Source organism: Molossus molossus, unplaced genomic scaffold, assembly GCF_014108415.1.
Source record: "Molossus molossus isolate mMolMol1 unplaced genomic scaffold, mMolMol1.p scaffold_m16_p_7, whole genome shotgun sequence".
Lineage (NCBI taxonomy): Eukaryota > Metazoa > Chordata > Mammalia > Chiroptera > Molossidae > Molossus > Molossus molossus.
In genome coordinates this window covers 83,264,953-84,169,678 of record NW_023425401.1, presented here as the reverse complement: position 1 = coordinate 84,169,678, position 904,726 = coordinate 83,264,953, and the positions used below count along the sequence as shown (strand labels likewise).

General features: G+C 36.0%; 2 protein-coding genes, 4 non-coding genes and 1 pseudogene across 9 annotated transcripts; 2 read left to right on the top strand and 5 right to left on the bottom strand.

Moving 5' to 3' along the window:
- Positions 1-89,800: 89,800 nt before the first annotated feature.
- TSPAN12 (tetraspanin 12) lies at positions 89,801-190,749 on the top strand. Of its 3 annotated transcripts, none has more exons than XM_036246842.1 (8): positions 89,801-90,138; positions 91,042-91,177; positions 104,342-104,424; positions 105,530-105,665; positions 150,978-151,052; positions 154,878-154,985; positions 158,835-158,978; positions 189,180-190,749. In XM_036246842.1, exons 2-8 carry the CDS (start codon positions 91,112-91,114, stop codon positions 189,483-189,485), a joined length of 918 nt encoding a protein of 305 aa, XP_036102735.1. In that variant the 5' UTR covers positions 89,801-90,138; positions 91,042-91,111; the 3' UTR covers positions 189,486-190,749. The 3 variants fall into 3 exon arrangements, with proteins under 3 accessions (XP_036102735.1, XP_036102737.1, XP_036102736.1); XM_036246844.1 differs by lacking the exon at positions 89,801-90,138 and adding an exon at positions 90,791-90,858; XM_036246843.1 differs by lacking the exon at positions 89,801-90,138 and adding an exon at positions 90,791-90,897.
- A 36,414-nt stretch (positions 190,750-227,163) lies between these two features.
- On the bottom strand, positions 227,164-816,748 carry KCND2 (potassium voltage-gated channel subfamily D member 2). 2 transcript variants are annotated; one of them, XM_036246723.1, is made up of 7 exons: positions 814,187-815,301; positions 254,208-254,370; positions 238,362-238,457; positions 237,410-237,412; positions 235,226-235,318; positions 231,464-231,711; positions 229,367-229,806 (listed from the first exon to the last, which is right to left on the bottom strand). In XM_036246723.1, the coding sequence occupies exons 1-7, from the start codon at positions 815,299-815,301 to the stop codon at positions 229,629-229,631; spliced, it is 1,896 nt and encodes a 631-aa protein (XP_036102616.1). In that variant the 3' UTR covers positions 229,367-229,628. The 2 variants fall into 2 exon arrangements, with proteins under 2 accessions (XP_036102615.1, XP_036102616.1); XM_036246722.1 differs by lacking the exon at positions 237,410-237,412 and having other exon boundaries at positions 227,164-229,806; positions 814,187-816,748.
- On the bottom strand, positions 243,570-243,676 carry LOC118620536. The gene has a single exon (XR_004957451.1). It is a non-coding gene; the product is annotated as a U6 spliceosomal RNA (small nuclear RNA).
- Positions 317,013-317,116, bottom strand: LOC118620557. The gene has a single exon (XR_004957470.1). It is a non-coding gene; the product is annotated as a U6 spliceosomal RNA (small nuclear RNA).
- On the bottom strand, positions 587,612-587,716 carry LOC118620550. The gene has a single exon (XR_004957464.1). It is a non-coding gene; the product is annotated as a U6 spliceosomal RNA (small nuclear RNA).
- Positions 633,852-633,976, bottom strand: LOC118620647 (annotated as a pseudogene).
- Positions 816,749-841,918: 25,170 nt separating the features above from the next.
- On the top strand, positions 841,919-842,082 carry LOC118620602. The gene has a single exon (XR_004957501.1).
- The last annotated feature ends 62,644 nt before the right edge of the window (positions 842,083-904,726 follow it).

The following is a 904,726-nucleotide window of genomic DNA, read 5'->3' as shown; positions in this document are numbered from 1 at the left end:
AGTTCTCAGGGAGGACCTTCCCAGCCGAGGTGTCTTCCTGATTTTTATCCGCCACACGTGGGTGTGGGACCAGCCCATCTGCCTCTGCCCCTCCTTTCAGTCTCGATGTGGCTGCTTCTTTAATTTCGTAGTTGTAGGACTTCCATTCAGCTTGATTTCAGGTGGTTTTGAATGATTGTTGTTCTGTAGTTTAGTTGTCATTCTGATGTGGTTGTGGGAGGACGCAATACTGCTTTTTCCTACGCTGCCATCTTGACTAGAAGTCTATTGCTATTTTATTATTCATATTTATGTTTTCTTTTTTCCTTTTCTTCTTAAAAAATATCTTCAACATTTCTTGTAATACTGTCTTGAAGGTGAAAAACTCCTTTACCTTTTTGTTGTCGGAGGATCTTTTTATCTCTTCTTCAGTTTTAAATGGTATCCTTGCTGGGTAGAATAGGGGTTGCAGGTCCTTGCTTTTCATTACTTTAAATATTTTGTGCCAATCTCTTCTGGCCTGCATAGTTCTGTTGAGAAAATTGCTGACACTTTTATGGGAACTCGCTCGTAGATAACCCACTGCCTTTCTCTTGCTTCATTTAAGATTTTTTCTTTATTTTTAACATTTGCCATTTTAATTATAATGTTTCTTGATGTGGGCCTCTTTACATTTATCTTGCTTGGGACTCTGTGTTTCCTGGACTTGTGTGCCTATTTCCTTCACCAGACTATAGAAGTTTTCAGTCATTATTTCTTCAAACACATCCTTAATCCTTTGCTTTCCTTCTTCTCCTTCTGGTACACTTATGATGCAAATTTTATTATGCTTGATGTTGTTTTATAGGTCAATTTAAGTATCCTCATTAAAAACATTTTTTTTTTTTTTTTTTTGCTGTTCCAAGTTTTTTATGGTACTTTTTCTTCCAAAATGCTAATTTGATCCTCTGTTTTTTTCTAATCTGCTATTGATTCTGTCTAGTATATCCTTCATTTCAGTTATTATATTCTTCATTTCTGAGTGGTTATTTTTTATGGTTTCTATGCTCTTTTCTATGCTTACTGTCTCTCTGTTGAAGTTCTCGTTGAGTTCATATATTCTTCCCTTAAGTTCACTGAGCATCATTATAATGTGTTTTGAACTCTTTATATGGTAGATTGCTTGCCTCATTTTTTTTTTTTTTTTTTTTTAGTTTTTTTTTTTCTGGATTTTCTTCCTATTCTGCATTTGGAACATATTTCTTTGTCTCCTCATTTTAACTGTCTCTTTGTGTTTGTTGATCTCCTATGTCTTCCATCTTGGCTGTGTGGCCTTATGTAGTAGGTATCCTGTGGGTCCCAGTGACACATCACTCTGTTCACTGTAGCTGGGTGCTCCATAAGTATCCCATGTGTGGTTGTGTGTGTCCTTCTGTTGTCATTGAGGCTGATTGATTTTGGCATGTTAGTGGATAGATTTAATCCTCAGTCTGACTGGCTATGAAGATTGGCCTTGACCATAACATACAAATTGCTGTGTGGGGCCTGACCTTACAGAGCAGGATTAGCCCCATTGGAGATTGGTGCTTGCTGAGACCACCCTGTAGGTGGGCTGCTTTTGGAATTAATTGGGAGGTACTCTGTTGTGGTCTGAAACCAGACACCAGGTACGTTGGTTCTGGGGTTTCTTAGAAAGGGCTGCAGTGCAACCCACGATCAGTTGCTGCCTGTGAGCAGCCTGGGACTACCTGTTCGAAGTCACAAAGCAATTTGCACTTGGTATCTGCCTGTGCTGGACCAAGATAAGACTGGGCCTGGGGCCACTCAGAAAATGGCACTGGGCATCCCAAGTCCAGCCACTACCTGTGGTTGCCCCTATGGCACAGCCAACTGAAAGTGCCCTGGGTGGTACATATGTTGGGTGACGTTGCATTTCAGGGAGTCACAAAGGTGAGGTGAGTGGTGTTCCCCAGCTTGATGCAACAGGTTTGTTTCCAGTGCCAAACTTGAGACTGTTCAGTATGAGGTACAGGGCACACCCAGGCTAGCCACTGCCTGCCTGGGCCTGCAGGCTTTTGAGAATTTTTTAGAAAGGTTGTAGGCAGGCCCAGGCTGGCTGCTTGCACTGCAAAAGACTCCAGCCATGCTGAGGTCGAGGCTGGCTGTTGGCTGCTGCAAGAGTCTCCAGCAGTTCTGAGGCTAAAATCAGTTACCTGCCACTGAACTAGCCTCTAGGGGTGCATGAGTTGGAGTGGGCGGAGTCTCAGGGAATCATGCAATCTGTGTGGGAGGAAGGCCAAATACAGGAACAATGGTAGCCAACCCTCCAGCCCTTGTCCTGAAGTCATATAATTCAGTCTTTTCCTGTATGTCTCTGGTGCCTTCTGAGCTGCATGCGGCAGTCCCTTCATTGGAACTCAGGGTGGGGTGACTGTGAACAAGTGAGTCTGTGTGCAGACACCTGTGTTTCCAGCAGCCCTTTGTCTCACTGGAACTGATGAAATCCCTGCTGATCTTCACAGCCAGCTATTGTGGGGACTCCTCTTCCTGGCACTGGTTCTGTGGGCTGAGGATCCTGGTATGGGGCTGGGACCCCTCACTCCTCAGGAAGGACCTCTGCAGCTAAGATATTCCTCCTGATTCTCAATCTCCACACGGGTATGGGACCAACCAGTTTTGCCTCTCTGCCCCTCCAAGCAGTTTTGATGTCCCTTCTTTATATCCTTGCTTATAGAACTTCTGCTCAGCTGGACCTCAGATGGTTCTCCAGGTTAATTTTTCTTTCCTTTTTTTTTTTTTTTTTCTTTTAAAGATAATTAAAAAAAAATACATAATATAGTTTTTTATTGATTTTAGAAAGAGAGAGAGAGAGAAACATCGATGAGAGAGAACATCGATTGGCTACCTTCTGCATGCCCCCTCACTACCTTCACAACCTGAGCATGTACCCTAACCAGGAATCAAACTGGTGACCTCTTGGTGCATGCATCAATGCTCTTCACTGAGCCACACTGGCCAGACACCAGGTTGATTTTTCTATAATTTAGTTGTAATTTTGATGTGGTCATGGGAGGAAGCAAGCACAGCATTTACCTACTGAGCCATCTTGACCAAAATATATTATTTGTGTTTTTAATTCTTCTAGTACTGCCTTCAGAACTCAAACTTTTATGTTTACAAATGTCTTAAATTATTAATTTCAAATAAGACATATTGTCTCTTCAATATAAAAGATGAAGATATAGAACACTAACACTACCTCCTTTCTTCCAGGGTTTGATATATAATTGTTTCATTGGTCAAATCTGTAATATTAATTATATACACTTAAAGTGTATAACCCTAACTCTCACACTAACCCTAACTCCATCAACTTGAGACAGCATCTCTTGACTTCTCCCTTGAAAGATGAAGTTACTAAAGTGTCTACCTTGTTTTCCAGCTTACCTCCTCCCCTTCAATTTTTACCTTCTATAGTTATACTTTTACATTGTCTTATTTGCCAATATTATGTTTTGCCTTGTAACTACAGCCTAATTTTTTTTACATTGACTGTAGGATACCTCTAAAGATTAAAAATAAGAAACACGTTATTTTGACTATATACATATTTTTAAATATTTAGGCAAAGAACATTTTCTTTTGGAGTCCAATGTTTCAAGTCAGCCCATACTCTAACATCTGATATACAGCCATTGACCTGTGAAATGCTTTTCTCTGTGTCTTAATAAACAATAATGTCAGAAGAAATTATCTTTTATCTAGAAGAGATAACTGTGCACTTTCACTATCATGCTTCAGCTCTGTGCAACACTATGATCTGTGGGACATTGATCATCTCAACATTTTACTAGACACTGTGCGAGCTCACTATATTGATGAACTAATGCTGTCAAAAGCAGAATATCAAGAAGTTACAGATATTATCAGATACTGTTATGAACTATTTCAGAGGCTCTGGCATTACCTATTTCTTATTTCAAGCTTCCCCAATTCTGACTTACTTCACTAATGCACAACTAGATGGGTGCCTTGCATCATGTCACACAATGTGCTTCTTCACTTCTGCATATTCCATGTAATTCTTACCTCCAGCCCATAATGCATGCCTCTTATATCCTGCCTCTACTCAGTGATCACGCCTATGCATAAATACCCTGGAATTTCAGAGCCTTTGATACACTAGGGGGCAAATCTTTGACCACCGGAGAACCAATACATTTTCCCCCCTCCAACCCATCAAATCATTATCTGGAAATGCAATTTATACACATCTTGAGAAGAAGCAGTAGCAATAAGTAGTGGCCAGGTCAGAACTCCTCCTCCTATTCACTCTCCCTCCTTCCCTTACATTATTTCCCTCCTCACCTCTGCTCCCTTGACTTTTATTACCTGATAGTATAATTCCATTTAAGTCAGTGATTTTCAAACTTTTTCTTCTCATTGTACACATAAACTAATTAAAATCCTGAAGAAAACCAAAAAGTATCTTAGCCCTGGCAGGTTTGGCTCAGCGGTTAGAGTGTTGGCCCGCAGACCAGAGAGTCCTGGGTTCGGTTCCCACTAAGGGCATGTACCTCGGTTGCAGTTTGTCCCCATCCCGGTTGGGGTCATGTGGGTGGCAACCACTCAAAGTGTCTCTCTCACACAGATGTTTCTCTCTCTCTTCCTGCCTGTCTCCCTCTCACTCTATGTGAAGATAAATGCAGAAAAAATGTCCTTGGGTGAGGATAAAAAAAAAGTGTCATATTTTTTGCTGATCTGACAATAAATAGGTATAATATTATTAATAATAATAGTAATTATCTACCCTTTTTGCTCCAAAGTGATTATTTATTTATTTATTTATTAATCCTCACGCAAGGATTTTTTTCCATTGATTTTCTTAGATAGGGTGGAAAGGAAAGAGGGAGAAAGAGAGAGAGAGAAACATTGACATGAGAGACACATCTATTGCTTGCCTCCTACACGACCCCGACTGGGACTGGGGATCGAACCCACAACTGAAGTACATGCCCTTGACCAGTAATCGAACCCAAGACTCTGGTCCACAGACTGACACTCTAACCACTGAGCAAAACCAGCCAGGGCCAAAGTGACTTTAAAAAAAATCAGGTGCCTATACTTAGGTGTAAGGATTTCTGGTACCAAGAATTAACCACTAAGACACAACCTTATTATGTGACGTGACCAATAAAATGAACTCTGTTATATGACCTATATATATTTATGGTTTAAGATAGGACATTCAAAACAGGCAGCTATTGTTGTGTTGATTGTTGTCATTTTTTATTTGACAATGTAAGGGAAAAGAGGTCAGTGTCCCAAAACAGTCAGGTATTGTATGTTTTAAAATTCTTGTGGCACACCAGTTGAAAATCACTGATCTAAGCCATAATTTGCTTCCTGGGAAATGTAGGCTAAGTCAGTTGATACCACAATAACCCTAAATAGCATGTCATTAGTAGACTTTGGAGTTTGTTGTTACCTGGGCAGAAGATGGTACGTGGAATGGTGAAATCACCTGTCATGGAGTAACATCATGCTTACTGAGACTTACTTTTGTGATAAAGTCTAATAGAAGGTACAGCATAAGAATGGGCTGTGGCTATGGAGACTGGACAGAATGGAAGCAATGCCAATTATAAGAATTGTGAAGTGAAATGACTTGAGGTTAGGAACTAGCTATACCAATTTGTGGATATGGTTAATTTAATGGTTTGACCAAATGATCTGGAACTTGGAAAAAGCCACGCTGGAAGACTGGTATTAGGTAGTTGGGGTAAAAAAATCTAATGTGTGAGAATATTTGTGTCTCATATGAATGTTCACAAAAAGACCTCCACAGGAAAACAAAAAGAACAAAACTCTCTATAACTAGGTGAGCAAAATGCCTAATTCTGTGATATCAGTCAATTACTTTTCATATTCAATCCCAAGCTTGCTCAATGGGCATTGTGGCAAGAACAAAGACTCTGCTTGGTTTCATCAATAAGAGCTTTTCCTCATAAAGATTGACTTGGTAGTGCCATTACTATGCTCCAAATTTTAAAGTAGCAGCAACCAGCTCTTATCCTATGAGGCTCAGTTAGCTTTAATAGAGTGTATATGTTGGAAATTTTTCAAGTTTGTAAAAGGGGCAATTATTTTTTTCCTTAGGACATAAAGTCAGTTTTGATTCACTTTCCCTGCCACCCTGATTCTGCCAACACCACCATCTATAGATTGATTAAATATCTAATTATATTCATTGCACCTGCTTCAATAATTCACTTCACAGTGAAGTAAGTGAAGCAATGAGATAATGTCTGTAGGATTCACAAGTCTTACCATATAACAATTAAATTCTAACAGAATATGCTCCTACAGTAGAATGGTCAATTGAAGATTTGAATTTGATATACTGCCTTTTATGCTATAATATATTCTCTAATTCAGGGTCTAATATATAGAGCAGTATGTGAGTCCTGGAGTGTAAGGGTTCAAATTGGAGTGAACCACTTCCCAAACATTTAATTTACAGCCCTCTGACTGCTGGTTTAGATGCAGTAATTTATAAGATTTTGCATCATTTCTATTTAAGTAGAGGATGATCTTGTTTTCATTTATGAGGGATAATACAATTATGTTAATTATGTTAGGTGGTTTTAATTGATGCCATCATATGTTTAGCTTTGGAAAAAAGAGTGTGTGTGATGTTGGGCAGCTAATGCAATGGGCTGTAGTGTTATCTGTCATGTTTTGAGCTATCATTGAATACACGGCCTATATTTGGGGAATTCTCTATTTTATGGGAATAAAAGCCAGGTGGATGATTTCTTTCCCATATTTCCTTACAACATGTGATCTCAGCTCTGCCGATCAGATGGAGCCACAGCAAATACAATCAGAAATCAGAAATTAGTGATAAAATTGACCCCATGAGGAATTCATTCTCAAAAGGGTGGTGATGTCCATATCCTATGCATAAGATGTGCAGTGGTGACTACAGGTTCAATTCAGTGCAATACTATTTTATATGGTTCTTAGTTGTGGTGCTTCAAAGCCTGATATGTTGGTCCTGCAAAAGGGTGAATTGCTTAAAGTCTCCTCTGATAAATTCATTAACTTCCTAAATTTCTCAAACCTAGTGTCAATTGGTTTCAACTAAAAAAGTTTACTGAAGCAATTCCTTGTTTTTTATTTGATTTGATTGTTCCTTTTCAAATTTTTTAGTTTAAAACTTATTTTCACTCATTCTCATATAGTAATATATGTGCAAAAGGCTAACATTTCCTTTAGACTGCATTTTTTTTTCATTGTCACTACTATTCATTGCAAATATTGTTCTGTTGTTATTGGTCTGTTCAAGTTTTCTACCTCTTTCTGGTCCAGTTTTGGGAGACTATGTCTTTCTAGAAATTTGTCCATTTCGCTTAGATTGTCGAATTTATTGCCATATAATCATTCATAGTAGTTGTTAACAATCTTTGGATTTCTGTGGTGTCAGTTGTTACTTCTTCTCTTTCATTTCTTATTTTATGTATTTGGGTCCTCTCTCTTTGCTTCTTGGTGAGTCTAGCTAAGGGTCCATCAATCTTGTTAATCTTTTTGAAAAACCAGCTCTTTGTTTCATTGATTTTTTGAATTGTTTTTTTGGACTCTATGTTGTTTATTTCTGCTCTGATCTTTACTATTTTCTTCCTTCTACTTGCTCTGGGGTTTTCTTTTTGTTTGCTCTCTAGTTCTTTACATTGTGAGGTTAGATAGTTTGTCAGAGATTTTTCTTGTTTTTTGAGGTAGGCCTGTAGTGCTATGAACTTTCCTCTCTGAACTGCTTTCAATGCATCCCATAGAGTTAGTGTTGTTGTGTCTTCATTGTCATTGGTTTCAGGAAGTTTTTAATTTCTTTCTTGATCTCCTCGGTGACCCATTCATTGTTTAATAATTTGCTATTTAGCTTCCATGTGTTGAAATGTCTTTGCATGTTCTTGTTGCAATTGATTTCTAGTTTCATGCCATTGTGATCTGAGAAGATGCTTGATATGATTTCAATCTTCTTGAACTTGTAGAGACTTAGTTTGTGTCCTATCATGTGGTCTATCTTTGAGAATGTCCCATGTGCACTTGAGAAGAATGCATATTCTGTAGTTTTGGGGTGTAATTCTCTGTCGATATCTATTAAATCCATTTGGTCTAGTGCTTCATTTAGAGTCTCTGTTTCCTTGCTAATTTTTTGCCTAGAAGATCTATCCAGTGCTGTCAACGGGGTGTTGAAGTCCCCTGCTATGATTGTATTGTTGTCGATTTCTCCTTTGAAGTCCTCCAGAAGATTTTTAATATATTTTGGTGCTCCTATATTGAATGCTTATATGTTTATCAAGGTTATATCTTCCTGTTGGATAGATCCTTTCAATATTATGTAGTGGCCGTCTTTGTCTCTAATTATGGTCTTCATTTTGAAATCTAGTTTATCAGATATGAGAATTGCTACCCCAGCTTTTTTTGCTTTCCATTTGCTTGGAAAATTTTTTCTATCCCTTCACTTTCAACCTACGTGAGTCTTTTGTTGTGAGGTGGGTCTCTTGTAAACAACATATATGTGAGTCATGCTTTCTTATCCAATCAGCTTACTCTGTGTCTTTTTATGGGAGCATTCAATCCATTTATATTTAAGGTGATTATTGATATGTACTTATTTATTGCCATTTTTGTTTAGTGTGGTTCTATTTTTCTTCCCATTTCTACTGCTAATTACAGCAGTCCTTTTAACATTTCTTGCAGTGCTGGTTTGGTGCTAATGTATTCCCTTACCTTTTTTTTTTGTCTGGGAAGCTTTTTATTTGACCTTCTATTTTGAATGATAGCCTTGCTGGGTAGAGTAGTCTTGGATTCAGATTCTTGTTTTTCATGACTTTGATTACTTCCTGCCATTCCCTTCTGGCCTGTAGTGTTTCTTGTGAGAAGTCAGCTGAGAGCCTTATGGGGTTTCCTTTGTAGGTAACCTATTGCTTATCTCTTGCTGCTTTTAGGATTCTCTCTTTGTCTTTAATTAGTGTCATTTTAATTACTATGTGTCTTGGTGTGTGCCTGTTTGGGTTCTTCTTACTTGGGACTCTCTGTGCTTCTTGAACTTGAATGCCCTCTTCCTTCACCAAATTAGGGAAGTTTTCTGGCACTATTTTTTTTAATATATTCTCTATCCCTTGCTCATTTTCTTCTTCTTCGGGGACTCCTATGATGTGAATATTATTACGTTTCCAGTTGTCCCACAGTTCTCTTAAGCTGTCTTCCTGTTTTTTAATAGTTTTTTCCTTTTGGTTTTCTGATTGGTTGATTTTTTCTACCCTGTCTTCTAATTCACTGATCCAGTCCTCAGCTTCCTCTACTCTGCTTTTTAAACCTTCCAATGTGTTTTTCATTTCCGATATGTCATTTATTATCTCTTCTTGATGGTTTTTAATTTCCAATTGGCTTATTTTCAGTGTCTCTATGTCCTTACTCATGCTGTTCAGCTTCCTCAAGATCATGGCTCTGAATTCTAGCTCTGTTAACATGCCTAATTGCTCCACATTGATCTTATCTTCGGTGGAGGTCTCTTGCTCTTTCATTTGGCTTCTGTTTCTGTGTTTCACCATTTTGGCTATCACAGTGGGCTTTGGAGTCTGTCAAGTTTTCCCTTGGGTGTTGGTGTTCTGCTGTTTGTGGCTCCCTCTCCTGGGTTTAGATTAGTGAGGGAGGACCCACATTAAACACCACTGTCAAGTCTTACTTTCCTGGTTAAAGTTGCTAGCCCAGGAAAGTTTCTGTTATCCTCTAGTTTTTTGCCTGGAGGCTAGCAGTCGAGGTTACTTGATGAGTTTTGGTTTGTCAGTTGATTGAAAAACTCCCTCAGGTGCTCAGCACAAGGGGATTTCACGAGGGTTGGGCAGAATCTGGTTGTTAGTGAGCCTCAATTAGCACTTCAATGGCCCACAGGGTGGGGTTGGATCTCCGAGGGAGGGGCTGCTGCCTCTCTTCAGAGCTCTGGGAAGGAGCAATGTGGCCACCGTCCTGAGTGGCTGCACTCAGCCAAAGCTCTGAGCGCCCTCCAAACCCCGAGTGTCCCGACACAGTTCCAGTCCAGTCTGCCCTCCCTCTGCCGGAACCCAAGGTGTGTGGCTGTGGCTATTTTAGCCTCTGTCCCGGCTCTGCGCTGTGGAGCCGCTTGGCAGTGTAACCCGAGGGTGCTGCTCCCAACTAAGGCCGCTGCCGAGCTGCCGACTGTGGGCTCCCAGCCCCTGTCTCACGCCTTCGCAAGCCTACCAGGATCTAGTCAGTGTCCCTTATTATATGGTCCTCGCAAGCTGCTTTTCTGTTGTTTTTTTCCCGTCAATTTGTCTGTGTTATAGTTGTAATTCCAGTTTGGTTCTGGGAGACGGTCTGTGTCGCCCGTCGCCGATCAGTTTCTAAGTCTCTACCCTAACTTCTAATTCACTGATCTGGTCCTCAGCTTCCTCTACTCTGCTATTTAGACTTTCCAATGTGTTTTTTATTTCTGATATGTCATTCTTCATTTCTTCTTGGTGGTTTTTAATTTCTAACTGGTTGATTTTCCACATTTCTATGTCTTTACTCATGGTGCTCATGTCCTTACACATGCTGTTGAGCCTCCTCAAGATCATGGCTCTGAATTCTAGTTCTGTTAGCTTACTTAACTGCAGCTCATTTATCTCATCTTCGGTAGAGGTCTCTTGTTCTTTCATTTTTCTTTTGTTTCTGTTTTTCACCATTCTGGCTATGACAGTGGGCTTTGGAGCCTGCCAAATTTTCCCTGTGGGTGTTTGTGTTTTGCTGTTTGTGGCTCCCTCTCCTGGGTTTGGATGAGGCAGGGCAGACCCACGTTAAACACCACTGTCAAGTCTTACTTTCCCGGTTAGAGTTGCTACCCCAGGGAATGGTAGTTATCCTCTAGCTTTTTTGCCTGGAGGCTATTAGTAGTGGTCACCTGAAGAACCTTGGTTTCTGAGTTGAATGAAAAGCTCCCTCAGGTGCTCAATGTAAGAGATTTTCCTGAGGGTGGGGCAGAAGCTGGTTGTTAATGGGTCTCAATTAGCATTTCAATGGCCACACGGGGTGGGGTTGAATCTCTGAGGGAGGAGCCACCGCCTCTCCCTAGGGACCTGGGAATGAGTAAGATGACCACAGTTCTGCCTGGCTGCAACTCAGCAAAAGCTCTGAGCATCCTCCAAATCCCAAGTGTCCCCACATAGTTCCAGTTCTGTCTGCCCTCCCTCTGCCAGAGCCCAAGGTGAGTGTCTGCTGCTAATTTAGCCTCTGTCCTGGCTCTGCACTGTGGAGCCACTTGGGACTCTAACCCAAGGGCGCAGCTCCCAGCTAAGGGTGCTTCTCCCAGCTAAGGGCACCGCTCCCAGCTTAGGCCTTAGCTCCTCGCCAAGGGCGTAGCTTCCAGCCGAGGCCATAGCTCCCAGCCAAGGCTGCAGGTCCCAGTGGAGGGTGCAGCTCACAAATGAGGCCGCAGGTCCAGCCGATGCTGTCGCAGCTCTCAGCCCAGGCCGCTGTGGACCGTGGGCTTCCGGGCCCCTCTCGCGTCTTCGCAAGCCTACCAAGATTGAGTCAGTGTCCCTGGTTATGTGGTTTTCCAAGCTGCTTTTTGGTTGCCTTTTCCTGATGATTTGTCTTTATTTTCGTTGTAATTCCTGTTTGGTCCTGGGGAATGGTCTGTATAGCTTCCATTCACTCTGCTGCCATTTTCAGTCTCCTGCTTACTTATTTTTCTATCTACTTTATCTATCATGTGTGAGGTGGGTATTGTTTTTCTGTGTCTACTTGTGTTTTCTGCAGCATTGCTTTCTTGAATTCAGAGCTGTTGTTTGGTGCTTAAACATCTTTGAGAAATATTTATTATGGATTACAGTCTTCATTATTATTTTTATCTATTTATTTATTTTTGTTAATCCTTACCCAAGGATATTTTTTCTATTGATCTTTAGAGAGAGTGGAAGGGAAAGAGGGAGGGAGGAGGAGGAACAGAAAGAAGAGAGAGAGTTTGAAACATTAATGAGAGAGAGACACATCAATTGGTTGCCTCCTGCATGACCCTGACTGAGGCTGGGGCTTGTACCTGTAACACAGGTACCTGTCCTTGACCAGAATTCAAACCCACAAGCCTTTGGTGCACAGACTGATGCTCTAACCACTAATCAACACCATCCAGGGCTACATTCTTTATTATTTTAAAGAATCCATTTTTTAATATGACTTTTGTTTTGAGTTAATAATTGCCTGAGACTGATATTGTAATCCCTACTTTTCCCCATATTATTAGCATTTGTTTACACTTTTAACCCTTTTTTTTAGTCATTTTGTTGTAAATATGTTTCTTGTATCTAGGTTAGCATTATTTTACAGCCAATCTAATAGATTAATGTATTCTATTACACTTATGACAAATATGTTGAGATTTATTTCTGTCACATATTGTTTTCTGTTTTAATGTTTCCATTAAAAAAAATAATAATTTGCCAAGAAAGAGATTTAGAGCTAATTTTTAAAAAGTATAAAATACTGAAAAAATATTTTCTTTCTAATCAGTTGCACTGATTACTACTTAACTCTGGCTTTCTTGTCAACGTTAAGGAAATCACTGACCATGAACCTTTCTTAGTGTCAAATCTCAAGAGTCATATATAATCTCTCTAACTTTCCAGCACCCGCTTTTGATTTAGCATTTTAGACACATTTCTGCTGACATATAAAATATAAGACATTATTTTTCCTTGTGAGTGCTTCCAACTCACTTCTTTGTATGGAAGGCACTGCTTTCTGTTTCTCTCCTTTTCACAGTGCTTTCTCCTTTAAAGCTGCATAGTATAAGCTGGTAGAAAAAGAGTTCACAATGACCTATGTTCACAACTCAGAGCTAATCTTTCCTAGTTTTTTTTTTTTTTAGTTATTTGTTCAGATGTCTACTGCCTCTCATTCCTTTAAAGCTCAGAACTTTAAAGTCAAGGAGTCAAGGCTCATTGAATTATTTAAGAAAATCTCAAATTCTTTCAAAATCTTACAACTGACATAAACTTACTTCTAATAGAAACTGTGTCTCTTTTCTGCTCCTATCTCCCCTTCTCAGTCTACATTATGTACTGTTAGCCATCTTAATTGCAAATGTCGATCAAAGCAATTTGATAATAAATACTGAATAAATGGTGCTTTACCCTGAATATGTCATTGTTATAAAAATACTTAAACTATGCATATATTTTTAACTGAATAAGTGAATTTGCAAAAGAAGCTTATCTATTTCAAGATCAAGATTATTAATTACTTGGTTCATCAACAGGAAAATGGAACTTCCGCATATCTTAAAACTTGACTGTTAGCCCAGATTTGGACACGTACACACCTTCTCTTTCAGTAAGTTCATTTACAGATGAATTAGTCATAATTTCCTTTTTGTTTCCTTATGCTCTACAAAAACATGATCAACTGTTAACTATTTAGTTTCCAATTTCTCAAAAATCTGTTTGAATGATTTACATGCTCTTCTACACCTGTTAGTACAAAAATCTTTAAAGGTGATTAACCCTTAGACAAGTGAAATTTAAAAAGATCAATATTAACTAAACATTTTATTTGTGTGTTCATTAAATACTATAAATTTTAAAAGACCATCTTTGCAATGATTTTAAATAAATTCAAATATCATTTAATTATAAAGGATCATTAAAATATTTTGGATCATTAAAATATTAAAATATCTCCAAAGTTTGGTTCTTATTCAAAGTTGTTGATTAAATATTTATATGTAATTTATAGCTTATACTACTATGACAATATCAAAGATACATTTTGACTTTAATTTTTCTTAAAACATTTTATATTGCTGTATCTTCAAAATATATGTGCTTTAAAAAACTGTTTGTTGGTAGATTAGTAATATGTTCTTGGAAGTTGGACAACAAGAGAATCAAATGCCTTCTTTTAGCTCCTTCTCTAAACCTCTTCTTGCTTCACTTTATTTATCTGTAAAATGGGGATGATAGTAGTTCCTAATTCTTAGGGTTGTTGTGAGGATTAATAAAGTAGATATATGCAAAGTTCTTAGAAGAAGGCCTGATATTTGTTTTTGTCTTTTATTGAATTTATTGGGGTGACATTGGTTCATAAAACCATACAGGTTTCAAGTGTATAACTCAATAAAATATCATCTGCATACTGAATCGTGTGCCCATGGTCCCAAGCAAAATCTCTTTCTGTCTCTGTTTTCCATCACTTTGCCCACCTCCACCCAGCCCCCACCCCCTTTGTCTCTGGCTATCACCACACTGTTGTCTGTGTCTATGTGTTATATATATATGTTTTTGGCTAACCTTTTTTTTATCCAGTCCCCACTTCTCCCTCCTCTCTGACAGCTGTTCCACAGCTGTTCATGCCTCTGGTTCTATTTTGTTCATCAGTTTATTTTGTTCATTAGATTTCACATATAAGTGAGATCATATGGTATTTGTCTTTCTCTGACTGGCTTATTTCACTTAGCATAATAATCTCCAGGTCTATCCATGCAAAAGGTCAGATTTCCTTTATTTTCATGCCATGTAATATTCCATTATGTAAATGTACCACAGCTTTTTTATCCACTCATCTACTGATGGGCACTTGGGTTGTTTCCAGACCTTGGCTATTATAAATAATGCTGCAGTGAACAAACATATGGTTGCATTTTTTTTTTTAATTCAATGTTGTGGGACTCTTAAGATATATTACCAGAAGTGGGATCATTGGGTCAAAAGGCAGTTTCATTTTTAGGTTTTAGAGGAAACTCCATACTATTTTCCACAGTGGCTGTACCAGTCTGCATTCCCACCAATAGTGCACTAGGGTTTCATCTCTCCACATCCTTGTCAGCACTTGTTTGTTGATTTATTGGTGATAGCCATTCTGACAAGTGTGAGGTGATATCTCATTGTCTTTTAAATTTGCATCTCTCTGATGATTAGTGATGTTGAGTATTTTTTCATATGTCTATTGACCATCTGTATGTCCTCTTTGGAGAGGTCCTCTGCTGTTTAATTGGGTTGTTTGTCTTTTTGGTGTTGAGTTGTATAAGTTCTTTATATATTTTGGAAATTAACCCCTTATCAGATGTATCATTGGCCAATATGTTTGCCCATTTAGTGGGTTCCTTTTCATTCTGTTTACAGTTTCTTTTTTAAAAAAATATGTTTTTATTCATTTTTTAGAAACGGAGGAAGGGAGAAGGAGAGAGAACATCGATGTGAGAATTGTCGATTGGCTGTGTCCTGCATGCCCTCAATGGGGATCAAGCCTGCAACACAGGCATGTGCCCTGACTGGGAATCAAACTGTTAACCTCTGGGTACATGAGAAGACGCTCAATTCACTGAGACACTCCAGCTGGGCTGTTGATAGTTTCTTTTGCTGTGCAGAAGCTTTTTAGTTTGATGTACCAATTTGTTTATTTTTTTCTTTGTTTCCCTTGTCCTTGAAGATATTAGCAAAAATATGGCTATAAGAGATGTCTGAGATTTTACTGAGAAGGCCTGACATTCTATAGTGCCTATAAAGGCACTATAATAATGTTAAATGTTAGTTATATTTTCCCCCAATATTCTGTAGTAATTAAAATCATGGGCACTGGAGCTGGACAGACCTGTGGGCCAGTCCCAGTTCCATTTCACACTGTCAGCGTGGCACTGGCAAGCCATTTTTTTTTTTTTCCTCTCTTCTCAAAACTGCTATCTTCCCTGAGGATAATAATTCATACTTGCCTACATGAGATGAAAGGCTTAGCATAATATTTAACATGGGATAAGCACTCAATTAATGGCACCTAGAAACTCCAAATGTATTTCAGAAAGACTTTTAAATATTTTCTGACAGAAATTAAAGAACAAGTTTTCATATTAAGGCAAAAAGAGACAAAAATAATAGGATGATACATGTATACATGGAAGAAAGAAAGGAAAAAGGAAGGAAGGAGGGTTGGAAGGAAGGGAGGGAAGGAGGAAAACAGGGAGTAACTTAGTGTGTAATGCATGGTATTTTTAAAGAATATCCCTGTTTTAAGTGCCAGTTTGTGAAAGTAGACAGAAATGAAAATCCCTTGCTCTTGAATTAACACAATTCTGCGTCACTTTTTCCTTACTCCAAAGTCCAAATAGTCTAAACGTCCTCATTTACCCACACACTAATTCCATGCTGATGTCTGTACTCAGGCCTGAGTTCTTGCATGGTTGGCAAATGTCTATGTGGGAAGACTCTCCTTCCAAAAGGAGTTTCTTCACAAACAAGTCACCACTAAAAGCATTATTCTTTTTAATATGCCTATTCTTTTGGATCCTCAGAAATGAGTTTATTTTTGTGAATGGCTTATTTATTCTCTCTTAACAGCTAAGTGAGGAGTAGGGCACTACAGAGTGAGTTTGAATCCAGAAAAGAATGTGGAGTATTTTAAAAATCTAGTTGATTTCTGAAGGGTACAAACTGTTTAGCGGGTTCTTGGAAGCTCAGAAAGTAATAACCCTTGAAGGATGTTAGATGTAATTTTCTTTAAATTTAAAATACTAAGTGAAATTATTGTTTTCACAAATACTCATATTTTATAAACACAGGAGAAAGAAAAATCATTAAATATGTTTAGAATTACTGTGAATTTTTCAAAATTTATAGATCAAGAAATGGTGACTTTAAAAAGTTTGTTTTCAGTGGCTAAAAATAACCTCTTAGAAAAAAAGCCCAAATTCAGAACTAGAGGTCAGTACAAATAGGAGCATGACTCACATAAATCACATTAAAGTTCCATTTGAAAAGGCAAGAGGAATAATTTGTATTCATATTTGCACTATAAACACATTAGAAAAATTCTTACACTTACAATTCAGAGCCTTAGATTTTTCCTCTCCATCAATTGGACTACTAGTCTTCCCTCTGCATTATCTTTCCTCTTCTAGCACCTTTGTCGAAGCACATCTTATTTACATAAGATGTATTTTAGGCATTTTTTTCCTCAAAGCTCTTGCTGATAATGCAACTCTGACCCTATGCCCCAGATCTGAGTCACTGTTGTGATAATACTTGTGCTTTGAATATTGAATGTCCTTAATTTACTGTTGCTGTTCTGCCTGCCTCTTTACTATCTTAATTATTGCAATATGCATTATTTATCTATTGTTTCAAAATAAATCATCTTAAATATTAAAACACCAATAAATATTTATTATCCCTTATGATTTCTGTGCCAGAGATTTGGGAGCTGCTTGGCTGGGCAGCAGTTTAGGCTCATGAGGTTGAAGTCAAGATATTTGCCAGGGCTGCAGCCATCTGAAGGCTTGACTGGGGTTAGAGGATCTACTTCCAAGAAGGCTCTTTCACCTCGATGGTAAATTGGTGCCAAATTTTGGCTGCAAGCCTCAGTTTTTCTCAACGTGGATATTTCCATACAACTGTTTGAGTGTACCTTCTACATAGTGGCTGGCTTTCTTCAGCACAAGCAATCCAACAGAGGAAAACAGGAGCCACTGGGCCCTTTAGGAACTCACGCCAGAAGAGACACACTCTCATTCTTGCCATTGTCTATTTGTCACACAGAGCAGCCCTGATTCAATGTGGGAGGACAACATACAACGATATGAATACCAGGAGATGAGGATCCTTAGAGCTCTCTTGAAGGCAGCCTACCACACAATATAACATGTTCTATTGTCCAATATTAAACACTGTTTTTGTCTCCCGAACTAGGATTTTCTGTTTTCTAATAACTGTAAATGAGCCTAACTTGTTGACCTTAATGATTAATATTATAAATGCACATTTGGCCACTCTTAGTCTTCACTATCCAGCTAAACTATGACCCAAGAAATGCCAGTTCAACTAGAAATATACTTTTCAATTAAATCATCCAGAAGTTAGTAACCAGTTTTGACAAACAGTGAATCATTAATTTATGAACATAGAGTATCCTTTCCCCTTTTCGAGCTTAATAACATTATATTAGTTAGTGTAAACCTTTACAGAGTTAGTAGGAGTTTTATCCAATTTCCTCCTTTTGGATAAACTATGTAAAGACATTGGAGAAAGACTCTTCATTTAAATGTGCATTATCTGTTTAACCATAATAATGGAACTTTTTATTTTCCAAACTGCACTCCTGTACTCATTTTTCTTATTTATTTGGGCTTATAGATTGTGACTACTTACCCTAGGTTGACACTTGAAGATAAGCCTTACCTGGAGGAGGTTATTGTTTGCTTTTGTTAAAAGCTTTTTTGAATTCTTATTGATTCATGTATGAGTTTTTCTTGATAAGAATTTTTACCTAACAGTGGAATTGTTAATGGCCCATAGCCAAGGTAGTTATAAGCCAAGATAGTCATAGAAGAATGTGGTAAAATTTTAATTCTAGAACTGATTTAACCAGAGTGTCATAATTAATGACAGAATTCTATAAGCAGAGGTATTTATACAAATAATGTCAAAATTCATGCAGTAATTTGGACAACATTGCTTTTTTTAATTCTATGTAAAAAAATTACAACAAAAGGCATGTTATATAAATAAATTATGCTGGATTTAGATTTGTAGACTTATTGAGCAGATATTAAATTCACAATTAATGACCTAAAAGTGTTCAAATTGTATATTTTAGAATAAATGTATTATAATTAGAGTAAATTAATTGATTTTTATAATTAATTTTATTTATTTTAATTCAATTAAAATCTATTAATGCACTTTAAAACAGCAAAATAAATTTCTTTAAGAAGTACATCTCTGCTTTAAAGTTAGGATCCTTAGAAAATATTATTAAACTATATATCGGCGATTCTGTGAAATTCACAGGAGATAGAATTTCTCATTAAAATTTCCTGAAACAGCTTATTGGGCAAGCTATACAACTTTATTTTCAGTAATATCTATAAAGTACTCTTGAAGCTCATAGAATTAAAAATTGAAAATGGAAAGAATGGAAATGCTTTCCCCTTCCCTTCCACTAATCCTAAACTTTCAGTCTGCATCCTGCTGTTTTTCACCCATTAACTCAGTAGAGTTAGGAAGGGATAAACAAAAGACCACATGAAAAGGTAGATGATAAAAAGTCAAGAAAAAGGAGGCAAGAGGCTCACTTGGGGCAATTAGAACATAGGTAGAAGTTTTACTATAGACTGAATGTTTGTGTCCCCTTAAAATTTCCACATTGCAGTCCTAATCCTGAATGTAATGGAATTTGGAGGTAGAATTTTGGAGAAGTAATTATTAGATGAGGTCATGAGGCCTAATATAGATAGAGTAGGTGAGAAAAAGCAGAGCACATCAACCAATAAAATATCCTTAAACTTGATCAACAAAAGTTACATTATTTAATGTTCTGCTAACCTAATAGGCTTATTATAAATCTATAACCAAGCAAGGATGTGGCAAATCACTCTGGGAGAGGGTGGTTTGGGGATTATCAGGGAAACTGTTCACACCATTCCAGGACACTTTTCCTATAGGCCATATGTCTTAACAGCAAGTACAGTAATTTTACCCTTAAATGTAGCTATAACTCTGTTTTGTAACGTCTTGTTCATTCCAAGAAACCTCTAATCTTTGCTGCTGCTGCTGCTGCTGCTGCTGCTTCTTCTTCTTCTTCTTCTTCTTCTTTTTTTGGTACGTGCCCCTAGCGGGAACTGAACCTGGGACTCTCTGGTCCGCAGGCCAATGCTCCAACCTCTGAGCCAAATGGGCCAGCACATCCTCTTTGCTTTAGAAGAAGAAATCTCCATAATAGTCTCAACTACATAGTTATGTATGTACTTATGAACTCAACAAACTGATAAAATTCTTGTGTTTTACTTTCCATGGAAAAACATACTGTGGTCACTTTTAATATGCACTGTCACCACTCTTAAATAACTTCAACTCTGCTAACTTATCATGAATTAGCAAAAATGCCGTGATCAATTTGCTTTACAAATTAATATATCTAAAGAAAATACCTTGAGAGCAGACATCCATCACCAGGCAACAGAAGCACAGACCAGCAGCTGAGACCCATTCCAAAAACAACAGCAAAAGCTGAGCAGGAGTTGAGCCCCAAGGGGCAGCATCACTCCCCAGCCACCAGCAGTGAAACCTCGGGCTCCACAGAGGCCTGTGCAGTCCAGTAGGCCACAAGAGCACTGTGAAGCTAGAGCCCTAGAGAGACTGGTGCAATCCACCTGCCCACCCTCGGGAACTGCAGGGTGCAGGGGCACCAGAGAGGCCTGTGTGACCCAGCAGGGACTGTGTGATCCAGTTACCCACAGAACCTGTGAGGTACTGAAGCACCAGAGAGGTCTGTGCAACCCAGCAGAGACTGCACGATCTAGTTACCCACGGGACCTGCAGGGTGCTGAAGCACCAGAGAGGCATGTAAAACCCAGCAGCCCATAACATAGGCATAGAGCCAGTCCCCCATAGGACCTGCAGGGTGCAGGGGCGCCAGAAAAGCCTGTGTGACCTAGCTGCGCACAAGATAGGCATAGAGGATGTAAAAATGGAGGCAGAGTAAATAGAAGGTACACAGACAATCTCCCAGGACCAAACAGGAATTACAGCTAAAATAAAGACAAATCCTCAGAAAAAAAGTATACAAAAAGCAGCAGGACAGGAACATATAACCAGGGACACTGGTAGGATCTGCAGAGGCGTGAGAGGGTGGTGGGCTGGGAGCCCATGGACAGCAGTAGTCTTAGCTGTGAGCAGCGCCCATGGGGAATAAAAACCACACCCACTCCACAGCACAGAGAGCCAGGACAGAGCACTAAAATAGCCACAGCCACTCACCTGGGGACTACAGCAGAGGGAGGGCAGACTGGGCTGGAACTCTGTGGGGACACCCAGGATTTGGAGGGCACTCAGAGTTTTTGCTGAGTTGCGGCCACAAAGGAATGTGGCCAGTGTGTTCCTTCCCTGAGCTGTGGGGAAAAGCAGCAGCCCTCCCCAGCTTGGAGAGTCAGCCTTTCCCAGGTGAGGCAAAGAAATGCAAATAGAGGCTCATTAACAACCAGCATCTATCCACCCTCTTGAAATCTTCTTATGCAGAACACCAGGGCTACATTCTAAGGCACTGAGTAACTGAGACTACTAGCCACCAGGAAAAAGCTAGAGGATAACCTTTCCTGGGCTTGCAAATCTACCCAGGAAAGTAAGACTTGACAGTGGTGTTTAATGTGGTCCCACCCAGGCTCATCCAAACCCAGTAGAAAGAGCCACAAACAGCAGAACACCAACACCCACAGGGAAAATTTGGCAGGCTCCAAAACCCACTGAGATAGCCAAAATGGTGAAACAAAGAAACAAATCCCAAACGAAAGAACAAGAGAACTCTATCGAACATGACATCAATGAAATGCAGCTAAGCAAATTATCAGAGGTAGAATTCAGAGCCACAATCTTCAGGATGCTCAACAGCATGAGTAAGGATATCAGCACCATGAATAAAGATATAGGAATATTGAAAACCAACCAAGAGGAAATGAAGAATGATATAGCAGAAATTAAGAACACATTGGAAGGACTAACCAGCAGAGTAGAGGAAGCTGAGGACTGGATCAGTGAATTAGAGACAGGGTAGAAAAAAATCAACCAATGAGAAACCCAAAAGGAAAAAACAATTAAAAAACAGGAAGACAGCTTAAGAGAACTGTGGGACAACTGGAAATGGAATAATATTCGCATCATAGGAGTCCCTGAAGAAGAAGAAAATAAGCATCCATTTCTGATAAAAGTGCTCAGCAATCTGGGAATAGAGGGATCATATCTTGACATAATAAAGGCCATATGTGAAAGACCTACAGCCAACATCATACTCAATGAGCAAAAATTAAAAGCATTTTCCTTAAGAACAGGAACAAGACAGGGATGCCCACTTTGGCCACTCTTATTTAACATAGTACTGGAGGTCTTAGCCACAGCAACCAGACAGCAAGAAAATATAAAAGGGATCCAAATGGGAAAGGAGGAAGTGAAACTGTCATTATTCGCAGATGACATGATACTATACATAGAAAAACCCAAAGACTCCATCAAAAATTTACTAGACTTAGTAAATGAATTTGGCAAAGTAACAGGATACAAAATTAACCTCAAGAAATCAATGGTATTCTTATATACCAATGATGAACTCACAGAAGGAGAAACTAAAAAAAAACAATCCCATTTACCCTCACGGCAAAAATTTAAGATACCTAGGAATAAATGTAACCAAAGAAATAAAGGACCTATTTGCAGGAAACTACAGGTCATTGAAAAAAGAAATAGAGGAAGATATAAAAAAGTGGAGCACATACCCTGTTCATGGATTGGAAGAATAACATCATTAAAATGTCCATACTACCCAAAGCATTCTATAGATTCAATGCAATCCCCATCAAAATACCAATGACATACTTCACAGAACTAGAACAAATACTTCAAAAGTTCATATGGAACCAAAAAAGACCTCGAATAGCCACAGCAATCTTGAAAAAGAAGAACAAAGTTGTAGGGATCACATTTTCAGATTGAACTGCCATTTGACTCAGTGATTCCACTTCTAGGAATATACCCTAAGAAGCCTGACACACCAATCAGAAAGAATATATATATACCCCCATGTTCGTAGCAGCACTATTTATAATAGCTAAGATCTAGAAACAGCCCAAATGTCTATCAGTAGATGAATGGATAAAAAGCAGTGGTACATATACAGAGTGGAGTACTATGCAGCTGTAAGAAAGACAGATCTCTTATCTTTGAGACAACATGGAGGGACCTGGAAAGTATAATCCTAAGTGAATCAAGCTAAACAGAGAAAGACAAATATGATATGATCTCACTTATTTGTGGAATATAATGAACATAACAGTCTGAGGAATGGGGTAGTCCCTGAGACGTGGAAGTGGGGTATAGACTGACAATCCCCAGAACAGGCAGTGGTGGGGGGAGAAATTAGCCATGGAACTTATACACATCTATGCATGAACAATGGACATGGACAACAAAGCTGGGGACAGGGCGGGGAAGGCCGGGGAGAGGGGGAATCAGTGGACGAAAAAGGAGAAACATGTGTAACAAAAATAAATAAATTATTTTAAAAAAAGAAAAAAGAAAAAAAAAAACCTTGAATTTTTGGAATATAAATTTGATACCTAAAGAAAATACCTTGATACTTTTAAAAATATATAAATTGTACCTCTAACAAGTCCAGTTTAAGAGATGAGATTTCTTTGGTCAACAGTCATATTGAACTTGTGTGTGCATCTATCATTTTTGCGTCCTTGTAACTGATAATGTTCTGCCATAAAATCTGAATCTGTCATCTAATTTTCCATGACAATTTGGTGAAGACTTGGGAGGATCAGTAGATCCTAAGAACAGTAGAGGGAACAGTAGGTTCAGCATTTGGTGAGAAAAGAAAAACACCTACTGTCTTACTTTTGTTTCCTTATCCTGGCTTCCCCTTTAGTGTTGAGAGTTGTTGATGCTATTTTCATTCTAGATATGTTTTTTTAAAATTTCTTTTTCTTGTTGAGAGTATTACAGATGACCCCAATTGCCCCCCTCTACCTGGCTCTCACCCCACAAACAGGCCTTCACAGCACTATTGTCTGTGTCCGTGGATTATGCATATATGCATATAAATTCATTGGTAAATCTCTTCCCATCCTCCATACTACCCTTCCCTCTGATATCTGTAGCCTGTTCCATGTCACTGTGTCTCTGGATCTATTTTTTTCATCAGTTTATTTTGTTCATTTGATTCCACATGTAAGTGAGATCATGTGATATTTGCCTTTCTCTGACTGTCTTATTTCACTTAGCATAATTATCTCCAGGTCCATCCATGCTATCATAAAGAGTAAGAGCTCCTTCTTTTTTACAGCTGTATAGAATTCTATTGTGTAAACATATCACAGATTTTTAACTCACTCATCTGCTGATGGGTACTTGGGCTGTTTCCAGATCTTAGCTATTGTAAATAATGTTGCCATGAACATAGGAGTGCATGTATTCTTTCTGATTGGTGTTTTGGGAGTCTTATAATCCCAGAAGTTGGGTCACTGGGTCAAATGGCAGTTCAATTTTTAATTTTTGAGGAAACTCCATACTCTTTTCCACAGTGGTTGCATCAGCCTGCATTCCCGCCAGCAGTGTACTAGAGTACACTTTTTCCCACATTCTCATCAAGAATTGTTGCTTTTTGATGTATTTATGGTAGCCATTCTGGCAGATATGAGGTACTTCATTGTAGTTTTAATTTGCATCTCTGATGATTAGTGACATTGAGAATTTTTTCATATGTCTCTTGGCCATTTGAATGGCCTTTTTGGAGAAATGTTTATTGAGGTCATTTGCCCGATTCTTAATTGGATTGTTTGCCTTCCTTTTGTTGAATTGTGTGAATTCTTTATATATTTTAGAAATTAACCCTTTTGAGTTTTATAATTCATTGGCGAATATATTCTCCCATACAGTGGTTTCCTTTTTAATTTTGAGGATAGTTTCTTATGCTGTGCAGATGCTTTGTAATTTATTATTGCTGTTGTTGTTAATCCTTGCCTGAATATATTTTTTCTTTGATTTTTTCAGATACAGTGGAAGGAGGAAGGGAGGGAGAGAGAGAGAGGGAGAGAGAAACATTGATGTGAGAGAGAGAGATATCGATTGGCTGCTTCCTGCATGACCCCACCTGGGGTGGGGATCAAATCTGAAACCCAGGTTTGTGCCCATGACCAGGAATCTACCTCTTGACCTTTAGATCTGGGGTCCACACTGTAACCATTGAGCCAAACCTGTCAGGACAGATGCTTTTCAATTTGATGTAGTCCCATTTTTTTTTTTTTTTTAATGTTTTCCTTTGTTTCTATTGCCCTGGGAGATGTATCTGCAAAAATTCCACTATATGAGATGTTTGAGATTTTACTGTCTATATATTTTTTTAGATTTTTATTGTTTTAGTATTACAATTAAGTCTTTTATCTCCACTGAGTTTATTCTTTTATATGATGCACATTGGTGGTCTAGTTTCAATTGTCTTTGCTTGTACCTATCCAATTATATCAACACAATTTGTTGAAGAGACTATCTTTATTCCATTGTATGTTCTTGCAGCCTTTGTCAAATATTAATTGACCATAAAGGTGTGGGTTGATTTCTGGGTTCTCTGTTCTGTTCTATTTATGTATAGGCCTGTTCTTCTGCCAATATCAGGCTATTTTGATTACAGTAGCTTTGTAGTATTGCTTTATATATGATGTTGTGATTCACTCGGACTTTTTCTTTCTCGAGATTGCTGTGGTTATTCGGGATCTTCTTTGGTTTCATATAAATTTTTGGAATATTTATTCTGGATCTGTGAAATATCCAAATGATATTTTACCAGGGTGTGTGTTGAATTTATAGATTGTTTTGGGTAGTATGAACATTTTACTGATGCTAATTCTTCCAATCCGTGGACACAGTTTATGATTCCACTTGTTTGTATCTTCCTCTATTTCTTTTTTCAATGCCTTATAGTTTTCTGAGTACAGGTCTTTTACCTCCTTGATTATGTTCATTCCAAAGTATCTTATTTTTTGTTGTTGTTGCAATGGTAAATGGGATTGATTTTTAGTTTCTCTTGAGAGTTCATTATTAGTGTACAAAATACCATAGATTTCTGGATGTTGATTTTGTATCCTGCTACTTTGCCGCATTCATTTATTATATCTAGTAGTTTGGTTTTTTTTGGTGAGAGACTTTAGGGTTTTTATGTATGCTATCATGTCATCTGCAAATAATGACAGTTTTACTTCCTCCTTTCCAATTTTGATACCTCTTATTTTTCCTTCTCATCTGATCACCAAGGCTATTACTTTCAATATTATGTGGAATAAGTGGACATCCCTGTCTTGCTTCTGATGTTAAGGGAAACACTTTTTGTTTTTGCCCCATGAGTATGATGTTGGCTTTAAGATTGTCATATATGGCCTTTATTGTGTTGAGGCATGTTCTTTCTTCTTTCACTTTCCTGAGAATTTTTATTAAAAATAGGTGAGGAAGGTACATACAAGTGGAAGAATATACCGTGCTCATAGGTTGGAAAAATTAACATCAGTAAAATGTGCACACTACCCAAAGCTATGTATAGATTAAATTTAATCCCTATTAAAATACCAATGGTGTATGTCACAGATCTAAAACAAAAACTTTATAAATTTATATGGAAACAAAAATGTTCCTGAATAGCTACAGCAATCTTGACAAAGAACAGAGTTGGAGGGATCACAATACTGGATATCAAGGTATATTACAAACATATTGTAGTCAAAACAGCCTGGTACTGGCACAGGAACAGACATATAGATCAGTGCAACAGAGCAGAGAACCTAGAAATCAACTCACACCTTTATGGCCAATTAATATTTGACAAAGGAGACAAAAGCATGCAATGGAATAAAAACAGTCTATTCAATGTTGGGAAAATTGGACAGGTACATGCAAAAAAAATGCAACTAGACAACTAACTTGCACCACATACAAGAATAAACTAAAAATGGATAAAAAACTTAAATGTAAATCATGAAATAAAAAATCCTAGAAGAAAATGTAGGCAGCAAAATCTCAGACATTTCATGTAACAGAATTTTTACTGATACCTTGCATAGCGCAAGTGAAACAAAGGGAAAAAAAATAAGAAATGAAACAACATCAAACAAAAAGTCTCTGCACAGCAAAAGACACCATCCTCAATATGAAAAGGGAACCCACTGTATGGGATCACATATTGACCAATGGTACACCTGATAAGGGATTGATTTGCAAAATATATAAAGTGCTCACACAACTCAACAAAATCAAGACAAACAATCCAATTAAAATTTGGGTAGAAGACCTGAATTGACACTTCTGCAAGGAGGACATACAAATAGCCAAGAGACATATGAAAAAAATTCTCAACATCACTAAACATCAGAGAGATGTACATTAAAGTGACTATGAGGTATCACCTCACACCTGCCAGATGGCTACCATCTACAAATCAAACAATTGCTGGTGAAAATGTGGGGAAAAAAATGTACCCTAGTACACTGCTGGTGGGAATGCAGGCTGGTGCAACCACTGTGGAAAAGTGTATGGAGTTTCCTCAAAAATTAAAAATGGAACTGCCATTTGACCCAGTGATCCCCTTTTAGGAATACATCATAAAATCCCAGAAACACCAGTCAGAAAGAATACATGCACCCCTATGTTCATGGCAGCATTGTTTACAATAGCTAAGATCTGAAAATAGCCCAAGTACCCATCAGCTGATGATTGGATTAAAGAGCTGTACATTTACATAAAGGAATATTGTGCAGCTATAATAAATGAGGATCTCTGATTCTTTGAGACTGCATGGAGGGACTTGGAAAGTTTTATGCTAAGTAAAATAAGCCAGTCAGAAAAAGACAAATATCTCATGATTTCACTTATATGTGGAATCTAATGAACAAAATAAACTCATGAATGAAATAGCACCAGAGGCATGGGACTATGAAACAGACTGAGAAATCTCAGAGGGAAGCTGGGAAGATGGGGCAGGAAGATATTAACCAAAGATCTTATATTCATACATGCATTGCCCATGGCACACACGATAGGGTGGTTGGGGCATGGGGCAGGACAGGAGCTGGGTGTACGAAGGGGATGGGACAGTATTAATAATCTCAATGATAATGATAATAAAAAATTAATTAAAAATTTGTTCTGGATTTTCTTGAATATCTTTTCTGCTTCTACTGATATGATCATGTGATTTTTTTTTTCTTTATTGATTTTAGAGGGAGAAGACGTGAGAGGGAGAGATAGAAACATTGATGAAAGAGAACATCAATTGGCCATCTCCTACATGCCAACCACTGGGGATTGGGCTCACAACCTGGGCATGTGTCCTGACTGGGAATCGAACTGGCAACCTCTTGGTGCATGGGTCGATGCTCAACCACTGAGCCACACCAGCCAGATGATCATGTGATTTTTATACATAATTGTATTATTGTGATGCATCACATTTATTGATTTGCAAGTATTGTAAGAGCCTTGCATTCTCAGAATAAATCCCAATTGGTCATAGATAGTGTATAATTTTTTTTAAATCCTCACTCAAGGATTTTTTAAATTTATCTTCAGATAGAGTGAGAAGGGGAGACTGAGAAACTCATAGATGTGAAAGAAACACATCGACTGGTTGCCTCCTGCACGACCATAACCAGGGCCAGGGACCAAACTGCAACTGAGGTACGTGCCTTTGACCAGCATCAAACCTGCAACTCTTTGATCCACAGGCCAACACTCTAACTACTCAACCACACTGGCCAGGGCTGGTGTATGATCTTTTTTATATTGTTGGATCTAATTTGCTAATATTTTTTTGAGGAATTTAGCATATATGTTCACTGGGGATATTGGCCTGTAATGTTTTTCTTTTCAGTGCCTTTGTCTGGTTTTGAAATTGGGATAATATGGGCATCATATAAAGAGCTTGGAAGTCTTCCCTCCTTTTGAATTGTTTGGAATAGTTTGAGGAAGATAGAGTTAGTTGTTTTTTTTTAATGTTTTTTTAATGTTTACAAAACTGACTTGTAAATCCATCCAGCCCAGGACTTGTATTTGCTTGGAGATTTTTGATTACTGGTTCAATTTCATTGCTTTTATCAGCTTTTTCAGGTTTTCTGATTCCTGACTGAGTTTTGTAAGATTGTATGTTTCCAAAAATTTTTCCATTTTGCCCATCTTGTCCAGTTTGTTGGCATGTAGTGTTCATAGTGTTTTCTTACAATCTGTGGTGTCAGTGGTTACTGTGACTCTTTCATTTCTGGTATTATTTATTTGCGTCCTTTCTCTGTTTCTTAATGAATCTACCTAAAGTTTCATCAATTTTGTTTATCTTTTTGAAGAGCCAGCTCTTGGTTTCATTGATCTTTTGTATTTTTTTTTCTTAGTCTTTGTTAGTTATTTCCTCTCTGATCTTTATTATTTTCTTCCTTTGTTTCCTCTGGACTTTTCTTGTTGTAGTCTTTGTAATACTTTTAGTTGTAGGGTTAGATTGTTTATTTGAGGTTTTTCTCCTTCTCTTCCTCCCTTCCACTCTAAAAAGATCAATAAAAAATATTCTTGATAAATACTTATTTATTGCCATTTTATTCTTTATGCCTATGTTCCTCTTTCTCTATTTCTTATTAGTATAGCCGTTCCTTTGACATTTCTTGCAAAGCTGATTTGGTGGTAATAAACTCCTTTAGCTTTTGTGTGTGTGTGTGTTGGGTGAGGGGGACTCTTCATTTCACCTTTAATTTTGAATGATTGTCTTATGAATAGAGTAGTACTGGCTTTAGATCCTTGCTTTTCATTACTTTAAATGCTTTATGCCATTCCCTTCTGGCCTATGGCATTTGTTGAGAAATCAGCTGATAGCCTTATGGGAGCACCCTTGAAGGTAACTGAGTGTCTCTCTCTCTCTCTTGCTGCCCTTCAGATTCTCTCTTTCTTTGTCTTTAACATTTGCCATTTTACTTATGATGTGTCTTGGTATGGATCTCCTTGTGTTCTTGATTGGGACTCTCTGTGCTTCCTGAACTTGTCTGACTTTTTCCTTCACCACATTAGGAAAGTTTCCTTTTATTATTTTTTTCAAACAGTTTCTCTATTCTTTGAACATTTTCTTCTCCCTCTACCATCTCTGTGATGTAAATGTTTTTCTGTTTCATGTTGTCCTAAAGTTCCCTTAAGCTTTCCTCATGATTTTCAAGTGTTTTCCCTGTTTGCTGCTCTAATTTAGGGTTGTTGTTTTTTCTACCTTGTCTTCCAAATTGATGATTCAATCTTCTGCTTCATCAAGACTGTTTTTAAATCCTTAAATCCTTCCAGTTTATTCTTGAGGTCATATATAGTGTTCTTCATTTCTGACTGGTTCTTATTTATGGTTTCTATGTCATTTTTATGGTCATGTAGTTCCTTCTGGGTCTCATTAAGGTCCTTGTAGTTCTCACTAAGTTCCTTGAACATCCTTATAACCATTATTCTGAACTCTGCATCTGATAAATTACTTATATCCATCTCATTTAGGTCTTTTTGTGGAGATTCCTCTTTTTTCTTTTTCTTTTTTCTTAATTGGGGATTGTTTCTTTGTTTCCAAATTTTAATTGTGTCATTGTGTTTGTTTCTATGTATTAGATATACCTGTTCTGGCTCTCCCTCTTTGTGGGGTGGCCTTTTGTAATTACTGTCTTGTGGGACCCAGTCTTCCCTCCATCAAATCCTAGGGTGAGTGTCTGGGATAAAAAATCTTGTGCTCTAGCCCTTTAAAAGAGGTGGCTTTGTCCCCAGGTGTCTCCTTGAACTCCTGAGCTGGATGCTCTAGGAGTCACCCTTTTGTGGGTTATTTGGGCTCTCCTGTTGTAATAGGGTCTTGATTGTTTTTGTACCATTTGTGGGTATGATCTCTTCTCAGGCTGGCTAACTGTGAGGCTCGACCCTGATCACATTGTGTGAGCTGTTGTACAGGTGCTGACAGGCCCATACAAAACAGAACAGAAAACAAGCAAAAAACATACAAAAGAACCTGACAATAACAGCAAAAACAACCACAAAAGAAAAGAGAATTAGGAAAGTGTAAAGAGAACAAGAATAATAAACAAAAAAGAATGAAAGAAAAAAATAATATAATAAAAACAAAAAGGACACAAGAAGAAAAAAAATGGCAAGATAAAAGATTCTGAAAGGAAAGAAGGAAGAGAAAAAATTAAGAATACAGATTAGGAAAGGAAAAGCAGTGAAAAAGAAAAAAATGTGAAAGGGTAAAAAAAAGAGAAAGATAAAGGAAAAGAAAAGAAAAAATAATTAGGTAAGAAAAGGAAAAAGGCTAATTGGATATAAAAGTAACAAGAGAAATAGAGAAAAATAATGGCAACAACAATAACAAAGCAATTGAAAAATAAATAAAATAATATAAAAACAATAACTACCAAGTAAAGTTCATCTCAGCAGATTTTAGTGCCTGCTAGGATTTCCCTTGAATACTGCTCCTATATTGTCTGAGGCTGTTTTGTATGCTTATTTTGGGCCTCCCAGGACATACTTGTGTGCTACTCAACGTCAAAAGCTGTCCAAGTTTGGCTCTCATTGCCCTGTTCAAAGCTTCAAATGATCCACAGCTCGCGGCTACCTCCACTTGGCTTGCCTGCCGACAGGAGGGGCCAAGCTGAGCTCCTAGAGCAGTTTTCTAGCAGCTTGGGGCTGACGCTCCCTGAGACTGCTGTCTCCTCAACAGTGGTCTGAGATGCAGGATGGGGCATGCTGGATTCCAGAGGGTGGGGTGAGATACTCTGGAGGACAGAGTATTTGCCTTTCCCCAGGCTTCTCCTGATTGGAGGAGCCTGTGCTTCTCAGGAAAAATGGCTGCTCTAATATGGGGATGGTGGCGTGTGACTCTGCACAGATATCCTGGCAGCTGCCCTTCCAGTGACTCTCCCCTACTCCTCCCACCACTGTCTCTCCCCAGGCCACTCCAGTCTATACTACCTTTCCTCCATCAAATCCTAGGGTGAGTGTCTGGGATCAAAAATCTTGTGCTCTTGCCCTTTAAAAGAGGTGGCTTTGTCCCCAGGGGCCTCAGCTCCCTGGCTGATAGAAGCCCCACCACTGGTTGCTGCATTGGTGGTTTTTCCTAGCTCTGACTGTCAGGGCTGGGGAGCCCTGCCTCGGGTCCAGGCCTTTGTCCTCTTTGGGGGGACGCTGCTTACCCTTGGCCCCAACTCTTGAGAGCTGAGCCAGGGCTACTCACATCCCCACCCTTCTTACCAGTCTTAAGGTGGTTTCTGCCCTTCCTCTTCAGCCACTCTTTAGCTGGTATATCAGGATGAATATTCCCCAATTTAGTTTTTTATTTTTTAAATAGTTGTTTTTACTTTATTTTATTATTTTTTGTTAACTCTCACCTAAGGATATTTTTCTATTGATTTTTTAGATAGAGTGTAAGGGAGGGAGGGATAGAGAGAGAAACATTGACTTGAGAGACACACATCGATTGGTTGCCTCCTGCACGATCCTGACCGGGGCTGTGGATCAAACCTGCAACCCAGGTATGTGCCCTTGACTGGGAATCTAACTTGCAACCCTTTGGTCTGTGGGCCAATGCTCTAACCACTAAGCTACCAGCCAGGGCTTCCCAATTGACTTTCAATTTCAGTTACATTCTGGGAGGAGGTGGGAAAAAGATCCACATATTCTGCCACCATCTTTCAATCCTCTAGATTTGTTTTTTTTTTTTTTTTATCAAAGTCTTTCTTTTTTGCAGTTGACATACAATATTTTATTAGTTTCAGGTGTGAAACATAGTGATTAGACATTTATGTAACTTGCAAAGAGATTACCCTGATAAGTATAGTTCCCATCTGGCACCATCACAAAGTTATTACAATATTATTGACTATATTTCCTGCTGTACTTTATATTCCCATGTATCAAAGTCTTTCTTGTTGCAGCAAAAGATTATAAACTGATTCTGTGTGTCCAGCCCCTGGGAGACTTGGTTATCTGAACTCAGGTCTTTCTGATACCAAGCAATTCTGCAATTCTCTGACACCAACTGAATTTCTTACAATTCAATTCTATTCAGACACTAACTAGCCAAATTCTGTCTGACTCCAAAGATTTTCGGGCTCAGTCCCACAAGACTCCCCTGTCTTTAGATGTGGTAACAAGTCCCAAGTCCCCAGAGTTTCTGCACTTCTGTCTGACTTAGTTACAAAATGTGTGATTCCTTCAACTCCCCTCCCCCACTACACAAGGTTCAACAATTTGTTAGAATGACTGACAGAACTCTGGAAACCAGTTTATTTACATTTGCAAGTTTATTATAAGGTTTATTGCAAGAACATTCATATGGAAGAGATCCATGCCTTCTCAGGGCACATTACTTTCCCAGCACCTTAATATGTTAATCAACTTGGAAGCTCTTCAAATCCTGTTTTAAGTTTTTGTTTGTTTGGTTTTTTTTTAATTGGGATTTCATTATATAGACATGACTGATTAAATCATTGGCCATTGGTTAGGTTAATGAACTCAATCTCCAACCCTTCCCTGCTTCCTGGAGTGTGAGTAGTGATGCTGAAAGTCCTAATCCTCTAAGTACCTGGTTGGTTTTTCTGGTGATCAGCCCTATCCTGAAGCCTTCTAGGGGCCTGGTAAGTCATCTCATAAGGAAAAGACAGGTACAATTGAAAGGGGCCTATTATGAAAAACAAAAGATATCACCATCACTTAAGAAATCCAAGAGTTTTAGGACTTCTGTGTCAGGAACTGGGTACAAAGGCAAAATACATATTTTTATTTACCATATCTAACCATCTCATGTCTTTCTTATTAGACACCATAAGAAGTTCAAGGTGTCCTTCAGAATCAGTTTAAAGGAGATCCCACTAGCCAAATCTGGAAAAGATAAATGACAGAGCAGGAAAATGTTGAAAGAACAATGGAGTTTGAAAATAACCACTTGGCAACAATTATTTCAGGCAAGGATCATCAAAGGACACTAGAACAAAGGGTGCAAGTGTGGTGAGAAATAAGATATTTAAGTAGTCTCAAAGTATCTCCCCCCAAATACTATTTGTTTAGAAGAAAAATACAGTAATTTTACAACAAAGAAATTTGGCAGAAACTACCTAAATACAGTGATTAATATCAACAAAAATGGGGCAAAACAATATCATGTGCCTCCTGACATGATGCTTTGGAAGAAACCAACATTACTTTTGTAGTGTTTCTGCCAATGTGTAGAACCTGAATCTGACCATGGAAGAATATCAGACAAGCCCAAATTGAAGATATTTTATTAAATAACTAGCCTGTGGTCTTAAAAAATTGTCAAGCATATGCAGGAAAAAAATGGCAGAGAAACTGTTCCATATTAAAGAAGACTAAGACACGATGACTAATAATATATACATGAACAACATGTGATCTTTGTTTACTTTATGGACGGGTTTCATTATTCTTTAAGGATATTATTGGGGCAGTGGAAAAATAAAAAAAAATTAGATAATGATATTGAATCAATGCTAATTTTTAAATTTATTTCCCCTTAAGAAATAAATACATGCTGAAATATTTGGTGCAGAGTCTGGCTTCATGTCCGTAACTACTCTTAAATTTATATATAAAGTAATTATCTATCTATCTAAAGTAATATATTTAAATAAAATATTAACAACTGGAGAGTCTCACTGAAAGATAAATTTGAAATTATTTCAAAGCATAAAGTTACATACAGAACTCTGGCTGTCCTATTTTTACTCAAGGCAGAGGAAATCTATTATCTTACCTGGACCTCTTGTAAGGCCTTGGAAAGAGCTCTAGTGATGATATGATGTGCCATAACAAAAACTCGTTAATCTAAAATAAGAGAACTTCGTTGTCTCATCGTTTTGGAGACCAGAAGTCTGCCAGGTGTTGGCAGGGTGCACTCCCTCTGGAGCCTCTTGGAGAGAACACTTCCTAGCCTCTTCCAGCTTATGATGACTGTCAGGGCTGTTTGTGGCTGCATCTTTCCAGTCTCTGCCTCTGTCTTCATATGGTCTTCTCTGTGTTTTCTCTTACAAGGATGCTTAAGGCTCCCCTAGGTAATCCAGAATGATCTCATTTCAAAATCCAGAATGACCTTATTTCAAAATCTTTGGGGCAAATACTCTTTTCCCCAAATAAGGTCATATTTGAAGGTTTGGAGATTAAGATATAGATATATTATTTGGAGATGACCATTCAACTTACTGCATATGGTCATATTTTTTAATTTTCATAAAAAGATGTTTTTAAGTGCACTTAGATAAGACATATCTCTTTACACTTCAGTGTTTTTTCTTTGTCACACGTTTCCTTGTGTTAGGGACTTGGGAGTTGTGAGCAATTTGGGGAATCAACAGGAATTTGAGTTGAACATGCATTCAGTATGAATTTAGAGGGATATATTTATGTGTTTGTAGTCACTTATAAGTAGAGTTAACATATTGCTAACACCAGGTGTAGGGATGGCTCCCAGGAATCCTTTTGTGTTCACTGTACTGACTCACACCATCCCACGACACAAAGTTTATACCTACAGCAATCAGCACTGGAAGTACCTGGGTCCAAAAGGTGCTGGGAGGGGGGCTTCAATGTATAAAACAATAAGTTAGTTTGTAAAAATTCTTTTAATCATTTAATGTATAAAATTGTGAGCAAATAATTCAGATCTTATTAATGCCTTGTCAGAAAAAAGGAGTCTCTCTTATCAGAAATTACTTGGTAATACAACATATAGAATTACAGCCCTGGCCAGTTTGGCTCAGCAGTTAGTGTGTTGGGCTGCAGTCTGGGAGACCTGGGTTTGGTTCCTGCTAAGGGCATGTACCTCGGTTGCAGTTTGTCCGTGGCCCTGGTTGGGTCGTGTAGGTGGCAACCACTCGATGTGTCCCTTTCACGTCAATGTCTCTCTCTCTCTCTCCCTCCCTCCCACTCTATCTGAACAAAATATCAAAAAGTGTCCTCAGGTGAGGATAAAAAAAAAAAGAATTACAAATAACGTAGGTTTTTTTCAATATGAACATTGAGCAACATTTTATGTATCGGAATTCTTATGTTCTGAGGGTGTCAAATTTTAGAAATACTATAAGCAATTAGTGCCACACATTTTATGCTTTCCAGCATACTAGATTGTATCTTACTTAACATCTCTGTTGTACCATAAACTGAGGAAGTCTGGCTGTTACAACCTAAAGCAGGATGCAAATACCTACTGACTTAGTGAAATGACCTGAAGTGATAGTAGTTCCAGTGATAAATGTCTGTATCCATCAATAAGTCAATGTGTGTGGTATTAGAATGATTTAATAACACAATTATATAATGTAGTAGCTATATAAAAATAGACATTTTCCTTACTTTCAGATTGTGTGGTTTTTTTTTTTCAGAACTATTGATCCCATCAAAATTCAAACATAATTGTCAGAAAATTTCCTCTTTGAGAAAAATTTGTAACTTGAAACAATGAAGAATAGAAGACATTTTAAAATGCTAAAGACATTATTTTACAGTAAAATATCTGATGGTCTAAATCATGAAGATAAGGAAAAGAATCAGGATATCAAAGAAAATATGGAGAACGAATATACAACAACATTGAAAACGAAAATGATGAGAATCCATAAATTTTTAAATGAGAACTTTAAAATTCATTTGAGGAATAATGAAGAAAAACACAATTTATATGAACACCAGTGACAAACTGGTTAATGAGTGTTGTCAATATAAAGAGCATTTAAGACTAGGCCCTGCACAAAAAGAGTGACCTTTTTTGAAATCATACAGCCCATTTATGGAATTATAAGCTTGATAGAGGTTTTGTAAAACTTTACAAAAAGCCTAAATATTTACATGACATTAACAATAAAGTGTTGTGAAGCTGACATGAAAAACAAATTTTGATCAACCGTTTCAGAAGAGAGAGAATTATATTTCTATCTTTTCTATAGAAACAATATAAAATTAGCATCATATAAAAAGTCAATCAAAAGCATATATGCCCAAAAATATAGTAAAAAAAAAAAAAGAGTAATTTAGAGCTGGGTCAGATTAATCAATAAAAAAATATTAGCCCATCTTTTTGGATTTTAGAATATTTGCAGTTTTTTCATTTTAAAAAATTGAAACTTGTGGTTCTTTTTCATTTAGAATAAATATTGATTTTTGTATTGAATTTTATATTTCTATTATTTTTCTTAAAGGGGGCCTCAAAACTGTATATATGTTGGTGTCACTCCACTAGGGTAAGAGGTATTGGACAGACACTGAAATGTGAATATGTATAAATGTTAGCAATTTTGCTTTGATACATGAAGTTATCTTTAATTTATAGATGCAGGACTTATACTTACAAAAAAGCCTCCTAACACTATGATTCATAAAGACCTAGTTTATAAAATAAAAATAGTGTTCATAAATCTCAAATTCTTGAATTGTGATTGTTTGAAAAGGTGCCCTCCAATCAGATAATTATAAATTACTTTAATAAAATTACACACCTATTGGTTAGAGTAAAAAAATTTTGAGTTTGAAATTTTTTTCTGAATGATTATATGCATTTGCATGTAGCTAAGATATATATATATATATATATATATATATATATACATATATATATATATTAAATAGCTTTGATTTAGAACAATATTTTCCATCACAGTCTTAAGCTTAAAAATAAATTTTTTATTTCATAAAAACAGGCCACACGTAAAAAAATAAATAAGTGGCTTATTTACCACTAATATTATTATTTGAGGTGGCATTTTAAAATTTTGCCTAATAGCAAAAGCCTTGGTTGAAAAACAACAAAAGTGATAGGAAGGAGGTTATTCAAACCAGTTATAATCCCCTGTGCCCGCTCCTCTCTTTAGTTTGCACATGTTATTTTATTTTCTGGATAAAATATACATTCTATTATGTAGCAATTCAATGTGCAAAAACATGAAATTTTTTATATAAAAATCATACAGCACTTGGTTTTTAAAAAAACAATCATTAAATTCCTCAAAAAGAGAACTTGATTAATACTTTTTATTACAGAATTCCCTCCTTTTTCCGACTTTGACACTCTCCTCCCCCTTCCCCCACCCCCACCTTCACCTTACTGTTGTCCATGTCCATTGGTTTTATATAGATATATTTATATACACACAAACACATATACATTCTTTTGCTAATCTCTTCATGCTTCCCCCCTACCCCCACCTTCCTCTGAGGTTTGTCAGTCTGCTCCCTATTTCCATGTCTCTGGATATATTGTGTTCATCAGCTTATTTTCTTCATTATATTTCACAACTAAGTGAAATCATGTGATTTTGTCTTTCTCTAATTGCCTTATTCACTTAGCATAATATTCTCTAGGTCTCTCCATATCATTTCAAAGGGTAAGAAATCTTTCTTTCTTATAGCTGCATAGTACTCTACTGTGTAAATGTACCACAGTTTTTTAATCCACTCATCTACTGATGGGCACTTGGGCTGTTTCCAGATCTTAGCAATTGAAAATAGTGCTTCTGTGAACATAGGGGTACATAAATTCTTTCTGACTGGTGTTTTGGTTTTCTTAGGATGCATTCCTGGAAGAGGAATCACAGGGTCAAATGGCAGTTCCATTTTTAATCTTCTGAGGAAACGCCATATTGTTTTCCACAGTGGTTGCACCAGTCTGCATTCCCACCAGCAGTGTGCTAGAGCACCCTTTTCTCCACATCCTCACCAGCAGTTGTTTGATGATTTGTTGATGGTGGCCATTCTGACAGGTGTGAAGTGATACCTTATAGTCATTTTAATTTGCATTTCTCTGATCTTTAGTGACATTGAGCATTTTTTCATATGCCTCTTGGGCGTTTGTATGTTTTCTTTAGACAAGTATCTATTCAGATACTCTGCCTACTTTTTTTAATAAAATTTTTTTTCATTATTGATTTTTAGAGAGAGAGAAAGGGAGAGGGAGAAAAAGATAGAAATATCAATGAGAGAGAACATGAACTGGCCACTTCCTGCATGCTCCACGTTGGGGATTTGGCCCACAACTGGGGCATGTGCCCTGACTGGGAACCAAACAGGTTACCTCTTGATGCATGGGTCGACACTCAGCCACTGAGCCACACTAGCCAGGCCCTCTGCCCACTTTTTATTTGAATTGTTTGTCTTACTTTTGTTGAGTTGTATGAGTACTTTATATATTTTGAAAGTTAACCCCAATGATATATCATTGGCAAATATGTTCTCCCATACAGTGGGTTCCCTTTTCATTTTGATGAGGGTTTCTTTTGCTGTGCAGACATTTTAGTTTGATGTAGTCCTAGTTATTAATTTTTTCCCTTTGTTTCTCTTATAGTAGATGATGAATCAGTGAAAATTCAACTACGTGTGATCTGAGATTTTTCTGCCTTTATTTTCTTCTAGAATTTTTATGGTTTCATGACTTACATTTAAGTCTTTTATCTATTTTGAATTTATTCTTGTGTATGGTATAAGTTGGTGGTCTAGTTTCATTTTTATTGCACATACCTGTCCAATGTTCCCAGCACCATGTATTTAAGAGACTGTCCTTACTCCATTGTATGCTCGTGCCTCATTTGTCAAATATTAATTGAGCATAATGTCTTGGGTCGATTTCTGAGTTCTCTGTTCTGGTCCATTGATCTATATGTCTGTTTTTTTTGTTTGTTTGTTTTTCTTTTTTTATCCTCACCGGAGGACATTTTTTCATTTTTTGTTCAGATAGAGTGGGAAGGAGAGAGAGGAAGAGAGAGAGACAGAGAGAGGGAGAGAAATGTCAATGAGAAAGGGACACATCGAGTGGCTGCCTCCTGCAAGCACGGCCCAAGCAGGGCCGGGGACAAACTGCAACTGAAGTACATGCCCTTAGCAGGAACCAAATCCAGGTCTCTCTGGGCCACAGGCTGACACTCTAACTGCTGAGCCAAACTAGCCAGGGCTAAATGTCTGTTTTTATGCCAGGACCAGGCTGTTTTGATTAGTGTAACCTGAAATCTGGTATTGTGATCCCTCCAACTTTATTCTCTTTTTTTAAAGATTGCTGTGGTTATTCAGGGTCTTTTTTGGTTCCATATAAACTTCTGTAGTATTTGTTCTAGAACTGTGAATTATGCCTTTGTTTTTTTAAATAGGGATTGCATTGAATCTATAGATTGTTTGGGGAGATATGGACATTTTAATTATGCTGATTCTTCTAGTCAATGAACATGATATTTGCATCCACACTTTTATTTCTATCTCTACTTATTTCATTTTTCAGTGTCCTATAGTTTTTAAGAACAGATCTTTTACCTCCTTGGTTAAGTGTATTCCTAAGTATCTTAATTTTTTTGTTGCAGTGATAAATGAGATGATTTTTTTCGTTTTTCTTTCTGTGTGTTCATTATTGGTGTATAAAAATGACAATGATTTCTGGATGTTGATTTTGTATCCTAGTACTTTGCAAAATTTATTAAACTGGTAGTGTTTTTGGTGGAGTATTTATTTACATTTACAAATTTATTTTTGTTACAAATGTTTCTCCTTTTTCCCCCATTGACACCCTCCTCCTGATCCCCCCAACCCTGTTCCCAGTATTGTTGTCTATGTCCATGTTTACACATATATGCATATAAATTCTGTGGTTTATTTCTTTCCCCACCCCCGACCCTCTTCTGAGGTTTTTCAGCCTATCTCTGTGTCTCTGGGTCTATTTTGTTCCTCAGCTTGTTTTGTTCATTATATTCCACACATAAGTGAGATAATCTGATATTTGTCTTTCTCTGATTGGCTTATTTCTTCTTAGCATAATACATTCCAGGCCCCTCCATGTCTTCTTAAAAGATAAGAGATCTTTCTTTCTTACAACTGCATAGTATTCCATCGTGTATATGTACCACCACTTTTTTATACACTCATCTATTGCTGGGCACTTGGGCTGTTTTTACACCTTAGCAACTGTAAATAGTGCTGCTATGAACACAGGGGTACATATATTCTTTCTGATTGGTGTTTCAGGCTTCTTAGGGTATATTCCTAGAAGTGAGATCACTGGCTCAAATAGCAGTTCAATTTTTAATTTTTTTGAGGAAACACCATATTGTTTTCCATAGTGGCTATACCAGTCTGCATTTCCAACAGAAGTGTACTAGAATCTCCTTTTGTCCACACTCTCACCAGCATTTGTTGTTTGATGATTTGTTGATGACAGCCATTGTGATAGATGTGAAATGGTGTCTCGTTGTTTTAATTTGCATATCTCTGATGATTAGTGACCTTGAACATTTTTTCATATGTCTCTTGGCCATTTTTATGTCCTGTTTGGAGAGGTATCTATTTAGATCCTCTGCTCATTTTTTAATTGGATCCTTTGTCTTCCTTTTGTTAAGTTGTATGAGTACTCTATATATTTTGGAGATTAACTCCTTATCTAATGTATTGTTGGCAATTATGCTCTTCTCTTTCCATTTGGATGCTTGTTTCTTTTGCTGTGTGAAAGTTTTTAGTTTGATGTAGTCCCATTTATTACTTTTTTCCTTTGTTTCTCTTGCCTTAGGCATTGTATCAGAGAAAATTCTGCTGCATGTGATGTCTGAAATTTTGTTGCCTACATTTTCTTCTAGGATTTTTATGGATTTATCAGTCACATTTAAGTCTTTATCCATTTTGAATGTATTCTTGTGTATTGTGTAAGTTTCTTTTTTTTTTTTTTTTTATGTACCTAATTTTTATAACACAATTTATTGAAGAGACTCTCTTTTCTCCATTGTATGCTCCTTTAAATGAAATATTAAATGAGCATATCTTGGGTCAATTTCTGGGTTCTCTGTTCTATTCCATTGTTCTACATGCCTGTTCTTGTGCCAGTACCAGGCTGTTTTGATTACAATGGCTGTGCAGTGTTACCTGATACAAAGTATTGTGATTCCCTCCTACTTTGTTCTTCTTTTTCAATATTGCTGTGGCTATTCGAGGTCTTGTTTGGTTCCATAGAAACCTTTGTAGTATTTGTTCTAGTTCCATGAAATATGTCGTTGATATTTTAATGGGGATTGCATTGAATCTATAGATTGCTTTGGGTAGTGTGGACATTTTAATGATGTTAATTCCTTTAATCCATGAACAAGGTATTTGTTTCCACTTTTTTCTATCATCTTCTATTTCTTTTTTCAATGTTCTATAGTTTTCTGCAAATAGGTCCTTTACTTCTTTGGTTAAATTTATTTCTAAGTATATTAGTTGTTTTGCTGCATTGGTAAACGTGGTTTTTTGTTTTTGTTTTTTTAGTTTCTCTTTCTGTGAGTTCATTATTGGTGTATAAGAATGCCGTTGATTTCTTGATATTAATTTTGTATCCTGCTACTTTGTCAAATTCATTTATTAGCTCTAGTAGATTTTTGATGAAGTCTTTAGAGTTTTCTATGTATCATACCATGTCATCTGCAAATAAATACAATTTCACTTTCTCCTTTCCATTTTGGATCTCTTTTATTTTATTTTTTTTCATGTCTAATTGCTGTGATTAAGCCTTCCAGAATTATGTTAAATAAGAGTGGTAAAAGTGGACATCTCTGTCTTGTTTCTGTTTTTAAGGAAAATGCTTTTCGTTTTTGCCCATTGAGTATGATGTTGGCTATAGGTTTTTCATATATGACCTTTATTATGTTGATATATGATCCCTCTATTCCCATATTGCTGAGCTTTTTTATCAGAATTATGTGCTGGATTTTGTTGAATGATTTTTGAGCACCTATTGATATGATCATATGTTTTTTATCTTTCACTTTGTTTATGTGGTGTATCAGATTTATTGATTTGCAAATATTGTACCAGCTTTGCATCCCTGGGATGAATCCCACTTGGTCATGGTAAATAATTTTTTTAATGTATTGCTGGATCTGATTTCTTAATGTGTTGTTAAAGATTTTAGTGTCTGTGTTCATCAGGGATATTAGCCTGTAGTTTTCTTTCTTTGTAGTATCTTTATCTGGTTTTGGAATTAGAATTATGCTGGCCTCATACAATGAGTTTGGAAGTCTTCCTTCTTGGATTTTTTCAAATGATTTGAGGAGAATGGGTGTTAGATCTTCTTTTTATTTTTTTCTAGAAGTAGGAATATATTTTTAAATTTTTTTTATCCTCACCCGAGGACATTTTTTTTTTATTAATTAATTTTTGTTACAGATGTTTCTCCTTTTTTCCCCATTGATTCCCCCCTCCCCCTCCCTCCCTGCCCTGTCCCCAGTTTGTTGTCCATGTCCACTGTTCATGCATACATGCATGTAAGTTCTGTGGTTTATCTCTCCCCCACTTCCCCCTTCTGGGGATTGTCAGTGTGTACCCCACTTTCACGTCTCTGGGACTACCCCATTCCTCAGACTGTTACGTTCATTATATTCCACAAATAAGTGAGATCGTATGATACTTGTCTTTCTATGTTTGGCTTGTTTCACTTAGGATGATACTTTCCAGGTCCCTCCATGTAGTGTTAGATCTTTTTTGAATGTGCAGCAAAACTCCCCCATGAAGCCATCTCGGCCTGGGCTTTTGTTTACTGAGAGTTTCTTGATTACATTTTCAATTTCCTTAGTCGTTATTGATCTGTTCAAGTTTTCTATCTTTTTCCGGTTTAGTTTTGGGACACTGTGTTTTTAGAAATTTGTCCATTTTGCCTAGATAGCCCAATTTGTTGGAGTATAATTGTTCATAGTATTTTTTTTTTTTTTTTTTATCCTCACCCGAGGACATTTTTCCATTTTTTGTTCAGGTAGAGTGGGAGGGAGAGAGAGGAACAGAGAGAGAGAGAAACATCGATGTGAGAAAGAACACATCGAGTGGCTGCCACCCGCACGACCAACCAGGGCCGGGGACAAACTGCAACCGAGGTACGTGCCGTCAGCGGGAACCGAACCCGGGTCTCTCCAGACCGCAGGCCGACGCTCTAACCACTGAGCCAAACCGGCCAGGGCGTTCATAGTATTTTTTAATGATCCTTTGTATATATCTGTGGTGTCAGTTGTTACTTCTCCTCTTTCATTTCTGATTTTGTTTATTTGGGTCCTCTCTTTGTTTCTTGGTGAGTCTGGCTAAGGGTCCATCAATCTTCTTTATCTTTTCAAAGAATCAGCTCTTTGTTTCATTTATCTTTTGAATTGTTCTTTTTTAGTTTCTATGTTGTTTATTTCTGCTCTGACCTTTAAAATCTCTTTTCTTCTACTTGCTCTGGGGTTTTCTTTTTGTGTATTTTGTAGTTCTGCAAGTTGTAGGGTTAGAAATTAGAAATTTTTCTTGTTTCTTGAAGTAGGCCTTTAGTGCTGTGAACTTACCTCTCAGGACTGCTTTTACTGTATCCCATAGATTTTGTGTTGTTGTATGTTCATTTTCCTTGGTTTCCAGGAAGGTTTTAATTTCTTTCTTGATCTCCTTGGTAACCCATTTATTGCCTAATAATATGCTATTTGACCTTCAGGTGTTTGAATATTTTTGCTGTTACTTGATTTCTATTTTCATGCCATTCTGATCTGAGAAAATTCTTGATGTGATTTCAGTCTTCTTGAACTTGTAGAGACTGTTTGTGTCCTATCATGTGCTACATCTTTGAAAATGTCCCATGTGTACTTGATAAGAATGTATATTCTGCAGCTTTGGGATTAAATGTTTTATAAATACCTATTAAATCCAGCTATCTAGTGCATCTTTTAGAATCTCTGTTTCCATGTTAATTTTTAGTCTAGAAGTTCTATCCAGTGATGTTAGTGGGGTGTTAAAGCCCCTTACTATGATTGTATTGCTGTTGATCTCTCCCTTGAAGTCCTCCAGAATTTTAAAAAATATATTTTGGTGCTCCTGTGTTTGGTGCATATATGTTTCAGGGTTATATTCTCCTGTTGTATCTATCCATTTAATATTATGTAGTATCTTCTTTTTCTCTTATTATGGTCCTCATTTTGAAGTCTATCTTATCAGATGTGAGTATTGTTACACCAGCTTTATTTTTCATTTCCATTTCCCTGGAAATTTTTTTCACCCCTTCACTTTCATCCTGTGTGACTCTTTTGATCTGAAGTAGGTCTCTTGTAGACAGCATATATATGGGCCATGTTTTTAATCCAATCAGCTACCCTATGTCTTATGTTTGAAGCAGGTAAACCATTTGAATTTAAGGTTATTATTGAGAGGTACTTAACTTGTTGCCATTTTTATTCTTTATGCCTGTGTTTCCTCCCCTCCCCCCCCCATTTCTTCTTCTCCTCACAACAGTCTCTATAGCATTTCTTGCAGTGCTGGTTTGATCATAGTAAATTTCTTAAACCTTGTTTGCTCTGTGAGGCTCTTTATTTCACCTTCAATTTTGAATGATAGCTTTGCTGGATAGAGTAGTCTTGGATTCAGACCCTTGCTTTTCATTACTTTGTAAACTTCACGTCACTCCCTTCTGACGTGCATTGTTTCTCTTAGGAAATCAGCTTATAGCCTAATGGGAGCTCCCTTCTAGGTAACTTTCTGTCTCTCTTGTTGCCTTTCAGATTATTATTTTTGTTTGTTTTTAATGTTTGCCATTTTAATTATGATGTGTCTTGGTGTAGGTCTTTTTGGTTTAGTCTTGATTGGGACTCCCTGTGTTTCCTGGACTTGTGTGATTTTTTTCTTCATCAGATTAGAGAAGTTTTCTGTCATTATTTCTTTAAACAGTTTCTCTATTCTTTTCTCTAACTCTGCTCTTTCTAGTACCCTTATGACCAGAATGTTTTCATGTTTCCTGTTGTCCCAAAGCTCCCTTAACATCTATACCTGATTTTTAACTTGTTTTCCATTTGCTGCTCTGAGTAATTTTTCTACATGGTCTTCTAACTTGTTGATTTAGTCTGCAGCTTCTTCAAATCTACTATTGAATACTTCCAAGGTATTTTTTATATCAGCTGTGTCATTCTTCATTTCCACTTGATTTTTATTCATAGCTTCTACCTCTTTTTTTTATGATGGTATAGTTCCTACTGAGCTCTTTATAATTCTCATTAAGTTGCTTGTAATTCTAAGTTGTTTGAGCACCATTAAAACCATTGCTTTGAATTCTTTATCTGAAAAACTGTTTGCCTCTATTTTATGTAGTTTCTTTTCTGGTGCTTACCCCTTTTCTTTCATTTGGGGGTTGTTTCATTTGATCATTCTGGTAGTACCAGGCCTGGTGAGGGATTTTGGGATGTGTAGGCAGGTTGGTGTGTATCATATGAGACTGCTATGCCTCCCAGTGTTCTGGAGCATGGCGCCTCTCATCTACTGCAGGTCTGGAGGACTGATGGCTGGTGGCTCATGTTGGTCTGTCATCATAGGTGCTACTGGGATGTATGGGTCCAGCTCGTGTGCTGCTGGTGTGTGTGGGTCCTGAGGTACTGCTGCTGCCTGGCAATGCTTGGCCCCCATTCCTCGTTTCTGCTAATGCTGCTGTTGTTGGGGAGATGGGTCTTAGCTCTGGAGCCTCTGCTGCTGTTGGAGCAAAGCTCCATTTGCAATGTGCTGCTGCTGCTGCTGTCAGGGGCAGGTCTCAGCTCCCAAAGCCTCATTGCTGCTGGGGCTGGGGCTCCACTCCCCTTAATTTTTGTTTCTTAATCTGCAAAATTCTGAGAAGAATCTCGTGAATGGCAATCCAGAAACAAACCTCTAAAACTCTTCCTGATAACTCCATCAAGGACATTTTCAAAAATTCCTTTGCTGGTCTTGGAGATCTGCCACTATTCAAGGAAAAATGGGCTGCCCCTGCACATTTTAAATGCATTTAATACTACTGAATTGTACACTTAAAAATGGTTAAAATAGTAAATTTTAGGTTATCTATGTTTACCACAAAAATTTACAGATAGAATAAAAATGTTTCATTTTAGAAAGCTTTATTACTTGGAAAAAAAAATGTTTCTTAAGTTAATATCACAATGTGCTTTGTGACATAAAATCCATCATCATTTTGGTGGTTATAAACCATAATCACTAAGTCCAGAAAGGAGCCTCATCCTGTAGCTGCCTTCTTATTCCTTTCTACTTCATGCCTTAGTAAATGATAAAGTCTTTATTTGAACTTTGACTGTGTGGTCCACATTTCCTAATGCTTTTTGTTTGCTTGTTTGCTTTTAAATGTTTTTCTTTATTGATTTTAGAGAGAGAGGAGGGGAGAAAGGTAGAGAGATAAAAACATTGATGAGCGAGAACATTAATTGGCCGCCTCCTGCATGCCCCATACTGGGGATTTGGCCCACAACATGGGCATGTGACCTGACCAGGAATCAAACTGGTAACCTCTTGGTGCGTGGGTCGATGCTCAACCATTGTGCCACACCGGCTGGGCCTAATGCTTTGTTTTCATTACTTCTATTGCACAATGTCTGCTTCTATTGTTGCAGTCTTTTTGTTGCAATCATGTTCTCAAGAAAGGGAGTCATATAAAACCAGCATAGTACTAGAACAAAAACAGACACATAGAATGGAACACATGAAACATAATAGAGAGCCCAGAAATAAATCCTCGTTTATATAGTCAACTAATTTATGACAAAGGAAGCAAGAAGATACAAAGGAAAAACAGCAGTCTCTTCAACAAGAGGTGTTGGGAAAACTGGACAGATACATACAAAAAATTGAAAATGGACTAATACACCAAATACAAAAATAAATTTAAAATGGGGTAAAGACTTAAATATAAGGCCCCAAACCATAAAACACCTAGAAGAAAACATAGGTAATAAACTATTTGCCATTAGTCTGATTAATATGTTTTGAATATGTCCCCTTGAGTATAGGAAACAAAAGCAAAAATAAACAAACAAAAAAAAAAATGGTCCCTGGTCAGTTTGGCTCAGCAGTTAGAGTATTGGCTCTTGGACCAAGGGGTAGATTCTGGTCAAAGGGCATGTACCTGGGCTACAGGTTCTACCCCCAGCCCCCATCGGGGTCATGTGGGAGGCAACCAGTCAATGTTTCTCTCTCTCTTTCTCTCTCTCCCTCCCTCCCTTTCTCCTTCCCACTCTGTCTAAAAAAAAAAAAAAAAAAAGGAAAAATATCCTTGGGTAAGGATTAACAAAAGCAAACAAACAAACAAGACCCCCCCAAGAAACAAATGGGACTTAGTCAAACTAAAAAGCCTTTGCATAGCAAAGGAAGCCATCGACAACACAAAATGAAAACTTGCTGAATGACAGAATATATTCACAAATGATATATGTGATAAGGAGTTGATATGCAAAATATACTAAGAACTCATACAACTTAATAACAAAGAAATAATCTATCTCATCAAAAAAATAGACCAAGTGCATGAAAGACATTTCTCCAAAAAAGACATATAGATTGTCAACCAATATATGTAAAGATGCTCAACATCACCGATCATTAGGGAAATGTAAGTCAAAACTACAGTGAGATACCACCTTGTACCAGTCAGATTGACTACTATCAGAAAGGAAACAAATAGTGTGTTGATGAGGATGTGGAGAAAAGAGACGACTTGTACACTGTTGGTAGGACTCCAAATTGGTACAGCCACTATGGAAAACATGTTGAGTCTTCAAAAAACCAAATAAATCTACCATGTGACCCAGCAATTCCACTCTGGATATTTATCCAAAGAAAATGAAAATACTTCTTCAAAAAGATATATGTACCCCCATGATGATTGCAGCATTATTTACAATAGCCAAAATATGGAAGCAATGTAGGGGTCCATTGATAGATAAATAAATAGATAGTTGCCAGAAGGGAGGGGAATGAAAGAATGGGTAAAAAAGGTGAAGGAAAATATAGTAAAAAATATTGTGATAAGCTTGCATGTTGACAGATTAGTGAGATGATCACACTGTAAAGTATAAAAATGTCAAATAACTATATTGTACACCAGAAACTAATATAATTAATATAATATTGTCTAACAACTACTGTATACTTAAATTTTTTAAAAATGGAAGAAATAAAGCACGACATCAATCATGCAAAAACTGGTTCAGACTATTTAATTAAACATTACACAACAACTTTAAAGGTTAATGTAGCATGCATTGCATACATGGATACATTTCATGCATGGAACATTTGTATCAGCCTAATTGGAATTAAAGCTATTATTACTATATACATGCCTAGGCAGAACACATTGTGAAATTACACACTAACTGAAACAGTTGATCAAAATTCACTGAGCTGGAAGGCAGAGTAGTCTAGGATATTGGCTTCAGATTCATAACTAAACTAAAGGTTTAAAGAACAGTGGCAGATTGTGGTCTATTGCATATTTGTGAGATCTTATCTGTCATAATTACTATATCTTATTCTTAGTATATTTCATCACCATCAACTGAAGCCACACTTTATCTGAAACGACAGCAGATAATATCACCACTACCAAGGTCCTGGACCACAGCCAGTCTTCTGGCATTTCAGTGATCCTTAATGCAACCCAACACCACTGTGAACAGGATGTTGAAGCAGCTGTTGCAGTAAGCTGAAAGTGGGCATTTGTGATCACTGAGGAGAAGAAACACATAGCAAATTGTACCAACCAAGTTCAAGTAATGCAATAATGCCTTGAACAAAATGTGTTCTTGGTGAAGAGTTTATATGTATAAATTAAGATAGACCTAGAAATATGGTAGTCATTTTCCAATAGAAGGTTCTCCTTTGGTAAAATATGAGAATTTGTTAAATTACTTATGTATACATTTGTGTCAGTTACCCAATTTGGAATTCTGTAGCATGTGATTTTTCAAATCACTCTTGTTGATAAGTAAATAGGAAAGAACTAAGTTTAGGAATGAAAAAAGAAAGAAAATCAAGTAGTATAAAAAGAACACTTTCTTTTGCCATCAAGGCTTTGAAAAGATAAAGAATGTTCAAAGGAAGAAAACTTATTCTTTAGAAGAACTGGGTCATGGACAAAAATGAGCTGATGGAGATGAACTAGGGCTGTGGGAACATGGAAGCAGGGAGAAAGAGATTGGTATGTAGATGTCAGCATCTCTAAGCCATCGAATCAGAAAGGCATTAGCATTTGGATAAAGAAACAAAAAGTCTTCTCAATGTAAGATGGCAAATGTATTAAATAATAAATGATACTGACCTTTCTCCTGCCCCTTATCTACTAAAATAAATTTTGGCTTCACCCTTCTGATTTCCAAAAAAGGTCCTGTCTTGTTCCACTTATCTTTGGGGCTTTCATGATGAACTATTAGAAGAAGGAATGTGGGCTAAAAGAGAACAATTTGAGTACTAGACTGGTCTGAGGATTTAAACTTTCATGCAAGTTTTTCAGAGGAATTTTGGAAGGAGTGGTACACAAGCGAGAAGCTGGTGAGTGAGGGAAGGAGAATTTTAAGCATTACAGTAGAAATATTCCTCCTTCATAGACTTTTAAAAAATACATGCGAAGAGCTTAAATTATTTTAAAATTATCTTTTTGGTTGTGTTCTGACTGCACTATTGATCTCACCCTGGACCTCATGGATTATGGCTTTATAAAATTACATTGGTTTGTACATAATCCTCCCAATAATCCAACAGCTGTGCATATATGACATGGAAGCATGGGACAGACTGATGAATCTCAGAGTGAAGGAGGGGGAGTGTGGGTGGGAAGAGATTAACCAAAGAATTTATATGCACATATGCATAACCCATGGACACAAATAATAGTGGGGTATTGGCTGGGGGAGGGGTGGAAGGGACCATTGGGGGGTAGGGGGGAATCTGTAATACTTTCAATAATAAAATTTAAAAAAGAAAAAAATAATTTGTACAGAATAAATTATTACTTGCTTTCATTAATCATCATTGATCTTATCTTAAGTGATAATAGTTTCTTTTCTACTTTATATAGTGAACATTAAAGCTTTAATTGATTACTTTCTGACTTCAGTTTCTATTCTAATTTTATCATTATAACTCCCCTCAGAAATTTTCTGAGACATGACCTCTACAGTTAGGGAGCTGTTATTATAGTTTGGAAATTTTTATGTTTTATAAATGTTATTGTTCACCCCAACCACACAGTTTTACCACACCTTCCATATAGATTTCAAATGTACAGACTCATCAACATACACATAAGCAGACATATATTAGATGTGCCTGCCCCATACTCCTTTTTCTTCCTTTCCCCTCTCTGTCTCTGACTGTTTTCTCTCTCATAGAAGCACATACATACACACACTATTTATATATTGCACACACACTATTTATTGGGACAGCTAAAAAGATGACAATAAAAAAGATTAATAACACATTACTCTTGGCCAAAGCCAAAGGGTTGATGGCAGCGTTTCTTTAAGCCTTATAGTCTTAGCCACTAAGACTATGAATCCAGTGGTTTAAAATATAGTTGAAGACCTAGATGTCCTGTCAAAATAAAAATTGAATATTGCCACAGTCTGAGCTGAGTACTTTATAAGAGACCTAGCTATAGCTGAAGAGCCTAGCTTCTAATGGCTATATTAATGACTACTTAGATCTTAAATATATAATGACTTCATGCCAAAAAATTCTATAGGATAACCACAGCATTGAATTAACACTGATTGAGTTCTGTTGGAGAAGCAACTATTTGGAGTGCTTGGTCAGCTCTAGCCCAGTTATTTGCAAGGTCTGTTCTTCAACAATGACATTTACTGTAGAGCAGCCTTCTCATTAGCTAGGTGGTCTTACCAGAGGTAGTATTATCAAAGAAAAAACAGAGCTGGACAGTAAGCAGTAAAAATGGATTTTATTCAAAAAAATTATTTCAACAAGAAGAAAGGATCTCAGTATAGAACTGGGCTCAATTCCGAATATAACAAGGAAAAGCAAGAATTTTTATCCAAGGAGCAGCCTGGGGGTTGGTGGATAGAAAATTGCTAGAAGAATAATCAGGAGTAATGGGAGATTTTGGCAAAGCTTATGTAATAAGATTTTTGGTGAAGAAAGGCCAAGGGTGATTAAACATCACTTGGAGGATGGTGGAGGATGAAGAACCTGACTAGATATTAAGGATGAAATATTTTTACTAAATCAATTTAGCAGGATTCTTGTTAAAATTGAACAATGCAGATCTGAACATGGAAGCCCAAAATTTGAGGCTTAGTTGAAAAAGAGCTCAGAAGAGCCTGGTTAAAGTTCAGAAATGGAGAGAATCTTTGTTAGTATAAACTGGACAAGTTACCTGTATCTGTACTCATGTTTTGGGACCCAAGTGTGTAGTTCCAAAGGACAAATATCAAGGGCAGCTCCAGAGCTTGCTCTTTCCAATACTCCCAAACATAAAGTCAATTTATGTCAAACTTTCTTTGGGCTTTTGATAATGTATATAAAATTTCCCCAAATTCTGTCTCAAATGTATGTTATAAACACATACTTTGATATTGGAAGTTTCTTCTCTCTTCAATTGAACCTTCCTGAAGATGGTGAGAAGAACTGATTTGCACTATGAGAAATACTGAAGAGACCTATTCTCCCAAGTGTTTGCCTTTCTACGAGAGTAGACTAAGTCAGCCAGGATGAACTCCATATGCTCCCTGACAACAGTCTTTCTTTACACCAAAATTCCTGGAAAGTCCCATACTAGCTTCCATCAGAAAGTTTTCCTGAGGTGTGCTCCACAAATTCAGTTCCATTTTACTCATCATACATATATAAATATACAATCTGTTGCCTCAACCTTAGTTGTAATTAAAAATCACTTTCAGGAAGATGATTTTTTACCTTGACAATTAAAAATTGGTAAAATAGCTTTATATAGCACTCTAGTTCTTTTCTCAGACGTGGGCAGAGGAAGAGAACTGACTCTGTGTATATCATGATTAACATATCACTACAACACCATCACAACTTTTAGAATGTATGGTGAGGGAGATATATAGTGTCACAAATAATCCTCTTCTTCCAATTCAAACTCCAGAGAACCTTTCCACCAGAAGAACCCTTAGTAGGTTGGAAACACCTTTGTCCAGCTGAAGTAGAAGCATAATCTCTCATTCTTTGATCATTTCTCTAATGTGTGTTCGTCTAGCTTTGCTTCCCAAGGCAACTTCACCTTTCCATTGGCCCTCCCATTTCCCCCATTTCCAATGTCCTTGTCTATATGATATGTTTGAGACGAAAAGTAAATTCCACTATGACATTTAATTATGATTTCTATGCCTCTGTCCAATAAAGAGTCATGCCATTCAGATTACACTGGATTTTGCTGACCCACATTAGTATTTTCCACTTCTTGCACTCGTCTAAGACCATGACATTCCATTTAAGTTGAATGGGATTTGAATATGAGAGCTTAGTCAGATGGATGGGCATCTTCTTCTCACCTTCTGTGTTGAGGTAATGGTCTTCAGACTTTTATGGCTGTATTAGGACCTGTAAGTGTTGAGAGACTTTAGACATTCCACTTACACGTGAGCCATGAGTTATCCAGGTCTAAATTATAGTCACCCCTGCAAAAGAGACTAATCCTCTTCTCTGTGATTAAAATGGCATTGGTAAGTCTCTTATATATCCCATTTTCACTATGTTGCTAAACTTAAAACAATTACACAAAACAGAGTATCTATATCAGCACATTTCTCCACTATCTCCTTAAGAATTTTACATATATACTCTCTTTTCTCAATTAAAAGATTGTTGCTTAACAAAAAATCTAAATGTAGGCTTTAAAAAATATTGAAATGAGAATTTACATTCTTTATAATTTATTTTTAGAGAAATTAAATATCTCATGAATTAACTCAATTTCTGTTCATTATATCACATATCCTAGGTTTGGATGCAATTCTCTTAGAATTGGTTTGCTAATGGAAAAACAGATTTATAATCATTTACCTTGATCTATATTCATTTGAAATAGATTGCACAACTTCTTAAAGTCACAGTTGGAAATAAATAATGAATAAATCTACATTCTAGCAATATTTTATTTCATTTATCCAAGTTAATTCATGGGTAGTTTGCTTAACAACATGCTGAAAAAGATTAAAACATGTCTAGATATTATTTTTAATAATATCAATGTGAGAAGTCAAGAAAGTATTTTTAAAGGGTGCTTTGATAGAAAAAAGTACACAGAATAGAATTTGATATTATCTGCTCTACCTTTGTATGGATTGAGGCCCTGGTTGACAATTGATCACTCATCAGTTTAAGGAGAGAAAAATGTAAAAAATTCCAGAAATCTAATAAATGTCTATTCTGAATGGCCTCATTCCACGTTATCACTTCTTTCTAAAGTGTTACTTCTATTTTCTTAACAGATTTATGAAGCAAGTGCTTTTTTTATATATGTCTTTTGTATTTTATAGCTATTGTTTGTATTTTATATTAGGTTCGCCTGAAAGATTAAATTTTTATGTCATTAAAATTGTCATATATGCTAAATTTAAATACAATTTAAAATTAATCCCTTATTTTAAAAACAGTTTTTCCAGTTTGAAAAAATATTACTTAAACTTATTTAATAAAACTGGAACCTTTTCGCTATTTCTTTCAAAAGAATAGATTTAGTTCTTGTGTACATCAAATTATAAAAACTGAACAAATGCTAACAGCTGCTAACCCATCAACTTTCTGCTTATGTCATACAAAACACACATTTTTAAGAAACAGACATATGGACTTATATCATGTTCATGTAGGCATTTGTGAATTAAATGCCAAAAAAATGTTCTGTCCCAAGACATAGTTACATCTTTCATCTTAAGGAAATCTATAAAAGTTGATAGGACAGACTTTGGTAGAGTTAATGTACTCCACTTAATCACAGTATGTTTTGTAGTTTATTAGAAAATATTTTAGCCCTGGCTGGTTTGGCTCAACAGTTAGAGCATCGGCCTGTGGTCCAGAGAGACCTGGGTTTAGTTCCCGCTAAGGGCACGTGCCTCGGTTGCAGTTTGTCCCCGGCCCTGGTTGGGTCATGTGGGTGGCAGCCACTCAATGTGTCCCTTTCTTTTTAATGTTTCTCTCTCTCTCTCCTTCCCACTCTATCTGAACAAAATATTGAAAAATGTCCTTGGGTGAGGATAAAAAAAATAATAAAATTAAAAAAAAAGAAAATATTTTACTTTTGTTGGTGGTGGTGTTTGTGTTTTTATTGAGGTGTAATTTACATAGAATGCAAGCCATTCATTTTGTATTTTGGAAAATGTACCACAATCAGGATATAGTGGGGTTCCATCATTCTCCCAATTTCAGTTATGTCCCTTTTGTCATTATCCTTTCTCCCCATACTCAGTCTCTGGCATACAAAACCCCTGGTTGATTTACTTTTTGTCTCTGTAGTTTTGCCATTTTCAGAATGTTCTATAAATAGAATCAGACACTATGTAACTTTTTGTGTCAGATTTTTTTTTACTTAACATGATGCATTTGAGATTTATCAATGCTTTTATGTGCATCAGAAGTGTATTTTGTTGAATAACTGAGTAGTATTACATTGATGGATGTACCATAGTTTGTTAATCCATTTATCAGTTAAAGGTCATATAGCTTTTTCCCCATTTTTAGCAGTTACATAAAACTGCTATAAGTTTATTTTTTTAAAAAAACTGTAATCTTAAATTTCCATTTGGAGTGAGAATTAATTCATAGAAATGGGAATAGTATAATAATTTGCTCCTAGCAAAGCATTATAATATAATTTTTTGGAGATATTTTCCTGACAAATCAATCTGTTACCCATGATCAAGGTACAGTTACTTTTGTCTTATATTTTTATTATCTAGGAATTCTTTACCACTGTGGCTTAGGCCTAGAGCATGATCCTACATTCATTTGTGATTCAGTTGTTCTCAAATGATGTAAGTGACCAGAGATGCATAAAATAAAAGGATAGTGTATTCCTTTTTCAAGGGCAGCTAACCAAGACTAAAATAAATCAGTGCTATTTGAGACAATGAAAGATACATTTAACTAAAGAGGTGCAACAAAATATGGCTCTAGGTCTATGTCTTCTATACTATGAGACATGCCATATTATCTAGCATAGTGCTTTGTGCATATGGTTTCAATAAATGATTTTCTTTTTTTAAATTCTCATTCAAGGATATTTTCCATTTATCTTCAGATACTGAGAAAGAGAGAGAGAAACATTGATGTAAGAGAGACACATTGATTGCTTACCTCCCACATGATCCTAACCAGGGTCAGGGACTGAACTGCAACCAGGGTACATGCCCTTGACTAGAATCAAACCCACAACTCTTTGGTCCATGGGCTGATGTTCTAACCTCTGAGCCAAACCAGCTGGGGCTCAATAAATGATTTTCTAAAAATTAATGTCAATATGCATATATGAATATGTATACAGCAAAACCCCAAGGAAGAAACAGCAGTGTACCCATTATACTTGACTCTAGTTCATTTCCCACATTATCTTTTGATTTACTGAATATTTTTCTATCTTCTTCATGCTCTAATTCTTCAGATACATAATATATCCAGGAACAAGTGATTTATTTTATTATCTAAGCTTAAAAACCTTGCCCTGGCTGGTTTGGCTCAGCAGTTGGAGCGTTGGCCCATGGGCCAGAGAGAACCGGGTTCGGTTCCTGCTAAGGGCATGTACCTCGGTTGCAGTTTGTCTCCATCCCCGGTTGGGGTTGGCGGCCAGTCAATGTGTCTCTCTCATGGCGATGTTTCTCTTTCTCTCTTCCTTCATCTCTCCCTCCTGCTCTGTCTGAAGATAAATGCAAAAATGTCCTCAGTTGAGGATAAAAAAACAAATAAAATAATAATAAAAAAAACACTTTAAGGGGAAAAAAGAGGCGGCGGAGTGAATGGAAGCTACACAAACCATCTCCCAGGACCAAACTGGAATTACAATGAAAACAAAAAGAGTGGCCGAGAGAGGCTGGGAGAGAGACAGAGAGGCAGAGAGAGAGAACGTGTGTATGCATTGTTTGTATGACCACGTGAACATGCAGGTTATCTCTGTTAGGTGAGAAGAAGGGTGTTCAAAACATGTGGTAATGTATCATCTTTTACCTTTCTATAACTTTTGCATGGTTCATTTACTATAATTAGCATGTCATAATTAGCACTGCTTTAATTTACAGTCATTTAACAAGATTAAAATTTAAATTGCTGTCTGAAGAAACTTCAGCTTACTTACTACTCCATCACTAGTTCCTCTCCCTGCAGCAATTTATAGCTAATCAAGCAAAAGTTTTTAAGAACTATCTACATTTGATCATTTAAGCATGCCCCGCCCCCATCTAGAGGCATGATATGAACTTTTCAAATTTGTTTTGTCTCTATACCTATACTTATAGTCATATGAACATATATTCATCCATATTAAATTACATGAAACTATAGCACATTTTAGTCCCATATATTTTCTTCTATGTAAATCTGTATGTCTTTAGAATTAGAGAATACAGGGTGTGGCAAAAGTAGATTTACAGCTCATACAGAAATTAATACAATAATTAATAAGTAATAAAGAATGAACTGTTTTGTGCACTCACAACTGTAAATCTACTTTTGTCCCACCCTGTGTTTTACAGTGGAGTGAAGTGAATGACAGACTTTCAAGAAATTTTGATCTAGAACATTCCCATGAATACACATATGTACAAACTGAGATATTTTGTTCCTTATACTTATATGTACAAATAAGCAGAAACATATATGCCCAAACTGAGGCAGACATAATGATGATGTAAGAAAATATGAAGCTAGCTAGTTGCATTTTATTTTATTATTTATTTATTTAATCCTCACCCAAGGACATTCCTCCATTTATCTTCAGATAATGTGGGAAGAGGAGAGAGACAGAGAGACAGAGAGGGGGAGGGAGTGAGAGAGAGAGAGAGAGAGAGAGAAAGAGAGAGAGAGAGAGATGGAGAGAAACATTGATGTAAGAGAGACACATGGATTGGTTGTGGCCCCCAGGACCCCAACCAGGACTGGGAATCGAACCACAACCAAGGTATGTGCCCTCAACCGGCATTGGACCTAGGACTCTTTGGCCCACAGGCTGAGCCAAACTGGCTAGGGTGCTAGTTGCATTTTAAAGCAATATATCCACACTTATAACTATTCGATTGCTCCTTGGTCTAAACCTCTGCTTTCTCAGTTCATTATATGTAATATATCTTTTCTGCCTTAGAACATCAGAAGTAGCCTCCTTACACTAAAAATTTAATGTTGGAGTTAGGAAGTAATGAATGTGTTTTCTTTTCTTTCCTCTTCAGAAAGGAATGAAAACAAAAAAACAATAGAGATAATTTTTTATAGCAGTTTTAATTTACTTGAATATGAAATGAAATTAAAATAATCTACAAAGAAAAATAGAAATGTATCACTTCTCTTCTCCATCACACCAGTTGACCACAGCTACACAACAATAACAACAATATAGTATACATTTCAACTGTTTCTCCTTCTGAAAATGAGTTTTGGGAGTTAGGATCAAACCTCTGTGTTTCGTAAATACAGGGTGTTTCCAATAATGTATACAAGGTGTCTATAGCTTGTATTACAATTTGAAAATGAAATGTATTTTAATAAACACTGGCTTTATAATTACACTTTTTGGTTTATACATTTTTAGGGGACACCCTATATTATTGTTGTAGTATCTTCTATGGAACCATATTCAATAATTAAATACTATAAATTAAAAATGTCTTCTTGTAAATGTTTCAGTAAATAACCCAGTAATATAATGATTAAGTAATTGCTTGTTGAGCCCTAGAGGGCAAAAAGAAAATAAAACCCTCTCCCTCTTTTTCCTTCCTCTGATTTCCAGGAAATTAACAAATGTAACTATTCTCAGTATGTGATATTTCCATATGCAGATGTAAGCATTCCATTATTATGAAAAAATGTGGAATATAGTTGAGTTATCCCATGAGGATAAAACTTGGTATACAAGAAACCAATTTAGAATTATCTGCTTATATACCTTTATAACCTTATGACTGGGTCACTTATAGACTGGCTTACTAGGAGACTCTAATCATATTGTAACTGGGAATTGGTGAAGAATATAAACTTTCCAGTCAAAGTACTTGGGCACCTGTTTCTGCTTCACTCATTACCAGCTAAAGATGTTGGTGAGTTAGTTTCTCTAAACCCAGCTTTAACATTCATGACTGCATAACCTAATTCACAGGATTGTGAAGATTATATAAAGGTTGCTACAAGTATTTGCAAAGTGCCTGGCACAAAGTCAGTGGTAAATACAGGGTGTGGCAAAAGCAGTTTTACAGTTAAGAATACAAAACACAGGGTTTATTATTGTATTATTATTGATTAATTATTATATTATTTCACATGGAAAGAACTGTAAACACACTTTTGCCACACCCTGTATATGTTAGCCATTAATGATATTAGGTATGTTCAGGACCATTTCTTTTTTTAAAATATTGTTTCTTTATTGATTTTAGAGAGAGGGGAAGAGAGAGGGAGAGAGAGAGATAGCTACATCAATGAAAAAGAACATCAATTGGCTGCCTCCTGCCTGCCCCGCACTGGGGATTTGGCCCACAACCTGGGCATGTGTCCTGACTGGGAATTGAACTGGTGACCTCTTGGTGCATGGGTCGATGCTCAACCAGTGAGCCACATAGGCTGGGCTGGGGCCATTTTTTGAATCCACTGAATTAGAAAAAATATTTTGCTCTATATCTGTATGATTCCATTTTTTAGGTCTTGAAGTGAATTTAAGAAGATCAATGTATGGCCAAAGTAAGTTAAACAGAAATTTAACTAATTCTCAGACCAATTAGACCAAGGGAAATTGTGACCCTGAAGTAAACATACTGAAAAATACTCTTTGGAACTACCATGGTTCTTGGGAAATAATCAAAGGTGATAGCATCAAAGGACGATAAACCAGAGAAGACTATCCTTGTAGCTTCTGGGGGACAAAAAAAGCAATTTCAGGTGATTTTAACTAATCTTTAAGTTCTCTTTCTTGAGATAGCCACTGTAAGGAGTGAGGAAATGGTTATGAAATGATTTTTTTAATGTCTCCTTATAATAGCTACTTGTCATGAGTCAGGGAAAGAGGCAGGAGAGGTACAAAGGTAATAGGAAAGGAGGGAAAGGGTGTAGGGAAAAGTTTATTAACTTTATATTATTCTACGTTTATAACAGCAGACCCTCCCCCTTTTTTTAATGCACAAGATTAAAGAAAAAAGAGAAGGAAAAGAACCAGTATATATTAATCAACTAATATGTTCTAAGCACTCAGCTAGGGGCTTTATTTTTATTATATCACTTAATACTTTCATTAATTCCACAAGGATGTTCAGTCAGTATAATGTACGTTATACTGTGGTAACAACTCCCAGGGGCTTAAAACAGCAAGATTTTAGATCCAGATCATTCTCAAAGGCAGCTCTCCTCCATGTGGTGGCTCAGCCCTGCAATCAATATATGTTACCAAGACTTTCCCAGAAAAATAAGATACTTTAATAAAGTTTCATAATGCTAATTAATGCTTCTTCCTAGAAATGACATGTTAATTCCACTCATATTTTATTGGCCAAAGTAGGTTATAGCACCATGAGTAACCTTAATGGGCAAGAGAATGCATTTCTTCATGTGCCCCAAAGCACAAAAGCCAGGAATTCTGGTGCATGGCATTGATGTGTATCACAAAAAGGACTTCCTAGTTTTAAGACGGGGAATCTGAGATTCAGAGACATTAACAACATAGACAAAATCACCTCATTTCTCCTATATGATATATTGGAATGCAAGACTCCTAAATCTATATTCTTTCCATTGTATCACCTTGATTTCCATACAACTTTATATTAATGGAACACACAAACATATTTTTCATTAAATCAATGTACAAGTGAGCTTTATAAGCCATTCCACAGCTAGATAAACACAGATAAGTAGGCCAATTATTGTAAAAAAAATACTAATATCATAATCATGTACTTTGGGATGAGTTATTCTTATCTGTTGGCATTGAGATAAAATATTTTAAATTTTGCAGTGTTGGTGTAGTTTTCATTTGTTTTGTTTTTTGTTTTCTAAGGAATTTTAGCACTCATGTGTCCTGAAGAAACCTCTGTTATGCTCTTATAGCATAGTAAAATCCATGGCATGCAGTTCAAAGAAAGTGCACTAATGAGGCTAAGAACATTTTCCAGATTCAAGGAAGCCTTCTTCACATTTGAGCACGGTCTATGGATCAGTGAAGATAGTACTTCAAAGGGACTAGTCAGTTTAGTAAAATAAGTACCTTGGTTGCCCATTAAATTTGCCTTTGTAAATAAAGTACCGCGAGTTTCCCTTTGATCTTGTGAAGATAGTTCTGTATGCTATACACAGCACTGAGATAAAAGTAGACGAGGCTGCTTAAAATATGTCACTGAATGATACAAGGCTTTCAAACTCTTTTGAGCAGAAGCAGAAGTAATATGGTAAGTAATGTTTTTGCTTTGCAATGTTTTCATAGGGCATTTTGGCATTGATTTCGGGTGATTTTTATTAATATGGATAAACAATGGGCACCACAGGGAAAATGTCATAAAATACTAGGCATAAATACGATCAACAATTTATGATAGGCTGCATATATTGGTTTCCATTTCTTGAAAAATCACATCTAGCTTTCATATTATTTCATCAAGAATCCCTTGTCACTCTCCTCTCTGGCCAGGGCATTAACTTTTTAAAATTTATTGAAATGCCTCTATCTACATTTTCCATTTTATCTTCTCCTAGCTGGTTGACATGGCTTGTCTTATTATTGGTAGAGGATGGTGCATTAAAAGAAGAAAATAGAAAAAGTAAGATTGCTGTATTTTCCATTTTAATGACACCCTTTATAGCTTCTGGTAGATTTCTTCTGGTGAACTTCCCTCCTCAAATGTCATTGTATCCTAGTTTTTAAGAAATTTAGGCCACTTTTTTTTGCTACTATTTAACTTATACTCTGAGAGATGAAATTGTAATAAAGGTTTTGAACTCAGAAGAATGAATCCTATTGGAGGAATTTTCTACACAGGTAATAGATGGGGTGTAAAAAGTGGCCTGAATAGTTTGCAGCAATGGGCTTCCCCTGGCATTCTTGTCACCTGTTTGAAAAGCTGACCCTGGTTGAGTGATAGTCATAATATGTACAATAATTCCTACTCTTGCTTTGTGGCAGTTTGATTTTATTTTATTTTCAAAAGTTTGTTGAAGAAACTTAATTTTTTAAAAATCCCTAAATTATCTATAAAGTTTGGGTTTTCAGTATTTGCATGATGGCAATTTTCTTTGACAATTAAAAAAGTACCTATTTTAAACTGGATCATTGTCCTAACCTCTTTCTCCAATTTATTGCTTCCCACAGGCGGTGAAATGTCTTACCTAATAAATGAAATTTGGAAGAGAGATATCACCCTCCTCTCTGTCTCTGTCTCTTTCCCCTCTTTGAGAGCTTGTTTGGAGGTTCTAGCAGGGTAGCGCAGCTACTTCTATACTTTTGACACAGCACGGAAGACCTATCCTCTCCTCTGGGGGGAAGGTCGTCCTCTTTGACCCAGCTCACAGCTTCAGGAGGGACGCACACAGATCCGTGAGGGAGGAGGGGGACACCCGCCTCGCCAACCAGATCTGCCAAATCAACCCTGGCGATTAGTGGGGTGACAGATCCTCTTTCCCCTCTTTGTAAACCAGCCTTCCCACAGGACGCATACATTTTGCTCTCTACTTCCTTGTAGTCAGGAGTGTAGTTGTGAGGGTAACTGGGATGAGCAGCTGTACCAGTGACAATGTCAGATGGTCTAATTCAGTGAAGGAATATTATCAGTGCTTTTAGTTGCAAGCTGTATCTCTAATGTAGCCTTCAGCAGTATCAAAGCTGACATTTTGAGCCCCATCTTTTTGATTCCATATTTGCCTTATAGTTAGTACCAAATTTTTGGGTAGAAGGGATGTTATTTATGAGGCTCCTCTATATAAGATCATCTCATGATGATGTCATTAATTATCCAAATCACACATTTAATTCCTCCTGTTCTGATTCCATACTCACCAAGCAGTCTTCAGATGATAACTCGCATCTTTACACAACTTATTGGTATAAAAATAATGTATGCACCAGAAGATTTTAAGGGCCTGGATATTTTTTGTAAATTAAAATACTGGTATTTTGTCTTGATAATTTACTTAAAAAAATGTTTTTATTGATTTTTTTTTTTTTTTTTTTTTTTAGAGAGAGAGGAAAATATCAATGTGATAGAGATACACAGATTGACTGCCTCCTGCATGCCCCCTACTGGGGATTGAGCCTGTAACCTGGGAATGTGCCCTGACTGGGAATTGAACCAGGACCTTTCAGTCCATGGGAGGACACTCAATACACTGGGCCACATTGAACTGGCTTGATACTTTGCTTTTGTAAGCCTGCTTGTTAATGTTCATTTGCCCTTAGACATGATTCTGTCAATAGAATGACCTTGGAAGTGGTGAGGAAAATAGACAAAGCTCCAAGTCATTTAAGAACTCAATCCAATAGGAAGAGTTAGGTGCTTTTATTAATATAAGAATACAGATAGCCTTACATTCAAATGTCTTTACACCTAGACGTGAATACATTTACTTGTCCTTTTAAAATGTATTTTTTAATTGATTTTCTTTTTTTTTAAGGGAGAGAGAGAGAGAGATAGATATATTGATCAGCTGCCCTCCTGTATAGAATAGAACCGGGACCTCTCAGTACATGCGACAATGCTCAATCCATTGAGCCACAATAGCCAGGCTATATTTACTTGTCTTAAGAAATAAGGAAGCAAAACTAAGGAAAGCAAAAACCCAATTAATAGGTATGGCCACCTGGGTGGGAGTTAGAGATTCTAACTTGACTTGAAAGTTAGATAATGATGTGATTCATTTCTAATGACTATGAGCCAAATGAAGTTTGAAGTCCTTATTATAGTGTGTTATAATCTACAGGGTTAAGTTTCACTCATGTCACAGGGAGGATTCAGTTGTATTCTAGGAGCAGCCTCAGGTCATCGAGAAGCTGAGATGGCAGCTCCAAAAATTATATGGAGATATGACCCTTAATATTTTGTGAAATGGTACATTTTCTCTGTGGAAAAGAATTTTTCTTATCTTGGAAGATTAAGATTAATTGTAGAAACTTTTAAGAGAACCAAAATGTAATAATATTTTTCATTAATTAATGTGTGCATACTTGCTATATTAAGTAACTATAATGTATGAGACATTAACCTGTTAGGTCAGGATAACAGATTCAAATGTCTTTACACCTAGACGTGAATACATTGTAACACCATTTTAAAATGTCTAATTGAGAACTGATTTAGAATTGTTTGTCTAGACTGAACATAATTACATTTATGTATATTGCCTGAATAAAAGAAAACTTGAAACCATTTTTAAATTTTTCTCTAATTTTATAAGTATTGCTTAAGTACTTGAGAAAGTTTGCTAGATAATTTATGTATGCATAAAAAATAATTGAGTATGTTAAATGTGTTAATGCAATTTAAAATGTTAAAAGGAGCTTAATTAACAAGGTTTATAACTGGTTTCAGATAGTAATTAAAGGCCACCTTTAAAGAGTCTGAAAATTTGCTAGCTTTGTAATGGGATAATACGGTTTATAATATGAACTGAAAACTATAAAGAAGAACTAATCTTTTTTTACTTCTAACTGTAATAAATGGATTATTTTAAAACTAACAATCTATTAATAATTTTTTTATATAAAAACCAGTCTGGAGGAACCAAATTTCTCTCTTAATAGGAATTACTTTTAGTATCAGGCACAAATCAAGCTTCTGATATCAGAGTTGAGGCCACTGTCTAGATTAGGCCTTGGTAAATTCACTACGAAATGCCAACCTAGGATGGCCTTTTGAATGATAAGCAACTGACCTTTAACATACTGCATTTTGACCACATTATTGGCAATTCCCTTTTTTTATGGAACTTCTACAATGCTTTAGTGCTTTATTAAAATGTTATTTTCCTAAAGTACTGAATATTTAAAATATAACTGTCATTGAACTTGGAATATTTAAAATATAGCTGTCATTGAGCTTAAATAACACACTTTAAATAATCGTAGTTTTTTTATGGTTCTCAAGTAAGTCAGCTCTGGTAATAATGAAGACAGGCTTGTAACTTTAATAATATAATTTACGTAAATTCTTAATGATTTCATGAGTTTGCTCTTAAAAAAGCTTTGCTCCTTCTTTAGACCCTAGTGTGATGCATAAGTAGATCACTATTTATCAATGGCAAGAGGGTCTGGGATCCAGAAAGATCTTGATTTGAATTACAGTTTTGGCTTGACCTAGTCTGAGTCCTTGAGCAAAATATTCCTCCTCTTAGTTTTCTCATCTGTAAATTGGGGATCATAATACCTACCACATAGAGTTTCTATAAAGCTTAGAGATATTATATAAAGGGAATTGGCACACAACTGGTCCTCAATGAGTCAGATATGATTCTTATGGGTAGTGTGAAAACAAGGCTGTGTATGTGTTGGTAGGTGAGAAAGGGTTAATGTCTGCAGTGGGTTGAGGATGTGTATACATGTATGTGTGGATGAAGGAGCAGCTGCCTTGACAATATGCTGCTCCAGTGAATCATGGCTGGCTGCCAAACGGAGGCTCCAAAGACCCTTGCGCTATGCTAGGCGATGATCTGCATAGCGTAAATGATACCCTGCAAGAACATTTAAGTTCAGACTTGATGGAAATGAAGACCTGGCCTCATACAATCTCCCAGAGATCACAGATCCTATATCCCATTGGAGTGAGAAAAGTCCCTAAGCCCAACAATTGTCCATATAGATTTCCGGCTGCCTACTTAATTCCTTAAGGTTTCCTTCATTCACTAGCCACATACCCATGTGTTAGTTTTGCTCAGATAGCCAGTGAATGCTTGGTTTTCTTTCCTCCCATGATTACTTGAGGCAAAATATCAGATTTTGAAACTTGTGAAAACTGTTAAAAAGGTTGCCTTCTACACACTACTGTGATTGATGAAATTTTGAAAGTGGCTTTTTATATCAGACTCCAATTCTAAGTAATTTTTAAGATATCAAATAGGATGTTCTAGGAGAGAGTGAGAGAGAGTGAGAGAGATCAAAGATGCTGATGATATTTGGAGGCAAAAAGAGTGAGGATTTTTCTAGAACATGATATAAAAGGGAAAAGATCTTACCCATTGACAATCTTGCTGAATTTCACTATTTTTCAATGAAGTCTTTGAACAGAAAGATACCTTTTAAATGGAATAACAGAGATGGACTCTAATGAAAAACAGAAGAAAATTGATGACCAATTCCATAAAGTAAAGAACACTGAAATCATACTATGCTATCATCCCAGGTACTTTGTTAATTTCTTCTGTTTGGTTTGCCAAAAGTCAGAATTGTCCAGTTGACAAGTTGTTCCATTGAACTCTTTCCAATCTAGCCTAGATGAAACTGAGTCTTTTGGGCACTGAAATATATGTTGATTGACTAACTTTAAATTGCCTTCAAGAGTTAGTTACACTTCTTATCATGATTTAGATTTTAAATGGGTAAAATAACAACTCTTTATTGTATTATTTTGGAGGGATTACTTTTTAATTTGAAAAATATATTTACAGAATGCATATAAAACATTCTTAGACACTGAGGTGATGAACAATAAAGACTGCTTTTAGAAAGGTTACAGTCTAGTGGAGAATATAGACCAACAAATAATTATGATGCACAATTTACATGTTATATGAGGTCACACAAGGTGTTATGAGAGCATCAGTGAGGAGTACTTAATTCAGCATGGGGCTGTCAGAGAGTTCAGTTTTAGGCCTATTGTGTTGAAAATGCTAGTGAGTTGGCCATAGAAGCTAAATGTATAGCATTCAACCTTGAAGCTTGTAAAGACTTAGCTAGAGCTCTAGAAACTATTCACAATCATGAAAAAAATCAAATGTCTCTGAGAAACATTTGTCACTCTTGCTTAAGTGCCATGCTATTTCTTATGATTAATTTCAAGTGTACATAAAAATGTAGTTTAAATAAAAATATTATTTAGGGAGGTTTAAAAATTAACAACAAAAAAAGACATGGTAGATTTGGTCAAGAAAATATAAACAGAAAGCAAATTCTTAGAAGAGTATAATTTCTAAGTTGTAAAAAACTTTTTTCCTTTCTTTAAAATATTTTTTTCATTTTTTTACAATGAACTTTTTGATCAATCCCTATAACACGATCTATAAAATTAATAAAAATCAATTAAGTTATAAAAATTATAAAGATAATGATAATTTGGTCATAAAATTAATATTTAATATTAGGGTCAAATTGAGAGACTGCCATTCTCTTGACTAGGAAGGATTTGATGGATATTTTGCTGTAGAATTGTTAGAACTTTCCATTAGAGTGAATATAATGTTGAGGTAAGAGAAAATAACAAACCAAGGGTAAAAATCTAGGTTTTGGGTTTAAAAATGAATGAATAGCGATTCCACATACTAATTGAGAAGTGCGTGGTGCTTCCATTGCTCAGCGATCCACTTGGCAGATATGAAGCTTGAGATATCCTGTAGGTTGATACTAGAATCTGGAGTTCCCAGTAGAGGAAGTCTGGGCTAGAGATAGACTTATAAGCATCAAGATATACATGTAATTTATAAGCCTGAGAACTAGTCGAGATTGTATAAGGAAAGGAAGAGACTGTTGGAGGGGAAAAAAAGGAAGAAAAATAACTAAATGGGACAAAATGGCTCAGAAAATGCAGCTGCTTTCCATTCCATCATTTCTCAGTGCCCTGCAGGGAGAAAGAGCTCTTGAAATTAATCCCTCTGTCTCTTTCCTGGGTTAACTGGTGGAGCAGGGAGGGGTCAGTAGAGACATATATGAAAGCCTTAAATAGAAGCAGCTGCTGACTCTTCTGGGTGGTAATTTGAGGACTATTTATTTAACTTCAGTAGAATAATTTTGTTGAGTAGATGAAATAGTTTAAAGTATTCTTATGCTGACAGAATATGCCTTTATGTCTTCCAATTTCTTAAAAAAATGCAAAGGTAGATTTCCAGAAGGGCATTTACAGGTACAATTGAGATGTTCTTAGGGTATGAAAGACTTGGACATGCCCTATGTTCAGCATGAGTTAGTCCAATGAGCAAATATTAGTGTTAATATTCCAAAGCATTATATGCCTGTTAATGAAAATGGAGTGTTTCTATTTGTACTTTCCAAGTTGTTATTTAATCAGCTAAAATTATATTGACAATTTAAACCAATTGTATATGATAGTAAGTGATTTTTGGTTGGTAGTTAATGGAAAGCAATAGTGTAATAAACCAATAAGAGTTTAATAATTATTATTTTATGAACTAAGAAACTTTTCTTCGTTCTCCTTATTTAGCCTTTCTTTTTTCCCCTAAGGACTGAAAGAGATGAAAATCTAAAGCATCTCTGTTATGGTCTGCACTGAAGTTACTAAGTTAAAAAACAAGTTCAGCAAGTTTTAAAGAATAGACCTGTTAGTTAAGTAGAAGGCAAATATTTTCATTAGTGCCGAGTGGAAAAGGGAAAGTTTCATGTGACACATCAATGTTCTATCACTTCTTGCTCAAAGCCCTTTTAACTCAGAGGAGAGGGAGAAAACAAAATGATGAATTTAAAATGAGAGTTTATATAAGCAAAATATTTTTTTCTCATAACATACAGAAAGAAGAAATAGCGTTATTTTATTCAGCACCTCTGTACCTTTTCTTGTGAAATAGAAACTCATGCAATTATTTTGGATATGTTTTTGACGAGGTTGGAGCATTTAAGGATAATAACTAAAAAGGAAATGCTAAATGTAGTAAAGAAGATTGGAAAAGGAAGTACATTCTTGTAGCCCACCCAATTATGTGTATGTGGTGATCAAACAGATTTCATCTCCTGAATTAATTTCATACCTAGATGGTGCCCCAAAGGCTTTATTTACTTCCTGGAAGAGATGTCATTTCTGAAACAAGGCCTCCAGAGCAGAGAGGAATTTCTGTCAACAGTGGTCTTAGTCTCGGGAATTCAAATTGGAAAGGGGAGAATACAGGCATTCCATTTTAGACCTGTAAATATAACTATTAGCGAAGAGAGTTGATTTCTGTTAGTTGTAGTACCTTCCATCCAGCTCCAAAGGAAGTTTCCCCAGGAAGTTAATCAAGAAATCACGTGAAAAATGCTGGAATGCCAAACTACTCTGATCATGAACCTATGAAAAAATTGTTGTTATGCTTGGCTGGAGGAGCATCACACAATACACATCCTTCCTCTTCAACTGAGGAAGAAGTGGAAAAGACTGTGGAAAGAAAGGAGGCAATGCAGTCATGCCACGATTTGCTTACATCGCCAGGAACAACAGGAGACCTGAAATGGAGGTCAACAGCGACAACAGAAATTGAGTCACTATATTGGCACCTGTGTCTGGAGAACACATTTCTAATGATATCCAGAGACTGGGTATGAACACTGTTGAAGGAAAAAAGAGTCTAAAGGCTTGCAGTTTAAAAACAAACAAAAAATGTGGTTATTTTATCACCCTTTTCCCCTGCATACATTCTCTCATGTTGGTGAAAACAGGCAACAGATGTTTTATTAAGACATTATACTTAAAACATTTGATACCATTATAGTCCAGACACCACAAGAGTACATGCTCCAAAGTCTAGAAACAGATTCTGGAAATCACTGTTTCTATTCAATTGAAAATCTCAAATATACTTGTACTGAGCTGTTATTGATTATTGCTGTACTAATTATTTTGTGAAGATTGTCAAGTCATAAAATCATATGATATTGTCATTTTTATCCTGTAAATGAAAGAATAATAGGATAAGTGAATCATGATTTATGGTCTTGAATCTGAATTAATAGAGGAAATTAGTAGCTACCAATTAGCATAAATATATAAAGTCAATTATGCCTACTACGAATGTCCAATATACAAAAAATTACAGGACTAAGTATGAATGTGGATGCATAATAAAATTCTATGTTTTAATCATGGCCATCTTCAGAATTGAAAAGAAGAATAAGAAAGAAAGAAATTTAATATCTCTAAGTCTTAGCTATACCTAGGATGTGAGTATTTAATGTATATAACATGAGGACCATATCTCAAGATATTTTAGAAACAATTTTTTAAAGCAAAGATAATATGTAAACTAATATTATAAACCTAACATTGTTTTTTTTTTTTTTGGTTACAAATGTTTCTCCTTCCAATCGCCCAACCCCCATACCCCAGCATTGTTGTCTGTGTCCATGGTTACTAATACATGCATATAAATTCTGTAGTTTATCTCTTCCCCATTCCCCTCTCCTGAGGTTTGTCAATCTCTAAACCTAACTGAACCTCAACAACTGAGATGTGATTTGTTATAATAGTATTAAAACATTGAATTGTTTTATAAATAGAATTGAAGCACACTCCCCATATAGGTACTTAGACTTTAGATTTAAGAAAAGGATCTTAGTTCATGACTATTTTGCCTCTTAAAAAATTACTATGGGGAAAAAAAAAATATTGGTGGAGTGAATGGAGCTACACAGACCATCTCCCAAGTCCAAACTGGATTTACAAAGAAAATAAAGACAAATCGTCAGGAAGGAGCAACCGAAAGACACCTTGGAGGACCACATAACCAGGGACACCAACTCAATCCTGGCAGGCTTGTGAGGACGCGAAAGGGGGCCGGGAGCCCACGGTCCACAGCGGCCTGGGCTGGGACCAGCGGGAAGCTGCTGCTGCTGCTGCCTGGCTGCGACCCCGCCTGGGTCCTGCGAACTCTGCTGCGTGCTAAGCCCTCGGCTGGTGCCACAAGGAATCGCTGGTAACAGGGGACTCTGCTGGAAGCTGCTGCCACCTCGGCAGTGTCCCGCTAACGCAGCTTAGTTCTGTGGCTTCTGCTGAGTGCGAGGCCCTCAGCTGGTGCCAGAGCCGCGGCCACCCTTGGCTGGAAGCAGCGCCCTCAGGTTAAAAGTCCCAGGCGGCTCCACGACGCAGAGTCTGGACAGAGGGTAAATTGGCAGCAGCCACTCACCTTGGGCTCTGGAAGAGGGAAGGCACACTGGACTGGAACTGTGTGGGGATACTCGGGTTTTGGAAGGTGCTCAGAGCTTTTGTTGAGGGCAGCCACGAAGGACTGTGGTCATCTTACTCCTTCCCAGGACCCTGGGGAGAGGCAGAGGCCCCTACCTCAGAGATTCAACCCCACCTGGTGGCCATTGACATGCTAATTCAGGCCCATTAACAACCAGCAGCTGCCCCACCCTCAGGAAATCCTCTTACACTGAGCACCTGAGGGAGTTTTTCATGCAACTCAGAAACCAAGGTTCTTCAGGTGACCTCCACTAATAGCCTCCAGGCAAAAAAAGCTAGAGGATAACTAACATTCCCTGGGCTAGCAACACTAACCAGAAAAGCTTAGACTTGACAGTGGTGTTTAAAGTGGGTCCTCGCTGGCTCATCCAAACCCAGGAGAGGGAGCCACAAACAGTAGAACACTAACACCCACAGGGAAAATTTGGCAAACTCCAAAGCCCACTGTGATAGCCAAAATGGTGAAAAACAGAAACAAAAGCCAAATGAAAGAACAAGAGACCTCTACCGAAAATGAGATAAATGAGGTGCAGTTAAGAAACTTAACAGAACTAGAATTTAGAGCCATGATGTTGGGGAAGCTCACCAGAATGTGTAAGGACATGAGCACCATGAGTAAAGACATAGAAATGTTGAAAATCGACCAGTTGGAAATTAAAAGCCACCAAGAAGAAATGAAGAAAGACATATTAGAAATGAAAAACACATTGGAAGGTCTAAAAAGCAGAGTAGGGGAAGCTGAGCACCAGATCAGTGAATTAGAAGACAGGGTAGAAAAAATAAACCAATCAGAAAAACAAAAGGAAAAAACGATTAAAAAACAGGAAGACAGCTTAAGAGAACTGTGGGACAACTGGAAAAGGAATAATATTCGCATCATAGGAGTCCTTGAAGAAGAAGAAAATGAGCAAGGGTTAGAGAATATCTTCAAAGAAATAGTGACAGAAAACTTCCTTAATTTGGGGAAGGAGGAAGGCATTCAAGTTCAAGAAGTACAGAGAGCCCCAAGTAAGAAGAACCCAAACAGGCCCACACCAAGACACATAGTAACCAAACTGCCAAAAATTAAAGACAAAGAGAGAATCCTAAAAGCAGCAAGAGATAAGCAACAGGTTACTTACAAAGGAAACCCCATAAGGCTCTCAGCTGACTTCTCACAAGAAACATTACAGGCCAGAGGGAATGGCATGAAGTAATCAAGGTCCTGAAGAACAAGGATCTGACTCCAAGACTACTCTACCCAGGAAAGCTATAATTCAAATAGAGGGTCAAATGAAGTGCTTCCCAGACAACAAAAGGCTAAGAGAATACATTAGCACCAAACCAGTACTGCAAGAAATGTTAAAAGGACTGCTGTAATTAGCAGGAAAAATGGGAAGAAAAATAGAACCACACTAAACAAAAATGGCAATAAATAAGTACATATCAATAATCACCTTAAATGTAAATGGATTGAATGCTCCCATAAAAAGACACAGAGTAAGCTGATTGGATAAGAAAGCATGACTCATCTATATGTTGTTTACAAGAGACCCACCTCACAATAAAAGACTCACATACGTTGAAAGTGAAGGGATGGAAAAAAATCTTCCAGGAAACGGAAAGGAAAGATAAGCTGGGGTAACAATACTCATATCTGATAAACTAGATTTCAAAATGAAGACCATAATTAGAGACAAAGATAGCCACTACATAAAATTGAAAGGATCTATCCATAGGATGATATAACCTTGATAAACATATATGCACCCAATATAAGAGCACCAAAATATATTAAAAATCTCCTGGAGGACTTCAAAGGAGAAATCGACAACAATACAATCATAGCAGGGGATTTCAACACGCCGTTGACAGCACTGGATAGATCCTCTAGACAAAAAGTTAGCAAGGAAACAGAGACTCTAAATGAAGAACTAGACCAAATGGATTTAATAGATATCTACAGAGAATTACACCCCACAACTACAGAATTCACATTCTTCTCAAGTGCACATGGGACATTATCAAAGATAGACCACATGGTAGGGCACAAACTAAGTCTCTACAAGTTCAAGAAGACTGAAATCACATCAAGCATCTTTTCAGATCACAATCGCATGAAACTAGAAATCAATTGCAAGAAGAACATACAAAGACATTTAAACACATGAGCACAATAGCATGTTATTAAACAATGAATGGGTCATCGAGGAGATCAAGGAAGAAATCAAAAACTTCCTGGAAACTAATGAAAATTAAGACACAACAACACAAAATCTATGGGATGCAGTGAAAGCTGAGAGGGAAGTTCATAGCACTACAGGCCTACCTCAAGAAACAAGAAAAATCTCTAATCGATTATCTGACCTCACAACGTAAAGGACTAGAGAGCAAACAAAAAGAAAACCCCAGAGCAAGTAGAAGGAAAGAAATAGAAAAGATCAGAGCAGAAATAAATGACATAGAGACGAAAAAACAATTCAAAGGATCAATGAAACAAAGAGCTGGTTTTTCGAAAAGATAAACAAGATTGATGGACCCTTAGCTAGATTCTCCAAGAAACAAAGAGAGACAACCCAAATACACCAAATCAGAAATGAAAAAGGAGAGGTAACAACTGACACCACAGAAATACAAAAGATCGTTAACAACTACTATGAACAATTATATGGCAACAAATTCGACAAATCTAAGCAAAATGGAAAAATTTCTAGAAACACATAGTCTCCCAAAACTGGACCAGGAAGAGATAGAAAACTTGAACAGAGCAATAATAACAGAAGAAATTGAGATGTAATCAAGACTCTCCCAGGAAACAAAAGCCCAGGCCTGGATGGCCTCACGGGGGAGTTCTACCGAACATTCAAAGAAGAACTAATACCCATTCTCCTCAAAGTATTTCAAAAAATTTAAGAAGAAGGAAGACTTCCAAACTCATTTTATGAAGCCAGCATAACTCTAATTCCAAAACCAGAAAAAGACACTACAAAGAAAGAAAACTATAGGCCAAAATCCCTGATGAACATAGATGCAAAAATCCTGAACAGAATACTAGCAAATCAGATCCAGCAATACACCAATAAAATTATCCACCATGACCAAGTGGAATTCATCCCAGGGATGCAAGGCTGGTACAATATTCGCAAATCAATAAATGTGATATACCACATAAATAAAATGAAGAATAAAAACCACACAATCATATCAATATATGCCGAAAAAGCCTTTGACACAATCCAGCATCCATTTCTGATAAAAACGTTCAGCAGTGTGGGAATAGTGGGATCATATCTAGACATAATAAAGGACATATATAAAAGACCTACAGCCAACATTATACTCAATGGGTAAAAAATAAAAGCATTTCCTTTAAGAACAGGAACAAGGCAAGGATGCCCACTTTCACCACTCTTATTTAACATAGTACTGGAATTCTTAGCTACAGCAATCAGACAGGAAGAAAAAATAAGAGGGATCCGAATTGGAAAGAAGGAAGTGAAATTGTCATTATTTGCAGATGACATGATACTATACATAGAAAACCCCACAGACTCCATCAAAAGTTTACTAGACTTAATAAATGAATTTGGCAAAGTAGCAGGATACAAAATTAACATCATGAAATTGATGGCATTCTTATACACCAATGATGAACTCACAGAAAGAGAAACTAAGAAAACAATCCCATTTACCATTGCGGCAAAAAAATTAAAATACCTAGGAGTAAACTTAACCAAAGAAATAACCTATTCGCAGCAAACTACAGGTCATTGAAAAAAGAAATAGAGGAAGATACAAAACAGTGGAAACACATACAATGTTCATGGATTGTGAGAATTAACATCATTAAAATGTCCATATTCCCAAAGCAATCTATAGATTCAATGCAATCCCCATCAATATACCAACGGCATACTTCACAGAATTAGAACAATTACTTCAAAAGTTCATATGGAACCAAGAAAGACCTCGAATAGCCACAGCAATCTTGAAAAGGAAGAACAAAGTTGGAGGGATCACAATACCAGATTTCAGGTTATACTACAAAGCCACTGTAATCAAAACAGCCTGGTACTGGCACAAGAACAGGCATATAGACCAGTGGAACAGAACAGAGAACCCAGAAATGGACCCAAGGCAATATACTCAATTAATATTTGACAAATGTGGCAAGAGTATTCCGTGGAGTAAGGACAGCCTCTTTAATAAATGGTGCTGGGAAAACTGGACAGCTACTTACAGAAAAATGAAACTAGACCATCAACTTACACCATACACAAGAATAAACTCAAAATGGATAAAAGACTTAAATGCGACCCATGAATCCATAAAAATTCTAGAAGAAACTGTAGGCAACAAAATTTCAGACATCATACGCAGCAGAATTTTCACGGACACATCACCTAAGGCAATAGAAACAAAGGAGAAAATGAACACATGGGAATACATCAAACTCAAAAGCTTCTGCACAGCGAAAGATATAATCATCAAAACGGAAAGGCTACTTATTGTATGGGAGAGCATAATTGCCAATGATATATCAAATAAGGGGTTAATTTCCAATACATATAGAGTGCTCATACAACTCAACAAAAGGAAGACAAAGGACCCAATTAAAAAATAGGCAGAGGAACTAAATAGACACCTCTCCAAACAGGACATACAAATGGCTTAGAAACATATGAAGAAATTCTCATCATCACTAATCATCAGAGAGATGCAAATTAAAACATCAATGAGGTATCACCTCACACCTGTCAGAATGGTCACCATCAACAAATCATCAAATAACAAGTGTTGGGAGAGTGTGGAGAAAAGGGGACTCTAGTGCACTGCTGGTGGGAATGCAGACTGGTGCAGCCACTATTGTAAACAATATGGTGTTACCTTAAATAATTAAAAATTGAACTTCCATTTCACCCAGTGATCCCACTTCTAGGAATATACCCTGAGAAGCCTGAAACACCAATCAGAAAGAATATATGTACCCCCATGTTTACAGCACCACTATTTACAATAGCTAAGATCTGGAAACAGCCCAAGTGTCCATCAGTAGATGAATGGATAAAAAGCAGTGGTACATATACACAATGGAGTACTATGCAGCTGTAAGAAAGAAAGAGCTCTTATCCTTTGAGACTACATGGAGGGACCTGGAATGTATCATCCTAAGTGAAACAAGCCAAACAGAGAAGGACAAGTATCGTATGATCTCACTTATTTTTGGAATATAATGAGCATAACAGTCTGAGGAATGGCGTAGTCTCAGAGACGTGAAAGTGTGGTACAGACTGACAATCCCCGGAAGAGGAGGTGGTGGGGGAGAGATAAACCACAGAACTTATATGCATGTATGCATGAACAATTGACATGGGGACAGGGCAGGGAGGGAGGGGGAGGGGGGAATCAGTGGGGGAAAAGGAGAAACATCTGTAACAAAAATTAATTAATAATAAATAAATAAATAAATAATAATAAAAAATTACTATGGGTAGTAATTTTGTACTAAGTAAAAATGACAGTATTTTAAATATGTGATCAAATTGCTCAAAGTTAGAATTATAATATTAAAATTTAAAAAGTTATAGAATGTTAGAGAATACAGTCCCTTTCTTATCCCTCCAGATGGGCTCCATTAAGCAACTTAATGTTTCCTGGCCCAGGAAAAACCTAGACCCTCAGTTTTCAGTGCCCTGTTCACTGGCCATTTCACTTACTATCCTGGCTTGAAGTATCTCAAATATAAAATTAAAATTGCGGGGTCTTTTGTTCAGAAATTTAGTTCAGTAATACTTTCATGACCAGAATCCACTGATCTCAGAACCTCAACTACACAGATCCTTATGCACAAAATCTTTACACTGAGGCTCATGGATTTTTCTAGACTCTCATTATCGTATATTTCCTCTGACTTTGAGTTCTGTTCTATCATCTCGGTTCTCCTGATTTCCTGTCCAAAATAGATTAAAAATTTTGTTTCTTTGCTTTCAACAGAAAAGAGAATAGGGAATAGTGACGGGGAAAGCTGTGTAGCTTGATGCAAGCACATGATGACCATCAAAAATAACAGAGACCAGCATAATCCATCAAGGAGACAGAATGTTATGTTATAAACTTACTCAGTAGAGTGAGGGGGTGGGCAGTACCTAGAGTTGCTGCAATACATTATCTGAAATGTCTAGTTTCCAACAAAAATGTTGACACTTGAAAAGAAAAAAGATATCACAGACACCAGAAAAAAAGCCAACAATGCCGACAACTGAAACTGCCAAGTTCCATAAGCTGTGAGATCAACCCTGAAAAGAGATTTTAATTTAATTGCCATTAAAATCCAATCATATTTAGGCAGAACAAAAACAAAGACACAAAAACTACAGAAACAAAGACGGAAAACCTATTCAAATCCCTATGGGTCAATATAGGAAAGGGCTGGGAGAGTGTCCCCTGGGTCAAGGCAGACCCAGGCTTGCTTCTTGTAGGGTTAGTATCCAAGTTGTTCCAATGATATGCATGTGAATGTGTGTGTGTGTGTGTGTGTGTGTGTGTGTTGGAGAGTATTAATGGTGTATGTAGGTGGTGCTGTTAATGGTCCTTATAAGATCATGAAAATTCCAAGTTAAGCTGGTTATACTTTGTGGTGGTTTAAGGGCCAAGTTTTTTTTTTTTTTAAATCCTCACCCAAGAATATTTTTCTGTTTATCTTCAGATAGAGTGTGAGGGAAGGACGGAGGGAGGGAGAAAGGGGGTGAGGGAGAGAGAGAGAGAGAGAGAGAGAGAGAGAAACATCGAGGTGAGAGAGACACATTGATTGGTTGCCTCCCACACAATTCAAACGGGTCTGAACCACAATCAAGGTACAACCAAGGTACATGCTCTTGATAGGAATCAAACCTGCAACTCTTTGGTTCTGGGGCCAGAACTCTGACCGCTGAGTAAAACTGGCCAAGGCTAAGACTTCAGTCTTAACAAGTCCCAAAACACTAAGAAAGCAAATCAAATATAGAGAGCAAGATCTAGCTTCTGGAGAGAGAAATTAAGAACAGTATTAGGGCACAGCCAGAAGATGAGGTTTGGGAAGAATTTCTGATTGTAAATAGGATTTTAAATTTGAATGTCAGGAAAAGCTGAGGAGGATCCAATGATTAGTATTGGATGGACAGTGTGGGGCCAATAGTGACAAGCTGCAGTGGGGGTGGGAGGGGGTGGGTGTTGGTGGGCAAAGGGATCCTCAGAATCCCTGGCAGCCAATAGGCTTGTCTTTCCTGTTATACCTTCTGTTCTTCACAGTTGTTTCAGGGTTGTTTCAGCACCACAGTGGGTCTGAGCATGCAGGAGAGGGGCATCAGGAATTCAGTAACTGCTAAGGAAGACAGGGGCTGGTATCTTTGATGAAGCAGACTGTGGCATCTTCCTCTCCTCCCCTCCTCTCCTATCCCCTACCTTCCCCTCCCTCCCTTTTTTCCTATTTCTTTTATTTCTTTTATACAATTATTACTTTATTACTATAATCATTTCCTTATTCCATTATAGCCTTGCTCCCACCTACCCCTTTGTCCTATTATTGGCAAACTTATTACATTTCTGTATGTTATAGGCCCATAATACTATATATATCTATATAAAATGTATAATAATGTGTATATATATATATATCATTATATATAAATATAAAATCTATTGTTGGGTCGAGAACATACAGAAATATTTGGTTCTTATTTATAACATATCTTTTTATTGATATGATCTATGTGATGTGACATTGCCATCACGCCTTCCTTTATTTCTTTAGTCACAGTGCCCTTTGTGCTGTGAGCTCATTTATAATGGCTACTTTGAAACATCTTCCTGTTAGATCCAACATCAGGTCACTGTCACAGCAGTTTCAGTTGTCGGCTTTTATTCTGATGTCTGTCATATCTTCTTTTTTCTTTTCAAGTGTCAATATTTTTTGTTGGAAGCTAGACTTTTTAGATAATGTATTGCAGCAACTCTAGGTACTGCCCACCCCCTCCTCCTTTGGGACTTGTTTGTGTTATTTGCTTGTTTAGTGATTGGATGGATTATTTTAGTGAAGTCTATTTCCCTATGGTGTTAAGCTTCTGATGTTGCTCCTCAGGGAGACACAGCTTTGAGGATGCCACAGATGCCCTAGGATGACAGTGTATACTCGAAGGGCCCTTTTCTACTCCTTCCCTGACCAAAGCCAGCTAGTAAATTTCACTAATTACCTACTGATTCTTGTATTGTTTTCAATAATGCCCCTGGGCATATCTATTCTTTTCTTTTCTTTTTTTTTTTTTTTTTTTTTACAAACGAATTCAATCAAAACTGGCTTCAAAAGAAAATGAATATTTTTTGAGGTTAGTGTTTGATATTTGTTCAGATCCCAGAATGACTCCTCCCAGCTGTCTTAACCCAGGTTCTCTTCTGACTCACCATCTATAGTCTTAGTTGTATCATTAGAGCCATGAATCTCTTCCCAATTGTATTGCACCAAAATTTCTCTTCAGGAGAAAATTGTGTGTAAGCTGAGACCTCTGGGGCACAGTTTGAGAGAAGACTATAAAAACAAAAAAATGTAGCCATGCTGTCTGCATGAGAAGTTACCACAACCTGGAAGACATAAGTAGTACTAGAGTATTGCTTTTTTGTTTCTGTTATATTCTTCTAGTCATTTAATCTGATTCATCTATTTTTAAATAATTTGATAATGAGTCAGAACACATGAGTATGGAACTCAAAGCATGGACTCTGGCCAGACAGACTTGAGAATGAAACAAGCACATCACTGTAGCCACTGTGTGTTCATGGATGCACATGTATGACTGAGCCTTTATATTTCCACTGGTAAAATAGAGGCAACATTGCTACCTTCTCTCCAGGGTAGGATTATATGAGATAAAGCTTATAAAAGTACCTGCCCCAGTGTCTTGAATTTAGCAAGTGCTCACAAAGTGAAAGCTCTTATTAACTAATAATATGACTTTCCCAGCCATGTATACAGAGACTCAACTAATTATCTATCTATTAGATGGTGAGGGCCTCCATGGGTCATCAGCTGGGTTGAGCTTAAGAAAAAATTTCAACAAGGGTTGAAATGACAGTGACTGAATTCATAATAGCCTGTCATTGAGTACTCCACCAGAAGCTGGCTACAGTAAAGTTTTTCCCTAGCAAGTGAAATTAAAAAAATAAGGTCAGTGCTGTGATCTACAGTTCTCTTTCTCTAGCATGACCTTTACTCAGATTTATTCTGGAGAAAGCAAGTCCTAAGAGAGGCTGTGAAGCAACAGAACTCTGGATAAGTACCTTTAACAAATGGTCCAAAAAATATATTGTGCACTGTACATTCACACTGCATATTAGCATACTAAAGAGTCAGAGAATACTTGCAGGAAATAAATCATTTAAACTTTCTTTCATTTCCCTACAGAATTTTTCCCCCCCTTTTAATCCTACTTTATTTATTTTTATTAATCAATTTATTTTTGTTACAGATGTTACTCTTCCCTCCCTAGACACCCTCCTCCAGATCCACCCCCCGCCCCCAGCATTGTTCTCTGTTCATTGGTTCTTTAGTTTATTTCATCTCCCCCATCTACTTCTCTGAGGTTTGTCAGTCTGAAACGTACTCCTTTTTATGTCTCTGGGTCTATTTTGTTTATCAGCTTATTTTGTTCATTATATTCTACAAATAAATGAGATCATGTGGTATTTGTCTTTCGCTGGTTGACTTATTTCACTTAGCATAATACAGTAGTCTCCAGATCCCTCCATGTCGTCTCAAAGGATAAGAGATATTTCTTTCTTACAGCTGCATAGTATTCCATTGTGTATATATACTACTGCTTTTTTTATCCATTCATCTATTGATGGATATTTAAGCTGTTTCCAGATCTTAGCAATTGTAAATAGTGCTGCTATGAACATAGGGGTACATATATTCTTTCTAATTGTTGTTTCAGGCTTCTTAGGATATATTCCTAGAAGTGGGATCACTGGGTCAAATGGCAATTCAATTTTTAATTTTTTGAGGAAACACCATATTGTTTTCAATAGTGGCTGCACCAGTCTGCATTCCCACTAGCAATGTACTAGAGTCTTCTTTTCTCCACACACTTGCCAGAACTTGTTATTTGATGATTTGTTGATGGCAGCCATTCTGGCAGGTGTGAGGTGATACCTTATAGTTGTTTTAATTTGCATCTCTCTGATGATTAATGACATTGAGCATTTTTTCATATGTCTCCCGGCCATTTGTATGCTCTGTTTGGAGAGGTGTCTATTTAGTTCCTCTGCCCATTTTTTAATTGGGTTCTTTGTTTTCCTATTGTTGAGTTTTATGATCACTCGCCAGAGGATTTCTAATATTGGTTTTTGAATTACATGTCATACTTCTATGGAAATCTCTTAAGCTGCTCTGAGACTTTAGTCAAAGGCAGCTATGATTGTTGGCTTGATACTTTAAGAGGGAAGGATTCTTTTCCTGAAGATGGTCACCCTCTAGAGAAAAGAATAGTGTTCTTGAGATGACAAGATGGTTCATAAATTGATGCAGAACTCTAGAAGAACTGTTTTCCCTCACTCTCCATCCTGAGAATCCCCAGAGTGATTACAAGGGGAAAACAATTTACCAGCTACAGCTTTCAGAAGAGATGCTCAGCCTGTTCTATTAAACTTCAAAGGACAGTGTGACTCTAGCTAAATTTGGGTCATTCACATATTGTATAATATTTATGACCACTTTAGGAGGTAGGTATGCAGGTAAGAAAACTGAAGCTTACAGAGGTGAGGCGGTGAGGTCATTTGCTCATTATCACATTATTAGCAAGTGGCGAAGACAGCATTCAAATCTAGGTCTGACTTGAAATTCTGCTGTTGTTTATGTTATTGTTTTGCTTATGTCAAAATCTGTCAGTGGCTGCCACTGTTCTGAATAAAGTGCAAATTCCTCAACCCAGGATTTAAGATGTTCCTTAATCTGGAAACCACAAACTTTCCCAAATTTAACATTATGACTCTTAAAACTAGGGACTATAGGAATTTCTCTCGGACTGTAGTTCTTGTTCTAGAATCTTGCTTTTCTAGAAACCTGCCTTCATCTTCCTGGACCAGCCTCACCAACTCAGCCTTAGACAGAGTGGTTAAATCACCTTGACATGGAGGAGGTATTTTCTTGCTTTCCATTTATTTATTTATTTATTTATTTATTTATTTATTTATTTATTTTGCTATGTCCTCCTACGTTGAGGTCTGTCTGTCTGCCAAGGCACCTGCCTGTCACCCTTTGCTGGGTCTCTCTGATATTGCCATCTGTCTTCTTGCTGAGATTTCCATCTCATACTTGCCAACACATTCTCCTCATACCTGGTTCCACTCAACTGCTTGAACTTATATAGCCTTTTGATGGGTCTTCACTCAAATTCCAATCACACTCTATTTGATTGGTCTACTTTTTAGCTTTTGGACATCCCTGTCTGCTCCCATAACTGAATGGGGCATGTTTGTGAAACTCTGGACATAGAGTAAAAATGGTGAGTTCATTGGATAGTTGGCAACACTGGCCTGAAGAGAGTGAAGGCTGTGCAGGGGAGGGAAGAGGGAAATGATTTATAATACCCTTAGTACAGTGCAAGTTGGGGGGCAGTAAAAAAAAAAATTCCAGAAAGAGAGTAGACTTCGGTAACATAAGTTCTTGGTTACTGTATTTTCAATTTTTATGTCTGATGCAACAAGTGTTGGGGCCTATTTAATGAACATATGGTCAGCCTTGCAGCCCAAAATGGCAGTTGCCATGTTTTAGCCCATCTTTCCTAAAGTGAGAACCAACTCATCCTCACATTGTCAGACTTGCAAAGCTTCCTCTCTTAGACCCAGGGCTAAGGTGACAGTGATTCATAAAATACCATCAACATAAAACTCCCAATAGAAAACACATAATTTAATTTCTATTAGTCATTTTGGAAAATATGCATACGTTTTTAAACCAAACATATTATATCCCCAGTCTTTTTTTCTAGTCATTTATAGTGTGTAATTTTACTGATAAAGCTAATAAATGTGTTAAAATAACAGAAATGTTTGTAAGTTATTAAAATGAACTCTATGAGTTATATGTGGATGTTTTCTGTCCTGACATGATATCTCTTCCTTTATTTCTGTGAACAGTAGTAATTAATTTTGCTTTCTAAGAAAGAATACTGGCAATACAAAGAAAGTAAAACATAATGGCAACTGTTAATTCTTTGCAATAAATGAAACATCATCACTGAAAGAAAGCAGGAACACTAACTTTATTTTCTTATTCATCAGTCAACCATTAATGCATTCATAGCATGAAATACAAAATGAAAATTCACTATATCTCTAGTTTGCCTTACATGGTTATGGCAAATACACACACACACACACACACACACACACACAATAACATAGAAATATGAAGTTTAAGTTGTAGTGATAAAACTTTTTTAAAGGCTGAATTATAACCACAAAAATCACAACTACTTTTGTATACAAAATGGTTGGTGTAAATGTAGTAGGATGTAGACATTTGTGAACTTGGATTAGCTAATTGAAAATAAAATTGAAATGTAAGTATTTTTCTGATATAAATAAATAAATCTGTTATTAATGTGGTTTTGGAATAACCTGGAAATGTTAAAACACAACAAGTGAATTGAAGGGGCAGCAGATGAAGACAAATGACTAATATTCATGACAACTGTTTATCTTTCTCCTTGCTGTTGTACTATAGGCATGTCAAGAAGGTGATGTAGTAGTATAATGGAATAATTTCTGAGGGATCTTTCTAAGAAAACTAGGTTTTGACAGCTGTTTGTAAATGGAGCCTGTATTCCTCCCTTTGCTTTACAGTTTGTTTCAAAGAACTGTAAATTAAGATTTTCTGCTAGGAGAGTTTTTGCTTTCTGAAGAGTATGTGTGATAATGAAGTTGTAAATTCTTTGAGAGTCAAAATTATTTTAGAAGTTGTGGTATCTCCTAGCACATTTCTGAGTTTGTAGTAACAATTTAATAAATATTTATTGAGTAGGACTGGATTATCTGTACGAATGTAAGCTAGTGAAATGAGTCCAATTCTCTGAATTTTGTACAGAGGCTGGGTTTGGATAAACTTAACCAGAAAGTATTTCAGGGGATTTCTATAAGGGGGCTGCTTTGGGCAATCCTTTAATCAATAGTAAGGTGTACAAATGCAAACATAGTGTTGGATGTAAGCTTATGGCATGAGGTGGAAATAATGTGATCTGAGTTTTCTTAGGGTCCTTTGATGTTGCCAATAGGTTCCTGCTTCACTGATTCTCTGAGTAACTGAATAGTGCCACAGAAGTAGTTGGCTAAGACCTGGGTTGTTTTAGCAGTGAATAGGAGAGAAGATTGTAACAGCTGTTCCTTTCTACACCCCACAACTAAAAAAAAAAACCAACAACAACAACAAACTGTTCAATTATCTACCCTCCTCTATTTGGCCATATGCTTTAGAGAAGAGTTGCTGCAGGCACAGGGAAGGTGTCCTGATTGTTTTCAACCAGTCCTGGCAGACCCATACTCCTTGACAGTAATTGCTGCATACATGAGTAGTGATACCTCGGTTCTCGAACGCCTCGGATTTCGACCAATTCGGTATTCGACCAGGAGATTCGAGAAACTTTTGTCTTGGAATCCGAACAAATATTTGGAACTCGAACTTCCGAGATGAGCCGAGTTGAGCCGAATGGCGTTCATTCGGCCCAGCGCGCCTTGCTTGCGTCATCAGTGTGCGTGCAGAGAGAGAGTCACGCTTTGTGGAGAGAGTCACGCTTTACACTGAATTTAACCCTTAGACATACTGTACACTTTTATTTCTTGTTGAGACTTATGTTTTTCTACATATTATATACAAATTAGGCCAGTAAATAGGCATTTTCTGGGGCTTGGAACGAATTAATCCAGTTTCCATTATTTCTATTGGGGTTTCATTGCTTCGGTTCTCGAACAATTTGGTTCTCGACCGTCCTCCTGGAACAAATTATGTTCGAGAACTGAGGTATCACTGTATGTGATAGGGTTCCAGCTAATGAGTTATAAGGAATAATCTGCTGTAATACCTCTGAGAGAGGTTTTCTTGATCGTAAGAGGGATCCACAGAAAGGATTAATTTCTTCTAGAAGAAGTAGTAATTGGATGCAATGGCTGGATTTGCACAGCCATCTTGTAATCATGAGAAGAGGTAGCCTAACATTAGCTGACACATTATGCATGTCAGAAGAGTAAAGTGGAGAAATACTGATTCCTTGATGTCCTTAATGAATGGATAAATTGTTATTCTGGGACACTGTTATATAAAATAATTTACTTATGTCCTTATTGTTTGGCACTTTGAATTGAACTTTCTAGTTTTAATAGGGTTAGCAAATAAAAATACAAGATGTGCAGTTAAATTTGAATTTCCAATAAACAATTAATAAATTTTTTATACATGTATGTCCAATGTGGTATTTATCCCATGCAATATTTGGCACATCCTTATACTAAAAAATTATTTGTTGTTTGTCTGAAATTTCCAATGTAACTGGTGATTTTGTATTTTATTTGCAAAACGTAAGCCTATAATTGAGAGAAGTCTGCCTAATTCAGTGATGGAATGCTTTTCTCAGGTCTTACTGGGTATACTCTTTCAGAAATAAAAGGTAAAAGTAGATTTACCAGTCATAGCTTGATACATATTTGAAATTCAGCCTCATATTCTCAAGAACTAATAAAAAACAAACAAACAAACAAAAAACCTAGGATATTTTTCTTAAGACTTTTCTTCTTGAGGCTTGTCTTTTTCAGATTTGAAATATTATTTTAATGCAGATTAACATCACAAGGAGCCAGACACATCCTAGAATCTGTTTCTTTACTTACTACCTGTTTGACCCTGGTGAAATCAACTGAATCTCAGTATCTCACTGTGTGGTTATGATGAATTAATAAGATACATTATAAGAAGTATCTGGCATGTCAAACACATATTACTTGTTCAAAACATTCTATATATCTTTTCTGCATTGATTGTGAAGAAGTGACTTAAGTGTACAGTAAGGGTATTATACTAAGAAACAACAAAGAGTCACTCATTCTATGAAATACCTATGCTGCTCCTTGCCTCTGCACAACTTGAGAAGAATGAGTGTATTAACACATGGACAAATGAGTTGCCTGTAGAGTGAGGAACTTATATCACCTTAGTGCATAGCTGAGTTTTATTCTGACTCCAGGACTGACACATTTGAGATTGTTCATAAATAGCAGCTGTTATCATCTAAACTGAAAAGAATAGTTTTGCCTTTTCTTGAAGGACAAGAATCTATCTTATCCTTAGTATCTTCAGCATGTGGCACAGTAGATGCTACACACTCAAAAGGTATTTAATGAAGCATAGAAGATAGCTATAGAATTGGGTTTCCGCCTCATGGGCAATGAATAGACCATCCAATCTTCCTAATGTGTTATTCTATATTCAAATTGCCATACCCATTTTAGGACTTTTCTATCCTCCCCCCCTTTTTTTTGGTGAACAACAACAACAAAAAAAAAACAATGTAATTCTCACAGAGAAAAATATAGAGCCCATAGAATGACAGCTGTAATGTTAAGTCTTACTGGGCTTCCGTAATTCTGGAGAAGGTAAGACGTGGAGAGGGAGGGTATAGTGGCTGCCCTCAAGGAGTTGAAGGTTTGCAGATGGGATAAAGATTGCTCAAGCTGTAGACTCCAAAAGGCAGAACTAGAGTTGAGGGGCAGAAGTTAAAGGCAGGCATGGTCAGGTTGAAACTATCAAGACTGCTCAGTGAGCAATGTCTCAAATGTGGTGAGATCTCTACTGAAATTTTGATGCATATACTCTGATAATGGTTTATCAGGAATATTATAGCAGTAACTAGAGCTTTGTTTTCTTCTTAACTTGTAACATGAGGATATTAATTTTAATTTATCAACTCACAAGTGAGGGATTCCATTCAGCTAAACTTGAAGAGACCCCTTTGCTAGTTTTCTGGCATCTGTGAGGTGTTAGTTGCAGTGATTTTCAACCTTCACTGCAGATTAGAATTAACTTGGGAACTTTGAAAAAATCTGGATGTCTAGACCACATCTGCAGAGACTCTGGTGTAATTGGTGTGGGATATGGCTTAAGCATTAAATTTTTTTTTAACTTCCTAAGTATTTCTAATGTACAATTTTGAGAATCACTGAACTCATGTACTGTTAGAGAGTATGATTCTGAATTTTAGTTTGTAATCTGATTTACTAGAGATATAATGTTGAGCAACTCCCTTAACTTCTATGGTTTCATATTACTTATTTACTAAAGAGTGGGGCATATATACTTCCAAAGCACCTTCCTCTAAAATTGTATTATTCCGGGGCCCTTTAAAGTTTATGAATTATGAAAAGGCATTTAACTGAGTTCCAGAAATAGAAGAGGATCTGTTAAGTGACATGGAAATTATTTGTGCTCTTTTTGTCAGTTTTTACAGTCGTCATAGACTGCCAATGTGGAGATGTTTCTATTCCTCAGAAGAATGTGTAGTGCCAACAGCATTCATATGGTGGGTTGTATCAGCAGTTCTCTAATTTGAGCAGAAGCTGGTAGCGGTTAAAAGTGGGTTTCTCTGCTCTTCTCTATGTTTCTGGAAGACACTTTGCTGCCAGAGTTAGAGTCATCTGGTGGATGACTAGACACTGCCCTTGGTGTTTTGTGTGGATGGCTATCTTTGAGTTCTTTGGGGCTTGCTGCCTTACATGCATCTTAGTAACTTGCTTTCCAATAATTGTACGAACTCTAACCCAGAACACTGGTTCTCTTGTAGTCTTGATTTTACTTCTACCCAAATGAGTGTATGTCTCATTGTCATTTTGGTCATGTAGCAAATGAAAGGCAACGAGAGACATAGGACTCCAATTTTTTCCCCCTTACAACTATGTAAGGAGGACTCCTATTATTAGGTTTTCTCAAAAATGTTGCTTGCAAATGAAAAGACAATCTACTAAATGGGAGACCATATTCACCAATGATACGTCTATATGAGGTTAATTTCCAAAATTTATGAAGAACTCATACAACTCAACACCAAAAAGCAAACAATCCAATTTAAAAATGGTCAGACTTGAATAGACACTTCTCCAAAGAGGACATACTGATGACCAATAGACATAGGAAAAGATGCTCAGTATCATTAATCATCAGAGATATGCAAATACCTCACACCTGTCAGAATAATTGTCATCAATGAATCAACAAACAGTAAGTGTTGGTGAGGATGTGAAGAGAAGGGAATCTTTGTGTACTGTTGGTGGGAGTGCAATTGGTGAAATGCAATTGGAAAACAGAACGGAGTGTCCTCAGGAAATTAAAATGAAACTGCCTTATGACCCAGCAATTCTACTTCTGGGTATATATCGAAAGAAAACCAAAACACTAATTCAAAAGAATATATGTACCACTATGTTCATTACAGTGTTATTTACAATAGCCCAGATATGGAAGCAACACAAGTGCCCATAAATAGACAAGTGGACAAAAAAGTGGTGATACATCTGTACAATGGAATAATACTCAGCCATAAAAAAAGAACAATGTCTTACTATTTGCAACAGCATGGATGGCACTAGAGGCTATTGTGCTAAGTGAAATAAGTCAATCAGAGAAAGACAAATACCATATAATATTGTAATAACTATGTATGGTGCCAGGAGGGTCCTGGAAATACAGGGGGGGGGGCACTTTGTGAAGTGTGATTGACAACTGTGCTGTATATCGAGAAGTAATACAAAATGATATTGCATATAAACTGTAATTAAATAAAATATAAAATAAGCTGTATAACGGCCATTCTCTGGAGCATTTTTCCAGTTCATTGAGATTTTGCTTCCCTGTAATTGTTGTCAGTTTGGCTCAGATAAATTCATAAATTTTTTCTTTCTTTTTTGTTAATCCTCACTCAAGGATATTTTCCACTGATTTTTTTTTTTTTAAAGCTAGAATGGAAGGGAAGGAGGGGGAGAGAGAGAGAAATATAGATGTGAGAGACAAATGAATTGGTTGCCTCACCCACAACCCCCATTGGGCCAGCGATTGAACCTGCAACTCAGGTATGTGACCAGAGTTGAACCCGTGACCCTTCAGTTTACAGGCTGACACTTTAACTGCTGAGCCAAACCAGCCAGGGCATAAAATTCTCTTTTAAAATGTTACTTTTATTTCAGGGAATTAAGATTTGTTAGTGTAGATTTATTTGCCACACAATATGCACAAAAATAATTATAGAATGTGGACTATCATGAGGCATAAAACATCAAAATTTTATATGGAGATATGATGGAATGACTTAAGTATGGAACTTCTTACTTACAAAAGAAACTTTAGGGGGGAGGTAAGAATAGTCTCCTATTAATATTTTAATGCTTCCTGAATTTCTAGTTTAAAAAAAAATTCAGTCTCCCCCTGGCCGGTTTGGCTCAGCGGTTGGAATATCGGTCTGCGTACCAGAAAGTCGTGGGTTCGGTTCCCGCTAGGGGCACGTAGCAAAAATTTAAATAAATAAAAAAAATTCAGTCTCATTACTATGTACACAATTCCACTTAAAACTCAATCTTATTGGGAGAAAATTCTGTAAACTTTGGATTATCCGTGAAAGAGTTAAAAATATTTTCTTCCTATGCTGGATGTCCTACCTGGAGACATTTACTCTGGTATTTACATAAATGCTATTAGTGCATTATGGAAGTAGGAAAGGTGTGTGTGTGTGTGTGTGTGTGTGTGTGTGTGTGTGTGTGTGTGTGTTTAATCAAGGGAGGCAACAAAGCAATGAAAAGGATCACAGGGCACCAAGTTAGTGACAAATCACAGGAGGTGTTCCCGAAAAATTGTGAAAACTGGTTTCTCATTGCAGGAATTGGATTGCTCCACTCCTTCACCTCCCCCCCCACCCCGCCCTTTTCAAACACAAATATTTTCATATAATAAAATAGCCTGTTTCCCTATGGTTATGACCGAGCCCCCACCCCCCGGTCCCCCTCCCCCGCACCACCATTTTAAAGGGGTTTACTGCTTGGACTTCTCCTTCTGGACGGTGTCTTGCAGAGGTGAGGCGTCCCTTAAGGGGCTCACTCCGGGTGACGGGACAAGAAACACCCACTAGAATCCGACCCGGCAGCCAGGGCCCCGAGCATGCGCTGAGAGTTTGTGTGCAGCTAGCCCTGGCTGCTGCCGCTGCCTCGTCCGGACTTGGCGAGGACTTGGGAGGGACAGCGGCGCTGGGAGGTGGCTTAGCAGAGACTTTCCAGCAACTGCTGCCCAGGACTCTCTCTCTCTCTCTTTTTTTTTTCTCCTTTTTCCCAGGAGGCGGCGACGGCGGCGGCGGGGAGAGAGGAAAAGAAGGAAGCGTCTCCAGTTTGAGCCAAAGCAGCTCTTCGGCTCTGCGGGAGGAGCGTCCCAGCCCTGATGAGCCCCCTCCGTGTGTCCCCGACAGTTCTCCGGCGGGAGTGTGCAGCGGGGCCCAACGCGGACGGTGAGTGCCCGCACGTCTCCCGTCTTTCCTGCCCGCTGTCCCGCCAGCCCGCCAGTGGCTGCCCTGGGCTGTGTGTGCTAAACTACTTAGAGGTTGCCTTGCAGCTCCCCGCCGCCAGCGCTTCCCCCTGCGCCCTGCTAGGGGCGTGCGGACCCGGTGGCGGGGCGGGTGACCGTGCTCCGCTTTGTGCTCCTTTGGCGGCTGGGAGCGCGGGGTCGCCGCAGCGGCCGGGCCGGGGGAGGGGATGTGAATGACTAAACCGGTGCCTGCACAGCTGCACCGGCCCTAACTCCCCTGTGCCCCTCCCCTCCCCCGTCCCGCCCCAGGCTAATCCATCATTCCGGGGGCCGAAACATCATTTCTCACGTTCTCCCAAAGAAACTCTAGTCGTCGAGCAGAATCCCAACTCAGCGCTGCGCCCACTTCGGTGCCTCTCTTCACACTCGAACTGCGGGATGGGGTGAGGGGTGCAGGGTTGAGGAGCCCAGGAATTGTCCTAATGAGAGGGACACTCGCACCCTCGGACTCGTCGGCAGCGCCTGTGATGTCTCCGCGAGAAGATTGGTTTAGAGCGGAATTGTCCCCGAGGAGGGGCGTGGATTTAGGGAAGTTTTAAAGAGCGTCTCATCAGAATGCCAAGCACCGCCGCGTGTCCCCTGAGAACGCGTTTACCGTGCGCCTTCATTCATCCAGGGAGTCAACCTTTTCTTTTCTCAACAGGTGTTATCTGAAGGCGGTTTGGAGCTTCGGGGAGTTTAGGTTACTACTATAACTTTAACGAATCATTTTCGATGAAGTGGTGTCTCGAATGAACTCCGGACCCAGCTGAGAGGGGCAGAGAGGGGATGGGCTGGGGGTGCAGAGCGCGGTGTTAAGTCCCCTTTTCTCCCGCTCCTCCTGCAGATCGCCGCTGACTTGCTCTTGGGGGTAGGATGTGGTGAAAGAATGGGGTTTCTCCCTTCCGGGGGTCACAATGGCCAGAGAAGATTCCGTCAAGTGCCTGCGCTGCCTGCTCTACGCCCTCAATCTGCTCTTCTGGGTAAGTCAAGCAGTTCCACCGCACAAACAGGTGGGGACGGCTGGACGGGGTTTCCTTCCTACAGTCACCACATAATGCGCCAAAGGGCTTGGCTAAGTATTAACTAATTACATGGGATCACACCCTCTGTTTTTCAGAGAAGTAAATTTTGACCTTAAAATGTCTTTGATGTAGCTCAAGTTCCATTTGAAAAAAGAAATCTACCCTTGGATACTAAGTGGCTGTAAAATTAGACTTGAAGTTAATCTGGGGATATAAATAAATGCACGTGCTTGTGCTTGTAGATAAGAAAATTATGACATACTACTTAGGGAACTGCTTGTTTTCAGGAATTTCAGATAACTGTGCAAACCATAAATTGTTTCTCTACATCATCCTAGCCTATAAAACCTGGTTGTGGCAAGCAGTCTTAATATGTTCAAAAGATTTGGTGGATTTTTCTAGAAGATTCCAATCAGTCTGAAAAGATGGTTTTCATGTAATTTTTTCTAAATTGGTGAATTTTTAAGGAATTTTGTGTATGCTTTGGAAAATTCCATAACCATTTAAAGAAATAAAATACATTAAATTAACAAGTTTATGGAAATCTTTATACCCTATGAGCTACTGATTTTTATGCTTTGCACCCAAGCATAAATTTTCATTAAGAGTTTTTATGACAGGCGGGAGTGGCTCAGTGTATTGAGGATTATCTCAGTGAATTGAGCATCAGTCCCAGGGAACGAGAGGTCGGAGTTGGATTCCCAGTCAGGGCACAAGCCTGGGCTGCAGGTTCCCGTCCCCAGTAGGGGGCATGCAGGAGGCAGCCCATCCATGTTTCTCTCTCACATTGATGTTTCTCTCTCTCTCTCTCTCCTTTCCTTTCTCTCTAAAATATCAGTAAAAAATATTTTTGAAAAAGAATTATTAATAATCACATTATTATTTATACAACCTTTGAGGAGAATATAAAAATTAAAACTTTGTTGCTTTAGGAAACTCATGCTTATAGGTAATTTTATGACAATTTTGTGTTCTATTAATGACATATTCAAAATTTTTGTTAGAAATTGTAATGTGTAATTTATTTATTTGGCCGACTGGCTGGCATCAACTAGTATTTTTTTGTGGCGCTATTACATGTGATCTCTGGAGAATGACATTTTGGTTGAAATACTCCTTAGGGATGGCTCCATTTTAAGGTGACAAATTAAGCCTTGGTTCAGTGCGTAATCTGAATGATAGCTAAACTGGCAACTTTTTTTCTCTACATAAAAATTAAAGTATTGAGTAGTTAAACTTACCACTTGAAAATGTAAAATTACTACTTGATCTTATTGCAGTTTTAAATTCTAAAAATGTATAGTTTTAAGTGGGTCATTAAATTACTTGCTTAGCTATAAGGTGTTAAGATTTTGAACATTTCTCTTTAAAATGTTAATAATTATCACTCCTATTTGCTAGTTCTTTTTCACTTTTCTACTTTATGCCTTTTAATTATAGAATAATACATTTTTATATCTAGAAAGGTATTTAAGAATGACCAAATTGAACTTCCTTACTTTGTGGATGAGAAAACTTGAGTGCAGGTGATTAACTAGCCAAAGGTTAAAGAGCCAAAAGATGACAGTGCCAGGAGCAGAACTCCGTGTCCCCAAAGAATGTGACATATTATTTCTTTGCTTTTATCCTGTACTTCAGCTTTCTCACTTTGTGTGTGTCCTGATTATTGAGATTGCTTCCTCATTTCTCCAGCCCTTCTCTTCTCCCCAAATCACCTTCCTGCCAACAAAATAATCCATGTGAACTGCCTAGTGTGAGTCTTTTGTTTTTCTTTATTTCATACAAAGATACATTTACTCATACCTGTCCACACATTCTCATTCATAAACATTCACATGTACATTCACAATATTTTTTATTAAATTGTTTTTTTTCATTTTGGTTAGAATCACAAGAGCAGAATTGCTGTCAGAGGATATGTAACGACAGCAAAATAGCTAACATTTTTCTTCTGACGTTTCCTAGGCACATTTTTGCCTCAGTTTCCTAGTCTGTATAATAGGAATGATAGTTTCTGTTTTTTAGAGTTGTTGTGAGGATTAGAGTTACTATCTGTAAAGTGCATGAACAGTGACACTTAAGGACTATCTGTGTAGCAGCAGTAGTAGTACTTGCAGTTGTTACTGGTAGTACTTCTACAGTAATGATCTCCTGTAAGTAGATTACCAGGAGGTGGATTGTTCTGTCAAAGGAATCCCTGCAGTAGTAATTGTGGTAATTGTTATATTTGTGATTAACACTGCTACCAGCGTTACCACTATTACATTTTTTTGACACAGCAATCCTGTCCTCGGACTCTAGCCTCTAGAAATAAGAGCACCACTACATCCCATTATATGTACACAAATACTTGTTGCCGTCTTGTTGGCGTGATGGCACTTTTTAATTTTTGCCAATCTGAAAGGTTTAGAGCAGTGATTTTCAATCTTTTTCATTTCATGACACATATAAACTAATTACTGAAATCCTGTGGCACACCAAAAAAATGTTATATTTTTTGCCAATCTGACAAAAAAAAAAAAAAGAATAATTTTGATTCATCATTCACACCAGACAGCTATTGTTATGTTGGCTATTGTCATTTAAAAAAATTTTTTTTGACTATCTAAGGAAAAAGAGGTCAGTGCTCTTGACTAAATAATTAAGTATTGCATGTTTTGTTAATTATTGTGGTATACCAGTTGAAAGTCACTGGTTTAAAGTGTTATGTCACTGGTCTGGCTGGTGTGGCTCAGTGGTTGAGCGTTGACCCATGCACTAAGAAGTCACCAATTTGATTTCTGGTCAAGACACATGCCCAGGTTGTGCGCCCGATCCCCATTGGGGGGCATGCAGGAGGAGGCCAATCATTGTTCTCTCTCGTTGATGTTTCTCTCTCTCTCTCCCTCTCACTTCCTCTCTCTCTAAAATCAATAAAGGAAATAAATTAAAATAAAGTGTTATGTCAGTTACTTTATTTTTTATTTCCTCCACTGCCAGTGAGCATAGCATCATTTCATATCTACATGACTATTTATATGTATATGTCACTTAATTTCATAATTCATATTCATTAAATATTTTATATTTAAATTTAGTTTTGTGCTATTTATTGATTTTATTTATGTTATCTGTTGCTGCATAAGAAACACATTTTTCTACATTTTTGGTATAATTTTTTTCTAGAGTTTTATGAATTCTCTTTTATTCTTTTAAAAATACCTATCTTTCTTGTCTTGGTTAAAGATTTCTTTTTCCATACTGACTTTAAGATGGTTATACACAATTAAAAATGTCTGTAGGAGTTTTGTTGGAAATTGTATGAAATGTAAATGTTAAAGCAATGCTTGCTGACCCTTGATTTCCTACTGCTACTGAATCAGAACAGTTTTCTGCCTTGTGCTGGGCATGTGCCTGGCCATCTCTCACCTAATTCTCATAATAGCCATGGAAGATAGTTTTTGTTTGTTTTGCAAAGGGAAGTTACTCAGAGAAGTTCAATAACTTGCTAGTCAATAAAAGAACAGGGATGCAAAGTCCAATTTTTTTCTCCGAGTGAGGGTGGAGTTGTACTTCTGGACACAGTGGGGGAATTTATTTGCAGCAAAGAAGTAAACATCATCAGTAGGAAGGGATTAGCTGTCCACTGCTCACTCCAAGTCCTCTAGAGCAGTGCTTCTCAAACCCCTGTGTGCCCGCAAATCACCTGGGCCTCATGTGTGTTAAAATGCAGATTCTGATTCAGTATGTGTGGGGTTGTGCCTGAGAATCTGCATTTCTAAAAAGCTCCTCTGTGATGCTGCTGCTGCTGGTCTGAGTGCCACATCTTGAGGAGCAACTGTTCTCATTGGAATTAGAAGCAGAACAAACCAGCGTGGCATATGAACTCCACTTCTTAAACCAGACTTCATCTCCTGAGTATGGACTGAGTGATTGTTCCTGCCTCTAGGTTTGCGAGATTGAAAACCTGTCTTCATTACCTGTGAGATCAAGAGCTGTAGTCTTTTGTTCTTCATTCAGCATTTTAAATAGACTTTTTTCAACCTATGTTTGCTATACTGGTACCCTCTCCCCTTCTCTACCCCACAAGGATTTTAAAGAAAAGAAAAATAATTTTTTTTCTTTATTGATATTAGAGAGAGAGGAAGGGAGAGAGAGAGACAGAAACATCGATGAGAGAGAACATCGATTGGCCATCTCCTGCGTGACCCCCACAACCTGATGTGCCCTGACTGGGAATTGAACCAGTGACCTCTTGGTGCATGGGTCGACACTCAACCACTGAGCCACACCAGCTGGGCAAAAAATAAACATTAATTGGGAAAACACTGGGGACCTATACAATTTTGTTTTTCTGTTCTGTTAAAAATCACACTGAATAAATTTTTTTTTTCTTTTTAGCAAAAAAGTATATGTTAAGTATTTAATTTTGAAAAGTGTGAGGCATAGACATGTCTAAGAGGAAAAAATCCCAGCCTGTTTTGGACTGCAGATGCACTGCATTCACCTTGTTATGTGTTCAGGCACTTTGATTTGCCGTCTGTTACGAAGAAGCATGATCCCCATACAGCTGTGCTGGGTTTGGCAGACAGATCCTGGACCTTTTAGGTTTGTCATGAGTGTGTGGTGGGCTTGTAATGGTTAAGGGCGCATGGGACATGGTGCATGTGCTTCAATTCCCCTTGGAACTCTTTGGAGACCATGATTCACATTCTGGCCAAGATGGAGCAAGGAACTGGTTATCTTTACTTTAAATTCTTTCACTTTTACTATTCAGATGGCATGTTATTTAAATAAATGAAAGTTTTCCTCCATTTTAAAGACAACTTCTGTGGATTTAAGACATGAGTGACAATGATATTTTCTGCTCTTACAAATATGCATAAATATGCTTCTCTTTGGAAATTCCTGAAATTGGTGAACACCTAACATTCATCAAGTATCTTTATTATTTTATAAAAGTGTACTATTATATTTGTAGTTTTAGGCTTCCATTTCTCATTAGTAGATAAGAGCCATTGTTTTTCATGCACCATTACCAAAGATAATAGCAATAGAGAGGAGCTATCTTGATGAAATATGAAAAGAAACATGTAAAAGAAAGCCTAAAAAGTGGACAGGAAATCTAGTTCACACTTTTGGAATATATGAAAGGTAAAGGAAATAAACAGAAATGTCCTGCCTCCCCCCCCCCCCCCCCCACACACACACCTGTTGGCCACCTGTAGTGAGCCTCAGTTGTTTGACCCATGCAGAGTCTAAAGGAGTTTTTGGCTAGTGGACATTTGCATTCCCACAGCATTTATATATAGTAACATTCCAATACTACTTTCTAAGTTAATGCCCCCTAACTTTACATTATGATAGGCTTCCAGTTTCTATAACTCTTCCTAAGGAATAGTGGAGAGCCCTCCAATGAATGTTAGTGCTTTTTAAGAATAGACTTTAAATAAACTTTAGTCCCAGTGGCAAAGCTGATCCACTTTTTTTTTTTTTTTTTTTTTTTTTGGTATAGTGTGGCTTAGCAGGGCAGTGATGGGCAAACTGCATACTTCTTAAGGAATGTCTTTTGAGGAGAAGAGCAGGGAGGATTCTTTGGAGCAGATCCCTGCTGCAGACTGGGGCAGTAGCCGCTCACTCATTTGACCCCCTGAGAATAATCACAAGCTGGGCTATTGGGGAAGTCAAAGTGGAATTTACTCTCATTGGTCTGCACAGAAATTACAGTGCAGAAAGAGGCATCTTACCCTTTTTTTATCTGCAGCCCCTGTAGGGTGATCAGATAACTTCTCTTGGAAAGCAGGACAATTTTGAGAGTGACGGGAAGGGGATGTCACTACTAATAATTATACCAGGACAACACAGGCTTAAAGCCTGGTCAGATCAGGAAGTGTGGTCTCCCTATGTATAGGACAGCATGATGATCTATAAAAATGATTAGGCAAAGCAGCTTCAGGGTGCTATTAATTTATTCAGCTCCAACTAATAGATGTTGATGCTTAAATGATACCCACACGTAATCTCATTTCAACCATCATTTACAGTGCCTTGTTTCCCACAATATTCTCAAATAGTGTTACATGTTTGCTCTCTTTCTGCTGCTCATCCCCTGGCAGATGGGAAACTTGTTAGGTACCAACTGACCAAAAGGTAGAGGGAGGCAGGCATGAAATAGACACGTTGCTGGGAAGTACAGGTATTGGGCTGCCAGCCTCCAAATAATCAAGAATTGATTTATCTTTACATTTTAATAATAACAATTTATATTATTTTCTTAAGAAAAAGGGGAATTTAAAAAGCATCCAGTCCATTTTCTTCATTTTTAAGATGAGCAAACAGAGGTTCGGAAGGTTTGTATTGCTTCTCCAAGTTCTCTGCAGAGACAGAACTGTAACTAAGTTCCCCATCTCTCTTTTGTATTCTGCTCTTTTCTCATAGTCAGACTTAAAAGGAAAAGTTCAAGCAGGTGGCTTTAGACGTTCATCAGCCTTGAGCAGAAATGATTGGTACCACAGTCACTTCATATAAGACTATATATTATTTTATGGCAGACAGTGGAAGGAATTAAAAATCTACTTTTTGACTGTGACTTTACTACTTGGTAGAAACTATAGATATACATTTCACAATAAATTTAGGAATGTGAGTACACATAAAATTCTGATTTAGAAAACTTGATTCAGTACTTGTTTTTACATAATTAGATTCAAGCAGAGCCAGAATATATATCCTACACAGAAAATTTTATACTTATAACTATTTATTGAGAGCTAGCATTTTTTAAATGTTTTGCAAGAATGTGGCAAACATCCTGCCAAGTAGTATATTAAATATATCTCTCTAAAGTAATATTGTGTTATTTACTAACTGTTTCCTTGAATGCAAATAATATTTTGCGATATGGGAAAAAATGCTAGGAGCTATAAGCCTAGTTACATATGATTACTACAGTGTTCCTAATAATTTAATCATGAAAGAGTTGAAGAATTATTTTATTTTAATTTGGACAACTAGTAGAAAATACTATGATTAGTAAGGAGTCCTGAATTACTGGCATTCTTTGTTTTTCTAGATTTCATACATAGGATTAGTTGTCAAGGTGACCTCATCTCATTTTAGCTTGGTTTGTTGCTATAGCTTGCACTATATTTGTTGTCATTGTTATTATTTTCTCAACCCTAGTGAATAAAATCACTCTTTGAGAATAAAACTGTTCTTAGGCATTTAATGTGGATAGAAATAATGTCATAATAAAAAGCAGTTTATTCTCAGAGTTACTTGTTTATTATAAAATAAGGCTTTGGGTTGATATAATTTATATTGACTAATGTTCTGTACACAGCTATGATGCTTGGGTAACTGCTATGAAAATTACAGTAGGGCCAACTAGGACACAGCTCTGTAGTGTAAAGGCCTTTGAGAACACTTAAGCCTGCTTCTGACCTGATATGTAAATCTTTGATCTTGTTATTCAGCAAGTACCTCTGTACTGGAAAACTTTCAGTGACAGAAAGCTTCATTTTTCTTAAAGCCTCTCCAAATTTTGCTCAAGTTCTCTAATACCTTATTTAGCAAGTTGAAATGATCTCCCTTACTTTTTTCTCATTCATTTATCTAATATGTATTAAGTCTCACTATGGGGCTTGGTTCTCTGCTATTTGATGGGGCTGCAAGCAGTGGTCTGTGTTCTCTAGAGGCGTGAGACAGGCGGGTAAAAATAGGAAACAGTAGATAAGTACTCTGTGAAGCCTGTATAAGAGCCCTGACTGGGCAAGGAGGGTTGTTGGGAGAACATCTTCACACTCTAGCTGATATCTGAGCTGATCTTTCAGGATTTGCTCGGCCCAAGGGGTGGGAAGTCTAGGGCAGGATAGCATTGCAGGTAGAGGGAACTGCATGGGCAAGGCTTGGAGACTTTGGGAGATGTGCACGGTGCATATTGGACATGTGCAAGCAGATTTTTTGTCACTTGAGTGCAGTATGTGTGTGGGAAGGAGCTGGCAGGAAACAGACTGAAGAGGGCCTGTGTGCCCTGTTGAAGAGTTTAAACTTTATTCTCTAGGAGTTGGGGAAAGTGGAAATGAGAGTTGGGAGGAGCCAAAAGGGCAGCTATTAGGGCTTTATAAGCAGAAGAACTTGGTCTTTGTTTTATAAAGCTAATGGAAGGGGAAATTTGAGGTGCATTTTGTGAGCTGGAGAGTTCTATTATAAGGCAATTGTAATTGCCTGGCAAGAGATTAAGGGCATGAACTAGTCAAGAGTGGCAGGCAAAGGGGAGGGATTCACTAGACATGTTGCAGGACACTCTGTAGGACTTGCAAATATTTGAAGGACTGAGGAAGAAGGAGAGGTTCAGGCTGCTTGCCAAGTTGCTAGTTTATGTGATTGAAGCGTTCATTATACATTTACTGAGGTAGGAAAAACAGTGGGCAGAACACATAGGCTTCCAAAGAAATGGAAATTAGTTCAGTTTTAGAGATGTTAAAATTGAGAATGGGCATAGAAGTCCAGTAGGTAGCTATGTCACCATGCTTCTGCCCTCACCCATTTGGTAGATGTTCAACTAGATGAAGATTCCTTTTCTGGATTGACTTTGCAGTTGAATTGTCTCTTAAGCTGACTGAAACGCTTAAGAGAAATTCCTGAGGTCAAAAGTTTCTTGAGATAGTAATAGATTATATATATATATATATATATATATATATATGAATTCTACTCACTTTGTCATTACATAAATCCTCCATGAAGAAGTTGGACTTATTATTATACCATTTCATATGTGAGGAAACCAAGGCTTAGGAAAGATTAAATGACAACCTATAGTTAGTATAGCTGAAAAGGAGCAGACCTGGAATTAAAACCAAGGTTTTTCGATTCAATGGTTTCTTATTGTCCTTATGGTTAAGTTCACGTGCCTTAAAATGACCTCTAAAATTCTGTGATCTGGCCCCTGTCTGGCTTTCTATTTTTACCACTTGCCAATTTCCCTTCCTTGAACATATCATGATGCCTTCCACCCTGGGACCTTTACTATTCATTCTGACTGGAATGTTCTTTTTAACCTTACCCTCCCTAATGAACTTGAAAATTATCCTTCAGATCTCAGCTCTCTTTGAGCCTATGGTATAGGTCAGTCACCCCAAAAGGAGTTCTTATAGCAACTTGTATTATTCCTCCCCAGCACTTATTACAGTTTGCAGTTATGCATTTATATCTCTGATGAGTTGATTAATTTGTGTGTCCTCTTCACCTAGTAAATTTCACCATAGAATAGAGTTGGTGTCAATTATTGCCCATTAGTGTATCTCCACCACATTACACAGTTCCTGGCAAAGAGCAACTGATCAATACGTATTTTTCTGAATGGAAGAATGACTTCAAAACCCATGTCTTAACCATTCTATCCAAATATTTTGGAATATGCCATTTATAACAAGTGAACTTGTCTGTTATAAATAGAATTGTGCATAATGACAACTACTAATAATATATTATACAAAATAATCTAATAACTATTTGATATCTTAGAGCTGTAATATTAAAAATTAGCTTAACAGCCTTGAGATAGTAATAGATTTTATTATTAGCTAAAAATTAGGGAGTGGGGAAACCAAGGCCAGTTATTACTTTGAAGAATGATAAAGAGAGGAGAGAATTATTTATTACTGTAAGAGAATTTGAGGTAATTAAATAAAATAACATATTAATAGACTTCCTTGTTGCCATAAAACTTACAAGGTATTTAAAGGACCACATGTAGCCAAGTAGAGAGAGAACACATAGCCTCAGATTCCATTAGGTAGTCCACGGTCCCCTGCTAGCCCTGTGTGTTTCAATAGGTTCTATTATTATTTAGGCATGGTAAGCCAACACATCGGGAAATGACTGGAATTGAAAAAATAGTTTATTATACTCACAAATCTCAAGAGACTACATGTCTCATCACAGCGGGCCAAGAGGGGAAGCAGTGGGGTCTATCACTGGCAGAGAAGTGGCAAGACCAGGCAAGTATTTTTATTGTGGCTTCTTTGAGAAGGAATAGGCAAGGCAAGGTAAGTAGGTTTTGGATTGGATAGTTTGAATAATTTCAACAGCTTTGGAGTATAGGGACTATCTTTAGTGGTCTGGCACTGGATCTTGGAGTGATTAGGACAGGCGCAGAGTGGCCCAGAGTGAGAAGGTAGTTGGGCATGTGGGCTCTGGATTGGCTGGTTTGTATTTGAAAATGAAAAGCCCATCCCAGGAGGAGGACTCCTCCCAAGGGCTTGTGGAAAGCAGGCGGCCCAGGCAAGGTAATTCAGGCATATTATCAATTTGTCCAGACTAAGGCATGTCCAGCACAAGCATGTATAACAGATGGCAGAGCATCAAATTTACGCAAGAGAAGCATGGTTAGTACACTGTAGCTGATCCACTGTGTAACTTTTATTAGGCTTGCAATCTGTTCTTCATTCCCAGCAGAAATGAGGGCAGTGATAATTGGCCTAATTCTCCTCTGAACTGTGGTCCCAGGGTTCCTAACCTGATTTGGGCCATAGGCTCCTGAACCCCCATTCACCAATGAATATAATTCAGACATTCATACTGAACCTGGCCACTGCAGACTACCTCCCTCTGCTGCCCCTACCCCTTTTCGAAAAGGAAGCCTGCATGCTCTACAGGCCAGTCTCCTGACTTTCCATTGAATTTCTCATGCTTGTCCCTAAACTTGGAAGGCAGTTAATGACTGAGTGTAAAGCTCCTAAGGCCTGGATTTGAATCCCAGCACCACTACTTAGAGCAACAGTTCTCAATCTGTGGGTCGCGACCCCTTTGGGGGTCGAACGACCCTTTCGCAGGGGTCGCCTAAGACCATCGGAAAACACATATTTCCGATGGTGATTCATAACAGTAGCAAAATTAGTTATGAAGTAGCAACAAAAATAATTTTATAGTTGGGGGTCACCACAATATGAGGAACTGTATTAAAGGGTCGTGGTATTAAGAAGGTTGAGAACCACTGACTTAGAGTCTGTAAGACTTTGAACAGGTTACCTCACTTTTCTGTGTTTCATGATATTTTTCAGTTGTAATTGACTGGTTTATATATTTATTCCTTGTGTTCCACAAGAGGTTCCTCAAAGTCTGGGATATTGCTTCTCATATTCATTGTTAGGTCTCAAAATCTACCACACAGAGTAAAAAGCAGATGGTACATGTTAAGTAAATATTTGCAACTGAATGAAGGACAAGTGAAATGATTGATGGATTTTCCAAGCAGGTGTCCTGCCTCACTATACAAGAGGTCACAGAGCTCTACATGTAAAACTTACCTTGGAGCCTTTTTCCAGAGAACATGTTTCATGGCCTTGGCTTGAGTCAATACAAACGTGTTCCTATTGTGTATATTCATTATTTCTTTTAGCATTTAAAGCTAAATCTGTGACACATAATGGTGATTGATATATTTATTAATGTGCCAGAAATTATTAAAAATCAAATTAAGTAGAATTTCACTATATTGTGCTTGAAAAGATTAGTATAAGGCACATTTTAGAAAAATTTACATCAAAATTCCCCTCAGAACTTAGGAGTTGATCTTCAGCTTTTTGGATTATTTATTCAACCATTTAGTGTATATCTCTAAAAGATAAGGATCTTCTTCTTAAAAAACCTTAATATCATTGCTATTTCTAAAATAATAAACAGTAATTTCTTACTATTTTCAAATATCCAGTCATGCTAAAATATCCCCATCTGTCTTATAAATGTCTCTTTGTTGTTGGTTTGTTTGAATAAGGATTCATACCAGGTCAACATGTAGCATTGGGTAACGTCTTAAATCTTTCTTCATTTATAATGGTTTCTACTTTCTATCTCACTTGCCAATTTTTTAAATTGAAGAAATCAGATAATTTGTCTTACAATTTTCTCATATTTTGATTTTGCTGATTGTATCCCCATGGTGGCATTTAAGAAGTTTAAATCTATTCCCTGTATTTCCCATAAACTTATACAGCTGGGGGCTTGATTAGATTCAGGTTTCACTTTTTGGTAAAAATATTTCAAAGGTATCTTCATATACTTCTCATTGCATCACATTGGGAGACACTATATCTGGTTGTCTCTTTTTGTGAGACTAAGATTGATCAATGGGATCTGTTATTTTACATCATCCTGCTCTCTCCATTCTAAACTTTCATGTAATGCAGTGGTTCTCAGCCATGAGTAGGTGTTGGAACATCTGTGGAGGGCTTATATATTTCAGGTGCCCAGGCCTCACTCTCAACAATTGGTCCAGGGGGCATCTGGGCTCAGTAATTTTTTTCAGGGTCCTAGGTGACTTTGATGTATAGAAAGGATTCAGAACCACTAACATGATAATTTTGGCAGCCATTAAGGATCCTTGCCTAGAAATTTATTATTTCAGAAAAGGGGCTGTTAAATAGTGATACTTTATCATGCTTTCTTCACATATTAGCAGAAATTCATCTATAAAAGTTTTCATTAAGTCTTTGGTTCTTTAGTTTTTATAGGAAAATAGGATAAATATTGGATTCTTACCAGTTTTCTGAAAAATGAATTGAGTATCTAACATTCTACAAAGATGAATTTTTTAACTGTAATTATGAATTCATACTTTTCCATCGTATTTAATGTTTCAAACCATTACATTCATTATTATTGCTATTATTTTGATGCTCAAATTATTTGAACTTTAGCCAATGCACACTCTTCCAAGTCAGCTCCTGTGACCTTTTTTGACAATATCAATAGTTTTTGATTGCTACCTTGCTTTTATATAGGACATACTTTAGGCTCATTTTGTACATATGATAATTTAATTGTTCTGTGGCCTCGTCATCTTGTGTAAGTTCTACCCCGGACCTGGTAGCAGTCATTTAATAGTTTAACTATGTGTATCCTATTTGGTAACATTCTATTTAGTGGTTATATAGTGATCCCAAAATGGAATGACAGATATTTAAAGTAAAAGTAAATTCCAACAGGTAATAAATAGTAATTAAGAAAAAGCATAATGATTATGTGATGAAAAATTCTTATTTTTTAACTATTAATCTGACAGAGAATATTGCATAAATCCTCAGTAACCAATTTGTTGCATAAATCCTTGATAACAAATTTGTATTTTTTTCTTTCCAGTTAATGTCCATCAGTGTGTTGGCAGTTTCTGCTTGGATGAGGGACTACCTAAATAATGTTCTGACTTTAACTGCAGAAACAAGGTAGGCTGTAGAAGTAATGATTGATTGCTTTGATCAGGTTTCTTTAGGCACAAGTGTCTAGGTACCTTTGCCCTCAGCTATTTAGAGGGTATTACTCTTCTGTTCAGTGGGAAAGTTTTCCCTGCCCATGGCAATCTTTGTTACAGCTGCTTGCATTTTCCTAGCATTTTCATTCAGGTGTGCCAATGGTCCTAAGAGAATATTCCTGTTCTCCTGACAGTGTGTCAGCTCTGCCATATTTACATATAAAGGACAGCAGAGCTACTTTCCTCTGTGAAAATCACTGCTAAACTTGTTACCTTTATATTCCTGAGCTAATGAAAACCAAACCCAGCAATTCTAATTCTTCTCACATTTCAAAAGATTGGTCACTAACCTCACTAGGAGCAAATTACTCAACTTCTCCTTGCCTCAATTTTTTTCATCTCTGAATGAGGAATGTAATATATTCTACTACTCTGAAATGTCCTAAGGATGAACTGAGATACATTTTTGTGAAATCTTTAACACAGTGGAGTGTTGTAATGGTAATTTTTGTTATTCTCATTACTCTTCCTATTATGGTTATAGTTAATGATTTTTTTCATAGTTTTGGGATTTTTTTGTTATTGTTTTTTGTTTTTAGCAAAAATTATCTCTTTCCCTTCCTCTTTCTTTTACTGTAAACCAACTTCCCTATCACATTCGGGAAAGATCAGTTGTTGGAGAGAAAGTGCTATAAATGGAGCCCAGATCAGAGAAGAGGAGGGAGAAGACTCCCCAGCTGGGAAACGGTGAAGGGCCCATTGTGGTTGGTCAGGCTGAGGCTTCAGAGCTAATAGTAGATCAACTTTTTATTAAGGACCCCTATTTTATCATATATTTCAAAAGAGTTGAGGTTAGAATGTACTGCTTGTATAGAAAACCAAACCAAACAAAACAAAATAAAACAAGCAGGCACATTGGTGATAGCACAGTGATTTTAAAAATAGCAATACAGCTACCAGCTTTGAGGCATGATGAGATAACGGTTATTAAAGGAAATCACAATTGTGTCTTGTACCATGTCTTAGGTGCCTTTTGATTATATTTTCTTTGTAATGTGACATCATTATTCTTTTTTCAGGGTTGAGGAGGCTGTCATCTTGACTTACTTTCCTGTGGTTCATCCGGTCATGATCGCTGTTTGCTGTTTCCTTATCATTGTGGGGATGTTAGGATACTGTGGAACAGTGAAAAGAAATCTGTTGCTTCTTGCATGGGTATGGTTTTTCTATCTTCTCTTTATTATGGTTAAAAAAACCAACCAGTAATGCATTTTTTTTTTTTTTTTTCATCAGTGCCCAAGATTATGTGTTTAGGGAACTGTAAAGCAGTAGTTTAATCTGTGGGTAATTGTTCAACAGCCTGTAAGAGGGAAGCTTTTTTCCGTGAGAAATGATTTTAATATAAGTATTCACTTTACTCAGACGATAAAGTATGAAATATGTGCTCTACTTCATTATTTCACATAGGCTATGTATTGATATTTTCACTCAAAAGTATGAATTTTCTTATTAGACCTTATTACCACTCTAACAGGTATCTTGAAATTAGAACTGAGAAGTCATAATGGAACTGTTTCTTTCTCTCTTCTTTTAAAAAATTCTAAATATATATTTTTTATTGATTTTTATAGAGAGGGGAAGGGAGAGAGAGATTGAAACATCGATGTAAGAGACAAACACCTATCAGCTGCCTCCTGCATGCTCCCTAGTGGTGATCAAGCCTGCAACCTGGGCATGTGCCCTCACCGGGAATCAAACTGGGACCTCTCAGTCCATGGTACGACGCTAAACCCACTAAGCCACACTGGCTGGACTTCTCTTTTTTTAAAAAAACAAATCTGCCATATAAACTCATATGGAAGTTCAGGTGGTCAGATGGCAGACAGACATTACAGTTCTGGCACTGTCTTTGCATTGCTTAGAGATATGAGTGAGTCTCAGTTTCTATGATCTTAGTGGTCTTCTATTTTTTAATTCTGAAAGAATTGGGCTAGATTACTTCTTAAAGTAAGTCCCTTCAGCACTCAAATTCTATGATTACAAAAATATATGCTTAAACTTTTTTTTTTTTTGGTACGTGCCCCCAGCGGGAACTGAACCCGGGACTCTCTGGTCCGCAGGCCGATACTCCAACCGCTGAGCCAAACCGACTAGGGCTATGCTTAAACTTTTAATTAAAAAATTAGCAAACTCTTTTTTAATGTTAAAAATCTGAGTCAATTAAAAATACAGCTTACATAAAGATTTTTTGAAGTGCACTGAGTGTATAAAATATTACATGTTAGTGGCACCAGGTATTGAAGTTAATATAATGGTAGACATATCAGATGATCCCAGAATTAATTCATTTAGTATATTCCTTTCTGTGCAGTAGTTCTCAAGCGTAGTTATACTTTAATTCCTTGTAGAGAACATAACACATTTCTAATTGTCTGCTGATATACTGGATCTCGGGCAGAAAAAAAGCCCTGATTTGTAGCATTTGCAGGTTTCTATGAGGTAAATACTCCTAGCATGGTGGGTTTTAGGCTACAAACGTGGTTTTAGTGAATGTTGAGTTGGGGAGAGATGCGTACAGATTGGCGTCAGGAGCCAGCTTTGGCACACCAGTGCTTGACTGGCGCCCATCCCAAGTCAATTAAAACAGAAACTTAGTGTGAAGCTGCACTAAACCTTTGGTTTTCACAGGGACAGCCTGTGTTAATGTATTCCTTGGCTTCTTGGAGGATAACTCTTCAGGTCCATGCTTAGAAAACATAATATGCTGCAGAAAATGAACCACACTGGGAGAAGGGGGACGTTCCCGTGCCTCACTTCTCTCCACTTTGGTGAGAAAATGGTGGAAGGCTTTGGAACCTTATTTGGCCATTTAAGGTATTTGAACAATAATTTAAACATAAACTAAAGGACTTACTTTATATGAAACTGATAGTTTAAAGGCTGGATAAGGTATTTTCAACTGAAAAACAAACAAACAAACCTTAGATTCTTTTTTTCTTTTGTTAATCCTCACTTGAGGATAATTTTCCATTGATTTTTGGATAGAGCAGAAGGGAAGAAGGGAGAGACAGAGACACATCATTTGGTTGTCTTCTGCATGACTCCATCCAGGGCCAGGGGTCAAACCCGCAACCCAGATACATGTCCTTGACTGGGAATTGAACCCGTGACACTCTAACCCCTGAGCCAGGGTTCAGATGCCTTTTTTAAAATTACAGTCTCACAATGATGGTTTATTTACACAACGAATGTAAGTATGACCTCTATTTTCTCCTTCCCCACCAACTTGTATGACTGGACTGTGGGATGGAGTGGGGTGGGAGAGCATATTTCATGGAATCCATAGGATTTTAGGAACACATTTGAAACCATTTATGCACTACATTAGTCTGATAAAATGCTAGTAAGGCAAATGGACAAAGAACAAGATAATTTGGTCTCTACTTGAGGCAGGATGAGCCATAGAAATTTGTACATGAGAGACCAATGTATGAGGCTGGAAAGAACCTTATGATGCAAAGGTGACATGGCTGACTGAGGTTCTAAGGGCCATTAACTTGTTCATTCATTCATTCTTTAAGTATTTATTGAGAAGATAGGCACTGCCAGTTTCTGCCAAGAGACCAGTGTGTATGATAGACAGACAATTCCACTCCCCTGTGATAAGACCTTGAATAGAGTTTACACCAGGTGCTCTGAGGCAGAGAGGAGGAGCTCCAAGCACATCCCCAAGGGCTCAGTACCTCCCCCAGGAAGATGAGGAGCCTAGATTGATAAGCTTTATCCCATCCCTCTTTACTTGCTGGCTGCACTCCTTTTCACAAAGTAGCTTTTGGTTCATTGCCATTTAGTGTGTGCACCTTGGTTGCTCCTTCCCATTAACTGACTGTGACATTTCATTTCTCGTTCCCATTGGGCTGCTTCTCTTATCATAGCTAGTTTTCAGCCTTACTTTGTCTAGACCCAACACAGCTTTTCCCTTCCTAAAGAATGATCTGTGGTCTCAACTCCCAGTTAACTCTCACTCATAACCCATCTGTCTCTGATCTGCTTCTCAGGTAGTTTCTTCTATGATTTCCTCTCCAGAGCCTCGACCTCTAAACAGTTGCCAAGTCCTATAAATTCTGGATCTACAGCTTAGGAACCTGTCCCCTCTTTTCTACTCTTATTTGGAATGCCCAGATTCAGGCTCCCTAACTATTTACTAACACAGTGCAGAGCCACCTAACAAAACTTCCTGCCTCTTTTTCCTTCTGATTTACCCAAAACCAATGCCACCAGGTTAATATAATGCAACAGTAGTCATATTACTCCTCTGTTCTGAAATCTTGAAAGACTCCTGGTTGGGTAATGAAGTATTTAGTGATGCCTCAGTCTTGCATCAATTTCTTCTGCAATCAAGTGTTTGTCTTCCACCTTTAGTTTTCTTACCTACTTTATTATTCTCTGGTCAAACTGTATCTTCTGAGCCTTGAACAGACTTTTTGCTCCATTCTTCCCTGCTCTTATTCTTGCTGTACCCTTGGCTGGGGATTTCTTCTTAATACTTTTGTTTTAATACTTCCTGCCTATTAAGACTTGTCTGACATCCTATCTCCTGAAACCATAATAATGACAAAGATAATGATAATCAAAGTAGTGAACATGTCTCAGGTGTTTACAGATGTTGCAGAGGTTTACATGAATGTTTTTATATGAAGAGTTTTACATGAAATAATCAAGTTGGTCCTCTTCAGAATTCTAATGAGGTAGATACTTTTATTATTACCATAATATAGATAAGAAAATGAGGCACAGATTTGTTAAGTGATTTGCCTAGGTTTGCATAGCTAGTAAATGGAGAAGCTGGTAAGCAGACCACGGCAATCCTGTTACAACAACATATTTGTGACAACATCGCTCTTACTCTATAATTACTGCCGTTTCCTAGGTGCTTATAAACATATCTCACATTGTATAACATTTTCCCAGTGATGTTTCATTATGAACTTGACAATAGCCCTGGCTAGTTTGGCTCAGCGGTTAGAGCATCGGCCCGCGGACCAGAGAGGCCCGGGTTCAGTTCCTGCTAAGGGCATGTACCTTGGTTACAGTTTGTCCCCAGCCCTGGTGAGGGTCGTGTGAGAGGCAACCAGTCAGTGTGTCTCTCTCACATCGATGTTTCTCTCTCTCTCTTCCTCGCTCTCCTTCCCGCTCTATCTGAAGATAAATGCAAAAATATCCTCTGGTGAGGATAAAAATAATAATAATAACAAATAAACTTGACAATAATAATCTAATAATGATGATTATAAATGAGGTTCAGAGAAGTTCAGTAATATGTCCAAGGTCACTTAGCAATAATGGGTAGAGCTTTGATTCAGGCCTTAATGGTTCTATCAGACCCATTCTCATTGAGCCTTTATTGATGTTTCTAATAGATGCTTCTCAACCTCGGTAGTCAGTGCATTTCCCTTATTACACATTTTGCTTTTTTTATAACCAGATCAAACTACCAGACTACAAACAACTGGATAATATGAACCATTTACCTTACCTATTGCGTTAATAAGTGTTTACTAAATTGAATAATGGACAGGAAATTAGAATAGTGCAAGTAGGACAGCACACCAGATAGAGGATGGCGCAGTGAAGAGAATGAGATTTTAAAGGAGTTTGGCCGTTAGATAGGTTAAACTATAAAAGGAATGACTTTTTAAAGGGAGGGAAACTAAAACATGACATGATGTTATAGGTCTTTGGCAAGGCAACTCTCATGGTTTCTTCCCTTGTACGTTTTAGATTTTTATTCTAAGTTTAAAAAAAATGAGGGAAGTTCCTTACTTACTTACTTTATTTATTCATTCGTTCAAATTAAAGCAAAAGTTTATTTAGAAAGTCACAGAGGTAGAAGAAGTGAGCTGTGGAAGAAGTGAGCCTTCTGAGCTTTGTGGGCTCAGGGAACAAGTTTCAGAGGCAAAAGAAGGGCCCTTGGAGCTTAGCAGAAAGAGAGAGGCAAGGAAAACGGGCCTGCGAGAGAGGGAGAGAGAAAGGAGTGGGCGTGCTCCGTAGAATGAGCCACCTCTTACTTCTATTTGGATGTAAATATTTAAACAAGCAGAATGCATTCACTCCAACTTGTCCATTTCCCTGTATTCGTAGTTTTGTTTCATGTATAAGACATGTAAACCAGATTAGCAGGAGGAAATTTTTAAAAAGACAAATATTATCTCTGAGAACCAACCATATCTCTTGAATGATTACTAATAAAGAGCTGGCAACTGGGCTATGGTGCTGTTTTAGCAGAAACCAGAATGCCATTACTCATCAGACTGATCAAGAAAAAGCGCGAAAGCCTCAAAACAGAGCTTGATAACCAACCAGCCCTCCCATTCCACCCTCACCCCCGAAAAAACAACTCGTCAGGCTAAGAGGACACCCACAGGAAAATACATCTGGTGAAGCTTGGTCATGAATTGATCATCTGTTGAATTATAGATGCAATTTTATTTATTTATTTATTTATTTATTTATTTATTTATTTATTTATTTATTTTTTATCCTCACCCGAGGACATTTTTCCATTTTTTGTTCAGGTAGAGTGGGAGGGAGAGAGAGGAACAGAGAGAGAGAGAGAGAGAGAGAAACATCCATGTGAAAGGGACACATTGAGTGGTTGCCACCCACACAACCGACCAGGGCCGGGGACAAACTGCAACCGAGGTACATGCCCTTAGCGGGAACCGAACCTGGGTCTCTCAGGACCGCAGGCCGACGCTCTGACCGCTGAGCCAAACCGGCCAGGGCTATAGATGCAATTTTAAAACACTCCAATTTAAGTTTTCCAAATAACATTTAGGAGATCCAATTAAATTTGAATTCCAGATAAACAACAAATAATATTTTAGTATAAGTATGTCCCATGTAAAATTAAAGTACAGTGTACTAAAATATTCTTCATTGTTTATCTGAAACTCACATTTAAATAGGCATCCTGTATTTTTATTTGGTGAATCTGGCAACCCTACTCTGACTACATTTTTTCTTAATAAATGTGAAGTTGACATAGGAGAGAAACGTTTATATATTTATACGAGATCAGGAATAATTAAATTCTAATCATATTGGGAAAACAAGCCAAAAAGCGACTAGGAAAATAAACTTGATTATACCATGACTTTCAAAGCAATTTCAGTAGCAGAAATTCCTTCTCTCTTTAAAAGAGAAATTGAAGCTCAATGGAAATTGGCTTTTCGCCTTAGATAGGTATTTCTCAAGGCTTTCGCTGTAGACCAAGTGAAATCCATTTGTTACTGCAGTTCTACCTTGTTGTTAATACAGGCATTAGGAAAGCGGTGCCAGCTCAGGGGGATTGCAAACAGACTGGACAGACGTGGTTCCAGTATTGACAACAGCTGAGTTGCCGTTAGGAGGTCGTACTTTTCAGAGCGGCATGCTAATATAGGCTCAACTGCCAGCAAACCACAACCAGTCAAGCACCGGTCAGAAATTAAGTTGGACACATGTCACAGGTCTAAGAGCAATACCTGTGTTTGAAGGTGAAGGTTTCCTTTCTTTCTTCAATTATATTTTCAGGAGAATTTTCATATGGCTATTGATCGTATGAAAGATTTTCTAAAGCTTTTTAAAAACATACTGTGATTGAACCAGAATTGAAATGATTCTCTTAATGGAAATCAAATACATTTTTAATGGTCATGGAGAAATTAACTATCCTCAGTGTGTTTGTTATTTAAAATCATAATATAAAATCGGAATATCTTTAAATAGTAATTTTCTATTTAAATAGTAATGTTTAAGTCCTCTTAGGTAGTTATAAATTTTATATATATAGTCATTAAGTTAAAATTAAACTATTAAACCTAATCTCATTATTATTTTCTGTTTATAATTTTGGTTGATAGCTTAGCAACTTTTATTTCTAAATCAAAATCCATCGTATCATTAACTGCTTGTTCAGCATGTGCCCAGCGTTTTATCCTTGTTTTCTGAGAAAATACTTATGGGAACTATGTATGGACAGCCTTATTTTACAGATGAGCGGGAAGATGCCCAAAGACATATAGCTGCTAGTTGCTATAGTTGCTATCAGTAGTGTGCAAACACTTTCTTGTGCTCAAAGCCCATGCATGTTCCACCCAGCACACTGCTATTATAACATGGTTAATTAATTACTGGCGTTATTTATGTATGACTTAAATATGCTTCATTTATAATTTCAAGGCACTTCATAGTCACTTGAATTTTAAAATATAATTTTTTTATGTCCTTATCATAAAAGGAACTCTAAAAATTCTACCATTGTTCTCCCTCATCCTGGCAAAGAAGAAAACTGGTTCTCCTTTTCTTTCTACATCTTCCCTCCCATTCCCCTTTCTTCCCTTCCTCCTTTTCTCCCTCCCCACTTAATCACCTGTGGAGTACCCATTCTGTGTTCAGATGCTTGCAGCAAGATGAAAGGGCGGAAAACAAAGAAAATAACAAAGGGAAACACAATATTAACATTATAAATAAATTGCTGTGGCAACACAGAATAAGGAGCAATTGGAGACTTCTGGCAGGTTTTCTAGGAGAATTTATTTGAGCAGGAGACTGAAAATGTGTGAGAGCTTTCTGGTGGAGAAGGGAAAGGAAGGGACTTTAGAGCAACATGAAGATTATGGGCAAAGACATAAAGACATGGAGGAGTAAAGGAATGTGGCAAGGTTAGGCAAAACTTAGAAATTCAGAGTGGCTGTGGTGTTGGTGCACAGTGAGAAACACATGAAGTAGTCCAACCGAGAAGGTTTTTATAGTGTCTGAAGTTATGCTTGGGTTCCAGAGAACCAATGGGTGTTGTCAGCATGGGATGAGATGGTAACACTTAGGGTAGGAGGCACTGGGACGCCTGCTAGTGGTCATGCTATAGTTTTCAGAAGTCGTGGATGGAACTATGACACTGGGGAGTTGAGGAAGGTAGCTGAATTCAGTAGACTTTGCTGGAATATAATTGTAGATAAAGGATTGTACATGATGTTGGTGGTGGTGAAAATAGCACCAGCTGTCAGACTGGACCTTGGTTCAGCAACCTCAGTACTTGAGTTCCGGCCAAGAAAAAATTCAGAGTCAAGACTCAAACTATAAGACAAAGTTTATTTAGAAATTCAATGAAGTAGAAGAAGTGAGCAGTAGAAGAAATGAGCTAAGGAAACAAGTTACAGAGGCAAAAGAAGGACCTTTGGAGTTTAAGAGAAAGAGGGAGGCAAGGAAAATGGTCCTGGGAGAAAGCAAGGGAGAAAGGAGTGGGTGTGCTCCATAGAGAGAGCCACACGGGGTCCTCTGTCTTGAGGATATTTATCTGGAGGTCTCAAGGTGAGGGTATCAGTAGAACATTTGTCAGCTTTCAGATGTGTCCTTTCAGGGTTGTGGTCTCTACTGATTGTCATACCAGGGCAGTGTGTCATCAGTCATGAAGCTGGTCCTGATGTCAACCATGTCTGTTTTTTTTGCTTTTCTGGGCCTGGAGATGAATGAAACACAACTGAGGTGTAGTTATCCCTAGGGGTTAATGCTTAAGGGATTCCCACGAGGCCACTCTTCGGCCCCTTGTTTCTCCTCCAAGAGGATATACCCAATGACTAGTGACATACCAGTGGAGGAAAGGTCAGGAGAGGTTTGAACCACATGAGCAGCAATATGAAAAGTCAGTGGATCTAAACTGTGTGACTGGTAATATGCTAGGGGAGGAAAGGTTACCCTGGGAGTGAGGTCCTTGTTTTTCCAGTTTTACCTGTTGCTAGGCGCCCAGGTGACCTTCTATACCTAGCCCATCATCCTTTCTCTACTCATACCTGTCTAACTGCCTACCACAGTAATATTTATATTACTTGACATCAGGAAATAAAGCATTCAATATTTATGCATTTCTCCTATAACAGAAACATAACCTTTTAATGCATATATTTTATTTTGCATGTTAACTACAATTTTAAAAAAGCATAGTTGTTAAATGTAGTTGTTAAATGCAGAAAAATCTCAAACAGATGAAACTGAAGATGATTTGGACAATTCTGGATTGAGAAGCTTAGTTTGTATATTTTGTTTTTGTGTACACAAGAACCTAAACCGAGCTCCATGACCACTCCTGTTCCTTTTCTTTTCTTTTCTTTCCTTTTTTTTTTTTTTTGTTATTCCTCATCCAAGGGCCCGAGGGTCTATATTTTTCCATTGATGTTTTTTTTTTTTTTTTAGAGAGAGTGGAAGGGAAGGAAGGAGGGAGGGAGGGAGAGAAACAGAGGGAGAGAGGAAGCGAGAAAGAGAAACATCCATGTGAGAGAGCCACATAAATTGGTTGCCTCCCACATGCAACCCAACCAGAGCCCAGAATGAAACCTGCAATTCAGGTATGTGCCCTTGACCAGGAATTGAACCTGTGACCCTTTGGTGTGCAGCAGATGCTCTAACCATTGAGCCCACCGGACAGTGCCCACTCCTGTTTCTTAAGTGATATTTGTATGAATGCTTCTAATTGTATCCTAGAAAACATGTGAGTAGATGTCTTTAACAGTAAATGTGTCAAGGACTGGGACCGAAGACAGTTGTATGACATTTGTGGCCTTAGTGTTGGGTCTGTGTGACAGGATTTGAGTGCTCATTAGACTTTTTACCTACTTCAGAGTTTGAAGTATGAATGGTTCAAGTGTATGTGTTTCTTTCATTTGCATAATTTGATATACTCTGTCATAGTAAGCATTTTAAGCTTTATTATATGCTGTTTGTTAATATTCACATTTGAGATAACTTTGGTTAAAGTAAACCATGTAAATCTATATCCATTGATTTGGTGACTGTCCTTAGTCTGTGCTGAGTTCAAAACTAGGTATTTATGTCTCTGTCAGCACATGCTACTGAAGGCATGTCCAGCTGTGAATGCTGGTCACCAGTGCAAATGCCACCTTAAGCACATTCAGCAGCTGTGCGGGGTTTTCATTCTAACCTGCTTCCACGGTGTCGGTCTGTTGGCTTCCTTTGTTAAACACAGAACAGAGACATTAAGATCTTATAGTGGTCTAGATGACTCAGGACACAGTGTTTCTAAATGTACAGAGTTAAAATAAGAGAGCAGATAACATATGTAAAAGATGAGAGAATTAAGTCATTTAAGCCAATGAGGAAAGTAGCTTTTAGATATTTTAGAAAATGATGTTTAATATTTACTTTATGTTCAGTGTCTAATGAAGTTGATGACTGAACAATAGCTTATGAATTCAAGTTAATCTTTTCGCATGAAATTTTATAAATTTAAAAATCTTACATTTTCAGAATTGTCATCTATACATCTTTCCCCTTTTTCAGTCAAGGGGTAATAACAGGCCCTGGTTATGTGCTCAGATTAAGATGTATTTATTTTTTTTGCCTCAGATGACAGAAATACTAATTTAAATTTTATTTAAAAACTATAAACACTGTTGTTGTATCACTTAGTATTCTTGTTAAGTCATATGTTTGAATTATTCTAAAATTAGTGTTTATCTCTGAATTTTCTTTAGATTATCATTATTTTACTTTTAAAACTTTAAAATTTGAAAACTGCAAATTTTCTCAAAATGATTACAACTAGGAAAACATTTGAGAAACCTTGCTTTTACAAATACAGGAATTTTATTAGGTGATACTTGCCAATGAAAGAATAGTTTTTAATTAAGTAAAACATATGAATTTTTTTGGTGTTTATTCTATGAAAGAAGAAATTGAATGTTTTAAAATTCTGAGTTTTTTTTTAATTAATTAATTTATTTTTGTTACAGATGTTTCTCCTTTTCCCCCCACTGATTTCCTCCTTTCCCTCCCTCCCTTCCCTGTCCCCAGCTTTGTTGTCCATGTCCATTGTTCATGCATACATGCATACATGCATATAAGTTCTGTGGTTTATCTCTCCCCCACCACCCTCTCTTCTGGGGATTGTCAGTCTGTACCCTACTTCCACATCTCTGGGACTACCCCATTCCTCAGACTGTTATGTTCAAGTTTTGTGCAGGGTTTACACAGATAACTGAAGTCATGGATTGGTAACTTCTAAATGAGACAATGAGAAGTTTGCCTTTTTAATTTTAAAAGTTTTCTCTTTGTGTTATTGACTTTAAAATAACTCCGAGTAACAGTAGCCTTGTTAAATGGAGACCATTTAATGAAGGGGCTTGAGAAAGTGTTTGAATTGAGATCTGCTGGGGGGGCAGAGAGCAGACATTGGTGAATTGTGGTCAGGAATAGGGCAGAGGTTTACAGAAAGGCCCTTGCCGGGGGAGCAAGGTACTTTTGAGGAATTGAAAGGCTAGTGGAGCAGAATTAGTGATAAGACTCAGAAGCTCAGCGTGTGTTTGGAGAAGCGCATATGTAGGTATGGGTAGATGTGTGCCAAGTATGCAAGGCTGAGAGTTGGCTGTGTGACCGAGGGCCGAATAATGGAGAGTCTTAATATTGTGCGTATGTACTCTGCAGTTTGAAGTTTTGTGAGCTGGAGCAATGTAAACTGATCTATCTTTTGCTACATAACCCTACAAGCAGTGTCTGTTCTTCCTTGCTTCTGGGCCTTTTGCTTGTTTACCTGGGAGAAAATAGCTACCTGGTTTTGCCACTCTGGGCTAAGGTGGCTTCACATTTAGAGAACCGTTTTTTAATAATAGAAGAGAGAATGGAAGACATACTTTTATTCTAACAGTGTGACTTTTCTAATGAAGGAATAAAGGTACTCAGGTGGGGAAGTCTATCTAATGCTTAGAATTTTTTTCAGATGTACATTATAAACATATTTCTGTTGATCTGAGTGTGCTTAGTTCAGGTTTCATAGCAAAAATTAATCATCAAGCTACAGTAGTCACCAGAAAACTGGGCACTGGGCTAAGGTGCCCTTAGGGAAACAGGCTGGTGTCAGGACTCTTGTGGAAGGGTTAGACAGTTGTTCTTTGGAACGCTATAGCAATTTCCCAAATCGGTAATGGGGAGAGAAGTCTCATGAACAATTCATGTGTACCAGATGATTGTTACAGAATTGCTTAACTTGTTTGAGAACAAAGTTTTCCAGCATGTTAGAAGCATTAGACTACAGATAATGGATAAGCTCCCTTCATGTCACCTTTGACCTGTTTATAAAAGCAGGTCTTCAAAGATATCTACTTTTCAACATCGTTGTAACTTAACTATTTGCTGTAACAAAAGTGCATTTCTTGAAAATCATTCCGTAATTCATTCTATTTAATTCAAACTGTTTCTTCTGTCAATTAGCCAGAATTGCTGATGTTTGGGCAACTTTGGTGAGAATTCAATGCTTTTATCATTATTCACACAAGGTTTTCTTTCTCTGAACATTAAGCATGACTGTGAATTAGGTTGTGTCCTTATACTTCCTTCTTTTAAGGAAGAAAATACATCTTTGGTTCAGGAAGAAGGTGTTTTCACTTGAATCAATTATCAAAAACAAAACAAAAAAGCATAAACCTCTCCACTTGTAATAAATATTTTTATATGTGGATTTTTAAAATTTAAAGAAAACATTTTACTTTTAATACTTTCATCAAATAGGTTTGTTGTTATTCTGGAGCATAAGAAAATATAAGTTCAAGGGTATATTTTGTCTGAAAATAAAAGCAAAATAAAAGAACATGATTTAGAAGAAGATGCTTTCATAGATTTAGAGCTATAAATAGATGCAAAAGTTATTGGCAGATATTAAAGTATGAGTTCCCTTTCTACCTAATAAAACATCATCTTTTAAAATGGCCAATTTCCTAACCTTTTATTTCATAAAAGGTGTTGTCATAAGGGTGCCTGCAATAATAAACTCATGGCCCCTTATGTTTGGGAGGGATCTGGCCACCTTTGGCCAGGTCTGAGTGAGAGACATGATCTGGTTAAGAATTAAGTCTGGTGTTGCTTTGGCTGTGTTTCTTAGGATATTTCTAAGACTTCTTCCTATCGGCACTTTCCTGTCCAGGTTCTGGTGATGAGGATCCCTGTTTTGCATTCTGAGGAATGGCCCCATAATATATAGAGACCACCTCTTCAGAGACTGGTAACACCTTGTAAATCTTTTGAGATGGGGCTGAGCATGCAGATCTAGCTTACAAAGCAAAAATAATAATAATAATAATATGTGATGACCTGTCCAGCTACTTTATTGCCTCAGTCTTAATGCTTTATCTCTCATGATAAACGCCAGTGACCCTGGCCACTTGGAGCCCTTGACCGAGTCCGTTAGAGCCTTTGAACGGCACATGAAGCAATCACATACTATTTGAACTTCACCAACATCTTTGATAAAGAAATTAGCTCAGCAATAACTGGTGTAAATATAATTGAAAAGGGGAGTACATAAAGATACATTATTAGAAATAGTCTTCTATATTTATTTTAATATAAACCAGAACAAAGGACCACAGCACACCAGTACTTTCTTACATTAGCTTGAATTTCTGTGTAGACTTTGTTTTTTCAAAAACTGTTTCATAGTTCTAGATATTCCTCAATTAGACTGAACTCATTCCATTTATGATTCTCAAAAGGAGGGATATTTAATGTTGCCTTTTCTTTGAAAATTTTGTAGAGACACATAATATGGGGAATACTTGGGTTTTGGAAATACCAAGCCTGTGTGTGCTATGACATCATTTTGAGATGAAGCTAAAACAGAGGCTTGAGTGGGTGTGTTTTAAGCAGGGAGGGCTCTTGGACTGTTAGGTTAGTCCCAGTGGATTCTTAACAGAATGTCAGCTGTTCCATTATCTTGTACAAATATTTGGCACTGGAATTTTCTTATTTACTAACTACAAGTAATATAATATTTTTAAACCTCCAATCATCGGGAAAGGCTAAATAAACAACTGACATAGACATACTTAGCACTGAAAGCTTGCAGAGTTTAGTATTTGACAGGGGAGAGACTGGAGTTTATCATTTATCACTTAGTGAATGCAGGCCTTTAATCAAACTTTTTGTTTATTAAAAGTGTTGGTTAAGTAGCACGTAGATAGGAGTCAAAAGGCACCATGTTTTAAAAATATTAAAATATCCAGTAAAGTATGTTATATTTTGAAATAGTTTTTATTTGGGGAAGTTGAATCTCAAGTTTATTAATTATCCAGTATAAGCAAATATGAATGTTGTGGTTATAAAATGTGTTGAATGTTAGTTATAAAAAAAGGATCTAAGTTTTTAGTTATAAATTAAGAGAGTAGCAGGTTAAAGCAACCATTTAGTGTTTACAATTTTTACTTTTCTCTCAGTGAAATATATTCTTAGTGAGGAGGTTCTGTGACACTTTGTTGATTATCTGCTTGCTTCTACCTACAAACTTAAGTAAAAGTTTCAAGAAAAACATTATAACTTTAATTTAATATAAAAATTATTTTCTACTTGTCATTTGTATAGAAAAAACAGTTTGAAAAGTAACTATTTTATCTATTTGTTGTAGGTTGGACACAGGATTTTTTGTTTCCTTTAGAAAGTGTGTATCTCAGTCTTCTCTCTATGAAACTGGATAGAATGAGACTAAGTTTTATATTAATAGAATATATTTGTTAATTGAAATGCTGTTACTAATAAAAAATATTTTTTCCTATATTTCTCCACTGCTATTACAGATGTCCCTCCCCCCTCATTTTACTCCCATTGACCCACCCACACCGATCCAGCCCCCTACAGGCCTTCACCGCATTGTAGTGTGTCCATGGGCTATGCATATACACATATAAATTATTTGGTTAATCTCTTCCCGCCCACCCTTCCTTCTGAGATTTATCAGTCTGTTCCAGGCTTCAGAGCCTTCAGAGCTATTTTGTTTGTCAGTTTATTTTGTTCATTAAATTCCATATGTAAGTGAAATCATGCGATGCTTGTCCGTCTCTGGCTGGCTTATTTTGCTTAGCATAATACTCTCTAGGTAGCTCCATGCTGTATCAAAGGGTAAGAGATCCGTACAGCTGCATAGTGTTTCATTGTGTAAATGTACCACAATTTTTTTATCCACTCATCTACTGATAGGCACTTGGGCTGTTTCCAGAGCTTAGCTATTGTAAATAGCATTGCTATGAACATAGTGGGGTATATATTCCTTCTGATTGGTGTTTCAGGCTTCATCAGATATATTCCAAGAAGTGGATCCCTGGGTCAAATGACAATTCTATTTTAATTTTTTTGATGAAACTTCCACACTGTTTTCCATAGTGAATGTACCAATCTGCATTCCCAACAGCAGTGTACTAGGGTTCCCTTTTTTCCACATACTCACCAGCACTTGTCATTTGTTTTTATTCATGGTAGCAATTCTGGCAGGTGTGAGGTGATACTTCATTGTTGTTTTAAATTGCATCTCTCTGATGATTAGTGACTTTAAACATTTTATTATGTATCTAATGGCCATCTGTATATGCTTTCTGGAGAAGTGTCTATTTAGGTCCCTTGCACTTTTTTAAATTAGATTGTCTTCATTTTGTTAAATTGAATTAGTTCTTTGTATATTTTAGAAATTAACCCTTATCCAATGTATTATTTGCAAATATTTTCTTTTTTTTATTAATTAATTTCTGTTACAGATGTTTCTCCTTTTCCCCCCTCTGATACCTCCATTCACCACCCTCACTGCCCTGTGCCCAGCTTTGTTGTCCATGTCCATTGTTCATGCATACATGCATATAAGTTCTGTGGTTTATCTCTCTCCGACCACCCTCTCTTCTGGGGACTGTCAGTCTGTACCCCACTTCCATGTCTCTGGGACTACCCCATTCCTCAGACTGTTGTGTTCATTATATTCCTCAAATAAGTGAGATCATATTATACTTGTCTTTCTCTGTTTGGCTTGTTTCCCTTAGGATGACACTTTCCAGGTCCCTCCATGTAGTCTCAAAGGATAAGAGATCTTTCTTTCTTACAGCTGCATTGTACTCCATTGTGTATATGTACCACTGCTTTCTTATCCATTTGTCTACTGATGGACACTTGGGCTGTTTCCAGATCTTAGCTATTATAAATAGTGCTGCTACAAACATGGGGGTACATATATTCTTTCTGATTGGTGTGTCAGGCTTCTTAGGGTATATTTCTAAAAGTGGGATCACTGGATCAAATGGAAGTTCAATTTTTAAGTTTTTGAGGTAACATCATATTGTTTTCCATAGTGGCTACATCAGTCTGCATTCCCACCAGCAGTGTACTAGAGTCCCCTTTTCTCCACACCCTCGCCAACACTTGTTTGATGATTTGTTGATGGCGGCCATTCTGACAGGTGTGAGGTGATACCTCATTGTTGTTTTAATTTGCATCTCTCTGCTGATTAGTGATGTTGAGCATTTCTTCATATGTCTCTTGGCCATTTGTATGTCCTGTTTGGAGGGGTGTCTATTTAGTTCCTCTGCCTATTTTTTAATTGTCTTTCTTTTGTTGAGTTGTATGAGCACTCTATATGTATTGGAAATTAACCCCTTATCTAATATATCATTGGCAATTATGCTCTCCCATATAGTGGGTAGCCTTTTTGATTTGATGATTGAATCTTTTGCTGTGCAGAAGTTTTTGAGTGTGATGTATTCCCATGTGTTCATTTTCTCCTTTGTTTCTATTGCCTTAGTTGATATATCAGTAAAAATTCTGCTGTGTATGATGTCTGAAATTTTGTTGCCTACAGTTTCTTTTAGGATTTTTATGGATTCATGAGTCACATTTAAGTCTTTTATCCATTTTGAGTTTATTCTTGTGTATGGTATAAGTTGATGGTCTAGTTTCATTTTTCTGCATGTACCTGTCCAATTTCCCCAGCACCATTTATTAAAGAGGCTGTCCTTACTCCACTGTATGTTCTTGCCACCTTTGTCAAATATTAATTGAGCATATTGCCTTGGGTCCATTTCTGGGATCTCTGTTCTGTTCCACTGGTCTATATGCCTGTTCTTGTGCCAGTACCAGGCTGTTTTGATTACAGTGGCTTGTAGTATAACCTGAAATCTGGTAATGTGATCCCTCCCACTTTGTTCTTCTTTTTTAAGATTGCTGTGGCTATTTGAGGACTTTCTTGATTCCATATGAACTTTTAAAGTACTTGTTCTAATTCTGTGAAGTATGCCATTGGTATTTTGATAGGGATTGCATTGAATCTATAGTTTGCTTTGGATAGTATGGACATTTTACTGTAGTTAATTCTTCCAATCCATGAACAGGGTATATGCTTCTATTTTTTATATCTTCCTCTATGTCTTTATTCAATGAACTGTAGTTTTCTGCGAATAGGTCCTTTATTTCTTTGGTTAAGTTTATTCCTAGGTATCCTATTTTTTTTTTTTTTTTTTTGCCCCAATGGTAAATGGGATTGTTTTCTTAGTTTCTCTTTCTGTGAGTTAATCATTGGCGTATAAGATTACCATCGAATTCTTGACATTAATTTTGTATCCTGCTACTTTTCCAAATTCATTTATTAAGTCTAGTAAATTTTTGACGGAGTCTTTGGGGTATTCTACGTATAGTATCATGTCACCTACAAATAATGACAGTTTCACTTCTTCCTTTCCAATTTGGATCCCTTTTATTTATTTTTCCTGTCTGATTGCTGTGGCTAAGATTTCCAGTACTATGTTAAATAAGAGTGGTGAAAGTGGGCATCCTTTACTTGTTCCAGTTCTTAAGGAAAATGCTTTTAGTTTTTGCCCATTGAGTATGATGTTGGCTGTAGGTCTTTCATGTATGGCCTTTATCATGTCGAGATATGATCTCTCTATTTTTACATTGCTGAGCGTTTTTATCAGAAATGATGCTAAATTTTGTTGAATGCTTTTTCAGTATCTATTGATATGGTCATGTGGTTTTTATTTTTCATTTTATGTAGGTGGTGTATCACGTTTATTGATTTGCGAATATTGTACCAGCCTTGCATTCCTGGGATGAATTCCACTTGGTCATGGTGGGTAATTTTATTGGTGTATTGCTGGATCCGATTTGCTAGTATTCTCTTCAGGATTTTTGCATCTATGTTCATCAGGGATATTGGCCTGTAGTTTTCTTTCTTTGTAGTGTCTTTTTCTGGTTTTGGAATTAAAATTATGCTGGCTTCATAAAACGATTTTGGAAGTCCTCCTTCTTCTTGAATTTTTTGAAATATTTTGAGGAGAATATGTGATAGTTCTTCTTTGAGTGTTTGGTAAAACTCCCCCGTGAAGCCATCCGGGCCTGGGCTTTTGTTTGCTGGGAGAGTCTTGATTACATCTCAATTTCTTCTGTTATTATTGGTCTGTTCAAGTTTTCTATCTCTTCCTGATCCAGATTTGGGAGACTATGTGTTTCTAGAAATTTGTCCATTTTGCTTAGATTGTTGAATTTGTTGCCATATTATTGTTCATAGTAGCTGTTAACGATCTTTTGTATTTCTGTGGTGTCAGTTGTTACTTCTCCTCTTTTATTTCTGATTTTGTGTATTTGGGTTCTCGCTCTTTGTTTCTTGGTGAGTCTAGCTAAGTGTCCATCAATCTTGTTTATCTTTTCAAAAAACCAGGTATTTGTTTCATTGATCCTTTGAATTGTTTGTTTTTTTTTTTTTTTGGTCTCTATGTCATTTATTTCTGCTCTGATCTTTACTATTTCCTTCTTTCTACTTGCTCTGGGGTTTTCTTTTTGTTTGTTCTCTAGTTCTTTAAGTTGTGAGGTTAGATAGTCTATTAGAGATTTTTCTTGTTTTTTGATGTGAGCCTGTAGTGCTATGAACTTCCCTCTCAGTACTGCTTTTGCCACATTCCATAGATTTTGTGTTGTTGTGTATTCATTTTTATTGGTTTTCAGGAAGTTTTTACTTTCTTCCTTGATCTCCTCGGTAACCCATTCATTGTTTAATAAAATTTTATTTAGCTTCCATGTGTTCAAATGTCTTCATATGTTCTTCTTGCAATTGATTTCTAGTTTTATGCCATTGTAATTTGAGAAGATGCTTGATATGATTTCAGTCTTCTTGAACTTGTAGAAACTTAGTGTGTGCCCTAACATGTGGTCTATCTTTGAGAACATCCCGTGTGCACTTGAGAAGAACATGAATTCTTTGGTTTTGGGTTGTAATTCTCTGTAGATATCGATTAAATTCATTTGGTCTAGTGCTTCATTTAGAGTCTGTGTTTCCTTGCTAATTTTTTGTATAGAGGATCTATCCAATGATGTCAGTGGGGTGTTGAAGTCCCCTGCTATGACTGTATTGCTATTGATTTCTCCTTAGAAGTCCTCCAGAAGATTTTTAATATATTTTGGAGCTCCTATATTGGGTGCATATATGTTTATCAAGGTTATATCTTCCTGTTTGATAGATCCTTTCAATATTATGTAGTGGCCTTCTTTGTCTCTAGTTATGGCTTTCATTTTGAAATCTATTTGATCAGATATGAGTATTGCAACCCCAGCTTTTTTTCCCTTTCCGTTTGCTTGGAAGATTTTTTTTTCCATCCCTTCACTTTCAACGTATGTTAGTCTTTTGTTGTGAGGTGGGTCTCTTGTAAACAACACATAGATGAGTCATGCTTTCTTTTCCAATCAGCTACTCTGTTTCTTTTTATGGGAGCATTCAATCCATTTACATTTAAGGTGATTATTGATATGTACTTATTTATTGCCGTTTTTGTTTAGTGTGGTTCTCTTTTCCTTCCCGTTTCTTCTGCTAATTACAGCAGTTTTTTTGTTTTGTTTTGTTTTGTTTTGTTTTTAGCATTTCTTGCAGTGCTGGTTTGGTGCTAATGTATTCTCTTAGCCTATTTTTGTGTGGGAAGCTCTTTATTTGACCTTCTATTTTGAATGATAGTCTTGCTGGGTAGAGTAGTCGTGGATTCAGATCCTTGTTTTTTAAGACCTTGATTACCTCATGCCATTACCTTCTGGCCTGTAGTGTTTCTTATGAGAAGTCAGCTGAGAGCCTTATGGGGTTTCCTTTGTATGTAACCTGTTTCTTATCTGTTGCTTCTTTAGGACTCTCTCTTTGTCTTTAATTTTTGGCAGTCTGATTACTATGTGTTTTGGTGTGGGCCTGTTTGGGTTCTTCTTACTTGGGGCTCTCTGTGCTTCTTGAACTTGAATGCCTTCTTCCTTTACCAAATTAGGGAAGTTTTCTGTCAGTATGTCTTCAAATATATTCTCTAACCCTTGCTCATTTTCTTCTTCTTTGGGGACTCCTATGATGCATATGTTATTATGTTTCCAGTTGTCCTACAGTTCTCTTAAGCTGTCTTCCAGTTTTTTAATTGTTTTTTCCTTTTGGTTTTTTGATTGGCTGATTTTTTTCACCCTGTCTTCTAATTCACTGATCTGGTCCTCAGCCTATTCTACTCTGCTTTTTAGACTTTCCAATGTGTTCTTAATTTCTGATATGTCTTTCTTCATTTCTTCTTGGTGGTTTTTAATTTCCAACTGGTTGATTTTTCACATTTCTATGTCTTTACTCATGGTGCTCATGTCCTTACACATTCTGTTGAGCTTCCTCAAGATCATGGCTCTGAATTCTAGTTCTGTTAACTTGCTTAACTGCCCCTCATTTATCTCCTCTTTGGTAGAGGTCTCTTGTTCTTTCATTTGGCTTTTATTTCTGTGTTTCTCCATTTTGGCTATCACAGTGGGCTTTGGAGCCTGCTAAATTTTCCCTATGGGTGTTGGTGTTCTGCTGTTTGTGGCTCCCTCTCCTGGGTTTGGATGAGCCAGAGAGGACCCACTTTAAGCACCACTGTCAAGTCTTAACTTTCCTGGTTAGAGTTGCTAGCCCAGGGAATGGTAGTTATCCTCTAGCTTTTTGCCTGGGGGCTATTAGTAGAGGTTACCTGAAGAACCTTGGTTTCTGAGTTGACTGAAATATTCCCTCAGGTGCTCAGTGTAAGAGGATTTCCTGAGGGTGGGGCAGATGTTGGTTGTTAATGGGCCTCAATTAGCATTTCAATGGCCACCAGGTGTGGTTGAATCTCTGAGGATGGGGCTGCCGCCTCTCTCCATGGCCCTAGGAAGGAGTAAGATGATCACAGTCCTGCGTGGCTGCACTCAGCAAAAGCTCTGAGCACCCTCCAAAACCCGAGTGTCCCCACACAATTCCAGTCCAGTCTTCCTTCCCTCTGCTGGAGTCCAAGGTGAGTGGCTGCTGCCAATTTAGCCTCTGTCATGGAGCCAACTGGGACTTTAACCCGAGGGCTCTGCTCCCAGCTAATGGCGGGTGAGGCTGTGGCACCAGCCAAGGGCATAGCACCCAGCCGAAGCGGCTGCAGAATCCTGCCGAGGCAGCTGCTGGTCCCAGCCAAGGCCATAGGATCCAGCCATAGGCCCAGCTTCCAGCCAAGGCTGCTAGTCCCAACCAAGGTCGCAGAACCCAGCCGAGGTGCTGGACCCAGCCGAGACAGCAGCAGCTTTCAGCCAAGGCCACTGGACCCAGCTGAGGGTGTAGCACCCAGTTGAGGTTGCAGGACCCAGCCGAGGGCGCAGCTTCCAGCTGAGTCCCCTGGTCCCAGCCGAGTCCGCTATTCGAAGCCCAGGCCACTGCGGACCATGGGCTCCAGGCCCCCTCTCACATCCTTGCAAGCCTACCAGGATTGAGTCAGTGTCCCTGGTTATGTGGTCCTCCAAGCTGCCTTTCGTTTGCCCCTTCCTGATGATTTGTCTTTATTTTCATTGTGATTCCAGTTTGGTCCTGGGAGATGGTCTGTGTAGCTTCCATTCACTCTGCTACTATTTTTTCCCCTTAGCAAATATTTTCTTTCATGCAGTGGAATCCCTTTTCATTTTGTTGGTGCTTTCCTTTGTTGTACAGAAGCTTTTTATTTTGATGTAGTCCTGTTTGTTTGTTTTTTTCCCTATGTTTCTCTTGCCCTAGATGTATCATAGAAAATTCTCCTACATGATATGTCTGAGATTTTGCTATCTATGGTTCCTTCCATGATTTTTATGGTTTCATGACTTCCATTTAAGTCTTTTATCCATTTTGAATTTATTCTTGTGTAGGGTGTAAGTTGATGGTCTATCTTCATTTTTTTTGCATGTACCTGTTCAATTTTCCTAGCACCATTTATTGAGGAGTCTATCTTTACTCCATTGTATGCTTTTGCCTCCTTTGTCAAATATTAATTGAGCATAATGGCTTGGATAAATTTCTGGTTTATCTATTTAATTTCATTTATCTATATGCCTGTTCTTGTGCCAGTACCAGGCTATTTTCATTATAATGGCTTGCTAGTACAATTTGATATCTGGTATTGTGATTCTTCCTACTTTGTTCTCCTTTCTGAAGATTGCTGTGCCCACTGGGGGTTTTTTTGGGTTTCATGTAAATTTTTACAGTATTTATTCTAGATCTGTGAAATATGCCATTGGTATTTTCATAGGGATTATGTTGAATCTATACATTGCTTTGGGTAGTATAAACATTTTAATGATGCTAATTCTTCCAATCCATGAATACAATTAAGTATTTACACTTATTTGTATCTTCCCCAATTTTTTTATTCAGTGTTCTATAGTTCTCTGAGTACAGGTTTTCTGCCTTCTTGTTTAAGTTTATTCCTAGTTAACTTAATTTTTTTGTTCCAATGGTAAATGGGATTGTGTTTTTAATTTTTCTTTCTGAATGTTCATTATTGGTGTATGAAAACACCATTGATTTCTGGATGTTAATTTTGTATCCTGCTACTTTACCAGATTCATTTATTAGATATAGTAGATTTTTGGTGGAATCTTTAGGGTTTTCTATGTGCAATATTATGTCATCTGTGAATAATGACAGTTTCACTTCCTCCTTTTTAATTTGGATGTCTTTTTTTTCACTTATTTGATTGCTGTGGCTGACCTCCACTACTTTGTTGAATAAAAACAGTGAAAGTAGACATTCCTGTCTTGTTCCTGTTCTTAAGGAAAATGCTTTTAGTTTTTGCCCATTGAATATGTTGTTCACTATTGGTTTGTCATATATGGCCTTTATTATGTTGAGATATGATTCCTCTTTTTCTACTTTGCTGAAAGCTTTTATCAAAAGTCGGTGCTGAATTTTGTCAAATGCTTTTTCTGTATCTATCAATATGATTATATGATTTATATCTTTTATCTTGTTTATGTGATGCATCACATTTATTGATTTGTGAATATCTTATCAGACTTGCATCCCTGGGATAAATCCTACTTGATCATGATGTATGATCTTTTAAATGTATTGCTGTATCTGATTTGCTAATATTGTTTTGAGGATTTTGGCATCTACGTTCATTTGGAATATTGGCCTTTAATTTTCTTTCTTTGTAGTGTTTTTTTCTGATTTTGGAATTAGGATAATTTTGGTCTCACTAAAAGAGCTTGGAAGTCTTTCTTCCTTCTGAATTTTTTGGAATAATTTGAGGATAGGTGTTAGTTCTTCTTTGACTGTTTGGTAAAAGTCCCCTAGAAAAGCCATTTGGTCCAGGACTTTGTTTGCTGGGAGTTGTTTTTTTGTCTGTATGTTGCTGCTTCAATTTCATTAGTTGTTATGGATCTATTCAGTTTTTCTGATTCTTCCTGATTCAGTTTTTTTTTTTTTTTATCCCCAACCAAGGACAGTTTTTCCATTTTTTGTTCAGATAGAGTGAGAGGAAGAGAGAGAGGGAGAGAGAGAGAGAAACGTCGATGTGAAAGGGACACATCAAGTGGCCACCACCCGCACGACCCAACCATGGCCGGGGACAAACTGCAACTGAGGTACGTGCCCTTAGCAGGAACTGAACGTAGGTCTTTCTGGACCACAGGCTTACGCTCTAACCACTGAGCCAAACAGGCCAGGGCCTGATTGAGTTTTGAAAGACTGTATGTTTCAAGGAATTTGTCCATTTCATCCAGGTTGTCCAATTTATTGACATATAGTTTTTAATATTTTCTTGCAATTCTTTGTATTTCTGGGTGTCAGTTTTTACTTAATCTCCTTTGTTTCTGATTTTATTTATTTGGGCCCTCTCTCTCTGTTTCTTGATGAGTCTGGCTAGAAGTTCATCAGTGTTCATCTTTTGAAAGAACAAAGTCTTGATTTTATTGAACTTTTTAAAAATAATTTTTTTCTTCATTGATTTTAGATAGAGAGGAAGGGAGAGAGAGATAGAAACATTGATGAGAGAGAACATGGATTGACCACCTCCTGCATGCCCCCACTGGAGATTGGGCCCAGAACCTGGGCATGTGCCTGACCAGGAATCAAACTGGCAACCTCTTAGTGCATGGGTCAACGCTCAACCATTGAGCCACACTGGCTTGTTTGGTTTTATTGATCTTTATATTGCTTTTTAGTCTCTATGTCATTTCTTCTCTGATCTTTATTATTTTCTTCATTCTACTTACTCTGGACTGTTTTTTTGTTCTCTTTCTAATTCTTTTAGTTGTAGGATTAGATAGTTTATTATATATTTTTCTTGTTTATTGACATAGACCTGTAGTGCTATGAATTTCCTTCTCAGGACTGCCTTTGCTGTGTCCCATAGATTTGTGGGTTCTTATAGGTTCATTTTCATGTATCCAGAAAGTTTTTAATTTCTTCCTTGAGCTCACGGGTAACCCATTCATTGTTTAATAACACACTATTTAGCCTCCATGTGTTTTAAGGTTTTTGAGTGTTTTTATTGTAGTTAATTTCTAGTTTCATGGCTTTCTGAATCAGGAAGGTGCTTGATATCAGGAAGGTTTAAATCTTCTTGAACTTTTATAGCTTTAGTTTGTCTCCTAAAATGTGGCCTACCTTTGAGAATGTGTCATGTGCACTTTCGAATCATGTGTATTCTGTAGCTTTGGGGTGAAATGTCAATTAAATCCACCTAATCTAGTGTGTTATTTAGGGTCACTTTTTCCTTGTTGATTTTTTATCAAGAAGTTCTGTCTTCTGAAGTTAGTGTGGTATTAAACTACTCTATTATGACTGTATTGCTGTTGATCTCTCCCTTAAAGTCCTCCAAGGGTTATGTCCTCTTGTTGGACTGATCCTTTTAGTATTATGTAGTGACCTTCTTTGTCTCTTGTTATGGCGTTTGCTTTGAAGCTTATTTCGTCGATTGTAAGTATTGCTACTCTTGCTTTGTTCTATTTCCATTTTCATGGGAATTTTTTTTCCATCCCTTCCCTTTCATCCTGTGTGTGTCTTTTGTACTGAGGTGGGTGTCTTGTAGACAGCATTTATATGGGTCATGTTTTCTTATTCATTCAGCTACCCTATGTCTTTTGATTGGAGCATTTACTCCATTTACATTTAAGGTTATTATTGATAGGTACTTATTTATTGCCATTTTAATTCTTTATGTCTATGTTTCTGTCTCTGTTTCTTCTTATTACTATAGTAGTTCCTTTAACATTTCTTGCAAAGCTGGCTTGGTCATAATAAACTCCTTTAGCCTTTCGCTGTCAGGGAAACTGTTTATTTCACCTTCTATTTTGAATAATAACCTTGTTGGATAGAGTAGTTTTGGTTTTAGATCCTTGCTTTTCATTACCTTGAATACTTCATGCCATTCTTTTCTGACCTGTAGTATTTCTGTTGAGAAATCACCTCACAGCCTTATGAGGCCTCCTTTGTAGGTACCAAATTGCTTTTCTCTTGCTGCTTTTAAGATATTCTCTCTTTATCTTCAATTGAGAGCCTTTTTGGGTTCTTCTTGCTTAGAATTCTCAGTGCTTCCTGGACTTGTGTGATTTTTTTCTTCATCAAGTAGGGAAATTTTTGCCATTATTTTTCCCAACAAGGTCTCTATCCCTTGCTCACTTTCTTCTCCAGCTATTCCTTTGATATGGATATTGTTACATTTCATTTTGTCTCAGAGCTCCCTTAAACAGTCCTCCTGTTTTTATTTTCATTTTTTAAAATATGTTTTTATTGATTCTTTTAGAGAGAAAAGAAAGGAGAGAGAGAAAGAAACATCAATGTGAGAGAGAAACATCAATTGGCTGCCTCCTGCATGTCCCCTACCATGGATCAAGCGTGTAACCCAGGCATGTGCCCTGATTGAGAGTTGAACTGGGACCTCTCAGTCCATAAGGTGACACTCAATCCACTGAGCCACCCCAGCTTGTCTATCCTGTGTTTTAATTGTTTTTTTCTTTTTGGTTCTCTGAGTGATTTTTTTTTTTCTACCCTGTCTTCTAATTCTCTTATGCTATCCTCGGTTCCTCTAACCTACTGTTTATCCCTTCAAGTGTATTCATTGTTTCTATTATGTCATTCTTCATTTCTAACTGGTTGTTTTTCATACTTACTATACTTTTTTTATGCTGTTGAACATCCTTTTAAATATTACTCTGAACTTTATATCTGATATATTGCTCCTCTCCATTTCATTTAGCTCTTCTTCTGGAGAATTCTCTTCTTTCATTTGGGGCTTGTTTCTTTGTCTTTCCACGTTTTCTGCCTTGTTTGAGTTTGTTTCTATGTATTAGGTAGATCTTCTATGACTCCCAGTCTTGGTAGGGTAGACTTATGTAGTAGGCTACCTGTGGGATGTAGCATCCCTAATCACCAGACTTGGGTGCTCTAATAATGTCCTTTGTGTACATTTTGTGGGCCCTCCTGTTGTAATGGGTTCTTGATTTCTATTGGCTCATTTGTGTGAGGCCTTGATCCTCAGGCTGGCTGACAGTGAGGCTCAGCCCCCAACACAGCATGCAGGCTACTGTGCAGGTGCTTATCACACAAAGCAAAATTTGCCTGAGCAGGGTTTGGAGACTGTCACTATCTCTCTGTGGATATGCTGTTTGTAAAGCTTATTGAATCTTGCCCTGTTGTTGTCTGAAGCTGGCTACTGGGATTTTTGATTTTGGGACTCTTTGGAGGGTCTCTGGTGCACACCAATTTCAGATGCTGTTTGTGACTGGCCCTGAGTACCCTATTTGGAGCTGTCAGTGATTCACAGCTTGTGGCTTCTTTAGCTGAGGCTGGTGGAAATGTTCAAGCTGCTCACCAAGGTTTGCTTTTACTGGCCCTGGGCCCAGGACCAGGTCAGGCAAACACCCAAAGCCAGCCTCTGCCCACAGACTAACTGTTGTCTCAGCCACTTAATCAGCCTTAGGCTGTAGTCCTTAGCATAGCCTAAGCTCTAAAGGGTGGGGCAAGAGGGTTTCCAATTGGTGGGGCAATTGCTTTCTCCAAGTTTTAAAGCTGCATTGATGGGGAAGCTCTTCCTGAGAAGATTGCTTCTTCAGCACAGGGATCCTGGCAACTGTTTTCTCAGCTCTCTCCCCAGAGCCACCAACCCTAGACTCTCCTCATGCATCTCTAGTCTACTCTGCCCTATTTTTGCCAAAATGCAAAGTGAGTGGCTGCACACAAAACTAGTGTATTGTCCCTTTTAGAGGGTGCCTGTGTTTCTAGCCATCTTTCCCTTTTGGACAGAACCAATGCTTTTCACAGTCAGATATTATGTAGGCACCTTTCCTGTTTCTATTACTCTGGGCTGGGGAGTCCAGCTTGGAGTTTAGATCTCAGACTTCACAAGGGGAGCCCCCTACAGCTGAGATATTTCTCCAGAACTTCAACTGCTGCCTATGAGAGCCCAGCCAGCCCTCTCGTGCCTCTGAACTTCCTTCCTGTCTTGATGTGGCCTCCTCTTTACAACCTTGGTTTTAAGGGTCTTGCCAGCTAGTCTTTAGTTGGTTATTCAGGATGCTTTTCCTGTATTTTAGTTATAATTCTAGTTTAGTCCTAGAAGATGGTCAGTGTAGCTTCCACTTAATCTGCTGCAATCTCTCCACAGCTTATGAAGTTTAATATTCTCAATATATATAAGCCCTCAATAAATTCAATGGCTTTGTAAGGGCAGATTGCTGTTTTGTTCTAACTAGATTGATAAATTATAAATGAAAATTTAAAAATAATCTGTGATCCCAAAAGTGAAAACTATTTGAAATATTTTATGGAAAATCAAATATTATTACTTTCTTAGAACTGTTATTATTATCATTATTAATAGTAAAGAATTGAAGAGGTGAAAAGAAAATAAATCATTTTAACTTATTAATGCTTTTTTCAAAGTTCACTTTAATGAATTGTTAAAAACTCATTGGCTGCATAGCACTATACTTCATTATAAAAATTGTAAAATGTGAAGAACAAAAGTTAATTTTATAATTAATTATAAAAGAAGCTGATCTGACTGACTTACTATAAGTTCAAAACCTAAGAACAGAAGATGGAATTTTTTATATGATTTGTCAAAGATTTTGACATAGCAATCAAAGCAGCATTTTTGCCTTTTACTAGCCATATTTGTAGGAAAGAAAAAGAAAATAATATTTTGGGTCATCCTTAAATTTTTTATATTATTGATAGTCTTTTTTTTTTTTTTTTTCTTTTCTACTGGAAAAGATAAAAGATGGGAACATAGAGGTTTTAGGTTATACCTTCTTAGTCCAAAGAAAGAAAGGTTTTGCATTCAAACACATGGAGGCTCAATAGCATGTTACTAAACAACCAATGGGTTACCAAGGAGATCAAGGAAGACATTTAAAAATTCCAGGAAACCAATGAAAATCAACACACAAAAAGACAAAATCAGAGGCAGTGAAAGCAGTCCTGAGAGGGAAGTTTATAGCACTGCAAGCCTACCTCAGGAAACAAGAAACATTTCTAATTTACTTTATAACCCTACAACTTAAAGAACTAGAAAGTAAACAAAAAGAAAAACCCAGAGCAAGTAGAAGGAAAGAAATAGTAAAGGTCAGAGCAGAAATAAATGACACAGAAACTAAAAAAGCAATTCAAAAGATCAATGAAACAAAGAGCTGGTTCTTTGAGAAGATAAACAAGATTGATGGACCCTTAGCCAGACTCACCAAGAAACAAAAAAAAAGAGAAGTCAAATAAACAAAATCAGAAACAAAAGAAGAGAAGTAACAACTGAACATCAAACAAAGGATCATCAAAAAATACTATGAACAATTATATGTGAACAAATTGGACAATCTAGGCAAAATGGACAAATTTCTAGAAATACACAGTCTCCCAAAACTGAATCGGGAAGAGATAGAAAACTTGAACAGACCAATAACAACTAAGGAAATGGACGAAGTAATCAAGAAACTCCCAGCGAACAAAACCACAAGCCTGGACGGCTTCACAGGAGAGTTTTACCGAACATTCAAAAAAGATCTAATACCCATTCTCCTCAAACTATTCCAAAAAAATCTAAGAAGGAAGCCTTCCAAGCTGATTTTATGAGGCCATCATCATTTTAATTCCAAAACCAGATAAAGACACTTTAAAGAAAAAAACTACAGGTCAAGATCCCTGATGAACCCTGATGCCAAAATCCTTAACAAACCATTAGCAAATCAAATCCAGAAATACATTAAAAAATTATTCACTGTTACCAAGTGGAATTCATCCCAGGGATAAGGCTGGTACAATATTTGCAAATCAATAAATGTGATATACCACAAAAACAAAATAAAAGATAAAAACCATATGATCATATCAATAGATGCTGAAAGCATTTGACAAAATCCAGCACCCATTGCTGATAAAAACACTCAGCAATCTGGGAATAGAGGGGTCATATCTCAACATAATAAAGGCCATATATGAAAAACCTACAGCCAACATCATACTCAGTGGGCAAAAAATAAAATAATTTCCCTTAAGAAGAGGAACAAGACCGGGATGCCCACTTTCTCCACTCTTATTTAAAATAGTACTGGAAGTTAGCCACAGCAATTAGACATGAAGAAAAATAAAGGATCCAAGTTGGTAAGGAAGAAGTGAAACTGTCATTATTTGAAGATGACATGATATTGCACATCAAAAACACTAAAGACTCCATAAAAAATATACTAGATTTGATAATATATTTAGCAAAGTAGCAGAATACAAAATTAACATCAAGAAATTGACAGCATTCTTATACACCAATGATGAACTCACAGAAAGAGAAACTAAAAAAAAAAAATCCCACTTACCATTGCAGCAAAAATAAAACTAAGATACCTAGGAATAAACTTAACAAAAGAAATAAATGACCTATTCACATAAAACAACAGGACATTGAAAAAAGAAATAGAGGAAGATATAAAAAAGTGGAAGCACATATCTTGTTCATGAATTGGAAGAATTAACGTAATTAAAATGTGCATATTACCCAAAGCAATCTATAGATTCAATGCAATCCCCATCAAAATACCAACGGCATACTTCACAGAACTAGAACAAATACTCCAAAAGTTTATATGGAACCAAAAAAGACCCTGAATAGCCAAAGCAATCTCGAAAAAGAAGAACAAAGTGGGAGGAATCACAATACCAGATATCAGGTTATATTACAAGCCATTGTAATCAAAACAGCCTGGTACTGGCACAAGAACAGGCATATAGATCAATAGAACAGAACAGAGAACCAAGAAATTGACCAAGACATTATGCTCAATTAATATTTGACAAAGGTGGCAAGAGCATACAATGGAGTAAAGACAGCCTCTTTAATAAATGGTGTTGGGAAAATTGGACAGCAACATGCAAAAAAATGAAGCTAAACCACCAACTTACACTGCACACAAGAATAAACTCAAAGTGGATAAAAGACTTAAATGGGACTCCTGAATTCATAAAAATCCTAGAAATAAATGTAGTCAGCCAAATTTCAGACATCACACGCAGAATTTTCACTAATACAACGCCTAAGTCAAGAGAAACAAAGGAAAAAAAAAATAAATGGGATTACATCAAACTATAAAGCTTCTGCACACAAAAGAAACAAGCATCAAAATGGAAAGGGGACCCACTATATGGGAAAGAATAATCGTCAAGGATACATCAGGTAAGGGGTTAATTTCCAAAATATATAGAGTACTTGTACAACTTAAAAAAATAAAGACAAAGAATCCAATTAAACAATGGACAGAGGACCTAAATAGACATCTCTCTAAATAGGGTATACAAATGCCCAAGAGATATATGAAAATATGCTCATTGTCACTAATCATCAGAGCGATGCAAATTTAAACAACTATGAGGTTCACCTCACACCTGCCAGAATGGCTGTCATCAACAAATCATCAAACAAGTGCTGGCGAGAGTGTAGAGAAAAGGGGACTCTAGTACACTGCTAGTGGGAATGCAGACTGGTGCAGCCACTATGGAAAACAATATGGTGTTTCCTCAAAAAATTAAAAATTGAATTGCCATTTGACCCAGTGATCCCACTTCTAGAAAGGAGTATGATTCAGACTGACAAACCTCAGAGGATGTGGGTGGGGAGTGGGATGAGATGAACCAAAGAACTTTTATGCATGTATGCATAACCAATGGACATGGACAACAATTCAGGGGTTCAGGGGGGAGGCAAGATCAGGTGGAGGGTGTCAATGGGGGAAAAAGGGGAAACATCTGTAAGAAAAATAAATTTTAAAAAATATATAAAAATAAATATATTTGTCAACCTCTCCCCAAGAAAGAATGGTTTTGTATAGAAATGTGTGAACATGTACTTGCATGGGGGTATACACGATGAATTGTGAGGTATTGCTAACACCACTACCACTGTCCCTAATATAATATGTACTATTTGCCAGCCAGTATTGTGTGTGCTGTAATGTATTGACTCATTAACTTTTCTCAACTATATTATGAGGTTGGTACTATTGTCCCCATTTTATAGATGAGACACAGAAAGGTTAAATGGTTTGCCCAGCTATGATGTGGTACCGCTGAAATCTGAATCCAGGATGCTTAGTTCCAGAATCTGTGCTCTGAAGAACTTAGTGTTCTGTTGTCTCTCAGTCATGATCGAAACCACCTAACTCCATTTTCTCTTTTAAAAAAAATAGAGTTTATGATATTTTTATAATATTTTTTGTGGCTTAAATCATATATGTAAATCTCTGGCACAAAGAATAATTTGTGCATTCATACCTGTGTGTTTATTCACTCATACACAAAATTGCATATATACTTTTATACTTATAAGTATATTGACATTTTACATACTTTTATATACTGTTAATTTTATATAGTCATAATGTTTATATACAAGTAGGGGCAAAAGTAGGTTTACAGTTGTGAGTAGATGAAACAGTTTATTCTTGTATTATTATTTATTAATTATTATATTATTTTCCATATGAACAACTGCAAACCTACTTTTGCCCCTCCCTGGATACACATGTATATATCTCTTTTCTGCAAATAAACAAAATTTAGGCCTTCGTCATTGAACAAAAATTGCTGGTAACATAGAATTCTAAGCTTTATAATTTTGTGATTTAAAGGAACTATACTGAGAAATAATTCATTCCACAGTGATGTGAGCAGACTGTATGTGTGTTTTTAAATGAGCAATTTTACAGGAGATATCCAAATTTCCAAACAGGGTCTAGTGAAAGAGACCTCAGGGTGGGGTCTGTAAATGACATTTAAGCACATACTTGTTCGTTTTGTTATAGCACTCCTATTTTGAGCTTCTAAAAGAACATTTAGCAAATGGATGATGGTTTCTGAACATAAAATTTCCAGTTGTAACGCAACCACTTTAGTCCTAATCCCTGTGAAGCATAATTGGGCTACTTACAATTTTCAGCCATTTTGAATAAATTTCTACATAAAACATACATAAAATCCTTTGGCTAACAACCTTTTCTCTTTGATGTGAAGGCTTCAGGGAAGCTATTGTTCATTTTAATTTTGTTTATACTTTTATCAAAATGCCTCATATACATAATTTAGAGTTAATTTTATTCTAAAATGCTTATTATGAGAAAGAGTGGTCCTTCACCCCTACCATTTTACTCCTATGAGATAACCACTTTCAATTTTTATCGTGGCAGAGTCCCTCTAAATCACTAATTTATGTAACTATTCTTACTCATTTAGTTTTCAGTTTTAAGCACTATGTGTTGACTTCTTATGGAAGATGAAGAGCTGGCCCCCTTCCTGCCTTTATTCCCCCCACGCCCTACAGCACTTGCTATCTCAACTCAATACGGAAATATCATAATGTTGGTTAGATCAGTGTTTTTATGATCATGACAGTGTAAATACTTTTCACAGCTTGGCCAGGTAAAGGACTGGATATAATTTTTTTTTTCTGAAATAATAGTTTATTTTTCTTTGAATTAATAAAACTCCTGTTTTTTATGTATTTCTAATTAAACTCTAAACTCCCCCAGTTTAGAGTTTAACTTATATTTTCATATATTTGGAGCATTTTATTGAGGATTTTTTAAAGAGCTATCTCTCTCAGAATATTCTAGACCTGCTCCATCTAGACCTGCTGGAGCTGCTGCTGTCATGGGCTGTTCCTTTACTAAGGTTGGCTGCCAAATGGCACCGAAGTGTGACTGGTGGGACCTCAGCTCATCAACCTCGGTACTTGAGTTCTGGCTGAGAAAGAATCCAGAGCTATGTCTCAAACTGTAAGAGAAAGTTTATCTAGAAAGTCACAGGTAGAAGTGAGTCATAGAAGAAATGGGCTCAGAAAACAAGTTACAACAAAATATGGGCCCTTGGAGCTTAGGAGAAACAGAGGCAAGGAAAATGGGCTTGAGGGGCAGGGGTGGAGAAAGGTGCAGGTGTGCTCCACAGAGAGAGCCACACTGGGTCCTTCATCTTGAGGGTGTTTATCTGGAGGTTTCAGGGGAGAATCCCTATAGAATACTCATCAGCTTTCCAGGTGTCTCCTTTCAGGGTCGTGGTCCTCACTGGTTGTCATACCAATGCAGCAGGTCATTAGCTGATGAAGCTGGTCCTGATGTCAGCCAAGGCATTGTTTGTCTGGTTTCTCTGCTTTTCTGGCCTGCGGCTGAAACATAACTGAGGCATAGATGTTATCCCTAGGCACTAATGCTTAAGGAAGTATGGTGCAAGGGCCTGAATTAGAGTCCCGTGAAGCCACTCTTCAGCATCTTGTTCCTCCGCCAAGGGGATCTACTCCATAACTAGTGACATGCCAAGAGAGGAAAGGTCATGGAAGAGTCGAAACTGCCAGACGAGCAATATGAAAGGTCTAAATTGCATGACTGGTGATATCCTAGGGGGTTGAGGTCCTTGTTTTTCCAGTTTTGCCTGTTGCTAGTCACCCGGGGCTTTCAGCACGGGTGACCTTCTGCACATAGCCTATCTGCTGTCCTTGCTCTGCTCGTGTCTGTGCAACTGCCTACCACACTATTATTCTGGGATTTTCTTTGCCTCTCTATTGTTTTAGGTCCGATGTTTCCTGGTATGAAGTCATTGTCCTTCTGTGTGTAGTGTCTCATTTTAGGGAAACATCTTCCAGTAGTTTCCTGAAAAAGCAAATACAAAGGTAGATTTTTTAAAAGCCTGTGTGCCTAAGAATGGCTTTAGATACCCTGTGTGTTACTATTGTTGGCTATAGAGTTATAGGTTAGAAATAATGTTTTCCTCAGAATATTGAAGAATCTCTTTCACTGTCCTCTAGCTTCCTATGTTGTTATTGAGAAATCCAGTGCTATTTCCGTTTGATTTGAGTTTTGACCCTTTGTGAAAAAGGTATGTAAATTTGAACTTTGATTCTGTTTCCAGTACTGTCCTTTTCCTCTACAGTACCTTTTGTACCCAGTCCCCAGTCTCGGTTTCACTGTTTGCACAGAACAATGACCCCTCCTTCTCTATGTTGGTGGGAGCGGGTGGTCGCCCGGCTGCATAGCACGGAGAAGGGACCTGAGGGTTCTAACTTCTTCCTAAACAGGTTTTCAACAAGTCATCGTCTTTTTAGCCCTACCTTCATCCACTTCCAGAAGTGGGCTGCCAGTACCTGAGTATTTGAGGGCTCTGCAGTGTGAATTCTGTTGTTCCAAACTTTCCCCACTACTGATTAAGCATTCAGCTTTTGAAGGACGGCTGAACAGTTTACTACTCTTACATCTTCTTTGCACCTTCCAAAATATACTTGCTGTTGCCCTTTTCCTTTATCTCTGGGTTTATACCTTTCAAAATATTCCTTTATTGTCATTCTAGTGAAGTTTTAAGAGGGAAAAGGGATAAGGGCAGGTGTTTAATCTGCTTTCTTTACTGGGAAATTCTGGGTGGTGGGAGTATCTGGGAACCCGATCATTTTTATAAATAATGTTCCTTTAAGAAAGGACTCCCTTGTGATTTTACTATTTTATCTATACACTTATAATGAGATGAAACATTTAATGGGGGGATGAATTTCCTTTACCTACAAATCACCAAGGGCTTAACTAGAACAGTGGGATTTTATGCCCCTTCCTTTCTCCTCAAATACTTCCAATGGACAAAGGTACTGGTAACTTTTGCCATTCTTGCCATTCTGTGGTCAACCTCAGTTTAAAATAACAGACACATTGATTTTGGTATTTTAATAAAAGAAGTTGGATTCCCCACCCTCCACACCCTTCCTGCTTTAGTTTCCTAATAAAGATGTTTTGAAAAATACCAGCTATATTTGCACTGGACAGGGAATTTACTTGTGGGATTAGATGTGCTTTAGTGAGAGTCACACTGATATTCATATTCTTAGGAGGAGATAAAGAGTTTTACTCACCACCCGCAATCATAGTTATATCTATTCAGAAAATGTACATTGAGAATATGCCCTATATGCCCTGTGTCAGGCAGTGTGTTAAGTATTTAAAACACAATGATACCACCTGCCCTGTGTGGCTCAGTGGTTGAGTGTCGACCCTTGCACCAAGAGGCCGCTGGTTTGATTCACAGTCAGGGCACATGCCTAAGTTGTGGGCCTTATCCTCAGTGGGGGGCATGCAGGAGGTTGGCAATTCATGTTCTCTGTCATCGATGCTTCTGTCTCTCTCTCCCTCTCTCTTTCTAAAATCAATAAAGAAAAAAATAAAAAATTAAACCAGAATGATACTTCTTGTCCTTGTGGCATATATATTCTAACAGGTACTATAGTCTGATTAATAATGGCTACCATTTAGGTAGTGCTTACCATGAGACAGCACTTTTCCTGATGAATCTTTAGCACATCACTGCAAAATAATTTTAATGTTCTCATTTTATATTTGAGGAAATGGAGGGTTAGTGGTTTGCTCAAGGTCATCCAATTGGTATATAACAGAGCCAGAGTCTGAAGCCAGGTCTATTTCATTTTAGAGCCATGTTGTTCCATTTGTATAGTCAAAAAAAAAAAAAAAAAAAAAAAGTCAACAAAGCGATTTTACATATACTGTTTTATGTAATCTTCTGTTATCTAATCCAGTGAGGGCACTCTTTTTTTAATCCTTACCCGAGGATATGGTTGTATTGATTTGAGAGAAAGGGGAAGGGAGACAGAGGGAGAGGAAATGAGAGAGAAAAACCTGTTGGTTGTCTCCCAAACTTGCCCTGACTGGGGATCGAACCTGCAATGTAGGTATGTGCCCTGACCGGGAACCCAACCCACAACCTTTTGGTGTATGGGAGGATGACCAGGGCTAGGAGTCATTGTTTTTTTTTTTTTTTTTAAATATTTTTTTCTTTACTAATTTTAAAGAAAGGAAGGAGAGGGGGAGAGAGAGAGAGAAACATTGATGAGAGAGAACATAGATCAGCCGCCTCCTGCATGCCCCCCACTGGTGATCAGGCCGATAACCTGGGCATGTGCCCTGACCCAGAATCAAACCAGCGACCTCTTGGTGCATGGGTTGATGCTCAACCACTGAGCCACACCGGGGTGGCACTCATTTTTTAACTAAAGGTAATTATTCTCAGCTTGAGAAATTTGGTGGAAAAAAATCACTAATTAATTACATCATTTTAGGGCTGTGTCCTATTATCATCTTGCCTTACTTAATAAATTTTTTTTTTCGTGAACATTATGTTTAGGGATAAAACTTATTTGTAGAACACAAATTTTAGTTTAATTTTACAGTAGAAGAACTTAGCTATTTTAAGGAACTTGCACTGAATAATGTTTAAAGCAAATAAAATAGTTTGTAATGCAACTAATTGCATTCTTGTTTCCTTATACAAACCCACACTTCCCCAGTGTTCATTTGTTTAAAATGTTTACATAATAGTAACCCAGGAAAGACAGGGCGAGTCTATATATTGTTTCTTTTCTTTAGCTATGTAAATTGTCTTAAATGCTTAAAGGCACACTAAATTATCATAGTGTAATCCACACAAATGACACATAGTAAAACAGAGAGGCAATATTTAAAATAGAAATGTGTAAGCAGAAGTCAAGGGAAGTCAAATGATAACCAGAAACTCCAGGTTTAGAGATCAAGGAAATCTGAAATTTTTTGTTTGTTTGTTTTAGTTGGTAAGCTGATCATTATTTTCATCAACATTTATTGAATATCTGCAGTGTGACAGGTACTGTTTAGGCACTGGGGATGAAGTAATGTTTAAGGACAGATGTCTGCCAGTCAGAACCGATGGTCTGGCAGTGAAGTGAGCACTGTGACTTGTGGGAGAGGCAGCCAACCAGTTTAAAAGCCAAAGCCTCCAGAGGATTGATGTACTGCAAACTGAGAAACCCTGGTCCATGAAGGGATGGAAAATGCTAAAGAAGAGATGAAAAACTGGAAAACAAAGATGAGGAAGAAACTGCAGCACACTGTATGGAATGAAGGCTCTGTCTGAGAGAAAAGGAAAAGTCAGTATTGGATTGTATTTCACAAACTAGTTCAGAATAGAATTTATATAATGCTTTATAAATTTGAAATTTAAAACTTTTCAAACTACTTTCCCATACATCAAATCAACCTTAAAAACAGTAAAGAAGAGTTCATTTTTATCTGCATTATACACATGAGCAAACTGATGCCAGAGCAGTTTAATGCTTTTGCCAGAGGATCACAGAGTGTGTTTTAGAGCTGTATTTGAAATTTAATCTTCTGACTCCTAGCTCTTTCCACCATTTTAGAAGGATAGCACTCAAGAAGAAGAAAGAAGAGAATAGCTCTGCAAACTAGGTTGGTACAGATCATCTCATGAAACCATGTGCACTGGGAAAGTAAGAAGCATGAGAGACACATGCTGACACCATTACAGGAGATATGTATACATGCTCCTAACATTGTTGAGGACAACAGATGGTTTTGTAGTGAAATGGGATACATATGTACACTTCCAACCATAACAAAGTTCAGCAGGAGCTGTTGCTTAATTCCTTGCTAGTTTTGTTTTATTGAAACTATGGATTAACACCATTTATAGATACAGATTCAGCCCTTAAATGAAATAATGGCAGAGTAATTCTTTGTGCAATAATCAACATGAGCATAACTTTATCTAGGACTCAGAGCTCACTGAAGAAGAAAACGTAGCCCTGGCTGAGTAGCTCACTTTGTTAGAGCATTGTCCCAATATGCCAAGTTTATGGGTGCAGTCCCTGGTCAGGACACGTACAAGAATCAGCCAATGAAAACATAAATAAGTGGAACAGTAGATCGATCTTTGTTTCTCTCCCTTTCCCTCTCCCTTCTTCTCTCTCTAAAAAAATAAAAAAAGTAAATAAAAGAAGAAAACAAGCATAAATGCCGTTGATCTATGTATGTATGTTATATTAAGGATGGATATAACATTTAACGTTTTCCTTGGTATCAGAAGGCTGGATGTTTGAGACTAATGCAGTGACAACAAAGCAGAGACAGCTGACCATGAAGCTGCAGCACCATTTGCAAAAATAAATTTCTTCGAACTCAATTTTAAATTTAATTTTTTGTAGGGTCAAGTAAATCTGTGCCCCTGAGTGTAAGTGGAATAAAAACAGAGGAATTGTTTTACATGGGAGAAATTGCATCAAATGAGAACAGTGGAAATCAGAAAGATGCAATCAATCCAGAGTTAAAAGAGTGTCCAACTCATATGATTGGCAATCTCAGTTTTGAGTTTGTAATGAGAGATTGTTTTAGATATATATGCTTCACATATGCAACCCTGGGGATGCTTTGGTTAGGTTTTACTAGCCCATTGTAAATCTCACTTTAAGAAGTTAACGCTGGTTAATAATGGCTACCCTTTTCATGTATGTTGTGTCCATAATTATTACCCTGTTGTTTGGATCCATAAGCTTGAATTACTCAGATATTGCATGCATTGCATGCATCTGGGAACCTATCCTTGGCCCTGTGGTGGGGGTCTTTCTGCTGGTGCAGCACAGACATCAGAAGCTGGTCAATGACTCTGGGAGGCAAGAAACAAGAGAGATAACTCTCCTGGCCAGTGTGACTCAGTGAATTGAGCATCGTCCCATAGACTGAGAGGTCCTGGTTCAATTCCCGGTCAGAGCATGTGCCCAGGTTGCTGGATTCCCAGTAGGGGGAGTGCAAGAAGCTGCCAATCAATGTTTCTGTCTCACATTAATGTTTCTATCTCTTCCTTCCTCTCTCTCTGAAAAATCAATAAAAAGATATTTTTTTAAAAAAGAGAGAGAGATGACAAATAGGATTTAAAAGGCTATAAAGTTAATTCAGAAATCTGCATCATGGTAATCCCCAAGGCAAAGACTAGGTATGCCTTATTCTTGTTCTACCAACAGCACACATAATTCTCATCCATGTTCATTTTTTACCTTCAGTGATTTCTTGCCTTTTCAGGGTTGCTTTGGTTTTCATTGTAACCAGACATCAACTTTGAAAAAAATCTATGTTAGAGATCTGAAAAAGCAAGAGTAGAGTAGTCCCCTTTATTCATGAATAAACTCCCCCAACCCCCAGTGGATGCCTGAAACTGCATAGAGCACGGAATCCAGGATATACCATGTTTTTTCCTATACATACATACCAGTGATAAACTTTAATTTTTAAGTAAGTGCAGTAAAAGATGCACTAGTAATAAAATAGAGCAATTAAACTGAGAATGTTCACTTTTACATGAAAGGGAGTACTTTCCCGCTTCCCTTTAGTATGTCAGACTTGCCAGCATCACTGCTCTTACACTTGGGGGCCATTTTAAGTAAAATAAGGGTTACTTGAATACAAGCACTACAATACCACAACAGTGGATCTGATAACGGACGTGGCTAAGTGGCTAACAGACTGGGAACAGGGACCATATAGTGTGGATATGCTGGACAAAGGAACGATTCTCGTCTCGGTTGAGATGGAGTGGGGCAGCGTCGGATTTCATCACACTGCTCAGAATGGTGCACAATTTAAAACATGAATTGTTTATTTTCAGAATTTTTTGTTTAATTGTTTTTTATTTTTTATTAATTTATTTTTGTTACAGATGTTTCTCCTTTTGGACTGCAGTTGATTATGAGTAACTTAAACCATGGAAAATGAACCTGGGGAGAAGGGGGGACTACTGTATTCCACAGTGTAATTTTTCTCTGGAGTCTCACATTTTCCTAGGGTTTTATCAAAGATAAATTGATGTAGCATATAGTTATTGAACATTGGGCCTCTTTGTAACAGGTGCAAATACAGTATTGTTCATGTGTAGAAGTCTTTTAAGTAAAGCATTAAGGAGAATATAGAGAAAAGCTGACTTGGAATACTGCTTTCACCAAATTTCTTCTAATTATCATTTCAAGGTTAAAATCTATAAGGTAGGGCAACACTTGAAAATGAAATCTGAGTAGTTTGAAACTGGTTATGAGTACTACATATGCTGAAAATCAAAGTGCTTGGAAAGTGGGATCCCTTTAAGAAAATACTACTTTACTTTTGAATCAGTTATGTTTTAATCCACATTATTGCCTAGATTATACAGCTACTACTCTTCATTTTTTATATGGAAGAAGCAAATTAAACTAATAGTGATTTATACTTTTGAGTCACAAGGGATATATCATGGCAGTAGTAGAAAATCAGCTCAATTTTCTGTATCTTTTATTACCCTCCCCCCTTTTGTGGCAAAAACTATGAGGAAAGAAACTAAAATTTCAAGTCTTGATGGCCCACAATCCTAAATCAGTCCATTCTTTTAAAATTTTTTCTGTCATTATTTTAGTTCACCAACCTTTTATTTATTCACACCCTTACTCCTTACTTTTCTACATGTAATTTTCACAAAATAGTCAGAATTACACACACACACACACACACACACACACACACACACACATTGTTAATCCTCACCCCAGAATGTTTTTTTCCAATGATTTTTATTTTTAGAAAGAATGGGATAATGGGAGGGAGAGTGTGAGAGAGAAACGTCAGTATTAAAGAGACACATCCATCAGTTGCCTCCTGTATGTGCCCCAACTTGGGCCGTGGATCAAACCTGCAACCCAGGTATGCGCCCTGGACCAGGAATGGACCTCGTGACCCTTCAGTGGGAGGGCCGACACTCTAACCACTGAGCCACACAAGCCAGGGCCAGAGCTATATTTTTACAGTGTACATCAGATCATGTCACCTGCTAATAGATTTCAACTACACTTAGAATAAAGTACAAAATCCTTTCTAGCCCTGGCCGATTTGGCTCAGTGGTTGGAGTGTCAGCCTGTGAACCAGAGAGTTCTGGGTTCAGTTCCCGCTAGGGGCACATACCAAGAAAAAAAGCCTTTCTACAGCTCATGATGATCTGGCTCTTTGTATCTCAAGGTCATCTACATACACCCCCAGTACCTTTCCCACCTCTCTTTGCGCCAGGTACCACCGAGTTTTTAACTAACTAGCTCACCCTGAAAGGTGGCCTTGCTTTTGATATTTCCTCTTCCTGAATTGCTTTTCCACTGATCTTCACAGCATCACCTTCTCCTTGTGATTACTGACTCATCTTAAAGATTAATTTCATAAAGAGGCCTCTCCCGATCACCCAGCCCAGGCATCTCCTGGTCCCTTTCTACCATAGCACTCTGCTGTGTTTTCTTTTTTTTTAAATTTTTTTATTAATTTATTTATTTTTGTTACAGATGTTTCTCCTTTCCCCCCACTGATTCCCCTTTCCTTTTTCTCCTCGCCCTGTCCCCAGATTTGTTGTCCATATCCATTGTTCATATATACTTGCATATAAGTTCTGTGGTTTATCTCCTCCCCACCCTCTCTTTTGGGGATTGTCAGTCTGTACCCCACTTCCACGTCTCTGGGACACCCCATTCCTCAGACTGTTATGTTCATTATATTCCACAAATAACTGAGATCGTATGATACTTGTCTTTCTCAGTTTGGCTTGTTTTGCTTAGGATAATACTTTCCAGGTCCCTCCATGTCATCTCAAAGGATAAGAGATCTTTCTTTCTTACCGCTGCATAGTACTCCATTGTGTATATGTACCACAGCTTTTTTATCCATTCGTTTACTGATGGACACTTGGGCTGTTTTCAGATCTTAGCTATTGTAAATAGTGCTGCTATGAACATAGGGGTATATATATTCTTTCTGATTGGTGTGTCAGGCTTCTTAGGCTATATTCCTAGAAGTGGAATCACTAGGTCAAATGGAAGTTCAATTTTTAATTTTATGAGGTAACACCATATTGTTTTCCATAGTGGCTGCACCAGTCTGCATTCCTACCAGCAGTGTACTAGAGTCCCCTTTTCTCCACACACTTGCCAACACTTATTGTTTGATGATTTGTTGACGGCGGCCATTCTGAGAGGTGTGAGGTGATACCTCATTGTTGTTTTAATTTGTATCTCTCTGATGATTAGTGATGGTGTGCATTTCTTCATATGTCTCTTAGCCATTTGTATGTCCTGTTTGGAGAGGTGTCTATTTAGTTCCTCTGCCCATTTTTTAATTGGGTTCTTTGTCTTTCTTTTGTTGAGTTGTATGAGCACTCTATATATTTTGGAAATGAACCCCTTATCTGATGTATTGTTGGCAATTATGCTCTCGCATACAGTGGGTTGCCTTTTTATTTTGGTGGTTGTTTCTTTTGCTGTGCAGAAGCTTTCGAGTGTGATGTATGCCCATGTGTTCATTTTCTCCTTTGTGTCTGTTGCCTTAGGTGATGTATCAGTGAAAATTCTGCTGCGTATGATGTCCGAAATTTTGTTGCCTACTGTTTCTTCTTAGATTTTTATGGATACATGAGTCACATTTAAGTCTTTTATCCATTTTGAGTTTACTCTTGTGTAGGGTGTAAGTTGATGGTCTAGTTTCATATTTTTTGCATGTAGCTGTCCAATTTTCCCAACACCATTTAGTAAAGAGACTGTCTTTACTCCACTGTATGCTCTTGCCCCCTTTGTCAAATATTAATTGAGCATATTGTCTTGGGTCCATTTCTGCGTTTCTCTATTCTGTTCCATTGATCTATCTGCCTGTTCTTGTGCCAGTACCCGGCTGTTTTGATTACAGTAGCTTTGTAGTATAACCTGAAATCTGGTAATGTGATCCCTCCAACCTTGTTCTTCCTTTTCAAGATTGCTGTGGCTATTCAGGATCTCTTTTGGTTCCATATAAAGTTTTGAAATATTTGTTCTAATTCTGTGAATTATGTCATTGGTATTTTGATGGGTATTGCATTGAATCTATAGATTGCTTTGGGTAGTGTGAACATTTTAATGATGCTAATTCTTCTAATCCATGAACAAGGTATGTGCTTCCACCTTTTTAATTTTTCCTCTATTTCTTTTTTCAATGACCTGTAGTTTTCTGTGAATAAGTCCTTTATTTCTTTGGTTAAGTTTATTCCTAGGTATTTTAATTTTTTGGCTGCAATGGTAAATGGGATTTTTTTTTAGTTTCTCTTTCTGTGAGTTCATCATTGGGATATGAAAATGCCATTGATTTCTTGACGTTAATTTTGTATTCTCCTACTTTGCCAAATTCATTAATTAAGTCTAGTAGATTTTTGATGGAGTCTTTGGGTTTTTCTATGTATAGTATCATGTCATCTGTGAATAATGATAGTTTCACTTCCTCCTTTCCAATTTGGATCCCTTTTATTTTTTCTTCCTGTTTGATTGCTGTGGCTAAGACTTCCAGTACTATGTTAAACAAGAGTGGCGAAAGTAAGCATCCCTGTCTTGTTCCTGTTCTTAAAGAAAATACTTTTAGTTTTTGCCCATTGAATATGATGTTGGCTGTAGTTCTTTCATATATGGCCTTTATTATGTCACGATATGATTCCTCTATTCCCAGATTGCTGAGTGTTTTTATCAGAAATGGGTGCTGGATTTTATCTAATGCTTTTTCAGTGTCTATTGATATGATCATAATCTTTTATTTTATTTATGTGGTTTGTCACGTTTATTGATTTGCCAATATTGTTTCAGCCTTGCTTCCCTGGGATGAATCCCTCTTGGTCATGGTGAATAATTTTTTTGATGTATTGTTGGATTTGATTTGCTAGTATTTTGTTCAGGATTTTGGCATCTATATTCACCAGGTATTTCGGCCTATAGTTTTCTTTCTTTGTAGTGTCTTTTTCTAGTTTTGAATTAGAATTATGCTGGCCTCATAAAACGAGTTTGGAAGACTTCCTTCTTCTTGAATTTTTGAAATAGTTTGAGGAGAATGGGTATTAGTTCTTCTTTGAATGTTTGGTAAAATTCCCCTGTGAAGCTGTCCAGGCCTGGGCTTTTGTTTGCTGGGAGAGTCTTGATTACATCTTCAATTTCTTCTGTTGTTATCGGTCTGTTCATGTTTTCTATCTCTTCCCAGTTCAGTTTTGGGAGACTATGTGTTTCGAGAACTTTGTCCATTTTGCTTAGATTGTCAAATTTGTTGCTGTATAATTGTTCATAATATTTGTTTACAATCCTTTGTGTTTCTGTGGTGTCCATTACTACTTCTCTTTCATTTCTGATTTTGTGTATTCGGGTTCTTTCTCTTTGTTTCTTGGTGAGTCTAGCTAAGGGTCCATCACTCTTGTTTGTCTTTGCTGTGTTTTCATTTACTCTTTTATGTAACAGATACTTAGTGAACACCTGCTTTGTGATGAGGAACACAATAGTGTCCCTACCCTTAATGCCGTTGTCATCCCACTGAAGGGAAATAATCAATAATCCCAACTACTTGGTACCCCCATCCTGACCCCGCACCATAGGCAGAGTAGAAGATCAAGAACAGTGGCAATATTTTATTTCTGCTGGAATTAGTGAAGAGAGCTTTCAGAGAGCCCATTCATTCTTACACTTTTGCTACTTACTTCTGCAAAGTTACTTCCACAACGGGAGAGGTGACAAGTTATAGCCTAGAGAACATAGCTGTCTTGCCCTCCAAAATTTATTGTGCACATTCCTGCACAACTCACATCATCTACTTTTTGCATTAATGTTCTCATTTATAAAATGAGGTAGTCCTATCCATTTCACAAGAGTTTTGAGTAAATTAATTATGAAAGTTATGATAAGTAGAGCACCGTCCCAATGACCCTCTTAGGTGAGTATTGCATATTATCTGTAGATGTCTCTAAATTTGCTGAAAATTCCCCCATCTATTCTTGAGGGAGCTTTCCAAATTTGTGCCTTTTTTCTTTTTTGTTAATCTTCATCCAAGGATATTTTCCCATTGATTTTTTGATAGAGTGCAAGGGAGGGAGGGAGGGAGAGAGAAACATTGATTGGTTGCTCCCCCATGACCCCTTTCAGGGCAGGGGATTGAACCTTTGGCTCTAACAGCTGAGCCAAAACAGCCAGGGCTGCCTCTTTTCTTTTTCACTGGATAAACAACATTGAGTAATATTTAGCTTGTCTCAGATGACCATATTTTACTTTGATTCTACTCTAACAGCATTAATTTTCTGTTTTTCTACAGTACTTTGGAAGTTTACTTGTCATTTTCTGTGTAGAACTGGCTTGTGGTGTTTGGACATATGAACAGGAAATTATGGTGAGTTCAAAATGGGATACAATCACAATCGGACACAATATCCAGTTCAGCCTTATAAATCAGATACTTTGGAGTAGTTTAGGCACACAAATATTAATTTGAATATTTATACTATATGATAACAACATATAGTCCCAGTACTTCTGAAAAGTAACATTTTCCTTTCAGTGTCTAAAGCATAGTTCCAAACCATAATTTGCAATGTTTCATTTGGCGTACTATATGTGTCTTTAATTCCACAGATTGCTTAAGCTAAAAATAATATATGTTGTAAAGTCATTTTACCAACTTCTGAGTATATAGTATGGAAAGATTCATATTTGCAACAAGATTTAAGCTTGAAAATCTGCCTGAAAGCCTTATGAAAAAACTATACGCCCATGGCTAGGAGGCATGTTTGCCCTGTTTGCAACAAGCTGAACCATCTTCCCCTTTGAGAAGCACATTTGAGGAATTGCTTGTGTGTTTACCCCAGCCTAGAAACACTTTCACAGTTTGACACTTGGCTACATGTAAACAGCTCTTCAGCATTTTTCTCTTTATTTTTGCATTTGAAAGAATGACACCAACTTTTATAGTTATGTTAGAAGGGATGAGAATCAGTTTCTCAGTCTTAAGATTTTAGCTATCGTGTTTGATTTTACGATTTGCACTTCACTCTTTCTCACATTGGGCATTGTTACTTATTTAATGTTTGTTCACTTTATTGGTGGAAATTGGTAGGCTTCTCACCATGATGTTGAACGCATCTACATGTCTGTGACTGCTGGCTGTTTTCAGGGTGACAGGCCAGATTTTCCCACCGTAAGTGACACAGAGTAATTCTGTTTCAGTAAGATGGTGCTTTTCAACATGTAGTCCTTAGACTGCCTGTCTAGCAGGAGTCACCCAAGGTGATTCTCAAAAACATGCATTATAGGGCTCTAGGCCAGATCTGCTAAATCAGGATGGAGGGGAAGGCAGAGGGAAAAGGGGCAGAGGACTAGGATGTGGGTGTGTGACAGTTTCCCCAACCAAATCTTCAACTCTGTAAAATTTAAGAGGTTTTACACAGAGAGGCAGAATATTTTGTATTTGTTTCAGAGAGGCATTTTGGCAGCTGTGTAAGAAAACCGAAGTTGTTTTTGGTACTGATGCAGTTATTAAAGATTTTATGGTGAATATGCTGTGACACTGTTTTGATTACTAAGTGGTAATTGCAGACTAGTGGGTTCTCTGCATACTCCAATTTATATGTAAATTATGCTTTGGCACTGCCTTTAGTCTGAACCCCTCTGAAAAGCCCCCTGAGCACACCCCACCAGTATGCTTCCAGTGTAGGACAACTCTCAGTAAAAAGAAAGAATTTATAATTATTTATTTCTCTATTAGAATTTGAAAATTCAGGGCAGGTTCTAAGTATTTTAATGTAAACTTAAAAACTTTCTGGAAACTAAAACTCCTATGAAATAGGGATACTCTTGTGTCTTCGAGAATTGTATTTTCACTCTTCATACCCTAGAAACTGTATACATAAGGGAGTGAAACATTAGTTTTTTCCTGGGTTTCAGTTTCCTGGGTTTTATTGATAAAGAGATGGTCTCTTAATTTTTTTCTGTTTTTAAAAAATACATGTATCTTGTTGATATTCAAGCAAAAAACAGTAAATTATAGAATTAATTCTTGATCCCTTCATTTCAGCTTTTGATTGTGTTTTTTTTTTGATAATTAAAAGGTTTTTAGAAATGTATTTACTCTCTGTGAATTTAAAAAATGGTTTCTATAGTGTTTATGTCATAATAATATTTTGTAAATCTCCTAGGTTGAAACACATTTGAAATGAATTAATTTAATGTATTTGAGTGGAAATATTTTGATCCTAATATAGTTCTAATATACTTGAGATAATTAAAAGGAATTTATACTTATTGTTAGATACTGTCTACAAATATCTTTTAGGCATCATAGTGGTAATGGATGGGTATACCCTGTCATCTCAGTTGATAGCATACATTACTCTTTTGCTTATGTAAATCTTCCCCATTATTGTACCCTCCACCAGGATAGAGCAAGGCCTACTTAAAAGTAAAGTATGGAAAGTAGTCTGTTATAAAAAAGTTTGAGAGATTTTAAAAATTGATTTTACACTAACAGCAGTAGGAGTGAAAAGTGCTATTAAAGTTTACTAGCTGCCAAATTGCAGAACTCAGCCTTTGCATAGAATTGTCTTTGTGCTCTTAGCTGTTCCATGCAAGGAGCCAATAAATGTGTTTTCTGCCCTGGCCAGTTTGGTTCAGTGGTTGGAGCATTGGCCTGAGGACCAGAGAGTCCTGGGTTCGGTTCCCGCTAGGGGCATGTACCAAAAAAAAAAAAAAAAAAAAAATCTTCAAATGTGTTTTCATTTGTGGCCAGATCACAGTATTTTGTTCCAGAATCTCGGTGATCTCCTCTGTTTCTTGACACATTTGGTCTCAGATTGACTGTGGTCAAAAGGGAGAACAACTTATATTTATTTTGGAAAATAAAATTAAAAAATAAGTCTGTTCCAATAACCAAACCAAAAGATTTCACATCAGGCTGTTTCTCCCATCTTTCTGTTGTTTATATAGTCATCGCTTATTAATTATTTCCTCTCTCAAAAAAAAATCCACTAATGATATCATGTCAGATTATAAATTTCTAGAGAATTTATTCACTTTCATGTATTTTATGGTCACAAGGATATGAGACAATAATAATTTATAGTGAGTAGCTTGAACTTTAGCTAGTTCCTTGAGCTTTGTTGAAACCACATGAACAGTAAGTTTACCCAGTCAGTCTGTTATGTATGGAACAAAGTTGTGTGCCCACATGATGGATGTTTTCTTTTGTATTGTGCATTTCCAAGTAATAAAAAAGAAAATTAACAAAGGAAAAAAGTGAAAAATTTCTGTGGTCAGGAATTTTTCAACTACCCCTATAGATACCACTATTTTTTAAAATTAAATTTCTAAATAATCGAATTCTTGAGTTAGTGTCCAACTTGCTTGTCTAAGCCTGGTCTGTATTAGTCCATAGATCAGGTGTGGATGTCTGTCTACTCTCCCAAGAGTTACTTTAATACTGCATGTGTCATGAAACTAGGGTTTGTGTGCCTCATGTTCTCCCATGGCACCGTCAATAAAACAGTGTTGTGCTGACTAGATTTCTGGTCAAGCATTGTCTTGTGTACCTGAAGCTCTGTCATGATTAAACAATCTGTTAAGAGACATGGTGCCAGGAGACTTGAGAACAGAAACAAACAGTGCTTTAATTTGGGAACTAATCTTTCTAGAATTCTAGCATTCCTCTAAAATCTAAATTTTGAAAAGGTGTTTACAAGCTTATTCCAGAATGAAGCTTAAATTGAATTCTTGTTCTTCTTAATCCCCCCCCCCCCCTTTTATGTTAAATCTATATAATCTCCAGTCACTTCAAAAAACTGCAACTTTATGAAATGAAACCGAAAGGTGCTGCTCTGCGGGGATCATTTGCTATGAAGAGCTCTTCAGGTGTATCTGTGGAATAAATACAGTTTACTTGATCTGTGATTTCCTTGAGCTCAATATTGGCATTAAATGATTTTACATTACTTTGCTTAATATGATGTACTTCATCAGTTAGTACAAAAAATCTACATGTAGAGATTGTTCGTAAGTATTTAGTAGCTCAGAGTTAACTTAGGCTGCAAACAAATATAAAGTATTTGTCATTTACAACACAATCCAAGTATGTGTGAGTATGTGTATGAAACTATGAGTGATTGAGTTTGTGGATAGTGTGTTACAGTTGTTGATATTTTGTTTTGTTTTGTTTTTTTATCATCAGGTTCCAGTACAGTGGTCAGACATGGTCACTTTAAAAGCCAGAATGACAAATTATGGCTTACCTAGATACCAGTGGCTTACTCATGCTTGGAATTTTTTTCAGAGAGAGGTAAATGCTACAATTTCTGAGGTAAAGGGTATGGGTTGAATGGCACACTTTCAAAACACATGTTCACAGCTTTGGCCTTGGTCACTTTCTCTGTGCTGAAAAGTTAAGCCTGTGATTCAGTTACCACTGGTGTGATTCTTTATCGAGACCTACCTGAAGGCTCTACTTTTCTTCCCACATGTATCATTTCTTCTACTTTTCAGTGCTTCACTATGGTTTAGAATTTTTTAAAACCCTTTTTACTAAGCTATTGTGAAGTTTCTTTTTAATGAGAGTTCATACATATCGAAATTGTATTTGAATAATTTTTTGTAACTTTTAGAGCTATTTGTATTTTAAACATCTTTTAAAATGTTTAAATGATCATTCTCATTTGAGAAGTCGGAGTCAATATATTATTAAAGGTATGAGCTTTCTAGTCAGAAAATTCTGGCTCTGTTGCTTACTATTTCATGAGCTTCTATAATTTACTTAATTTCTTTAAGCTTCATTCTTTACTTATAAAATGGGGATAATAAAATACCTCCTCGAGTTCTTGAGATGATTAAATAAGTTTGATCTTACTTAGCTTATGGTTATTAATAATAACATTACAAAGTATAGGTGCTCTTAGCTTTTCTTACCTAACTTCCATAACAGCACTGCATGCAATCATCTTCTCAAATAGGGACTACATTTAGATGTTTAAAATCTGGTGACTTGAAGTTAATCATTGATCTTGCTTCACACCAAGCTTCTCTCCCAAGCAGTTTCCTTGTGACTGGAGTGACATTTCCAGATGACCAAGTATATCCGTTTCCTTTAATTTTATTTAGAACTGGGGCACAAAGCGTTTGAGAGTCAGTGTCTTACATGACAGATAACCAGCTTTCTGCTCAGTCACTGTGGCTTGAATATGGGCAGAAGTTCAAGTCCAATATAATCTCCAAATCTGGCCCTTTGTGTTACAGTTGTTGAGATGGTGAACATTATCATTGTAACACAGATTTCCTGTTTATTTAAATGCTTCCTGACTTTGTTTGTTTACTATTCATTTGTACTAAAAACAACATGCAAGGAAAATAAGTAAAGCATTAGGGAATTTATAGAAAGCTGTGTTCAGCTACTGCCCTAGGTAGAAGCTGCCCAGATCTCTTTATTTTGGAGGGTTTGTAATGTAGACCATGATAATCCAGGTTAAAAAAAACAAAGCGAGTTTCCCGCCCCCAGTGGTAGGAAGAGGAGCTCTACTTAGAGAATATACAAGCATCACAAATGATAGCACCCATATTTTTAGATTTGTTGCATGCTAAATTTCCTCCTCCATATCGTAGCCCTACTTTACCCCAGAGGAGGTGATGAAGACCTCTGGGAATCCTGAGTTTTAAAAAACCCCTTGCACTAATTTTCCAGGGCTGTGGCTGTAACAAAGCACCACAGAATGGGGGCTTACACCACAGAAATATATCGTCTCACAGTTCTGAAGGCTCAAAGTCTGAGATCAAGGTGTGCAAGATTGGTTTCTTTGGAGGCCTCTTTCCAGGGCTTATAGGTAGTTGCCTTCTCCTAGAGTCTTCATGTTGGCTTCCTCTGTATGTGTTTGTGTTTAAATTGAATCTTCTTATAAGGACATCAGTCATATAGGTTTAGCTCCCACCCTAATGACCTCAATTTAATTACATCTGTAAAACACTGTCTTCAAATATGGTCACGGTTTGGGGATGAACTTCAACGTGAACTCTGGGTGACATAACATTCAACCTATAACACCCTTCTTATAACACAAATGGTAGAGCTAAGAGTGACCTTGCCAGCCCCAGTGTTCCTGGCTCCTCATTTAGTGCTGTTCTGTGCACGTCCCTCAGCTTACTGGACTCTCACTTAAGCCCAAGTGATGCTTATTTACTACCTTAAAGAAACCCTGCCTTTTAAAAAACGTGCTTATGTATTTTAATGTCGTGGTTGGAGAATAGGCTTTGGAAGAAACAGGCTCTGTCACCTACTGGTCTGTGATCATGGGAAGTTACTTGACCCATCAGAGTTTGAGTTTTTTGGTATATAAAATGGTGATGATATTTTCTTAAATTTATGCAGTGCTAGAAAGAGTGGTCCTCCCTTACAATGCAGTTTTGAAGGAGGTAGGTACCCTACAAAGAGATACAGACCACAGTCATGTGTGGAATAATAATGGGTTTGCTTAAAGGATTTTTCAGGAAAAAATTTCAATTCAGTATCTTCTGTTGATGATGAAAAAAACTATATATAAAAAAAACATATCTCAGTCACTGATTAAAGTGAAGAAAATGTTTGGCACTGAATGTGATATGCTTAAGTTCTTTGGAAAAAGTCATTTCTGTGGAGCACCTCATTTCCTGACAAGGCCAGATGAATGGGATGTTCTATTGTGTATGGGGTTAGAATGGTCCAAGAACTGTTCTTCTGTCATCAACCTAGGAAAACACATGTCATTAGAAAATGAGAGAGCTAAGTTTTCTCCGAGTGCAAAGATTTCTAAAGGACTGACTTGGAAATGTAGTAGTTTATGATATTTAGAAAGTAAAATATTTGTATTACATATGATTTTATATGGAATCTGAATAACATAGACTAGGTGATGTCAAATTATGTTTGACTTAATTTGTGATACCTATAATATATAGTCTTCACTTTTAGAACAAGTTTATAAAAGGAAATTAATAAAAATGTTTTCAAGTTTCTTGGAAAATTTTAGTATTGCTCTGAGTGGTCAGCATTTATAATACTCTTAAGGTGATTTTTGCTCTTTAAAAATTAGATAATTAGGCAAATGAAAAAATGTAAAATTATATTTAGTATTTTCCTTGTTTCATTTTCCAAGAGAAGTTCAGAATTTTTCAAACTGGATTTTAATTTAATTTCAAAGAGTGGGTTGTGGTATTTTATGGCACAGTGTCAGTCCTGGCCACAGATGGATCTGTTGGGCTACATAATTTGCAGAGCCAGTCACTCAGCCGAGTTCTTCTCAGAGACTGCCCATAGCCCTTCTTTTTCACTGTATGAAGAGTAACCTCATTTACCCAAGGGCAGAAAATTATCATAGTTAATTATTCTGAACCTAATCTACATATGTCCTTAAGCAGTGTATTTAAACCTTGGCCAGAAAAAGTATTTGCTAATCCTTGGTGAAATGAGACAAAAAGAAAAGAAGACAAAAGAGCTTTTCTTAAATCAAACTTTGTTCAGGTTAAAGGCACATCATTTCTTCGGAGATTTATGTCATAGAATACGATAATTTATTGCAAGAATCTTATTTGGTTGAATAAAAATTTATTGTCCAAACTTACATTTACATCTCAAAAATTTTTAAATAGTTTTCTGGTTAATGAATCCCAGTCTAATAATCTTTATGATGGGGGCTTTGGTCAACAAATTTTTCTATAGAGATTACAGAAAATTTAATGTAATATTTGCCCTTTTAAGCAATTAAACTGGTAAGTAGGCAAATATATATAGATTGATCAACTACTCTCCAGTACCTAGAGGCTTAGTGATAAATATAAGATTTGAGTTATTTGTTTTGTTAGTTGTGTATATGAACTCTGTTACTATATGATCACTTGTAGAGGATGTTATAGTTGGGGAGTGAGACTCAGTCACGCCTGACCTGCTTTCATGGGTTATGGGCATTAGTGTTCAGAATTGCCCCGTTATATGCTCCTTTACTGCATTTCTATCATCAACATAGATGGTACACAGGTCATTAAGTGATGACAGAAATGAAATTGGCTTTGGTTACAGAAATTTAAGAAATCTAATACTTAATCTCCTATAAATTAGGAAGATATTTTTATAATTTCTGAGCCTGAAAAGTCTTTTTTTTTTTTTTTTCAGTTCAAGTGCTGTGGAGTAGTGTATTTCACTGACTGGTTGGAAATGACAGAGATGGATTGGCCCCCAGATTCCTGTTGTGTCAGGGAATTCCCAGGATGTTCCAAACAGGCCCACCAGGAAGATCTCAGTGACCTTTATCAAGAGGTAAGGCCATATGTGTTTAGCTTGTCATGGTTGAAAGTCTTCTTATAATGTTAAGTAAAGAATCAACAATATGCCAATGAAATTTTCCTCTTCTGTTCAAATATAAAGGCCCTTAAAATTTTTCTCTGATGTGTGGAAAAACAGGGTAAAACTAAAAATTAATGTAAAAATCTGAACACTGTTCACATTTAAACAAAGGAACTTGAAAAAGACTAGGTTTTAGAATCAATTGGATTTTATTTTATTTATTTATTATTTTTTTAATTTTATTTTTGTTATAGATGTTTCTCCTTTTTTACCCCATTGATACCCTTCTCCCCGTCCCCGGCGTTGTTGTCCATGTCCATTGATTATGCATACATTCATATAAGTTCTGTGGTTTTTTTCTTCCCACCCCCAACAACCCCCCCCTTCTGAGGGTTATCAGTCTGTACCCTACTTCCATGTTTCTGGGTCTACCCTATTCCTCAGACTGTTATGTACATTATATTACATATATAAGTGAGATCATGTGGTACTTGTTTTTTTCTGCTTGGCTTGTTTCACTTAGGATAATACTTTCCAGGTCCCTCCATATCGTCTCAAAGGATAAGAGACGGTTCTTTCTTACAACTGCATAGTACTCCATTGTGTATATGTACCACTGCATTTTTATCCATTCGTCTACTGATGAACACTTGGGCTCTTTCCAGATCTTAGTTATTGTAAATAGTGCTGCTATGAACATGGGTGTTCATATATTCTTTCTGATTGGTGTTTCACGCTTCTTAGGGTATATTCATAGAAGCAGGATCACTGGGTCAAATGGCAGTTCAATTTTTAATTTCTTCAGGTAGCACCATATTGTTTTCCATAGTGGCTGCACCAGTCTGCTTTGCCACCAGCAGTGTATTAGAGTCCCGTTTTCTGCACACCTTTGCCAACACTTGTTGTTTGATGATTTGTTGATGGCGGCCATACTGACAGGTGTAAGGTGATACCTCATTGTTTTAATTTACGTCTCTCTGATGAGTGATGTTGAACATTTCTTCATATGTCTCTTGGCCATTTGTATGTCTTGTTTGGAGAGATGTCTATTCAGTTCCTCTGCCCAGTTATTAATTGGGTTCTTTGTCTTCCTTTGGTTGAGTTGTATGAGTACTCTATATATTTTGGAAATTAACGCCTTATCTGATGTATCATTGGCAATGATGTTCTCCCATACAGTGGGTTGCCTTTCCATTTTGATGGTTGTTTCTTTTGCTGTGCAGAAGCTTTTGAGTGTGATGTATTCCCATGTGTTCCTTTTCTCCTTTGTTTCTGTTGCCTTAGGTGATGTATCAGTGAAAATTCTGCTGCGTATGATGTCCGAAATTTTGTTACCTACAGTTTCTTCTAGAATTTCTATGGATTCACGGGTCACTTTTATGTCTTTTATTCATTTTGAGTTTATTTTTGTGTATGGTGTAAGTTGATGGTCTAGTTTCATTTTTTTTTTTTTTGCATGTAGCTGTCCAATTTTCCCAACACCATTTATTAAAGAGGCTGTCCTTACTCCACTGTATGCTCTTGCCACCATTGTCAAATATTAATTGAGCATATTACCTTGGGTTCATTTCTGGGTTCTCTATTCTGTTCCACTGGTCTATATGCCTGTTCTTGTGCCAGTACCATGCTGTTTTGATTACAGTCACTTTGTAGTATAACCTGATATCTGGTATTGTGATCCCACCTACTTTGTCCTTCTTTTTCAAACATGCTGTGGATATTGGGGTCTTTTTTTGGTTCCATATGAACTTTTGAAGTATTTGTTCTAGTTCTGTGAAATATGTCATTGGTATTTCGATGGAGATTGCATTGAATCTACAGATTGCTTTGGGTAATATGGACATTTTAATGATGTTAATTCTTCCAATCCATGAAAAAGGTATATGCTTCCACTTTTTTATATCTTCCTCTATTTCTTTTTTCAATCAATGTCCTCTAGTTTTCTGCAAATAGGTCCTTTACTGCTTTGTTTAAGTTTATTCCTTGGTGTCTTAATTTTTTTTGCCATGATGGTAACTGGGATTATTTTTTCAGTTTCTCTTTCTGTGAGTTCATCATTGGTGTATAAGAATACCATCGATTTCCTGACTTTAATTTTGTATCCTGCTAATTTGACAAATTCATTTATTAAGTCTAGTAGATTTTTGATGGAATCTTTAGTGTTTTCTATGTATAATATCATGTCATCTGCAAATAATGACAGTCTCACTTCCTCCTTTCCAATTTGGATCCCTTTTATTTTCTCTTGCTGATTGTGTGGCTAAGGCTTCCAGTACTGTGTTAAATAAGAGTGGAGAAAGTGGACATCCCTGCCTTGTTCCTGTTCTTAAGGGAAATGTTTTATTTTCTTCCCATTGAGTATGATGTTAGCTATAGGTCTCTCATATATGGCCTTTATTATATCGAGATATGATCCCTCTATTCCCACATTACTGAGTGTTTTATCAGAAATGAATGATGGATTTTGTCAAATGCTTTTTCGGCATCTATTGATATGATCATGTGGTTTTTATTCTTCATTTTATTTATGTGGTGGATCACGTTTATTGATTTGTGAATATTGTACCAGCCTTGCATCCCTGGGATGAATCCCACTTGGTCATGGTGAATAATTTTTTTGGTGTATTGCTGGATCCGATTTGCTGGTATTTTGTTCAGGTATTGGCATCTATGTTCATCAGGGATATTGGCCTGTAGTTTTCTTTCTTTGTAGTTTCTTTTTCTGGTTTTGGAATTAGAATTATGCTGGCTTCATAAAACAAGTTTGGAAGTCTTCCTTCTTCTTGAATTTTTTGATATAGTTTAAGGAGAACAGTGTTAGTTCTTCTTTGAAAGTTCGGTGAAACTCCGCCGTGAAGCCATCCAGGCCTGGGCTTTTGTTTGCTGGGAAAGTCTTAATTACATCTTCAATTTCTTCTGTTGTTATTGGCCTGTTCAAGTTTTTTTTTTCTTCCTAGTCCAGATTTGGGAGACTGTGTGTTTCTAGAAATTGTCCATTTCGTTTAGATTGTTGAATTTGTTTCCACATCATTGTTCATAGTAGTTGTTAACGATCTTTTGTATTTCTTTGGTGTCATTTGTTACTTCTCTTTCATTTCTGATTTTGTGTATTTGGGTTCTCTCTCTTTGTTTCTTGGTGAGTCTAGCTAAGGGTCCTTCAATCTTGTTTATCCTTTCGAAAAACCAGCTCTTTTTTCATTGATCCTTTGAATTGTTTTTTTGGTCTCTATGTCATTTATTTCTGCTCTGATCTTTACTATTTTCTTTCTTCTACTTGCTCTGGGGATTTCTTTGTGTTTTTCTTACTAGTTCTTTACATTGTGTGGTTAGACAGTCAATTAGAAATTTTTCTTGTTTCTTGAGTTATGCCGGTAGTGCTATGAACTTCCCTCCCAGAACTGCTTTCGCTGCATCCCATAGATTTTGTGTTGTTTTGTGTTCATTTTCATTGGTTTCCAGGAAGTTTTTAATTTCTCCCTTGATATCCTTGATAACCCATTCATTGTTTAATAACATGCTATTTAGCTTCCATGTGTTCAAAAATCTTTCAATGTTTTTGTTGCAATTGATTTCTAGTTTCATGTTATTGTGATCTGAGAAGATGCTTGATATGATTTCAGTCTTCTTGAACATGTAGAGATTTGGTTTATGTCCTATCATGTGGTCTATCTTTGAGAATGTCCCATGTGCACTTGAGAAGAAAGTGAATTCTGTAGTTTTGGGGTGTAATTCTCTGTAGATATCTATTAAATCCATTTGGTCTAGTTCTTCATTTAGAGTCTCTGTTTCCTTGCTAATTTTTTGTATAGAGGATTTATTCAGTGATGTCAGTGCGTGTTGAAGTGTTCTGCTATGATTGTATTGCTGTCGTTTTCTCCTTTGAAGTCCTCCAGAAGATTTTTAATATATTTTGGTGCTCCTATATTGGGTGCATATATGTTTATCAAGGTTATATGATCCTGTTGGATAGATCCTTTCAATATTATGTAGTGGCCTTCTTTGTCTCTAGTTATGGCCTTCATTTTGAAATCTATTTTATCAGATATGAGTATTGCTACCCCTGCTTTTTTTGCTTTCCGTTTGCTTGGAAGATTTTTTTCATCCCCTTACTTTGAACCTATGTCTTTTGTTGTGAGGTGGAACTCTTTTAAAGAAAATATAGATAATTCATGCTTTCTTATCCAATCAGCTACTCTGTGTCTTTTTATCAGAGCATTCACTCCATTTACATTTAAGGTGATTATTGATATGTACTTATTTATTGCCATTTTTGTTTAGTTTGTTTATATTTTTCTTTCTATTTTTTCTACTAATTATAGCAGTCCTTTTAACATTTCTTGCAGTGCTGGTTTGTGCTAATATATTCCCTTAGCCTTTTTTTTTTTTTGTCTAGGAAGCTCTTTATTTGACCTTCTATTTTAAATGATAGCCTTGCTGGATAGAGTAGTCCTGGATTCAGATCCTTGTTTTTCATGACCTTGAATACCTCATGCCATTCCCTTCTGGCCTGTAGTGTTTCTGTTGAGAAGTCAGCTGAGAGCCTTATGGGGGTTCCTTTGTAGGTAACCTGTTGCTTATCTCTTGCTGCTTTTAGTATTCTCTCTTTGTCTTTAATTTTTGGCATTTTGATTACTATGTGTCTTGGTGTGGGTCAATTTGGGTTCTTCTTACTTGGAGCTCTCTGTGCTTCTTGTGCTTGAATGTCTTCTTCCTTCACCAAATTAGGGAAGTTTTCTGTCACTATTTCTTTGAATATATTCTCTAACTCTTGCACATTTTCTTCTTCTTCAGGGACTCCTATTATGTGAATATCATTACCTTTCCAATTGTCCCACAGTTTTCATAAGCTGTCTTCCTGTTTTTTAATAATTTTTCCTTTTGGTTTTCTGATTGTTTAATTTTTTTCTACCCTGTTTTCTAATTCACTGATCTGGTCCTCAGCTTCCTCTACTCTGTTGTTTAGACCTTCCAATGTGTTCTTTCTTTCTGATATGTCATTCTTGATCTCTTCTTGGTGGTTTTTAATTTCCAGTTGGTTGATTTTTAGCATGTCCATGTCCTTACTCATGCTGTTTAGCTTCCTCAAGATCATGGCTCTGAATTCTAGCTCTGTTAACTTGCCTGACTGCTCCACCTTGATCTCATCTTCGGTGGAGGTCTTTTGTTCTTTCATTTGGCTTTTATTTCTGTGTTTCACCATTTTGGCTAACACAGATCCTGCCAAGTTTTCCCTATAGGTATTGTTGTTCTGCTGTTTGTGGCTCACTCTCCTGGGTTTAGATGAGTGTGGGAGTACCCACGTTAAACACCACTGTCAAGTGTTACTTTCCTGGTTAGAGTAGCTAGCCCAGGAATGGTACTGTTATCCTGTAGCTTTTTGCCTGTAGGCTAGCAGTCGAGGTTACTTGAGGAGTTTGAGGTTGTTAGTTGATTGTAAAACTGCCTCAGGTGCTCAGTGTAAGGGGATTTCCTAAGGGTGCGGCAGATGCTAGCTGTTAATGGGCCTCAATTTTTAGTTCAATGACCCACCTGGGTGGGGTTGAGTCTCCAAGGGAGGGGCTGTTGCCTCTCCCTGGGAGCCCTGGGAAGGAGCAAGGTGGCCACCATCCTGCATGGCTCCAACTCAGCAAAAGTTCTGAGCACCCTCCAAATCCCGAGTGTCCACACACAGTTCCAGTCCAGTGTGCCCTCCCTCTCCAGGAGCCCAAGATGAGTGGCTGTGGCTGTTTTAGCAACTGCCCCAGCTCTGCCCTGTGGAGCAGCTTGGGACTTTAACCCGAGAGCACTGCTCACAGCCAGGGCCGCTGCTGTCTGTGGGCTCCCAGCCCCCTTTTGCACCTTCCCAATCCTATCAGGATTGAGTCAGTGTCTCTGGTTATATGGTCCTCGCAAGCTGCTTTTCTGTTGCTTTTTCCTGTCGATTTGTCTGTTTTAGTTGTAATTCCAGTTTAGTGCTGGGAGATGGTCTGTGTAGCTTCCATTCACTCTGCCGCCATTTTGGAATTTGAATCAATTGGATTTTAAAGGTGTTGTCTAAGAATAGAGTTCTATTGCCCTTTCTTTGGGGTCCTTTGAAAACATATACATGCAGAGAATGTAGCTGTCTCTGGATGGTCAGGAAAACACAGTTTGTAGTTCCTGAGCAGAATGTGGTGTAGGGCCTTCACATGGATTACAACAAGTGGGGGTTGTGGGGGGAACCCCACTGTTAGGAGAAAATTCTGGTCACTACTCATCAGTTCCCCCTGCTAGCTAATAATCGGTGGTGTGAGTTTTAGTTACTTGTTTTAATGGAGTTAGATGCTCATCGGAATTAAAATCAGTTGTCCTGTGCCCAAGAAACTTGCATATTTGTTTTTTCTGGAAAAATTTGTCAGAATCGTAGATTATTCTTTTGTTAGCAGAAGTTTTCCTATAACTTTGTTTTAAATGGTGAGTTTCAAAAATTTTTAGCAACAAAATTCTTTTTTCAAATAAAGATTTAGAATTAGACCATCCTGTACAGTAGCCAATAGCTACATGTGGCTATTTAAAATTAAATTAAAATTTTATCTCCTCAGTTGGACTAACCTCTTTTCCTTCCTTCCTTCCTTCCTTCCTCCCTCCCTCCCTCCCTCCCTCCCTCCCTCCCTTCCTTTCCTTTCCTTTCCTTCCTTCCTTCCTTCCTTCCTTCCTTCCTTCCTTCCTTCCTTCCTTCCTTCCTTCCTTCCTTCCTTCCTTCCTTTCCTTCCTTCCTTCCTTCTTTCTTTCTCTTTATTGTTAATCCTTACTTAGGGATATTTTTTCCCATTAATTTTTAAGGCGTGTGGAAATGAGTGAAGGTGAAAGAGAGAGAGAGAGAGAGAAAGAGAGAGAGAGAGAGAGAGAGAGAGAGAGAGAGAGAGAGAGAGAGAGGAACATTGATGTGAGACAGTCACAGCAACTGGCTGACAGAAACATGTGCCCCAGGTGGGGCCTGGGATCGAACCTGTAACCTAGGTACATGCTTTTGATTGGGAATCAAACTCGAGACTCTTCAGTGCAAGGGCTGATGCTCTAACCACTTAGCCACACCAGTTTGTGCTAGCCACATTTTAAGTGCTCAACAGCCTCTCAGCATTAGCTGCTGCTGTACTGCTATACTAGGCAGTGCAGATGTAAGACTTTTCTATCATTACCGAAAGTTTTATGGCAGCTTTGATCTAGAGTGGAAGCTCAAAATGGAAGGGAAGCTGCTCAAGCTGAGGGACTGAAATCATTTCCCAGATACACCCCCAGTCTAGCACCTGGGTACCACTAAGCACTGTTGAAAACCTCTGGCTTAACAGATACATTAATGATATCACACACACACACACACACACACACACACACACACACACATGCACATAGAGTATAGTTATACAGAATGAAACTGTAAATTAAAAAGACACATCAGGATTTATAAAATATGCCTTTTTATATATTTCAAGATGGTGACCTTAGGAGGTTAAACATTTTTCCTAGAAACATTAATATTGTTCAAAACATCTTTTAGGCAGTCTGCTAAAGTCAATTGTAGAGATTCACTGGAGTAAGCTTCATAATTTATAGTGTAAATTAACTAATTTGAAAAAGATATTGGATTACTTGCACAAATGATCTATTACATTCATGTCTTCGTATGAGTAACTTTGGGATGTTAAATCATCTCAGAGGACAAGCCTCTGCCACATTTAAGGAGATCCAAAATAGAGTGATTTGGGCTTAGAAGACAGGCACAAGGAAGAGTGTCAAATATTTTTTAAGAGATACAGAATTATACTAGTTTTCTAGGGCTACTGAAACAAAGTGCCACTAAGTGAGTAGCTTAAAAACAGATACTTATTGTCTCAGTTCTGAAAGCTGTAAATCTGAGATCAAGGTGTAAGCAAGGTTGGTTCCTTGTGAGGAGTGTGAGGAAGAACCTATTCCATGCCTCTCCCTCAACTTCTTGTGGTTGGCTGGCCAACATTGGTATTCCTTGTGTTCTAGAAGCATCACCCTGATCTCTGCCTTCACCTTCATATGGAGCACTTCTTGTTTGTGTCGGTCTCCAAATTTCCCTTTTTATAAGGACACTAGTCCCTCACTCTTCTCCAGTATGACCTCATCTTAACTAATCACATCTGCAACAACTCTATTTCTAAATAAGATCAGATTCTGAGTTAGTGGGGATTAGGACCTCATCATATGCATTTGGAGGGGACATAATTCAACTCTAAACAAGAATTGTTGAAACAGCTTAATAACTCAAGTTGTTTATTTTAAAAGATAATAAAAAACTTTTAGTCATGCCTTATACTACCGAGAAGCATTGTGTTGGGATGTTATCATTTTAAACATATTATGTTTAGTAACATTTTGGCTTTGAATAAAAAAGAGTATACAAGCTATTATATATTGAACAAAGAACTGTTGGGTCAGTGTGTGAGTTCCTCAGTGATTATGCAGTACCTTGTGTTCTGGGTGAAAGCTGAATATCGGCTGTGCCTCTAGCAGGTATGGCCAGCTTACAAGTGCACCAGTTAAAAGCCCTGCTTATTCCATAAAACAAAAACGTTCTAAGATAATATTAAATGCAGGCATAATTGTGGATATTCAAACACATTATAACTGACCACTAGATTAAAAAACAAACAAACAAACAAAAACAGATGATTACAGGATAGATACAAGTGTAAACACGTGAATTGAAACTATTAATTTTCCTAGTGTATACTTAATTCATTTGTTAGTTTTTAGGAGTGGCAAGTCAGTATGGAAAATTCTTGGACTAAAACACCATATATAATAATTTCTATTTTCTTTAGTGATTAACACTGATAATATGATTATACTTAATATTGACCATGAGAATGGCAAAACATGAATCAATTTGTCAGATGCTCCCACAAAGTAATTTTTTTAAACTGATTTTAGAGAGAGAGGAAGGAAGAGGGAGAGAGATAGAAACATCAATGAAAGAGAATATCCATTACTGCCTCCTGCATGCCCCACACTGGGGATCAGGCTCACAACCTGGGCATGTGCCCTGACCAGGAATCGAACGGTGACCTCTTGGTGCATGGGTTGATGCTCAACCACTGAGCCACACCAGCTGGGCCACAAAGTCTTCACTTCAATTTTACTTTATTTAGTTGAAAATCATGCAATTTAATATTTAATAAAAATTTCTTATAAAAATTACAATTCAGTTTTATTAGTTTATTTTAATTATTTCTACTAGTAATATTTATAATAGGATGCTTTACTTTTAGGATGTCTATAATTGCTTGTTCAATGAATTTTAATATTGAAAGAAGCCACACTGTTGTGCAGGGCAAATTTGATGGCCCAGATTATTTAAAAAAGGTTTTTTAAAAATATATTTTCATCAAAAGACTTTTAATAGCAAGCTGGTATTGCCAATTATGAGACTTTTTTTCGACAGAATTCCAGCAGAATTGTTGTATCAGAGTAATCTGCTTTTGAATTCTATAATTAATAACAGATGCTAATACTGGTAATATTATAGTGTATCGTTATATGCATAGTTGACTTACAAAAGTGGATCACTTAGTAGCTTTATGACACAAGTGCAATTAAATCCATCATTAAAAATAAGATTTAATTCCATTTTGCCCTGCAGAACATATGTTTCCTAATTGCAGTGTGTTGAGAGATCATCCACCTGGAAGATGAGAGATTTAGACAGAAGAACAAGGAAGGGACAGCTGGAGCTATTTGAGGCATTTATTCTGAAGTAGCAAGTGCTAAAGGGAGATATTTCAGATGTCTTCAGATATTTCATTCAGAACAGGAAGTAGACTTACCCATTGTTGCTCCAAGGGCCAGAGTCACAGGAAGAAAATTTTGAGTCAGTAGAAGGAAGACCTTGCGCATCAAAATCTGTCCAATTGTGATACAGGTTCTCTTCTAAAATAGTGAGTGTCTTATCTCTAAAAATATTAAAGTCAAGGTCAGAGAGCCATGTTATTGGTGGGTAAAATGGGTTTTTAAATTAAGAATGAAACTGGACTAGATGAACTTCAAGGTCCTTTTTATCTTTCGTATTCTGTAAGCTCAGAGATAAGAACTGGCTTTCTTCCTGCAATTTCTGTTCAGTAGTCTAAAATTAAGGAAATAAATCATTCTCAACCATCTGGTGGCCTGCTTGGTCCCTGACCCAATAATATTTTATGGCATATTTGAAACCTGTGAAAAATGACAGAGCAGAAATATCGCAAAAATTGTGCATTTTAGAAATATTCCCATCAGAGTTATTGTTGGGTCTGGTATATAACCCCTCACATATCTGCATTAGGCACAACATGTGTATAAAAGTATAGATTTAAAAATCACAGTTGAAAATATCTCTAAACATCGATTTGGTCCCATTGCATTCATTCATTCAAAATGTTTCGTGAGTATCTACTGGGTCCCAGGTGCTGAGGATATAGCGGAGAACGTTGCAGGCAAAAATCTCTCCTCAGGTATAACTTACTTATATTCTAGTTAGGGATATAAACAATTAGCAAGAAAAAATAATTTCAGGTGGTGGTAAGCACTCTGAAGACTCTGAACAGGGTCATGTGCTGGAGAATTTCTTTATTCGTGAGGGAACTACTTAAGATAGGACAGGTAGGATTAGGCCGTTTTAGGAGGTGACATTTGAACTGAGACCACTTGATTTGAAGGGCCCAGCCATGCAGCTCTGTCATGCATTTTAGCCTAAGGAACTGCAAACACAAAAGCCCACCCAGTGGTGACCTGGGCCAAAGATCACTGACTGATTGCTTACTTCCCTGTTCTTTGGGGCTGTTTGTGTAGCCACACTCTCCAGATACAAAATGTGAGATGTGGCCTCAGCAAAGTATCAGATTCAGAGTTTAAATTGGTAAAATACAGAACTAGGATGCAGCTCTTCTTTCACTTGCTGAGTTTTTCACCATCTCATTTACTAGAGTTCTGTGTCTTTACTTGGTCTTGAGAAGGGAAAAAGAAAGAAGACTAAAAGTATCTGGTAGAGGTAAAGTCTTAGTAGAGCAGGGACTCCCACCCTCTTGCCTATGGACCTGTGCTTGTCCTGGATGGGCTTCAGGGAAAGAAGTGATGCTGCTGACATTGCTTTTGATATTTTAAATGCATTTTTTCAGTGACTAGGATCTGTAGCTTTCATTAACTTTTCCTGGTGTCTCACTCCTGGAAGTGTAAGAAGCGGTTGCGGAGAACAGTTGACAGTGTTTGCTATCTCAGGCAATAAATGAAGCACAGACATCTCTTCAAAGGGGCTGAAATGACACTTTCTTCCAATGTAGGCCACTTCAGAAAAAGGAAGTCAATGGGCTCACAACAGACCCTACTTTAAATGGACCAACTAAACATGTAAAACAAATAGGGGCAGAGGGTCAAGTATTCTGTAGCCCCAAGGTCAAATTTGTGTTGTAGTTAGGAGAAAGGCCACTAAGAAAGATGTTGACTGCTTCTTCAGAAAAGTTATACTCTCAGAAGTATAGTGCTGGACAGAAATGTTTTCCACATGATGTGTGCCTTTGAAACACTTTTTCTTTAGACCTTTATTCTTTATATGTTCCATGAGGTGTTGGGTTTGAATATCAAATACTCTTAATAATTACTTTGTGACAAATAATTTGAACCAAGCCATTGCTGCCTCTTTGTTTTTATTTTTGGTAATCCTCACCTGAAGATATTTTTCCACTGATTTTTAGATAGAGTAGAAGGGAGGGGGAAGAGACATTGATTTATTGCCTCTCGCATGACCCTGACCTGAGCTAGGGATCAAATCTGCAACCCAGATACCTGCCCTTGACCAGGAATCAAGCCTGCAATCCTTTGGTCCCCAGACCAATGCTCTAATTGCTGAGCCAAACTGACCAGGGCCATTTCTGCTTCTTTAGATGGCTGTGTATTCCTTCACTAACAGGAGACATGTACAAATAGTGAGCTAGAGAAGGGCAGGGCATGTAGGTGAGAAGAGATGTGATCTTTCTCTCTGGCTTGTGAAATGAAGAACCCAAACGATGACAAGTATGTGCAGGTCTCTGATGTTCACAGGCTGTAAATGGATATGTAGGGGTGCTCCCCCACGCTAACAGTGAACCACAGTGAACCACATGGGCTGAGTTGTTTGCAGTTTCTGTTCTCTCAGTTGCATGTTAGCTGCTGTGTGGGCCGAGAGCAGTTTGTTGGTCCTGTTGTACCCAGTTGCCCTTGGCAAGTGGTTTTTGTTTTATAATCTAAATACTTTTTTTTTTTTTTCCTGGGCAGTATCTTTTTGTTAACAGTCTTTTCTTGCTAATATCTTTGACCAATTAGAAAAGTGAGTCAAACTATGTATCTGTTTTAACTAATAAAAACAACTTTTATAATTTTCACACACAACATCTGAAACACCTAAATATTTCCTCAGCACTTCTGAGCCAGAGGTAGAGACTTGGCTGTTGTGGATGAAGAGAAGATGATGGGAGTGGGCGTATCTCCCTCTGGCAAGCTCTCATAGTTACAGGATTGATCATTTCTCTCCTAGGTGACCCTTCTCTTAAGTTACTAGTGGGATTCTTCTTAGAACCAATTAAATTGCTACACTGGAAACACACACAGTTAGGGGTAAGTGTTGAAAGACAAGTCCAAGGCAGAAAGTGAAAGGTAGCAGCTTAGGCCCCTGGTCAGGTCCTGGCCAATTACACTAACCAAAAGTGAATCAAATCTCCATAGGAATGATTCACACAGTGGCTAGAATAAGAGCTATGAATTAAATTATCTTAAATTGGGGCACAAGAAGGAGCATGACATACGGTAGGCAGTTCTTAATGGCCATTGTGTTTATGCAATGAAAGCACATAGAGGGCATAGAAATCCATTGGGCTTCCAATCTTAAAAGATAGGTAGGGTTAGCCAGGTGCAGAAAATATTTGGGTGGCATGGGGCTAAAAAAGGCCATTCCAAGCAAAGAGGCAATGGTGCAGTTAGAGCTGGAAAGGAGACAGCAGGTGCGAGCATGGGGCATGAGGAGGGACATGCAGACATGGCTGGACAGGACGGGTGTTGGATTCTGAGGGGCCCTGGATGACCTGATAATGCATACATTTTCTACAGAAGTCAGAGGATAGTTTTGAAATAAAAAAAGACCAACATGTTTACCAAATTGAGGCATTATAAAAGGAAAGCTTAGGACAGAGTCATCCTGAGATTCTGATTTATTCATAATGAAACTCCATTCTCAGATAAACACACATAGAATCTCCTGCCCAGATAGTAAACAGTAGGCAGCTTTCAGGCACAGTGGTTATTTAGATGGAATATCCCCAAGAAGTTCCATTCCCAGGGTTCTTTTATATAAAGTCAAAGACACTCCCTCCTGCCTCTCTTTTGACTTCATTATCTCCTCAGCAACTGCTGGCAGGAATCAGCTTGGGTGATATCTGTTTTATCATTCAAAGCCCTACAGAGCCAGTTTGGGCTTGGTAGTGGTGACGGTGGTGGGGTGCGGGGGATCCCTTTTATCTCTAGGTTTTGCTTGATCTAATCAGGCCTTGAACTATCCTGCCAATTTTGCTTCAGGTATACAAATGCATTATTATTTTCTTTTACTCTCTTTTTCAGCGTAATTCAAGTGTGAGTTTCCTGTTACCTATTCACTATTCAAACAACTCCCCCTTATGCTTTATTTATAGAGACTTGCAGATTTTGCCTTCAGAATTTACTGATATGAAAGCAATTGTAATATTTTGACCTGGCAAAGTACCCCACAAAATAACAGTTTGATTTGTGCTTAAAAATCATTGTATCAGCAGAGAATGAGTTGAGGTGAGGACTGAGTTTTGCTCGAGGCAGGGGGATCTGTAGGAAATGGTTGCAGGTCATTCATGTGAGTGATTGTAAGGTCTGGGATTCCGGCTGTGCCATTCTTAGTGGAAAGGAGGGAATGAAAGTGAAGGATATGAAAGAGGAAGAATGAACAAGACTAGGTGATGACTTAGCTGTGGAGAGTGAGTGGCAGAGAAACTGCAAGGACACTTGACTTTGACTTGGACCCTGAGAAGCCATTTTCGAGGGGAGAGGTTGGCTTTATTCTGCTTTGGAAATGCTGGGTTTAAGGGTCCTGTCCAGGTCAGTGTGCTCCCAGTAGGAAATGCAAAATTTAGGAGACAGAACTCATCCAGAGATAGGAATTTTATGTGTATTGATTAGGGAAAGAGCTAACTCAAAATACAATAGCTTGAATAAGGTGGAAGTCTATTTCCCTCTTATAGACCAGTCAGCTGGTCCAGTCTGTCTGGTAGCTGCCCTGCACAAAGTTTATCTGGGGGTACAAGATGGTGAACCTACGTCTCAAAGTTGCCTTTTTTTAATACCTGCCTTTCAAAGTTGCTCCTGTTTTACCCCAGTTTCAGTCAGTGGGGAAAGGAGGAAGTGGGAAGGAACACACTCCATGCATTAAGCTCTACATTCATCACCACTGCTTACATTCCATTGGAGAGGGCTCACTTGGTTGTGCTTAGCTGCAAGGGAGTCTGGGGAATGTGGGCTAGTGGTCTGTGTTCCCATAGACTACACAAATCACCGTAAAGAGGTGGAGTACAGCTGGGGGTGCGTTGGGGACTAACAAGTTACAAGTGTTATCAGTGCATATGAGGCAATGAATGCATGGGAGAAAAGAAGACCACACAAAGTGATGTATGCAGCTAAGGACAGAGTTTGGGGAATGACAACACTTAAGGGCAGAGGAAGAGTCACTAACTGTAGACCGAGAAGAAAAGGAAAGCAGTATCCTGGAAGTCAAAGGAGGAGAGGTTTTTAGGAATGAGTATTGCTCCGTGGTTAACACTAGTCTCCAAGACCAGACTCTTTGGGTTAAATCTTTGATCTGCTTCTTACTAGCTATGTGACCTTGGGCAAATTTTTAACCTTTTTGTGCTTCATTTTTCTCACCTTTTTTGGTGAGATCCAACCTGAAAAATGAGAATTACAAGAGCACATACAGAATTTTTTGGAGAATTAAGTGAATTCACCTATTTAAAACCCTTAGCACAGTGCCAGTGTGTAGTATATACTACTGATAGCTGAGAGCTACAGTAAATCAGAGATGGAAAAGAATACACTGTATTTTTCAAATAAGATACATGTTTATATCGATCTGTGAGCAAATATTTTACACCCATTATCTCCTTTAAACACTTACAGTATTTTTAGCTCCATTTCACAGATAAGAAAATGAGGCCCAAAGAGGGTAAGTGACCTAGCTAGTCAGAACTAGTTAGTGACTGAGCTCAGATCTAACTCATTCCAAAGGCCGTACTTTTAGACACTAAAATTTTGAGATGTGGAATACTTGGTGAGGAGAAAACTGAGTGTTTATAGATTTTTTCCACTTCTATACCTCACTTTTCTTATCTGTTAAGTGAGATAATAATAATACCTACCTCATTATAGTCTTACAAAGATAAATCAAGCTACTTAAAGAAAAACCCTTAGCAAACCACTTGGCACATAATAAAACAAATCTTCAAAGCATGGTGGTGGCTAATGACAATAATAACAGTAATTTGTTAACACTTATTGAAGTAAATTAAAAAATTAGCAGCCTATGATTAGAGTTTTCACTAGCCAAGTTCCCCCTGCTTTTGCTTGTAAGGACCAGAAAGTACATGTTTTCTGATTATGCATATTTGTGCTGGCTGAAGCTAGATTATTAGGTCAAGGTTTTGGGGACTTCATGTGGTTTCCCACTCTACTTGTTTTAACACCTTTTCACTTCTAGATGAACATTTAGGTAGACAAAGGGCCCAATGAAAGTCAATGCTGGGACGAGCAGTTTGGAAAAGTTCTGCTGGGTCAGCCGGGGAATGCCTGCCGCCGAACTGGCCTCACTGGGGAGGCAGCCCTTTCTGGGCTCTCTGACTCTGGTCGCGCAATAACCACATGTTTTTTTTCAATTAAAATGTTTAGTAAATGTAGTCTTTTCTATTTGATGGTTCTACCTATCTAATGGGATATATTGTGAGGATTAAATGAGATACGAGGGTCTGTCATTATTAAGAAATATGAAGACATTTATACTGCATTTCATGTGCATGGGTTTGGTTAACCTTACTCTTAAGAAAACAGAAAGCTCTGTAGCGAATTTTATTAATTGGTGTTCAATTTTTTTTAAGGATGCATTTATTTTCCTACAAAGCTTATGATTTCCACTGGAGAACTTGCAGTCTAGCCGGTTTAAAGCTCATGAACTGCTGTCATTCTTTTTGTTTGTTTGTTTTAGAAGAAATAGAACAGAAAATTACATGTCTGTACCTGATAACATAATCATTTCAAATTGAGAGCCATGTTTATTATAAAAAAGTCACACTGGCATGTATGGCACCTAGATTTTATTTATACTTTTATTTCATAAGCACATGAGATCAATCTCTTTGACATGGCCTGTGAAAGCCATGGGTGCTTTTCTAATTTTAGAAACTCATTTTGGAGACAGATCAGAGAATAATTTCAAGTGTATAATTTCCTCAAGTGAAATGAGGCATCTGACATGCCTTCAAAGAGATTCCAGGAAATGTAGGGATTAGTAATTTTTCTCTGATAAAAAGTTAATGTTATTATTTATAGTTAATAGTTGACCAGAATTTTAATGTCGCAGCAAGGAAAGTAGGTTAGCCAATATGTCTTATTCATAGCTTTGAATTATCTGAGGTTTTTAATGTAAGGTTAGCATAGTGTTATTTAGGAAGAAACATTCAACGTAAGTAAACTCAATAGTATTTTATTTTGAGAAAAGCAAATAAGTACAATTCAATTCTTTCCTATTTTGATTAAAACACCCTTTGTGAAATGGAATGCAGGTTTGAACTCTAACATTTCTACTTCCTCATTTGACTCACTTAATAGAAGTGTTCATTTGTGCAACTAAATATCTATGAATAGGGCAATAGATTATATAGAGACACGTCTGTATTTTTTTCTTATCTAAACTTAGTTTCTTGCTTTTCAATGAAAGTGACCAAGTTTGCATTGAAAAGTGTAAATCTTATGCATATCTATTTGATTGGCTTAAAATAAGTTCATAACTTTTATTCTGACTGAATTGCTTCAATGATAATGCAGAAAGGACCGTGAAGCCACAGTTGTTTCTATGAAGAATTTAGAGAGTGGCTGAGGAAGACAGTTATTTTATACAAAGAAATCTGGGAAAAAACTATCTTATCAAGAAGAGGAATATTCTTTTAGAAAGTTGATCCTTAACATTAAGTAATTGTGTAAATGAATCACTAATATTGAGCAATATGCTACAAGTTTGTACAATGCCTTCTGAGTCATCAAATATTAAGTTAAATATAAAAATATTAAACTGTGTCAGTATAGAGAGATTTGTACTTTTATTTATATATTTACACCCTGTATCTTTTTTAAATTAAATAAAAGATTTACTGTAGTACACAAGAAAGATGCAATGAATAAATAGTAAAATATAAATAACATTGGAGAGTCAGTGTTAAGAACAGAGTAATTAAACATGCTTTATATGAGGACAAATGGGGCTGTAGAGTTCGATATTTCCCCTCAGCTTACTGAAAGCCCAGATGAAAAGGAGACAGGGTCATCTGCATGATTTAATGTTAAAATAGAATATTCTACATTTTCAAGGGAAGCAAAATTATAAAGTATTTTTTTCAAGTGGGATTAAAAAAAAAATACTACTCTAAGTTACCTAGGAAAATATCTTCAATATTATTTTCCACTAATTTTATTGAGCAGTTTCTTATGGTGTTTTTAAATGTACCTTAGCCTATGCAAGGGCATAGGCTGACATATTCCAACATAGCAGATTTTGGTGGTCTGGTTTAATACTTGGATACATAGAGAAGTCTATTGATTTCATCTTTTAAATAATCTGTAGATAGCACCTTTTCTGAGGGATTCTTTTTTTTTTTTTTAACGAATTATTTATTTATTTTTTTGTTACAGATATTTTACCTTTTTACCCATTGCCCCCCCACCCCCACCCCACCTCCGCCCCATCCCCGGCTTAGTTGTCCATGTCCATTGGTCATGCATACATGCATATAAGTTCTGTGGTTTATCTCTTCCCACCCTCCCACCCCCTCTTCTGAGGGATGTCAGTCTGTGCCCTACTTCCATGTTTCTGGGTCTACTGTATTCTCTGAGGGATTCTTGATAGAGAACCCTAAATTATAATAAATGAATTCTGATGACAAACCTAAGTACTTTGTCTTGTTTTGAGGGGTTATCTGTGTGTTTTGTAAACTGAGGAAGTGATGAGAATGGAACATTATTATAAAAATTGAGAAATTGAACTAGGATCTTTGCTTTGAATAAACAACCCTTGCCCACCTCAGTATGAACAGTCTTCAGGGCCCCGTTATCAGGAAGGAGGCCAGGTCCTGACAATATGCCATGTGATACAATCCCATTTACACGCTTCTGGGGTACCTGAAGAGCTTTTTTTGTATAATTCAAACCCATTTATAACAACCTTAGTTGTCTTAATATTTTATTGCATTTTTTAGTCTTTTAAAGTTAAAAATCAGTGTTATTTTTAAAGAAATATTGATTAAATAAGACAATCCAGAAAGAGATCATCAGGATGATGAATGTATCTATTTGGAAACCTCGGAGGGAGTAGTAATATTTGGTCTGGAGGAGAGAATGGTTTAAGGGAAAGCGATGACTCATCAGACATGGCTCTCCACCTTCCAGAAAAAGGATGGTCTGAGAGCAGAATCAGGGCCAGTGCATCTTATTAAGGGACAGGTTCCAGCAAGGAAATGCTTGTTAAGAACTACAGTTTTTCAAGTGTAGACAGAGCTGTCTAGTGTGGCTGGGTATTCCTCTCAGAAGCATTTTCTTTGATGTATCTCAGAAGCATTTTCTTTGATGTATCTTTGTATGTGTATGAGCCATACTTTCTTGTTTCTTTGCACCTCTTGTGATTTTGTTGTTGAAAACTGGACATTTTAAATAATATAATGTGGTAACTCTGGAAATCAGGTTCTCCTTCCTCTCCAAAATTTGTTTGTTTATTTATTTTGTTAATCCTCACTCGAGGATATTTTTCCATTGATTTTTTTAGATAGAGTGGAAGGGAGGGAGGAAGGCAGAGAGAGAGAGAGAGAGAGAGAGAGAGAGAGAGAGAGAGAGAGAGAGACATCAATGTGAGAGAGACAAACTGATTGGTTGTCTCATGCACAACCCTGACCAGGCCCCAGGATCAAACCTTCCACCTAGATATGTGCCCTTGACCAGGAATCGAACCTGAAACCCTTTGGTCCTTGGGCTGACACTCTAACTGCTGAGCCAAAAGAGCCAGGCCAAAGTTTGTTATTTATTGTTGTTGTTATTTGTTCATTAACGACTTTCCTAAAGTAATTTTGTAAAGTCTCTATTCTTCGTCATGTCTAGCCCCTGCAGTCTCTGCTCAGTTAACTTAGTTGTCAATTAATGAATGAACAGAGATTTCTTTAGATGCCTAGAACCAGTAGGTCTCCCAGCTTTTCCCAAGAGTACAAAGCCTCAAGGTTAGCCAAAGGTGAGAGCTTAGTGCCTTCCTAGGTCTTTCTTCGTATGTGCACAGTCTTAGGCATGAGCACAGCTCTACTCATGTATGTAACTTTCTAGATTCCCACGAATGTCAGAGCTTTGCTAAGGCCCCTATGAGTTTCTCTTTACCCTGGTATTTTTTTTTTAGTCCTCACCCAAGGATATTTTTCTATTTATCTTCAGATAGAGTGGGATGAAGTGGGGGGGGGGAGAGAGAGAGAGAGAGAGAGAGAGAGAGAGAGAGATGTCAACATCAACTGGCAAGGTACATGCCGTTGGCTGGAATCAAACCCATGACTCTTTGGTCCATGGGCCTATGTTCTAACCGCTGAGCCCAACTGGCCAGGGCCCAGCTTTTTATTTTGAGTTTTTTGACACACTCATGAAACTGTCATCTACAACTTCAAACAGCCTCAGTTTTCAACAGTTACCTCTGGTTGCTTTTGACAAATATGGGGGTGAGGGGACCCTGGTTGACCTGCATATCAGGTTCAAATAAAGATAGCCTTGCAAATAAGGTCTTTCAGGGAAGGACCAGATAGGAGAAATAATGACAAATCTCTGGTAATAGAACTTTGAAGTAGCCCCATCCCTATTTTGTTACCTCTAATAGCATCTAGGCCACTGGTTTTTGTTTTGTTTTGCTTTTAAATATTTTAATTGATTTTTATAGTGAGAAGAAGTGAGAGGAAGAGAGAGGGAGAAACATCAATGTGAGAATGAACCATGGATAGGCTGCCTCCTGCACACCCCACACCAGGGAGCAAGCTCACAACCTGGTACCAAACCCACTATCTTTTGGTGTACGGGATGATGATGCTCCAACCAACTGAGCCACACTGGCTAGGGCTATTCTGACAATCTTTTGTCAGTGATTTCATTGTTTATATAGAGGGAAGACTATTTAGAGTTTCTTTCTTCTGCCTATTTTGCTGAGTTATTCTAGAAATAGTTTTTAAGCCATATTTTTAAAAGTTAAAAAGTTGAACTCATTAACTTCCAAGGTACCCTCTCACTCTAGAACATTCAATATTAACTAAATATCACATTTTCAAACCATCCTACATAATATGATTTACTGTACCTTTTAATAAATGTGATTGTTTAAAATAAAATAGAAACAGACTTTCCTTAATGCCAAAAATATAAAACACAATAGACTGTAGCTTACTATCAATATCTGCTTTATTATTAGCTTTTAATAAAGAAGTATCTTTTCTGAAGTTTTTCAGGTTAGAATGAATTAGTTAAAAGGGGTGGAAGGTCTTATGCCAATAGGAAGAACTGTATCAGTAAAATTTAAGCACTAGAAACTGTTGAAAAGATAAAAATTAAAATATTAATTGACTTACAGCCTTTCACAGGATTGAAATAAGCAGCATATATATTTCTTAAATTGTACTAAAATGTATTTACCTCTATACTTTATTTTAAATATTATTACCAAAATATTGATATGTCCATGTAATTATTTCATTTTTTATTAATTAATTAATTTTTGTTACAGATGTTTCTCCTTTTCCCCCCACTGATTCCCCCCTCGCTCTCCCTCCCTGTCCTGTCCCCAGCCCTGCTGTCCATGTCCATTGTTCATGCATACAAATATATAAGTTCTGTGGTTTATCTCTCCTCCACCACCCCTTCTTATGGGGATTGTCAGTCTGTACCCCACTTCCACGTCTCTGGGACACCCCATTCCTCAGACTGTTATGTTCATTATATTCCACAAATAAGTGAGATCATATGATACTTGTCTTTCTCTGTTTGGCTTGTTTGCTTAGGATAATACTTTCCAGGTCCCTCCATGCAGTCTCAAAGGATAAGAGATCTTTCTTTCTTACAGCTGCATAGTACTCCATTGTGTATATGTACCACTACTTTCTTATCCATTTGTCTACTGATGGACACTTGGGCTGTTTCCAGATCTTAGCTATTGTAAATAGTGCTGCTACAAACATGCAGGTACATATATTCTTTCTGATTGGTGTTTCAGGCTTCTTAGGGTATATTCCTAGGAGTGGGATCACTAGTAAAATGGAAGTTCAATTTTTAATTTTTTGAGATAACACCATATTGTTTTCCATAGTGGCATTTTCCACCAGTCTGCATTCCCATCAGCAGTGTACTAGAGTCCCCTTTTCTCCACACACTTGCCAACACTTATTGTTTGATGATTTGTTGATGGCGGCCATTCTGACAGGTGTGAGGTGATACCTCATTGTTGTTTTAATTTGCATCTCTCTGCTGATTAATGATGTTGAGCATTTCTTCATATGTCTCTTAGCCATTTGTATGTCCTGTTTGGAGAGGTATCTATTTAGTTTCTCTGCCCATTTTTTAATTGGGTTCTTTGTCTTCCTTTTGTTGAGTTGGATGAGCACTCTATATATATTGGAAATTAACCCCTTATCTGATATATCATTGGCAATTATGCTCTCCCATACAGTGGGTAGCCTTTCCGTTTTGATGATTGTATCTTTCTCTGTGCAGAAGCTTTTGAGTTTGATGTAGTCCCATGTGTTCATTTTTTCCTTTGTTTCTCTTGCCTTAGGTGATGTATCAGTGAAAATTCGGCTGCATATGATATCCAAAATTTTGTTGCCTACAGATTCTTCTAGAATTTATATGGAATCATGAGTCATATTTAAGTCTTTTATCCATTTTGAGTTTATTCTTGTCTGTGGTGTAAGTTGATGGTCTAGTTTCATTTTTCTGCATGTAGCTGTCCAATTTGCCCAACACCATTTATTAAAGAGGCTGTCCTTACTGCACTGTATGCTCTTGCCACCTTTGTCAAATATTAATTGAGAGTATTGCCTTGGGTCCATTTCTGGGTTCTCTGTTCTGTTCCACTGGTCTATATGCCTGTTCTTGTGCCAGTACGAGGCTTTTTGATTACAGTGGCGTTGTAGTATAACCTGAAATCTGGTGATGTGATCCCTTCAACTTTGTTCTTCTTTTTCAAGATTGCTGTGGCTATTAGAGGTCTTTTTTAGTTCCATATGAACTTTTGAAGTACTTATTCTAATTCTGTGAAATATGTTGTTGGTATTTTGGTGGGGATTGCTTTGAATCTATAGATTGCTTTGGGTAGTATGGACATTTTAATGATGTTAATTCTTCCAATCCATGAACAAGGTATGTGCTTCCACTTTTTTATATCTTCCTCTATTTCTTTTTTCAATGACCTGTAGTTTTCTGCAAATAGGTTCTTTACTTCTTTGGTTAAGTTTATTCCTAGGTATCTTAATTTTTTTGGCACGATGGTAAATGGGATTGTTTTCTTAGTTTCTCTTTCTGTGAGTTCATCATTGGTGTATAAGAATGCCATCGATTTCTTGACGTTAGTTTTGTATCCTTCTACTTTTTCAAATTTATTTATTAAGTCTGGTAAATTTTTGATAGAGTCTTTGGGGTTTTCTAAGTATAGTATCATGTCATCTGCGAATAATAACAGTTTCATTACCTCCTTTCCAATTTGGATCCCTTTTCTTTTTTCTTCCTGTCTGATTGCTGTGGCTAAGACTTCCAGTACTATGTTAAATAAGAGTGAAAAAAGTGGGCATCCTTGCCTTGTTCTTGTTCTTAAGGGAAATGCTTTTAGTTTTTTCGATTGAATATGATGTTGGCTTTAAGTCTTTCATATATGGCTTTCATTATGTCTAGATATGATTCCTCTATTCCCACATTGCTGATCGTTTTTATCGGAAATGGACGCTGGATTTTGTCGAAGGCTATTTCAGCATCTATTGACTTGATCATGTGGTTTTTATTCTTCATTTTATTTATGTGGTGTATCACGTTTATTGATTTGCAAATATTGTACCAGCCTTGCATCCCTGGGATGAATCCCACTTGGTCATGGTGAATAATTTTTGTGGTGTATTGCTGGAGCCGATTCGCTTGTATTTTCTTCAGGATTTTGGCATCTATGTTCATCAGGGATATTGGCCTGCAGTTTTCTTTCTTTGTTGTGTATTTTTCTGGTTTTGGAATTAGAATTATGCTGGCTTCATAAATCAAGATTGGAAGTCTTCCTTCTTCTTGATTTTTTGAAATATTTGGAGGAGAATGGGTGTTAGTTCTTCTTTGAATGTTTGGTAAAACTCCCCCGTGAAGCCATCCGGGCTTGGGCTTTTGTTTGCTGGAAGTGTCTTGATTACATCTTCAATTTCTTATGTTGTTATTGGTCTGTTCAGGTTTTCTATCTCATCCTGGTCCAGATTTGGGAGACTATGTGTTTCTAGAAATTTGTACATTTCCCTTAGATTGTCAAATTTGTTCATAGTAGTTGTTAAGGATCTTCTGTATTGCTGTGGTGTCATTTGTTACTTCTCGTCTTTCATTTCTGATTTTGTGTATTTGGGTTCTCTCTGTTTCTTGGTGAGTCTCGTTAAGGGTCCATCAATCTTGTTTATCATTTCTAAAAACCAGCTCTTTGTTTCATTGATCCTTTCAGTTGTTTTTTTGGACTCTATGTCATTTATTTCTGCTCTACTCTTTACTATTTCCTTCCTTCTACTTTCTCTGGGGATTTCTTTTTGTTTGCTCCCTAGTTCTTTAAGATGTGAGGTTAAATCGTCTATTAGAGAGTTTTCTTGCTTTTTGAGGTAGGCCTGTAGTGCTATGAATTTCCCTCTCAGAAATGCTTTCGCTGCATCCCATAGATTTTGTGTTCTTGTGTGTTCATTTTAATTGGTTTCCGGGAAGTTTTTAATTTCTTCCTTGATCTCCTTGGCGACCCATTCTTTGTTTAATAACATGCTCTTTAGCCTCCATGTGTTCAAATGTTTTTGCATGTTCTTGTTGCAATTGATTTCTAGTTTCATGCCATTGAGATCTGAGAAGATGCTTGATATGATTTCAATCTTCTTGAACTTGTAGAGACTTAGTTTGTGTCCTAACATGTGGTCTATCTTTGAGAATGTCCCATGTGCACTTGAGAAGAATGTGAATTCTGTAGTTGTGGTGTGTAATTCTCTGTAGATATCTATTAAATCCATTTGGTCTAGTGCTTCATTTAGAGTCTCTGTTTCCTTGCTAATTTTTTGTCTAGAGGATCTATCCAGTGATGTCTGTAGGGTGTTAAAATCCCCTGCTATGATTGTATTGCTGTCGATTTCTCCTTTGAAGTCCTCCAGAAGATTTTTAATATATTTTGGTGCTCCTATATTGGGTACATATATTTTTATGAAGGTTATATCATGCTGTTGGATAGATCCTTTCAATATTATGTAGTGGCCTTCTTTGTCTCTAGTTATGGCCTTAATTGTGAAATCTATTTTATCAGATATGAGTATTGCTATCCCAGCTCTTTTTTTTCTTTCCGTTTGCTTGGAAGATTTTTTCCATCCCTTCTCTTTCAACCTATGTGAGTCTTTTGTTCTGAGGTGGGTCTCCTGTAAACAACAAATGGATGCGTCATGCTTTCTTATCCAGTCAGCTACTCTGTGTCTTTTTATGGGAGCATTCAATCCATTTAGATTAAAGGTGATTATTAATATGTACTTATTTATTGCCATTTTTGTTTAGTGTGGTTCTATTTTTCTTCCTATTTCTCCTGCTAATTACAGCAGTCCTTTTAACATTTCTTGAAGTGCTGGTTTTGTGCTAATGTATTCCCTTAGCCTTTTTTTTTTGTCTGGGAAGCTATTTATTTGACCTTCTATTTTGTATGATAGCCTTGCTGGGTAGAGTAGTCTTGGATTCAGATCCTTGTTTTTCATGACCTTGATTACCTCATGCCATGTCCTCTGGCTTGTAGTGTTTCTGTTGAGAAGTCAGCTGAGAGCCTTATGGGGTTTCCTTTGTAGGTAACCTATTGCTTATCTCTTGCTGCTTTTAGGATTCTCTCTTTGTCTTGAATTTTTGGCAGTTTGATTACTATGTGTCTTGCTGTGGGCCTGTTTGGGTTCTTCTTACTTGGGGCTCTCTGTGCTTCTTGAACTTGAATGCCTTCTTCCTTCACCCAATTAGGGAAGTTTTCTGTCACTATGTCATCAAATATATTCTCTAACCCTTGCTCATTTTCTTCTTTGTCGGGGACTCCTATGATGTGAATGTTATTACTTTTCCAGTTGCCCCACAGTTCTCTTAAGCTGTTTTCCTGTTTTTAAATTATTTTTTCCTTTCGGTTTTCTGATTGGTTGATTTTTTCTACCCTATCTTCTAATTCACTGATCCATTCCTCAGCTTCCTCTACTCTGCTATTTAGACTTTCCAATGTGTTCTTAATTTCTGATATGTCATTCTTCATTTCTTCTTGGTGGTTTTTAATTTCCTACTGGTTGAGTTTCAACATTTCTATGTCTTTATTCATGGTGCTCATGTCCTTACACATGTTGTTGAGTTTCCTCAAGATAATGGCTCTGAATTCTAGTTCTGTTAAATTGCTTAACTGCACCTAATTTATCTCATCTTCAGTAGAGGTCTCTTATTCTTTCATTTTTTTTTTTTTTTTTCTGTGTTTCACCATTTTGGCTATCACAGTGGGCTTTGGAGCCTGCCAAATTTTCCCTGTGGGTGTTGGTGTTCTGCTGTTTGTGGTTCCCTCTCCTGGTTTTGGATGAGGCAGGGAGGACCCACTTTAAACACCACTGTCAAGTCTTAACTTTCCTAGTTAGAGGTGCTAGCCCAGGGAATGGTAGTTATCCTCTAGCTTTTTTGTCTGGAGGCTATTAGTAGAGGTCACCTGAGGAGCTTTGGTTTCTGAGTTGACTGAAAAACCCCCTCAGGTGCTCAGTATAAGAGGATTTCCTAGGGTGGGGCAGCTGCTGGTTGTTAATGGGCCTCAATTAGCATTTCAATGGCCACTGGATGGGGTTGAATCTCTGAGGGAGGGGCTGCTGCCTCTCCCCAGGGCCCTGGGAAGGAGTATGATGACCACTGTCCTGCCTGGCTGCCCTCAGCAAAAGCTCTGACTACCCTCAAAATCCCGAGTGTCCCCACACAGTTGCAGTCCTGTCTGCCCTCCCTCTACCGGAGCCCAAGGTAAGTGGCTGCTGCCAATTTAGCCTCTGTCCAGGCTCTGCGCCATGGAGCCGCCTGGGACTTTAACCCGAGGGCACCGCTCCCAGCTAAGGGCGGCTGAGGCTGAGGCAGCTTCTGGCTGAGGGCGTAGCAGCCAGCCGTGGCCGCTGGTCCCAGCCAAGGCCGCAGCAGGTCACAGCTGGGGCCACAGGTCCCAGCCCATGCCACAGCAGGTCCAGGTTGAAGCAGCCGCTGATCCCAGCCGAGGCCACAAGTCCCAGCTGAGGGCGCAGCTTCCAGCCGAGGCTGCAGCAGGTCCCAGCCCAGGCCGCTGCGGCCGTGGGCTCCTGGCCCCCTCTCGCGTCCTCGCAAGCCTACCAGTATTGGGTCAGTGTCCCTGGTTATGTGGTCCTCCAAGCTGCCTTTCGGTCGCCCCTTCCTGACGATTTGTCTTTATTTTTGTTGTAATTCCAGTTTGGTCCTGGGAGATGGTCTGTGTAGCTACCATTCAGTAGGCCGCCATTTTTAATCCTATCTCTTTATTAATTAAAGGTCCATCTTTATACTGAGTACTGAAAACATAGGTGAGGAGTCAACTGGACATAATTCATGGCCATTTCATATCAGTTGTTTTAAAGATACATATGAAGATCTGGTGCTGCATTACTTACCATTATGTTAAATGATATGTCCATAAAAATTAATTTTCCAAACGTCTGAATTTAACCTTTCTGTTTTAAGTATTTGTAATACGACTCTTTACAAACCACATTAAATACTTCTCTGCTTAATGCGAAATCTAGTGATCTGATATCTCAGTGGCAAATAATTATTTTGGTTAGTACTTCATCATCCTGAAAAATAGTAACAGCCATCCTAGCTCTTGTGGGCAAGGGCTGTTGCATTAATACTCAAATCGTGACAAAATGCTGTGATTTGGAATTTTAATACTTTTCTAAAGTGGTCAACCTTATACTTGTTACTTTATACCTGCTTTTCAGGTATTTTTATTTGAATTTTTTAATCTCCTGTGGGCTGACACACCACATACCAGCTGACACTTACTGAACTCTTAAGGTTTATCAAACCCCATTCTAAGTGTTTAAATGTGTTTATTCATTTAATTCTTCCCAAATCTCAAACAGGTAGACACTATTACTATGTATGTTTTCAGATGAGAAAACTGAAGCATGGACAGATTAAGTAACTTTCCCAAAGTCACATAGCTTATAAATAGTAGAGCAGGAATTTGAAATTCAGAATTCGGCTCTGCAGTTCATGATCTTCACCATTATTCTACACCCTGTCACACAAGGATGCCTGCTAGAATTATATGTAAACATAAGTGTGAATGGGTATTAATAGGCTAACTGAGTGGAACTCTGAAAAATATTTGAACATTGGTGAGTTGTCTTTGTGACATATATTTTAGTTTTCCACAGAGTGTGTGTGTGTGCACATGCATGCATGTGTATATGTGCATATTTGTATATATTGAATAGGTAAGATGGCCAGAGAAGTGATCTTATTAAATTATAAATATTTTAATTTTACTTTTTGTTAAATTGATGAAACTTGGATACTTTTTTGCTGTTAACTTGCATTACATTGTGTAGCCAGAAAAAGTAGTTATTGAAATGTGTCTATGACTAGTTCTACATGATTTTTATTTATTGAGAATTATGACTTATTGGGGTACAATTACTAATCAATGTCTTTGGAAATCTAAGAATAATGTATTATTTATCCCTCTCCAATATAAAGCACAAGTTAACAACTGACTTTTGCCTTCCTTAATTTAGTTGAGTTCTTTGTATAATCTAGAGAAGAAAACAAGGAGGCAATTATTTAAATAATTATCAATTTCTTTTTATTCAAGTAGCTGTCTCAGTAGGGTGAACACCGACTCACTTTTACCCCAAACTCAGAGTAAACACTTTGAAAAATCACGTTCTAGTTGTTGCGAGATAATTTTCCATGTGTCTCTTGCATTTTGCATGCCTTGTGAGCAGAATCATTGGCTGCTTTTGTTCTGTTTTGTGTTGCATAGAAAACAACCTTGAAAATGAAGAAAGTGTGTCCCTCCAGAGAAAAGGGCAGGTTTATTTATTGTCCAATATAATGACAATAATGTTTCCCTCCAATGCAAAGGACAAGTATTCTTCCTCCCCATTATAAAAAAATTAGGATTCCCTAAACTTGGGGTTCATCTTCCATAATGCAACCCACTGTGTGTGCAGGGGTCCTCTCGCAATCTTTGTGTTGTCCTTGGGACTCAAGGAACTGGTGCATACTCTGGCTATTGCTATTGCTGTGAGCAATAAAGTTCTTTTTCTCTGTCTTCTGCCAGCATTTATGAAACCCTGTCAGGCTAATTTGTTAGCTTATAGGTTGAGTAAAATCTCAGAATCTTTAAAGTTTTTAAAATTTGTTATTGTTTTAAAATTTTTTCTCAGATTTTTACATTAATTTGGAATCAGCTTCCCTTTAGAAGAGTGAGTTTTTGTTTCTTTGCTGTGGATTCAGTACAGACATGGCAGGTAGCATATGCTTTGTTCACCTGTAAGGTGACATGACAATTATTAGTTACGTTCTACCTTCTTTTCTTTGCCCCTCATCCCCCATTTTCCTTGCTCATGAATTTTTTTCTCTTTTCATTCCTCCTCTTCTTTCTGAATTCTCTTCTTTGGCCACCATACTTACTCGTTAGCCTTTTGAATTAAAGCTAAACACAAATGCCCTGGCCAGTTTGGCTCAGCAGTTGGAGTGTTGGCCTGCGGACCAGAGAGTCCTGGCTTTGGTTCTCGCTAGGGGCACATACCAAAAAAAACAACAAAACAAAAAAACTAAACACAAACAAAAACCTTGCTAGTCCTTTTTAGTCAAATGTCAAATTCTGACCTGGTAGAACTAGATGGTGTCATTTCAGAAAGTCCCCCATGTGTATTTCTGTAGCAGGCAATGGACAGAGGTGTGTGTTCATGATGAGAAAGGAATAGATTGATTTCTGCCCACCAGTATGTTTCAACAGCAGACTGGGAAAATATTCCTGATCCTTTGGGAAAAGTTTCTGACCAAAAGAACAATAATCAAATAGTGAATACTACTACTAATAATGAAACTACATTTTTGAAAACCTGGAATCAGTCTGTCAGGAGTTGGCTCTCTATGGCCTGTGCCCCAAATCTGGCCTATCACCTTTTCTGTTCATGAAGTTTCATTGGAACACAGCTACATCCGTTCATTTGCATATTGTCTATGGCTGCTTTGGAATTGCAGTGGCAGAGATGAGCAGTTGGAACAGAGATCACATAGCTTGCAAAACCGAAAAGATTTACTATCTGGCCCTTTACCAAAAAAGTTTGCCAGCCCATGCTCTAGATGTGTTTTATACCAGTAATTCTCAATTTCGGATTGTGAGGAAGACAGAAGAAGGAGTAAGTTCCTTAGAGTCGCCTGGTCAGGCTTTTCAAAAGTTCCCATCTCCATCTCCCCTCCGGCTTCTCACAGGTGTCCCCCTTTGAGAGTCACTGTTTTAAACTTTATGATTCAGTCCTTGGTTCCATTAACTGATACAGATTGTTTGTTTTCACCATTTTGATTCACTATAACACACCCAAAGTAATACTGACAGTGTTATTTCTTTTACAGGGTTGTGGGAAGAAAATGTATTCCTTTTTGAGAGGAACCAAACAACTGCAGGTGCTAAGGTTTCTGGGAATCTCCATTGGAGTGACACAAATCCTGGCCATGATTCTCACCATTACTCTGCTCTGGGCTCTCTATTATGATAAAAGGGAGCCTGGCACAGACCAAATGATGTCCCTGAAGAATGACACGACTCAGCACCTGTCATGTCACTCGGTGGAACTGTTGAAACCAAGCCTGACGAGGATCTTTGAACATACATCCATGGCAAACAGCTTTAATACACACTTTGAGATGGAGGAATTATAGAGGATGTGAAAAAAGGAAACAACAAGTTTATTTTATTTTACTTGTGAATTTTTGAGCACACAATTGTTTCAGAAATGTGTAGAAATAAAAATGTTGCCATGAAACAATGCCTAAGCATGTAATTTTGTACCCTTTAAAATGAAGAGGGAAAAGTTCCATATATTGTGTCACCACCTGGACAATAGTTGATACCCTTTATAATGCTGAGGACAGATCTAATACCCACTTTATAGCTTGTGTAAGATTTTTACTAAACACAGTTATGCTTTGGTACAGATTGACCAGTATTTCTGCATGTAAATGAGCTGTGGTGGCAGTGAACTATACAGTACAGTTTGATTTACTTCCGTAGGCTTGCTAGTATATAAAGCACCAATTAACTGGTAACAGGGAGTTAGACAGTACTAATGATTTTTATTTCTTGGTGATATATTCCTTTGAGGGTAAAATAGATTAGACATAAGAAAACTCTGAAGATTGGTGGCTACCTAAATGTGATTTTTGCTAGTTACTAAAATATTCTTACTACTTACAAGAGCAAACTAATACATTGTCTTAAACTGATCAGGGATCTATGTGTATGTGAGAGTCTGTGTTAAGTCTGTATAATTCAGTAGATTTTAGTTCTTGTAATGTTAATAACAATTGTGAAAAGAATAAATTTGATCTCTATAACACCATTATTTTTAACCTTTCCTATTAATTGAGTTTTAAAATTCTGTCTTGGTTTTATATTACACACACAACTGTTAATTTAAATATTTAACCACTAATTTTGAAAAATTGCTAGTGTGTTACAAAGGAATCATTATAATTCAGAATGTAGTCTGGTCTCCAGGGAGCATTAACAAGAAAGTTTACACATAACTTGGTTCATTTAACAAAGACTTGGATACTATCTTTCTCCCAAACTCACTCTTTTTGACACTAAACATTTTTTTTAGAGAAGCTTATCTTTGCCTTCTCCAAACAATAAGCAAGGGACAGTATCCAAGTCTGAATATAATCCTACAGAGAACAGTATTACCTTTATCCAGCAAAATGCTGTGAGAACCATAAAAGTAAGTGACAACTAGATAATTTCTTAGCTTTATTTCACTGATTAGGATACTATGGTGAATTACACAGATTATTAAATTTTTACAAGAGTAAAATATATTTATTTGAAATGGGAAAAGTGCATTTTACTGTATTTTGTGTATTATGTTTATTTCTCAGAAAATGGAGAGAAAAGTAAAACTTGTCAATAAATATTTTCTAGAGAATAATTTGTCTGTCTAATTTTTATATGTTGCAAACACTTTTACCACTCAAGAAGATCTGCAAAGGATGAAAAATGTGAGAATAAATGATTTAATATAGTAATAATAATAATTTCCAAATTCAAGCTAATCTATAAGAATATGTATCTTCACTGAGAAAAGATAAAATGATGTCCATTTACTTTTCAAGTTTGATTTTGAGCTAGATGATAAATAGCGTAACTCTTTGATATAATATAAAATGTGCCCATTTATGTTCATATCCAAGTTTTTAAAGTAATTTTTAAGAGAAAATGAGCCCAAGGAATATAGTATTTTAAATCAACAGCTAGATTTCATCTCTTCCATAGATTTAAATGAAAACTGAGTAAATAACTTGCTCAATCAGAATCAAAAGCAACCTTTTTTATAATTTCCTCAGCACCCCAATTCCCCATAATTGTATCTAAAAACCCAAGTAAGTGAAGCAGCTATGAGTGTTATTTGAGTTATTTGAATAACAGTCAAATTTGGCTGCTTCTCTTTTAATGCCACTATGGTGTTACCTCAAAAATTCAAAATTGAACTGTCATTTGACCCAGTGATCCCACTTCTAGGAATATACCCTAGGAAGCCTGAAACATCAATTAGAAAGAATATATGTACCCCCATGTTCATAGCAGCACTATTTACAATAGCTAAGATCTGGAAACAGCCCAAGTGTCCATCAGTAGACTAATGGATAAAAAAGCTGTGGTACATATACATAATGCAGCTATAAGAAAGAAAGATATCATATCCTTTGAGATAACATGAAGGAACCTAGAAAGTATTATCCTAAGCAAAACAAGCCAAACAGAGAAAGACAAATATCACATGATATCACGTATTTGTGGAATATAATGAACATAGCAGTCTCTGGAATAGGGTAGACCCAGACACGTGGAAGTAGCATACAGACTGACAACCCTCAGAAGAGGGGGTGGTAGGGGAGGGAAGAGAAAAACCACAGAACGTACATGCATGTACGCATAACCGATGGACACGGACAATAGAGCCAGGTACTGGGTCGGGGGATTGGGAGGAGGGTGTCAATGTGGTAAAAAAGGAGAAACATCTGTAACAAAAATAAATTAATAATAAAAAATAAACAAGCATGTGTTATTGAACTTGGTTAAAAAAATTTTAATTTATAAATAAAAGTCAATTTCTACATTTTTTAGACCAGATATTTTGATATATTGCCTGATTTAATACTCTCTAGAACAGTATACATAAATTTAGACAATCATCTTACATACTTATGCACTTGCTTAATGGGAACAAATGAAATCTATAGTAGAGGTCTACAAAGGCCTCTTATGGTAGCGGTGCACCTGGAATAATAAAACTGCAAGAGATTTTAAAAAGTGTATTTAGCCCAGCGTGGTGTGGCTCAGTGGTTGAGCATCAACCCATGCACTATGAAGTCGCCAGTTCGATCCCATGTCAGGGCACATGCCCAGGTTGTGGGCCTGATCCTCAGTCAGGGGGTATGCAGGAGGCAGCCAATTGATGTTCTCTCTCACTGATATTTCTATCTCTCTCCCTCTACTTCCTCTCTCTCTAAAATCAATAAAGAAAAAATTTTTTTTAATATATGTTATTTTGACCGGCCAGTGTGACTCTGAATTGAGCACCCTCACGTGGACTGAGAGGTCCCAGTTTGATTCCCAATTAGGGCACATGTTTGGGTTGCAGCCTCAATCTCCAGTAGGGGGCATGCAGGAGGCAGCCAATTGATATTTCTCTCTCACATCGATGTTTCTCTCTCTTTAAAAAAAACCAATGAAAATATATTATTTTAAAAGGATATGTTATTTGGGGGGTAGCACCCATCGTTCATTGTGGTTAGAGCTCAGAATGCTTGAAGAGATATCATGGAGAAGGAAATGGATGAAATTTGGGTTTGGGGGTTTCATTGTATAATTTCAATGGAGAGTGACTGAAGTATTTTCAGAAAGAGAAGTGATTAGTGTTGCAGAAATCTGACTGTATTAGTCAAGTGAGAAACAGGGCAGGAAGACAGGTGAACCCATTGTATAACTCCCCGGGATGGGCTGTTCTTTAGCTAGTCTAGGTATGGCACTCTCTGGGGTTGTAGACCCCAGAACTGAGCTGGCTAGATTGCTTTTGCTGTGGGCCTGGAGAGAAAGAATAATCTTCACCAGCACAATGGGAGTCAAAAACAGCATATAAACAGCTTACAACAGGGTGAATGTACAAAAATGGGCAGCAGATTAATCTTGGGGAATGTTGCATGAGAACTGAAAGAACTGAAATTTCTAAATGTTGTACCTGGTAAATCGGCAATGGCATTAACCTAGATAGAAGACTGGAAGGGGAACAGCTGTGTGGGTGGGTGAATAATTTGATTTGGACACACAAAGTTGCACATGCCTGCAGGACATGCAGATGGAGATGTCTGCAGGCAGCTGTACCTTCCATTCGGGAGCTCAGGAGAGCTCACTGTCAAGTCTGAGAATTTCTGTGCATTGCTTTCAGAACTCCGAAGCCTGACAGAAAATGGGCTGAGAATCAAATTTTCTTTGAGGAGAATCTTAAGCAGGATGCTGCAAGAGCTTTCTTTTGTCTGAACTCCCACTCCTGCAGATGAGTCAATGCAGGTTAAAAAAAAGAAGAAGAAGAATACATAACTTAAAGTTCTGTGGCAAAAGGAGCAGCCCCCTTTAAAACAATACTGCCAACTGCTATGTGGCTTCACCCAGTCCCCCTTCTATTATCATGGTGTGATTTATTGTGATTTGTAAATGGATTTGTCTTTCCTATTAACTGAGTTCTTATTTCCTCATATTCAAGTACCTCATAGAAACATATATGGGAGAGGTTTTTATATCATCTTAAAAGTTCATTTACTTTTTTTTTTTAATCCTTACTTGACGATATTTTTTCATTGACTTTTAGACAGTGGAAGGCAGGGAGGGAAGGAGAGAGAGAGAGAGAGAGAGAGAGAAACATCGATGTGAGAGAGACACATTGACTGGGTCAGCCTGCTGTGTGACCCCAACTGGGGCCAGAAATTGAACCTGCAACCCAGATACATGCCCTTGACTGGGAATCAAACCTGCAATCCTTCGGTCCTTAGACCAGTGCTCTTACTGCTGAGCCAAACTATCCAAGGTGAAAGTGCACTTATTTTCTATTTCAATACGTTATTGTGCTCATTCTTTATCTCATGCATTTGTGCATGCCTACTAGGTGCCTGGCCATATGGTGCTAGGTGTTTTACACATACTTTTTCTGCTTATTACAATTGTTTGTAATCTGTAGGTACCATTAACCTCATTTTACAAATGAACCAAAAGGATTTAGTGAAAATGAGAAAATTTATTTAACAAGTGGTAGTGCTCTCCATCCCTCCTTCTCCATTTTCTGAGGCGGCATCTTCATCCGCCTGTGGGGAAACTCAGCTGATGCCTTACACAGAAAAACCAGATCTTTGACACGGGCATAAATGTCTCTAGGTTTGATTTGTCTCCAAAGTCTTACTTCTTCCCTCAAGATGACTCTTCTATCTAATTTCATTCTTTCTCTTTTCCCAGAACAAGTCCTAATTACCTAAAGCTTTGATTGAAGCCATAAATTGCCCCCCCCCACATCTGTTTCCTCTAAATGACCTATCTTGCATATATACACACAATTTTATTTAATAAACTTTATGAGAAGATATATATCACCTATTTTAAGTATCAGATTTCCTGGTTCACCTGGTTCCAAATGGCACAATCTACTTCCATATTTCTGGCAGCAGGCTCGAGAAGGGACAATGAAAGGGGAGACGGCATGGTGCCTCTCTTTAGGGATATCCCCAGAAACAGACATCACTTCCACTCACATCTCACAGCTATGGGGACTGGGGAGGCAAAGGTAGAAACAATCTTTGTTTGACACCCATGTATCCAGTTAACCTGGAAGTTCTGTGACCACAGAAAAAAGGGGGAAACGTGTTTTTGTGTCAACTAGCAATCTCTGTTACATTTCTCAATACCTGCAGAATAAAATCTACTTGAACTTAGTTTTCAAAGCCCAAATCCTAATACTTTCCCACATGTCACTATACACTAGCCAGATGGGTCAACCATGGTCTACTCATTGCCTCTAACACCCCACATATCCCATGCCTCCTTGATTTTGCTCACATTGTGGTGCTTCTCTGACATACCTTCATCTTCACAGGTTCACCTTGTACTCAGCCTTCAAATCCCAGGTCAGCAGCCACTTCCTACATGAAGCTTTCCCCAGCCACTCACTCCGCAGCACTCTTTCCTACTCTGAGCTCAGCATTTATTTGTGGCTAGTTTAGTTCTTGTATTTTATATTTTATAATAATATATAGTTTTGTTCTTGTATTTTTAATTTTATAATATTAATTTTATATTAATATATTATTTATATAAAATAATGTTAATATTATTTTTATTGTCATTTTGTTTGTATGTCTGGTCTCTCTTGAGAACAAATATTATGTTGTTTTGTATCCCACTCAACATTTTGGAAAAGGCTAGATAGTGTTTCTTATCCATCAGTTGCATATTTACTATTCACTATGAGTATGAATTAAAAAATGCATGAATTATGAGTCAGTTTAATGAATCAAAAGCCACTGTCCAGCCCTGACCAGGTGGCTCAGTTGGCTAAAGTATCTTCCTATACACCAAAGGTTGTGGGTTCAATTCCCTTTCTGGGTACATAAAAGAGGCAACCAATTGATGTTTCTCACATCGACGTTTCTCCCTCTCTCTCAAATCAATAAACATATTCTTAGGTAAGGATTAAAAAAAAAGCCATTGTCCAAAATAATTCCAATAAGGAGAAACTGCACTAAAGGAGGTCGTTTATTTTTGACTAGGGTAGAGGATGCTGGGTTATCATGGGCTAAGTACTTAGTTAGCTATAAATGGATGTAGACTGGATCTGCAGAGTGCGTTTAAAGCTTAGTAAAGTCTTATAAATGTCTGAGTGAGCTATTAAATTGTACTTTCCATCTAATAATATAATACTGTCTTCAATTTATAAAATGCTTGTATGCCTAACTCTAAATCCTTTAACTTTTAAATCTACATTTGTTGACCTGAGAGTGTACAGAGTAAAACTGAGTTCACATTGTTGAGAAACTCATTCCAAAATGTCCTTCTTGTATGGTTTCACAGTCAGTTGTTCCAGTGAAAGCCCCTTTTCTGATGTTCAGGAAACTCAGTCCTCACTTCTTCCTCTGGTAGCTGACACTGACTTCTCACTCTGGTGGCCTCATATCTGTGAATAATAACTTCTAGGTTTCTGGCCACCTTTGGATGGACTTTTTCAAAATCCTCACCCAGGGATTTTTTATTTATTTTTGAGAAAGAGGAAGGGAAAAGAGAGAGAGAGAGAAAGAGAGAGAGAAAGAATAGCAGCAATATGTGAAACATCAATTGATTGCTTCCCATATGTACCCAACCAGGAATTGAACCCACAACCTGGGTATGTGCCCTGACCAGGAATTGAACCTGCAACCTTTAAGTGTATGCGATGACATGCCAACCAACTGAGCCCCTGGCCAGGGTGGAACAGACTTTTTCTTCCTCTAGCCCTAAAGTGTGTGTGACTCTAATACCATGTATCAAACCCCTTTCTATGCAAAATTTCTGGACTGGGGTTTTCTTTCCTCATGAATCCTGAGACAAAAACACATTCTGTGATGTGATGAGCAATGACTGGCATTGAGCTATATTATTTTGTGTGTGTTGGAGAACAAATAGAACCAATGAAAGACACAGAGAAAGAATGGTCAGAAAATGTTTTTAAAATGAACACATCATTTAAGAGAAGGCATTTAAGAATTGTGAGGAGAGACAATTTTTATCAGGCACAGTGACAGAATAAAGAAAAGGGGATGCACACCTAGAAAAAGCTTTAATATTTATCAAGGTAAAGGATGACCTGCAGGAATTCCATTTCAGTGTAAGAATATTCCCACACATGTATTTCCAGGGTCAATTAGAATGATGTTACCAAAACAGTGGACCAACATAATGTCTGGTGGGATGGTAGGATAATCAAGGTCCTTGGACCTTTGTTATCTCAGAGAGCCAGAGAGACTTCAAAGTCCTGAGTTAATACAGGAAATCCCTGCTACATAAAAGCAAATTGCTTCTCTGATCTTTACTAATTGATCTAAAGAAAAAGCATTTGCCAGATTTAATAGTGGCATACTGTTATCCACATCTTAAACAACTGTGCAAGTGGCAATGCTATCTGATTATATTTATGGTAATCACATGATTTTACAAAATCCATCTTTCTTTGGCATAGACTTTATAAGTGAATTAAATGAGAGAATTAATAGAAACATCCAACCCTTATCTTTTAAATTTGATAGTAACATTAATCTCTAAAATATTATTGTTGTTTTTCTATTTTTGAAGGGAGGAGCTATTCTAGCAAGTTTTATTTGATCGTTCCTGCTCCATAAATCCAAGAGCTAACGTGGGTATACTTCCTGTTGAATAATGTATGATTTGCATTTAGAAACGGGGTAGTTAAAAACATGTGAGTTCACAGATCCATTCAGTCCACCGTGAGACTGATTCTGATTTTTGCATTCCTTTTTCTGCATTATAATAAAGAATTTCTGATTTCTCAGCCCCACTTAATGTAGGTAACTGACTTTCATAAGTTCCTACTCGACTATTGGACTACAACGACATAAAGGGTCTCCCTGGATTGGTGTCAGCTCTGTGCCATTTTAATAATTCCTGGTATATCCAAAACAAATTGACAAAATATTGACATTTGTTGTATCTTAGAGGAGAAAACATGAATGCTTGGTTATTCTTCCTACTTTTCAATATTTCATATTAAAATATTTTGAAATCTCAAACATTTGAGATGAAGCCAAGTGTTACAAGTACACATTTGTAGTACAGATCACATTGGAAAACATTTGCTGAAATTTGGAAATAAGGGCCCTTAAAAATAATTGATTACAAAAAATTAACTTCTAAGAAGACAGACAGCAATAGATAAAATTTATGTTCTAATTTAAACTTTTTATGAAGAGATGTTAATTCTGTCTGTTTCTTTGACCAGTTAAGTAGATCAATCTTGGCATTATAATACTTTTATGCATTTATTCCTAAAGACCAGCAGCTTCCCCTAACAATGTTGTTCTTCTATATAAAGGGTTAAGAAAAGAGAAAGCAAAAAAAAAAAAAAGAAAGAAAATATTAAGCCTCAAGCCACAGTTATATCAATAACCACCCATGAGCACATATATCTTTTTTATGCATTTATCTGTAAGGCATTTCTCAAATTGTGGGCTTTATGAGCGATTTTTTAAAAAATTATATTTTATTTTTTTTGCCCTGGGCAGTTTGGCTCAGTGGTTGAAGCGTCAGCCCGTGAACCAGAGAGACCCAGGTTCGGTTCCCACTAAGGGCACATACCTCGGTTGCAGTTTGTCCCCAGCTCTGGTTGGGGTTGTGTGAGTGGCAACCAGTTGATGTGGTTCAATCATGTCAATGTTTCTCTCTCTCTCTCTTCCTCCCTCTCTCCCTCCCGCTCTTTAAGAAGATAAATATAAAAATGTCCTCTGGTGAAGATTAAAAAAAATTATATTTTATTTTTATTATTGACATTATTACAGATGCCCCCCCCCCCCCATTCTACCACCCTTTGCCCATCTTCACCCAGACCTCACCCTCCCCTCACTCTGGCTCTCATCAAATTGTTGTTTGTATCCATGGGCTCTAAATATATGTTCTTTGGCTAATCTCTTGACCTTCTTACATCCTGTCCACCCCACCTAGCTCCCCTCTGATATCTGTCAGACTGTACCATGTATCCATGTCTCTGGGTCAATATATTTTGTTCATTAGCTTTCACATACAAGTGAGATCATATGGTATTTGTCTTTCTCTGATTGGCTAATTTTGCTTAGCATAATAATTCCCAGGTCCATCTATGCTGTCACAAAAGGTAAGAGTTCCTTCCATTTTTTACAGCTGTGTAGTATTCCACTGTGTAAATGTACCACAGCTTTTTTATCCACTCATCTGCTGATGAGCACTTGGGCTATTTCCAGATCTTGGCTATTGTAAACAACACTGCGATGAACATACGAGTGCATTTATTCTTTTTTATTGGTGTTTTGGGATTCTTAGGATATATTTCCAGGAGTGGGATTGCTGGTTCAAACAGTAGTTCCATTTTTAATTTTTTGAGGATACTCTATACTGTACTGTTCTCCCCAGTGGCTACACCAGTCTGCATCCCCAACAACAGTGCACAAGGGTTCCCTTTTCGCTACATCCTCACCAGCACTTATCATTTGTTGATTTATTCATGGTAGCCATTCTGGCAGGTTTTAGGTGATATCTCATTGGGGTTTTAATTTGCAACTTTCTGATGATTAGTGATGTTGAGCATTTTTTTATATATTATTGGGCATTAATATGTCCTCTTTGGAGAAGTGTTTATTCAAGTCCTCTGTCCATTTTTTAATTAGATTGTTTGTCTTCCTGGTATTCATAAATTCTTTACATATTTTGGAAATTAACCCTTTATCAGATATATTATTGGCAAATATGTTCTCCCATACAATGAGTTCCCTTTTCACTTTGTTGATATTTTCTTTTGCTGTGCAGAATCTTTTTAGTTCAGTGTAGTCCCCATTTGTTTATTTTTTTCTCTCTTTCCCTTGTGCTAAGAGATATATTGGCAAAAATATTGCTACAAAAAATGTATGAGATTTTACTTTCTATGTCATCTTCTAAGATTTTTATGGTTTTGTGACTTACATTTAAATATTTTATCCATTTTGAGTTTATTCTTATATGTGGTGTAAGTTGGCAGTCTATTTCTTTCCATGTATCTGTCGAATTTTCCCCACACCATTTATTGAAGTCTGTCTCTACTCCATTGTATGCTCTTGTCTCCTTTGTCAAAAAATAATTGACCAGAGAGGCATGGGTTGATTTCTGGGCTCTTTGTTCTATTCCATTGATATAAATGCCTGTTCTTATGCCAGTACGAGGTTGTTTTGATTTAAATGGACTTATAGAATAATTTGATATTGGTATTGTGATTCCTCCAACTTTTTTCTTCTTTCTCAAGATTGCTGAGGCTATTCGGAGTCCTTTTTGGTTCCATATAAATTTGTGGAATATTTTTTCTAGAGTTGTGAAATATGCCACTGGTATTTTAATAGAGATTGCATTGATTCTATAGACTGCTTTGGGTACTATGGACATTTTAATGGTGTTCATTCTTTCAATCCATGAACATGGTACATGCTTCCACTTATTTCTATCTTCCTTCAATTCATTTTTATTAATCCTCACCTGAGGACATTTTTGCATTTATCATCAGATAGAGTGGGAGGGAGAGAGGGGAGAAGAGAGAGAGAAACATTGACGCTAGAGAGACACACCCCAACCAGGGCAGGGACAAACTGCAATTGAGATACTTGCCCTTAGCAGGAACTAAACCCGGGACTCTCTGGTCCCCAGGCTGATGCTCTAATCACTGAGCAAAACTGGCCAGGGCTCCAATTCTTTTTTCAATGTCTTATAGTTTCCTGAGTACATGTCTCTTACTTCCTTGGTTAAATTTATTCCTAGGTGCATTATTAATTGTTGTTGTTACAATAGGAAGTCAGATTGTTTTCTTAGTTTCTCTTTCCAGTGGTTTATTATTGGTGTATAGAAATGCCATCAATTTTGGGTATTGATTTTGTATCCTGCTACTTTGCCAAATTCATTTATTAGATCTAGTAGTTTTTTGGTGGAGTCTTTAGGGTTTTCTATATAAAATGTCATCTCACCTGCAAATAATGACAGTTTTATGTTCTCATTTCTAATTTGGATGACTTTTATTTCTTCTTCTTTTCTGATCCTTATGGCTAGAATTTCCAGTATTATGTTGAATACAAGTGGTGAAAATAGATATCCCTGTCTTGTTTCTGATCTTAAGGGAACAATTTTGTTTTTTTCCTACTGAATATGATGTTGACTATAGGTTTTTCATACATGGCCTTTATTATGTTGAGGTATGCTCCCTCTATTGCCACATTGCTGAGAGTTTTTATTATAAATAGTGCTGGATTTTATTGAATGTATTTTCTGCATCTATTGATATGACCATGTGATTTTTATCTTTGATTTTATTTTCTGTTATGTATCACATTTATTGATTTGCAAATATTGTACCCACCTTTCATGCCTGGAATCACTCTCACTTGGTCATGGTGTATAACATTTAATGTATTGCTGTACCTGGTTTGCTATTTTGTTGATAATTTTAGCATCTATGTTCATCTATGTTCATCAGGGATATTGGCCTATAATTTTCTTTCTCTGTGGTATCTTAATCTGGTTTTGGAATTAGAATAATGCTGGCTTCATAAAAAGAATTTAGAAGTTTTCCCTCCTCTTGAATTTTTTGGAATAGTTTGAGAAGGATAGGTGTTAGTTCTTTGAATGTTTGGTACAATTCACCTGTGAAACCATTCAGTCCTGGATATTTGTTTGCTGGGAACTTTTTGATTACTGCTTCGATTTCATTAGCTGTTACTGGTCTATTCAGGTTTTCTGATTCTTCCTAATTCATTTTTGGAAGATTGTATGTTTCTAGGAATTTGTTCATTTCTCCCAGGTTGTCCGATCTGTTCACATATAGTTGTAATATTTTATTTATTTACTTTTTCTTCATTAATTTTTAGAGAGAAAGGAAGGGAGAAGGAGAGAGAGACATGGGTGAAAGAGAACATCAATTGGCCGCCTCCTGCATGCTACCCACTGAGGATTGGGCCCACAACCTGGGCATGTGCCCTGACCAGAAATCTAACTGATGACCTCTTGGTGCATGGGTCTATACTCAACCACTGAGCCACACTGGCCAGGCTAGTTGTAATATTTTCTTATAGTCCTTTCTATTTCTGTGATGTTAGTTGTTACTTCTCTTTCATTTCTGACTTTATTTGTCTACTTTCTCATCATTTCTTGATGAGTTGGGTGCAAGGGTGGGGAACCTTTTTTCTGCCAAGGGCCATTTGGATATTTATAACATCATTTGTAAGCCATACAAAATGATCAACTTAAAAAGTAGCCTGCTATATTTGGTCAGGCTAATTTGGTGAGACATGTGATGTTAGCTGGTATTGATTTCATGGGACTCACATGGCCCATGGGCTGGATGTTTCCTACCCCTGGGTAAAAGTTTCATCAATCCTGGCTATCTTTCCAAAGAAATAGCTCTTGGATTCATCGATCTCTTGCATTTTTTTTTTCAGTTTCTATGTCATTTATTTCTGTCCTGATCTTTATTATTTCCTTCCTTCTACTTCTTTTGGGTTTTTCCTGTTGAATATTTTCTAATTCTTTTAAGTGTAGGGTTAAATGGTTAATTTTTTATTTTTTCTTAGTTCTTGAGGTAGGCCTGTAATTCTATGAGTTTTTCTCTCAGGACTGTTTTTACCATGTCCCATAGATTTTGGGTTGTTGTGTGTTCCTTTTCATTTGTTTCCAGATAATTTTTTACTTCTTCCTTGATTTCCTTGGTAACCCATTCATTGTTTAATAACACACTACTTAGCCTCCATGGGATTGAATGTTTTGAATTTTTATATTGTAGTTGATTTCTAGTTTCATATCATTGTAATCTGAGAAGATGATTGGTATGATTTCAATCTTCTTGAATATGTTGAGACTTACTTTGTATCCAAACATGTGGTTAATGTTTGAAAATGTTTCATGTGCAGTTTAGAAGAATGTGTATTCTGCTGCTTTGGGATTAAATGTTCTCTAAATATCAATTACATCTATCTGATCTAGTGTGTTATTTAAGTTCTCATTTTCTTATTGGTTTTTTTTGTCTGAAAGAGCTACCCAGTGATGACAATGGGATGATAAAGTCCTCTACTTATGACTTGATATTGACCTCTCCCTTAAAATCCACCAAGAATTTTTATATATATTTAGGTGCTCCCATATTTGGCACACATATGTTTACCAGGGTTATATCCTCTTGTTGCAATAATCCTTTTAGTATTATGTAGTGACCTTTTTTTTTTTTGAAGTCTATTTTGTCCAAAATAAGTTTTGTTACCCACTTTCTGCCTGCGTGAATCTTCTGTTCTGAGATAGGTCTCTTGTAGACAGCATATATAAAGGTTATGTTTTCTTATCCATTCAGATATCCCATGTCTTTTGATTGGAGCCTTTAATTTTTTTCCATTGAAGATTATTATTGATAGTAAGTAATTATTTATTGCCATTTTTTTTCTTTATGCCTATGTTTCTCTTTCTTTATATTTTCTTCTTCTTATAGCAGTCCCTTTATCATTTTTTGCAATGCTGGTTTAGTGGTACTGAAGTAATTTAGCCTTCTTTATTTTGCCTTTATTTTAAATGATAGCCTTACTGCATAGAGCAGTCTTAGTTGCAGATTCTTGCTTTTCATTAGTTTGAATATTTCAAGCCTTCTGGGTCTTGATAAAAACTGTTGGCTCTTTTATGAATGGAGTTAACCATTCAGGCTGTGTGGCTATAAGGGTAAACCTTGATTACCATGTATAAGACACTGTGCAGGGTCTATTTCCCAAGGTAGATTATTCCCAGCGGAATATGGTGCCTGCTAGAATCTTCTTTTGGGTGTATTGTTTGTGTGACTGGTTTGGTTGAGCTCTGGTATGGTCTGAAGTCCATCATTGGTTGTGTTGGTTCTGGTCCACTTGGTGGGGTTCAGGTACAGGTCACTCTGAGATGTTCTGTATAACTGGTTTTGGGCTAACTGTCTCAAGTTACCATGCTGTTCACTGTTTGTGTCTGTGTCTGCTGGACCTATCTGGGTGTGCATGGGAGAGACCAATATGTGTAGATGGGTTGGCTTCCTGAAGCTCTAAGATGGACAATCATTAAAAGATCAAGGCACAAGGCTCCCTGAGGTCAGCATTCACCTGTAGGCTACTCTGCTCCTGGACTTCTTCTAAAGTCTTATGCAAAAAGGCTGTAGAGTGGGCCCAACCTGGCCATACCCCACTGACCCTTCCAGAGGACTCACACTTGGAAGGTTGGGACAGCCAGGTCAGGTAGAAAGAGCTAGTGGGTACCCTAGTTTGGGGCAGCCTGGTCCAGCACTTAATGGGGAGAATGTGGCCCCTACTCTAGAACCATACCATTTAATCTATGACTGTCTCCAACTCCTAGACACCTAAGTTCAGGTTGGGTGTAGCCAACTGTCCTCTCTATAGGAACAAGGTCAGCAGGATAGGACAAGAACACTAGGACTTGGGCAAGCAAATTGAGAAAACCTTCTTTTGGTCGTGGCACCAACTGTGCTATGGGCGAGGGGTGAGTTGCACTTCTCCTTTTAGCTCAGTAGCACACCTGCTCAAACCTTGGACTCGAGCCTCTGAGGTAAATGCACTCTGAATCTCTTGACTCTGAGGAAAACCTCCTTCCCCTTCAAATCTGAGCTAAGCTGGGTGGGACCAGTGGGGCTTATGAAAACAGATCAAGGTAGCCCTGGCTGGTTTTGCTCAGTGGTTAGAGCATCAGCCCATGGGGGAAAAAGAATCATGTGTTTGATTCTGGTCAAGGGCACATAACTTGGTTGCGGTTCATACCTGGCACTGGTCGGGGGCCCTGGTGCAGGAGGCAGCCATTCGGTGTGTCTCTCTTACATCAGTGTTTCTCTCTCTACCTCTTTCTTTCTCTCTCTCCCCTTCTCTCCCACTCTATCTGAAGGTAAATAGAAAAATGTCATCGGATAAGGATTAAAAAAAAAGAAAAAGTAAATAGATCAAGGCAGTCTTCTGTTGTGGGGGTGGTGGCCTGTGTGAGGGGTGAAAGCTGCATGCCTCCTCCCCCTAGCTCTGCTACCACTCCTTCAGACACCCTGGCAGCGCTGCATTCCCAAGCTCCCAGCTCTGAGCTGTGCTCCCTGCTTCCTTCCCCACTGCAGGACTTGGAGGAACAGATCAAGGCAGTCCTCCACTGGGGGTAACACTGGGCCTTGGCAGAGGAGAGAGCTGCTCACCTCAGTGTGCTGACAGAGACCCTGATGGGATATCAGATGTGTCAAATGTCCCAGTTCTGATTTGTGTCCCCTTCCCCCATATAAATGAGCTTAGTAGGATGGAGTATGCAGGATTTGGGAAGGTAAGTCAAACCACCCTTTGTTTGGGATGGCATGAGCCTTTGGCCCTCAGGAGGGGAGCAAGCTGCTCACCTTCTGCTAGCTTGGCAGCACATTGCCAGAGACCCTGATAGGCTCTGAGGGAGTAGTGCCAAGTGTCCCAGTGGAACTGTGCTTGGCAAGCTGGTGTCAACAGAATTTGGTAATGCAGATCAGGGCAGCCATTCACTGGTAGTGGTGCAGGGCTATAAGAGGGGTGCAAGTGCACACCTCTACCTAGCTCTGCAGCTGCCCACTACCTAAGAGTCTGTTGGGTGTGGCCTGTGCCTAACCCATGGGAGGGGGAAATATTGACCCTTGATCCAAACCACTCAGTTCAATGATAATTTGAGAGTCTGTCTGTAGTTTCTCCAGAAAAAAAGTGCACCTCAGGTCCCTTTATGAATTCTGTATGCCCTGAGTCTCCTTCCCTCTACCAGAGCACTGCGTGAGTGCCTGTGAAGAGGCCCCGTGGGTTGGCCCTTAAGGAGAGCACCTGGAATTCTTAAAGACTCCCTCTTCTTTCCAGCAGAAAAAGTCCCTGCTTATTTTTGTTACTAAAATGCTATGCATGCACCTCTTCTTGGCCCTGGTGCTCTGGTTTTGGGGTTCCAGCATGGTGTTGAGACCCCACTTTTTTCAGGGGGACTTTTGCAGTCACAATTTCTTCCAGCTTCTCAGCTACTGCACCTGGGTTCAGGGACCAGCCATATACACATCTTTGTGTTTCTTACTAGTATCTGTGTAGTTTCTTCTATCATCCTTGGATAAAATACTCCTGTTTAGGTGCCCTTCAGTTGTTCATTCAGGTTGATTGCGCTAAACTTTAGCTATACATCCTGTTTAGTACTGGGAAGAAGTGTGTGTTGCTTTTAACTACTCCACAGCCATCTTGGAACTCCAGTAAGTGATTTTTTAAATGATCATCTGTTTACAAGTCACTGTTATGATTAGTATGATTTTTTTTTTTTTTAATAATTTCAACGGAAAGAACTGAGAGTAGAAACTGAAGCTGAAAATGCTAGCTGATTTGATTTTGGTTCTACAGCTATTCCCTAAGATTTTCTTTCTTTAATTCAGCTAAAGCAGCTCATACCACGTTCCTAATAATCACTTATAAAGAGTAAAATAGAAGAATAGCTGAGTTAGGTGTATGGGGCTGTGCTTTGGAGTGAAATGTGCTGAGCTCATACAGATGAACAAATTGAAAGAGGAACACTCAGGGTCACCTGTATAAATGTATTCTATCCTCTAACAAACCTGTTTATTTCATCAAGGAATACACAAGGATAGCCTGTGTGATCATGATGAGACTTGTCATTTAAGAGGGCTTTTTACATGCTTTATTTTATTTAACCTCCTCACCCATCTGTGACCTAGGCAGAACTTCATTTTAGAGATGCAAACATTGAGACTTAAAGGGTTGGATACATTTCCAGGTGTCACAGATGGGAGGTAGGAGAAACTGGCGTCTATGCCTTTCCTTTATATTTCACTGACTCTTCTTCATTCTCTTTAATCTGTATGTGTTTTCTTGATCTTGACCTTTCAATTTCAGGGAGATTCTCAGGGTTTAAAGTAATCCTTTTTGAAAATTCTTTTTTTATTTTATTAATTTATTTTTGTTACAGATGTTTTTCTTTTTCCCCCCATTGACATTCTCCTACCTATCCCCTCCCACCCTGTCCCCAGCTTTGTGGTCTATGTCCATCGGTTATATAAGTTCTTATACATGCATATAAGTTCTGTGGTTGATCCCTCCTCCCTCCCTTCTGAGGAATGTTAGTCTGGACCCTACTTCTATGACTCTGGGTCTATTTTGTTCTTCAGTTCGTTTAGTTCATTATATTCCAGAAATAAGTGAGATCATGTGATATTTGTCTTTCTCTGCTTGGCTTGTTTCGCTTAGGATAGTACTTTCCAGGTCCCTCCATGACGTCTTAAAGGATAAGAGATCTTTTTTTTCTTACAGCTGCATAGTACTCCATTGTGTATATGTACCACACAGCTTTTTTATTTTATTTTATTTTAATTAATTAATTAATTAATTTTTGTTACAGATGTTTCTCCTTTTTCCCCCACTGATTCCACCTCCCACTCCTTCCTCGCCTGTCCCCAGCTTTGTTGTCCATGTCCATTGTTCATGACACATGCATATAAGGTCTGTGGTTTATCTTTCCCCCACCACCCCTCTTCTGGGGATTGTCAGCCTATACCTGACTTCCATGTCTCTGGGATTACCCCATTCCTCAGACTGTTATGTTCATTATATTCCACAAATAAGCGAGATCATATGACACTTGTCTTTCTCTGTTTGGCTTGTTTCGCTTAAGATGATACTTTCCAGGTCCCTCCATGTCATCTCAAAGAATAAGAGATCTTTCTTTCTTACAGCTGCATAGTACTCCATTGTGTATATGTACCACAGCTTTTGTATCCATTCATTTACTGATGGACATTTGGGCTGTTTCCAGATCTTAGCTATTGCAAATAGTGCTGCTACGAACATGGGGTATATATATTCTTTCTGATTGGTGTGTCAGGTTTCTTAGAGTATATTCCTAGAAGTGGAATCACTGGGTCAAATGGAAGTTCAATTTTTAATTTTTGAGGTAATACCATATTGTTTTCCATAGTGGCATTTTCCACCAGTCTGCATTGCCACCAGCAGTGTATTAGAGTCCCCTTTTCTCCACACCCTCGCCAGGACTTTTTGTTTGATGATTTGTTGATGGTGGCCATTCTGAAAGGTATCAGGTGATACCTCATTGTTGTTTTAATTTGCATCTCTCTGATGATTAGTGAGGTTGAGTATTTTAACACCTGTCTCTTAGCCATTTGTATGTACTATTTGGAGAGGTGTCTATTTAGTTCCTCTGCCCATTTTTAAATTGGGTTCTTTGTCTTCCTTTTGTTGAGTTGGATGAGCACTCTATATATATTGGAAATTAACCCATTATCTGATATAACATTGGCAATTATGCTCTTCCATACAGTGGGTAGCCTTCTGTTTTGATGATTGTATCTTTCGCTGTGAAGAAGCTTTTGAGTTTGATGTAGTCCCATGTGTTCATTTTCTCCTTTGTATCTCTTGCCTTAGGTGATGTATCAGTGAAAATTGTGCTGTGTATGATATCTGAAATTTTGTTGCTTACAGTTTCTTCTAGAATTTATATGGAATCATGAGTCACATTTAAGTCTTTTATCCATTTTGAGTTTATTCTTGTGTAAGGTGTAAGTTGATGGTCTAGTTTCATTTTTTTGCATGTAGCTGTCCAATTTTCCCAACACCATTTATTAAAGAGGCTGTCCTTACTCCACTGTATGCTCTTGCCACCTTTGTCAAATATTAATTGAGTATATTGCCTTGGGTCCATTTCTGGGTTCTCTGTTCTGTTCCACTGGTCTATATGCCTGTTCTTGTGCCAGTACTAGGCTGTTTTGATTACAGTGGCTTTGTAGTATAACCTGAAATCTGGTAATGTGATCCCTCCAACTTTGTTCTTCTTTTTCAAGATTGCTGTGTCTATTTGAGGTCTTTTTGGTTCCATATAAACTTTCGAAGTATTTGTTCTAGTTCTGTGAAGTATGTTGCTGATATTTTTATGGGGATTGCATTGAATCTATAGATTGCTTTGAATACTATGAAGATTTTAATGATGTTAATTCTTCTAATCTATGACCAAGGTATGTGCTTCCACTTTTTTATATCTTCCTCTATTTCTTTTTTCAATGACCTGTAATTTTCTGTGAATAGGTTCTTTATTTCTTTGGTTAAGTTGATTCCTAGGTATCTTAATTTTTTTGCCACAATGGTAACTGAAATTGTTTTTTTTAGTTTCTCTTTCTGTGAGTTCATCATTGGTGTATAAGAATGCTGTCAATTTCTTGACATTAATTTTGTATCCTGCTACTTTGCCAAATTCATTTATTAAGTCTAGTAAATTTTTGATGGAGTCTTTGGGATTTTCTACATATAGTATCATGTCATCTGCAAATAATGACAGTTTCACTTCCTCCATTTCAATTTGGATCCCTTTTATTTTCTTCTTCATGTCTGGTTACTATGGCTAAGACTTCCAGTACTTGTTAAATAAGAGTGGTGAAAGTGGGCATCCTTGTCTTGTTCTCATTCTTATGGGAAATGCTTTTAGCTTTTGCCCATTGAGTATGATGTTGGCTGTAGGTCTTTCATATATAACCTTTATTATGTCGAGATATGATTCCTCTATTCCCAAACTACTGAGAGTTTTTATCAGAAATGGATGCTGATTTTGTCGAATGCTTTTTCGGCATCTATTGATATGATCATGTGATTTTTATTCTTCATTTTGTTTATGTGTTGTTTCACAATTATTGATTTGCAAATATTGTACCAGCCTTGCATCCCTGGGATGAATCCCTTGGTCATGGTGAATAATGTTTTTGGTTTATTGCTGGAGCCGATTCGCTAGTATTTTATTCAGGATTTTGGCGTCTATGTTCATCAGGGATATTGATGTGTAGTTTTCTTTCTTTGTAGTGTCTTTTTCTGGTTTTGGAATTAGAATTATGCTGACTTCATGAAACGAATTTGGAAATCTTCCTTCTTCTTGAATTTTTTGATATACTTTGAGGAGAATGGGTGGTAGTACTTTTTTAATACTCCCCCGTGAAGCCATCCAGACCTGGGCTTTTGTTTGCTGGGAGAGTCTTGATTACATCTTCAATTTCTTCTGTTGTTATTGGTCTGTTCAAGTTTTCTCTCTCTTCCTGGTCCAGTTTTGGGAGACTGTGTTTCTAGAAATTTGTCCATTTCACTAAGATTGTTGAATTTGTTGCCATATAATTGTTCATAGTAGCCGTTAATGATCTTTTGTATTTCTGTGGTATCAGTTGTTACTTCTCTTTCATTTGTGAATTTGTGTATTTGGGTTCTCTCTCTTTGTTTCTTGGTTAGTCTAGCTAAGGGTTCATCAATCTTGTTTATCTTTTCAAAAAGCCAGCTCTTTGTTTCATTGATCTTTTCATTTTTTTTTTTTTTTTTTTTTTGGTCTCTATGTCACTTATTTCTGCTCTGATCTTTACTATTTCCTTCCTTCTACTTGCTCTGAGTATTTCTTTTTGTTTGCTTTCTAGTTCTTTAAGTTGTGAGGTTTGATAGTCTATTAGAGATTTTTTTTTGCTTCTTGAGGTAGGCCTGTAGTGCTATAAACTTCCCTCTCAGAACTGCCTTTGCTGTATCCCTTAGGTTTTGTGTTGTTATGTGTTCATTTTCATTGGATTCCAGGAAGTTTTTAATTTCTTCCTTGATCTCCTTGGTGACCCATTCATTGTTTAATAACATGGTATTTAGCCTCCATGTGTTCAAATGGTTTGCATGTTCTTGTTGCAATTGATTTCTAGTTTCATGCCATTGTGATCTGAGAAGATGCTTGATATGATTTCAGTCTTCTTGACCTTGTAGAGACTTAGTTTGTGTCCTAACGTGGTCTGTCTTTGAGAATGTCCCATGTGCACTTAAGAAAAATGTGAATTCTGTAGTTTTGGGGTGTAATTCTCTGTAGATATCTATTAAATCTATTTGGTCTAGTGCTTCATTTAGAGTCTCTGTTTCCTTGCTAATTTTTTGTCTAGAGGATCTATCCAGTGATGTCAGTGGGATGTTGAAATTCCCTGCTATGATTGTATTGCTATCGATTTTTCCTTTGAAGTCCTCCAGAAGATTTTAAATATGTTTTGGTGCTCCTATATTGGGTGCATATATGTTTATCAACCTTATATCATCCTGTTGGATAGATCCTTTCAATATTATGTAGTGGCTTACTTTGTCTCTAGTTATGGCCTTCATTTTGAAATCTATTTTATCAGATATGAGTATTGCTATCCCAGCTGTTTTTTCCATTCCATTTGCTTGGAAGATTTCTTTCCATTTCTGCACTTTCAACCTATGTGAGTCTTTTGTTGTGAGGTGGGTCTCTTGTAAATAACAGATAGATGAGTCGTGCTTTCTTATCTAATCAGCTACTCTGGGTCTTTTTATCAGAGCATTCAATCTTTTTACATTTAAGGTAATTATTGACATGTACTTATTTATAGCCTTTTTTTTTTAAGTGTGGTTCTATTTTTCTTCCCATTTCTCCTGTTAATTTCAGCAGTCCTTTTAACATTTCTTGCAGTGCTGGTTTGGTGCTAATGTATTCCCTTAGCCTTTTTTTTTTTTTGTCTGAGAAGCTCTTTATTTGACCTTCTATTTTGAATGATAGCCTTGCTGGATAGAGTAGTCTTGGATTCAGATCCTTGTTTTTCATGACCTTGATTACTTCATGCCATTCCCTTTTGGTCTGTAGTGTTTCTGTTGAGAAGACAGCTGAGAACCTTATAGGGTTTCCTTTGTAGGTAACCTGTTGGTTATCTCTTTCTGCTTTTAGGATTCTCTCTTTGTCTTGAATTTTTGGCAGTTTGATTACTATGTGTCTTGCTGTGGGCCTGTTTGGGTTCTTCTTACTTGGGGCTCTCTGTGCTTCTTGAACATGAATGCCTTCTTCCTTTACCAAATTAGGGAAGTTTTCTGTCACTATTTCTTTGAATATATTCTCTAACCCTTGCTCATTTTCTCCTCTTCGGGAACTCCTATGATGTGAATATTATTACGTTTCTAGTTGTCCCACAGTTCTCTTAAGCTGTCTTCCTATTTTTTAATTGTTTTTTTCTTTTGGTTTTCTGATTGATTTTTTCTACCCTGTCTTCTAATTCACTGATCCAGTCCTCTGCTATTTAGACTGTCCAATGTGTTTTTAATTTCTGCTATGTCATTGTTCATTTCTTCTTGGTGGTTTTTCATTTCCAACTGATTGAGTTTCAACATTTCTATGTCTTTACTCATGGTGCTCATTTCCTTACACATGGTGTTGAACTTCCTCAAGATCATGGCTCTGAATTCTAGTTCTGTTAACTTGCTTAACTGCACCTCATTTATCTCATTTTTGGTACAGTTTTTTTTCTTTCATTTGGCTTTTGTTTCTGTGTTTCACCATTTTGGTTACCACAGTGGGCTTTGGAGCCTTCCAAATTTTCCCTGTGGGTGTTGGTGTTCTGCTGTTTGTGGCTCCCTCTCCTGGGTTTGTATGAGCCAGGGCGGACCCAGGTTAAACACCACACTCAAGTGTTACTTTTCTAGGTAGAGTTGCTAGCCCAGGAATGGTACAGTTATCCTCTAGCTTTTTTCCTGGAGGCTATTAGTAGCAGTTACTTGAAGAGCCTTGGCTTCTTAGTTGAATGAAAAACTCCCTTAGGTGTTCAGCATCACCACAGCTTTTTTATCTGTTCATCTATTGATGGCCACTTTGGCTGTTTCCAGATCTTAGCTATTGGAAATAGTGCTTCTATGAATAAACGGATCCATATTTTTTTTTCTGATGGGTGTTTTAGGCTTCTTAGGGTATATTCCTAGAATTGGGATCACTGGGTCAAATGGCAGTTCAATTTTTAATTTTTTGAGGTAGCATCATAGTGTTTTTCATAATGGCTGCACCAGTCTGCATGCCCACCAGCAGTGTACTAGAGTCCCCTTTTCTCCATACCTTCGCCAGAACTTGTTGTTTGATGATTTGTTGATGGCAGCTACTCTGATAGGTGTGAAATGATACCTCATTGTTGTTTTTAATTTGCATCTCTATGACTATTACTGACTTTGAGCATTTTTTTAATATGACTCTTGGCCATTTGTACATCCTGTTTGGAGAAATGTCTCTTTAGGTCCTCTGCCTATTTTAATTGGGTTCTTTGTCTTCCTTTTGTTGAGTTGTGTGACTACTCTATACATTTTGAATATTAACTCCTTATCTGATATATCATTGACAATTATGCTCTCCCATGTAGTGGGTTCCCTTTCCAGTTTGATGCTTGTTTCTTGTGCTGTGCAGAAGCTTTTGAGTTTGATGTAGTCCCATGTGTTCATTTTTTTTCTTTGTTTCTGTTGCCTGAAAATTCTTTATGAAACCCACAGTGTATTGACATTTACCTCTAGGGGCTGTGTTTTATTACCAGCAATACTAATTGAGGTATGCAGTGCTTTGACCAAAATAGCTACAAGTAGAAGATGTTAAACACATAAATTCATGCCACAAGATGGAATTTCTGTGTTGAGAAAAAAAAATGATATCACTTCTAGTCAACCCAAATACATATATCAGATTTGATATTTTTCTTTAGGAGAAAAGCAATAAGTTCATTAGAGGCAAAGATGATCACACCTAGTTACATAGCAGTTTCTGTCTCCATTCTGGTGATGACTTAGTTATCTATTGCTTCCTAACATTACCCCAAAATTTAGTATCTTAAAACAACAAACATTGTTTCACAGCTTCTGAGAGAAACCACTTGGCTTGTGGTTCTGGTTCAGGTTCTCTAATGAAGATATTGGATGAGGCTGCAGTCATTAGGGTGGGGGAAGTTTGACTATAGTGAAGAATTCATTTCCAAGTTGCTTCAGTCACATGGCTGGCAAGTTGATACTGGTTGTTGATTCAGGCTCTGTCTCTCTGTATGGGTCACCTTCTACATAGCAGCCAGCTTGCCTCAGACCAAGTGGTCCCAGGCAGTGGGAAGGAGCACCCAAGAAAAAAGCTGCAGTCTTTTGATAATCTAATCTTGAAGTGTTATTCCATGACTATTACAGATTCAATTAACCAGAAGTGATTCATTAATGAGGCTACAGGAGTGGGGGTAGGGGGGTGAGGGAGAGGGATGACTCTGCTCCACTTCTTGGAGGGGAGGAGTGGCAAAGGATTTGTGGATATACCTTTAAATCCTCTAAGATGCCTTGCCCAAATTCTTAGCTTTTGCAGGAGAGAGCACATAAAATAAATGTTTTCCTTTTCAGCTGTTTCACATACGAGTAAAACTGATAAAAACTGGTGTAAAGAAAACTTCTCTGTTGCTATATCTCATCCTCCACTGATAGCTTCTATTTTCTTTGCTGCTCCCTCTCCTCTGTTTGCCTTAAAATGTTGGAGGGTCCCCAGCTGCTCAGAGTTTCTTATTTATGTGCATGTTCACCTTACTAACACCCTCTAGGACCATCCTTTATCCATCATCTCTATACTCACAGTTCTTATATTTCTGTCTTTAGCCCTGACCTTTCCCTGCAATCCCAGTTTTATACATCTAGTTTCTCTTTGACATTACCACACAAATTATGTGAATCTGAAATGTGCCATGGCTAACAGAACTCTGGATTCCCCCTGCTTCTCCCTCAGCCTTCTCTTTTTAATAAATCCACTCAGTTGTTTAAGCTCCTCTTTATCTCATGTCTAATCCCACAGCAAGTCTGTCGGCAATTCTTCAAAATAGTTCCTGAATTTACCAAATATTTTCCATCTCCACTGTTATCTCTCTAGTTTAAGCTACCTCTCTTCTCATCTGGACCATGGCTGTTACCTCCTAATGGGTTTTCCAACTTCTTTGCTGGTCATTGGAAGTATTCTCCATTGTAGAGCCATGATAGTATTTTGCAAATGAAATCAGTTCTTGTTGTTCCTCCGTTTAAAATGCTTTATGCCTTTCTAGTCAGTTAGAATAATAAACCCAAACTCTCTGCTCTTAGAAATTTTTACATATTCTGGTTCCTGCCCACTAGCCAGCTATACTGACTCTTTCCTTTCTCTTTCTCTCTCATGTAATACAATTTGGTAAAAAACACAAAAAAATCTCAATTGGAACTCAAACCTTACTTCAATTATAACTAAAAAAATTAGAACATGTAGCTCCTTGCCCCATCTACACAGAGGAAGAAGACCATACTCAGCTATCAGAAAATGTTGACATCACTCTGAGGGATGCACCGTTATTGTGAAGGGCCCCATAAGTACCCTGCAGAGGGACGTCAATCACATCTCTGTGTAACTCAGTCTCCCTGGAATGACAAAGAAGAGAGGTCTGTGCACGCTCACTTCCCTATCAACGGTGTTATTTAGGAGAATGGTTCTCTTGTTGAAATCAGAAATTTCTTGGGTAAAAAATACATTTGCAGGGTTCAGATGAAATCAGGCATTGCTTGTTCAGTTTTTCAAGTCCAGAAAGATGAGTTAGTTCTTGAAGGGAACAATATTGAACTTATGAAATTCAGCTGCTTTGTTGCAGCAAACCGCAACAGTTAAAAACAAGAATATCAGAACAATGTTGGATTTTGTCTGTTTCTGAAAAAGGAAGAGTTGAGCAGGCTGATGGATGAGATCTAAGTTGTCCAGCTACAGAAGCAGCAAGATGCTGGTTGATTCTTCAGATTTATTTGTGATATTTTTAAGATGTATATTTAAAAAATTAGAATACATAGTTTAAGTAGTGATTATGGGAAACAGAATATCTGAGGTCAGGAGTATCCCGTAAAAGTGAAGGAGATTATGTACTTGCACATGTTATGTGAAAAAAACAAACATAACTAGAATTGGGATCAGTAAGTTGGGTATACCAGTAGCAAGCCCCGAGTTAGTAAATAGATGGGCTGATAAATTTAGTGGACGATGAGCAGATAAAGATGGCAATAAATGTTATTTTAAAAGGTGTTGTAAAAAAGACACAGTATTTAGGTATATTAGCACACTCTGTGTGCACGTTTATCTGTGTTTTATGTGTTTCCAAGCATATGTGTGTTTATGTGCATTCTGTGTGGGTGTGTATAACAAATGTGTGTCTCAGTCCATCAGTATGCGTCTAAGTATATATGTATGTGTGTGTGTGTGTATGCCTGTGTGTATATCTGGTGTGCCTCTGTGTATAAAGGGCCATCCAGATTGATAGGCAGATTGGGCAGAATAGACAGCTCCTTTAAGAATACTCAGGGACCACAGTCAACTTCTCTCTCAATATTAATATTTCTTTAGAGAGTCATAAAGTTTAAGTGGTCTATTTTCAATTGCAAATATCATGGGAGTTGCATCCCTCATCTGTATCTTCCTGTGAGTTATGACAATTAGATTGTGTTCCTCCTAGCACTTGCTGACAACCAGAGGTTTAAACCAATGAGGGATCTCAGGAAAGGAAACCTACAGATACTTGGGTGGTGTGTGGGTGGCTTGATGGCTAAGATGACATCTCCTGAATCATCTCCCTGGATCACAGGGATTTCTTGTCATCCATAGAATTTGCCAACACCAGGGATTGAGATGAGTGTGGAGAAACGAATTCAGAGGAGACTGATGAAAATGTCAGTTTCCAAATTTTGCTGAGTGCCACATGTGCCTGGTACAGTTCTGTGCATTAGGGGTTTCCAGGTGCTCTTTAGAGTTAGGGTCATTTTTCCTTTTATTCAGAACAATGGAAGGGCAAATTTGTTCCCAGTAGACACAGTAACCCATTGGTGAGGACGAGCAGAAGACAGCAGGGGAGCACACTCGGTGAATATGCCCTGCTGGGTCACACGTTGCCACACAGGACTCTGTTCAGAGAGGAGTCGGTAGGGGCCTCCCACCCAGGCCTCTGCCTTCTCCTGCACTCTAATCATGTGCCTTCCTCTCCTTCACTCTTTATATTCTTTTTTTCTTCCCTGCAACTCCAACTTTTCCTTTTCTATCCACCAGATCTTTTACCAAGATCGGAACATACCATATTACATCCTGTCAAGTCAAGAAAATAAAAATCCCACCTCCTTTTATCCCATATTCCCTTAGAAATTTCATCTTGAAGCTGTCCTTCAGAGTCAAGCTGCTCAAGAATGTCTTCTACGGTTTGAGTCTCTAATTCATTCTAGGTTTGTGCTTATTACATCGTGTCATGTGCTTTTGCTCAGTTGAATGATGACCACTCCGGTGACAGATGGCCCCAACACTTTTAGATGTACCTTACCTGACATTTCTGCAGCATTCTTTGAGTTGAAACTTCCCTTATCTTGACATTCTCCCACAGTCTCCTGGCTTCCTCACACATATCTAGCTCTTTCTCAAATTTCTTTTTAACTCTTTCTGGATAGCTCCAGGAATCCTTCTCTTATTCTAGACTTTATTCCATCACCTTGGATTTATACCCCTACATGATGTTGATTCCTAAAGGAAATAATTCTCAAAGCCTCTTCTGTGCTGTGTATTACTGGAGTGGGTTTCAGGCTTCAGAGCCAGAGTCATAAACTTGGATTTCAATCCCCTTTTTGTGAATTATTTTGTGTGTGACTCTAGATATGTTATGTGACATTTCTATGTTTATGACAAATGTCTCTATCTATGAACTAGAAAAGCTAGTAATATATGCTTTATAGGGCTTTTCTGATGATAAATGAGTTAATACATTTAAAGCCCTTAAAAACTGTGGTTGGCCCAGTTGAATATTTAATAAATATTAATAGTAAACAATATATATTTACTAGTTGTTTTATTATTATTATTATTATTATTATTATTATTATTGCTTTACTTGTCCCTCTTCTTGGGTGACTCATGACACGTACAAAGAAGAATTCTTGATCATTTCAGCAAATGACACTTTCTTCCACTCAGCTATTTAAATCAGAAATCAACAGCTTTCATAGAATTTTCTCTTGCTGATACCAATGACTACCAAGTCTCCTTGACTTTAACCCCCAAATGTCCCTTAACATGTCTAGTTTTCTCAGGTGCCACTCTAAATCAGCCATATCTCATCTCCCACTTGAGTTAGTTAAGTGGTTTCCTAACTGGTCTCCTGGCTTCCTCTTGTGTCCTTTCCCCAACAATTCTTCACACAGCAAGTAGAGTGATCCTTAAAAAGCATAAATTGGATCATCTCAAATCTCAGTTCAAAATTCTTCATGGTTTTCTATTGGACTGAGGACAAAGTTCAAAATCCTTAAGTGAAGAGTCTATAAATTCATACGTGTCCTTTGCCAGGTCCACTTTCCAACTAATAGTCACTCCCCTCACTCAGTGTGGCTCAACTACAGAGGCCTTCTAACAGGTTTGCAAATTACAAGAGCTTTTCTGTCTTGTAAATTATAATTTTGCTTCTAGTGTTTGCTGCCTGAAATATTTTTTCTCCTATTTTTGAATGATTCCCACTTCTCATTTAGGACCCAATAAATGCCAATTCCTCAAAGAGAACTTTTCTGGACCTTAAATCTTAATGAGAACTCCTCTGTTATCTCTTTTATAGTAACCCATTATTTATCATTATGGCACTTACTATAATTGCAATTACATATTATCTGTATGCTTATTTGTTTAATGATAGCCTTTTCAATGATACAAATACTGCAATGGTGAGGAATCATATTTGTCTTTTTCATTGTTCTATTTCAGGCATATAGCAGAGTAGTGCCCAATGAATATTTGTTGAATTAATAAAGTGAATGAATGAACTTTGGCTTATAAAACTGCTGAGTAGTGCCCATCTTGTTGAGTGTTGTTTTGTGTACTGAAAGGTTGCCGGTTCGATTTCTGGTGAGGGCACATAACTGGATTGTGTGTTTGATCCCCAGTCAGGCATGTACAGAAGGCAACCAATCAATGTTTGCCTCTCAACTCTCTCTCTCTCTCTCTCTCTCTCTCTCTCTGTCTCTTCCTTCCTCTCTCTAAGCATGTCCTCAGTGAGGGTTAAAACATATATATTTGGTAGTGTCAATGGGGGGAAAAAGAGAAACATCTGTAACAAAAATAAATTAATAAAAAAATATTTGGTAGTCATTTTAATGATAAAAACACAATAGTACAGATGTAAGAAAGATAAAAGAGGCGCCTAAACTTGTCTTTAAGTGATGAAATCCAGAATTATATCTTGTATGCAGGTTTAATACTATTTAATTTCATTGTCAAGAAAATGAGAGACCCTGTTAGAGAGGAAAGAGTCCAGGCTTTGCAGTCAGATCTGGGTTTGAATCCCATCTTACTCATTTACCAGTGTTGTGGCCAGGGGCAAGTTGTTTAACTTCCCTTGACTTCAGTCCCCTCTCTTGGGAAATGGTTATCCTAATACCAGCAGGCAATTGCAAGGACATAATGGCTCCTATTGGATGCTTAGTGAATAAATGTGAGCTGATATTTTCACAGAAAGACCTTTATTTGGGCACTTAACTATGAAAGGAAAAGAAATAAGAATCAAGAAAGATAAACTATTGATTATTTTAAATCATCTAGAAAAATTTGGCCCCTGAATCACATAAAGGTTTGAAATCGCAGGCAATGGAAGGAAAAAAATAAAATCCATGACTTTTACTGAAATCAAATAGATTGGTCTTTTACATTGCCAGAGAAAATATATGTGTGCTCCCCAGACCCAGAATGCTCTGTGCCTGGCTGGCTCTTCCTTCTGCAGGTCTCACCTGTCTTTACCTAGAGGCCTTTTCTTCAACACAAACCTAATACCTCCCACCACCTCCACCACTATTTCATTGCTGATCTGAACACTTCATTTTTTTTCTAGAGTGTATCTGACTCTAAAGTTCCTTAATTATATTTCTACCTGTTTTGGGTCCAAGTCAACAAGTACACTATAAATACTGAAGGGTAACAGAATGTGCCATCCCAAAATATGCCTCTTTGGTGTATTGATTATTTTGGAACTTGAAAAAGCTGCAAATGCAGGAAGAGACCTTCTCTAAACACTATTTGCTTAAACATACATCCTTCAAAGAAATTCAATTGTCATAAATCCCCTCCCCAGGTATTTTATCAACTGTTGTCATAAGGGAAGAATGAGAAGTCAACACCACACTCAGACTAACTTTGCCACAAACTATCATATCTCCCATCTGTTCTTCTGAGAGCCCATTTTTTCCTCTCTAAAAATCGCCTGCATGCCCCTACCCTTTTCATGTTAAGATGTTATTTAATCCTGAATTCTAGACTACCTTGAGTGGTTAGTTTCCCTGGGTAGCTTTCTAAAATCATGAGGTATACACATTAATAAACTTATTTGTTTTCCTCTTGCTAATCTGTGTTTTGTTCAGAGGGTCTCAGCTGAGAACTGATAAGAGTAGAGGGGAAATTATTTTCCCTCCCCTATGATACCAACAAGAGTAGAATCATGTTATAATTTCATCCCAGCACCTAGCACAGTGCCTGAAACATATACAGTTGCTCACAAAGAAAATGAATGAATAGAATGGCTACCTCTGCAGTCTGAGGGTCTGTATGCTCCTTTGCAGTACTGTTTTAGTCATAGCTGACATATAATGCAAGAACCATTCCTTTAAAAAATTCCTTCCTTATTAGAAATCTCTTGAAATTTATATTATTTGAAGCTGCAGACAATGTACTATCCAACAATTTTCTTGAGATGCATTTCACACTGTTTAATATCCAGGAAGCATTTAACATTCCCTTTGGGTGACAAAACTTTTCTTCCTCTTGGTGTGTTCCCAGTTCTCCACATGGTGTTATATACAGTGATTAACATGGACTGGAAAATGTGGGCATCTGTATATCTCTGTGATCCTTATAAATTACAAAGTCCAAAGAAAGTGACCTATCCACTTGAAAAATAGGGAGGAGAATAGAACAGAAGGTCGTAGATACATTTTTAAACAAGGCTTTGAAGTACTTGGTGTCCTTTTTATTTTCATGGTAATAAAATAGGATCGTTTGCTTTTCACAACCCTGCTGTCAGAAATGAGAACCTTAAAGTTTAAAATAAATTTAGCTAAAAAGTGGATTAATATTTTTAAATCTACGGGTTGCTTACTTAAAAGTAATTTACAAAGGCACATATTCCCAATACATTTGCAACTTAATAAGCAATGAGTTTCTTTTTCAGGTATGTACTCAAAGTCACTGCTATCTCATTTCTTCCCAGCTCCAGCTAATGCAAGTTTCAGCACTCTACATATTTAAGCTTCAGAAAAAGAGACAATGCTGTTTGGTAATCCTAAGAATGCTACTTTTGATAGTTCTTTTCAAGAAGATTCATTTGAAAAGGCCAGCCATAGCTACATTATAATTTTGTACAATCAACAAAGAAAAAACATCAGAAGATATGATTACTGACAATAAAAAGTTTCCTTTCACATTTCATTAAACTACATCAGGTAGTAAACTAAATGGGACTCCACATTCTGCCTGTCTCAGTGTGTACGTGTGTGTGTGTGTGTGTGTGTGTGTTTAATCCCTTTCTCCCACGTTTTTTCTCCTTTTATCTGAGACATAAAAGGGATTTCATAAGTAAACCACTACATAAATTATATGGTAACCTATTATTTAAAAATAGAAATGTATGTACAAGAAATTGTCTAAGAATTTTTTTCTAAGAAATTTTCTAAGAATTATTTTTATAGCAATATTTTATATTATTTTACATGTTTCCATTATGAGAAGTGCACTGGATGCTTAAGTTAATTAATTAATTTTTTTCTTTTTGGCTTTCTCTTGTATTATGAAAAATCATTTGTGCTATTATAATATATTTAGGGTATCAACTATACTTTTCTGTTATAAGAAGAAATGGAGAAAAGAAGTACAACTAATTAAAAATAAACTAGTCATTCTAAAGTTCATTTGTATTTAAATTTTTATTATGGTCAGGGGTCATTATAGAAATGTACTTATCAGAATCAGACATATTCAAACACATAAGGTGAGGCATTTATACTCTCACGTTTTGTCTTATGGACTTATCCTCCTAATTTGAGTTCATTATAATCATTTTAGCATTCAGCCTAAATTTATGTTTAGATACTTACAATTTGAGGCTAGAGGGAAATGTCTTGAGTTAATTCTAGATAATCCCACATACTTTATAATCTATATCTAATAGTAAATACAGTGTAATAAAACTTAATTCTCAGAATCTTTGCCAATGAACTGAATTCTAGATAAACTATCCAAAGAAATTGACACAATTTTGAATTCTGTCTAGTCCTTCAAACTCTGTGTCTTTCAAAGAACATATGGTTTCTGGTTCCTCCAGTCACTGGTGGTTCCATTTCTCTCTTAGTCCCGCATTAGTGGCCTTGTGCATTTTGTTTCAGATACTGGTGGAGCTATTGCATATTACATAAATGTCTCCTTTCAAATTGTAGCATGATATTTATATTAGAATTTACCTGCTGTATATTCCTACTCTAGAAAAAAACAGAAATGAGAAGTTTATCATCTATATGACAATTTGAAGAAGGTTTATCTCATTGAGGTAAATATTTATAAGTTATCATCATGTTCAATAGGATTTGACAACGATAAACCATAAATATTAACTTTTTGATATAGTACATTTCTTTTAAATCATAATTGCATCTTAACTTTTTACGTAAAAGAAGTTTTGGACACAACATTAATACTTATGATAAATAACACATTTTCCTTGTGAGAAGTAAGAAAGGAAATATTGAGGTAGAAGGTAAAAGATATTATTAATAGGCCAGTGCTATATTGGAACATAAAGCAAGCAAACGATGAAACACAAAGAAGAAGTTTTATGACAAGTAGTTATATCCCAAGTACCATTTTAAAAGGTACATTAAATTTTTTACAGTTCTGTGTAACTCAAATGTCTGTGTTTACACTTTTATTGAAGCTTTCTATTTTATTAGGAGCAAATAAAAAATACCAACAACCTACAGAAAAATTTTGGAATTCTCTGTGAGAATGAAAAAATCAAAAAAAATTTTTTTATTGTGTCATATTAATTTGGGATACTGAATTATGCAGTTACATTGCCTATCTGAATCCCTGTGTGCCCTATTTTGCACGTGTTATTAAATGCCAATAGGTACTTCATAGTTGTGCTCCAGAGTTTTTGCCTGCAATAATTTGAGGATGATACAAAAGATAATTAAGGGTGGGAATTGTGCTTTAGACCTAATTCCAAAATATTTATTTTCTGTTATTATGAGCCTCCAGGACTTGGAGTCAACTGTTTGCTGCAGGCTATAACTACAGCCCCGATCAACTACTTGTACATTTTGGCAGCCCTTGCTCAAAAATGGGGGCCGATGAGAGAGCATGAATGCTCTAACACATAATTTTGTTACTGGAAAATTAACGTAGTGTATATGTTTTGCTGATTCGAAGTTGCTGGACAAAACCTTTGTTAATTAGGACAGCAATATATTTTCAGTCAGGTTCCATTTTTATTTTAATTCACCAATAGTCAATCAGAAAAAGCTATTAGTGGGATATTTTTCTAGATTAAAAAAAATTAGACCAAAGGAAATGGGAAGAAAAATTGATCATCCTTTATAATGGCATTGCAACCAACAAAGCATGAATATAACTGGACTTCCTCCTGTCCCCCACTTCCTTTCATTTCTGTTTTACTCTAAAAGCAGAAATAGCATCAATATTTCTACAAAGTAGAGCACCATCGCAGAAACATACAATTTAATCTAAAAATGTATATTTTCTGAATTAGGAAAATTCATCGTACAATGTTACAGTGTTGGTCTCAAAAGAAATGTAGCTAATGGACTGATGCATATAAAATGATTAGCACAGTTCCTGGGCATTTATTTAAGACCCAGTAAGTGTTAGCAGTCACTGTTGTTGAAACAGCACGCTGGTCCTACTTCCTTAAAGCAGAGTGGTTAATGTAATCCTTGTTTTACAGAGACAGCACTGTGCATGTGCTACCCCATCCTCCATTTGACCCTGGAACCTAGAATCTTCAGTATATGCAAGTAACAGAATACAAGTAACAGAAGTGTGGCTACTAGAGACCTTTATGAAGTGAAAATTCCTTCAATATGGAAGATCACTGCCTGGAAGGAAAATATGAACAAATTCAGAACTGACCAATCAGACCCTCCTAGATTGGAATTCCTTTGTGCTTTCTTTTACCTTTCTACTCTGTACCATAATTGGCCAAGTTCCAACCCCTCCAATCAAAACTTGCTCAGCCAGCTCGACCACATGCCACCTTGTTCTCTTTAACCCTTAAAACTGGTTCAGACCCCAGTTCAGGGGGAAAGATTTAGCAGTGCCTTCGGTGTCCTGTGTGTGGACTCAGCAATGAAAAGCTCTCTTCTCTAAAAAGCCAACATCATAATTTTGGCTCCTCTGTGTCTCGGGCAGCAGGCCCTTGTTCAGTGACATTATTTTTTCACGGTTGTTATAATCACTGATATTTAGTGTTCACTGTGAATCTGTGGAAGAAAGAAACTGTATATTGAAAGGCTACATTAGGAATTTACTTCTGTGGCTTGTACATTGTTTTTATGTTTGTTTGTTTTTTACCAGGTTGGTTGGTAATAAAAATCATGCTGACAATCCAGATTAAGTCCTATGTAACATTGTGATGTGCATGACATTTTTCACTTTTGAAATTGTTCTATCCAATGCCTCTGATATGGAAATTTAACAGATTCATCTTTTCCTGGTCAAGGTCCATGTTTGGCTCTTTCAATTCTCTTTCGCATTTCACAGTACTAGTTCCGTATTCTGCTTTTTCAGAGTTTTGTCCTCTGTTGTGCAGGAAACCTTGGGGATCTCAGAGCAATTTATCAGTGCTTGACTATTAAAACTGAGTAAGTTAAGTAACTGTTAAGTAACTTTTGGTGTTACAATTTTTAGCTCTAACAAAGGAATTGATTAAATTAAAAAATGCTGGATTGTTAATTAGAATAAAAGCCCAAAATGCCTCTCATTCACCTGTAGCTCTGGTCAACTCCCCAACATTGTCTTGTAGGATTCCCCCAAATCTCTCTCCACATATTTGATATGCACCATTCAAGACTCTTTTTCAGCCAGCCCCAGGCTGTGAAAATGAGGTAAACCACAAGGCCCACATTTTGGTGAGTGCTACTGATCATAACCTTACCTTTCTTTCTACTTACTGCTCTGTTGCTCCATCCTTTCACATGGTTCAGTGGGGTGAATCAGATGCACTAACTGGAGGTGTGTTGTTAAGATTCACAGCAGCACTGTGTGGTACTCCTCCTGCAGAGCTATTTTAGTAGTTTTCTTAACATCCTCTGAAACTATGGTAGAAAGGGCAGAGTGTATACTTGGAAAATGCTAGTTATTTTACCATGTTCAAATCATAAATGTGAAGTTCTGCCTCCTTTTCTGTTTTGTTTTATGTTGACTTGCTTTTTAATCTTTCTCCAAGCAGGTAGGTCAGGGTGCGTGTGCCCTTTTCTGCAACCCCTCCTCCAGTAGAAAGAGGATCATGGCCCACAGAAAGATAATTTTAATGATGTGAGGGGAAGATTTTAGAAAGAACTTTGAAGAACACTGTCTTTTTTAAAATATATAATCCTCCTCTGAGGATATTTTTCCATTTATCTTCAGACAGAGTCGGAGGGGGGGAGGGATGGAGAGAGCGAGAGAGAGGGAGAGGGAAACAACAATGTGAGAGAGACACATCTATGGGTTGCCTCCAACATGACCCTTACCAGGACTGGGGACCTAACCACAACCCAGGTACTTGCCCTTGACTGGAATCAAACCTATGACTCTCTGGTCCTGGGGCCGATGCTCTAACCACTGAGAAAACTGTCCAGGGCTGAAGAACACTATCTTGATGCTGTCTCTGTTGAGGAGGTGTCTTCAGGAGATTAAAGCAGTAAAATGACTGTCAATATGCAGAAAGAAGAATATTTTTGGTGTAAGAGTATGAATAGCAGGGTGAAGCACAGAGTACTCTAAACTATTTTCCTTATATAACTGCCTGAGGAGAATTTGGTCTGGAATCTTAGTCTCTATTTTTCTAGCAGCTAATGCAATGTCTGGCATATCCTCTATTCTCAAGGATTTGAGTTATATGTAGAATAAACAATAGTCATCTAGTGGATTTCCATAGAAAAACAAGGGGAAAAATTGATTAAGGAAAGAGGGAGAATAACCTAATAGAATAATTAATCATGCTCTAGAGAAAAAAAGAAAAAAGTAAAGCAAGCAGTAAAGAGCAAACGGTTAGAAGTTACAAGATGGATGTAATATTGTTTACACTGAAAACTCTTTGCAATAAATATATAATTATCTTAAGCAAATGTGCTATTCAAAAGTAATAATTCCAAAAAAAGTAAAAAGTTCTTTCAAGTAAAATATCCTTCCTTTTAAAGAATGTTTTACTACCTTAAATACAACTAGCTCAGGCAAAAAGAAATTTACATTTATTTTTTCAAAGAAATAGAGTATCGGCACAACTGTGTTGTAAATTCCGGTGAAGTTTATACTGTACAAAGCAATAACCCTTTTTGTAACTGTGAGTTAATAAAATAAACACCTAATAACACCCTAGGAAGATGAGATGACTTTCTTATGAAACTCTGAGGAGTCATTTATTTGATATCAAGAGCCTTTTTTATTCATTTGAGCATTGTTGCTGGCAGACATTGATATAACTCCCTGGAGGCTATTTCGAAGTCCACATTTGTAACTAAGCTGAAGAAATAGGGAGGTGTATTGAACCTTTTTAATGCATGATCGACATCTCAATAATTCAAGGCCTATAAAGAAAAATCATTAATAAGAAAAAATACAGAGACTATCCAGCAGGGGGATCACTAGTTAAAACCACTCTCTGTGCTAAATGATTTGCTCTGTTTCATTCTTCTAGTAATCTCTTAACGTTGTCTTACTTTTTGTCCCCTACTGAACAGAAACTGTCAACCATCAAGTATGTGCTTATAAAAACAATGAATAAAAATCTATGAATATGTGTATAAACACACACACACGCACACACACACACACACACACACACACTCCCCTAGACAAATAAATCACCCTGGCTATTTCCTTAGGTAGAAAATAGTCTTTGACTAAGAATCTATTGAGTTCTGACTGAAGTTATTACCTCAAAATGTCTCTTTGCTTAACTCAAGAAGTGATGGTGAAGAAGGTTATAAGGTTCAGGCAGCAGCCTTCTCTCCGGTCCGCACTGTGCAAGAAGTAAGTGGCATGTAGGGTGAAGGCTAATAAACTGTGGGTCACACAGTGAGAGAGCACTCTACTTGAAAGTATCATATATAAAAACAACTGATTTTACCCATACTACATCTTTTTTAATGACTAATAAAATCTTGCAATGTACTTAAATTATCTTAATTAATAGCTATGGAGTTGGAATTGCCAAGATTTGTCCAAAAATAACCATTTAAAGCAGTGACACTTTTTTAAAATCTTTAAATGATATTAACATTTCTCTTAAAATCTCTGCCTAATTTCCCATTGTTGGCAGAACTACCATCTCCGCTGATGTAGACTAGATTTAACTGTTAAAAGTGATCGGTTCATTTGATCTGTTACAGAGTACTCCCAGATATGTATTAGGAATGTGACACATCCTAGATTTGGAAGAGAAGAAAGTCTAAGGAAAAGAGCAACAGCCAACCAACTGTGTAATCCTGTTCAAGCATGCACATGTTTATTTAAGTATTCTCCAGAGGCCTATTTTTTTCCAGCATAATGCAGATATTATGCTACCTTTTAAAATAAGATATATAAATTTCAAACAAAATTGTCCAAAACAATGACCTTGGTTACTCCATATGGTACACAGAAATAATTACATTTCACTTACAATACAGATGCACTTAACACAGTCATCAATAGTCATTCACCACCAACACAGTACACTTTTAAATCACCTAAAACACCAATTTTTTTTTTTTTCTTCCAAAAATCTAAACAAAATAATAGTTTTGGATATATGATAAGTTGAAAAGGAGGCAGAATTTTTAACTGAAATAATCTAACTGAATTGCATTTTAAAAATGTAATATTCAGAACATGAAAATAGAATTCTCATTGGGAATCAAAAGATGTAAGCACTCCTGATTGTGGTTTCTTTAGTCTACTTTTTAAAAAATTTTTCAACAAATGCCATCAAAGAACTTTTACTGTATATTTACTCTAGAAGCATAAAGTGACATGAGGCATGTGTTAATATAATTGTTAATATTCACACTCCAGGAAGGTTAGTAACTTTTTAAAGACATACTAGAAATATAGCCAGTTCTTCTCAAGAGAAAGAAGAATTTATCTTCCTTTCACTCAGCAAATGTTTATTAAAATCTACTGTGTGCACAGCATTGTTCTAGAAGCAATTCTAGAAATGGGAAGCAAGAATTTCTGGCTTTACTTGAAAATAGTTGGATTAATTAATTTTTATGATAAATTATAATAAGCATTTAAAAATCTCTATAGTAGAGGGATAATTATTAACTCTTTCTCTGTATCAAAGCTAAACCTTATTTCTTACACTGGTGGCTTGGAATGAACAAAACTTTTCATCTGACATAAAACATTTTTACACTGTCACGTGCAGACATATCTGCTGATATATTTTAAAGGTGAAACATTATCGAGACTTTTCACTTAAATGTACATAGAGTTCAACTTTGCATCACCAAACACCTGTTCTCCTGATTTAGTGGAGAAAATTGTTCCTTGCAATACACAGAAATCTTTCTGAGATTGATTTGTGCTGCCTTTCCAACAGCATGGAAAGCGTGCTTTCATCAAATACTGTTACATAAAGCACTTGGTTTATCTCTGCCTTTCAATTCCTATTAGTTATTTTATATTTATTTGAGATCTAAAGCAAAATAAATAATATGTCAAGTGAAATTCTGGGATCACTGATCCTGTGATAATAGTCCAGCCAATTCTTTTTATGGAACATACAGTGGTATATCTAATGTGTGGGCTTTTCCATGACAGCAAAGAGGTTAGAGATAATTCATGGATGTCAACTCCTTTTTTTCTAATTTTTGACAAGGGGATTGATGATGATAATCTACTTACAAGAGGATTTGTTGGGAAATACAGATGTAGGTAAGTCAATTGAACTACAGAGCATTAGTCCAGTTGATGACAATAAACCCAATATAAACGTGCTATAGAAAAACAGGAACAAGAAATGAACAGTCACAGGAATACATTGCACCAAAGAATATTACTGAAAAACATTTATGACACAAAAGTTTTGGATTAAAACATTATCTAAAACCTAACCACACTAGAAGTTTTTCTATGAATGTGGCTCTTACAGAAATTATGAAGATCTGGAAAATATAACAACAAAATCCTGATTCCTGGTACAACAGGTGCACAATGAATTATTGCAGTTGTAACATTATCTAGGTGCAAGGTAAAATTATAATTAATACTGAACTAACTGAACATTTTAGATTTACTATTGAGCATCCCCATGAGAAATGCTGCAGTCCCAAAAGGAGTTTATTTGCACAGCCCACCATAGAACATGAACGATCAGCTTGTTGTAAGTGCACAGAAATTCCCCCTTTCTACATTTATAGTTTATCATGCCTAGTCTGAAGACAACATAAGGAAACTGAGATCACTACTCCAAAGAATTCTAGCATGCATTATGATGGTTTCCTTCAGTCAATACAAATATGTTGCATGAGTTTTTTAATATGCAATAATCTTCATCATAGCCAATGTTCATGGTTTTAACAGGAAAAATTTTTATCAAAATGTTTTCCATATTTTTTTTTGTTTGTTTTGCATTCAACTGTAACATTAGGTTCAAAGATTTATTTTATTTTATTAAAAAAGAGTTCTGGTCATAAGAAGCATCAATAGGCGGCATTTCGTTGTGCTCATTCACAAAGCTCAAGGGCCACAGACTATTCCTCTGTACATCAGGTCAAACTCTAAAGAAATGCCATTTGGTGGTTTTATTTCCATCCTCTAGTTTGGAAGCTTTATTTTTGTTTTACTACCAACCTTCTTACTTTGCCATTTTCATCTGAAAAACATTTATTTTTTCTTCTTTCTTCCACATTGGTATTCTTTCCACAGCCAGGGCTCAAATTCTCCTAGACCTGATTCTGGTTGCCTTACAAAGCAGACACTCTGACAATGTTTCCTCCTGAGTATTCCGGAGATTCTGGCCTGTCATCTCCTTCAGGAGTGGTTACTGGAGGTGTTGGGATGCTTATTATTGCTGTAGTCACATAAGGTTGTTCACAGTTTAGTTTAACACACTCTTCCATTTTGGCATTTAAACTGGAACGGCTGATGAGGGAAAAAATAGATTTAAGAAGGTAAGTTGTTTACTTAAAATTTTTTTTCTCCTACAACGAAAGTATGCAGGTGTCACACTTATAAATAATAGCTTAAATGTCTAAGAACAATTAACATAATTTTAAAAAGGGAGCACCAAACCTTAATATACAGGTGGGCACAAGTAACTTTACAGTTGTTTTTATGAAAAATAATACAATAATTAATAAATAATAATACAAGAATAATCTCTGTGTTTCACATACTCACAACTGTAAACCTACATTTACCCCATCCTATATATTAAAGTGAACATTAGTCAGGTCCTAAATTGTAAATAGATGTGTAAAAACCGGCTAAATTTGATTTCATCAGTGTTTTTCAAAGTGTTGCATAAAATTGTGAGAAAGAGGATCAGATACATTTTTGAAACACAGGGCTGAGCAAAATAGTTTTCTTTAAATAGAACCTCTGAGAGGTTTGAGATACCATTATCAAAGGGATATTTCCTGTAGATATGCCTCAAATCTTTGACCACAGAGTCATTTTACTATCTTGTCTCTTTGGGGGATAGAGTGTCCTTAAAGCTCTCAACTTAGTGACAACCAAATGTTAAGAAACCCAAACGTTAGCCATTACTAATAGTTAAGGGCTTTCCCAAGTGGTGTTCTTGCATGTGGTCCAGGGAAAAGAAGAAAGGAGGAGATACATAGTAACTTCAAACTATTTTACTTTCATAGAAAATTAATTTAATGTTTATGTACTAAAATTTTCTTTCCAAACACTTCTCAATTTTCTACTTCGAAGTGGTAAAATGTCTCTGAGACAGACATTTTTCATTGCTCCAGCATTTAATATTCTGCTCCCACAGATACATAATTTATGTAAATCAACATAGTTTGAATTCAGAATCTCATCCAGATTTTCCACAAAGATTGTTGGATGCCAACAAAGAAGTAGCACTGAATTAATGGTTGTTAAACTAAAAATAAAAGCTATTTTATTTGAAAAACAAAGTAAAAATTATTTGGAAAAAATTGGTCCTTTTAATGACTAGTAAAAACAAGCAAATAGAGAGAAGCAAAGGGAAAACAGCAACAGAAGCTCACTTGTCCATAAACTCACTGGAGGTAAACGATTTTAGCATTTCGCTTATCTTTCTTTGAATTGGATTGATTTTTGTATTTATTGTGGCCAAAATACTTTTTTAGTCAAAATTGTATATTGATTCAAAATATTTGTGTAGGCATAGTTTCATTTATCACTGTCACATTGACTCTGTTGATTTATTTATATATGCTGTTGAATACTTTTTAATCATATCAATGTCAATTTCATTTGTCTCTTTTAGTAGTGTTGACTATCATTTCAGGCTATTTGTGTGTTCCTGGGCATATGAAACAGCTGTGGGAATGAAGCAGTAGAAATGCATTTGTGGTTGCCTGACTGCCTTATCTTCCTTCAGATCTTTTAATATTGCTTCAATTACTCTTATGACTCTTAATGAATATTACAGTAGATCCATTCTCCTACTTGTTACAGTCTAAGTTTTGTCACATTCTAAACTCTAGAAACTAGAATTTAGATGCCACACATGTAGCAATGAAACTGCAGGTGAAGATGTGCTCGGGGAACCAGCACGGGTGTGTGTCCACACAGATTAATGTACCTGTTAGATAGTGGGTTTCTCTCCACACATCTGATCTGAATCGTACTGAGTTCTTGCACACTGCCTCGATGGCTTCCTGATACATTGGCATTTGGGATGCGGAAAGTTTTTTTGTGTCGTCTTGAACAGCAAGTGCTGGTGACTCCTTGTTGTGAAGACAGAGAGGGACTGTGACTTGAAGGACGATTAACAGTTGAAACCTCCATGCAACTTTCTTCAAAGACTTGTTCATCCACAAACTCATGATTCTGTTCCATAGGTGTAGAAAAATGCGAAGAAAAACAGAAACACACTTTTTAACTTTAAAAATGAAAATGAATAGCTTTATTTTTAAAACATAAAAATATCCACATACATTTATACTATTCGATGGGTAACTAGTAACATTTTCATAAAGATTAAAATATCAAAGCCACCTAATACTGGCATTTATGGAAAAATAAAATCTCTCTTGTTAGACCTTGAGATTGACACATGAAGGCTGATTTAGTATCTATTTGTAGACTAACTTTATCTTGAAATATCATTTTTTAATTTAAACATCAAAACTGGAAGTTATAAACTGAAGGAAAAAACTTGAAAATGAATATAGATAATACTTAAAAATATGTAAATTCACATTGACTTATTTTTAAACAGATTGAAATTATGGGGAAGATTATTTTAATCCAAGTTAGATTGTCTGTTATATAAAAGCAAATATTTTCACATGGAATTTAAAACATTTTTAAATTAGAAAATAAAGCACCCAGGACACTTCCCATTTCTCTCAGTAGAGAGAAAAATATGACTTATTAGTTAAATAAGTACAATATATTTATCTGCAAAGTGTATCACTTTATGTTTGACTCAGAAGGGGTTAGCACTGAACTTTTCAGGTCTCCTTTCTTATCTTTGTGATATATCACTAGGTATATTCAGATTCTCTACCTGTATTTAGAGTTCTTCTAGCCAAGAAGTAAGTAGTGATGGACATCATTTCATATACTACATTTTAGAGAAACACAATGTAAAATTTGCTTAAAAAATATTTAATAAGTGGGATCACTGGGTCAAATGGCAGTTCAATTTTTAACTTTTTGAGGAAACACCATATTGTTTTCCATAGTGGCATTTTCCACCAGTCTGCAGTCCCACTAGCAGTGTACTAGAGTCCCCTTTTCTCCACACCCTCGCCAACACTTGTTTGATGATTTGTTGATGGCGGCCATTCTGACAGGTTTGAAGTGATACCTCATAGTTGTTTTAATTTGCATCTCTCTGATGAAGAAGCCTGAAACACCATTCAGAAAGAATATATGTACCTCTATGTTCATAGCAGCACTATTTACAATAGCTAAGATCTGGAAACAGCCCAAGTGTCCATCAGTAAATGAGTGATAAAATAGCTATGGTACATGCACAAAATGGAATATTATGCAGCTATAAGAAAGAAAGATCTTTTATCCTTTGAGATGATATGGAGGGACCTGGAGAGTGTTATGCTAAGTGAAACAAACCAAGCAGAGAAAGACAAATATCACATGACATCACTTATTTGTGGAATATAATGAACTAAACAAACTGATGAAAAAAATTGACCCAGAGACATAAAGGTAGGTTACAGACTGACAAACCTCAAAAGAAGGGGTGTTGGGGGAGAGAGATGAACCACAAAACTTATATGCATGTATGCATAACCAAAGGACATAGACAACAAAGCTGGGGATGGGGTGGGGGAGACGGGGAGGAGGGTGTCAATGGGGGAAAAAGGAAAAACATCTGTAACAAAAACAAATTAATAGAAATAATTTAAATATATATATATTTAATAAAAAAATTGTCTCCTACAGTGCTTATGGAAGACTGTTATCTCAGTAATATAAGGGAAAACATTTTTGGTCTGAGCTACTAAATGACTTTTTTACTATTTTTCTTTTGTGTTGGTTGGAATAGTCATATAATGGGAGACTTTGCAAGTGCAGAATTCCACTTAACTATCTCTCATCTTAAACATTAGCAAAACAACTGAAGCAATTCACTGGCTAATAGGAAATAGATTGTTTTAGTTACTCATTTTGTCATTTCTTTGCTGAGAAAAGCATTTGGAAGTAAATGAAATTTAACATTCTACAGATAAAAGTCCAGAGAAAATATGTTCAGATAAGATAGAATTTTGTGTTAAATATTAAATTTTATAGAAAAAAATAATTCACTGAGATTCACACTGTTGTCTTCTCTTTCAACGCACATTTCTCACACATAGTACAAGTTATAACACATGAGATTCTAACTTATCTCCTCAGTGACTGAAGTGAAGAAGTCATCTGCTGCAGATTACCATATATTTTTGTAGGCAGCTCAATTTAAACTTTATTGATTGGTATTAAATATTTTTTATTTAAAAAGCCCTAAATGATAAAATAGCAAAAAAAAAAATAATAATAATAAAATGAAAGGAAAAGATAGGCAAAAATAATATATTATATTATTAATGTTATTTAAATTTCAGAGTTATTCTAGTAAGTTATAGACCTGTCCACATTTTTATTTAAAATCAGCTACAATCCTGTAACTTTCTTGTTTAAAGCCTCAAATAATTTTCCACTTGAGGCGAAGATCAACATTTTTCACATGCCTCAAAAACCTCGCGTTATCTAGCCACTGCCTTTCTCTGTCTCCTCTTGTGCTACTACCCGCCAAGTCCTTAGACCAAGTTCTACATTCCTCAGCCCCTTTATTTCTTTGCCTAACTAGCTCTTAGTCATCCTGTGGATTTTACCTCAGGTTCCTCCAGAAAGACTTGCTTGATCCTGTACCCTTTGGCTCCACCCTCTGCCCCATCCACTGTGGTCCATTGTTGCTTTGCTGCTCATTGCCCTTCCCTAGTAATATCCGTGTTGTTTCCCACATACAGAAGTTGACAGGAACAGAGACCACACCTGACTTCCTGGCATATCTAAGGTCTCAGCTCACTGGCACTTAGAAGGCAAGTAATACATATTTGTTGAATGATTATATAGTTAAATAAAACTAAATGAATAAATGTATGGACAATATTTGGAATTGAGAATACAAATATGCATCAATGGTGAGTGAGAAGACTTGATCAAAATATGGTACAGGTTTTGTTCTGCTCTGTGGTCACAGATTGTGACCTCTTTTGACAAGCTAGCTAGAGAATAGGTGAGTTTTCTAAAGAGGAGTTCCTACCAGAGGCTATAAATGGGGAAATGTATACTCAATCCTCAGCTAAAGGGGTATTGATTAAATACCATTTTTTCTTAGGAGAACTTGTAGTGTTACTATCTATCTGTATTGATTATACCTATGAATGAAGGAAATGCTTATATTCAGTCATTCTTTATTTTTCATTATTGCTCTTGATATTCCCTTCATCCAGATGTCAGGAACACTTGAACTTCAATACATTTTTTTTCTGTTTAATCAACATTTTAAGAATCAGGGTGAAATAATATTTTATAAGACTTGTAGTTGGCTGTTGGAAAACAACTTTACATCTGCGTTAAACTAGTATTTTACACTAGAGTGAGGATAACAACCAAGGATACAAACATTTTAATGTCTCTAAAATACTTTCCAAATTGAAATGTCACAATAGTCTTTCAAACTAATTTCAAATATTGTGTTTTTATTTTTTTGTCTTTTAGTATATTTTCCAGTAATGCAGACAGTGTGATCCTGCCTGGAAGGACTGAGTGTTCACAAAAGCAAATGGGATTACTGGGAGGACTAGGGCAGGCAGTCACGCTGGTTCCTTACTGTGGTTTTTTCCAGGCAGTGAAGCAGGTGGTGGTGCTGGGTTTCAAAGCTGGAGCCCGATTTGCTGACAAAGGTCTGCTCATCCTCAGAGGACTGTGAACACAGAGAAGACAAAAGTGTTTTCTATTTTATTTGCAAACAATGAGAACCTCAACTACACATTTCCACAGAGAGATCTGGCCTATTTCCTGAGATTAAATGGCAGCATTTTATTATTATTTTTAGCTAGAAAGGGACAACCAAGCTGTTGTTTTTAAGTTTGATAGTCATTATTTACATTTTTTTTTTCAAATTAGCACCTTATCTTTTAGACTTGCCTCCATGAATAGAAATTTTAAATCTCTTATGCATATTCAACTACCAACTACCTTTGAAAGCCTGACAGCCATTATTTTTGGATAATAAAATTTAATGTTATACTTAGATAATTCTGAAAATGGTATTATGCTCACCTAAATAAAATCTATTTTGTAAGTAAAGATGATTAAAATCCTAAATATTAAAGGAAAGTTTTGAGCTAAAAGTGGTTTCTCAAATTGCATTTTATACTATGTGACTTTTAAAACACTAAACAGTGCTCCCTCTTCATTAAAAAATAAAACAAGACATAATGTCATCCCCTACTCCCACTCAAATGAACTTTAAGGAACATAAGTAATCTTGAAATAAAACATAATTAGGTATTTGAGTCATTGAGCATTTTTTACCTTTCCCATGTAAAATGGGTTCTAAACCCAACTCTAAAGTGGTGGGGTTTACCCCCAACACCATCAAGCAATGACATGCTCTAGACCAGTGGTTCTCAACCTTCCTAATGCCACGACCCTTTAATACAGTTCCTCATGTTGTGGTGACCCCCAACCATAAAATTATTTTTGTTGCTACTTCATAACTGTAATTTTGCTACTGTTATGTCTTAGGCGACCCCTGTGAAAGGGTCGTTCGATCGCCAAAGGGGTCACGACCCACAGGTTGAGAACTGCTGCTCTAGACACTATCACGTGTCCTACAATTCAACTCAATTTAGACACTATCTACCTGGAGACAGCATTGTATTACACAAGTTGAGGGCTCAGTCTTGCAAGACTGCTCTCTTCACCAACTTCAGATTTCAGTTGCAATGTTAAATTATCACCCGTGCTTCTGACCACCTGGCTATACATTGGGGGTTCTAGTGACCCCCTCCTTGAACTTTAGGTGCCAATTGCAAGTGTAATAGTTACCTGAGCTTCTGACCAACTGGCTACAAATCAGAGATTCCCACAAACTATACCTCGAGTTTGATTAGTTTGCTAGAGCACCTTATAGAACTCAGAGAAACATTTTACTTACTAGGTCAATGGCTTATTATAAAAGGATATAATATGACTTAGGAACAGCCAAATGGAAGAGATGCATAGGCAATGCATGTGAAAGGGGTGAGAGGCTTCCCTACTCTCTGAGTGTGCCACTCTCTCTAATTGTTAGCATAGGTAGCTAGATATTAATAAAGGAAGAGAGCAAAGGGTATCAGATATTAAGAAGCTTAATTAACTAGGGATCTGACTCAGATAATAAATCTGATTAAGTCTGGAAGTGACAGCTTCAGACATCTCAGGGGATCATAGCACTGCCTCACAAAAGGGTTTAACACTCCTCCCTTTCCTATGTTGGGAAGGACCAGCATTCCAATCTTCCCAGGGAACAACCAGCCACTTGCTCAGACTAAGGGTTGGGGAGGAGTAAACCAATAAAGGGGAAAATCCTCTGCTGGGCGCATACTCAGTAGAAATCAAGATAGTACTGGGGAGGTCCTTCTACTTGAGGCATGCCCAGTAGAAACTAAGATGGCAATCATGAGGAGCAAAGAATTGAACTGGATAGGGACAGAGAAACCCAGAAGATCTATGAAATGGATTGGTTAGGGGGAGGACCCAGCACAAGCCCAGGAAGGGTTAGGAAATTGATTGGTTATTTTGAAAGAGCTCCTGGTCCTTCCCAAGCCTGAGATAATATAATCCAAGCTTAACAAAGGCAAGCTCTCTCTCTCTCTTTCTCTTTCCCTCTCCCTTTTTTGCCTGGTAACACACATTCATGGATTCATGTGCTCACACATTCTCTCTCCATAGCAGCCACCTGAAGCCCAGCAGCCAGGTGAGCTCCAAGTGTGGGCTCCAAGTGCAAGCCTGGATACAATAACAGCACCAGCTGAAGCATGGCCAGGATGAGAGGCTATATTAGCCAGACAGGAACAAAGGCTAAGCTGGACTAAGCTTTGACATGGCCTCAACCAATGGCACAAAATTTTGGGACCCCGGCCTTTCTTCTGGGCTTGATGAAGACAAGGCTGAACTTTCCCCACAGTGGAATGAATGGAGAAGAGACACTGGGAAACTGGGACAGCCTTCTACTTATATTCCAATAAATCTTACCCCTACATCTCATTAACCCAAATGTGTGTCCTCAGAAATGCATTCTTATGACTTTGTGAAAGGACCCCATTTCCACTGGCAATAAAATCTTCACCTGTTCACTAACCAGGAAGCTCTCCAAACTCCCTTCTTTTGAGTTTTTATGGAGGTTCATTACCTAGGCATGATTTATTAAATAAGTCATTGGCCATTGGTGATTGAACTTAACCTGTAACCCCTCTTCATTTCTAGCATGTTGGGGAATAGGGTAGGATTGAAAGTTCCATCCCCCCAATCACTTAGTTGGTTTACCTGGCAACTAGCCCCCAACTTTAGGTGAAGCACAGAAGTCACCTTATTAACATGCCAAAAAACATCCTTTAAACTCTCTTCCCTTAGGAAATTCCAGGTACTTAGAAGCTCAGTGCCAAGAACAGGAAGAAGAACAAATATATATATTCTTGTTAGAAATCACAATATCACATTGTGTTTACATCAGAGTATATAAAAATCTTATCCAATCACAAAGGAGAATCATGATTCACTGGCAATATTTCATAGCCCAATTTCTTATCTGTTACTGTCAATAAGACTATATAAAGAGAAATTATTTTAAAAAATGACATTTTCATTGTTTCAGTAGCTATTTTCATAATTACCCACAATAAAATTATATGGCTAAGTAAAAATAAATGAATATTATATCAATAAATCAAGCATAAAAAAAGTGAGATGCTTGACTGTACCTGTAGTTGATTACTGAGTAAACCATTCCGTTTACTTTGCATGTAAGCATTTGCACTTCCAGTTTTGGCTGCCCGTATCCTAGCAAGTCTGGCTTTCTGTAGGAAAAGAAAAGTGAATATCTTGTTAATATTTAATGAATTGTTTCCACAAAATAGTGCATATACTCTTGTATAATACCAATGTCAGCATACATACGTTTAAAATATGACAGCTTTTATAACTATTGACAATTAATTGTTCATCATATTGAGGCAGGTTAGTAAGAAACTGGGAAAATTCCATGGCAAGTGGAATGATGAAAGTAAGACAAATAGCTGAACAAACAGACAAATGGCTGAACAAACCACCAGAATGTCTCAGCAATAAACCATAAGACTCCATCTCCCTAATTGAAGATGCCTAAGAGCAGATGGGTTAAATCACCATAGTCAGGGAGGAGATAACAAAAAACAATTTAGCCAGACTAATTAGATTAGGGAAAGGGAAAGGGAAAGCTAACTAGAAAATGACCCCAGTCCCAGTACACCCTCATTTTAATACATCAGCATACTAAACAACACACCCAGAAATCTAATGAATGTTTTGTTGAGATCCTCCCCTAAAATAGATAAAACAGCCCTGGCTGGTTTAGCTCAGCGGTTAGAGCGTCAGCCTGCGGACCATAGAGTCCCAGGTTCGGTTCCTGCTAAGGACACGTACCTCAGTTGCAGTTTGTCCCTGGCTCCGGTTGGGGACGTGTGTGGCAACCAGTCGATGTGTCTCTTTCACATGGATGTTTCTCTCTCTCTCCTTCCTCTCTCCCTCCTGCTCTATCTGAAGATAAATGAAAAGGTGTCCACTGGTGAGGATTAAACAAACAAACAAACGGAAAAGACAATAGATGCAACACTGAGGACAAAGTATGCCAGCGTGCTCTTCCTTGAGCATGTTCACACCGCCTTTCCTCAGGCATGCACTTTACTTCTTCTATCCCAAACTCTGAAGGTCCCAACAAGACCTGCACTCAGGAGAGTAATGGGCAGCAGCAGCTCCTCCCAGGTTTATCCCTAATCCTATCTCCAGGGGTCCTTTCCTTGCAATCACTGTCCCAAGCTTTAATATATTTACTGTCACTTTCATATTTTACTGAGAACTTGTGTCTTGAAATTTTTCCTTAATGAGTCAAGAACCTGTAGGTTGCTTGATTTGCAAAGGTCCCTGACCATGCTGGGGCAGGGCAAGCGCCCTGCATACAAGTGGTTTGGTAACAATATGAGTGCTTTATTTTAGTTAACATATGGGTAAGATCAATTAACTACTCTGAGCTGGGTGATGCATTTAAGGATTGTAATTAAGTCTTTAGAAGGAAGATCAAGTTATTTCATTATCGTTTCTGTCAATTTGTTAACAGAAAAATACTTACTTATATTTTCACTTATCCCAATCTGAGTATCTTAATGAAATACCCAGAAAACCAGCTGCCAACCCCTTTTTTAAAATTAATTAATTAATTAATTAATTAAATCTTTATTGTTGGGAGTATTGCAGATTTCCCCCCTTATTTTCCCCTGTTGACCCTCTTCACCTGGTTCACACCCTGCCTGAGGCCTTCTTCACCAAGTTATTGTCCATGGCCATGGGCAATGCATATATTCATATAAATTCTTTAGTTAATCTCCTTCCACCTACCCCTGACCCCCTTCCCTCTGAGATTCACAGTCTGTTCCATGTTTCCATGTTTCTGGTTTTATTTTATTCATCAGTTTATTTTGTTCATTAGATACCACATAGAAGTGAGATCATGTGATATTTGTCTTTCTCTGACTGGCTTATTTCACTTAGCATAAACATCTCCAGTTCCCTCCATGGTATCAAAGGGTAAGAGATCTTTCTTTTTTACAGCTGCATAGCACTCCACTAATGGGCTCTTGGGCTGTTTCCAGATCGTAGCTATTGTAAATAATGCTGCTACAAACACAGGGGTGCATATATTCTTTCTGGTTGGTGTTTTAGGATTCTTAGGATATATTCTGAAAAGAGGGATCACTGTGTCAAATGGCAGTTCCATTTTTAGTTTTTTGAGGAAACACCATACTGTTTTCCATACTGACAGACCCAGTCGGCATTCCTACCTGCAGTGTACTAGGGTTCCTTTTCTCCACATCCTCGCCAGCAATTTTGTTTGCTGATTTATTTATGGTAGCCATTCTGCCAGGTGTAAGGTGGTAGCTCATTGTTTTAATTTGCAGTTCTCTGGTGATTAGTGACACCGAGCATTTTTTCATATGTCTCTTGGCTATTTCTATGTCCTCTTTGGAGAACTCTCTATTCAGGTCCTCTGCCCATTTTTAAATTAGATTTTTTTGTCTTCCTTTTGTTGAGTTGTATGAGCACTCTATATATTTTGGAAATTAACCCCTTATCCAGTGTATCCGTGGCAAATATGTTCTCCCAAATAGTGAGGTTTCTTTTCATATTGATGTTGGTTTCTTTTGCTCTTTAGAAGTTTTTAAGTTTGATGTATTCCCATTTGTTTGTTTTCCTTTGTTTCTCTTACCCTAGGCAAAAAAATTCTGCCACGTGAGATGTCTAAAATTTTGCTGCCTACGTTTTCTTCTAGAATTTTTATGGTTTCACGACTTACATTGAGGTCTTTTAACCATTTTGAGTTTATTCTTATGTATGGTATAAGTTGGTAGTCTAGTGTCATTTTGTTGCATGTATCTGTCCAGTTTTTTCAGCACCATTTATTGAAGAGACTGTCTTTATTCCATTGTATGCTCTTGCCTCCTTTGTCAAATATTAATTGAGCATAATGGCTTGAGTTGATTTCTTGGTTCCCTCTTTTGTCCCATTGATCTGTATGCGTGTTCTTGTGCCAGTATCAGGCTATTTTTATTACTATAAGTATAACCTGATATCTGGTATTGTGATCCCTCCTACTTTGTTCTTCTTTTTCAAGATTGCTGTGGCTATTTGAAGTCTGTTTTGGTTCCATATAAACTTTTGAAGTATTTGTTCTAGATCTGTGAAATATGCTGATGGCATTTTAATAGGGATTGCATTGAATCTATAGATTGCTTTGGGTAGTATGGACATTTTTTTAAATCAGGCTTATTATCTTTGTTTTTAAATATGTTTTTTTAACTGATATTTTAGAGAGAGAGGAAGGGAGAGAAAGACAGAAACATGGATGTGAGAAAGATACATTGATCGGCTGCATCCTGCACACCCTCTATTGGGGATTGAGCCTACATCCTGGGCATGTGCCCTGACCGGGAATTGAACCAGGAACTCTCATTCCATGGGTTGATGCTCAATCCACTGAGCCACACCAGTGGGGCTGGACTTTTTTATTATGCTAATTATTTCAATCCATGAACATAATATAGTCTTCCACCTGTTTATATTTTCTTCTATCTTTTTTTTTTCAATGTCTTGTAGTTTTCAGAGTACAAGTATTATACCTCCTTGGTTTAGTTTATTCCTAATAATGTTAATTTTTTTATTGCAAAGATAAATGAAATTTTTTTTAGTTTATCTTTCTGATAGTTCATTACTGGTGTATAAAAATGCCATCGATTTCTGGGTGTTAATTTTGTATCCTGCTATACTGATGAATTAACTTATTGAATCTAGTAGTTTTTTTGATGGGGTTGCATTTTCTTGTTAATATGATCCTTTTAGTATTATGTAGTGATCTTCACAGACTCTCGTTATGGTGTTCAATTTGAAGTCTTTTGTCACGTGAGTATTGCTACCCCAGGCTTTTTTTTTTTTTTTAATTTCCATTTGTGTGAAAAATCTTTTCCATCCTTTTACTTTCATTTAGTGTGAGTCTTTTGTTCTGAGAAGAGTCTCTACCCTATCCACCCTATGTCTTTTTCTTTAATTAATTAATTTATTTTTGTAACAGATGTTTCTCCTTTTTCCCCCACTGATTCCTCCCTCCCCCTCCCTCCCCACCCTGTCCCCAGCTTTGTTGTCCATGTCCATTGTTCATCCATACATGCATATAAGTTCTATGGTTTATCTCTCCCCCACCACCCCCTCTTCTGGGTATTGTGAGTGTGTTTCCCATTTCCACATCTCTGGGACTACACCATTCCTCAGACTGTTATATTCATTATATTCCACAAATAACTGAGACCATATGATACTTGTCTTTCTCTGTTTGGCTTGTTTCGCTTAGGATGATACTTTCCAGTTCCCTACATGTCATCTCAAAGGATAAGAGATCTTTCTTCCTTACAGCTGCATAGTACTCCATTGTGTATATGTACCACAGCTTTTGTATCCATTTGTCTACTGATGGACATTTGGGCTGTTTCCAGATCTTAGCTATTGCAAATAGTGCTGCTACGAACATGAGGTATATATATTCTCTCTGATTGGTGTGTCAGGCTTCTCAGGGTATATTCCTAGAAGTGGAATCACTGGGTCAAATGGAAGTTCAATTTCTAATTTTTTTAGGTAACACCATATTGTTTTCCATAGTGGCATTTTCCACCAGTCTGCATTGTCACCAGTAGTATACTAGAGTCCCCTTTTCTCCACACCCTCACCAGCACTTGCTGTTTGATAATTTGTTGATGGCGGCCATTCTGACAGGTGTGAGGTGATACCACATTATTGTTTTAATTTGCATCTCTCTGATAGTGATGTTGAGCATTTCTTCATATGTCTCCTGGCCATTTGTATGTCCTTTTTGGAGAGGTGTCTATTTAGTTTCTCTGCCCATTTTTTAATTGGATTCTTTGTCTCACTTTTGTTGAGTTGTATGAGCATTCTATATATATTGGAAATTATCTGATATATCATTGGCAATTATGCTCTCCCATACAGTGTGTTGCCTTTTCATTTTAATGATTGTATCTTTTGTTGTGCAGAAGCCTTTTTAGTTTGATGTAGTCCCATGTGTTCATTTTCTCCTTTGTTTCTGTTGCCTTAGGTGATGTATCAGTGAATATTCTGCTGTGTATGATGTCTGAAAATTTGTTGCCTACATTATCTTCTAGGATTTTTATGGATTCATGAGTCACATTTAAGTCTTTTATCCATTTTGAGTTTATTCTTGTGTATGGTGTAAATTGATGGTCCAGTTTCATTTTTTTTGAATGTAGCTGTCCAATTTTCCCAACACCATTTATTAAAGAGGCTATCTTTACTCCACTGTATGCTCTTGCCACCTTTGTCAAATATTAATTGAGCATATTGTCTTGGGTCCAAAAAATATGGAATGCTTCATGAAGTTGCGTGTCATCCTTGTGCAGGGGCCATGTTAATCTTCTCTGTATCATTCCAATTTTAGTATATGTGCTGCCGAAGTGAGCCCCACTCTGTTTTTTGATGAGACCATTTAATCTATTTACATTTAAAGTTATTATTGATGGGTACTTATTTATTGTCATTTTTATTTTTTATGTCGGTGTTCCTTTCTATTTCTTCTTAAACAATCTTTTTAACATTTCTTGAAGTGCTGGTTTGGTGGTTACAAACTCCTTTAATCTTTTCTTTGTCTGTGAAGCTCTTTATTTCTCCTTCAACTTTGAATTGTAACCTTGCTGGATAGAGTAGTCTTGGATTCAACCTCATAATTTTCATTACTTTGTATACACCATGCCACTCCCTTTTGGCCAAAGTGTTTCTATTAAAAATCTGCTGACAGTCTAATGGGAGCTCTCTTTTAGGTAACTTTCTGTCTCTCTCGATGCCTTTAAGGTTGTTTTTTTTTGTTTGTTTGTTTGTTTTTTAATGTTCGCCATTTTAATTATAATGTGTCTAGGTGTAGGTATTTTTGGTTCATCTTGTTTATGACTCTCTGTGTTCCCTGGACTTTTGCCTTCACCAGGTTAGGGAAGTTTTCTGTCATTATCTCTTCAAATAGTTTCTCTATTCCTTGCTCAGATTCTTTTCCTTCTGGTAACTCTATTATGTGGATGTTGTTACATTTCATTTTATCTCAAAGCTCCTTTAAATTATCCTTCTTTTTATCTCTTTTCCAATTGCTGTTCTGACTGGGTGATTTTTTTCTACCTTGTCTTTTAATTCACTGATTCGGTCCTCAATTTCTTCTATCTACTGTTAATTTCTTCCAGGGTATTCTTTATTTCAGCTATGTCATTCTTCATTTACAATTGATTCTCATTTATGGTCTCCTCATGGTTTTAATGCTGATGTAGTTCCCACTAAGTTCCTTATAATTTCCATTAAGTTCTTTGTAGTTTCCACTAAATTATTTCAGCATTCTTGTAAACATTACTTTGAACTCTTTATCCGACAAATTTCTTGCCTCCATTTTATTTAGTTCTTTTTATGGTGATTCCTTCTTTTATTTCATTTGGGGTTTGTTTCTTTGCCTCCTTGTTTTAGCAGTCCCATCAGCTGGGTTGCCAGGTGAGGTGCAAGGTGTGGCTGGGGCAAGTCTGCATATGGGGGCATCAGGTTGCACCAGGTCACAGTGATGTGTCTGGTTTACCATTGGTGCTGGATCAGGCATGCAGGATCCTGGCATCAGGTCCATGCATCTGGGCACATAGGGTTGTGGCAACACGGCTGGGTGCTCCCAGTCGCAGAAGCAGGGTTGGTCTTATGGAGGTGCTAGGTCAGGCACTGTGGGTTGCAGTGGCAGGTGTGTGCCTCTGGGACATCAGGTCATGGTGCTGGAGCTGGTCATCTGGGGACATTAGCTCATGACTGTGGGGCTGGGCATACCTGTTTGTGGCCTTGAGGCACTACGTCTTGGCTGATTCCTTCAACTTCTTCCCAAGGAGGACCCTGTTGACCCTCCAAAATGGTATGCTTTTTGATCTCAAGCAGCAAGAAGCACCCAGCTAAACAGCACATGGTGTCAGCCAGCTGCTTCCCCACCAGGAGCACCATAATGGCCCACCCTGAGTTCCCACCACCAACAGTGAAGCCCACTCACACTCACACCCATGCAAACTCTCTCTCAAACATGCTCACCCACACACACTTTCACCCTCACTCTGGTCTTGCCTGCCACCATGTTGGCTCCCCAACTCCTTTCCATTTAAATTAATTAGTAATTAAGTTCCAGAACCCAATTTTCTTTTTTTTTTTCTTTTATTCCTCTCTCCATCCCTTAAAAAAGAAGAAAAAAAAAACATTTAGTTATATCTGTTCCCACAAATATAAACTTTTTTTTTTTTTTGGACAAACAATTTACTGAATTGGAATTCTGTTCTTCAATTTAGATAGTTTAGGGTGGTCAGTTGAACTGTTCACATTGATAGAGAGATCACCAAAGTGATATTATTGAGCCAATTAATCGTTTAACCAGATTTCTAGTATTCTATTCTACTTTGGAACCGCTGTTGTATACCTGCTCCAGACTATCATGGAATAAGTCTGATTTTGGTGACCATTCTATTTATATGGCATGTATCCATGTGGTGTTTAAGGAAGCAACTAGAATATCTTGGATAAAAACTTAAAAAAAAAAAATCCGATGAAGACTTCATCTTTTCCCTTTCTACACAATCCCTCAAAATACCATCTTTACTTTCTAGCCCTGGAATGTTTTTTGTTGTTGTTTTTAATCCTCACCTAAGAATATCTTTCCATTATTTATTTTATTTTTTTTTAGATAAAGTGGAAGGGAGGGAGGGGGGAGAGAGAGAGAGAAATGTCTATTTAAGAGTGACCCATCAATTGGTTGCCTCCTGCACAACCCCAACCGCAACCTAGGTATGTGCCCTTGACTGGGAATCGAACCCATGACCCTTCAGTCTGTGAACTGATGCTCTAACCACTGAGCAAAACCAGCTAGGACTGGAATGTTCAATTTAATAACAATTTAAAAATTATCTAGATTTTAAAAATGGAAGATGAATATACACACGTGATAAAAATTTCAGTATTATGAATGTACATAAAATACAAGTCAGTATCTCTGGACCCTGGAACTGCTTTACTCCTTTGCTTCAGAGTCAACTACCCACAATATTTCTAGAGAATCTTGCCAGAAGTTTCCTAAGCATATAAAAGCAAGTATATGTACCTTCCTATGTATATACACATATATTTTACTCAGCTGGGAGAATATGTTCCACAATTTTACACTCAGCTCGTTTTATTTAATACAGCTTGGAATTCCTTCCATATCTACATATATAGATCCACCTCATTTGTTTATGAATGTATAATATACCACTGTATGAATGAAGCATTTTTTATTTAGCCAGAGAGCTACAATTAATTTTTTAAAACATCTTTTGCTACTATAAGCAATGCTGCCCATTTTAAATATCATAATGAGCTTATCTGCAAGAAAAATTTCTAGAAGCAGAATTATTCATGGACCAAAATGTATGTGTGTGTGTGTGTGTGTGTGCGTGCATATGCATGTTGCGTGTTTTGTTTGATAGGTTTTACCAGACTTCCTCCAAAGTTGTTGTACCAAGATGGCCTTTTGCCCACAGCATTTAAATGTAATGCTGAGATATCTGAAATACTCAAAATAGCATTAGATTAATAGCTAATAGATTAGCATATCATCTAGCTTCAACTCTGCTCCTTCTTTCTTCCTCTATGAATTTATTCTTCTTGTGTGCTGATTCCAGGTTAAAATAAAACTTTGTACAAAGATCACATTTAACAGTGCTGGAAAGATAGACAAGTTTTTTTCTTTATTGACATTGTGATGTTTACATCACTTAAAATACTTAGAATACTACACAATGAGGTTGGAAGTTAGAAAATGTTTAACTTCAAAGCCATGCTGCTCAGACAGGATTTTAGACTAGACTCAATAAAATAAGTGCAAATGACAAGCACATTTGTCCATGACTTAGAATTGATGGTAGATATTCATAAATAAGTAAGTTAAATACACATTTTGTTTTCTGAAAGAAATTATTGTTGAAATTTCAGTCCTTAAGTCTCATTGGTCTCCTGGCACATGCAATGCCTTCTTTTGTTCCTTTCCTCTTCCTTTCCCTTCCCTCCTCCCTCCTTCCCTTCCTCCCTTCTTCCCTTCCTTTTTCTTCCTCCCCCTCCTCCTCCTTCTCTCTCTCTATCTGCAACTACTGAGTATAATTGATTATGTATCATAATCACATATGTCATAGTCACTAGTTACTATATCATAGTTACTAGTCTCACCTATGTCATTCTCTCCGTATTTAGCAGCAGTGTTAGGGCACATTATGTCTTTCATAAAGGAGACATAGAAATTAACCAGAAATACTGTCCAGTAAAGGAAAGTGAAATATCTTTCTCACGGAAAGCCTACATATGGTGGCCTACACTACCATAAAAATAGTTCTAAAGCTTAGGGGAAAAGAAGCAGTTAATTTAGAGACAGAATAGTCATTTTGCTAAATCATATTCTGTGTTAGAAAAAAAAAAACAAAAAAAAACCACCTCCTATCTCAATTTTAATTACTATTTTTTTTTCCATTTTGGGTTAATTGGTTTAATTGTTCTTGTGGAGCACCACACCAAATGTCTGTTAGAATGTGACCTTTATGACCTATGATTACATGCTTGTTTCCAGTAGGTAATTGAGAGAAATTCTTTTACAAAGATGTGTTAGAAAAATCACTCTACTTCTGATCCATTCAGTATGTCAATCTTGGCATTGCTGGCTGTGTAATTGGAAAAAAATGCCATTCACTAGCAAGAGGAAATGTATTCCTTCCAGCCTGCTACCCCCAGCCCTGTAGGAAATATAACTTCTTTGCATGATCAAGTACTAGCAAATATTATGGAAGTTAGAATAAGGTTTTAGTAAATAATAAGCTTAAATGAAAAATAAGAGGTTTTCAAAATTTAATTAAAAATAAGACTTATATTGTCAGTATAAAAAATAGCCATGTGCCCTGGCCAGATTGGCTCAGTGGTTAGAAGATCAGCTGGTGGACCAAAGGGTCATGGTTTTGATTTCCAGTCAAAGGTATGTACCTGGGTTGCAATTTCCATTCCTGGTCCCACTAGGGGCCATGTGGGAAGCAACCAATTGATGTGTCTCTTTCACAATGATGTTTCTCTCTCTCTTTCCACTGTATCTAACAAAAAAAAAAAAAAAAAAAAAAAAGGCTCTGTAGTTATTTCCTTTATATGCTTTGAGAAATAGTGACAGTGTTAGGAAAAAATTATTTGTTTCATGAGGACATTTTCCCTGTGCATTCTAATTCTTCATAATTTTTTTTCTCAATTCTCTAACCTTGCAGGGTTCCTCAAATGTAATTCCATAAAACTAATAAGTGTTATAGGTAAAATCCAAACTAACTGAATGAAGCAAATTGGTTCCGTGGTCAAGAAAATTTGGAATACGCTGAGAGGTTAAGCAGGTTTCTTTGAGGTTGGACTTCTCGCAACAGATCATATTGTGGATGTTCATTGTGAAGGTGAAAGGGAGATTATAGTATGCAATTTTTCTCCAACTAATTTGACATGGAACCCTTTTATTGTGGAGTATTCAGAAGCTAATGTGCAGTGGTTTTTAGCAAGTTGATTGTTTTTCATTTGCACCAAGTAACTTTATATAGACTTCACAATGTATTTTCTGGAACAGAGGCTGGAATGCAGAGAAAGATGTATAAGCCTAAAACCACTGAGATGGAAACTTCCTTAAATGGGTTCCAGCTTCTAAATGAGGTGTGATGTAGATTGAGAGATGTTATATTAGACCATCATCTTATCAAATCACAAAATGTTTTCAATATCTTTGAAAAATAAAGGTATCTTAAGCAGCTTTGTGAAATACAGAAGCTTTTCCCCCTTAAAATCTGAGGCAATTCCTTACTTCTCAAACATCAGGCCACATACTTCCTGTACCATGGATTTAGGAAATTTTACTTATACTTGGAAGTTTCATTTAAGGTTTAGTAAAATGCCTCATGTGGAGATAGCATATTAAGCTTTAACAGCTTTTTAAAATTTAAGAAATTTATCATAAACTTTCCTTTTGCTAAAGAAAATCACTCCCCTATAAATGAGACAAGTTAGTACCAAATAGTAATACAAGAAAGAGTGGGAGAAAGTGCAAGATTTCAAGGTTAAAGCTCATTAATCCTGGAGGTGGTAAGGCTGAGGAGAAGCAGTGCTGGGATTTAGGTCAAGGTGAGCAAGACCTCACTGTTCATTCTTTCAGTCATTACACAAATATTAAGTGCCTATTTTATGTTGGGCAGTGCACTTAGTACTATGAAGAAGAGGGAGAATAGAGTGTAATACCTGATAATAGAGTGTGCATAATATTGTGGGAGAAGAGAAGAAGGAGCAGATAATGTTGTCTACGTCATTCAGAAAAGCTTCATAAAAGGGTGTTAGTTGAATTAAGTCTTGAACCCTGATTATGAGTTTACTAGGTGGCTACATTAAGTAGTGTTGTGATAGAATGGAGACTTAAGAGCAGGGGTAATTGACTTAATAAGGATAAAATGTAGAGTGGATATTGAGAAGTATGTCATCTTATAGATTCTTACATGTGTTGATAATAGATTATTAAACTGCATAAAACAAAATACACACACACACACAAACAATAAAACTAGGTTATATGCAGAGATTTGAGGTAGGGACTGAGGATATTTATTAATAGTGGATAACTTAAAATATATCATTTTCATGTTCCAGCAAAGAGTTATTTCCTGACTTAATTATTCTGACATTCTATGGAATATATATTATATATATATATATATATATATATATATATATATATATTTTTTTTTTAATTTGGACATTGCTGAATGTATAGACAATGGTTCTCAAAATGTGGTCCCCAGATTAGCCAGTATCAGCATCACCTGGGAACTTGTTGGCAATGCACATTTTCAGGCTGTACTCTTAAACTACTAAATCCCATGCTTTGGGGATAGAATCCAACAATTTGTATTTTAACAAGCTCTTCAGATGATCCCAGTGAATCTACAGTTTGAGAACCACCATAGTAGAGTATGATAAATGGCAGACTGAATATTGGTTACATATTTTTTGTGTCAAAGTCAACATTCTCATGTGAAAAGCAAGAGAATTCACTTACATTGGACATTGTCTGTACAACTGATTGGCTCATTGATTCAAAACTTCTCACTGTATTTAGAATTTTCTAGAAGGAAAATCCCTAAAGATTCATAGTTCTAATAATGTCAGAATTTTCTTCATTTAGCATTTAATCAATAGGTGTGTAAGCATGAGCAAGTCATCTTTAGAATAGAAATAATAACACTTCCTTTGCAAGTTACCTTTGAAATTATTAATAACAGATATAAAGCACCTGGGACATACTAGAAACTCTAGACAGGGTTGTTGTTGCTATTATCATTATTAAATTATAATTATAATAATTATTACTATTACGCATGATAATTACTCACCAGTTAGCCTTGTAAGTATGCAGATGATTAAGTGGTGTGATTTGAATTTTAAAACAGGGTAAGCTCTTTGCTTCAAAATATTAATCCTAGCACCTGTCATTGCATCACTGTGGCTAATATATTCTTTTCAATAAATATTTTTTGAATAACTGAGTGAAAAAATAAATTTATTAAAATATTATTAGCAATGAGAGTAATGGAGAGATGTTACAGTTTTAGCCTGTATTCACTCACATGTCAGTATTTTGTTAAGAATTTATCTAAGACTGATAGAAATGGGGTAAATGATGCATTCCCTTTGAAGGGTGGGAAAAGGTAATGAAAGCAAGAATACTTGCTAGTGGAAAGAACCTGAAAGAGGGAAAGTATCTCTGAATGATGATGGGGATGTTCTCAAATGCATATTGTGCATATTTCATGCTTTTTCTTGAGCTTAAAGTTGGTAATAGGACCAAACAGCACAAAATCTGATCTAAAAATTCATTTTGTAATATTACTTACTATTCCACTTGACTGATGTTTTTACTAAATGGACTTCTTTCTTGACTCAATTAGCTGTTATCTTTGCGTACCTTCAGTATTTCTCCAATCACCCAGTTCCAGATAAATCTAAACTGTCTTAGCCTAATGAATATTTATTCTTCTTTTTTTTTTAATCTCCTGGGAAAAAAAATAAAAAGTATTCCTTGGTAATGTTTTTAGTTTCATATCTACTGCTCTTTCTTAGATAGCTATGTTCAGTTTATTGGTCACAGACTATTTATACAGGTTATTATATGTGGCTATATAGTCAGTCAATTTTTCTAGTAGTCATGCTTTGCAAAATTCATTGCTTTATGGTAGACAATGAGAATATAGAATATATTTTAAAGATACCAAAATGTATTCATAAAACATGGTTTTCAATTTGGTGTACTTATTTAAATCACATTAAAAAATTTGCATTCTAAATTTCTGTAGTCAAAAAGGCTTCTAAAATATTCTAAGATTTTCTTTGTTGATTTGCTTGTTATAAATATTTTTGGCCTGGCCAGTGTGGCTCAGTGGATTGAGCATTGCACCATGGTCTGAGAGGTCCTGGTTCAATTCCCCATCAGGCTGCATGCTCAAGTTGCTGGCTGGATCCCCAGTAGGAGGCATACATGAGGGAGCAAACCAATGTTTCTCTCTCACATCCATATTTCTCTCTCTCTCTAAAAAAATCAATAAAAGTATATTTTTTAAAATTTATATTTTTGGAGATTGGTTTATTTGAAAATCAGATTTGTAGTTCCTACATATAGGTAGCTTTTTATGAAATTAAAAAAAGATTTATAGTTAGTTCTCATATTAAAGAAGGAATTTCTAGCCCTGGCCGGTTTGGCTCAGCGGTTGGAGTGTCGGCCTGCGGTACAGAGAGACCTGGGTTCGGTTCCCGCTAAGGGCACGTACTTCGGTTGCAGTTTGTCCCCAGCCCTGGTAGGTCGTGCGGGTGGCAGCCACTCGATGAGTCCCTTCACATCGATGTTTCTCTCTCTCTCTTCCTCTCTCTCCCTCCCACTCTATCTGAACAAAAAATGGAAAAATGTCCTCAGGTGAGGATAAAAAAAAAAAAAAAAGAAGGAATTTCTAGAATGAAGATTGATGGGTACTAGGGAGCGAAGGTTTCTGTTTTTGTAAACAATGTGCCTGTGTGCTCAGCAGATAGATTTTAAAGTGTGGTCAGAGCCATGATTGAGGTGCATGAAAGTCCCTGGTGGAAATTTCTCCATCTCCTCTGGCAAAAATTGTCCCCTGCATGAGACTACATCTGTAAAGAGGGTGCCTTTTACTCACCCTTCCTGTGTATTGGATGATCAGTTCTACATATTCATGGTAACTGAACTACTGTTTATTATTATTCTCTACATTAATTAGTTAAATGTTAGATACTTGTAAAAAGGGAGGATTCTGTAAAGCAAGAAACTATAAAGCTTAAAGAGTGATTCTTAGGTAGAGGAAGAGGATCTCTGACAATGGATCTGAACAATATGTGATGCGAATATATGGATTAACTTGAACTTTCCAAAGAGTTACTTTATGAGATTTTATACTTTATTAAAAAGAATTTGTTCAAAAGCATATTTAAAATCCTGTTCTAGAATTACATTCACATCCAATTATGAACTGCATGAACATCTCTCATGATATTTTATACTTATACTAGATTACTCAGGTTGTACATCTACCTTGATCAAGGTTATAAATATTTTTGGATATTAAAAGAAGTTAATCTATCCATAAAGGAAAAAAATATAAAGTCTGTGAAAAATGCTGGAAATCTAGCACTATAGTCTTGAGGAAATTCCAAAAAAATTCCAAAATTATTTCTAAGAGTCCTTGCTCTCCAAGTAACTATTTTGACAAAGACTGGGTAAGGGTAGTATATTAACATTTAGTCAGTTCTTCTTAGAGGCAGTCTACCATTGTGTTTAATGAACATGATAGCCAGATTGGCTTGAATGATGGTCTTTAATTTATTAGGTATGTAACCTTAGAATTTCTCAATTTTTGAGTACCTTTGTATTCTCATCCACAAACTAGGTATGATTTTGGTAAATAACTCTTGTACCTGTAAGATTTTATGACTTATTTTTTGAAAAACATTAAAACAATACCTGGTACAAAGTAAGACATTAGTAAATGTTTAAATTATTAATATTATGAAAAGTTTATACAGATTATATACATTTGCATAAAATCTCAGTTTTACTGAGGTAAGTATTGTTATCCCCATTTTGCAGATGATTCTGCACCCTGCTTACTCTTAGAAAGATTAATTAACTGGTACAAAGTTCAGAGAAAGAGTAAACTGTTGGGCCAGGAATAGAACTTAGCTACAAATGATCAAATTTCTCCTACTCCCTGTATCAATTCTGTGAAATAACCAGGACACATTTTGGTGCCTTTTAATTGCTCTTGTCTACTGGAACCAACCAGTTGATGAACAGAGGGTCTAGCTGGTTCTAAATGAATCAGATCTAGAAATCTGATTCTAATAAAATTCGCCAAGAATCTATCTATAATTTTGCTACTTTCATTAGTTTTGTTCACTACATATTTATGTCTTTCTACCTTTGGTTGCATAGTGGGATTGTATTTCCCTGTCTAATTTGAATATACACATGGCTCTGTGACTTGTTTTGGCTAATGCGATAGAGATGGAAGTGACTTGGTCCACCTCCAGTAGGATGTTTTAGGAGTCAGTGAGTGATTCACCATGTCCTTTTACTTCTGTTTAAATGATTGCAAAAGTACATTGTCAAGATGGAGTTTTCATCACTGGACCAGGAATTGACTTGTAACATGATTAAGAAATAGTCTATGTTGTGTTAAGCCACTGAGATATTAAGGTTCTTTTGCTGTAGTATAACCTCACTTGTGCTGACTGATGCAACTATAGACCAAATCTGGAACACTGAATAGACAGTAAGGGATTTTAAAGTTTACTATAAAAAGTGGGAGATGCTAAATCATGGTTACACAGAGCTGAATACACACCTTTTGTGCTCTTCTTTTGTCTGCTCGTTGATTTTGGTGGTAGATCCGACTGAAGTTGGATACAATCACTGGAACAGGTAGAGCAATGACCAAGACACCACTCAGCGAACAAATGGATCCAAAAATCTTCCCTGCTATGGTTTTTGGTACCATGTCACCATACCTGCATTAGAGAGAGAGAAAAGAAAAAGTCACAGAAAATTATTTCATCTGCTACAAATAGCTTTTTGCTTTAAGCCAAATGATATTTTAGAACAATCTATCTCTGGCTCATGACTATTCTATACATGACTTAAGACTTTAATAAACCAGAAATTACTAAATTCAAATTGCGCAGGGAAATACAATCCCACTAATATATAAATATGAAAAATTATCTTTTAATATTGTAGAAATTAATTCTAAAGTTTAGAAATCTCTCTCTCTCTCTTGATTTTTTAATCCTCATACAAGGATATATTTTCATTGATTTTTTTCAGATAGAGTGGAGGAAGGGAGAGAGGGAAGGAGCGAGAGAGAAACATTGATGTGAGAGAGACACATCAGTTGGTTGCCTCCCACACAACCCCAACCAGGCCAGAGGTTTGTACCTGCAACAGAGGTATGTGCCCTTGACTGGGACTTGAACCCACAACTTTTTGCTCTGAGGGCTGATGGTCTAACTGCTGAGACAAACCTGCCAGGGTTAGGTAGTTCTTTGATTGAAAAATATTTTAAGCCAGATGATTTAATGATAGCTTTTTAATGTGTCCTTTTCTATAATATGATATAGTTCTTTACATGTATTTTATCATGAATATTTCTATGCTAAATTTTATAGTCTAGATAACACACTTTTCCACTTTTTTTTTTTTTTTTTTTTTCCAGCTTTGGATGGGTTATAAAATTTAAGTACAAAAAGTGGTACATCATATTCCTTTATTCAGGTATAATCACTTAAAAATCCACTTTTTAAGGTCCCATTAACCTTCACTTGTGAAATCCAATGATCATTTTTACATGATAATCTTACTTAATATCTCATTTTATTTGATTAGTTGACTTCTCTCTCCTTGAAACATGTTTTGTTGGCTTCAATATCAGAATATTCCCTTAGTGGTGCTATTACCTCATTGGCTGTTTCTCTGTCATTTTTTTGGCTCCTTTTCCCTTAACTGATTTCTAAATCTTGGGTTAATTTATGTCTCAAACTCAAGTCCTCTTATTTTCTTCATATAAACCCTTCCCTATATGATTTTATTCAATCTCATGGCTTAAAACTACTATGTATATGCTTATGATATCCTAATTTACATTAACAAGATGTCTATCTTGAAAATCAGACTCATATTTTCATTGGTCTGGTCTGAAAATTCCTACCTCTGGATGTTAAAGAGACAATTAAGACTTAAATTAGTCAAAAAGGAACTTCCATTTTCCCAGATTACTCTGCTTCTCGCACACAGTTTATCACCACCTCTAATTAAGTGGAACCATAAACCATCCAATTACCTATATCAAAATTGAAACAGCCACCCAATCCTCAGTCCTCTCATCTCATTTCTTGGCTAGTCTTATTATCTCTGACTAAAACAAATTGTCATCTATTTGGTTCTTTTTCCTTAACCTCCACCCCACCCCACCCCGCCCCGGTATTCCAAGCCATCATCTCTTGCCAGAGCCATGAATATAGCTTCTTACCTGGAATTTCTTTTCCACATGTACCACTTTACTATTCATGCCAACATAGCAGCCAGAGTCAATGGTTTTAAAAATGGAGATTGGACTGTTGCTACTTTGCTTCACCTAACAGATTTAAAGCAAAATAAATCCAAACTCCTCACTCTTTTCTCTGAGGGCTTATATCATTTACTTGCTGCCCATATTTCATACCACCCTCCACCGAGCTCACTGCCCTCCAGCACACTGGCCGTCTGGCTTTCTGTCACATGTGCAGTCCCCAGATCATCATAGCTCAGGTTCAGCCTTAAAGGTCTCCATTTGAGAAGTTAGTTTCTGGCCACCTTATCCATAGCAATCTTATTCTCTCCCATCATTTTCCCATTTGATTACCTTCACATACTTATCACATAATATTTTCTAATGTTTTAATGTATTTGTTTTGTTTTTGACTCCCCACCTGCCCTACCAAAATTAGAATACAACCAGGAGCTGTTCTTTTTTTGTATCTCACTAACTCAAAGCAGCTTCTTAATAAATATTAGCTGAATAAATACATTTTCCCTGCCTTACTGATACAGAGTTCTAAGAGTTAATTCCTCAGGGTGGGGGCAAGAAGTTCTTTTGCTTATATTATTGGAGAAATTACCCAGCTTCAGCAATACAGCTCCAACTACTCCTGCTTACTCTGGGGCTCTGGGGTTCTCAGCTCTCTGAGAGTTATGTCCTTAGAAACAGGGCTCAGAGGAGCTCAGATATTAGACTCTGGACTCTTTAAGAGTATTTTGGGGGAGATAATCTATCTTTAAGGATGATCTAGGAAATCATTGTTTTTGTGGGAACATGTTTGTGTGTCAACATGGAGAAGGAAGTTGTTGAGGAATTGGCCCAGGAAAGGCTGGTAAGAGTCAAGGCAGGCTCTGCTGTCGTTGGTGACCTCGTGCCGTGCTCTGGTCCTCTGTTGAAAGCCATTCTTCTCAGCATTTATATTAATGAGGAAATAGTCAAAACTAAAGAAATTTACAAGGTGAGACTAAAAGGCTTGAAAACGTTCTTACTATATAGCAATGTCAGTAGAATTAGAAAATAATTAAAAAATATATATATATATATAATGTGTGCGTAGAGCCTATTTCCATGTTTGTCACAGTTCACATTGAGTGCCCAGCCCTATATTATAAACATTTTTCCTTTTGCAATGATTATGCAGTAGGCCCTGGAGAAATTAAAATACACATATACCCTTGTACGTGCAACATATGAGCAGCTTTTCAAAAGCTTTCTTTCCTTTATTTTAATGTCTACCAATTAGGACCCAGAATGTGTCTCTCAAAAGGTAAAGTAAATAAGACCACTATTTGTTATGGCCCCAAAAAGACAAGCATTCAGTCCATGAAATTAAAATAAGCCTTTTAAAATACAAATACATAAAATAAAATAGCTAAATGAATCTATCATCTAAAGCATTTTCAGCCTTTCTCTAATAATTAGCACTATTAACTACTTTTTTTGTATTCCAGGCTCACTATGTCATAGAGTGGACCAGGCCAACATACTTGTAATCATTAAAATTAAGAGCTTAACTGTATGGTATGGACCTAAAGCTCAGTTAGACTTTAAGCAGACAGAAGACTGGTAAGTTCAGGAAGCAGATGGCAGAGGGAATAGGGAGGGGAGATTCATGCCCTCAGAATGGCTGCAGCTAACCAAAGGGAGAAAATCGATTTTGAGGAACTTGGTCAAAGGGACTCTGAATCAACTGATGAAGGGAGTTTCTCTGTGAAAGCAATTTTTGATGAGGTGCCTGGGATTCAACTAGAGAAAGAAAATCACAGCAGATCCCTTTTTAATGTAAACAGAGATTATCATACAAATAAATAAAGTAGAAAGTGCCCTTGATATTCTGAGAGGGAAAAAATGGGTATAATGAAATATCTTGTTTGTTTTGAGATGACATGGCAGAAAGTAAGGATATGAACCAACTTGCTGAAAGGCAGCACTTACACAGCCTAGAAGGATCTGTAAGGGAAAAGAGGTAACAATATAGGGTGGTCTGACGTCATAAAGCTGTGCTAATCTGCATCAGATGCAGTTATAGTTATTATTTGCCTCTACCATATTTGTTTTGTAATCCAAAATTCCTTCACAATAAAAAATGCCAAGAGGAATGCTGGAGATGCCTGTTCAATACCTCAGTGATGATGGTAGGAAGTGGAGGGGAGAAGAAATTCCTTGTTGGTTAGAATATCCTCTCTTATCTTTTTGCTTAGAGTGGAAAACCAGAACTTTCTCACGTTAAAGAAAATTAGGATGGTCTCTTAAGACTCTGCTGTTGTGAAGCTAAGGCAAGAGAGATGGTTGAGAGGGCACAAGGGAGGGGAAAGGGCAGAGTATTTAAGGCCATCGGGGCTGTCCTGTGATTATTTATTATGACAGCGTGAGCCCAGGCGAGTCTCAAGGAGCACCTGCTGCCTCTTTCTCCATGTTCCCTGCTTCTGTAACATCACCCTTTGAGTTTTTCTCCATGCTGTCCTCCCCCTTTTGCGATTGGGCTGCTGTTGATACTTGTAATATTTTAGGCATATTTTTCTAGTTTGAATATGTTGGAGAATCACGAGAAGAACAGGGTGAGATTTGCATCTGTTCTTACAGCATCCATTTTGTCTCTCTTCTTTAGGAATGACTCTGAGAAATGAAAGCAGGTGATTTTTATCCAAGGAGATGTGACTGGGCACAGAATCTCCTTGGGACAGAAATAGCTGTCTCTCTGGCAAAACAGTTGCTTTCTTTTGTATAACAAAGGCCATGTAACTAGTATTCAAACTCTTAGTAAGAAGCAAATAGCATTGTACACCTCAGGTATCCTGTCTCTGAAACTCAGTGGAGGAAAGACTTAGAAGAGAAAGCTTTATAATGAGAAGTAACACTTATTTTGACTAAATATTCATTTAATAAAACATTGCTTAAAATACTGTCATTTTTTAACGATTATTTCTATCCCAGGCAACTTGTGTACTGGTTGGTATTTTATTATTTATGTTACATATAAAAACACACTGCATTTTTTCTGAATCCTTACTCTTAAATTTATGGTAAGCCCAGAAATACTATATATTCTGTTCTTTCTGTTCTCCCACCTGATTTTAATATCATGTCTCCAGTTTTCAAAAATCCATTTCCCAAGGAGTTACATTAAAACATTATCTAGATGTGGTTTGTTTTTATAGAAACATTTAAAACTATTTATATAAATTTTATTAAAAGACTATAGGATCCTATGAGGTCAAATAAGATAAATATTGAATTTTTAAAAGATAGAAGAAAACGGGAGAGAGGAAAGCATAATATAAAAGAATAACGTGATGTGTCTCTCTCACATTGATGTTTCTCTCTTTCTCTCCCTCCCACTCTGTCTGCAAATAAATAAAAAAATATCCTCTGGTGAGGATTTAAAAATAAATAAATAAATAGGCTTGAACTTTGTTTATTGAAGGAAAGCTTTCTCTATACTTCTACTTTGCATTTTCCAGCTTTCCCCTCTTTGTCTTACATCACCATGTAGAGCAACTCAAGTCTCTTTCTGATTATTTTTCATCCTGGACATCTGTCAAACCTCATGTTTGCTGCTCCCTTTACTCCTCACATCAGTTCAGAGGTATAACATAAAGGTGTCATTCACATGCAAATGTTAAATTTAAATTTGCACATACTGTCCCTAAATACTTGGCTACAATTACAATCTTTTACCATATGTTAAAGATCATATTGAGTGGAGGGTCAATTTTTTAGAAAAGATTCAATTGTTGGTTTTTAATATTTTAATCTCAAATATCCAAAATTTCATGAAAAATGCTTAAATCCTGACATGTATTTGGTGCCACAAAAGTGGCCAAATATGGTTAATTAAGACAAATAAGTGGAATGAATCTATCTATCCATCCATCCATCCATCCATCTTCCTAATTTATCAAGTGATTCAAAATAGGTTAAAAAGTATGCACAATTTTTAAAATAATACATTATAAACCAAATTTTATTTATATTCACTTAATTTTTCCCTTTTTATAATATATCCAGAAATCTTATGGCTAGAGTGTGGTTGTCTTTAGATCCCAAATGGAAAAATATCTCCATTAAGTTTCTTACATAGAGCTCAAACATAATACTGCTAGCTCTCTGGTACGATTCATATAGTTTCTTTTTTTTCCCCAACTCTTCTTTTTTTATTTTATTTTATTTTTATTTTTAATTTATTTATTTTTGTTACATATGTTTTTACTTTTTTTCCCATTGACACCCTCCTCCCCATCCCCCCACCCTGTACCTGGCTCTGTTGTTTGTGTCCATTGGTTATGCATATAAGTTCTGTGGTTTATCTCTCCCCCACCACCCCTTCTTCTGAGGGTTGTCAGTGTGTATCGTTCTTCCACATTTCTGGGTCTACCCTAGTCCTCAGACTGTTATGGTCATTATATTCCACAAATAAGTGAGATCATGTAATATTTGTCTTTCTTTCCTTGGCTTGTTTTGCTTAGGATAATACTTTCTAGGTCCCTCCATGCTGTCTCAAAGGATAAGAGATCTTTCTTTCTTACAGCTGCATAGTACTCCATTGTGTATATGTACCACAGCTTTGTTATCCATTCGTCTACTGATGGACATTTGGGCTGTTTCCAGATATTAGCTATTGTAAATACTGCTGCTGTGAACATGGGGGTACATATATTCTTTCTGATTGGTGTTTCAGGCTTCTTAGGGTATATTCCTAGAAGTGGGATCACTGGGTCAAATGGAAGTTCAATTTTTAATTATTTAAGGTAACACCATATTGTTTTCCATAGTGGCTGCACCTGTCTGTATTCCCACTAGCAGTGTACTAGAGTCCCCTTTTCTCTACACCCTCGCCAACACTTGTTGTTTGATGATTTGTTGATGGCGGCCATTCTGACAGGTGTGAGGTGATACCTCATTGTTGTTTGAGTTTGCATCTCTCTGATGATTAGTGATGTTGAGCATTTCTTCATATGTCTCCTGGCCATTTGTATGTCCTTTTTGGAGAAGTGTCTATTTAGCTCCTCTGCCCATTTTTTAATTGGGTTCTTTGTCTTCCTTTTGTTCAGTTGTATGAGTACTCCATATATTTTGGAAATTAACCCCTTATCTGATGTATCATTGGCAATTATGCTCTCCCATATAGTGGGTTGCTTTTCTATTTTGATGGTTGTTTCTTTTGCTGCACAGAAGCCTTTTAGTTTGATGTAGTTCCATGTGTTTATTTTTTCTTTGTTTCTTTATTTAGTGTGGTTACATTTTTCTTCCTATTTCTTCTTCTAATTACAGCAGTCCTTTTAACATTTTTTGCTGTGCTGGTTTGGTGCTAATGTATTCATTCCCTTAGACTTTTTTTTTTTTTTTTTTTGTCTGGGAAGCTCTTTATTTGACCTTCTATTTTGAATAATAGCCTTGCTGGGTAGCGTAGTCTTGGATTCAGATCCTTGTTTTTCATGACCTTGATTACTTCATGCCATTCCCCTCTGGCCTGTAGTGTTTCAGTTGAGAAGTCAGCTGAGAGCCTTATGGGGTTCCTTTGTAGGTAACCTGTTGCTTATCTTTTGCTGCCTTTAGGATTCTCTATTTGTCTTTAATTTTTGGAAATTGAATTACTGTGTGTCTTGGTGTGGGCCTGCTTGGGTTCTTCTTACTTGGGGCTCTCTGTGCTTCTTGAACTTGAATGCCTTCTTCCTTCACCAAATTAGGAAATTTTCTGTCACTATTTTTTCAAATATATTTTTTAACCCTTGTTCATTTTATTCTTCTTCAGGGACTCCTACGATGCAAATATTATTATGTTTCCAGTTGTCCCATAGTACTCTTAGGCTGTCTTCCTGTTTTTTAATTGTTTTTTTCTATTTGGTTTTCTGACTGGTTGATTTTTTTCTACCCTGTCTTCTAATTCACTGACCCGGTCCTCAGCTTCCTCTACTCTGCTGGTTAGACCTTCCAATGTGTTCTTTATTTCTGCTATGTCATTCTTCATTTCTTCTTGGTGGTTTTTCATTTCCAATTGGTTGATTTTCAACATTTCTATGTCTTTCCTCATGGTGTTTATGTCCTTACTCATGCTGTTGAGCTTTCTTAATATCATGGCTCTGAACTGTAGCTCTGTTAACTTGCTTAGCTGCATTTCATTGATCTCATCTTCGATAGAGTTCTCTTGTTCTTTCATTTGGCTTTTGTTTCTGTTTTTCACCATTTTGGCTATCACAGTGGCTTGGGATTCTGCCAAATTTTCCCTGTGGGTGTTGGTGTTCTGCTGTTTGTGGCTTTCTCTCTTGGGTTTGGATGAGGGAGGGAGGACCCACATTAAACACCACTGTTAAGTCTTACTTTCCCAGTTAAAACTGCTAGTCCAGGGATGGTTCAGTAATCCTCTAGCTTTTTGCCTGGAGGCTATTAGTCCTGGTTACTTGAAGAGCCTTGGCTTCTCAATTGAATGAAAAACTCCCTTAGGTGTTCAGTGTAAGGGGATTTCCTGAGGGGGGGGCAGATGCTGGTTGTTAATGGGCCTCGATTTTCATTTCAATGGCCCAACTGGGTGGGGTTGAATCTCCAAGGGAGGGGCCGCCCCCTCCCTTTAGAGCCCTGGGAAGGAGTAAGGTGGCGGAAACTCAGCAATAGCTCTGAGCACCCTCCAAATCCCGAGTGTCCCCACACAGTTCCAGTCCAGTCTGCCCTCCCTCTGCCAAAGCCCAAGGTGAGTGGCTGTGGCTATGTTAATCCTCTGTCCCAGCTCTCTCCGCTGTGGAGCTGGAGTGGGCTTGGAAGTTTAACCAGAGGGCGCTGCTCACAGCTAAGATTACTGTTGTCCTTGGGCTCCCAGCCCTCCTCTCGCACCTCCACAATACCACCAGGATCGAATCAGTGTCCCTGGTTATATGGTCCTCACATGCTGCTTTTCTGTTGCTTTTTCCTGATGATTTGTCTTTATTTTAGTTGTAATTCCAGTTTGGTCCTGGGAGATGGTCTGTGTAGCTTCCATTCACTCTGCTGCCATTTTGGAATCCCCCTAGTTTTCGTGTTTAAACTCAACAACTTCATGTGGGAAATGAGCCAGTATTGGGGGGTATATTTGAAAAATGTGTATTTTCTATGGTATGTCTGAATGTGTCTCCCCAAATTCATATGTTAAAATCCTAACGCTCAATGTACTGATATTAGGAGGGGGAGCCTTTGGGTGGTGATTAGATCATGAGAACAGAGCTCTCATAAATGAGATTAATGCTCTTATAAAAAGAGACCCTACAGGGATTCTTAGCCCCTTCCACCATCTCAGAACATAGTGAAAAAGGCAGTCTATGAACCGGAAGTGGGCTCTCACTTCCAGAACTGTGAGAAATGCATTTCAGCTATTTATAAACTACCAAGTCTGTGGTATTGTGTTAAAGCAGTCCAAAAAGACTAAGACAGTATTCTTAAAAAAAAACTTAAGTGAAAGTGATATGTACAATAATATCCTGGTGAAAGCTATTAGCTGTTATGTGTTTGTGTATTGCAATTATTGATGTTGTGCTTAAATTTTTCTCCTCGACCTGATGGCTAGTCACAGAGCTCTGAGAAATAATTTCTTCTGACCTGTAAACTGGATCACTTCTCAATTAATAATCCTACCCCTTAGGGTCTCACTAGCTATGTTATTCATGGATTTTCTGCCATCAACTTGGTATTCTAGAAAGATCATAGTTGGATAGATAATTTTTATAGTGGTTGCAATGTTTGCAAATAGCAAATGACTGTTTTTAGGGTGTTGCTATATAATACCTGCTTGTAGTACTGAGCTTGTTTGCCAGAGTAGCCTTGGTATTGCTTCAATAATAGATTTCTATTTGACATTTTAAAATTAATGTTTGGCCAAAAAGCTCCCTTGATTTTGTTCCCAACTCTCTTGCCTGTACGATCAGTCTCTATCCTATCTTACCTGTGTTGAAGGTTTATAATTTTATTTGGATTATTGCATATGCAGTTATTTAAAGTATGTGGTGTTTTCTCTTGTGTCTGTAAATCTAAGCCAAATTCTGAGCTACTATTTAAAATTATATTTTTTCTTCTTGTTCACAACATTAGTAATCTTAGCATCTACTAAATAAAATGTGCAGCTATAGGATCCCACGCCTTAATTAGTAGTCTTAGCCAGTAACTTATGGACTCTTATGGAATTCATGGATAAAATTCAGATGGGTCAGGGAACTCTATAATAGTGATGATTTCATAGGTATTTTCCTAAAGGTTTTGAGAGCTTTTATTAAATTATCAAAAAATGTGTGGACCAAATAATGTTAACTCATTATGGTTTGAATGCTTAGGGGTACATTAATATAATATATTGCCAATATGAACAATTTTAACTCACAAAGGAGATGCTGTACAAAAATGTCAGAATTATTTTACAGCTACAGAAGTAGCAAATTTCCACTAGGGGGCATAAAAACCTAAATGAAAGTTTGAAACAAATCAGAATCCTTCTTGGTTTTCACAAGCCAAAAGAGTATTTCCTGTAAATTACCTGTACTGATTTCTTATCTTTGCCTACACACATTCAATATTTATGATTTATTTTGGGCATTTTATTTCTTTAAAAATAGTTAAGTAGGACCAAATCTCACCATTTTATAGATTATCTATTTTCACAGTGTTTCCAAAAAGATGCAGAATAATTCTGAAAACATTTTCTATTTCTTTTAGAAGGATAAGTAAATGTCTATAATGAGAGATATAACTAAAGCATAATTTTAAACATTAAGCCCTCTAACCAAGACCATTAGTGTGAAAACTAGGGGAAATGAAAAGATTTGGATTGCGTATAGAAAAGGGGAAAATCAAGGAGAGGGCTAATGAGATGCTTTTAGTACATCTGTCTACTTACATTTATACTTCAAGCTCAATACCAAATTTCAGTAGAGCTTACTGTGTTCCTCTAGCTTGTACTTTTTTCAAATACAAATTCTTTTCTGTTTCCTATTTTTAATCTTGCTTTTTAAAAGCCTATTTATGATCAAATGAGACTTTAAAGATTATAAATGAAACATGATTGTAATCTAGTATCCTAATAAAATGGTTTTTACTTAAATTGATACTATCAGTAAAAGTCTTTATAGTCTCTTTCAAAAATTGTTTGCAAAGTATGCTTTTCAGAGCTTAAATTTGTAACACCTTATTCTTTATTTATAAAAACTTATGAAAACATGTACAATTAATTATTGTGAGGCACACATTAAAAAAACAAAAACACGAAGGGCTGGCTTTCCCAGCTGTGGGACCACCGGAAATATTTTCTCTTGCTTTTGGTTCCTAATTTCTGTTGCCTGGAGCTATCCTTTCACCCTCACATATCTTAGAGTCTGCTCATGTGAGTCTCCCACATAAAAGCCTTCATTGTCTCTCCATCACCTGCAGGAAAAAGCTCCAGCTCCTTTAGCATGGCACACACGGCCCTTCAGAACTTGGCCATCCCATCTTCCACTGCTCCCCCACACATCCTCTGTGTTCTAGTTGGAACAAATAACTTCCTATTGCTGGAATGTACTATCTTCTTACATTCCTCTATGCCTTCGAATGCACTGTTCTTAGTAGAATATTCCCCTTTTCCTGAGTCCTTTGAGTGAACTAGTTTACATTGATAAAGCTTAAGCATCAGTTCTTATTTGAAAAACTTCTTGATTATTTTATCTCCATCCAGTGAAAGTAATATTCTCTCTCTTCCATGCCTCCAATGCTGCTTGCAACTAATAGAGTACAATTAGCTTTATACAGGTCTATTTTCTCCTGTTAAACTGTGAGGTCCAGGAGGTCAAGGATCATGTCATCATTATAAACCCAAGTCTAGCAAAGATCTTGTTCATTGCTGAGCAAATAGTTGAAACTCAATAAATGTTTATAGCTTAAATAAATCATCCAGGGAGAGGTTTGATGGTAAACAATAAATGTGGAAGGGAGAGAAGGGGAATATACACATACTGCTCTTTCTCTTCACCAGATTTCCTTTTCCTCTCCAGGCCCAGCACCATCTCATCTAGTCAATTTGTCTAAATTCCTCTTGAGATACTTAGATGATATGCCCAGAATAACCTAGTTCTACAGTCAATTAATCTTACTTTTTATACCCTGAGAGATCATTTTTAACCTAGATGATTTTAAATGGACAGAGAAGCCGAGAGACATGACACTTTTCCAGTTTCTGCCTATTTTTCATTGTCACATGCTTAACCAACATGTATCCGGCCAGAATTTTAATATATAAATCCCCCAAACTTGACAGATTTTGCAATCCTTAAATGCCAAATAATTTGAATGAATATGTCTCCTGCATCTCTGACTCTCACATATTATCCTGCGTTTCTCCATAACCTCTCCTATCTTCTCCCAGATGCTGTTAATCTTAGATAGTGATCACTAGCAATTCTCTGAAAATTCCAGTGTTTGCTATCCATTGTTCTTAACAAGGTCCTTTCTGGTTATGCCCTGAGAGTATATTGGAGGAGTTATGTTTGTTTTTCACCACCAGAAAGTTAATCCATCAAGAAAATCAAAGTTCCAGTGAGTGCCTGGTCAATTTGACTCTGGGTTGATGGCACCAGTTTTGTAGGATGTGTGGTTTGGGTTTGCATCTGATGGGTTTCATCTTCAACACTGTCAGCTGCTCTCCCACTGTGAGCTTTCATCAGTTACCTACAGCTCTTCCTTCCATCTGTTTTCATCATTTGAAAGGTAACTCTGTTGCATGAAGCTTCCTACTGTGCATGGTTCCCAGTTACTGCTGCTGTCACCCAGGGAGTCAAATCCCAATGCCATTTTGACAGTCTTGTTCATTAGTCAGTTTTCTTTTAACCAGCCACCTATTCCACTTGCCAATGCCACCAAAATTCTCTGTCGTTTGCAATTCATTCAAAGACTCCAAGGTGCCTTTGCCATGGAAGAAGGAGGAGTCGGTCCCCAGGGTTATGTCTGCAGCACCAGCCTTAGAGGAGGATTCAGTAAGGCAGCACGGAAGCATGAAGTGGAGATGTTTATCATGAGGGTTTTCATTTTTTACACTTGAGTTTACACAGTCTAAAATCTATTAGCTATTACAGGCCTCATGAAATCTTTAAAATGTCTTAAGAATTTATTTATTTTGGACTGTACTTCTAAAATTACTTATGGATTATCCAGTAATTACCTAACATATCTCTTGTTTCTAATTCTGCCCAGGAAGTCCTGGTAATTTTGCTGCCTATTGTGTATAACTTAAGTTGCACAGAAAAGAATGCACAAAAACCTAACTGTACTGTACATAAGATGACTTTCAAGTGGGGCAGGGAATTAGGCTCTGTTTTGACAGCAGCAGTGTCTGACTGAGATGGAGCTGCTGCAAATACAAGCTGTAAAATCTCCTACAGTCCTGGAGGCTGGGAAGTCCAAGATCAAGGTGCTGACAGGTTTGGTACCTGCTGAGGGCCCACTTCCTAGTTTATAGATAGCTGTTTTCTCACTGTGATCTCACATGGTGGCAGAGGGGAGAGGCTCTCTGGGCAGTAATCCCATTCATGAGGGCTTCATCCTCATGACCTAATCACCTCCCAAGGGCCCCACCTCCTACCATCACCTTGAGTGATATTAAGATTTAACATACGACTTTTGGGGAGGGGACAGGAACATTAGGTGTATAGCATGATCTAATGGCAATGCCGCTGATGGACTGGCACCCTTCACCTAGCCGACCACCTTGGGCAGAGCTCGGGTGCCTCCAGCTCTGAGGTGGAAGTGAGGATCCTGTTTGGAACTCACACCACGGAGCATTTCTTACAGCCACACAGCTGGTTTCTGTGCCTGCCTCATTCCTTCCTCATACAGCACTGCTCTGGTCTGTCACTGAGCAGGGACTTTTTCTCTCTAAAAATTCCAAAATTCTTTAAGCATAAATAATTTAATGTAGTTCTGTTTCATGTAAATAGTCACAGTTGTTTAAATATAAAAGGAAGGCTATTCAGAGAAACTGTGATTTAACTTCCCAAAGACAGCCAGGCATTTCCACTAAAATTCTAGTCTTCAATTAACCTAGAAAGTTTCTATAGTCTTAAACAAACTTTGTTTTTGATGAAAATGCAAGGGCTTATGTTTACATTTGGAGAACAATTCAGTTCCAATCAACATGAGACAGAGTTATTTTGTAAAACAAAATGAAAATAATATATGTATTTTGTGTTCAGATTCATTTACTTCTTCTTAGGAGATTAAGGCATTAATCGAATGGTCATTCTTGCTATTAACTATATAAATCAGGGCATATCCAGGATAAATATAAATAAAGAAGGTCTTAAGTAAATTCATATCTTTATAGTTTTTAACTGGTCAGCTTTCTATATAAAAATGTTTTCTGTGGTGCATTCTGATTGTATCTTGCAAATAACAACACAAAACACAATAATAAAAATGAAACAAAAAAAAGTACATCTGCTTAAACACAAACCAACTAGAAGAATTATTTATCAAAAAAACTAGAAAACTATTTTCCTGAAATTTCATTTTTAAGGAAAATGTAAACAAATTATACAAAAACAAATTGAAACTAGAAATTAAAATTTAAAAAAATTATAGAACATATATCTCACATTTCAAATACATTTAGTGCACAATTTCTTACATCTCTTTGTATGTTCCTATGTACACTAAATTTTTCTGGAACTGAGATTAGATTATAGACATAATACCTTATTTTTAAAACAGTATTAATTGTATTCAGAGTCTAAGCAGGAAAACAGTATTTAGCATAGAATGTACTTAGTGAAAGGAACAAAGGGGTTGGGCAATGGGTTGTAGAAATGCAAACACCAGACAGGACTAGAGATAACCCAAGAGGCAGCAGCCAGAAGCCACTACCACAGTGAAGATGTAGGGCAAACAAGGAGAATGTTTGCTGAGTCCAAGTATCCTTCCCAGGTCATTACAGAAGGAACTTGGAGGGTCAGCAGCTGTCTTAAAAAATGCACAGGAGGACAAATACCCTGACTCCTCTCTTATCCCCTTCCAATCTCCTGCCAGTGCTCCCATTGGTCAAACTGGAAGCAAATCAGATGACAAGCCAGCCTGGGAAATGCAGCACTTGATAGCTAGTAAAAGGCAAAACCAAACTGGAACCCAGTGCTTTTCCCCCAAAGCTGTGCTCTGCCTACCCCACATGGCCCAGGGCTAAGTCCATTCTGGTTCCAAGATGTTATGACCCAGATGTAGAACCTTTGTTTTGTTAACTGACTTCAGCCCTCCTCCTAAAAGCAGAAAATTACATTTTACCAGAATTAGAATCCTGGTAGTGAGGTCGATAGGACCTTATTGGGTAGCAGCCCATAGGTCATGTTATTCTGAGTTTTGAAACATCTCAGCCATATCTGTCTTCCTACCTTAAGTATGAAGGGAAAGTTGGGTCTTATTCTAGGGGTGGGCTCTAGGTTTTTCAGTTTTAGTCAAAGATGTATATTTCAATCCATTATAAATTGAGGATAAGATGAAGAACCAAAATATCTATTTTGACAGAGTGAGGGAAAAAATGTCAAACATGAAGCAATATCATGAAGATGTCTAATTAGATATTATGATTGTAAAATATTTTACTTGTGTGAAATGGGCACAATGTGTAATAAATGCCGGCCCCTTGGGCTTCCAAGCCCTGTGGTGACCGGTGCTGGCAAGAAGTGCTCAATTAGAATGAATCATATCAGAGTTGTATCCTTCAACAGATCATTGAGGATGTCATTAGTAACAAATTAAAGCATATTTTAAGGGCAACTGAATATATGTAAAACCATGTTACCTTTAAAAATGAATATAGTTTCACAATTAGTTCAGCCTTTTTGTTTATGTAGTTTTTGGTTTTGTTGTTGCTATTTTTATGTTTGTTGTTTTTGTTTGTTTGTTTGTTTGGAGTTAAGCAATAAAACAACAGCTTTGCATCTGGGTCATAACATCTTGGAACTAGAATGGACCTTAGCTGTGGTGGGTGGTTAGCTTTAAGGGGTGGTCAGCTTTGGGGTAAAAGCCCTACGTTCCAGTCTGGTTATGTTATCTGTGAGTGTGCTCCGTGTCCCCATTTGTTGCTGGTGTAAGTGGGCTTCTTGTGATGTCATGAGAAAATAAATTTTCTGAAACTAGCATGGGAGAATAAATAGCATTTATTTGCATGGAATTAAACCCCTGAGTTTCTAAGTTTTCCTCTCCCTCTGTCTTGCCATTAGAGAAGTCCAGCAGTGTTTTCAGCAGAGCTAGAATTAAAGCCATTGCCCAGAATTCCCATCCTATATTTACACAGTCCAGTCCAGCATCAGGCTAACTTAGCTTGTGTTCCTAGCTGTAGTCCACCAGTCTATCACATCTGAGGTCCCCATGGTCATGGGCCATGTGGCTTCTAGGACCACAGCAGCTATGGAGAAAACATGAATAGGAGCATAGACAGAGGAACAAGAGAGAGGTAATTCCTTAATCTGGGAATTATGTATTCCCAATTTTTTGTGAGTTTGCATTAACTCCACCTCCTCTCTGTTCCCAGGTTTGAGTAATAGGCACCTTCCCTACATCACCCCAACTTTACTGCTCATGCATCCATCTTCCCCTTTCCCTGTGATCTGCAGGGAATGGACTGCTGGTTCCCTGGGGAACTTGAAATTGTAGCTTCTTGGTGAAGCTGCCCAGATGGCCATGCTTATAATGTCTGGCTTCCTTTTGCTCCTTTTCTATTATTAATAACTAGCTAATTACAATGGTAACAGTTATGCCTCGTACTAGCTACCAAGTGCTGTATTTCCCAGGCTGACTTGTCATCTGATTTGCTTCCAGTTTGTTACTATTATAGTAACAAAAATCTATACCTAAACATGTCAAAACCAGACTGTTAGTTATAAATTTAAATAAAGAAATAAATATTCTTATATATAAAGGAGAATGGAATATAAAATTTTGGATGAGGATTTGGGCAATAAAATTAAAATATATGATGTGTGCTTTAAATTAAAAACAAGAATGAACACAGTAGTTCTAATATAGAAGGCATTATCATAGAGTGCTAGAATACTTTTTAAAGATTTGTTTGACAACTTGATGTCTCTACCACTAATGAGGGTTTATGGTAATGGTTTATTTACAGCTGTAGGGTAAAGCCTTCACAACACAGTGCTCTAACCTCTAAAGAGCAGTCACCATGTGATCAAGGATGATTAATTTTCATTATAAAAAAATGAGGCCTAAACTTGAAATAGCAGAAGTAACATTCCTTGAAATAGTCTTTGAAACATTTGCTAGTGGTTTTATAAATACAAATAAAATAGTCTGCTTAGATAAAAGCACTTAAAGTAGCAAACTTCCACCTATAAAAAAAAGAAAAATAAGTTAAAGCAAACAATAAAGCTAAAAATAAATATTTTTGTTTTTAAATATCTGTTTATTGATTTTTTTTAGAGAGAGAGGAAGGAAGGGGAGAGATAGAAACATCAATCGACTCGGCTAGCTCCTGCACGCCCCCTACTGGGAGTTGAGCCCACAACCCAGGCATATGCCCTGACCCGGAATCTAAGGAGGACCTTTGAGTCCATGGGACAGTACTCAATCCACTGAGCCACACAGGCCGGGCACAAATATTTTTCTTAAATATATTTTTATTTTTTTCTCCTCTCCCTTTCTTCCTTCCTTAAAATTTATCTGGTTCCTATAGTAAGTGGGGTACTTTGATACTAAGTTTAATACTTGGTTTTCCTCTCCCCCCTCAAAGATCTCATAGTCAAAGAAGGAAGTTGAAGTAATAAACAAATAATTGAACTTTCATTATCTTAAGATTCTAAATATTTATATATATATATTTTTTCTCCTATCATCAAGATGTCCAAGGTTACAGTTTGCATTCATGATTGATGTGATCTAACTTCTACGGGAAACAATTGTTAATTTTGTCTTTATACCTCTGCTACTTACACAGAGGAGAAAAATCCAATGGCTTATTCTCCTCAAGCCTAAGTGAATAGCCTTTCCTTATCTCAGTTGTTTCTGAATAATTTTTAAAAAAGAGATTTAATACAATAAAATAAGATAAAATGAGATTAAATAATGTCATTAGGTTGCCTATGTGGGTCTTAATATACTCATTTCAAGTACTCTTTTGTAAAAGCCAATTGGTAAGTATTTTAGGCTTTGCAGGATATAAGGCGTTACTCAACTTTGTTGTTGTAGTGCAAAAATAGCCCTAGATCAGCCATTCATGAATGAGGGCGACTATAATCTAATAAAATGTCAGTGTCTATAAATAAATAAACTTTTTAAAGAACATTCAAATTTGAATTTCATAGAATTTGATGTGTCAAGAAATCTTCCTCTTCTTTGGATTGTTTTCTATCCAGTTAAACACATAAATAGTCTTCAAAGATTGCAAGCAGTACACAAACAGGGAATGGACTATAGTTAATCCTCAGGTTATAGTTTGCCAATCCTTAATTTAGAGAGACCTCTGTGTAATCAACTCACTTTGAAAAGAGTAAGTGTTTTTCTATAGAAGAGTTTGAAATCATTCAACAAAACATTACCCCAATACTACTAAACATATTTTTGAAAAATTTTGTAATTCTTGACTTTAGGAAATGCAAGTTGCAGGGGAAGAGAGAAGAGGAACCTCTGATTCCCACCTTATGTGCCCCTTTCCTACTACTGCCCATTACTGGATGCCTGGTGCCACTGGGTATATAATAGATGAAAGGGAGAATGAGTTGATTGTCCTGGTTGCTGTCTACTGTTTATGTAACATTGGTACAGGGGGTAGGGGGAGGATGTTTATGTTCCAAACACTGCTAAGAATGGGAAAGCAGAAATGAAAAGCAGCAGTCCTTACTCTTAGTGATTTTCAGTAGGGAGAGAGGCAACATAGGAAATAACAGTTAATTGTAATTACTACTGTTTAATAGAAATGATTGTGAGATTCCTTGAGGGTTGAGTGTACTTGAGAAATACCTCCACAAGGAGGCAAGACTTGAACTGAATCTAGAAGAATAAAATAGAGTTAGCAGAGCTTTCTTTTTTTTTTTTTTATCCTCACCTGAGGACATTTTTCTATTTTTTGTACAGACAGAGTGGGAGGGAGAGAGAGGAAGAGAGAGAGTGAGAAACATCGATGTGAAAGGGACACATCGAGTGGCTGCCACCCGCACGACCAACCAGGGCCGGGGACAAACTGCAACCAAGGTACATGCCCTTAGCGGGAACCGAACCCGGGTCTCTCCGGACCGCAGGTGGGCGCTCTAACCGCTGAGCCAAACCGGCCAGGGCAGCAGAGCTTTCTTTAACCAGAAGGGATATACTGTTAAAAGACTGCCAGGAAACTTCTAGCAGCAGGGATGGTCTTAAGAGTAGCCGAAATAAATCTCTTCTGTGATGATGATACTGAGATGACTTCCTGCCATCTCCATATCTCTCTTGCTCTTTGAATTACTGAATTCCATAATTAGAGACATATCTGTCTAAGAATTCTTATCTTTGCTAAAATACCTTTCTTCTGAGAGTAGTAACACATAAGCCTTTGAACTCATGTATACTTATTTAGGATTACCTTTATATATCAAATTGTTTCTTGAAGGCAGGTTTTAATGGGGAAAAGTTGGAGGAGTCACACGCAAAGGGAAAAGATCCAGAAATGAAGCCTGCAGCACTTGAAATTCAAACTTGGACTGTTGAAAAATTTTACCCAGGGCTGGTTGTGCCTAGAAAAAGCTTTTTATCATGAACTGACTTTTAAAAGGATGTTTGTCTAGTAAGAGTGAATGGAGCCAGCCATCGTGACTTAGAGACCCTGCATTGATCTTTGTAGGCAAACCACTAAATAGAACTTGACTGCTACACAGTGGAGAATTAATTCTCCTTCTGCATAAGCCTGCAGTGAGCATGTCAATATGCATTTATGAAACCTCCCTCTGTGCAGGGAAGAGAGCAGAGAACCCAATAAATACATTAATGTAGGGAAGTAAAAAAGGGAATGTGGCAACATGTTTTGTTTTTCTTAAACTCTATTAAATAAAATAAGAAAAAAAGCAAGTTTTTATGTAACTTCCTTACTATTTGTTTTTTGATTTACTGTTTATATATAGAGTAATGCAAATTATTTTATACTTCAGAAGAAATAACATGTGAAAAAATGTTTTGTTTTCTTTTTTCTCTTAGTGAGGCTTTCTTGTGGAAACATCCTAGAAGATAATAAAATATTTGAAATAAGAGCAGATATAGGTAATTATGAGCTCTTTCTAGCCTAGAAATTTTTAGTGGAATTTTGCTCAAGCTTACTAAGTGAATGAAAAAGTAAGAAACTTCTCTTAGTAAATTACTTGTAAGTGAACTCAAACAAATTTCACATTAAAAAAAGATAGTTTTTAAAAACTAGACTGGTTAATTATGGATACAAGTTTAACTCCCTAAAAATTAATTAATGACAAAAGTCAAATGAGTCTACAAAAATTGCAAGTAGAGAACTTGCATAGAAAGTTACATGTCAGATTTAATACAAAGTCAGAGAATATTTTGGTTTCTGTATATCCACTGAAATATGTTACCATTTAAGGAAAGGGTGTGGGGCTATGCTGGTATTTGTTAATATTCAGCTTTATGATCTTCCTCATGATATGTGTGATGGGTTCTTTTACCCTCCTCTCAATTTTCCTACTCAAAAAAAGTAATCCAGCAGTAATTCTAATTCTAGAGTCCTAACAGAAGATACTTCGAGAATAATTTTAAATAATTTGTTTTAGCTGTATTTGCACCTGTGTGTACAGAACATGGTACTGTCTTCTGAGAGCAGGAGCAGCTCACTATCAGGAAGTAAAGGATTCAGGTAAGAAGAGCAGCCAGCACTTAAGGGTTATTAACTAAAACAAAAAGGTAAGTATACAAATGTTTTCTATTCTTTCATAAATTGTGTATGTAAAGTTCAAGTAGTTTCAGAGAAGCAGAACAGCCTTTGAACAATTTCTCACCTTACCTGGTCCCACTGCTTTCATTTGTCCCCAACATTAATCTTAGCATCTCTAAACCAAACAAACAAACAAACAAACTTTGGGGCAATACAGACAATCTTATTATAAACACCCTGTCAAACCCTTGCCTTACGCAAGCAGAGATGTGAGTCATCACAATAACCACCTCTACCAGCTGAAAACCTCCGTCATCAGTCAAGTTTGATCAGTAATGGCAGTGCCTCTACCTCAAATGTCCCAGAAGGTCAGTGCCACGGAAAGGCAGAGAAACGCGTGAGGGGTGTGTTGGTATGTTTGGTGTGCACTATCTTCAGGCTCTAAATTACTGATTCACAATAATTGACTTCTAGTTTACCAGTATGTGTTTATATCAAGAGCTATTTCATATTTCCAAAAAGGTTTGTGTGCTTTAATTTATACTTAATTCTGTTGAAAAGTATATATGGAATTCTGATCTCTAATGAAAAATGAATGCATGTTATAAAATCAAAATAAGACAAGAAGGGTGTCTCAATTTCTAAAGGTTACAACTGGCTACTGAAGTGAGATTTTCTATTTTATGCTTTATTTTGTTAGGTCATAATGCCTCCTCACCTCCACCAGAGGAAGGTAAATACCAAAATAGTAAATGTGATACAGAAAGAACAGACAAAATGTATCTGAATATTGTTAAATTCTTATGATTACAAATTAATATACAATTCTGGGAACAGGAGTTCAAAGATAAGAAATAGAAAGTGGTAAACGATATCAACGTGATTAGATTTTTCTCTGGATAGTTATTTGTAGACACAATGTTGGCTCATCCTGTGTTGTGATACAAACAAATCTATGAATTAGAGTTGAACACTTTCATATGTTAATTGCATAGTGTTCTGTAACCAACAGATGTTTTTACTACATAACCAGATAAAAACAGGAATTTTTTCTTTGTTAGAACTTCCTTATCATGTAAAGGAAGCTTTATCTGCTTAATTTTAGATGGTAAATTAAAATTCTGAATGACTGAACATATTAGTACCATTCTCAGTGAAAGCATGTAGGAAGGAAATTACTTTTTATTTTTTTGAAGAAAACAAGTAAACTTCTTTTTGAGAAACTAAAGGACAGTAGGACTGAGAATTATATATCAAATGTTTGATTTTCTTGTATTAATTGTATTAGCATTAAAAATTAAATAACAATTAATGTGCTTAAGAAAGCACTGTAAAAGATGTACTACATCCCAGATATGAGCAAAAGCCTTTTAAAAATTTTTTTATAGTTCTCTTGGAATAAGCTATTGCACACACACACACAAAAAAATGCTTGCTATCAAGCCAATATTATTACAGAACTTTTAATTTTTGTTGTGTCTGAATTTGTTCCTGATATTCCAGAAAATTAAACCGAACCAAAGCAAGAATAGTATATCACTGCATTCCAGAACTTCTGAAGTCTTTACCCTCACATTTAAGACTGTGTAGTTCACATGACAAACAACATTATAGAAAAACCTCTCAATGACAACAAGGTCTGTAAGCCCAGTTGGAAATTTAGTTTGCTTCAGAAAAAATCTGATGCTACTAAATTCATATTAGTAAGAGATGACAGGATCACTTAAATGAATGAGGGTTTTACTTGGAGGTACTTGTCACTATCCATGACCCTCTTAAATGCTGCATTTGCCCAGATTTGTGACTTGAATGGATTTTGCTAAAAAACAAGAATTTATATGATCAAACACTAGTACACTGTGCCCCTTGTTACTGTTTTCCTGTTTATAACATTTTATTTGAAACAACATGGTTGTGAATCATTTCATTTTAATCATGGCAAGGCATGGAGTCAGAACACATGTTGTCAGGTTCAGCTGTGTCTCCTACCAGCCCTGTGACATTGTGTAAATAACCTCTCTGAAATGGTTTACTAATCTTTAAAATGTGGGATGAGCATATTCACTCTTTCCATTTCCCAGAGTGTGGTAGAGATTATTGCTCCTAACTGTCTTATCCAGGTGGATTCTTATTGTTGGAGATCTTTTAGTGCAAGGAGGCAGAATAAGCTTTCAAGGAGCTTCCCTTATAAAAGATTGAGCTTCTGTGATTCTGGAGAGTTTTAGTCTACCTTGGCCAAACAATAAATAGCGTTTATTGGACACTATGCTAAGAAACTGACATGAAAAACACATTTATAATAAGTTCACACCCCCCCAGTGAGGTAGGTACCATTACTACCCTACTTTACAGATAAGGCTTAGAGATGAGAAGGGCTGGGTGGACCTGACTGCACATGTATGGCCCTTTTTACAAATGATGCTATGCAGACAGGTGTGCATGATTGTTAATGGCAGAGCTGAAATTTGAACCAGGCATTATGGACCTTGCAGATGAAATAAAAGTCAAGAAGCAAACAGATACATCCTGAATGTGTTTGGGAAATTTTGGTTCAGCCATCACTTCAGAAACCTATAGCTGGTTTTTGATCTTCCAATTTAAAATAACTATTTATTTTAGTTCCTTTATGTTTTAAAATAAAATTCATTTTCTTAGGTGGAACTGTTTTATACTTTTCATTATAGACTTCTATTTGCCGTCCTTACCTAATGTTCTTTTGTTCATTTATATTAACTATAAAGCTCATTAAAAATATATATATTTCAGAAATCCAAAATTCAAAGGAAAACAAAACTGAAAGTTTAAAAATTAAATAGGCTACAGACATACAAGTGCAAATTAGACCATATCAAAAAGAAATAACCTTTGATGGTTGGGTGGCTCAGTCGGTCAGAGCATCATCTTGTACAGCAAAAGGTTCTGGGTTTCCCAGATGGGGTGCATTCAAGAGGCAACTAATCAATGCTTCTCTCTCACTTTGATGTTTCTTTCTCTCTCTCCCTACCCCTCTCTCTAAAATCAATAAACATATTCTTGGGTGAAGATTAAAAAAAAAAAAAAAAAAGAAATAGCTTTCTTATCTCAGTCCTTTTAGGGTCTATGTTGACAAAGAGTAGAGCATCAACATTTTTATCATTTTATTTTATTTCAGTTTTTCTATTACCATTTATCTCCTCTATGCCCTCTTCCACCTCCACCCTCCCCCCACCCCCAAATCACCACACTGGTGTCCAGGTCTATGAGTTCTCTCTCTCTCTCTCTTTTTCTTTTTTTTGCTCAGTTCCCCCATCCTACCACCACCAGAGCTGTCTGCCTGCTCTCTGTCTATGAGTCTGTCTCTATTTTGCTTGGTAGTTCAGTTTGTTTATTTAATTTGACATATGAGTGACATCATATGGTACTTGTCTTTCTCTGACTGGATTATTTTACTTAGCATAATGTTCTCCAGGTCCATCCATGCTGTCACAAAGGGTAAAAATTTCTAACTTTTTACAATAGAGTAGTATTCCACTATGTACATGTACCACAGCCTTTTTATTCACTCATCTACTGAAGGACACTTGGGCTGCTTCCAGATCTTGGCTACTGTAAATAATGCTGCAATGAACATAAGGTCCATATATTTGTTTGAATTAGTCATTCAGATTTTTTTTTGGATAAATTCCCAGAAGTAGAATTGCTGGGTCATAAAGCAGTTCTATTTTTAATTTTTGAGATAACTCCATACGTTTATCCATAGTGGCCGCACCAATTTGCATTCCCACCAACAGTGCAAGAGGGTTTCCTTTTCTCCACATCCTCACCAGCACTTGTTAATTGATTTAGCAGTGACAGCCATTCTGACATTTGTGAAGTGATACCTCACTGTGGTTTTCATTTACATTTATCTGATGTTTAATGATGTTGAACATCTTTTCGTATGTCTTATGACCATCTATATGTCCTCTTCGGAGAAGTCTCTATTCAGGTCTTTTGCCCACTTTTTAATTGGATTGATTTTCTTTTGGTGTTGAGTTTCACAAGTTCTTTATAAAATTTGGATATTAACCCCTAATCAGATATATCATTGGCAAATATGTTCTCCCACTCAGTGGGTTATTTTTTCATTTTGCTGATGGTTTTCTTTGTTGTGCAAAACTCTTTAGTTTGATGTAGTCCCATTTGTTTATTTTTTCTTTTGTTTCATTTGCTCAAGGAGATGTATCAGAAAAAAAATATTGCTATGAGAAATGTCTGAGATTTTACTGCCTATGTTTTCTTCTAAGAACCTCAACAAAATATTAGCAAACAGAATCCAGCAATACATTACAAAGATCATACACCATGATCAAGTGAAATTTATTCCACAGATGCAAACTTAGTGCAATGTCCACAAAACAATAAATGTGACACACCACATAAACAAATTGGAGGATAAACACCATAGGAACATATCAATAGATGCAGGAAAAGCATTTGATAAAATCCAGCACTCATTTATGTTAAAAATTCTCAGCAAAATGGAAATAGAGGGAACATACCTCAACATAAATAAAGACTATATGTGAGAAACCCATAGCCAACATCATATTTAGAGGCCACAAACTACAAGTGTTCCCCTTATGATCAGGAACAAAAGAGGAGGTCTGCTTTCACCACCCTTATTCATCATTGCCCTGGAAGTCCTAGCTACAGCAAACAATAAGAAGAACTCAAAGGCCTCCAAAATGGAAAGAGGAAATAAGACGTTCATTAATTCCAGATGGCATGATACTGTATATAGGGAACTCTAAAGATTCCACCAAAAAGCTAATAAAACTGAGAAATGAATTCAGTGAAATAGCAGGATATAAAATAAATATCCAGGAATCAGTTGCATTTTTATATATTAATAATGAACTATCAGAAAGGGAAATTAAAAAACAACAAAAACAATCCCATTCACAATTGCTTCCAATAGAATAAAATACCTTGGGATAAATCTAACCAAGGATGTAAAAGGCTTGTACTCAGAAAATTATAGGACACCGAAGAAGGAAATTAAGGAAGATAAAAGTAAGTAGAAGCATATACCATGTTCATGGATTGGAAGAATTGACAGCATTAAAATGCCCATACTTCCCAAAGCAAACTATAGATTAAATGCAAGTCCCATCAAGATACCAATGACATATTTTCCAGAAATAAAACAAATGTTTCAAAAATTTGTATGGAACCACAAAATAACCTGAATAACCTCAGCAATCTTGAGAAAGAAGAATAAAGTTAATGCAGCAAAATTTTTACTGATACATCAGCTGAGGCAAAAGAAACAAAGGAGAAAATGAACACATGGGACTACATCAAACTCAAAAGCTTCTGCACAGCAAAAGAAACAACCACCAAAATGGAAAGGCAACCCACTCTATGGGAGAGCATAATTGCCAATGATACATCAGACAAGGGGTTATTTTCCAAAATATATAGAGTGCTCATACAACTAAACAAAAGGAAGACAAAGAACCCAATTAAAAAATAGGCAGAGGAACTAAATAGACACCTCTCCAAACAGGACATGCAAATGGCCAAGAGACATATGAAGAAATGCTCAACATCACTAATCATCAGAGAGATGCAAATTAAAACAACAATGAGGTATCACCTCACACCTCTCAGAATGGCCGCCATCAACAAATAATCAAACAAGTGTTGGCAAGGGTGTGGAGAAAAGAGGACTCTAGTACGCTACTGGTGGGAATGCAGACTGGTGCAGCCACTATGGAAAACAATATGGTATTGCCTCAAAAAACTAAAAATTGAACTCCCATTTGACCCAGTGATCCCACTTCTAGGAATATACCCTAAGAAGCCTGAAACACCAATCAGAAAGAATATATGTACCCCCATGTTCACAGCAGCAGTATTTACAATAGCTAAGATCTGGAAACAGCCCAAGTGTCCATCAGACAAATGGATAACAAAGCTGTGGTACATATACACAATAGAGTACTATGCAGCTGTTAGAAAGAAAGATCTCTTATCCTTTGAGATGACATGGAGGGACCTGGAAAGTATTATCCTAAGTGAAACAAGCCAAGCATAAAAAGACAAATATTACATGATCTCACTTGTTTGTGGAATATAATGAACATAACAGTCTAAGGAATGGGGTAATCCCATGGAAGAGGGGTACAGACTGACAATCCCCAGAAGACGGGGTGGGGGGGATAAACACAGAACTTATATGCATGTGTGCATGAACAATGGACATGGACAACAAAACTGGGAACTGGGCGGGAAGGTTGGGGGAGGGGGGAATCAGTGTGGGAAAAAGGAGAAACACATGTAACAAAAATGAATAAAAAAAATAAGAATAATGTTAGAGCAATCATGCTACTTGATATCAAAATATACTACAAGGCCCTACATAGTATTAAAAACAGCCTTGTACTGGCATAAAAACAAACATATTAATCAATGGAACAAAATAGAGAGCCCAGAAATACATCTATGTCTTTATAATCAATTAGCATTTGACAAAGGAGGCAAAACACACAATGAACTAAAGATAGTCTGTTCAGTAAATGATGTTGGGAAAATTGGACTGATACATGCAAAATAATGAAACTAGAGCAGCTTCTTACACCACATACAGAATAAACTTAAAATGGATTAAACACATCAACTTTTAAACTTTTAAATTGGGAGGAAGGGTCTGAGACATCAACTACTATGCACAGCATAAATACTCAGTGTTTTTCAGTCTCCTTCACATTATTTGGAGTTTTTTTTTTTTTTTTTTTTTTTTACACAATAAGCTCTTTTACAGTCTACTTTACTTGTGTGTTTTGATTTATTCATTTATTGAGTTGTCTGTTTATAACCCAGTTCTTAAGTAAAATAAATTATGACACTAACTATAAATACAGATTTTGGTGAATCCTCATATTAAAGTGAACCAAAATGAAAATGAAACTCACTCCTACAAATCTGTTATGAATTACTTGCCTTGAAACCAAACTCTCAAGGAATACAATCAGAATTCATATAAACCACAAAATCCATTTCAAGTCTTTTACTTATTCTTAAAGAAATACAAAGAATTCATGTCAAATCCTCAGTGACTAGAATGACTATTTCCTTATGTCACCTAACTTGTGAAATCTTGAGTGCCTTTTCTTTACATGACCCACTTCACAGTCTATTTGATTTTAGTTGTATTCCTGAGAGAATGCTATTTCTTTCAATGTGGGCCATTGGTCTCTTTAAAATAAGTTTGGAAAAAAACATCTATCAGACATTGAACTGTTTTAGGTATCCTGGTAAAGTAAATGCAAGTCATTCAAATACAATGTTGAAATCACTGACTTGCTTATACTAACCTTCAGTTTTCCTGAGTAACTAATGAATATTGCACAGGAAGTGCAACATAAACTCAGAAATCTAAATGTACGTAGAAACTATAATGAAGAGATCAGTTTCTTTGCATCTTTGATCAAATGCTAAAATCAGTATATTTGACATCTCTCAATTTATAATTCTACTTTGTCATTTTTACTTTATCTATAAGTTATATATAAATATAAATGTATATAAAATATAATACATAGTATACATTTTATATTTTTGTATCATATATATGTTGATTTTTTAACTGAATTGTGGCAGAGCAGTAAAAATCAATTGTGAGAAACTGTAAGTGGGGAAAGAAATCTAAAAGATCTAGTTTTGTAATGTATATATATATAATGTATATATATAATGTATACTATATACATTATATATATAGTATCTATATAATGATATAGATACTATCATTACTATATCTTTGGCTTTAATGAGCTTATTGAGAATGAACTGAGTAAGAACACATACTGTGCCAGCCTCGAGTGCAAATTCTAATGCTGCTATTTACCAGCTGTGTGAGTTAACCTTCATAAGACTAAATTTTCTCATCTGTTAAACAGACCAGAAAACCTCAGTTTGTTAATTTTCTTGATATAGTCTAAGTACTTGTCTTAGAATGGCACCGTAAACCAAGGCAGTTCTAAGTTGTGATGGTAACTAAAAAAACTTGTTTTTGGTATAGTTGCCAGACAATATGCCCTCAGAGCTGGGGTTCACATCAGGAGAAATGGCGGGAAAAATGCAAAATCAATGCAGACCCAAAGAACGATGAAGATGGCTGATCTTGTTTGTGATTGTTTCTTCCTTCGAAAGAGGCTAAAGGGTACAATGTCCTCCTGGCTAAAATATTTGCAATCACATTATTGTATAATTTAACTTATATTCAATTTTAATGAAGCAGAGGAGAAAATATTGCTGCACTAAATTACCTGCTCCCTGTTTAGACTTGAATATTTAATAGCTCAGTCAATGGCAAAGCAATTATAAATGTCTGCAAATAAAAATAATTTCTTAGTCCTGGTGTGCAAACATATGCATCTGCCTCCTGTACCAGTTACGATAGAAATTTGAAAAAGCCTTTGGGAACTATTTGTCATCCTTCCTTGTCTTCACAGTGTGCTGAAATCAGGTGTCTTCACTTCACCTCATTACAATATGATTCATTGTGGAGAATTTGGGTTTTGGATGTAGTACCATTAGGTACAAAGCAGTAGCACACAGAAAATTAAGACAGTACACAGGGCTGGTTTCAAGGGTGTGTGACCTGTGCAGTTGCACAGACTCTTGTTCACAAAGCCTCCTGCTTGGTTTAATGCCCTGATATTAAAATTCTTAATAATTGCATCTTCAATTTTATTTTATTTTTTTTGTAAGTGAAATGCAGTGGGACAATAGAGCATGTGTATGGGTAGAGAGGATTCACATGGCATGCTCGTCATCTGTTCCTTGCTCCTGGATTTGCATGTAGGACTCAACACCTCCCTGAGTGCAGAATTCCAGTGGAGTTTACCAAGACTCAAAGCAAGTACAAGAGAAGTGTATGTAGGGATGCTGATAGCCCTGAAAAGCCACGCTTTCCTCTTGAACCAGATTTGCTTCGAACACAGCAAGAAGGAATAGCATTCTAACAAACATGAACAACCAAAGAACCTCTCCCACATCCTTTGTTACACCTGTTAATTTATTCTACTAGCTGACTACTTATGCTAAAAATGATGACCTAGAAGGAATGGGGAAAGGTAGGGCAACCCATAGCTCCTTGTTCTTGAGTTCTTTCCTGCTCATCAGCAAGTTAGACAATGTTGATATAATGTATGCATTATCATGAAGTGACATGCAAATAATTGGTCAGTTTTGTGCAATGTTTCCACTGTTCTTATCAGACCAAAATCCATATGTATATTTGAGTTACAAATATGAATTGTATAATTTCAGTGCTTCTGCATTCAAGGTGAATATTCATATTTGCATTTATAACTGGTATTGCACAACAAAAATATGAGTAGTAAAATTCATGGTAATATAATTTAAAGTTTCAAATTTACCTAGGACCACATTAAGCAGTAATTTAAAAATATGACAAGTAAAGGGAAATTGTGAAAGATATTATAAAGCTTTATATTTGAATAACTTTAATACCACTTTTCCTCCTGCTTTTTGAACAGGAGTTATCATTTATATTTTGCAATGGGCCCTGAAAATTATGTAGCATAGCTGTCATTGATAGGGTAATTTGTTACCTTGACCACTATGGTGGTTCATTCCAAGGGCTTTGAAGTCACAGAGAACTGAATTTAAATCATGGTCTGCACTTAGCCATGGTCTCACTTAACTTTTCTAAGCTTCAGTTTCCTCATCATCTGGTTATTTAACCAACATACATTTATTGAGCCTACTGGGTATATTATAAGGAACACAATAGACTTTTTCTATTCTGTGGGACTTACATGGTAGACCGGAAGACAGAAATTAAACTGATAACAAAAAAATAAATGCTATTAAGAAAGACAAGGACACTTTGAAAAAAACAAAACAAAACAAAACATTTGGTAGGCTGTTGAGACTTAATTTATTTTGGGTAGTGTAATAGTTAAGTAGAAACTTAGAAAATGAGCAGGAGATAACTTAGAACAGGTTGGGAAAGGGAAGAAATGAAAATACCTGTCTCAAAGGCATCATACATTATATAATTAGAGGATACATGTCAAAAATTAGCAGAGTTTTGGCAATAGTAAATAACGAATACATGAGTAGTTTTTATCATTATTAGAAGGCTGACAGTAGTCAATCTGTAAGGGTTTTTTTAAGCCTTATCCTCACCATACATTCATATTTGGCAATATGCATGTAAATATTTTTCTACAAAGTTTATTATTGACATAGTCACTCATTTAATGATATTCAGCTGACCTTTAAGTATGTGATACACTTCTATTCTGTTAATTCTTTTTGGAATAGTTCTTTTTATATCAATTTCTAAAAAATTTACCTGGGATGCCTGTAGTTCATGATCTGAATTCATTTTCTGACTCAGTTTAGTTTTATTGTATCATGACAGCATACTTCCTCTTTGGCACAATAACATTTTAATTAAAGAAAGCTAGTAAAGGTCTTTCCTTCTTGTCTTTCATTTTCTTTTACTTGTCAGTGATTTTAACAACTGTTATGAAAATGAAAAAAGTGTCTCTTCTCTTCAAGTCGTCCCTTTTTTTCTTTCCCTTTTTGCCAGTCATGGAATTGGTGTCTCCCATTTGTTTCTTTTATCTGAAAACAGCTTCCTGTATCATCTTGCCTGATGAAATCCCAGGTCTGAGGTCAAGTTAGCTACTTTCTTGTTAAAGCAGAGACATCTGGGAGAGGCTGGCAAATGTACAACTATCCCTGAGCACAGTATTGCAATAGCTGAAGCTGGTCTTGGCTCTCACTTTTCTTATCTCATCAGTAATTCCCTCCTTGATTACCCAGAACCCTCAAGCTGACCCCTCAGGAATAATGTCCCTCTGTGTCATCCTGGCTGGTCCCTCAGCAGTATACTGAGGGCTTGAGAGTCCTTTGTTTGTCCCAGTGAGAAACAGTAAACAAAGCATAAACTTTGGGGATCTGAGAGGGAATCTACCAATGTGTTCAGTGTCATGTACATATCTGTTTAATTCTCCAGAGTCAGATATTATAACCACTCTCGGTTAGTGCTTTCCACTTCAACTTTCCCTCCTTCATATTTGCCCTGTGGTCAGAAAATGTAGAAGATTTTGGGATGTGGCAGAAGGGTTAAGCTGGCATGTATTTATTTTAAGTTTATAGACTACATTTATGTGATTTGCAATTACTTCCATGAATAGTTATTGTTATAGCTGTCTTGGTGTAGGAATTATTTCCAGGAATATACCTACCACACTCTGTGCCACCTTCTTATACCTGACCCAAAGGTGCAAGACAAAATCTGTACCAATATATACAAATACTGTACATCACTTGGCACTAGTAACAGGTGTGTTTCTCCCACACTAACCAGAAGCTAGTCTGAAGAAAATTATTCCAATCATCGGATGTGTAAACTGGTAAGCAAAAGATTTGGTTCTAATTAACACCACGTCAAAAGACAAGTCCTCTCCTATCAGAGATATAATTAGTAATTCAGGGTATGCTGTATCATACACTTTTAATGAATATTTTAAAGTAGAATTGTACTATGTTAAATTCAGAAAGAAAATTTTTGTCTTTTTAGGAAACAAACCTGTAATAGTACTACAAACAATAAATATGTCTGTTTTATACATCTCAACTACCAGAGAAAAACAAATTTTGCGCTGCCACACTATAGAAAAGATTGAACTATGTTTATATAATCTCTATAAAAATATTACATCTACTATTATTATGCAAGGAGATGAGCAACAAGTATGCGACTGAAGAGGATAGGGACAAAGTACTATAGATGTGTGGCAAGCAATTCATTCATAAAAGTAGTTTTCTGAATTTGTGAAATTTATGTTACTATTCAACTTCCTTAAAATTTATAATTTGTTGTGTTTTCTAATTGTAAATATATACTTTTCTATGAAATTTTGTATTCATAATTTTTTTTTGTCTTAAAGTGGGGCCTCAAATTATATAAACTTCAGGCCCTACAAAAACTCTATCCATCCCAACTCCAACTCTATACATCCTACATCAGAAAATTAATGTTAAGGTGGTAACAAGCCTTTCATATTACCCTTTGTACTAGTTTTAAGCCTCTGCTCTGTACCCATAAAAGTATCTTCCTACAGTCCAACTCTATGAAATGGACAGTGGATTGCATGACCCCATCCTCTGGTTGGAGCTTTTAGAAGTTCTACAGCTGTCAGTGAAATAGAAGTTATTAAGTAAGGGACCCTCTATGTGGCAAGACAGACAGTAGGGGGTCCAGGGAACTGTGGGTACTGGAGATGGAATGAGAAAAGATAGGAGAAATAGAGCAGATGTCCTGATAGAAGAACACACATCATATGAGCAAAGTGAAAGAGACCTTTATTCCTTTTCTATTCCCAGTTCCTGATCCTCTGTCTTGAGATCCATTAAACTAGCTGTAACCTTAAAAGACTACTGCTTCATATCTCTCATTTATTGGGATTTGAGAGGTTCTCTGTTCCTGGCAACTACAAATGACCTGAAAAATCCTCCTTCCCAGTGAATTTGTATTTTACTGGAGGACTCTGGAAAATGATAGCTCAGATTAAGTGAATGATAGACAAACTATTGAATACCTGTACAATTTCTGCTCTTCATAACATCCTAAAAAGGTAGCTGTCATCAACATTTACAAGTGAGAAAACAGAAGGCCTCAGAGAAGGTGAGTAACTTGATAAAGGTCAGCTTTGTCCGACTCCAAACTGTACTCTTTCTGTTATACCATATTCCCTGCCAATGGGATTTAATACATGATTTTGAGCACATGGATATGGATATTAGAAGCCATACAGATGATCTAATTCTGCCCTTCATTTTTACATTAAGGTCATTGAGGTCTTAGAAAGTGATGCTGCTCAAGGTTCCAGAAAAGTGTGTGAACACTGATAAGAACTTGGGTCTCTGGGTTCCTTCCATTAAATTTTTTCTCTTCTGAGAGTGTACAAGGAGTCCAGACATAACCTAATACTTTTTATGTAGAATAAAACTATGTGACTCTGGTAAATTAACATCTAATAATTTACATTTTTTTTTATTCCCAAAGAGAACATTAATAGGCAATATTAAAGAGATTGAAATATTAATTCATTTAAAAAGGGGTTTAAAATGTGTTCTACATGTTCATTCATTTTAAAAATTTACCCTGTATCTTATTGAGTATATTTAGAAACTAGAAAATGACAATAATACATGCTATCAATAGCACCTACTGTGTTTTACATATATTATTTTTTAAACCATATGCAATGTAGTATAATATATGTAGGGACAATGAAACTTAGATAAATTAAGTAATTTATATAAGGTGCCCCAAATGATAAGGGACAAACAGGATTTAACCCAGATCTTAATTGACTAAAAATAGCAAATATTTTACCAATTTTGTTGAAGTTTAGCATACGTAAGATTCAAAATGTGGACATTTAGACATTGTTTATATTATGCCCTTATTATATTGTGTTTCTTTTATTACTATCTGTGAAATGATTACGTCTTGCCATTGAAATTAATGATTTGGTCAATAGTGTTAAATGTTCCTTTGGTAGAAACCTTGGCACATAAATATTCAAGGCTGTGAATTTTTTCATTGAGCAGAAATAGATACATTACAAAGACAGACAAACAAAAACAATTCATATGACCAGGGATTTAAGATTGAAGAAACTTTTCTATATTTTATTTATTTATTTTTTATTAGCAAGAGGGAGAGAGGGAGGAAGAGAGAGAGAGAAACATCGATGTGAGAGAGAGACATCAACTGGCTGCCACCCACACAACCCCAACCTCGGCCGGGGACAAACTGCAACCGAGGTACATGCCCTTAGCAGGAACTGAACCTGGGTCTCTCTGGACCGCAGGCCAATGCCCTAACCACTGAGCCTAACTGGCCAGGGCAAGACATTTTTTTATATTTTAAACTGAAGTTTTAAAAATCTTGAGAATTCTATCACCCTGAATAATGCATTATCCATAAATAAACCAGAATTTATTATGAAATTCTGATATTTTAGAAATGTATCTTTTTAAAAATTGCTTCTTGGCTATGGTATGGTTGGTTATACTGATAGTGATTTTGTTCTTCTTGAATAAACAGAGAGAGGTTATAAAAGATAATATTCTTTATCTAAACATTTTCCATCAGGATTCTATTAGAAGGAAAGTAGACAGAACTGGATAGTATCTGGCCAATAGCCATTACTGTGTGAGATGAAATTAATATAAATTTAGTACACAGTGTCTGGCATACAATAAAAGCTCAATAAGTGCTACCTATTGCTATTTTTATTATTGCCAATAGAAAGATGCCCAGGGAAACCATCAGAGCTGTGGATTACTTCCTAAAATGAACACAGCATTTTGTCAAATGTTTCATGAGACATCCGAGTGTGCTAGGCTAGTAGTGAAATAAAGCAGCTTTATGTAGCTACAAGATGGAATTTGGTTGGCCCCTGGCATGGTGCCAGCCATGTCAGAGCCCTTGTCAATTACTATGGAAAGTTGACCTGACCTGCTGATGTGACATTGCTGACACACAGGACAGCCAGGGCCACCTGCAATGTATCAGCATTTTTCTTCATTCAGGTGCCACATACCTCTAATAAATATCCAATTTCTCACCCTGGGGATGCACTTTCTTTTCTCTTCTTCTTGAACTTAGGGCACTAATTCAGGTTCTAGTGCTATATGATAAGTGTTCTTCCGAAAGTCATAGCAGATGAGTGGGCTCGCATCATTTTCCACTTGTAGTTATCTAAAAGAACAGATTGGCAGCCAAACACTCTGTCAACATAGCCACATTGCTCCTGGTTATTTTATATAAAGGGTGAAAAAATCAGTTCAATATCAGGTAATTATTCTCCACTAGAGTTCACAGCCTTTGAAAGGCAGCATGCCAACATTCTGAACATTACCATCTGGAAGGCAATGTCTAAATGCTGACTCCTGTCATGCAGGAGTAAGACTGGGAGAACACTGACCTTGGATAATTCCTGGAGGACGTTGCTGATGAAGGACAGGGGCTGCTATAGTTTTGTTGTTAATTTAATAGTTGGTTGCAGTGATGGTTGTATCCAGCTCATGTACCAGTGAAAAGTGGCATATGTGAAAATTTAACTCATGCTCAGATGCTTTCTCTCTCTGACAGCAGCCATTCAACAATGCCAATATAGCGCCCCCTCCCCCATCACTGGACCAATTAGAATATCTAGATTTCACACTCCACATTGGAGGCTTTCTACTATTTTTCATTGATATATTAGAATTGTATAAGCAAAGCTCAGACAGTGAACAATCATGAAGTGAAGCAATATAACCTCCCAGGCAACTGATTTAGAAAGATGAGCACTCCTTTGGAACATGACCAATTAGGCATCCTAAATTCCATCCTAAATTCAACTACTACCTACTTTACTTCTTGTCCCATTACCCACTGGGAAAGCAGGGAGTTTTGTAACCTTTAAATCTTCATTGTGAATGGAACCACGTAGCAGAAATTGCTACCATGTGGCAGAAATTGCTATTATAGCCTCTCCGGCTAATATATATTTTCCTTAGTAATAGAAATAGTATCTTAATTTTTTTTTATGCATTACAAATATTCAACTAGATATTAATCCAGTTAGGTATTACTATGTGACTAAGCCCTGGCCAGTGAAATATATAAATACATGTTAGAGTAATTTTTTGGAATGTCCCTTAAAAGGGAAAGGGAACATCTTTATTTTTCCCCTTTTTACCCGACTGACTGGAACATGAATGTAGTAGATGGAACCCTAGTAGCCTTTGTTGGCCATGCAGACAAGGCCCAAGGATGGGGAAAGCAGTGATCTGGAAGGAATCTAGATCTGTCAAGACTTCGGTGAGTCTTCATATTGATTTCAAAATTTGTTTGCTTCATTAACAATCTGCCAAATTAGTAAAATTGCTGTCTTAACTGTTAAAAAAATCAGTTTTTGCATTTTTTTAAGTGCTCAAAAGTTGGCATGTCGATAGGGGTGATAATATGTTAATTATGATTTATGATGGATTTAAGATCATATCTAAGTGAAATATTCACTTCAAACAATGAAAAAACTAAGAGACAGCTAATTTATCATGTCATAGTTTTATATGATAGCCACAAATAAAAATGTGACTTTGTAAATTGAACAGGCTATTATTCAATTTAGGATAATATTTCATATAGCGTCAATAAGACACAATGCTACGTATGGGAAAGAGTTAGTATGGATACAGATAACTCTGCAAGTATTCTTTTTTTAAAAGAGTATTCACCCTTATTCATATGAGCAACATAATTCATGTGAATCAGCCATATGAAGGATTTCTTTTGACTGGCTCATTATTTTCAGTAAAAACATGTGATCAAAACATTTCCATTAATAAACCACCTTTCTCACCCAGCTTGTGTGGCTCAGTGATTGAGTGTCGACCCATGCACCAAGAGGTCACTGGTCCAATTTCTGGTCAAGATACATGCCCAGGATACATGGCCAGATCCCCAGTTGGGGGTATGCAGGAGGCGGTCAATCAATGTTCTCTCTCATCAATGTTTCTGTCTCTCTCTCCCTCTCCCTTCCTTTCTCTAAAACCAATAAAGAAAAAATAATGAAAAAACAAAAACAAAACACTTCTCTCTTTTTTTTAGTCCCCACACAAAATATATCTACTTTACTGTCCTATTTATCACCTTTCCTTTAAAGATAAATTTCATCAAGAATTAATCTAAACTCACTCTATATCCTGTTTTCATGAGGCTTTTCTGATCTAATTTTTCTTCACCAATCTTTGGCATTTGCCATTGTCCCTGAAGCTCTCTGAACTTGTAGCTTCCATGAGAGTTTTTGTCCTGGTTCTCCCAACTTAGTAGCCACCCCATGTTCTCACTCACTTGTATCTTTTCTGCCACCATGCCTGAAATATAGTTTTTCTTAGGATTCTATCTTGAAGTTTTTTTTCCTTTTTAACTTCACATATCACTTATTTACTGATGATTCATAAATGGACATTCTATTTCCTGAAATGTAGAGTTATATTTCTGTTTTTAAAAAATCCACAAATCTAAGACTAAACTCACCCACCTCAAATGTCAAGCTGTTTCCTCCACCTCCTCAACAATATTCTCTCTTTTGGGTGACAGCATCATTGTTTTCCTTGTCTATCTTTCTTTGCCTTGGAAAGCTCATTCATCCGTTAAGATTAATTTAAATTCTCATCTCTGCTTGGAAATGTTCCTGAACTTAATGGTGTTTTTTACTCTTCTGTGCTCCAGCTTTTTATCCCTACAACAAGATAGTCTTATTTCTGTTTAATGTGTTTACCCTATGTTGTCATTATTAATTTACTTTAAATCATCCTCACTTATTATTAGTTTCTTTTGAGCCCAGATTTGGGTTGTTTATTTCTGTGTCTTTTGACTCTACCATAGTGATTCATAAAAAATAGGAGCTCAAGGAATGTTTTTGGATAAATGAATAAATATTTTCTCTACCTTTGCAAACAGAGCCATTGTTTGGATATATCATTCATTTATTTCATCCCATTTTTTTATTTGCTAGACTTTAATCATCTCTCATTTCAACTAGTCTTTTTTTTTTTTCATAAATTATGTTCTTACTTATTTTAGAGACTTTTTAACTTAAAAAATGTTAAGGGGATATTCTTTATGTTTGTGGTAAATATACATAACAAAATTTACAATTTTAAACATTTTAAGTCTACATTCAATGGCATTAAGTACATTCATATTGTTGTGCGGTCATCACCGTTATTCATTTTTAGAAATTTTTCATAATCTCAAAAGGAACTCTGTACCTATTAAACAATAACTCCTCATTCCCTCCTTCATCCAGCTCCTGATAGTCTCTATTATGTTTTCTGTCTATGAATTTGCTTATTCTAAATAACTCATATAAGTGGAATCATGCAATATTTGTCCATTTGTGTTTGGCTTAAATTTCACCTAGCATAATGTTTTCAAGGTTCATCTATATTGTAGCACGTATCAGAATTTCATTCCTTTTTAAGGCTGAAAAATATTCCTTTATGTGTATATAACACCTTTTGTTTATTTAACATATTTTTGTTTTAAATTTTTTAAAAATTTCAATTACATTTGTTACTCAATATAATTTTAGTTTCAAGTTCACAGCCTAGTGGTTAGACATTTATGTAACTTAAAAAGTGGTCCCCTGATAAGTCTAGTACTCAACTGACACCATACATAGTTGCTACAGTATTATAGACTATATTCCCTATGCTGTACTGCAGATCCCTGTGACTATTTGGTAACTACCAATTTGTACTTTTTTTTTTTTTAATCTTCACCGTAGGATATGTTTTTATTGATTTTTTTTTTTTTTTTTTTAGAGAGAGAAACAATGTGAGAGAATCATTGATTGGCTTGCCTCCTGTACAAGCCCCAACTGGGGGGATTGAACTCACAACCTAGGTATGTACCCTGACCAAGAATTGAACCCGCAACCTTTTGGTGTATGGGACAACACTCTAACCAATTCAGCCATTGCCAATTTGTGCTCCTTAATAACTTTTTTTCCACCTAGCTACACAACCTACTTCCCTGGAAACCATCAGTCTGTTCTCTGTACTCTTTGTTTCTATTTTGTTTTATAGATTCTACATGTAAGTGAAAGCATATGGTAATTTTTTTTCTCTGTCTGATTTATTTCACTTAACATAATACCGTCTAGGTTCATCCATGTTGTTGCAGATGGCAAGATTTTATTTGTTTTTATGGCTACTATTCCACTGTATACATGCATCACATCTTTATCTTGTCATCTATCTTTGGACTCTCGGGTTGCTTTCATATCTTGGCTATTGTAAATAATATATTTATTTGAATGAACATATTTAGAGATATTTTTACATAAAAGAAATACCTAGGTGTATAGGATAGAAGAATCATTGTAGTTTTTTCATTTCTTAAAGAAAATTGATTGCCTGGCCAGTGTGGCTCAGTGGATCGAGCATCATCCCATACTGAGTGGTCCTGGTTTGATTCCTGATCAGGGTGCATGCCTGGGTTGTAGGCTCAATCCCCAGTAGGGAACATGCAGGAGATTGTCGATTGATGTATCTCTCTCACATTGATGTTTCTATCTCTTTCTCTCTTCCTCTCTCTTTAAAAAAATCAATAAAAACATATTTTAAAAAATTGATTGTAGAGAGACAGAGAGAGAGAGGAAGAAAGATAAAGAGAGCGAAAGAAAGAGAAACATTGCTTTGGTGTTCCTTTTATTTATATGCATTCAGTAGTTGATTCTTGTATGTGTCCTGACTGGGGATTAAACCTGAAATCTTTGTGTATTCGGATGCTGCTCCAATCAATTGATCGACCTGGCCAGGGCTCTAGATTTTTCTTGTTTCCCCATTTTTGAACCACCCAAAACACAATTGTTTGAGGTTTCTTTTGGTGGTGAGGGAGAAATATATATCAGATTTCAATACCAAATTCCTTTTATAATGTAACTGTGATTAGAAAGATAGCTTATTTACTGGGTTCAACATTAGGATTTACTCTAAGGTTTAGCTAATTAATCTGTAAGCTGGTACCAGGAGGGATGGGGTAAAATATGTGCTGAATAACTTTATGCAAGAATGACTTCATCTATTATTTTAAGTTGAGATAGGATATGAATTAGGCCATCATACCTCACGGTAATCATTAGTAGCTGTCATTTATTGAGAACATAATATGTGTCAGGCACTGTTTCTTACTGTTTTCATATATTATCTCATTTAATCCTCATGACAACCTTATAAGGTAGATTTATAATAATAATAATGATGATAATAATAATTATTATCATCAACATTTAACAAATTGGAAAAATGAGCCACAGAAAGGTTTAGTAAATTGTCTAGAATATCACCACTAGAAAACAGTAGAACTGAAACTCTAAACCCAGCAATCTGGCTCTGGCCTGCTTGTTCTTACATAATCTGTAATTGCTGCTCTGGGATGGACAAGTGGCTCCAAATACATTTCTTAAGTAAATTAGATAATCAAATATTCTTCCTAAAATATGAGGACTATGGGAAATGTAAATAATTATCCTTTGACATTTTTTCAGGGTCTAAATATAGTGATATTAAAATCCACAACCACAATTGGGTGAACAATAAATAAAAGCTCTTTATTATTTTCTAAAATGTTTAGTAATTTTATTCGAGAGCAGTTGATACATGACGTTAATATTTCTTCAATCTCAGGCTATGTTGACTATATTTTATTATTTAATAACAGGCTACTTCCACCTTTTAACTGTATTTCACAGCTTTGTTGATTCTTACCATTAGGTATTCTAACCATTTTCCCGTTGTTAGCCTCTCAGCTTCTACTTTCTATTCTCTTGCAATTGGTCCACTGGGGTAACTCTGCTTCCTTACTCTTTTGCATTTTGCATGCTCTCACGTTTTATGAAACCTCTCCAAAGTATAATCTGTACATCGCCACATGCATGACTTACATATTAACATATACAGCAAAAATTCACACTCTGAAAATGCTGTTAAACCTGATAGCACAGGAGGAGGGACTCTCTGTTATGGTGTATCTTTGTGTCCTTTTTAAATATCCTTGAGCTCTTGTTCAACTTCTAAAAGAAATAATTATAATAAAAAAGTCCTCTCACACCTAGGTAAACCTAAAAGGAATTATTTTACCCATCTAGGCAGAAACTAACTTTTAGAGGTTGGTATTCTAAAAATCAACACTGGAAAGATGCTTAGTTAAGTAATGCAAAAATTATCAGTTGTAGTATAAAAAGTTGTCATCTGATTACTTTACCTCATAGTAATCTCATTGGAAAGGAGAAAACACATGAGCCATACCTGTGATTAGAATGCGAAGACATCATTTATCAGCGCTTAAGGAAGATTGATTTCTTCACTACTCTCTCTACCTAGATGAACAATGACAGTATTTGCACCGATTCAGCAGTTCAAAAGCTGTATAAACTAAAATATTCTCAAGATTAAAAAAAGGATAATGTAATTTGCAAATATATATAACTCTAGGTTTTTCAAATATTTAAGTATTTACATGTGCTTAGTAATCCATAAGCATTTTATTTCCTCATCAAACAAGACAATTTAGGGTTTAGTTTCAGTTACACAACTTTATAACCTGGCTAACTTTTATATGAAAAAATGTCCTAGAGGCCACAATATGCTTCTAGCAAAGAATACATGTTGGGTGGGGTCTTTGCAGGCCACTTCTATTTAGCAATGGGAATGGCTAACTTAAACTTGATCCTGGCACTCAGCAAAATGCTAATTTAGCCTTCAGCTCAGCCAAAAATATTTTTCTGTTGAGGAAAAAAATGTGTAGTTAAAATGATTTTCTTTTACCTATTCACTACCGATAAAGAATGTCTGCAAACTATATGGAAAATAACATCATATTGAGTTATCTAGAAAAAATATAACCAAATTTTAAAAAATTACAGTTTGAATTAGGTAGCTTTATGCAATAGAAATAGTGCTTGGGATAATGACATTTCTGGCTTGTTGCCTTGTTTGATGCTCCCAGAACTGGTTTGCTTTGAGACTATTAGATAAAAGGATTGATGTGATAAGGAACTTGAGTCAGTGGTGACCTTTTATGAGGATTAGTTGACTGTATGATTAATTTTGGCATTTCATTTTACACTTCTTTTTAAAATCAACTCACGGCAGTATGTAGTCAACCGGCTTCTATCTGTAAACTACTCATTGTGTTTTAAGATATTTTATATGTATCTTGATTAGTGTTATATTATCCTAAACTCTATTAAAAATAAATGAATCAAGGGCATTAAATACAGAGGGAAGAAAGTGAAGGGCTCTGCAGATAAGCCGGAGAAAATGAAATTTCTATTTCCACTATCGTTGTCGTCATCATCATCATCATCAATAAATATATTGATTAAGTTCACATATACATTTGTCATTTTCTTCTTTTTCTCCATTATAGTCTCATTTGAAGGCATAAACATTTTAGAATTATTCAAAGAATGGTAATTTAAATCTACCAATTCCTTTCTTAAAAAATTAATTATAGCTCTGGCTGGTTTGGCTCAGCAGTGAAAGCATCGGCCTGAGGTCCAGAGAAACCTAGGTTCAGTTCCCGCTAAGGGCACATACCTTGGTTGCAGTTTGTCCCCAGCCCTGGTTGGGTCATGCCGTGGCAACCACTCGATGTGTCCATTTCACGTCGATGTTTCTCTCTCTCTCCCTCCCACTCTATCTGAAAAAAATATGAAAAAAGTATCCTCAGGTGAGGATAAATAAAAAAATAATAATTATAGAGAGAGGAAGGGAAAGAGAGAGAGAGGATGAGAGAGAGAGAGAGAGAGAGAGAGAGAGAGAGAGAGAGAGAGATGTGAGAGAAAAACATCAATCAGTTGACTCCTTCCTGCCTGCTCCCCAACTGGGGATTGAACTTGCAACCTAGCTATGTGCCCTGACTGGGAATCGAACCCACACCTTAAAAAATAGATATTTTTATTTTTGAAAGTATTACAGATGTCCCCCTTTATTTCTCCCCATTAACCCCCTCCACCCTGTTCCTACCCCCTCTAGGCCTTTACTTCACTATTATCTCTGCCCATTGGTAATACATATATGCATATAAATTCTCTGGTTAATCTCTTCCTACCCCCTCCCTCCTTCCTTCTGAGATTTGTCAGTCTGTTCCATGTCTCTGGACCTATTTTGTTTGTCAGTTTATTTTGTTCATTAGATTTCATAGATAAGTGAGATCATGTGATAGTTGTCTTTCCCTGAATAGCTTATTTCACTTAGCATAATACTCTCCAGGTCTCTCCATGCTGTCTCAAAGAGTAATAGATCCTTCTTTTTTACATCTGCATAGTATTCCATTGTGCAAAGTTACCACAGCTTTTTTATCCACTCATCTACTGATGAACTGATGGGAATCTGCCACCTTTTTATGTACAGGACAATGGTCCAACCAACTGAGCCACACCAGCCAGGGTTTATTTCCTTCTTAAAAAGCAGCAGATAGTGTAGAATACCAACTTCTATGACAATTCACTGGCACTCTAACACAAAATATGTCTGACATAAAATAAGAAATCTCACAGTCTCATAATATAAAACTTTAAACTTAGCATACTTTCTATTTCCAAATATTCCTGTCCATAAAATTAGCGTGAAGCACACTTTTTCTGTATCCAGTTGCTGTTTCTTAAAATGAAAGTAGACTGATAAGGCAGAAAACTTATGGGACATATATGGATATATGGTTTGAACTAATCTCTCTCTCTTTTTTTTTTTTTTTTAATTTTTTTTCTTTATTGGTTTTAGAAAGAGGAAGGGAGAAGGAGAAAGAAATAGAAACATCAATTAGAGAGAACATTGATCGGCCACCTCCTGCATGCTCCCCACTGGGGATTTGGCCTACAACCTGGGCATGTACCCTGACCTGACAGCGAACCAGTGACCTCTTGGTGCAAGTGTCAATGCTCAACCACTGAGCCACACCAGCCAGGCACTAATCTCTCTCTTTTTTTTAATGTTTTGATTGTTATAAAACAAAATGATGCTTTATTGTCTTTTTAGCATCATGGCACTCAATGATAGGTTAAGAACCAAATCCGTGAAGAATTTGCAAATATTGGGAAGGAAGAATTAGTCATGCACACAGTTTACAACAAGTACTAAAATTTGATGGGGAGATTAAAAATGCTACAGAAATTCAGTGAAAAGAGATTAGATTTAAACTAGACCTTGAAATTTATATAGGATTTGAGTGAGATGACTAAATGTTATTTTAGCCTGGAAGAAAGTCTTGAGCAAAGACACAATAGAAACACTAGCAGGTTGATATAATTGCACAAGTAGGTAGTTTGAGAAGCATATTAAAACTGTATTTTACAGAGATATTTCCTCTTTGGAACAGTAAGTCATGTGACTTCTGAGCATGCCCAGTGCTGAAGATTAAATTCATAGTCCTCAATTAGCTAGCACAAGGCAAGGGCAAATTTCTCACAACATTGTAGGCATCAAGGTGGGGAGTAACATGAGCATAAAATAGAATTGCAGTGGTCCTTTGAACTCTTTTTAGAGTTAGCCGTTTTCACAATTGGAAGCTGTCCAACATTATTATGGAAAAGTATTTATAGTTCCACTGGAACAGGGGACAGCAGAGTTTGAACTTGTCATTGTCCACAGCCTGGCTAACATAGAAAGGGAGTTTTCTTCCAACTTGAGTCTATTTCTTTTTCTTTCCAATAAAATAATTTCAGTCATAATTATTTGTTTATAAATTGTGCCTAACTTAACTCATGCCCCAAACTGTATAGTCCATATACACATGACAATATTTTGTAAAGACACCCATAAAGACTGTACCTAGATATAGGTGTCCCATATAAAGAACCGTTTCCTAAAAGATCAAGCTGGGATGGGCCCATTCCACCAAGATGTAGAGATAGGAACCAGAGTTTTAAAGTTTCAGAAAATGTGGATGATAATTGCATCAAACTGAAGACTGGTACAAGTGGGCTTAAAAGAAGGAGGCATCAAAAGAGATTGCCAAGCCCTGGCCAGTTTGGCTCAGCGGTTAGAGCGTCGGCCTGCGGTCCGAAGAGACCCGGGTTCGGTTCCCGCTAAGGGCACGTACTTCGGTTGCAGTTTGTCCCCGGCCCTGGTTGGTCGTGCGGGTGGCGGCCACTCGATGTGTCCCTTCACGTCGATGTTTCTCTCTCTCTCTCCCTCCCACTCCATCTGTACAAAAAATGGAAAAATGTCCTGGGGTGAGGATTAAAAAAAAAAAAAAAAAAAGAGATTGCCAAGAGTTGGTCTGAGCCTATTTCCTAGGAAGTAAACAGAGAAGATAATTTTTGTCTATTTTTAAATGTTTACATTTTTCATCTCCTTTCTGGTCTTTCTCTGTCATATTGCTACTCCTGTTGTCCCAGTATAGTAGAAAGGAAAGAGACAGATGCTCTGGAGAATGGGACAGGACAATGTTCTAGCTGCCATTTCTAGAAGTATGACACCAACCACTTTGAATCTCAGTTTTTTATTTTGTTAATGAGAATGAAAATAGTTACACTTTTGTGAGAATTGAGGGAGCACATATTAAACACCCAATACAGAGCTGGATATGCAACAACCACACATTGGAAGCTATTTTCCATCTCTACTTCTTTTCTTCCTCCCCTCTTTCCTCATTTTACCTCTCCTCCTTATCTCTCCATTCTTTGTCTCCTTACTCTCATTCTTTATTCATTATCTATTGAAAACTATATTTTAGTTACTTCTCATTTGCTAAGTACTATGCTTGGCACTAAGGATAAATTGGTGCCTCAAAGGGGAATATGTCCCTGCCATCATCACCATACCATGTAGCGAAAGAGACAAATGTTAATCAGAATTGGACATAAATGAATTTAAAAATTACAACTGTTGCATTTTGAAGAAGTACATAGTGTTATGAGAGTAAATAGTTGAATTATTAATATCTTTTCATTTTTCCTTTTCTGTAAGTATAAACAAAAAAATAAGTTATATAAGACTAGACCCCAGAAAATGACTAGAAAACATAAATGTTTATATGTTGGTGGATTGATCTTGAAAATATATGAAGGTTAGTAGTTCTGTATTTTGAAATGCTGGAATCAGGAAGATGAATGACAGATATTGCAACCTAACATATTTTTGTTTTATATTTGTCTTTTATGCTTCTTTGGCTAATTTTTTGGATGGTAGTTATTTTAGTAGATTTCACGGGTTTACTCTTCATTGATTAAATGCATAGAAATGTCTTTGTTCCTCTGGGAGAATAATGTGCTTTGGAGTTCAAAACAATGGGTTGCCCAGAAATTTTATGTTCAATCACATTACAAACACTCAGTAGAAAATAAAGCTTCTTCCCTTCTAGGAGTTCCACTGTAGCGAGAAGAGCGGAGGAAGCTTCACAGTATGGAATGCCCTGTAGGGACTGAGGCTTCTCCAGGCTCTGTAGCTTGGGTGGAACAGGGAACTCAAAGTCCCCATCAACATAAATCAGCAATCCCAACAGCAAGACACTCTCTTATTGATTAATAATTTTATGCTTGTTACTCTTAGAAAAGATGGGTGCTGTGGAGAGGGCCTTAGAATCCTGGATAAAAATAACTTTTTCTTAAGAGACTGCTCCTGGAAAATCTCTTTTCCTCACTTGCCCTGACTGCCAAGGCTGGGGAATTTGGGTCCTGTCAGTGTGCTTATGTCACATAAACATAATCTATTATAACATTTCCTCTCATTATAGTAAGTTACTCTTTCAGGGATAAAACTTGAAGACAAAAATTAATGATGGCTACTAAGAATCTGTAACAGAGAATTTGGAGTTAACTGATTCACAAAGCACCGCAGTCAGTCAAGCACCGCCATTTCAGAGACACACTTGGTGCTGCTCATTCAGCTATGGTGACTTTGCTGCACTAAGATGGGCCTTTCTGTAATATACCCCTCCACACACGATATCTCTCCTCCCACTACCCATCACCTGATTCCACTTCCTTCTCTGGCTACTTCCTTATTTCTCTCCTTCCTTTTTTAGCAACTTTTCTTGAGAATATTGCCATCTCTAGTACCTCTCTTTCATTCTTTCTCTATTTCATTCTAATAGTCTTTCTTCCCTACCACTTTACCAAAACTGCTCCTTTGAAGGTGCTCTAAGTTGCTGAATCCAAAGGTCAATTATTTGTTCTAAAATCAAAGTGTTGATCTTGCTTGATTCAGTCACAGAATTTAACACAGCTGACCATAAGCTCCTCCTGAAGACATTTTCTTCACTGGGTTTTAGCACCCTGCATTCTCCTGGTTTCCTCCCACCTAACTGCCCTCTGCCACTCTGTCTCCACAGTGTATCAACCCCTTAGCACTGGAGTGACCCAGCTCTGGGCACCAGCACCACTCCTTTTTGTATTTGTATTTTTCACTCCCTTGGAGATCGCACCCAGAGACCAGCCGTCTAGCATTTACACGCAAATGATGCTCAAATGCTATCTCCAGGCAAAATCACTTCCTTGGATTTCAGACTCACATACTCAATTGACTATGTGTCAGTCACGTCCACTTGATGTTTAGTAAGCATCTCAACATTAGCATGCCCCAAACTCCAGTTCTAATCTTCCCCTCCATCCTATTGCCCCTTCTCTCCCTCAGTTTAGTTAAAGGTAGCATCATCCCCCAAACTGCTCTGGCCAAAAACCTTAGAGCCTTCCTAGCCTTCTTTCTCTTATACTTACTGTCCAAGCCCTTCTCTGCTTTTTCTCTGCCAATGCCGTAGTTGAAGCTACCACCTTCACTCTGAGGTCATTGTTATTCTGCCTTGTCTCTCACAGTATAGTTCAGTCTAGGATCCAGAGGTCCAGTTAAAACAGATATTAAAAAAGATCAGAGCTGCTACTTCTCTGCTTAAAACTTTGCATTAGCTTCCAATCTCACTCTGAATACAGCCAAAATCATAGGAATGGTCTGCAAGGCCATACCCTATTCGATTCCCAGTTTAGCAAGGCCCTGACCTCATTCTGTATGAGTGCCACTCACCAGTCTTCTTGCTGTTCCTCATAGACCCAGACATACTCCCTCCTCAGGGCTTTAGCACTTTCCTGAACTCTCCTTCCCTGGCTATCCAAGGTTGTTAGGTCCTAAATGTTGTATGTGTGCATTTTCCTGACTACAAGATTGAAAATTCCAACATTTATACCTCTTCCCAACACTCTTTATACTCGTCCCTGTTTTCTTTTTCTCTGTACTTGCATTAATCACCTTCTAACATAAAATGTACTTTACTTATTTTGCCTCTTTCTGTTTCCCACACCTTCCTTCCACTAAAATGCAAGCTCCATGAAGGGAAAGGTCTTTGTCTTTTTTATTCCCTGTCCATTCCCATGGCTCAGAACAGTGGTTTGCACACAGAGGTGGTCAATAAATATTTCTCAATTGGATAAATGTGATGGTCAAAAATAACATTTGTTATTTGTGACTTTAAAATGCATCCTCACCTTACTTGATATTTCCCGACTTCACTTCCTACCCCTTTCTGCTTCTTGTGTGCTGTTCCAGTGTCCTGCCCTCACTGGGTGGGCAGTAGGCAAAGATGATGGTGAAGCCAACAGAACTATGTGACTGGATGGGATTGGTGCTCAGGTGCCTCTGCTTGTCTGTGCAGCACACGGTTCTCCCACGGCACGCAGGCACCCTTTCAGGGATACTTGGAAATAACTAAACGCTGAGTGTCAGGAACTCTCTAGGAGTTGTTTGTGCACTTCTTTCCTTTATAAGAAATATTATATTAAGAGGTAATAGAACTGCCTTTGTATGTATGAATGTTTATTTAAAAAAGAATAAAGCAAATATGAAAGTCATTATGAAGAAGGTGTTTTTCTGAGTGCCTTATACTTACATAATAAATATATTTGCTCTTTGAGTACCAGGGTACACACTTATTTACTGTATGCCTGTCACAGAAAATAAGTAATACTTCCATTTTTTTATTTAAAAAAATATCATTGAAAAAGAAACATTTTCTAATACCAGAATCATGTAGAAAGATTTGTACTGGAATATACAAGGTGCCAAAGAAAAAAATCAGACAGTATCCAGCAGTGTCACTGATTTGACTAGAACTTCTACACACTTGTTAACAGATACTATGAAAGGTTTATGAAGATGGGCACTAGTAAAAACCTCTAAGCTGTTTTTCTCCATAGCACTGGTACAGAGGACCAAGAATCCTGCTACTTAGCTGAAGGATGCTCTAGGGAATTCCTTAATGGAGAATATTCCCAAGATAAAAGGTTGTTTAGTCTCCTATTCTCATTTTATTTATTTGTCTCACAGGAGAAGAAAAACAAGGCTGCAACATGAAGCTGACTTACACAAATTCCATGCTACAAAGAAGCACATTATTGCAACCTTTGAGTACATTGTCCAAGTAGATTTAGAGAAAAAGCAATGATTTGCAACCAATTTTTCATATAAATCATAATTACAAAATCAGACTATTTCCCAAAATAAAATGAGGGGCAATCTGAATCATACATTTTTTTATTTAGAATTTATTATATATTTTAAGTAAATACTAGGTCCAAATTATACAGATGTGAATTTAGACTCACACTCCTTATAAACAAAAATATAGCAAACTATGAAATCAGATTATTGAGCGGGAAACATTTACTTTATAGACAAAATTAAACACTCATTTCAATGAATGTATCTAAGATACAACATTTTTAAAAAGAATCAAATTTTTATTGCAATATTATTGACTGTGATGAAATTAGTGACAAGCAAAAAAACAGTACCAACATTCCTGGTATTCTGTACTGTGCTTGTTGATTTGTGTGTGTATGTTCTGTGTTGCATTTTTCTTGTCCAGATATAAAAATGTGAAGTGATGTTGCAAGTAAATATCTGAGTTAGGCCCACTACTGTGCATTTTTCAGCTCATAGTTCCATTTTTCTTAAAATAAGACTCTGTAATATAGTGACACTGTGTGTATTATAACAGTGGCATCGTTTTCCAAAGCATCTGGAAGAATGGGAAAGCAGAGAAGGTACCATGTTGGAAAGAGATGATTGACCACATGAAGTTTGTATCCATCACTGAGTTATCCCATATGCAAAAACACTTTTTTTGTTCATATTTGAGATATGGCTACTGGCATACAGGAGCTTAGACTTTCCTTTTTCATACTCATTTTTATAAGCACTTTTCTGAGAATATTAACACTAGGAAATATAGACAAAAACATTTGCAGAGTAGCACATGTAGCTCTATTGTTAAAATCATGAGTCTTGAGTCTTATTCTTTAAATTTTTTCTTTGAGGATTATATTGCAGAATCAAGATGGAGTCCTGAAGCAAACACTGAGGATGACAGTCATGATTTCAGAGGCTCAGAGATGAAGACAATGAATGACTTATTGTTATATATAGAATCTCCAGGGGCTGCAAAGTCCTCCACCTATAGAGGAAGGTTTGTCCGTGGGTAAATTTGATCATCCCAATGTTCTTATACAGCCTGCAAGCTAAAGATGGTTCTTAAATTTTTGACTGCTGAAAAAATTCAAAATAAGAATAATTCATGACAACTGAAAATGGTATACAATTTAAATATCAGTGCCTATAAAATTTTATTGGAATTCCATGTGTTTATTTGCCTATTTTCTATGATTGCTTTCATGCTTCAACAGCAGAACTGAGTAGTTTTGACAGAAATCTTATGGCCTGCAAAGCTAAACCCATTTACTATCTAGTGCTTTAAAAAAAAATGTTTGTGAGCTCCTGGTATAATTTCTATAACTTTTCCCTAAAATTGACTGGTAAGTCATTTGTGATATTTTACATTAGTTGTAAACTCAGGGATACATATGTCTGTTATATGGTATAGCTTTAGTTTTTGCAGCCCTAACTGTTAAGAAAGCCACATTCACCTTTATACTAGACTGAATCTGAGATTCAGGAACACATTCTCCAGGTTGCAGTAAAGATTCTGCCTCATGGTCCAGATATGATGCTTTCCATACTTCCATATGGGAACAGTGATTTTTCTACTCTTATTCTATAAAAATACACCTAATATTATAATTAATAATTATTATAGTAAATAAGTAAATAAAAGCATAATTAAAGAGTTGAACTTCAATAACAAAAGAGATATTTAAAAGCTAAATTTCAATCCCAATATCACTAATTGTAAAGATTATGTATTTATGTGCCCTTAATTTTTTTTAATCCTCATCTGAGGATATTTTTTTAATTGACTTTTAGAGAGAGGGGCAGGGGGAGAGAGAAAGAGAGACAGAGAGAGACAGAGAGACATTGATGTGAGAGTGAAACATCAGTCAGCTGCCTGCTGCACTCCCCCTACTAGGGATGGAGTCTGCAACCTGGGCATGTGCCCTGACCAGGAATCCAACCAGCAACCTTCAGTGCATGAGATAATGCCCAATCAACTGAGCCATACTGGCCAGGGCTGTGCCCTTAATCTTATAAAAACACCATGATTAGTATATTGCTTATTATGATTTACAATTTAATCTTAATTCAGAATCCAGATGTTCTTATGTGGAGCTCCAAAGCTGAAAACATGTTTGATGATCCTCCATCTATCTCTTCAGGGACTGATCTCTTGACCTTTGTTAGAAAGTTTTCTAACTGCTTTCTGCTAACTGTACAGGAGTGACTCCCAGGAGGAGGGGAATGGTTAATCTTTCAGTCTCTTCAATATGCTCTTTAGGGTCTAGGAATTCTTGCTTCTTTTCCTTATAAGAGACTTAGAGGAAAAGCAGAAAGAGATTCTGATAGGACAACTCTACCATGAAGGAAGAGGGGAAGAAAAACATTTTCTTTTCATCAAAATGGTATTGCTTTTTACTTTTCTTTAGTAGGAGAGAATTCTAAGCAAAGAAAAGAAAAAAAAGAAAGAAAGACTCATGGATGGACAACAGTATGGTGATTGACAGAGAAAAGGGGGAGTGAGGAGAGGTAGAAGAGGGTATAGAGGTGATGAATGGTGATTGGAGGAGACTTGACTTGGGGTGGTGAACATACAATACAATATACAGATGACATGTTTTAGAATTGTACACTTTAAACCTGTATAATTTTATTAACAATGTCACCCCAATATATTAAGTTAAAGAAAAAATTGTTTGGTCATAATGTTCCTTGGAAATTGATTTTTTTCAAAAAGCTTTCTCTCATATGTAGAACAAAACATATTTAATCAGGATTCAGGTAAAGCTGTGGAGTAGAAATTGAACTGCTTTCATGACAGCAGATTTGGAGGTGACACTGCAATGCTAAAGGAAACCAGACTCTGCAGTGTCAAATAGCTCACAGAGTAGGAATTTCTGCCTTCATCTGTGTGATCACACATTTATCTCAGACTTCCAAATTCTGTAAACTTCCAATTCTGTAAAATAGCATCTGATATCATCATATCAACTTCCAGGTATTACACACATATTATCAAATAATTATCCTTATACATGTAATCTGAAAAGAAGTATTTGTGAGAACCTGGTCAGACTCCTGCATGTGTGAATATATTGGACCATGACAGTTCTAATGACATTGAAGGAGAGGTTGCATGATCTTAGTATTTAGGTAACTGCCCAATTTTTTTTCCTTAATTATTTTAGAGAGAGAGAAAGGGAAAGGGAGAGAGAGAGAGATAGAAACATCGATGAGACAGAACATCAATTGGCTGCCTCCTGCATGCTCCCCGACATGTGTCCTGACCAGGAATCAAACTGGCGACCACTTGGTGCATGGGTTGATGCTCAACCACTGAGCCATACTGGCCGGATGGTAACTGCCCAGTTTTTAACAACCAAATCTGTAAGGGTGATCTTCCCTGTAGTAGAGGAAGGGTGTTCATCTTTCTCCTAGTCTGACTTACCTTTATCAGCACTCATCTATGTTGCTATTTCAGGGCCTAATTTGTGTAAACTGCTTCTGAGCTTTAAGATTTACCAGTGTCTACCCAGAGTAACTACCAAGAGACATTTGATGTCTACCCAGAATGTGTTAATTTCCTGTGTAGCTGAAAGTTGAATTGCATTTTAAAATCTCTGATTTCTTAAAATGAAAACTGGTGAAATAGGATGACATATATTAACCAATTTGCTACAGTTCTCATTATCTAAGAAGCAAATTCACATACCCTCTTATTCCAGGAGCACTTCCGGTAACTGGGGATTGGGCCCATAACCTGGGCATGTGCACTGACTAAGAATTAAACCAGCGACCTCCTGGTACATGGCTCAACCACTGAGCCACACTGGCCGGGCAACCTCAAAATTTTCTTTAATCATCTTTTCTCTCTGAGCAAAGAATGTCCTAATTGTTTTATACATATTTAAATTGTACATATATTAGATGCCCGTTATTATTTATATACTTTTAATAATTTTTGCTTTTTAAAAAAAATCCTCATCTGAGGATATTTTTCCATTTATCTTTTAGATAGAGTGGGAGGGAGAGAGAGAAAGAGAGAGGAAGAGAGAGGGAGAGAGAGAATCATCAGTGTGAAAGAGACACATCGACTGGTCACCCCTGCATGACCCTGACCAGGGCCAGGACGGAAATGAACCCAAGGTATGTGCCCTTTGAACTGGAGACTCCTTGGTCTGCAGGCTGATACTCCAACTGCTGAGCCAAACCAGCCAGGGCAATTATTGCTTCTGATAAGTATCTTATGAAACAGGACTTTTCACATTTGTTTTGAGTATTTGCTTCTTGCACTGACTCTAAAAACACTACTAGCATCTTTCCATTAGTTGTCTTGATGTTATTCCTTTTCAGAGGATAGAGGACATCTGTATTTCCCTGACATCTTTTAACACTGTACCCTATAGAGTCTCTAGGACACTCATCATTATTAGTTTTCCCCATGCTGAGTTGCTTAAGAAATGGCAACTAATAATTTCCATTTGCAATGTCATTATCAGAGAAAGCAAATCAACAATTGCAGGCCTTTTTCATTTAGTCATCAAACAGTCCCTGAGAGACAGAACTATGCTTGGTGCTTGATATGAACTTTCTTCAGACTACTAAGAAGAGGGAGTAATTTCCTCAGTTAGGTTTTCTGCTTTCAGACTTGGTCAAAAGTCAGAGTTTTATCATATTTTTCAGGTGAAAACTTACACTCAAATTTAGTTTTTGTGGCAGATATTGGTATTTTCTTTTTCTATAGTCATATCTTTTTTTTCTTTTCTAAAGAAGGCCGTTTTTTCTCATGTATGGTATAGTATTTTTCACTGATAAAAGGGCACCCAGTAGTTTCAAGAGATAAACCATTATGTTCTTTAAGTCAGTCATGGCAATCCCATTTGTCTTTGCCAAAAATTGATTTGTGAATTGGATAATGAAGCAGTTTTTGTCAAAAAGATAGCAGGAGAGCCTGCTGAACATCTCTGACACATGAGAAGACTGACTTAATTATTCATCTGAAAGTTGTTCTGTGAAGATATGTTACTTACAGCTGCTATAGCCATCTTTAAACCGTGAGTAGGCATATGACCAACATTCCAATTGATGACAGAGCAGAAGAGTAGATCAAATATTATAAGCTACTAAATCAAGCATAGGACTGCCTAGCTCCAGAGCTCTTGTTAAGAGAGACAGTGAATTACTATTTCTTCAAGTACTTTTAATTGGGCATTGTGTTACATGTAGCTAACAAATCTTAAATGATGTGTTACAACTCCATTCTCCAATCAAGTAATCTTATGCTTCTTTTCTGAAGTTTTTTTTGTTGTTGTTGTTGTTTTTTGTTTGTTTGTTTGTTTTTAGCTATAGTTGTATAATGTTAAAAGACTGCTGTGCCTTTTAACAATCATTGAAATGGCTGATCAGCAGGACCAGTTTTTATACTGCTAGTGGAGAGCTGGGGTAATTTTTTATTGGTTTCGTGGAGTCTTTGTGCTTTTTTTTTTTGGTATATATTGGTGTCTAATAGAAGAAACAGCACACCATAGGAATCTTAACCTATTTTACATTCTATTTCAACTCACAGTCCTAGATTTTTATTTACTTTGTATTTTATCAACTACAAAAAGTGACCATTACTGAAAATGTATCTGAAAGACTGCTAATTGGTTTTTTTGTTAATCCTGCTTGAGAGGATATTTTTTCCACTGATATTTTTAAGATAGAGTGAAAGGGAAGGAGGTGGGAGAGAGAGAGAGAAAAAGAAAAAGAGAGAGTGATTAATATGAAAGAGACACATTTATTAGTTGCTGCCACACGTTCCCTGACCACGGCGGGGGATTGAACCCACAACCAAGGTATGTGCCCTTGACTGGAATGGAACTTACAACCCTTCAGTATACAGGCCAACACTCTATCCACTGAGTTACACCAGCCAGGGCAAGATTGCTAATTTTTTTAACTTTATTTTTATAGTTGACACTATTACAGATGTCCCGATTTCCTCCGAATTGCTCATCTCCACCCCTCCTGCCCTCTATCACCACACTGTTTATGTCTGAGTTCTTCCACTAATCCCTTTACCTTCTTTCATCAGTTCCCTATTCCCCCCACCCCTCTGACATCTGACAGCTGTTAGTCAGTTCCATATATCCATGCTTCTGTTTCTATTTTGATTATCAGTTTATTTTGTTCATTAGAGTCCCCATATATAAGTGAAACCATTGGTATTTTTCTTTCCCTGCTTGGCTTATTTAACTTTGCAAAATGTTTTACAGGTCCATACATACTGTCACAAAAGGTAAGATTTCCTTCTTTTTTATGGCTGAGTACTATTCCATTAAGATGGAGAACCTTTTTTCTGCCAAGGGCCATTGGGATATTTATAACATCATTCTTAGGCCAAACAAAATTATCAATTTAAAAATTAGCCTGCTATATCTGGTCAGGCTAATTTGGTTAGGTGTGTGATGTCAGCTGGTATTGATTTCTCTGTCTTATATGGCTTGTGGGCCAGACACTTCCCTCCCTTGGTGGGCTGTTTTCAGATCTTGGCTATTGTAAATAACAGTGCTATAAAAATATGAATGCACATATTATTTCATATATGTATTTTGGGATTCTTAAGATATATTCCCAGAAATGGGATTGCTGGGTCAAAACGCAGTTTCATTTTTAATTTTTTGAGCAAACTCCATACTGTTTTCCACCATGCTGCACCAGTCTGCACTCCCACCAACAGTGCACTAGTGTTCCCTTTTTTCCACATCCTCGCCACCACTTGTTTGTTGATTTATGGTGATTGCTCTTCTGGCAGGTTGAAGTGATACCTCATTGTAGCTTTAATTTATATTTCTCTGATGATTAGTGATGTTAAGCATTTTTTTTCATATGTCTATTGGCCATTTGTATGTCCTCTTTGGAGAAGTGTCTATTCAGGTCCTCTGCCCTATTTTTAATTAGATTGTTTTCATCTTCCTGGTGTTGAGTTGTATAAGTTCTTTAGATATATAGGAAATGAACCTCTTATTAGATGTCTCACTGGCAAATATATTCTCCCCTAAAGTGGGTTCTCTTTTCATTTTGTTGATGGTTTGTTTCTTTTGCTGTTCAGAAGCTTTTTAGTGTACTGTAGTCCTATTGTTTATTTTTTTCTTTGTTTTTCTAGTCCAAGGAGATACAACAGCAAACATATTGCTATAAGAGATTTCTAAGATTTTACTGCCTATGTTTTCCTCTAGATTTTTAAAACTTTTATCCATTTTGAGTTTATTCTTATGTATGGTGCAAGTGATGATCTAGTTTCCCTTTTATTTTATTTGCATGTACCTGTCCAATTTCTTAACACCATTTATTGAAGAGACTGTCTTTACTTCATTCTATGCCCTTGCCTACTTTGTCAATTTTTAATTGACCATAAAGGCATGGGTTGATTCCTGCCTCTCTGTTCTGTTCTATTGATCTATATGCCTGTTCTTATGCTAGTACCAGGCTGTTTTGATTACAATGGCCTTGTAGCATAGTTTGTTATCGGGTATTTTGATCTCTCTCTAACTTTTTTTTTTCTCAACATTGCTGAGGTTATTGAGGATCACTGTTGTTCCATGTAAATTTTTGAAATATGTGTTCTAGATCTATGAATTGGTATTTTAATAGATATTGTGTTGAATCTACAGTTAGCTTTTGGTAGAATGGACATTTTAATGATATTCATTCTTCCAATATCTATGAACACAATGTGTGCTTTTACTTACTATCTTCCTCAATTTCTTTCTTCAATGTTCTATAGTTTTCTGAGAACCTGTCTTTTACCTCTGTGGTTACATTTATTTGTGGTTACTTTTTTGTTGTTGTTTCCTTAGTTTCTCTTTCTGAGAGTTCATTATTTGTGAATAAAGGTGCCACTAATTTCTGAATATTAATTTTGTATCCTGCTACTTTGTCAAATTCATTTATTAACTCTAGTCATTTTTTGGGTGGAGACTTTAGGGTTTTCTATCTATAATATCATGTCATCTGCAAATAATGATAGTTTTACTTCCTCCTTTCCAATTTGGATATCTTTTATATTTTCTTCTTATCTGATCACTGTGGCTAACACTACAAGTAAAATGTAAAATAAGATTGGTGAAAGCAGATATCCCTTTCTTGTTCCTGATCTTAAGGGACATTCTTTTAGGTTTTCCCCATTGAATATGATGTTGGCTGTAGGATTTTCATATGTGTCCTTTATTATGTTGAGGCATGTTCCCTCTATTGCCATTTTGCTGAGAGTTTTTAATATAAATGGGGGCTAGAATGTTATCAAATGTTTTTCCTGCATCTATAGATATGATCATGTGATGTATCATATTTATTGATTTGCAAATATTGTACCAACCTTGCATCCCTGGAATAAATCCCACTTGATCATGGTATATGATCTTTTTTATGTATTGCTAGATCTGGTTTGCTAATATTTTGTTGAGAATTTAAGCATGTGTGTTCATCAGGGATACTGACTTATAGTTGTTTTTTTACTGTCCTTATCTGTTTTTTTTTAATTCAGATCATGCTGGCTTCATAAAAAGAACTTGGAAATCTTCCTTCCTCTTCAATTTTTTGGAATAGTTTAGATGGATAGCTGTTAGTTCTTAGAATGTTTGGTAAAACTTGCCTGTGAAGCCATCTAGGACATTTGTTTGCTGGGAGTTTTTGTTTGTTTATTTATTTATTACTGTTTCAATTTCATTTGTCATAATCAGTCTATTCTGGTTTTCTGATTCTTCCTAATTCAGTTTTGAAAGATTGTATGTTTCTAGGAATTTAACCATTTTCCCAGGTTGTCCAATTTTTAGGCATATAGATGTTTATGATGTTTTCTGACAACCCTTTGCATTTCTGTGATGTCAGCTATTATTTCTCATCATTCATTTATGATTTGATTCATTTGGGTCCTCTCTCTTTGCTTCTTGATGAGTCTGGCTACAGATCCATCAATCTTGTTTATTTGTTCAAAGAAACAGCTCTTGGTTTCATTGATCTTTTACATTGTTTTTTTAGTCTCTATGTCATTTATTTCCATTTTGATCTTTATTATTTCCTTTCTTCTACTTACTATGGGTTTCCTGTTGTTCTTTTTCTAGTTATTTTAGGTGTAGCATTAGATTGTTTATTTATTTATTTCCTTCATTAAGTAGTCATATAATGCTATGAACTTCCCTCTCAGGACTGCGGTTGCTCTGTCTTGTAGATTTGGGGTTGCTGTGTGCTCATTTTCATGTTTCCATGTAATTTTTTATTTCTTCCTTGATTTAATTGTTAACCTTTTCATTGTTTAATAACATGCTATTTAGCCCCCATTTGTTTGAACTTTTTAAAATATTGTGGTTCATTTCTAGTGTCATATCATTGTGATCCAAGAAGATGCTTGGTATGACTTCAATCTTCTTGAATTTGTTAAGACTTATTTTGTATCCTAATGTGTGGTCTACCTTTGAGAATGTTCCATGTACACTGGAGAAGAATGTATACTCTACTGCTTTGGGATGATATGTCCTTTAAATATCAATTAAATCTACCTGTTCTTGTGCATCATGTAAGGTTGCAGTTTCCTCACTGAATTTTTTGTCTGGAAGATCTCTCCATTGATGACTGCTGTCAATCTCTCCCTTCAAGTCCGCCAAGATTTTCTTTCTATGTTTATTTATTTATTTATTTTAAAACTGGAATTTTTCTTTACTATCAGTACTTTAAGTAATGAATAACAATAATATAAACTGTCTGCCTTTCAAGAAATAAACAAAATGACAAATCAAATCTTTAATTTTTCTGTTTGTGCCAATTATCCTGCCTTTAGTCAAACTGACCCACTCTCAATTCTTTCATTTCACATTTTCTTTTCTTTTTTAAAAAAATTTTTATTGTTGAATGTTGAATGTATTACAGATGTTCCTCATTTTCCCCCCATTGAGCCCCTCCTCTCCACTCCTGCCCCACTCCTGCCTTTTCCCACACTGTTGTCTATGTCCATTGGTTATGCATATAAGTTCTTTGGTTTATTTCTTCCCACCCCCAACCCCCCTTTGAAGTTTGTCAGTCTAGAAAACAATTTGTACTTCTTAATCCCTTCATCTTTTTCACTCATTCCCCAAACTCCCTCCCATCTGGCAACCAACAAAATGTTCTCTGTATCTATGAGAATGTTTCTGTTCTGCTTGTTCATTTTATTTAATTCAATTGTTGATACATATGTATTCATTGCCATCTTTTTTTTTGTTGTTGTTCATATTTTTTATCTTTTTCTTCAAAAAGACCCTTCAACATTTCATATAATAATGGTTTGGTGGTGATGAACTCCTTTAGCTTTTCCTTGTCTGGGAAACTCTATATGACCATCGATTTTAAATGACAGCTATGCAGGATAGAGTAATTTTGGTTGTAGGTTCTTGCTTTTCATCACTCTGAATATTTCTTGCCACTCCCTTCTGGCCTGCAAAGTTTTTTTTTGTTTTTTTTTTGAGAAATCAGCTGACAGCCTTATGGGAACTCCCTTGTAGGTAACTAACTGCTTTTCTCTTGCTGCTTTTAAGAATCTCTCTTTGTCTTGAACCTTTTGCATTTGGATGATGTTGTGTCTTGGTGTGGGCCTCTTGAGGTTCATCTTGTTTGGGACTTTCTGTGCTTCCTGGACTTGTATGTCTGTTTCCTTCACCAGGTTAGAAAAGTTTTCTGCCATTATTGTTTCAAATAGGTTTTCGATTTCTTGTTCTCTCTCTTTTCATTCTGGCACCTCTAAGATGTTGTCCCAGAGGCTCCCTATACTATCCTCATTTTGGGGGATTCTTTCTTCTTTTTGCTGTTCTGATTGGGTGTTTTTTGCTTCCTTATATTCCAAATCGATAGTTTTCTTCTTGGCTTTACCTACTGTACTACTGAATCTGTGTAAATTATTCTTTATTTCAGTTAGTGCCTCCTTCATTTCTTACTGTGCATCCTTCATTTATGACTGGTCCTTTTTTATGCTCTTGAGGCCCTCACTAAGTTCACTGAGGTACTCACTAAGTTCATTGAGCATCTTTATAAGAAGTATTTTAAACTCAGCATCTGTTAGGTTACTTATTTCCATTTTGCTTAATTCTTTTCCTGGGGTTTTGTTCTGTTCTTTCATTTGGGACCTGTTTCTTTGTCTCCTCATTTTGGCTGCCTCCCTGTGTTTGTTTCTAGGTATTGCTTAACGAAAGGTATGGGGCTAGCTGAGACCAGATGCTGCTTGTCTGAAAGAATTAGGAAAACCTGAAGCAGAATCCAAGACAGGCCAATCCTATGGTTAATCAACTGCCAACAGCTTGGATGGGCCTGAAAGATGGGTGGGGCAGGGCCTTAGGGAATCACCAGGGTGGGGCAACCAGTGTGAGCCAGGTTGCTGGAATCCCAGATATGGTCGCTATCTGCTGGCCTCATGAGAAAAGGGCTCACCAAAGGAACAAGGGCCTCTGACAGCATGTTTGTCCCGGAGAAAGCCCCCTCTCCAGCCCTCATTCCAGTGCCAAACAGCTCAGTTCTTCCTTGTATGTCTCTGGCGCTCCTCGAGCTGCCTCCCCTTCAAGCTTAGAGGGAGTGAGTAAGTCCAAGCGCAGGCCCTTTAAGAGGAGCTGCCTGGGGCTCTAGCCACCTCAGCCTCCCTGAGCCTCAGTTCCCGCTGGTTTTTCCAGCTAGAAGTTATGGGGACTTCTCTTCCTGGCACTGGAACTCTGAGTGGGATGCCTGTTATGGGACGGGGACCCCTCAATCCTCAGGGAGGACCTTCGCAGCCGAAGTACTCTCCTGGTTTTTATCCACCACACGTGGGTGAGGGACCAGCCCTTCCACCTCCACCCCTCCTACCAGTCTCTGTGTGGCTGCTTCTTTAATTTTGTAGTTGTAGGACTTCCATTCAGCTTGATTTCAGGTGGTTTTGAATGATGGTTGTTCTGTAGTTTAGTTTTAACTTTGATGTGGTTGAGGGAGGATGCAATACTGTGTTTACCTATGATGCCATCTTGACCAGAAGTCGGGTCATGTTTTCTTATCCATTCAGTTACCCTATGTCTTTGATTGGAGCTTTGAAGCCATTTATGTTTAAGGTTATTGATAGGTTCTTATTTATTACCATTTTTTTTTCATACCTATGTTCCTCTTTTTATTTTTTTTCTTCTTAAAGCAATCTCTTTAACATTTATTGAAATACTGTTTTGGTGGTAATAAACTCCTTTAATTTTTTTTTTTTTTTTTTTTTTTTTAACTGGGAAGCTCTTTAATTTGCCTTCAATTTTAAATGATAGTCTTATTGGACAGAGTATTTTTAGTTGCAGGTCCTTGCTTTCATCACTTTGAATACTTCATGTCAATCCCTTCTGGCTTGAAATATTTCTGTTGAGAAATCTGCTGACAACCTTATGGTAAATCCTTTGTATGCAGCTGTCTTTCTCTAGCTGCTTTTAAGATTTTCTCTTTGTCTTTAGCCTTTGCCATTTTAATTATGATGTGTCTTGCTGTGGGTCTCTTTGGGTTCATCTTAATTGGGATCTTGTACATCCAGAATTTATGTGACTTTTTCCTTCACCAAGTCAGGGATATTTTGAACCATTATGTCTTCAAATAGGTTCTCTATCCCTGCTCACTCTATTTTTCTTCTGATAAGCCTATGATGTAGATGATTTTACCCTTGATGCTGTCCAAGATGTTTCTTAGACTTTGCTTTTTCTTTTTCTATTTTTTTAAATCACCACCCAAGAAAATGTTGTTATTGATTTTTAGAGAAGGAGGATGAGGATAAAGAGAAACTTCAATTAGTTTTCTCTCATATGTGCCCCAACTGGGATTGAAACTGCAACCTAGGTAGGTGCCCGATGAGAACTGAACCTGCAACCATTTGGTGCATAGAACATACTCCAATTGTTTGAGCCCCTCAGGCAGGACTTCTTAATTTCTTTTAATTTTCTTTCTTTTTTGATGCTTTGCTTGGGTGCTCACTGTTCTTTCATCCTCTAAATGCCTGCTTCAGTCCTCTGCTTCATCTAATCTGCTGTTGATTCCTTCTAGTGTATTGTTAATTTCTAACTTGTTCTTCTGTATGGTTTCCATGTCATTGTTAGTGATTACTATCTGTTTAAGTTCTTAGTGAGATCATCCATTCTTTCTCTAAGGTCCTTGAGCATCCTTATAACTATTGTTTTAAACTCTGCATCTGATATTTCAGTTGCTCCCATTCATTAAATTGTTTTTTTTAAAATATGGAATGCTTCACAAATGTGTGTATCATCCTTACTCAGGGCCCAAGTTAATTGTCTCTGTATTGGTCCAATTTTAGTATATGCACTGCTGCAAGCACAAGATTGCTAATGTTTAATTTCTAAATGTCTTCATAATATAATTTATTGTGTGCATCAACAGATTTATTATTACTCTCGTTTTTTTATTCTTCCTCATACCTTTGAGAAAAATAATTGATATAATGAAAACAAACTTTACTTAGAGAAAACATACAGAAACTTGTAAAATTATGTTTATGTTTCTTAATTTGGTAAAAGAAAAATGAAGGAAGGTTATTATTGCATTGAGGAAATGAATTACTTTAAGTTATAGCATGTTCTAGCAAAAGTATAGATTATATTTGTGAAAATGAGGTTAACTATAATTAAGGTTAATTTATATTTAATACATCATGTAATGTAGGATTTTATCATTTTCTTTTAAAAGCTATTTTTTATTACATTATTATATAGTTAAAATTAACTATGCTTTTTGAGGAACATTAGTTGCTTAGTTAGCCTAATTATGTTATTATAAGTTAATAAAAGTTTTCTAATGGACATTCAGCAAAGGACATTTTCATGTAGGGTATTAAAAATAATCTTTAATCCTTGATATAAAACCAGCATTAACATACTCTACTTTTTTTTTCTGAGCAATACAGCTGACAAATAGGCTTACCGATATTTAACAATGAAAATGTGAGTAGTTATGACCAAAGGATAGAGAAAAATTATGAAGCCCAGAATATATTTATGCACATATAACAGTTGATAATAATTGAGTAGAAAGAAATTTAGCAACTTTTTTACTAAAGTCAAAATGCTTGCTCCTTCATTTTGTAGAGGTGAGTATAGAAATTATTTATTTGTTACTGATGCACTGTGAACATTTCTAACAGAAATGTCACCAGATGTCAATGCAGGTGAAGAATTGTGCATAGAGAGGGAATGTTTAGTTAGAGCATGATGGTCTTGTTTCCTCTCCTCATCTTCCCCATTCTTCTGACTCAAGCCCTTTCTCACTGACGATAGTAGAATCTAGAAGCATTACAGCTAGAAGGGATTTAATAATCCATGTATGCCACTTCTACATCCCCTACACCTCCATCCTGGGAAGAGGAAACCGAGACACAGAAATCTAAGGCTCCTCAATTATTTAGTAGCAGTAAAGGACCTGAAACTTCTAATTTCAGTCCAGTACTCAAATGAATAATCTTAGAGAGTCTCACCTATTTAGGGCCATGCATCCCTTATATATCCCACTTTGATATGTATCCTTTGGATAACTGTTTGTTTATATAACCTGAAATTACTACTCATGAATAGGTTGTTCAAAATGTCATATTAATCTCAATCCTTGGATATGAACTATGGGATTTTACCTTAAGCCACTAAACAGCATGGCATTACTGATAGTCCAACAGATACACCAGCTGGTAATACCATGTGAACATATCAGTAAGGGGCCTGAAGATCAGAGGGGACCTGCCTCTTCTGATCTAGTGTTTGGGTATCTGAATCTGGATTACTTATCAGTGTTATAAATCAATTTTATCTCAAATTAAATCCATCCCTGTTCCCTACAACCTTATTTCTTTATTCAACAAATATTTATCTACTACTTTGCATAAGGTAGTGCTCTAAAATAAAGGGATTTTCATAGCAATGGATAGAACAGACAAATTTCCTTCTCTCAAAGAGCTTAAAAAATGTTAGATTAGCCCTGGGCGGTTTGGCTCAGTGGTTAGAGCATCGGCCTGCGGTCCGGAGAGACCCGGGTTCGGTTCCCACTAAGGGCACGTACTTCAGTTGCAGTTTGTCCCCGGCCCTGGTTGGTCGTGTGGGTGGCAGCCACTCGATATGTCCCTTCACGTCGATGTTTCTCACTCTCTCTCCCTTCCTCTCTCTCCCTCCCACTCTATCTGTACAAAAAATGGAAAAATATCCTCGGGTGAGGATAAAAAAAAATGTTAGATTAGCCCTGGCCAGTCTGGCTCAGCGGTTAGAGCGTCGGCCTGCGGTCCTGAGAGACCCGGGTTCAGTTCCCGCTAGGGGCGCGTACCTCGGTTGCAGTTTGTCCCCGGCCCTGGTCGGTTGTGCGGGTGGCAGCCACTCGATGTGTTCCTTTCACATCGATGTTTCTCTCTCTCTGTCTGTTCCTCTCTCTCCCTCCCACTCTACCTGAACAAAAAATGGAAAAATGTCCTCGGGTGAGGATTAAAAAAAAAAAAATGTTAGATTAAACCAAAAATAAATTCATATTGAATATAATTAAATGCAACAATAAAGGCTTTGCAAATGAAACAAAATGAGCAATTAGAGAGGTGGTAGGCTGAAAAACAAAATGGACCGGGTGGCCACCAAAGGCCCAATATGGCATTTCATCAAAGATCCTATGGAGGTGACACTATGTATTATTTTGCCTTGTAATTTGTTTTATTCATTCATTAAGCACTTGTTATATGTCCCCTGCTGTGGGGCATGCTGGCTGGTATTATACCTGGATGAAACAGTCTCAAGTTGTTGTCCTCATGGGGCTCACTGTCTAGTATCAGAGATATAACATGAATATGGAGTAATAACTAAAACAAGCCAGATGGTGGTAAGTGTAGATAAAAAATATTGGTGAAATGTGAGGGAATTCAGAAGATGGAAAGAAAATGAAGAAAATGCTCATTTCTAATAAACTTGTCAGCCACATATGTAAAAAGAAGTTAGTGATTATATATTTTTCTTCTTAGTATCTCAACTTCCTGGCATAGTGCTTTCTCCTTTTGCCTCTTGTTTGGATTATGAAAGTTTGTTGTAGATGATGACTATTGTTCTCTGAATATTGTTTCTCAGTTAGTGACTACTTTCCTTTAAATTGTTCTGTAAGAGATACATATTCATTCACATGTAAATGAATCATACCTAAAACAAAATGCATCTTTATTTTTAAATCTCTTATCAATATTTACCCAAATTTAAACCATCTCAGACTTCTTTCTTTATCTTAATCTATCAGTATCCTTATTATGAAGAAATAGCTCTGTGTGGCCAGGTCAATCTACATAAGTATTAGGGGCACACGAGCAACACATGTTTAAGTGTACAAATGAATAAATGATAAGACCCTTTTCTGGGTATTGAATTTAGCATAGTTGGAATCAGTGCTTAGATGGACTTTTCATGGCTAAAGGAAGGAGAGAAATGGATATAATTTTAACTACAAAAAGAAGCTTTCAAAAGGTGAACTCCATGGTTATTTTTATTAGAACAATAGAACTTCTATTTATAAGGCTTGGTTTCATAGCCATTTTCTTAAAGCAGGTAAAAAAAATAATTTAAAAAAACTGTACTAATTATGTGCATTAAATATTCTGTCTATGAATTTAAATGAATGTAGGATTACCTTCTTTTGTGATCACTTTCAAATCTCAAGTGTCTTATTTTAAAAAGGAATCATTTCGGTTCCTCTTTCACTCAAAAGATTAAACCACTTTAATTTTCTGAGGAAAAAGCCCCCAAAGCCACATAGAAGTTTTTAATCCTTCCCAAATATAAGCTGAATTCTCTAAAATGCCTGCCTCTAAGGTAAACAGAATCCATTAAAAAGCAGTTATTAAGCCCTGTGAACAGAAAACAATATTAGAAGCCTAAAAATGATAGCTTTGGGGCAATGAGACTCATTGGAAGTAAAGTACAGAACAGGAACAGAAAAGGGAGAGGGATCCTTTAGTATCAAAAAAAGATTATGATGAAAAATATAACTAATTAGCATTTTCATTGTTTTGTTCAATACAAAATCTCAAGACACTTTATGGGACAAGTAGGGTGATAAAATGAAGCCTCGGGGTAGGCTACCAGATGGGAGAATATATACAGAATGAAAATATATACAAATATGGAAACTTTACTGTTTATGTAAGCTGTGTAACTGCCTAATCATGCCGTCTGTATATATTTCCCACCACATTTAGTACTTTGGAAGCACTTAATGTTTCACAGCAATATAAACCTTTCAGGAAGTATTGTTACCTACCAAGTTTAACTTTAAACTCAAGTACAACTGGGTCAAGTTTCTGAAGTTTTATGTTGTGAACTCAAACACACACAAACACACTCCAAAAACTGAACTCTGTATTCATAATATACTCTTGCTGAGAGGGACACACACACACACACACACACACACACACACACACAGAGATAGAGAGCTAAAAACATAAGATATATATGTATATACACACACACACACGTACATATTATATACATGGTATAAGAGTTCTAGGGAATAAAAACATGTATATCTTTGTAGTACTAAGTCCTGTGCAAATTTATCTGGAGTTTGGAAGTGTACAATACTTACTTAGCTGCTAGTGTAAATGTAAGTGATGTTCTTGCTAAGGTCACATTCCCCTAACCATATTAGAGTTAATATTCAAGAATCATAATGAAATTTAAATGCAACCCATGCTAATAATACAGGGCATATTTTCTTCTGATAAGGCTTATTTTCAATAAATGAAATGAAGGATCAGCCTTGGTCTTAATTCATTAAAGCCATCTATTGCACTGACAATTCAACAAAAATGGCTCACAAATTGATGATTCTATTTCCAATTACACACACACACACACACACACACACACACACTTGATTAATGTTTGATTAACATTAATCAAACTCTATGGACTACTGATTAATTTTATGAACCCCAAAATAACACTGCTATACATATTCTTACTGACCTAGAAATAAGCTTGAATCTCCTTTTAAAGCATAAGCCTACATTAGTCAACTGAGGAATTAAAGAACTCATTGACATTGCAATTTTTTTCCCTATAGAAGCTAGTTTTTGGAGTATTTTAGCATTTTGAAAACAAAGATGAAAGTATTAACATCAAATATAATCAAGTCCAAAGACTGACAAACCTCATCTAATTTATACTCTGATATCTCTGGAAGTTGGAGTTCCAATGTTCTATCTTTTGGATATTCAAATTTCTGTTATTTAAAGTACCATTTAGATCAGTACTGGATACTTTATATATACAAGTTTTCTCACCACCAATTATAGATGGTTATAAAAACTTAACTGCACACCAGCATCTGGCCTTAATTTGTCAAAAAGGCTGTCTGGATAGAGAGTTTTGGAACTCAAAAGTGATAAAAATGTCAAGTTACTATATTGACACCTGAAACTAATATAACTCATATAACATTGTATAGCAACCAAACTAAAATAAAAAAAAAATTCTTTATTGATTTTAGAGAGAGAGGAAAGAAGAGGGAGAGAGAGATGAAAACATTGATGAGAGAGAACATCCATTGGCCACCTCCTGCATGCTCCCCACTGGGGATTTGGCCCACAAGCTGGGCATGTGCCCTGACCAGGAATCTTGGTTCATGGTACATGGGTCAATGCTCAACCACTGAGCCACACCGACCGGGCTATACTACAATTTTTAAAAAGTGCCCTGTAACATCTTATTTTCATCACTCTTTCCTGGATCTTATCAGTTTCGTGACTTACTCTTCCCTGGAACTGATTTATGTGACTGGCCACTCACAGACCCTCTGACGTCAGTCAAGTAAATATTTTTATTTATTTATAGATGTCCTCTTTGTAGCACTATCTCTATTGCCACTAAATATTGATTCTTTGAAAACTATTCTAAGGCCTTATGTCTGTGATTTCTGCCTTCATTTACTTCCAAAAACTTCGCTATAATTAACTTCTGGTCTTAAATTTTGGCCAGGTTCTCTGAAATAAGAAAAGAATAGAAGTTTTCAGCTTACCATGATTATAAACTTACTTGATTTTTCTATAGTGATTGCCTATTGGATTAACAGAATGTTTATTTAATCAAGACCTAACTTCACTAGTTATAATTTTGTGATCTCAGGATTCTATCCTTCTATAACACAGCATATTTGATTAATTCAGATAATTTCTTTAAAAGAAGGTACCATTCTTAGTTCTTATGTAGATGGTGGCACTGAGACACCTCTTTTCTACTTTCTCTCCTGCATCATTAAATGGTTGGATTTATAAGCATTTTAGTTGTTTGTTTTGAAACAGTTAGAGACATAGGGAAGAAAATTTTGTAAGAAAACCAGAAAAATCAGACTAGTTACCATGCCAAATATATGTACAATATTTTCCAAGACATATATAAGTCATTGATCAGGATTTTTGCTCACTTCTTTTTTTTTTTTTTTTTTTTTTTTTATCCTCACCCGAGGACATTTTTCCATTTTTTGTACAGATAGAGTGGGAGGGAGAGGGAGAGAGAAACATCGACGTGAAGGGACACATCGAGTGGCTGCCACCCGCACGACCAACCAGGGCCGGGGACAAACTGCAACCGAAGTATGTGCCCTTAGCGGGAACCGAACCAGGGTCTCTCCGGACCGCAGGTCGACGCTCTAACCGCTGAGCCAAACTGGCCAGGGCGCTCACTTCTTAACTCATCTTTGTGTTCTTCAAGTGCATCTATCTTCAAATGAATCAGATTATAATATTCAATACATTATTAAAGAAATATGAGTTTGTAGCCAATGTAGAATTCTTATATTTTAAAATGAATAACTGTGGTGTTAAGCTAGAGATAGAAAATACTACAGGTAAGAGAAAAAAACAATACACACCATTTAAAGACATCTAGAAACTAAAGTCAGTATAGTTAAATTAATGATGCAATACTGAGCACAGTGGGACTAAGTGATGTCTAAACTGCTATTAAACAAAGTGTAATACATCCCAAATGTGTTTCCATTAATGATAAAAGTCCATTTAATTGCAAAAAAGAAAGAAAATCATTTGAAAATAAGAATCTATGAAAAAAAAAAATCAAAGAAAATTCTTTAACATTGGCAACACAAAAACAACTGGCAAAAACAGCTCAATATAGCAAGCATTATTAGGCATCTCTAAATGCTATGCTGTTTTGGTACTGAGAATAAAAAATGGGTAAGTGAATGCTACATTTAGATAACTTAGAAACTTAAAGAAACAACAGATACATAGCTCATTATAATACCATGTTAAATGAGATCATTGAGAAATAAGCAAAGTGTTATGAGAGCACAATACCTTTGAGGTTGTTCCTGTTCCTGACATCTGCAGTTCTAGCTGCATGCATATAGGCCTGCCCGAGATGAAAATTGGTAAGTGGCAGATGGATAGTCTCTCCAAGATTAATTCTTAAACATATCCCAGAGACTCAAATTTATGTGCACCTAAGCATGCATCCACCATAGAAAAATAATGAGTCAATAGTAAAAAACTCAAGGGGTTAGCAAGTTTCAGTTGTCTGAACAAAGTGAACAATTTGTACTGTTTCTAAGAAACTAGAGAGATGAAAAAGCTGTAATTTGATTAAAGACTTTTAAGAAACAAGATAGAAAAAAAAAGTCATATTTCAAAAAAACCTGCAGGTAGGGAACTTTTTGTTTTTTTTAACTTCTAATCAAGGCTGGGGAAACAATGATTTTAGTTAACAGTCATTATAAAAATTCTGTACAAATCAAGAAATTGCTTTTTTAAAGTGACATATATTAAGGGCATTATGTATTTTAAATCAGTTTTATTGTCAAGGCATACTTTATTATTTTACTTTCTTAAGAAAAGATGTCTCCCCTCACATAGACACCCTTGATGGAATATAAATAACATGCAGTGATATTAAATTTGAGGGCCTTGAGCCTGTGGGCACATGGTGGATGACCACGAAGCTAGAAGTATATGAAACTGTAGAACTAGGAAAGTTATACCAGTAAACTAGTTTTAGGATGTGGTTGTGTTTTGTTTTTTTTAAGTAGGAGTAGAAAAATTTAATAACTTGAGAGATCCGATTGCTTATCCAAAAAATATTTATCTAAGAAAATTCTCAGACACATAGAATATAACTGGGTTTATTAATGGTGTTCCCTCAGGAAATTTTAAAGAAAAATTTAACATGTCTCAACCTGCAGTCTTATCTTCATTCCTCAATTTATTCTTCCATCAATTTATCTGTATTGAACTGACATGAGAGCCTCAGGATACAAAGACAAAGTTTTCAGAGACTTAAATCTAGTGTCTTGGGTTCACAGGTAAAGGTTTATTATGGTAATAATATACATAAAATATACTAAATATACAAACAATGCCTTTGGGTGTCATTAGAGGGGCACCTAGATTAGGCTGGCCTGTGGCAGGTCATATAAGTAAGGCTCTTTACTGTGTTGACTTTTGAGAGAGAAATTAGAGGTAAAAAAAGGGAAGACTACACAAATGTATGTAAGAAAAAGAATATAAATATTCAAAACTCCTCGGGATGCCTGGAGTACAGATTGGGTAGGATAGCTGATGTAGGCTGTTGTCCAAAGGTCATGAAGGGCATTTCATGCCATAATGAAGACTTGGGTTTTATTTTTTAGGCTATAAAAAACTGTTGAAAGATTTATAGGAAGGAAATGGCATAATAAGATTTGCATTTTGGTAAACTCATTTTGACTGCCTTGCAAAGGATTGATTCAAGTAGAGGGAGACAAGACAGGAGACCAGTGAGTAGGCTGATGAAGCATTGAGGGGAGTCATAATGATATGGAGAAGGAAGATAGGGTTTCAATCTGTAGATTTAACATAATTTGGAAATCAAATAGAAATGGTGGCTGAAGAAACTGAATGTACCATTGACAATTCCCAGATTTCTGGTTGGAAAACAGATTAGATGTAAATGCCTATTAGTATGGGAGTAAAAAGTGGAGAAGCAAATTTTGAGTAAAATAAATTTAATTTTCAACATACCAGATTTGGGGAAGTTATGAAACATTTAGTTTGAGATCACTGGGATGCTATCATATTTATGATCTGTAGCTGAAGATAAGGATCTTGCAATAGTTCGCTAGGGTTGCCATAACAAAGTAGTGGAAACTGAATGACTTAAACAACAGGAATTTGTTTTTCATTGTTCTGGAGGCTAGAAGTCCAAGATCAAAGTGCTGATGGACTTGGTTTGTTCTGGGGTCTTTTTCCTTAGCATGTGAGTGGCCAGCTTCTTCCTGGTTCTTTTGTGCACGTGTGCCCCCAATATCTCTCTGTGTGTCCAAATTTCCTCTTCTTATAAGGATACCAGATTGGATTAAGTTTGAGCAAGTGTTTTAATTTAATCACACCTTTAAAAGTGACATCTATGTCTTAAATATATTACATTCTGAGGGAAAGGGGTTAGGGCTTCAGCATGTGAATTTCAGAGGGTCACAATTCAGCTCATAGCACATCTGATCTGCAGATAGATTTGAGACTCATTGACTATAGGTGGTAATTTAAAAAGAATAACAATAGATGGGATCAGCCTGAGAGAATGTAAACATTATATTTGTCTCTCAGGATTGGCCTGAAAATGAAGTTCAGAGTGGTCTATATAAATGTGAAAAATAATGCACTAGTCTGGATGGAACAACAAATTGGAAAAAAATTGAAGTCAAAATGCAATATTACCTGTGATTTTCTAAGCTCAATGGGACTATGGCCCTATAGAAATCCTTAAAGATTATTAGAGTATTTTTATTTTCATGGACATTAAACTCATCCATTCCATTTGGAGTGGATTAAACTTTTACCTTCACCTTTCATTATTGTTGCTGTTATTACATGTGCTTGTGTATACTAGATTGGCTACTATGGAAAAAAAGAGAATTCACGGGAGCATTAGTACAGGATAAGGAATGAAATGTTTCTCCCAGCTACTTATCAGTGCAGCAGACTTCACAATTCATAGAAGCCCCAGTGAAAAACCATTGCCTCAGCAGTTGCTATTTCTATATTCTACAACTAGCAGAGTTTGGGAAATCATTCAAGTTTTTCTTGTTCTTTTCATGTTGGAGACAGCAATCCTAGATAGCCTTTCAATGGAGTATCTCTTTGCATCTCCTTACCCATGAAGAAATTAGAAAAATAGTAAAAAAGCCTCTGTTTTTCTATAGCCAGAACACTAAGTCAGCAAATGGTGGAAACAATATTTCACCATATCCATTATTTTCTTTTCTAGTTCTATGAATTTATCTAAACTCATTGGTGATAATATGCTAGCACATTAAATTCATAGAATTACTTCAGAAGCCCAACAATTGTAAGCTTTATATTTTTGTTTGCATGGTAATTTGGGTGACCTTTGAGAAAAACATGGAAGAAATTTAAGAGATTTATTTGTACTTTATATAGAATTCTACTCTTGGACAATTCATTATTATTTGGACCTCAGTTTTACACATATGAGATAATGAGGCCAGACTATCATTATTATTTTCTTCTAGGAAATAAAGAAGAGTAACTCTGTTTAATAAATCTTATTTACTTGGTTCTGCTAAGAGCTATTTTGAATGTCTTAATATTTTACAATTATTATGGCTTCTCTAAAAGGAAAGAGCTTTACCAATCCTTTTATTCACTTAGAAAGAATGTACTGCTAGAGTTCTCTGAGAACTGTTTAGAAATGAGATAATATATAAAACACCTTTAAAAGGAACTGATCAACTTTTGCAACTGGTCTTAGATAAGAAAGGAAAATGCCAATGGACTGAAAGATAAAAATGAAGTGATTTCCTAGCTGTATCATCCTAAATATAAATGAGCACTGTCATTTTAATGTTTCTGAAATTGGTACTAAGACATTCTTGATTTTTTGTATTATCTAATGGTTTCCTGCAAATATAGTTTATGAAAGTATATTATATATCTTCTTAATAATCTTTTCTGAATTCATATACTATCAAATCCTGGAGAGTATTATTTATTCAGCAGTAAGTTAAAGTCATCAAACATATTTCTATTAAATTTTTATTAGACTTGAACTAATATCCTGAAACTGATACAATGTAATTTTACTATTCATCCCAACCAGTCACCTTGATTGCTTTATGTTAAACATTTTAAAAATCAGAACCATTTTTTAAAAGGACTATTATTATTTTATTTTTTGTCATTCTTAATGCAGGGATAATTATTTTTAAGGTCTATTGTTATAACAACATTTTTTTCTCAGGTAAGCCCTCCTCCTCTACCCCACCACAGGTTTTTCACTTAGGCAAAGTAGATATTTGAAGAGCATGACCTATGTGAAATGTGTGTTAATTTTGTTTAATTCCCAGCTGCTTTACATCTTGGCATAGAAGAATTACTGCATCTCACAGTGTTAGAAAGATAAAAAACAGAAGATAATTAATGAATTTTATGTTACCATTGATGAGTGAAAATTTTTAAGGAAGCTAATCCATTCATTTTGAGAACATAGGCACACTGGTTAAATGCAAAATTTTGTCACATAAAATTTATTATAATCACTTTTTTTTACTCTAGTAAGCCATTATTTGAGAGTGCTTCATAAATTTTGATTTTATTTCAAAGATATCTGACACATTTTAATGCCTATATTCTTCCTGTGGGTCAGTCAGGCATAGTAATATACTTTTTTAGTTACTGAGCTATTTAAAGGCATTTTCTTTCTGGTTTTATTTCAGGCTATGAGTGTACAATAAGTTTACTTTGGTATTACATTTCATCCTTACCTTCTCACACATGAGAAAAGAATTTGTGTTTCTATGAGGGAAAGAAGCTGAGGTCAAAGTGGAGTGATGTGTCCGACCCAGCTGTCACTTTGTTCACTTTTTATTATTTTCTCTTTACTGAACTTCAATTAAAAGACAAGTTTGGTCATATTCATGTCCCCCTGAATAGAGACAGAAACTGGATTACTAAAAGAAGGTTAGATATATTTAGTTGAAGAACTCTAATATTTTTAGATGCAATGAGAATCATTACGTATTTTTTATGCTCTCCAATTTTTCTTAAAGACAACTCTTAGAAACTGAATATGGGGTTGGAGGCCCATTGACCTCACCCAGTGTGGTGTTTTTTAGATTTTTATTACATACATGGTTTAATTTGACCCAGTATGCTGCATCTTAGATTTTTGTATACATAGAATACAGAGTTCATAATTTCCTTCTTTCTTGTTACTGCAATTAACTGAAGTGAAACTAAGAGAGAACATATTAACACAAACCCGGATCCATGGATGGCTGCATGGATTCTGAGACCACATGAAAACTGCATGCATAAGTCTTCATATGTATGTGTAGCTGCACTTTTGTAAGGAGGTCCACAGCTTTTAGCGAAATATTAAATATTCCCCAAAGTTAAGAATTTTTGTAAATGGACAACATTCCTCTAACTAGCATCCATACTAAGTTTTCCTTTTCAAATTTAAAATAAAAAAATCAAAGCCTATGCTTTTTGCAATGGTAAGAGTCTAGTTTAAAAGAAACTAGTTTAAAATTAGTCTTCTACTCTGTGCCTAGGTAGCAGGTTTTTGATTGAATTCAGCTTGTAATATATTTTCTCTTTATGAAATCTTTTGCAGGACTTAATAATCCTCTTTCTCTTTCTCCATTTCTTTGTCTCCTCTTCCATTTCCTCCCATTTTTTTTTTTTTTTTTTTTTTTTAGTTATTCTTTGTCTCTCCCCCTGAGTTAGGTTAACTATGCTAACTTAGCCTAGCATACTTTGGTTTGTGTTCAGATGGGGGGCCATTAAGAGCTTGCACATTTCTCACAACTGGACAGTGAACATGGAAATGGTGACATTTTCACTTGACCACATATGCTAATTTATCCTTGAATAAATAGGGAGTTAGAACTCCAATCTGAAGTCCCTAAGGGTGACCAAAGGTATCTTTTACATTTTGTAGCCCTGTTTTATCAGAATTGCACTATTCTTGTATGTACTAGATTATATATTAAATAAAATAACCATATCCTTTACCTTAATATTTTTAGAAACTAGCTGAGCACCTAACACATAGTAGGTATTCAAAACTGGCCTTCTACATGTCTCAATCCTATGTAGTAGGAATTAATTATTTTCTTTGCTGATCTGTTTGTGGTCTTTCTGTTCATTCCTGATTTCCAGTGCTATGGATCACAATGTTCTTTATATCTTAAATGTTCCCCCACCTCCCAAACTGGCATACATAAAACTATTTCTAACAATTTTCCAGATTGATATAATATTAAAAATATTTCATAGAAATCGGTCAAGATGGCAGCATAGGTAAACATGGTATTGCCTCCTCCTACAACCACATCAAAATTACAACTAAACTACAACACAATCATCATTTAGAACCACCTGAAATCGAGCTGAATGGAAGTCCTACAACTACAAAATTAAAGAAGGCACATCGAGACTGCAAAGAGGGGTGGAGGCACAGGTGGGCTGGTCCCACACCCACGTTTCGTGAATAAAAATCCGGAGGACACCTTGGCTGTGAAGATCCTACTTGAGGAGTGAGGGGTCCCTGTGCCACACCAGGTGCCCAGCTCAGGGTTGCAGTGCCAGGAAGAAAATTCCCCATAACTTCTGGCTGGAAAAAGCAGCAGGAACTGAGACTGGGGAGGCTGAGGCTGCTGGAGCCCCAGGCAGCTCCTCTTAAAGAGCCCGCACATGGACTTACTCAAACTCGCTCCCTCTGAGCTCAGTGAGGCAGCTTGAGGGGTGCTGGGGACATACGGGGAAGAACTGAACTGTTTGGCCTTGGGATAAGGGCTTGAGAGGTGGCTTTCTTCTGCACAGAAGTGCTGGTGGAGGCTAATATTCCTTTGATGAGCCCTTCCCCCATAGGGCAGGCAGACAGCCGCCATATTTGGGACTCCAGCAACATGGCTCACACTGTTTGTTCCACCCTGGTGACTCCCTGAGGCCCCACCCTAACCAACTTTTGGGTGAACCCAAGCTGTTTCCAAAGGCTTTACAATAGGACTGCCCTGTCTTGGATCCTGCTTCAGATTTCCCTAAAATCTCTCAAACAAGCAGCATCTGGTCTCAGTGAGTCCCATACCTCTTGTTAAGTGGCCCCAGGCCTGGCACTAGAAGCAACCAGCCTTGGTTCACAACTTGGCTTTTCCTGGACGCCTCCAAGACCAGCACAGGAAGCAGCCATTTGCAGATCACTTTGTAGCTTATGCCAGGTGGCCCTGGATAGAACACAGGCAGTGGCTGACCTTGCCTCAGAGCCAGCACATCCAGTGGACAGCTTCAGACCACATCAAAACACCACCACCCAACCACCTCCACAAGTGACACACTCAGTGAGTAGACTCAGTGGGTACCAGAGTCTGATGAAGTAAGTCTTGCTCTGTGTAGTGGGCCCATACACAGCTGATCCTCCAAGGTAGTCAGAGGCCAGTGGCTAGTGGGCACAGCCAGTCCTTGCAGCTGATAAGAATAAATCCCTCCCATTGACATGCCAACAACAATCAAGACTCAATTACAACAGAAGGGTATACAGTCCACACTAGGGGTGTACCTCAAGAGCCCAGCTGGGATGATTTGGGAGGCTCTGCCACTGGATTCTACAGGACACCTACAACAATAGGCCATGCTATGAAGCCTAGGATACATAGCAACTGTACCTAATACATAGAAACAATTACAGGGAAGCAGCCAAAATGCGGAGACAAAGAGACATGTCCCAAATGAAAGAAAAGAATAAAACTCTAGGAAAAGAACTAAACAAAATGGAGACAAGCAATCAATCAGATGCAGAGTTCAAAACACAGGTTATAAGGTTGCTCAAGGAACTTGGTGAAACATTCAAGGAACTTAGTAAGAACCTTCAAGGAACTTAAGGAGACCTTAAAGGAACTTAGTGAGAACATCAACAACATAAAAAACAGCCAGTCAGGAATTAAGGATGCACTAACTAACTGAAATAAAGAATAATTTACAGGGAATCAATAGTAGAGTAGGTAAAGCCAAGAAGCAAACCATTGATTTAGAATATAAGGAAGCAGAAAACACCCAACCAGAACAGCAAAAAAATCTGAAAGAATCCCCCAAAATGAGCATAGTGTAAGGAGCCTCTGGGACAACTTCTAGCATGACAACATTCGCATCATAGGGGTGCCAGAAGGAGAAGTGAGAGTGCAAGAAACTGAAAACCTATTTGAAACAATAATGACAGAAAACCTCCCTAACTTGGTGAAGGAAACAGACATACAAGTCCAGGAAGCACTGAGTCCCAAACAAGTTGAACCCAAAGAGGTCCACACCTGGACACATCATCATCAAAATGCCAAAGGTTAAATACAAAGAGATAATCTTAAAAGCAGCAAGAGAAAAGCAGTTCATTACCTACAAAAGAGCTCCCATAAGACTGTCAGCTGATTTCTCAAAAAGAAACTTTGCAGTCCAGAAAGGAGTGGCAAGTGATATTCAAGGTGATGAAAAGCAACAATCTACAACCAAGATTACTCTATCCTGCAAAGCTTTCATTTAGAATCGATGGACAAATAAAGAATTTCCCAGAGAAGAAAAAGCTAATGGAGGTCATCACCACCAAACCAGTATTATATGTAATGTTGAAGGATCTTTTTTGAAGGAGAAGAGGAACACAAATATGAACAATAAAATGGCAATTAATACATATCTATCAACAATTGAATCTACAAACAAAATGAGCAAGAAGAACAGAAACACACTCATATATACAAATAATTTTTTGTTGCTTGCCAAATGGATGGGGGCTGGGGGGCTGGGTGAAAATGATGAAGGAATTAGGAAGTAGAAATTGGTTGTTAGACTGATAAACCTCAAAAGGAAGGGGGGAAGGAGGGTGGAATGAGATAAACCAAAGAACTTCTGTGCATATATGCATAACCAATGGACACCAACAATAGTGTGGGGAAGGCAGGAGGGGGATGGGATTGGGGAGGAGAGGGTCAATGGGGTATAAAAGGGGGAACATCTGTAATACATTCAACAATAAAGATGAGTTAAAAATATTTCATAATATAATGCTGGCCTTATGTGTGAATAATTTTCAAACCTGCTAGTTCTTTTAAAATAATTTTTTGTTCAAATCTATGATAGACTTGTACCTAACAGTAGTTTTTTTTAATAATTTGTCCTCCCCTCCAGTATTAGTCTCTGGTTAATACAATATTTTATTTGCCTAATAAAGAACTTAATATTTAGTATATTCAGTTATATACAAAAGTATAGCTCATATATGAAATACTATCTGTAAATACTAATGGAGCAATTGCAAATTAATACCTGATTGGGTATATGTGCTTATGGATAATTTTCCCATTTGTTATTTGAATAATTGTGGTTGTAAAATAAAAGATACAACCAGAGAAAGATTCAATCTAGTTTGATCATTGCAAAACTATTTGAAGAAAAAGAGATGAGTTGTGTGAGTCAATTATCGTAAAGAGAATGGAAAGTAAATGACTCCAGTGATTTCTTTTAGATTAGTAAAGCAGCATGAAAAACCTTCCAATTCTCCCTTTTTCCTCTTTAACTAATTTTATGCTGGTTTTATTGCCAACAAGTCCACAGGCATATACAACACCTTTCCTCCATACTTTGAAATAATAAAAGCTGTTGACTACATTTGGAAGAAAACCAAAGGACGTGAATCTGTTTGTATGCTATACAGGCATGTAACTCAGTAAAATAAAATTTAAATTGAATTAATACCTCATTAACTCAATTTAAGATAATGAAAAATACATTGATATATAATGTAAAGTAAAACAAAATGAACTTGGAACTTGGCTAAGAGAAAGGTAGATATGTCACATTTAACTTAAATATCTGGTGTGTTTTTAAAATTTAGAACAACTGAGAGACACAAATAATTATCAACTCGTCAACCAACCAACTCATAAAATCAGATTATTTTGGCAATTGCTTAATAGTTTGTTTTATTATGATGATACAAAAAGGTTATTTTCCTCAACTTCATTATCCCCTTAAATATCCACTTGTTTGCACTATAACCTGAGTGGCAAAAAATAATTAGGTTTATGAGCTGCAGTGCCATCACTATCCACACAAAATCAATTTCTGGAAAGACTATAGGCATTTTGGGTCCTTGGGCTTAAAAATCTGCCTAATTAGAACATGACTTCATGGTTCTTGTAAAATGAAAAATAAAAACACAATAATCAAGAACAAATCTTAATTAAATGATATGCAATATCTCTGAAGATAGATAACCTTATATATCTTCATGGGATGAGGCCTGGGACTCTAAGATGCTGAATTGGTAAATATTCTGCTATTATTTGGTTTGAGAATTATGGCAGAGTTTATGTACCTGCAAATATCTCTCCTACAAAAAAGCCAAGTTCCTTGGCTTAGGATAATCACTAGATTGTTATATGATAGTCAGGGCACCTGGAAAGTCATAGATGAAACTTGAAATCAAAGCTTTAGAGCTAGAAGAAAACCAGGGTTTTCTCACCAACCTAATTGTCCTTGGCTCACAGTGATTGCACTTTTATCAGAAAACTTACAACAACAAGAAACTTAGTATCTCAAAATATGGGTAGCTCTACTATTGGCCAGTGTTAACTGGATAATTATTATCTTTTTAACATTGATGCTAAATAAGCATTTTTTGCAGCTTATTTATATCTTTCTTTTATTTTCCTTCTCTTCTATAGTAAGAAGGTTGAAAAATCAACCAATCAACCAAAAAACAAACTAAAACACTAACATAAACAATAGAAATTGCCTAAAATTATCTACCTAGGATCCAAAGTGTGTGTGTGTGTGCGTGCACACGCATGTGTACATGTGTGCATGTATATGCTTGCACATAGGTGCATATATTGGAAAGAAGTTTAGTATTGAAACCACACTAGGTTAACAAAGGTCATGAAGGTAATGGAGACATTAACTCAAATGCCTAGACTTTGGTTCTCCTATGCAAATATTCTATAACTGTAATTGGGTCAGTGAGCACAAATGCTGTAAAGTGCTCTGGAAGTTTTAATTGTAGTAGCTGACTTTTGGCAAGGAAATTAATTGCTGACTTTTGAAAGATAGAGAAGAAGCGTCATCTGAAGGTTAAGGGATGTTGCAAAGTTTGCATTTTCACAACAACCTCTTTCATGGCCATATTAGCTTGGACGTTTATCTACAGTGTAGTATCAAGAAACACACATCAAGTTACAGAAAGAGAAGCATATACTCATAATCATGTATATGTATGTAAATGCATTTTTATGAGCAGAGAGAAGTGAGAAAATATAAATATAGATAGATAAGTATTGGTTAACTCACAGAAAAGAAACTGGAGAATGGTGGGAATAAATAAATGATTAAATTTTTTTCATAAATTGTATTTTTATTATTATAGCTAGCTGTTTTGCTCTTATAATTTTAAAATTTACTAAACTTAAAAAGTAAAATTTAAATAATTGTTTGCAGTTATTATTAAAGTTTATCATAAATAAGCAAAATTATAAAATTGGAGGATTACAATTAAAATTACAAAATTAAAAATTGATGATACAATTTTTTAATCGTTCCATTATTTTATAAAATAAAAACATTAAAGATCAAACAAATAGGGATGCATAAAATCACTTTATGAAAAAAAATCACAGTCATTTTTCTCTTTTCATTTTTGGTTGATAACATTTTATTATAAACTGATTTCATTTGTAACATCTCTTTTTTGTTAGCTAAAGTGAACTGAAAGATAATATATCAAGAAAAGTAATACTTGATTATTTATCTGAAATAAGTACTTAGAAAGTGCTCTATGAAATTAGAAGAGGAATAAATTAAATTACTTCCAACATATCTTCCCAAATCATATTGCACATCAGATGTCAGAGTAGAGGAGCCTGTTCTTTACAGGCTGAGGTCAGACCCACATGACTTAAAGAGCTTCAAAAAATTCCTGATATTCAGTCAAATAGTTCTAGTTAAAAACCTAGTTAGTCATCATTATAAACAAACAAAGTTGGGCCACCTGTTAAAACTTAAGCATTCAGATGAGCCAGTCAATGTGCTGGCAGCCACTGCAAGTTAAAGGTTCCTGGAATCCACTGAAGAAAATGAATAGGTGTCAAAAATCATGATCAGTTCCAGGCATTTATTGTACTCTTCCCTTCTGGTTTATGTCTACGTAGGTTCTTTCGTTTCAGTGGGTGATTTGGTGCATAGGTGCATTTTATTCAGGTAGCTAAGTTATTTAGAGTAAGAAAGGTTAAAGGAATTTGAAGGATAGTTTCATCTTCATTTAGGAACACAATAAATGAAAAGCAAATGTTTTTATTTGATATGTAAGTTCAGTTTGCGTCCCCTCAGATGTTATAAATGTCATAAATTTTATTTATCTTTGCAAAGCATAGCTATTAGAGGGACAAGCCATAGAAAAAGCCATTGTGTAGAATTGTGTTGTAAGAAATATAATCAGATGATCGAAGCATTGTTTATTTGGGTGATATGCTGGGATATATATCTATGGCTTAATTATATAGAATTTTCTAATATCAAAATAATAATTATTATAATGATACTTTTAAAAATGACACTATTCTAGCCCTGGCTGGTTTGGCTCAGTGGTTGGAGCATAAGCCTGCGGACCAGAGAGTCCCAGGTTCGGTTCCCACTAGGGGCATTTACCAAAAAAATAAATAAATAAAAATAAAAGTGACACTATTCTAAATTCTTGGAGGGTTTTTTGGAGTATCTATCAATTCTCTGTGTCTTACCAAACACTGTGTAGTAAGACAAGGATGAACACTTTACAGGCAGTGTTTGAACGATGGATAAAGTTTCAAGTCCAGTTATAATAGGTCATTATTAAGGGATTCTTCATCACATTATTTTATTTTCCCAGGTATTGTCCAGTGTAGTAATTTGCAGTGCCATCATCAAAAGCTTGGGTGGATCACATAGACCTGCTGTCCTATCTTTCTTCTTTTATTGTCTTGTATTCCTTGCTCTAAGCCTCAGGAGCTTGGGCCCATGAATATCATTACAAATAGCACCTTGGAATATTTTATGTCTAAAAAATATGATAGTTAAACAGCTTCCTGACTGCATATTTGTAGACAGGTAAAGGTTTTTATTTAACTTTTTAGCTTCTAGGAGCAATGCAATGACCCGTTTTGAGCATTAGGAGAGTGAATCCTCTCACTCTCACACCCACCCCATTATCATTACGTTCAGATAATTTTGCTCACTTGCCTTTATAAACTATATTAAAGTTAAAAAGTCTCATCTAAATATAATTTTAGAAAGTATCCCATTTAAATAGGGTATAAAGAAAGTGATATTTAAGACTCCAGTTATTTCTTTCCAGTTTCTAGGAAAAGGCCTATTGATGGTTTCTTTATAATTCTGGAAGGAAAAGTGCTATTTATGTACAAATGCATATTTTACAAATACACTATTAAATTAAATCTAAGAACACTGTATTCCTTGACTGAAACTATGGAGCTTAGCACAACACAACATATTTTTCCTAAAAATCTTTAATGACGATACTAATATCATTAATACATTTCTACACAAGCAAACCTCAGTTCATATTATAATCTGTGTTTGCATGTTTACATGTAATGGTTTTTCAAGGACATGCTGGCCATCCTATCCTAATCAATAATACTGGCATAGTTTATATTTTATAGCAAATTAGGGCTAAAAAATTAATTTAAAAGGTTTTTCTATTGAAATTCTACCAACTGGAAAGAATAAGAGGTCATGATATTTAGGGAAAATAAATGATCCGTTCTTAATTAAAGATTCCTTTTCAAATTTACTTTTGGTTTATTTTAGGAAACGATGTTTTTCTTGACTAGGAAGATTTCTTCTCGTGACCGGTCATTGTTTCTCTTTTGAAAATTAAAAAAAAGAATGTATGCATTTTAGTCAGAAGACTGAATGTACAATGGTCACTGCTTTTAATTAGAAGAAAAGCTTTAGAACTGATGAGAATCAAAACTTACTTTTGTTCCGGACACCAATTACCAAGCTTAAAAAAATTACTAGAATCTGAATAATAAAATTTAAGGTACCAATATGGCATCCATATATGTTGTAGTAGGGGGAAATATCTAAAACAAGTTATGTTCCTTGCAACATATCACCCACAACCCCCCATACTATCTCACTCACATGAAACCTACAGAATCTCTGGTGGGGGCGGTGATATTTTTCCCACTGATCTCTGAAGGAACTTGAAAATTCAAAAGTAATCTTTCTTGCTAATTCTGCCTTGTGGAAATTAGTTTTCTGTTTAAATGTAAATGACTCACTGGATTGACATATAAGGACAGTTGCAAATTTACTTACCATTTTCTTCTTATGGTATGCAATCAAATGTACAACATCTTCATCAAGGAAAAGTTTCACAATTGCAATTTAAATGTATGAGGCAACCATGTGTTGGCTGGTAATATTACACCATTTTATATACATAATTTAAATGTCACACAATTCTATACACAAATACTTCTTTATAGGTGGGATCTTTGCTACTATTGTCAGGTTTGTGGATTAAGAACTGTGATCAAGAAGACCACATGGTTGTGTCATCTATAACAGTATTTGTGACTCAGAGTCAAGATTAGTGAAGAGTTTTAAAGAGGGCGCTGGCCCCTGTCAGCTCTCTTATATGACACATTTTAGCTAGATGCACGCATCCCGGAGATAGAGCCTGAAGTCAGACCATATACATACTTTTGCACAGATGAAGACCTGCATGGCCAGAGGAAAGCTGTGAAGTCTCTGAAGTTTGAATGATCTTCTTTCTTTGCTCCCCTTCCCTCCAATGGTGGTATATTTATTTATTTTCTCTTCCTGTCATTTACCTCAGAATTTTAGGCATCCAGGACTTTTCTTTTAATAGTCACCTGAGAATATGTTTATTAATTTTAAAGAGAGGGGAAGGGAGACGAGAGAGCGAGACATCTATGTGACAGAGAAATATCGATCAGTTGCCTCCTGTATGTGCCCCAGCAAGGAATCAAACCCAAAAGCTAGGTATGTGCCCTGACCGAGAATTGAACACACAACCTTTCAATGCACAGGGCCAGGCTCCATCCAACTGAACTGCACCAGCCAGGGCCAAAGCTTTCCTTTTTTATAAGTCCCCAATATTGGTAAAAATTACTATTGTAGACTGAGTGTTTATGTCCCCCCAAAGTTTGTATGTTAAAATTTAGTACCCAGTGTAATAATATTTGGAAGAGAGGCCTTAAGTATGTGATTAGGTCATAAATGCAGAACCCTCATCAGGTTAGTGACATTATAAAAAAGACCCCAGAGATCTTCCTGTCTTCTTCTGCCATATTTGGACACAAGGAGGCGGTCATCTAGGAACCAGGAAGGAGCTCTCCCAGACCCCAAATCTGCTGGTGCCTTGATCTTGGACTTCATAGCCCCCAGAACTATGAGAAACACATTTTGTTTATAAACCAGTTAGTTTATTGTGTTTTTATTCCAGCAGTTTTTATTACAACACATTAAGACATCATTAATTCCATTAGTCATATATTAAGGAGTATTTCATACCAAGTCAGGAAGATTTCAATCTCTGTATAAGCTTTATGTCTCTTACTGGTGTTTCAGTCTGAGGTAAGGGTTCAGTTTTTTATCTTGGCATTTTTCCAGTACTCAGCACATTCCCGTGGCTGTAGATTCATCCCACAATGCCCATTATGTGCTCCACAACTGTGAAATGAATGTGTGTAGGGAGCACACCTCCAGTTAAAGCATTTTAATGAGTTGTTATATAGTGTTTAATGTAAGGCACTAAGAAGACTATAATGGTGGCACAAAGAAAACACCAGCCTTGGAGTGTTGGGGCTAGGACCCTGGCTGTTTGGATCCTTTATCTTTTAAGGTTTGAATGTTGGAGTATATGATGGTACTACTGATATAGATAATAAATTAATTTTTATGAAATATCAGGAAAAATAGACAAGAGTGAAAATAACCCCGCTAAGTGGTCAAATGATGGGTGAATAATATTTTTTAAAAAACAGTTCATTTGGTTATATAAAGTAATACTAATTTCAATCACATATGTAATGAATTGCTTATCATTTATGCCTAAGCCCCATGTCACACAGTAGATATTATATGTATCATAAGTATTTGCCAGATTAAATTTGTTTGATTAAAACAATGATATCAGGCCCTGGCTGGTTTGGCTCAGCGGTTGAAGTGTCAGTTCCCGCGAGGGGCATGTACCAGAAAAATAAATAAATAAAATAAAACAGTGATATCAGTCATCTGGTTTCATGTTTTGGGGATCATTCTGCATAGTTGTCTGCTTCTAAACTATGAAAGAATAAAACTATAGCAAATGGTCTAGATGTCAGGGATATAGCAGAAATAAGAAAGTCTCAATTTTGTATTTGTTAGGAACTAACAACTATGACTACCGATACTACTTCCTCTTGAAAATAATTTGCTTCTTGTTGAAATATCAAGAATCCATGTGCAGTTTTCTTCATGTGAAGTTTGTTACATGTATTGGTCAAATTCTAATGGAAATATGGATTTGGTATTAGGTTAACTAGTGTCCAGGCCAGTTAGCTCCTCTTAGCTCCATAACAAGCTTAAAGCATAAATATTAGCAAGATCCATCAGAATGTGTTTTACTGCTCAAGAGTGAATCCAGGATATAAAACTACATAAATCTATCCATTATTGAAAATCAGCCATATGCCTAAAGAACATAAATTAAGAGTAAAATTTTCCTACCTAGCTGAACCCAGCTATAGACTCAAAAGAGGGCCAGTACCATCATAGCAGAAACAACTTGATATATGTGTATAACAAGGCCTCTTTTCACATCTGTTATGGACAAAATAATCTGCTTTTAATAATATATGTTCAAATTATTTTTGAACTGTTTTGGACAATATCCTACCCGGTTATTTAAGATGGTCTTTGTATAGTAGAGGTAAACAATCTTCCGAGAAGCAGCAGTAAGAATGCATGGAAGTGATGAATTCCACTTCTATGCATATCTGGTCTAGTAAAAATATCTCTTCTTGTCACATAGCTGTTTACTTCTCCTACACAACAAACTCCCAGAAAATGGAATGTTATTCCCCCACCCTCCTTCTGTGCAAGCTCCGTTAAAGAGCTATTTCCTGCTGCCTTTTTGGCAAAAAGTTTTCTTGAGATGTAAGTTTGCTGCCTTTGCATGTGTGGCCCAGAGGCCTCATACAACCTCAACTGGATAGGTCCCTCAGAAAGGGAAACAGCTAACATATCACGTTTTATGATGAGGCTGCCAGATTGTTGTTCCCCTATATACACATCCTAGTTTTTCTTCACCAGGCACTCCCTGGGGTGAATAGGAGAGATAAATGAGATGTTATGGGGAATAATAATTTTGCACAAAGTGAAAGGATAAAGGAAATGTGAAAAACACTCATGCTTAGCCACAGGATAAGTCATATTAATTAGTCTGCCTACGACACAACTCCACAAGTGGAAATGAAATTTATGAAAAGAGAACCATAAAATGCATATACCTCATAGATAAATATCACACTTCACAGCTTTTCCACATTGTATAAAATTACTTCATTATTCATGACCTAATTAAAACACATTATAGTTACACTTGGATATGAATTCTAAAAGCTTAATCCCAGTATGCTCTATGTATTTACAAATTTCATGAAAGATTCATTTCTACCATTTCAGATTTAGACATTTGCTTAATAGTGATAAATTATGAAAAAAACTAGTTTTCTATGGTTCACTTGGTCAAATACCTATTACTCAAGTCTAGTTCACAGTAATGTGAAGAGATAATGATGTACATAATCTAAAAGGCATAAACATTGGCTCTAGAATATATCCTACATGGCCCAGCTAGTATGGCTCAGTGGTTGAGCATCAACCCATGCATCAAGAGGTCTCCAATTTGATTCCTGGTCAGGGCATATGCCCAGTTTGTGGGGCATGCAAGAGGTGGCCAACCAATGTTCTTTCTCATCAATGTTTCTCTCTCTCCATTCCTCTCCTTCCTCTCTCTCAAAAATCAATAAAGAAACAAAAAGAATATATGCTTACATATTTTCTGATGTTCATCTTCTGAATTTTATTTGGTTTAGAATACTAATAACATTTGTATTTATAAATATATCCCAACTGATAACCAGGAAAGCCAGACCAACCATGGAAAAAGATATGTGATACTATAGATATACATTTAATACTAAGTACATTTTATAGGTAATCTGTAAGAGTTGATAGAATGTTAAAAGTTTTTCCTCTTTGTTAAAATACTTCTGGAAAAGCATGAATTAAATCTAATTTTAAACAAGTGGAAAACAAGGAATGTTTGTGTTTTTAGTAAGTGCAAGCAAGGCATAGCCTTTCTTCTTTAATACTGTTATATATAATTGATTAATTAGATTAGATATATGCAGACATGTATAGATAGATCATCTCTATTATGATTGTAGGCAAATGGTACTGCTTGTGTTTAGGCTTTTTGTAACTAGGATGTAGATAATTATTCAAACCAAAGAGGCAAATTTTTCCTCCCCTTTTTCTTGCTTCAAACCTTTATTAGTTTTATATATATATAGTGATTTAAAAAAACATAAAAATTACCATCTTAATTGTTCAGTTCAGGGGTGGTGTCTCTATTAGTGTTTAAATTTGCTTTATCAAATGTCTGTGAGAAAGTTAGTAGGTCATGAACAATCTAGAATCTAGTACTAAATGGGCTTTGTTCATGTATATTTTGCTAGGAATAATTGAGCACAAGAGTTTCCTGGAAAGCTCAATGCCCCTTGAAGAAATGTGCTTTTGCTCTTAATATATATGTATTCCCTTTAAACTATTGTATATAAACAAATTTTCAAAACACAATTATATTTCTTTAAGGTGTGCCTGTATCAGCAATGTTTCCCTTGCATGATGAAAGGAGTAATCAATACAGTATAATATTTATCTTTATTTTTTAAGGGGTAATTAGGAATGCAACTGTGAATAAGTAATGGTATATAAATTACTGCTGGTTGCTGGTGTCCCAAGGATCTAGCAGCTCTCACATTATTTTTTTCAAAAGTTTTTTTTTTCTTTGATCATTATACCTCATTTATGCTATCAAATATAGGATTCATCCCCCTCTTCTTAAATAGCTAATGTTGCTTGTTTTGGAGAAAAGTAATTGAAGTTTATTGACTTCCAGGTAGAAAGAATAATTTAAAAATTAAACAAATATTCTCCCTCCAGATAAAATGTAATCTTCCCTCTACATAAATATAAATGTGAATTAACAAGTATAACTCTTGTGAATTTGCATAAATACTTTCCACCATGACAACTATCATAAATACAGTTAGGAAGATATTCTATATTTTAGGTATTTCTTTTGTTAATTAATTTAATACATTTTTGAATAAGCAATACACACATATAATATCAAGGTCAAAAAAGAATAAAAGTGTGTATAATAAGTGAATATTTCTATTTCATCTCCTTGTCTAGAACCATGTGACTCTTTCTTATGTATCATTTTTGGAATAGTTATTCATATTTAAGATTATATGGATGTATGTGTGTACCCATTTCTATAGCTATATCTATATTTATATCCATATATCGATATCTTTCTGCACTAGTATTTTTACGCTACACTCACAAATGTACACTTTGCTTTTTTGTTTGACATATATCAGTATATATTTTGCTCTCATCCTTTTTAATCATTACATAGCATTCTATTGCATATAACTGTTGAATATACATTACATACAATTTCTGAAATTTATTTAATAATTCAATAACCCAGTCCCCTACTGTGTTGAGTATTTTTAATATTTTGCCACTATAATCACTACAATAAATATTTTTTATGCAAATGTGAACTTCACAAAAAGCCAATATGTCTTCAGGCTCTTTTCCTAGAATTAGTATTGTTGAATAAAAGATTTTGTGAATTATAAATTATGATTGACTGATATTTCCAAATTACCCTCCATATAAATGATAATATTTAACATGCCAACCAGCTATGAATATATGTGTCTATTACTCCTCACATTCACAAAGAGAATGTTTTATGTTCAAAGTACTATAAATTTAGTCAAATACTCGCTTACTTAAATATGCTTATAATATTTTGCATCTTATAAAAATATTTTTCTTATTAAAAATATCAAATACTCTGCATTCTTGTAGTCATACCAGAATTTGAAAAATCAATTAAGTACAAGTTGCTATTAAATCTGGCTGAAGAACCACATAAGAGAATTCAACTCTCTCTGACTTTTCTGTAATACAACTTTATGAAAAAGGGTATTAAAATAATTGCTAATTATAAACATTTGTTGAACACTAACTGTTAAAAAGAACTCATAGTTGGATGTGTTCTAAATACATTTAAGCCACAATTTAAAGTAGGGTAAAGAGAACATACATAAAACACATGTTAAACTATTCCTTAGTAACTTTCCCTAAGCAAAGTTAATAACTCCCTCTTTTATATTCCCATACTGCTCTATTGATACAGGGTGGAACAAAAGTAGGTTTACAGTTGTTCTTGTGGAAAATAATACAAAAATTAAGAAATAATAATACAAGAATAAACTCAGTCTCACATACTCACAAACCTACTTTTGTCCCACCCTTTGTTGCACTCTGTTTCACTGTTTACTGTGTGTCTCTATTGATTTCTCAACAACCCTTCTTGTCTGTGTGACCTTGAGGTTAGGCCTTGAATTTTTATGTATCCTCAATTTTTAGTATAATAAGTGCTACACAGTAGGTGTGTAACTATAGCTTGCTTTATGATAAATGAATGCTGAGCAAAATCTCTTTTTAAACTCACAATAAATCTATAATGTAAATAATATTATTTTAGATGAGCTCATTGGCATCTATAATGGACAACTCATTCTAGTTCACTTAGCTGGTTAGTTGCAAGGGCAGGATTCATGTCTTAAGATTTTCTGACACCAAACTCAAGCTTTGGATGAAAGGAGTGATACTTCCTGCTAGGGGACAAATGAAGGCATCTCTCACGTCCAGTTAGATCACTGATTGGCCCTTTATCCAAGTCCTGCAAAGTCATTGAAATTTGGCCTCAAACCTTTCCCTTATTGAGCTTTCAGTATTCCACTGTCCCTGGAGGGGGGTGGGGTCTTTTTCATGAAAAAGGATTGTAGAGAGCGTGAGTTTCTCTAGCCATTTCTGTTCTTGCTGTCACTAGAAATACATCCTCTATATACCAAACATGTTCTTGCTAATAACTAAAGGAAAGAAGATGGTGTAAAAATTATAATAACAAGATGAAGAAATTATAAAGGTTCTGAAAATCTTAAAAGTTGTTTTTCTTTTGTGGTATGATATCTCTGTTTCTTTCTCTCTCTAAATGCAACCCATGTCTAGTTTCCTCCTTTTAGCAGAAAGAACTGAAATTATAAATGAAATGGACAATGATTTTGAAGTGGTGAGACTTCCAGACACCAACTTTAAGAACTAGCTTAAGAAACCACATAAAGATGATTCATCTCCATTTACCCCAAATGTTATCCAGTTATGATCATTTTCAGAAATGTCTTCATAATCCTCAAGGTCCATTCTCCTGGACTACACACAGAAATCTGGGTTTCTGATAGTTATCCCCACTATCACAGTCTCTACAATAAGTGTCTGTCTCTCTACTTTTTTATTTTGATTTTTTAAAAAATTACTGAGGATTATGGACAGCTAATTCAAGAGGAATGAAGGCATCAAGAGCAGAATCATATTATTTCTCTACCCCTTTAGTTCTTTTTCCTATTCTGAGTTACGTCTTATTAGTTTGTATTATCTGCAACAGAATGGGATATATAAAACTACTTGTTTTTGTAAGGAATAATTGGGGAGGATAGAGAGGCAATTTCCTTTACACTAAAATAAACAGATTTCCAATAGCTTTAATAAACTAGATTGAAACATATTATTCACCAAAATAGGCAGAGTCATTAGTATATTGGTAATATCAAATATGTGTAAAGTGTTCTAGAGAAATAAATGTTTTAATTTTGAAAAAACTTAAACAGTTACTTAATTTAAAGAAGATGAAACTGTGTTTTGAATAATTGATTGTCTTAAAATGATTTATGAATTCACATTAAAAATTTAGAAAAAAGGAAATGGTATACTAATGTAAAGCAGAATGATGTAGGTTTATTACTCAATAAATCAACATGAACTTTTTGAATATCTACAATGTGCCCAGAAGTTTGGGAAAGATATAGCAATAAACTAATTAAACAAAAATTCTTTCTTCTCTGGCTTTACTTTCTCCTAGGTTGAAGAAGATCTGAGCTAAGAATTAGGTGAATTCAATTCTAATGACAACTTTAAAAGAGACTCACTATATAAATTTAGGCAAATCACTTCACCTAGGTCTAACCTCATTTTCAAACTTGTGATTTATCCTACTTATCTTATACAGTGTTGTTATAAAAGTTGATAAATGAATATAAAAGCACTGTACAAACTCTATTGAGCTATAAAGTAACAGAATCATGTATATATATTTTTGTATTATGCATTGCAGGCCTGTAGTTCACAGCTTTATGAGATCTCTGAATCAGCTGTTGATTCTGAATTCTTACATTGGTAATCCATGTTAACATAATTAGATCAAAGTATCTGAGTGAATATCAAAATAACCAGGAAGTCATATACACTATGAAATATACTGGCATTCCCTTCATTTGTATAAAGGTATTAAATGGGTAGGTGAACTTGACTGGAATATCAAAGTTAGAAGAAATTTTGAATAATTTTACAGACCAAGAAATTTTAAAAGATATTTATGACCTGAAAAATTGTCATTTTTATTACTCTTTTAAAATTTTTCACTCAATATATGAAACCTTAGTCAGATGGGAGTTCTGGTGATCAATTTGTCTTTAATTGTTATGAACTCATAAACATGAAACTCAATTAAATCTAAGCCAAAAGCTGATTAATTTCCTTTATTTATCAATGAAATATAGTTGCATTTTGGAAAAAGAGTTAGTCCCCCCACCCCCCAGTCCCTGTCCCTGTTCTAGGTTTCTCTCTTTTTCCTCCTCCTTCTTCTCTGTTTCTTTCCTCTCTGTCTGTTCCCTTGCTCCATGTCTCTCCCTCCAACTACTAACTTAAAATAGGCATTCGTCATCTTATTTATCTTAGAAGAATTTTTTCTTCTTTGTAATGAGTTTTATTTTTTTACTATCTCCATATTACAAAAAAATGCCATAGTGTTTTTAAAATCCTACCAGTTTTAATGTGCAAGTAATGATGAATCGTAGTTAATAACATAGGTCTACATTTAAAAAATCACAAAACACCTATCTTGATTATAATTGAGAAAGGAAGTCTTATTTTGAGTTCTAGTCTCTAATTCTGCCACTTATTAGTTATAGGTGCTTGGGAGAGTCCCTTAATTTTGGTAAGCCCCTTTCCCTCAATATTTAAATGAGGGGTTAGAATCAGTTCACCTCTAAGCTCGTTTCTTCCAGTGTGAATGAGTCTATGACCCTAGACTTGTTTGTACAATATGTGTATTTCAATTTGCTAAGAAAACTTCATTAATGTGATTAAGTGGATTGTTCATTTTCAATTACATTAATATCATTTAATAATTTGTGGAACATGAAAATAAAATTTATAGTGACCTTGTAGTATTACTATGATGTATAAATTATAAAAAACACAGTAGTGACTTATAAGAAATGTTATTCCAATTGGAATACATGGAGTTATGTTTTGGAGTTGCAGTGATACACTGTACACATAGAGTTCATGACAGTTTAAGTCTTCAGGATTTTCAGGTCTTTTAATCTACACAGATTTTTGTTATTTTAAAATGCTTAAGGAAAATAGCGTATTTCAAATTGAATATCAATCAAAATTCATTCATGTATACCAGAGGCACAGAGCTAACCCAGTGGTCCAGTTCCTTTCCTCCTTCACTGAGGTGACCTTTCCATTTTGCACTGTCCTGGTTCCTCTCTGCTTGTGCCCACCCTGCTGCTGTGCCTTGTCTGCTCTTCTCCGATCCCTCTTTCTTCTCTCCATTTCCCAATGACTGTGCTCTTGCTTTTTACCTTTTGGTCTATCTGTTCGCATGCTTCTCTATTTTGATGTGTTTCTATTAACATATATTCCTTCATTTTATTCTCTTTTTCTTCTACTTGCTACTTTGCATTTAGTTTTTATTTCTATTTTCATGGCACCCCATAATTGAGCCCCTATTTCTCTTAATCTTTTAAATTGCTCTTCTATCTTCTTTTTGGGGTCTGTGCTATACAAACTCTTTTACCCTAATCTGTGATTATTGTTATCTTTACTTACTCATTCTTCTAATTCTAAATATTTATTGGTCTTCTGCTATGTGCCATCAGGCTTTTATGAGTCTCTTCATGGGGACACATACTAGAGAACAAAACAAATATTTTATAGGAAAGAAAATGAGATTTTAAAAAATCATATCTTTTGTTAGAAGTATAAAAGTATTCATCCACTTCTACATTCAATAAAAAATAAAAAACAACTAACTGCCATTGCTAATATTACAACGGAATATTAAACAAAGTTGGACGTGACTGCTCAGATAAGGGAAGATTCTTGTTAATGTCTGTGTATGTATGTGTGTGTGTGTGTGTTTGTGTGTGTGTATGTATGTATGAATCATATCCATATCAATGTATATACCTAAGTCTACCTATATACCACATACATGGAAATAAAATCTAGATGTTCTGGTTAATGTTGCTACCATATTTCTTAAAGTTATGAATATGTTTTCATGTTAAGTGAGCATAAATCTGTAAATACCATATAATATACACATACAGAATTGAGTGCTAAAATTAATAAAAACTTACAACAAAATTAATATGTAAAATTACATTAGAAGTATTGTACTGAATAGCAATTAGACATGAATAGTAAGCCACTGATTTAAATAAAATTAATTAGCTTATTTTCTCATACTCAAACTGTCAACAAATTCTTGCCTTATTAACTTGAGTAGAAACAAAAAGAGAGTTAGTTTCAATATGATAATAAGCTAATTAATTATTTTCTTAATAAAACATAAATGTCTTTGTAAAAAGAGAGGGGAAAATGAAAGGACTCTTAGAAGATATTATACACAGAAGACAAATATCTTTGTCAGCCACAAAATAAAAATGATGGCTATGATCGGTGGGTTATTGTGGAATGGTAGTATAGACAAGGATGGTCCATGATGATATATCCTCCACCTTCCTAAAAGCCAAGACAGTTGTGATTTAATTCTTTGAAGGTACTGTTCTCAACCTCTAGCCTGTCACGGAGTGCTGGCTTCAAGGGCACTCAGAGCAGTCAGGCAGCCTGGGGCTGAGAGAGCAAAGCAAACACTATGTCCTGAAGGTTGATATGATGTTTAATTTAAGGCAAATTATAATCACAAGATTTTAATTCAGGTATATTCAATCAATGGGGAGAGTCACTATGCACAGAGGAGGGCTAAAAACTGAAAAAACTTAAGTCATACAGGAAGTCAAGTTCAAGACCTAGTAGTATAGAGATTCTTACTTCATGATGCTGCAGATGGAATAAATACTCTCAACCTAGCATCACTTTCAGTGAACACTTTATCGTTTAGGCTGTTTTTTAAAACTCTGTGTATCAGAGGAATAGACCTGAAAGTTCAAGAAAAATAATGGCTCTTTGAGTTGTCTTTCTATAAGACCAAATACACTTGAGGAAATAAAATCAAGAGGGAAAGTTCAAAAACCAAAATGAGGCTTGTATTTTGTTTTTGTTTTATTTTAATCATTACTAGAGTATACTTTTCTATTTATCTTCAGATAGAGTGGTGGAGAGGGAGAGAGAAGGAGGGAGAGAGAGAGAGACATCAATGTGAAAGGGACACATTGACTGGTTGCCTCCTGTATGACCTTGATCAGGGATGGTGACAAATCACATCTGAGGTATGTGCCCTTGACCGGAATGAAACCCAAGACTCATTGGTCCATGAGCCTATGCTCTAACAGCTGAGTCAAACTAGCCAGGGCGAGGCTTGTATTTTTGTTTACAGAAAATGCACTTTTTTTTTTGTTGTCTCTGTAAGGGAATATGATTTACACTAATTCAGTATTGAATCTCTCTGCTGAGATGAAAACAAAATTCTTTAATTATTTTCTCCACTGGTAGGATATCTTTAAATTCCCTTGAAATTTGTTTTAAATAGCTTCTTCATTTAGAAACTGAGCTTTATAGGTCCCCCCTCCCTCATAAGATGGAAGCTGTGTAGCTATCTGTATAACCCTGGAGTGGGACAGGTTTTTCCCTGCAGGTTGGTAGGGGCAGAAAGCAGAAAGGTTGATGACAGATCTGATTTCATATAAAACTCATGTAAATAGGAGAGTTGAGACAAATCAAATAAACAAAACTGAAGGACAGATATTTAATTTTAAGTGTCACAATCAACAAAATTACCAATATGTAAATTATTTTTTAAAAAGATGTCTTTGGTCATGATCATAGCTCAGAGTGAAGCACACCAGAGCTGTTTGTTAGGAAAAGGGAAAAGAAAGAGCTATTGCAGAAAAAGAGAAACTAGGCAGGAGTCAGGCCATGGAGATCAAGGATGCCAAGCCCATAGTGTAGCTATTGTGGTGACGAATGCTTTTTAAGTTTCTTTTCATTGCTCATTTAGGAAGAGAGTGTAACTTACTAAACTGTGTGAAATGGGTCACATATAATCGCCCAAAGAAAATCTTGGGTCAGAATGTCATAGGGAAAGGTTTAGATTTAGATTGCAAAATAATTCCAGTATATCTGTTAAATTTCCTACTGCTATATTTTTCCCCCTGAAGAGAAATGATTTCCTAGTGCAGATGTGAACAAAAGATAACAAAGCTACACATCCTGGTGGTGGATGCTTACAAGACAGTATCTATTTTCTTAGTTAACGTGAGGGCTTCCAATTCTTTCTAAAAACGAGACAAAATGGAACTAGCTAAGTGTCCACTATACAAATAAATATTAAGATATTTGGCCACTGCCCTGGCCAGTTTTTCTCAGTGGACTAGAGAGTCTCAGGTTCGGTTCCCGCTAAGGGCATGTACCTCGGTTGCAGTTTGTTCCCGGCCCTGGTTAGGGTCGTGTGGGTGGCAGCCATTCGGTGTGTATCTCTCACATCGATATTTCTCTCTCTCTCTTCCTCCCTCTCTCCTTCCTGCTCTATCTGAAGATAAGTGCAAAAATGTTCTCGATTGAGGATAAAAAAAAAAAAAAAGATATCTGGCCACTGAATGCAACACCCTATTTTAGCATGCCACTTGTAATGTGGTCTGCTGATGGGAAGACTTTTATAGCAATGGGGCTACAGTTCTGTTTAATCTCTTCAGTTGGTTATGAGGACTGGCGCTACTTCTGAACTTGTACTTGTTTTACTAAACTAACTTCCTGAATCACTTAACAACATATAAAAAATTTCTTCCTTAATACAGGTCATTGCAGGATGTACAGAGAGAGATTAAAGGCAGATATAGGACATGTACAAAGTTTACAGAGAGGTAGAATAACTTCATAGGAGAAAAACAAACTAGCAACCTGGAAAAGAGAATAATTATTCATTTTCTCTCATGGTCTAGATAATATTAACAACTCTAAATACCAATGTGACCAAAATAGAGTCTGTATCTAGCCCTATACATGTATTTATATTTTTAAATAATTATTTTCTTTATTAATTTTAGAGAGAGAGGAAGGGAGAGAGATAGAAACATCAATTGGCCACCTCCTGCATGCCCCCAATGGGGATTGAGCTCACAACCTGGGTATGCGCCCTGACTGGGAACGAACCGGCAACCTTTTGGTACATGGGTTGATGCTCAACCACGGAGCCACACCAGTCGGGATGATTCTAGCCTATGCATTTAGAGAGGACCAAGTCCCAGCCAGAAAACACAGCTGTGAGGGTTTAGAAGAATTATTTTAAAAAGTCATTTTCAGCCCTGGCAGTGTGGCTCAGTTGTTTGAGCATCATCCTGTACACCAGAGGTGCTGGGTTCAATTCTCAGTCAGGGCACATACCCAGGTTGCAGGCTGATCCCAGGTTGGAGCACATGCAGGAGAGGCAACTAATCGATATTTCTCTCTTTGTCTTCCTTCCTCTCTCTGAATCAATTTTTAAAAAGTTATTTCCAGTCTAGGACATGTTAGGAGAAGGGATAAATATTAGGCACACACAAAAATTTCTGTAGAAAGCCTTGATCTTAAGTAAGTATCCTTAATTAACTTCCAAAAATAGGACATGTCTTCTGACCATAATGAGCATTTTCCAGTAAACAGATCTTAAAGCCATCATGAAATTAAGTGAATTTTTGTCATAAGCACATCATTATCATTGTGAAAAGACAAACATTTTCTGTCCATAAGAAAAATCTAATTTAGTTGAGACAAAACTGGATGTTGTCATCATGACTAGAAATAAAATCTTTGCTAATGATTTCTTTGCTGTGATATATTTTATGCTAACATTAAGTATTATAGAAATTAAATATGGCCATTTCCTAGTATTTAGTTTTTTTTTCTAGAGGTTTTGAAATTGATTTTTAAATCATTCATCCTAACAGTGTTCTTGGTAAAGTTAATAGGGCTATCATTTATAGTATCTACCTTTCTAGAATCATCAGATTTTATTTGGTAATATAACCTGACTGGAATCTCTGGGCCTCAGAAATGCAATTAACTTCTAGTATCTGTCTAATACACTTTCCAGTAGAGCTGAAAACAGGAATGTCCCTGAAATACATGGTTTTCTCATATACTGTATAATGGTCATCCATTACTCTCATCATACTATCTTTTTCTAAATATACTATTCTGAAATTCCTGTCCTAACCTTCAACTATTATTCTAAATTCTCCAACAGGGCAGGTTGTGTCCTTACAGATTTTTCATTCAGTTTCTTAAGAACTAGGATATAAGTTAGTTAATCTTTGAATATATCTCACTTTAAAAACATACATATTTACACAATGGAATACTACTTAGCCACAAAAAAGAAGAAAATCTTATTCTTTGTGACAGCATGGATGGACCTGGAGAGCATTATGTTAAATGAAATAAGCCAGTCAGAGAAAGACAAGTACCATACATGAAATCTAAAAATATACATACTGGACTTCCCCTCAAGATGGCGGCGTAGGTAAATGCAGTATTGCGTCCTCCCACAACCACATCAAAGTTACAACTAAACTACAGAACAACAATCATTCAAAACCGCCTGAAATCAAGCTGAATGGAAGTCCTACAACTACGGAATTAAAGCAGCAGCCACATCCAGACTGGTAGGAGGGGCGCCAGCGTGAGGGGCGGCTGCAGCAGCACAGCGGGCTGGTCCCACACCCACATGTGGCGGATAAAAATCAGGAGGCTCCCGCGGCTGGGAAGGTCCTTCCTGAGGACTGAGGGGTCCCCGTCACATACCAGGTGCCTCGCTCAGGGTTCCAGTGCCAGGAAGAGAATCCCCATAACTTCTGGCTGGAAAAACCAGCGGAAACTGAGGCTCAGGGAAGGTGACGCCGCTGGAGCCCCAGGCAGCTCCTTAAAGGGCCCACGCACGGACTTATCGGACTTTCTCCCTCTAAGCTCGGAGGGGAGGCAGCTCGAGGGGCACCAGAGACATACAGGGAAGAAATGAGCTGTTTGGCACTGGAGTGAGGGCTGGAGAGGGGGCTTTCTCGGGGACAAACGTGCTGTCAGAGGCCTTTGTTCCTTTGGTGAGCCCTTCCCAGGGGCGGCAGACAGTCGCCACATCTGGGACTCCAGCAACCTGGCTCACACTGGTAGGCCTGCCCTGAGGCCCCGCCCCGCCACACCCCACCCAACTTTCAAGCCCACCCAACTTTCAAGCCCACCCAAGCTGTTGCCACTTGCTTAACCATAGGATTGGCTGGTCTTGGATCCTGCTTCAGGTTTTTCCTAAATTCTTTCAAACGGGCAGCATCTGGTCTCAGCGAGCCCCATACCTCTCATTAAGTAATACACTGAAACAAACACAGGGAGGCAGCCAAAATGAGGAGACAAAGAAACAGGTCCCAAATGAAAGAACAGAACAAAACCCCAAGAAAAGAACTAAGCGAAATGGAGATAAGCAACCTAACAGATACTGAGTTCAAAATATTGCTTATAAGGATGCTCAATGAACTTAGTGAGAATCTCAGTGAATTTAGGGAGCGCCTCAAGAGCATAAAAAAGGACCAGTTAGAAATCATGGATACACAGTTAGAATTGAAGGAGGCATTAACTGAAATAAAGAATAATTTACACAGCTTCAATAATAGAGTATGTAAATCCAAGGAGTAAACCATCGATTTGGAATATAAGGAAGCAAAAAATGCCCAATCAGAACAGCAAAAAGAAAATAGAATTAAAAAAAATGAGGATAGTGTAAGGAGCCTCCGGGACAACTTCAAGTGTGCCAACAATCGCATCTTGGGGGTGCCAGAAGGAGAAGAGAGAGAACAAGAAATCGAAAACCTGTTTGAAACAATAATGGCAGAAAACTTTCCTAACCTGGTGAAGGAAACAGACATCCAAGTCCAGGAAGCACAGAGAGTCCCAAACAAGATGAACCCCAAGAGGCCCACACCAAGACACATCATCATCAAAATGCAAAAGTTTCAAGACAAAGAGAGAATCTTAAAAGCAGCAAGAGAAAGGCAGCTAGTTACCTACAAGGGAGTTCCCATTAGGCTGTCAGCTGATTTCTCAAAAGAAACTTTGCAGGCCAGAAGGGAGTGGCAAGAAATATTCAGAGTGATGAAAAGCAAGAACCTACAACCAAAATTACTCTATCCTGCAAAGCTGTCATTTAGAATCGATGGACATATAAAAACTTTCCCAGACAAGAAAAAGTTAAAGGAGTTCATCACTACCAAACCGTTATTATATGAAATGATGAAGGGACTTTTTGAAGAAAAAGATAAAATGCAAGAACAAACAAAATGGCAATGAATACATATCTATCAACAATGGAATCTACAAACAAAATGAACAGGCAGAACAGAAACATTCTCATAGATACAGAGAACATTTTGTTGGTTGCCAGTTGGGAGGGGGGTTGGGGGAATGGGTGAAAAAGGTGAAGGGATTAAGAAGTATAAATTGGTTGCTAGACTGACAAACCTCAAAGGGAAAGGGGTTGGGGGGGTGGGAAGAAATAAACCAAAGAACTTATATGCATAACCAATGGACACAGACAATAGTGTGGGGAAAAGGCGGGAGTGGGGAGGAGGGGGTCAGTGGGGGAAAAATGTGGAACATCTGTAATACATTTTACATCCAACAATAAAGATTTGAAAAAATAAAAATAAAAAATAAAAATATACATACTGTTATCAAGCTTAATTATGAGATGGCTTTTCATGAGACAGGATGAAGAAATAAGCCTCAATTACTTATGATTATCCTAATAATATGCCTAGAAAATAGTTAATAATAATAATATATAAAACAAATAATGTTATGTGACAAAATAACGATTTTATTTACATTCAAGGAGAAACATTTGTAACAAAAATAAATTGACAAAAAAATTTCTTACATTCATATAGTTAAAAATGAATATGCAATGCAAACATTTTCTGTTTTTGAGAATAGGTAGTAATAATTTTTGTTTCATTCAGAGTTATAGTGTTTAAAATTTTTTCTAATAGGTATTCTTGCACAATTAATTATATTGTAGTGTGCTGTGTGTATATAATATAGAATAGAAAGTATATTTAAAATACTCTTTAAAAAAATTATTGTGATCTTTATCAGTCTTCTAAGCATGATTGGTCTTTAAAAGGACATCTGTAATAGTGTCAACAATAAAAATAAAGTAAAAAATAAATAAAAAGTACTTTTGCTTTTAATGTGATGAAGTAATTTCCCAAAATTCTGAGGATAAGCCATTTATTTTCCTAAAATCTCTCATAGACATTTAAAATGAAACACCATATATTTTAAGATATATATGTCTATTACTTTGATCAATTCATACACACCTGTGGCAAAAGAGATTGCTTTCACAATTGTGTATTATATATTTCTAAATTAATAGTTTTGCTAAATACATGGAAAAATATACTGTATAATAAAGTTAACTTCCCAAATTAAAATATTTCTTACTCTATGTTGACATTCAGAAATTGCATTCTATTATAGAAAGCCCACTTTTACATTTTGCTCTTATTGTGATAATGTCACTCACAAGATTAAAATTGCATTTGCCATAGCTAACATTCTCAGTTCCTTACTTAGGGACAAATTATTTATATGTGTTATATATAAAAACCATCTATTTCAGAATGGCTTTAGAAGATAATGTCTTATTTGGTAAAATATTATAATATATGTTGTTCCAAATTTGTCATTCATTTAATTAAGAAACTTTTTCCCCCACCTACCATGTTCATAACTTGGTAGAGTTACACCTTGAATGATTTTGTATATCTTATGCAGTGACATACTCTGGAACCTGAAGAACATCATACAATAGAAGTTATTGCTATAGAGTTGAAAATTTTATTATAAAAATTCTGATATATATTGCAGAAAAATGCATGTGATTTTGGTATCACCAAACATGATTAAATTTCTAGCTATTTTTTCCCCAGATGTGTAATCTAGGCAAATCACCTAATCTCTTTAAGATACAATTGCTTAATCTACAATGTCTACTTGACAGAGAGATAGTTAAGTTTAAATACATAAAGTATATGAAACTGTTTTGTAAATTCTGAGGTAGTTTATAAACGTTCACTATTACAATAAAATATGATTTCAACCTTAAGAGGTGGAATATCTAACAGAAGAGAATTAATCTGTTAACCTGCACTGAAATATCTATATTTCTCTTATATAGAAACTATATATTATATATCATAAAAATTTTACACAATAATGTGTTTTATTATATAGAAGGACATATCTAAATACAGATTTCTCTTTAAGGAAAAATCAGTATCTTTGATCCTGGGATGTATTTGTGATATAATAGGGAAAGGATAAAAAAAAATGGCAATAGCTCTCATAAGAATATAGAGAAAAGAAAGCACTTAAGAAAGAGGATCTCAACAGCAAACCTCCTGAAGTATTTTAATTAGATTCTGAATCGGTAATATTTTTGTTACATAAACTTAAAGTAGGTATAAAAACCCAGCAACCATAAAGACAAGGAAGTTCCAAGTGCTGTCATTTTGTAGGGCATGACAATAGCTCTTTTTTCAGGCTTTGTGTTAGTAGGCGGGTATGAGAGTGCTATGCTTTTCTTTTTCTTTTCATTATCTTTTATCTTTATGCTTCATAACATAGAACACTGCTTACTCTTTCCAGGAAAGTTTTTTGATACTAATTAGATTATTAAGTATGAAATGTGCTGAAAAAATTCTCAGAAAAGTTTTAATAAGATTCTCACATTAAAAGGAGTATCTACTTCAGTGATGTAATAAAGACATTAATCGTGTCTTATTTTATTTCATGTCATTGCATGGATATTAATCAGTGACACTTTGAAGTTTTATCCACCAGCCCATTGTATCTGGGGGGCATTTCTCCTGGGTTGACCATGCAGAAGTCCAATTAGAGTCAGCGGGAGTCAGGTGCCCACAGGAAAAGAGAGGCAGACACTTGGAGAAAATGTCTGTTATCAATGTAATTACACAAGGTCACAGATTGTTTTGGCCTCTAAAAGCATGCCAGTGTGAGGAAAGCTTGGCTGGACAGCTTGCCTGCGTGTCTCCAGGGAATCTGGAGGGCACAGGGCCTTTGGGAGTAGCCATTCCAGAAAGACGATCTCATTTCATTTACCCCATGTGTTCTTCTTGGGTTCAACATTATAGGATTAACAAGTGACAGCCCCTGAAGGAGCTGAGGCCAGATCTACACAGAATCTAGGTAATTGGATCTGCTCGGTTAGCTAAGCATCTGGCCTAAAGGAAACCCTGAGGACTTGCATCAGATTCCATTTTAATTCTCTGGGTAGAAGTATCATTCCTTGGCTATTTCTTTCTCTTGCCTGTAGTCCTCCTAGGGGACATGTATCCCATGTAGCAAAAAATGCAAATCATATCATCATCAACCCGGTCCTCAGTTGATCTTTAATATCTAGACAATATGTTTCAGAGCAAGCAACCAAAGGAAAAGTTTACAGCAAGAGCTATTAGTATTAACCAAATTCCCCAAACAACTATCATAATACTTTCCCTCTTGTGACACATTTTGAAGAATTTGCCTTATAACTTTAGCCTGTTCTCCGTAGAAATATATATTTATACAAATATAAGTAATTTAAAAATATGTAAGTATATAATGTTGATGAATAAGATTTACAATTCCTCCTATATTTATGATGCATTTTTATGCAACACAACCATTTAATGAAATAGTTCACGAAGCCTATTGACATTTACTTTTCTTCCTACCATGTATTTATTAAGCCCAGATATAACTTTCACGTTAACATCAAACTCATGTAAAATATGAAAATTTTGGAGACGAATGATGGCATATTTTAGTACTTTGACGGTAGTGCCAACATTTCATTTAGGATATTTATATGTGTCATCTAAAAAGGACAATAAATTTCAGTGAAGGCTCAATATATTACAAGACTTTTCACTAACATACTCCACAGGATAGGCTAAAACCACAGCAGGAAGGAAGAAATATTGCTGAATAATCAGTCTTTGAAAGCATTCAATGTTATTTAAAAAGCTACATTTAAAATATCCATAGGTCTAAAATATTAATTTGTCAGAAGTAGTCTGATGCATATGTGTGGATATGAGAGTTACATGGAACGCTTACCGTTCTTTCTATTTTTCAGTATTAAGATTATTAGGAAAAAAATACAGTTTGATATTAGTGATGGTAAGGCTTCGACATAAACTCCAGCCCTGGAGGAAGTAAAGCCCCTTTGTGGGCAGTGCCAGTTTTCAGAGGCTGCACTTGCTAGCTGGCCCAAAATAATTCCCCTCATGGCCCAGCTCATAACCAAACAAGGCAGACAAACGTGTCAGTTTTAAGGATGGATGTGTTGGATTAGAAACATTCATTACTGTTATATGCTACTGAAGACTGGAATGAAATTTGCTTATATTTCCTGTATCTTGAGTTTGCATGAACTTTGTGTCTAATAATTCAGCATGGTAGATAACTATTTACATGAATCTATTAAAAAACCACTATGCTTGCCCAGATGGTGAGGCTCAGTGGTTGAGTGTCAACCCATGCACCAAGAGGTTGCCAGTTTAATTTCAGGTCAGGGCACATGCCCAAGTTGTGGGCCAGGTCCCCAGTGGAGCGCATGAAGGAGGTGGCCTCTCTCATCAATGTTTCTATCTCTCTCTCCCTCTCCCTTCCTCTCTCACTAAAAACCAATAAAGAAAAACAAAACAAAACAAAACAAAACAACCCCACTATGCTCATGGTGTTGTCAATGACCAATAGGGGGAGAATGGGAGAAATATAGCCTTTTTCTCAGAGGGTAGAGCTGCACTGCTCCCTGTTAGAGCTGGGAATATCACATTTTAAAGGGACAGGACATACACCATAGTTGTGCCCTTCTACCTTTTGAAAGGAAGCATTTTATTCACTATAAAAGATTAACTTTACTGTTCTTATGCTTTGTTATCTGGTACTTAAAAACGTATTATAGGCAAATAAATAGTTCCCTAAGATCTCACAGTAAAAGAAGACCCCCTGATTCTGTTGTCTTTCAGAATTACTCTTTTTCACTTGCATTTCTTCTGAAAATCAAGTAAAAAAAATTGATAAAATTTTCTATCTTCTACTGCCAAGAAGGAGATCTCTTCCCAAGATCAATGCCATCAAAGCTGCAGTGGTATCTCTTTTTCCAGGTTTTATGCAGTAATACCAAGGTATATGTGAATGCTGGCATTTGAAGTGCTCTCAGGTATAAATGAAACAGCAAAGGGAAACTAGTCTATAAAATTTATTCTGGGAAAATGAGCTTAAAAACACTCTCAGCAGAATATCACTAAAGAGTAATTGAGCAAATTGACAGCCTGTATATTTCTGTTTTTCACTTTTACAAGTCTCTCTCTCTGTCTCTCCCCAACACACACACACACACACACACACACACACACACACACACACACCACAAGCCTCTCTCCCAAAGGTGGGTATGACTTTAAACAATCTACACATCGTTAACACTTTTAACAGTCTTTTTCATTTCTGTACAAGCCCAAAGCATGTATGAAGCACCTGCTGGGTGCAAGTTCTCTTTTGATTTCCAGAGAGAATTTTCATTTTGAAGGAGAAAGAGGTATGTAAGCCTCCTCAGTATGAACACACTATTTACAAATGGAACATATTATTCTCAAAATCTTACGAAGGAAATTATTTGTCATCACACTGACAACTACACACATATCATCTTTGTTCCTCTCCTAAGGGGCAAATCACATCCTGTCCAAAGGATTCTTTTAGGATCCAGATGAAATTTAACCCTCAAGAGAATAAACTTGAAAATTGGTACAGTGAATATCTAGCCATTAGGTAGAGGATCAAAATCTCTCCCTGAATATCAGGGAAATGTCTCCTTTTTGCAAATTAGTTTTCTACTGCATTTGTTAAGGAACTGGCCATATCCCTAGGTGCATGTAGGGGTTATTTTAAATTTATGATACCAAATACATCTGTCCCTCAGTTGACTTTTTCTTCAGTGTGTCTTACAGCTCTCACTCTCTGGAAGCTCAGAAGAGTGTTAATCACGAATAGTACACATCGGAGATGTTTTATAACTCTTCATACTTTGTTTCAGACTTAAAACACTAAAATGGAAAAGATAAAAACAGCTCGTGAGCATGTAGAAAGAAGCTGTTTCCAGCATAGGTCTAAGAAATGCTGAGGGAAGACCTTCATCCTAAATTTACCTTTCAAACTTTTTTGCTCTGACCTTGACTTTACTGCAGTCACTTTATTTCTCTTCTATTACTTAAGCCAATATAATCTAACATCTCAATTTTAATGTATTTTTTTCTGGTTTGTCTTTATTGTTTCCTAAATCAGTTGTATTTGTGTTTTTAGAGAATGGTTATCTTCCAGTGCCTGCTTCTATATACTTTATTTTTGCTTTGATGCAGGTATTCCACTGGGTCATCTTTTTCAAACTCTCAGCAAAAGCCACCCAGGAGCTAATCTCGTCGTACTAGATCCTAGAACTCAGTGATGCTTATCATAACTCTTAGGACTACTGATTGATATGGATTAAAACACTTTAAATACTTCAATCATCCCAACTCTGAGTTCATAAAAATGCATCATAGATGGATTCCTTTTTCAAATACACAGTGATTAACTCAAGGTAACCTACTTATCCACATACAAAATAGGCACTGTGATTGCTAGATAAATTGTAGCCTTAGGTTAATGCTTTTATCAGAAATGGACAGGGTCACATTGAGCTGCGAGCGGCCTCAGGGGGTATCCTTAAGGTTCAGCAACATGGCAGAAGACAACAACTAAAAGCAAGAACTACCAGACTGCCCCTTTTGACAACCCAACCAGAACCAGACCGGAAACTATTGGCAGAACTACCTGGACTTCCACTGCTGTGAGAAGGCAATGACTGCTAAAGGAACGATGTTTCCACGTGTGAGTAGAACCAGTGTGCGTACAAGTGCCCATGTTCCATATCCTGCATGTTGGCCTGGGACAAGGGCTGGGCAGAAGGCATGTTTCCTGGGAAAATGTGAACTTGCTGCACCCCACTGTCCTCTTTCCTCCATCCTTCTCCAGGGAGGTGAAGGCAGGATTTTCGTACATCCCACCCTAGGATCCTGAATCATGGCTTAACTAATACATACTTGATGAAAAAGTGAATAAAGAAGAGCAGTGGACAGAATTAAATCTCTTCTGCATTAATATAGTATTGTCACTTAACAATGAATTGAATGTAGTTACACACTTAGTCTAGATTGTATGTTCCTCAGGGGCAGATTCCATGTCTTATTCATTTTGGGCACAGAGAGTAGAGCAAAGTGCTGCCAGTGAATGCTTGTTGAGTGAAGTTACATGGTGGGCCTAACGTCTGGACGAATGGCCTTCTCTCTCCAGTCAGTTTACATAACGGAGTGACAAAGGTGGACTTTATAAGTGCCAGTCTTCCTACTCATAGTTCTGTTAAGTCCTTAACTGTAGAGGGTGTCACTTTGTCAGGGGACACACAGGCACAGTGTAAAAGAGTTGAGGAACTATATTACTTGGTGTATTGTAGTGGAGTAAGATGCCAATTAAATAGCTTGCAAAATACTTATTTATCCATATGTTTTTTAAACCTAAATGATGTTCTTAGTAGTTAATTTACTTCACAGATCTTCACAGAGAGCTCTTCTATGCATGCTTTCATGTCATCTAGACATTTTGCTGAAACTCATTTAGTTATAGCACTATGTAGGCAAAGCTTCCACTATGTGGGAACTTAATCTCTTCAGAGTGAAAAAAAAGTACAGCTTCATTTGGTAAGAAGGAGAATATTGGCAAAGACAGCAAAAAATTCTAGTTAATCACAAATTTTAACCACTATCTAGTTGACATGTGCCTGCTGTGCTAATTGCTTCATTACTTAATTATGCAAAAAATAATAGCATTCACAGCAAACATAGCCTGTGAAGCATTATTAAAATACAAAGAAACATGCTCTAGACTCTTTAGTGCAAGCATAAATATTTCATAAAGAGGAAGAATGCTTATTACATAACAGTAATGAGGATTTTGCAGCTAGTTTGAGTTCTTCCTTTCAATAAACTTCTATAATGCTCTTTTGCACGATAACTTCTGCTGTCTGTGATTACAGTCTTGGGTCATACCCAGATTCCCACCCTACAAGGTAAGGTTTTTTTAGAATATTGTCATATATCCCTTCTCTAACAGATAATTTCTGATAACTAGGCATTTGTTAAATAAAAGAAAAAAATGAGTGTGAATAAATTAGCAAATAAATAAACCCATCAATCAAAAGAACAGTGGAATTAGAAGTAAGGCCCAGACACCACTTTACTCAGACACAAATAGTAGCTTCCTGAATAAAACAGCTATGTTTTGGAGCTTAGCAATAGTGTTCTTGGTCCAGGGATTAATTTTTAAATAAATGTACCCATCCCTGGGTGAGCCATTTGAAGTCTTCTTATTGCTTTAAATGTTTCTGAACTTCTTTAAGAATTTTGTAACAAAAATAAAATTTAAACAAAAAAATCTGTGAATAGCATTTTAATACACACACACACACAAGAATTTTTCTTGGAGAATTTAAGACTCATCCAAGAAATTGTTTTATTTATGTTTTATTCCTTTCAAGCTCAAAAACAATATTTTGTCCCTGAAATTATCTGCACCACGTGGATAAATTAAATTTGGATGGCTTAAAAATTCAACTGTACATTTGGAGGTCAAGTATTTGTCATTGCCAAAGATAATCTGAAGAAAGTTTTTGCCACCCTGTATATCATTTTTACAAAATGATCCACAAGTATTTAAAAGATACCAAAAGTATCCTGAAACAACTATTTGTGCTCTGTGTATATTCTCTGAAGGAGGTAACAAACAATCAACTGATTATATGATCTTTGTTTTATTTGAAATCTTTCACAGTTTGGCAAACAATATCACCCCTTCCTTTATATTTATCAATATTTGTGTAGTTCTTACAATGTACTCAGCATTTTCTTGGGTCTCAGGATAGAGAGAAATAACTTACTATCCTTGCTCTCAAACATCATACAAAACACTAATTTGATGTAGCACCCACAGTCAATGATTAGTTCTTCCAACTAGTCTTAAGATAAAATGTGTTGATTCTTATCCTAGCTAACTGAATGGTTAATATTATTATTTTATTCATTTAATTATCTGTTATATCATATAGTCCATTTTTGAACATCTATATATTTATGTATGACCTGCTCAAGACTAGTGTTACAACTGTGAACAAGAAGGCAAGCCTATAAAATAAAATAAAAAATTTATATGTCATGACTATTTTCAGAAGGAAAGTAAAAAATATTAGATTTTCACTAACAGAAGGATCTAACCTTGTTCAAGGGGTTCAGAAAAGTCTTGCTAAAGAAATAAAGTCAAGCTCGGCTGGTGTGGCTCAGTGGATTGAGCCAATCGTCCCATGGACTGAAAGGTCCCGGGTCATTTCCTGGTCTGGGCACATGCCTGGGTTTCAGGCTTGATCCCCAGTAGGGGGTGTGCCAGAGGCAGCCAACTGATGTTTCGAACACTGATATTCCTATTTCTCTCTCTAAAAAAAATCAATAAAAACATATTTGAAAAAATGAAGAAAGTAAAAAAGTAGATTTTGAGAATCAATAGGAATCATCCAAGTGAAGAAGAGGTAAGAATATTCCAGGAAAAGGCAGCGGAATGATGTGGTTAACATGTGAGGAAGAAGTGGTATGAGGTAGTTCTGCAGCAATTCCCAAATGTCTGACATTTAAACCTCTGGGTGGGGAGTAGTCTGAGATGAGAATAGACTGGGAGGGGTGAGGGACAGTGATCAAGCAGAGCCATGGCTTTGAACATTACCCTTAGGTCAAAGGGAAACAATTATAGGGTTTTAGATAGGCAGTTAATATGGTCACTTCTGTAATTTAAACTTTTACTTTAGCTGCAAAGTGGAGAACAGAAGAAGGTAGGCAAGAAAAAAAACCATGAGAGCTCTCTTAGGAGTTACTGCAAGCGTAAGGTGAGAAATGATCGGGGAGTAGTTACGGTGAGAAATGGATGGCTCTGAGAGCTCACTGGGTACATTTAACAGACTTTGCGATGGACAGGATGTGGCAAATGAGTTGAGGGTGGTTATAAGTATAAAACCCAGAAGTATATAGGTGTACCGATTCTTGAGCTAGGGAACACTGTGAATGGATTGATCTTATTAAATATAAAATGTGTTTAAGACATTTGAGTAGAGATGGCAGAAAGCAGTTTTTGGAATTGTCAAATAATACTATCCAATTCTTGCATAGAATTTTAGTGTGTTTATAGCATGTTTCTCACTTAAATCTATAAATAAAATGTTGATGTAAGAAGGCATTATAATAAGTATTATTTAATTAATAGTTGTTGCTTTGAATATCCCCATTTTATGAATAAAGTACCCAAAGCTGAAAAAGTTGGAAAATGTTCCTGGACCCACGATGAAATACACGCCTAGAATTTGTAGCTCCAAATTTTATAGTCTATTTATGAGATCAATATTACAGTGTCTATAATGAAGAGATTCTACAAATGTAAAGGATCATGGTGATATTAGATGGTACGAAGAAAGCTGGTCTTTGCTGCATAACCATATCTTTCATACATTTAATAAAAATTTAATAAAATTTGTTTTCCTTGTTCTCAAGTAGTTTCAAGATACTTGTCAGATGCTCAGATTTGATAGCCTTGCAGCATCCTACCCAATTTAAAACCATGTATTCTCTAAACAATATAAGGTCAACATAAGCTATGACTTATAAATTTACTTAACCATGATGTAAATTTTCCATTTTGTAAGAAAAGACTGCTAAACCCTATTATTTATACAGCACATGATTAATTAAGAGTAGTGAAATTATTGAAAACATGGACTTTGGAATTAAAATTCTTTGGATTCCCAACTTGAATCCAAAGCTTGCAAATAATTTTGATAAAGCACGTAAACTTTCTTAACTACAGTTTTCTTGTCTGGAAAATGGGAAATAATGACACTCGTAACTTGTTTATTTTATTTTTTTTTAACAGAATTAAATAAGCCCAGTAAACATAGGCTTACATAAGTCTGTCTTTCATTACTATCTGATGGGCCAACATTGTCTAGAAAATAGCATAACTATTTCTACCAAATGTTTATTGTTCTTTCTTGACCTCCATCAAATACCACCATTAGACTTGGTTTCTCTCTATATAAATCCATTTTTGATTCAGGTTGTGCCTCAATATCAAAGCTCATAATTGACAAGATATTTTTCTGCATGAAAAAATACCCTACCCTACATGACATGGGCCTACATGACAAGTATGCCTAAATGGAAATTTTATAACCAGTAACATTGTTCTTTAAACAGCTCTAGTAAAAAAGCAACCAGTTATAAGGGTAACAATAAACAAATTGGCAATTAATTTAAAATGAAATAAGAGGGAGGAGAAAAAATGGCGGCAGAGTGAATGGAAGCTACACAGACCATCTCCCAGAACCAAACTGGAATCACAACGAAAATAAAGACAAATCGTCAGGAAGGGGCAACCAAAAGGCAGCTTGGAGAACCACATAACCAGGGACACTGACTCAATCCTGGTAGGATTGCGAGGACGTGAGAGGGGGTCGGGAGCCCACGGTCCGCAGCAGCCAGGGCTGGGACCAGGGGACTTGGCTGGAAGCTGCGTTCTCGGCTGGGTCCTGGCCTCGGCTGGGACCAGCAGCTGCCTCAGCTGGGTCCTACAGCCTTCTCGGCTGGGTCCTATGCCCTCGGCTGGATGCTACGCCCTCAGCAGGGAGCTGCCGCAGCTTCGGCTGCCCTTAGCTGGGAACAGCACCCTCGGGTTAAAGTCCCAGGCGGCTCCATAATACAGAGCTCAGACAGAGGCTAAATTGGCAGCAGCCACTCACCTTGGGCTCCGGCAGAGGGAGGGCAGACTGGACTGCAACTGTGTGGGTACACTCGGGATTTGGAGGGTGCTCAGAGCTTTTGCTGAGTGCAGCCATACAGGACTGTGGTCAACTTACTTCTTCCCAGGGTCCTGGGGAGAGGCAGCTGCCAGCCCTTGGCTCCCTCAGAGATTCAACCCCACCCGGTGGCAATTGAAATGCTAATTGAGGCCCATTAACAACCAGCATCTGCCCCACCCTCCGGAAATCCTCTTACACAGAGCACCTGAGGGAGTTTTTCAGTCAACTCAGAAACCAAGGTCCTTCAGGTGACCACTACTAATAGCCTCCAGGATAAAAAGCTAGAGGATAAATACCATTCCCTTGGCTGGCAACTCTAACCAGGAAAGTTAAGACTTGACAGTGGAGTTTAAAGCGGGTCCTCCCTGGCTCATCCAAACCCAGGAGAGGGAGCCACAAGCAGCAGAACACCAATAGCCACAGAGAAAATTTGGCAGACTCCAAAGCCCACTGTGATAGCCAAAATGGTGAGACAAAAGAACAAAAACCAAATGAAAGAACAAGAGACCTCTGCCGAAGATGAGATAAATGAGGTACATTTAAGCAAGTTAACAGAACTAGAATTCAGAGCCACGATCTTGAGAAAGCTAAACAGCATGTGTAAGGACATGAGCACCATGAGTAAAGACTTAGGAATGTTGAAAATCAACCAGTTGGAAATTATAAATGACATATCAGAAATGAAAAACACATTGGAAGGTCTAAAAAGCAGAGGAGAGGAAGCTGAGGACCGGATCAGTGAATTAGAAGACAGGGGAAAAAAATCAACCAATCAGAAAACCCAAAGGAAAAAAACTATTGAAAAACAGGAAGACAGCTTAAGGGAACTGTGGGACAACTAGAAACGTAATAATATTCGCATCATAGGAGTCCCTGAAGAAGAAGAAAATGAGCAAGGGTTAGAGAATAGATTAAAAAAAATAGTGACAGAAAACTTCCCTAATTTGGTGAAGGAAGAAGGCATTCAAGTTCAAGAAGCAGTGATAGCCCCAAGTAAGAAGAACACAAACAGGCCCACAACAAGACACATAGTAACCAAACAGCCAAAAATTAAAGACTAAGAGAGAATCCTAAAAGCAGCAAGAGATAAGCAACAGCTTACCTACAAAGAAAACCACATAAGGCTCTCAGCTGGCTTCTCACAAGAAACACTACAGGCCAGAAGGGAATGGCATGAAGTAATCAAGGTCATGAAAAACAAGGATCTGAATCCAAGACTACTCTACCCAGCAATGCTATCATTCAAAATAAAGGTCAAATAAAGAGCTCCCCAGACAAAAAAAAAAAAAAAAAAAGCTAAGGGAATACATTTGCACCAAACCAGAACTACAAGAAATGTTAAAAGGACTGCTGTAATTAGCAGGAGAAATGGGAAGAAAAATAGAACCCCCTTAACAAAAATGGCAATAAATGAGTACATATCAATAATCACCTTAAATGTAAATTGACTGAATGCTCCCATAAAAAGATACAGAGTAGCTGATTGGATAAGAAAGCATGACTCATCTATATATTGTTTACAAGAGACCCACCTCACAACAAAAGACTCACATAGGTTGACAGTGAAGGGATGAAAAAAAAACTTTTCAAGCAAATGGAAAGTAAAAAAATCTGGGGTAGCAATACTCATATCTGATAAATTAGATTTCAAAATGAAGGCCATAACAAGAGACAAAGAAGGCCACTACATAATATTGAAAGGATCTATCCAACAGGATGATATAACCTTAATAAACATATATGCACCTAATATAGGAGCACCAACCTTTATTTAAAAATCTTCTGGAGGACTTCAAAGGAGAAATCGATAGCAATACAATCAGAGCAGGGAATTTCAACATCCCACTGACATCACTGGATAGATCCTCTAGACAAAAAATTAGCAAGGAAACAGAGACTCTAAATGAAGCACTAGACCAAATAGATTTAATAGATATCTACAGAGAATTACACCCCACAACTACAGAATTCACATTCTTCTCAAGTGCACATGGGACATTCTCAAAGACAGACCACATGTTAGGGCACAAACTAAGTCTCTACAAGTTCAAGAAGACTGAAATCATATCAAGCATCTTCTCAGGTCACAATGGCATGAAACTAGAAATCAATTGCAAGAAGAACATACAAAGACATTTCAACACATGGAAGCTAAATAGCATGTTATTAAACAATGAATGGGTTATCAAGGAGATCAAGGAAGAAATTAAAAACTTCCTGGAAAACAATGAAAATAAAGACACAACAACACAAAATCTATGGGATGCAGCGAAAGCATTTCTAAGAGGGAAGTTCATAGCACTACAGGCCAACTCAAAAAACAAGAAAAATCTCTAATAGACTATCTAACCTCACAACTTAAAGAACTAGAGAGCAAACAAAAAGAAAACCCCAGACCAAACAGAGGAAGGAAACAGTAAATATCAGAGCAGAAATAAATGACATAGAGACCAAAAAAAACAATTCAAAATATCAATAAAACAAAGAGCTGTTTTTTTGAAAAGATAACAAGATTGATGGACCCTTAGCTAGACTCACCAAGAAACAAAGAGAGAGAACCCAAATACACAAAATCAGAAATGAAAGAGGAGAAGTAACAACTGACACCACAGAAATACAAAAGATTGTTAACAACTACAATGAACAACTATATGGCAACAAATTTGACAATCTAAGCGAAATGGACGAATTTCTAGAAACACATAGTCTCCAAAAACTGGATCAGGAAGAGATAGAAAACTTGAACAGACCAATAACAACAGAAGAAATTGAAGATGTAATCAAGACTCTCCCAGCAAACAATAGCCCAGGCCCGGATGGCTTCACATGGGAGTTTTACCGAACATTCAAGGAAGAATTAATACCCATTCTCCTTAAACTATTTCAAAAAATTCAAGACGAAGGAAGACTTCCCAACTCGTTTTATGAAGCCAGCATAATTCTAATTACAAAACCGGAAAAAGACACGACAAAGAAAAAAAAAACTACAGGCCAATATCCCTGATGAACATAGGTTCCAAAATCCTGAACAAAACACTAGCAAATTGGATCCAGCAATACACCAAAAAAATTATTCACCATGACCAAGTGGGATTCATTCCAGGGACGCAAGACAGGTACAATATTAGCAAATCAATAAACGTGATACACCACATAAATAAAATGAAGAATAAAAACCACATGATCATATCAATACATGCTGAAAAAGCCTTCAACAAAATCCAGCATCCATTTCTGATAAAAACGCTTAGCAATGTGGGTATAGAGGAATCATATTTCGACATAATAAAGGCCATATATGAAAGACCTACAGCCAAAATCATACTCAATGGGCAAAAACTAAAAGCATTTTCTTTAAGAACAGGAACAAGGCAAGGATGCCCACTCTTGCCACTCTTACTTAACATAGTACTGGAAATCTTAGCCACAGCAATCAGATAGGAAGAAAAAATAAAAGGGATCCAAATTGGAAAGGAGGAAGTGAAACTGTCATTATTTGCAGATGACATGATATTATACGTAGAAAACCCCAAAGACTCCATCAAAAGTTTACTAGACTTAATAAATGAATTTGGAAAAGTAGCAGGATATAAAAGTAACGTCAAGAAATCGATGGCATTCATATACACCAATGATGAACTCACAGAAAGAGAAACTAAGAAAACAAAATCCCATTCACAATTGCAGCAAAAGAAATTAAGATACCTAGAATAAACTTAACCAAAGAAATAAAGGACCTATTCACAGTAAACTACAGGTCATTGAAAAAAGAAATAGCAGAAGATATTAAAAAATGAAGGCACATACCCTGTTCATGGATTGGAAGAATTAACATCATTAAAATGTCCATTCTACCCAAAGAAATCTATAGATTCAATGCAATCCCCAACAAAATACCAACAGAATACTTCACAGAATTAGAACAAGTACTTCAAAAGTTCATATGGAACCAAAAGAGACCTCAAATAGCCACAGCAATCTTGAAAAAGAAGAACAAAGTTGGAGGGATCACATTACTAGATTTCAGGTCATACTACAAAGCCACTGTAATTAAAACAGCCTGGTACTGGCACAAGAACAGGCATATAGACCAGTGGAACAGAACAGAGAACCCAGAAATGGACCCAAGGCAATATGCTCAATGAATATTTGACAAAGGTGGCAAGAACATACAGTGGAGTAAGGACAGCCTCTTTTATAAATGGTGCTGGGAAAATTGGACAGCTACATGCAGAAAAATGAAACTAGACCATCAACTTACACCTTACACAAGAATAAACTCAAAATGGATAAAAGATTTAACTGTGACTCATCTATCCATAAAAGTCCTAGGAGAAACTGTAGGCAACAAAATTTAAGACATCATACGCAGCAGAATTTTCACTGATATATCACCTAAGGCAATAGAAACAAAGGAGAAAATGGACACATGGGACTACATCAAACTCAAAAGCTTCTGCACAGCAAAAGATACAATCATCAAAATGGAAAGGCTACCCACTGTATGGGAGAGCATAATTGCCAATGATATATCAGATAAGGGGTTAATTTCCAATATATATAGAGTGCTCATACAACTCCAAAAAAGAAGACAAAGAACCCAATTAATAAATGGGCAGAGGAACTAAATAGACACCCCTCCAAACAGGATATACAAATGGCTAAGAGACATATGAAAAAATGCTCAACATCACTAATCAGCAGAGAGTTGCAAATTCAAACAACAATGTGGTGTCACCTCACACCTGTCAGAATGTCCACCATCAACAAATCATCAAACAACAAGTGCTGGTGAGGGTGTGGAGAAAAGGGGACTCTAGTACATTGCTGGTGGGAATGCAGACTGGTGCAGCCACTGTGGAAAACAATATGGTGTTGCCTCAAAAAATTAAAAATTGAACTTCTATTTGACCCAATGATCCCACTTCTAGGAATATACCCTAAGAAGCCTGAAACACCAATCAGAAAGAATATATGTACCCCCATGTTTCTAGCATCACTATTTACAATAGCTAAGATCTTGAAACAGTCCAAGAGTCCATCAGTAGACGAATGGATAACAAAGCTGTGGTACATATACACAATGGAGTACTACGCAGCTGTAAGAAAGAAAAGTCTCTTATCCTTTGAGACTACATCGAAGGACCTGGAAAGTATTATTCTAAGTGAAACAAGCCAAACAGAGAAAGACAAGTATCATATGATCTTACTTATTTGTGGAATATAATGAACATAACAGTCTGAGGAATGGGGTAGTCCCAGTGACGTGGAAGTTAGGTACAGACTGACAATCCCCAGAAGAGGGGGTGGGGGCAGATAAACCACAGAACTTATAAGCATGTATGCATGAACAATAGACATGGATAACAAAGCTGGGTACAGGGTAGGGAGGGGGGTGGGAATCAGTGGGGAAAAAGGAGAAACATCTGTAAAAAAAATTAATTAATTAAATAAAAATAAAATAAAATGAAATAAGATATCCTAACCCTCCCTTCTCTCAATTTATTTTTTCCTCTGAGAAGGAAAAGACACATTTCACTCAATACTTGAAATGGCAATAAATCAAGGTTTTATTTCCATGATTTACAATGAATAAGCTGGCTGGTAACTGTTCTGTTGCCAATGAAATTATTTTTCTTGTAGCTTGATGAACAGTGTAAGAATTGCTACAAGTTTTAAAATCTCTCCTTAAACCAATATTGCAAAGTCACCCTAATTCAGTGAGAAAAAGTGAGTCCTGGTCAGTCACGGGGCATTCTTGGTGTTTTGTTACAAATAGACTCTAGACAGCCAATCAAATAGATGTTGACCTAACATGGAGTTCTTCTAAGTTCAAAGGCTACCTCTAAAAGTAACCTGGCAGGATATTACCCCCAGCTATTTATTGTGTGGTCTATGGCAAACCACCTAACCTCTCCATGCCCATTTCCTCATCTCTAAGATGGTAAATAACACCTGGTAATGTTGTAAGTTTTTAGTGAATTAATTTATATAGTCTATGTATTATATATAGGGCAATAAATAAATCATGGTTACTATAATGAAATAAAATCAAATGAATAAAATAAAACAAACATGGTGTGAGAAATATTGATCTGATATAATTTTTTTTTCTTTTAAGGAAAAGGAAAGACCTCCATATGTCAGTACTAAAGGATATATTCAGAATGCTCCTCTTACTCTTCAAATAATTTCAGAGAGTGCCATTTTTAATTCTGTATATTGTGTACTTCACCTCTCTAAAAAAAAAAAAAAAAGTAGTAACTGTAATTTACAGGTTGTTATCTCTGGCTTAAATTTTTTCTTTTAACTACTTTTAATTTCTTAGCGGCAAGGTATATATAAATGCAAGACAGAATTATTTGTTTTCTGGAAGTATGCCCTAGTTTCTCACTATTTAGCATGTGTGCATATATACTGCTGAAATTATATCCTAATGATAGCAAATTGCAGAATTATGACATATTCTGTACCATCTTTTTTTTTTTTAGAGATAGAAAATTGGGAGACTTTAATAGCAGAAGCTGCATTATGAATACAATTTACTGAAATTGTTCTCCTCTAATCATATAGAAACCATGTTATGTCGTGGAGAGGTTATAAAAATATATAGAAATCCAGTTATCCTCTAAGAAAATTGAAGTCTTAGTAATAGTAATGAAAATAACCTGAAATTGAGCTGGGACCCCTGACATTATGAATTGAGACGGTCCTAATGATTTCATTTTGTGCAGCCACAACATACTGAATACAGGAATAAAATAAGGACAATGCTTAATACATAATGTATCTATCATCTTAATCTTTTTCTGTTATTCTTTAGTAAGAATTATTCAAAATATAATTTGTAAATTTATATAATGAAGAGTTTATAATCTCCATTTCTAGGATAACTTGAAAATAATAAACTATTTGTACTCAATGCTTTTATTATGAACTAATAAATAAATTATTCATACATAAAATTACTTTTTCATATTTTCTATCCAATGATATAAAAGCCAGTCTATGCAGTGTAATATGTAGACCAAACATGTCTTTCTTTATTATATCATCCAGGATTCTAACTCCATAAAATAGTTAAATAAGCTATTTTAGAAAACACTGCATCAAGTATGCTATGCAATTTTATTTTCTGCCAAAGCAAAAGTCTAATGTTGATTTTTTGGTGTATCCTCCTACAAAGCAAAAAATACTGATCTAAAAGCTTGTATTTTTGTTAATCCTCACCTGAGGATATTTTTGCATTGATTTTTAGATAGAGTGGAAGGGAGGGAGAGAGAGAGAGAGATCCATGTGAAAGAAACACATCAATTGGTTGCCTCCTGTATGACCCCAATAAGGCCAGGAATCAAACCTGCAACTCAAGCATGTGCCCTTTGCCAGGAATCGAACCCATGACCCTTTGGGTTGAGGACCAACTAAAAGCTTGTATTTTTAATGTGGTTTTCACATTTACATTATTTTAAGCCTTTGCAAAGTAATGAATTTTAGTAACTTTAGATACTAGTTTTAATTTAAAAAATCACTGGGCCTTATATGGAATTGTTGTGACTATCTAAATGTTGCCTTACTTCATATTCATGTTTTTAGTTCTAGACAAATTCAGTAGCATCTAAGAAAAAAAAAGTTTGATAAATGATGATTCAATAAGTAAATATCATAGAATATTATTTAAACTTGTAAAAGTAGTATTTTATGATATCCTGTTTGATTTAGTGCCTTTTGAAAGAAAAAAAATCAAAATATTACCTTGATAAAATATTCAGACATTTCTTAAGATGATTGATGTTTATTTCCTTTTCAACAGCTATAGAAGCAGTTGTTTGAAATACACCTGATTTATCTTAAAATGCAGATTCTTAAGGCAGATGGGATCGCTAAACCAAAGACTTCTAATTTATAGACTTAGTTAGCAGATATAGTTAACAATATTCTCATAACATTAGCAGGCACGTATACCTAATTTCCATTTCTTCCTTAAAATATTGTTCTAGTCTGCCTTTGGCAAGAATAACTTTCTTTTTTTTTTTTTTTTTTTTATCCTCACCCGAGGACACTTTTCCATTTTTTGTTCAGGTAGAGTGGGAGGGAGAGAGAGGAACAGAGAGAGAGAGAAACATCGATGTGAAAGGAACACATCGAGTGGCTGCCACCTGCACGACCAACCAGGGCCGGGGACAAACTGCAACCAAGGTACGTGCCCTTAGCGGGAACTGAACCCGGGTCTCTCCAGACCGCAGGCCGACGCTCTAACCGCTGAGCCAAACCGGCCAGGGCTGGCAAGAATAACTTTCATATTAACACAACAACAAATGAAAATGTAAAACTTTAACTTAGATATTTTAAAATTCATGTGATTTATCTTAGAAAACCATATTGTGATAAGCATACATGACTCAGCCTTTGAGATACCACAATTCTTTCTTCCAGTAGTTTGGGAATTCCCTAATCATATAAGTAAAAAAAAAGACATTTAATTCGTATTACTATGTTTTCCTCATGGTTCCTTTATAAAAATATTTATAACAAGTTGTTATGAGATAAAAACATCGAAGCTTTTGGAATAACAGTTTATCTACCATTCATGTTGAAGGCGTGAACTTGGATGAATCATAGCTAGATATTTCTACAACTAGAGCAATGAAAATTGACACCTAAAATTTTGGATAGTTTGGGGGAAAAAATGGAAACTTTTTGCTCATTAAAGAAATGCAACAGCAACTTCGATTCCTCAAATCATTGTCTATATGCTAAGATTCTGTCTTATATATCTTTTTTTTTTTTTTTTTAAGACACTACAGTACATTAATCATTTCCAAAATGTTACTGAATTTGTATTGGTCAAAGAGCAACTGCCTCAGTGTACTGGGGTCAGTAATGCATGGGGTCTGCCACATGATTACAAAGGTGATTTGCTAATTGCTTATATACACATGGGTCAATAATGAGCATGGTAAAACAACTGGTTTATTGTCTTTTCACAACTTTCCCCTTAATGAGAGAAATGACAAGATTGTATGCTTATCTTCAGCTTCCTCAAATGTCAATGCTGGGACTTCTGTCCCTTGGTGCACTCACTCCTAGGTCTTTAATTGTCATATCCATACTGATGACTCCCAAATTTATAAATCCAGTCCCAACTTCTCCCCTAAACTCCAAAAGCCTATTTAACATTTCCATTTTGACACTCAATTGGAATCTCAAACTTCATATGTTCAAAGCCAAACTTCATTTCTACCTGTATGTTCCAACAGCACCACTATTCCAGTTGTCCAGAGTAGAAAATTTATAATCAAACCTTTCACACATACCACAGTCCATCCAACTGGCTCCAAATATATCCACAATCTTGTCTAGTCTGACCACATAACAACCCTTCGGATGTAAGCTGATACAATGCTCACCTGCACTGCTGCAACAGCCTTCTAACTCACTAGCATCTTCCATCTTGACCTTTTCACACTTGGTTATCATTCAGAAGGCAGATAAATTAATTAAAATATAAATCTGATTAGTTAAGTTGCACCTCACTCAAAGTAAACTTTAAAGTTCTACATGATGCCTACAAAATTGACATCATTTGCTTTGTGACCTCTCCCCAAAATTCATTTCACCCTGTTCTTCTTGCTTGCCCTAGAATAACCACCTGAGCCTCATTTCTGATACTCAGTCTAAGCAGTTTCTTGCCTCAGGGCATTGAATTTATTTTTACTGCTTTGAAAACTCTTTGCTCAGATATGTGCATGTTTTTTTCTTTTTGTTTATTTCAATCATTCCTGATTGACACCTTATCAGACAGCTCTTCCATGAGCTCCTGTATCATTCGCTCCTTTACCCCGCCCATTTTTCTTAATAGCTTCATTACATCATTCATCACATACTTACTGTCTTCATCTTCCGACTAGAATATGAGTCCCTGAGTTCTGGGACTTTGCTTTTTAACTGTAATTTCATCAGCACATAAGAACAGAACCTGGCACAAAGTAGAAACACAGTAAACATTTATTGAATTAATTCAGAAAAAATGCATGAAGTGATGGTTTGGAAAATGTGGTAAGTATGGATTAAACTATAGGAGTTTCCTGGGATGCTATCCATTTATGGAGTGACTGGAACTAGGCAATTGGGGTTAAGGAATATGCTTCCTCTATTGCCACTAGAATTCCTAGGCATTTAAGGGAAATATTTTTTCTCTTTAAGGACACAGTTCTGATTTTATTAATGCAATCTTATTTATGACAGATATATGCCAAGGGAAATGGCATTCTTACTTGCTTCAATTACAAATCTGTATGTATACCTCATCTCAAATCCTGACTTATTAAATTGGGGAAACAATCATTAAAGAATTAAAATGATGCCCTGGCCGGTTTGGCTCAGCGGTTAGAGCGTCGGCCTGTGGTTCACAGAGACTGGGGTTCGGTTCCCGCTAAGGGCGCGTACCTCGGTTGCAGTTTGTCCCCGGCCCTGGTTGGTCGTGTGGGTGGCAGCCACTTGATGTGTCCCTTTCACATCAATGTTTCTCTCTCTCTCTCTCTTCCTCTCTCTCCCTCCACTCTACCTGAACAAAAAATGGAAAAATGTCCTCGGGTGAGGATAAAAAAAAAAAGAATTAAAATGACCTCAAAGGAGACTTTCTGTAAGGACAGTAACAGCTGGTTAGCAACAGCATTACAGAATCACCTTGGTTAGTACCACTTAACTATGATTACCCTTTTAACTTACATTTCATTAGGAAAAAGAAAAACATATATATATTCATATAAACAATGATAACCAACATTTACTTCTTTGAATCCTTGTTATATCTCAAAAAGTTTATATGATACTTGAAAAAAAAAGAGGCCGTGTCCTTTGTTTATGTATTCTCTACTATAGTGCTTAATGGAAAAGTGGGATTTCAATAAATGTTTCACTATATATCTAGAAAACTACCTTTCATTAGATTCCAATTTCCTATGTAGAAATAAAATGGATCAGGCAAATTTACAAATTATTTATTTGTGAAGCCATAAAATAGAAAATGAAAAAGTAAATGATTAAATATTAATGAAGACCACATATTATTATGAGTGTTATTAAGTTTTAAAAAGCTAAATTTAAAACAAAAGCTATAAAGAAGTATAAACATTGTTAGAAAAATTAAAAATACATTCTTGTTTTATATTGCATATATCACAGAATTTAGAGTGTACCATTATATTTTCAGAGGTCCTTAACTACATATTTAAAATTATATCCTCCCAGAGCAATTTTATAGAAATAGTTTAAAGAGGAAGTGGAGATAAAGGATCCCTAGTATAGTGCTGGTGGGATTGCAGACTGGTGTAACCACTATGCAAAAGAATATTAAGTTTCCTCAAAAAATTAAAAATGGAACTGACATTTAAGCCAGCAATCCCATTTCTGGGAATATATTCTAAGAATCCTGAAGCACCAGTCAGAGAGAATATATGTACCTCTATGTTTACAGCAGTGTTATTTACAATAGCTAAAATCTGGAAACAACCCAAGTGCCCATCAGTAGATAAGTGGATAAAAAAAGTGGTGCATTAACACAAAGGAATACTATGCTGCTGTAAAAAAGAGAAGAAACTCACCTTTGTGACAGCATGGACAGACATGGAGGTTATTATGCTAAGTGAAATAAGCCATTCAGAGAAAGACAAATATATAATCTCACTTTTATGTGAAATAGAATGAACAAAATAGGACCATAGACATGGAAGAATGAGGAGAAGGGTAGAGGGAATAGAAAGAGATTAACCAAAGAACACATGTGTGTATAAGCATAGCCCACAAGCCCAGACAATAGTGTGGTGAAGGCCTGGGGTGAGGTGGCAGTTGGGTGGAAGGGACAAAGTGGGTGTGGGGTGGCGGACAGGTGTAATACTGTCAACAATAAAAAGAAAAACTAAATGAACAAAAACTAAAAAATAACTGATCTTTTTCAATTTGAAATGTTAGGACAAAATATTGAGGATTTATCATGATCGGTGATAGTCAACTATAAAACTGAAATCACCAAAGAATCCAAAATTTTCTAAGCTTTTCATATTTATACTTGTTTTTGTCTAACACATTCATGATTCCCTCAAATATGTCATAAGGAAGTTATTCTTGTGAAAAATTTTTTCAGCCAAATTTTACATTTCAAAAAACTCACATATGTTTCTCAACATGACTTATTCCAATAATCTTTAAAATTTTATATGATTTCTATTGAGTTTTTCACAAGTAAAATTATGTTTTCTCCCTTACATATAGTATAAATTATTGGACACTTACCTTGGGACTTTCTATTTGAATTAAATGAATTACTCTCTCTTAGATTACAAAAAGGGGGAGAATAATAAATAAATTGAAATATTGATATTAGATATGGAACACTGCAAAAAAAGTATAAAATCTATAATAAAATTATAATTATTGTTATTTTTATAATAATTATAATAATTATAATTAATAATAATTAATAATTAATATAATTAATAATAATTATTATTATATAATAATTATAATTATTGTTATTTTACATTTAAAATCAATTTAAAATTATGCAATAGTAAATAATATATTTGCAAAGCTTGGAGAAAAATCCAGGGATGTAAAAATTGGAATAGAGACTGCATGCAATGTCTTAGATCTTACATTTTTCTGTTAATGATAGTTGCCTTGTTGCTATTTTACTATGTTTTAAATATTTTTCTACCAATTACTAACTCTGCTTCATTGATCTTAAGTGATGCAATAGCTTAAATCACTTGATCTTAGACATCACTTATGAAGGCTACTCTTCAGTTAATTTTATGGCAGCGATATACTATAGTTAGATGTTAATACCATACAATATGGTCTAAGTTCCATTCTATTTCACCCTGGAAGTGAATTACACAATAGGCAAAATTGCAATTAGATGCTTTGAGATACATATTAGTGAGTGATTTTCTCAGTGGTGAACTTTATAAATTTGATCAAAATGTGTGTTGATTCTTTCACAATATAATTAAAACTGCTTTTCAAAAACATGACTATTTGTTCCTTCTATCATTAAATAATTAGAAAATGTTATATTATGTTTTTACATTTTTTTATTATTTATATGAAGTACCTGATTGTCTTACTTCCCCCATGGGTTATTAATAATTTTATGCACAACTGTTTAATTGCAGTATTATAAAATATAAGAAAAAATGACAATATGTGTTAAATATGAGTATCTCAATAGAATGCAACAAGTTATTTTTGTTGTTTTTCTTTCTGGTGGTAAAGTTGCTTTAGATGTTCAAATTCAGGAAAGCTGTACCATAATTAATGTGTTTGTTGGTAGAAAAATCCATGAAACAAATTTATCTCAAAACCAAGTTATACTCCTGTCTAATTGTTTTCAGGCTTAGTTATAATATGATTTAACATAGCAAAGGGAGCAATATGTAAGGATGTCTCATATTTGATGTCAATTTAAGTCCTGGAAACTTAACTGAATATACAGTTAGAAGCTGAAGCAAAGAGCTTATCGAATCTCCCATTTTCTATTTACATACCACTATTTACACATCACTATTTACATCAACTAACCAGAATAACTTTCCTAAAACATAGTAATCACTTCATAGACTGCTCAAAAACTCTGTTTGCTCACTGACTGTTAAACAAACAATTGTGTCAACCAATATTTTCCAACTTATTTTTAACCTATGGCTATTTCTGTGCTTTACTCCCTCCACAATTTGGCTATGTGCTTCTACAAATTTGGAATTGCTTGCCTTCCTCTCTAACCATTCACATATTTGTAATTCTTGAGGACCTGGGTAAATTCTCACCCAATGCATAAAGTTTTCTGTAGCTTCTTCCTCTGAATATCTTTTAAAAATTATTGTTTTTGTAAGTAATTTGACAATATAAATCATGTTATCTTTTTAATGAAGAAATATTACTGAATATCTTCCATTTGCAAGTCAAAATAACTGGTGTAGGGCCTTGGTGGTCAAGTGTGGTCAGAGGAACCAGAAGCACTATTGAAAATGCACAATCTCAGAACCCTGCTTAAACCTACTGACTAGAATTAAATCTTCATGGTAACAAGATCCTTAGGTGATTAAAAGTAAAGGACTACTTATCTAAAGAACACACATATGAGAAAATTGTAATTGCCCTCATACAGTTCTCTAATATCAGAGCATTTAATCATCAAGTCAGAGTAAAAGTACGGGTCATGAGAGAAGTGTAACCAAAATGTCCAGGCAGGGAGATGTTAAAGAGAGAAAAAAATCACTCCCTTTAATTATAACTATTAATGCCATGAAGTACCATTAATAACAATAAATACTTATTTGTGATTTCTAGTGCATATTCTTGGTCCAATGTTAGGTTTTAACAGGACCTGTTTCTAATCTCCACAATTATTATGTTATGGAATTATTAGTATCCTCATTTCATATATCAAGAAAACAAAACAAACTAGCTTCACAAGGTTATATATTAGCCAAATATTGTCCTGGTCAGGATTTAAATACATGTCTATTTTCTATGTTCTTTTCATTTTTTGACACTCCCCTGCCTAAACTTATGATTTATAGAATTACTCATATGTTACTTTATCCATTGAATATATATTTCTCTCAAACTCGATTGCAAAGGTTTTAAGCCTTCAACTTTATGTTTCTTTAACTGTCCCTACAACTGACTGAAGATAAGAAATAAATATTTTACTGATATCTAAAAATGAAAATTCTCCTGAAAATATTTTTTTATAAAGTTTGATAGTATGGGCCTTACACTGATTTGGTTTATCAAAAAATGTCTAGATATAAAGGAAGGGGTCTAAAGTGTGTATGTGTAAGAAAAAGGAAGAGTTATTTAAAATAATGACATTAGTTTGACTATTCCACTGTTCTGCTATATAACAGTGAAATATGGTGGAAAGTTAGTATATATTTAATCAATGTATTTGTTTACTTATTAACAGAAATTAAAAAAAAACTATATATAATAATTTTGCATGGGTAACTTTATTTTTATTAATTAATTATTACCTGATAATACTTAGGTAAAGTTTTTTGGGAAAAAATCCCATTCACTGGTCCCATAGAAAACCTGACATATCTATTTTGAGGTAGCATCAGAGTCCCTCTCTTAAAAAATAATCCTGTAGAAGATTCCAAAATGGCGGCAAAGGGAATGGAAGCTACACAGACCATCTCCCAGGATCAAACTGGAATTACAACTAAAATAAAGACAAATTATCAGGAAAAAGCAACAGAAAAGCAGCATGTGAGGACCATATAACCAGGGACACTGAATCAATCCTGGTAGGACTGTGGAGGCATGAGAAGGGGGCTTAGAGCCAACAGACAGCAGTGGCCTTAGCTGTTAGCAGTGCCCTCAGGATAAACGCCCAAGCGGTTCCACAGCCCAGAGCCGGGACAGAAACTAAAAGAGCCACAGCCAGTCACGTTGGGCTCTGGCAGAGGGAGGGCAGACTGAACTGGAACTGTGTGGAAACACTTGGGATTTAGAGAGCGCTCAGAGTTTTTAATGAGTGGCAGCCATGCAGGACAGTAGCCATCTTACTCCTTCCCAGGACATTCAACATCATGCAGGTAGGCCATTAAAACGCAAATTGAGGCTCGTTAACAACCAGCATCTGCCCCACCCTCGGAAAATCCCTTTACATTGAGTACCTCAGGGAGTTTTTCATTCAACTGAGAACCCAAGGCTCTTCAAGTAACCACTACTGATAGCCTCCGGGCAAAAAGCTAGAGGATAACTAAAGTATAACAGGGTTAGCAACTCTAACCAGGAAAGTAATACTTGACATTGGTGTTTAACGTGAGTCCTCCCTCGCTCATCCAAACCCAGAAGTGGGAGCCACAAACAGCAGAACACCAACACACACAGGAAAAATTTGGCAGGCTCCAAAGCCCACTGGGATAGCCCAAATGGTGAAACACAGAAACAAAAGGCAAATGAAAGAACAAGAGAACTCTATCGAACATGAGATCAATGAAATGCAGCTAAGCAAGTTAACAGAGCTACAGTTCAGAGCCATGATCTTGAGAAAGCTCAACAGCATGAGTAAGGACATAAACACCATAAGTAAAGATATAGAAATGTTGAAAATCAACCAATTGGAAATTAAAAACCACCTAGAAGAAATCAAGAATGACATATCAGAAATAATGAACACATTGGAAGGTCTAAACAGCAGAGTAGAGAAAGCTGAGGACCGGATTAGTGAATTAGAAGACAGTGTAGAAAAAAAAAATCAACCAATCAGAAAACCAAAAGGAAAAAACAATTAAAAAGCAGGAAAACAGTTTAAGAGAACTGTGGGACAACTGGAAACACAATAATATTCTCATCATAGGAGTCCCTGAAGAAGAAGAAAATGAGCAAGGGTTAGAGAATATATTTGAAGAAATAGTGACAGAAAACATCAATAACTTGGTGAAGGAAGAAGGAATTCAAGTTCAAGAAGCACAGAGAGTCCCAGTCAAGAAGGACCCAAACAGGCCCACACAGAGAAATATAGTAATCAAAAATACAAAACTTAAAGACAAAGGGAGAATCCTAAAAGCAGCAAGAGATAAGCAACAGCTTACCTACAAAGGAAACCACATAAGGCTCTCAGCTGAATTCTCAAAAAAAAACAAAAACCAAAAACCAAAACAAAACACTACAGGCCAGAAGGAAATGGCATGAAGTAATCAAGGTCATGATAAACAGGAATCTGAATCCAAGACTACTCTATCCAGCAAGGCTATCATTCAAAATAGGAGGTCAAATAAAGAGCTTCCCAGACAAGAATAAGATAAGGGAATACATTGGCACCAAACCAGCACTGCAAGAAATGTTAAATGGACTGCTGTAATTAGTAAAAGAAATAAGAAAAAAAAAAAATGTGACCAAACCAAAGAAAAATGGCAATAAATAAGTACATATTAACAATAACCTTAAATGTAAATAGACTGAATGTTCCGATGAAAAGACACAGAGTAGCTGCTTGGATAAGAAAACATGAGTCATCTATATGTTGTTTATAAGAGACCCACCTCACAACAAAAGAGGAAAGTGAAGGGATAGAAAAAAAATCTTCCAAGCAAAGGGAAAGGAAAAAAAGCGTGGGTAGCAATACTCATATCTGACAAAACAGATTTCAAAATGAAGGCCATAACTAGACAAAGAAGGTCACTATATAATATTGAAAGGATCTATCCAACAGGATGATATAACCTTAATAAACATATATGCACCCAATATAGGAGCACCAACATTTATTTAAAAATCTTCTGGAGGACTTCAAAGGAGAAATCGATAGCAATACAATCAGAGCAGGGAATTTCAACATCCCACTGACATCACTGGATAGATCCTCTAGACAAAAAATTAGCAAGGAAACAGAGACTCTAAATGAAGCACTAGACCAAATAGATTTAATAGATATCTACAGAGAATTACACCCCACAACTACAGAGTTCACATTCTTCTCAAGTGCACATGGGACATTCTCAAAGACAGACCACATGTTAGGGCACAAACTAAGTCTCTACAAGTTCAAGAAGACTGAAATCATATCAAGCATCTTCTCAGGTCACAATGGCATGAAACTAGAAATCAATTGCAAGAAGAACATACAAAGACATTTCAACACATGGAAGCTAAATAGCATGTTATTAAACAATGAATGGGTTATCAAGGAGATCAAGGAAGAAATTAAAAACTTCCTGGAAAACAATGAAAATAAAGACACAACAACACAAAATCTATGGGATGCAGCGAAAGCATTTCTAAGAGGGAAGTTCATAGCACTACAGGCCAACTCAAAAAACAAGAAAAATCTCTAATAGACTATCTAACCTCACAACTTAAAGAACTAGAGAGCAAACAAAAAGAAAACCCCAGAGCAAGTAGAAGGAAGGAAACAGTAAATATCAGAGCAGAAATAAATGACACAGAGACCAAAAAAACAAAATGCAAAGGATCAATAAACCAAAGAGCTGGTTTTTCGAAAAGATAAACAAGATTGATGGACAGTTAGCTAGACTCACCAAGAAACAAAGAGAGAGAACCCAAATACGCAAAATCAGAAATGAAAGAGAAATAACAACTGTCACCACAGAAATACAAAACATCGTTAACAACTACTGTGAACAATTATATAGCAACAGATTCAACAATCTAAGTGAATTGTACAAATTTCTAGAAACACATAGTCTCCCAAAACTGGACTGGGAAGAGATAGAAAATTTGAAGAGACCAATAACAACTAAGAAAATTAAAGAGGTAAGCAAAACTCTCTCAGCAAGCAAAGGCCCAGGTGCTGATGGCTTCATGGAGTAATTTTACCAAATGTTCAAAAAAGAACTCACACCCATTCTCCTCAAACTATTTCAAAAAATTCAAGAAAAAGGAAGACCTCCAAACCTGTTTTATGAGATGAGCATAATTCTAATTCCAAAACAAGAAAAAGACACTACAAAAAGAGAAAACTACAGACCAATATCCCTAATGAATATAGATGCCAAAATCCTGAACAAATTACTAGCAAATCGAATCCAGCAATACATGAAAATAATTAATCACCATGACCATGTGGTATTCATCCCAGTGATTCAAGGCTGGTACACTATTTGTAAATCAATAAATGTGATACACCACATCAATAAAATAAAATATAAAAACCACATGATCATATCAATAGATGCTGAAAAAACATTCAACAAAATCCAGCATCCACTTCTGATAAAAAACGCTCAGCAATCTGGGAATAGAGGGATCCTATCTCAACATAATAAAGGCCATACATGAAAGACCTACAGCCAACATCATACTCAGTGGGCAGAAACTAAAAGCATTTCCCTTAAGAACAGCAATAAGAAAGGGATGCCCACTTTTGCCACTCTTATTTAACATAGTACTGGAAGTCTTAGCTACAGCAATCAGGCAGGAAGAAAAAATAAAAAGGGTCTAAATTGGAAAGGAGAAAGTGAAACTGTCATTATTTGCAAATGACATGATATTGTACATAGAAAACCCTAAAGACTCCATCAAAAATCTACTAGACTTAGTAAATGAATTTGGCAAAGTAGCAGGATACAAAATTAGCGTCAAAAAACCGACGGCATTCTTATACACCAATGATGAACTCACAGAAAGAGAAACTGAAAAAAAAATCCCATTTACCATCATGGAAAAAAAAAAAAAAGACACCTAGGAATAAACTTAACCAAATAAGTAAAAAATCTATTTGCAGAAAACTACAGGACATTGAAAAAGAAATAGAGGGAGATATAAAGAAGTGGAAGTACGTATCTTGTTCATGAATTGAAAGAATTAACATCATTAAAATGTCCATATTGCCCAAAGAAATCTATAGATTCAATGCAATCCCCATCAAAAAACCAATGACATATTTCACAGAACTAGAACAAATACTTCAAAAGTTTATATGGAACCAAAAAAGACCTCGAATAGCCACAGCGATCTTGAAAAAGAAGAACAAAGTTGGAGGAATCACATTACCAGGTTATAGTACAAAGCCACTGTAATCAAAACAGCCTGGTACTGGCACAAGAATAGGCATATAGACCAGTGGAACAGAACAGAGAACCCAGAAATGGAACCAAGGCAATACGCTCAATTAATATTTGACAAAGTTGGCAACAGCATACAGTGGAGTAAGGACAGCCTCTTTAATAAATGGCGTTGGTAAAATTGGACAGCTACATGCAGAAAAATGAAACTAGACCATCAACTTACATCTTACACAAGAATAAACTCAAAATGGATAAAAGACTTAAATGTGACTCATGAATCCATAAAAATTCTAGAAGAAAATGCAGACAACAAAATTTTGGATATCATAGGCAGCAAAATTTTCACTGATACATCACCTAAGGCAACAGAAACAAAGGAAAAAAATGAGCACATGAGACTACATCAAACTAAAAAGCTTTTGCACAGCAAAAGAAACAACCATCACAATGGAAAGGCTACCCAGTCTGGGAGAGCATAATTGCCAATGATTCATCAGATAAGGGGTTAATTTCCAAAATATATAGAGTGCTCATACAACTCAACAAAAGGAAGACAAAAAACCCAATTAAAAAATGGGCAGAGGAGCTGAATAGACACCTCTCCAAACAGGACATACAAATGGCCAAGAGACATATGATGAAATGCTCAACATCTCTAATCATCAGAGAGATACAAATTAAAACAACTATGAGGTATAACCTCATACCTGTCAGAATGGCCTCCATCAACAAATCATCAAACAAGTGTTGGCGAGGGCGTGGAGAAAAGGGGACTCTAGTACACTGCTGGTGGGAATGCAGACTGGTGCCACCACTATGTAAAGCAATATGGTGTTACCTCAAAAAATTAAAAATTGAACTGCCATTTTACCCAGTGAACCCACTTCTAGGAATATACCCTAAGAATTCTGATACACAAATTAGAAAGAATATATGTACCCCCATGTTTGTAGCAGCACTATTTACAATAGCTAAAATCTGGAAACAGCCCAAATGTCCATCAGTAGACGAGTGGATAAAGAAGCTGTGGTACATATACACAATGGAGTACTATGCAGCTGTTAGAAAGAAAGATATCTTATCCTTTGAGACGACATGGAGGGACCTGGAAATTATCATCCTAAGCTAAACGAGCCAAGCAGAGAAAGACAAATACCACATGATCTCACTTATTTGGGGAACATAATGAACATAACAGTCTGAGGAATAGGGTAGACCCAGAGACGTGGAAGTAAGGTACAGACTGACAACCCGGTGGTAGGGGAGGGAAGAGATAAACCACAGAACTTACATGCATATACACATAACCAATGGACATGTACAACAAAGCAGAGGATGGAGTGGAGAGGATAGGGAGGAGGGTGTCAATGGAGTAAAAAAGGAGAAACATCTGTAACAAAAATAAAATTAAAATAAATAAATAAATAAATAAATAAATAAATAAATAAATAAATAAATATAATCCTATAAATACAAACATGTTAGTTTTCATGTGTTCTAAACTTTGATATTGATGTCTTAATAATTAAACCACTCTTCTAAAGAAGTTTTACATATATCGAGTACATTTAAATAAACTGAGATACATCAGTTCTAGGTGGTTTAAAATCCAGTGGGAGCATGGTGAAGGGGGTCGATGGGGAAGAAAAGGAGCCACCTGTAATTCTTTCAACAATTAAGATACAAAAATAAAATCCAATATAAGATGGCAATAAACTATTTGCTTAAGTAGAAAATTATTTATTTCGGAAAAAGTTGCACTACTCCTTTTTTTATGATCTAGTATAATATATAGTGTATTATAAAAGACTTTACATCGCAACTCAGGGAAATGTAATAAATTGATATAGAAAATAGTCTTTGAGAAAAAAAATATAGTTTCATTGTAAAAAATTAAAAGAAGAAAGCAGAATTTCTTCTCTTTTTTATATAACTGAATGCCATTCTGTACAGAAGTATCAGAGGTAGTTGGACATTTTCAGAAATAATGAACAAATGAGGAAGAAACTCCATTACAACACTTCTCGACTGTGTCTTCATCAGTCAAGGCAATTGTCAAGGGAGATACTGAAATCTACTCCTTGTTTTCTTATTCTTCTTCCTCATTAAGCCATGTAACATTTTCTATTTTCTTTGGTTTGCTTAGTTAGATGGTTTTTCTATTACCAACTGTCTACATGTTTCAAAATATTTGTACTCGGCGACAACAAAGTTTACCAGCTTTATTTTCTTTTAGGAAAAACAACCTAACTTTTAATTTCACCATTATTTTACAAAACACGATTTTATAATAAAGACTAGATCTTTATTGAAAAAAAATATATTTTAATGAAAAGCTTGCCTCACTTTCCCCTTTGTTTAATTTTTACTCCCATGATAACTAAAATATTTATCACAGATTTCAGTATTGACCAGTATTTGGGAGTCTCTGGGTTAAGCACTACAGACAGACATGTGTCTGGTCTCCAGAGGCACTGTCACAATTGTCACCATATCCTTCATTGTGTTTAACAGAAACAGAAATGAAAGGTTAGGCAGTGACTTGGCAGAATGGAGGAGACAAGATATTTTAAGTGTATGTTAAAAAATCACTTTTTTATTTTACCCAAGATGAGTCTGAGTTTACCCAGCATCTAGACATTTGCATATAAGGGTTTTTACTTGCCAATAGCATTCAATTTATTTGGATTAAGAAATTATGACTTGGCATGTCGGGTTTCCCTCTATTCCTATCAGTAAAGTAGCCTAATTCTTAAAATCTTGAGTTTTTACAATTTGGACAATAAATTAATAAAAATTAATTTAGTTTACCTAAGAAATTTAAAGTCTTTTGTATTAGGACTTCTCAGGAAAAAAAAACTAGTAGGAATTTTTATTCTTATGTATTAAAAAAGCAAACAAACAAATAATTTTATCATGTTTACTTTTCTTGGATTCAGTTTTGTTTCTTCATTTATTCAAAATATATAAACAATATATATATGAAGTGAACTCCCACTACTTTGAACTGTGCTAAAGACATACCAGGAATAAGATCAAAGCAGTCCCCCTCATTGTCTACTCTGAGCTCCAAATTATATTTTTTCATGGACTAGACATTATGGATTGTAAATGAATGAAAATGACTGAGTGCCTTTTAAGAGTAAGAGAGATTTTTTTGCATTTAGAATTCTACCACTTTTTCATATGAGAGAATAAATGCCAGAATTTAAATTACACATTTGTGATATCAATTTTTAAATATTACTTAATTGGGATTATTTATTTTGCATAATTAGCAGATGTATTTCTGTTTATAAAATTATTCTCAAGAATCTCATCATTTGAAGTAATATAAATAATTATTTTATAATTAAAAAAGTGTAATCTTAAGACATTAGAAGAAGTATACTCATATTGCCTAAATATTAACTTTATGAATAAACGCACCACTTGAATATTCATTTGCAAAAGAAATCTTTTTCAGTCTCCTTTTCCCCACATACTGTAATAAATAGGGTAGATATGAACCTTGCTTTTATATTTCTGTTTCACAAATTTATAATTTGATATTTAGTTTTCAAAAGGTCACAACAAGCCAAAAATAGTCATGACAATAAAAAAAATAAAATTAAGTCTTCCTGACTATGGGTTAATGCTCCTTATGGAATCATATTTTGTGACTATATCCTGGTTGTTTAACTTCTGTTGCCATTGCTACAAATTCTATTTCATATCTGTAAATTATATTTCCAAGTTTGCATGCAAAAAATTCTGTTTATTACAACAGCGATTGGTTTTCCCACTTCTTAAATGCATCGTGAATAGAGAGCTGCTTCATTTCCACTATTCCCATAGTATATACAAAATAACATATCTTGAACATTAATGTTTTGAAGTTTATTGAAGGTATTTACCCTCACAAAATATCTATATATCTTTAGTTAATAGGCCAGGTGATGTTAGAGTAAAAATGTTTAAAGATGTTTTAATTTTTTACTATGATTATCATTTTATTCTTCAATCATACAACAAACATCTAGGATATGAGAAAGTGAATAAATAATGACTTTCAATTTCTAGGATTCCTTTGGCAAATCTTCCCAAAATCTCTAATGAGAGAACAGAAGACATCAGAAAGAAATACTGTGTTCATGTTTTTAAGTGATGTCTCTGGCCTGAAATACAGCAAAATGTTGGTGACTGAAGTTCGTTTATACCAAATTAAACTATGACTAAAAAGGCCTTTCCTAGTTCAGTGTAAATCAATCACTAATGTGATTATCAGATTAAACTACATGCTAGGTGGACGTCAATAAAAACTTGCATTTATGTCTAAAGTAAGCTTGTCTTTTTCTTGTGAAAATACTAAATGTTATATTAATAATTGATAAACTTCTATAATAAATAATACATTTATAATTTGGACCATAAAGTTAATGCAGCTTTAAATCAGTTTAGACTCAGTGAGAAACTGTCTTTTTTGAAGGGACATTATTTTAAGAAGAAGACATTTAAATTAATAATCAATGAAAGAAAGAATTTAGATGATGTCTATATCATTAGCAGACTTTAGGCTTTTGTGAACATAATCTTTTGTATCTAAAATTCAATTAGAAAATATTGTAAATTTAAGTATGAGAATATGTTTTAGAGAAGATTCACTTGACTCATATTTTGATTCTGGTTCTAAGGTAAGAAAGTAGATAAATTAGCTTAAAATACGTTCATTATAAAAATCAGGTACACACATTCATTGTAATTTTACTATATAGGATTATGCTGTAGTACAAACTGTGACATACAATTGGTATTTTGGATGCTATTCTAAAGAATATAATTGCTAGCAGCATCTTGCTATAGCTGTTTCATGCGTAACATGCCCCAGGTCCTAGCCAGAGGGCAGTATGACAGCGGAAGTGTGGAATATAAGTCATCCATGTGGTGTACCTGGAATTTAGATGCATACATCATGTCTTCTGAACGTGACATTTATGTTGCTGGTGGGGTTAATATGCAATGATGAATGTAATCACTGAGGTTTGTTAATTCTTTTTTTAAATGATTAACTCTATGGGCAGTTGCATGTGCAAATGCTGCTGTTGTGCTCAAATGTTTGAAAAATCAAGCAGACAGGGTGAAACTAAAAACAGGGCTGAGAATCAAGGACACTTGATGGAACTAAAAACAGGAAGGACTAAGAAGATTATTAGACATTAGGATTCTGAAGAATGTTTAAGTGTGACCCATCTTGTGAAATGAAATTACAGTATAATCTAACACACACACACACACACACACACACACACACACACACATTTTATTAATCTTTTACTTGTATTTACCCTAATTAAGTGAAAAATATTACGGATTCTTACAATGTAAGTAGATTTTATCTCACTCATGAGTCATGATGTATAGCTGGAAAAAAGGTGATTAATTTTAATATATAGTTTTTTTTAATATTTATTAATTTATTTTTGTTACAAATGTTTCTCCTTTTCCCCCCATTGACGTCCTCCTCCCAATCTCCCCACCCCCAGCATTGTTGTCTATGTCCATTGTTTATGCATGCAGCATGTAAGTTCTATGGTTTATTTTTTCCCTTCCTGCCATCCCTCTCTTCTGAGGTTTGCCAGTCTGTACCCTATTTCTGTGTCTCTGGGTCTTTTATGTTTATTAGCTTGTATTGCTCATTATACTCCACAAATGAGTGAGATAATGTGATATCTGTCTTTCTCTGATGGGCTTACAGCCGTCCCTTGCCACTTCGCGCTTCGACTTACTATATTTGAAAAAACCGCGAAAAGAGTGAAGCTGCAAAAGTAGAAGCACAAAGTGGCGAGGGAGGACTGTATATAAATAAAGAATCCTAATTCACAGAAATTCATTTATCACGGTAGAGTCTGGAACTGATTACATGTGATAAACAAGGGACGGCTGTATTTTGCTTAGCTTAATACTCTCCAGGTCCCTCCATGTCTTATCAAAGGATAAGAGATCTCTCTTACAGCTGCATAGTGTTCCATTGTGTATATGTACCACAGCTTTTTTGTCCACTCATCTACTGATAGACAGTTGGGCTATTTCCAGATCTTACCAATTGTAAATAGTGCTGCTATGGCATCAACAAGTCATCAAACAACAAATGCTAGTGAGGGGACTCTAGCACACTGCTGGTGGGAATGCAGACTGCTGCAGCCACTATGGAAAACAGTACAGCTTTTTTTTCGGAGGAAAATGGCGGCGAAGTGAATGGAGGGACCCAGACCGTCTCCCAAGACCAAACTGGATTTACAACGAAAACAAAGGCAAACCGTCAGGAAAGGGCAGCTGAAGGACACCTTGGAGGACCACTTAACCAGAAACACCCACTCAGTCCTGGTAGGCTTGCGAGGACCAGAGAGGGGACCAAGAGCCCAGGGTCCGCAGCGGCCTGGGCAGGGGCCAGGGAACTAGAGGGGAAGTTAACTCTACCGTCTTTCTTCCCACCGTGCACGGCCTGGAAACCCTGTAGCCGGCTAGGCTAGGCTCTCTGCTGAAGCCGCACAGACTCGCAGACCCCAGGCAACTCGGTGGGACCGGGGAACGCGGTGGAAAGTTAACTCTACCGCCTCCCTCCCTGCCGTGCACGGCCCTGGAAACTCTGTAGCCCGCTAGGCTAGGCTCTCCGCTGAAGCCGCACAGACTCCTGGCCCCCAGGGAACTGGGCGGGACCAGGGAACTCGGAGGGACCGGGGAACTAGGCTGAAAATTAATTCTACTGCGTCCCCTCCTGCCGTGCAAGGCCCTGTAGCCGCTGAAGCCGCACAGACTCCTGGCCCCCAGGCAACTCGGTGGGACCAGGGAACGCGGTGGAAAATTAATTCTACCGCCTCCCCGCCGTGCACGGCCTGGAAACCCTGTAGCCGGCTAGGCTAGGCTCTCCGCTGAAGCCGCACAGACTCGCAGGCCCCAGGCAACTCGGTGGGACCGGGGAACGTGGCGGAAAATTAATTCTACCGCCTCCCTCCCCGCCCTGCACGGCCCTGGAAACTCTGCAGCCGCTGAAGCCGCACAGACTCCTGGCCCCCAGGGAACTGGGCAGGACCAGGGAACTCGGCTGGAAATTATTCCCACCGCCTCCCTTGCCACCCTGCATGGGCCCTCCTAACGCTATAGCCTGCTAAACTCTCCACTGGAGCCACACAGACTCCCGGAGAACAGGGGACTTGGCGGGATTAAAGTGGGTCCTCCCTGGTGCATCCAAACCCAGGAGAGGGAGCCACAAACAGCAAAACACCAACACCCACTGGGAAAACTTGGCAGACTCCAAAGCCCACTGTGATAACGAAAATGGTGAGAAACAGAAACAAAAGCCAAATGAAAGATCAAGAGACCTCTACAGAAGATGAAATAAATGAGGTGCAGTTAAGCAAGTTAACAGAACTAGAATTTAGAGCCATGATGTTGCGGAAGCTCAACAGCATGTGTAAGGACATGAGCAACATGAGTAAAGACATAGAAATGTTGAAAATAAACCATCTGGAAATGAAAAACCAACAGGAAGAAATGAAGAATGACATATCAGAAATGAAAAACACACTGGAAGGTCTAAAAAGCAGAGTAGGGGAAGCTGAGGACCGGATCAGTGAATTAGAAGACAGGCTAGAAGAAATCAACCAATCAGAAAACCAAAAGGAAAAAAAGATTAAAAAACAAGAAGAGAGCTTAAGAGAATTGTGGGACAACTGGAAACGTAATAATATTCGTATCATAGGAGTCCCTGAAGAAGAAGAAAGTAAGCGAGGGCTAGAGAATATATTCAAAGAAATAGTGACAGAAAACTTCCCTAATTTGGTGAAGGAAGAAGGCATTCAAGTTCAAGAAGCTCAGAGAGCCCCAAATAAGAAGAACCCAAACAGGCCCACACCAAGACACATAGTAATCAAACTGCCAAAAATTCAAGACAAAGAGAGAATCCTAAAAGCAGCAAGAGATAAGCAACAGGTTACCTACAAAGGAACCCCCATAAGGCTCTCAGCTGACTTCTCACAAGAAACATTACAGGCTCGAAGGGAATGGCATGAAGTAATCAAGGTCATGAAAAACAAGGATCTGAATCCAAGACTACTCTACCCAGCAAGGCTATCGTTCAAAATAGAAGGTCAAATAAAGAGCTTCCCAGACAAAATAAGGCTAAGGGAGTACATTAGCACCAAACCAGCACTGCAAGAAATGTTAAAAGGACTGCTGTAATTAACAGGAGAAATGGGAAGAAAAATAGAACCACACTAAACAAAAATGGCAATAAATAAGTACATATCAATAACCACCTTAAATGTAAATGGACTGAATGCTCCCATAAAAAGACACAGAGTAGCTGATTGGATAAGAAAGCAAGACTCATCTATATGCTGTTTACAAGAAACCCACCTCACAACAAAAGACTCACACAGATTGAAAGTGAAGGGATGGAAAAAAATCTTTCAAGCAAATGGAAAAGAAAAAAAGCTGGGGTAGCAATACTGATATCTGATAAAATAGACTTCAGATTGAAGGCCATAACTAGAGACAAAGAAGCCCACTACATAATATTGAAAGGATCTATCCAACAGGAAGATATAACCTTGATAAACATATATGCACCCAATATAGGAGCACCAAAATATATTAAAAATCTTCTGGAGGACTTCAAAGGAGAAATCAATAGCAATACAATCATAACAGGGGACTTCAACACCCCGCTCACATCACTGGATAGATCCTCTAGACAAAAAATTAGCAAGGAAACAGAGACTCTAAATGAAGCACTAGACCAAATGGATTTAATAGATATCTACAGAGAATTACACCCCAAAACTACAGAATTCACATTCTTCTCAAGTGCACACGGAACATTCTCAAAGATAGACCACATGTTAGGGCACAAACTAAGTCTCTACAAGTTCAAGAAGATTGAAATTATAACAAGCATCTTCTCAGACCACAATGGTATGAAACTAGAAATCAATTGCAAGAAGAACATACAAAGACATTTTAACACATGGAAGCTAAATAGAATGTTATTAAACAATGAATGGGTCACCGAGGAAATCAAGGAAGAAATCAAAAACTTCCTGGAAACCAATGAAAATGAGGACACAACAATACAAAATCTATGGGATGCAGCAAAAGCAGTTCTGAGAGGGAAGTTTATAGCACTACAGGCCTACCTCAAAAAAGACGAAAAATCTCTAATAGACTACCTAACCTCACAACTTAAAGAACTAGAGAGTAAACAAAAAGAAAACCCCAGAGCAAGTAGAAGAAAAGAAATAGTAAGGATCAGAGCAGAAATAAACGACATAGAGACCAAAAAAACAATCCAGAGGATCAATAAAACAAAGAGCTGGTTTTTCGAAAAGATAAACAAGATTGATGGACCCTTAGCTAGACTCACCAAGAAACAAAGAGAGAGAACCCAAATACATAAAATCAGAAATGAAACAGGAGAGATAACAACTGACCCTACAGAAATACAAAAGATCGTTAACAACTACTATGAAAAATTATACGGCAACAAATTCGAAAATCTAAGCGAAATGGACAAATTTTTAGAAACACATAGCCTCCCAAAATTGGATCAGATAGAGATTGAAAACTTGAACAGACCAATAACAACAGAAGAAATTGAAGATGTAATCAAGACTCTTCCAGCAAACAAAAGCCCAGGCCCAGATGGCTTCACAGGGGAGTTTTACCGAACATTCAAAGAAGAACTAATACCCATTCTCCTCAAACTATTTCAAAAAATTCAAGAAGAAGGAAGACTGCCAAACTCGTTTTATGAAGCAGCATAACTCTAATTCCAAAACCAGAAAAAGACACAACAAAGAAAGAAAACTACAGGCCAATATCCCTGATGAACATAGATGCCAAAATCCTGAACAAAATACTAGCAAATCGAATCCAGCAATACACCAGAAAAATTATCCACCATGATCAGGTGGGATTCATCCCAGGGATGCAAGGCTGGTACAATATTCGCAAATCCATAAATGTGATACACCACATAAATAAATTGAAGAATAAAAACCACATGATCATATCAATAGATGCTGAAAAAGCCTTTGACAAAATCCAGCATCCATTTCTGATAAAAACGCTCAGCAGTGTGGGAATTGAGGGATCATACCTAGACATAATAAAGGCCATATATGAAAGACCTACAGCCAACATCATACTCAATGGGCAAAAACTAAAAGCATTTCCCTTAAGAACAGGAACAAGGCAAGGATGCCCACTTTCGCCACTCCTATTTAACATAGTACTGGAAGTCTTAGCCACAGCAATCAGACAGGAAGAAAAAATAAAAGGGATCCAAATTGGAAAGGAGGAAGTGAAATTGTAATTATTTGCAGATGACATGATACTGTACATAGAAAATCCCAAAGACTCCACCAAAAGCTTACTAGACTTAATAAATGAATTTGGCAAAGTAGCAGGACACAAAATTAACGTCAAGAAATCGATGGCATTCTTATACACCAATGATGAACTCACAGAAAGAGAAACTAGGCAAACAATCCCATTTACCATTGCGGCAAAAAAATTAAGATACCTAGGAATAAACTTAACCAAAGAGATAAAGGACCTATTCGCAGAAAACTACAGGTCTTTGAAAAATGAAATAGAGCAAGATGTAAAAAAGTGGAAGAACATACCCTGTTCATGGATTGGGAGAATTAACATCATCAAAATGTCCATATTACCCAAAGCAATCTATAGATTCAACGCAATCCCCATCAAAATACCAACGGCATACTTCAAAGAATTAGAACAATTACTTCAAAAGTTCATATGGAACCAAAAAAGGCCTCGAATAGCCACAGCAATCTTGAAAAGGAAGAACAAAGTTGGAGGGATCACAATACCAGATTTCAGGTTATACTACAAACCCACCATAATCAAAACAGCCTGGTACTGGCACAAGAACAGGTATATAGACCAGTGGAACAGAATAGAGAACCCAGAAATGGACCCTAGGCAATATGCTCAATTAATATTTGACAAAGGTGGCAAGAGCATACAGTGGAGTAAGGACAGCCTCTTTAATAAATGGTGCTGGGAAAATTGGACAGCTACTTGCCGAAAAATGAAACTAGACCATCAACTTACACCCTACACCAAAATAAACTCAAAATGGATAAAAGACTTAAATGTAACTCATGAATCCATAAAAATCCTAGAGGAGACTGTGGGCAACAAAATCTCAGACATCATACGCAGCAGAATTTTTACTGACACATCACCTAAGGCAATAGAAACAAAGGAGAAAATGAACACATGGGACTACATCAAACTCAAAAGCTTCTGCACAGCGAAAGATACAATCATCAAAACGGAAAGGCTACCCACTGTATGGGAGAGCATAATTGCCAATGATATATCAGATAAGGGGTTAATTTCCAATACATATAGAGTGCTCATACAACTCCACAAAAGGAAGACAAAGAATCCAATTAAAAAATGGGCAGAGGAACTAAATAGACACCTCTCCAAACAGGACATACAAATGGCTAAGAGACATATGAAGAAATGTTCATCATCACTAATCATCAGAGAGATGCAAATCAAAACAATAATGAGGTATCACCTCACACCGGTCAGAATGGCCGCCATCAACAAATCATCAAACAACAAGTGTTGGCGAGGGTGTGGAGAAAAGGGGACTCTAGTACACTGTTGGTGGGAATGCAGACTGGTGCAGCCACTATGGAAAACAATATGGTGTCACCTCAAAAAATTAAAAATTGAACTCCCATTTGACCCAGTGATCCCACTTCTAGGAATATACCCTAAGAAGCCTGAAACACCAATCGGAAAGAATATATGTACCCCCATCTTTGTAGCAGCACTATTTACAATCGCTAAGATCTGGAAACAGCCCAAGTGCCCATCAGTAGCCGAATGGATTAAAAAGCTGTGGTACATATACACAATGGAGTACTACGCAGCGGTAAGAAAGAAAGATCTCTTATCCTTTGAGACTACATGGAGGGACCTGGAAAGTATCATCCTAAGTGAAACAAGCCAAGCAGAGAAAGACAAATTTCATATGATCTCACTGATTTCTGGAATATAATGAACATAACAGTTTGAGGACAATCCCCTAAGGAGTGGGGAGCTGAGAGAGGGATGAACAACAGAATTTATATGCATGTAGGCATGAACAGTGGACATGGACAACAATCGGGGGAAGGGGCAGGCAGGGAAGGGGGAGGGGGGAATCACTGGGGGAAAAAAGGAGAATCATTTGTAACAAAAATTAATCAATAAAAATAAAAAATAAAAAAAAATAAATAAAAAAAAAGAAAACAGTACAGAATTTCCTCAAAAAATTAAAAATAGAACTGCCATTTGACCCAGTGCTCCCACTTCTAGGAATATATCCTAAAAAGCCTGAAACACCAATCATAAAGAATATATGTACCCCTATGTTCATAGCTGCGCTATTTACAATTGCTAAGATCTGGAAATAAATAGTTTTTAATATGGAATACATGAGTAAGTTTCAAGACTTTATTTAAGCAATGGAATTATTTGAGAAGATGGTCCATTTCCATCAGATTCTCACGTGGATTTATGATATCCCTTCAAGATAATAAAAGATAAAATATAGAGAGCTATTTATAGTTAGAACAGTACATAGTACACATGTTTTATACTAATACCTTTAAATGTGTTATCTCATTTAATCCTAACAACAACAGCTTTTTTAGATTGGTACAAACTGTAACCAGATTTTTAGTTGTGGAAATTAATGCTCAATGGGAAAATAATTTTTCCTCTGATTATTTAATTAGTAAGTGGCAAATAGGTTTTTTCATTTGACTTCAGACCATTTTTTAAAAGTCTGTGAAATCTAAACTCAAGTTCCCTCCCTTCCTCCTTCTTTTCTCCCTCCCTCCCTCCCTCCCTCCCTCCCTCCCTCCCTCCCTCCCTTCCTTCCTCCCTTCCTTCCTTCCTTCCTTGGATTTATTCATAACCTGCTTTGTACCCAACACTGGGAAATAGAGGCAACTAAGATTGCCCTGATACTTTTTTAGTCTAGTGAAGGATAAACAGAGATCAAGGCTGAGGGACATTTAAAAACCACAATAAAAGACAGCAAAGCAGAAACAGATATAAGTAGTAAAGCATGAAACTGAGGCAACCTCTTTGGATACTAAGTATTTTGTAAGTTTTATGACAGAGCAAAAAACAATGCTAGATTTAGCAGGTTCAAAATATGTAATTTAGGAATCTTTTACACTTTGTGCATCCCGACATTCTTTTTTTAAATTGATTTCTTAGAGAGAGAGGATGGGAGAGAGAGATAGAAATATTGATCTGAGAGAGAAACACTGGTTGGCTGATTCCTACACGCCCCCTACTGGGGATCCTGCCTTAAACCCAGGCATGTGCCCTGATTGTGAATCAAACTGGGATCTTTTGGTCCATGGAACAATGCTCAATTCACTGAGCCACACTGGCTAGGCTATCCTGACATTCTTAATATTAGATGGACACACTTCGCATCTTGTCATTTTGGAGGGTTCTTGGTCGGGACTGAGGTGCATTCCCTTGCATGTTTATGTGATAACTCTAAGGTTACTGTTTGCAGTAATAAGAATCATTGCTGGTTATTGTAATCCATCCAGAAATCTGGACAGTCACTGGTAGTGTCTTAGTCATGAAAAATGAGCTCAGGTGGTACAGAGCTGCAACACTTTACCATGATGCTAATCTTAGCAAAAGTCAAATTCTCCATGTCTGGGTGTAACTCATTGAATTTACAACATGCCTTTCAACTTCTCTGATAATACATATAATAAAGATTCAGAACTGGAGCAGAGCAGAGCAGAGCAAAGTTGCTTATTACAATGGGTAACAGAACTCAAACTATTAGCTAAGTACTTACTTTCCTTTTACATTTCACATAAATTTAAATAAAAACACTTTTGCAATAGATGGTCTAACACTGGTTATTATTGTTAATAATATATGGGATGTAGGTAAAGAATCTCAGTAACTTATTCTTGTTTGTGTTAAATGTTGAAATGTTTGGTGTGATTTTAAAGTATTTAGGTTTTAAGAAAATGTCAAACAATATGTAGAAATCAAGAGTCAATATTGAAAGCTATAACTAGTTTCAATTATTCTGTAATTATTATTTAGAAATTATTTTTTCATCCAGTTATAAACCATATGAGAAAATATGTCTACTTGATTTATAATTTCTTTATATAATCATTGTCTAATTTTGATCCTCAACTTATATATCATACTTTGCTTATTGAAAATTTGGTTGTTTCTAAAATTTATTAATTGTAGAGGAAAAACACTTAACACCATTTAAAAATATCCTATAAGCCAAAATACAAATTAAAGCCACACCAAAACGTCTGGTCAGGGAGGTGGTATAGGCAAATGAAGTACTTGCATCCTCCCACAAGTTAATCAAAATTACAACTAAGCTATAGAACAACCATTATTCAGAACCAAATCTAACTGAATGGAAGTCCTATTATGATGGATTTAAAGAAGAAACCACATAGAGACAGGTAGGAAGGGCACAGATGCAAAACAGCTGGTCTCACACCCAGGTATTTCAGATAAAAATCAAAATGGGGAGGGATATCTCAGCTGCAGAGGTACCCCTGAGGAGGAGGGGTCCTAGCCCCATATCAGGCCTCCAGCCCATGGTTCCAGTGTCAGGAAGAGAAGACCCCATGAATTCTGGCTGTAAAAACCAGGAGAGGCCTTGGCCAGTTTTGCTCAGCAGTTAGAGCATTGGCCAATGGACAAAAAGTCATGTGTTTGATTCCGGACAAGGGCATATACCTCGGTTGTGGTTCAGTCCCTGGCCTTGGTTGGGGTCGTGTATCTCTCACATTGATGCTTCTCTCTCTCTCTCTCCCTCTCGCTCTGTCTCAGGAGATGGAAAAATATCCTTGGGTAAGGATTAAAAAAACAAACAAACCTAGCAGTGATTGTGGCTGAATGCGATGGAGGCTATTGGAGTCCCAGGCATTTCCTCTTAAAGGGCCAATGCATGGAATTACTCAATTCAAAGGGAATTACCCTCCCTTTGAACTGTAATGCTGGGGCAGCAGCTCAAAAGGCATCAGGGACATATGGGGAGGAACTGAGTTGTCTGGAATCAGGATGAGGGTTGGAGGGATAGCTTTCTGCCAGACAAAAGTGCTGGCAGAGACCATTGTTCCTTTTCTTAGATTCTTCCCACGTAGAGCTGACAATCAGGTGCCATATCTGAGACTCCATCAACCTGTCTCACACTGTTTGCCCCACCTGGTGATTCCCTAAGACTCTGCACCATACAACATGTGGGCCCACCAAAGCTTTTTCCAGTAGCTTTTCCATACAAACTGCCTGTCTTGGCTCTTGCTGTGGACTTTCCTAAAATCTCTCAAAGGTACACGAACTTCAAACAAGCAGTATCTGGTCTTGGTGTGCTCTGTATCTTTTGCTAGGTGGCCCCAGTCCCGGCACTAGAGACACTCAGCCTTGGTTTACAGCTTGGCCACTCCTGACACCTCCAAGCTCTGCACAAGTAGCGGCCATAAGCAGATTACTCTATAGCTCACACTGGGTGGCCCCATAAAGGCACAGGTGGTGGCTGACTTTGCCTCTTCCCAAAGGGCCCAGAGCTAGTGCACCCAGTGAACAGCTTCAGTCAACAACATATTACAACACTACCATTTCCACAAGTGACACATTCAAAGGGTGGACTTGATGAACACCAAAACCCCACTGAAGCAGGTCCTGCTTCACAGGGTCAGCTCCTGCACAGCAACTCCTACACTGTAGTCACAGCCAGTCCTTGCCACTGATCAGCCTGGTAGTCAATCCCTCCCAGGGATGTCAACAGCAATCAAGGCTCAACTACAACAGTGTACACAGCCTACAACAGAGGCACACCTGAGTGCCCAGGTTGGTGACTGTGGAGGCTGCACCAGTGGGCCCTACACGACACTCTATACCAAGTCCAGGAGACATGGCAGCTCTACCCAATACAGAGAAACAAAATTAGGGAAGCAGCCAAAATATGGAGACAAAGAAACATGTACCAAATGAAAGAACAAGAGAAATCTCCAGAAAAAGAAATAAATTAAATGGAGGCAAGCAAACTACTAGATAGGGAGTTCAGAAAGAACTTCAACAGCATGAAAAAAAAAAAAAAAAATAGAAACCATAAAAAGGAACCAGTTAAAAATGAAGGCTACACTAACTGAAATGAAGAATAATTTACAGGGAATCAACACTAGAGTAGATGATGTCAAGAACCAAATCAGCAATTTGGAATGTGAGGAAGTAAAAAATACCCAATTAGACAGGAAAAAGAAAAAAAAATAATCTAACAAAATAAAGATAGTGTAAAGAGCTTCCTGGACTTCAAGTACACCAACTTCAAGTACACCAACATTTGTATCATGGGGGGTGCCAAAAGGAGAAGAGAGCGAGCAAGAAATTAAAAACACAATAACAGAAAACATCCCTAGCTTGGTGAAGGAAACAGACATACAAGCCCAGGAAGCACAGAGAATCCCAAACAGGATGAATCCAAGAGGCCCACACCAAGACACATAATTAAAATGCAAAAGATTAAAGACAAACAGTGAATCTTAAAAGCAGCAAGAGAAAAGCAGGTAGTTACCTACAAGGGAAAACCTACCAGACTATCAGCTGATTTCTGAACAGAAATTTTGTAGGCAAGAAGGAATTGGCAAGAAATATTCAAAGTGAAGAAAAGCAAGGACCTACAACCAAGATTATTCTGCCCAGAAAAACTATCATTTAAAAATGAAAAACATATAAAGAGCTTCCCAGACAAGGAAAAGTTAAAGAAGTTTATCACCACCAAACGAGTTTTACATGAAATGTTCAAGGGTGTTCTGTAAGAAGATGAAGGAAATAAAAGATAAAAAATGTGAACAGTAGCCCAACTGGTGTGACTCAGTGGACTGAGCATTGTCCCATAGACTGAGAGGTCCTAGTTTGATTCCTAGTCAGGGAACATGCTCAAATTCTAGGCTTGATCCCCAGTAGGGCAACATTCAGAACAGCTTAAGTGCCCATCAGTAGATGAGTAGATAAAAAAGCTGTGGTATATTTACACAATGGAACATTACTTGGCCACAAAAAAGGAGCAAATCTTACCTGTTGTGACAGCATGGATAGATCTGGAGAAGAGTATTAGGCTAAATAAAATAAGCCAGTCAGAGAAAGACAAACAACATACATGAACAAATAAACTAAAATTAAAAACAAAAACAAAAACAAAAAACCAGACTCATAGATGCTGAGAACTGAAAGTTCCCAGTGAGGAGAGTGTTGGGGACTGAGTGAAAAAGGTGAAGGGATTAAGTAAAACCAAAGAAACAAATGAAACAAAACAGACAGCAACAACAGTATGGTGATTGCCAGAAGGAAAAGGGGGTGGAGGTCGGTGGAAAAGAGCAAAGTGGGGATAAATGGTTGGGCAAAGAATTTATTTTAGGTGGTCAGCTCACAATTTAGTGTACAAGTGATGTGTTATAGAGAAGTACACTGAAAACTTGTATGTTTTTATTAACCTATGTCACCCCAATAATTTTAATTCAAAAAAAAAATCTGTAAGCCCTGAAGGCAATTCCATAACAAGTTTCCAGAAACATTATTAATAAAGCTAGCATTTTTGAAAAAATATGCAACCTCCAAAAGGAAGGGCCAACACTTCTTTATATATGTAAATTTTGACACTGTTGATAAAATTTCTGCTATGAAATTTCTGACATCACAAAGTAAGACATTTAAGAATAACCAAAGAAAAGAAAAAAAAAAAAATCCTTCACATCCATTGGGATGCATTCTTAATACATTGGTAATGTTTATTTTAGTATAGTTTCTCATGACTTAAAAAATAGTATATAAACATCCAGATGGTCCCCAGGTGACCATTTTTGTTATGCCATACAGAGGAACAGAGAGAACTGTTTGAGTATAGGTTTGAATGAGTCTCTACCAACTCTGAGATTAAGATGGTATCTCCCAGCCAATTGGCCATCCCATGAGTGATGATGCTTCTCTCATTCTGTGAATGTCTCCAGACATCTCAAACGTAATATGACTGAAACATAATCTTAAGCCTGCCCTTTCCATTATTTTTCTTCTCAAATATACCTGGTTGCCAAAGCCAGAATTCTGGCATTACTCCTTTTTTCTAATCATACATTTTGAATTGTAAGTAATTTAGCTACAAAATATAATCTCAAATCTACAATTTCTTTTCATGTTTGTTTTTATGAGTCATTTCATTAGTTACCTCCTACCCTAGTCTTTTTTCCCATCTCCTTTATATAAACAATTCTTTACACAGCAGCAAAGGGATTCTCTTAACAGATAAATCTAAACCTAGGGATCCCTTACAATGATTATTTCAATTGCAGTTTATTTCACTTAGAATTAAATATAAATAAGATAAGGATGCCCACTCTTACCACTCTTATTCAACATAGTTCTGGAAGTCCTAGTGAGAGCAATCTGGCAAGAGAAAGAAACAAAAAGAATCCAAATTGGGAATGAAGAAATAAAAGCGCCACTATTTGCAGATGACATGATTCTGTATGTAGAAAACCCTAAAGACTCCACAGAAAAACTATGAGAAACAATAAACAAATACAGTAATGTTGCAAGATACAAAACCAATATACAAAAATCTACCGCTTTCCTATATACTAACAATGAAACTTCAAAAAAAGACATGAAAAAAAAAATTCCTTTAGCAATGGCAATGAAAAGAATAAAATACCTATGAATAAACAACACAGGGTGTGAAAGACCTATATTCTAAAACAACAGAGTATTATTAAAAGAGACTGCAAAAGACACTAAAATGGAAAGTTAATCTGTATTAATGGATTGGAAGAATCAACATAGTTAAAATGGCCATATTATCCAAAGCAATATAAAGATTTAATGCAATCCCCATCAAAATCCCAAAGTCAGTTTTTAAAGAAATAGAATAAAAAATCATCAGATTTGTATGGAGCCACAAAAGACCCCAAATAGCCAAAGCAATCCTATAAAAAAAGAACAAAGCTGGAGGTATCATACTACCTGACTTCAAATTATACTACAGAGCAATGGTAATCAAAACAACATGGTATTGGCAGAAAAACAGACACACAGATCAATGGAACAGATTTAAGAGCCCATAAATTAAACCACATGTATATGGGCAAATATATTTTAATAAAAGAGCCAAAAAGACCTGAAGGGAAAAAGAAAGCCTCTCCAAAAATAAATAGTGCTGGGAAAATTGGAAAGCCACATGCAAAAGAATAAAACTAGATTTCAGTTTGTCCCTATGTATAAAAATCAATTCAAAATGGATGGATCAAAGATCTAAATATCAGATCTGAAACAATAAATTAGAAGAAAATATAAGTACTAAATTTATGGACCTCGGACATAGAGGATATTTTATGAATTTGACCACAAAGGCAAAGGAATTAAAGGTAAAATAAATGATTGGGACTATATCAAACTAAAATGCTTCTGGATAACAAAACAAACCACCAACAAAATAAAATGGCAATTAACAGAATGCAAGATGATATTTGCCAACAACAGCTCCAACAAGGGGTTAATATCTGTAATATATAAAGAACTCATACAACTCAACACCAAACAAATAAATAATCCAATTAAAATTGTTAGAGGACCTTTTCCAAGAAGACATATACATGACCGACAGATATATAAAAAGATCCTCAATTTCACTAGCTATTAGGGAAATGCAAAGAAAAACTACAATGAGATACGACCTTATACCTGTTAGAATGCCTGTTATCCACAAGACAGGTAATAACAAGTATTAGAAAGGCTGTGGAGAAAAAAGAACCCTCATTTACTGTTGGTGGGAATGTCAACTGGTATAACCACTATGGGAAACAGTATGGTGGTTCCTCAAAAACTAAAAATAGAGTCACCATATGACCCAGAAATCCCTCTTCTGGGTATCTACCCAAAAAACTTGAAATCCTTTTTTTGCAAAGATATATGTACCTCTGTGTTCATTGCAGCATTATTTATGGTGGCCAAGACATAAAGACAACCAAAGTTTCTTTTGATAGATGATTGGATAAAGAATATGTGGCACATATATAGTATGAAATACTACTCAGCCATAAGAAAAGATAATATTGCCATATGTGACAACACAGATAGACCTTGAGAATATTATGTAAAGCAAAATAAGTCAGTCAGAAAAAACTAAGAACCATATGATTTCACTCATATGTGAAACTGAAACTCAGACACAGACAACAGTATGGTGGTTACCAGAGAAAGGGGGTTTGGAAGGGTAGTAAAGAGTAAAGGGGGCCACATAATGGTCACGGAAAATGCTTTGACTGTGGCTGGTGGGTACACAATGCAATATACAAATCATGTATCATAGAAATGTATACTTGAAACCTGTATGATCTTAGTAAGCAGTGTCACCCCAATAAATTAAAAAAATAAAAATGAAAAAAGGAATTAAAGCTAAAGTCTTTGCCATGTGGTATACAGTCTTGAATTTCTTCTCTTATTTTTCTCTCCAAAATCCTGTGAGCTCAAACTGCACTAGTCCTCTCTGTGTTCTCTGAATAAAGAAAGCTTTTTATTGTCTCTCTAAATTTGTTTTTCTTATTCATTGTACTGAGATGCCCACTTCTCACATACACTTCTTAGAGAGTCCATTCCTAGTCATCCTATTTAAAGTATATTCCCCTAAATTACCTTCCATTTTCTTCTCAACATTTATCAGATTTTCTTTTTGTCTGTCCCTCAATACTAGAAAGTAAACTTCATAAAAACAAGAGTCATATCAGTCTATTTTATCATCATATAACCAAAACACAGAATATTAAATACTAAACCACCTGTAAAATAGTAATTTTTTAAAACCTATATTATTGTAAAGACTAAATGTTCTTTGTTGTTGCTACCTCCCCACTCTTTTCCTGTCACCAGGATCATTTCATTAAAACAACTACAGCACATTACCATTTTGTTTTCTCCAAATTATTTATGTTTCCTAACCTATAGAATAAAGTCAGATATACTAAGATGACAGTAACATTCAAAACCTAGAACTATCCAGTATATCTCTGTTATATTATACCTCTTCAACAACAACACACCTCATGTTTCAGCCATACTGGTCTACTAAACTGACTTGTGATCCAGTATAATATTCCAGATATTTCTCATCATTAGAACCAAAACTGAGTTTTGCACTTTCTAAGTGAGAATATCTTATACTTTGGCCTTGAGAAACTGAGTCACTCTTAGTGGGGTTTGCAAACTATCTGCCGATTCAATTTCTGTTCTTGGAGCCGGGTTATAGTGGGGAACTGTCAATGACAATGCCACATTCTATCACTGATGATTCTGTGAGTCCTCCTTCTGTTTAAAAATTTCTAAAGTAAAAGCAAGGAACAACACGTCCATGAAGCATTATGGTATAGTTGGAAGACCAGGAATTAGAGTCAGAGTTATAAGGCCTCACATGGTTATCACAGCTATCTAGTTGTGTGAATTTGATTTTTAAAATATCACTCAGGTTTCAGGGTCTCTGTTACTTCATTTGTACTAGAAGGTTCGTCTAGATGATCTTACATGTTCCTGCTTACTCTTAATTCTTTGAGTCTATGATGAATGCAGTTAAACTGTTCAGGTGCATTGTTTGAAAAGAAACGGTCATAGTGTAGTATGGTCAGCTTTGCACTTATTAAACTTTTCTACTACATTTTCTCTTAGGCAGAAAAAAATTTCTTAACATTTCTTTGAAATCTCTTGTTTTATCTTAAAATTTATGCAGATGTATTTTAGTCCATAATGTATCATTCATTTCAACACAAAGTGATGAATATAATTACTTAACATTTAAGAAAACTATCAACACAAAAAACATTTGTACCTTAGTTATCCTGTGATATTGACTATCTCCTGGCACATATCAGATTAGTAAATAAAGTTTCAATCCAATGTTCATCACATTTTAATTGGGTTTAGCAGGGAAATATATAAATATAAATGGGAAAGAAATATGCATGCATGGAAAGAGGATGTTGGGAGGTGAAATATGGATCATATCATTGGCAAAGGAATTGAATAAAGTAGCAGAGTTCTACAACTGCAAATAAAACTAGATGTGGTGAATTTTTAATTCTATAGACTTTATCAGCAATGAAAGGGTGCTGCAATTCATATCAAACAAATCACAAAATGATTCTCCACTGGAGCACTTTGTACCAACCATTTAAGGCAATGAGCTTTGAGTATAACCTTTTAAAATTATTCCAACAAAGGTTAAATGCTTTATTAGATATTTGTTTATCTAAAAGTAATTTATTATACAAATATTTTTTAGATTTTAACAACAATAAGAACATATATTTTAAAGTTTAAAAGTACTGGGAAACAAAGACATAGAGGTGGGATAGAGACTGACAAACCTCGGGGCGGGGGGGAGATAAACCACAGAACTTACATGCGTGCATGTATGACCAATGAACATAGACAACAAAGCTGGGGATGGGGCGGGGGAAGGGGCGGAGGGTGTCAATGGGGGGGAAATGAGAAACATCTGTAACAAAAACAAATTAATAAAAACAAAAAACAAAACAAAACAAAAAGCATACTTGGATATGAAATGTGTGGAATTTGGCCTTGATTAGTATCTTTGCAAGGAAATAGGAGATACCATTTAGGAATTCACAATCAAGAAAATATAGAGAGGACTGTAATTCTATTTCTAAAAATGACAAAGAACATCATAAGAAAAATGAAGGGTTAGTCCTCAGCCAGAATTTCTCCCCTGCATCAGAGATAAATTATACCATGATATAATTCAAGGACCACTTCAAGGCACAATCATTTGTTCATTCTGGAGGAGAAAAATAAGCAAATTCTGAATCATAACTGTCTTTAATTTTTAAATGGTTGCAATCTTCTTTCTTGAGGTTTTAGTTATACAGATATCTGCAGGCAAGGAGTTAGACAGTTGACCTTTTTTTGAATTTCTGTGGTATGCGGTTTTTCTAAATCATTGTGTAATAGCTAGTAGATGTCTTTCAACACCGATCATTCCAGAAAAAGAAAATGAATTGAAAATTAAGCTAAACACCCAGTTTTCTACTGTACAAACTAAATACCTCTCCCAACTTCTGTGGCTAACTTCATGCTTTTGTTAGATTTATATGTATAGTATTCTGTAATAGGCAGTATATTTGAAATATCTTTTATTTTACAGTTTAAATTTATAAAATCATATGTGAAACATCTAGAAATAATATGCAACACTTTTTCAATTAATCAATTGAAATTCAATTATTTTAACATCTTTCTTCAAATGCTTAAAAAAGTAGTTGAATGAGACCCATACAACTATAGTACTCAGGGCTTTACTAAGTTTCTTGTAGATTTAAAAAGTTTAATGAACATAACAGTCTGAGGAATGGGGTAGTCCCAGAGATGTGGAAGTGGGATACAGACTGGCAGTCCCCAGAAGAGGGGTTGGTGGGGGAGAGACAAACCACAGAACTTATATGCATGTGTGCATGAACAATGGACATGGACAACAAAGCTGGGGACAGGAGGGAGGCGGAGGGGGGAATCAGTGGGGGAAAAAGGAGAAACATTTGCAATAAAAATAAATTAATTAGCCCTGTCCAGTTTGGCTCAGCGGTTAGAGCGTCGGCCTGCGGTCCGGAGAGAACCGGGTTCGGTTCCCGCTAAGGGCACGTACTTCGGTTGCAGTTTGTCCCTGACCCTGGTTGGTCGTGCAGGTGGCAGCCACTCGATGTGTCCCTTCACGTCGTTGTTTCTCTTGCTCTCTCCTTCCTCTCTCTCCCTCCCACTCTATCTGTACAAAAAATGGAAAAATATCCTCGGATGAGGATAAAAAAGAAATTTTAAAAAAATAATAAATAAATTAATTAATTAATTAAATTCAAAAAAATAAAAAGTATAAGGGCTAGAACCAGCGATCCTTAAGCATACACTAAGAAGCACCTCATTCTTTTAGGATTTAACCTCTACAATTGAAATGAATATTTCCTAGGACTTAGTTTCCAGTGAATTACAGATGCCTGAGATCTTAGTGTGTGCCTACGGTAAATTGTCTGAGTAGTCAACAGAATTTTATAAAAGGAATTATATGAAAAAGTTTTTAAAACAAATATTTGTGTCTCATGTGAAATGCAGTAATATAGACATGGTTGTTTGATCTTGGAACATATTTTCTCATAATTTATTTGGTATATTAGCAGCACATCTTCAGTATTATTTCCTTCACTGCTGAATAATTATACTTTATTTAATGGGAAACACTACTTTACACAAAATGAGTGTCAGGAGGAGACATAGCTATGGAACCAAAGTATAATATTAGCTCCTTATTTAATGAACTATGAGTTTAAGTGTTCGGGCATAGAGGATTTGAAAGATTAGAAGTTATGTTATTTTTTTCAGATACAGTTGCTTGTTTAAATTCAGCCTGAGTTGTTTATCAACACTTCATATACAAATTCAGGGATAAATTAGCAATGGTGTGATAGCTCTCTATTTGCTCATTTGTAGTAAGCAATTCATAAAAGCCACATTTTGGGTAGCAATAACTATTGGCTTCACAAGTTATCTAGGGTGGATTTGGAAAGTGGCAGGAAAACAAATCTCTGTATTCATTTTGGATGAGGCACATTTCAGAGATTGGAGAACTCAGATTGGTGGTGCCAAAGCACACTTTTTTTGGTAAGAAAAAATTCAACATAGTTGTGATTGCAGAGAACTACCCATGGGGCCTACACATTATGGGACAAATATTTCTTCTTATGAAATATCATTTCCTTTTATAACTTCTCTTAGTGATTTTCCTATGGAAGCACAAATAAGAGCCTTGTGATGATTTTGGAGTTCTATAAACTTTCATGATATTTTAAATATCATCATAAGGAAGATTTGAAAGGTCACTTTGTCAGGAGATTCACCTTGGAACAAAGCTTATTTTCCACCTTATTGTGGAGAAAATGAAATTATTTACATTGCTATCACTCTAGTTTTACTGTCTGTATACTTATCCATCTGTTCCTTTCAAATCTTAATAATTCAATCTTGGTTTTCTGGACACAGATATACTGTGTTAATGGATCAAAAGAATTAACATAATTAAAATGTCCATATTACCCAAAGCAATCTATAGATTCAATACAATCTTATTAAAATACCAATGGCATATTTCATAGATTGAGAACAAATACTCCAAAATTTATATGGAACCAAAAAAGACCCCAAATAGCAACAATTTTGGTAAATAAGTCAGTCAGAGAAAAACAACTATCACATGATCTCACTTATATGTGGAATCTAATGAACAAAATAAACTAATGAACAAAATAGATCCAGAGACATGGAACAGATTGAAGGAATCTCAGGGGGAAGGCGGAGGAAGGTGGGAAGAAATTAACCAAATAACTTTTATGCATTACCATCAACACAGACAATAGCGCTGTGAAGGCCTTGGGAGGGTGGGATGGGAATGGCATGGAGGGGGTCAGTGGGGAGAAAAATGAGGTAACATCTGTGGGAGACTATTTACATGGCATCCATTTTGCTAAAATCTGCTCTGCCATCTCCTGCCACAGGCAGGATACCTCTGTATACAATGTTTCTGCATTCCTTTAAGTAACCATTTACTCAGCCAGTTACGCTCTTTTTATCTTTTGTTCCACCGGGATATGGGATATTTACTTGAAATTGCTTCGGGATGGTTACCACAAACTTATCGCTTGGCAACAAATGTTCTTGTTTTTCTGCTTCTTGCCCCATATATTGTGTGGATCTCCCCAGAATAAAGGAGACTTGATCAGAACCCTGTCTTGTCTCCATTTCTCATGTCTCTTGTCCCTCCTCATCCTCACTGCCCCTCTAGAATCCTCGTTGCTCGACCTGCGGGACGGGTCAAGTGGCACCCAACGTGGGACTCCAGCACGGGGGATCCAGTGAAGGACGCCGTTCTAGTGGCTGGCAGAAAGGAAAAGAAAAGAGGGAACGACGTGGGAACCTGCTACGTCTGCACCCCTCGGGTAAGCGAACGGCGATTATGGGTCAAGCATGGAGCCAAGATAAGATGTTCGTTGAAGGACTAGGAAAGGCTATCAAGGCATGAGGAGTAAAGATAAAAATTAAGCATTTGTGTCAGTATTTTGATTATATTAAAGAAGTTTTCCCTTGGTTTCCTACAGAGGGAACTATAGATCAAAAACGATGGAAAATAGTCGTTGATGCTCTTAAAGATTACTATAAGACTTATGGACCCGAGAAGGTCCCGGTAACTGCTTTTTCTTATTGGAATTTAATAGATGAAATCTTATATAGAGGCTTTCCAGTAATAGAAACAGTGGACGTGCAAGGACAGGCTTGGCGTCACCATAGTGGGTTTGATTTTAAATTAATAAAGGAGTTAAAAACTGCCACAGCCCCGTATACTATGGCAATTTTAGAATCAGTAGCCGAGAATTGGCTTATGCCTGGGGATTGGCAGACGTTAGCCCGAGCGACACTTGCTGGAGGAGACTATCTCCTATGGAAATCAGAATACGTAGAGAACTGAAGGGACATTGCTAAACGCAACTTGCAGGCTGGTTGGTGATGGATGGAATTTTGATATGCTAATAGGAGAAGGAAATTATGTTAATAGTGATGCTCAAATGCAATATGATGCAGGTCTTTTTGCACAAGTTCAAGCTGCAGGCACTAGAGCATGGAGGAAACTGCCCACCAAGGCAACATGAGCTCTTCCCTTACTAACATTAAACAAGGACCTGATGAGCCTTTTGCAGATTTTGTTCACTGCTTAATTACTGCAGCAGGCAGAATTTTCGGTAATGCAGACGCTGGCACAGATTTTGTTAAACAATTGGCTTTTGAAAACGCTAATGCCGCCTGTCAAGCCGCTATTAGACCTTATAAGAAAAAGACTGATTTAACTGGTTATATTCGCCTATGCTCTGATATTGGGGCTGCATATCAACAGGGCCTTGCCATGGCTGCCGCCTTGCAAGGGTATACAGTTAGACAGTTCTTATCCCAACAAAACAAGAGTAAATTTTTTAACTGTGGGGAAACTGGCCATTTCGCAAGGAATTGTAAAAGAAATCCCACTAATAACTCAAAAACTCAGACTCCAGGAGTTTGCCCTAGATGTAAAAGGGGGAAACATTGGGCTAATGAATGTAGGTCTAAAAAGGATGTTCAGGGTAACAAACTACCCCCGATGCAGGGAAATGGGCACAGGGGCCAGCCCCAGGCCCCCAAACCCAAACAAATCTTTGGGACAGTCAGTTTTGTTCCAGCAAACAACAATCCATTTCAAACCTCCTCAGAGCCACCACAGGAAGCGCAGGATTGGACCTCAGTTCCACCACCTGCACAGTATTAACTCCTGAAATGGGAGTTCAGGCCCTTCCTACTGGAATTTTTGGCCCTCTGCCTGAAAGCACATTTGGACTAATAATAGGACGTAGCAGTTCAACAATGAATGGACTACAAGTCCTTCCAGGAGTTATAGACAGTGACTACTCCGGAGAAATTAAGGTTATGGTATCAGCCCCCAAAAATATTAGTACTGTCATCACAGGACAAAGATTTGCTCAATTGCTGCTCCTGCCTTTGATGCCCACCACAAATAGGGCAGTATCAGGACAAAGATGATCAAGGCTTTGGATCATCAGATGTTTACTGGGCAGAGATCATATCAGCACAAAAACCCATTATGTGTCTCTGGTTAGATGGTAAGAAATTTTCGGGGCTTATAGATACAGGGGCTGATGTCACAATAATTAAAAAGGAAGACTGGCCTACAGCCTGGCCCCTAGACGCAACTCTGACCCACCTAAAAGGAATAGGGCAAAGTCAGAACCCAGAGAGAAGTTCAAAGCTATTAACTTGGAAAGATCAGGAAGGTAACCAGGGCATCATACAACCATATGTTATAGCTGGATTGCCTATAAATCTTTTGGGGTAGGGACCTCTTATCCCAATTAGGATTAATAATGGGAAGCCCGAATGCTTTTATTACTACCCAAATGTTGAAAACCGGATATCTACCAGGCCAAGGGCTGGGAAAAAATAATATGGGTATAACAGAACCCATAGAGCCCTCCCCAAAGACTGATTGGGCAGGATTAGGCCATTTTCCATAGGGGCCATTGACACTCCTGTGACCCATGCAGAAAAGATCACGTGGCTATCTGAGGAGCTGGTGTGGGTTGATCAATGGCCTCTAACAGCAGAAAAACTGATGGCTGCACAACAGCTGGTACAGGAGCAGCTTGATGCTGGCCACATTGTCTCTAGTAACTCCCCTTGGAATACTCCTATTTTTGTCGTTAAAAAGAAATCTGGCAAATGGCAGCTTTTGCAAGACTTAAGAGCTGTAGATAAGACTATGGTACTAATGGGAGCCTTACAACCAGGACTTCTCTCACCTGTTGCCATACCTTTGGGTTATTTCAAAGTTATTGTTGCCAGATAATCAGAGGCGATTTGCATTTAGCTTACCAGCTATAAATTTCAAAGTGCCTATGAAAAGATTCCAATGGCACGTTCTGCCACAGGGAATGGCATGGCCCAGACCCAGTCCTCATCTGGGGCCGAAGTTCTGTATGCATTTACTCTAAGAAAATGAAATCTGCCAGATGGCTACCAGAGCGTCTGGTTAAACAGATTGATCAAGTTAAAGGAATAACAGATAACCATATAGATAACTCCAGGGATGAAAATCCGCCCTGAGAGGCTTTTCCTGTTTTTTCTTTATTTCAGGAATGGACCGGAAGGCTGAAATCTTACTGCTAGGGATACTACTGCATCTTTGCCTGCTTGTGAAAGGAGGTTTTGGGCCTCCTCCAAAACCTGATGAGCTCCTGAGGGCCTTATTTGGCCCCCCATGCGACTGCCTTACAGGAACGCTACTGCTTAAAAGAGCTTTTTGACAACCCCCTTTGGAGCGGGCTAAATGGGGTGCTGCCTTATCTTCTCCCTCTGCTGGGCCCCTTACTTGGCCTTTTACTGATTGTGTCACTAGGACCTTTCCTCTTCAATAAGGTGACGGCTTTCATCAAGCAGCAGATGGATGCCATTAAGATGCAACCTATACAGGTCCACTGTCATAGACTTGAAATGGCCGACAGAGAAGCTCACTCTAGCTGTGAGTCAGTAAGCTATGACTATGCCCGAGATGGCAAATAGTGAGTCTCAAAAACCTCGTCACCTTGGTGCGCTGGACTGGAGGGCCAGAGACGGGCAACTGGAACTCACACTCATCGCCAACCACCACCTAAGACAGGAACAAGGCCTTATACTGCCTTGCTATTCCAATGACGGGTTCGGACAGGTTGGCACCGTGTGTAAGTTTCCTGACCTAAGACAGGCACAGTCCCCTCAAGGTAATATTTCGGCCTTAAAATTAAAGAAAAGGGGGACCTGTGGGAGACTATTTGCATGGCATCCATTTTGCTAAAATCTGCTCTGCCATCTCCTGCCGCAAGGCAGGATACCTCTGTATACAATGTTTCTGCATTCCTTTAAGTAACCATTTACTCAGCCAGTTACGCTCTTTTTATCTTTTGTTCCACCTGGGATATTTACTTGAAATTGCTTCGGGGTGGTCACTACAAACTTATCGCTTGGCAACAAATGTTCTTGTTTTTCTGCTTCTTGCCCTATATATACTGTGGATCTCCCCAGAATAAAGGAGACTTGATCAGAACCCTGTCTTGTCTCCATTTCTCATGTCTCTTGTCCCTCCTCATCCTCACTGCCCCTCTAGAGTCCTCGTTGCTCGACCTGCGGGATGGGTCAAACATCTGTAATACTTTCAACAATAAAGATTTAAAAAAAGAAATGTGTGAACAATCCTCTCTACTGCTCCTTTTATATACTTCACCCCCAACTCTAACCAAATAAATATCATAAAACGCACTCACATCCTTTTGGCAAAAATTCATTTCTACTAACATACACCCCCTGAATATATAGAGCACTAAATTACAAATCTTTCATGGCTTGGTCAGAGGAAATCTACAAAGGCTGAAAATTATCTTGTAAGGTCGTATTTGATTACCTCAGCTTTGTTTAAGATTCTACTTCTTAATACAAAGTATTAAACTTATAACAAAACTGCTTGCAGATTCACATTTAAGGAAAGCACCAAAAATATGACAGATGATATGTGTAATAGTTCAAGACTCTCTGCACACTGTTTGGAATTTATGAAATAACAAAGCATACAAAGTATAGAGGGACCCAAATATTAGTCATCAGGGAAGTCCTGTCTACCACTAAATTTCATTTAATGGTTCAGTACTTCAAAAGGGCTGCTGTGGGCTATAGGACAATTAGTTTAGTAAGTAATTATCCTCCCTTATTAATAGAAGTAGAACTTAGATCATTTGTGATTTTTGGGGGATAGCAAGATGGGTGTTTTCAGAATTTATATGAGAATGGCTTTTGATAGATGTGAGGCTGGAGTTGTTCTAAGAACAATGTTGAACAGAATAAAAGGCAATCTGGTCCCTAATTCTGAAAATACACATTTATCTATATAATAAAGCAATAAAAACAAGGTGAGCAGATGAGCAGCATGCTGTGAATGTCCCCCTTTAGTGTGAAGGCATGCATTTTTTTTTTTTTTTAAACAAGAGAGAATGCAGTTTCTTTAAAAATGGTATAACCGTGGAATGACTAAACAAAGCTTGGAAAGTAATTAGTTTCCTCATGAATAGTGATTGCATAGTACATCTATTCTGTGTTTATTTCAGGGTGTGTGATTGATTTGATTATTCTGAGCTTTGTCTTTCAAGCTAATTCTGCAGACTAGCAGTACAAGCATCTCTTGAAACCTTGTTGGAAATTCAGAATCTCAGCCCTACTCCACTGTGGAATCAGACTACATTTTATTGAGATTCCCAGAATCCTGTGCATATGAGTGGTGCAAACATCAGTCCAGGAGATTCTTTCTTTCTCCTTCACTTTGAGATGGAAGTAGTTAAAACCATCTATGTTACATAAAACACTTTGTTCTAGCTCTTTGTTCCATTATTGAGGAGGTGTCTGGCTTCCTATTCTTAAAATGTTAAAAAGATGGTTCCAAAATCTTCAGGGATCCCAAGGAATGTAGCTGGTTCACCTAACAGGTGCTATAGACACCTGCCTCGCCAACTTGCATCATTCTTTCTGTAGCTTCAAGGCAAGGGCAATAGAGTCAGACATTTCCTGTAGTTTAGTCACACAGGCAGTTGAGTATTTGGCTTCAGGAGAAAATATGATAACAAATTTAAAAGCAGTCAGCACTTAGTAGACACACAAGCAGATATCTGTTGTGGGATAATGACAATATAATTACTAATATAAGATCCAAATTATTGCAAAACAGCAGTATGTGTTTAAACATGCAGTATATTTTTTTCTTTATTGATTTTAGAGAGAGAAGAAGGGAGAGGGAGAGAGAGATAGAAACATCAATGAGAGAGAACATTGATTGGCCACCTGCTGCATGCCCCCCACTGAGGATTTGGCCCACAACCTGGGCATGTGCCCTGACTGGGAATCCAACCGTCAACTTCTTCATGCATGGGTCGACACTCAACCACTAAGCCACACTGGCCAGGCCAAACACGCAGTATTTTTGTTTATATGTGCAGCATGCGGACTTTATAAGTACAAGATGGATGACTTTCACACTAATTTTAATTTAGAGTTAAAGGATGCATGGAAGAAAGTTGGATTTTTGGGTGGGTGACCTGTACTTAAAATAGTCCAACACTTGGTTTAAAGCTCAGCTATGACTGTCTTGAAATTTTAAAATAATTTTTTTTTGTAAAAGAGGCCTTGCGTTTTCATTTTGAAAATTATGTAACTGAATCTGTATGGAAGAGATGTAGTGGTAAGCAGAGCCAGCTTCTTAAACTTCAACTGGACATCATGTCCTTAAGTTCCCTTTACTGCAAACATTTTAGATGAGAACATTTTTCAGAAATGGCTTTGTACTGCAAAATCAGCAGTGTCTCCAAATTTCCAAATCTATAAAACTCAAACATGAAAGTGTTTTTGCACAGCAATTGTAGAAAATAATAGGTAACATCAAGTCATACACATATGCATTAGCCTTCCCCAAAGTTGTTTGACCACATTAGTAGACCAGTTTCTGGCAAAGTCTCAGGTACTCCAATTGCCAAGAAATATTTAGTAACTTCCCAAGGCCACTACAAAATGGTGTGAACAGTTATGTAAGGGTTGACAGAGTGCTGTGTAACCCTCTCCCTCTCATCATTGTAGTGAAAAATGTTCACTAACAATTTCAGTCAACCTATGCTTTACGATATCATAGGGGAAATGAAAGCTTTTTTTTTATTTTTTATTATATAATCTTAGTCTCCCTCAATTTAATAGACTATGAACATTGTCAAAGTCCTCAAGAGAGTGATTCAGTAGCTTTTGTAGTATTGCACTCTTAACTGTGCAAGGAAAAAAATTTCAGATTATTATGAACTGCTTTGCTCTACCAGCATGATATTTAAAAAAATAATAATAATTAACCAGCTGAGAACCAAAGTCATATCCCACCTTAAGTAGGGAAAAAAATCCCACAAAAAGTCAGATTTTCTTTGTGTGACAGACAAGTGAGAGGCACAAGTTTGACTCCTTCAAGGGCACACCATCTATCTGATTAGTTACTTTTTTTTTTTTTTATAAAGTTTACTTAGTTGTGAAAATTAATCCTTGAGAAATCTAGTCGAAGGATACGCTGGCCTTTGGAAGTCTGGCAGATTGACTGTGCTATGTCAGATTCTAGTCCAAACTGTGAAAGAATTTTTCAACTTCAGTTGTTTTGAAGAGTTGGGGGCCATATTTAACTTAATTCGCTAAAAATCACTAGTCTTCCTGATGCTGTGGTTGAGTGAATAAGATGCTGCACTGAAAACTATGTAACTGCGTAAGGTCGGGAGGAAACAATAGAGGATTTGAGGGAAGCCCAAACAACTGATGTGAGATGACAGAGAAAAACAAAAAATAAGAACTATGGTAATTATACTGCAGTTCAGCATTGGACTTCCAGAAAGAAGAGATGAGAGACATATTTACCCACTGTGCTGGAATTAGTGGTACAATAAATTAGACTAGAAAAATCAGAGGAAAGTGCCGTAACCAAGGACCCTGTGAACAGAAAATGTGGCAATACCATTAAAACACTTTCTATATACTTGTAGATAGAAGAAATGCCTGGATAATTTATCTCAGCTCAAATTCCTGTTGCCTGGGACTTTCAGTTTTGCTAAAACATGTAATATAAGATTATTGGTTATAAGAACCTTTGAAAGGCAAGTTTATCTAAAATAAGTTGTAAAATACTCAAGAGGTTGGTGCCTCCATCCTTTCTTCATCCTATACTTTATGCTAGTTTGTATTTCAATTGATAGTTTTTTATCTTTTTATACTACTACATTTTTTAAAAATCATCTTTTATTTTTAATTATAGTAAGCATACATAACTATATTAGTTTCAGGTGTATATCTCATTGACTAGACATTACATAAATTAGGAAGTGATCACCCCAATAAATCACACACTCATTCAACCCCACACCTAGTTATTAGAATATCATTGACTATGTTCCTTCCCTATGCTGTACTTTATATTCCTATGAATATACTGTAACAACAAATTCATACTTAATGCCTTCAATTTTTTCACCCATCTCCCAACCCCTCTCCCATCTGGCAGCCAACAAAAAGTTCTGTATCTGAGTCTGTTCCTGTTTTGCTTGTTCATGTTGTTTGTGGATTCAAATGTTGATAGATATGTATTTATTGCCATTTTATTGTTCATATTTTTGGTCTTCTTTAAGAAGACCCTTCAATATTTCATATAATACTGATTTGGTGGTGATGAACTCCTTTAGCTTTTTCTTATCTGGGAAGCTCTTTATATGTTGTTTTTATTCTAAATGATAGTTTTACTCTATCATTTATTCTAAATGATAGAGTAATCTTGGCTGTAGGTCCTTTCTTTACATCATTTTGAATAATTCTTGCTACTCTCTTCTGGCCTGGAAAATTTCTTTCGAGAAATCAGCTGACAGTCTTATGGTCCCTTATAGGTAACTAACTGCTTGTCTCTTCTGCTTTTAAGATTCTCTGTTTGTCTTTAACCCTTTGTATTTTAATTATTATATGTCTTGGTGTGGGCCTCTTTGGGTTCATCTTGTTTGTGACTCTCTGATATTCCTGAACTTGTATGTCTGTTTCCTTCACCAAGTTAGGGAAGTCTTCTGTCAGTATTTTTTCCAATAGGTTTTTAATTTTTTGCTCTCTCTGTTCCTATTCTGCTAACCAATAATGCAGATGTTGGTATGCTCAACGTTTTCCCAGAGGCTTCTTAAACAATATTCATTTCTTTGGGTTCTTTTTACTTTTTTGCTGTTCTATTGGGGTGGTTTTTGCTTCCTGATATTTCAAACTGATGGTTTATTTCTTGGCTTCACCTACTGTACTGTTGATTCTCTATAAGTTGTTTTTTATTTCAGTTTGTGCACTGCTATATTTTATCTTGATGCTAAATTACATTTGATTACAGTTTATCCTTCAGTCAGATTTTTCAAATATTTTTATAGACATATGAAGATTAATTTTTCTGGAATATAGGTCTAGTCATGTAATCTTCAACAACTCTATGCTTCCTACAGAAAGAAACAAACAAACAAAAAAAACTCCACATTCATTATACTGGCATTAAATGCACTCCTTGGTCTAGGTTAAATCTTTTTTAACCTTGTCTATCACTATTCTGTTTCACATACTCTAAGCTACAGTCAAATAGAGCTACTTCCCTTTTCCTGGTTAGGACTAGGGTTTTATTCTTAATGTTGGTGACACTAATCCTACTGTTCTCTTTGTCTGAAATGCTCTTCTTCCATCATGCATATTCCAATCTTACTCACACCACATTCAAAATGACCATTATAGCCTCAGTATAACCTTTTTCTACTTGTTTTCCAATGAGAGCAATATTCCTTCACCCTTTTCTTTGAAATCCAATTATCTGTGTCTCCTCTTTTTTGGTATTTATCATGTTTGAGTTATATTTTAGATACATACATGTTTTACTTATCACATTGGAAATAATCTGTATTTATTAATTTTATGTCTACCAAAATGTCTATCACAGTGCCTTAAGCATAGAAATCACTGAATAAACACTTGAAGAAATAAATGTAATAAATAAATATTTACCTGGAATAAATTAATAAACATAAATAAATAATAATACTGTTTATGAGAGAGTGGATAGAACCAGAGAATAAAATTGAGAATCTGTAGTTTTCTTACCCTACAAATGTTTTAAATTGAATAGTCATGAATATTCAATACCATCCTTAAGATTACATTAATGGAGTGAAGTCACTGGGAATGGTAAACGTGGACCTCTGAAAACATCATCACCATGAAAGCAATGACAACACTGACAAAATAACACTTTTTCAGAAGTCTTGAAATTAACACAAGTTTTGCAACAATTTGGGGATCTTTTATTACGGTAAAAGCTTGAATATCCATTAAAAAAACTGAGTTCTGTCATGTTTTACTTCTCTCTACCCCCATTCTGTTCTCCCAGCACCATTGGTGTCTTCAAAACCAATAGCCTGATAATCACAATGAAAACTAGTTGCTTACTTGAATGCAGAACTGGTTTAACATGAGAATCAATCCCTGTAATACATACTATCAATAAATACGGGAGAAAAGCACATGATCATTTCAATAGATACCAAAAGAATTTGACAAAATCCAACATTCTTCAAAGATAAGAATACCTATTAAACTCTAATAAAAGGGAGCTTGCTCAACCTAATCAAGGAAATTTAGGAAAACATTGTTATTAATGGTGAAATACTGAAAGCTTCCCTGTAAGATCAGGAAAAAAGACATTTTACTGGAGTTTAGAGTCAGGGTAATTAGGCAAAAAGAGAAACACAAGACATTAACTTGGAAAAGAAGTAAATCTATCGGTTTACAGATGATATAATCCTATATATAGAAAACCCCAAGGAATACATAGATGTACACACATACTATTAGAGATTAGAGTTAATAAACAAACTCTGTATTCATTGCAGGCAAATATATATATATATGTGTGTGTGTGTGTGTGTGTATATATATATATGTGTGTGTATATATATATATGTGTGTGTATATATATATATGTGTGTGTGTATATATATATATATATATGTGTGTATATATATATATATGTGTATATATATATATATATATATATATATTTTATCCTTACCCGAGGATATTTTTGCATTCATCTTCAGATAGAGCAGAAGGGAGAAAGGGAGGAACAGAGAAAGAGAAACACCAATGTGAGAGAGACACATCGACTGGTCACCACCCACATGACCCCAACCAGGGCCGGAGACAAACTGCAACCAAGGTATGCTTCCTTAGTGGGAACGGAACCCGGGTCTTTCTGATCCGCAGGCCAATGTTCCAAACGCTGAGCCAAATTTGCCAGGGTGCAGGCAACAATATTAATATGCAAAAATCAACTGTATTCTATACACTAGCAACAAATAATTCAAAAACACAATTAGAAAAATAATTCCATTTACTGTAGCTTCACAAAGAATTAAATACTTAGGAATAAATTTAACAAAAGAAGTGCAAGGTACAAGGCTTGTATACCGAAAACTGAAAAACAAAACAAAACAAAACAAAAAACATAGAAATTAAGCAACTAAGTAAATAGAAAGGCAACCTGGGTTTGGATTATTAAAATGGCAGTATTCCCCAAATTAACCTAAAGATTCAGCACAATCACTATTAAAAAAATCACAGCTGGCTGCATTGCAGAAATTGACAAGATGTTTTAAAATTCATATGAAAATTCAAGGAACCTAAGATAGTCAAAACAATCTTGAAAATTAAGAACAAAGTTGTAGGACTCATAGTTTCTGATTTCAAAGCTTATTACAAATCTACACTATTCAAGGCAGTGTGTTACTGGCATAAAGATGGACAAATGTAGAATAGTGGAATAGAATTAAGACTCCAGACCTAAACTCTTATATTTATAGTTAATTGATTTTCACATGGAAATTCTACAAGGCTAGAATATTCTTTTCATTTAGTATTGGGACAGCTGGATATTGACATGCAGAAAGTAAATTTGGACCCCTCTGCATTCTCTATACAAAAATTAAATTAATGTGGATCAAAATGTAAATGTAATAATTAAAACTATTAAATTCATAGAAAAATATAGGTATAAAAATCTTCATGATCTCAGATTAAGCAATGATTTCTTAGATACAACACCAAAAGCACAGGCAACAAAAAATTAAATACATTGGATTTTAAGAAAGTTAATTATTTTTCTTTTTTGCTTTAAAGAACACAATCAAGAAAGAGAAAAAAAACAAGTCATGGAGTGGGAGAATATATTTGTAAATCATTTATTGGATAAGGAACTTGTATCTGGAATATGTAAAGAACTCTTACAATGCAATAATATAAAGACAAATAACTCAAAAATAGGGAAAGGATTTATATAGACATTTCTCAAAGAAAGATATACAAATAGCCAATAAGTATGTGAAAAGATGCTCAACATCATTAACCAAGGAAAAATGAATATCGGTGTCTCTTCACACCTACTAAAATGGCTATAATAAAAAAGATAGAAGGAAGGAAAAATGGCGGCGGAGTGAACGGAGCAACACAGACTGTCTCGCAGAACCAAACTGGAATTACAACTATAACACAGACAAATCGACGGGAAAAACCAACAGAAAAGCAGCCTGGAGGACCATATAACGAGGGACACTGATTCCATCCCGGTAGGCTTGCGAAGGCGCGAGACCGGGGCTGGGAGCCCAAGGTCGGCAGCTCGGCAGCGGCCTCAGCTGGGAGCGGCGCCCTCGGGTTACACTCCCAGGCGGCCCCACAGCGCAGCCGGGACAGAGGCTGAAACAGCCACAGCCACTCACCTTGGGCTCCGGCAGAGTGAGGGCGGACTGGACTGGAACTGTGTCGGGACACTCGGGGTTTGGAGGGCGCTCAGAACTTTGGCTGAGTGCAGCCACTCAGGACGGTGGCCACATTGCTCCTTCCCAGGGCTCTGAGGAGAGGCAGCAGCCCCTCCCTCAGAGATCCAACCCCACCCTGTGGGCCATTGAAGTGCTAATTGAGGCTCACTAACAACCAGCATCTGCCCCACCCTCGTAAAAGCCCCTTGGCTGAGCACCAGAGGAAGTTTTTCAATCAACTGACAACCCAAAACTCATCAAGTAACCTAGACTGCTAGCCTCCAGGCAAAAAGCTAGAGGATAACAGTACCTTTCCTGGGCTGGCAACTTTAACCAGGAAAGTAAGACTTGACAGTGGTGTTCAACGTGGGTCCTCCCTCGCTCATCTAAACACAGGAGAGGGAGCCACAAACAGCAGAACACCAACACCCACAGGGAGAACTTGACAGGCTCCAAAGCCCACAGTGATAGCCAAAATGGTGAAACACAGAAACAGAAGCCAAATGAAAGAGCAAGAGACCTCCACCAAAGACAAGATCAATGTGGAGCAATTAGGCATGTTAACAGAGCTAGAATTTAGAGCCATGATTTTGAGGAAGCTGAACAGCATGAGTAAAGACATAGAGACACTGAAAATAAGCCAATTGGAAATTAAAAACCAACAAGAAGAGATAAAAAATGACATATCAGAAATGAAAAACACATTGGAAGGTTTAAAAAGCAGAGTAGAGGAAGCTGAGGACCGGATCAGTGAATTAGAAGACAGGGTAGAAAAAATCAACCAATCAGAAAAACAAAAGGAAAAAACTATTAAAAAACAAGAAGACAACTTAAGAGAACTATGGGACAACTGGAAACGTAATAATATTCGCATCATAGGATTCCCCGAAGAAGAAAATGAGCAAGGGATAGAGAATATATTCAAAAAAATAGTGAGAGAAAACTTCCCTAATTTGGTGAAGGAAGAAGGCATTCAAGTTCAAGAAGCACAAAGAGTCCCAAGTAAGAAGAACCCAAACAGGCCCCCACCAAGACACATAGTAATTAAAATGCCACAAATTAAAGACAAAGAGAGAATCCTAAAAGCAGCAAGAGACAAGCAACAGGTTACCTACAAAGGGAACCCCATAAGGCTCTCAGCTGACTTCTCACAAGAAACACTACAGGCCAGAAGAGAATGGCATGAAGTAATCAAAGTCATGAAAAACAATAATCTGAATCCAAGACTACTCTACCCAGCAAGGCTATCATTCAAGATAGAAGATCAAATAAAGAGCTTCCCAGACAAAAAAAGCCTAAGGGAATACATTAGCACCAAACCAGCACTGCAAGAAATGTTAAAAGGACTGCTGTAATTAGCAGTAGAAATGGGAAGAAAAATAGAACCACACTAAACAAAAATGGCAATAAATAAGTACATATCAATAATCACCTTAAACGTAAATGGATTGAATGCTCCCATAAAAAGACACAGAATAGTTGATTGGATAAGAAAGCATGACTCATCTATATGTTGTTTACAAGAGACCCACCTCTCAACAAAAGACTCACATAGGTTGAAAGTGAAGGGATGGAAAATAGTGTTCCAAGCAAATGGAAAGCAAAAAAAAGCTGGGGTAGCAATTCTCATATCTGATAAAATAGATTTCAAAATGAAGACCATAACTAGAGACAAAGAAGGCCACTATATAATATTGAAAGGATCTATCCAACAGGAAGATATAACCTTGATAAACATATATGCACCCAATATAGGAGCACCAAAATATATTAAAAATCTTCTGGAGGACTTCCAAGGAGAAATCGACAACAATACAATCATAGCAGGGGACTTCAACACCCCTCTCACATCACTGGATAGATCCTCTAGACAAAAAATTAGCAAGGAAACAGAGACTCTAAATGAAGCACTAGATCAAATGAATTTAATACATATCTACAGAGAATTACACCCCAAAACTACAGAATACACATTCTTCTCAAGTGCACATGGGACATTCTCAAAGATAGACCACATGATAGGACACAAACTAAATCTCTACAAGTTCAAGAAGACTGAAATAATATCAAGCATCTTCTCAGATCACAATGGCATGAAACTAGAAATCAATTGCAACAAGAACATGCAAAGACATTTCAACACATGGAGGCTAAATAGCATGTTATTAAACAATGAAGGGGTCACCGAGGAGATCAAGGAAGAAATTAAAAACTTCCTGGAAACCAATGAAAATGAACACACAACACCACAAAATCTATGGGATGCAGCAAAAACAGTTCTGAGAGGGAAGTTCATAGCACTACAGGCCTACCTCAAAAAACAAGAAAAATTTCTAATTGACTGTCTAACCTCACAACTTAAAGAATTAGAAAGCAAACAAAAAGAAAACCCCAGAGCAAGTAGAAGGAAGGAAATAGTAAAGATCAGAGCAGAAATAAATGACATAGAGACCAAAAAAACAATTCAAAGGATCAATGAAACAAAGAGCTGGTTTTTCGAAAAGATAAACAAGATTGATGGACCCTTAGCTAGACTCACCAAGAAACAAAGAGAGAGAACCCAAATACACAAAATCAGAAATGAAAGAGGAGAAGTAACAACCAAGACCACGGAAATACAAAAGATCGTTAACAACTACTACGAACAACTATATGGCAACAAATTCGACAATCTAAGCGAAATGGACAAATTTCTAGAAACACACAGTCTCCCAAAACTATTCCCGGAAGAGATAGAAAACTTGAACAGACCAATAACAACTAAGGAAATTGAAGAGGTAATCAAGACTCTCCCCGCAAACAGAAGCCCAGGCCCAGATGGCTTCACGGGGGGAGTTTTACCGAACGTTCAAAAAAGAACTAACACCCATTCTCCTCAAACTATTTCAAAAAATTCAAGAAGAAGGAAGACTTCCAAACACGTTCTATGAGGCCAGCATAATTCTAATTCCAAAACCAGAAAAAGACACTACAAAGAAAGAAAACTACAGGCCAATATCCCTGATGAACATCGACGCCAAAATTCTGAACAAAAGTTTAGCAAATCGGATCCAGAAATACATCAAAAAAATTATTCACCATGACCAAGTGGGATTCATTCCAGGGATGCAAGGCTGGTACAATATTCACAAATCAATAAACGTGATACAACACATAAACAAAATGAAGAATAAAAACCACATGATCATATCAATAGATGCTGAAAAGGCATTCGGCAAAATCCAGCACCCATTTCTGATAAAAACGCTCAGCAATGTAGGAATAGAGGGATCATATCTCGACATAATAAAGGCCATATATGAAAGACCTACAGCCAACATCATACTCAATGGACAGAAACTAAAAACATTTCCATTAAGAACAGGAACAAGACAGGGATGTCCACTTTCGCCACTCTTATTTAACATTGTACTGGAAGTCTTAGCCACAGCAATCAGACATGAAGAAAAAACAAAAGGGATCCAAATTGGAAAGGAGGAAGTGAAACTGTCATTATTTGCAGATGACATGATATTGTACATAGAAAACCCTAAAGACTCCATCAAAAATCTATTAGACTTAATAAATGAATTTGGCAAAGTAGCAGGATACAAAATTAACGTCAAGAAATCATCGGCATTCTTTTTTTTTTTTTTTTTTTTATCCTCACCCGAGGACATTTTTCCATTTTTTGTACAGACAGAGTGGGAGGGAGAGAGATGAAGAGAGAGAGAGGGAAACATCGATGTGAAAGGAACACATCGAGTGGCTGCCACCCGCACGACCAACCAGGGCCGGGGACAAACTGCAACCGAGGTACATGCCCTTAGCGGGAACCGAACCCGGGTCTCTCCGGACCGCAGGTGGACGCTCTAACCGCTGAGCCAAACCGGCCAGGGCCATCGGCATTCTTGTACATCAATGATGAACTCACAGAAACAGAAACTGAAAAAACAATCCCATTTACCATCACGCCAAAAAAATTATGATACCTAGGAATAAACTTAACCAAAGAAGTAAAGGACCTATTTGCAGAAAACTACAGGTCATTGAAAAAAGAAATAGAGGAAGATATATAAAAGTGGAAGCACTTTTCATGGATTGGAAGAATTAACATCATTAAAATGTCCATACTACCCAAAGCAATCTATAGATTCAATGCAATCCCCATCAAAATACCAATGACATATTTCATAGAACTTGAACAAATACTTCAAAAGTTCATATGGAACCAAAAAAGACCTCGAATAGCCACAGCAATCTTGAAAAAAAAGAACAAAGTAGGTGGGATCACAATACCAGATATCAGGTTATACTACAAAGCGACTTTAACCAAAACAGCCTGGTACTGGCACAAGAACAGGCATATAGACCAGTGGAACAGAACTGAAAACCCAGAAATGGACCCAAGGCAATACGCTCAATTAATATTTGACAAAGGTGGCAACAGCATACAGTGGAGTAAAGCCAGCCTCTTTAATAAATGGTGCTGGGAAAATTGGACAGCTACATGCAAAAAATGAAACTGGAACATCAACTTACACCATTCACAAAAATAAACTCGAAATGGATAAAAGACTTAAATGCGACCTGTGAATCCATAAAAATTCTAGAAGAAAATGTAGGCAACAAAATTTTGGACATCATACGGAGCAGAATGTTCACTGATACATCACCTAAGGCAACAGAAATAAAGGAGAAAATGAACACATGGGACTACATCAAACTAAAAAGCTTCTGCACAGCAAAAGAAACAATCATCAAAATGGAAAGGCAACCCACTATATGGGAGAACATCATTGCCAATGATGTATCAGATAAGGGGTTAATTTCCAATACATATAGAGTGCTCATACAACTCCACAAAAGGAAGACAAAGAACCCAATTAAAAAATGGGCAGAAGAGCTGAATAGACACCTCTCCAAACAGGACATACAAATGGCCAAAAGACATGAAGAAATGCTCAACATCACTAATCATCAGAGAGATGCAAATTAAAACAACAATGAGGTATCACCTCACACCTGTCAGAATGGCCGCCATCAACAAATCATCAAACAACAAGTGTTGGCGAGGGTGTGGAGAAAAGGGAACTCTAATACACTGCTGGTGGGAATGCAGACTGGTGCAGCTGCTATGGAAAACAATATGGTGCTACCTCAAAAAATTAAAAATTGAACTTCTATTTGACCCAGTGATCCCACTGCTGGGAATATACCCTAAGAAGCCTGAAACACCAATCAGGAAGAATATATGTATCCCCATGTTCATAGCAGCACTTTTTATAATAGCTAAGATCTGGAAACAGCCCAAGTGTCCACCAGTAGACGAATGGATAAAAAAGCTGTGGTACATATACACAATGGAGTACTATGCAGTGGTAACAAAGAAAGATCTCTTATCCTTTGAGACGACATGGAGGGACCTGGAAAGTATTATCCTAAGTGAAAGAAGCCAAGCAGAAAAAGACAAATACCACATGATCTCACTTATATATGGAATATAATGAACATAACAGTCTGAGGAATACAGTAGACCCAGACACATGGAAGTAGGGCACAGACTGACATCCCTCAGAAGAGAGGATGGGGGGTTGGGGGGTGGGAAGAGATAAACCACAGAACTTATATGCATGTATGCATGACCAATGGACATGGACAACTAAGCCGGGGACGGGGCGGAGGTGGGGTGGGGAGGGGGGTGCCAATGGGGTAAAAAGGTAAAATATCTGTAACAAAAAATAAATAAAAATTCATAAAAAAAATAAAAATAAAAAATAAAGTAAAATAAAATAAAATGAGAAAAAAAAAAGATAAATAATAATCATTGGTGTGAATTTGTGGAACTGACCCTTACAAATTGCTAGAAGAATTGTAAAATGCTGTAGCCAGTTTAAAAAAGTACTGGTCCCTGGCCAGTTTGGCTCAGCAGTTAGAGCGTCGGTTCATGGACCAATGAGTCACCGGTTCGATATTAGTCAAGGCCACACAGTGGAAATAAGCCAAGTATTTGTCAATTGATGAAAAGATAAACTAAGTATTATCTCTCTATATCATGGAATATTATCATCCATAAAGCTGAATGATGCACTAATTAATATACGCTATCACATGGAGAGACCTTGGAAACATTATGCTATGTGAAAGATGCTAGATACAAAATGCACATATTATATGACTCCACACCATCAAATGTACAAAACAGGCAAAATCATTGAGACAGAAGGTAGAGTAGTGGTTTCCAGGGACTTGTGGCAGGGAAGAGTGGGAAGTGACTGCTAATGGGGTTTCTTTTTGAGTGCCAAAGAAGTTCTGGAATGGGAGTGTGGTCACAGTTGTGCAACTTTCCATACATTGCCAAATGTCACTAGAGGTCAAAATTTCCGTGCTGAGAACCACTGATGTAGACTTGTATGTACTGATGTGGAAACATCTAAAAAAATGTGTTTTTAAATAATTATAATAAAATGTAGAACAATAAAAATTGCTTGAAGTTTAGGAGAGAAACAAATTTCAAATGCATAGGGCAGGGATAATCTGCCTAATAATTTTCTTATGTGAATAATAGATATTAATATTCTATCCACATCAAAGGTATGCTAGAATGATCAAGAGGTTACATTTCTGAATGTTTTTCTTGTAATTGTTAGATGAAAGATGATCCATGATAAAAAACATATTTTCCTGTTACATTATGTACTTATCACAGTACTAAAAATTATTCAGTCTGCTTTTCACAATGATTAAAACACAATTATATAAATTTAAAAAATCAAATTTTTGCATATTTAAGATAAAAAATGCAAGAACACCTGTTTCCATTTTAATTGCCAGATAGAACATTGAATATAAATTGGACAGTAGTAGAGAATAATAGTAATGACTCAGAGAGTAGTAGTACTTACAGAATGCTTACAGAATAATAGTAAATGTTTACATTCTAGAATTCATTAAATGCCAAGCCTTTAGTTTCTCTTTTAAGTTATATTTAATTACATGATGCTATTAGGTACAGCTTACAGAATCACTTCAATTTTATGGCTAAGAAAACTGAGGTTTAAAAAGATTTAGGGCACACAGGCAACAAGTGGTGAGTCTGGGTCCTGAATTCAGACTTCTTTAATTACTAAACTCACATATTATACCAACATCTCATTAAATTTTTAAAAGTCTTAAATCTTAAGATTCCATCTTGGGCAAAATGTATGACTTATACTGTGTTTCTTATTATAAAGAGCAGAATTTTCAATGCTACCTTTGCCAGTAGAGATAAAGATCACTACAATGTGCATCTAGCAAATACTGTTTTCATTTGACAGCAATACAGGAATCAACACAGGAATTTGTGGTAGGTCTGGAGAAGGCCAAGATATGATGGCTGGCTTTACCCAAATAGTCAGAGCAGTAGGTCAAAGCTAGAGATGCTTAATAGCATGGGGCCAAGATTTGAACCAATCTCATTGTTGACCTCATGCTCTTTCTATAGCACCATACTGTTTCTCACAATCTTGCCAAGAAGAACAACACATATCAAACAGAGGCCTTGGTGCCAACCCCAAACCCCAACTGTCTACACAGGATGGGTGTAGAACTCAGAAACACATTTGCCCATGGTGTAGAAAGTTGAAAGCCTGACTTCTGGAAATGACCTTGTCAGAGGCTCTGACACACTTGCAGTCCACTTGGGATACTGGAGAAGTTGTCCTTTAGAAGGAGCACCCCACCATAGAGTACATCCAGGTGGAAAATCTGTAAAAGGTGATTCCACACATATTACTATACTTGAACTTCAAAGAAACTCATTAAACAGTAATACAAATTCTGTTATGATTTAATTTTATAAATGAAGAGATGGAGTGTCAGAGAATTTAAGTAACTTCTAGTAGGTCGCATGTCAATGAGTGAAAAAACTCAAGTCTTTTAATTCTGTAAGTAGTGCTCTTTCTATTATACCAGTCTCCATATTCTGACTATAAAAATATTTCTGTGCAGGTTACTAATAATTGAATCTCTCAGACTATTTATATTGAGTTCTTTCTCATCTTTCTCTCAGGAGTAGAAGACATTTAAATAGATTTCTAAGGACAATATTTGCTCTCACAAACTGCCTCTGAATCAGGGTCTTTATTTTTATCTGATATACTTATTTCAAGAATTCCTTTAAAATGTTTCCATAGAAACAACTGAAGAAAAAAATGAGCTATATAACATTTGCAGTGGATGTCTTTTTGAATTTTGGATACTCATTTCTAAAGAGAATATAAATGGTTGTTTTTTGAGGATGACTATATTTCTAATGGAGATTCTCTTCATATGTGTCCTTTATGTTATAAACTTATACTCTGTAATTTTAATAAGATATTCCAAACACTGTGAAATATTCAAGTTTTATTAGTGTGGTTTAAGAGATGGTGCTCTTGTTTCTGTTACTTGTATTAAACTCCCTTTGCTCAGCATCTCTACAACATCCTAATGCTGAGTTTGGGTGACGGATACTAGAAAACACACAGCTCTGTCCAGGCATAGTAGATAGATGACTACAGGAAGCCCATGCAGCTGGAGTGATATGACAAAGATGAAAAGAAATAAGAAAAATGTACACTAATGCTTAGTGATATACTTGCAGAAAAAAAGAGGTGACAGATTAATCCCAACACTGGAAATTTTGCCACATTTAGATGATCACTGAGGTCCAACATATTTCCATAAAAACATATTAAACACCAATGGATTCTCTAAAATGAGGAAATCTGATCAATGTAGAGCAGGTTGTAATTTTCCGTTATTGTGGTTTACATGACTTTATTATTTACATCTGCACCACAAAGGGCTCAAAGTGGAGGCTATAATTCTGTCAGTAGGTAAGGAGCTCTACAGCTTTTGTTCAGTGCATAGGGAAGACCAATAACTAATGCTGTCTGTGACTGAATACCCTAAATTATATGCTCTTATCTTCACTGGACAGTTTTATATTTGAAGATTTCCCTTACACATCTCTTCAAGCTGATCAAATTCCAAAAATCAGTGAATGGAATTCTATATTGGCCTCACATGTGAGCAGGTGGACCTATAAATTAGCTGAGAAGAGATTATGTATTCTAAGGGTTACTATAGTTCGTTTTTAGTGAGAACTTTTAATGCTATTAGTCATAGACTATTACAGGGACCTTTTTTTTTTGTGAGGAAAGGCAGAAAAAGCTGTTTTACAGTACTAAAAGACTGTTTTAGTGTACAACTGTTGAATCCTATGTTACTTGCGTAATATACTGTATGTTATACAGAATAATACAAAGTTAGATTCTTTAGCTGTCAGCCTCATTTTTCTGTGTGTGGAGAAGTGGTTGCTAAGCAGGAAGGCAAAAATCTCCATTCTCTACCCACAGATAAGTTCTTGTTAACAGTAGCCGGCTTCTGCAACCATTGTCCTACATGGTAGAGTCAGCTCTGTCTTGGAAACCGCTTTACCTAGCACTAAAACATCTTAGCTTATGTCATCCAACTAATGTCCTCTCTTTCTTTCTCCCACTCATGAGATTCAGTTCAAATGTCATCCCCTCTATACAGACTTCTCTGGAAAGAATTGGTCATTGGATTCTCTGTGTCTCCACGACATTTTTTTTTAGTTCCACCTCTGCAGTATCAGGCATTCTATTCACTCAATAGAATAGCATATGAACTCCAAAAAAGGAAGACAGTGTGGTTCATTTATCATTGCATTCTCAGCACCTAGCACAAGGATCTGCACAGAAAGAAAATAAAAATAAAACACTTCAAGTGCTTATTGAATATATAGTACTAAAAAATATACATGATTTGTTTGATAAAAGGTGAATCTTAATAAAAATATACAAATACAAAAGCTTAAATAAAATTGGGCCAAAATTAAAGAATTATGTATAATAGAATATTTACTTTTTTAGTGAAAATTATAATTTGTTGAAATAACACATAAACCACATTAAGATATTTTCCCATTTTAGCATATAATACTAAATTTTAAAAATCACACGAAGTTAATTAGAATCAGGAAGAAAGAAAATTTACAATGAATTTCCCTAAAACTTTAATCTGTAATAGCTAATAATCACCAAATATAAGCAATGTTGCTCATCTCGTAATTAAACATATCATTGATTGTCCCCTGTATTTTGAAAATTAATTCATAATTTACTTTCCCAGTCCATTTGTTTTCTTTTGAATGAATACTGCTTAGATTATTTGAAATTAAAGGTAAAAAAAGTATGAGGTCCATTTGGAAATGTCATTCTTAAACATCCAATACTCTGTCCACAGAAGTTTAATTTCAGTAGAACTCATTCCAATGAGTTATATTTGAATATTTTACACATCTAAAAACTTTGAGTTGATGGGACAGAGTGCTAAAATAGCCACAGCCACTCACCTGGGGGCTATGACAGAGGGAGGGCAGACTGGGATGGAACTCTGTGGGGACACAGGGATTTGGAGGGCACTCAGAATTTTTGCTGAGTTGCAACCACAAAGGACGGTGGCCAGTGTGCTCCTTTCCAGAGCTTGAGAAAAAGCAGCAGCCCTCCTCCAGAGATTCAGCCTTTTCCAGGTGAGGAAAATAAATGCAAATTGAGGTTCCTTAACAACCAGCATCTATCCCACCCTATGGAAATTCTCTTAGGTAGAACACCAGGGCTACATTCCAAGGCACTGAGTAACTGAGACTACTAGCCACCAGGAAAAAGCTAGAGGATAACTGAACCTGTCCTGGGCTTGCAAATCTATGCAGGAAAGTAAGACTTGACAGTGGTGCTTGATGTGGGCCCACCCAGGCTCATCCAAACCCAGTAGAGGGAGCCACAAAAAGCAGAACACCAACACCCACAGGGAAAATTTGGCAGGGTCCAAAACCCACTGAGATAGTCAAAATGGTGAACAAAGAAACAAATCCCAAATGAAAGAACAAGAGAACTCTGTCAAAGATGAGATAAATGAAATGCAATTAAGCATATTATCAGAGGTAGAGTTTAGAGTCATGATCTTGAGGAAGCTCAACAGCATGAGTAAGGATAACAGCACCATGAGTAAAGATATAGAAACATTGAGAACCAACCAAGTGGAAATGAAGAATGACATAGCAGAAATTAAGAACATATTGGAAGGACTAATCAATAAAGGAGAAGAAGCTGAGGACTGGATCAGTGAATTAGAAGACAGGGTAGAGCTCTGGCCAGTTTGGCTCAGCGGTTAGAGCGTCCGCCTGCGGTCCGGAGAGACCCGGGTTCGGTTCCCGCTGGGGGCATGTACCTCGGTTGCAGTTTGTCCCCGGCTCTGGTTGGGTCGTGAGGGTGGCAGCCACTTGATGTGTCCCTTTCACATCGATGTTTCCCTCTCTCTCTCTTCCTCTCTCTCCCTCCCACTCTGTCTGTACAAAGAATGGAAAAGTGTCCTTGAATGAGGATAAAAAAAAAAGAAGACAGGGTAGAAAAAATCAACCTATCATAGAACCAAATGGAAAAAACAGGAAGATAGCTTAAGAGGACTGTGGGACAACTGGAAACATAATAACATATGCATCATAGGAGTCCCCAAAGAGGAAGTAAATGAACAAGGGTTAGAGAATATATTTGAAGAAATAGTGACAGAAAACTTTCCTAACTTGGTGAAGGAAGAAAGCATTCAAGTTCAAGAAGCACAGAGAGCCCCAAGTAAGAAGAACCCAAACAGGCCCACACTAAGACACATAGTTAAAATTACAAAAAATAAAGACAAAGAGAGAATCCTAAAGGCACCAAGAGATAAGCAACAGGTTACCTACAAAGGAAACCCCATGAGGCTCTCAGCTGACTTCTCAACAGAAACACTACAGGCCAGAAAGGAGTGGCATGAAATTATCAAGGTCATGAAAAACCAGGATCTGAATCCAAGACCACTCTATCCAGCACAGCTATCATTCAAAATAGAAGGTCAAAAAAAAGCTTCCCAGACCAAAAAAAAAATAGTCTAAGGGAATATATTAACACCAAACCTGCACAGCAATGTATGCTAAAAGGACTGCTGTAATTAGTAGAAGAAATGGGGAAACAAAATAGAACTAAACAAAAATGGCAATAAATAAGTACATATCAATTATCACCTTAAATATGCATTGTTTGAATGATCCAATAAAAAGACACAGAGTAGGTGACTGGATAAGAAAGCATGACTCACATATATGTTGTTTACAAGAGACCCACCTCACAAGTAAAGACTCACATAGGTTGAAAGTGAAGGGATGAAAACAAATCTTTCAAGCAAATGAAAAGGAAAAATATTCTGGGGAAGCAATACTCATATCTGATAAAGTAGATTTCAAAATGAAGACCATAATTAGAGACAAAGAAGGCCACTATATAATATTGAAAGGATCTATCCAACAGGATGATATAACCTTGGTAAACATATATGCACCCAATATAGGAGCACCAACATATATTAAAAATCATCTAGAGGACTTCAAAGGAGAAATCAACAGCAATACAATCAGAACAGGGGACTTGAACACCCCATTGACATCACTGGATAGATCATCTAGACAAGAAAACACAAACTATAAAGCATTAAATCGAATGGATTTAATAGACATCTACAGAGAATTACACCCCAAAATTACAAAACTCACATTCTTCTCAAGTGCACATGGAACATTCTCAAAGATAGACCACGTGTTAGGGCACAAACTGAGTCTCTACAAGTTCAAGAAGATTGAAATCATATTGCGCATCTTCTCAGATCACAATGGCATGCAAATATAAATCAATTTCAACAAGAACACGCAAAGATATTTGAAAACATGGAGGCTAAATAGCATGTTATTAAACAATGAAAGGGTTACCATGGAAAACAAGGAAGAAATTAAAAACTTCCTGGAAACCAGTGAAAATGAACACATAACACCACAAAACCTATGGGATGCAGTGAAAGCTGTTCTGAGAGGGAAGTCCATAGCACTACAGGCCGACCTCAAGAAACAAGATAAATTTCTAACAAACTATCTAACCTCACAACTTATAGAACTAGAAAGGAACCAAAAAGAAAACCTCAGAGCTAGTAGAAGGAAGTAAATAGTAAAGATTAGAGCAGAAATAAGTGATAAGGTGACCAAAAAAAAAAAAAACAATTCAAAAGATCAATGAAGCAAAGAGCTGGTTCTTCGAAATGATAAACAAGATTGATGACCCTTAGCTAGACTCACCAAGAAACTAAGAGAGAGAATCCAAATACACAAAATCAGAAATAAAAGAGAAGAAATAATAACTGACACCACAGAAATACAAAGAATTGTTAACAAATATTATGAACAATTATACGGCAACAAATTTGACAATGTAAGCAAAATGGACAAGTTTCTAGAAACACATAGTCTCCCAAAACTGGACCAGGAAGGGATAGAAAACTTGAACAGACAAATAACAACAAAAGAAATTGAAGATATAATCAAGACTCTCCCAGCAAATAAACACCAGGCCCACATGGTTCATGGGGAAATTTTACCGAACATTCAAAGAACTAACACCCATTCTCCTCAAACTATTCCTAAAAATTTAAGAAGAAAGAAGACGTCCAAACTCATTTATGAGGCCAGAATAATTCTAATTCCAAAACCAGAAAATGACACTACAAAGAAACTAAACTATAGGCCAGTATCCCTGATGAACATAGATGCCAAAATCCTGAACAAAATACTAGCAAATCAAAACCGGCAATACATCAAAAAAATTATTTACCATGACCAGGTGGGATTCATCCCAGGGATACAAGGCTGGTACAATATTTGCAAATCAATAAATGTGATACACCACGTAAACAAAATGAAAAATAAAAATCATATGATCATATCAATAGATGATGAAAAAGCATTTGACAAAATCCAGCACTCATTTCTGATCAAAACGCTCAGCAAACTGGGAACAGAGGGATCATATCTCGACATAATAAAGGCCATATATGAAAGACCTACAGCTATTATCAGACTTAATGACCAAAAACTAAAAGTGTTCCCCTTAAAAACTGGAACAAGACAAGCATGCCCACTTTTGCCACTTTTATTTAACATAATACTGGAAGTCTTAGCCACAGCAATCAGACAGGAAAAAAAATAATAAAAAGGATCCAAATTGGAAAGGTGAAAGTGAAACTGTCATTATTTGTAGATGACATGATACTATATGTAGAAAACCCCCAAGACTCCATAAAAAATCTACTAGACTTAGTAAATGAATTTGGCAAAGTATCAGGATATATAATTAATGTAAAGAAATTGACGGCATTCTTATATACCAATGATGAACTCACAGAGAGAGAAACTGAAAAGAAAATCCCATTTACCATCATGGCAACAAAATTAAGAAACCTAGGAATAAACTTAACCAAAGAAATAAAGGACCTATTTGCAGAAACCTAAAAGTCATTGAAAAAAGAAATAGAGGAAGGGATATAAAAGTGGAATCGCATACCTTGTTCATGGATTGGAAGAATTAACATCATTAAAATGTCCATACTACCCAAAGCAATCTATAGATTCAATGAAATCCTTATCAAAATACCAACGACATTACTTCACAGAACTAGAACAAATACTTCAAAAGTTCATATGTAACCAAAAAAAAAAAAAACCCCGAATAGTCACAGCAATCTTGAAAAAGAAAAACAAAGTAGGAGGAATCACATTACCAGATTTCAGGTTATGCTACAAAGCCACTGTAATCAAAACAGCCTGGTATAGGCACAAGAACAGGCAGATAGATCAATGGAACAGAATAGAGAACCCAAAAATAGACCCAAGACAATATGCTCAATTAGTATTTGATGAAGGTTGCAAGAGCATACAGTGGAGTAAAGACAACCTCTTTAATAAATGGTGTTCGGAAAATTGGACAGCTACATGCAAAAATTGAAACTAGAACATCAACTTACACCATACACAAGAATAAACTCAAAATGTTTAAAACATTTAAATGTGACTCATGAATCCATAGAAATCCTAGAAGAAATTGTAGGCAACAAAATTTCAGACATCATATGCAGCAGAATTTTCACTGATACATCACCTAAGGCAATAGAAACAAAGGAGAAAATGAACACATGGGACTATATCAAACTCAAAAGCTTCTGCTAAGCAAAAGAAACAACCACCGAAATGGAAAGGCAACCCATTCTATGGTAGAGTATAATTGCCAACGATATATCAGATAAGGGGTTAATTTCCAAAACATATAGAGTGCTCATACAACTGAACAAAAGGAAGAAAAAGAACCCAATTAAAAAATGGGCAGAGGATCTGAATAGATACCTCTCCAAACAGGACATACAAATGGCTAAGAGACATATAAAGAAATGCTCAACATCACTAATCATCAGAGAGATGCAAATTAAAACAACAAGGTATCACCTCATACCTCTCAGAATGGCTGCCATCAACAAATCATCAAACAACAAGTGTTGGTGAGGTTGTGGAGAAAAGGGGACTCTAGTACACTGCTGGTGGGAATGCAGACTGGTGCAGCCACTATGGAAAACAATATGGTGTTACCTCAAAAACTTAAAAATTAAACTTCCATTTGACCCAGTGATTCCACTTCTAGAAATATACCCTAAGAAGCCTGAAACACCAATCAGGAAGAATATATGTACCCCCATGTTCATAGCAGCACTATTTACAATAGCTAAGATCTGGAAACAGCCCAAAATTCCATCAGTAGATGAATGGATACAAAAACTGTGGTACATATACACAATGGAGTACTATGCAGCTGTAAGAAAGAAAGATCTCGCCCTGGCCAGTTTGGCTCAGCGGTTAGAGCATCGGCCTGCGGTCCGGAGAGACCCGGGTTCGGTTCCCGCTAAGGGCACGTACCTCGGTTGCAGTTTGTCCCCGGCCGGCCCTGGTTGGTCGTGCGGGTGGCAGCCACTCGATGTGTCCCTTCACGTCAATGTTTCTCTCTCTCTCTCCCTTCCTCTCTCTCCCTCCCACTCTATCTGTACAAAAAATGGAAAAATGTCCTCGGGTGAGGATAAAAAATAAATAAATAAATAAATAAAAAAGAAATAAAGATCTCTTATCCTTTGAGACGACATGGAGGGACTTGGAAAGTATTATCCTAGCCAAACAGAGAAAGACAAGTATAATATGATCTCACTTATTTGTGGAATATAATGAACATTACAGTCTGAGGAATGGGGTAGTCCCAGAGACGTGGAATGGGAGTACAGACTGACAATTCCCAGAAGAGAGGGTGGTGGGGGGAGAGATAAACCACAGAACTTATATGCATTTATGCATGAACAATGGACATGGACAACAAAGCAGGTGACAGGGCGGGTATACAGGGGGTGGGGAATCAGAGGGGTGAAAAGGAGCAACATCTGTAACAAAAATAAATTAATTAATTTAAAAGAAAAGAATCACACATATGTGTGCTTCTACTATTCCTATTCATTATTTTACAGGCCAATGCAGTGAGGAAAGAAAAAAATGAAGCTGTGTAGAACAGAAACAAAGAAATAAAATTGTCTCTATTCACAATATGATTTTCTATATAGATAATATCAATAAATCTACATAAACACTTTTAGAACTAACACATGAGATTAGCAAGATGGCAAGATGCAAAGTCTATATAAAAAAATATAAAATTTATTTTTATGGATTAGCAATTGGAAATTGAAAAAAGTATTATTGAAAATAGCACCAAAAACATAAAATATGTAAATGTAAGTCTAGCAAAATATGCAAGATTTGTATGCTAATTACCACAAAACACTGATGAAAGAAATCAAAGGAGGTTTAAATAAATGAAGAAATTCACTGAGGACCTTATGTTAAAATATCAATTCTCCCCAATACTTGCTTAGAGATTCAATGTAATCTCAGTAATAATGTCAGCAGATTATTTTTTGTAGAAAACAATAAGTTCATTTCAAAATTTATTTAAATTCGCAAAGAATCCAGAATAGCTAATAATGATTTTGAAGAAAAAGAGCAAAGATAGAAGACTCATTGGCATATTTCAAGACTTAGTATGAAACTACAGTAATCAAGATAGTGTGGCTTTGGCAAAGGACAAATATAGCAATCAAGCCAAACAGTGAACTTAGAAATAGACCCACACACATGGGCAATTAATTTTTCATAGAAATACATAAGCAATTTTATGAAAAAAAGTAAACTTTTGATCAAATGGTGCTACAACAATTAGACATTTACATTAAAAAATAATCAACAATCCATATGTAACATCATATGCAAAAATTAATTAAGTCAAATAAATCAGAGACCTAAATGTCAATGCCAAACAATAAAACTTGTAAAAAATATATTCAAGCCCTGGCCAGTTTGGCTCAGCAGTAGAATGTCCACCTGCAGACCAATGAGTCATGGGTTTGATTTCAGCCAAGGGCATGTACCTTGGTTGTGGTTCGTCCCCTGGCTCTGGTCAAGGTCATGCGGGAGGCAACCAGTTAATGTGTCCCTCTCAAGTCAATATTTTTCTCTCTTCCTTTTTCTCCCTCCCACACTATCTAAAGATAAATGGAAAATATCCTTGGGTGAGAATTAAAAATATAAATCTATATTTTAAAAAAATCTTCATGATCTTGGATAGTGAAATGTCATAAATATAACAAAAGCATTACCATTAATAAAATAAAAATTTACCTAAACTGGATCATAAAAAATGAAAACCTTGTTTTTTTTAAAAAAAAGACACTGTTAAGAAAATGAAAAGGCAAGCAATATCCTGGGAGAAAATATGTGCAGGAAAATACACTATTAAAGAATATATGCAGAATATAAAAAACTCTCAATTCTCAATATGAAAACAAATAACCTAATTTTTAAAAAATGAGCAAAAGCTCTGAACAACTATTTGACTAAAGTAAAAGAAAAAAAGAAAGCATTTTCCCTGGCTCCCCCTAATAAAACCTGACAATATCAAATACTGACAAAATATTGAAACAATGGGAACACTCATCTGTGGACATGAAAAATATAAAACTTCTTTGGAATACTGTCAGTTTCTTAACTTAAACATACACGGCCATATGCTGCAGCAACCCCACATAAAGAACTACTTAAACCATGATTCTCCCCTGTATGAAATGATAATTTAACAATAAGAATATACAGAGCTGCCACATAAGTATATTAAAATTATCGAGCAGTAAGATATTTTACATTATTCAAAAATAAAAGTAACTACCTTTTAGGGCTGGAGCTAATATTCCCACAATTGTTACTAATTTTTTTTACAGAAAAATCAATAATATTTAACTTCAAGTCATAAAGAACAGATCAATTTACTTCAGTAGAATAACTTAATTTAGATAGTGACTGGGGGAAAATGTAAATAAATACTGTTTTTACTGCAGAACTCTAAGTGCCAATGTTTTGGAGTTGATGCATTCTCTCTAGAGGAAAATTCACATATTTTTCTGGGGGGGGGGCGGCTAAATATTTTTGTGGAAGCAGTTTATAGGATCTGCAAACAAATCTCCCACACCTAGCCCAGACTGTCCTCTGGACTTAAAAAAGGGTCAATCTAGGGACATAGCCTGGTACTTCCTTACCTAAATCACAGCTTCTGGCAACTTAGCACAGGCTGTCTTCTAAGAAAACAAGGCAACTCATGGACAAAGCAAGACTGATCAGGCCCTGACTCTCAAGAAATTTAAAAGCTTTTATAGTTGTCAAATAACCTTCTTCAGCATGAAAATTTAAAACAAAAAGAATGGTTAGGTTTGGGAATACTCTCCCAGTATGTTTAGGATGGAAACTATTTAGGTTGTCTCTCTTTTCCTAAAGATGGTTCCCAGGCCTTTGTCTGTCATTCTGTAATGATAATTGCAGAGCCCTTTAAGGTTAAGGAAGCACTGCATACCTCACAAGGTAAGACTTTGGGGACAGATACACTCTACGTAGTGATAGTTTCATTAAGGGAAACTTAACAACATATATATATATATATATATATCCTTCCATACTTGATAGATAGCATTTTTATCAGCTGACTCTCCTCCCCATTTTTATTCCTGAATGTTAACTAATTAGAAATCATATTGAATCCATGAAATCTTTTATTTAAACCAACATGTCAAATATTAACCTATTTCTTCTCCCCACAAATTTCTCTTAATTCTATATCTTCTATTTTTGTTGAGAATATATCGTTCTTCTCTTTATTTGGGCTAGAGTCCTTGATCTTTGACTCCTTCCTCTCTCTTATCAATACCCCTTCCTCACCTCCTCCACATCTAATCAGGAATAAAGTGCACTCAGTTTCTCTCTCAAGTATCTCATCTCTAATTCCTTTCCAATTCTTCTGCTGCCATTCTAGTTCAGGTCTTTTTCATCTTTCACATGGATTATTTCAGCAATTTAACTGCTTTTCCTTATTCCAGTCTGTTCATCACTTTCTAACCTGGGAAGAAATATACAATAGTAATTAAGTGTAAGAGTACCAGAAGTAGACTACAGGAGTTTGAATTTCAGTCTTGGTTACTTTGTGTCTTAAGTCTCAGTTTTCTATCAGGTTGACATAGAATCCTTGGTACAGTGCCTGGCACATAAAATTCTAGACACTTATTCAATATGATTATTTATCTCCCTCTTAGTGTTAACACAAGGTAGTATAATCACAGGAGCATTGGCTTCTTTAGAATAGAAAATGGATCCTACTTTTAAAAAAAATCCTCACCCAAGGATATGTTTTTATTGATTTTAGAGAGAGGAAGGGAGAAAGAGAAACATTGATGTGAGAGAGAAACATCTATCGGTTGTCTTGAGTATGTGCCCCAACCGGATTTTAAACTAAAACCTAGGTATGTGCCCTGACTGAAATCGAATCCGTAACCTTTAGGTGTACAACATGATGGTCCAACCAACTGAGCCACACGTCAGCATGATCTTACTGCTTTTTGAATATGTAGCAACTGCGGAGGCACTAACACATACTAAACAAAGTAGGCAAACATAAGGTCTACATTAACAAGTCATTCAGCCCTGGCTGGTTTGGCTCAGTGGTTGGAGCATTGGCCTGCAGACCAGAGAGTCCTGGGTTCGGTTCCCACTAGGGGCATGTACCAAAAGGAAAAGAAGTCATTCATTCATCCATTCATTCACTCAGAGTCCCTCTTCTGTCACTCAGTCTTCTAGCTCCTAACCTTCCTGTCTCCCCTCATTCCTTCCCTTCTTCAAGATCATAATATTTTAGTGCCTTCTAAATGCTGATTGCTTTATCTGGTTTTTGTTGTTGTACTGTTTCATTTTACTATTATGTATTGTTATTAATCTCTCACTGCATCTAATTTAGAAATTAAACTTTATCATAGGTATATATGTAGAAAAAACATAGTATACCGTTGATCTGCACAGGTCCACTCTGTTTATGTGGACCTGCACAGTTCAAACCTACATTTTTCACAGTCAACTGTGTTTGTTTTTTGTTTGTTTTTGTTTTTTTAAATTTGCCCAGCTGGTTTGGCTCAGTGGTTGAGCATCAACCCATGCACCAAGAGATCACCAGTTCAACTCCCGGTCAGGGCACATGACCAGGTTGTGGGCCAGGTTCCCAGTGGGAGGCATGCAGGAGGCAGCCAGTTCTCTCATCGATGTTTCTATCTCTCTCTCTCCTTATCCCTTCCTCTGTCACTAAAAACCAATAAAGGAAAAAAAAAATTAATTTTATTTATTTTAGTTATATTTACTAGGGTGACATTGGTTATTAAGATCATATAGGTTTCAAGTGTACATTTATGTGATACATGATCTATATATTGCATTGTGTGTCCACCACCCAAATCAAATCATCTTTGTCATCATATATTTGACCCCTTTTACCTTTTACTACTCCTTCACACCCTCTTTCTTCTGGTAACCACCATATGTTGTCTGCGTCTATGAGTTTCAGTTTTATATCCCACATATGAATGTAATTATATGGTTCTTTAGTTTTACTGACTGACTTATTTCACTTAGCATAATACTTTCAAGGTCCATTCATGTTGTTGCAAATGAAAGTATTTCACCCTTATTTTGGGTAAGTAGTATTGTATTTTTTATGTACCACATCTTCTTTATACAATCATCATCTTTGCTACCATGAATAATCCCGCAGTGAATAAAGGGGTGCATATATCTTTGCGAATAAATATTTTATCTTTTGAGGAACTTGTATTGTAGTCTAAGGGAAACTCACTTGATCATTTTTATGTTCAGTTCTTCTAACACTGTGCTCTCTGAAAAAACAGGATTAAAAATATCATTATGATCATTTTGACTTAACTATCTCTAAACTTAATGCATTGTTTGAAATATTGTCAATGACACAACAATTTCTAAGAGGTTTTTAAAAGTACCTATTTCCATTATAGATTCAAATGGGGACTGAATTGGGTGGGACTGTTATGTTTGGGATGCAGGAGATTTAGGCAACACATTCCCTAGAGGTACACTGTGCTTCTGACACACCAACCTCCAGCTTGTTGAATGTTTAAGAACTGAACTCTCTCTGTATGTTTAGGGCAATGAAGTAGGTGTTCATCTACATGAAGAAAAGGGCTGCAGTGTAAACTGAAATTTCCAAATTCTGATCTGTGCACGGGGTTGTACTATTTGCTTAGGAATTGATCAGCAACTATTTTTGTACCTTTACTATATGCCTTTCTTTTGGAAAATTTTTCAAAATATAGATCTAATGAGATGTACTATCAGAGTTTCATATTATGCTGGTTGGTGGTGAGATCCCATCGTACTTTTAAAAAGGTTTACCAGATGATCCCGATGTTTAGTGGGGCTCCATGGGAACATTCTTTTATATAATAGGGTTCTAAAAGCTCTGCCCTTTGCATTATCTGGTTATGAGAAATTCCCAATGAGTCACAGAGAACAATGCCAAGGCTGACATTTGGTGGAAGCTGGTATCTGTGTGGACAGCTGTCTAGAGGTAGCAGCTAATAGTACTCAATGGAGCATTTGAGTAGAGAGACTATACTGTTCTGATATATGAGAAAATGTTTCCCTCTTTCTTCCTGGAGAATCAGTTGAGGGGCAAGACTGTAGGCCAAAGGCTTAATTTCCTTCTCATAAAATGAGCAAGGGATCAGAGAATCGCCATCTGGTTTCTGTAGTGTCGCATGTGTACTTGGGATGTGAGTAATGGTCCGGTTACCCCTTTTGCTTATATGTATATAGTGTTCTTCCATTTGGGAATTCAATAAATTCGTTGCTATAGAATATCATTAATAAAGCCTGTGGTACGAAGATCTCTTGCTGCTAAAATTGTTTGGCTACTTTTTTTTTTTTTTTTTTAACCTGGATATTAACAAGGATACTTGTGGCTAGGAAGTGGCTTTCCTATCACAATCACTTTATCTAGTTTTAATAACAGTGGAAAGCTTATATTTGAAAAGATTCTGTGACATTCTCCTCTAATATATAAAAGAACAATGCCTGTGGACCCATCTGGTAGATAAATTTGCTTAGCTCCTTGCTTGTGCATTTTAAAGTTAATTCTGTTTGGGGAATCAATCAGGAGGTTCTTCTACCCCAAGTCGTGTTCTTTAGAAACAATAAGATAAATTAGTATGTGATTGTATCTGCTGTCAGGCACTGCGTCTTGTTTGGGTTCCAGTGCCAGCTCTGTGAAGGAATATTTGATACATAAGGAGCTTTTCTTTCCTCTCATCTTAGTGCTCAGCTAAACTAAACAAGGTTTTCACAGAATATCTATAAAACAACTTTATATTTGTCCTTATAAAGTCAACTGTTTTTGCTGGTGTTTAAGATGGTCATTTTCTTGAACACTTTAGCAAAAACTATTTGCTTGTTCTATTTGATATTTCTCAGTGTGTATTGACAATAGATAACTCTTTACTCTCCCAGGAAATGTGAGTATCAAGAGTGTTCATCAGGATCATGCTGTAATCCCACTAGACATTTCCTTCTCTTTTTAAAGTTCACAAATATCTCCATATAATACATTGATAAGAAATGAATACTAGTAAAATTTTGAGTGCCACTACCAGTATCTAATGACGTCATCTTAATTTTCTTCAGATAAAATGAACTTATTTTTTTCCGACTTAGACACACTAATATTCTCTAGCCTTTAAATTTGTAGAATTGTTTCCAACTAGGTTAAATGTGCGATGCAGAGACTGTGAACAAAGGCTATGGAATGCATACTGAAGCCACATGTTACCAACATCTTTCAGATTTCACAAAAATATTGTCCACCTTTTGTAAAATTGTATATGTAATTAAAACTATAATGAAGTATTCCACTCCATTTGCTTCTTCATGTAAACAGGGGACATGCTGCTAGACCGCAGTTTGTAGAGTTGTTGTGTACAGCTGGATTGTGTGCTCAGTGACTGAACACACTGGACAGCACCAGATGCTAGCAAATGTCTCATTAAAACCCCTCCACTGCACCCATTGCCTCAAAATAAAATTGAATGACTAGGATACTTTGAATAGCAATTTTTAAATTAAAACTTTTTTCATTCAACTTTAATTAGTGCCTTGAATCTCATTAATTATTGTTTATAAAATCTTGCCTGCCACCCATTGCTATTATATGAAACCATTTACACTTAGTGTACATATTTTTAGTTTAATAAGAGGGTTTCATTATTTAATGCCTATTAACTTTCAGGACAAGGCAAAGAAATTACATGTTAATGATAAATGCTAAATTTTATTAAACTTCACACAGTGGCAAATGCTGGCATTTTCTCATTTATTCCTCTCCACAACCTGTGAGGAGACTGAGGAACAGGAAAGTTGAGGAACTTGCCTCAAATCATATAACTAATAGGTGGTGAAGGCTGACTAAATAACAGACTGCATACATTTATATTGCCTGAGGGCTCTTTAACCACAGGTTAAAAGTATAAGGTTCAGCATGATGATGATTTTGTATTAAACAAGGTAGCTGGGTAAACACTTCAAATTATGGGTTGTGTCAAAACTTTGTATTTCTATAGTGTTTTTCACAGCACTAAGAGTATACAAAATATCTCACAGGAATATAGCTGTGTGACCAGAAGATCCTTTTAAAAATGAGATGACAGCTGTGAATGGAACTTCTCCCTCTAAAATCACGGAAACAAAATTACAGCTGCAATATATTTAATTTTAAAAATTGATGTACAGCTGAAGATTTAGAGGCATTCTTTATCCCCAGAAGCCCATTCCTCACATTGAAATCCCTCCAATAAATGAATGGGTAGTTTTAATGTCCCATTAATATTTGCCACAACCAGGCTTTTGGTAAGGATTAATATGAAAGATTTGAATCCTGAAACCTCTGAGAAGAATCTGTATTTTTTTTTTGTAACTGTTCAATCTGTTAAATAAGTGAAGTTAAGAGTCTTTATGAAAATTAAGGGGAACAACCAACACAAACTTCAGAGGTCTCTCTGACTAGAAGTGTATAAAATAGTAAAAATAAGAATAATAATAATATAATAACAAAACAATTTATTGAGTACTTGAATATTCTCATACAGGTTTCTACTCAATTTAATGAAGTTAATACTATTATTATTCTCATTTTAGATAGAAATCAACTGAGGAATAATGAGGGTAAGTGACGTGCCCAAAGTCTGACTCCAAACATGACACTTGAATTAACAAAATTCACTTGGCAAAATTTCAGTTCTGCACTTAAAAATAAAATGTGGCACTTATTTTTCCCATAAAATAAATTATTTTTAAAATAAAATGAACTCATAATAGGTAAACTTTTGTATTAAAATGGAAGTTAAAATTAAAAAGTAACAATCATAAAATTTATTTTACTGCCTATTGCTTGCTCTGGCATTTGAAGGTTTTAGGCTCAGTGAGCTGGAAAGCTCATTAGTCTTGACTCACTCTATGCCAATACTTTCATTTGTAGTATATGGTTATCAAATGTTATTGGTCCTGTAACTTAAACAATTCTATATAGCCTTTCCTCCAAAACAGTCCACCAAATTATTCAATGTATTTATGTACATTATATTATTTATTAAATGTATATTTAGTGAGAGTGGTAATAATTAAATTTTAAAGTCTAAATGTCTATTTATTCTTGTGCTATGCATATTCATCATTCATCTCAGATTTTTATTTCACACAATGAATTTATCATATTCTAATACACAATTAGTCTAGTACACAATTATAACCTATTATCCATTATTTATGTTAACTTAAATTCTAATCTTAGAAAGAAAGAATATTCTCTAGCTTTGCATGACTAGATAGTTCGTGAAAATAAACACGGCCTACACATGTGAGCTAGCTCCTCATGTTAAGGTTAAGAAATATTTGTCAGCTTTGACCTGTGTCCTCAGAAGGGTGCTCTGGGCAGATTTATGAGGTGTTTTCTGATGAATCTGCTACTGTGTTGCTTTATGACACCACACATTTTATTTTGGTTTTTCAAACTTAGCATAAGAGATAATGCTCTGAAACCCCAAGTCATTGCTATATAAAGCATTATTGAAAAAAAAAAAAAAATACTGCCAGATAGGCAGGTGGATAATTGTGTCCCAAACCTAAAGAAATTAGATAAGAAAGTTAAAAAATATACGTTAGATAATGGTATAAAATTAATTCGGCCTTCTGCCTGTTCCTATCTATTTTGCCATTCTGCTCTCCACCCCCTTTTAACGTTTTCATTGTAATTGGTGAGGGAATATAGTGTTCTTCACAGGCTTCTCTTCACTCGGCCCACGGATGTCAGGAGGAGGTGGAAATGAATGCAGCTGTGAAAGAGAATCAAGTTTCATCCTCTCTGATAAATCGTGGGTAAATAATGCTCTGCTCTGCCTTCTATGAAGAACTTCCTATTAGATTCAATTTTAAAATGATGAGCCCAAACTAGGTGGGCTCTAACGTTCTCATCCTAGATTCTAGTCTGAGGGACCCATTCAGGAAAAGCATGCTCATCTTTGTGTTCCCAAGGGCCCTGGGTAGAAATCCTGAGACAGCCTAAAACTAAACTAACCCTGGAGGGCCTTTGCTCCTAGTGAAAGAATTCAGTCTCTTGCCACGTTGGGTTTCATCTGGACGATTTCAGATTTAACACACTGGATAGAGATCAGAAATCCTGTATTGTATTGTTATCTCTATTATTATTCTTAGCTGAAATAAAAATCAGTGATCACTGTATATGCTCTTCAAAGGGACACAATTCACTAATAACATTTAAAAAATTCTTTATTGTTGCAAGTAACAGATCTCCCCCCTTTTTATTCCCCCATTGCCCCCCTCCACCTGGTTCCCATCCCACCCCCGGCCTTTATCACACTATTGTCTTGTCCATGGGCAATGCATTTTTGCATATCAGTTCTTTGGTTAATCTTTTTCCACCCCCCAGCTCCCCTTCCCCCTGAGATTCCTCAGTGTGTTCTCTGCTTCCTTTTCTCTGGATCTATTTTGTTCCTCAGTTTATTTTGTTCAGTAGATTCTACATATAAGTGAGATCATGTGATATTTGTCTTTCTCTGACTGGCTTATTTTGTTCAGCATAATTATCTCCAGGTCCCTCCATGCTGTCTCAAAGAGTAATAGATCCTTCTTTATTACAGCTGCATAGTATTCCATTGTGTAAATGTAACACAGCTTTTTCATCCACTCATCTGCTGATGGACACTTGGGCTATTTCCAGATCTCAGCTATTGTAAATAATGCTGCTATAAACATAGGGGTGTATATATTCTTTCTGGTTGGTGTTTGAGGATTCTTAGGATATATTTCTAGAAGTGGGAACACTGGGTCAAGTGGCAGTTCCATTTTTAATTTTTTGAGAAAACTCCATACTGTTTTCCATAGTGGCTTAACCAGTCTGCATTCCCACCAGCAATGTGCCAGGCTTCCCTTTTCTCCACATCTTTGACAGTATTTCTTGTTAGTTGGTTTATTGAAGGTGGCCATTCTGGCAGGTGTGAGGTGTCATTTTATTAAAAAAATATTTTTTAAATATGTTTTTATTGATGTTTAAGAGATAGGGGAAAGGAGAGAGAGAGATAGAGACATTGATGTGAGAGAGAAACATCGATCAGCTGCCTCCTGCATGTTCCCCACTGGGAATTGAGTCTGCAACCCTGGCGTGCCCTGACTGGAAATCAAACTGGAACCTCTCAGTCCATGAGACAATGCTCAATCCACTGAGCCATACCAGCTGGGCCCTCATTGTCATTTTAATTTGCATCTCCCTGATGATTATTTGGAGGAATCACAATACTGAATATCAGGTTATACTACAAAGCCACTGTAATCAAAACAGCTTGGTAATGGCACAAAAACAGGCTATCAATCAAGGGAACAGAACAGAAAACCCAGAAATCAAGCCAAACCATCATGCTCATTTAATATTTGACAAAGGTGGCAAGGACATACAACGGAGTAAAGACAGTCTCTTTAATAAATGGTTTTGGGAAAATTGGACAGGTACATGTAAAAACATGAAACTAGACCACAAACTTACACCATCCATAAAAATAACTCAAAATGGATAAAAGACTTAAATGTAAATTGTGAAACTGTAAGAATCCTATAAGTAAATGAAAGCAGCAAAATCTCAGACATCTCGCATAGCAGAATTTTTACCAATATTTTGCCTAGGGGAAGAGAAACAAAGGAAAAAAAATAAACAAATAAAACTACATTAAGCCAAAAAGCTTCTGCACAGCAGAAGAAACCAGCATCAAAATGAAAAGGGAACTCACTGTATGAGAGAACATATTTGCCAATGAAACAGCTGATAAGAGTTAATTTCCAAAACATATACAACTCAACAAAAGGAAGATAAACAATCTAATTAAAAATGGTCAGAGAACCTGAATAGACACTTTTCCAAACAGGACATACAAATAGCCAAGAGACATATAAAAAAATGCTCAATGTCACTAATAACATTTTAATTCTTCTTTTTAGGATTACAAAATGTGAAATACAATGAGATAGAGGTTTTTAAATTACCTTTCATACACCTGATATAAGGAAATAACTTACAAAGCACATAAAGTTACAAATGCCACTAATTCCTCACTTTACTTGGGTAAAAGTCTCACTGAATTTAATTTGAATTTTTTATTACATAAGGACCATAAAATCATGTCATACAAATTATAACTATATAAACATTAAGCTAAGGAGAGGAGAACATGTGTTAAACAAAAACTGAGAGTTTTGTTATTTACTGAGCAATGAGGATGTCTTTCTCTGACTGACATTTTAGTAACACAAATACATAACATATTTTAAAATTATTTGCAATATAGCCTTGGCTTCTAGATACAGGTCTCAGACTTGAGGGGATTTTAGAGTCTACCACAAAATCTACAGAAGCTGTCTGTAGGTTAGTATTTGTGAATACTGCTAAACTACTTTTCCTATTATTTGAAACACTAAAACAATAAAGTGACAAGAATAAATGCAGCAGCACACAGTGGGAGCTGCAATATGGACCACGTGCATTATTATGAAGGCAATATAATGCTTCATGAAAGTGGGACATTGTGAAGAGAGGAGCTGTTATAAAACCGAAAGTGGTTATTATTCATTATTGTATGGAGACAACAGAGTAACTGATGTTACTAAAAAATACTGGGAAAAAAGGTTATTTTATCTTTGATTAATTTGGCCCCCAATAGATAGATATATCTGTTAGGAAATGAATTCACCTGGGGAAAAAATCCTGTAAGTCACAGGATCCTGCTGCCTGAGGATAAAATTTTGAAAAATTATGACACCTTTGAAAAAATTAGCATGCTGGATGTCTATTTGGCTAGGTTAGAAATTAATTTGGGGAATAATTATATATCCAGTTTCTCCTTTTAAAATCTGTGACCCAATATATTCCTGTGCTAGATTTGATGCATTAAAAAAAAAAATAGCCCTGGCCGGTTTGGCTCAGTGGTTGGAGCCACAGCCTGCAGACCAGAGAGACCCAGGTTCGGTTCCCGCTAAGGGCATGTACCTAAAATAAATAAATAAATAAATAAATAAATAAATAAATAATAAATAAATAAATAAATGAATGAATGAATGAATGAATGAATGAATGAATGAATGAAAAGCCATGATGGTACTTTGTGCCCTGGCCGGTTTGGCTCAGCGGTTAGAGTGTTGGCCTGCGGTCCTGAGAGACCTGGGTTCGGTTCCCGCTAAGGGCACGTACCTCGGTTGCAGTTTGTCCCTGGCCCTGGTCGGTTGTACGGGTGGCAGCCACTCGATGTGTTCCTTTCACATCGATGTTTCTCTCTCTCTCTCTGTTCCTCTCTCTCTCCCTCCCACTCTACCTGAACAAAAAATGGAAAAATGTCCTCGGGTGAGGATAAAAAAAAAAAAAAAATACTCATGGCCTGAAATAGAGGTGTTGGAAATTTTAAGAAAATACATACCACAGTCATTACTAGTATTTTAGAAAAAGTTTGACTAAAATTGTAGAACAAGATACCAGCACACTCTTTGCCTTTGAAGAAAAGGTTCACAGCACCCAAGCATCAAACATTGCCTGAGATGGCAAATAGTGAATGCGCAAAACATGTTAGATTTATAGAGCTGAAGTAGTAGATGTATTAAAAATATAGATATTCAGAGAGTATCTCCTTCCCTCCTTAAAACAATAACTAACAACAACAACAATAAACATGTTTGGATTTGAAGTAGAATTTTAACATTAATTTAATAACATGGTATAATATTGAACGTACTCCACAATCAAAGAAATAATTTACATTTAGTTACTCTGAGGGCTTTTTAGGAAGCTGTGTTTAATTCTTTAATGAAAACAAAGTGTTATTTCACTATGAAGAAGATCTTGAAGCATCTTGAAAAATAAGAGTAGTCCTAGTTTAAATGAAACCATTCAAGTAGGGCTATGAATGTGCGGTTGGCAAAGATATAACATCTACTTAAAATGTTACCCTGGTAGAAAATGAAAAGAAACAGAAAAAAAGAAAAATTCTCTGAAGGTCAGAAAGCTATTGAGAAACCCGTGAAAATCTTAAAAATAGAATACACTGCGAATCACTAATAATATATCTTCAGTTATCTGACAATTTGTCTACAAAATGCACAACACTTGTACAAAATTATTCAATTTAGAAAGGGGAGAATTAATTGCTTAAAAGTCAGAACACTTTTGCCTGACAATTTCTGATAAAAGTTTAATTTATAGTAATTTTTATAACACAATATCTTATAAGTTTAATTATAAATAAAGATTTTGGTGAAGGTTAAATAGAAACAAAGATTTCTCTTATTTTTTTGACAAGAACCAAAAGACAGAACAAACAAATAAAAACAATAACAACAACAAAAAACAATGATGATAAGAATTTCAGTAGTTGGAGAAAATAGACATAGAAAAATATAAATTAGGGCCAATATTACTACTTTAACTGTAGAATACATAGAAAGAAGGTGCAATGTCATTATTTTATAATTACCTGGCTTTTATGCACACATATGCACACATTTGTATATGTTTACAGCCACTGTATGTTTTATATTAAATGATATTTAAGATGTTATATGAATCCGATCATATAACACTTATATTTGGGGGAATATTCATACAGGCATCAAGGAGAGTAGCCTTTGGCACTTTTCTTGAGAAAGAATTATGAGGGTGAACTCGGAATTTATAGATTGAACTAGACTGAGTAATATGACTGTTAAAAGATCAATCTTAAAAAGCTGCCAATTCAACCTGATGAAACCTGGGGAATTTTCTTATTAATGTGAACTAAATGAATATAGCCAGTGATGGCTCATACACACCAGGAAAGATCATCTACTTTGCTAAAAATGAACATTTAAGGGATTAAGTTGCATTACCATGGCTATCAAATATCACTTTGGGTATAAGTCCCTGGTTCAAAAGCCAAGCACTGAAATGTTTCACTGTGACTGTCTTTACTCCCTTGACCCAGCTTCTTGATTCCCTGCTCTGCTTCCTGGAATTCATTTTTCACCTACTTATACAAATAGCACCTGACCTCTTCTTGTCTCCTACTGTCCTTTCTCCCCTTGGTGCCCACTGTATGTGATCCATTACCTCCTTAATATATGGTGCAAACTAATCCTCTTCCAGTCTACCTGAATTTCAAATCCTGGCTTTGTCTATAAAGTTCTGGCACAATATAGTTCTTTGTATTCTTTCCTCTATTTATTCTGTCTGCCCAAGTCATGTCTGCTTAGTGAGAAAATCACAAATCTCTCCCTTTTTTTGTATTTCAGAAACATCAAATTGGAGCACATTAAACACCTTTGTCAACTGTGATGACTTTCCTTATCTTCACCTGTTGTTCCCCCTTCTCTGCTTATGTTTTTCAGTCCCTGTTTCCTTGTGAGTCATCCAAGGGATGGATATAACTTCACTGAGGTGAATTTTATACCACTGTAATATTTCTGAACATGTTTTCTTTTTTATTTCCCCATGCTTCATGGACACAAAAAGCGAGCATTAGTAATGTCATTACTTAGTCATTCCCAAGATGAGAAAGCACACTCAGTATGCACCAGGAACTCCAAGGTATATTTATAGTTTTAAAAAGTCCTGGTAAATTCAAATCTTCTCATATGCTGCCTTCCTAAACAGAGTATGCTCACCAGGGTGAAAAAAGGCACTGCTCTAATTCACACCAAGGGACCTGTAAAAATTTCTTTCTGTCATTCTATAGGATGGGACAAAAGTAGGTTTACAGTTGTTCATATGAAAAATAATACATAATTAATAAATAAAAAAATAAACTCTGTGTTTTGCATATGCACAACTGTAAACCCACCTCTGCCCCATCCTGTATGGTTCCCTTTTTCTTTCTACAACTGAATATTTTTTTATCATTTCACCGCTGATCATGAAAATTGATAAGATATTATTTTTTAATAAGCTGGATAGAATTACACATTTGTAACTTTTTTTCTTTTAGCTAGTATTTTATCTTTCACCCAAAGTGTGTAGTGTGTATATGTGTGTGCATATGCATGTATGTTCAACAGTCTGCAGAATGTCACCTACAGAGATATGAAGAAAGTGGACCCAAGTGTTCAGGATTCTCAGTGTGGGTAAGGATTACTGAGTCACAACATGTTTTTGTGAAAGTACGAGGTTGGGGGCATTTGGGGTGAATTTTTCCAACAGAAGAATGTCTCGTAGGCAGCTAATTCCTAACCGGGCTCTTTCATATTGCCCCCAATATTTGTTGCTTCAAGTACTAACATGTTTGTTCAGTTTTTTCACTGATAGCAGAGAATGGCATGGAACACAGAATTCATCTCAGCTGAGTAAATGCTTTTCTTCTTACTGGTAAGAGAGTCAGATTGCAAGATTATAATATGAGTTACCTAATAAAAAACAGCAGATGTACCAGCAAGAGAACTAAAATGTGCTGAAAGATCCACCTGAATGTGAGACTAGAAATGATCAGTAAAAGCTATAACTGAACACAACCAATAAATGACCCCGGTCTAGGAACAGTCTTGGGGGATAGATCTGCATGGAATACTAAAATGTTGATACACAAGAGCAGCATATGACTGTGAAGTAATTCCAAAGGTAACGTATGCCCCCAAAGAGGATACAAAGCTTATTCCTATAATTAAAGCATGGCTCCATATGTCTCAGTGAATTGTGTATTCCAGATATTTAACTCAGTTTTGTAAGAATTTCTCAAGGGAGTAAAAATTGACATGATTAACACACTTTGAAATTCCACTGGATGTATTAACTACTTCTTTTTCTTTACTGAGATGACAGTGTCTAATCTTATGACCTCCCTGATCCTATAGTTAACATCTTCCCAGCTGAATTCTTTAGACATTAGGCTGGATGGTTGAGTAAATTTTTGTGTGGTTCTTTTTTGTCCTCAAAGAATAATGTCTTTCTTTAGTTTCTTGTATTCACAAAACTGTTTCATATATATATATATATATATATATATATATATATATATATATATGGAGGAGTGAGGGGTTCCCATCACCTGGCGCCCAGCTCAGGATTCCAGTGCCAGGAAGAGAAGGCCCATCACTTCTGGCTGTAAAACCAGTGGGAACTGAGGCTGAGGGAGGCTGAGGCTGCAGGAGTCCCAGGCAGCTCCTCTTTAAGGGTTCGAGCACAGACTCACTCCCTCTAAACTCAGAGGGGAGGCAGCTTGAAGACACCAGAGACATACAGGAAGAACTGAACTGTTTGGCCTCGGGATGAGGGCTGGAGAGGATGCTTTCTCTCAGATAGAGGTGCTGGTGGAGGCCATTTTTCCTTTGGTGAGCCCTTCCCCCACAGGGCCAGCAGGTGGCTGTCATATTTGGGACTCTGCCAACCTGGCTTATACTGTTGGCCTCACCCTGGTGATTCCCTGAGGCCCCGCCCCACCCAACTTTCAGGCCCACCCAAGCTGTTTCCAAAGGCTTTGCCATAGGATTGGCCTGTCTTGGATCCTGCTTCAGAGTTTCCTAAAATCTCTCAAACAAGCAGCATCTTGTTTCAGTGTTAAGTGGCCCCAGGCCTGTCAGCTGATTTTTCAAAAGAAACTTTGCAGGCCAGAAAGGAATGGAAAGAAATATTCAAGGTGATGAAAAGCAAGGACCTACAAGGAAGATTATTCTGCAAAGCTCTCATTTATAATAGACAGACATATGAAGGGTTTCCCAGACAAGAAAAAGCTAAAGGAGTTCATCACCACCAAACTAATATTGTATGAAATGGTGAAGGGTCTTCTTGAAGGAGAACAAGAACACAAATATGAACAATATAATGGCAATTAATACATATCTATCAACAACTGAATCTGCAAACAAAATGAGCAAAGAGAACAGAAACAGACTCATAGGTATAGAGAAATTTTGTTGCTTGCCAGATGGGTAGGGGTTTGGGGGATGGGTGAAAAAGATGAAGAAATTAAGAAGTACAGGTTGTTTGTTAGACTGATGAAACTTAAAGGGAAAGGGGGAGGGAGGGTGGGATGAGATAAACCAAAGAACTTCTGTGCATATATGCACAACCAATGGACTCCGCCAATAGCGTGGGGAAGCCAGGAGGGGGTTAGGATTGAGAATGAGGGGTTGAATGGGGCAAATAAGGGGAAGACATCTGTAATACATTCAACAATTAAGATGAGTTAAAAAAAATAAATAAAACATGGAAAAATAGAAAAAGAATTAGTAAAAATGGTGAACATGGACTGAGTCCTGCAGTGAGGCATGTTCGTCAGAGTATGGATCTGAAATATTGGAGGGAAGGGTACACTATATTTTATCTATGTTCTTAACATTGACTGAGTTCTTATTAATTATCATCATGATTACAAATATGTATTCAATATTAATTATGGGTAAGACATTCTGCTAGGTTGATAGGTTATGCTGCAAATATATAACATACTTCCTGCTTTTCAGGAGCTTGAATTGCAATTGGGAAAGAAGATATGAGCACATGAAACACACACACATCCGAACAAGAGAACAGTAGGAAGCTATTTTGAAAGTTTCTTGGATTATATACCAGATGAAAGTGAGCTTAAAAAAACTAGAAAGACGCCCTGGCCGATTTGGCTCAGCAGTTAGAGCGTCAGCCTGTGGTCCTGAGAGACCCGGGTTCGGTTCCCGCTAAGGGCGCGTACCTCGGTTGCAGTTTGTCCCTGGCCCTGGTCGGTTGTGCGGGTGGCGGCCACTCGATGTGTTCCTTTCACATCGATGTTTCTCTCTCTCTCTCTCTGTTCCTCTCTTTCCCTCCCACTCTACCTAAACAACAACAACAACAAAAAAAACTAGAAAGATATGAAGATAAATAATAATAATAAAACAGCTGCAGGGTTAAAATTAGGGCAAAGGATAAAACAAAATTGACCAAAAGAGAAAGAGATCAGGAAGAAAATTACTTATTTAATTATATATATATTTTAAAGATTTGCTGTCACATTGACTTTAATTCTTAGGAGTTTGGAAGTGGATAAAATCTCTGAGGGTGAAGGTGCAAAGAAAAAAATGAGGGCAACAGCCAAATTTTGAGGGAAAGTGTGCTTTATAAGGAATGGGTAGATAGAAAAGTACTAGCGAAAGAGGCAGAGGAGTCAGAAGGCTTAGAAAGACACTCAAGGCTTTGCAGTGTGAAAAATCTAAGGCTTGGGAGAAGCAGGGAGTGACTAATAGAAAATGCAGCAGAAAGGTGAAGGTTAACACACACTAACTTAATGAGCAGATGATCATTTATTTTCTTAAAACAATATTAGTACTGGATGAGGATGGAAGCTTAACTGCAGAGTATTAGAATGAGGAGGGTAAACATGATATTAAAAACCAAACAAAACACCTTAATTAAAAAGTTTAGATTTGCTAGAAATAGTAAAAAATTAAAGAGGAGCTAATAGGAGAAGAGTCAGATGATTTTAAAAATTATGATGGAGAATATTTGAATATTTGTGGGGCAGTATGGAGGAGGTATTAGCACTGCAGGACTGGGGCTAGGCAAGGTCATGGAACAATGTTCCAAAAAAGCCAGCAAGGAAAGATGGAGAGCGGTTACACTGCACTTTCAAGATGAAGAGTGATCTACATTATCCTTAAATATTAAGAGGAAAGAGGGCTTTTTTTTCCTTCCCTTTTTCTTTAACACTTTGATAAATTGTTAAGATCTATCAATTTTGGATTCCAGGCAAATAGCCTCCCGCTAGTTCATCTTACCTACTCTCCATGTGAGCAGAATCCTACAGCTACAAGCCACATTTTTCTTCTCTGAGGAAAAAATGTAAGTGGAGGATTGCTTCGCTCCACACAAATGGACTGGATTGTTGCTGTTTCTGCTCCTTATTGTTCTATTTTATTCCACTTTTGTAACTTAATTAGATCTCCAGCAAGATATATATTTTACTCTTTAGCAAGAGTTAAAACATTTTAAGGCAGGATTGGATAAGAACTTTCTGTCCTAGGCTCTTTAATTCAATTCATACACTTAAACATTTTTTTTTTTTTCCCTTTATTGATATTACAGAGAGAGAGAGGAAGGGAGAGGGAGAGAGAGACAGAAACATTGATGAGAGAGAACATTGACTGGCCACCTCCTGCATGCCCCCCCACTGAAGATTTGGCCCACAACCTGGGTTTGCACCCTGACTGGGAATTAAGCCCTGACTGGGAATCAAACGGTGACCTCTTGGTGCATGGATTGACACTCAACAACTGAGCCAAACCGGCCAGGCCAATTCATTCACTTTTTTATGTAGTACCTACTGGGTACAAGGCACTGTCTGTGTGAACTACCTATAATATAAACTTGACAAACTCAAAAACCAAATATTTTCTATGCAGTTTCTGTAGATAAGTGAGAAACAAACTACAAACTTGCTTTTAGAACAAGAAACATTAAACTGGCTCTAAAAACTACAACCTATTGACACTGGTCACATTTAGCAAATTTGTTTGGAACAGCATGAATAAGCTTCGAAAACTCTGCCTCTTGAATATCCCTCATTATTACAGCTAATAAAACTTTACAATAGGAATCATCTAATCTTGAGTTCTCTGAAGTTTGGGTTTCAAATTCTATTTTAGCAGACATATAGCATATATTTTATTGTAGGTCATGTTAAATAATTTTGGAAATAGTTGTCATATATAAATTTTTGAAGTTGAAATAGAAATTATTTAGTCCAGTCTTCTTTTAAATTTAAGAATCCCTGCTCAACTATTCTTACATGAAGGTCATTTGGCTTTTCTTGGAGCGCTTTCAGGGCTGTGGAGCCCCCTACTTTTTGAGGTTAATCATTGTGTCTTAGAAAACAAGCCCATACACTGAAGTTATGGAATTTATCTTTCAGATTCTGGCTGCGTGTTGCAAAATAGAGAGCATAATTTGTCAGACATAAAAATGGCTTCTTATAATGTAAAAGAAAGCCATGTTCTAAGAAAAGGTGAATTGTAAATATGTTCAAGAAGCAAAAGAGAATGTTAGACACTTGGAACAGGGACAGGTGTTTGTAAACAATGTGGGACTGTCTGAATAATTATCCCTTTGGGGATGCAGTACTTTAATTCTGATCAGCAGGTTTTGCTGGTTCTCAAGTTTCAGGCTGGCGCTGAAGTTTGCTTAGGGAGCAGAAGGAGGTAGAAAGAGGAAAAGGAGGAAGAGAAGTTCACTTGCTTTTTGTACTATCTCACCCTCTCTTATTCTATCTTTGTTTGCCTTGCCCTACTGAAAAGGATTATGCTCCACTAATACGCAAACCCTGATGGAAAAGTATGACTGATTAGTATCTGTGAGAAACCCTGATGGAAAAGTATGACTGATTAGTATCTGTGAGAAATGCGATGCAGACAGTGGGATATTTATGTAAAATGTTATCTATGGGCAGAATTATATAATCAAGGGAACATTGGGGTATCTAACCACATATTTGTCAGTATCAAAGATAAAGCCAGATTGTCCAGCCTTAGGCCAATAAAGGCATTCCCAGATTTGCTGGCACATCCCATATCTAGGTCCCCTCCACCATTCTCTCGATGTTTAACTTTATTTTGGCTCTAGCATATTTAGAACAGAAGAAAATAGCCCAATCTTATACTATACTCTTCATATAGTTTATTTCTGGTTTACTATGATGAAAATAAAAGCCCTTCATTCAACTTGAGGTATAATTGGAAATATATGAACTGCACATCTTTGGAAAAATATCTTTAATAAAGTGTTCATTTTAGAGCAGATAGTTTTCATTTCATTTCATTCTAGGGGTAGTTTTTATTTTATAAGAACATATGTAAATTTAGTAAACTTAATTTCTTGGGTAGTATATCTATTATTCACCTGTTGAGGATAGAAAATAATTACAAAGTAATTATTGGATAGCAGTAGGCTCCTGGGGCAACCATAGTGATAAAATCTTATGTGCTAGATTAGCATTTTTGTGGCAATATAAAATGAGTTGAGTTTTAAGTTGGTGTTTCAGTGATTTGCAAAATGATACTTTTTGAATAAATAAACACTTAATTTAAACTTTTTTTTCCCTTAAAAATATAGTTTTTTTTTTTAAAGGTCCAGGAAGACAGTTAACTTAGCACAGACTGAAATGGCAGGCAAGTAGGTCTTCATTCTTATCCCTGAAGCCATGAGAAAATCACTTAACAGATGGTAGAAATAACATGTGTTCCAGGAAAGACATATTTTAAAATTCACACATTCATAATAAATTATGAATAAAAAACTTGTATAAATCAAAAGGGAAAAATCAAAATGACCTCCAGCAATACTACTATTATTTTATTCTATCTTCTTAGGTTTGTCATTTAGCTATTCCTAAAGTATTGAGACAGGCCAGTAAGCCAGGACAAGAGGAACAGGGAAACTGAGGCAGATAGTTAAATAGCAATTTGCAGTCATCTAGAAAATCTAGATCCAAAAAAGTTTGCAGCCATCTAGTAAATCCTAACTTCCCTAAACTAGAGACACTTAAGAGTAAATGGTTTACACTTCTCCCCAACCAGAGGGTAAATAGTTTAAATCGCCCTACTCAGAGGAACAGATAGCAGAAATTCAATTGGAGCCATTTGCCAACCACAGCCAAGGACAGATGAAGTTAAGAGACTAAACCTCATTAGGTGCATCAGCATAAGGCTGATGCATATTCTATTCTATTTAATATTCTATTTAAATCCTCCCTTAAGACCTCCCTAAACACCCAGCCTTCAAAATCCCTCAAAACAAAGGTCCCAGTGTGCATATACTGGTGCCTCCCCCACCTTCTTCTTCGCCCATTTATCCTAGAGTCTAAGGGACCCCATGAGTCTTGTGTCCGATAGCCTGGGAACTGGCGCCAGGCAAACTGTTCAGTGTTACCTTACTTACCCAACCTAAACTCCCACCCCATTTCAGGAACTGTTTGCCCCGAACTCATAGATCAACTCCTGTCCCATTCTCCTGTCCTAGTCCAGGAACTGATTGCCCTGGGACAATAGACTCACATTTCAGGGGCTCCCATGCATAGCCCCGCAGGACCTAACCCTAACAACAAATTCCCGCTGCCATAGGCGCAGATATAAAAATTACAAACCCCAGCATCAGCACGGCTTCTAGGACTCGACCCCCGGAGTCTGTGAACCCGCCCGGAGTGTACCCAATAAAGCCTGATTTCTGCTTATTCAGCTCTTTGGCTCTTCAGTTTCTTCCCACCTCCCACCCGGCGGCGCCTGGCTACCTTACAGCTTGCAACCAGGGCAGCAATGGATAGCAGCAGTTCTCCCAGACAAACCCCTGAACCTGTCCCCAAGGCCCCCTTTTCTCTGACTTCTTAGAGAGCTGAAGCAGACCAGCCTAAGCTTATTTCTCCAGCCTTTCCTTGTTTCATTGTCCCTAGCTTTAATAAACATCCTGTCCTCTAAAACTCACCTGGATTTGTGTTGTGAAACTTTCCCTGCACGAAGTCAAGAATCCACACACTACTGGTTGCCCCTAGGCAGACCCGCCCAGGGTCATGTCCCCTTTCCAGTAACAGTGTGAAAATGATCGTTTAAAATATCTCAATGTTAAAATTAAAAATCATTATTGCATTTTATATATTCTTTATAAGGATACTGGGACCAAGATTGTTTTTATTATTATTTTTAAATAGTAATATGTTCTGTAATGAGCACATCAGTCTTTATCAGACTATAATCATCTGTGGATTCTTCTCTTCTTCTAGTACTGGCCTAAGAATGAAGGAGACTGTTTTTGGGGGGAGAATGAAGAAAAGGAGTTTAGAAATAAACCTTTCATTTACTTACAGAATTGAACAACAACAAAAAAGAATAGTCTATTTTAGTGAGAATGTGAGCTCTTTCATATGCTGCTTGGGTTACTTTACATTTGTAAAACAAATTTTTGAAGCCAGTTTGTCAATATAAATTAAAAAATTTCAAAAATATTCACACCCTTTGAAATTGCAATCCTTTAAAATATAGCCCAAGGAAATAATTAAAAATAATCAAAGGCACAAAGTTATTCTTCCTAACATTATTCATAGATACAAAAACACTGGAAGCAACCTGAACATTTAACAGCAGGATATGTGTTAAATAGACTTGTAAGATGAAACATTATGCAGTAATTAAAATATTGTATTTTAAATTATATATTAAAAACTACTTTGACATAATATTAAAGAAGAAAGAAATCTTCAAAATGTTGATTCATTCATTTTTTTCTTTACCCAACTTAGCCACCATGAACATTATTACTGTTTTACATACAAACAAAGATATATATATATCTTAAATCTAGACAACTGCATGTCTCCTTAATTCTCATTTCAAATTATTTTATTAGATTGGTTATATAGGTTATGTTCACACTTTCCCAAGCTGCCAAACTATAACAATATGTCACACTGAGTAACACAATGTATTGCCTGATGTATGCAAAAGGCATTTGTGTAAGTTACAAACCATATATATAGAAACCATACACTTTTGCATTGTTTTTGAAAATAGTACAGTATAAAGTGAATTGCCTTTGAAATCTATTCTCTAGTCCAATACTACAACCTCCACACCTAGACATTTAATACTTTCATATTAATGTAGAAAAATATATTTTGAATAGATGTTGTTTGGAATCAATTAAGCAATCAATGAACTAACTGGATTTTAATTTACTTGAAAACAAAAGCAGACATTGTTTTGATGGAAAAAGTCAAGTGATAACTCCATCCTCAGCTTCTGCCTAAGCCTATACGGTAAGAAAAAAAAATCATTATTTTCATTTAAACAATAGATGTACAGAATAAGGTAAAGCAGATAAACACCACTGATAAAATTCAGTTGGAGTGTTCCAGTTAGGAAACTAAGCATTTCTGTTTACTATTGTCCTTTTTATATTATTTTTTTTTTATTTTTAGAGAGAGAGGAATGGAGAGGGAGAGAGAGAGACAGAGAGATAGAAACATCGATTGGCTGCCTTCTGCATGCCCCCCATTGGAGATGGGGCCCACAGTCTGGGCATCAAACCTATGACTTTTGGTGCATGGGTCGATGCTCAACTACTGAGCCACACCAGCCAGGCTACTGTTCTTTTTTTTTCTCATTATATTTTGCCACTATTTCCTAGTTTCACCACTCTAGTCAGGTTCTCAGAGTAGAAATTAAGAGTGAATAACAGAAAAAAAGAAAACAAAACAAACAAAAAACAAGAAAAAACATCTCTAGGTAAAAAATGCAAACAGCAAATCCACACAATTGTGTTTGAAGTACAAACATCTGACTTTGAGGCTAGTGGAACATATTGTTGGCAAATCCTGGTTTAGTTTTAATATTATAATTGGTTTTATTTAGTCAGATGTTTAGGCGATGTATATTATGGAACATGGTTCACTGATAAAGAGTTATGTAGCTTTTAAAGGGAAGACAGATGTTGAACATGCAAAGGAACCCTACAGAGCAGTTTCTTGCCATAAGGCTTTATGTAAAATAAAAACCTAAACCTGAATTGTTTCCTGCTCATTTTTCTAGAATAGAGTGAGAGAGATATTAAAAGTTCATCTATTCTCAGTCCAGGAATTGTTTCCAAGAAAAATCAGCCTGCTTTAACTTTGGCCCTTTCTTTTCCCCCCTTCTTTCCTCCCTTCCACAAACCCATCTGGAATAATGTCTCTGTGCAAGGCACAGAGATTAAAAAACTGTGTCCAAGTTGAGCCAAGATTCCCTCCGTGTTACTTTTTCTGATTTCAGTTTTAACTCATTTATTAAATCTAATAATGTTCTCTTTTGAAATCCTTTTCTCACATTCATATTTCAGCTTCTCCCTTCAGTTCAAAGCTCTAACGCTAGGTAGATTTATTAGTCACAAATAAAGGCTAAATACACTACGTGCCAAGCAAGGAAAAGGTGTTTGGGAACACACGGCCCATTTAGCAATCATATCATAAGTATCTGAGTGTGGGGGCAACACAGAGGAAGTTATACATTCAAGTGGGGAGCAGGTGTGGGTGCTTGAGAAATAGGAGTGTGTGTAGTCGCGGAAATGGAAAGGAGGTCCAGGTATGAGCAGGGTGGTGATAGTCAAAATCCACAGAGTTGCTCCATGGTGTTTGTATCACAGGGGCACTTTTCATTTTTCAAAACTTTTTAACATTACTAACACAAGACATATTCAAGAAATACCAACTGTTTTTACAACTTTGGATATTAGCCAGGAAGGAAAAAGTTACACTTAGTTTTAAGAACAGGACTGGTATTAAATTTGTGAAAGAAATATTGCTTGGTAATTAGAATTTTAAGAAATCTGAAGATGAAAGTAACACTGTGAGGAAATTATAATATGAATAAAACTATAATAAATAAAGAATGGTAAGATCCCCAATTGAGAAGCATCTTTAGTGAGAAAGGTAACACTATTTATACATGGATATGGAGGAGGAATGAGATTTAGTAAAAATTAACTGTTTTTGAGAGAACAAAGAGGAAAAAAGCAAAGGTCATGCAAAAATTATCTGAAATATAATAAAGGGGAAAACTCAAATATCACTAGAATTCAATTGCCTATTTAGAAACATCTAATTTCCTTATATTATGCAAATATTCTGAAATTATGTTCTCACAAATTACTAATTAGTTACAAGATGTTAAGTGGTAGGAGGAACATCAATTAAAACAATATTTACACAAAGAGGAAGGCTGATGCTTTTCTAAATGTCCTTCACATATTTATTACCTAACAAGGAGACAGTGCTTGGAGTGTTTCAGTTTTTTTTCAACCACCATTAGCACTGGTCAAATACAAACCAATCCCCGCCCGAAAGGTTCCCTGTCTCATTACAGCTCAATCAACCCATCACTCTTGTGGTCCTGTGCAGGATGCTATCCAATTACAAATCAACTGTCCTCTATCTTATAAACAGAAGTTTGCATAATTTTCTTATAGAAAGATACTATACTGTATTTAAATGTAAAAATTAATTTAAGCTAAAAATATTTATTTTTTTTCTATTCTCCAAACTAGATTTTCTTTAAGTAACATCTGCTGGATATATAGTTGGCAAACATAGGGAAGTTTTTCCTTATGTCAGTTTTATGTCTCTGCAAAGACAGTTTTGTTTTTTTAAAATATTGATTATGTTTCTTTCTGTATATGTAGGAGCATTGGGGGAGGGGCAGACAGCTCAAAACAAGCAGAAGACTGAAGCTTCTTTACTCCACTCTGAGTTCTTAATTTTGTTTTGTACTAATAATCGCATTCCCCAAAGGGAAATAAACAATGTGGGATATTAAGTTTTACTTATAAATAGGGGAATAAAATCAGGAAATACATAATTTTTAGAGGCAACAATTAACAATTAGAAATTATATTGTTAGGAATACAGCACTGGAGTTTATTTTGCTTCTCTTATCATTCATCAAGGAACTAGATTAATCAAGAAATCAAGTGTAGGATTAGAGCATCCACTTCTGTGTAAAGATTCTTTAGTAATATTGTGGTTGAGGAAGATGCCAGTTGGAATATGCAGCCTGGTCACGTCAGAATTATGTCAATGTAGAAGAAAGGAGCATAGCATGAGTAAATTGAAAAAGAAATGTACTAATTAATGCAAATTTCCTCCTGGATCAACTTGAAATCAAAACTATGCCTCAATATTAACATTTTATTTTTTACTCTATTCCTGTTAACTTACTCTTTCCAGCTGCTGGTGATGGTAGTGAGAAACAGAGCGAAAGATTCATTCACTCATTTAGCCAAAGTCATTGAGCACTTACCTAGGAAGTGCCAGGGGAAACAAAAATTTAACAAAACAAACATGCTTTTCCTTTATGGACTAAATAAATAATCAATTTTATTTATTAAAAATTGTTGTCTTTATTGATTTTTAGAGAGAAGAAGGGAGAGGAAGAGAGAGAGAGAGAAACATCAATGAGAGAGAACATCAATTGGCTGCCTCCTGCATGCCCCCCACTGAGGATCCAGCCCCCAACCTGGGCATGTGCACTGATAGCCCTGACTGGAGTAGAACCTGCAAACTCTTGGTGCATTGGTCAACACTCAACCACTCAGACACCCAGCCAGGCTAAATAATCAATTTAAAAATAACAGATAATTCATAGTGGTCCTCATGTTCTTTACCATAGCAAACACTTATATAGCACTTAATAAATGAACTCCTTTTATCCTCATAACAACCCTAAGAGGTAGGTCCTTTTATTACCTCAATTTCATTGATAGGTATCAGATTGAAAATACAAAGAGCATTAGAAGTTGCTGAAGTTAACAAATCAAAGAAAATGAGAGACTAAGCAGCCTAGCCCAGAATCCATGTTGCTAGTCTACCATCGCTGAACACTAATTGTAGATGTTCTAATCTTAATTGTTATTTTTACTTTAAAGCAGTATTTCCACAATTGGAACCTTTGCCACGTATCTTAAGTAAGTTTTTTTGGAAGTCTTGGGGTTTTATTTTAATGAAATTTTTGTTTTCAAGTAAGATACAAATGTGTTTTGAAAAGAATTGTAATCCCTTAATTTCTCATTCATTTATAGTTATTTGAATTATTTGAAGTTCAAGAAGACTGTTTTTTGATTAGTCTATTATCCTAATAATAGAAAGGCACATTTTGCCAAGGATAAAGAAGAATCTGGTCAGTCTCATTAGAAACCCAGTAGTTCTAGAGTCAAATGATTTTTAATTCATCACAAAATACTTATGGAGCTTTAGGCCTGAGATCTTTACTTTAATAAACGGCAATCTTCACGCAACCCCACTGAATCCTCTACAATATTGTCTTCCGAGTTTGGGAAGGGTTTATTTGCTGCCTACATCAAAGACATTAAACTTAGTTCCTCTACTTATGTTGAGAAAAAGTTTATGTAAAAGGTCCTGGATATTTTTGCGAAGCTTTACATTGGAAAATGATGTATGTCAACCATTTTTTTCATGGGTCCATTACCAAGAACTTACACAGGGAAGTGCTAAGTTAATCATTTATGTGTATATTGGTTAAATTTAAGACTACCATGTGCATCATTCATGCAATGTATCTGTGACTGGAAAGATGAAAGAAATGAGTGCTTACCTGGTTTGATGCTACAAAGTGTAATCTTAGCTACAAACATCTAATTTTATTTCCTAAGTATTGATTTTCTTTATTGGCATGATAGTACCCATGATGTCAGTGTACAAGATTTAAAATCTGCAACCAGCTTTGCAGACAAAAATATAAATCTTAATGAACATGTTACACTGCATAATTATCATGTCAGGAAGCAGTTATAAGCAATGCTTTATACTGATGTGAGAAAAAGATTTCTTCATTTTAAATATTTGTGTTTCTCTGAAAATATTTGCATATAAAGACAAGTGATTGCAGAATTTATGGAATAACTTCACCTTGATAGCTGAAATTTTGGTAAGTTCTCTACTACATAGCTCTTTGAAATGGAGACCTATAGATCAACTTTGTAGGTATAACTAAAAGAAAATCAACTTCTAAGTTCTAAATTGCGGCAAATTTGTTTTCTTCTTAAATCCTGGGCTGTTTTCATACAACAGATACATAGATTGCAAAACAATAAATATACCTGAAGTAGTCAATTTGTATCAAGTGGAGGGAGTAATACAACAAATATAAACTAAATTTCATTTCTATTGAAATTTTGGATTATTAGGGAATTATGTAAAGTACTTATAATTACACAGGGGTAGACAAAAGCAGGTTTACAGTTGTGAGTACGCAAAACAGAGTTTTATTCTTGTATTGTTATTTGTTAATAATTGTATTGTTTTCTTTATGAACAACTGTAAAACAACTTTGCCCCACCCTATAAATGGCTGATCACAGACCGGGTAGCAAAAGTAGAGTATAATTATATTTATTACAGAGTTTTCAAAAAGGTGAGTGTTCATATTCTAGGTAAAAGCATAACAATCACTGTGATTGTTGAAGAGATAATAAGAGGGTTGGTTCCAGTGGTCTTTGAGCATAGATAAGCTCAACAAGAGCAAGAACATGGCAATTCTATTATATGATATTTATTTTCCTTCAGAAAAATAAACCTGATAATAGATGTTCTGATGAAAAAAATAATTTCCTATTTCAAAAATTCAAAACAAAAATGTTTATATGCAATGTTTACATTTTTTCAATGCACACATTAGTAGAGCATTATCATGTACCTCATAAATGAACTAGCAACTTAGCTGATTGTTAGTGGTTTAGTATGAATGCAAATGTATTTAAATTTATTTGTATAATGTTCTCTATGAAAACCACGTGTGTAGAAAAATGAATAATTTAAACATTAAGAAGAAGCAATGTCAATCTGACCTTGTCCAACTTCATCCTGAAACAGTCCTGTAATTCAGCTGCTGTCCCTCTCAGGATGAAAGCCACAATTTAACAAATAATCTAAGTTTGAGGCACCTTTGGGCTCAGAGAAGCAGCTGGGTTCCTAGAGTCTTATGTGCTTAAGTCTGAACACAATTTAAAAGATACCAAAGGAGGAAGGTTGCAACCTAAGGAAGTTTCATCTGCTTGCTCCCAGCACCAGACCATACTTGTGGCTAAAGTGCTTAAGATTTGACTTGAAAAACCAGCTGAAAATAGCTTATTAGAAATACCATGAGCAGGGATCGCTGAAAGGGAATGGGAAGACATGGAGTGGGTAAGCCAACATGCATGGCTGTGCAGCTGTCTAGGAAGCTGGAGGGAAGGTACAGCCCTACAGCTCCTGTCACCTGGAAGCAGGAGGTCTCAGCCCCACACAGTGTTCTCCAAACAAGAGCAACAGAGGAGGGAAGGAGAGTACACTACATCGAACAGAGGGAATTAGAGGTGAGTCAACCCACCAGGTGGGAATCAGACAATACTATCTCAGGCAAAAAGCAAGTGCTTGGTTACAACACCAGCCAGGGAAGCTTGCCCAGGTTGGGATCTGCAGAAGAGACCACTAAGCAGAACTGCGGACCTGTGGGGGTATCTGACTGGATAAACCAGCAGTGAATCTGAGGGGGCGATTATTCACTGAAAGAACTTTCTCTTTTTCTTTTTTTTTTATCCTCACCAGAGGACATCTTTTCATTTTTTTGTTCAAATAGAGTGGAAAATAGAGTGGGAGGGAGAGAGAGGAAGAGACACATCGATGCGAAAGAGACACATCAAGTGGTTGTCACCCGCACGACCCAACCAGGGCGGGAGACAAACTGCAACTGAGGTACATGCCCTTAGCGGGAACCGAACCTGGGTCTCTCTGGACTGGAGGCCAAAGCTCTCACCGCTGAGCCAAACCTGCCAGGGCCATTGAAAGAACTTTGATGGGGGCTCATCAGAGTGCCCTGGGAAAGAGGCACAATCCTTCCCACCTCACGCAAAACATAGGCATGCATCCCTTACCCCACCTGTGGAATGGCTCTAGGCTGGAAATCTGCACCCCAGTGGCTAAGCCTGGTGGCACAGGAGACTCAGACATCTGGCCTGTTGGGAGCCTCCACAGAAGCCTGGCACAGCAAGAGCCAGCTGTGGTGAAATATTAGAGAGCCAAGCAGAGGTGCTTGTTTTTGTTTTTTAATTCTGTCACTCTCTGCTTGAGATGTCAACCGGGGAGTGACAGTGACCAAGGCAGAGCTGAGGCATTGGAAGGAGAACAAATGCCTGCCTTCCCCTCCTATAAGCTATGGGCACCACCCCCAGAGAAAATTTGCTCAAACCATCCTGACTGGACCTTATACCCTGCAGAGCCCAGTTCCATGGAAGAAAGGAAAAGTAGCCCAGAACAAGTACATTCAAAGAGCAAGCTGCAAAGCAGACCCAAGCTCTGGGCTAGGGAAGCCATACCCACTGGATTACTTGGGGAACCACCCTGCAGGGCTTCAGCCAGGTTGCCCCGAACTGGGCAGAGTCAATAATTCACATTGACCTGCACCAGAGATGGGTCCAAGGGGGCAGGGACTCACACATCAAGTGGCCAGATCCAACAACATCAGAGCAAGATCCAGTGAACTCCACCATAGCAGACCCAAGGTTTTCTTATTATTGCTATTTTTTTTTTTTGCTTGTTTGTTTTTTGTTTGCTGTGGACTTTCTTTCTCTCTCTTCTCAATTTTAGCCCATATTTTCTCTCTCTTTTTTTTTTTTTGTTCAGGGAGAGATGGGGGGAGAGAGAGGAACAGAGAGAGAGAGAGAAACATCGATGTGAAAGGGACACATCGAGTGGCTGCCACCCGCACAACCGACCAGGGCCGGGGACAAACTGCAACCGAGGTACGTGCCCTTAGCGGGAACCAAACCCGGGTCTCTCAGGACCGCAGGCCGACGCTCTAACTGCTGAGCCAAACCGGCCAGGGCTAGCCCATATTTTCTCAATGCTATCTTTCATTATAGTCTAAATTTTTTCTTTTCTCTCATTGTTTTAACAATTTAAAAAATTTTTACTATTTTATTTTACTTATTTTATTTTATTATTTATTTTATTTTCCCATTTTTACTTTCCTAGTCTATATTTTTTTATGCAGCATTATTACTTTCCAAAATTATTAGTATTATTTTATTCATTATTTTCTATATTTTATACTTACCAATTTCTGGTCTCTTCTTTCTTTGCTTTCATATTCTTTTTTTCTACTTTTCTAATTATTTTGTCTTTAGTGTTCCCTGTGTGTGTGTTTTGTTTGTTTGTCTTTTAGTCTTCTTGTTGTGGCTGTTGTTTTTATTGTTGTTGTTAATTTTTTTCATGTTGTTTTTGGTTTGGTCTGGTTGTGTCTTGTATTGTTCTGTTACTACCTATATAACAGCTGGCATAATAAGATTGAGGTAGAGACTTATAGTTAACAACCCTGAGGACTAAGACCACCCACAAATGGAAAACAGCAATCAAGACCCAAATTCAACAGGACAGCCCATATAATCCACACAAGGGTCATTCCTAAAGCACCCAGCTCAGAAGATCAAGGAGACTACTACACTGAGTTCTACAAGAAGGCCACCCCATTAAGACTGGGAGGCATAGCAGTCGTGTCTGATACAAAGAAAAACACATAAACAAAAAACAAACAAACAAACAACCCAGAAACAAACAAATAAAATTGCAGAAAGAAACAGCAAAAATGGGAAAACAAAGAAACAGGTCCCAAATAAAAAAACAGGAGGAATATCCAGAAAAGGAGCTAAATGAAATGGAGGTAAGCAACTTACCAGATATAGAGCTCAAAGTAATGGTTCTATAGATGATCAAATAACTTAGTGAAAACTACAATGAACTTAGTGGAAACTTTATGAGCATCAAAATAGATATAGAAACCATAAATAAAAAACAATCAGAAGTGTAGAATGACAGAGCTGAAATATGAATACCCTGGATGAAATAAACAATAGATTAGAAGAAGCTTTGAACCAAATCAGCAAATTAGAAGACAAGGTAGATAAAAACACCCAATCAGAGCAGCAAATAGAAAAAAAATAAATAAAAATCGGAGGATAGCTTAAGGGAGCTTTGGAACAAAATGAAATGTAACAACATCCTTAGTGCAAATAGGGGTACCAGAAGGAGAAGACTCAGAGCAAGGAGTTGAGAACCTGTTTGAAGAAATAATGACAGAAAACTTACCTAACCTGGTGAAGAAAAAGTCACTCAAGTTCAGGAAACACAGAGAGTCCCAATCAAATTGAACATAATAAGACCCACACCTAGACACATCATACTTAAAATGGCAAATGTTAAAGACAAAGAAAGAATCTTAAGGGCAGCAAGAGAAAGACAAAAGTTACCTACAAGGGAGCTCCCATTAGACTGTCAGTTGATTACTCAATAAAAACACTTCAGTCCATAAAGGAGTGGCATGAAGTATATAAAGTAATGAAAAGCAAGGAACTGAATTTAAGACTACTCTGTCCAGCAAGGCTACCATTCAAAAGTGAAGATGAAATAAAGAGCTTTGTAGAGCAACAAAGGCTAAAGGAGTTTTCTACCACCAATACAGCACTGCAAAAAAACAAAAACAAAAAAAAAACACTACAGGGAATGTTGTAAAATGATGGGGAAAAAATAGAGAGAGTGAGGAACACAGGCATAAAGAATGAAAATAGCAACAAATAAGTATTTATCAATAATAACCTTAAATGTCAAAGGCTTAAATATTTAATAAAAAGACATAGGGTAGATAAATGGATAAGAAAATGTGACCCATATATATGCTGTCTACAAGAGATCCACCTCACAACAAAAGACCACATAGGATAATAGTGAAAGGATGGAAACAAATTTTTGTATGAAAATGGAAATGAAAAGAAAGCTGGGGTAGCAGTACTCATATCTGACAAGATAGATTTCAAAATGAAGGCCATAACAAAAGACAATTCAGGCCACTTTATAATACTAAAAAGATTGGTACAACAAGATGATTTAACATTAGTCAAGATATATCCACCCAATATAGGGGCACCCATATATATATATATATATATATACATATATATATATATATATATAAAAGAAAACTTCTGGAAGACTTTAAGGAAGAGATCAACATCAATACAATCATACTAGGGGACTTAATACTCCATTGGCATCACTGGATAAATCTTCTAGACAAAAAATCAACAAGGAAACAGCAAACATAAATGACATACTAGATCAGATGGATTTAATTGACATTTACAGAATATTTTACATCAAAGCTGCAGAATATACATTCTTTACAGTACACATGGGACATTCTCAAAGAGAGACCACACGTTAGGATATATTAAGTCTTTATAAGTTTAAGAAGAATGAAATCATATCGAGCATCTTCTCAGATCACAATGGCATAAAACTAGAATTCAACTACAATAAAAACACCCCGAAACATTCAAACACATGGAGGCTAAAGGCTATGTTATTTATTATTTATTTATTTATTTATTTATTTATTTTTTGGTACGTGTCCCTAGCAGGAACTGAATCGGGGACTCTCTGGTCCACAGGCCAACGCTCCAACCGCTGAGCCAAACCGGCCAGGGCAAGACTATATTATTAAACAATAGATGTGTTACCAATGAGTTCAAAGAAGACATAAGCAACTTCTTGGAAACAAATGAAAATGGACACACAACAATGCAAAATGTATGGGACACAGTTAAAGCATCCTGATAGAGAAGTTTATAGCACTACAGGCCAACTTCAAGAAACAGAAAAAAAAAAAAGAAAAGAAAAGATCTAATAAACTATCTAACTGTACAATTAAAAGAATTGGAAAGAGAAAAACAAGAAATGTCCAGAGTAAGTATAAGGAAGGAAATAATAAAGATGAGAGAAGAAATAAATGACATAAAGATTAAAAAAAAAAAAAAAAAAACACAAATGATCAATGAAACCAAGAACTGGTTCTTCAAAAGAATAAACAAGATTGATGAACCTTTAGCCAGACTCACCAAAAAACAAAAAGGAACCAAATAAAGAAAATTATAAATGAAAGAGGATAAGTAACAACTGACACCACAGAAATGCAAAGGATGGTAATAAAATATTATGAGTAATTTTTTGCCAACAAGCTGGACAACCTATATGAAATAGACAAATTCCTAGAAAAATAGAATTTTCTAAAACTGAATTAGGAAGAATTAGAAAACCTGAATAGTCTAACAATTGATGAAATTGAAGCAGTAATAAATAAAACTCCTAGCACATTAAAACCCTAGTCTGGATTGCTTCACAGGGGAGTTTTACAAAACATTCAAAGAATAACTAACACCTTTCCACCTCAAACTATTCCTAAAAATCCCAGAGGAAGGAACACTTACAATCTCTTTCTATAAGACCAGCATTATCCTAATTCCAAAACCAGATAAAAACCCTATAAAGAAAGAGAATTACAGGCCAATATTCCTGATGAACATAGATTCTAAAGCCCTCAACAAAATAGTAGCAAATCGAATCCAGCAATAGCAGTATATAAAAGATCATACACCTTGACCAAGTGGGATTTATTCCAAGGATGAGAGGCTAATACAATATTTATAAATCAATTAATGTGATACATCATGTAAACAAATTGAAATATAAAAAATTACATGATCAGACTTCTGGTCAAGTAGGCAGTGTAGGTAAACACAGCACTCACCTCCTCCACAACCACATCAAAATTACATCTAAACTATAGATTAACCATCATGCAGAACTGCTTAAAATGGAGCTGAATGGAATTTCTACAACTATAGAATTAAAGAATTCACATCGAGCTTGGCTGGTGTGGCTCAGTGGTTGAGCATCAAGAGGTCGCTGGTTCGATTCCTGGTCAGGGCACATGCCCAAGTTGTGGGCCAAATCCCTTGTGGTGCAGGAGGTGGCTCATCAGTGTTCTCTGTCATCCATGTTTTTAGCTCTCTCTCTCCCTTTTCCTCTTTCTCTGTCTCTCTCTCTCTCCCACTTTCTTTCTCTCTAAAAATAAAAAATAAAAAAGAATCCACGTCAAAGCTGGTAGGAGGGATGGAGGTGCAGAATGGCTAGTCCCACACCCACATGTAGAAGATTAAAATCAGGAGGGATACCCCAGCTATGAAGGTCCTACTTAAGGAGCAAGAAGTCCCAGTCCCACACCAGGACCCCCAGTTTAGGGTTCCACTGCCAGGAAGAGAAGTCCCCATAACTTCTGACTGTAAAAACCACAGGAAATTGAGGCTAAGGGAGGCTGAGGCTTCTGGAGTCCCAGGGAACTTCTCTTAAAGGGCCTATGCACAAACTTACTTGGACTTGCTCCCTCTGGGCTCCAGTGTGAGGGAGGCAACTTGAAAGGTACCAGAGACATACAGGGAAGAACTGCATTGTTTGGCTTCAGGGTGAGAACTAGAGAGGCAGTTTTCTTCTGTACAGGCATGCTGGTAGCAGCCATAGTTTCTTTGGTGAGTTCCCAGACATGGTGCCCCCAAGATGCCTGCATATAGGCATCATATCCAGGAATCCCACAACCTTGCTCACACTGTTTGCCCTGTATTGGTGATTTCTGAGGTCCTACCATACCTAAATTTTAGGCCCACTCAAACTGTTACCAGTGGCTTTACCATAGGAATGGTCTGTCTGGGCTCATGCATTAGATTTTCCTAAAATCTCTCAAAAAAAATCAACATCTGGCCTCAGTGAGCTCAATATCTCTCATTAAGTGGCCCCAGGCCTGGGACTAGCAGCAGCAGGCCTTTGTTCACAGTTTGACCTTGCCTGGGCACCTTCAAGCTCAGCATAAGAAGCAGTCATATGCAGATAGCTTTATAACTTATGCCTGGTGGCCCTGGGTAGAACACAGGCAATGAATGACCTTGGTCTACACCTCCCAAGAGGCAAGAGGTCCCAGAGGAAACACACCCAGGGAACAGCTTCAGACAACAATTGAAGCACCACCACCCAAAAACCTTCACAAGCAACACACTCAAGGGGTGGGCTCAGTGGGTACTAGAACATTGCTACAGTAAGTTTTGCTCTATGTGGTGGGGCCCCTGCACTGCTGATCCTCCAAGGTGGTCAGAGGCTGGTGGTCAGTGGTCACAGCCAGTCTTGACAGCTGATTAGTCTGAGACAATCCCTACCATTGATGTGCTGACAGCAATAAAAGCTCAATTACAGTTGAAGGGTGTACAGTCCCAATGGGCACTGCACCTCGAGTGCCCAGCTAAAGTGATCCAGGAGGCTGTGCCACTGCACCGTATAGGACACCTGCTATAATAAGCCACCCTACCAAGCTTAGGAGATATAGCAGCTCTACCTAATACATAGAAATAAACTCAGGGAGGTAGCCACAATGAGGAGACAAAGAAACACGTCCCAAGTGAAAGAACAAAACAAAACTCCTGGAAAGGAACTAAACAAAATGGAGATAAAAAATTTAACAGATGCAGAGTTCAAAACACTGGTTATAAGGATGTTCAAGGAACTTAAAGAGGACTTTAAGAGCATAATAAAAGATGAGTCAGAAATAAAAGATTCACAATCAGAAATAAAGGATGCACTAACTAAAATAAAGAATGAATTACAGGGAATCAATAGTAGAGTAGGTGAAGCCAAGAAGCAAACCATCAGCTTGGAATATAAGGAAGCAAAACACACCCAATCAGAATGGAAAAAAAAAAAAAAAGAGGATAGCGTAAGGAGCCTCTGGGACAACATCAAGCATACCAACATTCACATCATGGACTTGCCAAAAGGAGAAGAGAGAGAGAGCAATAAATAGAAAACCTATTTGAAAAAATAATGACAGAAAACTTCCGTAAATTGGTAAAGGAAACAGACATACAAGTCTACAAAATACAGTGAATCCTAAATGAGATGAACCCAAAGAGGCCCAGACCAAGATATATCATTCATAGTTAAAATGCAGAAGGTTGAAGACAAACAGGAAATCTTAAAAGCAGCAAGAGAAAAGCAGTTAGTTATTAAAAGGGAGCTCCCATAAGACTGTCAGCTGATCTCTTGAAAGAAACTTTGCAGGCCAGAAGAGAGTGGCAAGAAATATTCCAAATTATGCAAAGCAAGGACCTATAATCAAGATTACTCTATCTTGCAAAGCTGTCATTTATAATCAATGGACATATAAAGAGATCCCCAGACAAGAAAAAGCTAAAGGAGTGCATCACCACCAAACTACTATTATATGAAATGTTGAAGGGTCTTCTTGAAGAAGAAGCTAAAATATGAACAATAAAATGGCAATAAATACATATCTATTATCAACTGAATCTACAAACAAAATGAACAAACAGAAGAGAAACAGACTCATAGATACAGAGAAATTTTTGTTGGTTACCAGTTGGGAGGGGGTTTTGGGGAGACATACAAAAAAGTGAAGGGATTAAAAAGTACAAATTGGTTGTTAGACTGATGAACCTCAGAGGGAGTGGGGGAAGAGATGTGAAAAGAGATAGGAAAGAACTTATATGCAAATATGCATAAACAACGGGTCAAGACAGCAGTGTGGGGAAGGCAGGAGGGGGATATGAGTTGGATAACGGGGTCAATGGGACAAAAAGGGGGTACATATGTAATACTTTCAACAATAAAGAGAGATTTTAAAAAATCACTCATCATGTCAATAAATGCAGAAAAAGCATTTGACAAAATCCAGCACTCACTTTTGATAAAAAGTCTAAGCAAAAAGAGGATAGAAGGATTATACCTTAACATAATAAAGGCCAAATATGGCAAACTTACAGTCAACAAAACAGTAGAGTATTTTGTGCAAAAACTAAAAGTGTTTCCCCTAAGAACAGAAATAAGACAGGAATATCTGCTTTCACCACTCTTATTTAACATAGTACTGGGAGTCTTAGCCATGGCAATCAGAAAAGAAGAAATAAAAAGCATCCAAATAGGAAAGGAGGAACTAAAATGCCAATATTCTCAGATGACATAATATTGCACATAGAAAACCCTAAAAGATCCACCAAAAAGCTACTAGATTTAATAAATGAATTTGGCAACATAGTAGGATACAAAATTAACACCCAGAAATCAATAGCAGTTTTATTCACCAATAAATAACAACCAGAAAAAGAAACTAAAAAATCATTCCCATTTACTACTGCAACAAAAAAATAAAGATATCGAGGAATAAACTTAACCATGGATATAAAAGACCTGTACTTGAAAAACTATAGAATATTGGAAAAAAGACAGAGGAAGATATAAACAAGTGGAAGAACATACCATGTTCATGGATTGAAAGAATCAACATCATTAAAATGTCCATACTACCAAAGCAATCTATAGATTCAATGCAATCCTTATTAGAACACCAATGACTTATTTCACAGATCTAGAACAAATATTCCAAAAATGTATATGGAACCAAAAATGACCCTGGAGAGCCACAGCAATGCTGAAAAAGAAGAAAAAAGTAAGAAGGATCATAATTCAGATATCAAGTTATATTACAAAGCCATTATAATAAAAACAGCCTGGTACTGGCACAAAAATGGGCACATAGATCACTGGAACAGAACAGAGAACTCAGAAATCAACCCAACCCACTATGCTCTATTAATATTTGACAAAGGAGGCAAGAGCATACATGGGAGTAACAATAGTCTCTTCAATAAATGGTGTTGGAAAAATTGAACAGGTACATGCAAAAACAAACAAACAACAACAAAAAAAACTAGACCATTAACATACACCATACACAAGAACAATGTCAAAGGATAAAAGACTTCAATGTAAGTTATAAAACCATAAAAATACTAGAAGAAAACTTAGGCAGCAAAATTTGAGATATCTCATATAGCAAAATTTTCACTGACATGCCACCTAGGGCAAGAAAACAAATGAAAACAAACAAACAAACAAGCAAACAAAACAAATAGGACTACATTAAACTAAAACCTTTTTGCACAGCAAAATAAACCTGAATCAAAATGAAGAGAGAACCCACTATTAGGGAGAACATATTTGCCAATGATACATTAGATAAGGAGTTAATGTCTAAATTGTATAAATTACATATACAACTCAACAAAAGGAAGACAACAATCCAATTAAGAAATGGGCAGAGGACATGAATAGACACTTCTCCAAAGGGGACATACAAATGGTCAAGAGACATATGAGAAAATGATCATCATCACTAATCATCAGAGAGATGCTAATTAAAATGACAATGAGGTCCACCTCACACCTGCCAGAGGGGCTATCATTAATAAACAACAAACATGTGTTTGGTGAGGATACTGAGTGAAAGGAATTCTGTTGCACTGAGGATGGGAATGCAGATTAGTGCAGCCACTATGGAAAACAGTATGGAAATTCCTCAAAAACTTAAAATTGATCTCCTGTTTGACCCAGTGATCCAAATACTGAAACACCAATCAGAAAAAAAATATGCCACCCTATGTTCATTGCAGAGAGATTCACAAAATCTAAGACCTGGAAAATGCCCAAGTGACCATCAGTGGATGAGTAGATAACAAATATTTGGTAAATATTCACATTGGAGAACTATGCAACTTTAAAAGGTAGGATCTATTACCCTTTGAGACAGTTTGGAGGGACCTGAAAAGTATTATGCTAAGCAAAATAAGCAAAAAAAAAAAAAAAAAAAAAAAAAGGTCAGGTATCTCATGATATCCCTTATATGTGGACTTTAATGAACAAAATAAACAGTTGAATAAAATATAAACAGAGGTATGGAAACATAAAACAGATTGGCCAAACCTCAGAGATAAGAGGAGGAAAAGTGAGAAGGGATTAACCAAAAAATTTACATGCATATATGCATAATCCATGGACACAGACTATAGGGGGTGAGGGCCTGGGGTGGGATGGGAACTGGGAGGAAGGGGGCAATGGGGGAAAAGGGAGACATCAGTAATACTCTCAACAAAAAATATTAAAAGAAATAATAATAATAAATAAAAAGTTACCAAAAATAAAAAGAAGAAACAGTTTCTTAAATATTTAAACAAAAGAAATAACAGGAGTTAAATTTGGAAACCACTCTATATATTCTGTCTATTATGCTGAACAATTTTGAACAATAAGCAAAGAAATGTCTCTTTTTTCAATTAATTCTTATCCTTGCCCCTAATCCTGGCATTGCTCTGCTATTTCAAAATGGAGAATACAAATGCTAAAGTGGCACCCTCAACATACACATGTCAGTAAGAGGGAAAAATTACAACTCTCTGAGTTTTTTTAGTACCAAAAGTTTCTAGGGATGCTTTGTATCCATGACAGCCATCAGTTATCTCCTGTGGACAGGTATTATGGTCTCAATATTAAGTCCTTTAAGTTTATTTTAATGAGCAGGATGATTGTACAATCAGGAATTAGAGAATAATTGAGTAATCCTTGGGTTGGATCACTAGAAAATGGACTATTCTCAGGTTGATGAAATTTCTGAAAGTTAAAATATATGTCAGCAATGCAGCTTTTGATTTTTTAAGTTGAAGAGAAGCAGAGTTTTGCAAATTCCTTCTCAGGTATTACGCAAGGATATACAGTTGTGGTTTTTTTTTGTTTGTTTTTTTTTTTTTTTTATCATTCAAAGAAGGAACACTTTAGGAAGAGAATCCCAAGCCTCTCTTTTTTTTCCTTTATGGATTTTGGAGAGAGAGAAAGTGAGAGGGAGAGAGAGATAGAAACATTGACAAGAAAGAACATTGATTGGCCACCTCCTGGCATGACTCCCACTGAAAATCCAGCCCACAACCTGGGCAAGTGTCTTGTCCATGAATCGAACCGGCAGCCTCTTGGTGCATGGGTCGACGCTCAACCACTGAGCCACACCAGCTGGACAAGCCTCTTTTTTTCTGATTTAACAGATAAACATTTCATTTGAAAAATCATGGAATTTCAGGAAGCCTTAATCTTGTCCTGAGAATGGTCTGTGACTTCACACACATGCAGGACAATTCTTACAAACAGAATTTCCCTAAACCATCCTAAACAGGCTTTGCACAGAAAAGCTGTCAATAGAACTATATTATGAATTGATGACTTTTGTCCATTGATTGGATGTTCAATATCGCCTCGCCACCATTCCCTTTACTGGAGATGCAACCTCTGGGACTGTTACAGTCCTAGAATAATTATTTTTACTAAGTATTAGTACCTCTCTTTTTTTGTGATGGATGAATTATGAGTAATACATAGAATATATAATGTAATAATGCTTTTGAAAATATACTATATTTCCTCCTTAAATTTACAATAGCAACCATAGTTAGATATAAAACACTGAGCTCTTATAAACATTTTTGTACTAATTAATTCATTAATTTATTATTTTTTGTTAACCATCCTTTCATTGCTATTTGACCATGAATTTAAAAAATCTATATTAGGAAGTATTATCTAAATATGACTTAAAAATCTCAAGATGTCTTAAGTGAATCAGTTTTGTCTCAGTCTACATTTATTCTAAACTTGTTTTTATTTTTATTTTTTAAAATTTAATTAATTTATTTTTGTTACAGAAGTTTCTCCTTTTTCCCCCATTGACACCCTCTTCCCGTTCCCTCCACACCCACCCCCCAGCATTGTCTATGTCCATTGGTTCTGCTTATATGTATAAGTTCTTTGGTTTATCTCTCCCCCTATCGCCCCTTCTGAGGTTTGCCAGTCTGTACCCTACTTATATGTGTCTGGTTTATTTTGTTCATTATATTTCACAAATAAGTGAGATCATGTGATATTTGTCTTTCTCCAATTGGCTTATTTCACTTTAACTTAATACTCTCCAGGTCCCTCCAGGTTGTTTCAAAGGATAAGAGATCTTTCTTTCTTACAGCTGCATAGTATTCCATTGAATATATGTACCACAGCTTTTTTATCTACTCATCTATTGATGGACACTCGGGCTGTTTCCAGATCTTAGCAATTGTAAATAGTGCTGCTATGAACATAGGGGTACATATATTATTTCTGATTGATGTTTCAGGCTTCTTAGGATATATTCCTAAAAGTGAGATCACTGGGTCAAATGGCAGATCAATTTTTAAATTTTTGCAGAAACTCCATATTGTTTTCCATAGTGGCTGCACCAGTCTGCATTCCCACCAGCAATGTACTAGAGTCCCCTTTTCTCCACACCTCACCAGAACTTGTTCTGTGATGATCTGTTGATGGCAGCCATTCTGACAGGTGTGAGGTGATACTTCATAGTCGTTTTAATTTGCATCTGTCTGATGGATAGTGACACAGCATTTCTTCATGTCTCTTGGCCATTTGCATGTCCTTTTGAATGGGTGTCTATTTAGGTCCTCTGCATATAGCTAGCTAGCTAAATAGATAGTTGTTTATTTTAGAGAGAGAGGGAAGAAGAGGGAGAGAGAGAAAGAAACATTGATGAGAAAGAACATTGACTGGCCACCTTCTGCATGCCCCTCACTGGGGATTGGGCCCACAATCTGGGCATGTGCCCTGATTGGGAATTGAACTGGCAACCTCCTGATGTACAGGTCGACGTTCAAACACTGAACCACACCAGCTGGGTCTCTGCCCATTTATTAATTGGATTTTTGTCTTCCTTTTGTTGAGTTGTATGAGTAGTCTATATATTTTGGAAATTAACCCCTTATCTGAAGTATTGTTGGCAATTATACTCTCCCAAATAGTGGATTCACTTTCCATTGTGATGCTTGTTTCTTTTGAGGTGCAGAAGCTGTTTAGTTTGATGTAATCCCACTTATTCATTTTTCCCTTTGTTTCTCTTGCCTTAAGCATTGTATCAGTGAAAATTCTTCTGCATGTGATGTCTGAAATTGTGTTGCCTACATTTTTTTCTAGAATTTTTATGGATTCATGAGTCATATTTAAGTCTTTTATCCATTTTGAATTTATTTTTGTGTATGATGTAAGCTGGTGGTCTAGCTTAATTTTTTTCTTGTAGTTGTCCAATTTTCCCAACACCATTTATTAAAGAGGCTGTCGTACTCCACTGTATGCTCTTGTCACCTTTGTCAAATATTAATTGAGCATAATCACTTCGGTCAATTTCTGTGTTCTCTGTTCTGTTCCACTGCTATATGCATGTTCTTGTGCCAGTACCAGGTTGTTTTGATTACAATGGCTTTGTAGTATAACCTGATATTTGGTATTGTGAGCTGTCCTACAAGATTGTTTTGGCTATCCAGGGTCTTTTTTGGTTTTATATAAATTTTTAGAGTATTTGTTCTAGTTTTGTGAAATATGTCACTGGTATTTTCATGGGGATTGCATTGAATCCATAGGTTGCTTTAGGTAGTATGGACATTTTAAGGATGTTAATTCTCACAATCCATGAACAACTTATATGCTTCCACTTTTTTATATCTTGCTCTATTTCTTTTTTCAATGTCCTGTATTTTTCTGCAAACAGGTCATTTATTTATTTGTTTAAGTTTATTTCTAGGTATCTTAATTTTGTTTGCCACAATGGTAAATGGAATTGTTTTATTAGTTTCTCTTTCTGTGAATTCATTGTTGATGTATAAGAATGCCAACAATTTCTTTTTCTTTTCTTTTTCTTTTTTATTTTAGAGAGGAAGGAAGAGGGAGAGAGTGCTGGTAACATTGATGAGAGAGAACATCAACTAGCCACCTCCTGCATGCCCCCACTGGGGATCTGACCCATAATCTGGGCATGTGCCCTGACTGGTAATCGAACTGGCAAACTCTTTGAGCATGGGTCGATGCTCAACCACCGAGCCACACCAGCTGGGGGCCACCAATTTCTTTTTTCTTTTTTTTTTATTGATTAATTTTTGTTACAGATGTTTCTCCTTTTTTCCCTTACTGATTCCCCCCTCCCCCTCCCTCCCTGCCTCTTCCCCAGATTGTTGTCCATGTCCACTGTTCATGCATACATGCGTATAAGTTCTGTGGTTCAACCCTCCCCCACCTCCCCACTTTTTAGGGGATTGTCAGTCTGTACCCCGCTTCCGCGTCTCTGGGACTACCCCATTCCTCAGACTATGTTCATTATATTCCACAAATAAGTGAGATCATATGAAATTTGTCTTTCTCTGTTTGGCTTGTTTCACTTAGGATGATACTTTCAAGGTCCCTCCATGTAGTCTCAAAGGATAAGAGATCTTTCTTTCTTACCGCTGCATAGTACTCCATTGTGTATATGTACCACAGCTTTTTGATCCATTCGTCTACTGATGGGCACTTGGGCTGTTTCCAGATCTTAGCGATTGTAAATAGTGCTGCTACAAAGATGGGGGTACATATATTCTTATTGGTGTTTTATGCTTCTTAGGGTATATTCCTAGAAGTGGAATCACTGGGTCAAATGGAAGATCAATTTTTAATTTTTTGAGGTGACACCATATTGTTTTCCATAGTGGCTGCACCAGTCTGCATTCCCACCAGCAGTGCACTAGAGTCCTCTTTTCTCCACACCCTCGCCAACACTTGTTGTTTGATGATTTGTTGATGGCGGCCATTCTGACAGGTGTGAGGTGGTACCTCATTGTTGTTTTGATTTGCATCTCTCTGATGATTAGTAATGATGAGCATGCCACCAATTTCTTGATGTTAATTTTGTATCCTGCTACTTTGCCAAATTCATTTATTAAATCTAATAGATTTTTTATGGATTCTTTAGGGTTTTCTGTGTACACTATCATGCAATATTGCAGATAATGACAGTTTCATTTCCTTCTTTCCAATTTAGATCCCTTTTATTTTTTCTTCATATGTAATGGCTGTGGCTAAGACCTCCAGTACTATGTTAAATAAGAGTGGTGAAAGTGGGCATCCCTGTTCCAGTTCTTAAGAAAAATGCTTTTAGTTTTTGCCCATTAAGTATGATGTTGGCTGTAGGTTTTTCATATATGGCCTTTAATATGTCAAGATATGGTTTCTCTATTCCCACGTTGCTGAGTGTTTTTATCAGAAATGGGTGCTGGGTTTTGTCTAATGCATTTTCAGCATCTATTGATATGATCATATGGTTTTCATTTAATTTTGTTAATGTGGTGTATCACATTTATTGATTTGCAAATATTGTACCAGCTGTGCATCCCTGGGACCAATCCCACTTGGTCATGGTGAATGATTTTTTTAATGTCCCGCTGTATCCGATTTGATAATATTTTATTAAGAATTTTGACATCTATGTTCATCAGGGATATTGGCCTGTAGTTGTCTTACTTTGTAGTATCTTTATCTGGTTTTGGAATTAGAATTATGCTGGCCTCCTAAAATGAGTTTGGAAGTCTTCCTTCTTGAATATTTTGGAATACTTCCAGTAGATGGGCGTTAGTTTTTATTCGAATGTTTGATAAAACTTCCATGTGATTTCAGTCTTCTTGAACTTGTAGTGACTTAGTTTCTGTACTAACATGTGGTCTATCTTTGAGAATGTCCTTTGTGTACTTGAGTAGAATATGAATACTGCAGTACTGGGGTGTATTTCTCTGTAGATATCTATTAAATCCATTTGATCTAATGTATCATTTAGAGTCTCTGCTTCCTTGTTAATTTTTTGTCTAGAAGATTTATCCAGTGATGTCAGCTGGCTGTTGAAGTCCCCTACTATTATTGTATTGCTGTTTATTTCTTCTTTGAAGTGTTCCAGAATTTTTTTTTTTTTTTTTTTTTTTTTTACTGTATTTTGGTGCTTCTGTGTTGGGTACATATATGTTTGTTTACCCAGGTTTTATCCTGTTGGATAGATCTTTTAATGTTATGTAGTCGCCTTCTTTGTTTCTAGTTATAGCCTTCATTTTGATGTCTATTTTATCGAGTATGCGTATTGCTACCCTAGGTTTTTTTCCTTTTCTTTTCTGTTTGCTTGGAAATTTTTTTTCTATCCTTTCACCTTCCACTTATATGAGTCTTTTGTTGTGAGGTGGGTCTCTTGTAAACAATATATATATGAGTCATGCTTTCTTATCCATTTCACTACTCTGTGTCTTTTGAGCACAGCTTTTAATTCATTTAAATTTAAGGTTATTATTGATATGTTCTTATTTAATGCCATTTTTGTTTATTCTGGTTATGTTTCTTTTCCTATTTCTTCTGCTTATTACAGCAGGTCCTTTGAACATTTCTTGGAATACTGGTTTGGCGCTAATAAATTCCTTTAGCCTTTCTTTTTGTCTGGGTAGTTCTTTATTTCACCTTCTATTTTAAATAATAGCCTTGCTGGATAGAGTAGTCTTGCATTCAGATTCTTGTTTTTCATTACCATGATTACTTTATGCCATTCTCTTCTGGCCTGTAGTGTTTCTGTTTTGAAGTCATCTGATAGACTTATGGTGTTCCTTGATAGGTAACCTGTTGCTTATCTCTCTTGCTGCCTTAAGGATTCTCTCTTTGTTTTGTTTTGTTGTTTGTTTGTTTTTAATATGTTTTTATTGATTTTAGAGAGAGAAGAATGGCAAGAGAGAGAGAGAGAGAAACATCAATGAGAGAGAACATTGATTGGCTCCCTCCTGCATGCTCCCCACTGGGGACTGGGCCCACAACCTGGGCATGTAACCTGACTGGTAATCAAACTGGTAACCCCTTGGTGCATGGGTTGATGCTCTACCACTGAACCACACTGCCTGGGCTCTCTTTGTTTTTAATTTTGGGAATTTTAGTTATATATGTTGGTGTGGGGCTCTTTGGTTTCCTCTTACTTGGGGTTCTTTGTGTTTCTTAAACTTTGTGCCTTTTTCCTTCATCAAGTTAGGACATTTTCTGTCACTATTTCTTAAAATATATCCTCAAGGCCTAGCTCATGTTTTTTCCTTCTTCTGGCACTCCTATGATGCAAATATTGTTACATTTAATGTTGTTCCACAGTTATCTTAAGCTGTCTTCCTGTTTTTTATTTTATTTTTTCCTTTTTGGTTCTCTGATTGGGTGACTTTTTCTACCCTGTCTTCTAATTCACTGATTCAATCCTCAGCTTCCTCTACTCTGCTAGTTATTCCTTCCAATGTGTTCTTTATTTCTGCTATGTCATTCTTCGTTTCTGCTTGTGGTTTATCATTTCCAATTGGTTGATGTTCAATGTTTCTATATTTTATTCATGCTCTTGAGCTTCCTCATAATTATTACTCTGAACTGTACCTCTGATAACTTGTTAACTCCATTTAATTTATTTCTTCTCTAGTAGAATTCTCTTGCTCTTTTATTTGGAATTTTTTTCTTTGTTACACCATTTTGGCTGTAGCAGTGGGTTCTGGAGCCAGGCAAATTTTCCCCGTGGGAGTTGGTGTTCCACTGGTTGTGGCTCCCTCCTCTGGGTTTATATGTGTGTGGGAGGACCCATGTTAAACACCACTGTCAAGTCTTACTTTCCTGAGTAGATTTGCAAGCCAACGAAAGGTTCAGTTATCCTGTAGCTTTTGCTTGAAGGCTATTAGTCTCAGTTAGTTGATGAGCTTCTATTTGTAGCCCTTAGCTGAATGAAAAATCCCTCAGGTATAAGAGGATTTTCAGCAGGTGGGGCACTTGCTTTCTGTCAGAACCTAGGTATTAATGAGCTTCAATTTGCATTTTTCTGGCCTGGCCTGCTATTGTTAAATTCCTGAGAGAGGGGCCATTGCTTCTCCCCTGGGCTCTGGGAAGGGGCTCTTTGAATAATATTGGTACTATCATATGATGGAATGATTCAGCACAAAACTTTTGGTGTCCTCCTCTCCAGCTTTTTCCTGAGCCAGGAGCCCTAGGGGCCTCTCTCCACACAGTTTCAGTCCAGTCTGCACACTGTCTGCCAGAGTCCAAGGTAAGTGTTTGTAGCTGATCTTCTGCTTTTTAAAACCCCTGCTTTCTCAGCAGAAACTTCTCACAGCTAAAACAACCCTCAGCTGCTGTCTGTGGGTTCCCAGCCCACCCTCTCTGCCTCCACAGTTCCTATCAGGCTCAATTTGATGTCCTCTTTCTGTCCCAGGTTATACAGGTTCTCTCCAGCTGCTTTCACTTGGTTTTCCCTTATGATTTATCTTTATTTTAGTTGTAATTCCAGTTTGGTCCTGGGAGACAGTCTGTGTAACTTCCATTCACTCTGCTGCCATTTTTTACTCCAGCTCTTGTAAATTAAAATGATTTAACATGCATGAGAGTGTCATGGCCTTTGATCTGGAAAGCATTTTAAAGATAATTTAATAGAATCTTCCTGACAAGATATGGACCTTGAAGTCTACAGCCAAGAGTGCCTTGTCCAAGGTCACAGAAGTAGTGGCAGAGCATGTCCTCATGTCCCGTTCAAGACTTCCATTTTGTTTTCTAAAATAATGCCACTATTAGTACAATAGTCACAAGAAAACAATATTATCTTTGCCTATTCTGTGGGTACCTAGTCATAATATATAGAGTACTACTTGAAATATAAAAGGAATATATTATTTACATTATTAGAACTTAAATTGAATATAAATTAATATAACATTTGAAAATGAGAACTGCACTTCTTTAATAAGCATCTAAAAATGTTACTCTACATGAACAGGCATGTTTGGAAATATATTTTTAAAAAAGTTTTTTCCTTTATTGATTTTAGAGAGAGAGAAAATGAGCAGGAGAGAAATAGAGAAACATTGATGAGCGAGAACATTGATTGGCCGCCTCCTGCATGCCCCCCACTGGGGATCCAGCCCACAACCTGGGCGTGTATCCTGACCGGGGAATCAAACCTGTGACCTCTTGGTGCATGGGTTGATGCTCACCTACTGAGCCACACTGGCTGGACTATTTGGGAATATATTAACTATGATTAAAAATACAGTATCTTGTGTAAGAAAATAAGAATGAAGATTGGCACATTTTTTTAGAGTGGATTCTAAAGGGTGAACTGATCAAACCTATATAAAAATCATTTGAGGTCTTCATTAAAATGCAAATTCCTCAGGTCCTACACCAGAACACTGAAGCAGAATTTCTAGCAGTGGGAACATTAATTATAAATTTTATTATAAATCTTAGGTAATAATTAGGCACGGGAAAATTGAGAATCAGATGTTTAAGGCTTATACAACTACATAAGAATTATTAGAGATTTTTGACAGTTCTCATATTTTATAAAACCTTCAACCCACAAGTAATTCTATGGAGAAAATTCCAAAGAGCTAAATTAATTCTGACATTTTTTAGGTTAAGCCTAATTCCATTACACTCTATTTATTAAGAACTGTATTGCTGATGTATATGTATTTATATTCTTATTGAGTAGATCTTTATTACTCAAACAGCTCTAATTTATTGAAGCAACTCTTACTAGCCAGCCATTAATTTACAGACTACTATTGTGGCTGTCTCCAAGGAATCCTTTGACTGATAGGCTGTCAAAATGTGGATGAGGGAACCCAGCTTTGCAATATGGAATTTTGCACAAGAAGAAAATAGTGTGACATATCAAGCTGCTCATAAAGCAGCTATATTCATGGCATCAATTTCATAAGTAAACATTAATAAGAGCAAAAATTACAACAATATAGCATATAGTTTATATTTGCCTTACTAATACTGAGTTCTAGTTTAATTATCTTTTTATCTTTTCAGTAATACTATGCACTTATAGATAAGAAAACCAAAACTTGTAGAGAGAAAGTTTTTTGTCCAAATGTTTTCATGTATTATATATATAAATGAAGTCTTTTCCATTTATTTATTTATTTTTAGCTAAGATACATGTTAAAGTAAAGAAGACACACTCTTTATTCCTAAGTATCTTCAAGTAGAAACATAGATGTATAAATAGGTGATTGCAATACAGTTTTATGAATGTACCAATGGGGTAAGTAAAGGCTGCAAGGGGAGCACATAAAAGATACCTAGGTCAGCTTTGGGGAATTTTGAAGAAATTACTGAAGGGTGAGACACGTAAATAAATGAATAAGAGTTAGTCAGGTAAAGAAGTGGGAAAGATGGAGTTAGGGTATAACAAGCAGAGGGAACAGTTTCTGCAGAGGCTTGGAGGAAGGAATGTGCCAGGAGAATTTGAAACACTGCAGGTAGTTCAGTTTGTCCTGAATACAGGTGTGGAGCGAAACTTGAGTTAGATAATTAAGGATCTTGTACAACATGTTGAGTATTTGAACTTTAATCTGTTGGTAATCGCAAGACATTGAAAATATTACATTTATTAAAAAACAAACAAACAAAAACAAAACCCCTGATCGGTGTGGCTAAGTTGGTTGAGCATGGTTCCAAAAAGTTGCTGGTTTGATTCCCGGTTAGAGCACGTGACCAAGTTGCAGGTTAGGTTCCTGGGGTGCCTCAATCTCTCTCTCTCTCTCACTAAAAAAATCAATGAAAACATATTTAAATATATATATATATACACACACATATATATATATATATATATATATATATATGTGTATATATATATATTACATTTACATTTCAGAATGATCCTTATGTGTGGAAAATGAATTGGGAAGGAATAGAACTGAAGACAGTGTGACCAGCTTCAAGGATTAAAAAATGATAACTCAAATCTAGGTAGGGACAGTGGATCTACAGATGATAAACAGGCTTAACGTAGAGGAAGGAAATAGAATTGAAAGGTTTTAGTGATTGATGTGGGTGATGGGGAAATAAGGAGTACAGAATGGTGTCTCATGTGCTAGGCAATTAAGTGAACAGTGCTGTGGTCTGAGACATGAAATACAGGTGGAAAGCCTTTAATGGTAAGAGAAAAGGCCTTTACTACTTCAATATTTTTCTTCTAAAATATTCTTGAACCTTACTGCATATATATTCATACTAATAGTGAAAAGGGGGAAAGTTTATGTTTCTAAGAGTAATCTGGTTGTAATATGTTATAGCATTCTTCAACCAGCTCTTGATTGAGCTCATGCAGCTAGACAGGCACTCCTTTTATTTCTTTCTTTGTCACATCATGTGTATCCTTACAGGATTTTCAACTTTTAGAGATAACATTTTCTCATAAAGAAGAATAGTGTAACATACTATTTGATTACTAGGGAAAATAATAATATTAAGCTTTTTCTAATATATGCCAAGATTCTATTTTAGAAGAAACACTGGTAACATTAGAACCTCTAATTATGCTAAACAAAAAAATGGCTCAATTAGGGTATAAGATCAACCAAGAACATAAAAATTTTGTATTGCCTGACATTTCAAATTCAAATTGTTTCTGTTAGATAAGCTAAAGAATTTTTCTGAACATGATTACAACTTCCTAATACCTTTCACAAAGATACTTTATCTCACAGAATCTATTAATTGCATATACGTAGTATCTTTCATTATCTTCTAATGATTTGACATATTTACTTTTTTTTTTTTACCAAATCATTTTTTTATTGTGTCCATATTTGCTCATTATTGATCTTTAGAGACAAGTTCAGCGCCCGGTATTACATACATTTACTGAAATATATCTGAACTTTATTTTATGGAATTAATCTTAGAGTTTGCAACACATTTCTTAAATGTCCCAAATGATAGAAGAAACTGTTCTTTAAGAGACTATATCATTATTATTTTTATTATTGATTTTTAGAGAGGAGAGGAAGGGGGAGAGAGGGAGAGAGATGTGACAGAGAAACAACAATTGGTTGCCTTCCGTACACACCCAACTGAGAATCAAACTTGCCACCTTTTGGTTTATGGGACGATGCTCCAACCAACAGAGCCACACCAGCCAGGGTGAGACTATATTATTTTTTAATGCAAGTAAGGACATGTCATTTAGAAATGAGAGATCAAATTAAGCCCTTTTGATATAAAAATAAAAATCCAATATCTAAGAAAACTCCTTTTTGCTTCCCCAATTTATACTATTTTTCCACTTCGCAATAAAGTTTCATTAACAAGGAGTGGACCTCATCACTACTTCTTGACCACCTCAGATTTATGTTCAATGTACCACACAATGGCTTTTTACTCTACACTTGAATAACCTCCTTTTTATCAATTTCAGTGGACATTTTTAGTCCTTCAATTCCTTGGCTTTCCTTTGAAGCTGATACTTGAATATGCTGACATCCTTTACAATGTTTTATTCTTTTTCCTTTTTGACTTTTTTATCTCAATTAGTTTTGTTGATTTATTTTCTGTGATATTTCCCTGGATTGGGTGTTTGTATTTCAGAAAACATCACTTATCACTCAGTATACTCTCTCTGAGCAAACATGGCTAAACCGATATTTTCTACTGTTACCTTTGTGCTGATAACTCCCAAAGAGATGTCTGCACCCTGACCAATATGGAAAAACGATTGACTCTATAATAGATCCCCAAGTCCGTACAAATAAAGAAATTGACTATCTTTCTCTCTTCCTCATAAACATATTTGCGCTTCTTCACACCCAATTTTCTTTTATTTATTTATTTATTTATTTATTTATTTATTTATTTATTTATTTATTTTTTATCCTCACCTGAGGACATTTTTCCATTTTTTGTACAGATAGAGTGGGAGGGAGAGAGAGAAAGAGAGAGAGAGGGAAACATCGATGTGAAAGGGACACATCAAGTGGCTGCCACCCGCATGACCAACCAGGGCCGGGGACAAACTGCAACCGAGGTACATGCCCTTAGCGGGAACCGAACCTGGGCCTCTCAGGACCGCAGGTCGACGCTCTAACCGCTGAGCCAAACCGGCCAGGGCCCAATTTACTTTTAAAATACTTCCATCGATTTAGGCACTCAAGCCATCAGAAATATTCTATAAAAACCAGATAGCTCGGTGTTTAAGAATGTGAAATCTGGCTTCATATTTCAGCCCTGTGGCTTTGGGAAAGTAGCACACTTTTTTGGGCTCAGTTTCCTCATCTGTAAAATAAAGATGAGAATAGTTACACATTATAGTGTTGGTTTGAGGAGTAGTTTTCATAAATGCTTAGAACAGTACATGACACAACAGATGTAGATTATTATTAATCTTTACCCTCTTCACCTTCTCTTATATATCTTGAATCAAATTACTCTTCCTATTTTATTAATTGTGTTTCCTACTCACCTCTCCTTTTGCTCATCTTCACTTCTACTGCTGTCCTTGAGAATAAGGACAGAGTGGCATTTACCTTTGTATTTGCAGTCAGTGTTAAGTATAACTAAGTTAATGTATAAATATCGCAAAATTTGTCTCTGCAAATGGACTCCAAAACTCTTTTTGGCAATCGTGGAATATTTGTATATTCTCTGAAGGTAATGTTTAGGAAGATTGATCATTTGGACGCAGACACGTTGGTGTACTGTTAATCAGTCTTGCTGTTTGTAAAGTTGCTGTGACATGACAGTACTAATGGCTGGCTTACAGGCGAATCAACATTTTGTGTAAAATTTAACATTTTGCTCCCTACTATTTTTGTAGCATCAAGCTAGTCATATACAACTTCTCTGAGTTTCATTTTCTCCTCTAAAATTAGTAAGATAGACCAGAATTATTTCTTTTTTAGAGAGAGAGGAAGGGAAAAAGAGATAGAAATACCAGTGTGAGAGGGAAACATTGATCAGCTGCCACCTGCAAGTTCCCCACTGGAAATTGACCTGCAACCCAGGTATGTGCCCTGACCAGGAACGAAACGGGGCCCTCTGAGTCCATGGATTGACCCTCAATCCTCCGAGCCACACAGGTAGGGCTGGACTAAAATTATCTTAATAATCTTTTAACATTTATTATTTCAACAGATTTGAGCAATTATTTAGCACTTGAAATATGTGGCACTCAGAGAAAACACATCATGTTGAAAATTTCAGGCAGGAGATACTAAACTAATGACCTTGACTTCTCAGCCTGTTGCTTAGTTCAGTGAGGCAGGCTGGTAGAAGGGATTTTCTAAAATTCAGCTTTTTAAATTTAATTCTGCAAGATTTCCTGTCTTAGCATTCATTTGCATCTCCTTCAAATACCAAACCTCAAAAAAGTGCAAAAGATTTTAGCTTAAGCTCCTTACCATATAAAGTTTTGACCTTGAGCCCAGAAAGGGCTCTATAGAAAATGAATCCCTATCATTTAAGATGATATTGCCTTTTAAAATAAATTACTAGTTTCCATATTGTCACTTTTCCTGCTGATCACTTGATCAAAGGTTTTTAAAAGGCATAATATTTTAAATCAAATTTGATTCATCGTTCCACTTCAAGTAGCAAGACTTTTAAATGTACAGCCTGCTAAAACTACCAAATACCTACAATTTCTTCTGCTGATTAATTTATGGCAAGCCTTTTGTGTAATAAAAATGGACTGCAAAAAAATTTCTGGAACCTGGGAAGAAAGATTTTCCTGTAGAAACCAGCAGTGTTTATATCAATATTGAATTATTTATGAGTCAACCATATTAATACTAAGTTTTAACTGAGAATGACCCAACGATTTTGTTCACATGTACTATTTGCTTAAAATTATTTTGTGATAGACAGTCATATTATAATTTCAGTAGATAAAAAGGAAAGTCATTCCAGTTCTATCATAATCCATAGAAAGTTATTTTGAATGCAACATTAAATCATTTATTTTTATGTTAGCCTTGTCCTTCATCTGAGAATGTTCTGTTCCAAAAAAAACTGTGGGTATTTCCTAATATGTTCTTAGAAAATCAGAGTTACTATTTATTAAGGCCTTGATTAATCTACTGGTAAATATCATTAGAAAATAATTTATGAAATCATATTTTGATTTGGAGGATCTCGAGTTTCAAAGATCATAATTACCTAAAGCCAAATGCTAGTGTATGGCAGCTTGTGAATCATAGACTGGGTTGTATGGCATGAGTTGAAGCACAAGCTATCTCATAGTAAGAATTGTCCCACATAATTTCAATTTCAGATGTATTGTCCCATTTTCTGCTGAGAATATTTTTTTTTACTATTTGACCATTTCCCTAATTTTCTTCATTTAGAAAATATTGCCATGACTAGATACAAAATCATAAAATAGTAGACTCTAGAGTAAATCTTTAAGAAAGGTGGCTAATATTTTGTCCTGAGTTCCTGGTCTTTCACTTTCTACCTGTATGATCTTGAGAAGATTCTCATTGGCAGAATGGGAGAATTCCATTACTCGCAGGACTAGTGCTGATCACATGGGATTTTTTGTCAGATCAAATAAGAGATGGTATGTATGTATGTGCACAATGCTTGAAAACTAGAAAGTGCTCAGCTAATTCTAGTTATTATCATTAGTAGTAGTAACATGGTTATCATAATAAAATTGAATTAAAATGTTAGAAAATACATCAGTTTGCCAATGGTAGCACTATGACTATGACTTCATCAAGAAATAAAGTTATGCCTTTAAGGCTAATCATGTGTTCATAAAAGGTAACTCAACTTCTGAGGGATACATTAACATTTACATTTTAAAATTAGTATTTAGGTCTACATGTCAGTGATATAAGAAAAAAGTATTTACTCTGTGAACTCTGGCTATATCACTTATTAATCATTTATCTATTCAGATAATTTATAAACCAAAGGGTTTTGACATGATATTTTGGACTTACTTACCTTCTTTTATACTATTACGTACTTCTAGATATAATGATTTCTTAGATATTTGCATCTGTTTCTGATAAAGGGAGTAGATATTTTGAGGGAATACTCTTTATACAAAATAGAAATTTAAGGCCCAAATTATCCTGCAAGTAAAGAACAAACGCATCAGCTCATCACTTGAAAAGTGCAGGGAACAGCTGACTCAATCTGTTTCACCATGGGACATAGACCATTATTTTCAATGAAAGAATCATTCAAGTGAAGATATTATAAGAAACAGAGTGGCTAATTAGTTGTTCACATATATCATAAGATCCCATTTAGTTCTTCCTAGAATCAAAAGTTATGCATGGATAGATAAAATTAATTTAATTCTGAGCTGAAAATGAGGTATTAATGTCACTCTATTTCTGAGCATAAGAAGTTAGGATAAGGATGTGTCTATGTGTAGGAGGAATAAGTTTTCAGAGCTATTAATGTTACCAAGCATACTATAATTTGAGGGTATGTTGGTTGTCCTATCTTATACTAGTACCGATGATTGCAACACTTCTCTTTTTATAACTCATCAGAGCCATTTATTTTCCCTCCCTTGTATAGTTTTGTAGTTATTTTTATTCCTTAAACCTGGAATAAAATCTTACCTTATAAGAATCAGATCAGCCCTGGCCGGTTTGGCTCAGCGGTTAGAGCGTCGGCCCACGGACCAGACAGTCCTGGGTTCAGTTCCCGCTAAGGGCACATACCTCGGTTACAATTTGTCCCCAGCCCCAGGTGGGGTTGTGTGGGTGGCAACCACTTGATGTGTCTCTCTCACATCGATGTCTCTCTCTCTCTCTTCCTCCCTCTCTACCTCCCACTCTATCTGAAGATAAATGCAAAAATATGTCCTTGGATGAGGATAAAAAAATAAATAAATAAAAAAGAATCAGATCATAATGTTTTAGAGTACATGTACCCTTTTGTTGAGTTCTAAACTATATAAAAACATAATTAAACATGTCATAAAAATTATCATATAGATAACCTGTATGATAATTTTCTAAAAGCCTTAGAATATTTTGTAGAGCTATACAAATATTAATAATAAAGGAATCAGAGGAAAACATTAGTAAACATTTAAATGGTCTATATCATTAATTTTCTTAGACAGCTGGCAAGAAGTTAGCCAATTCTGGTAATTGTGAATGTTTAAATCTTTTATTTCTTCAGTAGTTTAGTACTTGAAAACCACAAAACAAGAATTATTCTTTTTTAATTGCTCATTATTTCTTAGGTGACTTAACAACTTCCACATAAACTAGGATTAGGCTGTTGACATAAAATTTAATGCAAAGAATTTTTACTGAGCACTTATTAAGTGTTAATCATCTCTTACTTGAAATTCAGAAACAATAGAAAACAAAGTTCTGAATTTCTCATGGAGCTGAGGCCATAGGTGGAATTAAAATATGAATGTATGTTAGTAGGAAAGATGTAATTATGTTATTAGTATAGGAGGTAGGTTATTAATCAACAGGAAAATGTCAAAACAACAAAAATGCTGGTGTTGGGAAATTAGGAAGCACTCCTCAGAAAACACGGACTTTCCGGCAGAGGCGGGAAACAGAAGGGATCTTCCCAGCGGGCCAGCAGCACGACGAAAGGCCTGGAAGAGACTCTGAGCTACTACTTATAGAAATTGTTTCACACCATCGGTTTATATATGGTTTAAAGATATCTTTATATAGTTTATTATTTTTTTTTTGAAGTGACAAAATATTCTGACAAATATTTCTCATTGATAGGAGCAAGCAATATGTTATTGTACATAGCAGAAATAAAACACTAGCAGCCAGCCTGCAATATTCTGAAATAAAATCCTGGATTACAAATTTCAAGAATTGGAAACTAGTAGATTAACACAAGGTGTTCATTTAATAATATGCATGGTAATACCTGTAAAAAGTCAGTGAATAACACTGCAAAATCTCTAACTGGGATTAAAGTAACAGACAGATCTCCACCCAAGGTAACTGCTATATGCAATGTTAACATGTCAACAGTTCCTTTGAATGATTTATACTTCATGTCTATTATACAGGTAAATCTGTTTTATTAATATTGCAAGTCTAGGTTTTTTTGCTAGCACATTTTTTTTTTCATGTAATACTGTTTCTCTGTGCACGTGTGCAATAAATCCTCTCTTCCAAATCGATGCTTTAGTGGCAAGTTCTCATTCTGCATCTCAATAAAGTGAAATGTCATACTGAATACAACACTATAGCTACATATCTAATGAGATCTTTAAAAAAACCTGACAAAGCTTTGACATAGTGATTTTTTTTTTTAAAGAAGCAATTTCTTGGCTAGTGATCTGTCTATTCTAAGGAAGAACCTTAGCTGTTAAAATTGTGTCCACACAGCAGACTTCCCTGTGCTCCTGAAGAAGAGGCTCCTAGCTGGATGATGCTCACACCTCTGTTCTAAGGATACATACAGAAGAGCCAGGTCACCCAAATCTGGTTGAAATGAAGGCTCTCTGTGTGTGTACTCTGGGCAGTCAGGCCAGCACTTGATTTAAAGATTATTTTTTTGTGTGTGAAAAAGACTCCTTCTCTGGCTCACCAGGAGAAGTTAATCATTTTGGTGTTCTTCATATTCTTCTTATTGGAGGCACTGAGGGATAAGAGGACTAAACATAGTGTTGGAGGATTTTTTTTTTTTTTTGGTTGCTATTTTTCACTTAATATCTATCTCCTTGAAGTCATATATAAGACGATGGTACAAAAGAGTTTATATAGTCAGTACTGTCCTGTACCTCATATGTCAATTTCAGTTTGTCTTTGATTAAAAAATTGTTGAAGTGCCAATAATTTCTAATACTGTTCTTCTCGGTTTTAAACTAATCAAAAAAATTAAGATTCACTAGTACAAATAATATAGTATGTTTAATGCTTCTTAAACTATCATCTTTGAATTCTTTCTTTTATTGAACACTTGAAACCTGTATAGTAATCTTATTAATCAATGTCATTTCTTGCCTTAACAAAAATTATCTCTGATCTTTGCTAATGGGTATACGATTTAACAACTATGTACTGTGCTACAGCCAGAAAATTTCCTGGCATACATGATCATATTGAGGGATATTGAGCAACTGAATTGAAAACTTAATCTGACTTAAATGTTCCTTGAAATAACTGTCATTACATTTACATTTGATTCACATTGTATACCTATTTAAATAAGTCTTTAAATTACATTTCTATTGGACCACACATGGTGTCCTTTACACCAGATTTTAATCTCTGAAGTTATATGAAACTAAATCCTGAACACAGTTATTTTGTAGAGTTCGCTGTCTTGAATTTGTAAGCAGTTGACCTGACAGATATGATTTTCAAGGAGTAGAAGACTTTACCAATAACTGTTACTTTCTACTAAGAAAACACAAAAGAGAAAAAAAAATATGTCCATGTGTTTTCCCCCAAATTGAAAAATGATGACCAATATTGTAAATTATTCACTATTATCATTAACCCCCAGCCAAAATCACCCCCTAGTTTACAGTTTGTAAAAATCAATATAAAGCAGGTGATGGCATCAGGAGCCACTAGGGATCTGCCGACACCAGAAATGTGTGGTATCATTGTCCTTAAGAAGGACTCAGAAGATCAAGGGCCTGAAGATCTCTGGTGGGTTTACAACAATATTCTCTGGCACATACTTAAATTTGCATTCAGAGTATAGTGAACGTAGAGAACCACATAGCTAAATGTGGAATGAATTAGGGCTTTATAGATTTGCATTGTTTTATTGAATATGTAAATGAATGGATGGAGCAAAGGAACTAAACGGAAGTGAGAAAGCCAGGAAGCTGCAAACGAGAAAAGGTGGAGCCTTCCATGTCAGGAGCAGCAGCGCTTAGACAGGTTTCATTCTGTGGATAACTCCAAAGATCCAGAGGATTCAATGCGTGGCCCCAAGATTAAAAGCACCAGCATCTTCTGGAAATGTTAGAATTGCAATTTTTTTTATATCACCTCAGGACTACTAAACTAAAATCTCTGGGGTAGATGCCAGCAATCTGTGTTTAATAAGACTTCCAGGTGATTCTGATGCCAGTTAATGTTTGAGAACCAGGGCTCTGATAGGTGCGATGATTAAAATTGTCCAGGAGTAGCTAGAAGGACACATTGTATTTACTCTAAAAGATCTAATTGAGTTAGTTCTATGAACTGCTATGTGAGTGACTGCCTCTTGGGTCCTAAGCTATTCTTTATATTTGGTGTGTACCTGTGGCCAAGACCAACCTCTGAATCCTTTTTCAGCTCAGCAGGAAAGTAGGCTAACCCTGCTGGGAGCAATAACAAAATCCTAGTAATTCCCACATGAAGACATTAAATATAAAGGCCCATGAGGGCGTGAGATGCTGATTAAGGCCAAAAACTCACAGGATGAGATACAAGAAGACTTCCAGGTTTTGCCTAAGCAATCTGCAAAAATAATTTTTTTCTTGAGAGAAAGAAAATTAACAATTCCTAGAATGGGAACACTAACTCACACCAGTTTCTGAGCCACATACTGTGTGAGTAAAAAGTTGCTGGATATTTTTTCTCCTGTACTTAATTGAAGCCCATCTCTTTAATATCTCACTGCAGCCAATATATATTATGAGAATCATTTTCCTTTGTTGAGTGATCTAATGCCTGTGCTTGCAGGATGGCTTAAAATCATACCTGACAAATGCAGGCTGTTTCTCTGGTTAGAGATAGATTGAGATGATAGTTTATCAGCCATATCAGCAGCTGTGGCAGTAGAAACAGCGTATCAAATTCCCACTATACAGATTGTACTATAATAGATTTGGTAGCCACAGAATCAAAGAACCCACTACCTAATTGTTAAAACAAAATAGTGGTTTAAAAAAATAATAGACAAAAGGATGAGATGTTCAAAGGTATGGTAAATGGCATGTGTGGGTAGTATGAACTTATAAAAAGTGTGGATTTTAGAAATCTCTCACAATTAGTTACTCCTTCACTTGCAGTACACACACTGCTCATTCTCTTAATTCAACAGAAAATAGCTTCTGTGGATTCTTTTAGTGCAAAGCAATTGAATTTTTATTATTTTCGAATATAAATTATTTTAAAAATTAAGTTTATTTGCATGACATTGGTTAATAACACTATATAAGCTTCATGTGTTCAAATCTATAATACAACATCTGTATATTGTGTCATGTATTCACCACAAATTTTAGTACATTTGGATCTCATTATAATTCACATATATGGGATTATAAGAAAATACTCCATTATAGGATGTGCATATTATTATAGAAAACTTTTATTTTCCTTATAGATAGACATTTACTGAAGTCTATTTTCTTGCAGTCTATTTCCCATTTGGTATCTTGTATCCTGTGTCAAACTGGGCTGTTATAACAATCCCTGAAGAAGGTAGAAGAGAAATGTGTTATAACCGGTACTAAGATGTTATCTCTGGTTATCTGAATCCTTAGGAAGGGCAAGGTTTTTGTGTCATCATCTTCAGTTCTTCAAGCCCTGAGCACAGCAAGTGCCGGGCACATATAAACATTCAATGAGTATTAGATGAATAAATGACTGGATACACAGATTACAGGCTACAGCTATCACATGCTGCTACCTTTTACGAGTAGACATAGTTTGATAGGAAGAAAAGTAAAAGTGCCTTTAAAAAATCTAAATGCTAATGAGGAATCATGTGGGTTTCACAATAGTACTCTGTGGCAAACTTTTAAAGTGTGAAAGCTAATTTATAATGAAGCAAATGGGAGAGTATGTATTTCTGTGCGCTGAGAAAATCTGATGATGTCTAGCCCATGAAAAACCCTGACTCACAGGTACAACGTTAGTGCAAGACAAAAATGCAATTTCCAATTTTCTCCACATATTTTATGTGATTCAACTTTATATCTCTAATATCTAGTACAGTGCTTGACACAGGAAGGTGCACAGTTATGACTGATCAATCAATCAATCAATCAATCAATATATATATATGAACAAATAAAGGACAGTTGGAAGATAATGTAGCCATATGTTGAGCTTTTCATTACTAGGGGTTCTGCTTTTATTAGATGAGAATGCTTTGTGATTGTGTTGTAATTTATTTTAGAAGAATTCTAAAATATGCTCACAGATAGTGTAAATGGTTTATTTTATTAAATTGGTCAAGTATTTCCAAGTAACTATTCTGTTCCCTTTCTTTTCTAGAGTTTCTCTCTCTTGAAAATAATATAAAGATAAAATTTATTAGTCCTGCAAATTTATTAAAAATCCTGAATGGATAGAAAAAGAAATTTATGAGCCTTAATAGTATTTGAATGCTCATTAGCATTTTTTAATCTTCAGTTCTCTACAATAAATAATTGCAAATTCCCTTTAGTCTATTTTTAGTTTTGTATATTTGTGGGCTTCTGACTCCTCTCCTCAGAGCTGGTTCACTGCTGATCGTAACACACCAATGTAATCTTTTAAAATGAGGTATTTCCATTTGGGAAGTGCTGTTCCCAGGTTTTTTTTCCCAATTCCATTCTTGTGTTTATTTGACTGGAAAATTCCATGTGAAAGTAAGTTATTACTTTGCCTCTTTCCTCAGAATTTGTTCTCTTTCAAACTGATGGGAAGAGTCCACAAACATAAAGGCAAACTGTTCTTACTCTAGAGTCAGGAGTTATGAAGGTATGTTTTATCAAGAAATGGATCCCTTGAGACCTTGATGAGCATGTGTGAGTAAAACAGTGTGAGAGTCCTGTGGTTGACAGCATGGTGCTTGTTTGTGAAACCATTTCCTGCTTCCTAACATGAAATGTTAACTACTTGGAAAATCTGCAGACATATCAATCCACAATGAGGTCTAACCAATTACATATTATTATTCCTGTATCTTTAGTTCGACTACATCTTGTTTTAAGCAAACTATGAAATGGAGTGGTAGGGCAGTTCTAACCATTTTATTCTGATCACTGGGCTAAGAGATAATAATCTCTGATCAGTTTATGACATGACATTGAACCTTGTGTAACCTTATTTTTTTTCCATTTGTAAAATGGGAATAATAATCCTATTCACTTCATGCCTTACTACACCATCTTGCTTTTGGGGTATTTTAACTTTACAAAAAAAGAGAAAATTAACTCCACTTGTAATATCACCCCCCCCCCAAAGGCAATAGAACAAGCAGAACTGGTGAGAGCTGGTTATGGGGGAGAGAAAATGGGTGCTAGGAAATCTGAAATCCCTCTGCAGAGCCAGCTTTGACTCCAGCTATGTGTGAGATTGGCTGTGCACTCAGGGGAGATTGCTACATCATCCATGCCTTGATCTGTTCTTCCCAATTATCCTTTATTATATTTATGCCCTTTACTATAATAATTTTTATGTGGCTGTCTCTATTTTGTTTCGCCAACACTATAGAAAAAAAAACAAAAACAAAAACAAACAAAAAACAAGACCCGACAGTATAAGAAATGATATGACACTATGATAGCTGAGATTAAGAAAAAAATCCCTCTGAAAGAAAGCATTTCCTCAAAAAGCATCCTGAGAAGATGATATTTTCACTGCTTCATGGAGTACTTGTTCAGGCATCTCCCATTAATGATAATGGAAGGTAATTGGTGAGAGAATAAACACCTTATAACACATTATATTTAAAACTCAGTATGAACTGAAAAAGAGCTCTTTTACTCTGTTAGCAGGACGGATGCTTTTAGAGTAAAGGGAAAACCTGCTGTTGGATTCCTCTAGATATAAAGGAAAGAAATCATTTTAAATGTTATTTGCATCTGTAGCCCACCACAGTGCTGTAGCTATAATTTGCAGCAACACGTCAGTTAAGTAACAACACATACCCTACAACTGTGTTAATCAACACACAGACATCACGTGTGCAAAGACGGAAGCCTCGGTGGGAACGTGCTATTATATAGCTTAGAGAAATGACTCTCTTCTCCATAGTTCTGCTTTCTCGTACTTTCTCTTCCCATTTAACCTAACTACAAATTTCACCCATGTCCTCAATTGAAAATGGCCATTTTCTATAAATCATGACTGACCTATAGCACAGAAAGGGATGTTTTATTAAATCAGATTTCAGGATAGAGGTCACTTTTAAAATGGCATGCTTTCTAATTTCCGATATTGTTCAGCTATAATATAGTTTGAATGTGCCTTCCCTTCAGAATCTCCATGTCTACAGCTAATGTACTGTTTCTGCATTCACTTCAAAAGGATCAGCCTTTGTTTCTCTGCCTTTTGACATCTTAATGGATGTGGGGTCAGTTTTCTCTGAGATACCAACCTTGTTAAAATTCAATTCCTCCAACTGAATGCTGCTTTTGAACACAAAGTCCAGTACAAGGATGACATCTAAATGCTACAACCAAATAGAAATGGTCATTGAAACAAAATGTTGCCATAGGGTCCATGAGCTAGATGCCCCCCCTTCGTTTAGTCCTTCAAGGTGTGTCCCTCACTTTTGCTCCTGTCTGGTGCTCCACACTTCCCTTGACAGCCTTTCTGGTCCAGCCCTTTGTACAGTCTCCATCAGCAACCTGCAGCCGTGGAACTTGCCACTGGTAGCAGTCTCCTCTCCCTTCCCCCACTTGTTAAAACATAACTTCTATATCAGTTCCCCTTCACCAGCCTCTGGTAAAATGAGCCTCATACTTCTTGAGGGAAAGCTACAAGAGCCCTATTTTTTTTTATTAACCAATGTTACCCCAGGAAGGTCAATAAAAATATAAATGAAGAGAAAATTAACTCCACTTGTGATATCACCCCCCGAAGGCAATAGAACAAGCAGAACCAGTGAGAGCTGTTTTCTTATTCTTTTATTTATTTTTTCATTCATTCTTTTATTTTTAAAAATTATTTTTTCATTCATTCAACAAACATTTAATGAACATATACTGCTAAGGAGCTGCTGTAGAACCTTTCTTTCCCACTGAGAGCTTTATGGAGGCAAGGCCTCCCTTGTTTGATGTAGAAGAAATCAATTTCTTTGGGAAATATTAGCTGGCCAGGGAAAAGGTGGGCTGGCAGACAAGCCATTTTGGAGGAGGAGGGCTCTCAGAAGCTCCTCACTTTTCCCATATAGAAACACCATTTTAAACTAAAGAAGAGCCCTGCTCACTTCCCTTGTAGTAGAAAAAGGAAAAGGAGGAGATGGTTTCAGCCGTGCTTATAATTAGTTCATCTAGTCAGAAATAAAAGTACCTACCCCCACCCTCATGCATCTCCTCCACGTAACACTGATTTGGGTCTGTTTCATTCTGACATAAAATAAGACAGACTTTAAAACAGTCACAAAAAGTCAGACTTTCACAAAAGTAAGAGCTTGGCTATTTTGAATGAGTCTCCAAACTCCTCCTGTGATTCCTAAAGTGGGCCTTGATTACCCAAGTAAAAACATGCTCAGTTGGAAACCCAAGCATCCACTTCTATGAAACTCTCTAGAGCACCCAGTTGCTGGATAGAGAAATATCTCTTCTTTATAGAACTGAGGAAACTGGAAAACACCTTAAAGGTCATACAGCTGAAACAGTGGCTTTGATATAAAAATGTGGAGACTGAGTCCCCAAGAGTTTAGGTGTCTTGGATACTGTCACACAACTTGTGACAGTGTCTCAGGCCTGAGCTCTGTCTGAAATACTTCTGCTTCTCTCCACTCTGGAAAGGGCTGTATCTAAAAATGTGAAGGTGAACAAAGCTGACTGTCTCCCATTCTTAATATATTATTCAAGTCTCAAGTCAGTGTTAAGGTAGCATCAATCATGTCATGACATTCTATACCACTGACAATATAAAGAACATTCAGGAAGCACTTGTTAGTCTTTTTTACACTTAAAATTAAACATAGAGGAACAGCAAAACTTTTAGTTGTCCAGAGTTATTTTAAGTAACATACATTTTAAGATGAGTGAATAATTTATCCACATCCTCAGGATGACTTTGAAACTCATATCACTAGATGTACTGGACCCTTTAATAGCAACAACAGAGAGAAAGCAGAGGCAACTGAGAGCTGTAATGGCTTCTATGGGACTGCAGAGTCTCTGCTTGTCATTTTGCCAGAGCAATAGGGGAAGTGAAGATTCTTCTGCAGAAGGAAAGGAGGCTCAGGGACAACATGACCCACAAAAATCCACTTCCCTAGAAAGTAAAATCAGAAGCAGAACTTGTTCAGATAACATTAGAGTAGAATGGAGAATTATTTCAGTCATTGCGCTCTTATTGAAGTTTATGAGCCAAGTCCAGGGTTTTTGGCAAAGTAACTCCAAGGCTGGCTACATTTGATTAATTCACAATTTGCCTCTCTATGTTTGACCTTTTAAGATTCAATTTAATTTAACAGAATGAAGACTTAAATATGAGTAACTACCGAGCACTCAGATGGATTTCTTGTAACTCCATGTATATTATATAATTTATTTTCAATTAATTGTTTTGATTCTAGTGCCAGCACTTATAGTTTATAATCACTGAAGCACATTGGTTATGACAGTTATCATTTCTGATTTTGATAACAGAATCTAAATTTCATAGGAAAATAAGATGAATGATAAAAATAAAAAAATATGAATATCATTACATTGACTAAGAATTCACAACATGAAAGTATAAATATTTTATTTATTTATTTTTAATTAATTAATTTATTTTTGTTACAGATGTTTCTCCTTTTATCCCCACTGATTCCCCACCCCTCTTATCCTCCCCACCCTGTCCCCAGCTTTGTTGTCCATGTCCACTGTTCATGCACACATGCATATAAGTTCTGTGGTTTATCTCACCCCCACCATCCCCTCTTCTGGGGATTATCAGTCTGTACCCCACTTCCACATCTCTGGGACTATCCCATTACTCAGACTGTTATGTTCATTATATTCCACAAATAAGTGAGATCGTATGATACTTGTCTTTCTCTTTTTGGCTTGTTTCACTTAGGATAATACTTTCCAGGTCCCTCCATGTCGTCTCAAAGGATAAGAGATCTTTCTTTCTTACAGCTGCATAGTACTCCATTGTGTATATGTACCACAGCTTTTTTATCAAAGTATAAACATTTTAAAAAACATATATTTGTATTTAAGGTTATACTGTAGACCTAGCTGGTGTGACTTAGTTGGTTGAACATCATCCCATGCACCAAAAAGTCACTGGTTCGATTCCTGGTGGTGGCATATGCCTGGGTTGCAGGCTCAATCCCCAGTAGGGGGTGTGTAGGAGGCAGCACATTGATGTTTCTCTATCTCTCGCTCTCTTTTCCTCTCTCTAAAACCAATAAAAACATATTTTTTAAAAGAGGTTACATTGTAAATAGCATGCAGTACATATTATGCCAGATACTAATGTATAGAATGTACAATTTATCTTATGTGTTCAATTCAACTTAAATCTGTGTATTGAATTCTTATCTATGCAGACCGTTATCTTTTGTGTACATAATGAACTATTTATGGTTTAAGAGTTTATCAAACCAGTTGTCCAGCACACAATCTGGGTGTTGTCAGGGTAAACTTGTAAGAAGTGTTTTCCTGAATGCAGAAGTATTTAAAAGTAAAAGAAACTTATAGTGAGAAGGACCTGGTAGGTTCTACTTTTGTGTCCATAACAAATCATGCGATTTGGGGAAAGTCATTTAAGTGAGTCTTGGATTTCTAATTTTAAAAACAGAAATAGTTAAACTTTCCGTGTCTTAATTCGCAGAATTATTAAGAGCTCCATGTGCAATAACTGATGTGAATCACTTTGAAAGTTGCACATAGCATGATTGCTCTCCAGTTAGTAAGTAGAGCCCTTCTCTGAAATTCAAGGAAAGAATGCCAATTCTACGCTGTCTCCTGGGGAAGAGTGCCCCAATTCTACCTCATCTCCACTGGGAGAGTGCACCAGTTCTACCTAACTCCTCCTTTCCAACCCATAAAAATTCTTGCACTGACAGGGCTTGAACTGTGCTAAATAAATAAGTAGTGGGCCACATTAATACTTTTGGAGTCAGACGTGCTACCATTGCACTAGGAGGCCCATGCTAATGCATTTGATTTTCAAAATAGAGACCATTGTTTCCTGAATTGTTGGGTCCCACTGGGAGGCAGAAACAGAGACCAGATGATTAATATTTATCTTTTTTATTAATTAATTAATTTATTTTTGTTACAGATATTTCTCCTTTCCCCCCCATTGATACCCCCTCCTCTCTGATCCTGTCCCACCTTCACACTACTGTTGTCTATGTCCATTGGTTATGCACATATGCATATAAGTTCTTTGTTTTCTCCCTTCCAACCCTTCCCACCCCCCTTCCTCTGAGGTTTGTCAGTCTGATCCCTAGTTTCATGTCTCTGGCTCTATTTTGTTCATCAGCTTATTTTGTTCATTATATTCCACAAATAAGTGAGATCATGTGATATTTGTCTTTATCTTATTGGATTATTTATCTTTTTAAAATTTGGAGAGAAAAATTAAGCTGTATATGTATCATGATTAAGTTATATTTTAATTTTTTTGTGTTTTATGTAAATTTCTTAGAGACTTCTCTCTATATACTAACAGTTTTTTCCCCTTGTTTAAGCATATTTCTTAGTATATGGTCAGCTCAGAGTCAAGAAGCTAATCCTAGATTCTAAAATCAATAACCTTCGACCTCTAAGGACTTGTTAGTCTAAGGAAGATTTATTTCAAATTTGATTTATTTTTTTGGTAACAACTCTGAGTATTCTTTAAAACTCAATAACTTCTATCTTGTTTTCAAAGTCATGCTTGCTAGCCAATACATTTTAGTTTCTCATGTATCGATACTATACTGGCTGATTAGTTACCTACAAACTGAAGGTGCAAAGAGACTCTACACATATTATACTCGAAACTTAAGTCCTATCAATCACATAGGAATTTTTCTGATTCTTTCCCTTTAACTTTCACTCCTGACTTGGTAAATAGTTTATCTTAAAGAGTAAAGCTTTGCAGAATCAGAAAAGGAAGTTTTACTAATGTAGTTTACATAATGAAAATCTTCCTTCAGATATTTGATCCTCATTTTGTTATTTATGTAACACCTATAAAACATAGTTTATTACTCAAGTGTTCAAATAATCCTGTATTAGTCCAGGCTCCCAAATCTTTTCGAGGAAATCTGGACTTCCATGACGGTAGATTAGAAAGATGGTTACCTGTTTTACTGTTAGATTGTACTGTCTCATTTTCGATGCCTGAATACTGCAGTAGTATGCACACAGAAATGCAGAGATAGATGGGCGGGCATTAGAAGTAGTTTCTGTACATAGTGACTGCATGAATCACTATGTTACTTTTGCAAGACAGGTTTCCTTTCAGAGAAATATCTAGGATTAGAATCTAAATATTTAGTTTACACCTATGGCAATAAATGATAGAATATACATGGAAGGAAATGAAGGAAAGAGTTTATAGAAATATTAAAAGATCTCTAAAGTAGTTTTCAGAACCAGGAAGGCATTACTAGTATTGCATTTTCTCAGAAGACTTCTCTAAGTAGACGTTATCTCCCTTTTTTAATATTGAGATTTGCCCTTATTTCCAAGGTAACAGACCATTCTCATCAGACTTAGACCCAGCAGCTTTTATCATCTTTTATTACTTGAATTCCCAAGAAACCCAGGTGATTTTTAATGCTAACTTTGTTTAATAAATTAGCTTTTTTAGTCACTGAGAATTTAGAAATGAGCAAGAGTCATTGAGAATGAATTGGGGGAACACGTAATTATTATCAAGGACAGAAATGCAGGAGAGCAAAATGTGTCCTGAGAATTTGATCCTGGCATTGTTGAATTGATGTTGCAGGTAGAGCCATAATTTATAGATTTTTTTTCCTTTATTGATTTTTTTTTCTTTTTAGAGAGGAGAAGGGAGAGGGAGAGAAGGATAGAAACATCGATGAGAAAGAACATTGATTGGCCATTTCCTGCATGCCCCCCCACCCCCCGCCACTGGGCATCAGGCCCACAACCTGGGCATGTGCCCTGACTGGGAATCGAACCAGTGACCTCTTGGTTCATGGGTTAATGTTCAACCACCAAGCCACACTGGCAGAGCTAGATTTTTTTTTTTTTTTAAAGAATCAACCAATTGCAAAGCCAATCTCAAGAGACCACTGTTGATCTGGTCAGTGTGGCTCAGTTGGTTGGAACCTCTCCTTGTACACCAAAAGGCTGTGGGTTTGATTCCTGGTCAGGGCACATACCTAGGTTGAAGTTTCATCCTTGGTCAAGACATGTATGGAAGGCAGCCAATCGATGTCCTCTCTCACATTTATGTTTCTCTCTCTCTGTCTCTCTTTCTCCCATCCCTCTCTCTAAAATCAATAAGCATATCCTTGGGTGAGAATTTTAAAAAGTAAGTAAGTAAGTAAAAAAATAAATAAATAAGAGACCGCTGCTAACTTTAGGTTGATTCTAATTATCTATAAAATTAATTCCAGAATCTTGTGGTTGCATGCTAATTATTAATGGTTATTATGAATGGTTATATATTTAAAAATTTTTCTTAGATAAATTTTAATTTGGAATAAAATAAATATGTTAATAATAACATTGCTTTTTATAATTCCATTGTTGGAAAAATTATTAAAACTCACATCTAAATTAAATGATATCCTTACTCATAATTGTGCATAAAGTTGAGTCTTTTACATAATGGAATCCAGGCATGAACCATTCCTTAGAACTTCAGCTAATCTTTTCACCTGTAACTTTCCTACTTTCCTAGTGCTTGTAACCTAGCATAATTTGCCTTTACATGATCATTTTAAGAAATTTGTGTTTCACAATATGCTGCCTTACTTTGGAGGCAGACAGTTCAGAGAGAAATAAACATTTCCAAACAAATTTTAATGTTTTTACTTGTCAAAACTCACAATTGAAATTGGTCATGCAGTAAATAGCAATTTTTCTTTCTCAGGAATCATGTGATCATCACTTTCTTATTCACTATATACTTTTCAGATTATTCAGTTAGATTGGTGGTCTGTATCAACTACACATTTAACCAAAAATCTCACACAAGGTAAAACCTTTTAGGAGATTATAATTGCTTAAAATACAGGTTAATATCAGAGATGGGTAAGAGTCAGTTGTATTCAATAATATCTAATATTCAGAAGGCAGATTGGCTAAGAAAAACCTTTCAGGATTATTTTCAAATTGGATGGAAATACTATCTTGGCTTAAAAAAGAAAGGTAAAATAAAATCAACCTATTTTTTAAAAATTCAATAGGGATTTTAATAGAGAATACATCCTACATGCAAGATAACTATCTTTGGTTTTTAAAGTTCATAAATTTACATAAAATTTCTACCATAGTAAGACTGTTAAATAGTGGAACAAACATACAAATTTCTAATTGACCCACCTTATTCAAATTCTTGTTAATACAGTAGTATCTTTACTTAACAGCTGAACAAGCCACTTCATGTATTAAAACCTTATTTTTATTATCTGTGAAATATGCACGTGGCAAAGAATTCTAGAATATAAGTGATTGCATACCCCCTTCATCTTCTGTCTCTTAGAGAAGGTAGTTGTCCTTTGTGGAACTCGAAAAGTATGTGTAACAAGAGTACAACTGGAGAAGACAAAGAAATCTTGCTCTACTTGAGAAAAATGAGGAAATCAGGGAAAGTATAAGAGTGAACTGAGGAGGAGACAGGAGAAATGGCTAGGGAGAGGAGTGGATAGAACAGAACAAGGTCAGAGGGACTGATGTTGGGAGAACAAAGGAAGAGTTTGGGAGTTTGGGAGGTAACATTGCTTAAAATTTTTAGAAGAATTTTTGTGACATTGGAATGTAAACCATCTATGCTCTGCAAGAAAATTTTAGTGAATATTTATAATATTTTTCAATACTTGTAGAGACAAGTATGAGTGATGTGTGTGTGTGTGTGTGTGTGTGTGTGTGTGTGAGAGAGAGAGAGAGAGAGAGAGAGAGAGAGAGAGAGAGAGAAATTGAGATCTTTTCCTTGATTAAAAAAATATTAAAATTTCCTTTGTCAAGAGCAAGTATGATCAAATGACCCAGTTAACAAGGATGATTCTTGTCTTGCTGGACTGTTATAACAGCTACAGTTATTTTTTACATTGCTGGACACATGGCTAGTGAGCAATAAATAGTAGCCATTTGCTGCATTCTACTGCAAAGAGTTGTGAACAGCAGCCATGATTTTAATGTTTGCCAAACTTCCCAAGCCATGTGGTCAGGTTTCCACATTGTATCATATGCTATCGATAGATTGCTGAAAAAGGTATTATTTAGGAATAGAATGTCTCTACTATTATTTAAGAATAAAAGTATTGCACTGGCTCTTGAAGATATCAGACACTGACAGAAAACATTTCATAAACAACAACAAAAGAGAAACATGCTGAAGTGAACTGAATAGATTGTGGAGGAATGGATAGGTCATTTCAATTAGGCTGTGTTAGCATTAGGTCTCTTTACTTAATGCTGTGGCTGTGCTAGAAGATGGGACACTAATCATGGTAATTTTATTATTTTTCTCATAGTTATGCAGAATCAATACATTGGTAATCCTGTACTATGGGAGAGGAATGAAATGAGTCAATTTCTTTTAAAACTGCTTTATGCTAATCATACAACATGATAATTAGGCTAGTGAATAGTGTCAAATGCTGGGACCATTTCTCTCAAACCCAGTTATAAAAGTGATTTTAAAACAAGTAAAAGGTGTTGCTACTTGAAAGTGAAATAAAAATTAATTTTAACTTAATCCAATATCCTGATATTGTTATTTGAGGACTGACACTGACACTGTCTTTTTATTTACTGCCTTTCAAACTGGAGAGATGAGTCCTGAGGCTCTGAAATTTCAGGTTCTATTTCTAGCTCCATTAATTCACCCAGGAAGCAAATAGTTTACCCATGTTCCTGATATCAAAATATTTAAAGATGTTTAGTAAAATAGGACACAGAAACATCTTTTTAAACTAATACAGTGATATCTCGGTTCTCGAACGCCTCGGTTCTCGACCAAATCGGTATTCGACCAGGAGATTCGAGAAACTTTTGTCTTGGAATCCGAACAAATATTTGGAACTCGAACTTCCGAGATGAGCCGAGTTGAGCCGAATGGCGTTCATTCGGCCCAGCGCGCCTTGCTTGCGTCATCAGTGTGAGTGCAGAGAGAGAGTCACGCTTTGTGGAGAGAGTCACCCTTTACACTGAATTTAACCCTTAGACATACTGTACACTTTTATTTCTTGTTGAGACTTATGTTTTTCTACATATTATATACAAATTAGGCCAGTAAATAGGCATTTTCTGGGGCTTGGAACGAATTAATCCAGTTTCCATTATTTCCTATTGGGTTTCATTGCTTCGGTTCTCGAACAATTTGGTTCTCGACCGTCCTCCTGGAACGAATTATGTTCGAGAACCGAGGTATCACTGTACATTATTAAAATGATATATGTTTAAGGTAAATATTTAAGAACATTATAATGAAAGATGCTGACTAAAAGACCCAATACAACATCAGTTATAAAATTCTTTCAAATGAATTGCCCTGGATGACAGTGAACTTATTATCAATATACATATTCATGTAATTTGAATATTAATGACACAGTATGACTCATTTCTCTTTCCTTCTATAAAAAAAAAAATTATCACACCATGTTTATGCAAACCACTGAGGCCAAGATCCTCCTCCTGCTCTCCGATCATCTGATGCTTCCAGGCTTGTGGCCACAGAAGCTGGTAAATAAGTGAACTCTATAGCCTGTCATGGTGACCACCAACTGAAGGGCCTTATGTCCAAGCTTATTGCATGAGCTCAGAAATTCCTCCTCTAGACTGAGGGTTCTGGAACTTGGGATTGGAAACTCTAGTCTTTGTATATTTCATGAGGTCCTAGTGCAGCTACTTTTAGTGTGGGTAAATGACCCATTCCACACCCTTGTCTATATGGAGAAAGAGTCCCAGCTTTTCCATCATCTAACAAAATGTACTCAATCAGATATTTCTCTTTTAGAAAGTTTTCCCAGAGGTGATTCTAATGATCAGCCAGGTTGGAAATAGTGCTACTACAGCAGTGCTATTCTAATAGCAGTGCTACTTGAAGAGTAAGGTCCCTCTCTTTTCTATCATTATACACATTCAAGTTTATATAAGGACAGCAAATGAGAGTATACTTTACAAATTTTAATAGCAATTTGATAAGTACTTTTATGATGTTTTAATCTAAAAGTAGGTTGTATTTTATCTCTTTTTTTTTTACCTATAATTTTTTTCACTACATTTAAAAACGTATGGGGGTGGAGGGAGACTGAAATAGAGCACAGGCTGGGGTAGAGAGAAGATAAATGCACAATATTGTTCTAAATTCTACCTTCTTGAACTTTTGTTTTAAAAAATAATAATTTCCAATGACTTAAGGAGAGGTTACAAAGGTATAGTAAAGTCAATTTGAAACTATCAAGTCATTAAGTTAAACATTTTGCTTTTAAAAAATATTTTTCAGCTATGTGGACAGAGACTAATTCAGTCGTTGATCAATGCAAGCTGTCAACATTTCTATTTTAGTGGAACAGATTCAATCCCACTCAAGGAAATCAGTCAAGAATGTCAACATATTATTTTGATGAACTTAATTATTATCTTGATTGACTTATCTATTACAATGGTTTAAAAGGGGCCTATATAGACAACACCATCCTCCTAAGAGATATTTTTCTTGGGTATAACTTTTCTTGTAGCTGACCTGTATGAAATGTGTGAATTTGAGCATTACTCCATATATATGAATATTTATCTAATACTTTAGGCATCACCCAAATATCTGAGGCTCTAATTAAAAAAATTGTAATTGTAATGTCATATTTAAATTTAGACATGTTTAAAAACAAAGTTAGAACTGGTATACCAACAAAGTATGATAAAGGTTACTATATATGCGTCCTCCCAAAACAGGTAAATTAGTTACTCTTGTCGGACTCAGTTTCATCCTTCAAAGAATGAACATTTTGTAGTAAGTGAACTCTGTGTCACCTTCTAGCTCCAAAACAGACTTTACTAGAAATAAATGTATGCTCATCTAAATATTGAACAATACATGTATTAAATAAAGTTTCATAATATAGTATACCGATATAGTTATTTTTTCAAAGAAACTAGAAACTGTAATGGAACAGTAAGTAGAGAAGAAAAATCATATTAAACCATTTATAACAGTGTACAAATCAGCTCAAATAAACCTCTATTGTTGAACTATGTATGTCAGATGAGAAAAGCACACAGAATGTGTATATATTGCAATTTGTGGAAGGAAATAATGAATAAAATAAATAATGCTTTAGCTACAGCAGAATGGAAATATCCAAAGGATCTAGAAAAGCACATAATTCTCCAGAAGATTACTATAATAGTAAGGTTTTATTGGAATCCATCTACTTTCTCTCTTATTTATAGAGACATATGTGTCAACTGTATTTGTAGCAGTTAGAATTCTTTAAACCCAAAGACTAAACATAAAACAAAATACTGCTAGAGTAATAAAAAAACTTTCTGGAATACCTTCTTATTTAAACAGCGCATTTTTTATTTAAAGACTCTTACATGTCACAGATCAAAAAATATTTATCTTATCACCCTAGTTGGTATGGTATGTGAGGAATTGTCTATAAATATTAAATGCAGTTTTATCATGGATAGTATATGAGACAACATTAAAATCTAAATAACCTTGTTTATTTTAGAATGAAATTATAATTACAGAGAAGTTGCAAAGACAGTATAGAGTTTCTATATATCCCTCGCCCAGTTTCAATTACTATTAACACCTTAGGTTATATAGTACATTGTCACAAGAAAACCAACCTTGGTACATTGCTATTAACTAAAGTCCATACTTTGTTCACCGTTAATTGATTTTTACCAAATGTCTATTTTATGATCCAGGATCCCATCCAGGACATACATTACTTTTAGTCATTATGTATCCTTAGCGTCCTCTAGATAGAGGAAGTTTCTCAGGTTATCTTTATTTAGATGAATAATTCCTCACAGTTTTGAGGAATATAAATTGCGTATTTTGTAGAGTGTCCCTCAATTTGGGTTTTTCTACTATTTTTCTTGGGGTTAGACTGAAAGAGTTTTAGGAGGAAGACCCTGGAGGTAAAATGCCATTTTTATCACATCACATAGTGGTACATGCTGTCAATGGGACTTACATCAATGTTACCCTTGATCACATGGCTGTTGTTTAGGTTTCTCCAATGTAAAATTATTCCTTGCTCCTTTCATACTCTAATTTTATTAAAAATTTTTCCCTTTATTGATTTTAGACTGAGAGTAAGTGAGAGGGAGAGAGAGACAGAAACATTGATAAGAGAGAACATCAATTGGCTGCCTCCTGCATGCCCCCCACAACCTGGGTATGTGTCCTGATTGGGAATCGAACCAGCGATGTTTTGGTGCATGGGTCAGTGCTCAAACACTGAGCCACACTGGCTGAAACTAATTTTAGAAAACAAGTTACCAAACAGCCCACACTGAAGGCGTGGGAATTAGACTTCACCTCCTTGACTGGATAGTATCCAGATAAATTATTTAGACACATGTGTATAGGAAATTCGTACAACAGACATTTCTAATATTCATTTTCTAGATTATTATGTCCTGTTGTCAAATATAACAAGATTTTTTTTTCAAAACCTATGAGAGCTTTGGATGACCCAGTGCAACAGGAAGTTGGAAAATTGTTCTTGGCCTTACCAGTCTACTTTTATGGGTGGGTGAGCTGTCAATTTTTCTTTAAACTAGTCACTTTCAGAAGGAGATCATTACTTATTCCACACTAGTTACTATTTAACCAGAGTCATACTTTGTAATTGATATTCAAGATACTAACTCCATTTACTTATGGTGGGTAAAGAACAGCACAGAAAGGGCTGTGGAAACATTTATACACCAGTGAAGGGGAGGGACCATAAACAGATCTAGACAAGAAGTAAAAATGGGATTTTGTAGATCCAGTTATCCAATTAATGTGACCTAGTTTTCCATACAACCAACATATTTCCCATTTATTTGAGATTCAGCATATCTATATCTTGATTTGATAGAAATTATTTTCAAACATTAGCAATGAATTTATATTAGTTCATGTAAATGTCATCATTATTATAAACAATACCAAAATTTGTTAAAAATCTGTGCATAGAGCTCTAAGATAGGTTCAGGGTATTTACTGTTTCTTTAATCATATCTCTTATAAGTAGGGATTATAATTACAGAAATAAAAACTATGCTAGGAATCTTTTGTCAAGTCTGATATAAACAGTACAGAAAATGCTAAGAGGACAATCTCAAAAGGTTATGATAGTCTCAAAGACCTCACGCAGAAAAAAATGTGATGTGGACCTGAAGGCATTACAATTTTGGCTAAAGGTGAGAAAGTGCAAAGTGCCTAAAGGAAAGAAGGTAGACCTCTATGGTTAGAACAGTTTTCACATAACAGGGAAGTCAGAAAAATTATGAAACGTTGGTACATGGAGTAGACTTTGGAAGTGCTTGAAATAAAATAATGTGTACATGGGTTGAGACTAAAGATTTTAAGATGGGCAGTGGTTTATTTAAATGATGTGTGGATAACTTTTGCTGATCTTAAAATAAAGAACACTTAGTGACAAAAGAATACAGAGAAGAAAAAAGAAGACAGTAAAATCACTTGTCAACTTTCCATCTGGGAACTACTTATAAATACTTACTTTATTGTATATCCTTCTAAAGAAGAATGAGTGTATGTGTGTGTTTAAATATGCATTTATTCCTTTCAAAATTTTCATTGATTCCAGAGAGAGTAAGGGAGAAATGAGAGAGAGAGAGAGAGAGAGAGAGAGAGAGAGAGAGAGAGAGAGAGAGGAAACATTGATTGGTTGCTTCCTGCATGTGCTCTGACCTGGAATTTAACCTCTACTCTTTGGTGTATGGGATGATGTTCCAACCAGCTGAGTGACACTAACCAGGGCTGCATTTATTCTCTCTATATATATATTCTTTATATATATATATATATATATATATATATATATATTCTTTATATATATATATATATATAATTTATAACTTTATGGTAGCTTATTTTATGTCTTCATTTATATTGTCCAATAAACATTTTCCTCTGTCATTACTATTCATAATTATTTTAGAGTTATTTTGTCCTGTAAAAACTTTATATTATTTGAAACTGGGTATTTTATTTCATTTGCTTATTTTCATAACTGTTATATTATACTGTACTTTATAATCTTTTTATTTCAGCTAGGAGGTACTTCCTTTTTTTTGTTGTTTTTTTATTTCTTGTTAATACTTAATAGTGATTTTCTCAAATTGTATGTCGCAACTAATTTTGTGAGATATGGTTTTTATAAAAAGAAAACGCTTTCAGAACCAAGATATAATATTAATGTCATATCATCAATTAAGATATTAAAAGTAACAATTAATTTAGGTTTAAATGATTTTATGTTTTAAACTAAAACTTGCTTAGATGTGAGCTTATTTGATTTATTTCTCTGTAGAGATAATTTTAAAGAATGATGACACAGATTTGATCTTTTAGTTTAAAAGAAATAATAATGCATTGAAAGCATAGAAAAAATTTCAGAATATAACTGACATTGATGCAATCACTGAATAGATTTAGAAGACTCTATTTAGAACAATTTTCTTTGATTTTTGTTCTGTTTTTTAAAAATAAATTTAAAATATATGACTTAATCCCCATGTCACATACATCAAGAGTTCTGTTTGATATGCCCATTGGACAGCCAAGCAGATCTAAGATAATTTGAAGCTTCAGGCCTGAGAGTTTGTGTGATACTTAAAGTCAAGATAGTGGATAAGATCACCTAGAGAATACATGTAGATTAAAGAGAGTAGAGGTCCAAAATTAAATAACTGCAGAACTCCAACATTTCTTGGAAAAGAAAAGAAGAACCATGAAATGAAACTAAAAGAAGAAGTAGTAAATAGGATGAAAACAAGAAAAATATTGTGTCATGCAAGCAAAGTGCGCAGTCTTTGCAAAGGAGGTAGTAACTAACTGTGTCAAAGGAATTATCAAAAGTAATTGAACATGAGAATTGACTATTGGAACAAGCAGTGTTGATGTTACTTGTGACACAGAAAAGAGAACTTTCAGAAGAGAGTGGGTTTGAAAGATTGATTGCAAAAATATCAAGAGAGAATGTAATAGATAAAATATTTTGAAGAGTTTTTCTACCAAAGGTGGCAGCTAGAGAGGAATATTTTATCAAGATTTTTTTCCCTAAGATGGGGTTATTCCAGAAAGCTTGTGACTGATGAGGCTAATCAATCAGTTCAGAAGAAAGATGAAATTAATTGCAAGAGCATGGACTTTGAGTGCATGTGGGGTGGGGGTGGGATGTAGTTTAAATAGCTGAATTTTAATAGCACCATGGACAGTTCATCCATTGACACAGGAGTAAAGAGAAGTAGGTGGGTAAAGATAAAGGCAGGATGGTAAATTTAGTGGTGAAAGAATTAGAAAGTTACCACATGATTGCTTTTTTAAAAAAGAGGAATATATAAATCAAGGTAATCAGCTGAGAAAGGAAGAATGAGGGACAAGACACTTAAGGTTTGAGGAAAGAAGCTATCAAATAGTTATTTCAGAGTGTGAGAGCATGAACTGACTACAGAAATGCGGAAAGAATTCTGGGCAGTGATGAGCCATAAATCTGTGGCTATAAATTTAACATCAGTCAGTAAAACTGTTGGTTTTCTCCAACCATTTTCGGCTGCTCAGATATAAATGGGTAGGTAGAGCTAGATTTTAACTTAAAGTGCGGTTTGACAGTTAGTTTAAGGGAAAAACAGGCAAACAACGTGAAGTATGCAAAGGAGTAATAATTATGGTGACAAAGCATGTAATCAAAGTTGTCTAAAAGGGCAGTGAGTATGGTTAAGTAGGACGAGGGTGGTAAAACATTGTGGGATTTAATAATAGCTGAAATTGGGCTAGTAGAGTAAATGAGGTGGAGAAGTGGTGGTCCAACAGCATATTATTTGAAATTGAGGTTTTAGAGATGTTGCCTATAAATCTTTGGTATTAATCAGGTAGAAGGGCCCTGGGAATAGATGCATAAGGGGAGAAGGAAGACAAGCTCCTTAGAAGAGATGATCATGGAAGACCTTCATGGATCCACAAACAGGTGTTAAGTTTTCAATAAATTTTTTGGGGGGAGTGAAGGCAATGTTACTTAGGTACTACAAAGAAGGGTGGTAAATCTAATCTTCAGAAACGACATACTCTGAATAATATTTCAGGAGAGAAAGAAATTGGTTTCTTACAGAGACTGAAGTAATCAAGCAAGTGTGACATGGATTTAGTCCTGATCAGTTCTTAGGGGATCATGAATAGCCCCCTTTCGAGGATATCTCTGGCATTTTATAGTGGTGAATACAGACATGTTGGCTGCACTGGAAGCACAAGGTGTGGGCTCCTCAAGTGCTGCCTTGAACTGTGTTCAGTCAAAGAAGTCAGGCAGTTCATTTAAACTGAGCTCCAACTTGAGTTAAACAGCTGAAAGCCCCTGCACAAGAAACTGACTGCATTTATCAAAACCGACTATAACATACCCTGATGGTAGCATGTCTATTCTCATATCTGGGGACCAGCATTCTATTTATTTAGGAGAAATGATACTCTTGCTGCTCACTTGATTTGCTCTTTGGGGTTTTACTGACATGGTTGAAATTTAGCCAAGGCAATAGTGCATTTCAAATTCAACTGGAAGAGAAGCAGCTGGAGGGCTGCCATGAAAAGCTTTCTATAAGATAAGAACAGGGTGAAGGTGAAATGGCCCAAGTATATCTGAAATCCTGGCATCGTTTACAATCCAATAATTCAGATACTTAGTTTCATTGCTGAATAAGCCACTAGGAGAACATATTTCTCATTTAAACTCAAACTTAAGACACATGCAATCTCAAACCTTAATGAAACTGGTAAGAAACTAAGAGGGGCAGGCAAGAAAGGAGACAGAAACTGTGCCCTGGACTTAGTTTCAAAATGGGTCAATGGGCTCTCAGAGAAGCATTCACAGCACACATTTGCTGTACACCACCTTCAGTCAAGTTCCTGGTTCTGAAAGTTACTAACAGCAATGAAGAAAAAAATGTTAAGAAGAATATTTGTCCAAATATTGGTTTTGGAGATATCCACTCATAATATCTATCTTTAAAAATAATTTTTTTTCTTTAGGAAAGAGTTGACTCCAGTATGGGGTTGAAAATTTTGTAATATTGTAGCCATTGTTGCAAAGAAAAGTGTAATCGCAGCAGAAACATTTGTATTATCTTTGGGTCTCAATAATGTTAGCCAATATCTGTCCCATATTCTAGAAGGTCCTGGCTAGTCTGAGTATATTAAGATGAAGAGATGGAGGAGGAGAAATTGACTAATCTCAATTAGTTTACTTTCAAGTGACATATAATACCTTACATGAGCATCATTTAACATTTTGTCAAAATGGTATATATGATTAAATTGATTGAAGAACCCCAAACTAAAATAGCTAACTGCTAACTGACCTGCTAAAATGTCACCAATTTGTTTCTTATAATGAATCACTTTTGAACCTCTTCTGCATATGTAACAAGTTCTTCTTTCATCTAACTTCTAAACTATTACCCACAGCTAGGAAAAACTGAAATTTTAATTTTATATCGCAACTGAGAGTCAAAATTCTATGACTGCTGTCATTTTTAAGGAAGATTTCTGATCCAATTTAGACAGCAATGTTCGTATAAACTACTGTGAAAAATATTCTTCTTTCCCTGAGGGTCTGAGAGTACTGGAACAGTATTTGTCTTTGTAACAGAAAACTAATAAAAACACTGTGAAAATGTAAGTGTATCTGAATAGTTGTAATACATTATTGTGTAGCACAACAAAAACCACAGCTATATTTTTAAAAATGTGTTATTTTGTCACTTTTTATAATTAGGTCACTGAAACTCTTTGTGGTAAAAACAGGTGGATAAATATCTCAGCTCTACAAACCTACCTGTTCCTTACTATCCATTACTTAAGCTATTTCACACAGATAAGCAGGCATTCATCCACTTATTCATATAATAAATATTTTCTTATATTTGTTGTGAGTGTGGCTATTAATATAAAGATGAATTAGTCATTGTCATGTTCTTTTTTTAAAAACTTATCTTTATTGTTGAATGTATTACAGATGTTCCTCATTTTTTGCCCACTGACCCCTCCTCCTCTCTCCCGCCCCCCTCCTGCCTTTCCCCACACTGTTGTCTGTGTTCATTGGTTATGCATATACCCATATCAGTTCTTTAGTTTATTTCTTCCCACCCTCAACCCCCCCTTCCCTTTGAGGTTTGTCAGTCTAGCAACCAATTTATACTTCTTAATCCCTTCACCTCTTTCACCCATTCCCCCAACCTCCCTTCCATTGGGCAATCAACAAAATGTTCTCTGTATCTATGAGAATGTTTCTGTTCTGCTTGTTCATTTTGTTTGTAGATTCCATTGTCAATAGATATGTATTCATTGCCATTTTGTTAGTTTATATTTTTATCTTTTTCTTTAAGAAGACCCTTCAACATTTCATATAATACTGGTTTGGTGGTGACAAACTCCTTTAGCTTTTCCTTGTCTGGGAAACACTTAATATGGCCATCAATTCTAAATGACAGCTTTGCAGGATAGAGTAATCTTGGTTGTAGGTTCTTGCTTTTCATCACTCTGAATATTTCTTGCCACTCCCTTCTGGACTGCAAAGTTTCTTTTGAGAAATAAGCTGACAGCCTTATGGGAACTCCCTTGTAGGTAACTAGCTGCCTTTCTTTTGCTGCTTTTAAGATTCTCTCTTATTCTTGAACCTTTTGCATTTTGATGATGATGTGTCTTGGTGTGGGCCTCATGGGGTTCATCTTATTTGGGACTCTCTGTGCTTCCTGGACTTGTATGTCTGTTTCCTTCAATAAGTTAGGAAAGTTTCCAGCCATTATTATTTCAAACAGGTTTTCAATTTCTTGTTCTCTGTCTTCTCCTTCTGGCACCCCCAAGATGCGAATGTTGGCACGCTTGAAGTTGTCCCTCATTTTTTGGGATTCTTTTTTCTTTTTGCTGTTCTGATTGGGTGTTTTTTGCTTCCTTATATTCCAAATCAATGGTTTTCTTCTTGGCTTTACCTACTCTACTATTGAATCTGTGTAAATTAGTCTTTATTTCAGTTAGTGCCTCCTTCATTTCTGACTATGCATTCTTCATTTCTGACTGGTCCTTTTTTATGATCTTGAGGCCCTCACTAAGTTCACTGAGCATCCTTATAAGCAGTATTTTGAACTCAGCATTTGTTAGGTTGCTTATCTCCATTTTGCTTAGTTCTTTCCCTGGAGTTTTGTTCTGTTCTTTCATTTTGGACCTGCTTCTGTGTCCCCTCATTTTGGCTGCCTCCCTGTGTTTGTTTCTACATATTGCTTAACGAGAAGTATTGCACTATCTGAGACCAGATGCTGCTTGTTTGAAAGAATTAAGAAAAACCTGAAGCAGGATCCAAGACAGGCCAATCGTATGGTAAAGCAAGTGGCAAGAGCTTGGGTGGGCCTGAAAGTTGGGTGGGGTGGGGCCTCAGAGAATCACCAGGGTGGAGTAACCAGTGTGAGCCAGGTTGCTGGAGTCCCAGATATGGCAGCTGTCTGCCACCCCAGGGAAGGGCTCACCAAAGGAACAAAAGGCCTCTGACAGCAAGTCTGTCCAGGAGAAAGCCCCCTCTCTAGCCTTTGCTCCAATGCGAAAGAGCTCAGTTCTCCCCTGTATGTCTCTGGCGCCCCTCAAGCTGCTTCCCCTCTGAGAGTAGAGGGAGCAAGTCTGAGTAAGTCCATGCATGGGCCCTTTAAGAGTAGTTGCGGGGGGCTCCAGCCACCTCAGCCTCCCTGAGCCTCAGTTCCAGCTGTTTTTTCCAGACAGAAGTTATGGGGATTCTCTTCCTGGCACTGGAACCCGGAGCGGGGCACCTTATGTGGGATGGGGACCCCCTCAGTCCTCAGGGAGGACCTTCCCAGCCGAGGCATCCTCCTAATTTTTATCTGCCACACGTGGGTGTGGGATCAGCCCATCGAGCCTCTGTCTCTCTTACCAGTCTCGATGTAGTTGCTTCTTAGTTGTAGGACTTCCATTCAGCTTGATCTCAGGCGGCTTTGAATGATGATTGTTCTGTAGTTTAGGTGTAATTTTGATGTGGTTGTGGGAGGACGCTATACTGCTTTTACCTACGCCGCCATCTTGACCAGAAGTCTGTCCTGATCTTTAATTAACCAAGGGTCCAGTGTGAAAGAAAACACATATTCACACAATTATAGATCAATGGAGAGTGCAATGAATGCTACAATAGAAGTTTAAGTAAAGAACTATGGAAATGCACATAATTAAGTAAATATGACCAGTGGGAAGATCAATACATGCCTTAGGAGCTGGTGGTCCCACAAAATTGGGTCCTGACAGATGCAGAGTCTTTTAACATTTTTATACCTTGTATTGATTATAAAGGCCCTACAAACTACTAGTCAAAGAGACCTGACTGAATGTCTTTCAAAATTTCTAAAGTGCTAGAAGAAATATAAAAATAATTCTATGGAGAACTGTTATAATTTATTTACATTTTGTTATCGAATGTCTTTCTAATTTCTATTAGGATGATGAGGATATGCCTTCAACAAACAGACTGTGAGAGATTTCTAGAAGATATCACACAGATGGAAACAAATTGAGAACCAAGTTCACCAGAGTTATGAAATCTGCAACTCTACACAGGGGAAAAACATGACTCCCAACATCATTGAGTTCCCTTCAGGAAACATCAGTAACTCACGTTTACAGTCTGGAGGAGTGTGGGTGAAGGCAGTTAGCAGAGAAAAAGGAAAAGGACCACAGATTTTTTTCTCTGAATTATTAATTATATGTGTTGGAATACTAAACTAGGTTAATACATAGGCAAACTCATTGTGCACAAAAATTTTTATTAAAAATGTAAAATTAAAAGAATAATTTATAAATATGCTAGGAAATTATGTATAATATTGTTATAAAAATAATGAAATCATTCACCAAGAACAGTGGTGAAACAAATTAGGGTATATGCATTCTGGGCAACAAAATAAAACTTTCATAATATTGTGTTAATATATTATTAAGTGAAAAAAAACACCAGAATAGTATGTATAATATAACCCTAGATATGTGGTAGCATAGAATATGCATATTCTCTCTCTCTCTCTCTCTCCAGATTATCTATTATCTATCTATCTATCTATCTATCTATCTATCTATCTATCTATCTATCTATCTATCATCTATCATATTCAAATGATTTTTGAATGATATAGATATAGATAGATATATACACACACACACACATTTCTAGAAGAAGATGTAATAAACTACAAATAGCAATTACCTGAGAGCATAGTAAAATTGAAAAAGGAGATGGAAGGAGAGAAGAAGCCATAAAAAGAGTTTCATACTTATATTTCTACTTCGTTTAAAATGTGTATGGATATATTTATTTAGTAATGGCAATTAAAAATAGTTATTTTAGAAAAGTTGAAAAAATACATAAATGTTTTAAAAGGCAATAGAAACCATTCACATTCCCACAGTCATGAATGAAGAATAGAATCATTATAAGTTAAAAGTGTGAAAAAGAAACCTCCCGTATTTGGGAAAACAAAGGTTTCCTGAGTTCCGCCTTTCTGCATGCATTTCCTACCAGTGATGTGTTAAATTCACAGATCTCTTGCTGCAAAGTTCCATATATAGGACTAATGCATACCTAGCAACATCATTAGAGATGTATACCGAAAGTCAGGAGTCCTCAGGTGTTTGGTAATTTTAGGGATGCACTTGAGCTGAGTCCAAATAACATGCGAGAAGCTATAAAAATATGACCCTTGAAATGTTTTATTAATTTCCAGGAACGAGGCCCCTCATGACCACTATATTTCACTTGTAACATGATTTATAAATGTTTTCATTAAAGTTGATTTAATTTCCCTCAGTTCACGTGTTCTTGCTAATTGAATCATTTCCCTCAGTTCCCAGAAGGCCATAAAATAGAGAATTTATTATATACTGTGTAACAATATACATTAGGGTAAATATATTGATGTGACTCTTCAGCCAGCACATTGTGCATAACTGATAAAGTGCCATCAAAATTACTCAACGAATCTGATGTACTTCGTTATATTATCATGAGCTCTATTGGTTACAAAGTTTGAAATGATCCATTGTTGTTTTTATTGAATTAAAGTAAAATATTTTATGTAATTTAAGGTATTGGAAAGACATACTACCTTTTCTTCAAAATTTATTCTAGATGGTTATTTGGGGGTTCAACTTATTGTCCTCCTGACAAAGAATGAAATGTCAACAAAAATTGCAAGACTAAAAAAAGCAGACTTCCCTATATTGGAACAATGAAGTGTATTGTGTCCAGCATGAATATCAGCATTTAAATAAATACATCTAACAATTTTAAATTTAAATATTTTTTTTGCAATGGATGATTATCAAAACTTAATATTTAAAGATTAAAACTCATTTCCCTACAATAGTTCAATTTCTGGGCCAGTTATTTTATTGGTTTATTGGACAAGTTTTATTTAAAAAAAAAAAAATTAACAAAATATCAGACTCCCTTTTCAAACTTCTCAAACTAATTCTTTTTTCTCTGAAGATGCATGGGGTACTGAACATTACATTTGGAATCCTTTGTTAGGTACAACCAGAACAAAAGAAGAGACTTTCTTAAGAATTTTATTATATGATAAAGTTTACATCCTTACATTTTTACCTTGAAGTATAATCTTCCTTTTGTTTATGAGGAGACGACCTCAGGAGAATTGCATGGAATGATTTTTCCCCCAAAGCCATACAAATTTAAAAACTCAGATTCAACTCAAGCCTTAAGATCCATTTCTTCTTTTTTTATACTCTGCCATTTCTCTGAAATGCATAATCAATATTTATTAGTTGAATTCTGAATTGAATCAGCATCAGAAAGTAATGCCTCGTGAATTGTACATAAATCCATAAATGAGAATCAAAGCTCACACTCATGTATCATTATGGCAAGAAGCATGACCTGGTGAGAATGAATTAGGTCAAGATAAAAAGCAAAAACTTCTGTTCTCTTATGAGGAAGATATTAGAAACTATGGGAGATCCCAGGATTATGGGGAGGGTGGGCATTACCAATTGTTAAGGAGAAGAAAAGTCAGAGAAGAAGCAGCAAACATGCTTGGCCAGACTGAGTATTATAATCACATAGTAAACACAATGAAGTTACAATAAAGCTATTACCATGGGAAAGTTGAAAATATTTCAAAAGGATAATTCAGTCAGGATTGTGTGCATGGAAACAAATATAGGAATCCTAACTTTGGCTTTGCCAAGGAAGTAGGGGTCAACAGAAGATTTACAATAGGTTTTCTTTTTTCACTCGTTATTTAGCAAATGATTTTTGAATGAATAAAGGCCACTACAAAAGCACGTGGTATTTGCTTTCATGAGTTAGTAAAATATTGTACAATGTTAATGTTAGAGTATTATATGAAGGGTGTAGAGAGGTTTGTGGGTTAATTTAAACAATGCAAAGGCATGAATTCAGCAAGTATGTGGACACCTAGGAAAAGACTGGGATTTCCTGTCAGATGCTTCTTGCACTCTCATAATTGTAAGCAGAGATTTTAAATGTATTTCACTTATACCGACTTCTCTTATGCTGATTTAAGACTATAGTCACAGCATTCTGAATACAGTTAGCACCCTGAAATAAAAATCAGAACATTCCCAGAAAATAAGATAAGAATTACAACACTAATTAAATTCTGGAGACTCAAAAGGGGTAAGGGTCACGCCTTGGTACACTTATGACTCGGTCTTGGATTCTAAAAATCTCAGTTTCCATTCTGGAGCTCTAACTTTTAAAGCTTCTTTCCCAAATCATAGTTTATAGATGTAATTTTAAAAGTTTTTGTTCAAGTGGTTGATAACTTGAATTTGTATAGAATAGCAAATGAATATTTGGGGAAAGAATTACAGGCATCACAGCCTCTGGGAATTTATTTTATCCTATCTAAAACTAACAGTAATACCAACAATAACTAACATAAATGTAAACTGTTTAGCCTAAAACATAGTTTAAGATACATAATAATAATACCTCACTAATTCAAAATGACTGAAGAAGGAATTCAGGAATAAACAAAAAGTGTTAAGTATTTTAAAACAAATCTAATTTCCATGTCAAAATAGAGCATGAGGTCCTCAAAGACAAGTATAGTGTACATTAACTTTGCTATCCTATGCTAAATATACCCCCAAGAAAGTGGGAATATATAAAAAGGGGGAAAATAAAAATCTTAACTATCCGTTAAGATAATCTAGTGTCCTGAGCTAGCAAACCAAAGCAATTTGTTGGCAAGAAAATATGTCTTCTGTGTATTTTAAGATTCATAGAACATTCATTAGCATATTGACTAGTCCAAATATTATCAGAATCATTTAGAAATAGACCAGAATTGTCTAAATAAATGAATAAAGTACATCTGAGATAAAATATCCATGACTTTTTTTTTCCTTATTTTTTTTATCCTCACCCAAGGACATTTTTCAATTTTTTGTTCAGATAGAGTGGGAGGGAGAGAGAGGAAGAGAGAGAGAGGAACATTGATGTGAAAGGGACACATCGAGTGGCTGCCTCCCACATGACCCAATCAGGGCTGGGGACAAAGTGAAACTGAGGTATTTGCCCTTAGTGGGAACCGAACCCGGGTCTCTCTGGACCACAGGCCGATGCTCTAACTGCTGAACCAAACTGGCCAGAGCTCCATGACTTTTATTATATTTTTTTCACAGACAATAATTTGGAAAATTCAGCAATTGTCTCCCTGTCATTAGTATGAATTATCAAACCTCTACTATAATAACAGTTATGACAATAATTATGTAAAATGAAATTACATTTCTAAAGAAATGAAGGTTATGTTCATATTTAGCACTGCTTGATGACTAAGTGTCAAAGAAATGGCATTTAAGGATATATTTGAAAAGCTAGTATAGAACTGAAGCAAAAACTTTTAAAAGCAATGTAATGGTTGAACACTATTTTACTATCAGGCTCTACTCCCCAGCTCCTTCTACATTATTATTCTTAGTACTTTCATTAGCTTTCTTTAACTTAGGCTTCTTAGGACATTAGCTTAATCTCTCTAATTTTTAAAGACCTTCATTGTTTAAACTGATTGTCAAAACTTTTCTAATAAAACATCTAAATTTTTCATATTTCACTATTCTTGCTCTAACAAAATTTTTTTTGCTTACCAAGAATAAAAATATTTTCACTTCTCATTGAGATATTTCAAAATGTTTTATTGGTATACTCAAGCTTATGATTATTTTTATGTAAAAATTATGTCAGCTTTAATAAATACTATATAAGTCCTAAATTGCTTGTCCATGTAAAGATACGCAAACATACAAAGAGTACTACATACTCAAGCTTTATACTTAATAAATGATAATTTGTTCTGAATATCTGTAAATATGTTTCACTATTAAAAGCACACATAGAATTTTTTTTCTGTGGATTTTTGCAAAACACCCTTTCAAGGTAGAAAACCAACACAGATAGCATAAAGTGGTAATGTTAAAAAACATAGCTCTCAGAATCTAAAGTTAGTACCTAAACATGGACAGTAGCAACAGTACAATCGAAATATAATTTACAATACCTGAAATAGGAATCCCTAAATTTAAAGGATAGGTGGTGACCTTCCATAAGTATTTAAGTGTTCATCTTTTAAAAAATTATTAAACATTATTGTTGAGTTAAAATATAAACAACATACACTGGCGACTTTTGAGATTTAAAGTTTGAAGCCAGGTTTGATGACATGTAATTTTATGCCCTAGTTTCATGTTCACACCAGAATATAATTTAAGGGAGTAGTTTGGATTAAAATTCATGGTTTTTGTCATCTTTATTGCGGAAAGTATTAGAGATGTCCCCCCATTATTGCCCATTGCTCCCCTACACCTGGTTCCAGTGCCACCCCAACTCTCCATCACCATATTGTCTCTGCCCTTGGGCAATTCATATATGCATATAAATTCTTTGGTTAATCTCTTCTCTCTGAGATATGTCAGTCTGTCCCATGTTACCATGCCTCTGGTTCTATTTTATTCACCAGTTTATTTTATTCATTAGATTCCACATATAAATGAGATCATGTCATATTTGCCTCTCTCTGACTGGTTTATTTCAATTAGCAAAATAATCTCCAGGTCCCTCTATGCTGTCTTAAAGAGTAATAGACCCTTCTATTTTACAGCTGCATAGTATACCATTGTGTAAATGAACCACAGCTTTTTTAACCGCTTAAGATGGGCATTTGGGTGTATCCAGATCTCAGCTATTGTAAACAACACTGCTATAAACATAAGGGTGCATATATTCTTTCTGATTTGGAGTTTTGTAATTCTTAGGATATATTCCCAGAAGTAGGATTACTGGGTCAAATGGTAGTTCCATTTTTAATTTTTTGAGGAAATTTCATCATATTTTCCACAGTGGCTGTATTAATCTACATTCCCACCAGAAGTGTACTAGGGTTCCCTTTTCTCCACATCCTCGCCAGCACTCATTGTTTGTTGATTTATGATGGTAGCCATTCTTGCAGGTGTGAAATGATACCTCATTGTCATTTTAATTTGCATCTCTCTGATGATTAATGACATTGAGCTTTTATTCATATGTCTCTTGGCCATTTCTATGTCCTCTTTGGAGAAATGTCTATTTAGGTCTCCTGCCAATTTTTTAATTGGATTGTTTGTCTTTTGTTGAGTTGTATGAGTATTTTATATGTTTGGTAAATAATCACTTATCAGATATATGATTGGCAAATATCTTCTCCAGAGAGTGCGTTCCCTTTTCATTCTGATGCTTGTTTCTTTTGCTGTGCAAAAGCTTTTTAGTTTGATATAATCCTACTTGTTTATTTTTTCCTTTGTTTCTCTTGCCCTAAGAGATGTATTGGTGAAAATTCTGCTATGTGAGATGTCTTAGATTTTACTACCTGTTTTTTCCTAAGATTAGTCAGGTGTCACAGTTTACATTTAAGTCGTTTATCAATTTTGAGTTTATTGCTGTGTATGGTATAAGTTGTTGGTATATGGTATATGGTATAAATGATTTTCCCAACACCATTTCTTGAAGAGACTGTCTTTACTTCATTGTATGCTCTTGCCTCCTCTGTCAAATATTGATTGAGCATAATGATGGGTCAATTTCTGGGTTCTCTCTTCTATTCCATTGAGCTATATGCCTGTTCTTGTGCCAGTACCAGGCTGTTATGATTACAATGGCTTTGTAATACAGTTTGATATTTGGTACTATGATCCCTCCAAGTGTGTTCTTTTTTCTCAAGATTGCTGTAGTTATTTTTTTTATTATTATTTTTTTTGTTCCATGTACATTTTTAGAGTATTTGTTCTAGATCTCTGTGATATGCTGTTGGTACTTTAATAGAGATTCTATTGAATCTATAGATTGCTTTGGGTAATATGGACATTTAATTATGTTAATTCTTTTAATCCACAAGCACTGTATATTCTTCCACTTGTTTGTATCTTCCTCTACCTATTTTTTCAACATCTAGTAGTTTTCTGAGTTCAGATCACTTACCTCCTTGGTTAAGTGTATTCTTAAGTATAATTTTTTTTGCTGCAATAGTAAATGGGATTATTTTTGTTTCTTTTCTTTTTATTATTGGTGTATAAAAATGCCATCGATTTCTGCATGTTAATGTTGTACCCTGCTACATTGCCAAATGTCAATTGCTCTTTCGGTATCTATTGCTACGATCCTAAGATTTTTATCTTTCAGTTTGTTTATGTGATGTATAACATCTATTGATTTGTGAATATTATACCAGCCTTGAATAAATCTCACTTGGTCATGGTGCATGATCTTTTCAATATATTGCTGGATCTGATTTGCTAATATTTTGTTGAGGATTTCAAGATCTATGTTCATCAGAAATATTGGACTTTAATTCTCTTTCTTTGCAGTGCCTTTTATGTGGTTTTGGAATTAGGACAATGCTGGCCTTATAAAAAGAAGCTTGGGATTCTTCCTTCCTCTTGAATTTCTTGAAATAATTTGAGAAAGATAGATGTTAGTTCTTCTTTGAGTGTTTGTAAAACTATTCTGTGAAGCCATACAGACCAGGGTTTTTGTCTGCTGAGAGTTTATTGATTACTACTTCAATTTCATTAGTTGTTATTGGTCTATTCAGGGTTTCTGAATCTTCTGGTTGAGTTTTCGAACACTGCATGTTTCTAAGAATTTGTCCGTTTTATCTAGATTGTCCAATTTGTTGACATATAGTGGCTCATGGCATTTTCTTAAGATTCTTTTTTATTTTTGTGGTGTCAGTTGTTACTTCACCTTTTCTGTTTCTGATTTTCTTTATTTTGGTTCTCTTTGTTTCTTGGTGAGACTGGCTGACATGTTCATCAATCTTGCTTATCTTTTCAAGGAACCAGCTCTTGGTTTCATTGATCTTTTTCTTTCTTTCTTTCTTTTTTTTTTGTTTTTAGTCTTTATGTCATTTATTGCTGCCCTGATCTTTATTATTTCCTTCCTTCTACTTATTCTGTGATTTTCCTTTTCTTTTTCTTTTTCTAATTCCTTTAATTGTTGGGTTGGATAATTTATTCAAGTTTTCTGTGTTTCTCAAGGTAAGCCTGTAGAGTTATGAACTTCCCTCTCAGAACTGCTTTTGCTATATCCCATAGATTCTGGTTTGTTGTGTGTTCATTTTCATTTGTTTTCAGGAAAATTTTTATTTCTTCCTTGCTCTTATTTGTTACTCATTCATTGTTTAATAATATGCTATTTAGCCACCATGTGCTTGAATGTTTATAAGTGTTTTTATTGTGGTTGATAACATGCCATTGTGATCCATGAAGATGCTTGATATAATTTCAATCTTAAACTTATAGAGACTTAGTTTGTATCCTAACACGTGGTCTATATTTGAGAATGTCTCATGTGCACTTGAGAAGAATATATATTTCTGCAGCTTTGGGATGAAATGTTCTATAAATGTCAATTAAATCCATCTAACCTAGTATGTTATATAAGGTCGCTGTTTCCATTTTGATTTTTTGTCTAGAAGATGTATCCAGTGATGACAGTGTGGTGTTAAAAATCCCCTTCTATGATTGTATTGAGGTTGATCTCTTTATTAAAGCCTTCCAGAAGCTTTTAAAAATATATATTTAGGTGCTCCTATAGTGGGTGCATATATATTTACAAGTGTTGTATCCTCTTGTTGTATTGATACTTTTAGTAGTATGTAGTGACCTCCATTGTCTCTTGTTATGGCCTTCATTTGAAGTTTATTTTGTTAGATACAAGTATTACTACCACATTTATTTTTGTTTCCATTTGCATGGAAAAATATTTTTCATCCATTTACTTTCATCATTTGTGAGTCATTTGTTCTGACAGGGTCTCTTGCAGTTAATATATATATATATATATATATATATATATATATATATATATGTCATGTTTTCTTTCTTTTTTTTATATCCTTACTCAAGGACATTTTTCCATTTTTTGTTCAGATAGAGTGGGAGGGAAAGAGAGGAAGAGAGAAAAACATTGATGTGAAAGGGACACATCAAGTGGCTGCCACCTGCATGACCCAACCAGGGACGGGGACAAACTGCAACCGAGGTACATGCCCTTAGCGGGAACTGAACCCAGGTCTCTCCAGATGGCAGGCTGAAGCTCCAACCTCTGAGCCAAACTGACTAGGGCAGGTCATGTTTTCTTATCCATTCAGTACCCTATGTCTTTTGAATAAAGCATTTTGTCCATTTACACTTAAGGTTATTATTGATTGGTACTTCTTTATTGTCATTTTCATTATTTATGCCAACATTCCCCTCTCTCTCTGTATTTCTTCTTGTTCTTACAACAGACCTTTTAGCATTTCTTATAGTGCTGGTTTGGTGGTAATAAACTGCTTTAGATTTTTATTTTTTGATAGTCTGGGAAGCTCTTTATTGCACTTTCAATATTAAATGATAGCCTTGAAGGATAGATTAGTCTTGGTTTCATATCCTAGCTTTTTATTACTTTGAATACTCCATGCCATTTCCTTCTGGCCTGTAGTGTTCCTATTGAGAAATCAGCTGACATCCTTATGGAAGCTCCTTTGCAGGCAACTGATTGTCTCTCTCTTGCTGCCCTTAAAATTATTTTTCTTTCTTTTTTTTTTCTGTCTTTAATCGTTCTCATTCTAATTATGATATGTCTTGTTGTGGTTGTCTCTAGGTTCATTTGGATTGGGACTCTGTGTGCTGCCTGAACTTGTGTGACTTTTTCCTTTACCAGATTGGGGAAATGTTCATCAATATTTTTTCCAACAGGTTCTTTCCTTGGCTTTCTTTCTTCTCCTTTTGGTATCTGTATGATGCAGATGTTGCTCTATTTCCTATTGTCCCTCAGTTCCCTTACACTGTCCTCATGTTTTTTAATTGTTTTCTTTTTGTTTCTCTAATTGAGTGATTTTTTTTTCTACCTTTTCATCTAATTTACTGAGGCAGTTCTCAGCTTCTATAATCTACTATTGATTCCTTCCAGGGTATTCTTTATTTCAGCTATGTCATTCTTCATTTCTGATTGGCTCTTATGGTCTCCATACTTGTTTTCATTCTGATGTAGTTTTCACTAAGATTTTTGTAGTTCTCAGTAAGTTGCTCATAGTTCTCACTGTTGTTTGAACATCCTTATAACCATTACTTTGAACTCTGTATCTGATAAATTGCTTGTTTCCATTTAATTTATCTCTTTTTCTAAAGATTCATCCTGTTCTTTCATTTGGTGCCAGTTATTTTGTTTCCCATTTTTGTTGTTTCTTTGTGTTTGTTTCTGTGTATCAGATAAGTCAGCTATGCCTCCCAGTCTTGGTGGAGTGGATTTCTTGTGTCACCTAGTGATGTAGTCTCCTTGATGTTCTGAACTGGGTAGTCTAGGAATGATCCTTGTCTGGGTTATGTGGATTCTCCTGTTGAATTTGGGTCTTAATTGCTATTGTCTTGTTTGTGTGTGGGCTCAGCCCTCAGGCTTGTTGACTGTGATTCTCAACCCCAATCATGTCATTCCAATTGTTATATAGATTCTGACAGAACAAAAGAAAACAAAACCAGACCAAATCCAAAACAAAATGAAAAAACAAGACAACAAGAATAATAAAGACAACAGCCTCAGGCAAAATACTGAAAAACAAACAAGAAAACAATAACCACACACACTCACACACACACACACACACACACACACACACACACACACAAATTCTAGAAAACATGAGACCAAAGGAATTAGAGGAGAAAAAGAGAGAGAGAGAGAGAGAATATGCAAGTAAAGAGGAAGGAGACCAGAAATAGGGTAAGTATAAAAATAAAGCATATAAAATAATTAAATAATAATATTTTAAAAAAGTAATAATAGTATATAAAATAGTATGGGGAAAAAAGGAAGGAGAAAATGAATTAAAAATAAAAATTTAAAGAGAATGAGAAAAATATTAGACTGAAATGATAGTAATAAGAGAATAAGGAAAAAGAAAGAAAGAAAATTCAAGCCAAACACACACACACACACACCCTTTGAACTTGCTATTTGTGGTGTTCACTGGATTTTGCTCCAATTGTGTTCAATCTGATCCCTTGGTGTGTGGGTCTTGGGCCTCCCGGGCAGTTGTCTGGTGCATGCCAATGTGAGTCACTGTCTCTGCCTGGTCCTGGGCAACCTGGCTGAAGCACTGCAGGGCAGATCCCCAAGTAAGCATGGAACCTCCTTATCCCAGAGGCTGGGTCTGCTTCAGGGCTCACCCTTTGAATATATTTGCTCTGTGCTGCGTTTCTTTCTCCCATGGAACTGTAAGTACAGAGACTACAGAACCCAGTTTATCTAGGACAGTATTGCTTATCATCACAAAACTAAGTAGTAACCGTGTCTCCTTTCATTTGAAATGGTAATTTAATGCAAGTGGGGGGGGATTAAACATCTACACAAAAACTGTAATAGGAAATGAGATGTAGTTTGTTTCATAGAATTATACTAGATCTGAGCAAGCCACTTCTTTCTGGATAAATCAGGGAAGTCCTGAAATTTGAGATGACCTTGACTGAGAGCTAGGGTTTGGATCTACATTCTTCTTGTACCCAATAGACTAGAAGCCTCAAATTTACATATAGATATAACTTATTAATCTACTTGGTTACCTATTACAAATACTAATAAACCAATATAATATTAGAAAACACACAATAACTTGATATATTTAGAGTTATAAGAACTGAAAATGAAGGTTCACAGAAACTCCAAAGCCACAGTTTTCACCACAGTATTCTTGATTAGATATTCAGATTTGTGAAATCCACAGATACACAAATCATTTTCTGTCTCAAGATGTAAAAATGTACAGTTGTGCAGACAAGGGAAATAAATAAGCATAAATAATTAGGTTTATAATCCTACCAACATAACTGATGAGGAGGGAACATACAGAGGATAGCAAACCTTCTGACCTGTGTAACTGTTACAAGATTTAGAAGTTTTCTTGTCATCCCCAAGGCAGTCAGAGGCTGTTCTCCACCCTTTGGATTGTCCCTACCAATAAATTATTTTTTCATAATCCAGTCTGATACAGTAATTCGAGAAAATGTTCCAGATTTATCTGATGGTTTGAAGCACCGAGACACTAAGCCTTGGCAGGTTAGGGTAGGGGCTGTTTAGCTTCAGTCAACTTTGCATATGGCTTTATGTTTTAAATCTAATCATGCACATGGCCTATATTTAAAAGGCATTTCTTGGTACTGCAGACTCTGATGGCTTAGAAACTTTTACCCTCCTCATCTATATGATTCACCTGCCTAGGCTCTGGGTTTTCTATCTTTGGTTGCTTCAATTTAGGCACAATCTAGTAAAAAATACTATGAACTCAGAATAAGATTTAAAAAGACAAGTGTGTCTAAGTAACGAAGGCAAGAAGCATTACTGAAAATTGGCAGAACACAAGGACTCCCTTTATTATTTAGTGTTTCCTTAAAACAAGCACTTTATAGAGATTTACTTTATTATTCATGAAACCAGCAGTAAATTTACCAGGTTTTAGAAACACAGACCCTAAGACTCACCATGCTATAATTTGATTAATCTTATAAAGAACTCTTTCAAATTGGGCATTTAGAACATCAAGAATCTGAACATTCTTGACTCTCATTTACCCTTTCTAGTCTATCAGGGATGACTCTTAATATAACATGCTGAACAATCACTTGTTCTAGGATTTGTAGCAGTGTTTGAAAGTGAATGCTGCACATGGCAATCATAACAAAGCACATTAGATTGACTCATTTCTAAAAGCAGGGAAAGGATGGAAAGAGAAGTCTTGTTTACCTCTCTTTCTTTCCAAAGACCACTTTACATATATTATCTCATTGATCTTTCAATATCTTTATCTTGGAGTACTTGGGTAATTCACTTAGGTAAAGCCTGACTAGATTAAGTGATTCACTCATGGACTCACAGTAAGTCCTTGGCTAAGTCTGTCTCTGTGCATTCTGTTCTAATACTGTGCCCTGTGTCCAACTGGGTAGATACACACACATTTTTTTGCATGGTGCATACATGAGACCTGTTCTAAAGAGGCCGAATGAAAGGTAACGTAGAGGACCAGAGCAGAAAATAATTTCACTTCCTGACAACAGCCTGAGAACAAGAAGGGCAAATGGAGCTGTAGAAGAAAGTGATTAAGAACAGTGGCAGGGAACACCTGGGTTGCTTCCATATCTTGGCTACTCTAAATAATGCTGCCATGAACATAAGAGTGGATATGTCTTTTCCATTAGTGACAGGGAGACAGAGAACACCACAAATAGAAGCCAAGAACCAGAGTTGAAAAAAATGAAAGCCGAGATTAGCAAGGGTGAGTTGCAACTTTGTGTGTGAAATGCAATTTCAAAACATTATGCTTTTACTTTTTCATAGAAAAATAGAAGTGGCTGCACCTTGATAAATCTCTGGATGAAGTCATTGCCCTTAGGCAACTAAACAGCTGTTAATACAGGACTGAGGGATGTCAAGACTCTCGTTTGTAAAAAAGTAGGTCTTTCTTCCAATTTATCTAATAGATTGTTCTGCTATGTTCAACACTCCAAGTACACTTTAGGTATGCCTGTGTGTACGTGTGTATAGAAGGGTACAAATGACACACATACAAACACACAAACATACATAGATAGATAATAGACATATAGATGTATTTATAAAGCATTTTTAATGTTTTAATAACTTTTGCATCTTTTTCCTTTATTTGAGTCTTGAAATAGCCTTATGAGATAAGTGAGGCATATATTATTGTGCTCAATTTAGAGACTGGAAAGTAAATGCCTCCAAATGTTAACTAAATATATTTAAAAGTTCAATTTTACCTATTCCTTTTTTGAATATGACTCAATATTTAGATATAAATATTTTTAATATTCAATAAAAAATAATAGTATTAAATTTTTGTAAGTCCAAACAGTGTACAAAATTCTATACATTGTATATTATCTGATTATGCTTCTACAATAAATCTGATACAGATAAAAGAGGCATGCTCAATTGATTTAGAAATTATTCCCTTGATCTTGTAATTCAGAGTTACAGTGAAATTAAACATTTGGAATATAACCCTAGAAATAATTTTTAAAAAATTAGCCATCTTATATTGTACTTTATAGGCAAAGTTGTTGGGTTTCATGCTTCTCAGAAACTGAAAATTATGCATTTTAGGTTGAACTTATTTTAAATGAGAATATATTTATTTGATTGTCACCACAGTTATAGTATTCTTAAAGTTAAGGTGCTTAGACTATAGATTTTTCTTTCATGTGCATCAGTATGATTTTCACAGAACTTAACTGGTTTAAAAAAAAAAAAAACAGCAACAAAAAACAGTTATAATGATTCTCTTTCTATAGTGTCATCTATACACTACATTTCTCAGTCAGTCTGCCTTGGCCCTGTGACTAGTTATTATCAATGCATTATGCACAGGTTATTTACTATGCATGTCTTCTCCATTCTCTGTTTCCTCCTTAGACACCTAAGTGCAGAATAGAATGGTAGAGCCAAAAGATGATTGGAACCTGTGTTCCTGAATCATGGAAGAAGGCCACCCACCTGGACACATGAGGACTAAATTAACTTCTATAATATTCATCCATTAAAATTTTGGGGATTATTTGAATATACACATTCAAATACACATTCAAACTCTTATTTGCTTTTTTTATTTTGAAGATGCTCTGAATTGTACATTTTTATCTTTTTCCTTATTTATTAGCAATATATTGCCAAAATTAAACATACCATTGATTTGGCTAATCATTTCACTAATATAATAAAATACTTTTAGCTTCATGTCTGTCACATAATCTAGTTACTATCACATAATCTAGTTACTATTCTTCAATCAGATCTATCCATCTGTCTTTATTATATATTCTCTGCTCATTTTTACAAGCACCCATGAGCACATACACTGTACTTTTGCCTTTTCATTTATTTTACTAATTCATATATGTTTTTCCTGATCATCTCAAGGCCATAGTTCTCTTCATTTCTCCATGTCATTCAGAAAACATCTGTTAAATGAAGACTTCAATTCTCAAATATATAGAGAGTTCTTTTTCTCTCATACTATACAGAAGCCAGTGAATATCAGCATGAGAAATTAAAAAGTATAGCCTGACCAGTGTGACTCAGTAGACTGAGCATCATCCTATGGCCTGAGAAGTCCTGGTTTGATTCCTAGTCAGGGCACATGCAAGGTTTCAGGCTCAATCCCCAGTGAGGGCATGCAGGAGACAGTCAATCCATGTTTCACTTTGATGTTTCTCTCTGTCTATCCCTTCCTCTGCCTCTCTATAAAAAAGTAATAAAAACATATTTTTTTAAAAGGTATGTTGTAAATGACTACATTGTTTGCAAAAGGCCAGTTGACCATCTCCAATGAGAACTTATAAGGTACTTTTGTTTAGTGAATTTTTCACATTTCAGGATTTATTGCTAAATCCAGCAAATCTCAAAGCTTAATTTTGTCACCATTTTGAAAGGGCCCTACCTCTTTAGGTTATATTCACATTAACCAATATATAGCATTTTATATAAAATCAGTATACTGACATTGATGTACATGAGCAAAGCTAAAACCTGAGTGAGCATGATCACATTTTTATAGCCATCACATTTTGTTCCTGTAAATTTAATCACTTCAAAAGACAACTTCATATTAAAAAGTTTATTGGAAAAAGAACACAAAGAAGCCCTGGCCGGTTTGGCTCAGTGGTTAGAGCGTCGGCCTGCAGTCCAGAGAGACCAGGGTTTGGTTCCCATTAAGGGCACGTATCTCAGTTGTATTTTGTTCCTGGCCCTGGTTGGGTTGTGTGGGTGGCAACCACTCGATGTGTCCCTTTCACTTTGATGTTTCTCTCTCTCTCCCTCCCACTCTATTTGAACAAAAAATGGAAAAATGTCCTCGGGTGAGGATAAAAAAAACAACACAAAAAGAACTAAGAACTTGTTGATTCAAATGATTAATGGATTTGACTAAGGTACACTGATGAACCCATTTATGCAGTAATGTAACCTTGTCAATGAAACTATAATACTTGAAGTTCATTGGTACTTTTATTTACCATATAGTACTAGCAAGTTGATTTTTACTTAAAGGTGCTTTTGTTTTTTACGTGTAAGCTAATTTATAGCATAACTGTTTTTATTCATTCAAAAATATTTATTGAGCATCTATTATATGTTACTTTTACAAGCATCAGGTAACAAAAAAAGACCTTGTCTTCCTAGTGTTTGCAATATGTTAATGAAGACATACTTTCATTTTAGTGTTTATTTGATGGCCTAAGTACAAACTGATTTAAATAAGTACTTGAAAGGAATGAGCATTATGTAAATGCATATGCAACACAAGTAGATTCTGAACTATAATACAGGTGTTAAAGCTGATATTGGAAGGATAACTGGGTATTAATATTTAAACAGATTGGAAACAGCATGAGCAAAAACATGCCATATTTGGGACACTATCTGAAAGACAATGCAGCTGAAGAAAAGGGGGTGAGAATATGAGGGTCCTGAAGTGCAATTGGACAGTCTGGTGGGGGTAAGACATGAAACTATAGTTTTTGAAGTTCATTGGTACTTTTATTTACCATATGGTACTAGCAAATTGATTTTTACTTAAAGGTGTTTTTGTTTTTAAGCTAATTTATAGCATAACTTTTTTTACTAATGTAGGAAATGTTCTTCCAGTTATCCAAATAAATATTTTTACCTTTAACCTCAGATTTAAGGACAGTTATTAGAAGGTTAAGCTAGGTGATGTGGGCAGATCTTCTACTAAAATCCATCATTCTGACTGCAGTGGGATGTGAGAGAGAGATTGGAAGAGGGGAGACTGCTGCTGCAGTCCAGATGAGAACTGAAGCAGCCTGAACCAGGGTGGGTAAAGATAAACTTAGAGAATGCATCTCTTAGTGATTTCAATGGGAAAAATCTCAAGGGTCAAATTTTTCTCCCTTATTTTCAAGTGTTTTTATTTTGTTTGTTTGTTCATTTCTAATATTTGCTGTAAGTGTAATGCAACACCTATTTCTGCCTAAACTTAGACTCCATCAAGCTACTGAATTAGGTGAGAAGACTCATAAGGTTTAAAATTCAGATATCTATTTTACTGCACTTCAATAAAACCATAAAGATTAAATAATCATAAATATTTTGAAAATACAAACAAAAGTTATCATAATTTCACTATTCAAAGAACTGCTAATATTTGTATATATTTACTTCCTTTGTAAATATTGATTTAAAATATTATAATCTTAACATAAATCTTTTTATTTTTATTTAAAATCATGATCCTATAAATTGTTACATACTCAGAACAATCTTTTATATAGATGCCTTATATTTTATTGCATCTGTATCCTAGACAGCAAAAGAAACCATCAACTAAATAAAAAGACAACCCACTGAAAGAAAGAACATATTCACCAATGATACATCTGATAAAGGGTGAATATACACAAAATTTCTAAAGAACTTATAAAACTCAACAGCAAAACAAACAAAAAACAATCCAATTTAAAAATTGGCAAAGGACCTGAATAGATACTTTTCCAAAAAGGCGATACAGATGGCCAATAAGCATATGAAGAGATATCAATGGCATTAATGATCAGAGAAATGCAAATTAAAACCACAATGAGATATCACCTCACATTTTTCAGAATGGCTTTCATCAATAAATCAACAAACAGCAAATGTTGGTGAGCATGTGGAGAAAAGGAACCCTTTTGCACTGCTGCTGTGAATACAGATTGGTGCAGCCACTGTGGAAAGCAGTATGGAGTTACCTCGAAAGGTTAGACATGGAACTGCTTCATGACCCAGCAATTTCACTTCTGGGAGTGTATCCAAAGAAAACCAAAACACCAATTTGAAAGAATATATGCACCCCTATGTTTATAGCAGTGTTATTTACAATAGCCAAGATTTGGAAGCAGCCCATGTCAGTAGATGAGTGGATTTAAAAAAAGCGGTGATACATGTACACAATGGAATACTACTCAGCTGTAAAAAAGAAGGAAATTTTATCCTTTGTGACAGCATGGATGGACCTGGAAAGCATTATGCTAAGTGAAATAAGACAGTCAGAGAAAGATAAGTACCATATGATTTCACATATATGTGGAATTTAATGAACTATTTAAACTAACAACAAAATAGAAACATAGATTGAGAAAAGATTGACAACTGTCAAAGGGGAGTGGGTTGTGGGTCTGGGCAAAAAAGGTGAAGAAATTAAGCAAAAACGAACAAACAAACAAACACCCATAGATTCAGACAACAGCATGGTGATTGCCAGAAGGGAAGGGGGGGAAAGAGGTTGAAGAGGGATAGGGGGGATAAATGGTGATGGAAGAAGACTTGACTTGGAGTGGCGAACACAATACAATATACAGATGATATATTGTAGAACTGTACACTTGAAACCTATATAATTGTATTAACCAATGTCACCTCAATAAATTCATTAAATAAATAAATTAATTAAGAAAATAAAATAAAAAATATTTTTGCTATGCAAGTATTATGATCTTAAATAATTATGATAATTTGCCATTTATATTCATGGCTTACTTGATAATATCATTATATGTCCTATCATTAACTTTGATTGCATAAATATTACATTAAATTCAATCATATAAGAATTTTAGAATCTATTTTAAATGTATATATAAGAATAATGAACCAGGCTTTAGTGTAAAAACCCCAACTATATAAGAATATATATATATATTTTAAGTTTTATTTTTTCTGATGGCTCTATTAATGAAATAACACTTTCATATGAAAGAGAATTAGGGAAAATATATGTATTCATTTTCTATTGCTGTCATAACAAATTACCATAAAGTTAGTGGCTTAATACAACATAAATTTATTATCTTGCTTCTCTAGGTCATAAGTCCATGTGGGATCTGCTCATTTCTCTGCTCCTGGTCTGACAAAACTAAAATCCAGGTATCAGTTGGCTAATGCTCTCATGTGGAATTAGGAAGTATAATTCTGCAGAAGAATCCACTTTCTTCAGGTCCTTGTTGTAGGGCTAAAGTCCTTTCTTTGCTGACTGTTAGCCAGGAGCCCTCAGAGCCCCTTAAGGCCACCTGCATTTCTTGTCACCTTGCCCCCTCTGTTTTTAAATACCATGTCCAGTTTTCCTCATCTTCAAATCTCTCAGACTTTCTTTTCTGTGGCATCTCTTCTAGTCAAAGAAAGTTCTCTGCTTTCAAAAGCTAATGTGATTAAATTGAAACTACCTGGATAATTCATAATAATATCTCTAACTTCAATGACATCTGCAAAGTCCTTTTTTGTTATGTAAAGAAACATAGTCACAAATTCCTGGAATTAGAGGATGACATCTTTGGGTGCCATTATTCAGCCAATGGCAAAGTGTTATCATATTGATACACATTGTTTCAATTCTCCAGTCTTTTTCATTTATTAATTTAATTCAGATTCCACATTTCTTATCTATATAACAGATATAATAAAATTTAGATCCACTCTAACAATATTTTTCCACTTCATATACACACGTTTATAGGGTAAATAAATATGATCTGCACATATAACTTCATTCTTGAAATTCCCAGGATCTGATGCTCATATTTTGTAGAGACCATCACAGATGCCTAATTAACAAACTCTTTCTTTAAGCATAGACAACTGTACACTTTCAACTCATGCATAGTCCATAGGGCATGCTAATAAATGGCTGAAAGTAGCATCCCTGAAGAGAACTGTGTAGGAAATGCAGAGAATAAAATGCATGCTTGAGTCTTCTAAGAAGACCTGTAGCTCATACTAATATATAATTAAAAAGAAGAAATGTGCTATTTGATCAGCACATTAAAGTTTAAGAAGAGTAGCATGATTTTAAAAACTGATTATGAAGTGGAAGAGGATTTATATTTAAATGCACTCCTGAAATGAATATATTATGTTATTAATGTATAAATAAGTAATAAAGACATATAAAGTGGTTAAACTTTACAATAGCAGTGTATTCATAATAACCCCCCTTTATTGAAATTATGTGTTAAGTATTTGGCAATCTAATTTTTTTAAATCTGCATAAGCAATTTAAGAGATGGATATCAGTCTCCTTATTTTGTACATTGAGAGTTTCAGATAAATTAAATAATTTGTCTGAAGTCACATAGCTAGTAAGAGAAAGAGATTATATATTATTCCAAATTTTATGCTTTTATACTGTTATGTTACATTGCTTTTTTTTAGAACTCAGACACTTAATAATGGTTTTTCTGACAATTCACTGCTTACTGATTTAATTATAACTTGAACTTCAGTTATGGATAGTATTTGTGAACAACAATTACAGAAAGTTACAGAAGATGCAATGCTTACTCCAGAACTATACTAAGAATAACATTTTTCTTATTTTCTTCAAAAAGGATATTGAGTACATAATTAACAAAGTCACACTCTCATCAATTTTAACTGATTGTGCCTCATGTAATACAGATTAATTCACACAAAAAAATCATTACCTATAAAATTGTATGTAAATCCAACGTTAATAAATGGAATTGCTTTTGAAATACACAATAAGGTTGCTTTTATAAATGTAATTATGTAGTCAGTAATTTCTTTTTTTTCTTTTATTGATATTTTAAAGAGAAGAAAGGAGATGGAGAGGGCGACAGAAACATCAATGAGAGAGAACATTGATGGGCCGCCTCTGCATGTGCCCTGACTGGGAACCGAATCTGTGAACTCTTAGTGCATGGGTCATTGTTCAGCCACTGAGCCACACCAGCCAGGCTAGTCAATAATTTCTAAAATGAATAATAAATTCTTAGTTTACCTTTGCTTTGTAGATTAAAACCTCACATGTTATACATATAATTATTTTACTAGAACAAATGGTTTCCTTTGGAGTGAATAAAATTTTGACGAGTTATAATGCTATTTTACACTTCTCAGAACAATCTCAGAACCTCTGGAGTTTTATGTAGAATTTCGTACACTTCTTTAGGGCTTGTTATAGAAAAACCTCCATGTGAAAGCATTCTGTCCATTAAAAGTCTCCCTGAAGCTCTGAAGTGCACCAGCTATGGGCCTGCATGTGTGAGTTTACATATGTGTATTTTGTATATGTGGATATATATTTGTGGGTCAACAACAGAGTTCCTATTTTCTGTCAAGTTAAATACAAACAATTAAGACTAATGAAGTTCAGCCAAATCACCCTCATGAGCTCAACTTATAGCAATTGGAGAGTCGGGCAGTGTGGACATAGACTTGTGCCAGTAAATCATTTATGGATTTGAGTATAATAAATACTTTTATCTTTTTTTATTAAATTAGTTTCAAGTGTAAAACATAGTTATTAGACTAAATATATATATATATATATATATATATATATGCATGTGTATATATATATATATATAGTGTTATCAAGTGATCACACTAGTATCCATCTAATACTATACATAGTTGTTAAAATATTATTGACTATATTCCCTATGCTGTACTTTACATCCTTGTGACTATTTTTATAACTAGTAATTTATCCTGAACATGTTTCTTCCCCAGCTTTTTCATGCCCTAGCTTACATAGTCTCTTCCTTCGGCTGGGTCTCTTTCTGGGGTTCTGCTCTCACTTTCCCTTAGAAGACCAAGGAAAAGGGAAAGGCAATAATCATATAGGTGACTACAGATTAATTTAAAGAACACTCTCTTGTGTGTGTTTATTTGGATACATGTATAACCATAAGCATACTCAATAAATACCTAGAAAAGTTATTTGAAGTATTAAGTAAAAAATAATAATTTTTTAAAATAATAAAACATTCAGTACTTATAAAAGGAAAGGAAAGGCCTTAGATTTGGAGGAATTTGTATAATCATTCTCAGAATTACATGTCCTAATTCTGTGGGAAGACCTCCTCTGCGTTCCTGAAGCACCATCAGCTGCAGAACATATTACCTTCTAAAGGTGTGGGTCTCAGCCTCATGGGACCATCCTGTGAGCTTCTAGGTTTTTAAAATCCCAACCTCTCCCCTCAGTTCTCCTGGCTCAAGGAACACCATCTCCTTCCTGCAATTACAATCTTTTCATAACCTCAAAGTTGCCCTCTCCTTTTTGCCCTCCCATACTTGCTTAAACAAATTGTTAATTAAATTATATGTGGTAAACCATTGGCATGGGTTGTTTTTCTCAGTGGATTCTGAGATATAGCAATGAAAACTCAGAGAAAGGAATATACAATTGCAGATGCCGAGATCAGAAAATGCTTCACAAAATGCATGCATTTCCACTCGGCCATGAACAATAACTTCGATGTGAAGTGAAACCGAAGGGCAGGGAAATAGATGCGGAACTGGCAGAGGCAGGAAAGCAGAAGCATATAGAGAGATGAGCAGGTCACTTCATCTGGAGTGAGGGCTAGTGAACAGGAAGGGCAAGAACAACTCAGAACAATTTGTCTTTTTTGGTGTGCAAAAATACAAAGTACAGGTTGGAGGATTTTTAATCTTTCAAAATAATATAACAAGCCCAGCTAGTATGGCTCAGTGGTTGAGCTTAAACCCATGCACCAAGAGGTCACTGGTTTGATTCATGGTACGGGCACATGCACAGATTATGAGCCCAATCCCCAGTGAGGGGCATGCAGGAGGTGGCCAATTGATATTCTATCTCATCAATGTTTCTCTCTCTCTCTCCCTCTCCCTTCCTCTCTCCCTAAAATCAATAAAGAAAAAAAAATTATAAATGAAATAAAATAATATAACAATGGAATAAAAGGTTTAAAAATAGGAACACAATAAGAATACATTTTAAGTAGGAGTAAACTTCCTGAACTGAATAACTCATATGAAAATACACATTCACTATCTAATTTGTTACAATAAAAAGTACTTTACAATAAGTATAAAAATCCCAATACTTGACATAATGGGTACTGAAATGTCTCTTTAAAATATACTTTATACAGGATTCCAAAATGGCGGTGGAGTGAATGGAAGCTACACAGACCATCTCCCAGGACCAAATTAGAATTACAATGAAAATAAAGACAAATCGTCAGGAAAAAGCAACAGAAAAGCAGCTTGGAGGACCATGTAACCAGGGACACTAACTCAATTCTGGTAGGATTGTGAAGGCACGAGAGGGGGGCTGGGAGCCCACAGACGGCAGCAGCCTTATCTATGAGCAGGACCTCAGGTTAAACTCCCAAGCAGCTCCGCAGCGCAGAGCCGGGACAGACGCTGAAAAAGCCATAGACACTCACCTTGGGCTCTGTCAGAGGGAGGGTGGACTGGACTGGAACTGTGTGGGGACACTCAGAATTTGGAAGGCGCTTAGAGCTTTTGCTGAGTTATGGCCATGCAAGACAGTGGTCATCTTACTCCTTCCCAGGGCTCTGGGGAGAGGCTACAGCTGCTCCCTCGGAGATTTAACTGCACCCAGGTGGGGCATTGAAATGCATATTGAGGCTCATTAATAATCAGCATCGGCTCCACCCTCAGGAAACCACCTTATGCTGAACTCCTGAGGGAGTTTTTCATTCAACTGAGAACCCAAGGCTCTTCAAGTAACCACTACTGATAGCCTCCAGGAAAAAATCTATAAGATAACTGTACCATTCCTGGGCTAGCAACTCTAACCAAGAAAGTAAGACTTGACAGTGGTGTTTAACGTGGGTCCTCCCTTGCTCATCTAAACCCAGGAGAGAGAGCCACAAACAGCAGAACACCAACACCCCACAGGGAAAATATGGCAGGCTCCAAAGTCCATTATGATAGCCAAAATGGTGAAACACAGAAACAAAAGGCAAATGAAAGAATAAAGGACGTCTACAGAAGATGAGATAAATGAGGTTCAGTTAAGCAAGTTAACAGAACTAAAATTCAGAGCCATGATCTTGAGGAAGCTCAACAGCATGTGTAAGAAAGGACATGAGCACCATGAGTAAAGACATAGAAATGTTAAAAATCAACCAGTTAGAAATTAGAAACCACCAAGAAGAAATAGAGAATGACATATCAGAAATAAAGAATACATTAGAAGATCTAAACAGCAGAGTAGAGGAAGTAGAGGACCGGATCAGTGAATTAGAAGACAGGTTAAAAAAAACAAACAAACACCCAATCAGAAAACCAAAAGGAAAAAAAGCAATTAAAAAACAGGAAGGCAGCTTAAGAGAACTGTGGAACAACTGGAAACATAATAATATTCGCATCATAGGAGTCCCCGAAGAAGAAGAAAATGAACAAGGGTTAGAGAATATATTTGAAGAAATAGTGACAGAAAACTTCCTAAATTCAAGTTCAGAAGCACAGAGAGCCCCAAGTAAGAAGAACCCAAACAGGCCCACTCCAAGACACATAGTAATTAAAATTACAAAAAATAAAGACAAAGAGAGAATCCTAAAGGCACTAAGAGATAAGCAACAGGTTACCTACAAAGGAAACCCCATAAGGCTCTCAGCTGACTTCTCAACAGAAACACTACAGGCCAGAATGGAATGGCATGATGTAATCAAGGTCATGAAAAAAAAAGGATCTGAATCCAAGACTACTCTATCCAGCAAGGCTATCATTCAAAATAGAAGGTCAAATAAGGAGCTTCCCAGACCAAAAAAAAAAAAAAAAAAAAAGGCCAAGGGAATACATTAGCACCAAACCAGCACTGCAAGAAATGTTAAAAGGACTGCTGGAGAAATATGAAGAAAATTATAACCACACTAAACAAAAATGGCAATAAATAATTACGTATCAATAATCACCTTAAATATAAATAGATTAAATGCTCTGATAAAAAGACAGAGTAGCTGATTGAATAAGAAAGCATGACTCATCTATATGTTGTTTACAAGAGACTCACCTCACAACAAAAGCCTCATATAGGTTGAAAGTGAAGGGATGGAAAAAAACTTCCATGCAAACAGAAAGGAAAAAAAAAAGCTGGGGTAGCAATACTCATATCTGATAAAATAGATTTCAAAATGACGGCCATAACTAGAGACAAAGAAGGTCACTACATATTGAAAGGATCTATAAACAGGAAGATATAACCTTGATAAACATATATGCACCCAATATAGGAGCACCAAAATATATTAAAACTCTTCTAGAAGACTTCAAAAAAGAAATGGGTAGCAATACAATAATAGCAGGGGACTTCAATACCCTGCTGACATCACTGGATAGATCCTCTAGACAGAAAATTAGCAAGGAAACAGAGACTCTAAATGAAGCACTAGACCAAATGGATTTAATAGATATCTACAGAGAATTACACTCCAAAACTACACAATTCACATTCTTCTCAAGTACACATGGGACTCTCAAAAATAGATCACATGTTAGGACACAAACTAAGTCTCTACAAGCTCAAGAAGACTGAAATCATATCAGCATCTTCTCAGATCCAATGGCATGAAGCTAGAATTCAACTGCAACAAGAACATGCAAAGACATTTGAACATATGGAGGGTAAATAGCATGTTATTAAACAATGAATGGGTTACTGAGGAGATCAAGGAAGAAATTAAAAACTTCCTGGAAACCAATGAAAATGAAAACACAACAACACAAAATCTATGGGATGCAGCGAAAGCAGTTCTGAGAGGAAAGTTCATAGCACTACAGGCCTACCCCAAGAAGCAAAAAAATCTCTAATAGACTATCTAACCTCACAATTTAAAGAACAAGAAAGCAAACAAAAAGAAAACCCCAGAGTACGTAGAAGGAAGGAAAGTTAAGAGCAGAGTAGAAATAAATGACATAGAGTAAAAAAAAAAAAAACAATTCAAAGGATCAATGAAACAAAGAGCTGGTTCTTTGTAAAGGTAAACAAGATTGATGGACCCTTAGGTAGACTCACCAAGAAAAAGAGAGAAACCAAATACACAAAATCAGAAATGAAAGAGGAGAAGTAACAAGTGAGACCACAGAAATATAAAAGATCGTTAACAACTACTATGAACAATTATATGGCAACAAATTCGCTAATCTAAGCAAAATGAACAAATTTCTAGAAACACATAGTCTCCCAAAACTGGACCGGGAAGAGATAGAAAACTTGAATAGACAAATAACAGCTAAGGATATTGAAGATGTAATCAAGACTCTCCTAGCAAACAAAAGACCAGGCCCAGATGGCTTCATGGGGGAGTTTTACCGAACATTCAAAAAAGAACACACATTCTCCTCAAACTATTTCAAAAAATTCAAGAAGAAGGAAGGCTTCCAAACTTGTTTTATGAGGCCAGCATAATTCTAATTCCAAAACCAGAAAAAGACATCACAAAGAAAGAAAACTACAGGCCAATATCCCTGATGAACATAGACGCCAAAATCTTGAACAAAATACTAGCAAATCGGATCCAGAAATACATCAAAAAAATTATTCACCATGACCAAGTGGGATTCATCCCAGGGATGCAAGGCTGGTACAATATTTGCAAGTCAATAAATGTTATACACCACATAAATAAAATGAAGAATAAAAAACCACATGATCATATCAATAGATGCCAAAAAAGCCTTCCACAAAATCCAGCATCCATTTCTGATAAAAACGCTCCAGCAATGTGGGAATAGAGGGATCATATCTCGACATAATAGAGGCAATATATGAAAGACCTATGGCCAACATCATACTCAATGGGCAAAGACTAAAAGCATTTCCCTTAAGAGCAGGAACAAGAAAGGATGTCCACTTTCGCCACTCTTATTTAACATAGTACTGGAAGTCTTAGCTGGAGCATTCAGACAGGAAGAAAAAATAAAAGGGATCCAAACTGGAAAGGAGGAAGTGAAACTGTCATTGTCTTCAGATGACAAGATACTATACGTAGAAAACCCCAATGACTCCATCAAAAATTTACTAGACTTAAGAAATAAATTTGGCAATGTAGCAGGATACAAAATTAACATCAAGAAAAGCCCTGGCCAGTTTGGCTCAGTGGTTGGAGCATCAGCCTGCGGTCCGGAGAGACCCGGGTTCAGTTCCCACTAAGGGCATGTACCTTAGTTGCAGTTTGTCCCCGGCCCTGGTTGGTCGTGCGGGTGGCAGCCACTGGATGTGTCCCTTTCACATCAATGTTTTGCTCTCTCTCTCTTCCTCTCTCTCCCTCCCACTCTATCTGTACAAAAAATGGAAAAATGTCCTCGGGTGAGGATAAGAAAAAATAAATAAATAAAAAAGAAATCAATGGCATTCTTCTACACCAATGATGAACTCACAGATAGAAAAACTAAGAAAACGATCCCATTTACCATAGCAGCAAAAAAAATATGATACGTAGGAATAAACTTAACCAAAGAAATAAAGGACCTATTTGCAGAAAACTACAAGACATTGAAAAAAGAAATAGAGGAAAATATAGAAAGTGGAAGCACATACCTTGTTCATGGATTGGAAGAATTAACATCTTTAAAATGTCTATACTACTCAAAACAATTTATAGATTCAATGCAATCCCCATCAAAATACCAACAACATACTTCACAGAACTAGAAAAAATATTTCAAAAGTTCATTTGGAACCAAAAAAGACCCTGAATAGCCACAGAAATCTTGAAAAAGAAGAATAAAGTAGGAGGGATCACATTACCAGATTTCAGGTTATACTACAAAGCCACTGTAATTAAAATACTGGCACAAGAACAGGTATATAGACCAGTGGAACAGAACAGAGTACCCAGAAAGGAGCCCAAGGCATTATGCTCAATTAATAATTGACAAAGGTGGAAAGAGCATACAGTGGAGTAAAGACAGCCTCTTTAATAAAGGGGATTGGGAAAATTGGATAGCTACATGCAAAAAAAAAAAAAAAGAAAGAAACTAGACCATAAACTTACACCATACACAAGAATAAACTCAAAATGGATAAAAGACTTAAATGTGACCCTTGAATCCATAAAAATTCTAGGAGAAAATGTAGGCAACAAAATTTTGGATATCATATGAAGCAGAATGTTCACTGATACAACACGTAAGGCAACAGAAACCAAGGAGAAAATCTACACATGGGACTACATCAAACTCAAAAGCTACTGCAGAGCAAAAGATACAATTATCAAAATGGAAAGGCAACCCACTGTATGAGAGAGCATAATTGTCAATGATATATCAAATAAGGGATTAATTTTCAATATATATATAGAGTGCTCATACAACTCAACAAAAGGAAGACAAAGAACCCAATTAAAAAATGGGCAGGGAACTAAATAGGCACTTCTCCAAACAGGACATACAAATGGCTAAGAGACATATGAAAAAATGCTCAACATCGCTAATCATCAGAGAGAGGCGAATTAAAACAACAATGAGGTATCACCTCACACCTGTCATAATGGCCGCCATCAACAAATCATCAAACAAGTGTTGGGGAGGGAGTGGAGAAAAGGGGACTCTAGTACATGGTGATGGGAATGCAGACTGGTGCAGCCACTATGGAAAACAATATGGTGTTACCTGAGAAAATTAAAAATTGAACTTCCATTTGACCCAGTGATCCCATTTCTAGGAATATACCCTAAGAAGCTTGAAACACCAATCAGAAAGAATATATGCACCCCCATATTCGGAACAGCACTATTTATAATAGCTAAGATCTAGAAACAGCCCAAATGTCCATCAGTAGACGAATGGATATAAAAGCAGCGGTAAATATACACAATGGAGTACAATGCAGCTGTAAGAAAGAAAGATCTCTTATCCTTTGAGACTACATGGAGGGACCTGGAAAGTGTCATCCTAAGTGAAATAAGCCAAACAGAGAAAGACAAGTATCATATGATCTCACTTATTTGTGGAATATAATGAACATAACAGTCTGAGGAATGGGGTAGTCACAGAGACATGAAAGTGGGGTACAGACTGACAATCCCCAGAAGAAGGGTTGGTGGGTAGAGATAAACCACAGAACTTATATGCATGTGTGCATGATCAATGGACATGGACAACAAAGCTGGGGACAGGGTGGGGAGGGAGAGGGAGGGGGAAATCAGTGGGGGAAAAAAGAGAAACATCTGTAACAAAAATAAATAAATTAATTAAAAACAAAACAAAACAAAAATAAAATATATGTTATACATATTTATATTAGATAGAATATAAATTATAATAGACTAAATGTAATGTTTGATTTAATCCATAGAACAGATAGCAGTCCCCAGGATTTAGTGTGACACATATTCTGAGGTACTCATAATTTAGGTGTTTGCAATTATATATTGTTAATGACAAAGTCAAACAAGGGCATCTGCTTCACAATTGATTCCATGTTCTTTGTCTGTCTTTTTTATGTTTTTGACAGTTACAAAGTATTGGTGTGGACAGGTAAGAATATGAGCAAGTCATTCATCATAGGCAAAGCCTTCAATCATCCCAGTTTTTTATTGTGATAATCAAATTTAATTTTTTAAATTTATATTTACAACATATTTCCTAGGAACCTATGAATACACTATAGATAAAAAATTATTGTTATATCAATTGCTTAGTCCTTCTAGCACATGCCCTATTGACCTCAATGAAAGCAACATATGATCATCCAAGGGCAGAGTCTTGGCCATTACTGTTAATGAACTCACATTTAAATGCTCAACAGTGGGTTTAAATTGTTAGTATGTTACTCTGTGTTTGGCTAGCATAATGGTATAAAATTGTCTTCAAATAATTCTTTTTTAAAAAAGATAATTTTCCTTACTGATTTTAGAGAGAGGGGAAGAGGGAGAAAGATAGAGACATCGAAGAGAGAGAACATCAATTGCTGCCTCCTGCATGCGCCCCACTGGACATTGGGCACACAACCTTGGCATGGGCCCACAACCTGGGCATGTGCCCTGCCTAGGAATTGAACCAGCGACCTCTTGGTGTATGGGTTGACACTCAACCACTGAACCACACCAACCGGGCTCAGAATAATTCTTGAAGCATACAGTAGTGTTATTTTATGAGAACTTTGGATGAATATTTTTAATAACCTTATTGGTTTCTTAAAATAAGATTTTCACATTAAATGTGAATTTTACCTCAATGACACAGTTTCTATACTTTCATGTGCAAACAGGTAAAAAAAAAAAAACAATTGACAATTAGGAAAAAATTAACATCGAAGTGTTACAACCATTTAAAATAGAACAAGGATTTTTTAGATCTTCATAGTCATCTACTAATTTTTTCCCATCTAAACTAAAGCAATTGAATAATTCTATTAACTTAATGAAACTGGAGGGTCACTTCAGTGAAATAAATTAGACCAATAATGTGTTTTAAAATGGAGTACCTGAGTCTATAAAATTGTTAATTTCTTTAACTTCACATAGATAAAACCTAAATCTGATACAACCTAAATCTGTGTAATAAATGGCAAAAATATGTAATAGATACATGAATTAAAATAATTTAAAAAATTGTGTGTGTGTGAGAAGAAAAATAGTGATGTAATTTCACAACTGAATACCTTTATTAGTAGGCTTTAAAATCTTGTATGATTGAAACTTCTGAATGTGAATTTCTCAAAACATGCTTCAGATTGTGTATGCACAAACATTAGAATTTTGTGAGCCACTCAGGGTAACAGATTAAGTTGTAAAAATTGGGTTTCACTAGAAAATTTCTTAACTCATCCATGTTAAAAAAAATTCAAAGACATTTCAAAATTATAATTCTTGGTTTAGATAGTGTCTATTTTTCCTTTCTTTGTAAAAAAGGAGAAAACATCAGTAATTTGTTATAATTGATCCTAACATGCACAGATCATCTACAAATAACCTCATCAACATTCAGAAAGGATTACTTAAATGAACCTGTCTACATATTGCTCCTTATAATGAGCCCTCATAAGACTAATGACTTATTAGTGCCATGGACAATGAATGATTAATTAGTTGATTATAAAACAAATTGCTAAGAGTATAATTGATACCTTTTCTTAATTTCTGAAGTTTAGAAGTTAATGTGATGCTAATGTAGCCATATATATTCAATGAATTTATATATTTGAATATTTATAAAACAAATATTTCTTATTTATTAGTCTATCAGTTCTTTATTTTTAACCTATAGTTTTTATTAATATCATTACCAATTTTCAATGTAGATACAATTTTTGCACTTGCATTGTATTTATTGAAAAGCATTAATTCTTCTATATTCTTTTGAAAGTTGGTGAGCTTATTGCTTTAAAATGTGAATTAAACCATGGGAGTTTTGATCTTTCTAAACACAATCAACTCCTCATTATTCAATGTCAATGAAGGAAAGTATTGGTATGAATAAGTAATACTAATTGGTAATTCACACATTTGGGTTAGGGTAAGGGTAATTTATCTCAGGTTACTCCAACTGTCTGAATAAAATGAAGGATAAGTGAACAAGCTCAATCTGTGCCAGGTGTGGGATGTGGTGAGGAGGTGGGGCTTTTGTCATATAATAATATAAAAGGGCTGGTCTGGGATCATATTGTTAGGGGCATAAATATTCTCAATGATGAACAATTATATATTAGCCTGACATTTTCATATAACAGTAATTTAATATTGTTTACATAGTATGTCCTCACTAAAATTTCCAAGGTAGATGTTATCATCCATATATTACAGTTGCAAACACAACCTCAAAAAAGTAAAAAAAAAAAATTCACACATAGACCCACTAATAAAAAGTAACACTATCAGCTGGCTGGTGTGGCTCAGTGGTTGGACCTTGACCCTTGCACCATAAGGTCACTGGTTCAATTCCCAGTCAGGGCACATATCCAGGTTGTGGGCCTGATGGCCAGTGAGGGGCATGCAGGAGGTAGCTGGTAAATGTTCTCTTTCATCGATGTTTTTATCTCTCTCCACCTTCCTCTCTCTCTGAAATCAATAGAGAGTGAGAAAAAAATAACACTATCAGAATTTAAAGCCATATGTCTCTGCTGTGCAGAAAATGAGAAAGTAATTATTTACTGTATTTAAACCATGTAGAAATCATTCTTGGGATGTGTAAATTACCAAGAAGGAAAAGAAATATCATTAGTAAGTAAATCCTACTACACATTGCATATGTTATATAACACATTTTAAATTCATTCATTCATTCATTCATTCAAACTATCTATTGAAAATTCCATAATGGACCAACACTAAAGAGAGCTAGTAAACAAAACTAGTCTGTTCCTGCAAGCAGATCACATATTGGTGGATTGGTCAAATACAAATCAAATAAACTAGTAAGTCTACAATAATTTTAGACTGCAATAAGTCTTTGGGGGAAAAGCAAAGCATAGTAACAAGGGTTTATGTGCACAGGGTGATGAAAGATTTGCAGGAAAGAAAGTGTCCTTGATAAAATGACATTTTTTTTTAGAAGAAATGTGAAGAAAGTGAGAATGAGCCACAGAGTTCTCCACGTAAGAAAATGCTCCAAAGAGAAAAACTCTAATGCCCTGAGTCAGTGCTCTTGACATGACCAAAAAAGTAAAGACACCAGTCAGAAAGGAATGTGCAAGGTTAGAAAGCATCTCTGAGGGGTGTGTGTGTGTGTGTGTGTGTGTGTGTGTGTGTGTGTGAGTAATGAGAGCGGGTGATGAATTATGTGAGGTCATATAGAACAATTTAGGTTTTGGGTTTTTATCTAAAAATGGGAAGCTATGTTAAGGTGTGGCTGGAAGGGTGATTTAAGTTTTCAAGGATTTACTGGCTGCTGTGTGAAGAATTGATATGGGAGACAGAAGACTGATGCAGGAAAATCTGATTGGTATGGCTAAACTTGTAATTTGAGAAAGATATGCCACACCTCTTAAAATGTTCTAGAAATCAACATATTCAAAGGTACAGTTGTCAAATAATTTTGAATGTTGAAAAATTCAGTGCTCATTAGGTAGAGAATTTTGAAATTTATGGAGGGTTGTTAAAAGATATAGTGTTAAATAGCCTCCTAACCATAATTAATCTTTAAGAAATTGGCATCTAGTTAAATTGTATATATGTATTAATGAACAAATTGAGAAGTGCTTTAAGGAACTTTTAGTTAAGGTTGAGCTTGAATTTAAGTCTTTAAAAATCCCAAACAACACTTTTCTGGACCCTTTCCTGCACTGACATGATTCAGGGAGGCAGTGTTTGATGAGAATCTGGAACCAGGTTATCTGGGTTAAAAATCTGGTCCCAACATCCAATAGTTGGTGATCTTTGGTAAGTGAATTAAAATTTCTGGCCTCAGTTTCCTCTTCTAGAAAATTGATAATAGTGCTGATCTCAATGTGTTTGTTAAACGTGAACATGTGTAGAGTAGTTAGACCATCACCAACCATGCTGTCTCTGACAGCTAAACACACTGAACCACATATGTCACCATCAGCCTATGTCACTGACATGGAAATCTTTCATTACTGCTAGTAATGCAAGTAATAGGGGATTTTTTGTCACACAGGAAAACATAAACATTAAATTTCAAATATCAAAGCTCAAAAGTGATAGAAGAGAAAGAGAATGGCTTCCTGTAGGGTTTTATGATGAGATGTTCCAGTGTAGGAGACAGAATATTTTCACCACAAAAGCTATCCCACAGCTTTTGCTATTTGTCAAGTGTTCCGATAGAAGAAAGAACCAAAGCATATCCTAGGTGGTGTGAAAACATTGAATCCTAGGTATTATAAACCTTTTGAAATAACTGTGGTAACTATTTCCTGAATTAGAGGTAAAATTCACCTTAAGTACATGACAATAGCGGGCAAATGTTTTTGCAACTGAACTGTTTTATTTTGCATTGACGTGAACAAAAAACTAATGCCATTTGCAGCAACTTACTGACATGGTATGGCCCCCTACCTTTCTATGCACAAATAACAATAAATGTCAGTAAACAACATCAAAAATATTAAGATGCCATTTGACTGCTAACAAACCATTCAATTTCTCCAGGGTGTTGCCAAAGGAGGTACAAATTTGATATTTATGAAGTTTGTAAATTGAAGTGATAATTCCAAACTTGGACAACAGATTTTTTTGAATGCATATCTCTGAAACATAATATCTTGATATATTGTTTTAATGCATCTTTAATTTTAGAACGGTTTTAATTTTACAAAACCATTGCAGAGTGTAGAGAGCTCTCTTACACCCTTTGCTCAATTTTCCATTATCAACATCTTACATTAATGTGGAACGTTTGTTATAATTAATAAAGCAATATTGATACATTATATTTAACAAAAGCCTATAATTTACTTAAATTTTTCTTAGTTTTTACCTGGTGTCTTTTTCTGTTCCAGGATCCCATTAAGATACTGCATTATATTTGGTCATTATTTTTCTTTAGACTCCTCTTGGCTGTGACAGCATAATATTTTCACATTATAAATAGAGTTACAAGTAAAATAAAAATTATAATCAATACACTTCTTATGCCGATTTACAAACTTCTTAGAAGAAACATCTCTTTCATGTTTTGTCAATTTATGTAATGTATTTCCAAATATGTTTTGTTTCTAATATTTTATCAGTATCCAATATTTTATCTAATATATATTCAGTGCCAGCCTCTGGAAACACTGGGACTGGGGCAAAGCACAATCTGTTCAGGGCTTTCTTTAGAAGAGACTACTGAAGAAAACAATAACTTCTATCCTGAGAGTGTATATTCGAAAGAGGGTCAAAGTGGATTCATATATTTTGCTTGGTGATAGACTGGTAGATGCCACAATATTGGCAGAAAAGATAATATAATCCCTGTGGTAGAAAGGCTTTCTATAGTTCAAAACGATGATTTTACATTGTTGGGATCAATTTTTAAAGTAATTTACAGAATTTAGAGGACAAGTAAAATAAGTATTGGAAAACCTGAGGCATGACACAAATGTTCCACATTAATGTAAAATGTGGTTTTCAGATTAATTTTTTTTGTTTGTTTTTTTGGAACGTGCCGCTAGTGGGAACCAAACCTGGGACTCTCTGGTCCGCAGGCCGATGCTTCAACCACTGAGCCAAACCGGCCAGGGCTTCAGGTTAATTTTTATTATGTCTTCCTTTTATTTACTTTTTAAAGTTATTCTTAACTTATTTTTTATTTAGATATAATTGACATATAACATTATATTAGTTTTAGGTGTGCAGCACAATGATTCAGTATATGTATGCTCACTACCATAAGTTTAGTTAACATCCATCATATGGCTTCCTTATAGAGCATTAATGAAAGATGGTTAGAATAAAATTGCTAAGGCAATCATTTCAGAAGATATAATTTAATTTTTTAAATATCACTTTTTTTTCTTTCCACCTTACTGTGAATAAGAAGCCAGAGGGTAGAATAAATGTGAGAATTACATCCATAGCTATTTCCTTGAAACCATCTTTCTAGCAACCTCCTTTGAGAACAAAACCTTCAAAGTCTCTGAGTTCATTTTGAATGTTATAAAAAATAACAGTTATTATTTAGAGACTCAGATAATGTTAAGTACTTATTTCTGATTGAAAATCTCAGATCCCCAGATAACAGAAATATACTACAATTGATAAAAACAAACAAACAAACAAACAAGCAAACAAAAAACAGCTTTCTAATAGAATGTAAAACTGTAGATATCAACAAAGAACATACTGATACCATTGTAATTAGCTAGTTATTAACACCACGAAAGGAACAAAGGGTGAAGTCAGACATAGGCATGTGATTTGGGCGGCTTAACCAGGATGCTGCAGTTTCACATTCCCCAGGGATCCAACAAAGAGGAGATAGACTCATGCCCAGTAAAATTGAGGGGTTTGGGGAGGTGTTTGCTGTCAGTGGTACCTGAGAATAGAGATCATTTGCCAGAATGGGCATGGCCACTGCAAGTGTGCAGAAATTTGGGAATATATAATCCCCTAAAGAAAATAATTCACTCGTACTCTTGGGGCTCTTTTAGCTTGTGTGCTCCTAGCTTGTTTTTGGCTTCCTGGTATTCACCCACATGGCCCACAGTCATGTGGACCCCACACACAGTGGAATAATGGACTGCAGATACCCTGATTCTATACTGCATTATGCAAATATGGAATGGAAACTCTGGACTCTAGCTCTGATATTAGCTCTACTGAAACCCCAGCTCTACTTTTTCTAAGACTGGACTAAGAGATATGGGACTTTGAAAACCTAGAAGTGTAATTCCACAGAAATAAAGCTTTCTACCATATTGAATTCTCTTATGTATATCTCAGAAAATTCCTTTTCTTGGGATACCAAAAGAACCCTACTCCCAGAGCAACTAGGGGAGACCAGACAGGCTCCCCTTGAATAACAATAATACTTAAAATACAAAAAATATTTTTAATTTTAAAATTTCTTTATTTGTTCTAAAACTATTAAGAAAAAAAATTTTTAAAGAAAAAACACAACTAATTTCTACTTGTGAGGATTTTTTAAAATAAACAAACTAATTAAAATCTTGCAAATATGCTTTTGGTGGATAATAAGCAAACCAAACTGAATTTCATAAAAATGATCAAAGTAGCAATATAGACTTAACAACATTAAAGAGAACAAGCTTATCATTAAATTAGGACAATGTAATTTCAAAATAAACTTTAAAATATTTGACATCTACCCAATGAGCTTATGCTTATGAAATGCTACTCTGAAAAGCAACTAAATATATTATATAATAAGAATACCACATTATATTAAAATGCTTTTTAAAAATGTTGTTTAAGTATAATTAGTTTGAAATACAAGTAAAAAAAATCTAAACATATACAGTGCCTTATGTAAGATAAGAATATATTTCTGGGGAAGGGGTTTGGGGGGTGGGTAAAATGGGTGAAGGGGACAAGAGGTACAGACTTTCAATTATAAAATAAATAAGACATGGGTATTTAATGTACAAAAAAAGAACTACTAAGTTTCCAATGTAGAACATGATGACTATGGTTAACATTGTTGTATGATATATAGGCAAGTGTTAAAAGAGTAGATCCTAAGAACTTTCATCACAAGGAGAATTTTTTTTCTTTTTATGAAGTGATGGATATTAACTAAACCTATTGTGGTAATTATTTCACAATATATGTAAATCAAACCATCATGCTCTACACTTTAAACTTAAACAAGAACATATGTCAGTTATTTCTCAATGAAACGGAAAAAGAATGTATTTATTTTCATGAGGAAGTCCACAATTAAGAGATGTAGGGAAGTAGAGGTCCCTTGAGATAAGGAATCCTGACACATTCTACTTGGTATTTCATAAGACATAGGATTCCCTTCTCAAGATCACCTCATATTTCAGGATAATTGTTGAAATATTAATTATATCAGATATTCATCCTCACAAAGAGGAGAAAGAAAAATGGACATACCCCTACCCATAAGGGAAATTTCTTATTAACTGCACACTTAAGATTTGTGTTTACATCCACTGGCCAGAACTTCATCTCTTGGTCACGCCTAACTGCAGAAAAATGGAAAGATGTAGTCTTTATTCGATGTGGTCATATGCCTAGCTAAAAATTAGTACAGTATTAGTAATAAAGAAGGAGAGGACAGATATTGGGAATAACAGAAGTTTCTGCCATATATTAGTACTGTTGTGCCTATTCTCCACAAATTTGATAATTATAAAATCCTATTCATAAAAGAATATAGATCCAACATCTTTATCCTGTTATCCTTGTCAAACCCTGGCTCTAGAAGAAAAAGACTATTTTTCTAAAATATTTAATATAATTTATTATAAGATGAAAAATAACATCTATGATCATGTATGTTCTCATTAAATAATATCAAATAACCAGTCTGAATAAATGTTTAATGAATTAATTAAGTCAACTGGTTAATTTATTTAATTTATTATTATAAAGCAATGTATATGCAATATGTAATGTGTATATCAATGCTTAGATACAGCTTCTGGATTTAGTCAGAATATTCCATCTTTAGTTTATTTTTGTTTTTGGGCTTCCTCAGAAAATGAATAAATGATCATTACGATTCTAACAACAATTAAAACACATTCAACTATTGTAGATAAGAAAGTTAAAAAGGACTCAATTGATAATTCTATTTTGGAAAATATGTCTATCGACAGATCATCTACAACTAAGAAATATCTCTATTCTTCAAATTATTATCTTTGTATATTTGTATCTGTTATCTTAAATCTAGATTTGATATTTGAAGCTTGGATTCTAATAAATGAATTAGGGAATTGTTAAATTTCTTTTACTCTCTTAAAATTATTTTACAGTTTTAAATATTTTCTTGATTACTGAATTAATAAGTACTTTTGGTTAGCATGTGTTTCACAGGCTAAAGAAGAAATAAATTTTTATACACTTGAATAATCTTATAAAATACGGTCTCTGAAAATCTTTCCTATTATCCTTCACTGCGCTTCTGTACTCTATATATCTTTGCTGTATGCTCTTTTAAATTATTTTTGGAGCGAGAGAGAGAAGTACACAGACCATGACAGTATCTACTCTGAATGCAATCTATGGCCATAGAACAAAACAAGCTAATTTGTCTATAAGTGGAATCTATGATCTTGGCATCATTCAGTACCCTGCTCTAATCCAATTAACCACCCACTGCCCTTGTCTTATGCTGTGAAGGACATGAATCAAATTTATTTTTGTGTACCCAGTATCTAGCACATGTCTTGGCACATGAATTGAACTCCAATATTTATTAAATAAAACTATGATCCAACACTACTATTAAAAAAAAATCTGCTTTGTTCATGTATTTCTTCTTATGTTAAAAGTTTGGAGAAAAAACATTTTTTTAAATAGAATTTTGAAGAAAAGGCAACAATTAGTTTAAATTATTAAAAACAAATTTAATGTAAAAATGACTTTTAAAATTAGTTTATTAGTATTGAATTAGTATAACTATTTTAAAGTTATTTATTTATTTATTTTTATAAAACATATTTTAATGTTAAATGTACTTTTCTTCATAGAAGATCAAACAAGGAGGTGTTATAAGGGCAAGCAGCACCCAGATAGGAATGGTGGATAAAATTAGAGAGTAAACAGGCCCATCCTTATAAAAATACTGCTGTGTATCAGAACTTTTTTCTCATTTATCTGTTGTATTGACTCTAAGTCCAGAATTCCTAACACTATACTAGCTATTCACATATTATTTAATATATCTCTGGTTTTAGGCAGGGCCAGTAAAGAGCTGCCAAAACTGGAGAGTGTGTAAGCTGACAGAGGTCCAGTGGCAAGAGATTTTATTGAACTTAGGATTTTGCTTGACTGATAAAATTGGAATTTGGAAAAAAAAAAAAAAAATATATATATATATATATATATATAAACTAAATATATATAAATATATATTATATATATATATTAACTTTCTCTATATTTTCCTAAATTTTACTACTCAAGAATATTGCTTTGTCATAACACTAAAATAAAAACTGATTGAGGTTTCAGAGTTGTATTTGCAGCTGAATGTTTTACTTCAGCAAACACAAGTTCTGCTTCTCTGTCTTGTTTTTTTCTTTTGCTCTCTGCCCTGAGATTTGTTTTTGAAGATTTCTAAGATAGACATCAACAACAAGAAGAGAGAAGACATATCTTTTATTTCAAAAGGGTGCACATTTCTTTTATCTTTAGGCAACTCACGCTAGTCTGTGTCTGACATGTTTTGACTGAGTTTCAAAAACAAAATAATAATAAAAAATAGCGTTTAATGATGTTAAATGCTATTTAATGATGTTCAACTGCTAAGAGAACAATTATTTTATACTTATTAGAAATAAAATTATGACTTTATATACTGTCTGAGCACTGTTACCATTTTTTTCTAAATGAGTAAAATACTATCCTAAAGAAAATAATAACCAGAATTTGGGCCCTTTATTTTAAAAAGTTCAATATTTTATAATGGGACAATATTTTTTAATGCATTATCCAATAACCAGATGTTAACAATATTTACCCACCTACTCACCTGCTGAAAAAAGAGAGTATCAAATTCATGAGTGATCTAGAAGTCTATGAACAGAAGCAGCATTTATCAAAGTCTACCCACAAGTGCAAGAAGTGCATCTGTGTTTAAAAATGATATTTAGAAATTAGGCCTTTGGCTGAACTCAAACCTTAGTAATACTTTGCAGTGGTTTCTATAATTTGTAGAACCACCCCCGATACTTAATCCAAATATGTATACCAATATTTTTTTTCTAATTTTAATGACAATTGTACCACATGTTTTTTAGTATGGCAGGCTGCCTAGAAACTGTTTCAGTAAATTACACACCAAGATGATCTATTCTTTGGAGTGTCTCCAGAACAAAGACTATGATGCATAATTAAAACCAACTAACAATTAACTGCCATCAAATATAACATGAGGGACAAGTGTTGTATATTTAGTTATTTGCAATAAGAAGCAACATAAGGTTTTGTGTTTTTTTTCAATGAATGATAAAAATAGATCCAATTCTTGAGGTTATAATATTAATATATATATATATATATGTATGTATATATATATAATGAAACAATAGAAAGCTAACATTTTATTGTGTTGAAGTAATTTTGTTAGCACAATAATAAACTAAGAATTCAAAATGGTTCTATTTATTGCATGTTTTGAACTGAAGAATTATTTTAAGAGACATAATATTACTTTGGCATAATTAGTTATTAAGTGTGAGGGTGTTAAATGTGTTAAAATTACATTTTTATACACTATCATATATTTGTGCATACCAAAAAGAGTTAATTACTGTAATGTAGCTTTTATATTTAACACCCAATTAAGAATGAGATCTTGAAGATCTAAATTAACAAGTTTCTTTCATTATTTGTTCTTATGTAACCTCAGGGAGAGACAGAGGGAAGCATCTGTCTAATGATGACTGTTTTAGAAAGATAGAAGAAAGGACCAAAATATTTTTTTCAAGGCTTTTTATACACAGATGCAGAGGTGGATTTGCAGTGAAGTTAAGGAAGCTTCAGGGCTCCTCACTAGCAAGGGTCTCTTCCAAGGTCCTGAACTTAATTTTATATTAATTATTTTGTGTTCTATTACTACTGTGTAGTATGTCTTCCTCTCCATCCACCCCAAATTGTATAAAGCTGCAGGCTTTATAAAAAGTGCGTGTCTCTTGGTGAAGTTGGAAACCTCAGGATTAAGAAAAAAACTAAATATAGAGAATCATGAAGAATTATGAGCAGAACTGTGGGCAAGATTTCATCATCTTCCAAAGTAAATAACGAGAAACAAAAGCAAAATGCAGAAAGGTGAAGAAAAGAGGGGGAGAAAAATGGCTAAATGGAAGAGAGTATGAAAAGGAAGATAGAAGAGAGATCAGAAAGTGCGAAAAACCTACGTGGAAAAGACTGTCCTAGAGACTGATTGCAGAGAATACACACACGTCTCACCTGATTTCTTGGCCACGGCTTTCTACTCTATTGCTCAGTTTAGAAATTATTCTTTTTATCTCAAATTAAAATGTAAACTGCAATATTAGCGTGGACTATTGTTACTTTTATCCTAGATATGTCATTTAATTTTTTTCATAAATAAAATATAAATTGGAGAATAATTAAATTACTCAATGTGCGTTCAATATATGAACATCCGCTTCCTCCTCCCTCTTTCTCCTTGAAATTTGATCAGTTTCAGGATGCTTACAAAACTAAGTGGTTTAAGTTCAGTAAGTTACATTTACTTTAACAAGATGTTAAAATAGATTTCAGGCTAAATCCTAGGCCAGGAGGTAACAGATGAGTAAGAATATCCTGATACCCTGCAAGAATTTCAGAATAAATAAATAAAAACTGAACAACCAGTATTTCCTCACCTTGTGCAAGCATGTATCCTGTTGCGAAAGTAGATACAAAATGGGAGGTTGACAGAGCAGATTTCCTATAGATAGTTTAACTGTAAACCTCCTACCACATGTCAGGAGACAGAGCACTTAATGGGACCACTGGGAAAACTTTTAGATATTCCCCTGCAGTTGGGAGATACAAAGAACCAGACTCCAACTTCTACCCAAGAAACTTAATAAGAAAGAAGCTTGAGGACTGCTTTGGTGCTGGACTGAAGAAGAGTGGTGGTTGTGTTAGAATTCACTTGCATTTCTATGTTTTTTGGAAGAAAAGGAACAGATTCCTATAATGGACACTCAGCTGACCAAGGCTGGAAGTGTATTGGTTAATTTCCAATTGCTGCTAAAGCAGTAAGTAACCAGCTAGAAAAGAGAAACTTTCTTCCAGACTGAGGGAATTTTAGGGGACAGACTCCAGTCAAGTAGCCCATGAGACAGCTTAAACATGTTATGTTCAGGGGAGGCAAAGCCATCTTATAGTCAAGAGTTCCCCTGCCTTGGCCAGGTAGCTCAGTTGGTTAGAACATCCTCCCAATACACCAAGGTTGTGGGTTCGATACCACATACAAGAAGCAACCAATGAATGCTCAAATAAGTGGAGAACAAAAAAAACAATCTCTCTCTCTCTCTCTCTCTCTCTCTCTCTCTTTCTCCCCCAACCCTTCCTCTCTCTTTGGAGTTAATAAATAAACAAAAATAATTTAAATTAACCAATGAATGCAAACATAAGTAGAACAACAAATCAATGTTTCTCTCTCTCCCTTCACCTCACTAAAATAAAATTCAAATAGTTCTTCACCTCTGCTTTCCTTGGCCCTCTCCACCCTTTGGAAACTCTCTGAGAGATCAAAACTCTTAGTTTTTTTAAAAAAAATTATCTTTATTGTTGAAGGTATTACAGATGCCCCACCTTTTTTTCCCACTGACTTTCTCCTCCCCAATCCTGGCTCCCTCCTGCCTTCCCCACACTATTATCTGTATCCATTGGTTATGCATAGAAGTTCTTTGGTTTATCTCATCCTGCCCTCCCTCCCCTCTTCCCTTTGAGGTTCATCAGCATAACAACCAATTTGTACTTCTCAATTCCTTCATCATTTTATCCATCTCCCAACCCCGGCCCATCTGGCAAGCAACAAAATGTTCTTTGTATCTATGAGTCTGTTTCTGTTCTGCTTCTCATTTTGTTCATAGATTCAATTATTGGTAGATATGTATTAATTGCCATTTTATTGCTCATATTTTTGTTCTTTTCCTTCAAGAAGACCCTTCAAAATTTTATATAATACTGGTTTGGTGGTGATGAACTCCTTTAGCTTTTTCTTGTCTGGGAAACTCTTGATATGTCCATCGATTCTAAATGATCGCTTTGCAGAATAGAGTAATCTTGGTTATAGGTCATTGTTTTCACCACTTTGAATATCTATTGCCACTCCTTTCTGGACTGCAAAGTTTCTTTTGAGAAATCAGCTAGACAGTCTTATGGGAGCTCCTTTGTAAGTAATGAACTGCTTTTTCTTGCTGCTTTTAAGATTATCTTACTGTGTTTAACCTTTTGCATTTTGATGATGATGTGTCTTGGTGTGGACCTCTTTGGATTCATTTTGTTTAGGACTCTCTGTGCATACTGAACTTGTATGTCTGTTTCTGTCACCAAGTTAGGAAGATCAAAACTCTTAGTTCGCAAGATGAAGGGAGAGGAAGAGAAAATTTGGGACAGGGGAAGTAGATAAAAAAGGCAATATCCTAAATTTTCTAAGCCAGTGTTCAGCCTTTAAGTGCATTCTCACTTGGAAGGTGAAAAATATTTACTCTTAAATCAGAGTTTTAATTGTTATATAGGATAGAATGTTATATGGGACTGAGCTTGCTATTGGAACAAGGTAGCAGTTATGGGATTCCTACAGTACCTTGGCTAGAGAATTCCTCCACTGAGTAAATTTTGGGGAAGTAGGGACAAAAATAAAGATGTTTATTGATTACATGGTATTTGCCCAGCAAGAATTTGTACTATTTATAAACACTATAGTTTTTACAAATTGTTTTTCTTTAAATATGCTTTTGCTTAAAGGAACATTTTTTAATAAAAAGAAAAAAATGTGTCTCTCTCACATCGATGTTTCTCTCTCTCTTCCCCCCTCCTTCTCTCCTGCTCTATCTGAAGATGAATGCAAAAATGTCCTTGGGTGAGGATTAAAAAAGTTTTCTTTTTTCCTTTATTAATTTTTAGAGAGAGAGAAACAGAGAGAAATAGATAGAAACATTGATGAGAGAAAACATTGACTGGTTGCCTCCAGTATGCCCCTATTTGGGGATTTGGCCCACAACCTGGGTATGTGCCCTGACTGGGAATTGAACCAGCAACCTCTTGGGGCATGGGTTGATGCTCAACCACTGAGCTACACTGGCTGGGCGCTTAATGAAACATTTTAAAAGTATATGTTCCTGAGAAAGTTTAACTTTGTCAAATCATTTTTTTTCCCAGTCACCAAAATTAATTAATGGAGAGTTTAATTTTAAAAGTGAAGATTTAAAAAAGTTGATTTAGAGAGAGAAAGAGAAGGAGGGGAGGGAGGGAGGGAGGGAGGGAGGGAGGGAGGGAGGGAGGGAGGGAGAGAGAAAGAGAGAGAGAGAGAGAGAGAGAGAGAGAGAGAGAGAGAGATCAGTGTGAGAGCAAAACATCCATCCATCAATCAGCCTAACCCTGATGCACCCCCCTAACCCTGGCATATGCCCTGAGTGGGAATCGAACTGGCAAACTTCTGGTGCATGGGATGGCGCTCAACCAACTAAACCACACTGGCCAGGGCTAAAAGTGAAGATTTTTAAAAATCTGAAATATACAGGGAAATACAGAAAGCCACAGAACTAAATGGAAATACATGATCTCATGAAATAAGAGTTGGAATTCTGTAAACAAAGCAGAATTGTCAGCATAGGCTAAATGAGTTTCTAATGTCTCTGTGTCTGTGTATGTCTGCAATTCCCAGGCTAGAAATGTATCAGAGAACATATTGAATTTAGAAGCTAAATAATTGAATTAGGTTTTGATTTTAAATATATTCTTTACCCTTTCAAATAATTCAAGGTTTTATTTTTTCAAAATCATAAATATTTTTTTGCAAAGGCGATGCTCTGAAAGGGCAAAGGGCATTTACTTAAGCGCCACTTGTTTCTACTGCACTGGCAAATGTTTAATTTTTAGAGTGGGCAAGAAAGAAATATGATAATAAAGTACATTGCTCAAGAACCTGAATCTCAATTTATTTTTATTCCCTCTGTGCAGTTATTCTCTTCTAAAATGTACAAAACCTTAAGGGACCTGTCATATAAATATTTCTAAAGATCAGTCAATACCTGCAGCATCGCCATCCATCATTGCTGAACAAGTCCTGTTTTACACAGTAATCACATAAATTGAGTTACAAGAGATTATAATTCTTTAAGACACACCTCTTGGTCCTTGGCAAGGTCATTACTGTGCTGTAATGTCTGTTCTTCAAGATGACAAACGTTGAAATATAAAGTCTAGTGCGACTAAGAAACAAAGAACATGGACTTTTTTTTTCACACAAAAAGAACGAATTATGGCCAGAAGGCAAACACAAGACTTAACCATTAGTATGGTAGATAGAATGAAGAGTGAATCAAAAGTCATATTATTTGTTCACATGCTTTATAGGTACAATAGTCCCAGTAATGCTACTTACACCATATTTATCATAACTCATAGATGCATATGTTTTAGAAAAGCAAAGTTTACTTTTAAAATGAGACAAAATTTCAAGTTATGTAACTTGATGAACTTCTGTTTTTGTTTGGAAAATTGCATAACTTAAGAGTTTTGGTTTTATTTTGCTGTTATAGTTTGTTGGATTTTTTGTTTTGTTCAATTTTTTTTTATATTGATTTTCCCCAAGGTGTTTAAAGTTGTTTTTTAACATCTTGTCCATAAAGTGTCTCTTTGGAAGAATTTCAAGGAAGTACAAGCACCTGGGAATTTCTAACACTGGAAATTGTGCGCGGCTCATAAACTGTACAAGAATGCTCCAATAGAGAGGGCTTAGCATCAAGTGAAATGGCCCAAGAAAACATATTGTTCTATATTACCTGATAGAAGAAAATAATAAGCACTATTAAAATAGTTATGGAAATAAAAAAAGTACTCATGAGACAAGAACACTGACTTATATTTAAGATGATTAGTAAAGATGATGTGTTAAATAGAGGCTGTGCCAAGCTCACCCCTTCCTTGCTAGGGTTTTGTGAACCACTGACTAATCAGTCACTTCCTATCTCTAGGAACAAAATCTTATTAGTTCACACAAAATTTGCCACAAATGTAGATTAGAGTCCTTCTCTGATCTCTGAAAGCAGTTTCTAATTTAGCAAAATAGTTATAAGAGAACACTATGAGCAAAAAGTCTCTTAAATCTAGAAAAGCCCACATATTATATACAATTTTGTAAAAATGCCAGTATAACCCAGTGTTTGTGTTACTTTCTTTTGCATCCACAGGTATTGCATTTTTTGAGTTTTCACTATGAACTGGGTACCCTGTGCTCCTAGGGACTGTCGTGGTATAAAAATAAATCAGATGGTGAGTAAGTCAGTGCTCAAGAAATGACTCATCTAATAGGAGAGATAAAATGAAGTTAAAGTACTATAAGAAAAAAGCATGTGCTCTATGACAGATGAGATAAGTACATGGGGAGGACAAAAAAGGTAGGCATGACTTCCAGGTGGGAACAGCATAGAACATTTTCATGATAGCTGGGTCTTGAAACTAAGTAGGTTTTTCTCTAAGAGAAACATGTATAATGGAGATGGGACATAGGCAGAGGGGATTGGAGCAAACTGAAGAAGGACATGCCAAATAAAGAGATCGTATGCTTAAAGTTCAATATTGCTTAAAAGAATTTCTGTGATAAAAATAATTATTTGAAGATTGTTTTCAGTTTTTGAAAAAAAAGGCAGTACCTCTTTTAATGTATTTTGTAAATATCCAAATACAGCATTCCAAATCAGAAATAAAATGCCTTTTTGCCACTGATGATGAAAATAAGGAAATATGGTTTTCTCCTTTATTTTGGAACTTTAAATACAAAATAAAATAATAGAATAATACAAATTATTTATCATTTGCTTTTTAAATTGAGTTATGGTTTATTTACAATAAAACACATGAATGTTTTGAAAACGCATTAATTTCCATAAGTCTGACAGAGCTGGCTTTATAAAATTTCCCTTATCAAACAGTTCATTTAAATACAGCTCAGTATATAATGAGGTTTTCTCTCTTTGCTTCTGCTGAATATTTAGCAGTATAGAAACTTCACAGATTAGGCAATTAGAATATAACTCATGATATAAACCTCATGCAGATGAACTGCTTCTTACACACAATTTTGAATGCAAGTCAAATCACATATTTCTTATGCTAGTCCCCCCACACTTTTTTCTTTCTATATCTCAGTGGTATAGTAATAGTTTTACTTATATCTTCAAGTGACCATGCTGGAAAATAGTCTCTGGTACAATTCACTTGTCCTCTTTAAAAGTGATTTTAAAAACTTTATACATTGGTCAGCCTAAACCTCATGGACAAAAGATTTATTTCCCATGGGTAGACACTAACATGCTTGGGTTTCCACAGTGCCCTTTAATATATTGTTCTCATTTGATTTATTAAATGTTCTTCTAATAGCCCCTGGGAGCTACTGTGCCATATAATGTGCCTATCTCAATGAAAACGGTACCTGGTACTTAAAAAATGTTGGTAAATGAATATCTCTTTGAAGTGATATTAAACAAGGATCAGTATGGCAAATTACAAAAATTAAGACCCTTTGCTTCCTCTACTCTTATTTAATTAATTTATTTCTCTAAATGCCTTCTTTTTAATCTGCCCTTTTTTGTGACAGAGGATGCTAGGTGTCCTTAATGTCCATTCTCCTCTCCTTGCCCCACAGTAAACCCTTTTGAGTTTTACCTGAGTATATATATTCACTTAAAGTAAAATTACTGTCCCAAGTTCTTTTGTGTTAAGTTTGACTATGTCACTAAATCAGGTCAATAAAATGCAGTCGCAAATGTCATATGTTTCTGGGACTGTTCATTAAAACAAAAGTTGTGCTTCGACCTTTGCTACTTGTTCATTGTTCTGGACCTTGAGTGCAATGGACGGTGCTGCATTTGCCATCTTGGAAGATGGTAACGATGGCTCTACCCTTGAATGTCCAATAGGTGCCTGGTCCCTGAGGACTTTATGGAGCAGGGCCTCCTGGCATGAGAGAAATATAAATCTCAATCTTTTAAAAACCCAATAACATAATCCTAACTTAAATTATCATCTGAAACTAATTTTATGCAATACAACTTGTTGATTCTTATCTTTTTAAGCATTCTGAGGACTCAACTCTTTCAGAAAGTCTTCCAAAACTGAGCAATATGTAGGTGGCCTTATGAATAAATGTTCCAGTTGTGGACATATTGGCCCTCCAAAAGGACCTTAAGGGCAAGATAATTTTAAAATATACATCACATGAAAGTGACCTTGGGAGCTTGCTGGCAATTAATAATAATGAAATTAAAGAGCTCTTAATATAATTTAATGCCCTTATGTGTTTATTATTTTTATCTCTAAATGTTTGCAGTATTCCTTATTTTCACTTCATATTTCAGTCTAATTAGCAAAGAGAATGATTAATTCGTATTTTTACAACTACACATAGCATTTAGCAGAGAAAGGGTATTGCTATAGTCTCAAATACATGACAGTTCTTGTGAATTATCCTTATCTTAAAAATAACCTAGACAAACTCAAATGCCATCATCATCATCATTAAGCCAGATTAATATCTTTTCATGGGGTCAGGTAATAAATTTTATTCAGCTCAACAAGTTATTGCATTAAGTATTCCAAGGTATGCATACAAATTACTCATAATTTCAGCTCTTGGGGAGGTTAATATTTTATAGGAAAGGTAAGACAAAAATAATTATAGCACGAACCAGAGTACTATAACTGCTACAGAATGCAACAGAGATTTGAAGAAAAGGGAGGTCACAGACAGTGAGCAGGGACTAAGAAAAGTTTTAAGAAGCTGGTGGCAGTACACCATTGTGCAATAGTCAACTTAGAATATGTGGCCTTCTCTTCTGACCTCAACTTGGGTCAAGAGTGATGCTAATGGTAAAATGAGAGGTTGGAATCTACCAGTGAAATCTGAGATTCAAGATCCAAGTTCTATATCATTAGAGTCTATCAAGGCAATTTGTACAAGGAGAATGATGTAGGTTACAAAACAGCTGTTGCTCAAAGACATCTTGAGCCAGAGGATCTCTTTTGTTTTTATTAAACCACTGCTTCTAACAGCCACTGGTTGTGCCTTATTTATTTCCACAACTTTGAAGATGACTCATCTTACTTGCATTAGTTCTGAAGCTACCTGTCTATATCAACCCGTTCTTTGTTTGATTTCACCTGTTTCTGATGCATTTCTTTGGCTATCTTACATGCATCTCTGGTACGCTGTCTGTTAAATATCAATATGCCAGAAAATATTTTACTTCTTTAAAGCCTATGGATTTTTATCCTTCCTGTTGCCTTAAAGAAAAAAAAAATACTATTTGAGACCTTGCTTTTCTTAAGCTCAAGTAGCACCACCATAAGGTGGATGGAGCTGAGCACGGGTTGAATATTTTGGACTGTTGTCTTCATCTTTCTTTCCAGTAATGCACCTCCCAGTCTTGACCGTGGCCAGAAGAAGTGAATGAAGCTTCTATGAGTGACATTTAGTCTATGATATTCAGGGAAAGAGAATCTCAGCTGAAAATATACTCATGACAAATCTAAAATTGTAACTTTATACATTTTCTTTTCCTTTCTGGAGACAGGGAAAGTTAATGGCATTAAAATTCATTAAGTTGATCAGCCATTACGTTAATGAACAATCTGCATAGTTCTGGGTCAGTGACATTATAGCTCCAACTTTCCTGATTGAAAGAGACCTGGGCAAATTTGTTTAACAGGCTTGTTTCTTATCTCACAATGATAAAGTATGTCTCATTCATGATCTGGATCACATTGAATTGAGTTTAAAAAAAAAAAGTGTCATTCTATATTGCTTTAAAGTATCCAACGGTGGGCTGCTATATCTTTGCTTTTTTCTTTTTTTTTTTTTTATCCTCACCCGAGGACATTTTTCCATTTTTTTTTTTTTTTTTTTGTACAGAGTGGGAGGGAGAGAGAGGAAGGGAGAGAGAGAGGGAAACATCGACGTGAAAGGGACACATCGAGTGGCTGCCACCCGCACGACCAACCAGGGCCGGGGCCAAACTGCAACCAAGGTACATGCCCCCAGCGGGAACCGAACCCGGGTCTCTCCGGACCGCAGGCGGACGCTCTAACCGCTGAGCCAAACCGGCCAGGGCTGTCTTTGCTTTTTTAATGGAATGTTTAATCTCATTAATTTAAAAAAAAAAAAACCCAGCTTGCTTAAAACAACCCACATTATCCACAGCTTGTTAGAATATGCTTAAATGTTAGCTTTTATAAAATGTAAACCCAAAGAGTTTCCAGGTTAGTATGCTAGGAAGAAAAAAAATAAATAAAACTAACACGTTTCAAAGATTTGATTATATTTCTAAAGCATGTATTTATTTCAGCAGCTGTATTACTACTAATGCACATGATTCCGGGGGAGTACAGAGAAGTTGAATTTAAATAACTACTTCTGGCAACATAGCACCAATTATACACTCCATGGCTATTTATGTCCTCTGGTGATCAACCAGCAGTGGGAAGTAAAACTGACTACACATTGGCACAATCATAGTTATAGGTCAAACTTCAGCAAGCTTGTTTAAATGGTTCCATTAGGTCCTACTTGAAATACTGATTTACATATATTTTTACTATTTTCAGATATGTTATCTACTCTAACATGCAGTGATATAATAATTTCCTATTAGGATGCATTAGTTTAATAAAATAGCCTGCCATGCACACAAATTTCTGTTGAATTTAAATGGCATTAGAATACACTCCCAACTATATTTTAGAAGATTAAAATATCATTTGAGTACCACAGCAGGACTATTTAATAGGGAATGTGAACATTTTTAGACTTGCCTAAACAGGTTTCTCCTTGGAGAATTAATATATTTTTAAGGTAAATGAAGCTGTCCATAAGACATGAGGTATTGTTCTATACAGACTCATCCTTTATCTAAGTGTTATTATCTTTTATGTTAGTCTGATCTAAATATAGCTTTTCCAGGTGATTTCTCTCTTCCCTACAACTGCAACTCCTCTGTAATGCTTTCTAAATATTCTTTTTTAGAGACATCTTCATGTGAAATAATATATTGTTTAAATTGTTTTATTAAAAAAACATGCGTAATGCCTACTTACACTATGCAGCATAATGATGAAATACACACCTGAAAACTCATCAATTAATTTAGTGCCTTGACATCAATGCTATTCGAAACCACCTAATTGATCCTTCTAGATGACATCTTCTATAGTCCCCACTTTTTTTATAGGTTTCTGGTTTTTTCATGTTTGCATTTCTGTGAAAAGAAAATGCCTATTGATGTTCTTTGTAAATTTTTATTTGGTTATTTGCTTTGATTTTTCATAATTGAAAGATTTCTGTATGAAATCTTTTACATTTCAAATGATCAGCATTGTGATTCAGTTATATACTTCTCTCTTTTGCAGATGGTAGCATGTTTTTTTTTTTTTGTTTTTTGTTAAGTTTCCTCTTGAATAATTAAAAAAAGGAAAATATTAATCAATGTTCTATAAATGCTTATGGGATGATGGACTAGTAAGGGGTTATGGGAAAGAAACAGGATGTGTGTGTGTGTGTGTGTGTGTGTATCAATGTATATACATAATAGTGATTCAGTAGAAATATTACATAAATTTCAGTGTAGTACACACCAGCTTGTCTATAAAGTGACTATAGGAAATCCACCTACCCTAGGACTTTTTAAAACAAACATTATGTTATAATTTTATTTTACTCCAGAGCATATACACTTTTCTGAGTGCACATGTGCCTTAATTTATACTAGATTTTTATTTCACAAGAATGAATAGAGATGGATATTGAAGTGTTCTAAAATCTAGAGGAATACATTACTTCTTATTTGATTGATGGCTATGAAATAGAGTAGCCAGGAAAATACTGATGTCTGGAATCAACTTATGCAAGGCATAAATTTTTTTCATTTGACAACATGAAATCGTAACTGCTACTTTGCACAGCACTATTGATGAAAAGTTTGATTAAACATAATTTATTTTAAATGACCAAAGATTTAAATTAAAATTCCTATTGTTACATTAAATCTCTTAGCATTATAGATATTTTATTAAAACAAACTATAATTGCTAGGTTGTAATTATTTGTATTAATTAAATAAATTGCACTTTTCACATAAATAGGTAGAAATATTTTCAAACATCCCCTAATTGCTTCTAAAATTTCAAATACATAAGATGATAATTAAAATGAAATTAAAGAGATGACAATTCTGAGGGTTGGAAACAGCTCAAATGTCCATCAGTAAACGAATGGATAAAAAAGCTGTGGTACATATACACAATGGAGTACTATGCAGCTGTAAGAAAGAAAGATCTCTTATCCTTTGAGACGACATGGAGGGACCTGGAAAGTATTATCGTAAGCGAAACAAGTCAAACAGAAAGACAAGTATCATATGATCTCACTTATTTGTATAATATAATGAACATAACAGTATGAGAAATGGGGTAGTCTCAGAGATGTGGAAGTGGGGTACAGAAGAGGGAGTGGTGGGGGAGAGATAAACCACAGAACTTATATGCATGTGTGGGACATGGACAACAAAGCTGGGGACAGGGCGGGGAGGGAGGGGGAGAGAGGAATCAGTGGGGGAAAAAGAAGAAACATCTGCAACAAAAATAAACAAATTAATTAATAAAAATAAATAAATAAAACATGCTAATGTGCTTATAATTTTAAGTAATGTCACCTCAATACATTCAATAAAAAAGAAATAAAATAAAATAAATTCACTCCTGTTTTGCTAAAATTTGGTATTATTCATATGCCTTTAACACTTAAAATCATGACTGTTTTCTGTGACTCTCTGCACAGAACCTGCTCTGTTAAGTGGTAGGAATCCAGACTATTATTCCCACATGCCTTGTATGAGTCTTTTTTTTTTTTTTTTTTTTTTATCCTCACCCGAGGATATTTTTCCATTTTTTGTACAGATAGAGTGGGAGGGAGAGAGAGGAAGGGAGAGAGAGAGAGAAACATCGATGTGAAAGGGACACATCGAGCGGCCGCCACCCGCACGACTAACCAGGGCCGGGGACAAACTGCAACTGAAGTACGTGCCCTTAGCGGGAACCGAACCCGGGTCTCTCCGGACCGCAGGCGGACGCTCTAACCGCTGAGCGAAACTGGCCAGGGCCCTTGTATGAGTCTTTATCATAGTTCCATGGAATATGAAAAAAAACTTGCCTTTAATTTGGAGTGATAGACTAGCAACTTAGCGTAACAACCAAGTATGTTATCTCTTCAAAAGAAAGAAAAAACTTTCTATACTTGCAAACCATTTTTTACACTAGAATGTCTGTAGGAATACATCTGTACTGTTGCTGTAGGAATGACACATTAGTGCCTTGCCCATCATGAGAAACCAATAACTACTTGTCACTAACTATCTGATGCACTTTCATTTTGGGGTATATATTTTTACCCAAAATAAAATGTTCTTGCTCTTCCATGGTATCTTCAACCCAATGAACTCAACACTTGGTGTGTGACACATGTTCTTGTTACTTAAAAATGATTCAGAATGTAACTGTGATAAACACGATATAAATTCTCTGCTTATTTTTGAGGGTTTGGAGAGATATGATTATTCCTACATTAGAAAAATAGGTGGCAGATTTTCTCAATAATGTGAAAGCCCAGTAAAGGTTCTTCGGTCGTTTGGTCTTCAGCATTCACTAAGCACCTTGTTTTGGTTTGTAGGTGTGGCCTATTAGATATGTTCTTTGTCCAATCATTCTCTGAACTGCAGTATAACTTTAGCAATGTGATGACATGATGACAGATTTATTTGCTTTAGCAGGAGTTTTATGCCAGATGGTGATGACTAGTGCTGAATATGGAGAAAAATATTATTTCCTGAGCTATTTGAATTTGCTTTTTGTAAACAATTCCTTCATCCATCACTCCAAATTCCATTGTGGCTATTTAGCACTTTTGCAATCTCCTAGAGAGTGCTTAAGGTACAGACTAGAGTCACATGGGTATGGTATAAAAATCACTCTTCACCTGAGAGTTGATGTGGTATGATGCTCCTGCTTAACTTGTGGCCTGTATTCTGAGCATCTTCACTGTTTATGTGCCATTAAGCCCTTTGTTATTTTGGTAAATTATATGGGTTATTTTCTAAACAGAGTTTTAAAATGCATAAAACACACATATATGATAACAAAACCACTAATACAGTTATAAACTTATTAAAAATTAAAATCATAATGTGTTTTGTTATCAATAGATCATATAAAGTGATATCTAGTATTGGGTCTAGTAAATACTTAGAATTCAAAATAATGATAAGTTTAACTCTTTATGAGTGCAACAAAGATGTTATAACATGATACAATGACATAGTAGTATAGTGATAATGCTGTTTTTGCTTATATTCATAACTGAGAAAAATTCTCAGTATGAACAAGATTTGGGGAAAATAAAATTATAATTTTGTTTTCACCCAAGTTTACACATACTAGAGTATTACTGAAATCTCTGATTCTTGTGAATAATATGCCAATGGCCAGATTGCCCTCTGCCCAGGGTACATGATGAGACAAAGCATTATGGTATCTCTCCCAGGATTCAGGCTTCCAGGTCACCCTGACAAAGCCAAAGTTTTAAGAGTCGTTTAAGAAGGGTCCTACTTTTTTTTACAGAATGACAAGGTGACTTGTCTGGCTCTCCATTTTCTCTTTGTGCATCTGGATATCTCACCTAGGGTTATGTGCTAGACAAAGTTATCTTCTAAAATGTTTTTGGATATTCTCAGTATTTCTGCCAAAATTATCATAGATCACACATGATAGGAATTTAAATAATCTTTACTAACTTCTTAAATTTATAGGATCCACAATATTTACTACTTTTTTTTTATTGATTTTTTTAGAGAGAGGAAGGGAGAGAGAGATAGAAACATCTATGAGAGAACATTGATTGGCTACTCCTGCATGCCCCCACCACTGGGGATCAGGTCCACAACCTGGGCATGTGCCTGACCAGGAATCAAACCGGCAATCTCCTGGTGCGTGGGATGATGTTCCACCAATGAGCCACACCAGTCGGGCATTTTAATCTTATATACTCCTATATCCATTTGAAATGGGACAAGAGCCTAGCACTTTCTTTAACTATATGAATTACTAGCACTTCAAGATTAACATTATATCTTTATTTCATTAATAACAATTTTAAAATTAAATTTACTGGGGTGACATTGGTTAATATGATCACATAGGTTTCAGGTGTGGGTTTCTATGTTATCAGATCTGTATATTGCACCCAAAGTCAAATCATCTTCCGTCACCATATGTTAGGCCTCCTTTACGCCCCATATCCCCACCTCTTTTCTTCTGGCAATCATGACACTGCTGTGTGTGTTCATGAGTTTCTGTTTTATGTCCCACATGAGTGAAATTATATGGTTCTTGGCTTTTCCTGCCTGACTTATTTCACTTAAAATAATATTCTCAAAGTCCAACCATGTTGTTGCAAAATGGCAGTATTTCATCTTTTCTTATGGCTGACAATGGCAATTCTACCAGGTATGAGGTGCTATCTCATTATAGTTTTGATGTGTAGTTCCCTAATTGCTAGTAAGGTTGAACATCTTATATATCTATTGGCTCTTTGTATAACTTCTTGGGAGAGATGTCTGTTCAGGCTCTCTGCCCATTTTTCTTATTGGGTTATTTGTTTATTTGCTGTTGAATTTTATGAGTTCTTTATATATTTTGGATATTAAACCTTTGTTGAAACTATTGTTTGCAAATATCATCTGCCATTTGGTCAGCTTCTTTTTTATTTTGTTGTCGTTTCTTTTGCTGTGTAGAGGTTTTTTAGTTTGATATACTGCCATTCATTTATTTGTGCCTTTACTTCCCTTGCCTTTGGGGTCAAGTTCATGAAATATTCTCTATGGCCAAGTTCCATAAGTTTGGTACCCATGTTTTCTTCTATGTCATTTAATATTTCAAGTCTTATATTTAGGTTTTTGACACATTTTGAATTAATTTTTGTACTTGTAGACAAATTGTAATCTAGTTTCATTCTTTTGCATGTGGCTTTCATATTTTGCCACCACAATTTATTAAAGAGGTTTTCTCTTACTCCATTGTGTTTCTGGATCCTTTGTTGAAAATTATCTGCCCAAATATGTGCGGTTTGGTATCTGGGCTCTCAATTCTGTTCCACTGATCTGTGCATCTGCTTCTCTGCCAATATCATGCTGCTTTGATTATTGTAGCTCTGTAGTATAATTTGAAGTCAGGTAAGGTGATACCTGCGACTATGTTCTTTTTTCTATGGATTACTTTAGCTATTCAGGGTCTTTTGTAGTTCCACATAAATCTGATAATTGTTCTATTTCTTTAAAAATTTACATTAGAATTTTGATGGGAATTGCATTAAATATGTATATTACTTTGAGTAATATGACCATTTTAACTATGTTGATTCTTCCAATCCATCAATACAGGATATTTTTCCTTTTTAAAAAAAATTTTTTTTCTTTATTGTTTTTTTTTTTAGTGAGAGAGGAAGGGAGAGAGAGAGATAGAAACATCGATGAGAGAGAACATCAACTGGCTGCCTCCTGCATGCCCCCCACTGGGGATTTGGCTCACAAACTAGGCATGTGCCCTGACTAGGAATCAAACTGGAGACCTCTTGGTACATGGGTCAACGCTCAACCACTGAGCCACACCGCCTGGGCTATTTTTTCATTCTTTGTGTCTTTTCAAATCTCTTTTAATAAGACTTTGTAGTTTTCAGTACATACTTCTTTCCCATTCTTTATTGAGTTTATTCCTAGGTATTTTATTATTTTGGTTGCAATTGCAAAAGGATTTTTTTTTCTTTAAATCCTCATCTGAGGACATTTTTTTATTTTTTGTTCAGATAGAGTGGGAGCGAGAGAGGGAGAGAGAGAGAAAGAAACATCAACATGAAAGGGACACATCGAGTGGCTGCCACCCACGCGACCCAATGAGGTACACGCCCTTAGCGGAAACTGAACCCGGGTCTCTCTGGACCACAGGCCAATGCTCTAACTGCTGAGCCAAACTGGCCAGCGCTTCATTTCTTTTTCTGAAATTTTGTTGTTAGTATACAGGAAGGCAGTGGATTTTTTTCTTTTGCTTCATTGCATTTTCCAGTTTGTTCAATGCTTTAAAGCTCAAGGATACTTCTGCTTTCAACTGTACATGGGCCCGAAGCATCCTAGCTTTTGGCAAGCAGTCAGGAGACTCATCAAATATCAAAACTGGAACAAGGCAGACAAAATGCAGGGTACGTCTGTGAACATATTATACATTTAAAAATTATAATATAAGTAAAAGAGAAATAGTTTACAGGTGAAATGAAACTATCTGAAACTAACATACCACAAGTTTCTGAACCTGGACTGATACGGTAAGTTTATTTATACACACACAGACACACACACACACACACATTATGTATAAAAAGTTTTGTTTACCTCAAGTGGAATTGGCAATCATGCTTATAGGCAGTAGATTTTTATACATTGATTTTGTATTCTATAATATTATGGTATTTATTTATTGTTTCTAATATTTTTTTGGTGGAGTCTTTAGTGTTTTCTATATACAGAATCATGTTGTCTGCAAAAAGTGAGTTTCACTTCTTCCTTTCTTATTTGGAAGCATTTTATTTCTTTTTCTTCAAAGCCTTGTTGTTCCAGCCAGGACTTCCAAAACTATGCTGAATAAGAGTGGTGAGAGTCCACATCCTTGTTTTGTTTCTGATCTTAGAAGAACAGCTTTCAGCTTTTCACCATTGAGTGTGATGTTAGCTGAGGGTTTATCATATATGGCCTTTATTATGTTAAGGTATTTTCCTTTTATTCCTATTTTGTGAGTGTTTTAATAATAAATAGATGTTGTATCCTATCAAATGCTTTTTCTGCATCCATTGATAAGATCATATAATTTTTATCCTATCTTCTGTTAATGTGGTGTATTACATTGATTTGCAGAGGTTGAACCATCCTTGTGTCACTAGAATGAATCCCACTTGATCGTGCTGTATTATTATTTTTTTGATGTATTGTTGTATTCAATTTGCTGGTATTTTGTTTAGGATTTTTGCATCTGTATTAATCAGAGATACCGGTCTGTGGTTTTCTTTTTCTGTGTTATCCTTGCCAAATTTTGGTGTCAGGGTTATGTTGGCCTCATATAATGTATTAGGAAGTGTAACTTCTTCAATTTTTTGGAAGAGTTTGAGAAAGACAGGTTTTAAAACTTCTTTGGCCCTGGCTGGTTAGGCACAGCAGTTAGAGCATCAGCCCGCGGACCAGAGAGTCTCGGGTTCAGTTCCTGCTAAGGGCACATACCTCAGTTGCAGTTTTGTCTCCGTCCGGTTGGGGTCATGTGGGTGGCAACCACTCGATGTGTCTCTCTCATGTCAATGTTTCTCTCTCTCGCTTCCTCTCCCTCTCCCTCCTGCCATATCTGAAGAAAAATGCAAAAATGTCCTTGGATGAGGATTAAAAAAATAAATAAATAAACTTCTTTGAATGTTTGTAGAATTCACTGGAGAAGTCATCTGGTCCTGGACATTAAATTTTAGGGAGGTTTTTAATGGTTGTTTTAAATTCTTCACTGCTGATCAGTCTATTCAGATTTTTCAGTTCTTCATCATTGAGTCTAGGAAGGTTATGTATTTCTAGGAACTTAGCCATTTTCTCTAGGTTATTGAATATGTTGACACATAGTTATTCACATTTTCCTAGTATGATCCTTTGTATGTCTGTGGTGATTTCTCCTCTTTCATTTCTGATTTTGTTTATATGGGTTTTTTCTCTTTTTTCCTTAGTGAGTCTAGCCAGTGGCTTGTCATTTTGTTAGTCTTTTCCAGCTCTTTATTTTATTAATTTTTATATAGTCTTTTTGTTCTCTATTTCAGTTAATCCTGCTCTAATTTTTATTATTTCCTTTCTTCTACTCAATTTGGGTTGTTTTTAGCAGTCTTTTTCCAGGACTTTAAGATCTAATGTTAGGCCTGTAATGATATAAACTTCCTTCTTATTACTGCTTTCGCTGCATCCCAGAAGTTTTGACATGTTGTGTTGCTATTATCATTTGTCTCTATATATCTTTGATCACATCTTTTATTTCTTCTTCACTCAGGTATTTTTTAGTATAATTTCTTTCTTTATTGTTGAAATTATTACATACGTTCCTCCTTTTCTCTCTCATGAACAACCTCTCTGTGATTCCAACCTCGACCTTCACTGCACTGTTGTCCGTGTCCACAGATTATGCATATATGCATGTAAGTTTTTTGGTTCATATCTTCCTGCCATTCCCGTCTTTTCTATTTGAGGATTGCCTGTTGACTCCCTACTTCTATGTCTCTGGATCTATTTTGTTTATTAGCTTATTTTGTTTATTATATACCACTAATCAATGAGATTATGCAATACTTGTCTTTCTCTGATTGGTTTATTTCACTTAGCATAATGCTATCCAGGTCCCTCCATGTTATTTCAAAGGGCATTGCATCTTTCTTTCTTACAGCTGTATAGTATCCCATTGTGTAAATACACCAGTTTTTTTGCTGTGCAGAAGCTTTATAGTTTAAAATAGTCTCATTTATTATTGTTTTCCTTATCCTAGGCGATGTATCGCTGAAAATTTTGCTATGTGTGATGTCTGAGATTTTGCTGTTTACATTTTCTTCTAGGATTTTTATGATTTCACAAGTTACATTTAAGTCTTTTATACATTTTGAGTTTATTCTTGTGTATGCTGTAAATTGGTAGTATAGTTTTATTTTTTTGCATATACTTGTCCAATTTTCCCAACACCATTTTTTTAAGAGACTGTCTTTACTCCATTGTATACTCTTGCCTCCTATGTCAAATATTAATTAATATAATGTCTTGGGTTGATTTCTGGATTCTCTTATCTATTCCATTGATCTATATGTCTGTTCTTGTGCCAGTACCAGGCTGTTTTGATTAAATTGGCTTTGTAGTATAACTTGATATCCAGAATTATGATCCCTCCAACTTTGTTCTTCTTTTTCAAGATTGCTATTTGGGGTCTTTTTTGGTTCCATATAAACTTTTGGAGTATTTGTTCTAGATCTGTGAAATATGCCATTCTTATTTTAATAGGGATTGCATTGAATCTATAGATTGCTTTCAGTTGTATAGACATTTTAATGACACTGATTAGTCCAATCCATAAACAGGGTTTATGCTTCCATTTTTTATATATCTTCCTATATTTCTTTTGTCAATGTCTTATAATTTTCTGAGAACAGGTCTTTTACCTCCTTGGTTAACTTTATTCCCAGGTATCTTAACTTTTTGTTGTTGTTGCAATGGTAAATGAGATTTTTTTCTTTTGGTTTCTTTTTCTGAGTGTTCAATATTGGTATATAAAATGCCATCAATTTCTAAATGTTAATTTTGTAGCCTGCTACTCTGCCAAATACATTTATTAAATCTAGTATTTTTTGTTGGAGTCTTTTGGGTTTTCTATGTACAATGTCATGTCACCTGCGAATAATGACAGTTTCAATTCCTCTTTTCCAATTTGGATCCCTTTTATTTTTTTCTTCTTGTCTGATCACTGTGGCTAAGACTTTTAGTATTATATTGAATGAGTGGTGAAAGTGGACATCCCTACCTTGTTCCTGTTCTTAGGGGAAATGCTTTTAGTTTTTGCCCACTGAGTATGATGTTGGCTGTAGGTTTGTCATCTTTGGCCTTTATTATGTTGAGTTATTATCCTTCTATTCCCACTTTGCTGAGAGTTTTTATAAAAAATGGGTGCTGGATTTTGTCAAATGCTTTTTTAGCATCTATTGATATGATCATATGATTTGTATCTTTCATTTTACTTATGTGGTGTTATCACATTTATTGATTTGCAAATAACTGTATCAGTCCTGCATTCCTGGGATAAATCCCACTTGGTCATGGTGAATGATCTTTTCAATATATTGCTGGATTTGATTTGCTAATATTTTATTGAGGTTTTTGGCATCTATATTCATCAGGGATATTGGCCAGTCATTTTCTTTCTTTGTAGTGTCTTTATCTGGCTTTGGAATTAAGATTATCCTTCACTCAGAAAAAGAGCTTGAAATTCTTCCTTCTTCTTGAATTTTTTGCAATAGTCTGAGAAGAAAAAGTGTTAGTTCTTCTTTGAATGTTGGGTAAAACTCTCCTGCGAAGTTGTCCAGACCAGTACTTTTGTTTGCTAGGAGCTTACTGATTTCTGTTTCAATTTCCCTGGTTGTTATTGGTGTCTTCAGGTTTTCTGACTCTTCCTGGTTGAGTTCTAGAATACTGTATGATTCTAGTAATTTGTCCAATTTGCTTAGGTTGTCCAATTTATTGGCATGTAATTATTCATAGTATTTTCTTACCATCCTTTGTATTTCTGTGGTATCAGTTGTTACTTCAGTTCTTTTATTTCTAATTTAATTTATTTAGGTATTCTCTTTTGTTTTTTGTTTCTTGGTGAATCTGGCTAAAGTTTGATCAATCTTTTTTATCTTTTTAAAGAACCAGCTTTTGGTATCATTAATAATTTGTATTTTTTTTTAACGTGGAATGCTTTGTACATTTTCATGTCATCCTTGCACAGGGGCCATGCTAATCTTCTCTGTATCCTTTCAATATTAGTATATGTACTGCTGAAGCAAACACTGTGGTATGTTGTTGAATCTCTACTTATCTTTTTCTCTTTAATCTCTTCTGCTACCATGTACCTCTTTATTAGTGAAATCAGTTCATTTACCTTTAGGGTAATTATTGATGTATGAGGATTTCCTATAACCATTTTATCTTTTTTTTTTCTGGTACGTCTGCGCCTCCATTGGCCTTTTCCTTTGTGTTTCTGTCTGTTGTCTTTGTTTGATGGTATTCCATACTTCTTTCCTCTGTTTCATCTTTTTTAAGCTATGTGTCTTAGTTGGGAATTTTTGTGTGTGGTTACCATTAGGTTTATAAAAAATAAATTTTCTTGTATACAGTAGTATTCTTTCTTCTGAGCACATCTGATCTTCTATTTCCTTTGCCATTTCAGACCTTTACCCTCTCCCCTTTTAGATTTTGTTGTCACAAACTGTCCCTGTTTATGCTGTACATTTTTTGGTGATCTTACTTGTAGTGTTGTGACTTCATGTTCTTTTTTCAGGTAGAATACTCCCTTGAGTATTTTCTGCGATGAAGGTTTTCTGGTCATAATATCCTTCAGCTTCTGTAAGTCTTGGGTAAATCTTTATTTCTCCTTCACATTTAAAGGATAATTTTGCTGGATATATTATTAGTGACTGGTAATTTCTCTCTTTCAGACATTTGAAAATTTGGTTTTACGTTCTTTGGGCTTACAGAGTTTATGCTGAGAAGTCAGATGATATTATTATGGGTTTTCCTTTGTTGGTCATTTCCTTCTTTTGCCTGGCTGCTTTGAGAATCACTTCTGTTATTAATTTTTGGCAGTTTTAACATAATGTGCCTTAGAGAGGGCCTTTTTAGATTGAGGCAACTAGGTATTCTGTTTTCTTCTTGGATTTAAGGATCTAGTTCTTTCCATAAATTTGGGAAGTTACCATTCACTATTTGTTTGAATAGGTTCTTTGTTGTTTTCTCTTTGTCTTCTATTTCTGGTATGCTTATTATTCTAATATTGCTTTTTCTGATGGAGTCAGATAGTTCTCATTGAACTCTTTCATATTCCTTTATGCTCAGTTCTCTCTCTTCTTCCTCTGTATCATTTCTAGATTCCTATCTTCTAAATCACAAATTCTTTCCTCCTTCTAGTTGGCTCCGTTTACTATGCTTAGTAGTTCACTCCTAATCTCCTTAATTTTCAGGATTTCTGATCAGTTCTTTTTAAAGTTTCAATCTCTCTAGTAAAGTACTCATTTTGTTCATAAATTTGTTTTCTGGGTGCATTAAATTGCCTTTCAATATTTTCTCATATCTCTTTGAGTATTTTTAGAACTGCAGTCTTGAAATCTCTGTTATTTATATCACATGTTTCTATGTGCGCCAACTTGCTTTCTAGGGATTTTTTGTTTTCTTTCTGAGCTTCCTCACTACCATGGTTATTCATGGTATTTGCTGGCCTCCTTTATCTAATCATGTATGTATGTATGTATGTATGTATTCTTGGATCTTCTCTAGCAGCTTTCTCTGAAGAGGTCTTTCTACTATTTTTCAGTAGGATGGTGAATCACAAGATTTTTACCTCTGTGATGTCCCAGACTTGACCTCCATGGCTTCTGTAAGATAGTACAGACATGCTGCTTGAGGGTGGGTTTTGTTTTGCCCTCACCATATGGAGACCTCAGACTTCTCTGAGGTCCCCCACCAAGCACTCCACCTGGGGATCAGTCACAGAGGAAACAGTGGTTCCATTGCAATAGCTATTGGTTTACAGATACAGCACTCCTTGACTCAACACCAAGGGCTATGGGTAACAAGTTTTGGGAGTCCAAGGGGTTGCAGGGCTCTGTGGTTCCATTTCTGCATCTGAATCATCATTGCCCGAGCTTTGTCAAGCATCTCCGCTGGTTCAGTCATTATACCCTCTGCTCACCCTGCTGGACTGCCTACTATGACTCTCTGTTCCTCTCAGATGAAGGAAGTGCCCATTACTACTAGCTTCCTCACGTCTCTGGACTGAGCCATGAGCTTCCAGGGCTGCGACTATAGCCCTCAGAGCTTTCTTCCTTTTTGCCTCCCCATTTATTCCTGGTTGTCCACTTTTAGAGTCTTCAATGCAAGGGTCTCTCAGGCATGCCTCCACATTGAGTAGGAAATTCTTTGTTGAGTTATGATTGATTAATTTGTTGAAATTTGAAGGGGAGAAAACCAACGGGAATCTTTCATGCTGCCATTCCTCTGATATCACTAACATTACTTCTTTTAAGGGTGTGATTTGGTAAATAAAAGCAACTGAAATGAAAGCGTTCTCATCTCTATTGATGTCACTATAAATGCAACATGAAAAAAATAACTTTACAGAATATTCTTCTGTCAACAAGATGAATGATCCATCATGAACAGAGAGAGAAGATCTTCATAATGGGTATGGAATTTTTGTTAATGTTATTTGTTTAGAGCATACTATGATGACTTTGATTTCAGTAGGAGGTTTGTAGTTTATCTTGCATAATTGCATCAATTGCACGAGTGTTCGTTTTTTTCAAAAGACAAAAAAGAAATTTACCGATCAAATAATAGAACTATTATTCTACTGCAGTTATTAACTTGTATATGTATAATATATAAATTGTATACTGTAACTTGTATACTGTATATGTATAATACATAAATTATATTAACATTTATATTATGTAAACCCATTTCAGACTCAACATATATAAATTGAAGCAGACTAACTTATAATAAAGTTTTAATAATAACAGAATGATCTAGAATTATGTAGGTCATTTGTATTATGTATGAATAAATTTCTATTTATCCTAAATATTTTAGATATAATATATTAGTTACACAAATGTAAACTATTCTAAATGGGAATATAGGATTACTTTGGCCTATATTTAAAATATATAATATTGATATATATGCAGAAAGAATAAATTTATTTCTAGCAAAGTGGTAATTTTAATCACGACATTTGTTAACATTTAGCTGTAATCATTGATTTAACCTAATGATCTAACTTTCCAATGATAGGGGAAAATTGGACAGTTTATTTAGAGTAACTAATTGAATATGTGTTTATATTTTTAAAGACTGGAAAATATACTTTGGGTTTAATTAGCATGCTAGATAGCTAAAATAAATCATAATTGATTATGTTGGTTTTTTATGCATATTAATTTTATTTAAAGGATTATAAGGTTTAAAATGTTTTTAACTTTTTTGCATATACAAATATATGGATCAAAAAAAATCAAAAAGGGATACAAAATTAGTAAGTAAACATAATATAAATAAGAATGATAATTTGTTTTCCTTTATTGATTATAGGGAGGGAGGAAGGAAGAAGGAGAGAGAGAAATATCAATGAGAGAGAACACTGATTGGCCACCTCCTGCATGACCCCACTGGGGAACGGGCCCACAATGTGGGCATGTGTCCTGACCAGGAATCGAACCAGCAACCTCTTGGTGCATGGGTTGATGCTCAACCAGTGAGCCACACTGGCTGGACAGAATGATGATGCTTTTATCTTACATTAACAAATATTTCAGCTTAATTCTAAACACTGTAATCTTTTACAAACATTTGCATAATAAAATATATTCTTAATCCTTCTATGAAAGTAAAGCTGCTGGTACTACTTCCTTAGCCCCCTTTTTAAATTGCATATTTTTTTGCATGGGTGTCTCCACAATAAATATCTAATTTTTACCTATTTTAACTAATGTAAAATCTTCAGATCCTTTCTATATTATTTGAAATAAGTCTTAGCTAAGGAAAGTCTAGGCAGCTGAGGCAGGGTATGGTTTCAGTATTTCATTACGTTGCACTTCCAAGAATATGCATTAGAGTGACAGTGATATTGTCCAGATACAGTGTCATTCCACAGAACCCCATGGAAATAGGGGGCTTGGGAGACCATATATGGCCATAAGAGTTGGATCTCTTTTCTAGGTTCTGTGAAATTCAGAGACATTGGAGATGGTTGATGACATTCTATTTCTTTCTCTCTTTTTCTTGTTCTACTTCATCTCTTCCACATCCTTCATTTTTCCTGATATTCCATTTTTTAAATAGTTGTTCATCTTCTCCTATCTTAAACTTTGGTGCATAGTTGCTCACAGAAGAGTCATTTAGGTCAATTTCTAACATTGAGATCAATATTTTTGATATTGCTTATTTTTTTAATATATTGGGGTGACATTGGTTAATAGGATCATATAGGTTTCAGAGAATATTGCTTGTTCTAATAGTAAGGTTATCTTTTCTTCTTCTCCTTTACTTAATTAACATTTTTTTATTTCTTAAGAGCTATAGGCCTATTTGGCGAGAAAGCCAAGCCTGTTGAAGTATAATTTATAGAATGCAAATGCCAGGCATTGGTGGGAGCCAAGCTAGATCACTAGAAGGCTCATGTACTGTGCTTTTCACATCGGCTCCCAGTAGCTCAGCATATTGATTTTAAAATTTATGGCTTTCAAAGCTATTAGCAGCCTTGATTCTTCTCATAGTTCCAATTCACTATGTCAGTCAAGAACACTGATATTGTCCCATGGCTGCATGTTCCCTTTGTAGCGCTGATTTTTTAATAGTTCATTTATTGAAATTGGTACTGGAAGTTAACATTGATTTTCCCTTCTAATGTCTGGCATTTTTCAAGTTCTAGTCCCATGTATTTTGGACTTATCATATATATATGTTTAAAAGGACAGCATTGGTAGCAGTTGTACTTTATAAATTCCCTTGCATTGTCTCAATCACTATAACTGCTTTGGCTAATTTGGTGAGTTAACCAAACCAGAAAAAAGAGAAGGCAATACGCAAGTGAGCCAGACCCAGTAGGAAGCCTGGAATTTCTCACCATTCAGCATCAAAATTTTCATACATTCTCTTTGTTTTCATTTTAATGTTCCTGCATCTGGAGACCATGAATCTATATATTAGCCTTCTATTTCAACTTTTATGTAAAGAAAACTTCTGGACCTTTCCTTGTACCCTGGTTGATTGACAAACACCTCCCTATCTGAACTTTCAATCTGCTTCATCTTACCCATCAGTCTTCCAAGGAGTTTGGTACCTGAAATTCCTGAGTGTGTCTAGAGATCTGCAGCATCAGTCACCTTGCATCTTCCTGGCTTCTATGTCCTGTAAGCTTAGGTTTTATGGTTTTATGATCTTTTATGTGAACTACTTCTCTTCTGTTCACTCTTGGGCTTCCAAAATTTCTATGAAATTTCTTCTCCCATTCTCTTTGATTTCCCAAGTTTTATGCCTTTTCAATTATTTATTATAACATTGGTAGGCCTTCAGGATGAAGTAGAGCTAAACATCTATTTATACTTATACCAAAAATACCTGGTGTAAATTTGCTAAAGATTTGTTTCCCAGCAATATGTATATCTCAAAGATTGTGTTTATAGCATTCAAATATAATAGACATAAATTTTATCATCATATAGCTTAGATTTAAAGTCAGCTTGTTACAAATTATTATGTTAAGATAAATATACATAAAATACATTAACTATTGGGTGAATTAATTTTAATAGATAATATCTGTTCATTTACTCACTTATGCATTTAAAAATATTTATTGAACTCATTATATATGTTAGATGCTGGTAAAATAGCACTGAACAACACCTACAAGGTCCCTTCTCTCATGTAGCTTACTTCTTAGGGAAAGGAGATAGAAAACAGCAAATCAAAGAAACGTTATGTGTGGTAGTACCAAATGCTACAAAATATAATAAAAGATTGTAGCCCTCGCCAGTTTGGCTCAACGGTTGGAGCGTCAGCCTGCAGACTAGAGAGTCCCGAGTTCAGTTCCCACTAGGAGCATGTACCAAAAAAAAAAAAAAAAGATTGAAAAGGGTCTGCAAGTTACTCTTTAAGAAAGAAATGTCAGGTTGCCTCTTTGATGACGTGGCAATTGTTATGAATTTCTTTTTTTTATATTCCGTTTGATAAAAAAAAAACAAAAACAAACACAGGAGCTCAAGTGTCTCCTGCATATAGAGTGTATGTTTTTTGTACACAGGGAATTCAGTAGAGGTGAGTATTTTGTGAAACGCCTGGAGGTCACTCTTTTGTCTGAGAAAATCAAGGACTACTGTTCTCTTTGTGCTTTGTGAAAAGCTATGGTCATATATCATTGTCCGGGTTCCTGGACAGACACTGTATTTCCATTCCTACTCTTTGATATTTCATGTTGTTATGGAGTCAATTCCTTCTTGGCATTATTTGAGGGGACAATGGAGATTTTCTTACTCTAGAATAATTAACTCTGGGCATATTAAGATTTGATATTTAGATGAGTTTTGTACATTGAAGAAATAATGTCCTAAATAAAACCTCAGTAATTTCATCATTAATATGATACTAATGATATATGATTAATGATACTAATGATAACCACCAGTTATTTAACAAAATGTTAATGATTGAAAGTACTACATTAAATGAAAGATTATTTTCTAGATTATCTACAACTAAAAACCATCAACATTAACAGTTTTTACAATGTTGACTAAAATATTACCAGAACATATTTTTAATTTGTTCTTTTTTTATTATACATATGTGTGCATCTGCATGTGTGTGTGTGTAATATATGTAAACCTGGATCTTAGTATATAATTGATTTTATTATGAAGAAAGAAATACAAAAGAGCTTTCATTTTGATAGCTTTTTTTGTTATCCTCACCCAAGGATATGTTCATTGATTTTTTTTTTTTTTTTTTTTTTTTTTTTTTAGAGAGAGATAGACGTCTTGGTGAGAGAAAAGAAACATCAATTGGCTGCCTCCCATACATGCCCTGACTAGGGTAGAACCTGCAACCCAGGTATGTGCTCTGACCAGGAACTGAAACTTCAACCCTTTGGTGCATGGGGCAATGATCCAACCAATGTAGTCACCTGGCCAGGGCACTGGTAGCTTTGTTTTAAAGCAGAAAAAAACTTGATACATTTTTAAAATAAAATAAGGGGGTCACATAAATGGTAGATTTTATCTCTTAATTGGAGATTCTGCAAAAGCTATATATATATTATAATTTACTATGTTATAAAAGGAAATTAGAAAAAAAGAAAGCACTTAGAGATGAAGAAGTATTAAAGGATATAATGAGAGAGTTTAACCAGTAATGTTGAAAAGGACCATTTTATTCTTAGAAAAAAAAAAAACATTTGATGGAATGTATTTCAATATATTAAAATTTTGTTGCTTTTTGGACATGAATATTTCTCCTCCTGTATATTAAAATAGATTACATATCTACATGAAAGAAAACAGATGCAAAGCCTTTGTAGAATTATTAAAACTGACTTCATAATTGGTGGCACCAAGAAACAAGAGGCACCTGTCCATCACCCTGAATTCTTAAGATAGCTATCAGCCTTTTCTGAATATAGAAGTCAAATGAAGGAGTAGATGAGAACTATTCAGAAGGAAATAGATTCATAAAAGTCATATCAGTGTGTCCTTTCCCTGCACCTGCCTTGCCTATATTTCTTATCTCCAAGGCAGTATTGGATTCTCGTTTCTAAAGCGTACCTCTTCCACTGTTCACTGAGGGTCCCTGTGTCTTCTAGGACCTTGCTCCTCATGAATCTCTCATTTGCTTTTTTTTCCTCTTCATGTTCTCTCTCTCTCTCTTTTTTTTTTTTTTTTTGGACTAAGTTTTTTTTTCCCCCATCGGCTATCATATACTCTAATTACTAATGGCTAAAATAAAATTTAAGAAACAAAGCAAAACAATAACAACAAAATAATCTTCTCTGGTTTCTTCTTCCTTCTTGTGTACCTGCTTATACCCATTCTTCCCTTTCTTGTCAAGCTTCTAGAAATAATATTCTATACTTAGTGTGTCTAATTATTTTGTATGTATTTATGAGTCTCATACCATCAAGCTTTCATTTTACTTGTTGACTGAAACTGTTTTCTTCAATGTTATTAGTACCTTTCTAATTTCCAAATTCTGGATCCCTGCTCTGTTGAACTTGTCTGTAACATTTCCAGCTACTGTTTCGTCCACTGTTCCTACTGTTGGTCACTCTGACAATGCATGCTGCCGATTTCCCTTCTCTCACTTGGATGAGCCATCTCTGTTACGCTATATTCTTTGTTCCTTCCTTCTCAAACGGGAGATGTTTTTAAGAAATCTTCACCAATTTTATTTTTCAGATTCCTATTCCTGTTTTCAGATCATCTCAAATATTTCTACTATTTTCCCTATTACTTCCAAGCAAATAACAAACATTTCCAATGTCTAATTCTGACCTTTCAAATAGCTGAAGGATCCAGATTTATATTCCAGTTGCCTGTTGAATATTTCCTCCTGGTTGTCATTCTGACATGTTAAACTCAACATGTACAAATTCTAAATCATTATGTTTTGTTTTCTTGTGTTTCTCTCCTTAACATGCCTCTTGTTGAAAGTCACACAAAACATGTTGAAAATACATTTTTCTTAAAGTCTCTGAGAGTGTCAGTAGAAAGGTTAATTATTTTTTTTTTTTTTTTAGAAAATCAATCCTTAAATAAAGGATTTATTTCTGAAAGCTCTGTAGCCCAAGTGGTAAAGGGCCTATGTATTCAAGTTAGGCAGCTGGGTTTGAATCTAAGCTATATCCCTTAGTTCCTTTGTGAGCTTTCTCAAACCACTTAACCATACCATGCCTTGGTTTGTTTACCTATTAAAGACAATAACAGAACCTAATTTATAGAGCATGATTAATAAGTAAAACAGTTAATCACGAGCAATCTATAATTGTTCATATGCTCAATATATGTTTGCAATTGCTGTCTCTCGGCCTGCCGGGATTGTTGCAATCGTAATGAACCTACAACCACACACTGGTTGGAGTGAGAGGGAGCCTTGCAAGAGAGCAAGAACCCCTGAACTCTGGACACTGTCCTATTTATTTTCAGATTCGTACCCCCAGGTGAAAATCCTTCTTGAAGCCAACAGATCACAAACCCTTATTTTCACCCAGTACACCTGGGTGGGCCAGGTTCCTCCCTGGGTCAGGTGAGAGTGCTTAACACAAGGCTACAAAACATCCATCTTCCATCCTCCCAACCCCACATGCAATAATAATTATTAAAAATTTTAAGAGTGTATACTCTAAATAAAACTAAAATAAAATATCTAAAAAAAATTTTTAAGAGTAAAGTGTAGGTTTTCAAATGCAAGTTTGAGGTGGAATCATCTTGGCTATCTGTAGAGTAGCAATAAAAAAGTAAATAAAAAGAAAGGCACCCATTTTTTCTTCAAAAAGACTTCCTGGAAGTTGCCTAACTTGTTTTCAAAATACAGCTGTAAGAGAATCTGTGAAATGTGTCCTTTAGTTGGGTTCAAGGCCACTGTGAATAAGGTATGGAGAAAGAAAAATGGATTTTTAAGTAGACAATTAAGCTTCTCTGCTCCAAAAACTACGGTAGTTTCAAGTTTAGCAAGATTAACCAATTAGACTTAATTTTATCAGCTGTATAGCTTAATTATTACAATTAACCTATCTAGTAATTACTTCTAGGAGAAAAGCATTTATAAATATGTTTATAGATAAATTTGAGAAATATGATGAGAGTCTGATTTCAAGACTTCCTAAATTCATTTAGAACTAATTTGAGTAGTGTATAGAGTGCAGTTTTAGATGCTCTGTGGAATAGAAAATGTATGTGAATGTTGAAAAAAAAGATCAATTTGGCCTTTAAAAGTAAAATGAAAATATTTTTTGGCTTATAGATTTACAGGATCTTTCCAGATACAACTTTTAAGGCATCTATAAAATGTCACACAAAAAAGTTTATTTTAATGACAAGCAAGAACTTAAGACTATTTTTCTCATATAATTCTAAAGATAAGAATATTAGTAGAGATAATTAAATATGATATCAAGTATGACAAATGCTTCCATATTACTAATTTATGAAGGTTAATGGTGAATTGAAAATATATCTTTATTAACAAATACTTTATTATGAAAAATATTAAACATAAAAATATTGAGAAAATAAACCAAATATTCATAAATCATCACATTTAATGGGTTGTATGATTTTGCTATTTGTTTTAACTACTCTTCAATTTTTTTGAAGTATTTTAAAACAAATCCCTATATCATATCATTTTCCCAAAACCATTTTTCAAAAAATAGTATTTAATTACTAATTGACAATTTCTCCTGATGTTTGGCAATATATGTCAAAATTTCTCAAATGATACCTTTATCAAAAAAGAGCACTTTGCATTTACACATGTTTTGTCATCTCTGTTATAGCTTTTCCTAGATTGCAGTTATCTGCAGGTTTTAGTGTTCAAATACCCTCATTCTGTTTGACGGAAGAAGAAAAGTTAGCATATGAACACATCTAATTACAATTTCTTAGATGTGTCAATATTCAATTTATGTATTTACGTGCCACGTGAAAGCTGAGCAATATGGTCAAAGAATAATAGTCTATTATAATAGTCTATTCTAAGGCAAGGTAATCTTATCAATTTAAAACTAAAAGTGTTTATTTGTGGAATATAATGAACATAACAGTCTGAGGAACAGGGTAGTCCCAGAGACATGGAAATAGGGTACAGAGTGACAATCCCCAGAAGAGGGGTGGTGGGGGAGATAAACCACAGAACTTATAGGCATGTACACATAACCAATGGACATGGACAACAAAGTGGAGATGGGGCGAGGAGGGAGGGGGCGGGGGTGGCAATGGGGGAAAAAGGAGAAACATCTGTAACAAAAATAAATAAATAAATAAAAAACAAGAAGACAAAACTGACATACACAAATGTAGATATTTGCACCAACATATTTACATTACAAATACTATTCATTCTTCATATCTGTATGCAATCATACAATTGATGTCAATTTTTGGACCTTATTGCAAGTAATTAATTTACAGATTTTCTATGGACTCATATTTCAACAGTTAAATTACCAGTAGCATATATATTTTTCAGATCATTAAAAATATTTTTTGTATGAAAAAATAATTTTTTTAACATAAATTTTGAAAAACACTAAAAGTGTTTTTTTTTTTTTTTTTTTTACTGAATAAAATTCTTGGTAATTCAATACAAAAGTTTATGTTTTGGGCAGGTATCAGTCTTCATCATCCCATCTCCACCTTGTAATCATGGTTTATATATCCCTTCTACATCTGAGTAGTCTGATTCTTTCTCTTTTTACAGGGATAGCTATACAAATCAGACAGAAAATTTATTTTGAGAATTATTAGATAAACATTTTAGAAATCTCTGTTAAAACACCACAATGCATTTTTAAAATATTTATTGAAATTCCTTTCCCATAAAAGTAAGTACTATTGAAAATAATGATACATATTTGAGGTTTGTTACAGGTTTGTTTTAAGGAGTAAGAAATCCATTGTTAAATACATTTCTTCTAGTTCTTTTGTAACTCTCTGTGTTTATACTTCTTGCTTGTCTTTCTAGATCACAAATTCACTAAAAGTAAGAAGTTTTTCAAAATCAAGCTAAAGAATATACTATTTTCCATGGATTGATAAAACAAAAATTTGAATGGATGTTTGATAATGTATCTCTTTTTAAAATATTAGGTTAATTTCATTGTAATAAAGGGGAGATTTTATAAATATCCAGTATAATTTTCAACTTAAACTGATTGTTATACACATATGTATGATCAGTATACTAATCAAATATATATATAGATGAAATCTGAATGAAAATAATAATGATCTACTAAATCTGTAATTAAATTTGAAATAGCACTTTATCTGAGTATATTGTCTTTGAAATAAAAATAAACAGAAATTTGTAACATTTCTTCTAAAAAACAAATACCTACATAGCTCTATTTTAAAAGAATGTATTTTATGCTTCTTAGAAAAAATGTTATGAGATTTTGCTTTGCTTTTCCTGTTTCTTGCTGATGAAATTGTATGCATAAAGCTTCCTAACACAGCTGCAACACTACAACCTTGAATTTTAAGTTGATATTACCTGTAGTCAAGTGTGAGTCATGAATTTCAATATATTTTTTTCAATTGTTCCCTATAGCAAAGATGCAGAAAATACTTAGTTCCCTGGTTTGTATCAAATTCAAGTGAATTTTATTACTTGAATCAAGGAGAAGACTCTAAGGTACAATCCTTCCCATAAAATACATAATGAGGGGGATTATTAATGGGTTTATGTGTTATTAAATTAAAGAGCATCAAGTTTCCTTCTGTTTTACTTGGATATAATTATAAAATCTCCAGTATGATTATTTTTCTGGCCTGTCTAAGGAAGAGATAAAGATCCTATCTCCCTACTCTGATAGAAAACATTATGGCCAGAGACCAGTACAAGAAATTGTTAGAGTCAGAGATATGAATTGTTAGTGGGAATTCTTTTCCAACTAATTTTTTTTTCTTACAGCTATAATTATATTATTCAAAACATTTACACAAATCTTTACCCAGACCATCAGAGATTTCTAAAAAAATTTTTAGACAATTTTTTAACCTGAAATTCAGCATAACTTATTACTGACACCTGAAGGGTAGCTACTATGAATAAGTGTGGTATAAGGTTAATTTCATTGTATGACATAAGTGAAAATTTATGGGTGGTAAAAGCACAATTTAAAAATGTCATATATGATATAACAATACCATATCTTTTACATTTGCAGTATGCTTCAACTAGTGCAAATGTATTAGGACATATTTTTCATTTGGACTACATTTAGGAACAATTCTAAGAGTTAGCATAGAGACATAAATATAATTGACTTTTTTCCTGTTTATTTTTGCTCCAAATTATTGACAAATTACTGTGTAATAAATGATTAATGAAGGACTAGAACTATTAATATTATTTTGTTAGTATTCCCGTAAAAGGGATAGAATCTACTCTGAGCATTTCATAGTGAAAGGCTAGTGATGAGAGATAAATTGAGAGTTCTGAGACCAGAATTTTGGAAAACCAAAACCAAAACAAAACAACTCATTTGTTTTGACTCCAATGAGTGTCTTATAATAATTACAGATACTCATTCTGCTCTCACCTTACAAGTACAGAGTCTAAATAGAGAACATCTAACTGTTGCTGAGTCAGTTTTGCCCTATATTACTCACATGTACCAACTCCTGACCAATTTGTTTAGCATGCTTCACAGCAGTGCCCTACCCAGACCAGTAGCCTTCCTGAATAGGTCTGTGCAATCGTCTCTCTCCTCTGTCCCTTAAAATGAAGTTTAGTGCTTCACTGTTTGGAATGCCTCTATAAGCTACTTAGTACATAGTGAGATAGTTAATACATAAATATGTAAAGCTAGACAGCTTAAAGAAAGGTAGTGGTAGATAAGTAAATTCAAGCTATTGTGTGGCTACATCTTAACATTCATACACTGATGTTCGGCCAGAGGGAGAAATATGCTGTTGCTATGGAGCAATTTAACCACTTCTCACAAATGTCCTGTGGTCATGGCTACTATTACAGTCACGAGATGTGGACAGCCAGCCAGCCCTGTTGGTTGGCATTTTGAAAAGTTAACGGCTGTGCAAAAGCTTAGAATCCACTGTGATACCCAAACATAGCAATTATTCTTATGGTTTAGATATTTCTTTTTTTTTTTTTTTTTTTTTTTTTTTATTTTTTTCCAAATCTTTATTGTTGGATGTAAAATGTATTACAGATGTTCCACATTTTTCCCTCATTGACCCCCTCCTCCCCACTCCCGCCCCCCTCCCACCTTTTCCCACACTATTGTCTGTGTCCATTGGTTATGCATATAAGTTCTTTGGTTTATTTCTTCCCACCCCCCCAACCCCTTTCCCTTTGAGGTTTGTCAGTCTAGCAATGAGTTTGTGCTTCTTAATCCCTTCACCTTTTTCACCCATTCCCCCAACCCCCTTCCCAACTGGCAACCAATAAAATGTTCTCTGTATCTATGAGAATGTTTCTGTTCTTCCTGTTCATTTTGTTTGTAGATTCCATTGTTGATAGATATGTATTCATTGCCATTTTGTTTGTTCATACATTTTATCTTTTTCTTCAAAAAGACCCTTCATCATTTCATATAATAACGGTTTGGTAGTGATGAACTCCTTTAACTTTTTCTTGTCTGGGAAAGTTTTTGTATGTCCATCGATTCTAAATGACAGCTTTGCAGGATAGAGTAATTTTGGTTGTAGGTTCTTGGTTTTCATCACTCTGAATATTTCTTGCCACTCCCTTCTGGCCTGCAAAGTTTCTTTTGAGAAATCAGCTGACAGCCTAATGGGTACTCCCTTGTAGGTAACTAGCTGCCTTTCTCTTGCTGCTTTTAATATTCTCTCTTTGTCTTGAACCTTTTGCATTTTGATGATGATGTGTCTTGGTGTGGGCCTCTTGGGGTTCATCTTGTTTGGGACTCTCTGTGCTTCCTGGACTTGTATGTCTGTTTCCTTCACCAAGTTAGGAAAGTTTTCTGCCATTATTGTTTCAAAGAGGTTTTCGATTTCTTGTTCTCTCTCTTCTCCTTCGGGCACCCCCAAGATGCGAATGTTGGCACGCTTGAAGTTATCCCAGAGGCTCCTTACTCTATCCTCATTTTTTTGGATTCTTTTTTCTTTTTGCTCTTCTGATTGGGGATTTTTTGCTTCCTTATATTCCAAATCGATGGTTTGCTCCTTGGATCTACATACTCTATTATTGAAGCTGTGTAAATTATTCTTTATTTCAGTTAATGCCTCCTTTAATTCTAACTGTGTATCCATGATTTCTAACTGGTACTTTTTTATGCTCTTGATGCCCTCCCTAAGTTCACTGAGGTTCTCACTAAGTTCATTGAGCATCCTTATAAGCAGTATTTTGAACTCAGTATCTGTTAGGTTGCTTATCTCCCTTTCGCTTAGTTCTTTTCCTAGGGTTTTGTTCTTTTCTTTCATTTGGGACCTGTTTCTTTGTCTCCTCATTTTGGCTGCCTCCCTGTGTTGGTTTCTGTGTATTACTTAATGAGAGGTATGGGGCTCGCTGAGACCCGGTGCTGCTCGTTTGAAAGAATTTAGGAAAAACCTGAAGCAGGATCCAAGACCGGCCAATCCTATGGTTAAGCAAGTGCCAACAGCTTGAAAGTTGTGTGGGGCGGGGCGGGGCCTCAGGGAGTCAGCAGGGCGGGGCTACGAGTGTGAGCCAGGTTGCTGGAGTCCCAGATATGGCTTCTGTCTGCCGCCCCCGGGAAGGGCTCACCAAAGGAACAAAGGCCTCTGACAGCACGTTTGTCCCCGAGGAAGCCCCCTCTCCAGCTCTCGCTCCAGTGCCAAACAGCTCAGTTCTTCCCTGTGTGTCTCTGGTGCCCCTCGAGCTGCCTCCCCTCCGAGCTTAGAGGGAGAGAGTCCGATAAGTCCGTGCGCGGGCCCTTTAAGGAGCTGCCTGGGGCTCCAGCCACTTCAGCTTCCCTGAGCCTCAGTTTCCGCTGGTTTTTCCAGCCAGAAGTTATGGGGATTCTCTTCCTGGCACTGGAACCCTGAACAGGACACCTGGTGTGGGACGGGGACCCCTCAGTCCTCAGGAAGGACCTTCCCAGCCGCGGGATCCTCCTGATTTTTATCCACCACGCTTGGGTGTGGGACCAGCCCGTCTCGCCGCTGCGCGCTCTGCCGCTGCTGCGCCGCCGCCCCCCCTCGCGCCGCCGCCCCTCCTACCGGTCTGGATGTAGCTGCTTTTTTTTTTTCCTTAGTTCCGTAGTTGTACGACTTCCATTCAGCTTGATTTCAGGTGGTTTTGAATGATGGTTGTTCTGTAGTTTAGTTGTAACTTTGATGTGGTTGTGGGAGGACGCGATACCGCGTTTACCTACGCCACCATCTTGACCGGAAGTCTTGGTTTAGATATTTCTTTATTTTCCTTTTTTTAAAAATTATAGTCTCCCTCTCAGGAGAATGCCAGCACCTTTCCCATGCCCCCTTTCTCCCCCTGCCCCAGGTATGTTATCTTTACCTTTCTCTCTCCTAAGCTCCAAGGGCCCATCTTTTGCCTCTATAACTTGTTTCCTGAACCCATTTTTTCCTATGGCTCATTTCTTCTACCTCTGTGACTTTCTAAACAAGCTTTTTCTTGTATTTTAGTCTTGGCTCTAAATTCTTTCTTAGCTAGAATTCAATTACCAAGGTTGCTGAACTGAGGTCCAATCAGTGGTAACATTCTAGTGCAGTTATTGGTGCCAACAAAAGCAACACAGACAGAAAATGTTGTTGCTTCTACTGTTCATTAAGGGCTCTAAAAGGAAGCCACCACTCAGATGACCCCACATGCACTTTGCAGAGCAGGATGGTCAGACACTCGGAGACCTGAGTTCCCATTTGACATCATAGCATCTACCCAAAAGCTAAGGCTAGGGAATTTATGGCAGAAGGACATCACAGAATAGAGTGGAGATAGGTGGCTTTGTAGGAAAGACTGTGCATAGTCCAAACTAGTGCTGACAAGAAAATGCAGCAAGACCACAGTGAAGTGACGACTGAGATGAGCAGGACACAGACAAGGGCACCAGCAGGCTACATCTCATGTTTAATGATTACAGATTTCAATCAAGAATGACATATAAGTAGCAGCTGGTTGGGTAAAAAATATTATCCTGAATCCCACCAGTGTCCTGAATCTCCCCATTCAGGATATGGTCATGAAGCCACTTCCCTCCCAATATACCCAGCGATGAACTTAGGAAGAGAAGGAGGGTGATGGGGTAATATCTAAGGTGACTATTCCTCCACACTGTTACAAAATCCTTTTGATTGAATTAAAAGATTTTTTTTCTCATAAACCAATGCATAAAGTACACTTAAAGAAAGCCAGGTTAATTATAGACATAATAATTATATTATATTACATCTAGGCATGAGTTGGTGTTTGAGTGACATTTGTTATCCTGATATAAGAATAACAGGGGTTGGAGGAAGTAGAAGTATTAGGTGGGCTGATCAGAAGAGGCTCTTTGAGAAGATGGCCCTTGAGTAGCATTCTGAACAGCAAGAAATACTGATAAATCATCATGGGGGACAGTCAGTCAAAAAAGGTGGAGAGCCCCTGAGTCACTGACCTGGATGCATTCCTAAAACGATGGTTTTTTGCTCTCACCAGACACATCATACCCTATTAGAGTGGCCATGAGTATCAAGCTTAAGTCCTTTAAATTAAGTATAACCCATTGCCACTTTGAATAACACTCCATCAAACACAAGCAGATTCCAAGCTCTCTGCTTAGCTCTCACATGCACCTCGGAGCCACGGTTTCCTCCATTCCTGTGTTCTGCTGAACCTCGGCCTTGCCTCCATTGTCTGCATTTTCACAGATGAATTCAATTTTGGCTTTGTTTCTCTGTTCCAATTTATTAACTGTTCACAATTCTTTGTCATCCCTACCATCTTCTTATAGATTTCAACTTCATGTTGATTCCCAGGTCCATAGTTAGTTATTCCTGAAGGTCTTCCCTTTTTCTTCACAAACTTACAAGTATTGCCAGTTTCGGATTTCCCATTGTTCATAGCACTCCTGTCTCAAGAGTCTAGTTCACTGATTTAGTTATGGTTGTTCTCAATGCTTGAACTTTTCATAGGACTCCAGGGTTTCCTCCATAAAATTAAAAAACAACCGAACCAAACAATCTACGTATGTGTGATGTGTGTGTATGTATGTATTTATATATATATATTCCAAGACTCACAAAAATCTTATGAAAAAAAATTAATGTATCTATTTCACAAGAACTCCAGGCTTGATAAAGTAAGTGGCTCGAATTCACAAGCTGATGACAGGGATTTGTCACTAGAACCAGGTTATTTTAAAACCCATGAAATTTCCACTGTGGCACATGGACTTTTACTCCAGGTATTCTCTTCTGGGATTTTTCTTGGTCTGCTGTTCACTTATTCCTGAATTCACACTATCTTGACATATTCCTTTTAGCAAGACCCCTGACACCTAGCCAGTTGGTAAATTTCATTGACTTCCTGAATCTTGATTTCCTTATTTCTAAAATGGGGAAAATAGTTGTAGTAATAGTTATAGTGAGGCTCAACTGAGATAATACTTGACAAATAGTAAATGTTCACTCCAATAGTCTGGTTGTTGTGTTATTGGCTACATGTTCTTTGAGTACTTAATCATGCATGATCCCCACCCTTCTAGGTAATGTGATTCCTTTCCCTATATTTTCCTTTACTAAATATTACCATATTATTACAGCTCAAACACTTTACATTACTCAATTAAAAGTACTGAAAAAATATTTGATATTTACTCTGATATTTTGTAATTGAGGGTAGCATTCAGTATCCTGTCCATAGGGTTACTTTTTAAAGGAATAATGTTATTTTGTCATCATCAGCCTCCTCATGATGTAGACCTGAAGACAGTGATTATGGGGTAATAGTAAATTAAAATCTCAGAGTGATTAAATAGCTTGACTATGAGTGAAGTGGGCAGATAGTGACAGTAAGGAGCTCAAAGTTATGTACGATCATTATTAAAATGCTACTCAAGTCAAAAAATGTATAGTTTGCAGTATCAAATGTGTGATTCCTGGTCTGTGGTGTCAATATTTCATGCATACATTTTCTATTTAGAGATTATTTGGAGATAATTTTTTTGTTTGTTTGTTTTGTTTTGTTTTTTAATCCTCACCCGAGGATATTTTTCCATTTTTTGTACAGATAGAGTGGGAGGGAGAGAGAGGAAGGGAGAGAGAGAGAGAAACATCGATGTGAAGGGACACATTGAGTGGCTGCCACCCGCACGACCAACCAGGGCCGGGGACAAACTGCAACCGAGGTACGTGCCCTTAGCGGGAACCGAACCCGGGTCTCTCCGGACCGCAGGCCGACGCTCCAACCGCTGAGCCAAACTGGCCAGGGCTGGAGATAATTTTTTAAAGAATCTTTTCTTCCAATTATATATTTAAAGGAATGTATAATTCCAGTCAAGCTAAACATAAATTACTATTATTTGTACAACTGCTACAATAAATTATCTTTGTTTTGACAATATATAATGTGGAAAAAATTAATACCTTTTGTTTGATACATATAGATGATAAAGAGAATAACTTTTTAGTTAATTCTCAAAAGTACTACTAATAAAGAAGAAATGTAATGTTTCTTATCATATTAAAACTGGCTCACACAAAAATTTCCTTATTATTTGTTATATAACAGTTAAATATGATTTGCCTATAATTTGTTGTCAAAGCTGTTTACATGGAATTTCCTTCAGCATATTAACCAAATCCAAAGTTCTCAAAATCTATTAATTTATGGTTAATTTATAATTTTTAATAATTTTAATATTAGGCACACACAAACATATATTTTTTCTTATTTATGTTAATCATATGTATATGGGGAATTTTTAAGCTCTAGGACCAATTCACATAGTAGCTACACTAAATGCGTTTTACCTATATTATATATGACATATATAATGTCATATAATATTACATGTATAATATAACAAATTTATTGAGTTACCATGGCATCTCTCTCTCTCTATTCCCCATTGTCTACTTTGATAGTTTCCACTCTCAACCTTTTCTAGACTAGTTATTAATACCTATAAAGTAATAAACTAAGTTTTGGAAGGAAAGTAAGTCACCTAATTCCTTCCCATTTCTATTTATTCTCTCTAAAAGCAAAAACAAACAAACAAAAATGCTCTAATTTAAATGTTTATGGAAATTGGATGAGGAACTGTGTGAAGAGAAGTCTACAAAGGGAAGAATAGCCTTTGCATGATAAAGTTTACAAATATGTTGTTATGGCTTTAGATCTAAAGTATAAAATATTTTAATCTGCATAGAAAAGAGGTTGAAAATGCAGACAATGGAGGCAAGGCCGAGGTTCAGCAGAACACAGGAATGGAGGAAACCGTGGCTCCGAGGTGTATGTGAGAGCTAAGCAGAGAGCTTGGAATCTGCTTGTGTTTGATGGAGTGTTATTCAAAGTGGCAATGGGTTATACTTAATTTAAAGGACTTAAGCTTGATACTCATGGCCACTCTAATAGGGTATGATGTGTCTGGTGAGAGCAAAAAACCATCGTTTTAGGAATGCATCCAGGTCAGTGACTCAGGGGCTCTCCACCTTTTTTGACTGACTGTCCCCCATGATGATTTATCAGTATTTCTTGCTGTTCAGAATGCTACTCAAGGGCCATCTTCTCAAAGAGCCTCTTCTGATCAGCCCACCTAATACTTCTACTTCCTCCAACCCCTGTTATTCTTATATCAGGATAACCTCACTTGGAGAAGAGACAAACAGGCGGGGCCCATGCAATGCACTTCTGTTCAAATGCTTGATAAAGTAGTGGAAAATACAGTGGAAGGCTTCCGGGCTAAATGTCCCAGATTGATGAACATTTCTTGCTGGAAAATATATGACAGTGCACAGCTCATTGTCCAAGTAAAAAAATGTTATTCCTTTGTTTTGAGTACATTATAGTTTGTGGTGGCCATGGCGATATAGCACAATGCAAGGTTTGGGTTTTGTTAATTTGTTACAACATAAGTGTTTCTTAAGAAGAGCAACTCTATGTATACTAACTTTATACAAAAATATAGAAGAAATGTTAATCTTACTATTAGAGGAAAACAATTTTCCATATCTAGGAATCTATGTTCAATACTAAGTTAGAAAATAAAATAAAATGTTACTATAGTCCCCCACCATTAGAGTTGAATTAATATCCATAATCTCAAATTTCTTAACCTATATACTTAACCAACATGCCAAATGTGGCATTTTTATACTACTAACAGGACTTAAAAGTTCTGTGTTCTTATTTTTCTTTCTTTACAAACCAAATAATAAATTTTTAGCCTCTGATTTGAGTAATACTGACATTAATATCATGCAGTTTGTTTGGTAGTTTTCAATTTAGCAGACTCATCTGATTTATAATTATTTCAATCAGAAGAACAGTCACAAGTGGTCTAACAGAGAAGATGGGAGAAATCTGTGCTGATCTGTATTTCACCCCAGTTCACTGCCACATTTCAGGGCTGCTAGTCTGGTCTTTGCCTCTGTCATATTTCGCTCAACCTTTTCAGGGAAATATTCTATGCATCTGAAAGATACAAAAGGCAGACTTGGAGCTGGGACTGAAGGTCCCAATCCTCCACTACTGAAATACAGCACTGACTAATGATGATTTCTCTAATAATATTAGTTTGTTAGACTCTCCCACATCCTTTTGTTGAAGTTATCCGGCACCAGGGAACTAAGAATAAACACACAATACATATTTATTGCTAAAAATCTATGTATCACTAAAGACATTTAAAATTCCAAAATGAGATTATATGTGGCACCTCACCATGAACAGAATTTAAATACGCCATTCATGGGTGAAATCATGATTTTATTTTATTTTCAAATACACATCTTTATAAAATTATATTCAGCTACTAACAAAACCTATTCCATTACAGAGGTATGACAAAGATGAAGTGCTGGGTTTCACAAATAAGAGGATCCAATTCATCTATGTTTTGCGAATTAATCATGCTTGACGTTTGAGAAATTTACACCAATAAAATGCATAGTAGATCAAAAGTTAGGAAGTTTCAATTTAATTTTTAGATATGGGGGCATGAGAGGCACTGTGCGTGTGTGCATGCATGCGTGCATGTTTGTGTGTCCATGCACAGAATATCCATAAAGATATTTCCAGAATCTGGTATTATCATCTGGGAGCCATGTTTCTTTAAGTAAGTTCTAATATGGAAACAAGTGGGAAGTAGAATTTCATGGTCAGCAGTATCCCTGTTTTCCGTCAGGGATCAATGAAGAAAATCTTGAAGTTCGGCTTATATCCTGTGCAATCTCATTATGACAGATTTCTAGGAAATCAATTTGTCTGCTGTTTATTGCACATTTCTCTGATAGGTCACATTGAAATTCAGTCCAAAAGTTCAACTCTCATTCCATTGAAAATGGCAAGAGTGAAACTAATTCGATGTTAAGAAATACATAAATATGTAAATCAAATGATAGCATATAGGTAGGCTTGTTTTGTTTGGCTTTTTTGAATATCCATAAAGGAATATAATTTTCTAAAATTCTCTCATAAAAAATTAAGTTTCTAAATAGAATTTACTTGATTTTTTCCAAAAATGAATATTAAAGTATAAATTTGGGAATTATCATGTAAATTATCAGTAGAAAATAACATTACTACAATTCTGTGTGGGGGATGCCGTAGTTCTATATCATGGACAAAGTAGTGCCATTAAGAAAGGGACTCTTTATGACAGTATTCAGACAAAGCCATCCTCATTTCCCTATTTACTTAACAGAAAATTATATTACTGCAGAGGGACTCTCTATTGATTATTTGCTTTAAAGCTGCAAATAAAGTACTAATTCTCTTTCTCTTATTCATCTGTCTGTGAAATAAGAATGTAAGGGAGAATTAAATAAAGTATTTAGTTAATATTTACAAGGTGTTCAAGTGGGAAAACAAAGAGAAACGTCCTAATAGACAAATGCTGTTTTCTGTACTTACATTTAATTAAAATTATTCAAATCCCAGTTACTAAACCAGCTGCACGCATTCTCCCAGAGACCAATTAGATTGTGGCACACTTTTTCTTTAACAGGGCCTGAAGCTTCCAGAACTTATCTTGATAAATGCAAGTTTGTATACATATGCATAAATGTCATTTATCAACACTAATGTTAACAGTGAACTTCGTAAGTGGCCATTGAAAATTCTCAGTGAGGCCTGATTTTTCATTGCAAAAATACTGCAGAAGTACCTTTATAAATTTATGTTCCAGATGGTACTACCATCTGGGAGCTAACTTTCATTGTCTAATGTTTTCTAGCTACATTTACATGTATTAGGCATCAATACCCACTTCTGGTTACAATCATTTTCTTTACTGAGTCAGTGCTTAGTAGAATGTGTTGTGTATAGCTTATTATAAAACTGATCTCAGATGACAAAAAGAAGTAAATAGACTGCAAATTTCATATGACTGATAATAGAACACACAGCAGTAAAGTGATCTCCATTGACCATATTCAGACAAGAGATCAGTAGCATTTGTGTCTCACACATGTGCATGGATGTGTGTCCTAAGCAGGTTGGGTATGCCACTCTGCTCCCCTGAGAATGTAGACTTGCCAGATGGTTCTGATGAAACTTTATGCTATTGAGAGGCTGCATTTAAAGAACACCTGATGGTCTCCAAATACATCATAAAGTAAGCTGCTAGGTTCACTAGTAGATTGACAAAATGCTAATAAAATGGAGTAAACAGCAACTAGCACAGTGCATTATCCTTTATTCAGGGTCACTGGTCCTATTATCATTCAGTGTTAAGAATGGAAGAACTGACAGATAGGCCAATCACTGTTATTCCACATATCATGTCCAAGGTCTGACATATTTTCAGTCAAAATGTCTACCAGATGTAATTCTTCCTTTTTAATCCTAAATATCTAGCTTACATCATTCTCATCATATTGTCATACTTTTCCATTTACTATACAGTGATAAGCTTAATAAGAGTCTCCCAAAGATGTGCATGCCCTAATCTTTGGAACATCTTAATATAATAACTTACATGGAAAAAAGGGAGTTTGTAGATGTGACAAAGTTAAAGATCTTGAGATGGGGAGATTACCCTAAATTATTCATGTGGGCCTATTGAAATAAAAAAGGCCTAAAATGGAGTGTAAGTCATAAGAATAGATGGGATGGTGGGAGGCAGAGGTTAGAATGATATAAAGGTGGACAAGGGACCATCAGCCAGGGCATATTCTAGAAGGTAGAAAAGACACAGGAACTAATTCTTTCCTAGAACTTCCAGAAGAAAAGCAGCATAGCCAGGCACCTTGACTTTATCCCCTTAAGATTTGTTTTGGAATTCTGTCCTCTGGAACTATACGAAAGTATAATTGCCTTATTTTAAGCATTAAGTTTGTGGTAATTTGTTATGGCAGCAATAGGAAACTAAGCATATACCTTAGTGTCTGTGGACTCAAGCACTGTTTTCAGACTTTTGAATAATTTTACTATAGGAATAATCTATATACAAGGACAATTTGATACAGAAGAGGAGTAAAGGGAGCTTTGCTGGGGCATTGAAACTGAGTAGATGAGAATGGCTAGAATCTAGGACACAAGCAGGATTGTCTTTAGTTAGAAACAGAGAAAAGTGGTGTTCATTTTACCTCCAATGATAAAAATAACATAGGCTCCCACATCATTGGCTAGAGATCTCTTTTAATTTTCCTCCAAACCTCATGAACAGTATTACTCTCCATCTTTTCCTAGGTTTATTTTCTTCCCTCTTCAAATGCTTCTATTCCCAATGATGCCATCAACAGACTGCTTCTCTTCCTCTACTGGATCTCCCATTATTTAGTTATATCTACTTCTAACTGGAGTTATCTTTAGTGATTGTTTAATTAAAATGAGCATCTTCTAGAGCAGTGGCTCTCAAATGGAGTCCCCTGGAAGCATTTGGCAATGTTTGAAGACATTCTGGTTGTCACAACATGCAGGGGGTGGAGGAGATGTGTGCTGCTGGACTCCAGTGGGTAGAGCTCAGGGCTGGCTGCAAAGTATCTTCCAATGCATGAGACAGCTCCCCATAGCAAATAATTATCCAGCCCCAAATGTCAATAGTGCCACCATTGGCTATTGAGAAATCCTGTTCTAGAGGACAAATTACTGTTTAATGTTATGCCACTCATTTTCCTCAAACCCAAGCTTCTTGAAAGAGTAGTCTCCACCAAGATTTTCTACTCTTTTTTTCTTCTCATTATCCTTTCACTACAGCAAGCTTATTTTGATTCCTGTATCTGTTCTGGATTTTTTTGGGATGACTCTTTCAAACTCATGACTTCAAATATTACCAATATGCAAGTTATGCTCACATCTTTATTTTAGCCAGTTTTACCTCGAAACCTCAGACAGTTAGGTCTGACTGCTAGAGACCTCCACTTGGTTTTAAATGTCCCAAACTGAACATATACAAACCAAGCTCATGCATTATCATTGAAACTTACTCTGGAATTTGCCACTTTCTTTCCCTCTAAAGTCTTGAATATTTTGTTCTTCTCTTTGTGGTTCACTCATTGCTAACATCCACTTAACTGGAAAATATGCCTATTCTTTAAAATTCAGTTCAAGTTTCTTCATGGAAACATCTCCTAATTTATCCGACTGTCTAGAGCTGAATTAGATGCCCTTCTTCTGTGCTCTTTTTTCATGGTCCTATACATCCTCCTCTGATGTATTAATTACACAATTTGCCCGAAGATATTATCATTTAACGACATAGATTTTGAAGTCTATGCAACTGCCTAAAGTTTCCCCATAAGAATCTAAGATGGATATCCCTTGACTATTTTGATACTACCACACTGGACTTTCCTAGATTCTTTCCCTATACGACTAACTTTAGTATGCCATTGTGTATTAACCTTAGTGCTATAAAAAATACTTCCTTAAATGTAGTGTGTAGAATTCTAGAATGGCCCTCATGATCCTTGCTGTCTGCTGTTACTCCTGTGATTTTATTACCTTATGTGGCAAACTTTTGAAGTTTCAACTAAGATGACAAATCAATAATTTTAAAATAGAGATTATCTAAGTAGGCTTAATCTAATAACATGAGCCCTTAACAATTGATGACTGTTCTCTTGTTGGTAGCAGAGAAAAAGTTTGATAGATTTGAAGCATGAGGATTTTGCCATTGCTGACTTTGTAGATGGAGGGAACCCCCTGGGAAAGAAGGCAGGTGGCCTGTAAGACTAGACAGTGGCCTCCTGGCCCACAGCCAGCAAGAAAACCAAGACCTTATGTCTAGAGCCACAAAGAAATGGATTCTGCTGACAACTTTGTTGAGCTGAGAAGCAGATTCGTCCTCACAGCCTCTATATGAGAGCTGAACGTGTAGTTTAAATACAGTTTTTAGCTCAGAGTATAAAACCCAATCAAACCTACTCAAAAAGTTGACCAACAGAACTACAAATAATAGATGGTTGAAATATTTTCAGTCAAAATGAATATTTTCAGTCAAAATGTCTACCAGATGTAATTTTTCTTCCTCAATCTAAAGCATCTAGCTTACATTATTGTCCTCATATTGCTATACTTTTCCCTTTGACCATACAGTGGTAGGCTTCATAACAGTCCCCCAAAGGTATCCACATCCTACATGGCAAGAGGAGTCCCTCTACCTCAGCGAACGAATCACTTCTTTTTCTAGACTACATTCCAAACAGCTATTATGATTCTGTATGTATCTCCTTCCTCAACCAATAGCTTTTATGACCTGAAAATAAATAATGAATTGTGTATTATTTACATAATAACTAAAGAATAAACAAATGAGATTTTAAAATTCATGTGACAAATAATTAGTCATACTATTGGCCTATCTGAAAATAAACATTTTTTTTTTTTTTAACCTTGACCAGTCAAATCAAACTATCAAACTGTCTTGCAAGAATGAACTCAGCCAGAGACAGGGCTTCTGACAAGCCAATTACATATAGCAGTATACTCTAAATGATAGTGGAAAACCAAGAGGTTCTGTAATATGCTATGGGGTAGTATGGCATATGCTCTTTGAGAAAGAAAAAGGCTCAACTACAAGAGAAAGAAATGAGAAACGTGTACATTTTCCTATGCATTCAGTCAGGGTGTTCTACTACAAAAAGTAATTCAAATGTTTTCCTTAAAATAGACTGGCATTACTTTCTGTATGCGAAGATTTCACTTGTGTGACAAAAAGTGCAACCAATGACCAGCGGTTTTTTTTTTTCTTTTTCCCTAGGACAGATATAATCAGCAATGTCACCTCCAACTTTTATAAACCCAGATATAGGTGTTTAAAGAGGTAGCAATCAAAGGCGCCTACTTTGTTTCTTTCTGCAAATTAAATATGGTGTGTGTTTGTAAACTGAATCTATAATTTTCAACTTAAGAGCAAAGATTGAAGACAGACAGAGGAATGATTTTAACTATACACACTAGCCACTGTAAAGGATATATCTCTCATTTAGACTAGTTCATATCAAAATGTGAAAAAAGCAGGTAAAGTGACCTAAACATATAGAATAATTCTGCTTGACACAATGTATAATGTGTAATACTTTGCAATACAAAGTAATTTGCAAAATAAAGATAAAAGCTTAATGCTCATTTACATACATATGTTTCTGAATGTATAGACTACAAATGTGAAAAATAAAACTTCTTAAAATAACTTTAAAGAAAGCACTTTAAGTTAAAAATAGTATCAGTTCCATTTACTTTGAGAAATTTAATTATTATGTTCCTCCAGAGTATACATTATTATAATTGAAAAGACATAATTCCTTTGTTTCAATGGATATATATGCCAAAGTTTAAAATTAAGTTATGATTTAATTATCTGAGCCTGTGTGGGAGAATGATTACAATAAAAAAGCGGGTACCAGAACAAACTAGTACATTGTGTATTATTTTCACCAGTCTCTACAGGACTTTACAAGAGAACAATAGTTTATAATAGTTGTCATAAATTTGAGATTTTGTAATGTGCTACTAGTAGCAGCATTGCCTGCGTTAGCTTGACATGGAGATGGTAAGAAAGTAAGTATGGGTAAGCAGATAATACAAAACAGGATTAAAGCAGAGCAACAAACCAGTAGTTCCTAGAAAAACTAGTATTCTCAGCTTTTTGCTTTCATATTCAATATTTGTACACTCCACTGAAAATACCAAAATCAATTACAGTAGTATGGTTTTGTCTTATTGTTTTTATTTGAAAAGTCCATTTTTTTCATCTCTTGCACCTTTCTAGTTTTCATATTCTTATTTTATTTCTTTTTCATAGTAAGGGGGTGTATATCGTATGATATAATAGGGATTATTACCCCTTAATGTAGAGTAAAGTAATAAAGTAGATGATTATTTCAGCCAAACGGCAAAAGTGCTCAGAGCAGAGTGTCTATACTCTTATTTTCTATAGTAGTATATTTCCCAACATATTTTAGAGGGTCATATGCTGATAAGTAATATTCTATTAAAAGAGCATTGTAAGAAATAGTAATATGTCTTCCCAGTTGGAGATCCATTACAGTTACGATCTTCACTGTGCTCTTTATAGTGCTCACTTATCCTCACATTTATACTCAAGATGAAGCTAAATGAATCTCGGAATCTAGATTTTATACAAAAAAAAAAAAAAAAAAGTAGAATGGCAAGATTTGTGTTGGGCTTTCTACTTTTAAACAAAAATAGCATTCTATATTGCAAAAACAACACAATTTCCATTAATCTACATACATATTTAATCTTTGTAAAAGCATCTTGTACCGCTTAGAAAACGCTTGACAGTTAGTAGAAGCCTCTGTCCATTATATAATTTCAAATAGCAGCTCAAATATTTAGCCACCCCCCCAAATATCTGAAACTATACACATTGTGAAAATAACAATACGAATCAAAAGAAAACTAAAATATAGGCAGAGCCAAGTATGTCTGAACAGTTGCATTAATGCAAGAATCTGTGAATAATAACAATGAAACAGGAGAGGGTACAAAATATCAAAAATATCAGTTGTATCCAGCTGTTTGAAGACAAGGCAGTGATGGAGAAAAAACATTTTTTTTTTTTATTTGAGAAGAAAATGTAATTGTAATTTGCTCTGGAATGCTAGTGGAAGTGCCTGCTCTGTGGATATTTTCCACACATACTGCAGAAGCAGAGTGACCTGGGTGGCAGTTGACAAGCCACCAAGGCTAATTAGCTGCTCTCCTGTCAATAGGTAAAAATCATTGTAGGAGCCAGGGGCTACAATAGAAAGTTCTTGAAGCTAGGATGCCTGGGGCAGAAGGTGCTAATGACACTATAACCATAATCAAGGAGGCCTTTAGGCAGTACATTGTCTCCTGTGAATTCTGGCTTTAGGAACATGGATAGTGCTGAGTGACAGAGGAATAAAAGTCACACATTAGGTTTAACAATAAAGTGTGAAGTAGAAACAAGGGACATAGTTTTCCTTTTCTTCCAAGTAATATATCAAAGCAGGGGGGAAAAGGCGGCTGCCTTAACTATCAGGGAAGGTATTAATTTTTTCTAATAGTCTATAAGAGAAAGAATGATGTGTCTTGGTTGAATTTGTAAAAAAAAAAAAAAAAAAAAGTGTCAAACCTCTTAAATCTTGTTGACTTCGATGTGCTCCTTTTTGTTTCCATTAAAAGAAAGTGGTCAGGGCAGGCAAAAACCTCAAATTAGGGTGATTGTCTCTGAATTCTCTTTAGCTTGTAAAATGCAATCAGCATCAGTATGTAAATATCCCTATACTTCTACAGGCTGCTTGTAGTTGTTTTGTAATTTACCTCTCTACAAGTGTACAAAATGGAAAGCTGTTTCTGCAATTTATTTTCTAGATTCTAATTTCAAATGTTAAAATCAGCGATGTTTATTTTAATTTGCGTGCTGCGGCTGTCACAGTGGTGTGCTGTGAGAAATTTTAAAACATGTAACACCTGACTAGTCAGAGGCACTGACCTCTTTCCCTTAGATTGTCACATAAAAAAATGACAACAGTCAACACAACACAACAATAGCTGTCCAGTGTGAATGAATCAAAAATTTTACTTATTTTTTTCTGAGATTAGCAAAAATATATATTTTGTGTATGCTGAATTTTAGTAATTGGTTTATATGTGCCATGAGATGAAAAGGGTTAAAAATAGCTGTTACAATAATAAAAAGGTCTGGGTGACAAAATTAATTCTTTTAAGGTTTTTAGTAACTTAAGGATGACATTGGGGCCTGAGAATAAACCTGGAATGATGAGAGAAGGAACATGACACCTAAGGAGATAGATGCAATCAGGATTAAGATAAGTGAGAAAGGAATTTGGATGTAAGGTCCTCACTAGACACCTGACTTTGGGCATATTGCCTATTTTACTCAACTTCAGTTTTCTAGACATAATATTGGATAATAATTTAGAACTCTAATAATGTTTGAATTCAATTACGTTACAGCTTTGGAATCTCATAAAGAGTGCCTGATCTATTGTGCCCATTTAATAAAATCAACGAAGGAAAGCTCCACTAAGTCTACATAGAGGAAATAATATATTCTGAGCTACGAAGCAAGTTTGTGGCCTAGGGTGCACTCAGGAAAATAATTCCCCAAGTTTGAACAAGAAAAATATTCTCTTCTAATTGGAAGCCTTTATGTTGCTGTCTAGATTAAATTCTATGATAAGAATCACTATCAGAAAGCAGCAAAAGGAAGGAAGCATCGAAAATAACAAGAAGATGATGCAGTCTAAGTTCAGTAATTACACTATTTCCTTGTGCTTTTCTCTCTGTTTGGAGGACAAGAGAAGTGTTTTTATTCTGGCATTCATTTGGGGGAGAAGGAGAATTCCTGGTCTGTGAGTTCACAGAAGAGAGGATGGAAACACGATGTACAAATAATAGATTCTGAAATTAAATTACTAAGAAAATAAATTCTGATGCACAAAGAGAAAAAGTAAGTCAGAAAGGGAACTCTCCGTGTTTTTACTCTTTGTTTGTTTTTTACTATGTTTGAGGCACTGCAGATAAAAACGCTAACCAGAGAGACACAAATTCTTGCTCATTTAGAGCTTACCTTCTAGGGAAGGAGGGATACAAACAATATATAAAATAAATAAACAAATGTCATGAAACACTAGACAGTGATAGTTGTTTTGGAAAAACTGTAAAGCAAGGAAGTGGGATGGGGAATGTCACGCTGGAGGTAGGAGCAGCCATTGGAATTTTAAATAGTGTGTTCAGTGAATGGATCACTGAGTAAAGACCAAAGCAGGTGAAGAAACATGCTATGCAAATAATTTAGGGAAGAGCAGTCTAGGCAGAGGGAACAGAGGACAAAGATCACACGCCTTAGGTAGGAACACACTTTCTATGTGGGAGGACAGCGAGGATATGTGACTGGGGTGCAGGGAGTGAGGGAGGAAGTGGCCAAAACCGTGGTGGTGAAGTGACAGGCCAGGGCTTGTATGGCTTCACAGGTCACTCTAAGAATTTGGGCTTTTTTTTTTTTTTCTCGGAGTGACTGAGAGCCACTGTAAGGTTCTGAGGGACACACTCTGATTTCCATTTTAATTGGTTCATATTTGCTGCTTTGTTTTGCAAAGACAGTAGAAGTTAGAAAATACTACTACCAATAACTTTGAAAATAATAATAGTATTCTGGATGCAAACTAAAGGAAGTTTCAACAGGATCTGCTGGCAGATAAGATAAAAGGTGTGAAAGAGAAACATGAAAGATGAAATCCAAGGATTTTCTATGGAGGAAGAATGCTTAATAATTGGACAGCTTTCAATAATTCTGGTACACATTTTTATCCTCTCAGTCTGGGGTTCTTGTTTTATGCTCCCATACCTCCTACCACATTAGACTCAAATTTTCCATTCAAACATCATCGTAACTAGACTTTGTTTCTCTTGGAAACAAGAAATGTGAATTATTCATTTTTATTTTCATTTTCTCAGGGCTGCTACAGGACCTGGCAATACACTATGTGGTTATGGTGGACATAGAGTCATATTTACTTCAGCCATCTAGCATCTGAACCCATTGGTAGGTTGTGGGAACTGTCTCATCTAATGAGTTTTAGTGGGTATCAAAGACTGTCTGATGTACAGTAGGTAAAAATGTTAAATATTTGCTTTCCTTGCCCCCTTTGTGTCTTGGGCCCAGATTTACAATCTGGGGTCCTCCTTGCAGAGACAGCCACAAAGAACATAGCCTGAATAGTTAGTACACAAATGTAGGGACCAGGTAACATTTCTTCTCTTAACTGTCCTTTCTTTATCATATTAGTTCTGAGTTATGAATTGGGGTATAATTCTTGAGTGCTTAGGCCTATGGTTGGTTCTCCAAACTTCTCAACTATTCTGTGAATCACCTAATATCCTTTCATAACCTTTATTTCTGCTTAAATAAACCACATTTAGCATTGTTACTTGGATTAAAGAACCCTCACCAATGGTGTGCTCAATAAATAATTACTTAATGAAAGAATGAATATTATATCCTACTTTGAAAAATGTATACACATTAACCTGAGATGGGATGATACGTTAGGAGGGGCTTGCAATCCCACTTCTGTCTTCCTATTTCTCATTGTAAAATATTGAAGAACATATGAAGGAAATGAACACAGTCAGCTGATATTTGATAGGAAGCAGATAGTAAGTAATGGGAACAGTTTCTGATTTGAGAACCGGAACCACTGGCAACTTGAGAACCTGTTAAATAGTATGGTTTCTTTCTATATGAAATTTCACATAAGCAAAAGCACAAACTTTTTAAATGAAATCATAACAAGATCAAATGCTTTGGCATCTTCTCTTCTTGATAAATTTTTATATAGTTTTCAATAACATTCAAGATAAAAGACTAGACTAAATTTGTTCTTATTGTGCTTACATGTCAGTAACATGACTACAATTTAAAAATTGTAGCTAATACAGTAACGAAATTACACTTACTTACTGTGATATTCTCAGAAAGAAAGTAAGCCAGGAATAACAGAAATAAATAGTTGAATTTCTCTAGGTACTATATTGATATAAATATATTAATAAAAAACCCAAAGATAAGCACAAATAGATTAAAATATGAAGTGCTAAATCAATGCTAATTAATACCAATGAAGGAATAGATTTTGAAAATTGTACAGATTAATATAGAATATTCAAACTAATGCCATTATTTTATATAAATGGGTTTCAGAGAAGCTAGGTGAATTGTCCCATGCCATGCATCTAGTCACTACTTTCAGAAGGATACCCTTTCATTGGACCAATTTAAAACAGAAAACATTATATGGTTCGTTGTTCAGATGAAATTTATAGCCCAAGCCATGCATGTAAATTAGATAAAAGTTTAGTTGAATGGGAAGATATTGATGGCCTTCCCAATTTCTCTATGAGGGGCATGGTTTGAAGAGTCTCCACTCAACTCTGTCTTTGAGTATTAATATGCAATAGTAGATAAAAATAATTACCTATATGTATGCAGGCCCCACAATAAGTGCTTTCAGATATTTTCTCTTACTCAATCTTTACACTCAGCTCATGCAATGAGTACTGTTAACTCCATTTTACAAATGACAAAATCAAAGAGTAGAGCTGTTAACTAACTTGCACAAGCAAATACAGAGCCAGAGCCAGACTTGAACTACTCAGAGCTATTCCATCCAAAGCCTGTGCTCTAAGTCACTATGCTTGAAAGTCCTTCAATATTAAAGTTTTACGTAGTTTAATAGACATTATTGGTTTGTTCTACATTCACATTTTTCCTGCTTCTCTATGAGCTGAGACCTTAAATGGGAAGAAAATGGCAAATTAAAAAGCATTTTATCAATAAAAGATATTTTAGTGAGTTCTGTTATAATTTGGAGAACAGAAAGAACATTATAGATGATTCCCTTGATCTATCAGTACATGTGGGCTTAGCTTGTCACTTGCTATTTGGACAATTCTTCTAAGTTATCAAGATTTCTAAAATTTTAAGTGATATTTAAGTATAGAAAATCAATAGTTTAGACCCTTCTGAGTTGATAATAGAACTAGGATGGCAAAAAGGTTTCATCTCTCCAGGTCAGTGTGGATTGATTGGTAGTAATGTATTGAGATTGACTAGTGAAGTCTGAAATGGGTATGAAAGGTGTCACTACAAGCATGTGTTTAGCTATTATGCATAATTCTTCTTATGTCACTCATTTGTCTTTTCTAGTCTACAATAAAACTGTAGTCATTATTTAGTAATCACAGCTTGTCAATCTGTAGTTTGAAGGTGTTTGGAATAATTGATATAATAAATGTATAGCACTTGGGATATAATAACATAAAATAATAATAAAATATTATGATGTACTACAATATAAAATGATAAAATAAATAACTGAAATTTATTGTTACTTTAATTTTATGAAAACATCTAAATAAGCTACAAAACTTTATTGATGTCTCACTTTACCACAGAATTATATAACAAAAGTTTCTGTCATTCAAATTCCCCACAGTCCACCAAACAGTTCTGAATATATTTTTTCTTGGGACCTGATGCGCCCTAGGATTACTAATTTATTGGATATTAAAGTGAGCCAAGCTGTTGACCCTTTTCCTTCTATAGATTCCAACCAATTTCTAGCAGACACAACCAGCCACATAATTATCTACATATAATACTGATTTTGTTATTGCTACATGCAACATTGGAAAATTCAGGCCTCCTATCTCAAACCCCAAATGGGCCATTGCAATGGAAATGTTCTGCTTGAGCCATAGGCAAAGGGAGGAGTTATATTTTGTTGAGGAAGAGGCAAGAGACAAGGGAAAAGGAAGTGAGAGGAGGAGAGAGGGAAGGAGAGTATGAATGAGAGTAAAAATTACAGAGGACTGCTCTCTACTTTTAGTCAAGGACACTCAATGGATGTCAGGTTTCTCAGTCTCACCAATAGATAGTAAATCATCCCACCTCTTCTTCAGGGAAAGCTGCCCAGGAGAAGTATCAGAAGCTTTCACTTTAATATCATTCTGTCCCTGGCGGTGGATCAGAAGTCTCATTCCTTTTATGAAAATATGACATGAAGGAAATGTGCTATATCTCAATCAAGACCCACAGCCTAGTACTTCAGGTATTTTTCTAGTTACCTTGAGGCAAATTTTATTTCCTTTGTTTCTTGTCCTAATATTTCTCAGTCAGATCCTATGTCACAGACTTAAGGATGCACTCTGCAGCAGAACACAGAGTTCCAGCTTGTGCACATACGTAGCTGGACAGTACCTTCTCACACAAATCCGCAAAGGGTTGTTCTCCACTCTCCATGAGGCTCTAGTCCTTTCTGCTGCTGCTTTTGCCTTTCCTTCTCCATCCCCTACCCTACACCTCTCCCCTCTGCCACATCCCACTGCTCCACACTACCCCCACCCCCACCAGCCATGTAATTCAAATCAATAAACATTTATTGAATCTCTATTGTGTACTTAGGTGGAGAATAGGAATTTTCTTCACTTGAGTCATGCACAGGTACCTAAATAAACATGTAATAGAATCTTTACAGGACATTACACAATGCCGTATTGTAGAAATTCCTACCAATTTGTTTTTTTCAAAATTTCATTTAAATAGAGTGATTGCAGTGATATATCTAAATCTCTGAGTTTTACTTAGTGGTTTCATTCATAGAAGGACAAACCTGGCAATTTTTCAGTACAGATTCAGATTTAAATGGGCTCAACGAGCTGTCCTGCTCTGTGCACTGACATCACAGATAGTCACTGCAGGTCAGTTATAGGTTGAATAGAAGGCTTAACAAAGGAGTTTTCTTTTACTTTGCTTCTTTCATTTGAAATTCTCCCTAAGGGATTATTTTCTTACCTTAATGGTTTAGAAATTATGCATTTCCTTCTATTAATGTTAATAAATGTAGGTCCTTGCATCCTAGTTTATCACAATGAAATTAAACTCTTAGTTCTAAATAAAGATGCATTTTTTTTAAATATTAACAATGTTTGCCTCTTAATGAATCAATGTTTCATAAAAACAAACAAAAATAATATAAACTGGGAACATATTACTCTTTCTTACATAGACTCTAAAATGTCCTTAAATGGTAGGCAATTCTTATCTTCATCCTGCCAGGGAAACACAGTAAGGCAATGTGAACAAATATGGTACTGTATGAAGACAACGTTTTTAAAAAAGGGAAAAGATTTATATTTCCTCACTTATGATTATTTGTTTGCTTAGGTGAGAGGGGGCTGGGTAAGTCCATATGACAGATACTGAATTTTTAATACAAGTTTAGTTCAGTTTAGATATACAAAAGGAAATGAAACTAAATATACTTTCATTTGCCTAACAGTGATTATTACATGATATAAAAAGGTCAAATTAATCAAATAAATTCATATACTTAAATTTTTTTTCACCAAATTTGCCAATACAATTTAGAACATTTGTTAAAAGTAAAAATTCATGAATCAAAGTGATGGGTGATCTAATCTAATAATTAGTAAAAACAAAACTTAAAAAAATAGAATTATTATATTTGTTACATGTCTGCATATATATATTCTTATAAATACAATCATATCCATATAACTATAAATATGCAGATGAGAATCTAATTTTATTGATTGAAAGGAGTAAAATGTTATATTTATTACAAGATCTAAGAGTTGAAGAAGTCTTAGAAATTTATATTTTCATCTGTTATAAAGTTTTGACCTGCAGGTAAGAATATCCAACAAAAAGTAGCTTAAGTAATAAAGATTACTATTCTTACAGTACAAAACATTCATAAGAAAGGTGCTATACAGGGTTGGTTCAGAGACTTAAGAGAGAATGGTGACTGAGTCATTTCTTCTGTAATGCTCTTGACCTTCTTTTCAGTTGCCAGATGGCTACAGAATCTCAAAGCATTGCATCCCACACATCAATATCTAAAATTAGGGGGAAAATTTGGGCCTCTTTGTAACACATCTTTCAATTTTTTTCCCCCAGAGTTGAAAAATAAAGATCCAGAAGATATTTATTTTAATCTCATTGGTCAGATCTAGGTTTTATGTCCATCATTGCTTTCAAAAGACCAAAAAAATGAGTATCATGTAGGTGGACTCTAAGAAAGGAAGTAGGTGGCAGACGCTCATGGTATCTGCCAGAGGTATCATATGGTACTTTTAAAAATATATGTTTTTATTGACTTTTTAGAGAGAGAGGCAGGGAGAGATAGAAACATCGATGTGAGAAAGACACATCCATAGGTTGCCTCCTGCACACTCCTCACTGGGGATTGAGCCTGAAATCCGAGCATGTGCCCTGATGGGGAATTGAGCCAGGACCTCTCAGTCCATTGGCCAATGCTCAGTCCACTGAGCCACACCAGATAGGCTTATATGGTACTTTTAAGTGTGGTCTTTGAAGCCAAACTTCCTAGGTTTGGATTCTGGCTCATCCATTTCTAATCTGTATGATCTTGAGTAATTATTTAACCTTTTGGAATTTCAATTTCCTTATCTATATAAAATTGGGATAAAAGAGTGTCTCCTTCAATTAATGTGAGCTATTATTTATTATAAAATATCTGGTTACAGTTTATATAGTGAAACTGCACTGTTTGATTACCTCTGCACTAAAACTTTGAATCTCTAAGTGTTTTTAAGAGATATAGAAACAACTTTTTAGAAATGCAAAATATGTTACAATGGCCAATAAAATTATATTTTTTCAATCTTAACAGTCTCCATATCTAATTAATAGCAGCATTAGACTCACAGTCAATTCCAAGGAATTTATTCTGCCATCCCCCACCCCCAATTATGACAGAAACTGAGTACGAGGTCAACTGACTTAGTCTCCAGTTGACCTCTGAGTATAAAGAAAATAGGCACTTATTTAGTATCCATGAATTAGAAGCTAGAGTCCTGTTGTAACTCCCCAACCTCACATGATAATGTTATGGGTGGAAGTGAAGTTCTTGGGGTGCCACGAGGAGAAATATTTCCTGAGGCCCCCATGGGAGGGTGGGGTTTCGTGGAAAGCTTTATTGATTATGTAAAATTAAGGAAGTTCTCCTCTAAGGATTCATCTCTGTCTTACATTGGAAGAAATCCAATTTTGTCTTCAGCAGGGCCAGAATAAAGGTTACTGCCCATAGTTCCTGCTCTATATTAAAGTACAGTGCAATCCAGCACCCCACACGTGAGGTCTGCATGGCCATGGGCTATGCAGCTGCTTAAGGCCACATGGCTATGGAGATAAAACAGGCAACTACATGGGTAAATACAGGTCACAGAACAAATGAAAACAAGAGTGAAGAGGAGTGAGAGCAAGGGAACTCTTTGTCTGGGTGTTTTAAGTTTCCAAGATTTCATGCACTTTTGATGGGGTCTACCTCCTAGCCAATCCATTGTTCCACAGGCTAGACTGACAGACAAGCACCTTCCCTATATCACCCCAACTTCACTGCACATGCACTTATCTCCCCTTTGTTCAATTCCTTCCCCCAGTGATTTGCAGGGAATGGACTAGTGGTTCCCTGGGGAATGTGAAGCTGTAGTTTCCTAGTGAAGCTGCCAAGATGACCATGATTATAATGTCTGATTTCCCCTTTGTTCTCTTCCTATTACTAATAGTAATTAGCTAATTATGATGATAACAATAACATATGTATATGTTTTATATATACATAAATACACACATGTATATATCTATACACAAACACATGCACGCACGCACAAATACACATATAGCATGATATACAACATGTAGTATTCAAGATATTCTTTTACCATTAGCAAAATACATTCCAACATTGAAACAAAAAGGGAATAATTGAAGTAGAAAAATAAACTTAGCACATAAGAAGAAATTTTAGTGTGGGTGTTAGTAGTTATCAATTAATAATTATTTATTGAGAGCCACCTGTGCAATGTTACAAAAGAAGTACCAATTCATTTCTGCCCTTAAGATACATATGATCTAGCTGAAACATCAAATTTAACATGCCATTAAATCAATGTAGTACTAAATTCTATTGCACTGAATCTGGTTGTGAGAAGCTAGATGAGGCAGACATTAGGGTAGACTAGCAGTACTCTATAGAGAAATCAGGAGGTGATGGAGCTCAAACTGTTCCTCAGATGGGAGACAAAGATAAAAGACCTTGGGCATGGTAAAAGATGGTTCGGTGCATTGACTAGATGGAGAAAATTAGAAGTAAAGTAGAATTTATATTTTTCATAAAGGTTAATAGATTTAACAAATATTTACTCAGTGTTTACTATGTGCCAAGCCAGTGTTAGGTGAAAAAGATAAAGAATCCAGTAAGAAATGGCCCCTTACTCTTAAGCAGGTAGAAAGGTTCCATTCTTGGTTATTTATTGATATTTATGAATCAAGTTCTCTAAAATAATTATATAACATTTTTGTTATATTGATATCCTTTTTCCTAGCATATAATAAAGTACAATAAGCATGTCAAATATATTTTGAAAGAGCATAATGGTAAATCCAATGCGAGAATCGTTTTATCTTCCAATAGAATATCTACCATATTTATAAAATGAAAATATTGATAATACATTTGCTGTATGTTTGTCATGTGCTAAACACTCTTTAAAATACTTTAATTTATCTACTAATTTAAACCTCATAACAATCTGTGAATAGAAATTTTAATAGCTTCAATTAATTAATAAAGCCCAGCAATGTTATATCTCAACTAATCTGATACAGCTCGTAACCAATAGAGCCAATCTGTGAACACTCTGGTTCCAGAGACTGCCCTTTTAATCACTATTCTGTATTTGAGTTGTACAATTTAAAATTAACACAGAAACCAAGTATTGAATCTTTTCCAATATATAGTTCATCTCAAAATTTTAGAGGAACACAAATGATAGTGTTCTTCAGTAATGGCTTTCTTATTTACTAAATTTTCCTTTTAAATTTTTATATTTCTACTAACATGTTATATAAGTGTGACTCATTTGTATCCAAATTCTTATTTTCAAAGGTGAAAATATTAAGTAATTAAAGACTATCTCAGTTTTTGCCTTTATTTGATGATATCAAGGATAAAAATCAATTTTTACTGTAAATATAATGTGTGAAGAAATATGTTCAACATCAATGCTCTAGTCATTGAGCCTGAAATTTCTTTGTGAAGTAGAAAATTAAATCGCTTTGAATTAGAGGAGAAAAATCACACAATATGAAAAATAGCATATTGAGGTCATGCTTACACTGAGGCATGTATGTATAAATTTTACTACATGAGTTTCATTCATGGTAATGGGAAATGGGAAACTGCCCTTCTTAATATGCTATGAATCAATACATCCTCATGGCATTTTATGTTGGTTTTATAGTATGATATTGTTGTTATGTATTTGTTAGAAAAGTTGAATAACTTCATTAGTTTCTTTAGTTTTAATTTTTTAAGCTGTTCTTACCTACCTATACTCACCCTGACCAATATTCTGATATTCTAGAGCTTGACTCATTTAAACTTTTCTGAGCTTTAAAATAAAGAGTTAAATTTGGAAAATATTCATCATTTTTCAGTACCCAGATTTTTTTTTTTTTAACAGCAAACATTTTTGAGGCCACCCCAGTGCACTCTGCTAGGCTTCTTATGAAGTAAGAAGATAAATCAGATGCCCTGACTTGAAAGAACTGCTAGTCAGGAACAGAAAGTAGGAAATGAAAATAGCAAGTCTAGGCAATAAGTCACATTATTGCCTTAGGTGTTCCATACCTAAAATAGAAGCTGAATGCTCAAGGTCTTATAAGATTAGAGAGCTTATATTTCACCTCTAACTTGCTCTCTGGTGGGACAAAGATGATAGAGGTAGGGGAGTCAGTTTCAATACCACTTACAATGAGCAAGGAAGCACAATGTTAAGTAGAAATCATGCATATAAAGCAAGTAACACGACTGATTAGCATGTGGCAGACATTCTATAAATATGAATTGCCTTAGGAATTCAGGCAGAAGGAGAAATCGCTTTGGACTAGGGATCAAGGTAATCTCATTAAGGCATCATGAGTTAGAGTATGGAAACATGTGGGAGTAACTTTCAGGTCTAGAAAGCAGCATGATCAAGGAATCAAGTCAAGAAAGCAAGTGAAGTTCAAGAGCAGATCACAAGAGGAGTAAAGCACTCTCATTTGGAGTTCAGAAATGGGTGAGGTATTTTTGGTTGTCGCAGTGACTGAGAGTGCTGTTCCCATTTACTGTGCTGAAGCCAAACAGGCTAGTGATTCTGTAATTAGTGTCACACAACAAATATTGTCCTCCAAAAATGCCCAAAGCACTCCAGTCGAAAAAAAAAAAAAAATGGAGGATAGAATTTATGAAAAAAAGCAATGAGAAATGAAGTTGGAAAAGTGAAATTGAGTATCACACTGGATATCAAATACCATGCAGATAACTGTGTCTTAACTGGTAGGCAATGGGGAGTCTTCAAAAATTTTGGAGTTGAGGAATGACATGATCAATCTTTGAAAGTATTAATAATAAGGAATATTAATGATTCAACAGGATGAATTTGGCATTCATTGGCAAAGCTGGGGAAAAACAGGCAGTGGAGTACCAGTCAGGAGGAGTTTATAGGCAGTGAGAAGGAGTAGGAGGGAGATTAGGGGTATGTCAGTTTCTCCATGGAGAGAGGCTGAGACTGCAGTATCTTACTCATATTCTTTCCCTCTAAAGGACAACTCCCCCTCTCCCTCACTCCTTGGAGATCATTAACCAGTGAAACTTTCAAGTTTTTCTGAGAACACAGGACTTGAGAAGGGGAAGAAAATCCTATCTAATCTTTCAAAGCCAGATGTTCTTCTACCCACTCTTTGGTCTGTCACAATACCATTGTTTTAAGGGAGATAGTGGAAAAGCAAGTGTCAGAAATGCAATTTCAGCAGCACACCTCACCCTGATTAGCTGTAAAAAGCAAGCCCAGGAGCTGCTCCCTGGGGCTACACACCTGAGGTTGTCTGTCACACTTGACACTGCTCCAGTTCTTCCTGACTGAGCCACTATCCCAGAAATACTTGGAAGTGATAGAGTCACACACACTCACACACTCAGGCACACAACTGTACCTACACTCTTGAACATTTTTTCTCTCATGGAACAAAATAAGCAACGTGGCCAATTAATGACTCTAAGAACATTTATATACCTTGTATGTCTTCTTTTGGTTTATTTTTAACTAAAAATTTAAACAGCTTAAGACTGTTTCTTCCTGAGTTTGCTTTAAAACAAGAGCTGAAAATGATGGCCACACTGGCCAGCTCTGTACCAAGGGCACTGATGGCTATGTAGACTGTGCTGTGGAACCAGGCACAAAGTCATTTGGTGTTCTTGACAATGTCCTTGTGTGACTTTTTAGATGGGTGTCTATAAATATTGTTTTATGTGTGCTATATTAAACACGCCCATTCATTAATTACTCTCCAGCTGTGTAAATCATGTTCAATAGGTTAATTATATGTTGTTTCAAAAAGGATTTGCTATTTTCTTTCTTCATTCTGTAGACTTTTAGGTTCCCACTTATTTTTACATGTCATTTTGTATGTTGTGGAATTCTGAAAAATTTCTACTAATTATTTTTCTTCTCACTTAAAAAAAGGTCGTTTTACATTAAAAGTTGCAAACTCAGCCCTGGCGGTTGTGGCTCAGTTGGTTGAGCCTTGTCCCAGGCACAGAGAGGTCAAAGGTTTGATTCCTGGTCAGGACTCATGCTGGAGTTGCAGGCTCAATCATCAGCAGGGGGCATGCAGGAGGCAGCCAATGAATGCTCTCTCTCATCAATGTTTCTGTCTTTCTCTCGCCCTCTCTCTCAAAAATCAATAAAAATGCAATTGGTGGAAAAAAGTTGCAAACTCAAACCCACAAATTTAAGAAGACAGGTTGCAGAGGGGACTGTGGTAAAAGGCAGAGCACTCCTGAGCGCCGGCATCCCCATTCACCGTTCCCAACAATCACCATGTTGGACACACAGCACATATGCTGGCTGCCTTGAACCCACCCACTGCAAGACTGAGATCTCAGACCATTAGGCTTCCTTCAATTATTTAATTGTTAATGGAGGGTTGGTGGGGTTTTTCTCACTGCACAATCCATGGGGGATTCTATTGTTGGTTATAAGTAGTGTTCCCTGATGCCGGAACTTCTGAACTTTCTCTTTATTTTTTAAATTATGTATTGTATGTATGTATGTATGTATTTATTTATTTTTAGGGAGAGAGAAATAGAAATATCAGTGTGAGAAACATCAATCTGTTGCCTCCTGCACGCCCCCTACTGGGGATCAAGCCCGAAACCTGGGCTTGTGCCCTGACCAGGAATCAAACCAGTCCATGGGACGCTGCTCAATCCACTGAGCCACACCAGCTGTGCTAAACTTTCTCTTTAGATGATACAAGAGAGTTGTGGTGATACAGTCTCTGTTTCAAAAGAAAGAAAGCATATGCCAGTTTCTGTGGTGCTTTTTGCAAAAACCTGATCCTTATTCTTGATTCTTAATGGGCCTCCCTGGCAGTCAGTTAACCAAGGAGAAAAGATAAGAGGTAGAGACCAGAGAGACCTTTCTTGGTTATTAGCTGGCTTCCAACTTGCTGGTAGTTTACACAAACCCACAATAATGGGCTAAAATTCCAGAAAGAAATTTACAGCTATGGGTAGAGCATAGAAACCATAAATCTTCAGCATATTCATTATTTTCTGATAAGCTTATGCCTGAAGCACAATGATATTTCCCCTGAATGATTTTAGTTCCATATCTAGCCATTTATTAAACCCACTCAGAAATTACTTGTGTAACTAGGTGTAGGAAAATCTACAGGTTAATCACATATTGTATAAAGGAGATTTTTCTATGACCCATTGTATCTAAGTTACCTGTTAGATACCTATTTATTTTAGCCATTTATTATTTTATAGACTATTATAAATAATATATTCATTATTTACATAAAGAAAAAGTAAACAAAGCCCAACCTGTCATTCTTTCTCAGTATTGAAAATAATCTCTGATTTAGATTAACAAACCTCAAAATCAAAGAACAATTTCCTGAAGAATAGAATAAATAGAATTTCCCACTTGTTACTGCAACAAATAAAGAAAATATATATTAAAGTCCTATCTCTGCAACATACTTATATAGCTCTCACAAATTTCACACTAATTTAATTCTCCTAAGAACTTTTGGGCATATTTTATTAACATAGGAGAACATATGTAACAGGGAAGTTATATAACTTGGACATGCTCAAACTTTCACATAACTAGAAAGAAAAGAGTCAGAATTCAAATGTAGGTCTACAGAACATTTTTCAATTCCAAAATATTTGTAAAATTCTCCATTCCCTCATTAACCACTTTTTCCCCTCAATGCAAGAAATTACTTTGATTTACGTTTTCTTCCATGAAATTCTAGTTGTAATGTAATGTGAGGTGCTCTTGTAGCACAGCACGTCCTTGAATAACATTGTTTCTTTCAACATTGATTACTTATTACGTGATGAGAAAAAAAAATTAATTTCCAGCTGTGGACACTATCTGTGTGGAGTTGCACATTCTTGGGTTTTTCAAGGCACTCGGGTTATCTCCCACACCTCAAAGATGTGCATGTGAGTGAAATTGCATGTTTACACGGTCCTACCTGAGCTAGTGTGGGTGCGGGTGTGAGAGGCCCTGCGATGGAAGAGCACCACCTCCAGGGTGAGTATGCACCTTGGGCCCTGATATGTTGGGAGAGGACACTGAACTGAAATATGCTGATTAGAAAAGAATCATATTCCTTGTTTTTAACATATCTGTTAAATGTATGTATAGCTCATATTTATTTTTAAACATTTATTATTTGGTGCTGGCCAGAGGGAAAGGGGTATAGAGGATGAGTGGAGTTTGGCAAATGGGGTAGGGATGGGGACATTTATAATAACGTCCACAATAAAAATAAAGTAAAAGAAAAACAAACTCTTTTGTGTCTTTGGAAGTTTGATGATGTTCTTTGACCAGAAATATGCCATAGTAACTTACCCCTTATTTATATCAATTAACCACTGATAAACTTGGTTCTGTTAAACATTTCACTTAAAGTCACAGTTTCCAAGAACCTACCAGTCACGTTAAGGGAGGACTTACTGTGTTTTATTTTTATGTAGCCATCAGTGTGGGCTTTGGAAGCTGAACCAACAGCAAGAAGGTTCTGGCAGTCCCTACTCAACTGAAGGGTGACTACAGATATAGAAAAAGAACACCGTCAGCCCTTGATTTTAGAGAGTTTTTTTTTTTTTTTTTTCAAGGACAGAATAATCCAAGGTGTCTTCAGTGAAGATCAGTTCTGGAAAGATGAGAATCAGGAATGTATAGAAGCTTGCCAGGATGATTAAGACCCTGGGATTCAGAAAATATTTATGGGCTCATTTCAGGCGGAGGCACAAGTAAGCACAATTCAGTGTGTAACAGGTTCACTTAGGCAGCTGGTTACACAAAAGAAGGCTAGGAGGACCATGAGTGAAAATAAGTGAGATAGGAGTTCCAAGTACACATTGTGGGTCATCAAGTATTCTCCTTTTAAAACAATGTGTTAATATCTCATTATGTGCCTTCGTTCTCTCACATATTTTCTATACAGCAAAGTGAATTCAAAATGATACAATTATCTAAAGATAAACTTGCTTTCTATCTTGATTAAAAATTGAAATAATCACATTCTTCAAAATTGTTCCTCATCTGAAAATACTTGCCATCTGTTTTAATTTTGTAAACAACCTCATCTAAAGGTCAAAGATTAAATTATATTTTATTCTTGTTACTCTTCCTTCCTTAAAAAATGAATATAAAATATAATATTTATTTTCAACAATTCTTTAAGGAGGGCTAAGATCATAATTAGCTTAAGCTTTTCTTTTTCTATACTGGGTCCTAATTAATATAATTTTATACTAAAACACATTCAAGGAATCCAGGAATTGAATTATAATTCAGTATGATTTGATGATATATCAAATGGAACTCATTATCTAACACTCAGTACATCTACAGGTGTTTGAAAACAATATTTCATAAAATCCTCTCTGCTATCTGAATCTTCAAATATTAAATTATATTTAAAATTATTTGCTTTATGAGTGTCACTTATGCTTTTCTGCCTTCTGGTTTGAGTAGACTACATCCTGAAAAGAATTATTTCAATTCTAAGAAGTAAATAAAAGCACCCTGGCATGTACACATACGCTCCTTTTGGGCAGCATGGCATGCAAGACAGAACATGGAAGAGGCTCCTGAGGAACTAAGTACATTCTAATCTCATTATGAAGTTTTTATTTCCTCTAAAAATCTAGAATATAGGTAGGACATAACTGATGAATCAATGATAAAGGTAAATTTTTATGGTATAATTTTAAGAGAGAAACTGTGAGGAATATAGGTGAGTATATAAACCAAGGTTATACATTTTGAAGAGGAGGCTGTGTCAGTTGTTTACTGCTGTACCCAGGCCACCCACCCGGACTGACACACAATAAGGATTCAGATATATTTAGTATTCAGTGATGATGAATAAATGATTGAACTGATGTGGAGAAAAATTGGAACTCAAGTGTTTCTCAAAGTTTTGGATTAATGAATTCACCTTTTCTTTTTCTTTCTTATCTCTCCATGGAAATCTTTAGTAAAAGGCAAAAGATTTATGAGATCTGAAGAGAAATCAGAATATAATGATGAATCTACTTTTGTAGAGCCAACATACCTTTGCATTTGGAGCTCAATTATTCTTCCTAATACTACTATTTTGGCTAAATATTTTAAAACAAATAAAATACTGAGTGTATATTATTTGAGTAAAAACCAATTTAAATTTTATTCTAAAAATAAATGACTAAATAAATAAATCCTGTTCTAATTGGTAGACTACATCCTGAAAAGAATTATTTAAATTATTCCCTTAAAAATGGCACCTAAAACACATATTTGAAGAACATTGTATACTAATTTCCCATAAAAAGTAATTCGAAGTTAGATCTCTTTCAAAATATGTTTGCTTTTTTTATAGAAGAGAAACTTGAGTCTCTCAGCCCAATATTTCATATATGGAGCAAAGAAGCATCAGACATTGCTATTCCACTGTTGACCTTCTTGAACTAAGAACCAGCAATGCTGAGCAAGATTTAAGTTCCTAGAACATGGCTCTGACATGAATAAGGTTAGTAAATATCTGTGAATTGTGTAGTATATGTATATATTATGTTAAAGCTATTTAAAACAATATAATGCAGTTTATAACTTTAATAACTATATAACTAAATTGAAAATAAACATAAGCTATAGGTCAGACTAAATGTACAAAATAAAATCAACTTTTTAACATCACAAGAATCAGATACAGGAAGGTAGACAAGGATATACTGGAAGACCCATTCCCCAATATATATTTTAATGTATGACTCCATAATTTCAAATCACTTTAGCTTTAATTGGACTGCAGAAATTCTTATAACACATTTTATGTGGCTTTATTACAATTATGATCATGAAGGGGCCACAATAAAACACACACACACACACACACACACACACAAACTGAACTTAGTGTCTATCAATTTATTTCTTGGCCCTGGCCAGTATGGTTCAGTTGGTTGGAGCATCATCCCCCACATAAGAGGTGGTAGGTTTGATTCCCAGTCATGGCATACACCCAGGTTGTGAAGTTAGATCCCTTGCTGGGGCATATGTGGAAGCAACCAATTAATGTTTCCTCACATCAATGTTTTGTTCTCTCTCTCTCTCCCCCTTCCTCTCTATCACAAACAAACAAACTAATACATCTTTTCTGGATTTTTTGGTCAAGATAGTGGCACAGGTAACTGCAGTATTCATCTCCTCCCACAACCATATCAAACTTACAACTGAACTACAGAATAACCATCATTCAGAACTGCCTTATATCTAGCTGAATAGAAGACATACATCTAGGAATTTAAAGAAGAAGCAACATCAAGACTGGTAGGAGTGGCAGAGAGGCAGAATGGTCCACACCCACCTGTAGTGGATAAAAATTGGGAGGGATATCTCATCTGTGAAGGTCCCCCATGAAGAGCAAGATCCCAGCCTCACAACCTAAGCCCAGTATTTCAGTGCTGGAAAGAGAAGACCCCATAACTTCTGGCTGCAAAAACCAATGAGAATTGAGGTTGAGTGAGACAGAGACTTCCAGAGTCCCAGGAGGTTCTTCTTAAAAAGGGCCTGAACATGGACTTATCTTACTGAGCTCCAGTACTGGTATAGCAGCTCAAAAGGCACCAGAGACACACAGGAAAGAACTGAAGTGTCTGGCATGAGAACTAATGCTGAGAGGCAGCTTTCCCCCAAACAGAAATGCTGGTCGGGTCATTGAACATTTGATGAGGTCTCCCCCAACAGAGATGGCAGGCAGGCACCACATCTGGCTAACACTCTTTGACAAATCCTGGTGATTCTCTCAGACCTCACCTCACCAAACTTGCAGGCCTATCCAAGTAGTTTCCAGCGTCTTTTCCATATAAATGGCCTGTCTTGGTTCAAGCTTCGGACTTTCCTAAAATCTCTCAAACAAGTGGCATCTGGCCTCAGCATGTCCTGTACCTCTCACTAAGTGGCCCCAGGCCTGGTACTAACAGCAGCCAGCCATGGTTTGCCACTTAGACTCTCTTGAACACCTGCAAGCTCAGCACAAATATCAGGCAGCTGCAGATCACTTTGTAGCTCAAGCAAGGTGGCCCTTGGCAGAACCCAGGTGGAGGCTAAAGTTGTCCTGCACATAGGGGGAGGCCTTAGAGCCAAGCATACCCAGTGGACAGCTTCAGACCACATCAAAACACCACCCAACCACTTCCACAGCAACACACTCAAGGTATAGACACAGCAGACACCAGAATCCTGCTGAACTAAGTACTGCTCTGTGGAGTCGGCCTTTGCACAACTGATCCTCCTCAGTGGTTGATAGTCATAGCCAGTCCTTGCAGTGGATCAGCATGGGGGTAAATCCCTCCCATTGATGTGCCAACAGCAATCAGGTCTCAACTATAATAGAAGGGTGTACACAGCTCACAGGGTGAGAGGGTGACACAAGTGGAGTGTCCATCTTGGGAGTTCAGGGAGGCTGTGCCCCTGGACCCTACAGGATATATACTATGTCATGACACTACCAAGCCACTTAGCTGGTACTAATGAGAACATGTAGCTGCTCTACCTAGTACATAGAAAAACAAAACAAAACAAAAGCACAGGGAGGTTGCCAAAATGAGGAGACAAAAAGACATGTCCCAAACAAAAGTGTAGAACAAAACTCCAGAAAAGAACTAAATAAAATGGAGACAAGAAATCTACTAGATGCAAGTTCAAAACACTGGTTATAAGTATGCTCAATGAACTTAAGGGAAGAGTAGTTGAACTTCGAACTTCAACAGCATAAAAAAGGACATAAAACCATAAACAGGATATGGAAACCATAAAAGAGAACCAGTCAAAATGAAGGATACATTAACTGAAATGAAGAATAATTTACAGAAAATCAACAATAGAGTAGATGAAGCCAAGAATCAAATCAGCAACTTGGAATATAAGGAAGAAAAAAACAGCCAATCAGAAGAGCAAAAAGGAAAAAAGAATCCAAAAAAGTGAGGATAATGTAAGGAGTCTCTGGGACAATTTCAGTGGTAATAATATTCACATCATGGTGTGCTGGAAGGAGAAGAGAGAAAGTAAGATATTGAAAACCTGTTTGAAAAAATGATGACAGAAAACTTCCCTAACCTGGTGAAAGAAACAGACATATAAGTCCAAGAATGCAGAGTCCTATACAAAATAAACCCAAAAAGGCCCACATTAAGACACATCATAATTAAAATACAAAAGGTTAAAGACAAAGAGAGAATCTTTTCCTTTTTTTCTTTCTCTTTTTAGGGGAACATTCCATTTAATTAAGATCTAATAGTTGTTCTTGAAGTGCATCTGATCAGGATATTCTGCCTATGTCCTGCTATATTTCTCTCTTCCTAATGACAAATATACACATCCAGACAAACTACCCCCTTTTCAATAATGATCAGAGAGTTTATAATCCTTTCCAACCTCAGGGAACCTACAGCTGAATTAAAAAATAAAAAGAGAATCTTAAAAGCAGTTAGTTACCTACAAGGGCACTCCCATAAGACTGTCAGATGATTTCTCAACAGAAACTTGCAGACCAGAAGGGATTGGCAAGAAATACTCAAAGTGATGAAAAGCAAGGAACTACAGTCAAGATTACTCGACCCAGCAAAATTATAATTTAAAATTGAAGATCAGATAAAGAGCTTTCCAGCTAAGGAAAAGCTAAAGGAATTCATTACCACCAAACTGGTATTAAATGAAATGTTAAAGGATCTTCTTTAAGAAAAAGAAGAAAAGCCCTGGCCAGTATGGCTCAGCAGTTAGAGCATTGGCCTGCGGTCCCAAGAGACCTGGGTTTGGTTCCTGCTAAGGGCATGTACCTTGGTTGCAGTTTGTCCCCAGCCCTGGTTGGTCATGTGGGTGGCAGCTACTCGATGTGTCCCTTTCACATCGATGCTTTTCTTTCTCTACCTCTCTCTCCCTCCCACTCTACTGGAAAAAAAAAAAAAAAGGAAAAATGTCCTCGGGTGAGGATAAATAAAAATGATAAATAATAATAAAAAAATAGAAAAACAAACTAAAAAATATGAGCACTGAAATGACAATAAATACATATCAACAAATGAATCTAAATAAAAACACAAAATAAACAAAGAAGCATTACAGAAACAAACTCATAGACATGGGGAACATGTTGACAGTTGCCAGAACAGAGGGAGGCTGGAGAGATGGGTGAAAAAGGTGAAGGGATTAAGAAGTACAAATTAGTTGTTACAGAATAGTTTTGGGGATGTAAAATATTTTAATAACAATGTATGGTTTCTGGTGGGTACTAGATTTATTGGGATGATCACTTAGTAAATTATATAATCACTGGGATAAACTCCAGAAACTAATATAATATTGTATGTCTATTGCATTGAAAAATAAAAATAAAAACAACCATGATTAAAATTAAAAATATATATATATTTTTAATTTTTTTCTGGAGGTCTTAATTTATAAATGTCCATCTCTCTCTCTCTCTCTCTTTCTCTCTCCCCCACCCCCTCTACCTATCTATCTAGTATAACTATCCTACACATGTTTATTGCCTTTATCTTTGGCACACATTAGTCAAGCTGATCTTCATAATATGATTCCACTTAAGGCTGAATGAAATAAACACATTATTATCAAGTGGATACACTAGTAATACTACCAATAGGAATAAGATGTTCCAGAGGGGCATCAGGAAATTGTTTCAACACTATGGTCAACTCTTGATGATATCTGGTATTGCTTCTATCTATCTATCTATCTATCTATCTATCTATCTATCTATCTATCTATCTATCAATCATCTATCTATCTTGTGAGATTCTGGGTACTAAATTAAGCATTTAATTACATGTTGCTGCCACACAGCCAAATTTTTTCCTGGAGAGAGTGGGCTGTTTATGGATACCTTTGATTGATGGTGGCCTGGTCTTTTATACAGTTTTTTCAGTTTCATAATGTCTTGCTGAGCATGGCAGCTGCTCACCTGGTCTCCAAAGCATATACCTAAATTTCTTTAAACAAAATGAAAGCCAAACTTTCTAGGCATTCATTATGTAGAACAATCCAGAATCTTGACTCATCAACTTCTAATTCTTCAAGTCAGACAAGTAATTTTTAGGGAGCATTATCTAAGAGGCATGTATTATCAGAGGCACTCCAAAATTTATTATAGGATAAAATTAGACTACATTTGTTTAGCTGTTCAGAAACTGACTACATAGAGCTGCATTCTAATAAGATAGCTTCATTTGTTTCCAATGGTTACTACAAGAAAAAAAAAAGGTTCAAATCTAGAAAAATAATTGCTATATTTTTCAGTATTTGATATGTAAGTAGATGAAATAACTGTATCTTTGTATTCAATAGCATATAAGCAAATGCGTAGCACAGGTTTAATTAATTTTATCTCATTACTTGAAAATTCTCTCTAGGAGGTTAGTATATTATTATATTACCAACATGATTTCCATTTTTGGTATTATTTTTTATCTTCTGCCCCTTCCCCTAATTCAAATAGTAGAATGTTCCAAGTAATAACTGACACATCAGAAATAAAAAAAAAAAAATAAGATTTAGCTATTAGATTTTGAGCTTCAAAATCCAAAATATTTGAAAGAATGTAGAGGGAGTATAAGTAGTTGTTCTTCCAACCTCAACTTCATCTTTAGGGAAAAATTACATCAGCTAGGAAGAGGGGGGAAAAAAGAGAGAGAGAGAGAGAAAGAGAGAGGCAAAAAAAAAAAAAAATTCTATATGTATGTGACATCACCGGGAAAGGATATTTGTTTTACTAATTCCCACAGAATAAGTCCCAGTGTTAGGAAAGAATGACAGGAACTTAAAATGAATTGGAGCTCTCTAAAAGCAAGATTTGACTAGGCTTGAGGGCTGGGAGCCGCTCACAGAGTTTTCCTTAGCCTACAGCAGTGCAGGAAAAGCAAAATTTCTCTAGTGAAAAACTGCACAGAGAGCCGGCAAGCTTAACGTGTCCTTGAAATGAGGACATGGAGACTGCAGTGGCAACCTGCAAGGACAAGTGACCACAGACCAGACTGAAAGGAGAAAGTCTCAGTGGTTGCCAGCAGGGCTGGCTGATGTCACTGAGAGCCAGATGGCCCCCAACCTGACATCCTGCAGACACAGTCCTGGAGGAGAGTTGGTTAGGGCTAATTGAGATTGAGTTTCTGCCACTTGATAGAACTGAGGCCCAGAATACAAATTAAGCTCAATGAGAGAAAAATACAAAAAACTATGTTTCTTGTGTACTTGAATACCTGAGCTTTTGCAATGAGATTTTTCTCTGACACAAGTCTGTGAATAACAAATAGGACAACAATTATTAATCATCTTGCATTCTAATTATTGTATTTATATAAGACACCTAATTTTTTTATCTATACTATTTCCTAACTAAATTACTGTATCATATTTTATTTATACTTTATCCTCATTCCAAAATCATGTTAAACATTAAAATCTACTATGAGAATATTTGTCTATTCTGTCTTCTGTATCCTTTCTACTTCTTTTTCTCATACTCCTCTTAAGCTTGTCAACATTGATGATGGCCAATTTTTACTGAAAATAATATTTGTTTGTTTTTTATACATGATAGCAATAGTAGCTTATCAATCTCAAAAGCATAATAAAATTTATGGTCTTCCCTTCTCTCACTATTTGTGTTTCTCTATAGTTTGGTCTCAGACAGTGTAATTCTCAAGTGTGTACTCATATTGTAACTGATTATATTCAACATTTCTCATTCTAGTCTTAGACACATTTCCTAACATTTTCATCACCTGGCTGCAGATTCTAATTTCTGGATATGAATTTTCTTTACTATAGTATACATACAGTGCTTTGATTATGCTGGGAAAAAACATCCACTGCCCACATATTTGAATGAATAGACATACCCCATTGGAAAGGGAACATGGGAAATGGCAGAGAGGATGGGCTCCATTGAAACTGGTCATACATGTACACAATAGTTATATACACCTGAAAGAAGTATAGGTTACGTTAGTGGCTTAGATCCCTTGTGAACTGTTATTATTATTATTATTTCCAATATAAGATTTGATTGATTTTAAATTGAAGGAATGCACAATTAATTTTTTTAATCCTCACCCGAGGGTATTTTTCTATTTATCTTCAGATAGAGTGGGAGGGAGGGAGAGAGAGGGAGAAAAAGGAAGAGAGAGAAACACTGATGAGAGAGAAACATATCGACTGGTTGCCTCCTGCCAACCAGGGTCAGCAATGAACTGCAATCGAGGTACGCACTTTTGGCTAGAATCGAACCCGTGACTAATTGGTCTGTGGGCCAACACTCTACTGCCGAGCCAAACTGGCCAGGGCCACAATTAATTTTTAATTAGGTTCTTCATTTACTGTAACCATAATTACACTGTGCTTTATACTATTTCCTATAAAAAGAAAATGTTTTCCACCCTGCCGGTGTGACTCAGTGGTTGAGCGTTGACCCATGCATCAAGAGGTCACTGGTTCAATTCCTGGTCAGGGCACATGCCCAGGTTGTGTGCCTGATCCCCAGTGGGAGAATGTAGGAGGATGCCAATCAATGTTCTCTCCCATCGATGTTTCTATCTTTCTCTTCCTCTCCCTTCCTCTCTCTTTAAAAATTAATAAAGAAAATTATTTCCTGACTGTGTGTCTGTTTACTTTTAAACTTTAAGAAACAGTGGCTTTCTAAAGTATAATGCAAATTAGAAAGAATGGAGGGCAGCTAGACTAAAATTATTTTTTATATTCTTCATATGAATTTTAATATTTGCAAGATGAATTATTCAAGTTTTTCAACTACAAAGTAGATGTGAATAGTTTTCTACCATGCAAATTTATTACATTCCTTTAAAAAAAAATCTGTTCATCCTGTGAGTCTTGACTAGAAGACAATATGTCCTCTGACATCTACTAATGGACAATGATCACAGACTAGTGCAGGTGGCAAATTATATCTCAGGGTAATAGCTCACACCTGGAAAGATCTATTTTTTTCTCTAGGATCTTTTTACACAGCAGTAAAAATAAACTAATTAGGTCAAAGCATCACATTGGGATCCATGAGCTTTGACAATTTCTGTTGGTCGTGTCCCCACTAGAGGCCACTATCCAAAGGGAAACGCAATAAACTACAACCAGAATAAGAGCTGTTAATTGAGCCACTTCTTACAGTGTAGCTGCCCCTGTGTTTTATTGCATTTGAAGTCATGTACTATTCAGGGGAGGAAATGGTATGGACAGATGAGGGAAAGGAAAGAGAAACAAGAAAGAAATGGCATTTTCTAGAAGCATAGCCTCTGCTAAGAACTAAGTACTGCTTGGGAGAGACAGTGTTCACAACCAGGGGTCAGGAACTAAATCCTTCAGCTGCCCTGGGCCTCTATGAACACCTGCAGCACTGAAAGAGGTGAAACTTTCATGTACAGACATGCTTGCTTTTATTCCTTTGATCATTTCCTCAGAGCACAAAAGAGTAAAAATAAGTCAAAAAGCAGAACCAATAAGAGCTTATCATTTTTCCTCTGGTAGAGCCCTCCTATGGTTCTAGTTAAGCTATCCCAGGAAACTTGGCCTCACAACTGCCCTTAGGAAGAATTCTGAAGGAAGATTTGGATTTGATGTGAGAAGAACTGTTTCATTTTTTAACTGTTTTAATGCAACTAGGGGACATGATACCTTCTTAGTGTGTGTGAACAATGATTGTCACTGCATTCACACTCGACAAAGAGAACCACCGCTGCTGGAGGAAGTGACAACTTTGAGAAGGGAGAGAGGGACATATATAGTTTGAAAAGTCACCAGACAATACTGATTAATATCCCCTTCTCACCCTCCCCAAATTTCCTGTCTGCTCTCTCTGAAAACTCACAGCTAGAGGCTGTGAGACCCACCCATGCTGTGAGATTGCGGCCTCCAAGAGCTGTAGGGGGAAGAGGGGATGGAGGTAAAAAACGCAGGCAGTATCCAGACTGTGAAAGGCCATAGAAGTCAGATCAGGGGATTTGGCCTTGAAGTTGGTGGGAAATCATAAAGAGTTTTAAAATAGCACAGAAATAATTAAATGTGGATTTAGGTCTGAAATTAATGTAGTGAGCAGACTGACAAAGAAGGGGTTGCAGAGGAGACAATATAATTGCAAACACTGTATGCTACTCTGGGTAATCTTTATAGAGGCATTACTACAGGATAGGTCCTGAAAGCAGCTATCAGGATGGGAAAAGCAATGAAAATTTTCTCATCTGAAAATTGCTTGAAAGAATCAGTGATATTTACACTGAGGGATAAAATACTAAAGGAAAAAGTAATGATTGTCTTAAAATATTTGAAGTTCTGTCATAGTGAAAACAATATTTTGGTTGATTCAGAAGACATATCTAAGATGAATGAGCTTAAATGTAGATTCATCCTGAGACCATGTATTCATGTATTTTAGGACTCAAAACTTATTAATAGTTATTTATGCTGTTGTTTCAAGTAATAACCTTCTTATCTATGTACATATATCAGTTCTCAAAAACAGTACCAAAGACTGTGTGTGTGTGTGTGTGTGTGTGTGTGTGTGTGTGTGTGTCTGAGAGAGAGAGAGAGAAATAGAGAGAGAGATGACTAAAGTGAACAATCTTTGGTGTCTGTCAACAGACATAATTAAGGTATAGTACCAGATAATGTCAAAGTACAAGTTATACTTATTTACAGTAAACATGAAACTTAGGGTTATGAGCAACAAAAAAATAACGATAAGGCTGAGTAACCCAGAAGCCTTCCTCTTCCCTAAAGTTCTGGACAACTCTCATTTCTCATCTGAGATGATGAATGGAAGATGATCCATTCCCTGAATGTTGTAAAGTAAGAGAGAAAAGTAAAGAAAGCTGTTGAAATTTAAGAAGGAATTTAAGAATAATGTGTAAGAGAGGTAGCAGTTGAGTAATTGAGAAGGTCAATTTGCTTGCTTCACATAACCCAGGTGGAAACATGATCTGGCATGGCAATAGGGCCAGGACCGATGTGCTTCCCATACATCTATGAAAAGAATAATGCTATGTCAGTGAATGGTACCATCTAGAATCTGAGAATGGGACTTTGTAGCACACTCAAAGTAGAGTTATGCTATGCTAAATAGCAAAGGGATAAGTGAGTTGAGTTGAGTTAAAGAGAGAACACTGTGACAGGGGGTCAGAATGGAAAATTTCTACAGTGTCAGAGTAGCTAGAATGTACAGAGTGGTAGCTGTAAATTAAATAGATGATATTGGCACTGGAGTTACCATAAAGGCAGAATTCATGAGTTTATTTCAATTATTTATTAATGTTTTCTTTATTGATTTTAGAGAGAGAAGAAGGGAGAGGGAGAGAGAGATATAAACATCAATGAGAGAGAACATTGATTGGCTCCCTCCTGCATGCCCCCCAGTGGGGATCGAGCCCACAACCTGGGCATGTGCCCTGACTGGGAGTTGAACTGGCGACCTCTTGGTGCATGGGTTGACACTGAACCACTGAGCCACACCGGCTAGGCTTATTTCAATTATTTTATAACTGTATATCACATTCCTGAGCATAGTAATGCCTCAAACAATAACTGATTGAATAAATTTTGAGACACATTGTCTTAGGAAAGCATCACGTATCTGTGGCCTTGAAGTACTACATTAGTTCTGGGGTGTGTGTGTGTGTGTGTGTGTGTGTGTGTGTTATGTTATAACCTCTACAGTCATTCTAAGATCCCATTACTAAGTAGCAAAATGTTCTGTATAATGAGAATGGGTAGGACAACATGCATTTCTAGTCAACTAGATGGAAGGAGGGAGCCAAAAAATTACTCTTTATTACTGTGTTTTCCACTTCATCATATGCTCAGTTTGCGTCTGTTATATAAATATGAACATAGTAGAGCAGAGCACAAGGAAGAGGAAAAAGAATACACAGATATGCAATATAAAAATACCCTAATTATGTACACCTTTGAAAAGGGATAGGGAGAGAGAAATGATTCTGAAGTTTCACTATAAAAATGGAATCAATTTGTTTCCCTTTTTAGTAAACTGTGGCTTGAAATATTTTTTTTCAGGCCCATTCTATGATAGCAGATACTAACTGTAGAAATAAACTAGCAAAATGCAAGCCGCCACTAAAACACAACTATAGTTAGCTCTGTCCTAAAGCTGTGGAAAAAAATGTCCTTCACTAATTTGCCTTTAGATTAAGGGGTAATTTAAACTGGACTTCACATCTATTGTCAAGTAAGCTGGATATTTATTTCAACTTTATTTAATTTTATGCCTCCTGTTATTTTCACTTGTAGCTAAATTCAGATTTTTTACACGGTGCTGATTTATAATCTCTGCTTATGAAGTAGATGATGAAGTCAAAGCAATCTGCAGGAAAGCACTGTTTATTAAATAGGGAATCTGTTTCAGAAGACATTTCAACTGCATAGCTCCAGATCCAATACATCTCTCTTCCTGTGTAATCTGTTATTGGCTTCCAGAGCAGGGCTTATGACCATTAATAGAAGTGAATGTGACAAAATATCCCACCACTTGAATTTGTTGTGATTGATTTGCATGGTAGTGCTGATATCACTGTATTAATTAGTTGCTGCAAATTATATCTGACAAACTATTAGATAACATATTTACTCTTTCCACAGAGGTCTTAGGTTAAACCAGAATCTTTACATACTTTATCTTATGTAGTCTCCGTTTAGTTCTGTCAATCAGTAAATATTATCTTCAATATGGAGATGATAACCTTGGAGATATTGTTAATATACACAGTATCAGAAACTAACAGTGGCAGAACAGGCACTGGACTCCTAAGGAGCTGATTCTGAAGCTCCTCTTCCCTAACCACTGAGCTCCACCAACTTGATAGTCAAGCCTGCATTGAAATACATATCAACCTTGTCATTGATAGTAACACAAACTATAACAGTATTGTCAATCTCAGTGGCACCGTTATAGCCAGGATTTAGAGTAACGACAGAGTAATTAACCACTTCTTGAGTAGTCTCTAGGATAAGCTACTTTTTAAATACTTTCATCAAGTAAAGAGAATCAGGTAAAGAGCTGTACAGTTAAACCTAATGTAAAACAACGAAGTTTGTCTCACAAGGTTATTAGAATTATTATATTCACAATTATTATATCTTATTTTGTTCAAGTTGAGTCAAAATGCTCAGATAGAAAATAAAGAGTAAAATTACTCTTTGACAGAAAGACAATTTAAAAATGCTAACAATGTGTACCAGAACAGAAAGGATTAGTAAACAAGGCAATAAAATATATCATTTTATTATAATAGCCAGTAATGCAGCATGAGTGTAATGAGTTCTTCCAGAGAGAGAAATACTTTTTTCCTGTCATGATGGGTAAAGGAAGACAGGTTAGTCCAGTTTCAATTGTGGGGGTAGAGTCTAGTGTTCAGACCATACAAAGATTGTAAGCAACTTTATGGTAGAAAAACAACCAACCAAACCTAGGCACTAATTTCACTATGATACCTGAGACTAATCTTTAAGAGGGAAGCATACTCTTACTTTTGGAGTTAAGCTGAAGGTTTGGTCTGATGGTTTATTTCTGACATCTCCAAAGAATTGTTTCCCCCAGATTCTTGCATAAAACTAAATGTAGATGGAAAACATTTGATGCAATATTGAGTTGATATTTATATTTATCTGCAAGTTCTCTAATGTTATGGTCCCAGGTAAGAAAGAAGGGCTCATGCTACTTTTGGAGAGATAATTACACAATACAGGAAGGTGCATAAAAGAATGTCCTCCTGGTCTAGGGGAGGTAGTTCAGGTAGAGAAGTCAAGTTAGAGGTCAGACACCAAAGCAATAAAGTGCTGACTCTGACCAGATATGTTTAGTAAGTCCCATTGCAGGGGATTTGCTTCTTTCTTCTCAAGGTATATAACCCACAATGATTTTTCACAATGCAGAGAGAAGGCTCATTTTCAGTAGGGTACTGAAGCTACATGGCAGCAGTTCAGAAATGTATGAGGGAAGCATTAATACAGAATGAGGGTTGGGGCAGACTGCCTTGCATTCAATATGGATCATTTTGGGCAGATGGAAGATGGTAGTGAGGTGACTTTATCTTAACTCTGAGGGTAGAAGAAATTTCCCAAATCTTGCAGGTCCCCATGGGCATAGGGACAAGGGTTGAAATGAGGTTCAGAAGGCAGCTAGTGGAATAACCAAGCAGCTGTGGCTACAGGCTAAGAAGCCCAAAGCAGGAGTCCAGATGGAATAAAAAGCCTGACCCTCAACTTTTGTAGCATCCATGAACAAAAGAGGTAGGGACCAGGATAAACCAATAATATAGCCCAAGAGCAATGGATTCTTCTCCAATCTCATAAGGATAACTATACTGATGAAGGAGGGGGAAAATTAAAAAACAGTTCTGAGTGGGATTTGATGTATGAATTTGCATATTTTCTTGAGATTGTTTTGAAATATATGAAGAACAACAGCAAAGCTTTTAAATAATAATAAAAGTTTGAGAACTTTACATTCATTTTCTACAAGCTAGAATGGTAAGAATCATGAGGATATTTATGTTCTTGTAGAATATAAAGAAGGTACAGATTTTGGCATATGTACATTAGAGTATGCAAAAATTTCAACCATACTACATATGTCAGGCCCAGATGAGAGGAACCTCTCCTTCATCTTTTTACACATTTAGCATTTCATGAACTTAGTAATTTTCCTAAAGATTGTAAGAAAGATGTACTGAACAGCCTCTGGCCTTCTGCAATTCTGCGGATCTCTTCATTGAATTTACCAGCAGCCATTCTTCTGATATGTAATCCCCCTACCATGCACAACTCCCTGAGAAGTGACAACCAGCCCACCAGCTGTCAGCACTTTTCCTGTGGGGAGCAGTTGTGTTGAGGTAGCCACTATTGAGATTGTGGATGGAAGTGTTCTATCTTGCTATCTAGGCTGTAAGTAGAACAGACTAGCAATTCAAGGCTTGATACCTCAGTAAAGAGGGAGCAGCCTGAAATGATTACTGGCATTTGTAGAGCCATAACTAAAAATGAGAATGCTGTATAAATGGAGATCTAGGAGTAAGTGAGATTCAGTGATTCATGCCAGATTCTCATCAAATAGTGGTTCCAAATGGTGAGCTCTAAACTGTACTAAAAGTTAACAATTACCAACAGATTTTGGAAAAATATTCTTAGTGTCATCACAGAGAGTCTGATCCAACAGCATGTGAAATGTTTAAAAACACTTTCACATTGCTTTTGCTATAAAGTAACATTGTGATGACTGTGTCCAGGTCTCCATCATTCACAATAGAAACTGGAGTTTCAGCAGGGTTGTCATGTGTGCAGATCACTTGACTAGAAATGCTGAAGTGTCCTGGCCACGGAGGAGGACTTTGTCCTGTACTTTTATCTCTAGGTAAGTTGTCTCACCTTTCTGAGCCTCATTTTCATTATCTCTAGAAAGGCGTAATTATCATCAGTTAGAATTACCATTACAATAGTGATAACAATGCTCAATTCACATAGAAAGAAGAGTGACATTATTGTTGTTCTCCAAGGTTGGGCATCACCTGTCAGCTAGCTATATCTGACATTAACTAAACTGGCAGGTATTTAAATTGCATATGTTAAGATTATGAAGTCAAATAATGTCAAATATAATCTCATAATTTAAAATATATTTTGGTGACATGCTCATTATTGTTATTGATACATTTTATTTTGAATAGGATTGAATATCTGTCATATTAATAACTATTATTATTATTGCTACTGTAAAAATTAGAATGTATTGTCACTATTATAACACTATGACTCAGCACTATAATTTTTTCTGTTGTAAATTGCTGAAATTTCTGTTGTCTCACATAGCTCATGATTTTACATATGCCAAACAATATAGTAAATGCGTGATTCCTATGTTAATAGTTTTCAGAGGCAAATATTTGCCTGTAATATTCTTGAAGATGTTCTCTTCCTTTGGCCTTTACAGGTTTTTTTTTTTTTTTTTGAATTCATTTTTTTCCCCTCCTACTTATACTCAGATAATGACAATTTGTCCTGTCTTCTTAGTCATCAAGAGACAAGATGACAAGATTAAGATTATGGATTTTGTTTCACTGACTACTTGCAGGTAGATCAGATGTATTTTTTAGACCGCTCTCTCTATCTCTCTCTCGCTCTGCTTCTCTCTGTCTCCCTCCTGATCTACTCCAGGATATGCCCTTCTTCTACTGAGGTTGTCCTTGACTATTAAGCATACAGTGTCTCCCTGTTGTACTGAGGTATGACTCTCTCCTGACTAGTTTTCTGAAGATGAACTCCTGAAGTACCTGCAAAACGTTCAGGAAACACCACCACCAAGCTCTTCCTTTCCCTATCACTTCCAATTAAGACCTATGTTCAATAATTCTGCAAATAATTCTTGAACACCTCCAACACACTTAGCAAAGTTATACTGAGTCTCTTCTCTTGACCAACTGAACACAGGAGGCACTGGTTCCTGTGTATAACTTCCTTGTTTCTCTCTGTTTTCTATAATTTTAAATTTCTTAATAGATGTAAAACTAAAATGGGTACATTGTCCACTTATAAAAATACCTGCACTACAGTTTTAATCATTACTAAATATAGAGCAATTACTCTATATTAAACACTAAGTATAAGCTCTACATGGATTAGTTGTACATAGTTCACATAACAATACTAATATACATCTCCTTTGTTATAATTTTTTAAAAAGAAACTCAGAATTACAGAGATTGAGAAATTCCTTAAAGTCAAACTGCAGGAACCGGGCAAGACCAACATTCAAATTGAGAAGAGAACTGTGCTTAACCTTTATGCAAAACTAATGGCTCTTCAGTTTTTGATTCTCTGGACATGGTCTAGCTAGTAGGGCTCAGGGTGTCAGGGTAGGAGTGGAGGTGGGGGGAGCATCTTTATACATTTCTTTTGATAGTCAGTGAGGAACACTGAGAATGAAGTTAATTTAAACCAGCATGTTTATTTTATCCTAATCTGCTTCTAAAAGCCTGGTGATTAATAGAATTAATTCTTAGATTTTGATCATAGGTTGCCACCATCAGCTTTTGATGGTGTTTTGGGTTTTAATTTTTTCTGTGTCCTTATAGGAGAGGACATATTAGACTAATAGCTTGCCAGATTTATATATATTTGGATCCGCTTCAAGAAAAGACTCATATTGGATCCTGTTGCGTACTCAATTGGATTAAATAGAGATTCCTTTATATGTACAAATGCCCATAACATGTTGCCAGGATAAATGCCAGGATAAATGGGATTTGGCTGTATTCTAAGTATATATTCTAAATATATTTGAATTTTAAAGAAATCACTTCTAGATAAAGAACTTTCTTTTCTTTGATCAACATTTTAATGTCGTTTCAAAAAAAAAAAAAAAAGCAGAAGCCGTGGGAAATTCCTCAGCAGCCCCTTCAGCAATGCACACCAGATGGGATTTGAAGCTGTAGGAGACGTGGGAGGATCACAGTTGCCTTCCTTAGCAGCAGACCTTTTATTTCAGGATATACAGTGATGCAGGTTTAAAAATGACTTGTGGCTGATGCATCTAGGTAGTACAATATGTTCCAATTTGACAACAGGAATAGTAGTGTTTAGAAGAAAATATAATGCTGGGATTCACTCACTCAATTACATGTTGTTGTTGTTTTTAAAGGCAGGGGGATTCAGCAGTCTGATTCTCAAGCCCCACTGAATATGTACATCACCTGGAACTAATCAAAATACCCCTTTCAGGGCCCTATTTCAGATAAATTTCATTAGAATCTCTGTGTGTGGACATCAGAGGAATGGGTAATTCTAAAAGCCTCCCCTTTCTCTGTCCAAGTGATTCCAATAAGCAGCTTGGGTTGAAATCCACTGGGTACTGAATAAATAATAAGCCTAGGTCAAAGTAGACCTTGGCTGCTAAAATAGTCTATTCTTGAGCTACACTTTTTTTCTATCACAAGATAATTTCTCCTTAACTTTTTTTGCTTATCAGGTTTGGAAAATAAAAAAAAAAAGTGCTATATATCTTACCAAACACTCCATTTTGTGAAATCATGGTAATTAATGTGAGTCCCTTTCTTCATTATCACAATGACAATATAACCTTCTGAAAGGCATCCTTGCTTGTATCTAGATAAATGCTTGCTGAGATCTTGGCATTAAGATGATAAAGTTAAGCTTCTACTCTCTCTTAATAGGATTTAGAAAGAAACAGAGAGATTAATATCACAGCTGAGGTAGAAAGTAGAATGACCTTTGCATTAAATAAAGAACAATCTAAAAAAGTTGTTCTATCTTAAAACAAGTAAAATACTTTATAATCCAACCAAAACCTTTTCTTAGATCAGTTTTTACCAAGTAGCTATTTAGTGCTTTCTTTTAAGTGAATATTTTATCATATTTCTGAAACTTCTAAAAGGGCATTAAACAAATTCTAGACAACCCAGTGTTAAATCTACACAGCAGGACCTACGTACCTGGTTCAAAGAAATTAAGTTTGTATCCACCAAAAGCCAGATCTTTTTCTCTCTTTGAACTTTAAATTCTGTGTTGTGCTATTCCCACTGGCACTGTAAATTAAAGGATAAAATGGTGACTTTCCACTCTGCTTCCCATAATGATGTATTCTTAGCTGAGCTTAGGTGAGAAATTTGAATGTTTCAGAAAACCTGATTGCTTTCTTTTCTGCCTCAGGGACCAAACGGGCATAACACAGGATCATATATCATTCCAAAAAATTTACACTTGCTTACAGTACTAGATTTTGTTTTAGCCTTTTATTTCTTCTCAACAGATTTTTCACAGCCACAATACTGGAGGCTGTTTCTGAAAACTGCTAATTTTTAAAAATAGACCAGTCAACCAAATTAGCAGAATGACTGAGGGAGAACTTTATTAGAGAGTGAACAGCCATAAGATCTCAATAAATCTTTTCAGTCATCTGAAAAAATGAAAAGCTTGGAGGGATAAGGACGATAGGGCATGATTAACTCAGATTTATTCTAACAACCAAGCAAAGCAAATGTATGATTCTGTATAAGTCCTTTTGAAATTTCATTTCTAAATACTAAACGTTTTCTTGCTTGAAGGGCACTTTCTGTGATAACATGGATTTAGGAACTACATGTCCTATTAGGGGGATATTTATTTTAAAATATTTATCAGGTTCATCCCAATTTTTCCCTCACTAGCCAAGCTTTCTAAATACCAGTATTATATAAAGCTCATTATATTATAATTTAAAAATACTTTCCCTGATAGTCTGAATCCTTCCAGTGCAGAATTTATGTCTTCATTTGTGCCTGGTGCATATGGTACGTACTTGAAAAACAATTGAAAGAATGTCCGCATTATTTTTTCAAAGTATAATTTTTCTCATATTTTAAAAATGTGGATACCTTCTCTGGTAGATGATGAGGTTTTTGAGAGCATAGACTGGGTCTGGCATATAGTAGGCACTCAGTAAATGTTTGTTGGATTGAACTGATTATTTTGCATGAAGTTGCATCATTGTTTCAACACATACTTAGTAGTTAAAGCAGCATTTATGAAAAACATTTCCAGGATACTTTAAATTCAAATGCAAGTGACTAGTTTTTTCTGGAGCATCAGGGGACATTTCTATGGAGAAGTGATATTTGAGCCAGGATCATAAAAACAAGTAGTCAGGGGTAGTGGTGAAGGAGGTATGCATAGCAGCATAGAAAGCAGAGAGGAGGTACAGTTGAAATAGAGGCAAGAATATGTGCAAAGGCCCTGAGGTAGATAGGGGGTTAGGACATTAAAGGAACTGACAAAAGCTAGTGTTTCTGGAGCACAAAGTAGAGTAGAATAGCATTAATCAATAAAAAAGATTAATAATAAAATTTGCCTTTCAATTCATTTCTGGCTTTTAAACAAAAAGAAAAAGAGTGAGGAAACTAAGGTCCTAAGAGAAGATGTGGGCAGGCCGGATAGGACATTAATGAAGCAGTCTAGGCAAAAGAAAATGGTGAGTGACTCTCATGTATGTGTTTATGATGGTGATTCAAATATACTGGAGGTTAAATCAGTAAGGCTTGCTATTGGATTGGATAAAGGGTACACTAAAGAAAGAAGTTCATAATGATTCTATGTGTTTGCCTTTGTAAAGAGGTGAATGGTGTTCCTTCCATTAAGGAATGACATAAAGGAAGGCAGGGATATAATGTTGTGTAACTTTGGACATAGTGATTGTGATGTGTTTCTGAACATCTAAATGGTGATATCTAGAAAATGGCTGATGTCAGGTCAGGAGACGATTGGGCTGCAAATATAATCAGAGTCTTTAACATGAACAAATGGTATTAAGCTGAAGCAACTTACTGGATTAACTGGCCTGGGGTCAAATATAGAATGGAAAGGGAAGGTGAGGCCTTAGTCTGAGCTTACAAGATCCCACATTTAACAAAAATATAGAGGAAAATGGGCAAGCAAAGGAAACTGAGAAGGTGGATACAGAGAGGCAGGAGGACAACAAAACATATCTTGGTATAGAGGAAATAAACAAGCGTTGCAAGAAGGAAGGTATGGTAAACTAAGTAGAAGACTCAAAATGTTTAATTTAATCTAATAAAATGCCGGGATAAAGAGTGAATGATGCAGATGCAGGTGAGATATGATAATAAGGCTTTGAGGAAGTTGCCATCAAAAAGCTTCCTTCTGAAAAAATAAATAAATAAATAAATAAATAGCCCTGGCCGGTTTGGCTCAGCGGTTAAAGCGTCGGCCTGCGGTCCTGAGAGACCCGGGTTCGGTTCCCACTAAGGGCATGTACCTCGGTTGCAGTTTGTCCCCAGCCCTGGTCGGTTGTGCGGGTGGCAACCACTCGATGTGTTCCTTTCACATCGATGTTTCTCTCTCTCTCTGTTCCTCTCTCTCCCTCCCACTCTACCTAAAAACAAAAAAATAAATAAATAAATAAAAAGCTTCCTTCTGTAAGTCTGAAACGCCAATCAGAAAGAATACATGTACCCCTATGTTCATAGCTGCACTATTTACAATTGCTAAGATCTGGAAACAGCCCAAGTGTCCATCAATAGATGAGTGGATAAAAAAGCTGTGGTACATATGCACAATGGACTACTATGCAGCTGTAGCCTTTGAGACGACATGGAGGGACTGGAGAGTATTATGCTAAGCAAAATAAGCCAGTCAGAGAAAGACAAGTATTATATGATCTCACTTATCTGTGGAATATAATGAACAGAATAAGGTGATGAACAAAATAGACCCAGAGACGTAGAAGTAGGGTTCAGACTAACAAACTTCAGAGGAAGGAGGTGTGAGAAGGAAAGAGATAAACTAAAAAAAGTATGCATGTAAGCATAACCAATGGATATAGACAACAATGCTGGGGTGGGGATGGGAAAGGGAGGAGAGTGTCAGTGGGGAAAAAGGAGAAACATTTGTAACAAAAATAAATTAATTTAAAAAAAAAGCTTCCTTCTGTTGACTTCTCTGTTTTCCATATCAAATTGAAAACTTTTATAAGAAGGTTTTGTGTTTTGTTTTGTTTTCTTGTTTAGACCAGGTTATCTACAGGGAATTAATAGGCATGTTGGAGTTTTGTAAAGAATAGAACAGGCTTGAAATAATCTTTTCAGAAGGGTGGAAGATACAACATATAGTAGGATTACATGGTAATTATAGTCCACTGAAGGTTATATACACTAGTTATAGTGGCACTAGTTTGACGTGTATTGTTATTGTGCCTAGCTGAGCCCACCTGTAAGACTCAGGCTAGATAAACCAAACAGTTGGCTTCATCAGGAATCGATGATTTTCATGCTCAGAAGCCAGTGGGGCAAAGGGATTTTGGGTATTCAGGTAAATTTACTGACATGATAATCCATGCGGTTTAAGCTGATTAAGAAGGGAAATGAAGACAGAAGTGTGAGAGTAGCTAATAAATAAGGAGAGGCCTAAGAAAGTGATAGGGAAGTGTCAGATGTCATGATGGGGAAGAAGACTGATCTATAGGGGTACTTCAATAATCAAGCTGATAGAAATGAAGATGACAATGAAGTACAAAATAATCAAATGGGTGGTACTTCAACAATTAAGGTTTTACTCCCAAAGTGGAATGCTTAAATTAGTGGAGGCAATAAGGTTTCAGGGTAGAAATAGCACAAAAGTTTACAAGAGGTGAGGAGGTCAAAATGAGACATGAGGATCTAGTAACAAGTGTATTCTTAGGGTCTTTCATATCAACATGCACCAACAATCTTGGTAGGAATTGGGTTTCAGAAGGAAACTGACATAAGTGAATAAAGCTTACTGAAATGACTCACAATAGAAAAATAGTCAAATGGTAGATAATGGTAATTGGAAAATTATTAATTATTTTGTGACTGTTGTCTGAAAATTTTGGGAGTAATTCCCAAATGGCTTTTGATCTAAGTAAAAGAATAATCCATTTTACTATTTTAAAATGTAATACCTTAAGTTTTCTGCCTCTGGAACCATATTTTTTACATAAATTAACTATTAGAGTGAGTCTTTGTTATTGTTATTTTTAAAGTGTCACAATTAGATTATTCTCAATATGAAATAAAAAGTATCAATAATAATGAAGAATGAAGAAGTTTTCCAAGTAGAGGTTTTTGCTCTGTATTGTCTATTTCTTTTCTAGCAGAAGAGAATTATAGCATCGTAATCAGATTTAGCACAAGAGGAAAACATTGAACTTCAGTCTAATAGATTCACTTACTGGACAGGTCCTGAAAAAAAAAAAAAGAAATTTGCCTTAGAAAATATCTGAAACATAATAAATCAGCTTAAGGAATAAAAGACTGTATACTATATTGTAATGCCAAAAACATCCTAGAAACATTGATTTATCTAAGTCTTGCACAGGAAAAAAAAAATCCTTAGCTAGCCATTGTTACTCACCTAACAGGAAGCATTTATTTAAAATATTCAGATAGAAAGTGTCAACTAACAAGCAATAACATGAATTTCTCTATTTCTATCAAATTGAAGAACTTGTTTTTGGTGTCTTCTAAACTGTAGTACAATACTGCTTCAGAATTTTAAGAATAACTTACATGAAAAGGGATTAAATTGCTACTAAAATATAAATTAATGTATTATACTGAGTAGTCTGAGATTATCCTTTCTCTAGATATATGTGCGTATATTTGTATGTGTGTATAGTCATATTTTGCACACTTGAACAATTATTGATATTATAGATCAAACAAATGTCAACAATGAACCACAAATGTTCTTAATAATATGCAAATATACACGAATTAATGCTGAAGGAATTATGGTTTACTTAGCATCTAATTTACTGTTTAACTGTTATTTATTTTCCTGGTGAAAAATAATTTACATAAATGAAATATTTTTTTATTTTTAATCCTCACCCGAGGACATTTTTTCCATTTTGTTGTTCAGATAGAGGGGGAGCAAGAGAGGGAGAGAGAGAGAGAAACATCGACATAAAAGGGACATATTGAGTGGCTGCCACCTGCACAACCCAACCAGGGCCAGGGACAAACTGCAAATGAGATACATGCCCTTAGTGGGAACTGAACCCAGGTATCTCTGGACTGCAGGCCAAAGCTCTAACCGCTGACCCAAACCGGCCAGGGCCATAAATAAAATGTTAATGTTTGATATTGTAGATTGCTTTTGACCATAGACCTCAATAATTCTTGAAAATTTTATTATGCTCAAAAAGTATTTTATAATTTCATTGAATTCATAGATATTTAATGGATTTCTATTAATTAGTTGCTATCAATTACATCAATGTTGTGAACATTGATTCTTCTTTTAAATATACTCCTTAAATAAATGGCTTTCAGAATTATAGTATTGAAAGGATGGTGTACTTTACCCACATTCTATTAAACTGCTACTATAGGCCCTTATTTTTTATTAAAGTTTTTTTTTATTAATTTGTTTTTGTTACAGATGTTTCTCATTTTGCCCCCACTAACACCCTCCTCTCCCCCCGCCCCACCCTATCCCTAGCTTTGTTGTCTATGTTCATTAGTCATGCATACATGCATATAAGTTCTGTGGTTTATCTCTTCCCCCACAAACCACCCCCTCTTCTGAGGCTTGTCAGTCTGTACCCCACTTCCATGTCTCTGGCTTAATTTTGTTCAGCAGTTTGTTTAGTTCATTATATTCCACAAATAAGCAAGATCTTAGCTATTGTAAATAGTGCTGCTATGAACATAGGGGTACATATATTCTTTCTGATTGGAGGGTATATTCCTAGAAGTGGGATCACTGGGTCAAATGGCAGTTCAATTTTTAACTTTGTGAGGTAACACCACAGTGTTTTCCACAGTGGCTGCAACCAGTCTGTATTCCCACCAGCAGTGTACTAGAGTCCTCTTTTCTCCACACCCTCACCAACACTTGTTTGATGATTTGTTGATGGTGGCCATTCTGACAGGTGTAAGATGATACCTCACAGTTATTTTAATTTGCATCTCTCTGATGATTAGTGATGTTGAGCATTTCTTCACATGTCTCCTGGCCATTTGTATGTCCTTTTTGGAGAGGTGTCTATTTAGGTCCTCTGCCCATTTTTTTAGTTGGATTGTTTGTCTTCCTTTTCTTGAGTTGTATGAGCACTCTATAGATTTTGGAAATGAACCCCTTATCTGATGCATCATTGGCGATTATGGTCTCCCATATAGTGGGAACCCTTTCCATTTTGATGGTTGTTTCTTTCGCTGTGCAGAAGCTTTTTAGTTTGATGTAGTCCCATGTGTTCATTTTTTTCCTTTGTTTCTGTTGCCTTAGGTGATGTATCAGTGAAAATTCTGCTGCGTGTGTCTGAGATTTTGTTGCCTACATTTTCTTCTAGAATTTTTATGGGTTCACGAGTTTCATTTAGTCTTTTATCCATTTTGAGCTTATTCTTATGTATGATGTATGGTGTTCTTGTAGGCCCTTTATATTGGTTAGGATTTCAACGGAACTAAGAGAAAGCAGGGAATTCCTGTTGCAGCATACGTGATGCTGTAAAGGATAGCATGAGTGGTGCATATATTATATGTATACTTTTTAAAGAACTAAGAAAAGAGGAAAGAACTAAGCTGAATCCAAATTTTTAAAAGTAAAGCCTTGATAACTAAAAGGAAATATTGGTTTTTATGTTCTGATTGGGTAGACAGATAAGGCTGCTCAAGCTGCCAGTCACAGGTTTGTGGGCTGCAGACACTCCAGTCCCCATGTGGATTAGCCCAAGGGCTTGGGAGTTCCTACTTCGGTACACCTGTACCTATGATTACCACACACTGGTGGGAGACTAATCGTTTAACATAATATAGCACAGTTTGTTTTAGGTGATTTAGCTATCTCATTTAATTATCATAATTATCCCATGAGATAGTTACTTTTTTAAAGATATTTCCAATAAAGAAACAGATTCATCCCTGGACGATTTGACTCAGCGGTTAGAGCGTCAGCCCACAGACCAATGGGTCACGGGTTCAATTCCAGTCAAGGGCGGTTTGTCCCTGGCCCTGGTGGGGGTCATATAGGAGGGAATCAGTCGATGTGTCTCTTTCATATTGATGTTCCTCTCTCTCTCTCTCTCTCTCTCTCTTTCTTCCTCTCTCCATTCCTCTCACTCTATCTGAAGATAAATAGAAAAATATCCTTTGGTGAGGTTTAAAAAAATAATAAATAAATAAGAAACAGATTCAGAGAAGTTGAATATCCCATACCAAGAATAGGGCTATGCTAAAAATCTAACTCAAACCTGTCTAACCCCCAATTTCTCATTTCACCATGTCACACACTCTCCTAACAGCTCACTGTCTTCTAACTTAAAATAAATCACGTATATTTCCTTGGTCTTGATTAACATATATAGCAATGAGTTTCAGACATACAAAAAAAAAAAAAGAGCATATGAATTTACTGTGAGCATGGTCTCCCAGTCTTTTAGAATACTCTTTTGAAAACATTTATCAAGTAGTTCTTACATAACATAGTTTCTTTTTTTCCTAATGCATTTTGCTCCTGTGTTTTTGTGCTCAGGTCATATGATTTAAAGACTCCACATATTGTACATCAAAGGCATTGTATTTGGTGGACAGTGGTCTTCAAATATGTATGGAATAACTACTGGAGGAAACAAATCAACAAAATTATGTCAAGAAGGGAAGAGAGGAAGCACCCTGTGTCTATTCCACTCCCCAGTGAATAAGAAACCAAATTGTGTGTGTGTGTGTGTGTGTGTGTGTGTGTGTAGTCAGGGGGACGTTGGTCACAACTATCTCATGAAGGAATGAGGAAGTCCAATTTTGAGTTGAACAGTAATAGGGTAGACAATTTTTTTTTTTTTTTACATTACCTTCAGATAGAGCGGGAGGGAAAGAGGGAAGAAGAAAAAGAGAGAAACATCGGTGTGAGAAAGACAGATCCAGTGGTTTCCACCCAGACAACCCCAGCCGGGGATGAGAAGAAACTGCAACCAAGGTACGTGCCCTTAGCAAGAACAGAACCTGGGGACTCTCCAGTCTGAGGGCCAATGCTCTAATCGCTGAGCCAAACAATAATTTTTAATACAGCATTTGAATAATGCTAGTATTGGTCCCTTTATGTTGTATATTCTTCATTTTCTCAAATGATGTCCTTGGTGATCCTTCTGACTTCACTATAAGGTCTGTGTAAGTGTTTGCATCATCTCTCATTTCTTTACATTATTGTTGTGGAATGTAGTGGCTTGCAAATTTTTGCCTCTAGATCAAATCTCTCTTGTGGGTTCCCTCTGTATGTACCACTGGGACCTCAAACCCCAAATCACCATAGGTCGATCTTACTATTTGTCTTATTGCATTATTCCTACCCTTCACCCTACTCTTCAATTGTTTTGTTTCTAAATTGATTAGTGATGTTACTTTCAATCAGTCTTTGTATCTACAAGCTCAACACTCATTTTCAACTCCTTCCACTTCTTCATATCCCTTAACTCATCAAGAGTTTAGGATTATATCCTTTAAATATTTCTGAGCTAGACTATTTTTCTTTGTCCATTTTTGCTGCCACTGGCTTGGTTCATGTCTCTATTTATTATTATTTTTTTATTTTTTGTATGGTGGATGCTGAGCAATTCATTTTTTAAAAATCTTCACTCAGATACATTTTTTAAAAATTGATTTTAAAGAGAGGAAGGGAGAGAGTGATAGAGAGAGAAGCATCGATGTAAAAAAGAAACACTGATCTGTTGCCTCTAGCACTCACCCCGACTGGAGGTGAAACCCACAATCTGGGTAAGTGCCCCGACCAGAAATCAAACCCATGACCATTTGGTGTACAGGACAATGCTCCAACCAACTGAGCCACACTGGCCAGGGCAGGATGACCTTTCAAAACCATAAATCTGAATATAACAATTTTCTTACTATAAAATTTTCTTGACTATCACTTACACAATCAAGCATCTCCCAAAAAAGTGAAAAATCTTCAGTATAACTTTCCAGCCTTATCTTTCACTTCTTAACTCCTCACGTATAGTAACTTTTAATAATATAAAATTATTTATAATTTCTAGAATTCATAAAGATGTTTCACATACCTGTGCCAATTCCTGGAATGCCTTAGCCCCTACACTTTCTTCTTTACCATTCCATCATAAACTTCTAGCTTGGTAGCTTGGATGTCATTGTTTTGTTATGCTTTTATGTTTACATAGTGCTCATTATATAGTACTGTTAAAATATTTCATGTGTATTATAATTTTAATCCTCATAGAAGTGATCTGAAATTGGAATTATTTTCTGCATTCACAGATAGAAATACTGGATCACAGTAAGGACAAGTACTTTTGCCAAGCACACACAGCTGGTTAGAAATGGAACCAGAATTCAAAACCTAGTGGTCTCAATCCAAAGTTCACGTGCATATACAATATGTCTGTCTGTCCCTTTGCATTCTCTTATTATTGCATTCAATGAGTGATGTTACACTTTTGCTTTTGTTTTGTTTATGTCTACACTCTGAGTTCTTTGAAGATAATGTCTACTTTTAACTTATCTCTACATTTTTACTCCTTATTATAGTGTTGGCACACAGTAGAATTGAATAAACTTTTCATTATTCGAACACTTTTTCACTTCCTATTCAACAAAATAATGAACATTGGTGTTTCCTAAATTGTGTCCCATGTACACGTAAGCTGTGGATGCTCCACATGAAAATAATCTCACAGTCAAACATGTTTGAGTATTCATTTAACCTGTATTCTCTTCTCGTAGTTTCTAATGCACATTAATACATTTATTTTGGGCTCTGTGAGGAATTCTTATATGGAAATTTGTTTACTATTTTTTAATTGAGGATTTCTGAAATATACAGAACTTCTAAATTTCACTCCTGTTTTTAACTCATCTCCAAGAGTAGCTATCACATCTTGTAGAACTTTTGGAAATTTCAAAGACTGTACTCTGGGAAATACTGATTTAAATAATAAAGTCAACATCACTTGGCTATTCAAAAGCCATTATATTCTGACTCTAAGCTTATTTTCTAATCTTTTATTCTGTACAGATGCCCTTCATATATTCATACCCACTTGCATCTAAAAAATCATTTTACTTTCTTATCTCTCTGTCTTGGCTCGGGGCATTTCTTGAGAGAATGACTCTCTGGCCCTGGCTCTATCCTTCATTACTCAGTTCAATTCTTACCTTTGGATTAATGTGTAGCTTACTTCTTCAGCGAAGTGATCATTTCCTATAAACCCCTTAGCAATTATTGCTTAAGCCATTAATTGTGTTATCAATCATGTACAACTTTGTCACATATGTCTATTTTTTACTAGAAAGGCTATTAAAATTTTTAGCACGCATATGTTTTGCTTTTCAAAAAATGTCTTTAAACTCTTTGACCTACACCTGAATTCTCTCCCTGTTTACCCAGTGTAGCTGATAGCAGGCACACCATAAAAGCCTAATCTTTTGTTACTGCTTTGAAACCAGCAAAGAGGTTTGCTGAAATCATAAGCTTTTATATTAATGCACTGAAGGAGAATTTCAAATGATGGAAAATTTACATATTTTATGTTGTATAAACTAGGTTGGTTTTGAGATTCCTAGAGGAATAATGCACATTTTAAACACATAACTGAATTTTACTTGAAATAATTATTCTTTATAAGAAAAAAAGAACTGTATCCAGAAATAAAAGCACATTTGATCCATTTTTATTAACTATATAGATGCACCAGGGTTACTTCACCAGATATCTATACCTCTCTGGTTCCACTGGGGAAAAACAAATTACATGAAAATATTTGTCTCTGATGAGAATTGCATTCTAAAGTAGCACCTTTCTACCTCCTCCTCAAGACAAATGTACCTACCAGAAATCATGATAAATAAAAGCTACAAACAAACACATTTTCCTTTGTTTTTATCACTAACCGATACCTACCATACCATAGCAGAAACCAATAAACACTCAATGCAATTTATAGTCTTACTAACACATGGTATTTCCCCAGGAGCTTTCCTCATATCTAAACCACTACCTTGAAACATATTGAATACTCCTACCACCATTCTACTCTTAATATTTGTCATGATTCTGCCTTTAGAAAGACAAGTTAGTCATTGAATGACAAGTAGTTCAGTAACTACCTGACAAATCAGATGGATTTCTTTAAGAAATCTGTTCTCTTAATTTGATTTTGAGGTGACATTTATTGTTATGAATTTGGTAGATATAACCTTATAGTGATGTACATGTGAATGATATATTTTAGTACTTATATACTCATTTTTACTTGAAATATTTATGTATATATACATGAAACTATGTTATTTATTTAATCTCACACAAAATCTATGCTGTATTTTTGGCAAGTTATCAGAATAAGACGCCATCTTTCAGTAAAATGTATTTTCCATCACTCTTGCTTGTCTTTAAGCCTTGGTTGTATCAGTATCAGTTCACACCATTCAGTATACTTAGACCTGCCCAACTATCAGTCATTCATGAGGAAATGTCAGGAGAAGAAATTAAGGACTCATGGGGATTCACCATATTAGATATCAGTGGTGACAGGCTTTGTAAAGTTGGCTTGAAGTGGCACATGGTAAATGTTGACTTTACAATTGAAAATAACAAATGATACACTGAACTTACTTTAACACACTTATTATTACCTGCTTTGGCCTTTAAGATACTATAGCTATACTAAATATTTTTGGTTTTGGTCCTTTTGAAATTTGGATGAAGGTATTTAAATCACAAATCCAGCAGCTTCTCTCCATTATGTTGTTAACTACACATAAATAGTATACAAATTTTGTCCAATTAATTCTCAAAGGGGTTTTCTATATATAGATATAATATTATTCCATCTTTACATTAATAGAATGAAGTCCCTGATTTTATCTGCAGTGTCTGTCACTATGCCTGGGATTTGTTATTTGCTCCATCAATATTTGTAAAAAAGAAGGAAGGGAGGGGAGGAGGAAGGAAAAGAGAGAGGGAGCACTACAAGAGAAGAAACATTTATAAAGGGCCATGAAAAAAAATCATTGCCAATAAAAAAGATCCTAGAATTCATTTCCTGTATCACACATGTCAATAATGAATCTAAGAGAAGTTAGGAGTAACAGGAATAATTATTACAGCAGAGCTGAGTTTAGCACCCTAATCTGAATCACAGGCTCTTGCCCCTACATGATGTTGCCTCTCTAAATTATAGACATTAATAAGGAACAAGCACTGTTTTCCATTCAGTATATTAGCACACTTTTCCCTCTTTTTTTCCCCCATAAAGTCTATGAGTTTTTTTCATTTTCTTTTCCTTAAGTTATTTCTACATCTTTAAAACTGGTTTAGAAATGCAACAAGCTATAAGCAATTTTAAAATATTAAGACATGGTGACATTAAGAGATGTCACAAATGTAGATATATTCAATGTTTGCTGTATTCTTCCAACAATGCTGTAAAGGTTAGAAAAATGACATGTACTAATAAGACCCATGGCACTAATGAGAGAGACTGTTGCCATATACCATCTTCAAATTCTCCCCAGGGTTCATTATGCCAGGTTGATCATGTCATTTTTAGTAAATTTAAGAGTGACTCATTCCTGGCTGACGGGTAAGTGCAGATACTGTTACATTACCTCTTAAGCTCTGTCAGCGAACTTGTCAGAAAATAAAACAGAGCATCCTTATTAGGAAAACATAAAGATCCAAACTTTCTAATTTTTTATCTTAGTATTTTAAAATTTCCTATATGCTCTCTGTTAAAATATTGCTTTTCAAACACGGTCTTATCAAGCCTGCTTTACAGAAACAAAAAAATCATTTTTGTAACTTCACACTAAGGTTAAATTCTTTTTTACTTCAGTTCCAAAATGTACAAAAAATCCTTAGAGATGCTCTTAAAATAGTTTAATATTTTTATCTATTTGTTCATATGCAGAAAAGAAATTAATTTCTGTTTTTCCAAGCAAAAAATAGTCAGTCTGTAGCTGAAAAAAACTGCTTCAATAATGTCTCTGATAAATAAAGTTTGCAATTTGAGCATTGATATATAATTATATAAATGTGTTTTTCCCAAAGATGGTATGTTCTTATTTTACGTTGCTTTCATGAAATTACAATTCTGCATATAGAATTGTTTTCAATCATAAATCTTATACTTAAAAAAAAAAAAAAGTAGAGAATTATATTTTGTATCGGCAATCAGGTGATTTGGGCAATTTTCTGAAGCAATTTGTGGCTGTCTTCTCTCAGGTCATCTTCTTACCGGGCAAGAAGAAATGTTCTCCACACACTGATGGTCACAGAATCTCTCTTTGAGGAACTTGGAATTGAGATTAACATATTATAGTTTATTTAGGGTTAATCTCTGGAGGGGTCAGCTTGTAAAGTCTTGGGGAGCTTTGACTCTGACATCTTGCTGTGTGGACAGTGCATGAAAGAAAGCCAATCAGTAGAAAGAAAGAATCATTGAAATGTGGAAAAGAGATGAAGGAAGGATGCACACCATTCCCTGAGGCCCTGACCACTTCCCAATTCTTGCATACAAACCCAAGGCCAATCTGCATGACTTGATTTTCTGAGACAATTCATATTTAATCAAAATTACCTATTTTCATTTTGTTTGACTTTGCATTGCTTTTATACATAGCTTTTTTTTTTTTTTATCCTCACCCGAGGACATTTTTCCATTTTTTGTACAGATAGAGTGGGAGGGAGAGAGAGGAAGAGAGAGAGAGGGAAACATCAATGTGAAAGGGACACATCGAGTGGCCACCACCCGCACGACCAACCAGGGCCGGGGACACTCTGCAACCGAGGTACATGCCCTTAGCGGGAACCGAACCCGGGTCTCTCCGGACCGCAGGCGGACGCTCTAACTGCTGAGCCAAACTGGCCAGGGCTACATAAGCTTTTTAAAGTGGGCTTCTGTTACTTGTTACTTGTAAATAGAGTCTTACTGACTATCCATGTCTCGTTGGTGGTTGTGGAGGGTAGTGATATCTGTGTTTATGTGTGCAAATAAAAATAGTTGGTTCATGAGAAGAGAGGAAGATATTCTGTAATGTCATAACAGAAACCCTACCATAATGACTGAGCTCTAGGGAAAATAGTATTTAAATACAGGTACTTTGACAGGGTCTGTTAAGGCAGAGCCCAGCCACTAAAAGTGGAATAGAAATTGGAGTCTTAGTTGCAGAAAGAAAGTTAAGTGCTCAAGTACTGTAACCCAGTAATTCTCAAGCAGAGGTGATTTTGACCTCCTGGGGACATTTGGCAATATCTGGAAAGCTTGTTGGTTATTACAACCTGAGTAGGGGTTTGTTAGTGACATCTAGTGGACAGAGCCATGGATACTTTCAGACATCCTGAACTGCAAGGGACAGCCCCCTACAATAAAGAATTAGCTGATTAAAAAAATAAATTGTATGAATATTGCATAACCCATGGATACAGACAATAGTGCAGTGAAGGTCTGGGGTAGGGCAGGAGCCAGGTTGAAGGCTGGGGAAGTGGGAAAATGGAGGGGGGAACGGGATATCTGTAATACTCTCAACAATTAAAAAATAAAAGGAATTAGCTGGCCCAAATGTCTATAGTGCTTAGGTTGAGAAACCCTATTTAACCAATAAATAAGCTCAAAGTGGAATCTTTTTAAATTTTTTTAAAATTATTTTAGAGAGAGAGGAAGGGAGAGGGGAGATAGATAGAAACATCAATGAGAGATAACATCGATTGGTCACCACCTGCATGGCCACCCACTGGGGATTGGGCCCACAACCTGGGCATGTGCCCTGACTGGTAAACAAACTGGAAACTTCTTGGTACATGGTCAACTCTCAACCATTGAGCTACACTGGCCAGGCTCAAAGTGGAATCTGTAAATACTTCATAGTACAACTCAAAACATCAGCTTTAGAGTCTTAATGGTATCATCAATGAAGTTAAATTAATTTAAGAAAACACATATAAGTTCTGGGGTGAGAAACTCATCCTTGATTGAGTCAAGGTCCACTTTCCAACTGGCACCGTCAGTCACTGTACTTATTTTTCTGTCACTGTATGCAATTTTTCTTAGCATATGTAGCACCCGGAATAACTGCATCTCAGTAACTCAGAGGCTTGTCAGTATTATGGTTTTTGATGGCTTTAAGCAATTCCATATGACATCCTGAGCCAAAGCACAGAATAGGCCTGTATACTGATTCAATAGGACTGAAGACAGAAGTGATTCATCTACCCTGTCTCTGCAATAGAACTCAGCCAGCCGAGTTATTTATATTGCCCAAAGTTTCTGAATGATGAAAAGTTTTAGAGAAGCACCCTTTCATATATTCACTCAATATGGGAATTCAGCACTATTGTTCCATTGATCTCCATGAAACATCATAAGAATGCTCTTACTTTTTACTCCAATAATTATTGCTTTAGTTTCCTTTTGCTGCTGTAACAAATTACCAAAACTTAATGGTTTAAAATAACATAAATGTATTATCTGACATTTATGGAAATTAGAAATCTGATTTAAGAAGACTGAAATCATATCAAGCATCTTCTCTGACCATAATGCTATGAAACTTGAAATCAATCACAAGAAGAAAACTGAAAAACACACAAAGACATGGATTGTAAATAACATGTTAGTAAAAAATGAATGGGTTAACAATGAAATCAAGGAAGAAATCAAAGATACCTTGAAACAAATGAAAATAAGAATACAACAACCCCAAATCTGCAGTACACAGCAAAAACAGTCTCAAGAAGGAAATTTATAGCATTATAAGACTATCTTAAGAAAAAAGAAAAAGCTAAAATAAACAATGTAACTTTACACTTAACGGAACTTGAAAAAGAAGGACAAAGTCCAGAGTGAGTATAGGAAGGAAATAATAAAGGTCACAGAAGAAATAAACAAAACAGAGTCTGAAAAAAAAAATCAATGAAACCAAGAGCTGATTTGTTGAAAAGATAAACAGAACTGACAAATGTTTAACCTGACTCATCAAGGAAAAAAGAGAGAGGACCTGACTAAATAAAATCAGAAATGAAAGAGAAGAAATAACATTTGACATCAAAGAAATAAAAAGGATTGTAAGAAATACTATGAACAACTACATGCCAACAGATTGGACAATCTGGAAGAAATGGATAAATTCCTACAACCTTCCAAAACTAAATCAGGAATAATCAGAGAATCTGAATAGACAGATTACAACTAGTAAAATTGAAGCAGAAATAAAAATAAAAATAAAAACTCTCCAAAACAAAAGCCTTGGACCAGATGGATTTACAGGTGAATTTTACCAAATATTCAAAGAAGAATGAACATCTATTCTTAAACTATTCCAAAAAACAAAAGAAGAGGGAAGACTCCCAAGCTCATTTTATAAGTCCAGCATTATCCTAATTCCAAAACCAGATAAAGACATGGCAAAGAATAAAAAATATAGACCAATATCCCTGATGAACATGGATACTAAAATCTACAAAAAAACAGTGGAAAATTGGATCCAGCAATATATTTAAAAGATCATATACCATAACCAAGTGGGATTTATTCCAGGGATGCAAGGTTGGTACAATATCGGCAAAAACAATAAGTGTAATACACTACATAAGCAAATTCAAGGATAAAAACTTTACGATAATACCAACAGACACAGAAAAAGCATTTGATAAAATCCTGCATCTATTTATGATAAAAAAAAAAAACTCCCAGCAAAATGGAAATAGAGGGTTCATATCTCAACATAATAAAGGCCATATATGACAAACCTACAGCTAACATCATTCTCAATGGGAGAAAACTATAGGTGTTCTCCTTAAGATTGGGAATAAAACAGAGATGTCTGCTCTTACTACTTTTATTCAACATAGTACTGTAAGTCCTAGCCACAACAATCAGACAAGAAGAAGAAATAAAAGGCATCCAAATTGGAAAGTAAGAAGTAAAACTGTCATTATTTGCAGTTGACATGATACTGTATTGAGAGAATCCAAAGATTCCATCAAAAAACTAATAGAACTGATAAATGAATTTGGTAATATATCAGGATACAAAATAAATATCCAGAAATCAATTGCATTTTTTCAGTTGCATTTTTATACACCAATAATGAACTATCAGAAAGGGAAACTAGCCTGGTCAGTGTAGTACAGTGGATTGAGTGTTGTCCTATGGACTGAGAGGTCCTAGTTCGATTCCTGGTCAAGGCACATACCCTGGTTGCAGGCTTGATCCCCAGTGGGGGTATGCAGGAGGCAGCCAATCCATGTATCTTTCTTACATTGATGTTTCTATCTATCTCCCTCCCTTTTTCTCTTTCTAAAAAAAATCAATAAAAACATATTTTTTTTAAAAGGTAAACAAAGACAAAACACAAAACAATCCCATTCACAATTGCTTCAAAAATAATAAAATATCTAGGAATAAATTTAACCAAAGATATAAAAGACCGGTATTCAGAAAATTAAAAGACACTGAAGAAAGAAATATAAGAACATACAAATAATGGAAGCATATACCATGTTCATGGATAGGGAAAATTAACATCAGTAAAATGTACATAATATCCAAAGCAATCTACAGATTCAATGCAATTCCTATCAAGATACCAATGGAGTATGTCACAGAACTAGAATGAAAATTTTAAATTTAAATATGGAACCACAAAAGACCCCAAATAGCATAGTAATCTTGAGAAAGAAGAACAAAGTTGGAGGAATCACCCTTACTGATATAAAAATATATAACAAGGCCATAGAAATCAAAACAACTTGTACTGGTGTAAAAACAGACATATAGATCAAAACAGAATAGAAAGCCCAGAAATAAATCCACATCTTTAGAGTCAATTAATATTTGACAAAGGAAACAAAAACATACAATGGAGTAAAGACAGGCTATTCAATAAATGATGTTGGGAAAACTGGACAGACACATGCAAAAAAAAAAAAAAGAAACTAGACCATCTTCTTACACCACACACAAGAATACACTCAAAATAGATTAAAGATTTAAATACTAGACTCGAAACCACAAGAATCCTAGAAGAAAACAATAAAATTTTGGACATTTGTCATAGCAATATTTTTTCTGATATATCTCTTCAAGCCCTCAAGCAAGGGAAACAAAAGAAAAATAAATGAATGGGACTACATCAAACTAAAAATTTTTGCACAGCAAAGGAATCCATCAACATAATGAAAAGACTATCCACTGAATGGGAGAACATATTCACCAATGATACATCTGATAAGAAGTTAATTTCCAAAATTTATAAAGAACTTATAAAATTCAACACCAAGGAAACAAACAATCCAATTAAAAAGTGGGCAAAAGACCTGAATAGACACGTCTGCAAAGAGGATATATAGATGGCCAACAGACATATGAAAAGATGCTCAAAATCACCAGTCATCAGAGAAATGCAAATTAAAACCACCTCACACCTGTCAGAATGGCTATCATCAAAAAATCAACAAACAAGTATTGACAAGAATGTGGAGAAAGGGAACTCTGTGCACTGTTGGTGGATATGAAGATTGGTGCAGTCACTGTAGAAAGCAGTATGGAGTTACATCAAAAAATTAACAATGGAACTGTCTTATGACCTGTGTTTCCACTTTTGGAAGTTTATCCAAAGAAACTCAAAACACTAATTTGAAAGAATATGCATACCCCTAAGCCCATTGTAGCATTATTTACAAAGCCAAGGTTTGGAAACAGTCCACGTGTCTATCAGTAGAGAAGTGGATAAAAATAGCTGTGGTACATTTATACAATGGAACACTACTCTGCATTAAAATATAAAAAAACAACTTACCCTTTGCCACAGCATGGATAGACCTGGAGAACATTATGCTGAGCGATATAAAACAGAGAAAGACAAGTACCATATGATTTCACTCATGTGGAATTTAATGAACAAACTGAACTACCAAGCACGATAGAGACAGACTCATAGATGGAGAGCTGGCAGAGAGTTCAGAGAGGTGGTGTGTGTGGAGGATTCAGCAAAAATGAAAGAAATAAGGAGAGAGAGCGAGAGAGAACTCATGGACATGGACAACAGTATGGTGACTGCATGGGAAGAGAGATGGGTAGAGGTGGAAGAGGCCATAGAGGGGATAAATGGTGGTGGAATAAAATAAAATTAAAATTAATTTAAAAAAATCTGCCATGGGTCTCACTGAGCGGCATGCCTTCCCAGGACTCTAGGGTAGAAACTGCTTTCTGTCATTTTCTAGTTTCTAGATGCTTGTGTTATTCATTGGACAAAAAACCCCTTCTGTCATCAACACCAACAGTGACCTGTTGGGTCTTTCTCAGCATGCCATTTCTGTGTCAGAGTCTTCTGTCTCTCTCTTCAATACGTAGAGAATCTTGGTACAACAATATAATACAGATATTCTCCCGATTGTAAGGTCAGCCCTTGGCCATGTGACATAACATATTCATCTATTATAGGGATTAGAACATTGCCATCTTTTGGGGAACAATTACTCTTTCTACCCTACTTACTAAAAGACTATTTTAAATATAAATATTTAAGGCTTATAAAGTTGTATTACTCACAAAATTGAGTTTGGGCATTGGAAAAGAAATAATTACATTAGACATTTAAACAAAGATAGTAAGTATAACCTTAAAGCTTTAGAAGTATCATGGATCTTGTAGGGAATTTATTTTTTAATACAGTCTACCTCCTGGAATCTCCATAAAACAAATAAAATTATAATTTAGAAGTGAGGAAATTTTGGGAAAACATTATATTGTTAAATAGCTGTTAATTTTATTATTACTGTTAGATTAAGTATGTGATTTCTAATTTTATTCATCTTTCAATATGTCACAAAAGTCCTCCCCACATGCCAGCTCTCTACTCCTAAAAATGCAGTTCTCTATCAAAATCTTCAGAAGGTAAAACTAACCTTTCTTTCTATATTGGGAACAAAATCAAAGCAAAGCAAGTAGAGGAGGGGGTCAATACTGCAATGTTGTAGGTGATCATTTATATAGTGGAGATGAGATGCTTTTAAAATACTGACAAATTCAGGACTAACAACATCAATAATAAAATGAATAGTTTTCTACACCTAAAATTACCCCCTTGGATTAAGTATGCTTTAACCTTTAATCTACTTATTAACTTAGTTGTAATTTATAAGAATGGACACAGAAATCATCTAACTGCTACACACATCTCTAGGAGAAAAAAATAAAATAAAAGTAGATCAATAATCCATTTTTTCTTGGAAACCAAGGGATTTCCATCATATCTGTTCTATATTGACAATTTCATCATGAGAATATTACAGACACTGATGCAAAATAATGATGCCTCTAAACAGATACAATCATACTCTACTTATTCTTTTGAAAGGAAATAGTCAGTGCATTTAAAAATGCTTACATCCTAAATAATAAAACAATAATTAGGAATAAAATGCACACTCCAATCACTTAAAAGGGCTTTTGTATATGTGCAATACCTAAGCTATTCTAGAAAACAAACATCAAAAAAAAAAAAGTAAACATATCTTCTCTCAGGTACAAAAATTTCATGAATTTAAATAACAATTTAAATATATAAAATAGGGGATGCACATGGTATAAATAATTATCACTTGAATGGTATATTCTGTATTTCAAGTTATGCTTCCCAACTTTATGTATCACATGGGTCCAAAGGAGCACCTGTGGCCCAGAGGAGCAGTACTGATTCATAACTGAACAATATTACATGAAGGTTTTACAAAGCACTCCATTAAGATTATAACCTCATCCACTGCAAGCTCACTGGCATAATAATTTAAAGTATGTAGACTGTAGCCCCGCTGGTGTGGCTCAGTGGCTTAAGTGTCGTCCCATGCACCGTGAGATCACTAGTTCTATTCCTGGTCAGGGCACACAAGCCTGGGTTGCAGACTTGATCCACAGTACAGGACCTGCATGAGGCAGCCAATCGATGTTTCTCTCTCTTTCTCCCTGTCTCTCTGCTCTCTCTAAAAATATAAATAAAAACATATTAAAAAGAAATAAAAATAAAATATGTAGATTATATAAGAACTCTACACAGAAAGATAATCTATATATATATTTTTTAATTTGTAAGTGCATTTTAAGTCCACAGAAACATTAATAAAATTATTTATCAAAGTTTCACCTTTTAAATACAAAATAAAACATCTTTAGATGGTAATAAAAAAATTCACTCTCAGGTACAGTAGCAGGTGACTAATAGCCTTAAAACAGCAACTGGCTTTACAATAATCAAAGAAAGAAACTACTGCAGCATTAAATCACACAATGAAATTGACTTGACATTGCTTTTTCCAATATCTCTCACATCTTAAGATAAAAATCCACTCTACCCTGTTTCAATGGAGAAAAAAAAATATTTTTAGAAATCTCAGTACACAGAAAATAAACATTTACGGTTCCCAAAAGCTGGACTGTGTTAGATGGCTACAATTACCACGCTGTGCTTGCTGTTCTTTGCTTTCTCTAGTCAGCATCCATTTTGTGGAAAAAGGATGCACAGGGGAAGCTTCCTTAATTGAGTTCCTTTCATCTGAAGATTTCAAAAGCTTGCTGAAGGCTATTATTTACAGTTACTGAATAAATGGGAGCACCAAGCCAATGGGAGGCTATAATCATTCTATAGATGGATTACAAAGCAGTGGAATCTTGTTAAAGTCAGGATGTAAAATGTCTTAGGTATCCTGCTCCATTCGGAATCCACCTTCCTTGTTTTAAAATCAGCTTTCTCTGCTCTGCAACCTTTTTCTTATATCCTAAGATTAGTAATGAATGACCTTGATCACTTGTTGAGACACAGGGAGTCACTGGACCCTAATTTTTTTGACATGTAGGCCAGCTGATATACTACCACATACACAAATGGTGGGTGGAGTGTATATGACATATGACATGTAATTTGAATTGTGCTTTAGGGTATAAGTTGTGCAGAGGAAAAAAAAACACAAATATTTACATTGAAAATTGATGGAAAAGAAAATAGAGGGGAGTACTATTATGGTTAAAGGGTTAGAATATCTAAAATGCAAGTCTATGACAAAATCATTTTGGACAGGAGCTACTAAGAGACAGGTGAGAGGAGCTAAGTTCGAGGCAGAAACATGTGGCTACAGATGGAGAGGGGATATGACTCCTCACAAATATAATAAATTATTTTTCACTAATAAAATATCTATGAAGGCTTTTCAAAGACATGGCTCCCACAGCTGACCTGATTTAGGTGAACCATCTGAATCATCTAAAGACTGTACATAAATTGATTCCCATGGTGTGTTCCCTGGAGATACTGATTTATTAGATCTGGGATACACTATAGACTCCACCCACAGAGTCCACTGCATTGTCATGGAGACAACATGATGTATTGAAGGAAATGATAGTTACTGCTGAACCAAATATAAAATATAAAATATTAAGTTAAATGTAAAATATTAAAATATTGTGCTTCTACTATTTAGTACGTACGATAGCCAACACTAAAGGGAATACAAAATGAATAAAGTCCTTATATCAATAAGCTGGGTGAGGCAACGCAATGACATATACATTATAATGTAAGTTCAAGAAAGGTAGATATCAAGAGGGTATACAAGCAAAGAGCTCAAAAGAGGGTGAGACTGACTTTAGGTGGAGTGATAAATGATGACTTCATGGAGGGGAGAGACTGAGGCAAACACTGGAACTGCCTTTTATTAAAGGTAATGAAAAACGATGTTCATTATTTCTATTAGTTACTGAGTGATTTCTATTGAACAGCCACTCTACTAAGTGCTGGGCTAAAATGATCTTATTTAACATGCTCACAATTGAGCTGGGTGTTATTCTTCTCATTTTATAAATGAAGAAACTGCAGTTAAGAGGGGTTAAGCAATGTTGCTGAGGTCACACAGCATTAATGCAGAGCCAGTTCTCTCAGACTTAAACCCACGTCCTTTCTGCCACACTGCCCTCCACCTTACCTAAAGACTAGACTAAATACAAACAAAGCCTGTGAAAATACAAGGATATTCAGACAATCAGTAGTCTTCAGCTATTTAGTGTTATAATCTGCTTAAAGAATCTGAATGGCATCTCTCTCTAGAAAAATGCCCATAAATACATCAGCTTGCAATTTTTAAATTGATCTATGAATCTAAGATGAAAAGTATATGAAATCTGATGAAATCTGATGAAAAGCATAGATCCTTGTCTCTTCTACTTATTGTCTATCCATTCAGGGCATCAGGTCTCTGGGATGCCTTTACCTCAGGACTGGAGTCCCAGCAGAGGATGGTGCACAGGCAATAAAAGGATCTTATTCTGCAATACAGTTCCTTTGCAACCTCAGGCCTTTACTCCCCTCCTTCCATGTCAATCAGCACACTCCCTGGACACCATAACCCAGCTTCTTTATTTCCACTGCTACCACCACTGAGACACGAATTCTATTCATGGGGCCTCTTTAGCAGTCTCCTCATTGTTTCTTGCTGCTACCAGTTTCTTTTACACTCTGATTCATTCTCTATAGTGCCTTAAGAATATTTTTGTTTTATACACAGTGTGTCACTCCTTTATTTAAAAACCTCCTTTGCTCACTTTTTACACTAATTACTGAACTTCTTAGCAATGTGTAAACCATCCCACAACCCACAAAGTGGGCCTGAACCATACTTCTTTTTCATTTTTAAAAAAACAACACAAACACCCATTCATTATCTGTATATAAATGTATCATATATATTTGCATTTGTTTCTTTTTTAATTTTTTCCTTTATTTCTCAGTAAACTACTACTCATACTTCTAGAGATAGCTCAAATATTGTCTTCTTTGTAAAGCCTTCACCAACTTTCCCCTAATTTCCTCAATTAATACTTTGTTCAGGCATCTCTTGCAGCCACATTTTACAGAAGTGAATCTGTTGTAAGTATTTTCTGCAGAGGCACAAGGCTGAAGTCACGGCTCATTAATCATTGTACCACAATCATCCAGCACAGTTTCTGGATATAGTAGGTGTTGAGTAAACAACTTTTTTTCAAAAGTAAGTGAATGGCCTGGCTGGTGTGGCTCAATGGTTGAGTGTCGACCCATGCACCAAGAGTTCGCCGGTTCGATTCTCGGTCAGAGCACATGCCCCGGTTGTGGGCCCAGTCCCCAATGGGGGCATGCAGGAGACGGCCAATCAATGTTCTCTCTCATCAATGTTTCCATCTCTCTCTCCTTCATCCTTCCTCTCTCTCTAAACAATAAAAGAAAAAAAAAAGTAAGTGAATGAATGAATGCCTGATCATAGAAGTTTCATGTTATTTCCAGACAGTATTCAATATATATTTTCTTTGTTTGTTTCTTTAAAATTTACTAGTGTTCATTTTCTTTTTTTAAATGTATCTTTATTGTTGAAAGCATTACAGATGTCCCCCCTTTTTCCCTCATTGAACTCCTCCTCCTGCTGCCCCCTCCACCTTCACCACACTATTGTCTGTGTCCACTGGTTATGCATATATGCATATAAGTTCTTTGGTGGTCAATATAATTTTTGTATTATTACAGGAAATATACTTATATATAATATATTATAATATAACATAAATACACACACACACACGCATATATATACACACATACATACACACATTTATCCTGGTGCTGGTATGCATTCAGAGAGATTACCAACTTTATAATTAGCTGGTTTAAATATAATTACTTAAAGCATATTTGGCAGTCTAAAGAGCAATTATATATATATATATATTTGAAACATATATGTAAATGTTTCAAAACTGTTTAAACTCTTAGAAGCAACAGGTTTTTAGAAATTTGTTTACAGTAAATAATTTATAATTTATAACAATATTTATAAATAGGTAAAGACATAATATCTGAAATTTCTAACCATCATTATAAAATAGAACAATATTTAATTATATGAAGAAATGCTAATTATATATTAAGGAAAAAATGAATTACAAAATTATATAGACACTGGGAATGACAGACACTTGACTAATATATACATTACAAAGTCCAGAAAGACATTTTAAAAAAGATAATACTGTAAAAAATTATAAAAATAAAATAGGAAATAAAATCTTAGAAAATTGAAATATATCAAATAATTTAAAATGATAAGGGTTAGCTATCATTCACATGTTTGATAATAAAATTAATTTAAGATCTCTAAAGTAGATGTTATGTTGCAAGGATCTACAGAAGTAAAACCACTAACATTTCTACTACATAAAAACCTCTTAGAAATTGGGTCATACTTCACATTTTCCCTGAATTCAGATGAATAATTCAATAAAAGAAAAAAAAAAAGTGTAAAAGAACCATTTTATTCCCTCTTATACATCATGTCTTAAGGTCAAAATATACCTAACACTTTATAAATAGAGGCACTATGGGCAAACATTTAGGTATCATTATAATGTATAATAAGCACTGGGAAAATGTAAAAGTGGCCCCGCCCCCATGCTTGCTGAAATATGTTTCTTTACATGTTGCAAAGCAAATCACATCTCTTAATATAAAACATTTTATTTATCTTTAAAGTAAACATTTATTAAAGATTTATTCTACTTACTGGCCTATGAGAACACCAGGCAGATGTTATAAATTATTCAAGAAAGAAACTCATCAGGAATACTGAAATAAATGTGCAAACGGAGGTCAACATCATTTTTTTCAAGAGGCAAGGAATAATACAAGATATTTTAAACTGGTTATTCTTTTTCCATGTACCGGCCACAGACTCCTTTCTGTGTATATAAAACTTTAATAAAAATATGCCCCATGTGCTATAAAATGATTATAGATGTATAATAATGTTATTTTATAAGAGGTCCCCAGCTAACTGTAAATTATTAATATAAATATAATCATAGCATTGTATTCATTCATTTACTTTATTTTTCATTCAATAACCTCTGAATAGGGGCCTCACATATATCCATACTGTGCTAAACTCGTTAATGACCAAGATGCCTTTACTACCCTCATGGATCTTGAACTGTAGCTGGTAAACAGTGCCTAAGAAAATACATGTATGTATAGACATTATAGACATTTATGGAGGTAGGAGCAGAAAGTGTTAGAGAATTGAAATTACATGGACTTTAATGTTTGAATTAGTCTGAGTTAATGGAAATGAAAACCAGTATCCCAAAGGAGTAGAATAGCAGAGGCACTGAGGGTACAAAGGAGGTTTTGGATGGTAAGAGTGAAGTGTCCTTTTCATCTGCTTTTGTGTTGACCCTATGAACTATAGAAAAGAACATTAGAAAAGAAAAATAGGCAAAAGTGAACAGAACACACTAATGAATTTTTATTTCATCTCATGTAATGAAGAGCCAGAATTTATTTGTTAGTTTGTTTGTTTGTCACAGAATATTTTTATTTGTTTGTTTGCTTATGTGGTAAATACGCAGGTAGGTAGACAGGCTGGCTGGCTGGCCAGCATATTGGTTAACAATTTAAAAGGGAAGTAAAACAATGAGAAATTTTAGAAGAACAAGCAAGAGCAATGAAGATGAACTGACTAAAACTACCAGGAAAATCACTATGAACAACAATCAAATATTTAATTAATGTTTTTTGTTTGTTGTTTGTTTTTGCTTGCTTAGAATGTAGTGAGGACTTTGGAAGTTAAATCAATTGAAGCAATGATCTGAAAAGGCTATGAAGATATACTCTATACGAAGTTATTTTCTGACAATAAATTTCCCTTTCATGAACAAAGGTTTTTAAACTCAGTTTAGTAAGAACGCAACTTACAATTTCAGATACTGAAATTGGTTATTTTATCCTTAATAATGTATCTCCAACTTAAAAGCATTTTAAAATAGTCAAAATTATGTCTTTTAAAATATTTCTATTTCTCGGAACCGAAAAATGGCGGCGGAGTGAACGGAGCTACACAGACCGTCTCCCAGAACCAAACTGGAATTACAACTATAACACAGACAAATCGATGGGAAAAACCAAAAGAAAAGCAGCTTGCGAGGACCATACAACAAGGGACACTGACTCCATCCCGGTAGGCTTGCGAAGGTGCGAGACGGGGGCTGGGAGCCCATGGTCCGCAGCTCGGCAGCGGCCTCAGCTGGGAGCGGCGCCCTCGGGTTACACTCCCAGGCGGCTCCACAGCGCAGCCGGGACAGAGGCTGAAACAGCCACAGCCACTCACCTTGGGCTCCGGCAGAGGGAGGGCGGACTGGACTGGAACTGTGTCGGGACACTCGGGGTTTGGAGGGGGCTTGGAGCTTTGGCTGAGTGCAGCCACTCAGGACGGGGACCACATTGCTCCTTCCCAGAGCTCTGAGGAGAGGCCGCAGCCCCTCCCTCGGAGATCCAACCCCACCCTGTGGGCCATTGAAGTGCTAATTGAGGCTCACTAAGACCAGCATCTGCCCCACCCTCCTAAAAGCCCCTTGGCTGAGCACCAGAGGGAGTTTTCAATCAACTGACAACCCAAAACTCATCAATTAACCTAGACTGCTAGCCTCCAGGCAAAAAGCTAGAGGATAACAGTACGTTTCCTGGGCTGGCAACTTTAATCAGGAAAGTAAGACTTGACAGTGGTGTTTAACTTGGGTCATCCCTCGGTGATCTAAACACAGGAGAGGGAGCCACAAACAGCAGAACACCAACACCCACAGGGAGAACTTGACAGGCTCCAAAGCCCACAGTGATAGCCAAAATGGTGAAACACAGAAACAGAAGCCAAATGAAAGAGCAAGACACCTCTACCGAAGGTGAGATCAATGTGGAGCAATTGGGCATGTTAACAGAGCTAGAATTCAGAGCCATGATCTTGAGGAAGCTGAACAGTATGAGTAAGGACATAGAGACACTGAAAATAAGCCAATTGGAAATTAAAAACCAACAAGAAGAGATAAAAAATGACATATCAAAAATGAAAACACATTGGAAGGTTTAAAAAGCAGAGTAGGAGAAGCTGAGGACCAGATAAGTGCATTAGAAGACAGGGTAGAAAAAATCAACCAATCAGAAAAACAAAAGGAAAAAACGATTAAAAAACAGGAAGACAGCTTAAGAGAACTATGGGACAACTGGAAACGTAATAATATTCGCATCATAGGAGTCCCCGAAGAAGAAGAAAATGAGCAAGGGATAGAGAATATATTCAAAAAAATAGTGAGAGAAAACTTCCCTAATTTGGTGAAGGAAGAAGGCATTCAAGTTCAAGAAGCACAGAGAGTCCCAAGTAAGAAGAACCCAAACAGGCCCACACCAAGACACATAGTCATTAAAATGCCACAAATTAAAGACAAAGAGAGAATCCTAAAAGCAGCAAGAGACAAGCAACAGGTTACCTACAAAGGGAACCCCATAAGGCTCTCAGCTGACTTCTCACAAGAAACACTACAGGCCAGAAGAGAATGGCATGAAGTAATCAAAGTCATGAAAAACAAGAATCTGAATCCAAGATTACTCTACCCAGCAAGGCTATCATTCAAAATAGAAGATCAAATAAAGAGCTTCCCAGACAAAAAAAGGCTAAGGGAATACATTAGCACCAAACCAGCAGTGCAAGAAATGTTAAAAAGACTGCTGTAATTAGCAGTAGAAATGGGAAGAAAAATAGAACCACACTAAACAAAAATGGCAATAAATAAGTACATATCAATAATCACCTTAAACGTAAATGGATTGAATGCTCCCATAAAGAGACACAGAGTAGCTGATTGGATAAGAAAGCATGACTCATCTATATGTTGTTTACAAGAGACCCACCTCTCAACAAAAGACTCACATAGGTTGAAAGTGAGGGGATGGAAAAAAATTTTCCAAGCAAATGGAAAGCAAAAAAAAAGCTGGGGTAGCAATTCTCATATCAGATAAAATAGATTTCAAAATGAAGACCATAACTAGAGACAAAGACGGCCACTACATAATATTGAAAGGATCTATCCAACAGGAAGATATAACCGTGATAAACATATATGCACCCAATATAGGAGCACCAAAATATATTAAAAATCTTCTGGAGGACTTCCAAGGAGAAATCAACAACAATACAATCATAGCAGGGGACTTCAACACCCCGTTGACAGCACTGGATAGATCCTCTAGGCAAAAAAATAGCAAGGAAACAGAGACTCTAAATGAAGCACTGGACCAAATGGATTTAATAGATATCTACAGAGAATTACACCCCAAGGCTAAAGAATACACATTCTTCTCAAGTGCACATGGGATATTCTCAAAGATAGACCACATGATAGGAGACAAACTAAATCTCTACAAGTTCAAGAAGATTGAAATCATATCAAGCATCTTCTCAGATCACAATGGCATGAAACTAGAAATCAATTGCAACGAGAACATGCAAAGACATTTGAACACATGGAGGCTAAATAGCATGTTATTAAACAATGAATGGGTCACCGAGGAGATCAAGGAAGAAATTAAAAACTTCCTGGAAACCAATGAAAATGAACACACAACAACACAAAATCTATGGGATGCAGCGAAAGCAGTTCTGAGAGGGAAGTTCATAGCACTACAGGCCTACCTCAAAAAACAAGAAAAATTTCTAATTGAATGTCTAACCTCACAACGTAAAGAATTAGAAAGCAAACAAAAAGAAAATCCCAGAGCAAGTAGAAGGAAGGAAATAGTAAAGATCAGAGCAGAAATAAATGACATAGAGACCAAAAAAACAATTCAAAGGATCAATGAAACAAAGAGCTGGTTTTTCGAAAAGATAAACAAGATTGATGGACCCTTAGCTAGACTCACCAAGAAACAAAGAGAGAGAGCCCAAATACACAAAATCAGAAATGAAAGAGGAGAAGTAACAACCAACACCACGGAAATACAAAAGATCGTTAACAACTACTATGAACAACTATATGGCAACAAATTCGACAATCTAAGCGAAATGGACACATTTCTAGAAACACACAGTCTCCCAAAACTATTCCCGGAACAGATACAAAACTTGAACAGACCAATAACAACTAAGGAAATTGAAGAGGTAATCAAGACTCTCCCAGCAAACAAAAGCCCAGGCCCAGATGGTTTCACGGGGGAGTTTTACCGAACATTCAAAAAAGAACTAACACCCATTCTCCTCAAACTATTTCAAAGAATTCAAGAAGAAGGAAGACTTCCAAACACGTTCTATGAGGCCAGCATAATTCTAATTCCAAAACCAGAAAAAGACACTACGAAGAAAGAAAACTACAGGCCAATATCCCTGATGAACATAGACGCCAAAATCCTGAACAAAATATTAGCAAATCGGATCCAGAAATACATCAAAAAAATTATTCACCATGACCAAGTGGGATTCATTCCAGGGATGCAAGGCTGGTACAATATTTGCAAATCAATAAACGTGATACACCACATAAACAAAATGAAGAATAAAAACCACATGATCATATGAATAGATGCTGAAAAAGCATTCGACAAAATCCAGCATCCATTTCTGATAAAAATGCTGAACAATGTAGGAATAGAGGGATCATATCTCAACATAATAAAGGCCATATATGAAAGACCTACAGCCAACATCATACTCAATGGACAGAAACTAAAAACATTTCCATTAAGAACAGGAACAAGACAGGGATGTCCACTTTCGCCACTCTTATTTAACATTGTACTGGAAGTCTTAGCCACAGCAATCAGACATGAAGAAAAAATAAAAGGGATCCAAATTGGAAAGGAGGAAGTGAAACTGTCATTATTTGCAGACGACATGATATTGTACATAGAAAACCCTAAAGACTCCATCAAAAATCTATTAGACTTAATAAATGAATTTGGCAAAGTAGTAGGATACAAAATTAACGTCAAGAAATCGACGGCATTCTTGTATATCAATGATGAACTCACAAGGAGAAACTGAAAAAACAATCCCATTTACCATCTCTCCAAAAAAATTACGATACCTAGGAATAAACTTAACCAAAGAAGTAAAGGACCTATTTGCAGAAAACTACAGGTCATTGAAAAAATAAATAGAGGAAGATATAAAAAAGTGGAAGCACATACCCTGTTCATGGATTGGAAGAAGTAACATCATTAAAATGCCCATACTACCCAAAGCAATCTATAGATTCAATGCAATCCCCATCAAAATACCAACGACATATTTCATAGAACTAGAACAAATACTTCAAAAGTTCATATGGAACCAAAAAAGACCCCGAATAGCCACAGCAATCTTGAAAAAGAAGAACAAAGTAGGTGGGATCACAATACCAGATATCAGGTTATACTACAAAGCGACTGTAACCAAAACAGCCTGGTACTGGCACAAGAACAGGCATACAGACCAGTGGAACAGAACAGAAAACCCAGAAATGGACCCACGGCAATACGCTCAATTAATATTTGACAAAGGTGGCAAGAGCATACAGTGGAGTAAAGACAGCCTCTTTAATAAATGGTGTTGGGAAAATTGGACAGCTACATGCAAAAAAATGAAACTAGACCATCAACTTACACCATACACAAAAATAAACTCAAAATGGATAAAAGACTTAAATGTGACCCATGAATCCATAAAAATTCTAGAAGAAAATGTAGGCAACAAAATTTCGGACATCAGACGGAGCAGAATTTTCACTGATACATCACCTAAGGCAACAGAAATAAAGGAGAAAATGAACACATGGGACTACATCAAACTAAAAAGCTTCTGCACAGAAAAAGAAACAATCAGCAAAATGGAAAGGCAGCCCACTGTATGGGAGAACATCATTGCCAATGATGTATCAGATAAGGGGTTAATTTCCAATATATAGAGAGTGCTCATACAACTCCACAAAAGGAAGACAAAGAACCCAATTAAAAAATGGGCAGAGGAGCTGAATAGACACCTCTCCAAACAGGACATACAAATGGCCAAGAGACATATGAAGAAATGCTCAACATCACTAATCATCAGAGAGATGCAAATTAAAACAACAATAAGGTATCACCTCACACCTGTCAGAATGGCCGCCATCAACAAATCATCAAACAACAAGTGTTGGCGAGGGTGTGGAAAAAAGGGGACTCTAATACACTGCTGGTGGGAATGCAGACTGGTGCAGCTGCTATGGAAAACAATATGGTGCTACCTCAAAAAATTAAAAATTGAACTTCCATTTGACCCAGTGATCCCACTGCTGGGAATATACCCTAAGAAGCCTGAAACACCAATCAGGAAGAATATATGTACCCCCATGTTCATAGCAGCACTATTTACAATAGCTAAAATCTGGAAACAGCCCAAGTGTCCACCAGTAGACGAATGGATAAAAAAGCTGTGGTACATATACACCATGGAGTACTATGCAGAGGTAAGAAAGAAAGATCTTTTATCCTTTGAGACGACATGGAGGGACCTGGAAAGTATTATCCTAAGTGAAAGAAGCCAAGCAGAAAAAGACAAATACCACATGATCTCACTTATATACGGAATATAATGAACATAACAGTCTGAGGAATACAGTAGACCCAGACACATGGAAGTAGGGCACAGACTGACATCCCTCAGAAGAGGGGATGGGGGGTGGGGGGGGTGGGAAGAGATAAACCACAGAACTTATATGCATGTATGCATTACCAATGGACATGGACAACTAAGCCGGGGACAGGGTGGAGGGGGTGGGGTGGGGGGTGCCAATGGGGTAAAAAGGTAAAATATCTGTAACAAAAAAATAAATAAAAATTCATAAAAAAAATATATATATATTTCTATTTCTGTATTTTTACATTTCTGAAAACTACCTTGGTTTATTTAAAGTTTGTTCATATCAAATAAATAACCAAACAGAAGCAATAGATATAGAGAACTTTATACTTACTTAAAACCCTTAAAAATACAAATTACCAGAATAAATGATCATTTAAGTAAATCCATCTAACAGAAATACTAAAAATACAACCTGAATTTATACATCTAATTGTCATTCATTGGACTTTTACCCTCAGTCACAAAGTAAGTAGATATTAAAGAGTTGTAAGTTAGCTATTGATTAAAACATATTAAAGAAATTGAAGTGTATTGTTAAACTTAGTAAAATGTAAAATCTACTTAAAATGCAATTATACCTTGAGAACTTAAACATTCATAACTTTGGAAGCATCATAATACAGGAAGAAAAATAATCACATTTTTTATGATTTCTAACTTTTTATCCTACATTTTGTAGTTGTGGTCAAAAGATCTTAAATATATCAATGAAAAGAGGGAAAGATACCAACTACTTACCAAGTAAGTGGAGAATCTGTTTAAAAGTGTAGTCATACCTACTAAGGACTTTAATAATACCTTTGGCCCTGGCCAGTTTGGCTCAGCGGTTGAGCGTCAGCGTGCGGGCCAGAGAGTCCGGGGTACAGTTCCTGCTAGGGGCACTTACCACAAGAATGAATGAATGAATGAAATAAATAAATAAATACATACATACATACATACATACATAAACTATGATTCAAAAAATTTCTTTAAAAACATAATACCTTTGGATATATTTTTGCACTTTATTAAAAAGACATTTATACTTTGGTGAATGAGTTTAATGAGAAGACTTCAAACTGAATGTAAATTTTGCTCACATTAGCTGTTTAAATGGGCACTCTTATATTGGCTATCAATCTTATATTGCAGAGTTAAGGTAATCTTTCATTATTTATTCTATGGGAAATAAAATGTGTATAAAGATATAAGACCTTCATTCCTAGGAACATGTAGATAAACTAGGAAAAAAAATCAGATAAACAATGCAGGAACAATTTCAGGAGATTAACTTAAAGAAAATTGAAAATAATTAAATGTGGGTAACTTGGCTTTCCAAAGCCTTGAGGGACATGTTAAGTACTGATAAAATAGGACAGTAAAGTGATTTAACAAGACAAATCAGTCAGTAAAATAACAACAATAAAAGCCCACAAGTGTCTAGGCTTGTTGTATATATAATGTGGTCATGATGTCCTGTGGTGTGTCAGACATGAACCTGGAGGGTTCTTGCTTTTGCCATTGAGTGTTCCTATGACAATTGATTCACACTGTTAAATACACAGGAATTATTTAGAGCATTATATTAGAATACACACACAAGCTAAATTAAACTCAGGAGTACTGAACACTTATCTTCTAATGAACTGAGATGGCTCTAAGTCACACTATTTTCTAATGTTAGCAGAAATTTACAAATAATAATCAATCTATCCCATTAAAAATACAAACCGGGTTAAAATTCAGGCCAGTTGAAGTCACAGAATACATTCTTATTATTAATGTTAAAATATAACTATTATGCCCAGTCCAAAAGAGTAAATCATTGAGTTGTTCCAGGCTAAGTCAGCAGGGTGCCATGACCATTTAGCATAAAACATGCTTCTTTACCCTCAGGATATAAATCAGTAAACTCTTTGCTGAGGCCCACCAGTTGATTCTGTAAAGCTCTGCACTCTCTCACATAACATCCTTAACAATTAGGAGGAAGACCAATTGATCTTGATTAACATAACCAACACAGAATATACATCTGGGTCAAAGAGTGAATACAGGCTTGACAATGACCAACTTAGCTATCTACATAGATCAAATTAAACACGAAATTTCCAGCATTAGCCAGATCAGACTGTCAAACTATATCTATTAATCTGACTTTCTTTAGAAGTTCAGCTATTAAATTTCTGTTATCTATTTACCTCAATATATGGCTGACTTCTGGGATTTGCTCTGTTGGAAGTTCTGAGTGAATATAAAAGGATGTCCTAAGTAAAACAGGCAATTTACTTACATGGAGAGTACAAAATTTGAATGGCTGCGGTAAGGAAGAAAAAAAAAATGTGATTTCTATGTCATTGAAAAAAATTACTTAAGGAATATGCCAAGGCACTGCTGTTTCTACCTATAAAATAAAATAAGTCAAAGAAATGGAACCATTCACCAGTTAACAATTATTTGCATTTACTTATATTGAGTTTGAAATTAAATATTAGAAGAGTTACTGAAAGCTGCCTCAAACATGTTTATTATGTATGATGTAAGACTGTAACTAAAGAATGTGAAGTAATCTTTTAGTGTTTACCATATATTGAAGATTTTTAAAAGACACAGTAGAGACATATTTTTGGAGAAATAATATCACTCACCTCCACTGATATGTTCAGCTAGAAATAATCTGGAATAAATTTCTGCATAGTTAAACATTCAGCATGTAAAGGTTTGGGGAGTTTTCATAGTAAGAGAATTTCAAAAACAAGGAGTCTAAACTGCATCATTCATTTGAATGGCATAGAGGAACATGTTTCCTAAAACCACATAGCCAAAGAAATATCTATCTGCTTCCAAAGAAATTCCTTTTCTTCTCACTAAGCCAAAGGCAAGTAAAAGTAAATTAATCTTAAAACATAAATGAATATCCATTTAACTTAGATGATGACTTGACAGCAGGAAGATCAAACAGAAGTCATCATCGTGATCAGAATCAGAATCATAAATGTACCCCTATACACAGGGAGTAGGTCATTTTTGATCTCTGATAGTGTCTCATGCATTTTATATTTCCATTAGTAACTAGTGCAACATCTTATATCTATGAAACCAAGTAAAAGAAATTAAAATGGAAAGTATTTGATTTGACAAATTACTAACATGTGCTCATTTTCCTCTCATTAGTTAATGTAGCCTTAAAGACTCTAATAGGAAATAATCATTTCTATCCATTTATCCAATAAGGACAATGAACATAAATTTATGGTGATATAAAAAGTCCAAACCAGCTCTCTTTCCTTAATAGCTAAGGAAATTTCTTGAACTGAAATTTAAGAAATGCTCACGGCTCATATAAAGGCTTTAAAAGGACTTTATATAAACACACCAGGATAGGCTTGAATTATTTCTTTATTACTTAAATATATTTAAACACAGATCTATGTTATATATTCCATATGCTTATAATTGTTATAAACCTAAAATAACTGAAATGCTACATTTTAATTACAACAAAACTGTAAAATTAATAAAATTAGGTTGACCTTCTGAATTAAATTAACTAATTAATATAAAGAATGATTTTAAAATGAAATAATTTTCATCAACTTGAAATGTAAGTAATTACTAAATAATGGACCTCTTGAATTCAGCAAGCTCATCCTATCGAACATGCTATGTAAAGATCATTCTCCCATCACTTTCCCTATTGGACAATGTAACATCTTCTTTCTGCTATGTGGATTAAAGTCATTTGGGTTCTTTTTAATAAAAATGCTTTATTTGCTTAGCATAATACTTTCCAGGGCTCTCCATGCTATCTCAAAGGGTAAGATATCCTTCTTTTTACAGCTACAGAGAATTCCATTGTGTAAATGTACCACAGCTTTTTTATCCACTGGTCTACGAAGGGACACATGGGCTGTTTCTGGGTCTTAGCTATTGTAAATAGTGTTGTTACAAAAACAGGGGTACATATCTTCTTTTTGATTGGTGTTTCAGGGTTTTTAGGATACATTCTTATAAATGGGATCCTTGGGTCAAATGGCAGTTCCATATTTAATATCTTGAGGAAACTTCATATTGTTTTTCACAGTGGTTGCACCAGTCTGCATTCCCACCAGCAGTGTACAAGCATACCCTTTTCTCCACATCCTTGCCAGCACTTGTCTTTTGTTGATTTGTTGTTGGCAGCCATTCTGACAGGTGTGAGGTGATACCTCATAGTAGTTTTAATTTACATCTTTATAATGATTAGAGACTGAGCATTTTGTCATATGTCCCTTGCCACCTGTATGTCCTCTTTAGAGAAGCGTCTATTTAGATTTTTGCCCATTTTTAATGGGATTGTTTGTTTTCCTATTGTTAAGTTTATCAGTTCTTTATATATTTTGGAAATTAATTCTTATCAGATGTATCATTGGCGAATATCTTCCTATAAGTCATTCAGAGGAAGAGAAGTTTCACATGATCTCACTTATATGTAAAATCTAATGTACAAACAAACTGATGAACAAAATAGATCCTGAGACATGGAAGCATGGAACTGACTGACAAATTTCAGAGGTAAGGAGGGAAGCTGGGAAGAGATTAACCAAAGAACTTATAAGCATATATGCATAACCCATGGACACAGACAATAGTGCAGTGAAGGCCTGGGGGATGGAAGTGGGGTGATAGGAACAATGGAGGAAGAAAGGGGGAACATCTGTATTACTTTCAACAACAAAGCTAATTTTTTTAAAAAGCATTATTTATGTATTGTCTACTTTTTTCTTTATTTATTTAAATGGATTATGTTTGTTATAATAGATGTTTCTCCTTTTTCCTCCATTGACACCTTCTCCCACTCCCATACCCCCACTTTTACAGTATTGTTGTCTATGTCGATTGGTTATACATCTATGTATAAAAGTTTTTTGGTTTATCTCTTCTCACCATCCCCCCCACCCTTCCACTGAAATTTGTCAGTCTGATCCCTACTTCCATGTCTCTGGCTCTACTTGTTCATCAGCTTATTTTGTTTGTTAGATTCCACAAATAAGTGAGAGCATGAGATATTTGTATTTCTCTGATTGGCTTATTTTGCTTAGTATAATACTCTTCAGGTTGCTCCATGTTGACCCAAAGGATAAGAGATTTTTCTTTTGTACAGTTACATAGTATTTCATTGTGTATATGTACCACAGCTTTTTTATTCACTCATCTATTGATGGACACTTGGGCTGTTTCCAGATCTTAGCAATTGTAAATAGTGTTGCTATGCATATATTCTTTCTGATTGGTGTTTCAGGCTTCTTAGAATATATATCTAGAAGTGGGACCACTAGGTCAAATGGCAGATCAATTTTTAATTTGTTTCATTGTTTTCCATAGTGGCTGTACCAGTCTGCATTCCCACCAGCAGTGTACTAGAGTCCTCTTTTCTTCACACGCTACCCAGCACTTATTGAGAATTGTTGATGTCAGTCATTCTGATAGGTGTGAGGTGATACCTCACAGTTGTTTTAATTTGCATCTCTCTGACGGTTAGTGACTGAGCATTTTTTCATGTCTCTTGGCCATTTGTATGTCCTGTTTGGAGAGGTGTCTATCTGCGTTTTCTGTGCATTTTTTAATTGATTTCTTTGTCTTGCTTTTGTTGAGTTGTATGAGTACTCTATATATTTGAGAAATTAACCCCTTATCAGTGTATCATTGGCAATTATGTTCTACCATACAGTTGGTTCCTTTTCCATTTTGATGCTGGTTTCTTTTGTTGTGCAGAAGCTTTTTAGTTTGATGTAGGAGTCCCATTTATTAATTTTTTCTTTGTTTCTCTAGCTCTAATTTTCTCAGTAGCCATTGACAATTAAGGAGAATAACAGGGTACTGAAATGTTTTTACATATAAATTCTAAAGCAGAAGTAAAACTATATACATATATATATATATAGATATAGATATATGCAACAAGAGGTTAATATTAATTTATTTTATATTATCAGTAACAAGATATTACTCTTTCCAAAACAGAATACATACACCTCTGAGAATATACCCACAGAAACCCATATGAGCAAATTGGTCCTAGTTCATCTGGACTGGTTTCTATGACAGGGCATTCACTGGCATGTGATTCTTGCTCTCAGCTCGCATGGATTTAAATTTTTCCCACTGTTCTTTTATTTCCAAACTTCCTGGTTTGGAATTCTAAATCTGGTTCCTTTTTGCTTACTCCCTAAAACTACAGACAGGTTTCACCCACACACTTAAGACACCCCTCCCTTATTCAAGCCTGAGTCAGAGCCCCAGGCCTCTGGCTTACAGAAAAAAGGAGATTTGTGTACATATTAACTTGCTCAGCATATACTAATTGGGCATCTACTTTGTGTAGTACCTCACGTTGTCACACAGAAGAGAACAATGGACTATGTAGATACTGTTGGACCAAAACCTCTCCTACTAAATGGTCATTTGAATATCATTCTCAATGTCAAAAACTAAAAGCATTTCCCTTAAGAACAAGAACAAAACAGGGATGCTCACTTTCACCACTCTTATTTAAAATAGTACTGGAAGTCTTTGCCACAGAAATCTGACATGAAGAAAAAATAAAAGGGATCCAAATTGGAAAGGAGGAAGTGAAACTGTCATGATTCGCCTATGACATGATATTATACATAGAAAACCTAAAGACTCCATCAAAAATCTACTAGACTTAATAAACGAATCTGAAAAAGTAGCAGGATACAAACTTAACATCAACAAATCAATGGCATTCTTATACACCAATGATGAACTCACAGAAAGAGAAACTAAGAAAACAATCCCATTTACCATCGTGGCAAAAAAAATTAATATACCTAGGAATAAACTTAACCAAAGAAGAAAAGAACCTATTTGCAGAAAACTACAGGACATTGAAAAAACAAATAGAGGAAGATATAAAAAAGTGGAAGCACATACCTTGTTCATGGATTGGAAGAAGTAACATCATTAAAATGCCCATACTATCCAAAGCAATCTATAGATTCAATGCAATATCCATCAAAATACCAATGACATACTTCACAGAACTAGAATAAACACTTCAAAAGTTCATATGAAACCAAAAAAGACCCCAAATAGCCACAAAAATCTTGAAAAAGAAGGACAAAGTAGGTGGGATCACAATACTGTATATCAGGCTATAGCTACAAAGCTACTGTAATCAACACAGCCTGATACTGGCACAAGAACAGGCATATAGATGAATGGAATAAAACAGAGAACCAAGAAATGGACCCAAGGCATTATGCTCAATTAATATTTGACAAAGGAGGCATGAGCATATGATGAGTAAAGGCAGCCTCTTTAATAAATGGTGTTGGGAAAATTGAACAGCTATGTGCAAGAAAAAAAAAAAATGAAGCTAGACCATCAACTTACACCATACACAAGAATAAACTCAAAATGGAAAAAAAAAAAAAAGAAAAACTAAATGTGACTCATGAATCCATAAAAATTGTAGAAGAAAATGTAGGCAACAAATTTCAGATGTCATACACAGCAGAGTCAGCAGAATTTTCAATGATACATCACCTAAGGCAACAGAAACAAAGGAAAAGATGAACACAAGGGACAACATCAAACTAAAAAGCTTCTGCACAGCAAAAGAAACAACCATCAAAACGAAAAGGAAACCCACTGTATGGGAGAACATAATTGCCAATGATACATCAGATAAGGGGTTAATTTCCAATATATATAGAGTGCTCATACAACTCAACAAAAGGAAGACAAAAATCCCAATTAAAAAGTGGGCAGAGGAGCCCTGGCCGGTTAGGCTCAGCAGTTAGAGCGTCAGCCTGCGGTCCTGAGAGACCCGGGTTCGGTTCCCGCTAAGGGCACGTACCTCGGTTGCAGTTTGTCCCTGGCCCTGGTTGGTCGTGCGGGTGGCAGCCACTCGATGTGTTCCTTTTACATCGATGTTTCTCTCTCTCTCTCGGTTCCTCTCTCTCCCTCCCACTCTACCTGAACAAAAAATGGAAAAATGTCCTCGGGTGAGGATAAAAAAAAAAAAAAAAAAAGTGGGCAGAGGAGCTAAATAGACACCCCTCCAAACAGGACATACAAATGGCCAAGAGACATATGCAGAAATGCTCAACATCACTAATCTTCAGAGAGATGCAAATTAAAACAACAATGAGGTATCACCTCATACCAGCCAGAATGGTTGCCATCAACAAATCATCAAACAATAAGTGCTGGTGAGGGTGTGGAGAAAAAGGGACTCTAGTACACTGCTGGTGGGAATGCAGACTGGTGCAGCTCTATGGAAAACAATATAGTGTTTCCTCAAAAAGTTATAAACTGAATTGCGATTTGACCCAGTGATTCCACTTCTAGGAATATATCCTAAGAAGCCTGAAACACCAATCAAAAACAATATATGTATCCCTATTCATAGCAGCACTATTTACAATCGCCAAGATCTGGAAACAGCCCAAGTGTCCATCCATAGATGAGTGGATCAAAAACTGTGGTACATATATACAATGGAATACTATGCAGTTGTAAGAAAGAAAGATCTCTTCCCTTGAAGCAACATGGAGGGACCTCGAGAGTATAATGCTAAGTGAAATAAGCCAATCAGAGAAATACAATACCATATGATCTCACTTATTTGTGGAATATAATGAACAAGGTGGGCTGATGAACAAAATAGACCCAGAGACATAGAAAGGAGTATGGTTCAGACTGATAAACCTCAGAGTAGAGGGGTAGAAGGGGGGTAGATGAGATGAACCAAAGAACTTATATGCATGTATGCATAACCAATGTACATAGACAACCATCCTAGGGGGGTGGGGGGGGACCAAGATGGGGAGAAGGGGGTATGGGGGGGAATAGGAGAAACATCTGTAACAAAAATAAATTAATTTAAAAAAAGGAAAAATAAATAAATAAACTCTCATTTGCATTAGCAAGTATATTTCAATTGAATTTTAAAATTGGCTTTATGATTGTCTAACAACTATGCTGTACACCTAAAACTAATACAAAATAATATTGACTGTAAACTGTAATTTAAAAATTTGAAAGAATTACATTTAAAAATTGTTTTTGTTTTTTTTTTTTTAGTTATATAAAAATACTGTCCTAGGAGCAGGGATTAATTTCTACATCACCAAAACATTTTCTATACCATCAATAATTTAAAACAGATATCAGATGTTTTAAACTTCCATTTACGCCCTGGCCGGTTTGGCTCAGTGGTTAGAGCGTCAGCCTGCGGTCCGGAGAGACCCGGGTTCGGTTCCCACTAAGGGCATGTACCTCAGTTGCAGTTTGTCCCCAGCCCTGGTTGGTCGTGCGGGTGGCAGCCACTCGATGTATCCCTTTCACATCGATGTTTCTCTCTCTCTCTCTCTCTCTCTCTCTCTCTTCCTCTCTCTCCCTCCCACTCTATCTGTACAAAAAATGGAAAAATGTCCTCAGGTGAGGATGAAGAAAAAAACACACAAAAAAAAACAAAAAAACTTCCATTTACCCCCAGAAATAATTAGCAAACATGCAAACTATAATACAATTCATAAAAAATTAAATATTTCAGAACTTTAAAAATGTAAACACATTTATAATAACCTTCTGTGGAAAACAAGCAACAGCCATTCTCCACATACACATCAGAATTTTAGCCTAAAATTCTTCTATACTTACTTTGAATATATAAAAATACAATGATAACCAATATTCATTTGTATTAATTTTCATTAATGGTAATTATATTTTCATTAATGGTAAGAATAATAATATTTGTAAAACTAGTGATCTTTATCACCAGCATCCACTAAGAATGGAGAGGGCACAGATTCAGAAGAGGTTTATTTTTGCATCCCCAAATTAAAACAAATAGAGGTTTCATTGCTTACTACAAAAGTAAATCCTTGCCCAGCCAGGTGGCTCAATTGGTTGGAACATTTTTCTGTGCACCAAAAAGGCTGCAGGTTTGATTACCATCCAGGGTGTATATGGGAGGCAACCGACTGATGTTTCTCTCTCTTTCTCTCAAATCAATAAAAATACATGGTTGGGTACAAATTAAAAAGAAAGAAAGAAAAAAGGTGAGAATTAAAAAAATAAAAGTAGAGCCTCAACTGTTAAAAGAAAAAAAGTTAACAAAGAATATCCATTTAGTTTAAACTTCTGATTATCAAGGTGTCCCTGTCATTCACAAAATAACATTTTAAAGAATTATTTTCCTAAGCAACTTATGAAACACAATTTGGATTTCATGTTGCTTTCTTAATGGCTTACATAATGAGAAGACACATGTGTTTAGGAATTTAGTAAAAAAGTCTCTATTAATATTGTTTACATGATGACATATAGGCAAAATTTTAAGTCACTGAAATGTAAAAATAATAAATACTCCTCATTAAAGTAGTTATTAAAAACATTTGCTATTTTTGGCTTGTTTTTAAAGTCATCATCTTTACTTCCTTTAATAGACAAAATAAAATTACATAAACTTTGACTTATACCAAAACATTTTGACAATAATTTGGAAAATCTCATAAATAACATGGCATTTAAATAAATATCACATGTATATTCATTCAATATGTCATTAAATTTTCAGTATAAGAAATATTTAGTGAGAGTTTGCTGCTATATGTCAGACACTGCTGGAAAGTTTGCAGTAATCAAAATACTAAATGTCCCTATATTCAAGGAGTTTATATTCTACTGCGGGAAAAGAGAGGACAAACAAGATAACAAATAAAGTATATAGCATGTTAGAATGGCCTCACTGAAAAATTTACATTGAACAAAGAACTGAAGCTGGTGAGAACAGAAACATCCTTTAATTATTGTCATACTTTGATTGTAGATGCTTATTAAGATAATGTTAAGCAGATTATAATTCCTTAATATTTTCTCCACCATTTCCTTCAAGAAAATTTCTGGAAAGTAGCTTTAACATTAAGAACGTTAAGACAATAAAGAATGACATAGAATATATATATGAAGGGATGTCTTCATTCTACCTCATGGCTTTTAAGAAATGTTGCTAATTGGTGACCAAAGAGTATTTGGAACTGTATTTAGTCTTTGTATTCAGACTGTTTGAATAAACCTGTTCAGGGCAACCTGCTCTGGTCCTCAATTAATCTTAAAATACTTGTTTGACTTCCAAGTTAACCCTGTGCTCTGAAAAGCCATTGATGAGAGAGAGGCAAGCTGGCAAACGGCCAAGGAGAAAAGTATTGGCAAGAGGAACTATTAACCTTGTGACGCATCAATTACCCAAGATCATATATAATCACTTCACCAATGGATGTAGAATAAACATAAACATAAATATGACTTCTATTCTTGAGAAACACTTCCTTATTCTGAAATATTCTAGTGTCTTCTTCCAAGGTGACATCAGAGTGCAATGACTCCTGAGGTAAATCAATGTACAAATGTTTCTTACTTTGTCCTCTCATCAAACCTACATTTTAATGGCTATGTCACCTGGCAGACTCCTGAGACTAGACAAGAAAAGGTGAGCCTTGCACTGAATTCTTAGGATCAATACAACAAAGTGTCAAACTAAAAATAATATGTGCTTGGTCTTAGAATACAAAGAAGGCTGGATGGAATCGGGAGCATCAAGTGGCCACTGCACTCATTTCCAGTTGAGTCTGAAAATAACTGTACTGGAATGAAAATAGCTCAACTCAGAACACTGGAAACCAGAGCACAAGCCAACTGAGCTATAATTGTAAAGAAAAAGAGAAATATATTAAAATACTCATATTTGACAGATTAAACTATGTATTTCAAGATTTTTCTTTCCTCAAAACCTTTAATATAGTCTTTGACTAGAAATTGTTCACAATTCTGCTATTTCTAGAACATTAATGAAAACACTAAATCCTTTGGAACTGTGTATTTTTTGCTGCATATTTTTGATGGCTGTTTTTTACTGACTTAAGAATTTGGAATAATTGAGCCATCTTTTTTCTATGAAAAATTAGAAGTCAATGCTTTTTTTGCATTCATCTATTTGCTAATCCTTAAGTTGGGGAGTAAATATGATTGGAGATGACTTGAATGTTTCAAACATTGAAAAATTCACCCATTCAACCAACATTTACTAATCACCTATTTTTAAATTGTTTTTAATATTTTATTTGATGAAGTTTGCTGTTTAATTATGTTTTTTTTCTTTTTCCAGGCCCTGAATAGGTATATATTCAGAGATACAGGGTATTCCTGCATTCAGGAAACTCATTGTTAAAAAGTGATAGGATCTATGCTCTAAAGTAAATGAAGTTCTGTATAACTGACTTTGTTTACACAAAGGAAAGTGACTAAGGTATGAAAGACTGCTAGTTTTCACTAAATACTTATCCTTTCTTTCTTCTGTAAGATAGAGTTTGGGATAGATTATGAGCCAGATCTAAATTCGCTCTCAAAATGTCTGGGAGTGTTAGTTTCAATCAAAGATTCACATAGCCTGTTACTTACATTCTCTCTAAGATCTTTCAGGTATGAAAATCAAAGTTATAAAAACATTATGTGTGACTGTGTAAAAGAGATTCAGATCAAAGTTATGCAGTGGATATAGTTTGTAAAGGTATGCTGTTTTTGGTGGTATGCAGTGTGCTGCACAATGATGACAGGAGTGCCACAAAAATTCATTTTAAAACTATACACATACTATTCAGGCATAGGAGTTTCAGATGTATGCTGAAAGGATGCGTCATGGATGAAGGGAGGGAATGCAGTTTGTGCTGAGGGGCCTAGTAGTAACTAATATGGTAACACCACTTAATATTAACTTTGACAGGCTTTTACTTTGTTTGTCTTTTCTTCCTATTTGTATTTATTTAGAAAAGATCTCAGTGGATATTTAACAGAGAAAACAATGCAGTATATACAAACTTTGTTACATTTCACCATATGTAGTTTGATCAGATTGGTAATATAGATAGATCTTATCTGATTAATGTAACCTTACTTGCACATAAGCAAGCGAATAACTAAGATGATTTGGAGTATAAGATGAAGGATGAAGTACACTTTGCCTTAATAATTAAACCTTATTTAATACCACCAGAGAATGTTCCATTAATTAAGCTATGCATTTCAGTTGTTTCTTCTCAGTTGAGATATATATAGGAATAATAATGATATACACACCTGTGTGTTTGTGTGTGTGTGTACATATACAGATATTTGCATATACTATACAGTAAAGTACACACAAATACTAAATGTGGAGTCAAATGTTGCTTGTCTATTTTTGTATAGCTAATGTTTTAGTAAAGTCTTGTCACTCATTCTGCCATCATATGTCACTAGGTAGTGATTTTTTTACTAAACTTTAGAACATATTAGTGCTGAACTTGATGAGTGCAGGATGTGTTTTTTCATACTTTTAAAAGCCTCCACTAGTTTAAATAATTACTGTTTGCTAACTAAAAATGAAAGCTTGGTTTTATTGTTATTCACAGATAGTGTTTATTCTGTTTAATTAAGTAAAGTTTTAAATGGATGAACATAATATGCTGAAGAAAGACAAAGACCATGAAGAGTAAGCACAAGTATAAAAGCAATTTTTGCAGCCTGGACGCTCTGTTTACTTTTATAGAAATGGACAAGACAGAAAGAAAATCTGGCCAGAAAACAAAGGGAGAAAGGAAAAGAACAAGAAATGGTACCTTAAATAATTCATTAAGCATCCAAGGGGAAATATATATATATATTTTTTTTTTTGAAAGAAGAGTGGTATGCTACAATTTAAGATTAGTCACAGAACAATTCTGCAATGTCTGAACCTTTAAACTTACTTATAAATATGTTCTTCAAGTGAAACAATAGTCATGTGTATGCCTTACAATCATATGGGTCACAGATCAGAGTTACAATCTTAGATGTGACTAGTCTTCTGAAGGGTAATGTCATTGAAGATGATGGCAGTGGTGTGACCAGCAAACACATCTGTTGAGTAACACTGAAAGCTAATTTTCAAGCTCTGAATAGGAGAAAAGAAGAAAGATGATGGGTGACATACGTTGTTAATCAAAACCAAAATATATTCTTTTTAGTAAGTACCCTCAAAGACTTCACCATACACGATATAATCCAATTAAATGTTTCTCTGCCAAAGTTACTTTTTGGTTATATAAAAATTAAGGAGAGAAAAAAAAATACTCATGAAAATATACCTACATTACTCTTTGCATGTCAATGCTGATCATTAACTCAGAGTAGCAAAATGTGAGACATTAACAGGTATTACATAGATGTTCCTGTTCTAAAGTGAAATTTTAGCAATATGTGCCAGTAGTATTTAAAATATATATATCTCAAGTCATTACTTTTGTGTTTGAATTCTAATGATAAATATTATTAGTTCATTTAGGAAACTGTATTATAATTATTCTAGGATGAATAGAATGTTTTCCTATGCTTGTATTCTCTCCGTAGCTTAACAAAATTTACTGCAATCTTGTTCCCTGCATGGAAATTTTTAACTTTTTGTTCTTAAACGCCCTAATTGTATTTGAGTAATTAGGATCTGTTTCATCTTTAGTCTTTAGGCAATGAGAAGATTATGTGTAAAGAGTAGAAGAAAATTGTTTATTTTTATATTCTAAAGGCATTTTCTTACCGTCTTGAATTTTAAAAAAGGAAAAAAGAAAAACAAACTTTCTCCTAGTTGGAATATGCTTCATAATCAGCTATACATTCTTTGAACTCCTAAAAGAAAAAGAAAAATGTGTTCTGCATGACAAAGCTGACTGGATTATAGATAGCACAATAAAGTCAAGTACATAATAGAAAATTACTGATTATGCTAAATTTATCTCTGTAAAACACAAAAGTTATGCAATTTGACTCTTGAGTTTTATCATTGTTTGGATAGTTTTCTCTTAAACCCAAAGAGGAGATACTGTTCCTTCCTTTCTCTCTGTTAAAATTGAAAGCCATACTCATTTTTAAATACAAATTTTTATGTAAGTAAATACTTTCTACCAGAAATAAAATTTAAATCTAATTAAACCTTAGAACAATATATCATAGAAATCATTTACTCAATCTTGGCATATTTTGTTTCTTCATCATTTTTATCTATATTTTAGGCTAATATATGGTAGTATCTTATCTCCAAGTATAATTTAACCTTTGTTAGTTTTATCAATGAAAAACAATGTTTCTGCTATTCTATTATTCTATCTCATTAATTTATTATGTTTTTCCATATAGCACTAAAAAAAAGGCTTCCTTTCACCCCTCTCATTATTCCTAATTAAAAAGATAATTTGGTATGATATAGCCACAAATAGTCTTATTTTTATTGCATATCATTAATAGAACTTGAAGTAACTTTTCTTGAACAAACAGCATTTACAGTATATACCTTTCATGAAATACAAATTTTATTATATGAAATAAAGTGTTACTTAATTTCTTTACAATATTGTCTTAGAATTTTACATCTCTTATTTTTTTTTCTTTTAGGGTTTTGATTATATTTATTTATTTATTTTGGCTCTTAACATTTCTTTTTTTTTAATGTTTTAATTAATTTATTTATTGTTGAAAGTATTACTTTTTCCCCATTGACCCCTTCCTTCCAGCTCCCACCCCTCTCCTGCCTTCACCAGCCTAATATGAATGTAAGTTCTTTGGTTCATCCCTTCCCACCCCTCCCACCCCCCAGAACTTTCCTCATCTTTACATTTCCTGTTAACACCTTTAAATCTTTGGTGCTTCTGACAACTTAAGAAAACATTTGTGAATTTAAAATATTTACTTAATTTATTGTTGGTAAGTTGTCAGTGCTCTTGAGGTAAATATATCTAAAATAATTGTAATAACATAAATATGAGTACTTAATTTCTGCAAACCTGGTTATATAGAGAGAGTAGAATGTTATCTCAGTTTTGGTTTAAAGAAAGGAGTTATATCTATTCTTTCTTTGTCAGTTTTCTATATATTGTGGCCATGATTTGTTCCTAAAGTAGTCAATGCCTAAATAACACCTGGATCTTTCCCTTAGGAAAATAATTAATGTAATATCATCAATATGTTTGTAACTCTAAAATTTGCTCATGGCAAAACTACGAAAAGAAGTAAAATTTGTTAAATATTAGCGATCAATGATGAATTAGGAATGAAAACCTATTAATTGACTCTTTCAATTTTTATGTACTGCCTTTGTTTGTTTGTTTGTTTGTTTTGCTTTGTCATTTCTCAAAGTCATACCACTTAGGAATTTGTGCTGCATCAGAAGCTACTGTAGGGCTCAAGCTGCCATGCTCCAATTCATCATGCACAGATTCCCTGGCCCGGAGACCCTACTCACTTCAGAACAAACACAGTGCTTTGTAAATGGAAAGAGGGAAGACACAGATGAATGGACAAAGACAATGCTGTCCCACAACACACAAGTAATCACATAAATTCAGTTCTTATTGCTTCTGTTTTTATTACTATTACTTGTACTTTGGTAAAGCAATTCTGACAAGATATTATAATATTCCCATACAAAATATTTTTGACCATCAATGTCGCTTTCTTTGTGCAGTAGATATTTCTGAGAATTACCTACAATTTTAACTGGCATTATGATGCTTGCCATACTTTTATTTTAATATAAATTCATATTTTCACATATTTACTGTAATTATGGTATAAGTAATATTTCTTTTAGAAAAAAAAAAAGATACATGTCAGTATAGTGTACATTATGTTGTAGCAACAAACAAACCCCAAAGCTCAGTATCATATCATAATATCACAGTTAGCATCCATGAGAAATTTACATTTCATTGACATTAAGAATGTTTAGTGTCTGCAACACTCCAGGGCAGCTACTGTACATGTGATATTCAGTGATGCGTGCCAGGCCAGCTCTGTGCCTCCGCCCCCTGTGCTGGAATCTTTCAGTCTGACACAGCAGGGCAGAGAGAAAGGTACTTCCCTCCTCCTGCCCAGATGTCACACATATTTCATTGCGCAGAATGGGTTATGTTGTCTGACTAACTCAAACATTTGGAAAGTCTACTTTCATCTTCACTCAACAAGGAGAAATAAGAAACAAATTGTTTAGAAAGATTTCCAGGGAACAGGAAGAAGTGGATTATGTGTGTAAAAATTTAAAAATGACTTTAAGAAAGGCAAATTTGAATTTCCCCTGGAAGTCACCCACAGATGTTGATTTATATTTTCTTGTATTGAAGTAAACAATGTTTAACATCATTTTTTAAAAAGTAGTATAATGAACTGACAAGGAAGTTAAGGTCATGAAATTGAAGCTGAAATTGATCAGCTATGATCTTTTAAAAAAACATTTTTTTTTTCTTTATTGATTTTAGAGAGAAAGGAAGGGAGAGGGAGAAAGAGATAGAAACATCAATGAGAGAGAACATTGACTGGCTGCTTCCTGCATGGCCCCCACTGGGCATGTGTCCTGACCTGGAGTCGAACCGGCGACCTCTTGGAGCATGGGTCAACACTCAACCATTGAACCACACTGACCAGACATGATCAGCTATGATCTTAAAGCATGACACATTATGTAACTTTTCTGTGTCACTATTCCATCAACCGATTGACAGTAATAACAGTAATTCAGCAATTATTACTATTTTCCTGACATATGTTATTACACATGAATGGGGGGATGCTGCATGCTGCATGCTGATGACCAAAATGGCTGCATGCTGATGACCAAAATATTATCAGTAGTATTTTCAACCTCAACTACCTTATTAAGACAAGGAATTCCATGGTTCGTAGAAAATTCACTGTCATACTTTCCTGAGCCATGCTATATGTCAGAATCATTTTATTCCATTAAGCCAAAGCAGCCAGGGCATTTTATTCCATTCTTAAGAAAGAGTTAACTTTGAAGAAAAAAGCACACTAAACATTTCTTATATTTATAACGTGCATGGGTAGAGATCTTCCTGCTTTTAAATAACTATTAAAATTTTCTGGCCACTTACTTCAATTTTATTGTATTTTCAGTTACAAATGAGTTCTCCTCTTAAACATGCATATAAATTTCCAAAATAGATTAAAGTAGAAGATGTGAGCCATTTACTTCTGAGAAAAGTAATATCACAACTAAGATTTTATCACCCTCTCAGTGCCTAGAACAGCTCCAGCATATGAAAGTCTATATTTTTTAAAAGTAAGTCTTAAACAAAAAAAAACAAATTATTCAAGGAAACTTTCTATATTTCTTGCCACTTTTTTGTGATGTTGGCATTTTTTAGCTGTTTTTTAACAATAACCTCTTAGAGTTACATTGAAAGCAGAAATTATCGCTAAAAATGTATAATTCTGTAAAAATCCTGTAAAAAAATCACCTTTTTTGAAACTGCATTGCATGTAGTTTTGTCCTAATAATAATACCTATTATTTTAAATATAGAATTTACAAAGGAATTTTATATAATTATTGTATTATATTGTTAAATTATTGTTTTTACTTAAAACCTTACATATTATGTGACCCTAGAGAAAATACAGCAGCCACTAAAGGGAGTCTGTAGTTTATTCCTAATTCTCACAAAATATTCTATGGAAAAAACTTACTGCTGCAGCTGGTATTAGTGTAATCACAGGAGGTAAGCAAATATTGTGATTGCTAAAGTTTGCACTACAAATGTCTTTATAAAAATTTGTACCTATTAAAAGAAAGCAATTCCTGGCCAGTGTGGCTCTGTTGGTTGAACTTCATCCTGTGCATCAAAAAGTTGCCAGTTCAATTCCTGGTCAGGGCACATACCTCGATTGCAGGTATTCCTGGTCGGGGCATGAACAGAAGGCAATGGATCAATGTTTTTCTCTCACATCGATTTTTCTCTCTCACTCTCTTTCTCCCTCTCTCTCAGCATGTCCTTGGGTGAGAATTAAAAGAAAGCAATGTGACAATTGCTTTTTGATGTATTTCTGCACCTTTAATAAGTTATCTTTTTATCTTTAAAAATTTTAATCATGGCATATGCTAATCATAAGTAGGGAAAAGATAAACTAATACTTAGGTGCTCCCTATGTTCATTTATTCACTAAGTAGTTATCTAGTATTTTGTATGCATCAATCTCTTTCCTCCAAAGTATACAGTTTAATTAAGAAAGAATGAACAACCCTGGCTGGGTGGATCAGCTGACTGGAGTGTCATCTTGTATACCAAATGTTTGCAGGTTCGATTCTCAGTCAGGGCACATACCAAGGTTGTGGGTTTGATCCCTGGGTAGAGGCAACTGATCAATGTTTCTCTCTTACATCAACGTTTCTCTTTCTTTCTCTCCGCTGTCCTTTCTCTCTCTAAAATCAATAAAAACAAGAAAAAAAGAAAGAACAAAAAAAAAACTATGAACCAATAATTTAATTCCTTTAATGGGGATCACATTACATATGCAGTGTGAGCTTACAAAGAAGGCCACCTAGGCTTACTGACTGCAACACAGAATGCATTATTATTTTTTTAAGGTTAAGAAAGTTTCTGTTTTTATTGAAAATAAAATCAGTATTGTAATAAATAAACATATAATCATTTCACACCAAAAATTATAGTGCAAGGACAGAGAAGAAAATATTAATTGTGGAATTTACTCCTAATGTAAAGAAAGAATTTTTATCAATACAGAATAAATATTAACAGCATTCTTGAGCCAATGTTTAGACCCAACAGAATGCATCATTGAGGACATCATACCTTTAGAGATAAAACTGAAAGAATATAGAGTATTTCTAGGTAGATTTCATAAGAGCATTCCAGCCTGAAAGAACAGCATATGCAAAGCCGTGGGAATATGGTAGATTATCCTAAATTCCTAAAATATATGCCACTTAAAAGAATACTAACAAATAAATATACTGGCTCCTACTCTTACAAATAAAGATAAGACTTAGAGAGTTTAAAAATCTAAGTGGTAGGCCTAAATATAAACTTATTTTTGTCTGACTCCTTAAACAGTTATCTTAATACTATACATTCTTTTTTATTGGATGGGGAATGTCACATACCCAAAATCAGGATCTTTAAAAATTGTGTAATATGTAGGAAAAGTATTAACACACTATTAACTGACTTTGGAAAATTAAATAGAATATATATTAGTAAATTAGTCAAGGGATAGATAATCAAATTTTAATAATCCTAGCACAAACTCTTTCTGGCTAAGAAACCTGACCCCCCCTACACTTCTAGTTGTTAGACTTCTCTGGATATATTTTTCATGCATTAAATTAATGAATAAACTATAATATTCTGAAACAAATTCTTCACATATATATAATGATTTTATTTTAAAATTAAATCTAAACCCTATATATTTCTAATCCTCCTAAAAATTCTCAGAAGACAAAGGTAACTCTTATGGAAGTGAAGTGACCTGTCTAAAATCACACAACTGACACCTGGCTGGTGTAGCTCAGTGGTTGAGCATCGACCCATGCACTAAGAGGTCACTAGTTCGATTCTCAGTCAGGGCACATGCCCAGGTTGTAGGCCAAATTCCCAGTGGTCTCCTCCTTCCTCTCTTTCTAAAATCAATAAAGAAAAAAAATTAATTGGAAAAAAAAATCACACAACTGACATATGAGTGACACACAATTTGAACCCAATTTTTCAGATTTCAATGTCAGCACTTTTTCAATACCACATCTGATGCTGAACAAAATATCTAATTCTAGTTTGAAAACATCTTAACTTCAACTGGAGTCAAAACATTAGGGGATATTGTGTGAATAGAAGAAATACACTAAAAAGTCCATTTCTTATGAGAGAAAAAACCTGAGCTATAGTTTCTGCCAATACAATACCAGAACAGCTGAGCAAAATAAAAAATTCAGTGACGCATCTAAATGCTTTAAGAGACAATAAACATGTAGAAATTAGAAGAAATCTCAGTACAAATGAATTTTAAATGCTGTCATTTTAGCATCAAGTTGAAATAAAACTTATAGAGCTTAAAGTTTTCATGATTCTTTTTTTTTTTTTTTTAATCCTCATCCGAGTACATTTTTCCATTTTTTGTACAGATAGAGTAGGAGGGAGAGAGAGGAAGAGAGAGAGAGGGAAACATCGATGTGAAAGGGACACATCGAGTGGCTGCCACCCGCACGACCAACCAGGGCCGGGGACAAACTGCAACCGAGGTACATGCCCTTAGCGGGAACCGAACCCGGGTCTCTCCGGACCGCAGGCGGACACTCTAACCGCTGAGCCAAACCGGCCAGGGCAGTTTTCATGATTCTTATAAGGTAAAATGAACTAATGAATTAAAATAAAAGGAGTCAAAGGGTAGTGGCTGAAACTTAATATCATTATTTAGTTCAATATTTCAAAGAAGGTAAGTTTGGGTCTAGGAATTCAAATAGTATGCAAATATATATATATATATATATGTGTGTGTGTATATATATATATGCCATTTTCTATTTATATTCATGTTGTAGATTACTTTATATTTATATTTAAATATGTTTACATTTTATTTTTATAGAAAATATAATTATTTTAAAAATAACAATAGGAGGATATCAGTTACCATTGAGTGAATATATTTGAGGTTTTCAATAATTTATGCTTTTAAGAAGACAAAGAAAACCTGAAATTAGTTCCTCTAAAGTTGCAAAAAATTGTTGCAAGGATTTCCTTTTTGTAACTGGGTTTGGCTCACTGTGTAAGTAGGACCTCCCCTCATTTAACAGCCAACACCCTTCTTATGATAACTGGAATGCATCTAAAATTCAATAAAATTTCAAAAAGAAAGAGCAGAATACAGATAAAAAGTCACTGGGAATTTCTGTTTGATACCTTTTTTTTTTTTTTTTTTAGTAGTTTGCTGTTTGAGAGGCAAGAAAATAATATTGAATGTGAATGTCCTTTTACTTATAGTAGAAATATATCAAGGGTGTGGTAGTTAATGTGGTTGGTTGGGGCTGAATGATTAAAAAACAACAACTTTGTTCTAAACAAATATACAACTCATATTCATTAAGAAATGTTTGCTATGACAACTAATTTTTCTCATAGGATTATTTTTCGCTTAAAGAACTACATATCTTATTTTGATTTAATAAATATGACTTGTTTCCTTTTGTAGGTTATGCTAGCCTTAATTGGGGGCAGAAAGGGGTTATTTTATAATGTTGAGAAATAATTTAATGATCATTACAACACCCATACAAACAGACTTAATTCATTTATTAACTTGAACTTCATCAGGAAAATGCTATATTAACTGGCATTTCAAATGCCAGAGAATGGTTCATTAGCTTTAACTGTAATATTATGATGACAATTCATGTAATAAAATGGAGAACCACATCTTTTTATCTATATAAAAATAAAGCAGTCTCTGATGAATTTAGGAATTCTGACAGTTCAGTTATCAAGCCCTCGTATAAATTCATGTAGCATATTGAAAAGGCATATCTCCATTGTTACGGTACATTTAAACTGACAAGGAATGGAACTGAACAATGATTCTTTGATCTAAAAAGACTTTGCATGGTATGTAATAAACATTGTGCCATGCAGAGTTTAACCTTCTTTTAAATATCCTGTCTGTAATTTCCAAGTATATTCAAATTAAGACATCCTCAATTAATAACTTCTAACAAGTTGTTATTTTTAATAGTATTTTGTGAAGAAAAATATTGCTATTTTACTTATTTCTTAAACAAAAATGTATGTTCCACAGGAAACAAACAATATCTACACAAATCATAAATACCATAGTCTAAGAGACTTCAGAGATTTAAATTTTGTGTTTTGTTTTGTTTTTTAATCCTTACCCGAGGATATTTTTCCATTGCTTTTTAGATAGAGTGGAAGGGAGAGAGAGAGAGAAACATCAATGTGAGAGAGACATATCGATTGGTTGCCTCCCATAGGACCCTCACTGGGGTGGGAATAAAACCTGCAACCCAGGTCTAGGCCCTTGACCAGGAATCAAACAGAAGACCCTTTAGTCTGTGGGCTGATGCTGCAATTGCTGAGCTAAACCAGCCAGGGTGAGACTTTAGAGATTTTAATTCAGAGGCTGTGGAATATTCATTAAACAATAACAAAACAAAAAATAATGAACAAAAGCAAGACCATATATTATTGTACACATATAGGTTTCTGGCACTATGTCAACTGCTAGGCATGAAGCAAATCACTTATTTTAAAAAGAAACTCAGGTTCCAATGTGAGAGATGATTATCAGGTAGAGACATGATAAGTTCTTTTCCAGGAAGGGTCAGGGTTCCATAAACACTGAAAAGAGTTATGGCTTTAGCCTGAATAGATGAGAATTGGGGAAGCTCATCAGGAAAAATATTATCAGACTAATATCTTAAAGGATTATTATAGTATTGGGGGTAAGGAGGAAGATGCACACTCAAGCAGAAGAAATACAATGTATAAAGGTACAGAAATGCCAAAAAGCAAAGTGTGTTACAAAAAGTACTTTAGAAGTTTAAGCATGCAATACAGGCTCTGAGGCTAAAAGAGAAAGTAGGGCCCTATGACAAGAAAGGACCTGATTTACCCATTAAAGATTCTAAATAGTACCTGAGAATCAATGTGTAATCTTTAAAGTCTCTTAATTAAGACAAAAATATGTATTAAGAAGCTTAATTCGATGACAATTTGGAAGATGAAAGTGATGTAGGGCAAGGCAGAGAGAGACCTATATGGATGAATTGCAGTAATTTACCAAAAAGTATCTGAAAATAGCCATAGAAAATATAATTCATTAAGGTAACTGTTAGCTCAATTTTAGCCCCACCCCCACCCCCAAATACTGGACTGTAGAAGGACATCAACCAATTAAGAATTGTAAAGTGCCAATTTAAAATGCAAAATCTTGGTCACAAATACATACCTTTTAGTTCTGTTTAAAATGTTGTTTAAATATTTGTTACTTGAGTATCTACTAAGAAGTAACCATTATAGTTAGAAAAAAATAAAAAATAAAGGTTAAACAGTTATATAATAATTACATAGATAAGTGCCAAAAGTTACATTTAATCAAAATATAAGTAGCATAATTCCAGGATAAAATAGGTAAGCTCCTCCTTAGGAAAGATAAAATAGGCAAAATCTATTAGAAAAGGCAATGTTAGGCAACTTTTAAAATACTTTTGTTACCATAACTAATTAGTTATTAATATTAATAATACGAAGAAAGCAAAGGGAAGGCCAGGCATTACAGGCATGGTCATCTAGGCAACTTCATCAGGAAGCTGCAACTTTATACTCCTCAGGGACCCAGGGGCCATTTCCTGTATATCAATGGGGGAAGGCATTCAAAAAGGGGAAAATGAATGCAAGCTCAGTGAAGTCAACATGACACAAGGAAGGTGTTTGCCTGTCACTCTAGCCTGGGGAACAAAGATAATTGGCTGGGGGTTGAAGGCACTGCAAGCGCAAAATCTTGGAAGGGTAAAATCCCCCAGTCAAAGCATTCTTTCTCCTTCCACCTGTGCACCTATTTTCTTGCTTATTCCATGACCCAACACTAGCCTGCCATGTGGCCCTAGAAGCTGCATGGCCCATTGCCATTGTGGATCCCACAGACAGTGGACTACAGCTAGGAACACAAGGTAACCTAGCCAAGTGCTGGACTGGACTGGACCTTAATATGGAGCAGAAGTTCTGGGCAATGGCTTTGATTTTAGCTCTGCTGAAGACGAAATGGGACTTTATTCCATGGCAGGATGGAGGGAGATGGGACTTTGGAGGGAAACTCCCTTAATGTTACTTCATTAGTAAAGATTTCTACAATACTCATCCTCCTGAGGGGGCCTCAGGAAATTCTTAATCTCATGGCACCCCAAGAACCCACTTCCACCAGCAACAGGTACGGATCCACAGGACAACCTACCAATAATACTTTAACAAAATTATGCTATTTATGATACCGACTTTTTAAAAAACAAATAAGCTAGTAGTAGGATAAAATATTTCAATTGTTTATATTTCTGGGTTTATTAACTAGCCAGAAAATATAAAATTATAGAATATAAAATTAAATCTATATTGAATTATCATGTGATTTCAAATCTTTCTGAAAAAATCATAATAGAGATAGAAAAACTTCAGAGTCATTTAATTTAAATATTGCTGCCCCAATTCTTCAATAGTGGGTAGAAAAATTTGTCAGCAAATTTCCTGTGGTATTTTTTTTTTAGCTCAAACTTGATACCAAGTGGAAGCAGAATTTCATCCCAACCTAGTGTCATTGACATAAGGATTATCTTGAGCTGCTTATTAAAAAAAGAGCAGACATAGGAGAAGCAGCTCTGAAAATGGAGTCAAAGTTAAACTTTTCTAAGTATAGGGTGTCTTCTTCTCTATATCAGAAAGAGGAAGATGACTAAAAACTCTAAAACACTTATCAACGGAAAAGGCAAGGTCTCACATCTGCATAAAAACCATACCTTTGTTTACTGTGCTTTGCCTGAAAAACTCCCATAACTGTCTCCTCCTCCCTGACATCTTTTTTAAAAGTTTTATTTTCCAATTACATTTGACATTCAATATTATTTTATATTAGTTTCAGTGTACAGTGTAATGGTTAGAAAATTATATAACTACAAAATGATCCTCCTGATTATTCAAGTACCCACCTGGCGCCATACATAGTTATTACAATATTATTGAGTATGTTCCCTAATCAGAACTTTGCATCCCCATGACCATTTTGTAACTACCAATTTGTACTTCTTAATCCCTTCACCTTTCACCCAGTCCCCCAAACCCCCTTCCTTCTGACAACCACTAATTTGTTCTCTGTATCTATGAGTCTGTTTCTGTTTTGTTTGTTTATTCTGTTTTTAGACTCCATACGTGAAAAACGAGGTAATAATATATAATGGGATTAAGACAATCTATTCAGTAAATGGTATTAGAGAAACTGGACAGATACATGCAAAAGAAAATAAACTCAAAATTAATTAAAGACTTAAATGTAAGATTCAAAACCATAAAACTCATAGAAGAAAACATAGACAATAAAGTCTGACAATTCTCTTAGCAATATTTTTTTTCCTGATATATTTCCACAGGCAAGGGAAAAGAAGAAAAAATAAACAAAGGGACTACATCAAAATACAAAGGTTTGTGTAGCGAAGGAAACCACCAACAAATTAAAAAAGCAACCTAACTGAATTGAAAAAGATATTCACCAATGATACAGTGGATAAGGCTAATATTCAAAATTTAAAAAGAACTCGTACAATTCTACACCAAAAATCCCCACAAAAATCCAATTAAAAAATGCACAGAGAACCGAAATAGACACTTTTCCAAAGAGTACATAGAGATGTCCTATAGATATATAACATGTAGCTCAAATTCACTAATCATCAAGGAAATGTAAATTTAAACCACAGTGAGATATTATCGCACACCTGTCAGACTGTATCATCAATAAATTAACAAACAACAGATGTTGGCAAAGATGTGGACAAAGGAACCCTCTCTTGTACTGTCAGTAAGAATGTAGATTGGTGCAGCCACTATGGAAAACAGTATAAAGGGTCCTCAAAAAATTAAAAATGGGACAGCCTCATGACCCAGTGATTCCATCACTGGGTATATACATGAAGAAACTCAAAACATTAATTTGAAAAAATATATGTACCCCTATGTTCAGTGCAGTATTATTTACAATAGCCAAGATAAGAAAGCAATCCAAGAGCCAACAGACAAATGGATAAAGAAGTGGTGCATATATATACAATGGCATATTACTTGGCCATAAAAAAAAAAAAAAAAAAAAAAAATGGTATCTTACAGTTTCTGTTTGTTTTTCTCCTGTTAATCTGTCTTTTATTACCAGGCAGTGGGGGTGGGGAGGATCTCAGTCAAGAACCTATAAGGGTAGAGGTAAAATTATTTTCCTTCCTCAACAATACCCACAATAATAAAAAAAATTTACAGAGAAAGCCAGCAAATAAATTTTGTTAACATACAGACTTTTAAATTACATCTACTGTGTAATCTATGCAGTGGACTAAATGTTCAAATTCTGAAGATACTAGATATTTAAATCTTGAAGTGTTTATATTCATGACTACTTTCTTCTTGGTGTGGAGATAGCTCTTGACAAAATAAACTATATAAGTTCTCTCCTTACAGTATCATATATATGCCATAAAAATAATTAAGTTCATTATTACCAATTTCAAAAACAAAAAAGCAGTTCAAAGCTAAATCCATTCTAAGAAGGAGGCAGAAATTTTCCTATTTGCATATTAGGAAAAAAGAGTTTCTTGATTTTTAAAGTGAGATGATATATGTATACTGGTGGTTCTGGATTGAAATGTGCTAGTTAGAAATGACAGCAGAGCCTAGGAGCAGATTCTGCTCTCTAACTAGCAAAAACATGAGGTTTTGTATGTTTCTGCCTTCTTTATGGAAGAAAACAGAAATAAATTAATCTTACATTAAAAAATCTAGTACATTATCAGAAGAAAGCAAAAATAAGATGAAAAACTGCCAGTATATAAATAATTTTTATTAAAAAAAAAACAAGTAAATTAGATTCCCAATGTAATAATTAATTAGACACAGAAAGAAGGAAGTACTAAAGCATTGGCAAGTAATAGAAAAATTCCAATAGAACTCAGGCAAAAATCACTGAAAGGTATCATTTTCCAAAGAATATTTTAGTTAAGTTAAAGGATCCCTGAGGGGAAATGAAGCTAAGGTCACCAATCTGAAATAAAACTTTATTTAAAAAGAGAATTCAATTGACAGACTTCTAACCTCAGTACAAAAAGTCCAGGTTCATAAAGACTTTTAGTTGAAAGTCTAGTGGCAGCTATTCCATTTTGGAGACTGAGCAGAGAGCTTTGAACCTGGAGTATTTGACAGTGTTAAATTTAGGAGTCCCATTTCTCTATGGAGAAAGACACCTATTAGGAAAGAAGTTTATCAGTAAAACAGAAAGACAAATTCGTATTCATAGTTTTGACTATTTAAGCCAAAGTTCTAGAATTATAATTTCAAAAATGGAAAACAAATGAGTTGTTATAAAATGAGTTTACAATTTAATAGGATAATGCTTTTCTTGTAAAAAGTTGAAGATCATTTGGAATTTTATAACTTTTTTTAGATCTACAAACTAAGTATGTTTTTATCTTAAAAACCAAAATAAACTAAAATAAAACGAAAAGAGTTCACATAACCTCACTGGTGTGGTTCAATGGTTGAGCATCGACCCATGCACCAAGAGGTTGCTGGTTCGAATCCAGGCCAAGGCACATGCCCAGGTTGTGGGCCAAATTCCCAGTGGGGGTCATGCAGGAGTTGGCTAATTGATGTTCTCTCTCATTGATGTTTCTATCTCTCTCTCCCATTCCCTTCCTCTCTCTAAAATCAATAAAGAAAAAAAAATTAAAACATAGTTCACATATATATTAAAGTAAATTCTTTTACAAAAACAAAACAAAATAAATTCAGGTTAAAAAAATTAATAACTTTTGCCTGGCCAGTATGGCTTAGTGGATTGAGTCTCCTCCCCTGGTTTGATTCCCAGTCAGGGTACATGCCCAGGTTGCAAACTCTATCCCCAGTAGGGAGTGTGCAGGAGGCAACCAATAGATATTTCTCTTTCATATCTATGTTTCTTTCTCCCTTCCTATCTCTTTAAAAAATCAATATAACATATTTTAAAATAAAAATAAGGTTTATTCATTGTATAGTAGAATAACAAGAGTAATATTAAGTAACTGTTAATGAAAAATTCCACATTTTCCCTTTTCAGACCAATTTGGTTTATAGCAATTCTAGAAGTATAAGAGAGGTGAGAAGTAGGGGCAAGAATAATACAGAAAAATTAGATTAGTTGAATAACTTGGACACTGAAGAATCCTTAGCAAAACAAATACTTCAAGAAAGAAACAAGGTAAATTACTCTTATAAAATTATCTAAATCTCAAGAAAATTTTTACCATGCAGCTTGTACCTCTTATCTAAAACAACACTAGTCTTTTTGAGGGTATAATAAACCAAGCAAGCAAACAAACAAACAAATAAAAACACATATTCTCTGATATATAAAAGGCTTCTCTTTTATGTCATGCAAAAATAGTAACTTTCCTTGAACAGCTTATTCCTGTGGAAGGTCTTCCAGTACCATTCCTACTCTATGAGGAAAATCAATCTTGTTTTTCTGGAATGAGCATAAATAGCAAAAATTAAACTATTGAGCCCTGGCCAGTTTGGCTCAGCGGTTAGAGCATCAGCCTGCGGTCCGGAGAGACCCGGGTTCGGTTCCCGCTAAGGGCACGTACTTCGGTTGCAGTCTGTCCCCGGCCCTGGTTGGTCGTGCGGGTGGCAGCCACTCGATGTGTCCCTTCACGTCGATGTTTCTCTCTCTCTCCCTCCCACTCTATCTGTACAAAAAATGGAAGAATATCCTCGGGTGAGGATAAAAATAAATAAATAAAAAATTAAACTATTGAGATCACTGGCATAGTACTTGCTTTCAGGACAACTTTTACTAAATAAATTAACTTTGCTTCAAGTTAGACACTCATTCATTCACACATTCATTTTGTGATTCGAGACTACTCTCTATTTGCCAAGTACTAGGGGGTAAACAGAGAAAGACACAGGCTTTGTTTTCAAGGAGCTCACATTCTATGGAAGAAATATGCATACTGATACATTATGAGATTTCATATATCCTTCAATAAAAGCAGAAAGATACCATACTGAAATAATAGTGTGTTTTGTTTTGTTTTGTTTTGTTTTGTTTTGTTTTTTCATGTAGGTCTTACAAATTCTCTACATTCGTGAGACAAATACAACTCGCTGAAGTTCAGATTAGTCACAAACATTTTAGGATATGTATTTTCCTTCATAAGAAAAGGGTTGTATAGACACTTAAAACTCATTTGCTGAGCATAATCCAGAGGAACACTCCTCCCCTCCATCTTCTCTTCCTAGGCACTGGTTTATGTTATCAAAGCAATTTCCCATCCCAAGGAACAAAGAGCTGTGTTGTGTGTTGCTTTGTTTGTAGGCTGGTTCACCCCTGAAAAGTGCCAGCAGATTACCAGCTTCAAAGTATGTAAATCTGATTAAAATTAAGGCAGTGCCACTGTAGTAGATTAGATTCTACTCACAATGTCGTGTCCTTCTCTAAGGAGCCTGTCCCTGCGGTATGTGTGTAGAAAACTGCTATGTTAAACTCAGAAGCGACCAATGCACGGCGAGCAGAGGTGACAGAAGATTTAAGAGGCAGCCTATGGTTTGGCATTGCCATCACCTGTGAGCTAGACATGCCCCAGATAAGGGCTGCTTCATCCCACCATGGTCCAGAGAGAAGTGAAGCAGCAGCAGGATTCTGAAAAACTTGTAAACCAGAAAGAAATAAACCTTTGTTGAGAGTCTGTGGTTGTTCTAACAGCATAAACATAAGATATTACTATCTGAAGTAATATAATCAATTCCTTTCAGCGCTATCAACACTCCTCAGTGTTGCTATCTTTTCCTTATAAAGAAGAAAAAAAAAATTTCATTTTAAAATAAGAGGTATTCTTTATCTTTTTCTATTTGGGGCTTTTCCTATAAATAATCTTTATTTCAATATATGAACAGTTCAGCTTATGAGCACACACTCTAAAATGCCCGCATTTGAATCCAACTCTATCCCTTTATATCTGAGCAATCTTGGGCAAGAAACTAAATTATCTGTGCTTCACATTCCTTTTATGTAAAAATGGGTATAATATTTTCCACCTGACAAGATGTTTTGAGGATTAATTGAGAACATAAAACAGAGAAGTATCAAGGTTCTGGTCAAGATGGCAGCATAGGTAAATGCAGTATTCAGAACCTCCCACAACATCAAAATTACAGAATAACAATCATTCAGAATCACCTGAAATCTAGCTTAACAGAAACCCTATAACTAAGAATATAAAGAGGAGGCCACAACGAGACTGCTAGGAGGGGTAGAGATACAGATGGACTGTCCCACATCCACCTGTGTTTATTAAAAATCTAGAGGGATATTTCAGCTGTGGATGTGTCCCCCTGAGGAGCCAGGGTTCCCAGCCTAACACCGGGCTCCTAGCCAGAGAGGTTCCCATAACTACTGGTTGTATAAATCAGTGGAGATTTTGGTTGAGTGAGGCAGAGTGCCTCTGGAGTCCCAGGCATTCCTCTCATAGAACCCGTGCATGGACTTACTTGAATTCACTTGAGTAATCGCTGTTTCAATGTTGTATGTTTTTTGAGCCCCATTGATGGGGCAGCAGTTTGAAAGGCACCAGGAACACACAAGGAGGAACTGAATTGTCTGGCATCAGGGTGAGAGCTGGAGGGCAGCTTCTCTGAGACATAAGTGCTGACAGAGGTTATTGCTCCTTTGCTGAGCCTTCCCCCAGAAGAGAGGGCAGGCAGGTACCATATCTGAGTCTCCGTCAACCTGGCTATCTATCACTGCCCTGTCCTGGTGATTCCTTGTCCCACCTAACTTTCAGACCCACTCAAGCCTTTTCCAGTGGCTTTTTCATACAATTGGCCTGTGTTGGCTTATGCTGTAGACTTTCCTAAAAATCACTCAAACATGTAGCATCTGGCCTCTCCATACCTCCTATCTCTTGCTAAGTGGCCCAGGCCCAGCACTGGCAGCACCTAGACTTGGTTCACAGAATGGTCCCTCCCAGGCACCTCCGAATCCAGCACAAGTAGCAGCCATCTGCAGGTTGCTTTGTAGCTCATGTTGGTGGACCTGGGAAGGGCACAGATAGTTGCTGACTTGGCCTGCACGTCCCAGCATGCCCCAAAGCCAGTACACCATTGGAAAGCTTCAGACCACACTGAGGTACCATTCAACCACCTCCATAGTGACACACTCAAGGGGCAGAAACCACAGGCACCAGAGCCCCAGTGAAGGCAGTCCTGTTTGTGGGGTGGGTCCCTGCACAGCTGCTCCTCTACAATAGTTATGGCCAGTCCTCCGAGTGATGCCTGGGGTAAAGCCCTGCCAGAGACGTGCCAGCAGCAATTAAGATTCAGCTACAATGGAAGGGTGCACACAGCCAGCATGGAGGGATTGGGGGGAGGTGCACTTGGAGTTTCTATCTCAGGTAACTGAAGTGGTTGCACCTCTGGGTCCTATAGGACACTTACTAAATAAGACTATTCTACTAGGAAACAAACACAGGGAGGCAGCCAAAATGAGAAGACAAAAAAACATATCCCAAATGAAGGAACAGAACATATCTTCAGAAAAAAAACATACAACATTGAAACAGCAATCTACCAGAGGCAGAGTTCAAAACACTGGTTATAGGATATTCAATAAACTTAGAGAAAGAGTAGAGGAAGTTAGTGAGAACTTCAACAAAAAGATAGAAAACATAAAAATGCAGACAGAAACATAAAAAAGAACGAGTTAGAAGTGAAAAATACAGTAACTAAAATGAAGAATACATTATATGGAATAACAATAAAGTAGATGAAGCAGAGAATCAAATCTGGGGTTTGGAATATAAGGAAACAGAAAACACTCAATCAGAACAGGAAAAGAACCCCAAAAGATAAGGATAGTGTAAGGAGACAACTGGGTAAACTTCAAGTACCTCACCTCACGGGGATTGAGGAGTGCCAGAAGAAGAGAGCGAGCAAGAAATTGAAAATCTATTTGAAAAAATACTGATGAGAAGCTTTCTAAACCTAGCAAAGAAAATAGACATTTAAGTTCAGGAAGCAGAAAGAATGCCCAACAACAGGAATCCAAAAAAGCCCACACCAAGACAGGTCCTAATTAAAATGCCAAAGATTAAAGACAAAGAGAGAATCTTAAAAGAAGCAAGAGAAAAGCACTTATTTACCTACGAAGGAGATGCCATAAAACTGTCAGTTGATTTCTCAACAGAAACTTTTCAGGTCAGAAGGGGCATGAAATATTCAAAGTGATGAAAAGCAAAGATCTACAACCAATATTCATCCACCCAGCAAAGCTATCATTTAGAATCAAAGGACAGATAACTTCTCAGACAAAAGAAAACTATAGTTCATCACCATCAAAACAGTATTACAAGAAATGTTAAAGGGTCTTCAAAGAAGAAGGAGGAGGAGGAGGACAATGACAACAAAAATGTTAATAATAATATGGCAATAAATACATATCTATAAACAATGCTTTAAATACAAAGAAATTAAGTGCTACAATCAAAAGACATACAGTGGCTGAATGGATAGCACAACAAGACCTTTGCACAGGCCATCTACAAGAGACTCACTTCAGATTGAAGGACACAGAGAGTAAAAGTATAAGAATAAAAAAAAAAATCATAAAATTGGAAGCTAAAAAAAATGCTGGGATAGTAATACTTAATACTATACAAAATAAACTTTAAATCAAAGACTGTAACAAGAGGCACAGAAGAACTCAGCAGTTCCACTTCTGGGTGTTTATCTGAAGAAACCAAAAACATTAAATCAATAGAATATTATCCAACCATAATAAAGAATGAAATCTTGCTATCTATAACAACCCAGATAGATATAAAGGGTAGTGTGCTAAATGAAATAAGTCAGATAGAGAAAGCCAGATGGTTTCACTTATATGTGGACTCTAAAAAACAAAATAAATGAATAAGCAGAACAGAAACAGACTCATACATACAGAGAACATTTTGACAGTTGCCATATGTGAGGAACTTGGGGGAATGGGTAAAAAAAGTGAAGGGATTAGGAAGTACAGGTTGGTAGTTATAGAACAGTCATAGGGGTGTAAAGTACAGCATAGAGAACATAGTCAACAATATTGTACTAACTATAAATGGTGTTAGATGGGCACTAGATTTATCAGGATGATCACTTCGTAGGCTAATAAATGTCTAATCACAGGGTTGTACAACTGAAACTAATATAATAATGTATGTCAACTATAATTTAAAAATTAAAAAAAAACATTTTAAAAAACAGAAGTATTTGGTATTCAGCAATGCTTTCTATATTAATATTTACTATGAATATTACTATTCTTATTTGCTATCTTATTTACCTAGGTATTTGTTATGTCCATACGTGGTATATGTAATTTTGTATCTATCTGTACTCAGTTCTAATCCATTAGAAATTCCTGTTGACTCAACATCCATAATGTATCTAGAATCCAAATAAATCAGATGACAGCACTCTGTGTTCAAAACTTTGTAGTAGCTTCTCAAAGTAGATACTGGGTCCCACAAGAGCTAAGGATGCCCTTTAAGATCTGCATAGGGCCTCACCCTCCTGTCGCTCCCTTATCTCATCTCTGTTACTGTCCTCTTGCTCACTCTACTCCAGGCAAACTTTCTTCTGCTCCTTCTTAAACACCCCAGGAAATGCTCTGTTTTTGAGTCTTTGTCTGGCTCCTCACTCTGGAATGGTATTCCTAGAGGTATGCTGCAGTGCTAAATTCCTCACTTCCTTCACCTTTTTCTCCAAATGTCACCTTATTGATGTTGCAACAGAGCATCTTTATTAAAACTGTAACTTTCCTACCCACCGCACAGCCACACGCTTGGCACTCATGATTCCCCTTACTCTGGTCTGCGTCTTCTTTTTTAATTTTGCCATAGGACTTATCACCTTTTAACAAGACTATGTGATTTGTTTATGATTTGTTCATCATAGTTGTCTAATATTATCTTCTAACTTCCATAAAAATAAAAGCTTCATGAGGGTTGGGTTCCTTGTTTGGTTCACTATTCTAAGCAATTGAGTTTGGTTGGTGCATTATAGATAGGTGGGAAATAAATATTGGTAGCTGAGTGCACCAACACCAAACTGAACATAATGTGAAAGTTTCCTTTTAATAAACAAAACCTTTATTTAGCAGTTCACTATGGCATCAAGAAAAATTAACTTCTATTAAAAGAGATAAATGCTAACAGTCAATAAAGCCCAAATGATGAGTTATAAAGACATAAAAAGGAATTTCATATTCATGCAAGATAGGCAAATTATTTCAAGCTAATGATTTTCTCAGAAGGCCTGAGACTGTAGCACTGTTTAGATCTACACTTTAATATTTAATTTTATATATTTCCTGAAAGAAACTGATTAATAATTGCAACCAGTGAAGCATATACTTTAAAAGATTGCCCCATGCCAGCTGTTGTTTTTTGAAGATTAAAATAGGGCCTATTTTTTTTTTTTTTTGTAAATCCTCACCCGAGGATATTTTGATTTTCAGATAGAGTGGAAAGGAAGGAGGGAGGGAGGGAAAGAGAGAGAGAAAGAGAGACATTGATGTAATGAAGTGTATGCCCTTGACCGGAATCAAACACATGATTCTTTGGTCTGCAGGTCGACGCTCTAACCATTGACTGGGTGGTTTTTATAAAACGAGTCACTGGTGTGACATCTTTCCAAGTACACTAAGATGAAAATAAACTGAGGCAAAATATTAAAGATAACTAATTAGCTACATTGCAGTTGTTTTGAGAACAACAAAGTGGACTGGTACATATTTAAATAATTTGAGTTGATCTTAATAAAATAATTTGAAATTATTATGCTTTTCAAAATTCCTTTCTATTTTAACTAATTCACTTCAACCTCCAAAACACTGTCAAATCTCAAAGTCGAGCTGATATATATTTATCAAAGAAGAAGAACCAAGATCATAAAATCAATGCCAAATACAATCTCTACCAGGGCAGTCCCTCAACATACTCTGGTGTGTTCAATCTGTAACTCTAGTTGAGTTTGGTAAATGAGAAGCTGCAGGTTATCTATAGGTAGCATAATATTTTAAGGACAATGAATAACTAAATTCTGATGAAGTAGAAATATTTGAGGAGATACAGAGCTTATGCACATTGGGCAAGACTAAATTTGTAAATTTTATTTATAAAAATGCTGTCAAATATTCTTAAACTTACAGTCAGATTCCCACTGGCAGAGAAAATTAGCTTTTAGAACAAAAAAAAGATAATCGGTCATATCCATGTTTACTAAGAAGCACTTAAAATAGATTTTTAAAAATTTAAGCCAAGAATTGGTTTCTTTCAATGTAGTAGTTTGCTTCTATACAAAAAGTGCTTAAACTGCCAAGAAATACCTTGAAACCCAAGAAATTTACACTAAAAATAAAAAATCTCCAACCTATTCTCAACTAGCAATTACAGTTTCACCACTAACAAGAAAAATTGTCTCTGGATCTGCAAGAAGGATCTGAAGAGCAATACAATAAACTTAATAAAGGTTAAGGAATTTTTGACCTTTCTGTTCTAGAAAATTCTTTCACTGGAGCCAGAGACAGGTAAAAGCCAAAGGTGAAAGGCTTTGGGTCAAATGAACCTTGACATGGTACTATAATCTGAGACCAATCACGGTGGAAGATGAGCAGTGTGTTCAGACATTTAGATGTGACATTCCTGGTTATGGCTTGCCCAGCTGAATCAGTATCAAATAAAACAATTTTCCCAGGCCTTTTTACACTCTGGCAATAAAGATCCAATAGGAACTTCAGCCTTTAAAGCTGATATTTGTCAAAATTGATGCAGCCTTTGATAGGACAATGAAACAGAAAGATTTAGCTATTAACAGCTGTGTCCTTATTGCCACCTGTTCCTTTTGAAATGATTATGAAATCAACTGGTCACTATTTTCTGAAACTCATTGGAACTGCAAGCTGAGTGTCTGGGCTTTCTTCTGAGAATCAAACCCATAGCTATTTAGTAATTAGAACGACACTTCTAAAATTTAGCAAGGAAAACTCTCCCTGCACTTTTAAGGTGAGTTTAACCATAGAAGTTCTCATCTGGAGCAAGGTCTATTTAAATCATTTGTGAGGTTTTAAAAAAAACTATGCATGTCTTATGTAAAACTGAAACCTATATAATTTTATTAAACTATGTCACCCCAATACATTTTAAAAAATGAAAAAAAAAACAACATTTGTTTATTTCATCCAGTACCTACCACATTCTTTGTATATTTTTTCTATTATTGTGAATTATCTTCTAAATTCATTGATTCATGCAAATACTCTTAGATTCCTATGCCTCTAAGAAGTAAATTGAATTAAGTCTCAGCAGTACCGGTCTTCAAAGTCATGTGCACTCACCCTCCCCCAACAAAGAAAATAAAATTAAGTCTAAAATTCCCCATATAGGTACTTCCTCCTCAACACCTACTTTAGAACAATTATTAAAACTTCAGGATTATAGTGCTGAGACATTGAAATGATGCAAATATCATAAGGAAAAAGAAACACTAGTTTCAACATTATCTGCCAGCTCTGCCCCGTTGAAGTAGCTATTCAGATCCCCTATGTCTTTTTTCAAAGGAAACAGAAGAGCAGCCTTTGCATTCAGCCTGAACAGAATAGGAAAACCCCAGCTGCCTTGATCCTTTTAGTTCACTTCTCTTAAAGCCACAGGAAATAAGCTTGGCAGAGTGGCATTGGGCACACCTGCGTTAGAACCCCACATTGCCGCTATTTATGTTTAACCTTAAAAATATCCCTTTACACTTACGAATCCCAGCTTTCTCATCTGCAGTAAATATATAATAACCACCTTGTAGATTTACTAAGTCAGTATGAGATAATGTATTATAGACACATAATCACTGTGCTTGGCACATAATATACATTCAGTAACTACTAACATATACTCCCTTGGAAATTTTAATAATGTCTTGCAGTTATATACCACATTTTGAATTCTTAAAGTACTTTCATATGTACTATTTCATTCACTTCTTAGAAGAAAGAAAGAGGGAAGGAAGGGAGGGAGAGATGGATGAGGTTAACAACTATTATCCCATAATTTAACTAAACAGAGGAGAAAGCATGACCAAAATGTTGGTTGCTACCCAGGGTCATACAGCAATGACAAAAATTAGATTTTAGAAACAATTTGGTCCTTTCTTTTAACAAATTCATAAACAAAAGTTTAGAGAACTTCAAGTTAGAAACAAACCGGTTTTTGTTCTTCTAGGACAGCTGTCTTCTAATCACACATGCGGTTTTCTCACAAGTTGAGTTCCAGCTGGGAGCAAGGGCAGCCACACAGAGTAGATTTATTCCACCAATAGCTTGGGAAAGAAATATTTACATATTCTGTAGTAGTCCAGAGCTTCTCTCAAAATACCAAACCCTGCTTGCTTTCCACATCCACACCAAGGCTGGATTACAGGCCCCAAGAATTAAAAAAGTGACTATATAAATAAGGCCACACACAGACACTTTTTACAAAATGGTTATATGTTGGTAGGTAAAGGCAGTACCTAAAATCTCCCACAACCACATCAAAATTACAACCAAACTACAGAACAGTCATCATTTAAAATGCCTGAAATCTAGCCGAACAGAAGTCCTATAACTAAGGCCATAAAGAAGCCACAGCAAGACTGGTAGACGAGATGGAAACACAGGCTGGTCCCACACCACTGTGGATATCCTCCCTAAGGAGTGAGGGGTCCCAGCCCCACATCAGAACCCTGAGCCCAGGTTTCCAGTGCTGGGAAGAGAAGTCCTCATAACTTCTGGCTATAAAAACCAGCAGGGACTATGGCTGAGGAAGACGAAGGCTGCTGAAGCCCCAAGCAGTCCTCTTAAAGGGCTTGTGCATAAACTTAATCAGATTAACTCCTTCTGAGTTACAGTGCTAGGGCAGCCACTCAAAAGGCATCAGGGATGTACGGGGAGGAAATGAACTGTTTGGCATCAGGATAAGAGCTGAAGAGGTAGCTTTCTCCTAGATAGAAGTGCTAGCAGAGACCATTGCTCCTTTTCTAGCCCTCCCGCCACAGAGCCAACAGGTAGACACTATATCTGTGTCTCCATCAACCTGGCTCATACTGTCCACCCCTCCCTGGTGATTTCCTGAGAACCAGCCTCACCCCACTTTTGGACCTACCCAAGTCCTTTCCAGTGGTTTTCTTTTACAGATGGTTTGTCTTAGCTGATGCTTGGGAGTTTCCTAAAATCTCTCAAACAAGCAACACCTGTCCTCCTACTACTTGCTAAGTGGCCCCAGGCCCAGCACTAGTGGAAGCAAGTCTTCACAGCTTGACCTCTCCCAGGCACCTCCAGGCACAGCATGTAGCAGCCATCTGCAGATAGCTCTGTAGCTCATTCTTGGGAGGGTCTCAGGCAGGGAAGAGGTGGTGGCCTTCCAGGAGGAGGCCCCAGAGCCAGTACACCCAGTGAGCAGCTTCAGACCACACCAGATTACAACCTACCTACCTCCACGAGTGACACACTCAAGAGGCAGGCTTTGTGGGCACCAAAGCCCTACTCAAGTGAGTCTCACTCTGTGGAAACGGCCCTTGCACACTGGTTCCTCCACTGCCATCATAGCTAGTCTTCTCAGCCAATCAACCTGGGGGCGGGGTATCAATCCCTCCCAATAACACAAACAACAATCAAGCCTCAACTACAACAGGACAGTGCACGCAGCCCTCACAGGGGGGCTCACCTAGAGTGTCCAGTTTGGGTGACCAGGAAGGCTGCACCACAGGGATCTATGGGACATTTATTACATTTATTACAATCCCGGGGACTGAACCTGCAACCCAAGTATGTGCCCTTCCTTCCTCCCTCCCTCCCTCCCTCCCTCCCTCCCTCCCTCCCTCCCTTCCTTCCTTCCTTCCTTCCTTCCTTCCTTCCTTCCTTCCTTCCTTCCTTCCTTCCCAAAGCAAAATACAAAGAAATAAGTAACAGCTGTGAACTTCAGCTGTGTCATAACATCACCATCTCATATTTTTATCTACTTTTGTCTAAAATATCAGTTGTATCCCAATATATTCTGTGTCATGTATAACTAATCTACTTTGCTTCTTACAGTCATTGTCCTCCTCCTAGTTATAATTTCAGCTTATCCCAACCATCAGGCATACCTCCTAGTCTGTGGATGGTTTTGCTTTAAAATGTGACCTACGCCTCTTCTCACTGCTTTTCACCAGAGAAACTTGGGTATTAAAAATGCCTCCATTTACCAAACCAGGCTTCCTTCTGGAGAACACTTAGTGCAGAGTTATGAATGGCACATAGGACAATGATGAGTTCCCCCCTAGAAAACTTGGCAAAACAAAATACAAGGACAATACTGACTTTATAAACTAGATATACTTCAGATGAATTAGCAACTGAGGAAGTAAAACAAGTCCCAGTTGTGAAAATATAACATCTAAGATTAATGCATTCAACAAATGTTTACTGAGTAGCTACCATGTACCAGACACTATGCTAGGTGATGCAAGAACTAAAGGAGGTAATACAGTTAACCAAGTGGGTATCTGGGGAAAAGTGATCCAGATAAGGGGAACAGTGAGTGCCAAGGGCCCTTAAATGCACTAGGAATAAGAAAAGCAGTAAGAATGCCAGTGAGGCTAGGCAGAGGAGCAAGAGGAACAGCTGGAGGAGTCATATCAGTAAGGCAGAAAAAAACATGAGATGACACAGAAGAGTACCAGAATGAGAGGTTATGCAGGGCCGTGGATGATTATAAAGACTTTAGATTTTATCCTGTGTTAAACAGGAAGATATTGCACAGCTCTGAGTGGAGAAGTAATATGTCAAACTCAGGCTTTGGCAGGATAATTCTGGCCACTGAAATGGATCAAGGGTGGAGCAGGGATTCTGATTAAGCAGCTGGTTCCGTGATGCAGGTGAGCAATGACAAAGGCATTGCCAGTGTGGCAGCAGTGAGAAGTTTGCGCTCTGTGGATATATTGTGAACATAAAGTCATGATTACATGTGGTGTGTGCAAAGGATCTTAGAGTCAGCATAATTCTAAAATGTTTCACCTGGAATGGGAGGCATGGGGTTTCCATCACCCGAGATCACTAAATGTAGTTAGAGATTCTGTGGGAAAGATCAGAAGTTTAATTTGGGACATAATTTGAGAAATTTATCAGACACCCAAGGATTCATACCAGAGTCTCCCTAAAAGACAAATCTCTCTCAAATTTGTCTCCCTAAAAGACAAATTTCTCCCTTCATTTCTCCTTTTCCCAGTTATTTGCCCTCCCCATCTCTAATTAATAATTTCCAAAGAAAAATATTCCTGGTTCTGTTCATCCTTGGTGCAACCAATGACGGTGTTCAACGGAGAAGCAGAAAATAGATTGTGTCACTTCCAAAGATTAAATAGATTTTGTTGTTGAAATAATTCTGATAGGAAGCCATAATATATAGCCTATGTCACAGAATTACAGACTTTTAGAAATCTTAGGCAGAATCTACAACAACCTCTTGTTTTATACTTGAGAAAGATGAAGCCCAGGGAGGATAAATGACTTTTGGAAGGTCAGTCATCTCGTTATCGCAGAGCTCGAGCTGGAAACCAGGGATCCTGCAAGCTATTAGGGCACATGGCCTCTCGGCTGAGTTCCTGCTTTTACTGTTATTCACATGCTGCTTCATTCACTTTCTATTTACCTATTTTTATGTGAATGTAATTAAATACCAGACTTCTAGTAGAGGGTCACCACTTCCCTGGCCTTGAAGACAATTTTGTAAAAAATGTTTCTTCTTTTTTCTAATTAAATGGCTTTTGAGACCTTCAGTTAACCTTAAAATGAACAGGACTCTGCACTGTAAAACGTAAAGCAGATAGATGATTTGCACTGATAAGGTGGTCTGGGATTTAAACCAGAGAAATGGAACTTTTAACTTTTAAAGACATTTAAATGAGCAGAATTTAGCTATATAAATACCATGACATTACAACAGTTCCAAAAAATTGTTTATGAAATACTGGACTATGATAATTTAGAAAAATAAATTTTTTAATATTTTACAGTAGCACCTTCTTTTACTACAGGTGTCATTATAATTTCATACTGAAAAGTTCATTTGAAAAGAATCAAATGATAATAGATGATAAAATCCCACTGGGATAGATAATACTGAATCATTATAATTACAACTTTCTATAGTTATATAAAACGGAAGATTATCGGTTTGGTTGTCATTTTTAGTTGCACTTTCTATATCTTCTTTGGAAGTCCTCACAGGGCCATGACAATTACTGGAGTCACAAAGAAGGCTCTAGATTTATCGAAGACTATAAATCCTTCTATTAAGTTCTGACAGTATAGAAATAGCCTAGACTTTTTTTAAGGTAATTAAATAGTTAGCTGCCTAATACTCTTTCAAAAGAATTAGAACTCACTTTGGAACTTTCTTTCAACTAAGTTCTCTCATTACATTAATGAACCAAATAGGGATCAATGGCAATTACAGCAATCAGTATGTGAAATATATTTTGCTGAATCTGTGTTTTTAAGCATCTCTGTTTTGCCTCTGCTTTCAAACTTAACTCACGGCTCTCTCCTTTTCATGTAATGTGCTTAACATGCAACTCACTCACCATGTCGTGTTGTCGCTCATTCTTTTCTCCTGCCCTGAATGCCTCAAACCCCTTTCCATCCTCAAACCAATGTCTTTTACAAATTGTCCTTTTAAGTTTATGAAGGTAATTTATTGAAAATTTAATGCAGACAGATAATCTACTGAGAAATTAACTTATGTTTTATTTCTAAGCTTATTCATTAGGGGGAAAAAAGAGGAGAAATTGTTCTGTCTCCAAGAATGCAACAAAAAAGTATTACTAAAAACTAAGCTCTCCTTATACCAAGGTATAAGAAAGAGATTATTTTATGTTTCAGAGCTAGAAAAGAGAATTTACAGGCTTAGGATGGGCTGAAAGCAATTCATTAAGGAACCCTTAGAGTGAAAGTTTAGGTCATACATTGTACCACATGGGTTACATAGAAATTTCTACTTACAGGAATAAAGGCTAATGTGACAGTCAAAACAGAGGGGCCACTTTGCAATTGTATAAGCACCATCAAATGTGTATGTAGTCAAATAGACAAGCCTGAATTCTTTTGCCACAACAAATGACCAATAGTAAAAGTCCTACCATATGTCTGTCTACAGGAAAAGAGTATTTGAGATGAACTTAATTTGAATGAAACAAAGATATATGATATTGCATAAACAAATGTTTTAAATGAATTTTACCTGATACTTACAATAATATGCTCTTAACACAAAATAGAAAAAAATGAACATATCATCTTAAGTTTTTGATGGAGTAACATAGGTAAAAGCCATTTCTATTTATTAAATACTGTGAATATAAGTGCTCTAATTCATTGCTTTCTTGTACCTAAAATTTTAGTTTTGTTTAAATTTAAGTGTATGTCATAATGGCATCATTCTTTTTTTAATGATAAAAGGATATATAACTAAATTTTAATGAGATAGGGGGAAAATTAAATTTCACTCTGTCCCAATCATATAAATCAGGGGAAAAAAAAGTTTAGTTAGAGCCACTTAGTCTGCTTTCAAAGTAAGTGTCATATAGAGCCAAATAATATTGCCACAAAGCATCATCTTTGTATAGATTTTACATAGATTATTTTAAATTTTTTCAGCTTTTATATCTGATAGTTTACCAAAGCTTCCAGATCAAAGCTAGAAGCATCATATGATGTGTTAAAGCAGGGCACATGTGATAAAAGGTAGGATGAAGGCTTTGACAAACATTTAAGATCAGTGAATGATTCCTATGTCTTATGAGGGTGTCTCCTTCTTTGTCCCTCTTTTTACATATCTGACCAATGCTACAGAATAACCTCTGCTTTTATAGTCAATAAAAGTTTACAATTTACTGTATCAGTTGTATGCATAATACAATGTAGGAGGTAGCAAATGAAATCCTTGATTTTAATTGTGAAGACAAAATTTGCTGGCATGGAATAGCCAAAGATCTATAGCATATTATCAAATATGTTGCTGAATATAGTTAGGAATTCACTGATTACAAACCTCAGGCAAGGCTTACTCTTGTAGAAGCAGAACTTAAAGATTTGCCTTCACAAAACAAATCAATGAAGAGAAGTTGGGTACAGCACTTCAGCAAGATAAATTCAGGAGCAGAAGTGTAGATTTAAATAGAAGGCCTATACATTAGGGATACTATTGATACTGTCCTAGTAGAAACACAAGGTTCATGCTCGAAGAAAGGATGAGATAATGAAGGACAGACGAAATGAAACCTTAAACAAAATTTTGAACTCAATGAAACAGACAATGCTAATTGTTTACCTCATCTACCATTAACTGACCATTTTAGTTTTGAATCCATTCAATTTAGATTTATGTGTTGTTATTAAAAACAAAACAGCCCTGGCCGGTTTGGCTCCGTGGTTGGAGCGTCGGCCTGCAGTCCAGAGAGATCTGGGTTCAGTTCCCATTAAGGGCACGTACCTCGGTTGCAGTTGTCCCCGGCCCTGGTTGGGGTTGTACGGGAGGCAGCTACTCAATGTGTCCCTTTCACATCGATATTTCTCTCTCTCTCTCCCTCCTTCCCTCTTTATCTGAACAAAAATGGAAAAATGTCCTCAGGTGAGGATAGAAAAAAAATCCTAAGTGTTTGTTAAATTTTGCTATGGGTAAAGAAGGAGGTAGAGAAACATCTCTAACTTCAAGGATTATCATAATGCCAACTTTGAGAGGATTTTTCAAAGTCATCACCACCTGTGCTCACACATTTTTCTATCCTGCTATACACACTTTGTTATGGTTAATTTCATCATAAGAAATATTTTGTCCCCTTGTCACATTATTTTTCCAGATTATACCATCCATCAAGTTCTAGTTAATATCATCCTTTCTCTAGCATATGTGTCAGAATCACCTACATCTAGCTATACTTAATTCTCAATTTTCTAAACACCCATAGTATTTTTTAAACTCACAATTATTAAATATGATAATTCAAGACAATTATATTCCTGCTGGTTATGCAATGAATTATATGTCCTTCCCAAATTCATATGTTGAAGCCCATTCCTCTAAATCACAATGAGAATATATGTAAAATAAGGTCTTTAAAATAGTAACTAAATTTAAATGAGGTAAAAAGGTTGAGGCCCGAATCCATAAGAGCAGAGTCCTTATAAGAAGGCAAGGATACACCAGGAGTGTGGGTAACAGACAAAAGTCCATGTAAGAACACAGAAAGAAGATAATTGTCTGCCATGTATGGAGAGAGGTCTCAGGAGAAACCAAACTGCACATGTTAAAAAATAAATTTGTTAGTTAAAACAGCCACTTTGTGGTATTTTGCTATGACAGCCCTGTAAAACAAAGATACATCTTGTATTTACTGAATACTGGTCTTAGCTCCCTTATTTGACTCTGATCCTCTGAAAGGCAGAAAGCAAACTATCTAAATTTAAAAATATATATATTGTAATACCTGGGATATTTTATTTGTTACAATGATGTTAGATGATTAAATGTTTGCATATGTAATGAGTTAATTTGAGATTCTTTAACGGAAGGTAGTCTTAGGAAGATTTAAACTACTGCTAGTATAGAAGAGTGAAAAATCACTTAAGATTCTCAGTATAGAACAGGAAGAGCACAATGTAATGGATATGATTCTGACTTAGGAGTCATAAAATCCTGACTTTGAATCTGGCTACTCCAATTAATAACTGTAGGTTGGCCTTTAGTTTTATCATTTTTAAAATTGGGTAATAATAACACTTAATTTTCACTATTATTAGGATTAAAAGAAACTGTTAAGTACTGATAATTTCTGGTAACGCTTAATAAATGTTGATCCTTTTGTCAATTTTACATAGCACAATTAGAAAAAAAAATAACTTAAGGAAAGAGTAAACCTGAAAAAGGGGGTAGATATATTATGAGAGGTCTGACAAAGCTGGTGAAGTACAAAGGACAGAAAAAAAGAGTTTGCTGGGGGCAAAACAGCACTGAGAAGCACAGTTTGATCTGGAACCTAACTTTTTTAAAGCTTTCTGTCTGCCAAGTCATGTAGATTTTCTGGCAATGCTAACCAGCCTGGAAATGACAAGAAAAGAGAATTACTGGATTCACATGAAGCTTCAGAGTAGTCTGGAGAGTAAGGCCCAACAAAGACTATATACAGGGAATGAGAACGCGGTGAAATATTAGGTCCTTAGCAATCCGTGCTGGATAAAGTACGGCAAGCCACGGTGGAGGTGACAGAAGCGAGGACACCGAAAGAAAAGTGATTTTTTTTTTTCTGCTCCCGTTTTAGGTATTCCTTAACCATACCAATGCTATAGCTCTTCAATATTCCACACTCAGTTTTACCCAGTGAGCCAAACCGGGGTCCTCTACTCTTATCAACTATGTTTTCAACTAGGTCATGGCAACAGGCTCTCCATGTTATCGTCATCTCATTTCTTACCTATTGTCATAATACAGTGCTGTAGGATCTGTGTTTATTCAAAATAGTCATCTGTGATTTAGAATTCCCATCACAAGGCCTTTAGAGTTTATATTTATTAAAAATAAATAAATACATACATAAATACATAAATAAATAAAAAATAAAGCCTAGACCTGGCCAGTGTGGCTCAGTTGGTTGAGTGTCATCCCATGCACCCAAACATCACCTGTTTGATTCTCAGTCAGGGTACATGCCCCGGTTGCAGGCTCAATCCCATCAATGTTTCTCTTTTTCTATCCTCTCTTCCGCACTCTCTAAAATCAATATAAACATTTTTTAAAAGAGCCTAATATTTGCTGTTATCTTTCAAGTAGCTATATTCTGAGCAGTGTAAAGTTTATATGGTGTTGAGGGGTGGGGGTGGAGAGATAAGCCACAGAACTTATATGTATGTGTGCATGAAAAATGGACATGGACAACAAAGCTGGGGACAGGGTAGGAAGGGTGGGGGAGGGGGTATCAGTTGGGGCAAAAGGAGAAACATCTGTAACAAAAATAAATTAATTAATTAAATAAATAAATAAAGTTTATATGATGTTAAAGGTATATCTGGGAAAGAATACACTGTTTCATGACTTTGTAAAAAAAGTTATAATCACCAGAAATGGCATTCCGTCTACTCAGGGAGCACATACCATCTCAGTAGTTTTTCATTAATTACTGATATGAGGTTGGCATAAAGAATTAGGTGCCATCCCTCAGTTCAAGGTTAACACATAGAAACACAGAATTCATACTCCCATTGAGACTGTTTTGCCCTTTCTCATAACTTTTTCTCATCTAAATGAGTTATTTGATATCCTAGGAGCTCTTACCTATGAAAACTAAGACTTCAAATGCTTCTTACTATAAGTATTAAAAAAAAAAATACAATCAATGTTCTCTCAGTACCTAGGTTCATATTAATTATGTAAATGTGCTCAACTGATAGAGATATTTTAATTTGTAAGAAAATTTCACTTAGAAATACTATCAAGTAGAAGTTCCTCAGAAATGATGATAAAAATAGAGGAAGATGTGGTTTCTAGCACACTAATTTCCTATTAGAAGATAAATGTATGCTAGCAAGCTTCAATAAAAAAGCAAGCAAGGGAGCATCACTTCTTGGTTATTTAGGGTGATATAGTTTAAGAAGAATGATTAAGTTTACCAGGATATCAACTTGTTGACTTCTTCATTCCTTCCAAAAATATGCATCTTAATATTATTCATTTGAACATATTTTTGTATATTTATCAAAGCTAAATAATAATATAGTTTAAATAATGTATATCTCATGTATAAAATGTTATGAGTTTTCTTTAGATAATTTTTAATTTAAATTATTAATGTAAAATATGGAAGCATGAAACAGACTGATGAATCTCAGAGGGAAGGGCTGAATGGGAAGAGATTAACCAAAGAATGTATATGCATATATGCATAACCCAAGGACACAGACAATAGTGTGGTAAAGGCCAGGGAGGTAGGGGACTGGCTCACTTCATTCATTTTTGACAAAATATTTATAAAATACCCATATCTAAATAACCATAGTTGGCATGTCAGTTGTTAATTAAAAAAAAAAAAATGGTATTGCGCTCAGCTGGTATGACTCAGTGGATTGAGCATCGTCCTATGAACCGAGAGGTCCCAGTTCAATTCCCAGTCAAGGCACATGCCTGAGTTGAGGGCTCAATTCCCAGTAGGAGACGTGCTGGAGGCAGCCCAATGATGTTTCACTTTCACATTGATGTTTCTCTCTCTCTCCCTTCTTCTCTCTCTAAAAAAAGAAAAAATCAATAAAAAAAACCTCATTTTTAAAAAATGGTATTGCTAAAAAGCTGTGGTACATTACATTTTACACAATGGAATACTATGCAGTGGTAAAAAAAAATGGATCTCTTAACCTTTGAGACAGCATGGAAGGACCTGGAAGATACCATGCTAAGCAAAATAAGCCAGTCATAGAAAGACAACTATCACACTATCTCACTTATATGTGGAATCTAATAAATAAAATAAACTTCTGAACAAAACAGATCCAGAGTCATGAAACCATGGAACAGACTGACGAATCTCAGGGGGAAGGGGATGAGGGTTGTCGGAAGAGATAAACCAAAGAATTTATATGTATGTATGCATCATCCATGGTGAAGGGTGTCAATGAGGAAAAGGGTGGGGGGGCATCTGTAATACTCTCAACAATAAAGATAAATTTTAAAAAATGGTATTGCATGAAAAAAGAGGCTCTGTGAATATTTGTCATTTTATTACACAAAATATTTAAATGTTAAATATCTCAAAGGTTGAGATTTAATAAAATAGCTTTTTAATGATTCCACATTCTTATTTTTTTATTTCTCACCTGAGGATATTTTTCTACCCATTATCAGATAGAGTGGTAGGGAGGGGGAGAGAGAGAGAAACATTGATATCAATTGAATGCCTCCCACCCAAAGCGACCAGAGCTGAGACAAACTGCAACCTAGGTACGTGCCCTTGGCTGGAACCAAATCCACGACTCATTGGTCTGCTGGCCAATGCTCAACGCTGAGCCAAACTGGGCAGGGCTGATTCCACATTCTTAAGTAAAACTGGCTTTATATGTTTAAACAGTGAACATGTGGTAATGAAGAACATGAACATTTGAGGTCACTGCCTTCATTTATGCTAAGGCACCTTTGCACATTATTGTTTTGCAGTATCGGTGTAGATGTCAATACAGTAAAAAGGGCAAATAATATCTCAAAATATAATTTAGCTAGCTTGACCCCATGGGTTCCCTAAGAGTATCTCAGAGACCCCCAAGTGTCTGTGGAACACAACTTGAGCACCCCTGTACAAGCTCAAACTTTCTTAAGCCCTAGCCCCAATATTCAATGGCCTACTAGATATCTAATAGGCATCTAATTGCTTATTGGTATTTCTTTCATTCCCCTCAAGCTGCTCCTCTTTCATTTTCTATCTCAGAAACAATCATTATACAAGTCACTCAAGTCAAATCACACAATGAAGGCAAGTGCCTACCAGGTATATTTTTATCTGATATTTGAAAATAAGTCATATGAAGTCCACAACCCTGAACCCAATTACCTGAACTCTGAACAAGAGCCAATGAATAAAACAATTAAATCACTGTGCCAATTTTACTACATGCATCTTCACAGTGTACCTTGTTTCCAATATTACAGAAGACTTAGAGAGAACCTGTGTGATCATAACCTTGGTTTTGTTGTATGTTTGTGTGCATTTCCCTGGATTTTTTAGGTGATCCAATTTAAACTTAATAAACTTTTTAAAACATATATATGATATATATTATATGATCTATACTATGAATATGCATTATAAAACTACATATGTAATATAAAATGTAAACTATAATATAAAATAAAGTTTATATAATATATAATGCCCAGTACATAACAATTATTTCTAAAAATGTATGGATTTTCTACAGTAATAATATAATTTGCATATATAATGTAGATAATTCTATAAGAATTTTGTAAGAAATACAATTTAATTAAAGTCATTACCCCTTACAAAAGGAAGCAAATTCTAGTAAAAAAGATTAAATGCCATTTACATTTCAATAACTACACTTAATATCTTTACAACAACATTTAATAAGGACATACCAGTTTAAGACAGATTTTTCATTGAACTCATTTTGTGTTGTTGCAGTTTATAAGTGATTTAACATTTGAATACATATAGGTAACCTGGGTGTATATTGCTTAAATCAGTATTTGTCAAAATAGAACTGTGACTGGAACCACAATAGGACGTGGCAATTGATTTTACTTTCAGTATATGTTAAAAAGTGTTCTGTTACAGGCTGTCATGTGAATAGAAATCTTTTCCTAAGTTGCAATTTTCTAAGGAGCTGAGGTAGAAACAACATGGACATGTTACAAGCATTCTAAAACCCAACACACTGATTAAAATATCACAAGGTTGCTTCTAAATTCGCTAATGAAATAGTCATCATACTCAAATAATCACTATCAACTTTTTCACCTTTATTATCTGTTCTTGTTGGCTTCATAAAATTTACAAAATTAAGTGCAAAATCTCTCCATTAGTGCACTGCTAAGCTGTAAATTTAGAAACAAATCAGAGAATATGAAAGTTCAGATCCTCTTAGTAACATTAACTTGTCCAACATTGATTATATATAATTCCTGAATTGCTGGTTAGTGTTCTAAATGTATACTTTATTATAAGACACAGGAAATGTAAGGATATTAATGCTGTTATAAAAACTCTAACTTTTCATTTTTTGAGTTATGAAGGTTAAAATTTGCAATCATAATATAGTATTGGCATGGGATTCTGCAATTTCATAAAATAAACTGGTTGAGAAAATGAAATATGATCACTCAGTAGAAAGGATGCTTTTTTCCTGAATGGAACATTTACAGCACCTGTATTTAAAGGCAACAAATGAAAACTTTAATAATCTAGTAGTTTTTATAAACACTAATAAAGTTCTTCATAAAATTATATATATGCATGAAAATTCAGTAATACCTTATTTATGTAATGTCATATCAACTTATCAAAATTCTTATCCATTAAATAATGTAGACAAATTCATATACTATAGAGAATATACACATATCAGATATGCAATTAAATTACTGTCCATTGTATTTGTAAAGAAACTAATGAAGCATTAGATGGAAAGAATAATAAATAACACTGATTCATTGTTCTTATGATATCTGTAGTGCACTACAGACTAAAAAGAGTAAAAGATAGGAAAACAACAAAAAATTGTAACTAATAGTAAAATGAAAGCCACAAAGGGGCCAGAGCCATTGTACATTTTGTTCAGTGATACAAAAAAGTATCTGTGCTATAATAGCTGCTCAAAAATATTTGCTGAATAAGTTAACTCCCTGGTATTATCAATAATATAGAAGTTCAACAGCTCCTCTTTATTGCTAGTGAAGGTCCCTGAGAAAGGTTTGGCAAGAGGGCAAATCTGAGTAACCAGAAGAGTGGCTATGTACTACAGAAAAAAAAAAAAAAGAGAGAGAGAGAGAGAGAAACAAAATCAAGTGTGTTTGAAATAAAAATCAGCTCAGTCAACATCACTCAGTGGTTGAGCATTGACCCATGCACCAAGAGGTTGCCGGTTCGATTCTTAGAGCCCTGACACATGCCCAGGATGTGGGCCTGATCCCCAGTGGGGGGCATGCAGAAGGCGGCCAATTGATGTTCTTTCTCATCGATGCTTCTATCTCTCTCTCCCTCTCCCTTCTTCTCTCTCTAAAATCAATAAAGAAAAAAATACTGGGGAAAAAAAATAAATAAATAAAATCAATCCAAGTGATGCCCTTGTAATAACCTGGTTATTATTTAGCAGGAAGAGAATAAAGGGGAGACTAGTAGTTTAAGTCTCCAAGTCTATTCCGCACAGATTGATGGGGGAAGGGACTGGGGAAAGGCAGTTTAGATACACGCCCAGTAAAGTCTGAGTGACATGGGAGGTGCCTACCTATCTGTCACACCTGAGAGTGAGTCAATGGCCAGAAGAGGTGTGGCCACTGCAAGAACAGGAAATCTGAATATTTAATCTCCTAGCCCTAAACAAAGAAAAGCTCTCTCTTGCTGCTGGGTCAGATGTCTACTTGCAGGACTCCCATGCCCTGCTCTCACCATGTTGCCCACAGCCATATGAACTCAACACAATGGATTAATGGACTGAATTTAGATGGATGCCACATCAAATCCAGTTTCATCATGGAAAGAAAGCTTCTGTACTCTGGCTTTGTTTCTAGCCTTATGAAACACACAGCTGCCCCTCCTCCAAGACTGGGTTGAGGGAACTGGGACACTAAAACCCCAGAAATGTCAGTCCAGGCCAATAAAGACCATTCATTTTCCTGTGGAAACTTCTGAAAATGCTTATTTCATTGGTACTCCAAGAACCTCATACTCACTCGTATTGAGGAAATCTGGCCTATTCATCCCTCAAGCAACCCAAAAGCATTATCAGAGAAAAGTGACTGCATTTCTGGCCATTTTATTCATATTTAGTTCACTGGATTAAATAACAGACAGGTGCATTCATTCCAGAAAGACATTATTAAGATGTCCACATTCCCTAAGAAAGCATTGTGTGTATGTATGTGTGCGTGTCGGGGGGGTGGGGGCAGGAATAGTTTAGACATAGGGGTTATGGTAGAAATGGTGATGGTCTTAAGCTTCTCCCACTACTTCAGATGTCCATCAAGTTAGTCACATGAGAGGTATCAGGAGAGCATTGTGAAGACTCCTTAGGTGGATGTAGAACAAAAGAAAATTTCTTCAGAGGATTGAGAAACAGGCTATGGCCAGTAGTATAAGCCTACCTTAGAAAGAGTATATGATGAAATATTAACAGAGTAGAATGATACCTGTTCTAGAGTGAATCAGTTAAAATTATTCTTTGAAACCTATAGCCCACAAATGTATGTCGACATGTCTATTCGCATGTCCCCAAAATATTTATTGAGTATTTGGTATATTAGTATCGGCTCTCTCGGCAGGCTATTTATGTTCAAATCCTGCTCTACTGCCAGTGATACACTGATGAATAAGGCCTGGCATCTGCTTTCTAAGGGCATTATAATAAACTACAGGAACTAAACAAATACTCAGAAATTTACAAACTTATTTAAAAAAAACAGATAAATAAATCTTTAAATATGCCTTTGACAACGGCTAAAGCAGGCTCTTTTAAGTGCAGTCTTTAATGTCTTTTGTCAGAGAGAATACTGGATTGAGCAGAATGCAGTTACTCATAATGAGGTTGGAATGTATATTTCAATTAGGTCTCATGGAGGATACAGCAGGCTGGTCAATCTGATCTCTGTTCATATCAGAGGACCTATTTCTTAGCTACCTTTCATATATAAAGTTGTTAGTGGTAAACTCCTGACTCAGATAAGAAGACCTAGCCTCTATCAAGGTATACATTATCTTTGTCAAAGCACATGTGCCCTTCTTGTTTGGTTCTAAATTGATAGCTTTTTCAATCTTTAAATATCATTAGAACAACAAAATAATCATGAGAGTCATTAGTAAAATGACCAGAAATATCTTCTTAAAGTTCTGCCAGAAAAAGATCTCCAAGGGAAGTCAGTGTCCCCAGAAGCTATGTATCTATAAGCTTTCTTAGGGAGATGTCTTACTCTTTTTGGGCTGCTATAACAAAATAAAATAGACTGGATGGCTTATAAAAACAAATAAACAAAAACATTTATTTATTATACTCCTGAGATCAAGGTACAGGAACATTTGGAGTCTGGTGGAAGCCTGATTTTTGGTTCACAGATAGCACCTCCTGGCAGTAAATTCACACTACAGAGGGATGAACTAGCTCTCTGGAGTCTTTCTAAAACAGCACTAATCTCAATCAAGAGCAGGTTCTACCAAAGGCCCCACTTTCTAATATCATCACCTTGGGAGTTAGGATTTCAACATAGTAATCGGGGTGGGTTTGGTAGAAAACAAACATTCAGTCCATAGAAGGAGGAAAACCATGGCCAGACTCATCTATAACAATGACTTATTCTGTTAAATAGTGGTTTGGGTTATTTAAGAGAAAGCTTCACCATATTTGAAATCAAGAAAGCAGCATTAGAGTGTTCGATAATTCTCTATTCATCTTCATCTAGAAAATGTACTTTTTAGTGTCAAACATGAGAACTCCCTTCTTGAGGTTACTCAGCTTCTCAATACAGTTTCCAGTGTATTAAGGTTGCGTACCTATATAAGCAAAGTCCCAGATGTAGATGTTAAAGAGTAGGGTGAGAATGAGGACTCTTTTTTATCATAATTGTATATACACAACCTAAAACCTGCTCTGATTACTTGAATATTTAAAGGATGGAGACCCTATTTATGGGTATAATAACTATTTATTAGGATAAAAAAAAAAACTTAAAAAATCACCAGAACGACAGATTATATGGATCAACAAAAGTAAGTTAACAGGATGGCTACTGTCAGAAAACCATAAAATAATCAGTGTTGGTGAGGATGTAGAGAAATTGGATTTCTTGTGCACTGTTGGTGGAAATGTAGAATGGTGCAGCTGCAACAGAAAACAGTTTAGTTAGTCCTTGAAAAGTTAAAAGTAGAATTACCTTAAGGTCTAGCAATTCCACTTCTGGATATATAATCACAAGAATTAAAAGCAGGGTCTTGAAGAAACATTGTGCACACATGTTCACAGCAGCATTATTCACAAAAGTTAAAAGATGAAAATGTCCATTGATGAGTGAATGTTTAATAAAATCTGGTATATACATATATCATAAATATTATTCAACCTTTTTAAGGAAGAAAATTCTGACACATATTACAACACAGATTAATCTTGAGGACACTAACTAAGTGAAATAAGCCAATGACAAAAAGAAAATATTGGATGATTCCACTTATATGAGAGATCCAGTGTAGTCAAATTCACAGAAGCAGGAAGTAGAATGGTGGCTGCCAAGCATGGGGGAGGGAAAAATGGGGAGTTGTTAAATGGGTATAGAATTTCAGTTTGAGAGATAAAAATAATACAGAATTGTACATTTAAAAATGGTAAAGATGCTAAATTTAATGTTGTATGTATTTTCCACAACTAAAACTAATACAAACTTTAGTAACAAAAAATTTTTTGAGCTGTTTCAATTATACTACTTTGGTGATAGAAAAGCATACCACCAGGTGACATACACATGATCTATTAAGTGCACATTGGGTCAAAGAGACCAATCAAGCACTCATTCTTTAAATTTTAGTACCTTTTATCCAACCAGTTCTCCTAAATTTTATACATCTGAACTATATAAAGTTCCCCAAAGGAATTTTCTATCAAATATCTGCATAAATTACTATGCACTGTGTTTTTCTTTGTTTTTGTTTGCTTGTTTGGTTTTTGTTGTTGTTTGTTTGTTTTTTTTTAAGATAGGAGAAAGTTCTGCTCATTTGTCTTTTAATCCTTGATCTATGCAGACTTCAACATCAATTCAACATTTCTTCCCCTGTGAGGTCTTCTCTCTTTGACTGTACTAACTACTGTTTCCTTTAGGCTACCATTATATCTTGCAAAGAACTCATTTATTCCATTTACTGCCCAATTAGATTTATACTAGCTGTGAGCTCCTTAAGGTTAAGAATCCTTCAAATTCATCTCTTGTCCCAAGAACTCAGCAGAGAACCAGGCAAGAAACAGAAGCTCAGTATATATATATAGGGTGATGTTCAGGCCACCTCTTATAAAAGTGTCTTATTAAATAACTGCAATTTAAGTTCCTTTTAGAAATCAAAACTGTGCTGTGAAAGGAGGGGAGCCCACATGCTTCTCCTTTTTACCAAATAATGGATTACTTTACCAGGTAATTATACATATACTTTTTTTTTTTTTTTTTTTTACCTGAATGCCAAGAAGATAAATGCCAAAAGTTTGCCCTAAATAAAAGTTTACCCCCAATGTTAGTAATCTAGAACGAGTAACTTGGTATTATTCTACCAATCCCAGATACCGTCTTATCCTGTGTCTGTGCTATTGTAACATTATCTTGTTATAAATGGTCTCAAGTCTATTTTGGAAGAATGTGAGGTATGATTAAAATATGTAAAATATGCAATATGAGGCTAAATATGAAGGTGCTGTTTTAAAGTTGTTCTCCTTAGTTTCCTTTCTTTATTCCATGGACAATATTTCCTACATTTCAGTAGAATACTAAACACCTGTACCCTCATTACTGCAATATCAGTTCTTATGCACTTTATCTTCTCTAGTTCAGTTCTGAGTAGGTAGTATAGTCTGTTCTTCACAATTTGTTTTCCAATGTATATCCACTTGTGTGTCATATTAGTTACTATATGTGTCTAAATTAAGCTATTTTTTCAAAGTAATAAGACAATTTAGTCAAGACTCTTTCTATTTAGATATGCACACTGTTGTCGAAAGTATGACAGATTCTTCCACCCCCTTTTTTCCTCCATTGACCTCCTCTTCTCCCTGTTCCCAGCACCCTCCACCTTCACCACCCTATTGTCTGTGTCAATTGGTTATGTATATATGCATGTATGTTCTTTGGTTTATCTCTTGCCACCCCACCCCTTCCCTCTGAGGTTCATCAATCTATTTCCTGCTTCCATGTCTCTGGATCTATTTTGTTTGTCAGTTCATTTTATTCATTAGATTCTACTTAAGTGAGATCATATGACACTTATCTTTCTCTGACTGACTTATTTCACTTAGTATAATACTCTCCAGGTCCCTCCATGCTGTCTCAAAGGGTAAGAGTTCCTTCTTTTTTAAAGATACATAGTATTCCATTGTGTGTATGGACCACAACTTTTTTACCCATTCATCTACTGATGGACACCTGGGCTTTTTCCACTTCTTAGCTATTGTAAATAGTGCTGCTATGAACATAGGGGTACATATATTCTCCGACTGGTGTTTCAGGATTCTTAGGATATATTCCTAAAAGTGGGATCACTGGGTCAATGCTTTTTAAAATTCTTTATATAACCAACTACATTTTTTAAGTAGCAATCAATCAACATGAACGTATTTTTAATAGAAAATGCATATTGTCTTTAACTTTGTCATATTATCATTCAATTATATACATTCCATTATTCATAAAATACTATAATTATTTCATCATTTTATATATTTATATGCTATTCAATGATCATGTTAATTATATATCCACATAATTTAAAAAATTTAAACAAAAAATTAACACTTGCTTTAATATTCATTATAAAAGAGAATGATAATGTCCAGACTTTCTTCTTCTGACTGTTTTTCCCAATAGGTGTTGTAGTAAGTAATATAAAGCCAGAAATTGAAAATGAATGCTCTCTCTTTTTTTTTTTTTTTGCATTTATCTTCAGATAGAGCAGGAGGGAGAGCGAGTGGAAGAGAGAGAGAAACATCGATGTGAGAGAGACACATCGAGTGGATGCCACCCAAACGACCCCAACCAGGGCCGGGGACAAACTGCAACCAAGGTATAGGCCCTTAGTGGGAACTGAACCCAGGTCTCTCTGGTCCACAGGTGGACGCTCTAACTGCTGAGCAAAACCGGCCAGGGCGAAAATGAATGCTCTCTAAGATTCCACAAACATACTCTCAAGTCACTGAAGACAGTGCATGAATGAGTTCATTAAATATTTATCGGTGGTAATAGAAATAGAAATTATTTAACTTAGAAATTTATCTTCACTATAGTACCCTGTAAATATGTTCACTATTTTGGATTTTTGCTTTGAAGGAGGGAATTAATATTAATTGGATGTTTACTCTCTGCCTGTGCTTTATAAAAATCATTGTACTTACCCTTCCCATCAACTCTGGAAGGTAGTTACTCTTATACCTTCTTGAAGAACTCAACTCATAAATGCAGAGCTGTGATTGGAACCCACATATACCTCCTTCTTTCATACTTTTTCTCTCTAACACAGAATTCTCTCTAGCATCTCTCATATATATTTTTTATGACACTTTGTGTTTGAATTACTGTACGTCTCTATTCTAAATATCAACGCATAAGTCAAAGTTATTATTATTTAATGGGTTACCACATTATGCTAGACATAATAAAAATTTAAAAACCACATAAGAGATTGCCTTTTATCAAAAAAGTCACATTGAAAGATGGCCAATTCTATTGCTATGATTTTTTCTACTCCATTTTTCTTCCCTCCTCCCTGTAAATCCTAGATTTTAATCTCTTATTATCAGATTATATTGCTTATTACCTTCATTATAGTAGTCATTTAATGACTTTTCAATTCAATTCGCCATGTTTCTTAACTATTCTAACTCTTAACTCAGTTACTACAGTATGACTTTTAATTTAATTACTGACAATTTTAATATATACATATATGATCCTACCTGAAATCTGGCCTTTTGATCATTCCTTTTTCCTCTAAGTTTCTTGTTTCCATGTTATGCCAGTCAATCAACTTCCTGATCATTTCTAAACCTATTCATTACAAGCAATGCCCATACTTCCATAATCTTTGTTTTATGGATCCATTTATTTGACCATTAATCATTTCTTGTCTTTCCAGCTAATTTAATCAAGTATATCAACTCTAACAATCATGATCCACTCAGACCTTCAGTCAATTAAACTGCATACATCTCAATGTTCCTCAATTTCCTTTACTATGCAAAATGACAATCCTGCTTAAATCTAACTCTGCCTCTTGAACATCTGCACTTGTGCAGCTAAATATTCAAGCAGAAACACATACTTTTGGAGGACCCCAAGGTTGCTCACATCGTACTATATTTCACTGGTCCATGTACTTTCGGTATCCTAGAAGATTATTTCGTACCTTCTCCTATCTTCTTAAATTTCCAACCCTCCATACCAATGCTCATTCCCAGTTGATAACTTTGCTTCTTTCTCTACAAAAAATGAAGCTACTAGTAAGAATCTCACAGCCACATACAATATACTGTGCTCTCTCTTAAGTTTCTAGATATAAATTATATTTTCTCCTTTCTAAAACATTCCCTTGTGCACTAAATACAATTTACTTCATATATCCAAGAACTACATAATGGAATTTATTCCCTTTTCTCCAGATTATTACTTTTTCTTATGTACTAAAGATGATCATCACCAGCAAAAGTGTTATTTTGCTTCCATCTTAAATCATTAATTACCTCCAAATTGTTCAATCAAATGGTCACTCTTCAGCTCTTACCATATGTGATTTATTAATATCAAGTGTATTGTCCTTGTTATATTTTCTTCACTTGGCTTCCATGACACCACAGTCTTGGTTCTCTCCTCACAACATTGTTGTTAATCTCAATCTCTCTGTTGTTTTCTACTTCTCTTCCAGATCTCTTCATGTTGAAGTTCCCTAAATTTATCCTTTATCCTGTCCTCTTCTTAGTCTATAGCAACTTCAATTAGCATATAACTATTAATAACACCAACATGCCTCTGTCACTCAAATTTAGATTTCTTGTTCAGACCTATCTTCTGAACTTCAGACTCATATATACAACTGCCTGCCTCATAGATCCATTAAAATGTCACATAGATATCTCCAAATTAAAATGTCCAAAACTGAACTTCTTATTCTCCCTGTCCCTAAATATCTAGTCAACTGAGAGTCTTTTTTTTTTTTTTTTTTTTTTTTTTTATTTCTCATTTAAATGGATGGTTTACCACCTTTCATTTGCTCAGACAAAAATACTGGCTTCATTCCAGATTTTTCCCTTTTCACATACATATCCAATTTATTGGAAATCCTGTTGTTATATCTTAAAATATATCTGGAAGCCTACCACTTCTCAAAATTTCCATTCCTGTCACTGATATCAAGACATCATTATTACTCTAATGATTACTGTAATCATAGCTTAACTCATTTTCCTCCTTCCATGTATGTGCAATATATGCAAACTATTCAGCACAACAGCCAGAGTGATCCTTATAAAATCTAAATTTATCCCTGGCCAGTTTGGCTCAGCAGTTAGAGCATCAGCCTGCAGTCCAGAGAGACCTGGGTTTGGTTCCCACTAAGGGGATGTACCTCTGTTGCAGTTTGTCCCGGGCCCTGGTTGGGTTGTGTGGGTGGCAGCCACTCGATGTGTCCCTTTCACGTTGATGTTTCTCTCTCTCTCTCTCTCTCTCTCTCTCTCTCTCTCTCTCTCTCTCTCCCTCCCTCCCTCCCTCTCTTTCCCTCCCACTCTATCTGAACAAAAAATAAAAAAAAATGTCCTCGGGTGAGGATAAAAAACTAAATCTAAATTTAATCAAGTCTTTTCTTTGTTCCAAAACCTCTGCTAGTTCCTCTTCTCAGAGAAAATCTCAAGACATTGTAAGCACCAAAGGCACTACTACTATGACTACAAGATCAGGCTCTACTTCCTTTCTGATCTAATGGCTCCCCTATTCATTAACCTCCAGCCATCCAATCTCCTTATTACTGAGTGAACACATCAGGTATACTTATGCTTTAAAGGCTTGCACCAGTATATCTCCTTGAAATGTTGTCCTCCAGATCTCTGTTTGCTCATTCTCCTGAACTGCATGAAGTCTTTGCTCATTGCTACCTTCTCATGAGGACACCGCTGACTACCTAATTCAAAATGCAACCTGATTCTCTTCCCTTTTTCTCTGCTTTATATTTTGAACAACAATTATAACTTTCTGTACTTAAATAATTTTTGTGTGCTCCCCAAATGTAACCCTAGTGCCTAGAATAGTGCTGGACATATGGTAGACACTCAATAAATATATAAAATAGTAAATGTATAAAACAATGATGTATAAGCTTGGTCAAAACTACACACACACACACACACACACACACACACACACAACTCTAAGCAAAATTTTAAAACTTCCTTAATAACTGAAATATAATGATGATCTACAGCTAAAGAATAATTTATAATTCTGTATGTAGAACAATAGACTCTCAAAATTATGAAGAATCTTAAAGTTTATATAATCCAACCATACATGTAATGTTTATATTTTGTTCTATATTTTCCCATATTAATTTTCTAGTTTATTATTTTTTCTTTAATAGTTTATTGATATTTTATAGAGAAAGAGAAGGAGAAGAGAGAAACATAAATGTGAGTGCATACATTGATCGATTACCTCCTGCACTCCCTATACTGGGGATGGAGCTCGAAACCTGGGCTTGTGCCACAACCAGGAATCGAACCAGCAACCTTTTGGTGCATGGAATGATGCCCAACCTTCTGAGCCACACCAGCCAGGGTTAGTCTATTCTTAAAAGGGGCTACATCAAACTCAAAAGCTTCTGTACAGCAAAAGATACAATCATGAAAATGGAAAGGCTACCCACTGTATGGGAGAGCATAATTGCTAATGATATATCAGATACGGGGTTAATTTCCAATATATAGAGAGTGTTCATACAACTCAACAAAAGGAAGACAAAGAACCCAATTAAAAAATGGGCAGAGGAACTAAATAGACACCTGTCCAAAAAGAACATACAAATGGCTGAGACATATAAAGAAATGCTCAACCACTAATCATCAGAGAGATGCAAATTAAAACAACAATGAGGTATTACCTCACACCTGTCAGAATGGCCGCCATCAACAAATCATCAAACAACAAGTGTTGGCGAGGCTGTGGAGAAAAGGGGACTCTAGTACACTGCTGGTGGGAATGCAGACTGGTGCAGCCACTATGGAAAACAATATGGTGTTACCTCAAAAAATTAAAAATTGAACTTCCCATTTGACCCAGTGATCCCACTTCTAGGAATATACCCTAAGAAACCTGAAACACCAATCAGAAAGAATATATGTACCCCATGTTTGTAGCAGCACTATTTACAATAGCTAAGATCTGAAAACAGCCCAAATGCTCATCAGTAGACAAATGGATCAAAAAACTGTGGTACATAATGTACACAATGTAGTACTACACAGGTGTAAGAAAGAAAGATCTCTTATCCTTTGAGAAGACAAGGTGGGACCTGGTAAGTGAAACAATCCAAACAGAGAAAGACAAGTATCATATGATCTCACTTATTTGTGGAATATAATAAACATAACAGTCTGAGGAATGGGGTTGTCCCAGAGACGTGGAAGTGGGGTACAGATGGCTATCCCCAGAAGACGGGGTGGGGGATAGTGATAAACCACTGAACTTATATGCATGTATGCATGAACAATGGACATGGATAACAAAGCTGGGGAGAGGGCAGAAGGGGAGGGGGAGGGGAGAATCAGTGGGGGAAAAAGGAGAAACATCTGTAACAAAAATAAATTAATTAAGAAAAAAATGAAAACAGCAGTAATGAGGGCCTTTTTATATCGTTTGCAATGAGGAGATTAAAAGTCAATAATATTTATTTAATGCTGTCTAAGAATACAAAGCAATTTAAGAAAATAGTAATGTTAGAATTAAAAACCAGGTCTCTTGCCTACTATAATAGTGCCTGTATCATACCAAACTCTATATAGAAAATGTTTAGTGCATATGTCTACTGAATAAACCAAATAACTACTTCAATAGTTGACTATTAAAACAATATTTATGCAAGGAAAGTAAATTTAAAACAATATCAAAGTGTGTATACGTAGAACTTGAGAAACATTCATTGAATTTATTTTGTATTGAAAAATACTTATTTTGTAAAATAAGTATTTACTTTGTAAATTTTTATTTTTTAATTGAAATTATTTGTTAAGTATTCTAATCACAAAGTACTTAGGTTGGTAAAACAGTATCATAAAGAGATATTAGGCCTAGAGAAAAAGAATTTACAAAAAGTCCAAGGTAGAGAATTCCAATGGGAACGTCAAAATACCATTATACTCTACACTAGGAGAGGCACTTTCACGTTACAAAGATGGAGACAAGAATGAAAGGAAGAAAAGACCTACTTAATACTAAAAAGCCCTTAAAAGTTTCCTTCCCCAAATAATTCAGGCAAAGACTAACTTAAAAGTTTCCTTCCCCAAATAATTCAGGCAAAGACTAACTTAAAGAAAAGTCATTGTACTATCTACTACTAGGTGAGTAGAAAGAAATATGGAAATGAAACAAGACCCAAACACCATGTTTAAATTGTGAAAGTTTTTCATATTTAAACTACATTTTGGACTTCTGCTCAGTGTAGCATACTATGATATAAATAGATGGAAAAAAGTAATAAAATTATAAGAGACAATGAAATATTTATAATTAGGATGCCTAAGAGCAACACAGAAATCATAAATAAACTCTAAATGCTCAGTGGTATCATTAAACTCCTTAAATTTCTAAAGATCTTTCTATCAGAATTCTCCTTTGTAAAGATGTTGTATTTAATAAATAAAAGGACAATTTTTATTACTGTGGACTCTAAAATGTTAAACAGCTTGACAATTTTTATTCACCATGTCAGCATATCATTTGAAATAGACTTTATTCTGTGAAGCGCAATAAAAACTTTTAAAACTTCAAATGAACAGTGTCTTAAACTCATTTTTCAGAAAGAGCAAGTTCTTGATATTGTGGCAGATATTTTCAGAACAATAAACAAATCTCACTAAAATTTTTGTAAATTGATTCTCCTGGAGTATTTTTCCTTCACAGACTTTCTATACTTGTGCTCCTGTTTTGTAATTATATACATACTTTATATACAAATGTTTGCTTGTATGTTCTTTCTGTTGTTGTTATTAATCCTCACCTGAGGATATTTTTTTCCATTGATTTTGTAGAGAGTGAAAGGAGGGAAGGAGTGGGAGAGAAAGAGAGAGAAAAACATCGATGTAAGAGGAACACTTCCATCAGTTGCCTCCTGCACACGCCCGATTGGGACTAGTTATCAAACCTGCAAGCCAGGTACATGCCCTTGATTGGGAATCGAATCTGTGACCCTTAGGTGCATGGGCTGATGCTCTAACCACTTAGCAACACTAGTCAGGGTTATTCTTTATTTCTGACTAGTTCTTTTTTTCTGGTTTCTGTGTTATTTTTCATGCTGTTGTAGTTCTCACTAAGTTCTTTAAATATCCTTATAATCATTTTTTGGAACTCTGTATCTGATAAATTGCTTGCCTTCATTTCATCTAGTTTTTTTTCTTCTGGAGATTGCTCCTATTCTTTCACTTGGGGCATGTTTCTTTATCTCCCCATTTTAGCTGCCTTTTTGTGTTTGTTTCTATGTATATCTGTTATGATTCCCAGTCTTGGTATGGTGGCCTTATTTACTAGGTGCCCTGTGGGACCCAGTGGCACAGTCTCCTTGATTACCTGAGCTGGGTGCTCCAGAAATGTCCCTTGTGTTATGTGGGCCCTCTTATTGTTGTTGAGTCTTGATTGCTATTGGCCCATATTTTCCAGCCAATCAGGCTGGCTGACTGTGAGGATCAACCCTGATCCCAGTATATGAGGTGCTGTGCAGGTGCTGACCACACAAAGTGTTATTCTCCTCAGCCGGGTCTGGTACTTGCTGAGATCTCCCTATGGGCATGCCTCTTGTGAAGGTCTTTGGATCTTGCTCTGATGTTGTCTGAAGTAGGTCAGTGGGTGTATTGGTTCTGGGGCCTCTTAAGAGGGATTCTAGTACAAACCAATGTCAGACGCTCTCTGTGACTGGTGCTGGGCAACCTGTTTGCCTGTTTGGAGCTACAAAGTGATCCAAAGTTTATGGCTTCCTACGCTGGTCTAGGTTTGCACAGAAATGACCAAGCTGCATACCAAGGCTGGTTTTTCTCAGCACCAGACTGGGGGGCAGTTCAGCAAAAGTTCCAAGCTCCCTGAGATCCACCTCTGCCTGCCAGATGCCTGTTAGGCTCAGTCACTGAAAGAGCCTCAATCAGTACTTGAGTTGCTTGACGTAAGTTCTCAGTGAGTCACCAGGGAGGGGAAACTGGTGTTCACCAGATTTATACAGGTTAACACTCGGTGGCAGTGGTGGGTTAGAGGCCACAGTACACCAAGTCTAGCTGCCACCTGGCGGGTGCTCACACAACTTTGTGGTGGAATGGGGTCTCAAGGAGTTGTCAGGGTGAGGCCAGTAGAGTTTATCAGGCCCAAACAGACCTAGATTTGGCTGTGTGAATGGAAGGGTCTGCATTGCTCAGATGTAAAAGGGAAAGATGGCTCCTGTCCTATAACTACTATTCTGCCAGGAGGGCAATCTCAGCAGGCCTGGGCTGCTGGTATTTGGGAGGATGAGGCTAGTGGATCTCCCTTGAGGGGGAGGCTTGCAAGGAAGGTGGGGGGAGTGACCCCTAACCCAGCCCATAAAACTCAGTCTGTCTCAGATTCTGATTAGAACTCAGCAGGGACTGGTAGGAGGGGCGGAGGCAGATGGGCTGGTCCCACACCCATGTGTGGCAGATAAAAATCAGGAGGGTACCTAGGCTGGAAAGGTCCTCCCTGAGGACTGAGGAGTCCCCATTCCACACCAAGCACCCCACTCAGGGTTCCAGTGCCAGGAAGAGAAGTCCCCATAACTCTGGCTGGAAAACCAGTGGGAACTGAGTCTCAGGGAGGCTGAGGCGGCTGGAGCCCCAGGCAGCTCCTCTTAAAGGGCCTGCGCACGGACTTATCGGACTCACTTCCTCTAAGCTTGGAAGCGAGGCAGCTGGAGGGATGCCAGAGACACAAGGGAAGAACTGAGCTGTTTGGCACTGGAGCAAGGGCTGGAGAGGGGGCTTTCTCCTGGACAAAGGTGCTGTCAGAGGCCTTTGTTCTTTTGGTGAAACCTTCCCTGGGGCGGCAGACAGCCGCCATATCTGGGACTCCAGCAACCAGGCTCACACTGGTTGCCCCGCCCTGGTGATTCCCTGAGGCCCCGCCCCACCCAGCTTTCAGGCCCACCCAAGCTGTTGCTAGTTGCTTAACCAAAGGATTGGCCTGTCTTAGATCCTGCTTCAGGTTTTCCTAATTTTTTTCAAACAAGCAGCATCTGGTCTCAGCTAGCCCCATACCTCTCGTTAAGTAAAACATAGAAACAAACACAGGGAGGCAGCCAAAGTGAGGAGACAAAGAAACAGGTCCCAAATAAAAGTACAGAACAAAACCCCAGGAAAAAGAACTAAGTGAAATGGAGATAAGCAACCTAACAGATGCTGAGTTCAAAATACTGCTTATAAAGATGCTCAATGAAATTAGTGAGAACCGCAGTGAACTTAGTGAGGGCCTCAAGAGCATAAAAAAGGACCAGTCAGAAATAAAAAATGCACAGTCAGAAATGAAGGAAGCACTAACTAAAATAAAGAATAATTTATACAGATTCTATAGTACAGTAGGTAAAGCCAAGAAGCAAACCATCGATTTGGAATATAAGGAAGCAAAAAACAACCAATCAGAACAGCAAAAAGAAAAAAGAATCCAAAAAAATTAGGATAGTGTAAGGAGCCTCTGGGACAACTTCAAGCATGCCAACATTTGCATCTTGGGGGTGCCAGAAGGAGAAGAGAGCAACCAAGAAATCGAAAACCTATTTGAAACAATAATGGCATAAAACTTTCCTAACATGGTGAAGGAAACATACATACAAGTCCAGGTAGCACAGAGAGTCCCAAACAAGATGAACCCCAAAAGGCCCACACCAAGACACATCATCATCAAAATGCGAAAGGTTCAAGACAAAGAGAGAATCTTAAAAGCAGCAAGAGAAAGGCAGCTAGTTACCCATAAGACTGTCAGCTGATTTCCCAGAAGAAACTTTGCAGGCCAGAAGGGAGTGGCAAGAAATATTCAGAGTGATGAAAAGCAATGACCTACAACCAAGATTACTCTATCCTGCAAAGCTGTCATTTAGAATCAATAGCCATATAAAGAGTTTCCCAGACAAGAAAAAGTTAAAGGAGTTCATCACCACCAAACCATTATTATATGAAATGTTGAAGGGTCTTTTGAAAAAAAAAAGATAAAATATATGAACAAACAAAATGGCAATGAATACATATCTATCGACAATTGTATCTACAAACAAAATGAACAAGCAGAACAGAAACATTCTCATAGATACAGAGAACATTTAGTTGGTTGCCAGATAGGAGAGGGGTTGGGGGAATGAGTGAAAAAGGGGAAGGGATTAAGAAGTACAAATTGGTTACTAGACTGACAAAGCTCAAAGGGAAGGGAGTTGGGGGGTGGGAAGAAATAAACCAAAGAAATTACATGCATAACCAATGGACACAGACAACAGTGTGGGAAAAGGCAGGAGGGGGGCGGGAGTGGGGAGAAAGGGATCAATGGGGGGGAAATGAGGAACATCTGTAATACATTCAACAATAAAGATAAAAATAAGTCTAAAAAAAAACATTAAACCAAATGCTAACTAAATTACTTGCAATATATACTCAATCTTCATATTTCATGTGGGATAAGATTTGGATTTGTAGACAAATCCTTGCAGAAAAGAAAATAGTTTCTTGGACCAAAGTTTGTTTTAATTTTAATTTTCATGAGAATTACCTTGTGATCTTTTAAAAAATACAGATCTGTGATCCTTCGTCAATCACACTCTTACTCCCACTGACTTGGAGATTTTTACAAGCTTCAAAGCGGATACTGTGTACTGAGTGTATCTGTACACTTAAGGGAAATTTATTTCTCATCATGTCTGCTCTCTACCATTAATACAACTCATTGTTTCAGAAAAGCATTCAGTTCAAAAACTGAATAGCTCTAACTGCCTCAACATACAGAAGGATTTTATTGCCTTGCTCACACTTAGAATCTGAATAATCTGTGTAATTATGTGTCCACTTATAACACAAATAATATTACCAATAACTGTATCGTATGCTAATAAACTGCAAGAAATAGAAGTATATATTTCTACCATATATGGGACCTGTATTCAAAGAAGGTTTTTCTAGGAAAGAAATTACAGATAAAAGCACAAGACAGAGTGTGTCAAGGAACCAGGAAAGGGTAAAATTTAACACACAGAACTGGGAGGGAAAAGGCACTTTCATCTTGGTTGCTAATATGGACAATCTAGGGGAAATCTCAAGGGTAGAAGACTGGAGTGGAAAAGCAGGGTCATTATTAACAGAATCAGATTTTCAGATATAGACATTATCCAATTTACTTACCAATCCTATCTTTAAATAAATTATACTACATTCTTGACAAGGGGTTTGATGGCATCTGGTTGAATGCTTCCTGTCACAAATGCATGTGACAGAAATTTTTTAAAAAAGGTAACTATGTTTATGCCACCTAAACAACAGAATAAAGCAAAAAAATAATTAGGTTTTATTGTTTTGAGTTTTTTATATTACGATAAGTTTTACTTCATAGCAATATTAGTTGTGATGTTGCTTCTTTGAGCTTGATGAAGCATTTGAGTCAAATAGGAAAAAGAATACATGATTAAAATGAATGCAGTGGCCTGGTCAGTGTGGCTCAGTTGGTTGGGTGTCATGTAATGCATTGAAAGGTTGCTAGTTCAATTCCTGGTCAGGCCACATCCCTGGGTTCTGGCTCAGTCCACATGTTTCACTCTCGCACAGATGTTTCTTTCTCTCTCTTTCTCTCCCTTCCACTCTCTCTAAAAATCAATCAATAAAAAAATAAATAAATAAAATGACTGCAGTAAAAAATAAAATAAAATACTGTGCTTCTAATGTAGTACTTTTGGATACATTTTACTATTAAATGGCAATCCTCATACTAATGCTGCCAGGAAACAAATGAAAGAATTAAAGAAAAAAAAACATAGACAAATTGTGACTTGCTGCCAAATCCATTTCTATGTCTCCTATCTTGGTTACTTCCAGAAACACAGTTCTACTCTCCCAGTCTTCACCTCAGTGGGGGACGGGTATCATTGTCAGAGACTTTGCACAGCCAACCTATAGTCTTCAAGGAGTCATCTCCATATCTGGTGCTTGTCACATCCATCTTAAAAAAATAGATTTCTAAACCACGACATTATCCTACTTGGGGGGAATGGGCTGGGAAAAAGGGAAAAGCTAATTTTCCTTTATTTTCCTCAGTACAGGTTAAAATATTATGCCTAAAGAATTAACATATGAGAAAGACACATGCTATTTTACCATGGTGGGTCCGGAGTGTGATGCAAAGATATTGTTTCTACTAATAAACCCAGTGACTTAGAATTTTAAGATGAAGTGAGAAGCACACTTCCTTTTTTTCTACTGGAGGACAAATGATCATGGTGGAACTTTTGCAAACCCTTATACACCAGTTTTGGTGCCTAGACTCTTAGGACAAACACCACTAAATGGAAAGTATGGTTTTACTAAATGTCATTGAGTGGTTTGATTTAGGCTCTTAGAAGGTAAGTTTTACTCCTGACCTTTATTCCAATGTGTGTCCTTCAAGTCAGGAACAATTACTATCTCTCTAGTAAGGAGATGTAAGTTACTGCAGAAACATAGTAAATCTACCCCTAAAAAATGAGAGTGATCAGAAGAATAAGACAAGTAATTCTATAGATATATGATTAAAATTATTAGAAAATCCAATATACTGGGACAAAAAAGAAAATTAATGACCTTATATCCCACTAAGTGATACTAGTTTTAGCACTTATAATAGGAAAAATAAGTATCCTCTTCAAAGAAACATCCATTCAAATATTTCAAAATTTCTTTTTAGTTTTATTTATTTTTTTTCTTTATTGACATTTGAGAGAGAGACAGGAAGGGAGAAGGAGAGACAGATAGAAACATTGATGAGAGAGAACATCGACTGGCTGCCTCCTGAATGCCCTCAACAGGGGATCGGGCCCACAATCTGGGTATGTGCCCTGACCAGGAATCGAACCAGTGACCTCTTGATGCATGGGTTGATGCTCAACCACTGAGCAACACTAGCTGGGCAAATTTTTTTTTTTTTTTTTTTAATGTTTAAGTATTCTATCCTTCAGACATATGTGCCATGCTATTTTACCCACTTTGATGCTCATGTGATATAGATTCAATACTCCCTATTTTTTCTTCTAAACTTAGTCAAGTTTTCCTGTGTTCCTTTTAAAGAGCTCTCCATTGCAACAGAAAACAAAAATAAAAATGACTTAAAATGTTAAGCAAACATTTCAAGAACCTAGACTTTTTTCTACTCTTAAACTGTAACAGACACAATTCTGATTATAATTAATTTACAGAAATAAAAATGATTATATTTACATGACATTTTAAAATCAAAATTTTAAAAATTCCTGACAAACTGTTAAGATGCAAAGAGCCAAAAGATGTTTTGTAAAGTATTTTGGAAGATGGCCCTCAGAGAGTGTCTACAAATGTTTAAAATGAAGTAGAATTTTGGCAACAATAACTTATTTTTATTAATGCGGATGGCTAATTCTACCAAATCCAGTTCCAAAATGTTATTTTGGATGGAACTGCTAAAGTATCTGTATTAATCACAATACAAGAGTAATTATAATCAGTTAAAATAAAAAGTGTCAAAATTCATGCACTCACTGGATTGTATTCTGGAAAAAAAAAAAGATTCTTTCTACAATTTTTTTTCTTACCCTTCAAACTGTCTATTTAGGCAAAGTCCTAAATGTTTTCATAAAAACTGTGTTTGGGGATTTAATTAAAGTTGGGTTGCTTCTCAATAAATGGGGTTAAATTTCTAAGAATCTGTTCACATTATATCTATTTTTTCTGGTGACAAACAGCAACCATCTACTAGGTGGCTGATTTGAGTGTGAAGACTCATTTGAACATAACAAGATACACTAATATGTAGTTGTGATAACCTCTGATTACTGTAAATGCTTTACAATTTGAAAACAATATTTAATTTAATTATTGTAATGAAGCCAAGAAGAAGTCAAATAATGAATGGTTTAACCCCTTCTTACAGATAACTCAAACCTGCTGAGCCTTGATTTTCGTAACACATCAGAACAACATGATAAGCAGGCAGCCACAACAGAATCAGAGCCAAGTCTCTGTTTTTTCAGCCCCAAGCTCTTCCAATCATCAGACACTAATGTATGGAATGCCGTGATGAAAATAAAATTTTGAAGATATCCAAAATACTAAAGACTGTTCACAGCAACTCTGGATGGGTGTATTGATTTACATAATTTAAAATAGTATGTGACATGAAATGATTTTGTATGTGTTAAATAAATTGTCTTTACTATATTCCCTAAATTTATGTTTGTTTAATTTCAAAAGATTGTCTAGTTCTCTTTTCACTTATAAAATGACTTTATGTGACTTTTTATATAAAATTGCCAAACATTTAGGCTCTATAAACTAAAATAGGTCAGTGATTAATCTCAATTTTTTTAAAAAAAAAGAATGAGGGAAGAGAGACATTTTAAGCAACCAAGTAACACTGAGCTTTTATAATTTGTTTCTCTTTTGTACAATTCTCCATGTGATCTTCTAGAACTGGTTTCTGTCCCAATTTTATGAACGACTCCTTTTAAAGAAGGTCCAATCTGGGATGCCAGAGCACTAAACATTCAGCGATGTCTTTAAGAACAAGTATGGGATTGAAAGGCTTCAATAACCATTCAATTATACTGGAAACACTACTTGATTAAATTAAAAAAGCTAACTGCTTTGGGTTTCTTACATTCAATAAAAAACCTTCCAAGAAATGTCAGCCACATTTACCTACTTTTTCTTACTTGACATAATTAATCTCCTCAAACCTGTTTCTACATGTGTCATTGATTTTTGAGCATGAATAAAATATATGTGGTGTAATGTCTTATGTCTCACATTTGGCAATGCTGAAAATTCAACTTTGCTATGCTGCATTAGGAGTTGATCACTGGCTTAAAGTTAGAAACATTTTAAAGATAATTCCACAAGCGGTAATTATTTTATTATTGTTTTAATTTGGTGGAAGATAAAGAGCTGCTTCTGATATTGACTTGCTTACTTTATATTCTACTAATACCACTGCAGTAGGTATTAGAGATAATAGCATCAATTTAAATTGACCAGGGCCTTCAAGTGGAGGGGGCACTGGTATTTAAAGTGTTAAAGAAGCCCAGCCAGTGTGGCTCAGTGGATTGAGCATAGTCTCATGGACTGAGAGGTCTGGGTTCGATTTCTGATCAGGGCACATGTCTGGGTTGCAGGCTCGATCCCCAGTAGGGGGCATGCAGGAGGCAGCCGATCAATGTGTCTCTCTCACATTGATGTTTCTATTTCTCCCTTCCTCTCTCTCTAAAAAATCAATAAAAACATATTAAAAAAAAATAAAGTGTTAAAGAAACCAGAAAGATCAGGAACGAGGGTGATCTAGAATGCCTTCACAACATCCCTGTCCCCTTAGAAGAGGTAATACTGTGTTAAGAAATTGAAAGTAGAACAGAAGAATGATATACAAATGAAATGGTAAGAAGTAACAATAAAGCCAAAGAAGATGCTATTGCTAGACAGAGTGGGATAAGTCAAGGTATTTTAAAATCTTAAAATATATACTTCAATGTGAGGTCCAAGCATCAGGGTGATTTATTTTATTTTATTTTATTTTTAATTAAATTTATTGGGGTAACATTGACTAAAGCGTTATGCAATTTTCAAGTGTACAATTCTATAGTACATCATCTATACATTGTGTTGCATGCTCACCACCCAAAGTCTAATTTCCTTCTGTCAACATATATCTGACCCCTTTATCCTCATTTTAAAAAATGTTTTACTTTTATTTTTTGTTAATCTTCACCCAAGGATATTTTTTCATTATTTTTTAGAGACAGTGGAAGGGAGGGAGGGGGAGAAAGAGAAATATCAATGTGAAAGAGACGCAATGATTGGATGCTTCCTGTAAGACCCAAACTGGAGGGGGATCAAACCTGCAACCCAGGCACATGCCCTTTACTGGGAATCAAATCCAAGATACTTCAGTCTGCAGGTCAATGCTCTCTAACCATTAAGACAAACCAGCTAGGGCCCCTTTACCCTCTCTGATAGATGACTGAGTAAACCAGTCGTGGTATATACATACAATGGAATACGAAGCCATAAGAAAGAATGAAATACTGCCCCTTGTGACAAAATAGATGGACCTTCAGACTATCATGCTAAGTGAAATAAACCAGGGTGATTTGGGGGAGTTCTTTGAGTTATTTTACTTATTTTGAGGGAGCCACAAGATAATTTATTATGATGGCATTTTTCTTATATTTTGACAAATTATTATATGTTCTTTCAGAAGATAAACTATAACCTTAGTTCCTATTTTATAATGACTGTTCATTTCTTCATTAGTTGTGGTATTATGAAAGCTAGAACAAAGCATAAACACATATCTGATTATTTCTGTAAATATAGTAAATGCCAGTGAAATCTACCTTTCTAATCCCTCCCTCAACTATATAAGTCTTTCCTTCTCCCTTCATCCCTCCCTCTTCTCCACCCCATCCCCCCCCCCTTTTTTTTTGCTGTTGTTGTAATGAAGAAGCACTCCTGGTGTCCCAGGTCAAGGGCAAAATAATGTTTAAAACTACCAAGATAAAAATGTACAACCATTAAAAATACAATTAAAAAAACAACAAAAAAAAACAAAAGGCCTTTACCTTGATCCTTTACATTACAAATGACAATAATAAACAATAACTAAATTATAATGTTAATGCAAAACATATTACTTTGCTTAAATATTACTGTCATATACTAAATATGAGGAAGTTCAATGAGACATTTGATTAAAATGTAAATCTGTGAAAAAATGTTATTTCCTTAAATGTTCCATGCTATTCTGGCTATAAAATTCTGACATAACGTTAAAAGCTAAAACACAGGAAAATAACATTGCTTTAGGATCTTAAATAAATTATTAAGAAAGGAAAAAAGTCACACAGTGCAATTTTCTTGAAAGGTTATTTTCAACTTAATTTTTTGTTATTTTTATCTTCAGATCAGTTTGAAATCTATTCAATCTTCATTTCAATTTTGGTTAGGTCTGTATGTGGATTTTACATAGTTAACAACATTGATGTTTTATAATATATTTTTAAAAATCCTTTCTGAGGTGTTGAAAGCATCGTACTTTAGAAACAGTAGCATAAAATAATGAAATAGTCAAATATCTTCATATATTAATTTCTTTGCACTTATAAGATTGTTCTACCATTTTTCATATTCTAAAATGGAAATCATCCATCATCTTTTGAGTACACAAACACAGTTTCTTATGCCTTTTTTTTTTTTTAACTTCAACAGCTTTTATGTTTAATTTTGATGAAAAGTTCTATGTTGAGAATAGTAATCTTAGTTAACACTTACTGACTTTTTAAAATGTGTCAGGCACTTTTCTGATTATTTAAAATAGATGGACTCATTTTGTCCTTACAACATCTATCTAGACTAGGTATTTTTGACCCTTATTTTACAGAGGAACACAGCAACACATAAAACATTTAAGCAACTTGCCCGAGGTTTATATATCTATGAATGGAGAGCTGGGGTTTCAGCCGAGCTGTATAGTTCTTGAGATTAGATCAATATACTCCCTCTATAGATCTTGTTTTATTTATAGTAAAACAAAAGACAACAACACATGAAAAACACCTATCAGTGGTGAATACTAATGGAGATTGCATTCTATTTGATAATTGAAAGATGTGAAATAAATTGTAATATATACTACTTTTAAAGTCATGAATAATTAAACAATATGAGTCCTAGACAAATCTGCAACATAATCAGCATTTTCCACATTTTTCTAAATTCAGAAATTCACTGAACTCTAAAAATCTTTTTAATTGTGTAGATAGTAGCAGAAAGAACTGCCTTCATGGCCTATACACAACCAGTTATTGGTTTCTAATGTAACCAGTTTAAGAAAATTTTGAAATATTTTTATCAAATCATTGCAAATTGTAGAGCTCAAAATAATTCATTCATTGTCAAAATGACTTGAGAAAGCAGGGATGTTAGTTGAGAAAAGACAAAATAACCAGAAATAAATTATATTCACATTTTATTGTATAAAAATCTTTCATTCTCTACTGAGAAAAGCAATAATTTTTTTCTATAAAATTCATTAAACTTTCTTTTTTTATGAAAACAACATCAGAATAGTCTTGAGAGATTTAGCTTGAATTTTGAATAGCAAGAAAAGTTCATATTAATGTTCTGAATCAGAAAGTATGTATGGGTATAAGTACATACTAAGCTAGTTATATTTTGATTATCTTGTAGTTTCATCTCACCACATGATATTATTTTATTTCCCTGACAGTAGATTGTGGTAGCTGCCCATTAACTGATTAAGGGGATTCATAACCAAATTAAGATAGGGCAAATAAATAATCAATTGAATAATTTCTAGTGAGATATGTTTTTTACAATTTTTAATTTTTCTACATGTATTATTGTTGTTGAAAGTATTACAGATATCTGCCTGTTTTTCCCCCATTGGCCACCTCCACCCTACTCTTCGACCACCCCATACCCCGGGCCTTCACCACACTATCGTCCATGTCCATGGGTTATGCATACATGCATATAAATTATCTGGTTAATCTCTTCCTGCCCACTCCCCCTACCTGCCTTCCCTCTGAGATTCATTAATCTGTTCCATGCTTCCATGTTTCTGGATCTATTCTGTTTGTCAGTATATTTATGTATCACATGATATCACTTATATGTGAAAGCTAATGAACAAAATAATCTAGTGAGATATTTTTATGGCATTTCCCAAATGACTTTGGTGAGATAAAAATACAATATGTTAAAAGTACTAGAAGTTGAGGTTTACAAATATTAAATACGTATTTATTGAAGTATTATCTATTAATTCACATAATTTAAATGCTGGGAAATATCTGACTAAAATAAATTTGAATGTATAGTTAGACTCCTCATTCTTGAGGGAAAATACTGTAGTATGCCTATCCTTCTACATAAACTCAGAAGCTAAGAACCAAAATATGAAAACGAAAGATAAGCAAACTTTGATTAGAAATTTACAATATTCCTTGATAATATTTTCCTGCTTTTCTTTAGTGTTGAGATATGTTTTATGTACTAATTTATTCCCTCACTCATTCATTCATTTATACATTTATTCATTATTTAAGATAAAAAGTATCTTTTTGAGGCTGTAATTCAACATATCCATCTATTCATAGCACAGACTTGAAGCATGCTTACATTGGAAACAGACAATACTTGTTAGATTCCCAGCTTCACCATTTACTAGCTATATGGCTGTTGGCATTACTTTCAGCTCTATAACCACCAGGTTCCTCACCTACAAAGTGAGAATAAGAGTATCTAGTTAATAGGATAGTTCTAAAAATTAAGTGAGATAGTTCAGAGTCTAACACAAAGTTAATATTAATAGGTATTAACCAAACACTGAGTAAAAGCTTAATAATGAATTGACTTGCCCTGGCCGGTTTGGCTCAGCGGTTAGAGCGTCGGCCTGCGGTCCTGAGAGACCAGGGGTTCGGTTCCCGCTAAGGGCATGTACCTCGATTGCAGTTTGTCCCCGGCCCTGGTCGGTTGTGTGGGTGGCAGCCACTCGATGTGTTCCTTTCACATCGATGTTTCTCTCTCTCTCTCTGTTCCTCTCTCTCCCTCCCACTCTACCTGAACAAAAAATGGAAAAATGTCCTCGGGTGAGGATAAAAAAAAAAAAAAAAAATGAATTGACTATCTAGGCACTTAGGACATCTTTTTGTAACACCCCATAAGACCTGTCTTGTATTCTATGGAAATTACCAATGGAAACTTTATCATTAAAGATTGAGCTATTGAAAGATGCAAGTCCAGTTGCAAAGGCCATAATATTACATCATTAAATACAAATAAAATACAATGACTATAGTAGCCAGAAAAATTGCAGGAAGTAACTGAGTGAAATTAAGACATATGCCTTGGTAAGTGGTTATGTCTCACAGATCCTGCTAGGTGCTAATAAGATCTGAGACAACATCAGATCTGTGGATACAGGGACTGTGTTACTTTTTCATGCTCTCAAACTCAGTCAAGAAAGAAAGGACTCAGTAGGGAAGTTGATCATGTTATGTAATACATATTTTCACAAACTGTAGTATATAATCCAATTTCAAATAAATTCCAAACATTTTAAATGATCTGGAACGGTTTGCTTTTTTTTTTTCTTTACTGATTTTAGAGAGAGAGATAAAAACATTGATGAGGGATAACATCGATTGGCCGCCTCCTGCATGACCCCCACTAGGGATCAGGCCCACAATCTGGGCATGTGCCCTGACCGGGAATCAAACCAGTGACCTCTTGGTGCATGGGTCAATGCTCAACCACTGAGCCACATCTGCTGGGCAAGTAGTTTGTTTTTTAAAAGAAGGTTATGCTTAAAACTTTCTAAAAGACGGTACCCTCTACAATGAGAGTGATTGTTTCTATAATGTACTTCTTTCAAAAATATGAGTTTGCATATTGTTCCATTCCTTCATGATTAAAAGAGAATTGAGTATTTACAAGGAAGACTATGAAGGTGTCCAACAGCATATTATGTGCCTCATATTAGAACTGATTATTTCTTATAATTTTATTAATTCATAAATTTCTTCAGTTTCTGAAATTTGGAATAGATTCTAGCAAAGTTTCTTCTATTGTCTTAAAACAGTGAATCCTCCTGATTACCATTTTAGGAGAGTAACTCTTAATACAGGAGGAGAGGGAGATGGAATTCTAAATATTAACTAGTCTATATAAAAAACATTTTAGATACATGTGAAGATGAAAACATTTATAAACATTCTGAATTTAGTAATAATTAATGTTTCCTTCTAGAGTTGTGTGTGAAAACTCACATTGAAACACTGACATCTTAAAGGTTTAATATAGGTCTTGTGTAATACCACCTGCAATTTCTAAAGATTTTTTATGCTAACATGTCACTATGGGTAACTATGTTCAATTTCACACCTTTAATTCTAGAATATAAACTGCCAGAAAAGTCATACATTACACTATCTTTTCTCCCTTTGAGCCTAAACTTAAGAATTTAGTGTACTCTGTACCTCTCATATTTTATGGCAATGTGAAAAAGAGATTTATTATCAAGAGTAACATTTTCAAATCTGAAAGAAAAAAAAAGTCACTTTTTTCTTCCTATCACTTAACACAATTTAATACATACTGATGTGTTTGAATTTTTATCCTATGGTCACCTTCTCAGCTAGACATTAGACAGCTGACTTGCTTATTTTGGTCCTAGAATACACCTATCACAAATTCAGTACCTGACATTCATTCATTCATTCATTCATTCATTCATTCATTCATTCATTCTTTCATCAGTGTTTATTGAATGGCTATTTCTGTGTAGGCATGGTTATTGGTACAGAGTATAAAGCAATAATCAAGGCCGACCATATCACTGCTTTCCTGCAGTTTATATTCTTGTGGGCAAAACAGAATATAAACAAACAGCCTCTTAACACATGCTTGTAGAACACTTTACAAAACAAATGGAATGCATATTTATTTTTATATATTATTTTATATCCTTATTCTGGTTGAATATGATTATAATTACCTGCAACTTTTTTGAAGAGTTCTTCTAATTCTCCATTTTGAAAACAAAATAAAATATATTTTCTCTACAAAAGTAGGCTACTGATTATTCTTGACATTATTCCTGTAACTATATATATATACATGGATATTTATGCATATCTATGCATATTACTGTAATTAAACAAGTCACTTAAATAAATAAGTTAATGTGAATATAATATCTACTCAACTTTTCTTTTTATTTATTTTTAATATTTTTCCTTTATTGATTTTAGAGAGGAAGGGAGACAGAGAGAGAGAGATAGAAACACTGATGAGAGAGAACACCTATTGGCCGCCTCCTGCATGCCCCACACTGGGTATTTGGCCCACAACCTGGGCATGTCCCCTGACCGAGAATCAAACTGGTGACCACTTGGTGCATGAGTCGACCACTGAGCAACACTGGCTGGGCAAATCACCTTTCTTTTTAAATTTTTCCGGAATTAAATCAGAAAGATGTGCTCTTTTTTTTTTAACCAGATGTCCATAATCAATATAAAATGTGTCATTTTTTTTATTGCACTCTGTAATAAAGTAATAAAACATGAATGAACTATACTAAAAAGGCCACTTTCAATTGATCAGAGTGCTGTTCTCAAGCAGATCAAAAGAAGAGAAGGCAACATCTGTTTGCAGGTGTATTCTGCGAGTCTTTCCTAATCTAGGAAGTGCATATTTAATGCATAAATAAACACTCATATATTTACTCAATATAAATATTTAAATGTATGTGCAACTGATATTTTAATAATATATTAACTTAATATGTGCCAAGAAAGACTTTCACTTATGTTTTTATGTGAGCTCAACCAGGTCATTTATCAAACTTGTGTCTTTAAAAAAATCAATTTGTACAATTAAGAAAAACTTTGAGAATCAGAGTTTCTAATTTCAATGGTAATTGAACTATTATTCTCCTGCTTTCTCCTTGATGTCAGCTTTGTTTTCCTGCTGTAGGAAATGGCTCCTTTATGACCAAAGGTCAACTCCACATCTCAGCACATATTAATGCCATTGCATAGATATTAATCTCCATTTATCTCACACCAAGCTGACACTGTTATTTTTAAACATCTGAGTCTATTTTTAAATACCAACAGTTTTTCTTCACAGTTGTTATTTTAACCTACTAATTAAAGCCATTGTACTGAACAAATCACTTTGTTTCAGAACTGTTTTATTTTTATTTTTTATTACAAATCAGAAAATCACATTTATACTTTCAGTTAAATTTTCAGTTTAATGGCACTGGATAAAAAGCCAAGTTTTCATTGATCCAACATCTAAAAGTCATTTATTAGAACAAATTATCTGTTCTCAAAAGAAAATGCTATTATATATTTTACCAATAATACTGAGGAGTTTTACTCAAATCATAGAAAATATTAACAACTAACTAGCTGACAAAGCGAGGGGTGCCATCTTTCATTTTGACAATGACCTAACACTCAGAGGAGAGGATATAAAAATTTTCTAAATGGCAGATGAAGGCAGAGACAAAATTAAAATAAATATGATCTTCTTTAAATGAATAAAATACCTGAAGTAAACATAGCATCTTATTTAAGCTACGCAAGTCTAGAATAACAATCTCAAGACAAATAAGTTACATTAAAATGACTAGAAATCATGTCGTTTGCTTTAGGGACCTTTTTAAACTACTCTAAACTCAAAATATGACACAGGTCAATGATACGGGGCAAAAAGAGCCCTGAACAAGGGAAATGAGTTGATCTGTGTCCCAATCTGTCACTAACTAGATGTTCTACTGCACATGAGGCATTTCATATTCTTGGGTCTCAGTTTCCTCACCTGTGAAGTAAGGAATCTAGAAGTATTAATTGTCAATTTCCTTATATTTCTAAAACTAATAGGCTCATTAAATAAAGGTAGCTTATATTTGACACAAAAAGTGTTATGAATTTGATTATTTTATGTACCAATGGTTTCAATTATACTTTTTAAAAGATTTTTCTCACTGTAATACTGATTTATTTCACTTGAAATTAAGTTTTCTTCACTTAGGAACAAAAATTAATGGCAAAATGGTATTTTAAATTTTCTCACACAGGTTTACCATAAAAATTGGAATTGGTTCTCAGAGAAGTAATGATTCTTTGCCAAGTTATTATGTTGAAAAATTTAGAATGACTAAATAAATAATATAGGACAATTAATCTGAGCTATTCCCATTATCATTAACTTCCACCTCCTATTTCTAGTTCCTTTTTCCAATATATCATTACTTTGAAGATATTCCAGATGTTTTATGATAGCTTTTCTTTGGAATCACATATAAAATATACAATGTATAGGTCCCAAAACTTTATAGTGTGGATTAAACCATTCCATCATCCTTTTTAAAATTATTATTATCCAAATTTCCCTTTTTCCACTTTTTAATCTCTTATGCTTTTTGTTTTTTTTGTCTTCTTCTATTTATCATCAGATATAGTAGGAGGGAGAGAGAGAGAGAGGAAGAGAGAAAAACATTGATGTGAGAGTGACACATCAACTGGTTGCCTCCCGCCTGACCCAACCAGGGCCCCAACGAACCTCAACTGAGGTATGTGCCCTTGACCAGAATCAAACTCGAGACTCATTGGTCTATGGGCCAATGCTCTAACTGCTGAACCAAATTGGCCAGGGCTCCTATCCCTTTTTTGTATCTTCAGCTCAAAATATGTTCCTAAAATCTTGCCTATTCTCACTCAAACTCAATTTGTCATTTCTAGTTCTGAAAATGTCTCATAAAGAGCATATTTGGCATGTCCAAAATGAAAACATTAAACTCCACAATTGTTTGCACTGATTGACAAATATTTGTTTTTGCTTTGTTTTAGTTTTAATCATTAACTTTTAGATCTATAGTCACTGTGCACTTTATTAACACTGGCATATTTTCAATTTTTAAAACATACATTCCACTACTTTAACTCATTCTTTTTCATGTTACTAATAATTACCTTTCAACAGAAATCATAATTTTGTCTTTAAAGCATGATTGTCACCCTGACCAGTGTGGCTCACTGACTGAGGATCAACCCAAGCACCAAGAAGTTGCTGGTTCGATTCCCGGTCAGAGCACAAGCCTGAGTTGTGAGCTGAATCCCCCAAGGGGGCCATGGGGAAGGCGGCCAATCAATGTTCTCTCTCAGTCATGTTTCTATCTCTCTCTCTCCCTCTCTCTTCCTCTCCTCTAAAAATGAATAAAGAAAAAAAATTAAAAATAACAACAACCAAAAAAAAGCAAAGCAAAGCAAAGCATGATTGTCAGAATGGAAGTATTGATTTTGGAGGAGAAAAATGACTAATCTCCCCATTCCTGGTCAGCAGATGTTCTGCTCTCAATACTCAAGAATCACTTTTCAGCAACACAGATAAGCACTAACCTGTCTAAATTCAATGTATTTTCTATAAAAGTTCAACATCTTTACCAGACACTTTCTAGGCCTCCCTGCATAATATAAACACTCAACATGCATTTTTTAGAAATCACAAACAAGCACATGCACATATATACACAACAAACACATGAATAAATTAGGTTTTAATAACTCCATCTGGACCTAAAATAACTAAGTAGTAATATGTTCAGCACTGTTCCTCTTTAGTCTACTGTCTCTTATATAAAACTAAGAATCCTTTAAAATTTTGAATTGTGTGTCCATATTATTCTTACTATTATTAAAAATAATTGGCATTTTTCAATATGTAACAAAAAAATTAAAGATATCAAAAAAACAGACAGATTAAATTTGTTACTAAGGCACAACAAATCCTTAATAATCTAACATAGTTTACCTCTCTCTCACATGACTTTCTCCTGTGTGCATCTCACCAGCCACACAGAACCCTTCATCGCCTCCAATATATTATTCATATTTATTATTGAATTCTTATAAATCTTAGAATTTATTTTTCTCCAGTGAAGTATGAAGTATGGAAGAGCAAATGTGCTGGACAAAACTAGAACATCAGACAGTATATGTGATAAAAAGGAATAGAAAGAAAAGTAAAAAAAATAAAGGAAGTGCAGATGTGCATATTCTCTACTGAGCGCAATGTGATATACGTTCACATATGCAATTTATATCTCTTCCTGAGATATTTTTAATATAAAATGTAAACACATGCTTATAATTTTAATAAAATAATAAAACCAAATAATATTCAAATATAAAAAGTGGACATTAAGATTTTCAATAAACAAATAATATGTATTTTTCTTCCCTATGTCACATTAAATGCTTCTTGACCAAATAATGCTGTCAGAGCTGGAAGCCCAAGATCTGTGAAAAATGTTTAGAAAGGTCTCATCAGATTATATGACAAAATATCTTCTTTCTGATCTTCTTAATAGATGGCGACACCCACCTATTCATTTATCAATTCATATATTCATTTATTAAACTTTATTCTGTGGTATAGCCTTACTATTATCAATATCTATCCATTTTAGAAGTTTTTTTCCCTGTAATTCCAGTTACGATAATGCTTCTTCATGCACATCCACTCACAACTATGCTAGAGTTAGGCAGTGAACAAAACCTGGAAAAATTAGTTAAGAGTTTAAGTAATTCTTTGATGCTACAGGTATAGATGTCCTTTGTCATAGCCATGAATGTTAATTTTTAAATATCTACAACTTACTCCTACTTATATCATCCTACTTAATCCTACAAATATTCCGACTAAATATCTTCTACACACACACTTTCTAGATGCATAAAGTTAGCAAGTACTTTACAATTCTGTATGTTACCTCATCTAAAAAATTGTGGCTAATGTTACTTGGTGTACTAAGAATATAAAGAGATAATCCATTCAGGATAGTTACTGTAACATTGTAGGTGCTCAATAAATACAGGTCATTGCTATTACATAAAGGAGGCAGTTTAGAAACTTTGGACTCATTCCCAATTCTTTCTCAAATTAAAATGTCCCATTCTGTCCCAATTGCCTTTATAATTAATTAAATCTCTACTATAATAATCATAAAACTTTCTGGCAAATATATCTATTATTCTTTGTGGGTTTCTTTTCTTTCTTTTTTTAATTTTTTTTCCTTCATCTATAAATAAAGGCCACTGCAAAACCCTTCAAAAGATCTTTAAAATATTCATTCTTATCAAGAAGCCAGTCAGCCCCTAGAGACATCCATCAAGAACTATGGATATGTCAGCAAATATTACCAGAGAGCACAGTTTTTCTAACAAGGGAATGCGACATGCATCTGTACTGTATTTATCAGGAACCTGCATAAAAAGAGGAAGAAAATATACATGCTATGAAAGTGACAACACAAAGAGCCTATAATACTCACCAAACAAACAAAATATAAACTGCAAAATATATATTTAACTTTTTATAATATACATTTGTTTTTCTTTAATCACATTATTCAGACAATTATATTTACTACTAATTTTTTAGTGGGAAATAAAGACACAGAAACAAAACCTCTGATTGTGTCATTCTGCACGTTTTAAGACAGATAGTATGTAAACTTTATGCAAATAATAGATGACAGGTGTTGATTATCTACTATAAATGTGGTGGGTTTTTTGTTTTGTTTTGTTTTTATTTTTAAAGAAAAAGCATAATGGAGGAAAAATCAGATTAAATCATTCTTCATCGTCCTTGAAAACTGTAAATAATATATAGTGTGTTACTAACTGAAAGATAATTACAAGTTCTATGAATTTACTTATTTGTTGATAACATAGAAGATAATAAACTTTTAAATTTTTAAGTTAATATAAGTGACTTAGTTTCTGAAAGATCATTTATTTTTTATACATTTTAAAGCTCTTTTTAATCCTAAAATTAATATTGTGTTGTTAAATGTTTTCCTCTTTCTCTCTCTCCTCTCCCTGTGCTATAACAAGGATATGTCCCATGTGCTCTAAAACATGGGGGAAAAGTCCTCAACTGTTCCTTCTGGGAAAGTCTGGAAAGGAGACACATAAGAAGTAACAACTGATACAAAATTTGAAGAAACAATAGAAACCCTTCAAGTACACAAGTGTTATATGTGTGAGAGAATTTTGCAAAGACATCCCTATGATTGAAAACAATGAACAGTCTTTCTTATATGCCAAAATGAAAAGTTTGGACTTCTGTACATAGTGAGTTGTTACTGAACAGTTTTAAGCTAGCGAGTAATAAGACCAGAGATTGAATTTGAGGAGCTGGGTGAATCTGAAGTTTGGAGACCAATCAGTAACACCATTTGTATTGGGAATTACATGACCTAATATTTGTGAAGTGCTTAGACGGAACTTGGCACAACATATGCTGAATAAAAATTAAATAAATAAACACACACAAAAAAACAAACAAATACTTCGTATTATATTTTAATGACTCACTAGGGAAACTCTTATTCATACTAATGTTATGTGTTTTTCCTCTAGAGATGTATCTAGTTACAAGAACATAGTGATGACCTTCTGTGAACACTCTCATTATTAATATGGTGCCTACCTTCTGTTCTCTGTTGCACCAAGGCTCTATCTCTACAAAGGTTTGTTGTTTGAATTTCCATGAAGAAAATATAATTTTAGAAGAAAACATAATTTTAGCGAGGATCAGGGAAAGGTAGTTATTAATATAAACAAGGTGAAACACAGGGATGGATGTCTAACTATACCCTATACAGACCTTTAACTGATTCTCCATCCATGTCTTCCAAAATACTAAGTAAATCCATCTCTTGAGACTTTATAGATTCCTGCAGACACACTGGCTTGTTTTCTGTTGGTGTTCTCTTTGAAAGTTTAGTTTATCTAATCTACTGAGTCATTAACCACTGTCCACATATTTCCCATCCCTTAAAAACGTATGATAATCATTCGTTTGCTGTCACCTCCTCTCCTATTTTCCTTTACCTTGTAGGTTTATGTATTTCAAAACTAATTTTCTCAGTTTAATTATGTCTCAAAAATGAGTAAAAATAAATATGTTCAAGTTAATCTGTAAACTAGAAAACTTTATTTGTTTTATTTATGTAAGGAAATGGAGTCTTGGAAAAGTTAGGTAATTTGTCATTTACACAGCTGGTAATTGGTCAAGGATGAATTAATTCTTGATGTACCTGCCTCTAAGGCCATTATCTCCTACCCCACACTCCTCTGAACAATATATATACAACTTCTTGATAATGAAACCAAAGTGATCATATATAAGACAAGTTTCTGTAATTAATAGCAACTGAAAATAACAATTGAATGAACAAATTATATGGGCCAATATAATTTGAAGTAGTGATTGTTTGTGATAATAAAAAATATTATGCCTACGACCTTTGAAACCTGAATGCTATCATTTAATCTTTTCTTGAATTTTCGTTCATCTGTCAAAAATAATTGTGAACTCTTACTAAGCCCTCAAAATATAAACTGAGAGAACTCTCATGCTGATTGTCGTAAGAATGGTAATGTGTCATCTCAGCATGGTCCTGCTTGGAACTATTTCAGTAAACAGGATAAAGCTATGTCAGACTAGAGGCACTTGTGCCCTCCTATCACCTTTATAGGAGCCATGCAGTGATTATGAGAAGCATAGACACAAAACTACCTTTATAGTCATAAAAGATTTTGTATCATTTGAAGCTGGGCAAAAGATAGATGAAGAGAAAGTTGTGTGTTTTTTTCTCTCTCTCTTCAGAAAACCCCTTCAGCAAGTGATATTCCAGGAAAAAGCAGATCTTCTTGGTTTAAGATAGTCGCATTTCAGCAGCTGTTATGTTAAACTGGTAATTGTTCACATAAGCAACTCAACTATATCTGTTTACTTTACATGTAGCAATGGAAAAAAAAAAAGGTTTGCATCATAAAATTCTAGAACCCAAATGTTTTAGTTCTTTACGTTTCAGTGCATTTAATACCTTTTAGCATATTATTTATGACTTCACAAAGAAAGCAGTCATTTCCTACTATCTGTTCAATAAATAAGTAGAGAAATGCAGGATGGAGAGACACATTTATTATTGAAATAGCCCAGAAAGTCTTCATGGTGTCTAGTCCCAGGAGCTTGCACAGCATCAACTATATCTTACTCCAGTTGTAAAGAGTGTGTTCCACCCAGATGGCTGAGGCATGCTTCCTGAGTCGGTTATGCAACATGAGTTATACATGCTGTGATACAACATGTATCTGACCACAAAGGTATGTTTACATTTCTCTACTTGTTCAACCTTTTTCTATTACATAAGTGAGAATGATGAAGAATTTCAAGTTATTGAAATATTCTGAAGAGGAGAAAGCAATCTTGCTTTAATTCTTACCCAAATATCATCGCACTATGAATGCACTAGTACATCTTACAAAGACTAGTAGGTACAAAACAATCCCAAACTTTGTATACTGTTATCACTTTGTAAATCAATAATCTGCACATACTGTCATCTAAAAACATTCACATTTTCTTGATAATTCTCCAGTTGAAAGAAGAAATACATACTAGGAAAAGGCTAGTTATAATAATGTAAACTCCCCTCACATGCTGTGAAGGTTTTATTTTCCCTACAACAATGAAGTTAAAAGGAGTAATGACTCTTCACGTGATGACATCAGATTTTGAAAATATTCAAGAGGTTGAAAGAAACATATCACATAAAACATGAAAACTTACTTCTAGTCTTAAACACAGTATGGATTTTCAAAGTGAACCTATAAATAAACTTTGATTTTAATCAAAACCTCAGAGTGACCAAATTTGGGTTAGGTCTGAATACTTTTTCTTTTTCACTATTTCAAATGCAGTTTAATTTCCCCTAAAAATAAATATCTTATCTTTTGACAAGTTTGGGGTAGGATGGGGAAGGGTAGTTACTCAGATTCACAATTTGTATGAGAGACTATAGTGCAAAATTCTGGATATTCAGTGAATATATGTTTCACTAACTGTTTTTTAAATTTATTTTAGAAAAAGGAAGGGGAGAGAGAGAGAGATACATCAATCAGTTGCCTCTTGTACGCACCCTGACCAGGGATCAAACCCACATCCTGGTTATGTGCCCTGATGGAGAATTGAACCTACCACCTTCTGGAGTAGTGGACGATGCTCCAACCAACTGAGACACATCAATAAGGGCCATGTTTCACTGATTTTGATACTAAATATTATTTATAAACTAATAATTTTCCCTTGAATTAAAAAATTCAATTGTATTTATATGCAGTTAGGTATAGGTCAACCCCTAAAATAATTTTTAGTCAATTATATATGTAAGGAATACTTACACAATTTATTTTAATAGTAATAAACGTTCATTTCAGCAACTGTAAAAATATGTGTTTCTTATCAGCCATTAACATAAATATTATTTTAACTAATACTTTAATCAAGGGTGGTAATTAATATTTCTATATAGTTCCTATCATAGAAATGATTAATAACATTTTACCTAACTCATTTTGGAATTCAGCTAATGATATGCCTAATAATTTTGTAGAATAGTTTCTATATTACCACATATTATTTTATGTTCTTCAAAGAATTCCCAATTTAAATTTAGAGTATTAACAGACATGGTTCAATTCCCTTAATTCCTTTAGAAAGTATTTTTAAAATTGTTGTTTTACAAAATTATCTTCTGTGTATTCTACCTCAGATATATAGAAATATCAGAAGCCATAAGATATTCCATCAGTAACCATAACATATCCCAAGTTCAAGAACCACCTGAAACTACTACAATGTGCATTTCTTATCTAGGAGGAATATTTGTGCTTTATGTTGTGAAAGTTTGGCCTTACCTATTTACTGCAGGTATTACCAATTTGACAGGAAAAATTAGCTTTATAATAGATATGATTGTTTTAAGTGATGTGTGTTTCTCTGATTTTAACAGTTGCTACTTTTATTTGTGATTTAATAATTTTATCAAACTTTGTGTAATTTTCACTTTCTATTCACTTTTATTAATCTGAAATTTACTCTATAATAATACAATGTCCTAAAGCAAAGTGTTCAACAACCAATCTAAAAAGTGGTGTGAGTAGTCTTTATTTCTCTTCCTTTTTTTATTCCTAGGTTTATCTCTTCACTTCTTTCCTCTATCTCTACTATCCCTGATGATTTTTCATGCCTCACTGTATTTTTTAAGTTACTGGAAAAAAAAAAAAAATATTTTGTTTAAAGGAGAGAAAAAATATGTAGAGATGTAAAAGTCAGCATGTGTAAAAGTTCCTTGCACATAAACAGCCCCCCCCCCACACACACACACATATAGATATAAACATGGAGTTTTACAAGGAAGTTTTTTGAGGAATTCAGCAGTTATTAGTAGATGAAGAACATGCCTCATAAAGCAAGGGACAGGTTTTTCAAATGCATCTGTTTCCTACAGTGGTAGGAAAAGCATAACTAATAAACATATCTTAAATATTATTTATATAATAGCATGACAAATGTCTTTAATTCTTTGAGGAAACACTTCAATGTTTTCCACAGTGGCTACACTAGTCTGCATTACCACCAGCAGAGTACTAGAGTCCCTTTTTCTCCACACTCTCACCAGCACTTGTTGTTTGATGATTTGTTGATGGCAGCCATTCTGGCACCTGTGAGGTGGTATCTCATTGTCATTTTCATTTGCATGTCTCTGATGATTAGGGACATTGAACATTTTTTTCATATGTCTCTTGTCCATTTGTATGTCCTGTTTGGAGAAGTGTCTATTCAGGTTCTCTGTCCATTTTTTAATTAGACTGTTTGTCTTCCTTTTGTTGAATTGTATGAATAGTTTATATATTTTGGAAATTAACCCCTTATCAGATGTATCATTGGCAAATATGTTCTCCCATACCGTGGGTTAGCTTTTCATTTTGATGTTGGATTCCTTTGCTGTGCAGAAGCTTTTTAGTTTGATGTAGTCCCATTTGTTTATTGTTTCCTTTGTTTCTCTTGCTCTAGGCAATGTATTGGTGGAGGTTCTGCTATGTATGATGTTTATTTTGATACCTACTTTCTTCTAGGATTTTATGGTTTCACGACTTACATTTAAGACTGTTATTTATTTTGCATTTGTTCTTGTGTATGGTGTAAGTTGGTGGTCCAGATTCTTTTTTTCTTGCTTGTACCTGACCAATTTTCCCAACACCATTTACTGAAGAGACTATCCTTATTCCATTGTATGCTCTTGGCTCCTTTGAAAAATATTAATTTAGCATAACGACTTGGGTTGATTTCTGGATTCTCTGTTCTGTTCCATTGATCTATGTGCCTATTCTTGTGCCAGTACCAGGCTGTATTGATAGGCTTTGTAGTATAACGAGAGCCAATTTTGTGATCCCTGAAACTTTGTTCTTCTTTCTCAGGATTGCTGCAGCTGTTCAGGGTCTTTTTAGGTTTCATATAAACCTTTGGAGTATTTGTTCCTGATCTGTGAAATGTGTTGTTGGTATTATTAGGATAGTGTTGACCTCACAAAAAAATAATTTTGAAGTGTTGCTTCTTCTTGGATTTTATGGAATAGTTTGAGGAGAATGGGTGTTAGTTCTTCTTTGAATGTTTTGTAAAACTTCCCTGTCAGCCATCCAGACCAGGGCTTTAGTTTGCTGGGCATTTATTGATTACTCCTTAAACTTCACCAGTTGTTACTGACCTATTCAGGTTTTCTGATTCTTTTTGATTCAGTTTTGGCACACTGCATTTTTCTAAGAATTTTTCCATTTCATCCAGGTTGTCCAGCTTATTGGCATATGATTTGTCATAGTATTTTTTTACAATTCTTTTATTTCTGTGGTGTGTCAGTTGTTATCTCATCTCTTTTGTTTCTGATTTTATTTATTGGAGTACTTTCCCTTTGTTCACTGATGAGTCTGGCTAAAGGTTCATCAATCATGTTTATCTTTTCAAAGGACCAGCTCTTGGTTTCATTTAACTTTTGTATTGTTTTTTTTTTAGTCTCTATGTCTTTTATTTCCACTCTGATTTGATTATTTCCTTCCTTCTACTTACCCTGGTTTTTCCTTTTGTTCTCTTTCTAATTCTTTGAATTTAGGGTTATATAGTTTCTTAGAAATTTTTTGTGTAGTGCTGTGGACTTTCTTCTCCGGACAGCATACACTGTGTCTCATAGATCTTGTTTTTTCATGTGTTCATTTTCATTTCTTTCCAGGATGTTTTTTATTTCTTCCTTGAACTCATTGGTAACTCACTAAATGTTTAATAACATGCAATTTAGCTCTGCCAGTGTGGCTCAGTCATATGGACTGAGAGGTCCTGGTTTGATTCCTGGTCAGGCACATGCCCAGTTGAGGGCTCGATCCCCAGTAGGGGGTGAGGAGGCATGCAGAATGTTTCTCACACTGATGTTTCTATCTCTCTTTAAAAAAAATCAATAAAAACATTAAAAAAATAACATGCTATTTAGCCTTCATGTGTTTTAATGTTTTCAAATGTTTTTATTGTAGTTGATTTCTAATTTCAAGCCATTGTGGTCTGGGAAGATGCTTAATATGTTTAAAATCTTGACCTTATAGAGACTTAGTTTGTGTCCTAACATGTGGTCCATCTTTGAGAATGAACATTGTGCACTTGAGAAGAATGTATATTCTGTGGTTTTGGGATGAAATGCAAAGTAAATGTCAATGAATTCCATCTGATCTAGTGTGGCCTTTAGGATCATTCTTTCCTTGTTGATTCTTTGTCTAGAAAATCTATCCAATGATGTCACTGGGGTGTTAAAGCCCCCTACTATGATTGTATTGCTGTCAGTCTCTCCCTTAAAGTCCTCCGGAAGTTTATTTTTAAAATATATTTAGATGCTCCTATGTTGGGTGCGTATATGATTACTAGGCTTATATCCTCTTGTTGGATCAATCCATTTAATATTATGTAGTGACCTCCATCATCTCTTGTTAGGGCCTTTATTCTGAAGTCTATTCTATGAGATTTAAGTATTGCTACCCCAGTGTTTTATTAATTTCCATTTGTATGGAAAAAATGCTTTCCATCCCTTCAGTTTCATCCTACATGAGTCTTTTGCTGTGAGATGTGTCTCTTGTAGACATCATCTGTATGAATCTATTTTCTTATCCATTTAGCTATCTTATGTTTGATTGAAGCATTTAAACCATTTACATTTAAGGTTATTATTGAGAAGAATTAGTTACTGTCATTTTTATTCTTTATGCTTATATTCTTATCTTTGTGTCTATTTATCCTTCTTCTTACACATGCCCCTTTAGCATTTCTCACAGTGCTGGTTTGGTGGTAATAGACTCCTTTAACTGTTTTTGTCTGAGAATCTCTTTATTTCACATTCAATTTTAAATGATAACCTCACTGGAAAGAGTAGTCTTGGATTCAGGCTCTTGGTTTTCATTACTTTGTATACTCCATGCCACTCCCTTCTGGCCTGACGTGTTTCTATTGAGAAATCAGTTGACGTGTTTCTATTGAGAAATCTAATGAGAGCTCCCTTGTAGGTAACTTTCTTTCTCTCTCTTACTGCCTTTAATATTTTTTCTTTGTCCTTAATATTTGCCATTTAAATTAGGTGTGGGTCTTTTTGGGTTCATCTTGACTGGAACTCTCTGTGTTTCCTGAACTTGAGTGACTTTTTCCTTTACCAGGTATGAAACATTTTCTATCATTATTTCTTCAATTAGTTTATCTATTCCGTGCTCAGATTCTTCTACTTCTAGTACCCATCTGATGTGGATGTTACGTTTCATGTTATCCCAAAGCTCCCTTAAACTGTCCTCCTGCTTTTTTTTTTTTTTTTTTTTGCTTCTCTGGTTGTCTTTTTTCCCTATCTTTTCTTCTAATTTACTTATGCGGTCCTCAGCTTCTTCTAATCTACAGTTGATTCCATCCAGAATGTTCTTTATTTCAGCTATATCATTCTTCATTTACTATTGATTCTTATTGATGGTTTCTACCCCTTTTATCATGTATATTAAGTTCCCACTATGTTCCTTATAGGTCTCATAAAGTTCCCTGTAGTTGTCACTAAGTTGTTTCAACACCCTTCTAATCTTTACTTTGAACTACACATCTGATAAATTTCTTGCTTCCAATTCATTTAGTTCTTTTTCTGACAATTCCCCCTTTTCTTTCATTTGGGGGTTGTTTCTTTGTCTCCCAATTTCAGCAGGTCCAGTCTTCTGGAGTCAGGCATGCGTGGTTGCAGCAGCAGATCAGTGCATCTGGGGGCATCAGGTCTTGGTGGGATACGGTCTTTTCGGGGCACTGGGTCAGGCACGCCTGATTGCAGCAGCAGATCAATGCATCTGAAAACGTTGGGTCATGGCTGTGGCACTGGCCATGCTGCGTCTAGGCTGTGGGACCAGGCATACCACATCAAGTCTATGAGACCATGTACGCCATGTCCCAGCAGCAGGGCCATTTGTCTGTGGGCACTGAGTCAGGCATACCAGGTGTGGACAACAGATCTACATGTCCAGGAGCTCCACATCAAGGCGGCAGGTGCAGGCTGCTCTGAGTCAAGGCGTAGGTGCTGGACACTCAGCGTCAAGGCAGCAGGTGTTCAGTGCTCCGCATCAAGGAGGCTGGGGCTAGTGGCTCCAGGACAAGGCAGCAACTGCTGGGCTCTCCATGTCAAGGCCACGGGGACTGTGGTACGGGGATGCCAATTCAGGTACCGTGGGTTGTGGTGTCAGGGCCATGCGACCAGGGCATTGGGCCACAGTGGCCAGACAGCACCTGCGTATCTGTGGCTTCAGAGCGGTGGGTCAAGGACACTCCCTGTCAAGGCCTCATTTGGAGAAGGAAATGCAGGTCCTCCAAAATGGTGCACTCTCCAAACTGAAGCTGCGAAAAGCAAGCATCAGAGCCACGCATGGCGGCTACCAGAAGCTCCTCTGCCATGAGTGCCCAGACGCCTACCCAGAGTTCCCATACTAACAGGCAGCTGTCCACCCACACTCACACTGACACATGCTCCCTCACACTCACTCATGCATTCACTCTCTCACCTTTACTCTGATCCTGTCCACTACCATGTTGGATCTCCCCCAGAGGATATTTTTCCATAGATTTTTTTGAAAGAACAGAAGAAAGAGGAGGAGGAGGAGGAGAAAATGAGAAAAACATCACCCCAAACTGAGCTGGGATCAAACCTGCATCCCAGGTATGTGCTCTTGACCGAGAATCGAACCTGCTACCCTTTGGTGCACAGGCCAATGCTCTAACCACTGAACACACTAGCCAGGACTATGTTCAATTTTTTAAAATGTAAAACTCATTCCAGAAAATATTATTGAATATTTCCTAAAAACAAGGTGTCATAAAGAGCTAAAAACAATTACTAAACAACTGTTCAAAATCATCTTTGAGTTTGAGAAAATAGTATAGTTGACTACCAATAAAAAGAGTGAAGTCTGACCACAAAAGATCTGTAAATTTTTTGGGGCAATGTCTACATGCTATTTTATGGAAGAGAAGGCATTGGAAATAGAAAATAAAGCAACATGGGATTTCCAACTGTAAAGGAAAAGCCACAAAATTCTTGGCAGTGGATCAGTTTGGGCTCACTATCTGCTAGCCACCATATCTACATCATTTCAACAAATCCTCATACAATTCTACCCTAAAAACATTTTGTCCGTATATTAACATTAGTATCATTCTTATGGATGCTAAAAACCGTGCCAAAGATGAAAGCTAGGCAAGTTTGAATAGCCTCACAAACTGGATTGCCACCTGTGGTCAGATCCTTACAAAGCATTAAAATTCAGAATGTAAGACCCTGTTCACAAAATCAAAATTAAATTAGCCACATTGTAGTTCATTACTAAGAGCTATCATTCTTTTAATTATACAGGATGTCTCCAGGAAATCCTGGGTTACACTGGAGACAAAAATGTTTGGACTTTAGGCATAGAAATCTAGAGAGAAATATTTTGGAGGATTGAGAATAAAGAGATGAGCACACAGACCCTGCAAAGTCACTGGTGGTTTTGAGAAGGGATATGTAAGTGGAACTGTATTTTGAGAAAAATGAGCTCATAGTTGAGTGCAAAGGAGACTAAAGTGGGAAACAGAAAAACTGGTAAGGCTTTATCACTCCTTCATTAAGATTTAAGACAAAAATCCCTCATTGTCTCTGGTTGAAGATATGTCACTGTCTTTCTTCCCTTTATTGCAGACTGTCTACTTTTTTTTTTTTTTTTTTTAAATCTAGCCATCTCCTCATGAAGCCTTCAGGATGAGATAAAATGTCAGAGCAACATAGTGAGGACCACAAGAAAAACAGAAGCTAGGAAGATTATGAATTTATGCCTGTCTTTACTTGGACACATTTACAACTAAATAGTTTCAATCTACAGCCCCATAATTTTCATGTTCTTGGAAAATCCACTTTCAAAATTATTTTCTTGCTACTTTTTAAAGCTCTAGTTCAGAAAATTACTACCTTTGTGATGTAAAATCTTATGTAACTAATTATAGCTAGGGAGACACAATTCTTCCTTTAACAATAAAGAAATAGCAATCTTTCACCTAGAATATAACACAGCATCTGGATTTTAAGTATGAAAGACCAAGTTAGTATGCTCTGAAATTCTGCTCTATTCAGAGAGAAGACATTGCCAAGAACAGTGACAACAGGAAGACTGAAGTCTTCAAGAGCACTACTGTCCATGAGCAGACTGCAGTGCAGTGGAAAGAAGACTGAGCTGAAGGCGAGGAGACGTACATTCCTATCATGGTTCTTAGAAAAATCTACTGAGTAATTCGAGTCAAATCATCCAATCTCTCCGGTTTAACAATAATGCAACGAGAAGCTTCAACCACCGATCACAGTCAAGGGCGGAAAGGAGCAGCGGAAAGGGGGACATAGAAAGAAACAGGGAGACGGAAGGAAAAGGGATAAAAGGATGGCGGGAAAGAGGAGGAAGAGGGAGAGACATGGAAGAAAAAAGAGAGAGAAATAGGTTAATTTATACATTAGTGGTTCTTAACTTTAAAAACTGTCTGAAATGGGGCACATGATTCAGCCTCTCTAACAAGTTCCCATGATGCCTATGCTGCTGGTCTGGGGACCACACTTTGAGAACACTGTTATAGGTCTCCATCCATATGGTGTCTTACTAATAAAAACAGAAACAAATAAAAACAAAAAAAAAGGTGTAATTCACTTTGTTTTTACATTACTAAGAAACTTGACTCAAAAGCCATTGTTCTAAAAGCCATTATCTTTCCATGTGCTGTATTATTTTCTATCAACATATTAAACTTCTCCTACTTATGCATATATTAGAATTATTATTACTTATATTTCTACTATGAGTAAATTGATTCACTTTATATTTTACTGAATAGCAGAGGTGCAAAAAAAAAAAAAAGCTAAGGAAGCAGTACACATTTATACTGATGAGACAGTGACAGATGAAATAGGCATTCTCATTTAATACTGGTGGAAGTATAATTTGGCATAGTTTTTTTCAGAATATCTTTAAGTGCCATGTAAGAAAAGCCTTATTAACCAAACTGCTAAAGGTATCATTGCAACCACAATTAATAACAGTAATTGAGCTCTTACTCTGTGACAGGCATTTGGCTAAGTGCTGTCCATGTATTATGACATTTAATCCTCTCAACAACCCTAAGAGAAAAGAGGGTTCCACTGTGCTTTTCTTGATCAGATCAATTTCTTACAGTTATTCACCGGGGAAGATGTCTTCTTGTTAGAACTCATGCAAAAACTATAGTTAAAAACATTTTTCTGAAGTAAGAACTTTATCTGTGATCTTATCTTGAATGCCACCTGTAACTATACCAGGAGCACAGTCAGTGTGGGCATTATTTAAAAAGAAATATTGACACACAGAGGAAAGATGCGTGTGTGTGTGCGCGCGAGCATGCGAGCTTATAGTTGAGTGCAAAGGAGACTATATATACATATTCAGAATGAGAGCAGAAAAGTACTTTTTCTATTACACCCATCTAAAGATGCTTAAGAAGGCAGACACTAAACTTATTTTCTCTTGCTTGGGATGAATGTCCATGAAAATAGTAGTAAATCTTGGAATGTCCAAGGAGAGGTTAGAATTTAAGAGGAATTTCCCCTAATTCTGCTGAAATAAAAACTGTGTACTTGGCAAACTACTGAGAAAAAATAAGCAAATTCTTCTTTTTAACTATACTTTTGTATGCTAAAAATGACTTCGATGATATATTTAGAAGAAAGCACATATGCTCAATAATGTCTTCTCTGAGTTTGCAAGGACAAGTATTTAATAATCTTATGTTTAACTGTAAACCCCTAATTCCAAAAAAGGAAATAACAACTCTGTTTGGAACCGTAGTTCTCTATGTCTGTGTTAAAGATCACCAATTTTGTTGTTGAATAACCTCTGGAGGTAAAACTAGCTGTGTTTTTCACAATTATACATGAGTTTGATCATAGTTCTCTGGGGATCAACCTACCTCATCATCCACTCTTTCCTGAAAATCGCAGTATCTCCTCCCTTCATGAAGTAATTGTCTCTTCTCTCCCTGCTGTAATCTATGGAAATTTTATTGCCAAAAGACAATTTTCAAGTCATTTTGATGTGTACTATCCATCTCCCATCTTTTCTTTATAAGAAGTGTCTGCCAAACAAAGTAACATATATTAGCAATAGAACTTTGAATTGTATGACATGAAGCACTGATACCAGAGTGTATTGTAAAGACTGGGAGTGAGGAGACGGAGGTTCCAGTACTTTGTTTTTTCTTGTCCTCCATCTCTGCCACTAAATAGCTGTGTGACCTTGTAAAGATCACTTCACCTTTACACATCTCATTTTTCTCATATTATAAAATGAGAGCATTAGCCTAGGAAAGCTCTAAAATGTACTGAAGCTCTCCAAATTTATGATTCATTTTGATAAACTGACTGTGCTCCTGGTATAGTTACAGGTGGCATTCAAGATAAGATCACAGATAAAGTTCTTACTTCAGAAAAATGTTTTTAACTATAGTTTTTGCATGAGTTCTAACAAGAAGACATCTTCCCTGGTGGAAAAAAAAATTAATAAGCTGTTTTTATATCGCTCCTTTAGATTTAAACATTTCAACCACATGTAAAACATTTTTAAGATCATTAATAATGTTTAGTGCACTGATATTACTCAAAGTGCCTAATATATGTAATTATTTACCCATTCTATTACAGTAATAAATGCTAGATAGATCGTTAGATAACTGGTTTAAATGTTTAAAGAGTCTTCACTAGCGACTGATTATTGTGAAAGAATCAGCTAGGTAAATAGTTCTCTGTATCATATATAATATCACATCTAAAAGATAGATATAATTTTATAGAAACATATCAAAATATTAATTTATATGCAGTTTGTAATTCTAACTTCTACCCAGTAACTGAAAACTATATTTAAAGATGAAATACATAATGCAGAGATATTGTAATTATATGATTCTAGCAAACATACATTCTAGTAAAAATACTGTAGTCATCTGGTTGCTTGTTTCATGTTCTTTTTTTCAAGTAAGACTTATAGCGGTTGTGACAAATATGGAGGCAGCACATATTTTGGTCACTTTTATCAATTAAAGATATATTCCACTTTTTCAAAAATCCCCATCCAAGGATATTTTTCCATTGATTTTTAGATAGAGTAGAAACAAGGGATGAAGAGGAAGAGAGAGGGAGGGAGAGCAACATTACTATGAGAGACACACTGATAGGTTGCCTCTCACATGAGCCTGACCATGGCTCTGTAGGTTCTCTTGACCAGAAGTCAAACCGGCAATCCTTCGGTCCTCAGCCTCACATTCTAACCGCTGAGCCAAACCAGCCAGTGCCTACTTATTCTTTATTTGATTTTTAGCTTATATACATGCTACATATATTTGCATAACTTAGACAAAATTTTTAAGTTAAAATAACTCAAATACTATATCTAGCAAAGATAACAAATAGTATAATTTTAGAGGTTGCCATACTTTATTCCTCTGAAGAAACTGTGCTGCCATAGAATTGAACCCAAAGTGCTGGCAATTTTTATAGTACTTATTTACAAAGTAAGCAATGCCAGGATTTAATAGGTGGGCAAAAAAGAATTCTACTATTTCATTAAAACTAAAAACAACAACAAAAGAAACCTTTAACGCCTATTAAAGCTTTTGGATGGCAGTGCACACAAAAAATATGTAGACCTTGGGTATCTGTGACAGAAGAAATTCAACATTCACCTGATGACTAATTCTGCTTCATTGCTTTACTGAGGAGATAATAATGCAATGGTTGCTGCATTTTCAGGTTTGCTGCTCAGAGCAGATATTTCCATGGCATTGCCTACAAGTGAAGAAATGGCATAGACTACAAACTCTGAGAATGATTATAATATTAATCCTTGCCTCAGAAGCCTGTATGGATTAATAGAGTTAATCTTCATACAATACAAATGCATTAGGTCCATAGTTAATATTAAAGAATTTTTATATAATATCTGTTATATGTTCTTATTTGTTATATGCAATTCATCATGCTAAATGAAGGTATTTTTTCTAATTCTTTTTTGGCTATCCTGGGTAGGATGTAAGTTTCATGGCTCTACAGACTTCCACTTTTGTGGGTCTTAAAAACTTTAAAGTTTTTATTACTGTGTAGGTATAATTATGAATACGTTAATATTACACACTAAAATCTGTTACCTCGAAGTTCCCTTTTTCTTATTTTGAAAGTAGTTAAAACATTTTCACGAGCTCCATTAAAGTAATGTGGGCTATAGGTACTGTGTTGGCTGTGCTTAATGCGAAGTTGTTCTATAATATCATAATTTTAGTGAACTTGGAATATATGGGGAAGAACAGTTGTTAAAATTAAGTTTCTATAATATAAAGACTTTCATTGGAAAAAGATTTCCTTCAAAAGGAAATCTTAATCTTGGGACATAATTATTTTATGTTGTGTTTTTCTTTTTTTAATTTTATGATAATACTCTACAATCTATCAGTTACTATAAAAACAATACCAAAAATGTATCATTTTAACATATGTTCACAAGTCTGTGTTTATTTCTCTAAGTAATATCTATGTTCATAATATATTTGAACATAAACAAGAGGCTTCAAATAATACTAAAATTAAAACAATGTATACTATTATTCTTAAATAGTAATCCAAATGTTCTTAGTTTATTCTCTAAGTTTTTCTGTCAAATCAGCAATCAGAATACAAATCTAGTACTCAAGGGTCTCTATGATTCATTCTTATGGAAATACCATTTAGTTCTTTTATCTGTTTGTTTTGAGGAGTTCATTATGAGTTTTGAATTTTCTTTATTACCTTCCCTTTATTTTCTGGATGCAACAAAGGAAATTATAAAATTATAAATATCAACTAAAATGAATTAGTCAATTCTAAGTCAATCTAGTGAAGAGAAAGTTTTCCAAATTGTTCTAAAATAATTTATCTCATCCTCACATATATTTATATTAAGGCCTGACCTCATTGTTCCAATCAATGAGATCAACTACTTTTATAATGGCTCTTTCTTATTGCTAACCTTGTTGCAACTAAGTATCTATCCTTGGCAAGTTATGTATTTTATTTTTTGGTAGAGCTTTGTATTTATCACAAATAGTTTTAATATGTGCCAAAATAATAGTCTATTTTACAACAAATATGGCAAAGTCAAATAAGTTCAAAATTAATCTTCAAAAGAAAATCTTAATCTTGGGTCTCACATGCTTCATCTCTTTTACAAAAACCCCTGGATCAGTGACCTTATAGATATGCCTGTCTATATGGAGGCTTGTCAACAAAATTCTTGTGTGGAAACCACCAAGAACTTTTTCAAAGACACCTAGCATGAGGACATTTCCCTTTTATGCCTTTCCTTCTTGTTATTGCTTGGAATGCAGATGCAACATCTAGAGTTCAATTAGCCATCATAACCATAAGGTAGAAGCCATGTGTTGAATTTGGTGGAAAACTTGATAAAACAAGTCTGTGTTTCTCTGATAAAGAAATAGCCAATACTCTATTTGAGAAATAAAGAAAATCTCTCTTGTTTAAGTCATTTTTATTTCAGGTTTTCTTTTATAGCTGAGTCAAAATCTAAACTTCATAGATATGATGTTTTTAAATACTTGAATATTATAAAAATAACAAGGTAGTGCAAATGTAGTTATCTAGGAGAACTTTCACATGAATAAGTTCTATCGTGCGTGCACGTGCGCGTGCACACACACACACACACACATTTTGTGACAGCTCTCACAGTCTCCCTCCTTATCAAGCTCTTAACTCATTGATTGTGACTCATTTATTTATGTTTGTGAATGGTATTTGCCTATTTCTTTCTTACACAGTATTGCTAAGATAACAAGACAAAACAGAACCAAACAATAACAGATAAGAATGGTATATCTTGCATTAAACAGTGAATTTGTCCTCATCACTTTCGCATTAGTGATTCATCAAGAGCCAATAGTCATATTAGATATAGCTTAAGAGCTACATTTTCTAATAGTAGTGCTCAATTATTATTAATTTGCATAAGAGGAATAAAATGAATTTTAATTCTCTGTATGGTTTTTTTCAAGATTAGACTTTGAGAAAAACGTTTCTTAATTTGCCCTAACAAATATTGTTTTGAATTCATTAAAGCAGAAACTAAGAATAGCTTAGATCAATGTCCTCAACCTGGAGAACTTTTTTAACTGGTTTTCAACACTTAGTTTTAGAGATTATTAACAGTAACACCAGAAAAGATAAGGAAGTAATAGCAATCGTCCATCATTCAAATCACACTGCATATTTAATTTAAAAACATGAACTCATCAATCACTAAATAGCTGGACTGAAATGTATACATGGCAAGAGAAGTTTAGTCAGTGGACTGATATATTTCACATTTCTGGTTGTTCTTAGTGTGAAAACTTATTTTTTTTGTTTTCAAAGCTACCATAGCATAATGACAGGGTTCAAGTACTCTAGTTAAGTTCACTTTTTGGTGATTATTCCAATTTTACAACAAAATTAACTAGCCAAGAAGTTAACTATAGTAACTAGAACTGTTCTATCCAACAAGATAGCTACTAGTCATGTGTGGCTATTTAAACTTTAAATAAGCAATATTAAATAACATTAAAATGTAATTCCTCGGTCACTCTACACATTCCAAGTGTTCAATAGCCACATGTGATTAGTGGCTACTACATTAAACACAAAGCTATAGAACATTTCCATCATCATAGAAAGTTCTGAACTAGATTTTCCTGTATCATACACTTGAAAAGAGTATTAATTTAAAAACAAAACAGTTAATGTTGTTTGCAATGGTTCTTATTCAACCAAACTCACAAAATATTAAAAAGTCCCCAAAGTATTTTGGTTAGAAGCCAGGGAGCTTTAAACTCCATGGGAAATGCTAACTTCATAAAAGGGCCATGAATAGAAAAGATATTTATTTAAAAGATAGATTTCTGAAAAATAACATTAATATAGAGAAACTATTTTAAAATAATCTGATTTTAAAAAGGCATCATGGAAATATAAATGTCAAGTCAGAGCTTTGAACTAATAAAAAAGATCAATGGAATCATGTCTCCTTATCATCAAAATTTCAATTCTTAAAAATCAGTAGCTTAAAATATTTTTAGAAAATAACTTCTAGTATTTGGATTTTTCTAATTGTTCATTCTTGGCTTCTTTTATTGATGTCTCATTTCCAGGTCTGGCTCTAGTGTCTTTCACCTTAGCCAACAGTTCCAAAGACTATCTCAAATATTTGATTCTTCATTTCTCTAAGTATTCAACTGCTTTTCTCAGTGACTATGTATGGTACAGACTGCATTTAAAGTACCCCTCCAACTTTATGTCATGAGGACACTCAGATAATTGAAATGATTATAAGGAATACATTCTTAGACTATTTTACTATGGACTAAAAAAGGTTTTTTCAAATAAACAATTAGTATTCCCATATGGTTGTACTATAGGCACATATTGAGTTCTGCTTTTGTGAAAATGAAGGATAATATAAGCTAATTATTAACATTAAGTCTTTCTTGAGAGAATTATTCAAAATCGGAAATTAACATTTAAGAAATTAAATTGAAACAGAGATTTCCTCCGTCCATGGTTCTAAGAATTAAACTTAATGAGATCCAGCATTTTGAATCTTTTTGATAATTTGTAGAACAAAAGCCACAATTAGAAGTATGATATCAAATACTTCAGTTGGAAGGACATGGTGTGTACAGCACAGCTTCCCAGACGTGAAAGAAACATTAACCTAAAATTTAACATTTAGATTTCATATATATTGTACATGAATGCAATCCTGACCCTGTCAAATGGAGATTGAATATAAATACTCAGAAATAAAAGGAGATATACCAACCTTTCTAATGTATAAAAAATATTTTAAATCTTTAGTATACTACAACATTAGAAAAAGTCTAATTGTTTTAGGTTATACTTGAGTATTCAGTGTTAACCTCAAAAATTCCCATGAACCCTTCCGGTGGGGCTGCTTAATAGAAAAAATCTGGAGTGAGACGTCTTGTATTTGAATCACAGCTTTCTTACATTTGGACTCTAATTTTGCATTACTCACATTCAAAGTAGTGACAGAAATGGCATTTAATCTCAAAGTTATTTTAAAGTATAAGCTAGAATCCATATAAAACCCTTAGCACAGTTACTAGTACATAATAATATTTAACACATAATACTTAATAATGATATTCTCGCTAAAATAATATTCCAGTAATCCTTTTGTTTCTGTTATTCCCTTCATCTGCAATGATCTTCCCACGCTCAATCTCCATTTCTTGGATACCCCATGCTCATCCTTAAATATTTCAGCAAGGCTTCCATAAGACTGTCAGCTACATTAGGCATCCTTCTCTAGGGCTCCCATAACTCTCTACCGTAGGTTTATGAGTTTATGACTCTACTCTACATTGTAATGTAGAAAATCTTCTCTGTGTGTGTATGCATGTGTGTGTGTGTGTGTGTGTGTGTGTGTGTGAGACTACATTATGACTTACTCTTCATTACTTTTTGTATCCTTAATACATAGCAAGAGCATTCCAGAGTAGATACTCAAATATTTGCTGAATAAATGAAATAATATAATCTTGATATTTTCTAATAGCTACTGAAACAGAACATTATAATAATCTTTCAGCCAAAGCTGAGCTAAACTGATGTTTTATTGAATTTGCTTCTTTGTCATCAATATGAATCCTTAGTGTTACATATTGAAAATCATTATCTTCAAGCCAAGATCATGTCCCTTTATAAATAGAATACTGTATTTTAAAAATCAAAAGCAACAGAAGAATTTATTCAGTGTCTAGAGTATTAGATCAAATTAAGTCAGATATACGTCCAGAATTCCAAGAGTTTATAACATAGGAGACAGAGAGAATATAAGGTAAATAAACATAGATACCTCGTAAATATATATTTATGAACATATCTGTGTGCATACCTAAGATATATGTGCGTGTGTGTGTGTGTGTGTGTGTGTGTGTGTGTGTGTATGAAATGTAGAGAAGTTAAATGTACACTAACAGGCCAAAGTGTTTAACTAACAAGTATATTTTTTTTGTAAATCACCACCACATCAATAATTTAAAAATTGTTTTCATTATAACAATGGCTTTTAATCAAGTCCTAATTAATTTTCATTAAACTCTAAAACAATTCTCAGATGCTTCTTATAACAAATGTTACGTTCTCTCTAAATTTTAAGTTAGATAAAAATGTCTTTGTAAGTATGTATTTTGAAATAATCATTTTATTTTATATTATAATCACTTATAGTGATTTTATAAATGAGAGTTAAGGCAATAAATAAAATTACTTCCAGGAAAGCCCTGGCCGGTTTGGCTCAGCGGTTAGAGTGTCAGCCTGCGGACCAGAGAGTCCTGGGTTCGGTTCCTACTAAGGGCACGTACCTCGGTTGCGGTTTGTCCCCGGCCCTGGTTGGGGTCGTGTGGGGGGCAGCCAGTCGATGTCTCTCTCATATCGATGCTTCTCTCTCTCTTCCTCCCTCTCTCTCTCTCGCTCTATATGAAGATAAATGCAAAAAAATTTTTTTAAAAATTACTTCCATTAAAAAATATATATATATTGTTCAGAATATTGCTTGTCTATTTATCAAGGATGAGCTGACATTATTTTAAGAATAACTATATGTCCATTATTGCTAGTATGACATACTAAATAGTAAGATGAGTCTACCACTAACTTCTCCTTGTATTCAATATAAACTCTATTTCTAAAGTAGTGACACAAGCAATCATTTTTGCTCTAATGAATGTATATTTTATCCAGTCACGTATTATTTCAAAGATGCTTGAATGATAAACTCAACCACAGGGTGTTTGAAAATATCTTACAGATTTTTTTTCCTTCAGCAATAAAATAAAATAAAGAAGGCTCCAGGACCTACCCACCTTTTCACTAAACTATTTTAGAACTGCTGTGTTGAGGACTGTGTTTCATCTTGAGTGACTTTATTTAAAAAGCTTACAAATCACAAAGCAACACATTCCTAGAATACTCTATTATAGCAGTCTTTGTAAATATACCTCAAGAGCAGAAAATTTAGTTTCTCATGCTGGTCCTGACCCACTTTGATAAGCAATGAGAAACTAAAATTTTCTACAGTATTCCACCTCCAGAAAAACAGTTTACAGCCATACTACTAATTATTTGACAAATAGAAATAATTTCTGAGCCTACATGTTTCTGTGGATAATGTACATGTTTTGGAGGCAGAGAGAACTGACATCAATTCTTTGTAAGTCACATTTTGTTTACTTGTGACATAAACTAATACCTATATTATAGAATCACATGTAATAGGAAACACTGTATGTAAAGCAGAGCTGAGTATAGCACCTGACCCAGAGTAATTACTCATTAAACAAGAGCTTCTGTCATGTCGACAATGATGATGATTGCCATTTATCTCTTGGAATGAATTTGGTCAAATAAAGAACAGGAAAGCTGCATGTATCTGACTCGTCCTCTATGCATCCTAGTTGTCCTAATAGCTACAGTATTTGATGATCCTCCTAGGGACTAAGAGGAAAATAATCAGCAACCTGAATGAACCTCAGCCTCCAGTCAAACAGAGCCAGAACAGCCGTGGGTGTTCAAACAATTCAATTAGGATTTCTAATTCACTCTTTCCTTCTCTTCTCCTTGTCCTATTGGATTTTAAATGTCTGGTTGCACTAGATAGATGCTTTCCGGTACAATGATCTGGATAAACACTTCCTCTGATGAAAAGGGTTGCTTTATAGTTTTTTCCAGAAGAACATTATCTATTGTGTGTTCTGTTTTATTATTATATTACAATTAAACAGACTCATGGAGAAGTCTGAGCCATGTAGCTAGGTAACACGCAAACAATGCATTTTAATTAGCCCATAAAATAAAATTTTAAAAATGATTTTTACATTTATCTTCAGATAGAGCAGGTGGGAGAGAAGGGAGAAGAGCGAGAGAGAAACATCGATGTGAGAGAGACACATTGAATGGTTGCCACCCACACAACCCTAACCAGGGCAGGGACAAACTGCAACCAAGTTACGTGCCCTTAGTGGGAACCAAACCTGGACACACTGGTCTGCAGTCCTATGCTCCAATCACTGAGGCAAACCAGCCAGGGCTAAAAAGGATTTTTAAAAATCATATATAATTGGTCCTCAAGTAATAAATAAGGAAAGAGAAGAAAGAAAAGGTTTTATAGCCTTTCAAGTAAAAATACAAGACTTGTTATTTTACCACAGATCAATACTAGACCTTGTATTTAGGCTTTATTTAGAGATACTATACACAGTGTTGGTGTCATGGTAGGTCATGTTACGTCATGATTTCTTCCAGTTAGATCAACTTCAGAGGATCTGGGATCAAAGCGATGGGTAGAGGCATTCAGAAATCATATTATATGGCAAAGTTTGAATGACTTAGGGAAGTCCACCCCAGCAAGAAAAGCCTAAGGAGTGGTATGGTAACTCTTCAAGTGTAGCCCTTGAAAGTAAGTGTAAAGGAAAACACATTCAAGTCAATCTTTAAAATATAATTTGGATAAATGGGTAGAAGACGAAGGTGTGCATGTCAGCTTGATGTTTTAACTTGAAAAAAATATGAGTTGTGCTGCAAATAAATGGACTGCCTTAAACTTCCAATTACACAGAATAGTCAAAAAACTCATAGAAGGCCACATCATAGAAAGACTTTCAAGTGGTAGACATTTGAACTAGATGACCTACAAGAAAAAATTTCGGTTCAAAATTCTATCACTCTAAGAATATAAAGAGCTACCATTTGAAGAACCTCTCTTGAAATTCTCTATCAATGAACATGACACTGACTTTATGGAAGCTTCATGGAATATGATGGCATAAACAACAAAGATGAAACCAAAAGAGATTTAGATACCATTGCAAATGAGTGAAAGTTAATTAAGACAAAGGGAGCTGAAGCACTAAGAAAATCAAGAAGTAATATTTAAATGAATTGCTTTCTTATAGAAGTGTCTTTTGAAAAACAACTAGAAATTTTACAAAGACAATATATTTCAGTTATCTCTGAAACAACAGCTTTATATTAGAGAGCAAATGTTAAAGTATTCTCAATGGTAATAGTGCATTATTTATCAATTTACATTATGCATAATTTAAAACTAAAATTGTCATAGGCAATCTTAAACTCCTCAGGAAAAAAAGCAACCTCTGATTATGCTTTACTAACAAGAAATAGAGAGGAAAACGACAGGTACAGAAATCAGTTCACAAGTTAGCTTGCATGCATCCTAGCCATTCTTCCCTGATTACTAGGACAGGCCTAAAAGAGAAAAGAAGGCATTTATATGAGAAAAAAATGTGTTAAAATATCCTTGTGATTTCATATGCTCCACAGACTGTAACTTGACTACAAGAATTGATGGGTGAGTTTTGTTGTTTCCAACTCTGGCAAACAGTTGCTCATTTCAGAGCATAAAAAGTTCCTCACCCATTTTATATCATACAAACACAAATATATTTTTAAACTGCATCCAGGCTCTGTAAAGTCAGCTGGTGAGAAGAGCCAGGATTTAAAATCCCAGCTCTGCACAGAACTTATTCTCTCATACTTATATATTTTCCTCATAGTGCCAAGTATACTGGCTGGCACATAGGAACAATCCATAAATTGAATGAAATGAAATCTGGATTCTGTGTTTACTTGCTAGATTTTCTATAGGACTGTGCATTTGTTTTTCTGTGTTTCTGGGCATCATATTTGTTTCTGTTAAACAATAGTGCTCTAGTATATTCAACTGTATGCAACACTTAAAGTATACAAATTTAATAGATTATTAACAAATACCAATCTTAAAGTGATAGTGAGAGATAATTAGAGAGAACAGTATTACAGAGGTCAAGTAACATGTCATGTATTGAAGATTATTTGGGAGGGTCAAGTGTTAAAGCCATAAGTAAAATGAGATACAAATGTCATCAAATTAAATCTCTATTCCATCCTTCTGATAGAATTGTTTCTCCAATTTCATGTATATGAGTAGAATTTTTGTGCATTCAGAAAGATATTTTAACTTACCTTTTCATTTATTCCATGGATATTTATTCATCACTTAAAGGGTCAAAACATTTAAAAAAATAAAAATACAAATATGACAACAAATGTAATTTATAAGTGAAAGGATTCTTGATGTTACAATAATTACTTTCAAATCCATTCATAGCAGAATTTATTAAAATTCCAAAAGTGACATGAGATGCCAGATTTTGTTCAGTCAACATTCACTAGATATTTGAGAGTCAACTGAATCCACTTGCTGTGCCCAGAATGTGCTCAGCATCTTTCTGCTGCTGAGACTTTGCTCATGCTAGGTAAAAACAAAAAAACAAAAAACAAACCTCTCTTCTATCCCCCACAATGGCTGGCATCATTAATTAGTTGTGGCACCCATTACTGGTGACCCTGGACATACCTGAGAATTATTCCCATCATTCATACAGGAAACATCCAAATTCTAATGGTGTTAGCATATAATAGCTCTTAATATATGAGATGGTGAGTAATGTGCTAGCTATGCAATACTCTGTGTTTAATGATTTTGCATTAGACTTGAAAATATTCTCTATATGGCCATTTCTTATGCTGATTGTCTATAAAAACCAAGGTCATAATATTTCCTGATGACATAAATCTGGACATTATTGTCTGAAGCTCAGAGAGTGACCCAGGATAGATTTGTATATCTATGATGCAACAGCATAAAGATGAGAGAAATAGCAGGGAAATGTAAGGGATTTCTTTGAAGGTTAAAGAAAATAAAGATTTGGAAAATCGTTTTAAGGAGGAATCAATCAGCATATCCAAAAAGTGTCAAAACTCTAAAAATTTATCTCATGTTGTTGTTTTCTTTCTTTCTTTTCTTTTCTTTTCTTTTTTTTAAATGTATGTTAAGCTGAAGACTTTGTATCTGTGGGGATTTTACTTCCATGTGTAGATATTTGTGTCAGAGGATGTGTAGCTGAGAGAGAAGTAGCTAGAAAGTATTCTATTGTGAGTGACAGAAGTTCCTAAATCAGTTGGACTTCTAATTCTACAGTAAAAAAAGAAAATCTTTATTTAGTACCTATGATCAACAAAGCAATGTTCTAAGCTTTGTTATAAAACCCACAGGGAGGGGAGATTTCAAGTGCAGTCTGAGGTTCTTTGAAGAGAGAACTTTTGTCAGCAGGCATACTGCACCGAAACACCTTAAACACAAGACACAGGTAGGGTATCACAGATCCATGGATTTTCTTTTCTTATTTGGTTTGTGGGGAGTCTATGAATAAACAAATACAATATAGGCATAGACACAAAGTATCTTTTAAATGTAGGTCTATCTCTTTAATTAAACAGTTCCTCTAAATCAACTAAAATAAAGATGAACAGAAACAGACACAATTAAAATATATCTTGAATTAAAAGTTACAACAAAATTAATATGCACCTGTGTTGTTAATATCCAGTACTGGTTTGGACAGAATATTACAACATTTAAACTTATTTTGTTGCTAATTATTATTTACCAAGTATAGTGTTATACTTTATTTTAAAGAAATTCCCCTTAACTTGGGCGGGGGGAAAGTGTCCTCTTTTAATTTTACTTCCCTTAAGCCCAAATGCCTGGACTTAGATATCACGACACCTTTAAATAAATTCATTTTGCATGTTTTTTGAGCCCACAACAACAACAAAAAACAAATTTACAAAACCATTTTGTTTTTATATTCCAGATTTTCATAGCAAGTTAGAACTTTGAAGCATGGTGCTGTATATTTTAATTGGCTGATGTTTATGTCTGGCCTAAGGTGCAAGGGATAAAAAGCTGCTAATGGTTTCTGAAGAAAGATAAGAGGACTTGTTTATTTTGTCTCAAGGCTCAAATTTTTGGTAGAAGCATAAGATTTTCTTACACTGGCATACCAAAATAGGGACATGAATTTTTTTGGTGATTTTTTTTTGTTATTCACCTAGAACTTTATATTAAACTTCAGACATACTTTGAACATCACTAATCGTCAGAGAAATAAAATTTAAAACCACAATAAAATATCACCTCACACTTTTTAGAATGGCCATCATCAATAAATTAAAACAATTGTTGGTAAGGGCGTGGAAAATGGGAACCTTCGTGCACTGTTGACAGAAATGCAGACTGGTGCAGCCATTGTGAAAAGCAATATGGAGTTACTTCAAAAAATAAAAACTGGAGCTGCCTTATGGTCTAGTGATTCCACTTATGGGTATATATCCAAAGAAACCCAAACCACTAATTCAAAAGAATATATGCACTATATGTTTATTGCAGCATTATTTACAATAACCAAGAAACACAAGCAACCCAAATGCCCTTTAATAAACAAGTGAATAAAAAAAAATGATACATATACACAATAGAATATTACTTGGCCACAAAAAGAATGAAATCTTACCATTTGTGACAGCATGAATGGACCTGGAAGATATTATGCTAAGTGAAATAGGCAGAAAAAGACAAATACCATATGATTTCATTTACATGTGGAATCTACAGGGCAAAATAAATGAACACACAAGATAGAAACAGACACAGATACAGAGAATAGACTGATAGTTGCCAGAGGAGAGAGGGGTTGGGATTCTAGGTGAGAAAAGGTGAAGAAATTAAGAAGCACATACTAGTAGTTACAGAATAGACCTGGGAATGTAAAGTATAGCATAGAGAGTATAGTTTATTATATATAACGATGTACGGTGCAGGTGGGTACCTGAAACATTGGAGGGATCACTTTTTAAAGAATATTATTGTCTAACCACTATACTGTACACCTGAAACTAATACAATATAGTGTTGAGTGTAAACAATTGGAAAAATAAAATAAAAACAAAAGAAATTCAAGATTTTGGAACATGGCAGTGGTCAAAACTGGAGCAAGGGTGAGTATGTGAGTGTCTGCGAGAAAGAGTGTGTGTGGGTGTGAGTGTGCATGAGCATCCACATGGCAGTGTGAAAACTGAAGTCAGACAGTTCCAGTGCTGTGGACAGGAGAGCAGCTGGATACTGCTGTGCACTGCTTGGCCAGTTGCTTCTCCCAGCTCAGAGCTGGAAGGTCCTGCCATTTTGGAAGATTTCCTGGGTTCTCCCTAGGAGAAAGCAGTGAGGAGCAGCGAGGGCCCAGTGCCCCAAGGCCACATGTAAGCCTAGCACCACTGGACCAGCAGTCTCCACTATGCGAATGCAGGCTTGTGCACAGTAGTCATGGCACTGAGGCAGCTGCACCCAGCAGCAGTGATGCTGCAAGAGTAGAGCCTCACCTGGCAGCAACAGAGCTGCAAGAGCAGAGCCCCAGCCTGCAACAGGTGTGCCTCGGGAGTTGAGCTGAGCCCAGCAGCAAGAAATACCTTGGGAGCTGAGCTGACCTCAGCAGCAGCAGCACCTCAGGAGCTGAGCCACATACCCCAGCCAGACCCATGCACCCCAGCAGAGCCCCAGCTGAACCTACGCACCTCAACAGTACCTACAACGACAGATGGACATAAGCAGCCAGCTGTAAATCCTCTCAGATCTGCAGCAGATGAGAGGCACAAGTCCCAACAGTCACACACCAGCTAGAGCCACTAACCCCCCAAACCCTGCAGCAGCCAAGAGCCGCCTACCACTCTACTGCAGCCACCAACAAGAGCAATCAGCACCCACTGGTGAATTGGAATGGATCTAGATATAAGGCTTCACCATAACCCAAGGACCCAATATGCACCAATCTGTCAACAAGACTTGGTACATCCCAAACTACCAGTCTGCAAAAATGGTGAGACAAAGAAACAACCCCCAAAGGAAAGAAAAAAAATCACCAGAAAAGGAACTAAATTAAATGGAGGCATGCAACTTTTTAGATAAAGAATTCAGAGTAACAGTAGTAAGGGTACTCAAACAACTTAATGAGAATTATAAAGAACTAAATGTAATCTTAAAGAACTCAGCAGGAGCTTGAAAAATGAGATAGAAGGTATGAATAAGAATCAAGGGGAAAAAAATGACATAGCTGAAATAATGAACAATTTGGAAGGATTCAGTAGTAGATTAGAAGAAGCTGAAGAGCAAATCAATAAGCTAGAAGACAAGTTAAAAAAAATCCAGTAAAAGCAGCAACTGGAAAAAAAAATTAGAATCAGGACTGTTTAAGGAAACTTGGGGACAACATGAAACATAACAGCATTCATATCCTATGGGTACCAAAAAAATAATTGGAGAAAGCAATAGAGAACCTGTTTGAAGAAATAATAACAGAAAACTTCCCTAACCTGGTGAAGGAAAACGTGACAAAAGTCTAGGGTACACTCAAGAAAGTCCCACTCAAGTCGAATCCAAAAAGACTACATCTAGACACATAATAATTAAAATGGCAAATGTTAAAGATAAAGAAAGAATCTTAGAAGCAGCAACACGGAGACAGAAAGTAACCTACAATGAAGCTCACAGGATGTAAGTGAAGGAATGGAAATTTCTTTCCATGCAAATGGAAACAAACAAATAAACAGCTGTGGTAGCAGTACTTATATCTGACAAAATAGACTTCAAAATAAAAGTAAAAACAAGGACAAAGAAAATAACTACATAATATTAAAAGGATGAATTCTACAAGAGGATATAACCTTTATAAACATATATGCACCCAATATAGGAGCAATCAAATATATTTAGCAATACAATTGTAGTAGGGAACCTTAACACCCTCCACTGACTTTGCTGTATAGATCTTCTAGACAAAGAATCAACAAGGAAATAGTGACCTTAAATGACAAACTAGATAAAATAAATTTAATTGATATTTACAGACCATTTCATCCCAAAGCTGAAGAATATACATTCTTCTCAAGTACACACAAGGGCATTCTCAAAAATAAACTACATGTTATGACACAAACTACATCTTTACAAGTTTAAGAAGATTGAAATCATATCAAGAATCTTTTCAGATCACAATGGCATGAAACTAGAAATCAATTACAATAAAAAATGCTCAAAATCATTCAATCACATGGGGGCTAAATAGCATGTTATTAAACAATAAATGGGTTACCGATGAGATAATGAAAAAATAAAAAATTTCCTGGAAACTAATGAAAATTAATACACAACAACATAAAATCTATGGGACTCAACAAAAGCAGTCCTGAGAGAGAAGTTCATAACAGTACAGGCTTATCTCAAAAAACAAGAAATATTTCTAATAAACTAACCCTACAACTTAAAGATCTATAAAGAGGACAACAACAACAACAAAAACACAGTTAGTAGAAGTAAGAAAATAATAAAGATCAGAGCAGAAGTAAAGGGCATAGAGACTAAAAACACAAACAAACAAAAGATCAATTAAACCAAGAGCTAGTTCTTTGAAAAGATAAACAATATTGATCAACCTTTAACCAAACTCACCACGAAAGAAAGAGGACCCACATTAATAAAATAAGAAACAAAAGAGGTGAAGTAACAACTAACACCACAGAAATACAAAGCATTGTAAGAAAATACTATGAACAATTATATGCCAACAAGTTTGACAACCTATATGAAATGGACATATTCTTAGAATCATATAGTCTTCCACAACTCAACAGGAAAGAGTCACAAAATGGGAACAGACCAATAACAACTAAGGAAATTGAAGCAGTAATCAAAAAACTCTCAGCAAACAAAAGCCTTGGTTTAGAAGGCTTCACAGGGAAGTTTTACCAAACACTCACAGAAGTACTAACACCTATTCTCAAACTATTCAAAAAAATTCAGGAGGAAAGAAGACTTCCAAGCTTTTTGTGTGAGGCCAGCATTATCCCAATTCCAAAATCAGATAAAGACACTACAAAGAAAGAAAATTACAGGCCAATGTCTCTGTGAACATATATGCCAAAATCCTCAACAAAATATTAGCCAATCTGATACAGCAATATTACAAACAACAATAACAACAACATTCACTATGAACAAGTGAGATTTATTCCAGGAATGCTAGGCTGGAACTTATTCACAAATCAATAAATGTGAAACACCAAACAAACAAAATGAAAGATGAAAATCATATGATTTTATCAATAGATGCTGAAAATGCACTTGACAAAATCCAGCACCCATTTTTCATAAAAACTCTCGGTAAAATGGAAAAAGAAGAATCATATGCAACATAATAAAGGCCAAATGTAACAAACCTATAGTCAGCATCATACTCTATGGGCAAAACTAAAAACATTTCCCTTAAAAACAGGAACAAAACAGGGATGTCTGCTTTCTCTATTCTTATTCAACAAGGTACTAAAAGTCTTAGCCACAATGACTAGACAAGAAAAATAAAATAAAATAAAATAAAAGGCATCTAAATTGGAAACGAGGAAGTGAAACTGTCATCATTTGCAGAAGACATAATATTATACATAGAAAACCCTAAAGACTCCACCAAAAATCTACTCGATTTAATAAATGAATTCAACAAATTAGCTGGATACAAAATTAACATCCAGAAACTGATGACATTTTTATACACCAATAATGAGCAATCAGAAAGGAAAACTAAAAAAAAAAAAAAAAAAAAATCCCATTTACCATCACAACAAAATATGATACTTAGACATGTTCTCAGAAAACTACAGGACATTGAAAAAAAAAAAAAGAAAGATATAAAAAAGTGAAAGCATATACCATGGTCATGGATTTGAAGAATCAACATCATTAAAATGTCCATACTAATATAATGAACAAAATAAGCTGAGAATATAGATCCAGAGACAAGATAACAGGGAATAGAGTGACAAACCTTAGAGGGAAGGGGATAAGGGTGGCATTATATCTGTAAAAAATAAAGATAAATTAAATATAAAATAAATAAATAAAATATCTATACTACCCAAAGCAATATATAAATTCAATGCAATATCTATTAAAATACCAACAGCATATTTCACAGTTCTAACAAAAACTCTAAAAGACCCCAAATAGCCAAACAAATCTTGAAAAAGAAGAACAAAGTTTGAAGTATCACAATACCAGATATCAGGTTATACTACAAAGCCACTGTAATCAAAACAGTCTGGTACTGGCACAGAAACAGTCATATAAATCAATGGAAAAGAAGAGAGAACCAAGAAATTGACCTAAGACATTATGCTCAATTAATATTTGACAAAGGAAGCAAGAAAATACTATGAAGTAAAGACTGTTTCTTCAATAAATGGTGTTGTAAAAATTGGACAAGTTAATGCAAAAAAAAAAAAAAAAAAGAAAAGGAAACTGGACCACCAACTTACACCATACACAACAATAAACTCAAAATGGTGAAAAACCTGTATGTAAGTCATGATGCAAATTAAAGTCACTATGAGATATCACCTCACACCTATCAGAATGGTTACCATCAAGAAATCACCTAACAAGTGCTGGCAAGAATGTGGAGAAAAGGGGACTCTAGTACAATGCTGATGGGATTGCAGACTGTTTCAGCCACTATGGAAAACAATATGGTGTTTACTCAAAACATTAAAAATTGAACTGACATTTGACCCAGTGATTCCACTTCTAGGAATATATCCTAAGAAACCTAAAACACCAATCAGAAAGAATATATGCACCCCTATGTTCACAGCAGTGCTATTTACAATAGCTAAGCTCTGGAAACAGCCCAAGTGCCCATCAGTAGACGAATGGATAAAAAAGCCATGGTACATTTACACAATGGAATACTATGCAGTTGTATGAAAGAAAGATCTCTTACCCTTTGAAATGACATGGAGGTACCTGTAGAGTATTATGTATGCTAAGTGAAATAAATCACTCAGAGAAAGACAACTATCACATGGTCTCACTTATTTGTGGAATATAATGAACAAAGTTAGCTGAGAAACAAAACAGGTCCAGAGACATGGAAGTGGAAGTAGGAAAGGGACTGATAAACCTCAGAGGGAAAAGGTGGTGAGGGGGTTGTGGAAAGAGATAAACCAAAGAACTAATACTGTATGTATATGTGCATAACTAATGGACACAGACAACAGAGCTTTGAAGGGGGGAGGGGGTTGGGAGTGGGAAGGAGGGTGTAATGTAGATAAAAAGGAGGAACATCTGTAATACTTTCAACAATAAAGATAAATTTTTAAAAATTGAATTGCACCTTTTTTTGCATTTATCTTGAGATAGAGCAGAAGGGAGAGAGGGAACTAGAGAGAGAAACATCGATGTGAGAGAGACACATCGAGTGGTTGCCACCCACACGACCCCACCCAGGGGCAGGGACAAACTGCAGCCAAGGTATGTGCCCTTAGCGGGAACCGAACCGGGGACTCTCTGGTCCGTGGGCCAGTGCTCTAACCACTGAGAAACCGGCCAGGGCATGTACCTTTTAAATAGATAAGTTATTCATATGTGAATTATATTTCAATAAAGCTGTTATCAAAAAGAAGAAGGAGGAGGAGAAAGGAGGAAGAAGAAGAAGAAATAAATGCTATAAAGGTCATTATTAGGTAAACTTATAAAACTGAAACACCAATAATAATTTAGAAAAAATATTATGTACCAATGTTAAATTACAAAATTGAGTATCTGTCCTATGGTATATAAACCAAAATCCTTAATTTTAAGAAATGCTCAGTAAAGTATTTGGAAGTAAAATCCTATCATATATGTAACTTACTCTCAAATACCATAGGAAATGTAATATGCACATATATAAAAAGAACAAATGACAAAGAAAATGAGGGGAAAAGTAACAGTATTTGATTTTAAATAAAGTATTTAAAACGGTCTTACAAACAAAACAAAACAAAACAAAAAAACACACAGACATGCTTCTCAGAACATGTTCTGTTTGTGGTTTCAGCATTCTCTTTTAGCTAGAAGAATTTGCCTGAATTTTTTAATGTTATTTCTGACTGAACTTAAACATGTTTTCAGTGGAATGTTCTTAATTTGGTTTTGTCTCTTCCATTTTATTATTTAGCTTATTTTTGTTTATCTATCTTGCCAATGAGAATTGAAATGTGGCAAAGTAAGCAGTGTGGTGGTGGTGGTGTGGGGGGGTGGTCAGGGCAATCCCATGATGTGAAAAAAGAACATTGTTTATGTCTACAGGGGTGGTGCTGCCACAAAACTGGGGCCCAATAAATGTAGACTCTCCTGCTCAGATTATATCCTTCTCTCTCTCTCTCTCTCTCTCTCTCTCTCTCTCTCTCTCTCTCACACACACACACACACACACACACACACACACATCTATCTCTGTCTCTTTCTCCATTCATATATATCCTGTTCAGGAAGACAGCCATTATGAAGGTTTATAAGACTCTCCTATTTATCTGACTTGGGATAAATCTGCATCATCTAACTAATCTCACTTTAAACCAAGATTTCAAAATGTTATGTCAGTCCTCCTAATCTTTTAACACTGAGGAACACTTGAGTTTGCATGAGAGAATATTTATCAGCACTTTTATAATTGAAACATAACTTCTGACTATAGGTTTCCTTTTTTACAAAAGTTGATGAGCCGAAATCCTATAACCATAGCTAATGAGATAGCATCTTTCAAGGCAAGGAATGAATTTCAACTCCTGGCCATATTAATTGTCGATTACACTTTCACAAGACAATTCTTTTTACCTTAGACCTCGTGGGAAAAGGTATATGGCACTCTTCATTTTGGACAGGTTAATGGCTATGAAAAGCAAATTATAAGGCTTAACATCAAATCAGCCATTCACTGAATTTTTATATACAACTTCCCTTATGCTTAATTATAACCTAAGAATCTACCAATAATCTGTTTTTTTATCTTCAGGTTCTCCACAGTTGAAATTTCAAACATGTGACTAAAAATGATCCTCTTTGGAAAGTAAATCCTTTTCAAATCTCAACTTTCTGCTTATATAGAGGAAAATAAAAGAGAAAAAGAAGAAAAAAATGTACCCAAGTAAATTTTCATCTCATGAGATTTAAATCATGTTCATACATGGTGCTGTCTTGCTTCTCATAAGCTCTTCCCATTTTCTGAGGCTCCATGTTTCCTATTTTCATTATGATCAACTGGTTAGTTAACTTGTGCCCACACTAGGAAAGCTCAGCCCACCTATCCCTGACAGTGTAAGGAAATCAGTAACATTAAAATCTCAAAATCCTAAATTCCCAAAAGGAAACAGTTGTATCTTTATTCCAGTTGTTCTCCAGGACACTAGTTCTAATGGTCATTCATGAAACCTTATTCCTTAGCGCAGGACAGGATAAGATTTTGCAATAAAGAATTGGTGTATCACTTACATTCAAGATTATTTAATTTCTATCTAATTTACACAGTCATTAAGTAATATTGAAAACTAGCGCTTTAGCTAATTTGTGTAGATAATTATTTTAAATTGTTTGTTTTTACCTCCTTTCAAAATTCTAACTCAAGGTCAATAATATTCCAGGATGATAACAGTAGACACAGACTCAATATAATGTTCTTCCAGATCAGGGGTTCTTGATGTGAGAAGTAAAAATTCAGTTGTCATGGTTCCCACTTCCAGAGACTAAGTTATTTTAGGTGAATGCCAATAATCTACATTTTTAATAAGTATTTTGGGTCATCCTAATTCTGGTGGTTTCAGTCCACACTAAGAATTTGCTAAACACTATAACCTTATAATGATCTGAAAGTATATTTTGATGAAGTTATTTATATTTCTTATGAAAACACTTTTGTATTTTTATGTACTTTGCATTATAAAAGTTTATATACTATATGGCCAAAATAAAAAAAAAAATGTTCTAAATATTTTGTGAAATTATTGGTTCATTACATGGATAAAAAACCTGCTCTACTTTTCTGAAAAACTCTTCAGGGAGTGAGATACTTTCCTTTATTGGATAAATAAAGATGTAAAACATGCTGTGCTTTCCTTCTTTTCTTTAGCTGCCAGAAAATTCAGAGCTGATTTTATGCTCAGTAATGCTTTATTTAATATAAATTTTATTCTCCATCATTTCCCCTTCATATTTAATACTTGGCACTTGTTTATTTAATCTTTTTGGTTCATTTGACAGTAAATTGTTTCAAATCCTCTTTGCAAATTGGCAGAGTAAGTAATAATAAAGGAATGATTAAGTATTTCATGCAAAACAAGTTTGCCAGAGATGTGGAATTTTTATAATTTGGTAACCAAAGTTTATTAACTGTTGAATTTTCAACAACAAAAAGTTTAGTATGATGACTCAAACTTCCAGTTTCTAAATAGAAAATACCTATTGATTTAAGATGTGTTTCATTTAATAACTCGTCAACAGTCATTTCCTGCTTGTCTACTGGATAGCTGACACTAAAGACTTTTTCTTTACCTTCTATTTGTAGTTTACTGAGAGCCTTTCTGCCTCCCTCCCTCCCTCCCCTCACCCCTCCCTCCCTTTCTTCCTTCCTCCCTTTCTTCCTTCCTCCCTCCTTCTCTCTATCTCTCTTTAAAGCTGTACATATTTAGTGTCTACACTTGATGAGTTTAGGAATAAGTATACACCAATGAAAAGCATCACCACCATCAAGGCCATGAACATATCTGTCACTTCCCAAAGTTTTTCCTGCTCCTTTACTACTTTTTCTTATGCAAGAAAAATATCTATTACCTTTAATATTATTTTACTATCATATATTTAATAATAATATAATAGCAATTCTTCATATAGCACCTACATAGAAGGTAATGTTCTAAGAACTTCACATATTTACCTTTAATTTCCATACAAGTGCTATTAGGTAGGTATTGCTTACCTATTTTTACAGATGAGGAATCACAGGCAAACAGGGTTTAAGGAAGTTGACCAACATCATACAGCTGTGATATATTTAGAATATTTTTGAATGAATCATCAAAGGGTTATTGTAGAAGATTTATAATTTAAATAAAGTTTTCATACAGTAAAATATAATGAGAGAAGGCCTCAAATGTCACCAGAGAGCCCTCTTTTAACAGAAGTTCTATAGGTTGATAGAAAATAAACCAACTTTTTTAAAATACAAAAATGTACAAAATGAAATATAAAATGATTCTTATCTCCCACATACCCAGACTTCTTAAAATTATTATCAATAATTTATTTTGCCTGGCTGATGTGGCTCAGTGGTTGAGTCTAGACCCATGCACCAAGAGGCCATGAGTTTAATTTCTGGTCAGGGCACATGCCCAGGTCATGGGCCAAATCCTCAGTAGGGGGCATGCAGGAGGCGGCCAACTGATGTTCTCTCTTGTCAATGTTTTTATCTTTCTCTCTCACTCTCTAAATATTAATTAAAAATAAAATAAAAATAATAAAGAATTCATTTTGTGTCCTCAGAAAAATAAAAGGAGAGGGTATATATATATATATATATATAAACATGCACACATTTTGTACTGATGTATATGCATGTTTGTGTTTCTTAAATGTATATTTGAGCATATGTGGTACATTCACACATATTTTAGTGATATTTAAAACAGTAAGTATAGATCCAGAAACGGCACCAAATAATGTGGGAAATAATGAGGAAACAGAAGTAAAAGAAATGTGAATATCTGTAAAGTGATTTCCTAATGAACTCTAAGTTTGGCATAAAATAGTATATTTCGTAACATATTGCCAACATTTGCTACTTGACTAAAAAAGAAGACTTCCTTTAATTGATTTTGAAATAAAATAATCTTACTTTTCATTTAGGTGATTATAAAGGTAGTTGGACATTTTACATGAAAATATTTAAGTTCTCTGCAAAATCAATAGACACTTTACTTTAGGACCATGCCAATACTAAATAAAAAAAGAATTTTATTTCCATATAGGGAAGTTTATAACCATTTTCTAAATTACATTATTTTTCTTTTTATTATAATCTTTACTGTTATCTTCTGACATTTTGCATCAAATTCATGCAATTTTTAAAGCCAAAAGCACAAATGCTATATTTTTTAAAAAATCAATATATAGATACTCTCAGTTAATTATGCTTTTTAAAACAATTGCCTTCATTACAAATATGAAAAAAGCAAAATCATCTATAAAGATGAAAACTAATATTTATTTTAATTTCTATAATTAAGAATTACCTAAAATGAAAGTAATTTCCTTTTAACATTTATTGATACAGCCTATTTCATAGTGATGTATTCCCTCTGAATGCATATGAGACTCCTAGAAATTATTTTTTCTAAAACTAGAATAATATTTTGATAAACTAGATAATATGATAGAGAATATAAATATTTCTAGATTGTAGATGTTTTCAAAAATGTATATGTAACACTTCATAAAATACTATATAAAACATCAGAAAACCAACTGAATATCAGCTCCAATCCTCACTCTTAATTGCACAAAAATGAATAAACCAAAGCTTTATATTTTCAGATTTGATATTTTTCATATTATTGGCTTAGATGTCATTGGCCTTAAGTTGAAACGTACTTTTGAAGTTATTAAATATTTCCATATATTTAGGTTCAATTTCTGTAGCAAGGTGAAAGCAAACCAGTCCCTAGTCAAAATTAACAAAAGATGCTAATTATAAAAGTGTAATTGCGTTAATAACTTCATCCCAGGCAAAGGACAGAGAATGACTGGATGATTTTTGTTTATGATGGCCATTGTAAACCCTGGCTTGTTCCATCAGAAATACAGCCTCTGTATAAACTAAAAGGTAGAATGGAGAATTACCTGGAGAGCAGATCTTGTAATGGAATCAGAATGCAAAGGTGAGATGATGCCAACCTAAATTCCCTTACATTCAAGAAATATTTTTACAAGTTATTCATCTGGGAAACACTCATAATTATTTTTTTGTATTTTTATGCTGTTCATTCAATTTTTGTTCTTCTGACATAAGTCCTCTCCAATTATCCATTCTTGATTATGTTTTACTCTGCAGCATGGGGATTCTTACCAAAACATTGCCTCTGTAAGTTTTTATTATACATTGGCTACACACATGATCCCAAATTAATTTCTGTTTAAAAATATATAACCTCTGGCAATTTTCACAGATTTCAAAACATATAAACTATTTTTCCTTCCAAACTCACAAAAATGACAAAAGACCTGGAAGGATCTATATGTACCTACTGCAATGTGAGAGAAAAAGAAATACAAATTATCTAAATAGAATCCAAAGCATATGTGATATTCATGAACAATAACATTATAATTGATGACTGTAAGTCTGCAAATCTATATTCAAAATAAATAAGAATCTTCAAACATTTCCTAAATTTTGTCTTTTTAGCAAAAATTCATTTTTCATTTAAACTAGTTTTATTTTTATTAGAAAGGAATAATTTTATCATGCATTCTTATAAAATACTCAGTTTTTCTGGAAAAATCTCATGAATAATTGGATATAAATTTTAAGTTAATGTAAATATGACAAATCTAGCAAAGTATGAGGATTTATACATAGTGAAGAAATTAATGTTGAAATGACCACTGGAAAAAATTTACATGTTTCAAAGCTTATGCTCATTTTAACACAGAAATTGTATCCTGTCCCATATGCTCATAATTCTCTAATGCCTTTCCATTGCCTTGAATAAAACCAGAAGTCTTTATTAGGGCCTACAATATCCTGCATCATCTTGTCCCAACTACCTTTCAGATAGCATTTGCTATTAAGCCTCTCCCTCCATTTGCTTCAATTACAGTGGCCTTATGTGAAATATACCAAGCCTCCTTCCACCTTTGGTTCTTTGTACTATTTTTCTCTCTTCCTCTAAAGCTCTTCATGCAGATATTCACAGAACTGACTACTCCCTTCAGTTTACCATCAGCTTAAATATTACCCTTGGAAAGGCTTATCTGTCCCCTATTCAAAATAACACACTTCTTACCCTGATTTATTTTGCTTGTAGTAGCCACCAGTACCTAGAATTATATAGTTATGTTTTTTTTTTTTTAGACATTTTTAAAATTAATTTATTTATTTTTGTTACAGATGTTTCCCCTTATTCACCCACTGATTCCCCCCTCCCTCCCCACCCTGTCCCCACCTTTGTTGTCCATGTCTATTATTCATACACACATGCATATAAGTTCTGTGGTTTATCTCTCCCCCCACCCACTCTTCAGGGGATTGTCAATCTGTACCCCACTTCCATGTCTCTGGGACTACCCTGTTCCTCAGACTGTTAGTTCATTATAATCCACAAATAAGTGAGATTATGTGATATTTGTCTTTCTCTGCTTGGCTTGTTTCGCTTAGGATAATACTTTCCAGGTCCCTCCATGTCGTCTCAAAGGATAAGAGATCTTTCTTTCTTACAGCTGCATAGTATACTTATGTTTTTATTTTCTGCCTTTCCCACTAGAGCACATGGTTTATAAGGTCAGGAAGTTGGTATCTATGTTTACTATTGTGGGTCAATGACAGGCAATAAGTGATCAATATAATATGTTAAATTAAATTGAACTCTATGAGTCACATTTGATTTCCTGAAAGGATATGCTACTGGTAAAACTTTCCAAAAGCACTATTCTTGTTATTCTTAAAAGTAAGGAAAGTGAGAAAGATGAAAGAATTAGGCCCACATAAGAACAAAAATGACAAGACCTTATACTTTTAGAACAAAACCTTCCCATTCTATTTGATATTTTTTCAACTGTTATCCTACTCTTTCAATGTTATTTTTTCTCATTATTAACTTCTGGTAACTCACTCCCTATTCTTCAAAAACTTTTTATAATTTATATCTTCTTTATATAACAGACTTGTCAAAATTTCCACTGCAAAATAGATTGTACCATGCCAGGATACATAGCTACATGTATTTTGTATACCTGCCTTTTAATAGCTTATAATGGGAACTTATTCCTGACAGAGGCTACATATATATCCTATGTAATTTACAGATAATCGTTCACTATTTTAAACAATTTCTCTGTATTAATAAATGAGTGGACCTGGATAAAGGAAAAAAGTGCCACCTCATGTTTACTAGGTACTAGAAAGAACACCTTTCTTGTCATAAATTGTCCTCAAAGTATTTTTTGACCTATGAGCTCTTTTACTGGCCATATTTAGGTAGGGAGCTAAGTTTGAATGAGAAGGCAGTATACTCCTGTGCTGTTTCACTTACATTATAAGATATCTCCATACGCTTCCCAGAAGCACTTGCACTTTACCCAGCCTTCACCAGAAAGCAAACTAAGGAAAGAGCCACCAACAACCATTAATTCTAATCTTTGCAGACGAATTAGTTACAGATCAAAGATAAAGTCTCATAGCCCTTCCTAGTCCAATGAGGAAAATAAAAAGAGTAGATTGAAATATACTCAAAGATAAAATGATCAAATAATAAATCACTTTTTAACATTGAGAAAACCAAAAGATTAGATTAGTTGATTACTGCTAATATTGAGGTAGCATGATTCCCTGGCTAAGGAGCTCTCTCCATAGTGTGCAGGTATCATCTCACACCATGATCAGCAGCAATATTAATAGAGATTTTTTATATATATGAGTATTGAAATAGTAGGTAATAAGTCCCAAAACGTATAGACCCAAACCTCAAGAGCCTGTCAATCAAGTTAGAAAGGCAAGAAGTAAAAGCATACATTATATTTAAAATAACACTTACTAATATCAAGAGTAATTCCAACTACAAATGATACAGGCTTGGGAGAAGAATTTGTGGAGAAGGTCAGTGTTAAAGGCTGGTTCTCAAAGGAGAAAACCAAAGGGCAACAAATTCCAATGGAATCTACTGAAATAAAGAGTAGTATAAATGTGCACAGAAATGTAGATGGTTTTTTTTTTCAATTTCAGACCATATCCCACACTGTCAAATCTAGCTGCTGAAACCAATGAGTCAGTGGGAAAACAAAATACATATACACTTAAAAAACAATGCAAAACATATAGAGAGGGGAGAACAAAGAGAGTGAATCATTATTACAACTCAGAAGGAAAAATACTCCTTTTTCAGTGAAGGCTCTTTTCACCATTCTTGTTCTTTGAACGAAAGAAAAGTTAAATTGTAGAATTTTAGCAACCCACAAGCCAAAGCTTTTTCAGGTAATTTAGCCCCGCCCCCCACCCCCCCAAATTGACTTTCTTCTCCATTAGGCCAAGTAGTTTGCTAACAAATGCCCTGCCAGTTCACGAGATAAGAACACATGATTGACTTATATCAATTGGACACCATCATGACAAACTTCTGTACTGTGTGAATGAATGCACAGCTAGCAGTGATATTGAGGAATCTGGAGTGAGTTACAGAAAGAGATGCATATTAATGGGAAAAAAAGCAAATATATTCCTTTTCCTTTCCCTGTAGCATCAGCAGTAACCCCGAAGTTGTTATTATTGCACATTCCTAGATAATGTCTTAAGGCCTTCAAAAAAAGGAGTAAAAAAATAAAATTTCAAAAAATCCTGCTATTTGTGTAACTATGAGCAATCCACAAAATAAATCTTGCATGTGTAAAATGATGGTTTTTAAATAAATAACTGCTAAGTTTCCTGTCATAGGAATTCAGAAATTAGATAATAAGAAATAGGAACTTCATTAACTCATTTTCAAATATGAGTATAAAGTTTACACAAATGAAAAATACATGAAATCAGAATTAAATGAAATAACTATACAAATAAAATTAAGACCAAGTCAATCTGCATTATAAAGAAAAATCTTACAAAGAAAAAAATATCATAGACCCATTAAAAATTAGAACATGGCCCATTCTCTATGGTGCTATGCTATGAGAACACATATTATCTCTTTCTGACATACCTCTGTCTGTCAACAAAGTAAATGCTTATAAAAGAAATTACAGTGCATATATTTTTTAAATGAATAAATATACGCATTTAAAAGGTATGCATGTCATGTCAAATACTGTCTCTAAACAAATGACTAAAACAAAATATACGATTTAGTTACCTGGATTGCTAAAAGAGGAATACAGCTATATCACATTTTTCTACATTTTTTAAAAGTTTGTTTTCAACTACCATCAATTAACATGCTCTGTAAAGAACTCTAAAAATATGTTGTAGTAGGCCAAAATAAAAGTGGATGATACTCATAGAAAGTTAAATTTTGGTACTTCCCATGTTATAAAAATGTGTTTGATCAACATGTTAGCAATATTTACGTAAGATGATGGCCAGGAGAAAATAATTCCATCCATTTTCAGTAATAGCTGGATAAAGTCTCTACATAAATGATTCTGTGAGATATACTCCCAATAGTCCTCCAAGGCTATGTAGTCAGAATAGTGATGAGTAACAAGAAGATGTTTAAAAGTTTATTCTTCTTTTGAATTATATACATGTTATAACATATTATATATATGATATTTGTAACATGCTTGTATGTTATATGAAATATGACATATAAAACTCTCTCTCTCTCTATTAATCCCACTCCAATTATGCCATTCTAAAATAGGAATTTCCCTGCTACATTATTAAAAAAATAGCAAAGAAACACTATTTTGCTTTTTTGTTATTTAAAATAGCAATTTACCACCTATTAAAACTGAAATATTATAGAGTTCTTGTTGAGTCTTATAAATAGACAACTACACTAAGTTTTTTCTGAGGTCATAGAGGTAATTCTACCATATTTGTTTCTGATTAATGTACACTATAAATGAATTTTGTGTTCCTGTGTTTGTTCAGAAATCAGAATATGATTTATGTAATTAAATCATAAAGTTTATTCTACACACAAAATTTACAGAAGTGCCACGTAGTAACTTTATTCCTCATATTGAAAACATCTTTGTTTTACAATTAAAGTAGTAATGTCTACAGAAATAACACTTCTCAAGTTCTTAGCTTTTATTTCATGAGTAATATAAGCTTTGTTTTTAAGAAAGGGTCTAAACGGTTAGTAATCATGACCAAGAATGAAGATACTGCCTAAAATAAAAATCTCCTCCAATTATTTAATGTGTCACCTGATACCACTTCTCACTCACAAATCATGCACCTGAGGTACAACAGTAAACTGAAGCTGGAACTTGTAAATATATTTTCACAGCATTGTTTTTGATCATTAGTGATCATTTATAAATTTCCTAATTTGGGCAGTATTTAAGTACTATCACCTAAATGAAAAACAAGGCCTGGAGGCTCTCTCCCAAAGGTCATTAGGACAAAGGAGGTGTTTTCAGATTCTTTTTTTCCAAGGCAGTTTAAGGTTGTAATTAAGAGTTTACATTACGCAAAGAAAGGAGGTAGGGGAATAAAACAGTAGTCAGGGTCTAATGCAGGTAAAAAAATATACACAGAAAGGAAGGTAGGAAAGGAGAAACATATATGCATGGCCCCTCAATCAAAACCCTGTTTTTAAAAATCTGACATTATTTTATTGACTTTTTAAAATTGTGCTTTTGATGTTTTCTACTTTAATTAATTGGAAATGAGTAGACTTAAATTTATATTTTAAAGCATTAATTTTATAAGCAAGTTAAACAATTACGTTAAGAACAAGCATGTTTAAGTTATAATATAACAATATACTTGATATTTCAAGGGGAATAAAAACAATTAGATGAATACACAGTAGTTCTAAGAAAAACCCAAGCATTTCTTCAGACCAAGAAACCAACTGCATATTGCCTAAAATGACCTGAGAGGGAAAAGAAAATTCTGCCAGTTCTGAATTACAAAGCTGTTGGCTATTTCCTCTCCTACAGATAATGTTTGCATGAGCTGAAACTTTTGATAACCACTATTTAAGATTCCATTTTCACTTCTGTTATAATTAATTGATGGACATTAACTCCATTAAAAATAATAGCCATATAAAAAGAGCTCAGAAAATGTAATGGGAAATCCTTGGCCGCCTATCACACACAGCTTGATATTAGCATCAACTACTGCATATTTTTTCAGAAAGTTTATACCTTATACTTCTTATTAAGTATAAAGCTACAAAAAATAATAAATTCAGGCAATGGCTTTTGTTGACTATTTTCTATTCTTAAATAAAGCTTTTGAGTTACAATGCAACCACAAATAAGACACAAAAAGGCAGAATTTATATATATAATTACATTATATGGAAACATTTTCCTAAGAAACTCTGCTATATTATATAAAATATGCTTTCTTAAATGTTCATATATTTTCCAATAAATAAATTATATTTTGATTGCATCCTTTCTACATCTTAAAAGTATGACTACTATATTCCATCAGAATCACTAATTAGTTTAATTTCTAAAAATTAAACTTTTCAACTTAAATGAAATTTAAATCTTAAAAATAACTCCCATTTTCCTTCCAAATTCTGAGATAATTCTTCTAATCCACTTACATATGAAACATGTGAATTAAATCCATTTCAGGAACTTTACTCCAGTATCATGATTCAGTTTCTTAAATTATTTCAAAAAGTAGATGCTTATAAGCATTTTATTATATAATAAAAATGTCATTAATGGTTAACAGTTCCTCATTATTCTCCTGAAAACAAAAATAAATTTCAAAATAAAATAAAAGTATTCAAGTCATTTCAGGAAATAAATTTTACAATAATACTAACCTCATACATCCAGAATAGAACATCTAGCTGGATAAAATTAGCATCTTATCACATTCATTATAATAATGTCTATATTCAATCTTATAGACACTATATAGTATTAAAATGACTCATTGCTTCATGAAAAATACTGCCAATGACACCAAAATTGTAAAATATATTTCCTTTTAATCTTCCTTTAGTTCTTCTTAACCCAGAGTCCTTTTTCATTCACATGTACTTCTAATTTGAAGTCCTGATATTGATTTGCACTATCCAATCATCCTTAATAAATATTTCAAATGATAAAAACAAAACAAAACTATATCTATCTATCTATCTATCTATCTATCAACACACACACACACACACACACACACATATATATATATATATATATATATATTCTTCTTTGATAAAAATTAGGCACCTATACTATTCTGAATCTTCTTCAAATCTTATCACAAAATTACCAAGATAAAAGAGAAATAGAAGCAATAGAATATGGATTTTCACTAATTTATTTTTGAAAAAGCACCAGTAGAATTTCAAAAAACATGTAAAAATAAATCAAAATCATGTTACTATATTTTACTATACTATAATTTTCTATTAAACCCAAAATTCTTTACCTGTAAAATATTCTATTAGTTGGCTATATGACAGCATGAGAAACTCTGTTCAACACAAGATGTCTAAAAAAATTAGGTTGATTTTAACCATTATCATTTAAAGAAGGCAATTAAATTAGCCAGAAACACAAAACTGAAAAAGCAGCTTTGGGAATAACTTTTTTCTTATAGCCATTACCAAATCCCTACTGAACTGATGAACTATGCCAGAAAGGAGCATAAAGCTGAAGAAAAGGAACTGTCACTACTTGGCTTATCTAAGAACTCATAAAAGTAAAAAAGTTCTAACCATCTTGTTGTAAATGCTGCTATTTTTCTGAAGTCTGCTTAATATTAATGATCATTTCCTTCCTTTCTTTTTCTCTAATGCAAAATATTGTAATTCCAGCTTAATTTTTTAAAACATTAATCCACAATATGCCCCTTTGCTTGCAAAAAAACCCACCATTACCTCCAAATAAAAGAATGCATAAAAGAATTCTAAAAGAAAATTATAATGCACCAAATTCTATAAGGCAATCAGCCCTTGGTGACATTTAATCTCACCAGGTACTGCTCTACCTTTTATATGTGTTTAATGGTCATGGACCCATTGCCTGATGGGATCAGTCATTTCTCAAAAAATGATGGATGATAGTAGCTTGCTTCTTTTTTTCAAATTATGAACCAAGAATCTAAAATATGTTGCAAAATATAATTCCACTGCACTTTATAGAATTGATCATTTTCAGCCCTGATATTCTAAAACTGCATAACTTATCAGCCACAATGAAAATACATACATAGGAATATGCACATATACATTACAAAATTATTTTATAATGAATCTGTAATCTATATTTTATAATGCAAAATAAGAATTGTAGTTTTTAGAATGAAAATGCATGCCGAATCTATTCCTATGAAAATAATACTTCAAATATACAGTGTATTCACTTGAATACACTGGAGCACTTTCTAGGCATTTCAATATATATGGTGTATATTCAAACCTTTATTGGGCACACATTTTGTGTTTTACATTCTTATTATATTTTTATGTATTCATACATATAATATTGAGATCCTTCCTTACAGTCAGGCATTCTAAAATGTCTTTATTGTATTTATCACTTTCAGGCGTCAATCCTGAACTCCCTAAGTACTTTAATCTCAATATCGTACCCATTTCATAGATCAAAAGAGTTCTTCAAAACCAGTTAGATAATGCTTTCCTAAACTCATTTAGAAGAGAGAAAAACTATTTCTTCTAATTTATTATATAACTTTAGTGGGTCCACAATCACCTCCCACATATCCAACCTCCATCCCATTTCCCTGATGGCACCTACCCTAGTGTTGTCATAGTGACGATGGTATACCAGAAGGCAGCAGGGATGCTGGTGAACTTGCTGGCGGAAGACCCCTTCTCTGCGTAGAACATAACTGTAGCGAAAATGATGATAGCCATGGTGAGCGAGAAGAGCAAGAAGCCCAATTCGGATGCACAACTCTTTAATGTGTACCCCAGGATGCGCAGGCCTTGAGAGTGGCGGGAAAACTTAAAGATCCGGAAGACACGGAAGACTCGGAGTGTGACAAAGGCCCCGCTCACATCCTCATTGTCTGTCATCACTAGCCCAATGTAATAAGGCAGGATGGCCACCACATCTATGATACTCATGACGCTACGCACAAAACGGTAACGACTGGGCGCTGCAGCCAGGCGAAGCAAGTACTCAACAGTGAAGATCATGACGCAGGCGGTATCCAAGCAAAAGAAGGCCACTGCATACCGCTCCCCACAAGGCAGTTCTTTAATGTGACCTGGGCTAGACCCACATGGCACTGTTTCGACCACATTAGCGATGACTGAGACGGCAATGAAGAACCCTGTAACATAGTAGAACACCAGGGCCATTGTGCTGGTGTGGGGGTTCTCAAATGCCCGCCAGACTCTCTGCCGAGCAGTCATGGTGGGCAAAGCATTCTCTCCTGTATTGTCAGTATCAGCGTCGTCCTGTAGGCGCTCCGCGTTCTCTCGCCTGCGATCCTTGTACTCCTCATAACAGCAGTCGCCAATAATTTCTGGGATTAGGCCAAAGAAGGCCAATTCTTCATCATATGCAGAGATGCACTCATGGCGAGGATAGTGGAGCTTCCCAGTGCGGTAGAAATTCAGGATATGGCGGAAGATGTCTGGATCACGGTCAAAAAAATACTGCTGAGTCTCGGGATGGTAGAAAAAGTCCCTCTCAGAACTGCCCAGTAGAGTATCTGGATACCGTTCCAGGGTGTCCTGCCATGTTTGGAAACGGGTGCCGCTCACATTCAACACAATCAGAGCATCCTGAGTCCTTTTTCTCTCCTGCCTTGGGGGAGCTGGCATGGGGCCCGAAGCCACAGGCATCCATCCTATGGCCGCTGCCCTTGCAAAGGGCAGCCATGCTGCTACACCTGCAGCCATGGTGCCTTGAAGTGGAGGCAAGAAGTGCAATCAGGCCTCTACCGTAGGTCAAAGTAGCCACAAACACGCACTTCCTACTGTCAAACAAATACTACAGAGAAAGGTGGTCCAGAGGTAGCACTCTTATTCCAAGGTACGGTTCCTGGTGAAGTCACAGTTCTCAGAAGGGCAAGTTTTCCTCAAAGATAGCTATTTGGAAAATACAATGTCCTAACAATCACACCCTAAAGAACCTAACCAAACGTTTTCCAGCAGTTGGACCAGGCCACTCCTGGTACAAATAAGTACACAGGTGACTTTAGATGCAGCAATTTCTGCAAGTAGGTGTCTTTGATTTCTCCTCTGACACGAAGATAACGTGAGGTCAGTATGCTTTGTATAGGGTAAAGAAAACGAAAGACAATCACTCAGTGGTATTCTTTTGACGAATTAAGGAACGCTTATACCTTCCCTTTTGACTCTTTCAAACCTTCCTTTTTCAAGTGGCCCTTCCCGCCAAAGGAGTCTCAAAAAGGCGACCTGTTGTAGCTCCCCAGATGCATCACAGACACTGCCCCACGTCTCTTTGGGAGTCCGGTGGCCACCTCTACCCCTCCTGCTGTATTTGTAGAGATCGAGGTGCTACGGGGCAGGCGCGGTGGGGGCGTTAGTATAGATCCTCCTCCCCTCGTCTACAAGCGCCCCTTGTGTCTGCCAAAAGCGTTCGCCCAATAGCCCCTTCACTCTCTTTTCAAGTTCAGCTCAGGTGCAGTGTAACAGTTAAGAAGCCCGGGAGCTGGCAGCCGCCACCGCCTCGGCGGCAGCAGCATCTGTCTGCGCACAGAACGCGCCTCGCCTGCGGTACATACCTGGCCAAGTGTGCATCCGGGCTGAGTTGCATTAGAGACTTTCTCCTCGCCGTGCACCCGAAAAGGGAAAAGCAGAGGGAGCAGCTTGCAAGCAGCCGAATCCAGGCGCCGATGAAGCATAAATAAAGCTCAAGCGAGCTAGGCTTCCCCTTCCCCCATCCTTCCGTGCTTCCCTCCTCCTTTTCACCTTCCAAAAGCCGGACGCAGGCCAGCCGTGCAGCAGCAACAAGTTCAAAAGGTGCGGGGGAGGCGAACCAAGGGGACTCGCTCCTGCCAACTTACTGCGCCGCCGCTGTCTCCGGGGTCGGGGCCGGGGTCGGAGCTGCGCGGTGCAGGGTTGCTGGGGGAAGGGGCTGCAGAGCTGCAGGGGCTGTGGCGCTGCGGGGCCGGGGCCGGGGCCCGGGCCCGCGCGGGCAGTCGCCGGAGCGCGGAGGCTGGAGGCGCTCAGCAGCGCGGGTGCGCGGGAGGGCGGTTTGCTGCTTCCCCGCCAGTGGGTGGTCCTGCATGTCCCCAGGCTCCTGGTGCCGCTCTGCTCGTGCGATCAGTAAATAAGGAGAAAATAAATAAATAACGGAGCGCACGCCCCGCCACGCAGGCTATGCACGGCGTCTCCCACCTTTCCCTCGGCTTGACCTTTCTCCGCCCCCGCCCCCTCGGGCTCCTCTCGCTCCACCCCAGCCACCCACCCGCCCCGGCGCAAAATGTCACGGAGGGAGAGCATCCAGGTGAATTTGCCGGGGGAGGACAGCGAGCCTTGGTGAACAAAAGGAAGCTGCACGCGCTGGGCTGCGGTGGCTTGATGGAGGAGAGGAGAAAGGGGACCGGTGTCTTGCTTCTGCCTTCCTGGGTCCCGGTTCAAGACGAGCGTGGGAAAAGGGGGGGGGGAGAGAGAGAGAGAGAGAGAGAGAGAGAGAGAAGCTGGGAAGGCGGGTGAGCGGAGCGGAACGCACAGGAATTGGTTGTCTTCTGGGGGCTACTGGGGGGCAAGCCCCTTAGAGCCCCGTGGCAGAATTTTTAAGTGCTTTTTCCTCTTTCTCTTTTTATTTGTTCAAGCCAGACGTTAACATTGCAAAGGTTAATACGTTATCTATCAAACTTGTCGAAAAGTCTGGCAGTCTCCTCAGTCTAGGTCTTGACAGAACTCCTTTCCTGTCCTTTGCGAATGACGCGAAGGATTTAGAACCGGTTTCTAAATGTCAGAGTCAAGGGACGTGAGTCACTATGAGTGTGTCCCCTTCATTCTTTCTGCGCATCTCTATGCACATCTAAAATGGTTAAAATAGTTAAAGGTGTCCTTGTGAGGAGTCAGTGATGTGGTGAGAGATTAGGAAATTGTTGCTGCCAACCGTTTGTTTTTTGTGTACCCCGCCCCCAAGTCATTAGAATCTTTCTTAAAACCAAATTTACACCGTTTAGAACCACTAGATGGCGTGAAGGGAGAGAAGTTAAATCTATCCCTAAGGTTTGGATGCATTTAGAAAGGTGAAAGATCAAAATGAACTGAGACAGCAGAGGATCTGCTCACGTAAACATCCTCAACTCTCCCACTCTCCACCCACCTTTTTAGCATTTAGATATATTACTCAGGATCGAGTTTGCATTTTGATGGATATATAATGAGATTTGGAGAGTTTCTTGTTGAAATGTCTTTGAAAATTTAGATGGCTGAATAATAATACCAATAATAAAGGCCTTTGGAAATAGTGAAGTTTCATGTATATTGATTAAGAAGAGATGTCTAATTTTACCTGAAAATTATCTCTTCAAGACTTAGTTTGACTGTTCTTGGTTTGTAAATTAAATGGACTGTGATGTATAATCCTGAATTTAATTGACTTTCAAGCCCTAGAGATAATAGGAATGATGTTAACTTTACATATCTGAAATGAAATGCCTCAGAGAAAAGATGTCAACTAAAAAAATAAATTATAGAGACAATCACCAGAGGAGGAAAACCTTGTTATGTACAGGATTTTCTGTAGAAATGGAAAGGTATTTTTTGTTTACTGGTATAGAGGTTTAGGGAATTCCATGTTAGTAAATATTTAAGTTGAGACTAATGCACAGTGTAAGTTTGGAAACACAGAACTGAAGACTCCTCCTTTTTATCTGTAAGCATTAGTTGAGATGAAAGATGCTTGTTAACAAATCTATATATGTTTTTATAGCCTGCCTACCTTGAAACATGTTAACTGGAAAATAAAAAGGAGGGGGAAACTTAACAATTACTGTAATAAAATGAACCCCTTTCTAATCCAGACAATAAGGTACCACCATAACAGGTGCCTGCAGAGTGGGGATCCATGAATTTTCAATTAATGCTGTACTGTGGTGCCATCATGTAGAGATGGGGCAAGCAACCTAAATAGAGGTTTTAAATCTTTCCTGTAGGAAGCTGAACACTTACAATTATAAATGTAGATGAACTCTACAAAAGAATAAATAAATAAATAAGCAAGATTATAAAATCTACTATTTTTAAGTTTTTATGGTCTGTTTTCCTCCACTCTCCACAAGCTTCTTTATATAGTGGAAAGCATGTAAGCTTAGAAGTTAGATACATCAAAATTGTTTCTTTTGGCAAATTACTTAACTTCTGTTTAGAAATTGCAGATAATAAAAGTTAACTTTTGCCCTGGCCGGTTTGGCTCAGCGGTTAGAGCGTTGGCCTGCGGTCCTGAGAGACCAGGATTCAGTTCCCACTTAAGGACATGTACCTCGGCTGCAGTTTATCCCTTGCCCTGGTTGGTTCGTGTGGGTGGCAACCACTCGACGTGTCCCTTTCATGTCGATGTTTCTCTCTCTCTCCCTCCCACCCTGTCTGAACAAAAAATGGAAAAAATGTCCTTAGGTGAGGATAAAGAAAAAAAAAAGTTAACTTTTTAGGCCTATTGTGAACACCAATATAGAACTTGACACCCACAGAGGGTACCCAGTGTCAATTTCTCTATACTTTAATGCATAATGGAAATGCAAATTCTGCCCTGGCTGGTTTGGCTCAGCGGTTAGAACGTCGGCCTGCGGTCCACAGAGACCCGGGTTCGGTTCCCGCTAAGGGCATGTACCTTGGCTGCAGTTTGTCCCCAGCCCTGGTTGGGTTGTGCGCGTGGCGGCTGCTCGATGTGCCCCTTTCACATCGATGTTTCTCTCTCTTCCTCTCTCTCCTTCCCACTCTATCTGAGTAGAAAATGGAAAAGTGTCTTCGGGTGAGGATTAAAAAAAAAAAAGAAAAAAAAAGAAATGCAAATTCTTCTTTCCAGCCTATATTTGAAACTCCCACAGATTAGATAGATAGATAGATAGATAGATAGATAGATAGATAGATAGATAGATAGATAGATAGATTAATGTTTACCCTTGCCTATGAGTTCAAAAATTCCCTTGCTGTGATATGCTGGTGACTTTGATATTTTAATATTCATTCATTGATTGAAATGTTATATGAAGATTATATATACAGAATCCAGCAGAACATTCTATATGCTACCTTTGCCCAGGGATTCCTGTTCTTCTTTCTGGGGCTCTCCTTTTGTATACTCTGCTTGGTTGATGGAAAATAAACTCAGCAAGTACAGAATTGAATTCAATCCCCACTTCTCCAATTGTCTTCTCTGTTTTCTCTTGAACTGAATAAAGTCCAAGGAAGAAACCTGGTTGTCATCATAGACCGTGTCTTGTCCTTCACTGCTTCCCCTAACACACATACACACTCATCCAGTGACCTAATAAGTCTTGTATATTCCACCCTCGTTACAAGTCAGTCTTCATACTGCACCTTAAGTGATTTGGGGATAATTATAGATTCACATGAACTTATGAGAAAGACTAAAGATACCTTATACCTATCACCTAGTTTTCCCCAAAGGTAACATTTTACATATTACAGTACAATATCACAACCAGGAAATTGACTTTCACACAATCTACCAACTTTATTCAGATTTCACCAGTATTGTATTATACACACATTAAATTTTGTGTGTTATACTTAGTTTTGTCTAATTTTATCACACATGTAGATTTGTGTGACCACTGTTACAGTAAACATATAGAAGATTTCCATCTCAGGGACACTCTCCCATAGACCCACTATCTCTCCTCTCCTTCTGTATCCCTTGCCACCCACTAATATGATTTGTATAATTTATCAATTCAAGAATGTTATATATAAGGAATCATGCAGTGGAAACTTTCAAATCTGCCTTATTTTGCTCAGAATTACATTAAGATCCATCCAGTTGTTACATGTATTAATAGTCCATTACTTTTATTGCTGACTAGTATCACACTTTGATTAAGCATTCACCCACTAAAGGACATTTGGATTGGTTCCAGTTTTTGACTATTATGAATAAAACTGCTATGATGTAGAAGTTATTGTATTGTGTAAGTTTTCATTTCTTTGGGGAAAATGTCCAAGAGTGAAATTGCGTGGTTGGAAAAGTATGTTGTTAGGTTTCTTTTTTTAATTGATTTTAGAGAGAATGAAAGGGAGAGGAAGAGAGAGATAGAAATATCGGAGAGAACATCGATTGGCCGCCTCCTGCATGCCCCCCACTGGGGACGGGCCCACAACCTGGGCTTGTGCCCTGACTGGGAATGGAACTGGCAACATCTTGGTGCATGGGTCAGTGTTCAGCCACTGAGCCACACAGGCTGGACTTTTGTTAGTTTTATGAGAAGCTGCCATAATCTTTTCCAGAGTGGCTATACAATTTTATATCCCACCGGTAAAATATAAGTTATCTGGTTTTTAAGAATCCTCATCAACATTTGAAGTCATAACTATTTTTCATTTTAGCCATTCTGAATATGTGTAGTGACATCTCACTGTGATTTTAATTTTCATTTCTCTAATGACTAATTTTGTTGAACATATTTAAATTTGCATTTTTACCATCTGTATATTCTTCAGTAAAATATGTGTTTCTGTCTTTTGCCCATTCTTCATTTGGATTGCTTGTTTTTTTACATTTGAAGGTTCTTTATGTATTCTAAATAATGGACCTTTGAAAATATTTTTTTTCTAACCTTTTCATCCTCCTCACAGGATTTTTGAAAAGGGAGTTTTTAATTCTAATGAGGTCCAACTTTTTTTTTTTCCTCTATGGATCATACTGTTGCCATCAGTCTAATAACTATGCCTTGCCCTATGTCCCAAAGATTTTTGTCTATTCTCTATTTTTTCTAAAGATTTATGTTTATGATTTATGATCAATTTTGAGATAATTTTTGTATACAGTGGAGGTTTAAATCAAGATCCTTTTTTTTTTTTTTTTTTTTTTTTTCGGCCTACAACTGTCCAGTTCCTTCAACACCACTTGTTGAAAAGTGTATTGTTCCTATATTGAATTGCTTTTGTACCTTTGTCAAAAATCAGTAAGGTATATTTTTGTGATTTATTTTTAGGTTCCACTTACATGTGTCTATCCCCTCACTAAAACCACACTTTCTTGATAGTAGCCATAAAGTAACTCTTAACATGAAATAAAATTATACCTTACACTCTACCATTCTTTTTCAAAATTTATTTAGTTATTCTAGGTTCTTACCTTTCTCTATAAATTCTAAAATAAACATGTCTATGTATACAAAAAGCCTTGCTAGGATTTTAAATGACATTGTATTACACCTATAAATCAGTTTGTGGGTGCTGGGATTTTAATAGGCATTGCATTATATTTATAAATCAGTCTGAGGGAATGAATATTACTATGTTAAGACTTTTAATCTATGAGCACGGTATGTCTTTCCATTTATTTAGCTCTTTTTACATTTCATCAGCATTTTGAAATTTTCAGGATACAGATCTTATACATGTTTTATTAGATTTATACTAAATATTCAATTTATTTGGAGGAATTGTGAAAAGTATTGTGTTTTATTTTTAAATTTTGGTTTTTATACATTTATTGCTATTATACAGAAATGCAATTTATCCTTGCATATTGATCCTGTGCCTGTAATTTTGTTGAATTTCTTTATTAATTCTTGGGTTTCTATGAAGACAATCATGTCACCTAAAGATAGGATCAGTTTTATATTTTCCTTTGCAACCTGTATGCCTTTCATTTAGAGTAGTTTTTTAAAATGCACTTATAATTATGTCACTACCTTGACATTTTCAGAAATCAGTTATTCACAGAGCATATAGAACGCTTCAGGATCTCAATTTCCTCTCATGCTATATATAAATATTAGGTTTTTTTTTTTTCACAGCCTTGCTCAGCTATTTTAATTTTTCAGAATTCGGTGTGTTCTATCATGATTCTGGGTCATGGTTCAGGTTTTTTTTTTTTTTTTCTCAGAGTCCTCAAGTAGTCAGCCTGAGTCAGGAACCATTGCCTAACCTCTTCAAAATGATGTCCACTATTAATAGTGGTATTTGTTTCTGTATCCTCAGTATCTGCCATTGTATTTGGCATATAGTAGAAACACAGTGAATGTTTGTGGAATGACTGAATGAATACTCTAATTTAGATAGCTAATATGCACCTTTTCTCTATTCTAGATTATTATTCTAACTCTCTAAAAGATTGATAACCAAGCTGATTTACTACTAAGATGTTCAGTGTAAGACAAATTACCATAACAATGAGACAAATTATCTACATTTTGTAGAGTTGTGTAAATAGTGCTTTCCAATGTGCATTTAGTACATTGTACAATGTACTTACATTACTTACAAGGTACTGATAGTTGGTTCTCAGAAAGGCCATTTGAGTTTGGTTTTCTTGTCATGATTATTTTATCCAAAAAAAAACAAAGTTCATGGAGGTTAAGTGATTTTCTATGATTATATTATATAACTAATTGGCAGAACCTGACTCATTTCCAAGCCTTCTGACCTAAAATCACATATACTTTTGGGTCTATAAACAAACCAATATCTGCAAAGGTAAAGCCTCTTTGTCAGTTTGTTGTTGTTGTTAGTACTGGTGATTAATTTACACAGACAGGTGCATACTATCTTACTCATCCCCCATTGCACATCTCCGTATGTTCTCTGCCAGGGCAGGAAATCAGTCTGTGGTCATGGGGAAGGGAGCACTGCATCTGTTCATCCCATATTTTAACCAAGTATGCCAACTGCCCAAAATGATAAACACATTTTAATTTCTAGATTATATTTTTGCATAAGACACATTTAGTAGATCTGATTACATTATCAGAACCTCTCCAATAAGTTTCATTGCAATACATCAGCACATAGTTACAAAAGTTTTCTTGGGATGACAACTTGTAAGATCTAAACCCTTGGCAACTTTAAAATATATGGTACAGTATCGTCAACTACAGTCATGCATCCTCAGTGTTTATGCATCATGTAACTGGAAGTTCGTACCTTTTGACCACGTTCTCTTATTTTTTAACAACACTGTATTTAGGTTATTTGAATGTACTATTATCTTTATTATAGAAAAAGAGTCTGAAATTAAGAAAGAAATCCATCAATTTATAAAATGAGTAAAACATTTAGCCACTAATTGAAATTATGTGCATTGATCCTTTTTATTTATTTATTGATAGTAGTATTACAGATGTCCCCCATTTTTTGCCTTTTTGCCCCCCTCCATTCAACCCCAGCCCCACCCCAGGCCTTCTCAACACTATCGTCTGTGTGCATGGGCTAGGCTTATATGCATATATATTCTTTGATTAATCTCTTCCCATCCCCTCCACCCCTCTCCCTTCTGAGATCTGTCATTCTGTTCTATGCAACCATGTTTCTGGACATATTTTATTCATCAGTTATTTTCTGCATTAGATGTGTGTGTGTCTGTGTGTGTTTTGTGGTACGTGCCCCCAGCGGGAACCGAACCTGGGACTCTCTGGTCCGAAGGCTGACGCTCAACCGCTGAGCCAAACTGGCCAGGGCTGCATTAGATTTTATATATAAGTGAGATCATGTGATATTTGTCTTTCTCTGACTGGCTTATTTTGCTCAGCATAACACTGTCCAGGTCTATACATGCTGTCACAAAGGGTAAAAGATCCTTCTTTTTACAGCTGCATACTGTCCTATTGTGTAAATCTACCACACTTTTTTTCCCATTCATCTACTGATCTGCACTTTGGCTGTTTCCAGATCTTAGCTGTGGTGAATAATGCTGCTATCAACATAGGGGTGCATATATTCTTTCTAATTAGTGTTTCAGGATTATTAAGATATATTGCTACAAGTGGGATTGCTGGGTCAAACAGCAGTTTCATTTTTAATTGTTTGAGGAGACTCCACAGTGTTTTCCACAGTGGCTGCACTAGTCTGAATTCTCACCAGCAGTGTACTCAGGTTCCCTTTTCTCCACATACTCAGCAGCACTTGTTGTTTGTTGATTTATTAATGGTAGGCATTCTGGTAGGTATGAATTGATAACTCATTGTAGTTTTAATTTGTATCTCTCTGATAATTAGAGACATTGAGCATTTTTTCATGTCTGTTGGTCATCTGTATATCCTCTTTGGAGAAGTATCTGTTCAGGTCCTTTGCCCATTTTTTAATTGGTTGTCTGTCTTCCTGGTGTTGACTTGTATAATTTCTTTGTATATTTTGAAAATTAACCCATATCAGATATATCATTGGTGAATATGTTCTCCCATACAGTGGGTTATCTTTTCGTTTTGATGATGGTCACTTTTGCAGTGCAGAAGCTTTTTAGTTTGATGTAGTCCCATTTGTTTATTTATTTCTTGTTTCTCTTGCCCGAGGAGAGTTATTGGTGAAAATTCTGCTACATAAGATGTCTGAGATTTTATTTTCTGTGTTTTCTTCTAGGACTTATATGGTTTCACAACTAGTTGATATTCGTAATTGTAATCCCTCCAACTTTGTTCTTAGTTCTCAAGATTGCTGGAGCTATTCATTTGTTTGTTTGTTTGTTTTGTTTTTGTTTTAGTATCATATATATTTTTGAAATATTTGTTCTAAATCTGTGAACTATACTATTGGTATTTTTTTTAATCCTCACCTGAGGATATTTTTCCATTTATCATCAGACAGAATGGGAAGGAGGGAGGGAGGGAGGGAGAGAGAGAGAGAGAGAGAGAGAGAGAGAGAGAAGGTGAGAGAGACACTGGTTGCCTCCCACATAACCCCGCCAGGGCTGGGGATGAACTGCAACCGAGGTACATGCCCTTCACCAGAATTGAACCTGTGACTCATTGGTCCATGGGCCAACACTCTAAACACTGAGCCAAACTGTCCAAAGCTACCACTGGTATTTTTATAAGGATTGCATTGAATCTGTAGGTTGTTTTGGGTATTATAGACATTTTAATAATGCTAATTCTTCCAATCCATGAACACAGTATATGCTTCCACTTGTTTGTATCTTCCTCTATTTCCTTTTTAAATGTCCTATAGTTTTCTGAGTACAGGTCTTTTACATCCTTTTATTTTAATTTCTAGGCATTTTATTTTAATGTTGTTGTTGCAATGATAAGTGGGATTTATTATTTATTTTTTATTTTTAGTTTCTCTTTCCGAGAGTTCTTCATTGGTGTTTAAAATTACCATCAATTTCTGGCATGCACATTGATTTTTAACTAAGTTATAGCAACTTCACATTTTTATATATCATTTTTTTCATCAAACAGCATATTTGTTCATATTGTTAAATATCAAGAAAAAAAATTCAACATTTTTACCCTGACATACTTGATTGCAAATTGTAAACATTTCACAAAACCTGTAGAAAAATATATATTTTATTTTTATTTAGTTTTTAGGTTCCACATTAAGTTTGGCAAATATACTTTATCCAAAGGTAAAAATTTTGTTTTGGATTCTTTATTCGTTGGAAGAGGTACAAAACTTTTACTCTCTTCCTCTTGCTCTCTCTGTCTCTCTCTTTTTAAATATTTTTATTGATTCTGAGAGAGAGAGAGCATTGAACATCTATATAAAAATAAACATCGATCAACTGCCTCCTGCACACTTCTTGTTGTGGATTAAGCCCGCAACCCAGGCATGTGCCCTGACTGGAAACAAACCAGAAACATTTTGGTCCAAAGGATGACACCCAACCAACTGAGCCACACAGGCCAGGGTTCTTTTTTTTCCCTATGTTCCTCAGGGAAATAAAATCTTATATACTAGTAAAATACAGGGGGGCAGGAGAAAGAAGTCACAGCATTGGTAAAGCTAGTTAAATGCTTAAAACATACTTGAGATTTCAAATGTCTCAATGTATTCCTAAAATATAGTCATCATGAAAAGGATGATATTCCTGTGTCTTTGTTTGGATTACTCTTAAAAAGGCAAGTTCAACCTAAGCTTAACTTTTTTCCTCTTTATTAATACTATCAAAGCCCTTTTCCAACTTTTCTTCAAAGGCTCTTTTCCTTTTTAAGTATCAAACCTTGCACATTTATTAAAAATAACCCATTTTAAGGAACTTTATTTCTCATATACTGAACTTAAACATATTTTATATAATGAAATGGACTTGACTTTTAAAGCAGCCATAGTGCTTCTGTGATTGGAACTCTGTAAGGCTAACAAGTTTTGAAAGTAGATATACAAAATCTAATAATCATGTTACAGCATCAATATTGCCCCATGGAATAGCTGTTATTATAAAGGAACACAGTGATTATTTTAATATAAAAACTATATTTCTGTTGTTAAAATATGTATAATATCACAAATAGTGATTACACATTTTTCCTGTTGTACTTGAAAGCAAGGGGCAAAGATGTAGAAAATCAGTTTTTAACATATTGTTATTATTGATCACTTACAAGTACAAAGTACAAAGTTGTACCCAAGTTTTAGCATGACTCAAGTTATTCAAGATCAACCTGTGCTCAGGGTACTTGATATCTGGAATGTTAAAAAGAAGAGAGCATGGAAATCCCTTTTAATCCAAAAGTAACCTTGCTTTTGAGTTTCCTTAAGCATATTTTTCCTAAGTGTTTTATTCTAAGAAACTGTTTATTTGTTAGAGATGGAAAAAGAGAGAAAATATAAAATTGCTTTGCCCTGGCTAGTTTTCTCAGTGGTTAGAGTGGTCTGGAGAGACCCGGATTCGGTTCCCTTTAAGGGCACGTACCTCGGTTGCAGTTTGTCCCCAGCCCTGGTTGGGTCGTGCGGGTGGCAACCACTCAATGCATCCTTTTCACGTCGATGTTTCTCTCTCTCTCTCTCCCTCCCACTCTATCTGAACAAAAAAATGGAAAAATATCTTCAGGTGAGGATAAAATAAATAAATAAATAAATAAATAAAATTGCTTCTTGGACTCATTATCATATTTATAAATTTGGGGTTAATTGCTATGGAATAATGCCAGTGCCATAAACTGAAGATTGTGACTACAAATGAGAAAGAAGCAATGAGATTTCTAAAAACAAAAAACAAAAACAAGTCTTATCTTTCTAAAATTAAAGACCTGTTAATTCTTATATATATTACAAACATTGGTTAAAAAAAAAAAGATAAATTACTTTCTAATAGTTTATGGTCATTGAAAAGCTTGAAGTCTTATAAGGTTTTCATCATTTAAGAAGCCACATTTTATTAGAAAACTGACAATTAATTTGCTTGTTTACTATTTTAAAACCTACTTGATATGTAATAGCAAACCACTTTGATACACAAAGTATATTTGCTTCATTATTTCTATACAGAATTATGTAGTTGGCTTTAATAAATCACTCAGCTTTGTAAAGTATAAAGAAAAGCAGAACAATAAAATACTTAAAAATATTTGCTTAATAGATTACCTATTTTACTCTACTTTTAGATATTGAAATTATGTTAACCTTATTTGTTTACAACTTAGCGTGCATTGAATTTTAATTTAAATCAAGAAAATTATTTAAAGAGGGCTATTAAACAGATTTTTACATTGCAGCTGTTCCAGTTCCTCAGGTAAATACTTTTTGAGAGAGCTTATTAAAGGTTGTTCTACTTACTTATGTTTATTTTTTTTTCTTTTGCCCTTGTGTGAACTGTTGTGGGGCAGAACTCCCACAGGCTATTAAAAGAAATCTGTGCATATAGATTTAGGGAGAGCAACATGTTTAGAATTCTTATTAAATAATTGCTTTTGATGTTTTTTCAGTATATGTCTAATTTTTAATAACATTTATTTGTGAAGCATGAGCTGTGCTCTGAATAAAGAAATTTGGAAAGCTCGGCTTTTATATTCTAGCAAAAATATTTATAGTAAGAAGGTGACATAAAGGATTGTATAAATAGTTTAAATATCTTTAAACACTTTATAATATATAAACATACAATATATCTGAAATATGGAAAGAGAAGCTGGGACAATGTGTGATGTAAGGTTAAGATACTATACGAGAGCAGGTCTTGCTTACATGGGGAAAGGAATTGCAAAGTTAGAAAAGAAATTATTTAGAAAAGATATTCCAACACTGATCCTACTCCCTGAGACAGTGTCTACTTCTATAATTGATTTAGAGATAATAGCAAATACACTTTATTTTATTATAGCCATGTGCACAAGAAAGATAAAAGAGACTAACAGAAAAAAAAAGTGTACTCCAAATAAAGAGTTCAAAAACTCTAAATGAAAGATGGACAGCCCTGGCCAGTTTGGCTCAGCGGTTAGAGCGTTGGCCTGCGGTATAGAGAGACCCCGGTTCGGTTCCCGCTAAGGGCACGTACCTCGGTTGCAGTTTGTCCCCGGCCCTGGTTGGTCATGCGGTGGTGACCACTCGATATGTCCCTTCACATCGATGTTTCTCTCTCTCTCTCTTCCTCTCTCTCCCTCCCGCTCTGTCTGAACAACAACAACAAAAAAAAGCAAAAATGTCCTCGTGTGAGGATAAAAAAAAAAAGAAAGATGGACAAATTATAAGAAAAAATGTAGCATGCACAATTATTTGCATGTTGGGTGTGGAAGGCTAAGGAGAAAAAGATAAGTGACAACAATTGTGGGCCCAATGGCTGAGAATAAGAATCAGAAATAGAAAACTAGAAGGAAAACTTATTTAGGAAAAGAAAATGCTGTCTTTTATTCTGGCATGTTGACACAGATGTTGTAGTAAGTTTTATATGCAGGAGAGAGTATGGTTGAATGAAAGACTTGAGTTTACAGTTCCAGATCTTCTAGAGATTTATTTGTTTATATTATATGTTTGGACATTCATATGTTGTTCTAGATCCCCAATTTCACTTCTAGTTCTCTTAGATGCAGTGAATTAATGTTGAAAGGGGGAAAAGAAAAGCCTATAAACCTGTTAGAGATCAAGAGCAATAATACATTTCACTGACACTCATATCCAATTTAGTTAATAATCTCTCTTTCTAACACAGAAATATAGTGTCATCAAAGTAACCAGTGAATTATGTGGTTTAAGGACAGAAAAATATTTAAAATTCTCTTATACTCATAGAACTGGGTCATAAAGGATAATAACACTTATGCAGTCTATTAGATTATAAATAAAATTTAAATATCTATGTAAATATCTGTCTCTGCTTTCTGTCTCTCTCCAACATAGATATCATAAATTCACCCTGATATTCCCAATCCAACCTTCTTTTCTTCCTTGCCATAAGTGTAGTGTCTTTCTCTAATAGTGAGAATCTGGTTTCTCATTGTCCTACATATGTTTACTTATTTTCTTTATCTTTCTTTATGCAATTGATCACCTATTACTGCCAGTCATCCTCATACTTAGCTTCGAATGCTATCATTCAGACCCTGCTGCCACTCTCCACCCCTGGGCCGTCATCCTTCTCTCCCTGCCCTAAGAAGACAAATCGTGCTTTGGGCCACTCCCTACATGACTGTACCTCTCAACCCGCTAGGCTCTGAGACCATCCTGGGTCACTTCACAGTAGGGATGCCTTTCTCACCATACTTGGTCTCCAACACCCCATGTTGGTCCACTCCTACCATGTGGAATCCCTCCATAGCCATCTCAGCTCAAGCACCAGCTTTGGGCCATCACAGCTCAGCCTGCCTTCTTTCCACCTTACATGTAGACACATTTTATTTTGCTCAGTTCTACTTAATGATATAAGGAATGAATTGTTCAGGAAAGGAAGGCAGTGGAAAAGGGGATGAGCTATATAGATTTTTAAAGTTTAATTTAATGAGAAGGGACTTGCTCTATTACTTAATTCTTTAACAAACTTTTGCTAAATGCCTGCTATTTTCCAAGTTTTGTGTAAGAAGGTATCAGAGTTGATATACTGGTACAGTAAGTAGAAATAAAGACTGTTAGCAATGGGTGATTGGTTGCATAAAGGAGGAGCTACTAACAATCAGCATCTACCTCTCCAGGACTCAGAAACAGAATCCTTAGGTGTTACCTATTGTGCAGATGAGAGTTACCATAGCAGTCCCTATCTTTAGAAAGGCCTACTTGGAAAATTGGCCCTTAATCAATAGTTATCAGATGAAGGTTCCTGGGCCTCAACTGCACAAACAAATGGTCTATGCTTAACACCTTCTTTCCTCCTGGGAGTCTAGAGTATTAGCACATGCTAGAGGTTGCCTTCATGACCAGCTGTCAGCTAGGTCTCCAATAGGTTTTTCTGGGGGGCAGAACGTCACACACATGTTTTTTGCATTTCCTTACTGGAGGAAGAGGGCACTCTGTCACCTCATAGAACAGAAAGAGCATAAGAATATCGCAACACGGATTCCTGCACTCACAGTGCCTCTTCCCCACACAATCTAGTCATGTATCCTTGCTGCATTGCTGTAATAAATCCTTGAGGTGAGTACGCCTATAGCTGACTCCTGCGAGTCTTTTTTTTTTTTTTTTTGCAAATCTCTGAAAGTGGGGACAGCCACTTTGGGGACACCCAAAACACTCCTGAACTGAGTTTTAAATTTGCTAAGCCAATTTCTGGGCAGATAATACAGCACAAACAAAACATGGAGGTGGGCATCAAAACAAATTTGGTGAGATAGGAGGATGCCCAACTAGTTCAATGTTTCCTAAGCAGTAAGTTTCGGGGAAGCAGTGTCGGAAAATATAAACAGAAAGCAGATCTCAGCAATTCTTCTAGTAAGTATTATTTCTTAATACTTAGGAAGTATTCAGGATGAGGAATAAGTAAAATTGGGTGATTCAATGGATATTTTGGACAGCTAAAGAATGATAGGTTTCGTTAGAATGGCCATCATCAACAAATCATCAAACAACAAGTGTTGGCTAGGGTGTGGAGAAAAGGGAACTCTAGTACACTGCTGGTGGGAATGCAGACTGGTGCAGCCACTATGGAAAACAATATGGTGTTACCTCAAAAAATTAAAAATTGAACTGCCATTTTACCAGTGATCCCATTTCTAGGAATATACCCTGAGAAGCCTGAAACACCAATCAGAAAGAATATATGTACCCCATTTTCATAGCAGCACTATGTACAATAGCTAAGATCTGGAAACAGCCCAATTGTCCATCAGTAGACAAATGGAAAAAAAGCTGTGGTACATATACACAATGGAGTACTATGCAGCTATAAGAAAGAAAAATCTCTTATCTTTTGAGACGACATGGAGGGACCTGGAGAGTATTATCCTAAATGAAACAAGAAAGCAGAGAAAGACAAATATCACATGATCTCACTTATTTGTGAACATAACAGTGAGAGGAATGGGGTAGTCCCAGAGACGTGGAAGTGGGGTACAGACTGACAATCCCCAGGAGAGGGTGTGGGGGAAACAAACCACAGAACTTATATGCATGTATGCATGAACAATGGACATGGACAACAATGCTGGGGACAGGGCGGAGAGAGAGGGGGAGAAGGGTATTGGGAGGGAGGAGAAACATCTGTAACAAAAATTAATTAATTAATTAATTTCAAAAAAGAATGATAGGTTTTTATCCTTATACTTTTGAGTAAGTTATCTGTGCTATATATTAGTAAATTATTAATAGTCTGGAAAGTTTTTAGCAAATTAGCTATTTATAGTCTACATTTTCAAAGACAGAATCCCAGGTTGAAGTTCTCTTCAACTCAGTAGTTCCTTGCAATAAACTATGGCATATTTTTATCCTATTCATAAATTCTGATAAATATCAAAAGTGGCAATAAATTTGGCGTTCTTTACCTAGTGATATTAGCATTTCATTTTATATATTTTGGGATGTTTATTAGTTTAAAAACTAAATGCAGTTTACCACTTATGTGTTATATGTGATATGAAATACATGTGAACAACTTAAAATGCGGTGTCTGTAAAATATAGTGTCTGTATGAGAGAAGCTGTTAAACATTTGCTTTTAAAACAACCTGTCCGTGGGTAGGAGGGAAAATGGCTGCAATCGAGGAACTTTTGTTCGCTTGCTTCCAGCACTGGACCGGGTTTGTGGCTAAACTGCAGAACAGAACATTTGACTTGAAAAACAGTTGATCTGAAATATTGTGAGTGGGGAACATAGAGAGGGGACAAGAAAAGAGGCAGAGTTGCTGAGCTAACTCACACACCGCAGCACGGCTGTGAAGCTGGAGGTAAGGTGTAGCAGCACAGTCCCTGCTGCTGGGAGCATGGAGTCTCAGCCCCATGCAGGGATCCCCAAATCAGAGAAAAGGGAAGGGGAGTCCACATAGCATAGGAAAGTAGGAATAGGTGATTGGGTCCACCTGGACACTCAGACTGCACTATCCCAGGTAAAAAGTGATTGCTTGTTTACAAGAGCCTGAGAAGTCTGCCCTGATTGATCTCTGCATGTAGGGGCCAAGCAGCAGAACTCCAGTCTCATGGTGGGGTCTGAGTGGTTCACTCAGCTGTGAAACTTAGTGTCTCATTATTTGCTGAAAGATCTTTTGACAGAGAGCATAATGTGAGCCAGACACAATACCTGGTGAAGAGGAGCAATCTCCCCAACTCGAGTGAAGAGAAGGCGCCCTTTCCCCTACCTATGAAATGGCTCTGGGTGAGAAATCTGCACCCATGTGGCTGGGCCTGGTGGCATGGAGGAATCAAATATTTGGCCTGGTGGGAACCCAGGCAGAAGCCCGACCCAGCAAGAGCTGCCCATGCTGAAAGGTTAGAGAGCCAGATGGGGATGGACTTTTTTTTTGCTTTGTTTTTAAAAATGAAAATATCAGCTCCTGCTTTGGATGGTGACAAGGGGGTGCCAGTAACCCAGGCAGAGGTGAGGCATTGGAAAGAGATGAAGTGCCCACCCATACCTCCAACAAACTATAGGCACCATCCCAAAGCAAATCTCTTTAAAGTGGTTCTCAACCTTCCTAATGCCGCAACCCTTTCATACAGTTTATGTTGTGGTGACCCCCAACCATAAAATATTTTTGTTGCTACTTCATAAGTGTAATTTTGCTACTGTTTTGTCTTAGATGACCCCTGTGAAAGGGTTGTTTGACCCCCAAAGAACCGCTGGACTTGAATCGGGCCTGGATATTCCTGCAGAGCCCAGTTCCATGGGGGGAAGAGACAGTAGCTCAGAACAAGGACATTCAAAGTGAGAGTCGCAAGGCAGAACCAGCCTCTTGTCTAGGATAGCCCTACCTGGGAAACTACTTGAAGATCCACCCTGCAGAGCTTCAGTCAGGTTGCCTAGGGCCAGGTAGGGGCAGTGACTTAAATTGACCTGCACCAAAGAACTACCCAGGAGGCTCCAGACTGACACATCAAGAGGCCAGATTCGATAACATCAGAGCAAAAATCTAGAGAACTCCACAAATAGCAAATCCAAAGGTTTATTTTTGTTTGGTTGGGCTTTTCTTTCCCTTTCTTCTTCTCTTCTTTCTTCTATATTGTTTTATTTTCTTCTTACATATAGTATTTTTACCTTTTTTTAAATTTATTTTTTCTTTTCTCTTTGTTTACTTGCTTTTCTTTTCCTATTCTATGTTATTATATTCAATATTATTAATTTTTAAAATTATTACTATTAGTTCATTTATCTTTTTAACTTATTCTATTTCTTGTCCGTACCTTCTTTGCTTTCACACTCTCTTTTTATGTTTCTTTATTTTTCTCCTCTAATTATTTGTGTGTGAATGTTTATGTTTGTTTCTTTTTTTGTCTTTTTGTTGAGGCTGTTTTGTTTTGTTTTGTTTTGTGACATAAGTTTCTCCTTTTTCCCCCATTGACACCCTACTCCCCCTCCCTTTCTGCCCCGTCTCCAGCTTTGTTGTCCATGTCCACTGGTTATGCATACATGTATATAAGTTCTGTGGTTTATCTCTCCCTCTGCATCCTCTCTTCTGTGGATCATCTGTCTGTACCTTACTTCCACGTCTCTGGGACTACCCTATTCCTTAGACTGTTATGTTCATTATATTCCACCAAAAAGTGGGATATTATGATATTTGTCTTCTTCTGCTTGGCTTGTTACACTAAAGATAATACTTTCTAGGTCCCTACATGTCGTGTCAAAGGACAAGAGATCTTTCTTTCTTACAACTGCATAGTGCTCCATTGTGTATATGTACACAACTTTTTTATCCATTTGTCTACTGATGGACAATTGGGCTGTTTTCAGATCTTAGCTATTGTAAATAGTGCTGCTGTGAACATGAGGGTACATATATTCTTTCTGATTGGTGTTTCAGGCTTCTTCAGGTATATTCCTAGAGGTGGGATCACTGGGTCAAATGGCAAATAAATTTTTAATTTTTTGAGGTAACCATAGTATTTTCCATAGGGGCTGCACCAGTCTGCATTCCCACCAGCAGTGTACTAGAGTCCCCTTTTCTCTACACCCTTGCCAACACATGTTGTTTGCTGCTTTGGTGATGGCGGCCATTCTGACATGTGTGAAGTAATGCTTCATTGTTGTTTTAATTTGCATCTCTCTGATGATTAGTGACGTTGAACATTTCTTCATAAGTCTCTCGGCCATTTGTATGTCCTGTTAAGAGAGGTGTCTATTTAGCTCCTTTGCCTATTTTTTAATTGGGTTCTTTGTCTTCCTCTTGTTAAGTTGTGTGAGCTCTCTATATATTTTGAAATTAACCCCTTGTCTGATGTATCATTGGCAATTATGGTCTCTCATATGGTGGGTTGCCTTTCCATTTTGATGGTTGTTTCTTTTACTGTGCAGAAGCTTTTGACTTTGATGTCCATGGTTCATTTTCTTTGCTTTTGTTCCCTTAGGTGATGTATCAGTAAAAATTCTGCTGCGTATGATGTCTGTAATTTTGTTGCCTACATTTTCTTTTAGGATTTTTATGGATGCACAAGTTACATTTAAGTCTTTTATCCATTTTGAGTTTATTCTTGTGTATGGTGTAAGTTGATGGTCTAGTTTCACTTTTTTTGCATGTAGCTCTCCAATTTTCCCAACACCAATTTTTAAAGAGGCTGTCTTTACTCCATTGTATGCTCTCGCCACCTTTGTTGAATATTAATTGAGAATAAAGTTTTGGGTCAATTTCTGGGTTCTCTGTTCTATTCCATTGATCTATGTGCCTGTTCTTGTTCCAGTACCAGGAAGTTTTGATTACAGTAGCTTTGTAGTATAACCTGATACCTAGTATTGTGATCTCACCTACTTTGTCCTTTGTCAAGATTGCTGTGGCTATTCGGGGTCTTTTTGGTTCCATCTAAACTTTTGAAGTATTTGTTTTAGTTCTGTGAAGTATGTCATTGGTATTGTGATGGGGATTGCATTGAATCTATAGATTGTTTTGGGTAGTATAGTCATTTTAATGATGTTAATTCTTCCAATCCATGAACAAGGTATGTACTTCCACTTTTTTATATCTTCCTTTATTTCTTTTTTCAATGTCTCATAATTTTCTGTAAACTGTTCTTTACTTCTTTGGTTAAGTTTATTACTAGGTATCTTAATTTTTTTTTTTTTGCCACAATGGTAAAAGGAATTGTCTTTTCTGTTTCTCTTTCTATGCGTTCATCATTGGTGTATAAGAATGCCATCTATTCCTTGACATTAATTTTGTATTCTGCTACTTTGCCAAATTCATTTATTAAATCTAGTAGATTTTTTTTATCCTCACCCAAAGACATTTTTCCATATTTTGTTCAGATACAGTGTGAAGGGGAGAGAGAGAGAAAGAAACATCAATGTGAAAGAGACACATCAAGTGGTCACCACCCGCTCAACCCAACCAGGGCCGGCGACAAACTGCAACCGAGGTACGTGCCTTTAGCAGGAACCCACCCCGGGTCTCTCTGGACTGCAGGTCAATGCTCTAACTGCTGAGCCAAACTGGCCAGGGCTGTCTAGTAGATTTTTGATGGAGTCTTTAGGGTTTTCTATTTTTAATATCATGTCATCTGTGAATAATGACAGTTTCACTTCTCCCTTCCAATTTGAATCCCTTTTATTTTTTCTTCATGTCTGGTTGCTGTGGCTAAGACTTCCAGGACTATGTTAAATAAGAGTGGTGAAAGTGGACATCCTTGTCTTGTTCCTGTTATAATGAAAATGCTTTTAGTTTTTGTCCATTGAGTATGATATTGGCTGTAGGTCTTTCATATATAGTCTTTATTATGTTGAGATATAATTCCTCTATTCACACATGGCTGAGCATTTTATTCAGAAATGAGTGCTGGCTTTTGTCAAATGCTTTCTCAGCATCTATTGATATGATCATATGGTTTTTATCTTTCATTTTGTTTCTGTGGTTTATCACATTTACTGATTTGTGAATATTGTACTAGCCTTGAATTCCTGGTATGAATCCCACTTGGTCATGGTGAATAATTTTTTGTTTGATCTATTGCTGAATTCGATTTGCTAGTATTTTGTTCAGGATTTAGTCATCTGCATTCATCAGGGATATTGACCTGTAGTTTTCTTTCTTTGTAGTATCTTTTTCTGGTTTTGGAATTAGAATTATGCTGGCCACATAAAATGAGTTTGGAATTCTTCCTTCTTCTTGAAGTTTTAGGAATAATTTTAGGAGAATGAGTGTTCGTTCTTCTTTGAATGTTCAGTTAAACACCCCTGTGAAGCCACTTGGGCCTGGGCTTTTGTTTGTTAAGAGAGTCGGGATTACATCTACAATTTTCTTAGTTGTTATTAGTCTGTTCAAGTTTTCTATCTCTTCCTGGTTCAGTTTTGGGAAACTAAGTGTTTTTAGAAATTTATTTATTTTGCTTAGATTTTCCAATTTGTTGCTGTATAATCGTTCATAGTATTTGTTAACAATCCTTTGTATTTCTGTGGTGTCAGTTACTATTTCTCCTCTTTCATTTTGATTTTGTATATTTGGGTTCTCTTTGTTTCTTGGTGAGTCTAGCTAAGGGTCCATATCTAATTTATCTTTTCAAAACATCAACTCTTTATTTTATTGATCCTTTGAATTGTTTGTTTGTTTGTTTGTTTGTTTGTTTGTTTTTGGTCTCTATGTCATTTATTTCTGCTCTGACCTTTACTATTTCCTTCCTTCTACTTGCTCTGGGGTTTTAATTTTGTTTGCTTTCTAGTTCTTTAAGTTTTGACGTTAGATAGTCTATTAGAGATTTTTCTTGTTTTTTGAGGTAGGCCTGTAGTGCTATGAACTTCCCTCTCAGAACTGCCTTCGCTGCATCCCATAGATTTTGTGTTGTTGTGTGTTCATTTTCATTGGTTTCCAAGTTTTTAATTTCTTCCTTGATCTTCATGGTAACCCATTCATTGTTCAATATCATGCTGTTTAGCCTCCATGTTTTCAAATGTCTTTGCATGTTCTTGTTGCAATTGATTTCTAGTTTCATGCCATTGTGATTTGAGAACATGCTTGATATGACTTCAATCTTTTTGAACTTGTAGAGACTTAGTTTGTGCCCTAACATGTGGTCCATCTTTGAGTATGCCCCATGTGCACTTGAGAAGAATGTGAATTCTGCAGTTTTGGGGTGTAATTCTCTGTAGGTATCTATTAAATCCATTTAATTTAATGCTTCATTTTGAGTCTCTGTTTCCTTGCTAATTTTTTGTCTAGATGTTCTATTCAGTGATATCAGCAGGGTGTTGAAGTCCTCGGGTATGATTGATTGTATTGCTGTCAATTTCTCCTTTGAAGTCCTCTAGAAGATTTTTAATATATTTTGGTGCTCCTATATTGGGTGCATATATGTTTACCAAGGTTATATCTTCTTGTTGGAAGATCTTTTCAGTATTATGTAGTGGCCTTTTTTGTCTCTAGTTATGAACTTTATTTTCAAATCTAATTTATCAGATATGAGTATTGCTACCCAGCTTTTTTTTTTCTTTCCATTTGGTTGGAAGATTTTTTTCCATCCCTTCACTTTTAACCCATGTGAGTCTTTTGTTGTGAGTTGGGCATCTTGTAAACAACATATATGTGACTCATGCTTTCTTATCTAGTCAGCTACTTTGTGTCTTTTTATTGGAGCATTGAAACCATTTACATTTAAGGTGATTATTGATATGTGCTTATTTATTGCCACTTTTGTTTAGTGTCGTTATATTTTTCTTTGTATTTCATCTACTAATTACAGTAGTCCTCTTAACATTTCTTTTTTTTTTTATTTTAATCCTCACTTGAGGACATTTTCCATTTTTTGTTCAGCTAGAGTGGGAGGGAGAGAGAAGAAGAGAAAGAGAGAGAGAAACATTGATGTTAAAGGGACACATTGAGTGGTTGCCACCCACATGACCCAACCAGGGCCGGGGACAAACCGCAACTAAGGCACATGCCCTCAGCGGGAACCAAACCTGGGTCTCTCTGGACCGCAGGCCAACACTCTAGCCATTGAGCCAAACCAGCCTGGGCCTTTTAACATTTTTTGCAATGCTAGTTTTGTGCTAATATACTTCCTAAGCCTTTTTTATTTAGGAAGCTCTTTATTTAACCTCCTATTTAGAATGATAGCCTTGTTGAATAGAGTAGTCTTGGATTCAGATTCTTGTTTTTCATGGCCTTGATTACTTCATGCCATTCCCTTCTGGCCTGTAGTGTTTCTGTTGAGAAGTCAGCTGAGAGCCTTATGGGGGTTTCTTTGTAGGTTATCTGGTGCTTATCTCTTGCTGCCTTTAGGATTCTCTCTTTGTCTTTAATTTTTGGCATTTTAATTACTATGTGTCTTGGTGTGGGTTTGTTTGGGTTCTTCTTATTTGCAGCTCTCTGTGCTTCTTGAACTCGAATGCCTTCTTCGTTCACCAAGTTAGGAAAGTTTTCTGTCACTATTTCTTCAAATATATTCTCTAACCCTTGCTTATTTTCTTCTTCTTTGGGGGACTCCTATTATGTGAATTTTATTACGTTTCCAGTTGTCCCACAGTTTTCTTAAGCTGTCTTTCTGTTTTTTAATTGTTTTTTCCTTTTGGGTTTCTGATTGGTTGATCTTTTTCTACCCTGTCTTCTAATTCACTGATCCAGTCCTCAGCTTCTTCTACTCTGCTGGTTAGTCCTGCCAATGTGTTCTTAATTTCTGCTATGTCATTCTCCACTTCCACTTGGTTGGTTTTTAATGTTTCTATATCTTTACTTATAGTGTTGATGTTCTTACTCATGATCCTCAAGATCATGGCTCTGAACTCTACCTCTGATAACTTGCTTAACTGCGTTTCATTTATCTCATCTTTGGTAGAGTTCTCTTGTTCTTTCATTTGAGATTTGTTTCCTTGTTTCCCCATTTTGGCTATCTTAGTGGGTTTTGGAGCCTGCCAAATTTTTCTTGTGGGTGTTGGTGTTCTGCTGTTTGTGGCTCCCTCTGGGTTTGGATAAGCCTGGTTGGGCCCACGTTAAACACCACTGTCATGTCGTACTTTCCTGAGTAGGTTTTCAAGCCCAGAAAAGGTTCAGTTGACCTCTAGCTTTTTGCCTGGAGGCTCTTAGTCTCAGTTACTCAGGGCCTTGGGTTGTAGCCCTGGTGCACAAAAGGATTTTCAGAGGGTGGGCATATGTTGGTTGTTAATGAGCCTCAGTTTGCATTTCTTTGGCTCACCTGGGTGAATTTGAATCTCTGAGGGAGGGGCTGCTGGTTTTTCTCACAGCTCCAGAAAGGAGTAAGATGGACAACATCCTGTGTGGCTGGGAAGGAGCAAGCTGGCTACCATACTTTGTGGCTGTGACTCAGCAAAAACTTTTAGTGCCCTCCAAATCTTGGGTGTCCCCACAAAGTTTCAGTCCAGTCCACCCTCCTTCTGCCAAAGCCCAACATGAGTGACTGTTGCCAGTCTCGTCTTTGTCCTGGCCCTCTGCACTGTGGAGCTGGCTTGGAATTTTAACCCTGAGGGCACTGTTCACAGCTAAGACCGCTGCTGTCTGTGGGTTCTTAGCCAACCCCCCTCTCGCGCTCCTGCAGACCTACCAGTGTTTCTGGTTATACTGTCCTCTCCCGCTGCTTTTCTGTTGTTGTTTTTTTCCAACGATTTGTCTTTATTTTAGTTGTAATTTTCGTTTGGTCCTGGGCGATCATCTCTGTAGCTTCCATTCACTGTGCCACCATTTTTTGCTCTAATGCTGTTTTGTTTGTTTGTTTGTTTTTTATTGTTTTGTTTTTAATGTTGTTTTGGGTTTGGTATGGATTTTTCTTGTTTTGTCCTATTAGTACCTGTATAACACTTGGCTCCACATGCTTGAGGTTGAGACTCATAGTCAATAAGCCTGAGGGAAGGTCCACTAATGAATGGGACAACAGCAAACAACATCCAAATTCAACAGAAGTACTCACATAACCCACACAAAGACATTCCTAGAGTACCCAGCTCATAGATCAAGACGAATACACCACTGAGTCCCACAAGAAGGCTAGCCCACCAAGACTGGGAGGCATAGAAGTTTTATCCAATACACATAAGTAAATACAAAGAAACAGCAAAAATGAAGAAATAAATAAACAGACCTAAATAAAAGAAAAGGAGAAATTTCTACAAAAAGAGCTAAATGAAATAGAGGCAAGCAATTTATCAGATATAGAGTTCAAAGTAATGGTTATAAGGATTCTCACACAATTTAGTGAGAACTATAAGGAAATTAATTAGAACTGAAAGGAACTTAATGGGAACTATATAATTATGGAAATAGATATAGAAACCATGAATAAAAAAATACTCAGAAATGAAGAATGACTTAGGTGAAATGAAGAATACCCTGGGAGGAATTAATGGTAGATTAGAAGAAGCTGAGGGCTGAATCAGCAAATTAGAAGACAAGGTAGAAAAAAAATCACTCAATTAGAGCAGTAAAAAGAAAAAAAAAAAAAAAAAAAAACAAAACTTAAAAACCACGAGGACAGCATAAGAGAACTGTGGGACAATATGAAATACAGCAACATCTGCATCAGAGGGAGAAGGTGAGCAAGGACAAGAAAACCTGTTTGGAGAAATATTGACAGAAAACTTCCCTAACTTGGTGAAGAAAAAAGTCACATAAATTCAGAAAGCACAGAGAGTCCCAACCCAAATGAACACAGAGACCCACAGAAAGACACATAATTAAAATGGCAAATGTCAAAGACAAAGAATTTTAAGTGCAGCAAAAAGGAGACCATCAGCTAACTATAAGGGAGATTCCATAAGGCTGTCAGTTGATATCTTAATTGAAACACTAAAGGACAAAAAGCAATAGAATGAATAATTCAAAGTAATGAAAAGCAAGGGTCTGAAACCAAGATAACTCTATCCAGCAAGGCTATCATTCAAAAAATAGAAGGAGAAATGAAGGACTTACCAGACTAAAAAAAAAAAAAAAAAAAAAAAAAGACTAATTGAGTTTATTACCAAAAAGCTAGCATTGCAAGAAATGCTAAAAGGACTATCATCAGAAGAAAAAGAAGTAGAGATAGAAAGGAATATATGCATAAAGAATAAAACTGGCAATAAAAAAGTACCTATAAATAATAACCTAAATGTATGTAGATTTAATGCTCCAATAAAAAAACATAGGGTACAGCACTTGATACTAACCAAGCTATCTGTATCCTAGCCTGTGTCAAAGGCTTGTGATGTGTGGTGATAGCTAGGTTGAGGAAGTGCAATATTAAAACAAAAGCCATGATTTTTTAAGCCCAGTGTGTAAAGATACACTCTGAGTTATAACTCAATGGCACAACTGGAGAAAAAAGGATGTTATCGTACATTGTTTCCTTTAAGGATGTGGTTAGGTTAATTTCAATTATGGAATTTTACTGAAAGCAATGAGTCATAATCAGGCCTCTAAGATGAGTTATTTCTGTCAAGGTGGAGTCCAGATGTTACCCCTGCACTGTCACAAGAGGGCTTATAGTCTGGTCAGGAGAGAATGGCAGATATTAAATTTAAAAATTGAGATAATATGATATCAGTATGGAAAATTTTAAAAAAAATTGATAAATTCAATTTCATTAATAGAAATTCTTTATCTAAAGATACCATGAAAAGAGTGAAGGGATATTTGCAACAAAGGGCTGTTTCCAGAGCACAAACAAAACAGTGAAGAAAAAGCAGCTAACAGTGGAAAACTGGGTAAAAAACTTGAAAGGTAGCTCCAAGAGGGATACTCAAAAAATAACAAAAACATAAGATAGCTGATTTGATAAGAAATAAAAATTCATATATATGTTGTCTACAAGAGACCCACCTCAGGACAAAAGAATTACATAGGATGAAAGTGAAGGGAAGGAAAAAAAAAAAAAAGTTTATGCAAATGGAAGTGAAAATAAAAGCTGGGATAGCAATACTCATATCTGACAAAATAGACTTTAAAATAAAGGCCATAACAAGAGACAAATAAGGTTACTACATAATATTCAAGGAATAAATTCAACAAGATATAATCCTGGTATTCACCCAAAATAGAAGCACCTAAATATATATTAAAAACAAACAAAAACTCTTGGAGGACTTTTAAAAAGATATTAAAAGCAAAAGTCACTGGTAGTGGACTTTAACACCACATTGCTTCACTGGATAGATCTTGTAGACAAAAAATCAATAAGGAAACAACCTTAAACAAAACAATAAATCAGATGCATTAAACTGATATTTATTGAACATTTCACCTCAAAGCTGCAGAATATACATTCTTTTTAAGAACACAAGACACATTTTCAAAGATAAATCACATGGTAGGACATAAAACAAGTCTTTACAAGTTCAAGAAGATTGAAATCATATCAATCATCTTCTCGGCTCACAATGGCATGAATCTATAAATCAACTATAATAAAAAGATTTAAACAAATGGAGACTAAATAGCATGTTATGAAACAATGAATGGGTTCCAATGAGATCAAAGAACAACAACAACAAAAAAACTACATGGAAACAAATGAAAATGAACACACAACAACCAAAAATATATGGGACAGAGTAAAAGCAGTCCTGAGAGTGCAGTTCATAGCATTACAGGCCTATATCAAGAAAAAAGAAAAAGCCAAAATAAACAATGCAATTCTACAAGGAACATAATTAGAATTAAAAAAAGAAAAGAGATCATATGAAACTTGTAATGGGGTAGTCCCAGAGATGCGGAAGCGGGGTACAGACTGACAATCCCCTAAAGAGGGGGGAGGTGGAGGAGGGATGAACCACAGAACTTATATGCATGTATGCATGAACAGTGGACATGGACAACAATCTGGGGAAGGGGCAGGGAGGGAGGGGGAGGGGGGAATCAGTGGGGGGAAAAGGAGAAACATCTGTAACAAAAATTAATCAATAAAAAAAAAAAGAAAAGAAAGAAAGAAAAGAAAAGAAATGCCCAGAATAACTGGAAGAAAGAAAATAATAAAGACCAGAGTGGAAATAAATAACATAGAGAAAAAAAATCAATGAAGCAAAGAGTTGGTTTTATGAAAAGATAAACAAGATAGATGCACCTTTTGCCAGACTCATCAAGACAAAAAGAGAGAGGACCCAAATAAATAAAATCAGAAATGAAAGAAGAGAAGTAACAACTGACACCACAGAAATACTAAGGTTTGTAAGAAAATACTATGAACAACTATATGCCACAAATTGGACAACCTGGGAACATAGATGTTAATGAGAGATAGCAGAATTGATTGAAGGATCTAAATGGCACTGTAAAAATAGTTTACCAGTATAAATTTAGAGCTAGCATAGCTTGTATATGGATTTCTCTATATAATTAGCCATATTATTTGGAATTAAAATTGAGGATGGTAAATAGTGATTTTATACTTTTTCAAATTCATTAGGCTATATGCAGTCCTCTTTCCTCAACACTCTGGTGGTGCTATTCTTATCAATGAATAGAATATATTGTTAGTGGATTGCCACTAATAGTCAACAAATAAGTTTTATGAAAGAAAAATATAATTTGACTTTAAGTCACAAGCTGCAAAGTGTCTAGATCTGTTCTCTCATTAATTTCAGTTTATAAAACATACTCATCATTGAATTTTTAGTCTAGGCAAACTGTTATACTCTTTAGGATTACATTAAGCTGTTGAACCTGTTCATATGTGCAGTTAATAGAGATATTTCCAGCTACATGTAATTTTATACTGATTTAAGCAAAATAAAAAATCTGCAGACAATTTACAACACCTAAAACAGCATTGTTGAAGTTTGCTTGAATAATTGAACAAATGGATATTATACTAAGTTGTAAATGTAGACTTCAAAATATATTACAAGAAAGTCATAATTAATGCTCAATTTACCAAAGGATTTTTATTGACTCTATGAACAAATACAGCAGATTGTAAGCCATCCAGTCCAACAAGGTCACATTTAGTTGGGCATCACAAATGAAATGTCTGGATAACATATTAAAAGTAGAGGCAGCCAAGGACCCCATAACATGTGGTTCTCACTTTTATGGGATGAAAAGCTAGACGTACTCTGCTTTATTTCCAAAGTAATTTTCTGATGGAGTATCAATAAAGCTTCCCTGAGTTTTGACTTTTACAATAATGTGCAAACACTTCTAGTAAGAACAAACACGATCATTAAAAAATGCTGTGATGTCCCTGGCCGGTTTGGCTCAGCTGTTAGTGTCTGCCCGTGGATCGGAGTTTGGTTCCTGCTAAGGGCATGTACCTCAGTTGCATTTTGTCCCCGGTCACTGTTGGGGTCCTGTGGGTGGCAACCAATCGATGTGTCTCTCTCACATCAATGTTTTTCTCTCTCTATTTCACCCTCTCTCCCTCCTGCTCTATTTGAAGATAAATGCAAAAATGCCCTCAGGCGAGAAAAAAAAAATGCTGTGATGTCTTAAATTTGATGGGAAAGTAAAAATTAATGTTTTATATGGAAAAATGATTAATAATTGTATGGCTTGTCTAGTCTACACTACAGTGCCATTATTACTGCCTCATGATTAATTCCATGCTTATGGACCCATCAAAGGAGGTGATTGCTAGGAACAGAATGAAGATGGGGCAAATATTTGGAAATAATTAAAATGTAAACATATTTCTGATAGAATTTCTTTGTAAATCTCTATACATCACCATGAAAATATACTTCAGGTGGTATAGAATATTATCATTGGTTATTGATGGAATTCTAAGCATTTCTATTTTTTTAAATATTCAAATACATTATTTTCATTTGAAATATAGTATAGCAAGTGAATAGCTTAAGCAGAGTCTATCTTCTAAATATAAACTTTAATATCAGCAAATTTATTTCCAGAGCAAATATGACAGATAGAATGCTGATACATTTGAGGACACAGATTTTTTTCCTCTAATTTTGAGGCTTCCATTATGACACATGTTGGATTTGTAGTAGAGGAATGTATTGTTTGAGAATGGGGCTAAGACCAGCCTAGCTTCAGGGCTTGCCCAGGTTGAGTTCACACCACAGTATATAAAAAGATGTGATAAATTTGGAGATGATTAGTTGACTTTATTTAAGATCACATGCAACAAATATCATCAGAAACTTTTAAAAAATCAAATTAATTCAGTTTTATTTACATCCAATAAAATGTTCCCATTTAAATTTATATTTTAATGAGTCACCACATTCAAACTGTGGAAAACTTTCGTCAAACTATGGAAAAATATTCCCCATGTCCCTTCACAGTCAATTCAACCCCAGGAAATAACTAATCTGTTTTATTTTTTCACTATAAATTTAAAAGTTTCTAGGGTTTCATATGAAAGCAACCACAGAATATATCCTCAATGTCTAAATAAAGGTCCTAGGAAGATTTGCTTACAAGTGTTTTGGAACATATATCTTAATTTCTCTTGGGTAAATACCTAGGATAGGAATTTTTATGTTTTATTATGTATGTGTTTCATTATTTTACAAATTGTCAAAAGTGTTCTTCAAAGTGGTTATAGAATTTATATTCCCCTTAAAAAGGAATGAGGGTACTAGTTGCTCCACAACTTCACCAATGGTCAATCTTTACAATGTTAGTTATTTTAATCAGTATGGGTTGGTATCCAATTGTAGATTTTATTTTTATTTCCCTGATAACAAATGGTATTGAACATTTTTATGTACATTTTGTCCACTTATTTAACATTTTTTGTGAGTCATTTGTTTGAAAATTTGCCTATTTTGTATTGGATAATTTACTTATTTTTGAGTTGTAGCAGTAGTTTTTCAATAGTTATCATACAAAGTTAAGGTGTGACCCTTATATTGTGTATATCTTCTGTTCTATGGCTTGCCTTTTCATTTTTTTTTATAGACTCTTTTGAAGAATTTAAGTTTGTCATTTTAATGAAGTTCCATTTATCAATTGTTTTTCATGTTCATGCTTTTGATGCCCTAAAAAACTTTTCCTTATCCCAAAGCCTTGTAGTATTTTGCCTATATTTTGTTCTAAGATTTTATTTTATTGTAGTTTTAACATTTATATTTACATCTGTGACTCATTTTGAGTCAATTTGTATATATGACCTAAGGGTCAAAGTTATGTGCTATAAAATATGTCTTTTTTTTTTTTTCCAGCACCATTTATTGAAAAGACTCTTTTTTACTCACCGAAGTACCTTGGTAACTTTTAAAAATCAATTGACCGTAAATATGTAGGTCTATCTCTGGATTCCGTGTTCTGCTCCATTCATCTATAGCTGTATTTTTACATCAGTGCTATCCATTTTGTAGTACAGTAGTAACCTTATAACAGGTAACTTTATAAATCTCAAAAGCAAGTAGTCTAAGTCCTCCTACTGTGTTCATATTTTCAAAAATTGTTTTCTTGCCCTGGTCGGTTTGGCTCAGCAGTTAGAGCATTGGCCTGTGGTCCAGAGAGACTCGGGTTCGGTTTCTGCTAAGGGCATGTACCTCAGTTGCAGTTTGTCCCCGGCCCTGGTTGGGTCATGCGAGTGGCAACCTCTCAATGTGTCCCTTTCACGTCGATGTTTCTCTCTCTCTCTCTCTCCCTCCCACTCTATCTAAACAAAAAATGGAAAAATGTCCTCAGGTGAGGATTAAAAAAAAAAAAATTTGTTTTCTTGCACCAGGCCTGTATCCATATAAATTGCAGATCATCTTGTTAATTTCTACATAAAAAGCCTATGGAAACTTTGTTGGAATTGCAATGAATTTATAGACCAGTTGGGGTTGGGAAAAATTGTCAGTTTATTATGAATAACATAGTATAGTTCTCCATTTATTTAGTTCTTTACTTTCTCTAAGCAGTTCTTTGTAGTTTTCAGAGTATTTTGTGAATTTATACTTAATTACTTTATATATTTGAAAGTTATTATAAAGTGTTTTGTAAAAATTTCTATTTCAAATTGTTCCTTACTAGTACATAAAAAACACAATCAAATTTGTATTGACCTTGAATCATGCAACTTTGCCAAACTGACTAGTTGATCTTTTGTAGCTTCCTTGCTTTGTTTATTTTTTTAATGGAAATGTTGCTGTGCTATACATACAAAGATGACTTTAATTCTTTTCTGATATCTAAAACTTTTATTTATTTTTCTTACCTTACTGCAGTGGTTTGGGTCTTTAACACAATATTGAATTGAAGTGTTAACAATGGACATTCTCGTCATGTTTGCTGATCTTAAAGGAAAAACATGCAGTGTATCTGTGATGTTAGCAGTGTACATTTTCTAGATTGCCATTACCAGGTTGAGAAAATTCCTTTTAATTCTTAATATGCCAAGTATTTTTATCATAAGTGAATATCCAATTTGTGAAATTACATTTCTGTATCTTACAAAATAATATAATTTTTTATACTGATAGTATGGTAAAATACATTATTTAATTTATGAATATTTAACCAACATGCCACACCAAAATAAACTTGTCCATGGATTTCCTTTTACTTAATACTGGGTTAGATTTGCTAATTTTTATTTTTATTTTTTAACAATATTATGTTATTAAATATTGCAGTTGTACAACATAATGGTTAAACATTTATATAACTTACAAAGTGATCCTCCCAGTAAATCTAGTAACCACCTGAAACCATATATAGTTATTACAATATTACTGAAAACATTCCCTATGCTATACTTGACAGTTTCATTAAATTTATTTGGGTGACATTGGTTAACAAGATCATATAGGTTTCAAGTGTACATTTCCATGATACATGACTTATATTTTAATAAATATTTATGTATCCATGATCATGGAAATATTGGTCTTTAGTATTCTTTTATTATAGTAACTGGCCTGGTTTTACTTTCTGGATAATACTGTTATGGAAAAGACTCAGACAGAACACCGGAGGAAGCAAAAGATTCCTCTATTCATCCACGTGGACCCAGAGGAGGCAGTCTCCAAATTCTGGGCCCCAAGTTGTAGGGCGCACCTAGCTTCATAGCAGGCTGGGCGGGGCAAGCTTTTGGTGTGAGAGCGGTAAGCAGCTTACAGAAGCAAGAAGAGGTCATGTCATCTCTAAAATGGTGGCTCAATTAAAATGGCGGTTTACTGCCTCTATCATTCCCCTCGTTTGATGCTATTAGGTGCTATTGCTGCCTTTTTATCCACTTTTTTGAGCCTCCCATTCAGCCACCTCCTCTCTGTTATTGTATACCTTGTTGGCTTTCTCTGTTAGTTGGCTTATGTTCTTTCTGACAAAGCCCTCGAGTTTCTGAAGCTTCTTCCTGATGTCCGAGGCTGATTAGGAGATGGACACTGTGTTGACCATTCTCTGGTTGTCTGGCCCTTCAGGATCAAACGAGGTGTATATCCAATAGGCCTCACACATACGTTCGTAGAAATCCCCAGGGCATTCAGCAGGCCACTGAGTCACATTAGCTACCTTTGACATGTAGCCTTTGGGCCCCCACCCAGATTCCATGGAGAAGGGCATCCCTGCATCTCTGAAGTGCAGCCCTTCCTTCTCCTGAGTGGTGGCCCCAGTCAGGTTGGGCCTCAGGTGCTGATGCTCTTGCCCATCGGACTGGGTCTAAAGTGCCCATAAGTGCCGTGGTCTCTAGACCGTGGTGGGCTTCCTGGAGAATGTGCCTTTGCTCCTCGGTGTTGAACAGCATGAGGAGTAGCTGTTGGCAGTCGTACCAGGTGGGACGATGCGTCTGCATGATGGATTCCATAAGATCAATCAGGGCCTGGGGTTTCTCCGAGTAGAAGTATGTGCTTCCAGTTTAAGAGGTCAATGGTGGTGAATGGTTGGTAATAAACAATGGTCTGTCCTGGATGCTCGGTACCATCTGGCCCAATTTGTGGCGGGGCCTGGGTCTCCCTGAGAGGCATCGGGAGTGGCTGCTATTGCCGGCTCCTTGTTGAGAGAACAGAGGCCAGGGTGCTTCTGAAGCTGGTGCTGGTGAGACAGATTGGTGAAGTTTAGATTTCGGGGGCCTGAGGGACCGTCTCCGGTGCATATGGGGGGGTAAGTGGATGGGCAGTTCTTCCTCTGGGTCACCTTTGAGAATGGGGGATTGGCGTGCTTTCTTAGATTGAACCACAAGGACATGGGCAGGGACTACCAGTGTTTGGCAAGGTGAAGTCATTTTCTTTGTTTCAGTTACCCCTGCCAATTTTGCCTTCTGCCCAGCGCAGCATTGGAGCCACTTTGGCATGTCCTGAGCTAGTTCCTGCCATCTATCTATGTAGATGTACTGGTCTGGGTGTCCTGGCCTCCCTGTTACTATCAGATGTCCTGCCCGTATGATTCCTAGGTTGAGGGTTCCCTCAGGGGGCCAGCCTACCCCAAAACTAGGCCATTTGGCTGAATAGAAGGTTTCCAATTGGATCGGGATCATGCTCAGATTCTGGCCCCAGAACCAATAAAAATTCTGCAACATGCAGTTGAGTACTGTTGATAGGCTTCCTCGCGTGGTCTCTCCTCCCATAACGGCACAGATAGATAAGGAGTGGGGATTTTTTTTTTTAATCCTCACCCGAGGACTTTGGTTTTTTTTTTGATATTTTGTTCAGATAGAGTGGGAGGGAGAAAGAGAGAGAGAGAAACATCGACGTGAAAGGGACACATCGAGTAGCCGCTACCCGCATGACCAACCAGGGCCGGGGACAAACTGCAACCGATGTACGTGCCCTTAGTGGGAACCGAACCTGGGTCTCTGGGACCGCAGGCTGATGCTCTAACCGCTGAGCAAACCGGCCAGGGCAGGGGTGGGGATTTTTGTTGGCAGTCGTACCAGCCTCTCCCTGGCTACTCCCCTCCCAGGGATTTAGGTGCCTCTTAGCCTTGGCAGGTCAGTACAACTCCCTGACTCAGATCAGGTTTGCAGGGAGGGACTGTGTCCCCCAGAACCTGATACTGCCCTGAGCCGTATGAGGTCACCACGGCACCACAGATTGGGACCTACTCAGACTTCATAGGCATGCACCGGTGGAGCCACACAGACACTCAGGCTCACTCAAGCACTGACATTCAACTGAGTTTAAACATTCCCTTCCATTAGGGCTTGCTCTACCTGGCGGCTGGAAGGCCTGAGAGGTGATCAGTCTCTCCTTCCACCTCAAGGGTGGGCCTGTACTCGGGCTCCTGGTCCCCAGGGCACTCACCAGTCCTGAAGCTGCACAGTCCCTGAAGCTGGACCCGTTTGTTTCCCCTGGCAGCTCGGGTGGGGTGTGAACTCGCGATAGCTGGCTGCGGAGCCCGGAACAGGCAGGAACCCAAAATGACCAGGTCGTGTGCTTTCTTTCATCACAGGGCTCCATGGAGCACCCATGGGGCCACCTCACTGGTGGCAATCACCTGCTCATGTGAGTCATTTCCCGGTCAGGGAACCAAATGTTTCAGAAAAGACTCAGACAGAACACTGGAGGAAGCAAAGAGGTTCCTTTATTTATGCATGCAGACCCAGAGGAGGCAGTCTCCAAATCCTGGGCCCTGAGTTGTAGGGTGTGCCTAGCTTTATAGCAGGCTGGGGCATTCTTTCAGTGCAAAAGTGGTGGGTGGGGCATTCTTTTGGGGGAAAGCTGTAAGCAACTTACAGAAGCAGGAAGAGAAAGGGGTCATGTCATTTCTAGGATGGTGACTCAATTAAAATGGAGGTTTATTTCCTCTGTCAATACTGGCCTCATAAAATAAGATTTATTTTCCTTTGTTTTCTACAAAAGTTGTATAACTAGATTAGAAAACCTATAAACAAAAAGACTAAAGTAACTTTTACAAGATTATACAGCTAGTAAGGAAATGGCAATGCTGGGTCAAAAACCAGTCAGTCTGGCTCCAGAACCTGTGCTCTAAATCTTATTCTACATCTAACCTTCAGAGAGCTAGAAATACAATTTCATGGGAGTTCAGAAGAGAGTCAAATGGCTTCTGTGCTGTCCTTAGGACCAAAGGCCATACCTTGCCAGACACAATTATAAAAAGATAGAAGCAGGAGAAAATGTCCATTTGTCATTTTAGTGACATGTAATAGGAGCTGAAAAGAAACTTGGTCTTTATCTAGTGCAAGTCACATTTTTTTAAAAATTAAAAACATGGGACATATATGATAATTTATTCTAAAAATGTCCCATAACTAATTAGAAGTAAGTCTGGTAATAGAACCTAGGTTTCCTAACTTCTGGTTCAGAGCTCTTTCTAGAACACCTCCTACTGTGCAAAATACTGTACAGATTGTTTTATTATTTGCTATAAGTATGAGTCTCAATCTTTTTCAACAGAGCTATTCGTCATTCTGAGGCTGGGGAGTACAGCACATAGAACATAGTTCTAAAGCAAAGATAAATGATACCTATCAAAAAACCAAGGATATCACCTTAGGTGGTTTTTATTTTTTTCATTTTTAAACTAGCATGTATGGTGTATTTATTTAAATTAATGAATGGAAAAAATTTTCAATAGTAATTTAATAAGTATATGGTATGAGTTAAGATCTATCCCAGGTAAAAAAATACAATGACAAATTTTGAAAAGATAAACACACAGTTGCTTACACATGTTATCCTATCTCATTATTTGACGTCTTTGCTTGGAAGGTCCTCCACCATAATATCAATACTCATTTCAAGGTTTTGCTTCCCTGAGAAGTCTAACTCAATGGAGTTTAAAATGACACTCTTTTTGTCATCTATGTGCCTTGTCCCTACCTCTATTACAGCACTTAGCACACCATATCACATCCTGTTCTGTAAAGGCCTGTCATTCCTACGAGACTTGGAAGATTGGGCTTCACATTCTAATTTTCTTATTCAGATTTGTATCCTCATCCAAGTGTAGTACAACCAAACACCAACACAATAATTGACACATAGTAGGTACTGAATAAACTAATCAATGTTGAATAAGCAGTAATACACTTTCATCTTAACAGATGCATAAGTTTAACAATTATTTTGGAGAAAGTCTTTCAAAGTCCATAGGAATTAAATCAATGATGTAATAATAACAAAACACTACTATTTATTCACTTGGTTCATGTTTCTTCTCTTCCACATTCAGATATCAATAAATTGTGACACATAGATTATATTAATAGCAAATTTTACCTTAATTTGAGGTTGAAACATTTTCAACATTAATTTCTGAATCAATCAGTAAGTATGTGAAATCTATCATTTGGATAATATAACACACATTTATTGAATGTCCTCATGTTTACTGAGTTTGGATTTCAGCAGCATGCAGATAAACCAGAATAGAGATACCAAGAAAGCAGAGAAAGTAAAAATTCTGAGAGATTATTTCAGGAAAGAAATAGGAGGATTGATTAGTATATTAGATGAAGCTATAGGGTGAACAAAACAAGAAAAAGTATATGGTTTAATGTCAGAAATCAGAGGTATAATCTTTTCTCAAAGGAAAATTGAGGAGTAAGGAAAGAAGTAAATATACTGGGCGGGAAGAAGAATTTATGTATGGACATGTTTATTTAGAAATAACAGCTGATTATTCATATGGTAGTACCAGATAGGCCTTGTAAATATAAAATTGAATGGTCAGTTAGAGGGCAGAGATGTAAATGTGATGATGTCATCAGGAAATTAAACATTACCCTAAGAAACACCAAACTAATCTGACATTTGTGATTCTCCAAAGAAATGGCTTCACTAAGTACTGTCAGTTGGCCCTACTCCCAGGTTTATGACATCAGCATCAATTTATAGTCTCCTATAGTATATCTGAGCAAACAAAAATTTTATCAGATATAAAAGGAAGGTTCTTACCTGAAAATGAGAGAACCATCATTGACGACAACAACAAGAAAAAAAAAACAAACAAAAAAAATTCAACTTAGAATAAGGACAGACTGTTTTTTTTTGGGGAAAAAACTATTATCCTCATTAGCTTCAGAGTCAAGAAATGTACAGTTATAACCATAAAATTATATATATATATATATATATATTCAAAAAGCTACATTTCATAACATAACAAAGGTCTTGGAAACATTTTAATAGATTAACAATTTCTAATGGAAATGTAGAAAATAAAGTTGAAGACATTTCTAGAAAAGAACAAAAATACAGTGAGATAGAAAATAAGAATTTATAAAAGATAATGAAATATCGCACAATGTCTGCATTTTACCATTGATTTGAATGCATCCTTAGAAAACGGAATATAACAAAAACCCAGGACATTTTTGGAAGTTTTATGCTCTCTAGCAAATTTGTGTGAATTTTTATACAAGCACTGTTTTATGAGTTGTGTAAAATGTTATAAAAATAGAAAAAAAAATTGAAGACCAGTGTATTAACAAATCAAGAAGTGCAGAGAGAACAAGAACAGAGGAAGAAGTGGTCAATGAAATGTTTCTTTAAAAAGTCCTATAACTAAAAGACATGAGTTTCCAATTGCAACGCTGAACAAAAAGATGAAACAAACTCAGAAAGACATCTCTACAAAGTTTGGAAAGACAGGAAATAAAGAGAAAACTATATAAGATTCCTGAGGAAAAGATGAGAAGATAAAACATATACACACAAAGTCTCAGCGGAGCAACACTAGAATTGAGAACACAAGGAAATAAAAGCCTTTAAAATTCAGAGAATAATTCTTTCCAACCAGAATTCTATTTGAGCCATCTGTGAGGATAGGATATGTGAAAGTAGGATGAAGGAACTCTTACAAATTCAAGATCTCAAAACTCTCACCTTTTACATTATCATTCTAAAGAGGTTATTGGAGAAGATGCTTCACCAAAATCAGGGGACACAAGAACTAGCACAAGAACGTGGATTATAGGATCTGTGAGAAGAATACTCACAATGTTGGTAAAAGCAGATCCCAGAAGGTCACCAGCAACAGATAACACACAGGCCTGGAACAGGTCAGAAGGCCCAGGGGAGGCTGCACCAGGAAGATAAAATTTGTACGCTTCTGAATGCATTGATAGATATTTTAAAGTTATCAAAGAGTTTTGAGTTAATATAATTGCTTAGAAAAATGAAACAAAAATGATAGCTTTTGAACTCCAGAGGAAATGAAAAATTATTTAGGGAAGTAAAATATAATTGTAGAGCTCATTACGAATAAGTTTACATGATATTAATAATGTGAACATTGATATTGACTTAAGCATATTATAATGGAACTATATTGGATACATGAGAAGATGAAAAGAATGCTTGTGCGGTGCTACTAGGTAAATAAAAAAATAGGCAATCCTATCATCTTTTCTAGTAAGATGTAAATAGATAATACGTGTTATGGGCTGAAATGTGTCCTCCCAAATTCTTATGTTGTGGTCCTAATCCCCAGTACCTCAGAATGTGACTGTATTTGGATATAGGGCCTTTAAAGTGGTAATTAGGTTAATTGAGGCCATATTGGTGAGTCCTAATGCAATATGATTGGTGTTCTTATGAAATATTAGGACACAGACTAAGAGGTGACCATGTGAGGACAGACTGAGAAGGTGGTCAGGTACAAGCCAAGGAGAGAATACCGAGAAGAAACCAAACCTACCAACACCTTGATCTTGGAGCAGTATTAAGAATTGTGAGAAAATAAATTTCTGTTATTTAAGATACGTGGTCTGGGATATTTTGTTATGACTGTCTTAGCAAACTAATAAATATCTAAAATTTGACAATTAAAAAGTTAAAATACAAGAATGTTATATAAAGCAAAGAAGATAAATTCTAACAGAGAGGGATAATTGAGAGGGGCTGGGAAAAATTATTTTTCACAGAAAACTTTATATAACTGCTTTACTAAATAGGAACATGAATACTATTGACAGCAGTGTAAACTAAACCTTAAATATATAGACTTTTCTGAACTGGTTAAACAAATGTAAAACATAAAGCACACATTTTCCCCCTGATTTTATTTTCGTAAATATAGGAGGTTTTGAATTCGTAAGCCCCCAGAAAATTAAATTCCACTCTGGATATCATATCACATTGTATTAGATAACAACATCATAAAAAAGTAGTCTGAACTATCTAAAAATATATATAAAGCAAAGATCTACCCAAGGATATTTTTTTCATTGAGTTTTAGAGAGAGTGGAAGGTAGGGAGGGAGAGAGACATCAATGTGACAAAGACACATCAATCGATTGCCTCCCACATGCACCTCAACCTGGCTGGGGATGGAACCTGTAACCCAGCCATGTGCCCTTGATCAGGAATCAAACCCATGACCCTTCAGTGCTCAGGTCAATGCTCTAACCACTGAACAACACTGGCCAGGGCTCATTATATTTTTATGTTCAAGTTGAAGGAAAAAATGTTCACTGATTGTGTGGGATGTTTTCCTTTTGTCTATTCAGATATACATTTCACCATTTTCCCCTGCTGTTTGTCATGAAAAGCTGAACTTTTTAGATTATGCCTTCTGTATCAGACTAGATTTTGAAAATGGGTAACCATACCAAGAAGTCAGAATGGGATCAGGTGTTTAATCTGGCTTTGTCCCTGCTAGGATGCCTTCCCTTGACTGTTCCTCTCAATTGAAGATTACTATTCCTCCCAAGGCTATTGATTCAATAGAATTCCTTTCTCCCAGATCCTAGAAACTAGTCTTTCTCCTCCTATCTTTGACCTCCAGCTCAGTACTAACTCCAGGTTAAATCGCTCTTCTTGGTTCCCCTATATCCACCCTTTATAAATAGCCCTCTATGAACAAACAGTCCTCAAAGTGTATCTTATTTTTAATGTGCTAATGGATATCTATTGTGAAACTAACTGGTATGGTCAAATTTCATCAAATATATTAACTATTAAGCAATCACTTTCTTGCTTTCTAACTTTATGACTTATTTTAACATGGTAGTAACTTCAAAGTAATCTTGAACTTTAATGTGGTTATTCAGGTAACAAATAGTATTTAAATAGCACATCAAAATTTGTCAACTATACAGATGAGCAAAGTAAATGCAATAATAAACTGCATGTAAATGCAATAATAAACAGGAAGTGATTGGGACCTTTGTTATAACCACTACAAAGTATTACTGCATAAAAAGCAGATGCACATAATTATCATGCATTACAGTCACAGTATTATTTATTTATGCCAATTGTGCTAAAATTCAAGGGAGTAGCTTTGACTTTAATGTAGCTGTGTCACTTGGGTCAAACACGGAATTGAAAGTATAAAACAAAGGGGCTTTCTAAGTCATAAATCACCTGATTTAAGTCCTTATTTCTTTTTTATTATTCATATGGTGGAACTCTAACTTCTTGTTAATTAAGAGTGTGACAAATATTAATTTTCACTTCATTGGTAAACTAACAGAAGAATTCGGAGAAGTGAGATCAAAGGAAGCAATATTAGGCCTTAGAAGCAATTTCTGCTTACATTTGATCTAGTGTACTAAATTTTGTGTTTTTTGTTTTTGTTTCTTGTAAATCCTAATGAGCCTTGCTTTTTACTTCAAGGAAATTTTGTTCCCTGGAGAATTATTTTTGCTAGCATTCATTTAGAAATGTTATTTACTCCAGTTCACTTAGAAACTATAAGAATATGCTCAACAAAGTAACATCATTTCCAATAATGTCTTTAAAATATTTCAAATCAGGTACACAAGAGATCTTGTGTAGGGTTTTTTATTATTGAACTTCTTTTGGATTTTTAAAAATTCTTTATTGCTTACTTTTCTTTATTTTCGTCTTAATATAACTCATTTTCAGACTACAAAATTATAAAATTATTTGAAAAATATGGAAATGTATAAGAAAGAAATAAAATGTAAACAAAGTTTTATTATATTATGGTTAATACCCAGTGTTTATATGTTTATAAATAAAACTTTGCTATACATTTTATGTTTATTGTTAATTTTTACATATTGTTATATAGTGATTATTATTTTATGCCCTTATGTACTTTAAAAAACAAGATATAAAATAAATTAATATTTAAAATTAGCAGAAATAGAACTTATTTGTGAATTATATACACATATAGCAATTACTAATCAGGATTAGATTGCATTTTTAGCCTAAAATACTTAATTTGGAAAGGCATGTCATGGACCAGGGATGGACGAGTGATGTGATGATGTGTGGTGTCTAAGGAGATAAAGACCAACCTACAGCTATCTGGTGAGTATTTAAGTTGATTTCAGTTTGTCAGTATTAAAACAAATGTGAACTTTGTTGTATATAAATGAGGTCCTAAAGTGCAATCTTGGTCACCTGTTCCTGAGAGACTATTTACTTCTGCGGTTCTTCCTGTTGTTCAGTCCTTTGATCTAGGTGCAAATATGGAAAGGCCGTAATTCACAGAGGAAAGAAAAATGTGAGTCAGAGACATCAAGGATAAAAATTATCACTTCTATTTATGTGTTTCAATGAGGTAAAATAATGAGGTAAGCATTTAATGATATTATATATAGGATTTTCACTCTTCCTCTAAGCATGGTTCCTGGATATATATTACCCCTTGAGGACACAGAAAATCAAGAGCTGCTGGGAGGTGTGGTATCAAAACAGGGGATTCAATGGTCATATGCCTCCTACTGCACCCCTTTGCTATAAATTGGTGCTTTAGTTCAAGGCGGTGTTATGCTGGGACTTTCAGTGGATTTAATGCTTTAAAAGTTTTTAAATAGTGATTCAGAAAAGGGCAAACCTATACTTAGATATGTATTCTTTCTGTTCAGAATTAACTGTTGGCTTTTTCAGGGTGGAAGGAGTCAAATGCAACCAATGTGCCATCAAATGGCTTATTTGTTGCTATTAGGTAGGATGTTATATCAGGACTTAGTGTTGGTCTTTGTGGCTGGCAAGTACCAATAGCAAGAGCAAAATTAGCTTTGTTGAGTGGAAAGTTGTGCAGCTGGCTCCATGCATATCTTCCATCTTTACTACCATGAGTCTTTTGTGAATCTATTGTGACTGCTATGCCATAGACAATGACAGAGGCTGGCTGATCATGTCAGTATTAGTGGTCAAGTAATTCTATCCTTCTGCTTGTTTAGTTCCTTTTCTATAGTACATACTCTTTGGTGGGTATTAATAAGAAATACAAAGAACCTCATCCTTTGTTCCCACTTCAATAATGCCATCAACATGCCTCTTCCCTATACCACCTTATCCCTAACCTGCAGATGTTTCTCTTTCTAGACCTGGACCAATGAGCCACACCACCTATCACTTCATTTGTCCTTAAATATTCTCACCTTTGGCCATTTCTTTTTCTACTCAAAGTAATGACTAAGTATATCACCTGAAGCTTTACTCATTGAAAAAGTACCCCTTATTACTGTCTTTAGTGGGACAATAAGTACAGCAGTAGACCATTTTAGCTTGCATTCACATGTGGGGCCAACCTATCTCTGAACAAAGCTTGCTCTTTTTACTCTCCCATCATCTGGTGATATGAGACTGCAATTCATGTGGCTGTAGGTGAAAGTCGAAGATAACAGTGCAGCAGTGGAAATGCCAGGGAGCATGAGCCACATACTTTAATTGTTTTTTTTTATTTTAATTTATTGTTTTAATCCTTACCTGAGGATATGTTTATTGATTTTAGAGAGAGAAGAAGAGAGAGAGGGAGAGGAAAAAAGAAAGAGAGAGAAACATTGATGTGAGAGAGAAACATCGATGGGTTGCCTCCTATATGCACAGCAACTGGGGATCAAACCCAAAACCTAGGTATGTGCCCTGCCAGGAATCAAACCCACAACATTTTGCTGTACGGAACAATGCTCCATCCAACAGAGCCAATCAGCCAGAGATGGGCCACATACTCTGATGTGGTGTTGTCGGGTTCTTCCTTCTAAGAACTGTCAATGGGATCAAGGTCTAGAAATAGGCTCAGCTCCATAAACTAGGCAAAATATCATGACTTTGAGATAGTAGGCTCCAGTTTCCTGATAATTTTCTCTCTCATCTTCTTCTGTCTCTCCCTTTCTCACTTTCTCTCCCTTTCTCCCCTCCTCCCTCCCTCGTTGATTATATAAATTGAACAATGACCTCAGGGGCTGTTCAACTTCCTTGACCTTTGAGACTTGTGTTTCATCATAACTCTTTGCAATCAGACTTTCTTGGCTTTCACTCCAACCTTGTCTCTCATTAGGATAATTTCAACTCCACTTGCTTCTGATGATTAAATACTTTCTACCTGGTTTCTTTATTGCGTTAGGGGGAAGAGGAGAGGGTATGTGCAATATACATTGCTGTTAGTGAGCTTGATTCTACATCAGAATCTATTACCATCAGCCCTGTTACAGGGGACAGCAACCACTGAGATTTAGACTAATACTAGTCTTTCTCTTACTAGTGCATTCTTTACCATTTTGGTGAACGAGGTGCCCTTCAGGTCATTCTGAAGAACATAGGTAGCTAGTAGATTTTTCAGCCTATACAGTATATCTATTCTAACATGCCTACTTCTCTTAGCTTTTTGATCCTTTCTTTTAGAGTTGGCCAAAGGCAGTTCTACTAACATAGTGTGGGCCATTACTTTTCCAATACTACCAACAGCAGCATGTTAATATTGTTTCCTGAGATCCTCGTCAGAGTGCTCTATCGTGTATTGTAGGATAATGCCTAGAACTTCCCAGGGTTATGTTATGACTTGGCTTTAGTAATTGGTGGTTGGAAGTGAAGGGACGAGTGGGCTGATCTTTAACCTGTAACAGTAAGAAATGGGTCCCTTCTACAGGTCTATAGAGAGTTCAGTGGAGTCTGGAATCTCATGGCTTCAGAGTGCAGTAAAATGGATGTCCTCAAGCCTGGTCACAATACCCTACTCTTTCCCAACCATGTTTGGCACAGCAAACATGTGACGTGTAGAGGGGACTATGAATTAACCTTTCCTGAACTTTGCTATGCATACAATTAGGTCCTGGTCCAACTTATTATATTTCTCTTCCCTGGAACTCTACTATTATTTATAATTAAGTGGTGAACTTCTCCCTTAGGTTTTTCTGGCCCCTGGCTATAGGAGATAAGATTCTCTTTTTATGCTGCCAAAGGACTTCAGCCTTGCACACTTACTTTTATTCAGTGATTAATCACTTTCTACTTTTTAACATCTTCCTCCAGTACATGCATGACACCTAGCAAGAAATATCTAGATACAAATGTTCTTATAATTTGCACTTCAGAGAAACTTAAAAACAAACACAAGTGTTATACTTGATAGTTCATCTCTATCTCATCTCAAAGACAAGTTGTTAACTATTGGCAAAATTTAACAGTTGTTTGAACAATTCACAACCAGCAGGGTCTTATTTTGCACCTGGGTGGCAGGTGGTCCTGGTAAAAAAATTCTGCTTTAGAGTCTGCTTCCTTGAACTATCTGTGGTAGCAACACTTTTATGGTGGTTGCCCTGGGAAATAGATTATGAAGCTGAGATTTTTATGCTGAAAATGTATACGGTAATACCTTCAGGGTTAACATCTGTAGGAGAGTGAAAGAAACAAGACTGGACAGAGGACAGAAGTGAACTGTGATGTAGTTACACCAACAGTCTCGGTGGGTTGTATGGATGCTTTAGAGCTAGGACAAGGCTTCAGAATTGTTTCAACTTGAATCAAAGACACCAGGTGTTTATAGTCCAATATCAACCAGTCATTGGATGCATGCTGACCTCCAGGATGGAGATGAGACTTTGAACAAAAATATTATTTTCAGCTCATGACAATTTCCTGGGAGTGAAGCTGCTAAAGGCCAGCAGCAGTAAACATTGCCAGAAGCTGTGGGGGAAGGTGTGCCTCTCTCTAGAGGGGAAATCTAGGTGGCCCATGTCCCCATTCTAGTATATATACATATATTTTAAGTGAGATTAACATAAAATCTATTTTATATGCTTTGTTAAAGATTTCCAGTACATATTGCTAGTGTTAGTATACAATGTCATCAACAACCTGTGAATGTGCTATTATATGTATGTTTATATACATACAGATATAGCCATCATAAATTGGATGGGTCTTATATGTTTATAGTTTTAAAGAGCTTGGGAATATTATATAAATAATTATAACAAATTGTACTGTTAAGTCATTAGTGTTATTTTATAAAAATCTTATTATGATTCTATTTTTTATTATAATAAAAGCTAATATTGAAAATGGAAAGAAAAAAAGAACAAAACAAAAAAACATCATTTGTCATTTTTAGTACTAGAAAAAAGGGCAGAAATAATTCATGATAGCCAAAGGGTTTGAACAGAATATTTTACAAACTTGTAAGAAAGGGAACAAAGTATGTAAGGAAGATACATTAATAAATAAAGAATGGTAAGTTAATGATGATTCTGAAGGGTTTAAGCCTTTGAGCCCATTTGAAAAATTCATATTTAAAGAAATAAAAAATGAAAACTTTGGATCATTTAGCAATAATCAGGCAGACCTTGGAAAATCACTCATTAAATAAAAAGAAAATATGGTGAATATCTGTTACAAAAGAAATGTGTATTAACTTAAAAAGATTAACAACTAGTCTTGTCTTGGCTATCTCCCTCTCTGTTTTAAATATTTTGTAAATTGATGCCCTCTGCTTCTCACCTCATTGTTAGACTCTTGGTTTTGATACTTAGGCTGTTTCTTTTCAAAAGAGATTTTCACTACTCTGCATTGGAGGATACAATGTGCTCCCCAGACAAGTGACTTCTTTTCCTGGTAGGCAGCCCAGTACCTGGCTCTCCCAATAAACATGTTCGAGATCCTCTCTCTCTGATGAGCTCTTTGTCCAGACCTGGCACTGCCTTCGGGCACTCATTACAGGCAAATATAACACTAAGCTCTCTGGAACTATGCCTTGCTATATATGTAAAAAAAAAAAAATCTTGATCTAGTAATTTTCTTTTCAGTAATCTTATTTGTTTGTAAGAACTTTACATTTTATAAAGCAAATACCATCTCTTTAAGTGTTCATTGTATTTTCCACTCTGGATTTGAAATTAAAATAAAATAAAACTTTGCCTGAGAAAAGGTGAAATAGCCATACTGTTCTCAACTAATATTCTCAGGTTCACAGAATAAGTTCTTTCAGCTCTTGCTCACATTCCTGGTAAAATGACCACTGCCAACTTTAATTATTATTAAATTAATAATTATTATTAATTATTAATTAATATACTATTACATAGTATATTACTATGGCCAGTATAGAATCTCAATGAGATGTTTTACTGTAAGATCTATTTTAAAATTATTTTTAAATCTATTTTTATTATAAAATATGATAGGAAATTTTTTATTTATGGCCATTCATGCTTACTCACTCACACCTGCATAAGAAGTACCCAAGAGAGTTTTTTCTTTATCAGAGTAACTCCTAGGTCATTTTTATACACATCACACTATAAAGAGTAATAAGCAAAAGTTGTGAAATCAGAAAGGCCAATAGGATTTTTCACTGGAAAAGACAAAGAACCTCTGAAAAGAACAGAGAATGTCTGGTAAATGTTAGCTATGGGACAAGTGCAGGTGTTGAGGACTGACTTGTGTCCCCCAAAAATTCATATGTTGAAGTCCTAATCCCCTAGCACCTCATAAATGTGGTCATATTTTGGGCATATCATCTTTAAGGAGCTAATTAAATTAAAATAAGATAATTAGGGTGGTCCCTAATCCATTATGACTGGTGTCCTTATAAGAAGAGGAGATTAGGACACAGATACATATAGAAGGAAGAGCAAGTGAAGAAACACAGAAGATACAATCTGCACATCAGGAAGAAAAGCCTCAGAGGAAGCCAACTCTGCCAACACCTTGACCGATATCTACTTACAGCCTCCAGAATTACGAGAAGACAAATTTCTGTAAATCACCTAGTCTATGGTACTTTGTTATGATGTATCTAGCAAATTAACACAAAAAGTAAAATTCAAGATAGCTTCATAAAGGAGGGTGGCTTGGGGTAATCTGGATAGAGGAAAGACTGAAACTTTAGGGACAGTTGCTTTGTGGTTCATTTACATTTACATCTAAAAATAAGTTTAAAAATGAAGGCGGTAAAACAGTTTGATGTGTATTAGGTACATCATCCCCATTGGCTCACCCTCCCTTCCTCCCTTCCTCCCTTCCTCCCTTCCTCCCTTCCTCCCTTCCTCCCTTCCTCCCTTCCTCCCTTCCTCCCTTCCTCCCTTCCTCCCTTCCTCCCTTCCTCCCTTCCTTCCTTGTGGGGGGCATGCAGAAGGCAGCCAATCAATGTCCTTTCTCTTCAATGTTTCTATCTCTCTCCCTCTCCCTCTTAATTCAATAAAGAAAAAAATTTTAATTACTTTAAATTATTTTTGTATATTGAATAAATGTTCTTTGAATTGGTACAGATATTAGAAAAGCCACCAAGTGCTTAATTTCACATGTATTATTAATGTTTGTTAGCTATCAAGTGCCTACTATGTGACAAAAGCTTTAAATCCCTCTAATCACCACAAAGGAATGTTCCTAGGCCAGTAGATGGGGAATAACTTGTCTAGGTTAACCCAAAAATTAAACCCAGGGCTGGAATTGAATCGAGATTAATTTGATTGTAACAATCTAGATTATACCTTGCAGTTTCTCAAAACTCTATCTTTGGAAGCATTTGATTGTTGTGGTAGATTATTGCTGCCTTGCCAAAATCCCCTTTAATAGAGATTGCCCATCTCCCAGTTTCTGAGTATTGGCTGCTAACAGTTGAATCACATTATTTTCTTAGATCACCTATAGGGTATGGAAACAGTTTGCTTCAGGGCAAGATGGCTCTGAAGACATTCCTGTGCTATAACTCCCCATGGTTTTAGACTGAGGCTGGACTTTATCAGCATGCACATGTTTGTAGGCTTTTTTTTTGTCTCATATTTTTCTCACTCCCTTATATGTTTCATCTGAAAATAGTACAGAAGCTCCCCCCTTTTCAATGGTTTCTCTGGCCAGCCATTTTAGTTACCTGCCATGAACTGCCATTCAAATAGGTTAAGTGAGAAATTCCAGAAATAAACAATTCACAACTTTTAAATTGTGCACTATTCTGATTAGCAAGATGAAATACCACTCAGTTTTGCTCCATCCAGGACAAGACCTGAATCATCCCTTTGTCCAGCATCTCTACCCTGTAGACCCTCCTTGCCATTAGTCACTTACTAGTCCAGTAGGATATCAGATCAACTGCTGCAGTATCACAGTGTTTGTGTTCAAGTAACCTTTATTCTACTTTATAACATCTCATTCACCTCACATCATCTCATCATATAGGCATTTTTAAATTTATTTTTCTTTATTAATTTTTAGAGAGGGAGAGAGAGATAGAAACATCAATGAGAGAGAACATGGACTGGCCACCTCCTGCATGCCCCTCACTGGGGATCTGGCCCACAACCTGGGCATGTGTCCTGACTGGTAATCAAACCAGTGACCTTTTGGTACATGGTTGATACTCAACCACTGAGCCACACTGGCCAGGCATGTAGGCATTTTTGTCATCTCACATAACAAGAAGCATCAGTACTGTACAACAGTAATATATTTTTAGAGAAAGAGACCACACTTTTATTACAGGAAATTGTTATTGTTCTAGATCGTTATTAGATATTGTTGTTAATCTCTTACTGTACCTAATTTATAAATTAACATTATTATGAGAATTAAAGAAAATGTATTATAAATGCTTGGCTCTATAAAAGTAGTTTATATTGGACCAGTTAGTATCAAGTTGTAGAACCTTGAATGATTACCAACATTATTAAACTGTTTTCTTAAAATGGGTTGGGTAAAGATTGCACTGGATTTGGGGTAACAAGAAAGAAAGGAGCAAAAGATATGGAGGACAGTTAAGAGGTTATTGTAATTAATTGTGAATTGATGGGTAGATGAGCCAAGGGAACATAAGACAATAATGTGTAACTATTAAGAATAAACCATAAAAATGATTAGAAGATATTCAGAATGACCCAATTTTGCAGTTTACCATCATAATTTTATTTTTCAAATAGTCTAACTAATTGAATAATAATGGGTGCTAAAAAAAAAAAAAATGTACAAGGTGTCCTCTTTTCCCCAGGTTAATAAAATCATATACTGCAAAATACAATAAAATTCAGAAGTTTAATCATCATCAGAAAAATGTTCCTTTATATACACTCACTTATTTTGTACAATTCACATTTCTGCCAATAAGATTATAATGCAATATTGGCATTTTACTTCAGATGATAATCATTTAAAATAGCTCTATTTTAGGGTGTGTCCTTAGATAAAATGCAATATGCAGTAATAATAATATTTGAGACAACATTGTAAAATTAAGTAGATAATCTATTTTCCAATATTTTAGCAGAGTAATAACTGTATATAAAGTAAATATTCTTCAAATATAGAAACTCATTTCTGGTATTAGCAAAGAAATAGGAAAAGAGAAATTAAATTTAATATATGAAAAACATTGCTATTGATTTATTTAATAGGCTTCACAGAGATATAATTTTGTCTATATTTGGATCATGTGTATTTGTTATAAAAATAAAGTAGAAATGAATTAAGAAAATTTTTAATTTTTGTGGGTTTATGACATAAAATATAATAGCAAATAAAAATTTTTCTTAAGCTTATTAATAAGGAAGGATAAAAAGGAAAAAACAAATCTCTGAATTACAGAACACATGCTTCCATAAATACCTTTTTAAAATAACTATTCTCTTAGCAAGGTAATTTTTTGGTTAAAAAAAAAAAAAAAAAAAGCTTGATGTAGCTTAAGCAATAAAAAAAAAATGTCAAGGAATCAAAGGAAACATTGAAAAACAAAGGTTTCAGAATGGGCTGAAACCTGAGCAATTTTGTAGTTTGTGAGTCTATGCTCTTAACTCAGCTTTGAGCTTTAATGTGCTGTACCTATGTGATTTGATATGTGGAAAAAATTAAATTGGCTCAACTTAGGTTACATGTCAATCTTAATTCAATCAGCTGTGGCAGAGTCAGGGTCCTGTCATAGAGGGATCCATCTGCGCTTTTCATAGACTCCTAATAGGTGACTAGGACATTTGCTAAATCTAATAAATTAAATCAACCACCACTTGATCTTTCAATACAGTAGCAAAGATATATATTTTTTATCCTTAAAAATATCTTGAGGAGGAAAAATGGCGGCGGAGTGAACGGAGCTACACAGACCGTCTCCCAGAACCAAACTGGAATTACAACTATAACACAGACAAATCGACGGGAAAAACCAACAGAAAAGCCGCTTGCGAGGACCATACAACGAGGGACACTGACTCCATCCCGGTAGGCTTGCGAAGGCGCAAGACAGGGCTGGGAGCCCACAGTCTGCAGCTCAGCAGCGGCCTTAGCTGTAAGCGGCGCCCTCTGGTTACACTCCCAGGCGGCTCCACAGCGCACAACCGGGACAGAGGCTGAAACAGCCACAGCCACTCACCTTGGGCTCCGGCAGAGGGAGGGCAGACTGGACTGGAGCTGTGTCGGGACACTCGGGGTTTGGAGGGTGCTCAGAGCTTTGGCAGAGTGCAGCCACTCAGGAAAGTGGCCACATTGCTCCTTCCCAGGGCTCTGAGGAGAAGCAGCAGCCCCGCCCTTGGAGATCCAACCCCACCCTGTGGGCCATTGAAGTGCTAATTGAGGCTCACTAACAACCAGCATCTGACCCACCCTCGTAAAAGCCCCTTGGCTGAGCACAGGAGGGAGTTTTTCAATCAACTGACAACCCAAAACTCATCAATTAACCTAGACTGCTAGCCTCCAGGCAAAAAGCTAGAGGATAACAGTACCTTTCCTGGGCTGGCAACTTTAACCAGGAAAGTAAGACTTGACAGTGGTGTTCAACATGGGTCCTCCCTCGCTCATCTAAACACAGGAGAGGGAGCCACAAACAGCAGAACACCCACAGGGAGAACTTGACAGGCTCCAAAGCCCACAGTGAGAGCCAAAATGGTGAAACACAGAAACAGAAGCCAAATGAAAGAGCAAGAGACCTTCACCGAAGATGAGATCAATGTGGAGCAATTAGGCATGTTAACAGAGGTAGAATTCAGAGCCATGATCTTGAGGAAGCTGAACAGCATGAGTAAGGACATAGAGACACTGAAAATAAGCCAATTGGAAATTAAAAACCAACAAGAAGAGATAAAAAATGACATATCCAAAATGAAAAACACATTGGAAGGTTTAAAAAGCGGAGTAGGGGAAGCTGAGGACCGGATCAGTGAATTAGAAGACAGGGTAGAAAAAATCAACCAATCAGAAAAACAAAAGGAAAAAACGATTAAAAAACAGGAAGACAGCTTAAGAGAACTATGGGACAACTGGAAACGTAATAATATTCGCATCATAGGAGTCCTCGAAGAAGAAGAAAATGAGCAAGGGACAGAGAATATATTCAAAAAAATAGTGAGAGAAAACTTCCCTAATTTGGTGAAGGAAGAAGGCATTCAAGTTCAAGAAGCACAGAGAGTCCCAAGTAAGAAGAAACCAAACAGGCCCACACCAAGACACATAGTAATTAAAATGCCAAAAATTCAAGACAAAGAGAGAATCCTAAAGGCAGCAAGAGATAAGCAACAGGTTACCTACAAAGGGAACCCCATACGGCTCTCAGCTGACTTCTCACAAGAAACACTACAGGTCAGAAGATAATGGCATGAAGTAATCAAAGTCATGAAAAACAAGAATCTGAATCCAAGACTACTCTACCCAGCAAGGCTATCATTCAAAATAGAAGATAAAATAAAGAGCATCCCAGACAAAAAAAGGCTAAGGGAATACATTAGCACCAAACCTGCAAGAAATGTTAAAAGGACTGCTGTAATTAGCAGTAGAAATGGGAAGAAAAATAGAACCACACTAAACAAAAATGGCAATAAATAAGTACATATCAATAATCACCTTAAACGTAAATGGATTGAATGCTCCCATAAAGAGACACAGAGTAGCTGATTGGATAAGAAAGAATGACTCATCTATATGTTATTTACAAGAGACCCACCTCTCAACAAAAGACTCACATAGGTTGAAAGTGAAGGGATGGAAAAAAATTTTCCAAGCAAATGGAAAGCAAAAAAAAAGCTGGGGTAGCAATTCTCACATCTGATAAAATAGATTTCAAAATGAAGACCATAACTAGAGACAAAGACGGCCACTACATAATATTGAAAGGATCTATCCAACAGGAAGATATAACCTTGATAAACATATATGCACCCAATATAGGAGCACCAAAATATATTAAAAATCGTCTGGAGGACTTTCAAGGAGAAATTGACAACAATACAATCATAGCAGGGGACTTCAACACCCCGTTGACAGCGCTGGATAGATCCTCTAGGCAAAAAATTAGCAAGGAAACAGAGACTCTAAATGAAGCACTAGACCAAATGGATTTCATAGATATCTACAGAGAATTACAACACAAAACTACAGAATACACATTCTTTTCAAGTGCACATGGGACATTCTCAAAGATAGACCACATGATAGGACACAAATTAAATCTCTACAAGTTCAAGAAGATTGAAATCATATCAAACATCGTCTCAGATCACAATGGCATGAAACTAGAAATCAATTGCCACAAGAACATGCAAAGACATTTCAACACATGGAGGCTAAATAGCATGTTATTAAACAATGAATGGGTCACCGAGGAGATCAAGGAAGAAATTAAAAACTTCCTGGAAACCAATGAAAATGAACACACAACAACACAAAATCTATGGGATGCAGCAAAAGCAGTTCTGAGAGGGAAGTTCATAGCACTACAGGCCTACCTCAAAAGACAAGAAAAACTTCTAATTGACTGTCTAACCTCACAACTTAAAGAATTAGAAAGCAAACAAAAAGAAAACCCCAGAGCAAGTAGAAGGAAGGAAATAGTAAAGATCAGAACAGAAATAAATGACATAGAGACCAAAAAAAAACAATTCAAAGGATCAATGAAACAAAGAGCTGGTTTTTCGAAAAGATAAACAAGATTGATGGACCCTTAGCTAGGCTCACCAAGAAACAAAGAGAGAGAACCCAAATACACAAAATCAGAAATGAAAGAGGAGAAGTAACAACCAACACCACGGAAATACAAAAGATCGTTGACAACTTCTATGAACAACTATATGGCAACAAATTCGACAATCTAAGCGAAATGGACAAATTTCTAGAAACACACAGTCTCCCAAAACTGGACCCAGAAGAGATACAAAACTTGAACAGACCAATAACAACTAAGGAAATTGAAGAGGTAATCAAGACTCTCCCAGCAAACAAAAGCCCAGGCCCAGATGGCTTCACAAGGGAGTTTTACCGAACATTCAAAAAAGAACTAACACCCATTCTTCTCAAACTATTTCAAAAAATTCAAGAAGAAGGAAGACTTCCAAACACGTTCCATGAGGCCAGCATAATTCTAATTCCCAAACCAGAAAAAGACACTACAAAGAAAGAAAACTACAGGCCAATATCCCTGATGAACATAGACGCCAAAATCCTGAACAAAATATTAGCAAATCGGATCCAGAAATACATCAAAAAAATTATTCACCATGACCAAGTGGGATTCATTCCAGGGATGCAAGGCTGGTACAATATTCGCAAATCAATATATGTGATAAACCACATAAACAAAATGAAGAATAAAAACCACATGATCATATCAATAGATGCTGAAAAAGCATTCGACAAAATCCAGCATCCATTTCTGATAAAAACACTCAGCAATGCGGGAATAGAGGGATCATATCTCGACATAATAAAGGCCATATATGAAAGACCTACAGCCAACATCATACTCAATGGACAGAAACTAAAAACATTTCCATTAAGAACAGGAACAAGACAGGGATGTCCACTTTCGCCACTCTTATTTAACATTGTACTAGAAGTCTTAGCCACAGCAATCAGACATGAAGAAGAAATAAAAGGGATCCAAATTGGAAAGGAGGAAGTGAAACTGTCATTATTTGCAGATGACATGATACTGTACATAGAAAACCCCAAAGACTCCACCAAAAGCTTACTAGACTTAATAAATGAATTTGGCAAAGTAGCAGGATACAAAATTAACGTCAAGAAATCGACGGCATTCTTGTACACCAATGATGAACTCCCAGAAAGAGAAACTGAAAAAACAATCCCATTTACCATCGTGCCAAAAAAATTAAGATACCTAGGAGTAAACTTAACCAAAGAAGTAAAGGACCTATTTGCAGAAAACTACAGGACATTGAAAAAAGAAATAGAGGAAGATATAAAAAAGTGGAAGCACATACCCTGTTCATGGATTGGAAGAATTAACATCATTAAAATGTCCATACTACCCAAAGCAATCTATAGATTCAATGCAATCCCCATCCAAATACCAATGACGTATTTCATAGAACTAGAACAAATACTTCAAAAGTTCATATGGAACAAAAAAGACCCCGAATAGCCACAGCAATCTTGAAAAAGAAGGACAAAGTAGGTGGGATCACAATACCAGATATCAGGTTATACTACAAAGCGAAGGTAACCAAAACTGCCTGGTACTGGCACAAGAACAGGCATATAGACCAGTGGAACAGAACTGAAAACCCAGAAATGGACCCAAGGCAATACGCTCAATTAATATTTGACAAAGGTGGCAAGAGCATACAGTGGAGTAAAGACAGCCTCTTTAATAAATGGTGTTGGGAAAATTGGACAGCTACATGCAAAAAAATGAAACTAGACCATCAACTTACACCATACACAAAAATAAACTCAAAATGGATAAAAGACTTAAATGTGACCCGTGAATCCATAAAAATTCTAGAAGAAAATGTAGGCCACAAAATTTCGGACATCACATGGAACAGAATTTTCACTGATACATCACCTAAGGCAACAGAAATAAAGGAGAAAATGAACACATGGGACTACATCAAACTAAAAAGCTTCTGCACAGCAAAAGAAACAATCAGCAAAATGGAAAGGCAACCCACTGTATGGGAGAACATCATTGCCAATGATGTATCAGATAAGGGGTTAATTTCCAATATATATAGAGTGCTCATACAACTCCACAAAAGGAAGACAAAGAACCCAATTAAAAAATGGGCAGAGGAGCTGAATAGACACCTCTCCAAACAGGACATACAAATGGCCAAGAGACATATGAAGAAATGCTCAACATCACTAATCATCAGAGAGATGCAAATTAAAACAACAATGAGGTATCGCCTCACACCTGTCAGAATGGCCGCCATCAACAAATCATCAAACAACAAGTGTTGGCGAGGGTGTGGAGAAAAGGGGGCTCTAATACACTGCTGGTGGGAATGCAGACTGGTGCAGCCGCTATGGAAAACAATATGGTGCTACCTCAAGAAATTAAAAATTGAACTTCCATTTGACCCAGTGATCCCACTGCTGGGAATATACCCTAAGAAGCCTGAAACACCAATCAGGAAGAATATATGTACCCCCATGTTCATAGCAGCACTATTTACAATAGCTAAGATCTGGAAACAGCCCAAGTGTCCACCAGTAGACGAATGGATAAAAAAGCTGTGGTACATATACACAATGGAGTACTATGCAGCGGTAAGAAAGAAAGATCTCTTATCCTTTGAGACGACATGGAGGGACCTGGAAAGTATTATCCTAAGTGAGAAAAGCCAAGCAGAAAAAGACAAATACCACATGATCTCACTTATATACGGAATATAATGAACATAACAGTCTGAGGAATACAGTAGACCCAGACACATGGAAGTAGGGCACAGACTGACATCCCTCAGAAGAGGGGATGGGGGGTGGGGGGGTGGAAGAGATAAACCACAGAACTTATATGCATGTATGCATGACCAATGGACATGGACAACTAAGCCGGGGACAGGGTGGAGGGGGTGGGGTGGGGTGGGGGGTGCCAATGGGGTAAAAAGGTAAAATATCTGTAACAAAAAAATAAATAAAAATTCAAAAAAAAAAAAAAAAATCTTGATCTTACAATGCCAGCAGCACGTCAGTCTCATGATCTTAACGTCCTGAGTTCGAAGTAAGTTTGAAAGATGACCTTTTAAACCAGGAATTACTTTGAGCCGTCTTTAGTAAAAGAAACAAGACACAGTAAAATGTTTGTTGGTGTGTTTTAATTATTGGAAAAATATATATATATATACATATATATATATATTTTTTTTTTTTTCAAGTGTAATCTTAACATCAAATCTAAATTTAAACAACCAATTGAAATGAGGTTACTTTGATTGAAGTAAAGGATGATACTATAGTGACGCCCAAATTTCCTTTCCAGAGATCCATATCAATGCACAAGACAATCTGAAAATCACTAATGTGGTGAAAAAAAAAAAGTGCAGCATTTTGAATCAAAGGATCAGAGTTTTTTTGTTTGTTTTCTGTTTTTATCTTCACCCTAGGACATTTTTGCGTTCATCTTCATATAGAGCTGGAGGGAGAGAGGGAGGAAGAGAGAGAGAGAAACATCAATGTGAGAGAGACACATCAACTGGTTGCCACCCACACAACCCCAACAGGGGCCAGAGACATACTGCAACTGATGTACGTGCCCTTAGCGGGAACCGAACCCTGGTCTCTCTGGTCCGCGGGCCAATGCTCTAACCGCGGAGCCAAACTGGCCAGGGAAAAGGATCAGAGTTTTATAAAATGCTAACTCTGGGATATACTAACTTGAACGCAGGCTAAATCACTTAAAATCTCCATATCTATATTTCTTTGGCTAAAAATTGTAGATAATACCTGTGTCATCTAAGTCACAAGTTTGATACACTAAATAAAGTAAGTCACCCACAGGAAACTATGTGATGTGATGTTATACATTGTTAATTGATATTGTAATTGGCATCTATTTTTCCACCTTAAGAAGAAAACATTCGGCCTGGTAGTTTCTTTAAGGGCCTCTCCAGTTCCCACTGACCATTTGTTCAACAACATCAACAGTTCCTATTCTTTCAAATAATTATGTTGGCCTCCAAAGATATGTCAGTGACAACATATTTCCTAATAAAACATCAGGTATTTGATTATTTTGATATTACATAATTCAGTTCAAATGTGATACCATTGCAATAATCTGGTTATTATTTAACAGGAAAGAAATAAACGGAAGACCAGATGATATGGCCATTCCATTTATACAGCTTTGCTCGAAAGCTATAGGTTAACACTCTAGATCTAGTCCCTGCCAATTGATGGAGAAAGGACTGGACAAAGGCAGTTTAGACACAAGCCTAGTAAGAGGTGCCTACCTGTGTGTCACACCTGGGAGCTAGTCAGTGGCCAGAATAGGCTTGGCTACTGCATGTGCATGAAACTTGAATATTTAACCTTGACAAAGAAAAGCTTTTTCTCTCTCTTGCCACACGAGCTGGACTCCTGGTTTGTAGGGATCCCATGCCCTGTATTTTTCATGTAACCTACAGCCATTTGGGATCCCCACAATGGACTAATGGACTGAATCTAAACTAATCCTGATCTGGACCCAGCTGCACCATGGAATGGACACTCTGGACTCTGGCTTTATTTCTAGCTTTGCTGAATCCACAACTGTTTCTCTTCTAGAACTGGACAAAGGCACATAGGACTTTATAACCTCAAAAATGTAATTCAATGACAATAAAAACCATTTATTCTCCTGTGGGGATTCTGCATATGCTTATTCTGACTGCACCCCAAGAACCTCCTGCCCACAAATATTGGAGGAATCTGGCCCCTTCACACCCTCCATTAACATCTTGGTGTGCCAGCCAGGAATGTAAGAATTGGGAGAATGAACCCACGGACTGTGTGGAAAACATTTCCTTGCAGCCTCCAGACCAAGACTCTGATGGCAGAGCAGCACACTTGCAGCAGCCCACATCTGATCAATAGCCTGGTCCCGGATTCTGGTGAGACAAACCCTAAATTGGATATTTGTGTTCTCTCTCTCTCTCTCTCTCTCTCTCTCTCTCTCTCTCTCTCTCCCCCCCCCCCCCCCAGTCCATTTATTTGTCTCAGCCCCGTGCGACTGAATCAAAGCCCAGCTGGCTGATAAGGGAAGCCTGCAAGGGATGTCTTCATAGGAGGCTCCAGAGGTTCTGGGGTGATTGTTTGCTACTGAGCCTGGGGCCTGGGGTGATGGGCAGCTCCTAGCATTTTTAAGCTTTGAGAGGGTATAGCAACCTGATGTTGCTATGGATTTTCTACCCCACACCAAACTTGCTTTCCAAGTTTACAAAACTCTCCCCACATCTTTGCATTCAGCCTGCATCTTTGTAATTTTTTTCTCCTTGTTTCCAACCTGTGGGGCTTAGGACCAACCCCAAGGCAACATACAAGTGGATGCTGGCACATACTCCTTACTGCTTGAGATTTACTCCTAGGGTGCCAGCAACTCTGCACCTCTAGTCTGGGACTTAAATCAGCCAACAGCTCAGTGCAGCCCCAAGGGAAACCCATACCTATACTTCTCTCTGCTTTCCTTTTCTCCCCTTTTGAATTTTGCAGACAAATGTCACCAGGGGGTGTGGGAGGCTCATGGGAAGATGCTGGCTAAGACTGCTGCAGTGATTTAGAACTCTGCCACCTGGCCTCCACCCTCTGGGAGTTCCCCAGCCCAGGTGCCCAGCTCCACCACACACCATTCCCTGTGGTGCACAAAATAGATTTACCTCTTCTCCTTTCCTAGAATGGTGTGTTTGCAGGCTACTGATATCCTCAAGAATGCTCCTTGAAAACCTCCTCTTCTCCTGCACAACTCAATCTGACCATGTGGAAGTTATCTTGAGGTTTCTTCTGCTTTCGGGCAGAAGTCTAATGCCCAGGGCCATGTTTATTGAGGCAAAGGTGGTAATCAGGCAATGGGATTAAACTGCTCTGCTACAAAATTTTAATCTAATGCTTATTGGTAATGCTGTTCATTCTGCAAACACAAGTATAGTGTTTTAAACTGTTACAATGTTACTGCTTGTTAACTAATGCTGTGCTTCCATGGGTATGGTTAATAGACTTTAAGAATACAGTGCTCAGAAAAATAAAGGTTTTTTGTTACTTGATCTTGAAAACTGACTAAAAACAGAATTTAAACACAGGGCCTGAGGCATTCAATTCTATCCAGTCAAATTTGTCAGGGAATGCTCATTTCTTTATTATGATAAGCTGTTTTACTGCTATTAAGCCTCTTAAGGACTGAAGTTGTTAGAAAATATGAGACAATGACATGTTACTGGCCCAACTGTTAGGGACAAGTCAAAAGAGCCAGACTTTTTTCTATGAAATCTCCAGTAAGGTCAGAGGCCATCACAATCTTCTACGTGGAGTTAAAGGCTTTATACCTGGACAATTGTATTACCGTTACCGAAGAGTTTCTCTCTCTAGCATGGGAATAGACTTCAGACTGCAGGCAAACAGCTGTTTCTCCAGTCAGTTCAGGAGGTATCATGCCTTCCTCAACTTCTTAGTTTTCCTCCTTGAAATCATGTGGGGGGCAACAAGGAGCGATGAAATACACCAAAAAACTTATATACACGTATGCGTAGCCAATGGACATAGATAAAAATGCTTGTGGGGTGGGGGTGAGGGGCAGGATAGGCAATGGGGGAAAAGGGAGAAACATCTGTAACAAAAAACTAATTAGTTAATTTTTAAAAAGATAAAAAAAAAAAAAAAAAAAAGAAAAAGAAATGGGCAAAAGATCCGAACACATACCTTACCAAAGAAAATATACATATGGCAAATGCATGTGTGAGAAAATACCCAATATCATTAGTCCTTAGAAAAAATGCAAATTGAAATAATGAGATATCAATATATACCTATTAGAATGGCTAAATTTTTTTTTTACAAACTGCTAATACCAAATGCAGATGAGGAAGCAGAACAGGAACTTTCATTCATTGCATATGGGAATGCAAAAGGAAATAGCCACTTTGGAAGACAGTTTGACAGTTTCTTATAAACCTAAACATGAGCTTACAATATGATCCAGTAATGACATTCCCAGGTATTTACCCAGTTGATTTAAAAGCTTGTCCATGCAGTGATTACCAAAGGAAAAGCGAGTTGGGGAAGGAAGAAGAAGGTAGAAGGGGGTTAAATGGTGATGAAAGGAGACTTGACTTGGGGTGGTGAACACACAATACAATATATAGATGATGTATTATAGAACTGTACACCTGAAACCTATATACTTTTATTAACTAATGCCACTCCTAATAAATTCAATAAAAAAGAGCCCTGGCCGGTTTGACTCAGCAGTTAGAGCGTTGGCCTGCGGTCCAGAGAGACCCAGGTTTGGTTCCCGCTAAGGGTGCGTACCTCAGTTGCAGTTTGTCCCTGGTCCTGGTTGGTCGTGCGAGTGGCAGCCACTTGATGTGTCCCTTTCACGTCTATGTCTCTCTCTTCCTCCTTCTCCCTCCCACTCTGTCTGAACAAAAAATGGAAAAATGTTCTCGGGTGAGGATAAAAAAAAAAATTAAAAGAAAATTCAATAAAAAAGAAAAGAAATACATGTGAAAAAAAAGAAGAAATCAACAATGCATTTTCAACTCAAGGATGCCTAAAATTCTATTCTGGGTTGTCTAAAGAACTGTATGCCTTTATAATGCTGGTTTCTAGTACACTTATCTGAGTCATCTATTGTAATGCAGATCTAAAAAATTCATCTCATATGAGCTTAAACCAGTTAACTCAAATTATTTAACTCAGTTCATCTGTAAATTACTTAATCAGTGAGTTAAAATAAATCTTATCTAAGCCTAAACTATTTAATCCAATCAGTTCTATTAAATTCACCTGTGGCTCCCTAACTCAGTGACTCTTGATGTTTGCCAATAAGAAAGTCTGTGTTTCTAAAAGTTATAGACTATGTTCACAATTCTAATTGGTAACTTTAGTAGTTTTTTTTCCCCTCCCTTCCTGATTCCTTCAGTTTGGCAATCCTTAATAAGCGAGTTATGGCAATGCATTTCTTTGCATAAATTCATTTACACCAATTTCAAACTATATTGTCTTGTTGACTGACATTGACTGGAATGCCATGTCTGAGAGAGACATACCTAGATTCTGGGTGCCACCAGAATGCTTGAAAAATTGAGATTGACTCTCAAAGCTGATCAAAGCTGACCAGAAGCCACTTACAAAAGAGGCCTGATACCTTACTTGGTCACATGGTTCATGACAATCTTTCCAGGGAAGGAAAAAATACTGCTTTCCTGAGAGATGGCAAAAAGGAACCTCAACACTTTGGGAAACTCAAGGACTTAATGATACAACCCAAATCTGCAAATATTCCAGACACAGCCTGATGGCAATTGTGGCTTTAGCTTCTCTACCCTGAAGGGCTCACTTCTCACTAGAGCTGAATCTAATGATCCCTTTTGAAAAAGTGAGATTCAGGCAAGGTAAATTGGAGAAAGCCTATGTGATCAATTTGATCCATTGCAAACTCTTGTTTTGTTTATGCAAATAACCAAGCTAAATTGAGACTAGACTTCATACCGTCTCTTTAACAGTGGGATAATCTTAGAGAGAGAGAAATTATGCTTCAATAGACATTACAATGCCCAATTGTGAATATTAAACTTCAGTGCAATTAACTGTCTAGAAACTTTTGTTTTTAAGGCTGTGTCTGTACATGAAATAACATTACCGAAGATGTTCTAACTACAAACTCTATCAGATAGTCAATGCTTCCTTTCTTTCCAGGAAAAACCCTGAATTATTCTCAACTGGTTTATGATTTATTGTGTGCATTAACATTTGTATTTTGTTTCTTCTGTCTTCAAAGAATATATGCCTATGTCCTTGTGTACCTAATTACTTATGCACACAATGTAGACCAAACTTTAGAAACCATTTATACCACTATCTCTTGAAATGAGACTCAATGGTCCAGACTTATGATTGAGTCAATGAAACATGAATGGTCTATCAGCTTCACTGGAAACTACTTTTCTTTTTCTGCGTAAACAAGTCAGACAGAAAAGACCCATACTTTAATTTGAATTAAATATGGTGGATAAAAAACTTCAGTCAGGTGCCACACCTGTCTCTAGGAAAGCCACCCCTCCAAACTAATTGGAAACACTGTAAGTTAATCTTTTCCTTTGTCATATGGCTTTTTGCCTCTCACTAAGCCTTTAGTTGTAAAGTCTCCCACTTTTGAGTTTTACCTTCTAACCTTCTTGAGAAGTTTGTTATTTTAAGAATACAATAAGAATGCCAGCTTGTCCAAAGTGTCATCCTCCTGGATATCACACATGCCATCTGCCAGGGACACCAGACTGACCTGGACTTTGCAGAATCTCTCTTCCATGCATACCCCCCCCCCCGCTTTTTTTTTGGTACATGCCCCTAGCGGGAACCGAACCCAGGACCATCTGGTCCACAGGCCAACGCTCCAACCACTAAGCCAAACCAGCCAGGGCTGACTCCTTTCCCTTTCTGCTCCCCCTTCCTCTGTTAGGGACAACCTCTCAGCCTTGGGACAAGCAGGTCTATGCCCACTTGACAGCAGGAAGCAGTTAGAAGATGGAGACCTTCGCCCATTTCTCCTTTATATGATTATAAAGAGGTTCTATTTCTTTCTCAGGGGGGAATGATACCATTGCAATAATCTGGTTATTATTTAACAGAAAATAAATGAATGGAAGACCAGATAATATGGACATACCATTTATGCAGCTTTACCAGAAAGTTAAGTTTAACACTCCAGGTACATTCCCTGCCAACTGATGGAGAAAGGACTGGACAAAGGCATCCTAGATGCGTGCTTAGTAGAATCTAAGTGACGTGGGAGGTGACTACTTGTCTGTCACACCTGGGAATAAGTCAGTGGCCAGAATAGGCATGGCCACTGCAAGCATGTGAAACCTGAATATTTGATCTTCTAGACAAAGGAAAGCGCGCGCTCTCTCTCTCTCTCTCTCTCTCTCTCTCTCTCTCTCTCTCCCCCTCCCCATCTCTCTTCATGAGCCGGACTACCAGCTTGTGGGGATTTCATGCCCTGCATTTTCCATGTGGCCCAAAGCCATGTGGGATCCCCACAATGGAATAATGAACTGAATCTAGACTAAACATGATCTGGACCCGGCTGCACCACGGCATGGACACTCTGGACTCTGGTCTTATCTCTATCCTTGCTGAATCCACAACCCTTTCTCTTCCAGGACTGGACTGAGGCACATAGGACTTTATAACCCCAAAAATGTAATCCCATGCCAATAAAAACCACTCATCTCCCTGTGGGGCTTCTGAATATGCTTATTCCAACTGCACCCCGAGAACCTCCTCCGTACTAGTATTAGAGGAATCTGACCCTCTCTTTCCTCCAGTAACAAAAGGACTAATGGTTATTTATCTTACTTTTGGTCAAAGAAGAGTGGGAAGAATGAGCATAAGCAGAAAGAAAGGCTGCTAAATTACTGATCTGACCCCATTTCAGGAGCTGTGCATTACAAATGTAAATAAGAAACTCAGTCTTCTTCTAAGTCTCCTATGAGGGTTGTTCACGGAGATAGAGAAGTGTACACAGGAGAGATAGAGACTGAGGAGACAAAAGCAGCTTCTTAATAAAATTAATTTGAGAATGATGATGAACCTTGTAATGAATGGCAGACAAATTTGCTTAGGTTGAGGGATACATTTTCACTCTATTTTCAATGGTGGTACTCTGACAATGTATGTATGTATGTATGTATGTATTTATTTATTTATTTTTAAGCATTCATTGATTCTTTTTATTTATTTATTTTTCATTTATTTTTGTTACCGATGTTTCTCCTTTTTCCTCCCATTGACACCCTCCTCCCAATCCTACCCCCTTCCCCCAGCATTATTGTATATGTCCTTATTTAGGCATACATGCACATAAGTTCTGTGGTTGATCTCTTCCCTCCCCCCACATCTATCTCTTCTGAGATTTGTCAGTCTGCACCCCACTTCCATGTCTCTGGGTCTATTTTGATCCTCAGATTGTTTTGTTTATTATGTTCCACAAATAAGTGAGATCATGTGATGCTTGTCTTTCTCTGACTGGCTTGTTTTGTTTAGCATACTACTCTCCAGGTCCTTCCATGTTGTCTCAATGGATAAGAGATTTTTCTTTCTTATAGGTGCATAGTATTCTATTGTATATATGTACTACAGCTATTTTATCCACTCATCTATTGATGGACACTTGGGTTGTTTTCAAATCTTAACTATTGTAAATAGTGCTGCTATGAACATATATTCTTTCTGATTGGTGTTTCAGGCTTCTTAGGGTATATTCCTAAAAGTGGGATCCCTGGATCAAGTGGCAGCTCAACTTTTAATTTTTTGAGGTAACACCATACTGTTTTCCATAGTGGCTGCACCAGTCTGCGTTCCCACCAACAGTGTACTAGAGTCCCCTTTTCTCCACACCCTAGCACTTATTGTTTGATGATTTGTTGATAGCAGCCATTCTGGCAGGTGTGAGGTGATACCTCATGGTTGTTTTAATTTGCATCTCTCGGATGATTAGTGACACTGAGCATTTTTTCATATGTCTCCTGGCCATTTGCATGTCCTGTTTGAGGAGGTGTCCATTAGGCCCGCTCCCATTTTCTAATTGGTTAACCTCAACGTTTACTTTCTTTTTTATTTTTTAATTCACATTGAATTGTGTAAAGCCACTGTTCTCAAAAATGAAATTTTTTCATAATAATATCTAGATGGGAAGCTACTAGAGCCCTGGCACACATGGGTGGAATATTCTATTTTTAAGGATATATTGTGTCTGTTAAAACAAAGGTCATGATGTAGATTTTTGCACTTAGAATCAGAATGAAAACGTGGGACTCTTCTTGCAAATATCGGCTCCATCAGCAAATAAATTAAAATAAACTAGAGGCTTGAAATAGAAATATCCTCCTTCCAAGTGTTTCATTTAGAGAATGGCATCCTATTTTCTTCAAAATATCATGGGTAATTCTGCACATGAATGAATTTGGGAATAGAAAAGGCTCTGCAAATGAAATACACAAAATAACTTCTAGAATTTTAGGTTTCCATAATAAAAAATAAATGATATATTCCCTTCAAAATGTGAAGGGAAAAGGAAAACTGAAACTAGTTACATAAAGTTTTAGAATTGTATAACAATTTGTGTGTTAGTGTAGTAAGCTAAAGAGAATATGGTATATCTTCAGTGCAAAGTTTCATTTATCTTGAAAGGAAACTTTGGAAACAGTTTGGCTATTAGCTATAGAAGTCAGACCAACTTTCTGAATATAGTCAAAGGTATATTTTTAAATAGACTGGGCCTGATCATCATTCATCTGGAAATATTTTAATTGGGCTCCCATTTGGGCATAGAAAGGCTTTAACCAAAGTCCAAAATAATTATCAAAGTTATAGAAATACTTACTTGTCAATAAAACCCATTACTATTTAGAAAAATGAATACATGACATAATACATTAAATTAAAATATAAATTTCAACACATAATCTTAAATATATGCAGGGTGGCACAAAAGTAGGTTTACAGTTGTTCCTATGAAAAATAATGCAACAATTAATAAATAGTAAGACAAGAATAAACTCTGTTTTGCATACTCAACAATAAACCCAATTATGCCCTACACTGTCCTTTATTACCGAACTCACTGCTGAAACTGACCCAGAAGTTGCAGCAGTCTTTGCCTATATCTATCTCTAGTGACTTTATGTTGGATTTTACTACTATTCTCAATTTAAAAGGACTTGAGAACTTAGCTGAATTCCTGTCCTAAGTAAAGAGAAAATTAGGTGGAATCTTTTATATCTTGTCATTGACTGGAATAAAAATATTTTTATTCAGAGTTAACATCATTTTAAGAAGTAGTATAAAAGCTTTCACTAGAAATCTCATAGCAATTTTTTATATCAGGATGATAATGATAATGATAAAAAAATTAAATTTTGTAATAAGTTGAGTTTGTATGCTTGTTAAATTTTTCCCCCCTTTTTTTTAACGCATTTAAACTAAGTTTTCTAGTCCTTTTGATTATAAGTGGAGTCACATGACTAGTTGACATCATTGAAATATGAGCTGAGGACAGACTGGACTGGAGCTGTGTCGGGACACTCAGGATTTGGAGGGCGCTCAGAGCTTTTGCCGAGTGGCAGCCACACAGGACAGTGGCCATATTGCTCCTTCCCAGGGCTCTGAGGAGAGGTAGCGGCCCCTCCCTCGGAAATCCAACCCCACCCTGTGGGACATTGAAGTGCTAATTGAAGCTCATTAACAACCTGTATCTGCCCCACCCTCCTGAAATCCCCTTGTGTGAGCACCTGAGGGAGTTTTTCAATCAACTGACAACCCAAAACTCATCAAGTAACCACCACTGCTAGCCTCCAGGCAAAAAGCTAGAGGATAACAGTACTTTTCCTGGGCTAGCAACTTTAACCATAAAGTAAGACTTGACAGTGGTGTTTAACGTGGGTCCTCCCTCGCTCATCTAAACACAGGAGATGGAGCCACAAACAGCAGAACACCAATACCCACAGGGAAAACTTGACAGGCTCCAAAGCCCACAGTGAGAGCCAAAATGGTGAAACACAGAAACAGAAGCCAAATGAAAGAGCAAGAGACCTTCACTGAAGATGAGATCAATGTGGAGCAATTAGGCATGTTAACAGAGGTAGAATTCAGAGCCATGATCTTGAGGAAGCTGAACAGCATGAGTAAGGACATAGAGACACTGAAAATAAGCCAATTGGAAATTAAAAACCATCAAGAAGAGATAAAAAATGAGATATCAGAAATGAAAAACACATTGGAAGGTTTAAAAAGCAGAGTAGAGGAAGCTGAGGACCGGATCAGTGAATTAGAAGACAGGGTAGAAAAAATCAACCAATCAGAAAAACAAAAGGAAAAAACGATTAAAAAACAGGAAGACAGCTTAAGAGAACTGTGGGACAACTGGAAACTTAATAATATTCACATCATAGGAGTCCCCGAAGAAGAAGAAAATGAGCAAGGGATAGAGAATATATTCAAAAAATATAGTGACAGAAAACTTCCCTAATTTGGTGAAGGAAGAAGGCATTCAAGTTCAAGAAGGACAGAGAGTCCCAAGTAAGAAGAACCCAAACAGGCCCACACCAAGACACATAGTAATTAAAATGCCACACATTAAAGACAAAGAGAGCCCTGGCTGGTTTGGCTCAGCGGTTAGAGCGTCGGCCTGCGGTCCTGAGAGACCCGGGTTCGGTTTCCGCTAGGGGCACGTACCTTGGTTGCAGTTTGTCCCCGGCCATGGTTGGTCGTGCGGGTGGCAGCCACTCGATGTGTCCCTTTCACATCGATGTTTTTCTCTCTCTCTCTCTCTCCCTCCCACACTCTATCTGAACAAAAAATAGAAAAAATGTCCTTGGGTGAGGATAAAAAAAAAAAAAAAGACAAAGAGAGAATCCTAAAAGCAGCAAGAGATAAGCAATAGGTTACCTACAAAGGAAACCCCATAAGGCTCTCAGCTGACTTCTCACAAGAAACACTACAAGCCAGAATGGAATGGCATGAAGTAATCAAAGTCATGAAAAACAAGAATCTGAACCCAAGACTACTCTACCCAGCAAGGCTATCATTCAAAATAGGAGATCAAATAAAGAGCTTCCCAGATAGAAAAAACAGCTAAGGGAATACATTAGCACCAAACCAGCATTGCAAGAAATGTTAAAAGGACTGCTGTAATTAGCAGTAGAAATGGGAAGAAAAATAGAACCACACTAAACAAAAATGGCAATAAATAAGTACATATCAATAATCACCTTAAATGTAAATGGATTGAATGCTCCCATAAAAAGACACAGAGTAGCTGATTGGATAAGAAAGCATGACTCATCTATATGTTGTTTACAAGAGTCCCACCTCTCAACAAAAGACTCACATAGGTTGAAAGTGAAGGGATGGAAAAAAATTTTCCAAGCAAATAGAAAGCAAAAAAAAAGCTGGGGTAGCAATTCTCATATCTGATAAAATAGATTTCAAAATGAAGACCATAACTAGAGACAAAGAAGGCCAATACATAATATTGAAGGGATCTATCCAACAGGAAGATATAACCTTGATAAACATATATGCACCCAATATAGGAGCACCAAAATATATTAAAAATCTTCTGGAGGACTTCCAAGGAGAAATCGACAACAATACAATCATAGCAGGGGACTTCAACACCCCGTTGACAGCACTGGATAGATCCTCTAGGCAAAAAATAAGCAAGGAAACAGAGACTCTAAATGAAGCACTAAACCAAATGGATTTAATAGATATCTACAGAGAAGTACACCCCAAAACTACAGAATACACATTCTTTTCAAGTGCACATGGGACATTCTCAAAGATAGACCACATGATAGGACACAAACTAAATCTCTACAAGTTCAAGAAGATTGAAATCATATCAAGCATCTTCTCAGATCACAATGGCATGAAACTAGAAATCAATTGCCACAAGAACATGCAAAGACATTTGAACACATGGAGGCTAAATAGCATGTTATTAAACAATAAATGAGTTACCGAAGAGATCAAGGAAGAAATTAAAAACTTCTTGGAAACCAATGAAAATGAACACACAACAACACAAAATCTATGGGATGCAGCGAAAGCAGTTCTGAGAGGGAAGTTCATAGCACTACAGGCCTACCTCAAAAAACAAGAAAAATTTCTAATTGACTGTCTAACCTCACAACTTAAAGAATTAGAAAGCAAACAAAGAGAAAACCCCAGAGCAAGTAGAAGGAAGGAAATAGTAAAGATCAGAGCAGAAATAAATGACATAGAGACCAAAAAAACAATTCAAAGGATCAATGAAACAAAGAGCTGGTTTTTCAAAAAGATAAACAAGATTGATGGACCCTTAGCTAGACTCACCAAGAAACAAAGTGAGAGAACCCAAATACACAAAATCAGAAATGAAAGAGGAGAAGTAACAACCAACACCACTGAAATACAAAAGATCGTTAACAACTACTATGAACAAGTATATGGCAAAAAATTCGACAATCTAAGCGAAATGGACACATTTCTAGAAACATACATTCTCCCAAAACTGGACCCGGAAGAGATACAAAACTTGAACAGAACAATAACAACTAAGGAAATTGCAGAGGTAATCAAGACTCTCCCAGCAAACAAAAGCCCAGGCCCAGATGGCTTCACGAGGGAGTTTTACCGAACATTCAAAAAAGAACTAACATCCATTCTCCTCAAACTATTTCAAAAAATTCAAGAAGAAGGAAGATTTCCAAACATGTTCTATGAGGCCAGCATAATTCTAATTCCCAAACTAGAAAAAGACACTACAAAGAAAGAAAACTACAGGCCAATATCCCTGATGAACATAGATGCCAAAATCCTGAACAAAATATTAGCAAATCGGATCCAGAAATACATCAAAAAAATTATCCACCATGACCAAGTGGGATTCATTCCAGGGATGCAAGGCTGGTACAATATTCGCAAATCAATAAATGTGATAAACCACATAAAAAAAAAAAGAAGAATAAAAACCACATGATCATATCAATAGATGCTGAAAAAGCATTCGACAAAATCCAGCATCCATTTCTGATAAAAACACTCAGCAATGCGGGAATAGAGGGATCATATCTCGACATAATAAAGGCCATATATGAAAGACCTACAGCCAACATCATATCAATGGACAGAAACTAAAAACATTTCCATTAAGAACAGGAACAAGACAGGGATGTCCACTTTCGTCACTCTTATTTAACATTGTACTGGAAGTCTTAGCCACAGCAATCAGACATGAAGAGAAAATAAAAGGGATCCAAATTGGAAAGGAGGAAGTGAAACTGTCATTATTTGCAGATGACATGATATTATACATAGAAAACCCTAAAGACTCCATCAAAAATCTACTAGACTTAATAAATGAATTTGGCAAAGTAGCAGGATGCAAAATTAATGTCAAGAAATCAACGGCATTCTTGTACACCAATGATGAACTCCCAGAAAGAGAAACTGAAAAAACAATCCCATTTACCATCGCGCCAAAAAAATTAAGATATCTAGGAATAAACTTAACCAATGAAGTAAAGGACCTATTTGCAGAAAACTACAGGACATTGAAAAAAGAAATAGAGGAAGATATAAAAAAGTGGAAGCACATACCCTGTTCATGGATTGGAAGTGATAAACCACAGATCTTATATGCATGTATGCATGACCAATGGACATGGACAACTGAGCCGCGGACGGGGTGGGGGTGGCGTGGGGCGGTGGGTGCCAATGGGGTAAAAAAGGTAAAATATCTGTAACAAAAAAATAAATTAAAAAATTAAAAAAAAAAAAAAAGAAATATGAGCTGAAGCAATGCGTCACTTCTGCTATAAGGCAATTTGTATCTGTTCCCCAATCTCTTTCTCTCTTTGATCAGATGTGGATTTGAAGCTCTGTGTTAGAGATGGCTAACCTTCTGCTATACAGGCTCTCTGAATATCTCCACACATCAAAACATTTTCTTCTTATTCCCAGGGACCATATTGTATTTCCACACGAATGAACAATTAACCCTTTTAATGTTAATCCTCCAAGATTTCACGATTGTTTATTCCACAACTAACATTACTTATCCTAACTAATACACTCTCAAAACAGAAAGAGATAATATAGAATAATCAAAAGTACTTGTGATACAAAAGCAGAGTGTAAAAAAATATAGAATGTAGGCAGGAACTAGTAAACATTGGGAACTCACTGTAACACTGAGTATTTCAGGAGCAATTACAGCTAATCCAGGAAAAGGAAGAACTTGATAACTAATGGCAATGTCTATTAGATGGGACAGATTATGCTAGGATCTAACAGTTAATCAGCATTGGTTGTCACAAACAGCAAGCAAATAGAAAAAAGTTTAAATATTATGATCAAAGTGTTTTTCTTAGAAAAAAAGGAGAACTGATAGAGAAGACACAAGTCCTCATCTCAGGAGATGAATTTTCTAAATGATACTATTAATTATCATTAAATACTCATGAGTCATGCATAAATTTTTAGTAATGCTGGCAGAACAGAAAAAATATTATTGATATGTAGGCAATGGATTTTATAATAGTGGTAAAACAAAATTTCACATGAATGAGTCATGGTATTTTGAGACTCAAACTAGGCTCTAAAAATTAAAGCATGTAAGTAATTAAGCAAAAAAAAAAAAAACTGATTAATACATTTAACAAATTTAGTTTATTGAGCACTCACTAAGTTTTTAAATTAATTAATTTATTTTTGTCACATGTGTTTCTTCTTTTTTCCCCTGTTGACATCCTCCTCCCAATCATCCACTCCTCTCCCCCACATTATGGTCTAGGTCCTTATAAATTCTGTGGTTTATCTCTTCCCTCCCCCCACATCTACCTCTTCTGAAGTTTGTCAGTCTGTACCCCACTTCCATGTCTTTGGGTCTATTTTGTATGTCAGCTTGTTTTGTTCATTATATTCCACAACTAAGTGAGATCATGTGATATTTGTCATTCTGTGATTGGCTTTTTATGTTTAAGATAAAGCTCTCCAGGTCCTCCATGTCGTCTCAAAGGATAAGAGATCTTTCTTTCTTACAGCTGCATAGTTCTCCATTGTGTATATGTACCACAGACTTTTTACTCACTCTTCTACTGATGGACACTTGGGCTGTTTCCAGATCTTAGCAATTGTAAATAGTGCTGCTATGAACATAAGGGTACATATATTTTTTTCTGATTGGTGTTTCAGGATTCTTAGGGTATATTGCTAGAAGTGGGATCACTGGATCAAACGACAGTTCAATTTTAAAAATTTTTAGGAAACAGCATATTGTTTTCCACAGTGGCTGCACCAGTATTCATTACCACCAGCAGAGTACTAGAGTCCCCTTTTCTCCACACCCTCACCAGCACTTGTTGTTTGATGATTTGTTTATGGCGGCCATTCTCACAGGTGTGAGGTGACACTTCATTGTTGTTTTATTTCGCCTCTCTCTGATGATTAGTGACATTGAGCACTTTTTTATATGTCTCTTGGTCATTTGTATGTCCTGTTTGGAGAGGTGTCTATTTAAGTCCTGTCCCAATTTTTTAATTGGATTTTTTGTCTTCCTTTTATTATTATTATTTTTTAATCCTCACCCGAGGACATCCTTCCATTTTTTGTACAGATAGAGTGGGAGGGAGAGAGAGGAACAGAGAGAGAGAGAAACATCGATGTGAAAGGGACACATCGAGTGGCTGCCACCCACACGACCAACCAGGGCCGGGGACAAACTGCAACAGAGGTACATGCCCTTAGCGGGAACCGAACCCGGTTCTCTCCGGACCGCAGGCCAACGCTCTAACCGCTGAGCCAAACTGGCCAGGGCTTTGTCTTCCTTTTATTGAGTTGTATAAGTACTTTATATATTTTGGAAATTAGCCCTTATCTGATGTATTGTTGGAAATTATGTTCTCCCATGTAGTGGGTTCCCTTTTCATTTTGATGGTTGTTTCTTTTACTGTGCAGAAGCTTTTTAGTTTGATGTAGTCCCATGTGTTCATTTCTCCTTTGTTTCTGTTTCCTTAGGTGATGTATCAGTGAAAATTCTGCTGTGTATGATGTCTGAAATTTTGTTGCCTACCATTTCTTCTAGGATTTTTATGGATTCATGAGTCACATTTAAGTCTTTTATCCATTTTGAGTTTATTTTTGTGTATGGTGTAAGTTGATGGTCTAGCTTTATTTTTTTGCATGTAGCTATTCAGTTTTCCCAACACCATTTATTGAAGAGGCTGTCTTTACTCCACTGTATGCTCTTGCCAGCTTTGTTAAATATTAATTATGTACAATGACTTCGTTACATATCTGGGTTCTCTGATCTGTACCATTGACCTATATGCCTGCTCTTGTGCCAGTACCAGGCTGTTTTGATTACTATGGGTTTGTAATATAACCTGATACCTGGCATTGTGATCTCTCCTACTTTGTTGTTTTTCAAGATTGTTGTGGCTATTTTGGATTTTTTTTTTGGTTCCATATAAACTTTTGTAGTATTTGTTCTACTTCTGTGAAATATGTCGTTGGTATTTTGATGGGGATGGCATTGAATCTATAGACTGCTTTGGGTAGTATGGACATTTTAATGATGTTAATTATTCCATTCCTTGAACAAGGTATATGTTTCCACTATTTTATATCTTCCTCTATTTCTTTTTTCAGTGACCTGTAGTTTCCTGTGAATAGGTGCTTTATTTATTTGGTTAAGTTTATTCCTAGGTATCTTAATTTTTTTTTGCTGCAGTGGTAAATGGGGGTTATTTTAGTTTCTCTTTCATTGAGTTTGTTGTTGGTGTACAAGAATACCATCAGTTTCTTGACATTATTTTTGTATTCTGCTGCTTTACCAAATCCATTTATTAAATCTATTAGATTTTTTGACAAAGTCTTTCAGGTTTTCTATGTACAGTATCATGTCATCTGCAAATAATGACAGTTTCACTTCTTCCTTTTCAATTTGCATTTCTTTTATGTTTTCTACATGTCTGATAGCTGTGGCTAATACTTCCAATACTATGTTAAATAAGAGTGGTGAGAGTGGGCATCCCTGTCTGGTTCCTGTTCTTAAGGGAAATCTTTGTAGATTTTGTCCATTGAGTATGATGTTGGCTATAGGTTTTTGACATATTACCTTTATTATGTAAAGATATGATCCCTCTATTCACACACTGCTGAGTGTTTTTTTATCAGAAATGGGTGCTGGATTTTTTCAAATGCTTTTTCAACATGTATTGATATGATCATACAGTTTTTATCTTTCATTTTATTTACGTGGTGTATTACATTTATAGAAACATCAATTAGAGAGAACATCAACTGGCTACCCCCTGCATGTCCCCTACTGGGGATTGGGCCCACAACCTAGGCATGTGTCCTGACTGGGAAGTAAACCAGTGACCTCTTGGTGCATGGGTTGACGCTAAACCACTCAGCCACACCTGCCAGACTGTATCACATTTAGTGATTTATGGATATTGTACCATCCTTGTACCCCTGGGATGAAGCCCACTTGGTCATGATGAATAATTTTTTTTTGATGTATTGTTGGATCCAACTTGCTAATATTTTGTTAAGGATTTTGGTATCTGTGTTCCTCAGGGATATTGTTCTGTAGTTTTCTTTCTTTGTAGTATCTTTATCTGGTTTTGGAATTAGAATTATGTTGCCCTCATAAAATGAGTTTGGAAGTTTTCCATCTTCTCAGATTTTTTTTGGAATAGTTTGAGGAGAATGGGTATTAGATCTTCTTTGAATGTCCGGTAAAATTCCCCGTGAAGCTGTCTGGGCCTGGGCTTTTGTTTGCTGAGAGTTTCTAGAATACATCTTCAATTTTCCTGGTTGTTATTGGACTATTCAAGTTTTCTGTTTCTTCCTGGTTCATTTTTGGGAGACTGTGTTTCTAGAAATTTGTCCATTTCACCTAGATTGTCTAATTTGTTGGCATATAATTGTTCATAGTATGTTTTAATGATCCTTTGTATTTCTGTGGCGTCAGTTGTTACTTCTTCTCTTTTGTTTCTGATGTTAATTGGGTCTTTTCTTTTTGCTTCTTGGTGAGTCTGGCTAAAGGCCCATCAATCTTGTTTATCTTTTCAAAGAACCTGCTCTTTGTTTCATTGATCTTTTGAATTGATTTTTTTAGTTTCTGTCTTTTATTCCTGCTCTGACCTTCACTATTTCTTTCCTTTTACTTGCTGTGGGTTTTTCTTTTTGTTTACTTTCTTGTTTTTTTTATTATAGGGTTAGAAAGTCAATTAGGAATTTTTTTTGTTTCTTGAGGTAGGCCTGAAGAGTTATGAATTTTCTCTGCAGGTCTTCTTTTGATGAGTCCCAAAGATTTTGTGTTGTTGTGTGTTCATTTTCATTGGTTTCCAGGAAGTTTTTCATTTCTTTCTTGATCTCCTTGGTAACCCATTCATTGCTTAATAACATGCTATTTACCCTCCATGTGTTTGAATGCTTTTGTTGTAAATGATTTCTAGTTTCATGCCATTTTGATCTGAGAGGATGCTTGACATAATTTCTATCTTCTTGAATTTGTAGAGATTTACTTTGTGTCATAACATGTGGTCTATCTTCAAGAATGTCTCATGTGCACCTGAGAAGAACATATATTCTGCTCTTCTGTGTTGAAATGTTCTGTAAATATCAATTATGTCCAGCTGATCTAGTTGGTCATTTAAGGACTGTGTGTCCCACCCTGGCCATTTTGGCTCAGAGGTTGGAGCATTGGCCTGCGGACCAGAGAGTCCCGGGTTTGGTTCCTGCTAAAGGCACATACCAAAATAAAAAGAAACTTAAAAAAAATGGACTGTGTGTCCCTGTTAATTATTTGTCTATAAGATCTATCCAGTGTTGTCAGTGGGGTGTTAAAATAAACCACTATGATTTCATTGCTATTGATCTCTCCTTTGAAGTCCTCCACAAGTTTTTAAATATATTTTGGTGCTCTTGTGTTTGGTGCATATATGTTTACCAGGGTTATATCCTCTTTAGATTGCTCCTTTTAATATTATGTAGTCACCTTCCTTATCGCTTATTATGGCCCTTGTTTTGAAGTCTATCTGATCAGATATGAGTATTGCTAAACCAGCTTTTCTTTTTCATTTTCATTTGCCTGAAAAACTTTTTTCCTGTGTGAGTCTTTTGTTGTGAGGTGGTTCTCTTGTAGATAGCATATATAGGGGTTGTGTTTTCTTATCCAACCAGCTACCCTGTGTCTTTTGATTGGGGCAATAAAGCCATTTGCTTTTAAGGTTATTATTGATAGATACTTATTAGTTGCCATTTTTATTTATGCCTGTGTTCCTTCCTCTCTCTCTCCCCATTTCTTCTTCTTACAGCAGTCCCCTTAACATTTCTTCAGTGCTGGTTTGTGGTGGTAAATTCCTTTAGCTTTTTTTTTGGTCTGTGAAGCTATTTATTTCACCTTTAATTTTGAATGATAGCATTTCTTGATAGAGTAGTCTTGGATTCAGACCCTTGACTTTCATTACTTTGTATACTTCATGTCACTCCCTTCTGGCCTGCAGTTTCTATAGAGAAATCAACTGACAGTCTAATGGGACCTCCCTTGTAGGTAACTTTCTGTCTCTCTCTTGCTTTCTTTAAGATTCATACTTTGTCTTTAACGTTTGCCATATATTATGATGTGTCTAGCTGTGGGTCTTTATTGAGCTTATGTTGCTTGGGACTCTCCATGTTTCCTGGACTTGTGTGACTTTTTTCTTTGCCAAATTAGGGAAGTTTTCTGTCATTATTTCTTCAAACAGGTTCTTTATTCCTTTCTCTGATTCTTCTCCTTCTGGTATCCCTATGATGTGAATGTTGTTATGCTTTGTTTTGTCCCAAAGCTTCCTTAAACTCTCCTTCTGTTTTTTATTTTTTTTTTATTTTTCCCCTATTTGCTGCTCTATTTGGGTATTCTTTTTTACCTCATCTTCTAACTCACTTATTTTGTCTTCAGCGTCTTCTAATCTACTATTGAATCCTTCTAAGGTATTTTTCATATCAGCTATGTCATTCTTTATTTCCTTTTGATTTGTATTCATAGCTTCTACCTCTTTTTTTTTTTTAAGTTGATGTAGTTCCCACTGAGCTCTCTATAATTCTCATTAAGTTGCTTGTAGTTCTCACTAAATTGTTTGAACACCCTTAAAACCATTGCTATGAATTTTTTTTATTTTTTTGACAAATTGCTTTTTTCTATTTTATGTAGATCTTTTCTGGTAATTCCTCCTTTTCTTTCATTTGGGTATTATTTATTTGTCTCCCCATTTTAGCCATCTGGTAGTTCTCAACACAGTGAGGGATGTTGGGTTGCGTAGGTAGGTCAGTGTGTATCAAATGAGGCTGCTGTGCCTCCCAGACTGTTCTGGTGTATGATACTTCTTGCCTGCTGTGGGTCCTGAAGGATTGCCTACAGGCAGCTGGTATTGGTCTGTCCTAGTAGGCTCTGCTGTGAGAGCATGCAGGTCCTGCTGGAGCTGCAGATCCCCCAGTGCCACAGGCAGCAGGGAGAAGTGCCCTGAGAGCCACTACTGCAGTATCTGGCTGCTTTGTCCACAGCTCAGGAACATTCAGCCCTGCATTTCTGCACTGCTTGATGTTGTTCATCCACACTCACATCCACTTAACACTCTCTCTCACACTTGCTCACTCTCTCACACACTTACCCTCCCTCCAGTTCGGCCCTCTGCCATCTTCCTATATCACCTCACTAATTTTCAGACCCTGTTTTTCATGTTTGGGATATGGGTGCCTACATATTACATTTTAAGATTTTTAACCATTAATAGGAATTTCAGCCTGGTGGCAAGTGTTTCATTTTGAATCTCTAAAGCAGTGGTTTTCAACGTTCCTAATGCTGCAACCCTTTAATACAGTTTCTCATGTTGTGGTGATCCCCAACCATAAAATTATTTTTGTTGCCACTTCATAACTAATTTTGTACTGTTATGAATCATAATGTAAATATCTCATATACAGGATGTATTTTCATTGTTACAAATTAAACATAATTAAATCATAGTGATTAATTACAAAAACAATATATAATTATATATTGTGAAATATTTATTTCTAATTACAAGTAAATGAAATTTTGTCTCGAAGCATTGTATAGCATGGGTAACAGCCTTAATGTAACAGCAGTAAACTACATTGCTAACATTTTGTGACAGTATGCATGAAAAACCAACGTTAATGTGAAGGTTGAGATTGCATCTTTCTCACCAGAAATTCTAGCGGCAGTCTTTGCAAGAGCACAACAAAGATCATCCTCCACGACAAGTCTATTTCTGTATTTAGACTTGATAACCAACAAGCTGGAAAACCCTGTTTCACAAAGGTATGTTGTTGGAAATGGAAGAAGAAGGCACAACACAGTCTCAGACAGAGCAGGATGTAAATGCAACAACTTGATCCAGAATTTTGTAACTGGCATTGTAGAGAAATCAGTTCTTTCTGCATCACTGTTAATAAGTTCAATGAACTCCTCTTGTGCTGTTTCAGGAATATTTTCTACTTTGACTGTGAATAGGTTTCTGGCAAATGCATGTGGGGTGTCAGGTAGATTTGGAAAGTACAATAAAATTTTGTCTGCAAGCATGTGCAAGTGTTCTTTCACAGAAATTATTATTGTAATCCTTTTGTCTGGTTCAATGTCATATTCCTCAAAGAAAGCAGATAAGGTAGGCAACATGTAAATTTTACTTTCATCCAATTTTTTTTGCCAAAGCTTAAGTTTCATTTGAAGTGATTGGATCTTTTCAGACAAATTGAGGCGTGTTACATTTGGTCCTACTCATGCAAGATGGCAAAGATGTCCACCAAGTAAGCTATTTTATGCAGTTCACTTTTATTGCTGAAAAGCGCTTCAAACTAGTCTTGTTTTCTGATTAAAAAATGTTTTGAGTTCATCACAAAGCTCAAAAACACATTTTAAAACTTTTTCTGTTGACAACTATCTCACTTCAGTGTGAAATAGCAGAGCATTGTTCAGCACATCCAACTCATTGCACAGTTGCAAAAATAGTTGAATGTTTAAAGTGCTCACCTTTACAAAATTGACAGAACTTATGTTGCTTGTTATTACTTCTTGTAACTCTTGTGGCAGCATCTTCATTGCTAATATTTGCTGATGAATCATACAGTGAGTTCCGATGACTTTTGGTGACCCCTTCAGTACCAAACATTGAAATCCAGATTGACATCCTAGCATAACTGGAGCACCATCTGTGCAAACACCACAAACCTTTCCCAAGAGATCATTTCAAGAGGTTTGCAAAAAAGAAACTCATCTTTAAAGTTGCCATCATTAATATACCTCATGTAAACCAGTAACTGTGAACAGTTTGCAAGTCTGTAGATTCATCAAGCTGGATGCTAAATATTGGAAGTAGAACAGATTTAATTTTGGGGATTACCGGATCAAGAATATCAGCAGACATGTCATCTATTGTTCTGCAGACAGCGTCATTAGATAAGGAAATTACACTCAATTTTGTAACAAATTCATCTCTGATCATAACACAAACAATGTCTTTGGACATTGGCAACAGTAAATCCTCAGCAATGGTGTGAGGTTTCATAGCTCTGGTGATTCTGGGTGTCACCAAATATGAAACTTCAATGGCTGCTACGTTTTGTTTCGCGTACTTGCCACCAGTGTCAAGTTAGGCTTTCTTGACTTCATCAACTTTGCTTTTAAAATAGTTGGTATTCTTGCTTGCAAAGCTTGAATGCTTGCTATCAAAATGGCATTTTAGTTTTTTCAGCTTCATAGATTCGGCTGATAGAACTTCACAACAAATAACACATTGCTATTTCTCAATTCCTGCTGTAATTATTGAGGTAAAACCATACTGTAAAAAATCCTCACTATATTTTCTTTTCTTAACATTCTTCTCTACATGATCCATTGTCATGGAATGGTTTGCTAAAAAAATAATATATAACAGTATCTTTAATAATACAAAAGATGATACATGGCATAGTTTAGTTAATACAGTTCATTAAAATTTCCTATGATTTACCATTCTCTGTTTTTTTGTTTTTTGTTTTTTTACATACCTGTTACTATCACAAGGGGGCAGTATTTACATCTACCACAACTGAATATAAAAAGATTGATAAACATTCATATTAAGTTCCCATGGTACAGATACATTTATTTTTTTGCAGTAGTTGATGATTTTACAATACATGATTTTACATTTACCCAGTAATTATAATTCTTGAAGTGTCATTTTACCTCTAATACTGCTGTTTTCAACACAGTAGCTGCTTTCTACACAGTAGCTGTTCTCTACACATGTGTGACTGGTCTGTATAAGTACATTATGGCATCAACCCTGTCACATACACCTGTATTTGTATGGGGGTTGTGTGATGGGGTTGGTGCAATGATGTCATTACACTGGGTACTCATATGTGGGCGTATCTGTATGTGGGCATATCTGCATGTGGGTGAACCTGCCTGAAGATGAATGGAGGAGTGCTTTCTTGGTTCCTAAGACCATTAGATATAAGTGTGTTTCGATGGACTTAGGCAACCTCTGTGAAAGGGTCATTTGACCCCCAAAGGAGTCATGACCCATAGGTTGAAAACCACTGTTCTAAAGGAAAGTAATCCTAATACTGTATTTTGAGCAAGATTTAATACATAGATGATTCAGATCCTTGGTTAGTTTGATTTGTTTTTTTTTTACCTTCATTTCTAGTAAGAATATTACAACCCCTTATAAAATATTAAATTTATGTTATTAGCCATAAAGGATATCAGAACAATTAAAGCTACTGACAGAATTATGAACAAAATATTAGCTATATTGAAGACATATACTTCGCATGATAATTTTATGTAAGTGATATAATATTGTAAATCTTTTTTGGATTAATTGTTATTGCAATATATGTTATCTGCTATTTAGGATGTTTGAAATGTTTGAAGGTACCCAATAACAATTTTGTTTTCAATTTTAATTGTCTAGGGATTTTTAATCAATGAAATTTGTAAGCGATGCTTAAATATTTAAGAAAATTTGGTTTCCAGTGTTTCATTCATTTGGTGTGAACTCCATAAAGATCTTTCAATATGACTCTGGGTTTGCTTTTTCAACTCTGCCATATGAAAAGTTCTGAGTTAAGATAACTGTAGAATGTTGATTGGTTTGTGCTTTATCAAGCAGATTGTATTCAGGTATCAGAAGTTTTCATTGTTAAACCTCTGTTGAGTTTTAGCTGTACTAAATTGGCATGTTCTAAAGAAGGATTACTTGTGGTGTTTAAAGTTGGGTGAGGAATGATAAGGGCTCCATTCCTAAACTGAAGTAATTGTCACATGCCTCTATTTCATCTCTTTGAATGGAATTCTCCTGAGGCAAAGGGCTAAGAATTTGTATCAAAATGTGTGAGAACTTTTAATATAATGGCTGTCTGGCTGAAAACTATACTACTTTGCGTACCTTTAATTTTGGTAAAATGGACACAATTTGTTTTCTTTGAATCTTCTAATTCCCATCCCAGGACAAATTGAAATTGAGTGTGTGGTTGTATAACACACAGGGTTTATATTTAATGTATTTAACAAATGAAAATAAATTTGTGAATATTTTCTTATGGAAAGCAATCATTGGATATTTTCAAATCCATGTATAATTGTATGCTATTTTTTCCAATTAAAAATAATCCCAAGTGTTCTACTATTCTTAAGAAGATTATAAGTGAGATACAAAGTTCATTTATTTCTATTGGAGTAAGCAGACAGAAATATATTAGCTGGGAAAGGCAGTTGGAGTTTGGAGAGAACATGTGTGAAATGTGACAAACTGAAAATAGACAATGGAGGAGGCAGGCTCCTATGTGAGGAAGAAAGATTCAGAGCCTCTCCAGAATGCGGTCTAACTGGTGGCATAACACCTAGGTAAAGGAGCCTTATAGTTTAAAGATAGATTTTTTTGAGACATGAGGGAAGGGATGACTTGCTCTTTGGCTAGGGGAATTCCAGCCAATGGGTAAAGATCTTCTGGATTTCCCAATATTAGGGCATTCAGTTCAAGCTCAGCCAGCTAAGCTGACTCCTCAAGGCACTTGGTTTGGTTTAGCCAGTGGAGTTGCCTACTCAGGTTCTACCTGAGGGTTATTTCTTTCCTACAGATAAATCCTCAACTGCTTTTGCTGTTATTTGTTGTCTCTTGATTGAATTCATTCCTACATGCAAACCAGGAACTTGGGGGTGCAGAGTACTGTCCCCTTGACCACCACTGACATCCCCACTAACCCTCAGCCCATGACTGACTGGAAACTGTGATCTATGAGGTTTTCACCTATCATTAAAACCCCTCTCCCTATACCTTCCCCATTCTCTCTTTTCCTCCTTTTCCTTTCTCTCTCATTGTCTTTCTCTCTCTTCGGTGTCTCCCTCAATCTGTTTGTTTGTTTCTTTTTCTTTTTTTCTTCCATATGTCTCTCTGACCAGACCACTAAAAAATAGGGGATTTAGCCCTGGCCAGTTTGGCTCAGCGGTTGAGCATCGGCCTGCAGACCAGAGAGTCCTGGGTTCGGCTCCCGCTAAGGGCACATGCCACCAAAAAAAAAAAAACAAAAAAACAAAAAACAAAGGTGAATTCTTTAAAAAAAAAAAAATAGGGGAATTAGTTGGAAATTTTAATTTTTTCTTTTTATTTATTTTTTATTGATTTTTAGAGAAAGAAGAAGGGAGAGGGAGAGAGAGAGAGATAGAAACATTGATGAGAGAGAACATTGATTGGTCGCCTCTGGCATGCCCCTCACGGGGGATCAGGCCCACAACCTGGGCATGTGACCTGACCGAGAATTGAACTGATGACCTCTTGGTGCGTGGGTAAATGCTCAACCACTGAGTCACACTGGCCAGGCTTAGTTGGACATTTTATCATACGTACAGTGTATAGTTATTGACCCTCTCTCCCCCCATTTTTTATTTAGTTTACTGGTAAATAATAATTGACTGTATTTCTTTCTACAGAGAAAGGATAGTTCTATGGGATGGGAAAGTCTACCTCCAAAATAGTTTCACATAGTCCTCTAAATTACTTTTATAATTTAAATTCTATTTATTGCAAAAATAAAATTTGAGCTGACTTGAGCTTCTACAGTTGTAATAATAAAATGTAAAATATTTGGAGATTATTATAGAAAAATTTTTGTCTAATATGGTTTCAGTTGATCAATATATTTTGTTTCTTATACATCAAACTGAAAAAAAGATATAATCTATTGCATCTTTTTAAAAAAGGAAGTATATATTCTTTTGTTAGGAGATGAAAAATAATTTTGCTACCATTCAATTTTAGAAGTATCATGAATATTTTTATATAAGGGCATGCTCATGCAATCTTCTTTATACTGAGTTGTATGAGTATTAAAATATAATCCAGAAAAATGGCAGAATGTTAAAATAAGGTAGCTAAGGTATGAAGATAAAAATAGAAATAAAACTTAGGGGATGGCAGGGTAATATATATTTTTCTCAAATAATGTTTATGTTAGTTGGTATTGGCAAGAGATGCTTGTAGTGAATTTATCATTAGTAGCTTGTTTAACATTAATATTCTAAATGACTTGTGTACATTATTTGAATTTCTGTTTTACAACGACACTATGAAATAAAATCTTTTATTAGCTGCTTTTGAAAAATGAAAAAATTGAGGCACAGAATTGTTAAGTAACTTGTCTACAATAACATAAACATGAAGGGTTTAGTCTCAGGCAGTCTGATTCTAGCACTTTTGCTTCGGATTACTATGCTATCATGAAACATTAAGATCTGGATAAATGCAAGTTCTGGTTCCAGATTGATGGGTGATCCATGTGCTTTCACAGAAGCAAAGAAATAAAGTCATGAAAGCACGAGACTGCATTTGCTTTCAGGAATTGTCATCACCTCATATCCTGAAGAACTGTTTTAAGGAGTCCTGTAGACTAGGCCAAAGCTGTCTTAAGAAATATCTTTATATTTATTCAGATAATTGGTTGAAACCCACAATTTTCATGTCATAGATTGCATAAATAATTTAGTATCTAAAATTCTAAAACTAGTTATTAGACATTAGCCACTTTAATTGAAATAAAAATGTATTAAGCTTATGCAACGTTAGCTGTAGAGAGTTCTACCTGCATTTTTACATTATTAAATAATTTACCTATCTGAATAAAGTTATTTTTAAGGATTTGTCAAAATTATTATGTAGACTTTTGATATAAGTGGTAATGGTTAGCTGTTTTTCCATTATTTGTTGTCCTGTCAAGTAATTGCTTTAACCAGTTTATTTATTTTTATTTTTTTATTTAATTAATTTATTTTTGTTACAGATGTTTCTCCTTTGTCTCCCACTGATTCCCCCACCCCCCTCCCTCTGTGCCCTGTCCCCAGCCTTGTTGTCCATGTCCACTGTTCATGCACACATGCATATAAATTCTGTGGTTTATCTCTCCCCAACCTCCCCGTTTTCTGGGAATCGTCAGTCTGTACCCCACTTCCACGTCTCTGGTAAAACCCCATTTCTCAGACTGTTATGTTCATTATAATCCACAAGCTTGTTTCGCTTAGGATAATACTTTCCAGGTCCCTCCATGTCATCTCAAAGGATAAGAGATCTTTCTTTCTTACAGCTTATTAGTGCTCCATTGTGTATATGTACCACTGCTTTTTTACCATTCATGTACTGATGGACATTTGGGCTGTTTCCAGATCTTAGCTATTGTAAATAGTGCTGCTATAAACATGAGGGTACATATATTCTTTCTGATTGGTGTTTCAGGCTTCTTAGGGCATATTTCTAAAAGTGGGATCACTGGGTAAAATGGAAGTTCAATTTTTAATTTTTTGAAGTAACACCGTATTTTCCATAGTGTCTGCACCAGTCTGCATTCCCACCAGCAGTGTACTAGAGTCCCCTTTTCTCCACACCCTCGCCAACACTTGTTGTTTGATGATTTGTTGATGGCAGCCATTCTGAGAGGTGTGAGGTGATACCTCATTGTTGTTTTAATTTGCATCTCTCTGATGATTATTGATGATGAGCATTTTTTCATGTCTCTTAGCCATTTGTATGTCCTGTTTGGAGAGGTGTCTATTTAGTTCCTCTGCCCATTTATTAACTGGGTTGTTTCTCTTCCTTTTGTTGAGTTGTATGAGCACTCTATATATATTGAAAATTGACCCCTTATCTGATATATCATTGGCAATTATGCTGTCCCATAGAGTGGGTTGCCTTTCCATTTTGATGATTGTATCTTTTGCTTTTGAGTTTGATGTAGTTTCATGTGTTCATTTCCTCCTTTGTTTCTGTTGCCTTAGGTGATGTATGAGTGAAAATTCTGCTTCATATAATGTCTGAAATTTTGTTGCCTACTGTTTCTTCTAGGATTTTTATGGATTCATAAGTCACATTTAAGTTTTTTATCCATTTGGAGTTTATTCTTCTGTATGGTGTAAGTTTATGATCTAGTTTCATTTTTTTGCATGTAGCTGTCCAATTTTCCCAACACCATTTATTAAAGAGGCTGTCTTTATTCCACTGTATGCTCTTGCCATCTTTGTCAAATATTAATTGAGCATATTGCCTTGGGTCCATTTCTGGGTTCTCTGTTCTGTTCCACTTGTGTATAAGCCTGTTCTTGTGCCAGTACCAGCTGTTTTGATTACAGTTGCTTTGTAGTATAGCCTGAAATCTGGTAATGTGATTCCTCCAACTTTGTTCTTCTTTTTCAAAATTGCTGTGGATAGTCGATGTCTTTTTTGGTTCCATATGAACTTTTGAAGTATTTGTTCTAGTTCTGTGAAGTATGTCGTTGGTATTTTCATGGGGATTGCATTAAATCTATTGATTGCTTTGAGTAGTATGGACATTTTAATGATGTTAATTCTTCCAATCTATGAACAAGGTATGTGCTTCCACTTTTTACATCTTCCTCTATTTGTTTTTTCAATGACTTATAGTTTTCTGGGAGTAGGTGCTTTAATTCTTTGGTTAAGTTTATTCCTAGGTATCTTAATATTCTTGTCACAATGGTAAATGAGATTGTTTTCTTAGTTTCTCTTTCTGTGAGTTCATCATTGGTGTATAAGAATGCCATCGATTTCTTGATGTTAATTTTGTATCCTGCTACTTTGCCATTTTTATTTATTAAGTCCAGTAAATTTTTGATGGAGTCTTTGGGGTTTCCTACATAGAGTATCATGTCGTCTGTGAATAATGACAGTTTCACTTTTTCCTTTCCAACTTGGATCCCTTTTATGTTTTCTTGCTGTCTGATTGCTGTGGCTAAGACTTCTAGTACTATGTTAAATAAGAGTGGCAAAAGTGGACATCTTTGTGTTGTTCCTGTTCTTAAGGGAAATGCTTTTAGTTTTTGCCCATTGAGTACGATGTTGGCTGTAGGTATTTCATATATGACCTTTACTATGTCTAGATTTGATCCCTCTAGTCCCACATTGCTGAGAGTTTTTATCAGAAATGGATGCTGGATTTTTCGGCATCTATTGATATGATTATATCATATCAATAATTTTTATTTTTTATTTTATTTACGTGGTGTATCACATTTTTTGATTTGTGAATATTGTACCAGCCTTGCTTCCCTTGGATGAATCCCACTTGGTCATGGTGAATACTTTTTTTGATGTATTGCTGGTTCCTATTTGCTAGTATTTTGTTCAGGATTTTGGTGTCTATGTTCATCAGGGATATTGGCCTGGAGTTTTCTTTCTTTGTAAAATGTTTTTCTGGTTTTGGAAGTAGAATTATGCTGGCCTCATAAAATGAGTTTGGAAATCTTCCTTCGTCTTGAATTTTTTGAAATAGTTTGAGGAGAATGGGTATTAGTTTTTCTTTGAATGTTCAGTAAGACTCCCCCGTGAAACTGTTCGGGCCTGGGCTTTTGTTTGCTGGGAGAGTCTTGATTACCTCTTCAAATTCCTTAGTTGTTATTGGTCTGTTTAAGTTTTCTATCTTTTCCTGGTTAAGTTTTGGGAGACTATGTGTTTCTAGAAATTTGTCCATTTTGCTTAGTTTGTCGAATTTGTTGCCATATATTTGTTCATAGTAGTTATTAATGATCTTTTGTATTTCTGTGGTGTCAGTTATTACTTCTCTTTCATTTCTGATTTTGTATATTTGAGTTCTCTCTCTTTGTCTTTTGATGAGTCTAGGCAAGGGTCCATCAATCTGGTTAATCTTTCAAAAAACCAGCTCTTTGTTTCACTGATCCTTTGAATTGTTTTTTGTTTTTTGACTCTAAGTCATTTATTTCTGCTCTGGTCTTTACTATTTCCTTCCTTCTACTTGTTCTGAGGTTTTCTTTTTGTTTGCTTTCTAGTTCTTTAAGTTGTGAGGTTAGATAGTCTATTAGAGATTTTTCTTGTTTCTTGAGGTAGGCCTGTAGTGCTGTGAACTTCCCTCTAAGAACTGCTTTTGCTGAGCCCCATAGATGTTGTGTTGTTGTGTGTTCATTTTCATTGGTTTCCAGGAAGTTTTTAATTTCTTCCTTGATCTCCTCGGTAACCCATTTGTTGTTTAATAACATGCTATCTAGCCTCTGTGTGTTCAAATGTCTTTGTATGTTCTTGTTGCAAGTGATTTCTAGTTTCATGCCAGGGTGATCTGAGAAGATGCTTGATATGTTTTTGATCTTCTTGAACTTGTAGAGACTTAGTTTGTGTCCTAACGTGTGATCTATCTTTGAGAATGTCCCATGTGCACTTGAGAAGAATGTGAATTCTGTAGTTTTGGGGTGTAATTCTCTGTAGATATCTGTTAAATTTATTTGGTCTAGTGCTTCATTTAGAGTCTCTGTGTCCTTGCTAATTTTTTTGTCTAGAGGATCTATCCAGTGATGTCACTGGGGTGTTGAAGTCCCCTGCTAGTATTGTTTTACTATCAATTTGTCCTTTGAAGTTTTCCAGGATATTTTTAATATATTTTGGTGCTCCTATATTGAATGCATATATGTTTATCAAGGTTATATCTTCCTGTTGGATAGATTCTTTCAGTATTATGGAGTGGCCTTCTTTGTCTCTAGTTATGGCCTTCATTTTGAAATTTATTTTATCAGATATGAGTATTTCTACCCCAGCTTTTTATCCCCTTTCGGTTCGCTTGGAAGATTTTTTTCCATCCCTTCACTTTCAAACTATGTGAGTCTTTTGTTGTGAGGTGGGTCTCTTGTAAACAACATATAGGAGACATCCTTTCTTATCCAATTAGCTACTCCATGTCTTTTTATCGGAGCATTTAATCCATTTACATTTAAGGTGATTAATGATATGCATTTATTTATTGCCATTTTTATTCAGTGTGGTTCTATTTTACTTGCCATTTTTCCTGCTAATTACAGCAGTCCTTTTAACATTCTTGCAGTGCTGGTTTGGTGCTAATATTTTCCCTTAGCCTTTTTTTTTTTTGTCTGGGAAGCTCTTTATTTGACCTTCTATTTTGAATGATAGCCTTGCTCGGTAGAGTAGTCTTGGATTCAGATC

Bases quoted from the DNA above. Each gene is read 5' to 3' on its own strand.
- TSPAN12 (XM_036246842.1), top strand. From the start codon at position 91,112: ATGGCCAGAGAAGATTCCGTCAAGTGCCTGCGCTGCCTGCTCTACGCC. The intron at 104,425-105,529 runs GTAGGCTGTAGA...TTCTTTTTTCAG, and splicing joins ACTTTAACTGCAGAAACAAG to GGTTGAGGAGGCTGTCATCT. The intron at 151,053-154,877 runs GTGAGTTCAAAA...TTTTATCATCAG, and splicing joins CATATGAACAGGAAATTATG to GTTCCAGTACAGTGGTCAGA.
- KCND2 (XM_036246723.1), bottom strand. From the start codon at position 815,301: ATGGCTGCAGGTGTAGCAGCATGGCTGCCCTTTGCAAGGGCAGCGGCC. The intron at 254,371-814,186 runs GTAGGTGCCATC...TCTCTAATGCAG, and splicing joins GTCACTATGACAACACTAGG to GTATGGTGACATGGTACCAA. The intron at 231,712-235,225 runs GTAAGGAACCAG...CCTATGGAACAG, and splicing joins ACTGCCTGGAAAAAACCACA to AATCATGAGTTTGTGGATGA.